Source organism: Heterodontus francisci, chromosome 12, assembly GCF_036365525.1.
Source record: "Heterodontus francisci isolate sHetFra1 chromosome 12, sHetFra1.hap1, whole genome shotgun sequence".
Lineage (NCBI taxonomy): Eukaryota > Metazoa > Chordata > Chondrichthyes > Heterodontiformes > Heterodontidae > Heterodontus > Heterodontus francisci.
In genome coordinates, this window is record NC_090382.1 from 87478389 (window position 1) to 88529026 (window position 1050638).

The 1050638-nt window shown below is 43.7% G+C and overlaps 3 protein-coding genes and 1 pseudogene across 4 annotated transcripts; 3 read left to right on the plus strand and 1 right to left on the minus strand.

Annotated features, from left to right (window-relative positions):
* Window positions 1-112351: 112351 nt before the first annotated feature.
* gabrb2a (gamma-aminobutyric acid type A receptor subunit beta2a) lies at window positions 112352-589424 on the minus strand. Its single transcript, XM_068043026.1, has 9 exons — window positions 589270-589424; window positions 589042-589133; window positions 588321-588388; window positions 270758-270978; window positions 200082-200164; window positions 165190-165327; window positions 139187-139339; window positions 127875-128116; window positions 112352-112896 (listed from the first exon to the last, which is right to left on the minus strand). Exons 1-9 carry the CDS (start codon window positions 589344-589346, stop codon window positions 112549-112551), a joined length of 1422 nt encoding a protein of 473 aa, XP_067899127.1. The 5' UTR covers window positions 589347-589424; the 3' UTR covers window positions 112352-112548.
* LOC137376096 (U2 spliceosomal RNA) lies at window positions 446440-446548 on the plus strand (annotated as a pseudogene).
* Window positions 589425-603749: 14325 nt separating the features above from the next.
* LOC137375644 (gamma-aminobutyric acid receptor subunit alpha-6-like) lies at window positions 603750-636140 on the plus strand. The gene is made up of 10 exons (XM_068043027.1): window positions 603750-603880; window positions 604073-604203; window positions 604533-604600; window positions 605109-605329; window positions 605423-605505; window positions 616044-616187; window positions 619496-619648; window positions 619734-619886; window positions 620476-620726; window positions 635859-636140. The coding sequence occupies exons 1-10, from the start codon at window positions 603750-603752 to the stop codon at window positions 636138-636140; spliced, it is 1617 nt and encodes a 538-aa protein (XP_067899128.1).
* A 189470-nt stretch (window positions 636141-825610) lies between these two features.
* LOC137375979 (gamma-aminobutyric acid receptor subunit alpha-1-like) lies at window positions 825611-884184 on the plus strand. 2 transcript variants are annotated; one of them, XM_068043812.1, is made up of 10 exons: window positions 825611-825864; window positions 827042-827144; window positions 830517-830620; window positions 832391-832458; window positions 833104-833324; window positions 848614-848696; window positions 853572-853715; window positions 861242-861394; window positions 868601-868803; window positions 883705-884184. In XM_068043812.1, the coding sequence occupies exons 2-10, from the start codon at window positions 827065-827067 to the stop codon at window positions 884014-884016; spliced, it is 1368 nt and encodes a 455-aa protein (XP_067899913.1). In that variant the 5' UTR covers window positions 825611-825864; window positions 827042-827064; the 3' UTR covers window positions 884017-884184. The 2 variants fall into 2 exon arrangements, with proteins under 2 accessions (XP_067899913.1, XP_067899914.1); XM_068043813.1 differs by lacking the exon at window positions 827042-827144.
* The last annotated feature ends 166454 nt before the right edge of the window (window positions 884185-1050638 follow it).

The window sequence follows — 1050638 nt, forward strand, 5'->3', positions numbered from 1 at the left end:
CCTACAAATGTCAGACAGGCAATGCCAGAGACAACTAAGGATGTCAAGTGAAATGGTCAGAGATATTTGTAGGATCCTGCGGCGTGAACTGCTTGGCTTTGGTGGGAATCCCATGCCAGTTGCCCTCAAGTGACTGCTGCACTCAATTTTTTTGCTAGCAGGTCCTTCCAGGGATCCACAGGCGACATAGAATCATAGAATCATAGAAGCTTTACAGCACAGAAAGAGGCCAATTGGCCCATCATGTCTGTGCCAACTGAAAATTGATGCACCACACCCAGTCTAATTCTACCTTCCAGCATTTGGTTCATAGTCCTGCAGATTAAGGCACTTGAGGTGCATATCCAGAATCCTTTTGAATGAGTTGAGGGTTTCTGCCTCAACTACCCTTTCAGGCAGTGAGTTACAGACCCCCACCACTCTCTGGGCAAAAAAGCTTTTCCTCATCTCCCCTCCAATCTTTATACCAATCACTTTAAACCTATGCTCCCTAGTCACATACCTCTCTGCTAAGGTAAATAGACCCTTCACCTCCACTCAATCCAGGCCCGTCAAAATTTTGTACATTTCAACCAGATATCCCCTCATCCGTCTTCATTCCAAGGAGAACAACCTCAGCCTATCCAATCTTTCCTCATAACTGCATTTTTCCAGTCCCGGCAACATCCTCGTAAATCTCCTCTGTATCCTCTCTAGTGCATTTGCATCCTTTCTATAATGAGGCGACCAGAACTGCGCACAGTACTCAAGATATGGCCTAACCAATGAGTTATACAGTTCCACCTCTGCTAATAAAGGAAAAGATTCCAATTGCCTTCTTAACCACCTGTCCTGCTACCTTCAGGGATCTGTGGACATTCACTCAAAGGTCCCTTACTTCATCTACACTTCTCAGTATTTTCCAATTAATCTTGTATTAATTTGCCTTGTTTGACCTCTCCAAATGCATTGCCTCACACTTCTCCAGGTTAAATTCCATTTGCCACTTTTCTGCCGATCTGACCAGACCATCAATATCTTCCTGCAGCCTACAGCTATCCTCCTCACTATCTACTACATGACCAATCTTTGTGTTGTCTGCAAACTTCTTGATCATGCCCCCTACATTTACATCCAAATTGTTCATATATACCAGAAAAAGCAGGGGACCCAATACTGAGCCCTGCGGAACACCGCTGGAAATAGCCCTCCCATCAACAATTACCCTTTGTTTCCTGCCACTGTGCCAATTTTAGATTAGATTAGATTAGATTAGAGATACAGCACTGTATCCACCTTGCTGCATTTCCCTGGATCCCATGGGATTTTATTTTTTTTAACCAGTCTGCCATGTGGGACCTTGTCAGAAGCCTTGCTAAAATCCATGTAGACCACCTCAACTGCACTACCCTCATCTATCTTCCTTGTTCTTCAAAACATTTGATCAAGTTGGTCAAACAAAATCTTCCCTTAACAAATCCATGCTGACTGTCCTTGATAACCCATACCTTTCTAAGTGACAGTTTATCCTGTCTCTCAGAATAGATTCCAATAATTTTCCCACTACTGAGATTAGACTGACTGGCCTGTAATTATTTGGTCTATCCCTCACTCCCTTTTTAAACAGAGGTACAACGTTAGCAGTTCTCTATTCCTCTGGCACCTGTATCCAGTGGGGACTGGAAAATGATGGTCAGACCTTCTGCTATCTCCTCTCCTGCTGCGTTTAACAGCCTGGGGTACATTTCATCTGGCCCCGGTGCTTTATCAACTTTCAAGGATGCACATCCCATTAATATTTCCTCTTTCCCTATGTTTATCACATGCAAATGTGACATATGTGGCATCTCGCAGTCTGCGACCCACAGGTGCACCAGAAAGGTGGCCAATGCCCTTTTTCGACATGCCAATTATTTCAACTACTTACCTGTAGCTAAGGACAGCCAGGCAGCAAGGTCTGCACCCTTCGGCACCACCACTACATTCTCTAGAGTGCAAGGGGTGATCGATTGTACTCATGTGGCCATTAAAGCTCTTTGGGTCCAGCCTGCTGTATTTGTCAATCGCAAAGGCTTCCACTCTTTAAAGGTTCAATCAGTTTGCGACCACAGGAGAAGAAATTGTGCATGTTTGCACATGTTTCCTAGGGAGCTGTTATGACTCATACATTTTGAGGAACTCCCAGCTGCCAGCAGTTTTCGAGGAACCAGCCAAGATGGATGGCTGGATCCTGGGTGACAAGCGTTATCCCACTTTGTACATGGCTGACGACAGCAGTGCGTCACCCACAAAGCACTGCTTAAGAGAGGTACAAGGTTGCTCCCATACCCACCAGAGCCATCGTTGAACACACCATTGGCATGTTGAAAATGCGATTCCATTGCCTTGACCGTCTGGAGGGGCTCTTCAGTACACACCACAGAGTGTGTCACAAATAATCGCTGTCTGCCGTGCCTTGCACAACTTTGCAATTAGACATGGCAACATTCTGCAGATGGAGGAATGGGAGGAACACCAGTCCTCCTCAGATGAAGATGACTATGAAGAGGGTGAGCAAAGGGACAATGATGCCGTCATCAATATAAGGGCCATGGAGAGACATGCAAGGGACATCAGCGAGAAAACTTTGATATAAAGTTAGGCAGCATTATAGACAGTCTAGATGATAGCATAAAATTGCAAAGAGATATTGACAGACTAGGTGAGCGGGCAAAACTGTGGCAGATGGATTTCAATGTGGGCAAGTGTGAGATTATCCATTTTAGACCAAAAAAGGATAGAGAGGGTACTTTCTAAATGGGAAGAGGTTAAGTACAGTGGATGTCCAAAGAGACTTGGGGGTTCATGTGCATAGATCTTTAAAATGCCACGAGCAAGTGTAGAAAGTAATCAAAAAGGCTCATGGAATGCTAGCCTTTATATCTAGAGGATTGGAGTATGAAGACACAGAGGTTATGCTGCAGCTGTACAAAACCTTGATTAGACCCCACTTGGAGTACTGTGAGCAGTTCTGGGCACCACACCTTAGGAAGGATATATTGGCCTTGGAGGGAGTGCAACGTAGGTTTACAAGAATGATACCAGGACTCCAGGGGTTAAGTTACGAGGAGAGATTACACAAATTCGGCCTGTTTTTGCTTGAATTTAGAAGTCTGATCAAAGTCTTCAAGATATTAACAGGAAAAGACAGGCTAGATAAAGGTAAACTATTTCCACTGGTTGGAGATTCTAAAACTCAGGGGCATAGTCTAAAAATTAGGACCAGACCGTTCAGGAGAGATGTTAGGAAGCACTTCTTCACGCAAAGGGTGGTAGAGGTTTGGTACTCTCTGCCACAAACAGCAGTTGAAGCTGGAACAGTTGTTAATTTTAAATCTGAGATAGCTAGATTTTTGTTAAGCAAAGATATTAAGGGATATGGAGACAGGTATATGGAGTTAAACCACGGGTCAGCCATGATCTCATTGAATGGCGGGACAGGCTCGAGGAGCTGAATGGCCTACTCCTGTTCCTATCTTCCTATGTTCCAATGAGAACCTAATTTATGCATGTTTCAGCCAACAGTAAGTCACATCATCAAAGAACATTGGGAAGAGAAATATAATTCCCCACAGAAATTCACTTTTGCATGAGGTCTTAGTCATATCTGCAATCTGAATGAAGCATTGCTACACTTTCAAGTGATTGGAATTTGAAATCATCTATGAGCTACAATGAATGCAACTGCACATCACTGCAAGCAGCATTAAGTTATGACCGCAGAAACTCAAAAGTAAGGCATGACGCTAGTGGAAAAATTCATAATCCTCAGTAGGTAAACAACCATCATTGTAGAGTGAAGAAATTTAAATGAGAAATGGACACTAGACATTTTCTGAGATGCTTTGCAAACATTTTCACACCTGCCATAGGTCTCCAAAGGACATCTTTATTTCCATCTGAAACAAGCAAACAATTAACAAGAGTGGATCAAATTTTAAATAAAATAAATATGTATTGAAATATGCACATCACCCATGCCATCTACATGCTCAAAACTGTTTCAAATTTCATTTTGTACCTTTCATTGCTGTTGTGGTTGATTGGTCTGGGTTTGATTGTATTAGTCTGTTCAGTGATCACTGTGCTTCATTGCTTAAGCCTATGGGTAGAGCTGAAGAATTTGAAACTAAAACCAAAAAAGACAGAGACTTTTGAGAAGACATTGTGCTGAGATCTTGTAGTGCAGAGATACTTTAAAGTGCTGTAAATAAAGCAGTTGGTGATTTAATACATGTGTGATATCTGCATTGCTCTGAGATAAATCAGATATATATAAAAATATCTAGCAACCCAGCGTAAATGTAACAGGTGCTACCCTGACATTAGCAGCTGAGGTGGAGGCAGTATGCTCAGTGTGCTGCCCCATTGCTGTGGATGACCTTGGCGGCCATCCTCTGGAGGAACTGGGTCTTGATTGGTCTATCCTACAGGGGGTCTGCAGAAATGATCCTTGAGTATCCCCTGTGTGCTTGCCTGCTGGAGGTAAGGGTGTCAATCTCGGAAGGGAAGGACGAGACACTGCATTCCCAGGGAGAGTAAGGGCCCAGGGCAGCTGCCACATGCTCCTTCTCCATCTGGGTGTATGATGGCACCTGCCTGTCTCCCAGAGGGGAAGGGTCACCCGGAGTTAGGTCCAGGTTCCCTGTCCCCTCTCGCTTAGACTCTGCTGTGTGGAGCCCATGGCAACAGCAATAGAGTACAGGTCAGATTGCATATAGCTCAAGTGCTCAACCAGACTCGCCACTGAGCTTACCAGACTCTCGACTGAGGAAGCCATACGTTAATATGCCTGGGACATGGCAGACCTCATGGCTTGCATAGACTCCTCCATGGCACACGAAAAGCCACGCATGACCTCCAGCATCTCCAACATATTTTCCACATGGCTCTGCTGCACATCCAGCAGACTTCTTGTAGCAACAAAGAGGATCATCATGAGCGTGGGTATGAGCAGGAGCCTGGTCCCCAGCAGTCCTCCAATTGTCAGGGGACCCAGCTGGCTCATGCTCCCTCAGCTGCTGGAACATGTCTGTGGTGTGCACAGCAGCTTATGACCCAGATTCTAATCAAACGTCCTACGTATCGTGTGAATGTATCTGCAGTGATGGAGGTGGAAAAAGAGGCAGGTGATGGTCCACCCTCTGGGGTATTGTCTTCTTCTTCCTCTCCAGAGGAGAATTCTTGGGCCACGTGGTGTTCCACAACTCGAGTTCGGGCACCTGCAGTGGAGACTCAAAGAGAAGCACATTAAGCATCTGATGCACATCAGTTCACACAATTTAGTGCCCACTTATAGGTGCAAGAGTGGAGATGACACCTCATCCTTACGCCTTGTGGATCCTACCTCGTCATCTCCAAACTCCCTGTCTCCCTCCTCTCTCACGATCGCCAATGCCTCCTCCTCAGCCATTGTCAGCACTCTGATGTCAGGAAGCCTCCTTCCATTTTAGCACGCTTTCACTTGTGGTTGTGTTCATCCTGCAGGACACAATGCAGAATTAATGACATGGCAAAAGATGCATCACAACCATTGTATACATGCATCAACATCACTCATTCTGCAGTGGCTTTCACACGACACACCCAAGCACATAAACAATTCCAATCTACATCTTGGAGCACAATCATTTAGTGAATGGCACCAAGGCTGTTACCGCATTCCACTGCATTCCTTGTGTACCCTCTGCCTTAAAGACATGGAACCAGGGAAGAAAACAATGGAGCTGCTTCGCCAAGACCACTTACCATTGACGATCTGAGCAAGTCATTGATGCACTTGCGGCACTGCACGCACGCTCTGCATACCATCCCACGATTCGAGAACTCCTCTGCTACCTTTATCCAGGCCGCCTTGGTCAGGCGAGAGGGGCTTTGGATTCCATCTGCAGGGAAGAAGACCTCCTGCCTTTCCCTGACAGCTTGGAGGAGAACCTGCAGGAAGGTATCACTGAACGGTGGGGCTGGTCTCTGCCTACGGGCTGCCATCTGACCTACTTTTGCTGCAGGGAAAATAAATGATGTGAAGTTGGTGGTGACTTTCACAAAATAAGGGAGGCAAAAATATTTTGATTTAAGTAAAAGCTTCAATTTAAGTTAGTCTGAAGATACTCACATGAAAGGAAGGCTGCTGACCCTTGAGGCTCCAAGCACAGAATGGTTTATATCTGTGGAGATCATGGTGCTTGGAGCAGTGACGGCGGGTTCCACCAATGAAAGGCCGTCCCCACCGCATGATCCCACATGTCTCCCATGCCCATCGCCACATGGCTCATTTACATATAAAATTACATGTGAAACGAGAAATGCAGCAGAAGCAGAAGTTACATCAACTTCTGGTCCCGCCGTGGGGAACATTGTGGCACGCATAAAATCCCGACCTCTATTTCTGTTCCATACAGACCCGCTGAGTATTTCCAGCATTTTCTGTTTTTATTCCAGATTTCCAGCATTTTCAATATTTTGTTATTGAGGGCGGCACAGTGGCGCAGTGGTTAGCACCGCAGCCTCACAGCTCCAGGGACCCGGGTTCGATTCTGGGTACTGCCTGTGTGGAGTTTGCAAGTTCTCCCTGTGTCTGCGTGGGTTTTCTCCGGGTGCTCCGGTTTCCTCCCACAAGCCAAAAGACTTGCAGGTTGATAGGTAAATTGGCCATTATAAATTGTCACTAGTATAGGTAGGTGGTAGGGAAATATAGGGACAGGTGGGGATGTTTGGTAGGAATATGGGATTAGTGTAGGATTAGTATAAATGGGTGGTTGATGTTCGGCACAGACTCGGTGGGCCGAAGGGCCTGTTTCAGTGCTGTATCTCTAATCTAATCTAATATCTGATGTTGGCTCAGCTGCACTTTGGACCAAATAACCATCTCTTGCATTTTGGACCTGATGGTCCTGCTTTAATTCAGCAATGATGTTTAATTTTCAGCCACCCCTCTCCTATCCTCTTCCTTCCTCCTCTCTCCTTCAATCCCCCTTGGCTTCCCCTCCTTTTCCATTAGTCCCTCATTTCCCCTGTCATCCCCTTCCTCCTTTTTTTCTCCCCTGCTTTTTTTCTCTCTTCTCCTCTTTCATCTCTCCTGTTCTTCTTTCTCCTTTCCTTCTTCACAACTTCTGCCTTTTCCCTTCTCCTCTCTACGCATCTCCACCTCTCTTCTTCCCTCCTCCCCTCCTCTCCTCCTTCTTCCTCTACCCCCTCTTCTCCTCAACCCGTCCATGATAAGCCCCTCCTTTCCCCTCTTCTTCCTCTCCCTTCTCATCATCTCCCTCTCCTCTCCTCCTCCCACTCCCTTCCTCCTCCCTGTACCCTCCTCCTCCCTCTTCTCAACTGTTCATCCCTCATGCTGTTCTCTTCCATCCTCTATCCCTCCACCTTCTCTTGCATGCTGCATCCTCCCTTCTCCTCCCTCTCCCTTTAATTTTCTCCCATTTTCCCCCGTTCTCCACCTTCCTCTCTCAATCCTTCCTTCCCCTCCTTCCTCTCTCAATGCTGCTCTCTTCATCTCCCGTCTCAACTAACTCTTCCCCCGCCCCCACCATGGTCCAATTATTCCCTGTCCATTAACCCTGCCTGACCTGATTAGTGCACTTGATCCTGACTGCTGATGTCACAGGAAATTGACTAGTCTAAATTAAAAATAATAATAGTAATTTCAATAAATAAAAGATGACTTTGCTGTGTATTATGTTATCCTTTTAGTTATCATCTTTTTTACTTTATGACAAGAATTAGTGGAACAGTATCTACTTAGTCCCTGGATGGCAGTAGTGTGAAGGAAGCAAACACACTGAGCAGGATGCAGTGCTTGTGCCATTTCCCAGGATACAGATGCCCAAGATTTCTAAAATAGCACAGTTCTTGTTCTTCTCTTTTTAGCCTGTGGCCTTCAGGATAAACATGCTGTACAAAATGAAAAGCTTTGTTTTTTGGTATTAATTTATTGATGTTTTTCTTTTTTAATTCACACAGTCAGAAACAATCCATTTTAACTTTAGCAGTTGATACTTGTGCTTTGTGTTCTGGCATTAAAGCTCCCAGTTTACTATTGTGAAAAATACAAGATCCATAGAAGAGCTTTAAAAGCAGTGAGACAGCTGGTCTCCCAAATATTGGGGCTGCACTCCAAATTCCCCTGCTTGATATCTTGTGTTTAATTGAAAATAATGAACAACAATGGAGTGTTGAGTGGTGATGAAGAGGGCACATCTTTTACATGGAGAGATTTCCAGGCTGAATGGGAGTTAGACACTTTATGATGAGATTTTTAACAATTCTATAATTATAAAACACATTTTTTGAAGGAAGATTTCGAGGTGAATACTTCAAGATCCTGACGTTGTACTGTGGTGTTCTGGAATATTCTACTTATTTCAAATCTCATTTCCAACAGGTTAAAAAGCTAAATGGCTTACATCTGCTCCTATTTCTTATGTTCTTAAGTAACACCTCTGTATCCTGGAAATACCCAACATGTGTAACAAACCAGCTGTTTGAGTTAGTGACTCTTAAAGGGTAACTACAGCAGCTTTGCAGGAGGCAGTGCAGCATATTGGGAAGTCAGGAGGGCATTTTCTGGCCATTAATTTTCGGAGATTGAACCTCCTGTGGACTATTTACAATCCCTGCCTGAGTTCCCAATATGTGCTCCTAGGGCTGAATTTTGTGACCCCATCAAGGGTCCCAGTGGCAGACACAGAAGCAGGTGCCGTCGCCCCATGACACATGTGCGGTCGGCCAACTGCAGTTACGCAGTGAACCACCACTTACCATAATGGAGGCATGGAGCCCCTGCAATTGCATGATGGGGGTGGGCTCAGAGGCGGTGATTTCAGCGTCAGATGACTCCAACTTTTAAAATGCTGCTAGCCCTGCCGTATTGCTGCCTTTCAGTGAAGCAGTGAAACTGAAGTGTTGCTGGACCCCGTTAAAGTGCTATTGCAACACCTGGACCCCCTCACTCACGCCCCCCCCTCCCCCCCACCCCCATCCCCTGCACAAGGACTAACAACCGTTGGGACAGAACAGGAGCGACCTGGCATCATGTCAGAGGCAAGTCACCAGGTAACCTCACAGTTTAGCAATGCCTCCCTGGTGATTCCCCTCCAGGGTGCAAAGGAAATGCGGGAGGTCTTCTTTCCAAAGGAGGCAAGAAGAGATCCTCCCACCTGACCAAGCAAGCCTGGATGGAGATTGCAGACAAGATCAGCAGCTGTGGGGTCACCCAACACAACTGGGTCCATTGTTGAAAGAAAGTCAATGACTTCCTTCACTCCGCCAAGGTGAATCCTCCATACCTCGCTCCTCTTTGAGGCTTGCATGTTGTCTAATGGGAGGGGGTGTGACATGGCGAGGGAGTGACCACAAAGGCGCTGGCAAGGGGTTTAGGCATCACCACATGCTGGTAGATGCATGGCTGCATCTCAGGGACAGGTCAATCATAGCAAAATCTCATTATGACCCCTGAGAGCGGACTTGGACAGGAACCATTTAGGACAAGGGGCTGCTACTAGCATAAGTGTTCTGTTGCTCTTCCTACAAACTCTTATTATGTCCCTTATTCTATTTTCAGGACAAACAGGCCCATAACATGAGGGAGACCTCGAGGACTGGTGGAGGCATCCTACATCTACGGCCTCCATCGTCAGCTGAGGAGGAGATACTGGAGCTAGTGGGGGCCCAGGGTGGCCGTTTAGTAGCGGATGGTGAGGAGATCTGCACAACCTAAGCCACAAATGATTGTGTTTTCTCATGCAGGTCATCATCCTCAGGAGGCTAGTGCTGAAGCTGTGCCAGGCGCAGCTGCCAACCTCTGAGGAGGATGAGCAGTCAGAGGATTCACTGTACCTTTCACTATCACAGTTACTGTCACCTGGGTGGGAATGCATTCGGGCTTAGATTTCGGGTCACAAGCTGGTGACAGCACCACACAGGTACCCTAGCAACTGATAGAGGCTGCGACAGCCGAGGCTTCAAGCAATCAGAGGACCGTGGGTGGCCAGGCCTGTGCTGAGGCCCAGGCTGACGACAAGACTCTGGTGTTGACGATGGAGGAGTTCATTCATGTCATTATTGCTGCCATATTTCATGTGTGTGAGCGTATGGCAACCCTCATGGACATCCAGATCCCACAGATGCATGCAGACCTGTACACCATTGCCTTGGCCATGAGCTCAGCTCAGCAGTGACAAGGCGAGAGAAGGATGAGGCACCTGGAGTATTCTCCATATCCTTATTCTTCACTGGTCAGCAGGGAGGTTCACATGAGCCTTGAAATGGAGGAGGTGAGGCTGACCTCCTAATTTGGGGCCCCCCACAGAAGTGTTCTGAATGTGGGCAGTGGCTCCTCAGCCCCTCCGCCAGTGAGCCCAGCTCCAGTAGCCACAAGAAGCAACCTTCAGCCAGCTGGAGGCTTCCAAGCCTCAGGAACGCAGAGGACACCCGACGAAGTCATCCCAGGCTAAGGGGCAGCCTGCTCAGCAGCCTGCCTCCATCCCAGCTGCTGGCGCAGGGGTCACATCTCATAGAAGCACATGTAAATGTATAAAGAAGATAAAGCAGAGCACCTAGATGCACCTGGGGAACTGACGTTTATATTGTTCTTTACACTTTTGTCATAAATAGAGTTCACATTCATTGTTGTAAAATGCTCATTCTTTCATGCCTAAATTGGGAGATGCTGCCATCAGCCTTGCTGTGGTGTAGTGCAGCTGTGTAGTGTAGTGTAGAGAGTGCGGTGCAGCTGGGCGCTAGGCACAGAATTGAGATAGAAAAGAGGCAACAGGCAGAATACATTGAGGTGAGTCTTTAGACCACTGTGTAAGGTCCCCCCACCAAGCTGAACGGAGGGGCTGGATCCATGGGAAACCCCTCGAACTGTATCGGGAAAATTTTTGTTTTCTGTAAACTGTAAAAATGTATATGGCATGACAAATGAAATGGAAAGGTTGTGAGGCAACTCATGATTGTATTGAAGGAAATTTTTCTCCTTTGCACTGTTTGTATTTTTTGACTTGATGCTGTTTGAAACTGTTTGGCAATGTATTTTTTACAGATTTTTGTGAATGAAGTATATTTTGGAAATAAAAAAAAGGTGTGTCTTTATTGAGTCCACTTTGCGAGGCCATCATGCTGGCTGGAAGTGAGTATGTATGGGATTGTCTCTTCCCTCCCTCGTGAATCTCTCAATGACCCTGGCCTCTGCTGCAAGGGAATCATTATCCAGTGCTGCCTGCTCATTTTCCATCTCCACATCCTCCTCGTCGGAAGATGACTGGCCATCAATCATGTCCTCTCCATGTAAGTCCTCCCCGCTCTGCAGTGCTACTTGTGCAGACGCCAAAGATACACGAGACCCTCACTGGCGCATACTGCAGAGCACCAGAATCTCATCTTCAGCAGCCCAATGGCCTGGTGAATGGTCGTTTAAGTGGAGCCATGGCAAGTGCTGCAGTACAAGGTTTCTTCACCAGCATGAGTAACCATGTCTTCAATGGGTAGCCCTTGCCCCCGAGAATCCATCCCCGAAGGTGAGCCGAGGGCCTTAAAAGTTGTGGCACAGGGATTGCCGAAGTATGCAAGCATCATGGCTGCATCTGGGAAGTGGGCACGCACCTGAAGGAAATGCTTTCGGTAGTCGCAGACCAATTGAACATTGATTGAATGAAAGCCATTTCTGTTAATGAAGGCGACTGACTGCTCTATCAGATCCTTGATGGCCACATGTTTGTAGTTGATGACACCTTGCACCTGGGGAGATCCAGCAATGTCCCCGAACTCAAAGGCCTGCTCTGCCTGACTGTCAGGGTCAGTCTGGTAACACACATAGTCGCTGGTCCTCTTGAACAGGGCCTTGGTCACCTCCTTAATGCAGCAGTGGGCTGCTGCCTGTGAGACCCCAACTATATCCTGGTGGATTCCTGGAAAGAGCCAAAGGTGTAGAAGTTTGAGTGCCACGGTGACCTTCAGGGCCAAGGGCATTGTGTCCACTGAAGCCCATAGGTTGCAGCTTGTCCTGCAGCATGGCGCATAAGTCAGTGACGTCCTCCCTGGAGAGCCACAGTCTTCACTGACACTGCCGCTCAGACATTTGAAGGTAGCTGAGTCGAATCTGGTACGCTCTCTGGTGTGGGTAGGCCCTTCTTGGCATGGCTTGCTGCTGCCGCTCTCCTATTTTTGCTGCATGGGGAGGCACAGCTACATCCCTCCCTCTGAGCCACTGCTACACAACACTGGGGTCCACAAAGATGAGACACATGCCAGCTGACCAGCCTTCAAGAGTGCTGTCCTTGCACAGAGGAACTTGCCTTGGCACCTATCACTTTGCTACTCTGCTCAGAATACACGCCAATGCCCCTCAGCATGCACCATTACAGATAGCCCAGCACCCATAATATAGCCCCACTAGGTAGAGAGCCCAATAATATGCCCACCAGATCCTTGAACCCAAAATAGAGCCCGACCGGGCAGAGAGCCCAGCACTGCAGGCTGATAATGGGCTCTGCTTCCCACTCTTCGCTTGTTAACTGTCTTCCTGAGGCGTCTCTGAGGCCTCACCTCGGTGCCTTCACCTTTAAATGGCTGGGGTCAGAAGGCACATGATCCCTGTTTACCATTGGCAAAATTTTAAACCCCCCATAAAATCACAGACAACGCCATGCAAATGTATTAGAACTAGCTTTTCAGCAATTTAAATGGTAGTCCCACTGCGTTGGGACGGTAACTCCGCCTCTGAACTTTCCTGCTGCTGCCAAAATCCAGAACCAATGTCACAATGTCAGGTTTCCAGGCGAGCACGTCCGTTCCATTTTTTTGCCCCCTCATGCCTCCACTGCCGCTCCTTTTGGCTGCACAAAATTCAGCCTCTAGTGTTCAAAGCTCGTGCTGTAACAATTTAAAATCTATCTTCAAGTGCAATGAGACAAGTGGCTGTATATGTTTCAAAGTGCTAAACTCATCTCAGGATCTAAATGCCAATTCTAAACTAATTGAGCTGTGCCTTCATTAAGACCTCATCTGTATTTCTCAATTACATTACAGCCTGTGCTTTATCGTGCCCAAGTATCCATTATTCCCTGTATATTATTGTTGATCAAGGTGTATAACCAAGTAACAGTCGTAGGAACACCATATGAACATTGTCATAATCTCCTGAGATGGCTGCAAAGTTTCAAACTATTATCACTAACACAATAATAAATAAAGACATCTTTTAAAACCAGCAAAATAATAGCATTTAAAATTGGAAATGCCAACTGGGAAATCTCATTTGGAGTAACATTTTTCAGAACCCGGTGTGAGATTGTATTGATTTTGCTCTCAATCTTGTCTGTGACTTTCAAGTAAACAGGCATTGAACTCAATTTTCACTTTGCTACAACAGAAAGGAGGTTTGTATAGTAAAGCAAAAATGCAATGTGGAATGGCAACATTCACGTGCAAAGCCCTACATAAAGGTCATAGGACCAAAGTAAAGAACAAGTAGAAAATGTTGAAAATAAATTATGTTTTTAAAAAAAAGGTTTCCTCTCCATTAAGAGAAAATCTGTAGTTTTTCTCAAATATATTTGGGATGGCAACTTGTGTTACTTTGCCTCAGTTGGCAGGCGTCGGTCAGAAGGGCATGAATACTGGGATTTTTAACTCATACACCCCAATTTTACCACTGGCCTGAGTGTGGTGTTGGTGGGGGGTTTGGGGGGGGTGGGGGGGTTGGGGTGGGGTGGGGGTGGTTGGAAAGGGCAAGCGACAAGCTCACATGGTCAAGTTGATGTGGATCACTTCAACCTCCAGGCCACCTCTGCATCCTGAAGCAGGGTATCCCATCTGAACCCAACTGGAATCACTACCTAGCCAGCAAGCGAGACAATGATTTTGGGTGTCAGGATGATCCAGCCGGGGACCCAAGGCAGTGGCTCCTGGCGATCAAATAAGTGGATCAGAAGAGTTTGGGAGTCTACGTGATCAGGGCCAAGGTGGGGAGTGGGGAAAAATCATGGCAGGAGAGGCCCACATTTTCCTTGTGGGGCCCGAAGGAGCACTCCTGCTCCTCCTTACTTGCAAGGAAGCCATTAGAAATTTTAAAAATCCGATATGATTGGGCCTCTTCTGGCCTCAAATTGATTTGACAGCTGCTTTCTACAGCCTGATTGTATACTAGTGCATGACATATATCGCTCAGTATTAAATTCACATCGGGAGGCTGAATGGCCTCGTCGGAGCATGAATTTTGAATACTTATGTGGCCTTCACTTGCCTGGTAGCACAGATGAGAAAAGATTTTTTAATTGCTTCAGTCAAAGCTGACATTCCCAACAAAATTCATGGACATTCCAAGACTGTGACCTCAGGCTAATTTGTGCTTGAGCTAGTATCACAGCCACTGGATAGAACTGTATGTGTTTCTCAGGGAAGCTTCTTTGGGCCTAATCATTTTCAGCTGCTTCACCAATGACCTCTCTACCATTAGATCAGGAATGGCGCTGTTCACTAACTATTTCACAGTGTTCAAGTCCTCTGATAATAAAGCCACCCATGCAAGCCAACAACAGGGCTTGTATACGAATAAACGAATTAGAAGCAGGAGTAGGTCACTCGGCTCTCGAGCCTGCTCTGCCATTCAATAAGATCATGGCTGATCTGACTGTAACCTCGATTCCACATTCCCGTCTACCCCGATAACCTTTCATCCCCTTGCTTATCAAGAATCTATCTACCTCTGTCTTAAAAATATTCAAAGACTCTGCTTCCACCGCCTTTTGAAGAAGAGTTCCAAAGACTCACAACCCTCTGAGAGAAAAAGATTTCTCCTCATCTCTGTCTTAAATGGGTGACCCCTTAGTTTTAAGTAGTGACCCCTAGTTCTAGCTGCTCCCACAAGGTGAAACATCCTTTCCACATCCACCCCTCAGGATCTTATATGTTTCAATCAAGTTGCCTCTTACTCTCCAGCGGATACAAGCCTAGCCTGTCCAACCTTTCCTCATAAGACAATCTGCCCATTTCAGGTATTAGTCCAGTAAACCTTCTCTGAACTGCTTCCAATGCATTTACATCCTTCCTTAAATAAGGAGACCAGTACTGTATACAGTACTCCAGATTTGGTCTCACCTATGTCCTGTATAACTGAAGCATAACCTCCCTACTTTTGTATTCAAATCCTCTTGCAACAAACATTATACGATAACATTCATGACCGGGATAATAAGTGTAATAAGTGTAAATAATAGTAAGATGTACACTATGTAAGTGCCAGGTAATGATCCTCACAAATAAGAGAAAGCCCAGACAGCTCCCCTTGACTTTCAATGGTACAACATCATGAAGCTAACTGGACCAGCCATATCAACGCTATGGCTACAAGAGCGGGGCAGGGGCTGAGACCGCTGCACCAAGTTGCTCACATTCCGACCCCTCAGTGTCACTCCATCATCTACATGACTCAAGTCAGGAATGTGATAAAATACTCATCATTCAAGAACCATTCATTTAATTGGTCTCAATACCGCTGGATTCAATATCCATTTCTTACATCACTGGTGCACTGTGGCTGCAGTCTGCAGCAACTCACCAAGGTTATTTTGCCAGCACCTCTCTTCGCTGCAATCTGTACCATTGAGAACAAGAACACCTTCACCTCTAAGTCACGTACCATTCTGACATGGACATACATTGACGTTCCTTCATTGTTACTGGGACAGCATCCTGGAATTCCTTTGCTGACACCATCGTGGAAGCATTATCAATATAAGGATGGCAGCAATTCAAGGAGAAGGCTCACTATCACCTTCCCAGGGCCATTAGAAGTTCAAGAAATCCTACATGATTGGGCCTCTTCTGACTTTAAATTCATTTGACAGCTGCTTTCCACAGCCTGGTTGTACATTTGTGCATGGATATAGATATGCCATAAATTCAGCCAATTTTGCAAGTGGCCAGCTGTCTTCTCTCATGGTGCCTCACTCTCAGAACCTCATGGCTCTGTTACTCCTCTTCCATTATTATACAGAACAGAGGTATTTCCATTGCAAAGTCCATGCCAGTTTCTTAGTTGTTCTGTAGGCATGGGGGGAGCATGGGTCAAAAATATTTCAGTTGCGTTGAGACTGACAGCACTTTGGTTAAGTATAACGGAGGTCTCTGTTGTATGACTGCCTTTAAGAGTGAAGTTCCTTTAAGAATTTAGTATGCGAAGGCACTAAGTACAAGAATGCAGCCATGTGACTAGAAGCAGAGTCACTCTGCAACTGTAACACTTAGAGGAAGGTTCTGTAAATAGTTTGCTCTGTCCTGTATATACTAGTTTATGTGTTAACAAACTTATTTGAGATCTTCAGCAAACTGGACTCCATGCATTTCATTTTTGTTGCATCAGACAGCACAAAGAATACATTACATGACGGCAGCTGTGGTGAGAAGAAAAAGTCTGAGGTTGAAGACCACAGGTAAAACAGCTTTGAAAACAACCTTCCTACAGCCAAAAGAGAGACAGTTCAAGAGAAATACTGGCCAAACAGTAGAAAGAAAAAAAGGAACTTACCTGCAGCTATAGAAGACAGAGCACAGAACGCCAGGCTGCAAATAAATCATGTGAGTCATTGAGCCGACGGTCAAAGGATACTGAGTTTTTTAAAAAACAAGCCTTGAAGTGCTTTAAAAATTGTTTTTTTTTGAAAGACTCTGTTTAAAAAAAATGGGGAAGACCTAACTCCTCCACCAGGCTGATCGAGGTTGGTGCCATTCCAGGAGGCATCCGATTGCTAAAAGTGCGGGAAACCCCAATCACTGCAGAGTTTCTATTCACACAGCCAAATTAAAAAAACATTAAAGCACTCAAACGTGAATAAGAGCTTCCATTCACACAGCCACAGCTATAAAAATGCCATTAAACCATTCGAGCACGTAGAACATAAACAAATTCTAGCAAAAATATCAGTTGAACTGCATATTGAACAACTGTATAAATAGACAAGCTTAAGTGCTACAAGCAAGATAAACACAGAGCAATGTCAAACACCTACTCCTCTCCATCCAAGCAGCTAGTCTAAACAACAGAATTTCTTAAAGAGTAAACAGGGCAGTGTCATAGAACAAGTCTTAAAGCAGGTTTTAAAGCAAAAGAACAGCAGAAAGATGGATACCAAATTTCCCAGCATGAACTTGAAGGCCATGGATATCCTATCCGAGTTCCAACTTTTCAAACAAAGAATGCAGTTATTCTTCACAGACCGAGTGATTGTAGAATCAGAGAAGCAAACTGTGAAAATTCTGATAGCATTTGGAAATGAGGGATTACATAGAATCAATAACTCTGGCCTATCTGAAGAGGATGAGAAAGATCCTGCAAAGATATGGAAAGTGCTAGAAGGTCAACTCCGGTTATGAGTGAATTTTAGAATTTACTGCCTGGAATTGATGTCTTACAGGCAACAGCCACAGGAATCAATAGACGTGTTCATCAGTAGATGCCATAGTAACAAATGCAATTTTTCAGAAACTGAGCAGTCAGAGCAACTAATGGAGCTGGTGATGGTCTCAACACCCATTGAAGAGTTTTAGAACGGCAGATGGTGTAATTTGAATTCAATTAGTAAAATAAAAATCTGGAATTAAAAGCTGGTCTAATGGTGACCATGAAATCATTGTCAATTTTGTAAAAGCCCATCTGGTTCACTAATGTCCTTGAGGGAAGGAAATCTACCATCCTTACCTTGATTGGCCTACATGTGACTCCAGACCCACAGCAATGTGGCTGACTCTTAAATGCCTTCTGAAGCAGCCTAGAAAGCCACTCAGTTGTATTAAAACCGCTACAAAGTGTAAGAAAAGGAATGAAACCAGATGGACCACCCAGCATCGACCTAGGCACTAGAAATTACAACGGTAAACCGAGTCCTGTCGACACTGCAAAGTCCTCCTTACTAACATCTGGGAGCTTGTGCCAAAATTGGGAGAGCTGTCCCACAGACTAGACAAGCAATGGCCTAACATAGTCATACTCACGGAATTATACCTTACAGACAATGTCCTGACACCACCATCAAAGGTGTAGTCTGGAAACCCAGCAATTGTACAACTATGTCATGCCCTCACCTCTGCTATCTAGAGAACCACCAGTACCACAGTGAGCCAGAGCAGACAGTTTCCTCCATGAAGCCAAGTGGTCCTCCCCTAACAAGCCCTCGAACCTGAGCCCCAGGCCTTCAGATGTGGTGGATGAGACGAGTTGAAGGACACAAAATGTCCTGAAGAGGCAGAGGAGGAATGAGTTGAAGTATTGTCTGTTGGCTGTTTGAGATGAAGTACTGGAACTTTCTAAGAATGACAAGGCCTCAAAAGTTGTCATCTTGAGAAAAGCAACAAAGTATATTAGCAGGCAGAAGGCAGAGCACCAGAAACTGAATGCAGAGAGGGTGAAACTTTAGAAAGAACAGCAACAAATGAGACACAAATTCCCCGAGCAAGAGTTGTCAAACCACTGAGCTGATATGTGGACTGTTAAGCATCTATACTTGTAAATTTCACAATCCCTATCCCTATAACCTGTAAACTTTATAATCTATATCCCGTATAATTAATTTTGGTGTTATCTAATTTTATGTGTTTTTACTTTTAGCATATGAGACTTATCTTTGGAAAGAAAGGGGATGTTGTATGATTGCCTTTAAAGTAATGTCCCTTTAAGATCTTAGTATGCTAATGAGCTAAGTACCAGGATGCAGTCTTGTGACTACAAGCTGGAGTCGCTCTGGAACTGTACATGTAGAGGAAGGTTCTGTAAATAGTTTGCTCTGTCCTGTATATAATAGGTTAACTGTAATAAACCTGTTCGAGATCTTCAGCAAACTGGACTCCACACATCTTATTGATGTTGCATGAGACAACATAAAGACTCATTACAGCCTCAGCATGGAAAATCAATAAAGAATCTCAAATAGCTATCAAACTCCAGAAATCTCAGTTGCACTGGTATCATGTGACTTCAGGGGCTGAATTTTACAGACCCCCCCCCCCCAAGTCAGGAATGGCAATGGGGTGTGGGGGAGGTGCCAGAAAATGGCTCCAGGAGAGGGCCGTAACGCACCCCAACGCAGGGAAGGCCCGGCCCGATATTGCCGGAGGCAGCGAAGCCTTGTGGCAGCCTCCCCGTCACTTGGCGACGGAACTGCCATTTAAATAGCTAAATTAATTAAAATTAACGAATTCATGAGACCTACATTCCTGCTGTCTGTCCCAGTGCGATCTTCGTGCCGCTGGCCGGCACTCCACACCTTCGAATCCCCATCTGGGGAGCCAAGGTTGAACACTGGTGAGGAGGGGGAAGGAGGTAAGTTTCTCAATGCGGGAGCAGGGGAATGAGGTCAAAGTAAAATAATTTTGTAGGGGATGGTGGGAAGGGTCATAGTTTGAAGTTTATGTACTTTGGAGGGGGAAGATCAGGTGGACTAGCTAAGGGGGGGAGAGGGCAAGTAATTAATTTAATTGTTATTGGGGGGTGGGAGAGGTGTAGAATAAATGCATTTAATTTTTTTATTAAATGTCTCTTTAAATATTTAAATGGAACAGTAAGGCTCGAAGCCCTTTAAAAATGGTATCAGCACCTGCGCACAAGCAGCTGACGCCATTGCTGGGACGGACAGCCTGCCCCCTCCATGTCATCGGGAGGGGCAGCCCGCCCAGCTATTTAAATGAGCCGCCGCGCTTAATATCACGGTGGCTCCGCGACCTGCAGCCCACACAGGCAGGCCACCATTGTTTTCACAGGCCATTGATTTCTGCAGCGGGAGTATACATTTCAGCCCCAGATCATGCTATGCATAGTTTTGTTGGTTGTAAACCTACGCCAGTGCAGTAAAGGCATAATTGCAGGAAATTCACATGAGCTGGCCTTTTTGTATGGGGGTAGAGCTCTGTAACTGTGGGGCACAGGGCTTCAGTGGACATATCTTTGAAGCAGTGCAAACATTCGAGGAAGTTTGTGCATGCAGATGTTTCAACTTAAAATTGGCATAAATCAGTTCCACACAGATTTTGTTGTAAAAGAACAGCATTGCTGTTATGTCCTAGTTATGTTGAGAAGTTACAGGAAATTCTGGGTCGAATTGTACAATTATTTGGAAGAGTTGTTCACTAATATTTATAAAATTATTTATCTTAGTACGTTCTCAAAAAATATGTTAAATTGTAATGATCCCCTTTTCTCTTGTTTCTCTCTATGCCTGTGTCTGTGTGTATGTTTCTACTTCTGTGTGTGTGTATCTTTTTACATCCATCTGTCTCTCAGTCTATTTATGTGTGTGCACGTGTGTTTGTTTGTCTTTCACCTATCAAGTTGTCTTCCTTTCCCTCTCCTGCGAGGCTCTGGGGCTTGGACAAGATCACTGACACAGATGTTATTTCACTCCGCAGAAACATGTCACTGATCTCCACTATTTCACCTAAATGTTAAATTGTGCTTTTTTATTTTAATGACTTTCAGGCCACTGAGAACTCCTAAGATCAAACTAAACACTTTACCATGTATTACCTTTGCTGAAGTATGTTTATTTATTATGCAGGTTACTTTAAATATTCAGTCACAGCTCAGCAATGAATCTTTTCTGGCCATTCCATAATCTAAGATTGTAAGTGAACTTTGTGGTACCAAATAGAAGCATTCTACAAATTTGTATTTATGAATATAAAGTGCATTGTGTGATTAAAGTACAATTGGGAAATACAGTTTTTAATAATGAACACTGGAGGTGATAAGTCACAAAAATAGGAATCCTCCAGGAATTCAAATTTGATGGAACTATTTATCAAAATGCTAACAGTTATCCAAGAAACCTTGAAGGGTTTATACTGATTTATGGTTAGAGCTTGTACTTAAATATTTATTTTGATGGCTTTTTCATTGAAGTGACTATCCAGAAAATCAAATATTCGATTAAGAATCTGCTAGTGTTTCATTCCAGTACAGCTCTGTAGATGTTCATTATTTCAAATTGAGATCTAAATAAGATAACAGCCAGAATTTACAATTTCTTTACAGATTAAATCACTTGTGTGGACTGTGTAAGGAGCACTCCAATATATAAAGCCTTTGCACATTTGATTGCTCACGGAGGAGGAACCCCTCACAAACGTGCAGGGTGGGCGCTTTGTTTTAGTCGGTGACCTCCCCACATGGCAGAGGCATCCCCTGCCACTGTTTAAATCCCAACAGCAGGGGGCAGAGGCCCTTACATGGTTGTTAATAAGCCACTTAAGAGCCGCAATTGGCCTCTGGGCAGAAAGGCCCTCGTTGGCCTATCCTGCCCTCGACAAAATGGTTTGAAGACAGGCTCTCCGCCCATCACAATTCTATGGGCCTTCCCACCTCTGACCCCCATCTAAGGGGGCCCAGAAAACCAACCCGTGGTGTGGCAGTGGTGGGTGCACAAATCCTGTCATCCTGAAAGAGTACAGCATGTTCGTGCACCACAAAGCCATTGGCACTCCCCCAGGATGGCGCCTCAGCAATCCTAGTAATCTGTTGGAGGACAGAATACTGGACTCCTGTGACAGGCTGCATGGCCGTTTTTTGAGCACTGGCATGATCATGAAAGCAACCATGCGAGCCTGTATGGCACCAAGCTGGGCTTGCATGGCAGCTAACATGACCTCCGTCTGAGCTTCCACTGCAGCACTCAAATGTTGTGTGGATTCTGCTTGTACTGCAATGGAAGCTGAGACATCAGCCACCGGATGTTGCATCATGGGTGGGTCCGTGAATGCTATCATGGAGTTGGCCACCAATTTATAGCTGGAAAGAATGGGCTCTGAGCTCTGCGCAAAACCTTGTGCCAATTGGAGCTGGACTCTTCCATGCTCCTTGACAGTTACAATAGGCTCTGTGATAGGCCTGGAAAATGCACCAAGTACTTTGTGTGCATTCCCATCAGTGTTATACTGTAAGAGCCCCATTGAAGACTCATTTGAGTGCCCTGCAGCAGAACTCATCTGCGACCCCGCCCTCTGGTGAGCTGGTACACAAACTACCCTTTCACCCTCGCCTGACTGCAGCCCACTTATGCTTGATGATTCGCTGATCCCAACTCCATAGTAGCCTCTAAGATGCACGCGTGCAAACATCTGAGCTGGTAGCTGCAAGTGTAAGATCAGGTCATGCTGTTTCTTCATCAGAGGTCCAGTGTAGCTCTTGACCTTCATAATGAGGTTGCACAGCATCTAAAGCATAAATGCAGAAGGGAGGGTTGGGGTGGAAAGCAAGAGGCCCAGGGTCACACCATCTGCAGCTTGCAAAGCATGCCAAATAGCAGGGTGAAAGTGAGGTGGAATTTGAGAAGTGGCATAAGGCAGAGGCATACCATTATCCTGAATTTTCTCAATGCTGCTGGATGCAATGGCCTCAGTCACTGCTGGTCCCATGATGTGGAGTACTGTCTCCTCCAAAGGGCTCAGTTGATGCAGGCATGCCTGTCCCCACTGGTTCTCTATTGCATCCTGCACACATGGACCACTTCGTCTTGCAAGTGAACGGGAAGAATAACACTGAGTGTGTTGCAATGCGTATGGGTGATGTATCTGCCATAGCTGAATAGCTGGAGGTATATGGAATCAGATAGAGGTGGATGTGAGGCCGGCAGCATTGGTAAGTGTGTGAGGGTGAGGTGAAGCCTCTGAATGTTCGTCATGTATCCTGGTTGCTGCTGGGTAACTGTTGGAGCTTTGGTCCATTCAACAGGATGAGGTTGTTTGTGCAATAGATAGAAGTCCTTTGAAGATGCATTCACTGACATTGACCACCTATGTGGGGTTATTGAACTTTTGTGGCAGTATAGCCAAGTCCTCAGGGTCAGACTCCAGAAATTGACCTCCCTGGCCCTCTGCTCCCATTCTTTTCTTAGGGTGTGACTTGAAGGTCTCTTGTTCCCCACTCCCCACCTCAATGGAAATATGGAGTCTCTCCTCCTTTTCACCTCTATCACTAAGGCATCCAGTGCCACATCTGAAAGCCCTCTTTCTGGCCTGGGGTTCTATTTGCTGTTCCTTGCCTTCCAGCTAAGTCTTCCACAAACTATTTCAGCAGCTTCTGTTGCATAAGTGCAGCTCTCCTTTAAGAAGGGCAGGCCGCCTTTAAGAGCTCCAGGCTAGTTGTGCGTCCTCCTAGCCACGTCTGTTGTTGGGTACTCTGTTGAGCATGTAGCCAGTCAGTAGTACATTTTGTGCTGAGCTGCATGCTACAATCATTGAAATGAGCAGACAGCAGAAAGTTTGCTGGCTGCCTCAACGGGACCAGCATGGGGTAATCACACAACTTGATCTCCGCACTTTAAAATGGACCTTAAAGAATTTTCCTCCTGCAATAATACAGTGGAAACTCAATTGTCTGTCTTAGTGGAGGAGATTCTTTCAGTAGATAATGAAAATTTGCAGATAATGGAGGTCATTCGCTTTGGTCTTAAAACATACAATGCAGCAATACTCCAGAAATAAGAGCACTGTTATTAAAAATATATAAAAAGTAAATTTAATCTTTCTAAGGCCATGACATTGATCTTAGGCAGACTGGAAGAAATTGCTGTCAGGAGCTTTATGGGACAAAGCCTTATGTGAGATGTCGCTTTTGTTATGGACAGGTGGGAAATGATAGGGACGGCTTCCACTTTAGCCCTCTCAACTGACCAGAGACAGTGTGTTTTGTGAGAAAAGTGTTTTAACCCTTGAGCATTTTAATGGTCAATAAACAGACGAATGACAGGTTTTCTCGTGGGTTTAAAGAAAGATAAATGTTTATTGAATAATATCCGAAAATGTCCACAACTTCACCCACTCACACACACAAGCACACACACACAAGAAAAGATAGAGAGTAAAAAAATAGCATGCACTTAGGGTGTTAACAAAGGGCCTGTTGTGAAACCTTGTTTATTTCCCCAGGAGGAAGATTTTAAAATGGAGCAGACCTGTTTTTCCTTTTCTCTGCTTCACTTGCGTCAAACTTTGGAGAGTTTCAGGTGGACGGATGCTTTGCTGCAGACTTCTTTGGTTAAATCTCAGTCACAGTTCAGTGACACAAAAGTCCTGTTACAATTGCTCTGGTAGGGAGTTTCAAGGTCACCTTTCATCTCTGCTTCTAGGTAGTATAAAGATGGTATTCTGGGAGGGTCCTTCCTCTCGCTGGGATGGATCTTACTTCCTTCTGGCTTCTGGCTTTCTGCACAGGAACTGTCTCTTATTAAAAACTCTTCATCAGAGACTTGGCGGGGGGTGGGGGAGAGGTGGAGTTTATGTTCTCCCCCGCAGCGGGTTTGGAAGCAGAGAGAGCATATAATCCACCAAAATTAAGTCTGGGGTGGGAAGGCCTGTTAACGGCCTTCCTGCTCGGCTGCTAATTGAGGTTCTTAAGTGAGCAATTAATGCCCCAATTAAGGGTCTGCTGCAATTAGCTGAGCAGCAAATGGGCTTGTCCTCGCATGGGAAGCATGGCAAGAAAAACCTTGCTGTTTGCTTGCTGGCTCTGGGGTGGTGGGGTGGTGTGTCCTTTGTTAAAGAGAGCTTAGTGCCTGAACAAGGAAGCCGGTATTAGCAAGGGGGAGCCTGTTGAAAGCCATCCCTCTGCCCTTGCTGCCAAACTCCCTACGTCTACCTCCCCCGCGACCCCCACCCCACAAGACCCCTCCCACCCTGACCTACCTGTGGCCTGGGTCCAGCAGCACTCCTCGGCCTCGGGCGGGTGCTCCACCGGCAACAGCCTCTTCCATGGTAGCGCTGCTTAGTTGAACAGCTGATTGGCCAGCAGCTCTCAGAGGGCAGGATTTCAGTCGCTGGGGTCTTTGATCTTGTGGAAGGCCCCCCACTGTCCAGTTAAGTGCTTAATTGGCATTTGATTTGGCAGGCCTCCCGCAGAAGGGGCGATGTGGGGTTCTCGGGAGTGCTTTTACCGGAAGTCAAGGCCCCCGTCGCCCGGATAAAATCCCAGCCTCGGTTTCTGTCAGGTGATCCAAGTTTCTCTCCCATTGTGTTTTCATAAATGGTGTTTGAGTGTGTGGCCACAATGGTTTTCGATGTCACTCATCTCTATGCCATCTTGATAAAGTGGTGCTTTTTTCAAACCCTTTATCCTGAGTTTGAGTCTGGAGTCTCCATTCTGCAAAGTCATTATTAGCCTAACTTGTTGAAGAGAGGTAGCCATTAGCATTGAATGGGCCATTTACATTTCTAATACTTTCTTCAACACTTGACCAGATATGACAATTGGTTCAGGGTTCCAACAGTACTGGAAAAGTTACCTGTCCTCTTACTCCATCTTGTTTCGCAGAAAAAAGGAGTCCATTTTCAGTTCAATTAATCAGTTCATTTTATAGTTTATAGCTTCTCCTCGCATGAGCATGACACTTTATCGCAATCTAGGGTTGTCAATTGTCGGTTAACATAGAAATTCTTATAATGATTTATTGCCAGGTAGGTATTCTGCACAAAGATAACACTTGTTCTTGGAGAGTGGAGAAATGGGCACTATTAGCAGAGCATGCAATCACTAGTGGTATGTCCAGCTGCAACTTGGAAGCTGTCGAGAAAAAAAATGCTTTTTGGTCTCCTCAAGCTTACACTATTCAATGAACAGCTGCCATGTCATTAACCTCATGCACCACCCTCCATGCAATCATCCCTTCAAATCCTGATTATGATTACTCAGTAGGCAAATGTGTGACAGTTGAAATACTTTTACTGAAGGAATCAAAGAAATTACTTGTTCCAACCGCATTGTAACTTGAATTATTTTGTTTTACATAGGGAAAGTGTATGAAATCTGGGAATGCAGGACCCTGTGTGTGTGGTTTTTCCGAACCACTTTTTTAAACAGTTCCTGGCAATTTTGCAAAACGCTTTCAAGCTACAAAGAATTTTCATCATGTTTTTAATAAAGACTATTAAGTGGCATGGGAGTTTAATTCCCAGCATCAGTTATTTTTAGTGTAATGCCTAATGTGTATGTGCTAAGCTAGTTAATGGCTGTGTTGAACAGTGTAGGCAGGTATTTAATGCAAACAAATGCACTAGTGTACTGAAAGTAGTACACAGAGGGAAGTAAACATTTTAAAGACATATTAAATGCATTTCCTCTTATATTTTTTATTGAAAATATTTTAACTTTTATTTGTTGATTTTGTTGATTTTCTGGGATTTTGCTTTCAAAACAAATTCTGGAATTATTGTCTTAATTTCCCAGATCATTTTTCAGGTACTCAGACTCACTAATTGTGGAGAGCCAGGAAAATAAGGGCCGGAAAGCATGAAAATGTCTCTGGATGCAAAGGAGAGGAAAATCACCTTTACAAGTTTTTCATTTAACGATTACTTGAAGAATATTGTGTATTCAATCACTGAATTTCTTGTAGGTGTTTTGAAATCGGGGAATTTTGCCTAGATTAATTGTGTTTCAGTAAAATTAAAACCATCATGGGAATTTATTTGAAAGCTTTTTAATAATACAAATGCTTTTGACTTTCTACCCTGAATTCTTTTAGGCTTCTTGGTTGTCATATTAAAAATACTCCAGCGGCTTTTTTGTTTCATTTTCTAAGGTTTTCCTTCTAAAATTATTTTGAGAGGACTTTTACTGGTATATCTTTTGTGGTTTTCTTAAAATTCCATGATAATATTTATTTGCTTTGCATTTTTAGTTAGCCAGTTGATTATAGTTTATTAATTTTCTAATCTTCAAATGTTAAGAGCAGAAAATACTGAAGAATAGGCCATTTTACTCATCTATATTTTACTTCCAGAAGCTGTTCAGTAATAAAACAATTGCTCACCCTCTTCTTCTAAAAACAATGATAGAGAAAATCTATTGTGCACTGTGTCTGAAAGAGGTGAGGAAAAATGGCAGTGTCACAAAACATGGCAGAATGGCAGATGGTAAAGCAAGTGACAGAAGCAAAAACAAATCAACAACAAAACATTCAAAATAAGTGAAGGAATAAATGTGTTATAGAGGTCGGTTGTGAAAATGTAATCCATCTTTTTCCCAATAATTAGCAATCCTGGATTCTTGTTTATATGTGCAGGATTGCTGCTGAGTACAATGAGGCAGTAATGATAGAAACTGGGATGGCCAATATTAGCATGTCATGTCTACTTTATTTGAATGTGTCAGCCCAAAATAGACAGGTATTTTGCCTGAAATATGACCTGAAAAATAGAGGCCTACATTTGGAGGAAGCAGAGAATATTCATCCGATTTCTAGGTCACTAACATATTGCTGTTGCAGACACAGAAGAAGCTATGACAGCACGCAGCAGACCATAGTGATAATGTGATCAAATGTGATAATGGTGATTAATTCCCAACAAAATAATTGTCTTCAATTCAATTCACCCAAATGTCAACTCATGCTTTCTTTCTATATGAAGGTTGCCTAACTCTACTACCATTATGAGATGTTACCCTACTGGCTTCAGCAAAGTTGAGGAAGGCTGTTGTTGCTCATGTTGGCACTCTTGAGATGCATGTGGTCAGTGCCACTTCTGGTGCTTAAGCCTGTGAGACCTCAGCTGCTGCTGGAGCCCTGACAACATGGTGGGTATTGATTGAGGGTGTGGCATCGAAGCAGGCATGTAAACATCCTAAAAGAGGACAATGCATACTGTTCACATACTGACACAGCCACTTTCCCGGGGCTAATGCTCATCATTTCCATTCATTTATGGAAGAGCAGACTGCAGAGGGTGAGCGAATTCTTGAAAGCCTCCATTCACATAATCCACTAATCTCTCCAAGGTGAACACCTGTGCCAAGAACCCAGAGATTACATGGCAGATACTTAACTTCCACCAAGCTGCAGCATCTTCGAGGTGGTCACAATCTGCATAGTGTTGATGCCACTCTGGCTTGAAGCGGAATCCTCCATACTTACAGTCACCAGTCACAGTAGTGAAACCCTTTGACAGGTCTTCTAATACCTCACACAACTACTTTTGAGTGGCAAGCATTTGTTTTCTCATTGCTGAACCCCTGAAGTCCTCAATTCTTTCCTGCACAGCAGAGATAGGCAAAGTCCTCACTTTCTCCTGAGTTGTCCTTGCAATTAGTAGCTGTTACTATTTGCTTGTGCAGGGTGTTTCATCATGTGTAGATCCCTCTAGCTCACTATCTAACACACATGGAATTCTGATATCTGGCTGGTTCTAGCAAGGGATGGAATGCAAGACATCTGTAACAGCTTTGTCTTCCTTTAAGGTGTCTTCTTCATGATGTTCTTGCTGGTGTGCAGAAGCTACAGGAAAGAGAAAAGGGAGAAGAATTAATATGGCACTGAGAGGATGAACATTTTCAGTTAATAGTCTTCAGAATGCAGCTTAAAATTGTGAAGCTTGTTGAATATTTACTGATGTGAGTGAAGAGATAAACGTATTATGCAGACACCTTGCTCAGATAAGCCATCTGCCTCAGTTTGCCCTATGCCAATAGTTTGGCCCAGGCTTCTAATATTCAGGTCCTCTTGCTCTGTTTGGATGAGGGATATGATGTCTGGTACTCATCTCTGAGTCTTTTTTTCTCTCCCTGGCATTATGTATTTTTCTGCAGAAGGAAAGGGCAAGAGTTAGTGAATGGCTGTTGAAAAAGTAAGTATAGATCTGTATGGCTTGTGCATATAGTGACGAGAGCAGAAGAAGAAGCAAGATGGAATGTGAATTGTCAGGAGATGAATGTCAAGCCAAGAGTGCAGAGTGTGAAGTGAGGAAGGAGTCCTGAAAGGAGTTGCTGGTTGGTCGAGTGCTAGAATGTAAAAAAATGCGATGTTATTTTGAGAAGTGAAGACAACAAAGGAAGACCTGAGGTTGTTTGGAATGATAAGAGAAAGGTGTTCCCTTGTGCTTGTGTGCTGAAGATGAGATGCAAGGAAAAGAATTGTGAGAGTGGTGGGGTAAGTGGTTGGCAGGTGTTGGTGAGAGAGGTGGAGAGGCAAAGAGCTTTACTTACCCTTGATGTGCTTGTGAGGTCATGGAACTTCTTCCTACACTGTAGCCATGTTCTGGGATGACACTGCTAGCTCTAACACTCTCATCTACCTCTGTCCAGGCCCGCTGGATTGTCACCCTAGGAATTCTCATTCAGGTGTTAATAAATAGTATCTCCCACCTTGCCTTGACTTCCTGCACCAGGCCTCATACTTGGTAACAGAGTTCTGTCCAGCACTGCTGCAATGAAAGGTCAATGCAGGGAATGCAATATCACTTTAAAAGGCCCATTCCAGTTTTAGATAGGCCTGAAACTGTGTTGTAAAAGTGAGTGGGCTGCCCGTTTCCTGGTGCAATCGAATGGCAACCTGTCAGTTGTATTACAATGAAGCTCCAGTGTTAAAATCACCCATACCTCCCATAGGCAATATCATGACAGCTTTCTGCTCACAAGCTCTCTGGTCACCCGATTCCGGCTCTGTGTTAAAATCAGGGTTACAGTTTCTGCTATGATACAGGTTTTGAATGGCTCCCTTTTATAGTCTTATGAATATTTATTTGAAACCAGGACAGATGCTGATTAATCTACTACTGGAGTTAATGAAGTTGGTACTCATTTATCTTCTTGATTGATTTCCTGTATACCAACCTGTTAACATATATCTAATTACAACTTTTAATTGCAAATGTAATTTCTAATTCTAATTTCTAATAAAATCCTGTCTTGCTAAATCCCCAGATGGATACACATCCTTTTGCTCATGCAACGTGTAATGAGCAACACTGTGATGTTTTGGCTTCTTTATTGTCACTAGCACGTTTTTTTCTTAATGGACCCTTATTGCAAAAGAACTTAACTTAGAATAACAACAGTAAACAAACCCTGATAAATAGAGCTGACTTGAATTTCCAAGTCCCACAATCAACAGACTTAGACGCATTGTGGTGGGACTTCTGTTCAATCAATGGCCCCGACTCACCACATTAGAAGCTCCTCAGCTACTTTTTATATATACACACATAACATATATATGCCAGGAAAGCCAGAGAAAATGTGGGAGTGGGGGTGGAAGAAGCATTGTAAGATAGAAGCTGCAGCATTTAAAGTCAGACTACTCATAAAGCAGAACCAGAGTTGGCAGAAAACTGAAGACTTAGCTCCAAATGAAGGCAATAAGAAGAGAGCCCCAGACTTCTCTGGCAGTGGTGTTAATATTCTTCTAACTGAACCTAGACACAGTAGGAATGGAATAATGGGATTGGAAGGCAAAAGACCTGCCAATATATCAGCCAGAATCATGTGGAGCCCAGACAGTGAGTGGCATCTCCCCCTCCCTACAACTCCCTCTGGTGCAGGATGAAATGTCACAAGGTCAGCAAAGGCAGCTGGGATGGCAGCAAGATGCCATTCATCTATATTTTAAGCTTTACATACTGCAGACCAACATTTAGCCTAAACTTGTGATAACAAACTCAAGGCTTTAACCATGTGAACGAAATGAACTATGCAGGCTCTTCCTCATAGAACATTACGTTACAGAGGAAAATGGTTTAAATGAATAATGTTTTTGCCAAGTAATTTTATTCACTTAATCATTCTATTCTTTTCTCAGTTTTACCTATTGTATCAAATTAGTCAAGAAGCTAACAATGGTATACAAACTGGATTGCAATTACAATAATGTAAAAATGGTCAATATTGTTATGGATAATTGAAAAGGCATCTACGTCATTTGCTTCATTACAAGGTATACATTATAGTGCAGCACAATTCTTTAAACAAAAGGCTGTGATACACTAAACAACAACAGCTTGTATTTAAATAGTGCCTTCAACATGGTAAAACATCCCAAGGTGCTTCACAGGAGCATTATTAGGCAATATTTGACACCGAGCCAGGTAAGGAGATATTTATTGAAGTAGGTTTTAAGGAGCATTTTAAAGGAGGAAATATAAGTGGTGAGGCAGAGAGGTTTGTGGGGCGGATGGGGGGGAGAGGGGGATGGGGTGCAATTCCAGAGCTTGGAGCCTGGACAGCTGAAGGCATAGCCACCATTTGTGAGGTGAACAAAATTGGCGATGCACCAAAGGCCAGAATTAGAGAAGTGCAGAGTTCCTGCAGGGTTGTGCTGCTGGAGGAGATTCCAGAGATAGGGAGGGGTGAGGTCATGCAGGGATTTAAAAACAGGGATGAGAATTTTATATTCAAAGCATTGCTGGACTGGAAGCCAATTTAGATTGGCTAAACTGTTTAACGATTTCACTCTGGGAATTTGGGAAACTTTTGACCCATTTAGTATTGCAATCTCTTTCATCTTATCAACAAGAGAATAGAAGAGAAATAATTTTTAGAGGTAGTGATTTCCATTCTTTGTAGAAGAAGAGGTTCTGCCACAGTTTGTTGCCAAAGGGCTTGTGTGCCACTAAAACATTGGTGACTAATGTCATGCCAGGCCCCCACCTACCAAGAATGAGGCACACTAATTTTGTCGTGAAAACTTATTTTACACTGTTGCTGAAGCAAGAAAATTACTTGTTAAACAGATCAGCCGTGGCTGGAAAAGACATTTGCATATTAACAGACAGTGCCTAGAAGGACAAAGGACCATTCCCTGACACATTCAACCCACCATGGACCTTGATCACCAGGGATTGTGTGTAAGAGGAGCAGTCCAGAGACTGCGAAGGTGATACAAACCAAGACTGGTTAACCCAGCTGGTCACATGACTAACTGGCTGCTCCAGGGTTTTTTGAACTGGCCACAGAGAGTTTGAACTGAGAGAAAGACTGTTTGCTCCTGGACTGAGAAGATCTCTCCTGTCTGCTCCCATCTCTTTCTCACAAGCCTCTGAATCCAGTGAAGATACATGAACCCCCAAGAAAAAAAAAGTCTCCTACAGTGAACCAGGTTTAAGAAGAATATTGGGCCCCAACGAAAAGCAAGATTTCCCTACAATCAAGGACTTTACAGTGAGCTCGAAGAACCGTAACAAAAACTCTTCAGATATTGCCTAAAACTTTTCTACTTTATTTTTCTTCTGCTCTTTTCTTTCTCTATTTGCATGCGGGTATCACATACGCATGCTAGCATGGGTGCGTCGTGTATCCGTAGGCATCAACCGAATTAGAGTTTCAGTTCAACAAATTTCAACCTTCTTTTCTTTAAATCTAAGAAAACCTTTTTGTGCCAATTTCTTTGTCTTATAATTGGAAAGCGGTGACCAAGGGTTCACCAAGGGGGAGCTAAAACACGGTGTGTTTAAAATTAAACCCTGTTACAGTAAGACCAGGTGAAGGCTGAGAGGGGTCCCTAGACACCCTCCTCATCAGGTCGTAACACAAAGTTTAAGTAATTGCACTTGATGAGGTAGTTTTCACACCTAAACAAAAGCACTTGTCATATTGATTGGCAAAACTGCTTGAAACCTAGTACCTGTGAGGTGAAAAAGACTGAAACATTACTAAATTGGTTACAGGTTTTCACATCTGGACAAACACACTTGTGAAAAGAGATTATCACACTGGCTGGCAAAAAAGACTGAACACATTGGCTTCAGTGAAACAGTACAACACATAAATGAATAAATCCAGACTTTTAAATTCATTTAAACATTTTATTCATTTTACAGTGTTACTACCAAGGCAGGAGGAGTGCACTGTTAATTCAGTTCCACTTCTCCACAGGTCATAACATGTATTTAAATTTTCCCACTTATCGACACAGTCAATCATATACTCTATTTTTCCCAGAATAAAACACAAGTGTCTTCAATAAACAACAAAATTATCAGTTTATTGTAAAACAAGTCTTAACCAATAATGAAGTAAAACATACACACACAAATTGAAATTAAAGCTCCTTTTTTCTGAGCCCCTCACACACATACATACACTGGCTAACCCCGGAAAAATAAAATGGATTTTTGGTTATAGTGCTATTACAAAGAAAACAGAAAAAAAAACACTTAGGCTGGATACTTGCTCATACTTGAAGAAAAAAAGGTATGGAAAGATGTCCTTTGCTTTGGTTTGGCATTCCAAATGCATATAGATGGCTGTCATTGGGATTTTTCTAGAACAGTTCTTTCCAGATGTTGAAGATCGTTTGGGTAGGCTTTCCAAGAAATGCAGCTATGGAGGCTTCAAATAGGTCTTATAGCAGAAATGCAGCAACAAGGGTATCAGTTCCCACACATTTGATATACAAGGTTTCTTCAAATACAATTGGAAATAGGAAAGTGACACACTGTATACAAGGTTTCTTTTCCAGAGAGAGAGAGAGATGAGCTGGGTCTTCTTTGGCAGGCAAAAACCAACTGTCTGTTTGTAACAAGTCAAATTGAAACTAAAGCATTCCAGAAGTCAAGTTTCCTGACCTCTTTAAATCTTGACATGTCACTTCTTTGTGAACATCTCCCTGAGTTCCGAAGAAGGTTCACTGACCCGAAACGTTAACTCTGCTTCTCTTTCCACAGATGCTGCCAGACCTGCTGAGTGGTTCCAGCATTTCTTGTTTTTAACCCAGTAGCACCTTGTGTGGTCTAGCCAGGACTGGCAGTGAAAGTCTGCTGTCCACCATATTCATTCAAGTCTGCATCACTTGGACTTAAGGGAGCGGATTTGAGAGCTGTACCAGGGGAACAACCAGGGTGAGAGAGAGAAATGGTTTTATTGGAGACTAGGGCATCAAAGGTGGAGATGTAGGTGTTGTTGAGCAGATCGGTAGCTGCAGAAATGTCATTGTGAATAGAGGGCCAAAAGCTAGACAGTTGAGATTTTGAAAATGCAGTTGTAAAATGATTTAGGAGAGAGTTTTTTTCCAGCGGCAGATACAGAAGGAAGTAGGGTTAAGAGGGGAAAGGGGTATGTGGGTGGAGAATGATACAAGGGCTTTCTACCTCTCTGAGAAGACCCCTACATGAGTGGAATAGTAACAAATTTGTGGCTCAGAAAACTAATTGTTTTTCTTTGTCTTTTTCCCCTTCATAGGAGCTGGAAGTAGAGAATAAGAAGCAGAGAGAGAAAATTATCCAATGATAGGACCCTTGAGAACAGATATTTTCTTGCACCTCATTCACCTTCTCACTCACACTTAAAAGCCCTGTTAGAGGCACTCAGGATATGGAGAGCGCAGATGTGAAATGGGCACTGGGTGCTGCACAACATACAAGGAATCTGAAGAGGAGGTCATGGTTATCTACTGACAATGTGGAAAATTGCCCAAGTATGTCCTGTACACAAAAAGTAGGACAAATCCAACCTGGCCAATTATCGCCCCATCAGTCTAATCTCAATCATCAGCAAAGTAATGGAAGATGTCGTCAACAGTGCTATCAAGAAGCACTTATTAGCAATAACCTGCTCACCGATACTCAGTTTGGGCTCCAACAGGACGACTCAGCTCCTAATTTCATTACAGCCTGGGTCCAAACATGGATAAAAGAGCTGAACTCAAAAGGTGAGGTGAGAATGACTACCCTTGACATCAAGGCAGCATCTGACCTAGTCTGGCATCAAGGAGCCCTAGCAAAACTGGAGTAAGTGGGAATCGGGGGAAAACTCTCCACTGGTTGGAGCCATACCTAGCACAAAGGAAGATTGTTGTGGTTGTTGGAGGTCAATGATCTCAGTCCCAGGAACACCACTGCAGGAGTTCCTCAGGGTAGTGACCCAGGGCCAACCATCTTCAGCTGCTTTATCAAGGACCTTCTCTAAATCATAAGGTCAGAGGTGGGGATGTTCGCTGATGATTGCACAATGCTCAGCACCATTCATGACTCCTCAGATACGGAGGCAGTCCGTGTCCATATGCAACAAGACCTGGACAATATCCAGGCTTAGGCTGATAAGTGGCGAGTAACATTCGCACCACACAAATGCAAGGCAATTACCATCACAAACAAAAGAGAAGCTAACCATCTCCCCTTGACATTCAATGGCATTACTATTGCTGAATCCCCCACTATCAACATCCTGAGGGTTACCATTGACCAGAAATTGAACTGAACCAGCCATATAAATACTGTGGCTACAAGAGCAGGTCAGAGGTTGGGAATTCTGTGGCAAGTAACCCACCTCCTGATTCCCTAAAGCCTGTCCACCATCTACAAGGCACAAACCAGGAGTGTGATGGAATACTCTCCACTTGCCTGGACGAGTGCAGCTCCAACAACACTCAAGAAGCTCGACCCCATCCAGGACAAAGCAGCCTGCTTGATTGGCACCCCATCCACCACCTTCAACACTCACTCCCTCCATGACCGATGCACAGTGGCAGTACTGTGCATCATCTATAAGATGCACTGAAGCAACTCATCAATGCTCCTTCGACAGCAGCTTCTAAACCCACGATCTCTACCACCTAGAAGGACAAGGGCAGCAGATGCATGGGAACACCTGCAAGTTCCCCTCCAAGCCACACACCATCCTGACTTGGAACTATATCGCCATTCCTTCACTGTCACTGGGTCAAAATCCTGGAACACCCTTCCTAACAGCATTGTGGGTGTTCCTACACCACATCGACTGCAGCGGTTCAAGAAGGCGGCTCAAGGGCAATAGGTATGGGCAATAAATGCTGGCCCAGCCAGCGACACCCACATCCCATGAAAGAATTAAAACAAAGTGAATGAGGATGTTCCAGAGCACACTAAGGCTATGTGAACAATAAAATCATTTAGACAATGGTCTCAGTGATCCTGCCAGAGAGAAAAGGATATTAACAAAGCATATAGGTCACATCAAGGCATTGTAAAGCACCTCTGAAAATTTGCAACAAATGGCAAGTCTGGTAGCAGAGTCCAGTGTTTTCAATAATACAGATCAGCCTAGTGTGAGTGGGAACTGCAGGAACCCTTTCCTATGTCCCACAGAACCACCAGAGAGTTCTGAAGTGTTGAACATGTAAATTATGGTTATTGCAGATGTTACATAACTACAATGAGATCACACATTACTGCAGGTCTCTCTGATGAATTTGTCTTGCAGCTCTGTCCCAGGAGCTTTCTAGGATTTTCCTGTGTTTTCCTCATGTTCACCTTCCTCTGACTTAAGAAGTTTAGCTTCTGATTCTGAATCCTCCTGAGGAATCTCAATGTTCAGGCATTTCTGAAGCAAGAAATAGTGGATGACACAGGAGGCCAGCACAATTCATGAGATCACATTGAAAACATACTGAGAGGAGTACCTGAATCTAACTTGACCACTAAATGCTTCCTTCAGCAAGCCAATGACCTGTTTGATTTTAATTCAAGTGAAGATACGAGCTGCGTTGTAGCATTCTTCCATTTCATTGGTGGTCCTTTACAATGGTATTCAAAGATATGGTAGTATTGAATACCCTGACTAGCTGCCACCTACCCCTTCACTCTGAAACAGTTCAGGTACACTGGGCTCCTGAAGAATGAATGAATCATGGCACCTTCAGGCACACTGTGCATTGGCGTGAAGAAATCTGTGCCTGTAGTGACACATTAATTGAAAATTAGGGAATTGAAAACCCATTTTCCTAAAGGTATGGGTGGGGCTTGCATGGCCACAGGTGGAGTCAATAACTCCAAATACTCCTAGAAGCCTTGAGATCAGGTGTGGGCACTCACAGGCCATGAGTTTACTCATCTCCTGCTTGGGAGGACATTGGTGAGCCAGTAAGCCTATTAGGACCTGCTGTAAGATGTACTGAATGGCACAATTGGGGTCAATGGGCCATTTGTTTTGAGCATTCCAGCCTCTCCACCCAGACCTAGTACCCTAGGCTACAAAGTTCATTTTTTTGTGGAAGATAGGTTCCTGAGGTGCATCAAAGTTTCATCTTCTTGTGCACTCTTAAAGTGGCAAAGACTTACTGCATTAAAATTAGGTGATGTCCTTTAGACCCTGATAACTCTGGCAGCCTCAGCAAAGAGATCAGCAGTAGGCCAGCATCAGAAGCCCACAGATTATGGAGTCCCTGGACTCAACTGATAAAATTCACCTCGAGATAGCAGCTGTAATATAAGGGACAGTGTGAGTAACACCTCCTGCTATGATGATGTAGGTGATCACATGAGAGAGAGACTTGAAGGAGAAGAAGCAGCATGGCATCAGTGGAGTTAGACATATTTAAGTATAGCTGCATAAAGATCTTACCAAAGACTTAGTAATCTCTCCTAGCTAGACTAACCAAATATACAACAGCAGCATAGTTCAGAAATCTATTCAATTCCATATAAAATATCTGCTTCTGTTAACATTTTTGTTACTGTATTCATATTTAATTACAGAACAATTTAATTAAATAGGTAACAAAACAAAGAACTGAGTTGGTCATTGTAGTATTGAGGCAAACATAGTATTTTGGTAAATGTATTGTGTCAACTGTAATAAAGCTCGCACTTTCCCTGTGATCAGGGATTGGACACCCTCTGGGATTGGGAATCGGAAGCAACCCCCTCAGGATCAGGGATCAAACCCTCCTCTGGGATTGTGAAATGGATCCACCACCCACCAACAACGTCCCTCCCCCTGCCCCACCCTGGAATGAGACTCCACACTAACAGAATTACATTTTCAGGATCAAAGACACTGTTTGACATCACTTATCACTCCGTTAAAAATTCATTTACTCCTGAATGCATCAGCCTTATCTTTTTCTAGCATCTTTCGTGTGGAATTGGTGGGCAAGTATCCTAAGTTCCCCCGTTGTATTGATTTCAGTGCCGGGTTTATTGATTAGGACTGTTGCAGCACACCCTGTGGAGCAGCAGGATATCTCTGACAGCAACTTGTGAATTTTTGTGTTTAACTGCACATGGCAAGTTAACTGCACATGTGCAGATGGCAGAAGATGCTGTACATTTTACTCCATAGCCTCACTTCATATATGAAGCTAGATTGGAGAAGTTAGGACTGTTTTCCTTAGAGAAGAGAAGGCTGAGAGGTGCTTTGGTAGAGGTATTCAAAATCATGAAGGGTCTGGACAGAGTAGATAGAGAGAAACTGTTCCCACTCGTGAAAGGATTGAGAACGAGAGGGCACAGATTTAAAGAAATTGGCAAAAGAAGCAAAAACGACTTGAGGAAAAACTTATTCGCACAGAGAGTGGTTAAGATCTGGAATGCACTGCCTGAGACTGTGGTGGAGGCAGGTTCATTCGAAGCATTCAAAAGGGAATTAGACGGTTATCTGGAAAGGAAGAATGTGCAGGTTTAGGGGAGAAGGCAGGGGAATGGGACTAGGTGAATTTCTCATTCGGAGAGCCGGTGCAGATACAATGGGCTGAATGGCCTCCTACTGTGCTGTAACAATTTTGTGATTCTGTGATTCACCATTATTGTCAATGCAAAAGCAAGGCCAGTGAGTTATGCGCAAGACATAAAATGCCAACTGAATAAATTGGACAGTTTTTGCCAAGTGCACATTGTGCAAATTCTGACATACGTGTTTTGTAATCTTAATATGGCTGTATCATGATTTCTTTCTGGTTTTAAGGCCAGGAATACTCCACTCCAAAAGCTCAAGTTGCTTCTTTTAGTTTTGAACAACTACTTCTGATGTACCTGTTGTCACTTGACCTTCTGCAATGCATTTAAAAAATCTTTTTAAAGGATTAATTGTCACCAATGTTGGGGATTATTTCAAACGCTCTGTTCTAGAAATAACAAGGGTAAATTTGACTTTGAGCCATTGTGTAAAACGGCTGATATCAGGCAGTTGATCCGATTTCCCCCATTTTGCACTATTGCCCAAAGTCAAAATGATCCCAATTGAGAGACGTTTCTACCATCATGAATTATGTACAGTTTTACATGCTGTGAATTTTAAAGCTTGGCCAGGCCAATGTTAGAAGCCCCAAGTAGCAATTTCCTACATGATTTCTCACAGCGACAGAAACAAAAAGCTTAATTTGCATTGCTGTCTCATACCTCCTAGAAGCTGGTCACATTGACACTGATCATTATAGACAGGAATGGCAAGTTCCCTAACATCACTTCTGGTATTAGAATCACAGAATATTTATTACAGCACAGAAACAGGCCATTCAGCTGATCAAGTAATGTTATTCATATAAACCATCTAAATCTAATCCCACTCTCCTGCTGGCTCCTTATGACATTTACGATTCCTCTTTTGAAGTAACTAATTCCTTTTAGAAGGACATTGATGAATGACCATAAAACAAGATAGCAAACATTTCTCAATCACATAGCAATTTGTTATTTTAAAAACTAAACCTCTTAGGCAAAGCAAATCATTATCAGTGTCATAAGCATAGCCACTTATATGTCCTAATCATTAATTGTGATTTTTATCAATCATTAAAGAAAAGAACCCTTGTTACCTATCTAACTACAAAGTATATTCTAAGAACATATGTTGTAGAATTCCTGTTGTACTGCCTGCCAACTTTTAGTTGTATGCATACTTTAATTATCCTGCTTGAGGCACCTCATGAACAATTATTCCTTTTAATGGAGGTTTGGAAAGAGATGAGACATTTCTTGAGTAAATAGGGGAAGAAAGCCTTTATTGTTAGATATTACTGATCTTGAAAATGATTACTAGATTGAAAAATTGCTGGGGAGCATCATTTTACCAAAAGAGCACATCATAACCTGGAAAAGGCATGGGACCATTTACACCGGTGTCACACCCTGGATGGGGTATGTCTACCCAATAATTCTCTCCAGCATACCCTACCATAATTCATGTGGTCAGCCCATTTGAATATGCCCTGCCATTGACTGCATACAGCTCCCATTTAACATATGGGGAATGGAAGTTATGGGTATAGCCCTTTAAAGAGCATATAATAGCTGAAAATTGCAGCAACAATTTAGGGAAACAGCAGGTTAATGGTAAACATTATTGACCAACTGAGATTATTGCCAGTTATGTGTAGTAAATGACTCATTTGAGCTTTTATGGTACTTTTCAAGCATATGGTTGAGTGCAGGATTGGCAGACTACACAAAAGGGAAGCAGGGCATTGGAATGAGGTAGAAAAGAATATCCCAAACCTTCTTGGATAAAATGTAGCAAAGGGGAGAAAGATTGCAGTTGCCCAAGACAGAAGTTCCCAAAAGGTTCTCTCACCTGCAATGTCAATATAGGTAGAGGGCACTGACAGTCACACATTTAATCCACAGAATTGCAGTCCAGTACTGGGGACTATACAGTAACCTGACCAGAACAGACATGATAACACAACTTGGGCACAATGGACACAAATGCACTGTTCACAGAACAGTTCTGATGAAAGGTCACTGACCTGAAATGTTAACTCTGCTTCTCTCTCCACAGATGCTGCCTGACCTGCTGAATATTTCCAGCATTTTTTGTTTTTATTTCAGATTTCCAGCATCTGCAGTATTTTGCTTTCACCAAAAGGATTTTGTGGTCATTGAGGAGCTCATCATCTGTAGCACGGATAGGATAGCATGGTACTCTGCTATAATCTTGGCAGATGGCAAATATGGTTGGACAGTGCAGGTATTTTAATGGTGCACTCCCAGACAGTAGTCTTGCCATTCCTTTGAAGCAGCACACAGCTAGCTGTTTCTATACCCTTCTCTGTCTCTTTAATCCCAATGTAGTTAATGCTCACCAATTCATACTTGTTTACTGAAAATCCATCACAGCAATGGGTGACAATGGTAGTACCAGTCACCAAATTTTTGCACTCCAATGTTGTTCCTCCTTATTATAACTTATACCAGCAACGTTGGTGAGCACACACATAGAAGGCCCCAGATCACCTGACAAACTATAATGCAGCCAATATAGGATGGGAGCCCGACGGAAAGCTATACACCCTAGAATCCACCTGCAATATTGTTGGAATGCTGTTTTTAAGCCCAAAACTCACCAAAAGCTGCAAGCAACTGTAGGTACTGTATCTTTAATCATTGCAGTTTTAACAGCTTTGGCATCTTAAGTGTTTCAACAGAAACTAGGTCTACTGTGCTTAACACTTTATTTTATTGAAGACAGCAATAGGTACTGTAGAGCATTAATATGTACAGCTGTACAAATCAGCACCAATCTTACACATCTATGTTTCTCCTTGAACAAAAGTAATGTCATTAAATGTCAGGGGGTGGTGATAACAGAAGCAAACAGAAACTGTGGTAATCAAACTCCAGGTCCTACTCAGACTGCAATTTAATTAATCGATGTTAAGAAATAATTGTCAGGCTTTCTGTTAGGTGCTCAACATAATTTAAAGAATAATGACTTCTTTCTTAGAGTTGTTAACTTATGAGATAGATTGTCAGCAGCTTGAGTGAATATTAACTTGGTTTGACATTCATAAAAGAAAGATGAATTCAGAAAACGATTCCTGATTTTTGTCATACAAATGCCAGGTAATGAACACCGCTATCAAGAGAGACACTAACCACCTTCCCTTGACATTCAATGGCATTACCATCACTAAAACCCCCACCATCTACATCTTAGGGGTCACCATTGACTAGAAACTCAATTGGACCAGCCACATAAATGCTGTGGCTGCTAAAACAGGTTAGAGACTGGGTATTCTGCGGCAAGTGGCTCACCTCAAGTGTGATGGAATATGCTCCACTTGCCTGGATAGATATAGTTGCAACAATACTCAATAGGCTTGACACTATCTGAGACAAAACAGCATTGTTACCTTCTCCGTTAGTATAAACATCTGTCCCCTCCCCCATCGGCATATTGCGCCAGTAGTTCATCCTATCTACAGGCTACAGCAAGTCATCAAGGCTTCTTCAGCAGCACCTCCCAGATCCCATGACCTTCACCATCTAAGGACAAGGGCAGCAGGTGCATAGAAACACAATCACCTCCAAATTTTCCATCAAGTCACTCACTTTCCTTACTTAGACATATATCCCTGTTTCTTTATCATCACTGAGTACAAATCCTAGAATTTCCTATCTAAAAACACCGTAGGAGTACATTACTTCATTACAAATGCTTTCCATTTGACCACTGATTTGTATGCTAGTTTTAATGCATCCAAGCTTCCCGAAAGATCAAAGAGTAAAAAGTCATATTGTTGCATTCCCATCTGAAATTAAGATTAAAGTACATTTTTGGAGCAAGATTGGTTGACCGGTACTCTGACCCATTTAAAATAGTGGCAAGAATCTTGCTTGCTTACATTTTCCTTAGTATCAATAATCATAGAATTATACAATGATATAGCATAGAAGGAGGCCATTCAGCATATTGCAAGTGCACCAGCCCTTTGAAAGAACTCTTTCCTTATAGCCTTGAAAATTTTTCCCCTTCAATTATCTATCCAATTTCCCTTTGAAAGTTGCTACTGAATTTGCTTCCACCACAAGCTCTAAGGCCAACATATCCTTTCTGAGATGTGGTGCCCAGAACTGAATGCCATACTCTAAATGGGATCTAATCAGACCCTTATGTAATTGTAACTTAACTTCCACCCGTTTATATTCTCACCCCTTTGAAATAAAGGCCAACATTCCATTAGCCATTTAAATTATTTTGTGCCTGCCCACCAGGTTTAGTGATATATTTACTGGGCCCTTAAATCTTTCTGGTCCTCCACAGTTCCTAGTTTTTTGCCATTTAGAAAATGCTCTAATCTATAATTTTCTTAGATCCAAAGGATCACCCTACACATCCTCACATTGAACTGCACCTGCCACAGTTTTTTCCACTCATTTAATCCATCAATGTCCCTTTGCAACTTTCCGCTCCTATCCACGCTATTTACTGTGCCATCTAATTTGAGTGTTCCTCTGAGCCCCACAAGAAAACCTGGGGCCTCCTGTGCACCGCCCACTATGTTAACCATTACAAAAACATGTTCCACCTGGAGCATTTAACTTGTACAGGGGACTATTCCTTGGGACCCCCTCGGTGGCTTACTGTATCCCAATTTCAACAACTCGGCAACTATTTATCACTGGTCTCCCAGCCCTTATAGTTGGGAAAGTGGCAAGCAGCATGAGAACAAGGCCCAACCAAGACCAGCTGCTGCCATTCCCAGATGACACGCTGCTTGCTTAGTGGTGTTGTTGGCCAGGAGATAAAATCAACAACATTATCTCAACCATAATATTCTTAGGAATCTCTGAGTGGACACTGGATGATTCATAAATCATTTTGATTGAGATGTACAAAATTGTGAGGGGCCTGCATGGAGAGGATGGGAAGGGGCGATTTACCTTAGCAGAGAGGTCAGTGACTAGGGGGCACAGATTTACGGTGATTGGTAGAAGGATTAGAAGGGAGATGAGGAAAAGGTTTTCACCCAGAGGGTGGTAGAGGTTTGGAACTCGCTGCCTGAAAGAGTAGTAGAGGCAGAAAACCTCATCTAATTTAAAAGGTGCCTGGATGTGCACCTGAAGTACCGTAAACTGCAAGGCTATAGGCCAAATGCTGGAAAGTGAGATTAGGCTCGGTGACTCATTTTTTCAGCTGGCATAGACACGATGGGCCAAGTGGCCTTTTTCTGTGCTGTGAACTTTCTAATTTTCGATGATAAAGGGAGGGACAAATAATCAGATAATTAATCAGCTTGAATCTCAAAGCATGGTATGTAATGAAAAGAATCTGAAGAATGGGGAAAATGAGGAGTAAATTTCAAACAAATGAAAACATGTACAAGCGCACAAGGATAAACATTCATACAAGTACACACATGCAGTAAATATAACAACAGTATGTTGCAGTTATATATCACCTTTATTTCACTGGCAGATGATTGAAGGTAGGTTTGAGATGGGCAATGTTACAGAAGTAGGTTGTTAACCAAATTAATAATATTTATCCACTTTTAAAAAGTGACATTAACCAATTTTGGGTCTTATTTACTCTTTGGAATTCTGGCATTATACAGCTTTTCATTGTTATTTCTGAGTATTCAAAAGCTTGCCCTTTGATTAACTAGCATCTTATTTAATCCATTTTAATTGATTATAAAAATTGATTTGGCAGTGGTTGCCAATGACATCAGTGTAGAGTTAGGCTCAGAGGTGTTATGTTATGAAGGAACAAATATTGATTGTGATTCATCTCTATTTATCAATATGATATTTGTGCATGTATAACATGCAGTTTGCATGCCTAGCATTTTCAAGCATGAAGTTTTCAAGTGTGAAGGGCATGCGACATCCAACACTTTCATATGTAAAAATCTGAGTTCCTGATCTTGAGCCTCCCTCTTTAACATCAGAAGGGTATTTTAGATATTTGTGGTCCTAGCCAAGAACTTTGCCAACTGCGGGGAATTTGGGCCCAGTCACTGAATCCTGCAATATTCCATTCAAATGTTTACTTTACAATCTGCTTGTTCGTTTTTAAATGTCTGATTAGTGCTTCTGGCATAAATTAATCAACCTTTGATTGTAACAGCCTCTGAGTTTTTTTAAATATTTTTTTTATTTGGCTGGATAAAAATGAAGCTTGTTGCATCACTGTGTACCTGTGACTGTCAAGGCTTGTTAATATTCATATTCTGTAATGATCGAGTGTTTCTGAAAGTTTCAAGAAGATTTCAGTGTAATCTAAATCGGGGGACATAATCACTGACCAACGCAAACAGATGGACCGCTGGGTTGAGCACTACCTAGAACTGTACTCCAGGGAGAATGCTGTCACTGAGACTGCCCTCAATGCAGCCCAGCCTCTACCAGTCATGGATGAGCTGGACATACAGCCAACCAAATCGGAACTCAGTGATGCCATTGATTCCCTAGCCAGCGGAAAAGCCCCTGGGAAGGACAGCATTACCCCTGAAATAATCAAGAGTGCCAAGCCTGCTATACTCTCAGCACTACATGAACTGCTATGCCTGTGCTGGGACGAGGGAGCAGTACCCCAGGACATGCGCGATGCCAACATCATCACCCTCTATAAAAACAAAGGTGACCGCGGTGACTGCAACAACTACCGTGGAATCTCCCTGCTCAGCATAGTGGGGAAAGTCTTTGCTCGGGTCGCTCTGAACAGGCTCCAGAAGCTGGCCGAGCGCGTCTACCCTGAGGCACAGTGTGGCTTTCGTGCAGAGAGATCGACCGTTGACATGCTGTTCTCCCTTCGTCAGATACAGGAGAAATGCCGTGAACAACAGATGCCCATCTACATTGCTTTCATTGATCTCACCAAAGCCTTTAACCTAGTCAGCAGACGTGGTCTCTTCAGATTACTAGAAAAGATTGGATGTCCACCAAAGCTACTAAGTATCATCACCTCATTCCATGACAATATGAAAGGCACAATTCAACATGGCAGCTCCTCATCAGACCCCTTTCCTATCCTGAGTGGTGTGAAACAGGGCTGTGTTCTCGCACCCACACTTTTTGGGATTTTCTTCTCCCTGCTGCTTTCACATGCGTTCAAGTCTTCTGAAGAAGGAATTTTCCTCCACACAAGATCAGGGAGCAGGTTGTTCAACCTTGCCCATCTAAGAGCGAAGTCCAAAGTACGGAAAGCCCTCATCAGGGAACTCCTCTTTGCTGACGATGCTGCTTTAACATCTCACACTGAAGAGTGCCTGCAGAGTCTCATCGACAGGTTTGCGTCTGCCTGCAATGAATTTGGCCTAACCATCAGCCTCAAGAAAACGAACATCATGTGGCAGGACATCAGAAATGCTCCATCCATCAATATTGGCGACCACGCTCTGGAAGTGGTTCAAGAGTTCACCTACCTAGGCTCAACTAACACCAGTAACCTGTCTCTAGATGCAGAAATCAACAAGCGCATGGGAAAGGCTTCCACTGCTATGTCCAGACTGGCCAAGAGAGTGTGGGAAAATGGCGCACTGACATGGAACACAAAAGTCCGAGTGTATCAAGCCTGTGTCCTCAGTACCTTGCTCTATGGCAGCGAGACCTGGACAACGTATGTCAGCCAAGAGCGACGTCTCAATTCATTCCATCTTCGCTGCCTCCGGAGAATACTTGGCATCAGGTGGCAGGACCGTATCTCCAACACAGAGGTCCTCGAGGCGGCAAACATCCCCAGCTTATACACACTACTGAGTCAGCGGCGCTTGAGATGGCTTGGCCATGTGAGCCGCATGGAAGATGGCAGGATCCCCAAAGACACATTGAACAGCGAGCTCGCCACTGGTATCAGACCCACCGGCCGTCCATGTCTCCGCTTTAAAGACGTCTGCAAACGCGACATGAAGTCCTGTGACATTGATCACAAGTCGTGGGAGTCAGTTGCCAGCGTTCGCCAGAGCTGGCGGGCAGCCATAAAGGCGGGGCTAAAATGTGGCGAGTCGAAGAGACTTAGCAGTTGGCAGGAAAAAAGACAAAAGCGCAAGGGGAGAGCCAACTGTGTAACAGCCCCGACAAACAAATTTTTCTGCAGCACCTGTGGAAGAGCCTGTCACTCTAGAATTGGCCTTTATAGCCACTCCAGGCGCTGCTCCACACACCACTGACCACCTCCAGGCCCTTACCCATTGTCTCTCGAGATAAGGAGGCCAAAGAATGATCGAGTGTTTCTGAAAGTTTCAAGGAGATTTCAGTGTATTCCTAAAAGCTGGCATTCGGATATGACATGAGCAATAAGGAATAATAATAGGCTTTTATACCAATATAAAATGGTTTCAGGATATATATTTATACAAAATAAGTCGTGTAGTTCAGAGCATATACAATAAGACAGATTTTCTTTCCCCTTCTTATCTGAAAAGGGCTACAGCAGCCCTTTAATGGGAAGTGCATATTTGGTTCATAAACATTTTGTAATACCTGATCAGTCCGACACCATGTGGGAATGGAACAATGGCACACCAGAATACCAATGTTTCCTGAAATGGAGGTACTGGTGAATGGGGAGGTTGCCCTATTTGGTACGTCAGGGAACTCAACTTGTTCCCAAATAAAACCTGCCATGATGCTCAGTTAATTTGACAAGAGGATAAGTAGGCAGGGGCTTATGGACAACTGGTCAACCATAAATGGCCAATTATCTTACACCATCCTTTAATTCTATTTCTTCTACTCATTCATTGCTCCCTCCTCAGGCATGTACAAAATAGTGTAGTGCATATAAAATAGGACAAAGAGTAACACCATGGCACACAGTATATTGTCATGTAAATAATATTTAAAGGGGTGTCATGGAGACAACATTCTAGCATATTTAATTTTCTATAATATTAATATTATTCTATTTCGATAGGCATCCCATCAGAACTATCTGCAAGCATCAGGGACTCCCAAGAAGCCAGGGCCTCAAAGCATCAAGGAACAGGAATGTGCCATCTGGTCAACCAGCCTACATCCTTCCTCAGGGGCAAAGATGATCTCAGCAGGATCAGGAAAGCTTGCAAACATTGTGGGCATGCATGGCAATGTATAGTGCACTGACTAATATTATTGCAAAATGAGAAATTAGCCCTAATTATTACTTCTTAATTTGTCTCATCTGCCCCCTTTCTCTTTTCAGAGCTCTTAAGTAGGGAATTCCAGGATTTTGACACAGCGAAGGTGAAGGAACTTAATTATATTTCTAAGTCAGCTTGGCATGTGACTTGGAAGGAATCTTGGAGGTGGTGGTGTCCCCAAGCACCTGATGCCCTTGTCCTTCTTGATGATAGAAGTCAGGGTTTGGGAGGTACTGCTAAAGAAGCCTTGATGAGTTACTGCAGTACAGCTTGAAGGTGGTACACACTGCAGTCATGTTGAACCAGTAGTAGAGGAAATGAATGTTTAAGGTGGTGGATGGGGTGCCAATCAAGCGGGCTGCTTTTTCCTGGATAGCATTGAGATTCTTGAGTGTTGTTGGAGCTGCATTCATCCAGGCAAGTGGCAGTATTCCAGCACACACTTGACTTGTGCCTCATAGGTGGCTTTAGGGAGCCCGGAGGTGAGTCAATCACCACAGAATACCCAGCTACACAGTATTTAGATGCACTAATTGAGCTAAGTTTCTGGTCAATAGTAACCCTCAAGTTGCTGATGGTGGGGGATTCCACAATGGTGGTGGTCATTTGTCGGCACTTGTATAATGCAAATGTTACTTGCCATTTATTAGCCCAAGCCTGGATGTTGTCCATATCTTTCTGCATGCAGGAATAAACTGCATCATTATCTGAGGAACTGTGATTGGAACGGAGCACTGTGCCACCATCAGCAAGCATCCCCACCTCTGTTCTTATGAAGGAGGGAAGGTCAGTGATGAAGCAGCTGAAGATGGTTGGGCCTAGGACACTGTCCTGAGGAATTCCTGTAGCAATGTCCTGGGGCTGAGATGATTGGCCTCCAACAACTACAACCATCCTCTTTTGTTGTAGGTATGACTCCAACCAGTGGAGAGTTTTACCTCTGATTGTCATTGATTTCAATTTTAGTAGGGCTCCTTGGTGCCACAGTCAGTCAACTGCTGCCTTGCGGTCAGGGGCAGTTATTCTCAATTCACCTCTGAAATTCAGCTCTTTTGTTCATGTTTGGACCAAGACTGTAATGAGGTCTGGAGCTGAGTGGAGCCCAAACTGAGTATCAGTGAGCAGGTTATTGGTGAGTAAGTGGCTCTTGAGAGCACTGTCACCGAAACCTTCCATGATTAATGAATAAGAGTAGGCTGATGGGGCAGTTATTGGCCAGAATGAATTTGTTTTGGGTTTTGTGGACAGGACGCATCTGGACAATTTTTCACTTTGTCAAGTAGATGTCAGTGTTGTAGCTGTACTGGAACAGCTTGGATAGAGGCGCGGCTAGCTCTGGAGTAGAGGTCTTCAGCATTACAACCATGATGTTGTCAGGGTCCGTAGTTTGTGATGTTTCCAGTGCATCCAGCCATTTCTTAATATCATGTGGACTGAATTGAATTGACAAAAGAGTGGCATCTGTGATGATGGGGACCTCGGAAGGAGGCCAAGATGGATCATCTATTCAGCACTTCTGTCTTTTGTACGCACATGCTGGGCTCTCCAGCCATTACCTGCTTGATAGTCCTGGAAATTTCACTCCTTTCTGTCCTCACTGGTGTCCTCCATAAACCTCTCCCTTCATATATACTCTCCTACCCATATTCTCGTCACTCTCACAACCATGAAACCTCTTGTGATCTCTCTACTATCATCTCTGATCTCTTCTCTGTACTTCTCATCATCCATATTCACTAACCCTTTCCAACCCACTTCCTTCTGTGCCTGTCCCTGAAAAAGCTGTCTCTCAAGTCACTTACAGTTGCATTTTCAAGCTGCCATTTGCCTGGTCTTTAACCTTTCATTTGCTATGATACTTCTGCTGCTTTTGATCTGCTGAACTATTCTCTCACCTCTACCTTTGATGCCATTGTCCCCAGTAAAACCATCACTCTCTCTCATCCTGGTCATTCCTCCTAGTATGCTCCCCAACTTTGGTTCCTCAAGTCCAAAGGGTGAAGATCTCAGAGTAATCTCGCACACAACTAGTTCAGTCATCCATCATCAGATCTGGTTGGACCACATATAATGCTATTGGACCTCAGTCTTTGGTCAAAACTTCATACTATACCAAAATCACCTTAGAGAACCAAGATAACCCCCAACGTTTCTCTACTACCAATGTCTCATTAAACCTGTCTCTCCAATCTCTCCATTCTCACATGCAACAACTAGTAGGAAGCTCATGAATTTCTTTGTCAAAGATTATGGCCATCAATTCAACTGCCTTTGCTGCTCCTCCTCTATTCTTTGCCCACCAAGTTTAAGCTCTCACCCATTGCTTTGTCATCTCCAGACATGACTACTCCAATGCTTTCCTCCACCCTCTGTAAATTTCAGCTCATCCAAAACCCTTTTTGCCCATATCCTAAGCCACACTAAGTCCTGTTCGTCCATCATCCCAGCTCTTGCTGACCTTCATTTGGTTGCCAATAACCCAAAATCTCAAATTTTAAACTCTCATCCACACAGAATATTGTTACAAAGGTGTACCAAGGGATATGAAGCAAAGGTGAATAAATAGAGTTGAGGTAAAAATCAATCATGATCTAATTGAAAGGTAGAATAGGCTTGAGGGACTGAATGGCCTACTCCTGTTCCAGTCTTTGTGCTTAATTGCCTCCAAAACCTTTCCCATCCCTTTATCTGCAACTTTCACCAGAGCTACAACCCTCTTCCCCCAAACTTTCGGTTCCTCTGTCTCTGGCCTTAGGCATCCGTCCTTGCTTCACCTCACCAATGGTCAGCTATCTAAGCACCATGGTCTAGAATTTCTTCCCTGAACCCCACTGCTTCACCACATACCTCTCCTCCTTTAATATCCTGCTTGAAACCTACCTTTTTGACCAAGCCTTTGATCATTCCTCCAAACATCTTTTTTGGCTCAGCATGGATTACTTCCTTTGTGATGCACCATTGGAAGTTTTTTCTATGTTAAAGACACCATATTTATAAGTTGTTATTATTTCACTTTTCAAATGGATTTCTATACATGGAACAAAAGAACTTCCTGATGGCTCTATTGGTTACAAGTGAATATTTGAGCCATACAGACCACGAAGGTCCAAGTTTGGATCCCTAATCTGTGCTGAGTTAGCTGAGCTTATCTAGGACTGTGTAGATGTGCTACTATTGGCCTCAGTCGTCATGGATTACACAGCAGGAAAATTGACTACTGCTCCCATTCCTGATCACTGTTCAGTGACTCCTGTTAAACCTGCATGCATGGGAATTGGGTGATACAAGATCAACTCAGCTGTGATGTCCAGGGGTTGAATGTTCAGCCTATGTTCTAGGTTCGCAAGGGAAGAATGACTGCTTGCATGAGGTCACAAACCATAGAACTGTATCCCAGCAAGAAGTCTATGCATTAAGTGAGGAACAGGGAAAAATAGTGTGTTACGGTCAAGTGAGGAGGTGTTGAAGGGCTTCCCTCTTTTCCCTCTCCTTCTTTGACCACAACAGGTTTAATTCTTTCTTAAAATGGATGTATTGGCCAATTCAGTCAGTGTTTGACTACTTACTTGCTACGATCATTACCAGAACCAATCGGACAGGTTTTCTTGAGTTAACAAAGAGGTTAACTTTATTGTACCTAAACCAAATTAATAAAGTAATATATACCAAATTTAATTCTCACACACACAATCTGGATGTTTACACACACACAAATAGATTACAGAGTGGGGAAAGGTAGATTGGTTGAGTTAGAGTCCATATAAAAAGGTATGCAGTCGGTGGAGTTTGGTGATTCAGCTGTCTTCTAGCTGAATTCAGTGATCCTGAGGCTTTTGCTTTGAAGAGGTAGATGACTGGTTTGGTGAGTCTCTTGGAATATAGCGATGCAGATGATTTCCTCCAATGGGGTTTCGGATTGTAGCTGGAGTTTGTAAAGGTGGTCAGTCAACAAGCAGGATTTGAAAGCTTTCAAGCTGTAATGGAGAGAGAGAGGGATCCCCACCTAGGTTCTACTCATGTCAGAGTCCAGTTGCTTCTCCTCTGCTGCAGAGAAAGCACCAGCTTGAAACCTCAGATGGGGAGGGGCTTGTCACATGACAGTCACTCAGTCATTCAAACATAGCAGTTAGCAGTATTTTTTTGCTTGCTGAAAAGAACAAGTAGTTCCTTTAAACTTCCTGGGTCTTGGTTCTTGCTGGGAATGCAGACATTTCGACTCCCTCCTCACAAGCATTGCAGTGTAGGATACAGTGTTGCAAACTAGGTGACCATCCTTTTTCTTTTTTAAAATATTGTTTAAAAATTAAATTATTGTAAACTTTCCACCCAACCAGAAAACAGCCAAATCAAACACTCCAGTAATCCTCGGAATAAAACAGACCAAACTAGGTATCTTTAGACAACAACAAATTAATTATTTATTAAAAATTAAAATCTTAAACACTATTAAGATAAATCTATATCTAAAGACCTTATAACATCTTATTTTTAATCTAACTCCCCCATTCACACACATGCACTAAAAAAATAACAGTAGTTAACAGGTTTTAAAAAGGAGTGTTCTTAACAATTAGCTGTCTCTTAAGAATAAATAAAATAAGTAAGTCTTGGTGGGTTTATGTTCCTGATGGATGAGGTATTCTAATGTGGAAATAGTCTAAGGCCACTTGAAGTCTTCACATGGATTTGATGCAATAGTCTGTTCTTAATAGGCATTCAAACTCTTCGGCTGCAGTAAACATCAACAGTTCCTTCAGCAATACAAATGGTTTCTTGAAAAAAGGCTTTTCTTCTTTCGGCAATTATCTTGGCCCATACATCCCCGTAGAATTTTTGCTGAGAGCAAATAGACAACTTTCTTCTCTTCAGTAGCATGCCCCGTTGGAGAGTCTCTCAAAACTAACTGGTTCAGACCATTTCTTTTGCCAGTTTTATACAGTTAAGTGGAAACATTATACCATGTGACCTCTCTCTCCTGCTGTTGCCTAGGGTAACAAGTGCAGCTGCTGGCACACTGCGCCTTAGAAATTCCAGAACATTCTCTCCCTTGAAGGTGCACTGTTTTTAACAGAGTCTTAAAGGCATTGAGCTCTCATGCTCACATCTCTGCCCTGGGATTGCTGCAGTGTTCCAGTGAACATCAACGCAAGCTCGAGGAACATGGTAGACTTATGGAGAAAGTCAGGAGGCATGGGATAGTGGGGAATGTGGCCAGTTGGATTAATAATTGGCTAACTGATAGAAGGCAGAGAGTGGTCTTAGATGGTAAATACTCAGCCTGGAGCCCAGTTACCAGTGGCGTGCCACAGGGATCAGTTCTGGGTCCTCTCCTGTTTGTGATTTTTATTAACGACTTGGATGAGGAAGTCGAAGGGTGGGTCAGTAAATTTGCAGATGATACAAAGGTTGGTGGAGTTGTGGATACCGAGGAGGGCTATTGTCGTCTGCAAAGGGACTTGGATAGGTTGCAGTGCTGGGCTGAAAAGTGGCAGATGGAGTTTAACCCTGAAAAGTGTGAGGTCGTCCATTTTGGAAGGACAAACACGAATGCAAAATACTGGGTTAACGGTAGGGTTCTTGGGCATGTGGAGGAGCAGAGAGACCTTGGGGTCTATGTGCATAGATCGTTGAAAGTTGCAACTCAAGTGGATAGGGCTGTGAAGAAGGCATATGGGGTGTTAGCGTTCATTAGCAGAGGGATTGAATTTAAGAGCCGTGAGGTGATGATGCAGCTGTACAGGACCTTGGTAAGGCCTCATTTGGAGTACTGTGTGCAGTTCTGGTCGCCTCATTTTAGGAAGGATGTGGAAGCCTTGGAGAGGGTGCAGAGGAGATTTACCAGGATGTTGCCTGGAATGGAGAATAAGTCTTACGAGGAAAGGCTGAACATTCTAGGCCTCTTCTCATTAGAACGGAGAAGGATGAGGGGTGACATGATAGAGGTTTATAAGATGATCAGGGGAATAGATAGGGTAGACAGTCAGAAACTTTTTCCCCGGGTGGAGCAAAGCGTTACAAGGGGTCATAAATTTAAGGTGAAGGGTGGGAGATATAAGGGGGATGTCAGGGGAAGGTTCTTTACCCAGAGAGTGGTCGGGGCATGGAATGCCTTGCCTGGGGAAGTTGTTGAGTCAGAAACTTTAGGGACTTTCAAACGGCTTTTAGATAGGTATATGGATAAAGGAGAATGATGGGGTATAGATTAAATTGTCCTTGACAGAGGACAAAGGATCGGCACAACATCGTGGGCCGAAGGGCCTGTTCTGTGCTGTATTTTTCTATGTTCTATGTTCTATGTTCTATGAACAGCATCTCATCTACCGTTAGGCACACTACAGCCTGCCGGACTGAACATTGAGTTCAATAATTTCAGAGCATGACAGCCCCCCATTTTACTTTCATTTTTAGTTATTTTTTCTTCCTTTTTTTACATTCTTTTTTACATTTTTTACAATCTTTTTTTTTTGCATTTATTTCATTTCATCTTAGTTTGTTCAGTTTGCTTACCCATTGTTTTTTTCAGGTTTGCACTTGCTGCTGTTCAATATTCAGTGTATTAACACCCAATCTGTACTAATGCTTTGTCTTTCAACACACCATTAACATATTGTTTGCCTTTGCTCCATGACCTTTTGGTCAGCTATGTGGCCTGGTCCAATCTAGACCTCCTTTGTTATCTCTTGCCCCACCCCCACCTCACTTGCTTATAACCTGTGACTTTTCTAATATGTCAGTTCCGATGAAGGGTCACTGACCCGAAATGTTAACTCTGCTTATCTTTTCACAGATGCTGCCAGACCTGCTGAGTGGTTCCAGCATTTCTTGTTTTTATTTCAGATTTCCAGCATCCGCAGTATTTTGCTTTTATTTTAGTGTTTAATTCACTGTCACTTCTCTTCCAGGAATGCCTACCTTGAAGAAGTTCTGCTCTTCTCTCCGACGGGATTTTCGTTTGTCTCTTTTACCTTGTTCACCTTCATTGCTTTCTATTTCCCTCCTGGTGTTTGATAAGGTATCTACCGAAACTCGTTTTCACAGCCACATCTCCTTCCTCAGTGACTGTCTCCGGCTCCGACTTATTCCACGTGGATTCCAACTGCAGTTTCACCCATCATGCTTTGAATCCACCCAGGATCACAGGTATCTCCGAGAAATACAACGTTCCTCGGACTGCTACTCTCGCCGCATCCCGAGATCCACACCCAGTGCTATGCGCCGCCACATGCACACACTGGACCTCTCTCTCCAGCAGCACCGCCTCACCTTATCTCAAAGCTGTTATACTCCGCAGTTTCATTTCATCTTTCGTCTCATCCGACGCATTAACAAAAAACTTTTTTTCTTCCTTTCAGGTGTTAAGAAACGCAAGCTCCAGCAGCTGATGGGGACTAATGCCCCTCCAGATCCTCCTTCCGCTTCACTTCCCTCTGACCCCACCCCTTCTGATCTGACCCCTTGCCGTGTATTCACTATACCCTCTGACCTCCCCCTCTCTGATGCTTAGTGTTCTGTATTCAGCAAAGGTCTCAGTTTTATCCCCTTATGCCGCCACCTCAATGAATTTCACGCTTGGCATGACGTTGAGCTCTTCTTCCGTCGTCTCCGCCTCCGGGCTCACTTCTTTGACCAGGAGTCCTCCCCCCGACCAGCAGACCCATTTACCCGCCTCCAGCATTCTCCCTCTACCTGGACCCCTCCCCCTGGCCTCTTACCCGCTCTTGATCTCTTTATTGAAAACTGTCGTCGCGACATTGGTCATCTCAATTTCTCTGCCCCCCTCACTCACTCTAACCTGTCCCCCTCTGAACTTGAGGCACTCCGTTCTCTCAGGTCTAACCCCGACATGGTCATCAAACCTGCAGACATGGGTGGTGCTGTTGTCGTATGGCGTACCGACCTCTACCTTGCAGAAGCTCAACGCCAACTCACGGACACTTCTTCCTACCTCCCTCTGGACCATGACCCCACCACCGAACATCAAGCCACCGTCCAAAGGACTGTCACTGACCTCATCTCCTCTGGAGATCTTCCCTCTACAGCTTCCAACCTCATAGTCCCACAACTCCGGACAGCCCGCTTCTACCTCCTTCCTAAAATCCACAAACGGGACTGTCCCGGCAGACCCATTGTGTCAGCCTGCTCCTGCCCCACTGAACTTATTTCTTCCTATCTAGACTCTATCTTTTCTCCGCTGGTCCAGTCTCTTCCCACCTACATCCATGACTGTTCTGACGCCCTACGTCATTTTGACAATTTCCAGTTTCCTGGACCCAACCGCCTCCTCTTCACTATGGACGTCCAATCGCTCTACACCTCCATCCCCCACCAAGATGGTTTGAGGGCTCTCCGCTTCTTCCTGGAACAGAGGCCCAACCAGTCCCCATCCACCACCACCCTCCTCCGCCTGGCTGAACTTGTTCTCACATTGAACAACTTCTCCTTGAACTCCACGCACTTCCTTCAAGTAAAAGGCGTCGCTATGGGTACCCGCATGGGTCCTAGTTATGCCTGTCTTTTTGTGGGATATGTCGAGCATTCTTTGTTCCAGTCCTACTCAGGCCCCCTCCCCCAACTCTTTTTCCGGTACATTGATGACTGTATCGGTGCCGTTTCCTGCTCCCGCCCCGAACTGGAAAACTTTATCAACTTTGCTTCCAATTTCCACCCTTCTCTCACCTTTACATGGTCCATCTCTGACACTTCCCTTCCCTTCCTCGACTTCTCTGTCTCCATCTCTGGGGATAGGTTGTCTACTAATATCCATTATAAGCCCACCAACTCCCACAGCTACCTCGACTACACTTCTTCACACCCTACCTCCTGTAAGGACTCCATTCCATTCTCCCAGTTTCTCCGTCTCAGACGCATCTGCTCTGATGATGCTACCTTCCATGACGGTGCTTCTGATATGACCTCCTTTTTCCTCAACCGAGGTTTTCCCCCCACTGTGGTTGACAGGGCCCTCAACCATGTCCGGCCCATTCCCCGCACCTCTACCCTCACCCCTTCCCCTCCCTCCCAGAACCTTGACAGGGTTCCCCTTGTCCTCACTTTTCACCCCATCAGCCTCCATATCCAAAGGATCATCCTCCACCATTTCCGCCACCTCCAGCGTGATGCCACTACCAGTCGCATCTTCCCCCACCTTCCCCTGTCAGCATTCCGAAGGGATCGTTCCCTCCGCAACACCCTGGTCCACTCCTCCATTACCTCCACCACCTCGTTCCCGTCCCATGGCACCTTCCCCCGCAATCGCAGGAGGTGTAATACCAGCCCATTTACCTCCTCTCTCCTCACTATCCCAGGCCCCAAACACTCCTTTCAGGTGAAGCAGCGATTTGCTTGTACTTCTTTCAATGTAGTATACTGTACTCGCTGCTCACAGTGTGGTCTCCTCTACATTGGGGAGACCAAGCGCAGACTGGGTGACCGCTTTGCGGAACATCTCCACTCAGTCCGCAAGCAGGACCCTGAGCTTCCAGTTGCTTGCCATTTCAACACTCCCCACTGCTCTCATGCTCACATCTCGGTCCTGGGATTGCTGCAGTGTTCCAGTGAACATCAACGCAAGCTGAAGGAACAGCATCTCATCTACCGATTAGGCACACTACAGCCTGCCGGACTGAACATTGAGTTCAATAATGACAGCCCCCCATTTTACTTTCATTTTTAGTTATTTTTTCTTCCTTTCTTTACAATCTTTTTTTTGTATTTATTTCATTTCATCTTAGTTTGTTCAGTTTGCTTACCCACTGTTTTTTTCAGGTTTGCACTTGCTGCTGTTCAATATTCAGTGTATTAACACCCAATCTGTACTAATGCTTTGTCTTTCAACACACCATTAACATATTGTTTGCCTTTGCTCCGTGACCTTTTGGTCAGCTATGTGGCTTGGTCCAATCTGGCCCTCCTTTGTTATCTCTTGCCCCACCCCCACCTCACTTGCTTATAACCTGTGACTTTTCTAATATTTGTCCGTTCCGATGAAGGGTCACTGACCCGAAATGTTAACTCTGCTTCTCTTTTCACAGATGCTGCCAGACCTGCTGAGTGGTTCCAGCATTTCTTATTTTTATTTCTTAAAGGCGCACACTGTTTTAATCTGAGGAGTAATATGGACTATATCTCCAACACAGAAGTCCTTGAAGCGGCCAACACCCCCAGCTTATACACACTACTGAGTCAGCGGCGCTTGAGATGGCTTGGCCATGTGAGCCGCATGGAAGATGGCAGGATCCCCAAAGACACATTGTACAGCGAGCTCGCCACTGGTATCAGACCCACCGGCCTTCCATGTCTCCGTTATAAAGACGTCTGCAAACGTGACATGAAATCGTGTGACATTGATCACAAGTCGTGGGAGTCAGTTGCCAGCATTCGCCAGAGCTGGCGGGCAGCCATAAAGACAGGGCTAAATTGTGGCGAGTCGAAGAGACTTAGTAGTTGGCAGGAAAAAAGACAGAGGCGCAAGGGGAGAGCCAACTGTGCAACAGCCCCAACAAACAAATTTCTCTGCAGCACCTGTGGAAGAGCCTGTCACTCCAGAATTGGCCTTTATAGCCACTCCAGGCGCTGCTTCACAAACCACTGACCACCTCCAGGCGCGTATCCATTGTCTCTCGAGATAAGGAGGCCCAAAAGAAATATGAACACAAGTCCATGACACATGAAATTTAAAATTATTCACAAAGGTATCTGATCAGTCAAATAATGTTATTGTATGACTGATGTCACTATTATTTTGGTTGTATATTCTTATGCTGTCTGTGTGATTAATCTGTCATACAAAAGAAACTGCAATACTCTGAACTCATGGAATCTTAGACAACAGAAGGAGGCCATTCATTCCACTGTGCCTGTGCCTGGTCTTGCACTTCATCCCACTCACCTGCTGTTTCCCCATAGCCCTGAAAAATTTTCTTTTCCACATATATATACAATTCCCTTTGAATCTTACTATTGTCATGCAGGCCACCACCTGCCAAGAATGAGGCACACATTATTTTGCCACGTGAACATTAAAACTTAAAATTGGTGCTGGGAAGACAAGAGGGCCTATCACAAGGAATTGCAAGGTCCCTCGCCAGAAAGACCTTTTTTCCTTGCTAGCAGACAGTGTTGGAACAAAGGACCCAGTCCTTGCTTCTCCAATGCACAGAAGACCTGGTCAGACCAGTTTAGTCACATGACTAACTGGCTGTTTGAATTTGAACTTGTCACAGAGTGTTTGAAACTGAGAAAGCTCTTTTCTCCTAGACTGAGAACACCTCTCTCCTGTTTGCTCTCATCTCTTTCTCACGGAACTGAAGACATATGAGCCCCAAGAGAGAAAAATCTCTTACAGTGAACAAGGTTTAAGAGGAATACTGGGCCCCAACGAAAAGCAAGAAGACTTAAAAAAGGACTACAGTAAGCTAAAAGCACAATAAACAAGAAACTCTTCTGATATTGCCTCAAACCTCTCTACTTTATTTTTCTTCTGCTCTTTCCTGTCCCTATTTGCATGTGCGTATCATGTATGAATGCTAGCATGGGGCACGACATGTATCCGTAGGCATCAACTGAATTAGAGTTTAAATTTAAGGTTTAATAAATTTCACTTTTCTTCTTTAAACCTGAGAAAACCTGGTTGTGCTCATTTCTTTGCCTTATAATTGGAAAGTGGTGAACAAGGATTCGCAAAGGGGGAGCTCAAAACGCAGTGGCCGGACATTTACTGGTAGGAATTGGGTCCTGTTGGGGTCATGCGGAGGGAAAAGTGGCGTGCGATGTCGTCGGGCCGGGTCCCCGGCGTCATTACGCGCTGATGCAATTTAACCAGCGTGGGAAGTCGGGCGCAATTGAGTTTGCGCTCGCCACCTGACTAACATCAATTGAGAAGTACTTAAGGTACTTCAGAATCCAATTGACAGAGATTTTACACTATGTATCTGATTTTACGGTCGTTAATTGGGTCTTGGGGCTTGTCGGGAACCCGGCAGGTTCAAAAGGGCGGCAGACATTGAGTCATGAGGGAGTTGGAGGTAAAAATGAACTTATTGAACTTTATTAATGCTGATGTTATTTGTGTGTCCTAACAAGGGGTGTAACTTGTAGGTTGTGCAGAAGGTTTAATCTGAATGTTATGCACTGCTGATCGGGACCCATCTAATATTAGTCATTGCCTGAAAGGAAGTACCTGAAGTGAACCAGTCACAAAAGCTGGAAGCTATTACCTGTGGTCAAAGCATTTGTTCTGCTGTTCAACAATGGGAATTGTTCACTCTGGAGGTGGATCATCAGATGAGGAGAACAGTGATTCAATGAGTGACAGAAGTACAAATGGTCAGGGGAATGTACAGCAAGCTGCACCAGTGCATCCTCGTGCTGCTGGAGGGAGAGTAGTTCTCAGAGTCGCCCAGGCATACCCAACGCATCTGAACTACCTGCAGCTGTTAGAACGCCAGTGCAGAAGAAGGTTGCGGCTGCCACGGGAGACTGTCACATCTCTTTGTGAGATGCTGGCATTGGATGTTGCATCAAACTATCTCAGTGGCCATCCAATGCCAGTCGCTCTAAAGGTTACAATAGCTCTTAACTTCTATGCGTCTGGCACCTTCCAAGTCTCAGCTTCAGACTTGTGCGGTGTCTCACAATCAGCAGTGCACCATTACATAAAGGTTGTGACTGATGCATTGTTTCAATGCATTGAACATTTCATCACGTTCAAGACGGACAACACCAGTCAGGCTGAGAGAGCCAGAGGCTTCAGCATTATATCCGGCTTCCCAATGGTACAGGGCGTGATAGACTGTACTCATGTGGCCCTTAGAGCACCAGCTGGACAGTCGGGGGCATTCATGAACCGCAAGGGATTCCATTCAATGAACGTTCAGCTCGTCTGTGATCATCGGAAGTGAATCATGCAGGTGTGTGCACGTTACCTTGGTAGTTGTCATGACTCTTTCATTCTCCACAACTCACAGGTGCCTGCAATTTTCAGTCCTCCACATAGAATCGAGGGATGGATACTTGGCAACAGGGGTTATCCTCTGAAGACATGGCTCATGACACCAGTGAGGAACCCAAGGGGTGTGGCAGAGGAACGATACAATGGGAGGCATGTGGCCACCAGAGTGACAATCGAGCAAACTATAGGCCTCCTAAAGATGAGATTTAGGTGCCTTGACCACTCTGGTGGATCACTGCAGTATGTACCGTCGAGGGTTTCAAAAATCATTGTCGTCTGCTGTGCCTCGCATAACCTGGTGATTGAACATGGAGATGCCCTAGAGGATGATTAATGTCAACGCGATGTGTCATCAGATGATGATGACGTTTCTGATGAGGAAGATGGGCATCAGTCTAATGATGATCATGGAGAGGAAGCTGAATGTAACTTGGCTCTAAGTGCTAGAGAAACAAGGGATTCTCTAAGAGGAAATTATATAAATCTTCACAACTTTCAAACTTCTTTATGACATTAATCAATGTGAGGATCTGACAGTGCAAAATCTCTAACCTTTAGGGGTGAGACAATGCAACGAACCAATCCATCACATCATGAGGGATGCGACCCAAGTGTGTGGCCTCACATTTGAGACAACTTCAGTTGACTAACTATGTAGTATTTGACTTCAGGAATGACATGTCCAATAGTAAAATCACCAATTTAATCAAACACTATTATTTAACAAATCAAATAAATATATTTCAAGTCACCCAGTGCACCAGGAGTGAAATTAAAGTGTTTTCTTAATCCGTAACACTCGTAAGAGTGTTCATTCGTGTGCATGATCCCTCGCCACCAGACTTACCAGAGGCAGGTGGCTGATCTTGTTGCCGCCCTGCTTTTGATGACTTTGGCGGATGTCCTCTGCATGCTCGTGGCTGTGAGGGCCTTGGCATCTCAGGGTTCTCATGACAAATATCATTCGCACCCTCTATCACCCTAGGATTTAACGGTTCACATGTCCCTGGCAGAGGGAGCAAGGAGCTGAAGGATGCATCAGAGGCGCCGTGAGAGGAGTTCCCATATGTGATCTGCTGCCCCTGTGCCCTCGTGAGGCTCGGATGGTCTTCAATGGTGGCATCAGAGCGATGAGTGTCCTCAACTTGGTGCAGTCGCATTAGATTATGCTCTCTGATGCTCTGGTCCAGGGAGGCCACACTCGCTCTGATGTCCTGAATTGCATGAAGAACTGCTCCGTCCACTGCAGCCGCCAGTCTATCAACGGAGAAAGCCAGATGTTCAAATGCCTGTGAGGTTGCTGAACTCATACTCTGGATGGATGTCTCCAGAGTATGAGTCATAGCGCTCAACGTCTCGAGCAACTCCGCCAGATTTCCATGGACCGCATTCTGCACCTGCAACATCGCCCGACGAAAGGATGATCTCAGAGGCACGTCATCAGCTTGCGGCTCTGCACTGGCATGGCATCCCACCCTCCTCTGAGTGTGTGATGCAGCAGCTGATTCTGCCTCTGGTGTCTGGCCCTGCAACTGTACTGTGCTCACTCCAGTATGTGACATTGATTCCCCAGACACAGTCATCCCAATCCAAGTATCAGTATCTGCTGTGGTACTTGGTGCGTCACGATGATGTGACGGTGCACCCTCTGAGGTGCCCTCCTCCAACTCAGAGGTGGATGGTCGGGCAACGTTAACGCTTCCTGGCACATGCCGGGTTTCACCTGTTGGGAAAAGCATTGTGATCAGTTTCATCATCAATCCAGAGTTAAGCACAAGTTTGTGCCTCCAGCATGGTTACATCTGGGTGATGTTACAATTGAGGGCAACATTCAGTGCATTTGACATTCACCAAATCATTGGCACAGTAGCGCAGCCTCACAACACCCCACCCACCCCCCATCCTCCATAATGAAGTGTTACACCACATTCTGGATCAGTCACTCTCATGGCCAGGTCCACCGGCCTCGCCATCTACCACGGCGCGTCCTCCTTCCTCCCCTGCTATAATTAAGGCATCCTTCTCCATTCTGGTGAGGAATGCCTGGGTGGCGATGCCACCACCTGTACGTGACCTCTTCCGGGCATTGTGTGCCCTCTTTTCCTAAATAAACAAAAATACTTATTTTATGCATAGTCAATGACATATGACGCTGTCACCCAAAGGGTTGGTGTTGCATTTCACTGCTGTGACTGTGTTGGGCGCAACTTTAACACCACAGCATCAGCGTTCATCTCAGACTTGCCCATCATGCGTCCCATTTCAAGGCAGCAGCCAAGCATTGATCATACAGGGCTTCCACGTTGCATCATGAGTACACAAAAAACCTCCCTTGGCACATAACTGATTAGATGAATGAGGAATGCCCCTTACCCGGGCAGAGCGAAGCAGGTCATTGAGGTGCTTGCAGCACTGTATCCATGTATGCCTCACAACGCCTCGGCTGTTAACCTCCTCTGCAACCTCCAGCCAGGCCCTCTTGGTCACTTCGGAGGGTCTCCTTCTCCCAACTGAACTGAATAGAATGTCTCTCCTCTCCTCAACAGCCTGGAGGAGGACCTGCAGCAAATCGTCAGAGAATCGGGGGCAACACGATTGCTTCTGCCCTCCATCACCTCTACCAGTCATATTGTTGTCTCCCAGTCTTTCTGTGTTTTAAGGCATGGAGCCTTTGAAATCTCCAGAATTTATGATACATGTATCTTCCTTGACATCCAATGTCAAGAACTCACTGCTCTGTTTGACTTCAGTACTCCTTTATATAGGGCTTACGATCAGCCTACTGCGTATGTGGCCCCGCCCCCCAATGATGCTGAAGTTCCCGCCCGCGAGCGCCATTTCTTCTTGGTGTTACGCCGCGGACTCACTGATTAGGTGATCAGCAGGTGATGCCGGTGGCCAGGCGACGCGAAGCGGGATTGGGGGCCTGATCCTCTTCGGGCACATCGGCCCCGGAGCCACTGGTAAGTGAAAAGTTCCAGCCAGTGTGTTTAAAACTTAAACCCTGCTACAATAAGACCAGGTGAAGACAGTATAAGACCCCTAGACACCTTTCTCACTTGGTCGTAACACTATTAAATCTGCATTTATCACCTTTTCAGTCATACTTTTGAACACCTCTATTAAAATCTCCCCGTAACCTTCTCTGCTCTAAGGAGATCAATCTCAACTTCTCTAGTATCTCCACAAAAGCAAAATTCCTTATACCTGGTATCCTTCTGATATAGCATTTCTGCACCCTCTCCAACGCCTTGCTATCTTTTCCATAATTTTCTGTCCAGAATTGGACACAATACTCCAGTTGAGACCTAATGAATGATATTCAAATGTTCAGCATAACCTCTTTGCTTTTGTACTCTATGGGCTGGCTTTTATGGTGGGCAGGCAGATGCTGTCGAAAGCCAAAAAGTCGGTGGCGATCCCGCCTCCGCCAGGCCTGGGGATCCAGATTGGATTTTACATTCCCCGTGCCCTTAATTGGGCAGGACTTCCAACTCACTGAGGCAGGAAGTCCCACCTGATGGAGCTGCCAGCCAATCAGCAGGCCTGCCACTCTTAGTCCCAGGAGCGCCACGGGGAGCAGTGGCCACTGTTGGGACTGCAACCCAGCGTCATGATGAAGATGACGGAGAGCACGGAAAAGAGATGACTTTTTGGGGTCTCACCTGGGGCAATCGGTCGTGTTCCAGCAAAGCAAGGGGGTGGGTCAGTTGTGGGGGGGGGGGGTGCGGGGGTGTGTTGGGCGTTGGAGTCAGTTGTGGCTTCGGGGGCTACCTTGCGTGGGGCTGGGCGCAATCAGGATGGCCCCCACCCCCCAGGCCATCAGAAGGCCACCTAGTTTTATCAGGGGGCTTTTCTGAGGCCTCAGCCACCCGCCAGCCAACTGTAAAATCCCTGTGATGGTGGGTGGAGGCCCTTAAGTGGCTGTTAATTGGCCACTTAAGTGCCTTGATTGGCCTGGGGAGGGTGGCCCCGTGGGTCAGGAAGGGCCCCCCAGCCACCCACTCCATTTTACACTGCCTCCCCCCACCCACCCTGCCACCAAACTGCTCTTTTGGGGGGCATAAAATTCTGGCTTATGCCTCTATTTATAAAGCCATAGATCCTGTACACTTTAACAGCCTTATCAATTTATCTTGATGCCTTCAAAGATTTATGTATGTGAACACCCAGTTCTTTTTTCTTCAACGCTATTCAAAGTCGTGTTTACATTGTCTCTCCTCATTCCTCAAAAATGCAGTCCCAAAATGATCTTTAAGTGACAATTGATAATATTGTTCAAGAATAGTTCCTAAATAATCACCAGTCAACCATCTTTCATTTTGATTATAAATTAGAGTTAATCTACACACTGTGTATTGATGTATTGTTGGAAAAGGAATTAGCTTTGAAAAAATTAGCAACATTCAGTATATATTAGTCACTACAGTCTGACAGTCTGCGCCCTGGGCCATTAGAAGAAATCAAAAAAGGCATCTCAGTGGCTTTGGCAACAAATTTTCAGCCGTTCTTAAATATGCAAATTGTGCCATGGGACTTGAGAGTATTGAATGTAACACTTATTCAGGAAAGAAAGAAGAATGCTGTCTATAGACCAATTAGCTTATGTTGTGGGAAAACACTTGCAATCTATTGTTGGCATAAATTAGTAAACATTTAAAAATATATGGATTAAATAGGACAGCCAGTGTGGATTTATTAAAGGCAAGTTTTGTTTGACAAATTTACTAAAGCTTATTTGAAGAAGTGACTAATTGGACAAAGGCAATACAGTAGATGTAAGGTACATGGATTTTCAGAACACACTCAATAAAACGCTGAAGCTTGTGTAAATTCAAGTGTATGGTATCAGGAAATGTAGCAATGCTAGGGTGGACTGACCATATGGAAATTGGAAGCTTTCCTGAGAGCTCTGTGAATGGTTCCCTGCACTGTGCCCCTCTTTTCTGTGAGAATCCAAAGAATCCCATGCTCTTTTAGGGAAGCCAGTCCATCCTTCTGCAACATGGAAAGAAAGTTGGCTGATGGACAGAAAATAAAAAGTTATGGTGTTGCTCGGAATGGAGAAAGGTTGGAAATGGTGTGGCCAGAAGTTAGTTCTGATTTTTGAACTTGGTATGTATCGATGAATTGGACATGGGCATAGAGAGCACAATTTCAAAATTTGCTTATGGCATAAAAGCAGGACATTTCGCAAATTTGGTGAAATAGGCTATTGCCCATTTTTCCATCCATTATCAGCAGCTTGCACCCTAATTTCATGAGCTTGGAATTTCTGTGGACATTCTCCCAATCTCCCAACTTAGCTTTATCAGGAGGTTGGTGGAAACCCGGAGAAGCTATAGAAATGACTATTCACAGTGCGAGGTCAGCAGAATCCACCACAAAAATTCTACTCCCTGATTTCAATCTACAAATGTTAACAGAGGTAGAGAAACACTAATATCAGAGTGAAACATTAATCTTTGGTGTTCAAGTGATCATCGTAGCTACTTTATGACGTTGGAACACTGAAAATACTACCAAACCAGAATAAATGCTGTCCACTATGTATTAACTTAATTTAGGTTTTAAAATATATGACCCAAATAATTTCTAAAAATACAGTTAGCAATAGCTTTCAATACAATAATGAAACACTCTTCCAAATTCATCTGGCATTTCATTGAAAATTTGACAGATGAAGACTTATACAAGAATATTATTCTTCGAACAGTAAAACTGGACTCTTAAGGTCTGTTATGTGAGAAGATGCCAGTGACAGCATGTAGTATTGCAAACTGCTCTAGGATCATAGCAATTTTACAGGACTGTTGGGAATATTAGCAAATGCAGTCAATATCGCATTAATTTTGAGACAATACTGACAAGAAAACAATTATTCGAAAAACCAATAAATATATTTGAGGTTACATAAAATCTTCATTCCCCATTTACAGCATTGACCTTGTGTTATCAATAATAGCTTACAGCTTTCCTATACTGAACACATCAAACACATGTTTCACTGTTCTATACTTGGCACTGATATCCCCAACTCAGGAAATGAATACTTCAAAGGCACAATAGATGGTTCCTGTTGTTGAAGAAAACTTAAGTACCAATAAATATGGCAAAATTTAAATATTTTCCACAATCTAATATTGTCCCTCATTTGCAAGATTGGCAAAAATAGAATGGAGTTGATGCAAAGCACAGACTTACCTGCACTGGCAGCTCAGAGGGTAGACCTTACTGAATTTTGTGATATATGCCTTGGTTTGTAGGAGGTTTGTCTGTGAGGTCAGCAATCACGATACAGAACCCTTGTGTCTTAAGATCCCTCTGCCAGTGTTCTCTACCAAAATTGTGGAACCAATGACAGCTACATAATGAAGGCATCATGGCTGCTTCCTAGATAATGACCATTGAGTTGCATAACTATATCTCTTTTTTGCACATTCTGCAGTTCCATTCCCTGTTGATAAATGAATGTTAGATCCAAGCACAGAATTTTAGGGAAACAAATACATCCCCATTTACTTCCTTTGTCCAAAATCATGAACAGAAAATGTTTACACTTAATTCATGTTCATATTTCATTTGATCACAGAAACATCTTTATCCATCATATTTTTTAATAGCCGACTATATAAGATCATAGGAACAGGAGTAGCCCATTCATCTCCTCAAGCCTGTTCTGCCATTCAATGAGATCATGGTTGATCTGTATCCTAACTCCACATACCCCACCTTGGCTCCATATCCCTCAATACCATGGCTAGCAAAAATCTATCAATCTCAGATATAAAATCATTCATTGAGCTAGCATCTACTGCTTTGTGTGGGAGAGATTTTCACACATCCACCATCCTTTTGTGAAAAAGTGTTTCCTAACTTCTTTCCTGAATGACCTGCCTCTGATTTTAAGGTTATAGAACCATTGAAAAGTTACGGCACAGACAGAGGCCATTCAGCCCATCGTGTCTGCACTGGCTGAGAAAATTAGCCGCCCATTCTAATCCCACTTTCCAGCGCCTGGTCTGTATCCTTGCAGGTTACAGCACTTCAGGTACAGGTCCAGGTACCTTTTAAACGAGTTGAGGGTTTCTGCCTCCACCACCGATCCAGGCAGTGAATTCCAGACATCCACCATCCTCTGGGTGAAAAACATTTTCTTCATGTCCCTCTAATCCTTCTACCAATCACCTTAAATCCATGCCCCCTGGTAATTGACCTCTCTGCTAGGGGAAACAGGTCCTTCCTGTATACTGTATCTAGCCCCCTCGTAATTTTGTACACCTCAATTAAGTCACCACTCGGCCTCCTCTGTTCTAAGGAAAACAAACCTAGCCTATCCAATCTTTTCTCATAGCTGCAACATTCTTGCAAATCTCCTCCCTACTCTCTCCAGAGCAATTATGTCCTTCCTGTAATGTGGTGACCAGAACTGTACGCAATACTCCAGCTGCGGCCTAACCAGCGTTTTATGCAGTTCCAGCATTACATCCCTGCTTTTGCATTCTATACCTCGGCCAATAAAGGAAAGCATTCCATATGCCTTCTTCACCACTCTATGTACCTGTCTTGCCACCTTCAGGGACCTGTGGACATGCACTCCAAGGTCCCTGACTTGTTCTACCCTCTCTATATCCTCCTGTTTATTGTGTATTCCCTTGATTTGTTTGTCCTCCCCAAATGCATTACTTCACACTTCTCCGGATTGAATTCCATTTGCCACTTTTCCGTCCACTCAACCAAACCATTGATATCAAACTGGAGTCTACAGCTGTCCTCTTCACTATCAACTACACGGCCAATTTTCGTGCCATTTGCAACTTTTCCCACCATGCCTCCCACATTTAAGTCCAAATCATTAATATATAAAAGAAATAGCAAGGGGCTCAACACTGAGCCACTGGAATGCCACTGGAAACCACTTTCCATTCGCAAAAACATGTCAACCATTACACTTTGTTTCCTGTTACTGAGCCTATTTTGGATCCAGCTCACCGCATTCCCTTGAATCCCATGGGCTTTTACTTTTCTGACCAGTGTGCCATGTGGGACCTTGTCGAATGCCTTACTAAAATCCATGTAGATAGCATCCACTGCACTACCCTCATTAATCCTCCTTGTTACATCCTCAAAAAATTCATTTGAGTTAGTAAGACACAACCTTCCCTAAGCAAATCCATGCTTACTATCCCTGATTAATCTGTGCCTTTCTAAGTGACAGTTTATCCTGTTTCTCAGAATTGATTCCAATAATTTGCCCACCACCGAGGTCAGACTGACCGGCCTATAATTATTTGACCTATCCCTCGCACCCTTTTTAAACACTGGGACAATGTTCACAGATCTCTAATCCTCTGGAACCTTGCCTGTATCTAGTGAGGATTTGAAAATGATCCTCAGAGCATCCGTTATTTCCTCCCAGAGATTGTATAGAGATTGTACTTCTCTGACAGGCCCTACCTATTACTTAATTATCCACTTGCTCTTAATGTACTGATAAAACATCTTTGGGTTTTCTTTGATTTTACCTGCCAAAATTTTTCCAAATATTGTCCTCTCTTTGTTTTCCTAATTTCCTTTTTTACTTCACCCCTGCACTTTCTATACTCCTCAAGGCTTATTAAGTTTTTTGTGACAGTCATAAGCTTTCTTTTTCTGCTTTAACTTACCCTGTATGCTTCTGGATAACCAGGGGGCTCTAGATTTGGCAGTACCAGCCTTTTTCTTTGTGGATGTCTACACTGTGCATGTAGAATCTCGCTTTTGAATGCCTCCCACTGGTTTGCCACTGTTTTTCCTTCAAGGTTGTGGTTGTGGTTGTTGGAGGTCAATCATCTGAGCTCCAGGACATCACTGCAGGAGTTCCTCAGGGTAGTGTCCTAGGACCAACCATCTTCAGCTGCTTCATCAATGACCTTCCTTCAATCATAAGGTCAGAAGTGGGGATGTTCGTGGATGATTGCACAATGTTCAGCACCATTCGTGACTCCTCAGACACTGAAGCAGACCGTGTAGAAATGCAGCAAGACCTGGACAATAATCCAGGCTTGGGCTGATAAGTGGCAAGTAGGGCGGCACAGTGGCGCAGTGGTTAGCACCGCAGCCTCACAGCTCCAGGGACCCGGGTTCGATTCCAGGTACTGCCTGTGTGGAGTTTGCAAGTTCTCCCTGTGTCTGCGTGGGTTTTCTCCGGGTGCTCCGGTTTCCTCCCACAAGCCAAAAGACTTGCAGGTTGATAGGTAAATTGGCCATTATAAATTGTCACTAGTGTAGGTAGGTAGGTGGTAGGGAAATATAGGGACAGGTGGGGATGTTTGGTAGGAATATGGGATTAGTGTAGGATTAGTATAAATGGGTGGTTGATGTTCGGCACAGACTCGGTGGGCCGAAGGGCCTGTTTCAGTGCTGTATCTCTAATCTAAAATAATCTAATCTAAACATTCGCGCCACACAAGTGCCAGGCAATGACCATCTCCAACAAGAGAGAATCTAACCATCTCCCCTTGACATTCAACAGCATTACCATCGCTGAATCCCCCACTATCAACATCCTAGGGGTTACCAATGACCAGAAACTGAACTGGAGTAGCCATATAAATACCGTGGCTACAAGAGCAAGTCAGAGGCTAGGAATCCTGAGGCGAGTAACTCACCTCCTGACTCCCCAAAGCCTGTCCACCATCTACAAGGCACAGTCAGGAGTGTGATGGAATACTCTCCACTTGCCTGGATGGGTGCAGCTCCAACAACACTCAAGAAGCTCGACACCATCCAGGACAAAGCAACCCGCTTGATTGACACCCCATCTACAAACATTCACTCCCTCCACCACCGACGCACAGTGGCAGCAGTGTGTACCATCTACAAGATGCACTGCAGCAATGCACCAAGGCTCCTTAAACAGCACCTTCCAAACCCACGACCTCTACCAACTAGAAGGACAAGGGCAGCAAATACATGGGAATACCACCACCTGCAAGTTCCACTCCAAGTCACACACCATCCTGACTTGGAACTATATCGCCGTTCCTTCACTGTCGCTGGGTCAAAATCCTGGAACTCCCTTCCTAACAGCACTGTGGGTGTACCTACCCCAAATAGACTGCAGCGGTTCAAGAAGGCAGCTCACCACCACCTTCTCAAGGGCAATTAGGGATGGGCAATAAATGCTGGCCTGGCCAGCAACGCCCACGTCCCATGAATGAATAAAAAACAAGTCGCTGTATCCAGTCCATTTCACCAGATCCCCTCTCAGCTTCGTAAAATTTTCCTTCCCTCAATTTAGAACTTTTACTCTTTTTTTATCTTTGTCCTTTACCATAATAATGCTAAATCTAACTGTATTATGGTCACTATCTCCAAAATCTCCACTGCTACTTCATCCACTTGCCCAGCTTCATTTCCTGAGACTAAATCTAGATTTGTGTCCCCTCTCATTGGGCTTATTGTGTGCTGGCTAAAAAAGTTCTCTTGAATACAGTTCAAGAATGTTGTGCCCTCTGTGCTCTTCACACTGTTTGTATCCCAGTTGATATTAGGGTAGTTGAAATCTCCAAATATTGTTGCCCTATTGTTGTTGCACTCAGAAATGTGCCTACATATTTGCTCTTCTATCTCCCTTTCACTATTTGGGGGTTTATATTACACTCGTAGCAGTGTGGCTGCCCCTTTTTTTTATTTCTGAGCTCCCATATGAGCTCATTTGATGATTCATTTAGCATATCATCACTCCTCACAGCTGTAATTGATTCTTTAACCAATAATGCTACAGCCCCTCCTTTTTTCCCCCTCTCTATCCTGCCTGAAAACTCTACAGCCAGGGATGTTGAGCTGCCATTTTTGCCTTCTTTAAGGCAAGTTTCCGTTAAGGCAATGATATCATGCTGCCATGTGTCTATCTGTGCCCTTAGCTCATTGGCTTTATTTGCTTTATTTCTTGCATTTAAATAAATATATTTTAACACTGCCAAATTCCTGTGTTGTACACTTTTTAACCTTTGCTTCTTCTGTCTATCAGAGACACTCGCTAATTTTCTGCCTCCCGTTCCCTACTCTGAATTTGTCCTATCTGAAATGGCCCTCAGGTTCCCATCCTCCTGCCAATCAAGTTCAAACCATCCCCAACAGCACGAGCAAACCTTCCCGCAAGGATATTCATCCCAGTCCTGTTCAGGTGTAGACCGTCCGGCTTGGACCGGTCCTACCTTCCCCAGAACCAGTCCCAATGCCCCAGAAATCTGAAGCCCTCCCTCCTGTACCATCTCTCCAGCCATGCATTCATCTGGTGTATTCTCCTATTTTATACTCACTAGCACATGGCCTTGGGAGTAATCTGGAGATTACGACCTTTGAGGTCCTGCTTGCTAATCTATTTCCAAACTCCCTAAACTCAAGCCTGCAGGACCTCATCCCTTTTCCTAATGATATTGTTGGTACAAATGTGGACCACAGCCTCTGGCTGTGCACCCTCCCCCTCCAGAATGCTCTGTAGCCGTTCGGTGATATCCATGACCCTTGCACCATCCTGGAATCACGTTTGTGACCACAGAAAGACCTGTCTGCTCCCCTAACTATAGAATCCCCTACCACTATTGCTCTCCTGTCTTTTCTCCTCCGTCCCTGCACAGCTGAGCCACCCATGGTACTCTGATCATGACTCTCACTACACTCTCCAGAGGAACCCACTCTCCCATCAGTACTCAGAACTGAATGTTAGAAAGTGGGATGCCCTCTGGGGACTCCTGCACTACCTGCCTTGTCCTTCTTGTCTGTCTGGCAGCCACCAGGTCCCTCTCTGCCTCGCTCTCTTAATCCGCGATGTGACCACCTCCTGAAATGTGCTATCCACCTTTTTCTCATCTTCGTGAATGTACCTCGGTGACACTAACTGCTCCTCAAGTTCCAAGATTTGGCGCTCAAATATTTGCATTTGATGGTGTGGGACATGGGTACGGTCCTGGAGTCCCCACATGGCACAGGATGTGCATTTGACGGGTGTGAGCAGTCATACCATGCCTCGAATTATTTATTTACTGCACTAAAATTGGAAGTTAAATAAACACAATAAAATGGTTATAAACAGAACGAACAAACAAGTAACCAGCTACCAACTACAGGTATTTTAGTTTCTACTTTGGAGATAGACTTAAATATTAGAGAAAAAATAAAAATCAGTGGAAAAAAAAGGAAGTGAGAGAATACCCACCAGATGCTCACTGACTAGCTCCCTGTGCCTCGCTGCTCTCTCCCCTCTCGCACTGTTTGTAGCTCCAAACTCACCCAGCCAATCACCTACCTGCTTCCCTGTGATGTCACAACTCGATTTTTCTTTCTGAATGCCGGCAGACTGGTGGTAACGGTAGCGGTAGCCGCAGTTAGCCCCACTCCCCTCTCACTGATTCCCGGTGAAGTCTCACGCTTGCTCTGTCTCTCTCAATTAAATTCAATTGCTTTTCTTAACTAATTTATCAAAGTGACTCCTGACAACGCAGCCCAGCGCCAACATCATCAGAGCGCTCCCAGCTTCGCACCTGCACAGAACAGACTCTTGATGCCAGTATGGTGCTGCGCGTGCGCAGCCTACGTCAGCACCCAGCTTACCAGGACTAATTCGCGCATGCATGCGAAAACATCATTCGTCGCTCCCGGCCTCAGCACTTCTCCCCACTCAGCTGCTTCCCCCCCCCCCCCACCACCTGTAGGCCCACACTTGCGCCCTCTTCGATTCTTCCCCTCTGCTCCCCGCTCCTTCCCGCTTCTGTTGTCCGCTCCCTCCCGCTTTTGCTCCCTACTCCCTCCGGTTTTTGCTCCCCGCTCCCTCCCGCTTCTGCTCCCTGCTCTCTCCTGCTTCTGCTCCCCGCATGGGGGATGGGGGGAAGAGAGAGAGTGATAAGATAGGCAGGGGAGGGGAGGAAGACTGCAAGCGGGAGGGAGCGGGAAGCGAGCAGCCGAGGGAGAAGAAGTGGCGAGGCCACGGATTCTGTTGAATTGCATACACAATCCCGCACATGCAGCTATCCCGGAGCTGCTCACTTGGTCTGGTAGAGATTGGAGAGGCCCCAGCGTGTTTCACAGACTCAGTAATGACCCAAGGATTCCATTTCCAGCCAGATCCATTTAAAATTCTCATATTTAAACAAAATGTCCATTGGATTTAAGTTTATGAAACAACAACTAGACGAAAAACCAAGCTAGTTGTTTTACATCGGCACATGTCTAAATACAAAGCTCACTGAAGTGATGCTGGATCAAGTTGTGGATTTGGCTCTTATTACAACACAGAAGCTCTCTGCCAGTGTTCATGCTGAATACAAGCTCCCAGGATTTAACTGCTCTAAATTCCAAAATATTAGAAATCTCTTTTCAAAATGCTCACTTGTTTAAAATTCAGGTTTGTGTCCTGAAATAATCGACAATAAAATTCACTAAACAACCCGTTGCGGGGAGCAGGCGCATGGACCAGAAGCAGGAGGGAGCGGGGAGCAGAGGCAGAGCAGAGGGGAGGAAGCAGTGAGGCCGCGAGCGAGGGCCCACAGGTTGGGGGGTTGATGCGGGGAGTGAGTGGAGCACATGGCCAAGGCGGGGAGCAAGCGTCGAGCAGATGGGCGCGGGAGGCAGCGGTGAAGAGAAGCGCCTGTCTGGCAGGAGGGAGAGGGGTATTGCTGGGGGTGGGATGGAGGTGGCGATTGCAGCCACTGTGGCCATTTTGGTTTCATTTGCTTTTGTTTTTGTGATAAATTGAGCAGCGCCATCTTTGCTACTGGAAGCTGCCAAAAATGTCTCAGACAGTGACGTTTCAGTGCATGAGGCTGCATTTGCACATGTGCAAGTACTACGTCACATAGTGGTTGTGTTGTGAGCAAACGCAGCCTTAATTTATAGTTCCCCTCCTTACCGAAATCTCTCACTTACCAAGCTGCCTTCTTCACAATCTGTGCACTCAAGCAGCAATCAGTGCAGACAAGTAGCACTCAAAGACCCCTGTATTTATACTCTCTAAAAACAATGATGAATCAGCTTTGCTAGAGCTCAGAAACCATTTTAAGCTAACTATCTAATTAGCTAGCTACAGCTACTCAGAGCTTGTATACCCTTTTTAAAACTGTGAGAAACTTAACCTGCCTCTGAACTTAAACAGTAATTTTAGTTAATTTCTAAATTTAAACAAAAAAACTAGTCTAGAGAGATTAACCCTTAAAATGCCATCACTTACCAAACTCCCTTCTTCACACTCAGTGCAGACAAGCAGCACTCAGAGACTCCCGAATTTATACTCTCTGAAAACTTCTATGTGCCCTTCTCTTAGATTCCCACACCATCTATCTCCCCTATCAATTCCTTTCAAAATCCAAATATCCATAATCAAATCATCGCTTAACTTTCTATATTGCAGGGAATACAAATCTAGTTGATGTAATCTCTCCCTATGATCTAATCCTTAGAGCCTTACTAACATTCTGGTGAATCTGCACTGCATTCCTTCCAAGACCAATATATCCTTTCTAAAATGCAGTGCCGGGCACTGTACATATACCTCAGATGTGGTCTGACCTAGGCTTTGTAAAGCTGTAGCAAATTTTTTCCCCTTTATATTCTAGCCCTCTAGTTATAAAACCTGACATTCCATTAACCTTGTTGATTATTTTTTCATAAATAATACATTTTGGTCATCTGTACATAATTTTAATATATAATCAATATTTGCCAGAGTGTATCTCCAAGGTCGTGTTGATTTGCTGCGTCCTCCACAACCTTACTATTATGAGGGTGCAGCCATTGCCATGAGATATATGGAGGAAGAAGAGTACAAGGTAGGAATGAGGCATCCAGGACCCCTTCGCTCCAGAGAGGCTATCTGTGAGCACCTACTCAGACTCCAGGTCCCTTAGGACGTGATCTCTTCACCACCATTGCTCCACTATTCTCCACCTTCCTATCCATCTGCAATATCCCATTGTAGTGTCCTCTTGGTCAAAATCCTGCAATAAAGGCCACCAACAAAACCCTTCCATTACACCTTTATCCAACAATACATCCAATTTTACAAACAGAAATGAACTATTCACCCTTGTGCATTTCCTTCATGCCTGTTTTGCGGATGTCTTTGCCTGGCCTAGTGCTCCTACTCAGCGCTACCTCAGTGGCTGCAGCATAGCCAGTGGAAGGCTACTGGCTTTCACTGAGGGAGACTGCAGGTAGCCTTGCAGGACACCCTCGAGCAGCTCTGAGCCTCAGCATGGGTGGTAGCAGGCTGGGCTGGCTGGCTGACATGCAACAGCAAGGGCACTGGCAGAGTGGCAGTGGTGGGATCACAAGTGCTGTCATCCTGAGAGAGGACAGCAGGTTTATGTTCCACTGAGCCACTGCCACACCTACAGGGTGACACCTCAGCAATCCTAGTTATCTGTTGGAGGACAAATTGGTGGACAACTGTTGGAACCTGCATGCCCCTTTGAGCACTGAGATCCACAGTCATAATGGCAGTAGTCTGAGCCTGCATGATAGTAAGCACAGATCTCATTACCACAGTCCGAGCTTCCACTGTAGCACTGAGATATTGGGTAGCTTCCGCCTGTACTGCAGTGGAAGCTGAGAGAATGGCCACCTGACATTATGTCTCAGTTGGGTCCAAAAATGGTGTCAGGAATTCAGCAGCCACTCCAAGATATGTGCGATCCCCTGTGCCACATTGGAGCAGGACTCCTCCATGCTCAATGCACCAAGCATCTCAGTGTGAAAGCCCATTAGCCTCCTCCTGTACATCCCATCAACGTCCTCATCTGTAGCAGACCCCATCGACAACCTCGCCATGCAGTGGGCTGGCACATGAACTGTCGTATTCCCTGGGCATGGTTGCAGCCGACTTGTGCCCGATGACTTACCATGTGCAAATTCCAACTCTAACTACCCTGTAAAGTTTGTTCAGTGCCAGTTTCTGAGCTGGTGGTTGCAAGTGTCAGATCAAGCGACAACGACAGTGGTTTAGTGTACCTCTTGCCCTTTCTTCTGTGGTGGCAGTTCTTGGGTGTCTGTAAGCAGAAAATCAGAACAGGGAGGTTGGGTGAGAGAAGATGGGTGAGTTGGAAAACAAGAGTTTCATGGTCACACAATCTGCAGCTTGTATTTCATGCCAGATAGCAGAATGTGGGTGAGGTGGGATTTTAAAAGGTGAGTAAGGAGGGAACATACTGTCATCCTGAATGTTCTCAGCGATGCCAGATGCCTTTGAGACATGGAGGTTAGCTGAAACAATGCAAGTGTGTCGCGCTTGGCTGAATGCTACAATGAGGAGTCATCATTGGGACCAGGCTCAGGCTGCTCACGAATCACTGGAGCTATTGAATTTTTAGCTGTGAAGGTTTTACCAATAAACATTCTAAGGTTGTAAAATATCCTATGTACTCATTGCTGATAGCTACAATCTGTTTTGTGTCAGTTGCATTAAAGTGTTAAGACACCCGATTCTTATAGATATAGGCAATGTTTTAAATTCCAATGCTGAATGATAGTTTAACCATCTTCCAACTAACGTGACTCCTGGTGCTGTACTTTCCATTCTGTACTGCATTTTAATATTCATCAATCTTGGATGCACATTTATCATGAAGAAAGTGGTACATGTTAGTCATGCAATTTGAAAAACTCTATGAAGGTAAAAAGTACATATAACTAGGGTCCAGAAAGGAAAAAAAAGAGAAGCAGCTTGCATTGATGTAGCATTTTGCATCTCTTAAGATGTTGCACAGGGGTTTGCAAACAATGTATTGCTTTGAAATGAGGGGCACTGTCGATAAATGCAGCAATCATTTTGCACACAGCAAAATATCACAAACAACAAGAATATAAATGATCATTTTTTGGTGGTTTTGGTTGATTAAGATTTTGCTAAGGATACCAGAAAATATCCCGCTATTGTTTGATGAGGAACATGAGATATTTAGCATCTACCTGAACTGAGTTAATGTCCCACCCAAAGATGATGCAGAATTCCCTCAGTACCATGTTGAAGTATCAATGTAGTATATCTGCTCAAATCCTGAAGTAAGTCTAGAGATAGTAGTATCAACGAATCATAGATTTATAGAATTTTCAGCCCAGAAGGTGACCATTCGGCCCATCATGCCTGTGCTGGCTCTTTGAAAGAGCTGTTGTGCTCAGTCAAACATCTCTACTTTTTGTCCATAACCCTGTAAGTTCCTCCTCCTCAAGTATGTGTTCCATTCCCTTTTAGAATTATTTATATGGAATCACCTTCCACCACCCTTTTCAGGTAGACAGCACAACATTTATTTCAGTGGTGTCCAGTTTTTTTATTCTTTGAGGGCTGTTTTGCCTCCAAAATGAGATCTGCAGTGCACCTGTACTATTCTGGTGCTAGTTGCGCCAGATATTATTTTGGCAACGGGCATTAGCATGTGCGCAGGGATCATCTACCAGATGTACACAGAGTAGGCGGATGATAACGTAAATCAGCCTGTAACACTGATTTGACGCAAGTTCAATGCTCCAGTTAACACTCTCTCTTTACCTCAAACAGCTGAACATACACTCAGTAACAGGAAGAACCCACTGCCATCTCCCCTGCCTCACAACCTGTGCTTATTAAATGGATGATCAACCACTTTTAGGTTTGTTGCTGATTGTTTTCTACTGGCTCTTGCAGTGACTGTTGAAGTGTTTGGTGGTGTCCAGAGTTGTTTAAAGTTGCTGAAGTCTATGGGGAGCGGTGTGCTGTAGGATTTTATCCTGAGTGCAAGGATTCTGTTCAAACCACTTGCTCCCAGGCATGGGTGCAATAGTATGTATCCCCCTTGGCCTAAAGCATGACAGGGAGAATGAGCAATGGTGACACAGGGCAGGACAAGAGGGAGGAGGAGGAGGACAAGGGCTCTCAGCAGGAGGCCATATCAGCCCAGGGTGTTCAGGGAGCAATTCCCATACTTGAACCTCAGCAAGGAACAGTGTGTCAGATGCCTCCACTTCAGTAAGGATGTCCTCACTGAAATATGCCACCTGCTGAAGCCAAAACTGCATCCTCAGAGCGAGACAAGGACAGCATTGCCAGTAGCTGTGAAGGTGACCGTGGCCTGAGGTTTTATGCTTCGGGCTCCTTGCAGGCTGCAGCAGACAATATCTGCAACATCTCTCAGTTTGCCTTCCACTGTTGCATGAGGGAAGTCTCTGAGGATCTGTCTGTAAAGAGGGCTGAATAAATTTCATTTTATGTTGTCAGAGAGAGGCAGGCAGAGAGAGCATGAGGCCTTGTGAGGATTGCAGGCTTCCCCATGGTGCAGGGTGCCATTAAATGCAAGCATGTTACTTTGCGAGTGCTGCAAGTCAACTCTGAGATTTATCACCACCGAAAAGGATTCCACTCTCTCAACGTCCAGCTGGTATGTGACCTTATGCAATGTACCATGCAGGTCAATGCCCAGTATCCTGACAGCAGTCATGATGCTTTCATTATTTGGCAGACTGCTGTGGCATCTGCATTTGAGCCACCACAACAATCCAGAGGGTAGATACTGGGCAACAAGGGCTATCCTTTGATGGCATGCCTCATGACTCTGATGCATAACACATGGGCAGTAGGCACATAACAAAAGACATGCTGCCACATGAAATGTGATACAACACAACATTGGGATGCTTAAACAATATTCCACTGCCTGAATGGGACTAAAGGAGCCCTGCAGAACTCAGCAGAGCACATGTCAAGATTTGTGGTGGTCTGTTGCATATTGCACAAGTTCGCTATCATGGGGGCATGGCCCTTGCCATCAGCTATATGGCAAGCAGCTGAGGAGAAGGAGGAGGAGGACTAGGAGGAGGAAGAGGTAGGGAGGAGGCAGCAAACACAGCCTTTTTCCAGCAAGTCTGTCCTTGACCCAGTCATCCGACTGTGATACCAGTAAAAGAAATTCCAAATCCCTATTCGACAACAGCCCCCCACTTTACCCTCCGTCCGTTACTGACAGCACAGCATCCACTTGGCCACAGTGCCTAAATAAAAGCCACCACAAAATAGATATTCCAAATCAACTTTATAAGTCACGCCATGCCATATTGCATACAAACATCAATGAATCACCCTTGTGAATTGCCTTAGTGTCTGCCTTGCAGCTAACTTTGCCTGGCCTGGTGCTCCAGTGCAGTGCTACCCCAGTATTTACAACATGATTAGTGAAAGCTTGCTGACTTTCAGTGAAGAAGATTGCAGATGACCTTGCAGGACAACCTTGAGAAGCCCTGGTTCTAGAAGGCCAAGCTTTGGGCTGTTTCATCTTGGCATGGGCGGCAACAGACTTGGCTGGCTGGCTGACAGGCAACAGCAAGGGAACTGAGAATGGCAATGGTGGGAGGACGAATGCTGTCATCCTGCAAGAGGACAACTGATTCAGGCTCCACAGAGCAACTGGCACTCCCCTGGGCTGCAGCAACCCTTGTAATATGTTGGAGGACAGATTGCTGCACTGCTGTGACACCCTGCAAGCCCTTTTGAACAGTGGTATCCGCAACTAAGATGACAGCGGTCTGAGTTTGCATGAAAGCAGCTTGAGCTTGGACGACTTTGGTCTGAGCTTCCAATGCAGCTCTCAAACATTGGGTGGCTTCTGCTTGTGCTGCAGTGGAAGCTGAGACATCAGCCATCTGACAATGCTGTATGGTTGCTAATGAAATTTGCCACTGCTTTCACATTGCAAGTGATGAGCGCCAAGCTCTGTGCAAACCCTATGCCAAGTTGATGCCAGACTCCTCCATGCACACTGACATTTACCACAGGTTTTCTGGCAGGCATGTCAAAGCACCAAGCATTTCATTGTGCATACACATCAGCCTTCCTCTTTAGGCGCACCATCGAATTTCTTACCTAAGTCTTCTGCAGCAGAAGTTGTGTGTAACCTCGCGCTCCAGTGCACTGGCACGTGTGCTACCCTCGTCCCCAACCCTGGCTGCAGCCACCCATGCCCAATGTCTCACCATGTGCTGATCTCACCTCTAAGGTCTCCTTTAAAGTACATTTTAAAGTACAGTATCTGAGCTGTGGATGCGAGTTTGAGAGAGAGTGACAGTGTTTCTTCTCCATTACTCTCTTCACACTCTTCCACCTCTTGTTCCAGCACCATTGCTTGACCAGGTTTCAGCACTTGGGTATCTGAAAGAAGAAAGTCACAAGGGTAGGGTTATGCTGAGCGGAGGGTAGAAAAGCATGAGGTGCATGCTTACACCATCTGCAGCTTGTAACTCAGAAGAGATTCTGGGATGTGGTGCAAATGGAATTTGAGAATGAGGATTAGGTATGAGGATACCGTCATCTTCAATAGTTGCAGGTCCTACACTGGTTGCGTCCTTAGTGATGGCTGCTCCCATAATAGCCAGCAGCATCTCTTACACAGGAGTGAGGACATGCAGCTGTGGTTGTCCCCTGCTGGTTAGCTCCTGCTGCCTCTGGTTGTGCACCACCTTTCCTGCAAGAGAGAGGGAATTGTGTCAGTGAGTGTGTTTTGGTGTCTATCCTGGATGAATAGCTGCAGTGTGTGAAAGCTGCGAGATGTGGGTGTGAGGCTTGCAATAGTGCAAAGTGTATGTAGGTGAGATGAAGTTATGATTGTTAGGTATGAGTCCTGCCAAATGATAGATATTGTTGGTAGGTGAGTGAGGAGGGTTGATGTTTATTGAGCAGTGTGTGAGGCTAGAAGTGCAGTTGGTGGGATATGGCATTTGAAGATACATTCACCAACTTTGACTACTCATGTGAGGTCATTGAACTTCTTGTGTACTGTATCCAGGTCCTCAGAGCTAGGCTGCTGACATTCACCACTGCAACTGGTGAATGTTGATATCTATCCTTCTATCCACATCATGCACCAAGGCCTCCACTGAACAGTTTGGAGCCTGCTCTCTGCCATGTTGTGCCATTCTTTTGTCTTTCTTACTTCAAAATTACTTTAAGAATGACTTCCGGCACCTGCAAAGCCAAAATGTAACTTCTTTTAAGAGTTGCAGACTGGCTTTAGGTAGTGCAGGCTAGCTTTAACTCATGCTAGACTCTCACTATTTTATGTCCCCTGCTCACTGCAGCCACACAGAAAATTTAGTGTTAGTTGCATGTTATAATCATTTAAATTAATTCTCCTCTGGACCTTTTGCCAATAATTTTGAATCTGTGACCTCTAGTTATTGATCTATTCAACAGAGGGAATAGATTTTCTCTATTTACGCTATCAAAACCTCTCATCATCTTGAAAACCTTTATTTGTTCACCACTTAACCATCTCTGTTCCAAGGAAAACAGTCCTAGCTTTTCCAAACTCTTCTCAAAATTGAAGTCCCTCATACTTGGTAACAATCTGGTAAACCTCCTTGTACCCTTTCTAACACCATTGCATTTTATCAGAAGTCTGGTGCCCAGAATTGTCCACTATACTCCAGCTGAGGCCTAACCAGTGACTAATAAAGTTCTAATATCATCTCTTTGTTTTTATGTTCTTTTCCCCTATTTCTGAACTCAAATAACCCATATTTTTTTTTACTACCTTATCAACTTACTCTGCCACCTTAAAGGATTTGTGGATATGGACACTAAGGTCATTTACACGTTTCAAAATTATGTCATTAAAGTGCATCACTTTATACTTCTTCATATTGAATTCCATCTATAATTTAATGCTGAAAAGTGTGAGGTGATACACTTTGGAAGGAGTAATATGACACGGAAGTATTCAATGAATGGCCTGACACTGGGAAGTTCCGAGGAGCCAAAGGGACCTTGGCGTGTTTGTCCATAGATCTCTGAAGGCAGAAGGGCAGGTTAATAGGGTGGTGAAAAAGGCATATGGGACACTTGCCTTTATCAATCGAGGCATAGATTACAAAAACAGGGAGGTCATGTTGGAGTTGTGCACACCTTTGATAAGGCCACAACTGGAGTACTGTGTGCAATTCTGGTCGCCACACTATAGGAAGGATGTGATTGCATTGGAGGGGATTGCCAGGGATGGAGCATTTAAGCTATGCAGAGAGGTTGGATAGGCTTGGGTTGTTTTCGCTGGAGCAGAGAAGACTGAGGGGTGACCTAATCGAGGTGTACAAGATTATGAGGGGCATGGACAGGGGGGATAGGGAGCAGCTGTTCCCCTTAGTTGAAGGGTCAGTTACGAGGGGTCACAAGTTTAAGGTGAGGGGCGGGAGTTTTAAGGGGGACTTGAGGAAGAACTTTTTTACCCAGAGGGTGGTGACGGTCTGGAATGCCCTGCCTGGGAGGGTGGTAGATGCAGGTTGCCTCACATCCTTTAAAAAGTACCTGGATGAGCACTTGGCACGTCATAACATTCAAGGCTATGGGCCAAGTGCTGGCAAATGGGATTAGGTAGACAGGTCAGGTGTTTTAATGCATCAGTGCAGACTCGATGGGCCAAAGGGCCTCTTCTGCACTGTATTATTCTGTGATTCTGATCTGTGATTCTGTGATCTGCCTTGCTCTGCCCATTTAACCATCCTGTCTATGTCATCCTGAAGTTTATATCTATCTTCATTCTAATCCACTATTTGCCAAGTTTTGTATCATCTGCAAACTTTATAATGCTACACCCTCGTCAATGTCATTTATTAAAATTGCAAAGAATAATGGACCCAAAACTGATCCTTTGGGAAATGCACTGCAAAACAGCTCCCAGTCTGAAAAACATCCATCCACCACCACCCTTTGCTTCCTGTTACTAAGCTAATTTTGTATCCATACCACCACGTTTCCTTAATTTCATGGGCTTACATCTTCTAAATAATCCTCTTGTGGGTACTTTCTCGAATGCTTTGAGCTCACAAAATGGCGGCCCACCCATGCGGGTCACATGCGAAAGAGCCACCGCGATCTTAAGCGGGATGTCTCATTTAAATCGCCAGGACAGCGCGCCACCCACCCCAATCGTGGGGAGGGGACAGGCTGCCCGTCCATGGAAATGGCGTCAGCTGCCTGTGCGCATGTGCCGGCGCCATTTTTAAAGGGCAGTTAGCCCTGCCGGCATATTCAAATTTTTAAAGACCCCCCAAAATTAAATAAATCAATTTCTTATGCCCATTTCCCACCCCCCCCCCATAACAATTATAATAACTATTTACCCTTCCCCCCACAAAAAAACCTTACCTTTTATATCTGACCTTCCCCCCACAAACTGCACAAAGTTTAAGGTTCAACCCTTCCCACCATCCCCAACACCCATTACGTGTATTTGACCCCATTCCCCCCCCCAACCCCCCTCCCGGACTGACAAACTTGCCTCCTCCCCACTACACACCAGTGTGGTGCCGTTTCCTCAGACGGGGATCTGAAGGCACGGGAGTGCTGGCCACCACACCGAAGATCACGGCAGGCTTTCAAAATTGGAGGTAAGTGTATTTAAATTTATTAATTTTATTTGCATGTTTAAATTGTGGTCCCGTCGCCCAGGGGCAGGGGGCGGGGGTGGCCGCCACGGAGCCTAGCTGCCGCTGGGAGGATTGGGCTGGGCGCTGTCGGCGTCAACGTCCATAGTGGGCCTATTCCAGAGCCATCTTCAGACCCCACCCCGCCACGGATCATGGCGTTGAGAGCTTGTTAAAATCCAGCCCTCTATATATACAACATTTACTACATTCCCTAGATCAACATTCTCTGTTACCTCATCAAATAATTCAATCAAGTTAGTCAGATACAATTTACCTTTAACAAAATCGATGCTAGCTTTTCTTGATGGCTAAGTGCCCTTTAAAGAGGGACCTGCCACCCACCCCCCACTGGTGTCGGCAAGCTGATGCCAGCGGCAGCTGGATGAGGCCCTTAGTAGGGCACTAATTGTCCATTTAAGGGCTTCAATTGGTGGCAGGGCAGGAAGGCCATTCACAGGCCTTCCCGCCCTGAACTTAATTTGGCTGGAGGTGGGAAAGTAGCGGGAATCCTCCACCCCGCCACTATCCCGCCCGATTAAATCCTCTCCCCACCTCCAAATCTGACACAGGGAAGAGCATAAATTTCCCCTATATCTTTGCAAAACATTTTTGTGTTCACTTTAGTGCTGACTGCTAATCTTTTCTCATGACCTCTCTTTGCCTCCTGTATTAACATTTTCAATTCCTGGTCTTTCCATAATCCATAATCCTCCTAGTTATTAATTGAATCTTGCTCCTGACTTTTGTCATTAGCTTTCCTTTTTTGTTTTATTTTAATTTTTATTTCCTTTGTCATCCAGGACGCATTAGCTTTGTATACTCTACCATTTTCCTTCAAAAGCAATGTGCTTAGTTTCCACCTGAACTATCTCTTTCCCGAGTGTCCTCTAATGCTCTTTTACTGCTTCACTCTGTCATCGGCTGCAAGATACAAATCACAAAATATTAATAGCGGATCGATTCCTGGATGTTAGTTAATCTGATGGTGTATTGTTTGTTCTTGGGAGGTACATTGCTCTGGATGGAAGCAATTAATTCAACTTTCTGTGCAAAGAGAAGGTTGAGTGGTAACTTAATAGAGATCTTTATGATAACGAACGGGTTCGATAGGGTTGACGTAGAGACGATGGTTGTACCCGTGGGCGAGTCCAAAGCCGGAGGTCATAAATATAAGATAATCATTAATAAATCCATAAAGAATTCAGGAGAAACTTTTTCCCCAAAGAGTGGTCAGAATGCACTACCACCAGGAGTTGTTCATGTGAATAGCACAGATGAATTTAAAGGGAAGCCAGATAAAGCATACGAGGGAAAAAGGAATAGAAGGATATGCTCATAGGGTTAGATGAAGAGGGGTGGGAGGAGGCATAGACCAGTTAGACCAGTTAGAACAAAAGTCCTGTTTCTATTCTGTAGATTCAATGTAAAACATCCTTGACAACAATTTGCATTTATAGAGTGCCAATCAACATAGTAACTGTTCCAAAGCACTTTGCAGAAGAGAATCAGAACTGATCAGTAAGTTTTTAGGGAAATAAGAAAAAGCATTTACAAAGAGGTTGTGAGGTGGCTTTTTGAGGAGGGGGTGAGAGTTAGCTGGGAGGAAGCAGCTCCTGAGAGAAGGTCTAAGACAGGTGAAAGTTCTGCCACCAATGCTGAGTAAAGACATGGGGGTAGAGTGTAGGAGGCCAGAGTCAGAGGACCAAAAGACACAGTTGAGACATTGGGTTAGAGGAGGATGCAGAAGGACAATCAGACATGGAAGATTTGCAAACAAGATTGAGGAAGATGGAGAGTCAATGAAGGTCATTGAGGAGAGGTGTATTGGGCTAGCTAGATTTAGTGCAAGAGAGGCTGCAGGTTTCAAGGTTTTTGATTAGTGTTAGTTGATATAGAAACGTTTGAGAGACTAATAAAGTGATAATTTTCAGCATATTGAAAGCATTTTGAATTTAGAATTCTATGACTCAGGTCATGCAAATATTAAAATGGCATAAATTATGACATAAATCACAGATCACACTGTTCCAGGAAATTCTGAGTGTTTCTGAACTATATAATTTAAAGTGGGGTGTCTCAACTTGCTGAACAAAGAAATATTATTATTCTTGTTCCGACACAAAGAATCAAACCAGAATGGAATGTAATTGTTTTTCCTTCACCTTACAGCTGCACAAATGCTACAAAGAACAGCTTGCAGAAAGGATGAGATAAGTAAGTTTGAAAAACAAAGATCTGTAGGAGGTATTTATTCAGTGATAGATGGAAGTGAAGAATGCTTGGAACATCTTGTCCATATTAACTCAAGTTATTATTCAGCTTCAACTTTTATTTAATTCTTTAAGCATCCATTAAACATAATTGGAGAAAACTACATGCCAGAATTTAAAGAGTGAAGGCTAAACAAGCAGCAATATGTTGAAGACATTTCCTCAACATCATAAGACAGTAATGGCTTTACTAAAAATTAACCTTATGCTAAAGGTTGATCAAATTCCCATCATGCTTTGGGAGCTGAGTACAGTTCAGTTTCTGTTAAAACTTGCTGAACTATAGTTTCTTTTCTTTTAGGCCTCCTTATCTCGAGAGACAATGGATACGCGCCTGGAGGTGGTCAGTGGTTTGTGAAGCAGCGTATAGTATTCTGCAGTAATCATGTTTTCCCAGACAGTGATATCAAACTGAACAAAGCCATAGTGTTAAGAGATGAAACACCTGTGTTTGAAATGTGTTAACAGAACTTGAAAATTAATGAGTTTGGACCACTTCCGATAAGACACTAACAACTAACAATGGCTGACGGGCTAAAGACATAAATTAGTTTGGAAGAATGCCCATACAGCCGAGTGCAGCCAAACATCAGAGGGTAAGGAACTGCCTCCAAGCGCCCCAAACTGATAGAAACCGATTGAAGGAAGTTTAAAGAAGATTGGCACTGCCAGGGTGGACTTTTCAAACAAGGGGCTCAGCATCTGATAGGGTATTTTGGCCTAAAATAAGTACTAACTAGACTATAAGCTACTGTCAGTATACTATCTTGTCCCTCCCTATAACTAAAGTTTAAAAGAAACTGTCAAAGAAACTTCAGTGTTGCAATTGTAGGGAAGGAGTGACTTGATCAGTCACTAGAGAACTACAATCAACGTGAAGTTGACCACTCTCGGGCGATTGTAGTTATTTCACTTGCTTCATAGTTCGAACAAGTTATTGTTAGTTATTGGTATTTTTTAACCATGTGCCTGCTTTTCATGTAGTCACGTAGCTGCTCAATATTCCGCTATTAACTGTCTCTCTCGACTAATGCCTTGTCTTTCAGCACAAGCATTAACACAAGCTTTACCTTTGTCCCAGGACTGCTTTGTTATTTAATCTCCCTCTGCCCTATCAAACACCTCCCCCTTTGTTCTCTCCCCCAGCCACCTCCTCTTCACTTGCTTAAAACTTAATTCTTTTCTAACCTTTGCCAGTTCTGAGGAAAGGTCACAGACCTGAAACGTGAACTTTGCTTCTCTCTCCACAGATGGTGCCAGACCTACTGAATTTTTCCAGCAGTTTTTTGTTTTTGTTTCAGACTTCCAGCGTCTGCAGTATTTTGCTTTTATTTCAAGTTATTGTTAGTGCCAAGTGGTCATCCGAAGTAGAGTATAGGTTCATATTGCATGTTTTGATATATTTTGAGTGAACCTAATAAAGTTAGATATTTAATCCTGAAGTTTGGGGGTATTCCATTATTCCTGTAATTCTCATGTCTGAAACAGAAGTAGACTAAAAAGTTCTACACCATGATTGTTAGGACGCAGACTGTGAAAATTTAGTTTTTCAGTTATATGGTTTGCACTTTCTGTTCTTAGTTTATCCAATATTTTGTTCTTCAAATTTCCTCCTGCCCCCATTCTCCTGAAGACTGTAATGGTCCTGGGGAGTTTCCCTGAGTACTAGCAGTCCTGCAGTACCTGATTCCAGTAGTCATCCTTATCAGTAAACCTAAATAGTGAGTGTTGATGAGATAGTCAACCATGTCTTCACCTGACATTCATATACACTCTTTTCCAGCACAAATGAGTGGAAAGCTTCCATAAGTAGGAAACCTTGTTCCCTCCCCCACTCCTCCCCCCCTCAGGGTACTGAGCACAATTATGCCCTCCCACATTGTTAAATAATCTAACTCAGTTCAGGCCATGAATGGAATGTGTCAATTTCTGTTTTTTTTGAGTTTGCACTTTAGCCAGTGGAACCTTTATTCACTAGACTTCTGAGGTAGCTATTTAGTGACCTGTAAGTTTTAAAATTATATAAACGTTTACCCTCTGTCAGCCTAAATATAAGGCAGAATTCAGATAAAAAGGTACACAAAAGGCAATTGAGAATTATACTGCAGATATAGTAAGAGGTCTTGCTTTTATTGATTGTAGTTTTGCGGTACATGGGCTTGAACATTGATTGGAGTACCTTCACCAGACTGATACAGTTCAAGACAAAGGCGAACCACCACCTTATCAGGCCAATTAGGGCAAAGAAGGGTGATGAGGAATTTCTTTTTGTTCCATAACAATTTGTTATGATTGGAAATGCACTCCCTAAAAGGATGGTGGAAGTAGATTCAATAGTTCAAAAGGGAATCACATAGATTCTCAAAAAGGAGAAGTTTGATATTATGAGAAAGAGTAGGGGTTTAATTGTCATAGAGTCATGCAGCACTGAAACTTTGGCCCACCGAGTCTGTGCCAACCCTCCATTTGTACTAATCCTACATTAATCCCATATCCTCACCTTCCCTCAATTCTCCTACCTACACTAGGGGCAATTTACAATGGCCAATTTACCTATCAACCTGCAAGTCCTTGGCTGTGGGAGGAAATCAGAGCACCCAATGGAAACCCATGCAGTCACAGGGAGAACTTGCAAACTTCGCACAGGCAGTACCCAGAACTGAACGCGGGTTGCTGAAGCTGGGAGGCTGTGGTGCTAACCACTGCACCACTGTGCTGCCCGATAGCACTACCTTTTCCTGCTCCTAATTTGTATGTTCGTATTAGGAAGTCAAACGGAATGCTGTCGTTTATTGCAAGGGGAATGGAATATAAAAGTATGGTTTGCTACAGTTGTATAGGTTATTGGTGATACCACACCTGGAGTACTGTGTACTGTTTTGGTCTCCTTATTTGAGAAAGGATATAAATGCATTAGAGGCAGTGCAGAGAAAGCTCACTCGACTGATACCTGGGATGAAGGGGTTATCTTATGAGGAGAGGTTGGAGAGGTTGGGTCTGTATCCCTTGGAGTTTCGAAGAATGAAAGGTGATCTTATTGAAACATGTAAGATCCTGAGGGAACTTGACAGGGTGGATGCTGAAAGGATGTTTCCCCTTGTGGGAGACCCTAGAACTAGAGGGCACAGTTTAAAAATAAAGAGTCGCCCGTTTAAGATGGAGATGAGGAGAAATTATTTCTCTCAGAGGGTTGTGGGTCTTTGGAACTCTCTTCCCCAGAGAACAGTGGAGGCAGGGTCATTGAGGAATAATCAAGGGGTTCAGAGTAAACATGTTCCCACAAAGAAAAAGGGTGAGATGGCCAAATCTAGACCCATAGATGTCAAGGAGCTTACAGGGTAAGATAAGGCAGAAAAGGAAAGCTTATGTCCGACACAGAGAACTCAATACTGTAGAAAGACGAGAGGATTATAGAAAGTTGAGAGGTGAAATCAAAAAGGAAACTAGAAAAGCAAAGAGAGGGCATGAAAGAAAATTGGCAAATGAGATCATGGTGAACCCAAAGATGTTTTATCAATACATTAAGAGTAAGAGGATAACTAAGGAAAGAGTTGGGCTCAAAAAAGACCAAAAAGGTAACCTATGTGTAGGGGCGGAAGATGTTGGTATTGTTCTTAATGAATACTTTGCGTCTGTCTTCACAAAAGAGGGGGACGATGCAGATATTGTAGTTAAGGAGGAGGATTGTGAAGTATTGGATGTGATAAACAGAGGGAGAGAGGAAATATTAATGGGATTAGCATCCTTGGAAGTTGATAAATCACCAGGGATGGATGAAATGTACCCCAGGCTGTTAAAAGAAGCAAGAATGGAAATAGCAGAAGGTCTGAGCGTCATTTTCCAGTCCTCACTGGATACAGGTGTGGTGCCGGAGGATTGGAGAACTATTAATGTTGTACCTCTGTTTAAAAAGGAAGCGAGGGATAGATCAAATAATTACAGGCCAGTCAGTCTAACCTCAGGAGTGGGCAAATTATTGGAATCTATTCTGCGAGACAGGATAAACTGTCACTTAGAAAGGCACAGGTTAATCAAAGATAGTCAGCATGGATTTGTTAAGGGAAGATGTTGTTTGACCAACTTGATCGAATTTTTTGAAGAAGTAACAAGGAAGATAGATGAGGGTAGTGCAGTTGATGTGGTCTAAATGGATTTTAGCAAGGCTTTTGACAAGGTCTCACATGGCAGACCAGTTAAAAAATAAATAAATCCCATGGGATCCAGGGAAATGCAGCAAGGTGGATACAAAATTGGCTCAGTGGCAGGAAACAAAGGGTAATTGTTGATAGGTGTTTTTGCAACTGGAGGGCTCTTTCCAGAGGCGTTCCACAGGGCTCAGTACTGCGTCCCCTGCTTTTTATATATTAATGATTTGGACGTAAATGTAGCGGGCATAATCAAGAAGTTTGCAGATGCCACAAAGATTGGCCGTGTGGTAGATAGTGAGGAGGATAGCTGTAGGCTGCTGGAAGATATTGATGGTCAGGTCAGATGGGCAGAAAAGTGGCAAATGGAATTCAACTCGGAGAAATGTGAGGTAATGCATTTGGGGAGGTCAAACAAGGCAAAGGAATACACAATTAATGGGAGAATACTGAGAAATGTAGAGGAAGTGAGGGACCTTGGAATGAATGTCCACAGATCCCTGAAGGTAGCAGGACAGGTTGATAAGGTGGTTAAAAAAGGCATATGGAATCCTTTCCTTTATGAGCTGAGGTATAGAATATAAGAGCAGGGAGGTTATGCTGGAACTGTATAACTCATTGGTTAGGCCACGACCTGAGCACTGTGTGCAGTTCTGGTCACCTCATTACAGAAAGGATGGAATTGGAGAGAGTACAGAGGAGATTTACGAGGATGTTGCCAGGATTGGAAAATGTAGCTATGAGGAAAGATTGGATAGGCTGGGGTTGTTCTCCTTGGAACGGAGAAGGCTGAGGGGAGATCTGATTGAAATGTACAAAACTTTGAGGGACCTGGATAGCATGGAGGTGAAGGGCCTATTCACCTTAGCAGAGAGGTCAGTGACTAGGGAGCATAGATTTAAAGTGATTGGGATAAAAATTAGAGGGGGGATGAGGAAAAAGTTTTCCACCCAGAGGGTGGTAGGGGTCTGTAACTCACTGCCTGAAAGGGTAGTTGAGGCAGAAACCCTCAACTCATACAAAAGGAGTCTGGATATGCATCTCAAGTGCAGTAATCTGCAGGGCTATGGACCAAATGCTGAAAGGTGGGATTAGAATAGGTGGATAATTTTTTGGCCGGCAAAGACAGGATGGGCCAAGTGGCCTCTTTCTGTGCCGTAAACTTCCTATGATTCAATGATTCTATGAATATTTTTAAGACAGAGGTGGATAATTTCTTGTCTAACAAGGGAGTCAAAAGCTATCAGGGGTAGGCAGGAAAGTGGAGTTGAGGCCACAATCAGATCAGCCATGATCTTATTAAATGGTGGAGCAGGACAAAGGGGCTGAATGGCCTACTCCTGCTCCTAATTCGTGTGTTCATATGATGGGCTGAATGGACTCCTTCTATGCCATATGATTCTATGAAGGGGACCAAAATCTTATAGTGGTGTCACACTCTCGCAGGTAGTCAAGCTGAAAGCAAAAAAAAAGGGCAAAACAGCTTCAGTCCAAGTTTGCAGCCTAGTAAATAGATGCCTCCATTTTAGACTGCAGAAATGCTGGCTATGGCATAGAATTTTGAGAATTTTATATTCATCAAACACTTAGCCACCAAGTGCTGTGATTGCAGACTCATTTTAAAAGAATTCAAATCTTTGATTAAATAGTAAAGGATTAAGGATTTTATGCCAAGAGAGAAGGAGGATAAAACTTCTAGGTGATCGATGTGATGGGGAAAGTTGTTCCTGCTTGCATTTTAACACATATTTAATCGCAATTGTAAATAGAGGCACAGCTGGCAATTTCACAGCATTTCAAAGAATTGCCAATACACAGAAAAAGAACCATAACTGTGGAAAGACTCATTTTTACTGGAACAACATTGCTCCTTTAGATTTTGATTCCATTCTTAATACTTCACCCAGCATAAGTTGAGAGAGGGGACTTTACTTTTGAATATTCCACCTGGACTGTTCTTAGCAAAAATCAACCAAGGTTTTCTTATTTTATTTTGATAAAAAGTTAATGATTTATGTTAACATCTGCTTTTAATTTCTATTCAGTTATCTCTGAAACGATGTCAAACCAGGACAAATTCAGGTTAACAATGGCTTGCTGACACAAACTGGTGAGGTACTGAAGTATGCTTGGGATCTGTGGAAATGCATTCCAGATTTAACAAATGCCTTGAGAGAGGAGGGAAGAAAATTGGGGAAATGAATCTATTTCAAAAAAGCAGTTTATAGAAAATTGCACTAAAATGGCTCAACAGATGTTGGATTTTTATGAAATACTACCAAAAGTAATGGGACAGCACGAAGTGATCCAAAAATTACAGGATATTTTTTAACTTTCTCTTTTCACCAGGAACTGAAGCAAAGTGTGGCAATATTGATTTACTAATAATACCAGTGCAATGCATATAGTACAGATAGGATCAAAAATGCAGATGCAAGCTCACAGATGTACATATTTGCAGAAGGAAAATAATTGTGAGTCAAAGGATGTTATGGGAATCACTACAGGAACAAACTGGGTCAATGTGAACGGAGGTGAAATATATTTGTAGCCATTCTATATTTAGCTGCTTTATACATAGCTATGTTTGGCCACATCTTTTGATATTTTAAAGAGGACAAGTCCCATGAGATGTATTACAGTTTATAATGATGAAGTTTTAATTGGCTGGATCTCATGGCAAAGAAAATCATGTGGTTTCTATAAAATGTGGTCACCAGCTGGGTCTGTAGCGAATCTAGTTCAATTCAGGTAGACATTTGCAATGGAAAAGCTATAGTTGTAGATATTTTTTCTTTTGAATATTTTCCCTTTTCAATTTTCTTATCTGCCCCTCCCTTTCTAAAGGCAGTAGTAGGTTTCAGTATTAGAAGAATCATTTGCTGAATTTAATAGACAATAGCAGAGTGCATCGAATGGCAGAGTGGGACAAGGTACAGCCAATGCACATATGTAAATAGTTAAGGTGCAAAACACTTACTTTATCAAATCTGTGCCTTTGACAGTCTGAAAAGTCAATAGCACACAAATTTAAAGGAGAAGGGTCTGTAAAGAGTTTAACTAATCTCTTCAGATGCTGAAGTAGATAATTTATATCTATACATTGATCAATTGCTTCAAAATAAATTAGAAGTGCAAGTTTGTTCAAAGTCATCATACAGTAGCTTTAGCTACACATGCATTATGCATGACTTGGTCTAACATACCAAGGAATATCAGTTCTTTCATTTTCCGCTGATCTGGATAGTGATTGCAAAATTCTTCATAAATTTAGCTCAGTCAAAAAGTTCACTTTGGCCCTTCTGTCTATACCTCAGATGTTATTACTAATATTGGCATGTGACCTCAATAAACTAAAAAAGTCTTTCAAATCACATCAGTCCCAAAGGTAAGGATAATTACATCATTAGAGTAGGAGACACATTTTTGATGACATGCCCTTTGCATTGAAATATGAAAGCATAATGTCTAATCTCCCCAACAGTTCAGTAGCAACTAACCGGACAGTAGGAGGTTCAATTTGAGAATTGTCTCGGCATCCTTCTGGCTCATCCTCACTGTCCCTACTACCTGACATACCTGCGCTTGCTTATCCTCCTCCCGGCAGTGATATTGTTTCAACATATAGATGTGACACAGCCGATTCTTTTTCCGGCGATCTGGGTGTCAATCAAATAATTTACTTTACCAATCCTTTTGACTACTCTATATAGATCACTGAACTGTGCTTTCAGCACTTCACCCTGTAAAAGCAGTAATACTCATTTATCATCCCCAGGTTGAAATGTTCGGACCTTGGCATGCTTGCCTCCCCATTTCTTTATGGTTGTTTGGGAAGTTTTTAGGTGTTCCTGAGACACTTTGCAGGCTCTCATGAGCCGTTCCCAGAACACGGATATACGATCTAACACAGAACATTCATCCCTCTGTTATAAAAACCTTTCTTTGATTAATTTTAGAGGACCTCTTATTTCATGTCCATAAACTAATTCAAAAGGACTAAAACCGGTAGACTCATTAGGTGAATCCCTAGTGGCAAACAAAAGAAACTCCAGCCCTTTGTCTCAATCATGGGGATATTCATGACAATACGCCCTGATCATCGTTTTGAGGGTCTGATGGTACCGTTCTAAAGCCCCTTGTGTCTGTGGGTGCTATGCTGAGGATGTTAACTGTGTTATACCCAGATTACTCATAACTTACTGGAAAATTTTGGACATAAAATTGGAACCGTGATCTGACTGAATCTCGTTCGGTAATCCATATCTAGTGAAGAACTGGGTTAACTTTTCTACCACTACCTTAGCAGAAATTGTCCTCAAGGGAATGACTTCTGGGAACTGAGTAGCGATATCCATGATCGTGAGTATATATTGGTGTCCCGCTTTTGTTTTTGGTAACAGTCCCACACAGTCTACCAACACCCTACTAAATGGTACCCCAAAAACTGGTATGGGAATTAGAGCTGCGAGTTTTATGGCAGGTTGCAGTTTTCCCACAATCTGGCACGCATGGCACAATTTACAAAACTGCACCACATTCTTGTAAAGACCTGGCCAGTAAAAATGTTGACTTATATGTGATTGGTTCTTCTGGATCCCCACATGTCCCTCAATAGGAATTTCATGGGCTATCCTTAATATTTCCCAGTGATACTTGGGTGGTACCACTGTCTGGTGAACTACCATCCATTCTTCATCTGCAGGTCTGTGAAAAGGCACCACGTCCTCATCAAAATCCCATGTTTAATATAGTAGCCTTCCAGAACTCCCTATGCTTCAGGTTCAGTTAAAGCCAATTGTGCAACATTACTTAACTCTAGATCAGCTTGCTGAGCCTTGATCAGAGAAGACTTATTGAACATTTCCTTCGGATTATCCAAATCCCTAAAGAAAGTTTCAGATATTCGGAACTTGCTTAACCATTGCTCGTGTCACTGCACATAAAGGAATAATTCCTGGAACCTTTTCCTGCAACTGCTCTGTCTCTTTGACGTCACTTGGTCTTTCCATGACAACTGGAGAAGCTACTACCTTCGTTCCAGCCAAATCATTCCCCAGGAGTAGCTCAACTCCGTCTACAGGCAAACTATGGACAACTCCTACGGTTACTGTTCCAGACATTAGGGGCAGAATTTAATTGTGTGCCATGCTCTGCTTTCAACTTGGCGGCCTTCTGACACAGAAGTGCAACCGAGGAGACCCCACGATATTACAGGCAAGAGCACATATAAATAGAGGGGGCAGAGCAGCCGCCCCGATAATGTAGAGGGGTAGCCGCTGTGCCCCTGACAATGGCATCTGGCACCACCGCACAGGCACCGGCGCCATTTTTAAAGGGCTTTAAGCCCTTATAATGACTTCTAATTTTTAAAGGAACATTATTTATAAATTTTTATTAACAATTAATAAAAGATGTGGAGGCCCTTCCCCGACGCCCCCAATGGTCATTTCAATGCCTGAAATGACCAACACTTGCCTTTTTCCCACCTGAACTTGCCCCCCCAACCTTCTAACATTTGGCCTCTAACCCCTTCCTACCATTCACACAACCCATTAAATTTGTTTTCCCCTCTCCCCACCCCTCCCACCCAGAATATTTTATTCCTCCCCCTTTCCCCACCAGGATCTTGCCTTGGAACTCTGTACCGAGTTCCAAAGGTGCGCGAGGTACGATCGGCAGCTTCAAAATTGGTGTGGAACAGCCGCCACCAGCAGGCAAGTGCACTTACATATAATTTAGGTTAATTTAAATATGCAGATGAAGGCCCCGCTGCCAAGCGGCGGGAGAGGGGGGGCCGCACAGAGGTCCCCCTGCCGCTGATAATATGCAATGGGCCCTTCTCGATGTCGAGGCGGGCCTCTCCCCACAGAATTTAAGGCCCCCACCACCGTGACCCACAGCATCAAGGGGCTGGTAAAATTCAGTCCGAATCCTCAAAAAATATTTAAAAATGGAAGAACTTTCATAACACTATGTATATTGTTACAACTGACCGCTCCAGTCAAATCCCCCAATCAAAATATATGATTCTGATTGTGGTGGGAGAAACACACTGTTAATTCAATCCCGTCGCTCCACAGATCGCCTAACATATAATTTAAAACCCTCCAAATTAAAAAAAAGACCCCAGCCAAATTGTACCATCTATTAACCCCCGAATGAGATTAAAGAATTAAATTCTTAAACACTATGAAAATATAAACAATATTTAAAATAGAAAAAATTAGAGTCCTTGAAAATTTACAGTCCAATGTTGCTTGAAGTCCTCACAGAATATCGCTTGAAGTCCTCACAGAATGTTGCTTGAAGTCCTCACAGTTGTCCAATGTGGGGGAAAAAAGGTTCTTCCACAGTAGAACAGTCCGTAGTCTAACTTCAGCAGTAGGTGATGCTTTCCTTCTCCACCGAATTTCAATAATTAACGACTTGCAAACACTTTCAATAGAATCAAGCTGACTTTAGAGTTTTTGAGGGATAAAAGATTGTCACAGTCTAACTCCCCTTTCTTCAATTTAAATTACCAGAGATCTCTATTTTAGCTTCACTTTTTTTTAGAATTTTGAGAGATAATAATTAAACAGACTAAAATCCTATTCCTTCAAATTAAATGGCTGAGAATTCTTTTTTCAGATGCTAAACACCACAGCTGTCTGTGTCCGTGTGTCCTTGGTGTCTGTGTTCTGTTAGAACAAACTGTTTTCAACTAAAAGGCCAGTTCAAAATTGCATTGTTACAAGTGTATCGCTTAATACTCACTCCCCATGGCTGTATCCATAGTAACGAGAATGCACCCTTTGAATTGCAGTCTCCAAATGGTTGTATCCAATGGCAACTGAAAATGCACCCTTCTGTAACTTGCTGAGTCTTGCTGGTTCTTAAAATAATACTGAACCTTTGCAAGCCTTAAAGGCAAACCGCATCTCTCTGGAAAAAAAATACAGGACCTTGACAATATAAAATGAGTCTGTCCAGGACAACAGCATAGTTATTCACTTGAATTAGTACTAATACAGTGCCAGGTGCAAGTCTTTTCAAAAATCCTGAATCCAGAGTGACTCGCTGGGCTGGACTTTATAATAGCCGGGACGGCCCCCTGCCCCTGATCACATAGAGGGGGTGGGCTGTCTGTCCCCAGCATTGGAGTCAGCTGCCTGTGCGCAGGCGCTGGTGCCATTTTTAAAGGGCTGTCAGCCTTACTGGCTAATTTAAATATTTAAAGGTAAATTGGATTAAAATAAATAAATATATCTCTTGCCCCTCTCCCACCCCACCAATAACAAGTAAATTAATTATTTGCCTTTCCCCTCCAAAACACTTACCTTTACCATTTTACCTTAACCCCCCCCAAACTGCACAAACTTTCAACTATAACCCTTCCCCCATCCCTTACACCCATGACATTAATTTGACCCCATTCCCCCGCTCTCACACTGATAAACTTACCTCCCCCCATCCCACCAGTGTTGTGCCTCGTGTCCCCAGACACGAAAGGGATCCGAAAGCACAGGAGTGCCGGCGCTGAGCTGAAGATCGCAGTGGGACAAGAGGCGGCGATGTGAGCTTCATTAATTCAATCACTTTAATGTATTTAAATACTCAAATTGGGGTCCCATCACAAAGCGATGGGGGGAGGTTGCCACAAGGCTTTGCTGCTGCTGCTAATATTGAGCTGGTGACGTGCGTGGCTGCCCTCTCCTGGAGGCATTTTCTGGCCTCTGAGCCGAAGATCGCAGTGGGACAAGAGGCGGCAACGTGAGCTTCATTAATTCAATCATTTTAATGTATTTAAATATTCAAATTGGGGTACCGTCACTAAGTGGTGGGGGGGGTTGCCACAAGGCTTTGCTGCTGCTGGTAATATTGAGCCGGACCCTCCCGGAATCGATCTGCATGGCGGCCCTCTCCTGGAGGTATTTTCGGGCCCCCCGCTCGCCACAAAATCTGATGTCTGGGGAGTCAGTAAAATCTAGCCCTGTATCTAAGCATGTATTGATGAACTCATAGAACATGTATGCGAATACCTCAAATTAATAAAGGTACTTAACAGCTGTGCCTTGATAAAAATGATCCATAATAAATTATTCATTGAGGTGTTTCATGTCAATCTTGAGGTTAGATGAGAAAAATATTATAAACGCAGTCTCTACAAACTGTAGTTTTCCACATTGCGCAGTGAATGAAAGGCCAGCCTCCAAGGGTAGCTATGAACAAGGAATACATAAGAGGAGCAGAAGGTGTGAATGTCCAAAATTGCTGGAATATGGTGGGATGAGGCCATGGAGGTATTTGAAAATGATGTTTACAGCTTGAAATTCATTTATTGAGCAACAGGGATCCAGTGGAGCATGGCGAGGGCGGATGGGTATGTAGGACTTTGAAGCAAGATAGGACATGAGCGGACAAATTCTGGACAGGCCAAAAGCAGGGAGGTTGGTGAACAAAGTGTTGGAAAGCTGTATTAGACGAAAGAAGTCTAGACTATTGCTTAGAATTTCCTTGGTGCTTTTCCTGCTCCACTACTATAACTTCTACAAAAATCCTGTTTATGCATGTAAGCGGGATTTCTGGCAAATGTCTGCCGAAGTTACAGCAGTGAAGTAGAAGAAGCTACAAGGAAATTCAACCCGTAGGTTTTTAGTAGTAGTTAGGGAAAGGTAGGAATATAAGCAGGGTAAGTTCCAGAGATGTACGAATGGATTCTGCTAACGAACCAGTTTGCACACCACCAAATTTGGCCTGAAAATGCAGTTGGGTAGGTTGATGAGATTGGGATTAGTGGATGTAGTGATTACAAGCTGAACCACAAGTTCCTAAGTTCTGTGGAGATGGATGAGAGACAGCGGCGAAGAATGGAGGAATCAACAGTGTTGAATGTAACAGAACGGGATAGCGAACCAATGTTGAAGTCTCTTAAGATATCATTGGTGACTTTGACCAGGCAATAATAGGTTGCTATGGGTGGCACAGAAAAAATATTGAATGCACTGTATTAGAACTCAATATCAGGTATCCTTCAAATGACCTTGAGGTCTGATTTGGAAAATGTTAACTATATGACCAAACTACAAATGGTAACCTCACAATTTCCCATACCTGTTAAGTTTGGAAGGACCATTCAACATAATTTGGGAACATTAAAGAAAGAACTTGGCCTAGAAATTGGGCAGCATTTCACCTGTTTTTCAGGTGTTAAGTAGCCTATGAAGTCTATATATTTCAAATAAATAGTATAGGCAGGAAGTACACACACATCTAGTTGACCAAGTGCCTCCTCCTATATTGGATATGGACAAGCAAGAAGCATCCCTTACCCACGCCTAAAATAGACATTATGTACTAAGTGTATGCAGATCAGGGACCTAATTGGTCCCCATTGAGGTCGCCATTGCAAGATTGGTTTGTTCTGAGGTAGCCAGTGCCATCGCAGGCTGTACTCAGGAAACCAGCCTAGGGGTTGTCTATAACTTGCTCAAATGTAAGCATTCCTGTTCCTGCCAACTCCATATTTAACAACCCCTCACAAACCCCACCACTTCAAACTCCAAATCCTCCCCATCCTGGACTGTAATATTTCATATAGTAATATAATCCCTACTTCAAAAAATGTTCAATGCAAATTGAGCAAATTCTTTTCCTTGGGCTGAGTTTTACCAGCCCCTCGAGGCCGTGAGTCATGGTGGGGGGGCCCGCAAAATTCTGCGGAGAGAGGCCCACCTTGACTCCCGACGTCGAGAAGGGCCAGCCGCATATTACCGGCGGCAGGGTGACCTCGGTGTGGCCCCAGCGGGGCCTTCATCTAAATATTTAAATGAGCAGTAATTAAATGCAGATGAACTTACCTGTCACCGGCGGCCAATTTTACTGCCATCAATTGCAACTCGTGCGCCTCCGGAACTCCATACGGAGTTCCGAGGTGAAACACTGGTGGGGAGCGGGGAAGTGTAAAATTGTCAGGGCGGGAAAGGGGGAAAACGTTTTCCATTGGGTGTGTGGAAAGTGGGAAGGGGTTTAGGGTCAAAGGGAATAAAGTTCAGGCGGGAAAGGTCGTTACTGCTAACTAAATTTTTTGGGGGGGATAGGCCAAGAAAATGACTGTATGTGCATTGGGGGGTGGGGGGGTGGGGCGGGTGGAGAGGGGATTGCAGGTGCAGACAAATCTATTTAAATTATTAAAGAACCAGTCCCTTTAATCATTTAGATGACCTCTTAGGGCTGGAAGCCCTTTAAAAATGGCACCGGCGCCTGCACGGTGGTGCTGGACGCTGTTGCTGGGGATGCGGCTGCCACCCCCCCACCTCATCGGGGGTGGCCTCTCCACCCCCTCTATTTAAATGAGCCCCCACGCGTAATATGGTGGGGGCTCTGTGGCGGCACTTCCGTGTCAGAAGGCAGCCGCTTTCACAGCGCGCCACCACAGAGCGCGCCGCACTGATAAAATTCAGCGACTTATTTTTCTAGATTTTTTTCCTCATTTCAGACAATGGATATCTTCTGTGAGAAGAAAACTTTGAAATGAAACAGAATAAGGGAAAAAGGACAACAATATAAAGCAAACAAAAAAGACCACTGAAGAAAGAGAAAATGTAAGAGAAAAAAGGGAAGAATATTTTACATCAAAATTTCCTAAACTTGCATACTCACATGGCCTGTGATGTAACTTTTCTATGTTTCTATTTTTCATTCATAACTATAAGGAATTATACCACATGTGATGACTTAATCTGTGTGAAATATTATTTACATTTCAAAAGGAGAATGTCACAATAATAATCAATAGTACTGTTTAAGAAAAATCTGTGAAATCCCTGGAAGCACTCTGCAATTGCTACATCATTTTTTTCACATTTTAAATTCAATATGCATCATCTTTTGTAAATGTAATCACTTAACTAAAGTGAGGTTTGAAGAAAATTTGTGATAAGGAGCTGAGATATCATTTATATTCTCTCTGTGACATGAACCAACCACTCAAGGGCTTTCAAATTCAGCCCATTCAAGGAATATAAATCTTATCCCATTGCACCTTATCAATGCACCAACTATCCATTGCTTTGCATTATGCTTTGCATAAATTCTAGTATTTTGAGTCTTCAGAGTTATGGCTTAAGAAGATAAATTAATATTAAAAGTGTTGAAACAGGAAAGGTCTTTGGGGCTACTAAGCTCATTCTTTTCAACAGATCATTATATAATAAGTATTGTTGATGGGCTTTCAGTCAAATTATTCGATCTACCAAAGGAGTTGGTTACTTATTGAAGAGGATTGGTCTCGGTGCAATTTCTCCTTGACTCCCTGTGATAATGTAATGACATCCCAGGTTACCAATCCGACCTTATAATCTATACTATTCATCATGCATTGCATAAACAACAATTACCTGCTCTCCATAGCACTGACTCATCAAAATATATTTTTCTGTTTTTGTGTACCTGCTGGTATTGGGGGTTTGAGTCCCCCTCTCCAGCCTCTTTCTCTGCCACTTGCTAGTATTTGAATCCCCTCTGCAGTTGGTGTACCTGCTGGTATCTGCGGTTTAAATTCACCTTGCAGCCTCGGTCCCTGCTGGTACTCAGGGTTTAAATCTCCCTTGAAACCTCTGCTCCTGTTGCTGTTCAGAGTTTGAATCCCTCCTGCAGCCTCTGTCCTTGCCAGATATTTGGGTTTAAATGTCCCCTGCAGCCTCTATCCCAGCTGGTATCGAGCGAGGGTTTGATTCCCCTAGCCAACCTCTGCCTCTGCCTGTATTCAGGGTTTGATATCCTCTTATCGCTGGTGTTCCTGCTGGTATTCAAGATTTGAATTCCCCCTGCAGTCTTTGCCCCAGCTGGCATTGGAGGTATGATTATCAGCTGCAACCTCTGTCCTTGCCAGTTTTCCGGATTTAAATGTGCCCTGCAGGTATTCAGCAATTGGATAGATGACCAAATGCTTGATCAAAGAGGTAGGTTTCAAGGAGTGTCTTAAAGGAGGAGAGGTAGAGAATTAAAGATGTTTAGGGAGGAAATTCCATAGCATAATGCCAAGGCAGCTGAATGCACAGCCGCCAATGGAGGAGCAATTAAAATTGGGGATGCGCAAGAGGTTAGAATTGGAGGACTGCAGAGGTCTCAAACACTTGTAGGGCTGGAGGTGTTGATACAGATTGGGAGCGGTGAGGCTATGAAGGGATTTGAAAACATGGATGAGAATTTTAAAACTGAGGCACAGCAGACCAAACGCCAATGTAGGTCAGTGAGCACAGGGGTCATGGGTGAATGGGACTTCTTGTGATTTGGGACAGGAGCAGGAGAGTTTTGGATGAGTTCAAGTTTATTTAGGTTGGAAGATGGGAGGGTGGCCAAGAAAGCGTTGGAATAATCAAGTCTAGAGGTAACAAAGGCAGGGATAAGGGTTTCAGCAGCAGATGGGCTGAGGCAGGAAGCGATGTTACAGAGGTTGAAGTTGGCTGTGTTAGTGATGAAGTGTTTTGTGGTTGGAGGCTCATCTACAGAATCAAATGAAACAACCAAGGTCGTGAGTGTTTTTGTTCAGCCTCAGACTGTTACCAGGGAGATGGATGGAGTTGATAGCCAGGGAATGGAGTCTGTGGCAGGTTTTGGTCTTCCCAATATTTAGTTGGAGGAAATTTCTGCTCATCCAGTGCTGGATATCAACCAGTCCATATTGGCCTTTATCCTCCATGGTAGCAGATAATACTAATCACATTTACTTGTCATGTTCCCATATAGCTTTATCCTTCATACATTTATCCAATCTAATTCTGAATGTCGACAGAGGCAGAGAAATTCTATGGAGCCGTTCCTGCTCCAGCCGCATATTTATACCGGAAGTGTGTTAAAAACTCCTTTTACACATATAGACAGGGTTTCCCTTGCATTTCCAACGAAGTAATGATAGCAAAGTAGAAGCAGCTCCAAGGAATTTCTTGGTTAATGTTTCTGCTTCAACCACTAATCCTAGAAGTGAAATGCTATGGAACCCCATTAGCACCAGATAATCTCTGTGTTTTTTAAATTTATTTTTCTCGTTAAAATGAGCAGAAAGAGGGAACTATCTAGAACAGTTTTCATACTGTTTAATCATTATCCTTATTCTTACAATATCCCATCCTATCTTTATTCATCCAGCACTTATTAAAAGGAGTTAATTGCCCTACCAGGCGCAGTTTCTAATGGGAGTTTATTACTTTCACCTGTTACTTTTGGTTTGAAAGAAATCACAAGATAAGTACAGATATTTTGTGCATCCATTCAAAAACATTTCATCTTAGCATCAAAATGTGCCCTTGATAAAATACCAAGTTTTTGCTTCTGTTACCTACCCAGAAGTCCATTCTACATATCCATTCCTTGCATGAATAAATAATTCATATCATTAGTTTTAAATTTACCTTTCGATAGTTTCAACCTATGTCCTACTGTCATGCTTAAACTTGAAATAGTATTGTGCTCTTTTCTTTCATGTTTACTACCTTTTTGCCTCAATAAGGTCTGCAGCGGGCATATTTTTGCAATCTCTATTCTCACTTGACTCTGTACTCATATCTTCTTGTTCTATGATCCTTGTCCAAGTAAATTATATATATATATTATAGCACATTATGCATGTTTATAAGCATTTAAAAATACTGGATCATGTCCCTGTCAATCAATCTTTTCTCCAATTAAAACATGTTCAACTCTGTAATACTCTTTTCATAAGTGTGTTAAAGTTGTGAGTTATCTTTCTAGAACAAAGCCTAACCAAGTAATTGAATAAAGAATTCTTGTAGAGCAAGAAGTACAGAATGCATATTTTTGTCCTTTTAAAATGTTCTTTATTTATATTGCATTAATTCTGGTTTCAAGAATTACACACTAGCCAACAGTAGTTTATATTTACATGCAGAAATTTGCTGCAGAAAATTTTAGTCAAGAAAATATTCCTTATGGTCCAACTCATTTATAATCAATATATCAACATCTCCCTATTAATTTTGTATTCCAACATTAACAATCTTCAAAATAGTGGACATGAAACATTGATGTGATGGTGTCCACTCATCTTTTGCATTTTCTAGCATTTGGAAAATGTGCATATTGTGAAGACAGAAAAAGGCTACTTTTTTCAACTTATAAGGCTGATGAAAACTACTGCAAGAAATAAAGTAATCCACCCTCCCTGCCAAAAAAAGCTTAGTAATAGCTATCCTACTAGTTACTATAACTGAATAAAGCAAAACACAAAACATTTACTTTCTCTATCAAGTGTGCATTGGATACTTCCATTTATATTTACATTATTGTTTAAACACTTTAGCTTGTACCATGAAGCTGCATCAGCATTCGCATTACATTAAAATACAAATTAGAAGTTAAAAATGTTTTTAAGAAATCTGCTTATATTTACAAGAGTTCATCCCCAGGTGATGGGCATCAACAAAAATGAATATTATATACAGTTGGTAAAATGACTTGAAATATGATGAAGGATGTTTCTACACATGAAGGTTGTATTAAAGCGGAATGTTTATGAAGTCCAAAGTCCTATAAATGTAGTATTCTTATCTCGCTTCCTCAAGTGTTCAAGAACATTATTTTTGCTGTAAATTACTGCCAGGAGTTGAAGTCTCTTCTGTAGAGGTCTGCAGCTTGACATTACATTTTATTTAAAAAGCTGTGTATGTTAACATTAGTCCAGAGGAATACTATCAAGTACTGTATAGTTTTTCAAACTGATCAGAAGCCACCTAAAGCAGCTCCCTGCCAAGCTTTGCTTTCAGCAGAGAGCAAGATAAAACATTCTAGTTAGTTTCGTGGGACTTGATGCCAGCTACATAATGTGATTCTTTAGGATGGCCATTGCCTGCTGTTGGCAGAATTCATATACTTCAATGAAATTCAACCTACAATGCTCTTCAAAGGAGCTCTTCAACTGTTGATTATTCTCCAACAGAAAAAGGCTGTTCACAATCAACACCATGAAACACTTTGTGGATGGCAAGCACTTTACAGTTAAAGAACTTCAACCTATATTAACATGCCTCTTTAAATTCATTCCTGACTTCTAATTTGCAACGTTTTTACAGTTTGGTCAGCTTTGAGATATGTTTGCATTGTTTTATATATTTAATGTATCTGATTCAAAAGATACACATCTGAAAAAAAAAAGAATTTCTAACCTAAGAGAACTACTAGAACTCAAGATTTTAGAAGTCATTTCTGTCATACTTTTAGATAAAGCAATGGTAAATGTTCTACTAAAGATCTGAATATTTTCAAATAATTTAACTATTTATGTACTCACTTTTTAAAATTGTAATTAATCTGATCATGTTGATTATATCCATTTCCTGGCACTGCAGGATGTGATATAAAATCAAAATCAGATTTAGTGCAAATTATGATATTTAGTGCAGAAAGGGATAGGCTCAACCCTATAATAAATTATGCTACATGCAAATAATCAACTGGTAATACATATAGCTAAACTCCACTTGATAATGCGGATGACAAACAACTGATATTTGGGCAGAAAATGGCAATATATATGATCTTGTAGCCATTTTTGCATAAATGCCAATGTCAATAGTTGTTTTGATGTCTAATTCCATGCTAAATTAACATGTTTACATATGTTGCTTTGTTTTGTTGTCTTGACTTTATTATTTTTGTCATATAGTTAAATTAATTGACTAAACTTGAACTATTTTATGACATCAGAAAGTGAGGTTTTTATCACCTCATTTGACTTCCCACTGCTGGAATAGGAGAGGAAGAGAATTTAATTCTTTCTTTTAAACCGGACAAGATTTAACTGTACATTGCAAAACCAGTAGTGCCCTTTTCAGCAGATACCTGGTTCTAATTTCTGATTAAATGCTTCAACAGAATGTGCTATCAGTTATTAATTTTTTTTAAATATTGGTGAATAATCAGCCTGAGCTGCCTTATTTGAACTATGCACTGCAACAGGCAAAGAACCAAAATGCCAGCCATTAGACATCAGGTGATCTCTAATGACCGTATGTGAATAGCCCTAATGGGCTGCATTTTATAAGCCGGGCAAATGGGCCACACGCCAAATCGCGGCAGCACATTTAAATAGCCGGGGCAGGCCACCCCCATCGATCACGTAGAGGGGCGGGCTGTCTGTCCCCGGCAATGGTGCCAGCTGCTTGTGCGCAAGTGCTGATGCCATTTTTAAAAGGCTGTCAGCCCCACCGGGAAATTAAAATATTTAAAGGTGAAGTAAGTAAAAATAAATACTTTTGCCCTTCTCCCAACCCCCCCCAGTAAGAATTAAATTCATCATTTTCCCTTCCCCCCCAAACACTTACCTTTACCATCTGACCTTCACCCCCCAAACTTTCAACTTCAACCTTTCCCACCATCCCCTACACCCATGATGCTAATTTGACCTCAATCCCCCCGCCCCCGCACTGATAAACTTGCCTCCCACCACTCCCTACAAGTGTTATGCCTCATTTCCCCGGACGGGGATCCAAAGGTGCAGCAGTAACGGCCACCAGGCTGAAAATCATGGTGGGGCAGCAGGAGGAGATGTGAGATTCATTAATTCAATTATTTTAATTTATTTAAATATTTAAATTGGGATCCCGTTGCCAAGTGGCGGGGGGCCGCCACGAGGCCTCGACGCCGCCGGGAGTATCGGGCCGGGTCCTGCCGGCATCGAGGTCCATGATGGGCCTCATCCAGGGCCATCATCAGGCCACCCCCCACCCCACCACCACCGCACAATGGATCCTGATGTTGAGGGCTCCTTAAAATCCAGCCCAATTTCTGGACAATTGTTGAAGCTGTTGTGTTAAAAAAGACAAAATTCACAATGTGTTGCTTCATAACATTCGAGCAGGAATGAAAAGAAAAAATTGTGTTTAGACATCTGAAAATGCTAATAGGATGTGGGGGGAGTGGGGTGGTAGCTTCTTCAGGGGACATGTGAAGGGAATGCTGAATAATTTTAATATCTGCAAACATTTTCAAGTGTATAAAAAGGATTTTTCAACCCCTGCAAAACAAAATTCACAGAAAACCTGATGGAAGTAATTTTAATCTTCATGACCTGGGTAGTAGTCTGCCTGCCCATTGTAGAACCCATGGGATTGAAATCAGGTGGGTTCTACATTGGAGGGGGTAACAGAGACAATCCACTCCACCAGATTACCACACAGGTGTTGAAGGTAAAAATGGCCCCTTAGATTTTGTTTTTATTTCATTCATTGATATTGAAACATGTTGTGGATTAGGGAGAACAACCGCTCTGATCACTATGCTTAGCCAAATTATAAATGCATCAAAAGATAAATTCCTTTGCAGATCAGTATCCCAAAGTGATCAGAGCAATTCTCAATCTCACATTTGCCAATTAACATAGTAAGGAAATTGAACATTTACTTCATTGGTTAATTAGCAAATTTCCACTCATTCATAATTGAGCATTTCCGATTTTAGTTGCTCCACCATTGGCAGCCATGCCTTCAGCTGTCAAGGCCTTAAACTCTGGAATTCCCTCCTTAAATCTCTCCACTTCTCTACCTCACTTCTCTCCTTTAAGATGCTCCTTAAAACCTACCTCTTTGACCAATGTTTTGGTCACCTGACCTAACATCTCTTTATGTGGCCCGGTGTCAAATTTTGTTTGATAACGCTTGTAAAACGCCTTGGGACACTTAATTATGCTAAAGATGCTTAAAAAAATGCAAGTTGTTGTTGTCTTACTGTGAAAGCATATCCAGGATCATCAAAATCATTAGCTTGTTTAGGGGTAAAGACAGAATGGATCTTTCACTCTATCACTGTAAAATGATGCAAGTGAAATAAATTTAACAGCCTCATACTTAGTACAGATTTCAGCTACCTCAAATAAGGCCCAGGCCTAAGACACACATGTCCCTCTCCCTCCCTGATGACTACCCAACACAATAGTTTCTATAAAACTGTTCCATAATAATCCAGGGACTAGCTCAATGACTAGTCAGAATGTTAGCACTTGTAGTAGTGCATGTTGTCATAAAGATTTAGTAATGATGAAGTGTTATCAAATTAATTATTGTTGCTAATATCTAGGATGTCTAATTTTAACTTTGCTAGCTACTGGACAGAAAGCTGAAATGCCTCATTTTCTACAATTGTTACCTCATACTTAGAAAAAAATAAAATCCTCTCTCAAAATAGTATATAAAGGAATTTTGCTTTTTTAAAAACTTTAAACCATTATGACTCCAGTAGATTTGTCTCACTGATATTATTGTCTTAGTCAGTTACTTAGAGTACATTTGATCCATCCAACAATATTGCAAATTAGCTATGTACAAATGGGTGACCATATCTGCATTAAGCAGTTTCTAACACAAAGAATAACTATCTGTCAAATTGTGAATATTATAGGTAGTAAATGTCACAGATTAAAGAAGTCTAACTCTGCATTCAGACTGACACTCTGGAAATGCAAAACAGTTAGTACTAGCAGGTCACAGACCTGAAATGTTAACTCTGTTCCTCTCTCCACAAATGCTGCCAGACTTGCTGAGTATTTCCAGCACTTTCTGTTTTAATTTCAGATTTCCAGCATCCACGGTATTTTGCTATTATTATAGTATTAGCAACTACCAATTTAAAATTGTCAAACTATATTTCAGTAGCAAATCCTTTTGGCTTTAGTTAACAAAAAACTCATAAAATGGAACACTTTGGTATTTATTATGAAGAATTTTAAACTTAATTGATTAGATTGTGAATTATTCCACTTTGAATGGAGAGTGTGCTTTCAATTCTTTACAAACTAGCATTTGCAATGATTAAAGTTGTGTTGCATTTAAAGTATACTTAACATGAGCATGTAATGCGCTTTTCCATATTGGTGCTCCACAATGCACATTTTTGCCTCATCAATGTTTGGCGTGCAATTTTAGCTGCTGGGTTTACTTTATTTTCTTTTCAACTATACTGAGTTCACTGGGTGCAAAAATCAGAATTAGCTGTGTGCACACCTCCTAGAGAACACAGTTCAAGAAAAAATATTGCCATATACATTAAGTCCATGGCTGTTTCATCTTATTTCTGTTTATGGCTCTCTTTATACACTTGAAAACCTGTTAGTAGTTAGTTACCCTTATCCAATCCATTTTTAGTCCTGATTGTTCCTAAGAAAAATAGAAACAAAGCATTCCTTATGTAAACATTTATAAAGTATTAAAACCAAATCAAAATATTGCATGAATGTGCACTATAACTAAAAATACATACCACTACCTGCCCACAACTATATATATTTACAGATTGTTGAGAAACACATTACAATAGGAGTAATTGCATTAATGTGTTTAGAAGCTTCATCAAGACACATAACGCCTGAATAGCTGGCTCCATGTGGAAACAGGAAACACTGATGAGAATGTAAACTTAATGGGGCCAAGGCTCATGGTTACACAGTAATTTATTTTTTACTTTATTTTATAGACATAAACGTTAGGAACTAACTTAGGCTTCCCAAACTTATTTCACTGGAATATTATTAAAACCTCTGTATCAACCAGGGGAAAAGGCAGGGGAATGGGACTGTTGAGTTGTTCTTGCAGAGCTGGCACAGACACAATGGCCTGAATGGCCTCCTTCTGTGCTGTAACCATTCTATGATTCTATGATATCTGTGAAAGAAAGACTTTCAATCCACCACTGCCTATGCTATGAACAAACTCAGTTGCCAAAAGAGATAGGGTGCATTAGCTACACCATGCTAGGTGCCCTCAAAGTACAGAAATGGTTATCTTTATAATCTCTGTCTCAGGTGAATTCTAACATAGGTCATGAGGGAGAAGAGAGAGCTACTTTGACACACCACTCAGCCCCCACCCCCCCTACAACACAAATGGGTATTTTCATTCTCAGACTCTGAGATATCTTTATTCTATTATTCTGGACTCGATCTAAACCCAGACTTAACTGCATCACATAAATCCTTCGGATCGCACAAAATAATCTTAACTATAAAAACTATTACTTCATTGGATGATGCCCTCTTGAGCACCATTTATCTTTGTAATTTAAAGTTTTGATACGTCTCTTATGTAACAACAAAGCATGCATAGAACCAATCAAATTGTATTTACTGCCTAAGGTATGATATTGTTTATAACCTAGAGCTTTCCAACACACATTTAAAATCAGCACATTCTTTTTTAAAACCCATATTTAAGACACATAGTTAAAAAATTGATACAAATATATGAAATTAAACTGAAATTACTCCCTTTACAACTGTTCCACAATAAAATTATATTACCTTAAAGGGTTTATCCAACTGTAAGCAATTGAAATCATTTAATGTTGGCCTTTGCCCTAAAGATATTTCCCCTATTGTCATAATTTCTTCTGCAATTATGCTTACCATGTTACATAGAACTACTTAGGAGGAAAGGGGAACAGTGGTCATAAGATTAGAATCACTACCCCTACTCAGTAAAAGAAAAACATAAAAAAAATTTAAACAATGAACAATGTAAATGTTTTGGCACATGAGGTTAATGTGATTCTAAAGAAGAATTGGGCGGGACTTAACCATGGGCAATGGCACCCTAACGTCAGAACCAGATGGATGTCCTGAGCCCGCACTAGCTAGCAGTGGGACCGGCTCAGCAATTTTACTGGAGGTGGTCTCAAAATTGGCCACATCTGGGCTTGCCATCCAACTAAGGATGGTGGGTGGGATGTAGATGCTACCGGCCCAATCAGATGACTGGCAGCTCTGAAGCCTCAGCAACCCCATCTTGGGTGCTGCTGAGGCAGGTTGGGGATCAAAAGGGTACCTCAACATGAAGGCACCCTTGGAGAGGTAAGTAAAAATTTAAAATCAGAGGAGTCACTCTGATGGCCCATTGGGGCCACAGATGTGGCTTTCCCTGCCTGCAGCTCCATTTTTGGGGCATGGAGCTGCCATGAAGCTGGTGGCCTTCTCAGGTGGGGGGGGGGGCGCTCCCCTGCTGGCATAATGCTGGAAGCCCGAGAAAATTGCCCTTAATAGGGCCTGTATTTGTTCAAAATTAGCTGCCCGCCTCCATTCGGTGGGCAGCTGATTCACATCTGGTCCTGCTGCTGGGAAACTTCTCTGATAGTGCAAATGCCATTCTGACGTGGCTCCCCGCTGTTTTCCCGGCCCCGCCGCCTCACAGCCTTCCACCCTGGGACCAGGAAACCCCTGCCCAATGCTTCTGGCAGGAATAGGGAATATTGCTAGGCCATTAAAGATCCTTATTGTTAAATGCTGCATAATTGTCAAAAATAAAAATGTGTTTTTTTATTGATCGTCAGGGTGGGTACTTGTAGATCAAAACATTTTCACCAAGTTGCAGAAATAGATGTGTGAAGCTGTGTTTTCCTCTGAGTTCCCTGCCACCTGACTGGCAAAGTCAGTGATAATATTCACATGAAGGATATGAGGACTTTTTATTATTTGGACAAAGACCGGAACAGTTATTAGCTATCACAATGAGGATTCCTATGTTTTGGTCTAGCAAGTACTCAATCAGCTCCAAAAAACTTGCAACATTTAAAATTTACCAGCCAGTCATAATGTTTGTAGCCTTTGAATTTACTACAATGTGTTCCTTAGTATACATGAGGCATTTATAGTGGGATTAGCTTTTCATCCTATTCATTGCCAATGAAGAAAAATAATTCCATATTATTTTAGATGTGTTAATGACACTTTCCACAAATGCAATTCACATGATCTTTAACATCATTGACACTGTCACTTGAAACACTCTGAAATGTATATGCGAATACCAGATCTCTGTAGGATCTGGATTTGATGTAATTTTACAAGATCTGTAAGAGGCAAATGCGGCATTACAATTCTAATTCTAAAATTACTTTGCAAGTCTACCTTAAACTTTGGGTCATGGTGACTTTAGTTGGAATGGTTATATTCTTTTGTTTATGTTGATAACAGCACTTAATCATCTTGCATGCATTGTTGCCTCTCAGCCTTTAGAATGAAGGCTGTTTTGACAAACTAGCACTGTGTTTTGAAGATGCTTAAAATGATAATAAAACATTGTTAAAGTTACTGCTTAATCATTAACTGAAAATCCCGAGAAGGGATTTTTGTTCTTAAATGAAACATTACAACTAAATAATGCCATCATTTGATCCATTCCAATTCAAAACTTTTAAACAAGGAAAGTTTTGATGTGATAGCAATCTAGACTGCTAGCAATCTAGGTCCGCTGCACATATTTTAAAGCAGGAAAAAGAGTGACCTCCAGAATTTAAGTGTGAGAACTGGAACTACAGATACAGCAAAAAGAGTTTCAATTAACATAACTTAACCAATGAAGAGTTCAAATAGAGCCAGCCATTAAGGAGTTAAAGTGCATGCAAAATTTGTCCTGAACAATCTCAGTTTCAAAACGATGGTGGAAAAACACTGTCTGTGCACATTCTTCAGCTTAATTCACATAGTACAGCCAGTAGACCACATTGAAGAATCCAAAAACAAGAGGAAATATCATCCGTGACCATTTGTCAATGGCATTCACATCAGTCAAATCAGGAATGTTAATTTTCAGCTGGGAAGCACGCCTCCGTAGCCTGCTCTTCTTTTGGGCCACGTGTCTTTCCAAGGCACTTCTTCCAAAGTTGTGCCTGGACAATCCTGCCTTTCTGTACTGAATGCCGGAGCTGTCATATGGCATCATGGTGCTTCTGGGATCAGTGATACCCATTGTGATCTCAGCAGCACTCATTTCATTCTTAATCTCAAGTGTGCTCAGGAGAATGTTTTCATGTGGATCCATCTAAAGGTGAAAAAGAATGACAATTCTGTAAGTTAAGGAAACAGTATTTTATACATTTTTCAAAAAACAGCTTTCCCAAAATTTCGCAAGGTTGTTTTAATTGGGTAAAGATTTATCACAACAGATTTAAATAGGTTCCAAACTTAAAATTTTTATGAAACCTCCCACGGTGACACTTTAGGGTGGTCTTGGACCTTTTCCAGCTTATCATATCATTACTGTCTTGCTATGCTCAGTTATAGCTGTAACACTGAAGCAATGTATCATGTGGCTCTCACAAAGTAAGCTTTTTACTTGCTACTAGTAGTATCGCATGGATATATTTTAAATATATATCTGTCTACCTCTTATTTTAGATTATAAAATGTACATTTTTATGCTGCCTTCGTAGACTTGAAGTATTTGCTTAAGCTCCAAGTTCTTTTACTTTTTTTCTTCCCTCCCTAAAACCATATATGTGATATTTGCTTCTCTCTCTCACTTTCCTCAGTGGAATTTGTAGTTCTTGCTTCTTGTTGAAGATGTCATTGGTGGATTACTGCACTGGTGGGGGGGGGGGGGGGGGGATTTTTTGCTCTCCCCCAATTGAAGGAGGGAAGAGCACCAAATCAAGCAGGATGGTGGCGGCGAAGGGGCCCTGCCACCTTCCTGCCTTCACCTCAATTAAGTCCATGGTGGAAAGGCCCGTGGACAGCCTTCCCGCCCTGCTGCCAACTGAGGCTCTTAAGTGGGCGATTAATGCCCAATTAAGGGCCTCATCCTGCCACCTCCGTTGGTGGACGGGCCTGTCGCAATGCAGGGAGCATGATGAGCAAACCCTTGCAGGTTGCTTGCTGGCTCCGGGGGGGGGGAATGATCCCTCATTAAAAAGCACTTAGTATATAATCAAGGGACCAGGCCTCAGGAAGGGAGGATCCGCTGAGGAGCCACCCCCTGCCCTTGCCGCCGAATCCCCTAAAATCCCCTCCTATCATTACTCACCTGTGGCCTGTGCCCCACAACGATCCCAGGCCTCCGGTGGGTGCATTACCAGCAGCAGCCACTGTCTCCATGGTGGCACTGCACAGTAAACGAGCTGCCGGCTTCTGATTGGCCGTCAGATCTCAGCAGGTGGAACTTTCCTCCCCAGGGTCCTTAATCTCGGGGAAGGCCTTCCGCTGTCGACTTAAGTGCTCAATTGGCACGTAGTGCAGCAGGCTTTCCCCAAAGGAGACAACGCAGGGCTCGCGCCGCCTCTTCAACCAATGGCCAAGACACCTGTCACCGACATAAAATTCCCCCCAATGTGTTTCCCCATGACCAACACCTTGAGAAGGCAGTCATTTTCCCTAACTGATAGTCTGATTCTTGTTGCAAAGTCTGAGCTCAGCATCAAAGGAATTCATGGATGCTTCCTGTATCCTTGATAACTATTGGTGAAGGAAGTCTCGTCAACTGAAGCAGCTTGAGCTCCAGGTTTTGGAGCTTGAGTGGCAGCTGCTGACACATGGGTGCATTCACGAGAATGAGAGCTACGTGGATATCATGTTTTTAGATGTGGTCACCCCACAGCTTAAGATTATACAGAGAGAGAGGGAATGGGTAACCGCTAGGCAGTCAAAAAGAAACATGCAGGTAGTGCAGGAGACCCCTGATTGCATCTCATTCTCCAACAGATATTCAGTTCTGAATGCTGATGAGAGTGATAGTTCATCTGGGGAGTGTAGCCAGAGCCAAGTCCATGGTGCCATGGGTGGCTCAGCTGCAAAGGGGGCTACAAGGAAGGCTGGAAGAGTCATAGTGATAGGTGATTCAATACTCAGGGGAACAGACAGGCATTTCTGTGGCCACAGACGTGAAACCAGAATAGTGTGTTGCCTCCCTGGTGCCAGGGCCAAGGATGTCACTGAGCGGCTGCAGACCATTCTGAAGGGGGAGGATGAACAGTCAGCAGTTGTGGTGCACATCAGAACCAACGACATAGAAGAAAGAGGGATGTGGTCCCGCAGTCAGAATTTAGGGAGCTAGGTAAGAAATTAGCAAGCAGGACCTCGAAAATAGTAATCTCTGGATTACTCCCAGTGCCATGCGCAAGTGAGTACAGGAATAAAAGGATAAGACAGATGAATGCATAGCTGGAAAGATGGTGCAGGAGGGAGGGCTTTAGATTCTTGGGATATAGGGACTGGCTCTGGGGAGATGGGACCTGTACAGGCCGGACGCGTTGCACTTGAACAGAGCCGGGACTGAGTTTCTTGCGGGACATTTAACTAGTGTTGTTGGGGAGGAAATATACAAACTGGGTGGTTTTATTTTAATAAAAAAAAGTCAACAGATGAAACTCTCCGCCGAACAAAGGCGGTGGAGGGGTGCCACCACCCGGTAAACGGGACCTGGAACAAGCAGAGATCAGCAGCCGCCAGCCTCTCAATCCGGTGCCGGGGAGGAGGGTGGGTGGGGATGGGGGGGTAAGAGAGGTGGGGGGTGAACTAGTTTGGCAATGGGATGGGGACCTGAGGGTTTACTCAGTTGGGACAAAATCAGAACTGAAAATGGAAGGCATAAAATTAATGGATGAGTCTGGAAGACAGAGGAAACAAAGGATAGAAAATAAAAACAATGTATGGTAGTGCTCAAAGGTATCTATTTCAATGCAAGGAATATAGCAAATAAAGCAGATGAGCTGAGGGCACAGATAGACAAGTGGCAGAATGATATCATTCTTCTTTTGGGCCTCCTTATCTCGAGAGACAATGGATACGCGCCTGGAGGTGGTCAGTGGTTTGTGAAGCAGCGCCTGGAGTGGCTATAAAGGCCAATTCTGGAGTGACAGGCTCTTCCACAGGTGCTGCAGAGAAATTTGTTTGTTGGGGCTGTTGCACAGTTGGCTCTCCCCTTGCGCCTCTGTCTTTTTTCCTGCCAACTACTAAGTCTCTTCGACTCGCCACAATTTAACCCTGTCTTTATGGCTGCCCGCCAGCTCTGGCGAATGCTGGCAACTGACTCCCACGACTTGTGATCAATGTCACACGATTTCATGTCGCGTTTGCAGACGTCTTTATAACGGAGACATGGACGGCCGGTGGGTCTGATACCAGTGGCGAGCTCGCTGTACAATGTGTCTTTGGGGATCCTGCCATCTTCCATGCGGCTCACATGGCCAAGCCATCTCAAGCGCCGCTGACTCAGTAGTGTGTATAAGCTGGGGATGTTGGCCGCTTCAAGGACTTCTGTGTTGGAGATATAGTCCTGCCACCTGATGCCAAGTATTCTCCGAAGGCAGCGAAGATGGAATGAATTGAGACGTCGCTCTTGGCTGGCATACGTTGTCCAGGCCTCGCTGCCGTAGAGCAAGGTACTGAGGACACAGGCCTGATACACTCGGACTTTTGTGTTCCGTGTCAGTGCGCCATTTTCCCACACTCTCTTGGCCAGTCTGAACATAGCAGTGGAAGCCTTACCCATGCGCTTGTTGATTTCTGCATCTAGAGACAGGTTACTGGTGATAGTTGAGCCTAGGTAGGTGAACTCTTGAACCACTTCCAGAGCGTGGTCGCCAATATTGATGGATGGAGCATTTCTGACATCCTGCCCCATGATGTTCGTTTTCTTGAGGCTGATGGTTAGGCCAAATTCATTGCAGGCAGACGCAAACCTGTCGATGAGACTCTGCAGGCATTCTTCAGTGTGAGATGTTAAAGCAGCATCGTCAGCAAAGAGGAGTTCTCTGATGAGGACTTTCCGTACTTTGGACTTCGCTCTTAGACGGGCAAGGTTGAACAACCTGCCCCCTGATCTTGTGTGGAGGAAAATTCCTTCTTCAGAGGATTTGAACGCATGTGAAAGCAGCAGGGAGAAGAAAATCCCAAAAAGTGTGGGTGCGAGAACACAGCCCTGTTTCACACCACTCAGGATAGGAAAGGGCTCTGATGAGGAGCCACCATGTTGAATTGTGCCTTTCATATTGTCATGGAATGAGGTGATGATACTTAGTAGCTTTGGTGGACATCCGATCTTTTCTAGTAGTCTGAAGAGACCACGTCTGCTGACGAGGTCAAAGGCTTTGGTGAGATCAATGAAAGCAATGTAGAGGGGCATCTGTTGTTCACGGCATTTCTCCTGTATCTGACGAAGGGAGAACAGCATGTCAATAGTCGATCTCTCTGCACGAAAGCCACACTGTGCCTCAGGGTAGACGCGCTCGGCCAGATTCTGGAGCCTGTTCAGAGCAACTCGAGCAAAGACTTTCCCCACTATGCTGAGCAGGGAGATTCCACGGTAGTTGTTGCAGTCACCGCGGTCACCTTTGTTTTTATAGAGGGTGATGATGTTGGCATCGCGCATGTCCTGGGGTACTGCTCCCTCGTCCCAGCACAGGCATAGCAGTTCATGTAGTGCTGAGAGTATAGCAGGCTTGGCACTCTTGATTATTTCAGGGGTAATGCTGTCCTTCCCAGGGGCTTTTCCGCTGGCTAAGGAATCAATGGCATCACTGAGTTCCGATTTGGTTGGCTGTATGTCCAGCTCATCCATGACTGGTAGAGGCTGGGCTGCATTGAGGGCAGTCTCAGTGACAGCATTCTCCCTGGAGTACAGTTCTAGGTAGTGCTCAACCCAGCGGTCCATCTGTTTGCGTTGGTCAGTGATTATCATAGCTATTACAGAAACATGGCTTAAGGAGGGACAGGAATGGCAGCTCAATGTTCCTGGTTACAGGGTTTTCAGATGCGATAGGGAGGGGGATAAGAAAGGAGGGGGCGTGGCAATTTTGATCAAAGAAACTATTCCAACTGTGAGAAGGGATGAAATGTTTGAACTTTCATCAAATGAGGCCATATAGATTGAGCTAAGGAACAAAGAAGGGGCAATCACACTGCTAGGAATGTACTATAGACCCCCAGTCAGAGGGAGATAGAAGAGCAGATATGTAGGCAAATCTCTTAGGGGTGCAAGAACAATAGGGCAGTAATAGTAGGGGATTTTAACTACCCCAATATTAACTGGGATAGTTTCAGTGTGAAAGGAATTGAAGGAGCAGAATTCTTGAAGTGCATTCAGGAAAACTTTTTTGGCCAGTATGTAGCAAGTCCAACAAGAGAGGGTGCAGTTTTAGACTTAGTTTTAGGAAATGAAGCTGGGCAGGTGGAAGAGCATTTTGGTGGTAGTGATCATAATTCAGTCAGTTTTAACATAAATTATTGAAAAAGACAAAGATAGAAAAGGAGATAGAGTTCTCAATTGGGACAAGGCCAATTTTACTAAACTGAGGAGTGATTTAGTGAAAGTGGACGGGAAACAGCTACTTGAGGGTAGATCAGTAGAGCAGTGGGAGGCATTCAAAGGGGAGATTCAAGGGGTTCAGAGTAAACATGTTCCTATAAAGAAAAAGGGTGTGGCAGCCAAATTTGGAGCCCCATGGATGTCTAGGAGCTTACAGGGTAAGATAAGGCAGAAAAGGAAAGTTTATGCCCAACACAGAGAACTCAACACGACAGAAAGCTGAGAGAAGTATAGAAAGTGGAGGGGTGAAATTAAAAAGGAAGTTAGGAAAGCAAAGAGAAGGCATGAAAGAATATTAGCAAGCAAAATCACTATGAACCCAAAGATGTTTTATCAATACATTAAGAGTAAGTGGATAACAAAAGAAAGAGTAGGACCCATAAAAGACCAAAAAGGTAAACTATGTGTAGCAGCAGAAGATTTGTATTGTTCCTAAATACTCTGCATCTGTCTTCACAAAAGCGGGGTGGGGGGGGGGGGGTGGGTGGCATCCAGATATTGTAGTTAAGAAAGAGGGGTGTGAAGTATTGGATGTGATCAACTTATGGAGAGAGGACGTATTAATGGGATTAGCATCCTTGAAAGTTGATAAATCACCAGGTGGAATGTACCCCAGGCTGTTAAAAGAAGCAAGAAAGGAAATAGCAGAATGTCTGACCGTCATTTTCCAGTCCTCACTGGATACAGATGTGGTGCTGGAGGATTGGAGGACTGCTAACGTTGTACCTCAGTTTAAAAAGGGAGCGAGGGATAGACCGAATAATTACAGGCCCGTCAATCTAACTGGGTAAATTATTGGAATCTATTCTGCGAGACTGGATAAACTGTCACTTAGAAAGGCGCAGGTTAATCAAGGATAGTCAGCATGGAGTTATTAAGGGAAGCTCTTGTTTGACCAACTTGATCAAATTTTTGAAGAAGTAACAAGGAAGATAGATGAGGGTAGTGCAGTTGATGTGGTCTACATGGACTTTAGCAAGGCTTTTGATAAGGTTCCACATGGCAGATTGGTTAAAAAAATAAAATGCCATGGGATCCAGGAAAATGCAGCAAGGTGGATACAAAATTGGCTCAGTGGCAGGAAACAAAGGGTAATTGTTGACTGGTGTTTTTGCGACTGGAGGGCTGTTTCCAGCGGCATTCCGCAGGGCTCAGTACTGGGTCCCCGGCATTTTGTGGTATATATTAACAATTTGGACGTAAATATGGGGCTGGGGGGTGGGGGGCATGATCAAGAAGTCTGCAGATGACACAAAGATTGGCCGTGTGGAAGATTGCGAGGAAGATAGCTGTCGGCTGCAGGAAGGTCTGATCAGATGGGCACAAAAATGGCAAATGGAATTCAACCTGGAGAAGTGTGAGGCGATGCATTTCAGGAGGTCAAACAAGGCAAAGGAATACATGAGTAATGGGAAAATACTGAGAAGTGTAGAGGAAGTGAGGGACCTTGGAGTAAATGTCCACAGATCCCTGAAGGTAGCAGGACAGGTTGAAAAGGTGGTTAAGAAAGCATATGGAATCCTTTCCTTTATTAGCCAAGGTATAGAATAGAAGACCAGGGAGGTTATGCTCGAACTGTATAAAGAACAAAGAACAAAGAAAATTACAGCACAGGAACAGGCCCTTCGGCCCTCCAAGCCTGCGCCGATCCAGATCCTCTATCTAAACATGTCGCCTATTTTCTAAGGGTCTGTATCTCTTTGCTTCCTGCCCATTCATGTATCTGTCTGGATACATCTTAAAAGACGCTATCATGCTCGCATCTACCACCTCCGCTGGCAACGCGTTCCAGGCACCCACCACCCTCTGCATAAAGAAATTTCCACGCATATCCCCCCTAAACTTTTCCCCTCTCACTTTGAACTCGTGACCCCTAGTATTTGAATCCCCCACTCTGGGAAATCATTGGTTAGGCCACAACTTGAGTACTGTGTGCAGTTCTGGTCACCTCATTACAGAAAGGATGTAATTTCACTAGAGAGGGTACAGAGGAGATTTACAAGGATGTTGCCGGGACTGGAAAAATGCAGCTATGAGGAAAGATTGGATAGGCTGGGGTTGTTCTCCTTGGAACAGAGAAGGCTGAGGGGATATCTGATTGAAATGTACAAAATTTTGAGGGGCCTGGATAGAGTGGAGGTGAAGGGCCTATTTACCATAGCAGAGAGGTCAGTGACTAGGGGGCATTGATTTAAAGTGATTGGTGGAAAGATTAGAGGGGAGATGATGAAAAGCTTTTTCACCCAGAGGGTGGTGAGGGTCTGGAACTCACTGTCTGAAAGGGTAGTTGAGGCAGAAACCCTCAATTCATTCAAATTAAGTCTGGCTATGCACCTCAAGTGCCGTAATCTGCAAGGCTACGGACCAAATGCTGGAAATGGGATTAGAATGGATGGAACGTTTTTCAGCTGGCAAATACACGATGGGCCTAGTGGCCTCTTTCTGTGCCGTAAACGTTCTATGATTCATAAGCATCCCCCTCTAGCCCTGGTGCTCCCTCCAGGAACAGTGACTCTGTTGAGCATTGCAAACTTCATAAAACATTGATAAAAGTAAAATCATTCAATTTTTGATATTTATAAAATTTCTGCCCAGTAATCATATTATGCGAGTTGCAGTCTGAGCAGCATAGTTCCAAATTACAAAGGATCAAAACCACAACTCCCATGATGCATCTCACTCAGATACACAGGACAGAATTTTTAACTCTTAGTCCCTAATGAAACAGTGGGACCTGTCGTGGTTTGGGAACCCAACTGTTGCTGGAGCAGGCTTTGCCATGGCTTTTTAATTTAATTTGATCCTGCTTCTGGGTTTCCTGATCAATCAGAAAGGGAGGGCAGGATGATGTGCTGAATCTGTCAAAGGATTTCTAATTAAAGGGACCCTGGCAAGGGTTAGAAAGGCTCAACTGGACATGAATTCCTGAGGCTGCAGTAACCAGAAGAATGGAGACCTGGGAAGGTTGCCACCAGGGTTTTTCACTCTACCTGAAGGTCCTGCTGTAGGATCTGAGGAACTGCAGTGAGGTGATCTTTCCTAAGGATGGAAGGAATAGGCCAGCCTCTCCAACCAAGCAGACATGGATGGAAGAGGCCAAGGAGATCAGCAGCAGGCGTGCAGTCCCTCCAACCTGAAGACACTGCACGAAGAGAATCAAGGACTTCAGGAGGGTGGGAAAGGTGAAAGACACAACATTTTGAGGTGCCAAACCCCACAATCCTGACTTCCCCAGTATTCTCCTGTACAGCACACCTTGGATCTGCACTCATTCTTCTCTCTCCAGGCACCTCCTCACATACATAAGATCATAACAAATATGAGCAGAAGTTGGCCATTTGGCCCCTTGAGCCTGATCTACCATTCAATAAGATCATGGCTGATCTGATTGTGGCCTTAACTGCACTTGCCTGCTGGCCTCCCATAACCTTTGATTCTCTTGAAGATCAAAAATATGTCGAACTCAGCCTTGAATATATTCAATGATCTGAACAGACATCACTGACACTTGCCCTCATCCTGTTGTCCTCTCACACCCTCCTCTCCACATAAGCCATTTCTAACATTCATAAGCATCTGCTTTCTCTCCTTGCAGAGAGAGCGCACAACTTCAGGGAGAGGCAGAGACCCGGGAGAGTTGGCAATCAGCTGTCAAGCAGTGAAAGCACTCTGTCAGAAGATGTTCTGTGAGTATCTCACCGAGGCATGGCTGGAACTCTTCAGTTTCACTGTTCAAAGCCTTTGCAGCCTATCAGTTTCACTGAAGAAGCATTCCCAGCTGTGCACTTGCCTGTTTGACCCTGGCAAGTTGCTGACAGCTCGGAAAATAGGTATGCTAGCTGTTAAAGCCAGAATGATTGGTTAAAACAGCAGTTAATGACCTATTTGCATATGACAATTACTTGCCTGACAGTCCAAGGGAGTTCCCTGTTCACCTGAAAACCGGCCTGGCAGGAAACCTGGAAGTGGGCGGGATGGGACCCCGACCCAATGGCACTTTTAGGGGATTTAACTCCCTGAACGCACCCGAAACCACCTCCCCCCACCCATTAAAATTCCCCCCCAAAATCTTTCTGCTTGTCATGCAATAGGGGTTAACAAGGTATGCTCTGCGATAGACAGAAAGTAAGAACATAGACAAATTCAGAGAGAAAGAAAGACAGAGAAAGAAAAAGAGCAAAGGAGAAAAATAAATAAGTGACAAGAGATAGGATGATCCTAATCAGATCATATAATTTTTCTTTGTGTTTAGTAATCTGAGAGGCATCAGCAGCAGCAGAATTGTATTCAACCACAATCTGTAACCTCCTGGCATTGCAAACCCCTCACTCTACCATTACCATCAAGCCAGAGGATCAACCCTGGTACAATGAGGAGTGCAGGAAAGCATGCCAGGAGCAGGACCGTGCATACTAAAAATGAGGTGCCAACCCTGTAAAACTACAACACAGGAGAACATGCATGCTAAACAGCGGAAGAAGCATGCAACAGACAGGGCAAAGCAATCTCACAACCATAGGATCAGATCAAAACAATTAAACAAGTAACCTGAGGAGGAAGCTCCACAAACATCCCCATCCTCAATGATGGGGGAGCCTAGCATGTTGGTGCAAAAGACACGGATGAAGCATTTGCAACCACATTCAGCCAGAAGTGCCGAGTGAATAATCTATCTCATCTCCTCCTGAGCTCCCACCATTACAGATGCCAGACGTCAGCCAATTTGATTCACTCCACGTCATATCAAGAAACAGCTGAAGGCACTGGATGCAGCAAAGGCTATGGGCTCTGACAACATCCTGGCTGTACTACTGAAGACGTGTGCTCCAGAACTAGCCTCGCCCATAACTAAGCTGTTCCAGTACAGCTACAACACTGGCACCTATGGTCAATGCTTAAAATTGCCCGGGTATGTCCTATCCACAAAAAGCAGGACAAATCCAATCTGGACAATTAATGCCCCATCAGTCTACTCTCAAGTATCAGCAAAGTGATGGAAGGTGTCATTGACAGTGTTATTAAGTAGCACTTACTAAGCAATAACCTGCATACTGATGCTCACTTTGGGTTCTGCCAGGGCCACTCAGCTCCAGACTTGATTACAGCCTTGGTACAAACATGGGCAAAAGAGCTGAATTCAAGAGGTGAGGTGAGAGTGACTGCCCCTAACATCAAAGCAGCATTTAACTGAGTGTGGCATCAAGGAGTCCTAGCAAAAGGCAGTGGGAATCATGTGAAAAGCTCTCCACTGGTTGGAGTCATACCTCGCACAAAGGAAGATGATTGTGGTTGTTGAGCCCCAGGACATTGCTGCAGGAGTTCCTCAGGGTAGTGTCCTAGGCTCAACCATTTTCAGCTGCTTCATCAATGACCTTTCCTCCAGAATACTGAGGGAGGCAAGGGAAGAAATTGCTGGGGCCTTGACAGAAATCTTTGTATCCTCATTGGCTACAGGTGAGGTCCCAGAGGATTGGAGAATAGCCAATGTTTTTCCTTTGTTTAAGTAGGGTAGCAAGGATAATCCAAGAAATTATAGGCTGGTGAGCCTTACGTCAGTGGTAGGGAAATTATTAGAGAGGATTCTTCGGGACAGGATTTACTCCCATGTGGAAACAAATGAACTTATTAGCGAGAGGCAGCATGGTCTTGTGAAGGGGAGGTCGTGTCTCACTAACTTGATTGAGTTTTTTGAGGAAGTGATGAAGATGATTGGCAGTGAATGTTGTTCATATGGACTTCAGTAAAGCCTTTGACAAGGTCCCTCATGGCAGACTGGTACAAAAGGTGAAGTCACACGGGATCAGAGGTGAGCTGGCAAGATGGATATAGAACTGGTTCGGTCACAGAAGATAGAGGGTAGCAGGGGAAGGGTGCTTTTTCTGAATGGAGGGATGTGACTAGTGGTGTTCCGCAGGGATCAGTGCTGGGACCTTTGCTGTTTGTATTATATATAAATGATTTGGAGGAAAATGTTGCTGGTCTGATTAGTAAGTTTGCGGATGACACAAAGGTTGGTGGAGTTGCGGATAGTGATGAGGATTGTCAGAGGATACAGCAGGATATAGATCGGTTGGAGACTTGGGCGGAGAAATGGCAGATGGAGTTTAATCTGGACAAATGTGAGGTAATGCATTTTGGAACATCTAATACAGGTGGGAAGTATACAGTAAATGGCAGAACCCTTAGGAGTATTGACAGGCAGAGAGATCTGGGCGTACAGGTTCACAGGTCACTGAAAGTGGCAACGCAGGTGGATAAGGTAGTCAAGAAGGCATACGGCATGCTTGCCTTCATTGGTCAGGGCATAGAGTATAAAAATTGGCAAGTCATGCTGCAGCTGTACAGAACCTTAGTTAGGCCACACTTAGAATATTGCGGGCAATTCTGGTCGCCACACTACCAGAAGGACGTGGAGGCTTTGGAGAGAGTACAGAAGAGGTTTACCAGGATGTTGCCTGGTCTGGAGGGCATTAGCTATGAGGAGAAGTTGGATAAACCCGGATTGTTTTCACTGGAACGACGGAGGTGGAGGGGTGACATGATAGAGGTTTACAAAGTTATGAGTGGCATGGACAGAGTGGATAGTTAGAAGATTTTTCCCAGGGTGGAAGAGTCAGTTACTCGGGGACATAGGTTTAAGGTGCGAGGGGCAAAGTTTAGAGGGGATGTGCGAGGCAAGTTCTTTACACAGAGGGTGGTGAGTGCCTGGAACTTGCTGCTGGGGGAGGTGGCAGAAGCAGGTACGATAGTGAAGTTTAAGAGGCATCTTGACAAATACATGAATAGGATGGGAATAGAGGAATACGGTCCCCGGAAGTGCAGAAGGTTTTAGTTTAGACAGGCATCAAGATCGGCGCAGGCTTGGAGGGCCGAATGGCCTGTTCCTATGCTGTACTGTTCTTTGTTTTGTTCTTTTATAAGGTCAGAAGTGGGGATGTTCGCTGATGATTGCACAGTTTTCAGTACCATTCTTAACTCCTCAGATGCTGAAGCAGTCATGCTTGGATGCAGAAAGACCTGGACAACATTCAGGCTGGGCAGATAAGTGGGAAGTCACATTCGCCCCACACAAGTGCCAGACAACGAACATCTCAAACAAGAGAGATTCTAACCATCTTCCCTTGACGTTCAGTAGCATTACCATCACTAAATCTCCCACCATCAACATCCTGGGGATTACCATTGACCAGAAACTTAACTGAATCAGCCATATAAATACTGTAGCTACAAGAGCAGGTCAGGGGCTAGGAATTCTGCAGTAGGTATCTCACCTCTAGACTCCCCAAAGCCTGTCTACCATCTACAAGGTACAAGTCAGGAGTGTGATGGAATACTCTCCACTTGCCTGGATGAGTGCAGCTCCCACAACACTCAAGATATATGACACCATCCAGGCCAAACAGCCCACTTGTTCAGCACCCATCTACCACCTTAAACTTTCACTCACTCCAGCAATGGTGCACAGTGGCAGTACCATCTACAAGATACATTGCAGCATCTTGCCAAGGGTCCTTCAACAGCACCTTCCAAACCGTGACTTCTACTACCTAGAAGGACAAGGGCAGCAGACACACCGGAACACCACCACCTGCAAGCTCCCCTCCAAGCCACACACCATCCTGTCTGGGAACTATATTGCAGTTCCTTCACTGTCGCTCAGTCAAAATCCTGGAACTCCCTACCTAACAGCACTGTGAGTGTACCCACACCACATGGACTGCAGTGGTTCAAGAAGGTGGCTCGCCACCACCTTCTCAAGGGTATCTGCGATGGACAATAAAATAATGGCCTAGCCAGCATTGCTCATAGCCCATGAATGAACAAAAAAGATACATACAGGCTGTCAATATTGGCAAAGGGACTTTGCGCCTATGTGATCCATCACCAACCACATATCTAATGCTGCATGGACGGATAGAGGGTAGTTTGATTCATTTTGCCTCAATAAAATGCCTTCATCCCTGCCTCATAATTGCAACTCTTTTTCCCACACTAGACTGTTAAACTCCAGAAAGCTTGTTATGGAAGGATAATGGTGGAGTATATCTTTACTCGCTTCACATTTACTGTACAGAGTAAAATGATTACAAACATATACTCCTCACTCAAAACCTCCACCAGTCTCAGTAAGTGTCTACTTATAAGTGCTCAAGTGAGACCCCAATTAACACCCTACAGCTGCATATAATCAAACAACTGATACACAATCAACAGATTAACATAGGCATCCTTAATGCCCTCTCGAGTGAGAGTTCTGGTTAGTTAGGATCCATTTGTGATGTGGACTTATACCTCTAGGAGTTGGGCTCAGAGTGCCCAAATTCATTTCATCACCCCCATCAGACAGAATTTTATCCCGTTAGTCTGAGTTTAGTCCTGGGGTGGAACAACATTGCTTTTCCTCATGGTACCTCTTCTAAGCTTTAGTGGGAATTTTTTAAATTCCAGTTTTTTACAGCGGCTAATGTTTAAAGCTGTAAAGTTAACTTTTTCTTTATAAGGTTGGCTAGGCCAGACTGTAGAACTATAGGTGGAAGCAGCAGAATTAAACTTATTAAATGCAATGTTGTTTTTTATTATTATTGAAATCATTGGTTGTGTCTGACAAGTAATAGTTATTTTTCATTAGTCTGCATAACCAATGTATAAGTTAAGCAGCAAGCTCGGTGAGAACCAAGAACATTCTCACATGCCAATTCAAATTGGAATGTTAGAATATAACAATTATTTTGCTTCCAAAGGCCCTCCTATTACATTTGGTCAAGTAAATTTAATGATATCAATGGACCCTTTCTAAATCATATCTGAAAGTTCACAATTAGAAACTTTTATTTACACAAAAGTAAAGTGAAGGCAGGTGCCATTTTTTGTGAACACAAACAGGTAGAGCAGATGCAACAATACACTTTAGCATGTATTGGGCACATGGTTTCCCCTTGAGACTTAATGAATCCAGTTGCACACTTGGTGCAGCCATTGTGTAATCAATAACAGAATGTATGAAAAAAAAGTAGTATCTGAAAAATTGGCATAGAGATTCCTGCTGCCAGTAAGTGCATCATTTGAGCTACACATTAGCTTTATGTGGCAGCAGCAATAGGCAGCAGTAGAATTTCCGAAACATTTCAAATATCCCCACCAGTGCTTGTCTCCATTTTTATTAATAACCAAATGAGATGTTTGGATCAGGGCAGAGCTGTTGTTCTGTTTCCCCCACTGAGTTTGATATAGTCCCAATGGAAAAATCGCTGCAAATACTATTGGTATCTAAATATACCATTCTCTTGTGGATTTGACTTTTTTGGGGGGGTGGAAACATTCTAGTTAGGAAAATAAATACTGATGCATTCTATCATTTCTGTCTTGAGTGATAGAGGATCCAATATGCCTTTGAACAAGAAAATAGAAGGCTTAAGCTTCATTCTCACATACTATTACTTTGGTTTGACACGTAAGGCTTTTGCTTTCAACTGGTAGATTGCAAAGGAGTGCCAGGACATAGAAGTATTTTATTCACCTTCTGCAAAAGTTCAATGCTGAGTCACGACAGAGAGGTGGAATGGAATTAATATTACTATATAATTTGCCTCATCCCTTTTCTTTGCCAAATATTGCTCGGTCGCCTACTGATACACCATAGTAAGCATTCCACCCAATGGCATTAATCATAAAGCCCTCTGAAATGCTTCAACCTAACACCCTCCTTTGAAAAAAACTACCTTGGCTTCTGCTCTTATCTTCTCATTGTTTGCTTTTGCTGCTTTCTCTGCAATCTTCTTTTGACGTTGTGGCCCTCTTCCAAAAAAGATGTAGTTAACCAGGGCATACTCCAATAGGGCCAAAAACACAAACACAAAGCAGCACATCAAGTACATATCAATAGCTTTAACATAGGGGATCTTTGGAAGGGTCTCCCGCAGATGGGTGTTGATCGTGGTCATCGTAAGTACCGTAGTAATACCTGTAAAGTATTATGTAATAATCTTGAATGTGTGGTCGTAAACATTTATACACTAACATTTTCATATTAGACATTACCATTTACAATGCTAGAAAACTAAGAATAAAGTAATTTAAGCTATCTTAGAAAACTATAAACAATATTTATTTGCAAGGACTGAAAATAAATAATTTAAGTAATGTGTCAAAAAGTTAATAATCCAGAGGCCTGGACGAATGCACTGGAGACATGAGCTCAAATCCCACCATGGCACAGGGGGGAATTAATTAATGAAGTGCTAGTCGCATTAACAATGATCATGAAACTATTAGATTGTCATAAAAACCCATCTGGTTCACTGATGTCCTTCAAGGGAGGAAATCTTCCCTCCTTACCCAGTCTGGCCTACAAGTGACTCCAGATCGACAGCAATGTCGTTGATTCTTAACTGCCCTCTGAAATGGCTGAGCAAGCCACTCAGTTGTATCAAATCACTACAGAAAAGTCAAATAAGAAAAAAAAACAGATGGACCACACGGCATTGACCTAGGCACTGGAAATGACAGAGGCACTCCCGACCCCCTGGGCTCTGCAAAATCCTCCTCACCAGCATCTGGGGACATGTGCCAAAATTGGGAGAGCTATCTCACAGACTAGTCAAGCAACAGCCTGACATTGTCATACTGACCTAATCATACCTTACAGCTAATGTTGCAGACTTTTCCAACACCATTCCTGGGTATGTCCCATCCCACCGGCAGGATAGACACACCAGAGGTGGTATATAGTCAGGAGAGAGATTTTTTTATTATTTCATAGGATGTGGGCATCGCTGGCTAGGCCAGCATTTGTTGCACATCCCTAATTGCCCTTGAGAAGGTGGTGGTGAGCTGGCTTCTTGAACTGCTGCAGTCCATCTGGTGCAGGTACATTCACAGTGCTGTTAGGGATGGAGTTCCAGAATTTTGTTCCAGCAACAGTGAAGGAACAGCGATATATTTCCAAGTCAGGATGGTGCATGACTTGGAGGGGAACTTGCACGTGATAGTGTTCCCATGCATCTGCTGTCCTTGCTCTTCTAGGTGGAAGACATTGCAGGTTTGTAAGGTGCTGTCGAAGGAGGTGTGGTGAGTTGCTGCAGTGCATCTTGTTGATGTGACACTGCTGCCACTGTGCATTCGTGGTGGAGGGTGTGAATGTTGAAGGTGGTGGATGGGCTGCTGATCAAGCAGGCTGCTTTGTCCTGGATGGTGTCGAGCTTCTTGAGTGTTGTTGGAGCCGCACTAATCTATGAAATTGGAGAGTATTCCATCACACTCTGACTTGTGGCTTGTAGATGGGGAGTCAGAAGGTGGGTTACTAGCCGCAGAATTCCCAGCCTCTGACCTGCTCTTGTAGCCACTTTATTTATGTGGCTGTTTCAGTTCAGTTTCTGGTCAATGGTAACCCCCAGGATGTTGATAGTTGGGGATTCAGCGAAGGTAATGCACCACTTATCAGCCCAAGCCTGAATGTTGTCTTGCTGCACATGGACATGGACTGCTTCAGTATCTCAGGAGTTGCGAATGGTACTGAACATTGTAGAATCATCAGGGAACATCCCCATTTCTGACCTTATGATGGAGGGAAGGTCATTGATGAAGCAACTGTGTGGGCCTGGGAGCCCTCAACATTGACTCCAGAACCCACGAAGTCTCATGGTATCAGGTCAAACATGAGCAAGGAAACCTCCTGCTGATTACCACTGACCGCTCTCTCTCAGCTGATACCTCAGTTCTCCTCCATGTTGACCACTTGGAAGAAGCACTTACTGTAGCAAGGGCACAGAATGTACTCTGGGTGGGGGACTTCAATGTCCATCACCAACAGTGGCTCGGTAACACCACTACTGACTGAGCTGGCCGAGTCCTGAAGGACATAACTGCCAGATTGGGCCTGTGGTGTGTGGTGAGAGAACCAACAAAGAACAAAGAAAATTACAGCACAGGAACAGGCCCTTCGGCCCTCCAAGCCTGCGCCGATCCAGATCCTCTATCTAAACATGTCGCCTATTTTCTAAGGGTCTGTATCTCTTTGCTTCCTGCCCATTCATGTATCTGTCTAGATACATCTTAAAAGACGCTACTGTGCCCGCATCTACCACCTCCGCTGGCAACGCGTTCCAGGCACCCACCACCCTCTGCGTAAAGAACTTTCCACGCATATCCCCCCTAAACATTTCCCCTCTCACTTTGAACTCGTGACCCCTAGTAATTGAATCCCCCACTCTGGGAAAAAGCTTCTTGCTATCCACCCTGTCTATACCTCTCATGATTTTGTACACCTCAATCAGGTCCCCCCTCAACCTCCGTCTTTCTAATGAAAATAATCCTAATCTACTCAACCTCTCTTCATAGCTAGCGCCCTCCATACCAGGCAACATCCTGGTGAACCTCCTCTGCACCCTCTCCAAAGCATCTACATCCTTTTGGTAATGTGGCGACCAGAACTGCACGCAGTATTCCAAATGTGGCCGAACCAAAGTCTTATACAACTGTAACATGACCTGCCAACCCTTGTACTCAATACCCCGTCCTATGAAGGAAAGCATGCCGTATGCCTTCTTGACCACTCTATTGACCTGCGTTGCCACCTTCAGGGAACAATGGACCTGAACACCCAAATCTCTCTGTACATCAATTTTCCCCAGGACTTTTCCATTTACTGTATAATTCACTCTTGAATTGGATCTTCCAAAATGCATCACCTCGCATTTGCCCTGATTGAACTCCATCTGCCATTTTTCTGCCCAACTCTCCAATCTATTTATATTCTGCTGTATTCTCTGACAGTCCCCTTCACTATCTGCTACTCCACCAATCTTAGTGTCGTCTGCAAACTTGCTAATCAGACCACCTATACTTTCCTCCAAATCATTTATGTATATCACAAACAACAGTGGTCCCAGCACGGATCCCTGTGGAACACCACTGGTCACACGGCTCCATTTTGAGAAACTCCCTTCCACTGCTACTCTCTGTCTCCTGTTGCCCAGCCAGTTCTTTATCCATCTAGCTAGTACACCTTGGACCCCATGCGACTTTACTTTCTCCATCAGCCTACCATGGGGAACCTTATCAAACGCCTTACTGAAGTCCATGTATATGACATCTTCAGCCCTTCCCTCATCAATCAACTTTGTCACTTCCTCAAAGAATTCTATTAAGTTGGTAAGACATGACCTTCCCTGCACAAAACCATGTTGCCTATCACTGATAAGCCCATTTTCTTCCAAATGGGAATAGATCCTATCCCTCAGTATCTTCTCCAGCAGCTTCCCTACCACTGACGTCAGGCTCACCGGTCTATAATTACCTGGATTTTCCCTGCTACCCTTCTTAAACAAGGGGACAACATTAGCAATTCTCCAGTCCTCCGGGACCTCACCCGTGTTTAAGGATGCTGCAAAGATATCTGTTAAGGCCCCAGCTATTTCCCCTCTCGCTTCCCTCAGTAACCTGGGATAGATCCCATCCAGACCTGGGGACTTGTCCACCTTAATGCCTTTTAGAATACACAACACTTCCTCCCTCCTTATGCCGACTTGACCTAGAGTAATCAAACATCTGTCCCTAACCTCAACATCCGTCATTTCCCTCTCCTCGGTGAATACCGATGCAAAGTACTCGTTTAGAATCTCACCCATTTTCCCTGACTCCACGCATAACTTTCCTCCTTTGTCCTTGAGTGGGCCAATCCTTTCTATAGTTACCCTCTTGCTCCTTATATATGAATAAAAGGCTTTGGGATTTTCCTTAACCCTGTTTGCTAAAGATATTTCATGACCCCTTTTAGCTCTCTTAATTCCTCGTTTCAGATTGGTCCTACATTCCCGATATTCTTTCAAAGCTTCGTCTTTCTTCAGCCTCCTAGACCTTATGTATGCTTCCTTTTTCCTCTTAGCTAGTCTCACAATTTCACCTGTCATCCATGGTTCCCTAATCTTGCCATTTCTATCCCTCATTTTCACAGGAACATGTCTCTCCTGCACGCTAATCAACCTCTCTTTAAAAGCCTCCCACATATCAAATGTGGATTTACCTTCAAACAGCTGCTCCCAATCTACATTCCCCAGCTCCTGCCGAATTTTGGTATAGTTGGCCTTCCCCCAATTTAGCACTCTTCCTTTGGGACCACTCTCGTCTTTGTCCATGAGTATTCTAAAACTTACGGAATTGTGATCACTATTCCCAAAGTAGTCCCCTACTGAAACTTCAACCACCTGGCCGGGCTCATTCCCCAACACCAGGTCCAGTATGGCCCCTTCCCGAGTTGGACTATTTACATACTGCTCTAGAAAACCCTCCTGGATGCTCCTTACAAATTCTGCTCCATCTGGACCTCTAACACTAAGTGAATCCCAGTCAACAAGAGGGAATAACCTACTTGACCTCATCCTCGCAAATCTACCTCTTGATGCATCTGTCCATGTATTGGTAGGAGTGACCATCACACATTTCTTTGGAGATAAAGTCCCATCTTCATACTGAGGATAGCCACCATCATGTTGTGTCCCACTAACACTGTGCTAAATGGGATAGACTTAGAATAGATCTAGCATCTCAAAACTGGGCATCCATGAGGCACTGTGGGCTACCAGTAGCAGCAGAATTGTATTCAACCACAATCTGTAACCTCATGACCTACATATTCCCCACTCTACCATTACCATGAAGCCAGGGGACCAACCCTGGGGCAGTGAGGAGTTTATGAGAGTATGCCATGAGCAGCACCAGGCATACCTAAAAATGAGCTGCCAAATTGGTGATGCTACAACATAGGACTATATGCATGCTATAGACAGAGAAAAGCGATCCCACAACCAACAGATCAGATCAAAGCTCTGCAGTCCTGCCACATCCAGTCATGAAAAACATCCCCATCCTCAATGATGGGGGAGCCCAGCATATCAGCGCAAAAGACAAGGCCAAAGCCTTTGCAACCATCTTCAGCCAGAAGTGCCGAGTGGATGATAGATCCTGGCTTCCTCCTAAGGTCCCCAGCATCATAGATGCCAATCTTCAGCTAATTCTATTCACTCCACGTGATATCAAGACACAAGTGAAGGTACTGGATGCAGCAAAGGCATTGGGCTCTGACAACAACCCACCTGTAATACTGAAGACGTGTGCTCCAGAACTAGCCGCACTCTTAGCCAAGCTGTTCCAGTACAGCTACACAAAGGTATCTACCCGACATTGTGGAAAAATGCCCAGGTATGTCCAGTCCACAAAAAGCAGGACAAATCCAATCTAGCCAATTACCGCCCCATCAGTCTACTCGAAGCCATCAGCAGTGACAGGAGGTGTCGTCGACAGTGCTATCAAGTGTCACTTACTTAGCAACAACATGCTCACCGATGCTCAGTTTGGGTTCCACCAGAGCTACTCAGCTCCAGACTTCAATACAGCTTTGGTGCAAACATGGATAAAAGCGCTGAATTCCAAAGGTGGAGTGAGAGTGACTGCCCTTAACATCAGGGCAGCATTTGACTGAGTGGGCATCATGGAGCCCTTGCAAAATTGAAGTCAATGGGAATTAGGGGGAAAACTGTCCATTGGTTGGAGTCATACCTAGCACAAAGGAAGATGGTTGTGGTTGTTGGAGGCCAATAATTTCATCATCAATGACCTTCCTTCCATCATAAGGTTAGAATTGGTGAAGTTTGCTGATGATTGTACAGTGTTCAGTACCATTCTTAACTCCTCAGATACTGAAGCAGTCTGTGCCTACATGCAGCAAGATCTGGACAACATTCAGGCTTGGGTTGATAAGTGGCAAGTCACATTCGTGCCACACAAGTGCCAGGCAATGACCATCTCTAACAAGAGAGATTCTAACCATCACCCCTTGATATTCAACAATATTACTATAGCCGAATCTCCCACCATCAACATCCTGGGGGTTACCATTGATCAGAAACTTAACTGCACCAGCCATAGGAATACTATGGCTACAAGAACAGGTCAGAGGCTGGGAATTCTGCAGTAAGTAACTCACCACATGACTCCCCAAAGCCTGCCCATCATCTACAAGGCATAAGCGAGGAGTGTGATGGAATACTCTCCACTTTCCTGGATGAATGTAGCTCTAACAGCACTCAAGAAGCTTGACACCATCCGAAACAAAGCAGCCCACTTGTTCAGCACCCATCCACCACCTTAAACACTGACTCCTTACACCACCGGTGCACAGTAGCAGCAGTGTGTGCCATTTATAAGATGCACAGCAACAACTCGCCAAGACTCCTTCGGCAGCACCTTCCAAACCTGCAACCTCTACCACCTAGAAGGACAAGGGCAGCAGATGCATGGGAACACTACCACCTGCAAGTTCCCTTCCAAGTCACTCATCACCCGTACTTGGAACTATATTGCCGTTCCTTCACTGTCGCCAGGCCAAATTCCTGGAACTCCCTCCCGAACAGCACTGTGGGTGTTCCTAGACAACAAGGACTGCAGTGGTTCAAGAAGGCGGCTCACCCACCTTCTCAAGGGCATTTAGGGATGGGCAATAAATACTGGCTTTGCCAATGATACTTACATCCCAAGAACAAATAAAATAAATAAGAAAGACAGTTTTCATAGCATTAAGTTCAATATGAACTCTACTGCACATCGTTCTTAACAATGTAACTTTTCCAGTAATGTTATTTTACCAGTCAAAAAATTAATCACTGTATCGGTATGTTTCATATTAGTTTAACATGGGTTTATTGGAACACATTGATAATCTACCCTGTGTGTATGGACAATGGAAATCACTGAATAGGCATTTCCATGGAAATAGAATTGAATTAAAAAAAGTATGAATAATAGTGTAATTCTTCAAGACTGTGAAACAGCACCTGACACAGATTCACCAGGATGAATATTGCAAGATGATACAACTGATATCTGAAGTAATTCTGAGTACCAATATCCACAATTTTATTTGAGTAATGTCCTAACAAAATGACGAACTGTCCAAATAATGTCCATTTAGCACACAAAATGATGAACATATTATAATGTTAAGTATTAGTACCTAAATAAAATGTTACAGAGTGCAACCGCAGTCTGATAAAAACCATTATAACACAGCCAGGATTTTACTGAGCTCCCGACATCGGGTTTCATGGCAGAGGGTGCCGGAACATCATTCCGGCAGCAGCCCGCCATGAAGCCCGACGCCGGAAGGTCCAGGCCCTATCTTTCCGGCAGCAGTGAGGCTCCGACGTGGTGACCACCCCCCACCCACCCCCACCACGCGCCACTGGTCGATGGGGCCCAGATTAACATATTTAAATTAATGAAGTGAATACTTTAAAATAAAATCAACAGCGATCTTTCCTTTGGGCCGCGATCTTCTGAGCGGCGGCGGCCAGCACTCACACGACGTAGAGTCATAGAGTTATATAGCACAGAAACAGGCCCTTCGGCCCATCGTGTCTGTGCCGGCCATCAAGCACCTAACTATTCTAGTCCCATTTTCCAGCACTTGGCCCATAGCCTTGTATGCTATGCCATTTCAAGTGCTCATCTAAATACTTCTTAAATATTGTGAGGGTTCCTGCCTCTACCACCTGTTCAGGCAGTGCGTTCCAGATTCCAACCACCCTCTGGGTGAACATTTTTTTCCTCAAATCCCCTCTAAACCTCCAGCCCCTTACCTTAAATCTATGCCCCCTGGTTATTGACCCCTCCGCTAAGGGAAAAAGTCTCTTCCTTCCTAACCTATCAATGCCCCTCATAATTTTGTATACCTCAATCATGTCCCAACTCATCCTTCTCTGTTCTAAGGAAAACAACCCTAGCCTTTTCAGTCTCTCTTCATAGCTGAAATGCTCCAGCCCAGGCAACATCCTGGTGAATCTCCTCTGCACCCTCTCCAGTGCAATCACATCCTTCCTATAATGTGGTGCCCAGAACTGTACACAGTACTCCAGCTGTGGCCTAACTAGCGTTTTATACAGCTCCATCATAACCTTCCTGCTCTTATATTCTATGCCTCGGCTAATAAAGGCAAGTATTCCATATGCCTTCCTAATCACCTTATCTACCTATGCTGCTGCCTTCGGTGATCTATGGTCAAGTACACCAAGGTCCCTCTGACCTTCTGTACTTCCTAGGGTCCTACCATCCATTATATAGTCCCTTGCCTGTTAGTCCTCCCAAAATGCATCACCTCATACTTCTCAGGATTAAATTCCATTTGCCACAGCTCTGCCCAACTTACTAGCCCATCTATATCGTCCTGTAATCTAAGGCTTTCCTCCTCACTATTTACGACACCACCAATTCTCGTGTCCTCTGTGAACTTACTTAACATACCTCCTATATTCATGTCTAAATCATTAATGTACACTACAAACAGCAAGGGTCCCAGCACCGATCCCTGTGATACACCACTTCACTTTCCTGTCCGTGGAAAGCAGGTGCCACCGTGGTGGGGAAGGGAGGAATGTATGATTTTTAGTGCAGTGGGGGGAGGTGGGGGGAACGGGCTCTAATGCAAATTACTACTGTAGGGGAGGGCGGGAAGGGAGAGCTCTGCACTTTGATCGGTTTGGGGATGAAGGGGAAGGTAGTGTTGAAGGTAAGTGTTCTGGCGGGGGGAAAAGGACAAATGTTGAATTTAATTGTTATGGGGGGAGAAGGGATGATAGATTTATTGCCGGTACATTGGGTGGGGTGGTGGCCCTTTAAAAATTTTAATGCCCTGGCAGTGCTGGCTCCCCTTTAAAAAGGGCGCCAGCACCTGCACCTGCACACAGGCAGCTGACGTCATTGCTGGCGTTGGACAGCCCACCCACTCTATGTGGTTGGGGGGAGTGGGGCAGCCCGACCGGCTCATTATCTTGGGTTGCCGTGAAGAAGGTCTCGGCAGCATGGCGGTGGGCCATTTTGTTCGCCCGCCGCCGCTCCTGGCAGCGGGAAAAGAAAATCCAGCCCTCAGAGCTCCCTGTGTGCCTTAAGTGCTTGGAAATGTTGTCTGAGAAAGAAATTGCATCCTGGGATAGAAGAGCGGTTCCTTCTAAATAACTTGGAAGTATATTAACAAGTGAATGAAATGATCCAAGATCTAACATAGATCTTGTTTGTTGTGCCCTAAATGAAATAAATAATAACAATTTATAGAAATAAAGAACTCTGCATAATCTCCCAGTTCTTGCACTGAGTGGCCAGGATTTTACAAAGCTCCTGACATCGGGCTCCGTGGCGGGACGTGGGGGGGTGGCGGCTGGAAGATTATTTGGCAGCAGCCCACCACAGAGCTCGATGGTGGGAGGGCCGGGCCCGATTTTCCTGGTGGCGCTGAGGCACTGTGGCGGCACCCCGGCCCCTGGGCGACGGGGCCCAGATTAAAATATTTAAATTAGCAGAATGCATATATTTAAATAAAATTGTCTCCAATCTTCCCATCGGGCCGCAATCTTCTGAGCAGCAGCTGGCACTCACGCGCCTTTACTTTCCCGTCTGGGGAAAGTAGGCACAGCAGTGGTGGGAAAGGGGGGAACTTAAGATTTTCAGTGCGGGTGGTGGGACAGGGTCAAATTTACACCATTAGTGTCGGGGATGGTGAGAAGGCGTGACCTGTGCACTTTGGAAGGTAAGTGCTTCGGTGTGGGGAGGGGGCAAATAATTAATTTTATTGTTATTGGGAGTGGGAAAGGGGCAGCAGATTTTTAATCAGTATAGTGGGGGGGTAGTATAACTTTAAAAATTAAAATTAACCGGCAGGACTTTAAAAATAGCGCCAGTGCCTGTGCACAGGCAGTTGACGCCATTGCCGGCATTGGAGAGCCCGCCCCTCCACATGATTTGGGGGTGGGGTGGGGGGGGTGCGGCTCGACTGGTATATTATTGTGGGTCGCCCCGAGGAAGATCGTGGCGGCATGCAGCGTGCGGCCCGTACGTGCAGGCCGCCATTTTTTCCACCCGCTGCCACTCCGGGTGCATAAAATCCAGTCCAGTAAGTTGCACTTAAAATTGCCATGATAGGAACAATATTTAGGGTACATCAATATATCTGGAAGACGCACACCCAGTGGCTTTGAAATTCATGGATGGTGGAGTAGGTTATGGGATGATCTTTTACTTAACCCCAACATCAAGGGGACATATCAGGGGAATTCCCAGGTTTCCCCAGAAAATACTTCACTTAATGCCATTAAAAGGCCTCAGTGGAATTCAAGCCAATTGAGACCCTTCTGAAGGTGCCAAACTAAAGTAAATTAATTGACCTTGGAGGCTTCTCTAATTGGAGTAGCTCCAGTGGGAGCCAAGTAGTTTATTAAAAGTTTTCTTCTACCCATTTAGGCCTTGGGAAGGCTGTGCTTCACTTCAGAAGAGTGGATTAACTCTGGATAGGCCATTATTTTTTGAGTATATTTGAAGTTTCAAAAGTCACTGTCTACATCTCAAACAGTATTACAGGACTTACTATAGCCACTGATGTGTTGAAAGGATTAAGCTGGTATCTTGTGGGAGTATCCTGAGACCTGACTATCAAATATGAAAGTATAGCAGTTTGTCAATAAAAATCTTACATTTTCTGGCAATGCTGCCGAATAACATGTAATGGTTGTGAGTAATATAAGTAGTTGAAAGTCTCAATCAGAAAATTGACAGGCATAGGTTCCAAATTGAAAAGATACTCTGAAATGACTTAACCTGGCAGTAAGTCAATGAAAAATTCTCATTAGATAGTTAAAATATTAAAACATTTAAATGATTAAACATTCTGTCTGAGTGTATACAGAGAATGTAAAATGGATGTACTCCACCAGCAGTTTGTTATTACACGATTTAATTTTACAGCATTTTGGGATCTGGGTTAGGTAGTGATCATACAGAAATAAATGGTCTTTTGGTTCAGAAAGTGATAAACTGTCAATGTTTCAAGATCATGGTTTGCAGGGTTGGTGATCTTAATTATTGCTACTTAAAGTCATTTCCTGAGTGAAACACACCATACTAATACAGTACAGAGGAAGGAATGAAATTGTAGGTTGTACAAGGAATAAATAACAGTAAGTATGCTAACCTGCAAATAATTAAAAAGTCATACCTAAAGCAACTCGAGCAGCAGATGCATCATAATTAATCCAGAAAGACACCCATGAGAGGATGGTGATCAAGATGGAGGGCATGTATGTTTGCAGAATGAAGTAACCAATATTTCTTTTAAGCTTGAAGCTGAGGGAGAGCCTGGGGTAGGCACCTGGAAAGCAATATTGTATAAATATATTAAGTTTTGGCAGTGAACTGAATATTAAGTCTGTGATAATTAGTATTTCATTCCTAACAAGCAAAAAAAAACACCATTCTAACTCCAGATGTTCTTAAGGCTTCGCAGGTTGTAAACCACATTACTTATCAGTTATTTCTGCTGGTGATGAATACTCGACTGCACTCTTTAAAATTTCATTGTCACGCATGGCCATTTTTGTCAATGCTTGGTCTGTTTAATTTTTTTTCATGATATTTATTACAAAACAAGGGCTCACACATATGCAGCTAAGCAGGAACATTGCCTGAGTGACATTTTGAAAGTTAATATTCTAATTGGGGTAAGGTGACAAACAATAAGGCTGAAGTTCAAAAAGTTTATAGCCAACATCTAAGGCTAGAATTCAGTGCAGCTATGGAGTCGCTCTCTACTATCTATAATTTTATGCTATATATGTTTTTGTGTTTTATGACTTTTATTTTTGGTTCAAAAAAGGTGTAAGGATAAGCCCAACAAACACTTTAACCTCAGTGGTGGAAAAGCTTTGAGAAACAATAAGCTGGGACAAAATTAACAGTCATTTGGACACATGTGGATTAATTAAGGAAAGCCAGCATGGTTTTGCTCAAGGCAAATCATGTTTAACTAACTTGATGACACAACAGAGAGGGTTGATGAGGGTAATGCTGTTGATGTGGTGTACATGGACTTCCAAAAGGCATTTGACCCATTAGCAAGCTTGTCAGAAAGGTTAAAGCCCATGGAATAAAACGGACAGTGGCAGCCTGGATACAAGGTTGGCTGAGTTGCAGGAAACAGAAAGCAATGGTAAATGATTGTTTTTCAGATTGGAGGAAGGTATACAGTGAGGTTTCCCAGGGGTCAGTACTAGGACCACAGCTTTTCTTGATCTTTATTAATGACCTAGACTTGGGTGTGCAGGGCACAATTTCAAAATTTGAGGATGGCACAAAACTCGGAAGTATTGTGAATTGTGAGGAGGATAGTGATAGACTTCAAGGGGACAGACAGACTGGTGGAATGGGTGGACACATGACAGATGAAATTTAATGCAGAGAAGTGTGAAGTGATACATTTTGGTAGGAAGAACGAGGAGAGACAATATCAAATAAAAGATACAATTTTAAAAGGGGCACAGGAGCAGAAGGACCTGGGGTTGTATGTTCACAAATTGTTGAAGGTGGCAGGACACTTGAGAAAGTGTTTAGTAAGGCATATGGGATCCTGGGCTTTATAAATAGAGGCAAAGAGTACAAAGGCAAGGAGGTTATGGTGAATCTTTATAACACTGGCTCAGGCTCACAGAAGCATTATCAAATAAAATTTGACACCAAGCCACATAAGGATATAGTAGGACAGATGACTAAATGCTGGATGAATGTGGTAGGTTTTTAAGGTGTGTCTTAAGGGAGTAGCAAGAAGTAGAGAAGCGGAGAGGTTTAGGGAAGAAATTCTAGAGCTTTTGACCTGGGCAGTTGAAGGCATGATTGCTGATGGTGCAGCAATTAAAATCTGGCCTGAGGCCAGAATTGGAGGAGTGCTGAGATCTGGAAGGGTTTTAGAGCTGGTGTAGGTCATGCAGGAATTTGAAGACAAGGATGAGAATTTTAAAATTGAGGTGTTGCTGGAATGGGAGCCATGTAGGTCAGTGAGCACAAGGGTGATGGGTGAACAGGACTTGGTATGAGTTAGGATATAGCAGCAAAGCTTTGGATGAGCTCAAGCTTATGCAGGGTGGAAGATGGGAGAACAGTGGACTGGTCAAGTCTAGAGGGAACAAAGGCATGGATGGCAGTTTCTGCAGCAGATGAGCTGATACTCCAAAGCGTATCTGTGAGCCTTTCCTTAGGAAATTATAGATATTGGGAACAAAATAACATATCAACTTTGATAACTTTTTTATTTTCTAATAATGTAATCATGAATATTAGGATAGTCACAAGCATTAGCTTATTTAAATAGAAGATACAACTGCCAGCCATGTTCATAACCAACTTGTGATATTAATGACACACCAGAGTCATAGTCATTCTGTTTATGAAGCTTCCTCTTTGTAAGAAACATATAATTAGCACAGTCACTAATTCTATACAATTTATTAAAGGGGGAATTTTAACCTCTAGGTGGTTAGCAGCAGCATGTGCAGGCAGACCATCCAGGAGGTGTAATTCAAGATGGATGCTCTGCCCAATCGGCTGAATAAATGGCTTTGGCATCTTATCTACATAAAAGAACCCCAATTAGCACAAATACATGAAGTTCCCGCCTGAGTCAACTGCACACCTCACCTGCCCGGCTTTAAGAAAGACCCAAAGATAATTAAGAGGAATAAGTGGACCACTTTAATTTTAACTCCGATACAACCCACTTTCCATTGGGTGAAGGGAGAGAACATTCCCTCTTATTAGTCTCTTGATAAACTTATAAGAAGATAAAGCTCTATAAATTTCTCCTTTATCTTCAATTGAATAAAAAAAAGTCTAACATTACAACCTAAATTATTTAACCCTAAGCAGCAGCGGGGGCAGTGACATTCATAGCAGACATTTTCATGGACCCAGCAGCATTCTGCACAGCAGAGTTTATCCTACTGTGATGAAAACCCCACATGCCAAATGGAAAATATCAATTTCCTTGTGTGGAACTTTGCCTGAGACTTTTACTGGAAATTGTTACAAATACCTTTTTAAAAAGAATAGCTAGCAGCCAAGATGGCCACAGACATTTGCATGTGAAAAAAAAGGATTAGACCGGGAACAGACATGATTGACTGACTCAGCCCAGCTAGAACAATGGGGTGCTCTCTGATTCAATTATCTGAGATAGCCTTGTCAATATGTGGTTGTCAAAAGCCATCAACACCCTTTGACTTTGAAAGAGCCAACCCCCCCCCCCCCCACCCCACCAAGTATAGCTGGGCAGCCTGAGGAGAGAACCTTGAATTCCAGAGGAAATTCCAGACGAACTGCAATAAAACACAAAGAGGTGGTCATGTCATGTAACCGCTTTTGCAACTCTGGGAGATTGTGAATTGTGACTCAGAAGGTAGACTGTAACTGTAAGTCATCAACAGCTCTACCGCTCTCCCCCCCGCCCCCCCCCCCCCTCTCTCTCTCTCTCCAGTAGAGAACCAGAGAAGCCTCAAGCTGCAGCTGGTGAAATCAAGCCTACAGATCCCAGCACAGCCAACATGTGCTCACTGAGGTGGTAAGTTAAATCACTATGCGAAAAAAGATAAACCCTGTTGTGGTCAAACCAGAGAAGGAGCAAAAGGGGAGCCTGAGACCCCTTCCTCACCTAGTCGAAACACTACACTTACCATTACAATTTACAATTTCATATTTAACCAGATTTTAATTTAGTTCTGCTTACAAGTTGTACATTCAGCTTCCTTTACTTATCATGTCACATGGCTGACTGTAACATATCCTCCATAATGTTTAATAAAACAAATTAATGTGTTAGATTTTCTCTTGTGCATTAATGAGTCAAGATTTTACATTAAAATTTTAAAGATCTATATTTGCCTACTGGGCATTGCCTGGAATAGTAGTCATGTTTGTACTCTATTGCCTGTGTGCAGAGGTTGTAGCAGCGGACTGGAAGCTGCTCCAAGTAAATTCATGATCAATGGGCAATGGGTGGGTTGGGATCTGGTGGGATGTTAAAACTTCAAATATCTCCAAGGCGACCACAATCTGCCCAGTTCTGGGTTTAATGGAGATGGGACAAGGACCAGGCAGCCAACCCACTTCTAGGAGGTGATTTGATCAATTAAATATTTCAATAATACTGGCAGCCTCTGATTTAATCTGCTCTGCAGATTTAACCCTAGTAAGCCGGGTTTCTCAGGCCTTGGGAAATCTAGCAGCTGAAGGAAGGGAAGGATAGCTTCAGGAAGAAGGCTTCCCAAGCTCCCCTCCATCAGGCCTGTCTTCCCCATGCATCACGTCCCTCCAGGTTGGTGATTGCACACCCCACTGCCAACGCTGTCACAAGCATCAGCAGGAGACTTAACTGCAGCTGCAGCCTCCTCTGGTGTGCTCCCCACCCGACTGGAAGCCAAGCCTGTCAATCAAGCTGACTTCTGGGCAGGGAACCTGTCAAAGCAAAACCATGCACGCTGTGGAGTCAAAATTCCACTGCATGTGGAGAAACTTGAAATTCCGGTTTCCCGACAAAAACTCTGCACCCCTGCCTATGCAGCCCACTCCTGTCAAGATGCAGCTAATATTGCAGACAGTGATTTATAGCCAACTGTATGTTGAGGGATAAATTATAAAGTATTGCTACACCTGTTAATCTCCCTCCCTGCTACATATTTCAGGACTTTATCCCACTGAATAGAGTAGGTAAAGGGTATGAAGAGGGGAAAAGAAAAATTGCAAGCTCGGATGATCTCTTCTTGAATGCTTTTTGGAAAGAGCATGATCTACAGACACATCATGATTAGTAGTGAGCCATATTAGAGAACTGCTGAACAGTGCCCTAGAATCGCATTCATGCAAGATTAATTTGGACAGGAAAGTTTTGGAGATAAAATAACTAGGATGTTGCTTGAAATTGTTTTACAATATTGAGACAACCATCCACTAGAAAAAAAAATCTGATTGAGTAGATAACCTTTCCATACTGTTTGCAAGGAAAATAGGACTGGACTGCATTATATTGAGCTGTTTTTCAGGTATTACAAGTTAATTGGAGCTTGAAGGAGGGTTTATCTGTTCATAGAAACAGGACTATTTTTGTGCATAGTCAGAAGAGATCTATAGCAAAACTGGCAGAAGAAATGTGCATCTATCCAAATTTCAGCCAGTATGACACAACACTTCATCATCAAATCCATTAGAAATGTCTTGACCTTAAAGATTTGAAGATTGGGGGAGTTAGAAGTATCAGCATTCAATTTTGTGTAATTGGTATCTGTTTTGCCTCTAGATCAGAACGTTGTAGGTTTGAAGCCAAAGTTCCAGACCATACACTTGAGTATATAATCTAAGCTGACACTGCAGTGCTTGTAGAGAGTGTAGTACTGAGGAAGTGCTGTTTTGTTGAGGTTCAGTAGTTTAGTTAAGGTGTTAAATACAGAGGCTACTTGCTCGATTCAGATTTTTCTAAAGCTCCTATTTAAACTCAGAGCAGGAATCAGGCAGGTGGGGGATAAGCTGATTGCCAACCCACCCCTGACCTTGTCAGTGTGAGATTGAGGAAATTATATTTTACAGGTCTCATCTGCATGTACCTGGTCAGTTGCCTACCCAAAACCAGTGGGAAATAGGAGCATAATTTTGGATGGCATCAAAGGAGTGGTTGCCAGTATTCAGGTAAGTCATGGGGAGGAAGCTTTTGAATGCTCTCACAATTGGGAAGGAGGGTGAGCCTGGGGCAAGAATGTCTGAACTTCCTTTGTGCAGCCCAGAGGAGCTCCTCCTAGCCCCACAAGTAAAGAAAAGGACTTCTTCTGGCCCCAGCTTATCTTCCCACAAGCTTCACCTGGCAAGAAAAACACAACTTTCCCACTGAAGCTGCCAATTAAAATTACAGTAATTTGAACCCAATATATACATTTGAAGAAGATCCCACCTGTTTCAAAAGAAGATTAAAATGAAGACAGTGGGAACAGAGTGGATGTCGTCAGGTATGATTCTCAGCTGATTTTAACTGTCTGACCACCTAGTTTCTATCAAGCAGGTAGGGCTAAAATTGCCCCTTGAATCTTGTGTTTTCTCAATTGTTTCAAGAAGGAAAAAAATATGTGATGGAAGATTGAATAATGTTTACACATTGCAGACATCATTAAAAACCTGTGAAGCTAGATGGAAAGATTAGGTCCCATTTAATTTGCTTAATTTCACAGCACCAACAGCAACATCTAACGTTCTGATCTAGGGGCAAAACAGACACCAATTACACAAAATTGAATGCTGATACTTCTATCTCCCCCAATCGTCAAATCTTTAAGGTCAAGGCATTTAAAAGTTGAAATCAGGACTTGCATTTACTGACTGGAGAATGACTGTATAGGCCAGTGATGGAAAAATTGTAAAGTTGAATTTAATTGTTCTCACCAGGTGGAAATGACTGGCAGTGAGTCAGGTGTGCTTTTTACACTCGCTAAATTTTCCTTTCCATTGAAGTTTAAGAAAATTTACCACCTAGTTCAGGACATTCCCTTTTGTTTATTAGATTTCTTTCATATTATTCTTTATATAAACCACTTGAATACCTAGACTAGATTACAGCCTTGCAATCAATCCTAGCGTTAAGTAAGAAAGTTTAGAGACAGCATTATGAATTTTTACAGTGCGTTAACATTAGCAAAATGTTCTCAATATTGTTAGTTTTAAAAAGTGCTTTTAACTTAATTTGATAACACTCAGGTGGACTGAATGCTAACGATTTACTTAGAGCAGATTATTTTTGAACCAGGCTGTTTTTTGACTTGTCAAATCTGCAAAGAATCAAGCGATGCAAACGCAGTGATGGCAGAATTTCAAAAACTGTTCTTGATTAAAGGTTCCATTGCTTTTATACATATAACAAATCATTTAGCGGAAAGAGGGGGAAAGAGAAATCTGTTAAATTGGGGGAAGAATATTTGGTTAAGAAAATACAAATCATTCCACAACTGCAATTCAGGTGCAAAATGTTGTTACTTATTAATGCTATAGGAAGTACAAATAAAATAAATCAAAGCTTTTGCTTGTATTTTCCACCACACTATGGGGTTAACTTTGACTTCTGGGCACCCAACCTGTGGAGTATACCAGCTGGTCGCCTGTACCCATGGCAAAGTAGTGGCTGCGATTTGCATTGAGCTGGTGTAGTGTGCCAAATAGGCATCCCTAGACGGTCATGTTAAAGCCAGCCATTATTGGGCCCTAGGCTGGCAGAAATATAAGTGTGGCAGTGGGGGGGAAGGGGTGGACACTCAATCTTGGTGGTGGGGGTGGTGACTTTGACAGTTCTGCTCCTGTAAGCCCCACAAAAATAATTTTAAACTCACTTTTGCTGAGCATCTTTGGTTCTATCACCCATTGAACTGACGGCACATCTTTGACAAGTTTCATTAATATCAAATCTTTCTCCCTGCTATTGTAACCATGTAAAATAAATAGGTCAATACTTGCATTAAAATAATGCAGAGAATAATTGGATATGCTGACATTAAGCATTTGGTGATATCAATGTGCACTTATATAGCACCTCTAAAGTATTAAAATGTTCCAAAGCACTTTGCAGAGGTGAAAATAACTGGACATCAAGCAGTAATAGGAATAGAATTAGGAGTTGTAACCTAAAGCATAATCAAACAGGTAGGTTTTGGAAGGAGGGCGAGGCTAAAGGAAAGTGTTCCAGAGTGAGGTGTATGAAGACTCTGGCACCAAAAGTGGATATTAAGAAGGCCAGAGGGAAATTATCAGAGAGAAAATGCAAGAACTAAATGAGGACTAAAGGAGGTTGTAGAAGAAAATAAAGAATTTTCAATGAAACAGCAGGCAGTTTGTGCACAGAAAGATCTCAGAAACAGCACTGAGGTGACTGACCCATTAATCTGTTTTGGTGATTTTGGTTGAGGTATGAATGCTGTCTGTGACACGAGGAGAACTGTGTGCTCTTTAAATTGGGTGATCTTTTTCAAATTGTGCCATGGGATTTTTTTTATGATCACTTGGGCAGGCAAATGTGCCTCAATTTAGCATCTCATCGACAGCAGTCTGACAATGTAATAATCCCTCAATACAACAGTATTGCGGCACAGTGGCGCAGTGGTTAGCACCGCAGCCTCACAGCTCCAGGGACCCTGGTTCGATTCCGGGTACTGCCTGTGTGGAGTTTGCAAGTTCTCCCTGTGTCTGCGTGGGTTTTCTCCGGGTGCTCCGGTTTCCTCCCACAAGCCAAAAGACTTGCAGGTTGTTAGGTAAATTGGCCATTATAAATTGTCACTAGTATAGGTAGGTGGTAGGGAATGTAGGGACAGGTGGGAATGTTTGGTAGGAATATGGGATTAGTGTAGGATTAGTATAAATGGGTGGTTGATGTTCGGCACAGACTCGGTGGGCCGAAGGGCCTGTTTCAGTGCTGTATCTCTAATCTAAAAAAACACTGAAGTATCAGCCTAATTATGTGCTGAAAGTCCTGGACTGGAGTTTGAACTCAGAAGTGTCTGATTCAGAGTGCCGTCAACTGACATAAGCTGACACAGAGTAAGGGAAGTTATGAATTTGGGAGGGTTTTGGAAAGTTGGATAGTTTCCTCCAAGGGAGAAGGTGATTGTAGAGGGGTATAACATTTTGGACTTTGACCTGTAAGAGATTTATAGGATTTTAAATGTATGCTATGATATTGCTATAATGTTAGATTCAGCTCATAAGAGCTTACTCTTAAAATATTGTTCTTGACTTAACGTTAACCAGTTGACATGAAAGTGGCGTTGGTGAAGTTTTAATTGGCTAAACAAAGAGATACAGGCCATCTATAAACCATTTAGCTAAGTGATTTTCTATAGCTTTGCGATGTTGGTGAAAACCATACAGTTAGACAAAATAACCATATAATTGAGAAATATTTTTGGTCAGTGACATAGATAGTTTCCTTTAATTTCGATCAATATTGGTGGAATATCCATTGTAGATTAATTAAATCAGGAAAGGCATTTGTCATTTGTCCACACACAAATTTAAAACACAGCACTAGGAACTCTCTCAGACACCAGATTGGGCAACATGAATGTGTACAGGCTGTAAAAGAGAAAGTCATGGATAGTTAACATAGATTTAGCTTGTTTAAAGTGAGATTTCGCTAAGGGCAGTGGAGGTGTGTTTTTATTATTTTGCATGGAATGTGGAACAATAGGAAATTGATCTCATGGTTTAAAAACATTTTTTTTAATTCTCAGCACGTGGGTATCACTGGCAAGGTGCCATTTATTGTCCATCCCAGATACTCTTGAGAAAGTGGTGGCAGTTTTCTTCTTCAACTGCTGCAGTCCACGTGGTGAAGTAGCTTCCACAATATTGCTAGGTAGGGATTTCAAGATTTTAACCCAGTGATGATGAATGAATGCTAATATATGTCCAATTCTGAACAGTTTCTGACTTGGAGGGGAACTTGGAGGGGATGGTGTTCCCATGCATCTGCTCCCTTTCTCCTTCTAGGTGGTGGAGGTCAGAGGTTTGGGAGGTGTTGCCTTAGAAGCCTTGTGGCATTGTCACAGTGAATCTTGTAGAGAGTACACACTGCAGTCATGGTACACTGGTCACAGAGGACATGGACATTTAGGCTAGCAGCTGGTTAAGTGGACTGTTTCGGGCTGGATGGTGTCGAGCTTCTTGAGTGTTATTGTAGCTGTATCCATCCAGGCCACTGTAAAGTACTACACTTTATAATTGTGCCTTGCAGGTGGTGCAGAACCTTTGGGGAGGTGAATCACAGAATGCCGAAAATGACCTGCTCTAATAGTTATAGCATTTATGTGGCTGGTCTAGTTGAGTTTCTTGTCAATGGTAACCCCGATAATTATGTTGGTAGGGGACTGGTATTGCCTCACACTTATGCTGCACAAATGTTACTAGCCACTTCAAAACCAAAGCTTGGATGCTGTCCAGATCTTGCCGCATGCCGGTATGGACTACTTTATTATCTAAGCATTGTACAGTCATCAATGAACAGCCCCACATCTGACTTTACAATTCAGGGGAGGGCATAGATGAAGCAGCTTAAGATATTTGGGTCTAGAACACCACCCTGAGGAAATTCCGCAGTAATATCCTGGCACTGGGATGACTGACCTCCAACAACGGTAATTATCTTCCTTTGTGGCAGGTATGAAAGAAGAAAAAAGACTTGCATTTATGTAACTCCTTTCATGACCTCATGATGTCCCAAAGCACTTTACAACCAATTACATACATTTGAACTGTAGTCACAGTTGAAATGTAAGAACTGTGGCAGCCAATTTGTGCACAGCAAGATCCCACAATAGCAATTAAATAAATGACCAGAGTTGGTTGAGAGATAAATGTTGGCCAGGAATTGGGAAAACTTCCTCATGCTTCTTTGAATAGTGCTGTGGGATCTTTTATGTTAATTTGACAGGCCATATGGGGGTCTGTGTTTAACCTTTCATGCGAAATATGGCACTTCCAAGAGTGCAGCACTCTCTCACCGCTGCACTGAAGTTTCAGCCTAGATTTTGTGCTCAAGTCTCATGATTATGATTCTAACCACTGGAGAATCTTCCCCCTTATCTCCATTGACTTCAGTTTTACTACAGTTCCTTGGTTCCACACTTGGTTGAATACTGTCTTGATGTCAAAAGCAGCAACACTTATCTTGCCTCTTAAATTCAGTCTTGTCTATATGTTTGGACCAAGGCTGTAATAGGTCTGGAGCTTAGTGACTCTTGTAGAACCCAAACAGAGTATTAGTGAGCAGGTTATTGCTGAGAAAGAGCCACTTGACGACTCCTTTCATCATTTTGCTGATGTTTGGGAGTAAGCTTATAGGGCGGTAACTGTACAAGTTGGATTTTCCCTGTTTTTGTGAACAGTGCATCCATGAGCATTTTTCCATATTGTTGGGTAGATGCCAGAGTTGTAGCTGTACAAGAATAGCTTAGCTGAGAGCACGGTGGGTCTTCAGCGCTACAGACAGGTTTCTGTTGGACTCATAGCCTTCACCTTGTTCAGTACAGTCAGCTGTTTCTTAATGCCATGTGGAGTGAATCGAATTGGCTGAAGATGGTTAGAAATGCTTCAGCTTTTCATTGAGTTGCTGCGATCATTGAGGATGAGGATGCTAATGGAAATTCTTCCTCCCGTTAGTTGCTTAGTTGTCCACCATCATTCACGACTTGATGAGGCAGGGCTTCAGTGTTCCGAAGAAGGGTCACTGACCCGAAACGTTAACTCTGCTTCTCTTTCCACAGATGCTGCCAGACCTGCTGAGTGATTCCAGCATTTCTTGTTTTTGTTTCAGATTTCCAGCATCCGCAGTATTTTGCTTTTACTTCAGTGTCAATTGTGTTTAATTGTATGCAGTTGGATGGCATTAATTGGGGTTTCACTTGAGCACATATCAAGAGATACTTCTCTCTCTTTCTCTCTTAGGCAGTCCTTTGGGAACGAGGATGACTTTCTTCCACTCCAGGGTTGTGGGTCCTTAAGTGACTGAATAGTCCAATTCTAGATCCACACACTCTGCCACAGGTGGGACAGGGGGTGTTTAGTGAGGCAAGTGAATGGGATGTTCGAGTTTCCGAATGCTCCTTCTGCTGTTTGCACTGAGTTGCTGCCTGGGCATGTTGACGGTGTTCAAACTGGCTGGCATCTTTGTGGATGCTTCTTCTCCATTTTGGATGGTTTCAGGCAAGAGATTCCCACAAATCAGTGGAGATGTCACATTTTTTCAGGGAGGCTTTAAGGATATCCTTGTCACATTTCCTCTGACAGAGTTCAGACTAGAAATCTTGTTTTGGGAGTCTTATGTCAGGCATGCGGACGATGTAGCCTGCCCAACGTAACTGACTAACCATGACCAGTGTCTCGATACTGGGGATGTTGGCCTGACAGAGGACACTGATATTGGAACATCTGTCCTGCCACTGAATTTGCAGGATCTTGCGGAGACATCGCTGGTGATATCTCTCCAGGGCTTTGCGATGTCTATTGTACAGCGTCCATGTTTCTGATGCATGCAGGAGGGCAGGTAACACTGTGGCCCTGTAGACCATGAGCTTGGTGCCAGGTTTGAGACCTTTGTCGTCAAGCGCTCTTTTCATCAGACAACCAAAGGTTGTGCTGGCATACTGGAGGCAATGCTGAGTTTCAGTTTTTCATTCAGGTGCTGGGTTCTGCAATCATCGAGGATGAGGATGTTAATGGAAATTCTTCCTCCCATTAGTTGCTTAATTGCTCACCATCATTCACAACTTGATGTGTCATCGCACCAACGCTCTTTTCCACCTTTCTCGCTGCAACACTCCACCTCATCTCCATGAAGCTCCCTGCCAGAGTAGATCTACTCTACAGGATGAGCGGGAAACTATTTAACCTATGTCGCCTCCATTTCAGAACCAAGGGCATCCCAACCTTGGTCATCGAGCTGCAGTATGCTAACGATGTTTGCATATGCACACACTCAGAAGCCGAGCTTCAAGCCCTCATCGATGCATTCACAGGGATGTATGAAAGAATGGGCCTGAAGCTAAACATCTGGAAGACAAATATCCTCTACCAGCCTGCTCTCACAGTGCAACACTGCTCCCCGACTATCAAGATCCACGGTGAACCACTGGACAATGTGGATCACTTCTCATACCTTGGGAGCCTCCTCTCAGCAATGGCAGACATCGATGATGAAACTCAAGAGATACTTACTGAAACTGTAGTGTGGTTGAGTTAGGAGGTATAAGCTAGTAATGTTTTACTCTGTGAATAAATGGAGAACTGAGTAAAGATTGGCTCCAGTACTATCATTCATGAACTGGCTTTCCGGCACAGAACAGAGATTGTTGACCTGATACTTCGTTGGTTGTAGGATTATTTACCTTTTTCTATAAACGGCTGCTTTAGCTGTTTAGCATGCATGTAGTGCTGTGTTGTAGTTCACCAAATTGGCATCTCATTTTCAGGTATACCTGGTGCTGTTGCTAGCATTTTCTTCTACACTCTTCATTGAACCTGGGTTGGTCTTTTAGCTTGATTGTGATAAAGGTGTAGAGGATATGTTGAGCCATGACATTACAGATTTTGGTGGTAAACAATTCTACTGCTGCTGATGGCCCATAGGTTCTCATCCACAATCAGTTTTGAACTACTAAATTTGTCCCACTTAGCACAAAACGGTAATGCAAGATTAAAAGATAAATGACATCTCAAAGAGGAGACAAGACTTTCAGCGCAAAATTGGACTCTGTGGCACCACTGGTGCTGGTGCAGACACTATGGAGGTCCGGAACTCAAAAAATGGCGTACACTGCACTACTGACCATTTCCGGCATAACCCACATGGGTCCCCAGGCTGGGAAGGGAGCCTATGTGGGCATGCCATGCATGCGCCAGAAACTCTCAAAGTCAGTAGATCATGATGTTAAACAGCCATTCCCATTGATTTGATACATGTCTTTGACAACAACTGCAGCATTCCCTTCTTCAACCTTCTCTGTTACTTCATCAAAAAATTAAATTAGATCAAATACCATCTGCCTTTTACAAATTCGTGCCAGCTCTCCTTACTTAACTCAAACCTCTCTAAGTTAATTTTTTTTCCCCCTGATTATTGTTTCTAAAACTTTACCCACCACTGATGTTAGTCTTACTGGCCTGTCCCTTTCTTGAATATGGGTGTCACATTTGCCATTTTCCAATTCTCTGCAACTCCTCCCCCACCATATCTAGAGAAGGTTGGAAGATTATGGCAAGTCCTTCCACTACCTCCACCCCACTTCCTTTAGCAACCTGGGATGTAAGCCATACAGATCAGGCAACCTACCTACACTAAGCATGGCCAGCCTTTCCAGTACATCCTGTCTATCAATTTTCACCTCTAACATTACCTCTTCCAACTCGACTTCTACCAATATTTTGTCAGCATCCTCTTCCTTAGTAAACACTGATGCAAAGTACTCATTAAGTATACTAGCCTTACCTTGTCCTCTAAGCTTATATCCTCTTCTTTGTCCCTAATAGGCCCCACCCCGCCTCTTACTACTCATTTACTATTTAAATGCCAGTAGAAGATTTTTGGGTTTCCTTTAATGTTAACTGCTATTCTATTCTCATATTCTCTCCTTGCCAATCATATTTTCCTCTCCACTTCCTCTTCAACTGGTTCTCGCTTTAAAAAAAATCACCAGGCATGTATCATACATCCTTTTTTTTGTTTCATCATATTCACTATCTCCCTCGTCATCCAAGGAGTCCTGGATTTGGTTCTCCTACTTTTCCCTCTTGTTGGAATATACCTAGCCTGTATCTGAAACATTTCTTCCTTAAAGATCACCCATTGTTCCATTACAGTTTTTCCTGTCAAACTTTGGTTCCATTTTACCCTGGCCAGATCCCCTCTCATTCCATTGAAGTCAGCCCTCTTCCAATTTAGAAGTTCTACTTTAGATTGTTCCTTGCTCTTCTCCAGTACTATTCTAAACCTTATGATACAATGATCACTCTTACCCAGTGTTCTCCCACAGACACCTGGTCCACTTGGCCTTCCTTATTCCTCAGCACCAGATCCAGCAATGCTTCCTTCCTAGTTAGACCAAGAACATACTGGTCATGGAAGTTCTCCTGAACACATCTTTAAGGGTTTCAGTTCCCTTCCTCCTTACAATGATTCTTGGACCCCGGAATTACAAGAACAAAATACACGTGACAAAACAGGTTTTGGCTCAACCTAAATTTGTTAGTTTATTAGACCAACAAAACTACTCTATGATTCGACTGAAACTTACAATCACCCACACGGCTAGTCGTTACCGATGTTGATTGTAGGCCTGGATCTGGAGATGACCGGTCCCTGTCCGCCTTCACCTGACTGCAGTGCCAACGTTCTGATGTTGTCCTTTCTTATAGTGTTCCAGTCATGCTGTCCCACACCTGGGCCTCAGGCATGGTATCAATTATCAGCCTGCTGAGCTGGCTGGTTTTTCCCACCTCTTTATCTTGGTCTTTTCAATCTCCTGGGCTATGCAGAATTGCAAAGTCAGAGACAATTCCTCATCTCCTCCCTTGTTGTCTACACAGCATAAAGATAATGTGATTTCCATCATGGTGATGGGTGCTTGGCACATGGCACAGTTCAGGTGTTAATGTGTCTTCCATTCTGGCCAGGAACTGATTCTGATACATAATTTCAGTTAATTTATTCCATTGTCCAGTTAATATGTCTTCAATTCTTGCCAGGAACTGATAATTTCAGTTAACTTACGGCATCGTCCATTTGTTAATGTCCTTCCAGCTGAGTAAGAGTTTCAGTTAAGTTATTCCTCCTGTGCCTCGAGGTTAACTGTTTCATGTTCTTCAGGGCTGCTGGGACTTCAGGAGTACCCTATCTTTGTTAGATAGTGTGATGAGAGAGACCACACCACGTGAAATTGTCGCATTCCCCATGCTGCACTCTAATCTCTTACCGGGCGCAGGTCAATGGTAAGGTGAATGAAGGAAGTGGCAACAGGGCTACAGGGGTGGCACAGTGGCTAGCACCGCAGCCTCACAGCTCCAGCGACCCGGATTCAATTCCGGGTACTGCCTGTGTGGAGTTTGCAAGTTCTCCCTGTGTCTGCGTGGGTTTCCTCCGGGTGCTCCGGTTTCCTCCCACATGCCAAAGACTTGCAGGTTGATAGGTAAATTGGCCATTATAAATTACCCCTAGGATAGGTAGGTGGTAGGGAAATATAGGGACTGGTGGGGATGTGGTAGGAATATGGAATTAGTATAGGATTAGTATAAATGGGTGGTTGATGGTCGGCACAGACTCAGTGGGCTGAAGGGCCTGTTTCAGTGCTGTATCTCTAAAGAAAAGTGAAACTTTATTGGATTGGATGGATCTGTTATTAAGGGTCATGTGAAAAGTGCCTGTTTTAGCGCATCCCGAGCCTCCTATGCACATATCACATTGCACTTTGCCTTTATTCCCTAGTGTTCTTCATTATGCACCACCTGGCCAGTATCATCCTCCACATCCTCATCGTCAAAGGACATTGCACTCCACAATATCTTCAATGTTCAATGCCTCTCCCCTCTGTATTACCAGATTGTGTAGAGCACAGCAGAACAACACGATACGCGAGACCTTTGCAGGGGCATACTGAAGGGCGGGTTAATCTAGGCACCTGAACTGCATCTTCAGAAGGCCTATGGCCAACTCGATGGTAGCTCAAGTTGTCCCGTGACAGGTGCTGTATCTCTCCTCTGCATCAGTGCCTGGGTTCCTCACAGGTGTCAGGAACCATGCCTTCAGTGGGTAACCATTGTCACCCAGTATCCATCCTTGAAGGCGGGCAGGGGGCCTGAAAAGATCTGACACCTGTGACTGCCTTAGTATGTAGGCATCGGCTGCTTCCCGAGAATCGTGCACACACCTGAAGGATCTGCTTGAGGTGGTTGCAGAACAGTTGGATATTGAGCAAGTCTAAGCACTTCCTGCTGATGAAGGCTGAGGCTTGGTCCATGAGAACCTTGATTGCCTTGATGCATGTAGTCAATCACACCCTGCACCTGCGGAATCCAGCAATGGCTCAAAACCCTAAGGTCCTCTTAGCTTGCCTTTCAATATCGGTTCAAAAGTGCATGCATTGGCTAGCCCTCTTGAAGATGGCACTGGTGAACTACTTGAAGCAGTGATGAGCCACAGACTGGGAGATCCTACACTTATCTCCAGTGGATCCCTGGAATGATCTGGAGGTATAGAAATCCAACACCACAGTCCCCTTCAGTGCCACTGGCATTGAGTGGCCACCACTTCTCATGGGGCTCAGCTTGTCCTCCATCACAACTCTGTGATGGCCTCCCTTGAGAGCCACAGTCTTCAGAGGCACTGCTGCTCCGACAGTTGAAGGTAGCTGAGCCTCGGACAGTAGATCCTCTCTGGAGAGTAAACTCATCTGCACATGGGAGGCTGGCTGTATGCCCCTCTACGCCCTCCTCCTGCATTCCCACCTGAGGTTGGCACTCTTGTTGGTCCTGAGGTTGCTGCTGTCCCACTGCTTGTGGCTGCAGCTAACTCCCTCTCTGATGCTCCTCCTCGGCGGTCCTGAAGCCTGAGTGAATAAGGCCCAAGGCTGGTAGCTGCGCTCAGTTTCCAGGGCCCCTTACCCACCTCCCACCCAGCCCCCTGAACCCCAGCTTTATCCACACAAGCACTAGTTTTAATATGGGCACTCTGCCATTATACCTCTGCAATGCTGGCAACTTTTCCCCCGCTTCTGACTGACACTGTCAATGCCCGCGTTGCTCCACCCTCCTTGCCAAGCCACATTGGCTTTCAAAATAGCTGCCATCTGGAGACAGTGCTGACCTCCCACTAGTGTCACGCCAACTTGCTTTGTTGAATGATGATTTTCTTTAATCCATTGACTGGAGATCTGAATTTATATTTTTCTGAAGAAATTTGAAAAAGAACAGATAAAAAAGATGACTGTGCTAGCAGCTTAAGATGGCCACCTAATTTGCAATGCTGTATCCTACATTGCAAGGCCTGTGAGGAGGGAGACAAAATGTCTGCTCATTTCCCAGCAAGATCCAAGACCCAGGAAGTTTAAGGGAACTACCTGTTCATTTAGCAAGAAGAAACACTGCTAAATGCTATGTTTGAATCAGTGAGTGACTGTCATGTGACAGGCCCCTCCCCATCTGTAGTTTTAAGCTTGTATTTCTCTGCAGCCGAAAGGAGGAGCTTCTGGATTCTGAGATGTGCAGTCCCAAGTGGGGGTCCCTCTCTATCTCCATTTCAGCTTACAAACTTTGAACTCTACCTGTTGACTGACCACCTTTGCATACTCCGGCTACAATCAGAAACCCCGTTGGAGGAAATCATCCGCAACGCTGTCTGCAAGAGACCGAACCAGCCATCTAACTCTTCAAACTAAAAGCCTCAGGACCATCAAATTCAGCGAGAAGGCAGCTGAATTACCAAAGCCCACAGACTGTATACCCCTTTTTCCTATGGACTCTAACTCAACCAATCTACCTTTCCCTACTCAATAACCTATTTTTGTGTGCGCAAACCTCTAGTGTGTGTGAGTGAAAGTTGGTACGTCATTTATTATTTTCATTAGTTCAGTTTAGATACAATAAATTTAACTTCTTTCTTTGTTAATCTCAAGAAAACCTTTCCGATTGGTTCTTGTTATGATCATAGCAAGTAAGTAATCAAACACCTACTGAATTGGCCAATACATCCACTTTAAGAAAGAATTAAAACTGTTGTGGTCAAACAAGGAGGGAAAAGAGGGAAGCCCTTCACTCTGTGCTTCCTGTGAACTCTATGAAAAATCTGAAAATCTTGGTAAAATTGCAGTTAATTGCTTCTTTTACAGGTTTCTCTTCCTGCTGCATTGGAGCACATGCCAACTGCCCTTCGGAATATCCAAATGCAATGTAAGGATGTCAGGCCCCAAAGACTCCTGCACTTCCTGTCTCTCCCTACTCTTCCGGATGGCCACCCATCTACTATCCTGAACTCTCTATGTGTGGGGTCACCTCCTCCTGGAACGTATGATCAAGGAAAATCTCATCCTCCCTGATGCTCTGCAATGACTCCAGCTGGCCCTCAAGCTCGGAAACCCTGAGCTCAAGCTCAAGCAGCTGGAGACACTTCATACACACATGGTCCCCCAAGACATATGGCAGAGGAATTGCAAGCAACAGGTCTCAGCTGCCCATCCATGGTCTAAACAAAATGTTTTATGATGAGTTGCTGGATTTGGCAGGGTGTGTTACTGTATCCATACAAGGAGGGCAGAAGATTTGGTGACCTGTCCACACAAAGGCTGGAACATGATAGGCAAGATCAGCAGAGGTTGCAGTGAAGGGAAGCTTTGCACAGAGGCAAAAGGAGGAGGGCTCTTCATAGAAGGCCCTACACTTTATGGGTTTTCACAGAGAAATTCTCCTTTCTCCACCTCACCCAGGAGCAATGCCTGATGCATTTGAGATTCACTAAGGAAGTGATCACAGAACAGTGCCACCTCCTTCAACAGGACCTGCAGGCTCACACTAGGGTGGAGATGAACTTGCCAGTGGCCATCAAGGTCACTGCGCTCTAAAATTCTACGCGACTGCACCATTCCTTTTTAACATGAGTCTTGTTGGAGAGTTCAACAAAATTCTCAATAGCACCTCAGATTCCAGTTCTCTTTCTGTTTTTTGTTTTATCATCTTGCTCTTTCCCCTTGGCTTGGCTGCAGCCCACTTTTGCCCGGTGACTCATCAGATGCAGATCCTGACTCCATACAACTCCCTAAAGTTTGTGCAGTGCCAGTATCTGAGCTGGTGGCTGTGAATGTCAGATCAAGTGATGGTGCTTCTTAATGGGTGCTGTGGTGTGCTTTTTCTCTTCTTCTTGGTTGTGTGATGGCTGGACAGGAGGGAGTTATCAAGTGCCTGAAAGCAGAAAATCAGAAGGGGACGTTTGGGTGAGGGAATTGGGTGGGGTGGGAAGCAACAGGTGCATGGTCACATAATCAGCAGCTTGCACTTCATGCCAGAAAGCAGAATGATGGTGAAGTGGGAACTGAGAAGGGGCGTAAGGTAGGAACATACCATCATCATCAATGCTCTTGGTGATGAGCTCTATTGCAGATGGCCTTGTGATGAGGAGTAGCATTTCCTCTGTAGGGCTCAGGAAATGCAGGCATGCCTGTCCCTGGCAGTTCTGCTCTGGTCCCTGCGGTTGCGGATGACCTGGTCCTGCAAGAGGGAGGAAAGAATGTCAGTGATTGTATTGCTGTGCTTGTGTGATGCACCTGCCATAACTAACAGCTGCACATATGTGGAGGCTGCAAGAGGTTAGTGTGAGGCTTGCATCATGGGAAGGTGTGTAATGGTAAAGTGCAGCTTCTGAACGTTAGGCCTGAGCCCTGACTGCTAAGAACTGCTGATGGTGCATTGAACCAGGTGAAAGTTTGTTGGTTCAGTGTGTATGAGAGACCCTTTGAAGTTGCATTCACTAACCGTGACCACCCACGTGAGGTCACTGAACTTCTTGTGGCACTGCTGCTGTGTTCACGTCACCAGTCTCCCAGAGTTAACCTCCCTGTGCCTGCACCCGTTTGCTTCGGAAGGTGTTCTTTGAAGGTCTCCTGTTGAACCTTGCCAAAATATGGCTTCTTTCCTCCTGTCAACCTCCATCACTAAGGCCTCCAGTGCTGCACCTGTGAACATTGAAGTCCTCTCTTTTTGTTGGTTTTCCATTTAATCAGCTTCTCCTTGCAGCCAATTGCATAGTTGGCAGTCATTTGTGGAAGATGACTGTAAAGCATGGGTGCGAAATGTCAATAGGATGCAGGGTGTGCGAGTGTTGTCTGCTAAATGGGGATGTGATGTGCCTGCGCAGAGAGTAATGAGTGGAGTTGCAAGGTGTGTTGTCCTGTGGAGTGCTGTGCAGGAGAATGCTGAAAAAGATAGAGTGTGGGGCTTGGCACCTGAAAGTGTATTGCCACTCACTTGTCATGCACTCCTTTTTTATTCTTTCATGGGATGTGGGCATCGCTGGCAAAGCCAGCATTTGTTGCCCATCCCTAATTGCCTTGAGAACTGAGTGGCTTGCTCTACCATTTCAGAGAGCAGTTAAGAGTCAATCACATTACTGTGGGTCTGGAGTCAGATGTCAGCCAGACCAGGTAAGGATGGCATATTTCCTTCCCTAAAGGACTTGAACCCTCTTTTTTTAAAATTATTTCGAAATACGGCACTGAAACAGGTCCTTCGGCCCATCAACAACCACCCATTTATACTAACCCTACAGTAATCCCATATTCCCTATAACCTACCTACACTAGGGGCAAATTACAATGGCCAATTAACCTATCAACCTGCAAGTCTTTGGCTGTGGGAGGAAACCGGAGCACCCGGCAAAAACCCACACAGTCACAGGGAGAACTTGCAAACTCCGCACAGGCAGTACCCAGAATCGAACCTGGGTCCCTGGAGCTGTGAGGCTGCGGTGCTAACCACTGCGCCACCCAGCACTGAAACAGGCCTTTCGGCCCACCGAGTCTGTGCTGACCATCAACCACCCATTTATACTAATCCCATTACCCTCTCACATCCCCACCTTCCCTACCACCTACCTATATTAGGGGCAATTTATAATGGCCAATTTACCTATCAACCTGCAAGTCTTTGGCTGTGGGAGGAAACCAGAGCACCCAGCAAAAACCCACGCGGTCACAGGGAGAACTTGCAAACTCCGCACAGGCAGTACCCAGAATCGAACCCAGGTCGCTGGAGCTGTGAGTCTGCGGTGCTAACCACTGCGCCACTTTGCCGCCCCTAAATGCCGCCTCTCTTGATGCAGTCTCTGGGTTAGAGGGACCACACCTGCTGTTGACTTCCTTAGTCACTTCCATCCACGCCTGCTTGGTTGGAGAAGTTGTCCTCTTCATCCTGTCCTTGAGAGAGCTCACCTCACTGTAGACCCTCAGTTACTGCAGCAAGACCTCCAGATAAGAATGAGAAACCCGAGTCTCCTCTCCTTTACTGTGTTTGCTGCAGCCTCAAAAATGCAACTGCTGGTGAGCCCTCATAGTCTATGCTGTGGTCCCTTTAATTAGAAATCCTTCCTTTGACAGAATGGACGCATCATCCCGCCCACCCTCCTAATTGGTCAGGCAACCTGGAGACAGAAGGCTAATGCTGTGGCTCTAGGAAGGAGCTTCGGCAAAGCCCACTCCTTCACCATTCGGGTTCCTGACCCACAAATGATCCCACCACTCTGGCAGGGACTAAGTTGATAAAATACCACCCCCAACTTTGTTGGGTCTAACCTACCAGTCTGACAGGAAAATATACAGGGATATCAATGGAGAGTTTGGGACTTTGGGTAATAAAATATGATTCTGCGAATACAATTGCGTCAGGATGTTGCTTTTCGAGTCTATGGACTAGCTCTCTCAACTTGGACAACAACCCCCAGATGTTGTTGGACTTTGACTTGCTGTGATTACCTTGGCCTTACGATGCCTGGGTCATTGTCAATGATCTGGATGATTTTTTTCTTCTTGAACTTTATAGCTATTGTTTAAGATTGGATGGCATTAGAATTAGAACATTACAGCGCAGTACAGGCCCTTCGGCCCTCGATGTTGCGCCGACCTGTGAAACCATCTGACCTACACTATTCCATTTTCATCCATATGTCTATCCAATGACCACTTAAATGCCCTTAAAGTTGGCGAGTCTACTACTGTTGCAGGCAGGGCGTTCCACGCCCCTACTACTCTCTGAGTAAAGAAACTACCTCTAACATCTGTCCTATATCTATCACCCCTCAACTTAAAGCTATGTCCCCTCGTGTTTGCCATCACCATCCGAGGAAAAAGACTCACTATCCACCATGCTAGGTTATTTTAGAGAACACGAGTAATTAATCACACATGGAATATGGTACTGAATTCAAATGTAGGCCAAGCCAGTTGAATCAGCAGGCTCTCTGTCCTGATGGATATTGGTGAACTGGTTTAATTTTTACGATAATATGGAAAATTTACTTTCGTTTTTTGGTGCTGACTCATAAATGACCAGATTTATTGAATTCAACTTGATAACGTTCCATGATGAGTTTTGTACTCATGAACTCTGGGTGTCATTTAAGTCACCTTTTAGATCACCTTGCAGAATCTCCAACTGAGAGAATTAATGGGTAGCTCACTTGCAAGAGTTCTAGTTGTCATTCCTTTAGATCTAGAGTTCGGCCGTGCACAATTCGAGCCAAGGTTGACGTGCTCTCTATTGTCGCTTTCTGCCTGTGCGTGAAGTGCTTCATCTCCACGTTTTGCCTTTCCCACAGATGCCTTGGTTAATATGGAGAATCTCAGGGGTGAATCTGAATCCTATCACTTTGGGTACAATGCATTTACAATACGTGTTGCCCAACAAGAAGCTCCAGGTACCAGAAGAGTAATGGAACTGGTCAAGATGATATACAAGCCACATCCAGTTAGAATGGGAATGTAGTAAAAGGATGTAAGTGCATTGGAAGCATTTCATAGAAGGTTTACTAGACTAATAACTGGAATGGGCCAGTTGTCTTCTGAGAAAAGGTTGGACAGGTTGGGCTTGTATTCACTGGAGTTTAGAAGAGTAAGAGGCAACTTGATTGAAACATATTAAGATTCTGAAGGATCTTGACAGAATGGATGTGGAAAGGATGTTACCTCTTTTGGGAGAAACTAGAACTAGGGGTCATTGTTTAAAAATAAGTGGTCGCCCAATTAAGACAGAGATGAGGAGAAATTATTTCTCTCAGAGGATCGTGAGTCTTTGGAACTCTCTTCCTCAAAAGGTGGTGGGAGCAGAGTCTTTGAATAATTTTAAGGCAGAGATAGATAGATTCTTGATAAGCAAGGGGGTGAAAGGTTATCGGGGGTAGGTGGAAATGTGGAGTTGAGGTTACAGTCAGATCAGCCATGATCTTGTTGCATGGCAGAGCAGGCTCGAGGAGCCGAGTGGCCTACTCCTGCTCCTAATTCATATGTTCATATAGCCAAGTGGGACAGCCTCAGTAAAGTAAATATCCAAATAATTTTTGATTTGTTGTGCAAGTTAAAATTTGTACATTTATTGTGCAGAACTTCTTTGATCAATGTGGCCCAGTTAGGAATTTGATGACAATAAATTAGATAAATGTTATTATACTTTTAGTACACCACAGATTACCTGGTAATTATCAAACTCCACCAAAGATATTTTCTAGTCCAGTATTGCCATTATAGGTTATCTTAATTTTCTTGCTTTTTCCAATAACTTTTTTCCCATTTCCTTTCAATTTTATATAATTGATGTAATTTTTATGTGCGTTTACAGCATCAGATTTGAATCAGAATAGTGAAGGATTTAGGAGTTGCATGAATGTACACAATTATATGGGATAATCATGGTTCTCTATCAATTCACTCATAGTGTAATGAAATGTCCCAAAACGTACTCATATATTTAACTATAGTTAATCGCTCAAATAACTCATGGCAATGATGTGCTTTTTAGCTTATTCAAGTATGTATAATAGCTGTTTTCCAAATGTGTGCATCCTGTGAGATACCAATAAGACTAAAATGTCAAACAGTGCTGTCACACTGCAAAGGGATTCAGACACTTCTTTCTAATATACTAAAACAAATGAAAAGCACAGAATATTGCATCTATGTACTGAGACTGATAATTTTTGCAACATCACTTGTTAGGTATTACAAGCAATGAAGATCTCATTACATCAGTCAGCCATTTTAGATTTGTTCATGGTGGACATTTTATATTATCACAGCACTGTGACATTTATTACAGAGACTGACTTCTCACTAATCTAATGTTGGTGCTTTTAAACGTGACAGAAACACAGACATGGAGACGCTGAGACACACAGTACCAGACAGGAGTGAATCATTCCCTTGTACCCGTTATGTACTGTACAGGAGCTGACACCGTGTTAAATTAATTCATTGGATCTGGGCATTGCTGACAAAACCAGCATTTGTTGTCCATGCCTAATTGCTCTTGAGGAGATGGTGGTGAGCCATTAACTAGCCCCATTGGCTCTCCTTGTTACCCCCTCAAAAAATTAAATCAAGTTAGTCTGACATGATCTTCACTTAGCAAATCCATATTGACTATGCTTGATTAATCTGTACCTATCTCAATGACAATTAATACTGTCCATCAGAATTTTTCCCAATAATTTGCCCACCACTGAGGTTAGGCTGAGTGGCCTGTAATTACTCAGTCTATCCCTTTCTCCCTTTTTAAACAACCGTGCAATGTTAGTAGTCCTCCAGCACCACACCTATAAGCCAGAGAGGATTGGAAAATGATGGTCCGAGCCTCCGCTATTTCCTCCCTTGCTTCTCCTAATAGTCTGGGATACATTTCATCCGGGCCTGGTGATCTATCAGTTTTGAAAGATGCTAAACCCCTCAACATTTCCTCTCTCACTATGTTTATCCCATCCAGTATTTTAAACTCCTCCTCCTCCTTAACTACAATATCTGTGTCAGCCCGACCTTTTATGAAGACAGACGGAAAATATTCATTAAGAACCATGCCCAGATCTTCTGCCTCCACGGTAGGAAGAATGAGGAGAGGCAATATAAGCTAAAGGGTATAATTCGAAAGGGAGAGGCCTGGTTCGGGGAGGGGGGTGCGGATGGATATGTGCACACAAATCATTGAAGGTGGCAGGGCAGGGTGAGAAAATGGTTAAAAAGCCATTCAGGATCCTGGGCTTTATAAACAGAGGCGTAGGGTACAAAAGCAAGGAAATTATGATGAACTTTAATAAAACATTGGTTCAGCCTCGACTGGAGTATTGTGTCCAATTCTGGGCACCACACTTTCGGAAAGATATGAAGGCATTAGAAAGAGTGCAAAAAGGATTCATGAGAATGGGCCCAGTGATGAGGGATTTCAGTTACGTGGATAGATTGGAGAAGCTGGGGTTGTCCTCCTTGGAGAAGAGAAGTTTGAAGAAATTTGATAGAGACGTTCAAAATCATGAAGGGTCTAGACAGAGTAGGTAGAGAGAAACTGTTCCCAATGGTGGAAGGGTCAAGGACCAGAGGAGATTTAAGGAGATTGGCAAAAGAGCCAATGACAACATGAGGAAAAACGTTTTTACGCTGTAAGTGGTTACGATCTGGAAAACATTGCCTCCAAGGGTAGTGGAGGCAGATTCAATCATAGTGTTCAAAAGGGAATTGGATAAGCACCTGAAGAGAAGAAATTGCAGGGCTATAGGGAAAGGATGGGGGAATGGGACTAGCTGAGTTGCTCTTGGTGGACAAGATGGGCCAAATGGCCTCCTTCTGTACTGTCGCCATACTGTCTGTCACTTTGGTTGGACTGGTGAAATGCATATCAGATCTGGATGTCTTTATGAAATACTGGATAATATTTTTTCTTACATTTATATACACTCAAACCTCATTATTACAACTCATGATGCAGTTTTTCTTATTAGGGTCTATCTTTACTACGTTTTATATCTTCTACTGACTATAACGAGACTGGAAAAAACATTTGTGGTATCAAAGTGGCTTGTAACATCATGATTTTGAGATAAAGATTCTGTTGTTCATGCATACATCTATATTCATTATTAGATACCTGTAGAGAAAACAACATTCTTGGAAATTAGGTGATAATTGACAATAGAAAACTGTGGCAACTCAATCTTCTCCACTCCTGTCACTGCTCGATTATCTCCACGCCAATAGAACTCAATGTCATCTGTAGTGTATCCATCTGGAAGAAAATGGGAAAGTGAATTGTTCAGGAATAAATGCCATCTATCAGTTCTGACACTTGACAAATGTAAACTCTTTCAGCCATAATCAAAATTCAAACACCTCTGCTATATCTATGAATAGTATAGAACGTTTTTTGTTATGTTTAAAACTTCATGCTCAGTGGGAAAGTACAGTTATTTGAACATCATTCTACTTTTCATAATTTGAGTACATTCTTTTCACAGTTTGGATTACTTTCTTCAGGCCTTTGCTGTTGCCTGATGTGTGGTTTTAAGGCAGTCTGCACTCGTATTTGAATAAATATTAATTATTACATACATATATAATATATATATGAAACTCTTGATTTTAGCTACATGCAACTAATTACCCTGTATAACAATATACTCTGGTATGCTATATGGAGCCAACTATTACAGACTGTGCTACTTTCAAGGAATGTGGTATATTTTAAGAAATGTGGAACACAACTTAGGAATTACTAGTACTGATATTATTGGACAAACATTTGGGGTGTAATTTAACCCCCCATTTATTTATTTAGAGATACAGCACTGAAACAGGCTCTTCGGCCCACGGAGTCTGTGCCGACCAACTACCACCCATTTATACTAACCCTACAGTAATCCCATATTTCCTACCACCTACCTATACTAGGGGCAATTTATAATGGCCAATGTACCTATCACCTGCAAGTCTTTGGCTGTGGGAGGAAACCGGAGCACCCGGCGAAAACCCACACGGTCACAGGGAGAACTTGCAAACTCCGCACAGGCAGTACCCAGAACTGAACCCGGGTCCCTGGAGCTATGAGGCTGCGGTGCTAACCACTGCGCCACTGTGCCACCCCATGATGTGGTTAAATTTGAAAAAATGGGAAATCCAACCCCACCACAAATGCACCTCCTTCTGGTTATATTGGGGCTGTTTTGGGGTCAGTTGAGCAATCCGCTCTGCAGAGGTGGGTTAGCGATTATAATATTTAAAAGAAGCTGTGTGCCTTAGATTTTGCCATCAATTTGAATTTAAAGACTGTGGGCTGGATTTCCAGGGTTCGACAAAACCTGTAGTTAAAGGGAGCTATTGGCTGCAGCAGGTCAGTGCTTTTCCAGCTCTGCTTCTGGTCCAGGAGCACCAGGAGTGTTTTCTTACAGCCCCTCAAGCAAACCTGCTGTGATCTCTCTCTTCCACATGATCACTCTTGTAATCTCAAATCCCCGACCAACCTGCCCTCCCCCATTGCATACCCCCCCACCCCACCCACCGTGATATAAATTCACCCAGCAATTCACCCAATCTTTTTCATTGCTGATAACTGTCCCAAGCAGTTTCTGGACGCTACCTTGCAGTACAGGCTTTCTTGCTCAACAACCAACCAACCTTAAGTTTGGTTGGTAATCAGGCAGCAAATTGAGTAAATTTTGTTTTAATGTGGTCCTGCTGTTAAATTTGGCTGGATCTCCATGTTCCCAGCATTTCCAGATGCTGACAGATGCCCCTGCTGCCTCCTGCCTCCTCGCAAATATCAGGGCCTTAATGTTTTTTAGGCTATTCATTGGTCCACTATCTTAGTGGAGGCTTTAAATCATTGAAAATAATCAGGTAAATGTTGAATCTACTGTCACAGTCAGATCCCCAATGTAGTGGACAGACATCCCATATGTGCACATTGGGGATGAAATTCATGTGGACCTGCTTTCAGGCTGAATTGGCACAACGTCAGAAGTTTTTGCCGAATCACATGTGTACGCAAGTGTAAAATTGGTCAAGGGCACCAGTTATAATTAAATAAGCAGGCTACCATTGTTGGTCCCAATATTGATTGGCAGCTTGCCTCATTGTGGCCTTCAATTACAGCATTTTTAATTTATTTAAATTATTTGATTTAAATGTATTTATTTAAATGCAGCCAGTTACTCTGAAAGAGGAGGTTCATTTTGGCTGTAGGCAATTTGACGGCAGGAGAAGCAGAAACATCAAGGAGCCCCCATATTTCCAAAATTGCAATGGAGATCCTGGTGGTGGAAGTTGGCAGATTTAAGGACATCCTCTTCCGATCATACAGCAGGAAGACATCCTGGCAAAGTGCTGGACAGTAATAGGCACAGTGATGGAGAACATCAGCACCAGCAGCATCATCCCACAGACCTGGCATCAATGTAGAAAGAAATTTAATGACATAACCAGGGTTGCTAAGGTCAGGCTACTATCCGATCTCACACCACTCTTCACATCACCCTGCATTACCTGAAGTCTCAACATTCACCATCCTCCCTCCCTCAAGTACCAGCACTCTCCTCCATTCACTGCAGCACAATTCACACTTTGTGGGCATAATTTTGTGCAGCCGGAAGGGGCAGGTTGGAAAGGCCGAAACCTTAGGGTAGGATGCGCTCACCCAGAAACCCAACGTCAGCACGTTGATTCCAGATTTTGCCAGTGGTGGGAAAGCTCCAAGGTGGTGTTGCCGCTATGACGCAGCAGGAATACAATTAGACTTGATAGTCAGGAACTTAGCATGCATTTGCATTGACCTCACTCCAATTTTATGGGGGTTTCGAATTTAATGAACGGTGCATGGCAATCATGTGTCTTCTGATCCCTGTCTGTTTAAAGGTGGGGGTACTGAGGTGAGGCCTCAGTGCTGCCTCAGGAAGGCAGCCATGGGGAGCTTTGGATGAATGCAGGAAGGGGAAAGGGGGAGTGGCGGCCATTGCCCAACAATGTTGCTGGCCTCTTGGCAAGCGACAGCTCAGAGGGGGTACTGGCCTCATGGCAAGAATGGGCTCTGTCTCAGTTGGTGGACTCTCTGCAAGGGTGGGAACTGAGGGGAATTTGTGCATGTTCAGAGTGGAGTGGCAAGGGGAAGTTTCCAAAGGCAAGGTCCTCTTTCCAGGGACAGCACATGGGAGGGGGAAGAGACCAGCTGGCATGGGTCTCATACACCCAGTCTTAGTAGACCCCCGCACTGCACAGCAGAGGCTCAGAGGGTGGCAGGTTCAGGCACCTCGACTAGGGGAGTTACAGCAGCCGGCCAAGTCAAGAAGGGCCTACCCGTGGCTGAGAGTGTACTGGACGTGCCTCAAATGTCCGAGTGACAGTGTCAGCTAAGACTACGGCCCTCCAGGGAGGCTGTCACCGACTTATGTGCCATGCTTCACGATGAGCTGCAACCCATGGCTTCGGTGGACACCCAATGCCCGTGGCCCTGAAGATCACTGTGGCGCTCAACTTTTATGCATCTGGCTCTTACCAAGGATCCACTGGTGACATGTGTGGGGTCTCCTAGGCAGCAGCCCACTGCTGCATTAAGGAGGTGATCAATGCCTTGCTTAAGGGGGCTGGCAACTATGTGTGCTACCGACCTGACTCTGACAGCCAGGCGGAGAGGGCTATCGGCTTTGGAGGCATTGCTGGATTCCCCCAGGTGCAAGATGCCATTGACAGCACGCATATGGCCATCAAGGCTCCCACAGAGCACCCAGTGGCCTTCATCAACAGGAAGGGCTTCCATTCCATCAACATTCAACTGTTCTGCAACCACTGAAAGCGCTTTCTCCAGGTGTGTGCCCATTTCCTGGGAAGCAGCCATGACGCCTACATACTTCAGCAGTCCCAGGTGCCGCAGCTTTTCTGGCCCCCCGCGTGCCTTCAGGGATAAATTCTCGGGGACGAGGGCTACCAATTGAAGACATTGCCAATCACACCTGTGAGGAACCCTCGCATTGCAACAGAGGAGAGGTACAACATCCGCCACGGGTCCACTCGAGCGATAATCGAGCAGGCCATTGGGCTGAAGATGAAGATGAGAATTAATCCGGTGGAGTCTGTAGTATTCCCCGGGAGGGTCTCGTGTATTGTGGTGGTCTGCTGTGCACCGCACAATTTAGCACTGCAGAGGGGGAGGCCTTGCATGAAGAGGACATGACTGATGGCCACACATCATCCGATGAAGAGGATGTGGAAGAGGCTGCTGAGCAGGCAGGCCTGCAGCAGGGGCATGGAGAGACATGCACAGGAGGCTCAGGACAATCTCATACATACCCTGTTCCTGCCACCATGGTGCCCGTTCCAAGTGAACTCAATAAGACTCACCTAAATGTATTCCACCTGTCGCCTCCTTCCTATCGCACTTCAGCGCCTAGCACCCACATGCACCATGCACCATGACCTCCATTTATTTGAACTTTTGCAACACCCAATAACAGGACCAAGTTCCATGCCCCCGTGAAAATACAAGTGCGTCTAGGTGCTCTTCTTCAGGTGCTTCGGTGTGCTTCTATGAGGTGCTCCTCTTGTGCTGGCAACTGAGGTGGAGACAGGCTGCTGAACGCACTCTCCCTTGGCCTTGGATGATCTTGGTGGCTGTCCTCTGGCAACCTGTGGCCTGCTGAGCCTGGCTGGCTAAGGAGTTCCTGCACTGGCGCAGGAGCCTTCTCAGTTGTCAAAGCTACTGGAGCTGGGGGTCACTGGCAGAGGGGCTGAGGAGCCGCTGTCCACACCTGGAGCGCCCTGAGGTGAGCTGCCAAGTGTGAAGGACAGCCTCCTCCTCCCTTCCAAGGCTCACCTGAACCTCCCAGCTAACCAGAGATGAAAGAGGACCAGATGAAGAGTCCAGGTGCCTCATCCCCCTCTTGCCTTGCCACTGCTGTGTTGAGCTCATGGACAAGGCAAGGATATGCAGACCTGTGCGCACTTACGGGATCTGGCTCTCCAGGAGGGTCATGAACCCCTCGATGCTGGAAGCCATGTGCTCACAATCTTGAGAGATGGCAGTATTCATGTCATGGCTGGACTCCTCCCTTCTGCGCTCATGGCTGCGCATTGTCTCTGACAAGTCTACCAGATGTTCCCTTATGTCTCGCTGCAACTCCAGCATCTTCTGTGCTGCCAACACCAGAGGCTCGCCATCAGCCTGGGGCTCAGCATGGGCCAGGCCTGCCACAGCCTCAGTCAGCTGCTCGGAAGCGTGTATGTGGTGCTGTCACCAGCTTATGACTCTGAATCTAAGTGTGAGTGCATACCCACCAATGTGAGAGTCTCTGCGCTGGTGGAAGGTGCAGGGGAATGATGGGATGGTGCACCCTCTGAGGATTCCTCCTGCTTCTCATAGGACAACAAGATTCCACCGGTGCCAGCAGATGAACGGCCCTTCAAGGTGCCATGACCTGCATGGGAAAACACAAACATTCAGGAGTTATGATGCATAGATCTGCCCATGCCAACTATGTGTGATATGGATCTCTAGAAGGTGGATATATGAATATAATGCCTCCTCACTCTCTTGGGTGGACACTCCAGTCTCTCCCTCTGCTACTGAACAGTCACCCTGGGAGCCCGTTATTTCCAGGGCCTCCTCCTCTGCCTGAGTCAGGTTGCAAATGTTGGGTTCCCACCTCCAGTCTGTGCCCTTTCCCTGGTGTTGTGGGCCCTTTTCTCCTATGAGCAAAAAAGGCATACAGTCAGCACTTGCAGGAAGACCAGCAGGACACTTATGCTGGTAGCAGCCCTTTGGCCCCCGATGGGGGCTCCTGAATGCCTGCTCCTCATGTCCGTTCTCAAGGGATGTATTCGGGGTAAGCTAAGACAGACAGCTGGCAGTCACAGAGATACTGCCATGTATCTGACAGGATCTGCCGCTGCCTCAATCCCTTGCCTTTGCAGCCATTCCCTCCTCATGTCACGCTCGCTCCCATCTTGACAAATGCAAGTCCCAAAGAAGAGAGCAGCATGGAGGACTCACCTTGGCAGAGTGAAGGAGGTCATTCACCTTCCTGCGGCACTGGACCCAGATTTGGTGGGTGACCCCATGGCTGCTGACCTCCTCTGCGACCTCTGTCCAGGCTGACTTGGTCAGGCTTGCTGCTGTCCCTTGGGAAGAGGACCTCCCACCTTTCCTTCGCAGCCTGGAGGAGAATCAACAGAGAAACATAGCTAAAGCTTGGGGTCACCCAGTGTCTTCCCCCGGATATGGTCTCTGTTGTCTCTCAGTCAGTTCCTAGTGTTATGAGGCCTTGGTCTGGCTAGCAGCAGCTCAGTGTCTCCAGAGGGAGTTGAGTCACAGGGGGTCAGCAACATACCAGCACAAGGGTAGAAAGGCAAAACAGCAGCAATTCACTTAGTGAAGCAGCAATACAAGAAGGGCAGGGACCTGCCTTCCTGTCAGCTGACGATGCCATAGGCATCTCTTTTCCTGACCCCGTCCTCCTATAGGATGGTCCCGCACCTCATGAATTCAAATCGGCCGGCTGTCAGGCCAGCTGCTTGCATCATCTGTGGTAGCAACACCCACTTCTGTTGCTGCCACCAGGACCCGTAATGGCATGACAAAATTCAGCACTATGCTCCTAATGCCACATACTGCAACTCCTACTCTCCTCATTAGTATTGTCTTCACTTTCTCACACCACCACCACTATCTAACCTTGTGTACATCCTCAAACCTTCTGACTAGATAAGCACTAACGCTCCCTTATTTCTTACAGGAAAAGCTGGCAAATAATAGTACAGAGGAGGTGACAACAGGAGGAGCAGAGCCATTGATTTAGGTCTTTCTTCACTTGCACTGGAAGCTATAGAGATTGTAGAGATGGATCGCAAGTGGCCAGCCTGGAGGATGCATCTACAGGGATATTTTTCACTCTGTAGTTGCTTCCACCAATCACTCATCTGTCTGATTATCTTTTACACTAAAACCTATTCCTGTCTCCCTTTTTCTTTTCAGATCAACAAAAATGTAGGCTGTCCAGAGGATGAGCTAACAGAAAGCATGACTGAAGATGGCATTGCATCACTTGACCTTAATTCCAGCAAGCACCAGCTCAAAAACTGGCACTACATGCATGTTAAAGGATAGACTAGAGAAGTCTGTACTTGGAGATTCACCGAGCACCAGTGTGCAGCAGTTTGGAAAAGGGGATGGAATGGCCTAGTGAGCAGCTTGCATGAACGACAGCTTGCAATCTAATCCTGCTGCAGAGGGCAGAGATGAAAATCACGAGGGTACAGCCTACATTCTAAGATTATGCCTTTAAGTGCACTGGGAAGCCTGTCAGAGATATTGCACAATGGCACACAGCATTGGGGAGTCCAGCTCTAGCTTGTGTGGGGTCATCCAGGAAGACATTCAGACCATGCAGTCAAACATGGTGCAGGTGGTCAGTTAGTGAACACTGTAGTGGAGTCCACAATCATGGAGCCTCAGGTGACAGCTTTGCTAGGAGGTCAGACTGTTGCCATCATGGCTCCAGAGTTCATATTTCCTCAGTTGTTTAATCCATGAAAAGCACAGATAGAAATGTAGAGACCATGGATTGAAGTTTCCAGAGGCAGAGTGAGACAGAATGAACACTCCTTCACTCCTTGTTCTCATGCAGAGCAGAAACTGTGTAGAGATGGAGTCACTAACAGTTGTCATTGGTTCCATAGAAGAGGCTCATGCTGTCCTTCCTCACAATGACTGGAACCTGCTCCCCTGCCAGCCTCTAACATAGTGTCTTTATTAGTCACACTACTGGCCCAGAACAACCAAGAGACACAGCAGTATAAAACTGGTCTCTCAGGATCAGACCTGTTCAAAGTCTCCCACCACAACCATCTTAAATATCCTCCCTGGATGATCAGTGGTCTATCACTACCCCACCTCCACCAGGCGCCTGTGACAGGGAAAACGTTTCACAGGAGCTTTAGAGTAGGACAAAGAGCACTGAGACCAGGCACAAAGGTGTTGCACTAGGGTCATTTAATAGAGTTGCAAAATGCACAATGTGAATTAAATAATTTTTATTTGCTTGGCTTTGTTGTTGGCCTTCAAATTCATAGTTTAGGAGGAAGATCAATAAGGTAATAGTGCAGTTAGAAGATAGGTGGAAGGAGTGGGTCAAATGGTGGGACTGTTGATGTATTGGGGGGCAAGGTTTGCTTAGGAGAACCTCTCCTGAATAATTGCTTGCCTTACAGCTGATAGCATTGCCACATTGTCTTTCCTCATCATCTTCTTCTTTATCATCCCCTTCTCTATGCTGCTCCTGCTCTTCTTCCTCTTATGGCAGCTGCAAGGGTTGTCTCCCTGAGTGGCATAGTTGTGTAGCATGCAGCAAAACACTACAAATCTAGGATTCACTCAGGATTATATTGCAGAACTCCACTGGATCAGTCAAGATACAAGAACCTTTGATAGAGAGGAGCTATGCCTATGGTTTGCCAAATGAGAGCTCTGGCTCTTGTGTGGCTTTCATGGCCTTAGCACTCTTATCTGTGCCCATGTTCCTGGGAGGAGTCATGAGTCAGGTGTAGAGAGGATAACTACGGTCTTCAAGGAGCCAGCCTGACACCCACCGGTCTGGGTCAATTAAGGACATCCACAGTATGAAGGCCTCATGACTACTGCCAATATACCAGGTGCAGACCTGCATCATTTTCTGCTTTTGCTCACAGTCCAGCTGAACATTCTGGGACTGGTTGATGCACAATGGTGAGAATGCAGGGCAACGTGTAGGCAGTCAATGAGATCTTGCACCTGGGGAATTCTAATGTGCTCTTTTTTCCTAGACAGCAACATCTATGGGGAAGGGGATGTATTGCTGTCTCTTTGCAAAAAGGGCATTTGTCACTTGCTTAACGGCCATTTGAACAGCAAACTGACTGATGTTGCTGATGTTACCTGTTGTCGACAGGTATAGAAATTGAGGGCCAGTTACCTTAATAGTCACAGGTAGTGCTGTGCATGCAATGCTGCTGGGCTCCAGTTGCTGCAGCAACAGATGGCAGAGCCTCCTTGAAGAAGTGCTTCTCAAGTTGAGTTTGGAAATATTAATGAAGGAGACCAGCTTGCTGTAGGGCATCCAGCATTCTGTTTTGGCAGCTGAGGAGTAAGAGTTATAGGAAGAGCAAGGGTCAGCACTTAAGATGGCTGTGATGGACAAGCTTGAAGAACTCTGGCCTTAGTGAGCCCAGATGCAGACGGCAGAATCTTTGCGGTATGGACAGTCTGGCCCAGTTGGATGTCTGGCCTCAACACAGGCACACTTTTTGCGGCTGGCAGGTGAGCAGAAATTCAGCCATCCTGAGATAAAACAACATCTACCCCTCCTATGGTGTCAGTGCCACTGTTATAGTGCTGCACCTTAGCATGAGAAAAGAGTCCTGGAATGAGATGGTACTTTTTATAGTTTCCATCATGTTTTGAAAGCCAGAGGAGGTACAGGAACCTACAGCAAAGATGGCAGAAGTCTGAATTCCTTCAAAACTGTCAGAGCAATCACCAAAGGCTTCAACATTAAGGGCCCTGCTGCACTGTTCGTAAAGCTGACCACAGACTTCATGGTGAACTCGATTGTCTCTATGCGCCACACAAGTTGGAGCTGAACTCATCCATGTTCCCTGATGTAGTACACAGGCTCACTGGCAGTCAGTCGAGTGCACTAGTAGCTTGTCATGCAGAGCTTTTTTTTTAGATTAGAGATACAGCACTGAAACAGGCCCTTCGGCCCACCGAGTCTGTGCCGAACATCAACCACCCATTTTTTATACTAATCCTACACTAATCCCATATTCCCAACAAACATCCCCACCTATCCCTATATTTCCCTACCACCTACCTATACTAGTGACAATTTATAATGGCCAATTTACCTATTAACCTGCAAGTCTTTTTGGTTTGTGGGAGGAAACCGGAGCACCCGGAGAAAACCCACGCAGACACAGGGAGAACTTGCAAACTCCACACAGGCAGTACCCAGAACCGAACCCGGGTCCTTGGAGCTGTGAGGCTGCGGTGCTAACCACTGCGCCACTGTGCCGCCCTGAGCTATTAGACTTCTATAGGCTGGGCCCTGGAAATCATTTGCAAGAAGCTTAGGATGCAAGCTTGCCCTCCAGTGATCTGATTCCTGGGCCATCCTATTCCCCTGACCAGTACAGACCCGTCTACACTCCATCAGCTACCAGTTTCTGAGCTGGTGCATGCAAGAGTAAGGTTGAATGATGGACCATGTTCCAAAAGGGTCAGTTATTGATAAGGATAAGCACAGAGTTGAGTGAGGTCAAAGCTGGACCACTTTGTCATGCAGATTGTGTGTACAGACAGCTTTCAGTGAGAGCAGGAAAAAAAAGTCAAAAAGCTGGACCATACATTCTGTGGAGTGTGTCTTTTAGCCTTACCAGTTGCAACATTCCTGACCTGCCCCCCTGCCCACAATATCTACAGCGCCCTCTGCCAATGGGTAAAGAACATGGATGAATGATCTCCTTCCTCATGTCTGTCATGCTCCTTGTTGTTGTGTTCCAGCTTGTTCTGCAAGAAGAAAGGAAATGTGTGTGGGTAGGTGAAAGGCAGTGAAGATGTGACTGTCAGGATAAAATAATGTTGCTGGTACATGAAAGATAGCACAAGTTTGAGGAAGTGAGAGATGAGTGGAATGATTTTGGGATCAGTATCAGGTGCAAAGCGTGCCAATAGCAGCAGAAAGAGGTTGAGTTAAGTGTGCTGCTCTGATTAGAGGGGGGTTATGAGAAGAGGGGCCAGAAAGACTTGTTATTGCTGGGCTACAGGTAGTGTAGAGCTAAGAGAGAGTAAGAGAGATGTGAGTCAGAGTCTTATCTTAGCAGTTCTAGTGAGATCATTGAATTTCCCCTGGTGTTGGAGTCAGGTCCTGGGTGCAATGCTGCTGGCATTCACTTGCTCTGCCATCTCTCACCACTGTTGCCATATGACTTGCCTAAGCATCTTTCTGCCATCAGGAGGAAATAGCAGCTCCTCACTCTTGGTGTCCCCTGCACCAACATCTCCAGTACAACATCAGGAAATCAGAAGGCCCTTGCTGCAGCACCTTTGTTTGCTTTTTTCACTTCGTTAATGGGATATCTGAACACAGCAGCCAAACTGCACCTTCCCTTTCCCACCTATCCAATCGGTAAGCTGCAAATCAAAATCGCAAGGAATGTGGCAGCTCTTGCTGAGGTCACTGTGTATGCACTTTCAATGTGACACCGATTTTGTGCCATTTCCTGCCGATAAGCCAATTTTTCGACTATAGTTTCTGATGTTGGCCATGCCATTAAACATGAGTTTTTTACAAAGTGGGAACAGGAGAAATCTAGTCCTACTCTTGTCTGCCTCTTCATAGCTAACTGATGACCCTCTTTTAATGGAGCATTTTATCTGCAAGGTGAAAGAGTAAAGGAAAAAGTAGGATAAATTAATATGATTCTTTTTAAGAAAAAGTCTCATAAGGATCTTCATTATCGTGCCTGTGTCTTTTGTGCAGATGCGATAGCTGGCTTCTAATGTTTTTATATTGTATATTCCAAATACACATGAAATTGTTAGTATCATTAAATTTTCTGTCAACTACTTTTTTGTTTTAATGGTTATTTCATTTGACAAGGGGATACAATTGCAAAAGTTAGTTTGTTTATTATTTAGTCATAAAAGTCTGGAATTTGTTGACTAACACTGAAAATCAGTAATCTTAAAGTATTGTCAAAGTATACACAAAGATAAGAAAGTGGCATTCTGTCATTAAGTATTCTGACATTAAGTATTTGAAAATGCTGCAATCTGACTGTTTGAACACTGAACATTCAGTGTTCGTTGAGGATTTCAGGGAATGCTGTGAACTGTTCTAACATTTGATGGTGCTTTAATTGTTTACTAGTTTGCGCCAGAACAGTAATTCTTTTTTTTTAAATGGTAAAGAATCAAGAAAGCTTGGTTGACTGTAGCTGAAACTATGACAGAATAACAATAATAGATTTCACTTGTATTGAGGAACTGACACAATAGTCCTCAATTGAATTTACTTGCTGGTCATAACTTATTTCAGTTAACAGAAAAACACATTATTCAAACTTGTACCTATGCATTACCTCAATTATATCATTAAACAGATAAACAGCACAGGACTCTCCGAAATATGAAAAAAAAAGCTCCCAGGTCTCACCATTATCTGCTGGACATCATCTTGAAAATCCCCCCCTGTAGGGTTAAGAGATTAAACTCATGGTGCCTTCTCATAACAAGATGGAGCAGGTTGCATCAGCAAGTCACAGAATTCAAATGTTATTTCAGCTCCAGTTCCTTTTTAAAATCAGATTGCTGTCATATTGGCTTGAGACAGTAACAGTTTCTGTAAATTCTATGCAATGAAGCCTACAGATAACAGGCTATGGTCCATCCTGACCTGTTCATTGTTTTTAATTGTTTTAAAAATCCATTTTAGGAATAAAAGAAAAATGAAATTTCATAGTGAGCATCCTGCAGTAAAATTCTCAAGTATAAAAAACTTCACTTTTTTTTCAGCAGATTAATATATTTTGTTTCGCTGGGTTTATTAAAACTTTATAATTCATGTAAATTACTGTGTAATGTTTAATGATATTTAGACATTTGATCCAATTAGGTAGAGAATGGTTATATGCATCAAATAACACATTTAGAAAATAATACAATAAATATTGGATAGTAAAAATCACTCAAGATTCTATCTTGACAATGATCATTTTAACACATGCTGTTAATATGAACTCACTTTTAATAAAATAAATAATCGATCCCCTTTGTAATGCAAGTAGGGTTATGAGTAAAACAGTTTGTGTTTAACAACAGTGAATATCACATAATATATGTGATGGCACCACATTGTATTGGCACTAAGAAAGGCAGACAACTACTGAAGTTCACTATGTCTAATAACTTGGCAGTTGGAGTGTCTCTTTCCAGCATAGATGAATCCACAAGACAATCTGGAAACTACCAGATGGTTTGATGCTGCACCAGAATGACCATGTTTTTTTAAAAGATGTCAGATGGGATAAATAATTGGAAGACGTTCAAGTTCACAGAAACACAAATACAGATTCACATCACCATTTTATCATCATTGGTAAGATGAAGGTGAAATTAATAGCCATCAAGGAATCATCAACCAACAACTTTATTGCTGAAGTTGTGAGACATTAAGATGTCTTCCCATTACGCCCTCATACAATATGTACTAGATGACAATATAGGATTAGTAAGCCAGGGATGTGGGCTGAATGGTGTCGAAGGTTAGCAAATTTTTATCTCTGTGACAGATTAGAATCCAGCCAGAGTAATGAAATAAAAATCTCACACTTTAGCTAACTGTAAGGATCGTGTGTAAAATAAATCTGAAGGTGGGAATCTCAATCATGTCTGAGTTGGCATGGACACACAGCATAAAAACTACTCTTGTCTAAGCACTGAATTATCTATTTCACTCAGAACGCACGGAATTGCCTGCTGAGGAAAATGAAAAATTCACGCCAATGCAAAAGGGGTTGCTGATTTGAGTTTCTCTTTAGGAAAGAGTAAAGGGAGCTTTACTCTTTATATGGCGTGCACCATTCCTGACCTGCAAGTATTTGGCACTGATAGGGATGATGAGAGTAGAAAAAATATTCCATTGTGAAGCATTAACATCCTCATTTTGATGTAGACATCATCTATTTTTCTTTGATAAAACAATGTCCAAATGTTAGGTGCCTTTATCATGGAAGGCAGCTGCTCTTGATTTCTTTATTTCCAGTCAGGAAAATGGATTTAAAATAAGGCTGGTTCAGCAGTAAAACATTAGTCACTGGCTCGAGACAGAAGACATATTAGCAACTTGAACACCAAATAAAGAATAGAATATGAAAAGAAAGTGTTTAATCAATAGAAGAGAATAGGAAATTATTTACTGTAGGTAGAGTCTTCCTAATAATATACATTTCTTTATATATTCCTTTGAATAAAGTTTAGCTATCACAAAGAAAACCAGGTTGGAGTTTTTTGCTATTTGTATGTGGTGGTTGATCCAATGAGGAATGAGACCAATGCAACAATGCAACAACCACATGGACTGTTTCCTTCCGAAAGATTCTATCGATCTACACAGGTATCAATTCTGATAAGGACACAGGGCAAAATTATGGAAGAAGTCAAGTGAAAAGAAGATGGGCTGAGTATTCCAAGAGCTTCAAAATGTGGATTCTTTAATGTGCAAAGCAACCTTGTAGAATATTTTGATGTTCACAGAGATAGGCATGGCACAATCCAGATTATAAATAACTGTAAAGGTCTCCATAATGTGCCAAATTAGACACTACAAATGGCCTTCAGTAGCGGAACTGCTTAAAGCTTTCAGTGCACTACTTGCCAACTGATTTCACAGCCTGTATTATGAAGGTATAAAACCAGATTAGAAAAAAGGCTTAAAGACTAAAATGTAGCTGGCCCCCTTTCTGGGAATAGTTATCAATGCTATTTCTTCGTTGCAATATAAATTAGATGATATACTGTCACTTTAGCTGCAAACAAATGGTTGTTATGGATACAAATTGCTTGGAGATTTAGTATTAAACTTAACAAGTTTTTTATAAAGTGGTGAGCATTTATGTTTTACAGAGACATATCATTTATTCACTTCTAACCTGAGTGGTTATCTGAATTGGCTAGATCTCCCAACTTCCGTTGTGTGTATAATTATTTCTTCATACTGTACACCACTTTCTATCCTGAATTAATATCCTATCGTTCAACACAACATTGGAATTAACATATGATCAGTTGTATGAATTATTTAATTATCCAAACAATGATGTTTTCCAAACTGTGTGAATCTCACAATTTCATTATAGGCCTTTTAATTTGCTGTTTTCCTGTAAAAAAAAAGAGGGTGGCTATAATGTGACGTTCTCTGTCATTAACTATTACTGAAGTTCATAAATTCTTAAAAAGAGGAGTTAGATAGATATTTGAAGAGGAGGAATATTAAAGGATATGAGGAAGAAGTAGAAAAATGGGATTAGACTAAGTGACTCATTTGTAGAAAAGCACCAATACAGGTTCGATGTACTGAATGGTTGGTGTTGTGCTGTAACATTCTATGATTCTATTCTATGATACATTTTGGTTTGCTATTTTTTGGCATTGATAAATCATGAAAAATGCACCCAGTAATTTTAAAAGATGTTAAGAGGTGTGGCACATTGAATTGTGCCTGAAATAATGTGTTAAAATGTCATAAAATAGTTCTTAGCATCTATAAAAAAAATTCAATTTTGTTAAAATAGAAATTCATCACAATATGGCCTTTTCCAGCAGTAATCTGCAACCAATTCATTCATACAGTATATCTGATCTCATCAATTTTTGCAGGTATGTTCAGGTTTTATGCATTTACAAGAACCATATTTTTATGTGTGAAATTAATTGAAACATACATAAGACCCTTCATTTTAGGCATAAATGCTATTTTCTTGTTGCTGTTTGTGTGCATTTAATTGATGTACAAATAGATTTAAATTGGGTTATGCCACCACTTCTGGAAGAACATATCAGGTATAGGATGCACTTATACAATAATCTACCAAATAGCTGATACAGTCTCATGGGTAACTAGTGGAAATACATCAAACTCATGAGTTTAGAAACATTCATTTAAAACAATTGAACAATGCTCTATTAAACTTGATAACTTAGCAATCATTTACTTTCTCTACTCACATGAAAAAATTACTGTAGCAAACCACTTGCATATGGAAACAGCCTTATCACTGAACAAACCTTTTCATTTAGCCCTCAAGAGGTCAAGCAAATAATTATTCGTCGAAATGTCGCAAAGCTGCATTTTCTGATAACATTTTTTGCCACTATGTGGTCCCTGGGCATGCTTGTCTCTGACAATGTTAGTTGATTGGAAAGAAGTCGAGATTTGACTGTTCCTGCTCCAAAGTAATATAGTTTCTGAATTCCATTTTGAATATAATTTTGTCTCAGATTTCACTTTTACTTTAGTTGCAAAGTTACACATCCTTCCTGAGAGAAAACAATGAACCACTGATTGAAAACTATGACACAAAACTGGTTCAGGGAAGTATCTTCCTTGGTGAAACAGTTTATTATGTTTCAGAAAGTTTACGTTATGAGCTATATGAAAATATGAATTTGGAGCAGGAGTAGGCCACTCGGTCCCTCGAGCCTGCCCCGCTTCTAAATAAGATTATGGCTGATCTGATTGTAACCTTGAACTCCACATTCCTGCCTACCCCCGATAACCTTTCACCCCCTTGCTTATCAAAAATCTATCTCGGCCTTAACAATATTTAAAGAATCTGCTTCCACTGCCTTTTGAGGAAGAGAGTTCCAAAGACTCACGACCCTCTGAGAGAAAAAAATTCTTCTCATACTAGAGCAGTATGTAAATAGTCCAACTCGGGAAGGGGCCATACTGGACCTGGTGTTGGGGAATGAACCCGGCCAGGTGGTTGAAGTTTCAGTAGGGGACTACTTTGGGAATAGTGATCACAATTCCGTAAGTTTTAGAATACTCATGGACAAAGACGAGAGTGGTCCTAAAGGAAGAGTGCTAAATTGGGGGAAGGCCAACTATACCAAAATTCGGCAGGAGCTGGGGAATGTAGATTGGGAGCAGCTGTTTGAAGGTAAATCCACATTTGATACGTGGGAGGCTTTTAAAGAGAGGTTGATTAGCGTTCAGGAGAGACATGTTCCTGTGAAAATGAGGGATAGAAATGGCAAGATTAGGGAACCATGGATGACAGGTGAAATTGTGAGACTAGCTAAGAGGAAAAAGGAAGCATACATAAGGTCTAGGAGGCTGAAGAAAGACGAAGCTTTGAAAGAATATCGGGAATGTAGGACCAATCTGAAACGAGGAATTAAGAGGGCTAAAAGGGGTCATGAAATATCTTTAGCAAACAGGGTTAAGGAAAATCCCAAAGCCTTTTATTCATATATAAGGAGCAAGAGGGTAACTAGAGAAAGGATTGGCCCACTCAAGGACAAAGGAGGAAAGTTATGCGTGGAGTCAGAGAAAATGGGTGAGATTCTAAATGAGTACTTTGCATCGGTATTCACCGAGGAGAGGGACATGACTGATGTTGAGGTTAGGGACAGATGTTTGATTACTCTAGGTCAAGTCGGCATAAGGAGGGAGGAAGTGTTGGGTATTCTAAAAGGCATTAAGGTGGACAAGTCCCCAGGTCCGGATGGGATCTATCCCAGGTTACTGAGGGAAGCGAGAGAGGAAATAGCTGGGGCCTTAACAGATATCTTTGCAGCATCCTTAAACACGGGTGAGGTCCCGGAGGACTGGAGAATTGCTAATGTTGTCCCCTTGTTTAAGAAGGGTAGCAGGAAAAATCCAGGTAATTATAGACCGGTGAGCCTGACGTCAGTGGTAGGGAAGCTGCTGGAGAAGATACTGAGGGATAGGATCTATTCCCATTTGGAAGAAAATGGGCTTATCAGTGATAGGCAACATGGTTTTGTGCAGGGAAGGTCATGTCTTACCAACTTAATAGAATTCTTTGAGGAAGTGACAAAGTTGATTGATGAGGGAAGGGCTGTAGATGTCATATACATGGACTTCAGTAAGGCGTTTGATAAGGTTCCCCATGGTAGGCTGATGGAGAAAGTGAAGTCGCATGGGGTCCAGGGTGTACTAGCTAGATGGATAAAGAACTGGCTGGGCAACAGGAGACAGAGAGTAGCAGTGGAAGGGAGTTTCTCAAAATAGAGACGTGTGACCAGTGGTGTTCCACAGGGATCCGTGCTGGGACCACTGTTGTTTGTGATATACATAAATGATTTGGAGGAAAGTATAGGTGGTCTGATTAGCAAGTTTGCAGACGACACTAAGATTGGTGGAGTAGCAAATAGTGAAGGGGACTGTCAGAGAATACAGCAGAATATAGATAGATTGGAGAGTTGGGCAGAGAAATGGCAGATGGAGTTCAATCCGGGCAAATGCGAGGTGATGCATTTTGGAAGATCCAATTCAAGAGTGAACTAAACAATAAATGGAAAAGTCCTGGGGAAAATTGATGTACAGAGAGATTTGGGTGTTCAGGTCCATTGTTCCCTGAAGGTGGCAACGCAGGTCAATAGAGTGGTCAAGAAGGCATACGGCATGCTTTCCTTCATCGGACGGGGTATTGAGTACAAGAGTTGGCAGGTCATGTTACAGTTGTATAAGACTTTGGTTCGGCCACATTTGGAATACTGCGTGCAGTTCTGGTCGCCACATTACCAAAAGGATGTAGATGCTTTGGAGAGGGTGCAGAGGAGGTTCACCAGGATGTTGCCTGGTATGGAGGGCGCTAGCTATGAAGAGAGGTTGAGTAGATTAGGATTATTTTCATTAGAAAGACGGAGGTTGAGGGGGGACCTGATTGAGGTGTACAAAATCATGAGAGGTATAGACAGGGTGGATAGCAAGATGCTTTTTCCCAGAGTGGGGGATTCAATTACTAGGGGTCATGAGTTCAAAGTGAGAGGGGAAAAGTTTAGGGGGGATATGCGTGGAAAGTTCTTTACGCAGAGGGTGGTGGGTGCCTGGAACGCGTTGCCAGCGGAGGTGGTAGATGCGGGCACGATAGCGTCTTTTAAGATGTATCTAGACATATACATGAATGGGCAGGAAGCAAAGAGATACAGACCCTTAGAAAATAGGCGACATGTTTAGTTAGAGGATCTGGATCGGCGCAGGCTTGGAGGGCCGAAGGGCCTGTTCCTGTGCTGTAATTTTCTTCGTTCTTTGTTCTTAAATTTAACAGTAAGCCCCTTTAAAATGGAGCCATCTGCATTGCCAATGTTCCTAGAACAGTAAAGCCAGCAAACCCATATTGAGGCTGTTGCTGCACAATTAACACCAGGGGAAGACATGAAAAATTGACCCCTAATTAACTGGGTATTTCACCAGTTTAGACTCTACATGCTGCTTAACATATACTGACAGATGAATTCTGGTCCCTAAGGTTAAAGAACGTGTGTCTCCAATATCTTTTCTAAAGCTGCCATCAGGAAAAATAGCTGTTATTTCATCGTTGGCAAGATTTGTGAGATTGTTTAGATTTTTGGAACGGGAGGAATTTCACTTCATATTCCATCCACTATTTTCTTCCTCCAATCTCTCCTACTCAGCCAACAGAGAGAAAAGATCAGCCCAAGTGTATATCAATGGACATTATCAATGATGCTCTTTGGTTCACTTATTAAATAATATGGTTGAGTAGTCAGGGAAAAGTTCTACCTCAAATCCCAGATTTCTCGAAGACTGTACTGGGATTAGTATTCAAATTAATATTTGTATCTTCTAATGCTGTGAGTTACCAGGCTACTTGAATGAATGCTTTAAGGACAGTTTGGACTCGAAATGCAAAAGAACATTGTCGTGGGATTCAATAAACTCATCAACAAAATCTGACAGTATCTGTCTGAGTTCAGTCTGAAGGAAAATAAAATTACAATGAAATTTATTCTGTGTTTTTTAAACACAACATAATGCTTAATCCAGAGACTGGGAAATATTTTTGAGCACATTTAGACAACATTCTACTTCAGGCAATTTGAAGTGAACAGAAAGGCAGCTAAATTGGATTGCTCCCAACATTGGGTGCAGGGATTGTGATGTGTGATTAACCTGCCCCTGTACAAAGTAATGCAGGCAGCACACAAGTTTTTTGCTGCCTGCTAATTGTAAACATTGTGGCATGCAGCCCAGCACTGAATGTGCTGTTGAGTGGCTGCATGCCTCAGCAGGGGGCTCAAGTTCATGCAAGGCTAGCACTATTTAAAGCAAGCCTGCAATACTTAAAGGCGAGGTGGATTCTGGCTGCAGCAGGGGTGGAAGTGGTGAAGGAGGAGTTAAAGGGCAGGAAGGACCTACAAAAACAGAGCAACAGGCCAGAGAGCATGCTCCAAGTTTCTCCAATGCAACGCTGGAGGCCTTGGTGCAGGAGGTGCACAGGAGGCGAGAGGTCCTCTTCCCACAGGGGGCCTTCCAGGCAGATACTTAGAGGACAGTGGGAGCAGGCAGCCTTTGCAGTCAATGCCATTAACCTAGTCTCGAGCACCTGGAGGTAATGCAGGAGGAAGTTTCATGACCTCATAGGAGCAGTCAAGGTCAGTGAATGCATCTTCACATGCCATCTCCTACTAACTGCACTAATAGCCTCACATATTGCTACATTCACCACACCCCACTTCATTCGTCTATCAACAGTCACTATCTACCACAACTCATACTCACATTCATAACCTCACCTCACCCTCACACACTTAGCAATACTGCAAACCATACACTGAAATCTCACAGTTTGCACACACTGCCAGCTATTCAACTGTGGCAGGCACATCGCAAACAGATTACACCATACTCACTGGCACACTTCCCTCTCTTTTGCAGGACAAGGTGGTACATAATAGGAGGCAGCAGCACCTAACCAGTGCGGGCAGGCATAGTTGTATATGTTCCCCCCATTGGAGGAGTGATAGAAATCATTGGAGGGACCATCACTGAGGCTGTCAACATCTGGGGTTGAAACCATAGAGGATTATTCTATATTCCTGCTTAATCCACTTTCTCACATCCTATCCTGCAATCTGTTAGGATTTACAAGCTACAGATGGAGTAATCATGCACCTCTTGCTTCCTCCCCACAACTCCCCACCCTGACTCTCCCCAGCCCTGCCCTTGTGCCTTTATGCACAATATCCAAAAACTGCCACCTGATCCAGCAGTGGTGCAAGATGCTGAAGGCCTAGAGTTACAAAAGGCTGATGAAGAAGGAACAACATTAGTCTATCTGACACTCGCATTTAGATAGTGACACTGCATTAACTTTACAGGGTAGCTTGGAGGCAGGATATGCATGAGTCACCGGACATGAGTGGCCTCCAACCAGGCAGCGGACAAGGGTAGTACAGGTGCCAGCTCGCCAGAAGGTGAGGTCAGACACAAGTTCTGCTGCAGAGGATTCAGATGAAGACATTGATGGGCAGCATATGGAAAAAGGCTGATGGGCATGGACACAGAAATACTTGGTGCATTGGTTGGCCTGCCTGAAAGCCTGGTGGCACTGTCAAGGAGCTTGGAGGAATCTGGCTCCAATTTAGCTGAGTTTTGTGCAGAGCTTGGAGCCAATCCTTTCAAGCCTAGAAGTGGTGGCAGATCTGACCATGGTACACGTCTAATAGCCGTTGTCTCAGCTTCCATTGCAGCACAAGCATAAGCAACCCAAGGTTTGGGTGCTGCAGTGGAAGCTCAGAGTGAGATCATTAAATCTCAGGTTGTTGCCATGCAGGCACAGATTGCTGCCATCATGGCTGCCAATGCCAGTGCTCAAAGGGACTTTCAGGGTTCACAGCAGTCCAGCAAACTGTGCTCCAGCAGATTACTAGGATTGCTGAGGCGCCAAACTGTGGGAGTGGCAGTGCAGCACAAATCTGCTCTCCTTTCTCAGGATGACAGCATTCATTCTCCCACCACTGCCACTCCGCCACTGCCCTTGCTGTTGCCCAACAGTTAGCCAGCCAAGACTGCTGCCGCCCATGCCGAGGTGCTGCAGTCTCTTGCTGGGTCTTCGAGTTGCAGGACTGTTTGAGGGTGTCCTACCAGGCCATCTGCAGTCTCTCCCACTGAAAGTTATGTTGCAGACACTGGGGTAGCACTGCATAGGAGCACTAGACCAGGTAAAGGCACCTGCAAGAAAGGCACTATGGGAATGTACAAGGGTGATTAGTTAAGTTTTGTGTGGAATATTGGAAATTTTGTTGGATAAAGTTGGTATGGAATGATTATTTTGTGGTGGCTTTTATTGCAGGAATATGGTTGAGAGGACACTTCTTCTTCTTCTTCTTTGGCCTCCTTGTCTCGGGGGACAATGGGTAAGCGCCTGGAGGTGGTCAGTGGTTTGTGGAGCAGCACCTGGAGTGGCTATAAAGGCCAATTCTAGAGTGACAGACTCTTCCACAGGTGCTGCAGAAAAAATTGGTTGTCGGGGCTGTTACACATTTGGCTCTCCCCTTGCGCTTTTGTCTTTTTTCCTGCCAACTGCTAAATCTCTTCGACTCGCCACACTTTAGCCCCGCCTTTATTGCTGCCCGCCAGCTCTGGCGATCGCTGGCAACTGACTCCCACGACTTGTGATCAATGTCACAGGACTTCATGTCACATTTGCAGACGTCTTTAATGTGGAGACATGGACGGCCGGTAGGTCTGTTACCAGTGGCGAGTTCACTGTACAATGTGTCTTTGGGGATCCTGCCATCTTCCATGCGGCTCACATGGCCAAGCCATCTCAAGCGCCGCTGACTCAGTAGTGTGTATAAGCTGGGGATGTTGGCCGCCTCAAGGACTTCTGTGTTGGAGATGCGGTCCTGCCACCTGATGCCAAGGATACTCCGGAGGCAGCGAAGATGGAATGAATTGAGACGTCGCTCTTGGCTGACATACGTTGTCCAGGCCTCGCTGCCGTACAGCAAGGTACTGAGGACACAGGCTTAATATACTCAGACTTTTGTGTTCCGTGTCAGTGCGCCATTTTCCCACACTCTCTTGGCCAGTTTGGACATAGCAGTGGAAGCCTTTCCCATGCGCTTGTTGATTTCTGCATCGAAAGACAGGTTACTGGTGATAGTTGAGCCTAGGTAGGTGAACTCTTGAACCACTTCCAGAGCGTGGTCGCCGATATTGATGGATGGAGCATTTCTGGTCCATAACTGAGGGATGGTAAGGTTGTGCAATATGGATCTGGCATTGCATTCACAGGAACCAGAGTTGAATTAGGTGCCCATCCAGAAGGTGGATGTGCTGCCTGCTTTCTCCCTTCCTCCTCCTCCTGAGGTGGTTTCCAAATCTGTGTTGTCAAGGGCTGTGCCCTCATGCTGGCCAGGACGTGCAGAATTAAGCAGAGCACCACAAATTTGGACACCCGCTCCATTGAGTACTCGAGGGTTCCTCCAGAGCGGTTGAGGCAGCTGAATAATCACTTCAAAAGCAGCTCGACTCTCATTGTATGCATGCAAGTCTTGTCTGGTTGGGTTGCGGAGGGGAGTCATGAGCCAGGAATAGAGTGGATAGTTTTCGTCACCCAGAAGTCACCCTCTGGTTTAAGGTGGTGGTTGAAAGATTGCTGGAATAGCAGACTGGCGCAGAATGAATGCATCATGACTGCTGCCTGGACTGCGGGCATTCACTAGTCTGATGTGCTGTGCATGGTCAGTCACCAACTGTACATTCAGCATTGAGATGTGGCACCTGCAAAGTCACATGTGTGCAGTCAATGGAACCCTGCAGCTTGAGGAAGCCGACTATTCTGGCAAAGCCACATGCATGCTCTGCCTGCTTCTCTCTGTTCAGAAAGAACACAATGAAGTCCCCTCTCAAGGCATAAAGAACGTCTGTCACCTCTCTGATGCAGCAATGGACAGTAAACTAGGAGTTGTTAGATTCATCATCTCTAACAGTCTGGAAGGATGCAAACACAAAGAAATTTGAACAATGGTCACCTTCACAGGCACTGGAAGCGCCATCCTTGCATGACTCTGAGGCTGCAGTCCTGGTTCTACGAGGTGGCAGAGTTCTGTGAGCACCTCTTTCATAAATCACTGCTCCTTGCTGAGGTGGTGCTCTTGGAAGACCCTAGGCGAAAAAGGCCTTCCCCCCCTCAACTCGCTCTGTTTGCGCTTGTCTTCTTACTTGCTGCCTCTGCTTCATTTTCCTCTTATGCTGCAGCCCAAGGTGAACTGTAATTATGGTACCCATGACTGGGAGCAAATGGTGTGCCTACAACCCTTGCAGTCACAACCAATGCCTTTCCCATATGCAGTACCACTCCCTGCAGACTTCATGAACTGTAACCAACCCCTCAAAATGCCCAGCACTTCTCCAAACTGAAGCAGAGTCAGTTGAAAGTAAGCAGCAACTAACCTGAAAGTTATTGATGATCCTTTAAATGGCATTGGTGTGGGTCCTTTGTGCTGCTGAACACATGTTCAGCTGTGCATCGTTTAGAGAGGGTGTTAACTAAAGCAACAAGGTCAAAATGGCAACACTGCCTTCCAATCAGCGTGGGATGGTAATTAATGTCACAATCTGCCTACTCTGCCTACTTCCGGTGCACGGTTGTAACAACCAGGATAATGCCCTCACCAAGACGGCTTTTGGCACATGCCATGCCGGAAGTGAGCAGAAGTGGTGCGCACAACATTTTGATAATAAAATAGGAGCACCCGTAGCGCTAAAACTACCGGTGCAAGGGTGTCAAATTTTGCAGCCAAAATGCTGAATGAAACCTTTCAAAGTTACTTTTGTTAATTACCATACTGAAGCATCTTAAAGTGTCCTTATTATAATTCTTTCCCAATCCACAACCCATATCTTGATATTGTGAAAATATTACCAATTACCTAAACTTAAGCAATATTAAGCTTATTATTAAAAAGCTTGTACTGATTAATTACAATATACAATATTCAATTGATAATTCTGACTATTATTTTTGAACTATCTATACAATATTCCATCACATTCGTACTTAAAAATAATAGGCAAAATAGGGGAAATCTGTCTAGAATGTCATTAAAATGAGTACATTTTTACAAGAAATAGAGCTAAGAACTTTACTGCCAAAGAAATCTGTCTAAAGCTCCAAGCACCTTTGTCATATTCAATAGGCAGCTCTAGCTGGTTAATGAAAAGGTGAATGAGTTTCTACAGACATCACAGTTTCTTAGATAAAAGCTCTGTGCTGGTCAGTGTCCTACATTTCATATTAAACTCTATTATCCTGCTGTGTTCTCAGTTGTTGACGATAGTTTGGTTTTCTTTATGAAAAAGTAAACAATAAATTCCTAGCAGTGACGTGCAATTAAGTTTACTACACAAAGCATAGCTTGTGTATTTCCACTGGTTTAACCTGCTGTCAGAAAGATGCTACTTATTGTTTGAAGCACTGCATTTTACTGTTTGTTTGATTTCTGGTCTATTTTGGATAGTATTTCAACAATGCTAAGAAGGCTAGGGATAATTCATGTAGTTTTTAATTTGTGCTTGTATCTTGGAGAAGCAGTTCACCTAATGTAGTTATAACCCTCATAATTTAGGTAGCATAAAAGGCAAAATATACAGAAGTAATCTGAATTCAGGAAATAATAATATAAGTTATCATAAAAATGTTATGGAGGAGATTTTGATGCATCCTGCCTGTGGAAATGGGAAGGTACTGCCTCAAAAAGCAAGAATTTATCACCATTCCTGCCTACTTTGTGGTCATCACCATTTTGCCAGTGTTCTCAGAACAGACAGCCTGGCAGCTGCCTCGAAGAAGCACATCATAATTTTTGTATTTAAATAGAAGTTCTATGACATCAATAGAACCACAATGCAATTTTGAATTTCCCATACACCATTCACAATCTGTTCAGTATCAGCTGATGGTCCAGTTGAAAAAGTTAAGTGGACAATTTGCTCATCATACTTGTTAACAGTTACAAATCCTGCTAAAAGATGCAGGTGTGGTTAATGAACAGTATACAAGACTAACAGAGGAGATTAGTGAAAATTGTGAAATCTGTAAAAGAAGACATCGTCCAAGTCCTATTCTAAGCCTTCCATTGGCACATGACTTTAACAAGTAGTTGCCTTGGATCTAAAAGTATGGGACAAAGACAGAAATATTTTTATTACACATTTTATAGACGTGGCGACCAGATTTACTCTTTCTACAATATTACATAGGAAGGACAAGAGGGTTATTATAGAAAAAGTCAGGGAGCAATGGATAGGGACCAGACTTGGGAGACCAGCAAAGCTTCGGACTGATAATGCAGGGGAATTTGCCAATGATGAGTTCAGAGATATGTGAAAATATGAACATCATTATCATGAATACTGCAGCTGAAAGTCCTTTCAGCAATGGACTTTGTGCCAGGAATTATGCAGTGATTTATCAATCAGACTGCAAGTTGACAACTAGCCTGGCATGGGTGGTTCATGCAAATAATTCAGTCCAGATGGTGAAGGGTATGGTCCCTTACTCTATCAATTAGTCTATGAACAAAATCCCAAATTGCCTTCTGAGCAGTGTGATAGTCCTCCTGTGCAAGATGGTACTAATATGAGTTCAATTTTTTTCTGCACATTTGAATGCTTTACATGCGGGGAGACAGGACTGCATCAAGGCTAAGGTCTTGCAGAAAATTCGGAGAGCACTGAGGCAGAGTTTAATTTAGGAGATTTGGTATATAATATAAGAGAGAGTCATAGGGAATGGAAAGGTACTGGTAAGGTGATATCTAAGATCGTGATGACAAAACAGTTATTATCAAACATGGCAACCAAATTGTTAAGGTTCATGCCTCACAATTAATCAGAATTAATTACAAAATCTCAGACTCTGAGTAGCTGATAGAAGTAAACAAGGAACCTTGTACCACAAATGCTCATGCGTTTTGTGATGCAGGTCCTGAGGAACATAGGGTTACATTGGCTATACAGCACAGAAACAGGCCATTTGGCCCAACTAGCCCATGCGGCGTTTAGAAGAAAGAACAGTACAGCACAGGAACAGGCCATTCGGCCCTCCAAGCCTGCGCCGATCTTGATGCCTGCCTAAACTAACACCTTCTGCACTTCCGGGGCCCATATCCCTCTACTCCCTTCCTATTCACATATTTGTCAAGATGTCTCTTAAACGTTGCTATCGTATCTGCTTCCACCACCTCCCCTGGCAGCAAGTTCCAGGCACTCACCACCCTCTGTGTAAAAAACTTGCCTCGCACATCCCCTCTAAACGTTGCCCCTCGCACCTTAAACCTATGTCCCCTAGTAACTGACTCTTCCACTCGATCCTCCTCCCATGTTTCCTCATTTAAATCTATCCTCATAACCCTCTATTCCCTTCTCTCTCATATGCTTGTCTAGTTTCCCCTTAAATGCATCTATACTATTCACTTCAACCACTCCCTGTGGTAGCAAGTTCCATGTTCTCACCACTCTTTGGGTAAAGAAGATCCTTCTGAATTCCCTATTGGTCTCGGTTTCTTGGTGACTATCTTTTATTGGTGGCCTCTAGTTATGCTCCTTCCCACAAGTGGAAACATTCTCTCTGTATCCACTCTATCAAAGCCTTTCATAATTTTAAAGACCCTTATTAGGTCACCCCTCAGCCTTCTTTTTCCAAGAGAAAAAAGACCCTCACATTTCTGGTATCATCCTTGTAAATCTCCTCTGCACCCTCTCCTGTGCCTCTATATTCTTTTTATAATTCGGCAATCAGAAATGCACGCAGTAGTTCAAGTGTGGTCTAATCAAGGTTTGATACAGGTTCAGCATAATTTCCCTACTTTTCAATTATATCCCTCTAGAAGTAAAGCCTGGTGTCTGGTTTGCCTTTTTAATGGCTTAGCAAACCTGTGGAACAACCTTTAGTGATTGGTGTATTTGTACTTTGAGCTCCCTTTGTTCCTCTACCCCACATAGACTCACACCTTCCAAGTAATAAGTGATCTCCCTATTCTTCCTATCAAAATGTTCTACCTCACATTTATCCATGTAGGACGTCATTTGCCAGTTATTTGCCCATTCTGCAAGTTTATTAATGCCCTCCTGTAGTTTGTTGCAGTCCTCCTCAATTCTGATTACCTTACGCCCCCCACAATTTGCTGTCATCCACAAATTTAGAAACTGTGTTTTTGATTCCAATGTTCAAATCGTTAATGAAAAGTGCAAACAGTAGTGGTCCTAACACTGATTTTTGTGGAAGACCACTTTCCACCTTCTGCCACTCCGAATAACTAACCTTTTCAGAATGAGGTCGATCAAGGGCTGGATAAGAAATAGGAACAGGACTAGGCCATTTGGCCCCTTGAGCTCCACCATTCAACTAGATCATTGCTGATCTTCTACCTCAACACCATTTTCCTGCACTATCCCCATATCCCTTGATATCTTTAATATCTAGATAGTGGTAATGTTAGTGATGATACACATGACAGAGCTATCACATCCACAGGCCAGTTCTCCAGAGTGGGTACTCAGGTGACATATATTCCAGAGGGTCTAGTGAATGGAGGGTTTGCGAAAAATGTGGGACTTGCAGGAAAAGCTATAGGGAAGTTCAAATATTGCTAGAATGTTCATGATGATGGCCAAGAAATGAAGTCTATTGATTGGCAGAAAGAGGTGAAAGAGTGCAAAGTAAGAAAGCGTAGTGCAGACTTGTGGGGCTTTTAAATATATTGTTTCAGATATTAAGCAAAGTAGGTCTGGAATAACTTTAATTCAGCAATCCTATTTAGAGAATATTACTCCCATCCTGGTTAATTGTACAATGTCATCACAGATTATGTTATATGTAAAGATGAGATAGAGCAATTGCAAAGCTTGATTGGTCAGTTGAACAGGTTGTGCACTCAGACTAGACCAGATGCTAGTATTGATGATTTGGAGCTAAGAAGTACTACAATGAAACACCCTAAACTAGGGCAAATAAAACAATAAGAAAGTTAAATTTGAATAAATGTGTATTTAAGCTCCCATCCTTAGATGACCCAAACAACATGAGGCTAGTCATTTTAGCACTGCTTCCCAAGCTAATAAGGTCTGGAACTCACTGGATGAAAGGATGGTAGAGGCAGAAAACCTCATCTCATTTAAAAGGTGTTTGGCTGTGCACCTGAATCGCCATAACCTGCAGGGCTACGGACCAAATGCTGGAAAGTGGGGTTATGCTGGGTGGCTCTTTTTTTTTCCAGCCGACGCAGACATGATGGGCCAAGTGGCCTCTTTCTGTGCTGTAAACTTTCTATGTTTCTGATCTTCCTGATTGGTATTATAGTGCAGCTGGTTTCATAATATTTCTGAAGAGTGAAAATGGAAAATGTTGGGAAGCTCAGAAAAATAAAGGGCTGTTAAAAGTACTTCAGCTGCCAAAACACTGGCTCTTATGGAGGCAGTGGATGTGGGATTCTATTTGTCAAATATTTTAAGTGAGATTCTATACAATGGGCATACTGAAGACAGTGGGCTGCACTTTACGGTGGTGAACTTCCAAAATGGCGGTCTGCCCAAGCAGAGCCGCCGCGATCTGCTCATTTAAATGGCCGGGGTGGACCACCCCCCCATCTTCTGATGATGGGGAGGGAGCGGGTGCTCCGTCCCTGGCAACGGCATCCAGTGCCACTGCGCCGGTGCTGGCACCATTTTTAAAGGGCTTAAAGCCCTAAATGACAAGTTACATTTTTAAAGTGACAGTTTAACATGATTAAAACTAATTTTAAAAAACTTTCCAGCCCCTCTCCCACCCCCCCCCCCAACCAATAGCTGTATCTGTCATTCCTGCCCTCACCCCCCACAAAGTCCAGAAACTTTTATCTTTACCCCTTCCCATCACCCCCTTGACCAATCGCAATAGTTTAACCCTGCTCCCCAACTCCCACCCTGAAAACTTACCTGCTCCCCCCTCTCCACCAGTGTTCCGACATTCTTGGGTGGTCAGGGATTGGATGGTGCAGGAGTGCCAGCCACCGAGATATGGGACCGGGATGGCTGGCGCGACGATGTAAGTATTTATTCTTTAATTAACATTCATTAACATATTTTAATTATGTTCCTGTCGCCGAGTGGCGGGGGGAAGGCCACCATGAGGCCTCACCAACATTGGTAATATGGGGTGGGGCCTTCCTGGGTTGAGGCCTGTGGCGGACCTCTCCTGGAGGTATTCTCCGGGCCCCCCTGCCACGACCCCTGATATCAGGGGGCCTGGTAAAGTTCGCCCAGGATACCCATTGAATGTTATGTAGATAATCGTTCCTTGTGGGGTAATGTACAATCTATGAAAAGTGTGAATGAGAAAAGGTTATGGATTGACCTTGCTGGTTTAAAAAAATGCCAGAGAGAAAGGACATTTTAAAAATTAAATCTGTGGATGTAGGTCATCAATTGTCGGATTGTTTAGAGAAAGAAATGCATGTACAAAAAAATTGTTAGGGGTCCTAGAGGAGGGGCATCTTGCAATGTAATGCTCTGTACAGAAAATGGAGGTCTCTGATATAATTTGTTTTGAAATTTTGGTTGTTGATAGAAACTCTAATTTTTATTTAAAGAGAGAGAAGATAATCTGTTAATTGTATATTAATTGTATTTAATTGTATGCAGGTGGGGGACATTAACTGTGGATTCACTTGTGTCCCCATAAATAGGAATAGACTGAAACTGTGGTTGTTGGATTAGGAGATGCATGCTTGCAATGTATATCTCTATAAATAAATGCTTATAAAAGTGTGTAAAGATTGGCTTCTGTTCTATTCTTCACCACCTGGCTTTCTGGATTACAACACACTCGTTTTCCACCCAAGGTAGTGGCCCTAAATGGACTGGACCTAACCTCTGCACTATTCAACGAGTGACTACCTGAAATCAGTTATCTGTCACAATATTCCATCCAGTAAAGCTTTAGCATCTTTATTAGATCTCTGCTTAAACACAGTATCACACTTTTATTAATTTACACAAAAGCTAAGACCATCTCCAAAGAGAGAGAATCTTACCATCTCCTCTAAACATTCAATAACATTACCATCACTGAATTCCCCCACTATCAACATCCTGGGGTTACCATTGACCAGAAACTTAACTAGACTAGCCACATAAATACTATGGTTACCCAAGGCTGGTCAGAGGCTGGGAATTTTATGATGAATAACTCATCTCCTGACTCCCAACGCCTGTCCACCATTTACAAGACACAAGTCAAGAGTGTGATGGCATACTCTTCACTTGCCTGGATGAGTCCAGCTCCAAAAACACTCAAGAAGCTCAACACCATCCAAGACAAAGCAGCCTGATTGATCAGCAGCCCATCCACCACCTTAAACATTTATTCCCTCCACCACTGGCGCACAGTGGCAGCAGTGTGTACCGTCCACAAGATGCTCTGCAGTAAATTGCCAAGACTCCTTTGAAAGCGTCTTTCAAACCCGTGACCGCTACCACCTAGAAGAACAAGGGCAGCAGATGCATGGGAACACCACCACCTGCAAGTCACACACCATCCTGACTTGGAACTATATTGCTGTTCTTTCACTGTTGCTGGGTCAACATTTTGGAACTCCCTCCCTAACAGCACTGTGGATGTACATCGACTGCAGTGGTTCAAGATGTCAGTCACCACCACCTTCTTAAGGGCAATTAGGGATGGACAATAAATGCTGGCCTTGTCAGCGATGCTCACATCCCAAGGACAAAGCACCTTCTTGTCCACTCACTTAACAGATTTATATCCCTTTGCAGCCTTTTGCATCCTCCTCACAGCTTACTTACCCACCCAGCTTTGTATCATCATCAAACTTGGACACATTACACTCAGTCCCTTCATCCAAGTCATTGATATAAATCGTAAGCAGCTGAGGCCCAATCACTGATTCTTGTGGCACCCCACTAGTTGCAACCTGCCAACCCAAAAATGGCCCGTTTATTCCTACTCTTTGCTTTCTGTCCATTAATTTCTTTAACTTCTCTATTAGCCATGCTTTTAACAAGGAGTTTCTATTTGTCAAGGGAATGTATGTTTGTTGAGAATTATGAATTATTTCTTTAAATGCTTTCCATTACTTATCTACCGTCATATATTTTAATCTGATTTTCCCAACTACCTGAGCCAACTTGCCCTCACACCTTTGTTTAAATATAAGACCCTAGTTTTGGCCTTCACCACATTGCTCTCAAACACAATCTGAAGTTCTATCATATTACGATCACTCCTCCCCAGAGGATCCATTACTATAAGAATACTGAGTAGTCCTGTTGCATTACACAATACAAGATCTAAAATAGCGTGTTCCCTTGTTAGTCCCTAGTTGGTTCCTTGACATAGTGGGGGGAATTTTATGGAGGCGATGAGGGTCTTAGCTACCGGTTGAAAACCTGGCGAGAAAACATGTTGCTTGCCACCTTTGGGGAAGGCCTGCTGGATGACCCACTAATCAGGCACTTGATAGTCCACTGGCAGGCCTTTCCTGGATTCAGGACCCCAGGGCGGGAAGTCTCACCTGCTGTGAGCTGCTGGCCAATCAGAGGCTGGAAGCTCTTTTGCTCAGCAGCGCCACCGGGGAGGCCATGGCTGCTGTCAGTACACACCCACTGGAGGCCCAGGATCGTGCAGTGACCCAGGCCGGAGGTAAGTGATGGCAGGAGAGGTGTTGTGGGATGGGGGTCACAGGGGGGATGTGTAGGGGAGTTGACAGGAAGAGCAATGGGGTGGCTTTCAATGAGCCCCCACTTCCCGATGCCAGGGCCCTCGATCAGGCACTGAGTGTCTTTCAACGAGGGAACCCCACCCCCAACAGCTGGCAAGCAACCCGCATGGGCTCACATGTCGTGCTCCCTGTGTGGCAACAGGCCCACCCACCATTGGGAAGAGGCCCTTAATTGGGCATTAATTGCCCCTTAAGGCCATCAAGTGGCGATGGGGCAGGAAGGCTGTCCAAGGACCTTCCCACCATGGACTTAATTGGGGTGGAGGTGGGAAGGTGGCGGGTCCCCACCTGCCACCATCCGCCTGATTAAATGCCTTCCCTGCCTCCAAATGTGTCACGGGGGAGAGCATAAAATATCACTCATTGTTCTAGAAAACTACTTTGCCAATTGGTTTACCAAGTTTCTATTGTAACGCCAATGTGTTTTGTTGAATGCTAATTTTCTTTGGTCCACTGGCTGGAGATCTGAATTTGTATTTTTAAAGAAATTTTAAAAAGACATTTAAAACAGGAAGAAAGCTAGTAGCTTAAGATGATCACCTAGTTTGCTATACTGTATCCTACATTGCAAGGGACTGTGAAGAAAGAGATGAAATGTCTGCAACAAGAACCAAGACCCAGGATATTTAAATGAACTACCTGTTCTCTCAGCAAGAAGAAGAAATACTGCTAACTGCTGTGTTTGAATGACTGTCATGTGACAAGCCCCTCCCCATCTGTGGTTTTAAGCTGATATTTTCTCTGCAGCAAAGGAGAAGAAACTGGACGCTGACATGTGAGGCCCTAAGTGGGGGTCCCCCTCTCTCTCCATTCCATTTTGAAAGCTTTCAAATCCTGCCTGTTGACTGACCACCTTTCCATACTCCGGCTACAATCTGAAACACCGTTGGAGGAAATTGTCTGCATCGCTATCTCCAAAAGACTCACCGAACCAGTCATCTACCTCTTCAAACTAAAAGCCTCAGGACCACTGAATTCAACTAGAAGCCAGCCGAATCACCAAACTCCACAGACCGTATACCTTTTTTATGGACTCTACCTTTCCCCACTCTGTAACCTATTTGTGTGTGTGTAAACTTCCAGTGTGTGTGTGTGGGAGTGAAAGTTGGTGTGCTGTTCATTATTTTATTAGTTCAGTTTAAGTACAATAAAGTTAACCTCTTTTTTTGTTAACTCAAGAAAACCTGTCCGATTGGTTCTTGTTATGATTATAGCAAGCAAGTAATCAAACACCTACTGAATCGGCCAGTACATCCACTTTAAGAAAGAATTAAACCTGTTGTGGTCTAACAAGGAGAGGGAAAAGAGCGAAGCCTTTCAACCCCTTCTCAAGACTGTAACACTATGAAGAATAAAGTATCCCACAATTATTGCATTACCCTTGATATTTGCTCCTCCAAGCATATTTGTAGTCTGTCCAACACTGCAACCACTGTAAGGAGGCTTAGAAACACTGACTCCTGCAAGTGTTTTCTGTCCTTTGCATTTTCTCACTACAAAGTAGTGCCATACTTAAGAACATAAGAGTACAAGAAATAGGAGTGGAAGTAGACCATTCAGCCCCTTGAGCCTGCTTCGCTATTCAATAAAATCATGGCTGATCATCTACCTTTAACTATCTCAAATCCACTTTCCTGCCCAATGCCCATATCCTTGATTCCTTAAGAGATCAAAAATCTGTCTATCTCAGTGTTGAACATACTCAATGATGGAGCATCCACAACCCTCTGGGGTAGAAAATTCCAAAGATTCACAACCCTCTGGTGAAGAAAGGTCTCCTCAGCTCAGTCCTAAATGAGCGACCCCTTATCCTGAAACTGTGCCCTGTTGTTCTGGATTCCCCAGCCAAGGGAAACAACCTCTGAGTCTCTATCCTGTCAAGCCCCTTTGGAATCTTGTATGTTTCAGTGAGATCACCTCTCATTTTTCTAAGCTCCAGAGAGTATAGGCCCAATTTATGTAGCCTCTCATCATAGGATAACCCTCTCATTCATGAACCAATCTATCGAACCTTCACTGTACCATCTCTGAGGCATATATCTCCTTCTATAGATATGCAGACCAAAACTGCACACAATACTCCAGGTGTGGTCTCATCAAAGCTCGATACAATTGTCGCAAGACTTCCTTATTCTTGTACTTCAATCCTCTTGCAATAAAGGGCAATATAAAATTTGCTTTCCTAATTTCTTGCTGTATCTTTGTGCTAACTTGCTGTGTTTCTTGTATGAGTACACCCAAGTGTCTCTGAACATCACCATTTCAAACTTTTACACTTTTAAAAATATTCAATTTTTCTATTCTTACTACCAAAGTGAATAACCTCACATTTCAACATGTCATGTTTTAACTCCCATATTGATGAAAGAAATAATTTCAACTGGCTATCATAAGAAGCTCCGAGCTTTCACCATTGCATTTATTCTTCATAAGATTTACATTCTTGACCACTTTTCTACATAAAATGATATAAGTAAATTACTTAGGAACAATAAAAAAACTTTGGTTGCTAATGAGAGTTTTTTTGTATAGGTCTATTTGTTTAATAAACAGTAACTGAGCTGCTAAACTTTATATTTAAAACAAACAGAAATTAATACTTCATGTTCAAATAACTTGATAATAACTTGGGTTGTCAAACTGAGGCTCAGAGGAATGATGAGAATGAGTAGAATACTTACAGCTCTCTATTTCAAGTGTGCAGTTCTGCTCATCAAGTGGATATCTTCGCAGGTCCATCATACAAGCAGCTGTTGTGGTAATTCTGCAAAGAAAATTATGACTCAATAGGCAGCTCTGGCATAATGTTTAATTAGAAATTCTTAAAAATAGAGAAATATTTCAAGATTTTTGGGGTAAGACTTCAAATCCTCAAAGGTATCTCAGCTGTCAGAACATAAACTATTATATCAGGCAACATGAGCAGAAATCACTACAGTAGATTTTTTTTGTGAAATTTTATTCTCAAAACAGTTGAAGAATGTAACACATTTGAAGTTTTGGTATCAACTGGCAAAGCAAGATAAACTAAATTTTCTTGATCTCTCACTCTGCACAAGGTTTCAGCCTGAACTCAGTGGTAACATTCTCATCTCTACGTCAGATGGTCATGGAAGTCCCACTCCATAATTTAAGCACATAAATTTGGCATTTCAGTGGGAATTTTGCACTGTTGAATGTGTTATCTTTCAAATGAGATGTTAAACTGAGACGCTGGTGAATGTAGAAGATCCAACAGCATTACTTGAAGAACAGAGGAGTTCTCCCGATGTCCTGGCCAACATTTGCCCTTCAAACAACATCTAAAACAAATAATTTGATCCTTTAATTCATTGCTGTTTACAGGGCCTTGCTGTGTGCAAAATTAGCTTCTATGATTCCTATTATTACAACAATGACTACACTTCTAAGTACTTCATGGTTGTAAAGCACTTTTGGAGATTGTCAGGTCATGAAAGGTGTTATATAAATGCAAGTCTTTCTTCTTTCATTTCTGGCACAAAGGGGAACAGTTGTGTTGTTAGATGTCAATTGTACCAGCCCTTTTTTTTTTGCACGGATCAAACAACATTGTAATGTTGATTCTCTAATTTATGATTCCACCATGCTTGTTCACTACTGGAAGCTTGGTAACAAAAGTTCACCTTATATTAAAATATTGAATTTTTCCACTTTCCACACATTTCTGTGTCTTCTTATTGAAATTGCCATGCTGTGCCAAATCTGGACCTGTGCCAAGAAGAGTCAGGACTGGGTCTGGCCAAACTCCTTTCACTGGAACTCATCGCTATTATAGAAATATAGAAACATGGAAAATAGGAGCAGGAGTAGGCCATTCGGCCCTTCAGGCCTGCTCCACCATTCAAAAAAAGATTATGGCTGATCGTCTAATTCAGTATCCTGTTCTTGCTTTATCCCATATCTCTTGATCTCTTTGGCATTAAGAAATATATCTATCTCCTTCTTGAACATATTTAATGACTTGGCCTCCACTACCTTCTGTGGTAGGGAATTCCACAGGTTCACCACCCTCTGAGCAAAGAAATTTCTCCTCATCGCGGTTCTAAATAGCATACCCCTTATCCTGAGACTGTGACCCCTGGTTCTGGAGTCGCCAGCCATCGGGAACATCCTCCCTGCATCTAGCCTGTCTAGTCCTGTTAGAATTTTATAGGTTTCTATGAGATCCCCTCTCATTCTTCTAAACTCTAGTGAATATAGGCCTAGTTGACCCAATCTCTCCTCATACATCAATCCTGCCATCCCAGGAATCAGCCTAGTAAATCTTTTTTGCACTCCCTCCAAGGCAAGAACATCCTTCCTAAGATAAGGAGACCAAAACTGCACACAATACTCCAGATGTGTGGTCTCACCAAGGCCCTGTATAACTGCAGTAAGACATCCTTGCTTCTGTATTCAAATCCTCTTGCAATGAAGGCCAACATACCATTCGCCTTCCTAATTGCTTGCTGCACCTGAATGTTTGCTTTCAGCAACTGGTGTACAAGGAGCCCCAGGTCTCATTGCACTTCCCCCTTTCCCAATCTATCACCATTCAGATAATAATCTGCCTTTCTATTTTACAACCAAAGTGGATAACTTCACATTTATCCACATTATACTGCATCTGCCATGCAATTGCCCACTCACCCAACTTGTCCAAATCACATTGGAGCCTCTTTGCATCCTCCTTACAGCTCACTTTCCCCCCCAGCTTTGTGTCATCTGCAAACTTGGAAATGTTACATGTAGTTCCCTCACCCAAGTCATTAATATATATTGTGAATAACTGTGGCCCAAGCACTGATCCCTGTGGTACCCCACTAGTCACTGCCTGTTTATTCTTGCTGTTTCCTGTCTGTCAACCAATTCTTAATCCATGCCAGTATATTACCCCCAAACCCATGTGCTTTAATTTTTCACACTAACCTCTTATGTGGGACCTTATCAAAACCTTCTGAAAATCCAAATAAACCACATCCACTGGTTCTTCCTTATCTATTCTACTAGTTACATCCTCAAAAAACTCCAGTAGATTTGTTAAACATAATTTCCCTTTTGTAAACCCATGCTGACTTTGCCCAATCCCGTTTATGCTTTCCAGGTTTTCTGCTATCACATCCCTTATAATAGACTCTAGCATTTTCCCCACTACTGATGTAAGGCTAACTGGTCTGTTGTTCCGTTTTTTCTCTGCCTCCTTTTATAAATAGTGGGGTTACATTTGCCACTGTCCAATCTGTAGGAACTGCTCCAGAGTCTATTGAATTTTGGAAGATGACCATCAATGCATCCACTATTTCCAGGGCCACTTCCTTTAGTACTCTGGGATGTAGATTATCAGGCCCTGGGGATTTGTCAGCCTTTAACCCCATAAATTTCCCTAGCGCTTTTTTTTACGAACACTGATTTCCTTCAGTTCCTCCCTCTCATTAGACCTTTGGTTCCATAACATTTCTGGGAGGTTATTTGTGCCCTCCTTTGTGAAGTCAGAACCAAAGTATGGGTTTAATAGAAAAGAAACTTTTGCTGCATCAGTCAGAGATGGAATCAAATGCAGGTCCCACATGTAAAAAGATAATGGAAGGAAAATTCAACTTTGGCAGTGGTGTATAACGGGTTGATCTGCTCCTGTCCATTCTATGCCCCTGGTGAAGTTGTATTTTACCCCCAATATTCCAGCTCTAGTAAATAATTTTATTCACTAATGTACTTGACTGCCATTAAGGCTTAGCACTTAGCATTTCCTCAACTGTAGCTGCGAGCAATATTAGTTCTGCAGTATTTTAATAATACCATAAAATCTTTCATCATTTCTTATTTGGTTTATATGTGTACTGCATTTTGCAAATGAAAGACAAATCAATTCCTTGAAACTACTGACTATTGCTTTTCAATACTGTTTACTAGTCATGCTTTTTTATTTGGTTGTTATTTTCTGCACAACAATATGTCATTTATTTACTATTCTTCATGTAGAGAAGATGTCTTGAATGTTAAATGATAAGAAAAATAATACGGTGGACACCAAGGGTAAAAGTGAAGAGAAATTGAGAGGCTTGGATGGGGAAATCAAAATTATGTTCACAAAGGAGAGTCTCAACAAGGTTTCTGAAAGCAGTGAGAGAGGTGGCAAGGCAGGGGAACTATCTGGAGAATACAAGAAGTTAAGAGTGTCATGGCTGAACAAGCAGACATCAAAGGTAGAAGAGAGCGAGACCCTGATCAGGAGGGGTCCCCAACCCCTAGTCCACAGGAAGGTCACCAGGTTCACTGGGCGGTCTACTCACGTGACGGGGGGCGGGGGGCTCACCAGCCGCAGGTAAAATGCCAACGACAGTAGGAAGAGGCCCTTCAGTGTCCCTTAACTGGCCAGTTAAGGCTATTACTTGGCCTCTTGGGGGAAAGCCATCCTCCACCGAGCCTGCTGCTGATAAAATTCCATGGCATCAGGAAGGTGATGGGCACTCCACCATCCACCTCCGCCCATCTTTCCTCACCATTTTATGACACTCCTTCCATCTCCCAGCCCATCCCTAGAGGTAAAGTAAAATTCAGGCCATCATGTGCTCCTGCTGCAAACACTACTCATGTTAGCACCAGCAGCAGCTGATGGGCAGCCTAGCTGCCCACATTAAAGCATTAGCACAAGATGTTCAACTAAAACATTCCAAATTAATTTATCTTTTCTGCATAGTTATGGAGGATTAGAAGTCGGATTTCACGTTGTGCTCCCCAGGCTTGCTTTTTTAGAAAAATACACAATAAGGAACATCAAATATCACCAGAGATACTGTTTCACTGTTCAAATTAAAGAAGAATCATGGATAAAGAAAGAGAATTTGAAGAATGGGCTGCCAGTAGTTGAAAATCAGGGACAGGGTGGTGTGGAGGCACCTCGGCTGCCTCTTTGACTCTCAAGGCCTGCCTGATGTAATAAAAAACAGAAAAAAAATCTGGAATTGAAAGCTACACTCAATAATGGTGCCATGAAACTATCATCGATTGTGTAAAAATCCATCAGGTTCACTAATGTCCTTTAGGGAAAGAAATCTGCCGTCCTTCCTTGGTTTGGCCTACACGTGACTCCAGACCCACAGCGATGTGGTTAACTCTTAAATACCCTCTAAAATGGCCTAGCAAGTCACTCAATTGTTAAGGGCAATTAGGGTTGGACAACAAATGCTGGCCTTGCCAGCAATGCCCACATCATCCCATGAAAGAATAATATAAGAAAAAAATTCAGCCAGCCTGGAAATTGATGAGCAGCCCACCATCTGAAAAAGGCACAAGGCTACTTAAATACACAAATCAGAATCCTACACTGAGTCCAGGGCCCTGATTGAAAAATTCAGGTACAAATGAGTGGAGTGCACACCTAGTACATCCTTAAAGGGATCACTGAATGCTGCTCAAAAAATAGCCGAAACTGTTTTGAGTTTTTATTTTTGTGGGTCACAACTCAAAATTTAAGTGAGGGCCAAAGCCAAATTTGGCTCAGGCATCAGGCTGGAATGGCCAGGTTGCTCCACCAACTTTTTGTCCCAATAACTAAATGATACTAATGTGATAAATAACTATTTCCTCCTACTCAGATGTGTCTTTTACCCAAATGGCACAACATCAAGACTGATCACACAAGGGAAATCACTGACCTACAAAATTCACAGTCTGATTTTATTACCCTGATCTGACCATTTTTGAAATCTTTTTCATATCCAAACTCTGCATCTTTCTACTCTTTCCTGAATTATGAATTGCTTTAACTTTATTATGAATGCATCAACGGAATCAATTTTTACTACGTGGGGTGACAAGTTATTCCATAAATTCACTCTAGGAATTATGAAATTGTTTATTAAGTTAGCTAAGTCTCCAATATGGTAGGCAACGAGCACAAATTCATTATGAGCTCACAGTGGGCTGGACATCATCATGGTGTAGGCCCAAGAAATAGGCATCCAGGGTCCAAAATAGCATTAGACACCTTGCATATTCAAATAAGGAGCCTAACACCTATTTGACACCCTCTCTGCAATATTGAGTTGCCAGCTGCATTGAGGAAAATCAGGAGTATGTGAGGCCTAAGATTGTTCTTAAAGACCACTGCATGGTGCAATCACAAAGTAAATATTTAAAATATACTTAGCTGAATATGGAGGCAGGAGGAGCAAGAGTGCTCCTTCAGGCTCCACATTTAAACTACATAGACTGCCGCCTGCCACCACTCACATTCCCTGGTTGCCATAAAACCTACTATCCTCCCAGCTGCTATCATTCCTCTTGATCATGTTTCAGGTGCTGGTCCTGGATTCCTCTTTGTCTGTCTTTCTCAATATGGCAAGCAGTGTACTCCCAGTGCAGAATTTGTGTGTGCATGCCACTGATCATATTGAACGATATGTAAAACAGGCATGGTAGCAACAAATTACTAGGCCTGTATGTTGACAAGCAATGCTGTGATAACTGGCATGGTAATTTGCACAGATGTAACTGGAGGCCAAGTTTGATGAAATGAAATAAGTATAATTGGAGGATGTCATTGAAGATTACCAGAGACAAGTCAGCCTTGAAAATGTTACTGTCAACTCAGTTTTTGTTTCCAGAACTCACAGCTAAAGAAGTAGTACTAATTCCCAAGTAGAGACATTTTCATGCACCACAATAGATGGGGCTTGCAGCTCACTATTAAATAAGCTTATTTATCTTTACAATCTTTCCACAGGTATGCTGGCGACATTCAGTTCTACTTCACCACCACTTCTCTCAACTCCCCCAGTGTTGCTAAATTATCAGACCGCTTATCTGACATCCAATATTGGATGAACAGAAATTTCTTCCAATTAAATATTGGGAAGACTGAAGCCATTGTTTTCGGTCCCCACTCCAAACTCCATTCCCTAACTACCAACTCCATCCCTCTCCCTGGCAACAGCTTGCGATTAAGCCAGTCTATTCACAACCTTGGTGTCACATTTGACCCCAAGATGAGCTTACAACCTCATATTCATGCCATAACTAAGACCACTTCTTCCCACCTCTGTAACAATGTCTGACTTCACCCTGTCTCACCTCATCTGTTGCTGAAACCCTAATTCATGCCTTCATTACCTCTACACTTGACTATCCCAATGCCTTTCTTGCTGGTCTCCCACATTCCACTCTCCATAAACTTGAGGTCATCCAAAACACTGCTGCCCATGTCTTAATCAGCACCAAGTCCCATTTCCCTATCACTCCTGTGCTCGTTGACCGATGTTGGCTCCCGGTCAAGCAACATTTTGATTTTAAAATTATCATCCTTGTTTTCAAATCCTTCCATGGCCCCGCCCCTCCCAACCTCTGTAATCTCCTCCAGCCCCAAGATATCTGCGCTCCTCTAATTCTGGCCTCTTGTGCATCCCTGATTTTAATCGCTCCATCATTGGTGGCTGCACCTTCAGTTGCCTTGATCCCAAGTTCTGGGGGTAGGCGGTGGCTTAGTGGTATTATCACTGGACTAGTAACCCAGAGACCCAGGGTATTGTTCTGGAGACATGGGTTCGAATCCCACCACAGCAGAAGGTGAAATTTGAATTTAATTAATAAATCTGGAATTAGAAGCTAGTCTAATGATGGCCAGGAAACCATTGTCGATTGTTGTAAAAACCCATCTGGTTGTCTTTTAGGGAAGGAAATATGCTGTCCTTACCTGGTCTGCCCTACATGTGACTCCAGACCCACAGCAATGTGGTTGACTCTTACATGCCCTCTGAAATGGCCCAGCAAGCCACTCAGTTGTACCTAACCACTGCAAAGTCAATAAAAAGGAATGAAACCGGCCGGACCACCAGGCATCGACCTAGGCACTGGAAACGACAATGGCAAACCCAGCCCTGTCGACCCTGCAAAGTTCTCCTTACTCACATCTGGGGGCCTGTGCCCAAGTTGGGAGAGTTGTCCCACAGACTAGTCAAGCAACAGCCTGACATAGTCATACTCACGGAATCATACCTTACAGACAATGTCCCAGACACTGCAATCACTATCCCTGGGCATGTCCTGTCCCACCGGCAGGACAGACCCAGCAGAGGTGGCGGGACAGTGGTCTACAGGAGGGAGGGAGTTGCCCTCGGAGCCCTCAGCATCGACTCCAGACCCCATGAAGTCTTATGGCATCAGGTCAAACATGGGCAAGGTAACCTCCTACTGATTACCACCTACCGCCCTCCCTCAGCTGATGAGTTAGTACTCCTCCACGTTGAACACCACTTGGAGGAGGCACTGAGGGTGGCAAGGGCACAAAATGTACTCTGGGTGGGGGACTTCAATGTCCATCACCAAGAGTGGCCCGGTAGCACCACTACTGACCGAGCTGGCCGAGTACTAAAGGACATAGCTGCTAGACTGGGTCTGCGGCAGGTGGTGGGGGAACCAACACGAGGGAAAAACATACTTGACCTTGTCCTCACCAATCTGCCTGCCGCAGATGCTTCTGTCCATGACTGTATTGGTAGGAGTGACCACTGCACAGTCCTTGTGGAGACAAAGTCCCGCGTTCACATTGAGGATACCGTCCATCGTGTTGTGTGGCATTATCACCGTGCTAAATGGGATAGATTTTGAACAGATCTAGCAATGCAAAACTGGGCATCCATGAGGCACTGTGGGCCATCAGCAGCAGCAGAATTGTACTCAACCACAATCTGTAACCTCATGACCCAGCATATCCTCCACTCTACCATTACCATCAAGCCAGGAGATCAACCCTGGTTCAATGAATAGTGCAGGAGGGCATGCCAGGAGCAGCACCAGGCATACCTAAAAATGAGGTGTCAACCCGGTGAAGCTACAACCCAGGACTACTTGCATGCCAAACTGCATAAGCAGCATGCATTAGACAGAGCTAAGCGATCCCATAACCAACAGATCAGATCTAAGCTCTGCCACATCCAGTCGTGAATGGTGGTGGACAATTAAACAACTAACTGGAGGAGGTGGCTCCACAAATATCCCCGTCCTCAATGATGGGGGAGCCCAGCACATCAGTGCGAAAGATAAGACTGAAGCATTTGCAACAATCTTCAGCCAGAAATGCCGAGTTGATGATCCAACTCAGCCCCTTCCTGAAGTCCCCAGCATTACAGATGCCAGACTTCAGCCAATTCGATTCACTCCGCATGATATCAAGAAACGATTGAAGGCACTGGATACTGCAAAGGCTATGGGTCCTGACAATATTCAGCAATAGTACTGAAGACCTGTGGTCCAGAACTTGCCGCACCACTAGCCAAGCTGTTCCAGTATAGCTACAACACTTGCCAAAGACTTGCAGGTGATAGGTAAATTGGCCATTGTAAATTGCCCCGAGTGTAGGGAATATGGGGTTACTGTAGGGTTAGTATAATTGGGTGGTTCTTGGTCGGCACAGACTCGGTGGGCTGAAGGGCCTGTTTCAGTGCTGTATCTCTAAATAAAACACTGGCATCTACCCGACAATGTGGAAAATTGTCTAGGTATGTCCTGCACACAAAAAGCAGGACAAGTCGAACCAGGCCAATTACCGCCCCATCAGTCTACTCTCAATCATCAGTAAAGTGATGAAAGGTGTTATCAACCGTGCCATCAAGCCGAGCTTGCTTACCAATAACCTGCTCAATGACGCTCAGTTTGGGTTCCACCAGGGCCACTCAGCTCCTGACCTCATTACAGCCTTGGTTCAAACATGGACAAAAGAGCTGAACACAAGAGGTGAGGTGAGAGTGACTGCCCTTGACATCAAGGCAGCATTTGACTGAGTATGGCATCAAGGAACCCTAGCAAAACTGAGATCAATGGGAATCAGGGGGAAAACTCTCCGCTGGTTGGAGTCATACCTAGCGCAAAGGAAGATCGCTGTGGTTGTTGGAGGGCAATCATCAAAGCTCCAGGACATCACTGCAGGAGTTCCTCAGGGTAGTGTCCTCGGCCCAACCATCTTCAGCTGCTTCATCAATGACCATCCTTCAATCATAAGGTCAGAAGTGTGGATGTTCGCTGATGATTGCACAATGTTCAGCACCATTAGCGATTCCTCAGATATTGAAGCAGTCCGTGTAGAAATGCAGCAAGACCTGGACAACCAGGCCTGGGCTAATAAGTGGCAAGTAACATTTGCGCCACACAAGTGCCAGGCAATGACCATCTCCAACAAGAGAGAATCTAACCATCTCCCCTTGACATTCAATGGCATTACCATCGCTGAATCCCCTTCTATCAACATCCTGGGGGCTACCATTGACCAGAAACTGAACTGGAGTAGCCATATAAATACCGTGGTTACAAGAGCAGGTCAGAGGCTAGGAGTCCTGCGACGAGTGACTCACCTCCTGACTCCCCAAAGCCTGTCCACCATCTACAAGGCACAAGTCAGGAGTGTGATGGAATACTCTCCACTTGCCTGGATGGGTGCAGCTCCAACAACACTCAAGAAGCTCGACACCATCCAGGACAAAGCAGCTCGCTTGATTGGCACACGATCCACAAACATTCACTCACTCCACCACCGACGCACAGTGGCAGCAGTGTGTACCATCTACAAGATGCACTGCAGCAACGCACCAAGGCTCCTTCGACAGCACCTTCCAAACCCGCGACCTCTACCACCTCGAAGGACAAGAGCAGCAGATGCATGGGAACACCACCACCTGCAGGTTCCCGTCCAAGTCACACACCATCCTGACTTGGAACTATATTGCCGTTCCTTCACTGTCGCTGGGTCAAAATCCTGGAACTCCCTTCCTAACAGCACTGTGGGTGTACCTACCTCACATGGACTGCAGCGGTTCAAGAAGGCAGCTCACCACCACCTTCTCAAGGGCAATTAGGGATGGGCAATAAGTGCTGGCCTGGCCAGCGACGCCCATATCCCATGAATGAATAAAAAAAAGCATACCTACGCCTCCCCATCTCACTTTCCTCCTTTAAAACAGTCCTTAAAACCAACCTCTTTGACCAAGCATTTGGACATCTGACCTAATATTTCCTTTTGTGGCTCGGTATCATACTTTGTTTTATCATGCTCCTGAGAAGGTGCTTAAAGGTGCTATATAAATGTTAGTTGCTGTTGTTCTTTTTATTTCCCATAAGGTTGTGGCAGTGTGCAATTTGACTTAAAGTCAGTTAACCATATAATAGATGGGAAAGACATGATTGTACAAACTTGAGTTGGATGACCACATATGCAGAAAGCGTTGCCTGCTAGAGCAGCTCGAGCTTCGAGTTTTGGAGTTTGAGTCGCGGCTGGAGTCACTATGGAGCATACGCGAGACTGAGAGATTTGTGGATAGCACGTCTTTGGAGGTGGTAACCTTGCAGCTTATAAATGTGCAGGCACTGAGGGAATGGGTGACCACCAGAAGGGCAAGGAGGACCAGGCAGGCAGGGCAGAGATCCCATGAGTGCATCTCACTCTTTAACCGGTACTAAATACTGGTCAGAGTGATCGTCCCTCTGGGCGGCGCAAGCAGAGCCAAGTCCACGGCACCATGGGTCACTCAGCTTCAAGAGTTGTGGGGGGATGATGAGGAAGAAGATCAATAGTGCTAGGAGTTTCGATAGTGAAGGGAACAGAGGCACTTCTGTGGCTGCAGACATGACTCCAGGATGGTATGTTGCCTCCCTGGTATGAAGGTCAAGGATGTCACTGAGCGGCTACAGGATAGGGACGGTGTTGAGGGGCTCAAAGGAGACGATAAAGAGAAAAAAGGGAAGCTTATGACAGCTACCAAGGACTCAATATTGTAGAAAATCTAGTAGACTATAAATGTAGAGGTGAAATTAAAAAGGAAATTAAGAAAGCAAAGAAAGGCATGCAAACATCCTGGCAAGTAAAATCAAGGAAAACCCAAAGATTTTTTTATGATTATATAAAGAGCAAGAGGATAACTAAAGACAGAGTAGAGCCTATTAGGGACCTTAGGGGTAACCTGTGTGTGGAGACGGAGGACATTGGTATGGTTCTCAATGAATACCTTGCATATGTTTTCACAAAGAGAGGGACAACACGGACATTGCAATCAAGGAGGACAAGTGTGAAATATTAGATGAAATTAAAAAGGTGAGAGAGGTAGTTTTAAGGGGTTTAACATTTTTGTAAGTGGATGAATCCACAGACTTGAATGAAAGGTATCCTGGGCTGTTAAGGGAAGCAAGAGAAAGAATAGTAGAAGCTCTGACCATCATTTTCCAATCCTCTCTGGCTACAGATTTGGTGCCAGAGGACTGGAGGACAGCTAACGTTGTACCGTTGTTTAAAAAGGGAGAACAGGATAGACCATGTAATTATGGCCAATCAGCCTAACCTCAGTGGTGGAAAATTATTGGAAAAAATTCTGAGAAACAAGATAAATCTTCTTTGAGAAAGACATGGATTAATCAGTCAGCCATCACAGATTTGTTCATGGAAGGTTGTGTCTGACTAATGTCCTGCTAGGTCCCCACCTGCCAAGAATGAGGCACATTAATTTTGTCAGGAACATTGATTTTAAACTGAGGGGAGGACTAGTTGAACAGATCAGCCGTGGCTGGAAAAAACATTTGCATATTAACAGATGGTGTTTGGAAGGACAAAGCAGCCATTCCCTGACATTCAACCCACAATGGACTTTTGATATTGAAGGTGGGGGAGCTCACATTCCAGGTTGACTGCTAAGATGGCTGAATACACAAACGGACATGGTCAAACCAGCTAGTCACATGACTAACCTGCTGGGCAACCTGAGTTTTTTTGAATTTGTACAAACAGTTTGGGCAGAAAGCAGAATGCTCTTGAACTGAAGCAACCCTCTTCTCCTGTCTGTCTGCTCCCATCTCTTTCTCACAAAACTCCAAAACCCACTGAAGACACATGAACCCCAAGAGAGAAAAGTCTACAACAGTGAACAAGGTTTAAGAAGAATACTGAGCCCCAAATAAAAGCAATATCTACCTACAATCAAGGACTCTACAGCGAATTCAAAGCACAGTAACAAAAAATGCTCTTCAGAGAGTCCCTCAAACTCTTCCACTTTATTTGGTCTTCTGTTCTTTTCTGTCCCTATCTGCATGTGTGTATCACGTATGCATGCTAGCATGGGTGTGTTGTGTATCCGTAGGTGTTAACCGAAATAGAGTTTAAATTTTAAAATTTCAATGTTTCTTCTTTAAACCTAAGAAAAGCTGTGTGTTTGCTGGTTTCCTTGCCTTATAATTGGAAAGTGGTGAACAAGGATTCACCAAGGGGGAGCGAAAAACACGGTGTGTTTAAAATAAAATCCTGTTACAGTAAGACAAGGTAAAGGCTGAAAGGGAACCGTAGACATCTTTCTCACCTGGCCATAACAAAAATTTGGGTGCTAGCATCTGGGATTGACCCATAGACAAATGAGAGAAATTGGAAGTGGGAAGCCAAATTGTTTCCAATCAAAAAAAAACAAGATTTCAATGCAGGTTTTCTTGTGGCTGTGTGTGCTTGAATACTAACATGTCAGCAGCTGAAGCTGGTAGCTCTCCAAGCCAGGGTGAAATAACTTGGGATAAGTTAAAAGCACGGTCTATGGAGGAATTGAGGAAAATGGTTGAGCAGTGTGGGATCACTGTACGTGGCAAGGCTAGGAAGTCTGACCTCCTAAGGCAAGTGGCCAACCATTTTTCCCTTGAATATGAAGAAGCTGAAACAGGGTTAGAAGCAGACACCGACAGGGTATTGTTAACAAAGATACAATTGGAACAGAGGAAACTTGAATTTGAGGAAAGAGAGAGGGAGAAAGAGAGAGCTTTCCAGAAGGAACACGAAGAAAATGAAAGGCAGGAGAAGGAGAGAGAAAGAATATTCCAGAAGGAATGCGAAGAAAGAGAGTTGAAGCGGCTTGAGTTAACTAGGGGGCGACAGAGTAACCCCAGTGAAAGCATGGCCAATATGGAGGAGCATAATTCAAGGCGGGGTAAAAAATTGTTAAAACTATCTCAATTGCTCCCAAATTTCAATGAGGAAGATGTAGAAACATTTTTTGTGTCCTTTCAAAAACTGGCAAGGCAACTAAAATGGCCAGCTAAGATCTGGCCTCTTTTATTGCAAAGCAAACTAAGCAGAAAAGCCCATGAAGTCTATTCCCTGTTGCCAGATGAGAGTTGATCAAATTATGAACTGACCAAAAATGCTATCCTTCTTTGGCCTCCTTAACTCGAGAGACAATGGGTAAGCGCCTGGAGGTGGTCAGTGGTATGAATTAGTACCCGAAGCCTATCGGCAAAAGTTTAGAACCTTCAAAAAGCAAGCTAATCAAATTTATCTGGAGTTTGAAAGAAGTAACCAGCTGGCTTTTGACCAGTGGCTGAGGGCTCTTAAAGTACAGCTCAGCTATGAGAATCTCCAAGAAGTAATTCTTAGAGGAATTTAAGCATTCTCTCCCACTCTCCATAAAGACCCATGTAGAGGAGCAGTGGGTTTAGAGAGCCCGGCATGCGGCCGTTCTGGCCGATGAGTTTGCTTTAATTTATAAATCGGTCTCCCAGGGGAGAACCTTTCCTAGTCACTTCCACAAATCCGAAAAGGACCCAGGAAGGGAAGATAATTGGAGCCCAGGCAGTCCTGGGAGAGAAAAGAAAGCAGGAGACACCGGGGGCCCTCCTCTAGCCAAAAGGAAAGGTGCTGTGAGCAAGAGTGAGACCCGGAGATCTGTGTGCTTCCATTGTAATAAAGCTGGGCATTTAAAAGCTGACTACTGGAAACTAAAGAGAAAATCGTAGGGTTGATCAGGACACATCCGCTCAGTGAAGAAAAGATCCTGATGGAAGGCACAGCAGAGCAAGCTGTGGCTTTAACTGCAGTAAGAGTGAGACCCAGGAAGTTTACTACTGCAAATGCAGGAAAATTTAATAGGATTCCTGAAGGTTATCAGGGTTTTGAGTTTGAAGGGGAAGTAGCCCCATATCCCTCGAGTGGGGCAAGCAAGCCCATAGTAATTCTCAGGGGCCACTTGATTCCTTTTACTGGGAAAAGGCCTAACCTTTCCCCTGGAGAGTGCAGTGAACACCAGAATGGTGGTGACTGGTACTGGAGGGCAGTGTATGCCTGTACCTGGAGTGTGACCTAGCTTCGGGACCATTGACTGTAGGGATTGTCCCTAATGTGCCTGTGGACAGGGTTGACCGGCTCCTCGGTATTGATCTGGTGAGGGTAAAGGTTGTAGCCCCGCCAGTAGTGAAAGAAAGACTGCAGGAAGTCAGAGAGACAGGACCGTGGCATGAGACGGACCCCTGCAGTTTCCCTGAATGTGTAGTTGATCAGGCCATGATCAAACCAGCTCCCCCAGAGGAGACTGAATTGGCACTGGAGGCAGATGACCATGAGGTCTACCTGTCTGAGACTTTCTTTGGAAAGTCAGGAGACCCAGGGAATGAATTAAATGGATTTTCCCTAGCTGTGGCTCAGCGAGCCAACCCAGTACTGCAAGAGCTAACACAGGCTGCCCAGTCTGAAAGTGAAACAGAGGGAGTCCCTGATTGCTACTATTTAAAGAATGAGGTATTGATGAGGAAATGGAGTTCTCCTGACAGACCTGAGGGCAAGGAGTGGACAGTGGTTCACCAGTTAGTGGTGCTGCAGAGGTACCGGAGAGAAATATTAAGATGGGCCCAGGAGACTACAGTAGCTGTACATGCCGATATATGAAAGACCAAAGCCTGCATAAGACAGCAGTTTGACTGGCCAAAACTTCACCAAGTTGTGGTGGAGTACTGCAGGAGTTGCCACATGTGCCAGGTTGAGGGGAAACCCCAACCTACAGTGAAACCTGCACCCCCTAAGTCCTGTACCAGTGTTAGGAGCACCCTCCAGCAGAGGTCCGGTGAACTGTAAGGGACCCCCACCAAGAACAGGCAGGCACAAGGCTGGCAAAAGGTCAGAAAGAGAAGGGGAAAAAGTGACCAAGAGGGCAGGTTAAAGGAAGTTGGGGCAGAATCCAGGATGAAAACCCCACTGTCTGGTCAGCCAACCCTGAGAAATGTGAAAAATTAGATCCCACATCCTGCTACTTAAATGTAGACACTAGAGGAACCCCACCAGAGTTGCTAACAGCATTTACAGGAACCCACAGAGACAATGAAAGACCTCTACGGGGCAGAGAAACTGTGAGGTGACGCCTCACCGAGTCGAAGTGCCACAGGGGAGTGCAGTAGAGTCTGCACAAATACCTACAGGCAGGAGTGTCCTCTGGGACAAAGCAGAGATCAGCAAAGAATCCTCCCCCACAGTCAGAAAAAAAGCGAACCACCCACCCCCCGAAGTTAAAAGGCTTTGCATGACTCAGCAAAGCACTGAATGAGAGTTCAGGATAGATCCGCCCACTACTGACTCTTAAAAAAAAATACATTAGCAGGAACAAAGACCCTAGCCAGCCATGGAAATGGGCAAACAGAAAAGAAACTTCCCCAAAAATAACACATGTTTATTGGGATGCCAAAAAGAGGGCAATTAAAGCAGCACTGGCACTAAGAGAAGAGAGGCTGTAATAAGTTTTAGGATTCATGAATGAATGGGGATGAATGAGAGAAATGCATTTTTTTTCTGTATCTTACATTTTTCCCAACCCTTTTAATGAAATGTGCCTTTTCTCAAGTTGCATTTTATTCCACTGGGTGTGAAGATATCATGCTATGCCCCCACCTGCCAAGAATGAGGCACATTAATTTTGTCAGGAACATTGATTTTAAACTGTTACTGGAGTGAGGGGAGGACTTGTTCAACAGATCAGCCGTGGCTGGAAAAGATATTTGCATATTAACAGATGGTGTTTGGAAGGACAAAGCAGCCATTCCCTGACATTCAACTCACAATGGACTTTTGATCATCAGACGTTGAAGGTGGGGAGCTCACATTCCAGCTTGACTGCTAAGATGGTTGAATACACAAATGGACATGGCTAAACCAGCTAGTCATATGACTAACCTGCTGAGCAACCTGAGTTTTTTTGAATTTGTACAAACAGTTTGGGCAGAAAGCAGAATGCTCCTGGACTGAAGCAGACCTCCTTTCCTGTCTAACTACTCCCATCTCTTTCTCACGGAACTCCAAAACCCACTGAAGACACATAAACCCCAAGAGAGAAAAGTCTCCTACAGCGAACAAGGTTTAAGAAGAATACTGGGCCCCAATGAAAAGCAAGATCTACCTACAGTCAAGGACTCTACATGGAGCTCGAAGCACAGTAACAAAAAACCCTCTTCAGAGATTGCTTCAAACTTCTCCACTTTATTTGGTCTCCAGCTCTTTTCTGTCCCTATCTGCATGTGTGTATAGCGTATGCATGCCAGCGTGGTCACATTGTGTATCCGTAGGCGTTAACCGAATTAGAGTTTAAGTTTAAGCATAACAAATTTGAATCTTTCTTCTTTAAACCTAAGAAAAGCTGTATGTGTGCTGGTTTCCTTGCCTTATAATTGGAAAGCAGTGAACAAGGCTTCACCAAAGGGGAGTTAAAAACACGGTGTGTTTAAAATTAAACCCTGTTACAGTATGACCAGGTGAAGGCTGAAAGGGAATCCTAGCCCCCTTTCTCACCTGATCATAACACTAACATGATTTAATTTTTTGAGGAGGTAACAAGGAAGGTCGATGAGGGAGGTGCATTTGATGTCTATGTGCATTGATGTCTATATGGATTTTAGCAAGGCTTTTGATAAGGTCCCACATAAGTAAAGGTCACAAAAGTAAAAGCCCATGGGATCCAAGGCAAAATGGCAAGTTGAATCCAAAATTGGTTCAAAGGGTAATGATCAATTGGCACTTTTGTGACTGGAAGGCTGTTAACAGTGGGGTTCCACAGGGCTCAGTATTAGGTCCCTTGCTTTTTGTGATATATATGGACTTGAATGTAGGAGGTAGGATTAAGAAGTTTGCAAACAATATGAAAATTAGCCTTGTGGTTGATAATAAAGAAGAAAGCTGTCGACTGCAGGAAGATATCAATGGCCCAGTGTCACGCAATGCGAACTTTTGAACTATAAATATGAAAACTTATGAAGTATAAACCTGAAACAGACATTTTCCTATAAAACAAAATGGAGTTGAGAGGTCAGGTGACCTTTCTTTCCTGCCAATACAAATGGAACAGCAAGAACTCTGAGCTAATTTTCATGTCTGGACAAGTCTTGGCAAAGTCTTTAAAATGCAAACAACTTTTCTGGACATATCCTTGAGAAGTCATTAAAATGCAAACAACCCTTCCTGTGGCAATGGCTGAATTTCTCCAACAGAAAAAAACTGGGTTCACAATACTGTTGCAAACTCTTCGACTCCAAACTTGAAATCCAGAAAATATGTGTGAAGAGCTCTATTTATCAAGATGATATGAGTGATGCCAATGATTGATATCCAGACTCCATTGTCTGACAATGGCCTAACCATCAGAAACTATTTATGAAGACAACGGAAATAGATGTTCTGGTCACATGTCAAAAACTAGGTTTCTGATAAGGGGTATTAATAAGGCACATTCTGAGCACACAGGGAGGGAAATAAAACTATGCCAATGGAGGGAAAAGACCCTGCCGAAGATTTTAAGTCACATGTAGGCAGAGACTCAAGTTGGCCCTGAACTTTCCACCTAAGGAACCGTAACTTGACTGGAGAATAACAAGAGAAATCTGCTACTGAGAACATAAAACATCAAGCGATTCTGTCCTCCTAAACCTCCAGAGCTTTTCTTCAGTGCACAGAAAAGGCTTACAGGCCTGCATCATTCCAAATCTTCACCCCGGAGACAAGCAAGTGTAACATAGAACTCTTAAATCATAAGACCTAAATGCATGCTACTTTTTTAATCACAACCTTTTCCTGAATGTGTGCGTATCTGTATGAGTGTGAGAGTGGGTGTAGGTGTGTCTATTCAGGTGTTGGACAATAAACATTTATCTTTCCTTTAAAACTTATGAGAAATTCTGTCATTTGTCTGTTCCTGACAATCAAAGCACTCAGGAGCTAAAACACTTTTTTAAAACACGCTGTCTTCAGTCAGTTGTGAGGTGAAAAGGGGAAGCCATACCTATCATCTCTCTCTCATCCGTAACACCAGTCAGTGGGGGGGGGAGGTGGTGAAGCAGTGGAAATGGAGTTCAATCCGGAGAAGTGTGAGGTAATGCATTGGGGAAAGGCGAACAAGATAAGGGAATATACAATAAATGGTAGGATACTGAGAAGTGTAGAGGAACAGAGGAACCTTGGAGTGCATGTCCACAGATCCCTGTAGTTGGCTGGACAGTTAGATAAGGCATTCAAGAAGACATATGGGATACTTGCCTTTATTAGCTGAGGCACAGAATATAAGAGCTGGGAGGTTATGCTGGAACTATATACAATACTAGTTAGGCCACAGCTGTAATACTGCATGGCGTTCTGTACACCGCACTACAGGAAAGATGTGATTGCACTAGACAGGGTACAGAGGAGATTTATGAAGATGTTGCCTGTACTGGAGAATTTTAGTTTTATGAGGAAAGATTGGATAAGCTAGAGAAGCTTTCTTTGGAACAGAGGAGGCTGAGGGGAAACCTAATTGAAGTGTATAAAATTATGAGCTGTCTAGATAGCGTGAATAGAATGGCCCTATTCCCTTTGGTTGAGGAATCCATAACCAGGGGCATAGAATTATGGTAAGAGGTAGGAGGTTTAGAGGGGATTCGAGGGGAATTTTTTTCACCCAGAGGGTGGTGGGGAGTTGGAACTCCCTGCTTGAAAGAATGGTAGAAGCAGAAGCCCTTATAACATTTAAAAGGTACTTGGATATGCCCTTGAAGTGCCATAACCTACAAGGCTATGAATCAAGACCTGGAAAGTGGAATTAGGTTGGATGGCTACTTGTTTTCCGGCGCGGACACAACGGGCCAAATAGCCTCCTTCCATGCTGTAAATTCCTATGATTTCTGTTTCTATGGTAACAAAAACAAACTGATATACCTAATCATTTAATAGAAACTATTTTATCAAAGTAATTAAGAGAACATTATTGCACTTATAATGGGAACAATTTAAAAGAAATGTCTGACCCATTTTGCTTGGATTGTTTCTCCCACAATCACTTTTTACAGTCTTTCAAGGGTAAGAAATGTTACCATTTGAAAAAGACAGTTATGTGATAATGACGACTCCAATAGCTTTGATGGAGCTAAGCATTATGAAAGAAAGTTGTGAGCATCATATTCTCCCAGCTAAATAGCCAAATTCACACAAAGTGCACACTAGGTAAAAGATCATTACAGTCATATCTAGCAGTATTGTGCAATGTGTATGAAATACAGGCCACAAAATTTGATAAGGCCTGAAAATGGCTGCAGGGTTCACCATGCACAACTAACCCATGCCTGTTGCTTCTGATGCAGGTGGAATGCAAAATTCATGCCTGCTTATTTAAGTGATTTCTAGATGCAGCTACCGCTGAGTAGCTGCACACATGAGCAGGGGCCAAAAAAAGTGAAAGACTAGCACCGCTTAAGACTATTTAAAGACAGACCTGCAGCTGCAGGAGGTGCATTCTGACTGGAGCAGGTGCTGGAACTGTTAGTGGAAGAGAGTCTGGGCAGGAAGAAGAGTGAATTATAGCGCAACAGGGGAGACAGGGTGTTTCAAGGTTCTCTGGCGCTGCACTGGATGCCTTGGTGGAGAAGGTGGAGAGGAGGAGAGATGCAATCAAAGAATGGTTACAGCTCAGAAGGACACCATTTGGCCTGTCAAGCCCATGCTGACTCTCTGCAAGAGCATCTCAGCTAGTCCCACTCACTCGCCTTTTCATCATAGCCCTGCAAATCTTTCCTCTTCAGATAATTATACAACTCCTTTTCGAATGCCATGATTGAATCTGCTTCCATCAAACTCTCAGCAGTGCATTCCAGATCCTAACCACTCGCCGCGTAGAAGTTTTTCCTCACATTGCCTTTGGTTCTTTTGCCATTCACCTTAAATTGGTGTCCTTTGGTTCTCCTTCCTTCTGCCATTGGTACAGTCCTATCTACTCTGTCTAGACCTCTCGTGATTTTGAATACCTTTGGTCTTTTGTGCTGGCTCAAATGCTGATGGTACAGCAGACTGCTGCAAAATATCTTCTTCCTTGGCCTCCTTGTCTCGAGAGACAATGGGTTAGTGCATACAGGTGGTCAGTGGTTTGTGGAGCAGTGCCTGGAGTGGCGATAAAGGCCAATTCTAGATTGACAGACTCTTCCACAGGCGCTGCAGATAAAATTGGTTGTCGGGGCTGTTACACAGTTGGCTCTCTCCTTGCACTTCTGACTTTTTTCCTGCCAACTGCTCAGACTCTTCGACTCACCACTCTTTAGCCCCGCCTTTTTGACTGTCCGCCAGCTCTGGCGATCACTGGCAACTGACTCCCACGACTTGTGGTCAATGTCACAGGACTTCATGTTGCGTTTGCAGACGTCTTTAAAGCGAAGACATGGATGGCCAGTGGATCTGATACCAGTGACGCGCTTGCTGTACAATGCGTCCTTGGGGATCCTGCCATCTTCCATGCGGCTCACATGGCCAAATATAGGCATCATAATTGCTGCCAGGATACCGGGTATTTACTTGCATGATGATCTGAGTATGGTCACAACCTCTTCCAGTTGTGGTCCATGTCTGAATATACATGTGGCCCCAACAAAGCGAAGTAGTATGCAGTCAATGGCACTCTGCAGCAGTCCTGGTGAAGCTGCATGTTTACTTTGCATGCTTCTCTCTGGCAAGACAGAATGCCATGTATTACCCCTACTTTGCATACAGAGCCTCAGTGACCTCCCTCACACAATAGTGAATACGAAACGGGAGGTGTCGAAAATATCACCTGCTCCAGCTTGGAGGGAGCCTGATGCAAAAGAAATTCATTGCCATGGCCACCTTCACAGGCAATGCCATCCTCACCTTGCTCTGAGGCTGCAAGACTCTCTGCAACAGGTGGCAGATTTCAGTGAGCACCTCCTTAGTGAAGCGGAGGCATCTCACATACTATGCACTGCTGAAGTTGAGGTAGGATAAGTGCTCCCTGATGACTCTGGATGGATATGGCCTCCTGCTGAGATCCCTTCTCCTCCTCCTCCCTCTTCCAGCAGCTTGTCCTCCTGCTCATTCTTCTTATCAAAGGACATGAAAAGGAGGGATAGAATCGACCGCACTGATGACTGGGACAAGGGGTCTGAGCAGAACCCTTGAAGTCAGAAGCAAGGCCTTCATCATGTGCCACTTCACTTCCTGCATTCCTCAACAACTTCAAGCAACAGTCCAAACCACCAATAACTTCTTCTAACTCAGCAGCAGCCAGAATAAATCGATCAACAACCAATCTGAAAGTAGTTAATGAGCCCTTCAAATAGCGCTGGCCAGCAGTGGGGGGTCCTCTTGTTGCTGAATGCAAGTTCAGCTGTGTAAGGTTCGGAGAGAGCATTAGCTGGAGTATTCAGGTCGAAAATGGCACCATTGGAGCTAAAACAGTGTTGCACGCAGACTGACATCATGATCTGCCCACTCTGCATACTTCGGGCAGAATTTTATGGACCCTGGGAGACGGGATGGGAGGCGGGGGGCCCATAAAATAGCGACCGAAGATGGCGGGGTAGAGTGCCTGTTGCCAGCCCGTCGCCCCGCCATTAACTTGTGGCTGGAAAGGCTGAAGACGGCCTTCCACCCAGAGGCCAATTGAGACCCCTAAGTGGCCAATTAATAGCCACTTAAGGGCCTTCTTCTGCCAAGTGGGGAGGTTGCCCAATAACACAAGGTGATCTCCCTGTGCGCTTGGGGGTGGGGCCTTCTCTGTGGGCAATCTGTGGCCCCTGGAGGACCCCGGCAGCAAAGGCCGCCCTCCGTTAACAACCCCCGCCCTCAACACCTACCCTCCACCCTTGCTGGGGCCTGCCGGACTGACCCCGGTGACTCTGCCTCACTTACTTGGGGTCTGTGGCTCCATGGCTCTTCCTAATCCCAGCCTGGTGTAGTACTGGCAGTAGCCACCGCTTCCAGTGGCGCTGCCGATACTACTGCACTGCCGGCCCTGTGATTGGTCAGCAGCTCTTGCAGATGGGAACCCCATCCTTAAAGGGATGGGGATCCTGGCACCGCACAGTTAATTTCCCAACCGCCATTGAATCATGCTGGGGTGGGTGGGTGGGGCTCCAAAGGGCCAAGGTGGGCTTCCCCTCGCTTTTTCGGCCCAGTGCCAGGATCCCGCCAGCTCGACTAAATTCAGCCCTTTTGGTGCATGCTTCATGCGTCTGCACGAACAACACACTGTTATGAATGTGCTCCATCCTTAAAATAGTTTGAGGACTTGTATTAACGTTTATGAACATTTGTTCATTTGGAAAACGGAAAAGATTCCATGGATGTGTTTTTTTTTAACAAGGGTAAAAAAGACACTTGAGCTTTGTCTTTAAAAACAACCTTTACTGGATGCTACATGCCTTGAACTAAATAAACAACAGGAACCTTGGTGGCCCAAGGGAGTTGTTTACAGAGAAGTGACATGTCAAAATTTATGGTGATCAGGAGGTTTTGACTTGCTGTTGGGGTGTGGACTGTTTTGAAGGCAGTTGGGTTTGTAGCCTGCTGAAAGACACACTCAGCTCATCTTTCTCCACCCCTCTGTAAGATTTAAAGTAATTATGAAAAAGGACAAAGACGGACTGGAAATAAAGGCACTGAAATGGGGGAAGGCCGATTTCGATATGATAAAACAGGATCTGGCCAAAGTGGACCGGGAGCAGCTATTTGTAGGAAAGTCTACAACAGACCAGTGGGAGTCATACAAAAAAATGAAATAGTTAGAGATAAGGGCCAACATGTTCTCGTAAAGGTGAAGGGTAGGACCAATAAGTCCAGGGAACCCTGGATGTCAAGGGATATAGAGGATTGGATAAGGAAAAAAAAGGAGGCTTATGGCAGATTCAGAGGGCTAAAAACAGAGGAGGCCCTAGAGGAGTATAGAGAGTGTAGGGGGGTACTTAAAAAAGTAATTAGGAGAGCGAAGAGGGGGCCTGAAAAAACACTGGCAGGCAAGATAAAGGAAAATTTCAAGGCATTTTATAAGTATAATAAGGGCAAGAGGATAACCAGGGAAAGAGTAGGGCCCGTTAAGGACCTACGTGGCAATCTGTGTGTGGAGCCAGAGGACGTAGGTGAGGTTGTAAATGATTACTTTTCATCTGTGTTCACTATGGAGAAGGACAATGTAGGTATAGAAATCAGGGAGGGGGATTGTGACATACTTGAACAAATTAGCATTGGAAGGGAGGAGGTATTCGTGGTTTTAGCAGGCTCAAAAATGGATAAATCCCCAGGCCCAGAAGAAATGTATTCCAGACTGCAATGTGAGGCAAGGGAGGAGATTGCAGGGGCTCTGACACAAATTTTCAAATCCTCTCTGGCCACAGATGAGTTGCCAGAGGACTGCAGAACAACGAATGTGGTACCATTATTCAAGAAGGGTAGTAGGGATAAACCAGATAATTACAGGCCAGTGAGTCTAACATTTGTGGTAGGGAAACTACTTGAAAACATTCTGAGGGACAGGATTAATCTCCACTTGGAGAGGCAGGGATTATTCAAGGATAATCAACATGTCTTTGTCAGGGGGAGATCATATCTAACCAATTTGATTGAATTTTTAATGGAGGTGACTAGGTGTGTAGATGAGGGTAAAGCAGTTGATGTTGTCTACATGACTTCAGTAAGACTTTTGATGAGGTCCTGCATGGGAGATTGGTTAGGAAGGTAAGAGCCCATGGGATCCAGGGCAATTTGGCAAATTGGATCCAAAATTGGCTTAGTGGCAGGAAGCAGAGGGTAATGGTCGAGGGCTGTTTTTGTGATTGGAAGCCTGTGACCAATGGTGTACCGCAGGGATCGGTGCTGGAACCCTTGCTGTTTGTAGTGGACATTAATGATTTACTCGAGAATATAGAAGGTATGATCAGTAAGTTCGCAAATGACACAAAAATTGGTGGTTTTGTAAATAGTGAGGAGTAAAGCCTTAGATTACAGGACGATACAGATGGGCTGGTAAGATGGGCAGAGCAGTGGCAAATGGAATTTATTCCTGAGAAGTGTGAGGTGATACATTTTGGGAGGACTAACAAGGCAAGGGAATATACAATGGGGCACAGTGGCGGCACAGTGGCGCAGTGGTTAGCACCGCAGCCTCACAGCTCCAGCGACCCGGGTTCAATTCTGGGTACTGCCTGTGTGGAGTTTGCAAGTTCTCCCTGTGTCTGCGTGGGTTTCCTCCGGGTGCTCCGGTTTCCTCCCACAAGCCAAAAGACTTGCAGGTTGGTAGGTAAATTGGCCATTATAAATTGCCCCTAGTATAGGTAGGTGGTAGGGAAATATAGGGACAGGTGGGGATGTGGTAGGAATATGGGATTAGTGTAGGATTAGTATAAATGGGTGGTTGATGGTCGGCACAGACTCGGTGGGCCGAAGGGCCTGTTTCAGTGCTGTATCTCTAAACTAAACTAAAAACAATGGATGGTAGGACCAGAGGAAGTACAGAGGGTCACAGGGACCTTGGTGTACTTGTCTATAGATCACTGAAGGCTGCAGCTCAGGTAGATAAGGTGGTTAGGAAGGCATATGAGATACTTGCCTTTATCAGTCGAGTCACAGAATATAAGAGCAGGGAGGTTATGATGGAGCTGCACAAAACGCTAGTTAGGCCACAGCTGGAGTACTGTGTACATTTCTGGTTGTCACACTATTGGAAGGGTGTGATTGCACTGGAGAGGGTACAGAGGAGATTCACCAGGATGTTGCCTGGGCGGAGCATTTCAGCTATGAAGAGAGACAGAATAGTCTAGGGTTATTTTCCTTAGCGCAGAGAAGGCTGAGGGGGGACCTGATTGAGGTATACAAAATTATGAAGGGCATTGATAGGGTAGATAGGAAGAAACCTTTTCCCTTAGTGGAGGTGTCAAGAACCAAGGGGCATTGATTTAAGGTAAGGGGCAGGAGGTTTAGAGGGGATTTGAGGAAAAATGTTTTCACCCAGAGGGTGGTTGGAATCTGGAACACACTGCTTGAAGGGGTGGTAGAGGCAGGAACCCTCACAACATTTAAGAAGTATTTAGATGAGCACTTGAAACACCATAGTATACAAGGCTACGAGTCAAATGCTGGAAAATGGGATTAGAATAGATAGGCTTGATGGCCGGCATGGCCACGGTGGGCTGAAAGGCCTGTTTCTGTGCTGTTCAATTGTATGACTCTATGACTCTAAAGAACCCTGCGAATCCAGTGTGTAATAGCTGAAACCTCTGATGACGCATTTCTCCTGAGAAGCTCCTGGAAAGCCCAGGGACCTGGAAGGAATCGGATCTGGAGCGGGACCTGAAAGAGAGAGCGCAGGGCTTGAGGCCCTTACTTAACAGCGACTGGAGCGGCGGCAGGCTCTCTCTCTCTCTGTGCCGGCATGCGCTAAGGTTCAAAATAGGAAAAAAAGACGAACAGTGACATTACGGGAAATCTTACGTTGATTGGTTGGGTAAGCAACAGCTGTGAGTGCCTGTAAATAGCTTTAAAAAAAGGGGAAAGTCCTAATAAAGTGTGTTTTTTTTAAATTAGTGTAATTTATTAAAGACTTTAGATTGTAGTGGTAGTGTTTGGAGGAGAACAAGGCCCGTAGCATAATTAGTATTTTTTAATTAAAGGGAGCAAGTCAGTAATCTAAAGGTAAGTCATGGCAGGAGAGCTCGCACCCGTGATATGCTCCTCCTGCGCTATGCGGGAAATCAGGGATGCTTCCAGTGTCTCTGATGACCATGTGTGCAGGAGGTATATCCATCTGCAGCTACAGGCTACCCGCAATACAGAGCTGGAGCTGTGGGTGGATTCACAGTGGAGCATCCGCGATGCTGAGATTGTCGTAGATAGCACGTTTAGTGAGGTGGTCATACTGCAGGGAAATGCTGCAAAGGCAGGAAGGGAATGGGTGACCGCCAGGCAGAGCAGAGGAAGGTAAATAGTGCAGGAGTCCCCTGTAGCCACCCACCCCCAACAGATCTACCGCTTTGGATATTGTTGGGGGAGATGGCTCAGGGGCAAGCAAGAACCAAGTTCATGGCACCATGAGTGGCTCTGCTGCACAGGATGGGAAGAAAAAGAGTGGCAGGGCTATGGTGATAGGGGATTCAATCGTAAGGGGAACAGACAGGCATTTCTGGGGCTGCAAAAGAGACTCCAGGATGGTATGTTGCCTCTGGTATGTAATCTCAGGATTACTACTAGTGCCATGTGCTAGAGAGAGCAGAAATAGCAGGATATATCAGATGACTACGTGGCTGGAGAAATGGTATAGGAGGGAGATTCAGATTCCTGGGACATTGGGACCGCTTCTGGGGAAGGTGGGACCAATACAAGCTAGACAGATTGCATCTGGGCAGGACCGTGACCAATTTCCTTGGGGGAGTGTTTGCTAGTGCTGTCGGGGAGGGTTTAAACTAGAATGACAGGGCGATGGGAATCTGAGCAGGAAGACAGAGGAGAGGGAAACAAGGATAGCAATGAAAGACAGAAAGGTAAGAAGTAAAAGTGGAAGACAGAGAAAACCAGGGCAAGAAACAAATTAGACCGTAGTGCAAAATAAAGCTAAGATAACTAACAATGTTAAAAAGACAAGTCCAAAGGCATTGTGTCTTAATGTGCAGAGCATTCGCAATAAGGTAGATGGATTAACAGCGCAAATAGATATAAATGGTTATGATTGAGTATCGATTACGGACACATGGCTGCAGGGTGACCAAGGATGGGAACTGAACATCCAGGGCTATTCAATATTTAGGAAGGACAGGCAAAAAGGCAAAGGAGGAGGGGTAGCGTTGTTAGTAAAGAAGGAAATCAATGCAATAGTGAGGAAGGATATTGGGCTGAATTTTATTTCGATGGCGGCGCCTTTTGAACTTGGCGGGGCACTTGCAGTAATCACGGGGGCTCATTAGAATCACAGCGCTGAGCCGCCCTCCCCATATTACCTGGGGTGAGGTGGGACATTCAGCGCAGTAAGAGTGTCTTTGACAGTTGTGCAGCAGGTGATGGGGCCCTATTTTATGCACCCCCGGCACCTGCTTCCTGACAGCTGTCAAAGAAATACTTACCTGACTGCTGAAGAGTGGGGCTGCTGTCAATCTGGCAGCAAAGCAGAAAGTGCTGCAGAAATCCAGCAGGTCAGGCAGCATCAGTGGCGAGAGAAGAAGAGTTAACTTGTCCAAGTTCACAGACCTGAAAGTTAACTCTGCTTCTCTCAACACAAATGCTGCCTGACCTGCTGAGTTACCCCAGCACTTTCCACTTTGCTGCCACATACTTACCCTGCTGTATCCCCGTGTCCTGTGAAGTTGCAATCCTCTTCTCCCGCTCAAGTGTAGCATTCCTTCTTGTAGGAGTGCCGCACCAGGGTGAATAATCTTAATTTTGCACATTCCAGGATGTAAGACTTAAATAGATCATAAAAGGTATCACTGAGGTTTACAGAAAACACAGACATAAATGGGAATGCACGGGTGTCACTAAAAGTTCCTCACCAACATATGCGTCCTTTTCTCTGTGGGAATGATGTGTGCCAGCATGTAGTGCCAATGTCACATCCCTTTGCACCGTTGGCCCTTCAGGAGAGCCAACGTATGCAATAACAGCATTGCCATGTCACCACTACTCATGAGCGTCTCCACAGACTCAGTGACATGGACATTGGCTCAGCCAACTGCTACCTCTAATGGTTTACACAGGGATGCTGCAGACGTAGACTGGTGCACAGCAGGTGAGCGAAGGTGATGTGTGGTTTGCAGAGCTCATGTCGATTCCTATGGAGCAGACAGCCTTTGTCTGATAAGTCACTTCTTTACGTCCCTAGCTCACTGCTAGCCCTACGTACTGAGCCTGGGTGCCATCTGCCCTCCCATGCGTCTTTCATGTTGTAGGTTTCAGCGTCCTCATAGGCCGAGGAGGAATCCTGTTGACGTCTCTCCTCATCATGCCAGGCCTGGCCCCTATTGGGTACGTAGCTGTGCACAGCAGCAAAGAAAGGAGCTGGCCTTTTCGGCCGGTAGTACAGGACATCACCTGATCCATCCAGGCACTGGAGGCACTCTTTCAGCATGCTGATCTCCTGCTCAATGGTGGCTCATGTAGCTCAGTGGCTAGCGTTGTATCTCTCCTCTGCAGCAGTGGTGGTGTCTCTCACTGTTGTCGGGAGCCATGTCTGCAAAGGATAGCCCTTATCTCCAAGAAGCCGCCCCTCCATCTGAGCCAGTTCAGTGAACAGCACTGGCAGCTGGGACTGGCAGAAGACCCAGGTGTCATGGTAGCTGCCTGAGAAGTGGTCACACATTTGCTGCAAGCAGCCGCAGTGTTCACGTACCAGCTTCACCTAGATTGAGAGGGCTCCTGTAATGGTGATGTCTGCTGGTGGTAGCCTGGCAGTCGACCTGATGGCCACATGAGTGCAGTCTATGAACATTATAACCTATGGTTTTCCAGCAATGGTGCCAGAACCACTGGCCCTCTAGACCTGGCTGTGAGAGTCCGTCCTGAAGCAGCCATCCTCACTGGCCCTCCAGTGCAGGGCATTGCTGACCTCCCTGATGCAGCAGTACACTGCTGACTGTGTGACCCCACAAAGGTCTTTGGTGGGCCCCTAAAGGGTTGCAGAGCCATTAGGCATGAGAACCGCTGCCAATATGAGGAACAAAGGCATGGGATGTCCACCAGAGCCCATGGGCTGCAGGTCATCCTTGAGCAGGGCACAGAGACGTGTCACTGCCCTCTCAATATGCGCAATCTCCTCTAACACTGGTGCTCCAACATCCGATGGCATGACAGGTGGGGCTTGTAGATGCATGGCTGCCGTAATGGCAGGCTCCCCTTGGGCCTCTATGTGGATTGCACCTGCCTGTTGGTATTGCCTTTGGCGCATACGGATCCTCACGTGCAGAGGATCACACAATGTAGGATGAGTCATACCTATTTCCATGTGATAAATAAAGTTGAACCTTGCATGTATTCGGAGGTTCCTAACAGGACATGGATTGGTGTAGACAGGTACATCAGCTGCTTTCCTGGATCAACTATGTGGCGTGCCATGGCATTGCCCATTTTGGCCAACACTCAGAGTGGCACAGCATGACCACATCAAGATCCTATCAGCTGAATCGATTGCCCCCATCATCCTTAAAACCTTAATGCTCCTGCCCTTTCTGGCACCCTCCCCACATACAGCGTGCCTTGTGTGCCATTGCCCCCTCACAAACACAGAGCATACACTGTTAACAGAGGAATGGTACATAGTACCTCCCTTCATGCCAGCACAGTTTTCCCTCCAATAATCCCAGACCCCCTTCCTTTCAGAACGCAAAGTTAGACCCCTGCATACCCGCCCTTCCTCCTCCCTTTGAGAATGCAGAGTTAGACTCCTGTGTATTTCCGCCCCCCACGCCCACCCCCCCTTCAGTAATGCAGAGTGAAGACCCACCGGCTTTTCAGATCGTGAACGGGACGGCACGTGACGGCTGCTCATTCAAAGAAAAATCCGGCAGTGTCGGTGGAGAGGCGGTGGGTTGCATAATCAGCATAGGTAAGTAAGCATTACCATATGCTAATTGTGGTGCCGCCACCATGCGGCTGGGGTGGGGGGGGGGGGGGGCGCGCACAGGTCCCGCTGCCGCCGGTAAAATGTGGCAGTCCCGTCTTGACGTCACGTGTCGAGGCGGGCCTCTCCCCGCAGCATTTTCATGGGTTACAAAAGAAATTAGAGTATTAGATCCAAAGAGGGGGCATATATAATTGCCAGAAAAAAGCAGTAAGTTTGAGGATTGGGAGCAATTTAGAATTCAGCAAAGGGGACAAAGAGGTTGATTAAGCGGGGGAAAATAGAGTATGAGAGTAAACTTGCGGGGAACACAAAAACTGATTGTAAAAGCTTCTATAAATATGTGAAGAGAAAAAGATTAGTGAAGGCAAATGTAGGTCCCTTACAGTCAGAAACAGGGGAAATTATAATGGGGAACAAAAAAATGGCAGAATAATTAAACACATACTTTGGTTCTGTCTTCACAAAGGAGGACACAAATAATCTCCCAGAAATGTAAGGGAACCAAGGGTCTAATGAGAGGGAGGAGCTGAAGGAAATCAATATTAATAAAAAAAATGGTGCTGGGGAAATTAATGGGGTTAAAGGCTGACAGATCCCAAGGGCCTGATAATCTACATCCCAGAGTACTAAAGGAAGTGGCCCTGGAAATAGTGGATGCATTGGTGGTCATCTTCCAAAATGCTATAGACTCTGGAGCAGTTCCTACAGATTGAACGGTGGCAAATGTAACCCCACTATTTAAAAAAGGAGGGAGAAAAAACAGGGAACTACAGGCCAGTTAGCCTTACATCTTCTCTTCTTCTTCTTTGGCCTCCTTATCTCGAGGGACAATGGATAAGTGCCTGGAGGTGGTCAGTGGTTTGTGAAGCAGCGCCTGGAGTGGCTATAAAGGCCAATTCTAGAGTGACAGGCTCTTCCACAGGTGCTGCAGAGAAATTTGTTTGTCGGGGCTGTTACACAGTTGGCTCTTCCCTTGCGCCTCTGTCTTTTTTCCTGCCAACTACTAAGTCTCTTCGACCTGCCACACTTTAGCCCCGTCTTTATGGCTGCCCGCCAGCTCTGGCGAACGCTGGCAACTGACTCCCACGACTTGTGATCAATGTCACAGGATTTCATGTCGCGTTTGCAGACGTCTTTAAAGCGGAGACATGGAAAATGCTAGAGTCTATTATCCAGAATGTGATAGCAGAACATCTAGAAAGTATAAACGGGATTGGGCAAAGTCAGCATGGGTTTATGAAAGGGAAATCATGCTTAACAAATCTACTGGAGTTTTTTGAGGATGTAACTAGTAGAATAGATAAGGGAGAACCAGTGGATGTGGTGTATTTGGATTTTCAGAAGGCTTTTGATAAGGTCCCACTTAAGAGGTTAGTTTTACAAATTAAAGCACATGGGATTGGGGGCAATATAATGGCATGGATTAAGAATTGGTTGACAGACAGGAAACAGAGAGTCGGAAAAAATGGGTCTTTTTCCGGGTGGCAGGCAGTGACTAGTGGGGTACCGCAGGGATCAGTGCTTGGGCCCCAGCTATTCACAATATCTATTAATGACTTGGGTGAGGGAACTAAATGTAACATTTCCAAGTTTGCAGATGACACAAAGCTGGGGGGCAAAGTGAGCTGTGATGAGGATGCAAAGATTTGGACAAGTTGGGTGAGTGGACAAATGCATGGCAGATGCAGTATAACATGGCTAAATGTGAGGTTATCCACTTTGGTTGTAAAAACAGAAAAGCAGATTATTATCTGAATGGCGATAGTTTGGGAAAGGGGGAGGTGCAACGAGATCTGGGTGTCCTTGTACACCAGTCACTGAAAGCAAGCATTCAGGTGCAGCAAGCAATTAGGAAGGTGAATGGTATGTTGGCCTTCATTGCACAAGGATTTCAGTACAGGTGCAAGGATGTCTTACTACAGTAATACAGGGCCTTGGTGAGACCACAGGCTGGATTTTACCTGAGGTGGACAGGAATTCGCCACCGACACGAAAGTCGGTGCCGAACCAGCTTCTGCCTAGCCCGGGGATCCGTCCTGCATTTTACGGGTCCCCAGGCTTTAACTGTCCTGAGGCAGGACTTCTACCCGCTTGAGGGAGGAGGTCCCGACTCAGTGAACTGCCGGCCAATTGGCGGGCCGGCAGCTCTTAGTCCCAGCAGTGCCACCGGGAGTGGCAGCCACTGCTGGGACTGCAGCCCAGCCTACGCCATGGATCCAGGAGGGAAGGTAATTAGGGGTTGCCTCACCAGGCGGATCGGTCCTTCCTTGGTGAGGCTGGAGTGGTCTTTTGGGGGGAGGGGGGGGAGGCGTCTTGGGTCCCAGGGGTGGGTTGGGAGGCGGGGGCGGCCCTTAATCGGGCACTCTGTGCCTGATTGCCATGCCCCCACCCCCGGGGCACGGAAAGGCCGGCAGCTATTGCTGGACGGCCTTTCACGTCCCCAGCACACCCACTTGCCATGGGTAAAATACCTGTGGAGGCGGGCGAGGGCCCTTAAGTGGCCATTAAGTGGCCACTTAAGGGCCTTGATTGGCCTCAGGCGGGTAGGCCATTTCCCACCCCCCCCGCCGTAAACTGGGCCGGAGGCAGAAGTGGGGCAGGTAGGCCTCCCAGATCCTCCTGCTCAATTTTACGCTGCCCCCACGCCACCATCCAACCCGCTGGGGCGGTGTAAAATTCAGCCCCACATCTGGAGTATTGTGTGCAGTTTTAGTCTCCTTATCTGAGGAAGGATGTTCTTGCCATGGAAGGGGTGCAAAGAAGATTTACTTGGCTGATTGCTGGGATGGCAGGATTGACATATGAGGAGAGATTGGGTCGATTAGGCCTATATTCACTAGAGTTTAGAAGAATGAGAGGGGATCTCATAGAAAACTATAACATTCTAACAGGACTAGACAGGCTAGATGCAGGGAGGATGCTCCTGATGGCTGGGGAGTCCAGAACCAGGGGTCACAGTCTCAGGATAGGAGGTATGCCATTTAGAACCGAGATGAGGAGAAATTTCTTCACTCAGAATCTTTCTGCACATTGTGCTTCTACTGGCTGTCTATGTGCACTTATTTCTACCATTTTACTGCTTCTCTCAGATGCAGTCTGAGGGTTAGTACTGTTTTTGGCTGCACATGAACTACAAAAGACTCAAGGGATTGAGATAGCCCCCCTCCTGCAGCTCCTTGACCCTGGAAAGAACCAATGCAGGCTGCACCTCTAGATTCGTTGACTGCACAGCCTGGAGTTATTACCTATGTCCCATTTACTGATAAAGAGGAAGTACTAGAAAGGCTCGCTGTGCTTAAAATTGATAAGTTACCAGGACCGGATGGGATGTAGCTGAGGATGCTGAGGGGAGTGAGGGTAGAAATAATGGAGGCATTGGCCATCATCTTCTAATCCCCCTTGGATATGGGGTGGTGCAAGAGGACTGGAGAAATGCAAATGCTATACTATTATTCCAAAAAGGCTGTAAGCATAAACCCAGCAACTACAGGTCAACCAATTTTTAACCTTGGTGGTGGGAAAGCTTTTTGAAACAATAATTCAGGGCAATATTAACAGTTAACTTGGACACTGTTAATGAGGATGTAAAATCAGGTGATACCCAGAACACGAGGGAGCTGGAATTGCCAAATGAATGAGAATGTGCTACCTTTGCAGAGAGAAGAAGGTTACATATGGTTTTGGCCCTGTGGAAACCAGAATTCATGGCTACCCAACTGAAAAGAAGAATGTTTGAGAAACATTAAATCCACATATGACTCTGTGATCAAGTGCTGCAACAGACAGGTGTGACTTTTGAGTTTATGGGATGGAAATTTGTTGGACTCATTTTCGGGTCCAAATTCAGCACTGCACACCGAACATGTGTCCCAATAGGGAGATCAAAGCCAGTCCAAAATTTGGCTTTGGGCCTCATTAATATTTTTTGTGCAAGCTGCTGGTGCCTGTTGAGCGTCCAGAGGCAGTTTGTGCGTTGAAGGTGAAGAATGTCAAACGATGACTCTGAAGTTGGAGGAGCACTCCTGTTCCTTCTGGCTGCACAGGAAGATTTCATTTTTTTAAGCTTAAAACGAATATAAGAATTAGAACATAGAACATAGAACATTACAGCGCAGTACAGGCCCTTCGGCCCTCGATGTTGCGCCAACCTGTGAAACCATCTGACCTACACTATTCCATTTTCATCCATATGTCTATCCAATGACCACTTAAATGCCCTTAAAGTTGGCGAGTCTACTACTGTTGCAGGCAGGGCGTTCCACGCCCCTACTACTCTCTGAGTAAAGAAACTACCTCTAACATCTGTCCTATATCTATCACCCCTCAACTTAAAGCTATGTCCCCTCGTGTTTGTCATCACCATCCGAGGAAAAAGACTCTCACTATCCACCCTATCTAACCCTCTGATTATCTTATATGTCTCTATTAAGTCACCTCTCCTCCTCCTTCTCTCCAACGAAAACAACCTCGTCCCTCAGCCTTTCCTCGTAAGACCTTCCCTCCATACCAGGCAACATCCTAGTAAATCTCCTCTGCACCCTTTCCAAAGCTTCCACATCCTTCCTATAATGCGGTGACCAGAACTGCACGCAATACTCCAGGTGCGGTCTCACCAGAGTTTTGTACAGCTGCAGCATGACCTCGTGGCTCCGAAACTCGATCCCCCTACTAATAAAAGCTAACACACCATATGCCTTCTTAACAGCCCTATTAACCTGGGTAGCAACTTTCAGGGATTTATGTACCTGGACACCAAGATCGCTCTGTTCATCTACACTACCAAGAATCTTCCCATTAGCCCAGTACTCTGCATTCCTGTTACTCCTTGCAAAGTGAATCACCTCACACTTTTCCGCATTAAACTCCATTTGCCATCTCTCAGCCCAGCTCTGCAGCCTATCTATGTCCCTCTGTACCCTACAACATCCTTCGGCACTATCCACAACTCCACCGACCTTCGTGTCATCCGCAAATTTACTAACGCACCCTTCTACACCCTCTTCCAGGTCATTTATAAAAATGACAAACAGCAGTGGCCCCAAAACAGATCCTTGCGGTACACCACTAGTAACCAAACTCCAGGATGAACATTTGCCATCAACCACCACCCTCTGTCTTCTTTCAGCTAGCCAATTTTTGATCCAAAGCTCTAAATCACCTTCAACCCCATACTTCCGTATTTTCTGCAATAGCCTACCGTGGGGAACCTTATCAAACGCCTTACTGAAATCCATATACACCACATCCACGGCTTTACCCTCATCCACCTGTTTGGTCACCTTCTCGAAAAACTCAATAAGGTTTGTGAGGCACGACCTACCCTTCACAAAACAGTGCTGACTATCGCTAATGAACTTATTCTTTTCAAGATGATTATAAATCCTGTCTCTTACAACCTTTTCCAACATTTTACCCACAACCGAAGTAAGGCTCACAGGTCTATAATTACCAGGGCTGTCTCTACTCCCCTTCTTGAACAAGGGGACAACATTTGCTATCCTCCAGTCTTCTGGCACTATTCCTGTCGACAATGACGACATAAAGATCAAAGACAAAGGCTCTGCAATCTCCTCCCTGGCTTCCCAGAGAATCCTAGGATAAATCCCATCTGGCCCAGGGGACTTATCTATTTTCACACTTTCCAAAATTGCTAACACCTCCTCCTTGTGAACCTCAATCCCATCAAGCCTAGTAGTCTGAATCTCAGTATTCTCCTCGACAACATTTTCTTTCTCTACTGTAAATACTGACGAAAAATATTCATTTAACGCTTCCCCTATCTCCTCTGATTCCACACACAACTTCCCACTACTATCCTTGATTGGTCCTAAGCTAACTCTAGTCATTCTTTTATTCCTGATATACCTATAGAAAGCCTTAGGGTTTTCCTTGATCCTATCTGCCAATGACTTCTCGTGTCCTCTCCTTGCTCTTCTTAGCTCTCCCTTTAGATCCTTCCTGGCTAGCTTGTAACTCTCAAGCGCCCTAACTGAGCCTTCACGTCTCATCCTAACATAAGCCTTCTTCTTCCTTTTGACAAGTGCTTCAACTTCTTTAGTAAACCACGGCTCCCTCGCTCGACAACTTCCTCCCTGCCCGACAGGTACATACTTATCAAGGACTCGCAGTAGCTGCTCCTTGAATAAGCTCCACATTTCGATTGTTCCCATCCCCTGCAGTTTCCTTCCCCATCCTACGCATCCTAAATCTTGCCTAATCGCATCATAATTTCCTTTCCCCCAGCTATAATTCTTGCCCTGCGGTATATACCTGTCCCTGCCCATCGCTAAGGTAAACCTAACCGAATTGTGATCACTATCACCAAAGTGCTCACCTACATCTAAATCTAACACCTGGCCGGGTTCATTACCCAGTACCAAATCCAATGTGACATCGCCCCTGGTTGGCCTGTCTACATACTGTGTCAGAAAACCCTCCTGCACACACTGGACAAAAACTGACCCATCTAAAGTACTCGAACTATAGTATTTCCAGTCAATATTTGGAAAGTTAAAGTCCCCCATAACAACTACCCTGTTACTCTCGCTCCTGTCGAGAATCATCTTCGCTATCCTTTCCTCTACATCTCTGGAACTATTCGGAGGCCTATAGAAAACTCCCAACAGGGTGACCTCTCCTCTCCTGTTTCTAACTTCGGCCCATACTACCTCAGTAGACGAGTCCTCAAACGTCCTTTCTGCCGCTGTAATACTCTCCTTGATTAACAATGCCACACCCCCCCCTCTTTTACCATCTTCTCTGTTCTTACTGAAACATCTAAATCCCGGAACCTGCAACATCCATTCCTGTCCCTGCTCTACCCATGTCTCCGAAATGGCCACTACATCGAGATCCCAGGTACCAACCCATGCTGCAAACTCACCCACCTTATTCCGGATGCTCCTGGCGTTGAAGTAGACACACTTTAAACCAAGTTCTTGCTTGCCAGTGCCCTCTTGCGCCCTTGTAACCTTATCCCTGACCTCACTACTCTCAACATCCTATACACTGGAACTACAATTTAGGTTCCCATTCCCCTGCTGAATTAGTTTAAACCCCCCCGAAGAGCACTAGCAAATCTCCCCCCCAGGATATTGGTACCCCTCTGGTTCAGGTGAAGACCATCCTGTTTGTAAGAGGTCCCACCTACCCCAGAAAGAGCCCCAATTATCCAGGAAACCAAAACCCTCCCTCCTACACCATCCCTGCAGCCACGTGTTCAACTCCTCTCTCTCCCTATTCCTCGCTTCGCTATCACGTGGCACGGGCAACAACCCAGAGATAACAACTCTGTTTGTTCTCGCTCTAAGCTTCCACCTTAGCTCCCTGAATTTCTGCCTTAAATCCCCATCTCTCTTTCTACCTATGTCGTTGGTGCCTATGTGGACCACGACTTGGGGCTGCTCCCCCTCCCCCTTAAGGATCCCAAAAACACGATCCGAGACATCACGAACCCTGGCACCTGGGAGGCAACACACCAACCGTGAGTCTCTCTCGTTCCCACAGAACCTCCTATTTGTTCCCCTAACTATGGAGTCCCCAATGACTAATGCTCTGCTCCTCTTCCCCCTTCCCTTCTGAGCAACAGGGACAGACTCTGTGCCAGAGACCTGTACCCCATTGCTTACTCCTGGTAAGTCGTCCCCCGCAACAGTATCCAAAACGGTATACCTGTTGTTGAGGGAAACGGCCACAGGGGATCCCTGCACTGCCTGCTGGTTCCCTCTCCTTCCCCTGACGGTAACCCATCTACCTACTTCTTTTACCTGAGGTGTGACTAGGGTATATACTTTTCATTGGCTCGGTAACGGCTGCTGATGTATCATGAGTGGCCCAAGCTAGTACCTACTCCATTCAGTGAAAACAAGTTTCCCAGAAGAGTCCCTAAGTAGATATTAGCCCCATGATTAACATATGCAAGGGATCTAATACGCGGGATGCCTAAAAAATTGTCCCAATGAATTTAGCGCTAGCTGTCCTACTAATAAATTTGTCAATGTTGCACCTGTTTATACTTGAAGAACAAGCACAATACATACCAATTTCTCCCCCTACAACAATCATTTGCAGCAACATCAGGGAAGCTTTTTCTTACATAGTTTTTATAGCACAGGAACAGGCCATTCAGCCCAACAGGTCTATGCCAATGTTTGTGCTCCACTCGAATCTCCTCACACTTTTCCTCATCTAACGCCATTAAAATATACTTCCATTTCTCCCTCATGTGTTTAACTAGCTTCCCCTTAAATGCATCTATGTTAGTTAACTCAACAACTGCTCTCTAATCATTCATTGGGCAAAAAAGTTTCTCCTGAATTCCCTATTGGATTTATTACTGACTGTATTCATGACTCCTCATTCTGGTCTCCACTGCAAGTGGAAATACCTTCAGCACGTCTACCCTCAAAAGCCCTTTCATAATCTTAAAGACCTCTATCAGATCACCCCTCAGTCTTTTTATTTAGAGAGTTGAGTCCCATCCTATTCAATCTTTCCTGATAGGTATAACCTCCCATTTCTGGTATCATTCTGGTAACTTTTTTTCTTGCATCTTCTCCAGTGCCTCTATATTCCTTTTATGATATAAAGATCAGAACTGTTCACAATACACCAAGTGTGGTCTAACAAAGGTTCTATGCAAGTTTCATGTAACTTCTTTTCAATTCTATCTTTCTAGAAATGAACTCCAATGCTTTGTTTGCTTTTTAACCTGCATCACTACTTTTAGTGATTTGTATATCTGTACCCCGAGATTCCTCTGCTCCTCTAACCCATTTAGACATTTATTTTCCAAGGTGTGTGTGGCCTCCTTATTCTTCCTGCCAAAATGCACCACCTCACATTTATCTATATTGAAGTTAATTTGACAATTAAACGCCCATTCTGCATTTTTATTAACATCTTCCTGTATTTTGTCTCAGTCATCCTTTATTAAATACAACCCTCACTTTGGTGTCATCCACAATTTTTGAAATTGTACTTCCAGTTGCTGAGTCCAAATCGTTTATGTAAATAGTGACGAATAATGGTCCCAGCACTGTTCTTGTGGAACACAATTTCCCACCTTTTGCCAATGTACTCTGTTTTCTTTACTCAGGCACCAATGGAACATGGGCAGCTTCAATGGAATCTGGAGCAGTTTGTCATTTTTCAGGGTTTCTTCCACTGAAGGACAAAAATCAGCCCTATGCATTTCTCCAAGTTTAAAAACAATTTGAGATAGGCTGCCTACTTTGTAAAAAAAGCTGTAGCCAAAATGTTTGTTTCCTTTGTCTTTACTGTCAGAGAAATCTCATAGTGAAGATAATTTGTCAATGCATACTTAGAGATTACACATTTGTGACTGAATGCACTGGTTTCTATTTATTTGTGAGGCACATTTTGCTGTTCTTAAACATTAGAAAAGGAAGAATTAGGTAGCAATTGCACTACAACAGAAGCATTATCCCATTTATAGTATAAGTAAATTAGCATGGTGACTTCAAAAGTTTTGATACACTAGAATTAAATATTTAAATGTCCACTTGGATTAAAAAATAAACATGTCACTTATTGGTGGATGAACATGATTTGAATTTACATTTGTCTACATGTACAGTTGTGTGCTATGTATTTGTTCAGTTCTGTACCAGTGAAAAAAAAAGTGGTTTTTGATGAAACATCATTTGGAACCAACTGAACTGCTTCGAGATTAAAATTTATCATGCATTGAAAAATTGATAGCAGATAGACAAATGTTAACAATGCTTTGGCCAAGCAACAAAATTACCTGTCACTATAAATCACCCATGGCACGTCAGGTCACCTAATGTAGGCTATTACTAAATTAATTCACACTCTCAAGAGGGTTTTTAAGAGCCTGTTCATAATTAAAGTGATTACATAAGCTCTCCAGTGATCCATATAGATTTTAATACCATGTCTGCCAGTTTAAAACAAAAGCACTTTATTAACTCCTTAATGCAGTTAAGAGTATATTACGACAAAGAATCTTCCAATTATTGATAAGAGAATTAAGATCAAAAATGGCTTTAGTGATTGAAATGTTAATGGTCTTTAACTATCTTTAACCTGAAAGGTAACTGATATATTTTATAAAATATCCTCAAATGCTCCAATTTGTTAAAGGTAAAATAGCCAGTTAGTGCTTTGAAAGAATTTGGGGCTCAAGAATGTTAAGTTGAAGATCCTGCCAACTAACATTGCCAAAGCAAGAGGAAAATCTAAGTATCAAGTTGTCATGCATCTAGACTTGGAAATACATAGAATATGGCATCTCCATTCAAAAGACAGCCACCTACTGTGGCAGTTTAAAAAAAAAATCACATTGAAATGTTTTCTTTTCAATTACGGTGAGAAGTACAGATTGTGCTTTTCTTATATCAATGATGTACCATTGTGGGATCTCAGTCTTGTTTGCATTAATGTTTTTCTGAAACAGCCCTTTGGAAAGTCATCTGTTTCAGTTGTTACGACCAGATGAGAAAGGGGTCTGGGGGTTCCCTCTCAGCCTTCATCTGGTCTTATCCTAACAGGGTTTTATTTTAAACACACCATTTGTTTTAGCTCCCCCTTAGTGAATCCTTGTTTACTAATTTCCAATTATAAGGCAAAGAAACTAGCCAAACAGGTTTTCTTAGGTTTAAAGACAAAAGGTTGAACTTTATTAAATTTAAACTCTAATTCGGTTCATGTCTACAGATACGCGACGCACCCACACTAGCGTGCATACACGATACACACATGCAGACAGAGACAGAAAAGAGCAGAAGAAATAAAATGGAAATGTTTGAAGCAATATCTGAAGATGGTTTTGGTTACTGTTCTTCAAACTCACTGTAAAGTCCTTGACTGTAGGTAGGTCTTGCTTTTCATTGGGGCCCAGTATTCTTCTTAAACCTTGCTCGATGTAGGAGACTTTTCTCTCTTGAAGTTCATGTGTCCTCAGTGGGTCCAGAGGTTTGTGAGAAAGAGATGGGAGCAGGCAGGAGAGGTCTTCTCATTCCAGGAGCAAGCAGTCTTTCTGAGTTCAAACTCTCTGTACAATTCAGAAAAACCCAGGTTACCAAGCAGGTTAGTCATGTGACAAGCTGGTCTGACCACGTCTGTTTGTGGATTCTCTTATCTTAGCCGACCCTGGAATGTCTCTTCTTACACACAATACCTGGTGCTCCATGTCCATTGTGGGTTAAAGTGGAGCAGGGAATACCCCTTTGTCCCTCCAAGCACTGTCTGTTAGTATGCAAAAATGTTTTTCCAGCCAAGTGTCTGCTAATTTTTTTAACAAGTCCTTTCTTCACTTCAGTAACAGTTTAAAATCAATGTTCATATGACAAAATTAATATGCCTCATTCTTGGCAGGTGGGGGCCTGCATGACACAGTTCATTTTGAATAATCTGCTCAGCTGCCTAAAATTAAAGGTAAGAAAGAGCAGGACCATTCTGACCTCGCCACTGCAATGTATCCTGCAAATGCAATAATAACCAGCAGCACAAATGTTTCTGTTTGTTTCCACATTTCATTCACATTGCCAGCAATTTATGATATTAATCATTCTTCATGAATTGTTGAAACTTTTGTAACAAATTACATAGAATTGCACTGAATATACAGCATATTTTTCTATTTCGAAATCTATTTGCCACTTAACTGCCCAATCTGCAAATTGCAAATTGTAAGCTTTGTGTTCTCTGGTGAGTCCATCTGTCCACTGTGTCCTGCCATAGGGTAGGTCCTAACTGAAGTCTCACATGAGATTCTTGAGCCCTTACTAGAGCAGAGTTGTGGTCCCTGTTGCCTTCCTCAAAATTGTTTTTGTTTTCAGAATACCTTCCCCTAGGTAGGCTGCAAACAAGGATAAAGAACCCCACCTAGCCTTTCACTGTGTAGGGATGCAACCCGCTACCATCAGATGCAAGAATCCCTGCCTACCTCAATCGAATATTCAAAGCCAACAATCTAGTCTCCAATCATCATGGTCCAAACTGAATCCTTATGACTCAGAGGCAGCAATACTATTACTAAGTCAGAGGTCAGAGTACCTAGCTGACTGTAAACACAGTATTTTGTGATCAACTTCATATCAATATTCAGAACAGGAGTAGTCCATTCATCAGCTGCTTGAGCCTGCTCCGCCATTCAATTAGATCATGACTGATCTGCACCTCAACTCCATTTTCCCAACTTTGCTCCATTTTCCTTGCTGCCCTTAGCTAATGAAAATCTATCTGCCTTAAAAGGTAGCCTCCACTTGCTGGAGCTGCTTGTACTAGAGTTTAACCCCCTCAGCTTCTGGATCAAAGGCCGAATACTACCACTCAGTCAACTTGTACTTAACATATGCATTATGTAAGGTTGCTTTGCAAATTAGTTTTAGGGAAAGTTTGTCATTGGTAATTTAGTCTGATATTTAGTAACAGGAACTGATTTTGATGAATGAGAGCACTGCAGAGTTTGGAGATATTTGAACTACTGATACTTTTACCTAGTTACAATTGTTCCTTTTTTTTACTTGAAAATATAACAGCAATGTCAGTTATTCAAAACCCATTTAATGAAAAGTATCCTAAAAAGAATTTGAAACTTTACAATCTATACTCCCAGTTATATGTGTGGCATGACACTACAGAAAATTCTTTTTGCACTCCAGTTGGCAGTTTGTATCCTAGGAAGTTCAACAGAAACACTTTCATCCATTTGGTCTAAAGATCGGCATACTAAATTACCAACAACAACTTATATCTATGCAGTGTTCTGTTCAAGAAAGGGAATAGGAACAACCCTGGGAATTACAGGCCAGTTAGTCTTACTTCGGTGGTAGGCAAGTTGATGGAAAAGGTGCTGAGGGATAGGATTTCTGAGCATCTGGAAAGACACTGCTTGATTCGGGACAGTCAGCACGGTTTTGTGAGGGGTAGGTCTTGCCTCACAAGCCTGATTGAATTCTTTGAGCAGGTGACCAAGCAAGTGGATGAGGGTAAACCAGTGGATGTGGTGTACATGGATTTTAGTAAGGCATTTGATAAGGTCCCCCATGGTAGACTTATGGAGAAAGTCAGGAGGCATGGGATAGTGGGGAATGTGGCCAGTTGGATTAAGAATTGGCTAACTGATAGAAGGCAGAGAGTGGTCTTAGATGGTAAATACTCAGCCTGGAGCCCAGTTACCAGTGGCGTGCCGCAGGGATCAGTTCTGGGTCCTCTCCTGTTTGTGATTTTTATTAACGACTTGGATGAGGAAGTCGAAGGGTGGGTCAGTAAATTTGCAGATGATACAAAGGTTGGTGGAGTTGTGGATACCGAGGAGGGCTATTGTCGTCTGCAAAGGGACTTGGATAGGTTGCAGTGCTGGGCTGAAAAGTGGCAGATGGAGTTTAACCCTGAAAAGTGTGAGGTCGTCCATTTTGGAAGGACAAACATGAATGCAAAATACTGGGTTAACGGTAGGGTTCTTGGGCATGTGGAGGAGCAGAGAGACCTTGGGGTCTATGTGCATAGATCATTGAAAGTTGCAACTCAAGTGGATAGGGCTGTGAAGAAGGCATATGGGGTGTTAGCGTTCATTAGCAGAGGGATTGAATTTAAGAGCCGTGAGGTGATGATGCAGCTGTACAGGACCTTGGTAAGGCCTCATTTGGAGTACTGTGTGCAGTTCTGGTCGCCTCATTTTAGGAAGGATGTGGAAGCCTTGGAGAGGGTGCAGAGGAGATTTACCAGGATGTTGCCTGGAATGGAGAATAAGTCTTACGAGGAAAGGCTGAACATTCTAGGCCTCTTCTCATTAGAAAGGAGAAGGATGAGGGGTGACATGATAGAGGTTTATAAGATGATCAGGGGAATAGATAGGGTAGACAGTCAGAAACTTTTTCCCCGGGTGGAGCAAAGCGTTACAAGGGGTCATAAATTTAAGGTGAAGGGTGGGAGATATAAGGGGGATGTCAGGGGAAGGTTCTTTACCCAGAGAGTGGTCGAGGCATGGAATGCCTTGCCCGGGGAAGTTGTTGAGTCAGAAACTTTAGGGACTTTCAAAAGGCTTTTGGATAGGTATATGGATAAAGGAGAATGATGGGGTATAGATTAAATTGTCCTTGACAGAGGACAAAGGATCGGCACAACATTGTGGGCCGAAGGGCCTGTTCTGTGCTGTATGTTCTATGTTCTATGTTCAGTGTCTTTAACATAATAAAACTTCCCCAGGTGCTTCACAGGAGCATTATATAACAAAATATGACACCGAGCCACTTAAGGAGGTATTGGGTCAGATAACCAAAAGTTTGGTCAAGGAGTGTTTTAAGGAGTGTCTTAAGGGAGGAAAGTGAGATAAAGAGGCGGAGAGGTGTAGGGAAGATAATCCAGAGCTTAGGGCCTAGGCAGCTGAAGACACAGCCTTCAATAAATCGGGGATGCTCAAGAGGCCAGAATTAGAGGGGCGCAGATATCTCAGAGGGTTGTGGGGCTGGAGGAGATTATAGATAGGGAGGGGCGAGGCCATAGAGGAATTTGAAAACAAGGACAAGAAATTTCAAATCAAGATGTTGCTTGATCAGAATCCAATGTAGGTCAGTGAGCACAGGGGTGATAGGGGAATGGGAATTGATGCCAGTTATACGGGCAACAGAGTTTTGGATGACCTCAAGATTATGGAATGTAGAATATGGGAGACCAGCTCAGAGTGTGTTGGAATAGTCAAGTCTAGAGGTAACAAAGGCATGAATGAGGGTTTAAGCAGCAGATGAGCTGAGACAGGGATGAAGTCAGGCGATGTTACGGAGGTGGAAATAGGCAGTCTTACTGATGGCATGAATATGAGGTCGGAAGGTCATCTCGGGGTCAAATGTGACACCAAGGTTGCATGCAGACTGGCTTAATCTCAGACTGTTGCCAGTGAGAGGGATGGAGTCAGTAGCTTGGGAACGGAGTTTGGAGTGTGAACCGAAAACAATGGCTTCAGTCTTCCCAATATTTAATTGGAAGCAATTTATGCTCATCTAGTACCGGGTGTCAGATAAGCAGGCTGATAACTTAGCAACAATGGAAGAGTCAAGATGGGTGGTGGTAAGGTAGAGCTAGGTGTCGTCAGTATATATGTGAAAACTAACGCAGTGCTTTCGGATGATGTCGCTGACGGGCAGCATGTAGTTGAGAAATAGGACAGGCCAAGGTCAGATCCTTGGGGGACACCAGAAGTAACGATGTGGGAGCAGGAAGAGAAGTCATTGCAAGTGATTATCTGGCTACGATTATATAGATAAGAATGGAACCAGGTGAGAACAGTCCCACCCAGCTGGACAATAGTGGAGAGACATTGGCCGGAATTTTTCGCTTACCGGTGGCCCCGGGCCCGATCCACCCGAAGCGGATCGGGCCCCTGATCCTGCTCCACGTCACTTGGCCGCCGGCATCACGCACTGATCAGCGAATCAGCGGGCCCGCGGCGTAACTCCGAAAAGAAATGGTGCGCGCGGGCGGGAACTTCAGCATCATTGGGGGAGGGAAAGCTGATTGTAAGCCCTACGTAAAGGATTACTGATTTGATACAGAGCACTGAGTTCCCCATTTGATGTAAAGGAAGATACAACTGTGTTAAGGTCTGGAGATTTCAAAGGCACCATTCATTGAAACCAAGAAAGACTGGGCGATAAAAATATTGCTGTTAGAGGTGGTGGAGGGCAGAAGCAATCGCGTTGTCCCCAGATTTTCTGACGATTCACTGCAGATCCTCCTCCAGGCTGTTGAGGAGAGGAGAGACATTCTGTTCAGCTCGGATGGGAGAAGGAGACTCTCCGAAGTGACCAAGAGGGCCTGGCTGGAGGTTGCAGGGGAGGTCAGCAGCCGAGGCGTTGTGAGACGTACATGGATGCAGTGCCGCAAGCACCTCAATGACCTGCTTCGCTCTGCCTGGGTAAGGGGCATTCCTCATTCATCTAATCAGTTATGTGCCAAGGGAGGTTTTTTGTGGACCCATGATGCAATGTGGAAGCCCTGTATGATCAATGCTTGGCTGCTGCCTTGAAATAGTACGCATGATGGGCAAGTCTGAGATGAACGCTGATGCTGTGGTGTTAAAGTTGCACCCAACACTGTCACAGCAGTGAAATGCAACACCAACCCTGTGGGTGACAGCGTCATATGCCATTCAAAATGTATAAAATAAGTATCTTTGTTTATTCAGGAAAAGAGGGTACACAATGCCCGGGAGAGGTCACGTACTGGTGGCAGCGTAACCACCCAGGCATTCCTCACCAGGATGGAGGAGGATGCCTTAACTATAGCTGAGGAGGAAGGAGGATGCGCCTTGGCAGATGGCGAGGCCGGTGGACCTGGCCATGAGAGTGAGTGTTCCAGAATGTGGTGTAACACTTCATTATGGGGGGGTGGGTGGTGAGGCTGTGTTACTGTGCCAATGATTTGGTGAATGTCAAATGCACTGAATGTTGCCCTCAGTTGTAACATCACCCAGATGTAACCATGCTGGAGGCACAAACTTGTGCTTAACTCTGGATTGATGATGAAACTGATCACAATGCTTTTCCCAACAGGTGAAACCCAGCATGTGCCAGGAAGCGTTACCGTTGCCCGACCAGCCACGTCTGAGGTGGAGGAGGGCGCCTCAGAGGGTGCACCGTCACATCATTGCGACACACCAAGTACCACAGCAGATACTGACACTTCGGTTGGGATAACTGTGTCCGGGGAATCAATGTCACATACTGGTGTGAGCACAGCACAGTTGCTGGACCAGACACCAGAGGCAGAATCGGCCAATGCATCACACACTCAGAGGAGAGTGGGATGCCATGCCAGTGCAGAGCCGCAAGCTGATGACGTGCCTCTGAGATCATCCTTTCGTCGGGCGATGTTGCAGGTGCAGAATGCGGTCCATGGAAATCTGGCGGAGTTGCCTGAGATGTTGCGCGCTATGACTCATACTCTGGAGACATCCATCCAGAGTATGAGTTCAGCAACCTCACAGGCATTTGAACATCTGGCTTTCTCCGTTGATAGACTGGCGGCTGCAGTGGAGGGAGCAGTTCTTCAAGCAATTCAGGACATCAGAGCGACTGTGGCCTCCCTGGACCAGAGCATCAGAGAGCATAATCTAATGCGACTGCTCCAGGTTGAGGACACTCAGCGCTCTGATGCCACCATTGAGGGCCACCAGAGCCTCACGAGGGCACAGGGGCCGCAGATTGCATATAGGAGCTCCTCTCACGGCGCTTCTGATGCATCCTGCAGCTCCTTGCTCCCACCGCCAGGAACATGTGAACCGTTAAATCCTAGGGTGATAGAGGGTGCTAATGATATTTGTTATGAGAACCCTGAGATCCCAGGGCCCTCACGGCCACGAGCATGCAGAGGACGTCCGTCTAAGTCATCAAAAGCAGGGCGGCAACAAGATCAGCCACCTGCCTCTGGTAAGTCTGGTGGCGAGGGATCATGCACACGAATGAGCACTCGTAAACTGATTAAGAAAACACTTTAATTTCACTCCTGGTGCACTGGGTGACTTGAAGTACATTTATTTGATTTGTAAAACAATAGTGTTTGATTAAATTGGAGATTTTATCATTGGACATGTCATTTAAGTCAGATATTAAATAGTTAGTCAACTCACGTTATCTCAAATGTGAGGCCACACACTTGGTTTGCGTCCCTCATGATGTGATGGATTGGTTATTCGGTTTGTCTCACGCCCTGAAGGTTAGAGATTTTGCACTGTCAGATCCTCACATTGATTAATGTCATAAATCAGATTGAAATGTGTCAAAATTTATATCATTTCAACTGAAATGCGTTCCTATTCGAGATTCCCTTGTTTCTCTAGCACTTAGAGCCAAGTTACATTCAGCTTCCTCTCCATGATCATCATTAGACTGATGCCCATCTTCCTCATCAGAAACGTCGTCATCATCTGATGACACGTCGCGCTGACATTGATCATCCTAGTGGTCAAGACACCTAAACCTCATCTTTAGGAGGCCTATAGTTTGCTCGATTGTCACTCTGGTGACCACATGGGTCCCGTTGTATCGTTCCTCCGCCTCACCCCTTGGGTTCCTCACTGGTGTCATGAGCCGTGTCTTCAGAGGATAACCCCTGTCGCCAAGTATCCATCCCTCCATTCTGTGTGAAGGACTGAAAATTGAAGGCACCCGTGAGTTGTGGAGAATGAAAGTCATGACAACTACCAAGGTAACGTGCACACACCTGCATGATTCACTTCCGAAGATCACAGACGAACTGAACGTTCATTGAATGGAATCCCTTGCGGTTCATGAATGCCCCCGACTGTCCAGCTGGTGCTCTAAGGGCCACATGAGTACAGTCTATCACGCCCTGTACCATTGGAAAGCCAGATATAATGCTGAAGCCTCTGGCTCTCTCAGCCTGACTGATGTTGTCCGTCTTGAACGTGACGAAATGTTCAGCAATTTGAAACAATGCATCAGTCACAAACTTTATGCAATGGTGCACTGCTGATTGTGAGACTGCAGCTGAAGCTTGGAAGGAGCCAGTCGCAGAGAAGTTAAGAGCTACTGTGACCTTTAGAGCGACTGGCATTGGATGGCCACTGAGACAGTTTGATGAAACATCCATTGCTAGCATCTCACAAAGAAATGTGACAGTCTCCTGTGACAGCCGCAATCTTCTTCTGCACTGGCGTTCTGACAGCTGCAGGTAGTTCAGACATGTTCAGTATGCCCTTACTACTGGTTAGGTACGTCTCCTGACATTTGGTCGCTCCCGGGAGACTCTGCAAACTACTCTCCCTCCAGCAGCACGAGGATGCACTGCTGCAGCTTGCTGTGCGTTCCCCTGACCATTTGTACTTCTGTCACTCATTGAATCACTGTCCTCCTCATCTGATGATCCACCTCCAGAGTAAACAATTCCCATTGTTGAACAGCAGAACAAATGCTTTGACCACAGGTAATAGCTTCCAGCTTTTGTGACTGGCTCACTTCAGGTGCTTCCTTCAGGCAATAACTAATATTACATGGGTCCCGATCAGCATTGCATAACATTCAGATTAAACCTTCTGCACAACCTCCAAGTTACAACCCTTGTTAGGACACACAAATAACATCAGCATTAATAAAGTTCAATAAGTTCATTTTTACCTCCAACTCCCTCATGAATCAATGCCTGCCGCCCTTTTGAACCTGCCGGGTTCCCGACACACCCCATGAACCAATTAACAGCCATAAAATCAGATACGTCGCGTAAAATCTCTGTCAATTGGATTCTGAATTACCTGAATTACTTCTCAATTGATGTTAGTCGGGCGGCGAGCGCAAACCCAATCGCGCCCGACTTTCCACTCTGGTTAAATTGCGGCAGTACGTAATGACGTTGGGGACCCGGCCCAACGTCTTCGCGTGCCATTTTTCCCTCCGCACGACCCCGACGGGACCCGATTCTTAACGGTAAAATTCCGGCCATTGGAGGAGGATGGTGTGTGTACTCCTGAATGCATCATCTCTAACTTTTTCTGGTATGTTTAGTGGATAACTGGTGGGTAAGTATCACAATTTTCACTATTACATTGATTTCAGTGCAAGGTCTATCAATGAGGACTGCGGAGAAAGTGCGTACCTCACCATTATCAATGCAAAATCCAGACCAAAGGGTTTGAATATCGTCTTGAAGTAAAAATGTGAAATTCAGTGCTGACCAACATCATCAGTGCTGTAATTAAATTGCTGACGTTTATTCATGAATTTTTTAAAAGGATATGGATTATGGTCTCATTAAATGAAAAGAATGCTAATAACCTTAGCACTGGTACTTAGAACAATTTTAGCCTCTCATGTGCTATTTTGTTGTTCATATTTCAGAGCAACACGATAGGATTATTTTCAGGAAGATACAACAAAGGGAAAATGTTTAAATAAGCATAGTTTAACGCAAAAATCAGAATTGGAATCAGCAAAAACTGAGACTAAAATTCACACTGTTTTCAACAGCCATCTGAAATTTGAAAATAAATAGCAGGTTCTGTGCAATGACTTTGTGTATATACTTTGAATCTTATGGGCTGGTTTCATTCAGTTTTGTGCCGCAGTGGGTATCAGTAATTATGTGAGAATTAAGAATTAAGAGTCTGAATTTGACAAGGTCAGTTTCACAGTTTATTGCAGCAAGGTTTTGGGTAACATTTATTATAGGGGAAATAATACTAAATCAGTTATGTAAGAACTGAGACCAATATATGGTATAATCTTCTTCTTCTTTGGCCTCCTTGTCTCGAGAGACAATGGATAAGCGCCTGGAGGTGGTCAGTGGTTTGTGAAGCAGTGCCTGGAGTGGCTATAAAGGCCAATTCTAGAGTGACAGGCTCTTCCACAGGTGCTGCAGAGAAATTTGTTTGTCGGGGCTGTTACACAGTTGGCTCTCCCCTTGCGCCTCTCTTTTTTCCTGTCAACTACTAAGTCTCTTCGACTCGCCACACTTTAGCCCCGTCTTTATGGCTGCCCGCCAGCTCTGGCAAATGCTGGCAACTGACTCCCACGACTTGTGATCAATGTCACAGGAGTTCATGTCGCGTTTGCAGACATCTTTAAAGCGGAGACATGGACGGCCGGTGGGTCTGATACCAGTGGCGAGCTCGCTGTACAATGTGTCTTTGGGGATCCTGCCATCTTCCATGCGGCTCACATGGCCAAGCCATCTCAAGCGTCACTGACTCAGTAGTGTGTATAAGCTGGGGATGTTGGCCGCCTCGAGGACTTCTGTGTTGGAGATGCGGTCCTGCCACCTGTTGCCAAGTATTCTCCGGAGGCAGCGAAGATGGAATGAATTGAGACGTCGCTCTTGGCTGACATACGTTGTCTAGGCCTCACTGCCATAGAGCAAGGTACTGAGGACACAGGCCTGATACACTCGGACTTTTGTGTTCCGTGTCAGTGCGCCATTTTCCCACACTCTCTTGGCCAGTCTGGACATAGCAGTGGAAGCCTTTCTCATGCACTTGTTGATTTCTGCATCTAGAGACAGGTTTCTGGTGATAGTTGAGCCTAGGTAGGTGAACTCTTGACCCACTTCCAGAGCGTTGTCGCCAATATTGATGGATGGAGCATTTCTGACATCCTGCCCCATGATGTTCGTTTTCTTGAGGCTGATGGTTAGGCCAAATTCATTGCAGGCAGCCGCAAAGCTGTCGATGAGACTCTGCAGGTACTCTTCAGTGTGAGATGTTAAAGCAGCATCGTCAGCAAAGAGGAGTTCCCTGATGAGAACTTTCCGTACTTTGGACTCCGCTCTTAGACGGGCAAGGTTGAACAACCTGCCCCCTGATCTTGTGTGGAAGAAAATTCCTTCTTCAGAGGACTTGAATGCATGTGAAAGCAGCAGGGAGAAGAAAATCCCAAAATTTGTGGGTGCGAGAACACAGCTCTGTTTCCCGCCACTCAGGAAAGGTAAGGGCTCTGATGAGGAGCCACCATGTTGAATTGTGCCTTTCATATTGTCATGGAATGAGGTGATGATACTTAGTAGCTTTGGTGGGCATCCAATCTTTTCTAGTAGGCTGAAGAGACCACGTCTGCTGACGAGGTCAAAGGCTTTGGTGAGATCAATGAAAGCAATGTAGAGGGGCATCTGTTGTTCACGGCATTTCTCCTGTATCTGACGAAGGGAGAACAGCATGTCAACGGTCGATCTCTCTGCACGAAAGCCACACTGTGCCTCAGGGTAGACGCGCTCGGCCAGCTTCTGGAGCCTGTTTAGAGCGACTCGAGCAAAGACTTTCCCCACTTTGCTGAGCAGGGAGATTCCATGGTCGTTGCTGCAGTCACCGCGGTCACCTTTGTTTATATAGAGGGTGATGATATTGGCATCGCGCATGTCCTGGGGTACTGCTCCCTCGTCCCAGCACAGGCATAGCAGTTCATGTAGTGCTGACAGTATCGCAGGCTTAGCATTCTTGATTATTTCAGGGGTAATGCTGTCCTTCCCAGGGGCTTTTCCGCTGGCTAGAGAATCAATGGCATCACTGAGTTCCGATTTGGTTGGCTGTATGTCCAGCTCATCCATGACTGGTAGAGGCTGGGCTGCATTGAGGGCAGTCTCAGTGACAACATTCTCCCTGGAGTACAGTTCTAGGTAGTGCTCCACCCAGCGGTCCATTTGTTTGCGTTGGTCAGTGATTGTGTCCCCTGATTTAGATTTGAGGGGGGCGATCTTCTTGATGGTTGGCCCAAGAGCTCTCTTAATGCCATCATACATTCCTCTGATGTTTCCGGTGTCTATTGTTCAGAATTACAATTGTAATTACAATTCTGTAACTATTTATAGAGAAATGATAGTATGGAGAGAATATTTAATTATTTGCATAAAATAAACAAAAATTTGTAACATTAGTCCTTTCAACAGGAAGACACCAATGTGAGATTAATTTGTAAGTATCTAGTTTTGCTTCACTTTTCTGGACTAACAGAAAGATATATAAAAGTATCCTCACGAATGTGGAACTGTATTAATGGGCTGGATTTTACCCACCCCCCCCCCCACAGACATCGGGTTTCCTGACGGGGGTGGGGGGGGGTGGTGCCGGAAAATGCCTCTGGGAGAGGGCTGCCATGGACCCCAACGCCGGGAGGGCCTGTCTCAAAACTACCAGCAATGGCGAAGCCGCATGGTGCCACCCCCCCCCACACCCCGCCACTCAGCGAAAGGACCCCCAATTTGAATATTTAAATAAATTACAAATATTGAATTAATGAAGCTCACGTCGTCGCCTCATGTCTCGCTGCGATCATTGGTTCAGCGGCCGGCACTCCCTTGCCTTCGGATCCCCGTTCAGGGAAACATGCTGCAACACTGGTGAGATGGGGCGAGGTAAGTTTATCAGTGCAGGAGTGGGGGAACAAGGTCAGAATTAGTGTCATGCTTTTAGGGGATGGTGGGAAGGGTTGTAGTTGAAAGTTTGTGCAGTTTGGGGGGGGGGGGAGGGTCAGATGGTAAAGATAAGTGTTTTGGGGGGAAAGGGAAAATAATTAATTTAATTGTTACTCGGGGGTGGGAGAGGGGCAAAAGAGATGCATTTATTTATTTCACTTCAATTTATCTTTAAATATTTAAATTAGCTAGTCGGGCTGACAGCCCTTTAAAAATGGCATCAGCAGCGAGATTATTTAATCCAAGCCAATGTCTTAGTTTTTACAGTTTTGATTGAAATATTCCTCGGACAATTTTACAGATAAAATAAATTAGCTCAGTCTTTAATATGTGCAATAACAAATGGAAATAGAGTTCAAGTTAAAATCTGGCTCTGCATCTGCTCGTGAGAACTGGACCATATGGTCCTCCTGTGCCAGGTAGCATAGTTTGCATGGATGTACAACTTTCTCTGCCCCCACAAATGTCCCTTCAAGAAAGGCTGCCAAAAGGAGGGATGCCAGGCCACTGCTGTGCTGTCCAGAGTTGCTGTTAGTAATTAAGCTACTGGGAAGCTATATGGTTTAATGGTGACACAGTGCTTTTATGTGGAAATTGGCATGTTGCAACATTGTTGAGATCTTCAGTAGATCAAACCGACTGCTCACTGGAAGGTCAAGTTGTCTTCTAATATTTATGCCAAAAGTTTTATTTCATAGATGTAGGTGTGCTTGAATTATATTTGAGAGATGATAAGACATATATAGATAGCAAACAGAAACTATGAAACACACAACATACAAAGGATAACTAAAAAGGAGGCACACAAAGAGACAGATAATATCATACTGCATACACAAGGCTAGTTTTGCACCATGCTTTTCCTTACTTTTGTTTTTTAAATATATTATGATGCATCCTCTCTCACTCTCATGTTGAGTTTAATAATTTTTGGAAGACCACCTCCAAGAAGTGATGTATTTATTATGGACAGGTGGGAAATGGTGTTAGTGACTTCTACTTTTTACCTCTCAACTGACTGTAGTTTTTAAAATAAAATAGTGTTTTCGTCTCTGAGTGTTTTATGATTCAAATAAAAAGACAAATGACAGGTTTTATCATAGGTTTAAAAAAAGAAAGTTAACTATTCATTAAACAATTCCCTAAAATATTCATAACCTCACCCACTCGTGCATTCACACACACGTACACACACAAGAAAAGATAGGAAGTAGAGGGTATCATGCATTTAGAATGTGATAGTTGTAAAGGGTGAAACCTTCTTGGTTTTCTGGGAGGAATTTTTAACAGTATCGCAGGTCTGAATATTTCTTATCTTGGAAGTGATGAAATGTTAGCGACTCCTTTGGTTAAAACTCAGTCCAAAGTTGGTGGTGGAAGTCCTGGTTCAATTTCTCAGATGGGGAGTTTTCAAGGTCAACTTGAAATCTCTCTGCCTCAGTAGTTTAAAAATGCTGCTGGCAGGGCTCCTTGCTTAGCTGAATCGATCTCATAGCTTCTCTGGCTGGAGTGATTTCTGTCTGGCTGGCTGTCTCTCTCTCTTAGAAAAGTTACTTCCTTTAAGGCAAATATTTATCAGATTTTAGTTCCAGTCAGGTAACTCAAGACACTCTCCCCTGGGGTGGTCATTCAATGTCCCAGGATGTGGGGACCGTTGTTACATCATGGCATCGGAATGCCATTTGACAAATAGGTATTCGTTCACACCTATTATCTTGGCCTTGGCTTAGGAGTCAGTCCATCTGCAAAAGTCTTTGCTAGACAATGATAGAAGTCGTTAGCATGGAATGGGCCATTTTATATGTCAATGTGCCTCCTCAAGGTGATTACAGATGTTAATAATGGTCCCGTCTTCAACAGACAATCATGTTGATTGGCAGTACGGGAGGGGATCACCAGACCAGTTCCTCCATGTTGCCGGGTAGCAAATTGTTCATTTTCCTGCAGCTTAGTTCAACAGTTTACTTTTAATTCATAAGTCCTCCAGTTCATTTCATTGCTGTTCCCTCTGTGAGTGTGACATATTGATTTTCCCCCCTTTGCACCAGCTAGTTCTACTTCAATTGATACAATTCCCAACTTTCATGTAAGTTTTTTTTAAACTTAAGCGTGTAGTTTTTTATTTGAATTAAGAAACCTGACTATCCTTCCAGCTTTTGAAGAAAATATGTCAGAAATGTAGGTGGTCCCATAAATCATATATCCTAGGTACTTTTGAGGCCATAATGGAATAAAAATGGTTATTCAACATCTAAAGCACAATCCTTCCAGAGACTGTATGGTGTGAATTTCATCTTAGAAGCACTGTTAGTGGAGGCCCTACAGAAGCCAAGCCCCCTCCGCGGCAGGTCATCTTGAGAAGAGTGTCCGCACAGGTGTTCTATGCGTGCACTGGAAGAAGCTGAATGGGTGCTATCCTGACTGTTATCACAAAGCCCTACTGGCGGATGTACATCATTGCCCAAATTTGGACCGTGCGATCTATTGTACGAATCCGCATGTCACTCCATCAAGATTTCAGCTGCAAAAACCTGGAACTCCCTTCCTAACAGCACTGCAGCAGTTCAAGAAGGTGGCTCATCACCACCTCCTCAAGGGCAATTAGGGATGGGCAACAAATGTTGGCTTTGCCAGCGACGCTCACATCCCATGAAACAATATTTTTTAAAAAGATGCGCCCAGCGCTTGGGTTACTTAAAGGGTCAAGCACCCAACTTGCAGGTAAGATGATTTTTAAGAGCGTCTGCTATTGCAAAGTGTTTGGATGTTCTATGGAGTGTTGTTAGAGATTTTGTGATGAGTTTGTGCATTTTGCATAGAGTGTTGCTGTATCCTCACAGGGAAGGCAGAAGATTAGGTGATCTGTCCACACAAAGGCTGCAAACGGTATTTGAGAAGCAGCTGCCATGCCTCTGGGTCTGCAACACAATAGAGAGATGGAGCAGAGGCTGCAGAGAGGTCAAGCTCTGTGCGATGCCCTCTGCTAAGTTAGAGCCAGACTCCTCCATGCTCCTTGACAGTGCCAGGAGGCTGTCTGGCAGGGCAGACAATGCACCCAGCATCTCAGTGTGGCTTTCTGTCCTTGACAAAGATGTCATTAGCCAGTGCAAATCAGTATTCTCTACTTCCACTGCTCCATCAATGTTATTGATGATGTACAGGTACTGACAATGTATCAAGGGTTAGAGGTACTGGAACAGAGAGATACACAAACAGATATATACATATTTGTAGAGTTTTCTTGCATTAGTTGATTATATGTAGTGATTATTCTGAGATGATAACTCAATATTCTGGTGCTTCAACATAATACATTACTTCATGATAAATGGAATGTTGCATGACACAAAGAGAACCAAAAATGCAGAGGCAAGGGCTAAAAAGTTGTCAATGGAGCTGAATATCAGGTGTTGTGTATAACGGATGGCCAATCCGATACCGCCCATTTTGCACCATCACATGAGTCAAATTTCCACCCCTTAGAACCCAGGAAGATGTCCTAAATGTAATTGTAAAAAAACTAAGCCCCTTCCCTCTTTCTGTTGCACCCATGGAGATACAGAAGGGAAAATCCTTGTCATCCAGTCAATTTCAAAAATTCCAGTAATTATCTGCCTCAGTTGCAGAACTCATTTCAGTGAAATCTCTATTCTGAGGGAGAATGGTACAACGAGTCACAGAGTACAGCAACATCCTCATGCCAAGTGGAGAAATGGTTCAGTTACAAACACAGCAGTTATGTCTTCTAATCTTTCTATGTAGCAATTCATTTTCGCAATATAGTATAACTTCTTTAGCCTAAATGAAGAAAATCCCATCTTGCTTTAGTCCTTATTGTCTTAGTTCAACAAATTGTAACAAAGGGCTGGAATTTGTGCTGGAGGTGGGGCTCCTGGGGGGAAACCTGCCTCTGCCTTTTCATGCCCTCGGAGCGATCCTCCAGTCTTTTTGAGTCAAAATTTTAGGAGGTGGGATTCCCGCTCCTTTAAAGACATTAAAGGGACGGGGATTCCACTTCCAAGAGCTGCCGGCCAATCAGAGGGCTGGCAGCTCAGCAGTATCGGCAGCGCCAAAGGGAGTGGTGGCTACTATCAGTACTGCAGAAGCTTCGGACCGAGGCCAGCGATGGAACCCCGTAACAGAGGTAGGTGAGGCGGGGCCGCCGGGACCAGTCCAGAAGGCCCTGCTGAGGTGGCATGATGGATGGTCGTTCAGTTCAGAGGGAGGGGGTCCAAGGGGGTAAATTTGTTCCCAGCGGGGTTCCTCCGTGGGCCATAAATTACCCATGGAGGTGGAGCCTTCCCAAGCCCGCAGGGAGGGTGCCTCCTTTTCCAAGGCACAAGGCATCCTCCCCATGCGGCAGAGGCCACGCTCCCCCCACCCCGACGCTGGTAAGATCCCAGCGGTGGCAGGAAGAGGCACTTAATTGGCCTTTAATAGGCTACTTAAGGGCCTCAATTGGCCTCTGGACAAGAAGGCTGTCGTCAGTCTATCCTGCCCACGGGAAGATCGCTGGGCGACGGGGAGGTGATTGACCCTCTGCCCTGCCGCACCCACCGCCACCTGTTGTGATACTCCATGTCTCCCCGCCTCCAATCCTGCCTTGGGGGGGCCCATAAAATCCTGGTCAAAGATTGTTTATGTAGGCACTGTCTGGGGAACCACTGACCTTAGTCACTTAAATAAATTGAACTGAGATTTGAAATATGACCGTCCTTCCATAATTAATAAATACATTGTTATAATTTTAAACTGTTACTGGAGTGAAGAAAGGAATTGTTAAACAGATCATCTGTGGCTGGAAAAGAACTTTGCAAAATAACAGATGGTGATTAGAAGGACAAAGGACCATTCCCTGACACATTCAACCCACAATGGACCTTGATCACCAGGTATTGTGTGTAAGAGGAACATTCCAGAGACTGCTAAGGTGATACAATCCAAGACGTGGTCAGACTAGTTAGTCACATGACTAACCTGCTTGGCAACCTGGGTTTTTCTGAACTTTACAAACAGTTTGAACTCAGAAAGACTGTTTGCTCCTGAATTGGAAAGATCTTTCCTGTATGCTCTCAACACTCTCTCACAAGCCTCTGAATCCACTGAAGACACATGAACCCCAAGACAGAAAAGTCCCCTACAGTGAACAAGGTTTAAGAAGAATACTGGGCCCCACGAAAAGCAAGATCTACCTACGATCAAAAACTCTACACTGAGCTTGAAGAACCATAACAAAAACTCTTCAGATATTGCCTCAAACTTTTCCACTTTATTTCTTCTGCTCTATCTGCATGTGTATATCGGTGTTGTGCGTGCTAGCGTGGGCATGTCGTGTATCCGTAGGCTTTAACCGAATTACAGTTTAAGTTAATAAATTTCAACTTTTCTTCTTTAAACCTAAGAAAGCCTGTTTGTACTGGTTTCTTTGTCTCATAATTGGAAAGCAGTGAACGAGGATTCACGAAGGGGGAGCTAAAAAGTGTGTTTAAAATGAAACCCTGTTACGGTAAGACCAGGTGAAGGCTGAGAGGGAACCCCAGACCTCTTTCTCACCTGGTCATAACAGTTTCTATCTATTATTGGACACAAGGTCGACAATCCTTTTGGTACGTGTCTAAAGTTCATTTGAAATTGGACCTCGGATCTCATCTCCATAACTCCAGGGAACTGCGGATGTAAATCAAGCATCAGAGGTAGCTCGTCCATGTGTTCCTAATTTGGGCTGGCTGAGATGCTATTGGCAGCTGTCATGTAGGTCCTGAATGGGGTCAGGGTCAGGGTGTGGCTGGAAAAGGCGGAGGGTGGTTGGAAGGCAAAGGATAATGTGGTAAACCTGGGCTGCAGCAGCCTGCTGTGGAGTCAGGAGGAGCGGTCTTGTTATTAAAAACTTTGCATTTTGTTAAGGACTGCTCATTAGACTGCAGAAGAAACCTGAGTGGAAAAATAAGCATTTGACCCATTATTAGCATATGGAAGGGAACTCATGCCTGTTTGAGGCAATCACCAATGAGACATAAATATTACCCAACATGGCATTGGGCACACTTGCAACACCATTCAGATGTAAAAAATAGCTCAGAAAAATTGGTGCTTCTTTCCCTTTGGCTTTTCACCTAAAAACATGGCAAAATGGGATCCAATTTCACACCCACTGGGCTGGATTTAATATTCTCACCGTCGGTAGTGGTAGCGGGCAGAAAAATTGGCTGCCCCTCACTGCCATGCTGCTGCGATCTAGTGCTCAAGATAATACGTCAGTCAGGCCACCCCCCCCCCCACCCCGCCCCACCATCACGTGGGAGGGGGGCTCGGCAATGCCATCAGCTGCCTCTGTGCAGGCGCTGCTGCCATTTTTAAAGGGCAGCCAGACCTGCCACTAAATTTAAATGTTTAAACCCATATCCCCAGTACACCGCAAAAATAAAATCGCCCCTTTCCTCCCCACCAATAACACTTACATATAATAGCTGCCCTCTCCCCCCACCAAAGCACATACAGGGATGATTTGACCTTAACTAAAACCAGCAAGTGCTGAAAATACTCGGCAGGTCTGGCAGCATCTGTGGAGAGAGAAGCAGAGTTAACATTTCAGATCTGTGACAGGCGCTGCCGGTACAATCTTCCAGCAACCCCCCGCCACGGATCCCGACATTGGGACCTCAACAAAATTCAGCCCATTACCTTTGAAAGCCTGTCTAATTTATTTAAGAGATTAAGGATAATAGTTACCTATATTGTGAAATGCAAAGTGGGGATATTTCAATTCCTGTTAAAAAAAATTTTGTCATAGAGGAAAAAGTAAATTGTACTTTTACCCAAATTATTCTTCAGTAAAAACAGATTTGTTTTCCAGTTATCAGTTTCTAACAAGATGTGTACTTTTACTTTGATCTATGTCTAACAAAGCCATTTATCAACCCTGTTAATGACTTCCTAACGTTTATACATGGACATATCCTTCATTTAAGCAGACAGTTGTAATCACATTTACCTACAATGCTCCCATAGTATTTCCATCCCTTTTCCTTTATCCACCTATATAATCTAATCTTGAATGTTGGCGTAGTTTTTGCTTCAATCACTAATCCTGAAAGTGAATGCCAGAGCCTCACAATTCTGTGTGAAGAATTTTCTTCCGCCTGAGTTTGAAATCAACATTTAATCTGTGCCTAAAACTACAGCAAAGTAATTTCCACAACCCAATTAAAACATTTTTAAAGTAATTCTGATAGCTTAAACCTCAAGAGTGATAGTTTAAAAAATGTATTTCATGAGAATTGTTCTTTGGTTACAAGCCCGCGGTTTGTGCTGAGTAGATTGCTTGCAATTTGGCCAGCACTGGAATTGATCTCAATGCCCTGGGTTAGGAAAGAGAAAAATTGGGCAAGTTACTATGCAGCAATGCCTACAATATGTGTGTGAGGGAAAGAATTGATCACAGTTGTGATGTCTTCCACAAATAGTCTGCTGCTATTCGCTACAAAGATTTGTAAGGTATCTGCAAGTGACCATCACACATGGAACCATATTTCACTGACAGAAAGAAACACAGAAAGAATTAATTTTCATTTATATAATGCCTTGCATTTTTTCAGGATTTCCCAAATTGTTTTACAGTCCATGAATTACTTTTGAAGTGTAGGCAGGCACTGTTGTTTTGTTGGCAAATATGAAACCCAGTTTTCACATAGCGAAGTGCCATAATAGCAAACAGATCAGTTCATCTGTTTTTGATGGTGCTGGTTGGGGAACAACTACTGTTTGGGACATGAGGAGAGGTCCCCTGTTCTTCAAAAAGTACAGTGGAATATTTTGTATCAAACTTACTTAACACCTGAGCTAAAAGATGGCATCTTCAAAAATGTAGCACTTTCTTAGTATAGCATTGAAGTGTCAGCTTTGCTCAGAGCTGGCAGTGCTACCATTGAACTACAGCTGAGATTAATTAGGAAAGGGAAAGAGATGAAGGGAGGGGAGGAGAGAAAGCAGGACAAATACAATCTGGTCAATTTCTTCCAATCAGTCTACTCTCCATCATCAGCAAAGTGATACAAGATGTCATTGACAGTGCTATCAAGTACTCAGCAATAACCTGCTCACTGATGCTCAGTTTGGGTTCTGCCAGGGCCACTCAGCTCTAGACCTCATTACAGCCTTGGTCCAAAGATGGACAGAAGAGTTGAATTCCACAGGTGAGGTAAGAGTGACTGCCCTTGACATCAAGGCAACATTGGTCCATGTGTGGTATCAAGGAGCCTTAGCAAAATTGAAGTCAATGGGAACTGGGAAAACTCTCCACTGGTTGGAGTCATACCTAGCACAAAGGAAGATGGTTGTGGTTGTTGGAGGCTAATCAAGTTATTCCCAGGACATCGTCGCAGGAGTTCCTCAGGGTAGTATTCTAGGCCTAACCATCTTCAGCTGCTTCATCAAATACCTTCCGTCTATTGTAAGGTTTGAAGTGGGGATGTTCGCTGGTGATTGCACAGTGTTCAGTACCATTCGTGACTCCTCAGATACTGAAGCAGTCCATGGCCGCATGCAGCAAGACTTCAAGAACATTCAGGCTTGGACTGAGAAGTGGCAAGTAACACTTGCGCTACACAAGTAGGCAATGACCAAATACTGTGGCAACAAGAGCAAGTTAGAGGCTAGGAATTCTGCGGAGAGTAACTCACCTCCTGACTCCCTAAAGCCTATCCACCATCTACAAGGCGCAAGCCAGGAGTGTGATGGAATACTGTCCACTTGTCTGGAACAGTGCAGCTCCAACAACACTCAAGAAGCTCCACACCATCCAGGACAAAGCAGCCCACTTGATCGGCACCCCATCCAGCACGTTAAACATTCACTCCCTACACCACCAGTAGCAGCAGTGTGTACAATACACAAGATGCAGTGCAGCAACTCGGAAAGCCTCCTTTGATTGTACCTTCCAAACCTTCAACCTCTACCACTTAAAAGGATAAGGATAGCAGTCGCATTGAAGCACCACCACCTGCAAATTCCCCTTCCACCGACCTGTCACTCGGTCAAAATCCTGTAACTTCCTTCCGAACAGCACTGTGAGTGCACCTGGACTACAGCAGTTCAAGAAGGCGGCTCACCACCACCTTCTCAAGGGCAATTAGGGATGGGTAACACATTCTGGCCTAGTCTGGGAACTAAATATTCAAGGGTATTTGACTTTTCAGAAGGATAGGAAGAAAGGAAAAGAAGGTGGGGTAGCTCTGTAAATAAAGGATGAAATCAGTACAGTACTGAGAAATGATCTTGGATCGGAAGATCAAGATGTAGAATCATTTTGGGTGGAGGTAAGAAATAGCAAAGGAAAGAAGTCACTGGTGGGAGTAGGTTATAGGCCCCCTAACATAGCTACACTGTGGGACAGAATATAAATCAGGAAATAATGGAGGCTTGTAGGACAGCTACTACAACAATTGTGGGTGATTTTAATCTTCATATAGATTGGACTAATCAAATTGGCAAAGGTAGCCTGGGGGATAAGTTCATAGAGTGCATTAGGGACAGTTTCTTAGAACAATACATTCTGGAACCAAGCTGGGAGCTGGCTAGTTTAGACCTGATAATGTGTAATGGGGCAGGTTTAATAAATGATCTCAAAGTAAAGATCCTCTAGGCAAGAGTGATCATAACATGATAGAATTTCACATTCAGTTTGAGGGTGAGAAGTTTGGGTTCGAAACTAGTGTCTTAAACTTAAGGAAAGACAATTACAAGGGTATGAAGACAGAGTTGACTAAAGTGAACTAGGAAAATAAGTTAAATGGTAAGACAGTAGAGAAGCAGTGGTAGACATTTAAGGAGATATTTCATAACTCTCAATAAAGATATATTCCATTGAGAAAGAAAGACTCTATGAGAAGGATGCACCGTTCATGGCTAACGAAGGAAGTTAAGGATGGTATCAAATTGAAAGAAAGGCATACAATGCTGCAAAGATTAGTGGTCAGCCAGAAGATTGGGAAAATTTTAGAAATAAGCAGAGGATAACTAAGAAAGAATAGGAAGGAGGAATTAGAATATGAGAGTAAACTAGCAAGAAGCTTCTACAAATATATAAAAATTAAGAGAATACCTAAAATAAGCATTGGTCCCTTAGAGGATAAGAATGGGGAATTACTAATGGGAAACAAGGAAATGGCAGAGACTTTGAACAAGTATTTTGAATCTTTCTTCTCAGGAGAAGACACAAAAAGCATCCCAAAAAGAGTAGAAAATCCAGAGGTAAAATGGAGGGAGGAACTTAAAACAATCACTACCACTAGAGCAAAAGAACTAGGAAAACTAATAGAACTAAAGGCTGACAAGTCCCCTGGACCTGATGGCCTGCATCCTAGGGTCTTAAAAAAAGTGGCTGCTGTTACGATCCCATGAGGGATCATTAACTTTGAAAAAAAGAAATTCCAATTTCCAGTTTTTACTGAATAAAATAACACACAAGATTTCACGTTTTAAACAAAAAAAATACTGTACAAGAGTTAAACAAAGCAAAACACTACCAACTTAACACTGCAATTTGGAAACACATATTTTAAACATAATATCTTAACAGAACATGAAGACATATACTTCAAACACTAAATCTCAACAGAACACTCCCATTTTACTGTTACTTCCACCCCAAGAATTTCCCTATACCTGACAGGATCTTGGCAGTTTGTCCACTTCTCCTGGGACCAATCCAAAGTGTACCACAGCTCTTAGGAATTCATTTTGATTTCCTTAATTCTTTAACTATCTTCTGAGGTATCAGATCTCTCTCCATTCCTGAACACGGGCCTGCCTTAAAACAGAAACACCCCGGTTCCTGATAGCCTCTTTGCTCCTGAACCCAGTTGCTCCCAAAGACAACAGCTTTTCAAAGCCAATTGCCTGTCTGTGTCAGTAAACAACCCAAAAAAAAAACTGACCTAAAATGCATCTCCATAACAATGTGGTACATATGGAATGACTCAGATAACAATTTAAACGAATTATTTCTGACTCCAAATGTTCTCTTTGTTCCGGGAAATCATATACATAATTTAAACCCCTGACTGAGGCAGCTGCAGACACACCTTCTCCATCAAGAATTTCAGAGAGGTTCCCATTGTGTGGGGTCTTCCCACTTCCCATTATGACCTTACTAAATAAACATGGGCCACCCCTTGATTTGTAACCACTGTAGGTTTGTTTGTCAGATTCTCAAATGAGGTGTTTTCATTTGTCATGCATTAAAACAAATTCAATTCCCAAATTAAAAGTTACCTCTAGAAAATTAATAAAACCAGGTGATCATAATATTGCAGAGATAGTAGATGCATCGGTTGTAATCTTCCAAACTTTGCTAAACGCTGGAAAGTTCCCAGCAGATTTGAAAACTGCAAATGTAACATCTCTATTCAAGAAAGGAGGGAGACAGGAAGCAGGAAACTGTAAGCCAGTTAGCCTAACATCTGTCATTGGGAAAATGCTAGATTCCATTATTCAGGAAGCAGTAGCACGAGATTTAAAAAATCATAATGCAATCAGGCAGAGTCAACATGGCTTTGTGAAAGGAACATCATGTTTGATAAATGTATTAGTCCTTTGAGGATGTAACAAGCAGGGTGGATAAAGAGGTACCAGTAGATGTAGTGCATTTGGATTTCCAAAAGTCATTTGATGAGGTGCCACATAAAAGGTACAAGATAAGAGCTCATGGTGTGGGGGTAATACATTAGCATGGATAGAGGATTGGCTAACCAACAGGAAACAGAAAGTCAGGATAAATGGGGCATTTTCAGGTTGGTAAACTGTAACTAGTGGAGTTCCGCAGAGATCAGTGCTCGGCCTCAACTATACACAAACTATATTAATGACTTGGATGAAGGGACCAAGTGTATAACGGCTAAATTTATGGATGATACAAAGATAGGTAGGAGAGCAGTTGTGAGGAGGACACAAAGTGTCTCCAAACAGATATAGATAGGTTAAGTGAGTGGTAAAAATTTGGCAGATGGAGTATAATGTGGGAAAATGTGTGGTTGTCTACCTTGGGAGGAAGAACAGAAAGGCAGAATATTACTTAAATGGAGAGACTGCTGAATGCTGCAGTACAGAGGGATTTGGATGTCCTTGTATATGCATCACAAAAAGTTAGCATGTAGATACAGCAAGTAACTAGGAAAGCAAATGGAATGTTGATCTTTATTGCAAGGGGGATTGCGTATTAAAGTAGGTATGTCTTGCTACCACTGTACAGGGCATTGGTGAGATTGCACCTAGAATGCCGCTTACAGTTTTGGTCTCCTTGCTTAAGAAGGGATATACTTGCATTGGAAGCAGTTCAGAGATGGTTCACTAGGCTGATTCCTGGGATAAAGGGGCTGTCTTATGAGGCAAGCATGAAAAAGCTTGAGCTGGCTGGGCCTATACTCACTGGAGTTTAGAAGGTGATCTGATTGAAACATATACGATTCTGAGGGGACTTGACAGGCTAGATGCTGAGATGATGTTTCCCCTCATGGGGAAGTCTCAATCTGGGGGCACAGTTTCAAAATGAGGGGTCTCCCTTTTAAGACAGAGACAAGAAGGAACTTGTTCTGTCAGAGGGTCATTAATCTTTGGAATTCTCTTCTCCAGAGAGGAGTGGAGGCTGGGTCATTGAATATACTCAACTCTTAGTTAGATAGATTTTTGATCTATAAGGGAGTCAAGGGTAATGGCAGGAAGGCAGGAAAGTGGAGTTAAGGCCACAATCAGATCAGCCATGATCTTATTGAATGGCAGAGCAGGCTCGAGGGGCTGAATGGCCTACTCCTGCTCCTATGTCTTTTGATCTTAAAAAAAGGGAAGCCTGTTAACATGGAGAAACAGTGTGCTCACTCCACTGGCTTCTCTCTGGCGAGAGAGAATGCAATGTGTTCCCCTCTCTTTGCATCCAGAGCATCAGTGACTTCCCTTCTACAACAGTGCATGGTGAACTGAGAGCTGTTGGAGATGTCACCTGATCAAGCCTGGAAAGAGCCCAGCATGAAGAAGTTGAAGGCCAAGATAACCTTTAAGTCACTGTTAATGCCATCTTTGCCCTGCTCTGAGGCTGCAGGTTGCCTGCAACAGATAAGAGATTTCAGTGAGCACCTCCTGACAGAAATGGAGACATCGCACATACCGGACTGAATTTTACGTAGCTTACGAGAGCAGGATAAGAAGCTGAGTGGACCGGAAAATGGTGAGGGAAGGCAGTGGGTGGAATGCCCGTCGCCTTCCCACCGCCATAGCCCACCCGCCTAGAGGCCAATTGTGCTACTTAAGTGACCAATTCAGGGCCTGTTCCCACTGCTGTGGGCATTTTGCCAGTGGTGGATGGGCCCTCCACTGCATGGCATGACTGCCTGATGAACCCTGGCAGCCTCTTTGTAGGCTTGGGGTGGGAGGGATGGGGGGCGGGGGCCTGATAATCAGGCACTCTGTGGTCCATAGAGGGACCCACTGGTGGCAATGGCAACACCCACCCTCCACAGCCCTTGTCCTCGCTTCACTGGGGCTCTCCTTGACTAGCCCCAGCAATCCCTGACCCCACTTACCTTACCTTGCTGCAAGGGCAGCATCCATTGCTGCATCTCTCAGCTGGGTGCAGTCTCCTGGTGGCACTGCTGAGACTGAAGAGCTGCAGATCCTCTGATTGATCAGCAGCTCTTGGAGGCAGACTCTCGTCCCTTAAAGGGATGGGAGTCCTGAAGCTGGTTCATTAGCTGCATGATGAGCCTAAAATCTGGCCAGGGCTCCCCCAAACAGCCGAGGTGGTGTTGCCCCTGACTTTCCAGCCCATCACTGGGGCCACTGTCACGCCAACAAAACCCAGCCCACTGTTCCTGGCTTAGATTGAGATAGGATAATTGTTTCCTGAAGACCCTGGGTGGATATGGCCTTCTGCTCAGAGCCCTTGTCCCTCTCCTCCTGCTCCCTCTTCAAACAGCTTTCCCTCCTCTGTGTCACCTCTCTCAATCTCCCTGTCATTTTACAGGCCAAATGGGAGAGATTGGGTGCAATTACTGTAAGCAGAACCAAAGGCCATCATTACATTCCACACACTCCCTGTGGATTCCACCAAATTTAAGTAGCAGTACAAATCTCCAAACACTAACTCAGCAATAGCCAGTGGAAATCAATCAGCAACTAACCTGCAAGTGATTGATGATCCCTTTAAAATAGCGGTGTAGTGATGGGGCGGTGGGGGGGGGGGCGGTGGTTCGGGGTCCATCCAAAGCTACAAAGCTGCAGAAGCAAAAGGAGGAGGAAGATGGATGGAAGAAGGGAAGGAGCAGCCCCACGATCTTAGGACAAAGCACTTCAGGTGCTGCTGGAAGCTGTGAGGGCATGGAGGCACATTAACTTCCCAGAGGATCATAGGAGGAGGCCAGCCAGCCTCACAAAACAGGCTTGGTTGGAGGTCACGAAGGAGGTGAGCAGCCGAAGTGTGGTGTAGGGGACATGGATCCACTGCAGGAAACACTCTGAGGACCTCTTGAGGTCCAGCAAGGTGACTGGCATGCAAGTGTCAGATGGGAACCATCATTCTCTCACCTCTATAGCTTTCTCAAACATACATATCCTTTGAAGCTCCTCTTTGCAATCATACCTAACAATTTCTGCCTGGGCAGCACCTTAACTCTACATCTTCACAGACAGCAATGACACTCTGTCTCAGTTAGTTGACCTAGCACTCCCCATCTCACAGTGAGTCCCTTTAAAAGTTGTGTGTAAGTCCTTAGCAAAGACTGATGTAATAATAGCCCTCATTCTTTCTTTTCTCATTGCAGAAGACAACATACAGCTCCTGGGAAAGGTGCACAAGTGGGGTGGAGTGGTATCCTTGGCCATACTGATACCAATGGAGGAGGATGCACTGGAAATTGGCAAGGTGGTATTTGTACATTATGTCGCCGATGGAGAGATGAGGGTGCCGCAGTGAGTGAGTGAGTGAGTGAAAGCATTACAGATGACACTTGCAGCTGGCTCTGACATGTGACTTCACCTGTTAACCTGCAGGAGAAATATAATCATCAACAAAATGCAAGGGCTTCATTTCTCCGTCAGCTAAGTGCTGCACTGACTATTGTCTTTAATCTCCCACAGTGGCATTGCCAAAGGTGCAGCAACTGATGAGGGAGGAGGCAGAGCAGTCCTCAGAGCAGCACCAGCTTAAAGTGTTGCCTGCGCGAATTGCTGGTCTACAGGATAACTGGATCAGTGCTAAAGTATGTGCTTTCTGGTTATAGTGTGTGACTTCAACTTACAGTGTGTGAAGGTATCTAAGACTGTCACTTTAAGTATTAAGTGCACTACCGGACACTAATTTATCATTCTAAGGTTTTTGGCCGAAGCTGTTAATCGTAGTTTCAGGTACAGCTTTCACCACCGGTGCAATATTGTTTGGAGCAACCTTTATTGGCCGGGGAAGAATGAATAGACAGGATTACAGTAGATGCTGTACAAGGATGCAATTTATTTTAGAACGTGTTAAAGTGCATGTCAAGACCACCACAGTGCTGGAAAATCCCAGGGACCGTCTTCAAAAATCATAACTTTTTAATGTTTTTAAAAATGTACTGTCTTGTGTGTGTGTGTACCATTCACCATGCTTCAAAATTATTCAATCAATATTTATTATTCAAGTGAGTTAAAACATTCTAAAGGATCTAAATTCATTGATATAAAAGGTACATGTACTTGTTTTGGTATTATTCCAAAATACATAATCAGTCCATGCAAGATGAAATTAGTTTTTATATTGTGGTTATGTAAGAGATGATAGACTGGATTTTCCTCCAGGAATTCACCCATTTTCTTTCAGGAAAGTGGGGTAGTAAGGGTCCTCTATTTTCATCCAAACCCAGTCTCTCTCCCAATCCTTCAAACTGCCTGTTCTCTTGAAGTATGCTTATTCAGTTTCAGTTAAACCTTTTCAATCTGACACTTTATAGAGTTTATCCCCCCTTTAAAATTTGACACTGCCCATTTCAGGTACTAAAGCAAATGCCCCATTTCAACACCATGGGTAGAGCTTTCAAAGTAAAACGGCGATATTGGATCAACCACCCATTATTCATCACCCAATTTTCCTTTCGTTTGAAAGGAAAATTCAGCTGGACATATAATAGACAGCTGATCCAATATTGCACATTTTACAACCCTGCCAAAGTTCCAGCACACAAATTTGTCCTCCACAATAACGGCAAACTTCCCCTGAAGAGCAGAGTAAACACAGGTAGCTTGTGCCTGTATGCTTATTTTATGCTTATTTAGGAAAGTTGTTCTGCATCACAGCAGGGTCAGACTGGTAATAATAAATCTGGTTTTGACCCAACTCCAGTGGCAATCTTGACCTTAAAGAAAATTACATCCTTTTTTCATTTTGTTCTATAAAGAATCAATGGTTGCTTATAACAAAATAAAATAAACCTGAATGAGACTACTATCAAGACTTACAGTTGAAAGTACAGTCTGAGTGTTGCTTTGTCGATGTAATTCGACATTAGAACAGAATTGTGCCAGATCCTGGACACTCTAGGCCCTAGATTTCTCTAGCAGTTTCTTGATGGTTTATTTGGGGTGGTTCCAAACATGGCCTAAGGTCAGAAGGGTCAAGAATTTCCTTAGTCCCATCCTGGCTTACGTTAACAGGCCAGTATGCTGGACTCAATAAGGCATAATGACCTCCAAAAAAGACGAAGAAAATTTAAATTTTGTTATTTATTATTTGAAATCCCATCATTGGAGTGTTTGTATGGCCTGACAGAATTGAATCACATTGATCAGCAGACTACAAGTGTGTGGTTTTAAAACTATTTTTAAAACTATATTTCTTGAATTTTGGAAAGTGAGAGATATTATGACTGAGAATCGAACACTTTTCATTACAGGCATTCTCTGTCAGTGTCAAGCACTCCTAGGTTAAGTTCATATAGTTATACAGTAAAGCTCCTTGCTACTCTGCTAATAGCATACGTCAGTGCCTATCTACCCCAGGCGATACTTAACTAGCATTTCCACTCCCACTCAAAGAGACAAGGAGAATATTTCATCTGATTGAAGCACCTTGGGATGTTTTATTACGTTAAAGGCACTATACAAATATAAATTGTTGTTGATTAGATCTATTTTGATGCTCCCTCTGCATGACCCTAATAAGATGGTTCGAGCTCAATCTCAGAAGATGACATGGTACTCCACTGCCACGTCTATCATCCTTATGTTGTGAATAAGACTGACAATTTAATGCCAACTTGTGCCAAACTATGAGCAGTTCTGGCCTATTGACTCACCCTTCATTAAAATTTTAATGAAATTAATGATCTCCCTTGAGGCATTTACAGGAGAAGAGACTTTCATCACATCAGTCTAATGTGAATTCCAGCCTCAGATTCCTGGATGAAACATCGGTGTTCTGAATCAGCTAGTCCCCTAAGGATTTGAATTTATCAGAGCTAGAAATTACTTGGATATATTGATGTTATTCCACAAACAACTCCATGAAAAAATATTGAGCAATGTAACGTACTAAAACAGTAATCTCACATCATGTTTTCACTTCTGAAGCCTGAGTGTATGCTGGAATGTGGAAGTGAAGACTAACTCAAAGATATATGATGCAAGTTTTGCACATTAACTGTTAATTGATATAAAGTTTGGTATCTTCACTGTAGTTCTCATTGCATCGAGGTGCCATGGAAGTCCCTTGTTCACAGATGTCAGACATTTATGCCGCAGACTGTTTAGAAACGGAGCTAGATTTGAAGAAGGAAATAAGATTCCAAAGCTACTTAGCATTATAAAATGGAAAAACTGGTACTAACCTGAGACCATATAAAACTGTACCATCTGGGTGCAAACGTATCATTCGATTCTTTACAGTGACACCATGCACAAAAGACTTTTTATCATTAAGGAAGTATGTGTCAGGAACCCAGAGCTGATCAGCCACTCTGTTGTCCAATGTGAGATTCAGGGGGATTTCTGAATAAGATAGCCGTTTGTCTCGCCAAGCCTGTTGGAAGTACATCGTCAAAGTGTAGTCCTAAAAAATGTAAAATGAAAGAAATTACATTTTCATTAAAACTACCAAAATTACTTTTATTGAACTCCAAAATTTATTTTTTAAAAGAATCAAAGAATATCTGTGTTATTTGCATACATCAAAATATCACCACATGCTTTTAATTTATTTTGTTTAAAAATATGAAAGTTGCAGAAAATATTCAATGCTACATGGTAAAAATCGAGTCAGCAACGAAGTAAAACATTTTAGATTCAAACAATAATATGAGAATAATGCTTCATCATTAATGGGTACCTGTGTTCAATGAAATAAATGTTTATGTTTAATTCTTTTAAATAGTATTGTGCACTTTTTGAATAAAAACACAATGTTTGAGTGTGCACTTCAACACCTTGAGGATTATGCTCAATCAGACTGGATTTTCTGCTTCTAGCCGTCTGTTCTATTCGCGTAAACTGAGTGGCTGAGAATAGAAAATAGGTGGGAGTTTTGTTCTTCTGCATCGAAGTTCCTGGTCAGCAGGGACTAACATCACCAGAAATGTCAATCTCAAACAGATGGGAGATTTATTTGAATATTAATTGGTTGGAATTGTTTTGCATGCCATTTCTGATATTTAGATGTACTAGGTGTCATTTCCAAAGAATGCTCAAGTCAACTGGGCACACAGTATCACTAGAACATAAGAATGCAAGAAATCAGAGGAATGTTATATTCCAGAAAGCTTGTTGTTGAAGGATGATGCTGGAGCCAATCTTTACTCAATGTTACATTAATTACAAACATGTAGTTTCTTACTCAAAACCTTCACCAGTCTCAATGTCTCCATATATGTGCTCAAGACCCCAATTAACATCCTCCATCTGCATGTAGTTAAAAAAATGATATACAATTAACAAGGAGGAGCAGTAGGCTATATGGTCACTTGAGTCTGCTCTGCCATTCAATAAGATAATGCTGTTCTTCGACCTCAACTCTAATTTCTCACCCTACCCCCAGAGAGAATCAACTGTGGCAGGAACTGACTTTTAGAATCATAGAACCATAGAATAGTTACAGCATAGAAAGAGGCCATTCGGCCTGTCGTGTCTGTGTCAGCTCTCTGCAAGAGCAACTCACCGAGCCTTACTTGCTTACCTTTTCCCCGTAGCCCTGCAAAGTTTTTCTATTCAGATAGTTATCCAATTCCTGTTTGAAAGTCATGATTGAATCTGTCTCCACCACACTTCAGGCAGTGCATTCCAGCTTCTCACCACTCCTTGCGTAAAAAGGTTTTGTCTCATGTCACCTTCATTTCTTTTGCCATTCACCTTAAATCAGGATCCTCCGGTCTCGACTCTTCCTCCGATGGGAACAGCTTCTCCTGTACTACTCTGTCCAGACCTCTCATGATTTTGAACACCTCTGTCAAATCTCCTCTCAATCTTCTCTTCGCTAAGGAGAACAGCCCCAGCTTCACCAATATACCCACATAACTGAAGTCCATCATCTCTGGAACCATTCGCGCAAATCTTTTCTGCACCCTGTCATGAGGCTGCTTCCATTATTCATATTTTTTTGAAGACTTGGGTTTAAAAGATTGTGAAAATTAGTTCATTTGAAAGACTGAGGAGATTTTTTATAAAGGTTATTGGAAGGCACTTTGGATTAAAAAAAACACTGACTGGAAGAGACAATGAAGTGCTAAATAAACATAAGGTGCCTTGTTGGCTATTGGAGTTGTTTACAGAGAAATCACATGTCTAGGTTTATGGTTGTCAGGAGTTTTGGCTTTTTGATTTGGGTGTGGACTGTTTGAATGCTCAGTTGGTGTATAGCCTGCTAAGAGAGAAGCCACCCAACTCATCCTTTGCTACCTGTTTTGAAAAAATCTTCTCAGAATTCAGTGTGATAGCTGAAACTACTGATGCAGTAATTCTCCCAAAAAGCCTGCAAGACTACTCTTTGACATCTCCTGACCCGAACTCCTCCAGAAATATGCCAGTGACAGCCATCTACATGTACATGAACACCAGACCAAAGGCCATTCTGAACATTCCATCTCTTATCCTTTTTGTTCAAGAATTGACAATAGCTGGGCGTAAATATATATTTTTTTAAATTTGATATCTGCAGAGCCAGTTTTTTCTGAAACTGGTTTCTGTGTGTGTGTTAGGTTATTTTAGAAAGAGTAGATATTTATACTTTCATATTTCAAACTGTGAGTTCATAAACTATGCATCTTTATTGAATAAGTCTTGTTTTACAATAAATCAACATTTTTGTTGTTTATTAAAGAAACCTGATTGGTGGATTGTTATTCTGAAACTAATATAAAGTATATAATTGGTTGTATCGGTAACTGGGTAAAACATTTAAATATATGTTGTGACCAGTGGAGTAGTGGAACTAGAGAAAGACAGTGCATTCCTCCAACCTCAGTCATAACAACCCTCCCTAATGCCTTCTGATCCTTCCTAAAGTGTGATGCCCAGAATTGGACACAATACTCCAGTTGAGGCCAAACCAGTGTTTTATAAAGGGTCACCAAAACTTCCTTGCTTTTGTACTCTATGTCCCTATTTATAAAGCCCAGGATCCTGTATGCCGTATTAACCACTTTCTCAACCTGTCCCTGCCTCCTTCAATGATTTTTGTATATATATCGCCAGGTCCCTCGGCTCCTGCACCCCCTTTAGAATTGTATTCATATTTTATATTGCCTATCTTAATTCCTGCTATCAAAATATATCACCTCACACTTCTCTGCATTAACTGTCATCTCCCATGTACCACCAACTCTACCAGACGGTCTACACCTTCTTATCATCGATCACTATCCTCCTCACAGTTCACAATACTTCCAAGTTTTATGTCATCTGAAAATTTTGAAATTGTGCCCTGCACACACAGTCTATGTCATTAATACAGGTCAAGAAAAGCAATGGTCCTAACACGGACTCATGGGAAACCCCACTATATAACTTTCCACCAGTCTGAAAAACAACCATCAACAATAGAACTGAAGAAATAGGAGCAGCAATTGGCCCTCCAGCCTGCCCTGCCATTCAAGAAGATCATGGCTCATCTGATTGCAGTCTTAACTCCATTATCTTGCCTGCCCCCTATAACCTTTTACTCCCTTATAGATCAAAAATATGTCTAGCTCAGCCTTGAATATATTCAATGACCCAGTCTCCACTGCTCTCTGGGGTAGAGAATTCCAAAGATTAACGACCTTCTAGGAGAAGAAATTCCTTATCTTCATCTTAAATAGGAGACCCCTTATTTTGATACTGTGCACCCTAGTTCTAGATTCCCCCACAAGGAGAAATGTCCTCTCAGCATTTACCCTGTCAAGCCCCCTCGGAATCTTATATATTTCAATAAGATCACCTTTCATTCTTCTAAACTCTAATGGGTATAGGCCCAAACTGCTCAACAATTCCTCATAAAGCAAACCCTTCATCCCAGGAATCAACCCAGTGAACCTTCTCTGAACTGCCTCCAATGCAAGTATAACCCTCTTTAGATAACAAGACCAAAACTGTATGCAGTACTGTAGGTGTGGTCTCACCAATGCCCTATACAGTTGTAGCAAGACTTCCCTACTTTTATACTCTCTCCTCCTTGTAATAAAGACCAACATTCCATTTGCCTTTGTCATACCCAGTAAAGACATATCACATTCCTACTTTTAAGATACGAACTTTATTCAAGGTGGACTCTTTAAAATTAACTACACCTTTTTAAAAAAATGTCGAAAATGCTGTCAAAGTTCAGACGACCTGGCCTGTGTATTCTAACACTGCCTCACTGTATATTAAGGTCAAAAGGATACATTCCTGGCTAAAAAGTGTCAATTACACCCATCTTGAAACCATCAAGAGACATTCCTGAATTGAATGGGTTCATCTGAAACAAAGAAGGTGTGAAGTAGCACATCCTAACAGGATTACACTCATCCAGACATTAATGGATGGCCACACTGGTGCATTGTGTGTTCGCACCAGAAGAGAATAACCATCTGTCAGTGGCAGAAATGCTAATGATGAATTGTGACCTTGAAAGGTAATTCTCTGGAGAGAGAGAAGAGATCACAAGAACATCACAAAAAGGTAGTCCAGCGAGAGGCTGTGGAAAGAGTCCAGCCAAAATAAGGAAGCAGCCCTGCTGCGAATTCTGTACTTCAACTTGGTGCAGCAGAGAACTGAAAGTGACCCACCACCTCCAATCTGAAATCTTAACCACATCTCAACAAGTCAAGATTACAAACTACCTAGGCCTGCATCTTTAAAAATAGACTGTTCTACTTCAAGATTCAATAGGTTTACTGTAAACCACAAACATCTACAACACCTTGAACCACTACCCTTTACCTTCTAGCTATCTTCTCTTGCGAGTGCACGTGAGAGTGAATGCATGCGTGAGCATTGTTGCGAACATTTTGGGAATGAATATTGTTCAGTAAATAGTTAATTTTCTACCCCAGAGAGCAGAATATAGATAGATTGGAGAGTTGGGCAGAGAAATGGCAGATGGAGTTCAATCAGGGCAAATGCGAGGTGATGCATTTTGGAAGATCCAATTCAAGAGTGAACTATACAGTAAATGGAAAAGTCCTGGGGAAAATTGATGTCCAGAGAGATTTGGGTGTTCAGGTCCACTGTTCCCTGAAGGTGGCAACGCAGGTAAATAGAGTGGTCAAGAAGGCATACGGCATGCTTTCCTTCATCGGACGGGGCATTGAGTACAAGAGTTGGCAGGTCATGTTACAGTTGTATAGGACTTTGGTTCGGCCACATTTGGAATACTGCGTACAGTTCTGGTCGCCACATTATCAAAAGGATGTGGATGCTTTGGAAAGGGTGCAGAGGAGGTTCACCAGGATGTTGCCTGGTATGGAGGGCGCTAGCTATGAAGAGAGGTTGAGTAGATTAGGATTATTTTCATTAGAAAGACGGAGGTTGAGGGGGGACCTGATTGAGGTGTACAAAATCATGAGAGGAAGAGACAGGGTGGATAGCAAGAGGCTTTTTCCCAGAGTGGGGGTTTCAATTACCAGAGGACACGAGTTCAAAGTGAAAGGGGAAAAGTTTAGGGGGGATATGCGTGGAAAGTTCTTTACGCAGAGGGTGGTGGGCACCTGGAACGCATTGCCAGCGGAGGTGGTAGATGCGGGCACGATGGAGTCTTTTAAGATGTATCTGGACAGATACATGAATGGGCAGGAAGAAAAGAGATACAGAAGCTTAGAAAATAGGCGACATGTTTAGAGAGAGGATCTGGATCGGCGCAGGCTTGGAGGGCCGAAGGGCCTGTTCCTGTGCTGTAATTATCTTTGTTCTTTGTTCTTTGTAAACCTACAAGAAAACCTGCCACGGTTGTTTATTTGGCAAGTAAATCACTTGGGCTAACTCATCATTTTAAACAAAGCAGGATTGCGGTCGGTTGGGAGGGAACCACCCACACCCCTTACCACCTGGTCGTACCACCTTCCAAATTTCTTGCTGTATCTGCATGCTAACTATTTGTGATTCACATACGATGACACCCAGATCCCTCTGTACCGTAACATTCGGTCGTGTCTCTCCATTTAAATAATATTCCGCTTTTCTCTTCTTCCCACCAAAGAGGTAACCTCACATTTTCCCACATTATACTACAACTGCCAAATTTTTGCCCACTTACTTAACCTATCTATATCCCTTTGCAGACTCTGTGTCCTCCTCACAAATTTCTTTCCTCCCTATCTTTGTATTGGCTACAAATTTGGCTACAATACACTTGGACCACTCATCCAAGTCATTAATATAGATTGTAAACAGATGAGGCTGCAGCACTGATCCCTGTGGCACCTCACTGTTTTCCAACCTGAAAATGCCCCATTTATCCTGACTTTCTGTTTCCTGTTATTTAGCCAATCCTCTATCCATGTTAATATGTTACCCCTAACACGATAAGCTCTTATCTTGTGCAGTAACCTTTTATGTGGCACCTTATTGAATGCCTTTTGGAAATCCAAATACATTACATCTACTGGTTCCCCTTTATCCACCCTGCTTGTTACACCTGCAAAGGACTCTAATAAATTTGTCAAACACGATTTTCCTTTCACAAAACCATGTTGACTCTGCCTGATTACATGATGATTTTCCAAATGTCCTACTACTACTTCCTTACTAATGGATTTCCCAATGACACAGGTTAGGCTAACTGGCCTATAGTTTCCTTCTTTTTGTCTTCCTCCTTTTTTGAATAGAGGTGTTGCATTTGCGGTTTTCCAATCTACTGGGACCTTTATAGAATCTAGGGAATTTTGGAAGATTATAACCAATGCATCCACTCTCTCTGCAGCCACTTCTTTTAAGACCCCAGGATGCAGGGCATCAAGTCCAGGGGACTTGTCAGCCTTTAGTCCCATTAGTTTTCCTGTTACTTTTTCTCTTGTGATAGTGACTGTTTTAAGTTCCTCCCTCCCTTTTGCCCTTGATTTTCTACTATTCTTGAGATATTTTGTGTGTCTTCTTCCATGAAGACAGTTACAAAATATTTGTTCAAAGTCTCTGCCATTTCCTTGCTTTCCATTATTAACTCCCCAGTCTCATCCTCTAAGGGACCAACATTTACTTTAATTATTCTCTTCCTTTTTATAGACGTGTAGAAGCTCTTACTGTCTGTTTTTATATTTCTTGCTAGTTTACTCTCATATTCTAATTTCTCCCTTTGTATTTTTTAAAAAGTTATTCTTAACTGGTTTCTAAAATTTTCCATAATTCTTCTGGCCAAACACTAATCTTCACCAGTGGATGTGGTGTATTTGGATTTTCAGAAGGCTTTTGATAAGGTCCCACACAGAGGTTAGGAAACAAAATTAGAGCACATGGGATTGAGGGTAATATACTGCAATGGACTGAGAATTGATTAACAGATAGAAAGCAGAATGTAGGATTAAATGGGTCATTCTCAGGATGGCAGGCTGTCTCTCGTGGGTTACCACAGCTGTTTACAATCTAAATGATGTGGATATGGGGACCAATTGTAATATTTCCAAATTTGCTGATGACACAAAACTAGGTGGGAATATAAGTTGTGAGGTGCATGCAAGGAGGTTTCAAGGGGATTTGGACAGGCTAAGTGAATGGGCAAGAAAAGAACATGGTAAATATTTAACTTCCTGTATTTGCAAAGTCAGCAGTCCCATAAAAAATTAGCACAAAAATAACTAGTTTTACAGCATTTGCCATCATATGTTTTTAAGTTTTATATATGTAAACCTCTGCTGAGAAATCTTTATGCCATGTGGCAGTAGCTTCCTAAAGCAGATATACTGGAATATAATGTGAATAAGTGTGAAGTGATCCACTTTGGTAGAAAAAAAAACAGAACGGCAGAGTATTTTTTAAATGGTGAGAAGTTGGGTGGTGTTGATGTCCAAAGAGACCTGGGTGTCCTTGTTCATGAGTCACTAAAAGCTAGTGTGCAGGTGCGGCAAACAATTAAGAAGACAAACGGTATGTTGGCCTTCAATGCACGGGGATTTCAGTACAGGAGTAAAGATGCATTGCTGCAATTATATAAAGCCTTGGGTTGAGACCGCACTTGGAGTATTGTGTACAGTTTTGGTCTCCTTATCTAAGGAAGGATATACTTGTCATAGAGGGAATGCAACGGAGGTTCCCCACTGATTGGCCGGCAGCTCTATTAGGCAGGACTTTCTGCCTCAAGGAGGTGGAAGTCCTGCCCAGGACCAATTAACGTCCTGGGGAATGAAAAATCCCAGTGTGCTCTCCAGGCCTGGCAGGGGCAGGCTCGCCACCAACTTTTCGGCCGGTGGACGGGGCCTCCTGCCCAACGTAAAATTCTGGCCCACATCTCTGTAATGGCTTTCATATCATACCCATTTATTTCTATTTGTGCCATCAATTCATCCATTTTGCTACGAATGCAGTGTGCATTCAAAAAAAGAGCCTTTAATTCTGTCTTTTTACCAATTTTCCATAATCTGAACCTATTTGCTGGTGCACTCTTATGTTTGCACGCTCTGTCCTTTCCTGTCACACTCTTGTTTTCATTAACTGTATCGCTACCCTGACTATTGCCTTGTCCTTTCTCATTAACCTTCTAAATTGTTAATGGTAGGTTAATTACGTTGTTAAAGATATACAGGTAAAGTGCATTGTTTAATTAAGGACATAGAGCAGCTATAAAGAGAGCCTGCTGGAACATGCAGGGGCAGGAGACAGAGATACGTAATGCTGCATTCTGTGAATAAACCAAATATCAGGAAAAGGATCTTGTGTCTAGCTTCATTCTTCAACTTTTGGCTTTGACCTGTTGAACATAAATCTCCCCTCACCTGAACCCTCCCACCACTATTTAGTTTAAAGCTCTCTCTACAATCCTAGTTGTACAATTTACCATAATTCTCTGTTTCCTGTCACTCAGCCAACTTTATATTCATTGTGCCACTGTCCCTTTTATTCCATGGACTTTAACTTTACTGACAAGCATGCTAAGTGGCACTTTATCAAATGCCTTTTCCATGTAGACCATATCAACCACATTACCCTCACTAACCCTCTCTGTTACCTCATCAATAAACTCAATCAAGTTACTTAAACATGATTTGAACCACAAATAAATAGGCTGAACCAGGGTTTGTTTACTCTGTTTCTACTTAGATTCTCATAGTCTTTGGGCTAAATGTTCTAATTTATTTTTGCTTCCAGCACGATAATTCAATCAAATGATTCCCCTATCTGGATGTTTGGAAGTAGATGATGATTCACTCTGGCAGATAATTAGGCAGGGCCCATATTTTAAAAGGATGCTGGCATAGCAGACCCAATGACACCATGAAGATATGCAAATGCCTGATTAATTGTAATGTTGGATGCATTTGTAAAAGCATCTCACTCAAAGTGCCTAATGCCTTCAAAGGTATTGTGTGAAAGAAGACATGCCTGAGTAATCAACGGACAGTGTATCTTGATTGGCCATACCACACCAAACTGCTGCAAAATGTACCTGGAGACCCCAGCCTACCTGGTAACCATCATAACCACCAGCCTTCTCAAGGATGAGGTCAGCAAAAGTGCAGATGCGGAGATGAGATATCTGCTATAAGGACACCTGCAACTACCATGCAGCCTGGGCTACAAAAAACAGTGATAACAAGGGTCAGCTGTGACGCAGTGCAAGGCTATAATACTTAATGAGTACTTTGTATCAGTCTTTACTAAGAAAGAGAATGCTGACAAAATATTGGTAGAAGCGGAGATGATAGACATAATGAATCGGGTGAAAGGCTGGCTATGCTTTGATTGGATAAGTTGCCTGGTCCAGAAGGCTTGCATTCCAGGTTCCAAAGGGGAGTGGGGTGGAGATAGCAGAAGGGATTGCTATAATCTTCCAATCTTCCCTAGATACAGGGGGAGGCGCCAGAGGATTGGAAAGTGGCATTTGTGACACTCTTGTTCAAGAAATGGTGTAACGATGTTCCTAGTATCTACAGGCCAGTCAGTTTAACATCTAGGTCATTAATATAGATCAAGAAGAATAGTGGTGTGTAAGCTTTTAGAAACAATAATCAGGGAAAAAATAACAGGCAGTTGGAGAGGTTTGAGTTAATTGAGGAGAACCAGCATGGATTTGTAAAAGGCAGATTATGTTTGACTAATCTAATTGAATTTTTTGATGAATTAACAGAGAAGGTTGATGAAGAAAATGTAGTGTATGTTATCTATCTGGATTTTAAGAAAGTGTTTGATAAAGTACCAGATAAAAGGCTGGTTAACAAAATTGAGGCTCATGGAATAGGAGTGCCAGTGTCAGCTTGGATAAAAAATTGGCCTAAGGACAGACAACAAAGAATCATGGTAAACTTGTTTTTCAGACTGGAGGTTGATAGTGGTGTTCCCCAATAGTCAGTGCTAGGACTACTGCTTTTTTTGATCTATATATAAATGAATTGAATATTGGAATACAGAGTAAAATACAGGTGTGGCAAACAGTGAGGATGATACCAATCGACTGCAAAAGGACATAGGCTAGCAGAATGGGCAGACAGTGGCAGATGGAATTCAATACCGACAAGTGCGAGGGTGATGCATATTGGCAGAAGGGATAGGGAGAGGCAATATATAATTAGTGGTAAAGTTCTAAAGAGTGTGCAGGCACAGAGGGGCCTGGGGTTCATGTGCAGAGATCTTTGAAGGTTGCAGGGCACATTCAGGGAGTAGTTAGCAAAGCATATGTGATCTTGGGCTTAATAAATAGAGGGATTGAGTATATAGTTATGCTGAACCTTTATAAAGCTCTGATTAGGCCACATCTAGAGTATTCTGTCCAGTTCTGGTCACCACACTTTAAGGAAGATGTGAAGGTCCTTGGGAGGGCATGGAGGAGATTTGCCAGAACGGTTCCTGGGATGAGGGAATTTAGCTACAAGGTTAGGTTGGAGAAGCTGGTGCTGTTCCCCTTGGAGCAAAGAACGTTGAGAGGAGATCTGATAGAGGTGTATAAGATTATGTCAGGTTTAGATAAGGTAGATAGAGAAAGGCTGTTCCCATTAGCTGATGGTACAAGGACTATGGGAGACAGGTTTAAAGTTTTGGGCAAGAGATGCAGGGTGGATATGAGGAAGAGCTTTTTACGCAAGCAAGTGGTAATGACCTGGAACTCGCTGCCTACGAGGATGATGAATGCGCAGACAATCAATGACTTCAAAGGGAAATTGGATAGGCACTTGAGGGAAATAAACTTGCAGGTCTACAGGGACACAGCAGGGGAATAGGACTGACAAGATTGCTCTACAGAGAGCCAACATGGACTTGATGGGCAGAATGGCCTCCTTCTGTGCTGTAATGAATTTGTGGAACTTGCTTTCATATCCTGCCATTGGGAATGGTGAGTGGTACAGAGAGCTACCCACCTTAGAACAACCTCTTGTAACACAAGTTCCAATTCAGTAGCCAGGGTGACTGGGTGCTGTATTCCATTTTCACTTGCTTACTTTTATTTCTGCATCTTGGGCTAATTTTTCCTTCATTTTTGCTGTTACTTCTTCATTCACTCCCTCTTCAGCCTTGGTAAAAGCTGGTAAAGAACTGAGATCCCTTCTTAGCTTTTTCAAATGTTTTTTTGAATTTTTGATCTCCTATTCCGACAATCTTTAATTTTCTGTTCTCTCTGCTCATTCCCTACACCCATGAAATTTATATCTGAAACTATATCAATGAAAATTGGCTTCGACAGCATATTTGAGTCTGGCTACAAGTCGCCTCAATAGCAAAAAAATCTAGGTTATTGAATTCCTGACATTTACTATCTTAACAGCATGAGGCACCTAAGTGGAGGCCTGAAACAAAGAAGGAGGAAAACAAAAATCAAACAGCAAGTCGGCCACAGGGTTGGTCTTGTACGTTTTCCAGTGTGAACCGAAAGACTGACAGTGGAAAACTCTTATGGGTCGCCTGTCTATTCTCTTGGTCATAGAGTAGTATATAGCTGAGAAATACTTAATGCAGGAAGTTAGACAGACTTAACAATGTGAGGTTGAAAATGGCACTGCAGGATAACATTCGCAAATACACCAAGAAATCACAGGTTTTCATATGTGGATGAAGCAAATTTTGCTCAGCCAGGCAAGTCAATTAAAAACTGCATTCACTAATTAATAGCTCAAAATGAAATAGTAATGAGAACTTCTGGTCATATGTTGCGTATTATTGCTTATAATAAAGCATTTCCTGAAATCTGAAATAGTTTATATCTGCTAATCTGTTAATTATGTATCAATTGTTTGATTATATACAGGTGTTAATTGGGGTCTTGAGCACTTATAACTAGACACTTACTGGGACTGGTGGCAGGTTTGAGTGAGGAGCTACATGTTTTTAATCCTTTCATTCTGCACAATAAATGTGAAACTGAGGAAAGATAGACTCCAGCATTATCCTTCCATAACAAGCTTTCTGGAGTTTCAGTATCTTAGTTATGCTAATCATTGAATAGGTTGTAGAAACAACATTAAATATATTAGTGATATAAAATACATAGATTGGCATTCCTTTCACTCAGGTTTATTCGCAAATTATGGAATCCATTAGAAAATAATGGCCTAAATTTTGAACCAGCAGCAAACGAATAGTGCTCACAGCTCATTATGCGTACAGTTGTCCACAGACATTTAGTTGGCCTTTGTGTGGCAACTTCTAATTATTGGAGTGTCATTTCAGCATGACATAGGAACAGGAATAGACCATTTAGCCCCTTGAGTCTGTTCTGCCATTCAATGAGATTGTGCCGATTTGTGACCTAACTCCATATACCTGCCTTTGACCCATACCCTTATCAACATCTTGGGGGTTAACATTGACCAGAAACTTAACTGGACTAGCCACATTAATACTATTGTTACAAGAGCAGAGGCATGGGAATGTCACAGTGAGTAAGCCACCTCCTGACTCCCCAAAGCCTGTCCACCATCTATAAGGCACAAGTCAGGAGTGTGATGAAATATTCCCCACTTGCTTGGATAGTGCATTTCCAAAAACACTAAAGAAGCTTGACACCATCCAGAGTAAAGTAGCTTGCTTGATTGGCACCACATCCACCAGCTTAAACGTTCACTCCCACCACTACTGTTGCACAGTAGTAGCAGTGTATACCATCTACAAGATGCACTGCAGCTACTGTGACAGCACCTTCCAAAACCACAATCTCTACCACCTAGAAGAATAAGAGCAGCAGGCGCACTACCATCTGAAATTTCCCCTTCAAGTCACGCACCATCCTGACTTGGAAATATATTAAATTAAAAGCAAAATACTGCGGATGCTGGAAATCTGAAATAAAAACAAGAAATGCTGGAACCACTCAGCAGGTCTGGCAGCATCTGTGGAAAGAGAAGCAGAGTTAACGTTTCAGGTCAGTGACCCTTCATCGGAACTGACAATTAGAAAAATCACAGGTTATAAGCAAGTGAGGTGGGGGTGGGGCAAGAGATAACAAAGGAGGTCTAGATTGGACCAGGCCACATAGCTGACCAAAAGGTCACGGAGCAAAGGCAAACAATATGTTAATGGTGTGTTGAAAGACAAAGCATTAGTACAGATTAGCTGTTAATACACTGAATATTGAACAGCAGCAAGTGCAAACCTGAAAAAAAAACAGTGGGTAAGCAAACTGAACAAACTAAGATGAAATGAACTAAATGCAAAAAAAAAGATTGTAAAAAATGTAAAAAAAGAATGTAAAAAAAAAGGAAGAAAAAAAAACTAAAAATGAAAGTAAAATGGGGGGCTGTCATGCTCTGAAATTATTGAACTCAATGTTCAGTCCGGCAGGCTGTAGTGTGCCTAATCGGTAGATGAGATGCTGTTCCTCGAGCTTGCGTTGATGTTCACTGGAACACTGCAGCAATCCCAGGACAGAGATGTGAGCATGAGAGCAGGGGCGAGCGTTGAAATGGCAAGCAACCGGAAGTTCAGGGTCCTGCTAGCGGACTGAGCGGAGATGTTCCGCAAAGCGGTCACCCAGTCTGCGCTTGGTCTCCCCAATGTAGAGGAGACCACACTGTGAGCAGCGAATACAGTATACTATATTGAAAGAAGTACAAGTAAATCGCTGCTTCACCTGAAAGGAGTGTTTGGGGCCTGGGATAGTGAGGAGAGAGGAGGTAAATGGGCAGGTATTACACCTCCTGCGATTGCAGGGGAAGGTGCCATGGGACGGGGACGAGGTGGTGGGGGTAATGGAGGAGCGGACCAGGGTGTCGCGGAGGGAACGATCCCTTCGGAATGCTGCAGGGGAAGGGAGGGGAAGATGCGACTGGTAGTGGCATCACGCTGGAGGTGGCGGAAATGGCGGAGGATGATCCTTTGGATATGGAGGCTGGTGGGGTGAAAAGTGAGGACAAGGGGAACCCTGTCACGGTTCTGGGAGGGAGGGGAAGGGGTGAGGGTAGAGGTGCGGGGAATGGGCCGGACACGGTAGAGGGCCCTGTCAACCACAGTGGGGGGAAATCCTCGGTTGAGGAAAAAGGAGGTCATATCAGAAGCACCGTCATGGAAGGTAGAAACTGGGAGAATGGAATGGAGTCCTTACAGGAGGTAGGGTGTGAAGAAGTGTAGTCGAGGTAGCTGTGGGAGTTGGTGGGCTTATAATGGATATTAGTAGACAACCTATCCCCAGAGATGGAGACAGAGAAGTCGAGGAAGGGAAGGGAAGTGTCAGAGATGGACCATGTAAAGGTGAGAGAAGGGTGGAAATTGGAAGCAAAGTTGATAAAGTTTTCCAGTTCGGGGCGGGAGCAGGAATCGGCACCGATACAAGGAAATATATTGCTGTTCCTTCACTGTCGCTGGGTCACAATCCTGGAAGACCCTCCCTAACAACACTATGGGTGTATCTACACCACATGGACTGCAGCAGTTCAAGAAGGCGGCTCACCACACCTTCTTAAGGGCAATTAGGGATGGGCAATTAATGCAGGCCTTGCCAGCAATGCCCTCATCCCATGACTGAATAAAAAAAATTTCGGCAAACTAAAATCTATCAATCTCAGTTTTAAGATTAACACTTGATCTAGCATCCATTTCCATTTGCGGAAGAAAGCTCCAAAATTGTATCACCCTTTGTGTAAAGAAGTGTTTCCTAATTTCACTGCTAGAAGTTCTGGCTCTAACTTTTAGTCCATACCCCATGGTCCTAAATACCCCAGTTAGGAGAAATACTTTCTCCCAATAGACTCTACCTGCTCCCCTTAATATCTTGAAAACCTCAATCAAATCACCTCTAACCTTCTAACTTTCAGGGAATAAAACCCTAGTTTCTTTAATCTCTCCTTGTAACTTAACCCATAGAGTCCAGATATCATTCTAGTATGTCTAAGCTGCACTCCCTCCAAGGTCAATATATCCTTCCTAAGGTGTGCTGTCCAGACTGCTCACAGTACTCCGGATGTGGCCTAATCAGGGCATTGTATAGCTAAAACATGGCTTCTATCCCCTTGTATTCTCGTCCTCTTGATATAAAGGCGAGCGTTACAGTAGCCTTTTTGATTATTTTCTGTACCTGTTGCCACGCTCATGAGAAGTGCAGTAATGAAAATACAGAACAAAACTGAAGAATTATAAAAAAAAGACTTTTCCTTTAAAAAGTGGATAATGTGCTGCAAAATGGTCACTGAAGACCAGCTGACTTGGCCTGTATATTCAAACTGTCTCACTGTCTGTTAAAGACAAAAAGATACATTCCAGGCTAGGAGCTGTCAATTACACCCACCCTGAACCCATCAAGAGATATTCCTGAATTTAATGGATTCTTCTCAAACAAAGAAGATGTGAAGTAGCCACATCCTGGTCCATTGTGTAGTCATAGCAGTGAGAGGGCCATGCATTGCCTAACAGAAGCTAATGCGAGAGATTTTTACCTTAAAAGGTATCTCTTTGGATAGAGAAAAAAGGAAATTACAGCAACATCACAGAAGCAGTCCAGCCAGTGCCTGTGGGAAGAAGCCCAGCCAGGCAAGGAAGGAGCCTGTTGCAAATTCTACACTTCAACTTGGTGCAGCAAGAGAACTGAAAGTGACCCATCACCTCCAATCTGAAATCTTAACCACCAGAAATCTACAACACCTCAACAAGTCAAGACTACAAACAACCCAGGCCTGCATTCTATAAAAAAAACTGTCCTACTTGGAAGATTCAACAGGTTTACCGTAAACCATGAACACCTACCAACCTTGAATTCTTCCCATTTACCTTTTATCTATCTTCTCTTGAGAGTGAATGTGTGCATGAATGGTTTTGTGAACATTTCAGGGAATGAATATTGTTCAATAAATAATTACTCTTCTATTCTAAACCTACAAGAAAACCTGTCACTGTCTGTTTATTTGCAAGTAAAACAACCAGGGGCTAACTGATTATTTTAAACAAAACACAATCGCAGTCAGTTGGGAGGTAAACAGTGGGAACAACCCACACTCCTTACCACCTGGCTGTAACACAGTTCATGACATTTTAATGATCTATGTACCTGGACCCCCAAGTCTCTTTGGACCCCCACTGTGTCTAATTTTTCATTGTTTAGAAAGTCCCTTGTTCTATCCTTCTTAGATCCAAAGTGGATGACCTCACATTTGCCTACACTGAAATCCATTTGCCACAGTTTTGCACATTCACTTAATCTATCAATATCTTTGAAATTTTACAATTCCATATACAGTGTGTACAAATACCACCTATCTTTGTGTCATCAGCAAATTTGGATATGTGGCTTTCTATCCCATCATCTAAGTCATTCACAAACACAGTGAATAGTTGACACCCCTACACACATCCTTGTGGGACACCACTAGTCACATCCTGCCAGTTAGAGTACCTGATCATTATCCCAACTCTCTGTCTCCTTCCACTCAGCCAATTTTTTAACCAGGTCAATAATTTGCCTTCAATTCGATGAGTTTCAATTTTAGCTAATAGTCTCTTAGGAAGGACTTAAAAGGGGCATGAAGTACCCTTTACCTATCTCTGAGCTGCTGAAAATGTTCAAGGTGTTCAGCCAGCCTATCCTTAAGAATAGACTCTAGCAAAAGATATTAGGCTAACTGGTTCATATTTCCCTGCTTTCCCTGTCATCTTTCTTAAATAGAGGAGTGATATGCACAATTTTCCGATAAAGCAACAATTCCCGAATTGAGAGAAGTTTGGGAAATTATAGTTAGGGCATCTACAATTTTCTCACCTACTTCCTTCAAAACCATGGGATGAAAACCATCTGGTCCTGGGTACTTGTTGCTCTTCAGTGCCATTACTGTTCTCTTGCTTAAGTTAATTTTGGTGCCTCCCTATCCCTGATTGAATAATAGTTTCCTTGGGATGTCTAGCATGGTGACCGCTTCCTTTGCTGTAAGTGCTGATGCAAACTAGTTATTCAGCATGTCCACTACTTCTTTATCATTGATAACATCACTGTTATCAGTTTTCAAAAGGTCTACATTGCTCCTGACCACCCTCTTTTAATTGTAAAAGTTTTGTCTGTGATTTTGATATCCCTTGCAAATTTCTTTTTGTACTTCCTTTTTATAGCTGTTGCTATCTGCTTTGCCACCCTTTGCTGTTCTTTGTATCTTTCCCATTCACCAGGATCTGTACTTTTTTTGCATTTTTGTTTGCTTTTTCTTTTAATTTTATGTTGTCTCTTATCTCCATGTTGTCTTCTTTGCCAAGTAGAACTCTTGCCCTTTAGAGGTATAAACTTGTACTGTATCATGCTAAACTTAATTTTGAACACCTTCCACTGATTTTCTGTCATTTTACCAATTCATAGTTTTGACCAGTTTACTGTGGATAGTCCCTGTCTCATCCCATTGAAGTCAGTTTTGCCTAAATCTAGAATCTTATTAGTTTCATGTTTATTGCTTTCAAACACTACATTGAAAGCAATCATGTTATGGTCACTACTCAATAAATGTTCATGCACGCTTAGGCTGTTAACTAAATCTGGCTCCTCGCTCATTACTGAATCTAATCTGGCCTGCCCCCTTGTTGGCTCTAGGACATATTGTTTCAGGCAACTATCCTGAACACACTCAAGAAATTCACTACCTTTCTGACATGTGCCAGTTTGTCTATCTCAATATATTTGAAAGTTAAAAGCCCTCATTAAAATCACTCTGCTTTTGCTATATCAGCATTTATATGATAATCTCAGCATTTTTACAAGCCACAACTTCAAAACTACTACCAGGGGGCCTATACACAACTCCTGCTACAGTCTTAAATCCATTTCTATTTCTTAATTCTACCCATAAAGTCTCCACTGCCTGCTCACCTCTCGTTAGATCCTCTCTCATTATGGAAGTGATTTCATCCTTATTCATGAATCTAATCACCCCCCACCCGCCCAACCATTTTTCTATCGTTCGTGTAGACTTTATAACCTGGTATATTTAGTTCCCAGTCCCGACTGTCTTGCAGCCATGTATCCATAATGGCTAGCATGTCATACCCTCCAATTAAAGATATCAAGAGATATGGGGATAGTGAGGGAAATTGACGTTGAGGTAGAAGATCAACCATGATCTGGTTGAATGGTGGAGCAGGCTCGAGGGGTCGAATGGCCTACTCCTGCTCCTATTTCCTATGTTTTTTGCAATTTGTATTTGCACCTGCAATTCATTCAGTTTGTTCCTTATACTCCCTAAGTTTGAATGAAGAACACTTATTTGGGCCGCACACCCGAACCTGTCATGTTGTACATCGTTCCTATTTCTCTCTCCTTGTTTAACTACTTTAAATCTTTTAATTTTCCCTTTACGCAATGACTCAAGAACAATTTCTGACTGTTACTCTCCTCTCTTCCCTTTTGTTGTTTTCAAACTATTATCTATAATATCTTTTCCATCTGACCCCTTGCCCCCACTTACTCGTTTTAAGTCCTCTTGACTGCCCTAATATACTTTCTGCTGGGACCCGGGTCCCAGCCTGGTTCAAGTGGAGCTGCTCTCAATGGTCAGTTCTTCCCTGTTCCTGTACTGGCGCCAGACCGCCATGAACTGGAACCCCTCTTTCCCACACCACTCCTTCAGCCATGTATTCATCTCCCTAATCTGCTTATCTCTATACCAATTTGCACGTGGCTTGGGTAATAATCCAGATATTATAACTCTTGAGTGAGGTCCTGTTCTTCAATTTAACTCCAAGTCCCTGATGCTCTCTAACCAGGACCTGTTGCCTACTTTTTCATATGTTTCAAACCGATTTGAGATATCTCTCACCCTGGCACCAGGCAGGCAATAAAACATCCAAAACTGTTGATCCTGCTTAGGAGGATGCTATCCTCCTAATTATTGAATCCCATACAACTACCACATTAGGCTTTCTCTCATCCTCTTCCTCCCTCTCCCCACTTTGGACAGTCTCCAGCTCCAACATGCCATGGACTGCATTCTGTTCATCCTTCTGAGAATCCTTATCCTCACAGGTAGAGAGCACATTGTACATTGTGGTGCCCTGTACAAGGGAACTGGGACCTGTGTGAGGAGGGAAAGCAATGAGTTGTCTCCTCAACCAATCAGGTTCAAGATTTCTTCCTGAGACATGCAGAAGGTTAAATTGAATAACTCCTGAAAGGGGGCTCTGGAACCATGGTGCGTGATTAACTCATGCCAATTGACTGCGATGCAGGCATTATGTCAAATTTGTGCTGCTCCTCATGCTATTCAATAGCTACACTGATCAGCAGAGGGCCCAATATCACAAATGCCTCATGCTACTTAAAGGCAGCCTATACCTCTTAAAGGAGAGGAGCATTGTGGCTGGATTAGGTGCTGGGAGTTGTTTCAGAAATGAACCTATTTTGTGAAAGAGTGAAGAATAGCTGACAATGATTGAGAGCATGTACCAAGGTTTTCTAATAATGTGCTGCAGGCCTTGATAGAAGATATGGAGAGGAGAAATATCCCGTATCCGCAAGGATCAGAAAGCACCCCAGATACTTGCTCAGTGTTATTCAGACACTGGGTAGAAATAGTAGTAAGGCTGTTGTGTTATTACTTTTGTCATGCAGGCCCCCTGCCAAGAGTGAGGCATATTCATTTTGCCATATGAATATTGATTTTAAAGGATCTGAAAAGGACAAAGGGTGGGAAGGTGATAGGAGCCCAGGCAGTCCTGGGAGAGAAAGAAAAGCAGGAGACAGAAGGGGCCCTCCTCTAGTGAAAAAAGAAGGTGTTGTGAGCAGGAGTGAGACCCGGAGACCTGTGTGCTTCCATTGTAACAAGGCAGGTCAACTGCTGGAAACTAAAGGGAAAATCTGTAGGGTTAATCAGGGCACATCCGCTCAGTGAAGAAGGAATCCTGGAGGAGAGCACAACAGAGCTAGCTGCAGCTTTAACTACAGCAAGAGTGCAACCCAGGAAAATTACAGCTGCAAATCCAGGAAAAGTTAATAGGATTCCTGAAGGTTATCAGGGAAAGTAACCCCATTCCCCTCGAGTGGGGCAAGCAAGACCGTGGTAATTCTCAGGGACACAGGGGCGACTAGATCCCTTTTACTGGGAAAAGGCCTGGCCTTTCCCCCAGAGAGTGCAGTGAACACCAGAATGGTGGTGAATGGTATTTGAGGGCAGTGTATGCCTGTACTTGTACACCGGGTGCACCTGGAGTGCGACCTAGTTTCGGGACCAGTGACTCTAGCTTGCCTGTGAACGGGATTGACCTGCTCCTAGGTAATGATCTGGTGAGGGTCAAGGTGGTAGCCCCTCCAGTAGTGAAAGAAAGACTGCAGGAGGTCAGAGAGTCAGGGCAGAGTTGCTAACAGCATTTACAGGAACCTGCAGAGACAATAAATGATCTCTAGGGCGTAGAGAAACTATGAGGGTGATACCTCATCGAGTCGAAGTGTCACAGGGGTGTGCAGTAGAGTCTGCATGAATACCTGCAGGCAGGAGTGTCCCAGAGGACAAAGGGGCAAAGAATCCTCCCCCACAGTCAGAAAAAAAGAGAACCACCCATCCTCTGAAGTAAAAAGCCTTTGCATGACTCAGCAAAGCACTGAAAGAGAGTTCAGGATAGACCCGCCCACTAGCGAGTCTCCTGAAAAAAAAATCCAACTTCGACTAATTAAATCAAATTTCCCCCCTGTTTGCAGAGCTCAGCAGGAGCAAAAACCCTAGGCAGTCATAGGAATGGGCAAACTGAAGAAAAACCTTCCCAAAGAACCACATGTTTATTGGGATACCAAAATGGGCAGATTAAAGCAACACCGGCACCAAGAAAAGACAGACTATAATAAGTCCTAGGATTTATGAATGAACGAGAGATGCATGTTTTTTTTTCTGTGCCTTATATTAAAGGCCTGCTACCCGACCTGAAACTGACTGGACCCGACGACATGTGTTGTATTCAGGTCAGGTCAGGTCGGGTCGCACTTCCGAGTCTGACATTCGGGCTCGGGTCAGGTCAGGCGGATCGGACATGCTCTATCACCACCTCAGGTAAGTGACACGATTGTTAATTTACTTTTTGGATTTTAAAGGTGGTTTTGTTACACTTATGTTAAGCTTGTGCAGGTAAGGAATAAATTGAAAAATGGAAGGTAGGTTAACTGATGGTCGGGTCGGGTCGGGCCGGGTCAGGCGCTGGAAAAAATGGAAGGGCTCGGGCCGGGTCGGGTTCGGAGTTGGATAGGGTTCTGTCGGGCTCGGGTGGGGTCTCATTTGCAGACCAGAGCAGGTCTTTATCTTATATTCTCTCTCTCTACCCTTTTTTAAATTAAATGTGCTTTTCTCAAATCGCATTTCATTCCTCTGGATGTGGAGGTATCATGCAGGCCCCCACCTGCCAAGAATGAGGCATATTGATTTTGTCATATGAGCATTGATTTTAAACTGTTGCTGGGAAGAAGGGAAGGCCTATTACAAGGGCTGCCAGACACTTAGCTGAAAAATATTTGCATAATAACAGACAGTGCTTGTGGAGACAAAGGTCCATTCTCTGCTCCAACTAATCCAAATGGATTTTGATCACGAGACAGTGAAGGGGTAAGGAAGTGCATTCCAGGGCCTGCTAAGGCGATACAATCCACAAGGGCCAGGACTGGTTAGACCAGCTGGTCACATGACTAACTGGCTAGTCCAAGGTTTTTTTAACTAGCCACAGAGAGTTTGAACTCAGAAAGATTGTTTGCTCCAGGACTGAGAAGACGTCTCCTGTCTGCTCCCATCTCTTTCTCACAGAACTCCAAATCCACTGAAGATGTGAACCTCAAGAGAGAAAAGTCTAAAGAGTCTAAAGGGATCAAAGGGTATGGGGCGAAAGCAGGAGCAGGTTACTGAGTTGGATAATCATCCATGATCTTACTGAATGACGGAGCAGGCTCGAAGGGCCAAATGGCCTACTCCTGCTCCTATTTTCTATGTTTCTCCTAGGTTGAACAAGGTTTAAGAAGAATACTGGGCCCCAACGAAAAGCAAGACCTACCTTCAATCAAGGACTCTACAGTGAGCTCGAAGAACAGTAACCAAAACCATCTTCAGATATTGCCTCAAACCTTTCCGTTTTATTTCTTCTGCTCTTTTCTGTCTCTATCTGCATGTATGTATCGCGTATGTCTGCTAGCATGGGCACATTGCATATCCGTAGGCGTTAACTGAATTAGAGTTTAAGTTTAATAAAGTTCAACCTTTTTTCTTTAAATGTAAGAAAACCTGTTTGGCTGATTTCTTTGCCTTACAATTAGAAAGTAGTGAACAAGGATTCACTAAGGGGGAGCTAAAAAAAAAGTGTGTTTAAAAATAAAACCCTGTTACGGTAAGACCAGGTGAAGGCTGAGAGGGAATCCTAGACCCCTTTCTCACCTGGTCGTAACACTTTCTTCAGCAATAAGGTACAAAACAATCTTGAGTTGAACGGTAAGTAAATAATGGGTTCATTAGGTAAAAAGTTTACAAAAAACTCGATAATACATGTGTGACTAGATGACGAACACAACTCCAGCTGAACTGTTATGTTTTGGTTGACCTCACTTCCTGGGATGATGTCTGAAGTACTCAGTCTGTTAAAGTGATATCACAACAGAGGTCACTACCAGAGGTGTTGCTCCTCAAACATGGATGCAGCACAGGAAGAAATTTAACAATCTGGCATAAGCTGTCAACATGAGTTTATCTTCAAATAACATGTCCTACCAACTGTGTCACTAGCCTCATCCACTGCTGAATTCACTGCACCTCCTTCACTCACCTACTGACAATCTCTATCAATCAGGACTACACCGTACCATATGCTTTACTTCAGGCTCACACACTTAGCACTGTTACAAGCCTCACACCCATAACTGACAGTTCGCACACACTGGTAACTATTCAACCATGACAGCCATAGATAGACGAACAGAATGGGAATCCAAGTGGCAGATGGTATTTAATACAGACAAGTGGGAGGTGATAGATTTTTGCAGAAGAGATAGGGTGAAGTGATATGGATTTAATGGCACAGTTCTAAAGAGTGTAAAGGAACAGAGAGACCAGCGGGTGAATGTGCATCGATCTTTGATGGTGGCAAGATGTATTTTTTTTATTTTTTCATGGGATGTGAGCAACACTAGCAAGGCCAGCATTGTCCCTAACTGCTCTGGAGAAGGTGGTGGTGAGCCGCCTTCTTATCTTTTCAGTTCGTCTGGTGTAACAACACCCACAGTGATGTTAGGAAGGGTGCTACAGGTTTTTGACCCAGTGACAGTGAAGGAAAAATGATATAGATTCAAGTAAGGATGCTGTGTGACACGGAAGGGAACTTGCAGGTGGTGGTGTTCCCATGCTTTTGCTGCTCTTGTCCTTCTAGTTGGTAGAGGTCACGGGTTTGGAAGGTGCTGTCGAAGGAGGCTTGGAGAGTTGCTGCAGTGCATTATGTATACGGTACACATTACTGCCACAGTGTATCGGTGGTGGAAGCAGTGAATATTTAAGGTGGTAGATGGGGTGCTGATCAATCAGGCTGCTTTGTCCTGTATGGTGTTGAGCTTCTTGAGTGCTTTTGGAGCTGTACTCATCCAGCCAAGTGGAGAGTATTCCATTACACTCTTCACTTGTGCCTTATAGATGGTGCACAGGTTTTGGGTAGTCAGACGGTGAGTTACTTGCCACAGAATTCCCAGCCTCTGACCTGCTGTTGTAGCCACAGTATTTATATGGCTGGTCCAGTTCAGTCTCTGGTCAATGGTAACCCCCAGGATGTTGAGAGTGGGGGAGTCAGTGATGGTAATGTCATTGAATGTCAAAGGGAGATAGTTAGATTCTCTTTTGTTGTAGATGGTCATTGCCTGGCACTTGTGTGGCACAAATGTCACTTGCCACTTATTAGTCGAAGCCTCAATGTTGCCCAGGTCTTGCTGCATTCAGGTGCTGACTGTTTCAGTATCTGACGAGTCATGAATTGTACTGAACATAATGCAATCATCAGTGAACATCCCCACTTCTGAGCTTATGTTGGAGGGAAGGTCATTGGTGAAGTAGCTGAAGATTGTTGGGCCTAGGACACTGCCCTGAGAAACTCGTGCAGTAATGTCCTGGGCTTAAATGTTTGGCCTCTAACAACCACAACCATCTTCCTTTGTACTGGGCATAACTTCAACCAGTGAAGAGTTTTCCCCTGATTCCCACTGACTTCAATTTTGCTGGGGCTCTTTGGTGCCACACTCAGTCAAATAATGCCTTGATGTCAAGGGCAGTCACTTTCACCTAACCTCTTTGTCCATGGTTGGACTAAAGCTGTAATGAGGTCTGGAGCCACGTGGCCCTGCTGTACCCAAATTGAGCATCAGCGAGCAGGTTATTGCTGTGTAAGTGGCACTTGATTGCACTGTTAACGACACCATCCATCACTTTGCTGTTGATTCAGAGTAGATTGATAGGGCAGTAATTGGCTGGATTGGATTTGTCCTTCTTTTTGTGGACAGGAATTACCTGGGCAATTTTCCACATTGTCGGGTAGACGTCAGTGCTGTAGCTGTACTGGAACAGCTTGGCTAGGGGCGCGGCTAGCTCTGGAGCACAAATCTTCAGTAAAACAGCCAGGATGCTTTCAGGGCCCATTGCCTTTGCTGGATCCAGTGCCTTCAGCTGTTTCTTGTTATCACATGGAGTGAATTGAATTGGCTGAAGATATATCGAGAGACTGGTTAGCAAAGCTTATAGGATCTTGGGCTTCATAAATAGGGGTATTGGGTACAAAAGCAGGGAAGTTATGGTGAACCTTTATAAAATTCCGGTTAGGTCCCAACTAGAGTATTGCATCCAGTTCTGGTCACCACACTTTAGAAAGTAGTGAGGGTCTTTGTGTGGGTGCAGAGGAGATTTACCAGAATGGTTCCATGGATGGGGGAATTTTATTACAAGGTTAAGTTGGAAAAACTGTTGTTCTCCTTCGAGCAAAGGAGATTGAGGGGGGACTTGATAGAAGGGAACAAGATTACGACAGGCATAGGTAAATTAGACAAGGAAAAACTGTTCCCATTAACTGATGATACAAGGACTAGGGGACACAGATTTTGGACAGAGATGCAGTAGAATGCGAGGAAGCAACTTTTTTACGCAGCGAGTGATAAGGACCTGGAACTCTCTGCCCACGAGGGTGGTGGAAGCAGAAGCAATCAATGATTTCAAAAAGAAATTGTATGGTCACATGAAGGAAGTAAACTTGCAGGGCTATGTGGATCGAGCAGGAGAGTGGCACTGACAGATTGCTTTGTGGAGAGCCAGCATGGACTTGATGGGTTGAATGGCCTCCTTCTGTAAATGACTCTATGACATCATGCAAACATCTTGTAAAACACCCACTGATACACTTCCTTCCTTCTTGCTAGAGAAGATGGTGCATAACAGGAAAAAGCTGGAGGGGTCAAGCGTGCCTGTATGTTTTAACCTCCACGGAGAATGGCATCACTAAAGCCGTGGACACTAGCACAGCTGAAGTGATTGAGGATGAGGATATCTGCATACCTAATCCTCATTCTCTCATCCCACAACTTCTTCTGCAGGGGAAGTAAGCATGCATTTCTTACTTTCTCCCCACTCCACACCACAACCCAGCCCAGCCCAGCCCAGGTCCCTTTTAAATTTTAGATACCAAAGAATTGGAAACTGCTTAGTCAGTGGAGGAAGAGAAAGAAGACAGTGACACACCATCAGTTAATATTGCACTTGCCATATCTAGCTCAAAGACTGACACTGCATGTATTTTAAAGACTAGGTTAGAGAGGAATTTTCAAGTGTGATACACTGGGCATGAGTGCACATGGGCCAGAGCAGGGGAAAAGGTTAGCACAGGTGGCAGGTCTCTGGAGGGTGTGGTCACACAGTAGTTCTGCTGCAAAAGACTCTGAAGAGGATTTTGATGGGCCAGGCTACTGAAGAAGGCTGATGGGTGTGCATTGGTGCACTGGAAAGCCTGTGCTCAATGTCAAAAAGCACTGAGGAGTCCAGCACCAACTTAACAAAGGGCTTTGCACAGAGCTTGGAATTCATTCTTTTCAACGTCACACAATTCTCACCTAATCAGTAAACCTGTGGACAGCATGATGCCGCGTCTGATGGCCAATGACTCAGTTTCCACTGCAGCACAAGTAGCTTCCACTAAAGGTCTGAGTGATGCTATGGAAGCTCAGGCTGCTACCTTGCAAGCTCAGACTGCTGCTATCATGACTCTGAATACCAATGTTCAAAGGCACATCTTGGGAATCACAGCAGTTCAGCAATCTGTTCTCCAACATCCAACACTGCCCAGGAGAGTGGCAGTGGTTCCATGGAATAGGATCCTGCCTGACTCTCAGGATGACAGCATTCGTGCTCTCACCCCTGCGACTCTGCCAGTTGCCTTCTTGCTGTCGTCAGCCAGCCCAAACTGCTGCAGTCCCGGCCAAAGTGATGCAACCTGCAGCTGGGCCTTGTAGACCCAGAGCTGCTCGAGGTCGCAGCCCAAGGACATCTCTAGTTTCCTCAACTGAAAGTCAGAAGCCTTCTCCACCAATTCTGCAGATACTGGGGAAATACCTTGTAGAAGCACCAGGAGAAGTAAAGAAGTAAAAGAGAGGCATTATGGGAATGCACAAGGGTAATTAATTTATTTTTGTGTACATTGTGTCATGATTCCATCGATAAATTTGGATTGAATGTGCATTTCCTGCTGGCTTTTATTTTTGTGCTGTCTAAAAGAGAACAATATGATGATCAGTGATAGAGAAAAGTTAAGGAGTATAGGACTGTTGGTGAATGGTGAGTTGTGGCTGAGACTACTGGTATTGTTCTTTCATTATTTGATCATGTAGAGTATAGGCAGAAAGGGGCTGTTGAGGTTGTATTCTCCCTTCCTCTTCCTGTTCCTCCACTTCCTGTTGCACTACCTCCATCGCTTCCTGGTGCCCCTGCTCCTCAGCTTTTCACCTAATAGGTGGTGGCAAGGGCTGTTCCTTCATGATGGCCAGGTTGTGTAGCATGCAGCATACTACCACAAATCTTGATGCACACTCAACTGTAGGGAACCTCCATTAACAGTCCAGGCAATACAAGTGTTATTTGAGGATGTTAATGGTGTACTCTATAATGTTCTTTGAGGCAACATAGCTCCCGTTGTCAGCCTTCTGTTACTCATGTCAGTGGGTTCCGGATTGGAGTTATACGCCATATCATGGATGGATAACCCTTTTTGTCCAGTAGCCAAGACTTGCCATGGTGGGTCAAATGCAGTTGAAACAGTGCACTGTCTCAGAATAAAAGAATTGCACACTGACTAATGCCATAATCTTCCTGTTTGGCATGCAGCTGGCAGGCAGTAACTGCGTGCACACAAATTCCTTTCCCAAGATGTTGACCAGCAGTGAGGATAATGGGCATTCACCTGCATGATACGCTTTCTATGGTCACACACCAGCTCCACACTGAGGGAGTGGAAACCCTATCAGATCATGAAAATGGCAGAGTTTACATGAGACATGCATAAAGCATTGTGCTTGCTCTGCCTGCTTGTTACCGAAAAGAGGAAATTAGGTGAAGCTGTCTCTTTTTCTCTCTCTCTATCTATCTGCATGCGGAGCCTCAGCCCCTTATACAGCAATGTACAGCAAATTGCAAGATGTTGCTTATATCTCCAACAGCAGTTTGGAAGGAGCCAGACACACAAAAATTAAAGGCCACAGTCATCTTTACGGCCACAAGCAATGCGACCCTCGCTCTGCGCTGAGGTTGTAATTGTGACTGCAGCAGTTGGCAGATCTCAGTCACGACTTCTTTAGTGAAGTGAAGACTTCTCAAGCATTACTTCTCACTGAAGTTGAGGTAAGAAAATTGCTCCCTAAAGATCCTCTGCGGATATGGCTTCTTGTTGAGAGCCCTTCTCGTCTATCTCCTCTTTCTGTTTGGCATGCTGCTGGCAGTCAGTCACTTCGTGCATACAAATTACTCTCCCAAGATGTTGACCAGCACATATCCCATCAAAAGCGTGCATGTGCAACTCAGCCACCATTTTTCAGCATTGGAGGCTGATTAGCGACAAACAAAAATCGGGCACTAGAGCTCAATTTCTCCCCTGAAGAGTCTAAACCAGGAAGTGCAGGTTAGAATTCAATGTAAAATTATGTACAAAAAAACAAAATAAAGAGAGAGAAAGATAGGAATTTTTTTATTTGTTCATGGGATGTGGGCGTCGCTGGCTAGGCTAGTATTTATTGCCCATCCCTAGTTGCCCTTGACAAGGTGGTGGTGAGCTGCCTTCTTGAACCACTGCAGTCCTTGTGGAGTAGGAACACCCACAGTGCTGTAAGGAATGGTGTTCCAGGATTTTGACCCAGCGACAGTGAAGGAACGGCGATATACTTCCAAGTCAGGATGCTGTGTGGCTTGGAGGGGAAGTTGCAGGTGGTGATGTTCCCATGCATCTGCTGCCCTTGTCCTTCTAGGTGGTAGAGGTCGCAGGTTTGGAAGATGCTGTCTAAGGAGCCTTGGTGTGTTGCTGCAGTGCATTTTGTAGATAGTACACACTACTGCCACTGTGTGTCAGTGGTGGAGGGAGTGAATATTTCTGGATGGAGTGCCAATCAAATGGGATGCTTTGTCCTGGATGGTGGCATTTACTCAGCAATAACCTGCTCATCGATGCTCAGTTTTGGCACCAGACCTCATTGAAGCCTTGGTCTATACATGGCCAAAAGAGCTGAATTCCACAGGTGAGGTGGGAGTGACTGCCCTTGACATCAAGACAGCATTTGACCGAATGTGACATCAAGGAGCCCTAGCAAAGTTGAATTCAATGAGAATCGGGAGAAAACTCTTTACTGGTTGGAGTCATAGCTAGCACAAAGGAAGATAGTTGTGGTTGTTGGGGACCAATCATCTCAGCCCCAGGACATCGCTTCAGGAGTTCCTCAGAGTAGTGACATAATCCCAACCATCTTCAGCTGCTTCATCAATGACTTTCCCTCCATCATAAGGTCTGAAGTGGGAATGTTCACTGATGATTGCACAATGTTCAGTACCATTCGCGACTCCTTAGATATCGAAGCAGTCCATGCCCGAATGCAGCAATATCCAGGCTTGAGATAATAAGTGGCAAGTCACTTTGGCGCCATACAAATGCCAGGTAATGACCATCTCCAACAAGAGAGAATCTAACCATCTCCCCTTGATGTTCAATGGCATTACCATAGCTGAATCTCCTAACATTAACATCTTGGAGGTTATCATTGACCAGAACCTTAACTGGACAAGCTATATAAATACAGTGGCAGGTCAAAGGCTGGAAGTTCTGCAGCGAGTAACTCACCTCCTGACTCCCTAAAGCCTGAACACAATCAACAAAGCACAAGTCAGGGGTGTGATGGAATACTCTCCACTTGCCTGGATGAGTGCAGCTCCAATAACCCTCAAGAAGCTCAACACCATATAGCACAAAGCAGCTCATTGATTGTCACCCCAACCACCACCTTAAAATTCCCTCCCTCCACCACCAGCACACAGTGGGACAAATGTGTACCATCTACAAAATGCATGGCAATAAACCGCCTAGCCTCCTTCCAAACCAGCAACTGCTACTACCTAAAAAAACAAGGGCAGCAGACACATGGGAGCATTACCACCTGCAAGTTTCCCCTCGATCCTAACTTGGAACTGTATCACTGTTCTTTCACTGTTGCTGGGTTAAAACCTGAAACTCTCTTCCTAACAGCACTGTGGGTGCACCTACGCCACATAAACTACAGTGGTTCAAGGAGATGGCTCACCACCACCTTCTCAAGGGCAATTAGGGATGGGCAACAAATGCTGGCCTTGCTAACGATGCTCACATCCCATAAATGAATAAAAAGTAAGTGCACTGATAGCCCCTCCATTATTCTTACCACAAAATACAGGCCACGAAGCAACCTGAATGGTTATGGTTGCACTTAGTTCTTGGATTCTGAAAACAGTTATAAATCATTCTAGCTTGTCTGTTACAGTTCATAATGTTGTTAGAACCTCTCAATTAGAGTATTGCCTTGCAATCATTCTGGGATATGCATTGGCCTTTTTAAATAAACATATCATAAATGATAACACAATATCCAATTTGTAAAGTAAGTGAAATACTTAAGCAAATCTCACTAACAGTAAAATTTATGCATGGATCTAATTACAATAGTAAATCAATTGTCAATTACTAATCACAGAGTTTTTACAAATTTTGTCAGAATATATTCGCTTTTAGCTTTTCTACTTGATTTAATAAATGCTTAATGAGTTTATCAATTTACTGATGCAACTTCAGCATTCAACATTGCTGAAGAAATTTCCGTCGCAGGTCAGCCCTACATATGGCAATACAATTTTAGAGACAGTAATTGGTAAATTAAGAGAAATGCACAAACTATATGCATTGTTAATAGCCCCAGATTAAGGCACAATAAAGATAAACAATATAACTGCTGATCTAGTTGTATATTCAAAAATAAGTAGTATGCGCCTGTACATAAATTGCATCAATTAAATAATTCTAAATATAGTACACATCCATGTGAAAGAGGTCAGTTTTGGGAAAAGAAACACTGTTCAATTACTTGCACCCACTGTCAGCAACTACCACTCCAAACCTGATAAATTATCGTTCAGATGTAGAGTAAGACTCCTTCCCACAGCACTATCAATGTGTCACAACTTCAATTACACAACACCTCCAACCGTAAATCCTTGTGGTGTCTTGGAGTATAACCATCAATTAGTGCTGAATTTTACGTAGCTTCCTCTCTGCGTTCATGTTCATTAAAATCGGTTAAGATTGCCCAAACTAGTTTAACTTAAGGTGTTTTGAATCAGTAGAATGCAAATTCTTATCCCTCCAGTCAGGGATGAGTATGATCCCAGTTAAATTCTACTCATCTCAGACAATTCCAATCCTCTACTCATAACCTCAATAAGGAAACTTTCTACATAATGTTAACTCCATTTGCATTCGCTGAGTAGCAGGTTTACAAAAATTGCATTGAGGTAACAGAGAGGGTTGATGAAGGTAATACAGTTGATGTGGTGTATATGAACTTCCAAAAGGCGTTTGATAAAGTGCCACATAATAGGCTTGCCAGCAAAGTTGAAGCACATGGAATAAAAGGGACGGTGGCAGCATGGATACGAAATTGGCTAAGTGACAGGGAAAGGAGAGTAGTGGTGAAGGGTTGCTTTTCGGACATTGCACAACTTCAAAATTTGTAGGGGGAGGCGGTGGCATAGTGGTAATGTCACTGAACTAGTAATCCAGAGGCCCAGGCCAATGGCCTGGGGACACGGGTTCAAATCCCACCATGGAATTTAAAGTCAATTAAATAATAAATTTAATTAATTAACAAAAAAATCTGGAATTGAAAGCTAATCTCAGTAATGGTGCCATGAAACTATCATTGATTCTTGTAAAAACCCATCTGGTTCACTAATGTCCTTTAGGGAAGGAAATTTGCCATCCTTGCATTGTCTGGCCTACATGTGGCTCCAGACCCACATGGTTGACTCTTAACTGCCCTCTGAAATGGCCTAGGGCAATTAGGGATGGATAACAAATGCTGGCCTTGCCTGTGATGCCCACATCTCATGAAAGAATAAAATAAAAGACACCAAATTTGGAAGCATAGCAAGTTGTGAGGAGGATAGTGATAGACTTCAAGAGAACATAGACAGGCTGGTGGAATGGGTGGACACATGACAGATGAAATTTAACACATAGAAGTGAGAAGTGATCCATTTTGGAAGGAAGAATTAGAAGAGGCAATATAAAATACAGAATCCAATTCTAAAAGGGGTGCAGAAATAGATAGAGCGGGGGTTGTACGGGGGTTGAAGGTGGCAGGGCAGGTTGAGAAAGCTGTTGAAAAGGCATACAAGTTCCTAGGATTTATAAATAGAGCCAACGAGTGAAAAGCAAGGAAGTTATGATGAAACTTTACAAAACATTGGTTTGGCCTCAACTGGAGTATTGTCCAGTTCTGGATATGAAGGCTTTAGAGAGGGTGCAAAAAAGATTTTCAAGAATGGTTTGAGGGATGAGGGTCTTCGGTTATGTGGATAGATTTGAAAAGCTAGGGTTGTTCTACTTAGAGAAGAGAAGGTTAAGAGGAGATTTGATAGAAGTGTTCAAAATCATGAGGGGTCTGGACAGAGTGAATAGAGAGAAACTGTTCATATTGACAGATGGTTGAGAAACAGAGAACACATTTTTAAGGTGATTGGCAAAAGAACCAAAGGTGTCATGAAAGGGTGATGTAGACAGATTCAATCTTGGCTTTCAAAAGGGAATTGAATGAAGGAAGAAACTTGCAAGGCTACTGGAAAAGGGCAGGGGAGTGGGACTAGCTAAATTGCTCTTACAGAGAGCCGGCATGGGCTCGATGGGCCAAATAGCTTCCTTTTGTGTTGTAATCATACTATGATTCTACAATGTGTTGCTTATCGATCAGATACCATATTCAAACTATATTTATGAGGCTTTTAGTGCTTATATGAAATTCTTTTGGGCCTCCTTATCTCGAGAGACAATGGATACGCGCCTGGAGGTGGTCAGTGGTTTGTGAAGCAGCGCCTGGAGTGGCTATAAAGGCCAATTCTGGAGTGACAGGCTCTTCCACAGGTGCTACAGAGAAATTTGTTTGTTGGGGCTGTTGCACAGTTGGCTCTCCCCTTGCGCCTCTGTCTTTTTTCCTGCCAACTACTAAGTCTCTTCGACTCGCCACAATTTAACCCTGTCTTTATGGCTGCCCGCCAGCTCTGGCGAATGCTGGCAACTGACTCCCACGACTTGTGATCAATGTCACACGATTTCATGTCGCGTTTGCAGACGTCTTTATAACGGAGACATGGACGGCCGGTGGGTCTGATACCAGTGGCGAGCTCGCTGTACAATGTGTCTTTGGGGATCCTGCCATCTTCCATGCGGCTCACATGGCCAAGCCATCTCAAGCGCCGCTGACTCAGTAGTGTGTATAAGCTGGGGGTGTTGGCCGCTTCAAGGACTTCTGTGTTGGAGATATAGTCCTGCCACCTGATGCCAAGTATTCTCCGAAGGCAGCGAAGATGGAATGAATTGAGACGTCGCTCTTGGCTGGCATACGTTGTCCAGGCCTCGCTGCCGTAGAGCAAGGTACTGAGGACACAGGCCTGATACACTCGGACTTTTGTGTTCCGTGTCAGTGCGCCATTTTCCCACACTCTCTTGGCCAGTCTGAACATAGCAGTGGAAGCCTTACCCATGCGCTTGTTGATTTCTGCATCTAGAGACAGGTTACTGGTGATAGTTGAGCCTAGGTAGGTGAACTCTTGAACCACTTCCAGAGCGTGGTCGCCAATATTGATGGATGGAGCATTTCTGACATCCTGCCCCATGATGTTCGTTTTCTTGAGGCTGATGGTTAGGCCAAATTCACTGCAGGCAGACGCAAACCTGTCGATGAGACTCTGCAGGCATTCTTCAGTGTGAGATGTTAAAGCAGCATCGTCAGCAAAGAGGAGTTCTCTGATGAGGACTTTCCGTACTTTGGACTTCGCTCTTAGACGGGCAAGGTTGAACAACCTGCCCCCTGATCTTGTGTGGAGGAAAATTCCTTCTTCAGAGGATTTGAACGCATGTGAAAGCAGCAGGGAGAAGAAAATCCCAAAAAGTGTGGGTGCGAGAACACAGCCCTGTTTCACACCACTCAGGATAGGAAAGGGCTCTGATGAGGAGCCACCATGTTGAATTGTGCCTTTCATATTGTCATGGAATGAGGTGATGATACTTAGTAGCTTTGGTGGACATCCGATCTTTTCTAGTAGTCTGAAGAGACCACGTCTGCTGACGAGGTCGAAGGCTTTGGTGAGATCAATGAAAGCAATGTAGAGGGGCATCTGTTGTTCACGGCATTTCTCCTGTATCTGACGAAGAGAGAACAGCATGTCAATAGTCGATCTCTCTGCACGAAAGCCACACTGTGCCTCAGGGTAGACGCGCTCGGCCAGCTTCTGGAGCCTGTTCAGAGCGACTCGAGCAAAGACTTTCCCCACTATGCTGAGCAGGGAGATTCCACGGTAGTTGTTGCAGTCACCGCGGTCACCTTTGTTTTTATAGAGGGTGATGATGTTGGCATCGCGCATGTCCTGGGGTACTGCTCCCTCGTCCCAGCACAGGCATAGCAGTTCATGTAGTGCTGAGAGTATAGCAGGCTTGGCACTCTTGATTATTTCAGGGGTAATGCTGTCCTTCCCAGGGGCTTTTCCGCTGGCTAGGGAATCAATGGCATCACTGAGTTCCGATTTGGTTGGCTGTATGTCCAGCTCATCCATGACTGGTAGAGGCTGGGCTGCATTGAGGGCAGTCTCAGTGACAGCATTCTCCCTGGAGTACAGTTCTAGGTAGTGCTCAACCCAGCGGTCCATCTGTTTGCGTTGGTCAGTGATTATGTCCCCCGATTTAGATTTGAGGGGGGTGATCTTCTTGATGGTTGGCCCAAGAGCTCTCTTCATGCCATCATACATTCCTCTGATGTTTCCGGTGTCTGAGGCCAGCTGAATATGAAATACAAACTGTTATTCATAACAATAGACCGAAAAAAATCTTCTGGAATCTCAGGCTGGGATATTCTTTACAATGCCTCCACCCAGATAATAGTACAGTAACTGCAATAACATACAACTGCTATAGCCTGCATCTAAAAAGTGGACATAGAAAATGTTGTGCCACTACTCCAAGATGGGCATGGAATTCTCTAAGTAACATTACTAAAAGAGATTAACTGGTCATTTATCATAGTGCTATTTGTGGGACCTTAGTGTTTGCAGTTGGCTACCTACATTACATCACTCCAAAAGTACTTAATGGGTTGTGATGTGTTTTGGGTGTCCTGAAAATGTGAAAGGTGCAATATAAATGTAAGTTTTCTTTCTTGAAGAAGCATTTTCTAAGTATCATCTTAAAGGCCTTATGTGCAAAATATTCTCAAATATAAAGTCAAACAGAAGATAATTCTTCAGGAACGCTATACTGATGTAATTGCCATATTTCTGATGAAAGGTTATAAACCAAGCCACATGTGTGTCTCAGGTAGATGTAAAAGACCCCATGGTTCAATTCAAAGAATAACAGGGAAGATCTCTTGGTATCCTGGCCAACATTTATCCTTCAACCAATGTCAATAAAACAGGTGATCCGGGCATTTATTTAATTGCTCTTTGTAGCAGTTTGCTATGCACAAATTAACTGGTATCTTTTCCTACATTGCTATACTTCACTATACTTCAAAAGTGCTTCATTAGCTGCAATTACTTAGAGACATCCTGTGGTTGTGAAAGACATCACATAAATGTAGACTCAAAGGGCTGAATGGCCTACTCCTGCTCCTCTTTCTTATGTTCTTATTTTTTATTATATAAAAGCTCTGATTAGACTACACCTGGATTATTGTGAGCAGTCTTGGACACCACATCTCAAGAAATATATACTGGCCTTGGAGGGAGTGCAGCATAGATTTACCAGAATGATACCTGGACTCCAAGGACTAAATTACAAGGAAAGATTACACAAAGTAGGGTTCTATCCCCAGGAATTTAAAAAGTTAAATGGTAATTTGGTCAAAGTTTTCTAGATGTTAAGGGGAACAGATAGGGTAGATAGAGAGAAATTTCTGGAGGTTGGGAGTCTATGACTAGGGCATAGTCTAATAATTGGATCCAAACCTTTCAGAAGTGAAATTAGGAAACACTTCTACACACAAAGTGTGGCAGAACATCCAAGTCTATTATTGCTGCAGACAGAGAATCCAGGGAGAAAGCCATCTATATCACTGTCTCCAGGAAAACCCTGAACCAAGGGGGCCACATGTACCAGCCAGGAACTTCAGGACTACAAATTCAGCCAGAAGACAATTGAATTACCAGTCCTCACAGACTGTATATTATTTTTATTTGTCCTGGACTCTAATCCAACCAAACTATTCTTCATCACTCTGTAACCTATTTCTGTATGATTCTCGTGGATTTGTGTGTGTGAAAGTTGGAGCATAGTTTATTATTTTTACTTAAATAGTGGTTTGATTTTAAGTACAATAAACTAACCTCTTGTTTAAACTCAAGAAAACCTGTCTGATTGATTCTTATATGATCATAGCAAAAATAGGGTTAAACACGCACTGAATTGGTAAGCACATTCACTGTTTAAAAGAAATAAATCCTGTTGTGGTCAGACAAGGAGAGGGACAAGAGGGGAGCCTTTCGACCCCTCCTCACCTGACAGTAACAGAAGGTAATGTTCCCACTGGGAGTACATATCAGAAATTCAGGTGTAGTCTGCATATTATTTTTCAGTCATGTAAATGAGCTTACTGTGCATGCCTGAATAGTTGGCAAAACTCCCCATTGGAAGTGCAAAATCCACAAATTATCATATTGTGATAAAAATTCATCTGTAAAGAGATCATAAATGGGTATTCATAATTGTGAAAATAAGAACTCAGCATTCCCAGTTCTTGATGTCATTTCGAGAACTTTTATCACAAAATGTCTTTCAACAAATCAGATCGGCCAATAAATCCTAGGAATGAGATTTTCAGTTGAAAACCATATAGCTGGGAGGCTTATTTATGCCAAAAAACAAGCTAAAAGCAGAGAATTACATTTGTTACATAGGCTACAGGGGACAGCCAAATGGTTTTAATGCATTCTTCTGTCCTCTCTTATCTGCTCCCTGTCTTGCTTTTCTGCAGTTCTTTCTCTTTTGTAGCATGCTTAGTGGTCAGATTTACAAGTTTTTTTTGTGGAGAGCAACAATAAGTTAAGAAGGTGAGGACAGTTAAGAAGGTGGATTGTTGCCAACATCGGCAATAAAATTGTCTATGGTTTTAATAGATATCTCCATCACCATAGCATTCTCCAGCTTTTTATTACTCTCCAAGAGAAAAAAAAGAGGAAAGCTGGAAATAATGGCACAATCAAAATTGATGTGAGATTTCTTCAGGTGGAAAAATGCTGTAATGCTCTCATGGAGGAGACTTTGGGCGAATACAGGAACATGGAAAGAAAATAACATCAACTGATGCGATTAACAATACAAAAATTTTCTTTCTAAAATGGGACAATCTTTATGAATTAAACAGCTTATTTAATTCAGGGAAAATCAACCCATTTTCCGTTTACTGGAATGGTTTAACCCTGTTTCTCCTTTCTTGCTTGCAATGTACTGCTCATCACTCGCAGCTGACCAATATTCTTCCAAGGTTTTGTACATGTGCTACCTTAACTGGCTGCCAGTGTGCCTCTCGAGATGGCCTGCCAATGACTTTTGCTCTCTCTCTCTGAAGAGAAGTGCCTGGATCAGAATTGGTATTGTGACAGTTAAGATCAAAAGTGCTGCAGAGGATAAAAGACACAAACTTACAAACAAGAATCCATAAATTAAATAAATTTTAAAAATGGAACATTTCAAAACCCTACAAAAATGTTGCTAGACTTTAAAATGAATTAAAAATTAAAAAATTAAAGAAGTTTGTAAACAAAAGAATTCATTTGATGTTTTAGGCCGACTTGATGGAAGTCAGATAAAGCTGCTGATTAAGATCCAAGTCTTGTTAGTCTGAATACCAAAAAGCTTGCATTAGTTGGTGTTCTAATCATGCATCTGCATTACCCTTACCAGAAAAAAAATGCAAGCAGCAAGTTAAGGAAACAAGAAGAAAGTTAGATCAGTAGAACACTGATAGCTTTCGAAATAGCAGAAGGTTGGACTAAGACTTGCTGAAAATGTATTTGTTCACTAGTTTGCACTTCACCCCAACTATCTCCTTGTACCTTCATACATAATCTACCAACACAACATTACCACAATCTAATTGCATCAAGGAAAATTAAGAATGACAAAATTGGATTTGAGCATTGGAATAATTTGGTGTTACATGAGGCATCACTAGGCAACTGTGTTGTTTTTCTTCTATTTAGCACATATCATTTTCTATAGCAGACACCTTGTAAAGCATTTTTTTCTATTTGATGGATTTTGCTTCCTGTAGTGTTTGATCTAACTGCAGTATTATCCATTTAAAGCTTCTTGATTTTCTTGGTCTGTCCTTAATCTTCAGAATTTCATCACAACCTGCTAGACCATTTAAGATGTAATTAACTTGGTTATGTTATATATGCTTCCCTGAAGGGGTCTAATGTTTAGTTGATGCTTGGCATGATTAATTTATGGCATTCCTGCTGCAACAATCTGATGCACTGCTCCACAACATATTATAAAGGCATCACAGATGTGGCCTGTACTGTTTAAATATGATTCAGATTTCTCAATAAATAAGAAGTTGTCAGAAAATTGAAGTATGATAGGGTATTTATCAAAACCTTCTCCTAATCATTTTAAACATATCAGACCTTTATTGTCATGTGAAAATAGACAGAGATTTAAACAGCATTAAAAAAAATACTTAATTTACACAAACCAATAAGTTGACACATTTTGACAAAAATAAGCTCTATGGCCGAGAAATCCAATCCCATCCAGAGACGGGTGCACGGGGCATGCACTACGAGTGCCCGTTACTACCAATGCAGGCTGCACGCAATAACCATATTGCATGCTAATTACAATGATTTGTGCATGCAGCTAATGTAACCCGGCTATTCACTGGCTGTCCACCTATCAGGAAGGAGGAGATATAGGGAGTACAGGACGCTACTTCAAGGCAGCCGACTTAAGGGGGAGGTACATTTTGGCTCCAGAGATACAGAAACAAGTTGCTGAGCAAATGGTTGAAGGAAAGAGCTTTGGTGCAGGCACTGGAGAGAAGGAGGGAGATCCCTTTTGCCCCCAAGGGGCAGGAAGTCCTCCAGGCTTCTACTCAGGAGGATTTAAGAATAAATTGCTGAGTATGAAAATGCCAGAAGCATTGGCCAAAGCATTATTACAATGCAATAAAAATTCAACAATTTCATTAGAACAACAACAACTTGTATTTATATAGCACCTTTAACATAATATAACCAAGGTGCTTCACAGGAGCATTATGATGCAAAATTTGACACCGAGTCACATAAAGAGATATTAGGGTAGATGACCAAAAGCTTAGTCAAAGGGTAGGTTTTAAGCACATTTGTAAAGGAGGAAAGAGAGATAGAGAGGCAGAGACATTTGGAGCAGAGATTCCAGAACATGGGATCTTGGCAGCTGAAGGCATAGTCATCAATTAAAATCTGGGCTGCTCAAGATCCCAAAATTAGAGATGCACAGATATCTTGGAGGTTTGTGGGGCTGAAGGAGAGTATAATGATAGGGAGGGCAAGGCCATGGAGGGATTTGAAACAGAGTAGTTAAGTAAGATTACTAAAGTACTTTCTCATCACAGTTGCACCAGTTAGCCTCATTAATTATAACATTTACAACACTGCCTTCCCCACTACCCTGCAATCACTGCACTACACTTCATTAAACATCCTCCTCCTCCTTATGCTCACACACATCTCATTGCTATAATCCTCACTTACCCACAATTCGCATACACAGTCAGCTATTCCATTAGGATAGCCACATTCTCCAAATACCTCAGAAGACTCTCACTAACACACTTTACTCTTTCTTGCAGGAGAAGTTTGCGAACAATTCAAGGCAATAGGTTGCTACCAAAGCAGGAAAAGATTTTCCCTTTGAAGAGCATGTCCTGGCTATCATGAGAAGGGCCAGAACAGAGGCCTTGGCTACTAGCAACATTGGAGAAGATGTTGTACAAGTTTCTTTATTTCTAATCCTGTGTGTCTCTTTTGAATTTTCACTTACCTCACACACTCTACATGAGAAGCTGTAGATGTTTTTAATGTCCACTTCTTTCTCTCTGTTCTTCTTCAAACCAGAGGCTGTTTCATTTCAGCTGCTGAAAATGTTGATGCCCCTCAACCAGTGGAGGAAGAAGAGCACCTCAGTACAGTTCATGTAGGAGAAGTACTCCCTGAAGACCCTCTGTGGATATTGATTTCTATACTCTTCCCTCTTCTGCTACTCTGTGGTGCCTTCCTTGAAGCCCTCCCTCATCCTCCAACCCCAAAGACAGCTGTATAAGACCAACTATGTCTTCAGACAGATTAGTTGCGAAGCAAAAGCAACAACAGTGCAACAACTGCATAATCTCTCCTGTGCAGAATAATGAATTTTCCAGAGTCAAACTACACAGCAAAAAATGCATAGAAGTCACCAAAAATACTAAACCAGCAACTAACCTGTAAGTACGGCATGATGCCTTTAAATAGCGCTGATGAGGAGATCAACCTGCTGGTTAGCACCACATTGTGCTGTGGCAGATCGGCACATGGTGAGTGAAGGGCTGGGGCAATCCAAAATTGGGAAAATGTGCACTATACGGTCAAGTGCCTAGACAAATGGCTCTGAAAACTTAACTTGTTCATTTGGAAATTTCTCCCTTCACTATTTGAGCAACGTCCCATGGTGCAATTTCAGGGCCAGTATTTTCCTTGCCTCTGTAGAAATTCACAACTAAATTCTTAATTCCACTTAAAAGCAATATTAATCCTATTGTTTCAACACATATTTATTATTGTGAGAATTTATATCAAATTATTACCACAGAGGTTTGTTGTTTCCATATTCCTACTTAGATTTATTGCCTTATGTATGCGAAATAATTAGTTTGAAGACTTCTCTGCAGAGAAGCCCTCCATTTACATGTCAATTTTTTTCAGAGACAATAAAGTGAGATTAGTAGGAATGTGTTGAGATCGCTTGGAGCTATATCTAAATGGATAGTGTTAAATCTGTTGCGATAAATCATAAGTCCATTTTTTATAACATCATGTTATGCTATATAAGCGTGTTCTTGAAAAGTACTCTATTCTTTCTGGGTACTTTGCCTATTCATCCCTCTCTTGATTGGAGTGCATCTCTGGCAGGGTGAGACTTCTATCTATCTCCCAAATACCTTCACATTGATTGTGTTTCCTTCATTTAATATGCGGGAAACAGGCTTCCGTTAGCAAGATACATCCATATAGAGGCAGAAAATACCTGCTGTAGCAGGAAACAGAGGTGCCCACTAATGCACAAGCTGTTGTATTTAATAGAGTCAGCATTCCAAGAGCATTTGTACAACCCCAAGTTCTATTGGGAGACATAAAATCAGTAGGACATGGGTGGGCGTCGTGCCTGTCGCCTTCACCCCTCTGCTGGTATTTTACCAGCGGCAGGGGAGGTGGTGCGCAGCCCTTAGGCTAATAAATGGCTATTTAAGAGCCTCATCGTGTTGCCGAGCAAAACCTGGTGGCCTCCCTGTGGTCTCAGTTGATTGGGGGGTTAGGGGGGATCTCTCCTAGTCTCAGTACAGTTCATGGAGGCCACTCCCCCACAGCACGGTCCGCCCCTGCCCTCATGATCGACCCGCTCTCTCCCTCACCGAGGCCTGGCTGATTGGCCTCAGCGAGCCCCAACCCCACTTACGTTCACTCTGGGGCCTGCTCGACGGTTGCTGCTCCGGACACTGCCGCAGTGCCAGCAGTGGTCACCCCACGCAAAATAGCGCTGTGGTTTCCCAGACTGACGGAGATGGGCTCAACCTTGACTTTCCAGACAGTGAGCAGGGCCACCGCCTCCTCATTAAACTCCAGCCATAGATTCATAGAATCTTAGAGTACAAAAGGAGGCCATTCATCCCATTGTACCTGTGTCGGCTCTTTGAAAAGCTATCCAATTAGTCCCACCCACCTCCACCCAGCTCTTTCCTCAAAGCCCTGCAATATTCTCCCCTTCAAGTATTTATCCAATTCCCTTTTAAAAGTAACTATTATATCTGCTTCTACTACCCTTTCAAACAGAGCATTCCAGAACATTATAACTCTCAGAGTAAAAAACAATTATCTTCATCTCACCACTGACTTAATTGCCAATGTCTTTGAGTCTTATGTCTGTGTCTGCTGGTTACCGATCCTTCAGCCAGTGGAAATAGTTCCTCATCATTTACTTAACAAAATCCTTCATGATTTTGAATGCCTCAATTAAATTTCCACTTGATTCTCTGCTTTCTCTGCAACAACAACAATGTCCCAAGGCAAGTCGCAAGAGCATGATCAAACAAAATATGACATCAAGCAACAAAAGGATAGACGACCAAAAACTTGGTCAAACAGTTGGTTTTAACGAGCATCTTAAAAAGAGGAGAGAATGAGAAAGGCAGAGAGGCTTAGGGAGTCCCAGGGCCCAGGCAGCTGAAGGCACGGCGACCAATGATGGGGCAAATCAAATTGGAGATGCGCTGGAGGCCAGAATTGGAGGAGCACAGAGATCTCGGAGAGATGTAGGGCTGGAGGAGGTTACAGAGATAGGAAGGGCTAGGCTTTGGACAAATTTGAAAACAAGGATGAGAACTTTTAAATCAAAGTGTTGCCGGACTGAGTTAATGTAGGTCAGAAAGCACAGGGGTAATGGATGTTCAGGACGTTGTACAAGTGGGAAGCAGAATTTTGGATGAGTTCAAGTTTATGTACTGTGGGAGATAGGAGACGGCCAGGAGAATATTAGAATAATCATGTCTAGCGATAACAAGGGCATGGTTGAGGGTTTCAACAGCTGATCAGCTGAGGCAGAGAGGAGCGATGTTATGAAGGTAGAAATAGGCAGTCTTGGTAATGGAGCGAAAGTGTGGTTAGAGGTTCATGTCAAATAGGAGACCAAGGTTGCAAAAAATCTGGTGCGACCTCAGATAGTGACCAGGGAGAGGGACAGAGTTGATAGCTAGGGAATGGAGTTAGTGGCAGGGGGAAAGCAATGACTTAGGACACAATATTTAGCTGGAGGAAATTTCTGCTTATTTAGTACAGGATGTTGGAAAATCAGAGTTCGCTTTCAGATCTGACTGGACCACATAAAGCACTTTCAAGTCCTGCCCTCAGCTGCTAAAATTGTTCACTACATTCCAGGATGATCCTGGAATAAAGATAACCCCCAGCTTCTTTTGTCGACTGAAAAACATCTGATTAAGCTCCTCACCACTCTACCCTCACCTCAAAAAATAATGCGAAGAACTCATGGACTTCTTTGTCACTAAGATTGAGATCATTGGATCTGCTGCTTCCCTCCCTTCCACTAGCCCACCAGGCCAAATTTCCTCTAAGAGTCTTCCCTGTGCTAGCCCCGAATTCGCATCTGACTCTAGTTTCTCTCCTATTACCCCTCATACCCTCTCTGAGTTCTTCTTCTTCAAGAGATCCACCTCTTGCTCCCTTGAACCTAATCCCACAAAACTGCTGATCACTCAACTTCCTTTCTTGGTCCCTATGTTACCTGATATTGTTGACAGTTCTCTCTCTTCAGGTGCTGTCCTTTTCCCCATTAAATCTGCTGTCATCACCTCTCTCCTCAAACAATCAATCCCTGACCACAATGTCCTTGCAAAATACTACCACGTTTCCAACCTCCCATTCCTCTCCAAAGTCCTTGAATGTCTTGATGAGAACAGAAAGTACCGGAAATACTCAGCAGGTCTGGCAGCATCTGTGTAGACAGAAACAGAGTTAACGGCGCGAAGCCCCACCCACTGGTCAAAAAGATGGGGTGAGCCTGCCTCTGCCAGGCCTGGGGAACCACGCCAGGATATTATGCTCCCCAGGCCCTTATTTGGACTTGGGCAGGACTTCCACCTCTCTGAGGCAGGAAGTATACTTCCAAGAGGTACTGGCCAATCAGCAGGCCAGCAGCTTTCTGTCCAGCAATGCTACTGTGAGCGGTGGCCACTTCTGGGACTGCACCCAACCAACCACAGGATCATGGATGTTGGCCCCAGAAGAGAGGTAAGTTTTGAGGTTTTGCCAGGGACAATCCACGTTTTGGATCTGGAGCGACGGCTGGGAACACTGTGGAGCATCTGCGAGGCTGAGATCGCTGTGGATAGAACGTACAGGGAGGTGGTCACACCGCAGGAAAAGACTGTTCAGGCAGAAAGGAAATGAGTGACTGCCAGGCAGAGTAGAAGAACTAGGCAGGTAGTGTAGGAGTGCCCTGGGCCCATCTCCCTCTCTAACAGATATTCTGCTTTGAGTACTATTGGGGGAGATAGCTTCTCAGAGGAATGCAGCAAGAGCCAAGTCTGTGGCAACACAGGTGGCTCAGCTGCACAGGAGGGAAGGAAAAAGAGTGGGAGAGCTATAGTGATAGGGGATTCTATCATAAGGTAGGCATTTTTGTGCCTGCAAACGTGACCCCAGGATGGTATGTTGCCTCCCTGGTGCTCGGGTCAAGGATGTCACAGAGTGGCTGCAGGACATTCTGAAGGGGGAGGGTGAACAGTCAGAGGTCGTGGTTCACATTGGTACCAATGACATAGGTAAAAATAGGGATGAGGTCATACAGCAAGAATTTAGAAATCTAGATAGCAGATTAAAAAGCAGAACCTCAAAGGTTGTAATCTCTGTATTACTCCTGGTGCTACGTGCCAGTGAGTACAGGAATAGGAGGATAGAGCAGATGAATGTGTGGCTGAAGAGATGGTCCAGGAGGGAAGGCTTTAGTTTCCTGAATCACTGGGTCCGTTTCTGGCGAAGGTGGTACCTGTACAAGTTGGACGGGTTGCACCTGAACCGGACCAACATCCTTGCTGGGAGGTTTGGTAGTGCATTTGGCGGGGGGGGAGGGGGGGGGAGGTTTAAACTAATTTGGCAGGGGGATGGGATACAGAGTGGAGTTACAGTAGGGGAGTGATGCACAGCCAAATATAGAAGAGAAATTAAGTCAGTCTGGAAGGCAAAGCAAACCTGTTAAGGCACAAGTGAACAATGCAAGGTTGGATTGCATCTATTTTAATGCAAGGAGTCTTACAAGTAAGGCAGATAAATTGAGGACGTTGATTAACACATGGGATTATGATATTATTGCTATCTCAGAGACATAATTGAGGGAAGGGCAGGAGTGGCAGCTCAATATTCCAGGATTTAGAATCTTCAGGTGTGACGGGGTGGGGGGCGGGGGGGGGGGGGTGTTGTAAAACAGGAGGTGGCATTGCACTATTGATCAAGAAGTCAATTACTGCAGTAAGGAGGGATGATATCTTAGAGATTCCTTAAATGAAGCCATACGGGTAGAACTTAAAAACAAAAAGGGGCAATCACTTGGCTAGGAGTTTACTACAGGCCTCCAAATAGTCAGGGAGAGTAGGCAAATCTCAGAGAGGTGTAAAAATAATAAGTAGGGAATTTCAACTTCCCCAATATGAACCGGGATAGTCTTTGTGCAAAAGGCTTAAAAGGGGCGGAATTCTTAAAGTGCATACAGGTGAGCTTTTTGCACCAGCATGTAGAAAGTCTTAAAAGAGAAGGGTCGGTACTGGGCCTAATCCTAGGTAATGAAGCACGACAAGTGGTAGAAGTGTCAGTGGGGGAACATTTCGTGGATAGTGAACATAACTCTGCAAGATTTAAGGTAGTTATGGAAAAGGACAAAGATGGACCGGAAATAAAGGTACTGAATTGGGGCAAGGCTGATTTCAATATGATAAAACAGGATCTGGCCAAAGTGGACTGGGGGCAGCTACTTGTAGGAAAGTCTACATCAGACCAGTGGGAGTCATTCAAAAAGGAAATAGTGAGAGTTCAGGGCCAACATGTTCCCGTAAAGGTGAAGGGTAGGACCAACAAGTCCAGGGAACCCTGGATGTCAAGGGATATAGAGGATTGGATAAGGAAAAAAAAGGAGGCAGACTCGGGGGCTGCAAATAGCAGTGGCCCTAGAGGAGTATAGAAAATGTAGAGGGGGTACTTAAAAAAGTAATTGGGAGAGCCAAGAGGGGCATGAAAAAACACTGGCAAGCAAGATAATGGAAAATCCCAAGGCATTTTCTAAATATATTAAGGGCAAGAGGATAACTAGGGAACGAGTAGGACCCATTAGGGACTAAAGGCGCAATCTGTGTGTGGAGCCAGAGGACGTAGGTGAGGTTTTCAATGATTACTTTTCATCTGTGTTCACTATGGAGAAGGACAATGTAGGTGTAGAGATCAGGGAGGGGATTGTGATACACTCGAACAAATTAGCATTGAATAGGAGGAGGTATTAGCGGTTTTAGCGGGCCCAGGCCCAGATGAGATGTAACCCAGGCTATTAAATGAGGCAAGGGAGGAGATAGCAGAAGCTCTGACGCAAATTTTCAAACCCTCTCTGGCCACAGGAGAGGTGCCAGAGGACAGGAGGACAGCGAATGTGGTACCATTATTCAAGAAGGGTAGCAGGGCTAAACCAGGAAATGACAGGCCAGTGAGTCTAACATCAGTGGTAGGGAAACTACTGGAAAAAATTCTGAGGGACAGGATTAATCTCCACTTGGAGAGGCAGGGATTAATCAAGGATAGTCAGCATGGCTTTGTCAGGGGGAGATCATATCTAACAAACTTGATTGAATTTTGCGAGGACGTGACTAGATGTGTAGATGAGGGTAAAGCAGTTGATGTAGTCTACATGGACTTCAGGAAGACTTTTGATAAGGCCTCACATGGGAGATTGGTTAAGAAGGTAAGAGCCCATGGGAGCCAGGGCAATTTGGCAAAGTGGATCCAAAATAGGCTTAGTGGCAGGAGGCAGAGGGTGATGGTTGAGGGTTGGTTTTGCGATTGGAAGCCTGTGACCAGTGGTGTACCACAGGGATCGGTGCTGGGACTCTAGCTGTTTGTAGTGTACATTAATGATTTAGACATAAATATAGGAGGTATGATCAGTAAGTTCGCAGATGACATGAAAATTGGCGGTGTCGTAAGTAATGAGGCGGAAAGCCTTAGATTACAGGACAATAGAGATGGGCTGGTAAGATGGGCAGAGCAGTGACAAATGGAATTTAATCCTGAGAAGTGTGAGGTGATGCATTTTGGGAGGACTAACAAGGCAAGGGAATATACTATGGGTGGTAGGACCCTAGGAAGTACAGAGGGTCAGAGGAACCTTGCTGTACTTGTCCATAGATCACTGAAGGCAGCAGCACAGGTAGATAAGGAGGTTAGGAAGGCATATGGGATACTTGCCTTTATTAGCCGAGGCAAAGAATAAAAGAGCAGGGAGGTTATGATGGAGCCGAATAAAATGCTAGTTAGGCCACATCGGGGGTACAGTTCTGGTCACCACAGTATAGGAAGGGTGTGATTGCACTGGAGAGGATGCAGAGGAGATTCACCAGGAAGTTGCCTGGGCTGGAGCATTTCACCTATGAAGAGAGACTGGATAGACTCGGGTAGTTTTCCTCAGAGCAGAGAAGGCATAGGGGAGACCTTTTAGAGGCATACAAAATTATGAGCGGCACAGATACGGTAGATCGGAAGAAACTTTTTCCTTTAGCGGAGGTGTCAATAAGCAGGGGCATAGATTTAAGGTAAGGGGCAGGAGGTTTAGAGGGGATTTGAGGAAAAAAAATTTCACCCAGAAGGTGGTTGGAATCTGGAACAGACTGCCTGAAGGGGTGGTAGAGGCAGGAGCCCTCACAACATTTAAGAAGTATTTAGATGAGCACTTGAAATGCCATAACATACAAGGCTATGGGCCAAGTGCTGGAAAATGGGATTAGAATAGATAGGTGCTTGATGGCTGGCACGCAGGGCCTTTTTCTGTGCTGTATAACTCTATGATTCTGTGACAATTGGCGAGGAAGGGGGTCGGCTGGGCAGGGGGGATCTTTATTTCAGTGGGGGCGGTTGGGTCTTGGGTGGTGGGGCCCCTCCATGGGACACAGGATGCCCGATCAGCATGGCCCCCCACAGCCCCCAAGGAGGCCGCCCAGGGCCTAAGGCGCCCACCGGCTGCTGGTAGAATCCCAGCGGCGGTGGGAGTTGCCCTTGCGTGGCTGTTCATTGGCTACTTAAGTGCCTTGATTGGCCTGGGGCAGGCCGTTTCTCGCTGCCACTGGCCCTGATAAAGTTGGAAGGGGGGGGGTGCGGAAAGGTGTCGGGAATGGCACGCCCCGCCTCTCACTCTATTTTACTACCTCCACCCCCCATCGCAACCCCCCCCCCCCCCACCCCACCAGCCTGTTCTTGTTGAGGGGGTGTAACATTCTGCCCAATGTTTCAGGTATGGACCTTTCATCAGAACTGGCAAAGGTTAGAAATGTAACAGTTTTTAAGTAAGTCAAAGGGGAGTGGGGGGAAGAAGTACAAAAAGGAAGATCTGTGGTAGGACGAAGGCCAGGAGAGATTAAATAACAGACATTTTATGGAACAGAATGTAAATGGAGTGCTAAATAGTTCTCAAGTTGCTAAATAAAGCTCGAGGAACAGCACCTCATCTTCCGTTAGGCACTCCAGAGCCTTCTGGACTCAATATTAAGCTCAATAATTTCAGACCATGAGCTCCAAAAGTCGGTGGCGAACCTGATTCCGCCTTGCCTGGGGATCCATTCCGTATTTTACGGGTCCCCAGGCATTAATTGTGCCAAGGCGGGACTTCCACCCACTTGAGGTAGGAAGTCCCACCTCAGTGAGCTGCCAGCCAATCAACGGGCTGGCAGCTCTTTGTCCCAGCAGTGCCACCGGGAGAGGTGGCCACTGCTGGGTCTGCAGCCCAGCCGAAGATAGAAGATGATGTGGAGCGGGAGGAAAGGTAAGTTTTGGTTGCCTCGCCAGGGGTAATCGGGTTAGGCCCTGGCGAGGTAAGGGTGGTCGGTTGGGGGAAGGGGGGACTTGTTGGGTGCTGGGAGTGAGCAGGGCCCTCCCTCCCCACCCCTGGGACAATCGGCAGCTGCCTGGTTTTCCCAGGCGGCTTTTCCCGGCTCCAGGACACCCGCTTGCCAAGCGTAAAATCTGCATGGAGGAAGGCGAAGTCCCTTAAGTGGCCATTAAGTGGCCACTTAAGGGCCTTGATTGGCCTGGGGCGGACGGGCGGGCCGTTTCCCCCCCCACCCCCCTAGGTAAAGGGTGACGGAGGCGGGAGCGGGTTGGGAGAGCCTCCCGGAGCCTCCCACTCCATTTTACGCCACACCCACCCTGCTCCCTCGCCACCCTCCCACTCGTTGGTGTGGCATAAAATTCAAGCCAATATTTTTTATTTATTTAATTTTTATATATTTTTTATCATTTTTTTTAACCATGCGCTGGTCTTAAACTTGTTTTATGTGTTTTTGCTTTCGGACACAGCTGTTCATTATTCTGCCATTAGCAGTCTCTCTCGACACATGCTTTGTCTTTTCAACAACTAATTAGCATTCCATTTGCATTCTGTTCCATAACCTCTCTGCCATTTAATCTCTCCTGCCCTCCATCCTAGCACAGACCTTCCTTTTTGTTCTTCTTCCCCCCTCCCCTTTCACTTGCTCAAAGATTGTTAAATATCTAACCTTTGCCAGTTCTGATGAAAGGTCATAGACCTGAAATGTTAACTCTGTATCTCTCTACTGTTATAATCGAGGTGGGAGGAGTGCACTGTTTATTCTAGTTCCACTTCTCTATTGGTCACAACATACATTAAAATTTTTTGCCCCACTTACCGATATGTTCAATCATAGACTTTATTTTTATCTCACAATAAAACACAGCAACCAGGTTTCTTTAATAAATTACAAAATTAGACAACTGTCACATAAGGCGAAAGTAGGGCAGATAACCAAAAGCTTAGTCAAAGAGGTGTTATAGAATCATAGATGGTTACAGCACAGAAAGAGGCCATTCAACCCATCGTGTCTGTGTCTGCTCTCTACAAGAGCAACTCACCTAGTCCTGCTCCCCCGCCTTTTCCCAATAGTCCTGCAAATTTTTTTCTCTTCTTTTGAAGGCCTCGATTGAATCTGCTTCCATCAGACTCCCAGGGAGTGCATTTCAGATCCTAACCACTCGCTGCATAAAAAGGTTTTCTTCATGTCTCCATTCCTTCTTTTACCGATCACCTGAAATTGGTGCCTTCTGGTTTTGGATCCTTCCGCCAATGGGAACAGTTTCCCCCTCTCTACTCTGTCCAGATCACCCTCATGATTTTGAACACTCCTGTCAAATCTCCCCTTAATTTTCTCTTCTCCAAGGAGAACAGGCTTCTCCAACCTATCCATATAACTGAAGTTCCTCATCCCTGGAATCATTCTCATGAATCTTTTCTGCACCCTCGCTAATGCCTTAATTTTTTTTTTTATTCATTCATGGGATGTGGGCGTCGCAGGCCAGACCAGCATTTATTGCCCATCCCTAATTGCCCTTGAACTGAGTGGCTTGCTAGGCCATTTCGAGGGCATGTAAGAGTCAACCATATTGCTGTGGATCTGGAGTCACATGTAGGCCAGACCAGGTAAGGACAACAGATTTCCTTCCCTAAAGGACATTAGTGAACCAGATGGGTTTTTACAACAATCGACAATGGTTTCATGACCATCATTCGACTAGCTTTAAATTCCAGATTTATTAATTTAATTCAAATTCCACCTTCTGCTGTGGTGGGATTCGAACCCATGTCCCCAGAGCAATACCTGGGTTTCTGGGTTACTAATCCAGTGACAATACCAATACGCCACCCCCTCCCCAAAGTGTGGTGCCCAGAACTGGATACAATACTCCAGTTGAGGCTGAACCAATGTTTTATACATATCATAACTTCCTTGTTCTTGTACTCTATGCCTCTGTTTATAAAGTCCATATGCTTTATTAACCACTTTCTCAACCTGGCCTGCAACTTTCAATGATTTGTACATATATACCCCCAGGTCCCTCTGCTCCTGCACCCTCTTTAGAAATTGTACCTTTTAATTTATATTGCCTCTTCTCATTCTTTCTACCAAAATGAATCACTTCGTACTTTTCTGCATTAAATTTTATCTGCCACTTGTTCACCCATTCCACCAGCCTGTCTATGTCCTCTTGAAGTTTATCACTAATCCTCTTCACAGTTTTGTGTCATCTGCAAATTTTTAAATTGTGCCCTGTATACCCAAGTCTATCATTAATATGTATCTCAACAAAAGCAGGGGTTTTAACACAGAGACCCTGGAGAACCCCACTATATTCCTTCCTCTGGTCCAAAAAACAACTGTTCACAACTACTCTCAGTTTCCTGTCACTCAACCATATTAGTATCCATGCTGCTACTGTCCCTTTTATTACATGGGCTCTAATTTTGCGGACAAGGCAGCTCTGTGGCACTTTATCAAATGCATTTTAGAAGTCCATGTACACCACATCAACTGAATTTTCTTCATCAATCCTCTCTGTTACTTCATCAAAAAACTCAAGTTCAATTTTCCTCCAACAAATCCTTGATGGTTTTCCTTAACTAATCCACATTTGTCCAAGTGACCAATAATTTTGTCCTGAATAATTGTTTCTGAAAGCTTTCCAACCACCAAGGTTAAACTGACTGGCCTGTAGTTGCTGGACTTGTCCTTATATGCTTTTTTGAACAAAGGTGTAACATTTGCAATTCTCCAGTTCTCTGGGAACACACCTGTATTTAAGAAGGAGTGGAAGATTATGGCCAGTGTCTCTGCAATTTCCACCCTTACTTCTGTTCCTGGTGACTTATCAACTTTAAGTGCAGCCAGCCTAACACCTCCCCTTTATCAATTTTAGCCTATCCAGTATCTCAACTACCTCCTCTTTCACCATGACCTGGGGAGCAGAAGACTTTGAGATTCCCTTTTACATCAGCCATTAGTCTCTTTGCTTCTCTTATTTGTTTGTTCACTTCCCCTCTGAACCTTCTATATTCAGCCTGGTTCTCAATTGTATTATCCACCTGACATCTGTCATATGCACCCTTTTCTGCTTCAGCTTACTCTCTATCTCTTTCGTCATCCAAGGAGCTCTAGATCTGTTTTCCCTACCTCTCCCCCTCGTGGGAATGAACCTTGACTGTACCCGAACTATCTCCTCTTTAAAGGAAGTCCATTGTTCAGTTACAGTTTTGCCTGCCAATCTTTGATTCTAATGTACCTGAGCTAGATCCGTTCTCACTCCATTGAAGTTAGTACTTCCCCAATTAATTATCTTTATTCTGCATTGCTCCTTGTCCTTTATAATAGCTAACCTCAAACTTTTGATGCTTTGGTCACTGTCCCCTAAATGTTCTCCTACAGACACTTGATTCACTTGACCCACCTCATTCCCCAGAACCAGTTCCAGCAATGCCTCCTTCCTCATTGGACTGGAAACATAGTGATATAGGAAATTCTCCTGAATACACTCTAAAAACTTTGCCTCTCTCTCCCTTTTACAGTATTACTATCCAGGCTATATTAGGATAATTAAAGTCTTCTATTATAATTGCTCTATAATTTTTGCACCTCTCTTTAATTTCCTTGCAAATTTGTTCCTCTATATCCTTCCCACTAGTTGGTGGCCCATAGAATACCCCCAGCAAGGAGATTTTAAGATGCATCTTAAAGGAAGAAAGGGAGGCAGAGAGGTTTAGAGAGGGAATTCGAGAACTTAGGGCCGAGGCAGCTGAAGGCACGGCCACCAATGGTGGAGAAATTAAAATCGTGGATGCTCGAGGCCAGAATTTGATGACTGCAGATATTTCAGAGGGTTGCAGGGCTGAAGGAGTTTACAGAGTTAGGGAGGGACTAAGCCATGGAAGAATTTGAAAACAGGATGAAAATTTTAAAATCGAGGTATTGCTTGATGACTGACCAATGTAGGTCAGCGAGCACAGGGGTGATAGATGAATGGGACTTGGTGCTAGTTAGGACACAGACAGCAAAAGTTTGGATGACCTCGAGTTTAAGGAGGGTAGGTTGTTGGAGGCCGGCCAGGAATGCATTGGAATAGTTAAGTTGGGAGTTAACAGCAGCAAGGATGGGGATTTCAGCAGCAAAACAGCTGAGGTGGGGCGGAGACAGGTGATGTTACAGAGGTGGAAATAGGTGGTCTTAGCGACGGCCCAGATATTTGGTTGAAAGCTTATCTCGGGGTCAAATATGACACTGAGGTTGTGAACGGTTGCTTTATGATGCTCCTGTGAAGCGACTTGGTTTTACTGATGAAGATGCAATATTAATGAGTTGTCATTGTGACAAACTAGAGATAGTGGAGGAGTTGTGAGAGGTCATGGTGAGGTAGAGCTGGGTGTCATCTGCATACATGCAGAATCTGATGTGTTTCTGGATGATGTCACCAAGGGGCAGCATGCAGATGAGAAAAAGGAAGCGCGAAGGATAGATTTTGGGGGGGGGGGGGGACTCCAGAGGCAACAGTGCAGGAGCAGGAAGAGAAGCCATTGCAGGTGAATCTCTTGCTAAAAACTGCAGAGATAAGAATAGAACCAGACAAGGGCAGTGCCACACTGCAGGATGATGGAGGGAGGCTTTGGAGGAGGATTGTGTGGTCAACTGTATCAAAGCTGAAGGGTGCTGTATTTTTGGAGATGCAGTCTTTCGAATGAAATATCAAACCAAGGTCCTCTCTGCCTATCCATGTTGGTATGAGAGATCTCCAGGCACTTTTCTTTTAAAGCAGCACAAGGAATTCTCTACAAACACTGCCAAAACAAATTAACTGGTAATTAATATTTATGCAATATTGATGTATGCAAGTTGGCTATGCATTTACTTACAGAACAACAATGACTACAAATGTAGTTGAGACATCTTGAGGATGTGAATGAACAGAAGTGTCTCTATCAGTAATATGTCTGGCTGTTCAATGCTTAGTTGATATTTTAATTGAACACAATAGAGAGGATCCATGTTATCCAAATTGGACAGCCTGCAAACATAACGAAAATAAAATTTGCTGCAATATTGATTTCTTGTCACTTGCATATTTACAGAGTATATTGAAGACTCTGAGATGCAGACTATCATCACCGAGCAAGATTTTGTTTACTTTGATTTCTCTAAATTGAATACCAAATTAGAATCAAAGAACAAAGAACAAAGAAAATTACAGCACAGGAACAGGCCCTTCGGCCCTCCAAGCCTGCGCCGATCCAGATCCTCTATCTAAACATGTCGCCTATTTTCTAAGGGTTTGTATCTCTTTGCTTCCTGCCCATTCATGTATCTGTCTAGATACATCTTAAAAGACGCCATCGTGCCCGCGTCTACCACCTCCGCTGGCAACGCGTTCCAGGCACCCACCACTCTCTGCGTAAAGAACTTTCCACGCATATCCCCCCTAAACTTTTCCCCTCTCACTCTGAACTCGTGACCCCTAGTAATTGAATCCCCCACTCTGGGAAAAAGCTTCTTGCTATCCACCCTGTCTATACCTCTCATGATTTTGTACACCTCAATCAGGTCCCCCCTCAACCTCCGTATTTCTAATGAAAATAATCCTAATCGACTCAACCTCTCTTCATAGCTAGCGCCCTCCATACCAGGCAACATCCTGGTGAACCTCCTCTGCACCCTCTCCAAAGCATCTACATCCTTTTGGTAATGTGGCGACCAGAACTGCACGCAGTATTCCAAATGTGGCCGAACCAAAGTCTTATACAACTGTAACATGACCTGCCAACTCTTGTACTCAATATCCCGTCCGATGAAGGAAAGCATGTCGTATGCCTTCTTGACCACTCTATTGACCTGCGTTGCCACCTTCAGGGAACAATGGACCTGAACACCCAAATCTCTCTGTACATCAATTTTCCCCAGGACTTTTCCATTTATTGTACAGTTCACTCTTGAATTGGATCTTCCAAAATGCATCACCTCGCATTTGCCCGGATTGAACTCCATCTGCCATTTCTCTGCCCAACTCTCCAATCTATCTATATTCTGTTGTATTCTCTGACAGTCCCCTTCACTATTTGCTACTCCACCAATCTTAGTGTCGTCTGCAAACTTGCTAATCAGACCACCTATACTTTCCTCCAAATCATTTATGTATATCACAAACAACAGTGGTCCCTGCACGGATCCCTGTGGAACACCACTGGTCACATGTCTCCATTTTGAGAAACTCCCTTCCACTGCTACTCTCTGTCTCCTGTTGCCCAGCCAGTTCTTTATCCATCTAGCTAGTACACCCTGGACCCCATGCGACTTCACTTTCTCCATCAACCTACCATGGGGAACCTTATCAAACGCCTTACTGAAGTCCATGTATATGACATCTACAGCCCTTCCCTCATCAATCAACTTTGTCACTTCCTCAAAGAATTCTATTAAGTTGGTAAGACATGATCTTCCCTGCACAAAACCATGTTGCCTATCACTGATAAGCCCATTTTCTTCCAAATGGGAATAGATCCTATCCCTCAGTATCTTCTCCAGCAGCTTCCCTACCACTGACGTCAGGCTCACCGGTCTATAATTACCTGGATTATCCCTGCTACCTTTCTTAAACAAGGGGACAACATTAGCAATTCTCCAGTCCTCCGGGACCTCACCCGTGTTTAAGGATGCTGCAAAGATATCTGTTAAGGCCCCAGCTATTTCCTCTCTCGCTTCCCTCAGTAACCTGGGATAGATCCCATCCGGACCTGGGGACTTGTCCACCTTAATGCCTTTTAGAATACCCAACACTTCCTCCCCCCTTATGCCGACTTGACCTAGAGTAATCAAACATCTATCCCTAACCTCAACATCCGTCATGTCCCTCTCCTCGGTGAATACCGATGCAAAGTACTTGTTTAGAATCTCACCCATTTTCTCTGACCACACATAATTTTCCACGACCTCTGGCTGCTCACCCTGCCCTTTCAGAATGTCCTGCAGCCGCTTCGAGACATCCTTGACCCTAGCACCAGGGAGGCAGCATACCATCCTGGAGTCTCGTTTGCGGCCACAGAAATGCCTATCTGCACCCCTTACGATAGAATCCCCTATCACTATTGCTCTTCCAACCCTTTTCCTTCCCTGCTGTGTAGCAGAGCCCTCCGTGGTGCCACGAACTTGGCTGTTGCTGCTTTCCCCTGGGAGGTCATCCCCCCCAACAGTATCCAAAGCGGTATATCTGTTTGAGAGGGGGATGGCCACAGGGGACTCCTGCACTACCTGCCTGCGCCTACTACTCCGTCTGGTGGTCACCCATCTCTTTTCTGCCTGTGCAGCCATTACCTGCGGTGTGATCACCTCACTAAACGTGCTATCCACGACGTCCTCAGCATCGCGGATGCCCCACAGTGAATCCACCCGCAGCTCCAGCTCAGTAATGCGGGTAACCAGTAGCTGCAGATGGATACATTTCCTGCACACATGGTCGTCAGGGACACTGGAAGCGTCCCTGATTTCCCACATAACGCAAGGTGTTTGGGAATCAGCCAGTGTATTTTACAGTGCCACACTATCATGTGCGAGATACAAATGTATTTTCTGCCTGAGTCTGCCTCTTAACTCACCAGTCATGATGTTAAGAGGAGGTCAAGTAGATTAGGCCATATCTTTCATATCCCACAGATGAACACACATTATATTCATATTGTGTTGGAAAATATTGTCATGTTAGTCCAATTATTTGACCTTTTGTAAAATATCCTATGCATATGCTCACTTTTTAACACCTCCAGCTGATGGAGGCAGATATTAATTTCAGTGCATGTTATTCATCAGGACATAAGACAAGTATGTATTCAAAGATTGCCTTTTGAAGTTCATCAAATTTATGAAATAGTAATTCTGATTCTCTTGCTGCAACATTTGTTTTAATCACTGCTGTGTCCTCAACTACTTCCTTTAATTATTCTAACTTTACGGAGCTTCAAAAACATTTTTCATAATTTACCTTCCAAAATCAGGGAAATATCCATTTCAAATGTGAATATTCAAGTAATTGAATACATTTATGTTATTTCATCTGGCTGATTAATTTGAAAAACAAAATACTTAGATCATTGGCTTACTGACAGAAAATTGATTTCTCTACCTTTGAGTTAAATGCCAAAACATATCAATGGCAGACTCTGAATGTTTAAAGTACAATGGACTTATTCATTAATCTGGCTTTAGGAATCATACAAGAATACCAAGATGAAATAAATTTAAACCATGTTTCGAAAAACTAAAAGCAGAATGTAGAACAGTTACACATCACTAGGAAAGATGTACACAAAGGTCACATGTGTAAAAGCCACAGGTAACATGGTGGAGCAAGAAAAATATTAATTCAAGTTAAAGGAGTTTAAGAAACTGGTTAGGAGAGATAAATAGAAATGAGAAACAAAAACAAGAAATGCTGGATTTACTCAGCAGGTCTGGCAGCATCTGTGGAAAGAGAAGCAGAGTTAACGTTTCGGGTCAGTGACCCTTCTTCGGAACTTTGGCTTATCAGGGAATTTTAAAAGAAATGTCAAACATTTCAGTAAACTTAGCAAGCATGTAAAAAAAGAAACGGTGAGACCATTTAAAAATCCCAAATGTGAATGATATCAAGTAGCCAAGCGATAACAAATATACAAAATGAACTCTTCTCTGTTCAAGAAGAAAATTATCGACAATCTCAGTCGCACTTAAGTTAATATCCAAAGGATGGGTGCTAAAAGAAACAAAAATTTCAGATAAGGTGATCAATGATAGGGTCTGAAAGATAAAGGGAGATAAGACACCAGACCTGCATAGACTTTATACAAGGGTACTTAAACTAGTGACTACTAGGTTCAGTTATGTTCTTATCAATATCTTGTCCCTAAAGTGCCTGAACTGAGAACAATTAGTGCTCAAGCTCATTTGAAATGTAAATTTATCTTCTTCTTTTCTTCCAGTTGGTCTCCAAGCAGATGTAGTAACAAGATGGGCTGGATTTTACAAAAGCAGCAGGTGTCCTGCCACTGGGGCCAAAAGCAGGATGGGGGGCACGGCTCCACTTCAGCAGGCAGCAGGACCCAGGGCCACATTTTGCTGGCGGCAGCCAATTAGGTAGCTGCCATCCCTATTAAGGATAGCGCCCACCCCCGAGTGCTGCTGGCCCAATCAGAGGTCTGGCAACTCAGCAGCACCACTGCTAGCAGTGGCCATTGCCGGGGCTGTACTTGCAGGATAAGGGTGCATCGATAGCCGTGTGTACATTAAGTCAGGTAAGTGGGGTCTGGGGGTGCCAGGGCCAGTCAGGCAGGCCTCGGTGACTGGAGTGGGAGGGCTGATGGGAGGAGGGCAGTTGCGGAGGGCAGGTGGTGCGGTTGCCGCGAGAACAGCCATTGCCGTCATGGGGCCCCTCCGTGAGACAGAGTTCCCATAAAGGAGGGCCCCCGGAACCTGCTGTGAGGTTGCGAGGGATAACCTAGCTGTCTCCCAAAGTGGCGGTGGGCTTCCCAGCAGTTGACAAAATGCCAGCAGAGGCGTGAAGAGGCCTTTAATTGACCACGTAAGTGGCTCAACTGGGCTCCGGGTGGGCAGACCGTCTGATACCATTCCCGCCACTGGCATAATGGCATGACAGCAGGAAGATGATGGACATGCCACCTAATACATTCCCCTGCCATATTGCCAGCCTTCCCAGCTCCGACTTTGTCCCCAAATGCCTGGTAAAATTCAGCCTGTTATGTCTGTTGGTTAGAAAGAAATCAAACTTTTGTGCAATTATGCTTGAGCACCATTTGGCCTTTTGGCTGCATGTGTCAAAAGAGGCTCAGAAAAATTGGTATTTGATGATCTGGTCTGACAGTGGGAAAAACATAGAATATGGGATGTGGTAGACAAATACTTACTTAAAACCAAGTTACTTAATATCCTCTGTTTTAAGCTAATCATTGCTGGCAAATTGCACAGAACCCCTGGAAGCAGAATGTGCTAATTGATCCCCGGGTGGGGGGGGAGGTGGGGGAGGTTGTCTTATGCACAATACTTTTTTTAATATATATATATTCTTTCATGGGATGTGGACGAGAGCAGGGACTTCAGGGAGGATGAGCAAACTGACCACAGCACCGTGGTGCAGGGAGCCATTCAAGTAGGAGGACTAAAAATGAATGTAGTAGTAGTAGGGACAGTATAGTTAGGGGGATAGATATTGTCCTCTGCAGCCGAGAGCAGGAGTCCCGAAGGCTGTGTTGCCTGCCCTATGCCAGAGTTAGGGACGTCTCCTTGAGGCTGGAGAGGAACCTGGAGTGGGAGGGGAAGGATCCAGTTGTTGTGGTTCATGTGGGTACCAACAACATAGGTAGGACTAAGAAAGAGGTTCTGCTGAGAGAGTATGAGCAGCTAGGAGTTAAATTAAAAAGTAGAACCGCAAAGGTAATAATCTCTAGATTATTACCTGAGCCACAAGCAAATTGGCATAAGGTAAATAAGAACAGAGAGTTGAAAGCGTGGCTCAAAGATTGGCATGGGAGAAATGGGTTTCGAGTCAGAGGGCATTGGCACCAGTACTGGGGAAAGAGGGAGCTATGCCATTGGGACGGCCTTCACCTGAGCAATGCTGGGACCAGTGTCCTGGCAAATCGTTTAACTTGGACTGTAGGGTGTGCTTTAAACTAAATAGTGAGGGTGGGGGGGGGGTGGGGGTAGGGTTCAAGTGAGGGGAAATTTAGAAAATTAACAACAAAGGACAAGGCAATAATGCAGGGCAGCGATACGGGTAATGATAACCAGAGTGTGACAGGAAGGGACGGAGCGTACAAATATAAGAGTGCACCAGCAAATAAGGTCAGAGTAGTGAAAAATGGTAAAAAGACAGAATTAAAGGATTTTTATCTGAATGAATGTAGCATTCATAACAAGATGGAGGAATTGATGGCACAAATAGAAATACACGAGAATGATAGGATAGCCATTACAGAGATGTGGTTGCAAGGTGACCAAGGCTGGGAATTAAATATTCAAGGGTATTTGACATTTCCGAAGGAGAGGAAGAAAGGAAAAGTAGGTGGGGTAGCTTTGTAATAAAGGATCTGATCAGTGCAGTAGTGAGAAATGATCTTAGCTCGGAAGATCAAGATGTAGAATCAGTTTGGATGGAGATAAGGAATAGCAAAGGAAAGAAGTCACTGATGGGAGTTGTTTATAGGCCCCCTAACAGTAGCTACACTGTGGGACAGAATATAAATCAAGGAATAATGGGGGCTTTCAGGAAAGGTACTCCAATAATTGTGGGTGATTTTAATCTTCATATAGATTGGACTAATCAAATTGGTAAAGGTAGCCTGGGGGGATAAGTTCATAGAGTGTATTAGGGACAGTTTCTTTGAACAATACATTCTGGAACCAACCCAAGAGCAGGCTATTTTAGGCCTGGTAATGTGCAATGAGATAGGATTAATAAATGACCTCATAATAAAGGATCCTCTGGTCAAGAGTGATCATAACTTGATAGAATTTCATATTCAGTTGGAGGGTGATATGCTTGGGTCTGAAACTAATATCTTAAACTTCACTAAAGGCAATTACAAGGGTATGGAATTAGTTGGCTAAAGTGGACTGGGAAAATATGTTAAATTGTAAGACAGTAGAGAAGCAGTGGCAGACATTTAAGGAGATATTTCATAACTCTCAACAAAGATATATTCCATTGAAAAGGAAAGACTCTATGAGAAGGATGCACCACCGTTGGTCAACTAAGGAAGTTAAAGATGTTAACAAATTGAAAGAAAAGGCATACAATGCTGCAAAGATTAGTGGTAGCCAAAAGGTTGGGAAAATTTTAGAGAGCAGCAGAGGATGACAAACAAATAATAAACAGGGAGAAGTAATCTTCAAGGCTCTGGACAAAGAAGTGGAAATTGGGATTGGCTGGATCGCTCTTTTTCGGCTGGCACAGACACAATGGGCCGAATGACCTCCTTCTATGCCGTAAATTTCTATAATACACAATCTGAGCCTCGTGCTGCACGATATGCTGATACCCCAACAACCCACGATCCCAAGCTCCCTGATCTACCACCCGTACAAACCTGCAATCCCAGATCTTCTGCCCCCTAATCGCTTCATCGCTCTCAATTCCTGGTCCGACTCCCCCATTCTGTCCCATGATCTTTCCCCTATGGTCTCTGAATGCAGCCTTCTGCCGCTGACTCTCCCGCCCGGCAGCCAGCCCCCTTATCAATCTGACCATCTGCCAAGAAACAAAATTAAAAATTGATAGAACGCCTACCGTTAATTTTCAAGTCCCCAGAATTCCTCCTCCCCACCGTTGCAGGAACCCTATTTCCACCTCCACCTCCCTGTAAATATCGTGGCCTATATAAATGCTGACTTGTTCCTTTATGGAGGTTTTGAATTCCTTTAAATGCTTGCATTTCTATAATCACATTACACGGTCACTGAGAGGCATTGCAAATCCATTTCACGTATAATGAATTAATTTACCAAATATGGCAGACTTTACACAGCAGAATTCCCAAACAATAATTGAATGAATCACTGGTTAGCCTGTTTTGCTACAGAGAAGACTATTGGCCAGAAACCAGAAAAAAAATCACTTCTCTTCTTCAAATAGAGTCATGAATCTTTAATATCCACCTAAGGGCGGACAAGTGGCAGATGAAGTTCAATGTGTAGAAGTTTGAAGTGATTCATGTTGGGAGGAAGAACATGGAAAAAGACTATAAAATAAAGGGTACAACTCTAAACGAGGTTCAGGAGCAGAGGGACCTGAGTATATATGCATAAGTCATTGAAGGTGGCAGGACAGGTTGAGAGCGCGGTGAATAAAGCATACAGTATCCTAGGCTTAATTAATAGGGGTCAGAGTACAAGAGCAAGGAGGCTATGTTAAGCTTGTATAAAACATTGGTGCAGCCTCAAGTGGAGTATTGCATCCAGTTTTGGGCATCACATTTAAGGAAATATGTGAAGGCAATGGAGAGATAAATCTTGACCTGGAACTTCTTTGTAAACATCTTTCCCTGGGTCAAAATGTCCCCACTGTGTACTTATCTGAAAACAGGTGCCTTCCAGTCACTGTTGTTTATGTTTAGAGATACAGCACTGAAACAGGCCCTTCGGCCCACCGAGTCTGTGCCGACCATCAACCACCCATTTATACTAATCCTACACTAATCCCATATTCCTACCACATCCCCACCTGTCCCTATATTTCCCTACCACCTACCTATACTAGGGGCAATTTATAATGGCCAATTTACCTACCAACCTGTTGTTTACAAACCAAGTCCAAAGACCTTCCGATGACCTCTTTGTTAAAAAAACACAAAGTCCAGCATCTGTGGAATCCTTTTTAGTTTTCCCAAATAAAACACAAGTCCCCAAAATTTAACAAAAAATGGAAGCACTTTTGTAACACTATAAATTCTGCAATGGTGACTGCAGATTGGAAGATTGCAAATATAACCCCACTGTTTAAGAAAGGAGGGAGAAAGAAAACAAGGAACTACAGACCTGTTAGCTTGATGTCAATAGTAGGGAAAGTACTAGAATCTATTATAAATGATGTGATTCTAGACACTTGGAAAATAATGGTTTGATTGGGCAGAGTGGATATGGATTTATGAAGGGAAAATCATGTTTGATAAACTTGTTAGAATTTTTTGAGGATGTTACGAGCAGAGTGGATAAGGGGGGGGGGGGCGGGGGGGAGGAACAGTGGATGTGGTGTATTTGCACTTTCAGAAGGCTTTTGATAAAGTCCCACATAGGAGGTTAGTAAGCAAAATTAAATCACATGGGATTGGGGTTAATATACTAGCATGGATTGACGATTAGGTAACAAGCAGAAAACAGAGAGGAGGAATAAATGGGTCATTCTCAGGTTAGCAGGATGTGACCAGTAGGGTACTGCAAGGATTGGTGCTTGGGCCCCAGCTGTTCATAATCCATATAAATGATTTGGATATGGGAACCAATTATAATATGCGGATGACACAAAACTTGGTGGGAATGTGAGTTGTGAGGAGGATGCAAAGAGGCTTCACGAAATTTGAACAGGCTGAGCGAGTGGGCAAGAACATGGCAGATGGAATATAATGTTGATAAGTTTGAGGTTATCCACTTTGGTAGGAGGAACGGAGGTGCAAAGTATTTCTTAAATAGTGAGAATTTGGAAAGTGTTGATGTCCAAAGGGACCTAGGTGTCCTTGTTCATAAGCCACTGAAAGCTAGCATGCAAGTGCAGCAAGCAATTAGGAAGGCGAACGGTATGTTAGCCTTTATCACAAGAGGATTTGAGTACAGGAGCAAAGAAGTCTTGCTTCAATTGTATACAGCATTGGTGAAGCCGTACCTGGAATACTGGCGGGGATTTCATGTTGGGCAGACTGGAGCCGGCCACCGGCAGTTTATGGGTCCCCAGGCTTTAACTGTCCCGAGGCAGGACTTCCACCCGCTTGAGCTGCCGGCCAATCATCGGGCTGGCAACCCATTGGCTCAGTGGCGCCACTGGGAGCAGTGACCATTGCTGGGACTGCAGCCGAACCGACGACATGGAGCCAGGAGTCCAGGTAAGTATTGGTTGTCTCGCGGTAGGTAATCAGTCAGGCCCCGGTGAGGCAAAGATGGCCGGATGGGGGAAGGGGGGCATGTTGGGTGTTGGGGGTGGTTGGAGTAGCGGGTACGGCCCTCCGTCGGGCACCCTGTGCCCGATTATCAGGGCCCACTTCCGGGTGATCGGCAGCCGCCTGGCATTTCCAGGTGGCTTTTCAGGGTCCTCGGTCGCCCGCTTACCATGCATAAAGGGCTGTGATTGGCCTTGGGCGGGTGGCCCGTTTTTCGCCCCCACCGCCCTACGTAAAGTGGTGGCGGAGGCAGGATTGGGTCAGGAAGGCCTCCCAATCCATTTAACACCAACCCCCGCCACCGTCCGGTTTGCTGAGGTGGCATTAAATTCTGGCCATTGTGTGCAGTTCTGGTCCCCTTGCCTGAGAAAGGATAGACTTGCCATAGAGGGAATGCAGCAGGAGTTCACAAGACTGATTCCTGGGATGGCGGGATTGTCCTATCAGGAGAGAATGAGGAGACTAGGCCTTTATTCTCTGGAGTTTAGAAGAACGAGAGGCAATCTCATAGAAACTTACAAAATTCTTAAAGGGATAGACAGGGTAGATGCAGAAAGGATGTTTCCCCTGGATGTGGGGTCCAGAACCAGGCAACACAATCTCAGAAATAAGGGCAAGCCATTTTAGGACTGAGATAAGGAGGAACTTCTTCAATAAGAGGGTGGTGAATCTTTGGAATTCTCTGCCTCAGAGGATGGTGCAAGCTCAGTCACTGAGTAAGTTCAAGACAGAGATTGATAGATTTCTAGTTAATAATGACATCAAGGAATAATTCTTTTTTATTAATTCATGGGATTTGGGCGTCGATGGCCAGGCCAACATTTATTGCCCATCCCTAATTGCCTTTGAGAAGGTGGTGGTGAGCTGCTTTCTTGAACCGCTGCAGTCCATGTGGGGTAGGTACACCAACAGTGCTGTTAGGAACGGAGTTCCAGGATTTTGACCCAGCGACATTGAAGGAACGGTGATATAGTTCCAAGTCAGGATGGTGTGTGACTTGGAGGGGAGCTTGCATATGGTAGTGTTCCCATTCATTTGCTGCCCTTGTCCTTGTCGTTGGTAGAGGTCACGGGTTTGGAAGGTGCTGTCTAAGGAACCTTGGTGCATTGCTGCAGTGCATCTTGTAGATGGTACACACTGCTGCCACTGTGAGTCGGTAGTGGAGGGAGTGAATGTATGTGGATGTGGTGCCAATCAAGCGGGCTGCTTTGTCCTGGATGGTGTCGAACTTCTTGAGTGTTGTTGGAGCTGCACCCATCCAGGCAAGTGGAGATTATTCCATCACACTCCTGACTTGTGCCTTGTAGATGGTGGACAGGCTTTGGGGAGTCAGGAAGTGAGTTACTCGCCGCAGGATTTCTAGACTCTGACCTGTTCTTGTAGCCATGGTATTTATGTGGCTCCTCCAGTTCAGTTCAGCCCCTATGATGTTGATAGTGGGGGATACAGCGATGGTAATACCATTGAATGTCAAGGGGAGATGGTTAGATTCTCTCTTGTTGGAGATGGTCAAGCCTGGCACTTGTGTGGCATGAATGTTACTTGCCACTTATCAGCCCAAGCCTGGATATTGACCATTCTTGCTGCATTTCTACACAGATTGCTTCAGTATCTGAGGAGTTGCGAATGCTGCTGAACATTGTGCAATCATCAGCGAATATCCCCACTTCTGACCTTATGATTGAAGGAAGGTCATTGAGGAAGCAGCTGAAGATGGTTGGGCCTAGGACACTACCCTGAGGAACTCCTGCAGTGATGTCCTAGAGCTCAGATGATTGATCTCCAACAACCACAACCATCTTTCTTGCGCTAGGTATGACTCCAACCAGCGGAGAGTTTTCCCCCTGATTCCCATTGACTTCAGTTTTGCTAGGGCTCCTTGATGCTATACTCAGTCAAATGATGTCAAGGGCAGTCACTCTCACCTCACCTTTTGAGTTCAGCTCTTTTGTCCATGTTTGTACCAAGGCTGTAATGAGGTCAGGAGCCGAGTGGCCCTGGCGGAACCCAAACTGAGCGTCACTCAGCAGGTTATTGCTTAGCAAATGCTAATTGATGGCACTGTTGATGACACCTTCCATCACTTTACTGATGATTGAGAGTAAGCTGATGGGGCGGTAATTGGCCGGGTTGGACTTGTCCTGCTTTTTGTGTACGGGACATACCTGGGCAATTTTCCACATTGCCGGGTAGATGCCAGTGTTGCAGCTGTACTGGAACAGCTTGGCTAGGGGCGTGGCAAGTTCTGGAGCACAGGTCATCAGTACTATTGCCGGAATATTGTCAGGGCCCACAGCCTTTGCAGTATCCAGTGCCTTTAGTCGTTTCTTGATATCACGCGGAGTGAATCGAATTGGCTGAAGTCTGGCATCTGTGATGCTGGGGACTTCAGGAGGAGGCCGAGATGGATCTCAACTCGGCACTTCTGGCTGAAGATTGTTGCAAATGCTTCAGCCTTATCTTTCGCACTAATGTGCTGGTTACCCCCATCATTGAGGATGGGGATATTTGTGGAGCCACCTCCTCCAGTTAGTTGTTTAATTGTCCACCACCATTCACGGCTGATGTGGCAAGACTGCAGAGCTTAGATCTGATCTGTTGGTTATGGGATCGCTTAGCTCTGTCTATCGCATGCTGCTTACGCAGTTTGGCACGCAGATAGCCCTGTATTGTAGCTTCACCAGATTGACACCTCATTTTGAGGTATGCCTGGTGCTGCTGCTGGCATGCCCTCCTGCACTCATCATTGCATCAGGGTTGGTCTCCAGGCTTGATGGTAATGGTAGAGTGGGGGATATGCTGGGCCATGAAGTTACAGATTGTGGTTGAGTACAATTCTGCTGCTGCTGATGGCCCACAGCACCTCATGGATGCCCAGTTTTGCATTGCTAGATCTGTTCAAAATCTATCCCATTTAGCACAAAGGTAATGTCACACAACACGATGGAGGGTATCCTCAATATGAAGGCGGGACTTCGTCTCTGCAAGGACTGTGCGGTGCTCATTCCTACCAATACTTTCATGGCAGGCAGATTGGTGAGGACGAGGTCAAGTATGTTTTTCCCTCTTGTTTGTTCCCTCACCACCTGCCCCATACCCAGTCTCGCAGCTATGTCCTTTAGGACTCGGCCAGCTCGGTCAGTAGTGGTGCTAAAGAGCCACCCTTGGTGATGGATATTGAAGTCCCCTACCTGGAGTACATTCTGTGCCCTTGCCACCCTCAGTGCTTCCTCCAAGTGCTGTTCAACATGGTGGCGTACTGACTCATCAGGTGAGGGAGGGCGGTAGGTGGTAATCAGCAGGAGGTTTCCTTGTCCATGTTTGACCTGATGCCATGAGACTTCATGGGGTCTGGAGTCGATGTTGAGGGCAACTCCCTCCCGACTATATACCACTGTGCCGCCATCTCTGCTGGGTCTGTCCTGTCACTGGGACAGGACATACCCGGGGATGGTGAGGGCAGTGTCTGGGACATTGTCTGTCAGATATGATTCCGTGAGTATGACTATGTCGGGCTGTTGCTTGACTAGTCTGTGTGACAGCTCTCCCAACTTTGGCACAAGCCCCCAGATGCTAGTAAGGAGGACTTTGTAGGCTCGACAGGGCTGGGTTTGCCGTTGTCGTTTCCGGTGCCTAGGTCGATGCCGGGTGGTCCGTCCGGTTTCATTCTTTTTTATTGACTTCGTAGCTGTTAGGTACAACTGAGTGGCTTTTTTGTTTGGCCATTTCAGACGGCATGTAAGAGTCAACCACATAGATGGGGATAGTGCAAGAATATGGTATTGAGGTAAATGATCAGTCATGATTTAGAATGGCAGAGCAGGCTCCAAGGGCTGAATGGCCTACCTGTGCTCTTATGTTCTTATGTGGCATCTTCTAATTTCCACAAATATGCCTGAACCACAGCAGTAGTAGGTTGACTCCTTGGTATCATCTTGTCTCGTAGCATTCTATTGATGTTTATAATGGATTGTTAAACAAATGCTAAAATGGGTGCAGCCCAGGATGCCATGTAATATCATCTTAACCATTGCTCCCCCTTCGGCTGCATGTGATCTTGATGTTAAATTTAATGCACTCATAAGTAAGTCAAGGCAAGGCATGTGACTCTAGTTATGCAGCAATAAAGTGCAAACTGGAATCCATAATAGCTAGTAAAGATAAGTTTCTATTTAATAAATGTCCTTGCCTTTTTTAATGTCTTTAACCTTTCCCTGAATGTTTGTAAGCGTGCGTGGTGAAGTTAAACCCCTTCCAGAGTTTAAAAGTGTGTTAATAAACCCTAATTCTTCGTTTTGACATTAAAAACCATGTTGTTGATGCGGTCATTTATTATTAGGGCTTAAGGGAGGAAAAGAAATTCAATCACTAATATAGTTACGGACAGGTGGTTGAAAAAACAGGGAAATTTGATCAGAAGGAAAAAAATTAAATTAACTGCCGGTTCATAACAAAATCAAGTTCACTGCTGCATAAAAAGTCCTTTGCAAACAAAATAACCATTGTGGCTAGGACTAACTGATGTTATATTGGATGCTTTTCAGCAGCAATTTGAAGAGTTTGTGGAGAAATTAGCAATTAGTCTATTAACATTAAAATTATTACACTTTAATGCACAATTGATGCATACACAGCGCTACTTAATACATTTAAAAACTTAATCTGCATTACTTGACATTTTGTTATCACACTTGTTAACTTTTTCCCATTATAATTTCTTTTATTCAAATTTAATATGGAAATTTATCCATTCCTCCTGTTCTCTTCATCTCCTTGCTTTCTGCTCCCCTCCACCTTTCCTCTGCCTTTCTCCCCCTTCTCTTTACCCCTCCTCCCCATTGTTCCGTCTCCCTCCTTTCTTCCCAGTTCTCCTTCCTTCCCTCGTGCCCTTCTTTCCTCCATGCCTTCATCCTTGCTTTCATTCCTCTTACCTCCTCCTTTATCCAACTTCCTTCCCTATCATAACCCTTTTCCTCTTCCTTCCACTTTCTATTCTCCCCACCACCCCTCCTCCTCCCTGCTCCTGTATGTGCCCTTTCCTCGTTACTGCCTTCTTCTTTGCCTTCTTCTTAACCTCTTTCTCCCTAATCCTCATTCCTTTTTTCCATCCTCCTTCCCAATCCACTGCTTTGACCTTACCTCCTTTCTGTGGTCCTGCTTCTTCTCCTCACCCCTGCTTTTCTCTCTGCTTTCTCCCCTTTCTTTTTCTCACTTTCTCCTCCAATTCACTTCCTTCTTCCCTACTGCCCCATGTTCCCTTTCCACTCTTACAGTTTTCCCCTCTAAGCCTGCTTGGCGTAAAAACTGAACTTACTATCAATTGTCCAGTTGTAATTACACAGGAGATTGATGTAATATCTTCTTAAAAATCTTACATATATGTATGTACTTCCATCTGCACAGCTTAACATACTGATGCTGCTTTTGTGTCTATTTTCTCCATTCTAAATTTATGTGCCATATTTATAATGGGTTTTGCCTTTGTAAACTCAATACTCTGCACAGTTGTTAAATCTTCAGAATGAAGTTGATGATGCAGCATTAGGACATAACTTACTGGCAATCAGGACTGATAGCTACGATCAGTGCTAAGAGATCCAAGCAGAATAAATCCATTTTGCAAAAGAGAAATATAAATTTTTTTTTTTTTAAAGTTACAATTTTAAGACACTATGTAATGTCCAGATTTAGATAACAGAAACTGTTAAGCTTTGCCTTTATGACTAACAATGTCAGCTAAACTGAGTCAATTAAATTAGTGCCTTGTAATCAATCCCACATGTCCATTGATACAATGGTACACAGCAATTAACTTTGCAAGCAGAAGTGAATCTATTACATGGGCAAAGTAGCAGTGACATGGGGCCAATATCTAATTTAGCTTTTTTTTAATTACCAACGGATTTAAGATTTTTAAAATTCCACCCAAACGTTGACACTCAGGGCTGGACCTTGTGCTCGTCCTGAAGGCAGGTTTTGTGGCAGGGGTAGGGGCAGAGAATCAGATTGGGACGGCTAGCCACGGAACCCGCACCAGGATTCCTGGTTCCGATCTTCCCGGGGCGGGATAGGCCAATGACGACCTTCCTACCCAGAGGCTAATTGAGGCTCTTAAGAGCCTTTTTATGATCAATTAAGGGCTGCTTACCAGCGGCGGAGGGAAAGGGGTGGGGGTGGAGGGGAGGCAGCTTCCGCTGTGCAAAAAAGACGCCTTGTAAAATGAGGTGCCCTCCCTGTGGACTTGGGGAGAGGGGTCCCTCCTTTGTGGGCAATTCGTGGCCCATGGAGGACTCCCCAGGAACAATTGTACCCCCCTCGCCGGGGCCTTCTGGACTGGCCCTGGTGACACAACCTCACCTACCTGTGTTCCGGGATTCCACTACTGGCCCTATAAAGTCTTTAAAGGCACGGGGATCCTGCCTCCTAAAACGTTGACCCCAAAAGAGTGGAGGATCGCTTCGGGGGGCAGAAAAAATGCAGAGGTGGGGATCCCCCTGCCCTTTTGGCCCAGCGCGGGAGCCCCGTCTCCTACACAAAATCCAGTCCTCAGTGTACCGAGTGTTTCACAGTAACTTATAATGCTCAACATAAAAGCAAAATACTGCGGATGCTGGAAATCTGAAACAAAAACAAGAAATGCTGGATTCACCCAGCAGGTCTGGCAGCATCTGTGGAAAGAGAAGCAGAGTCAACGTTTCGGGTCAGTGACCCTTCCTCGGAACCCGTTTCGGGTCAGTGACCCTTCTTCGGAACTGACAAATATTAGAAAAGTCACAGATTATAAACAAGTGAGGTGGGGGTTGGGCAAGAGATAACAAAGGAGAAGGTGCAGATTGGACCAGGCCACATAGCTGACCAAAAGGTCACGGAGCAAAGGCAAACAATATGTTAATGCTGTGTTGAAAGAACAAAGCATTAGTACAGATTAGGTGTGAATATAGTGAATATTGAACATCAGCAAGTGCAAACCTGAAGAAAAACAACCTGAAAAAAACAGTGGGTAAGCAAACTGAACAAACTAAGATGAAATGAAATAAATGCAAAAAAAGATTGTAAAAAATGTAAAAAGGAATGCAAAAAAAAGGAAGAAAAAATAACTAAAAATGACTAAAAATGAAAGTAAAGTGGGGGGCTGTCATGCTCTGAAATTATTGAACTCAATGTTCAGTCCGGCAGGCTGTAGTGTGCCTAATCGGTAGATGAGATGCTGTTCCTCGAGCTTGCGTTGATGTTCACTGGAACACTGCAGCAATCCCAGGACAGAGATGTGAGCATGAGAGCAGGGGGGAGTGTTGAAATGGCAAGCAACCGGAAACTCAGGGTCCTGCTTGCGGACTGAGCGGAGATATTCCGCAAAGCGGTCACCCAGTCTGCGCTTGGTCTCCCCAATGTAGAGGAGACCACACTGTGAGCAGCGAATACAGTATACTACATTGAAAGAAGTACAAGTAAATCGCTGCTTCACCTGAAAGGAGTGTTTGGGGCCTGGGATAGTGAGGAGAGAGGAGGTAAATGGGCAGGTATTACACCTCCTGCGATTGCAAGGGAAGGTGCCCTGGGACGGGGACGAGGTGGTGGGGGTAATGGAGGAGTGGACCAGGGTGTCGCGGAGGGAACGAGCCCTTCGGAATGCTGACAGGGGAAGGGAGGGGAAGATGCGACTGGTAGTGGCATCACGCTGGAGGTGGCGAAAATGGCGGAGGATGATCCTTTGGATATGGAGGCTGGTGGGATGAAAAGTGAGGACAAGGGGAACCCTGTCACGGTTCTGGGAGGGAGGGGAAGGGGTGAGGGTAGAGGTGCGGGGAATGGGTCGGACACGGTTGAGGGCCCTGTCAACCACAGTGGGGGGAAATCCTCGGTTGAGGAAAAAGGAGGTCATATCAGAAGCACCGTCATGGAAGGTAGCATCATCAGAGCAGATGCGTCGGAGACGGAGAAACTGGGAGAATAGAATGGAGTCCTTACAGGAGGTAGGGTGTGAAGAAGTGTAGTCGAGGTAGCTGTGGGAGTCAGTGGGCTTATAATGGATATTGGTAGACAACCTATCCCCAGAGATGGAGACAGAGAAGTCGAGGAAGGGAAGGGAAGTGTCAGAGATGGACCATGTAAAGGTGAGAGAAGGGTGGAAATTGGAAGCAAAGTTGATAAAGTTTTCTAGTTTGGGGCGGGAGCAGGAAACGGCACCGATACAGTCATCAATGTACCGGAAAAAGAGTTGGGGGAGGGGGCCTGAGTAGGACTGGAACAAAGAATGCTCGACATATCCCACAAAAAGACAGGCATAACTAGGACCCATGCGGGTACCCATAGCTCAACATGTGGCTTGCTATCAATTTATATTGTTTAAACTTTGCCTTAGTGGTTTGACTATTGTAAGGTAAAATTAATAACTTTGAGGGAAGAGGATTGTTATTAATGTCAGGGAACTTATGATGCATTATATTATGATCAGATGCCTGGGAAAATGAGTATTGTAGTGTTGTAGTGGGTTAATATAAAAGGTCAAATTTTCCAAGTCCTCACACACTTGGTACTGGAAAATTGTGGAACCATGAGCGAGGCATTATGATGCATTGAGGTATCTTGCCATATGCGAGGAGTCAAGAAATTTATCTTCTAGTCCCAGCCATCTCTGGGACCAGATTTTGAGGCTGGTTCAGATGAGAATGAATGTCTTCTCCCTCTGACAGTTGTAAAAGTCTCAGATTAAATGTATTTCAGTCACCTCAACTGAACTTCTAGTGCAGCCAAGTTCATAATATAAAGCTGCCCAAATTCAATACAAATTGGCATCAAATTTGTAGTCTCACTCAGAGAGACCACTGGCTGGTAAGGGAAATTGAAATTTCACATTCGTAAAATATTTAGTTCTGTTTCTGTCTGCTTCTTTCTATTACCCAGTAAGGATTAAGAATAGTTCGGGAATGTCACTTTAACGATACCTGCTTAAAAATTACAAATATTAGCAGATGAGTATCTCCAAAGGAATATTTTGATTAGCAAACATCTGTACGTAGTAAAAGCTAGAACATGTTCTGCAGTTTGAGAGTTACTATGCAATAACATCTCATTGTCTAATGGTTAAAATGAACATTCCGAGATGTTTTATTACAGAATAGGCAATAAAACATGTATGTCTTCTCTTCACGCATTAATTCAGTCTCCATCTCTTATTCCAAAGTAAAAAAAAAACTTGCAGGAATGTACGGTGTAAATTCATTATCTTTTCATAAAATGTTGCTTCTGTGCAAAGTAAACTTTGTAATTTATTTTCAAATCATAGTTTGTCATGCTGGTGGTTGTGAGACATTCCCATGTGCAAATTGGCACCATATTTGCTTACATTATAAGAATAACTACATTTCAGGAAAGTCATTATTGGCTGTAAAACCTGAGGACATAAAAGGCATGATGTAAATGAATATTATGCTACCTTTATGAAAATCAATCAAAATACAATAAATATCAAGCAATAACAAATGGCAAAAACATTAATTGCCTGACTTTGTAAACAGAAGACTAAATTTTGAATGCTGATGGTTTATCAAAAACAGCAGCTATATGACCTTCAGATTTATTGACAACTTAGAGCACATGGATAAATACAGGCAAGACTTCTGAGGACTATGCAAGTTAGAGGGTCATCCTTTCTATCTTGGATTTTCAGCTGTAGTAGTTTAATATGGACACATGATGGTGAAAAATGGCCAGGAGTTCCATCCTGCTAGAACTTTGCCCATATTGCCCCCTGGAAATAGGAGACCAACAGTGACAGAAGCACTCAGCTCGAACAGGTGGACACTCATTTCAATATTCACCCAGTGGAGAGAGCACGAGGACATTGTGCATGGAATTTTGTGACAATTGAGTCTACACGATTTATGTGACAGATGCTGGGAAGACTTGAAAAGGAAAAATAAACACCTGTGACAGCACCTTTTCATTCATCTTCATTATGTATAACACTGCTAAGTACTGAAAATAGAATTTTTATGTATTAAATCCTATTAGTTAAACCTGTGGTTGTTCAACCTTAACAGTGGTATGGTGGAATGAGAATCATTGTGTTGTCTGCAGTGTCTTTGTGAATGTATTAAGCAAGATCCAACGCTCAGCATTTTTTGTTTTCGCTGTAGGTGGCAGTTGTCTTCAAGAATTACAACAACAAGAAATGCTGGATTCACTCAGCAGGTCTGGCAGCATCTGTGGAAAGAGAAGCAGAGTTAACGTTTCGGGTCAGTGACCCTTCTTCGGAAGGGTCACTGACCCGAAACGTTAACTCTGCTTCTCTTTCCACAGATGCTGCCAGACCTGCTGAGTGAATCCAGCATTTCTTGTTTTTGTTTCAGATTTCCAGCATCCGCAGTATTTTGCTTTTATTTTATTGTCTTCAAGAATTACACTGGCTTCATCCCTGAAGTTTGTCCTTGCTCCCCAATTTAGCAAATACAAAACTATGACAAATCAGGAAAAAAATCCAAATTTACTTATGAAAATTGATGTGATCTAATTTTGTATAAAATTGCATTTATTCAGTATTATTTGAATTTAATTTGAACTTGCGCTCAGATTTCCAATGATACGTCCTTGCTGGTAGGTGCAGTATTTTGGAATAAAAAGTATTGACTATGGCAAACAGAACTTAAAGCATGTAATTAAAAGTAAAGGTGTCCTTACACTATAGGTTCTGTTTTGAGAATAGCACCAGAGGTGGCTTGACTTAATTCTCCAGCCATGCAAAGTTGACTTCCAGCATGGATGCTTGCTCGCTGACATCTGAATTTTTGTTACTTTTTAATGCTAATGTACAATGGAGAGAACAGTTTGCTCCTAGCTATGATTAAACGATTAGAAATCAAACGTTAAAAGTTCTCATGCAATGCAGTAGATTGTAGGTCACATTTCTGATAAGAAAAAGGGCTTGGGGGGAGGGGGTGTGAGTAAATTTCATCTTAGGGTCACAAATTGTATATAGTTAATCATCCACACATTATACACCTCACCCGATTTTCCTTTGCATTAGGAGGAATTTTAATTCATTTTATCTGGCCAAAACTGGGTGGAACAGGAATTAAAATGCAACCAGTACACTTAGCACTTAGAAAGGAATGGGGAGGAAGCTCTGCTGAGGGAGTATCAAGAGCTAAGAGCTAAATTAAAAAGCAGGCCTTGAGGAGTAGCAACAAAGCTGATAAAATATACCATTACAGCAATTGAAAGAAGGGATATCAGTAAGGATAAGCAAGCAGCGGAACAATTTGGGTTGAATTAAGAAACAGCAAAGGATGCAAAACTCTGGTGGAAGTTGTCTGTAGAACACCTGACAGTAGTGATTTGGTCGCGAGATGGGTTAAATATGGAGATCAGTGCAGCATCTAGCAAAAGCAAAGTAATTATAATAGGAGATTCTAATTTTCAGAACGGCTGAAATTGCAGCTCAAGTCATACAGGCAAGGAACTTTTAGCGTGTATTGCGGACAATTTTTTGGAACAAAATGTTGTGGAACTGACAAGGAAACAGGTCAGATTAGATTTAGTGATCAAGAACAAGCCAGAATTAGCCAAGAATCTGGCCGCAAGAGAACATCTTACAAATAGTGACCAGAGCACGATAAAATTTGATATTAAGTCCTAGACGGAGAAAGGAGAGTCAACCCAATTTAATTAAGGCAGATTTTGAAGGGATGACATGTAAACCAGACTGTCTGTTTATAGGTAAACCTACAAACCGTGGCAGATATCAAGAGACGTATACCCTGTAAGACCAGAACATACACCTAAAAGGCAAAGGCTCTACTTCTGTAGTTAAGCAACCATGGCAACAAACACAGTACAGTATAAAGAGAAAAGAATAACCAGCACAAATGCAAAGAGAAGTAGTAATCCACCAAACTGGGAAAGCTATAAAAAGCAACAGAGATAACAAAGTTTAAACAGCTCAAAAATGGAAAACAAAAAACAACTTTCAAGGGCTATCAAGAATAACAGTAGAGTTTTTTTTAAGTATGTTAAGGAAGAGAGTGGCTAAGGCAAATGTGGGATCATTAACGAAAGACTAAGGTGACAGTGTCATCAAGAATAAGGAAAAAGACTTGTTAAGTTACTACTTTGCATCTACCTTAATAGTAAAGGAAGAGAACTAAATTCCACCAGTACTTGTAAAACTAAAAATTAATCAAGAAGAGGAAATTTATTGGATTTAATATAAGTAAAATGGTAATGGTGAAAGTAATGGGACTTAAAATAGACATATCTTCAGACCTAAAATAAAAACAGAAAATGCTGGAAATATGCATAATGTCTGGCAGCAGCTGTGGAGAGAGGAACAGAGCTAATCAGCTGAATTTTCCCACCCCCATAGTGGTGGTGGGGGGGATCAGAAAAATGGGAGGGGGACTGTTATTTAAGAAGGGTGGGAAGAGAGAAATCAGGTAACTATAGATCTGGGAGTCCCTGTCACTTGTGGGGAAGTTACTAGGATCCATCATTCAGGACTGAGCACTTCAACTAATGAGCTGATTAGAAAAAGCGTGGATTTGAGAACAGCAAATTATATCTGACTAATCTAGTAATATTTCTGAGGATATCACTAATATGGTGGATAAGGAGAGTATCTATGGATGATGTCTATATGTTCTTCCAGAAGATATTTTATAAGATTCCACAAAAATAAATAATCAAAAATTGAAGTGCATGGAATTGAAGGAAACCTTGCAACATAGGTTAAAAATTGGTAGCGAGGCAAGAGACAGAAAAGGGATAATGGGTGCATACTCTGATTAGTGGAAACTGATGAGTGTTCACTGGGGATCTGTACTAGGGTTTTGGCTTTTCAAATATATACAATTTGGATGAAGGAATAGAGAGTTATATATCCAAGTTTGCAGATAACTCTTGTGGATGACACATTACGTAGTGCAGATGGGTGCAAGAAGCTAGAAAGGGACATGGGCAGACTAAGTGAGCAGGCAAAACCATGGCAAGTGGAAGTCAATGTGGCGATTCAAGAAATTTGGTTTGAAAAATGAAAAATCTGAGTATTTTCTAAGCAGTGGGAAAGTAGGAACTGTGGATGAGCAAAGAGATTTTTGAGTCCATCTGCACAAATCACTGAAAGCTAGTGGAGAGGGACAAGAAGAAATCAAAAAGGCTATAGGCAAATTGACCTTTATCTTTATGTGTGCTCCTCTGCACCTGGCAAAGAAACCTAGGGTCTCCCCTGCCTCCCTGACAGTGATCACCTCTGGACACTCTCCACGCACTTAACTGACTACCAGGGGCCATTCCTTTGGGTCTCTAGCAATGGGCCCTTGCTGCTCGAATTACAGTACTTGCCCACTGACCAAGTCATGATTCCCACTGGGATTGGAAAAGAGATTTAAATCGGCAATGGAAATGAGGCCCTAGATCTAAATGGCCCGGGCCTCATTTCATTATCGATAAGCAAGCCTGACACTCACCGTGCCGTCCCTACATCAAACTTGCACACCGGGGCTATGGGTTAGCTATATATACCCTGATCATATCTGTTATAATGGCATTTATCATACTTACTGCATGTGCTGTTCTTTCATCAATCTTATGACATTTTTTTTGTGTGCTATACTTTTTTTTTGTATTGGCTTGCAACATATAGTAGGTATTTTAGCAGGTTCTTTGGATGTTACATTGTTAATCTCAGTTATGCTCTCCAGAAGAGGGCTGGAATTTTACATCAGGGTGAAGGCCCCGCCCACCCTCCAAAAAGCCTGCCATCACCGGGCCTGGAAGCCATGGCATAATTTTACGTGGCTCAGGCCCTCACTTGGCCCCAGGCAGGACTACCGCCCCTCTGAGGCAGGATGTCCCACTTCCAAGACCTGACGGCCAATCAGCAGGACGGCAGCTCCTCAGTCCCAGCAGCACCAAGAGAGTGGTGGCCACTACTGGGACTGCACCCAGCGAGAAGTGCAACAGGGATGCTGGCCCCAAAAAGGTGAGTGGCGTTTCAGGTCTCGCCGGGGACAATCGGCTGGGCCCTGGTGAGCGTGTGGGGGTCGTTCAGGAGGGCAGGGGGAGGTGCTCCAGCTGGAATGACTTGTGCTTCTGGGGGGGCCCACAGTGGGGGCACAGGGTGCCTGATCAGGAGGGCCCCCCACCAGGCCCACAAGGAGGCCACCCAGTTCTGGGCAACCTCCACAGATGGTGAAGTTCCTGGCTGCCGCTGGTAATATACCAACAGCGGTTCGAGGAGGCCCTTAAGTGGCAATTAATTGGCCACTAAAGGGCCTCAATTGGCCTGAGCCAGGCAGGCTATTAGTCTCCTCCAACACTACTCATAAAATTGCAGCAGGGGCGGGAAGGTTACGGGAAGTCCTGCCTACTGAGAGCTGTCAGCCAATCAGAGGCCGGCAGCTCTTTAACTGAGCAGCATCACTGTGGAGGCAGTGGCTGCTGCAGGCACTGGACTCACCAGAGGTGCTGGACCCAGGCCACAGGTAAGACGCATGGTGATGGTCAGGGGGAGGGTGTTGTGGTGGGGGGGAGGTCAGCAGCAAGGGCAGTGGGATGGCTCTCAGCAGGGCCCCCTCCTATGTTCCCGATGCTGGGTCAATGAATCTGGCACTGTTCCTTTTAATGAGGGACCCTGCCCTCGCAACCCCACAGAGCCAGCAAGTAATCGGCACGGGTTTGCTTGGCATGCTCCCCATGCGGCGACAGGCTCGCCCGCCGCTGGGCTAATACCAGTAGCGGCAGGATGAGGCCCTTTATTGGGAACTAATGGCTGTTCGCAGGCCTTTCACCCTGCAGTTAATTTGGGTGGAGGCGGGAAGGTGGCGGGGTTCCCCCCACCACCGTCCCACCCAAACAAATGCTCTACCTATCTCCAAACACGACACAGGGGAGAGCATAAAATTCCCTCCAGTATGTTCCAACTTCTTTGACACTATACTGGATGACTTGAAGAAGGAGGTGGAGAGGAGAGATGTGATCTATCCACAGGAGTCCCTCCAGACAAACGCTACGAAGTGGGACCAGATAGCCATGTGGTCAATGCCAGGAATCAAGCCCCAAGGACCTGGATGCAGTGCCACAAGAAGTTCAATGGCCTCACACGAGTGTTTACGTTCTTCAAAGTCATATCCCACTAACTGCAACACTAGCCCACATACTATTCAATGCGCCACACCCCCATCACTCACCTGCCAACAATCTCTATCAGTTATAGCTAACATTCATAGCTTTACTTACCCTCACACACTTTATCACTGCTGAAAACCCCACATCCATATCTCACAGCTTGCACACACTGCCAGCTATTCAATCCTGATGGCTACATCATCCAAACACAATGCACCACACTCAGTGAAACACATCCCTTTCTATTGCAGGATAAGTTGGCATATAACTGGAGGTAGAATGCGAGGTAGTGGTGGAAAAGAAAGAGGTGGAAGAGAAGGCAGACATTAATGAAGATACACCATCACTCGCTCTCAAACTTGCAAACACCAGTTCAGATACTTGCACTGTGCATAATTTAGAGGCTGGCTTAAAGGCGGGATCTGCACGTGATGAACCACTGGGCATAAGTGGCCTGCAGCAGGGCTAAAAGACAAGGGGAGCACAGGTGTCAGCTTGCTAAGGAGAGGTCTCACATGAGTTCTGCTGCAGAGAACTAGGATGAACACCTTGATGGGGTGTATGACAAAAGCTAATGGCTGTGCACAATGAGATGCTTTGCATATTGGCAGGCCTGCCAGAAAGCCTGTGGTCAATGTCAAGGAGCATGGAGAGGACCATGCATGAATTCGGCACCAATTTGACACAGGGCTTTTCGCAGAGCTTGGTGCCCATCCTTTCCAGAGCGGAGGTAGTGCCCAACTCCATGAGCATACTTGTGGACCCAAACATGATGCAGCATCCGACAGTCAATCTCCCAGCTTCCTTTGCAGCACAAACATAATCCACCCAATGTCTGCAGTGAAAGCGCAGACTGAAGTCAAGCAAAATCAGCTTGCTGCCATTGAAGCTCAGACTGTACTCATGCAAACTCAGACTACTGCCATCATGACTGCAGATACCAGTGTTCAAAGGGTATTTCAGCATGTCATAGCAGTCCAGCAATCTGTCCTCCAACAGGTTATGAGGATTGCTGAGATGCTGTCTCATGGGAGCGGCAGTGAGTCCATGGTGCACGAAGTTGCTGTCCACTCAAGATGATAGCACTCATCCTCCCACCATTGCCACTCCGGCAATACCCTTGCTGTTGCCCATGAGCCAGCCAGCCCAGACCGCTGCTGCCCGTGCCAAGATAGTGCAGTCCAAACCCGGGCTTTCTAGAGCCAGCGTTGCTCAAGGTCATCTTGCAAGGCCATCTGCAGTCTCTCACACTGAAAGTCAACAACCTTCCACCAGTCATGCAGCAAACATTGGGGTGGCAGTGCTGAGGAGCACTAGGAAAGGCAAAGGCACATGGAAGACAGGGACTAAGGAAATGCACAAGGGTGATTAGTTGGTGTTTGTATACAAATAAATCTGGCATTAGTTGATTTATAAATTTGGCTTAGAATGTTTATTTTGTGTTGGTTTTTATATATGCATTGTAGCCAAGATGACCCTAAGATGGTCAATAACAAAGGGAATGCAAAGTGTGGGACTGTTTGGTGAATGGGGAATTTGGGTTCTATTTACTGGTATCACAGTTGCTCTATGTTTCTATATGTTTCCCCACCACTGATGTTAGACTCACTTGCCTGTAATTAGCTGGTTTATCCCTACTACCATTCTTGAATAATGGTACCAGATTCGCTGTCCTCCAGTCCTCTAGCATCTCTCCTGTGGCCAGAGAGGATTTGAAATTTTGTGCATCTGGGCCTGGGCATTTATCCACTTTTAAGCCCGCTAAAACCACTAATACCTCCTCCCTTTTAATGCTAATTTGTTCAAGTATATCACAATCCCCTCCCTGTTCTCTACACCCACATCGTCCTTCTCCATAGTGAACACAGATGAAAAGTAATCATTTAAAACCTCACCTTCGTCCTCTGGCTCCACATACAGATTGCCACTTTGGTCCCTAATGGGCCCTATTCTTTCTCTGGTTATCCTCTTGCCGTTAATATACTTATAAAACGCCTTGGGATTTTCCTTCATCTTACCCGGCAGTGTTTTTTCATGCCCCGTCTTCACTCTCCTAATTACTTTTTTAAGTACCCCCTACACTTTCTATACTCCTCTAGGGTCTCCGCTGTTTTCAGCGCTCTGAATCTGCCGTAAGCCTCCTTTTTTTTTCCTTATCCAATCCTCCATATCCCTTGACATCCAAGGTTCCCTGGACTTATTGGTCCTACCCTTCACCTTTACGGGGACATGTTGGCCCTGAACTCTCACTATTTCCTTTTTGAATCACTCCCACTGGTCTGATATAGACTTTCCTACACGTAACTGCTCTCAGTCCACTTTGGCCAGATCCTGTTTTATCATACTGAAATCGGCCTTCCCCAGTTTATAGAGTCATAGAGTTACACAGCACAGAAAAAGGGCCTTCGGCCCATTGTGACCATGCCGGCCATCAAGCACCTAACTATTCTAATCCCATTTTCCAGCACTTGGCCCGTAGCCTTGTATGCTATGTCGTTTCATGTGCTCATCTAAATACTTCTTAAATGTTGTGAGGGTTCTGCCTCTACCACCTCTTCAGGCAGTGCGTTCCATATTCCAACCACCCTCTGGGTGAAATTTTTTTCCCTCAAATCCCTTCTAAACCTCCCGCCCTTACCTTAAATCTATGCCCCCTGCTTCTTGACCCCTCTGCTGAGGGAAAAAGTTTCTTCCTATCTAACCTACCAGTGCCCCTCATAATTTTGTATACTTCAATCATTTCCCCCCTTAGCCTTCTCTGCTCTAAGGAAAGCAACCCTAGCCTCTTCAGTCTCTCTTCGTAGCTGAAATGCTCCAGCCCAGCAACATCCTGGTGTATCTCCTCTGCACCCTCTCCAGGGCAATCACATCCTTCCTATAGTGTGGTGACCAGAACTGTACACAGTACTCCAAATGCGGCCTAACCAATGTTATGCACAACTGTAACATGACGTCCCAACTCTTGTACTCAATGCCTCGGCCGATGAAGTCAAGCATGCCATACGCTTTCTTCACCACCCTGTCTACCTGTGTTGCCACTTTCAGGGAACTATGTACTTGCACCCCAAGGTCTCTCTGCTCAACAACACTCCCCAGGGCCCTGCCATTCACTGTATATGTCCTACCCTGGTTTAACTTCCCAAAATGCATCACTTCACACTTGTCTGCATTAAATTCCATTTGCCGCTCCCTTGCCCACTTTCCCAGTTGATCTATATCCTGTTGTAACCTTAGACAACCTTCTTCACTGTCCACTATACGATCAATGTTGGTGTCATCTGCAAACTTACTAATCATGCCTCTTACATTCAGATCCAAGTCATTAATATATATGACAAACAACAGAGGGCCCAGCACCGATCCCTGCGGCACACCATTGGTCACCGGCCTCCAATCTGAAAAACAACCCTCCACTACCACCCACTGCCTCCTATCACCAAGCCAATTTTGTATCCAAAAGGTCCTGCTTTTTAATCTGCTACCTAGCTCCCTAAATTCTTGTTGCAGGGCCTCATCCTTCTTTCTACCTATGTCATTGGTACAAATGTGAACCACATCCTCTGACTGTTCACCCTCCCCCTTCAGAATGTCCTGCAGCCACTCCGTGACATCCTTGACCCTAGCACCAGGGAGGCAACATACCATCCTGGATTCACGTTTGTGGCCGCAGAAAGGCCTATCTGTACCTCTTACGATAGAATTCCCTATCACTTTAGCTCTCCCACTCTTTTTTCTCCCCTCCTGTGCAGCTGAGCCACCCGTGCTGCATTCCCCTGAGAAACTATCTCCCTCAATAGTATCCAAAGCGTAAAATCTGTTAGAGAGGGAGATGGACCCAGGGCACTCCTGCACTACCTGCCTAGTTCTTATACTCTGCCTGGCAGTCACCCATTCCCTTTCTGCCCGAGTAGTCTTTTCCTGTGGTGTGACCACCTCCCTGTACGTGCTATCCACGATGATCTCAGCACTCGCAGATGCTCCAGTGTTCCCAGCCGCTGCTCTAGATCAGAATTACGGATTTTGAGTAGCTGCAGCTGGAGACACATCCTGTACACGTGTTCGCCCAGGACACTGGAAGTGTCCCTGACTTGCCATATTGTCCAGGAGGAGCACTGCATGCTGCCGAGCAGCCCTGCCATGTCTTAACCTTAATTTACTCCCTTAAATTCCTCAAAGATTAGAGATTATTTACACAAGGGACCTTGATTCCCTAAAAAATACTATTTACTACATAAAAAAACAGTAGACTTTACCTTTCTCTTTACTTTAGTGACTAACCCAGCTATTTACTGATACTCCCTAACAGCAGTTACTCACCAACCAATCACCTTGCAGTTTTCCTGTGATGTCGCTGTTCACTTTGTTTTCAAATGCCGGTGTGCCTGAACTCCTCTTCGCTCCTCTCCCTGATGGTAAGTGCTCTAGGCCACGATCTTCGGGCTCTATTTATCCCCTCCTCACTCCGTGTTCTTCCTGCAGGTCTGCTCCTCTCCCAAACGGTAAGTGTTTATGATGCACTCTAACCTCCTTCCACATTTCCTCATCTAGATCTATCATCAAATCTCTTGATTCCCTTCTCCATCATTTCTGTTAGGACCTGGTGTAAAATGTGCCTGGGGGTTTGTTACTATCTTCACCTGATCTTATTGTAACAGGGTTTAATTTTAACCACACTGTATTGTGAGCTCCCCTTTTGTGAATCCTTGTTAACAACTTTCCAATTATAAGGTAAAGAAATTAGCACAAACAGGCGTTCATTGGTTTAAAGCAGAAAGATGAAATTCATCAAACCTTCAACTTAACCTCTGATATGATTCATGCCTACGGCTATGCGATGCGCCCAGGCTAGCATGCACATGCGATATAAACATGCAAATAGGAACAAAAAAGAGGAGGAAAATATAGTAGTGAAGGGTTTGAGGCAATATCTTGTTACGGTGCTTCGAGCTCAGTGTCGTCCTTTGCCAAGTAGTCTTGCTTTTCGTTGGGGCGCAGTAGTCTTCTTAAAATCTTGTCCACATAGGAAACTGTTCTCTCTTTGAGCTTCATGTGTTTTCACAAGATTCAGTCCCGTGGGAAGAAGATGGAAGCAAGCAGGAGAGAGGTCTTCTTGCTTCAGTTCCAGGAGAGATCTTTACTCCATGAGCACATGGATTTGTCTCAGTTCAAATCCTGTTTTCTCCAATTTAAAACTCTCAGTTCAAAACTCTGCAACAGACAGTTAGTCATGTGACTAAAACAGGTCTGACCACTTGTGTGTATTGGGGAAGCAACTACTGGGTCCTGTTATGATACCGTAGTCTTTTTGTGGGGGAAGAATGCAGTGTGCCTTTAAGGCTAGAAAAAGAGCCATACTGCTTTAACGCAGCAAGCACTGAAGACTGAGTCAAAGAATGCATTCTCATTGCCTTGGGTACAGCCATTCGGAGACTGCGATTCAAACGGTGCATTCTCATTACCTTGGATACAGCCACTCGGACTGAGCATCAAGAGATACATTTGTTACAATTTAATTTTGAACTGGCTTATAGTGCAAACAGCCTGTTCTAAGAGAGGACACAGACAGACAGCTGTGTGTTAGCATCTGAAAGAAGTGCTCTCAGCCCATTTAAACTGAAGAAAGAGAATTTAATCTGTTTATTTATTATTCTCTCTCAAAATTCTAAAAAAATTCAAGCCAAAACAGAGATCTCTGATAATTTAAACTGAAGGAAGGGAAGTTAGACTGCGACAATCTTTTATCCCTGATTCTATTGACCATGGTTGTGAGTTGTTGATCTACTGTGGTCATCGCTTGAAGAAAGAGGAGTTTGAAACTTTGGGTGTTGGACTGATTTCTTTCCTTATCGGACCCTGGAAGATTGTGTGTGGACTTTAATCAGAGGATTGTTCATCGGGAAGTGTAAATTTGCAAGGACTCTAATTTTTTCTATTTTAAATATTGTTTATATCTTCATATTGTTTAAGAATTTAGTTTTTCTAATTAACAGTTAATTTGTTGATTTAAAGACACCTAGTTTGGTTAGCCTCATTCAGGGGTCACTACATGGGTCTTTCTTTAATTTGGAAAGTTTAAGATGATATGTTAGGCAATCTGTGGAGGGACGGGATTGAATTAACAGTGCGTTTCTCCCACCACAATCAGAATTGTATATTTTGATTGGGGGCTTTGACTGGAGCAGTCGGTCATTACACATTAATAGAAGGCTTGCTCGAGATTTGAATCACATATTAATTGGGTTTCTCGTCTGGGATTTGAATCATATCTTCATTGGGGGCTCGCTTGAGGTCGAATCATATTTAATTCGGTGGCTCCTATCTGGGATCAGAATCAGACTAATCTGGAGGGCTTGCATTTGGAATCATATTAATTACTCCTTTTTGAGATATCATATTTAAATTGGCAGCGAAATTGGGGTAGGAATAGAAATCAGGTGCCAAAAAATCAGAGATAATTGACATAGTAGCTGAACACCTGGAATTAGTAGAAGATGATGATGATGATACAGATGAAGGAGAATATGAGGAACAAGAAAGGGAATACGAGAGACATGAAGGGAGTAGGTCCGAGAGTGATGCAGTGGAATTGGCTAGGATTCAGTTAGAAATGAAAAAACTGGAGCTTCAACAGGTAAAAGAAAAAGCAATAGCAATAAGAAAACATGAACTTCAAAGAGAAAGTGAAAGAGAAGAGGGGAATTTAGGCTAAAAGAGATGGGACGAAGCCAAAAGGGTCAGGAAGAATCTGAATTTAGATCAGGACCCAGCGAGAAGTTGTTTAAATTTATACAGGCTCTTCCTAAGTTCGAGGAAATTTTTCATAGAGGCATTTTTCATATCTTTTGAAAAAATAGCCAAACAGATGAAATGACCGAAAGAAAGCCGGTCATTGCTCATGCAGGACAGGCTGGTAGGCAGAGCTCATGAAGCTTATGCCATGCTTTCTGAAGAGGCTTCTGCAGGTTATGAGATGGTAAAAAAGGCTATTCTTGCTGCGTATGAGTTAGTCCCTGAAGTTTACCGTCAGAAGTTTAGGAACTTACAGAGATTGGCTGGGCAGACATATGTAAAATTTGAGAGGGTGAAGCAAATTAATTTTGACCGTTGGATATGGGTATTAAAGATAGAAACCACATATGAGAACCTTTGAGAATTGGTTCTCTTAGAAGAGTTTAAAAACTCCATTCCTGCAGTAGTGAGAACCCATATAGATAACCTGAAAGTTTTGAAAGCTAGGCAAGCAGCAGAAATTGCTGATGATTTTGAGCTTGTGAATAAGCCAACCTATTTTGTCCATCACCCCATAAACCCAAGAAGGATAGAAATTGGGAGAGTGAAAGGAAGGCAAGTAGCCGAGGACAAGAAGGAACAGCTGGGAATGCCAGGATCACCTCCTCAGGTCAGAAAGGAAGGTGCTGAGGATAGAAGTGAGGTTGACAAGCCAAAGTGTTGTCATTGCAACAAAACGGGTCATCTGCATTCAGAGTGCTGGAAATTGCGAGGTAAACCCATAGGACTTGTTGGCGATGCAAAGTTAGTGCAGAGGAAAAGACTCAGACTGAGGGTACAGCAGACAAGGCTATAGCTTTAATGACAGCTGTGAATGTGAAACCAGATACTAATACTAAAAGGAGTGTAGAGGTTAAGAATAAAATACCTGAGAGTTATAATGAATTTCTGCCAAAAAGGAGAGTGACTCCGTATCCTGTAAGTGAGGCAGGAAAACCTATCATTATACCCTGGGACACAGGAGCAACCCAAACTCTCTTGCTGGGGAAAGATATGAGGTTTCCACCAGAGAGTGCCTTGAACGCTAAAGTTTTAGTTAATGCAATTGGCGTGGTGTGTATACCTATACATTTGTATAGAGTACGCCTAGAGAGTGACTTAATATCTGGGATAGTAACTGATGTTATCCACAGGGAATTGATCTACTCCTAGGAAATGATTTGGCTGGATCAAAAGTATCAGTTTCTCCTGTCGTTACAGAGGAACCAAGTGAAATTAAGGAAATGGAGCAATTACAGGAACAAGTTCCAGGAATATTTCCTGTGTGTGTAGTTGCCCGGGCAATGGCTAAACAGGATCCATTAAAAGGAGGTAAAAGGGGCACCACAAATAGATAGTCAGGCAACTGAAACCTTCTTCAGGGATTTAGATAATCCAAATGAGATGTTTAGCAGATTGTCTATCATTGCAGGACAGCAAGCTGATCCAGAGATATACTGAATAGCACAGATGGCTCTGTCAGAAGCTGAGGCGAAAGGAGTTCCGGAAGGCTATTGTATGGCAAATGGGGTTTTGAGGAGGAAATACAGACCGCCTCATCGACCTGCCTACGAAGATTGGACAGTTGTTGAACAGATAGTGGTACCACCTAAATATCGACAAGGATTATTAAGGTTAGCATACGACATTCCTTTTGCAGGACATAGGGGATTTCAGAAGACCAAATATCGCATAAGCAAACATTATTACTGGCCAGGTCTTACAAAGGATGTGAGACAGTTTTGTAGAACATGCCACACCTGTCAAATGGTGGGAAAACCACAACCTACCATAAAACCAGAGGACGAGATATTAGTGTTGTTACCGCCACATGGAGAACCATTGAAAGCACGGTTCAGTGGCCCATATAGAGTGATTAAAAGAGTGGGTAAGGTAGATTACTTGATTGACACCCCTGATCGCCGAAGAAGAACCGGCTGTGTCACATCAATATGCTCAAACAACATTCCCGCAGGGAGGAGGATACGCCAGTTCAAGTATGTCAGGTAATCGGGACTGTTGAGAAGGAAAAGGATAATTAGGATAAGGCAGAATCAGGCTTAGGAAATTCTCAGATTGAATCTCCAATTATCCAATTAGTGAATGTAGAATGGCTAGGAAAATTAAACGATAGGCTTTTACACTTAGAGGCAAAACAGTGTGAAGTACTAACCAGGGTTTTCACAACATTTCAAAAAGTTTGTAGGGATAAGCCAGGATGTACAACCTTAGCCACACATGATGTGGGTATAGGGTGAACCATTCCTTTAAAACAAAGCCCTTGCCGCTTAGGTCCAGACAGGTCCAAGTGGAAGCAGAGTTGCAATGCATGCTGAAGGGCATCTTAGTTGAACCTAGTCAGGACAGCTGGAATTCACAGATGGTCTTGATGTCTAAACCTGGTGGATCGGCTCAAACTTGCAATTAACTCTAGAAAAGTCACTGTGGTAAAGAAGGCAGTCTCCTACCCAAATTCTTATTTAAAAGACTGTATGGACAGAGTGGGCAACACAATGTGTCTTAAAGAGACAGCAGTGTTGGAGGGATACTGTCAAATTCCTTTGACACCCCCAGGTAAGGAGAAATTAGCTTCTGTTACACCGGACGGGATTTTCCAGCATCAAGTGATGCCAAATAGGTTAAGTGGTACTCGAGAAACTTCTCAGAGAATAGTAAACCCAGTAGTGGTCAGTGTTCCTAACTGTGCAGTTCACCTGGCTGAGGTGATGGATAATAGGGACGCTTGGAAGGAGAACACAAAACAATTGGAAGACTATGCTTAGAAATTTAAAATGGGTTAATTGGAGCAACCTTTTGAAAATTTAAAGCCGAAATGTTCTGGTGAAACTTGTTGCTGTAGTCTTAACATTTTAGAAAGGTGTATGCCTGTAAATGCGGTAAAAATTTTTTTTAGCAATTTTCAAATGTATTTTTTTTACCCATTGTAATGAAATGCATTCCAGGAATGGCATTTCATTCTGCCAGGGGTGGAGGTGTTATGATCCTGTAGTTTTTGTTTTCCAGGAAGAATGCGGCGTGCCTTTAAGGCTAGAAAAAGAGCCGTACTGCTTTAAAGGCAGCAAGCTGTAAAGACTGAGTCAAAGAATGCAATCTCATTGACTTGATATAGCCTTTCGGAGACTGCGATTCAAAGGGTGCATTCTCATTACCTTGGATACAGCCACTCGGACTGAGGATCGAGAGATACATTTGTTACAATTTAATTTTGAATTGGCTTATTGTGCAACAGCCTGTTCTAAGAGAGGACACAGACATTCAGCTGTGTGTTAGCACCTGAAAGAAGTGCTCTCAGCCCATTTAAACTGAAGGAAGAGAATTCAGTCTGTTTATTTATTAGTCTCTCTCAAAATTTTAAAAAAAGTCAAGCCAAAACAGAGATCTCCGATAATTTAAACTGAAGGAAGGGAAGTTAGACTGTGACAATCTTTTATCTCTCAAAAATTCTAAAGCAGATTGATTCTATTGAAAGTGGTTGTGAGTTGTTGATCTACTGTGGTCATCGCTGGAAGAGGAGTTTGAAACTTCGGGTGTTGGACTGTTTTCCTTTCCTCATTGGACCCTGGAAGACTGTGTGTGGACTTTAATCAGCGGATTGTTCATCAGGAAGTGTAAATTTGCAAGGACTCTATTTTTTTCTATTTTAAATGTTGTTTATATCTTTGTATTAAGAATTTAGTTTTTCTAATTAAATAGTTAATTTGTTGATTTAAAGACACCTGGTTTGGTTAGCCTCATTCAGGGGTCACTACATGGTACAATTTGGCTGGGTCTTTCTTTAATTTGGAAAGTTTAAGATGATATGTTAGGCAATCTGTGGAGGGACGGGATTGAATTAACAATGCGTTTCTCCCACCACAATCAGAATCGTATATTTTGTTTGGGGTCTTTGACTGGAGCAGTTGGTCGTTACAATCCCCATTGTTTCAACATTGTCTGGTACTATGCAAATGTCCTTCCCGTCAGGGCTTGCAATTTTAAGTTTTGTTCATGTGGTGAAATAATTTGTACCTCAGTCTTGGCAGGTGGAGGGTTTGCCTGACAATATGCTTGTCGAGCTTTCCCTCAAATGCATCTATACAATTCACTTCAACCATTCCCAGCAGTAGCGAGTTACATATTCTCACCACTCTTTGGGTCAAGAGGTTTTCTTCTGAATACCCTATTGGACTTCTTGGTGACTATCTTCTCTTGATGGTCTCTCATTATGCTCTTCCTCACAAAAGGAAATATTCTCTCAGGATCCACTCTTTCAAAACCTTTCATAATTTTAAAGACATCTATTAGACCACCCAGCCTTTTTTCAAGGGAAAAAAGACCCAACCTTTCAAATACTTTCCTGGTATGTATACCCGCGCCTTTCTGGTATCACTTTTGTAAATCTTCTCTGCAACCTTTTTAGTGCCTCTATATCCTTTCTATAATATGATGACCAGAACTGCATGCAGTACTTACTCTAAGTGTGGTCTAACCAAGGTTCAACACAGGTTTTGCATTCCTCCCCACTTTTCAATTCTATCCCTCTAGAAATAAAGCCGAGTGCTTGGTTTGGTTTTCTTAATGGCCTTGCTAATCTGTGGCGGAACTTTTAGTGATTGGCATATTTGTACTCGGAGATCCCTTTGTTTCTCTACCCGACCTAGCTTTGCACCTCCCAAGTAATACGTGACCTCTCTATTCTTCCGACCAAAATGTACTACCTCACATGTATCCATGTTTAACTTCATTTGCCAATTATTTGCCAATTCTGCAAGTTTATTAATGCCCTTCTGTAATTTGTTGCAGTCCTCCTCGATATTGGCCATCCCCCCAATTTGGTGTCATCTACAAATAAAGGAATTGTGTTTTTGATTCCAAAGTCTAAATCAATAATGTAAATTGTGAACAGCACTGGTCCCAGCACTGATCCTCTGGGAACACCACTTCCCACTTTCCGCCACTCTGAATAACTACCCTTTACTTCCATTCTTTGCTTTCTCTCTTGAAGCCAGCTAGCAATCCATTCTGCCACATCCCCTGGCTCCACATTATCTTACCTTATTCATTAGTCTATTATGGGGCACCTTATCGACGGCCTTTTGAAAATCCAGACAAATGACATCTACTGCATTACCAGTGTCTACTCTATCTGTTACCTCCTCAAAAAATTCAATATGTTTAGTCAAGCAAGATTTTCCCTTTTAAAATCCATACTGACTATTCATTATCATATTTTTCATTTCTAGATGTTCTTCTATTCTCTCCTTTAGTAGGGATTCCATTATTTTTCCTAACACCGATGTTAAGCTGACAGGTCTATAATTCCCTGGGCATGTTCTGTCCCCCTTCATAAACATAGGAATTACATTAGCTATCTGTCAGTCTATTAGCACTATACCTTTTTCTAACAAATTATTAATGCCTCTGCTATTCTTTAGATTCTTCTAAAATATGTAGATGTAATCCATCCCCTATTAGAGTTTGATTGGTTTATTCAATACATCCCTCTTTTTATTTTAAATGCACTTATCTCATTGTTCATCTCATCATGCAATGTCATCTCCCTGGTAAACACTGAAGCAAAGTAATTATTTAACATTTCTGCCACCTCCCTATTGTTATCTGTGGTATTATCCTGTCTGTCCATTAATGGTCCTATTCCCCTCACAGCCTTCCTTTTTTTTATTGATGTGCCTCTAAAATATTTTACTATTTTGCTTTATGTTCATTGATAATTTAATTTCATAGTTTCTTTGCCTTCCTAATTTTTTTTGACTTCTCTCCAAATCTCTTCGTATTCTCTCTAATAAGGCACTCCTCAGCTGTCTATGTACCTAATGTATGCCTCTTTCCTAACCGCAACTGTTTCCTTCAATCTTTATTCATCCATGGAGTCTCACTAGTGTTTAATTTGTTCTTTTTTTCTCGTGGAATATATTCTTCATGCACTCTGTGGAAGACCATTTTAAATGTTTCCCATTGTTGTTCTACATCATCCTTTGCCAATATTGTTGCCTATTTTATTTTATGTTATCTCACACACTGTTCTTTACTGAGGTTCAGGTAGGGGAATTGCTCCCAGAACATCCTAGGCAAATAGGCTGAGAGCTCTTTCTCCCTCTCCTCCTCTGCCCTCTTCCATCAGCTTGCCCTGCTCTTTGTTGCCTATGCACATTCTCCTTGTCATGCTGTAGTCCAAAGGGAATGCATACTATTGCACTCATGTCTGGGAGCAAGCGGTTTGTGCAGAATCTTTGCAGTCAGGAAAAAGTCCTTTAGCATGTGTCACATCACTTCCTACAGACTGTAGCAACTTTAGATGCCAGAAAACAGTTCTATAATAACAACAACGGGAAAGTAGTACTCAATGAGGAATGCAGCAGAGCATGCCAGGAGCAGCAACAGGCATACCTAAAAATGAAGTGCCAACCTGGTGAACCAACAACACTGGACTACATGCATGCTAAACAGTGGAACCAAAATGCAATAGAGTAAAGTGATCCCACAACCAAAGTTCAAGGCTCTGCAGTCCTGCCATATCCAGTCATGAATGGTGGTGGACAATTAAACAACTAATGTGTTTGTGGAAGAAGCTCCACAAACATACCCATCCTCAATGATGAGGGAGCCCAGCACTTGCCACCATCTTCAGCCAGGATTGCCGAATGGATGATCCGGATCAGCCTCCTCCTGAGGTCCCACCATTATAGATGCCAGTCTTCAGCCAATTCGATTGACTCCATATGATGTCAAGAAATAGCTGAAGTCACTGGATAGAGAAAAGACTATGAGCCCAGACAAGACCCCAGCTGTAGTACTGAAGACTTGCGCTCCAGAACAAGCCGCGCCCCTAGCTAAACTGTTCCAATACAACTACAATACAGGCATCTATCCGACAATGTGGAATATTACCCAGGTATGTCCTGTCCAAAAAAAGTAGGACAAATCCAATCTGGCCAATTATCACATCAGTCTACTCCCAAATATCAGCAAAGTGATGGAAGGTGTTGACAACAGTGCTATCAAGGTGGCACTTATTCATCAATAACCTGCTCACCAATACTCAGTTTGGGTTCTGCCAGTGCCACACAGCTCCAGACCTCATGACAGCCTTGGTCCAAACATGGACAAAAGAGCTGAATTCTAGAGATGAAGTGAGAGTGACTACCCTTGACATCAAGGCATCACTTGACCGAGTGTGGCATCAAGGAGCCCTAGCAAAAGTGAAGTCAACAAAAATCAGGGGGAAAACTCTGCATTGGTTGGAGTCACGCTTAGCACAAAGAAAGTTGGTTGTTGTCGTTAGAAGCCTATCCTCTCAGCCCCAGGAATTCACTGCAGGAGATCCTCAGTGTAGTGTCCTTGGACCAATTATGTTCAGCTGCTTCATCAATGACCTTCCCTCCATCATAAGGTCAGAAGTGAGGATGCTCACTGATGATTGCACAGTGTTCAATACGATCCAAAGCTCCTCAGATACTGAAATAGTCTGTGCCTGAATGCAGCAAGACCTGAATAACATTCAGGTTTGGGCTGATAAGTGGCAAGTCACATTTGCGCCAAACAAGAGCCAGGCAATTACCATCTCCAACAAGACAGAATCTAACCACCTCCCCCTGACATTCAATGGCATTTACATCACTGACACCTCTACTATAAACATCCGGGAGTTACCATTGACCAGAAACCTAACTAGACCAGCTACATAGGGCGGCACAGTGGCGCAGTGGTTAGCACCGCAGCCTCACAGCTCCAGGGACCCGGGTTTGATTCCGGGTACTGCCTGTGCGGAGTTTGCAAGTTCTCCCTGTGTCTGCGTGGGTTTTTGCCGGGTGCTCCGGTTTCCTCCCACATCCAAAGACTTGCAGGTGATAGGTAAATTGGCTGTTGTAAATTGCCCCTAGTGTAGGGAGGTGATAGGGAATATGGGATTACTGTAGGGTTAGTATAAATGGGTGGTTGTTGGTCGGCACAGACTTGGTGGGCCGAAGGGCCTGTTTCAGTGCTGTATCTCTAAATAAAAATAAATTTTAAAAAAATAAATAATAAATACCATAACTAGAAGAGCAGGTTAGATGCCAGGAATTCTGCGGCAAGTACCCCACCTCCTGACTCCCCAAAGCCTGTCCACCATCTACAAGGCAAAAGTCAGGTGTGTGATAGAATACACCCTTAGTCTGAATAGGGTCCAAATGATATGTAGTATGCAACCATCTCTGACTTCAGCAATTGGGGAAACACATAAAAAGAATAGTAAATCTTGCTTGGATGAGTGCAGCTCCAACACTCAAGAAGCTCAACAACATTCACAACAAAGCAACCCACTTGATCAGCACAACAGTCACCACCTTAAACATTCACTCCCTCCAACACCGGCGCACATTGGCAGCAGTATGTACCATCTACAAGAACATAAAAACATAACAACTAGGAGCAGAAATAGGCCATTTGGCCCCTCATGCCTGCTCCGCCACTTAATAAGATCAAGGCTGATCTGATTGTGGCCTTAATTCCACTTTTCTGCCTGTCACCAAATCCCTTGACTGCCTTGTGATCAAAAATTTGTCTAATTCAGCCTTAAAAATATTCAAAGACCCAGCCTCCACTGCTCTCTGGGGAAGAGAATTCCAAAGATTCACAACCCTCTGAAAGAAGAAATTCCTTCTCATCACTATCTCAAAAAGGAGACCCCTTATTTTGAAAATATGCCTCCTAGTTCTAGATTCCCCCATGAGGGGAAGTATCTTCTCAGCATCTAACCTGTCAAGCGCACTCAGAATCTTATACATTGCAATAAGATCACCTCTCATTCTTCTAAACTCCAATAAGTATAGGCCCAACCTGCTCAACCTTTCCTCATAAAACAACCTGTTCCTTCTAGGACTCAGCCTAATTAACCTTCTCTGAACTGCTTCCAATGCGAGTATGTCCATCCTTAAGCAAGGAGATCAAAACTGTTTGCAGTACTCGGCGTGCGGTCTCACCAATGCATTGTATAGTTGCAGCAAGACTTGCCTACTTTTATACGCCATCATCCTTGCAATTAATGCCAACATTCCATTTGCTTTCCTAATCAATTGCTGTACCTGCATGCTAACTTTTTGTGATTCATGTACAAGAATATCCAGATCCTTTAATACTCAGTACTCAGCATTCTGCAGTCTCTCTCAATGTAAATAATATTCTGCTTTTCTATTCTTCCTGCCAAAGTGGACAGCCTCACATTTTCCCACATTATACTCCATCTACCAAATTTTTACCCTCTCACCTAACCTATCTATATTTCTTTCCAGACACTTCAGGCTGGATTTTACAGCACCCCCCGACATCAGGGGTCGTGGCGAAGGGGAGCCAGAAAATGCTTACGGGAGAGGCCTGCTATGGGCCTCAACGCCAGGCAGGCCCGGCCTGATATTGCCAGCGGCAGCGAGGCCTTGTGGCAGCGCCCCCCACTGCCCCCCCGCACCCTCGCTGCTTGCTGACGGGAGTCAAATATAAATATGTTAATTTATTAAAATAAATGAATTAAGTACCACCGTCCGTTCTGCAGTGACATTGCTGCTGGTGGCCGGCCCTCCTGTGCCTTTGGAGATCTGTCAGAGATCCGATGCTGGACACTGGTGGGGAGGGGGGAGCAGGTTAGTATTTCAGTGCAGGGAGCAGGGTCAAACTAATTTGATTGGTGTAGGGGATGTTGGGAAGGGGTGAAGTTAACAGTTTATGAACTTTAGAAGGGAGAAGGTCAGGTCCACAAGTTAAGTATTTTGCAGGGGGTGTGGAAGAGGGCAAGGAATGTATTGTATAGTTATTGGGGGGAACGGGAGAGGGGCTAGAAACATTTATTTAATTTTTTTAATGCATTTTAATTCACTATCTCTTTAAAAATTTAAATTGCAATGTGAGGCTCAAAGCCCTTTAAAAATGGCGTCAGGCGCTTGACGTCATGGGGGGGGGGGGGGGGGGGGGCGGTGGTCTGCCCCGGCCATTTAAATCAGCCGCTGTGTTTAATACCGCGAAGTGCGGCCCGCACGTGCGGGCCATTGTTGTCTACGGCCGCCGCCATCATCGGCGGTGGCAACGTAAGTTTCAGCCCTTCGAGTCTGCCTCACAACATGCTTTCCTACCTATCTTCGCAACATCTGCTATTCCAAGTCATTAATATAGATCGTAAATTCTTGAGGACCCAGCACTGATCCCTGTGGCACTCCACTAGTTACAGTTTGCCAACCTGAAAATACCCCATTTATTCCAACTCTCTGCTTCCTGTTAGTTAGCCAATCCTCTATCAATGCTAATATATTACCCCCAACACCTTTCCCTTTCAATCTATCCATGTGAAATGCAAAATACCCTTGAATATTTAGTTCCAAGCCTTGGTCACCTTCCAACCACATCTCTGTAATGGTTATCATATCATACCCATTTATTTCTATTTGTGCCATTAATTCATCCATCTTGTTATGAATGCTGCCTGCTTTCAGATAAAGAGCCTTTAATTCTGTCTTTTTACCACTTTTCTCTACTCTGACCTTATTTGTCGGTGCCCTCTTATGTTTGTGCACTCTTCCTGTTCCTGTCACATTCTGGTTATCATTACCCATATCACTACCCTGCACTTTTGCCTTATCCTTTCTTGTTAACTTTCCAAATTTCCCCTCACCTGAATCCTCGCTCCCCCCACCACTACCCCCCCCCCCAACCACACTATTTAGTTTAAAGCCCTCTCGACAGCCTCAGTAATTCGATTTGCCAGGACACTGGTCCCAGCTGTTCAGGTGAAGGCCGTCCCAACGGTACAGCTCCCTCTTTCCCCTGTACTGGTGCCAGTGCCCCATGAAACAAAATCCATTTCTCCCAGGTCAATCTTTGAGCCACGCATTCAACTCTCTGATCTTATTTACCCTATGCCAATTTGCTTGTGGCTCAGGTAGTAATCCAGAGATTATTAGCTTTGCAGTTCTGCTTTAATTTAGCCCCTAGCTGCTAGTACTCCTTCAGTAGAACGTCTTTCTTAGTCCTACCTATGTCGTTGGCATCCACATGGACCACAACAACTGGATCCTTCCTCTCCTACTCCAAGTTCCTTTCCAGCCCCAAGGAGGTGTCCTTAACCCTGGTACTGGGCCGGCAACACAGCCTTCAGGACTTACACTCTCAGCTGAAGAAAACAGTATCAATCCTCTTCACTATATTGTCCCCTGCTACTACTACATTCTTTTTTACTCCTCCACTTGAATGACCCCCTGCACCATGATGTTGTGGTCAGTTTGCTCAACCTCCCTGCAGTCCCCACTTTCATCCACAGAAGCTGCAAGAACCTCGAATCAGTTGGACAAATGCAAGGGCTGAGACTCCTCCATTGCTACCTTCTGGATCCCCATACCTGCCTCACTCGGAGTCACACCCTCATGTTCCTGACAGCGGATCAAGTCTGAAGTAACTAGCCAAGATACACTGCAGAAACTCCTTGACATGGACTCCGGCAGTTCAAGAAGGCAGCTCACCACTACCTTTTTAAAGGCAATTAGGGGCAGGTAACAAGTGCTGGCCTTGCCAGTGGAGCCCACATCCCATGAAAGAATTAAAAGTAAACACTTTAAATAGCACTCATGGGTGGTAATTCCTGCAGCTGAACATGTGCTCTGCTGTGCTTGTTTAAGAGGCGACATTAGCTGAAGCGTTGAGCTCCAAAATGGTTGGTGTCAAATCAGAGTGTATAACGTCACGATCTACTTATCCTATATACTTCCAGTGTATGCTCCATGCTCCCTCCTCATGTGCTCACACCCTCACCAAAGCTCACAGCAGAAGTATGCGCCTGGATGCCACAGATGTCATATTGGAGTAAAAATGGTATGCGTAGTACCAAAAAACTGCGTGCTCAGGAGATGAATTTTGCAACGATTTTGTGGCTTGTTTGAAGTGAATTTCAAGAAAGGAAAACAAAACTAAATCATAGGGGTACTGGGGAATGCAGTTGAGAAACCTGCCACAGCCACATGGTGAGGTATGGGTGGTTCCCACTGTTCAACTCCCACCTGACCATTGCAAATGTGTTTTGTTATTAGGGTTTAACCCCTTTGTGTTTTACTTGTCAAATAAACAGACAGCAACAGGTTTTCTTGTAGGTTTAAAATGGAAAATCAGTTATTTATTAATCAATGCGCCTTGTCCGAAAATTGTCCCAACCGCATCACTCACACACACACACACACACACACACACGAAGACACAGATAAAGAGGCAAAAAGGGTAACCGATTCTATGTGGGGGGTAGGTTTCGGGGGGTGGTCATGTAACCTGCTGAATTATCTTAGAAGTCATGTTCTCATAGGTTGTGGGCATGAGGTGATTGTAGATTTCTCTCTTGGTTGAAAGTTCAGTTGATGTCAGTGGATCACTTATAATTCACTGCTGTGTAGGTGTAGAAGTCTAGAGCGGGGCATGTGCCTTCTGGCTTGCTGGAACCAAGCTTCTCGGATGCTGTTTTCTGGGATGTCTCTCTCCAGGCTCTCTCTCTAGGCTTCTTTTTTTTAAAGGTAAAGCTGTGTAACATCTCGCCTCTGGTGATTGCACAGTGGCCCAAGATGTGGCTACTTAACACTGTCTTTGTTTCAGTAGAACCCACTCAGTTCTGGAATATTTTAGGATTGGCGTAGGATGGATGCAATTGACAACTCTTAGCTTTGAAGATTTCCCTTTGTCCCTGTCAAACAGATTGAATATAAAAAGGCCAGGCCCTTTTCCTTTGGCGGTTAATTTGGAGCATTGTTCACTTTTTAAAAGAAAGGTCCATTTTTAAAAGACAAAGTCAGTTTTTCTAACTCTTCAGATTTTGTGCATAATTTTTTACTGTCGCATTTCTTAAATGCGTGACAAACCTAAGTCGTGGGAAAAAATGGTGAGGTAGAAGTAAAGGTCAGAAAAGTGACAGAAAACAAGTACGTTGGCAATGTTACAGGACAGCTTTTGATTTTTTTTATTTACCTTATTGTGGAGCCAGGGAGGAGCAGAGGTGCCTCTCCCAGCTCCACATTAAATTCACAGGCCACTGCTGGCTGCAACTCAACCGTCTCAATTGTTTCCCCCTACCCCTGAACACTGCTTACCACCTGGACTTGCATTCAAAGCAACAGATTTTTTTTTGCTTCCGTGATCATAACTGCCACCTGCAACCTTTCAGTAGTAAACAAATGAGACTAGCGGGCTGATTTTGCATCATCTTGTCACTCGGCTCATTAAGCACACATGTTGCATTGGGATGGCCCCCAGATTCAGGTGTGATCCAATTTCACGGCGAATATTTTGCCACTCCTTGCAGAATCGATAATTTGTTGAGTTTCCTTTTCATGATTTTAATTAAACCAAAGTTTACTGGACTCTAAGTTCAAAGCTCTTAAAAGGTACATAAAGGGAAGTATATTACTTTACTGCTCCAAAACGTTATGAAGTGTGAAATCAGCAAAACAAATATTATATTTATATAGCACATTCATTCCCAGGATTCTCAATGTCCCAAAGGGCTTCACAGCAATGTAATTCACTTGAAGAGTAGCTATTGTTGCTATGTTGACAAATGTGGCAGACAATGATGTGCACAGCATAGCTCCACAAACAGAAAATGAGATAAGCAGCTAATCTATTTTAGTGGTATGATGGAAGTTGGCCAGGACACCAGAAGAATTCTCTCTTTATCTTAGGGTAGGGCATGGGTTCTTCCACAATCATCTGAACCAGTCTTGGTTTAACATCTCATCCAAAAGACAACACCAACTATACAGCATCCCTCAGCACTGGTTGAGTGAAGGCTTCACAGATCTCATAACTGCAATCATGCAGATAGATCAGGGCATGGAGATCCAAGGTCATCTGGAACTGCACAGATGAGGTTGCTGTCTCTCTGAACCCTCCAGTCATCCCCCATTGTCAATTGTACATGTGTCAGAAATCACAGACAGCTCCTACTGTTTCAGATGTGGTACAGCCAGTAGCGGTGTTATCTAAAGACCTAACTCAAGGAGGTAGTGGACTCCCTCAGTCTGAATAGGGTCCAAATGATATGTAGTATGCAACCATCTCTCACTTCAGCAATTGGGGAAACACATAAAAAGAATAGTAAATCAAATTCACTTCCACAGAATTCATAAGGGTGATTTTGCAAACCTGCACATCCAGCTGGTACCAATGCTTGTTAGGAGTGTGGGATCACATAATAAACCTACATAGGTCTAGAATAGGGAGATATAATGATTCACAACCATAGGACAACACACACAGCACTTAAGAGGATTTTTTTTTGCAAGCAGTTTTGTGTTTCAGCAGTTATGTGTTTAGAGAGTGTTCTTGCTACAGTTTGGGGTATTGGTAGATCAGAAAGAAAAGAGATAAGGGGGACATCACATGCAGCACTTGACAATATTGAATAGCAGCCAGCCATTTTATGGTACAGGTGAATGTTTAGGCATTGGAAGCCATGGAATGCTTAATAGATTTGATCAATTGGAGCCAACCTAATGTCTCATGCAAACTATGTAGGTTCTTCTATGTGATTTTGTCTGTGTCATAGGGTTTTCTCCTGGTCATACAATGGTTTGTTCTTCTCATAATGGCTTACTGCAGTGTAACATTGGGATACATGCTTCACACCGCATTGACGCACAGGCTTTTGCAGAACTATAGTGCAGCACATCTAATTGGTGAAGTTACCTGAAAGGTTGCTTGAGGATCACTATGATAGGCTTCATTATATTTTGGTGGCAACATGTGCCTAGCTATAGCAATGCTCAGTTTAGGTCCGTGGGTGTCAGGTGTCATTATTAGCTATGGTACCTCGCAACCAACTCTGCAATCTTCTTTCTGTATCAAATAATTCAAGCATGCTCGATTGTGTACTCTGATTTCTTAGTTGGTATTGATATGCAAGATTCTGTGCTCATAGTCATGCACTACAAGAACTGTATTTTTATAGTGCCTTTCATGCAGCACAATATCCCAAGGCACTTCACAGGAGTGTGATCAAACATAGTTCAACGTCGAGCCACATAAGGAGATATCAGGGCAGATGACTAAAAGCTTGGTCAAAGAGATAGGTTGTAAGACGTGCCTTAAAAGAGGAGAGAGGTATAGAGGCAGAGAGGTTTAAGGAGAGATTTCCAGAATTTAGGGTATAGACAGCTGAAGACATGGTGACCAATGTTGGAGTGATTAAGATGCTCAAGAAGGCAGAATTAGAGAAGCACATAGATCTCAGAGGGTTGTAGAGCTGGAGGAGGTTACAGAGACAGGAAGGGGTGAGGCCATGGAGGGATTTAAAAACAAGTAGGAGAATGATCAGAATCCAATGTAGTTCCGCGAGCACAGGAGTGCTGAGTGAATGGGAATGGTGCAAGTTAGGATACAGGCAGCAGAGGTTTAGAAGAGATCAAGTTTATGGAGGTTGGATGATGGAAGGCCAGCCTGCGGTGTGTTTGAACAGTCAAGTCTAGAGGTAACAAAAGCATGAATGAGGGTTTCAGCAGCAGATGAGCTGAAGCAGCAGCGGAGTTGGGTGATATTAGAGGTGGAAGTAGGCAATCTTGGTGATGGTGCAGATATGTAGTCAGAAGCTCATCACAGTGTCAAAAAGAACATCAAGGTTGAGAACAGTGTGGTTCAGCCTCAGACAGGTGCAAGGGAGAGAAATGAAGAGAGTGGCTGGGGAACAGAGTTTGTGGTGGGGCCAAAGACAATGGCTTTGTTCTTCCCAATATTTGGTTGGGGGAAATTTCTGCACATCCATTTCTGGATGTTGGAAAGTCTGACAATTTAGATAGAAGAGGAGTTGAGAGAGGTCGTGTTAAGATAAAGCTGGGCTCCGTCAACATACATGTGGATCCTGATATTATGGGTAGGATTTTATCCTGCCCTTGGAGACAGGAACGGAGGTGGGGGGAGGGGGGACACAAAATGGCAAGGGGGACACACCAAATGGCAAGGGTGGCATGGCGTCAGTTGGTGTGCCCGACGTTATCCTGACCCCCTGCCATTTGTTTGGGGGGGTGGGAAGGTCAAGGACAGCCTTCCAGGCCGAAGCCAACTGGGGCCCTTAGGTGGCCCATTAATGGCCATTTAAAGGCAGCCTCCTGCCTCCATTCTAATTTTATTGAAATCAGAGGGGCCTGTCACCACGTGGTGGAACTGCCAGGTAAGACCTGGCGGCCTCTTAGTAGGGTAGGGGTGTCAAACGCCAGAAAGCTTGATATGGAAGGATAATGCTGGAGCCTATCTTTACTCAGTTTCACATTTATTGTATAGAGTAAAGGGATCACAGACATGTAGCTCCTCACTCAAACCCGCTGCCAGTCTCAGTAAGTGTCTGCTTATAAGTGGCCAAGTAAGACCCCAATTAACACCCTCCACCTGCATATAATCAAACAATTGATACACAATTCACAGATTAACAGATTCTCCTTTTTTATAATACAAGGTGGATTAGCATGCTCAAACAATATTTCAAAATAAATTCCAGATTATGTACAGATTATTAACATGCTCAAAGAACATTTCAAATTAAATCAAAATAAATTCTATATTGGGTACCAAGTATTACATTGTGAAACACCCTTCCTCTAGCACCTCTAACAATTTCTTTGTACTCGCATTTCTTTTTGCGAAACAATCGGATAACTGATGACTTGCATCTACCCATTTACGTTTGGAGATTTCCTTTCTCTCCAGCATTTGTTTCAATCCAGCAAGATCAATATGCAGTCCTTTCTCACTCACTTTTTTTTTCTTTGTCCCACAAAGAACGATTATCCACATAATGTTCAATTGGTATCCTATCTTCAGTATGTCTCTAGTTCAGAATTTCAGCCAAATTATTTGGCAAATAGAACTCTATATCCACTGTCTCCACAAGACCCGGTGTTTCCAAAGCTAAAGTGCTGTTAACGACCTATTTTATTTTCTTAGCCTCCCAAGCTAAAGGACATTTCCCATTTTCAACTATCAGAAATATTATGAAACCAGCTGCACTAAAATACCCATCAGCAAGATTAGCATGTGAAGCATCACTAAAAATTACTAGCCTTCATGTTCTTTGGGTCACCTAAGGATGGGAACGTCAGTACAAATTTCTCCAGTTTTGATTTTTTAAAAATGTTTTACTTGCCCTTAAAACATTCTCAAATTTCGGATGTTTCATCATCGTGCTTAACTCCAGCACATCAAAACTAGCATCAGGCCTAGTCTGAGTGCACAACCAGTTTAATTGACCAATCAAGCTTTGCAATTGCTCAGTCTCTGTTTTAGATATATCATCATCTTTCTGTGATGACCTAATATGATTAACTGGGATGGGAGTAGCACTTTCTAAATACGATTGTTGATTTAAAGTTATTCCAGACTTAGTCTGCTTAACATCGAAACCAATATATTCAAAGGCCCCACAAGCCTGACTCCCAATCTTAAATTCTGCCCTAATCTTATTAATAACATATTTCTCAAAATCCGCAGTACCATCCCATAAGAAATCATCAGTGTGCATCATGAAGATACCATGAAAGTTTCCCTTTATGATACCAATAAAACATTGTAGGATCTGCTTTTAGTTGAACACAACCAATTTCCAACAAAACAGATCTCACTGAGAAATAACACACCATGGAAGCCTCATTAAGGCAATAAATGCATTTGTTCAGTTTCCATGGTTTTCCTTCTGCATCTGCTGCCACTTTGAGTGGTTTCAGAAACACTTCTCTCTGAAAAGTATCACCCTGCAGAAAGGCAGCTTTCATGTCAATGGACCTACACACCCATGAATATGTGGCCAAAAGAGCTAAAATAAATTTGACATTACTTTTCCAGCTGTAGGAGAGTCCACTCTAACATTGGTATCAACCTGTCGCTCATCAAAACCCCTCGCAACTAGCCTCGCTTTAACCTTATAAATTCCATCAGGAAGGACTTTTTCAGTACAAATCCATCTATGTGACAAGGCTGGCTGTCCCCTATCTGATACCTCAGAATAAACTCCAAATTCTCCAACTCTCTCATTCCTTATGTTTTGCTTTGCTTATCAGTTTATCCTCAAGTTTATTGGCAGCCACTAAAACGGCATCGTCATGAGGACTTCTGCTTCTAGTTCTATCCCGAGACTGCTCTCTAGTCTTCATTTCATTGTGGAATCTGCTCAAACTACAGCGTCTATTAGCACTTTGATGTCTTTCAGGACCACTGCTAGAAGATCTCCCTCGCACATTATCGGAGGCTCTTTCTCCAGTAAGTGATCGCTTCCTTATGCAAGAGTCATTTCCAGACCCGCTATTAGAACTTGCACTGCGCTATCTTACCCTCCACTCTTTCATCCCATTCTGCCAGCCCATGGACCTTGCTTCTTGGCCATCATGTTGAACATTAAACCAATACTTAAACTTGCTTGTAGATTTTCCTGCACGCCTCACAATTATTGCATCTATTAGACCCCTCTGGAATATATGTTACTCGAGTACCTACTTGGGCAATTGTCCTTTGGATACGATAGCTCTTTCTTGAGCTCCATGATCCCTCACATTACTATTCAACCCTTGATCTACCTCATTCTGTTCCTCAGGACATTCATCACAAAACACATGAGTATTTGAGGTACAAGGTGTATCATTTCCCTCTATGAACTACTCAGATTCTGAGATTTTGTAATCAACCCCGATCAACCATGAGGAATGGAGCTTAACAGTTTGATTTCCATGCTTGATAACTACTGTCTTACCATTACCGATTACCTTACCAGGGCCCTTCCATTCCCTATGACCCTTTCTTTTATACTACACCAAATCTCCTGAATTAAATTCTGCCTCAGATAGCCTTATATGATGCCTCAGAGCTCTCTGAATTTTCTCAGAGACCTCAGCCTTGACGAAAGCCCACCTCCCTGCATGTAAAGCATTCAAAAATGCAGAAAACATTTAACTAAATATAGTACCTTCTAGAGCAGGAGAACAGTCGCACAGTACAGAAGGCAATTTGGGATTCCACCCATAGACCAGTTGATAGGGACTATATCCTCCAACTTTCTGAAGCGAATTCTTCGCATGAACTACCCATGCCAGGGCAGTTATCAACTAGCAGTTTGGCTCGTCAGCTAAGATTTTATGCTGCATTTCATCAACCACTGCATGATTCCTTTCACGGAGCCCATTGCTGAAAGGACTTTCAGCTGCAGTATTCATAACCATAATGTCCATGTTATCACATACGTCTCTGAACTCGTCATTGGCAAATTCCCCTCCATTATCAGACAGAAACTTAGCCGGTGCCCCAAGTCCAGTCCCTCTCCATTTCTCCATAGTTTTGTCTATAATCATCTTTTCTGTACTTGTTATTTATTATTGCAGAAAGACTAAATCTAGTTGCTAGGTCTATAAAATGTAGAATGAAAATATTATTGTCTCTGTCCCACACCGTTAAATCCATGGCAACTACCTTGTTAAAGTCACATGCCGATGGAAGGCTGACAATAGGATGTGATGGTGTCCTCCGATACTTTTTACAGATTTCACACTTTTCACTAATCTCTTCCATTACCCTCGTATACTCTTTATCAATCACACCTGCAACCTTTAGCAGGGTTTTTAATTTCTAGCAAGGGTGAGCAAATTGTCTGTGTAATTTTAACACAATTTGCTTTTTATCTCTCTGATTCTTAACACCTGGTGCCATTAATACTTCTCTAACACTCTGACTTGAAACATCAGGTTTTGTCAAGGGGACACAATAATGTCCCAACTGGGTAAACTGCAAATTCACTGACTTTCCAAAAACAACCGTCTGATCATGCTCCATATCAAGTTTCATGTGTGCCTTTTTCATTGAAGGCTTACTCAACAATCAATTGGAGACTACATCAGTACTGATAAAGTGGCTTACTCCACCTACTTTACATGGAATTACTACTCTCTTCAGTTACTTCAATGTGTTGTCATCATCAAACCTAAAGCTGGTAGTACTTTTATACTCCTTAACCTTGCATCAATCCTCCCTACTAAGTGAATCCAGATAACATTGTAACTAATCAGTTCCGCATACTGTCGACATGCAAGCGCTATCCAAAACAGCATAGTTGAACAAATCCACAAATAACACATTCATCACAGAACAAAAACTCCTTGTGAATGGTATAATTTGTTCAGATCCATCAGTATCTTCCTCTTCTGCCTCAGAATTTTCTGCGTTGTGTGTTATTTCGAGGACTCTGCCCCTCCACTTTGGGCAGTTCATTGCATAATGATACTTTGAGTCATATCTGAAGCACATATTAACTGTTCCTTGGGCATTCCTGGGATTCATTCGCCTATGACTGCCATCCCAATTCTGTTTTCCACTCTAATAGTCAGAACTGCTAAAGGTGCTTTCATCCTCATTCCTCCTGTCTTTAACTCTTCCATTGTACTTATGCCTGCTTCCAGTACCTGGACCATTTCAAAATCTAGTAAATCTGGAGTCCTCCATTCTTTGGGTCACTCCAGAATGCCCTGTTTGTTCTACCAGGGCTGCAGGAAATGACTGTTTCCCAGGAATTTCTTTAAGGCAGCAGACATTTGATTCAACAGGGAGCCTTTGTCCAAGAACCAACCCCCATTTAGAACCAGAAGCCTGTTCATATGTGACACCCTAGCACAATCTAGCAATTTAAATGGTAGCACTGAACTTGGGATCTCTAAATTGAATTTCCTCAATCTTCTATCCAGTCTGCCGAAGTCCATGAAATATTCCTCCAATGAGTAACCATTTGTTTTGTGAAATCTATTAAAGTCTGGCCATGCCTCATATGCATTCAATAGGTCATCTTGCTTGCAAATTTCATCCACAAATTCTAACAGAAGATCCAACCCTTCATCAGTATCCAACTGACGAGCATCCAGTTCACTAAACACTTTACTTCTGATTTTACTTTTGTTAGGAAGTGACAAAGCCAAGGCCATATCTTGTTTCCTCTTTGGTAGAGATGTTCACATATTCACTTCATTCCTCCCATTTGCTTTCTGCCATATTTTCCACTATATCCTGTGAGATTTTAGTTTTCTATATAAAAATTCCAAGCTTCCAACTTTCAGCTTTAGGCAACCATCCTCTGCTACCATGTTAAACTCCAGAAAAATTGTTATTGAAGGATAATGCTTGAATCTATCTTTACTCAGTTTCACATTTATTGTAAAGAGTAAAAGGATTACAGACATGTAGTTCCTCACTCAAAACCCTTCACCAGTTTCAGTAAGTGTCTATTTATAAGTGCTCAAGTAAGACCCCTATTAACAGCCTCCACCTGCATATAATCAAACAACTGATACACAATTAACAGATTAACAGGGGGTGGTGGGGGTCCCTCCTCTGGAGGTAACCCATGGCACCTGGAGGCGATGGCCACAGCCACGCAAGAACCACCGCCCACCCCACCCCCACACTCACCAAACATGCTGCCCCACCCCCTTGCCGAGGCTGACCCCGACCCCACCTATCTATATCCTGGGGTCTCCGATATCTTGTTCACCGAAGGCTTCCTGTAATACTGACAGTGGCCACCACTCCCAATGGTGCTGCAAGTACTGCGGTGCTGCGTCCTCCATATGGCTGGCAGCTCTGGAGGTGGGAGCTCGTCCCTTAAAGGGAGGGTGTCCCTAACAACGGGCAGTTAATTTGCTGCCCGCTGTGAAATTTCACGGGAGTCCAACAGAGAGCTGAGCTGGGGTCTCCCCCTGCTTTCCAGCCTGCTGCTGGGACTCCCATCACCAGGATAATATCCAAGCCTATGTTTTCTGATCTGAAACCAGGAAAATGACTTCTATCCTCACAAACAAACAGCAGCAAGATGAATTTACAGTGAATTTCTTGTACATGGCTTAGCTGCATATTGAAAGCGTTATAGCCTTTACGCTTCTTGTTGCTTATAGATGTATTCCATCTATGACTGCCTCCAGCTGTTCACTCCACACCTCTCGCCACCACCCCCCAACCACCCATTCTTTGATTTGAAGTGATCCTGCCGTATGCACAAAATTCACAGTGTACAATAGTCATCCTGTTGCTGTTTGTGAAGACAGTGATCAGTTGTCACCTTCAAATCAGAATTTTACTCATTCTTGACAAGACTCTGAACACTGAATTCACCTCTAACCCCCAAAGTGAGTGTGAAATCAGTATCACCCATCTCCATTCATAATTCCAGCTCCACTGCTAACTTTATGTGCCAATACTGGTGAAATGCAGTAGATTATTTACCCCAATCTATTTGTATATAATAGGGAAAGCCTGACTTTCTGATTGGTTATAGTCAATAAAGTAGATGAACATAGATACTTTCCTTAAGGACACCACCATCATCCTTTCCTACACCTACCATGCCCACTACTGCTGGACACCAGATCAGCAAAGTCAATGACTTGCAAAAAAATGAGCTTAATGACAATATCCATCATGTTTGCTTGAAATCACCAGGATAATAGAAGGTTGACCACCCAGTGCCCTTTGTTTGGGCACTAACTGACCTCCTAAGCCTCTAATATGGCAGGCAGGAAATAACATGCTTATTAAGATTTGGAATTGCTCCACCTGCTCTATGAGTACACACCAAAAGATCAGCGTATTCAAATAGGGGGCTTAACACCTGTGTGAAGACCCTTCTGAAATACTGGGTTGTCCTGAACACAGTCAAAGGCAGGACAGCATTGTTCTGGAAAACAAGGTCTATATACAGTCTAACAGGCAGTAATTAAAGGGACAACTGTAGCTCACAACAAAAAAAGATTAAGGGCTGAATTTAGTGGAGGTGGCAGAGATTCTGATGCTGGGCTGAAAATGTGAGGGAAACCGCACCTCGGCCCTTCGGAGCACCCCCTGGTGCAATTCAATGGCCCCCGTGCACTTAACTGCCCAGCACCATGGCGTCTGTCCCTTTAAGGACAGGGATCCCATCTCCAAGAGCTGTCAGACAATCAGAGGGCTAGCAGCTTAGTATCGGCAGAACCACCAGGAGCGGTGGCCATTGCCAGTACTTCACCAGGCCTGGGACCAGAACCATCGCTGAAGCCCGTTCCCCAATTATTGCCCACCCCTACTTGCCCATGAGAAGGTAGTGGTGAGCTGTCTTCTTGAACCGCTGCAGTTCATGTGAGGTCGGTACACCCACAGTGCTGTTAGGAAGGCAGTTCCAGGATTTTGACCCAGCGACAGTGAAGGAATGGCGATATAGTTCCAAGTCAGGATGTTGTGTGGTTTGGAGGGGAACTTGCAGGTGGTGGTGTTCCCATGCATCTGTTGCCTTTGTCTTTCTAGGTGGTAGAGGTCGTGGGTTTGGAAGGTGTAGTCTAAAGAGCCTTGGTGCGATACTGCAGTGCGTCTTGTAGATGGTACAGACTGCTGCCACTGTGCGTCGGTGGTGGAGGGAGTGAATGTTTGTGGATGGGGTGTCAATCAAGCGGGTTGTGTGAAACTTCTTGAATGTTGTTGGAGCTGCACCCATCCAAGCAAGTGGAGAGTATTCCATCACACACCTGCCTGGTGGTCAGGCTTTGGGGAGTCAGGAGGTGACTTATTCGCCACAGGATTCCTAGCCTCTGACCTGCTCTTGTAGCCACGGCATTTACATGGCTACTCCAGTTCAGTTTCTGGTCAATGGTAACCCCCAGGATGTTGATAGTGGGGGATTCAGCAATCATCATGCCACTGAATGTCAAGGGGAGATGGTTAGATTCTTTCTTGTTGGAGATTGCCTGGCATTTGTGTGGCGTGAATGTTACTTGTCATTTATCAGCAGAAGCCTGGACATTGTCCCTTTTGCCTCTTTGCTAACGAGTGGCTGAAGAATGCCTTTTATGTATCCGCAGCTTGCCGGCTCGATGATAATGAGGGCAAAGGTCATATATTGGATGCACCCTGGCCTATCACGTCAGGCACTTTTATTGATCCTGCACCCCAAAATGGATGTGCTTGAATTTCTAGGCCATAAATTTGGAAGGTCTCTGCAATCTGTCAGGTCTCTCTAGCAGCAATCTTGAATATCCATGAAAGATGCAGAAACTATCCCTAAGGCCTATGTTTTGGGAGCCTTTGCCACAGATGCCCCTGGGGACCTTCCACACTTTCTATGCAAAATTACAAAACAACAACCTATGCAAACTGCAAGTGAACCAAGCTGCCAACTGCAGCCCACTGTCTGATGCAGCTTCAAATACGTGCACCAATTCCTGCTGCTCTGCAAGCGAGATAATTTTAAATCAGAAGCCATGAAACCTGGATCCCCAGGCTCTTCTTAGGAGACACTTCCTAACCCTTCAACAACCAGTATCTTCCTCTTCTTGTATCACCAACATTTATTGCCCTTGATCACTCAAGCTTTGCCTGGCACATTGTGTATTCCCTGAGGCTCACTCCAAAACTCCTAGGGTGAATATTTCTGAGCTTTAACTTGAAACCGAAATGAAAGAAGCAAAGAAAAAAAGAACTTATATTTCAATAGTCTTCTACAACCTCAGGATTTCCCAAAGTGTTTGCAGCCAATGAGGTACATAACAAATGTAGTCATCATTGAAATGTAGGAAACGTTTGACTTTCAATTTGTCAAAAGTCAATTTGACTTTCTCCAGCAGTATAACCACAGCTACATCCAAGAAGCTGGGAACTCTGCGCTCATACTTACCTGACAAACATTTTCTGAAAATCAAGTTTCTTCCAAGGCTCAAAAGTGATTGTAATGATGCATGCCACTTTAAGCTGATGGAGGCCTTTAAGTTCAACAGCAGTATGTTATTTTCTGCCCCAATGGGTGAGCTTCAAATCAGAGACATTCTTGATGTCTACAATGCGCACAAAATGATGCTGATCCAGGAAATTATGGTTGGGTCAATGCTCATCATGTGCATTCGATCAGGATTGCACCCAATCGGAAAATCTGAGCTTGGATAATTATAGTAGAATGGTGTTCATTTCCCAGTGCTATCATTTTTCACCTCGTTGAAAGTTAATCACAAAATTTAAAAGATTTAAATATCAAATTCAGATCTTTTATCTTAATTCTCTCCTTTCCTGTTCCATTGTTTCCTTAGAATTAATAAATCTTGTTTGTGCTAATAATATCTTAAAAATACTGGAATAATGCAACTTAATGCTTAAACAGAAACAAAATCTTTCAAGCACTTGTAAATATTAAGTGTAGATTTTTTATTCATAATATCTAGTAAATTATACATTTCCTTATTCCTCATGACTTCATCAGCATCCAACTGCTAAATTTTAATGAGATCCAGCTCACATGTAGAGTTTATTTTACTTTTATTGAATCTTTAATCAAAAACCACAGCTGACACATGGACATGATCAAAGATCTTTTAGTACAGTGATTGGAAGGAAAAAATGTAGCTTTGCAACGTATCTGGGATTCAGTTACATCTCAGAACCTCAGCTTACAGCGTGTGACAGCCCATTTCCCTTTCATGCAGCAATATCACATTAGCATGAAGAAGGACACCAGTGAACAGAGCTTTGGCTAACAGCTAGCAACCCATGATTTGTTTATCAGTATTGCAAATTAAGTAGCTTAGCTGCTGAAATAGATGGAAAAAATAACTCAATGCTATCTGGGGGCTCAATTAATCTTTCTATCTGGAATAAATTCCTGCAAATGGCTTATCATATTCAACAGTAAGAAAATGATAACCGCAGCAGCATTAACAAAAAGGCTGGCAATATTAATAACACACGATGGTGATTACAAGGTACAAATATACACATTGATGACATATACTGGCAAGGAACAATGCAGATTGATCATATTTAAAAGCTTTCAACTTGAAGTATTCCTTATACTTTAAAAAGGACCCTAGTACTACAGATAAAAATAATCTCTGAAATATGAAAAATTCAATAGACAAAATAATATATTTTCTTTTTATTTTTCATCAAACTCATTTTATTACATGGACAATTGTATTTAAATAATCATAAATATTTTATGCTACTGTATGCTGCAGACAAGCTGTCTTCATGTTGATTGCAGAAAATTGAGCTTAGGATTGTATTTATTGAAAATAAAAGTTTTATGTGCTCACTAATTTCCCTATAGGTAAACATTACTAACTCACTGAAGGTGAAAAATATTATTTCACAAAACCTTCTATCTGTGAAGTGTTGTATTTTCTTTCTCCTCTTTTCCTGAAGGAGCTGACTGTTGTTGGGATATAGTTCTAACAATTCCAGTTATTCTCTAAAGGATTGTTCTTCTTGTATAGGCCTAATTATTGAGTGTTGAAAGATTTTTGAGGTACTATAGCAGAGCCTCACCTTGTCTATACCTGACATACAGAGGAGAACCAAAAACAAGAAATGCTGGATTCACTCAGCAGGTCTGGCAGCATCTGTGGAAAGAGAAGCAGAGTTAACGTTTCGGGTCAGTGACCCTTCTTCGGAATCTTCTTCAGTTCCGAAGAAGGGTCACTGACCCGAAACGTTAACTCTGCTTCTCTTTCCACAGATGCTGCCAGACCTGCTGAGTGAATCCAGCATTTCTTGTTTTTGTTTCAGATTTCCAGCATCCGCAGTATTTTGCTTTTATTATACAGAGGAGAACCATGTTTTAGCAAGGTGGGACAAAACAGTGATCAGAAGTTCTGATTGTTTTGCATCATTTCAAGCCCATGATATTGTCTCAGGTGTAATGCTTCTACTCTGTAACAACAAAGTTCAGATAATTCACAACAAACTAGAGCAAACCAGAACCTTCTACAGTAACATATCAGGTTGTGTATTTAGCACTGGAGCCATAAAGGCAATTCTTTCAATTTTCAACCTAGTAAGTTTTTCTTATATATCAAATTCTCCTGAAAACAATGGAGTTGATTTTAACCCTACCCACGCAGCAGGTGGATAGTTAAAAACAAGCAGTTTTTTTTAACCCCCCCCCCCCCCATACCCCAACTTGTGGAGGCTATAACAACACTCTATCAACGTCTCAGTCACAAATGGAGCCCCAAACCAGGACATGGGTCCGCTACCTGTGGCTCTCAAGGTTATTGTGGGCCTTAACTTTTAAACCACTAGACTGCAGCAAGTCACATCAGTGACATCTTATTGATCGCTGTACAATACTGCAAATAGGTGACCAAGACTCAAGGATGACCAACTACAGCGCCTTCCTGATGGGACAATCAATGCAAGCCAAGAGGGCAATAGACTTTGCATTCATTGCAGGTTTCTCCACTCAATCTGGTATGCTGCTCAAACCAAAACATTCATGATACAGAAGTAAGCCTGCTGACAACACAGCCAAGCTCACATTTTCTACAACTTTTCATCATGATCTCGCATCACTAGCAAATGACTTGAAATGCTTGTGTCAAGTAAATTGAGCATTAGACATAACTTTATTAAAAACTAATCCTTTCATTACTGAATGTTTTTATAGTTTTCCAAATATGCACTGCATTAAAACCATGTTTTATATACATATATATATTTGCCCAATTTTACATTCAGGCTTATAAAGAATCAATAAATGCTGTAAAAAAAACAGAACAGGCATACCACTTACACATTACTGTTTATTACCACACCTTTGTCAATTGGCTCAATATAGGTTTATAGTAATTAAAACATTTCATACGTCTGACTGTTTAATTTCCAGAACACAATAAGTAGCAAAACTTGCCAGTGTTTCAATTTATATTTGTGAAAAATTTGAAAAACAAATTACTTCTGAATATTTATGCTATGTAATTCTATTTGAAGTCCTGTGACATTGACCACAAGTCGTGGGAGTCAGTTGCCAGTGATCGCCAGAGCTGGCGGACAGCCATAAAGGCGGGGCTAAACAGTGGCGAGTTGAAGAGACTTAGCAGTTGGCAGGAAAAAAGACAGAAGTGCAAGGAGAGAGCCAACTGTGTAACAGCTCCGACAACCAATTTTATCTGTAGCGCCTGTGGAAGAGTCTGTCACTCTAGAATTGGCCTTTATAGCCACTCTAGGCGCTGCTCCACAAACCACTGACCACCTCTAGGCACTTACCCATTGTCTCTCGAGATAAGGAGGCCAAAGCAGAAGAAGAAGAAGTAATTCTATTTATGCTGCAGTACTACATTCTATGCATTGCTGTCCAATTAAAATTTCAAGCCTAATAGCTTATAACTACACTAAAACTACGTGTATGCATATTAAAGAAGGTAAATACAGCAAAGAAATTGAACAAGCTCATCTAGTAACAAGAATAGGTGTTACATAGGTTTTCCTCGTGAGTTCTGAAAGGATGACATTTTGTGTGTGGAGCCTAGTGACAAAGGCAGGCCTTTTCCTAGCCTAATCTATGCTCTCATAACCCTGGTTCAGAATTTGAAAGTTATTTCACGAAAGATACAATTCCAGACATTAAGTGGATCAGTATTTCAAAGGCAAGAGAATTATGAAGTATGAATACAGTACTTGGTACAGACTTTTGGGTAAATATAAACTGTGCAGTTTTAATATTGGCCGTCTTTGGTTTTGTTATGACCGAGGTGGAAGGAGTGCACTGTCTTTTCTAGTCCCACTTCCCCGCAGGTCACAACATATATTTTAAAAATGTTTACCCAGTTACCGATTCAGTCAATCAAATACTCTACTTTTTATCCCAGAATAAAACATACCAATTAGGTTTCTTTAATAAACAACAAAATTATCAGTTTATTATAAAACAAGACTTATCCAGTAACGAAGCAAAGCCTTAACACAGAGTGAGATATGAAAGTTCCCTTTTTAAACCCCACACACTAACTCACACACACACTGAAAAAAAATACAGAAATTATCTCTGCAAATGCTTGCCAATTCTTGAAGAAAAAAGAGAAGATATGGAAGGAAGTTAGTTGTCCCTTTTGGTCTAGCGTCCGGGTAAAGAGAGACGGGGGTCACTGGGATCTTTTCTAAAGCAGTTCTTTTCAGGAGATGTTGAGAATTAATCTGGCACATTTTTCCAGCTTCTCAGGAGAGATGTAGCACCAGGGATTTTATCTCTCCCACATTGGACCTTTGCAGGGTTTCTTCAAAGAGGTAGAGAAAGAGGTGAGCTGGGTGGTTTCTTTTTCCTTGGCAGACAAAACACCAACTGTTTTCAAAACAGTTCACACTCCAACTGAACTGAAAACAATATCAAAACCCCAACAGAAAGTCAACCTCCTGATCTCCAAAAACCTTGACATGTGGCTTCTCTGTCAACATCTTCCCCAGGTCACCAAGGTTCTATTGTTTATTGAGCTTAAAGCACTTGATTTCCTGTACAGGTTGTTTTCAAACAACATCTCAAGTGTCCTTTCAGCGAACTTGGTAAAAAAAACACATCCGTGGAATCTTTTCAGTTTTAACACAAGTCCTTAAAAAATATATTTCAAAAATGGAAGCACTTTCGTAACAGTTTTAATTTCATAAACTCAAATGTAATCTATCCACGGGTCACCAACAAAGTAAGTTTGATTTAAAAAAGCACATTCATTAACATACAGTACTTTCTGACGACATTTTAAATGAATAATGTTTTAATTTATGAAGTGAGGCTGGAGTTTTCAAATTAAGTAACTAAATTATAGATTTTAAAAAACTGAAAAGCCCCTGTGGTCAATGTTCCGGGTAAGCTGCCCAGCCGCAATCCAAAAGTCCTGGTGCAGGCAGGGCACAAGTCAGCCCTTTAAGTTATCGCGCATGCATGGGCGTGCAAAAAATTTAAAGGGTCCACGCACTTAAACAAATCAGCCGCGCACACCAAAAAATTGGAGGGAACTTCACTTGTGATGACAACTATTATTCATAGACTAATCATCATTTTTAAAAGTCAGTGAGAGAATTTTTACACCACTTATAGGGGTCCCATTCCATTGCTCACAGTGAGTTAAAGAATAAACAGTTCTATAACGACAGGAGCAGTACCCACTATGTCATACCCAGTAAAGGCATGTCCTTTTCATAACTTTAAACATGGACCATGTCCAGCACAGAATCTTCAGAAACAGAATCTTACATTTTTTTTAAATGAATCACAATGGACATTAGAAGATCACATAAGATGGCTGCTGAGGGTCAGGTGACTATTGCAATTTCAGGCCAGACGCAGAAGTATCTCAAGCATCCGGAACGATCCTAATTGAATGACCATAAGTGGAGTGCGTCCCTTGGATGGACATACCAACACAAAACCATTTGTGGAATTCACACCTCCTATTGTATCTGGTCTGAATATCCATGGATTCCTAGACTCAGTGGGCAGATTTTACAGACTCCCCTGACGTCAGTGGGTCATTGTTGGGGTGGGGGGGGTGCCAGAAAATGCTTCCGGGAGAGGCCCACCACGGGCCTCGACGCCAGGAAGGCTCGGCCCCATTTTGCTGCCGGCGGCGAGGCCTCGTGGCAGACCCCCACTGCTCAGCGGCGGGCTCAAAATTTAAATATGTTAATTTATTTAAAGTATTGAATTAAATACTTATCTGCTCCCGCCGTCGATCCCGGTGCGATATTCGTGCCTGTGACCGGCACTCCCATGCCTTCGAATCTCCATCCAGTGATCCGATGCAGGACACGGGTGGGGAGGGGGGAGCAGATAAGTATTTCAGTGTGGGAGTCGGGTGGGGGGAGTGGGGTGAAAGCAATCCGATTGGTCTAGGGGATGGTGGGAAGGGGTTGAAGTGAAGAGTTCATAAACTTTGAGGGGGAAGGTCAGGTACGGAAGGTATTTTGGGAGGAGAGAGGAATGAACTGTGTGGTCATTGCGGGGGTGGGAGAGGGATGAGAAATATTACACTAATTTTTTCAATAAAATTTAAAAGGCCTATAACTTTAAATACATACATGAAATTGAAGGGCTTGAAGCCCTTTAAAAATGGTGTCGGCGCCTGTGCAATGGCGCCTGACGCCGTTGCCAGGGACAAACCACCAGCCCACTCCATGTCATCGGGGGAAGCGGACCGGTCCGCCCCAGCCATGTAAATGCGCTGGCGTGTTCAATATCGTGGCGGCTGCGCGGAGTAAAGTCCTCATGTGCAGGCCGCAATTTTTTTACGATTACCACCGATTACAGTGGCACCAACATAAAATGCAGCCCACTGTCTCCAAGCTCGAAACTTAACAATGAGAGATCTAAGAAAACAGTTAAATCATAAGTAGGTGCAAATGGTCACCATCCATTCCAACTGTGTAGCAACAGCTTTGACCTTCAAATCATTCTGGATGGACAAGAGAACTAATATCAAATGGCCACCTGACTGAAACTAATCAGAAATAACAAATCTTAGTACTCCAAGCACCAGAGAGAAACTAGTCAGTCTGCAAACAACAGCTGGAGAGACAGTAACAAAAGCCAAACACCTATGCTGAAAACTGGAGACTACAACATCCTAAGGTCTCCAAGCCTGTTTCTTTTCAGTCCACCAGTATAGAAAACTGACCTCCTAGTAATAAAGCTAAAAACAACTAACATCGTGACCTGCTGAAAATTGACCTTTTTGAGAGAATCCTGCAACGACTTTGATACACGACTCTAGTTATCAAATCCACCTAACTACACTTCAGGAGTGAAAAAGTCTTCTTCACCGGGCCAGCAAATCATGCCTTTTCCCCAGGACAAACCAAAATCACGTGACTTACAAACTAATCCTTTGTTTGTAATTGCTAAAAGTGCACTATCTTCTTTAATGGCTTTCTTTCTTCAGAGTGTGTGTGTGTATGTGTGTGCGTGTGACTGGTGAGTGAGTGATGTCGCATTAGACTTTCGGGATGAACAAGTTAATAAAAATAATCCTCTTTATTTCAACCCACGAAAAGCTGATGGTTATTCAAATTGGCCACATAATCAGGGGTTAAGAAATATACACATCTTGCTTGTCAAAAACACACTGATTACAGACAGTAAAGGGAAGGGAACTGGGGTTTCGGTTCTCTCTCAATTCTGTCCATAACACTTAACAAATATGGTATCATTAAACATAGCTGATCTCCAGTGGTGAAGAAAATATAAAACAGAGCATTATAGCTCTTTTGATTGAAATAACTTCAGCTTATTTCAATGTCATTTACAGAAGAAGCTGCAATTTTCACATAATTGAACAAGTTATTAATGATGTGATAATTTTACTTAGCTAGCTCTTTAAAATTCTTTTTCAAGTCATTATGTGGCGAACAGAACAACAAGAAAAGTTTTTGTCAGTGCTGCTACATGGCAAATGACAAGTTTAGAGAGGAATTAGCATCATGTGAACGCAGGAGGAAGTCATACCTGAGCTCTCAGGTCAGATATGCATTCCAGCATGCAAAGCATCACGATCCAAGCCCCAGCTTAACGGATTAAACCTCAGTCAGTAAAGCAGAAGGCAAGCTCAAGGTCGGCACTTGTAAAAAAAACTTTTTAAAAAGTATTTCAATCCCCACAAATTACATTTAACTACATTGTTGAGCAAAGAAAATACCAAAAATCCTTTTAACAGTTGTTGAGTCAGACATTGTGAGGAAGCTACATTGCAAGTGTGTGGAGTTAAGATACTCCGACTTTTACCAGCAAAATAGTAGGCCAGAAATAGAGATAAAATTTACAATAAAAATTTATATGAGAACTGTTTTCTTACAAACTCTCAAAGTCTGAATACAGGGTAGGATACAGCAGTACATTAGTTATGTTACTAGATTATGTAACCCCACTATTTAAAAAGGGAGGTAGAGAGAAAACAGGAATTATAGACCAGTCAGCCTGATGTCGGTAGTGGGGAAAATTCTAGAGTCCATTATGAAAGATTTTATAGCACAGAGTTTGGAGAACTGTGCTAGAATCGGGCAGCGTCAGCATGGATTTACGAAAGGGAAATCATGCTTGACAAATCTATTAGAATTCTTCGAGAATGTAACCAGTAGAGTTGATGAGGGGGAGCCAGTGGATGTGGTTTATTTGGACTTTCAGAAGGCTTAAAATTAAAGTGCATGGGATTGGGGGTGGTGTATTGCGATGGATAGAAAATTGGTTGGCAGACATGAAACAAAGACTAGCAACAAACTGGTCTTTATCCGAATGGCAGGCAGTGACTAGTGGGGTACCGCAGGGATCAGTGCTAGGACCCCAGCTATTCACAATATATATTAATGATTTAGATGAGGGAACTAAATGTAATATCTCCAAATTTGCAGATGACACAAAACTGGGTGGGAGGGTGAGTTGTGAGGAGGATGCAGAGAGGCTTCAAGGTGATTTGCACAAGTTAAGTGATTTGGCTAATGCATGGCAGAAGCAGTATAATGTGGATAAATGTGAGGTTATCCACTTTGGTAACAAAAACAGGAAGGCAGATTATTATCTGAACGGCTATAAAGTGAGAGAGGGGAATATGCAACGAGACCTGGGTGTTCTCGTATACCGGTCGCTGAAAGTAAGCATGCAGGTGTAACAGGCAGCAAAAAAGCAAATGGTATGTTGGCCTTCATAGCGAGGGGATTTGAGTACAGGTGCAGGGATGTCTTGCTGCAATTATACAGGGTCTTGGTGAGGCCACACCTGGAATATTGTGTGCAGTTTTGGTCACCTTATCTGAGGATCTTCTTGCTATAGAGGGAGTGCAACGAAGGGTTGCCAGACTGCTTCCTGGGATGGCGGGACTGACGTATGAGGAGAGATTGAGTCGGTTAGGATTATATTCACTGGAGTTCAGAAGAGTGAGGAGGAATGTCATAGAAACCTATAAAATTCTAACAGGACTTGACAGGGTAGATGCAGGAAGGATGTTCCCAAAGGTGGGGGAGTCCAGAACCAGGGGTCGTAGTCTAAGGATACAGGGTAAACCTTTCAGGACTGAGGTGAAGAGAAATTACTTCACCCAGAGAGCGGTGAGCCTGTGGAATTCGCCACCACAGAAAGCAGTTGAGGCCAAAACATTGTATGTTTTCAAGAAGGAGTTAAATATAGCCCTTGGGGCGAAAGGGATCAAAGGATATGGGGAAAGAGGGAACAGGTTACTGAGTTGGATGATCAGCCATGACCATAATGGAGCAGGATCAAAGAGCCGAATGGCCTACTCCTGCTCCTATTTTCTATGTTTCTATGAGAAATCCAGAGCCTTAATAATTCAGAGAATGTGGGCTGAATTTTATGAGCCCTCTGGCATTGGGGGTTGTGGCGGGGTGACCCAGAAAATTCTTCTGGGAGAGGCCTGCCACAACCTCCGATGCCGAGAAGGCCCCGTCCCATTATACTGACGGCGGCGAGGCCTAGGTGCGGCCCCCTGCCGCCAAGCGGCGGGGCCTTCATTTGCATTGCTAAATGTATGAAAATAAATGTAAATAAACATACCTAGACCAGGCGGCTGTCCTATGTCGATATTCCGGCCGGTGGCCAGAAGTTCCGCGCCTTTCCAATCCCCATTTGGGTAGACACTGGTGGAGAGGGGGGAGGATTTTAATTTTCTTGGGGAACGGAGAAAACCTACTCCATTGGCTGGGGGGATGGTGGAAACGGGTTGATGGGCAAAGATCATAAAGTTTGGGGGTGAAAGGTCGGGCCCAGCAAAAATGGGGGGAAAGGGAAATAAATGTATTGGTTTATGATTGGGAGAATGAAAGAGGGGCTTTGATCTGTATGTAAATGTTTTTATATAAATTAAAGGTAATGGTCACTTTAAAAATTAAAATTGCCGGTAAGGGCTTAAAGCGCCGGATGCTGTTGCCAGGGACGGAGAGCCACCCCCAATGACGTCACCCGGGGCAGCTGCTCCACCCCCCCCCTTCATTTAAATGAGCCCCCGCGCGAAATATCGCAGGGGCTCAGCGATGGCGCATTCGTGCCAGAAGACTGCCAAGATCAGAGCACACTGCCTCGATTTGCAGCGTGCTCATAAAATTCAGCCCTGTGAGTTCCCACCACAGCAGTTTGAGAATTTTAATTTAAAGAACATTTTAAAAAAGGATGTAAATAAAAATCTGGTGTTTGTAAAAAGTGACCAGAAAGCTGTCAGATTGTTGGAAAAACCCCCAGTTGGTTCATTCGTAACCTTTAGGAAAGGAAATATATTGGGCTGGATTTTCATTATGAAGCTGGGAAACAGGAACTGGTTCTGGTTTTGGGTCAGAAACCTGCCTCCTGTGAGAAGCTGATTTAGATTGCAATTTTCAAATGGTTAAGCCATTAATTGGTGAGATGGGTTTCCTGTCCTCTTAGAGCCAGTGGGATTCAAAATGGCAGTGGGTCATATCAAGTGTGGGGCGGCACAGTGGCGCAATGGTTAGCACCGCAGCCTCACAGCTCCAGTGACCCGGATTCAATTCTGGGTACTGCCTGTATGGAGTTTGCAAGTTCTCCCTGTGACCGCGTGGGTTTTCGCCAGGTGCTCCGGTTTCCTCACACAGCCAAAGACTTTTTTTTTAGATTAGAGATACAGCACTGAAACAGGCCCTTCGGCCCACCGAGTCTGTGCCGACCATCAACCACCCATTCATACTAATCCTACACTAATCCCATATTCCTACCAAACATCCCCACCAGTCCCTATATTTCCCTACCACCTCCCTGTACTAGTGACAATTTATAATGGCCAATTTACCTACCAACCTGCAAGTCTTTTGGCTTGTGGGAGGAAACCGGAGCACCCGGAGAAAACCCACGCAGACACAGGGAGAACTTGCAAACTCCACACAGGCAGTACCCAGAATCGAACCCGGGTCCCTTGAGCTGTGAGGCTGCAGTGCTAACCACTGCGCCACTGTGCAGGTTGATAGGTAAATTGGCCATTATGAATTGCCCCTAGTATAGGTAGGTGGTAGGGGAATATAGGGAAGGTGGGAATGTGGTAGGAATATGGGATTAGTGTAGGATTAGTATAAATGGGTGGTTGATGGTCGGCACAGACTCGGTGGGCCGAAGGGCCTGTTTCAGTGCTGTATCTCTAAATAAATAAATAAAAAATAAAGTGTGAGGTTCATGTAGACTCCTATGGCCCTAAAGCTGCTAAGTGTCCTGCGGGAGAGTTCTGCATTCCACATACACCAAAGGGAAGCAAGATGTCACAGAGGAGCTGGAGGGCTGGCACTAGGGGCAGAGCAGACCCTCGCTTCATCAATGCCCACTTGGCTGTGAGGGAGAGGACAGAGGTTCTCTTTCCAGAGGTTGGCAGGAGGAGGCCACCTCGTCATACAGCAGGGGCACCTCTGTGTTTAGTGTTATCCCCCTCCACCCCCACTCTTCCTCGTCCTCTCTTACTTCCAGTTCCTCTCCCGATGAGCTATCTACTTCCAGGGCCTCACTGTCCTCAAGGTCCACATATCTCTGTTCTGGAGTGCAGCAAACCACCACAAAGACAGAGACACCTGCAGGAGGGTTTTGGCGGCGCCACCCGACTGATCCGGGCACCGAAATCACATCTTCAGAAACCCGATGGCTTGCTCAATGGTTGGCCTGCTGAGCAGATGGCATTGGTTGTTTTGCTCCTTTGCTTCTATCTAGGGGCTCCCATAGAGGGGTCAGTAGCCATTTCTTCAAGAGATTTCCCTTGTCCTCTTGAAGCCATCCATGCATGTTGGAGAATGGAGTGAAGTACCGAAGTAGCCGGAGGAAGAATGAGTCATAGCAGCTACCAAGATAGTGATTGCACACAAAGAGGAAGCTCTTGTTGTGGTCACGGACCAGCTAGACGTTGAGGGAGTGGAAGCCCTTCCCGTTAATGGATCTCACTGGCCGGTCACTGAGTTCCTTGATGGCCACATGAGCGCAAACAATGACGACCTGCACCTGGGAGAATCCAGCAATGGAGGCTGAACCCAGTGCCCTTTGTGCCTGTGCAGGCCCATCTGTGTCAAATTGGATATGGTCCCTGCCCTTCTGAAAATTGCATCCATGACGTGCCCGATGGCCTGATGAGCTTCCAACTGCAAGATACCACCTAGGTCCACAGTTGATCCCTGGGACAACCAGGTTGCACAGAAATTCAGGGTGACGGAGAGCTTGATGGATGCAGGTAGGGGACTACCATGGGGCCATGAGGCCTCAGGTCACTGTGGATCAGAGCACACAGGATCAATACTATCTACCTGGATAGGCACATGCACTCTGTCATTTGCAGGTAGCTGACTCTAGGGCTGTGCACCTGATGTCTTGAGAAGCACCTTCCTCCCCTTTCAGCACACCACTGTGTTCCTCTGGCCTCCTGCTGTCCAGGAGGTTCCATCTGCCACAGCGCATCCTGGCTGCTCTGTCCAATGTTAGAGTAGCCTGTTCCCTTCTGAACTCCATCAGCTGGACTTTGTGGGTTCACCAGACTTTCCCTTGCCCACCCCAGCTGCCCAAGTGATGCCAACGGCTTCACATCCCTCTCCAGTTTCCAGCCACTCACCACTGAGAAAAGCAACTCTTACATCTGCAGCAAAGGCCACTCTGTGGCACTTTTGAAGCAACAGAGCTTTACATTGTCCCACTGCAGTCTTTTAATGCCTTCCTGTAGCCCTCATGGCCCCCCAGATGCATTCATGTCTGTTGTGTTCCTCCCATGGCGTCCTCCATGTTCCCAGCCTTTGAAAATCAAAAACTGCTGCTGACAAGGCTGGTAACGAGCTCTTCAACAAACACTTAAATGGAGGCGTGCGCCTGGCCGTTCCCTCGCTGCCAGTGGCCCTTTAAAAACGGCATCACGTTCTGGAGGTGGCGGGTCCCAGTGCCCACCTCCGGGAACGCAATATTCAAATCGCGCTTGCCTCTGTACTCAGGAGGCTTTAGAAATCTGGCCTATCGTTTCTACTCAGTCCAACCTATATGTGACTCTAGTCCCATACCAGCATGATTGACTCTTAAGTCCAGTGGTATCGTAAGCTATTCAGTTTTTCAGGGTAAGGAGAAATTGAAATAAATGCTAACCTTACCACTGACATCCACATTCAGAGAATGAATTTTTTTTAAATTCCAAAATTGCTCAATCTTCGGTCTACTTTCCAGATTTATGGAATTATCAGAATGACAGATTTCTATTACAGCCTTGAAATATAGTCCTAGCCATCTACAGTATCTATCTTTGTATAAAACATAAAAATGTTGACTACTCTACTACCATTCTTTGCCTCGATGCTCAGTCATTATAAATGGCTTCCTTTGCGCAGGAACCCATTCTGTTCCCCTTCAAAACTGCCATCATTGACCTCTTTTCAAAACATCTACTCTTACTCCCCCACCTCATATCCTTGCTAACTATTCCCCATTTCCAATTTCCTTTTTGTCTCAAATGTTCTGGAATGCATCATCACCACCCAGCACTGTGCTCAACTCTCCCACAATTCACTAGTTCAACTCCTTCAGTCCAATTTCTACTCTGCTCATATCAGGCCCACTCTGGTCCAAGTCACCAAGGGCACCCTATATGACAGCAACCATGCTTAATCCTTACTCCAATTACCTTGATCTGGTAGGGAATATGGGATTAATGTAGGATTAGTATCAATGGGTGGTTGATGGTCGGCACAGACTCGGTGGGCCGAAGGGCCTGTTTCGGTGCTGTATCTCTCTTTGACTCTATGACTCTAATTGTATAGGGCTTTGGTAAAACCAAACGTGGAATACTATGTACAGTTTTGGTCTCCATATTTAAGGAAGGATATACCTACCTTGGAGGCAGTACAGTGAAGATTCAATAGATTGGTCGCTGGGATGAGAGGATTGTCCTTTGATGAGAGGCTGAGTAAATTGGGTCTATATTCTCTGGTATTTAGAAGAATGAGAGGGGATCGCATTGAAACATATTAGATTTTGAAGGGTATTGACAGGTGTTACGAGATTGCTTCTGTTTCTTTTGTAAAATATGTTTTAAAGAACTTATAGTTCAATCATGGACATTGAGTCATCTGGATACTGAACTTTGTCTTCTTTTTTAAAAAAAGGAAGGTCAACAGAAAGTTTGGGACTGTGTGAAAAGTAAACAGATTGGAAAGCACCTGTGTCTAAATAACCCAGCAGGGATTGTGCTTTTGACTTGGGAAAAATGTTGCAAAGGAGTGACAGGCCAAGATTTATGGTTGGCATGCGACTTGCTTCTGAACAGTTTTTGGTTTCATTTGAACTGTTACAAAAAGTCAATTGCTGTGTGCCTACCAGGAGAAGACAGCTGATATCTTTCGCTCTTGAAAATAATTCCCGTATCAAGTGTGTTTACTATTTCCTCCTGGATTTGAATAAATCTTTACTGCTACATTGCTACTATAAGACCGAAGAAAATCCCTGTTGTTGCTTCCTGATGTAAGACCAAAGAAAATCCTTGTTGCTGCTTCCTGCTATAAAGCCTGACTGGAGCTTTCTGTGCTGTATCTCTTGGAAAGCCTACCTAGACTGGAAGGAACTGTTCTGGGAAGATCCTAATGACAGCCACCTATTTTCATTTGGGACGCCTAACCAATGAAAAGGACATCTTTTCAGACCTCCTTTTCGGCATAAGTGGTTTTATCTTTAATTCCTTCTATTCCTTTGTAAACAAAAATCCCTTTTATTTTTTCCCAGTTTACGAGTTGTGTATGTGTGTGTGTGAGGGCTAGGATAAATAAAGGGCTTTAATATTTCAATTTGTGCGTATGTTTTACTTAATTATTGTTTAAGACTTGCTTTATAATAAACAGATAATTTAGTTGTTTATTAAAGAAACCTGGTTGGTGTGCTTTATTCTGGGGTAAAAGAGAGTATCGGATTGTTTTAGTAAGGAAGAACATTTTAATATATTTTGTGAGTTGTGGAGAAGTGGGACTGAATTAACTGTGCACTCCTCTCACCTCAGTCGTAACACAGGTAAGACACTGAGAGCTTGTTTCCCCTGGCTGTGGAGTCTCGAACACAGGGGCAAAGCCTCAGGATAAGGGGACGATCAATTAGGACTGAGATGAGGAGAAGTTTCTTCACTCGAAGGGTTGTGAATCTTTGGGATTCTCTAACACAGAGGGTTGTAGATGCTCCATCATTGAATATATTTAAGACAGAGATAGACAGATTTTTGATCTCAGTGAATTAACAGATGTGGGGAATGGGCAGGAAAGTAGAGTTGAAGCTGAAGATCAGCCATGATCATATTGAATGGTGGAGCAGTCTTGACTGGCCTTATTGTCTACTCCTGCTTCTATTTCTTATGTTCTTATTTTCTTAGTCCAGTACCTGCTAGCTTTGCATGTTGCCACAAAATGCACTATTAAAGCTAACCTCTTCTTCTTCTTTGGCCTCCTTGTGTCGAGAGGCAATGGGTAAGCGCCTGGAGGTGGTCAGTGGTTTGTGAAGCAGCGCCTGGAGTGGCTATAAAGGCCAATTCTAGAGTGGCAGACTCTTCCACAGGTGCTGCAGATAAAATTGGTTGACAGGGCTGTTACGCAGTTGGCTCTCTCCTTGCACTTCTGACTTTTTTCCTGCCAACTGCTAAGTCTCTTCGACACGCCACGCTTTAGCCCCGCCTTTATGGTTGCCTGTCAGCTCTGGCAATCGCTGGCAGCTGACTCCCACGACTTGTGATCAATGTCACAGGACTTCATGTCGCATTTGTAGACGTCTTTAAAGCGGAGACAAGGACGGCCGGTGGGTCTGATACCAGTGACGAGCTCGCTGTACAATGTGTCCTTGGGGATCCTGCCATCTTCCATGCGGCTCAAATGGCCAAGCCATCTCAGGCGCTGCTGGCTTAGTAGGGTGTATATGCTGGGGATGTTGGCCACCTCGAGGACTTCAGTGTTGGAGATACGGTCCTGCCACCTGAGGCCAAGGATTCTCCGGAGGCAGCGAAGATGGAATGAATTGAGACGTCGCTCTTGGCTGACGTATGTTGTCCAGGCCTCGCTGCCATAGAGCAAGGTACTGAGGACACAGGCTTGATACACTTGGACTTTTGTGTTCTGTGTCAGTGCGCCATTTTCCCACACTCTCTTGGCCAGTCTGGACATAGCAGTGGAAGCCTTTCCCATGCTCTTGTTGATTTCTGCATCGAGAGACAGGTTACTGGTGATAGTTGAGCCGAGGGAGGTGAACTCTTGAACCACTTCCAGAGTGTGGTCGCCGATATTTATGGATGGGGCATTTGTGACGTCCTGCCCCATGATGTTCGTTTTCTTGAGGCTGATGGTTAGGCCAAATTCGGTGCAGGCAGCTGCAAACCTGTCTAAGAGTCTGCAGACACTCTTCAGTGTGAGATGTTAATGCAGCATCGTCAGCAAAGAGGAGTTCCCTGGTGAGGACTTTCCGTACTTTGGTCTTCATTCTTAGACGGGCAAGGTTGAACAACCAGCCACCTGATCTTGTGTGGAGGAAAATTCCTTCTTCTGAAGACTTGAACGCATGAGAGAGCAGCAGGAAGAAGATCCCAAACAGTGTAGGTGCGAGAACACAGCCCTGTTTCACGCCACTCAGGATAGGAAAGGGGTCTGATGAGGCGCCGCTATGCTGAATTGTGCCTTTCATATTGTCATGGAATGAGGTGATGATACTTAGTAGCTTTGGTGGGCATCCAATCTTTTCTAGTAGTCTGAACAGATCACGTCTGCTGATAAGGTCAAAGGCTTTGGTGAGATCAATGAAAGCAACGTCGAGGGGCATCTGTTGTTCGCGGCATTTCTCCTGTAGCTGTCGAAGGGAGAACAGCATGTCAATGGTGGATCTCTCTGCTCGAAAGCCACACTGTGCCTCAGGGTAGACAAGCTCAGCCAGCTTCTGGTGCCTGTTTAGAGCAACTCGAGCGAAGACTTTCCCCACTATGCTGAGCAGGGAGATTCCACGGTAGTTGTTGCATCACCGCGGTCACCCTTGTTCTTTTTGAGGGTGATGATATTGGCATCGCGCATGTCCTGTGGTACTGCTCCCTCGGCCCAGCACAGGCAAAGCAGTTTGTACAGTGCTGAAAGTATAGCAGGCTTGGTAATACCATAAACTTAATTAAAACAGAATCGCTTAAGGGTTATATAGGTCCAAAATATTACAAATCAGTAGCTCCACCTTGTGTCCATTTTTTCTATTCAGTCATGTTCCTATGATGCCAATATCAATATTTTCAATGTACATATATCTAATTTGTAAAGGTTTAACCTTTACAATCTAACAATTCTATTAGTATGAAAATACATGGGCTATTTTTAATATCTTACTTCCTGTATTTGATCCTTTTGTTATATTCATGTTTCCTTTTTGACCTCAACAATACCATTTCACAACTCCTGATCAGCCTCAGTCTCCAGCTCATCCATTGCTATGAAAGGATTATTGCTCCCTCTCCATTTCTGTTTTAGAAGAATTATGACCAATCTATAACCATGTATATGGGTTAAAGTTTATTATGCACACGTGTTACATCACTTACATTTTAATTACTCAGTTGATTAAAACTAATTACAACAGCAATAACTGGCAATCAGGCCGATAGGATAAATTGTAAGATTCAACTATCTGAATATGCACATAAATAAATGCAGAGGGCCTATCTTGCAAAGATTTTGTATTACTAGTAGGCATGAACTTTACAGCATAACCTAAAATTGGTAAACTAATAGTTAACAAGACTGCAAAAAATGTAGCGAGTGCTATGGCTGGAGAGGACAGAAACAAGTAGCAAAGTGGGCCACAAGAACAATGAATGTAGTTCAGTCCCTTCTCTTTAGAGTAAACTTAATAATCATTTAAGTCAGCAGTGAGGCCTTGTGGCTGCAACCTTCCCCCACCCCCTCCCCGCCGCCGCACAGATCTCCATTCGGAGATCTGAGGCAAACACTGGTAGGGAGGGGGAGGAGTGAAGTTCTCAGGGTGGGAGGGGTGGAGCGGGAAGAACTCTTCCTTGTAGGGATGGTAGGAAGGGGTTGGGTATCAAGGTTTGTATAGTTTAGGGGGGAAAGTTTGAGGGCAATTTGCATTTAAAAGTTTACTTTTTTCCCTGACAGCGGGACCTTTAAAAATGTAATTTTCACTGAGGGGTTTGAAGCCTTCGCAATCCAACCAGCCCGTGCTTGCAAAACTCAAAATCCTGGGGGGAGAGACCCACCTCGATCAGCGACGTCAAAAAGGGCCCGCCGCAAATTACTAGCGGCAGGGGGACCTCAGTGCGGTCCTGCCGCACGGTGGTGGCACCCCAATTACAATATGTTAAACGGTGCTTACCTCTGCAGATTATGCAGCCCGCAGCCTTTCCATTGACACTTGCTGATTTTTCGCTGAAAGGTCGGCCGTCACGTGCCATCCCCTTCATGATTTGAAAAGCTGGCGGGTCCCCTGAGACAGAAGGTGTTGCAGCAGAAGGTAAGTTCCTTTTTAGGGGTCTCACTCTGCATTCCTAAAGGGAGGAGGGAGGGGGGGATAGACAGGGGTCTCACTCTGCATTCATAAAGCGAGGAAGGAGGGTGGAATTACAGGGCTCTCAGTCTGCATTTTTAAAGGCAGAGGGTCTGGGATTACTGGAGGGAAAGCTCTACTGGCATGAAGGGAGGTAATATGTACCCTCCCTCCATTAACAGTGAACGCTCTGTGTTTGTTTGTGTTGTGAAGGAGCAATGGCACACGAGACACCCTACGTGTGGGGAGGGTGCCAGAAAGGGCAGGAGAATAAAGGTTATATGGATGGTGGGGGCAATCGATTTAGTTGGTAGGATCTTGATGTGGTCATGTTGTGCCACTCTGAGTGTCGCACGCCACATAGTTGATCCAGGAAAGCAACTGATGTACCCGTCAACACTAATCCCTGCCCTGTTGGGAACCATCACATACATGTTCCGAAGGGTCACTGACCCGAAACGTTAACTCTGCTTCTCTTTCCACAGATGCTGCCAGACCTGCTGAGTGAATCCAGCATTTCTTGTTTTTGTTTCAGATTTCCAGCATCCGCAGTATTTTGCTTTTATTTACATACATGAAGGGTTCAACTTTATTTAACACATAAAAATAGGCATGGCTTATCCTACATGGGTTTCCTCCCACATGCCAAAGACTTGCAGGTTGATAGGTAAATTGGCCATTAGCAATTGCCCCTAGTGTAGGTAGGTGGTAGGGAAATATAGGGACAGGAGGGGATGTGGTAGGAATATGGGATTAGTGTAGCATTAGTATAAGTGGGTGGTTGATGGTCGGCACAGACTCGGTGGGCCGAAGGGCCTGTTTCAGTGCTGTATCTCTAAACTAAACTAAACTAAACTACATTGTGTGATCTTCTGCTCATGAGGATCCGTATGCGCCAGAGGCAATATCAACAGGCAGGTGCAATCCACGTAGAGGCCCCCGGTCGTGAGCAGCAGCCCCCAAGGGGAGCTCGCCATTATAACTGCCGTGCATCTACAGGTCCCACGTGACATGCCATCGGATGTCAGAGCACCAGTGTCAGAGGCGATTGCGCATGTAGAGAGAGTGGTGGCATGTCTCTGTGCCCTGTTCAAGGATGACCTGCAGCCCATGGGCTCCAGTGGACATCCCAAGCCTTTGTTCCTCATAGTGGCAGCAGTTCTCATGCCTGACGCCTCTGCAGCTTTTTAGAGGCCTACCGGATCCCTTTGTGGGGTCACACAGTCAGCAGTGCACCGCTGTATAGGGGAGGTCACCAATGCCCTGCACTGGAGGGCCAGTGAGTATGTCCGCTTCAGGACGGACTCTCACAGTCAGGTCCAGAGGGCCATTGGTTCTGGCACCATTGCCAGAGAACCATAGATTGTAATGCTCGTAGACTACACTCATGTGGCCATCAGGCCTCCCGCCAGGCTACCACCTGCAGACGTCACAATTAAAGGAGCCCTCTCAATCTAGGTGAAGCTGGTACATGATCACCGCAGATGCTTGCTGCGAATGTGTGACCGCTTCTCAGGAAGCTGCCATGACACCTGGGTCTTGTGCCAGTCCCAGCTGCCACCGCTGTTCACTGAACTGGCTCAGATGGAGGGGTGGCTTCTTGGAGATAAGGGCTATCCTTTGCAGACATGGCTCCCGACACCAGTGAGAGACCCCACCACTGCTGAAGAGGAGAGATACAATACTAGCCACTGAGCTACATCAGCCACCATTGATCAGGAGATCGGCATGCTGAAAGAGCGCTGCCAATGCCTGTATGGACAGGGTGATGCCCTGTGCTACGGGCCAAAAAGGCCAGCTCCTTTCTTTGCTGCTCTGCACAACTATGCACCCAATCAGGGCCAGACCTGGCATGATGAGAAGAGACATCAACGGGATTCCTCCTCGGACTATGAGGACCTACAACATGAAAGATGCATGGGAGGGCAGATGGCACCCAGGCTCTGCATGCAGGGCTAGCAGTGAGCTAGGGATGTGTGGCAATGGCTTATCAGACAAAGAATGCCTGCTCCATAGAAACCAACGTGAGCTCTGCAAGCCACACATCACCATCGCTCACCTGCTGTGCACCAGCCCACATCTGAAGCATCCTTGTGTAAACCATTAGAGGCAGCAGCTGACTGAGCCAATGTCCATGTCACTGCATCCGTGGAGATGCTCATGAGTAATAGTGGCGTGGAAATGCTTTTATTGCATATGTTGGCTCCCCTGAGGGCCAATGTTGCAAAGGGATGTGACATTGGCACTACATGCTGGCACATATCATTCACACAGAAAAAAGGACACACATGTTGGTGAGGAACATTTAGTGAAAGACGTATTTACATTGCTGTGACACCTCTGCATTCCCATTTGTGTCAGTGTGTTCTCTGTAAATGTCGGTAATACCTTTTATGGTATATTTCCGTCCCACGTCCTGGAATGTGCAAAATTAAGATTATTCACCCAGGTGCGGCATGCCTACAAGAAGGAATGTTACACTTGAGTGGAAGAGGATCACAACTTCACAGGACACTGGGACACAGCAGGGTAAGTATGTGGCAGCAAAGCGGAAAGTTCTGGGGTAACTCAGCAGGTCAGGCAGCATTTGTGGAGAGAGAAGCAGACTTAACTTTCAGGTCTTTGAACTTGGACAAGTTAACTCTGCTTCTCTCTCAACAGATGATGCCTGACCTGCTGAGTTTCTGCAGCACTTTCTGTTTTGCTGCCAAATTGGCAGCAGCCCCACTCTTCAGCAGTCAGGTAAATATTCTTTGACAGCTGTCAGGAAGCAGGTGTTGGGGCACTTTAAATAGGGTCCCAGCACTTGCTGCAAAGCTATCAAAGGGTTCCTCACTGCGCCGAATGCCCCGCCTCTCCTCATATAATATGGGGGGGGGGGGGGGGGGGGGAAGGCTCGGCGCAGTAATGCTAATGAGCCCCCCGCGTGAAATATCACGGGGGCTCTGCGGCTGCCGCTAAATTCGGGCACACCACTGAGCGTAAAGGGCGCCACCGCAGAGCGTGGCACCTGGATAAAATTCAGCCCAGTGTCCAACATTAGATGTGATTCCGTGATTGGACAACATTTGCTAAATAATACTCAGTGTGCTAAGAATTACGCTGACAACCAATTTAAAATCATCAGTCGGGCTCGCAGTGTGGCACATTTGCGCAGGGCCCTATTCTATGCAGACAGAAAGAACATGTACACACATTGTGCCTGTTTCAGGTAAACAAGGTGACAGCCATTCGCTGGTTCATTCCAGAGGGCAATGCCTTGACCAATCAGAGTCAAGCTGCCTGATTTAAATTACAAACAAAATGTGGCAGTTAACTGTCAGTCACCATAAACTGGTGTATTCTCTATGGCAACACCTCTACCAATCAGAGTCCACTTGCCAACCAATCAGCACTATCTTCTCATACAGTATAAATTTGTTGTGTCCCTTACATTGGTATTCTTGCAAATTCTCCTGATGAATACAAGACGAAAAGCTTCGACCAAACGTCTCTGTTTTCAGCAATACTCATGTTCTGTACTACCAAACGACTATTTGTAAGGGAAATGTTAATTTGAACCTAGCACTATTTCCCTGAGGAGACTCAAATATTTGTGCCTGGGAGAGCCACAATACTTGCCCACCTGATGTCTGCAAGGAGCTGACTTAGAGCGCAGCTGATTAGAAGTACAGGTATCAGGACTTTTTTTCTTTCTGAATGGATATCCATGGCAGAAATCGATTCCCTAACCAAATAAGAGCCTAGAATGAACTATGCTCGGTTTATAATATTTTTAAATAACTTTACTCATGTAACAATTAATTATAATGTTTTTTCCCATGAGGCAAATCCGATTATGTGAATCGGAATTTTATTTTTGTAATTGACCCTGATCTCAAGAGAATCCACTGGGATTAATGAAGGTAATTTAGTTTATCAGAGGACTAGGATCTCCTTTCTTCAGTCCTTTACCTTCTTCCTGTGATGGTCAGGATAATAGTATTGAGAACAGCATCACTCTCTCATGGCATTTTCAACAGTAACATTTGATTTATATGGAATTGAATATTCACTATTAGAGAATATGGAACACAGTCATAAAGCCAAGTAGAAATCAAATCACAAGAACGAAATAAAAACAGAAAATCCTGGAAATATTCAGCAGGTCAGGAAGCATCTGTGGAGAGTGAAACGGAGTTAATGGGGGGAATTGTGTGCTCTTCCCCGCATTGGATTTGGAGGTGGGGAGAGCATATAATCGGGCAGGATGATTGTGGGTGGGGGGGGGACTCCGCCACTTCCCACCTCAGCTCAAATTGTCCACCAATGGAGGCACTTAAATAGACAATTAATGCCCAATAAAGGGCCTCATCCCACCGCCAGCGAATCTGCATGCTGTGCAAACCTTTGCAGGTGGCTTGCCACCTCCAAGGGGGGGTTCCTTGTTAAAAGGCACTTAGTGCCTGAACAAGGGACCTGTATCGGGATGGAGGGGGGGTCCACTGATGCCACCCCCCCCCACCCTTGCTGCCGACCCCCCCATACCCCTCCCCCGCGACCCCCACCCTCCAAAACCCCTCCCATTGTGAATTAACTGTGACCTGGTTCCAGGGCCTCAGGTGAGTGTTCTATCTGCAGCAGCTACCACCTCCGTGGTGGCGCTGCTCAGTTAAAGAACTGCCGGCCTCTAATTGGCCAACAGCTCTCAGCAGGTGGGACTTCCATCTCCGGGGTCTTTGAACCCAGAGAAGGCCTGCCGCTGTGCACTTAAGTGCCTAATTGGCACTTGATTTGGCATGCCTTACCCAGAAGAGGTGACTTGGGGCTCCTGCTGGCATTTTTGACTTTTGTCGGTGGTTGAGACCCCCATCGCCAAGACAAAATCCTGACCAATATTTCGGGTCGATTACCTTTTGTTAAGACTTTTTCATCACAACCTTAAATGTTAGCTGTATATCACTCTCCACCGATGCTGCCTGACATGCTATTTCCAGCATTTTCTGTTTCTTTTTCAGATTTCCAGCAATCGCAATATTTTGGCAAGAGAATAGGACGTTTTTTGGTTGTTAGTTTATTTTTGATTTTATTGCATATAATACAAAAAAGCATCAGAATATGAATACATGATTAAATATACTCAGAGGATGGTGGTATCAGCAGGTAATCAAAGCTTAAAAGGCACAGCAGAAAAAATGAGTGAAATAAAAATATCTCCCAAGATTAAAAATAAAAATTGATAAGCACATCAACATGTACAAAAAAGGTCAGTCATTACAGCAAAGGGATGGGGTTGCTCCCATATAGATGAAAGCAAGATCTAACCAGTCTCCAGCCCCAGTCAATCATACAATAGAAATGTATGAAATGAATTCACAATATTACCGAACATCTCACCCTCCTTTAACTTCCTCTGAAAATTTGCAACAGACTCATGAGTTGTACTTGTTGCGAGACTTTTAGGCACTTTACCTCAGAAAGTCCACAGTGGGATAACAGTGTACCAACACAACATGTGTTTGATTGAAATTTATTTATTTAAAAAAAATGCCACTATTGAAGTAGTGGAGAAAGGAATCTAATACAACCATATTACATGTTGTCAGGGAGTGTTTTTTTTTTCCTCTGTTTAAAAACTATGGGGGGCTGTGTACCTTTAAGAGAGAGAGAGGCTTTTAGATTCTCTGGGCACAGTGTGCCAGCAGCAAGCCTGTTCCTAGGCAACAGCAGGAGAGAGAGGGCCACCTGCTGTATAGTACCAGGTGACTGTGGGTAAAGACTGGCTAGAACCAGTTTGATCTGGAGACCAGTGAAGCATGCTCCTCTGAAGAAGGCGTTGTCTCTCTCTCAGTAGAAATTTTACTTTGGTCTACAGGGTGTGTTTTGCCTGTAGAGGGAAAAACAAAAAACAAAAAGGAAATCTTTGTATTGTTGGAGGTAGCAAATTAGTTTTTTTACTTCCAATCTCTAAGAAGTCTTTGTCTCATGAGTGACTTTCTGTTGCCTTTTCGTGTTTCTGGGAGTTCTGGAATTCTCAGTAAAGTTTCTACTGATTGCCAATTTAAAATCCAAACAGACCTGTTGTTATCCTCCTTGTTGAAAGAACTGGGTGACGCCTGTTACAACCAAAGTGCTTTGAATGCCTATCCATTAAAGACTGTTCGTCAAGTTCACCTGGAGACTTCGAGCAGTATCTGACTATTGACTCTGGGACACCTCACCGAACCGGGAACGTAACCCACAAAGACTTACAACCCAGTTATTTTATTATTCTTAAGAAACAGCTCTAATTTGGAACATGAGTTTTAAAACCGGTTAATCATTGGTTTTTGAATGTGTGTGTGCACGAAGGTTAGGAGGAATAAGAAGTTAAATTCTTTTCGACATAGATTTATCTCAATAGCATTTAAGATTTAGTTTATTAATAAATAGTTAATTTGTAGTTGTTTAAAGATATCTGTTTTGGTGTATTTTATTCTGGGGGGTTAATAAAGTGTTTAATGTGGCTACTTTCCAGTAAGTGGGAAACGTTAATAATATGTTGTGATCTGTGGAGTAATGGGACTGAATTGACAGCGCATTACTCACGCCTCGGTCATAACAATGTTCCTACACTACTATCCCACAGTGTAATTTTAATGGTTTTGAGTTCAAAAACATTAGCAGCAATGGTAAGGAAAACTGTAAAATCAACTGCATAAATTGTTCCTAAACACCTAGTTGCACATTAAAAAAAAAATCATGTAGTGTTTCCAGTTAATGACTATTTCTGAAATATTCTTGAGTATTGTTCATAATTTTATTCTAAATATTAAGGAACTTACAGTGGGATGATTCTGTGATCTCATACTCCCAGGGGGAAGCATGCTATCAGAGAACTTTGGTTGAAGAATCAAAGCTATAACAATGAGGCCCTGCAAAAATGGATTCCCCCACAGGTAGTATGGGATGGTGAAATCTCCCTTTAAGATTTTCAGCCATATTTTATTTAAAATGAATTCTAGTTCTTCTAGTAGCTCATTCAATAAATACATTGGGTGGTGAACATAGCTGAGCAAAACAGACCAGGAAGATCCCAGACTCATTTCCTGGACCATAATTTGACTAATCTTAGTAGTGTTAAATTGACCTCAGCAATTTTGGGCTAGAGAAGGGGAAAAAAAGTTAGCATGGCCTCTGCAGCTGATTGCCATTCAATAACCCTGTTACAGCCAAAGACTTGCAGGTTGATCGGTAAATTGGCCATTGTAAATTGCCCCTAGTGCAGGGAGGTGGTAGGCGAATGGTGGGGATGTGGTAGAGAATATGGGGTTAATGTAGGATTAGTATAAATGGGTGGTTGTTGGTCAGCACAGACTCAGTGGGCCGAAGGGCCTGTTTCAGTGCTGCATCTCTAAAAAAAAAGTGCATGTGAGTGTGAACATACATGAAGACAAAAATGAACTTGGCTGTAATGGATTCCATCACTAACTGACCTTCTATTCATTCCTTACTATCTAGATTCATACATACAGAATGTCCTTTTAGTAATGTAGTGGAGAGACATTAGTGTCAATTAGAACAAATCTTGCATCTGTCCCTGCCTACAGAAGGGAAAATAAAGCAAGGAAACTAGAAAATAATTAAAAAGTAGCTTCCCTCATATTAATTTCTTGGTTCAATAATTAATTCCTATGTACCAGCAAAGAACCACAGATTGGTACAAAGGAACATCACTTGCTCTGAAATTTATAGTATTCCATCGGAGGAAAACTCTCCTAAAATGAGAAACAGGGTCCTTTGTAGATCATAGGACCCCAATTTGCAACTTAAATGGGCCCAGATCCTGACTCATGGAGGTTATGGATCTCTGCTGCCCTGTTTCCACTGGGTGAAAGGCCTTAAAATGTACCCCTCTGACACTAGTCAGACAGTAGTCATTCAATAGTTGGAAACTCATTATTCCCTTGTTAGAATTATTTATCAAATATATCATCAGTATTTTTCTGGGGGCTCAGTTTGAGGCTGAGTGCCTGGTTTCAGTATGCTAATACTGGAACTGAATGCTTTACATTTTGAGAAATATGAAATTTGCATATTTGCTGCTTGATATTAGTTTGACAATAAGTAGACTTTGATAAGTGACTTGTGTAAATAGGAACAGATTTTACACTATCATTTTCAAAATGCCATCTATCAAATTTAATCAGTATTAGTTTTACTATTATTCACCACCTTCCATAATTTGTTACCATAATTTGGGCTAGTATGATATATTGTTACCTGTTTCCAATTTCTCAGATCACAATTCATTAGATATGTCTCAATGTCAAATTAAAGAGGAACTGCAGCCTTTATATTTACATTAATATCAGCAAAAGCAAGGAGCTTGAGTATAAATAAAGTGGAACCGCCTCCTGAAATTTGGTAATATATTAGTTCAGAAAATGTATTTAATAAAATGAGTTTAAAAAATTTACACAATTGCCAATTTTGATTGCTATCCAGTGATCTCTGCTAAAGTGTATATGTATGGACAGCAAACAAGGATTGAATTGGTCTGAGCCATGATAAGTGAAAGATAAATCAGGCAGACTGTGTTATGGATCTATGATTTTTTTCCCCAAGCGTTACTAAAGCAAGTCAAAAACCTATTCCACATTTTCATGGTCTATATATGTATTTTTTTAATTTGAAGAATATACAAATAAACCAGTCTACAATATTTATGCAAGTACAAAAATTGACCCTGTCGGGCTAGACAGTGTAAAATTGGTGACAGCGAGTCGTGAGCTCATTTTATATCTCTCTCAGTTTATATTTCCAGTAAAATCAATCAATCTGGTGACAGAATTATATATCTCACAGCCACATGGCACACAATACTCAATCATGTTGAATTTATGTCACCAGTAACTGAATCATCATCATCTGCACAATGATGACTTTGAGCCCTTTCGCCTAATCAGTGCTTTCATGTCTTTCATCTCTTACAGGTCCCTTAAGCATGATGCAAGAGCTGGTGCAGTGGGAGTCTGAAGAACCCTCAGAGGAGGTTGCACATTCTGACGAAGCACAATCACAAAACTCATGCACACCCTCCACTTGCTCAGATACACACACCTCAGTGGGACTTCCAGGGCAGGTAGTTATGTTATCATGTGGTGAGTCACACAGCACAAGTGAGCAGGAGTAGGTGTTGGAGACAGGGACAGCAGTGGAGAGTCCCTATCAGAGGATGCAAGCCATTCCAAGCTCTGCTTGGCTGGACGCAGATGCTGAGCCTTGGGGATCATCCACAAAGAGGACTATTCTGCAGCAGCAGCAGGAATTGACAGTTTCTATCAGTATTTCGAGAGGCACTGTGCACAACTGGAGATATATTAGAAGAATCACTCTCTAGCATAATGCCATTATGTCTCAAGTCTTTGGACTGTTGTCCACCTCCATGGAAAGAATGTGCAACCAAGTGCATGCTGGCCCTCACCAGTGGCCTGCACAGTCAGTCTTCCACTTTAAACAGGATGGAAGAAGGCCTTCCCTTGGAATACTCAGCATCTCAGAAGTACAGCAAAGTGATATCCATCTCTTAGTTAGCAGGGAAGCGTGGCTGAGCCATAAGAGGGAAGATCGAGGTATTCTCATTCTACCTCCCTTGCACCCGCACCCCCACCACCCGACCCCATCAGTTAGAGCTCCATATGCTGCCTTGAGTCTTGATGGCCGAGTCTGCCCCATACAGGCCCTCATGGGCCCCAAAACCCAGAGGATGTCCACCATAAGCATCTCAGCTATTAGCACAGGGAAATGAGCAGCCTGCCTCTAGTTCTGCTGAAGCCACAGGGGTAGCATCACATAGAAATAATAGGAAAAGGAAGAGAAATATTTTGTAGTTTCACAAGGGGAATAACTTGAGTATTTACAGTATGTAATTGAACCATAAACTTCACTTCAAGTCTCCATTGTCCAGTCATTTCAATTGTTGCCTCTCGCCTGCAAATGCCCATCAGCCTTGAGGAATGTTGTATGACCAAAGCAGAACTTGAGCAATGGGTGTCAAAGATTATTGACTGTGTGAATGCTTTGTGTTGGTGGGTTGCAGTGGGTTCAGTACTGGTGTGCCATATGATTTCACAGACTCAGGTTAGCTGAATCATGCATGTTTGAGTCTATCGCAGGCATTTCTGGCAAATGAACGGCTGCAGGGTCCCTGGCCACATCAGGCTCCTCCTCCTCCTCCAAGGATGCAGCGTGGTCATCATCTTTCCTACTCCTGCTTGTGCTCATGTGGCTCCAGTTGTATCTTCCCTGTTCATCAGTTGTAGGGTTTCTCACAAGTTGTCATCAGCCACTTCCTTAAAGAGTAGCTCTCGTCTCCAAGAAACCATCTGCTGACTCTGAAGGGGGGAAGTTTTGTGGGAGTCAAAACTAGAGAAGAATGAAGGCATCGTAGCAGCTTACAGGACATCTTGCACAGACATGCATGAATCCCTTCCGGTGGATGCATACTAGCTGAACACTGATGGAGTGGAATCCTTTTCAATTGATGAATACACCTGGATCTGAGAGCACCTTGATGCCACATGGGAGCAATCTATGACTCCCTGGACCTGTGGGAATCCAGCCATTGCAGCAAATTCATAGATCCTCTAGTTCCGTCTGGTTTCATCAGCAGAACATTGAACATAAATGGCAAACATGCCATCGGTCACCTGGGAAATGTACTAGCGTGCAGCTGTTTGTGAAATCCTACAGAGGTCCTGAGGGGTCTTGACAGGGTGGATATGGAAAGGATGTTTCCCCTTGTGGGAGAATCTAGAACTAGGGGTCACTGTTTAAAAATAAGGGGTCACCCATTTAAGACAGAGATGAGGAGAAATTTTTTCTCTCAGAGGGTTGAGAGTCTTTGGAATTCTCTTCCTCAAAAGGCGGTGGAAGCAGAGTCTTTGAATATTTTTAAGGCAGAGGTAGATAGATTCTTCATAAGCAAATGTGTGGAAGGTTATCGGGGTAGGTGGAAATGCGGAGTAATCAGTTCAGCCATGAACTTATTGAATGGCGGAGCAGGCTCAAAGGGCCGAGTGGCCTACTCCTGCTCCTAATTCGTATGTTCGCATGTAGGTCACCAGCAGATCCCTGGAAGAAGCCAGAGGTGAAGAATTTCAGGCTGTGGTGAGCTTGCCGGCTACAGGCAATGCATGCCCACTTGGAAGGAGGTCTTGCTCCTGGAGGCTGCAGATGTGAGCAGCAACCTGCCAAGAAAGTCTGAGGTACTGTTGCTCAACATGTCCAGAAAGCTCATCTGTGTCTATATGTCCTGTGTTCGGGGTATTGCCTCTTGTAAACTGGAGCTGTTGCTCATGTCCTCTGTCCTGTGGATTGGCTGGTGGCTGAGAAGGCAGCTGCTGCTGGTGTAGTTCCTGCTGGCTCTGGCTCTGCTGTTTCTCTTCATCAGAAAAAATGTTGCCCTCCTGCTGCTTTGAAGGCTAACAGTCGGACGGTGCAGATAAAAGTCAGGCAAGTCCAAGATAGCAGAAATGACTTCCAAAATGTTTGAAATCACTTCTGAAGCAGTGAAAGGCCACACTTGAAACAAGTCCTGTGCTTGGGCTTTCCAGCCTGTCAATATCACAGCCCTGGAGAAACCCATTTGTTGGCAGTTGAAGCCAGAATGCAGGGTTAAATCTTCATTCAATGGCCACTTTACATATTATAATCACTGACCCACAGGCCCATGGGGGTTTTTCGTATGTCTCCAGCCATGCACCAGTTAAATGCAGAAGTCAGCAGGATCATGAAAACTGTCGCCATGAATCAAGGTGTTGCATCTCCACCCCTGATCACACTAAACACCACCTCATTGGAAGCTGTTAGCAAGTTCTGCTACCTTGGGTCCACAGTGACAGACAATCTGTCATTTAATGCCAAACTGGATGCACGCATAGGGAAAGCAACGACCACCTTTGACTGACTTGCAAAATGCACTTGGGATAACACCAAGCTGACCCTTAGGACCAAGCTGATGGTTTATATGGACTGTGTTCTCAGCACCTTGCTGTATGGCTCTGAAACATGGGCGACTTACAGCTACCAGGAAAAGAAGCTCAATAATTTCCATCTTCGCTGTCTGTGGCGCATTATGGGTATATCCTGGCAGGACAAAATCACAAATGTAACAGTCCTCTCAAAGGCAGAACTCCCATGTGTGTTGGCATTAATCAAACAGAGGGAACTTCAATGGATCGGACACGTCCACAGGACGGAAGATGGTCGCATACCCAAGGACCTTCAGTATGGTGGTGACTGGTCAGTAAAATGAAAGCCCATGGAATACAGGGGAACTTGGCAGGCTGGATCCAGAATTGGCTCAAGGACAGGAAACAAAGGGTAGTAGTCGATGGATGTTTTTGTGAATGGAAAGCTGTTTCCAGTGGTGTTCCACAGGGCTCAGTGTTGGGTCCCTTGTTGTTAGTGGTATATATTAATGATTTGGACTTAAATGTGGGAGGCATGATTGGGAAATTTGCTGATGACACAAAAATTGGCCATGTAGTAGATAGTGAAGAGGATAGCCGTAGACTCCAAAATGATATCAATGAGTGGGCGGAAAAGTAGTAAATGGAATTCAATCCAGAGAAGTGTGAGGTAATGCATTTGGGGAGGGCAAATAAAGCGAGGGAATACACAATAAACGGGAGGATATTAAGAGGGGTAGAAGAAGTGAGACCTTGGAGTGCATGTCCACAGGTCCCTGAAGGTGGCAGGACAGGTAGATAGAGTGGTGGAGAAGGCATATGGAATGCTTTCCTTTATTGGCAAGGTACAGAATACAAAAGCAGGGATATAATGCTGGAACTGTATAAAATGCTGGTTAGGCCACAGTTGGGAGTATTGCGTACAGTTCTGGTCACTACATTACAGGAAGGACATAATTGCTCTGGAGAGAGTACAGAGGAGATTTACAAGAATGCTGCCAGGGCTTGAAAGTTGCAACTATGAGGAAAGATTGGATAGGCTAGGGTTGTTTTCCTTAGAACAGAGGAGGCTGAGGGGTGACTTAATTGAGGTGTACAAAATTATGAGGGGCCTAGATAGAAAATACAGGAAGGACCTGTTTCCTCTAATGAAGAGGTCAATTACTGGGGGCACAGATTTAAGGTGATTGGTAGAAGGGTTAGAGGGGACATGAGGAAAAGCTTTTTCGCCCAGAGGGTGGTGGGTGTCTGGAATTCACTGCCACGAATGGTGGTGGAGGCAGAAACCCTCAATTCTTTTAAAAGGTACCTGGACATGCACCTGAAGTGCTGTAACCTGCAAGGCTGTGAACAAGGTACTGGAAGGTGGGATTAGATTGGTGGCTAGTTTTTTCAGCTGGCACAAACACGATGAGCTGAATGGCCTCCTCTGTGCTGTAATTCTTCTATGGTTCTATGGTGAGTTAGCTGGGGCCAGATGACCAGTGGGGCACCTAAACCTCCGCTTCAAGGATGCTTGAAAGCGTGACATGAAGATCCTAAACATTGACTATTGCACCTGGGAGTCACTAGCTGGCGAAAGAGGGAAATGGCAACACATCCTGTGGACTGGTGTGCACTATCACGATGTCCAGTTGCTACAGCAGCTTGGCAACAGACGCCAATGTCAAAAAGAACAACTCACAGCGCACTTGGCAGCTTCACGTGCAGCACTTGAGGCAGAACCTGCCTCTCAAGCATTGGCCTTCACAGTCATCAGCAAAGGTGCACCAAGAGAAGACACCCCACCTAAATGGATTTTTTGCTGCTTGTCCATCATCTTTCGCAGATGGAAGGATGCCAACCTCAGAAGGATCATGTCAGGTTTCTGACACGCTGGCATTTTTTGGTGTTTCAATCCCTAGCATGTATTGACACCCGGATCCCCCTCTTGCAGGGTTAAACTCTATCTCCACCCCCACTCAGTTCTTTTGAAAGCTGGAACCAACAAACAAACAAAAAACTTTTAAAATACAGTATTAACATTCGATTGGAATGACCAAACATCTCATTAGCAAGGTTTTATAATAATATCATACACAGCATATTTCATCCAAGTGAGGTAATTTAAATCTATAGAAAATTATTTTCAAACACGTAAGCCTAATACCGGTTTTTAGAAGTCTCTTTTTATGCTGTTACCAATATGGTGGGCACATGTCATCTGTAAAATGGGCACAACGTCAACATAGTTCTTTGTTTTATTCTTTCATGGGATGTAGGTGTCACTGGCAAGGCCAGCATTTGTTGCCAACCTCTAATTTCCCTGACGACTTAAGTGGCCATTTCAGAGGGCAGCTAAGAGTCAGCCATATTGCTGAGAGTCTGGAGTGACATGTAGGCCACATTGGGTAAGGACAGCAGATTTCCTTTCCTAAAGCACATTAGTGAACCAGATGAGTTTTTATGACAATCGATGATAGTTTCATGGCACCATTACTGTGACTAGCTTTCAATTCCAGATTTTTAATAATTTCTTGAATTGATTAATTAATTGAATTTAAATTCCACCAGCTGCTGTGGTGGGATTTGAACCCATGTTCCCAGGGCATTAGCCTGGGCAGCTTGATTTTTTTTATGATAAAATTGAATTGTCTGATTACAACAGTGGCTAGAAGTTTGTTTTATGATTTTTTAATTAATTATTTGTGCTTAAAGGTACAAAATCTATTTCACTTGACACCTTAGAACTACAATTGAGAGTCCTCACTCCTGGCATAGGGGCACACAAGTGAACATAGGTTGGTGAATCTGGGTTGCAGCTTTACATCCCCATTAACCAACTGACACTCATGTTTAGCAATGATGTGCTCTAGGAACAGAATTTAACAAATCAGCCCTTCCAGGCTAGAAAGCCCAACTATGAATTTTTCTTTTAAATGGCGAGAGATGGGAAATGTTGGCATTCAGAGCGACCTTGATATCCTTGTACATGAATCACAGGAAGTTGACATGCAGGTACGACAAGAAATTAGGAAAGTAAATGCTATGCTAGCCTTTATTGCAAAGGGATTGGAGTACGAAAGTGAAGAAATCTTACTTATTCACTTACTTGCAATTGGAAAGGGCCTTGGTGAGACCACCTCTGGAATGCTGTGTACCCTTTTGGTCTCCTTACATAAGTAAGAGCAACAAAGGCTCACGAGACTGATTGTTGGGATGAGGAGATTGTCCTATGAGGAGAGATTGAGTAGACTGGGCCTATATTCCTTGGCATTTAGAAGAATGAGAGGTGATTGAAAGAAAGATGATCTCATTGAAACAAGCAACATTCTAAAGGGGCTTGACAGGGTAGATGTTGGGAGGATGTTTCCCTTGGCTGGGGAAAATCTCAGTCTCATAATAAAAGATCCTCTGGGGAAAAAAAAGTGATCATAGTACAACTGAATTCCATGTTAAGTTTGAAAGCGACATACTCCAGCCCAAAACCAATGTCATGCCCAGTAAAGGCATGTCCCATTCATAACTTTAAATATGGACAGTATCCAGCATCTAATCTTCATGAACTGAATTTTCCTTTTGTTTTAAATGAACCACATGGACTTTAAAAGTGGACAAGGGCTGCAAATATGGCCGCCGAAGGTTAGCTGACCTGACCTGTGTATTCAAAAACTGACTCACTATCTCAAAAGGACAAAAGGATACCTTCCAGACTAAGCGGTGTCATCAATGCCCACCCTGAAACCATCAGGAAACATTTCTGAATTGAATGGGTTTCCCTTGAAACAAAGAAGATGATTGTCTTTACCCTCATCAGGATGAATGTCTTACAACAATAAACCAGTATGGGGCGAATCAATCAAGACCCCCACCATATTTGAAAAAGGAACTGAGAAATCACATGATGGGGCAGCCATGCTAATCTCCTTTTAAAAATCTTTTAAAATACAGACTGCAGGAAAAAGCAGCAAGCAGACAAGGCAGTACTATTGTAGCTTAAAAGAACTGGAGGCTGTAACATCTTAAGGTCTCCAAGCCTGTTCCTATTCAAGCCGACCAGTACAGAATACCAACCTTCTATTAATGAAACTACAAGCAACTAACTTCATGACCTGCTGAAAATCCACCTCTTCAAGAGAATTCTACAAAGACTTTGATATACGACTCTGGCTATTGAATCCACCTAACTACACCAGGAGTGAAAACACCTTCTCCATCGAGCCCACAACGCATGCCTTCTTCCCACGAACTATTCCTTTGTTTGTAATTAGTAAAAGCGCACTATCCCTTTTAATGGTTTTCTTTCTCAAGTGTGTGCGTGTGTGAGTGATGTGTGAGTGACGTAGCATCAGACTTTTGGGTTGAACGTGTGAATAAAAATAATCCTCTTCATTTCAATCCACGCAAAGAGTTCCGCTGGTTATTCACACATCTTCCTTGTCAAAAACACACTGATTACAGGCAGTAAAGGGAAAGGAAACTTAAATGCCAATTACATAGGTATGAGGGACAGTTGGCTATGATTGGGTAAATAGACTGAAAGATATGGCAGTAAATAAACAGTGATAGAGTCACAGAGTTATACAGCACAGAAAATGGCCCTTCGGGCCATCGTGTCCGTGCCAGCCACCAAGCATCTATCTATTCTAATCCCATTTTCCAGCACTCGGCCCGTAGCTTTGTACACTATGGCGTTTCAAGTGCTCATCTAAATATTTCTTAAATGTTGTGAGGGTTCCTGCCTCTACCACCCCTTCAGGCAGTGCGTTCCAGATTCCAACCACCCTCTGGATGAAAAAAGTTTTCCTCAAATCCCCTCTAAACCTCGTGCCCCTTACCTTAAATCTATACCCCTGGTTATTGACACCTCCGTTAAGGGAAAAAGTTTCTACACATCTACCCTATCTATGCCCCTCATAATTTTGTATACCTCAATCAGGTCCCCCCTCAGCCATCTCTGCTCTAAGGAAAACAACCCTAGCCTATCCAGTCCCTCTTCATAGCTGAAATGCTCCAGCCCAGGCAACATCCTGGTGAATCTCCTCTGCACCCTCTCCAGTGCAATCACATCCTTCCTATAGTGTTGGGACCAGAACTGTACACAGTACTCCAGCTGTGGCCAAACTAGCGTTTTATACAGCTCGATCATAACCTCCCTGCTCTTATATTCTACGCCTTGGCATATATGCCCCATATGCCTTCCATATATGCTCCATATGCCTTCCTAACCACCTTATCTACCTGTGCTGCTGCCTTCCATAATCTGTGGACAAGTACACCAAGGTCCCTCTGACCCTCTGTACTTCATAGGGTCCTACCATCCATTGTATATTCCCATGCCTTGTTAATCCTCCCAAAAATGCATCACCTCACACTTCTCAGGATTAAATTCCATTTGCCACTGCTCCGCTCATCTTATCAGCACATCTATATCATCCTGTAATCTCAGGCTTTCTTCCTCACTATTTACGACACCACCAATTTTCGTGTCATCTGCAAACTTACCGATCATACTCCCTAGTGGGAAACATTTAAAGAAATGATTCAAAATGCTCAACAAAAATACACTCGATTAAGAAACAAAAACACAGTGAGAAAGATGCAACCGTGGCTTACTATAGAAGTTAAGAATAGTATTAGGTTGAAAGAAGAGGCTTATAATGTTGCGAAGAATAGAAATAAGCCTGAGGATTGGGAGAGTTTTAAAAACAGCAAATGGTGATAAAAAGTTGATAAAGAGGAGAACAAAATAGAATGAGAGTAAACTAGCAAGGAATATAAAAACATAGGGCTGGAATTTACAGCAACAACCCCCCCCACCCGACGTCGGGGGTCGTGGCGGGGGGTGGGCGGGGGGGCATAAATTGGCTCTGGAAGAGGCCCACCACGGGCCTTGATACCGGGAAGGCCTGGCTTGATATCGTTCATGGCGGCAAGGCCTCATGACGGCACCCCCCCCACCCCGCCACTCAGTGATAGGACCAGAATTTACGCAAGAAAATGTATTCAAATACCTACATTAATGAGTGTCTCACTCCCGACCTCTGTGCTGCACTGATATTAGTACCGGCGGCCGGCACTCCTGAGCCTTCAGATCTCCGTTCAGAGATCCAAGGCGTAACACTGGTGCAGAGGGGGGAGTAGGTAAGTTTCTTTGAGCGGGGGGGCCAGCAGAATCAACCTATTCTGATTCGTCTAGAGGATGGTGGCAAGGGGTTGAAGGTCAAGGATTGTAAACTTTGAGGGGGAGGCAACATCTGGTACACGAGCTAAGTATTTTGGGGGAGAAGAGGGCAAGGAATGAACTGTATGGTTTTTGGAAGGTGGGAGATGGGCTAGAAACATTAATTAAATTTTTCAAAATAAATGTAACATTGCGATATTTTTAAATATTTAAACTAAGTTGAAGGGCTTGGAGCCCTTTAAAAATGGTGTTGGCTCCTGCGCAGTGGCGCCAGATGCCATTGCCAGGGACGGATTGCCTGCTCCCTCCACGTCATCGGAGGGGGTCGTGGTCCACCCCAGCCATTTAAATGAGCCACCGCATTTAATATCGCGACGGCTCCACGACGTGCAGTCCACAGTTTACGGCCACCACTGTCCAGGCCATATTGTAAGAGCTATTATAAGTATATAAAAAGGAGAGCAGCTAAAATAAACATTGGTCCCTTAGAGGCAGAGACAGGAGAAATTATCATGGAGAATAAGGAAATGGCAGAGATGTTGAACAAATATTTTGTGTCAGTCTTCACAATGTTACAGACAGGTGGGAAATGAGGAGGATGCTTTCCCTTTTTCACCTCTTAACTGACCGAAGACAGCATTTTTATTAGAAAAATAAAAGCAAAATACTGCGGATGCTGGAAATCTGGAATAAAAACAAGAAATGCCGGAAATACTCAGCAGGTCTGGCAGCATTTGTGGGAGAGAAGCAGAGTTAACGTTTCAGGTCAGTGACCCTTCTTCAGAACTGGCAAATATTAGAAATGTGAAAGGTTTTAAGCAAGTAAAGCGGGGGTGGGGCAAGAGATAACAAAGGAGAAGGTGTAGATAGGACAAGGTCACACAGAATAACCGACCAGAAGGTCATAGAGCAAAGGCAAACAATATGTTAATGGTGTGTTGAAAGACAAAGCATTAGAACAGATAGGGTGTTAACGGACTGAAAACTGAACAGCCGCAAGTACAAACATGATGCGTCTCTGACGCATCTGCTCTGATGATGCTACCTTCCATGACAGTGCTTCTGATATGTCTTCCTTTTTCATCAACCGAGGATTCCCCCCTACTGTGGTTGACAGGGCCCTCAACCGTGTCCGGACCATTTCCCGCACCTCTACCCTCACCCCTTCCCCTCCCTCCTTCCCCTCCCTCCCAGAAACGCGACAGGGTTCCCCTTGTCCTCACTTTCCACCCCATCAGCCTCCATATCCAAAGGATCATCCTCCGCTATTTCCGCCACCTCCAGCGTGATGCCACTACCAAACGCCACTTCCCCTCCCTTCCCCTGTCAGCATTCCGAAGGGATTGTTCCCTTCGCGACACCCTGGTCCACTCCTCCATTACCCCCCCCACCTCGTCCCTGTCCCATGGCACCTTCCCCTGCAATCGGATGAGGTGTAATACCTTCCCATTTACCTCCTCTCTCCTCACTATCCCAGGCCCCAAACACTCCTTTCAGGTGAAGCAGTGATTTACTTGTACTTCTTTCAATTTAGTATGCTGTATTCGCTGCTCACAATGTGGTCTCCTCTACATTGGGGAGACCAAACGCAGACTGGGTGACCGCTTTGAGGAACACCTCCACTCAGTCTGAAAGCATAACCCCGAGCTTCCAGTTGCTTGCCATCTCAACACCCCCCCTGCTCCCATGCTCACATCTCTGTCCTGGGTTTGCTGCAGTGTTCCAGTGAACATCAATGCAAGCTCAAGGAACAGCATCTCATTTACCGATTAGGCACACTACAGCCTGCCAGACTGAACATTGAGTTCAATAATTTCAGAGCATGACGAGCCCCCCATTTTACTTTTACTTTTAGTTATTTTTTTTATTTTTTATATTTTTTTGTGTTTATTTTATTTTATCTTAGTTTGTTCAGTTTGCTTACCCACTGTTTTTTTTACACGTTTATACTTGCGGCTGTTCAGTTTTCAGTCCGTTAACACCCTATCTGTTCTAATGCTTTGTCTTTCAACACACCATTAACATATTGTTTGCCTTTGCTCTATGACCTTCTGGTCAGTTATTCTCTGTTACCTTGTCCTGTCTACACCTTTTCCTTTGTTATCTCTTGCCCCAACCCTGCTTTACTTGCTTAAAACCTTTCACATTTGTAATATTTGCCAGCTCTGAAGAAGGGTCACTGACCTGAAACATTAACTCTGCTTCTCTCGCCACAGATGCTGCCAGACCTGCTAAGTATTTCCAGCATTTCTTGTTTTTATTTTTATTAGAAATGTGTTTTAACCCCTGAGCATTTTAATAGTCAACAGACAAATGACAGGTTTTCTCATAGGTTTAAAGAAAGATAAATGTTTATTAAAGAGCTGAAAATATTCACAACTTCATCCACGCTCCCCACCCCCACATAAACACACAATAAAAGATAGAGATTGAAAGATAACGTGTTTAGATCCGATGGGTTTTAAAAGAGTTCACTGTAAACCTGGTGTTCTTCCTTGGACGAGTGAAGATTTAAAAAATGTTGCAGGCCTGTTTTCCCTTTTCCTGGTTCACTGATAGCAAAACTTGGAAAGATTCAGTAGGGTGATGCATTGTTGCAGACATCATTTTGTTGTATCTCAGTCACAGTTCAATGTTGAAAACCCTAGTATAATTTCTCAGGTAGGGAGTCAGAGAGTCTCAAAGCCACTTGCCGTCTCAGCGTACAGATAGTTTAAAGATGGTGTTCTAGGCAGGGTCTTTCTTCTTCCGCTGGAGCAGATGGAATCTCTCTCTCCAGCTGGCTGTCTTTGTCTGCCCTGCATAAATGTTTATTAAGCTTCTTATCAGATCCCTGGTTTCTATCATGGGACCATGGCTCATCTTTACCATTGTCCATATGACTGATGGTGGGGCTATTGTTAGACAATAGGGTCTGGATGTCACACATCTTCATTCCATTTTGATAAAGTGGAGTTTTTTTTCCACACCCATTCATTTGAGTTTGAGTTTGGAGACACTGGGTGGAATCTTGAGTGCTGCAGCGTTCAGAAAATTGGTGCAACTTCCACTTTCGCCGCAAATCCCATTTCCCATGAGATTCTATATTTAAATTAGCCATGTAGTGACGGCCACAGGGAACATGTAGGATCATGTGGTGGGGGCACCTTTCATTGGTTTAACCCTACGTCATTGCCCCAAGCACCATGATCGCCACAGATATAAAACATTCTGTGCTTGCAGCCTCAAGGATCAGCAGCCTTCCTTTCATGTAAGTATCTTCAGATTAACTTAAATTGAAGCTTTTACTTAATTCAAAATGTTTTGCCTCCCTTATTTTGTGGAAGTCACCACCAACTTCATATCATTTATTTTCCCTACAGCCAAAGTGAATCACATGGCAGCCAGCTGGCAGCATCCTGCCCCACGGTTCAGAGATGCCTCCCTGCAGGTTCTCCTCCAAGCCATCATGGAAAAGCGGGAGTCCTTTTCCCTGCAGATGGAGTCAGAAGGTGGCTTGCATGGAGGTAGCAGAGGAGGTCTCGAACCGTGGGGTCACGAGTAGAACATGGGTCCACTGACACAAGCTCATCAATGACTTGCTCAGATTGGCAAGTGTAAGTGGTTCTGGCAAAGCTGCTCCATTGTTTTCTTCCATGGCTCTGTGTCTTTAAGGCAGAGGGTACGTAAGGAGTGCAGTGCAATGCCTTGGTACCATTCACTAAATGATGCTGCTACTAGACGAAGATTGGCATTGTTTATGTGATTTGATGTGGCGTGCAAAAGCCAATGCAGAATAAGTGATGTTGATGCATGTATGAAATGGTTGTGATGCATCTTTTGCCATGTCATTCAATCTGCGCAGTCTGCTCCAGGACAAACGTGGCCACAACCAGCGAGCTCGTGCTAAAATGGGAGGAGGGGTCCCTGACATAAGGCTGCTGACCATGGTTGAGGAGGAGGCATCTGAAATCGTGAGACAGGGCGAGCAGAGATGGCAGGGCAGGAGCTACAAGGCGTAAGGTTGAAGTGTCACCTCTGCTCTTGCAGCCATATATGGAAACTGAAGGAAATTGTGTGAACTCATGTGAAGCACATTCTCACAGTGCCTCTGTTTGTGTTTCCACTGCAGGTGCCCGCACTGGTGTCACAGAACCCCGCATGGCCCAAGAATCTCCCTCTGGGCAAGAAGAAGAAGCCAATGCCCCAGAGGGTGCACCGTCACCTGCCTCTTCTTCCACCTCTGCCAGCACAGATATATCCACATGGTCCGGGCGGGGGATTTAAGATTAGAATCTGGGTCACAAGCTGATGGTCACGACACAGTCACGTCCCAGCAGATGTGGGAGCATGTTCCAACTGGGTCCCGTGACAATTGGAGGACTGCGGGGAACCAGGCCTCTGCTCAGCCCCATGCTCATGATGATCTTCTGTTTGTTGCTGCAAGAAGTCTGATGAATATGCAGCAAAGCCGTGTGGAAAATACGTTGGAGATTCCTGAGATCATGCGTGACTTTGCACGTGTTTTTTTATTTATTCGTTCACGGGATATGGGCATCGCTGGCTAGGCCAGCATTTATTGCCCATCCCTAATTGCCCTTGAGAAGGTGATGGTGGGCTGCCTTCTTGAACCACTTGGGGTGTCGGTACACCAACTGTGCTGTTAGGAAGCGTGTTCCAGGATTTTGACCCAGCAACAGTGAGGGAATGGTGATACAGTTCCAAGTCAGGATGGTGTGTGGTTTGGAGGGGAACTTGCAGGTGGTGGTGTTCCCATGCATCTGCTGCCCTTGTCCTTCTAGTTGGTAGAGGTCGCAGGTTTGGAAGGTGCTGTCGAAGGAGCCTTGGTGCGTTGCTGCAGTGCATCTTGCAGATGGTACACACTGTTGCCACTGTGCGTCGGTGGTGGAGGGAGTGAATATTTGTGGATGGGATGCCAATCAAGTGGGCTGCTTTGTCCTGGATGGTGTCGAGCTTTTTGAGTGTTGTTGGAGCTGCACCCATCCAGGCAAGTGGAAAATATTCCATCACGCTCCTGACTTATGCCTTGTAGATGGTGGACAGGCTTTGGGGAGTCAGCAGGTGAGTTACACGCCGCAAGATTCCTAGCCTCTGACCTGCTCTTGTAGCCATGGTATTTATATGGCTACTCCAGTTCAGTTTCTGGTCAATGGTAATCCCCAGGATGCTGATTAGTGGGGGATTCAGCGATCGAAATGCCATTGAATGTCAAGGGGAGATGGTTAGATTCTCTCTTGTTTGAGATAGTCATTGCCTGGCACATGTGTGCCATGAATGTTACTTGCCACTAATCAGCCCAAGCCTGGATATTGTCCAAGTCTTGCTGCACTTCTACACGGAGTCCATGCAAGCCCTGACATCTGCCATGTTCCAGACATTTGAGCGTATGGTTCCTCAGTCGAGAGTCTGGCGAGCTCTGTGGCAAGTTTGCTTGAGCACTCGAGTCATATGCGATCTGACCTGCACTCCATCACTGTTGCCATGGGCTCCACGCAGCAGAGTCTAAGCAAGAGGGGGACAAGGAACCTGGACATCCCTCCACATACTCCTTCCCCTCAGGGTGACAGGCAGGTGCCATTGTGCCCACAGATGGAGGAGGAGCGCATCCGAGCTGCCCCAGGGCCTTCCTCGCAGGTACTCCTAGGTAAGGGGTGTCTCGTCCCCCCACCCCGACATTGACCCCCTTATCTCCAGCAGGTGAGCACACGGGGGATACTCAAGCACCATTGGTGCAGACCCCCAGTAGGATAGAGCCATCTAGGCCTCATTACTCCAGTGGACGCCCGCCACAGTCATTCACAGCAACAGGGCAGTGCACTGAGCAGACTGCCTCCACCTCAGCTGCTAATGTCGGGGTAGCACCTAGGCGTCGTGGGAGAAAAAGAGTTTTGATCATGAAGATGGCACAGATACTGTACAAATTATCACAACTGAAAAGATTTATTTGTACATTTTTATTTCATGAAAAATTTGATCCTCTCTCCGTAATGTTTTGCTTGGTTTCAGATGAATACAAAGAAGCTGTTTGTCTATGGCAGGAACACAATGATGCTTGTAAAGGATCTCAGGAAATGTCCTGTGTCTATATCTCATAGGAATTTGAGCCTTCACTCTTCAATGATGGCTGTTTTCCAATTGATGATTAATAACTTTTTCCAATACTGTTATGCCTTACTTTTGTTTACTACGGTCATAACACTGCTTGCCATGGTGTGTAGTCGCATTCATCGTAGCCCATAGATAATTTCAAATGCGAATCATATGAAAGTGCAACAATGCTTCGTTAAGATTGCAGAGATGAATAAGACCTCATGCAAAAGGGAATTTCTGTTGGGAATTATTATGATCCACCTCCCAAGGTTCTTTGATGATGTGGCTTATTGTTGGCTGAAACATGATGAATGAGGTTCACCCTGATGTCCCTTGCATGTCTCTCCATGGCCCTCATATCAATGACAGCATCGTTGTCCTCCTCTTCATCCTCATCCTCATCTGAGGAAAACTGGTATTCTTCCTGTTCCTCCGCTTGCTGAATGTTGCCGTGTCTAATTGCAAGGTTGTGCAAGGCACAGCAGATGACAATTATTCGTGACACCCTCTGTGGCGCATACTGAAGAGCCCCTCCAGACCGATCAAGGCAACTGAATTGCATTTTCAGCATGCCAATGGTGTGTTCAATGATGGCTCTGGGGGATGCGTGAGCGGCATTGTATCTCTCTTCAGCAGCGCTTTGGGGATGACGTACTGGCATCGTTATCCATGTACAAAGTGGGTAACCATGGTCACCCAGAATCCATCCGTCCACTAAAGCTGGTTCCTCAAAAACTGCTGGCAGCTGCAAGCTCCTCAAAATGTAGGAGTCATAACATCTCCCTGGGAAACGTGCACAAGCATGCATGATTCTTCTTCTGTGGTCGCAAATCAGCTGTATACTTAAAGAGTGGAAGCCTTTGCAATTGACAAGGACAGCAGGCTGGTCCCAGGGTGCTCTAATGGCCACATGAGCACAGTCGATCACCTCTTGCACTCTGGAGAAGGCAGAAATAACGGCAAAGGCCACAGACCTTGCTGCCTGGCAGTCCTCGTCTACAGGTATGTAGATGAAATCATTGGCATGTCGGAAAAGGGCATTGGTCACCTCTTTTATGCATGTGTGGATCACAGACTGCGAGATGTCACATATGTCACCCGTGGATCCCTGCAAGGACCCAGTGAAGAAAAAAAATTGAGTGCAGCAGTCACCTTGAGGGTAACTGGCATGGGATTCCCACCAAAGCTGTGCAGCTGCAGGTCATGCTGCAGGATCCTACAAATTTCTGTGACCATTTCACATGACATCCTTAGGCATCTCTGGCGTTGCCTCTCTGACATTTGAAGGTAATTTGTCCTTGTCCTGAGGATGCAATGATGTGTCAGTGCCTGTCTTCGATAAGGCTGTTCCTCGATGTTATCATTCAGAGCATCCTCACCATGCTTGTTCTGCCTGTTGCTGGCACTCGAGCATCATGAGTTGAGGGAAAAGAGCCCTCCTTAGTCTCTCTCTTTGTTCTTCTTCCCATGGTACTAGACAAATTGGGTATATGAGACCCATGTCGCTGTGGCTTTTCTGAACAATAAATAAGCAGAGTGTGGCGATTCAGCCCTTTGTTGCCAGAGAGCTGAAACATAGAGGCAATGATCAGCTTCCTTATATCTGCCTTCAAATTGCAGTCAGGTAGAAGACACACCCACTATCGTTTGCTTCCTCCCACAGTCCTTGCAATCCTTGACTGTCCACATGGTTTCCATTATCGTTGGATAAAATAGTGCGCGTGGAATTCAGGGCAAATTTCCCCATCTTCCTGCCTTCTCATGCAACCTTCCAGCTTGAACCCATCACCCTTGACCCACCCAATGTTATCGTTACCCTTCCCTCCATTACCATGGAGCCGCCTCCCATAACCATGCACAATATAATCATCAATTTATTCATGCCATCCCTCCCCACTGTTCCTACTCCCGTTACTATTGACATGCCGACTCTTACTGTTGAACCTCCTCACATCAAACTGACTATTGTTGCTGAGGCTCGTTCGACTTCATATGAAGCTATCGCCCCTACAGAATCCATTGACACCCATTAACTGTCACCGTTCCCTCTGCTAGCCAGTACCCTCAATTTGCCCCACAGCTCGCCGATGTTGATAGCACTCATCCCTCCCTTTAGGCACTTGCCAAATATCTTCATACAGTACTGATCTAATTCATCCAACAACCCAAAACAGACAACAAAATGCATCTTCACTATCGTCTGCATCTTCACCATCAATGTCAACCATGTAATAACCTGGACGTTCCACTGAGCACTGCTTTGAAAAGTATCAAATTTATAAGGCTTTAGAAGCTATCAATTTTTGCATTCATTAAATGCCATTTATTAAATGTGGTACTAGTAAACATATTTACATTTAAACTTTAATCACTTCATACAAAGTATCATGTAACAAGACGCAGCTCTGATGTGCTAATATCTCTCGGGTATTAAGTACCTGTAATAACTTCTTCATTCTCTGTAATCGTTGCTCTTGGCGCCGAGATTTCTGCTGTAAGAATTTCAGTTTCTTCTTCAGCTTCTCATTCTGTTCTTCCAACTGCTGACAACAAGTGGCCCTGCTCCCCTGGCAAAAATTTTAAAACTTCAATACAGGTTTTCTTGTGGCTTTTGCAGCTAGAGTACTAACATGTCCACATTCAAGGCCAGTACCTTCTTAAGCTTGAATGAAGTAACGAGGGACAGGTTAAATGCCCCATCTATTGAAGAGTTGTGGAATGTAGTTGGGCAGTCAGGGATTACTCTCCATCCAAAAGCTAGCAAACCCGAAATCCTAAAATTTGTGGTCAACCATTTTTCACTTGAACCTGAAGACTCAGAAACAGGTTTTGAGTTGGAAACAGACAGGGTAACATTAGCTAAGATATAGCTAGAACAGAGGAGACTAGAATTAGAATTCCAGAAGGAGGAAAGAGGAGAGAGAGTATCAGGAAAGGGAAAGAGAAAGCTTTTCTGAAGGAGATAGAGGAAAGGATGTTAAGGCAGCTCGAACTAACCAGAGCAAGACTCAATGTAACCAGTGAAGGCACTGCTAGTGAGGGAACTACCCCTAGCTCAGAACCGAGTGCTGAGCTCTTAAAGTTCGCCCAGTTGATTCCAAAGTTCTCCCAGTGGATTCCAAAGTTCAATGAGGGGGATGTGCAAGCAATTTTCATCTCTTTTGAAAAGCTTACAAAACAGCTGAAGTGGCCAGCAGACAGCTGGACCCTGTTATTGCAAAGCAAACTAACAGGAAAAACCCATGAGGTATACTCACTGTTGCCTGATGAGAGCTCATCGACTAAAAATGCTACCCTGGGTGCATATGAGCTAATACTGGAGGTGTACCACCAAGGATTCCGAACCCTCTGAAAGCAACCTGAACAAACTTACCTCAAGTTTGAAAGAACGTAAGAACATAAGAAATAGGAGCAGGAGTAGGCCATTTGGCCCCTTCAAGTCTGCCCCACCATTCAACAAGATCATGGCTGATCTGCCACAGATCTCAACTCCTCTTTCGGGCCAGCTCCTCATAGCCCTCAACTCTCCGATATTTCAAAAATCTATCTACCTCCTCTTTAACTACTTTCAGTGATCTAGCCTCCACAACTCCCTGGGTACAGAATTCGAGTCATTCACTACCATCCGAGAGATGAAATTCTTCGCATCACAGTTTTAAGTGAGTCTGTAACTGTGTCTCCTAGTTCAAGATTGCCCCACTAATGGAAACATCTTCTCAACATCTACCCTGTAAAGCGCCCTCAGAATCTTGTATGTTTCAATAAGATCACTCTCCATTGTTCTAAACTGTTTAGCTGTTGTTGATAAGTCAACCCCTTCATCCCAGGAATCAGCCTAGTGAATCTCTTTTGAACTGCCTCCAATGCCAGTATATCCTTCCTTAAATACGGGGACCAGAACTGTACACAATACTCCAGGTGCAGCCTCACCAACAGCCTGTAGAGTTGTAACAAGATGCTCCTATTTTTAAACACAACCCCCGAGCAATAAAGGCCAAAATTCCATTTGCCTTCTTAATTACTTGCTGCACCTGCATGCTTACTTTTTTGTGTTTCATGCAGAAGAACACCCAGGTCCCTAGTACTGCACTTTTTTGAAGTCTCTCTCCATTTAAATAACAGTCTGCCTTTTGATTCTCCCTACCAAAGTGCATGACCTCATACTTTCCTACATTAAACTCCGTCTGCCAAGTTTTTGCCCACTCACTCAACCTATCTATATCCCATTGCAGATTCCTTATGTCCTCATCACAACATGCCCTCCCACCTATTTTTATATCGTCGGCAAATTTGAAGTTAAGCAACTCGCTTTTGACAAATACGGGCAGTCAAGATACAGCCCACATATGAAAACCTCAGATCGGTGATCCTTCTCGAGGAGTTCAAAAACTCACTCCCCCTTTCCATTAAAATCCACATAAAGGAACAAAAAGTTTCAAAAGCCAGACAGGCCACAATCCATGCTGATGAATTTATGCTTGTCCACAAGCCGTTACCTCAAAGGAAACCCTTCCCTAGTCATCCCCAAAAAGGATAAAAGGTGGGAGGGTGATAGGAGCCTGAACAGCCATGGGCGAGAAGGGAAAGTCCCTCCTCAGGCCAAAAAGGACAGGGCTGAGAGCAGGAGCGATGCCCGAAAAACTGCATGTTTCCACTGTAACAAGGCAGGTCACCTTCAAACTGACTGCTGGAAGTTACGGGGAAAACCTGTAGGATTAATCAAGGCACACCAGACCAGTGTAGGAAAAGAGGATCTGATGGAAAGCACAGCAGAGCAGGCTGTGGCTTTAACTGTGGCAATAAGACCCAGTAAAACTATCGCTGTGAGTGCGGAAAAACTTAAAATCCTTGAGAGATACCTGGATTTTGTGTCTAGAGGAAAAGTGATCCCATACCCTCGAATGAGGCAAGAAAGCCCATAGTCATACTTAGGGATACAGGGACCACCCAATCCATTCTGCTGGGAAAAGGCATGACCTTTCCCCCAGAAAGTGTATTGAATGCTAGAGTGCTAGTAAATGGTATTGGAGGAAAGTATATGCCCATACCTTTATACCAGATGCACTGGAGTGCAACCTAGTTTCAGGACCAGTAACCATGGGGATTGTCCCTAGTTTACCTGTGGACGGGGTCGACCTGCTCCTGGGTAATGATCTGGCGGGGATGAAGGTGATAGCTTCCCCAGGGGTTTTACAGAGACCCAAAGAGGTCAGGGAGACAGAGCAGTTACAGGAAAAGGTCCCTGGCATTTTTCCTGACTATGTGGTGACCTGGTCCATGGCCAAACAAGCTCTGTCAGAGGAGGCTGAACTGGCACTGCAGACAGATGACACTACTGTCTGGTTACTTGAAACCTTCTTTGGGAAGTTAGAGGACCCAGAGGATGGGTTAAACAGGTCTCTCCTTGGTCAAGGCTCAGCAAGCCGATCCAGGGTTAAAAGAGTTAGCACAGACTGTCCAAACCGAAGCTGAAGCAAAGGGAGTTCCAGAGTGCTACTATTTACAGAATGAGGTGCTGATGAGGAAGTGGAGACCTCCTCACAGACCTGTCGATGAAGAGTGGACAGTGGTTCACCAGCTAGTGGTGCCACCAAGGTACCATAAGGAAATACTGAGAATAGCCCACGAGATTCCAATGGCTGGACATGTCAGTATCACGAAAACCCAAGCTCGCATAAGACAGCATTCCTCCGGCCACAACTCCACAAGGATGTGGTAGAGTTCTGTAAGACTTGCCACACGTGCCAGGTTGTGAGAAGCCTCAACCTGCAATAAATCCTGCACCCCTAATTCCCATGTCAGTTTTTTGGGAACCATTCAGCAGAGTGATGGGAAAATGTGTGGGGCCGTTGCCGAAAGCGAAAGGGGGCTACCAGCATCTTCTCACCATTAAGGATGTGGCTACTCGATTTCCAGAGGCTATCCCTCTAAGAACTATCTCTGCCAAGGTAGTGGTGGAGGGGTTAACCCAATTCTTCACCTGATATGGGCTGCCTGCTGAGATCCGGTTGGATCCGGGCACACATTTTATGTCCAGTATTTTTCAGAAGTAATGAGTAATCTGGGCATAACCCAGCTAAAGATCTCAGCCTACCAACCACAGTCATAAGGAGCTTTGGAGTGGTACCACCAGACCCGAAAGACAATGATCAAGACCTTTTGCTTTGAGTACTCCTCATGACTGGGACAAAAGGCTGGGATTTCTTCTGTTTACTATCAGAGATTCACCCAATGAGTCCACTGGTTTTAGACCCTTTGAATTAGTTTATGGACACAAGTTGAGAGGTCCTCCAAAACTAGTCAAGGAGCGGTTTTGGGACCCAGGGACGAATCTTTCCTGTTCGACTACATCTCCATGTTCCGAGAACAGCTCACGAGAGCCTGTTTGGTGGCTCAGGAACACCTGAAAACCTCCCAGACAACTATGAAAAGGCAGGCGGATAAACATACCAAGGCCAGAACATTTCAGCCTGGAGGCCCTGTATTAGTGCTATTACCAGTACAGGGAGAACCATTGAAAGCCTGGTTCACTGGCCTGTACAGAGTAATAAAGAGTATTAGCCAGCTGAATTATATAACTGACACTCCAGATCATAGGAAAAGCAACATGTTAAAATGTTATCACAGCCGAGAAGGGGACAAACAAGCACAGGTCTGTCAGGCAGTCAGGAAAGAGGAAGGTGAAAGGGACAATGAGGACGAGTTAGAGGACAGCCAAGAGGATTCTCGCCAAATCGAAGCCCCTACTGTCTGGTTATCTAACACTCAAATGTTAGGGAAATTAGACACCGTACTTTCCTATTTAAATGCAGAATACAGAGGAGACCTACCAAGGTCTGCTCACTGCATTTCACAAAGTAGCTGTTCTGCTTTTTGAGGAAAAGAATATTTGAGTGCTTTGAAATTTTAAACTTATCGATATGTTACTGTAAAGCAAGTTTTCTCATTTTTGGTGGTATGATGGTGTTCTGAGAGGTTGTTTCCCTGCTGGAGAATCTAGAACACAGGGTTGATCATTTACTACTGAGATGAGAAGAAATGTCCTCACTCAGAGGGTTGTCAATCTTTGAAATTCTCTACCCCAGAGAGCTGTGGGTGTTTAGTCATAAATATATTGAAGACAGAGATCAATAGATCTTTGGATACTATGGGAACTACAGAATAAGGAGCTTGTGTGAGAAGGTGGAATTGAGGTAGATCAGCCATCATCATGCTACTTAGGTAGCACCGAGTCCAGTTACACAGAGTAATTCTTCTACATAGTAAACTTGGGGAATTTGGTGATTGAGGGAATTTTTAAGAGTTTTAAGGATTAATCTCCTCTAAAATTTTAGTTCGGCTTTTAACTTAACTTTAACTTGTTTCTTTCTCAATGTTAGTCTGTGCTAAACAAGCTGCCTGCTAGAGGCAGCTGCACAGTTAGTTAATGAGGTTGGTTAGTTAGAACTAGTAATTACTGTCAGCAGCGGCTGGCTCAGGCCTTTGGAATTTTTGCTTGTATAAATACAGGAGACTTTTCCTAGCGTACTTCTAAAGAGTACTAAACTCTGGGAATTTGATGAGTGAGGAAATTCTGTGCAGTAAGCGAAGAGGTGCTGTTCTGGTATTTTAAAAATAGAGCAGTCCGAGAGAGGGAACGTAACCTGAGATCCGAGTCCACAGCCATTAATTAAAATTAGGCTGCGTTTGCTGACAATGCAACCACTAGGTGGCATAGTACTTGCACATGCGCAAATGCAGCCTCCTGAACTGAAACGTCAGTGCCTGCAACGTTTTTGGCAGCTGCCAGTAGTAAAGGTACAAGTTATCACAAAAAGAAAAACAATTGAAACTCAAATGCCCACAGTGGCTGCGATCGCCGCCTCCATCCCACCCCCAACAGTACCCATCTCCCTCCTGCCATCGCGTTTCCCTTTACCACTGTCTCCTGCACCCGTCTGCTCGCTGCTTGCTCCACGCCTCGCCACCTCTCCCTCCTCGGCCACTCGCTCCCTGCTTCACCCCACCACCACCCTCACCTGTGGGCCACTTGCTCCCGGCCTCACCGCTTCATCCCCTCTGCATGCCTCCCACTCCGTCCCACTCGCAGTTTTCCTCCCCTCCCTATATTGTCACTCTCTTCTTCTCCCCCGCTTCCCCAGTGCAGGGAAGAAAGGCGACGCTCGTGGGAGAGAGTAGGGACCAGAAGCAGGAGGGAGCGGGGAGCAGAAGTGGGAGGGAGCGGGGAAGCAGTGGCAGAGCAGAGGGGAAGTTGAGAGGCCGGGAGCGAATGGCCCACTTTCAGGTGGAGGGGGGGGGTGGGGGGGTGTGAAGCGGGAAGTGAGTGGCCGAGGGGGTAAAGTGGCGAGGCAGGGAGCAAGTGGCCCATAGAATGGACGGGAGGTGGTGGTCAAGCTGGGAGCGAGTGGCTGAGGGAGGAGAAGTGGCAAGGCGAGGAGCGAGTGGCCCACAGGTGGGAGGGGGGTGGTGAAACGGGAAGCGAGTGGCCGAGGGAGGAGAAATGGCGTGGCGAGGCGAGGGGTGAGAGGCAAGCAGATGTTGCAGTACGCAATGACGTTTTCGCGCGCAGGCACCGGTGTTGGGCTGCGTTGTCAGGAGAGATTTTGTTAAAATTAATGGTTTAAACAAGGTACTAACTAGATTCTAAAAGAGGGAACAGATTTTTTTTTTAGATCACGGAGATCAGCTGAGACCTGTTACTTGCAATTCCCACACCATGTGGGAATGTCAACACACTTCATATGTCTTGGGGGACGCGTGCGTAACAAGTGTCTCTAGATGCTTCAGCTCAAGCTCTGGGTTTACTTAAGAAGATAAGATATGGGAGCAGGAGTCAGCCATTCAGCCCATCAAGTTTGCTCTGACATCCAATACGATCATGGCCTCAACTTCACTTTCCTGCCCTCTCCACCCCCCCCACCACCCCCACCAAAATGCTCAACTCCTTGTAGATCAAAAATCTGTCTAGCTCAGCCTTTAATATTTATACGACCGAGGTTCCACAGCTTTCTAGGGTAGGGAATTCCCTCAGAGAAAAAATTCCTCATGAACACCTCAATTGAATCCGCCTTCACCACACTCCCATCAGCGCATTCCAGATCCCAACCATGCGATGTGTGAAAGAGTTTTTCCTCATGTTGCCATTGCTTCTTTTGCCAATTACCTTAAATCTGTTCTCTCTTGTTCTCGATCCTTCAACCAATGGGAACAATTTTTCCCCATCTACTATGTCCAGACCCCTCATGATTTTGAATACCTCTATCAAACCTCCTCTCAAACTTCTCTTCTCCAAAGAAAAAAGTCCCAACTTCTCCAATCTATCTATGTAACTGAAGTTCCTCATCCCTGCAACCATTCTCGTGAATCTTTTCTGCACTCTCTCGAATGCCTTCACATCTTTCCTAAAGTGTGGTCCCAGAACTGAACACAATACTCCAGTTGAGACCAAACCTATATTCTATACAACTTTAATATAACTTTCTTACTTTTGTACTTTATGCCCATGTTAATAAAGCTGAGGATGCTGTATGCTTTATTAACCACTTTTTCAATCTGTCCTGCCACCTTCAATGAGTTATGGGCCTCTTTTTGTGCTGTAACAATTCTGTAATTCATCTCTAAGTTAAATGGGGGACGCCTTATTTTGAAACTGTACCCCCTAGTTCTAGATTTCCCCATGAGGGGAAACACACTCTCAGCATTTACCCTGTCAAGTTCCTTCAGAATCTTATATGTTTCAATATGATCACCTCTCATTCTTCTAAACTCCAATGAGTATAGGCCAAACCTGCTCAACCTTTCCTCATAAGGCAAGCCCTTTATCCCAGGGATCAACCTCGTTAAACTTCTTGAACTGCTTCCAATCCAAGTATATCCCTCCTTAAATAAGGAAACCAAAACTGTAAGCAGTACTCTAGGTGTGGTCTCACTAATGCCCTATACAGTTGTAGCAAGACTTCCCTACTTTTATACTCCAACCCCCTTATTCCATTATGAGGATACCCAGATCCCCCTGTACTGCAGCATTCTGCAGTCTCTCTCCATGTAAATAATATTCTGCTTTTCTATACTTCCTGCCAAAGTGGACAACGTCACATTTTCCCACATTATACTCCATCTGCCAAATATTTGCCAACGCACTTAACCTATCGATATCCCTTTGTTAACTCTCAGCGTCCTTCTCACAACTTGCTTTCCCACCTATCTTTGTATCACCAGAAAATTTGGTACAATACTCCCTGACCCTTCATCCAAGTCATTAGAATAAAATGTAAATAGTTGAGGCCCCAGCACTGATCCCTGTTGAACTCCACTAGGTACACTTTGCCAACCTGAAAATGCCCCATTTATCCCGACTCTGTTTCCTGTTAGCCAATCCTTTATCCAGGTTTATGTATTACCCCCATTACCCCAATACCATCAGCGCGTTTTAGTAAATGGTGCCATGGGAAGGGGGCGAGGTGATGGGGGTAATGGAGGAATAGACCAGGGTGTCACGGAGGGAATGATCCCTTCAGAATGCTGACAGGGGAGGGGAGGAGAAGACGTGTTTGGTAGTGGCATCACTCTGGAGGTAGCGAAAATGGCAGAGGATGATCCTTTGGATGTGGAGGCTAGTGGGGTGCAAAGTGAGGACAAGGGGAACCCTATCGCGGTTCTGGAGGGAGGGGCGGGGTAAAGGTAGAGGTGCGGGAAATGGGCCAGACACAGTTGAGGGCCCTGTGAAATACCATTGAATATTCAGTTCCCAGTCTTGGTCACCTTGCAACCATATCTCTGTAATGCCTATCAGATGATACCCATTTATTTCTCGTTTGTGCCATCAATTCATCTAACTTGTTATGAATGCTGCATGCATTTAGAGAAAGATCCTTTAATTCTGTCGTTTTACCATTTTTCCCTACTTTGAACCGATTTGTTGGTGCACTCTTATGTTTGTATGCTCTGTCCCTTCCTGTCACACTCTGGTTATCATTACCCATATCACTACCACTTGCCACCTTTCTGCCCATTCTGCTAGCCTATCCATGTCCTGTTGCAGGCAGTTCATATCATCCTCAGTGTTTGCCGCATTTCCAAGTTTAGTGTCGTTAGCAAATTTTGAGATTCTACTCTGTATTCCAAGATCCAAGCCAATTATATATAGCAAAAAAAAGCAGAAGCCCCAACACTGACCCTTGGGGAGCACCACGCTACCATCCTCCAATCTGAAAAGCAACCATTTACTTAAACATGCTGTTTTGTGTCCTTAAGCCAATTTTTATCCAATTAGACACTGACCCTCCTATTTCATGAGCCTCAATTTTGTTAACCAGCCTTTCATGTGATACCTTATCAAATGCTTTCTTAAAATCCATTTAATTAACATCCACTGCATTGCCTTCATCAACATTCTCTGTTACTTCATCAGAAAAATTCAATTAGTCAAGCATGATCTACCTTTTACAAATCCATGCTGGCTATCTTTAATGAACTTGAACATCTAAGTGTCCGCTGATATTTTCCCTGTTTATTGTTTTTAAAACCTTACCCACCACTGATGTTAAACTAACTGGCCTATAATTGCTAGGAATGTCCTAACACCCTTTCAAAAATAAGCGTGTCACATTTGCCACTCTACAATCCTCTGGCATCTCCCCCATATCCATGGAAGATTGGAAGATTATAGCAAGCCCTTCCACTATCTCCATCCCCACTTCCTTTAGCAACCTGGGATGCAAGCCATTTGGACCAGGGGACTTATCTACCGTAAGCATAGCCAGCCTTTTTAGTACCTCCCCCTTCTCAATTTTTATCCTGTCCATTGCCTCTATTCTCTGCTTCTACTGAAATTTTGTCAGCCTCCATTTCCTGAGTGAACACTGATACCAATTACTCATTAAGCATATTAGCCTTGCCCTGCGCCTCTAAGCATAAATTACCCTCTCTGTCACCCAAAGGCCCCACTCCTCCTCATACTACTCGCTTACTATTTACATGCCAGTAGATGATCTTTGGGTTCTCTTTAGGTTGACTGCCATTCTATTCTCATATTCGCTCTTTGCCAGTCTTATTTGCCTCTTCACATCCCCTCTCAATTTATTGTATATGGCCTGGTTCTCACTTCATGAGTTCACCTGACATGCATTATACACCTTTTTTTTGTTTCATCATCATCTCTATCTCCCTCATCAACCAAGGAGCCCTGTTTTTGGAACCCCTACCTTTCACCTTTGTTGGAATGTTCCTAGCCTGTACCTGAAGCATCTCTTCCTTAAAGATAACCCATTGTTCCAATACAGCTCTTCCTGTCAGCCTTTGGTTCCATTCTACCCTGGCTAGATCCCTTTTCATTGCTTTGAAATTAGTCCTCATCCAATCTAGACATTCTACCTTCTTTTGTTCCTTGGCTTTCAGAATTACTAGTCTAAACTTTGATATGATGATCACTCTTGCCCAAGTGCTTCCCCATAGACACTTGGTCCACTTGGCCTACCTCATTTCCCAGTAACAGATCCAGCATTGCCTCTTTTCTAGTTGGGCTGAGAAGATACTGATCAAAGAAGTTCTCCTGAACACATTTCAGAAATTCCTGCCCCTCCTAACCCTATACGCTAAAATTATCCCAATCGATATTTGGGTAATTAAAGTCCCCCAATATCACCAGACTATAGTTCTTGCACTTCTCTGTGATTTCCCTGCAGATTTGCTCCTCTATCTCTTTCTCACTATTTGGAGATCATAACCTTTTTGTTCCTCAACTCTAACCGAATGGATTCTGCCCTTGCCCCTTCAAGGATATTCTCCCTTTCCAGCACTGAAATGTTTTCCCCAATCAGGACTACCACCCCACCTCCCTTTTTTCCTTCTCTATATTTTCTGAACACTGTATATCCTTGTATATTAAGTGCCCAGTCTTTACAATTTTTAAGCCACTTTTCCATTATTGCCGATACATCATATTCCCATATGCTATATGTGCTTGCAGCTCACCAACCTTATTCACCACGCTTTGTGCGTTTACACACCTGCATTGTAATCCTGTCTTTGCATTCCTCGTAATCCTTCTCAGTCCACTCCCATCTAATTTCCTCTCTTAGCTCCGTAAAGATCCTCAGATCCATCTTATCTGGAATGAGATCTATTTACCCTAAGTTTGCTACTGTGGTGAACCAGGAAGTCATATCAGTGCAATGGAGTATAGGACCATTGCCTCAGCCCATTGTGTGAATTCATTTCATACTTAAAAAAATATATATACATTTAGAAAAGGAACAAACTAATAAGTAATAAATTTTTCTGGCAACGTCAAGATGCTTTTTAAAAATAAATGCCTTTTATTTTGTCTACCAAGCATGAACAGTTTCAGGCATGACATGGTAGAAATGCAATTCAAGACTTTAAAATGTACTAATCTAACCAGTTACATAGCTTCACACTGACATTATTTTCTCCAATTAGAAAACAGGAAAAATACAAATCAAAATGTCAAGTGTGGATTAGGTTGTGCACTATGGGAAAAAAGTATTACATTGCATTTCACATGTTCTCCTGAGATGACCAATAAAATGTTTGATTCTACCACACATGATCTGTTAATATCCATAAACCCAGTCCTGTCTGACATTACACCACTTTACATCATAAAATCAAAAATTACACTGTATTCAGTCCCTTATACATATTAGAGGATCTCCCATGGAGTACACATGGTAAATTGAATGATGTGCATTTTCTAATGACAAGAACATACCTCTTAACATCAATGGGATCACTTTTAAGTTTCAGGTGAATGGTGGGCAATGTGATTACACTGCCCACCTGAAGTCCCTGTCAAGAGGTCCAAGCCATTGTGAAGGCCAGGCCTCATTTAGCTGGATAACTAAAGAAAGAGTGGGGTCTATTAGGGACCATAGGGTAACCTTGCGTGTGGAGGCAGAAGACGTGGGTATGATTCTTAATGAATACTTTGCACCTGTTTTCACAAGAATGAGGGACAATACAGACATTGCAATCAGGGAGGAGTGTGCAATATTAGATGAAATTAACATAGTGAGAGAGGAAGTATTAAGGCGTTTTGAAAGTGGATACATCCCCAAGGCCAAATTAAATGTATCCTAGGCTATTAAGGGAAGCAAGAGAAGAAATAACGGAGACTCTGACCATCATTTTCCAATCCTCCCTGGCTACAAGTGTGATGCCAGAGGACTGGAGGACAGCTAAAGTTGTACCATTGTTTAAAAAGGGAGAAAACGATAGACTGAGTAACTACAGGCCAGTTAGCCTAACCTCTGTGGTGGAAAATTATTGAAAAAAAGTTCAGAAGGACAGGATAAATCCTCATATAGAAAGACATGAATGAATCAAAGACTGTCAGCATTGATTTGTTAAGGGAAGGTCATGTCTAACTGAATATTTTGAGGATGTAACAAGGAGGATCAATGAGGGTAGTGCATTTGACATAGTCCATATGGATTTTAGCAAGGCTTTTAATAAGATCCCACGTGGCAGACTGGTCACAAAAGTAAAAGCCCATGGGATCCAAGGCAAAGTTGGACCCAAAATTGGCTCAGAGGCAGAAAGCAAAGGGCAAAGGTTAATGGTCAATTGAGAGTTTTTGTGACTAAAATGTTGTATCCAGTGGGGTTCCGCAGGGTTCAGTACTAGGCCCCTTGATTTTTGTGGTATATATCAATGACTTGAATGTAGGGAGTAGGATTAAAAAGTTTGCAGATAATATAAAAATTGACCATGTGAAGCAGAAAGCTGTAGACTGTGGGAAGGTATCAATGAACTAGGCAGGTGGGTGGATGTAGCAAATGGAGTGCAATCAGGAGAAGTATGCTGTAATGCATTTAGAGAAGGCTAACTAGGCAAGGGAATGCACAATAAATGGTAGGATATTGAGAAGTTTAGAGGAACAGAGGGAGCTTGGGTTGCATGTCCACAGACTCTTGAAGGTGGCTGGACAGGTAGATAAGGTGGTCAAGAAGGCAGACAGGATGCTTGCCTTTATTAGCAGGAGCATAGACTATAAGAGCTGGGAGGCAATGCTGGAACTGTATAAAACACTAGTTAGGTCACAGCTGGAGTGCTGTGTGCAGTTCTGGTCACTGCACTACAGGAAAGATGTGATTGCACTAGAGAGGGTACAGAGGAGATTTACAAGGATGTTGCCTGGACTGGAGAATTTTAGTTTTGAAGAAAGATTGGATTGGCTAGGATTGTTTTTTTTTGGAATGAGGGCGAGGGGAGACCTAATTGAAGTGTATAATATTATGAGGGGTCAAGATAGAGTGGATAGGAAGGCCCTATTCCCTGTGGTTGAGGGGTCCATAACTAGGGGCATAGATTTAGAGTAAGGAGCAGGAGGTTTACAGGAGATTCAAGGGGAAATTATTTTCACTTAGAGGGTGGTGGGGACCAGGAACTCACTGCCTGAAAGGTTGGTAGAGGCAGAAACCCTCATAATTTAAAAAGTGCTTGGATGTGCACTTGAAGTGCTGTAACCGACAAGGACCAAGAAGCGGAAAGTGGGATTAGGCTGGATGGCAGTTTGTCAACCGACACTGACATGACACGCCAAATGGCCTCCTTCTGTGCTGTAAATTTCCATGCTTCTATGATTTACATTCAACTGGCAAGCTACAAGTGTTATTCCAGCTTGCGGTTTGAGGCGGTGGGGGGAGCGGTTGCAGTAGGTGGTCCCAATGTATAATTCTGCTCTAAGATGAAGCTGTGTCCCTTAAAAACATAAGTATTATTGCTGTTAAATAAATTCATATTGTAATCCATCAGAATTTAAGTCCTCTTTGGTAAGAGTAATTTGAAGTTTGGAAGATTCTTGTACATTTCAAACTAAACCTTGGATGAAATATTAGACTTCCTCTTTCTTTCAAAAAAATAAGACGGTCTTGCACAACATTCCCTCTAAGTTGCACGGGTCTGCAGCCACGCAGCAATCTGGAATTTTCCCAATCAGGACAAATACAGACCATGCACAAGCAGCAGTCCCGTTAAGATGTGCATGTGTGTGGCTGCACGACAGTCTTAAACAGATCGCACATTCCAAGAAACGAACCACACACAGCGAAGGGAAATTAAAGGGAACATTGGTCTTGCATATGTGACAAGTTTTTCAGTTTATGATGTAAAGTGATGTAATGCTAAAAACGACTGAGTTTATGGGTATCAACAGGCACTGGGTGGTAGAATCAAGACACTTTATTGATAGTCTCAGGAGAACAAGTGAAATCCAATATAATATTTTTTCACACAGCGTACAACCTAATCCATACCTGGCATTTTGATTTATGCTTATCCTGTTTTATAATCTGAAAAAATAAAAATGTCAAAGTGAAGAGATGTAACTGGTTAGATTAGTACCTTTTTAACTCACTTCCAACCGCGCCCCCCACCCCCAGCCCTGGCACAAGGTTTTTCCACTATCTACAAGGCATAAGTCAGGAATGTGACAGAATACTCTTCACTTGCCTGGATGAATGCAGCTCCGATGACATTCAAGAAGCTTGACACCATCCAAGGCAAAGCAGCCCATCCACTACGTTAAAGACTCACGTCCTCCACCAGCAGCATACTGTGGCTACAATGTATAACATCCACAAGATGCACTCAACAACTTGCAAAGGTCTCTTCGACAGCACCTTCCAAACCCACAGGACAAAGGCAGCATGTACATGGGAACACCACAATCTTCAAGTTCCCCTCCAACTCATGCACTGCCCTAACTTGGAAATATATTGCCATTCATTCTTGTCACTGGTTCAAAATCCTGGAATACTCTACCTAACACCACTGTGAGTGTGCCTGCACCACAAAGACTGCAGTGGTTCAAGGTGACAGCTCACCCTCATTCTTCTCAAACAAAAATAGGAATGCGCAATAAATGCTGGCTTTGCCAGCAACATCTACATCCCATGAAAGAATAAAAAAAGAAAAAACTTCTGTCATTTTTATCAGTTCGGGTCAGTTGGTAGCATACTTACCTCAGAGTCAGAGGTGTGTGTTTAAGCCCCTCTACAACCTTAATCATATAAAGGACAGGACTTCTACTGTGGATATATTAAAGTGCATATCCAGCAACAGAAAAACCTAGATTTTTTTTTTTAATTTTTCAACTTTCCTCATGCAATCCATCACTTCTGTAGTGAAGTGCATCAGAGTGGCCAGCAGAGTGGTTGAAAAAGGAGTGCACCGAGAGTCAAGGGCAAAAGTTGGGAATTTGGTGAGAGTGGAAATTCAGCACAGAGGAGGAAGGATGTGCTCCTTTTTGCCTCCAATATTTAGCGATTTGTGTAATCTTGAGGCAAGAAGTATTTAAAATTTGTGTTAATGCTTTAGCGCTTTGTGGAAGTTAGTGTACAGTGTTATGACTGACTGCTCCAGTCAAAGCTCCCTATCAAAATATACGATTCTGATTGTGGTGGGAGAAACGCACTGATAATTTAATCCCGTCGCTCCACAGATCGCCTAACATATCATTTAAAACTTTCCAAATTAAAGAAAAGACCCAGCCAAATTGTACCATCATTAACCCCCCGAATGAGGCTAACCAAACCAGGTGTCTTTAAATCAACAAATTAACTCTTTAATTAGAAGAACTAAATTCTTAAACACTATGAAGATATAAATAACATTTAAAATAGAAAAAAATCAGAGTCCTTGCAAATTTACAGTCCAATGTTGCTTGAAGTCCTCACAGAATGTTGCTTTCCTTCTCCAGCGAATTTCAACAATTAACGACTTGCAAACACTTTCAACAGAATCAATCTGACATTAGAGTTTTTGAGGGGTAAAAGATTGTCAAAGTCTAACTTCCCTTCCTTCAGTATAAATTACCAGAGATCTCTGTTTTGGCTTGATGTTTTAGAATTTTGAGAGATAATAATTAAACAGACTAAAATTCTATTCCTTCAGTTTAAATGGTTGAGAGCTCTTTTTCCAGGTGCTGTCATCACAGCTGTGTCTGTGTGAGTTCTGTCTGTCTGTGTGTTCTGTTAAAACAAACTGTCTTCAACTCAAAGACAGTTCAAAATTGAACTGCAACAAATGTATCACATGAGACTCACTCCCAGTGGCTGTATCTATGGTAGCAAGAATGCACCCTTTGAATCGCAGTTTCCAAATGGCTATTTCTAAGGCAACAAAAATGCACCTCCCTATAACTCCTGAGGCTGGCTGGTTCTTAAAGCAATCCTGATCCCTTGCAAGCCTTAAAGGCACCCGCATATACTGAAAAAAAAACTACAAGGCCATGACAACAGAAAAAGAAAAGCCTTACATAATAAAAGTAGATACAAATAATATAAATAATTTAGACAAGATATGACAGAGCAAGTTATTTATCTGGACAGCAGTATTTGGGACTTTGTGGACAGAGTCACTGTTCAGAGCAAACACATCTGCAGTCAATGTCTCCGTCTTGAATCTCTCTGGTTCAGAATTATTGAGCTGCAGCATGAATTGGAGATGCGCTGACACACAGGGAGGGGGCAAAGTAACAGGACTATTGGCTCCAGACATCAGTCATACTTAGTACGGAGGTGCAGGTTCAGAACAGGTTTGGTGTGATTGATAGTGTACAGAGTAAATAAGTAGAATCCAGGTGAGATAGAGAATGAGAATCTGTAGAAACGGATCCAATCCAACAAGTACAATATACTTGCTACCTGTGAGGATCAGGATAAAGACTGTCAGAACAGCCAGAATGCTGACCATGGGAGCAAAAACCCATCCAAGTTTGGGGGTCGGGGCACAGGCAAGGGGGGAGGAGGAGAGGAACGTAATGTGGTAATTGTAGGATATTCAATAATTAGGGGGACAGACAGCAGCTTTTGTCAGCAGGATTGAGAGTCCCATGTGATATATTGCCTAGCTGGTGCCGGGTTGACATCTTGAACTGGATTAAAGGGATATTGGAAAGGGAAGGGGAGAATCAGTCATTGTGATCCATGCTGGGACCAATAACATAGAGAAGATTCAGCATGAGAACCTGTTTGGAGAGTACACAGAACTATGAGCTAAATTAAAGCGCAGAATGTCAAGGGTTATAATCTCTGGGTTATTACCTCAGCCATGTGTAGATTGACGAGGAATAAGCAGATTAGAGAGGTGAATACCCTGCATGAAGGAGCAATGTGGGAAAGAGGGGTTCATTGAGATGGGCACCACCTGAACCGGCTGGGACCAGGGTTCGAGTGGAGAGGAACCAACTAGAGAACAGGCCATCCTAGACTGGGTATTGTGTGATGAGAAAGGATTAGTTAACAATCTTATTGTGTGGGGTCCCTTGGGGAAGAGCGACCATAACATGATAGAATTCTTCATTAAGATGGAGAGTGAGAGAGTTCATTCCGAGACTAGGGTCCTAAATCTAAATAAAGGAAAATATGAAGTTATGAGGCATGAGTTGGCTATGCTAGAATGGGGAATGTTACTTAAAGGGTTGACAGTGGATAGGCAATGGCCAGCATTTAAAGAGTGCATGGATGAATTACAACAATTGTTCATTCCTGTCTGGTGCAAAAATAAAACAGGAAAGGTGGCTTACAAAAGAAATTAGGGATAGTATTAGATCCAAGGAGGAGAAATATAAAATGACCAGAACAAGCAACAAACCTGATTGGGAGCAGTTTAGAATTCAGCAAAGGAGGACAAAGGGATTAATTAAGAAGGGAAAAATAGAGTATGAGAGTAAGCTTGCAGAGAACATAAAAACTGACTGTAAAAGCTTCTTTAGATATTTGAGGAGAAACAGATTAGTGAAAACAAATATGGGTCGCTTACAGTCAGAAATGGGGGAATTTATAATGGGGAACAAAGAAACGACTGACCAATTAAATACATACTTTGGTTCTGTCTTCACAAAGGAGGACATAAATTACATCCCAGAAATGTTGGGGAACATCGGGTCTAGTGAGAAGGAGGAACTATATGAAATCAGTATTAGTAGGGAAATGGTGTTAGGGAAATTGATGGGATTGAAGGCCGATAAATCCCCAGGGCCTGATAATCTACATCCCAGAGTACTTAAGGAAGTGGCCCTAGAAATAGAAGATGCATTGCCGGTCAATTTTCAACATTCTATAGACTCTGGAACAGCTCCAACAGATTGGAGGGTAGCTAATGTAACCCCACTATTGTAAAAAGGTGGTAGAGAGAACACGGGGAATTATAGACCGGTTAGCCTGACATCATTAGTGGGGAAAATGCGAGAATCCATTACAAAAGATGTAATAGCAGAGCACTTGGAAAACAATGACAGGATTGGACAAAGTCAACATGGATTTACGAAAGGGAAATCATGCTTGATAAACCTACTGGAATTTTTTGAGGATGTAACTAGTCGAATAGATAAGGGAGAACCAGTGGATGTGGTGTATTTGGACTTTCAGAAGACTTTCGATAAGGTCCCTCATAAGAGATTAGCGTGCAAAATTAAAGCGCATGGGATTGGGGGTAAGGTACTGACATGGATAGAGAACTGGTTGGCAGACAGGAAACAAAGAGTAGGAATAAACGTGTCTTTTTCCGAGTGGCAGGCAGTGACTAGTTGGGTACGGCAGGGATCAGTGCCAGGATCCCAGCTATTCACAATATATATTACTGATATAGATGAGGGAATTAAATGTAATATATCCAAATTTGCAGACGACACAAAGCTGGGTGGGAGTGTGAGCAGGATGCAGAGAAGCTCCAGTATGATTTGGACAGGTTGAGTGAGAGGGCAAATACATGGCAGATGCAGTATAATGTGGATAAATGTGAGGTTATCCACTTTGGTGGCAAAAACAGAAAGGCAGATAATTATCTGAATGTTGATAGATTGGGAAAGGGGGAGGTGCAGCGAGACCTGGGTCTCCTCGTGCACCAGTCGCTGAAAGTAAGCATGCAGGTGCAGCAGGCAGTTAAGAAGGCTATGGAGGGAGTGCAGTGAAGGTTCACCAGACTGATTCCTGGGATGGCAGGACTGACGTATGAAGAGAGATTGGGTCAATTAGGCTTGTATTCGCAAGAGTTTAGAAGAATGAGAGGGGATCTCATAGAAACCTACAAAATTCCAACAGGACTGGTCAGACTCGATGCAGGAAGGATGCTCCCGATGGCGGGGGAGTCCAGGACCAAGGGTCACAGTCTGAGGATAAGGGGTAAGCCGTTTAGGACTGAGATGAGGAGAGATTTCTTCACCCACAGAGTGGAGAACCTGTGGTATTCTCTACCATGGAAAACAGTTGAGGTCAAATCATTAAATATATTCAAGAGGTAGATATAGTTCTTAGGGCTAATGGGATCAAGGGATACGGGGAGAAAGCGGGAACAGATTATTGAGTTTGGATGATCAGCCATGATCGTATTGAATGGCAGAGCAGGCACGAAGGGCCGAATGGCATACTCCTGCTCCTATTTTTCTTTCTATGTTTCTATAAATATGGCAGCCACAAGGACTTTAAAGAATTAAATGGTTGGTGGGGGGGGGGGGGGCTGAAGGGCTCAGCAGGAAAAGATAACATAAATAAATAATAGTTCCAAAACTAACAAAAAAGGAAAGAGAGTAGAGGAATAGTCAGAAATTGTGCTTTAGGCACTATAGGTAAAGGGAAAACTAAAAGATGTAAAGTAATTAAACCAGGAGAGAGAAATAAAAAAAACATGCAAGTAAAATCTTCGAGCAGAAGGATAGTTTAGGGTGCATGCTTCAAATAAGCATTATATAAATGCACAGAGCATAGGAATTTCTTGAATGACTTGCAAGCGCAAGTTCAACTTGGAGGGTATGATGATAGCCATTACAGAGACACGACTACAAGACTGTCAAGACTGAAAACTAAATATGCCAGGTTATAAGGTCCACAGGAAACTTAGGGAAAGTGGTATAGGGGCAGGAGTCATCTTACTGATTAAGGATGAAATCACTTCAATGATAAGGGAGAATCTAACAAGAGGTAAGCAGGCAATGGAGACTCTATGGGTAAAATTAAGAAACAGGAAAGGATTTAAGATTATAGTGGGAGTTGGGTGTTGGCTCCCTGGTAGCAGCTATGAAGTGGGAGACTGCATAAATACAGAAATCAGATAAGTATGTAGCAAAAGCAGGATCATTTTAATGAGGGATTTTTAACTTGCATATAAATTGGGATAAACAGACTAGCACATGTCAGAAAGGTAGCGAATTTCTTGAGTGTGTCCAATATAGTTTTCTGGAACAATATGTCCTAAAACCAACAACAGGGTGTGGCATATTTTCTTAATGAGCATTGAGCCAGATTTAGTTAATACCCTAATGGTATGTGAACATTTATCTAATAGCAATCAAATTATGATCGAGTTCAATGTAGTGTTTTGAAAGGGAGAAACACAAAGCAGCTAAGGCTCTAGATTCAGGTAAGGCTGACTTCAATGCAACAGGACAGAGACAGTACACCATAACTGGACAAATTTGTCAATAAATAAAATGACAGAATATCAGTGTTTGAAAAAGAATTTAATATGCTACAGAACCAGTTTATATCCCTAAGGGCCAAGAGGTCTGCTTGTTAAAGAAAAAACAGCCATGGATGACTAGAGAGGTATAGGACAACATGGAACTAAAAGAAAATGCATGTAAAATGCAAAACAAAAACACAGATCCGGGGGAATGGGAAAGAAACAAAGAACAGTAAAGGGTAAAGATAGTAAGGGCTACAAAAAGGGTGTATGAAAAAAAACTTGCAAGGGATATAAAAATCAACAAACCTTTTTTTACAATTATATTAGTTAAAAGAGGATGGTCAGGAACAACCTGGGCCCCTTGAAAACTAATAATGGTGATATTGTCAATGAAAATAAGGGAATGGTGACAACCTGAATAATTACTTTGTCGCTTCTCGGCCTTTTGGCTAAGATCGAGTGTAGTATCTGTTCTTATCCGTGCTTATCTGATTGAGAAGAGACCATGATCATTGCCTTTTGATCCTGGGGAAGCTTTGAGTAAAATGGCTATAACCACTTTTCGAGCTTCGGGCCAGGGAGTGCGCAACACCGTTCGGGTGGTCGTGAAGGACAAGGAAGGAGATGCACCGGTCGATCGCACCTTCTTCATCAAGAAAATTCTTTTCGATTGCTGCGGATTTCAAGCGACGGACGTCTTCTGCCTGCAGGATTTCCCCAGCAGTGGATACTTCGACGTGACGTTCCGGAACGTGGCGGGATGCATCAAGTTCCTGAAGGCGTTCAAGGAGAAAGGGGACCGGGCGCCGCTGTCGATCCTCACAGCGGAGCCGCTCTTCACGCTTCCGTCACAACGGGACCGGCTGGTGACGATTCACCTCTACAACCCCCATGTTCCGGTGGTGGATGTACTCACCTTTCTCGCCAGGTACGTCGAGGTGGCCGGCAGCAGCACTGATGTCAAGGACCCCTTTGGGATCTGGACCAGCAAGCGGCAGGTCAAGGTGACCTTGAAGGTAGATCCCAGTGGAGCCATCATCCACCCTCCCTCCAGCTTCGCTATCGGGGGAAGTCGAGGCTTCTTGGTCTACGCTGGGCAGCCCAGAGTTTGCCGCACCTGTGGCAAATCTGGTCACATGGCAGCCAACTGCAGCACGGTTGTTTGCAAGAACTGCAAGGAGGAAGGCCATCAGACCAAGGACTGTAAGCAGACTAAGTGTTGCAACTTGTGCGGTGCGGCAGGCCATCTCTACAAGACCTGCCCCAAACGTTGTCTCAGCTATGCTCAGGCGGCAAGGTCCAAGGAATGGCCGGGCGAAGGTTCGACGAAGGCGTCCGCTGTTCGAAAGGAGACCAGCAACCTTCTCCGCAGTGAGGAACTTCAACCTGAGAAGGAAGGGGAGGCGGCTGAAACCAACGACCCAGCACCTACCCAGCGCCCGGAAACCCCTCCTCCACAGACAGAATCAATGGAGGAGGAGGCAGCAGATGGACAAACAGGTCAGTGGCAAGTGGTCCAGAGGAAAACCACAAAGAAAAAACATCCCAAAGCCACCACCCAAACCAGTGGCAAGAGGAGGCTCTCTTCTGAATCAGACTGCAACAACTCCTCTTCACTGGACGGGGAAATGCTGGAACGACAGCCCCTTCAAAAGAGGCGGCAGAACTCCGAGATGGATGATAAAGCATCCCAGCCCCCGGGCACTGGAAGCTGTGATGGGCCCGGCGTGCCCCAACCCCAATTCCCCACACGTAACGACGTGGCCAACGCATCTCAGCTCTGCGACACCGGGAGCAAAGACATGTCTGGCGCACCTGAGCTCCGGGAGACCGGGAGCTGTGATGTTTTCGAGGAGGAACAGATGGAAGCAGCTGAGGACAACCCAATGCTCTCTGCCTACAAGACCCCCCCGATGTCACCCGAGCAGCACAAACCCTGCATGAAAAATCAGGAGGGGTTTCTGAGCCCAACCAACGTGAAACTGCTTGCGCATACGATGGGTATGCAGGAACATCCCGAAGGGGAAGGACTGGGACTAGCGAGGACAAATGGTATGGGAAGCAACAACTAATTTTTAGTAAAAAATGGGTATAAGAATTGCTTCCATTAATGTGCGTAGCATTAAATCGACTACGCGATGTGTTTCAACCTTGGATTACCTTGCCAAGGTCAAAGCTGACCTACTGTTTCTGCAGGAGTTGGAATACCACACCTCAGCACCTACAGGCAGTGGTCGCGATGGTGGGCCCACGGGCCATCGATCTGGTCGGGGGGTAATGACTGCCGTTCCTCCGGCCTGGGTATTCTGCTGCGGGGAGGTAACTTCACCATCTCCGAAGTTAAGGAGGTGGTGGGCGGCCGCCTCCTCGTAGCAGACGTGATGTACAACAACGCTCCGCTCCGGTTGATCAACGTGTATGCCCCGGTACAACGCAGCGAGCGGCTGACCGTCTTCCAGCAGCTCCCACTGCTGCTGGCGACGTCCAGGCCGGTCATCCTAGGCGGTGACTTCAACTGCATCATCGATGCGGCTGGACGATCCGGCAGTGACGACAGCAAAATGGACGCTACATCCAGATTCCTAATAGAAACAGTTAAGGATGCCAAACTGCACGACGTCTTCAGCAAACCTGCAGACGGAGCGCAGCGCAGATACACATGGTCAAGATCGTACGGGTCTGCCCGTTCCAGGATTGACTTCCTGTTTGTGTCCCGTGCTGTCACGGTCGGATCCACCGACGTCAAGCCGGTGTTCTTCTCCGACCACTGCCTCTTACTGGCCGACTGTCACTTACAGGATGACCAGCGGGTTGGCAGAGGGACGTGGAAGCTCAATGCGACACTGCTGACCCCAGAGAACGTTGAGGAACTCAAAAGGGATTACAATGGTTGGAGGACCGTGAAACCCCTCTTTGAGTCTCCAGTTCACTGGTGGGAAGCGATTAAGGAGAACATCAAGAGGTTCTTCATCCACAAAGGTGTTCAGAAGGCGAGAGAGAGACAGAGGGAACTGTCCCGACTCCAGAAAATTATGCAAAATCTACTCCGGTTGCAGTCAATGGGGGTCGAGGTCAAGGAGGACCTCCAAGAGGTGAAGAGCCAGCAGGCCTCGCTCTTTGCCAAGGAGGCCTCCAAGATCATCTTCCGGTCCAGAGTCCGCTCCATCGAGCAGGATGAGACGTGCTCGCGTTACTTCTTCCAAAAGGTACACAGAGAGAGCTCTGTTATCAGCAGCCTGAAGGAAGAAGATGGCTCGGTAACGTCTTCGCAGCCCGACATACTCAGGATCAGCAAATCCTTTTATGCTGGGCTGTATGACGCGAAGCCCACAGACAGCAGAGCCTCCCAGTCCTTCCTGTCATCTATCACAGAGGTCTTAGATGACAGCAGGAGGGAGGGACTGGACAAGCCGCTAACTCTGGACGAGCTGACAAAGGCCGTCGAGTCTTTCGAGACGAGTAAAACTCCCGGGAGCGACGGCTTACCGGTCGAGTTGTACTCGGCCCTGTGGGACTGGGTCGGCCCAGACCTGCTGGAAGTATACGAGAGTATGCTCCTGGCCGGCAGCATGTCAGAATCCATGAGAAAAGGCATCATCACCCTCATTTACAAGCAGAAGGGGGAGAGGGCAGAAATCAGAAATTGGCGGCCCATCTCACTGCTTAATGTTGATTACAAGATTCTGTCCAAAGTCATAGCCAGTCGAGTCAAGTCTGCTCTGGAGTTGGTGATTCACCCCGATCAGACCTGTACTGTACCCGGCAGGAAGATCTCTGATAGTCTCGCGCTACTCAGGGATACGATCGCCTACGTACGGGACAGGAGGGTGGACACCTGCCTCATCAGCCTGGACCAGGAGAAGGCTTTTGACAGGATATCGCACACCTACATGATGGACGTGCTTTCCAAAATGGGGTTTGGGGAGGGAATCTGCAATTGGATACAACTGCTCTACACAAACATCAGTAGCGCAGTGTCAATCAACGGGTGGGAATCGGAAAGTTTCCCGATCAAATCTGGAGTCAGACAGGGCTGTCCTCTGTCCCCGGTCTTGTTTGTTTGCTGTATTGAACCCTTTGCTGAGTCTATTAGGAAGGATGCGAGCATAAGAGGGGTGACAATCCCAGGCAGCGGAGGCACTCAGGTCAAAACCTCCCTGTACATGGATGACGTCGCCGTCTTCTGCTCGGATCCGCTGTCCGTGCGCAGACTGATGAGCATCTGCGACCAGTTCGAACTGGCCTCGGGAGCCAAAGTTAACCACGGCAAGAGCGAGGCCATGTTCTTTGGGAACTGGGCTGACCGATCCTTTGTCCCCTTCACCGTCAGGTCAGATTACCTGAAGGTGCTGGGGATATGGTTCGGAAGGGCCGGGGCGTGCACCAAAACATGGGAGGAGCGAGTAGCCAAGGTACGACAAAAGTTGGGCATGTGGGGGCAGCGATCTCTCTCCATTGTGGGTAAGAACCTGGTCATCAGGTGCGAGGCGCTCACGTTGTTGCTCTACGTGGCGCAGGTCTGGCCCATACCCCACTCCTGCGCCGTGGCAGTCACCCGAGCCATTTTCCGCTTCGTCTGGGGATCTAAAATGGACCAGGTCCGGAGGGACACGATGTTCAAATCTCTGGACATGGGTGGGAAAAATGTACCCAACGTGGCCCTCATCCTGATGACCACCTTCGTGTGCGGCTGCATCAAGCTATGTGTAGATCCCCAGTATGCAAACTCCAAGTGTCACTACGTGCTGAGGTTCTATCTGTCCCCGGTGTTGCGAAGGATGGGCCTGGTCACATTGCCGCGGAACGCTCCGTGCAGTTGGGCGGCGCCGTACCACCTATCCTTCGTGGAGCAGTTTCTGCGGAAAAACACCTTTGACCACCGGTCCATCAGGCAGTGGTCTGCACGGAATGTCCTCAAGGCCCTACGGGAAAAGGAAACGGTGGATCCTGTCGGATGGTTCCCCGAGCAGACCGTCAAAGTCATTTGGCGGAATGCCTCATCACCAGAACTTTCAAACAAGCACTAAGACGTAGCTTGGCTGGTGGTGAGAAGGGCCCTCCCCGTCAGATCCTTCATGCACACCCGAAGTCTCGCCCCCTCCGCACAGTGCCCCCGCGTTGGCTGTGGTGGGGAAGAGACGGTCGCCCACCTCCTCCTGGAATGTGCCTTTGCAAAGCAGGTGTGGAAAGAGATGCAGTGGTTTTTGTCAAGGTTCATCCCAAGCAGCTCTGTAACACAGGAGTCTGTGCTCTACGGGCTGTTCCCAGGGACGCACACCGAGACAAACATCAACTGCTGCTAGAGGACTATCAATTCGGTGAAAGACGCCCTTTGGTCTGCCCGAAACTTGCTGGTCTTCCAGCGCAAAGAGTTGTCCACCACCGAATGTTGCAGACTGGCACATTCCAAGGTCCAGGACTACGTGCTGAGGGACGCACTAAAGCTTGGGGCAGCCGCAGCAAAGGCTCAATGGGGAAAGACCACAGTGTAAGGTTCCCCCACCAAGCTGGACTGAGGGGCTGGAACCATGGGAAGCCCCTCGAACTGTATCGTTAATATTCTCAATTGCTGTAAATGTAAAACTGTAATTGACATGACAATTGTGAAACGGAAGGGTTGGGAAGAAACTCATGACATTATTGAAAGAAACTGATCTCTTTTGCAATGTTTGTATTTTTTCGTGCTGTTTGGAAACTGTTTGGCAATGTAATTTTTACAGATTTTTATGAATAAAGTATATTTTGGAAAAAAAATAAAAAATAAATAATTACTTTGTGTCAGTATTTACAGTAGAGGAAGAGGTCATGCCGGAGATCCCAAGGAAACTAATACTGAGTCAGGGGCAGGGATTCACCAAAACTAATCTAAGCAAAATAACAGTAATGAAGAAAATAATGGCATTAAAAAGCAACAGCTCCCCAGGAGCAGATGGTTTCAGCCCAAGGTTTTAAAGGAAATAGGTGAGAATATTGGAGATGCCTAACTACAATCTTCCAAAGATCTCTCAGTTCAGGAACTGTTCCTTTAGATTCAAAAAATGCACGTCACTTCATTATTTAAGAAAGGTGAAAGAGGAAAAACCAGGGAATTATAGATCAGTTAGCCTAACATCCATTGTCAGGGAATTACTAAAGTTTGTAACCAAGGATAGAGTAACTGAACACTTTGAAATTTTTCAGTTTATCAAGGAGAGCCTGCATGGATTTGCAAAAGGTAGGTCACGCCAGATGAACTTGATTGAATTTTTTGAACACATGACTAAAGTAATAGACAGGGTAATGTCTATAAATGTTATTTAACAGGACTTCCAGAAGGAATTTGATAAAGCACCTCAAAAAAGACTGTTAGATAAAGTTGAAGCTCATGGCAAACTGTTGAGCTGGTTCGGAAAATTGGATGTGCACAAGAGACAGAGTAAGGATAATGGGCTGGTACCTTAACTGGCAGGACGTGACCAGCAGTGTACCACAAGGATCTATGTTGGGGCCTCAACTATTCACTGTCTTTATCATAACTTGGATGATGGAATAGAAAGCCACATATCTAAATTTACCCATGACACAAAGATAGGCAGCATTGTAAGTAGTGTAGATGGAAGCATAAAATTACGAAGAGATATTGATAGATTAAATAAATGGACAAAACTATGCCAAATGGATTTCAATGCAGGTACATGTGAGTCATCCACTTTGGACTTGAAAAGGATAGAACGAACTACTAATACATGTTGAAAAGCTAAAAGGAGTGGAGGTTCAAAAAGACTTGGGGGTACATATACATAGATCATTAAAATGACATGAACAGGCACAGGTAATAATCAAAAAGGCTATTGGAATGCTGGCCTTTATATCTAGAGGCTTTGGACACGGAAGGATAGAAGCCATTTTTCTGCTATGTAAAGCCCTGGTTAGACCACACCTGGAGTACTGTGAGCAGTTCTGGGCACCACACCTTAGGAAGGATATATTGGCCTTGGAGGAAGTACAGCATAGATCTGCCATTAGAAAACCTGCAAGCCAGGGGTTAAATTACAAGGAGAAATTTCAAAAACTAGGGTTGTATTCACTGGAATTTAGAAGGTTAAGGGGTGATCTGACCAAAGTTTTCATACTAATAAGGAGAAACAGAAAGCGTAGCTGAAGAGAAACTGTATCCACTGTTTGGGGAGACCAAGATGAGGGAACACAGTCTATAAATTAGAACCAGACCTTTCAGGAGTAAAATTAGGAAACACCTCTTTACACAAAAGGCGGTAGAAATTTGGAACACTCTTCCACAAACGATAATTGATTATCAATTGTTAATTATAATTCTCAGATTGATAAATTTTTATTAACCAAAGACATTAAGAATATGCGGCAAAGGCAGGTGTATAGAGTTAGGTCACAGATCAGCCATGATCTCACTGAATATGTTCCTATGACTGCACAGGCTGTGGCAGCAACAGAAATTCCGAACATAATGGTACAAAGTTAGTGGTATTTATGGATTCTGCATGCTCTAGCTTTAGCCAGTTGGGTTGTAAAACCACCAATAAGGATGATTACTTGCTCGCTGGATGACCAGCATGATGCACCAACATTACAATCCTGAATGTCTGCAACCCATCCCTTGCATCAAGCACTGTAAAGGTCGAGATCACAGGAAATACCTCAAAGAATATATTTGCCGAATTTGTTACAATAGAGCCATGAAAATATTGGATGGGCTACTTGGTGTAGAAAATTGGATGTGGGAAGATCCATAGCTATGCAAAAATGCAGTGGAGCACAGGTCAAAGCAATTTTTGATACATGTTCACCTCAGATCCTCTGAAGAAATTGTCAAAGGGCAGACACAAAAATCCAGGCCTTAATCGAGGCTGAGGAATTGCTGCACTACTGGAGGTGCTGTCATTTAGATGAAACATTAAAGTGAGACCCAGTCTACCTGTTCCAAGTAGATTCAAAAGTTCCCATTGCACTGTTTAAAGAAGAATTGTTGGCTGCTATATGTGCCTATAGTGTATCAGACTTAGTGCAGTGTTAACACTTAGAACTCTTCGTAAGAATATTGTGGGTTCAAGCTAATACAGAGACATAAGCACATAATCTAGGCTAATACTTGTATGCAGTACTAAGTGAGTGTTACTCTGTTGGAGGTGCTGTCTTTCAGATAAGATGTTTTTCTCAGGGTCCTGTCAGTCATCTCAGGTGGATCTATGCCATGGCACTATATGAAGAATATAGATGTACAAGGGAACTTATGCGTGGATGCGGAAGAAGTGGGCAGGGTTCTTAATGAGATTCTTGTCTCTGTCTTCACAAAGGAGAGGGTTGATATAGACATTGAAGTTAAAGAGGAGGAGTATGAAATATTAAGCACAATGAGGGAGGAAGTGCTAGAGGGTCTGACAACCTTGAAAGTGGATAAATCGCCAGGGCCGGACGGATTGCATCCCAGGTTGTTAAAGGAAGCCAGGGAAGAAATAGCAGATGCGCTGAGGATCATATTCAAATCCTCACTAGATACAGGAGAGGGACCAGATGATTTGAGGTCTGCAAATGTTGTACCATTGTTTAAAAATGGTGTGAGGGATAGCTCAAATAATTATAGGCCAGTCAGTCTGACCTCAGTGGTGGGTAAATTGTTAGAATCTATTCTAGGGACAGGATAAACTGCCACTTAGAAAGGCACGGATTAATCAGGGACAGTAAGCATGGATTTGATAAGGGAAGATCATGTCTTACTAACTTAATTGAGTTTTTTGAGGAAGTAACAAGAAGGATTGATGAGGAAAGTGCAGTGGATGTGGTCTACATGGATTTTAGTAAAGCATTTGACAAGTCCCACATGGCAGACTGGTCAGTAAAATGAAAGGCTATAGGATACAGGGGAATGTGGCAGGTTGGGTCCAGATTTGGCTCCAGGCCAGAAAACAAAGGATAGTAGTTGACAGATGTTTTTGTGAATGGAAAGCTGTTTCCAACGGCGTTCCACAGGGCTCAGTGTTGGGGTCCCTTGCTGTTTAGAGTTATAGAGTCGTACAGCATAGAAACAGGCCCTTTGGCCCACCGCGTCCATGCTGACCATAATGCCTATCTATACTAATCCCACCAGCCTGCATTAATTCCTTATCCCTCTATGCCTTGCTCATTCAAGTACCTGTACAGATGCCTCTTAAATGTTGCTACTGTTCCTGCCTCCACCACCTCCTCTGGCAGCTCATTCCAGATACCCACTATTCTTTGTGTAAAAAATGTACCCCTTTTTATCCCCTTTAAACCTCCTCTCTCTCGCCTTAAATCTATGCCCTCTAGTTTTAGTCACCCCTACCATGGGAAACAGACTCTGGCTATCTACCCTATCGATGCCTCTCATAATTTTATATACCTCTACCATGTCCCCTCTCAGCCTCCTTCGCTCCAGGGAAAACAGTATATGGTATATAGTAATGATTTGGACTTAAATGGGGGAGTCATGATTGGGAAATTTGCTGATGACATAAAAATTGGCCGTGTAGTTGATAGTGAAGAGAATAGCCGTAGACTCCAGAAAGATAGCAATGGTTTGGTTGAGTGGACGGAAAAGTGGCGAATGGAATTCAATCTGGAGAAGTGTGAGGTAATGCATTTGGGGAGGGCAAATAAAGAGAGGGAATACACAATAAATGGGAGGATATTGAGAGGGGTAGAAGAAGTGAGAGACCTTGGAGTGCATGTCCACATGTCCCTGAAGGTGGCAGGACAGGCAGATAGAGTGGTGAAGAAGGCATATGGAATGCTTTCCTTTATTGGCCGAGGTATGGAATTCAAAAGCAGCGATGTAATGCTGGAACTGTATAAAACGCTGGTTAGGCCACAGTTGGGAGTACTGCGTACAGTTCTGGTCACTACATTACAGGAAGGACATAATTGCTCTGGAGAGAGTACAGATGAGATTTAAAAGAATGTGTTGCCAGGGCTCGGAAGTTGCAGCTATGAGGAAAGATTGGATAGGCTTGGGTTGTTTTCCTTAGAACAGAGGAGACTGAGGGGTGACTTAATAGAGGTGTAGAAAATTATGAGGAGCCTAGATAGAGTAGACAGGAAGGACCGGTTTCTCCTCGTGGAGAGGTCAATTACCAGGGGGCACAGATTTAAGGTGACTGGTAGAAGGATTAGAGGGGACATGAGAAACAACTTTTTCACCCAGAAGGTGGTGGGTGTTTGGAATTCACTGCCAGGAATGGTGGTGGAGGCAGAAACCCTCAGTTCTTTTAAAAGGTACCTGGACATGCACCTGAAGTGCTGTAACCGGCAAGGCTATGGACCAGGTGCTGGAAAGTGGGATTATATTGGGCGGCTAGTTTTTCCGTCCGGCACGGACATGACGGGCTGAATGGCCTCCTTCTGTGCCGTAATTTTTCTATGTTCTATGTCCTAGTCAATATTTATTCCTCATCAACCATCAACAAAACCAGAGTAACTGGTTATTTATATCACTGCTGCTAGAGGGACCTTGCTGTATGCAAATTCACTACCTATATTACAATAGTAACTACACTTCAAAAATACTTATTGTGAAGTGTTTTTGGATATCCAATGTCATGAATTGCACTACATGACTAAATGTTCTTTCCCTGCAAGACAATAGTGAACACACATCAAAAGTAATAGACTGATTCATTCTCTTTTGATGTCCAATATGCGATGGGCATATGGAAGATATAAATTTACTGAAAGAATTTGGAAAAAAGTTTGCAAAAGATTTCTGTGGAGACAAAAACATTTGGGAGAAGGCTTGTATAATAGCTGCAGGAGAGCAAAAAACCTCCTGGTTCACTAAAACAATTGTGGAAGTGCTGTTGTACAAAGTTAGACAAAATGTTGTTTCAAAAAGAGCAATGGAGAAGGAGGAGTTACTCGGAGACAGTGGAAGGGTGTGGTCAAAATAGTCAGTGCCAAAGCCGACATATACATGGCAAATCAATGTTGGAAAAAAAAAAATGATATTAATAGCTCAGGTAAAGCAACAGGAGTTAGCCGCACCATTAAATCATTTCTGCTACTTACAATGATATTCCTCACACTGCCCCAGAAAGAACACTTCACATGTCCAGACTTCACCCACAGATGTTTTAATTCACTCATAGACTTACATGAGACACAAGAAATAAGGATAGAAATAAACTTTAAACAGTACTTGTAAAGATTCAGTCTAAGCCCTTGAAGGACACAACTGTTTACCATTCTCCAGTCTGAAAAATAACCATTTACCACAACTCGCTGTTTTCTGTCCTTAAGCCAATTTTTTTTTAATCGAAGTGACACTGACCTGCCTATTCCATGAGTCTTCATTTCATTAAACAGTTTTTTATGTGGTACTTTGTCAAACGCATTCTTAAAATCCATGTAGACAACATCCACTGCATTCCCTTCATCAACCTTCTCTGTTACTACACAAAACAAAACTTTTATTTATCTTTTGGGCCTCCTTATCTCGAGAGACAATGGATACGCGCCTGGAGGTGGTCAGTGGTTTGTGAAGCAGCGCCTGGAGTGGCTATAAAGGCCAATTCTGGAGTGACAGGCTCTTCCACAGGTGCTGCAGAGAAATTTGTTTGTTGGGGCTGTTGCACAGTTGGCTCTCCCCTTGCGCCTCTGTCTTTTTTCCTGCCAACTACTAAGTCTCTTCGACTCGCCACAATTTAGCCCTGTCTTTATGGCTGCCCGCCAGCTCTGGCGAATGCTGGCAACTGACTCCCACGACTTGTGATCAATGTCACACGATTTCATGTCACGTTTGCAGACGTCTTTATAACGGAGACATGGACGGCCGGTGGGTCTGATACCAGTGGCGAGCTCGCTGTACAATGTGTCTTTGGGGATCCTGCCATCTTCCATGCGGCTCACATGGCCAAGCCATCTCAAGCGCCGCTGACTCAGTAGTGTGTATAAGCTGGGGGTGTTGGCCGCTTCAAGGACTTCTGTGTTGGAGATATAGTCCTGCCACCTGATGCCAAGTATTCTCCGAAGGCAGCGAAGATGGAATGAATTGAGACGTCGCTCTTGGCTGGCATACGTTGTCCAGGCCTCGCTGCCGTAGAGCAAGGTACTGAGGACACAGGCCTGATACACTCGGACTTTTGTGTTCCGTGTCAGTGCGCCATTTTCCCACACTCTCTTGGCCAGTCTGGACATAGCAGTGGAAGCCTTACCCATGCGCTTGTTGATTTCTGCATCTAGAGACAGGTTACTGGTGATAGTTGAGCCTAGGTAGGTGAACTCTTGAACCACTTCCAGAGCGTGGTCGCCAATATTGATGGATGGAGCATTTCTGACATCCTGCCCCATGATGTTCGTTTTCTTGAGGCTGATGGTTAGGCCAAATTCATTGCAGGCAGACGCAAACCTGTCGATGAGACTCTGCAGGCATTCTTCAGTGTGAGATGTTAAAGCAGCATCGTCAGCAAAGAGGAGTTCTCTGATGAGGACTTTCCGTACTTTGGACTTCGCTCTTAGACGGGCAAGGTTGAACAACCTGCCCCCTGATCTTGTGTGGAGGAAAATTCCTTCTTCAGAGGATTTGAACGCATGTGAAAGCAGCAGGGAGAAGAAAATCCCAAAAAGTGTGGGTGCGAGAACACAGCCCTGTTTCACACCACTCAGGATAGGAAAGGGCTCTGATGAGGAGCCACCATGTTGAATTGTGCCTTTCATATTGTCATGGAATGAGGTGATGATACTTAGTAGCTTTGGTGGACATCCGATCTTTTCTAGTAGTCTGAAGAGACCACGTCTGCTGACGAGGTCAAAGGCTTTGGTGAGATCAATGAAAGCAATGTAGAGGGGCATCTGTTGTTCACGGCATTTCTCCTGTATCTGACGAAGGGAGAACAGCATGTCAATAGTCGATCTCTCTGCACGAAAGCCACACTGTGCCTCAGGGTAGACGCGCTCGGCCAGCTTCTGGAGCCTGTTCAGAGCGACTCGAGCAAAGACTTTCCCCACTATGCTGAGCAGGGAGATTCCACGGTAGTTGTTGCAGTCACCGCGGTCACCTTTGTTTTTATAGAGGGTGATGATGTTGGCATCGCGCATGTCCTGGGGTACTGCTCCCTCGTCCCAGCACAGGCATAGCAGTTCATGTAGTGCTGAGAGTATAGCAGGCTTGGCACTCTTGATTATTTCAGGGGTAATGCTGTCCTTCCCAGGGGCTTTTCCGCTGGCTAGGGAATCAATGGCATCACTGAGTTCCGATTTGGTTGGCTGTATGTCCAGCTCATCCATGACTGGTAGAGGCTGGGCTGCATTGAGGGCAGTCTCAGTGACAGCATTCTCCCTGGAGTACAGTTCTAGGTAGTGCTCAACCCAGCGGTCCATCTGTTTGCGTTGGTCAGTGATTATGTCGCCCGATTTAGATTTGAGGGGGGTGATCTTCTTGATGGTTGGCCCAAGAGCTCTCTTCATGCCATCATACATTCCTCTGATGTTTCCAGTGTCTGAGGCCAGCTGAATATGACTGCATAGGTGTTGCCAGTAGTCGTTTGCGCAACGCCTAGCTGTTCTTTGTGCAGTACTTCTGGCTGCTTTAAGTGCTGCGGATGTTAAATCGCTGGGGGCTTTCTTGTAGTTCAAAAGTGCAATGCGCTTAGCGGCTATGACAGGTTCCAGCTCTTCATTATGAGATTGAAACCAGTCTGCATTTCTCTTCGCACTTTTGCCGTAGGTGGTCAAAGCTGACTCATAGATGGCGTCTCTGATGTGGGCCCACTTGGTCTCAGCATCCCCTGTGGGAGTGTTTTGAAGGGCTGTTACAAGTGAATTTAGAAATTTTTGTAACAGCTGTGGGTGAGAAATTCTGCTCGTGTTGATGCGCGGGTGGCCCTTCTGCTTGGCATGATGCAACTTCTTTGGTCTGAGTCTAACCTTGCTGCACACCAGGGAGTGGTCGGTGTCGCAGTCCGCACTGTGGAAGCTGCGTGTGATTTGAACACTGTTTAAGGCGGCTCGCCTTGTGACAATGAGGTCTAGCTGGTGCCAACGACGTGATCTTGGGTGCCTCCATGAAACCTGGTGACAGGGTTTAGTGTGAAAGAACGAGTTGGTGATGCAGAGGTTATGATAGGTACACAACTCAAGCAGTCTCTGCCCGTTCTCATTCATCCTTCCAACGCCATAGCGCCCAAGGCAGGAGGGCCATGAGTCATGGTCGGCCCCAACCCTGGCATTAAAGTCCCCCAGCAGGAATAGGTGTTCGGTGTTGGGGATGCTGCTAATGATGTTATGGAGTTGTTCATAGAACTGGTCTTTAGCTTCAGGTGCGGAGCAGAGTGTTGGAGCATAGATGCTGAGTAGGTGTACTGGACCAGAGGTGGTGAGCAGTCGGATGGACAGTATGCGTTCCGAGCCATTTGAGGGAGGCTCTATCATGCTGAGCAAGGAGTTTCTGATGGCGAAGCCCACTCCATGCTGTCTTGGTTCTTCAGGATCCCTGCCCTGCCAAATTTTATTTATATAGCGCCTTTATCATTATAACAGGAGCATTATAAAACAAAGTACAACACCGAGCCACAAAAGGCGATAATAGGTCAGATGACCAAAAGCTTGGTCAAAGAGGTAGGCTTTAAAGAGTGTCTTAAGGGAGGAAAGCAAGGTGGACAGGCAGAGAGGTCACCAAAAAATTCTATTAGATTAATCAAACACAATCTGCCTTTTATAAATCCATGCTGACTCTCCTTAATTAATTCAAACATCTCCAAGTGTCTGTTAATTTTTTCCGATTATTGTTTCTAAAACCTTACCCACCACTGATGTTAAATTGACCAACCTGTAGTTACTAAGAATGTCCTTACACTCGTTCTTGAACAAGGGTGTCACTTTTGCCACTTTCCAATCATCTGGCAACGCACCTGTATCTAGGGAAGATTGGAAGATTATGGAAAGCCCTTCCACTATCTCCAGATCCACTTTCCTTAGCAAACTGGGATGCAAGCCATCCGGACCAGGTGCCTTATCCACTCTAAACATAGCCAGCCTTTCCAGTACATCCTGCCCATCAATTTCACCCTGTCTATTACTCTACCATCTTCGCTTTGACCAATATTTTGTCAGCATTCTCTTCCTTAGTAAACACCAATATAAAGTATTCATTAAGCATCCTAGCCTTGCCTGTACCTGTAAACACATATCACCTTATTTGTCCCTAATAGGCTTTACCCCACCTCTTACTTTCCACTCACTATTTGTGTGCTGGTAGTTGGTTACCTTTTATGTTAACTGCCATTCTATTCTCATATTTTCTCTTTGCCGGTCTTATTTTCCTTTCACTTCCCCTCTCAGCTCAATGCTTTTGGTCTTGCTCTTGCTTGAAGAATTCACCTGACATACATCATACACCCTCTTTCCTTTGTTTCATCATATTCTCTATCTCCCTGTCATCCAAGGAGCCCTGGCTTTGGTTCCCCTACCTTTCCCTCTTATTAGAATGTGCCTAGCCTGTACGGGAAAGCTCTCCTCCTTAAAGACCACCCATTGTTCTGCTAGTTTTTTCTGTCAAACTCTGGTTCCATTTTACCCTGGCTAGATCCCCTCTCATCCCATTGAAGTTAGCCCTCTTCCAATTTACAAGTTCTGCTTTAGATTGTTCATGCTCTTCTCCATTACTAATCCAAACCTTATGATAAGATGATTGTGATAGAACACTTGGGTAAGAACAACCGCTTGGCCCACCTCATTTCCCAGCACCAGATCCAGAAATGCCTCCTTCCTAACTTGACCTACTAGTCAAGGAAGTTGCCTGAACACGTTTCAGAAATTCCTCCACCTCCTTTCCCTTTTCTGTAACATTATCTCAACCAATATTTGGATAATTGAAGTCCCCCAATATCACCATGCTATAGTTCTTGCACATCTCTGTGATTTCACTGTAGATTTGTTCTTCTCTCTCTCTCTCTCTCTCTCATATTATTTGGAGTTGTGTAGAATACCAGCATCCTACCCTTTTTGCTTCTCAACTCTAACCAAATGATTCTGCCCTTGCGCCCTCAAGGACATCCTTTCTTCCCAACACTACAATGTCTTCCCTAATCAGTACTGCCTTTTCTCCTTCCCTTCTTTTCTGAACACTTGGTACCCTTAAATATTAAGCGTCCAGTCCTCAGTATTTTTAAGCCACATTTCTGTTATTGTCACTATATCATATTGCCATATGGCTATTTGCACTTGCAGCGTTCCAATCTTATTCACCACACTTTCTGAATTTACATACATGCATTCTAAACCTGTCTGTATTCCTCTAGTCCTTAATAGTCTGCTATTTAATATGGTACTACTTCCTTCTCTAGTACTCACCAACATTCTCACTTCTTTATGCACCTTATTCCTCTTTACTTCTACATACTGGTGCCCATCCCACTGCCAATTTAGTTTAAACCCTCCCCAATCACAATAATGAACCTCCCATGAGGACATTGGTCCCAGTCATATTGAGATGCAACCCGTCCCATTTTGAACAAGTGCTTCCTGCCCCAGAACTGGCTCCAATGCCCCAAGAATCTGAAGCCCTCCCTCCTGCACCATGCTCAAGCTACGTATTGATCCTCCCTATCTTCCTACTTCTACTTGTGCTGGTGCGTGGCACTGGGAGTAACCCGAGATTACTACCTTTCAGGTGCTACTTTTTAACCTTCCCTCGGTCCTGAAAAAAAGAAATTCCTCCTCATCTCTGTCTTAAATAGGAGACTCTTATTTTCAAACTGTGCCCCCTAGTTCTAGATTCTCCAAGGGAAAACATCCTCTTAGCATCTACCCTGTCGAGCCCCCTTAGGATCTTATCTTATAAGATCACCTCTCATTCTTTTAAACGCCAATGAGTATAGGCCCAACCTGCTCAACCTTTCCTCATAAGGCAACCCCTTCATCCCAGGAATCAACCTAGTGAACCTTTTCTAAACTGCTTCCAATACAAGAATATCCATCCAAAGTAAGGAGGCCAAAACTGTACAAAGTACTCTAGGTGCAGTCACACCAATGCCATGTACAGTTGGAGCAAGACTTCCCTACTTTTATACTCCATCCCCCTTACAATAAAGGCCAGCATTCCATTTGCCTTCCTAAATACTTGCTGTACCTATATGCTAACAATTGGTGATTCATGTACAAGGACACCCAGAATTCTGCAGTCTCTCTCCATTTAAATAATATTCTGCTTTTCTATTGCTCCCACCAAAGAGACAACCTCACATTTTCCCACATTAAACTCCATCTGCCAAATTTTTCCCCACTCATTTAACCTAAATAAATCTCTTTTCAGATTCTGTGTGCCCCCTTACAACTTGCTTTCCTACCTACCTTTGAATCGTCAGCAAATCTGGCCACAATACATTTGGTCCCTTCATCTAAATCATTAACATAGATTGTAAATACTTGAGGCCCCAGCACTGATCCCTCCACTAGGTTTGCCAACCTGAAAATGTCCCATTTTCCCAAACACTCTATTTCCTGTTACTTAGCCAATCCTCGATCCAGGCTAATATATTACCCCAACATTACAATCTCTTATTTTGTGTAGTAACCCTTTACATGGCACTTTACCAAATGCCTTTTGGAAATCCAAATACACTACATCTACTGGCTTCCCTTTATCCACCCTGCTTGTTACATCCTCAAAGAACTCTAGTAAATTTGTCAAACACGATTTCCCTTTCATAAAACCATGTCCTTTACCCTGGCACCAGGGAGGCAACACATTTCAACAAACATGGAATTAGGAGACCATATTCAGTACTACCTCCGTACGACGTCATTGCAACATTTTTACCATAAGCTTTCGTGGGATATGCAAATGAACTCTGAAGACAAATACACATGTTGCAAGACATGATGTATATACACAGCTGAGGATAATTTCTCCATAAGGAGAACTGAAATAAAAATGAGCTTAAGTCACTTTTATGCAAGTCTGAGGTCTAATAAGAGGCATGTGGAGGAAGAAATCCAATTCTTTTCCAAATTAAATGCCTCTGGATCTGCAGCAACACAGGTGACACATTCTCCCTCCTTGCCACACACACATAACTGTGCACAAAGGCGAACAGATAAGCAAAGGTATCTGCATTGCACTTGATATTTTGCCAGCCTTTTTTTAGTTGCCCATGTTGGAGCCTCTGAGATGGAAAATCTTTAATAAAATACCACAGCCATGTCACATTGCACTGTTTTACATTTTCAATTAATGTATAGAAAATACATCAAAAATAAAGGGCTTTTTGAAAATATTTAAAAATTAAAGGGAAAAGATACTTTGAAGATGTGGATCTTAAATACGCTGTAAGCCTATAAATACTCAATTATTAGTTAAACAGATAAGATCCTCATTTGACATATAAATAAAGCTTTAACATCACTGAAAATTAAAAAAGTAGATATACACCATGCAGGAAAAAAGCTGCTGCACCTAATTGCAGAAACACATATCTGACACAGATCAGGCTAAAATCTCATTCTAAAATTAATTACTCAATATTAAAATGGCATTTTGGTGGCATTATACCCAATTTATCTTTATGATGATACAATAGTATAGTGGTTACATTCCTGGACTAATAATCCAGCAAACTTGAGTTCAAATCCTACCATAGCAATTTGAGAACTTGAATTCAATTTCATGAAATAAAAAGCTGTCAGATTCTTCAACATTGGCCTTTAGGGAAGAAAACCTGCTGTCCTTACCCAGTTTGGCTGATGTGCCTTACTAATTCCTTGGATACATGGTTGAACAGTTACCTTTTATTTTCATCAAAACAGAGGTTCTTTTCAATGTTAAGGTATTTTTGCTGTAGTTGTTTTGCATTCAGTCTACCAAGGAGACCTAAGGGCTTGTTTAGTAATTAGGTACTCCTTCAGTTTACTGCGGGCAATGGTCAGGAAATCTTTGACCTGAAGTGCCTGATCTTACATCCATTACTTTACTTGGATCAAAAATCAGACAGTGGAGGACCACAATTTTCTAATCTGTGCTTCCTGTGCAGGCTGCTCCTTGCTGGAATGTCCAATCAAGTAATCAGCACTATACATCTCCGATCACACCTATTCTTTCAGTGCTATTTTAAAAGAGATTTCACACACAGGATAAACACATGGCTTGGAATATCATTACCATATCAAGATCAAAGTTTGCACCATTGCATACATCACCTAGGATTCCAGCATCCACAAATGAGCATCTCATTTTAAAGTTTCAGATGTTCCTAATTATTCCAAAATGTACTTCATCTGCCCAGAACAGAAATGAAGAGAATATCTGAGTCTCAAACTTGAAGCATTTATCCACATCATCTCCACATCTTGGCTGGGATTTTATGAGTTCCCCGGCGTTCCCGACGCAGGACCGGAAATTGACATAACTTCTGCTTCTGCCATTTTGTGCGTATCCCACACAATTCAATATTTAAATGAACAGTGCAGCGACAGGCACGGGAGACATGTGGGATTATGTGGTGGAGGGCAGCCTTTCATTAGTGGAACCAGCCATCACTGGGCCAAACACCATGTTTACCATGGATATAAAGCATTCTGTGCTTGAAGCCTCCAGGATCAGCAGTCTTCCTGTCATGTAAGTCTCTTCAGAGTTACCTAAATTAAGGCTTTTACTTAATTCAAAATACTTTTGCCTCCCTTAATTTGTGAAACCCATCACCAACTTCACATTATTTATTTACCCTGCAGCAAAATCAAGCAGATGTCAGCAAGCAGGCAGCGTCCCGCCCCACGGTTCAGTGATGCCCGCCTGAAGGTTCTCCTCCAGGCTGTCAGGGGAAGGCGGGAGATCCTCTTCCCTGCAGATGGGGTCCAAACCAAACCAAACCTAAACCCCGCCTGACCAAAGCGGCCTGGATGGAGGTAGCAGAGGAGGTCTCAAACCATGGGGTGGCACGCAGGACCTGGGTTCAGTGTCACAAACAAATCGATGACTTGCTCAGATTGGTGAGGGTAAGTGGTCTTGGCGAAGCTGCTCCAGGGTTTTCCCTCTGGCTCTGTGTCTTTAAGACAGAAGGTAGACAAGGCATGTAGTGGAATGCGTGATCAGCCTTGGTGCCATACCCTAAATGATTGTGTGCCAAGATAACGATTGGCATTGTTTATGTGCTTGTATGTGTCGCGCAAAATATACTGTGGAATAAGTGATGTTGATGCATGTATGGAATTGTTATGATGCATCTTTTGACATATCATTAAATCTGCACTGTCTCCTGCAGGATAAACCCATCTATAACCAGCGCGAGCCTGCTTAAACAGGAGGTGTCCCTGACATCAGGGTACTGAAACCGGTTGAGGTGGTGGTTTCGGAAACTGCGAGAGGGGAGGGAGACAGGGCGATCACAGATGGCAAGGCAGGTTCCACAAGGCATAAGGATGAAGTGTCATCTCCACTCTTGCAGCCATACATGGACAGCAAAGGAAAGTGTGTGAACTCATGTGCATCAGATGCCTAAAATTCCTCTGTGTCTCCACTGCTAGTGCCGGCACTCAAGTCACAAGGCCCAAGAATCCTCTGCTGGGGAGGAAGAAGAAGCCAATGCCCCAGAGGGTGCACCGTCACTTGCCTCTTCTTCCACCTCCGCCAGCGCAGATATATCCAGGCGGTCTGTGGGGGGTTTGGGTCTGGGTCACAAGCTGGTGGTCATGACACAGACACATCACAGCAGCTGAGGGAGCATGAACCAGCTGGATCCCCTGACAATCGGTGCACTGCTGGGGACCAGGACCCTGCTCAGCCACATGCCGATGACGATCCCCTGTTTGCTGCTACGAGAAGTCTGCTGGAAATACAGCAAAGCCATGCGGAAAATATGTCCGAGATGCCTGAGGTCATGCGTGCCTTTGCGCGTACCATGGAGGAGTTCATGCAAGACATGACCTCTGCCATGTCTAAGGCATACGAGCATATGGCTTCCTCAGTTGAGAGTTTGACAAGCTCCATGGGGGTCTGATTGAGCACTCGAGCCATATGCAATCTGACCTGCACTCCGTCGCTGTTCCCAATCCCTCCATGCAGCAGAGTCGAAGCGAGAGGGAGACGAGAATCCTGGACCTCCCTACGGATGTTCCTTCCCCTCAGGGAGACAGGCAGGTGCCATCATGCATACAGATGGAGGAGGAGCATGTCCCAGCTGCCCCAGGGCCTTTCTCTCAGGACACCCCCAGGGTAAGCGGTGTCTCATCCTCCCCAACCCCGACAATGACCCCCTCACCTCCAGCAGGTGAGCACTCAATCACCATTGCTGCAGACCACCAGTAGGATGGGGCCACCAAGGCCGCATGCCTCCAGAGGACGTCCGCCACGGTCATCCACAGCAATGGAGCAGCACATTGAGCAGACTGTCTCCACCTCAGCTGCTAATGTCAAGGTTATACTTGTAGTGTAGGAAATGTAAGCTGAAAACATTCTGAGCATGAAGGTGGCACGGATGTTGTAAAAATTGAGCACATTTTTCTCCATTTTCAATATATGTTTAGTTTAATATTTAGTGCACTCTTGTAAGTCATTTGCTTGGTTTCATTTGAAAAGGAAAATGCTTATTGGAGTCGTCTGGCAGGATTGCATTGTTGCTTGCAATGTCTTTCAGAAAGCGTTCTGTGTCCATTTTTCAGTTTGATGCTAGCCTTCAGTCCTCAATGAGGCCTGTATCATATTTGCATATTTTTCAATGTTCAAATGACAAACATGCCTTCCATTCAGAGATCTGTAGTCACAATCGTACTTTCCTAGCATGGTTGTGTTCCCCGTTGCATCGTAGCCTAGAGAACATTAGATTTGCTGGTCACATCAAAGTGGTGCAACATTGTAGCTTCCGCTCCGTATGATACTGTAGAGTACCCAACCCTAAATCTAAACCTTCCCCCCCACACAATCCATTTGCCCCAATTGAATGTGACCATTCCCTCTGCCAGCCTGTACCCTGAACTCACTCCACAGGTCCCTGAGGTTGACAGCACTCACCCTATTATGTCCCTCATTACCACTGTTGACTGATTACTCAAATCAACCACCACCCCCGCAGCCGCCCACTTCCATTTTCAGCAGCAGTAACAGCCATGACACACCCTGAACGCTCCCATTCTCCCTCCCCTGCTCCTCCATGCACCGATCACCCAACCCTTTGAGCTCACCTCTTCCTCCATGCATCTGATCACCCCACCCTTTGTGCTCACCTCTTCCTCCATGCACCCGATCACTCAACCCTTTGTTCTCCCCTCCTCCCTCCCCTACTCCTCCATGCACCGATCACTCCACCCTTTGTGCTCACCTCTTCCTCCATGCACCCAATCATCCTACCCTTTGTTCTCCCCTCCTCCCTCCCCTACTCCTCCATGCACCCGATTACCCCAACCTTTGTTCTCCCCTGCTCCTCCACATAGACCCCGTAACACCACCCTTTATTTTCTGAGTAACCTCCCCTGTTCTTGCATGTAGATCCACTAACCCCACCCTTTTTTCTCCCCACTCAGTCGCCTGTTCCACCATGTAGATATGCTAACCCCACTCTTTTTTTCTCTCCTGCTCACTCCCCTGCTCCTCCATGTAGAACCAGTAACCCCACCCAGTCCTCCCCAAGTAACCTCCCCTGCTCTTATACGTAGACCCACACGTGCCTTCACCAACAACCCCCTGCCACCAACTCCCCCCACCCCACCCTGCTGAGAAGAATCGCCATTGCTGGTGCCGAACCTGGAGGCAAACATCCGTTCCAATGTCGGCGTTCCTTTTGCCAATGAGTTCAAGAAAGAAAAACACTGACCTCAGACTCAACATAAAGCTGACTGTTGCAGACATGAACCAGGTGGCACAGGATACCATTCATCATTCACTTAATCTGGCAGGCAGGACTTAATTGGAACTAAGTGTAGGGTAAGGAGTATTCATGGCATGTAAATGAATGCAAAGCTGCATTCTGCCACCATGCGGAGGGAACTCCAGAGCGCCGCAAACACGCCGCCAACTTAATTTCTGTAAAAAAAAATCCCACCATTGGAATTCAAAAAGAACAACTCACACCTAATTAAACCACCCTGCACACCACCAAATTCACTCTTGCAGGGCCCATAAAATTCCACCCCTTGTAAACAAAGTGCAGTCACCCAACAGTAATTCAAACTGAAGCATTTGCTTTAAAGTTGTTTTTGATGGTGTGCAACAGGAGAGGAGGCTGCTCATGCAGAATGCCTCAGTGAAGATCATTTAGCATGTCTTTCCTCCAATATCGTGTCATACTGTTCTTGACCAATTTCTTATTTGATTGCAACTTACAATTGCATCAAATACTTCATGTCAAATACCAGAAGGCCACTATCATTTTCAGTAAATGAGTTGTCATGTTCCTTGATGATAACCATAAGGGAAGATACTATTTGACAAAGGAAGAGCACGAACAATGTTTTATTACTTCATTCTTGCGATGTGGGCATCAATGACAAGGCCAGCATTTATTGTCCATTGAAGGAACCTTCAGAAGGAACTTGTGGGCCTTCTTGAACCACTGCATGTACCTATTCATGATGCAGTGAATCACAGAATCATGAAGCACAGAAGAGGACATTGGACCTGTTGTGTCTCTGTCGACTCTTTGAAAGAGCTATCCAATTTAGTTCCATACCCCTGCTTTTTCCCCATAATCCTGCAAATTGGTTCTCTTAAAATACATGTCGAATCGCCTCTGCAAATTTCCTATGGAATCTTTCAGGTAGTAAGTTCCAAATCTTAACAACCATCAGTTTCTCTTCTCATTTCCCCCTACTTCTTTTGATAATTATATTAAATCTATTACCTTTGGTTACTGACCCACTTGCCAGAGGAAACATTTTCTCCCCACTTACTCTACCAAAACCTTTCATAATTTTGAATACCTCTATTAGGGATCCCATTAACTTTCAAGTTTCTGAAGGAGAATATATGCAGCTCCTCCAATCTCTCCAAAATAACTGAAGTCCCTCATTCCTGGTATCATCCTAGGAAATCTCTGCACGTTATCCAAGGCCTTTACTAACTTCCTAAAGTGTGGTGCCCAGAATTGTACACAATATTCCAGCTGTTCTTTGTGCAGTGCTTCTGGCTGCTTTAAGTGCTGCGGATGTCAACTCGCTGGGGGCTTTCTTGTAGTTCAACAGTGCAATGCGCTTAGCGGCTATGACAGGTTCCAGCTCTTCATTATGAGATTGAAACCAGTCTGCATTTCTCTTCGCACTTTTGCCGTAGGTGGTCAAAGCTGACTCATAGATGGCATCTCTGATGTGGGCCCACTTGGTCTCAGCATCCCCTGTGGGAGTGTTTTGAAGGGCTGTTACAAGTGAATTTAGAAATTTTTGTAACAGCTGTGGGTGAGAAATTCTGCTCGTGTTGATGCACGGGTGGCCCTTCTGCTTGGAATGATGCAACTTCTTTGGTCTGAGTCTAACCTTGCTGCACACCAGGGAGTGGTCGGTGTCGCAGTCCGCACTGTGGAAGCTGCGTGTGATTTGAACACTGTTTAAGGCCGCTCGCCTTGTGACAATGAGGTCTAGCTGGTGCCAACGACGCGATCTTGGGCGCCTCCGTGAAACCTGGTGACAGGGTTTAGTGTGAAAGAACGAGTTGGTGATGCAGAGGTTATGATAGGTACACAACTCAAACAGTCTCTGCCCGTTCTCATTCATCCTTCCAACGCCATAGCGCCCAAGGCAGGAGGGCCATGAGTCATGGTGGGCCCCAACCCTGGCATTAAAGTCCCCCAGCAGGAATAGGTGTTCGGTGTTGGGGATGCTGCTAATGATGTTATGGAGTTCCTCGTAGAACTGATCTTTAGCTTCAGGTGGGGAGCAGAGTGCTGGAGCATAGATGCTGAGTAGGTGTACTGGACCAGAGGTGGTGGGCAGTCAGATGGACAGTATGCGTTCCGAGCCATTTGAGGGAGGCTCTATCATGCTGAGCAAGGAGTTTCTGATGGCGAAGCCCACTCCATGCTGTCTTGGTTCTTCAGGATCCCTGCTCTGCCAGAAGAAGGTGTAGTCTTGCTCTGCTAGAGATCCACTCGCGGGGAGGCGAGTCTCCTGAAGTGCTGCAATGTCTACATTGAGTCAACTGAGCTCGTTGTTAATGATGGCGGTCTTCCGAGAATCGTTGATTTGTGTAAGGTCTTCCGACAGGCCAGGACACATAGTTCTGACATTCCAGCTTGCAAAGCCAAGGACTGGTCCCTTCTTTCCTTTTTTCATGTTGTTTGGTGCAGTGTATCAGTCCATCTTTCGGGCAATGACCCTGAGCTCCAAGCACCCATTGAAGCAGGTAGACCGTGGCGGGACAGAACCTTATTGACCGGGGGGTGCCCGGTTTGAGGCAGGCGGTAGCTGTCCAGTGAGGTGCAATGACCTCTCCCACCGACAAAGGCAACCCGTGGCGCCCAGTTTCTAAGCCAATTTATCTGGACTTATAACCCGTAACTGCTGCCTTCCGTGTTGTTTCAGTCGCTGTGAGGCAACTATGGAGTGACCTCTCCATGGCGTGTGCCTGGGCAAATTTATGGAGGTTGAGATTTGCCCAGTCGTCAAAACACCCTCTCGGCCTTTCTGGTGGGGTCCAAAGGAGTGCAGGGCACGACGTTTGGCACCAGTATGGCTGCAGGAACTGCCGGAAACATGCCAAAGGTGACACATGACCGCCTACAGGGTTCCGCTCCGGATTATCTGTTAGGGTTTACTCCCTTGGCCTTGGTCTCTCCCGAGACGCCCACAAGGCAGTGGGGTTATTAGAGCCCCTACACAGGTGTAGGATGGTGCCGGTGGGAGGAGGGGATGCGAGGGGGAGGGGTGGAGGGAGGGGGGTGCGAGGGGGAGCTGGGATGGGGGCTGTAAGGGGGTGGGAGGGTGCAGGGGAAGGGGGTGCGGGGGGAAGATGGTGCGAGGGGTGGGGGCTGGGACGGGGTTGTGAGGGGGGAGCTGAGAGGGTGGAGCAGGGAAGGGGATGGTGGGGGGGGGGGGGGGGTGTGGAAGGCGGGGGGGGGAAAGTGGGGGGGGAAAGCTGGTGCAGGTAATAAGCCATTTCCTTAGTGCCCACCATCGACGTCCGGAAAGCTCATCCACGTCCTTTGGGAGGTGAAGCATCTTTTGGCAGACTTACAGAGGTGATTACATTCGCTAAGGGTTTTTTTTGCAGTGGTTTGTATAAAGGCATGCAGCAATGCTGACAGTGCACTGCAGATGCTCTCCGAGCCATCTCCCGCGTGCGCTTTGAAGTTGCGGCCGGGGGGCCGTTCGTGGATATTTTAGGTGTTCGGGGCACCTTTTCTCAAGACTTCCCTAGGGTCCCGCTGCTCCTTCTTCACCTCAATGGACTTACCGCACGCCGTGGCTGCAGACACTCTGGGCGGTGAAGACAGCAGGATCGGAGATTAAAGTATCGACAGCTGTGCTCTTCAGTTTTGTCCGGATCAATTTCGTTGAGAAAACAAAGAGCAGGTGTGGCTGGGGGAGGGCAGTGGATCCAGGTAAAATACACTAAACTAACTGTTAGCTTTTAGTGAGGGCTAAAATGAACTGATTTAAAGAGCCAGGGGAGCTTAAACAGTTTAAGAGGGTAGATTGGGGGAGAAAACACTAGGAATGGGAGAAGATGGCCATGGACATCGTTGAACAGCAAGGGAGCTTCCTAGCAGCACTGAAAGCAGCCAGAAGCACTGCACAAAGAACAGCCAGGCACTGCGCAAACGACTACTGGCAACACCTATGCAGTCATATTCAGCTGGCCTCAGACACCGGAAACATCACAGGAATGTATGATGGCATGAAGAGAGCTCTTGGGCCAACCATCAAGAAGATCGCCCCCTCAGATCTAAATCAGGGGACATAATCACTGACCAACACAAACAAATGGACCGCTGGGTTGAGCACTACTTAGAACTGTACTCCAGGGAAAATGTTGTCACCGAGACTGCCCTCAATGCAGTCCAGCCTCTACCAGTCATGGATGAGCTGGACATACAGCCAACAAAATCGGAACTCAGTGATGCCATTGATTCTCTAGCCAGCGGAAAAGCCCCTGGGAAGGACAGCATTACCCCTGAAATAATCAAGAGTGTCAAGCCTGCTATACTCTCAGCACTACATGAACTGCTATGCCTGTGCTGGGACGAGGGAGCAGTACCACAGGACATGCGCGATGCCAACATCATCACCCTCTATAAAAACAAAGGTGACCGCGGTGACTGCAACAACTACCGTGGAATCTCCCTGCTCAGCATAGTGGGGAAAGTCTTTGCTCGAGTCGCTCTGAACAGGCTCCAGAAGCTGGCCGAGCGCGTCTACCCTGAGGCACAGTGTGGCTTTCGTGCAGAGAGATCGACTGTTGACATGCTGTTCTCCCTTCGTCAGATACAGGAGAAATGCCGTGAACAACAGATGCCCCTCTACATTGCTTTCATTGATCTCACCAAAGCCTTTGACCTCGTCAGCAGACGTGGTCTCTTCAGACTACTAGAAAAGATTGGATGCCCACCAAAGCTACTAAGTATCATCACCTCATTCCATGACAATATGAAAGGCACAATTCAACATGGTGGCTCCTCATCAGAGCCCTTTCCTATCCTGAGTGGCGTGAAACAGGGCTGTGTTCTCGCACCCACTCATTTTGGGATTTTCTTCTCCCTGCTGCTTTCACATGCGCTCAAGTCCTCTGAAGAAGGAATTTTCCTCCACACAAGATCAGGGGGCAGGTTGTTCAACCTTGCCCGTCTAAGAGCGAAGTCCAAAGTACGGAAAGTCCTCATCAGGGAACTCCTCTTTGCTGACGATGCTGCTTTAACATCTCACACTGAAGAGTGCCTGCAGAGTCTCATCGACAGGTTTGCAGCTGCCTGCAATGAATTTGGCTTAACCATCAGCCTCAAGAAAATGAACATCATGGGGCAGGACGTCAGAAATGCTCCATCCATCAATACTAGCGACCACGCTCTGGAAGTGGTTCAAGAGTTCACCTACCTAGGCTCAACTATCACCAGTAACCTGTCTCTCGATGCAAAATCAACAAGCGCATGGGAAAGGCTTCCACTGCTATGTCCAGACTGGCCAAGAGAGTGTGGGAAAATGGCGCACTGACACGGAACACAGAAGTCCGAGTGTATCAGGCCTGTGTCCTCAGTACCTTGCTCTATGGCAGCGAGGCCTGGACAACGTACGTCAGCCAAGAGCGACGTCTCAATTCATTCCATCTTCGCTGCCTCCGGAGAATACTTGGCATCAGGTGGCAGGACCGTATCTCCAACACAGAAGTCCTCGAGGCGGCCAACATCCCCAGCTTGTACACACTACTGAGTCAGCGGCGCTTGAGATGGCTTGGCCATGTGAGCCGCATGGAAGATGGCAGGATCCCCAAAGACACATTGTACAGCGAGCTCGCCACTGGTATCAGACCCACCGGCCGTCCATGTCTCCGCTTTAAAGACGTCTGCAAACGCGACATGAAATCCTGTGACATTGATCACAAGTCATGGGAGTCAGTTGCCAGCATTCGCCAGAGCTGGCGGGCAGCCATAAAGACAGGGCTAAAATGTGGCGAGTCGAAGAGACTTAGTAGTTGACAGGAAAAAAGACAGAGGTGCAAGGGGAGAGCCAACTGTACAACAGCCCCGACAAACAAATGTCTCTGCAGCACCTGTGGAAGAGCCTGTCACTCTCGAATTGGCCTTTATAGCCATTCCAGGTGCTGCTTCACAAACCACTGACAACCTCCAGGCGCGTATCCATTGTCTCTCGAGATAAGGAGGCCAAAGAAGATTCGAGCTGAGGCCTAATCAGTGATTTGTGAAGGTTCAGCACATCGTCCTCTGGCACCACTCCTATATCCAAGGAGAATTGAAAGATTGTGGTCAGAGATGCTACCATATCCATCCCATCCCATCTGAACCAGATTACCTGCTAACTTTGAATGATACTAACCTATTTAGCACCTCCTTTTTATCTATGTTTATTTTATCCAATATCTCTACTTCTCCTACTCTACTGCAACATCAATTTAATCCTCTTCTTTTTTGAGGACAGATAACAAAGTGCTCAGTCATGCCCACTGCTTCCACACAAAGTTTCCTTATTTATCTCTAATCAATCCCAGCATTCCTCTAACTACCTTTTACTTCTTATGTTTGTCTATAAAAGATTTTTGGGTTCCCTTTTATCTTACCCAGTAATATTTTTTCCTATTCTGTCTTTCTTATATCCTATTCCAATTTCTCCCTGTACTCCTCACATGCATTCTAACAGCATGCTAGTCTGTTTTGCTTTCTTTACTCCATCTAATTCCTACTCTTTCTAGACTATTTATTATTCTGTTGCTGTTTGTCCCTCCTAGTTGTCTAACCTTTCTGATGCCACACCTTGGTTCCCTTCTGCCTGCCAAATTAGTTTAAACCCTCCCCCAGAGCAGACTTTAATCTCCCCGCAAGGACATTGGTCCCAATCCTGTTCAAATGTTTCCTGTCCCAGAACTGGTCCCAGTGCCTAAGGAATCTGCACCTTTCCCTCCTGCATCACGTCTCCAGCCATGTATTCACCTGCACTATATTTCTGTTTTTGTACTCATTAATACCTGGCACTGGTAGTAATTCAGAGATTATCACCTTTGAGATCCTCCTCTTCAATCTTTTTTCCCAGCTCTTCAAACTCCACTTGTACGAATTCAACCTTTTTCCTACCAATGTCAAAGACATACCTGTATAAGATAGCTCTGGGAGTGACCAAACAGTCCTTGTGAAGACACAATCGTGTCTTCATACAAAGAAACCTTCCATTGTGTGGTGTAACACTGGACAGACAAAGGACAGAAGGGGAGACAGTGGCGTGGTGGAAATATCACTGGACTAGTAATCCAGAGGCCTGGGATAATGCCCTGGGGACACAGATTCAACTCCCACCATGGCAGCATAAAAATCTGGAAGTAAAAGCTAGTCTCAGTAATGGTGTCATCAAACGATCATCGATTGTCGTAAAAACCCATCTGGTTTACTAATATCCTTTAGAGCAGGAAATCTGCTGTCCTTACCTGATCTGGCCTACATGTGACTCCAGACCCACAGCAATGTTGTTGATTCCGAACTGCCCTCTGAAATGGCCTAACAGGCCACTCATGTGTCAAGGGCAAATGTTGGCCTTACCAACGATGCCGACATTCCATGAAAGAACAAAAAAATCTAGCACCCCAAAACTGAGCATTTATGATGTGCTGTGGGCTATCAGAAAGAAATATATACCTCTACGATCAAATCTCATTGCCTGACATAGCCCTCACTTGCCCATCACCATCAAGCTGAGAGATCAATTGAGTGCATTCAAGTGTAGAAGGGTTCTACGAACCGCACTGGTACAACTTGAAATGGGACCAAACTAATGAAGCTAATAACTAATAAGGCAACCTGCATGTTAAACACCAAAAGCAACAGCTAAGTAGTCCCGAAATCAATGGGTAGCTATATCATATGCAGTTGAAAAAGGTGGTGCACAATCAGACAGCTAACAGGAGACTCCATGAATATCTTCTGCACTTAGGACTAAAGTCCCAAGTGGACAATCCTCCTCAAACTCTTTCCAAGGTCCCATCATCATTGGTACCATATATGCAGCCAATTTGTTTCACTCCATGTTGCATTCAGAACCAGTTAAGTTTATTGACTGATAATTTCACAACTAAAAAGCTGCACACTGGAACTTGCCCACCACCTAGCCAAGTTATTCTAGTGTAGCTATGATGCTGGCAACTACCAAAAATGTGAAAAATTGTCCAAAAAGCAAGAGAAAGCTAGCTTGGCCAGTTACTGGCCATTTGGACTCCACCCAAATATCAGAAAAGCAATGCAAGAAGTCATCAATAGTGCCATCATTAATCATGCTCATGATATTGAGACTGGGCACCCCCAGAACAACTCATCTCCTGCTTTGGCACAACCCTAGTGCTGATCTTAACTCAAGGTGGTACGCAGGGTAAAGCTAGTGCCGAACTATACTGTCTCCGAGAGAGGGAGGCCTGGGAGATTTTATTTCTGCTGCCTCATTAACATGACTCGACTTTGACCCATGCATGAAGCTAGGAGGGAATGTTGTCAACACCAGCAGACAAGAGTCAAAATTGGTGAGGTGTCAAGCTGCTGCCAGAGAGCCATGGAACCGATCCCTGGAAAGTAACTACACATTAGGGAAAGTCAGCAGGTCTGTGATCGGGGATGGGGCAGGTGGGGCTCAAGCTGTCCTTGTGGGGCCTGGACGAGCACTTCTACATCTCCTGACTAACAGGGAACCTTTAAAATTATTTTTAAAACACTCATCTGAGTGTGTAATCTTATTGCCATCAGCTTTTGCTGGCAAGCAGACCATGCAGGCCATAGCTGAGCCTGTGGTTACTATTGCATGCGTGTTCTGATGATGTCATTGGGACCCAACATGATCATTTAAATTAGGCACAAGTACTCTGAGACACGTCATCTTTTCTGAATTGAGACAAATACAAATGGTACAGGGTGAGAAAGGGGAAGGAGCAACCACTTCCCCCTCATGCCCTCGCTCCCCCCATCTTGCACCCCAGCAGGACAGAGGTAGGCATGGGGTAAAAATCAGCACTCTCAACTCACAAATGGACATGACAAGCTTAGGTAGGCAGTTTCCTTATAAATGTGGACACAGCAATTTAAAATAAATACATTAAAGAACAAAATATGACTTTAAAATGGCAACATAATTACATCTTGCTCAAATTATCCCCAGTCTCCATCCTGCATCACAAGAAGACTATACTTGGTCTTAACTTTGTGCAATGCTATAGGTGATCATTGTAGTATAAGGGTCTGAAAGGGTTAATCTTGAGACTGTGTAAAGAATATCACCTACCATGATGATGTAAGAGATCATATGTGAGAGACACTTGAGAACAGATGCAGCATGGCTTTTGGAGGAGTCACAGAGGCTAGTGTGGAGTGTAAATAGTTATAATGCAATAAAGGTTAATGTTTAACTACTACAGACAAAGAATCACTCTGGCTAGATTAAATAAGGTGGCTGCGCACCAGACCAACATATGACATGGTGATCAGTGGTGGGATCGTAAACAACAGACATCCTACACCCAGAAGAGAAATTTGAAGTGTTATGATCCTACTGTTTTTTGGGGAGGAAATATGGAGTCCATCTTTAAGTCAGCAAAGGATCAGTACTGCTTTAAGAACAAGCCAGCCTCAGAAGTTTGCAGGAGTTATCGAAAGGTGCATTCTGGTTGCCGTTGGATACAACCATACAGAGTGGGAACCAACCAGCTTAAAATGTGCATTTGCTGAGTCATGCAAAGGCTTTTGACTTCAGGGGATGGGTGGTTCTCTTTTTTTCTGACTGTGGGGAGGATTCTTTGCTAATCTGCACTTCGTCCTCTAGGACACTCCTGCATGCAGGTATTAAAGATTCTACTGAACGCCCCTGTGGCACTTTGATGAGGTGAGGCATCATCCTCATGGTTTCTCTGCCCCCTAGAAGTTTTTCTTTGTCTCTGCAAGTTCCTGTAAATGCTGCTAACAACTCTGGTGGGTGTTTCTAGCGTCAGCATTTACAAAGGACGATGTGGGGTCTAACTTTACAAACTTTTCGGGGTTGGCTGACCAGACAGTAAGGAGTTTTCATCCGGGATTCCTCCCGGACTTCCTTTAACCTGCCTTCTTGGTCACTTTTTCCCCTTCCCTTTCTAACCTGTTTTCAGCTTTGTGCCTGCCTGTCCCCTTTTGTTCTCAGCGGGGGTCCCTTACAGTTCACCAGCCCTCAGCTGGAGGCTACTCCTAACACCAATACAGGACTTAGAGGTGCAGGTTTCACTACAAGATGGAGTTTTCCCTCAACCTGGCACATGTGGAAGCTCCTGCAATACTCTACCATATCTTTGTGGAGTTTTGGCCAGTCAAACTGCCGGCTTATGCGGGCTTTGGTCTTTCGTATACCGGCATGTACAGCCACTGTAGTCTCGTGGGCCTTTCTTAATATTTCGCCCCGGTACCTCTGCGGCACCACTAACTGGTGAGCACCTCCTTGCTCTCAGGTCTCTGAGGAGAACTCTATTTCCTCATCAGTACTTCATTCTTTAAGTAGTAGCAATAAGAGACTCCCTCTGCTTCAATTTCAGACTGGGCAGCCTGTGCTAACTCCATCAATACTGGGTCAGCTCGCTGAACCTCAGCTAGGAAAAATTAATTGAATTCATTCCCTGGGCCTTCTAACTTCCCAAAGAAATTCTTGGACAGACAGACCTCATGGTCATCTGCCTGCAGTGCCAATGTGGTCTCCTCTGGGGGAGCTAGTTTGATCATGGCCTCACTCATTACACATTCAGGTAAACTGCAGGGGGCCGTCTCCTGCCACTGCGCTGTTTCTCTGACTTCCTGTGGTCTCTCTTTTTCTTTGGAGGGGGAGGGGGTGGCTACCGCCTTTGTCCCCACCAGATCAGTACCTAGGAGCAGGACAGCCCCGTCCACAGGTAACCTAGGGACAATCCCTACAGTCACTGGTCCCGAAACTAGGTCGCACTCCAAGTGCACCCAGTGAACAGGTAACAGGCATACATTGCCCTCCAGTACCAGTCACCACCATTCTGCACTCTCCAGGGGATAGGTTAGGCCTTTTCCCAGTAAAAGGGATCTAGTGGCCCCTGTGTTCCTGAGAATTACTATGGGTTTGCTTGCCCCACTCAAGGGGTATAGGGTTACTTTCCCTTCAAACACTGATAACTTTCAGGAATCCTATTAAATTTTCCTGTACTTACAGCATTAAGCTGTAAGGGTCTCATTTTCACTGCAGTTAAAGCCATCGCTTGTTCTGCTGTGCTCTCCATCAGGTTCTCTTCTTCACTGAGTGTGTGTGCCCTGATTAACCCTATTGGTTTTCCCTTTTGTTTCCAGCCGTCAGCTCTTAAATACCCTGCTTTATTACTATGGAAGCACACAGGTCTCCGGGTCTCACTCCTGCTCACAGCACCTTCCTTTTGGCTAGAGGAGGACCCCCTGTGTCGCCTGCTTTTCTTTCTCTCCCAGGACTGCTTGGACTTCTATCACCTTCCCACCCATTGTCCTTTTCAGATTTGTGGGGGTGACTAGGAAAGGTTCTCCCCTGGGAAACCGACTTATAAATTAAAGCAAACTCATCAGCCAGACTGGCCGCTTGCTGGGCCCTCTGAACCTGCTGATCCTCTACATGGGTTTTTATGGAGAGTGGGAGAGAGTGTTTAAATTCCTCTAACAGAATTACTTCTCTGAGATTCTCATAGCTGAGCTGTACTTTATAAGCCCTCATCCACTGGTGCTTACTTCTTTCAAACTCCAGATGAGTGTGTTAGCTTGCTTCTTGAGGGTTCTAAACCTTTAGAGATCGGGTTCAGGTACTAATTCATATGCCCCGAGGATAGCATTTTTTATCAGTTCATTATTTGATCAACTCTCATCTGGCAATAGGGAATAAACTTCATGGGCTTTTCCGATTAGCTTGCTTTGTAATAAAAGAAGTCAGGTCTCAGCTGGCCATTTTAGCTGACTTGTCAGTTTCTCAAAGGACACAAAAACACTTCCACATCTTCCTCGTTGAATTTTGGGATTAGTTGAGATAGTTTTAACAATTCTGTACCCAGCCCTGAATATTGCCCATGCTTTCACTGGGGTTACTCTGTCGCCCCCTAGTTAACTCAAGCCACTTCAGTTCTCTCTCTTCGCATTCTTTCTGGAAGGTTCTTTCTCTTTCTCTCTCCTGTCTCTCTCTTCCTTTCTCCTCTCTTGCTCTCTCTCTTTTTCTTCATGCTCCTTCTGGAAGGTTCTTTTTTTCTCTCTCTCCTCAAATTCAAGTTTCCTTTGTTCCAATTGTATCTTTGCTAGCAATACCCTGTCTGGGTCTACTTCTAACCCCATTTCTGCTTCTTCAGATTCAAGCGAAAAACGGTTGGCCACTAGCCTAAGGAGTTCAGACTTCTTACCTTGCCATGTACAGCGATCCCACACTGCTCAGCCATTTTCCTCAACTCCTCCATAGATAGTGCTTTTAACTAATCCCAAGTTACTTCACCCTGGCTTAGGGAGCTACTAGCTTCAGTTGCAGTCATGTTAGTATTCTAGTACACACAACCAGAAGAAAACCTATATTGAAATCTTGCTCTTTTTGATTGGGAACAATTTGGCTTCCCAATTCCAATTTCTCTCGTTTATCTGTGGGTAAAATCTCAGATGGTAGCCCCCAAATTTCTGTTACGACCAGGTGAGAAAGGGATCTAGAGTTCCCTCTCAGCTTTCACCTCGTCTTACTTTAACAGGTCTTTATTTTAAATGCACCATTTTTTTATCTCCCCCTTAGAGAATCTTTGTTCACTAACTTCCAATTATAAGGCAAACAAACTCGCCAGACAGGTTTTCTTAGGTTTAAAGAAAAAAGGTTGAACTTGATTAAACTTAAACTCTAATTCGGTTAACACAGATACGCAAAGCACCCACACTAGCATGCATACGCGACACACACATGCAGGTAGATACAGAAAAGAACAGAAGAACTGAAGTGGAAAAGTTTGAGACAATATCTGAAGATGGTTTTGGTTACTGTTCTGCGAACCCGCTGTAAAGTCCTTGATTGTCGATAGGTCTTGCTTTTCGCTGGGGCCTAGTATTCTTCTTAAACCTTGTTCGATGTAGGAGACTTTTCTCTCTTGAAGTTCATGAGTCCGCAGTGGGTCCAGAGGCTTGTGAGAAAGAAATGGGAGCAGACAGGAGAGGTCTTCTCAGTCCAGAAAAAAACAGTCTTTCTGAGTTCAAACACACTGTGGCTAGTTCAGAAAACCCTGGACCAGCCAGTTAGTCATGTGACCAGCTGGTCTAACCAGTCCTGGCTCATTGTGGATTTTATCGCCTTAGCAGGCTCTGGAATGTGCTTCCTTACCCCTTCACTGTCTGGTGATCAAAATCCATTTTGGGTTGAATGTGTCAAGGATTGGTCCTTCGTCTCCACAAGCACTGTCTGTTAGTATGCAAATGTTTTTTTCCAGCCACGACTGATCTGTTTAACAAGTCATTTCCTCGCTCCAGCAACAGTTTAAAATCAATGTTCATATGACAAAATTAAAATGCCTCATTCTTGGTAGGTAGGGGTCTGCATGATCGTGTATATGTTCTTTCTGTCTGCAAAGAACAGGGGCCTGTGTATTAATATATGTAGCTTCCTGTACGTGCAAATGCGCCACACTGTGAGCACTACTGACAATCTTAAATTGGTTGTCAGCGTATTTCTTAGCACACTGCGGATTATTTAGTAAATGTTGTCCAATCGCGGAATCACATCTAATGTTGGACACTGTTTTGAGTTTTGCAAGCATGGGCTGGTTGGGTACAGCCTGTACCTTGCCCGTTGCGAGCAGCAGAAATTTAACTAAACCACTGTATTTTTGTTTAGAATCATCATAACCAAAAAAAAGACACATGCAATCAGTCTGTGCTGCATTATTATATAAAATTACTTATAATCTACAGCAGTGAAGCAGGCCATTCAGTCCATTGGGTCTGTGCCGGCATTTATACCTGGTCCATAAGTCCACTCTATTGCCTTTTCCCTCATTTTATGCATTGAACCCCTTTCAATGCATTAGTTATCTGCTTCAACCACTCCAAGGGGGGGCCAAGTTTCGTATTGGTATGATCAGGTGAGGAGGGTTTGAGAGGCTCTCCTCTTGCCCTTCTCCTTGTTTGACCGCAACAGGGTTTATACCAATACTGTGAGTATTTAACCCTTTATGTACTATGGTCATAAAAGAACCAATCGGACAGGTTTTCTTGGGTGTAAGCAAGAAAGAAGTTCGTTTTGGTTGTACTTAAAAACAAAACCTGATGCAAGTAAAATAATAAACTACACTCCAACTTTCATACAGACACACACACACACACAAATAGGTTACAGAGTGGCAAAGAACAGATTGGTTGGATTAGAGTCCGGAACAATAAAAAAAGAGTATACAATCTGTAGAGTCTGGTAATTCAGTGGTCTTCTGGATGAACTCAGTGGTCCTGAGGTTTTTCCCTGGTAGATGTGGCCAACTGGTTCAGAGTTTTCTTGGAGACAGTGATGTAGCTGGTTTTCTTCCAGTGGTCTCTGTCTGCAACAATGATAGGCTTGCATGGTTGGAGCTAGCAGGCAGGGTTCAAATTTGCAAGGACGCCTGGAGAGAGGGGTGGGGGGGGGGGGGGGGGGGATGAGAGAGAGAGAGAGATCCCACTAGGATCCTTCGCACTGCTTAGTCTCTGGTGCTTGTCTGTGTAGAGAGAAGGGCAGCTAGTTTCACACAGATGGTGAGTCTGTCACATGATAGCCCAGTATATCCTTTCTTTTGCAACTTAATTAGATCAGGTCTAAGAATTCCAGTCTCCCATTGTTTCAGTTATTATTCTTTGAGTGGTCCATATTGACCAATGTAATGTTCCAAGATTGCCTTTAATGTCTTGTTAAGAAAGTCAGGGTAGGTAGCCCATTCAAAATTCTCAGACCATTATTCTAGTTGGAGATTTACCAAAAGCCCATCTCCACCTCGAAACATTGGAATGTAGGGTATTTATTTGCAATCTGCGGTGGCCATTTCAGGTGTTAGCAGTAATCTTTTATCAGTTCTTTGTCTCCTGTTCTTTTTAAAGTTTAATTTAGGTTTCTAACTGATGAATTTAAAAAAATCATTTGGCATAGCACCTGCTCATAGCATTCACACACTCTCTGTATAAAGACATTCTTCCAAAATGTTTTATTTGAACTGTTAGCAGCTATCTTATATTTATGCACCCCTGTCCTGGATACACCCAAAGTGGAAACAGTTTTTCCCCATCCACCCTGCCCTGTTGAACCGCTTCATAATTTTAAAGACATCTATCTTAGTCTTCTCTTTTCCAGAGAAAAAATCATCGCCTTGCTCAATCTTTCCTGTTTTGGTTGCATCCTCTCAATTCTGGTAATATCGTTGTAAAACTTTTCTGCACTTTCTCCAGAGCTTCAATATCCTTTTGACCAAACCAGCAAACACTGGGCTGAATTTAATGCGGGGGGTGGTGGCCCTGACAGTAGGTCAGAAAATCAGGGTCAGTCCCATCTTGGCCATTTCTGGGAACCCCAACCCAATTCTGTGCCCATCAGGCAATTAACTGCCAGACATCAGGGCTCCCGTTCCATTAAGGGTGGAGAGCCCACTTCTGAGAATTGCCAGCCAATCGGAGGGCCGGCAGCTCTTCACCACTCCCAGTGACGCTGCTGGGATTGCACCTGATCCGGAGCAGCAGTGTGTATGCTGCCCTGGAATCCAGGTCAGTGGGATCAGGGCAGATGGGGCTAGTTGTTGGGCGGAATCATTAGTGAGGGCAGGGAGGAAATCATTGGTAAGGGCAGGAAGGGGTTCTTGCTGCAGGGGGAGGGGGGGGGGGGGGGAGGAGCCCTACGTGGGTAACAGCGTGCCTGATCAGGAGGGTGCACCCACCCCGGGTTCACAGGCAGGCCAGTGGCGGCGAGAAGAGACCCTTAAGCAGCCCTGATTTGGCCACTTAAGCACCTTAATTGGCCTCTAGATGGGAAGGCCATCCTCAGCCTTCCCTGCTGCTGACAGATTTGCACGCCATCAGGAAGGCAATGGGCACACCACCCGCATCTTCCCTCCTGATTCTACGGCATTACCCCTGCCACCACCCCCGCAACCTGCTCCCATGGGACACATTAAATTTCACCCAGTAGTGTGGTCTAACCAAGGTTCTACATAAATTTAACATTATCCCGCTGCTTTTGTATTATATTCCTATAGAAATTAACCTCAGTATTTTGTTTGCATTCTTATCAACTTGCCTTATCAACTACTTTTATGATCTATATAGCTTCCTTACCTCATTTAGTTTCTCATCTTTCAAGGAATAAGCTTCCTATTCCTAGTACCAAAATGAACCACCTCATTTTAAATTTCATTTGTCATTTATCCACTTACAGTATTTTTCAGAAGTGACGGTATAGTATTCTAATTTACTAGACGAGTTTGCCTTTTGATATTTCTTGAAATATGAACTATTTGCTTATAAGAAAAGTGCCAGTTACTGCTATAAAAAACATCTCACAGTTTTACAATATTCATTTACCTTTCTAATCCTACTGAACAGTTTCTACGTATACCTTTGTTATAAAATATCCCTGTCTGTAGGGGCTGTTGTCTATGTCATAACATTGAATCTTGAGAAATTTTCTTCAGTATTTTGTATGTTCACTAATCAATCATATTGCATAAAATCTTTCTCCCAATTTCAATTTTCTCCCTATTACATTCAATAAAAAAAATCTCATTGCAGCAAAAAATATTTCTTCCATGATATAGCAATTAAAGACAGTTCTTCACCCACCCAGGGGCCGGTCTGACTCAGTCGTAAAGCCCATGCCTCTCAGTCATGAAGGTCTTGAATTCACATCTACTTCAGGACTTAAAACAAAGGGCTCAATTTTATGAGCGCACTGCACATCGTGGCAGCGTGTTCTGATCTAGCCAGCCTGTAAGCCTGGAGCAGCCGTCCGTGAGCCCCCGCGATATTTCGTGCGGGGGCTCATTTAAATGGAGTGGGTGGAGCGGCCACCTCCGGTGACGTAGAGTGGCCACCATGCAGGTGCCAGGACCATTTTTAAAGGGCTTCAAGCCCTTAGAGGAAATTTTAATTTTTAAAGGGATATTAATGTAAATGTGATTTTAAAATTTTAATAAAAGCTGGAAGCCCTTTCAACTACCCCTCCCTCTCCACCCACCCCCTCCCCCCTGCCCAAATGTTTGTTTTAGGACCACCGACCCTAAATAAACTTTATGGCCAACTTGAACTTCCTCCTAACCTCATTACCTTTGCCCTTCAACCCCTTCGCACCATCCCGTCAGGCAATAAAAAGTGTTTTCCCCATATCCCGACCCCAACGCCCTGACAATTTCACTCCTCCCCCGTCCCCACCAGTGTCATGCCTCGGATCTCCAAACAGAGTTCCAAAGGCACGGGAACTCCAGCCAGCAGCCGGAATATCGGCGTGGGTTGGCCACCATAGCGAGGGGAGTTCATTTGCATTCATTAACCTTGATTAACTTATTAAAATGAAGGTCCTGCCAGGGGCCGCACCAAGGCATCGCTGCCACCAGTAAAATACGGCGGGGCCTTCTTGGCGTCGGGGGGCGTGGCGGGCCTCTTCCAGAAGAATTTTCCAGGCCCACCCCCGCAATGCCAGAGGACTCATAAAATTCAGCTCATAATGTAGGCTAACACTTCCGTACAATATATAGGGAGTGCTACTTTGTCAAATGTGCTGTCTTTTGGATTTAAAGTTGAACCAAGGTTTTGTCTGCTTGTCCAGGAGGATGTACAGTTTTCTTGGTGTCCTGGTCAACAAAATCACTAACTGGTTATAGGCTTCATTGGTGTTTGTGAGACATCAGTGGAAGAAATTAGTAGCTGCACCTGCCTAAATAAAAACTGTAATTACACATCATAAATAATTATTTGGCTCAGTGAAACATTTTCAGATGTCCTGTGAATGTAGAAGGCACTATTTAAGTGCAAGTATATTCTCTTTTATCCCACTATATAATTTTAAAATAAATTTTATCACAACTATCAGGACAAAAAGACAATTATTAAAAATAAAACTTACTCAAAAAATAACCCATTCCATTATCCAGTCACAAGTGTCCCCCAATACAAAGTCATCACCTTAAAGTTGGGGACACCCTTGTCCATTAGCACTATTACAACTGAGGTGGGAGGAGTGCACTGTCATTTCTAGTTCCACTTCACCATAGGTCACAACATCTATTTAAATGTTTACCCGGTTACCAATACAGCCAATCATAGACTCTGGGCTGAATTTTACGCTGCCCCAGCAGGACAGATGGTGGTGTGGGGGCGGCATAAAATTGAGCGGGAGGCACCAGGAGGCCTTCCCGCCCCGCTCCCACCTCCGGCCAAATTTACAGCGGTCGGGTGGTGGGGCTGGGGGGGAAACGGCCCGCCCACCCAAGGCCAAACAAGGTGCTTAAGTGGCCACTTAAGGGCCACTTAAAGGCCCTCGCCAGCCTCCACAGGTATTTTACCCGTGGTAAGCGGGTGTGCTGGGGATGTGAAAGGCCGCCCAGCGATAGCTGCTAGCCTTTCCGTGCGCTGGTGGGGGGGGGTCCCATGGCAGTTGGGCCCGATTGAGGGCCGCCCCCACCTCCCAACCCACCCCTGGGACACAAGAAGCACCCCCCTCCCCGCAAACAACTACCCTTGCCTCACCGCCACGACCGACCACCAGCACCCCCACCCCCACCCCCACCCCACGGCAAACCCAACTTACCTGAAGTCCTGGCTCCATGGCATCATCTGAGCTGCAGTCCCAGCAGTGGCCACCACTCCCGGTGGCGCTGCTGGGACTAAGAGCTGCCAGCCCGCTGATTGGCCGGCAGCTCACTGAGGCGGGACGTCCTCCTTCAAGTGGGTAGAAGTCCCACCTCGGGACAATTAAAGCCCAGGGAGAAGTAAAATGCGGGTCGGATACCCGGGCTAGGCGGAAGCGGGTCTGCCACTGAGTTTTATGTCGTTGGCGAAGTCTTGTCCGCCTATGGTAAAATCCAGCGCTCTATTTTTTAATCACAGAATTAAATACACCAACCAGGTTTCTTTAATAAACAATTCAATTATCAGTTTATTATAAAACAATATGTAACTAGTAACAAAGCAAAGCATTAACACAGATTGAAATATAAAAGTTCCCTTTTTAAAAAATTGTTTTTATTCATTCGTGGGATGTGGGCGTCGCTGATGAGGACAGCATTTATTGCTCATCCCTAATTGCCCTTGAGAAGGTGGTGGTGAGCTACCTTCTTGAACCGCTGCAGTCCATGTGAGGTAGGGACACCCACTGTGACATTCGGAAGAAAGTTCCAGGATTTTGATCCAGCGACAGTAAAGGAATGGCAATATAGCTCCAAGTCAGGATGGTGCATGGTATGGAGGGGAACTTGCAGGTGGTGGTGTTCCCAAGCATTTTCTGCCCTTGTCATTTTAGGTGGTAGAGGTTGCAGGTTTGGAAGGTGCTGTCTAAAGGAGCCTTGGTGTGCTGCTGCAGTGCATCTTGTAGATGGTACACACTGCTGCCACTGTGCGTCGGTGGTGGAGGGAGTGAATGTTTGTGGAAGGGGTCCCAATTAAGCGGGCTGCTTTGTCCTGGATGGTGTCGAGCTTCTTGAGTGTTGTTGGAGCTGCACCCATCCAGGCAAGTTAACAATATTCCATTACACTCCTGACTGTGCCTTGTAGATTGTCGACAGGATTTGGGGAGTCAGAAGGCGAGTTACTCTCCGCAGGATTCCTAGCCTCTGACCTGCTCTTGAAGCCACGGTATTTATATGGCTACTCCAGTCAGTTTCTGGTCAATGATAACCCCCAGGATGTTGATAGTGGGGTATTCTGCGATCGTAATGCTAATGAATGTCAAGGGGAGATGGTTAGATTCTCTCTGGTTAGAGATGGTTATTGCCTGGCACTTGTGTGGTGCAAATGTTACTTGCCACTTATCAGCCCAAGCCTGGATATTGTCCATGTCTTGCTGCATTTCTACACGGACTGCTTCAGTATCTGAGGAGTCGCGAATGGTGCTGAACATTGTGCCATTATCAGCGAACATCCCCACTTCTGACCTTATGTTTGAAGGAAAGTCGTTGATGAAGCAGCTGAAGATGGTTGGCCCGAGGACATTACCCTGAAGAACTCCTGCAGTGATGTTCTGGAGCTGAGATGATTGACCTCCAACAACTACAGCCATCTGACTTTGTGCTAGGTATGACTCCAACCAGCAGAGAGTTTTCCCCCTGATTCCCACTGACCTCAATTCACTGACCTCCTTGATGCCATATGCGCTCAAATGCTGCCTTGATGTGAAGGGCAGTCACTCTCACCTCACTTCTTAAGTTCAGATCTTTTGTCCATGTTTGAACCAAGGCTGTAATGAGGTCAGGAGCTGAGTTGCCCTGGCAGAACCCAGACTGAGTGTCACTCAGCAGGTTATTGTTAAGCAAGTTACACTTGATAGCATTGTCGATGATACCTTCCATCACTTTACTGATGATTGACAGTAGACTGATGGGGTAGTAATTGGCCGGGTTGGACTTGTCTTGCTTTTTGTGTACAGGACATACCTGGGTAATTTTCCACATTGCCGGATAGATGCCAGTGTTGTAGCTGTACGAAAACAGCTTGGCTAGGGGCGCGGCAAGTTCTGGATCACAGGTCTTCAGTACTATTGCCGGAATATTGTCAGGGCCCGTAGCCTTTGCAGTATCCAGTGCCTTCAGTCGTTTCTTGATAAAATTCCCAAATTAAACTCACACATGTGCAAAAAATACAGGAGTTTTCTCTGCAGAGATCTGTTGCAAAAAAAGACAAAAAAGGACTACTTTGGTCAAAAACATGTTAATTCTTCACAGAGAAAAGATGATATGGAAGGATGTCAGTTGCCCCTATTCTTGGTCTGACATCTGAGTATCCGGAGACAGGTCACTGAGATCATTTCAGAAGCAGTCCGTTCTGGAGATGTCGAGAATTATTATAGTAGGCTTTCTAGGAGAAATGTGGCATCAGGGTTTTCCGCCAGCAGACACATGAATAACAGGATTTTTTCAATTTCTCAGGAGCTTTCCAGCACCAGGGATTTTAGCTCCCCAGATTGGATCTTTGCAGGATTTCTTCAAAGAGGTAGAGAAGGAAGTGAGATGGGTGTTTTCTTCTTTCCCCCGGCAGGAAAACACTGACTGTCTTCAAGCAGTTTACATGCCAAATCAACAAAAAACAATGTCCAAACCCAGAGAGCTGACCACCTGACCTCCATAAACCTTGACATGTGGCTTCTCTGTAAACATCTTACGAGGAAAGGCTGAGGGACTTGGGGTTGTTTTCGTTAGAGAGAAGGAGGAGGAGAGGTGACTTAATAGAGACATACAAGATAATCAGAGGGTTAGATAGGGTGGATAGTGAGAGTCTTTTTCCTCGGATGATGATGGCAAACACGAGGGGACATAGCTTTAAGTTGAGGGGTGAAAGATATAGGACAGATGTCAGAGGTAGTTTCTTTACGCAGAGAGTAGTAGGGGCGTGGAACGCCCTGCCTGCAACAGTAGTGGGCTCGCCAACTTTAAGGGCATTTAAGTGGTCATTGGATAGACATATGGATGAAAATGGAATAGTGTAGGTCAGATGGTTTCACAGGTCGGCGCAACATCGAGGGCCGAAGGGCCTGTACTGCGCTGTAATGTTCTAAAAAAAAAAATCTTTCCCCAGGTCACCAAGCGTTCTGTTGTTTACTGGGCCCAAAGCACCTGATTTCCAGCACAGGTGTTTTTCAAACAACGGGTTGCATTTTACCGGCAACCCGACATTGGGGGTCGTGGCAGGGAGGGGCCCAGAAAATATCTCCGGGAGAAGCCTGCCAACTGCCTTAACGCCGGGAAGGCCCCACCCCATATTACTGGCGGTGGCTTGGCCTCGTGGCAGCCTCTCCCACTGGGAACATAATTAAAATATGTTAATCCATTTGAATGAATGAATAAATATTTTCCTAGCACGATGGCCTTCCTGCTGCGATATTCCAACTGGTTGCCGGAATTCCTGCATTTTTGGATCTCCATTCGGAGATCTGAGGCGGAACACTGGTTGGGAGGGGGAGCAGGTAAGTTTTCAGGGTAGGGAGGGGGGGGCTGGTGGGGAAGTGGAGAAAACTCTTGTGATTGGTGGAAGGGATACTGGGAAGGGGTTGAAGATAAAAGGTTATAAACTTTGTCGGGGTTGTGAGGGGGGAGGAAGGTCGGGATCGCAAAGTTACTTTTTGGGGAGAAAAGGGCAATTAAGAAACTGTCTTATCACTGGGGGGATGGGAGAGGAGGTTAAAACTTTTATTAAATTTCTCCCTTTCATTTTTAAACTGCTGTAACTTTAAAAATTTTAATTACACTGAAGGGCTGGACACCATTGCCAGGGATAGAGCACCCACCCCTTCCACATCATCGGGGAAGGGCAACCGCCCCAGCCATGTAAATGAGCAACCACACTAAATATTCTGGTGGCTCCACTGAGCACTTTTCATGCATACACCACACTGTTTTTGAAGCTAGCTGCTGAGGCCGGAAAAATTCAGTCCAACATCTTGAACTTGGTGAAAAAAAACACATCCATGGAATCTTTTCAGTTTTAACACAAGTCCTCAAAAAATAAAATCTCAGAAAAGGAAGCACTTTCATAACACCTCCATCCTTGGAGGAATGTAACACCATTTTTAAATGTGTTTCATTACAAAGAGTGGAAAAAACAGAACATGAAAAATATTAAAGCACATTTACACACTCATTCACCTCTTTACCTATAGCTAATACAGTTCGGCTTTGTACCATCTTTGCACTCAGATAACTTAAAGCAAAGTTAGATTCTAGACAAAGCATCTGCAATTACATTTTTTTCTCACAATGTAGATAATTTTTAAGTAATAGTGCTGTAATAGTAAACCCCATCAGAATAGTCCGGCATTCTGTTTTTTGAATTTTTGGCAAAGTTTATTACCAAATCAACCAACTCTAATTTTCTGAACAGAGCTTCTAATTGTTCCAAGTGGTCCTTTCAAGTGTCACTGTACACCAGCACATATTCAAGGTAAACCACACAGTAAACAACACTGGCTACCACATGGTTCATTAGTCTCTGAAAAGTGGCTCGGACATTCTTTAGCCCAAATAGCATCACTTGGCATTGGAAAAGACCATCTGGTGTGACAAAGGCTGATATTTCTTTAGCTTGGGGTGTTAAAGTATCCCTTTAACAAATCTATTTTTATAAGAAACATGGCACGGCCCACTCTGTCAATACAGTCTTCCAAATGAGGAATTGGGAAAGAGTCTGCCTTTGTTACTGCGTTAACCTTTCTGTAGTCTATGCAGAATCTAGTTGAACCGTGAGGTTTACGCAATAACATGACTGGGAAACTTCTTTAATTAGCTTTAGAGGACCTCTTGTCTCATGTCCAGAAAGTAATTCAAAAGGACTAAAACCGGTAGACTCATTAGGTGAATCCCTCGTGGCAAACAAAAGAAATTCTAGCCCTATATCCCAATCATGCAGATATTCATGACAGTATGCCCTGATCATCGTTTTAAGGGTCTGATGTGGTACTGTTCCAAAGCTCCTTGTGTCTGTGGGTAGTAGGCAGAAGACTTCAGCTGTGTTATACCCAAATTATTCATAACTTCCTGAAAGATTTTGGACATAAAATTGGAACCCTGATCCAACTGAATCTCAATCGGTAATCCATATCTAGTGAAGAACTGGGTTAACTTCTCTACCAATACCTTAGCAGAAATTGTCCTCAAAGGAATGGCCACTGGGAACTGAGTAGCCATATCCATAATAGTGAGTATATATTGGTGTCCCGCTTTTGTTTTTGGTAAAGGTCCGACGCAATCTACCAACACCCAACTAAATGGTTCCCCAAAAACTGGTATGGGAATTACAGATGCCGGTTTCATGGCAGGTTGCGGTTTTCCCACAATCTGGCACGTATGGCTTGCTTTACAAAACTGCACCAAGTCCTTGGAAAAACCAGGCCAGTAAAAATGTCCACCTATACGTAATTGGGTCTTCCGGATCCCCACATGTGCCACTATAGGAATTTCATGGGCTATCCTTAATATTTCCTGGCGATACTTGGGCAGTGCTACTATCTGATGAGCAACTGTCCATTCTTCATCCAAAGGTCTTCCTCAACAGAATCCCATTTTTAATATAGTAGCCTCCCAGAACTCCCTTTTGCTTCAGCTTCAGTTAGAGCTGATTATGCTACTTTATTTAACTCTGGACCGGCTTGGTGAGTCTTGATCAGAGAATATTTATTGAACATTTCCTTCGGATTATCCAAATCCCCGAGGATAGGTTCAGATATTTGGCTGTCTCTGGTGCCGATTTTACCTCTGACAATGGAACTTTGCTCGGGTCACTACACATGAAGTAAAAATTCCTGGAACCTTTCCTGCAACTGTTCGGTCTCTTGAATTTCACTTGGTTGTTCCATGACTACTGAAGAAGCTACTACCTTCACTCCAGCCAAATCATTCCCCTGTAGGTCAACTCTATCCATAGGAAAATTATGGACAACTCCTACAGTTACCGTTCCAGACATTAGGTCACTCTCCAGGTGCACCCGATACAAAGGTATGGGTATATGCTCCGTGCCGATACCATTCATTAAAACCATTCAATGCACTCTCTAGTGGAAAAGTTATGCCTTTCCCCAGCAAAAAAGTTTGGGTGGCTCCTGTATTCCTAAGTATAACTACAATTTTACTTGCCTCACTTGAGGGATAAAGAGTTACTTTTCCTTTTGACAAGAATTCCCTATAACTGTCACGTGACTTGTTCGCGTCCTCCATACGCTCAGTGGTTTTTGTACTTGGACTTACAGCTGCAGTCAGAGCTACAGCCTGATCTGTCATACTCCCGGTCAGGGCCCCTTTCTCTGCATTGACCATGTGCACCCCAATATGTCCCATGAGTTTACCCCGCAACTTCCAGCATTCTGCACAAAGGTGTCCCACCTTGTGACAATGGTAACACTTAGATTTTTGGGCCTCACTTCCACCCTCAGCATCTTCCTTTCTGGCCTGAGGTGGTGATCCTGGGGCATTCCCAGCTGTCCTTTCTTGTCCCCAGCTACTTACCTTCCTTTCACCCTCCCACCTTCTATCCTTCTCAGGTTTGTGGGGTTGGCGGACAAAGGGTTTAGGGTTGTAAACAAGCTCATAATCATCAGCAATCTCAGCTGCCTGTCTGGCTGTTAAAACCTTCTGGTTCTCTACATGGGTTCTTACTAACGGAGGGAATGAATTTTTAAATCCTGGAAAATTATTTCCCTAAGGTTCTCATATTTGGCCTCTACCTTTAGTGTTCACATACAATGATCAAAATTAATTTGCTTTCCTCTCTTAAATGCCATATAAGTCTGCCCAGGCTGTTTCCGGAGGTTCCAAAATCTCTGCCTGCATACTTCAGGGGCTAACTCATAAGCAGCAAGAATAGCCTTTTTTGCCATCTCATAATCTGCAGAAGCCTCCTCAAAAAGCATAGTATAAACTTCATGAGCTCTGCCCATCAACCTGCTTTGCATAAGCAGTGTCCCGCTTTCCTTCAGCTGCTTCATCTGTCTGGCTATCTTTTCCAAAGAAATGAAAAATGCCTTTACGTCCCTTTCCTCAAACTTCAGGAGGGCTTGCACAAACTTCAACAGCTCTCCACTGGGTCCTGGGCTGGAGTCAGATCTTTCCTCACTAGTATTTTCCCTGGGGTCAGGACCACCCCTTAGTCTTAGATCCATCTTCTTTAATTCGAATTCCCTTCCTTCTCTTTCACTTTCTCTTTGAAATTCTAGTTCAAGTTTTTCATTGTCAATTCTCTTTCCTGTTCAAGCTTAAGTTTTTCCAATTGCACCTGAATCCTAGCTAATTCAACTGCACCCATCTGGTTCACCCTTTTCTCCTTCCAATTTCAAATGGTGTGCTATTACCTCAATGATATCTGCTTTCTTAACTTCTTGGTTTTAACTCTAACACCAACATTTCTGCCAATTCCTTTAGTTTAACCTTGCTTAAGTTTCTCAAATCACTCAGGGATAGGCCCTTTTTCCCCAGAAGGGTCGTAACAACAGGCAAAGACATTCCAGTAGAGTACTTGACGCTATTGCACAAGAAACCTGTTTTTTTTTCTTTTCCCCTTTACAATTAGTATTACCCCACTTACAATTGCACATCGTCAGCTTTGGGTATCCCGGACAATGAGCCCCAATTATATGTTACTGAGGTAAGTGGAGTGCAGTGTCTTTTCTAGTTCCACTTCTCCACAGGTCATAATATATATTTAAATGTATACCCAGTTACTGATACAGCCAATCATATACTCTATTTTTAACTCAGAATAAAATACACCAACCAGGTTTCTTTAATCAACAACAAATTATGAATTTATTACACTCACACACTGGGAAAAAATACAGTAGTACTCTTTTCTATGGTTCTATGCTACTCTCTGCAGATGACTGCTACAAAAAAATACCAAAAAATGTACTTTGGCCAAATACTTACTAATTCTTGATGGAAAAAAAGAGAAGATATGGAAGGATGTCAGTTGCCCCTTTTTTTGGTCTGGCATCTTGGTATACAGAGACGGGTCATAGAACCATAGAAAAATTACGGCATAGAAGGAGGCCATTCAGCCCATTCCGGCCAAAAAAAACTAGCTGCCTAATCTAATCCCACTTTCCAGCACCTGGTCCATAGCCTTGCCGGTTACAGCACTTCAGGTGCGTGTCCAGGTACCTTTTAAAAGAATTGAGGGTTTCTGCCTCCACCACTGTTCCTGGCAGTGAATTCCAGACACCCAACACCCTCTGGGTGAAAAGGTTGTTCCTCATGTCCCCTCTAATCCTTCTACCAATCACCTTCAATTTGTGTCCCCTGGTAATTGTCCTCTCTGCTCAGGGAAACAGGTCCTTCCGGTCTACTCTGTCTAGGCCCCTCATAATTTTGCACACCTCAATTAAGTCACCCCTCAGCCTCCTCTGTTCGAAGGAAAACAACCCCAGCCTATCCAATCATTCCTCATAGCTGCAACTTTCAAGCCCTGGCAACATTCTTGTAAATCTCCTTTGTACTCTCTCCAGAGCAATTATGTGCTTCCTGTAATGTGGTGACCAGAACTGTACGCAATACTTCAGCTGTAGCCTAACCAACGTTTTATACAGTTCCAGCATTACATCCCTGCTTTTGTATTCTATACCTCAGCCAATAAAGGAAAGCATTCCATATGCCTTCTTCATTCCATCTACCTGTCCTGCCACCTTCAGGGACCTGTGGACATGCACTCCAAGATCTCTCACTTCTTAAACCCCTCTCAATATCCTTCCATTTATTATGTATTCCCTCGCTTTATTTGCCCTCCCCAAATGCATTACATCACACTTCTCCAGATTGAACTTCATCTGCCACTTTTCCGCCCACTCAACCAAACCATTAATTCTGTAGTCTGCAGCTAGCCTCTTCACTACCTACTACATGGCCAATTTTTGTGTCATCAGCAAATTTTCCCAATCATGCCTCCCACATATAATCCAAATTATTACTATATATCACAAACAGCAAGGGACCCAACACTGAGCCCTGTGGAACGCCACTGGAAATAGCTTTCCATTTGCAAAAACATCCATCAATTACTATCCTTTGTTTCCTCTCCCGGAGCCAATTCTGGATCCAACCTGCCACATTCCCCTGCAGCCCATGGCTTCCTTTACTGATCAGTCTGCCAAATGCCTTACTAAAATCCATGTAGACCACATCCACTGCACTAATCTCATCAATCCTCCTTGTTACTTACTCAAAAAACTCAATTAAGTTAGGAAGACATGACCTTCCCCTAACAAATCCATGTTGACTATTCCTGATTAATCCGTACCTTTCTAAGTGGCAGTTTATCCTGTCCCTCAGAATTGATTCTAACAATTTACCCACCACCGAGGTCAGACTGACCAGCCTATAATTATTTGACCTATCCCTCGCACCCTTTTTAAACAATGGTACAACATTCACAATCATCTCCTGATACTTATCCTGTATCTAGTGAGGATTTGAAGATGATCCTCAGCCCATCCGCTATTTCTTCCCTGGCTTCCTTTAACAACATGAGATGCAATCCATCTGGCCCTGGCGATTTATCCATTTTCAAGGATGCCAGACCCTCTAGCACCTCCTCTCTCATTGTGCTTATCGTACGTAATATTTTACACTCCTCTTTAACTGCAATGTCTGCATCAACCCTCTCCCTGCCCACATCTTATTCATCCATGCATCTACACATTTCAGAAGCAGTCCATTCTGAAGATGTCAAGAATTATTCTGGTATGCTTTCTCGGAGAAATGTGGCATCAGGGTTTTCCTTGGAATCACACACTTGAATCACAGGATTTTTACAACTTCTCAGCAGCTATGCAGCACCAGGGATTTTAGCTCTCCCACACTGGATCTTTGCAGGATTTCTTCAAAGAGGTAGAGGAGGTGGTGAGCTGGGTGTTTTTTTTCCCCCCGGCAGGAAAACACCAACTGTCTTCAAGCAGTTCATACCCCAACTCAACTGCAAATAGTGTCCAAACCCCAAACAGAGAGACGACCACCTAATCTCCATAAACCTTGACATGTGACTTCTCTGTAAGCATTTTTCCCCAGGTCACAAAAGGTTATGTTTTTACTGAGCCCAAGCACCTGAATTCCAAAACAGGTGTTTATCAAATGGCATCTCAAGTGTCCTTGCGTTGAACTTGGTACAGAAAAAACACATCCATAGACTCCTTTCAGTTTGCACACAAGTCCGCCAAAAAGTAAAATATTTTTAAAAATGGAAACACTTTCGTAACAGCACAGAGCACCATACCTGTCCATATTCCAGACACCAGGGCTCGGCCCACTTCAGGTTACACAATCTAAAGTCTGACATGAAGATAATGTTCCATGAAACAAAAGCATGCACAGCTTGACTACTCCACCCATCCCTTCTCACCCTCCAAAGCCAGCTCTGGCTTCTTCACACTCTCCCACTTGCTCCCTCCCATAACCTTGATTCTGGTTCTGGACCCAGGTTTCCCTGCTCAAGAATAGCTAAGTTGTGCATGAACATATTAGTTTCAGATTGCTAAAAGAAAAAGGACGCAATGGGAAAAGAATCTCTGACGTAATTAAGGAAGCAGCAGGAGCAGAGAGAGAGGGATATGAACAGAGATAAAGGAAGACAGTACCAAAGACAAAAAAAAGAGTAAGACATAAATGGGAGTTGAAATCCAAGACCTTCTGGCACTCTCCCCTACCCCACATGGACTGCAGCAGTTCAAGAGGCAACTCACCACACCTTCTCAAGGGCAATTAGGGATGGGCAATAAATGTTGGCCTAGCCAGCGATGCCCACATCCCATGAACGAATAAAAAAAAACTGTAGCTCAGGTGGGAGGACAACAAAAGGGTCAAAATCCAGATATACTGGGTCATTTCTAACTACAGGCATATTTTGAGTGGATGGCAGGAGCAGGAGCACTTCCGCCATCCATCCTAAGTCCCTGTGAAGAGGCCTCAACTGTTTTGAAGGCCGGGCCTCATTTCCATAAGTGCCATTCAGGTACTCAAAGGTAACTCATTAGTCGAAGAGACGGGGAAAGTATTCCGGTGGCTCCACTACTGAGCCAAGCTGGAAAACTTTCTTTGGGGGTGGGGTGATGGGGAATGAGGGCACGAAGGAGACAATTGCTGAGAACAGCCTGGACGGGGTATGCAAAAGACTGAAGATTTTTTTGGGGCCGGGAGATGCATTTCATGCTCCTCATAGACCCACAAAAATCTTTTTTTTAAAGGAGAAACAAAAACCTTGGTTAGTCCACACTAACACTACTGCGTGCAGTTCTGGTCGCCATATTATAGAAAGGATATAGAGACACTAGAGAGGGCGCAGAGAAGATTTACAGGGATGATACCAGAAATGCGTGGGTAAACATATCAGGAAAGGATTGACAGACTGGGTTGCCTTTCTCTTGAAAAAAGGCTGAGGGGTGACCAAATAGAAGTCTTTAAAATTCTGAAAGGTTTTGATAGAGTGGATACAGAGAGAATGTTTCCTCTTGTGGGAAAGAGCATAACTACTGGCTATCAATATAAGATAGTCACCAAGAAATCTAATAGGGAATTCAGAGAAACTTCTTTAGCCAAAGAGTGGTGAGAATGTGGAACTCACTACCACAGGGAATGGTTGAAGTGAATAGTATAGATGCATTTAAGGGGAAGCTAGGCAAACATATAAGGGAGAATGGATAGAGGGTTACGATGAAAGATTTAGATGAGAAAAGATGGGAGGAGGCTCGAGTGGCATGGACTGGTTGAGCTGAATGGCCTGTTTCTGTGCTGCATATCCTATGTAATCTTATGTACCTTTCCCTGATTGGTCTACAGTGGTCCAATTAAGGACTGCTGGTTAGGCCACTCAACGCCTAGTACCATAAGATAGAGCACACGCAGCACATGCTCTGCCATTGGTACCTAAAAGTTTTATTAGTGTCTTATGCATGTCATACAACTCTAATTAGAATCTTGAGCCAGGCTTCCATCTGAATAAGGCAACCTGGGTTGTCCCTGTGGAGACCCACAGAAAAATGACAGCTGATGAAGCAGGAACAGGGCAGTAAGTACAGCTCTATAGTTTTTGTGCTACTACTGCCTTCTTCCGACCAGCGGAGCAATTTAAACTTAATGTTATTTCATTTAATGTTATAAGGAACTAACATAACTGTACACATTATAAACTCATATTTCCCCGTAAAATGCTGTTAAATAAAACTCCATATCAAAACGACACAAACAATGTAACACAAAAGCATTTCAAAATTAATGATTATGTTATAAGAGCCATGGGATAGACTTTTGTCTTCACAGCCTGGGCAGTAATCTGACAGAATGGATTGCTTCCCGATGACAGAATCTGCACACTCAAGACATTGCATAACATACACTGGTTACCTCAGATACATGAATATACAAGTAATAACAACCCAGCCAGGACTACTTTCACGTGAGCTACTGACAACTTAAAAGAAAATTGAGCAGCTCAATGCTTACTTAGAACTGGTAGTAGCCATAACAACTCCCTCATAGTGAGCATCTGTAAGTACTTTGAAGTATCAGCATTAATCAAAATTACACAACTGACAAAACTTACACAAGGATTACCTAAAAACCAGAGAACCAATTAAAAACTCCAGACTGCTGAGTTTTCTTTCCTAAAGCTAGATTCCCCATGGCAATCGTTTGACCAAGGTTGGAATTATTCATTGGGCAAGAGGCCCGTCCACCGGCCGAAAAGTTGGTGGCGAGCTCGCCTCCACTGAGCCTGGGGAGCCAGACTGGGATTTTTTGCGACTGGGCCTTCAATTGGTCTTGGGTGGGACATCCACCTCCTTGAGGCAGGAAGTCCAGCCTAATGGAGCTGCCACTTAGTCCCAGCAGCGCCACCAGAAGCGGTGGCCACTGCTGGGACTACACCCAGCCATCGGAAGAAGATGAAGGACGGCCCCGGAACCCAGAAAACAGGTACGTTTTTAGGGCCTCGGCAGGGAAAATCAGTCGGGCACCAGCGAGGCAAGGGGGGGTGGTTAGTAAGAGGGCAGGTGGAGTGTTGTGTATTGAGGGCGGTTGGGACTTCAGGGGCAGCCCTCCGTAGGCACAGGGTGCCTGATCAGCAGGGCCCCCCACCAGCCCGCAAGAAGGCCGCCTGGTTTCACCCTCCAGCCAAGGGTAACTTATCAGCGGCAGTGGGTGGAGGCCCTTAAGTGCCAGTCAATTGGCCACTTAAGGACCTTGATTGACCTGGGGCAGGTTGCCGTTTCTCACCACCGCTCCACATAACTTTGCAACAGGACCCACCCCCCCCCCCCCCCCCCACCCCCCACACCCCACTGAATTTTATGCCACCCCGCCTCCCCACCATCAGCCTGCTGTTTGGGGGTGTAAAATTCCATCTGAAAAAAAAAGTTTGATAAAATATTCAGGTATTCAACTGTTTGCTTTTCTCGAGGTTACTGGTTGCTTATTGCTCCATGATTACTTTTCAATGACTGAAATCTTTGTATAAAAGAAGATTGACTTCAATTACAGGCAAAATGCTAGAATGGATCATAAGACACATTCTCTATAATCACCTGGATAGAGAAGGAGTTATCAAACACTCAACATTGCACCTTACTAATTTGATTAAATTGTTTTTGAAGATACTACGAGAATAGCCACGGTCTACACAGATTTTGAGAAAGCCATTCATACATTACCTCACAACAAATGACTCTCCAAGTTACAATCTTGTGGATTTGGGAAGCTACTACAGCAGATTAAGAAATGGCTACATTCCTGCTTGGAGAACTATTACCAGTTGTATCCTGTTGGGATCAGTAGGACTGTTGTTATTTACTATTTTCATTAATAACTTGGATATAGGTGTGGGGGAAAATAGTACACAAATGTTAATTTGTGCAATAATTAGGACTGTGGATGACAATTAACTACTGCAGAGAGACCTTGATGCAATGAGGGAATAGGCCCATGTTTGCAAATAGTATAACTTTTCTTTCCACCAAGGATACAAAATTAGCTAAGTGACAGTAAACAGAGTAGTGGTGAACGGTACTTTTTCTGACTAGAGGAGTGTATGCTGTGGGGTTCCCCAGGAATCGGTACTAGGACGACTGCTTTTCTTGATTATATATTAATGACTTAGACATAGGTGTATAAGGCACAATTTCAAAATGTGCAGATGACATAAAACTTGGAATTTTTTAAACTGAGGAGGAGTGACAGACCTCAAGAGGAGCTCGACAGGCTGGTGGAATTGACAGACAGGTGGCAGATGAAATTTAATGCAGAGAAATGTGAAGTGATACATTTTGGTAGGAAGAATGAGGAAAGGTAATATAAAAGGGTACAATTCTAAAGGGGGTTCAGGAACAGAAAGATCTGGGGGTATATGTGCACAAATTATTGAAGGTGGCAGGGAAGGTTGAAAAAATGGTTAAAAAGGCATTGGGATCCTGGGCTTTATGAATAAAGGCATTGAGTATTTTTTTTCCAAAAGTGTACTTTATTCATCAAATCTGCAAAAAAATACATTGCAAAACCATTCAAATTGGACATTTCAGCAAGTGCAATGAAGATCAGTTTCTTTCGATACTGAACTTGGGGTGCCTCACAACTCTTGCCATTCCAGTTTATATACAATGTATATTTGCATTACAGACCAAAAACATTCTCTGGTGCATATAGCCCGAGGGGTTTTACACAGTTTCCAGCCCCTCAGTATAATGTGGTGGGAGGACCTTTCACAGTGGTCTTTCCCCATTGAGCCTTTGCGGCAGCTGCCCCAAGCTTTAGTGCATCCCTTAGCACTTAGTCCTGGATCTTGAAATGTGCCAGTCTGCAACACTCAATCATGAACAACTCTGTGCACTGGAAGACCAGCATGTTTCGGGCAGACCAAAGAGCTTCTTTCACCAAGTTGATGGTCCTCCAGCAGCAGTTGACGTTTATCTCGCCGTGCATCCCTGGGAACAGCCCGTAGAGCACAGAGCCCTGCGTTATGGAGCTGCTCGGAATGAACCTCAACAAAAACCATTGCATCTCTTTCCAGACCTGCTTTGCAAAGGCACATTACAGGAGGAGGTGAAAGACTGTATTTTCCCCACTGCAGCCGTCTCCAGGGCGGCATGCGGAGGCGGTAAGACATGCAGGAAGGATCTGACAAGGAGGGCCCTTCTCACCAACCAATCTACATCTTGGTGCTTGTTTGAAAGTTCTGGCGATGCGGCATTCTGCCAAATGAGTTTGACAGTCTGCTCGGGGAACCATCCAACAGGATCCACAATCTCCTTTTCCTGCAGGGCCTCAAGGATGTTACGTGTGGACCACTGTCTGATGGACATGTGGTCAAAGATGCACAAACTTTTCCATGAGGGACAGGTGGTGTGGGATGTAAATGCGTTGGAAGCAGTTCAAAGAAGGTTTACTAGACTGATACCTGGAATGGGCAGGCTATCTTATGAGGAAAGATTGGACAAGCTAGGCTTGTATCTGCTGGAACTTAGAACAGTAAGAGGCAAATTGATTGAAACATGAGATCCTGAGGGGTCTTGACAGGGTGGCTGTGGAAAGGATGTTTCCTCTTGTGGGAGAATCTAGAACCAAGGGTCACTGTTTAAAAATAAGGGGTCGCCCATTTAAGACAGAGATGAGGATTTTTTTTTCTCTCAGAGGGTTGAGTGTCTTTGGAACTCTCTTCCTCAAAAGGCAGTGGAAGCAGAGTCTTTGAATATGTTTAAGGCAGAGGTACATATATTCTTGATAAGCAAGGGGTGAAAGGTTATCAGGGGTAGGTGGTAATGTGGAGAAATCAGTTCAGCCATGAACTTATTGAATGGCAGAGCAGGCTCAAGGGGCCAAGTGGTCTACTCCTGCTCCTAATTCGTATGTTCGTATGTTGGGATGGTCCAACTAAATGGAGTGTTCCACAGCAATGTGGCCAGACTCATCCTTCGCAACACAGGGGACAGATAGAACCTCAGCACGTAGTGACACTTGGTGCTTGCGTACCAGGGGTTCATACACAGCTTGATGCAGCCACAGGCAAAGGTGGCCATCAGGATGAGGGCGTTGAGTACATTTTTTCCCCCTTTATCTAGAAGTTTAAACATCGTGTCCCTGCGGACAGGGTCCATTTTCAATCTCCAGATAAAGCAGAAGGCGGCTCGGGTGACTGTCACAGCACAGGAGAGGGGTATGGGCCAGACCTGCGCCAGATACAGCAACACCGAGAGTGCCTCGCACCTGGTGACTAGGGTCTTACCCGTAATGGACAGGGAGCATCACTCTCACATGACCAGTTTCCATTTCACCATGGCTGCTCGCTTCTTCCAGTTTTTGGCACACGTCCCAGCCCCTCCAAACCATATCCCCAGCACCTTCTGGTAATCTGACCTGATGGTAAAGGGGACAAAGGATTGGTTGGCTCAGTTCCCAAAGAACATGGTCTCACTTTCGTCTTGATTTACTTTGGCTCCCAAGGCAGTTCGAACTGGTCGCAAATGCTCATCAACCTACCATATGACAGCGGATCACAGCAGAAGACAGCGACATCATCCATTTACCAGGAGGCTTTGACCTGAGTGCTTCCGCTGCCTGGGATTGTCACTCCTCTTATGCCCACATCCTTCCTGATGGACTCAGCTAAAGATTCAATACAACCAACAAACAAGACAGTGGAGAGAGGACAGCCCTACCTGATTCCAGATTTGATTGGAAAACTTTCCGATTCCCACCCATTGATAGAGACTGCACTACTGATGTTTGTGTTGAGCAGTTGGATCCAATTGCAGATTCCCTCCCAAACCCCATTTTGGAGAGCACGTCCATCATGTAGGTATGCGATATCCTGTCAAAGGCCTTCTCCTGGTCCAAGCTGATGAGGCAGCTGCCCACCGCTCTGTGCATACGTAAGCAATCATATCCCTGAGCAGCGCGAGGCTATCAGAGACCTTCCTGCCAGGCACAGCACAGGTCTGATCAGGGTGAACCACCAATTCAAAGCAGACTTGATTTGATAGGTGATGACCTTGGACAGAGTTTTGTAGTCCACATTAAGTAGTGAAATGGGCCGCCAAATTCTGATTTCTGCCCTCTCTCCCTTCTGCGTATAGATGAAGGTGATGATGCCTTTCCTCATGGATTCTGACATGCTGGCGGCCAGAAGCATAGCTTCATACACTTCCAGCAGGTCTGGGCCAATCCAGTCCCACCGAGTCAAATGCAACCCAACTTGTAAGCCATTGCTTCTGGGAGTTTTACTTGTCTCGAAGGACCCAACGGCCTTTGTCAACTCGTCCAGAGTTAGCGGTTTGTCCAGACTCTCCCGCATACTGTCATCTAAGATCTCCATGATAGGACAGGAAGGACTGGGAGGCCTGCTGTCTGTGGGCTTCACATCATACAGCCCGGCATCAAAGGATTTCCTGATCCTTAGTATGGCAGACTGCGATGACTTTACCAAGCCGTCCTCTTCCTTCAGACTGCTGATCACACAGCTCTTTCTGTGTACCTTTTGTAAGAAGAAGCGCGAGCAAGTCTTATCCTCCTCCACGGAGCAGACTCTAGACCGGAACATGATCTTGGAGGCCTCTGCGGCAAAGAGCGAGACCTGCTGACTTTTTTTTTAATTAGTTTGTGGGATGTGGGTGTCGCTGGCTAGGCCAGCATTTATTGCCCATCCCTAATTGCCCTTGAACTGAATGGCTTGCTAGGCCATTTCAGAGGGCATTTAAAAGTCAACCACATTGCTGTGGCTCTGGAGTCAAGTGTAGGCCAGACCAGGTAAGGACAGCAGATTTCATTCCCTAAAGGACATTAGTGAACCAAATGTGTTTTTACAACAATCGACAATGGTTTCATGGTCACCATTAGACTAGTTTTTTTAATTCCAGATTTTTTTTATTAATTGAATTCAAATTTCACCATCTGCCATGGTGGGATTTGAAACTGTGTCCCCAGAACATTAGCCTGGGCTCTGGATTACTGGTCCAGTGACTATTCACCTTTTGGAGATCCGCCTTGACCTCGACCCTCATCGACTGCAGCAGCAGCAGATTTTGCATGCTTTTCTGGAGTCGGGATATTTCCCTCTGTGTGTCTCTCTCTCTCTCTCTCACCCTCTGAACCCCTTTGAGGATGAAGAACCTCTTGAGGTTCACCTTGATCACTTCCCACCAACGTGACGGGGACTCAAAGAGGGGTTTCACAGTTCTCCAAACTTTGTAATCCCTTTTGAGTTCCTCAATGTTCTCTGGGGTCAACAGTTTCACGTTCAGCTTCCAGGTCCCCTGCCAACCAAATGGTCGTCCACCAGTATGAGGCAGTGGTCAGAGAAGAACACCGGTTTGACGTCGGCGGATCTGACTGTGAATGCACAGGACACAAACAGGAAGTCAATCCTGGAATGGACAGACCCGTCTGGTCTCGACTAGGTTTATCAACGCTGCGCTCCAGGTATGGGGTTGCTGAAAATGTCATGCAGCTTGGCATCTTTCACTGCTTCCATTAGGAGTCTGGACGTGGTGTGCATTTGACTATCAGCCCTGTTAGATCATCCAGCCGCATTGATAATGCAGTTGAAGTCACCACCTAGAATGGCCAGTCTGGGCATCGCCAGCAGCAGTGGGAGCTACTGGAGGATGGTCAGCTGCCCTTTGTATTGAATCAGCGCGTACACGTAGATTAACCAGAGCGCAGCAATTTTGTACATTACGTCTACTATGAGGAGATGACCACCCACCACCTCCTTAACTTTGGAGATGAAGTTGCCGCCACGCAGCAGAATACCCAGGCCAGAGGAACAGGAATCATTCCCCCAACTACATCGATGGCCCGTGGGACCACCATCGTGACCATTACCTGTAAGTGCTGAGATGCGGTATTCCACATTCCTGCAGAAACAGCTTTGACCTTGGTAAGCTATCCCAAGGTCGAAACACATCGCGTAGTAGACTTAATACGGCACACATTAATGGAAGCAATCTTTAAACCCACACTAGGTGTCATTAATAGTCCCAGTCCTTGGCTATGTTTCTGCATACCCATAGTGTTCAAAAACTGTTGCACAGTTTTTGGTTGTTGGGCTCAGAAAACTGCCCTGGTCAATCACGGAGGGGTTGTTCTGCCGAGGTGACATCGGCGGGGGAGGGTCTTGTAGGCAGCAAGCTTTGGATTGTCCTCTGCTAGTAGTGTCTTTCCCCTCTATTCCTCCTCGAGGATGTTGCTGCTCCGGGTTCCGGGAGCCAGGGTGCTCTGGGCGCTTCATTACTCCCGTTTTCCTGAAGCTGGGGTGCGCTGGGCGTCTCGCTGTGCTCAGTGCTTTGGGGTTAGGTTGTGCTGGGCCCCTCATTGCATCCAGTGTTTCAGAGCTGGGGGCCTTCTCTTCCAGCTCTTTTGCAATCTGCCATTTCTTTTACTGGCGTTGTCTTTACTGCCCTTCCTGATCCGATGAGGAGCAGCCACTGTCGTCCATCTCAGACATTATCCTCCTCTTGCCACTGGTTTGGGTGGTGGCCTCTGCTGGCTCCTCCTCCATTGATTCCGTCTGCTGAGGAGGCAACTCTGGGCACAGGGTTGGCGTTTGGCAGCTTGCTGTAATGCCCTCTTGTTTCTTCTCTTGTCTTCCTTAGACAAATCTTCCTCACTGGGGGGCTTGGTGAGGGGAGGGATGCTGGTTTCCTTCGTAGCACCAGCCACATTCACCATTCCTTCCCTTGGTTATCACCGTCTGTGCGTAACTGAGGCAGTGTTTCGTGCAGGTCTTGCAGAGGTGGCCTGCCCCACCACACAGTTTGCAGCACCTACTCTGCTTGAAATCTTTTGTAGCTCTTGCAAAGCACTGTGCTGCAGTTGGCCACCACATGACCAGATTTGCCACAGGTACGGCAAACTCTGGGATGCCCAGTGTAGATCAAGTAACCCCAATTTCGCCCAAGAGCGAAGCTGGAGGGAGAATGGAGGATGACTCTGCTGGCGTCCACCTTCAACGTCACCTTGACCTGCCGTTTGCTGGTCCAAATCCCACACAGGTCCTTAACCTTGGTGCTGCTCCCGGCCACCTCGACGTAGCTGGTGAGGTAATTGAGCACGTTCATGACAGGAATATGAGGGTTATAGAGGTGGATGGACACTACCCAATTCCATTGTGACGGCAGCGTAAACAACAGCTCCGCTATGAGGATCGACAGTGGCGCCTGGTTTCCTCTCTCATTGAAGACCTTCAGGAACTTCATGCGTAGAGTACAAAAGCAAGGAAGTTATGATGCACCTCTACATAACACTGGTTTGGTCTCAACTGGAGCATTGTGTCCAGTTCTGGGCACCACAGCTTAGTATGAATGTTAACACTTACAAGAACAGTTTCAGGGATGAGGGACTTAATTAAATGGATAGATTCAAGAAGCTGGGGCTTTTCTCCTTAGCGCTGGGAAGGTTGAGAGGAGATTTGATAGAGATGTTCAAAACCATGAGGGGTCTAGTCAGGAGATAGGGACAAACTTCCATTGGCAGAAGAACCAGAGAACACAGATTTAACGTGATTCTAAAAGAACCAAAGGTGACATGAGGAAAATCTTTTTTTTTCTGCAGGGGTGTTAGGATCTGGAATGCATTGCCTGAAAGCGTGGTGAAGACAGATTCAATCATGGCTGTCAAAAGGGAATTGGATAAGCATCTGAAGGAAAAACATTTGCAGGGCTACAGGAAGTGGAGTGGGATTAGCTAAATTACTCTTGCAGAGAGCCGACATGTACTCAACAGGCCAAATGACCTCCTTTTGTACTGAATCATTCTATGATGCTGTTCTTCCTTCAGCTATGCAGGTCCTTCTCAAGTGAATTGTCTCAGGTGAAACAGCCTCAGGTTTACCAGCATATCGGGAACTTTCTCCCAGATGCCCTAAAGTATCCAGAAGATGGAAGGGAAGTTGGCAGAAGGCTCACCCGCTGCACCCACACCTGTGGAATTTGGATCTCTGTTTGAATAGGACAAAAATTTGTGCTGCAACAGATTACTGGGATTGCTGACGCACCACCCCGGGGAATTGTAGTAGCTCAGTGGAACATGAACCTGCTGTTCTCTCTCAGGATGACAGATTTTGTGCTCCCACCACTGCCACTCCATCAGTACTCCTGCTGTTGCCCATCAGCCAGGTAACAGACAGCACACACACTGCTCCTAGCTTAGGTTGAGGTAAGAGAAATGTTCCTGGAAGACCCTCGATGGATAAGGCCTCACATGAAGAAACATTATTTCAAGAGCTCAATTATTCAGAAATAAAACTGCCACCCTTACTGATCTAGCCTATACATGGCTCCAGTCCCACAGTAATGTAGTTGACTGATAATCACGTTCATCTATCTTTTTGCCCCCTTCTAATCCCATCTCAGCAGCCGTATCTGAAAACAAAACACCAGATTCAACTGGCACCACGATAACACGCAGTTCTACCTAACCACACGTCTCTCAATTTCTCCACAACCTACCTCTGCTGCTTTGTCCAACATCCAGTCCTGGAGGAGCAGAAATGTCCTCCAATTAAACAATAGGAAGACTGAAGGCATTATCTTCAGCCCCCACAAAAACTCCATTCCCTCGCCAACGATTCCATAACATGCCACCTCTCCCCATTCCCCCCGGCCACGATCACAGGCTCAACTAGATTGTTCACAGCCTTGCTCACAGCCATTTGTCCGTGAAGTGAGTTTCTGACCCCAAATCCTCTCTCATATCACTAATTAAGCCTACTTTAACCTCTAATATTGCTAGTCCTTGCCCTTGCCTCAATCCATCCGCTATTGAAACCTTAATTTATGCCTGTTATGTCCAGACCTAGCTATTCCAGTACTCCCCTGCTGGCCTCTCATCTACCACACTCCATAAACTGGAGCTCATATCCTAATATGCACCAAATCCCATTCACCAATCACCCCTGCACTCACTGACCTATATTGATTCCCGGTTCAGCAACTCCTCAATTTTAAAACTCTCATTCGTGAATTCAAATCCCTCCAAGGCTTCGCCCTTCCCCATCTCTAACCTCATCCAGTCCTACAATCCTCCAAGAACTCTGCATTCCTCCAGTTATGGCCTCTTGTATATCCCCGACTTCCTTTCCCCTACCATTAGCAGCCATGCCTTTAGCTGCCTAGGCACCAAGCTCTGGAATTTCCTCCTTAAATCTGTCTCTCCTCCTTTAAGGTGCCCCTTAAAATCTAGGTCTTTGATCAAGCTTATGATCCTGTCCTAATGTCTCCTTCTTCAACTCAATATTAAAATTCACGACTTGGAACGTTTTATATGCTAAATATGCTGTATAAATGCAAGATGTTGCTGTTAACTGCCCTCTGAAGTGGCCTAGCAAACCTCTCAGTTGTATCAATTCAAGAAGGCCCACCACCATCTTCTCAAGGTAACTAAAGATGGACAACAAAATGCCAGCCTTGCTCGTGATACCCACATCCTGACAATGAATTTTTTAAAATTGTAAGCCTTGCCCCAGTTTTGTGACCTTTAGCTAATCTCCAGGATTTAGAGAGGATGTCAAGACCTTGGAAAAGACAGAGGAGATTTACTAGAATGGTACCAGGGTTAAGGGATGTTAGTTATGTGGAGACATACGAGAAATTGGGATTGCTCTCCTTACAGCAGAGAAGGTTAAGGGGTTGGTAAACAGAAGACACAGATTTATGAGAATTGCAAAAAAGGCAGGGGAAGATGAGGAGAATTTATTTTATGCAGCAAGTTATGATGATCTTGAATACGCTGCCTGAAAGGGTGGTGGAAACAGATTCACTGATTACTTTCAAAAAGGAATTGGATGTATACTTGAACGTTGTAGGCTCAAGTCCCATGCCAGAGAATGGAACACAAAAGTCTAGGCTGACGCTCCAATCCAGTACTGGAGGATTGCTGCGCTGTCACAGGTTCTGTGGCCAGTAACTCACCTCCCTACTCCCCAAAGCCTCTCTACCAGCTAAAAGGCACAAGTCAGGAGTGTGATAGAATACTCTCCATTTTCTTGAATGAGTGCAGCTCCAACAACACTCAAGAAGCGCAACACCATCGAAAAGAAAGCAGCCGCTTGATTGGCATCCCATCTACCAACTTAAAATTCACTCCCACCAAAAGCAGCGCACAGTTGCAGCAGTGTGTACCATTTACAAGGTGCACTGCAGCAACTCGCCAAGGCTCCTTTGACAGCGCCTTCGAAACCAGCGACCTCTACCACCTAAAAGAGCAAGACCAGCAGATGCATGGGAACACAACCACCTGCAAGTTCCCCTCCAAGTCACACATCATCCTGACTTGGAATCAAAATCACTGTTCCTTCACTGTTGCTGGGTCAAAATCCTGGAACTCCTTTTCTAACAGCACTGGTGTACCTACACCACATGGACTGGAGCAGTTCAAGTAGGTAGTTCACCACCACATCCTTAAGAGCAATTAGGGATGGGCAACAAATGAACAAATGCTGGCTTTGGCATCGAAGCTCACATCCCAAGAACAAATTCAAAAAAAGGTGCCGCAATTTAGATGAGATGTTAAACTGAAGTGCTCTCTGCTTTCTCTCAAGGGGACATAAAAGATCCCATGAAAATACTTCAAACAGCAAGGAAAGATATTTATGTCTCAATCAACATCACTAAAGACAAATTATCTGGTCATTATCACATTGCTGCTTGTGGAAGCTTACTGTGCACTAATTGCCTGCTGTGCTTCCTACTTTACCACAGTGATTGCACTTCAAAAGTACTTAATCAGCTGTAAAGTGCCTTGGAATACTCAGACTGTGAACAGTGCTATATAAATGCATGACTTTCTTTTTGAAAAGAAAAAAATTTGCAGGGCTATAGGGGTGTGGCACTAATTGGATAGCTCTTTCAAACAGCCAGCACATACACAATGAATCAAATGGCCTCCTCCTATGCTATATGATTCGAGCCTCCATCATTTATCACTATCCATTACAACTACCAACGACGTGATCTTGGGTGCCTCCATGAAACCTGGTGAAAGGGTTTAGTATGAAAGAACGAGTTGGTGATGCAGAGGTTGTGATAGGTACACAACTCCAGCAGTCTCTGTGCATTCTCATTCATCCTTCCAATGCCATAGCGCCCAAGGCAGGAGAGCCATCAGTCATGGTCTCGCACCTGCACTATTTGGGATCTTCTTCTCCCTGCTTCTCTCACATGCATTCAAGTCTTCAGTAAAAGGAATTTTCCTCCACACAAGATCAGATGGCAGGTTGTTCAACCTTGCCCGTCTTAGAGCGAAGACCAAAGTATGGAAGGTCCTCATCAGGGAATTCCTCTTTGCTGACGATGCTGCAGTAACATCCCACACAGAAGAGTGTCTGCAGACTCATCGACAGGATTGCGGCTGCCTGCAATGAATTTGGCCTAACCATCAGCCTCAAGAAAACGAACATCACGGGACAGGACGGCAGAAATGCTCCATCCATCAATATTGGCGACCATGCTCTGGAAGTGGTTCAAGAGTTCACCTCCCTCGGCTCAACTATCACCAGTAACCTGTCTCTCGATGCAGAAATCAACAAGCACATGGGAAAGGCATCCACTACTATGTCCAGACTTGCCAAGAGAGTGTGGGAAAATGGCGCACTGACACGGAACACAAAAGTCCAGGTTTTTCAAGCCTGTGTCCTCAGTACCTTGCTCTGCGGCAGCAAGGCCTGGACAACGTATGTCAGCCAAAAACGAGGTCTCAACTCATTCTATCTTCGCTGCCTCCGGAGAATTCTTGGCATCAGGTGGCAGGACCGTAACTCCAACGCAGAAGTCCTCAAGGCTGCCACATCCCCAGCATATACACCCTACTGAGCCAGCGGCCCTTGAGATGGCTTGGCCATATGAGCCGCATAAGATGGCAGGATCCCCAAGGACGCATAGTACAGCGAGCTCGTCACTGATATCAGACCCACCGGCCATACATGTCTCCGCTTTAAAGACGTCTGCAAATGTGACATGAAGTCCTGTGACATTGACCACAAGTCGTGGGAGTCAGTTGCCAGTGATCGCCGGAGCTGGGGGACAGCCATAAAGGCGGGGCTAAACAGTGGCGAGTCGAAGAGACTTAGCAGTTGGCAGGAAAAAAGACAGAAGTGCAAGGAGAGAACCAACTGTGTAACAGCCCCGACAACCAATTTTATCTGCAGCGCCTGTGAAAGTCTGTCACTCTAGAATTGGCCTTTATAGCCACTTCAGGCGTTGCTTCACAAACCACTGACCACCTCTAGGCGCTTACCCATTGTCTTTCGAGACAAGGAGGCCAAAGAAGAAGATTACAACTACCTTTCAACTTTTTGATTTTTTTTTAAATCATTAATGCTCCCCTGAACATTTCTCTCTTGTTCCTTCTATGTTTCAAGTTCACAGTCCTACACATAACATCTTCCATTTATATAGTGCCTTGAACATAAAGCATCCCAAGGTGCTTAAATGCAAGTCTTTTTTTTGAAAAGGAAAATTTTGCAGGGCAATGGGGAAAAGCAGGGATGGAGAAATAATTGGATAGCTCTTTCAAACAGCTGGCACAGGCACAATGGACTGAATGGCCTCCTTCTATGCTGAAGATTCCAGTCGCCATCCTTTATCATTATCCATCCACATTCTCTTTGCTGGATTTTCATTGTGTTGAAATCAAGACTCGTTGTAGTGTTGTCTACTCTCTTTCTTTTCCAAGATCTTAAACTCCTTGGGCTGAATTTTACGAGCCCCCCAATGCCGTGGGTTGCGGCAGAGGGGGCCATAAAATTCTGCGGGGAGAGGCCTGCCTCGACCCCCAACGTCGAGAAGGGCCCGCCGCATTTTACCGGCAGCAGGGGGGACCTCGGTGTGGCCCCCTAGCTGCTTGGCGGCAGGGCCTTCATCTACATATTCAAATTAGCCTAAATTGTTTATGTTTATTTTTGTTTAGAGATACAGCACTGAAACAGGCCCTTCGGCCCACCAAGTCTGTGCCGACCATCAACCACCCATTTATACTAATCCTACACTAATCCCATATTCCTACCACATCCCCACCTGTCCCTATATATTTCCCTACCACCTACCTATACTAGGGGAAATTTATAATGGCCAATTAACCTATCAACCTGCAAGTCTTTGGCATGTGGGAGGAAACCGGAGCACCCGGATAAAACCCACGCAGACACACGGAGAACTTGCAAACTCCGCACAGGCAGTACCCAGAATCGAACCCGGGTCCCTGGAGCTGTGAGGCTGCGGTGCTAACCACTGCGCCGCCCCAATTATATGTAAATTATATGTAAATGCACTTAGCTGCTGGCGGCAGCCATCCCATGCCGATTTTACAGCCGCCGTTCATACCTCACTCACTTTTGGAACTCCCGAGGCGAGAACCTGGTGGGGAGGGGGGAGGGATAAAATTTTCAGGGTGGGAGGGGTGGAGGTGCAGGTAAACCAATTTTTATTGATTGCAGGGACGGTAGGAAGGGGTTGAAGGACAAATGTTAGATGGTTGGGAGGAAAGTTCGGGTAGGGAATAATGCAATTTTTGCAAATATCGGGCGGTGAGATGACCATTGGGGGGGTTGGGGAAAGGCCTCTATCTCCTGATTATTTATTAAAAACATAGTACATTTAATACATCTTTAAAAATTTAATTCTGTGCTAAGGGCTTGGAGCCCTTTAAAAATTGTGCCAGCATAATGCCTGCGCAGTGGCACCAGACGCCATTGCCGGGGACACAGCAGCCGTCCCCTCTACCTCATTGGGGCGGTCGCCCCGCTCCCTCTATTCAGATCAGCCCCCGCGTGTAATATCGTGGGAGCTGTGAGGTGGCACTTCCATATCGGAAGTCCACCACTCTCACACATGGCGCACTAATAAAATTCAGCCCTATATCTTCCTCAACTAGTTTTTTCCTCTGGTCATCAACAGGCTTTTAAAATCCAAACTTTATCTAACCACTACTTCTTGATTCTCTCCTGTTGTCAACTTGGGTGGTGCACAGCATGAGTTTAGACCCTTCATCTAACTATCTAAATGAGTGAAAACTTTATCCATTGCCAAAATTAAAACATAGCATTAAACTTTGTTATTTCAGCTTTTAATCCATAAATTGCTATCCAGGGTATCAGGTCACTTCAGTTAATGAAAAGTATATAAAAACTGCCTTCTAGGAAAGGAGCACATAATTATTTTTTTAAAAGTTTTTTTAGGTAATTTCTCAGTATAATGCTGAAGTCAGGAAGCATGGATTCAATGTCCAATATTCCTGTTTTATTTTCGAGTGCTGCAGCACTACAAAAACTAGCAGAAAAACAACTGAACTCCCCATTGAAAGAAATACACTGTTTTAAAGCATACAATTTTTAACCCTGAGGTCACCAACCTTTTCTTCAATGGGAGCTATTTCTGATAAAAGAAAAATATCATGAGCCACCCTCACCCGCCCCACCCCTTTCACTCATCTTGCTGTGACGTTAGTGTATGTGATGATGGCAGTGCGCACATGCATGGATTATTGCTGGCAGGATGACATGGGTGATCGGATTGCGTTGTCAGAAGCTTTATGCGAGATACTCAAAGGCCGACGTGAGCTAACAGTAGCTTGTGATCAGTGTGTTGTGGACCTCCACTTTAAAATTAAAACACATCCAGATAAACTTCAACTTATTTTTTGTAAATGTAACGAACTGGCAAATGGAGGGGGGCGGGAAGCGGTTTCAGAAGCCTATTGTCAGAGGGTAACGAGTGCCTGGACTTCCCTCCCTTCCCTCGCTGTTGCTCAACGTGGGTCCTGAAGCCTCAGTAAATGAGGCCCATGTCAGGTCACCTCTCTCAGTGGTAAGGCCTTTTATGCAAACACTCCCCAACCCTGAACGCCACCCCCCACCACAGTTTTCCCCAACCTATTTCTTTTGCTCAAGTTCCACTGACCCAACGGCACTTGAAGCATGCCCCTCAGTGCCAGCACCTTGTTTCCCCTCCTCCATCTCTCCGCCCTCAGCTTTGTTTCTGCCACCCTCGCTGCTCCTCCTTCCTTCGGTACTTTCAGGGTAGGTGTAGCACAGTTTAGATACAGAGTAAAGCTCCCTCAACACTGTCTTGCAATCTAGGACTATCCAGCTGGATAATTCTATCACTGTTCTATAGCATTTAAGAATAATGCGAGCTGTCCAACTAAAAATAGCTTCGCACTACCAAAATATTTAGACATAAATTATAAAACAGCACAGGATTTGGAAATTCACTGATGATTCCCCATCACTGGGAGAGATTCCCCGTCACTTACCTTAAATTTGTGCCCTCTGGTTACCGACCTTCCAGTCACTGGAAACAGTTTCTCCTTATTTACTCTATCAAAACCATACCTGATTTTGAACACCTCTATTAAATCACCTTTTCACCTTCTAGCGCAAAGGAGAACAACTTCAGCTTCTCCAGTCTCTCCACATGACTTAAAGTACTGCACTCCTGGTACCATTCCAGCAAATCGCCTTCACATCCTCTCCAAGCCTTTGACATCCTTCCAAAAGTGTGGTGCCCAGAATTGGACAACATAATTGGGGACAGAACTGCATCCATTTTTTTAATTCTCTATGTAAATCAAATCAAGAGAACATGAGTAACAAAATCTTAAAGCTGTGTATGAATTAATAATCAAGCGGCACAGATAAGTGCTCCTGAATTGCAGTGTATTTGTTACATAATAAATGGGACCTTGTCCCAATGTTACAACTGACAGTTCTATGAAATGATGCCGTACAAACGGTGAGGAATCTTGAGGGCCAATCACAGAATCACAGAATAATACAGCGCAGAAGAGGTCCTTCTGCCCATTGAATCTGCACCGATGCATTAAAGACACCTGACCTGTCTACCTAATCCCATTTGCCAGCACTTGGCCCATAGCCTTGAATGTTATGACGTGCCAACTGCTCATCCAGGTACTTTTTAAAGGATGTGAGGCAACCCACCTCTACCACCCTCCCAGGCAGTGCATTCCAGACTGTCACTACCCTCTGGGTAAAAAAGTTCTTCCTCAAATCCCCCTTAAACCTCCTGCCCCTCACCTTAAACTTGTGTCCCCTAGTAACTGACCCTTCAACTAAGGGGAACAGCTGCTCCCTATCCACCCTGTCCATGCCCCTCATAATCTTGTACACCTCGATCAGGTCACTCCTCAATCTTCTCTGCTCCAGTGAAAACAACCCAAGCCTATCCAACCTCTCTTCATAGCTTAAATGTTCCATCCCAGGCACCGTCCTGGTGAATCGCCTCTGCACCCCCTCCGGTGCAATCACATCCGTCCTATAATGTGGCGACCAGAATTGCACACAGTACTCTAGCTGTGGCCTTACCAAAGTTCTATACAACTCCAACATGATCTCCCTGCTTTTGTAATCTATGCCTCAAGTGATAAAGGCAAGTGTCCCATATGCCTTTTTCACCACCCTATTAACCTGACCTTCTGCCTTAAGGATCTATGGACAAACACGCCAAGGTCCCTTGTGGGAAAATGGGAATGAAGTGAGAAAAGGCGAGTGTGTCTTTCTCCACCACATAAGATCCTGAGGAGTCTTAACAAGGTGGATGTGGAAAGGATGTTTCCCCTTGTGGGAGAATCTAGAACTAGGGGTCACTGCTTAAAAATAAGGGGTTGCCCATTAAGACAGAGATGAAGAGAAATTATTTTTCTCAGAGGGTCGTGAGTCTTTGGAATTCTCTTCCTCAAAAGTCTTTGAATATTTTTAAGGCAGAGGTAGATAGATTCTTGATAAGCAAGGGGGTGGAAGGTTATCGGAGGTAGGTGGAAATGTGGAGTAATCAGTTCAGTCATGAACTTATTGAATGGCAGAGCAGGCTCGAAGGGCCGAGTGGCCTACTCCTGCTCCTAATTCGTATGTTCCTATGTCTTCACTCGAGATCTCTCTTATTCTCAATCCTCAATCATGAAAAATCTCCCTACAGGAAGAATGAAGGGAGACACGACATCATGATAGGCATGGTCATGGCCAGAATGATGGAGGCAAAGATGTCAGATAGTTGTCATTCAGCTTCTGCAAAGCTGTCAGCAGGTTTAGTCTGGCTATTTTTAGATAGGTTAGAATGAAAGCAGGTCACTGCAGTCCACCCAGCCACATGCCAATGGGGAGGTGTTTGTGGGAGGATGGCATGCTCACCTGTGTCAAAGGCTACAAACAGGTCACAAAGGAAAAGGAGGGTAGTTTACCTTTGTCACAGTCAGAGTCTGGCCCTTCAGAAGTCCAGGTGAGGGTGGAGGAGATAGGGGGGAGGGTTTTAAGAAGAAGGTTTGCTGTGGAGAAAGGAAGCTGGGGAATATCTGTGCATTCCAAGAGGATCCTGTAACAGTCAGCATTTTTAACAGACGAGCACAGGATCTGATAGTGCATTGCGTGGTCCAGCCAGATCTGGAACTGTTGGCTGAACTAGTTATCCACCATATCTACTCAACTTTGCATTCCTTGGATTTAAGGGAGCAGTGGTGAGGGCTGTAACAGGGGGAATGTCCAGGGCAAGCATGTGTAATGGTTTTATTGGAGACCAGGACACAAATGTTGTGGTGAGCAGAAAGATAAAAGCTAGACATTTGGAATGTTGAAAAGTTGTAGGTGACTTGGTATAGTATTGCTTTCCCCCAGGGATGAATACAGGAGGCAGTAGGGTAGCAGCATTGCAGGGGGATATGGGTGGAGAGTGGTGGGTGGAGAGTGATAACTGGAAATGAACACAGATGGCCTTATCTGGAATGGATATGATAGGAGTACAATGAGAGGACAGCACACCGAAGTGATGCTCCTTGTGCTCCATTCCTGTCCCCCAGTCACAGTGTGGTGTAAAGGAATGTGATAGGGCTGTGTTCCATCGGAGAAACATGGATATTGTTGGTAGAATGACAGCAACTGACACACCTTAGTATCAAAATAAACTTATTTTTAATATCTTACACAATACTACTGCTTTTCAAAGCACAATTCCTTTCCAACAACAAAAACAAGGCAACTTGTATTTACATAGTGTCTTTGATATAAAAATTAACAGTTTTACATCTGAGCTCCAGCTTGGTCAGAAAGGCAGATTTTCCCCAACATCTTAAAGGAGGAAAGAAACAGAGAGGTGGAGAGATTTCCAGAGGGAATTCCAGAGCTTCAAGTTTAGGCAACAGCCACCAATGGTGGGACAATTAAAAGTGGGCATGTTCAAACGTTCAGAGTTGGCAGATTTCAGAGGAGCAGGGGCTGGAGATTATAGGGATGGAGAGAACGAGGATCAGAATTATTCAATGGAGGCTTTGCTGAACCGGGAGCCAAAATAGGCCATGGGGCACAGTAGCGATAGATGCATGGGGTCATGAATTGAAAAGTCTCAGCGGCATTATCCTTAGTGGCAACAGTCATTGATCAAGGCACAATCATGACATTAGCCATTATGGGTGACACTTGCACTAGAATTTTAAGGGTGCACTCCCACTCCAGCAAAGGTGAAACCAGTGAGAGCATCCACATTCACATTCACCCAGACAATCATGAGTTCTGTACTCCGATGGTTGAATGGCTCACTCATGTGGCACAAGCTGCACGCAGTCTTTTTTTATTTGCACGCTGTTTCTTCATACTGAATGTTCACCAGGCGTTTGATCCCTTCTGCCACCCTTGTTTGACAGATTCCAGCAGACAACCACAGAAGGCTCTGTATGGTTGTTCTAGGGCGGGACTCCATGAAGAAGCAGATGTTTGTGTGTAAGTGTCATTGTTTTCCTGAATTGTTGTGGTCTGTGAGGTGTTCAGCTTTCTCAGTGTGACAGGATACTGAGAAAAGGGCTTTTCAGTTGATAGAAGTGAAGCAGTCTGCAGGCAGATGTATGCATGGTCCAACAGCTCATTAGATCAGAGGGTAGGATCTTTGTCATTCAGGGATGACGGCCTGAGACTGATGTCTTCATGATCCTCAATGCAGTATTTCTCGTCATTTGCTTCTCTGAGGGTGCAAGAGCCATGTCCTTGAAGACCATAAACTATTATTGTTTCTGATCACTTTTCAGCGTGCAGCTGCAGACCTTCCTCCTCATGAATTGGCAGAGGAGACTGTGACAGCAGGGAAATGCCTCTTAAGTGTATTTATCTCATTGATATAGGTACCACAATTGCCATTTTCACCAGACAGGTGCAGGATTCCATGAATTCAACAAACACAAACACAATCTCATCCAGCATCTCAGCTATCTCATTCCACACCATGACGTAAAGCACAGCCTTAGCCCTGCCAACACTGTCTTGCACCATCACCTGCACAGAGGGTAGCCATACTTGTTAATTTTGTATGTCCCATCCATGAGTAGCAGTTCAGGAAAGGCCTCCAGGGTGGGCCTTCATTGTTGGTGTCATGAAAGCAACGTACTAGATGTGGTTTGTTTGCAGACTAACACGCATCATGGCCCCTTTCTGCTGGAGGCTACAGCTGCCCGGTGGCTCCAGAAATCACGCTGCTGGGTGAGTGGGTGATGGCATCAGCACACAAGCATTGAAACGTGATGTCACCACGTGGTCACCTGTACGTGATGACATCACCACATGCACAAATGGGTTTTGAAGCTGATATTGACAAATTGGCTTTCGAATGCACTTTGATGATGTTGCCGCCTTCTCCGCGCATATACAGACTTTGCACATACAAGCTCAAATCAGACATTAAAGCAGCTGCAGTAGTTGAAATGTTAAAAAAATTTTCCATGAAGTATCACTCCACTTCATAGGTCTGGCAAGAGGCACTACAGATGAAGAGTCATAGGTAAGCAGTGCACTAAGCAGAGCATTCTGCCACCAGGTGAGTGGCTCTCCTATGCAAATAAGCCCTGTGTGGTTTGGGTGAGCTGGTAGTCAAGGCTGCCAAAAAGATTAAGGAAACACAGACCTGGTGCATTAAAACCGTATAAGCAATGTAATACACTAAATGCAAGATTCCTTCATTGCTTATGGTGTAATAATGATGCAATAACAACACAAGTGATGAAGATAGTGAGGAAATCCAGGGGCATGATTTAAAAATGATAAAGCCCATACTTGGTAACAAAGATATTCAGAATTCATTTTAACCTGTCAAAATCTATTATTAGCATCAACACAGGTAAATTGATGGATATACGTAGGCAGTCCAAACTTTTTTCATTATTGTATATGTTATGGCCACGTGGTGTGATGTGGGTGATTCTCACTGTTCCACGCCCCACCTGACCGTAGCAAGTGTATTTATATTAAGAACTTAGTCCCTTGGGGTTTTATTTTTCATATAAACAGACAGCAACAGGTTTTCCTGTAGGTTTTAAAAAGCAGAAAGTCAATTGTTTATTGATCAATACACCTTATCCCAAAATTGTCACAACCTCGGGAAAGGAGTAGGTTTTTGCGTGAGAGAAGGGTTATGATAAACCTGTTGAATTCTCTTGAGACTCAAGTTCCAGATAGTTGCAGTCCTGATATGATTGTAGATTTCTCTCTTGATTGAAGGTTCTGTGGAAGATGGTGGGTCACTTCCAGCTCATTTTCTGCTGTATTATGTAGATGTCGGATTTTTTTCAGCAGGGCAGGTGCTTTCTGGCTTGCTGGAAAGCCAGCTGGTACAAGTAAGTTCCCCTTTTGGGTCAGTCTCTCTCTCTCTCTGGCTGTCTTTGTTTTAAGGTAAAACTGTGTCACCTTTCACCTCCTGTTAGGAGACTGTCTGGTTTCTACCCATGGTGATCACACAATGGCCCAGGATGTGGCTACTTCACACCTTTGTTTTAGAAGACGACATTCAATTCTGGAACGTTTTCAGGATAGGTGTGAGATGGGTTTCATTAATACCTTTTAGCTTTGAAGATTTGTCCTTTGTCTTTGTGAGACAGTTTGAATACACAAACAGCTAATCCCATTTTTTTTTTAAATCGGCAGCCATTTTGGACCATTGTTCACTTTTTAAAATAAAGGTTCATTTTTTTCAAAGACAAAGGTTCGTTGTTTCATAGCTCTTCAGAGTTAGTCTGTGAATGTTGTATCATCACACTTCTGATGTGCGTGACAGATACAAGAAAAGGATCTTCTTCAAATTGACAATAGTCTGCATAAAAATACTTTCAAACAATTGATGCATGTAGGGCTACAAAAAAATCAATAACCACATTCTTTTAACATATGTTCAAGGTATTAGTGAACAAATTTCATCTTCTGAGATAAAGAGAAATATAAAAGCTTCAAACATTGTGACAGTACAACACTAAAATTATTACTGTCCATACCTCTGCTTAAAATGATGAAACTGTCAATTGCTTAGTGATTATATAGCCACTTGTTAAAGCTGAATTAGGTAGCTTCCCTGTTAGTTATTACTAAACCGATCCAGAGATCTGCTGAAGATTAGGAAATGAACAGTAATTAAAAAGCACTGGGTTTGATTTTCAACTTGAACCTAAAATTTGTGTTGTGGATCAGCCACCGATTATAAAATGCAAATCAGAAAGTGAATCTGCAATGCCAGTTTTATGCCGAGATGGCAGGTTAAGAATCTACCCCATTGAATATGTACAAGTGGAAAGTGCTTAATGGATCCTTTTCTGGTCATTGCTGGCTAGATATCAATTTTTGATGATTAATACTAACTGGTATGAATGCATTTGGCATAACTTCTGAAACCAAAATAATCTGAAGAGTTGGAATTAGAAATTTCAAGATATGACTTTATTCTGTCTTAAACAATAAATAATGGAGCAACATTACAAACCTTGGATAGGCTCAAAATGCATTTCAATCTTTTGGCAAAGTCTGAAATAGAAAGATCAATGAAAGATATTCAAGATAAAAAATGATAACAAACCTGACATGGAGGTAGTCGTTCGCAAAATGGAGATGCTGCTGAATGAGGTTGGCTTGCAGTTTTGGTACATGTCTAAACGTGTGATCCTTCAACTTACTGTAAATCAAAATTACACTTTTTTTTACAACAATAGCTTATTTTATTGACACAATTCCAACTTGGAGAAATAGCTTCCTGGTGAAGCACAGGTAGAGAAGGCTTCTGACATACCAAAGTACCTCAAATGCAGGCAGACCCCCCCTCGATCAAAGAACAAAGAACAGTACAGCACAAGAACAGGCCATTCGGCCCTCCAAGCCTGCCGAAACTAACACCTTCTGCACTTCCGGGGCCCATATCCCTCTATTCCCTTCCTATTCATATATTTGTCAAGATGTCTCTTAAACGTCGCTATCATATCTGCTTCCACCACCTCCCCTGGCAGCAGGTTCCAGGCACTCACCACCCTCTGTGTAAAAAACTTGCCTCGCACATCCCCTCTAAACTTTGCCCCTCGCACCTTAAACCTATGTCCCCTAGTAACTGACTCTTCCACCCTGGGAAAAAGCTTCTGACTATCCACTCTGTCCATGCCGTTCATAACTTTGTAAACCTCTATCATGTCGTCCCTCCACCTCCGTCGTTCCAGTGAAAACAATCTGAGTTTTTCCAACCTCTCCTCATAGCTAATGCCCTCCAGACCAGGCAACATCCTGGTAAACCTCCTCTGTACCCTCTCCAAAGCCTGTATGTCCTTCTGGTAGTGTGGCGACCAGAATTGCACACAATATTCTAAGTGTGGCCTAACTAAGGTTCTGTACGGCTGCAACATGACTTGCCAATTTTTATACTCTATGCCCCAACCGATGAAGGCAAGCATGCCGTATGCCTTCTTGACTACCTTATCCACCTGCATTGCCACTTTCAGTGACCTGTGGACCTGTACGCCCAGATCTCTCTGCCTGTCAATACTCCTAAGGGTTCTGCCATTTACTGTATACCTCCCACCTGCATTAGACCTTCCAAAATGCATTACCTCACATTTGTCCGGATTAAACTCCATCTGCCATTTCTCCGCCCAAGTCTCCAACCGATCGAGATCCTGCTGTATCCTCTGACAATCCTCATCATTATCCGCAACTCCACCAACCTTTGTGTCGTCCGCAAACATACTAATCAGACCAGCTACATTTTCCTCCAAATCATTTATATATACTACAAACAGCAAAGGTCCCAGCACTGATCCCTGCGGAACACCACTAGTCACATCCCACCATTCAGAAAAACACCCATCCACTGTTACCCTCTGTCTTCTGTGACTGAGCCAGTTCTGTATCCATCTTGCCAGCTCACCTCTGATCCCGTGTGACTTCACCTTTTGCACCAGTCTGCCATGCGGGACCTTGTCAAAGACTTTACTAAAGTCCATATAGACAACATCCACCGCCCTTCCCTCATCAATCATCTTCGTCACTTCCTCAAAAAACTCAATCAAATTAGTAAGACACGACCTCCCCTTCACAAAACTATGCTGTCTCTCGCTAATAAGTTTGTTTGTTTCCAAATGGAAGTAAATCCTGTCCCGAAGAATCCTCTCTAATAGTTTCCCTACCACTGACGTAAGGCTCACCGGCCTATAATTTCCTGGATTATCCTTACCACCCTTCTTAAACAAAGGAACAACATTGGCTATTCTCCAGTCCTCTGGGACCTACCTGTAGCCAATGAGGATGCAAAGATTTCTGTCAAGGCCCCAGCAATTTCTTCCCTTGCCTCCCTCAGTATTCTAGGGTAGATCCCATCAGGCCCTGGGGACTTATCTACCTTAATGCTTTGCAAGACACCCAACACCTCCTCCTTTTTGATAATGGGATGACTGAGACTATCTGCACTCCCTTCCCTAGGCTCATCATCCACCAAGTCCTTCTTCTTGGTGAATACTGATGCAAAGTACTCATTTAGCACCTCGCCCATTTCCTCTGGCTCCACGCATAGATTCCCATCTCTGTCCTTGAGAGGACCAACCCTTTCCCTGGTTACCCTCTTGCTCTTTAGTTTAGAGATACAGCACTGAAACAGGCCCTTCGGTCCACCAAGTCTGTGCCGACCATCAACCACCCATTTTATACTAATCCTACACTAATCCCATATTCCTACCACATCCCCAACTGTCCCTATATTCCCCTACCACCTACCAATACTAGGGGCAATTTATAATGGCCAATTTACCTACCAACCTGCAAGTCTTTGGGCTGTGGGAGGAAACCGGAGCACCTGGAGAAAACCCACGCAGACACAGGGAGAACTTGCAAACTCCACTTATATATGTATAAAAAGCCTTGGGATTTTCCTTAATCCTGTTTGCCAATGACTTTTCATGACCCCTTTTAGCCCTCCTAACTCCTTGCTTAAGTTCCTTCATACTGTCTTTATATTCCTCAAGTGCTTCATCTGTTCCTAGCCTTCCAGCCCTTACAAATGCTTCCTTTTTCTTTTTGACTAGGCTCACAATATCCCGTGTTATCCAAGCTTCCCGAAACTTGCCAAACTTGTCTTTCTTCCTCACAGGAACATGCTGGTCCTGGATTCTAACCAGCTGACGTTTGAAAGACTCCCACATGTCAGATGTTGATTTACCCTCAAACAGCTGCCCCCAATCTAAATTCTTCAGTTCCTGCCTAATATTGGTATAATTAGCCTTCCCCCAATTTAGCACCTTCACCAGAGGACTACTCTTATCCTTATCCACAAGTACCTTAAAACTTATGAATTATGGTCACTGCTCCCGAAATGCTCCCCCACTGAAACTTCGACCACCTGATCATTCCTCTACAACTTCACTTCAGCTTCAAGATTCCGGAGGACAAGAGGAATTCCCAGAACAATCCCTGAGGTAGCACTTTGGGATGCTTAAAATAAGTTCAAGTTTGAGTTCTTTTTTTGCATTTGATCAGATGCACTTGTTAGACTTAGATTTACTTTTTTGGAGGTTGTTTATTTTTTCACATTGCAGCATTTCGGGAGTTTAAACACATGTTAAGTGGCCTAAGGGGATAGCATAATGTAGACACTAGTGGGATAGAGATTCCACTTTGGGCGCAATCCGGAATCTGCATGCAAATTGCACACAAAAATGCATTGGTTTTCCAAAGTGAAATTATGGCTCAAGTTTCCACTCTATTTGCATAATCAGAAACATAAAATTTTCCATCAATCTGCACAATTGGACAGAGTTTTAGAGAAAATTATTTATTTTTCCGCCTTGCATTAAAATATATTCATTGATGCAGTTTTATTAATACAGCTGAAATTGGGTTGATCACTAAAGGAACATTTTTAATACGACTGCCTTCTCCAACATCAGTATCTTGATTTTAAGTAATGACTAAAAAACTACACAGAACCATTCACTAGTTTCATTGGTGTACACTGGTCAGTTTCTTAGTAAATTAAACACAAGAAAAATGTTTAATTTTGATAGAAACCCATTTTCAACAGTAGATAGGATAGTAAATACACCTAGGATTTTTTTTTACTGCAAAGGAAATTACAGTCAAAAACGCTGCCCAATTTTGTGTGTACTAGTCAGGTTCTTAGTAAATTAGAATTTTTTTAATATTTAAGAATTTCTAAAAGGTGCCCAATAGTACCAATGCGCTTAAAATAAAGTTTAATTTTAACAGCTTACTCAACGGCCTCAAACGGAGCCAATTGGTGGGAACTTACCATGCTTATTAATTCACCATTGACATGGCCAGTTTTATATCTGGAACTGGCTTCCAATACATTGATTTTTAAAATCAGCATAAAAGATCTTGGAAACTCAATATGCAATGGATGAAACTTGTGTTTGTGCTTGAAGTTTCTCGATCTCATGCAATTTTGGGTGATTTCAAGTGAATTACGCTGGTAAAACCAGCATAGCTTAGCGGAAACACTATACCAAGAAGGTGGTCTGCGAGATCTTGGCAGTGAATATTGGCAAGTCCTACTCCAGGTCTTTTTTCAATTGTTATGACCGAGGTGGGAGGAGTGCACTGTTCATTCGAGTTTCTCTTCTCCACAGGTCACAATATATACTTAAATCTTTTCTCACTTCCCAATATGTTCAATCATCAACTCTATTTTTATCCCAGAATAAAACACACCAACCAGGTTTTTTAATAAACAACAAAATTATCAGTTTATTATAAAACAAGTCTTAACCAGTAATGAAGCAAAGCATAAACACGCAGGTCGAAATATAAAAGTTCCCTTTTTACCTTAGCCCCTCACACAGACACACACACACACACACCGCTGAACTGGAAAAACAAAGGATTTTTTTTTTTAGCACTGTTACAGACAAGAAAAACACTTGGGCTGAATACTTGTTCATTCTTGAAGAAGAAACAGCAGATGAGATATGTTGTGTTCCAAAACTGGCACACAGTCTGGCCTCCAAGTACATATAGACAGGTCAACGGGATCTTTTAGAACAGTTCTTTTCAGGCGGTGTTGAGAATTAAATTAGCAGGCTTTTCTTCAAAGACAGGAGAAGAGGTGAGTTGACACAGTGGACTTCTCAGGGTCTTTTAAAGAGGTGATGGAAAGCTGAGCTGGGTTATGGTCTTCTCTTCTCTCCTTGGAAGTTATTTCCTCTCCTTCTTCTGCAGGCTTTTTAAAGAGATGGAACAGGCTGGGCTGAGCTGGGGTTCTGTCCTTCAGTTTTATCTTTTAAAACTCCAACCCCTTTTAAACAGTTAATTCCCAACACCAAACAATTCAAAAGTGCAACTGGAAACAGAAGGTCCCCCTGCTGACCTGTCACTTCTCTGCACACATCTTCCCCAGTTAACTTGAGTCATGTGACAACCAGTAAATGTTGTTTTCAAACAAGTCCTTTCAATGTCCTCTTGGAAAAAACTGGTCCAACATTTCTTCAGTTTAACTATGAATTCCTCAAAAAATAATATTTAACAAAAACAGAAGCAAACCACATGCAGTAGCAACACGTGTTGTGTTCATCACTAACACGATGCTGCCATCAAGCCAAAAGAACGTCCTGCCTATCACACAAATGAGTAATGTGATATATGAATTTCAATGCCAGTGTGATGCTAGGTATATATGCCATATGTCCCAAAGACTGGCGGATCGTATCAAACAACATGTGAACAGCAGAAGGGACAACAGGCCATGCCCAACCAGCTCATGATTGCAGAACTCAAAACACAGTGTCCAACATTAGATGTGATTCCACGATTGGACAACATTTGCTAAATAATCCTCAGTGTGCTAAGAATTATGCTGACAATCAATTTAAGATTATCAGTAGAGCTCACAGTGTGGTGCATTTGCGTGTACTAGAAGCTACATATATTAATACACAGGACCCTGTTCTTTGCAGACAAAAAGAACATGTACAAACGTTGCACCCTGTTTCAGCTAAACAGAATAAGTGACAGCCACTCACTGGTTCATTCCTCAGGGCAATGCCTTGACCAATCAGTGTCAAGATGTCTGGTTTAAATTCCAAACAAAGCTTGGCAGTTAACAGTCAGTCACTGTAAACTGCTGCATTCTCCATGGCAATGCCTCCACCACTCAGCGTTCACTTGCCAAGAATCAGCACCCTCTTCTCAGACAGTATAAAGTTGTTGTTTTCCCTTACATTGATATTCTTGTGGATTGTCCTGATGAGTGCAAGACGAAAAGCTCTGACAGCATGTCTCTATTTTCAGCAATGATGATAGTGATCTAAAGTCTTGGAGACTTAGCAGTTGGCAGGAAAAAAGACAGAGGCGAAAGGGGGGAGCCAACTGTGTAACGGCCCCGACAAACAAATTCTTCTGCAGCACCTGTGGAAGAGCCTGTCACTCTAGAATTGGCCTTTATAGCCACTCCAGGCGCTGCTCCACACACCACTGACCACCTCCAGGTGCTTACCCATTGTCTCTCCAGATAAGGAGGCCAAAGAAGAAGAAGAAGAAGAAAGTCTAGAATACCCTTTTTAAGATACAGACATTATGATAACAATGTTACATTCTGCTTTTGTTTTATCTACTTGGATGGTACTACAGATAATTAGGCATTGTGTGTAAGGGACCAAGCCTTCTGTTTACAAAGTACTCAAACTACAGAAGACTTTGATGTTAAGGATCCACTGTTCTCCACCAGTGTAACTCAGGAGCATTTTATAGAAGTGCAAACACTACCTCATCCAATGCAACTAATTCTGACCTTTTGTACCTCTGCGGATTTTGTAAACTCACCCTTAATAAAAATGTACCTCATGAACTACCCATTCCATTATCATAATTAGTTGCTGTCAGTATGAGCACCACCATCACAGGTGATGGACAGAGGCATAATCGAGCTTCTAAAGTGCAACTGGAAAACTAATTTAAATTTAACTGCTGCCGGTCAGGTTTACCAGGGCTTGCGAAACTGGCAGCAAAATGGAGGCAGGGGTTGCTGACTCTAAAGATAAGTACTTTTTATAGTACTTCTTGAGGGTGAAGAGCAGCAGGTGTGCTCCACCCACCACTCACCCAACACCGCCCCCCCACCCCGGGATCACCACCATCTCCCACCCCCGATCCCTCAAGGAAGCCTTTGGCCACCCTTTGCCAATTGCAGCCTCTTTCCCTCCAACACAGTTGGTGACTTCACCCCATTCTTGCATGGGATGTGAAAGAGCTGATCATGGTCTACATTATCTAGTGCCTTTAGAGTCCTCAAAACAGAAATTATACCACTTCTCAACCTCCTCCTTCCTGGCAAGAACATGCCCCGTTTATGCAATTACTCATCACAATCGAATCCTTCCATCACCTCACTCCTTCTGGTGACCCTCTTCTGTATCTTTTCAATGAGTGCAATATCTTTTTTGGATTGTGGTGACCAAAACTGTAAACAGTAGGCTAGCTGCAGTGGTACCAATCACTCAAATAGGGCAGGATTACTTCACCATTTCAGCTCAAAATTGACCTTGTAATACATTCCAACATGATTTTGTCATGCAGGCCCCCACCTGCCAAGAATGAGGCACATTGGTTTTGTCACATGAACATTGATTTTGAACTGTTACTGGAGTGTGAAAATGACTTGTTGAACAGATCAGCCAAGGCTGGAAAAAACATTTGCATACTAACAGATGGTGCTTGTGTAGACAAAGGACCATTCACTGACACTTTCAGCCCACAATGAATATTGATCACCGGACAGTGAGGAGGTGGGAAAGTGCATTCCAGGGCCTGCCGGGGTGATGCAACCCACAGGGGCCAGAACTGGTTGGAACAGCTGGTCACATGACTGACTGGCTGTTCCAGGCTTTTCTGAACTAGTCACAGAGAGTTTGGGCAGAAAGACTGTTTGCTCCTGGACTAAGAAGATCTCTCCTGTCACCTTCCATCTATTTCTCACAAGCCTCTGAATCCACTGAAGACACATGAACCCCAAGACAGAAAAGTCTCCTACAGTAGACAAGGTTTAAGAAGAATACTGGGCCCCAATGAAAAGCAAGATCTACGTACAATCAAGGACTCTACAGTGAGCTCGAAGAACCGTAACAAAAACTCTTCAGATATTGCCTCAAATTTTTCCACTTTATTTTTCTTCAGCTCTTTTTGATACTCAGCCAGGCTCCACAAATGAAAATGACTTAGATATATTTTTGTCAACATCAAGGAAATCACAAGTGGTGTGTGGTGGAGGGGCTGCAAAGAAAGAAAATGTCTGCCAGGTATGTTATATGAAGTTGCTGGTAGTACTGTGCACTGTGTCAGCCATGGCTTAGTTGGTGGCTCTCTTGTGGATGATTCAGAAGGTTGTGGGTTTCAGTCCCACTTCAGAGACTTGAGCACAAGAATCAAGGCTGACACTCCAATGCAGTTCTGAGGGAGAGCTGCACTGTCACAGGTGCCGTCTTTTGGATGAGACATTAAACTGAGACTCCCATCTGCTCTCTCAAATGGGCATTAATAGATCTCGAGGCACCATTTCAAAGAACAAGGGAGTTATCCACAGTGTCTTGTCAATATTTAACCCTCAATCATGAAAATAGATTATCTGGTCCTTACTACATTGCTGGTGTGGGAGCTCGCTGTGTGCAAATTGGCTGCCATTTCTCCTATATTACATTATACAAAGATGTGGAGGAGTTCTGTAAAATTGGTCACACGTACCAGGTTGTGGGGAAGCCCCAAACTGCAATAAAACCTGCACCCCTAATTCCCATAGCAGCTTTTGGAGAACCCTTCAGCAGAACGCTGGTGGATTGTGTGGGACCCCTGCTGAAAACAAAAGGGGACTACCAGTATCTTCTCACCATTATGCATGTTGTGAACCAATTCCCAGAGGCAATTTCCCCGAAGAACAATCTCTGCCAAGGTAGTGGTGGAGGGGCGACCCAAGTCTTTACCCAATATGGGCTGCCTGCTGAAATCCAGATGGACCAGGGCACAAATTTTATGTCCAGTATTTCTCAAAAGGTCATGGGTAATCTGGGCATAACCCAAAAGAACAAAGAACAAAGAACAAAGAAAATTACAGCACAGGAACAGGCCCTTCGGCCCTCCAAGCCTGCGCCGATCCAGATCCTCTATCTAAACATGTCGCCTATTTTCTAAGGGTCTGTATCTCTTTTCTTCCTGCCCATTCATGTATCTGTCTAGATACATCTTAAAAGACGCCATCGTGCCCGCATCTACCACCTCCGCTGGCAACGCGTTCCAGGCACCCACCACCCTCTGCGTAAAGAACTTTCCACGCATATCCCCCCTAAACTTTTCCCCTTTCACTTTGAACTCGTGTTCTCCAGTAATTGAAACCCCACTCTGGGAAAAAGCCTCTTGCTATCCACCCTGTCTATACCTCTCATGATTTTGTACACCTCAATCAGGTCCCCCCTCAACCTCCGTCTTTCTAATGAAAATAATCCTAATCTACTCAACCTCTCTTCATAGCTAGCGCCCTCCATACCAGGCAACATCCTGGTGAACCTCCTCTGCACCCTCTCCAAAGCATCCACATCCTTTTGGTAATGTGGCGACCAGAATTGCACGCAGTATTCCAAATGTGGCCGAACCAAAGTCCTATACAACTGTAACATGACCTGCCAACTCTTGTACTCAATACCCCGTCCGATGAAGGAAAGCATGCCGTATGCCTTCTTGACCACTCTATTTACCTGCGTTGCCACCTTCAGAGAACAGTGGACCTGAACACCCAAATCTCTCTGGACATCAATTTTCCCCAGGACTTTTCCATTTACTGTATAGTTCACTCTTGAATTGGATCTTCCAAAATGCATCACCTCGCATTTGCCCGGATTGAACTCCATCTGCCATTTCTCTGCCCAACTCTCCAATCTATCTATATTCTGCTGTATTCTCTGACAGTCCCCTTCACTATCTGCTACTCCACCAATCTTAGTGTCGTCTGCAAACTTGCTAATCAGTCCACCTATACTTTCCTCCAAATCATTAATGTATATCACAAACAACAGTGGTCCCAGCACGGATCCCTGTGGAACACCACTGGTCACACGTCTCCATTTTGAGAAACTCCCTTCTACTGCTACTCTCTGTCTCCTGTTGCCCAGCCAGTTCTTCATCCATCTAGCGAGTACACCTTGGACCCCATGCGCCTTCACTTTCTCCATCAGCCTGCCATGGGGAACCTTATCAAACGCCTTACTGAAGTCCATGTATATGACATCTACAGCCCTTCCCTCATCAATCAACTTTGTCACTTCCTCAAAGAATTCTATTAAGTTGGTAAGACATGACCTTCCCTGCACAAAACCATGTTGCCTATCACTGATAAGCCCATTTTCTTCCAAATGGGAATAGATCCTATCCCTCAGTATCTTCTCCAGCAGCTTCCCTACCACTGACGTCAGGCTCACCGGTCTATAATTACCTGGATTATCCCTGCTACCCTTCTTAAACAAGGGGACAACATTAGCAATTCTCCAGTCCTCCGGGACCTCACCCGTGTTTAAGGATGCTGCAAAGATATCTGTTAAGGCCCCAGCTATTTCCTCTCTCACTTCCCTCAGTAACTTGGGATAGATCCCATCCGGACCTGGGGACTTGTCCACCTTAATGCCCTTTAGAATACCCAACACTTCCTCCCTCCTTATGCCGACTTGACCTAGAGTAATCAAACATCTGTTCCTAACCTCAACATCCGTCATGTCCCTCTCCTCGGTGAATACCGATGCAAAGTACTCGTTTAGAATCTCACCCATTTTCTCTGAGTCCAAGCATAACATTCCTCCTTTGTCCTTTAGTGGGCCAATCCTTTCTCTAGTTACCCTCTTTCTCCTTATATTTGAATAAAAGGCTTTGGGATTTTCTTTAACCCTGTTTGCTAAAGATATTTCATGACCCCTTTTAGCCCTCTTAATTCCTCGTTTCAGATTGTGCCTACAATCCCGATATTCTTTCAAAGCTTCGTCTTTCATCAGCCGCCTAGACCTTATGTATGCTTCCTTTTTCCTCTTAGCTAGTCTCACAATTTCACCTGTCATCCATGGTTCCCTAATCTTGCCATTTCTATCCCTCATTTTCACAGGAACATGTCTCTCCTGCACGCTAATCAACCTCTCTTTAAAAGCCGACCACATATCACATGTGGATTTACCTTCAAACAGCTGCTCCCAATCTACATTCCCCAGCTCCTGCCGAATTTTGGTATAGTTGGCCTTCCCCCAATTTAGCACTCTTCCTTTAGGACCACTCTCGTCTTTGTCCATGAGTATTTTAAAGCTTACGGAATTGTGATCACTATTCCCAAAGTAGTCCCCTACTGAAACTTCAAACACCTGGCCGGGCTCATTCCCCAACACCAGGTCCAGTATGGCCCCTTCCCGAGTTGGACTATTTACATACTGCTCTAGAAAACCCTCCTGGATGCTCCTTACAAATTCTGCTCCATCTAGACCTCTAACACTAAGTGAATCCCAGTCAATGTTGGGAAAATTAAAATCTCCTATCACCACCACCCTGTTGCTCCTGCATCTTTCCATAATCTGTTTACATATTTGTACCTCTATCTCACGCTCGCTGTTGGGAGGCCTGTAGTACAGCCCCAACATTGTTACCGCACCCTTCCTATTTCTGAGTTCTGTCCATATTGCCTCACTGCTCGAGTCCTCCATAGTGCCCTCCTTCAGCACAGCTGTGATATCCTCTTTGACCAGTAATGCAACTCCTCCACCCCTTTTACCTCCCTCTCTATCCCGCCTGAAGCATCGATATCCTGGGATATTTAGTTGCCAATCATGCCCTTCCCTTAACCAAGTCTTAGTAATAGCAATAACATCATACTCCCAGGTACTAATCCAAGCCCTAAGTTCATCTGCCTTACCTACTACACTTCTTGCATTAAAACAAATGCACCTCAGACCACCAGTCCCTTTACATTCATCATCTGCACCCTGCCTGCTTTTCCCCTTAGTCACACTGACTTCATTATCTAGTTCCTTACAGGCTTTTGTTACTACCTCCTTACTGTCAACTGACCTCCTCAATTGGTTCCCATCCCCCTGCCACATTAGTTTAAACCCTCCCCAACAGCGTTAGCAAAAGCACCCCCAAGGACATTGGTTCCAGTCCGGCCCAGGTGTAGACCGTCCAATTTGTAATAGTCCCACCTCCCCCAGAACCGGTCCCAATGTCCCAAAAATCTGAACCCCTCCTTCCTGCACCATCTCTCAACCCAGCTGAAGTACAGGAGCAAGGATGTCTTGCTGCAATTATACAAGGCCTTGGTGAGACCACATCTAGAATATTCTGTGCAGTTTTGGTCTCCATTATCTGAGGAAGGGTGTTCATGCTATGGAGGGAGTGCAGTGAAGGTTCACCAGACTTATTCCTGGGATGGCAGGACTGACGTATGATCGACTGGGTCGATTAGGCTTGTGTTTTCTAAAGTTTAGAAGAATGAGAGGGGATCTAATAGAAACCTACAAAATTCTAACAGGACAGGACAGACTAGATTCAGAAAGGATGTTCCCGATGGCGGGGGAGTCCAGGACCAGGGGTCATAGTCTAAGGATAAGAGGTAAGCCATTTAGGACTGACATGAGGAGGGATTTCTTCACCCAGAGAGTGGTGAACCTGTAGAATTCTCCACCACAGAAAGCAGTTGAGGCCAAATCATTAAATATATTCAAGAAAGAGTTAGATATAGTTCTTAGAGCTAAAGGGATCAAGGGATACAGGGAGGAAGTGGGAACAGGGTACTGAGTTTGGATGATCAGCAGTATTGAACGGCGGTGCAGGCTCGAAGGGCCGAATGGCCTACTCCTGCTCCTATTTTTCTATGTTTCTATGTTTCCTGTCTCTATCTGCTTGTGGGTATCGCGTATGCATGTTAGTGGGGCACGTTGTATATCCGTAGGCTTTAACCAAATGAGATTTTAAGTTTAAGTTTCATAAATTTCAACTTTTATTCTTTCAACCTAAGAAACCCTGTTTGTGCTGACTTATAATTGGAAAGCAGTGAACAAGGATTCACCAAGCGGGAGCTAAAAACATAGTGTGTTTAAAATTAAACCCTGTTACAGTAAGACCAGGTGAAGACTGAAAGGGAACCAGAGACCTCTTTCTCATCTGGTCATAACAGAAATTTAGGGGCTACCGTCCAAGATTTTACCCGCAGACAAACGAGAGAAATTGGAAGTGGGAAGCCAAATTGTTCCCAATCAAAAAAGAGCAAGATTTCAATACAGGTTTTCTTGCGGTTGTGTGTGCTGGAATACTAACATGTCTGCAACTGAAGCTAGTAGCTCTCCAAGTCAGGGTGAAGTAACTTGGGATAAGTTAAAAGCACTGTCTATGGAGGAGTTGAGGAAAATGGCTGAGCAATGTGGGCTCACTGTACGTGGCAAGGCTAAGAAGTCTGAACTCCTTAGGCGAGTGGCCAACCATTTTACCCTTGAATCTGAAGAGGCAGAAACAGGGTTAGAAGCAGATCCCGACAGGGTATTGCTAGCAAAGCTACATTGGAACAGAGGAAACTGAATTGGAGGAGAGGGAGAAAGAAAGAGCCTTCCAGATGGAATGTGAACAAAGAGAGAGAGAGAGAGAGAGAAAGACAGGAGAAGGAACGACAGAGAGAGGAGAGAGAGAAAGAATATTCCAGAAGGAATGCGAAGAAAGAGAGCTGAAGCAGCTTGAGTTAATTAGGGGGCGACAGAGTAACCCCAGTGAAAGCATGGCCAATATAGAGGAGCATAATTCAGGACTGGGTACAGAATTGTTAAAACCAATTAGCTCAACTAATTCCAAAATTCAATGAGGAAGCTGTAGAAACATTTTTTGTGTCCTTTGAGAAACTGGCAAGGCAGCTAAAATGGCCAGCTGAGACCTGGCCTCTGTTACTACAAAGCAAGCTAACCAGAAAAGCCCATGAGGTTTATTCCCTGTTGCCAGATGAGAGATCATCAAATTATGAACTGACCAAAAATGCCATCCTCAGGGCATATGAATTAGTACCGTACCAAAGTTTAGAACCCTCAAGAAGCAAGCTAATCAAACTTATCTGGAGTTTGAAAGAAGCAAGCAGCTGACTTTTGACCAGTGGCTGAAGGCTCTTAAAGTACAGCTCAGCTATGAGAATCTCCAAGAAGTAATTCTTAGAGGAATTTAAGCATTCTCTCCCACTCTCCATAAAGACCCATGTAGCGGCCGTTCCGACCAATGAGTTTGCTTTAAATTATGTCAGTTTCCCAGGGAAGAACCCTTTCCTTGTCACCACCTCCCGCCCCACCACAAATCCAAAAAGAACAAAGGATGGGAAGGTGATAGGAGCCCAAGCAGTCCAGGGAGAGAAAGGAAAGCTGGAGACGTAGGGGGCCCTCCTCTAGCCAAAAAAAAAGATGCAGTGAGCAAGAGTGAGACCCAGAGACCTGTGTGCTTCCATTGCAATAAAGCAGGGCAATTAAGAGCTGACTGCTGGAAACTAAAGGGAAAACCGGTAGGATTGATCAGGGCACACTCACTAAGTAAAGAGACAATGATGGAAAGCACAGCAGAATAAGCTGTGGTTTTAACTGCAGTAAGAATAAGAGTCAGGAAGCTTATGGCTGCAAGTGCTCAAAAATTTAATAGAATTCCTGAAGGTTATCAGGGTTTTGTGTCTGAAGGGAAAGTAACCCAAGTGGGGCCAGCAACCCCATAGCAATTCTCAGGGACACAAGGGCCACTAGATCCCTTTTACTGGGAAAAGGCCTGACCTTTCCCCCAGAAACTGCAGTGAACACCAGAATGGTGGTGAATGGAATTAGAGGGCTAGTTTTGGGACTGGTGATCATAGGGATTGCCCTTAGTTTGCCTGTGGACGGGGTTGACCTGCTCCTAGGTAATGATCTGGTGGGAGTGAAGGTGGTAGCCCCCCACCCCCCCCGCCGCCACAGTAGTGAAAGAAAGACCGCAGGAGGTCAGAGAGACAGGGCCGTGGCATGAGACGGACACCTGCAGTTTCCCTGAATGTGTAGTGGATCAGGCCACGATCAAACCAGCTCCCCCAGAGGAGACTGAATTGGCACTGCAGGCGGATGACCAGGTCTGTCTATCTGAGACTTTCTTTGGAAAGTTAGAAGACCCAGGGAATGAATTAAATGGATTTTCCCTCACTGAGGCTCAGCGAGCCAACCCAGTATTGCGAGAGTTAGCACAGGCTGCCCAGTCAGAAAGTGAAGCAGAGGGAGTCTCTGATTGCTACTATTTAAAGAATGGGGTACTGATGAGGAAATTGAGTTCTCCTCACAGACCTGAGAGCAAGGAGTGGACAGTAGTTCACCAGTTAGTAGTGCCGCAGAGGTATCGGAGAGAAATATTAAGAAGGGCCCACAAAACTACAGTGGCTGTACATGCCGGTATACGAAAGACCAAAGCCCGCATAAGACAGCGGTTTGACTGGCCAAAACTCCACAAAGATGTGGTGGAATACTGCAGGAGTTGTTACCTGTGCCAGGTTGAGGGGAATCCTCAACCTACAGTGAAACCTGCACGCCTAAGTCCTGTACTGGTGTTACAAGGACCCACCAGCAGAGGGCTGGTGAACTGTAAGGGACCACCGCCGTGATCAAAAAGGGACAGGCGGGCACAAGGTTAGAAAGGAAGAAAAAGTGACCAAGAGGGCAGCTTAAAAGAAGTCCGGGAGGAATCCCGGCTAAAAACCCCTACTGTCTGGGCAGTCAAACTCGAGAAATGTGAAAAGTTAGACCCCCACATCCTCCTATGTAAATGCAGACACTAGAAGCACCCCACCAGAGTTGCTAACAGCATTTATAAGAACCTGCAGAAACAAAGAAAGACCTCTACGGGACAGAGAAACCATGAGGGTGATGCCTCACCTAGACGAAGTACCATAGGAGAGTGCAGTAGAATCTGCTCAAATACCTGCAGGCAGGAGTGTCCCAGAGGACAAAGTCAGAAAAAAAGCAAACCACCCATCCCCTGAAGTCAAAGTCTTTGCATGACTCAGCAAAGCACTGAAAGAGAATTCAGGATCAACACGGGCCACCACTGACTCTCCTGAAAAAAAAAATTCCAACTCAGGGCTATTTAAACCTAAGCATTTCAAAGACTCGAGGCAGCCATGGAAATGGGCAAACTGAAGAAAAACTTCCCCAAAGAACCACATGTTTACTAGGATGCCAAAAACGGGGCAATTATACCAGCACAGAAACCAAGTAAAGACAGGCTGTAATAAGTTTTAGGATTTATGAATGAATGGGAATGAATTAGAGAAATGCATGTTTAATCATATTTCATTCCGCTGGGTATGGAGGTGTCATGCAGGCCCCCACCTGCCAAGAATGAGGCACATTGGTTTTGTCATATGAACATTGATTTTGAACTGTTGCTAGAGCGTGAAAATGACTTGTTGAACAGATCAGCCATGGCTGGAAAAAATATTTGCATACTAACAGATGGTGCTTATATAGACAAAGGTCCATTCATTGACACATTCAACCCACAATGGATGTTGATCACTGGACAGTGAGGAGGTGGGGAAGCGCAATCCAGGGACCTGCCGGGGTGATGCAACCCACAGGGGCCAGAACTGGTTGGAACAGCTGGTCACATGACTGACTGGCTATTCCAGGCTTTTTTGAACTAGTCACAGAGAGTTTGGGCAGAAAGACTGTTTGCTCCTGGACTAAGAAGGCCTCTCCTGTCACCTCCCATCTCTTTCTCACAAGCCTCTGAATCCACTGAAGACACATGAACCCCAAGACAGAAAAGTCTCCGACAGTGAATAAAGTTTAAGAAGAATACTGGGCCCCAGCAAAAAGCAAGATCTACCTACAATCAAGGACTCAACAGTGAGCTCGAAGAACTGTAACAAAAACTCTTCAGATATTGCCTCAAAAGTTTCCACTTTATTTTTCTTCTGCTCTTTTCTGCCTCTATCTGCATGCAGGTATACGTATGCATGCTAGCATGGGCGCATCGTGTATCCGGAGGCGTTAACCGAATTAGAGTTTAAGTTTAATAAATTTCACTTTTTCTTCTTTAAACGTAAGAAAACCTGTTTGTGCTGGTTTCTTTGCCTTATAATTGGAAAGCAGTAAACAAGGATTCACCAAGGGGGAGCTAAAAATACAGTGTGTTTAAAATTAAACCCTGTTACAGTAAGACCAGGTGAAGGTTGAAAGGGAATCCGAGACCTCTTTCTCACCTGTTAACAACAATTTGCTTTGCTCAATGCCATTGAGCATTGTTAGACTCAGAGTTATACAGCACTGAAACAGGGCCTTTGGCCCATCGTGTCTGTGCTGGCCATCAAGCACCTATCCATTCTAATCCTGTTTTCTAGCACTTAGCCCTGTATGTTATGGTGTTTTAAGTGCTCGTCTAAATACTTCTTAAATGTTGTGAGGGTTCCTGCCTCTACCACCCCTTCAGGCAGTCTGTTCTAGATTCCAACCACCCTCTGGGTGAAAATTGTTTTCCTCAAATCCCCTCTAAATCTCCTGTCCCTTACCTTAAGTCTATACCCCCTGGTTACTGACACCTCCGCTAATGGAAAACATTTCTTCCTATCCACCCTATCTATGCCCCTCATAATTTTGCATACCTCAATCAGGTCCACCCTCCGCCTTCTATGCTCTAAGGAAAACAACCCTGGACTATCCAGTCTCTCGTCATAGCTGAAATGCTCCAGCCCAGGCAACATCCTGGTGAATCTCCTCTGCACTCTCTCCAGCACAATTAGATCCTTCCTATAGTGTGGCGACCAGAACTGTACACAGTACTCCAGCTGTGGCCTAACTGGCATTTTATACAGCTCCATCATAACCTCCCTGCTCTTATATTCTATGCCTTGCCGAAGAAAGGCAAGTATCCCAATTGCCTTCCTAACCACCTTATCTACCTGTGCTGCTGCCTTCAATGATCTATAGACAAGTACACCAAGCTCCCTCTGACCCTCTGTACTTCCTATGGTCTTACCATCTATTGTATATTCCCTTGCCTTGTTAGTCCTCCCAAAATGCATCACCTCACACTTCTCAGGATTCAATTCCATTTGTCACTGCTCTGCCCATCTTACCAGCCCATCTATATCATCCTGTAATCTAAGGCTTTCCTCCTCACTATTTATGACATCACCAATTTTCATGTCATCTGCAAACTGACTGATCATACCTCCTATATTCACATCTAAATCATTAATGTACACTACAAACAGCTATGGTCCCAGCACTGCTCAGTGTGGTACACCACTGGTCACAGGCTTCCAATCGCAAAAACAACCCTCAACCATCACCCTCTGCCTCTTGCCACTAAGCTCATTTTGGATCCAATTTGCCAAATTGCCCTGGATCCCATGGGCTCTTACATTCTTAACCAATCTCCCATGCGGGACCTTATCAAAAGCCTTTCTGAAGTCCATGTAGACTGCATCAACTGCTTTACCCTCATCTACACATCTAGTCACCTCCTCGAAAAATTCAATCAAGTTTGTTCGACATGAATTCCCTCTGACAAAGCCATGCTGACTATCCTTGATTAATCCCTGCCTTTCCAAGTGGAGATTAATCCTGTCCCTCAGTTTCCCTACCACTGATGTTAGACTCACTAGCCTGTAATTACCTGATTTATCCCTACTACCCTTCTTGAATAATGGTACCACTTTTGCTGTCCTCCAGTCCTCTGTCACCTCTCCTGTGGCCAGAGAGGATTTGAAAATTTGTGTCAGAGCCTCTGCTATCTCCTCCCTTGCTATCACATAACAGCCTGGGATACATCTCATCTGGGCCTGGGGATTTATCCACTTTAAAGCTCGCTAAAACCGCTAATACCTCCTCCCTTTCAATGCTAATTTGTTCGAGTATATCACAATCCCCCTCCCTGATCTCTACACCGACATCGTCCTTCGCCATGGTGAACACAGATGAAAAGTAATCATTTAAAACCTCACCTACATCATCCGGCTCCACACACAGATTGCCACTTGGTCCCTAATGGGCTCTACTCTTTCCCTGGTTATCCTCTTGCCCTTAATATACTTATAAAACGCCTTGGGATTTCCCTTTATCTTGCCCGCCAGTGTTTTTTGCATGCCCCTTCTTCGCACTCCTAATTACTTTTTTAAGTTCACCTCCCCCCCCCCCCCCCACCCTACACTTTCTATACTCCTCTAGGGCCTCTGCTGTTTTCAGCCTGCTAAATCTGCCATAAACCTCCTTTTTTTTTTCCTTATCCAATCCTCCATATCCCTTGACATCCAAGGTTCCCTGGACTTGTAGGTCCTACCCTTCACCATTGCAAGAACATATTAGCCCTGAACTCTCACGATTTCCTTTTTGAATGACTCCCACTGGTCTGATATAGACTTTCTTAAAATTCACTGCTCTCAGTCCACTTTGGCCAGATCCTGTTTTATCATATTGAAATTGGCCTTCCCCCAACTCAGTACCTTTATTTCTGATCCATCTTTGTCCATTTCCATAACTACCTTAAATCTTACAGTTATGGTCACTATCCCCCACTGACACTTCTACCACTTCATTCCCTAGGAATAGGTCCAGTGCCACCCCTTCTCTTGTAGGATAAAAAGCTCTCCTGTATGCACTTTAAGAATTCCGCCCCCTTAGTGCCTTTTGCACTCAGACTATCCCAGTTAATATTGGGGAAGTTGAAATCCCCAACTGTTATTACCATATTAATTTTACACCTCTCTGAGATTTGCCTACATATCTGCTCCTCTATCTCTCCCTGACTATTTGGAGGCCTGTAGTACACTCCCAGCGAAGTGATTGCCCCTTTTTGTTTTTAAGTTCTACCCATATGGCCTCATTTGAGGAACCTTCTAAAATATCATCCCTCCTTACTGCAGTAATTGACTCCTTGATCAATAGTGCAATGCCACCTCCGCTTTTACACCCCCCATCACACCTGAAGATTCTATATCCTGGAACATTGAGCTGCCAGTCCTGCCCTTCCCTTAACCAGGTCTCTGTGATAGCAATATCATATTAGCATTTGTTAATCAACACCCTCAATTCATCTGCCTTACTTGTAAGACTCTTTGCATTGAAATAGATGCAATCCAGCCTTGCATTATTCGCTTGTGCCTCAACAGGTCTATATTTGCTCTGCCTTCCAGACTGATTTAACTTCTCTTCTATATTTGGCTGTGCATCACCCTCTACTGTACTTCCACTCTGTATCCCATCCCCCTGCTAAATTGGTTTAAACCCCCCCAACAGCACTCACAAACCTCCCAGCAAGGATGTTGGATGTTGCAATAGCTTTGACTTGTCAATCAGCGCCCCCAGATCTCTGTCATTTTCCATGTAATTGTTTTCATATTTAAGTAATAGTCCCCTCCTGGATATTTTGGCCCCATGTGAAACACTTGCATTTCTCTACACTAATTATCTCACTGTCCAATTATTAAATACTGTCAAAATCCTCCTGCAGCTTACCCTCTTCCGCTTTGTAGTCCATCACCTTTGTCAGCTTTGTATAATCTGTAAATTTTCCCACTGTGCTTGTAACGCCTGGCTCCAGATCATTTACCAAGAGATTAATTAAAGAAATCCCAAAATAGACCCCTGTGGGTCCCCACTGGTAATGTTCTAGGCTGAATTCAATCACAGTGCTACCACCCTCTGGTTTCTCATCAAAGCAGTTGTGACTTCTGCTATTAAGAGATCTTGTCCATGCGCAATGCATATTGGAAAATTATATTTGCTCATCCTCTGCTTTTTCAAATATTGATGGAAAGAAAACCATGGAAAGTGTGCCTGTAACTGTTCACTAAGTGCTGGCAGCAGCCAAGGTTTCCCACCATCAGGGGTACATTTGACAAATCTAGACCTTCCTCCCACTACTGATGTTGTCTTCTTTTGGCAAGAAATAACTTTTGTAAATTTTAACATCTGCCAATCAAACTGGTAATTGGTCACAATTTTCCTGCAGTCAGTTTTGTACCCAATCAGGATGCATCACTAACAATACTATTTGCCCACAATTCTCAAATCCTAAACTGTCAGTTACCCCCAATAATTTAATTGATCTGTGGAGTGCGTAGAAGAAACCAAAATTTTGCAATTGCAAATTTTTTTCCAAGCGACGTGTATCACTTTAACCCAATATTGTATGATTTGTTACACACATTACATTAACATGCCCCAATACATCGAATATGCACAAGTGCTGAGCTGTTTGTGTAAAAATAATACAATGCCAAATGGATAAGTATGCTTCTGGACTGTCACAAGAGTTTTGTTTCTTTTATTGAAAACTGAGAATTCCGTGTATGTTTAAAAACTGACAAAAAGGATTTTTCTGTCAACATTGAATGCTGAAACTTGGTGTTTGAACTGAGTGGGACAGACTGCAAGACACCTGTTCCAAACAACAGAAAGGGAAATGACAGGTCACATGACTTATGGTTTGAGTTGAGCATCACTTTTGCTTTGTCAAAGACCAATGCTGGACAAACAGGAAGTCGAAAAAACTAGCTGGGACCCGTTTTTTTTGCAGACCAGAGAAAAAGACTTCTCCCTGAAAAAGACTTGCCTCTCTTGTAAAAAGAAATTATACATTTTGAGATGGTAGCTGTGTGCTGCCTGGAGGAAGGAAAAGATCCCTCGAGAGAGAAAAGACCCAGGAAAAGAGGAGTTGCTGCTCTCTGTGGAGAAAAACTACATTACAGAGAAGAAGCCCTGCATTTCAAAGGCAGCAATTTCCTGTTAAATAACATAAGAAATAGGAGCAGGAGTAGGCCATTCAGCCCCTCAAGCCTGCCCCGCCATTCAATGGCTGATCTGTCTCAGGCCTCAACTCCTCTTTTGGGCCTGCGCCGCCTAACCCTCGATTCCCAGAGATTTCAAAAATCTATCCACTTCCTCCTTAAATACATTTAGTGACCTAGCCTCCACAACTCTCTGAGGTAGAGAATTCCAGTGATTCACCACCCACTGAGAGAAGAAATGCCTTCGCATCTCCGTTTTAAATGTGTGACCCCTTATTCTGTAACTATGTCCCCTAATTCGAGATTCCCCCACCAGTGGAAGCATATTCTCAACATATACCCTGTCAAGCCCCCTTAGAATCTTATATGTTTCAATAAGATCACCTCTCATTCTTCTAAACTCCAATGAACCTGTTTAGCCGTTCTTAATAAGACAACCCCTTCATCCCAGGAATCAGTCTCGTGAACCTTTTCTGAACTGCCTCCAATGCTAGTAAATCCTTCCTTAAATACAGGGACCAAAACTGTACGCAGTACTCCAGGTGTGGCCTCACCAACACCCTGTCCAGTTGTAACAAGACTTCCCTATTTTTAAACTCTAATCCCCTTGCAATAAAGGCCAAAATTCCATTTGCCTTCCTAATTACTTGCTGCACCTGCATGCTAACTTTTTGCATTTCATGTACAAGAACACCCAGATCCCTCTGTACTGCAGTATTTTGTCATCTTTCTCCATCTAAATAATAATCTGCCTCTTTATTCTTCCTACCAAAGTGGATTACCTCACACTTTCCCACAATTGAACTCCATCTGCCAAGTTTTTGCCCACTCACTTAACCTATCTATACCCCTTTGAAGATTCTTTGTGTCCTCATCGCAACATGCCTTCCCACCTGTTTTTGTATCATCAGCAAATTTGGATACAGTACACTCTGTCCCTTCCTCCAAATCATTAATATAGATAGTAAATAGTTGAGGCCCTAGGACCGATCCTTGTGGCACCCCACTAGTTACAGCTTTCCAACCTGAAAAAGACCCATTAATCCCGACTCTCTGCCTTCTGTATGTTAGCCAATCCTCAATCCATGCCAACACATTACCCCGAGCTCTTATTTGTGCAATAACCTTTTATGTGGCACCTCTTCAAACGCCTTCTGAAAATCCAAATACACTATATCTACCGGCTCCCCTTTATCCACTGTGCTTGTAATTCCCTTTCATAAAACCATGTTTAGTCTGTTTGATTGCATTCTGTTTTTCTAAATATTCTGCTATTTCTTTCTTAATAATGGACTCTAGCATTTTCCCAATGACAGATGTTAAGCTAACTGGTCTATAGTTTTCTGCTTTCTGTCTCCCTCCTTTCTTGAATAGGGGCGTCACATTAGCGGTTTTCAAATCCGCTGGTACCCTAAGTTTTGGTATATTATGACCAACGCCTCCACTATCTCTGCAGCCATTTCTTTTAAAACCCTTGGATGCAGGCAATCAGGTGCTGCGACCTTTCTGCCTTTAGTCCCATCAGTTTGTCAAGCACCTTTTCCCTCGTGACAGAGATTGTTACAAGTTCCTCCCTCCCATTTACACCTTGCTCATCTATTATTGTTGGGATATTTATAGTGTCCTCCACCGTGAAGACCAGTGCAAAATATTGGTTTAAATTATCTGCCATTTCCCTGTTCCCTGTTAGTAATTCCCGAGTCTCATGCTCTAAGGGTCCCATACCTACTTTAGCTACTCTTTTCCTTTTTATATACCCGTAGAAGTTCTTACTGTTTGTTTTTATATTTCTTGCCAATTTACTCTCATAATCAATTTTCTCCCTCTTTATTAGTTTTTTTAGTCATCCGCTGCTGGTTTCTAAAAAATTCCCAATCCTCTGGCCTACCACTAGCTTTCACCGCTTTGTACGCCTTTGTTTTTGATTTGATACTCTCCTTAACTTCCTTTGTTATCCACGGGTGGCTCATCGTTCTCATCAAGTCCTTCCTTCTGACCAGAGTAAATGTTTGCTGAGTGTTATGAAATAGCTGCTTAAAGGTCTGCCACTGCTCATTTACTGACTTTCCCTTTAGTTTATTTTCCCAGCATGCTTTAGACAACTCTTTCTTCATACCTCTGTAATTGCCCTTGTTTAAGTTGAAAACACTGGTTTGCAACCAGAGTTGCTCACCCTCAAATTGAATTTGAAATTCTACCATGTTATGATCGCTTCCCCCTAGAGGATCCTTAACTACAAGATCTCGTATTAATCCTACCTCATTACACATTACCAAATCTAAAAAAGCCTGTTCCCAGGTAGGTTCTGCAACGTATTGTTCTAAGAAACAATCCCTGATGCACTCTACAAATTCGTCTTCCATGCTAACCCTTGCCAATTTGATTTGTCCAGTCTTTCTGCAGATTAAAATCACCCATGATAATTGCAGTGCCCTTCTTACATGCCTCCAGTATTTCCTGATTAATACAGTTGCCTCCAGTCTTTCAAGAATCCCTGCCTCAAGAGTGATTCCCGTTACCTCTTATGTTTTGAGAGATCCTGAAAGTTCTAGAAAGCTTCTATTGCTAAACTGCTATTTCAAAACCTTGCTGAAAGATCTGTGAGATGCCTGCTGCAGACAAAGTGCCGTGAATACCTACACATCACAGACTGTTCATCAACCTCGCCTGGAAAGATGAGTGGCATCAGACTTTTCGACTCTGGGACACCTCACTGACCTGGAAATATCCTACCAGAATGTGACAACCTAATTATTTTATTATTCCTAAGAAATAGTTGTAATCCAAAAACATCCTTTGAAAACTGGTTGACCTTTTTATTAATGTATGTGTGTGTGCATGAGGGTTAGGAAGAATAGGAAGTTTTAAAAGAATCTTTTCATATATAGAGTTATCTCATTATTGTTTCAGACTTAGTTTATTAACAGTTAATTTTGTTGTTGTTTAAAGAATCCTGGTTTGGTGCGTTTTATTCTGGGGGACAAATAGAGTGTTTAATTTGGCTATTTTCTGGTAGGTGGGAAATTTTACTAATATGCTATGACCTGTGGAGTAGTGGGACTGAATTAACAGTGCATTACTCCCACCTTGGTCATGACAGTATTCAGAAAAGTATCCATTCTGCTCTTTTCAGAACAAGGAGAATCAAGAAGCTTGTAGTGGGCAACAGGCCACAGAATAGTGCAAACAGCAAGAACCAGCGCTGTTTGCACTTGCATTAAACAGCATTGCAAATACAGATTGCTGTGTATTCTAAGTAAATTTTAAGTAAATACTAAGTAAATATTCAGAGTAAATCTAAAATGAGTCTTACTGTATGCAGCCATTGTGGAACTTTTTATTTACACCTCTCCAACAGAGGGCAGCAGAGAGGCAGTATTAGTAATATACAAATGCTTAGCGATCACAATACACTACACTCCTTCCCCACTTTAAAAAAATCTTATACATAATTTCCCAGAATACAATAATACCCTTAAATGTAACAGATTGGGTTGCATGTTTGTTGTTACTGTAATCAAACCTAAAACATATATAACCAATATTTCCAGAGTAATTTGTGAGGTAAAAAATTGTTTTGCCTAAACACAGCGCGTCTTTAACAAAAATATCATCTGACAAAAAGTAATGAAAAAAAAATCATTTCTTCTTCCATCCTACATACTTTCAATTAACCAATTTGGCTTCTTTCTCTTTCTGTCTGGGTATGTTCTTCCATTTCCATTAGCTTGACGCTGCTCTCCCAACATCTCAGACTGTGTCGACCCTGAACTTTGACTTTGACTAACAACTCCACAATTGACTGGACCTTGAAGTGCATGTCCACAGATCCTTGAAGGTGGCTGGACAGGTAGATAAAGTGGTCAAGAAGGCATACAGGATACTTGCCTTTATTAGCCGAGGCACAGAACATAAGAGCTAGGAGGTTATGCTGGAATGTATATAACAATAGTTAGGCCACAGCTAGAGTACTGCATGCAGTTCTGGTCACTGCACTAGAGGAAAGATGTGATTGCACTGGAGACAGTACAGAGGAGATTTGTGAGGATGTTGCCTGGACTGGAGATTTTAGTTATGAGGAAGTATTGGATAAGCTAAGGTTGTTTTCTTTGGAACAGAGGAGACGGAGGGGAGATCTAATTGAACTGTATAAAATTATGAAGGGCCTAGATAGAGAGGATTGAAAGGCCCTGTTGGCTGAGGGGTCCATTATCAGGGGGCATAGATTTAGGGGATTTAGAGGGATTCAAGGATTTTTTTTACCCACAGAGTGGTAGGGATCTGGAACTCATTGCCTGAAAGGGTGGTAGAGGCAGAAACGCTCATAACATTTAAAATGCACTTGGATATGCTATAACCTACCAGGAGCTGGATGGTTACTTGTTGGCCAGCGCGGACACAATGATTAAGTTGATAAAGATGTTGAGAGGAAAAAAAACAGGATCCTCTATAAGTAGAAGCATAGAGTACGAAAGCAAGGAGGTTATGCTCAACATTTATAAATCACTGGTTAGCCCTCAGCTGGATTATGTTGGTCACCACACTTAATGAAGGATGTTGAGCCTTGGAGAGGGTGCAGAGCAGATTTACCACAATAATATCAGGGATGAGGGACCTCAGTAATGAGGAGAGACTAAAGAACATAGGATTGTTCTCCTTACAGCAGAGGAAGTTAAGGGAAGATTTAATAGCGATATTCAACATTTTGAAGTATTTTGCTAAATTAATTAAGTGGAAAAGGTTTTCATTGCCGGGAAGGTTAATAACCAGAGGACACATATTTAAGCTTATTGGCAAAATGGGAGACCAAAGTGGGGGCCAAGGAGAGTTTTCTTTTAATGCGGTGAGTTGCTTTGAACTGGAATGTGCAGCTTGTAATGATCATGGAAGCATATTTAATAGTAAACTTTCAAGAAGAAATTGTATATATACTTGAAAAGGATAATTTTTCAGGGCTTTGAGAAAAGAGAAAGGGAATGGGAGAATTTTGCTAGTTTTTTTTTCAAATAGACTGCACAGGCATGTTGGGCCAAATTGTCTCTTTCTGTGCTGCATGATTCTATGAAGCCACCTGCGTATGTTTTTAAAATTCATTCATGGGATGTGGGCGTCGCTAGCTAGGCCAGCATTTATTGCCCATCCCTAATTGCCCTAGAGAAGGTGGTGGCGAGCCACCTTCTTGAACCGCTGCAGTTTGTAGTTTCTTCATGCAGAATTGGAAATTCCTCTCAAGGGACTCCAAGTTAAAATTTAAATCACTATATTAACAAGGGCAGCAGATGCATGGGAACACCACCACCTGCAGGTTCCCATCCAAGCCACACAACATCCTGACTTGGAATTGTATCTCCGTTCCTTCACTGTCGCTGGGTCAAAATCCTGGAACTACCTTCTGAACAGCACTGCAGGTGTACCTACCCCACATGGACTGCAGCAGTTCAAGAAGGTTCAACTTCTCAAGGGCAATCAGGGATGGGAAAAAATGCTGGCTTAGCCAGCAATGCCCACATCCTAGGAACGAATAAAAAAAATTAACATATCCTCATAACATATACAAATTTCAATATGTATGCTCCGTTTTGTTTTATACAGTACACAGAACATTTGTTTTACTGTGATAATGCAAAGATTTTCCTTTTATCCCATGGTCCCTATTACATGCATTCCAAAATTTATTTTGTCAATAAGACACAAACCATGATCAGCCATGATCTTATTGAATGGCAGAGCAGGCTAGGGGGCCGAATGGCCTACTTCTGCTCCTAATTTGTATGTTCACAAGTTGAATTTTATCCCGAAAAGTACTGCATAGTTGCTTCATTTTCAAATGATTGTGCCCAGTTCTATAAATCCTCAAATAAAAACAGAAAGTGCTGGAAATACTCAGCAGGTCGGCACAGTGGTTAGCACCGCAACCTCACAGCTCCAGTGACCCGGGTTCGATTCTGGGTACTGCCTGTGCAGCGTTTGCAAGTTCTCCCTTTGACCGCATGGGTTTCCGCCGGGTGCTCTGGTTTCCTCCCACAGCCAAAGGCTTGCAGGTTGATAGGTAAATTGACCATTGTAAATTGCCCCTAGTATAGATTGGTGGTAGGGGAATTGAAGGAAGGTGGGGATGTGGTAGGAATATGGGACTAATGTAGGATTACATTATAAATGGGTGGTTGATGGTCAACACAGACTTGGTGGGCCGAAGGGCCTGTTTCAGTACTGTGTCTCTAAATTAAAAAATAGGTCAGAACCCATGAGAACATGAAGGGTCATAGACCTGAAACATTAACTCTGCTTCTCTCTCCACAGATGCTTCCTGACCTGCTGAGTATTTCCAGCGCTTTCTATTTTAATTTCAGATTTCCAGCATCTGCAGTATTTTGCTTCTACAAATCCTCATTTTGCTCTCAAAGCAATCGTAAAGACGACCAACTCTACATACCTACTGCTTACCTGCTCGCACTGGAGTCTCCAGTGTGCTAACACATCTACCTCTCCAGCATCAGTGATAAGATTTTCAGAATTTTTATGTGGTTAATTGTAAATCTGATTTCATTCTTTGACGTTATTGGGAGCAGAGCAGCAAATTTTAAACAGCGCTCCACAATCAGTAGCAGCAGAAACTTGGGAGCAGAGAGGCTGACAAAGAAACAAAGCGAAAACTTTTTTTTAAAAGAACGTAATAGTCGGCACAGAGTGTGAAGTGGCACAGGTACATTACAGATAAGTGTTAAGTTTTTGCTTAGTGTTTTTAGTGTTTCTGTTTTGGTGTTAGCTAAACAATAACCCTAAAGCTAAAAAGAATCTACAAATAAGCAAAGACTAAATGGTAAGGGAGCTTGAGCATCTGGGAGGTAGATAAAAGAGGGAACCAATCAGCACAAGGAAGGGAGCTGATTGGTGAGTTTTTTTTCATGAATAGAGGCATGGCACAGCACCTCAGTCCTGTCAAATGCATATCCTGTGCCATTTTGGAAACCCAGAACACTTCTCATGTCCTGGACAATCACTTGTGCAGGAAATGACACCAGCTGAAGGGGCTTGAGCTGCTGGTATTGGAGTCTGAGCAGCAGCTAAAATCATTGCAATGCATCTGCTAGGCTGACAGCTACATGGATACGCATTTCAGGAGGTAGCTCCACATTGATCTCAATTTTAGCTTTCTGGCGAGTTTCACAAGTGCTGTTTGCTTTAGGGCATTCTCCCTTCCCTTTTCCCTTTACTGTGTGAAGGGTCTTTTTCTGATCTACCCAATGTCCTCTGAGACATTAGTGCTCACAGATGTCAGTCCAGCTTTCAATACAATCCTCTGCGACACTTCAATGAGGTGAGGCATCTCCCTCACTGCTGGTTTGCCTTTTTGGGAACTTTCTTTGTCCCTGCAAATTTCTGTAAAGGTTGCTAGCAGCCTTGCTAGGGCTTCTCTTTGTCCTGCGTTTATAAAAGGGGAGTGTGGGGTTGAATTTTCCTAACAATTCAGGGTTGGCTAACCGGACAATAGGGGGTTCAATTTGGGAATCCCCCCAGCCCTCCTCTAACACGTCCTCACTGTCCTTTCTGTCCCCTTCCTTTCTGACTGTCTGACAGACCTGTGCTTGTCTGTCCCCATTCCCGGGTGAGATACTGGCCGGAATTTTACGCCGTCCCAGCAGGTCGGATGGTGGCATGGAGGCGGCGTAAAATTGAGTGGCAGGCTCCGGGAGGCCTACCTGCCCCAATTCCACCTCCGAACAAGTTTACGGAGGTCTGGCAGGAAACAGCCCGCCTGCCCCGAGGCCAATCAAGGCCCTTAAGTGACCACTTAAGAGCCCTCGCCCGCCTCCATGGGTATTTTACCCGTGGCAAGCGGGTGTGCCGGGGACGTGAAAGGCCGCCCAGCGATAGCTGCTGATTGAGGGCCGCCCCCGCCTCCCAACCCACCCCTGGGATCCAAGACGACCCCCTCCCCCCAAATGACCACTCTAGCCTCACCACGCCTCGACCAATCCCCCTGGTGAGGCAACCCAAACTTTCTCACTCTCTCGGCTCCATCAGGTCAGCTGGGCTGCAGTCCCCCAAATAGTCAAAGGGGAAATAGAAGAGAAAATGTGTCAAAATATTTCTGAGAAGTGCAGTAATAATGGAGATTTCAACTATCCTAATACTAATTGTTATAAAATGATTGTAAAAAGGCATAGAGGGTACAGAATTCTTAAAATGCATTCAGGAGAACTCTTTTAGCCAGTATGTAGCAAGTCCAACATGAAAGGGGGCAGTTCTGGATAAAGTTTTAGGGAATAAAGCTGGGCAGGTGGAAGGGGCATCAATGGGAGAGCATTTTGTTACGACCAGGTGAGGAAGGGATCTCAGGCTCCCTTTTCGCCCCTTCTCTGGGTATACCTCAACAGGGTTTATCCTTTTTCTCAGTGGTTGAACTTACCACCTCACTGAGCGCTTGCTCCTGTTCCTCTAATATAAAATTGCCAAAGAACCAATCAGACAGGTTTTCTTGAGTTTAAGCAAGAAAGATACAAGTTTATTATCCTTAACACTCTAAACCGGTTAAAATTACTAAAATACACTACGCATTGATGCCCACATTCACACGAGAGACACACACACAAATAGCTTATAGAGGAAAAAGAGAGTTGGGTGATTAGAGTGGAGTCTGAAATAAATGGAATTTAAATACTGAATCTCAGTCCCAGAGTCCTTAGTTGAAATTGCAGTCCTGAAGTCCTCACTGGGCCACGTGCACAGTTCGGGCTTGCTTCTCAGAGCTCTGGAAGGCAGAAGAGGGGGTTTGATCCTTGCCCCCTAGGTGTTCTGTATGTTTGAGGCTTTAGCAGTTGCAGCCGAGGCTTCTCAGGATTTTTACTGGAGAGAGGGAGGGAGGGAGAGGGAGAGGTGCTCCCTTGATGGCTTACAATTACTGTTCTGCTTTCTGACTGACGAAGCTTAGTTCCCCAGAGTTGCACAACAATCACATGACATTCCCAAATCCTCTTTGTTGGGTTAATGAAGCCCTTCTAGAATCTTTTCTGAGATTCAAGGCGCCACACCTTAAGCTGTTCAATTACACTTGAGGGACTTGGCTCTTTCAAAGTCGATGGATGTCGATGGTTCGTGATGACCATGTTAACAAAGCCATTTCAGGTAATTTAATCAGAGGGCACTCCCATTGCTCTGCCTAGGTTGCCTCAGTCATAAAGAACAAAGAACAGTACAGCACAGGAACAGGCCATTCGGCCCTCCAAGCCTGCGCCAATCTTGATGCCTGCCTAAACTAAAACCTTCTGCACTTCCGGGGACCGTATCCCTCTATTCCCATCCTATTCATGTATTTGTCAAGATGCCTCTTAAATGTCATTATCGTACCTGCTTCCACCACCTCCCCCAGCAGCAAGCTCCAGGCACTCACCACCCTCTGTGTAAAGAACTTGCCTCGCACATCCCCTCTAAACTTTGCCCCTCTCACCTTAAACCTATGTCCCTTAGTATGTCCTCATGTTGTTTCCGGTCTATGCAAATTTCCGTGGCCATCTTGGCTGCTAGCCTTTCTTTTTTAAAAGTTAGTTGTAACAATTTCCAGTAAGAGTCTTAGGCAAGGTTCCAACTGATTAAATTAATACTTCTCATTTGGCATGTAGGGTGTTCAATGAAATGCGACAATTGGAGCATTTCATTAGAGGAGTTAAAATGAAAACAAAGGAGAACACACATTCATTTTTCATTCACTCAGGAATCTTAAAATGGTTGCAGCTTGTCTTTTTCTCTGCAGCAGCAAAGCCAATTTATCTGCCCTTTTCCCTGGAGGTTGGTCTGGGATGGTTCGGTGTTTTTCTATGGGTTTAAAGTTTCTTTAATGTCAGTTTGTAATAGGCTGGGGATGGGCATCTCAATAACCATGTGATTGTTGGCAAGATTGGAGATTGTCTAGGGCAAGTTCTGCATGCACAAGCTTTAACCCCTCAGCTGTTGTTTCTGCATTACATGGTTCTAAATCCTTCAGGTTCCAGTATCTTGCTAATTTCTCCCCCTATAGTGGTATTGGGTAATAAATTGGTTTTAAGCCCCCGTGAGGTATCTGAGATTTCCTCTGGGCCCTTGTCTGGCTGGAGTCTGAAGTGAGATTGTCGGGCTTGATTAACGTTGAGCTTGAGCCATGATCATGGGATTCTGCAGTGCATAGATCCACCCTGACCTCACTTTTAGTGTTCAGGTGAGTCATACAAATGTTGCTCGCTTTAGGGCATTTTTGTTTCCTTTTTTTATTTACTGTGAGAGGGTCTCTTTGCTAATCTCCCCCATTTCCTCTGGGGCATTCAAGCTCACGTGTATCTGTCCAGATTCCATTGCACTCCCCTGTGGCACTTTGACTAGGTTAGGCATCGCCCTCACTGTTGGTTTGCCTTTTTGGGAACTTTCCTTGTCCCTGTAGGTTTCTGTAAGTGCCATTAGCAGTCTTGGTAAGGTGCTTCTTTGGCCTGCATTTATGTAGGAGGGCGTGGGGTCTAATTTTTCCAACATTTCGACTGACCAGACAGTAAGGGATTCCATTTGAGAATTCTCCTTTAACTTGTCCTCTTCATCTCCTTCCTCCCTAACTGTCTGCCAGACCTGTGCTTGTCTGTCCCTTTAGGGGTCCCTCACATTTCACCAGCCCTCTGCTAGGCATGACCTTCCCCAAAGCCGGTACAGGAATTAGGGGTGTCGGTTTTACTGCAGGTTGTGACTTCCCCTCAACCTGGCACATCTGGCAAGTTCTAGAGAACTCCACCACATCTTTGTGGAGTTTTGGCCAGTCAAACTGCTGTCTTATGCGGGTTTTGGCTTTTTGTACACCGACATGTACAGCCATTGTAAGCTCGTGGGCCATTCTTAATATTTCTCGGCGGTACCACGAAGTGGTGAACCACTGTCCACTCTTTGCCCTCAGGTCTGTGAGGAGAACTCCACTCCCTCATCAGCACCTCATTCATTACATAGTAGCAATCACAGACTCCCTCTGCTTCAGTTTCAGCTTGGGCAGCCTGTACTAACTTCCCTAATACTGGGTTGGCTTGTTGAGCCTCAACTAGGGGAGATTGGCTTAACCTATTCCTGGGTCCTCTAACTCCCCAAAGAAGGTTCAGACAACCAAACAGGATGGTCATCTGTCTACAGTGCCAGTTCAGTCTCCCCTGAGGGAGCTGGTTTGGCCATGGCCTGAGTCACTACACAATCAGGGGAAATGCAGGGGACCGTCTCCTGCCACTGCCCCCTCTCTCTGATCTTCTTCGGTCACTCTACCACTACTCGGGAAGCTACCACCTTCGCATCCGCCACATCATTACTGACGAGCAGGTCGACCCTGTCCACAGGCAAACTAGGGACAATCCCCATGGTCACCAGTCTCGAAACTAGGGTGCATTCTAAGTGCACCCAATATAAAGGTATGAAAGTCCACTGCCTTTCGATACCATTCACTACCATCCTCACATTCCCTGCACTCTCTGGGGTGGGGCGGGGGGGAAAAGAGGGGAAGGTCATGCCTTTTCCCAGCAAAAGGGATCTGGTGACCCCTGTATCCCTGAGTATGACGATGGGCTTGCTTGCCCTACTTGAGGGTTACTCTTCCTTTGGACACAAAATCCGGATAACCTTGTTAAATTTTCCTGCACCCACAGCAGTGTGGCTTCCTGAGTCTTACTGCTGTTGCAGTTAAAGCCACAGCCTGCTGTGCTTTCCATAAGGGTCGCTTCTCCTGCACTGGTCAGGTTTGCCCTGATTAATCCTACAGGCTTTCCTCATAATCTCCAGCAGGCAGCTCAGAGGTGACATGCCTTGTTACAATGGAAACACGTAAGTCTCCGGGTCTCACCTCGGCTCTCAGCACTGTATTTTTTGGCTTCAAGAGCGTCCCTTGTGTATCCAGCTTTCCTCTCTCTCCCAGGACTGTTTGGGCTCCTGTCACCTTTTATCCTTTTCAGAGTTTGTGGGGGGGGGGGGGGGGGGGGGAAGAGGGAAGTGACTAGGGAAGGGTCTTCCTTGGGGTACAGACTTAGATATGAGAGCAAACTCATCAGCCAGAACTGCAGCTTGCCTGGCCCTTTGATCTTCTTGTTCCTCCACATGGGTTTTTATAGAAAGGAGAAGAGAGTTTTTAAATTCCTCAAGAAGAATCACCTCTCTGAGGTTTTCATATGTGGGCTGTACTTTAAGGGCCCTTAACCACTGGTCAAAAGCCAACTGCTTACTTCTTTCAACCTTGAGGCAAGTTTGATAGCCTTTTTCCACAGGGTTCAGAATTTCTGGTGGTGCACTTCCAGTACTAACTCATATGCCCCGAGGATAGCATTTTTAGTCAATTCATAGTCTGATGACCTTTCACCTGGCAACAGTGAATAAACCTCATGGACTTTTCCTGTTAGCTTGCTTTGTAGCAGTAGGGCCCAGCTCTCAGCCGGCCATCTCAAATGTCTTGCAAGCTTTTCAAAAGTGACAGAAAGTTCTTCCACATCACCCTCATTGAACTTTGGGATCAATTGAGAGAACTTTAAGAGCTCAGCACACGGTCCTGAATTAATTATAGCTTCCATACAGGCCATGCTTTCACTGGGGTTACTAGGTCACCCCCTAGCTAATTCAAGCCGCCTTAACTCCCTTTCCTCCTGTTCCTTCTGGAAAATTCTCTTTCTTTCCCTCGCAATTCTCTCTTTTTCCTTCTCTCTCTTTTTCCCTGTCTTCCAATTCAAGTTTCCTCTGTTGTAATTGTATTTTTGCTAATATTACCTTGTCTGAGTCTGACTCCAACCCTGTTTCTGGATCTTCAGGTTCGAGTGGAAAATGATTGGCCACAAGTCTTAGGATTTCAGATTTCTTAGCTTTTGTATGGAAAGTAATCCCAAACTGCCCAGCTAAATTTCTCAACTCTTCCATAGATAGGGCCTTTAACTTTTCCCAAGTTACTTCACCCTGGCTTGGGAAGGCACTGGTCTCGGTTGCAGACATTTTAGTACTCGAGCAGCAAAGCCACAAGAGAACCTGTAGTGAAGTGTTGTTTTTGATAGGAATACATTTGGTTTCCAATTTCTCATATGTCTGTGGGTTACAATCATGGACTAGAGTCCCCAAATTTCTGTTAGGAGCAAGTGAGGAAGGGGTCTCAGGTTCCCCTTTCGCCCCTCTCTATGTTGACCACAACAGGGTTTATCTTTTTTTCAGTGATTGAACTTATCACCTCAGTGAGTGCTCGCTCCTGTTCCTCTAATATATAATTGCCAAAGAACCAATCAGACAGGTTTTCTTGAGTTTAAACAAGAAAGATAAAAATGTATTATCCTTAACACTCTAAATCGATTAAAATTACGAAAATACACTATGCATTCACGCCCACATTCACACAAGAGACACACACACACACAAATATATTACAGAGGGAAAACAGAGTTAGGTGGTTGGCGTAGAGTCTGAAATAAGTGGAATTTAAATACTGAATCTCAGTCCCAGAGTCCTTAGCTAAAATTGTAGTCCTGAAGTCTTCTCCAGGCCACGTGCACAGTTCGGGCTTGCTTCTCAGGACTCCAGAAGGCAGAAGAAGAGCTTTGATCCTTGTCCCCTAGGTGTTGGTTTTGGTAGTCTGCATGTTCGAGGCTTTAGCAGTTGCAGCTAAGGCTTCTCTGGATTTTTACTGGAGAGAGAGGGTGCTGCTCCCTTGATGGCTGACAGTTACTGTTCTGCTTTCTGACTGACAAAGCTTAGTCCCCCCAGAGCTGCACAACAGGCACAAGACCTGGACAATATCCAGGCTTGGGCTGATGAGCGGCAAATAACATTCGCGCAACACAAGTGCCAGGCAATGACCATCTCCAACAAGAGAGAATCTAATCATCTCCCCTTGACATTCAACAGCATTACCATCACTGAATGCCGCACTAACAACATCCTAGGGGCTACCATTGACCAGAAACTGAACTGGAGTAGCCATATAAATACCGTGGCTACAAGAGCAGGTCAGAGGCTAGGAATCCTGAGGCGAGTAACTCACCTCCTGACTCCCCAAAGCCTGTCCACCATCTACAAGGCACAAGTCAGGAGTATGATGGAATACTCTCCACTTGCCTGGATGGGTGCAGCTCCAACAACACCCAAGAAGCTCGACACCATCCAGAACAAAGTAGCCTGCTTGATTGTCACCCATCTACAAACATTCACTCCCTCCACCACCGATGCACAGTGGCAGCGGTGTGTACCATCTACAAGATGCACTGCAGCAATGCACCAAGGCTCCTTAGACAGCACCTTCCAAACCCGCGACCTCTACCAACTAGAATGACAAGGGCAGCAAATACTTGGGAACACCACCACCTGCAAGTTCCCCTCCAAGTCACATACCATCCTGACTTGGAACTATATCGCCGTTTCTTCACTGTCGCTGGGTCAAAATCCTGGAACTCCCTTCCTAACAGCACTGTGAGTATACGTACCCCAAATGGACTGCAGCAGTTCAAGAAGGCAGCTCACCACCACCTTCTCAAGGGCAATTAGGGATGGGCAATAAATGCTGGCCGAGCCAGCGACGCCCACATCCCATGAATGAATAAAAAAACAAAATGACATTCCCTCTTTTTTGGGTTAATGAGGCCCTTCTAGAATCTTCTCTGAGATTCAAGGCGCCACACCTTAAGCTGTTTAGTCACACTTGGAGGGTGCTGACTCTTTCAAAATCAATGGCTCTTGACAACCGTGTTGACAAAGCCATTTCAGGTAATTTAATCAGAGAGCACCCCAATTGTTCTGGCTAGGTTGCCTCAGTCATGTTGTCTCCTGTCTACTCTGTTGCTGTTTCATATGCAAATTGCCGTGGCCATCTTGGCTGCCAGCCTTTCTTTTTTAAACAAAAGTTATTTATAACAATTTCAATTAAGAGTCTTAGGCAAAGTCCCAACCGATGAAATTGATATTTCCCATTTGACATGTAGGGTGTTTATGACAATTTTGATGATGATCATAATTCAGTTGGATAAAGATAGATCAGGAGTAAAAGTTCTCAACTGGGGAATGGTCAATTATACCAAGCAGAGATATGATTTAGTAAAAGTGAACTGAAAGCAGAGAAATCAGTGTCAGAGCAGTGGAGGCATTCAAGGAGGAGATAGTGAAAGTTCAGAACAAATACGTTCCCGGAAAGAAAACAGGTGGGATTCCCAAATCTAGAACCCCTTTGGATGTCAAAAAACATACAGGGTAAGATAAGGCAAAAAAAAAAAGGGAAGCTTTGGAACATAGGTAAGTAAGTAGGCCATTCAGCCCATCGAGCCTGCACCACCATTCAATTAGATCATGGATGATCACCTGCTTCAATGCCACTTTCCCGCACTATCTCCATATCCCTTGATGTCACTAGTCTCCAGATATCTATCGATTTCTGTTTTGAACATGCTCAATGATTGGAATTCTCTAACCCAGAGGACTGTGGAAGCTCAAAGATTTACCACCCTGAGTGAAGAAATTCCTCCTTATCTCAGTCTTAAATGGCCTAGCCCTTATGCTGAGTTCTAGACTCACCAGGCAGGGGAACATCTTATCTACCTCCACCCTGTCAGAATTTTGTGAGTTTCATTGAGATCACCGCTCATTCTTGTTTGTACAATCTCTCCTCATAAGACAATCCCACCATCCCAGAGATTAGTGTGGTGAACTTCCATTGCACTCCGTCTATGGCAAGTACATCCATTCTTAGACAAGGATACCAAAACTGTACACAATAAGGTCATAAAACTAGGAGCAGGAGTAGGCAATTCAGCCCCTCGAGTTTGCTCCGCCATTCAATACGATCATGGTTGATCACATCTCAGCCTCAACTCCACTTTCCTGCCCGTTCTCCATAACCCTTCAATCCTTTACTAATTAAAAATCTGCTTATCGCCTCCTTAAATTTACTCGATGTCCCGGCATCCACCACACTCTGGGGTAGTGAATTCCACAGACTCACGACCCTTTGAGAGAAGTAATTTCTCCTCATCTCTGTTTTAAATCTGCTACCCCTTATCCTAAAACTATGACCTCTCGTTCTAGATTGCCCCATAAGAGGAGCACTTGCTGCAACTGCTGGATAGGTTTGTCCCAATGAGGCAAGGAAGGGATGGTAGGGTGAAGGAACCTTGGATGACAAGAGATGTGGAACACCGAGTCAAGAGGAAGAAGGAAGCTTACTTAAGGTTGAGGAAGCAAGGATCAGAAAGGGCTCTAGAGGGTTACAAGATAGCCAGGAAGGAACTGAAGAATGGACTTAGGAGAGCTAGAAGGGGACATGAAAAAGTGTTGGCGGGTAGGATTAAGGAAAATCCCAAGGCGTTCTACACTTATGTGAGGAACAAGAGGATGGCCAGAGTGAGGGTAGGGCCAATCAGGGATAGTGGAGGGAACTTGTGCCTGGAGTCGGAGGAGGTAGGGGAGGTCCTAAATGAATACTTTGCTTCAGTATTCACTAGTGAGAGGGACCTTGTCGTTTGTGAGCACAGTGTGAAACAGGCTGATATGCTCAAACAGGTTGATGTTAAGAAGGAAGATGTGCTGGAAATTTTGAAAGACATGAGGATAGATAAGTCCCCGGGGCCAGACAGGATATACCCAAGGATATTACGGGAAGCGAGGGAAGAGATTGCCGCGCCTTTGGCGATGATCTTTGCGTCCTCACTGTCCACTGGAGTAGTACCAGATGATTGGAGGGTGGCAAATGTTATTCCCTTGTTCAAGAAAGGGAATAGGGATAACCCTGGGAATTACAGACCAGTCAGTCTTACGTCGGTGGTGGGCAAATTATTGGAGAGGATTCTGAGAGACAGGATTTATGATTATTTGGAAAAGCATAGTTTGATTAGAGATACTCAGCATGGCTTTGTGAGGGGCAGGTCATGCCTCACAAGCCTTATTGAATTCTTTGAGGATGTGACAAAACACATTGATGAAGGAAGAGCAGTGGATGTGGTGTATATGGATTTTAGCAAGATAAGGTTCCCCATGATAGGCTCATTCAGAAAGTAAGGAGGCATGGGATACAGGGAAATTTGGCTGTCTGGATACAGAATTGGCTGGCCCATAGAAGACAGAGGGTGGTAGTAGATGCAAAGTATTCAGCCTGGAGTTCGGTGACCAGTGGTGTTCCACAGGGATCTGTTCTGGGACCTCTGCTCTTTGTGATTTTTATAAATGACTTGGATGAGGAAGTGGAAGGCTGGGTTAGTAAGTTTGCCGATGACACCAAGATTGCTGGAGTTGTGGATAGTGTGGAGGGCTGTTGTAGGTTGCAACGGGACATTGACAGGATGCAGAGCTGGGCTGAGAAGTGGCAGATGGAGTTCAACCTGGAAAAGTGTGAAGTGATTCATTTTGGAAGGTCGAATTTGAATGCAGAATACAGGCTTAAAGACAGGATTCTTGGCAGTGTGGAGGAACAGAGGGATCTTGGGGTCGACGTCCATAGATCCCTCAAAGTTGCCACCCAAGTTGATAGGGTTGTTAAGAAGGCGTATGGGGTGTTGGCTTTCATTAACAGGGGGATTGAGTTTAAGAGCCGCGAGGTTATGCTGCAGCTCTATAAAGCCCTGGTTAGACCACACTTGGAATATTGTGTTCAGTTCTGGTCGCCTCATTATAGGAAGGATGTGGAAGCTTTAGAGAGGGTGCAGAGGAGATTTACCAGGATGCTGCCTGGACTGGAGGGCATGTCTTATGAAGAAAGGTTGAGGGAGCTAGGGCTTTTCTCATTGGAGCGAAGAAGGATGAGAGGTGACTTGATAGAGGGGTACAAGATGATGAGAGGCATAGATAGAGTGGATAGCCAGAGACTTTTTCCCAGGGCGGAAAGGGCTATCACCAGGGGGCATAATTTTAAGGTGATTGGAGGAAGGTTTAGGGGAGATGTCAGAGGTAGGTTCTTTACACAGAGAGTGGTGGGTGCGTGGAATGCACTGCCAGCGGTGGTAGTAGAAGCAGATACATTAGGGACATTTAAGCGACTCTTGGATAGGTACATGGATGATAGTAGAATGAAGGGTATGTAGGTAGTTTGATCTTAGAGTAGGTTAAAGGGTCGGCACAACATCGTGGGCTGAAGGGCCTGTACTGTGCTGTACTTTTCTATGTTCTAAGAGGAAACATCCTCTCTACGGCTGCTTTGTCAATCCCCTTAATCATCTTATATACCTCAATTAGATCTCCTCTCATTCTTCTAAACTCGAGAGAGTAAAGACCTAAACTGCTCAATCTCTCATCATAAGACAAACCCCTCATCCCTGGAATCAATCTAGTGAACCTCCTCTGAACTGCCTCCAATGCAACTACATCCCTCCTCAAGTAAGGGGACCAAAACTGTACGCAATACTCCAGGTGCAGTCTCACTAATGCCTTGTACAGTTGCAGCAACACTTCCCTACTTTGATACTCTATTCCTTTAGCAATAAATGCCAAAATTCCATTTGCTTTCCTTATTACCTGCTGTACCTGCTTTCTGTGATTCATGCACAAGGACACCCAAATCCCTCTGCACCGAAGCATTCTGAAGTTTCTCTCCATTTAGATAATAATTTGCCTTTCTATTCTTCCAACCAAAGTGGATAACCTCACACTTATCCACCTTAAACTCCATCTGCCAAATTTTCGCCCATTCACCTAACCTATCCATATACATTTGTAAATGTCTTATTTCTTTATTGCAACTTATTGTCCCAACTATTTTAGTGTCATCTGCAAATTTGGCTATAGCACCTTCTATCCCTGCATCCAAGTCATTAATTTATATTGTAAATAGTTGGGGCCCAAGGACCAAACCCTGTGGCACTCCACTAGTTACATCTTGCCAACCAGAAAAAGACCCATTTATCCCGACTCTCTGTTTTCTGTTGGTTAGCCAATCTTCTATCCAAGCTAATAAATAGCCCCTAACCTCATGTGATCTTACCTTGTGTATTAAATATTCCAGGTGCAGTCTCACCAAGGCTCTATACAATTGTGTAGGATTGAGTTTATTTTATTGTAGGACTGTTAGCACTTAGTGGTCATATCCTTAAGTATAACAGTTAAAACTGTATTCCTTATGTAACATAACATGTTAGCTGAAGTTCTGGATAAGTCATGACATGTTGACCCTTTATTTAGAAGTTGGTAGACTGTGGATTAACCCAGGGAAATGATTAGCTTTTAAACTGATAGAAAACTGCAAACATTCCCTGTCTGGTCACGAAGCTGTGAAATGAGATAAACACATAGCAATCCCACTAAGTGGTCACTGTGGATGAAGAGCAACAGCAGGGTGGCACCGGATCAAGATATGACCTTCTGTGAAGGAATTCATAGAGTCAAGGAAGTTCAAATCTGAAGCCCCCCTCCCCCGCAACTGAATGACAATGACTTAAACCAGGCTCCAAGTACCATCATGGAAGGGCAGTTAGAGAATGACTGCCCAATCAGATGAACAGAAACAGGGTTTTACCTAATATGGCACAGAAAGAAGCTGGGAAAGGTGTATGAAGTAAGAACTTGTAAGCTGCCCAAAAGCACGCATCATGCAGAACAAGACAGAAAATAGATTTCAATTGAGAAACAAGACACCACAGTTAACCGGAGGTTGAGGACCAATGTTCCATCGTGCAACTGCTGACCACTGCCCTTTGCTAGGTATCATGATTTTGTGCTTATTGTGGAAAACTTAATAAAGTCTATGAAGCTTGTGCCCAAGTGGTTTTTGTAGCTAGTGTTATAAAAGTGCTTCTATATTTTTTGTTAAGTACATGTTTTTAAGGACTTATATTTAAATTGTGGGGATGCATTTGTGGAGAAGGTTAAAGATTTCAGAGAAGCTGGACTTTGCTTTGTTGTTGACAGTTCATTGAAAGGACACTGAGATGTTGTTCAAAACGGCCTTGCTGGAAGTCATGTGCTTTAAGCAATAATCAACAGAAACATTGGTTACCTGAGGAAGATGTTTACAGAGAAGTGACAGGTAAAGATTTATAGGGGTCAGGAGGCTTAACTTGAGATATTCTTTTTGGTTTCATTTTAGACAGTGTGGTTGGGTGTGAACTGTTTTGAAGACAGTTGGAGAAAACAAGCCAAGGGAGCAGCCACCATCAGCTCACGCTCTTCCATCTCTATGAGAACTTCCTGAGAATCAGGTGTAACAAAAGGAGAAACTGATGCTGCATTTCTCCTGAAAAGCCTGCCAGAAACTCTCGATTCCACATTTCTCCTGAAAAGCCTGCAAAACTGATCCTCAATGTCACCTGAAAAGAACTCTTCTAGAAAGATCCCACTGACAGCCGTCAACACGTATTTGGGATGTCAGACCAAAAAGGGACAACTGACGTCGTTCTATATCAGTTTTCTTTTCAAGAATTAGCAAGTATTTAGCAAAAGTATTCTTTTTTTGTCTTGTTTTAATAACAGATCTCTGCCGAGAGAATCTCTGTATTTTTTTCAGTGTGTGTGAGAGTGTTTGTATGTGAGGAATTTAAAAACGGGAACTTTCATATTTCAATCTGTGTTAATGCTTTGCATCATTACTGGTTAAGTCTTGCTTTATAATAAACTAATAATTTTTTTGTTTATTAAAGAAACCTCGTTGGTGTATTTTATTCTGGGATAAAGAGTAAAGTATAGGATTGACTGCATCGGTAACTGAGTAAACATTTAAAAAAATATGTTATGAACTGTGGAGAAGTGGAACTGGAAAAGACTGTGCCCTCCTCCCGCCTCGGTCATAACATTAGTCTGAGCTGTAAGTCCCTTTAGATCTGCTCTCCCAACTTAGACTGTAACTATAATTGACGTCAGTCTTACAATTAAATTAAAGCAAACTCCAGATCTTATCTGCCAAAACCCAGGACTTTGACTAGTACGTAAAATGAGGGTGTTGAAGCAAGTTTCACATACATTCATTTGTCTAGTGATAATTCTTGCAGGGATAACCTCTTTTGAGGGGCGGCAGATTATACTGACCAAGTGGTGTCTCTTTAAAGTGCACATCATGTCACAAAAAGACAACAGGAAGAAGGGTCTCTGGGAAACATATGACGAAAAGTTAAGCACTAAATGTAATAAGGACAGTATCTAGTCCCTGTTAGAATGCACACGGAAGCATTAATGCATTCCTTTTAAAAAGATAGTGACGTTTATACAGGCGCAGGTCTTGGGTAAATGTCAGAAGCATGACAAGGCTTTAAATCTGACTGCATGTGCGGCATCACACCGTGCGATGAAGAAGTTATATAGTCACAGGTGACAGAAATGGTGTTTCAAAGTGAACAGAACCCACAGTAGCAGCAGACACAACTACACAAGTTACACAATAAGCCAGTGTCCTTTATTGTCACATATAGCAACAGGCACTTACTGTAGTACAGGCTGGCGCAGCTCAGCAGCAGTTAGAGTTAGCAGAGAAGCATACTGTCGCTCTCACACAGGAAAATGTCCAGTTGACCCAGAAGTTACAGGATTCTAGGGGTGCCCTTAGAAGTAACAGGAGCAACCCCACCGGAAGGCAGACCATGCACAGTGCAGATCTATCATTAAGTGGCTGTAAACCCAGAGGGGAAAGCAGCACCCAGGCGGCTGTAGCAGCCATCACAAAAAGCAGAGTATTACACAGGTGATACTGAAATGGGGTAGGAGGCCTCGGAGGAGGATGACGATGGCGAGGCCATCACAAAAAGCAGAGTATTACACAGGTGATACTGAAATGGGGTAGGAGGCCTCGGAGGAGGATGACGATGGCGAGGGAGAACCCTTGCCAGTCTGTCCTGTTAAGGTAATGACAACACAGAGAAGAACAATCTGTTGTTCTCAATCCCACCAAGCCACAAGTGAGGTTGATATATAAAAAGAAGAGAAATGTTTAGGACCCACAATGAAGCTACAATGCTGTGTGAGAAAAAAAAGAGGAAACATTTGTGTGTAAGTTTCTGTTGTGCATTTTAAGTTTCCTGTTTGATTTCTTTGTGTATCTGCAAGCCAGTGTCTAGTAAGGGTCAATTAACCCTCTATAGTCTGGTCCTGCATGTTGTCTTAAAGTAATTGGCTGTTTAACATGTGTATAGTTGGATTTTAAATTGGTGAGAGTGAGGAGAAAATAAGTTATGGTAACATGGATGTTGGAGTGTTAAAACGTAATTGCTTTGTGTTGAGAGAGAAGTCCCTCCAGGGGGGGATAATGAGTAATGACATTCAGGGGCAGAGGAAATGTGAGCTCTGTCATTTTGATTGCTCCTGTAGGTGAAAACCTTGAAAACTTCCTTTCCTCCTCACCCCACCATAGCTGTGGATGATTCTGAAGTGTACTGCAGGTTTAAACATTTTGTTCGGAGTTAGAATGTTTTCTTGTGAGAATGCATCTGTCTTTTTAGTTTTAATTCCAGTTGTTTGAAAGACATTTGAAGAAAGAACGAATCAAAACCACTGACGTAATTTATTTCCTTTCTTTCTTTTAAAAGCACATGCTAGTCTATCCTTTTAACTTAAGTTTTTAATTGTTAGGATAAGTGTTGTGAATGGAGAATTCAATGTACAGTATGGGAAACTTCCAGCAGATATATGTAATAAAGAATGTGTGGATAATGTAAGTGTGTAAGTTCAATGTGTTTTCTTCCCTAAAATTGTGAGTTTGTTTTTCTTAGCACTTTGAGATAAAAAAAACTCAATGACGATTGTGAGCTGGAGTAAAAGGGGAGTGCAATTTAAATAAACTAAATGTTTTGAATTATTTAATCTCAAGTCATGGTTACTGGCCAGGGTCACAATTCTAAGGTATTACGATAGACATTTGGGGCTGAATTTTATGAGGCCTCCGGCATCGGGGGCAGTGGTTGGGGGGGGCCCAGAAAATTCTTCCGGGAGAGGCCCGCCATGACCCCCGGCGCCAAGAGAACCCCGCCACATATTACCGTCAGCGACGAGGCCTCGGTGCGGGGCATTCATTTGCCTACTAAAACTTATGCACAAAAAATTAATGAACTCACCTGGACCGGGCGGCCATGCCACGCCGATATTCTGGCCGGTGGCAGGCAGTCTCGTGCCTTCCGATCCCCGTTTGAGGAATTCAAGGAGAGACACTGGTTGGGGTGGAGGAGGGGGAAAGAGTGAAATTATCAGGGTGGTGGGGGCGGGGTTATGGGGGGGCCGGCAAAACACTTTATAATGGCTGTGGAGATGGTGGAAAGGGGCTGAAGGGCAAATGTGACGAGGTTGCGAATAAAGAAAATTTTGGAGATATAGGCCAATAGAAAAACATTGGAGGGATTTTTATTATTTTTATGAGGAGAATACACATAAATGTAACTTTAAAAATTCATTTTTTCCTAAGGGCTTGAAGCCCTTTAAAAATGGCACCGGTGCCTGCACGTTAGCACCAGACGCCGTTGCTGGGGATGGAATGGCCGACCCCTCTACATCATCGGGGATGGCCGCTCCACCTCTTCCATTTAAATGAGGTCCCGCTCGAAATATCGCGGTGTCTCAGCGAGGGTGCATCCGCACCTGAAGGCCGCCGACTTCAAAGTGCACCGCCGCGATTTGCGGCACGCAAATACAATGCAGCCCTTGGGAACTTTACCCTGAAAAAAATTCTCACAAAGAGAAAGGAAATTTTTGAGATTGGATACTACTAATTGGAACTTGAAAACAAATAGTTTGGGTCTAAAACAGCCCAGGTGTTTTCAGCTCAAACTGTCAAAAAGAATTGGAAAACAAAGGGTAGTAGCATCATTACTACTCTTTTTTATTTCCAAAATATACTTTATTCATAAAAATCTGTAAAAAAAAATACATGACAAAACAGTTCTAAACAGCACCAAGTCAAAAATTACAAACAGTGCAAAGGAGGTCGGTTTCCTTCAATGCAGGAGTAAGTTGCCTCACAACCCTTCCATTTCATTTTTCATGCCATATACATTTTACAGCAAACGAAAATTTTCCCAATACAGTTCGAGGGGTTTCCCATGGATCCAGCCCCTCAGTTCAGTTTGGTGGGGGGACCTTACACAGTGGTCTTTGTAGCATCATTACTACTCCATCGAGAACCTTTGCTCCGCCATCTTTCAAACAAGCAGAGTGTTACCCCTTTCTGCTAGCAGCTTAAGGTTGTGGAATGGAAATTTTTGTACATTCGGCATCATAAGATTTTAAGTTTCTGAACAGTCAGATATGTCCAGATGAATTAACGCATTCGGCCGCGAAAAGAAGAGATCTTTTGTGTTTTTTTTTAAACAGGTAACAGCAAATGTGACAAGATCTCCAGCAGCTTCAAGAATTTAAAAAAACATTTATCACAGCATGGTGAGAATTTGGATTGAAAGCTTTGTTTTTTTTTAAAAGGGAGTTGGCCTCAACGGTTTGTTATCATTGGTTATTTTTCAAGACAAGGTGCTTGCAATTAGTTTACAGCCCAACATCCATAACATCTGTAAACAGCTGTCTCTGATAAATCGATCTCAAAACCACAAAGCCTGGACATAATTGTTCCTGATATTGAAATTGATAAAATGAATTGATGAGTTGCTATTCCAGGCACTCAAAGGGAAGTTTAAGCGGATATGCAAACTTTAATTTTCGGGGAAAAAAATTAATGGAAAGACAGTCTTTGTGGTTTCTGAGTATCGAGGAAGAATCTTTTTATTTGAAGATAAATAAACTGAACATATTGTCAGTCAACTAGATCATTTGGGATAATATATACATATAAAAACAATATCTGTATAATTTGGTGAGTTACCTATAAATAGTAAAATGTCATCTAAGGTGAAGAATAAGCAAACATGCATGATCTGTTGTTTTAATTGTATGTACTAACGTGCTAACATCTCAAGAATTAACAGTACTTTGTAAAAGAATAAGGAATGCTACTGAGTGAGTTGATCTGCAGGTGGGGAGATAGTGTTAAATCTGGTGAATATCAATGAAATTGTAACAGGTAATAGAATTTTTCACCATCTGGAGTTAGAGAATGGAAACCGAGATTTAAGGGTGGTGAACAATGATCAGGTAATGGAGGATTAAGATTTTGTCTGGGAAACTGGAGGTTCTAAGAGTTTTTTTTAATGACTTAAGTTCCTCATAAGAATTAAGCACCCTGCTACAATATGAATGTGCAAAGGTGGGCTAAAGATCAGTTGAGCCACAAACATTAGGATAGTAATTAATAGGATGTGTAAATTGTATGAGAAAAATGATTGAGGATAGGAGATGTGTTAAGGAAAAACACTCAATAACAAATTGGGATAAAACATCATATCCGTGTACATTTTAGTGAAAATCAGGAAAGTGTAGATTAGATTAGTAATTTGACAATTTTCTCTTGGCAAGTTTGTGTCCTTGTCTATATCTTTTATTTAAAAAAAGAGAACTGGCCATAGTCTGGCCATCACCCAAGGCATTGGGACCATGCAGAGGAAGGTAAGCAAAGACTCTGCAACAGATAACCTCTCCCCACATGCCTTGATCTTTCAATAAAATCACCTGAAGTCCAGAAAGGGCAACATGATATTGGGATTCCAATGCGAGTGTGCAGTTGTGGTTGGACGAGTGATCTTCTGTCACATGTGAAGTGACTAACATGCAAAAATCCATGATAGAATGCACTGAAGAATAGGTCCCACACATGTTCAGGTACTGGACAATAGCATAATGTGGTTAAGGTGGCCTTAAGAATAATAAGAATTCTTTAGAGCATCAAAGCATTGACACATACTGCCTAGAAAAACTAATTTAACAATAATTGGGATAAAATTTAACAATAAATAATTAGAGGGAAATAAACAAAATGAAAGAAATTGGTATTGAACAATTAAAGGGTTAGAAAAATAATACCTAATAGGAATATCCACAAGATGGATACAAGTAAGGGAGGAACTGGAGAATTGAAAATAGAAACTGAGTTTTAGAACAGACTAGAGATAGATTGTAAAGAATTGTAGAATGGAGTTTTCCTTGTTACCTTTAAGGGCAACAGACAAATACTGAAGGGCTGAACACTTGATAGAGATCAAGAACTAATCACTTGTCCGAGCAATGCTATGCTTTGAGACAGCATAATCAGGAAATGGCGAAGGAATTAGCAGCAATAGGCAATGATAGGAGCTGGTGGGACATAGATTCAAATATTGAGGTACCCTCTTGGCTAAGGATAACATCACATAAGCTAGTGTGTATTCAGCTAGTTATTTTGGTGGTATTAATGATCAACCTCAGGTATATGAGAGGTATAATTAAGAACCTAAGGAAAACGTTGGTCACTGAAACTGTACAACAAAATGAAAAATTACAGCGAACAAGGGCATGAAAAGCACTGGGATCGAATGTAAATGACAGCAGAAGGATATAGAATATTGTTACGGAAAACTTCAGAATATTTTCAAACTTTGATTATAAGAGATCAGTTTCCTTCACCGTCAAGGTAGAGATAATGTAGGATTGAGTTTATTTTATTACAGGACTGTTAGAACTTAGTTGTCATATCCTTAAGTATAACAGTGAACATTGCATTCTGTCTGTAACATAACCACAAAGCATGATGTTAGCTCAAGTCCTGGACAAGTCATGACATGTCGAGAACCTTTATTTAAAAGTCATGAGATCATGGATTACCCCAGGGAGATGGTTAGCTTTTTAACTGGTAAAACATTGTAAACATTCCCGGTCTGGTCACGAAGCTGTGAAATGAGATAAGCACATAGCAATCCCACTAAGTGGTCACTGTGGATGAATAGCCAGAGCAGGGTGGCACCAGATCAAGATATGACCTTATGTGAAGGAATTCATAGTGTCAAGGAAGTTCAAATCTGGAGGCTCACCACCACTGCCCACCACCCCCCCACAACTGAATGACAATGACTTAAACCAGGCTCAAAGTACCATCATGGAAGGGCAGTTAGGTAATGACTGACCAATCAGATGAACAGAAATGGGGTTTTACCTAATTTGGCACAGAACCAAGCTGGGAAAGGCGTATAATGTAAGAACTTGTAAGATCCCAAAAGCGTGCATCATCATCCAGAAGACAACAGAAGACTTCAATCAAGCGACAAGGCGCCACAGTTAACTGAAGGTTGAGGACCGGTGTTCCATCGTGCAACTGCCCTTTGCTAAGCATCACGATTTTGTGCTTATTGTGGAAAACTTAATAAAGTCTGTGAAGCTTGTGAAGGCAACCTCGTACCCAAGTGGTTTTGTAGCTAGTCTGAGCTGTAAGTCCCTTTTAGATCTGCTCTCCCAACTTAGACTGTAATTGACCCAAGTCTTACAATTAAATTAAAGCAAACCCCAGATCTTTGAAACTCTACAGAATACAGGCCCAGTTTCTGCAATCTCTCCTCATAAGACAATCGCGCCATCCCAGGGATTAGTCTGGTGAAACTCTGTTGCACTCCCTCTATGGCAATTACATCCTTCCTTGAATAAGGATACCAAAACTGTACACAATACTCCAGGTGCAGTCTCACCAAGGCTCTATGCAATTGCAGCAAGACACCTTTACTTCTGTACTCAAATCCCCATGCACTGAAGACCAACATACCATGTAGGCCTTCTTTATTGATTGTTGCACCTGCATGCTAGCTTTTAGTGACTAATGAACAAGGAAACCCAGTTACCTTTGGACACCAACTTTTCCCAACCTCTTACCATTTAAGAAATATTCTGTCTTTCTGTTTTATCTGCCAAAGTGGATAACTTCACACTTATTCACATCTGCCATGTTCTTGCCCATTCACTTAGCCTGTCCAAGTCCATTTGAAGCCCCCTTGCATCTTCCCCACAACTTATATTCCCACCTGGTTTTGGGTCATCAGCAAATTTGGAAATATTACAATTGGTCCCCTCATCCAAATCATTTATAGAGATTGTGAACAGCTGTGGCCCTAGCACATGTCAGATACTGACAGTGTAATACTGCTGAAAGCCTAGAGGAATGTAGAAAGTGCAGGGTGAAATTAAACAGGAAATTAGGAAAGCAAAGAGAGCATGAAAAAATATTGGCAAGTCGAATCAAGGCGAAACCAAAGATGTTTGACAAATACAAATAAAGAGGATAACTAAGGAAACAATAGGGCCTATTAGAGACCAAAAAGGTACCTTGCATGTGGAGACGGAACACGTGGGCATGGATCTTAATAAATAATTTTCGCCTGTCTTCACTAAAGAGGGGGATGATGCAGATATTGTAGTTAAGGACGAGGAGTGTGAAATATTGGATGGGATAAACATAGTGAGAGAGGAAATTTTAAGGGGGTTAGCATCTATGAAAGTAGATAATTAGCCAGGTCCAGAGGAAATGTATCCCAGGCTGTTAAATGAAGCAATAGCAGAGAAAATAACAGTGGCTCAGACGATCAGTTTCCAATCCTCACTGGCTGCAGGTGTGGTGCCAGAGGACTGGAGAACTGCTAATACTGTATAAAAAGTGAGGAAGGGATAGACTAAGTAATTGCAGGGCAGTCAGTCTAACCTCTGTGGTGAGCAGATATTGGAAAATAGTCATTGGATAGTTTTAATCTGTGCCTTTCTAAATGATGATTAATCAAGGACAGTCGATGTAGATTTGTTAAGGGAAGGTCGTGTCTGACTAACTTGATTGAAATTTTAGTGGAGGTACAAGAACAGTCAGTGAGAGTAACAGGTTTGATATACTCAGCAGGACTCTGGCAAGATTTTTGACAAGGTCCCACAAGGTAGACTGGTCAGAAAAGTAAAATCCCATGGGATCCAAGGGAAAGTGGTAAGTTGGATCCAAAAGTGGCTCAGCAGTAGGAAGCAAAGGGTAATGGTCAGTAGGTGTTTTTGTGACTAGAGGCTATTTCCAGTGGGGTTCCACAGGGCTCAGTACTAGTTCCCTTGTTTTTTTGTGGTATATATGTATGATTTAGACTTAAATGTATGGAGCATAATTAAAAAGGTCGCAGATGGTGCAAAAATTGGCTGCATGGTTGATGATGAAAAAAGCTGTAGACTGCAGGAAGATACTAATGTGGCAAATTCAATTCATTTCACAGAAGTGTGAGGTAATGCATTTGGGGAGGGCAAACAAGACAAAGGAATGCACAATAAATGATAGTATACTGAGATGCATTGAGGAAGAGAGACATTGGAGTGCATGTCCACAGATCCCCGAAGGTAGCAGGACAGCTAAGGTGGTTAACAAGGCATGTGGGATACTTTCCTTTATTAGCCAAGGCAGAGGATCTAAGAGCAGGGAGGTTGTGTTAGAACTGTATAAAATACTAATTAAGCCACAGCTAGAGTACTGCGTACAGTTCTGATCACAATATTACAGGAAGGCTGTGATCGCACCAGGGAGGGTGCAAAAGAGATGTATGAAGATGTTTCCTGCACTGGAAAACTTCAGCTATGAGGAAAGATTGGATAGGCTGGGGGTGTTTTCTTTGGAACAGTGGAGGCTGAGGGGAGATTTAATCAAGATGCACAAATTATGAGGGGCCTAGATAGATCCATCCAATCCATTCTATTACCCTTAACAGAGGACAGTAACCAGCGGACAGAGATTTAAAGTAATTATAGCAGGATTACAGGGGAGTTGTAAAACTCTCTTCATGCAGAAGATGGTGGGGTCTGGAACTCACTGCCTGACAGGGCAGTAGAGGAAGAAAACCTAAGTGCATTTAAAAAGCACTTGGCTATGCACTTGAAGCGCTATATCCTACAAGGCTACAGACCAACAAATGGGAAGTGGGATTAGAACCATAGAAAAATTACGGCACAGAAGAAGGCCATTCAGCCTATCGTGTCTGCGCCAGCCGGAAAAACTAGCCGCCCAGTCTAATCCCACCTTCCAGCATCTGGTCCTTGGCCTTGCAGGCTACAGCACTTCAGGTGCATGTCCAGATCCCTTTTAAAAGAGTTGAGGGTTTCTGCCTCTACCACCATTCCTGGCAGTGAATTCCAGACACCCAACATCCTCTGAATGGAAATGTTTCTCCTTATGTCCCCTCTAATCCTTCTACCAATCACCTTAAATCCATTCCCCCAAGTAATTGACCTCTCCACTATGGGAAACAGGTTCTTCCTGTCTACTCTATCTAGGCCCCTCATAATTTTGTAAACCTCAAATAAGTCAGCCCTCAGCCTCCTCTGTTCTAAGGAAAACAGCTCTAGCCGATCCAATCTTTCCTCATAGCTGCAACTTTCAAGCCCTGGCAACATTCTTGTAAATCTCCTCTGTACTCTCTCCAGAGCAATTATGTCCTTCCTATAATGTGGTGACCAGAAATGTACACAATACTCCAGCTGTGGCCTAGCCAGCGTTTTATACAGTTCCAGCATTACATCCCTGCTTTTGCATTCTATACCATGGCCAATAAAGGAAAATATTCCATATGCCTTCTTCACCACTCTATCTACCTGTCCTGCCACCTTTAAGGACCTGTGGACATGCACTCCAAGGTCTCTCACTACCCCTCTCAATATTCTCCCTTTTATTGTGTATTCCCTTGCTTTGCTTGTCCTCCCCAAATGCATTACCTCACACTTCTCTGGATTGAATTCCATTTGCCACTTTTCCACCCACTCAACCAAACCATTGATATAATTCTGGAGTCTACTGCTATCCTCTGCATTATCAACTACATGGCCAATTTTTGTGTCATCAGAACATTTTCCAATCATGCCTCCCACATTTAAGTCCAAATCATTAATATATAGCACAAACAGCAAGGGACCCAACACTGAGCCCTGTGGAACACCATTGGAAACTACTTTCCATTAACAAAATATCCATCGACTACTACCCTTCGTTTCCTGTCACTGAGCCAATTTTGGATCCAACTTGCCACATTCCCCTTATGCTATGGGCTTTCATTTTTCTAACCAGTCTGCCATGCGGGACCTTGTCAAATTCTTTACTAAAAATATATAGACCACATCCACCGCACTACCCTCATCAATCCTCCTTGTTACTTACTCAAAAAACTCAATTAAGTTAGTGAGACATGACCTTCCCTTAACAAATCCATGCTTACTATCCCTGATTAATCCATGTTTTTCTAAGTGGCAGTTTATCCAGTCTCTCAGAATTGATTCTAATAATTAACCCACCATCGAGGTCAGACTGACCAGCCTATAATTATTTGGCCTATCCTTTGCACCCTTTTTAAACAATGCTACAATGTTCGCAGACCTCCAATCCTCTGACAGCTCACTCATATCCAGTGAGGATTTGAAGATGATACTCAGTGCATCTGCTATTTCCTCCCTGGCTTCCTTTAACAACCTGGATGCAATCCATCCGGCCCTGGCAATTTATCCACTTTCAAGGATGTCAGACCCTCTAGTACTTCCCATCTCATTATGCTTATCCAATATTTTACACTGCTCCCATTTTACTACAATGTCAGCATCATCTCTCTCCTTTGTGAAGACAGAAACATAAAAACTCATTAAGAATCCTGCCCACATCTTCTGCATCCACGCATAAGTTCCCTTCTACATCTGATAGGCCCTATCCTTTCTTTAGTCATTCTCTTGCTCTTAACGTATTGATAAAACATCTTTGGGTTTTCCTTGATTTTACCTGCCAATAATTTTTCTTGTCCTCTCTTTGCTTTTCAAATTTCCTTTTTTACTTCACCCCTGCATTTTCTATACTCCTCCAGGCTTTCTAAAGTATTAAGTTTTTTGGCTGGCTCGCTCTTTTTCGGATCTCACGGACACACAATAGGTCAAATGGCCTCCTTCCCTGCCATAAGTTTCTGTGAAACCTTTCAACTCACACTGCAATATAAATTCCTTCCTACAAGAATCTCTCCAAGTGTCATTCAGTTTACTGATTCGAAGATCAAGATCTCCACTTGCACTATATGGGGAGATGGTGGCGTAGTGGTATTGTCACAGGATTAGTAATCCAGAAACCCAGGGTATGGCTCTGGGGACATTGGTTTGAATCCCACAATGGCAGAAAGTGGAATTTAAATTCAATTAATTCAATTCAATTAAATTCAATTAATAAATCTGGAATGAAAAGCTACTCTAATGATGGCCATGAAACCATTGTTGATTGTTGTAAAAACCCATCTAGTTCATTAATGTCTTTTAAGGAAGTTCCAGACCCCCACCACCCTCTGGGTGAAAAACTTTTAATCTATGCCCCCTAGTCACTGAGCTCTCTATCCAGGCCCCTCCAAATTTTGTACATTTCAATCAGATCTCTCCTCAGCCTTCTCTGTTCCAAGAAGAACAGCCCTAGACTATCCAATCTTTCCTCATAACTGCATTTTTCCAGTCCTGGCAGCATCCTACAAGTGACCCCAGATCCACAGCAATGTGGTTGAATCTGAACTGCCCTCTGAAATGGCCGAGCAAGCCACTCAGTTGTATCAAACCGCTACAAAGTCAATAAAGAATGAAACCAGACAGACCACCTGGCATCGACATAGGCACCGGAAATGACAATGGCAAACCCAGCCCTGTCAACCCTGCAAAGTCTTCCTTACTAACATCTGGGAGCTTGTGCCAAGGTTGGGAGTGCTGTCCCACAGATGAGTCAAGCAACAGCCTGACATAGTCATACTCACTGAATCATACCTTACAGACAATGTTCCAGACACCGCCAACACCATCCCTGGGTATGTCCTATCCCACTGGCAGGACAGACCCAGCAGAGGTGGTGGCACAGCGGTATACAGTCAGGAGGGAGTTGCCCTGGGAATCCTCAACATTGACTCCAGACCCCATGAAGTTTCATGGCAACAGGTCAAACATGGGCAAGGAAACCTCCTGCTGATTACCACCTATCGCCCCCCTCAGCTGATGAATCAGTACTCCTCCATGTTGAACACCACTTGGAGGAAGCACTGGGGGTGGCAGGGGTGCAGAATGTACTCTGGGTGGGGGACTTCAACGTCCACCACCAAGAGTGGCTCGGTAGCACGACTACTGAATGAGCTGGCAGAGTCCTACATGTCATAGCTGCTAGACTGGGTCTGTGACAGGTGGTATCATAGAATGATAGAAAGTTTAAGGCACAGAAAAGAGGCCACTTGGTCCATTGTGTCTGTGCCAGCCAAAAAACAATCCACCTATTCTAATTTCACCTTCCAGCATTTGGTCCATAGCCCAGCAGATTACAGCACTTGAGGTGCATATCCAGACTCCTTTTGAATGAGTTGAGGGTCTCTGCCTCAACTATCCTTTCAGGAAGTGAGCTCCAGACCCCACCACCCTCTGGGTGAAAAGATTTTTCCTCAATTCTCCTCTATTTATTCCACCAACCACTTGAAATCGATGCCCCCCTAGTCACTGACCTCTCTGCTAAGATAAATAGGCCCTCTATCCAGGCCCCTCAAAATTTTGCACATTTCAATCAGATCTCCCCTCAGCCTTCTCTGTTCCAAGGAGAACAACCCCAGCCTATCCAATCTTTCCTCATAGCTGCATTTTTCCAGTCCTGGCAACATCCTCATAAATCTTCTCTGTTCCCTCTCTAGTGCAATTACATCCTTTCTGTAATGATGGTGACCAGAACTGCACACAGTACTCAAGTTGTGGCCTAACCAATGATTTATACAGTTCCAGCATAACCTCCCTGCTCTTACATTCTATACCTCGACTAATAAAAGAAAGGATTCCATATGCCTTCTTAACTATCTTATCGACCTGCCGTGCTACCTTCAGGGATCTGTGGACATTCACTCCAAGGTCCCTCACTTCCTCTACACTTCTCAGTATTTTCCCATTAATTGTGTATTCCTTTTTCTTATATGACCTCCCCAAATGCATCACCTGACACTTCTCCGGGCTGAATTCCATTTGCCACTTTTCTACCCATCTGACCTGACCATCAATATCTTCCTGCAGCCGACAACTATCCTCCTCACTACCTACTACAATAGAAATTCTTTGAGGAAGTGACAAAGTTGATTGATGAGGGAAGGGCTGTAGATGTCGTATACATGGACTTCAGTAAGGCGTTTGATAAGGTTCCCCATGGTAGGCTGATGGAGAAAGTGAAGGCGCATGGGGTCCAAGGTGTACTAGCTAGATGGATAAAGAACTGGCTGGGCAACAGGAGACAGAGAGTAGCAGTGGAAGGGAGTTTCTCAAAATGGAGACGTGTGACCAGTGGTGTTCCACAGGGATCCGTGCTGGGACCACTGTTGTTTGTGATATATATAAATGATTTGGAGGAAAGTATAGGTGGTCTGATTAGCAAGTTTGCAGACGACACTAAGATTGGTGGAGTAGCAGATAGTGAAGGGGACTGTCAGAGAATACAGCAGAATATAGATAGACTGGAGAGTTGGGCAGAGAAATGGCAGATGGAGTTCAATCAGGGCAAATGCGAGGTGATGCATTTTGGAAGATCCAATTCAAGAGTGAACTATACAGTAAATGGAAAAGTCCTGGGGAAAATTGATGTACAGAGAGATTTGGGTGTTCAGGTCCATTGTTCCCTGAAGGTGGCAATGCAGGTCAATAGAGTGGTCAAGAAGGCATACGGCATGCTTTCCTTCATCGGACGGGGTATTGAGTACAAGAGTTGGCAGGTCATGTTACAGTTGTATAAGACTTTGGTTCGGCCACATTTGGAATACTGCGTGCAGTTCTGGTCGCCACATTACCAAAAGGATTTGGATGCTTTGTAGAGGGTGCAGAGGACGTTCACCAGGATGTTGCCTGGTATGGAGGGCGCTAGCTATGAAGAGAGGTTGAGTAGATTAGGATTATTTTCATTAGAAAGACGGAGGTTGAGGGGGGACCTGATAGAGGTGTACAAAATCATGAGAGGTATAGACAGGGTGAATAGCAAGAAGCTTTTTCCCAGAGTGGGGGATTCAATTACAAGGGGACACAAGTTCAAAGTGAAAGGGGAAAAGTTTAGGGGGGATATGCGTGGAAAGTTCTTTACGCAGAGGGTGGTGGGTGCCTGGAAAGCGTTGCCAGCGGAGGTGGTAGACGCGGGCACGATAGCGTCCTTTAAGATGTATCTAGACAGTTACATGAATGGGCAGGAAGTAAAGAGATACAGACCCTTAGAAAATAGGCGACATGTTTAGATAGAGGATTTGGATCGGCGTAGGCTTGGAGGGCCGAAGGGCCTGTTCCTGTGCTGTAATTTTCTTTGTTCTTTGTTCTTTATGGCCAATATTTATGTCGTCTGCAAACTTCTTGATCATGCCCCCTATATTTACATCCAAATTGTTAATATCTACCACAAAAAGCAGGGGACCCAGTACTGAGTCCTGCGGACTGCCACTGGAAACAGCTCTCCAGTCGCATAAACAATTAACAATTACCCTTTGTTTCCTATCACTGAACCAATTTTGTATCCACCTTGCTGCACTTCCCTGGATCCCATGGGATTTTTTTCTTTTAATCAGTCTGCTATGTGGGACCTTGTCAAAAGCCTTGCTAAAATCCATGTAGACCACATCAACTGCACTACCCTCATCTATCTTCCTTGTTACTTCTTCAAAAAATTTGATCAAGTTGGTCAGACAAGAGCTTCCCTTAACAAATCCATGCTGACTATCCTTGATTAACCTGCGCCTTTCTAAGTGACAGTTTATCCTGTCTCTCAGATTAGATTCCAATAATTTGCCCACTCCTGAGGTTAGACTGACTGGCCTGTAATCATTTGATCTATCCCTCGCTCCCATTTTAAACAGTGGTACAACGTTAGCAGTTCTCCAATCCTCCGGCACCACACCTGTATCCAGTGAGGGCTGGAAAATGATGGTCAGACCTTCCGCTATTTCCTCTCTTGCTTCTTTTAACAGCCTGGGGTGCATTTCATCCGACCCTGGTGATTTATCAACTTTCAAGGATGCTAATCCCATTAATACTTCCTCTCCCCCTATGTTTTTCACATCCTTCACACCCCTCTTCCTTAACTACAATATCTGCAGTACCCCCTCTTTTATGAAGACAGATGCAAAGTATTCATTAAGAACAAAACCAACATCTTCTGCCCCTACATATAGATTGTCTTTTTGGTCTTTTATGGGCCCTACTCTTTCCTTAGTTATCCTCTTACACTTAATGTATAGATAAAACACCTTTGATTTTGCTTGCCAATATTCTTTCATGCCCTCTCTTTGCTTTTCTAGTTTCCTTTTTGATTTCACCAGCCCACTTTCTATACTCCTCTCGGCTTTCTGTAGCATTGAGTTCTCTGTGTCAGACATAAGCTTTCCTTTTCTGCCTTATCTTACCCTGTAAGCTCCTAGACATCCATGGGGCTCTGGAATTGGCCATCTTACCCTTTTTCTTTGTGGGAACATGTTTACTCTAAACCCCTTGAATCTCCCCTTTGAATGCCTCCCACTGCTCTGACACTGATTTAACTTCAAGTAGCTGTTTCTAGTCCATTTTCGCTGAATCACTCCTCAGTTTAGGAAAATTGGCCTTGCCTCAACTGTGAGGTCTAACTCCTGTTCTATCTCTGTCCTTTTCCATAAAGAATTATCACTGCCGCCTCAATGCTTTCCCACTGCCACTCCTTCGACCTGCCCATCTTTATTTTCTAAAACTAAGACTAAGACGAAAACTACGCCCTCTCTTGTTGGACTTGCTACATACTGGTCAAAAAAGTACTCCTGAATGCACCAACGAGGGAACCAACAAGATGGTAAATTATACTTGACCTCGTCCTCACCAATCTGCTTGCCGCAGATGCATCTGTCCATGACAGTATAGGTAGAAGTGACCACCGCACAGTCCTTGTGGAGACAAAATCCCATCTACACATTGAGGACACCTTCCATCGTGTTGTGTGGCACTACCACCGTGCCAAATAAGATAGATTTCAAACAGATCTAGCAATGCAAAACTGGGCATCCATGAGGTGTTGTGAGCCATCAGCAGCAGCAGAATTGTACTCAACCACAATTTGTAACCTCATGGCACAGCATATCCCCACTCTACCATTACCATCAAGCCGGGAGAACAACCCTGGTTCAATGAAGAATGCAGGAGGGCATGCCAGGAGCAGCACCAGCCATACCTCAAAATGAGGTGTCAACGTGGTGAAGCTACAACCCAGGACTACTTGCATGCCAAACTATGTAAGCAGCAGGCAATAGACAGAGCTAAGCAATCCCATAAGCAACAGATCAGATCTCAGCTCTGCAGTCCTGCCACATCCAGCCATGAATGGTGGTGGACAATTAAACAACTAACTGGAGGAGGTGGCTCCACAAATATCTCAATGATGGGAGATCAGTGCAAAAGATAAGGCTCAAATATTTGCAACTATCTTCAGCCAGAAATGTCGTGTTGATGATCCATCTCGGCCTCCTCCTGAAGTCCCCAGCATCACAGATGCCAGACTTCAGACAATTCAATTCACTCCACATGATATCAAGAAAGGACTGAAGGCACTGGATACTGCAAAGGCTAAGGTCCCTGACAATATCCCGGCAATAGTACTTAAGACCTGTGCTCCAGAACTTGTCGCACCCCTAGCCAAGATTTTCCAGTACAGCTACAACACTGGCATCTACCCGGCAATGTGGAAAATTGCCCAGATATGTCCTGTACACAAGAAACAGGACAAATCCAACCCAGCCAATTACTACCCCATCAGTCTACTCTCGATCATCAGTCAAGTGATGGAAGGCGTCGTCAAAAATGCGATCAAGCAGCACTTGCTTAGCAATAACCTGCTCAGTAACGCTCAGTTTGGGTTCCTCAAGGGCCACTCAGCTCCCTACCTCATTACAGCCTTGGTTCAAAATGGACAAAAGAGCTGAACTCCAGAGGTGAGATGAGATGAGAGTGACTGCCCTTGACATCAAGGCAGCATTTGACCGAGTATGGCATCAAGGAGCCCTAGAAAAACTGGAGTCAATGGGAATCAGGGGGAAAACTCGCCACTGGTTGGAGTCATACCTAGCACAAAGGCAGATGGCTGTGGTTGCTGGAGGTCAATCATCTCAACTCCAGGACATCACTGCAGGAGTTCCTCAGGGTAGTGTCCTAAGCCCAACCATCTTCAGTTGCTTCATCAATGACCTTCCTTCAATCATAAGGTCAGAAGCGGGGATGTTCGCTGACGTTTGCACAATGTTCAGCACCATTCGCAACTGAAGCAGTCTGTGTAGAAATGCAGCAAGACCTGGATAATATACAAGCTTGGGCTGATAAGTGGCAAGTAATACTCGCACCACACAAGGGACAGGCAATGACCATCTCCAACAAGAGAGAACCTAGCCATCCCCCCTTGACACTCAACAGCATTACGTTCGCTGAATCCCCCATTATCAACATCCTGGGGGTTACCATTGACCAGAAACTGAACTGGAGTAGCCATATAAATACCGTGGCTACAAGTGCATGTCAGAGTCTAGGAATCCTGTGGCATGTAACTCCCCTCCTGACTCCCTGTCCACAATCTACAAGGCACAAGTCAGGAGTGTGGTGGAATACTCTCCACTTGCCTGGATGAGTGCAGCTCCAACAACACTCAAGAAGCTCGACACCATCCAGGACAAAGCAGCCCGCTTCATTGGCACCCCATCCACCACCTTCAACATTCACTCCCTCCATCACCAACGCACAGTAGTAGCAGTGTGTACCATCCACACGATGCACTGCAGCAATGTACCAAGGCTCCTTCGACAGCACCTTCCAATCCTGCGATCTCTACCACCTAGAAGGATAAAGGCAGCAATATGCATGGGAACGCCAGCACCTGCAAGTTCTCCAAGCCTCACACCATCCTGACTTGGAACTATATCGCCGCTCCTTCACTGTCGCTGGGTCAAAATCCTGGAATTCCCTTCCTAACAGCACTCTAGGTGTACCTACCCCACATGGATTGCATTGGTTCAAGAAGGCAGCTCATCACCACCTTCTCAAGGGTAATTAGGGATAGACAATAAATGCTGGCCTAGCCAGCGACACCCACATTGCGTGAACGAATAAAGAAAAGCTATATTTAGTTCCAGAGTATGGAATCAACAGCGAACAAACTTATAAAGTGCACACCTCACATTCATCTAAAAATACAACTTTCCAAGAATGAAACTCAGAATAGCATACTCTCCCACCCTTACCCAGAGTGACAATAGATCTACACTTCTGATGCAGGCAATAAAAGAGGGTGTGTAACAAGAATAATATGGTAACATACTATCCTGAATATTATGCACCAGAGTTATAAAGTCCAAGGTTTGTGACACTTTAGTACAGTATGCACCTCAGATCTCATGCCAGCATGGTATAATGTGTCATACAACAGTGAGAGCACACAGAGAACAGAACAGAATGATAGTGTTTCTGCAGAATTTACCAAATAATTGAAAATATCAAACAAACTTATTGTTTGAAAAATCAGAGTACACTGTTACCAAACTTTTGTGATACTGCTGCAATCTACTGATGACATTCCTTGTCGCAAGCCAACAGTGTCACTCATTGTGGAGCGTCCCTGCAAAAACTTTAAACTAACTGCATAAATCAAGACATTTACGAAAATGCTTTATTTGAAAAATATTTTATTCTTTTGAGGATTTGTGTTAAAACTGAAAAGATTCCATGGGTGTGTGTTTTTTTTTAAAACCATGTCCTGTCGGTGAACAAGATGTGGTTTGAGGACCACCTGCGCTGGAAACCACCTGTGGGTTGGGCTCAGTTGGCAGCAGAGTCCTTGGTGACCTGGGGAAAAATGGTTACACAGAGAAGCCACATGTCAAGGTTTGTGGAGGTCAGGAGGTCGACTCTCTTTGGGGTTTGAACATTGTTTTCAGTTTGTTGCAGTATGAACTGTTTGAAGACAGTTAGTGTTTTCCTGCCAAGGAGAAAAGAAACCACCCAGCTCACCTCCTTCTCTACCTTTTTGAAGAAATCCTGCCAAGATCCAGTGTGGGGGCGGGGGGGGGGGGGGGTCCCTGATGCCGTAAAGCTCCTAAGGAGCTGGAAAAAATCCTGCAATTCAAGTGTGTGCTGGCAGAAAAACCTTGATGCCACATTTCTCCTAGAAAGCCTAATAGAATAATTCTCAACATCTCCAGAATGGACTGCTTCTGAAACTATTCTAGTGACCCGTCTCCATATACCCAGATGCCAGACCAAAAAAGGGACAACTGACTTCCTTCCATATCTTCCTTCTTTTTTCATCAAGAATTAGCAAATATTTGGCCAAAGTAGTTTTTTTGTAACACACCTCTGCAGTGTGAATTTCTACATTTTTTCCAGTGTGTGCGAGTATAGTTGGGGAATTTTTAAAAAGGGGAACGTTCATATTTCAACTTGTGTGTCAATGCTTTGCTTCATTACTGGTTAAGTCTTGTTTTATAATAAACTCAATTTTGTTTTTTTATTAAAGAAACCTGGTTGGTGTATTTTGTTCTGGGATTTTAAAAAACAGAGTATATGATTGGCTGTATTGGTAACCAGGTAAACATTTAAATAGATGTTGTGACCTTTGGAGAAGTGGAACTAGACATGACTGTGCACTCCTACTGCCTCGGTCGTAACACTAACTGTATAAATTAAGACATTTACTTTCATTTTAGAGATTCCTACAACTTAGTCTCTAATGTAACTACAGGTTCTTAATTCAGAATGGTGATACTGAGCAGTATTGAGTAATACTAAGGGACCTATACCACCCTTATCTCAGCGGATATAAACCTATTTGTAATATAGACAAGGCTCTTGATCTATAGTAATCATTACACTCTCATGCATCATTAAATAGAATTACTCTGTGATGACATCATAGTAATTTCACTCAGTTTTCAAAGCAATTTTTAATTTACTTATTAGAACAAAAAACATTTTAAAAAGTTAAAGACTACTTTTGTTTGGATTCAAATGACACACAAAACCAACTCAAACTTCACAACTGTGGCTGGCATCATATGAATTCCTTCAATCAACCTGCAGTATTAATTTTCAACTATTTATACAAGTAAAAGACAAATTTATCATTGCTGATATTAGTTGACAAACACATAATGCAGCAGCATGACATTTCCATGCCCAATATTTTTGTGGGTATTTTAATCCTTTTAGATCAAATGAATTAGCACGCCCATTAAAATAGAACAGGGCTGAGCATGTTCAGAATTTGTGCACTTAACAGTATTTTCTAGGTTAAATTCACCCTGGGCAGTATTTTAAATCCTCAGTTAAGTATAAAGATCTGTAATTCTTTAATTATTGTTTAGCATACTTTAGAAATCTTACATAGGGGGCTCCCAGCTCTTAATATTTGAAACAAGACAGAAACTATATAAAAACAAAAACATATAGGTCCACTAACATCTCAAATCATTTCAAATAGAGATGCTTTGTTAGAATAAAGTTCTGTTCTGTTTTGAGAAAGGGGAGGTAAAAATTCAGCTTGGCTGAATGCAAAATGGGCGAATCGGCATTTCATTTTACATTCTGCTTGATTTTATTTCAAAAGAAAATTTGATCGCCAATTCACTATCAGCCAATTCGGGGCTACTGGTGTTGACCAGTTTCACTTCCCTGAAAGTTATTAGATTCATGCTTTGGGAACATATAATTTATTTTTAATCTCCCAAAATGATCATGGAAATAAGTTGTGCAATGCAAGAAAAGAAAAATTGATGAGAAAATGTTCTCATTTCTTGAGACATATGCTGTATCACCAGTCAAAATAAATTTGGTGGTCAGGAATCTAGTTCTAACTCTTAAGCCACAAACTTGATGAACCTTGGATTTAAACTGTGAACATGATGGTACTAAGAAAGGACTTTAAGATCAGAACAGAAATATTGCAACATATTCTAGTCCAAAAAGGAAAATAAAATAGTGCAAATATTCTAGAAATATCATAATAAACATTGCCCAACAACAAAGCATGTAATTTAGAATATACATGTACTTTTGTTTGTGTGTACTTGAGACAACCATCCATTTTCAAAATTTCAACCATATACGGAAGTATAGAATACTAAATCAGTTCCATTTCATATTAAAGCATAATTAGAGCAAAGGAAAATCATGTATGGCATGACAGTATCCAGAATATCTTAATAATGACTCGATGGCGATTCAAGAGGTGCAACTACAAACTGCCTGAATCAAGCAAAGGCAAAGTCTCACAGCAACAAGTGAAGAATAAAAGAAAATGGATAGAAAAGCAACTAACGTCGTCAAAAGACAGGTCTCACAACTTGGGTTTAATTCCCTGCAAGCTGTTTATATAAGGGTGTTGGATACATCCTTCAGGCACTCAGAAGCCATCCTTTTTTAAAAACTTTTTAAAATCAATATCAGTTGATATTTAAGTGAGACTTCGTGAATGACTTTACACACCTGAAGCAGGATTTTAAGAGTCTGCCACCGATCTCAGCAGCGAGCTCGAAAAATGGGGGCCCACGCCCCCCCCAACCACATGGAGGGGGCGGCTATCTAGCCCCGTCAATGGCATCAGCTGCCTGTGCACAGGCGCTGGTGCCATTTTTAAAGGGCAGCCAGCCCTGCCAACTCACTTAGATTTTTAAAGAAGTATCCCCCAAAAAATATACAATAAATTTCTAAAGCCCCTTTCCCACCCCAATAACATTTATATTAATTATGTGCCCACCCCCCCCCCAAAAAACACTTACCTTTTAAATGTGCCCTTACCCCTCCAGACTGCACAAAGCTTAGAGTTCACCACTTCCCACCATCCCCTACACCCATTACCTTTGTTTGACCCTATCTCCCCCCACCCACAGAAAATAGTAACTCCCCCCCACCAGTGTCACTCCGCCTTTCTCCAGATGGGCAATTGAAGATGTGGGAGTGCCAGCCACCGCGCAAAAGATCGCAGCGGGCCCGGAGGATTGAAGGCAAGTCCATTTAAATGTATTCATTTTATTAATTTAACTATTTAAATTCAAGTCCCCTCACCCAGCGGCAGGGGGGCCACCACAGAGCCTTGCCGCCACTGGGAGGATCGGGCCAGGCCCTCCCAGCATCGCGGTCCGTGGTGGGCCTCTTCCGGACCCCGCTTCAGGCACCCCCACCCCCACCACAGATCACGACATAGAGGGGCTTGGTAAATCCAGCCCCCGTTTACTAAACAAAGTAGAATGTTTCTAACTCAGCACATCTCATCCTATAAGTAATAAAATCAGTACTTACACTTTTTCTCTAATGGGCCAACAAACCAAACTTTCCCATTTTTCAAGAAGCAAAACTTTTTTGTATAATAAATACCTTACAAGTACCCAATAAGTCAACAAATTGGTGCCCAAGTTGCCAATTTTATAACATTGCATGAAGAAATTCACCTGTATATCCTGCCTGGCTACAAAAACAACCATGTTTAAAACACTGAAGCAAAACATCAGTAATAAAATCACAGTTGAGACGCACAAGATGTTATGCAGGTTCATAATTTTGTATTCACAACGTGTCACAAATCACCACCTACCCACTAGCAGCATCTGTTGACTCTTTTTTAAATGTATTGATCAGTGATTCTACATAGGATATCAGAAGGTGCATGGAAAAATGGAATTAATCATATTGCACCTAATCAGTTCGCTTAGTGGGGTGGGGAGAAAACACATGAGGAAATAAACTACAAGCCAATGTTCAATAATAGAATGAAGAGGTGTAATGGAAGATCATACAGTTGCATTCAACAGTGATCACTTTTTTATTTGTAACCAACATACTTAAAACTAAAATGCTAACAAAAAAGACAATATCGCAACCTATTTAATGGCCAAATCTGCAAAACAATCCTCTAGCTTAATTGCTCTTCCTGTTGACTGCCCTTGTTTTCAACAGCTGCTACTAACCTTGTGTCATACATAATACTGCAACACTAGATGGCAGTGCCAGAGGTCATTCTAATGTGGCCTACATAACTGTCCTATAAAACTTTGTTCTTCTGAAGAGATAACAACTTCAGGAATTGCTATAACAAGGACTCCTGTTTAGAATCCTTACTTACCTTCTATTTCTTGTTATTTTAAATTATGCCTAAATACAGTATTGGAATCCTTACCCTGTCCACATTTAAAATTATAGTTTGGCGGAAAGTAGGTTATGATTTACACTGTGTGCCAAAATCCCACCACCTGCTCACAGGATAGAGAGAGCACCTTAAAATAGTTTTCAGGCGGATTCAGAAAAATTATGAGTTTCACTGTATCCAGATAGCACAGGCCACTTATAAAATATCAGATCCTTCAACCCTACAGTAATTCTAAAAAGATCAAAGATACCGGGAGTAATTTATAAAGGAACTGACACAATTAGAGAGTGCTTGCCGTCCTTGGAAGATATGACACACTGAAGCATCGGTGCTCCCGAGTTCTACCTACACATCTGGTGACCTTGAGATTGCCATATGAGGATGGGGAATTCCTCTGTACGATAACAAAGTAATATTTATAAACGCAAGCATTGAATGAAGGGCTTTTGAAGTGATTTCAGGTCTGACAACAATCCCTCTCACCCTTTTATATACTTCAATAAGACTGATACGTCTAATGAATCAGATTGAAATTTACAAGATTTAGAAGACCGGAAAAAAGACGCGTAGTCCTTTCAAAGGATACTTCTTGCACAACTTAACTCCATCCCTCAAGCGAAAACTAGTAGTTTCAATACACGTCACATATCTGTGTGTTTATTTCTCACTTCGGATAAAGACGTTAACCGAGATCAATACTAATAGAGCTCTCAAATAGTCTTCAAGTAGCTCGAGTGCAAGTTGGAGCCTGGATTCGTTGTGTTATGTGTATCAGCAGGGGACGCTATTGCACGAAGCAACAAAGTCCCTCCAGTCCAGTACCTTGACTAAAGGTTGCTCAGAATTCCTTTCTGTTCAGCTCTTCAACCCAATGCCTAGTGCATTCCAATATACCCTTCTTTCTTTTCTCTTGCTAGTGCTTTGTGTTTTGCTAATAAAGTTCACATCACTCGTAAAACGTACGTGGCAGATAATCCGATCCAGCAGATGCTGTTCCAAGGAAATTGGTTTGATGTCAATTAGTATTTCAAACGTGTGGGAACCGAAACCATCACTTACTGAGCGCAAACTTATCACACTATTTCTGCAAATCAAAGGCTCCGTGAAGATAGTTGCTGGAGGATACTGATGTACTCACCATATTGACTTCAGAAACCATATCTATACTGGCAATGTCTATGTTCATGCCAACACGCACAGGATCACCTGCAAACAAGATCGCCCGCAATGTGATGTCTTAAATTTAACTATTTGAAATTTTACAACACAATAAGCAGACCTCTCTTTCATCCCCCCCCCCCCCCATAAACGTGCTTTAAATCACATTTCTTTAAACACATACACAAAACGCACTAACAATCGTTTCCATGCAACATTACAGTATGTGATCGGCATTTGATGTCCTGTTTTACTATGCTGATATTTTTACAGAACCAGATAACAATACAGTCTAGAAGAGACAGTTAAATGAAAAGCAGTGCTAAAATGTTATATTTTATTTATTATGTGTTAAACTAAAATTTAACTGAATGTGCTTTAGGGCGGAATACATCGTAGTACAATGCCTCGCCTATTAAATAATTATTGTGGAGCCTTCTTTAAAAATCCAACCTCTAATTACTGACATTGAGCTTTAACAACTAATAACACAACTTACTGGACTGACTGACGGCTGGCCATCAAAAACAAAAAAGATGATACTGGAGGAACGGTGTTACTCTAAAGTACGGAATTCAGTCAACTTGGGGGGTCCAAATGATTTTAACTTTGAAATCTTTTCCAAATCCGTTACATACAGTAGCCAAAGGGGGTCAAAGACCAAGATTGTAAGGAATCACATTAACATTAAATCAAATTACCTCCAAAATCTGGCCTCAAACGGATGTCATAGCCCTTCAACAGTCTATCAACGGTCTCCTTCACCAATGACATATTACTAGGGTCATTGACACTAGAGAGAGAAAAACAAGGGACAGAGAATAGTTGAGAATGGTAGACTTGTTTCTCTAAGGTTGAAGTAAATGTGGCATTTACAAATGAGGAGGTGCAGAGAGAGACACCTCCAGCTGCCCGGCGCTATGGCTTACCTCTGTGCACAGACCATCGCCACTAGCAAGGGGAACGACAAAGCCCTAAAGTAGCCCCTTTTCCGAACTCTCAGCATCCCTAAGTTTTCAGATGATTTCGGATTTTTTTTTTCAAGCGAAGGCAGCAGAGACAGAGGCAGAGAGACAGGATCCAACTTATTCTGACCAGTGCAGTAATTCCAAGGTGGGGGGCGCCTGCGCACACTCACTCACAACATCAAAAGCCAGTGGAAGCAGCTTCACTTTGCAAAAAAAATATATGCAGGAAGAGAAAAAGGGGTAAAAGGGAGGAGAAAATGGAGAGGGGGGGGGGGGAGGAAGGACGGGAAGAGAGAGAGAGAGGGGGTAGGGGAAAAACAAGATGTCTGTAGCTGTTCTTTTTAGCAACGTCTGTTTTCTCCTCTCTCTCCAATTTGTTTTTGCTTCCTTCCCTCTTTTAGATGCTGACTGTTAGAGCATCTGAAAATGCCGGGGAGGAAGGACAACCGTATGCTTGTCTCTTCCAAAAATCTTGGCGCATGGTGCGGTTTAAAAATCGCTATCCTCCCAGCCGAATCGTCATTCCCACCGAGGTGGAGTGTGTGTGTGTGTATGGGGGGGGGGGGGGGGGGAAGAGAGATAAAAAAGAAAAGGAAATTTGGTTAATTCTGGGAGATGCTCAGTCAGTAAAACACACTACGCACGGCTTCCTTTGGGGGGAAAAAAAACCCGCGGAGATGGGGGCCTGCCAGCTTCCGCCTGACTCTACATTAACATTCGTGAGCACGCAGCGACACGTCCATCGCCTCTCCCTTTTTGGTGGGGTGGGAGTGAGGTTTTTTTTTTAATTTATTTTTTTGTGTGTTGAGAGAAAGCCGAGCTCAGTGCGAGAATTGCATATGTGCGTTGTATTGTGGATGTAAACGTGTTGTTTTGTTCCTCCACAGAGCGAAGCGCTGCCCGCAGCGAGCGCGCGGACCCAAATCGAGCCGAACGGTTCTTTTTTAAAATTTAACGGTCGCTGGGTCACGTGAGAGCGGGCGCGAGGCGGGAAAGGGGATTCCTCGGCTTTCCACAGTGGGAGGGACAGAGAGCGAGATGTCGGTATACTGGCTCGATATGGCCCCTCAAAACTGTCCTTTCCAGAATCACGCACACCCATTTCTACGGGAATGCAGCCTCTTGTAATACATATATATATTAAAAACTGGAGGTTTTTGTATCCTCTTTATGATGTCACTATTTATAAGCCTGAACACAGCCGGCCTTCCTTAAGATTTGCAAGGACACGATCAGATAGTCTGGGGTTCTCAGCTGGGTTTTCTTTTAAAGGAGGCAAAACGTTTCTTCTTGGTGTGACATTGTGAGTGGTCACCTGCATCGAACACCTCGAGCAATTTTGAGGAAGGGTCACTGACCTGAAACGTTAACTGCTCTCCACACAGTTGCTGCCTGACCTGCTGAGTATTTCCTGCATTTATTTTTTTCATATCTAGGAATTTTGAGACTGGGTTTCATTGTTCAATTAGAAATAGTCCGCAAGAATTTGAACTCGAATTCGGGTGAAGAATTCGAGTTTATTCGCCCAAACTCCAGTTTTCAACTGCAACTGTCTTTAGCTAATCGGACTGAACTGAAATGGAAACGAATTTGCAAAAGAAAAATACTGCAGCTGCTGGAAATAGAACAAAGAACAAAGATAATTACAGCACAGGAACAGGCCCTTCGGCCCTCCAAGCCTGCGCCGATCCAGATCCTCTCTCTAAACATGTCGCCTATTTTCTAAGGTTCTGTATCTCTTTTCTTCCTGCCCATTCATGTATCTGTCTAGATACATCTTAAAAGACTCCAGCGTGCCCGCATCTACCACCTCCACTGGCAATGCGTTCCAGGTGCCCACCACCCTCTGCGTAAAGAACTTTCCACGCATATCCCCCCTAAACTTTTCCCCTTTCACTTTGAACTCGTGTCCTCTGGTAATTGAAACCCCCACTCTGGGAAAAAGCCTCTTGCTATCCACCCTGTCTATACCTCTCATGATTTTGTACACCTCAATCAGGTCCCCCCTCAACCTCCGTCTTTCTAATGAAAATAATCCTAATCTGCTCAACCTCTCTTCATAGCTAGCGCCCTCCATACCAGGCAACATCCTGGTGAACCTCCTCTGCACCCTCTCCAAAGCATCCACATCCTTTTGATAATGTGGCGACCAGAACTGTACGCAGTATTCCAAATGTGGCCGAACCAAAGTCCTATACAACTGTAACATGACCTGCCAACTCTTGTACTCAATGCCCCGTCCGATGAAGGAAAGCATGCCGTATGCCTTCTTGACCACTCTATTTACCTGCGTTGCCACCTTCAGGGAACAGTGGACCTGAACACCCAAATCTCTCTGGACATCAATTTTCCCCAGGACTTTTCCATTTACTGTATAGTTCACTCTTGAATTGGATCTTCCAAAATGCATCACCTCGCATTTGCCCTGATTGAACTCCATCTGCCATTTCTCTGCCCAACTCTCCAATCTATCTATATTCTGCTGTATTCTCTGACAGTCCCCTTCACTATCTGCTACTCCACCAATCTTAGTGTCGTCTGCAAACTTGCTAATCAGTCCACCTATACTTTCCTCCAAATCATTAATGTATATCACAAACAACAGTGGTCCCAGCACGGATCCCTGTGGAACACCACTGGTCACACGTCTCCATTTTGAGAAACTCCCTTCTACTGCTACTCTCTGTCTCCTGTTGCCCAGCCAGTTCTTTATCCATCTAGCTAGTACACCTTGGACCCCAAGCGCCTTCACTTTCTCCATCAGCCTGCCATGGGGAACCTTATCTGAAATCTGAAATAAAAACAAAATGCTGGAAATACTCAGCAGGTCTGGCAGCATCTGTGGAGAGAGAAACAGTTGACGTTTTAGATCGATAACTTAAACTTTAAAATGCAATAGGTTTTAAATAGGTCAAATGGGGGAGAGTGGAAAAAGGACCAAAGGGAAGGTATGTGATGGAGCGGAAGGTGGGAGGCATTAAATGACAAAAGAATTGGTGGGGCGGAGCCAAAGGGAGTAACAATGGGACAAGTAAAGAGAAAAATGTGTCCAGAGAAAGTAAGAATGGTAGAATAATGAACAGCTGAGGTCGGAAAGTGGAACAAGATTAAGACTAATGTGTTGATGTAACTTTGAAAGTGGAGAACTTTATTACTGTCCCATTCATTTCTTGAAGTAAAAGTTGCAATTTACAATTCAATAAATAGATACGAGGTACACTTAATGAGGGAGGGTTATGATAATGCAAACTGTTCAGTGCTTATGGCAGTGTTACAATATTGCACCTACTTTCAGTGAGCAGCGGTTACAATGGCTGTTGCTGAATGAACGAGATAATTCTGACTTTATTCAGAGGTGAGGAATGGAATTGGAATCTTTTTAATTCGCAGCAGATGTTTTTGTGGTTTCTAAGGTGAGCTATCCCATCCAAATCCTACAACTTGTTATGTAAGCTGAACTGTAACATCTTACTGTGCTTGAAACCATGGTTACGAAAGAACTCAATTATTAGTGGAAGTTTTGTTTTAAAGCTCTAACTGCTTAACAATTGCTAGACCGGGAAAAAAACAGTGCATCTGGTTTGCCTTCTGTCATCCTGGTAGTCGCATAATAATAGTTTGTCGATTAATCATAACAATCAATCTCTATCATTTAGTCTACAGAGGTGAGGAAAACCCCAGTAGTGGAAAGCTAAATAAGTACTCTATATTGGATAAGGAAGGGAAAACCTTGTCTAAAGATGAAGAACCAAGATGATATAATTGTTTTGCATGGGTAGAGCAAATAAATACTCACCTATGAATGGCACATAGCCTCATAAATTCATAACCATTCTATTTGATACTACTTTTAAATGTTGTTTCAGGACCCAGCCTGACTCTTTTTCTTATCTGTATGCCATCGTTTTCAATCATTCACACTTTAAGACTCCTCATAACTGTAAAGTAGATGAGACTTGTTATGTAGCTGTAGTATACTCTATTCCTCACATGGTGAGTTTGCCATTTTATTCCAGCCACTAAGGGAAACACAACTGGTGAGATTACGTGCAAGATGGATCACTAATGAGCAAGTTATCCGCTCTTGCACAATTCCTACATCTCAATTGCAGACAAGCAGAGCTTATGAATTCTAATCATCTTCTGGTCTAAGAAATGGGTGTATTTTATAAAAATGTTTAAATACTGAACTAAATTATCCATGATTTACTTATTTCCAAAGATCTAGAATTTAAGTTGTGAGGAGCTATAGTGCCAAACAAAATTAACTCACTCACAACTTTGTTACCAATAAATATTATGACCACATGCAAAAATTTACTAAGGACTTTCACAAAACCTTACATCTTCTATTCAAGATGATTATGAAGTGCCTGAGGACATTTTCGATGTCAAGGCATAAGAGATTATCAGCAAAAATGAAAGCACAGGAAATGATGTGTTTTTGATAACTGGTTGGGAGGTAGGAGACAGAGATAAAAAGAATGCTCTCCAATTAGTAGGATGTGACAAGTGGCATTCCACAGGGAACTGTACTGTGGCCTTAGCTTTTCTCCATATATATTTATGACTTGGATGCAGGAATAGAGAGTTGTATATCCAAGTTTGCAGATCACACTAAATTGAGAGGCAAAGTAATTTGTGGAGATGGAAACAAGAAGTTACAAAGATTCATAGACTAAGTGAGTGGGCAAAACTATAGCAGATTAAGTCAATGTGAGGAAATATAAGAAAGGCAAATCATAATATTTTCTGAATGGCAAGAGACTAGGACCTGTGGAGGTGCAAAAGTTTATGTTATCCATCTACAGATCAATAAAAGCTAGTGCATGAGTACAAAAAAAGTCAAAAAAGCTACTGGAATGTGACCTTTATCTCAAGGGGATTGGTATACAAAAATTAGAAAATGACACTTCAGTTATACAGAGGTTTGGTCAGACCCCATCTGGAGTAGTGTTCAGTTTTGGGCACCGGACCTGAGGAAAGTTTTTGACCTTGATGATGCTATGGTGCAAAGTCACCACACTGATACTGCGTTTTAAAGGTTTAAATTACAAGGATGAGTTGCATCATCGGAGCAGATGTAGATCATTTAGCCCCCCAGACCTGTTCCACCATTCAGTGAGATAATGGCTGATCTGTGACCTAACTCCATATACCTGCCTTTGCCTGATATTCCTTAATTCCTCTGGTTAAGAAAAATCTATCAATCTCTGGTTTAAAACTAACAACTGATCTAGCATCAACTGCATTTAGGACAGAGAGTTGGAAACTTCTACCACACTTTGCATGTACAAAGTGCTTCCTAACTTTGAGTAGTGATCTAATCAAGGTGTTTAAATTGATAAAAGGAATTTGATTGGTAGAAACAAAGAAAACATTTCTCTGGTGGGGAAATGCAGAATAAGAGGGTGTTACGACCAGGTGATAAAGGTGTCTAGCTTTCCCTCTCTGCCTTCACCTGGTCTTGCCGTAACAGGGTTAATTTGAAACACATCATATTTTTTGCTCCCCCTTGGTGAATCCTTGTTCACCACTTTCCAGTAATGAGGCATATAAACCATCACAAATAGGCTTTCTTAGGTTTAAAGAAGAAAAGTTTAAATTTATTAAATTCTAATTCAGTTAATGTCTATGGATACATGATGCACCCACACTAGCATGCATACATGATACACACATGCAAATAGAGACAGAAAAGAGCAGAAGAAAAATAAAGTGGAAACATTTGAGGCAATATCTGAAAAGCTTTTGTTATGGTTCTTCGAGCTCACTATAGAGTCCTTGATTGTAGGTAGATCTTGCTTTTTGTTGGGGCCTAGTATGCCAGGGTTGGGGTTGACCATGACTCATGGCCCTCCTGCCTTGGGCGCTATGGCGTTGGAAGGATGAATGAGAACGAGCAGAGACTGCTTGAGTTGTGTACCTATCATAACCTCTGCATTACCAACTCGTTCTTTCACACTGAACCCTGTCACCAGGTTTCATGAAGGCACCCAAGATCGCGTCGTTGGCACCAGGTACACCTCACCGTCACAAGGCGAGCCTCCTTAAATAGTGTTCAAATCACACGTAGCTTCCACAGTGTGGACTGCGACACCGACCACTCCCTGGTGTGCAGCAAGGTTAGACTCAGACCAAAGAAGTTGCATTATTCCAAGCAGAAGGGCCACCCGCGCATTAACACGAGCAGAATTTCTCATCCACAGCTGTTACAAAAATTTCTAAATTCACTTGTAACAGCCCTCAAAAACACTCCCACAGGGGATGCTGAGACCAAGTGGGCCCACATCAGAGACGCCATCTATGAGTCAGCTTTGACCACCTACGGCAAACGTGCGAAGAGAAATGCAGACTGGTTTCAATCTCATAATGAAGAGCTGGAACCTGTCATAGCCGCTAAGCGCACTGCACTGTTGAACTACAAGAAAGTCCCCAGCGAGTTGACATCCGTGGCACTTAAAGCAGTCAGAAGCACTGCACAAAGAACAGCCAGGCGCTGCGCAAATGACTACTGGCAACACCTATGCAGTCATATTCAGCTGGCCTCAGACACCGGAAACATCAGAGGAATGTATGATGGCATCAAGAGAGCTTTTGGGCCAACTATCAAGAAGATTGCCCCCCTCAAATTTAAATCAGGGGACGTAATCACTGACCAATGCAAACAAATGGACTGCTGGGTGGAGCACTACCCAGAACTGTACTCCAGGGGGAATGTTGTCACTGAGACTGCCCTCAATGCAGCCCAGCCTCCTCCAGTCATGGATGAGTTGGACATACAGCCAACAAAATCGGAACTCAGTGATGCCATTGATTCTCTAGCCAGCGGAAAAGCCCCTGGGAAGGAGAGCATTACCCCTGAAATAATCAAGAGTGTCAAGCCTGCTATACTCTCAGCACTACATGAACTGCTATGCCTGTGCTGGGACGAGGGAGCAGTACCTCAGGACATGCGCGATGCCAATATCATCACTCTATAAAAACAAAGGTGACCTCGGTGACTGCAACAACTACCGTGGAATCTCCCTGCTCAGCATAGTGGGGAAAGTATTTGCTCGAGTCACTAAACAGGCTCCAGAAGCTGGCCGAGCGCGTCTACCCTGAGGCACAGTGTGGCTTTCGTGCAGAGAGATCGACCGTTGACATGCTGTTCTCCCTTCGTCAGATACAGGAGAAATGCCGCGAACAACAGATGCCCCTCTACATTGCTTTCATTGATCTCACCAAAGCCTTTGACCTTGTCAGCAGACGTGGTCTCTTCAGATTACTAGAAAAGATTGGATTTCCACCAAAGCTACTAAGTTTCATCACCTCATTCCATGACAATATGAAAGGCACAATTCAACATGGCGGCACATCATCAGACCCCTTTCCTATCCCGAGTGGCGTGAAACAGGGCTGTGTTCTCGCACCCACACTCTTTGGGATTTTCTTCTCCCTGCTGCTTTCACATGCTTTCAAGTCTTCTGAAGAAGGAATTTATTTCCACACAAGATCAGGGGGCAGGTTGTTCAACCTTGCCTGTCTAAGAGCAAAGTCCAAAGTACGGAAAGTCCTCATCAGGGAACTCCTCTTTGCTGACGATGCTGCTTTAACATCTCACACTGAAGAGTGCCTGCAGAGTCTCATCGACAGGTTTGTGGCTGCCTGCAATGAATTTGGCCTAACCATCAGCCTCAAGAAAACGAACATCATGGGACAGGACGTCAGAAATGCTCCATCCATCAATATTGGCGACCACGCTCTGGAAGTGGTTCAAGAGTTCACCTACCTAGGCTCAACTATCACCAGTAACCTGTCTCTAGATGCAGAAATCAACAGGCGCATGGGAAACGCTTCCACTGCTATGTCCAGACTGGCCAAGAGAGTGTGGGAAAATGGCGCACTGACACGGAACACAAAAGTCCGAGTCTATCAAGCCTGTGTCCTCAGTACCTTACTCTATGGCAGCGAGGCCTGGACAACGTATGTCAGCCAAGAGCAACGTCTCAATTCATTCCATCTTCGCTGCCTCCGGAGAATACTTGGCATCAGGTGGCAGGACCGTATCTCCAACACAGAAGTCCTCGAGGCGGCCAACATCCCCAGCTTATACACACTACTGAGTCAGCGGCGCTTGAGATGGCTTGGCCATGTGAGCCGCATGGAAGATGGCAGGATCCCCAAAGACACATTGTACAGCAAGCTCGCCACTGGTATCAGACCCACCGGCCGTCCATGTCTCCGCTTCAAAGACGTCTGCAAACACAACATGAATTCCTGTGACCTTGATCACAAGTCGTGGGAGTCATTTGCCAGCGTTCGCCAGAGCTTGCGGGCAGTCATAAAGGCGTCGCTAAAGTGTGGCGAGTCGAAGAGACTTAGCAGTTGGCAGGAAACAAGACAAAAGCGCAAGGGGAGAGCCAACTGTGTAACAGCCCCGACAAACAAATTTTTCTGCAGCACCTGTGGAAGAGCCTGTCACTCTAGAATTGGCCTTCATAGCCAGTCCAGGCGCTGCTCCACACACCACTGACCACCTCCAGGCGCTTACCCATTGTCTCTCGAGATAAGGAAGCCAAAGAAAAAAGTATTCTTCTTCAACCTTGTTCGCTGTAGGAGACTTTTCTCTCTTGGGGTTCATGTGTCTTCAGTGGATTCAGAGGCTTGTGAGAAAGAGTTGGGAGCAGACAGGGCTTTCTGCCCAAACCAGTTGTACAAATTCAAAAAAACTTAGGTTGTCCAGCTGGTTAGTTATGTGACGAACTGGTTTGAGCATGTCCGTTTGTGTATTCGGCCATATTAGCAGTAAATCTGGAATGTGAGCTCCCTCACCTTCAACGTCTGCTGATCAAAAGTCCATTGTGGGTTGAATGGGTCAGGGAATGGCAGCTTTGTCCTTCCAAACACGATCTGTTAACATGCAAATATCTTTTCCAGCCACAGCTGTTCTGTTTAACAAGTCCTTTCTTCACTTCAGTAACAGTTTAAAATCAATGTTCATGACAAAATCCATGCGCCTCATTCTTGGCAGGTGGGGGCCTCACATGACAAGGGCATAATCTTGAAATTAGAGCTAGCTCATCAAGCTAGAAATCAGGCAGCATCCTTTTCATACAGTGTAGTGGAAATCTAAAACTCTCCCCCAAAATGCTGTGAACGCTGAGTCAATTGAAAATTTCAGTACTTGAAATCCATAAATTTTGGTTTAAGGGTATCAAGGGACTATTGAACAAAGACGGGTAGGGTTAAGATACCGAGTAATTGAATGGCGGAATAGGCTCCGGGGTTTAAAGGCCTTCTGCTGTTTCTATTCTTCTTCTTTGGCCTCCTTGTCTCGAGAGACAATGGGTAAGCGCCTGGAGACGGTCAGTGGTTTGTGGAGCAGCACCTGGAGTGGCTATAAAGGCTAATTCTAGAGTGACAGACTCTTCAACAGGTGCTGCAGAAAAAATTGGTTGTCGGGGCTGTTACACAGTTGGCTCTCCCCTTGTGCTTCTGTCTTTTTTCTTGCCAACTGCTAAGTCTCTTCGACTCGTCACATTTTAGCCCCGCCTTTATGGCTGCCTGCCAGCTCTGGCAATCACTGGCAACTCACTCCCACGAATTGTGATCAATGTCACAGGACTTAATGTCGCGTTTGCAGACGTCTTTAAAGCGGAGACATGGACGGCCGGTGGGTCTGATACCAGTGACGAGCTCGCTGTACAATGTGTCTTTGGGGATCCTGCCATCTTCCATGCGGCTGACATGCCCAAGCCATCTCAAGGGCCACTGACTCCGTAGGGTGTATATGCTGGGGATGTTGGCCGCCTCGAGTACTTCTGTGTTGGAGATATGGTCCTGCCACCTGATGCCAAGGATTCTCCGGAGGCAGCGAAGATGGAATGAAATGAGACGTCGCTCTTGGCTGACATACATTGTCCAGGCCTCGCTGCCGTAGAGCAAGGTACTGAGGACACAGGCTTGATACACTCAGACTTTTGTGTTCCGTGTCAGTGCGCCATTTTCCCACACTCTCTTGGCCAGTCTGGACATAGCAGTGGAAGCCTTTCCCATGCGCTTGTTGATTTCTGCATCGAGAGATAGGTTACTGGTGATAGTTAAGCCTAGGTAGGTGAACTCTTGAACCACTTCCAGAGCGTGTTCGCCGACATTGATGGATGGAACATTTCTGACGTCCTGTCCCATGATGTTCATTTTCTTGAGGCTGATGGTTAGGCCAAATTCATTGCAGGCAGCCGCAATCCTGTTGATGAGTCTCTGCAGACACTCTTCAGTGTGAGATGTTAATGCAGCATTGTCAGCAAAGAGGAGTTCCCTGATGAGGACTTTCCATACTTTGGTCTTCGCTCTTAGACGGGCAAGGTTGAACAACCTGCCACCTGATCTTGTTTGGAGGAAAATTCCTTCTTCTGAAGACTTGAACGCATGTGAGAGCAGCAGGGAGAAGAAGATCCCAAACATTGTAGGTGCGAGAACACAGCCCTGTTTCACGCCACTCAGGATAGGAAAGGGGTCTGATGAGGCACTGGTATGCTGAATTGTGCCTTTCATATTGTCATGGAATGAGGTGATGATACTTAGTAGCTTTGGTGGACATCTGATCTTTGCTAGTAGTCTGAACAGACCACGTCTGCTGACAAGATCAAAGGCTTTGGTGAGGTCAATGAAAGCAACGTAGAGGGGCATCTGTTGTTCGCGGCATTTCTCCTGTAGCTGACGAAGGGAGAATAGCATGTCAATGGTCGTTCTCTGTGCTCGAAAGCCACACTGTGCCTCAGGGTAGACAGGCTCAGCCAGCTTCTGGAGCCTGTTTAAAGCGACTTGAGAAAAGACTTTCCCCACTATGCTGAGCAGGGAGATTCCACGGTAGTTGTTGCAGTCACCGCGGTCACCCTTGTTCTGATAGAGGGTGATAATATTGGCATCGCGCATGTCCTTTGGTACAGCTGCCTCATCTCAGCACAGGCAAAGCAGTTCATAGAGTGCTGAAAGTATAGCAGGCTTGGCACTCTTGATTATTTCAGGGGTAATGCTCTCCTTCCCAGGGGCTTTACCGCTGGCTCGAGAATAAATGGCATCACTGAGTTCCAATTTTGTTGGCTGTACGTCCAGCTCATCCGTGACTGGGCTGCATTAAGGGCGGTCTCAGTGACAACATTTTACCTGGAGTACAGTTCTAGGTAGTGCTCCACCCAGCGGTCCATTTGCTTGCGTTGGTCAATGATTGTGTCCCTTGATTTAGATTTGAGAGGGGCAATCTTCTTGATGGTTGGCCCAAAAGCTCTCAATGCCATCATACATTCCTCTGATGTTTCCAGTGTCAGAGGCCAGCTGAATATGACTGCATAGGTGTTGCCAGTAGTCATTTGCGCAGCACCTAGCTGTTCTTGGTGCAGCACTTCTGGCTGCTTTAAGTGCTATAGATGTTAACTCGCTGAGGGCTTTCTTGTAGTTCAAAAGTGCAGTGCGCTTAGTGGCTATGACAGGTTCCAGCTCTTCAAAGTGAGATTGAAACCAGTCTGCACTCCGCTTCACGCGTTTGCCATAGTTGGTCATAGCTGACTCATAGATAACGTCTCTGATGTGGGCCCTTTTGGTCTCTGCATCCCCTGTGGGAGTGTTTTGAAGGGCTTTTTCAAATGAATTTAGAAACTTATGTAACAGCTGTGGATAAGAAATTTTGCTAGTGTTGATGTGCGGGCATTCCTTCTGCTTGGAGTGATGCAGCTTCTTTGGTTTGAGTCTAACCTTGCTGCACACCAGGGAGTAGTCGGTGTCGCAGTCCACACTGTGGAAGCTACGTGTGATTTAAACGCTTTTTAAAGAGGCTCGCCTTGTGACGATGATGTCCAGCTGGTGCCAACGACCTGATCTTGGGTGCCTCCAAGAAACCTGGTGACTAAGTTCCTATGTAAACGCATGTTATGGCGGTGGTGGGAAGCACACTTTTGCAACGAGCATGGAGACAGAGTGTTCATTGTTCCCAGAGTTGAATAGAATGTGAATGGTCTCTTCGGTACTTCAATTAAACGAATGGTGAGCTCCATCTTAAGGCTTTTTAATGTACCTTCTTTGCAATATAAAACATTGAAGAAACTATGTTGACAATATAATATGATCCACAAGTTACTGTGTAATGACTTATCGTACGAGGCTTTGCTGATTTTATACATGAGCTAATTATCAATTAAATTTTATTTTCTCCAGGCGCTGCTCCACAAACCACTGACCACCTCCAGGCGCTTACCCATTGTCTCCAGAGCCAAGGAGGCCAAAGAATTATCAATTAAATTTTATTTTTCCCGATTTACAGCCTGGAGTAGGATTCTTTGAAGTGTAACAAATTGTTGTCGTAATTCGCAGTTCGCCAGCTCCAGAAGAGCTTTTCTCATCTGGATGGGAAATCCACGCAATTGTACGCGAAGCGCTACAGGGAACTTGTCTTGTGAACCGGCACAGTGTTAGTTTTATTTCTCCTAAATATTGTAGCAGGCAACACAAATATTGAAAATATTTTATTAAATATTAGCACTTGATTTTCTCTTGGAAATACAAGTCCAATGTCGGCGTCAATTCTTAATGCAATTTAATAACTTAAGACTTTTTTGTCCCAGGTTCAGTTTTGTGCAGGAATTCCTGGCGGTTGGAGTGGAAATTTGAAACGTTATTTGTTCGCTGCGCAGGAATTGTAGCCCACTGTTTGATTCGAAGTGTGCTTCCCTTGTATTGTTGCTGGTTTCATTATAGTACTAGAATGTTGTTCTGGTGTATCTACCTAACCAGTATGTAAAGTTACAACTTAAACTAGTGCGAAAGTTGATCTTTTACTCAAAAAAGACTAGTTTTTGTTTCACGGGTGGAGGGAGGGATCAGAGATGTAAATATTTGCAGATGTAAAGTCAAACGATAACTATTTCCGTTGCTTCGGAAAAAACGATAGCAACCATGAATTCAAAACACGGAATGTCATCACGTGAGACCACAACAGAATACATTGTTGGTGTCCTGTTCTGCAAGGTTACTATGATAGGATATATATCATTTTATGTTAGTCTGTAAAAATGGACGGTTCGTGGATTAACAACGTCTCTTCCAAAAAAAGAGGGTTGGGGGTGTTCTCCTCTCGCCTTGTCTCTAAAGACTACATTGTTCTCTCCAATATTCAGTGTAAATGTACGCTTGTGGAACTTGGGGAGGCGTTTCAAGTGTTTATATAACATTCGGAGGTTTAATGTAAATTGATCTGTAGTGGCTCAGTTAACACCAGCGAACTACGCAACTATGGAAAGAGATATGATAGAGTGATTAGGATTGTTTTAGCATAATATCTAGGTGGTATTGGTGTTGAGGACGGGGAGGGGAAGATGGAAATATAAATCATTTCCCTGAAAATTACTGCCTAGTGAATGTGCGAACTCTTGGTCCATACCTCATCGTAAAATACATTACTAAATATACAAAACAATATAGATTAATTCAGATTTTTAAAAATATTTTATTGAAACGCGCGCGAAGAATTCCCAAGTCAGGCATTGCATTTGTATTAGCGAAGAGTTAAATGAAGATTTAAAGAACTACATTGAATTTACAGCACAGAAACAGGCCATTTGGTCCGAGTGGTCTGTGATGCTGTTTGTGCTCCACCTTACTCCATCTAACCCTATCCGCATATTGGTTAATTCCCGTGTAACTTAGTCGCAGTTGAGCTGTTAAATAGGTACGCATATGAATAATAGAAAAAATACTTGTTTAATAGAATTTTAATGATAAAGAAACCCGTTTAAGAGTTAAATTATGAAGTTAAATGCCGGCAACATTTTGAGCTGCTTACCAACAGGTTTGGAAGTCACTGAATAACGCAAGGATTGAGCCGTTTAGCAGTCAACAGAATCGCTCATGTTCCTCCCCCCACTAATTATTATTATCTAGGTTATATATGATAAAGGGCTAAAGTCTTTCACTTAAATCCACTCAAACCATCGCAAATGTGTTGGGGGAGGGGGAGGAGAAGATAGAGAAACCGTGTGATAATCGCAAATGGATTCATGGAGACTGGCAATGTAAAATTACGACAAGGACATCAGCTATTTCTTAGATATTTTAAATAAATATAGTATCAGAAGAAACGCAGTAATTTGCAATCTAATCTCTCTCGTCTGGGTATCCATGCCTTGCCAGGATTCCTGACGGCTCCTCGCTAATTCCTGCCAAAAGTATCAGTGGATTTCTTGCTTTTAATCTCCCATGATGCCTTATTCGATTATTGTCAATGCTCGCCATCCCGTACCGGCTGTTAAACTCTTTAGTTTTAAACTGAGACACTCAGTTGAGCCTCGACAGCAGCAGAGAAATAAAAGGAGAGTGGAAATTGCCTCCTTCAAGCGCAAAAGGCTCAGCTTTGAGGTACTAAAGTGTTATTTTATCATTTCTGTTACTCCTCGTGAAATGGCACAATGACGGCAAAAGTGAGGAGGCTTGGAATATGGGACATGCAAATGGTTACTGCTGACATGAGATCTGTGGTTGCAATGCCTACCAGCCGCGTGGGTTTACTGATTTTTGTCTGTTGCACAGCACTGTGGTGGTGAGTCTATCTTATTTACATTTCTACCAAGTTGAATCCCTTTTTTATTCTCCCCACGCATTTTATTATGATGTAGTTTTTTAATGTAGTATTTGAATAAATTGATAGTCAAGCAAACAAAAAAGACGAGCACTTTTATTTTCTTTGATTACCAAAGGCGCCCTTGACCTCAATGTTAATTTGTATTTACAGTATAGGGGAGTCGCTCGGAAAGAGCTCTTCCAATCAAGACAATGAAGTAAGAGTTCATTCGGAAAACATCACACGTATTCTCGATAGACTTCTTGATGGATATGACAACAGGCTACGACCCGGGTTTGGAGGTAAATAATTATGTTTTTTTTTCACGTACTCTTTCGCCTTGCAACAGAGTCAAACCTATTCGCACTCCTTTTATGACGTACTTCTTAATCGATACGATTTCAAGGCTGAACTCATCGTAAATGTTTACACTCTATTGCAGACGGGTCCATAGTAACACTTTTGCAAGGAGCGAGATGATGTTGGAACTCAATGCCTCCTATAAACATTGTCGCGCAAACTTTGTTTATTTTTTAAAAATGTAATCTATATTCTTCACTTGAAGATATTGTGCGCTCACAGAAACGCGCAACCCAAGATGAGCTTTTAAACCTTGTTTGGTCTTTTCTAGGTCCTGTTACTGAAGTGAAAACCGACATATATGTGACAAGTTTCGGTCCTGTATCTGACGTCGAAATGGTATGACACTGAAAATTAAAAAGATTCACTCGTGTTACTAATCTTCGTTTTTTGTTCAAGGAAAAACACATAATAGACTTGCTTCCCATTTCACCGCCTGCAGTCACGTTCGTACTGGTTTTATTATTTTGGCATCTGAGTCATTAAAGGAGATTATTCGCCTTAATCTGTTTGACAATCCCTGTCGCCAACGGTCTCAGTGATCGGTTCATTTTTTTGCAGCAATCAACGCTATACTAAAATACCGTAATCGCTTGGAGAAAGAAATCTTTCTCTTTTTAAGGAGGCTAAGCAAATCTCTAAACATGTCAAATCACTAGAAAGTCAGAGTTTATTATTTATAGTATGGATACTAACACTAAGCAATCCAATGAGCTCTTGTCGCTTTGTGTATGGTAAGACATTAGTGACTCTGGATTATGTATCTACAAAGTGACCATGTTGTATTCATGCAGTAAAAAGTGACGCAATGTAATATTTTAGAAAGATTTTTATTATACCCCAACAGGAATATACGATGGATGTCTTTTTCCGTCAAACTTGGATTGATAAGAGGTTGAAATTTGATGGGCCCATTGAAATCCTTAGACTGAATAACTTAATGGTCAGCAAAATTTGGACTCCGGACACTTTTTTCAGAAATGGGAAAACGTCCATCGCTCACAACATGACGACTCCCAACAAGCTTTTCAGGATCATGCAAAACGGCACCATACTTTACACCATGAGGTTGGGCATAGTACTTTGGTGGGACATTGCATTGTTCCATTTGATAACTACATAATATTTAACATAAAATATGTTTTTCTCCTCCGATTTCAGGCTCACCATAAATGCGGCGTGTCCAATGAGACTAGTGAACTTCCCAATGGACGGGCATGCGTGTCCTTTGAAGTTCGGCAGCTGTAAGTGCGTTTTAGGCGTTTCTTCATCAAAACTGAGAACTATCAACATACTAGGTCACTAGCGGGCTGATGAATTACAGGGCTAGGGTTCGGAAGTCTTCTGAAATCTTACAAGAACCTCTGCAGTATACATTCTAGAAGAGCAAAAGGCCACTAAACTTAATACTGCAAATTGCAGATAACCATTTATAAATCAGTTTAGCATACATAGCGTGAGGCTTGTTTATTGGTAACACTTTTGCCTGTGAGAAGGTTGTGGGTTCAAATTTAGGGACTAGAGCACATAATCTGGGCTGACTGTTGTGCAGCAGTGCATGTTAACTAGGCCCTGTTTGCCCTCTCATGTGGGTGTAAAATATCCCTTGGCACTATTCAAAGTCGAGCAGGGGTATTATCCCCTTCTTGGCCAATATCTGTTCCTAAAATAGATTGCCCCTGGTCATTATGACATTGCTGTTTGTGAGAGTTTGCTGTGCGCAAATTGCTTGCTGCTTTCTTACATTTCAACAGTGACTACACTTTGGAGAAGCACTTAATTGGCTGTAGAGCACTTTGGGACATCCTGAGGTTGTAAACTACATTATATAAATGCAATTTCTTTCTTTAAATATATCTGTAGTGACCTAATAAGTAACTGGCAATGATGTACACCACACTATATATTCTTGCATATAACGGGTCTTGTTAAGGTCATAGCTGTGAGAATGAAATTTGAGCAGAATATGAAGGTTAGCGATGTCACATACGATTGAATTACATCCTCAAATTCACTGCCAGTTGTTTTATACTGTAACATCTTGTATATTTTTTCTTTGTGTATTTTTTATGTTATCTAGGGCAGTGGTTGAAGAGCCTCTTTTCAAATGGATTAGTAATCATGGACCCTCCCCCCCCCCCAACTTCCCCTATCTAAATTAAAATACTGTATAATAGTCATAATATGAAAGTGATGTACATAAAGGGTGTTTTAATAATTCTTTAAACAAAACAAGTATTTACTTACAGGTAACAGTAAGATGTGTGTGCCTGCTTCTCACTGCAGAGTCTGTCTTTCCTTGGCAGGAGCACAGACAAAGCAGGAGCAAGGAGGAAGCAGAACATGGAGTGAGCAGGGGAATGGGGAAAGCACAGCATGGAGAAAGTACTAGGGGAGTACAGGGAGAGCAGGGGCATGGGCAGAACAGAGCGCAGAGAAAGCACTTGGGGAGCATGGGGTGAGCAGGAGCATGGGGCGAGCAGGGCACACCTCTGGCTGCCACTTGCTTGCTTATTCGTGATCATTGCACTTTCATATTATTTCGTGAACCCCTGGAAAATCGCTAGGGATGCCCAGGGGTCTGTGGAGCTTAGTTTGAGAAACATTGGGGGCGCATTAATACCTAAAAGTCTTGAGTTGGTACAAAGCAATTGTGACTTTGTAGAAACACTAAAGTACCACTGTAAATCTGGAGTCAAGGCTAGACTGGACTCCAAAGTGAAATGGAGTGAGACTCCCTGGAGGGGATAATCTCACATTCCTTTAGTTTGGCACAAAATTGAGTGTAAACCCAGTGTGGTACCAATCTGTTTAATAAATTGTTCATGAGATTCCCTTAGCACTTTATAAACCCATCTAACTTCAACTTAAATATTGGGAGAATAGGAATTTTCTTTTTCCTAATTTCTAAGAGATAATTCTACCCACAGCTGTATTCAGCACGCCCACAGCTCTCTTCCAGTCAAGATTTCTAAAGTTTCAGTTTGGCAAGAGAACTGAGATGCAAATGCGGTTCTGTCTAGTTGGAAACTTAGATTGGTGGCTGCAGTGTAAATACATCTTAATCTCAGTTGTAATCCATATCTAGTTGCAACTTAAATGGATTTTTTCCAACCAAAATTACAACTATAAAAGAGTTATGGAACATACATACCAATGTGACTCACACATTGGGGGTGAAATTGGTCTAGGGTAATAGTGAATTTAGATATGTTTTGCACCCCGTTTGATTTGTTTCTTCATTTAAGGTCAAGGGAAAAGAAAATTGAATAGAGTGTAAAAGAGGCTGCCAAATTACTATGGCCATTTTTTGGTACTGCACAAGGCCAATTTCACCCCCGTTGACTTTTTAATATGTGTTTTTAAAATGGTCTCCCATCTCTTCTGCGGGCTGTAACTCAAGCCACAGTATGATCATATAGGTTCCCTTCTGTACTGACTCAAGCAGCCATTCATCTTGTGTCAGCATTGATGGTGAGTGTCAGTTGCTGGGAGACATCATCAAGGGATTGGAATTTTCTGTGGAGGTGTAATCGGGACATTACACCCAAACGTGTGCCCGTTCCTGCATCCATTTTGTCAATGTGTATTGAGACCTAAATTTCCTGTGAAATGGATGTAAATTTTTTTTTATTCATTCATGGGATGTGGGCATTGCTGGCTAGGCCAGCATTTATTGTCTATCCCGAATTGCCCTTGAGAAGGTGGTGGTGAGCTGCCTTCTTAAACCGCTGCAGTCCATGTGGGGTAGGTAGACCCACAGTGCTGTTAGGAAGGGAGTTCCAGGATTTTGACCCAGCGACAGTGATAATGGCAATATAGTTCCAAGTCAGGGTGGTGTGGCTTGGAGGGGAACTTGCAGTGGTGTATTCCCATGCATTTGCTGCCCTTGTCCTTCTAGGTGGTAGAGGTCGCAGGTTTGGAAAGTGCTGTATAAGGAGCCTTAGAGCATTGCTGCAGTGCATCATCTAGATGGTACACACTGCTTCCACTGTGCATCGGTGGTGGAGGGAGTGAATGTTTGTGCATGGGGTGCCAATCAAGTGGGCTGCTTTGTCCTGGATGGTGTCGAGCTTCTTGAGTGTTGTTGGAGCTTCACCCATCCAGGCAAGTGGAGAGTATTCCATCACATTCCTGACTTGTGCCTTGTAGATGGTGGACAGGCTTTGGGGAGTCAGGAGGTGAGTTACTTGCCTCAGGATTTCTAGCCTCTGACCTGCTCTTGTAGCCACAGTATTTATATAGCTACTCCAGTTCAGTTTCTGGTTAATGGTCACCCCCAGAATGTTAATAGTGGGGGATTCAGCGATGGTAATGTCATTGATTGTCAAGGGGAGATGATTCGATTCTTGTTGGAGATGGTCATAGCCTGGCACGTGTGTGGTGTGAATATTATTTTCCACTTGTCAGCCCAAGCCTGGATATTGTCCAGGTCTTACTGCATTTCTACACAGACTGCTTCAGTATCTGAGGAGTCGCGAATGGTGCTGAACGATGTGCAATCATCAGCAAACGTCCCGACTTCTGACCTTATGATTGAAGGAAGGTCATTGAGGAAGCAGCTGAAGATGGTTGGGCCTAGGGCACTACCCTGAGGAACTCCTGCAGTGATGTCCTGGAGCTCAGATGATTGACCTCCAACAACCACAACCATCTGACTTTGTGCTAGGTATGACTCCAACCAGTGGAGAGTTTTCCCCCTGATTCCCATTGACTCCAGTTTTGCTAGGGCTCCTTGATGCCATATTTGGTCAAATGCTACCTTGATGTCAAGGGCAGTCACTGTCACCTCGCCTCTTGAGTTCGGCAGTTTTGTCCATATTTGAACCAAAGCTGTAATGAGGTAGGGAGCTGAGTGACCCTGGCGGAACCCAAACTGAGTATCACTGAGTGGGTTATTGCTAAGCAAGTGCCGCTTGACAGCACTGTTGATGACACCTTCCATCACTTTACTGATGATTGAGAGTAGACTGATGGGGTGGTAATTGGGTGGGTTGGACTTGTCCTGCTTTTCGTGTATTGGACATATCTGGGCAATTTTCTACATTGCTGGGTAGGTGCCAGTGTTACAGCTGTACTGGTACAACTTGGCTAGAAGCACGGCAAGTTCTGGAGCACAGGTCTACAGTACTATTGCTGGAATATTGTCAAGGCTCATAGACTTTGCAGTATCCAGTGCCTTCTGTCGTTTCTTGATATCATGCAGAGTGAACCGAATTGGTTGAAGTCTGTCATCTGTGATGCTGGGGACTTCAGGAGGAGGCCGAGATGGATCATGAACTCGGCACTTCTGGCTGAAGATTGTTGCAAATGCTTAAGCCTTATTTTTTACACTGTTGTGCTGGGCTCCCCCATCATTGAGGATGGGGATGTTTGTGGAGCCATCTCCTCCAGTTAGTTGTTTAATCATCCACCACCATTCACAGCTGGACGTGACAGGACTGCAGAGCTTAGATTTGATCCATTGCTTAAGGGATCGCTTAGCTCTATCTATCGCATGCTGCTTACGCAGTTTGGGACACGTAGTCCTGGGTTATGGCTTCACTAGGTTGACACCTCATTTTGAAGTATGCCTGGTGCTGCTCCTGGCATGCCCTTCTGCACTCCTCACTGAACCAGAGTTGGTCTCCCAGCTTGATAGTTGTGGTAGAGTGAGGGATATGCCGTGCTATGAGGTTACAGATTGTGGTTGAGTACAATTCTGCTGCTGCTGATGGCCTACAGCGCCTCATGGATGCCCAGTTTTGCATTGCTAGATCTGTTCGAAATCTATCCATTTAGAAAGATGGTAGTGCCACACAACACAATGGAGGGTATCCTTAATGTGAAGGCTGGACTTTATCTCCACAAGGACTGTGCGGTGGTCACTCCTACCAATACTGTCATGGACAGATGCATCTGCAGCAGGCAGATTGGTGAGGACGAGTTCAAGTATGTTTTTCCCCTTTGTTGGTTTCGTGACCATCTGCTGCATACCCTGTCTAGCAGCTATGTCCTATAGGACTCTGCCAGCTCAGTCAGTAGTGGTGCCACCGAGCCACTGTTGGTGATGGACATTGAAGTCCCCTTGCCACCCTCAGTGCTTCCTCTAAGGGCTGTTCAACACAGAGGTGCTGATACATCAACTGAGGGAGGGCGGTAGGTGGTAATCAGCAGGAGGTTTCCTTGCCCATGTTTGACCAGATTCCATGAAACATCATGGGGTCTGGAGTCGATGATCAGGATTCCCAGGGCAACTTCCTCCCGACTGTGTACCACTGTTGGGTCTGTCCTGCTGGTGGCACAGGACGTACCCGGGGATGGTGATCGCGGTGTCTGGGACATTGTCTGTAAGGTATGATTCCGTGAGTATGGTTATGTCGGGCTGTTGCTTGACTAGTCTGTGGGGCAGCTCGTCCAACTTTTGCACAAGCACCCAGATGTTAGTAAGGAGGACTTTGCAGGGTCGACAGGGCTGGGTTTGTTGTTGTCATTTCCGGTGCCTAGGTCGATGTCAGGTGGTCTGTCCAGTTTCATTCTTTATTGGTTAGATACCACTGAGTTCCTTGCTAGGTCATTTAAAAGTCAACCACAATGCTGTGGGTCTGGAGTCACATGTAGGCCAGACCAGGTAAGGACAGCAGATTTCTTTACCTAAAGGACATTAGTGAACCAGATAGGTTTTTAACAACAATTAACAGTGGCTTCATGGCCATCATTAGACTAGATTTTAATTCCAGATTTATTAATTGAATTCAAATTCCACCTTCTGCTGTGGTGGAATTCCCCAGAGCAATATCCTGGGTCTCTGGGTTACTAGTCCAGTGACAATACCATTCTGCCAACGTCTCCCCTCGAGATTGCCCTTGAGAAGGTGGTGGTGGAGCTTCCTTCTTGAACCGCTGCAGTCTTTGGGGTGTAGGTACACCAACAGTGCTGTTGGGAAGGGAGTTCCAGGATTTTGACCTAGCTACAGTGAAGGAAACATGATCATAAACAAATGGAAATCAGTGCGAACAAATGCTGCTCAAAGAAATTACTGAAGTCATGCAATATATTCCTTCTTTAAATATGGAATTTCACGTTTAAAGCCATCTAAATATTGTTCAGGGCACAGTATGTTTAAGAACAAACAATTGTGGAAGTTCTTTCATTTTTAATGTAACTTAAAATTATGACATGCATTCAAAGAATCAGAAAGTACAACAGAGGTCTCAAAATCACAATAAGACATCAGAAAAATTGATATTGTTGCACCTACAATTCTGAGCATAATTTTACACCTGTTTTGAACCAACATAGCTGCAGGAAATCCATGTGTATGGATGATTAGTTTGAGGGTGGAGTCATAATGAGTCGAGATCTATTTGGTTGCAGGAATCATTGACATAAAAGAACAAAGAAATTTAGATGCAGTGTAATTACGTGCATAACATGCTTGCTGTCAGGTGTCAGCCCTGGGTCATTGATAGCAGTCTCACTTCTCAGTCAGAACGTTCTGGGTTCAAGTCTTACTACAGAGATTTGCATACATGACCTAAGCTGACACTGCAGTCCTGAGTGACTGCTGCATTGCCGGAGGTGCCATCTTTCAAATCAGACACTAAACTGAGGTTCCATTTACCCTCCCTGGTGACTGTAAAAGATTCCATGGCACTATTGAAAGAAGAGTAGGCAAGTTCTGACCAATATTTATTACTCAACCTATACCACTCAAGTTCAGTTGGTCATTTGTTTCATTGCTGTGGGACCTTGCTGTGTGCAAATTGGCTATTGTGTTCCCTACATTACTACAATGACTTCACAACAAAAAGTACTTCATTGACTCTGAAGTGCTTTTGAATGTCCTAAGGTCATGATAGGCACTACATAAATGCAATTTCTTTCTTTTCACCCACATTTCCTTGATCTTTTATGCCAGATATTTACTTTATCGTCTGATCGCATGTAAATGCACAGGAAATTCCACCCCCAGATGTCTAAACATGCACATTTTGTGCTGCTGGTCGTTAAATAACAATCAGAAGCAAAAGTCCTGTCTGTATTTTACTTTCCAACCCGGAGACACTAAGGTCAATTATAGTGTCACAACTGCTGACCTAGCTGAGATCAACTAATTCAGCAAAGACTGAGAATTGTACCTGGGACATTCCTAGTTTATGTGGCTTAGACTATCATGTGAATTACCTACCCTGGACTTAATGGTAATATACACTCAAACATGGTTTCTATTTTTCCCCACTATGCCATCTTAATATTCTTGTACAGCAGAGACAGCATGACACAGCTGAAATTTAACCTAAACAGGTATTAAATTTGGTGGAAAGTGATCCAAGTCTTTTTTGTGTGAGGATAAAGAGTGGTTTATTAATACTAGTACCACTCAGTATATATTGCAGAACTTCATACAACAATTGTGGAAATCTCAGCATGATTTACTGCCAACGGGTTATGAGTTTCAAATTCAGAAACATATTCACATATGTCTCATTCCTTTTCATTCCTCTATTCTTCCCTATAACAGTCATGCCAAAACACATTTACTAGCTACCTATGCCTCTAACTTACTCCTGATCTGTTTCTTGAATTTTCCTTCTTTCTTTTCTACATCTTATTATTTTCCATTTCTCTCCAAATCTTCCCACTCCTTTGTATCAGATTGATGTTTTTCCTTGATTTTTTTTTCCTTGTTGTATTTACTGCCTTTGGCTTGCTTCTTATGTTTCTGTTGTTGTCACTTAGCTTGATATTCTCTTTCATGCTGCTCTCCCAGATTTTCACTCTTAGGGGACTTTATGGTACTTGCCTTTTTTGTTATTTAATATAATTGGTAGCTCATGCAAATACAGGCTAAGGGCCCAATTTTCCACTGCATTTTGAAGATAAGAAATATCCCTTTTTCTCAAAAATCACATAATAAATTCAGAACCTTAAAAAGTGAAAACCACAAGGCTTGCTTTGGAAATATATCATTTATCAATATGTGTTGAAAATGGAACATATGTTGATTCATTGTAAATATTACACAATAGCCAACTATAATATGTAAGCTGTAACATTTGTTTATAGTTTATTTTCCCAAATTCATGACTTTCTAGCACCTCTTCAATATACTTGTTCCTCTGTGGTTCTGATAAATGTAAGGAATAGGCCAGTAACAGTCCAGTAACATACTAATATTAACTCATATCAATAGGCATATATAAATGAGCTTCATGGCTTTAAAGGTCAATACAGCCTGGTACTCAGAAAACCACATCATCAGTGAGAATGGTGATTAAAAACCTCTACCTACCCATAGTGCAAATTAAAAAGTGCAAAGAACATCTTAAAACTATGTACAGCAGCTCGAATGTCGTTATTTCAGTCCAGTTTCTAATCCATAAATCCACACCATTGGTTGCAAACATCTTGATTTACAACAATGACCCATGCTCCATAATAGCAGCCCCAGACACACAAATGTTAAAGTATAGTGTTTAGAAACATTTAAGAGCAGTTTCTGCTAAGAGCCAGTTTGCTCCCTTCAGAGACCCCCTTGTATTTCAGGAGCACGAAAGGCAAAATTTTTCATTGATGGCTAGTTTTCACAGAAATAAAGTGGAGAAAAAGTGCAGAATGCTACTTTTTATTCAGCCCTACTTTTGAACAAAGATTAGCAACAGAGGAACGTACTCTATGCATTCCTATTAAGAGACACTGGGTCCTAAATTTATTAGCACTCGAAACTGGGCATGATTCGGCAGGCATGCAGCACCGCTGCGCCACAACAGAGGGGCTTGAAGACAGTCCTGAATTGATCCATGGACCTTATCATCACACTTCTGGTGAGCTGCAGGCACCAGTCAGGCACCTCGATGCAACTCGCCTGTCATATCTAACCAATTATGGCTAGTACCAATGCCCGCAGGTAAGCCCAGAGGGGGCAGGTGAAGCCCTCAGTTGCTTTGTGGAGTCAGGAGGAGTAGTCCTGACAGTTATGGAAGTTTTATGGCCTCTTTCTGAGCGCTCTTTTAAGGACCATTCGTTTGATTGCACAAGACCTGGAAATACTAGTCACAACTTGCACATCCCCAGGGTCACCTGAAAAAAAGACCCTGACCAATTTGGCAGTGGCACAAATGCCCATGCAAATCAGGTGCAGCCTCTGCCCTGCTAAATTGGTTATTGTTGTGGCGATTTTATGGTTGTACCTCGAAATTGCAACAGTGTTGAATTTGTGCCTCAGTCATTCCTCAAAGTTTTCAATCAGTTCTAATTCACTTAAATTGATAGCAAGAAATCTCTAAGTTGTACGGATCCTATTAGAAAGTTATTGTGATGTATGTTACAGATTTCTCCAATTAAGAAACACATGTGGTTTAGAAGCAATTTATCCCAATATGTCATCAGAGGCATGTTAGTATCAAGATAACAAGGAGTTTTTGAGGGATATTCTTGATACAACAGAAGCAAGCCACTTTTCTTGACAAAATGAACTAATTCTTAACAGGCCATAAAAAGTAACCAATTTAATGTGTAATTTATCTAACGATCTCTCAGGAAAGAGCAAAGCCTTATAATTAGTGATGCTTAAAGTGGCATTATCATTTTGGAAAACATATCACAAATTATTGTCTTTGTGGTCAACATATCACAGTGTCGATTTTAACTACTCATGGTGACCAAGCAGGCGTGGATGCCAAATGGGCATCCCACTGCAGCTTGCCGATTTTGGGTGGGCAGTCAGCTAGCACCCACACACAGAGCCAGCCAACACACAGAGCCAGCCAATATTCAGATCCAGAAATGGGGAAGGATGCAATTCCAGGGGAGGCCTCAAGCAGGCAGGAAGTAACCTGGATTTGTTTTTTTGTGTGCTCAGGAGGAGCTCCTCTTAACCCCAAAAAAGAGTTAGATATTTTCTGGGTTGTTTTGTAAGCGGCCTCTAGTGGTCTCTTTCAGGACCACTGATTATGCCACTCACTGTACAGTGAGAGGTCCATCCATTTGTACCTTGAAATTGCAATGTATGTAGGACCCCATTTTGTGTCCGATAACGATGCTTTCTCTTGCTTCAGGTAGGCAATTAGACCACACTTGTAAGGCTCCAGGCAAAATAGTGCTGGGCAGATTAAGTGGAAATGCATTTAGTGCAGCATTCTAATTTTAGGGTCGCTACCACCCTGTTCTCAGTGAGCTGAGGTAACATTGGCCCTCACAGATCGACCTAATGCTATTTTGATTATAATTTTAACAAAAACTAAGGTATCCTATATTAACTGCTCGAGAGTAAACATTCCTAGGTGACATTTTTGAAGCAAGTTGTATTAAAAAGTAAGCATTGTAGATAATTCCCTAATAAAGAAAAGCAGAAAACAAGCAAACCAGTTCATATTTCAATTGAATTCCATGGCACATCTAACAAAATAAATCATGGTTGTCTCCCTTTTCAGTGTTCTAAAGTTATATTTTCTGTTCACCAGACTGAAAAATGTTCAGTGTTAAATTGAAAAATACTATAAGGTTGTGGATTCAGGCAACTGAAGTAAACAAAAATGTTCATAGGAATCCAGTCATCAGGTTGGCAGAAGTGAACTGTCAACAGCCCATACAATTTCTGAATTAGTTCTAGTATTTGTCCACTTTTTTTTAGCTATTTGGTTTTCCAGGAGGCCTTCTGTTGCTGTGCTTGCAAATCATTATTGACATAAATGAGCGTGGTAGTACTATTAACTGGTGAAAACTGTTTATTGGGTAATTAAAAAAGAAACCAGCAGTATATGATGGGAGCATCAGCTGAAACATGACATTCAATTTGCAGATGCCTATCCTAGAAGCGAAATCATTTACACATGGAAGAAGGGCCCCTTGTACTCAGTAGAAGTACCAGATGAATCTTCAAGTCTGCTTCAGTATGACCTTATAGGCCAAACAGTGTCCAGTGAAACTATGAAATCCAACACAGGCAAGTGGAATTATTTTGCAGTAATGTATTTTAATATTCAACTATAGAATGTTTATAACTTCACAAATAATAGAAGTCAAGTTTTACTTTTTAATACAAAGTTCTCAATTATGTCAGCTGAAATCGGAAGAGGTAATATGTTGGTAGAACAAGATGATTTACCCTGTACCCATCAATACATGGATGGAATTGGCTAGCTGAATTTGAAAATTTTGTGATTTTGATATTAGAAATAGCAATGCTTGAGAAGATGTGTTTTGATATTTGATGTGATTAATGCACAACAATGCATGAATTGGTTTGTGTTGCAAGACTACAACACATTGAGAGGTTAAATTATGTCCTGTTAATGCAGCACAAGTGGTTTTTACAGTCACCAAGATGTGTTATTTTTTGACACTACATTCCTACTTATATAACTCTACATAATAACAAGTACTTGCCATTTGATGAAAATTAGATTTGAATGGTAAGCTTCCAGATGGCAGGCACCTGCAATTCTACAACATGACTCAAACTGCATGATACAATCATGGAATTCTGCCATCTGTTTGAAATAGTACTACTTGCGCTGTACTGAGCAATCATGTCACTCCCTTCCATTTTACAGCTAAAAAATTAATAACAATCAAATCTTGAAAATTTATTCTGAGAATGATGATTACGTTTAACCTACCAAACTATCTACAGTGCAGCACAAGGCATATAAACTGTTTAGAATACAATTTGTAATTACAAATATTCACTAAAATTTTTTTTAACTGTATTCCACATCTTTTATATTTGACTTGGAATTTCATTATTTTTGGACTTGTAAATGAAAAAAAATCAAAAATATAAGTATCTGAAAATCTAAATGGATTTAGTTTGCTGAACAATACAGTGCAATTTAACTTAACCTTTGATTTATTTTAAATTTAAATTAAAATTTATTAAAATTAAATCTGCATATATTTTGAAGAATAATACAAGAGGATGGTGATTTCTAGATAGTAACAGATTTTGGAGTTGAGAAGATATTGATAAAGTACCTGAGCTTTTTTCTTACATTATTCAATGTGTTGCTGTCTTGGAATATGCTCTTACCTATGTGTACTTCATTTAGATGTGTGTCACAGGTGACTAGCACCAGGCATTGTGATGATGTTATAAAGTATGAAAGTAAGGTAAACAGTTTTTCTGTCGTATCTCAAGCTGGATGTTTGTTACTGGCTTGGGGTAGACTTCAAGTGATATTATAATTCATAATATGCAGCTGGTAGTTTGTAAGTGACATTTTTATTTAATTTTTTCAAGTGATATTTTGCTGACCCTGGTATCTTAGCAGATGTAATAAACAGAAGACTCTCATATTGTAAAATAGTATTGTATAATCTAATTTGAACAGAAGTGCTACTTTACACTTGATTTGAACTGAAGTGACGTGTGGTTTTATTTCACTGAATATCATAAGATAATATAAATTACACGTGTGATATAAAAAGTCACATATAATCTAAAACAAAATCGCATATTTATGTATGATAACATTGCATTTGAAATTACTTTTCAATATTTAACCTGCCTTACAGATGATATGAATAATATTTTCCATCACCACTAAGAAGATCCCCAGTAGCCGGGATGAAAATATAATTAATTTAACCATCCTGATCCATAGTGGATGGCACCGGAAGTATCATGAAGTTAGACTAAAATTTCCATCTATGAGTCAAGTAAAAGGATACAATAGTAATATAAGTAGTTGCTTGGTACTACAGAACTTGAGTATTGCTGAAAAAAGAGATATGCTGTCAAGGCTTTTCGTCTTGCACTCATCAGGACAGATGCAAGAATACTAAATTTCAAAGGGAGCATCGGTTTATACTGCATGAGAAACTGCTGATTGATTGGCAAGTTGACTCTGGTCGAGGCATTGCCATGGAGAATGCACCAGGGAACTATTGTCCCCCATGCTTTTGTTTAATTGTAATATACTTTTAAAAATGACAGCTGAAGCAGTATATGTAATTTAGCAGCAATTCTAAGTTTTAATTCATTTATTTTTTGTCTTTATTTCAAGTCTCAGAGGTAAACCTCAATGTTATTGTTCAGAGCTGCAACATCTTATAGTTTGCAATTAAACAATTGTATGGATTTGATTTCCTTAACACTGTTAAAGGTATAATTCAATACAGAAAACACTCAACTCAGGAGAGATACGACAGGTATAGGTGAGACATATCAAAAGGCACTAAAGTTGCCTATGACACTCATCATTAATGGTAATTCTAAAAACATTGGTCTGAATTTTACCAGCTCTTGATGCCGTGGGTTGTGACGGGGAGGCCCATAAAATGCGAGTGAGAGTGGCCCACCACGTCACACGACACTGAGAAGGCCCCGCCAGATATTAGTGACGGCAGCAGGGCCTTCACTAAAATATTGAAATTAGATACATTAACATGCAAATGAACTTAACTGCTGCAGCCGGCCGTCCCAAGCCGATGACACGGCCAACCGGCTGCAACTCGCACGCCTTCGGAGCTCCATTGGAATTCTGAGGCGAGATCCTGGTGGGGAGGGGAGAGGAATAAAATTATCAGAGAGGGATGGGGGGAGTGGGGAAAACTATTCTCATTGGTTGTGGGGATGGTGGGGAGGGGTTGAAGGTCAAAGATACTGAAGTTCAGGGGGGAAAGTTCAGAATTGCAAAAAGTGTATTTTTGGGGGGGATAGGTCAATTTATGTGTTGAAGACTCAGTGGGGTGGGGCGGTGGGAGACGGAAGTCAGTGTTAAATTAAACGTTTTTTTAATCACGCCGGCACCTTTAAATATGTTAATATATCTTGAAGGGCTTGAAGCCCTTTAAAATTGGTGCTGGTGCCTACGTCGTGGTGCCGGACGCTGTTGCCAGGGATACGGTGGCCACCCCCTCTATGTCATCGGGGGCAGCCACTCCGCCCTGCCATTTAAATGAGCCCCCGTGTGTAATATCGCGGGGGCTTTGTGGCAGCACTTCCACGTTGGATAAAATTCAGCCCATTGATACAAATTAAAGACATTTGTATTCTAACAACAGAATTCAGTCTGGAAGCGTGTGATAGGTACATACATTTTTCCTGTAAGGGTGAGGTGCAATAATAATTTAGACCTTCACCACTTGCAAGTTATTTGATATTCTTTATTTTTCATGCTGCGCTCTCTATTTTCATGCTGCACTGTCTATACATTACTCAACCTACAGCATGCCATCCCATACGAAGAAAACAAAAATGTGCAATGTTGTGTTATGATTCCAAAAATGTTCACATTTGTCTTCGAACAGGTGAATACATAGTGATGACAGTCTATTTTCACTTAAAAAGGAAGATGGGATACTTCATGATTCAGACTTACATTCCTTGCATTATGACAGTAATTCTCTCTCAAGTGTCTTTCTGGATTAATAAGGAGTCTGTCCCAGCTAGAACAGTTTTCGGTATGCCTTGATTTACAACGCCTTCTTACTGCTGTATTCAATGAACAGTCTTTGTTTATTTACCATCACCATTTATCCATTTCAGGTGAATACTCCATACAAATAGTCTATTTTTACTTACAAAGAAAACTAGGCTATTATCTCACTCAGACATACATCCCATGCATCATGACTGTAGTTATGTCTCAGGTTGTGTTCTGGATAAACAAGGAGTCTGTCCCTGCTCGTACTGTGGCGGGTATGGACACCTTTACCATGTCTGTTTGTAAATCATTGTGTGTGGAGACTTAGAAGCTGAAGCATTGGATCTGTTTTCTTATGTATTGTGTTTTTGTCATTTATGTGAGTTTTTATCAATGTGTAGTTTTTTTAAATTAGCAAAGTCAAAGAACAAGTGATAACGTTTTACAGTTTTTTAATTAAATTAGTGCTTTCCATGAACTATTTGCCCCCTTTGACATTGTCTAGAAATGCTGTAAAACTCTAAAATGTAAGTATGTGGGAAGGGGTAATAGACTGAATTAAGAATTCTGTCCAATTCGAGAACTTAGGTTTGAATTCAGTCCAAAATGTTGTCGTAACAAGATGTACCATAATTTGGCAATCTAACTCATAGAGACTACAAGTAAACAAACTTGATGAACATTAAGGAATAGCTTACTTCCACATCATCTCAGTCAGAAATAATGCTTGCCATAAGTGACTATGTCATAAAGGATAAAAGAAAATCAAGTACAAAACAGCCTTCTAATCTGTGGCTTTGTTGTTAATGCCAAATACTAACAATGCTATGTATGTTAACTCTTTTTCTTTTTAAATTGCTGAAGGTATCACTACAGTTTTAACCATGACTACACTAAGCATCAGCGCACGCCACTCGCTACCAAAAGTGTCCTATGCTACTGCTATGGATTGGTTCATAGCTGTATGTTTCGCTTTTGTCTTTTCTGCACTCATCGAATTTGCAGCTGTAAACTACTTCACTAATCTTCAAGCTCAAAAAGTCCTAAGGAAAGCAGCCCGAACAGCAGCATTGTCAGCAGTGACGGGAGTGCTTGAATCGGAGGAGATAGTCTCGGTAAGTGAGCCCACATCTGCTGATATGAAAAGACAAAGCCGTGATAACACATCATTTGTAAATTGCCCACTTAATCTTCATCTTACCTGGCACAATAAAAATGTCATTGACTTTGTTTCCAGAAGACAACTTTATTCAGTACAAAGTTATACGATTTCAAGCACAATGTAAAATTAGTCATAACGTAAATTTTACGCCTCTGTGTCCATAAACAATATTAAAACCTCAGTCATATATAATTACAATAGAACCTCTGAGCTATCAAATGTAGATTGTTTCTTTATGCACTTATAGTAAGTATATCATTGCTATTATTCTTGCAATGTGACCATCACCTATAAATCATATGGTGTTGGTCACCAACCAGCTTCAGCACTGAAGCTGTCATTTCTCCACAAATGTAGACCTAAAACAAATAAAATATATTAATTAAGTTTTCACAGTACATTTGGAGATTTAGAACTATTTTGTTTGTAATATTGCACAGCTGAGGTATTTTACATTCTGAAACAGCTCCAGCATTAAAGAGATTAAGATGTATGGACAAAGTATAATATAAATTATGCCAAAATACTAGCAGACATTTTCTGGATTTAATTTGGTGTTTCAGCAACTAAAAAAAAACTTGGCCTTGAAACTCGATAAGACCCAAAAATGGGCGTGGGTATCACAATGCACAAGTAACCTGCGTCCGTTGCTTCCGACGCAGGCAGCATGTAAACTTTATGTTGCCTGCTCATTTAAATGATTGCCGTGTTCAATGAGCACTAAGTGCCTGAGCAGGGGGCGCAATATTGTGAGAGGCAAGCACAAGATCAAACTAGCCTGCACCACTTAAAGCTAGGAGCTGTATTTTGGCTGGTGCGGATGCTCAAAAAATCATACCAAAAGTGATTTTGAGGTGGAAGAGGCAAAAGAATAGCACAAGATGACACAGAGTGGGCTCCAAGACTTTCTGACACAGCATTGGAGGCCTTGATCAAGAAGGTGCAGAGGAGGAGAGATGTTATTTATCTTCAGGGGGCCAGGAGGCCCTCTAGACAAACGTTAAGAAGGCAGAGACTGCTGCGGTGATTCTTGCTAGGAGTTGAGTCCAGAGAACTTGAATGCAAAAAGAAGTTCAGTAACCTCGCATGAGTGGTCAAGGTCAGTGCATGGAGCTTCAAATGCCTATCCAACAACTGCATCACCAGCCTTGCACACTGCTTAATTCATCACACCCTCATCACTCACCTACCAACAATCTCTATCAATCACGACTCAGACCTAACATTCATACTTCACTTCACCCTCACAGACCTAGCATAATTGCAAGGCTCACACCCACATGCCGCAGTTTGCACACACTGCCAGCTATTCAACTATGACAGCCACATCACCCAAACACATTGCAACAAACTCACTGAAACTTATCTTTCTCTTGCAGAACAAGGTGACGCACAACTGAAGGAAGAAACACCTGACTAGCAGGGGACAGGCAAGGCAGCATGTCCTTACACCTGTGGAGGAGACAGTGCTCACCATCATTGGAGTGGTCATGGCTGAGGCTGTGACCAACAGCGGAGCTGAAACAATCGCAGGTGACGCTATCCTCATACCTAATCCTCCTCCTCGCTTACCCAACTTCCCTTTCATCCCACAATATCATCTGATTTACAAGTTGCAGATGATGTATGCATGAACCCCTTGCTTCGGCCCTCGCCCTTCACCACAACCCTAGCCTTGTGCCTTTCTCCTTTCTGATACCCAAGAATTGCAATCTAGCCAGGCAGTGGTGGAACAGCAAGAATACAGTGATGATGAAACACAATCACTCGCTCTCACACTCGCAACCATCAGTTCAGATACAGACACTGCACTGACTTTACAGGACGGCATAGGTCCGAATGTGGACGTGGTGAGCAGGGGTCGGCAACGTATCCGTACACAGACACCAATGGCCGTGGTAAACAATTTAGATTGTCGTGACTAATAATTTCAGGGTTGAGAAACTGCCTATTGGCTTTTATAGACCGGCTTTCAAAAAAAAATCACAAGTGTCAGTTTCATATCTGACAGGTGCTGAAGCAGAGACAGCACTTTCTGAACTTTGGACAGATTCGGGGTTTACCGGCGAGTTCTGATTTAAAAAAAAAGTCCATTAGAAAATCACGAAGCTGTCCAGTGTTTGGAAGTGCTGTTACCACTTTCAGCAATGGTGAGAGGGGGAGAGAGAGAGGGGGGACAGAAAGAGAGCGAGTGGGGGGAGTACGGGGAGAGAGAAAGTGTGGGAGTAGAGAGTGTGGGGGAGAGCGAGAGCAAGAGAGGGGTGACAGAGGGAGAGAAAGTGTAAGGGAGAGAGTGGGGGGATAGAAAGAGGGAGAGCGGGGGGGGCACAGAGAGAGGGAGAAGGAGAGATGGGGGGATACAGAGAGAGAGAGGTGAGGGGACAGAGGGAGTGAGAGAGAGGATTGAGAACACAGGGATGACACAGAGAGGGGGAACAATGTGGTGGGGGAAACATAGGGTGGGGGAAGCAACACGGGAGGGAGCAACACCTGGAGCGGGACAACACAGAGGGGCGGGACAACACTGTGGGGAGCAACACAGAGGGAGGGGATGAGAGAGAGAGAGAAACAGGCAGAGAGAGAGAGGAGGGAGAGAAAGCAATCAAGATCATTCCTGACAGATGGACATCTATCCGGAATAGTTCGCATCACTACACAAGTGTGCGGGTAGACATTGATTACTGTGCAAGCAAAAAAAGCCAGGTATCACACTAAATCAGTGTCCAACATAGTGATGAGAAAGTAAGTCAATAAATTAGTCTTCTCATTTAAAGCTTCTTCACAAAAATGCACATTAATTGTTGTTTGATTAATGGTAAGATACATTTTTAATGCCTTTATCTTTCCAAAATGGTCTCACCGGCTGCCTACGTAGGACAATAATTGTATTGTGGCCCCCCACGCAAAAAAGTTGGACCACCCCAGCTCCGAATCTTTAACCTTGTGTTTTAAAATAACTTAGCAGCTAGATTATTTTAAAACACAAGTTTAAAGGCTTGTTTTATGTAAACTCATTTTAAAATGGCAAATGTCACTTAGGGAATGTCTTGATGGGCTGAAATTTACAGCCCCCCCACCCCCGACGTCAGTGTTCGTGGCAGGGCCAGCTGGAAAATACCTCCGACAGAGTCCTGCCATAGGCCTCAACGCTGGGAAGGCCCGGCCTGATATTGCTGGCAGTGGCGAGGCCTCGTGGCAGCCGTTCACCCTGCCACTCGGCAATGGGAGCCAAATTTACATATTTAGATAAAATTAAATTAACAAATTAATTACCTGCTCGCCTCCGCCTTCCGTCCCACTCCGATATTGGTGCTGGTGGCCGGCATTCCTGCGCCTTCGGATACCCGTCTGGGAATCCGAGGTGGGACACTGGTGGGCAGCAGGTAAGTTTTCCAGTGCAGTGGGAGTGGGGGGAGTGGCGTCAGAGTGATTTGATTTGTGCAGGGGATGGTGGGAAGGGGTAAAGATTAAAGTTTGTGAACTTTGCGGGGGGAAAGTCAGGTGCACAAAGTAAATTTTTTTTGCGGGGGAGAGGGCAGGGAATTAAATCTGTAGTTGTTGGGGGCGGTGGGAGAGGGCTAAATCAATGAATTAAAGTTTTTAAAACCCATTTCTCTTTAAAGATTTGAATGTAATGATAGGGCTCGAAACCCTTTAAAAATGGCGTCAGCATCTCCGCAAAGGCTGCTGATGCCATTGCCGGGGACGGACTATCCACCCCCTCCACATCATCAGGGTGGGCGGTCTGCCCCAGCTATTTAAATGAGCAGTCACGCTGAATAATGCGGCGGCTCTGTGACGTGTGGTCCACACAGGTGGACCGCAATTTTTGAAGCTCGCCGCCGAGATTATAAAATCCAGCCTGATGTTTACCATCTGGAATGCATTACTTTCACTTGGGACACAAGCTCAGTGACGTGTTGAAAGTTACTGGACATTTATTTCTATATTAATGCCACAATTTCACTGCTATCCATTTGGAGTCACATTGTTCCAGAACGTGTATAAAGTGGAAAACAGGCAAGAAAATCCAAGGAATCTCCAGAAGTCAGCACTGTATGTTCTTCATGAATACAAGAGTACAGTGTGTTGAGGCTGAATGATATTGGTGAAAACAGGATGCTGCTGACCCATTTATAATAGTTAGTAAATACAATATAATGGATACTTCAATAAACCTTAATCTATGATGAACTATCTGAATTCTTAACAAAATCCATGCTGCATTTGCACTTTTAAAACTGTCGGGGAAGACATTGTGAAAATGTATTATGTTTCAATGTCTATGTTAGAAACAGTTATTAACTGATTTTTGTTGCTGCAAATTGGATTAAAGGACAAGTTTTGCAAGTATGTCAAAGATCAGTAACTACAATGTGCATCATTTACTATTCCGTTTGAGGGCAGATATCATGAGTGGCCAATGCCATTTGAAAGTTGTCTTTATCATATAATTACATTATATTATAAGTGCACCTTTGCAAGTAGGTAAGAGATTTGGCTTGAACATAAATTGGTTAGTCTGGAGTACAATCTTATAAATAGTGATTAAACATATTGTAATTGAATAGTGCACGCAGTAGCAACTGCTCATCTTTTTGCAGAAAAGCTTTTTGTTAATAATTATGTGGTCAGAGCTGACTCGGAATCAAATGTGATAGACTGAGATAAAGAATTAAGTGAATTTAAGAGAATCGCTTTATTGGAGCAACTGATGGGCACTCTTTTATTTGTAATTGTGTTTATCTAATTTTGCCTCTAGTTTTAGTGAGCAACTGACATTTTGTCCCTGAGAGATTCTGTTGTTTCTGTATTTGAGAATCCAGAATCTAGTTTAACAGCCTGTCAAGATGAATAGTCTTGGCTACCTACCGTGAATCTCCCTGTCCCACTCTGTTTTTCTGTTTCACATGACTCTTCTGAAGTACTATCTGCTCCATCCTATAAAACTCTCCTGATTTGGAGATCATTACCCTTTTGTTGGCTGCCCTGTCTTTAGACACATATTACAAGCAGGTGGAAAAGTTGCACAAACATTGACCACAGGTTAAATTGTCTCGTGACAACAGCAGTGTGAGAAATGGTCCATTTTCCAATTGCTGATTTTTCTACTGCCTCACCTCAATAACCACAATAACAATCCTCTCCTTGAGTTTTATGGTTTATTGGATGAATTTGCACTCCTGACACAATGTCAATCCACAAAGGTCATCCAACAAAGTTCATCTACCACCCCGTGACATGAAGTAGCTCAGACTATTTGGTCAACAAAAGTAATTCACATTGGCATTGCATACTATTTTGCTTGCTAGCTAGCGAATACAGTTGTGCTGCTCTCCATCGATGTTTGTATGCTTTACTAATAGGGAGAAATGTGTTTTAAATTGGACTGTTTTGATGGCATTAGATTGGCTATACACTTTATATTCCAATTAATTGCGCCCATGTCCGTGGCTGATTCAATAATTTTGTCAAATGTCCTTGGTGCAACATGTCGGTGCCTATCCCTGGTGGTGAGGCACTGGGCATGAGAGCCAAGGCTGGGGCAAGTAGCACAGGTGCCAATTTGCCACAGGGAAAGGTTGCATTTGAGTTCTGCTGTAAAGGACTCGGATGAGGACCTTGATGGGGGCAGCAAACAGAAGAAGGCTGATGGAAATACACACTGAAATGCTTGGTGCATTGGCAGACATGCCAGAAAGTCTGCTGTCAATGTCAAGAACTGTGGAGGTGTCCGACACCAATTTGGTACAGGGCTTTGCGCAGAGCTTGGAACTCCTACTCTCCAGCTTGGAAATGGTGGCAAACTCCATGAGAACAATTGTGGACCCATCTCCCCATGCTGCATCTGATAGCCAATGTCTCAGCTTCCATTAGAGCACAAGCAGAAGCCACTCAATGTCTGAGTGCTGTAGTGGAAGTTCAGACTGAAGTCATGCAAGCTCAGCTTATTGCCACAAAGCTTCAGACTGCTGCCATCATAGTTCCGAATACCAGTGTTGAAAGGTTCTTGTAGAGACCTCCAACAGATTTTAAGGATAGCTGGGTGCTGGCCCAGGGGAGTGGCAGTGGCAGCATGGAGCACGAATCTGCTATCCTGTCTCAGGATGACAGCATTCATGCTCCTACCACTGCCAGTATGCCAGTGCCCTTGCTGTTGCCTGTCAGCCAGGCAGCCCAGATTGCTGCCACCCATGTCGAAGTGGTGTAGAATGAAGCCAGGCCCTTCTAGGCCAAGAGCTGCTTGTGGTCGTTCTGCAAGGCCATCTGCAGCCTCCCCCACTGTAAGTCAAAAGCCTTCCACCAATGATGCTGCTGGCACTCGGGGAATGTTAGGACAGACAAAGGTGCATGGAATGCACAAGGGTGATTTGTTGATGTTTGTATGCAATATGGCATGTTTTAGTGCACCAGTGTTTGAATTGATCAGGGTCGGATGTCCTTTCCTGGCTACTATTTGATATCTTTTCAGTGTGAGAAAACATTAGTAAGATTATTACCATGTTCTTTTGTAGATTTTGGTAGCACATTGATTGCTTTTACTGCTTGGGGTAATTCTTACATTATGAAATGAGTGAAAATGCCATTTGCTCTGTAGAGTTGTATGATCTGTAGCGTTTTCAATATCAGGAGTACTGGAAAAAGAATAATGCCGTAAACCTTCTAGAAATATGAAACAACAAAAAGATGGTTTTCCTTCAATAGACAGCATTTTCTAAGTGTAGAATTGAAGGTTGTATGCATGCAAGGATGATTTTATTTATCTGCTAATGGTAGTGTTCTGTGGAGTTGCTGTGTGAAGCTGTCCTCAATCATACTGCAGGATCCTCAATCAATCTTGAATAGACAGTCAGCAACCAATTAGATTACAAGTATATTGAAAGTTAACATAAAATTGAAATAACCACCTTCTATTATTCTGTAAGTCCTTGGTTAATAACCAAACATTGTTGCTTTAGAATAGTTATGAAAATCTGTAATGATATTTTTCCTGTGGTAGTTTAAGTGTCAGGCATAGTGCTCAAAATATAAAGAATAAGGGAGTACCTCATGCTTAATTACCAAACGTTTAATTACATAAGACTGTAAAATACTGTTTTGTCTCTGATTCTTAGGTAAATCCAACCAGTTTGACTGAATATAGTTATTTGCCTATCATGTTAAATTGTATGGAATTTTGTTCCTGAGATAAATTCCCATTTGCTTATTTGCAAAAATGTGCTGATAGTATCATGCTAATCATGACTCAAATGCTATCAATCAACTTCTTTCACTTAGCTAAGAATTTTGCTACCCAAAGCCTTCCTGGGATGGAAGGGTTGTCTTATGAGGAAAGGTTGATCAGGTTAGGCCTAAACTCATTGGAGTTTAGAAGAATGAAAGGTGATTTTATTGAAACATATGAGATTCTGAGGAGTTTGACAGGATAGATGCTAATTCTATCCCTATTTTTTTATGATCTTATTCAACCCCTCTGAAAGATTTATATCAAAGAGGTTTATAATTTCTAGGGTATGTGCTTGGGATGTTAAACAGACAGCTGTCCAGTCACCAAAATGATGAAGCCAATGACAGTCTCTGATCCATAACTGCTTTACTGGCAATTCATAGTTCAGTCCAAACATCAGTTCCCACTCTTTTCTTCTAGACTAACTCTCTGGCAAAAAGCCAGCCCTTAAATACAGAACTATAATGAGCATCACCTGCTCCCTATTAACACTGAAATGAGTCCTGTTTAATTAAAGGGACCAGTATTTTCAATATTGGCAGGGAGGTTATTTTGGCAGGGTCTCATGGGCAGCAGAATACCAGATTTTCCTTGAGCAGACCTTCTGACTCCTCCTCGACCCAACAAAGGAAAGTTGAACTTTACCCTTTGTCATGTCTTCAGGCTTCAGAGAAGTTTTTATTGAGAGGGGTGGCCGCAGCTCCTCCCATTCCATATAAATGTAAGTTTATAAACAAGAAAACTTTCCTTATTGTTGGCCTCCAGTAGTCGCTTGAAGGACCACTGATTCGGTGTTTTATTTTTCTCAACAACTGTTTACCTAGTTCTCCTCCTAAAGACTTTCTTGTGTGGAAGAAGCACTGAGGGTGGCAAGGGCACAGAATGAACTCTGGGTGGGGTCTTCAATGTCCATCATCAACAGTGGCTCAGTAGCACCACTACTGAGCAAGCTGGCCAAGTCCGAAAGGACGTAATTGCTGGACTGGGTCTAGGGCAGGTGGTGAAGGAACCAACAAGAGGGAAAAACATACTTGACCTCATCCTCACCAATCTACCTATCGCAAATGCATCTGTCCATGACAGTATTGGTAGGAGTGACCACCGCACAGTCCTTGTGGAGATGAAGTCTCATCTTCACACTGAGGATATGCTCCATCGTGTTGTGTGGCACTGCCACTGTGCTAAATGGGATAGATTTTGAACAGATCTAGCAATTCAAAACTGGACATCCATGAGGCACAATGAGCCAACAACAGCAGCAGAATAGTATTCAACCGCAATCTGTAACCTCATGGCCTGGCAAATCCCCCACTATACCATTACCATTAAGTGGGGGGATCAGTCCTGGTTCAATGAAGAGCACAGGAGGACATGCCAGGAGCAGCATCAGGCATACCTAAAAGTGAGGTATCAACCTGGTGAAGCTACACCCTTGTCTTTGGAACTCTCTTCCTCAAAAGCCTTTGAATATATCTACCTCTGCCTTAAAAATATTCAATTATAAGATCAGAAGTGAGGATGTTTGCTGATGATTGCTCAATGTTCTGCACCATTCTTGACTCCTCAGGTACTGAAGCAGTCCGTGTCCATATGCAGCAAGAGCTAGACAACATTCAGGCTTGGGGCTGATAAGTGGCAAGTAACATTCGCGCCACACAAGTGCTAGGCAATGACCATCTCCAACAAGAGAGAATCCAACCATTTCCCCTTGACATTCAATGGCATAATCATCACTGAATCCCCCACTATCAACTTCCTGGGGGTTACCATTGACCAGAAACTGAATTGGACCCACCCCATAAATGCTGTGGCAGGTTGGGAATTCTGCAGTGAGTAACTCACCTCCTGACTCCCCAAAATCTGTCCACCATCTACAAGGCACAAGTCAGGAGTGTGATAGAATATTCTCCACTTGCCTGGATGAGTGCAGCTGCAACAACACTCAGAAGCTCGACACCATCCAGGATAAAGCAGCCCGCATGATTGGCACCCGACGCACAATCTTCAATATTGACTCCCTCCACCACCCACAGACAGTGGCAGCAGTGTGTACCATATCCATGATGCACTGCAGCAACTCACCAAGGCTCATTCGACAGCACCATGCAAACCCGCGCAGCAGATGCATGGGAACACCACCACCTGCATGTTCCCCTCCAAGCCGCACACCATCCTGACTTGGAACTATATAACTGTTCCTTCACTGTCGCTGGGTCAAAATCCTGGAACTTTGTTCCTAACAGCATTTTGGGTGCTGTTACACCACATGGACTGCAGCAGTTCAAGAAGACAGCTCACCACCACCTTCTCGAGGGCAATTAGGATGGGCAATAAATTCTGGCCTAGACCACATCCTGTGAAAGAATAACAATAAAAATAGAATTCCATAGGCAGCAATTGTTCTCTAGTAACTTAAGCAGTTATGATTCATGTGTAAGTGATAAAAGCGTGTATTGGCAAGCTATTCAATTGTGAGGCTCAGTAAAACTAAGCCTGATCCAAGAATCTGATGTGGCTGTGCATGCCCAGGCTGAATCAAAGTCTGATGTAGTTCCATGAGCCAAAAATATAAGCCAAGCCAAATTGCAATTTAGCTGACCGATTTTGATATAAACTATAATTTAAAATGCGAAAATTTGTTAATGCCTGTGCAAAGGTCCAGTTTGGGGCCTCTAAATTTTACTAGATATTGATGCTAAGTACTATGCATTTAATCTGGTGACAAATTGACACTGGTTTTACTTGGAACAATTGCAGCGATTCCCATCATAATTTTTAAAACCTTAAATTCGATTTCATCAAAGTCCATTTTACCCCAAAAAAGTACTCAACCTTTTTAACCTTCCTCACAATTTACATTTCTGATAACTAATTATTTTTTGGACTTTTTACTCTATCACTCATTTTAATCAGATTCGAAGGGACCAATATCTAGGAGACCTAGGGCTAAAAATTTAATATGGCCAGTTTGCGGGCACAGGGAATCACAATGTGCAATGACCCCACGTCCAATTGAGGTGATGCAGGCAGCACGCAAAGTTTGTGTTACCTGCCCATCTTCATAATTGTGGCATGCAGCACTGTACTAATTGCGCTGCTGACTGGCTGAACACTCAGTAGTGGGTCCAGGTTTGTGCGAGGCTAGCATGAGTTAAAGCTATCCTACACTGCTCAAAGTCAAATGGGAGGTGCATTCTGGTTACAGCAGGTGTGGAACTGTCTCTGTAAATGTTTCTCACAAGGAAGAAAGAGGAGCAATGCAGCAGCAGGCGAGAGAGAGAGGGCTCCTAGGTTCTCTGATGCAGCGCTAGAGGCTTTAGTCCAGGAGGTGAAAAGAGGAGAGCTGTATTGTTTCTGCAGGGAAGTAGGGAATCCTCCAAGCATACCCTGTGAAAGGAATGGGAACAGGTAGTCATAGAGATCAATGCAAGTTGTCTGGTGCCGAGGACCAGACTGCAGTGCTGGAAGAAGTTCAATGACCTAACATGAATAGTCCTTCCCATCGCACTGCCAACCTCACACACCCTTATTACTCACCAGTCAGCAGTGTCCAGCAATCTAGACCCATGCCTGATCTTCATCTGCTCCACCTCACCCTTACACATGTATCACTGCTGCAAGCCTCAGATCCATTTCTCACAGGTTCCACATTCTTCCAGCTATTCAGCTATGACAGGCACATTGCTTGCACACATTGCAACACATTCACTGACACTCTCATCTCTCTTGTGAGGCAAGGTGGCATATAACAGGAGGCAGAAACGGAGAACTGGTGGAGACAGACATGCCTGCATCTCCTGAGCCCCTCAGAAGAGATGGTGCTCTGAAATATTGGTGAGGCAGTCACTGCAGCTGTTATAACAGTTTTGCTGAAACAATGCAGGATGGCGCTATGTTTCTTCCCTAAGTACCTTCTGAAATCCCAATTCACCCTCATCCCACAATCTGTTATGAAATACAAGCCGCAAATGGTGTGGCCACACCATTTCGTTCCACCCACACGCCCCTTCCCTCCCACCAACCATCCACTCATGCATTTATGCTTTGTGACACACAAGAACTGCTGTCTGGCCAGCAAGTGCAATCTGACAATGAAGGGCGAGATGAAAAGCAGACATCTGTTGGAGAAGCATCATCACTTAATCTAACGCTCTCAGCCACCCACTCAGATACTAGCACTGCACATACTTTAGAGGGTAATATAGAGGTGGGATCTGTACGTGGTGAGTCATTGAGCGCAAGTGGCCTGCAGCCAGGGGAAAGAAAAGCACGTGCTCTAGCTCTCCGGAGGGCGAGGACGCAGATGAGTTCTACTGCCAAGGACTCAGTTGAGGACTTTGATGGGCAGCGTAAAGGAAAAAGCTGGTGATTATGCAAACTTGGTGTATTGGCAGGTCTGCCAGAGAACCTGTTGTCACTATCAAGGAGCATGGAGGAGTCCAACTCCAATTCGGCACAGGGCTTCGCGCAGAGCTTGGAACCAGTCTTTCCAGTGTGGAAACGGTGGCCAACTCCTTGACAGCACTTGTGGACCCAACTGGGATGCAGCATCTGATGGCCGATGTCTGTCTCAGCTTCCATTGCTGCACAGGTAGAAGCCACCCAACGTCTGAGTGCTGCAGTGGAAGCTGAGGCTGAAATCATGAAATATATGCTTGTTGCCATGCAAGCCCAGATTGCTTCCATGCAGGGTCAGACTGCTGCCATCATAGCAGCGGATACCAGTGCTCAAAAGGGCTTGCAGCTCCCACAGCAGTCCAGCAATCTATGCTCCAACAGATTACTCAGATTGCTGAGGCACGTCCTGAGGAAGTGGCAGTGACTGTATGGAGCACAAACATGATGTCCTTTCTCAGAATACCACTGCCACTCTGCCAGTGCCCTGCTGATGCCTCTCAGCTTGCCAGCCCAGACTGCTGCTGCCCATGTTAAGGTGGTGCTGTCCAAAGCCATGCCCTCAAGGTCTAGGGTTGCTCAAGGTCATCCTGCAAGGCCATCTGTAGTCTCCCCCACTGAAAGACAGCAGCCTTCCACCAGCCATGCTGCAGCCCCTGGGGTAGCACTGCATAGGAGCACCAGGCTAAGCAAAGGCACCTGCAAGACAGGCGCAAAGGTGAATATTTCAGTTTTGTGTGTTTGTTGGAAGCGTTGTTGGATAACGTTATGATAGAATTTTTTTTTCTGGCATCTTTTATTTCAGACTTTTGGACAAGAGGACACTGTTATAGTCCCTTGAAGAGGGATGGAAAGATCAGGAATTGTAGAGCAACAGTTTTGTGGTCATGTTTTCAGGGGAGCCAGAGTCTGATTAGCTGTTCATGAACAGCCCATCTGGTGTGAAGGGATCCCTCCTCCCATCCTCCTCCTCATCCCCCCTTTACCTCTATCTTCTTCCTCCTCTTACTCTTAATCTTCCTCATTCTGAGGTGCTTGCCCAAGGCCTGGTGGCAGAAGCTCTGTCCTCATGATTGCCAGTTTGTGTAGAACGCAGTAGACCACCACAAATTTGAAGCGTGCTCTGGCATGGATTGTAGGGCTTCCACCGAGCAGTCCAGGCAGTGGAACCGTTGTTTGAGAACGCTGATGGTTTGCTCCATGACGTTCCTGGTTGCAGCATACCTCTCATTGCACCAGCACTGTCCATGTGCGATCAGATGGCAGCGAAGGAGACATGAGCCATGTGAACAGTGGGTAGCCCATGTTGCCAAGCAGCCATTCTCTGATTCAACATGGCAACTTGAAGATGGTAGGAATGGCTGTCTGGCACAGGATAAAAGTATCGTGGCTGCTGCTGCATAGTGGGAATTCGCCAAGATGGTCACACACCAACTGCATATTACAGGAGGAAAAACATTTGTTGTTCCAGTACATCTCCCCATTGAGGTGTGGCACCCACAGAGCCATGTGCATGCAGTCAATGACTCCCTAAACCATTGGGAACCCTGCTACCCTGGCATAGCCATGTGCACACACGATGGTGACCGTAATAGCACTGGCAGCGCCGTCCTCGCCCTGTTCCACAGCTGCAGGTTGGAGGAGCTGGCACAGTTCATTGACCACCTCTTTGGTGAATTGTAGCCATCTCAGCACTGCTCTTGGTTGAGCTGGAGGTAGGAGAAGTGCTCTCTGAAAACCCTAGATGGGTATGGCTTTCAGTTGAGAGCTTCCTCCTCCCCCTTCTGTGCTCAGCTTATCTCTGTTGCTTGTGCTCCATGTCCCTGTTGTTCTCCAGCACAAGATGGACTGCAATTATACTTCCCATGAGCAAGAACAAGCTTTGTCACCAAAAATCATTCAATTCCTTGCAAAGATTCAACTTCCTTCTGATTCAAAGAACATGTGTGAGCTCCTCCACCAACACAGTACTTCCACTAACTCTACAGCAACAAAAGAAAGTCAAAAGCATGTCACCTGAAAGTGCCATGCTGATCGCTTTAAATAGCACTGATGGGGGGTCCCTTGTGCATGCATAGTTAAGAAAGGGTGTTAACAGAACTTGCAAGGTCCAAAATGGTATAATGGGTGCCAAATTAACATCAGACACTGATTGATGTCATGGTCTGTCCACTCTGCATGCTTCCATTGTATGCATGGGGCACCTATGCTATTGTCCTCCTTCGGATGGCAGTCAGTGAGGACTGCATTGGAAGTCAAAGGGGGAAGACTCTGCACCATTTATTTGATCTCTGATCTCCCAAAGCACCGAAACCAGTGACGCTATGAAGCCAAATTTTGTGGCCCAGAAGTTGGCTCTTGTGTTTACGTGCCTAAATATAGCTCATTCCCATGTTCGAATCCGGGTCCTATAAGGTAAATGCCAGGAGCTGGCTCTTTTATGCCAGTATCCTATAATCTGAACTAAATGAATAGCTGTAAAAAAAAAACACTCCAGTTGCACATCTTTGTACACTCTCAAAGACAATAATATCCTTTCAGTAATTAGGTGACCAGAGCTACATAGTAGTACAGATAAATCAAACTAACTGCTTATACTTTGGAAAAGGGAGGCGATTTTAATGAGACACGTTGAAAAGCTGTGCACCTTTTGTTTTTGTCAAAAACAGAAGCATTGGCTAATAAATACATACACTTTATTAAAGACTCATTGTATTTTATTAGATTAATTGCTTCTCTTTATTATTTAATATAGATCGGAAGCATTAAACAAATCACAATTGCTTTCCTAAAGATTTAAACTATTTCTTCTGAAGTAAATGGAAATGGTGAAACAATAAAGTCATGTGGTGCATGCACCTCCACATATCTGCAATGTGTTTTTATTATCATGCATGTTTTTGTGTGGTTCTTTACAATTATAGGAATGTGCATGCAGTAAATAGTATTTGTCAGACGTGTGTGTATGCCTCTGTGCTTCTACATCCGTGCATCATTGTATGGCTATGTCAGTTGTTTTATGTGTTTATATGTGTCTGAGTTGTGAGTGCGAGTGTTTTGCATTCTTAACAGCACATAGAAATTGAAAAGTCTGGACGCCAATAAATGTACTGGATATACCTAAGTAATAGGTCCTTGTTGAGAGCCCACCTGAGCTATGAAACTAGGCAGACTGTGGATAAGTGAGTACAATGACCTGGCTCTGTAATAATGTGCTCACCCAGCTTTGTGGATTTGATTTTATACTCCCATCCAAGTGTCTTACAAACTTGTTTATATATTTATTTAGTGCATCTTATAAATAGATGTTTTGCGTAAAATTGATTAAAGATGCTTGATTGACCATGTTTAATTTCAATCCCGAGAAAGGATACAAATCGTGAAACCAGGCCATGGTTATTTTACCAGAAAAGAAGATAATTTCATGATATTTTCTAAGAATCTTTTCTTCTTATTTTGTAGCATTCTGATTCCAATTCCAACTTAAAGAAAAGATTTAACTCCTTGGCAACTCAGAAAGAGTCAGCAGCCAACGTAGAACCAAATACTAACAGTAACATGCCACCAATTTTGTGTTTCCCTCCTGGTCTCTCCCCATCTGCTCAACCACAACCTGATACTGGCACCAGCAAGATAGACCAATATGCCAGGATCCTTTTCCCGTTATCATTTGGAGCATTTAATCTGGTGTACTGGATAGTGTACCTTTCAAAAGACACTATGGAAATGGGAACTAATATATAACTTTCTATGCCATATGTTACATGTATATGCAGCCGAACAGTATTGTATTAGAATATACACAAAAATAATTGATATTACAGAATTTGTTACAAGACAGCCGTACTTTGAAGGGTTCAAATGACAATATACTTTCTTGGGGGCAAAATATGTTACTATATTGGAATACTCTTTCAGATATCTTTTATTCTTTATAATGCATAAAAATTGAAAATGCTTACTGAAGAAAGAAAGGAATGGATCAGAGTGGCAGCAATTCAATTTGACAGTGTAAACTGTACAATTTCTTACTTAAAGACGGAACTCAACAGACTAAAGTCTGCTTTACACCTACTACTCTTGTCCTTATGGAACATTCTCTGAGTATACCATAGGACTCAATCCATAATCATAGCAAGTTTTGGTTTGATTCTTGTATACAGGAAAATACTGTGGGTTGTACGTATTGGAACCTTGTAACATATTGTTAGTTTTTTTTAAGCTTCAGTACTGAGATTTTGGAAAACATTTATTTTGCGTGCTCGCTGTGGTTTGTGTAAGATACTGCAGTATATTATAACATTTTATTTTTATTCTATATTGATGGCTTTATTTGTTCATACTTTTAATTTGGTGAAAAAAATTGTGTAAAAAAAAAGTATATTTTTTTAGCAAACAGAAATCCAAATTATACATTGCAGTAATGACACTTAAATCTTGAGGAAGGAATATCAACTTAATTAAAGAGAAATCTTGGGACTTCTTTATGAAAATCATAGGCATAGATGAAATGCAAACAACTTTTAGATATATATCTGATGTTTTAAAAAGCATAACTGCTTAAATAATGAATGGTGATAACAGTATTGGGATGACTTGAAGGATTCAATGAACTCTACAGTGGTGCAGACTTTCTTTTCCAGCAACCCAGTGGACATATTACCAGATTTATTTTCTTCACTTTGTTCTACTCTGGTATTAGCACTTCCATTGAATGGCATCATTTTTCCTTGCCTCATAGCTGCAGTCCAACGTGTGGACTGAGATAATCAGACACTGCAACAGAATTGAATTCAACCAGTAAGAGTTGAGTAATGTAGACTGTTATATTAGGATAATGCCTTGGATTTTTATTGACTACCTTTACAATTTTATTTTTTGACAAGTTTACCTGTAATTACTCATAACTCCCAGGAAGTTAAACAAGATGGAGATAACCCATGAAGTGACACTTTACACAGATTGTTATTTCCTAGCCTAGAGATGAGGTCAGCTAGAATTAACTTTCCTTCCACATTATTTGCATTTTTAAAAAGACGGGAAAAAAATTTCTTAAGTTTTAGCACAAAATGGGCAATGGAGAATCGGCAACATATTTTACACTCCACCTGATTTTCTTTTCAAATGACTTTGATGGAAAATAAGGCAGAGTAAAGCAGGCTGTCAATTCACTATTGGCCATTTTGCACTATGGCTGCAGACCAATTTCACTCCCTTCTACATAAAAAACAGTTTAAATGCCATCCTCAATGGTGCTGGACTCTAGTTTTGATATTCAATGGAAGGAGGGATGATCCCCAATTAACATACTTTACTAATTGCAACGTATTCTGTCTGCTCTAGATCATTACAGAAAAACAAGTGTCCATCAAGCAGACAGTGAAATATTTTATGGCAGTTACTGTCAGTATTGTAAAATTGCATAAAATATACAGGCATGTCTCAGTGCAATGAAAAAATCCAACTCCGTGAGAAGGAGCTGAATTAACATTCACAGCCTAAATTATAAAAAATGCAGTGTCATCCCAGGAATCTGTTATCAATTCACCAACTGTTGGAAGCAATATTTTACTATTCACTCTTTGAAAACTTTTCATAATCTTGAAAAACATCTTGGAGTTCCCCTTAGCCTTTTCCATTTCAGTGGAAGAAGTCTCAATTTTTTGAGCTTTCTTTATAACTATAACCTTTCATTCCTTTATTGTTCTAGTGAATCTTCACTGTACTCTTTCCATAGCTTCAGTACACATACTACCCAAAACTGTGTGCACTATTCCAACTGTGGGCTGACCAATGTCTTGTACAAATTTAATGTCACATATGTGCTCTTATATGTAATGCCCATATATACAATAAAAAGTTACAGTTACTCTTTTCTGTAAAAATTCTAAATGAACAGGAAGTGCAGACAACATCTTCTGATGATGTGTTGTCAGTGAGACAGAACTGAACTAACACACTAACAATTGAAATTGCTAGATTCCTGAAGAATCTTATGTTAAAGATTATGCTGATAATTTACTTCTTTGAGAATGTTGGCCTCAGTAACACCTTTCGACCAACTTTCCTATTAATCCCTTTCTGAGAGGATGGCCATTTATGTGTGTACTGCTTAGTTTACGTGAAACTGCTCTGTAACTCTATTGGGTAAAGTTTCATACTGATTAATTATCTCATACGTAAGGACATATTTTAACTGAAAAAAATCAAAATCAACTTTCAATTCTTTTATTAATGTTTTAAAATGATGACTTCAAAATAAATGAGATTTTCTCTACAATATGTTGCAGTGGTAAAATGCCTTTTCTTTGGTAGTCGCTCTAACAAAATCAGTGAATTTCATGGATTAATATAAAATAAAAGTCACATAGAAAATCAGGTAAGTACCCAAAAGCAACAAAAACAACTACTCTAGTCTCTTTCCAATATGTAACACCTGTTTCTGACAGAAATTATGGACTCTACATGGAATATTATTCTGCTGTTAAATCGAGAATATTGCAACACTATTTTATATAAAGTTGCTTTATTGATTTCCTGTCATGGTAAATATTTCGAATATTTATGTGTTTGATTCAATTAACTGAATACTTAAAGTAATATAAAACAAAGGTTTGAGATTGTATATAATACAAATCAGCACTGGAAAATGTTTCAAACAATCACTGCTTTGATAGTATGACTTTTTTAAGGTATATTTTAAATTCTTACTTTATTACCATTTCACTTGCCCAAGGACCTAAGCTTTGAACTTGAATTTTAATTCTGAAGAGAAATAAATCCTTAAGAAAATGATATTGACAGAAATGTGGTTAGAAGGGCTTAGTAGAGAGGTAGGTCAGGTCATAAAGGAGAAAATGTAGTAGGGAAATAGAAAAAAATGAAGAATTGGAGATTGAGGAAGAAAATATATTGACATTGTTTGCCAATTAGAGAGTTGCTATATTTCAATTTGGTCATATTGGGAATATAACTGTTCTCAGGCTATTTGACAGTGGGAATTTTCCAGCCTTAATAGAATTAACTGAGAATGAATGAATTGACAAGTTGATATGAACTTTCCCTCTTCCACTACCAAATAAGACAATCTTTTTACCTTTTATATTATGGTATTTGAATGTACCCCATTTTTCTAAACATGTAACACTGAAAATTACATCCGGTACTGTTGGTGTGTTCGGCATGCATATTGTCCATTTTTTTCCAGACTATCTTTTATATTCAGAAGTTTGTTTATAACCACAAGAACACAAGAAATACGAGCAGAATTAGATCATATGGCCCATCAAGCCTGCTCCGCCATTCAATATGATCATGGCTGATCTTGGGCTTCAATTCCACTTTCTTGCCTGCTCCCCATATCTCTTGATTCCCTGCAAGACCAAAAATCTATCTATCCCAGCCTTAAATGTGTTCAATGATGGAGCATCCACAACCCTCTGGGGTAGAGAATTCCAAAGACTCACACCCTTTGAGTATAGAAATTTCTCCTCATCTCAGTCCTGAATGATCAGCCCCTTATCCTGAGACTGTGGTCCTGTGTTCTAGATCCCCTAACCAGCAGAAATAGTCTCTCAGCTTCTACCCTATCAAGCCCTTTCAGAATCTTATATGTCTCAATTAGATCGCCTCTCATTCTTCTAAACTCCAGAGACTATAGGCCCAATTTACTCAGCCTCTCATCATAAGACAACCCCCTCAACCCAGGGACCAATTTAGTAAATCTTCGCTGCACCACCTACAGTGCAAGTATATCCTTTCTTAAATGTGGAGACCATGGGCTGAATTTTACTAGATCGCTGCCGATCTTGACGGCGAGCTTCTAAGATGGCGGCCTGCATGCATGGCTTTTACTCCGCGGAGCCGCTCCAATATTACATGTGGCAGCTCATTTACGTGGACGGGGCGGAACCCCCCCCCCCCCCCAACAATGATGCGGAGGGTGCGGGCGCTCTGTCCCCGCCAGTGGTGTCCGCTATGCAGGTACCGGTGCAATTTTTAAAGGGCTTCAAGCCCTTCCATTGCATTTGAATTTTTAAAGTTTTATACATGATAAAATTAAAGCAAAACATTTAATAAAAGATTCAAGCCCCACTCCCCCCCTCCCATAACTAAGGAATTAATTAATTGCCCTCCCCCTCCCAAAAAAAAACATATCTTGCAATCCCGACCTTCCCCTCCGAAAGTTTATTAACTTTCACCTTCAACCCCTTCGCACCATCCCCTCCACCAATCGCAATAGTTTTTCCCGCTCCCCCCAGCACCACCCACCTCCCCAACCAGTGTGCCGCCTCGGGTTTCTGAACGGAGATCTGAAGCCGCAGGAGTCCCAGCAACCTATCTGAATATCGCAGCGGGACGCCTGACGGGAGCAGGTAGGTCATTAATTAATTAATTTCCATTAATTTAAATATTTAGATTCTGCTCCCGCCACCGAGCGGCGGGGTGTGGGGGGGGGGGGGGGGGGAACCGCCACAGGGCCTTGCCGCTGCTGGTAATATAGGGCAGGGCCTTACCAGCATCAAGGCCCGTGGCGGACCTCTCCTGGAGGCATTTTCCAGGCCCCCCTGCCATGATCCCTGAAGCCAGGGGGCTGGTAAAATTCAGCCCCAAAACTGCACACAGTATTCCAGCTGAGGTCTCACCAAAGGCCTGTACAATTTTAGTAAGACTTCTTTATTTTTGTACTCCAATCTCCTTGCAATACATGCCATTTGCCTTCCTAATAGCCTGCTGCAACTGCACGTTAATGTTATACATTCCTTGGACGAGTACTCCCAAGTCTCCCTGAACATCAACACTCATCAGTTTCACACCTTTTAAAAAAAAAAATTCTGCTTTCTATTTTTACAACCAAAGTGAACAACTTCACACTTCCCTACATTATACTTCATTTGCCATCTTGTTGCCCACTCACTTAACCTTTCCATATCTCTTTTCAGCCTCTCTACATCCTCCCCACAGCTTACCTTTCCACCGAACTTTGTATCATCAGCAAATTTAGATACATTACTCTCTGTCTCTTCATCCAAGTCATTAATATAAAGTGTAAATAGCTGAGGTCCCAGCACTGATCCTTGCGGCATTTCAGTATTCACTGCCTGTCAACTTGAAAATGCTCCATTTATGGCTACTCTCTGCTTCCTATCTGTTAACCAATCCTCTATCCAAGCTAATATGTTACTCCCAATACTATAAGCCCTTATCTTAACTATTAATCCTTTATGTGGCACCTTATCGAATGCCTTTTGGAAATCTAGGTATACTACATTTACTTCTTTCTTTTTCTTTCTTTTGGGCCTCCTTATCTCGAGAGACAATGGATACGCGCCTGGAGGAGGTCAGTGGTTTGTGAAGCAGCGCCTGGAGTGGCTATAAAGGCCAATTCTGGAGTGACAGGCTCTTCCACAGGTGCTGCAGAGAAATTTGTTTGTTGGGGCTGTTGCACAGTTGGCTCTCCCCTTGCGCCTCTGTCTTTTTTCCTGCCAACTACTAAGTCTCTTCGACTCGCCACAATTTAGCCCTGTCTTTATGGCTGCCCGCCAGCTCTGGCGAATGCTGGCAACTGACTCCCACGACTTGTGATCAATGTCACACGATTTCATGTCGCGTTTGCAGACGTCTTTATAACGGAGACATGGACGGCCGGTGGGTCTGATACCAGTGGCGAGCTCGCTGTACAATGTGTCTTTGGGGATCCTGCCATCTTCCATGCGGCTCACATGGCCAAGCCATCTCAAGCGCCGCTGACTCAGTAGTGTGTATAAGCTGGGGGTGTTGGCCGCTTCAAGGACTTCTGTGTTGGAGATATAGTCCTGCCACCTGATGCCAAGTATTCTCCGAAGGCAGCGAAGATGGAATGAATTGAGACGTCGCTCTTGGCTGGCATACGTTGTCCAGGCCTCGCTGCCGTAGAGCAAGGTACTGAGGACACAGGCCTGATACACTCGGACTTTTGTGTTCCGTGTCAGTGCGCCATTTTCCCACACTCTCTTGGCCAGTCTGGACATAGCAGTGGAAGCCTTACCCATGCGCTTGTTGATTTCTGCATCTAGAGACAGGTTACTGGTGATAGTTGAGCCTAGGTAGGTGAACTCTTGAACCACTTCCAGAGCGTGGTCGCCAATATTGATGGATGGAGCATTTCTGACATCCTGCCCCATGATGTTCGTTTTCTTGAGGCTGATGGTTAGGCCAAATTCATTGCAGGCAGACGCAAACCTGTCGATGAGACTCTGCAGGCATTCTTCAGTGTGAGATGTTAAAGCAGCATCGTCAGCAAAGAGGAGTTCTCTGATGAGGACTTTCCGTACTTTGGACTTCGCTCTTAGACGGGCAAGGTTGAACAACCTGCCCCCTGATCTTGTGTGGAGGAAAATTCCTTCTTCAGAGGATTTGAACGCATGTGAAAGCAGCAGGGAGAAGAAAATCCCAAAAAGTGTGGGTGCGAGAACACAGCCCTGTTTCACACCACTCAGGATAGGAAAGGGCTCTGATGAGGAGCCACCATGTTGAATTGTGCCTTTCATATTGTCATGGAATGAGGTGATGATACTTAGTAGCTTTGGTGGACATCCGATCTTTTCTAGTAGTCTGAAGAGACCACGTCTGCTGACGAGGTCAAAGGCTTTGGTGAGATCAATGAAAGCAATGTAGAGGGGCATCTGTTGTTCACGGCATTTCTCCTGTATCTGACGAAGGGAGAACAGCATGTCAATAGTCGATCTCTCTGCACGAAAGCCACACTGTGCCTCAGGGTAGACGCGCTCGGCCAGCTTCTGGAGCCTGTTCAGAGCGACTCGAGCAAAGACTTTCCCCACTATGCTGAGCAGGGAGATTCCACGGTAGTTGTTGCAGTCACCGCGGTCACCTTTGTTTTTATAGAGGGTGATGATGTTGGCATCGCGCATGTCCTGGGGTACTGCTCCCTCGTCCCAGCACAGGCATAGCAGTTCATGTAGTGCTGAGAGTATAGCAGGCTTGGCACTCTTGATTATTTCAGGGGTAATGCTGTCCTTCCCAGGGGCTTTTCCGCTGGCTAGGGAATCAATGGCATCACTGAGTTCCGATTTGGTTGGCTGTATGTCCAGCTCATCCATGACTGGTAGAGGCTGGGCTGCATTGAGGGCAGTCTCAGTGACAGCATTCTCCCTGGAGTACAGTTCTAGGTAGTGCTCAACCCAGCGGTCCATCTGTTTGCGTTGGTCAGTGATTATGTCCCCCGATTTAGATTTGAGGGGGGTGATCTTCTTGATGGTTGGCCCAAGAGCTCTCTTCATGCCATCATACATTCCTCTGATGTTTCCGGTGTCTGAGGCCAGCTGAATATGACTGCATAGGTGTTGCCAGTAGTCGTTTGCGCAACGCCTAGCTGTTGTTTGTGCAGTACTTCTGGCTGCTTTAAGTGCTGCGGATGTTAAATCGCTGGGGGCTTTCTTGTAGTTCAAAAGTGCAATGCGCTTAGCGGCTATGACAGGTTCCAGCTCTTCATTATGAGATTGAAACCAGTCTGCATTTCTCTTCGCACTTTTGCCGTAGGTGGTCAAAGCTGACTCATAGATGGCGTCTCTGATGTGGGCCCACTTGGTCTCAGCATCCCCTGTGGGAGTGTTTTGAAGGGCTGTTACAAGTGAATTTAGAAATTTTTGTTTTACTGGTTCCCCTTTACCCTACTAGCTACATTCTCAGAAAACTCTAATAAATTTGTCAAACAGGATCTCCCTTTCGTAAAACCATGCTGAGTTGTTCTAATCATATTATGCTTTTCCAAGTGCAATGTTAAGACTTCTTTAATAACTGTTTTCAGCATCTTCCCAACGACTGATGTTCGGCTAACACTCCTGTAGTTCCCTGTTTTCTCTTTACCTCCTTCCTTGAAAAGTGGTGTAACATTTGCCTACTTCCAATCTGACGGGACCATTCCTGACTCTAAGGAATTCTGGAAAATTACAGCTAGCGCATCCACTATCTCTGCGGCTACATCTTTTAGAACCCTAGGGTGTGGGCCATCTGGTCCCGGGGACTTGTCAGATTTTAGTCCCTCAAGTTTCTTCAATACATTTTCTCAGCTGATAGTAATATCCTTAATTCCCTCACTCTTTTTAGCCCCTAGGTTACTGCCTATTTCTGGTATGGAACTTGTGCCTTCTACTGTGAAGACAGACACAAAATATTTGTTCAATGCCTCTACCATTTCCTCATTCCCCATGATGGTTTCTCCTGTCGCTGCCTCTAAGGGACCACCATCTACTTTAGCTACTCTGTTCCTTTTATAAAAGCTCTTACAATCTGTTTTTATATTGCTGTCTAGTTTACTCCCATATTCAATTTTTTCCCCTTTTTATCAACTTTTTGGTGGCCCTTTGCTGGTTTCTAAAACATTCCCAATCCTCAGACTTGCTACTATTTTTTACAACATTATAGCCCTCTTCTTTTAGTCTAACACTCTCCTTAACTTCCTGAGTGAGCCACCGATGGGTCTTTCTTGATGAGTTTTTATTTTTGAACGGAATGTACTTTTGTTGAACCCTTTGAATTGTTTCTTTAATTGTTTCCCATTGTTCATTTCCTGCCATACCTTCCAGTCTATTTATCCAATTAACCTTAGCAGTTCTCCCCTCATACCTTTGTAATTGTCTTTATTTAAGTTTAAAATTCTTGTTTGTGATTGAGATGTGTCACTTTCAAACTTAACATGAAATTCAATGGTATTATGATCACTATTTTCCAGTGGATCTTTTACTATGATATTGCTTATTAACCCTGCTTCATTACACAATATGAGATCAGGGATAGCTTTATCCCGAGTTGGTTCTACAACGTATTGCTCCAAGAAACTGTAATGAAAACATTCTACAAACTCCTGGACCACTGTTGCCAATTTGATTGTTCCAATCTATATGCGGATTAAAGTTCCTCTCAATTACTACATCACCTTTATTACATGCTCCAATAATTTCCTGTTTAATGTTCTGTCCAATAATATAACCACTATTAGGGGGCCTGTAAACTACTACCACCAGCATTTTCTAACTCCTGATATTCCTAATTTCCACCCAAACTGATTCGGCTTCATGATCTTCTGAGGCCAGATCGCTTCTTATTAATGTCCTTATGTCATCCTTTTCTATCAGGGCTACCCCTCCTCCTTTGCCATTCTGTCTGTCTGTCCGAAATATTGTGAACCCTGAAATATTTATTTCCCAACCTTGATCTCCTTGTAACCATGTCTTGGTAATGGCAATCAGATCTAGATCATTTATCTCTATTCATGCCACTGGTTCATCTATCTTATTACAGATGCTTCGTGCATTCAGATAAAGGAACTTTAATTTCATTTTGTTACCTCTATTCTCTGCAATGACCTTATTTGCCAATGTACAATTTTTGTTAAACTCTCTTCCTGTCCCATTCTGTTGGCATTTACCCACATCACTATCCTGCTCCGATGCCCTGACCCCTCTCTTTTGGATTTCTAAATTTCCCTTTACCCTCCCCTGACCCCCCTCTTAGTTTAAAGCTCTGTCCACAGCCCTAGTTTTGCGATTGACCAGGATACTGGTCCCAGCCTGGTTCAAGTGAAGCCCATCCAAATGAAATAACTCCCTCTTCCCTGAGTACTGATGCCAGTGCCCCAAGAAGCTAAACCCTTCTTTCCACACCACTCTTTGAGCCACGTGTTTCGTTCTCTAATCTGCTTGACCCTGTGCCAATTTGTGCCTGGCTCAGGTAACAATCTGGAGATGATTACCTATGATGTTCTGTGTTTTAGTTTGGACCCAAAGTAGAACATCATTTCTGGTTCAACCCACGTCATTGGTTCCCACATGGACCACAACAACTGGATCCTCCCACTCCAGGTTCCTCTTCCTTGCAAAGATAAAATGCTATATATTTTGCTTAAAATATTTTCCAGATTAAACTTATATAAAAGTGCTTTTCCCTTTGACATATGTGTATAGTGGGACCTGCAACGGTCTCTTCGTAAAAGTGTTTAATTTTGTGTCTTCCTAACCTTGGAAATGCATTTGTAAACTATATTCATCAGCAAAGAATCTTAACATTACAACACACAGTACACATTGGATGAAAGCTAATGATTTGCTCACGTGTGGTCGTGTATGGTTCTCAATGTTCATCTTCTGCTGTGTACATTACAAGTCAGGCAAAAGCTGATCATTCATTCATGTTTTGTTACTATATGTCTTAAGTAAAATTATCATACTTGATAAAAGCTGGTATATATTATATGAATTCCTGTGCATGTGCTCTGCAACTTGGAGACATTATACAGTCAGCAAAGTAAGGGATTCAGTACTTAAGAGCAGGAGAAGATAGGTGATGGAGGAACTCATTTGTTTAATATCTTAGATTTTTACAGTAGCCATATAAATCACGCCCTTCTCCCACACACACTGAATACAGCAGCAAGTATTGTAACTATTTTACCAAGCAAAATTCTTCATTGCATGGCTTGAATTTCTGTAGTAAATTAGTAATATAATGGCTCAAAAATTGCTGTTAAAATAACATTGAGGCTAATAGTGCTTACCATTATTTAAGTGCAAATGCTGCAGCAACTTCAGGCGAGGACCAGATGCGTGATTAAATGCAGAAATTGGGAAGTGGCTATTGGAGATGTGCCGCTCCACAGTTAGCTTTGTGTAAATGGCATCTTGCTATCTGTGTCTCCATTGAGCAGCATGAAGTTCCTGTACTTGCACTGTAGATTAGCTCACCACACAAAGTTGTCGCGTCATTTGAAGTCTAATTACCCTTTTAACGATGTGTTAATTATTAATTACTGCCAGTCAACTGCTCTGAGATTGAAAATAAACTATTAGCAGTGTGGAGTCTTACTCTTTCAGGTTTTAATTGTTGTTGAATTTTTTTTTATTCGTTTTTAACTTTTTTTTCTCCACCTTATTAAACTGGCCATTCAGCCCAAGAGGTCTCTGCTGGTGTTTATACTCCACAGGAGTCTCTTCATATCCCATCTACCTCATCTCAACCTTTCAGTTTATCTTTCTATTCCCTTTTCTCTCATGTACTAATCTAGTTTCTTTTTGAAAACATTTAAGCTATTCACCTCAACCACTTCCTCTGGTAGTGAGTACCACATTCTAACCACGCTCTGAGTAAAGAAATTTCCCCTAATTTTCCAATTGGATTTATTCGTAACTATCATTTCTCTTTCTGTTCCTGATTTGACATTGAATTCACCATTCTAACTAAAACTTCCTTGCACTGTTCATTCCACAATCCTTCAAGTCAATTGGTTAACAAGATATGCAGTTCTCACACAGATCCCAGATGCCCTGTAGAGGGCATTATACCATTTCCATCTTGTACTTCCAGCAACATGCAGCACAAAATATCACGGAGATAAATGGGAAAAGCCAAGTCTAACTAATGGCGGGTGCCCGTTCATTTACCGGTTGCAGGAATGTTTGGACCATTGAATTTGCAGTTTAATTTGGGTCCTTTTAACTGTGATTGGAGTGAGATTCAAATCAGCCCTCCCCCACCCCCTGAAAAAAAAGACTATTAATTTGAAGCACAAGCCCAGACTAATGGGATTTAATACCTCATGCTGCCTGTCCAAAATGGATGTAAAGAAATAGATGGCTGACTGCTGGCAGGTGAGATTAAATGACCAACAGGCCTCCTGTTGATAGTCAGTATGTCTAGAGGGCTGGGGATCAGAAGAAAATGTCATAAACTTTGAGTAAGTTTTAGTTTTGCTATCTCTGGTACATCTTGAGGAGTTTCAGTTTGTCAAAAATGGATTCCCACCATCAGAACAAATTTGAAAAGTAAACCTGTTAAAAATAATTGAGTGACATTTTAAAAATAAAACAGAAATGGCAAAAAAAACAATGAGAGCTAATGTCATCACCAAGGGAACAACATGGAGGAATTACTAATTCTGCTGATATATGGGAACTGAATTAGCATGCACATATCTGAAGGACTCTGGGTTAAGGATGCCATCAACTGATGTTAATTCTGCTCTGTTAAAAATAGTAATTCCCTCAATATCTCAGTGGTATCATTTGAACTTATGAATTGAACAAAAATTAAAATAAATAGAATGAGAAACCAAAGCAGTGTTCCACTTATTCACTGGATAATAGATTTTTTGTGGAGCTCATTTCTTTCCACACAATCCCTGAAGCTCCGTAATGTTAGGAGGCTGCATTATTTGCGTAGAAATCTCCTAAAATCTATGTAAAACACATAATTGCAAATCATCAAGCCTCCCTATTATTGTGAGCTTCAGGGACTTTGGTGGTAATTGCATTCTCTGATGATCATACACTCATAATCATAATTCTCTCTCACTGTTTGACTTTTTTTGAAGGAACAACCTGATAGTGAGACTTCTTTATCAATGACCTATATCAATAGTTAGTTAATATACAAAAAAAGTTCTTAATTTGTATAATTGCACAATTATTGAATAATGGGAAACAGTTCAAAGTGTTTAGATGCTCATTTTCCAGTGTGTTTTTGATATAAAGCTCTACACTTTATTTTCATCGATGGTAGAAATGTGCAATAACTTTTGATTTGGAATTTCTTGCATTTGATTTTGTTTACCTCTAAGATATTTAGTTTTTAAAAATTGCAGGAAAATGTTGTGATAAATGTTAAGTTGTTAAGAATATTGTGTCTTTGTATGTTTGGAATGTTCCTTTTGATTTAAAATAAAATTTATAATTCCATATATTTTTTATTGAGGATGTCTTTATGTTCAAGGATTTGTTGCTTCCACTTTACTTAGTTATTTTCTTGCCTGTTTAGTGGGAATAAAAATAGCATTAGCACAACAAACATATTGAGGAAGATATTCTGTAAAACGTCTATTCGATAGTTAACAGTAGGATGGCGAGCGAGTAGGTGCACTGACAGCTCGAGAAAGGTCAACATATTGTGGTGAGCGAATATGTACACAGGACCTCATAAAATCATAGAATGGTAAAAGTACGGAGGGAGGCCATTCAACCCATCTTGTTCATACCGACTCTTATCAGAGCTACTCAGCTAGTTCCACTCCCCTGCCTATTCCCTGTAGCACTGCGCATTTTGTCTCTTTAGATAATTATCCAATTCCCTCTTGAAAGCCACATTCAAATCTGCCTCCACCACACTCCCAGGCAGTTCATTACAGATCCTAATCACTTCTTGGATGACTTATCAACTTTAAGTACAGCCAGCCTTTCTAATACCTCCTTTTTATGAATTATTAGCCCATCCAGTGTCTCAGCCACCTCGTCTTTCACTATGACTTTGGCAACATTTTCTTCCTTGGTAAAGACAGATGCAAAGTACTCATTTAGTACCTCAGCCATGCATGCCTCTGCCTCCATACGTAAATCCTCTTTTGGTCCTTATTCATCCCTACTGCGGGTTCCAATTTTGGAGTCCTGGCATCATATCAGCAGGTTGGCTGTGTGATGTCAGGATAGCGCTGATTAGAAGCCTTGTGGTGCACACAGGGGACACACCAGCATGTGCCCTTTTCCTGCTGCAATGCTGGTGGGCCGTGCAAAAAGCAGCTGATGGCACTTTGCACTCTGGGAAGCAACAGTAAGTCTCTCTAGAGCCACTTGAGTCTGCACTCTGAGACTGAATTTCTGGCGCAAAATTATTCTTTTTAGGGCCAGTGAGGCTGTTTAGCAGTAATTATGAACTTACTATGGTGTTAAAAACCCAGTAACGCCTCATTCACTTTTACGGTTTTTACAGAGAGACAAAGAGCAGAAGAGTGCAAGTTCTTGTCAGTTCATTGATTTGTAATTGAGTGCATTCAAGGGGGACCTTGACAACACACCTTCTGGAGAAATGTAGAGTCACTGACAACAACTTCAAAATTTCTGTGTTTTATCGCACGTGAGGACTCCAGAAGCTGCTGTCAGTTTCAGAGGAGTAATGACAGGGAACTCTGCCATAAGATTACATAGGATATACGGCACAGAGACAGGCCATTTGGCCCAACCAGTCAATGGCAGTGTTTATACTAAACTCGAGCCTCCTCTCATCTTTCCTCTTCTAAATCTAGAAGCATAACCCTATACGATTCTCCCTCATATGCTTGTCTAGCCTCCCCTTAAATGTATCTATACTATTCACTTCAACCACTTCCTGCAGTAGTGAATTACACTTTCTCACCACTTTGGATAAAGTAGTTTCTTCTGAATTCCCTATTGGATTTCTTGGTGACTATCTTATCTTGATGGTCTCTCGTAATGCTCTTCCCTGCAAGAGGAAACATTATCCATTCTATCAAAACCTTTCATAATTTTAAAGACATTTATTAGGTCACCCCTCAGCTGCCTTTTTTCAAGAGAAAAGAGGACCAGCCTGTTCATCCTTACCTGATGTGTATACCCTCACATTTCTGGTATCATCCTTGTAAAGCTTCTCTGCACCCTCTCCAGTGCCTCTGTATCCTTTTTATAATATTACGACCAGAACTGCGCGTAGTACTGTAAGGGCGGTCTAACCAAGGTTCGCTACAGGTTTACCACAACATCCCTACTTTTCAATTCTATCCCTCTAGAAATAAAGTCTAGTGCTTGGTTTACATTTTTATGGCCTTGCTAATCTGTGGCACAACTTTTAGTATTTGTCCTCCAAGATGCCTTTGTTTCTCAGCCCCACCGGGACTTGCACCTTCCAAGCAATAAATGACCTTCCAATTCTTCCTACCAAAATGTACTTACTGCCTAATTTTTAAAAATTCTTTCACGGGGTATGAGCATCACTGCCCATCCCTAATTGCCCTTGAGAAGGTGGCAGTGAGAAACCTTTTTGAACCGCTGAAGTCCATCTGGTGTAGGTACTGTGCTGTTTGGGAGGGAGTTCCAGGTTTTTGACCAAGCAACAGTGAAGGAATGGTGATACAGTTCCAAGTCAGGATGGGTGTGGCTTGGAGGGGAACTTGTAGGTGGTGGTGTTCCCATCCATCTGCTCCCCTTGTTCTTCTAGGAGGTAGAGGCCGCAGGTTTGGAAGGTGCATTTGAAGGAGCCTGGGTGAGTGGCTGTAGTGCATCTTGTGTATAGTACACACTGCTGCCACTGGGCACCAGTGGTGGAGGGACTGAATATATAAGGGGTGGATGAGGTGTCAATCAAGCAGGCTGCTTTGTCCTAGATAGTATCGAGCTTCTTGAGTGTTGGAGCTACACTCAGCCAGGCAAGTGGAGAGTATTTCATCACACTCCTCACTTGTGCCTTGTAATTGGTGGACAGGCTTTGGGGAGTCAGGAGGTGAATTATTCGCCACAGAATTCCCAGCTTCTGAACTGATCTTGCAGCCACATATTTATATGGCTGGTCAAATTATGTTTCTGGTTCGATGAAGAGTGCAGGAGGCCATGCCAGGAGCAGCACCAGGCTTCACCAGGCATGAGGTGTCAGCCTGGTGAAGCTACAACACAGCACTACTTGCATGACAAACAGCGGAAGCTGCATGCAATGGACGTGCTTAAGCAATCCCACAAACAACGGATCAGATCTAAGCTCTGCAGTCCTGCCACATCCAGTCTTGGATGGTGGTGGAGAATTAAAGACCTGACAGTAGGGGGTGGTTCCACAAGCATCCCCATTCTCAACAATGGGGGATCCAAGCACATCAGTGCAAAAGACAAGGCTGAAGCCTTTGCATCCATCTTCAGTCAGAAGTTCTCAGTGGATGATCCATCTCGGCCTCCTCCAGAGGTCCCCCAGCATCACAGATGCCAATCTTCAGCCAATCCGATTAATTCCACGTGATATCAAGATGTAGCTGAAAGCACTCATTACTGCAAAGGCTGTGGGCCCTGACAACATTCCGGCAATAGTACTGAAGACTTGTGCTCCAGAACTAGCCATGCTTCTAGCCAAGCTGTTCCAGTACAGCTACAACACTGGCATCTACCTGGCAATGTGGTAAGTTTCCCAGGTATGTTCTCTGCAAAAAAGCATAGCAAATCCAACCCGGCCAATTGTTGCCCCATCAGTCTAGTCCCAATCATCAGCAAACTGATGCCTGGGCCACTCAGCTCCTGACCTCATTACAGCCTTGGTCCAAACATGGACAAAAGACCTGAACTCCAAAGGTGAGGTGAGAGTGACTGCCCTTGATATCAAGGCAGCATTTGACTAAGTATGGCATCAAGGAGCCTGAGCAACACTGGAGTCAATGGGAATCAGGGGGAAAACTCTGCTGGTTGGAGTCATACCTGCACAAAGGAAGATGGTTGTGGTTATTGGAGGTCAATCATCTCAGTCCCAGGACATTATTGCAGAAGTTCCTCCTGGACAACATCCAGGCTTGGGCTGATAAGTGGCAAGTAACATTCGTGCCACACAAGTGCCAGGCAATGACCATCTCAAAGAAGAGCAAATCTAACCATCTCCCCTTGAAGTTCAATGGCATTACCATCGCTGAATCCCCGACTATCAACATCCTGGGGGTCACCATTGACCAGAAACTGAACTGGACCAGCCACATAAATGCTGTGGCTACAAGAGCAGGCCAGAGGCTGGGAATTCTGGGCTGAATTTTAATCGCGCACCCGCTCCGCAGTGACACGCCTTCAATGCAGCAGCCTCCTGACATGGAAGTGCGGATGAGGAGCCCCCGCGATATTACGCACGGGTGCCCATTTAATTGGAGGGAGCAGAGCGGCCGCACTCAATGACGTAGAGTGGGCGGCTGCCGCGTTGCTGGCAATGGCGTCGGGCGTCACCACGCAGGTGCCGGCACCATTTTTAAAGTGGTTTAAGCCCTTAGCAAAAATGTCAATTTTTAAAGGTATAGCATTATTAGTTTTTATTAAATACATTCTGTTGTGATGGAGGCCCTTCAGCAACCCCCCCCCAATGGTCATGTCATTGCCCGGGATAACCAGAAAATGCCTTTTTCATTAATTGAACTTTACCCCCCAACCTTCCAACGTTTGCCCTTCAGCCCCTTCCCAACATTCACACAACCAATAAAAATTGTTTTCCCCGCTCCCCCACCCCTCCCGCCCTGAAAACCGTATTCCTCCCCCCTCTCGACCAGGTTCCGAAGGCGCGCTAAGCACAAATGGCAGCTGTAAAATCGACGTGGGATGGCTGCTGCCTGCAGTTAAGTTTATTTGCATGCCTTTAGTGTTAATTTGCATGTGATGATGAAGGGCCCATGCCAGGCGGAGGGGGGGAGGGGGGCGGGGGTGCCAAACCGAGGTCCCCCCACTGCCGGTAATATGCGGCGGGCCCTTCACAACATTGCAGGTTGAGGCGGGCCTCTCCCCACAGAATTTTAAATTCATCCCCATGTTTCCCCAGTGCCACCTGCAAGGCACAAGTCAGGAGTGTGATGGAATACTGTCCACTTGCCTGGATGAGTGCAGCTTCAACAACACTCAAGAAGCTCAACACCATTCAAGACATAGCAGCCCGCTTGATTGGCACCCCATCCACCACCTTCAACATTCACTCCCTCCACCACCAATGGACAGTGGCAACAGTGTATACCATCTACAAGATGCACTGCAGCAACTCACCAAGGCTCCTTCGACAGCACCTTCCAAAACCACAGCCTCTACCACCTAGAAGGACAAGGGCAGCAGATGCCCTTGGTATACACCAACTGCATGTTCCCCTCCAAGCCACACAGCATCTTGACTTGGAACTATATCACCGTTCCTTTACTGTCGCTGGGTCAAAATCCTGGAACTCCCTAACAGCATTGTTCGTGTACCTACATCCCAAGGACTGCAGTGATTCAAGAAGGCAGCTCACCACCACCTTCTCAAGGGCAATCGGGAATGGGCAATTTATGCTGGCCGAGCCAGCGATGCCCACACCCCCCTCAGACGAATAAAAAAAGGGTAACTTCCAGTATGGTGATGGAGTGGGATTCAGTGATGGTGATGCCATTGAATGTCAAGGGGAGATGGTTCGATTCTCTCTTCATAGAGATGATCATTGCCTGGCACTTGTGTGGCATGAATATTACTTGCCAGTTATCAGCCCAAACCTGAATGTTGTCCAGATCTTGCTGCATGCAGACAATGATTCCCGTGGAAACAACAAACCAAAAGAACCGAATTTACTGAATGACCCCAATAAAAAAAGCAAATAGACAAGATTTCACTTTTGTAACTTTTATTTTAACTATCAAACCAAAATTAACATAAAGTAGCATGTATTAACAGACAAATAATGGTCTCTATAGATATATATAAGAAATTAACTATCAGATACAACAAAGATAGATCCCACTGATTTACTGGGCATTCCACTCAGCATATATGGCACCAATTACAGCTACAAGGTTCTTCAAAGCACTGAATTTCCTCAGATAGATCTCTAGCTCTTTTCATGCAAGATGCAACCACTGATTCTCATCCGACAGGAGCATCCCTTCGGCTGGAACTCCATGGGTACAGTCTTCACCAAAATGGTGCACTTCTCCAGAACTTCCTCAGCTCTGCTCACCACAGTCTTGATGGCATAACCCTAACCCATATTACCTTTATCCAAGTCCTTCGGTAACAACTCTGTGCATTGTATGGCCAGGTCTGGTTAATCAATAACCTTAAGTAACAGAAACAGCTCCTGGATCCAGCCTCCACCTTCTTCAGTCTGCCTGCACTCTACCCATGTGTGATCTGAGCTTGAATGGCTCGTGTGTTTTAATCTGGTTTCAAGCAGTTTCTGTTTCCCCAGAAAACTGAAGTTTTAGTTTCTGTTCCCGCAGAAACCTGAAGTTTTAGGGCTGAATTCTACAGGCCCCCCCGACCTTGGGGGTCGTGGCTGGGAGGTCTGGAAAATGCCTCTGGGAGAGGCCTGCCACAGGCCTCGACACTGGGAAGGCCCTGCCCCATATTATCGGCGGCGGTGAGGCCTTGTGGCAGCCCCCCACCCCACCCCTGCCACATGGCGATGGGAATATCATGAAAATATGTTAATATATTTGATGAATAAACACTTACCTCGTCGCGCTGGCCCCGCTGCAATATTCCAGCCGGTAGCCTGAACTCCTGCACCTTCGGATCTCTGTTTGGAGATCCGAGGCAGAACACTGGTTAGGAGGGGGGAGCAGGTAAGTTTTTGGGGTGGGGGGAGCGAGGAAAACCATTGTGATTGGTGGAGGTGTGACGACCAACCGCTCCTGTCAAAGCCCCCAATCAAAATATACGATTCTGATTGTGGTGGGACCAATGCACTGTTAATTCAATCCCATCGTTCCACAGATCAGCTAACACCTCATTGAAAAACTTTCCAAATTAAAGAAAGACCCACCAAATTGTACCATCTATTAACCCCCGAATGAGGCTAACCAAACCAGGTGTCTTTAACTCAACAAATTAACTCTTTAATTAAAAGAACTAAATTCTTAAACACGATGAACATTTAAAAATAGAAAAATTAGAGTCCTTGCAAATTTACAGTCCAATGTTGTTCGAAGTCCAGCGAATTTCAACAATTAATGACTTGCAAACACTTTCAGCAGAATCAATCTGACTTTAGAATTTTTGAGGGATAAAAGATTGTCACAGTCTAACTTCCCTTTCTTCAATTTAAATTACCAGAGATCTCTGTCTTGGCTTGACTTTTTAGAATTTCGAGCGATAATAATTAAACAGACAAAAATCCTATTTCCTTCAGTTTAAATAGTTGAGAGCTCATTTTCAGTGCTGACATCACAGCTGTCTGTGTCTTCTGTCTGTGTGTTCAAACTGTCTTATGAACTGCCAGTTCAAACTGAATTGTAACAAATGTATCGCATCAGGCTCACTCCCAGTGGCTGTTTCCATGGTATGGAGAATGCACCCTTTGAATCGCAGTCTCCAAATGGCTGTTTCTAAGGCAACGAAAATGCACCTTCCTATAACACCTAAGGCTTGCTGGCTCTGAAAGCAATACTGATCCCTTGCAAACCTTAAAGGCAAACCACATATTCCGAATAAAAAACACAGGACCTTGACAGAGGGGGTGGTGGGAAGGGGTTGTAGGTAAAAGGTTATAAACTTTGAGGGGGAAAGGTCGGGCTTGCTAGGTAATTTTTTCAGGGGAGAGGGCAATTAATAAATTGTTTAGTCATGGGGGGGTTGTGGTGGGAGAGGGAATTGAAACTTTTATTCAATTTTGCACTTTAATTTCATCTCTCCTTTAACTTTAAAAATTTAAATTAAACTGAAGGGCTGGTAGCCCTTTAAAAATAGTGCCGGTGCCTGCGCGGTTGTTGGGGACGGAGCGCCAGCCCCCTCCATATCATCGGAATATCTCACGCGTGCGCCCTGCCATTTTTGAAACTTAGTTTCCCTTTCAGTTAGGAAATAGGAAATAGAAGCTGGAGCAGGCCATTCGGCCCCTCAAGCCTGCTCCACCATTCAACTAAATCATGGCTGATCTTCTAGCTCAACATGATTTTCATGCACTATACCCATATCCCTTGATATCTTTAATATCTAGAAATCTATCCATCTCTGTCTCCAACATATTCAATAACTGAGCCTCCACAGACCTCTGGGGTAAGGTATTCCAAAGATTTATCATACTCTGAGTGAGGAAGCTCCTCCTCATCTCAGTCCTAAATGGCCTATCTCTTATTCTGAGACAGTGTCCCCTGGTCCTAGACCCCGCAACCAGTGGAGACATCCTTCCTGCATCAACGCTGTTGAGCCCTGTAAGAATTTTGTATACTTCAATGAGATCACCTCTCATTCTTCTAAACTCTGGAGAATACAGCCCAGTCTGCTCAATCTCTCCTCAAAGGACAATCCCGCCATCCCAGAATCAGCCTGGTGAATGTTGTTGCACTCCCTCTATGGCAAGTATATCCTTCCTTAGGTAAGGAGACCAAAACTGTACACAACTGTACAGGCGTGGTCTCACCAAGGGGCTACACAATTGCAGTAAGACTTCTTTATTCCTATCCACAAATCCACTTGCAATGAAGGACAACATACCATATGCCTTCTTAATTGCTAGCTGTACCTGCATGTCTGTCTCAGAAAAACAAGCTTTGAAACCAGAGACAGTGCAACTTAAAAAAAAAATTCGACAAGTCATCTGTTCAGACAACAGCTTGCACAAGGCCCCCACTGGTCCCGCAAACTGCGGACTCCATTACAACAGAGCGCTTCAGTATCTGAGGATTTGCGAATGGTACTGAACAGTGTGCAATCATCAGCAAACATCCCCATTGATGATCCATCTCGGCCTCCTCCTGAAGTCCCCAGCATCACAGATGCCAGACTTCAGCCAATTCGATTCACTCCGCGTGATATCAAGAAACGACTGAAGGCACTGGATACTGCAAAGGCTATGGGCCCTGACAATATTCTGGCAATAGTACTGAAGACCTGTGCTCCAGAACTTGCCGCACCCTTAGCCAAGCTGTTCCTGTACAGCTACAACACTGGCATCTACCCGGCAATATGGAAAATTGCCCAGGTATGTCCTGTACACAAAAGCAGGACAAGTCCAACCCAGCCAATTACCGCCCCATCAGTCTACTCTCAATCTTCAGTAAAGTGATGGAAGGTGTCATTGACAGTGCTATCATGCGGCACTTACTCAGCAATAACCTGCTCAATGACGCTCAGTTTGAGTTCCTCCAGGGCCACTCAGCTCCTGACCTCATTACAGCTTTGGCTCAAAATGGACAAAAGAGTTGAACCCAAGAGGTGAGGTGAGAGTGACTGCCCTTGACATCAAGGCAGCATTTGACCGAGCATGGCATCAAGGAGCCCTAGCTAAACTGGAGTCAATGGGAATCAGGGGGAAAACTCTCTGCTGGTTGGAGTCATACTTAGCACAAAGGAAGATATGATTGTTGGAGGTCAATCATCTCAGCTCCAGGACATCACTGCAGGAGTTCAACTGGATAGTGTGCTAGGCCAGACCATCTTCAGCTGCTTCATCAATGATCTTCTTTCAATCATAAGGTTAGAAGTGGGGATGTTCACTGATGATTGCACAATGTTCAGCACCATTCGTGACTCCTCAGATACTGAAGCAGTCCGTGTAGAAATGCGACAAGACCTGGACAATATCCATGCTTGGGCTGATAAGTGGCAAGTAGTATTCGCGCCACACAAGTGCCAGGCAATGATTATCTCCAACAAGAGAAAACTTAACCATCTCACTTTGACATTCAATGGCATTACCGTCGCTGAATCCCCCACTATCAACTTTCTGGGGGTTACCATTGAGTAGCCATATAAATACCGGGGCTACAAGAGCAGGTCAGAGCAGAGGAATCCTGCAGCGAGTAACTCCCCTCCTGACTCCCCAAAGCCTGTCCACCATCTACAAGGCACAAGTCAGAAGTGTGATGGAATACTCTCCACTTGCCTGGATGGGTGCAGCTCCAACAATACTCAAGAAGCTCGACACCATCCAGGACAAAGCAGCCCGCTTGATTGACACCCCATCCACTACCTTCAACATTCACTCCCTTCACCACCAACGCACAGTGGCAACAGTGCGTACCATCTAAAAGATGCACTGCAGCAACTCACCAAGGCTCCTTCGACAGTACCTTCCAAACCCCTGACCTCTACCACCTAGAAGGGCAAAGGCAGCAAATGCATGGGAACACCACCAGCTGCAAGTTCCCCTCCAAGCCACACACCATCCTGACATGGAGCTATATCGCCGTTCCTTCACTGTCGCTGGGTCAAAATCCTGGAACTTCCTAACAGCACTGTGAGTCTACCCACCCCACATGGACTGCAGCAGTTCAAGAAGGCGGCTCACCACCCACTTTTCAAGGGCAATTAGGGATGGGCAATAAATGCTGGCCTAGCCAGAAATGCCCACATCCCATGAATGAATAAAAAAAAGCACTGATCTTCAATGTTTGGGTCAAATGGCCTGTTTCCCTGTTGTAACATGTTTATATATTGATTTTTGTATGTCTGATTCATTTATTATACAGGTGTGGAAGGCAAATGTATTGTTGTGGCCAGTCTAACATTATCAACAGTCATTTGTAAATACATCATATACGTGCCATTAATAATATTGGAACACAGAATTTACTTTATAAGTAATGAAGTATTAGCAATTCACCACATGCCAGTCCTAATTCATAAATCTTTCAGTGAATGAAATTAATTTTGTATTCTATAGTTCCCTGTGCAGTTTTCTAATTTTACAATATGTATTATAGAATGCAACATAAAATAGTTTACTAAATTGTGCAAATAAATAAAAATTAACAGCAGCAGGACTGGTTTGCTCTATTATTTACCTAAATTGTAGTTATTGATCATTTGATTGTGAGTATAAAGCATTTTTTTTAACTATCTACCCTTTATTCTAATTAGGTCTTCCCACACATTTCACCATTTAAAGCCAAAGCAGAGCTCAGGAGTCATGGATTAGACCCTCAGCAATGGCACTCTGAAGCTAGGGAAAAGGGAAAATAATGAACTATCCAATTAATCTTCCATTTCTCTGTCAGGAGAGGCCCGGAAACCAACATTCCTATTATTGCCATCACTTTATCGTGTTCAAATGCACTGTAGTGTATCATTTTGTGTTTTTTAGGCACCAACTACTGTTAAACTGTATCCAAATGAAACTAATCTAGGAAAGAATGAAACATATCTTTTGTGCAGATGATGAGCTGGTCAGCAGAGTGGGGAACAGTTGCAACATCTCACAGAGATGAAGCAGGAAGGCACACAAAGAAAGATTGAAAGTTAAAGGAAACATTGATTACTCAGTAGCTGATAAACTGCTTTAATTTTAAGCTACCCAAAGCTGGATAGGTACATTGCCTTTGCTCAACTGTGAGTGGAATATTCCAGCTTTGGATAGAAAACGTAACAGTCTTTTTTGGTTTGTTAACACAGAAATGCAAGTTAATGTAAATTTATCACAGTCTGCATACCCACAAGCTCTGTATTAATAGAGTTGTACAACTGAATACACAGGGATCAAATTATCAGTACTAAATTAAAGTTAATTTACTGCAATTTTTAATGAGTGCCACAGCTCAGGATATGCACTTTAACTTATTATGTAGATGAGGAATAAGGTGTGGTAATTGCAGCACTACCTATTTGATATCTCTTTGCTGTTTCTATGGATACACTGAGGCTATACATCAGTTGTGCTGCATGAAGATGAAAGATGTGAACTGACTGCATAAAAAGAAAATTCAAAGCTTTGGATTTAAGATCTAGCCAGTTTCACTTACATTATTACCCAATGTGTGTCTTATGTTAAATATAAATTGAAAAGTCAAAATCATTTTCCACTTACAGCCACTCAATCTATATTTCTGTTAGTTGAATGCATTTAGCAGTAAGTTTCCATTAACACAATACATTTTTTCTCAGCATATTGCATCTCACGTTCTGTCCTTATTCTCCCTTATCCATACCAATGGAAAAGAAGATAACATCATAAAATTATATTTGCCACTTTTGGATGGTAGGCCAGTTTTATTGTGCAAGTTCCTGGTGCATAATATGCTTGTGACTGAAATGTATTGTTAAAATTTGACTGGATTGTACAAAAATATTATGCACTTACTATTTCACGTATACATGGGTCAGAGATCATCATCATCACTTTCTCCACAGAAAATGCTACTAATTTTTGAGATTTTTCTTAAAGGTTGATTACCCATTTTAGGTAGGTGTAGCCTACTGAAGCAGCTGAAGAAAGGGGCATCATAAGATGGGATATGAGATGTCATTTAGGTCATACAATTTAGGATGGCAATCACTGATGAAGTGATGTGATATGGAACAAGACATTATAGTCTGGTCTTACTAAAGCCTTGCTATTTAATGACAAACTTCTGTTAACTTTCAGGCAAAAACACAAATGATTCTGCAGTTGTGGAATAAATCATGTCGGAATATCAGTGCAGTCTGAATCAGGCTACAGTGAGTTATTAACATTAGGGATGATACACAATTCAATATGTAACATCACTGCCATGAGAGGGATGTATACTGAGTAAGAAGCAGGGTTAACTTACAGATGAAGAGCCAGGAGTTGTACAGTTAACTGGATGAATACAGTTATTGAACAAAAGGTGTTTCTATCTGCCAGTTTTTAATAGTATTACATTTTACACTATGAGCACTATATAATATACAAGATATGGAGCACACAGGCCTGGACAGACCCTCACAAGATGATTTTTCACAACAGAACTCTGTGTCCTCAATTCAGCATTGAAATTTAATGCTATTTCTTTTCAATACTGTCGAGAATTCTTTTTTCTTTCTGTTTTTTGGTGCTTCAAGTGCCCTTAGAGCTGCAAAATGGTGTCAAAGACATGCACACACAATAGTGAGGCAAATCACACTGAAAGCCATATTGGCAAGGGGGCTAGTGCACATGCAGTGACTGTCCATCAGAAGTATGCAGAGCAGGAAGATCATGGCGTCAATAACCGTGCAATGCTGATTTGACATCAGTGGTGCCATTTTGGAATTCAACGCTTCAGCTAATGTCCCCTCTTAACCTTACACAGCTAAACAGTGCTATTTAAAGGGATCATCAATTATTTACAGGTTAGTAGCTGGTTGATTTCTTCTGGCTGTTACTTCAATTCCAAAAGTGTTTGGTGCATTGTATGGTTACTTAAAGTTGCAAAAGTCTCCAGGGAGTGGTGTGGCAGGCACTGAAATAGTTTTTGCTAACTTCAAGGATTCTGCGCAAACCAATTACTCCCAGATATGGGTGCAATAGTAGGGATTCTCATTGGAATACAGCATGACTTGGAGAATGAAAAGAGGCCATGTAGAGCAGGATAAGTGACTAGAAGAGGGAGGAGGAGGAAGTGAAAAAGGGCTCTCACAGGACACCATATCTGTCCAGGGTGTTCAGGGAACAAATCCCATACCTGAACCTCAGCAAGGACCAATGTGTGAGACATTTGCGCTTCAGTGAGGACATTCTCACTGAAATCTCCCATCTCCCACCTGCTGCAATCACAACAGCAACCTCAGATCAAGGCAAGGATCACATTGCCAGTGGCTGGGAAGGTGAATGTGGCAATGAACTTTTATGTGTCTGACTACTTCCAGGCTGGACCAGCAACATTTGCAACATCTCACAGTTTGCTGGCTACTATTATGTAAGGGAGGCACTGAAGCTGTCTACTCAATGTGAGCTAACACAGTTTCGCTAGGTATTGCAGGCTTCCTCATGGTGCAGGGTACTGTTGACTGCATACACATCATTTATGGGTGCCACATGTCAACTCTGTCCTATACCAGAACAACCAGTGATTCCAGTCCCTCAAACTTTGAGCTGGTGTGTGACCATTTGCAGCATACTATGCAGATCTATTCCTGGAATGTTGGCAGCAGTCATGATTCCTTCATTTTGCAGCAATCTGCTCACACCAATTACATTTCAGCTGCCAAAGCAAACCAAAACATGGCTATTGAGAGACATGGGCTATCTGCTGGTGACATGGCCGAATACTCCAGTGTGCAACCTATGCACACATGTGAAGCTGAATTTTATAGAGCCGGCAGGGGTCCCAACACTGGGCCTAAAAGGCAAGAATCCTGCTCCTGCCCCTTGGAGACACCCCCGAATCCATTTAATGGTACTCGGGCAATTAACTGTCCGGTGCCATAGTCCCCATCCTTAAGCCTCTCAGAGTTACCAGCAAATCAGAGGGCAGCAGCTCAGTAGTATGGGCAGTGCCACCAGAAGCAGTAGCCACAGCCAATACTACAAGAAGCTTGTGACCAGGCCTTTTGCTGGAGCCCCAGACTGCAGGTAAGTGTGGCGGGGTCACCAGGACCACTCTGGCAGGCTCCAGGAAGGGGGTGTAGGGTGGGCATAGAGGGTGGGGGGATGTGATTTTTTCAGACAAGTAGTCTTTACCACTGGGGGTCCTCTGTGAGCCACAGATTGCCCATGGAGGAGGCCCCCCCACCATTCCAGAGGAAGGCAGCCTTGTTTTACTGGGTGATTTCCTCACATAGCAGAGCCTCCTTGCACCACCACCCCCCACCTCCCACTGCTGTTAAAATAACAGCGGCAGAGGGAAGAGGTCCTTAAGTGGCTATTAATTGGGATGCTGCCCCCCCCAACCCCCCGGCCTTCCATGGCTATTTTTAGGGCACCCCCATGTCTCCCATCCCATTTCCTGGGGGCCCATAATATTCCAGCCCATTTGTGCAGCATATATAGAATGAAAGCCATACTGTCACACAAAATGTCATGGAGCAGAGAGCCATAAAGTCATTACAGCACAGAATGAGGCCATTCACCCCATTGGGTCCATGCTGGCTCTCTCTGTAGAGCAATCCAGTCAGTCTTATTCCTCCGCTCAGGCCTTGTAGTTGTGTAGGTTTATTTCCCTCAAGTACCTATCCATTTTCCTTTTGAAATCATTGATTGTCTGTGCTTTCACTCCCCAAGTAGGAAGCGAGTTCCAGCTCATTACCACTCACTGTGTAAAGACGTTCTTCCTCACATCCACCCTGCATCTCTTGCCCAAAACATTAAATATGAGTCCCTTAGTCCTAATACCGTCAACTAATGGGAACAGCTTTTCTTTGTCTACCTTTCTATCAGATTTCAACCTCTTTTGCTCCAAGGAGAACAACCCCAGCTTCTCCAATCTAACCTTGTAGCTAAAATCCTTCAGCCCGGCAACCATTCTCATAAATCTCCTCTGCACCCTCTCAAGGACCTTCCTAAAGTGTGGTGACCAGAACTGGATGCAATACTCCAGTTGTGGCCTAACTAGAGCTTCAGAAATGTTCAGCATAACTTCCCTGCTTCTGTACTCAATACCTCTATTTATGAACCCCAAGATCCCATAATCTTTTGCTAACCGCTCTCTTAATACGTCCTGCCAAGTTCAAAGATCTATGCAACACCTTCCCTTTTGATATCTCTTGCCCCACCCCTGCTTTATTTGCTTAAAAGCAATTACATTTCTAACCTTTGCCAGCTGAAAGGTCACTGACCTGAAACCTTAACTCTGCTTCTCTCTCCACAGATGCTGCCAGACCTGCTGAGCATTTCCAGCATTTTTGTTTTTATTTCAGATTTCCAGCATCTGCAGTATTTTGCTTTTATTTTAATGTCCTATTGTAATTGTTTGGTATCATCCTCACTGTTTGCCACATCTCCAAGTTTGTTATCATGGCAAATTTGGAGTTTTACTCTATATTCCAATATCCAAGTCATTTATATATCTCAAAAGATGCAGTGGTCCTAGCACTGACCTTTAGGGAACACAACTATCTATGATCCTGCAGTCTGAAAAACAACCATTTACCATGATCCACTGTTTTCTGTCCTTTAGCCAATGTTTTATGCAAGTTGACACTGACCCTCCTAATCCATGAGCCTCAACTTTGTTAACCAGCCTTTTATGTGGTACTTTGTCAAACACTTTCTTAAAATCCATGTTGATGGCATCTATTGCATTCTCTTCATCAAAAAATTCAATTAGATTAGCCAAACATGATCTGCCTTTTACAAATCCATGTCTCTCCATAATTAACTCAAACCCATCCAAGTGCCTGTTAATATTTTTCCCTGATGATTGTTTCTAAAACCTTACCCCCCCCCATTAATCTTAAACTGACTGGCCTGAAGTTACTAGGAATGTTCTTAAATACTTTCTTGAACAAGGGTATCTCATTTGCCACTGTCCAATCCTTTGGTATCTCCAACCTGTCTTCCCTTCACAATATGGGATGCAAGCCATCCGGAGCAGGTGACTTATCCACTCTAAGCATAGCCAGCCTTTCGAGTACACCCAGCCCATCAATTTTCATCACATCCATTACATCTACCAACTCTGCTTCTGCCAATATTTTGTCAGCCTCCTCTTCCTTAGTTAACACCAATACAAAGTACCCATTAAGTATTCTAGCCTTGACTTATGCCTCTAAGCAGATAACACTTTCGCTTTCCCTAATAGGCCTCACCTCTTAGTATCCACTTACTATTTGCATGCCAGTAGAAGATTTTTGGGTTACCTTTTATGCTAACTGCTATTTCATTTTCATATTCTCTATTTATCAGTCTTATTTTCCTCTTTATTTCCCCTCCCAGCTTATTGTATTTGGTCTGGTTCTCGCTTAAAGAGTTCACCTGGCATGCATCATACACCCTTTTTTTTGTTTCATCACATTCTCTATCTCCCTCGTCATCCAAGGAGCCCTGGCTTTGGTTCCTCTGCCTTTCTCTCTTGTTGGAATGTACCTAGCCTGTACTTGAAACATCTCCTCCTTAAAGATCACCCACTTTTCCATTACAACATTTCCTGTCAAACTTTGGTTCCATTTTACCTGGATCCCTTCTCATCTTATTGAAATTAGCCCTCTTCCAATTTAGAAGTTCTACTTTAGATTGCTCCTTAAGATGACCATACTTACCCAAGTGTTCTCCTACAGACCCTTGGTCCACTTGGCCCACCTCATTTCCCAGCACCAGATCCAGCAATGTCTCCTTCCTAGTTGGACCGAGAACGTACTAGTCAAGGAAGTTCTCCTGCAAACATTTCAGAAATTCCTCCCTTCCTTTCCCTTTACTCTAACACTATTCAAGCTGTTATTTGGGTAATAAAAGTCCCCCAATGTAACCACTCTATAGTTCTTGCAATCTCTATGATTTCCCTGCAGATTTGCTCCTCTATCTTTCTCTCACTACTCAGAGGCTTACAGTATACCCCTAGTAATGTGATCACACCCTTTACTTCTGAACTCTTAGCAAATGGATTCTGTCCTTGCCTCCTCAAAGGCATCGTCTCTTTACAACACATCAATGCCCTCTCTAATCAGTACTGTCACACCACCTCCCTTTTGTCTTTCTAACTTTTCTAAACATTTTGTATCCATGAATATCAAGTGCCTATCCTCACCATTTTTAAGCTACGTTTCCATTATTGCTACTATCTATATTCCCACAAGGCTATTTGCACCTAGAGCTCTCCAACCTTATTCACCACACTTTGTGCATTTACATACATGCATTCTAAATCTGTCTTTTTATTCCTTGTAGTCCTTCTTAGACTGCTGCTACCAAATATGGTACCACTTCCTTCTCTAGTACTTTCCAACACACTCACTCTCTTATGCACCTTATTCTTCTTTTCTACTTTCATATATTGATGCCCAACCCCCTGCCAATTTAGTTTAAACCCTCCCCAACTGCACTAGTGAACCTCCCTGTGAGGACATTGGTTCCAGTCCTGTTCGGGTGCAACCTGCCCAGACCATTGGCATGATGAAACAACGCATCTGTTGCCTGGACTGCACTGGAGGAACCCTACAGTATTCAGCAGAACATGTGTCAAGATTTGTGTTGGTCTGCTGCATCTTGCATAGCCTCGCTATAGTGAGGGGACAGATCTTGCTACCACCTATACAGAAAGCAGCTGACGAGAAGAAGCATGAGGAAGAGGAGGAGGGGGAAGAGGAGGAACATGATTGGAGGAGGCTATCTTGACAGTCCATTTCTGACAAGGCTGTATGTGAAGAACTCATTTGAGTTCACTACCAGTCACCACAACACACATTCCCTATTCAGCAACTTTACTTCTCTCTGTCACTGACCATCACAACGTCTGCTTGGTCAGAATGCAAAAATAAAAGTCACCACAAAATAAACATTCTAACCAAATTTATAAATCAAATCATGCCATATTGTATACAAAAGTCAACTAATTATCCTTGTGTTCTACCTTAATTCATGTCTTCAGTGTGCCTTCGCTTGTCCTGGTACTCCTATGCATTGCTATGTCAGTGGCTTCAGCATGGCTGGTGGAAGATTCCTGATATTCAGTGGCGGAGATTGTAGATGACCTTCAAGGACAACCTGGAGGAGATCTAGGCCTAGAAGGCCCGGCTTCACACTGTACGCTATTGATATGGGTAGCAGCAGTCTGGTCTGCCTGGCTGACAGGTAACAACAAGCCCACAAATGGGGGGTGGGAGGACAAATTCTTTAGAGACTAAAGCAGGTTTGCGCTCAATGGAGCGCTGTCACTCCCCAGGGACAATGCCTCAGCAATCCTAGTAATCTACAAGCAAAATACTGTGGGTGCTGGAAATCTGAAGCAAAAACAGAAAATACTGGAAATAATCAGCAGGTCAGGCAGCATCTGTGGAGAGAAAAAACAAAGTTAACAATTCAGGTCGATGGCCTTGCATCAGAACTGACAAAGGTTAGAAATGTAATAGGTTTTGAGCAAATGAAAGGGGGGAGGGGGGAAGAAGAATAAAAGGGAATTAGAGTGGAGGGCAGGAGAGATGCTGCCAATCCTAATAATCTGTTGGATGATAGATTGCTGGAACTGCTGATAGACAGTGGTGTTCCCCAAGGGTCAGTGCTGGGACCACTGCTTTTTTTTGCTATATATAAATGACTTGGATCTTGGAATACAGAGTAGAATCTCAAAATTTGCTGATGCCACCAAACTTGGATGTGCAGAAAACAGTGAGGATGATATGAACCACCTACAACAGGACATAGATAGGCTAGCAGAATGGGCAGAGAGGTGGCAGATGCAATTTAGTACTCACAAGTGTGAGGTGATGCATTTTGGCAGAAGGAATAGGGAGAGGCAATATGTACTTAATGGCACAGTTCTAAAGAGTGTGCAGGAACAGAGGGGCGTGGGGGTGCATGTGCATCAATCTTTGAAGGTGGCAGGATATATTGAGAGAGTGGTTCATAATCCATATGGGATTTTGGGCTTCATAAATAGAGGTATTGAGTACAAAAGCAGAGAGGTTATGCTGAACCTTTATGAAGCTTTGGTTAGGCCCCAACTGGTGTATTGGGTCCAATTCTGGTCACTACGTTTCAGGAATATGTAAGGGTCCTTGAGAGGGTGCAGAGGAGATTTACCAGAATAGTTCCAAGGATGGAGGATTTTAGTTACAAGGTTAGGTTGGAAAAGCTGTGTTTTTTTTCCTCAGAAGAAAGGAGGTTAAGGGGAGATTTAACAGAAATGTATAACATTATGACAGGCTTAGATAAGTTAGACAAAGAAAAACTGTTCCAATTAACAAATAGTACTCGGACTATGGGACACAGATTGAAAGTTTTGGGAAAGGGGGTAATTGAGGAAGTGCTTTTTCACACAGCTGGTGCTAATGATCTGGAACTGGCTGCCCACAAGGGTGTTGGAGATGATCAATGACTTCAAGAGGAAGTTAGATGGACACCTGAGAGAAAGAGACTTGCAGGACGACAGGGATTGAGCTTGGGAGTGGACAGCATGCATGGACTCGATGGGCTGAATAGCCTCCTTCTGTGCTGTAAATGACTCTAAGCTCTATGACATCCTGCAAGATCATTTGCACACTGTAATTCATAGCAGTCTTATCTTGCATGGCAGCAAACTGACTTTTAGTAGCAGCTGTCTGAGCTTCCACCATTCAGATGTTAGGTGGCTGTTGCTTATACTGCTATGGGAGCCCGTGATTTTAGATTTTTTTTTTAGATTTTAGAGATACAGCACTGAAACAGGCCCTTCGGCCCACCGAGTCTGTGCCGACCATCAACCACCCATTTATACTAATCCTACACTAATCCCATATTCCTACCAAACATCCCCACCTGTCCCTATATTTCCCTACCACCTACCTATACTAGTGACAATTTATAATGGCCAATTTACCTATCAACCTGCAAGTCTTTTGGCTTGTGGGAGGAAACCGGAGCACCCGGAGAAAACCCACGCAGACACAGGGAGAACTTGCAAACTCCACACAGGCAGTACCCGGAATCGAACCCGGGTCCCTGGAGCTGTGAGGCTGCGGTGCTAACCACTGCGCCACTGTGCCGCCCCATCAGATGCCACATCATGATAGGGTACGCAAATGTGAGAATGGTGTTGGCACCACTTTCTGCACAGAGTCCTGTGCCATGTTGGTACTGGATTCCTCCATGCTTCTTGACATTGACTGCAGCTTTCTGGCATGCTTGTCTATAATAGGTAATGGTAGCATAGTGGTAATGTTACCCACTAGTAATCCAGAGGCCCAGTCTAATGTTCCAGAGATATGATGTCAATCCCACTACGGCACCTTAGGGAATTTAAATTCAATTAATTAAATAAAACTGGAATAAAAAGCTAGTCTCAGCAACAAAGACCATGAAACTACTGGATTGTCGTAAATGCCCATCTGGCTCATGAATATCCTTTAAGGAAAAAAATCTGCCATCCTTACCCGGTCTGGCCTAGATGAGACTACAGACCCACAGTAATGTGATTGACTCTTAACTGCCCTCTTAGAGTCATAGAGTTATACAGTACAGAAACAGACCCTTCTGCCCACCGTGTCTGTGCCGGCCATCAAGCCTATCTATTCTAATCCCATTTTCCAGCATTTGGCCCATAGCCTTGTATACTGTGGCATTTCAAGTGCTCATCTAAATACTTCTTAAATGTTGTGAGGGTTCCTGCCTCTACCACCCACCGCCTCCCCCAGACAGTGTGTTCCATATTCCAACCAGCCTCTGCATGAAACAATTTTTCCTCAAATCCCCTCTAAACCTCTTGCCTCTTACCTTAAATTTATGCGCCCTGGTTATTGACACCTCCACTAAGGGAAAAGATTTCTTCCTATCTACCCTATCTATGCCCTTCATAAGTTTGTATACCTCAATAAGGTCCCCCCTCAGCCTTCTCTGCTCTAAGGAAAATAATCCTAGACTATCCAGTCTCTCTTCATAGCTGAAATGCTCCAGCCCAGGCAACATCCTGGTGAATCTCCTCTGCACCCTCTCCAGTGCAATCAAATCCTTCCTATAGTGTGGCGACCAGAACTGTACACAGCTGTGGCCTAACTAGCATTTTGTACAGCTCCATCATAACCTCCCTGCTCTTATATTCTATGCCTCGGCTAATAAAGGCAAGTATCCCATATGCCTTCAGTGATCAATGGACAAGTACACCAAGGTCCCTCTGACCCTCTGTACTTCCTATGGTCCTACCATCCATTGTATATACCCTTGACTTGTTAGTCCTCCCAAAATGCATCAACTCACTTTTCTCAGGATTAAATTCCATTTGCCACTGCTCTGCCCATCTTACCAGCCCATTTATATCGTCTTGTAATCTAAGGCTTCCTTCCTCACTATTTATGACACCATCAATTTTCTTATCATCTGCGAACTTACTGATCATACCTCCTATATTCTCATCCAAATTATTAATGTACACTACAAACAGAAAAAGTCCCAAAATCCGATCCCTGCGGGATACCACTGGTCACAGGCTTCCAAATGCAAAAACAACCCTCGATCATCACCCTCTGCCTCCTGCCACTAAGCCAGTTTTGGATCCAATTTGCCAAATTGCCCTGGATCCCATGGGTTATTACCTTCTTGACCAATCAATGCAGGACCTTATCAAAAACCTTACTGAAGTCCATGTAGATCGCATCAACTGCTTTACCCTCATCTATGCATCTAGTCACCTCCTCGAAAAATTCAATCAAGTTACTTAGACATGATCTCCCCCTGACAAAGCCATGCTGACTATCCTTGATTAATCCCTGTCTCTCCAAGTGGAGATTAATCCTGTCCCTCAGAATTTTTTCCAATAGTTCCCTACCACTGGTGTTAGACTCACTGGCTTGTTATTACCTGGTTTATCACTACTACCCTTCTTGAATAATGATACCACATTCGCTGTCCTCCAGTCTTCTGGCACTTCTTCTGTGGCCAAAGAGGATTTGAAAATTTGTTTCAGAGTCCCTGCAATTTCCTCCCTTGCCTCACATAGCAGCCTGGGATACATCTCATCTGGGCCTGGGGATTTATCTACTTTTAAGCCCGCTAATTTGTTCAAGTATGTCACAATCTCCCTCCCTGATCTCTACACCTACATCGTCCTTCTCCATAGTGAATACAGATGAAAAGTAATCATTTAAAGCCTCACCTACGTCCTCCGGCTCCACACACACAATTGCCACTTTGGTCCTTAATGGGCCCTACTCTTTCCCTGGTTATCTTCTTGCCCTTAATATACTTATAAAGCTCTGAGATTTGCCTCACAAGCTACTCAGTTGTATCAAACTGCTACGGAAAAGATGAATAAGAATAAAACTGGACAGACTACCAGTATCAACCTTGGTACTGGATACAGCAAAAGCTTACCCAGCCCAGCTGACCTTGCAAAGTCCTCCTCCCGAACATATGGGGACTTGTGCCAAAATTGGGAGAGGTATCGCACAGGTGAGTCAAGCAACAGCCTGATATAGTCAATCAAAAAGAGCCATACACTACAGCCAATGTCCCAGATTCCTTTATCACCATCCCTGGGTGTGCCTGTCTCACCAGTAGGACAGACCCACCAGAGGTCACGATCCTGTTTTCTATTCTCGGGAAATATTGTGGTACGTCTTTAAGGCTATCAAAGATCAGTACTTCTTAAAGGCAGCAAGCTCCAAAGCCAGTGAGCAAAACTGGATTCTGGTTGCCAGGCAACAACCATACAGAGAGAGTGAACAGAAATTCAGTGTATCTATTTTTGACTTTGAAACTGGCTGGCAAAAAACTGGTTTGTTCAGTTGACAGACTGTTCCAACACATGAAGGAAATAGGAGAGCTCTCTAAATTGATTTAGATAAATTATTGATCTTCTGTGTTCATTGCTGGGAAAAGAAGAGTTCAATACTACAGCTGAACTGAACTTCTTAATTCCTATCTTTGAAAGGATCTTTGGATTCATCAGGACTTGGAAGACTTCAAATGAACTTTGACTATGTTGTATTAGAAGACCGTTTGTCAAAAGCATAATCTACAAAGACTTTATTGTTTTCCTATTTTTTTCGGGCAACTAATTAAAAACCAAACTGTTAGTTTGAGTATATGTATGTGAATGCAGGAGTTAGATTTTTAAGTAAGAATTTATAAGGTCTTTAGATATTGGTTTATCTTAGTAGTGTTTAAGATTTTAGTTTTTTTGTAATAAATAGTTAATTTGTCAATATCTAAAGATACCTGGTTTGGTTCGCTTCCTTTGGGGCTTACTAGATTGTTTAAATTTGGCTGCTGCTTTCTTCGATTTGGAAAGCTTAAAGAAATGTGATGCGACCTGTGGAATGATGGGACTGAATTGACAGTGCATTGCTCCCACCACAATCAGAATCATATATTTTGATTGGAGGTTTTGTCCTGAGCAGTCATAACATATATATTCATTGGGGGCTCATCCGGGATCGAATCATATTTTAATTAGGCAGCTCACGTCTGGGATCAGAAGCAGACTAATTTGGAGAGCTCGCATTTGGAATCATATTAATTGCTCATTTCTGGGATAATATATAAATTGGGGTCTTGTATCTGGCATCATATTAATTGCTCTCGTGTCTGGGATCATATCCATTGGAAACTCGATTGTTGGGATCAAAATCTAATGCCAATTATGAAGAAATAAAAGGAACCAGGTCTCTTGTATAATAAGGTAATAGTACTATACCATAGTAAAGGCATTAGCGGTTGCAGCAGAGTTTTTGGGAAAGCAGAATGTTTCCCTCAATGACTTGATATCTTTAACTAAGAATAAATTAAAAGAATTGGTAGCAAAATTGGGGTTAGAATTGAAATTAGGTGCCAGAAAAGCAGAGATAATTGACAGAATAGCCCAACATCTGGAATTAGAAGAAGAAGAAGGGCATACGAGGAACAAGAAAGTAGCAGGTCAAAGAGTGATGCAGTGGTATTGGCTAGGATGTGATTAGAAACAAAAAAACTTCAGGCTGAAAAAGAAATGAAAAAACTTGAATTGGAAAAAGCGAAAAGGGAAAAAGAAAAAGCAATAGCAATAAGAAAACTTAAACTTCAAAGAGAAAGTGAAAGAGAAGAGAAGGAATTTAGGCTAAAAGAGATGGAACTAAGACAAAGTGGTAGTCATGAATCCAGGAAAACTCATGTCAGGAAGAATCTGAATTTAGCTCAGGACCCAGCGAAAAGCTGTTTAAATTTATTCAAGCTGTTCCTAAGCTCGGGGAAAGCGACCTAGAAGCATTTTTCATATCTTTTGCAAAAATAGCAAAACAGATGAAATGGCCGAAGGAAAGTTGGACACTGCTTATACAAAGCAGGTTGGGAGGCAGAGCTCATGAAGTTTGTGCCATGCTTCCTGAAGAGGCTTATGCAGATTATGAGATGGCAAAAAAAGGCTATTATGGCTGCATATGAGTTAGTCCCTGAAGCTTACCGTCGGAAGTTTCAGAACTTATGAAGATTTGCTGGACAGACATACGTAGAACTTGAGAGGGCGAAGCAAATTAATTTTGACCATTGGATACGGGCATTAAAGATGGAAACCACATATGAGAACCTTCAAGAATTGATTCTTTTAGAAGAGTTTAAAAATTCCATTCCTTCAATAGTGAGAACTCATGTAAATAACTGAATGTTTTGAAAGCTAGGCAAGCAGCGGAAATTGCTGATGATTTTGAGCTTGTGAATAAGCCAAAACCTTTTGTCTGTCACCCCCATAATCCTGAGAAGGAGAGAAAGTGGGAGAGTGAAAGGAAGGCAAGTAGCCGGGGACAGGAAGGAACAGCTGGGAATGCCCCAGGATCACCTGCTCAGGTCAGAAAGGAAGGAGCTGAGGGTAGAAATGAGGTTCACAAGCCAAAGTGTTATCATTGCCACAAAACGGGTCATCTTCATTCAGAGTGCTGGAAATTGCGAGGTAAACCTATAGGACTTGTTGGGGTATGCAAATCTAGTGCAGAAGAAAAGACTCTGACCGAGAGTATAGCAGACCAGGCTATAGCTTTAATGACAGCTGTGAAACCAGATACTAAAAGTAAAAGGCGTGTAGAGGTTAAGGATAAAATACCTGAAGGTTATAATGAATTTTAGTCAAAGGGGAGAGCAACTCCATATCCTGCAAGTGAGGCAGGAAAACCTATCATTATACTCAGCGATACAGGAGCAACCCAAACACTCTTGCTGGGGAAAGATATAAGGTTTCCACCAGAGAGTGCCTCGAATGCTAAAGTTTTAGTTAATGGAATTGGCGGGGAGTATATACCTGTACCTTTATATAAAGTACGCCTAGAGAGTGACTGAAAATCTGCGATGGTAACTGTGGGAGTTGTCCACAGTTTTCCAATACGGGGAATTGATCTACTCCTAGCAAATGATTTGGCTGCATCAAAAGTATCAGTTTCTCCGATAGTTACAGAGAAAACAAGTGAAATTAAGGAAACAGGGCAATTACAGGAACAAGTTCCAGGAATATTTCCTGCATGTGTAGTCATCCGAGCAATGGCTAAACAGGATCCATTGTCGGAGGTAAAAGGGGCACCACAAATGGACAGCCAAGTATCTGAAACGTTATTTGGGCATTTAGATAATCCAAATGAGATATTTAACAGATTGTCGATCATTGCAGCACAGCAAGCTGATCCAGAGATATATCGAATGGCACAGATGGCTGTGACAGAAGCTGAGGCGAAAGGAGTTCTGGAAGGCTATTATATGGCAATGGTTAGAACATATTGTCACAAATATCCACATGACTGGGATAAAGGACTAGACTTTCTTTTATTTGCCACCAGAGACTCACCGAATGAGTTTACAGGCTTCAGTCCTTTCAAATTGATTTACAGATATGAAGTAAGAGGTCCTCTAAAACTTATAAAAGACAGATTCTTGGATCAAAAGAATCAATTTTCAATACTAGACTATGTATCTGTGTTCCAGGAAAGGCTCACGAAAACTTGAAGTGTAGCTCAAGAACACCTTAAAGCATCCCAAGCCGATATGAAAAAATAGGCAGACAGGAATGTAAAAACTTGCGATTTTCAACCAGGGGATGAAGGATTAGTGTTGTTACCATTACAGAGAGAACCATTAAAAGCATGGTTCAGTGGTCCATATAGAGTGATCAAAAGAGTGGGTAAGGTAGATTACTTGATTGACACCCCTGATCGCCAGAAGAAGAATCGGTTGTGTAACATCAATATGCTGATGCAATATTACCACAGGGAAGAGGATGAGCTAGTGCAGGTATGTCAGGTAATCGGAACTGTTCAGAAGCAAAAGGATAGTAAGGATGAGGTAGAAGCAGGCCTTGGAATTTCTCAGAATGAACCGCCAACGAATACAGAATGGCAGGAAAATTAGACCACATGCTTTTGTATTTAAAGGCAGAACAACGTGAAGACCTAAACAGGCTTTTCACAACATTTAAAAGACTTTGTACGGATAAGCCAGGATGTACAACCTTAGCCACACATGATGTGAAGATGGGGGGAACAGTTCCTTTAAAACAACATCCTTGCCGTTTGAGTCCAGACAGACAGGTCCAAGTCGAAGTAGAGGTACAATGCATGCTGAAGGGCAGCTTAGTTGAACCTAATCAGTACAGCTGGAATTAGCATATGGTCTTGATGCATAAACCTGGTGGGACAGCTCAAACTTGCGTAGACTATAGAAAAGTAACTGCGGTAAAGAAGGCAGACTCCTACCCAAATTCTCATTTAAAGGACTGTATGGACAGAGTGGGCAACACCATGTGTCTTAAAGAGACAAATGTGTTGGAGGGATACTGTCAAATTCCATTGACACCCGAGGATAAGGAAAAGTCAGCCTCTGTTACACCAGAAATGGTTTTCCAGTATCAAGTGATGCTTCACAGGTTAAGGGATACTCGAGAAACTTCTCAGAGAATAATGAACCCAGTAGTGGTCAGTGCTCCTAGCTATGCAGTTCACCTGGCTGAGGTGATGGACAATAGGGACACTTGGAAGGAAAACATGAAACAACTGGGCGACAATGGTTGAAGGTTGAAATAGACTAATTGGGACAACCTTTGTAAAATTAAAGCTAACATTTTTTGATGGAACATGTTGCTGTCGTCTTATTTTAGAAAAGATGTGTATATATAAATATCAGAAAAAAAGTTACTGATTTTTCAATCCCTATTTTTTAAATTGTAATGAAATGCATTTTGAGAATGGCGTTTCATTTTGCCGGGGCAGAGGTGTCACAATCTTGTTTTTTTCTCTCCTCGGGAAATTTAGCGGTATGCCTTTAAGGCTGTAAAAGATCAGTACTTCTTTAAGGCAGCAAGCTCCAGAGTCAGTGAACAAAAGTGCCGGGCAACAACTATACAGAGAGAGTGAACAGAAAGTCAATGGCCGGAATTTTACAGTGGGCGGACGGCAGCCGGACTCAGACATAAATGTCGGTGACGACCCCGTTTCTGCCCAGCCTGGGGATCCGTCCCATATTTTACGTATCCCAGGCTTTAATTGGCCCGAGGCGGGACTTCCACCCATTTGACAGAGGAGGTCCTGCCTCAGTGAGCTGCCGGCCAATCAGCGGGCTGGCAACCCTTAGTCTCAGCAGCGCCACCGTGAGCGGTGGCCATTGCTGGGACTGCAGCCCAGCCGACCTGATGGAGCCGAGAGACTGGGTAAGTTTGGGTTGCCTCACCAGGGGAATCGGTCGTGCCCTGGTGAGGTTAGCATGGTCGTTTGGGGGGAGGGGGGGCATCTTGGATCCCGGGGATGGGTTGGGAGGTGGGGGCGGCCCTCAATCAGGCACTCTGTGCCCAACTGCCATGTCCCCCCTCCCCGGGGCGCGGAAAGCCCGGTAGCTGTCGCTGGGTGGCCTTTCAGGTCCACGGCACATCTGCTTGCCATGGGTAAAATACCTGTGGAGGCGGGCAAGGGCCCTTAAGTGGGCGTTAAGCGGCCATTGAAGGGTCTTGATTGGCCCCGGGTGGGCGGGCTGTTTCCCACCCCCCACACCCCCACCCCGCACCCCCCCGCTGGACCTCCGTAAACTTGTTCGGGGGCGGAATCGGGGCAGGTAGCCCTCCCGGAGCCAGATGCTCAATTTTAAGCTACCCCCACGCCACCATCCGACCTGCTGGGCCGGCGTAAAATTCCAGCCTATGTATCCATTTTTGACTTTGAAACTGGCTGGCAAAAAACTGGTTTGTTAAGTTGACAGACTATACCAGCACATGAAGGAAATAGGAGAGCACTCTAAATTGATTTAGGCAAATTATTAATTTGCTGTGTTCATCGCTAGAAAAAAGAAGAGTTTAATACTACAACTGAACTGAACTTCTGAATTTCTATCTTTGGAACGATCCTTGGGTTCATCAGGCCTTGGAAGACTTCAAGTGAACTTTGACTGTGTTGTATTTGAAGACCCTTCGTCAGAAGCGTAATCTGCAAAGACTTTATTGTTTTTCTATTTTTTTCAGACAACTAATTAAAAACCAAACTACTGTTAGTTTGAGTATATGTATGTGAATGCAGGAGTTAGATTTTTAAGTAAGAAGTTATAAGGTCTTTAGATATTGGTTTATCTTAGTAGTGTTTAAGATTTTAGTTTTTTTGAAATAAATAGTTAATTTGTCAATATCTAAAGATATCTGGTTTGGTTCGCTTCATTCGATGGTTACTAGATTGTTTCAATTCAGCTGCTGCTTTCTTCGATTTGGAAAGCTTAAAGAAATATGATGCGACCTGTGGAGCGACGGGACTGAATTGACAGTGCGTTGCTCCCACCACAATCAGAATCATATATTTTGATTGGGAGCTTTGTCCTGAGCAGTCATAACAGTGGTGACACGAGGTATACAGCTGTGAGAGGGTGGCCCAAGGAATCCTCAACATTGAATCTGAACCCTATGAAGTCTCATGGCATCAGTTCAAAAATGGTCAAGGAAACCTCCTGTTGATTATCACCTACCACCCTTTCTCAACTGAAAAATCAGTAATGCTTCATGGTGAACACCACTTGGAAGAAGTACTGTGGGTAACAAGCTCACAGAATACTTTGATTGGGGGACTTCAATGTCTATCAGCAAGAGTGACTTGGTGGCACTACTATTGACTGAGCTGGCCAAGACCTGAAGGACATATCTGCCAGAATGGGCTTGCAGCAGATGGTGAGAGAACAGACATGAGGGAAAACCTACCTGACCTCATCCTCACCAATCTACCTATTGCAGATGCATATGTCCATGACAGTAATATGAGGAGTGACCATCACACAGTCCATGTGGAAACAAAGTCCTTCACATTGAGGTTGAGTGACACTACCATTGTTCTAAATGGGGTAGGTACAGCTCAAAACTGGGAATCCATGAGACGCTGTGGGCCATCTGCAGCAGAAGAATTATATTCAACCACAACTTGTAACCTCATGGCCCACCATATCCCTCATTCAACCATTACCATCACCAGGGGATCAACCCTGGTTCAATGAAAAGTGTAGGAGAGCATGCCAGGAGCAGCACCAAGCATACTTAAAAATGAGTGCCAACACAGAACTACATGCATGCTAAACAGTGGAAACAGCATGCTATGGACAGAGTTAAGTAATCCCAGAACCAACAGATGAAGTCAAAGCTCTGCAGTCCTGCCACATCCAGTCATGAATGGTGGTGGACAATTAAATAACTAACAGGAGGAGTACGCTTCACAAACATCCCCCATCCTCACTGATGGTGGTAGCCAGCCTGTAAAAGCAAAAGAAAAGGCTGAAGCATTTGCAACCATCTCCACCCTGAAGTGCTGATTCAATGATTCATCTCTGCCTCCTCCTGAGGTCCCCAGCATCACGGATGCCAGTCTTCAGCTGATTCGATTCACTCCACGTGATATCAAAAAATGGCTGAGCGCACTGGATACAGAAAAGACTATGGGCCCTGACAACATCCCGGCTGCAGAACTGAAGACTTGTGATCCAGAACCAGCCGTACCCAAGCTAAGCTGTTCCAGTACAGCTACTGCACAGGCATCTACCTGACAATGTGGAAAATTCCCCAGTCATGTCTTGTCCACACAAAGCAGGACAAATCCAATCCAGCCAATTACCATAATAAAAGCGAAATACTGCGGATGCTGGAAATCTGAAATAAAAACAAGAAATGCTGGAAATACTCAGCAGAATTAACTCTGCTTCTCTCTCCACAGATGCTGCCAGACCTGCTGAGTATTTCCAGCATTTCTTGTTTTTATTCCAGCCAATTACCACTCCATCAGTCTACTCTCAATCACCAGCAAAGTGATGGACGATGTCGTTGACAATGCCATCAAGCAAAACTAACTGAATAATGATCTGCTCACTGATGCTCAGTTTAGTGACCGCTAGGGCCTCTCTCCTGTCTGGTTCTCTCTCTCTCTCTCTCAATAATCTCTGGAGCCACTAAAGTCATTTAAACCTCAAGAGAGAAAAGACTCCGACATCGAAACAAGTTTTAAAGTGTGCGCTGGGCCCCAACGAATCGGCAAAATTTACCAGCAATCAAAGACTCTACATCGAACTTAAAGGACCATAAATAGAAACACAGCTATTGCGTCAAACTTTTCCCCTTTATTCTTTCTACTTTTTCTGTCTCTATCTGCATGTGTATTTATCGCGTATGCATGCTAGCGTGGTTGCGTCGCGTATTCGTAGTCATTAACCGAATTAGAGTTTAAGATGAATAAAATTCCACCTTTCTTGTTTAAATCTAAGAAAACCTGTCTGATTTGATTTCTTTGCCTTGCAATTGGAAAGCAGTGAACAAGGCTTCACTGAGGGGGAGCTAAAAACACGGTGTTTTAAAATTAAACCGTGTTATGTTTAAACCAGGGAAAGGTTGAGAGGGAACCGCTAAACCCCTTTCTCATCTGGTCATAACAGAAAGCAGAAAAGGAAAGCTTATCTGACACCAAGAACTCCATACTACAGAAAGCCAAGAGGACTATAGAAAGTGGAGGGGGAAATCAAAAAGGAAATTAAGAAAGCAAAGAGAGGGCATGAAAGAATATTGGCAAGCAAAATCAAGGTGAACCCAAAGATGTTTTTATCAATACGGTAAGAGTAAGAGGATAACTAAGGAGAGAGTAGGGCCCATAAAAGACCAAAAAGGTAAACTATGTGGAGGGGCGGAAGATGTTGGTATTGTTCTTAATGAATACTTTGTGTCTGTCTTCACAAAAGAGGGTGGACGATGCAGATATTGTTGTTAAGGAAGAGGGGTGTGAAGTATTGGATGTGATAAACATAGGGAGAGAGGAAGTATTAATGGGATTAGCATCCTTGAAAGTTGATAAATCACCAGGGACGGATGAAATGTACCCCAGGCTGTTCAAAGAAGCAAGAATGGAAATAGCAGAAGGTCTGAGCGTCATTTTCCAGTCCTCACTGGATTCAGGTGTGGTGCTGGAGGATTGGAGAACTATTAATGTTGTACCTCTGTTTAAAAAGGAAGCGAGGGATAGATCAAATAATTACAGGCCAGTCAGTCTAACCGCAGTAGTGGGCAAATTATTAGAATCTATTCTGAGAGATAGGATAAACTGTCACTTAGAAAGGCACAGGCTAATCAAGGGTAGTCAGCATAGATTTGTTAAGGGAAGATCTTGTTTGAGCAACTTTGTGGAATTTTTTGAAAAAGTAACAAGGAAGATAGATGAAGGTAGTGCAGTTGATGTAGTCGACATGGATTTTAGCAAGGCTTTTGACAAGATCCCACATGGCAGACTGATTAAAAAAATAAAATCCCATGGGATCCCAGGGAAATGCAGCAAGGTGGATACAAAATTGGCTCAGTGGAAGGAAACAAAGAGTAATTGTTGACAGGTGTTTATGCGACAGGAGGGCTATTTCCAGTGGCATTCCACAGAGCTCAGTACTGAGTCCCCTGCTTTTTGTGGTATATATTAACAATTTGGACATAAATGTAGGGGGCATAATCAAGAAGTTTGCAGATGACACAAAGATTGGCCATGTGGTAGAAAGCGAGGAGGATAGCTGTAGGCTGCAGGAAGATGTTGATGGTCTGGTCAGATGGGCAGAGAAGTGGCAAATGAAATTCAACCTGGAGAAGTGTGAGGTGATGCATTTGGGGAGGTCAAACAAGGCAGCAGAATACACGATTAATGGGAAAATACTGAGAAGTGTAGAGGAAGTGTGGGACCTTGGAGTGAATGTCCACAGATCCCTGAAGGTAGAAGGACAGGTCGATCAGGTGGTTCAGAAGGCATATGGAATCCTTTCCTTTATTAGCCGAGGTATAGAATATAAGAGCAGGAAGGTTATGCTGGAAATGTATAATTCATTGGTTAGGCCACAACTTGAGTTCTGTGTGCAGTTCCGGTCACCTCATTACTGAAAAGATTCAATTGCACTAGAGAGGGTGTTGCCAGGACTGGAAAAATGCAGCTATGAGGAAAGATTAAGTAGGCTGAGGTTGTTCTCCTTGGAACAGAGAAGGCTGAGGGGAGATCTGATTGAAATGTACAAAATTTTGAGTGGCCTGGATAGAGTGGAGGTGAAGGGTCTATTTACCTTAGCAGAGAGCTCAGTGACTAGGTGGCGTCAATTTAAATTGATTGGTAGCAAAATTAGAGTGGAGATGAGGAAAAGCTTTTTCACCCAGAGGGTGGTGGGAGTCTGGAACTCAGTATCTGAAAGGGTAGTTGAGGCAGAAACCCTCAACTCATTCAAAAGGAGTCGGGAAATGCACCTCAAGTGCCGTAATCTGCAGAGCTACGGACCAAATGCTGGAAGGTGGGATTAGAATGGATGGCTCGTTTTTCGGCTGGCACAGACACAATGGGCCAAGTGAGCACTTTATGTGCCTTAAGGTTTCTATGATTCTATAGATCTATAAAGAAGAGAAAGTGTGTTTATGACAGATGCCAGGTAGAAAATACTATTGAGAACCATGCTGAATATAGAAAGTCCAGAGGGTAAGTGAAAAAGCAAATAAGAGAAGCAACGACGAGATCATGAAAAGAGACAGGCAGCCAGCATTAAAGAGAATCGCAAAGTTTTCTATAGACATATAAATAGTAAAAGGGTAGTAAAAGGAGGAGTATGGCTGATGAGGGACCATAAAGGGGATTTATAAATGGAGGCAGAGGGCATAGCTGAGTTATTAAATGAATGCTTTGCATCTGTCTTTACCAAGGAAGAAGATGCAACCCAGGCAATGGCGAAAATGGAGGTAATTCAGACACTAGAAGGTTTAACAAAAACAAGAAATGCTGGAATCACTCAGCAGGTCTAGCAGCATCTGTGGAAAGAGAAGCAGAGTTAACGTTTCGGGTCAGTGACCCTTCTTCGGAACTAGAAGGCTTAAAATTGATAAAGAGGACATATTAAATAGGCTGTCTGTACTTAAAGTGGATAAAGCACCAGGACCAGATGAGATGCATCCAAGGATACTGAAGGAAGTGAGGGTAGACATCCCAGAGGCACTGGCTATAAATTTTCAGTCTTCCTTAGATGCAGGGGTGGTGATAGAGGACTGGAGAAATGTAAACATTTCACCCTTGTTCAAAAAAGGGTGTAAAGATAAACCCAGCAACGACAGGCCAGTCAGTTTAACTTTGGTGGTGGGGAAACTTCTAGAAAAAATAACTTGGGACAAAATTAATAGCCACATGGAGAAATGCAGGTTAATTAAGGAAAGCTAGCATGGATTTCTTAAGGGAAAATCATGTTTAACTAACTTGATAGAGTTTTTTGAGGAGGTAATGGAGAGGGTTGATGAGGGCAATGCTGTTGATGTGCTGTACATGGACTTTCAAAAGGTATTTGATACAGTGACGCACAACAGACCTGTGAGCAAAGTTATGGCTCATGGAATAAAAGGGACGGGAGCGACATGGATAAGAAATTGACTGAGTGACAGGACAGGAAACAAAAAAACTGGTTAATGGATGTTTTTCTGGCTAGAGGAAGGTTTGGAGTGGAATTCCCCAGGGGTCAGTGTAGGGACCCTTGCTTTTCCTGATATATATAAATGACCTAGACGTTGGTGTACAGGGCACAATTTCAAAGTTTGCAGAAGATGCAACATTTGGAAGTATTGTGAACTATGAAGAGGATAGTGTAAAACTCCAAAAGTACATAGACAAGTTGGTGGAATGGGCAGACAGGTGGCAGATGAAGTTCAATACAGAGAAATGTGAAGTCATTCATTTTGGTAGGAAGAACATGGAGAGATAATATAAAATAAAAGGTACAATTCTAAAGAGGGTGCAGGAGCAGAGGGACCTTGGTGTATATGTGCATAAGTCATTGAAGGTGGCAGGACAGGTTGAGAGAGCGGTTAATAAAGCATACAGTATCCTGGACATATTAATAGGGGCATGGAGTACAAGAGCAAGAAAGTTATTTTGAACTTGTATAAAACACTAGTTTGGCCTCAGCTGGAGCACTGTGTCCAGTTCTGGGTGCCGTACTTTAGGAAAGATGTGAGGGCATTGGAGAGAGCACAGAAAAGATTCATGAGAATGGCTCCAGAGCTGAGGAACTTCATTTATGAAGATAGATTGGAGAAGTTAGGACTGTTTTCCTTGGAGAAAGGAAGGCTGAGAGGTAATTAGTTAGAGGTATTCAAAATCATGTGGGATCTGGACAGAGTAGATAGAGAGAAACTGTTCCCACTCGTGAAAGGATCAAGGATGAGAGGGCACAGATTTAAAGTATTTGGTAAGAGAAGCAAAAGTGACATGAAGAAAAACTTTTTCATGCAGTGAGTGGTTAAGTTCTGGAATGTACTGCCTGAGAGTGTGGTGGAGGCAGGTTCAATTGAAGCATTCAAAAGGGAATTAGACTGTTATATGAAAATGAAGAATGTGCAGGGTTATGGGGAGAAGGTGGGGAATGGAACTGAGTGAATTGCTCTTTCAGAGAGCTGGTGTGGACACGATGGGCCAAATGGTCTCCTTCTGCACTGTAACAATTCTGTGATTCTGTGAAGTTCCCCTTCATGTCACACACCATATGTCTTGGAAATATATCACCATTCCTTCATTGTCACTGGATCAAAATCTTGGAGCTCCCTCCATAACAGCACTGTGGGTGTACCTACACCACATGGATGGCAGCAGTTCAAGAACGTGCTCAGCACCACCTTCTCAAAGGCAACTTGGGATGCGCATAAATGCTGGTCTTGCCAGTGATGTTCATATCCCATGAACAAATAAAAAGAAATGCACCAATCATTTTAGTGTGTATACCCATCAGCGTTCATCTGTAGGCTGGCCCATCGAAGTTCTTATTTGAGTCCTCTGCTGCAGAATTGGTGTGCAACCTTAACCTGCTGCGAGCTAGCAACACCTGTAAATGCTTGCCTCTAAATTACACACATGGCTGAATTTTACTGGCCCTTCGATGCTGCGGATCACGGCGCGTGGGCTGGTAAAATTCTGTGGACAAAGGCCCGTCTCAACCCGTGATGTCAAGAAGGGCCCGCTGCAAATTACTGGCGGCGGGGGCACCTTGGTGCGGCATCCCCCCGCCCGCTGCATGGCAGCGGCACCACAGTTAGAATATGCTAAACGGTACTCACCTCTGCAGATTATGCAGCCCGCTGTCTCTCCGAGGACACTTCTGGATTTTTCGCTGAACGGGCGGCTGTCACGTGCCATCCCGTTCACAATTGGAAAAGCCGGCGGGTCCTCAGAGGCAGAAGTTGTCGCCAGCGAAGGTTAGTTCTGTTATTCAGGGGTCTCACTCTGAATACTGGAAGGGAGGAGGGGGGAGATATTCAGGGGTCTCACTTTACATACTGGAAGGGAGGAGGGAGGGTGTCTGGGATTACTGGAGGGAAAGCTCTGCAGGCATGAAGGGAGGTACTATGTACCCTCTCTCTGTAAACAGTGTATGCTCTGCTTTTATTTGTGCTTGTAAAGGAACACTGACACTCTAATCACCCTGTGAGTGGGGAGGGTGCCAGAAATGGTAGGAGCAATAAGGTTATATGGATGGTGGGTGCAATTGATTCAGCTGGTAGGATTTTAATGTGGTCATGCTGTGCCACTCAATGTTGGCCAAGATGGGCAATGCCATGGCACGCCACATAGTTGATCCATGAAAGCAGCTGATGTACCCATCAACACCAATCCCTGCAGCTGATGTACCCGTCAACACCAATCCCTGCCCTGTTAGGAACCTTCAAATACATGAAGGGTTCAACTTTATTTATCACATGGAAATAGGTATGGCTCATCCTACGTTGTGTGATCCTCTGCTCCTGAGGATTCGTATGCGCCAGAGGCAATATCAACAGTCAGGTGTGTTCCACGTAGAGGCCTGAGGTCCTGAGCAGCAGCCCCCAAGGGGAGCCCGCCATTACGATTGCCATGCATCTACAGGCCCCACATGGCATGCCATCGGATGTCAGAGCACCAGTGTCAGAGGAGATTGCGCATGTAGAGAGGGTGGTGACACGTCTCTGTGCCCTGCTCAAGGATGACCTGCAGCCCATGGACTTCGGTGGACATCCTATGCCTTTGTTCCTCATAGAGGCAGTGGTTCCCAAGCTAGATGCCTCTGCAGCTTTTCAGGAGCCCACCAGAGATCTTTGTGCGGTAACACAATCAGCAGTCCACTGCTGCATCAGGGCGGTCACCAATGCCCTGCACCGGAGAGCCAGTGAGCATGTCCGCTTCAGGACGGACTCTCACAGCCAGGCCCAGAGGGCCATTGGTTTCAGCACCATTGCCAGAGAACCATAGGTTGTAAAGTTCATAGACTGCATTCATGTGGCCATCAGGCCTCCTGCCAGGCTACCCCCTGCAGACGTCACCATTAAAGGAATCCTCTTAATTTAGGTGAAGCTGATATATGATCACCACAGATGCCTTTTACAAATCTGTGACCACTTCTCAGGCAGCTGTCATGACACCTGGGACCTGCGCCAGTCTCAGTTGCCACCGCTGTTCACTGAACTGGCTCAGATGGAGGGGTGGCTTCTTAGAGATAAGGGCTATCCTTTGCAGATATGGCTCCCGCGACTAGTGAGAGAACTCACCACTGCTGAAGAGGAGAGATACAATGCCAGCCACTGAGCTACAAGAGCCACCATTGAGCAGACGATAAGCATGCTGAAAGAGTGCTTCCAATGCCTGGACGGATAGGGCGATGCCCTGTACTACAGGCCGAAAAAGCCAGCTCCTTTCTTTGCTGCTTGCGCAACTATCTCCTCAATAGGGACCAGGCCTGGTATGATGAGGAGCGATGTCAACAGGATTCCTCCTCGGACTATGAGGACACTGAGGACCTACTACATGAAAGATGCATGGGAGGGCAGGTGGCACCCAGGCTCTGCACGCAGGGTTAGCAGTGAACTAAGGATGTAGTGGCGGTGGCTTATCAGATGAAGTCTGCTCCCTTGGAACCGACATGAATTGTGCAAGCCACACATCACCCTCGCTCACCTGCTGTGCACCAGTCCACATCTGCAGCATCACTGTGTAAACCATTAGAGGCAGCAGCTGACTGAGCCAGTGTCCATGTAACTGCATCCATGGAGATGCTCATGAGTAATGGTGGCGTGGCAATGATATTATTGCATATGTTGGCTCTCCTGAAGGGCCAACAGTGCAAAGGGATGTGACATTAGCGCTACATGCTGGCACACATCATTCACAGAGAGAAAAGGACACACATGTTGGTGAGGAACATTTAGTGAAAGACGTATTTACATTGCTGTGACACCCATTCCCATTTGTGTCAGTGTGTTCACTGTAACCTCTGTAATACCTTTTATGGTCTGTTATATCACGCCCTGGAATGTGCAAAATTAAGATTATTCACCCAGGTGCGGCACGCTTACAAGAAGGGATGTTACACTTGAGTGGAAGAAGAGGATCGCAACTTCACAGGACACTGGGACACAGCAGGGGAAGTATGTGGCAGCAAAGCAGAAAGTGCTGGAGTATTCAGCAGGTCAGGCAGCATCTGTGGAGAGAGAAGCAGAGTGAACTTTCAGGTCTGTGAACTTGAACAAGTTAACTCTGCTTCTCTCTCCACAGATGCTGCCTGAACTGCTGGGTTTCTGCAGCACTTTCTGCTTTGCTGCAAGATTGACAGCAGCCCCACTCTTCAGCAGTCAGGTAAGTATTCTTTGACAACTGTCAGGAAGCAGGTGCTGGGACGCTTAAGCACCTGCTGTGCAGCTATCAAAAGGTCTCTCACTGCGCCGAAGGTCCCGCCTCTCTCCACGTAATATGGGGAGGGCGGCTTGGCGCTAAATGCCAGCACCCCGCTGAGTTTGAAGGGCGCTGCCGCGCAGCGAGGCACCTGAATAAAATTCAGCCCACAGTGTCATATCTGAGCTGGTGGATGCAAATGCAAAATTGCATGATAGTTCTGTATCTTCCTCATTACTGTCTTCTTGATGTTCCTCCACAGCCTGGCAAGGCTACACTTCTGGATATTAGAAAGGAGAAAAGCACAAGGATAAAGTTGTGCTGCAGGGAGTGGGGTGAAAGTAAAAGGTGCATGATTACACCATAAATAGCATATAAATTAGAAGAGAGTGTTGGTTGATAGTGAGCTGGTATATGAAAAGGAGGATTACGTAGGAGGATACTGTCACTTTTGATGTTTTCAGGCCTGCCACAGACCATGGCCTCAACAATGAGTGTTCCAATAGTGGTCAGCACTGTCTCCTTCATTGGGGTCAGGACATGCAGGTATGCCTGTCTCCTTCACATTAGCTCTTGCTGCCTCAGGTTGTACACTACTTTTTTGTTCAATAGAGAGGGAAGTTTGTCGGTGAGTGGGGTGCAATATGTTTGGGTGATTTGGGTTCATAATTGAATAGTTGGCAGTGTGTGCAAGCTGCAAGATTTGGGTGTGAAGCTTGCAGCAGTGTTAAGTGTGTAAGAGTTTGGTGGAGCATTCGAATGTCTGGTCTGAGTTGTGATTCATAGAGATTATTGGTAGGTGGGTGAAAGGGGTATGGTGAATTGAGCAGTGTGTGAAGCTAGTGGTGCAGTCGGTAGGATATAGCTTTTGAAGTTACATTCACTCAACCACTCGTATGAGGTCATTGATCTTCTTGCAGCACTAAATCAAAGTCATCGGGACTTGACTCCTGACATTGACCTCCATGGCTATCGTCTTCTACTGCTTTCTGAGCATGTGTCTGGAGGGCCTCCTGGCCCTGTGGGTATATAGAACATCTTTCCTCATTCGCATCTCCTTCCCCAAGGCCTCCAGTGCAGTATCTGAAAACTTTGGAGCCCACTCTCTCCCATGTTGTGGCATTCTTCGAAGTTTCTCAGGTCAGATTCGCTTCCTGTACGACTGCCACCACTCCAGCTATAATGTGTCTCCCCTTTAAGACGGGTAGGCCAGCTTTAAGAAGTGCAGGTTAACTGTAAATTATGCTAGCCATTGGCAATTTTGGCTGCCTGTTGATGCATCCATCCAATCAGCAGTTCAGCTGGCACTGGCTGGCTGCTGAAATCATTGGCATGATCAGGCAGGATGATGTTGTTGAAGTTGCCATGATGCCTGCATTGCAATCAATAGGCACAGGTTAATCGTGCATAGTGATCCCTGTGCCCATTTTTGGGGCACAAATTTAGACCCTGTGGCTTTAAACACTGCCAGGCTCATCAAACAGAGAAGATTAGTTTAACATAGACTCTGCCAAATCTGAACCTGCAAATCACTATTATCACTATTAGCATTGAATCCTGGAACGGTGGAACTTCTCTGTTCTGCGAATGTGCAGCGCTCTGGGAGCAAGGCGGTAAGCCACTTCCAAACTAATTAGCTGTATAAGCTGTAACAGAAAATACATTGTTGAAAAGAAAAGGCTTCTTCAGGTTTTTCTATTGGCATCGCATGAGCTTACAGTGTAAGAAAGTAAAAATTATTGTACTTTGCAGCTGGTAGAAGTGGCACAAATGCCAGATCTCAATATCACCTGATAATATGCTCACATGGAATATCATTCTTTCTCCTTCCTTCTCCATTTTAAAGATTAAATTTGAAAAGATCCATATTTTCATTCTTAGCCTATGAGAAGTTGATTGAGTCTGCCTGAAAATCTTTCCATTCTGACCCTCAAAGGACAGTAAATTTCAATGTAAGTGCTCATGACAGTCTGTGTCCAGGTAATCAGACATGCATAACTGCCAAGGATGTTCCAAAAGCTTTTTTACTCTGGGTTTGTCATATTTTTATCTCATCCAGGGCAAAGTCCACACAGTAGGTCAAAAAGTATGATTGAAAGACCAGCAGGAAATAACAGAGAGTCTGACCATCATTGTCCAATCCTCTCTGGCTTCAGGCATGGTGCTGAAGGTTTGCAGGACTGCTAAAATTGTACTGTTTTTTAAGAAGGAAGAAAGGGATAGATCGAGTAATTACAGGCCAGTTGGTGGTGGACGAACTATTGGAAAACAGTCTGAGGGACAATATTAAGCGTCATTTAGAAAGGCATGATTAATCAAGGGCAGTCAGCATGGATTTGTTAAGGGAATGTTGTTTCTGACTAACTTGATTGAATTTTTTGAGGAGGTGAAAGAAGAGTCAATGAGGGTAGCACATTTGATGTAGTTACATAGATTTTAGTAAGGATTTTGACAAGGTCCCACATGGCAGACTGGTTAGAAAACTAAAAGCATGTGGGATCCAAGGGAAAGTGGCAAGTTGCGTCCAAAATTGGCTCAGTGAAAGGCTGCTTCCAGTTGAGTTTGAAGGGCTCTGTACGAGGTCCCTTTCTTTCTGTAGTATATATCAAAGATTTAGACAAATATAGTGGGCCTGATTGAGAAGTTTGCAAGTGATACAAAAATTGGCTGTGTGGTTGATAGTGAGGAAGGAAGCTGTAGTGTAGACTGCAGGAAGATGTCAATGGACTGGTTAGATGGGCGGAAAAGTGGCAAATGTAAATCAATCCGGAGAAGTGAGAGATAATTTATTTGGTCAGGGCAAATAAAGCAAGGAAATACACAATAAATGGGAAGATATTGAGGAACCTTGAAGTACATGTCAATAAATCCTGGAAGGTAGCAGGCCAGGTAGATAAGGTGGTTAGGAAAGCATATGGGATACTTGCTTTTATTAGCCGAGATCATGCTAGAACTGCATAAAATGCTAGTTGGGCCACAGCTAGAGTACTGTGTATAGTTCTGGTCACCACATTACAGAAGGAATGTGATTGTATTAGAGAGGGTACAGAGGAGTTTTACGAGGATGTTGCCGGGGTGGAAAATTTTAGCTATGAAGAAAGCTTGGATAGGACGGGGTTGTTTTCTTTGGAACAGAAGAAGCTAACTGGAGATTAAATTGAGGTGCATAAAATTATGAGGGGCCTAGATGGACTGGATAGGAAGGACTGATTTCCCAAGGCTATGGACAAAGAACTGGAAAGTGGGATTAAGCTGAATAGCTCTTTTTCAACCGGCACAGATACAATGGACTGAATGGCCTCTTTTGTGTCATGCATGTCTATGATTCTATGATTCTATTATGATTCTCGTACATATGGGCAGGCTGAAAACAGTTAACCTGAATACGACTTCCTTACATGAATGTATGTTGCAGAAGAAATAAAATAAGTGAGTAGAAGCACAAATTCAGCTTAGCAACTAAAATGTAATACCCAGTCGAGTCCAATTTGCAGGATGAGCATGATTAGGAACTAAATATTGCAGACTGTAGGATCTTTAGAGAAGATTGAGAAATTGGGAAAGCTTTGGGGGTGGGGGGGGTGACGGTAGTGTGATGGAAGTAGCAATACTGATAAAAGGAAAGAAGGGATTTATGTGAGGATGATCAGGCATTTGAAACATTATAGCCTAAAAATTTGGACACACCTGAATGGTGAGCCATGAGGTGCCCACAATATTGGGTCTCATGCCTCATTTGCATTGAGGTGTTGAGCTGCCAAGAACAACAGGCATTCAGAGGAGGCACGATTGACTATAAATAGCAAAGGGAGGATGAATGGGAGGGAGGATGAATGGGAAGGAGGAACAATCAGGTCAGGAGGTAATGGTGGCAATCTGTTAGAGAGGTGTAGCATTGACCTGTCAGCTGGAAGGTTTGCAGCGAAGATTGGCTGGGTAGCGTAGCAGTGGCCTTTGTTATTTGAATATGGGGTTGGGAGCAGCATTCCTGCTCCTCCTAACTCCAGGTCCAAATTAGTTTATTTTAAAAACTTAGCTTGCTGGCTACAGTCTTTACTTTATTTTCACTTTCACAATAGAGAAAGTGGATAAAAAACCTGCTGGGCGAGGAAACCTAATATTAAGTCAAGGGGAGGACATAGTGGATATAACAGCAGTAAAAGAATGACAACTGAGAAAGTAATAGGACCTAAGACAAACATATCCCAGGATATTAAAAGAAATGGATGAGGGAATTAAAGTGCAGAAGTCAGAATTTTCCAAAGTTCTCTAGAGTCAGGAATTGTGCCTTAGGATTCGAAAATTGCAAATATCAGCCCATTATTTAAGAAGGGAGGAAGAGAGACCAGACAATTAAAGACCCATCCGTTTAATGTCAGTTCCATGGTATTACTGGAATCTATCATCAGAGACAGAGTGGTTGAGCACTTGGACAAGTATGAGCTGATCAGAGAGTCAGCACGGGTTTGTGAAGGACATGTTACATTTGACTAATACAGTTGCATTTTTGAGAAAGTCATTAGGTTGGTGGATAGGGGAGTGTTTATGGATGTTGTCTATTTGAACTTCCAGAAAGCATTTGATAAAGCTCAGCAGAAGAGATTATTGACAAAAATGAAAGCACACGGAATCTGTGGTAATCTTGTGATATGGGTTGGTAATTGGTTGGATGTAGGAGGTAGAGAGTAGGGTAATGAGAATGGTCTCTGGTTGGTGGGATGTGACAAGGATCTGTATTGGGGCCTCAACAGATTATCTGATCATTATCATATGCTTTTTGTGGGAGCTTGCTGTGCTCAAATTAACTGCCGCCTTTCCTGCATTACAACAGTGACTACACTTCAAAAGTACTTGATTGGCTGTAAAACACTTTGAGATGTCATGTGATTGTGAAAGGTGCTATATAAATGCAATCATTCTTTTCTTTTAAGTTTCTGGTCAATAGTGTCCTGCAGGATATTGATGGTGCGATATTCATCGATATTAATGCCATTGAATGTCAAGGAGTAGTGGTTAGATTCTGGCTTGTTGGAGATGGATATTTGGCAATCATGTGACACGAATGTTACTCGCCACTTATCAAACCCACAGAAAATAGCCTTTGAATCACAAAAACACCTGTTGAACATTATCTTTTGCTTCCTGCCACTGTGCCAATTTTGTATCCAACTTGCCACTTTTTCTTGGATCCTGTGAGCTTTTACTTTTCTGACCAGTCTGCCTTGTCTGCATGGAGGCAGAGGGCATGGCACCGATATTAAATGAGTACTTTACATCTTTCTTTACCAAGAAAAAAGATGCTGCTAATCATAATGAAAGGTATCTGAGACAGTGGATGGACTAAAAATTGACAAACAGGAGATTTTAAACAGGCTGGCTGTACTTAAAGTTAATAACTCATCAGGACCTGGCGGAATGCATCCGAGGATACTGAGGGAAGGAAGTGTCAAAATTGTGGAGGCACTGGCCATAATCCTCCAGTCCTCCTTAGATACAAGGGTGGTGCCAGAGAATTGGATAATTGCAAATGTTACACCTTTGTTCAAAAAAGTTTGTAAGGATAAACCTAGCAATTACAGGCCAGTCGGTTTAATCTCAGTGGTGGGAAAGCTTTGAGAAATTATAATCTGGGAGAAAATTAACAATCACTTAGACTAATTAGTGCAGATTAATTAAGGAAAAACAGCATGGATTTGTTAAAGGCAAATCATGTTTAACTAGCTTGATTGAGTTTTTTGATGTGGCAACATAGAGGGTTGGTGAGAGTAATACAGTTGATGTGGTGTACATGAACTTCCAAAAAGTGTTTGATAAAGTGCCACATAATAGTGCCAGCAAAGGTGAAGCCCAAGGAATAAAAGGAACAGTGGCAGCATGGATACAACGTTGGCTGAGTGACAGGAAACAGAGTATTGGTGAGCTGTTGTTTTTCAGACTGGAGGAGGATATGCAGTGGGGTTCCCCAGGGATCAGTACTAGGACCACTGCTTTTCTTGATATGTATTAATGGCCTAGACGAAGATGGACAGGGCACAATTTCAAAATTTGCAGATGACACAAAAGTTGGAAGTATTGTGAACTGTGAGGAGGATAGTGATAGACTTCAAGAGGACATCGACAGGCTGGTGGAATGGGTGAATACGTGACAGATGAAATTTAGTGCATTCAAGTGTGAAGTAATTCATTTTGGCAGGAAGAATGAGGAAAGGCAATATAAAATAAAGAATACAATTCTAAAGGGAGTGCAGAAACAGAGAGACCTGGGAGTATATGTGCACAAATCATTGAAGGCAGCAGGGCACGTTGAGAAAGTGGTGAGAAAAGCATATGGGATCCTGGGCATTCTATAGAGGGATAGAGTACAAAAACAAGGAAGTTATGATGAACTTTTATAAAACACTGGTTTAGCCTCAAATGGAGTATTGTGTACAATTCTAGACACCACATTTTAGGAAGGATGCGAAGGCATTAGAGACGGAGAAAAAAAGACTTGCGAGCATGGTTCCAGGGATGAGGGACTTTAGTTATGTGCATAGGTTGGAGAAGCTGGGGTTGTTCTCCTTCAAGAAGAGGAGGTTGAGAGGAAATTTGATAGAGGTGTACAGAATCATGAGGGGTCTAGACAGAGTGGATAGAAAAGTATTGTTCCCATTGGCGGCAGGACAAAAAACTCAAGCACGCTGATATAAGATGAATGGCAAAAGTACCAATGGTGACATGAGAAGAAGCATTTTTATGCAGTGAGTGGTTAGGATCAGGAATACCTGAGAGTAGGGTAGAGGCAGATTCAATCAAGGCCTTTAAAAAGGAATTGGATAAGAACCTGAACAGAAAAAGGTTTGCAGGGATACGAAGAAAAAGCTGGGGAGTGAGACTAGCAGAGTTTCTCTTGCAGAGAGCTAGCATGAACACAACGGACCAATTGGCCTCCTTCTGTGCTGTAACAATTCTATGATTTTGTGATTCTATGTCGGATCTTGTCAAAAGCCTTGTTAAAATCCATGTACACTATATCAAATGTACTCCATATTGACCCTCCTTGTTATCGCTTCAGAAAATTCAATCCAGTTTGTTGTGATATCTCTTGAACAGTTTGAGTACTTCACACATCATCACAGGAAGTGATGTCAACCAACATATAAACTGGAAAAATCAGATGGGCCGAGGTAGCCTGGATGAGGAGTACATAGAATGTTTTGGGGATAATATCTTGGAACAATACGTTCTGGAGCCAACCAGAGAGCAGGCTATACTAGACCTGTTATTGTGTAATGAGACAGGATTAATTAATGACCTCATAGTTAAGGCACCTCTAGGTAGCAGCGATCATAATATGAATGAATTTTACATTCAGTTTGAGGGAGAGCAGAGTGCATCCAAGACTGGTATTTTAAACTTAAATAAGGGCAATTATGAGGGCATGAAATCAGAGTTAGCTAAAGTGAATTGGCAAATTAGGTTAAGAGATAGATCAACAGAGATGCAGTGGCAGACATTTAAGGGGATATTTCAGAATACACAGAATAGATACATTTCAACGAGAAATAAAAATTCCAAGGGTGGGACCTGCCATCCATGATTAATTAAAACAGTTAAAGATTGTATCAAACTTAAAGAAAAAGCCTATAATTGCGCAAAGGTGGGAGGCAGGTCAGAAGATTGGACAGAATATAAAAAACAGCAAAGAATGACTAAAAGATTGATAAGGAAGGTAAAATTAGAGTATGAGAGAAAGCTAGCTAAAAATATAAAGACAGATAGTAAGAGTTTCTATAGATATTTAAAAAAGAAAAGAGTTAACAAAGTAAGCGTTGGTCCTATAGAAAGTGAGTCTGGGGAATTAATAATGGATAATAAGGAGATGGCAGATGAATTGAACAGATATTTGCATCGGTCTTCACTATTGAGGATACAAGTAACATCCCAGTATTAGCTGTAAATCAGGAAATGGATGGGAGGAACTCAAGAAAATTACAATCACTAGGGAAGTAGTACTGAACAAATTGTTGGAGCTGCGGGATGACAAGTCCCTGTTCCTGATGGACTTTATCCTAGGGTCTTAAAAGAAGTGGCTAGTGAGATAACTGATGTGTTAGGTTAAAATTTCCAAAATTTCCTAGATTCGGGGGAAGGTTCCATTAGATTTGAAAATAACAAATGTAACTCCTTTATTTAAAAAGGAGGGAGACAGAAAGCAGGAAACTATAGGCCAATTAGCTTAACATCTGTCTTCGGAAAAATGTTAGAAGCTATTATTAGAGACGTTATAGCAGGGCATTTAGAAAAATTCAAGGTAATCAGGCAGAGTCAACAAGGTTTTGTGAAAGGAAAATCATGTTTAACCAATTTATTGGAGTCCTTTTAGGGACTAACATGTGCTGTGGATAAAGGGGACCGGTGGATGTATTGTACTTATATTTCCAGAAGGCATTTGATAAGGTGCCACATCAAAGGTTATTGCAGAAAATAAAAGCTCATGGTGTAGGAGGTAATATATTGGTATGGATAGCAGATTGGCTAGCTAACAGGAAACAGAGAGTAGGCATAAATGGGTCATTTTCTGGTTGGCAAACTGTAATAAGTGGTGTGCCACAGTGATCTGTGCTGGGGCCACAACTTTGTACAATTTATATAAATGACTTAGATGAAGGGACCGAAGGTATAGTTGCTAAATTTACTGATGACACAAAGATAGGTAAGAAAGTAGCTTATGAAGAGGACATAAGAAAGCTACAAAGGGGTATAGATAGATTAAGTGAGTGGGCAAAGACCTGGCAAATGGAGCATAATATGGGAAAATGTGAAATTGTCCACTTTGGCAGGAAGAATAAAAAAGAAGCATATTATCTAAATGGCGAGAGATTGCAGAGCTTTGAGATGCAAAGGGATCTGGGTGTCCTAGTGCATGAATCGCAAAAGATTAGTATGCAGGTGCAGCATGTAATTAGGAAAGCTAATAGAATGTTATCGTTTATCGCGAGGGGAATTGAATACAAAAGTAGGGAGATTACGCTTCAGCTATACAGGGCATTGGTGAGACCACATCTGGAGTACTGTGTACAGTACTATTCTCCTTATTTAAAGAAGTGTAAGAGGTTCCATTCCCATACCCCCTTACTACAGTTCTTGGACTTTAGGAATTACAAGAACAAAATTGCACACCACCCAGGGTCTCGCTTAACTATGAATTGTTATTTTATTGAATCCAATAATATCCTTAACACAAACATCTCTATGGTTAGTTGAAACAGAAATAAAACAAAACTGTCCTCAGTACAAAGCCTCCTGCAGTAACTTAAAATTGACACCCCAATTCCAAGCTGAACCCTTCAGCGATTTAACCACTGTTCCCAGTTACCAACACAAAGTCACTACGACTTGGCTCTTCACTTCCCAGTTACCCAAAACAAAGTCACTACGACTTGGCTCAAAGTTACAAATTTCAGGCAAAAACACTATGCTTTTGTCCCCAAACCCTCAAACCAAGATCACTACGATTTGGATGAACCATAAATACGGGCAAAACACTACGCTTTGTCCCAAACCCTCAGACCAATACCACTACGAATTGGCTGAACACTAAAACGGGCAAAAACACTATGCTTTTGTCCCAATCCCTCAGACCAAGATCACTATGATTTGGCTGAAAACACTTACAATGGCAGATGGCCAGTCAGTCTCGGTGTTGATTGTTGGTCCTGAGTCAAGATGACCAATCTTGACCCTTCTTCCGACTGCAGCCCCCACAGTACGAGATTTGACTGAAAAACCTACAATCACCCACACGGCTGGTCATTAGCAACGTTGATTGTTGGCTTGGACCCGAGATGACCAGTCCCCGTCCTTCTTCACATATCTGCAGTGCCAAACCCTTTGACCTTGTCCTTTTTGTGATGATCCTTATCGAAATATCATAGCCACATCTCCTGAACCCATCCTGCTGGATGGTCAGCGCTTAGCACCTTTTAATCTTTTTCTTTTGTTATTTGCCTGGTCCAGCCAGATCCATTTAGTGTTGATGTGATTTCCCTGACCGAGAACAATGAACTCCACCAAGGTGAGGTAACTCAGGCTCCAAAGCTGATATCCATGAAAGAGATTTCTTTCCTGTTTTGACAGGAGTGAATGCTGTGTTCTGGGTCCAGTTAGTTGCAACAATGGCCTCCCCAATTACTTAACATTATGGCAGTTATCCTGTGTCACTGTTATGATAATGTCCCAAATTCCAGTCCTTTAACAGTATCAGTTCTGTTGTGACGTTGGAATGTTTGAAAATTGCCCCATTCGGAATGCAGCCTGCCTCTGTGTGCTTTGTCTTGAGGTTTGGCTCTTATTCACAGTACTAGTGTCTGTGGGGGTTGGGGTTCCTTCCCCATACTCCACAAAGTCCCGTTTTACAGTCCAGATGGGGGGGAGGAATTCCGATCCCACAGAAGGATGTAAATGCATTGGAAGCAGTACAGAGAAGGTTTACTAGACTAATACTTGGAATGGGCGGGCTGTCTTACAAGGAAAGATTGGACAGGCTAGACTTGCATCTGCTGGAATTTAGAAGAGCAAGAGGCGACTTCATTGAAGCATATAAGATCCTGAGGGGTCTTGACAGGGTGGATGTGGAAAGGATGTTTCCCCTTGTCGGAGAATCTAGAACTAGGGGGTCACTGTATAAAAGTAAGCAGTCGCCCATTTAAGATGGAGATGAGGAGAAATTTTTTCTCTCAGGAGGTCGTGAGTGTTTGGAATTCTCTTCCTCAAAAAAGGCAGTGAAGAAGAGTCTTTGAATGTTTTTAAGGCAAGGGGGTGGAAGGTTATCGGGGCTAGTTGGAAATCTGGAATAATCAGTTCAGCCATGAACTTATTGAATGGCGGAGCAGGCTCAAAGGGCCGAGTGGCCTACTCCTGCTCCTAATTCGTATGTATGTTCGTACATATGTATGTTCGTATGTAACATGTGATGGGGCAGTTGGAGTTGTGTTAGTGACCTAGTCACACATACATTATAGAGCTGTCTTGTAAGCTTGTTACTTCACAATAAAGAATCCACTATTTAAGTACCATTCAGCGCAAGATTGTTTGGCACCTTATTGCTGAAGAAAGCCATAACATAATATGGTGGTGGCAGTGGCAGTGATGTGTATTTGAAGACCACAGCATGGAAGCAGCAGAACTCAGCGAAGTATCAGTACTGCAGGAGAGGCTTGATGACCATCCACTGAATACGGGTTGTTTATTTTGGGTGGACGTGGGCTCGGGAAAAGTGAGCAGAGTTGGTTCACGTTGGAGCTGTGGAACGGCACCGCCATTGTACACTATGTTTTCCTGGCATAATTGCTTCATGTGTAGAGTCTCCCTAATCACAGGCTGAAAGTCCATGCTGTAGGCACTGAGCTGAGGGCACAGCTGCAGTCTGACACTATAAACAGCTCACCTGTATTTTTTTTTCCCTTAAGGAAAAGCCTAAAAAAAGAGAATGAGGGAGTATTTAAAGGGGAAAGCTCCAGCTAAGGTTCTTGCAGACAAAAAATTTGGCATCATGACTACCAAATACCCATCAATAAATTGGAAAGCTCAAGATCTCCTCCATGAATTCCAGATTAATTTTAAAATCCATTTTCAGGAATTGATCGCATACAGACAGCAGTCCAAGAAGACCATTGATCAATTTGTCAGCAGATGCCGTGAGAAAGGAAAAGTATGTGATTTCTCAGAAGTGGAGTTATCCGAACAGATAATGGAATTGGTCATTGCTTCTACCCCAATAGAAGCTTTTCGAAAGAGCCTATTAGGCAAGGGAAAATAATATTACATTGACAGTCTCCTGAAAGAAAGCAGGAAGTTCAAGGCCATAGCTGCAAGCATGCAGTGCATACAGTGTTACGACCAAGGTGGGAGGAGTGCACTGTTAATTCAATCACGCTTCTCCATAAGTCACAACATACATTAAAATTTTCCCACTTACCAAAACAGTCAATCAGATACTTTATGTTACCCCAGTATGAAACACATCAACCAGGTTTCTTTAATAAACAACAAAGTTATCAGTTTATTTTAAACCAAGTTTTAACCAATAATGAAGTAAAACATACACACAAATGGAAATATTATAGTCCCTTATTTTCCAAGCCCTTACACACGCAAACACACACACACACACACACACATACAAGCAGTTAACTGGGGTAAAATGATTTTATTTACAGCTGTTACAAAGAAATAGAAGGAATAAAAAAAAACACGTAGGTTGAAAAGAAGGTATGGAAAGATATCCTTTGTTTCAGTGAGGTGTCCCTAAGGCGTTGACGGCTGTCAATGGGATCTTCCCAGAACAGTTCTTTCCTGGCGATATTAATGATCAGTTTGGGTAGGCTTTCCAAGAGGTACAGCTACTGAAGGTTCCACATAGGTCTATCAGCAAGAAAAAGATGAGCTGTTTCTCTTCTGTCCAGTCAGAAATACCAACTGGCCTTTTTTAACAGTTCAAATTGAAACCAAAACCTTTCAGACATCCAGTGTTATGACATCTATAAATCTTGGCTTGCCACTCCTTTGTAAGCATCTCTCCAAGTCAAAACAACCCCTGCTGAGTTTTTATTTTAAAACAGATCAGGAACTGTCTACTCTCAGTCCAAATCTTCTAGTAACTTTTTAAAAAAATACATTCAAAGTTCCAGCATCTATCAAACCCTTTTCAGTTTTAAACACAAATTTTATAGAGAGATACAGCACTGAAACAAGCCCTTTGGCCCACATTAATCCTACATTAATCCCATATTCCCTACCACATCCTCACCATTCTCCTACCACCTACCTACACTAGGGGCAATTTACAATGACCAATTTACCTATCAACCTGCAAGTCTTTGGCTGTGGGAGAAAACCAGAGCATCTGGTGGAAACCCATGCGGTCACAGGGAGAACTTGCAAACTCCTCACAGGCAGTACCCAGAACCGAACCTGGGTTTCTGGAGCTGTGAGGCTGCAGTGCTAACCACTGTGCCACTGTGCTGCCCCCGTCTTAAAATCTAATAAAAATATGAAAACACCCATAAAACCTCTGCCCTTGGGGAAATGAGATGTCATTTTTAAATGCATTTCATTACAATGTATAAAAAAACAGAAGTTGAAAACATTTTAAAACACATTCATCCCCCATTCGTTCTTTACCTGTAGTTACTTTGAGTCATGTCTGCATGCATATAATTCAAACAAAGTCAAATTCGTGATAAAGCATCTGCATTAACATTATTTTTGCTTGCAATGTGGACAATCTTTAAGTGATATGGCTCGTATAGTAAACTCCATTGGAATTGTCTGGCATTCTGGTTTTTACATTTTTCCACAAATGCTATCACCAAAACAGCCAATTGCAACCTTCCAAACAGAGGCCCACACTTATTCCAAGTGTTCCTTCCAAGTGCCACAATGGACTCTAAACTACACTGTTAGGAACACTGCCTACCACTGGGGTTAACTAGTTTTTGAAAAGTTTCTGGGGCACTCCCTAGCATGTCTGGTATAACACGGCACTGGAAACCATCTGGTGTGACAAAAAATGATACTGTGCTTGCGGTGTTGAAGGAACTCTCCAGTATCCCTTTAACAAATCCATTTTTGTAAGAAACATAGCACTGCTCACTCTGTCCATACAGTCTGCCAAGTGAGGGATCAGGTAGGAGTCTGCCTTTATTACTGCATTAACTTTTCTGTTGTCGATGCAAAGTCGAGTTGAACCATCAAGTTTAGTCACTAATGCTATTGGTGAACTCCAGCTGCTTTGACTGGGTTCAATTAGGTGGTTTTTCAGCATGTTTTTCTGCTTTTACTTGGGCCTATTTCTCTGGACTTAAATGGTAAGGATGCTGTTTTATAGGAAAGGATTCCCCTACATCCACATCATGTGTGGATAAGGTTGTACATCCTGGCTTATCCCTACAGACTCTTTTAAATGCTGTGAGTAGCCTTGTTAGGTCTTCCCATTGTTTGGCATCTAAATGTGAAAGCATAGTGTCCAATCTTCCTAGCAATTCTGTATTAGCTAACTGGTTAGTAGGAGGTTCAATTTGAGAATTGTCTAGGCCTCCTTCTGCCTCATCCTCATTATCCCTTTCAATTTTCACTGTCGCTACAACCTGACATACCTGTGCCTGCTTATCCTCTTCCTGGCGATAATATTCTTTTAACATATTGATATGACACAGTCGATTCTATTTCCGGTGATCTGGGGTGTCAATCAAATAATTTACCTTACCAACTCTCTTGACCACTTTATCCGGTCCACTTAACCATGCTTTTAACAGTTCACCCTCTGAAGGTAGTAATAATAACACCTCATCCCCTGGTTGAAATGTTTGGGTCTTAGCATGCTTCTCTGCCCATTTTTTCATAGTTGTTTGAGAAGCTGTAAGGTGTTCTTCAGCCACATTGCAAGCTCTTGTGAGCCATTCCTGGAACACAAATACATAATCTAGAACAGAAGATTCATCCCTTTGTTCTAAAAATCTTTCTTTAATTAGATTTAGAGGACCTCTTATCTCATGCCCGTAAACTAATTCAAAAGGACTAAAACCTGTAGACTCATTAGGTGAATTACTGGTGGCAAACAAAAGAAATTCTAGCCCTTTATCCCAATCATGGGATATTCATGACAGTATGCCCTAGTCATTGTTTTGAGGGTCTGATGGTACCTTTCTAAAGCTCCCTGTGGGTGATGTGCTGAAGAATTTAACTGTGTTATACCCAAATTACCCATAACTTCCTGGAATATTTTAGACATAAAATTGGAACCTTAATCCAACTGAATTTTACAAAACTGCACCACGTTCTTCAAAGGACCTGGCCAGTAAAAATGTTGATTTATATGTGATTTGGTCTTCTGGATCCCCGCAAGTCCCGCTATAGGAATTTCATGCACTAACTTTAATAGTTCCCGGCAATACTTAGGTGGTACCACTATCAGTTGAACATCCATCCATTCTTCATCTGCAGGTCTGTGAGGAGGTCTCCACTTCCTCTTCAGAACCCCATCTTTAATATAATAGCATTCTGGAACTCCTTTTGTCTCAGTTTCTGTTAAAGCTGATTGTGCCACTTTATTTAACATTGGATCAGCTTGCTGAGCTGTGATCAGAGAAGACTTATTAAAAATTTCCTTTGGATTATCCAAAACCCTCAAGTAAGTGTCAGATATTCGGCCATTTTGTCTGTGGTGCCAATTTTACCTCCGACAATGAAACTTGTTTAGACATTGCTCAGGTTATTACACATGTAGGAAAAATTCCTGGAACCTTTTCCTTTAACTATTCTGTCTCTTTAACTTCACTTGTTTTTTCAGTGACTATGGGAGAAGCTACCACATTTGCTCTGGCCATATCATTCCTCAGTAGTAGGTCAAGTCAGTCTGCCAGAAAACTATGGAGAACTCCTGCAATTACCGTTCCAGACATTGGGTCACACTCTAGGTGCAGCTGATACAAAGGAATGGGTATATACTCCCCCCCAATACCATTAACTAAAACATTAGCATTCAGTGCGCTCTCTGGTGGAAATGTTATGCCTTTCCCCAGCAAAAGGGTTTGGGTGGCTCCTGTATCCCTAAGTATGACTATAGGTTTACCTGCCTCACTTGAGGGATAAGGAATTTCTTTTCCTTTCAATAGGAATTCCCTATAACTCTCAGGTATCTTATTCACAACGTCTACACTCACATTAGTTTTGGTATTTGGCTTTATAGCTGCAGTCAGAGCTACAGCCTGATCTACTGTACTCTCAGTCAGGGCCTCTTTTTCTGCATTGGCTTTGTGTACCCCAGCAAGTCCCATGGGTTTACCTTGCAACTTCCAATAAAGATGTCCCACCTTCTGACCCTGATAACACTTAGGCTTGAGGACCTCACTTCTACCCTCAGCATCTTCCTTTTTGGCCTCAGGAAGGGATCCTGGAATATTCCCAGCTGTTCCTTCTTGTCCTGGGCTACTTGCCTTCCTTTCATCCTCCTGCCTTCTATCCTTCTCGGGTTTGTGGGGGTGACGGGGATTGGGCTTATACACAAACTCATAATCATCAGTGATTTCTGGTGCCTGCCTGACCATTGAAACATTCTTACTAACAGAGGAAGTGAACTTTTAAATTCTTCCAAGAGAATTAGTTCGCTAAAGTTCTCATACGTGGCTTCCATCTTTAGTTCCCATACCAACAATCAAAATTAATTTGCTTTACCCTCTCAAATTCTATATAAGTCTGCCCAGACAATCTCCGGAGGTGCTGAAATTTCTGTTGGTAAGCTTCAGGGACTAACTCATATGCAGCGAGAATAGCCTTTTTTGCCATCTCATAATCTGCAGAAGCCTCCTCAGAAAGCATGGCATAAACTTCATGAGCTCTGCCCATCAACAGTGTCCAGCTTTCCTTTAGCCATTTCATTTGTTTGGCTATCTTTTCAAAAGAAATGAAAAATTCCTCTACGCCCCTTTCTTCAAACTTAGGGAGAGCTTATATGAATTTAAACAGCTCGCCACTAGATCTTGGGCTGAAGTCAAATCTTTCCACACCAAAATTCTCACTGGAGTCAAGACCACCCCCTCGACTTAGTTCCATCTTTTTTTTTAAATTCAAATTCCCTTCCTTCTCTTTCACTTTCTCTTTGAAATTCAGGCTTAAGACTTTCCAATTCTATTGCCCTTTGTTTTCCTTTTTCCTGTTGAAGCTTAAGTGTTTCCATTTTCTGTTCCTGCTCAAGTTTTTTCATTTGTATCTTAAATTTAGCTAATTCAACTGCACAACACTCTGGTTTGCTTTCTTCTTTCTCCAATTCCAAATTTTGGCATAATACTTCATTTGTATCTGCTTTTTTAATTCCTGGTTTTAATTCGAACCCCAATTGTGCTGCCAAATCTAATAGCTTAACCTTAGATATTTTCCATAAGTCACTCAGGGGCACATCCTCCTTCCCCAGAAAAGTCTCAGCAACTGTTCCAGTGGTGTAGACTTTGCTCTATTACACAAGACACCTGATTCTTTAATTTTCCTTTTTAAATTATTATTACCCCACTTACAATTGAATGTCATTGGCGTTGGGTTAATCCCGACGAGAGCCCTCAATTATATGTTATGACCGAGTGCACTGTTAATTCAGTCCCACTTCTCCACAAGTCATAACATATATTTAAATTTTCCCACTTACCAAAACATTCAATCAGATACTCTAGTTTACCCCAGAATAAAACACACCAACCAGGTTTCTTGAAGAAACAAAAAAGTTATCAGTTTTTTATAAACCAAGTTTTAACCAATAATGAAGTAAAACATACAGACAAATGGAAATATTAAAGCTCCTTATTTATCCTAGCCCTCACACACACACATACACCCGGTTAACTGGGAAAAAAAGGGATTTTTGTTTACAGCTGTTACAAAGAAATAGAAGGAATTAAAAAAAACACTTCAGCTGAAAAGAAGGTATGGAAAGATGTCCTTTGTTTCGGTGACGTATCCCAAAGGTGTTGACAGCTATCGATGGGATTGCCTAGAACAGTTCTTTCCAGGTGATGTTAATGATCAGTTTGGGTCAGCTTTCTGAGAGATGCAGCTACTGAAGACTCCACATACGTCTTACAGCAGGCATGCAGCAGCAGAGGTTTCAGTTCCACACCTTTGACATGCAAGTTCTTTAAATCTGCAGGTTTTCTTCAAATGCAGGAGGAAATAGAAATCTTTTGATGCAGGATTTCTTTTTGAGAGAAAGATGAAGCTGTTTTTCTTCTGCCCAATCAGAAACACCAACTGTCCTTTTTTAAAATTCAAATTGAAACAAAACCTTTCAGACATCCAGTTTATGACATCTATAAATCTTGGCCTGTCACTCCTTTGTAAACATCTCTCCAAGTCGAAACAACCCCTGCTGGGTTTTTATTTGAAAACAGGTGCCTTCCAGTAACTGTTTACTCTCAATCCAAACCTTCTGATAACTTAAAAAAAAATACTCTCAAAGTTCCCGCATCTATGAAATCCTTTTCAGTTTTAAACACAAATTCTCAAAATTTAACAAAATGTGGAAACACTCATAACAACGGGCACTTGTCAAAATAGCCATAGACAAGGTAACCAGGTAATCTCAGCAAGGCAAGATATGTGGTAAGTGCGGTCTGATGCACCAACCAAGAAATTGTCCGGCTTACATGGATTACTGCAAGGTGTGTGGTAAGAAAGGGCACTGCGCAAGACTGTGCAGGATGTCTGGTAATGAAAAATTGGCCAGAAGTCACAGCAGGCCATGGCCTGACAAGAAGCAAATATCACTTTATGAGAAACACAGGAATGCATTTTTAAGAGGCCAATCTAAACACAGACATGTCCACAAGATAGACAAGGACGTAAGTAATAAAGAGGGCACTGAAGGTGACTAAGCTTTTCACACAGCAACAGTTGCACATCAGATGGATGCAGTTACACAGCAGGAAGCATTCACCACCATTGACGTCATATGCCCAGAGAAGAGTAAAAAGCCCAGCACAAGTTGTGACTCAAGTTCGATACAAGGGCATTTACAAATATTTTGCTACTGAGAATACTAAAGAATATGTATCTGGCAAGATAGGAAGCCGTGATACAACCTACAAAGACAAGACTTAATGTGTACAATGGTTCTCCAATCAATTCTATGGGAGCACTAATGTTGGAGTGCAGGTATGGAATCCCTGAGTGGTCACAGCAAGTATTCTACATTGTTGACACCAATGGTCCAGCAGTTGCAGGGCTATCAGCATGTAGCGATCTTCGAATTGTGACAATCCATGAGATCATCAGTGTGCCAAGGTATATCATGGTATTTCTGGACCCTAGAAAGCTGAAACAATGTCCTCAATAAAATCCCCTCTTTAGAAGAGTTAAATCTAAAGTTTGCAAGAGTCAGATTCTTTTTGATGTTAGATGCAAAGCATTGATACTGGTCAGTCCATCTCTCTGAAAGTTCACAGGAGTTAATAATTTTCAGAACTCCGTTTTGAAGATATTGTTTTTGTGCTTTTTGATTGGTCTATCAGTAAGCCAGGATTTATTTCAACTATGTATGGATAATTTTACTGAAAGTGTTCCAGTATATGTCTACTTTGCAGACGATATAGCAGTTTTGGGCAGCACAAAAGAAGAGCCCAACAGGAATCTGCACATCCTAATGCAAACAGCCAGAAAGGAAGGCCTTGTATTCATCAACAAGAAGTGTGCTATTAACATGAGCACATCAATTTGTTTTGGCACAGTCTACCCTGATACAGGCATAAGATTGGATCCCAGCAAGGTAGAGGATATTCAGTCTATGCCTAGCCTATAAGACAAGGAAGACTTATGGAGGTGTCTTGATCTATTTAATTTCCTATCTCCCTACATCTCAAATTTTTCTGAGAAGTCTTTATCTCTACAGATACTCCTCAAAAAGGACATTCCATACCTGTGGCAGTCTACTAGCTGGGAATTAACAGTGATATTGAGCGAGCAGTACAGTTATATGATGCATGCCAAGAGCATCAACCAAGCCATTCCATCCTCACAAAGATCCGTCACATCCTTCCTTGGTCAAAGATAGCCACTGACCTCTATTTTTTCTGTTGATTACTGACTACTTCTCCAAGTTCCCCATAATCTGTCAATTGAGGGACATATTAAGTGCATCAATTGCTAACACTATCAGCACAATCTATTTGGACCCCGGAGGAGATAGTGTCAAACAATGGCCTGCAATACACTGCCAAACCATTCGAAGACATGTATAAGAAATGGGCTGTGAACTATGTCATATTGTCACCCCATTACCTGAGGTTGAATGGCCGAGCAGAAAGAATGGTATGTACAGTCAAGTTACTGATTGTGAAGTGTCGAGAAACTAAACAAGATCGGCACGTAGCCATGTTGCTCTTAGGGGCAACACTAATCAACAAAGGATTGCCATCACCTGCGGAAATTATATTTGGAAGGCAAGTCAAGACAACTCTTCCAAGTCATCATTTCATGAAATCTTCACCAATACAGGACAAATTATTGGCAAAATAAGAAACCTTGAAAACTGTACATTGTTGTGTGTGTACACCTTTAAGAGGTGTGTCTACAAGATCATGTTAATCATGTAAGAGATATGATGTAACACACCACATGATTCTGAGCATTTAGCAATCTTGAAGAAACATCTGTACAATGAACATCTCAATGTACTAGCTGCTCTGCCGTACTCAATAAAGAACCTCAATAAACTCAATAAAGGGCGGCACAGTGGCGCAGTGGTTAGCACTGCAGCCTCACAGCTCCAGGAACCCGGGTTCAATTCTGGGTGCTGCCTGTGTGGAGTTTGCAAGTTCTCCCTGTGTCTGCGTGGGTTTTCTCCGGGTGCTCCGGTTTCCTCCCACAAGCCAAAAGACTTGCAGGTTGGTAGATAAATTGGCCATTATAAATTGCCACTAGTATAGGTAGGTGGTAGGGAAATATAGGGACAGGTGGGGATATTTGGTAGGAATATGGGATTAGTGTAGGATTAGTATAAATGGGTGGTTGATGGTCAGCACAGACTCGGTGGGCCGAAGGGCCTGTTTCAGTGCTGTATCTCTAAACTAAACCTACAATATTGCGTTACTGATCCCATCTAGAGTGGTCAGCCCTGTGGACAGTCTCTACGAACACAGAGGTTCAAGGAACATGCAACACATACGATAAGCATGCAGGCGTGGAACTACTTTACAGATTGTACAGAAGGTCAGAGTGATCCATCCGCAAGAGAAGACATGGTTCCCTACAGAAGTGTCCAAAATCTGCAACGAGCCAAGGCCGTATGAAGTAACCACCCCTAATGGAGCAGTACTAAAATGAAACAGATGTCAGTTAAGGGAGCTAGCTAACAGCATTTTGCCTGACAACCCTATTGCTTTGAGAACACGTTCACATTCGAAACCACAGAACGGAAGAAAAGACAAGTGTAATGCTCAAGCACAGAATGACTGTCAGAATACACATACAGGTCAAGAGAAAAACCTTGTCAAATCTAATCCTCAACCAAGCTACACATTGACAAGATCAGGTCCAGTCAGTAGACCACCTGTACTTTTCAGAGACACTTAATTAAAGGACATAAGAGTCAATGCATATGTAAATATCGTTCAAAACTTCTGTTTCATTACATACATAGTTTTTCTTTTGCGTATTTCCATTTAAGGAAAGGGGAATGTTGTGATATCACTTTAACAATTTGAGTACTTCACACATCATCACAAGAAGTGATGCCAACCAACATGTGATAGGGCAGATTGAGTCATGTTAGTCACCCAGTCACGCGTGTATTATAGAGCTCTCTTGTAAACTTGTTACTTCTCAATAAAGAACCCATTATTAAAGTACGATAGAACTCAAGATTTCTTGGTACCTTATTGCTGAAGAAAGCAATAACACAATAAAGTTAGTCTGACATGACCTTCTCTCAGTAAAACTCTGCTGACTGCCCTTAATTAATCTGTGCCCTCTAAATGGTGATTTATACTGTTTCTCAGATTTTTTTCCCAATAATTTGCCCACCACCGAGGTTAAGTTGACTGGCTTGTAATCACTTGCTCTATCCCTTCCTCCCTTTTTAAACAATGGTACAATGTTAGCAGTCCTTCAGTCCTCCAGCACCATGCCTGCAACCAGAGGGGTTTGAAAAATGACTTTCAGAGTTTCGTTTATTTCCTCCCTTGCTTCTCTTCTGAGCCTGGGATACATTTAATCTGAGCCTGGCAATTTATCTACTTTCAAATAGCTTACTTCTATACTGTAAATGACTCTATAATCCCCTTATTATTTCATCTCTCACTATGTTTGTCCCATGCAATATTTCACACTCCTCCTTCTTAACCTAATGTCTGCTAATATACAAGCTAAGAATGGTTGATCGTTACTCGCCTCAGGATTAATGAAACAGAAAAAGGAATGGAAGCTGTGTGGAACTCACAGGGATGCCACAGTGACAGTGTAGGCATCTGGGCACTAACTTGACAGCATACTGTACTGAGATTATGTTGGTTCCACAGGGCAACTGTATTATTGCTCTGCTACAGGCATGGGTACCCACCCCTATTATTTAATTACACCATCCCTAAGAATTGGGACAAAGTCATAGCAGGTTGATAATGGCAGACAGAGGTTTTGGACTTCCTTCTGGCTTCTCTGAACTAGAATGCCAATTTGGAGAACATTAATGCTGAATTGATAAACTTTTAATTTGAACAGACTTGGTTGATAAAGTTAGCGAGATATTATTTTGGATTCTGAGTCTGATCTACATATTTTTAAAATTCCAATTTAGTATGGAAAGAGATGGAAAGGAAAGGTCAAAATTGCTGTCTAAAAACAAATGTAAGCATGTTGGGTTTAAATTGGATAAAGCCCAAAAGTGAGTGACAGGATTGCAGTACACGTTTAACCTATCCTCAGGCAGGACATCAAACTCATGCTACCTGTGATTTCCATGATTGCTGTGTACAGCCAGCACTACCTATGCTGCCCATTGGCTGTACGCATCAGCAAGGGTCTTGATATTGTGAATGACTAGCGCTACTTAAAGACAACCTACACCTCTTAAATGGGAGGTGCATTGTGGCTGCTGGAAGTGGTGACCCCGAGATGAGCTTCCAGCCTCATATTCGTGCCATCACTAAGACAGCCTATTTCCACCTCCGTAACATCGCCCAACTTTGCCCCTGTCTCAGCTCATCTGCTGCTGAAACCGTCATTCATTACTTCATTACCTCTAGACTATTCCAACACACTCCTGGCTGGTTTCCCCCATTCTACTCTTCGTAAACTTAAGTCCTCCAAAACTCTGCTGCCTGCGTCTTAACCTGCATCAAGTCCTGTTCCCCTATCACCCCTTGTGCTCAATGACCTACATTGACTTCTGGTCAAGCAACATTTTGATTTTAAAACTCATATCCTTGTTTTCAAATCCCGCCATGGCCTCGTCCCTCCCTATCTCTGTAATCTCCTCCAGCCCCACAACACCCCAAGATATCTGCCTTCCTCTAATTCTGGCCTTTTGTGCATCCCTGATTTTAATTGCTCCCCATTGCTGGCTGCACCTTTAGTTACCTAGGCCCTAATCTCTGGAATTCCTTTGCTATACCTCTCTGCCTCTCCTCCTTGCTTTCCTCCTTTAAGAGACTCTTAAAATATACCTCTTTGACCGAGCTTTTGTCATCTGACCTAATTTCTCCTTTTGTGGCTTGGTGTCATACTTTGTTTTATTATGCTCCTGTAAAGCGTCTTGAGATGTTTCATCATGTTAAAGCTGCTATATAAATATATGTTGTTGTGCTGTCAGGAAATTAATTGATTTTGAACACTATTGTCAAGATGGCTCAACCTGCAACACAGCATGCACCAAAGTTGTCTGATGCACTGGCGGCCTCCGTGCAAGATGTGGAGAGAAGGAGACTTACTGCATCCCAGTGGAACAAGGGGCCCTCCAGATATACGCTAAGGAGGCAGTGGGAAGAAATGGCAGCAGAGATCAATGCCAGGAGTATAGCTCCAAGAACATAGATGCAATGTAGGAAGACGTTTAATGACTTAACACAAGTTGTCAAGATGAGTGAGTTTGATCTTCAAATGGCATAATCCCATAAACTGAGCCTCTAGCCTCTTCCAGTGCTCAATTCACCAGAACCCCCCATCACTCACCAACTATCATTCAGTACTCAATCCTTCAATTCATATAGTTTACTCTCCCTCACACACTTAAATCTGCAAGACTTACTCCCACAACTCACAGCTCGTACACACTGGCAGCTATTCAACCATGACAGCCACATCACCCAAACATATTGCAGGACACTCACTAATGCACTTCCCTCTTTCTTGCAGGAGAAGGTGGTGCATAACATGAGGCAGCAGGAAAGAACTGGTGGAAGACAAGCACACCTGCACATTTTAACCTCCATGTATGAGACAGTGCTGGCCATCATGGAAAGGGGCTTTGCTGAGGCCATGGCCACTGGTGGTGCTGTAGTGATCAAAGATCAGGGTCTCTGCATACCTAATCCTCCCTTTTCTCATCCCATTTCCCTTTCATCCCACAATCCCTTCTGACTTAAAAGCTGCAGATAGCTCAAGCACACATTTTTTACTCTCTTCTCTCCCCTCACCCCTCAGCACAATCCAGTCCTTGTCCATTTTTCATTTAAGATACGGAAGAATTGGAACTTTCCCATTCAGTGGAAGAAGAGGAAGAGGAAAGTGAAGATGAAGAGACACCACCATTCAATCTTACATTCGCAGCCAGCAGCTCATATACTGATGCTACGTGCACTATAAAAGTCAGGATAGAGGAGGAAGCTACATGTGGAGAGACACCAGGCAAAATTGCGTAGGGGTCAGGGTGGGGACAGGTATCAATTCATTGGAGAGCAAGGTTGCACACCAGGGGCTGAATTTTTATCTGGTGTCCAGGGACAGGCAGGGAGGCAAGCGGGCCCATAAAATGGCGAGGGAAGTCAGGGGTGGGTGGGGTTCCCGCTGCTTTCCCGACATCATTGAATTTTGTCAGGGGCGGCAGTGCTCGAGGAAAGCCTTCCTGCCCAGCGACTAATTGAGGCTCTTACATGGATAATTAATGGCAATCTGTAGCCCACTGAGGGCCTCTGGGGGGCAAAGACTACCCCCTTGCCCTGAACAACCACCTGCACTCCCTCCTCACTTTGCCTGGGCCTGTCTGACTGGCCCCAGCCAACCCATCCCTACCTACCTGCTTCCAAGGCTGGCATCCAGATTCCCTCTTCTAGGCCAGTGACGCTGCTGAGACTGCTGAGCTGCCGGCCCTCTGATAGGCCAGCAGCTCTTGGAGGTGGATCTCCTCCTTAAAGGTATGGGAAACCAGGCGCCAGGCAGTTAACTACCTGTTCACCATAATTGCAGCCAGGGGACCCCTGCCGCCTTCATAAAATTCAGCTCTTGTTGTGCTGGAGAGGAGTCAGATGAGGAATTCGATGGCTCAGTCTACAGAATAAGGCTAATGGGTGTACACAACAAAATGCTTGCTGAACTGGAAACTGCTATATGCTGGTTCAGTACACTGCCAGCTTAGTTAGTCTAGCCAGAGAGATTTAGTCTGTCGTAGTTAAACATTAATCTTTATTACATTGTAACTATTTACGCTCCACACTAGCCCGTGACTCCTCCAAAAGCCACATTGCGTCTATCTCGACTCTCTCTCACATGAGCGCTCTTACATTATCATGGTAGGATGTATTCTTTACACTTAACCCTTTCAGACCCTTATACTACAGAAACCCTACCAGAAAGCCCCTGAACAATGTTAAGGTTACTTGAAGGAGTCCAGCTGCACTTGGCACAGGGCTTTGTGCAGAGCCTGGAGCCCATCCTTTCAAACAGGGAATGGGTGGTTAACTCCATCAGCACAGCCGTGGAACCCACCATGTTGCAGCATCTGATGCCCAATGCCACAGTTTCCATCAAATGTCGTACTTCTACCTTGCAAGTTTATACTGCTGTCATCGTGGCTCTGCGTATCGCAGTTCAAAGGGACTTCAAAGGACATCACAGCAGTCCATCAATCTGTTCTCCAACAGATTACCAGCATTGCTGAGGTGCCACCCCAAAAGATTGATAGTGGCTCTATCGAATAGGACACTGCTGCTCTTTGTCAGGGTGACAGCATTGCTGTTCCTACCACTGCCACTATGCTTGTACCCTTGCTGTTGTCTTTCAGCAAGCTAGCCCAGACTGTTGGTGTCCTGGCCAAGATGTTGCAATCCAAATCTGAGATTTCTCGGGCAAGAGCTGCTCAAGGCCATCTGCAGTCTCCTCAATTGAAGACCAGCAGCCTTCCACATATCATGCTACAGCCACTGGGGAAACACTTCATAGATGTATCATGATCCTGTTTTTTCCTTCTCAGGAAATATTGTGGTGTGTCTTTAAGACAGCAAAAGATCAGTACTGCTTTAAGGTGGCCAGTTTCGGAAGTTATTTGATGAGTGAATTGATAAAATTGGATTTGAATTTGATTTCCTGGCACATTTTATTTTTGTGTTGTCAGTAAGAGGATGATGTGATGGTCAGTGATAAAGGAAAGGTAAGAGTGCGTGACTGTTGGTGAATGACAAGGTATAGTTGAGGTTACTTGCTTTACTCACGAAAAATGTGATCATGCAGAGCCCAGGTGGAAAGGGCTGTCAATGTTGTATTCTTTCCTCCTCTTCTTCTTCCTCCACTTCCTCTTCCACTTCCTCCTCCATCCTTCTTCACTTCATTCCCCTTCTAGCAGCTTGTCCTGCTCTGCATGGCCTCTCTTCATTCTGCCAGTCATGTTCAGTTCCCAGAGGAAGCCCTACCGGACCACTCGTGCCTGGAACCAACTTCTATCAACACAATATTCTAAAGGACAAAAGAAAGTACCACAAGACCAGCCAGACCAGTCATTGTGGAGTATTCAGACTTAAGCTAAGTATAGGAAGCCTCCAAAAACAGACACTATTGCACAGCAGCCAGAAGAAATAATCCAACAACTAACCTGTAAGTACTTCATGATCTCTTTTAAATTGCAGATATGAGGGGTATCCTTCTTTCCGTTTAACGTCGTGATCAAATATACGAGGTTAAACCTGGCTGCTGGCTTGTGTGTGGAATTGAAAAATGGCAGCAGTGGCTTCAAATGAGCATTGCATACTGATTTGTGTCATCATCTTGCTACTCTGCATGCTGTCGTTGGTCATTGGACATGCTTCACAAGCCTCTTTACCAAGATAGCGCCTTGCGCACTTCCCGTTGAAAGTTTGTGTGTGCATCTGCAACCCTATTTTTGAGTCTTATATAGCTGCTTAGTGCTCAATTTAGCTCCCACAGAATTTTGGTGAATATTCTTTTGGGTTTTTTTTGCCCAGATACTGTTATTTACGTGGAGAATATTGATGACATGAGGAGAATTGACATTCAGGAGTTACTCAGCCTTGATGGTGCAAGGGAGCTGAACTAACATACAACTATTATCCTGGGGTGTTTCAGTGATCATGCCATTTCAACTGTGAATATGCCAGCTCAACTCCCGGGCACTATTAAACACACATCCAAGTCAACTTCTCCAATTATATAATTGACAGAGATTGTTTTTTTTAAAAATTGTAAAAAAGAGACAAGTACCCAGGTTTCTCATTGTTGTTTGTAAATGTATTAATGGTGATGCTATATTATTCACCATTTGGTTCTATTTTTATCACAATAATCTAGTCAATCAACCCATTCAAGTTTTGAAATCAAGTAATGAAAAGCAAAGGCGGTATATGACCCTGAGCTACTGCACTGCTCACTTACTTTTTCCCCCTTCTAAGATTTCCATGGAAAGTAATGGGTGAGTGGGAATGATTACAAGGAGTACTCTCATTGAGTGATTCAGGTAAAAGCCTAACAAGAACAGTGAAGCTTAAGTGACTTATTGTCAGATGGCCCTCAAAATGAAATTGTTTTCATTTTAATTACTGCATGCAACCATTGTCTCTAATATATTTTTGGAATTGCATATAGTAGTACAATTTTAATGATATAAATATTAAGTTTGCTGATGTTAGTTTTTATAAATGTGTTTCACAGCTGATATTAACAACTAAGATCTCTATTCAGTTGATGTGTAATGATACTTACACTGAAAAATTACATTTGCGACATAATCACTGCAAGATTACTAGAATTTAATCTGCAGGCGATTTCAGGACAATAACTCTGCTCTGTACATTATTTCATTTTAATTTATTCTGAAGGAGCAGTATACCTTGGGCAATATTTGTTGGAAGCAATATCAGTAATAACGTAACCCTGCTGCTAACCACCTGCCAAATTAAAGGGCTACCAGCTTCACAATATAGTGCCTGACAAACCGTTTTTTAATATTTGTTTACAGACACAAAATACAATGATGTAAATTGCATTGTTGCACATCATTTATAATTGATTATCAAAAAATTCTATAGTCATTACATATATTATATCATCACACAGAAATATAACCTTAAAATAAATTTTCAACCAACATAGAAGCTAACATATAAAGTATACTATATGTATAAAAATGTAAAATATATAACAGATTACATATCCTACATCAATAAAAAGAAAGACATTTTTGTACCCTTGGTTCTCTCAAGGGTATTATTAATTGTATGCATTATTATTTGGTGTCACCAGAATGCCACTTATTGCTGGGAACACGAGTAGGGTACTCATTACTTGTACAAAGTGTGATATTGTGTTAATGTTGTTTGTTTAAAATGTGTTTTCAGTACAATATTTGGCATAAATCTTATTTTACTATGCAAATGATAAATATAATGTTGTAAATCTTTTATGACAGGGACCAATAAATTAATGCATTTATGTTAAAGCATCTGTAAAATTTGATGGTTACATAACAAAAAGGCATTAATGCCCTCCAGAGATAAGGAGAATGAAAATGGTAACAGCAGCTACTGTGACAACATTGCTTTTGCTGAAAAATTGCTTTTTGAACTCAGTTTTCAAGAAGTAATGAAACTATAATTAACATAGAATTAATCTAATCATCAATAGCTGGTTATACCTTTTACCTGTCTATTCGCATTTTATGTCCTTTTGATGGTATTTGATAAAGATGGTACAAGCTAAAATGAGTGCTGCAATTGATTATTCACTTCTTTTAAGTAAACTGAGGACTGAATTCTGCAGTCATTTGTGAAATAAGAACAATGGTGAAATTAATCTCTTGTATTCTTCACATTAACAACAAAGAAAACTAGTAGTTAATTAATTTGTCGAAATATAACAGATCTGGCTGAGAAATGCAATACGAGGAGTTGCTTGGCTTTTATATCAATGGAAAGTGAGTTGCGTACGCTGATGGTTTGGGGAAGTATTTACACCCATATTTCATGGTCACGTCATTTGCATATCCATTGGAATTGGAATTGGCATAATAATCCATGTAAAATGGAATTATGAAGGTATGGAAATTAGAGTGAGCCTTTAAAAAGCCACTGCTAGCCGATGATTGCAACAACAGACTGAAGGAGCTGCAAGTAAGTATGGAACAGTGAATTAACTGTCAGCTAGTTTGACTGGATGTCTCATGACTGTTTTGAGCCACATTACAAAAAGCTTTAATATAGGCAAACCACATACTGCGGATGCTGGAAATCTGAAATAAAAACAAAAAATGCAGGAAATACTCAGCAGGTCTGACAGTATCTCTCTACAAATGTTGCCAGATGTGCTGAGTATTTTCAGCATTTTCTCTTTTATTTAATATAGGAAAAAACTGGCAGAGTCAGCTAAAGAAGGCAGCAGGGCTTGACAGAGACAGAGAGGAATTTCACTGAGTCTAACTAACAAATATTGCAGGATGAAATAGAACATAGAAATGATAGAATGCTGGGTGTCTGTGGCAGGAAATCTATCAAAGAGGTCACTCATGCCATGTGGAGGGAGATGGTACTGATACTGAGTGCCATCTCTCTCTCTCGAACCCTACGACTGCAGACCAATGCCACAAAAAGTTCAATCACCTTGCCATGCAGGCAAGGCAACACATCACTCCCTTTTTTCTTCCTTGGGCACCCTGATACCAGCACATTCTTCACCCACAAAAAGTAATATGTGCAACTCTCCACTCTGCAGTCTGGTTAAGTACTAATTTGGAATCTTACAGTATGGTTACCTATCGCCCTTCATATATATTACTTAAGTGCACAATTCTAAAACTCCTTCCTTCACTTTTTTCACTTAAGCTCCTGCAAACCATATGGTCAACACTCCTCAACTGCTAGCATTCAGCGAAGTTTTACTCAATCTTGTTGCAGAAAAAATGACCCAGAATTCCCATGTGAAGCAGGTCACTGGGGGCATCCTCAGTCTGGAACATCTTAAACCCTAAAAGAAGCAGGCCAGTGAACCCATGTGATGACAATCTACTATTGCTGTGGGAGATAATGAGATCAGGGTCATATTGGCATTGTCAGGTTAATGACAGAATGCCTACATTGCCAATGTAACATCCTTGTGAGCAGCACACAGCCATGAGCTTTCACCCATGTCCTTGTTTCTTTAAATCCAAGGGGGTAATGCTCTTACCTTTTAACCTTTCCTGCAGATCTTCCCCAGAAATGTGGGCGGGCATAGAAGGAGGAAAATGATACTGCAGATGATAATGATGATAATGATGAGTAGGAACGGAAAAGCAAATACTTTCTTTTGAACTATGATGATGATAATGATGATTAAAGAGGATGATAATGAAGATGGAAATAAAGGAGATAAACTTGGAATCTTGGAATCCAGCCCAACATAACTTTCTGCAGAGATCTCTTGCCCATGTTCCTCTTTCCCAACCCCCTCAAACACACTGATTGCATCCCTTGTTTTTCACTTTCACACACCAGCTCATATACTTTAACCGAGGGAAATTAGATAGTCTTAGTGGTGAAGTGGCACTAGGTGATTCACAGAACATAAGGGAGCCAGAGGATTGGGGAGTGGGCGAGGATGTACACTTTTCTAGGAATTGCTGAGGATAAGGCTTTCCATGACTTCAGAGTCATGGGATTCAAAGCTCATGGGGACTCATCTGAAAAGAAGCATGTTCAAGGAATATCATACCTATGTGCAGGTTCCGAGGTCAGTCTCTGAGGATGTATGGCAACGAACTGGTGTAACCCTAGAGCCTACGGCTCCCATTTGGATCAACATTAGGACAGCATTTTCTTCATTACATACATCCATGGATCATGTGGCAGTTTCATAAGAATCTGGAGAAGGCCCCAACTGAGTAGCAGCCGGGGACCAGCCGCTGCCCCCAATTCCATGGAAGCACAGACTGCAGCTCGAGTGGCAATAGGGGAGAAAATAGGCAGCACCCTGCTACCAGGTTGCAAACCATAGTGGCAGTAGTGCATGAAGCTGACACTCAGAGCTTTCAAGATTTCATAGTTACCATTAGACTAGGCAACATGCTGATCAGTGGTACATGGAAACCAGCATGAGTGGTTTCTGCCAAAAAGCTACTTGCTCTGATTATATACTGAAATTGTACTGCAAATAAAATGGAATTTCCAGATTATTTTAAAATTATGCTCTCTGACTAGCAGTGTCTGACTCTTCTTGAAGATACAGATAGGCAAACAATGCTCCTTATCAGCCCTTTCCTCAATGGTTCCTTGTCCACCTTTCCTTTACTTTTCTTCCATTTCCTACAAAAAAAAGTGAAGCAAATTTAGGACTGTTCTATCTTTCACCAGCCATTTGAGCACTTTCCTATTCTTTCAACCCCATCTCACATTCCTCCTGGGACTGTAGTCTCTGTTCATAGAGACAGTGCACTCCATGCAAACTCTTACCCTTTCCCCCTTCTCCAACCCTTCCAATTCATACAGGAGCTATTTTCTCTCTGCCACTCAATTTTTTTTAAATTCATTCATCGATGTGGGCATCGCAGGAAAGGCCAGCATTTATTAGCCATCCCTAATTGCCCTGGAGAAGGTGGTGGTGAGCTGCCTTCTTGCACCGCTGCAGTTCATGGGAGGTAGGTACACCTACAGTGCTGTTAGGAAGGGAGTTCCAGGATTTTGACCCAGCGACAGTGAAGGAACGGCGATATAGTTCCAAGTCAGGATGGTGTGTGACTTGGAGGGGAACTTGCAGGTGGTGGTGTTCCCATGCATTTGATGCCCTTGTCCTTCTAGTTGGCAGAGGTTGTGGGTTTGGAAGGTGCTGTCTAAGGAGCCTTGGTGCATTGCTGCAGTGCATCTTGTAGATGGTACAGGTTATAAGCAAGTGAGGTGGGGGTGGGGCAAGCGGGTGATCTCTTGCCCCACCCCCACCTCACTTGCTTATAACCTGTGACTTTTCTAATATTTGTCAGTTCCGATGAAGGGTCACTGACCCGAAACGTTGACTCTGCTTCTCTTTCCACAGATGCTGCCAGACCTGCTGAGTGGTTCCAGCATTTCTTGTTTTTTTCAGATTTCCAGCATCCGCAGTATTTTGCTTTCATATTATTGTAGATGGTACACACTGCTGCTACTGTGTGTTGGTGGTGGAGGGCGTGAATGTTTGTGAATGGGGTGCCAATCAAGCGGGTGCTTTGTCCTGGATGGTGTCGAGCTTCTTGAGTGTTGTCAGAGCTGCACCCATCCAGGCAAGTGGGGAGCATTCCATCACACTCCTGACTTATGCCTTGTAGATGGTGGACAGGCTTTGCGGAGTCAGGAGGTGAGTTACTCACCGCGGGATTCCTAGCCTCTGACCTGCTCTTGTGCCATGGTATTTATATGGCTACTCCAGTTCAGTTTCTGGTCACTGGTAGCCCCTAGGATGTTGATAGTGGGGGATTCAGCGATGGTAATGCTGTTGAATGTCAAGGGTAGATGGTTAGATTCTCTCTTGTTGGATTGGAGATAGTCATTGCCGAGCACTTGTGTGGCACAAATGTTATTTTCCACTTATCAGCCCAAATTTGGATATTGTCCAGGTCTTGCTGCATTTCTGCACGGACTGCTTCAGTATCTGAGTAGTCGCGAATGGTGCTGACCATTGTGCAATCATCAGTAAACATCCCCACTTCTGACCTTATGATTGAAGGAAGGTCAATGATGAAGCAGCTGAAGATGGTTCAGCCGAAGGCACGACCCTGAGGAACTCCTGCAGTGATGTCCTGGAGCTCAGATGATTGTCCTCCAACAACCACAGCCATCTTCCTTTGCACTAGGCATGACTCTAACCAGTGGAGAGCTTTCCCTCTGATTCCCATTGACTTCAGTTTTGCTAGGGCTCCTTGATGCCATACTCGGTCAAATGCTACAGTAATGTCAAGGGCAGTCACTCTCACCTCACCTCTCGAGTTCAGCTCTTTTGTCCATGTTTGGACCAAGGCTGTAATGAGGTCAGGAGCTGAGTGGCCCTAGCGGAAGCCAAACTGAGCGTCATTGAGCAGGTTATTGCGAAGCAAGTGCTGCTTGATGGCACTGCTGATGACACCTTCCATCATTTTACTGATGATTGAGAATAGGCTGATGGGGCGGTAATTGGCCGAGTTGGACTTGTCCTGCTTTTTGTGTACAGGACATACGTGGGCAATTTTCCACTTTGCCGGATAGATGCCAGAGGAGAAACCATGATCAGTGGCCTTTGATCCTGTCCTGGGTATTTTTTGAGCAAAATGGCTATAACCAATTCTAGAGCTTCAGGCCAGGGAGTGTGCAACACCGTTCGGGTGGTTGTGAGGCCTTCAAGATCATCTTCCGGTCCAGAGTCCACTCCATTGAGCAGGATGAGACGTGCTTGCGTTACTTCTTCCAAAAGGTACACAAGAGAGAGCTCTGTGATCAGCAGCCTGAAGGAAGAGGATGGCACGGTAACGTCTTCGCAGTCCAATATACTAAGGATCAGCAAATCCTTTTATGCTGGACTGTACGACGCGAAGCCCACAAACAGCAGAGCCTCCCAATCCTTCCTGTCGTCTATCACAGAGGTCTTAGATGACTACATGAGGGAGAGACTGGATATGCCGCTAACCCTGATCAAGCTGACAAAGGCCGTCAAGTCCTTCGAGACGAGTAAAACTCCTGGAAGCGATGGCTTACCGGTTGAGTTGTATTCGGCCCTGTGGGACTGGGTCAGCCCAGACCTGCTGGAAGTATACGAGAGTATGCTCCTGGCCGGCAGCATGTCAGAATCCATGAGGAAAGGCATCATCACACACATCTACAAGCAGAAGCGGGAGAGGGCAGAAATCAGAAATTGGCGGCCCATCACACTGCGGCACAGTGGCGCAGTGGTTAGCACTGCAGCCTCACAGCTCCAGGGACCTGGGTTCGATTCTGGGTACTGCCTGTGTGGAGTTTGCAAGTTCTCCCTGTGACCGCGTGGGTTTTCGTCGGGTGCTCCGGTTTCCTCCCACTGCCAAAGACTTGCACGTGATAGGTAAATTGGCTGTTGTAAATTGCCCCTAGTGTAGTTAGGTGGTAGGGAATATTGGATTACTGTAGGGTTAGTATAAATGGGTGGTTGTTGGTCGGCACAGTCTCGGTACGCTGAAGGGCCTGTTTCAGTGCTGTATCTCTAAATAAAATTAAAATAAAAATAAAATTAATGTTGACTACAAGATTCTGACCAAAGTCATAGCCAGTCGAGTCAAGTCTGCTCTGGAGTTGGTGATTCACCCTGACCAGACCTGTACTGTACCCGGCCGGAAGATCTCTAATAATCTCGCGCTACTCAGGGATATGATCGCCTATGTACGGGACAGGAGGGTGGACACCTGCCTCATCAGCCTGGACCAGGAAAAGGATTTTGACAGGATATCGCACACCTACATGATGGACGTGCTTTCCAAAATGGGGTTTGGGGAGGGAATCTGCAATTGGATCAAACTGCTCTGCACAAACATCAGTCGCACAGTCTCAATCAATGGGTGGGAATCAGAAAGTTCCCCGATCCAATCTGGAGTCAGACAGGGCTGTCCTCTCTCCCCGTCTTGCTTGTTTGCTGAATTGAACCCTTTGTTGAGTCTATTAGGAAGGATGCGAGCATAAGGGGGGTGACAATCCCAGGCAGTGGAGACACTCAGGTTAAAACCTCCCTGTACATGGATGACGTCGCCGTTTTCTGCTCGGATATGATGTCCGTTCGCAGCCTGATAAGCATCTGCGACCAGTTCGAATTGGTGTCGAGAACCAAAGTTAAACACGGCAAGAGCGAGGCCATATTATTTGGGAACTGGGCTGACCGATCCTTTGTCCCCTTCACCATCAGGTTAGACAACCTGAAGGTGTTGGGGATATGGTTTGGAAGGGTCGGGGCGTGCACCAAAACCTGGAAGGAGCGAGTAGCCAGGATACACCATAAGCTGAGCATGTGGGAGCAGCGATCTCTCTCCAATGTGGGTAAGAACCTAGTCATCAGATGCGAGGTGCTCACGTTGTTGCTGTACGTGGCCCATACCCCACTCCTGCGCCGTGGCGGTCACCCGAGCCATTGTCCGCTTCATATGGGGATCCAAAATAGACCGGGTCCGGAGGGACACGATGTTCAAACCTCTTGATAAGTGCGGGAAAAATGTATCCAATGCCGTCCTCATCCTGATGACCACCTTCGTGTGCGGCTGCATCAAACTATGCGTAGAGCCCCAGTATGCAAACTCCAAGTGTCACTACGTGCTGAGATTCTATCTGTCCCCGGTGTTGCGAAGAATGGGTCTCGTCACATTGCCGCGGAACGCTCCATCCAGTTGGACTGTGCCATACCACCTATCCTTCGTGGAAAAGTTTCTGCGGAAAAACACCTTTGACCACCAATCCATCAGGCAGTGGTCTGCAGGGAATGTCCTCAAGGCCCTACGGGAAAAGGAGATGGTAGATCCGGTCGGATGGTTCCCCGAGCAGACTGTCAAAGTCAATTGGCGGAATGCCTCATCACCAGAACTTTCAAACAAGCACCAAGATGTAGCTTGGCTGGTGGTTAGAAGAGCCGTCCCCGTCAGATCCTTCCTGCACGCCCGGAGTCTCACCCCCTCCACACAATGCCCTCGAGGTGGGGAAGAGACGGTTGCCCACCTCCTTCTGGAATGTGTCTTTGCAAAGCAGGTGTGGGAGGAGATGCAGTGGTTTTTGTCGCGGTTCATCCCAAGCAGCTCTGTAACACAGGAGTCTGTGCTCTATGGGCTGTTCCCAGGGATTCACACTGAGATAAACATCAACTGCTGCTGGAGGACTATCAATTCGGTGAAAGACGCACTTTGGTCTGCCCGTAACTTGCTGGTGTTCCAGCACAAAGAGTTGTCCACAACCGAATGTTGCAGACTGGCACATTCCAAGGTCCAGAACTACGTGCTGAGGAACGCATTAAAGCTTGGGGCAGCTGCGGCAAAGGCTCAATGGGGAAAGACCACAGTGAAAGGTACGCCCACCAATGTGAACTGAGGGGCTGGATCAATGGAAAACCCCTCGGGCTGTATCCAGAAAATATTTGTTTGCTGCAAAAAGTACATGGCAGGTAAAATGAAATGGAACGGTTGTGAGGCAACTCACTCCTGTATTGAAGGAAACTGATCTCCTTTGCACTCTTTGTATTGTTGACTTGGTGCTGTTTTGAACTGTTTTGTAATGTATTTTTGCAGTTTTTTACAAATAAAGTATATTTTGGAAATTAAAAAAAATTCCACATTGCCGGGTAGATGCCAGTGTTGTAGCTGTACTGGAACAGCTTGGCTAGGGGCGCGGCAATTTCTGGAGCACAGGTCTTCAGTACTATCGCCGGAATGTTGTCAGGGCCCATAGCCTTTGCAGTATCCACTGCCTTCAGACAAGCCTTAAGCCTTAAGGCTTTGTGCCTTAATGCGCGGAGCATTCGCAATAAAGTGGATGAATTAATCGCGCAAATAGATGTAAATGGGTATGATATAGTCGGGATAGCGGAGATAGGGCTGCAAGGTGGCCAGGGATGGGAAATGAACATCCAGGGATATTCGGTATTTAGGAAGGACAGACAAAAAGCAAAAGGCGGTGGAGTTGTATTGCTGGTTAAAGAGAAAATTAACACAAGAGTGAGGAAAGATATTAGCTCTGACTATGTGGTATCTGTATGGGTAGAGCTGAGAAACACTGAGGGGCAAAAAACGTTAGTGGGGGTTGTATATGGACCCCCAAACTGCAGTGATGATGTTGGGAATGGCATTAAACAGGAAATTAGAGATGCATGCAATAAAGGAACATCTGTAATTATGGGTGACTTTATTCTGCATATAGATTGGGCAAATCAAATTAGTCACAATACCGCAGCAGAGGAAATCTTTGAGTGTATACGGGATGGTTTTCTGGACCAATACGTTGAGGAACCAACTCGAGAACAGGCCATCCTAGACTGGGTATGGTGTAATGAGAGAGGAATAATTGACAATCTAGTGGTGCGAGACCCCTTGGGGACGAGCGACCATAATATGATAGAATTCTTCATCAAGATGGAGAGTGACGTAGTTGATTCTGAGACTAGGGTCCTGAATCTTAGTAAAGGAAACTGTGAAGGTATGAGGTGTGAGTTGGCCATGATGGATTGGGAAACGTTACTTAAAGGGATGACGGTGGATAAGCAATGGCAAACATTTAAAGAGCGCATGGATGAACTGCAACAATTGTTTGTCCCTGTTTGGCTCAAAAGTGTAACGGGAAAGGTAGCCAAAATATGGCTTACAAGGGAAATTAGAGATAGCATTAGATCCAAGGAAGAGGCATATAAATTTGCAAGGAAAAACAACAGACCTGAGGATTGGTAGCAGTTTAGAATTCAGCAAAGGAGGACCAAGGGATTGATTAAGAAGGGGAAAATAGAGTACGAGAGCAAGCTTGCTATGACGCGATTAGGCAAGATTTAGGATGTGTAGGATGGGGAAGGAAACTGCAGGGGATGGGCACAAACGAAATGTGGAGCTTATTCAAGGAGCAGCTAATGCGTGTCCTTGATAAGTATGTACCTGTCAGGCAGGGAGGAAGTTGTCGAGCGAGGGAGCCGTGGTTTACTCAAGAAGTTGAAGCGCTTGTCAAGAGGAAGAGGGCGGCTTATGTTAGGATGAGACGTGAAGGCTCAGTTAGGGCGCTTGAGAGTTACAAGCTAGCCAGGAAGGATCTAAAGGGAGGGCTAAGAAGAGCAAGGAGAGGACACGAGAAGTCATTGGCGGATAGGATCAAAGAAAACCCTAAGGCTTTCTATAGGTATATCAGGAATAAACGAATGATAAGAGTTAGAACAGGGCCAATCAAGGATAGTAGTGGGAAGTTGTGTGCGGAATCAGAGGAGATAGGGGAAGCGTTAAATGAATATTTTTCGTCAGTATTTACAGTAGAGAAAGAAAATGTTGCCGAGGAGATTACTGAGATACAGCCTACTAGGCTAGATGGGATTGAGATTCACAAGGAGGAGGTGTTAGCAATTTTGGAAAGAGTGAAAATAGATAAGTCCCCTGGGCCAGATGGGATTTATCCTAGGATTCTCTGGGAAGCCAGGGAGGAGATTGCAGAGCCGTTGTTGTTGATCTTTAAGTCGTCATTGTCGACAGGAGTAGTGCCGGAGGACTGGAGGATAGCAAATGTTGTCCCCTTGTTCAAGAAGGGGAGTAGAGACAGCCCTGGTAATTATAGACCTGTGAGCCTTACTTCGGTTGTGGGTAAAATGTTGGAAAAGGTTATAAGAGACAGGATTTATAATCATCTTGAAAAGAATAAGTTCATTTGCGATAGTCAGCACGGTTTTGTGAAAGGTAGGTCGTGCCTCACAAACCTTATTGAGTTTTTCGAGAAGGTGACCAAACAGGTGGATGAGGGTAAAGCCGTGGATGTGGTGTATATGGATTTCAGTAAGGCGTTTGATAAGGTTCCCCACGGTAGGCTATTGCAGAAAATACGGAAGTATGGGGTTGAAGGTGATTTAGAGCTTTGGATCAGAAATTGGCTAGCTGAAAGAAGACAGAGGGTGGTGGTTGATGGCAAATGTTCATCCTGGAGTTTAGTTACTAGTGGTGTACCGCAAGGTTCTGTTTTGGGGCCACTGCTGTTTGTCATTTTTATAAACGACCTGGATGAGGGTGTAGAAGGGTGGGTTAGTAAATTTGCGGATGACACGAAGGTCGGTGGAGTTGTGGATAGTGTCGAAGGGTGTTGTAGGGTACAGAGGGACATAGATAGGCTGCAGAGCTGGGCTGAGAGATGGCAAATGGAGTTTAATGCGGAGAAGTGTGAGGTGATTCACTTTGGAAGGAGTAACAGCAATGCAGAGTACTGGGCTAATGGGAAGATTCTTGGTAGTGTAGATGAGCAGAGAGATCTTGGTATCCAGGTACATAAATCCCTGAAAGTTGCTACCCAGGTTAATAGGGCTGTTAAGAAGGCATATGGTGTGTTAGCCTTTATTAGTAGGGGGATCGAGTTTCAGAGCCACGGGGTCATGATGCAGCTGTACAAAACTCTGGTGAGGCCGCACCTGGAGTATTGCGTGCAGTTCTGGTCACCGCATTATAGGAAGGATGTCGAAGCTTTGGAAAGGGTGCAGAGGAGATTTACTAGGATGTTGCCTGGTATGGAAGGAAGGTCTTACGAGGAAAGGCTGAGGGACTTGGGGTTGTTTTCGTTAGAGAGAAGGAGGAGGAGAGGTGACTTAATAGAGACATACAAGATAATCAGAGGGTTAGATAGGGTGGATAGTGAGAGTCTTTTTCCTCGGATGAGGATGGCAAACACGAGGGGACATAGCTTTAAGTTGAGGGGTGAAAGATATAGGACAGATGTCAGAGGTAGTTTCTTTACGCAGAGAGTAGTAGGGGCGTGGAACGCCCTGCCTGCAACAGTAGTAGACTCGCCAACTTTAAGGGCATTTAAGTGGTCATTGGATAGGCATATGGATGTAAATGGAATAGTGTAGGTCAGATGATCGGCGCAACATCGAGGGCCGAAGGGCCTGTACTGCGCTGTAATATTCTAATTCTAATTCTAATTCTTGCGGGGAACATAAAAACTGACTGTAAATGTTTCTATAGGTATGTGAAGAGAAAAAGATTGGTGAAGGTCCCTTACAGTCAGAAACAGTGGAATTTATAATGGGGAATAAAGAAATGGCTGACCAACTAAATGCATACTTTGGTTCTGTCTTCACAAAGGAGGACACAAATATCATACCAGAAATGTTGGGGAACACAGGGTTTAGTGAGAGAGAGGAACTGAAGGAAATCAGTATTAGTAGAGAAATGGTGTTGGGGAAATTGATGGGATTGAAGGCCAATAAATCCCCAGGGCCTGATGATATGCATCCTAGAGTACTTAAGGAAGTGGCCCTAGAAATAGTGGATGCATTGGTGGTCATCTTTCAAGATTCTATAGACTCTGGAACAGTTCCTATGGATTGGAGGGTAGCTAATGTAACCCCACTATTTAAAAAGGGAGGTAGAGAGAAAGCAGGGAATTATAGACCAGTCAGTCTGATGTTGATATTGGGGAAAATTCTAAAGTCCATTATCAAAGATTTTATAGCCGAGCACTGAGGGAACAGTGGTAGAATCGGGCAGAATCAGCATGGATTTACGAAAGGGAAATCATGCTTGACAAATCTACTAGAATTCTTTGAGGATATAACTAATAGAGTTGATGAAGGGGAGCCAGTGGATGTGGTTTATTTGGACTTTCAGAAGGCTTTCGACAAAGTCCCACATAAGAGATTAGCATGTAAAATTAAAGTGCATGGGATTGAGGGTAATGTATTGCGATGGATAGAAATTTAGTTGGCGGATAGGAAACAAAGAGTAGGCATAAATGGGTCTTTTTCTGAATGACAGTCAGTGACTAGTGGGGTACCGCAGCTATTCACAATATACATTAATGATTTAGATGAGGGAACTAAATGTAATATCTCCAAATTTGCAGATGACACAAAACTGGGTGGGAGGGTGAGTTGTGAGGAGGATGCAGAGAGGCTTCAGGGTGATTTGGACAAGTTGAGTGAGTGGGCTAATGCATGGCAGATGCAGTATAATGTGGATAAATGTGAGGTGATCCACTTTGGTAGCAAAAACAGGAAGGCAGATTATTATCTGAATGGCTATAAACTGAGAGAGGGGAATATGCAACGAGACCCGGGTGTTTTCGTACAGCAGTCGCTGAAGGTAAGCATGCAGGTGCAACAGGTGGTAAAAAAGGCAAATGGTATTTTGGCCTTCATAGCGAGAGGATTCGAGTACAGGAGCAGGGTGCCTTGCTGCAATTATACAGGGCCTTGGTGAGGCCACACCTGGAATATTGTGTGCACTTTTGGTCTCCTTATCTGAGGAAGGATGTTCTTGCTATAGAGGGAGTGCAGCGAAGGTTTACCAGACTGATTCCTGGGAGGGTGGGACTGATGTATGAGGAGAGATTGAGTCGGTTAGGATTATATTCGCTGGAGTTCAGAAAAGTGAGGGGGGATCTCATAGAAACCTATAAAGTTCTAACAGGACTTGACAGGGTAGATGCAGGAAGGATGTTCCCGATGGTGGGGGAGTCCAGAACCAGGGGTCCTAGTCTAAGGATACGGGGTAAACCTTTCAGGACTGAGATGAGGAGAAATTTCTTCACCCAGAGAGTGGTGAACCTGTGGAATTCGCTACCACAGAAAGCAGTTGAGGCCAAAACATTGTATGTTTTCAAAAAGGAGTTAGATATTGCTCTTGGGTCTGAAGGGATCAAAGGGTATGGGGCGAAAGCTGGAGCAGGCTACTGAGTTGGATGATCAGCCATGATAATAATGAATGGTGGAGCAGGCTCGAAGGGCCGAATGGTCTACTCCTGCTCCTATTTTCTATGTTTCTTGATATCACACGGAGTGAATCGAATTGGCTGAAGTCTGGCATCTGTGATGCTGGGGACTTCAGGAGGAGGCCGAGATGGATCATCAACTTTGCACTTCTGGCTGAAGATTGTTGCAAATGCTTCAGCCTTATCTTTCGCACTGATGTACTGGGCTTCCTCATCATTTAGAAGGGATATATTTGTGGAACCACCTCTTCCAGTTAGTTGTTTAATTATCCACCACCATTCACGGCTGGATATGGGAGGACTGCAGAGCTTAGATCTGATCCATTGGTTATGGGGTTGCTAAGTTCTATCGCATGCTGCTTATGCAGTTTGGCACTCAGGTTGTCCGCTGTTGTAGCTTCACCAGGTTGACACCTAATTTTGAGGTATTCCTGGTGCTGCTCCTGGCATGACCTCCTGCACTCTTCATTGAACCAGGGTTGGTCTCCTGTCTTGATGGTAATGGTAGAGTGGGGGATATGCCGGGCCATGAGGTTACAGATTGTGGTTGTGTACTATTCTGCTGCTGCTGATGGCCCACAGCGTCTCATGGATGCCCAGTTTTGCCTTGCTACATCTGTTTGAAATCTATCTGATTTTGCACGGCGGTAGTGCCACACAACACAATGGAGGGTATCCTCAATGTGAATGTGGGACTTCATCTCCAATCTAGCTAAACTGGTCCTCTCCTCTCCCTCAGTTCAATCTCGCTTTTTCTCGTCTTTCCCAGTTCATGCTGCAACTCTCTAAGCCCACTCTTTGCCACTTAATACCAGCACTTTCCTTCCTTCCATACCCAAAGCATAACAGTCAGCTTCTTCCCACTTTCTACTCAGGCATCACTCCCAGATCTGCCCTATTCCTTCTCCCCATCATTGTAACCATTTATAGCAACCGACTTTCCTGCCCTTATTTCCTCCTTTTAGTCATCTATTTCACCCAAAGTGCTGTCATCGTGAAACACTGAAAATTGACCTCTCTGGTGAAAATTTCTTGAACAGGTTGCTGAAAAATGTATGAAATGAATCACAGGATGAATTGCATACTTAGGCCTATCACAAGGAAAAACTCATCTCCTATCACCCTTTGGAATGACACATTAGGGCACCTTTGGACTGTCATCAGAGGGCATCTGCTTTATCGCTCACTCACCATGTCCAGCAAGAAACTTGTCCCTGGGGAGCTGTTGAATGAAATTTACATTCTAACTTGGTTTCTCTCTACTTGTAGGAAGTGACTCTTCTGCTGCTGCAAGAAAATTTAACAACCTGTCAGCGTTCCCCGTGAGCTGCAGAATGATTCACTTTACCACTCTATAGCAATGCTTAACAATCCTTGCTCAATAAAAGCCAGGATAAGCCTACAATTGTCCAGCAAGCATCCTCTGACCTTTTTACTGGGGTCATGCTTGATACTGTTCAGGGTAGAGCCTCAAAATTAGCTATGTTTTTTTTTCTTCCAATAAGTAGAGGAAATATAACAGTTAAGTATGACTTGCTTTCAAAGCATGACAACAACTTGCATTTATATAGTGCCTTTAACATGATAAAATGTCACAAGGCTCTCCACAGCAGCACAACCAGAAAAGATTGACATAGAATGAAAGAAGGAAATATTAAAATGGGAGACTAAAAGCTTGGTCAAAGGGGTAGGTTTTAATGAGCATCTTAAAAGAGCAGAGAGGGAGTAGAAAGGTTTAAGGAGGGAATTCTGGAGCTTGGCACCTAGATGTCTGAAGGCACGTCTGCCAATTGTGGGATGCATACAAGTCATAGATGGAGGAACGATCAAAGGATTACAGGGTTGGAAGAGGTGACAGAAATAATTGGGGTGGGGGTGGGGGTGGGGTGAGGCCTGAAGGTATTTGAACATAAGGATGAGAATTTTAATGAAGAACTGAGTACTTTGGGAGGACTAACAAGGCAAGGGAATATACAATATATGGTAGGACCCTAGGAACTACAGAGGGTCAGAGGGACCTTGGTGTATTTGTCCATAGATCACTGAAGGCAGCAGCACAGGTAGATAAGGTGGTTTGGAAGGCATATGTGACACTCAGGGCGGCACAGTGGCGCTGTGGTTAGCACCGCAGCCTCACAGCTCCAGCGACCCGGGTTCAATTCTGGGTGCTGCCTGTGTGGAGTTTGCAAGTTCTCCCTGTGCCTGCATGGGTTTTCTTTGGGTGCTCCGGTTTCCTCCCACAAGCCAAAAGACTTGCAGGTTAGTAGGTAAATTGGCCATTATAAATTGCCCCTAGTATAGGTAGGTGGTAGGGAAATATAGGGACAGGTGGGGATGTGGTAGGAATATGGGATTAGTGTAGGATTAGTATAAATGGGTGGTTGATGGTCAGCACAGACTCGGTGGGCCGAAGGGCCTGTTTCAGTGCTGTATCTCTAAACTAAACTAAACTTGCCTTTGTTAGCCGAGGCACAGAATACAGCAGCAGGGAGGTTATGATGGAGCTGTATAAAACACTAGTTAGGCCACAGCTGGAGTACTGTGTACAGTTCTGGGCACCACACTCTAGGAAGGATGGTGCCTGCCCTGGAGAGGATGCAGAGGAGGTTCACCAGGATGTTGCCTGGGCTGGAGCATTTCAGCTATGAAGAGAGACTGAAAAGGCTCGAGTTGTTTTCCTTAGAGCAGAGAAGGCTGAAGGGGGACATGATTGAGGTATACAAAATTATGAGGGGCATTGATAGGTTAGATAGGAAGAAACTTTTTCCCTTAGCGGAGGGTTCAGTAACCAGGGGACATAGCTTTAAGGCAAGGGGCAGGAGGTTTAGAGGGGATTTGAGGAAACAAATTTCACTCAAAGGGTGGTTGGAATCTGGAATGCACTGCCTGAAGAGGTGGTAGAGGCAGGAACCCTCACAACATTTAAGAAGTATTTAGATGAGCACTTGAAATGCCATAGCATACAAGGCTACGGGCCAAGTGCTGGAAAATGGGATTAGAATAGTTAGCTGCTTGATGGCCAGCACTGACACGAAGGGCCGAAGGTCCTGTTTCTGTGTTGTAACTCTATGACTCTTTGACTCTAAATAGAAAGAACATTGGGAGCGGCATTTAATATAATGTTGATCCAATGAACAAACTATATTTGTAACTTTGTCATTTTTGTATTAGATCTACTGGTAGTCAATACTTTCAAATTTGACACCAACAATTATCCTCTGTTTCTAAGACAAGCCAGGATGAGTCAGCCCCTGATTGATTTTATTTTCTATTGCTTTTGAGATGAACATTGGAGTGAATTAATCAAAATGCCCAAATTGGCCAGCTAGTTAATTTTATATAAGTGTCAAATGATGAATATGACATATAATACAGATTGTCCAGAAGAATAACTGAGATCTAACAGTAAAGTAAGCTCAATCTGTATGTTTTTAGGCAATCTGTGAGATTCAACCAATCATTGCTTGTTGGATGTATGACTTGGAGATGGTTCATAAACAAACTTACCGTAAAGGGTGAGAAGGGACCACCATTTTTCCACAAAATACTGATATTAATTAAAATCTGAGAAATGAGACAAAAACAGCGAGGAGGACTGTAAAAGAACAGGAAGACATAGACAGGTGAGTAGAAGTGGTGGAAAGGTGGCAGATGCAATTTGTAGTGGATATATTTTAGGGAGAAAAACAAGGAATGGGTTTATGAACTCAATGGAAAGATGCTGGAGGGGGTAGTTAAACATAGAGATGTCGAGGCTCAAATAGATATTATCCTGGAAGTGTGAATAACCCAATAAAAAAGCAGTATTTTGGCTTTTATAAATAAGGATAAAGAGTACAGGAGTAAAAAAGTAATGTTAAATTTGTCTAAACATTAGTTACAGGAATGTGTGCAGTTTTGGTGCTCCATTGTAGAAGTGGGATTAATGCCAAAGACAGAGTACAAAGTACAGTGTAGATTTATCAGAATAAAGCCAGGGATGGGAAATTATAGTTGCAAGGAAAGAGTTGAAACACTAAGATTAGAATTAGAATTAGAATTAGAATATTACAGCGCAGTACAGGCCCTTCGGCCCTCGATGTTGCGCCGATCATCTGACCTACACTATTCCATTTACATCCATATGTCTATCCAATGACCACTTAAATGCCCTTAAAGTTGGCGAGTCTACTACTGTTGCAGGCAGGGCGTTCCACGCCCCTACTACTCTCTGCGTAAAGAAACTACCTCTGACATCTGTCCTATATCTTTCACCCCTCAACTTAAAGCTATGTCCCCTCGTGTTTGCCATCCTCATCCGAGGAAAAAGACTCTCACTATCCACCCTATCTAACCCTCTGATTATCTTGTATGTCTCTATTAAGTCACCTCTCCTCCTCCTTCTCTCTAACGAAAACAACCCCAAGTCCCTCAGCCTTTCCTCGTAAGACCTTCCTTCCATACCAGGCAACATCCTAGTAAATCTCCTCTGCACCCTTTCCAAAGCTTCGACATCCTTCCTATAATGCGGTGACCAGAACTGCACGCAATACTCCAGGTGCGGCCTCACCAGAGTTTTGTACAGCTGCATCATGACCCCGTGGCTCTGAAACTCGATCCCCCTACTAATAAAGGCTAACACACCATATGCCTTCTTAACAGCCCTATTAACCTGGGTAGCAACTTTCAGGGATTTATGTACCTGGATACCAAGATCTCTCTGCTCATCTACACTACCAAGATTGTTTTCACTGGGGCAGAGAACATCAAAAGGAGATTTAATAAAGATTTGTTTTATTTATGAAGGACCTGCCACAGTACCAAAACAGCTCTTATCATTGTCACAAACGACATCCCACGTGACTGTGACAAAGATAAACTTTCCCTCCTCGTCCTTATCGACATGCCTGCAGCCTTTGACATGGTTGGCCACACCATCCTCCTCCAATGTCTCTCCACTGTCTTCCAGCTGGATGGGACTGCATTCACCTGGTTGCATTCTTATTGATCTAATCAGAGCCAGAGAATTTCTTGCAATGGCTTCCCTTCTCCCCCTCCTATATTTCACCAACATGCTGCCATCCGAAAGCACAGCGTTAGTTTTCACATGTACGCTGATGACACCCAGCTCTACCTCACCACAGCCTCTCTCGACTCCTCTGCTGTTGCTAAATTATCAGACTGCTTATCTGATACTGAATGAGCAGAAATTTCCTCCAATTAAATATTGGGAAGACTGAAGCCATTGTTTTTGGTCCCTGCTCCAAACTCTGTTCCCTAGCTACTGACTCCATCCCTCTCCCTGGCAAAAGCCTGAGATTAAACGAGTCTGTTCACAACCATGGTGTCACATTTGACCCAGAGATGAGCTTCCGACCTCATATTCATGTCATCACTAAGACCGCCTATTTCCACCTTTGTAACATCGCCCGATTTTGTTCCTGTCTCAGCTTGTCTGCTGCTGAAACCCTCATTCAGACCTTTGTTACCTCTGGACTTGACTATTCCAATGCACTCCTTGCTTGTCTACCACATTCCACCCTCCGGAGTGCTCCTTGGTCCCAAAAGGAATATCGCTGCTCCCTGCCCAGAACTCCCCACTCTTCCCTTCTCCAAAACCTCTTCATCCATTTGTCACACCAACTTGCTTTGTTGAATGATAATTTTCTTTAATCCACTGACTGGAGAACTGAATTTATATATTTTTTAAAAGACATTTAAAAAAGAACCGATAGAAGATGACTTTGCTTGCAGCTTAAGATGGCCACCTAATTTGTATCCTACATTGCAAGGCCTATGAGGTGGAGACAAATTGGCTGCTCATCCCAGCAAGAAGCAAGACCCAAGAAGTTTAAGGGAACTACCTGTACTTTCTTTGCAAGAACAGAACACTGCTACCACATTTGAATCACTGGGTGACTGTCATCTGACAAGCCCCTCCCCATCTGTGATTTTAAGCTTGTGTTTCTCTGCAGCAGAAAAGGAGAAGCTTCTGGATTCTAACACATGCCGACCCAAGTGGGAGTCCCTCTTTCTCTGTCTCTCCATTTCAGCTTACAAGCTTTGAATTCTGCCTGTTGACTGACCACCTTTGCATACTCTGGCTACAATCAGAAACCCTGTTGGAGTAAATCATCCGCATCGCTGTGTCCAAGAGACCCACCGAACCAATCATCTATCTCTTCAAACTAAAATCCTCAGGACCACCGAATTCAGCTAGAAGCCAGCTGAAACACCAAACCCCACAGACTGTATACCCTTTTTTATGGACTCTAAACTCAATCAATTTACCTTTCAACACTCTGTAACCTATTTGTGTGTGTGTGTGTGTGTGTGTGTGTGTGTGAGAGAGATTGATGGTTCAGGTACAATAAAGTTAACCGCTTTCTTTGTTAACTCAAGAAAACCTGTCTGATTGATTCTTGTTATGATTATAACAAGTAAGTAATCAAACACCTATGGAATTGGCCAGTACATCCACTTTAAGAAAGAATTAAACCTGTTGTGGTCTTCACTTGACCATAACACCTTGATTACAGCTGCTTAGTGCCCTCTTTCCACTTGTTCCAGGCAGAAAATGGACTGGCAGCATTTAATTTGAAACTTTCGCCAGCGACTGGATTTTGCACTCACTCTGTCCCCCTGCTTTCCTGAAGCCCACTCAGGGTTAAAATCAAATTAACACAATTCTGTTACATTAGTTACATCATGCTTTTTCCATCATGCTATTTTTGTCATACCTGTCATTAACAATTTTTGGTCAAGATTAAACTTACCAATTAATTTCCCTTACCTCTGATTAAGTCCTCCTACCTCTACCTCCAGGATAGTTGATGCAATTGCTCAACTTTCTTACAGTTTCCAAGATCAAACTTGAAGCCGAATACTGTCTGCTCCCTCTCTGCTAACACCTCTTGGCACAACTTTCCCCAGCAGTAATACTGTCTTGAACTAACCTTGAAGACCATATTCTTGGTCTTTTGTGGGAACTAGCTTACTCTTAGCTCTGGGCAGTCACTATGATCCTGAAACACTGTGCCAAATTGGGAAGATGTTTTAAGACTGAAATAATCAACCACATTAAGGTGACCCATCAGGAACTTATACATGACCTGAAGTTTTTCCTCACAGTGTGTTACACATATACGAACATACGAATTAGGAGCAGGAGTAGGCCACTCGACCCTTCGAGCCTGCTCCACCATTCAATAAGTTCACGGCTGAACTGATTACTCCACATTTCCATCTACCCCCGAAAACCTTCCATCCCCTTCCTTATCAAGAACCTATCTACCTCTGCCTTAAAAATATTCAAAGACTCTGCTTCCACCACCTTTTGAGAAAGAGAATTCCAAAGACTCACGACCCTCTGAGAGAAATAATTTCTCCTCATCTCTATCTTAAATGCGTGACCCCTTATTTTTGAGAAGAGACCCCTAGTTCTAGATTCTCCCACAAGTGACATCCACCCTGTCAAGACCCCTCAGGATCTAATATGTTTCAATCAAGTCACCTCTCACTCTTCTAAATTCCCGTGGATACACCAAGCCTAGCCTGTCCAATCTTTCCCTGTAAGATAGCCAGCCCATTCCAGGTATTAGTCTAGTAAACCTTCTCTGTACTGCCTCCAATGCATTTACATCCTTCCTTAAATAGGGAGACCAGTACTGTACACAGTACTCCAGATGTGGTCTCACCAATGTCCTGTATAGCTGAAGCATAACCTCCCTACTTTCGTATTCAATTCCCTTCGCGATAAATGATAACATTCTATTAGCTTTCCTAATTATGTGTTGTACCTGCATACTAACCTTTTGCAATTCATGCACCTAGGACACCCAGATCCCTCTGCATCTCAGAGCTCTGACCATTTAAATAATATGCTTTTTTTTTTCCACTTTCCCACATTATACTCCATTTGCCAGGTCTTTGCCTACTCACTCAACCTATCTATATCTCTTTGTAGCCCCCTTATGTCCTCTTCACAAGTTACTTGCCTACCTACCTTTGTGTCATCAGCAAATTACCTTCGGTCCCTTCACATTAACTATTGCTGCAGGTAGCTGCACCTGGATCTATAAACATGGCACAATGGATAATGGCAGGTGGAGCAGTAGCTTGCTGGCATTCTTTTATTAATGCTTTCCTTCAGCGCACTTTTACAATTTTGCTTGCAACATGCAAATTTATTAAAATAAATTTAGATTAGGAAGCTACTTCCCAAAAGGCCACAGTATGACTGACCATTTTTGATGGATGGTGGAAATGTTGAGTACAAGGGATGCACAAAGTTCATGAAACTGTTAGTGAGTTCCATTAACATCAAAGTGACAAATTAATTTCACACATTTTTGAGAGCAATTTATGTTGGTGAAATAGATACACACACACACATGCGCACCAACCATGCGAATGGATATAAACCTCTCAGTTGAAAAATATACCATATGAAAACAATATATTAAGCATCAGTCATTACAAAACTGACCCAAGAAAGAAAGAAAGATAAAAGCAAAAGCAAAATAAAGCAAGATGCTGAAAATGTGGAAAAAACCCCCCCAGAAAATGTTGATAATGCTCAGCTGGCAGCATCTATGGAGAGAGAAACAGAGTTAACATTTCAGATTGATTACCTTTCATCAAAACTTCTGATGAAAGAAAGAAATTGAACAAGTTAAATTGTCATAAACATCATGATAAATAATTTTAACTTCTTTCTTGGATTTGCCATTAAACTGTGGATTTATTACTGGAAATAAAAAAATTAAAAATTACAAGGAATTCCTTCAATGAAAAAGGAAATTGGGCATCGAGTAATATTTGCTGTTGATTTGTTATGAGTTCATTTCGCACCACTGCCAAAGACCAAATTTCACCCCCACTGTGTCTTCCATTATACCAAACATCTCTAACTCTTAGTTTTGCCTCAATTTTCTTCAATAGAGAAAACGATGTCTTGTGATAGAAGTATAAATAAAATAGAAAATTTATGGCACTGAAGGAGGAAATCTTGTCTGTGCTAGCAGATAAAGACTTTATCCATCATAAGCCCCCTATCCAGCTGTTGTCCCGTAGCTTGCAGGTTATGGCACCTCAAGTGCATATCCAAGAATTTTTTAAATGTCATGAGGGTTTCTGACTCTACATCCTTTCAGACAGATCCACTTAAGGGCCTCAATTGGCCTCAGGCAGGCCATCCTCAGCCTTCCTCACCCTCGACAAAATGGCAGGAGGGCAGGATATTGTTTGGCACGCTGCCTGATGCCACCCCATGCCATTTTGTGTGCCCATCCTACTTCCGTTCCCATCTCCAAAGGCAGGATAAAATCCAGGCCATTGTGTTCATGTGTCCTCCACCACACTTCTGGAGATCCACATCATGCATTGTTGGCATGAGGAGATCTGAACAACTTAACGCACATATGTTTGTGCTCTCATGCAGGTCATGGCACTTTGGAGGCAAGCTCACCCGTCGAGACAGGGGGCCTGCCATTGCCCTCTGAGGAGGAGGAGGAACAGTCAGGGGATGTACCATCACATTATTCCCCTGCACTGGTGCAGATACGTTGGTGGGCATGCCACAGGCTTACATTCAGGGTCATCAGCTGGTGAGAGCACTACACATGTGTCTGAGCAGCTGACGGAGGCTGTGACAGCCAAGGCCACTGACAGTCGGAGGACTGTGGGAAGCCTGACCTATGCTGAGTCCCAAGCTGATGACAAGCCTCTGGTGCCAGCAGGACAGAACACGATGGAGTTGCAGAAAGAGGTAAGAGAACATAGGGGAGGCGGTGGCGTAGTGGTATTGTCATTGGACTAGTAACCCAGAGACCCAGGGTATTGGTCTGGGGTCATGAGTTCAAATCCCATCACAGCAGAAGGTGGAATTTGAATTCAATTAATAAATCTGGAATTAAAAAGCTAGTCTAATGATGGCCGTGAAACCATTGTCGATTGTTGTAAAAACCCATCTGGTTCACTAATGTCCTTGAGGGAAGGAAATCTGCTGTCCTTACCAGGTTTGGCCTACATGTGACTCCAGACCCACAGCAATGTGGTTGACTCTTACATGCCCTCTGAAATGGCTTAGCAAGCCACTCAGTTGTCAAGGGCAATTAGGGATGGGCAATAAATGCTGGCCTGGCCAGCGATGTCCATATCCCATGAATGAATAAAAAAATACATCTGGCAGAGTTGCCAGAGGTAATGCACCACCGTGAATGGACGATGGAGGAGTCCATACATGCCATAAGTACTGCTATGTCTCAGGCATGGGAGCACATAGTTCCTCCATCGAGAGGTTTGAGACCCTCCTGGAAAGCAGATGCATGTGGACCTGCACACCATCAGCTTGGCCATTAGCTGAATGCAGCAGTGGCAAGGCGAGAGAGGGACAAGGGGCCTGAGTCTCCCGCAGGTCATTGTCCATCTCAGGTTTTTTTTATTCTTTCATGGGATGAAGGGTGTCACTGCTAGGCCAGCACTTATTTCCCATCCCTAATTGCCCTTGAGAGGTGGTAGTGAGCAACCTTCTTGAACTACTGCAGTCCTTGGGGTGTGGGTACACCAACAGTACCGTTAGGAGCGGAGTTCCAGAATTTTGACCCGGTGACAGTGAAGCAATGGCGTTATATTTCCAAGTCAGGATGATGTATGGCTTGGAGGGGAACTTGCAGGTGGTGGTGTTCCCATGTGTCTGCTGCCCTTTTTCTTCTAAATGGTAGAGGACGCAGGTTTGGAAGGTGCTGTGAAAGGAGAATTGGTGAATTGCCGAATTGCATCTTGTCGATTGTACACACTTCTGCTGTTTATGGTGAAGGGAGTGAATGTTAAGGACGGTGAATAGGGTGCCATTCAAACATCCTGCTTTTTCCTGGATGGTGTCGAACTTCTTGAGTGTTGATGGAGTTGCACCCATCCAGGCAAGTGGCGAATATTCCATCACACTCCTGACTTGTGCCTTGTAGATAGATGGTGTATAGGCACTGGGGAGACAGGAGGTCAGTTGCTCACTGTAGAATTCCTAGCCTCTGAACTGCTCTTGCAGCCACAGTATTGTGGAGCGGAGCGGAGTGGACCTGTGTGGAGAACGCCGAGAGCAGAGCCTATAAATCGAACCCGAGGATCGAGGCCCAGTCTTACCTTCCGGGAGCGGAGCGGAGAGCAGTCGAACCTCTTTCAGCGCACAGGAGTTTTGAAAAAAAAAGCTCTCAGTGACATCACAGGAGAGCTGCAAGGTGATTGATTGGTGAGTCACTGCTGTTAGGGAATAGCTATAAATAGCTGGGTAAGTATCTCAGGTAAGAAAAGTTTTAAAGTTTAAAGTTTATTTCAAATATAGTAAGTAGCATTTTTGTTTTTAGGGAGTTCTGTAGTAATGAGGACTAGGGAAGAAGGGCCCTACAGTAACTGATATTATTGGACATCTTCCAGAAGGTTTAATTTAATTTAAAGGGTTAAGTCATGGCAGGAGAGCTCAAAGCCATGGTGTGCTCCTTATGCTCCAAGTCGGAAGTTGGGAACATTTCCAGTGCCCGGGACCAGCATGTGTGCAGGAAGTGTGTCCAGCTGCAGCTCCTGGAAACCGGGTTTCAGAGCTGGAATGGCAGCTGGGGACACTCTGGAGCATCCATGAGGTGGAGAGTATCGTGGATAGCATGTATAGAGAGGTGGTCACACCGCAGGCTCAGACCCCACAGGCAGGAGGGGAATGGGTGACCACCAGGCAGAGCAGTTCAGGAATCTCCTGTGGCTATTCCCCTGCAAAACAGGTGTACTGCTTTGGATACTGTTGGGGGGAATGGCCTCTCAGGGGAAAGCAGCAACAGTCCAATTTGTTGCACCACGGTTGGCTCTGCTGCACAGGGGAGGAGTAAAAAGTTTGGGAATGCAATAGTTACAGGGGATTCAATTGTAAGGGGAATAGATAGGTGTTTCTGTGGCTGCAAAAGAGACTCCAGGATGGTATTTTGCCTCCCAGGTGCTAGGGTCAAGGATGTCTTAGAGCGGTTACAGGACATTCTGAAGGGGGAGGGTGAACAGCCAGTGATCGTGGTACACCTTGGTACAAACGACATTGGTTAAAAAAAAGGATGAGGTCCTAAAAGCAGAATATAGGGAGCTAGGAAGTAAGTTGAAAAGTAGGACCTCAAAGGTAGTGATCTCAGGATTACTACCAGTGCCACGTGCTAGTCAGAGTAGAAATAGCAGGATATATCGGATGAATGTGTGGCTGAAGAGATGGTGTGAGCGGGAGGGTTTTAGATTCCTGGGGCATTGGGACTGGTTCTGGGCGAAGTGGAACCAGTGCAAACTCGGTGGGTTACACCTGGGCAGGACCGGGACTGATGTCCTAGGGGGAGTATTTGCTAGAGTGGTTGGGGAGGGTTTAAACTAAAATGGCAGGGGGATAGGAACCTTTGCAAGGAGTCAGAGGAGGGGGGGATCAAAGACAAGAACAGAAGACAGTAAGTGGAATAAGAAAAGTGATAGGCAGAGAAATCAAAGGCCAGAATCAAACAGGGCCACAGTAAAAAATAGTGGGAAGACGACAAGTAATGTTAAAAAGACAAGCCTTAAACGTTTGTGCCTTTACGCGTGGAGCATTCGTAATAAGGTGGGTGAATTAATCGCGCAAATAGATGTAAACGGGTATGATAGTCGGAATTACAGAGACATGGCTGCAAGGTGACCAAGGATGGGAAATGAACATCCAGGGACATTCAGTATTTAGGAAGGACAGACAAAAAGGAAAAGGCAGTGGAGTTGCATTGCTGGTTAAAGAGGAAATTAATGCAATAGTGAGGAAAGATATTAGCTCTGACAATGTGGAATCTTTATGGGTAGAGCTGAGAAACACGAAGGGGAAAAAAATGTTAGTGGGGGTTGTATATAGACCCCCAAACTGTAGTGGTGATGTTGGGAATGGCATTAAACAGGAAATTAGAGATGCATGCAATAAAGGAACATCTGTAATTATGGGTGAATTTAATCTGCATGTAGATTGGGCAAATCAAATTAGTCACAATACCGCAGAAGAGGAATTCTTGGAGTAAATACGGGATGGTTTTTTGGACCAATACCTTGAGGAACCAACTAGAGAACAGGCCATCCTAGACTGGATATTGTGTAATGAGAGAGGAATAATTGACAATCTAGTTGTGCGAGACCCCTTGGGGACGAGCGACCATAATATGATAGAATTCTTCATCAAGATGGAGAGTGACGTAGTTGATTCTGAGACGAGGGTCCTGAATCTTAGTAAAGGAAACTATGAAGGTATGAGACGTGAGTTGGCCATGATGGATTGGGAAAAGTTACTTAAAGGGATGATGGTGGATAGGCAATGGCAAACATTTAAAGAGCGCATGGATGAACTGCAACAATTGTTTGTCCCTGTTTGGCTCAAAAGTAAAATGAGAAAGGTCACCAAACTATGGCTTACAAGGGAAATTAGAGATAGCATTAGATCCAAGGAAGAGGCATATAAATTTGCCAGGATAAACAACAGACCTGAGGATTGGGAGCAGTCTAGAATTCAGCAAATGAGGACCAAGGAATTGATTAAGAAGGGGAAAATAGAGTACGAGAGCAAGCTTGCGGGGAACATAAAAACTGACTGTAAAAGTTTCTATAGGTATGTGAAGAGAAAAAGATTGGTGAAGGTCCCTTACAGTCAGAAACAGTGGAATTTATAATGGGGAATAAAGAAATGGCTGACCAACTAAATGCATACTTTGGTTCTGTCTTCACAAAGGAGGACACAAATATCATACCAGACATGTTGGGGAACACAGGGTTTAGTGAGAGAGAAGAACTGAAAGAAATCAGAATTAGTAGAGAAATGGTGTTGGGGAAATTGATGGGATTGAAGGCCAATAAATCCCCAGGTCCTGATGATATGCATCCTAGAGTACTTAAGGAAGTGGCCCTAGAAATAGTGGATGCATTGGTGGTTATCTTTCAAGATTCTATAGACTCTGGAACAGTTCCTATGGCTTGGAGGGTAGCTAATGTAACTCCACTAATTAAAAAGGGAGGTAGAGAGAAAGCAGGGAATTATAGACCAGTCAGCCTGACGTTGGTATTGGGGAAAATTCTAGAGTCCATTATCAAAGATTTTATAGCAGAGCACTTAGGGAACAGTGGTAGAAACGGGCAGAGTCAGCATGGATTTACGAAAGGGAAATCATGCTTGACAAATCTACTAGAATTCTTCGAGGATGTAACTAATAGAGTTGATGAGGGGGAGCCAGTGGATGTGGTTTATTTGGTCTTCCAGAAGGCTTTCGACAAAATCTCACATAAGAGATTAGCATATAAACTTAAAGCGCATGGAATTGGGGCTGGTGTATTGCGATGGATAGAAAATTGGTTGGCGGATAGGAAACAAAGAGTAGGCATAAATGGGTCTTTTTGAATGGCAGGCAGTGACTAGTGGGGTACCGCAGGGATCTGTGCTAGGACCCCAGCTAATCACAACATACATTTATGATTTAGATGAGGGAACTAGATGTAATATGTCCAAATTTGCAGGTTACACAAAGCTGGGTGGGAGGGTGAGTTGTGAGGAGGATGCAGAGAGGCTTCAGGGTGATTTGGACAAGTTGAGTGAGTGGGCTAATGCATGGCAGATGCAGTATAATGTGGATAAATGTGAGGTGATCCACTTTGGTAGCAAAAACAGGAAGGCAGGTTATTATCTGAATGGCTATAAACTGAGAGAGGGGAATATGCAACGAGACCTGGGTGTTCTCATACACCAGTCGCTGAAGGCAAACATGCAGGTGCAACAGGCGGTAAAAAAGGCAAATGGTATTTTGGCCTTCATAGCGAGAGGATTCGAGTACAGGAGCAGGGATGTCTTGCTGCAATTATACAGGGCCATGGTGAGGCCACACCTCGAATATTGTGTGTGCTTTTGGTCTCCTTATCTGAGGAAGGTTCTTGCTATAGAGGGAGTGCAGCGAAGGTTTACCAGACTGATTCCTGGGATGGTGTGACTTACATATGAGGAGAGATTGAGTCGGTTAGGATTATATTCACTGGAGTTCAGGAGAGTGAGGGGGGATCTCATAAAAACCTATAAAATTCTAACAGGACTTGACAGGGTAGATGCAGGAAGGATGTTCCCGATGGTGGGGGAGTCCAGAACCAGGGGTCCTAGTCTAAGGATATGGGGTAAACCTTTCAGGACTGAGATGAGGAGAAATTTCTTCACCCAGAGAGTGGTGAGCCTATGGAATTCGCTCCCACAGAAAGCAGTTGAGGCCAAAATATTGTATGTTTTCAAAAAGGAGTTAGATTTAGATCTTGGGTCTAAAGGGATCAAAGGGTATGGGGCGAAAGCCGGAACAGGCTACTGAGTTGGATGATCAGCCATGATCATAATGAATGGCGGAGCAGGCTCGAAGGGCCAAATGGCCTACTCCTGCTCCTATTTTCTATGTTTCTATGTTTCTACGTGGCTGGTCCAGTTCAGTTTCTGGTCAATGGTAAACACAGGATGTTGATAATGGGGGATTCAGCGATTGTAATGCCATTGAATGTCAAGGGGAGATGGTTAGATTCTCCCTTGTTTGAGATGGTCATTGCCTGGCACTTGTGTAGCGTAAATATTACTTGCCACTTATCAACCCAAGCCTGGATGCTATCGCGGGCCCAATGCATCTGGACATGGGCTGCTTCGGTATCTGAGGAGTAGCGAATGGTGCTGAATATTGTACTATCAGCGAACATCCACACCTGACATTATGCAGGAGGGAAGATCATTGATGAAGCATCTGAAGATGGTCGGGCCTAGGACACTACCTTGAGGAACTCCTGCAGTGATGTCCTGGGACTGATGTGATTGACCTCCAACAACCACAACCATCTTCATTGTGCTAGGTATGACTCCAACCAGCAGAGATTTTTCCCCTGATTCCCATTGACTCTAGCTTTGCTAGGGTTCCTTGATGTAATACTCTGTCAAATGCTGTGTTGATGTCAAGGGCAGTACCTCTCACCTCACCTCAGGATGTCTGCTCTTTTGTCCATGTTTGAACCAAGGCTGTAATGAGGCCAGGAACTGAGTGGCCCGGGCGGAACCCAGACTGATCGTCACTGAGCAGGTTATGCTGAGCAAGTGCTGCTTGACGGCACTTTCGACGACCCCTTCCATCACATTTCTGATGATCGAGAGTAGACCGGGTTGGAGTTGCCCTGCTTTTTGTGGACAGGACATACTTGGGCAATTTTCCACATTGCCAGGTAGGTGTCAGTGTTGTAGCTGTACTGGAGCAGCTTGCCTAGGGTTGTGGTTAGTTCTGGAGCACAGGTTTTCAGTACTGTTGCCGATACATTGTCAGGGCCCATAGCCTTTGCAGTATCCAGTGCCTTCAGCCAGTTCTTGATATCACTAGGAATGAATCGGATTGGCTGAATATTGGCATCTGTGATGCTGGGGACTTCAGGAGGAGGCCGAGATGAATCATCCACTCGGCACTTCTGGCTGAAGATGGTTACAAATGCTTCAGCCTTTTTTGCACTGACCTGCTGGGCTCCACCATCTTTGAGGATGGGGATATTTGTGGAGCCACCTCCTCCTGTTAGTTCTTTAACTGTCCACCACCATTCATCACTGGATATAGTAGGACTGCAGAGCTTGTTTGTGGGATCACTTAGCCCTGTCTATTGCATGCTGCTACTGCTGTTTGGCATGCCAGCAGTCGTGTGTTGTAGGTTCACCAGGCTGACATCTCATTTTAAGTATCCCTAGTGCTGCTCCTGGCATGCTCTCCTGCACTCTTCATTGAACCAGGTCTCTGTTGTTGGATGCTCAGCAGCCTGCCTTCAGCTCAGCTGCCAGTGCCGGGTTCACACTGACTGCATAGAAGTACACGAAAGTGTGTAAAGAAGAGCACCTATACGCAAGTGGGGTGTCACAGGTGTATTAATTGTGGCCTTGTCTTTGGTTGCTCCAATTGTATGAATAAATGGAGTTCGAATGCATAGCTGTAAATGGCTCATGCTTTCATTGCTGCTTTGTCAGATGCAACCTTCACCCTTGCTCACTCAATGGGCTTCCAGTGTAGGCACAGTCGTGTTTGGCTAGTGACTCAAATGTGTCAGAGCACATGTTGAACCAGGGCGCTCGGCACTGGTGTGCAATAGGAAAGAGGTGTCAGGTGGAATACAGTGAGGTGAATCTTTATTATGTTCCCTTTGAGAGACCATCATGGTGGCAAGAACCAGGTATGTATGAGATTGTCTCTTGGCTCCCTTGTATGTCTCACAAAAGCCCTGGCCTCCGGTGCAAGGGAATCAAGATCCGTGCTGTCTCCTCAGTAGCCTCCTCCATATCCTCCTCATTGGATGACCTGGCAATCAATCATGTCCTCTTCATGTAAGGCCTACCCCCTCTATTGTGCAAGATTGTGCAGAGCACAACAGACAACCACGATATGCAAGACCCTCACTGGGGCATAATGCAGGACTCCACCATATCGATCCAGGAACTGGAATCTTATCTTCAGCAACCCAATTGCCTGCTCAATGGGCATTAGGGTGGGCCCATGGCAGGCATTGTATCTCTCCTCTGCTGCAGTGTGAGGGTTCCTCACAGGCGTGGGTAATCATGTCTTCAATGGGTAGCCCTTGTCTATGAGAATCCTTTCCTGAAGGTGAGCAGATGGCCTGAAAGGCTGTGGCACCTGGGATTCCCAAAGTATATAGACATCGTGGCTGCTTCACAGGAAGTTGGCACACATCTGCAGGATGCAGTTCCAGTGGTCTTAGGCTAGTTGGACATTGATAGAAAGGAAGGTCTTCCTGTTGATGAAGGCTGTTGGCCTTGATGGCCACATGAGTGCAATTGATGACACCCTGCACCTGGAGGAATCTAGCGATGGCCCCAAAGCTAATGGCCCACTCTGCCTGACTGCCAGGGTCAGTTCGGTATCGTACATAGTTGTCAGCCCTCTTGAACATGGCTTTGGTAACCTCCTTGATGCAGTGATGGCCTGCTGCCTGCAAGACGCCACATATGTCCCCAGTGGATCCTTGGAAAGAGCCAGATGCATAGAAATTTAATGCCATGGTGATCTTCAAGGCCATGGGCATCGGGTGTCCACCAAAGCCCATGGGTTGTAGCTCGCACTGCCGCCTGATGCATAAGTTAGTGACACCTTCCCTGGAGAGCCATTGTCTTCGCTGAGCTTGCTGCTCAGACATTTGCAGGTTGTTGAGGTGAGTCTGGCACACTCTATGGCATGAATAAGGCGTTTTTGGCGTGGACGGCTGCTGCTACTCTCCTATTCGAAATTCATGGATGTGCCCAGCTGGATTCTGGCCCTCCCTCCCTCTAAGCCACTGCTGTGTGGCACGGGGGTCCACAGAGGTGGGTACGTGAGACCCATGCTAGCTGATCTCTGCAGCTTCCATGCATTGTCCTTGGAGAGGCGATCTTGCTTGGAAGCTTCCTGTCACTATTCCCCTCTGAAGATGCAGTAATGCCCCTCAGCGCCCACCCTTGCACCCGAGATTGCGCCCACCCCTGCACTCGAAATTATGCCCACAGGTGCACTCAAGAATGTGCCCACCCTTGCACCCAAGACTGCGCCCATCCTTGCACTCAAGATTACATCCACCCAAAGATTCACAACCCTCTAATAAAGAAATTTATCCTCATCTCAAGACTAAGTGGCTTCCCCCTTATTTTGAAATTCTGTCCTCTGAGTCTAGACTCCCCAACCAGGGGAAACATCTTACCTGCATCTACCCTATATATCCCTTTAACTAATTTGTGGGTTTATGTGATATCACCTCTCATTCTTCAAAATTCTGGAGAATAGAGGCCCAGTTTCCCCAATCTCTCTTCATAGGATAGTCCTGCCATCCTGGTAACAAGTCTGGTAAACCTTGTCGTATTCACTTTATGGCAATAATATCCTTCCTAAGGTAAGGGGACCAAAACTGCACATAGTACTCCAGGTGCGGTCCAACCAATGCTCTATACAATTCAAGCAAGACTTCACTACTCCTGTACTCAAATCCTCGAGATAAAGGCTAACATACCATTACCCTTCTTAACTGCTTGCTGCACCTGCATGTTAGCTTTCAGTGGCTTATTGACGAGGACATCCAGGTCCCTTTGTACATCTACACTTTCTAATCTCTTACCATTTAAGAAATACTCTACACATCTATTCCTCCCACCAAGTGGGAAAAAGGCATTGAAGGGGATGATCAGTCATGATCGTATTGAATGGCGGAGTAGACTTGATGGACTGAATGGCCTACTCCTGCTCCTATGTTCCTATGTTCCTTGCACCCAAGGCTGCGCCAACCCTTGCACTCGAGATTGCGTCCACCCTTGCACCCGAGATTGCGTCCACCCTTGCACCCGAGACTGTGCCCATCCTTGCACCTGAGGCTGCACCCACCCTTGCACCTGAGAATGCGGTCATCCTTGCAGAGAGTCCAGCACCACAGGCTGACAATAGCTTCCACTCCCCCTTCTTCCCCTATCCACTGTTTGCCATGGCTGCCTTCCCACAGTGGCACTGTCAGTGCCACCAGCTTTAAACAGTTGGGGATCTGAAGGCATGTGAACCCCGTGCGCCGGGGACTAAATCGGAACCTCCCCCCACCCGGCAATAAAACTGGCTTTCATACAATGCAAATACATTCTCACTAGATGTTCACCAATTCAAATTACAATCTTGCTGATTCATGGTGGCAATGCTGCCTTGGAGCTTTCACGCTGCTGACCAAATCTGGAACCGAGGTCACAACGGTAGGTCTCTGGGCAAGCGCGTCCACCACAATTTTTCAGCCCCTCCATGCCTTCATTCTTTCTCCTGCTGGCCGGATAAAATTGTTCCCACTAATTCTCTGCCTTCCATTTCAGTTTTGCTTCTCTCCCTTCTGAAACAATGCTCAAGTTCCCATCGCCCTGCCAAGCTAGTTTAAACCCTCCCCAACACCTCTAGCAAACCTCCCTATGCAGTTATTGGTTCTCGCCCTGTTAAGTTCCAAGTCCCCCCGGAATCTAAAGCTCTCCCACCTACACTATCTCTCCACTCATGCCTTCATCTGTGCTATCTTCCTATTTCTATGCTCACTAGTGCTTATTAATGTGTGATGACACTGAACGACTGGAGTAACAGGCTTGTTAATATCTAATTTGACTGGCATGTCCTATAGCATCAAATACTGGAGACAATTTCCTGCAAATAGCATCATCCAGTGTTGGTATATTGATGCTACGTGCTACTAATGCATTGTAGTGCTTCAGCTGTATAGAGGCCAAGTAGACAACCAGGCATACCCTTCACAACAAGCATAACAGCTGAGACTGCTTGCCTGCCAGAATCAATGTGAGCAAAGAATTTTAAAAGCCTGGAATAACGTTCTTTGTACCAAAAAGAAATAAATGGATATCTGTGTGGTGGGGAGTCACATGAGATCAGAAGCAGCAACAATAGATTAGTACCTGGAATCATGTCTCTGAACCAAGCTGACATTTGAAAATATATTTGTTCCTGCATGCTTATGTTTGTGTTCATGAAAATTATTATAGTTTTCTCTCTTGCGATCAGTTATAGCATTAAACTCTACAGATTAGGTGCAATATGCCAAGGACATTGCATTGACATTGTAACAGCACTGATTCAAAAGAAATCCCTCTTGCACTAGTAAGATCTTTTTTTATTTTTCAAATTGCTTGCACATATAGATTTCTGAATGAGATTAGAAAATTAGTGCCCTTTGTATTGAATTTAGTTGAAGTATTATCGTGTGGATATGTTTTGGGAATTTGGAATGAGACTGTTTAAACTGAGTTTATTACAGGCCATTTAAGAAAAGGTGGGGGTGAAACTGGTCTGTGCTAGTAGTGCAACATGGGCTCATAGTCAATACTGAAGTAAATAGAAAAGAGAACTGTCTCCCATTTTACTGCGTACAAGTTTCACTTGGACCGATTTCACTCCCAGCATATCTTGATTATTCTTTCAATGAGGCAGCGAGTCTGCTTTTCAGCATACTGCTGGGCATAAAACAGGTATTGCAGCTCAGCATCCCAGTTACAGAAACCTCATAATTTGCAGTGCTATTGAAATGAATGAAAATGAAAATAAACGGTTTCTGTAATGAGATTTATGCACAGAAACGCAAGTTGAAAATCTACTTCAGTTTGTTTGAACTAAGTTCCTTGTGGTAAAATGCATTAGAGGATTAACATTTTTGGTGTTAGTCATGGAGGTTTAATAGGCAGATATTTACTGAGAGATATCTGGTGAGTAATATCTGGCATAACTTATCTATTCTACTTTATTCTCAAATAAGAAAAAGGCATTGTTCCCATCAAAACTCATTCCTCCACTACTTTCTCTCTCCAACACAGCAACTAAAGAGTAACATGAGCAGTATCACTGTTCTTGTGCCCAAAATGCTGCCTGACCAACTTGAGTAAATGAGTTCTCCCTGAAACCTGTTTTAAATTTATTTTTCACTAATTTACATTTTGTCCACTGATCTTTTACTTCTGGCAGACTTTGTAATGGTATCTGAGTTTACCTATGTTGTTACGCCAATATGCTTTGTTGAATGATAATTTTCTTTAATCCGCTGAATCTGAATTTATATTTTTTAAAAGACATTTAAAAAGAAAATCTACAAGGATGAATTTTTTGCCATTTAGGATGGCCACCTAATTTGCATCACTGTATCCTACACTGCAATGCTGTGAGGAAGGAGACAAAATGTCTGCTCATATCCCAGCAAGAACTACTTGGTCTTCTTTTTAGCAAGACAGAAATACTTGCTATGCTTGAATGACTGAGTGCCTGTCATGTGACAAGCCCCTCCCATCTCTGGTTTTAAGCTTGTGTCTTTCTGCAGCAGAGAGAGAAGCAGCAGTACTCTGACCAGCAGACCCGAGTGAGGGTCTCTCTCTGTCTCTCTCCATTCCATCTTGAAAACTTTCAAATCCTGCCTGTTGACTGACCACCTTTGCATACTCCGGCTACAATCAGAAACCCCGTTGGAGGAAATCATTCACATTGCTGTCTCCAAGAGACCCACTAAACCAGTCAGCTACTTCATTAAACTAAAAGCCTCAGGATCTGTGAATTCAGCTGAACTCCAGACACTGAATGTGGAACAAGCCAGCATTCCATTCGCCCCTCCCCCCCACTGTGGGTGTCTGCTAAGATGAAAGGAATCTATGTTCACAGGTCAGTTTGAAAACAGAGACTGCTTTGAAGACAGAGAAGGAAAGTCTCTCTCCCTGGCTCTCTCTCCTTCACTCTCTCTAGTGAATTTCCAAATCCACTGAAGCCACTTAAACCTCAAGGGAGAAGACTCCTACATCAAAACAAGTTCGAAAGCGTGCACTGGGCCCAAACAAAACAGCAAGATTTAACTGCAATCAAAGACTCTACACTGAACTCAAAGGACAGTAAATGACCTCCAGCTATTGCTTCAAACTTTTCCCCTTTATTCTTGCTCCTTTTCTGCCTTTATCTGCATGTGTGTTTATCGTGTTTGCATGCTAGCATGGTCGTGTCGCGTATTTGTAGTAGTTTTAACCGAATTAGAGTTTTAAGGTTGATAAACTTACACCTTTCTTGTTTAAATATAAGAAAACCTGTCTGGTTAATTTCTTTGCCTTAAAATTGGAGAGCAGTGAACAAGGATTCACTGAGGAGAGCTAAAACATGGTGTTTTAAAAATTAAACCCTGTTACGGTCTAACCAGGCAAAGGCTGAGAGGGAGCCCCTCGACCCCTTTCTCACCTGGTTGTAACATTCACTGTTGCCTGATGAGAGTTCATCAGATTATGAGATGACTAAAAATGCTATCCTGAGTGCATATGAGCTAGTAATTCCCAACTCTCCGAACTCTGGAACAAACTTACATCGATTATGAAAGGGTTAAGCAACTCACTTTTGACTGATGGATAAGGGTATTTAAGATAGAGTCCACCGATGAAATCTTCAGAGAGGTGATCCTCCTGGAGAAAGTTAAAAAACTCACTTCCCCTTTCCAGAAGAAACCACGTGGAGGAACAAAAGGTTCCAAGAGCCAGGCAGGCAGCAATCCTGCCTGAGGATTATGCACTTAATCACAAGCCCTTGACCCAAGGGAAACCCTTCTCTAGTTACCTCCAAAAATCCAAAAAGGGTGGAAGATGGGAGGGTGATAGGAGGATCAACAACCATGAGCGAGAAGGAAGAGCTGGAAACTCAGGGGCCCTCCTCAGGCCAAAAAGGAAGGTGCTGAGAACAGGAGTGATGCCCGGAAGCCTATACGTTTCCAATGTAACAAGGCAGGTCACTTTCGAGCTGACTGCTGGAAGTTATGGGAAAACCCATAGGTTTAGTTAAGGTACACCAAACCAGTGCAGGAAAAGGGGCCCTGATGCTAATTACAGTGGATCAGGCTGTGGCTTTGACTGCGACAGTAAAACCCAGTAAACCTACTGCTGAAATTGCGGGAAAACTTAACAAAATCCCTGAGAGTTACCAGAGAGTTGTGGCCAGAGGAAAAGTGACCCCATACCCCTCGAGTGAGGTGAGTAAGCCCATGGTCATACTGAGGGATATAGGGGCCTTCTGCTGGGAAAAGGCATGACCTATCCCCCAGAGAGTGCATTGAATGCTAGAGTGCCAGTAGTTGACTCTAATTTACCTGTGGACGGGGTCGACCTGTTCCTGGGTAATGATCTGGGGTGGGGGGGTCGAAGGTGGTAGCTTCCCCAATGGTTTTAGAGAGACCGAAAGAGGTCAGGGAGATAGAGCAGTTACAGAAAAAGGTCCCTGGCATTTTTCCTGACTGTGTGATGACCCACACATGGCCAAACACGCTCCGTCAGAGGAGGCTGAACTGGAACTGCAGACAGATGACCCTGAAACCTTCTCTGGGAAGTTTGAGGACCCAGAGGATGGGTTAAACAGGTCTTCCTTGGTCAAGGCTCAGCAAGCTGACCCAGGGATAAAAAAGTTAGCACAGACTTCCCAAACTGAAGCTGAAGCAGAGGGAGTTCCAGAGTGCGACTATTTAAAGGATGATATGCTGATGAGGAAATGGAGACCCCCTCACAGATCTGCAGATAAAGCGTGGACATTGGATCACCAGGTAGTGGTGCCGTTGAGATACCGTAGGGAAATATTGAGAATAGCCCACGAGATTCCAATGGCTGGCTATGCTGGTATCAGAAAAACCCAACTTTGCATCAGACAGTATTTTCACTGGCCACAACTGCACAAGGATGTGGTGGAATTCCATAAGACTTGCCACATGTTCCAGGTTATGGGAAAGGCTCAACCTGCAATGAAACCTGCACCCCTGATTCCCATACTGGTTTTTGTGGAACAATTCAACAGACTGCTGGTAGATTGTGAGGGACATCTGCTGAAAACAAAAGGTATCTACTAGTATCTTCTCACCAGTTTGGATGTGGCTACCTGATTTCCAGAAGCCATCCCTCTAAGAACTATCTCTGCCAAGGTGCCAAGGTAGTGGTGGGGGGCTAACCCAATTCTTCACCTGATATGGGCTGCCGTTGAGATCCAGTTGGATCAGGGCACACATTTTATGTCCAGTATTTTTCAAAAGGCCATGGGTAATCTGGGAAAAACCCAGCTAAAATCCTCAGCTTAACACTCACAGTCACAAGGGGCTTTGGAGCCGTACCACCAGACCCTAACAACAATGATCAGGGTATACTGTTATGAGTACCCTATGACTGGGACAAAGAGCTGGGATTTCTTCTGTTGCTAGCAGGGACTCACCCAATGAGTCCACTGGCTTTAGTCTCTGAATTAGTTTATGGAGACGAGGTGAGAGTTCCTCTAAAACTAATCAAGGAGAGGTTTTTGGGACACAGGGAAGAATCTTACCTATTAGACTACATCTCCATGTTCCAAGAAGGGCTCATGAGAGCCTGCACGGTGGCCCAGGAACACCTAAAAACCATCCAGACAACTATGACAAGGCAGGAGGATTAACATGCCAAGGCCAGAACATTTCAGCCCGGAGGCCATGTGTTAGTGCTATTACCAATTTAGGGAGAACCATTGAAAGCCTGGTTCAGTGGCCCGTACAGAGCAGTAAAGTGAATTAAGTAGCTAAATTATACAATGACACCCCAGATCATAGGAAAAAGCAAAGGCTGTGCCACATCAATATGTTAAAATCTTATCGCAGCCGAGAAGGGGACAAACAAGCACAGGTCTGTCAGGCAGTCAGGAAAGAGAAGGGCAAAAGGAAAGGGAAAAGAGGGAAGCCCTTCGACCCATTCTCACTTGACCTTTTAACATTTTATATATCTATCTGATAAGTCTTAAGAAGCATATGAAACATTTACTAATTTTGAAAGGAAAATATTTCCATAAATTAATATTTTTCTCTTAAAAGTTGAATGTCTTACACGTTTGAAGGCTTTTTCAGGGGTTACTCATTTCTGGGGTGATTAGACCTCATCTCCTCTGGAGATCTTCCCTCTACAGCTTCCAACCTCATAGTCCCACAACCCCGGACAGCCCGCTTCTACCTCCTTCCCAAAATCCACAAACGGGACTGTCCCGGCAGACCCATTGTGTCAGCCTGCTCCTGCCCCACTGAACTTATTTCTTCCTATCTAGACTCTATCTTTTCTCCGCTGGTCCAGTCTCTTCCCACCTACATCCGTGACTCTTCTGACGCCCTACGTCATTTTGACAATTTCCAGTTTCCTGGTCCCAACCGCCTCCTCTTCACTATGGACGTCCAATCGCTCTACACCTCCATCCCCCACCAGGATGGCTTGAGGGCTCTCCGCTTCTTCCTGGAACAGAGGCCCAACCAGTCCCCATCCACCACCACCCTCCTCCGCCTGGCTGAACTTGTTCTCACATTGAACAACTTCTCCTTCAACTCCACGCACTTCCTTCAAGTAGAAGGTGTCGCTATGGGTACCCGCATGGGTCCTAGTTATGCCTGTCTTTTTGTGGGATATGTCGAGCATTCTTTGTTCCAGTCCTACTCAGGCCCCCTACCCCAACTCTTTTTCCGGTACATTGATGACTGTATCGATGCCATTTCCTGCTCCCGCCCCGAACTGGAAAACTTTATCAACTTTGCTTCCAATTTCCACCCTTCTCTCACCTTTACATGGTCCATCTCTGACACTTCCCTTCCCTTCCTCGACTTCTCTGTCTCCATCTCTGGGGATAGGTTGTCTACTAATATCCATTATAAGCCCACCGACTCCCACAGCTATCTCGACTACACTTCTTCACACCCTACCTCCTGTAAGGACTCCATTCCATTCTCCCAGTTTCTCCGTCTCCGACGCATCTGCTCTGATGATGCTACCTTCCATGACGGTGCTTCTGATATGACCTCCTTTTTCTCAACCGAGGATTTCCCCCCACTGTGGTTGACAGGGCCCTCAACCGTGTCCGACCCATTCCCCACACCTCTACCCTCACCCCTTCCCCTCCCTCCCAGAACCGTGACAGGGTTCCCCTTGTCCTCACTTTTCACCCCACCAGCCTCCATATCCAAAGGATCATCCTCCGCCATTTCCGCCACCTCCAGCGTGATGCCACTACCAGTCGCATCTTCCCCTCCCTTCCCCTGTCAGCATTCCGAAGGGATCGTTCCCTCCGCAACACCCTGGTCCACTCCTCCAATACCCCCACCACCTCGTCCCCGTCCCAGGGCACCTTCCCCTGCAATCGCAGGAGGTGTAATACCTGCCCATTTACCTCCTCTCTCCTCACTATCCCAGGCCCCAAACACTCCTTTCAGGTGAAGCAGCGATTTACTTGTACTTCTTTCAATGTAGTATACTGTATTCGCTGCTCACAGTGTGGTCTCCTCTACATTGGGGAGACCAAGCGCAGACTGGGTGACCGCTTTGCGGAACATCTCCGCTCAGTCCGCAAGCAGGACCCTGAGCTTCCGATTGCTTGCCATTTCAACACTCCCCCCTGCTCTCATGCTCACATCTCTGTCCTGGGATTGCTGCAGTGTTCCAGTGAACATCAACGCAAGCTCAAGGAACAGCATCTCATCTATCGATTAGGCACACTACAGCCTGCCGGACTGAACATTGAGTTCAATAATTTCAGAGCATGACAGCCCCCCATTTTACTTTCATTTTTAGTTATTTTTTCTTCCTTTTTTAAAAACATTTTTTTAACATTCTTTTTTACATTTTTTACAATCTTTTTTTTGCATTTATTTCATTTCATCTTTGTTTGTTCAGTTTGCTTACCCACTGTTTTTTTACAGGTTTGCACTTGCTGCTGTTCAATATTCAGTGTATTTATACCTAATCTGTACTAATGCTTTGTCTTTCAACACACCATTAACATATTGTTTGCCTTTGCTCCGTGACCTTTTGGTCAGCTATGTGGCCTGGTCCAATCTAGATCTCCTTTGTTATCTCTTGCCCCACCCCCACCTCACTTGCTTATAACCTGTGACTTTTCTAATATTTGTCAGTTCCGATGAAGGGTCACTGACCCGAAACGTTAATTCTGCTTCTCTTTCCACAGATGCTGCCAGACCTGCTGAGTGATTCCAGCATTTCTTGTTTTTATTTCAGATTTCCAGCATCCGCAGTATTTTGCTTTTATTATCGAAATAGAGTCATGTTGACTTGTGTGAAGTTTTTACTTTGTAAAACTCCAGCTGTATACACATTTGGGAGTAGATTCCCAATATACACTTAAGCTTTGTGAACTTGAATAACTGGCATGTGCCCCTATGGGAAGAATGCGCACTTTGTTTCGGGCAATGAGAAATTCTGCATTTTTTTTATTCATTCGTGGGATGTGGACATTGCTGGCTAGGCCAGCATTTATTGCCCATCCGTAATTGCCCTTGAGAAGGTGGTGGTGAGATGCCTTCTTGAACTGCTGCAGTCCTTGGTGTGTAGGTACACCATCAATGCTGCTAGGAAGGGAATTTCAGGATTTTGACCCAGCAACAGTGAAGGAATGGCGATATAGTTCCAAGTCAGGATGGTGTGTGGCTTGGAGGGGAACTTGCAGGTGGTGCTTTTCCGATACATCTGCTGCCCTTGTTCTTCTAGGTGGTAGAGGTCAGGGGTTTGGAAGCTGCTGTCGAAGGAGCCTTGGTGAGTTGCTGCAGTGCATCTTGCATATGGTACACATTGCTGCCAATGTGCGTCGGTGATGGAGGGAGTGAGTGTAGAAGGTGGTGGGTGGGGTGCCAGTCAAGACGGCTGCTTAGTGCTGGATGGTGTCGAGCTTCTTGAGTATTGTTGGAGCTGCACCCATCCAGGCAAGTGGAGAGTATTCCATCACACTCCTGACTTGTGCCTTGTAGATAGTGGACAGGCTTTGGGGAGTCAGGAGGTGAGTTACTCACTGCAGAAATCCTCGCCTCTGATTTACTCTTGTAGCCATTACATTTATGTGTCCAGTCCCATTCAGTTTCTGGTCAATGGTAACCTCCAGGATGTTGATAGTGGGGGATTCAGCAATCATAATGCCATTGAACTCAAGGGGAGATGGTTAGATTCTCTCTTGTTTGAGATGGTCATTGCCTGCCACTTGTGTGGTGCAAATGTTAGTTGCCACTTATCAGCCCAAGCCCAGATGTTGTCCAGGTCTTGCTGCTTACGGACATGGGCTGCTTCCATATCTGAGGAGTCATGAATGGTGCTCTACATTTTACAATCATCAGCGAATATCCCCACTTCTGACATTATAATGGAGGGATGGTCATTGATGAAGCAGCTGAAGATGGTTGGGCCTAGGACACTGCCATGAGGAACTCCTGCAGTGATGTCCTGAGACAGTGATGAATGACCTCCAACAACCACAACCACCTTCCTTTGTGCTAGGTATGATGCCAACCAATGGAGAGTTTTCCCTCTGATTCTCATTGATTCCAGTTTTGTGAGGGCTCCTTGATGCCGTACTCAGTCAAATGCTGTCTTGAAGTCAAGGGCAGTCACTTTCACCTCACACCTGGACTTCAGCTGTTTTGCCTATGTTTGGACAAGGCTGTAATGAGGTCAGGAGCTGAGTAGCCCTGGTGGAACCCAAACTGTTCAGTGAGCAGGTTATTGCTGAGCAAGTGCCTCTTGATAGCACTGCCAACGACCCCTTGCATCACTTTACTGATGATGGAGAGTCGGCTGATAGGGCGGTAATTGGCTGGGTTGGATTGTTCTCCTTTTTGTGGACAGAGCAATTTTCCACATTGCTGGGTAGATGCCAATATTTTAGCTGTACTGGAACAGCTTGGCCAGGGGCGTGGCAAGTTCTGGAGCACCAGTCGTCAGTACAATTGCCAGAATATTATCTGGGCCCATAGCCTTTGCAGTATCCAGTGCCTTCAGCCATTTCTTAACATCACATGGAGTGAAGCGGATTGGCTGAAGACTGGCATCTGTGATGCTGGGGACCTCAGGAGGTTGTCAAGATGGATCATCCACTCGGCACTTTTGGCTGAAGATGGATGCAAATTTTTCAGCAACTTGGTTCAGAAATGGTGCAAGATGGCAATAGATTTCTGCACTATCAGATAACCAGCTGACTCATAAATCCACCTGCCCTGGCTCATTCATTCCGACAGATCATTTTGCTTAGTGGTGCCATCAGCACCTACTATTTGGCCAAAAATAATTTTTTTGGAAGAATGAGTGAAATGAACAGCAAAGAGCGAAAATTATTCAGTAATCATCATAATCTTTTTCTTTTTTAATAGAAATTCTGATGGACGCCCATATTTCTCTTTCAGATTGAACCTTTTCTCTAGAAAATAAAGTTGGGCTTAAAGAGGGAGCTGTCTCTGAATTCATCTTTTTAAACATAAATGGTTCAAAACAATCAGAACCTATTTTATTTTCTTTTCTGTTCCTGTCCTACAGTTCAGGGACTGGCTTGGAGGAATTACTGAATCCATCAGCACAACAGAGCCAAGTTAACATCAGCAGAGGAAGGTATTCATCTTTGAAGCTTCAGTAATTATACTTTCTTTCAAATGAACATAATCGGCCATCATTTACTGTAGCAGGTCATCTAACAGCATCTATCATTAGTTAGACTTGCCTTTACACGTCAGGTTTTTAAATTTTTTGTTCAGCAAGTTGCTGAAAGTGTGAGTTGATAATATCACAACGAGGGAAACAGGGCATCTGGGACCTGAATGAATAGCGCAAGCAGCTGGGTCTCTCTTTAACCAATTAGATTGAAGGACTGTGAAATGAACAATGTAAGAACTGAGAGGGAAGTGTCAATTATAGTAGGTGAATTAAACCTCAAATCAGAATCAGAAAGAAAAATAAATAGAGAAAATAAAGATTGATTGAGAGAGGAAAAAAAAGACAGAAAGATTTGTAAAATTTCCAACAACAATTAAAACCATAAGGAATGAGACTCCACACTTGTAATAGTTGATGCTCAGTACTAGAGAAGTTGACTGGCAATAATTAACACTTAGCTCATTATGTAATGGACAAAACTTATCTTACTGTGCTGAGTTTAGTTCATATCTATTGTGCAAATACAGCAGCTTCACTCCATTCAATGTATTTCAATAGTGAGCCAGGCAATTAGATGTTTGCACAAAGTTAACAGCGGAGTAGCACAACTCAAACAGCAACTTTTGGATATCTGTGTCCAGCCATGCATCTGCCCCTTGGCCATTCGTGCATAAATCACAGCAAGTGCCATTAGCCTCACCATTATTTTGGCAGAAAATTCTGCCCCAATCAGTTTTCTCACAGTAACTCCTCCCATCTTTTTCTGTTTCAAGATACTTTGCGATTCCACAGCTTAAAGATAGATAAACTATTGAATAAAAACTCAGAGGTTCCAATGGTTTAAGATGCTATCTCAATACCTTGGTGCTTTTGCGACTTGACAGCAATTTTAACTGGATGGCTTGTACACTCAGGAGCAGGAGTGATCCTCCTTCTGGTTCCACCAAGAATGCTTAGGCTTCCCTGAGAATATACTCATTGTGTTGTGTGGCACTACCGCCATACTAAATGGAATAGATTCAGAAGATCTCGTAGCTCAAAACTGGCCATCCATGAGGCGCTGTGAGCCATCAGCAGCAGCAGAATTGTATTCAACCACAATCTGTAAACTCATGGCCTGGCATATCCCTCACTTTACCATCAAGTCGGGGACCAACCCTGGTTCAATGAGGAGTGTAGGAATGCATGACAGGAGCGCCAGCAGGCATAACTAAAAGGGAGGTGCCAACCTGGTGAAGCTACAACACAGGACTAGATGCATGCTAAAAAGTGGAAGCAGCATGCTATAGATAGAGCTAAGCGATCCCACAACCAACGGATCAGATCAAAACTCTGCAGTCCTGGCACATCCAGTTGTGAATGGTGTTGGACTATAAAACAACTAACAGGAGGAGGAAGCTCCACAAACATCCTCATCCTCAACGATGCAAAAGACAAGGCTGAAGCATTTGCAACCATCTTCAGCCAGAAGTGTCGAGTGGATGATCCATCTTGGCCTCCTCCTGAGGTCCCCAGCATCACAGATGTCAGTCTTCAGCTAATTAGATTCACTCCATATGATATCAAGAAACAGTTGAAAGCATTGGATACAGCAAAGAATATTGGCCGTGCCAACATCCTAGCAATAGTACTGAAGACTTGTGTTCCAGAGCTAGCCATGCCCCAGACAAGCTGTTCCAGTATAGCTACAACTCTGGCATTTACCCGACAATTGCCCAGTTATGTCCTGTCCATAAAAAGCAGGACAAATCCAATCTGGCTAAACTGCCCCATCAATCTACTCTCGATTATCAGCAAAGTGAGGAAAGGTATTGTTGACAGTGGTATCAAATGGTACTTACCGATAACCTGCTCAGTTTGGGTTCTGCCAGGGCCACTCAGTTCCAGACCTGGTCCAAACATGGACAAAAGAGTTGAATACAAGAGGTGAGGTGAGAGTGACTACCATTAACATTAAGGCAGTGTTTGACTGAATGTAGCATCAAGGAATCCTCAAAAAACTGAAGTTAATGGGAATCAGAGGGATACCTCTCCACTGGTTGAAGTCACACCTAGCATGAAGGAAGATGGTTGTGACTGTTGGAGGCCAATCATCTCAGCCCCAGAGCATCACTGCAGAATTCCTCTGGGTAGTGTACCAGGCCCAATCATCTTCAGCGACTTCATCAATGACCTTCCATTTGTCATTAGGTCAGAAGTGGGGATGTTCGCTGATGATTGTGTAATGTTAATTACCATTCACAACTTCTCAGATAATGAAGCAGTCTGTACTCACATGTAGCAAGACCTGGACAACATTTAGGCTTGGGCTGATAAGTGGCCGGAAATTAACATTTGCGCCACACAAGTACAAGTCAATGACCATCTTCGTGACCATGAGAATCTGACCATCTCTCCTTAATGTTCAATGGCATTACCATCACTGAATCTCCATCATCAACATCTTGGGGGATCACCATTGACCAGAAACTTAACTGGGCTAGCCTATAAAAATAATGTTACTACAAGAGCAGGTCAGAGGCTGGGAATTCTGTGGTGAGTAACGCACCTCCTGACTCCCCAAAGCCTGTGTACCATCTACAAGGCACAAATCAGGAGTGTGATGGAATACTCTCCACTTCCCTGGATCAGTGCAGCTCCAACAGTACTCAAGAAGCTCCACACCATCCAAGACAAAGCAGCCTGCTTGATTGTCACCCTATCTATACCTTAAACACTCACTCCCTCCATCATTGGTGCGCAGTAGAGCAGTGTGTACCATCTACAAGATGCACTGCAGCAACTCAACAAGGCTCTTTCAACAGCATCTTCCAAACCCACAACCTCTACCACCTAGAAGGACAAGGGCAGCAGATGCATGGAATCACCACCACCTGTAAGTTCTCCTCCAAGTCACACACCATCCTGACTTGGAACTCTATCACCATTCCTTCACTTTGCTCGATTGATATCCTGGAACTCCCTCCTTATAGCACTGTGGGTAAACCAACATCACATGAACTGCAGCGATTCAATAAGGCACTCACCACCATCTTCCCAAGTCCAATTAGGGATTGGCAACAAATGTTCACCTTGCCAGTGATGCTAATGTCCCATGACAAATAATAAAAAAAATTTGGACCCCACTATTACTGCTCTATTATTTTTCCATTTCTTTGAAATTTGCCTACAGATTTACTCTTCTATCTCCTTCTCACTATTTGGGGATCTAAACACCCTGCAATATTAAGCACTCCTTTTCTGTTACTTAACTAGCCAAATAAATTGAGCCCTCTAGTATATTGTTGCTCTACAGAACTGTAAAATTATTCTTGCTCAAAACTTCCACCTGTCCTCCATTCATTTGCCCCTCACTATCCCTCCTGAATACATTCTAGCCAGGAATGTTTAGGTTCCATTCCTGCCTATGTTTAAGTCAGGTCTCCATTATAGCCACTCTATCATAACTCTAGGTGGCAACTTGTGCCTTCTTCTGGAAGCATTTTCTCTTGTGAATGCTTACAAGAAAATGATCCTAACAGCTACAGGGAAAACAATAAAAGGAAGAAAAAAAGCCTGATTATTATCTGAGAGCACTTAGTTACTCAGGCAGTCTTATGTATTGAATGTTTCATGATGGTTTATAACCTTGATACCTTTATGCTCCTAACCCGTGCAACCTAATCAATTTGTAACAAGAATGAGATTATTAAAAAGACTATTGCACAATAGATCAGCAGCTGTTTACTGAACTGTTTCACAGTTAAAGATTTTTTTAAAGAATTTAAAAAGCTTGAGATCTAATTAGTTCCAACTCAGATATTTAATCAATATTAACACATTACAGTGAGGTATTCCTCAAAGCAGAAAAAAATTACAGGTCACTGTAAGTTTCAATAGAAATAAGATCATAGGAAATAGGAGCAGGCATAGGCTATACAGCCCCTCAAGCCTGCTTTACAATTCAACAAGTTCATGGCTGAACTTCTAAATCAACTCCATATTCCTGCCTAATCCCCAAATCTCTTGAATCCCTATTGCCCAAAACTCGATCGATCGCAGTCTTGAATATACTCAGTGACTGAGCAACCATGTTGTGTTAAAATGAAGGTGTTGCCTTATTTAGGATTATTTGGGTAAGTTTAGTATCTGGTCATTGCATTGCATCACTCATTAAATTATTACAATTCCCTTTTTCACCTTGTAAATAATTAAGATATGTTTTTTTCATTATCATGTTCTTTGAAGGAAATTCATAGAGTGTATTAAACCTCTGAACATAGCATACCCTGCACTTACCTCTATACAATGCAACAGTTGATAGAAAAGCCTTTCATACATTTTTTGTAAACATAATTTTAAAGGTCTGTTTTATTGCAACGGCACAGTTTCATTGGCCTAAAATAACTGCAGTAAATTTCGTTGAAAAGCCTGTAGGCTATAAAAGAGTCAGTTCATACATTCAATACTGGTCCTGGGTTCAAAAGAAATTGTGACTACTAAAATGAAAGTCTCTTCTGTCTGATGGCTATCATTTCCTCTGTGATGGTCTAGGCCAATGTTAACCCAGTTCTGAATGAGTTTGAGACCCTAGCACAGAACTGCCCATAATTTTATTAATAATGACAATACAATTGGCAATCTCACCCAGCAAAGTCAAATATGAGAATTAATGTTTAAACATACATACTTATTCACAAAAGTACTCTTGCATTTTCAAAAAAGGAAAAAAAAAGACTTGCATTTGTAGATTTCCTTTCACGATCGCATGATGTCCCAACAAGTTTTACAGCCAATGAAGTATGTTTGAAGTGTAGTTGCTGTTGTAATTCAGGAAGTGCAGCAACCAATTTGTGTACTGCAAGCTCCCACAAACAACAATGTGATAACAACCAGATGATCTGTTTATTTTAGTGACGTTGATTGAGGGATAAATATTGACTAGGACACCAGGGATAATTCCCCTGCTTTTATTTGAATAGTGCCATGGAATCTTTTATGCCCATCTGATAGGGCAGATGGGACCTTTGTTCATCACCTTATCTGAAAGACGACACCTCCGACAGCACAACACTCCATCAGTACTGCATTGGAATGTCAGCCTAGATATTTGTGCACAAGTCCCTGGAATGGGACTGCATGATTTTGTAGCTGAATATGAACTGTTGCTAAATGTAAGCATTATAAGAAAACAAATTGACTATGGTGAAAAATCTAGGGCTGAAATTTAAATATTCCTAAAATGATTAACTCTACAGACACAAATCTAAATTCTGTATTGGCTCAGTATCTTAGCTAACGGCTGCACGTGTGAGAGCGAGTGATAGTGTTTCATCTTCATCACTGTTTTCCTGATCTTCCACCTTTTGCTCTTCCACCAGACAAATTTGATTGGAGATTAGGAGACTGCAACATCTAAAATATTCATTTTCACTTTTTTTTAAGTCTCTGGTCGCGAAATTGGACAGGGTCCTAAATGGGCATGGGGATTGCATTGTGGGATTACCCCGCACCTGTTGCTTCCAATGCAAGCAGCAAGCAAACTTAGTGACGCCTACAAGTTTAAATCATTGTAACTTGCTGCTAGCGCTTAGTCCACTGTTGCTTGGCTGCATGCCTGAGCAGGGGGCGCAAAATCATGAGAGGCTACACGAGTTAAAGCGAACTTACCCTACTTAAAATGAGCCAGCACCTCTTGAAGGGGAAGTGTACTGTGGCTGCAGCAGATGTTGGAACTCATTCTACAACCAATTCTGACCTGGGAAAGAGAGAAGAATGGCACAAAATGGCAGAGAGTGTGTTCCAAGATTTCCCAACCCTGCACTGGAGGCCTTAATGCAAGACGTGATCAGGAGGTGAGATGTCATCTACTTACAGGGGGCCAGGAGGCCCTCCAGACAACATTGTGAAGACAGTGGAATCAGATAGCCATGGTGATCAATGCCAGGAGTCTAGCCCCAAGGACCTGGATGCAGTACCATGAAAAGTTCAATTACGTCAAATTAGGTTGGTGAATCTTTCTTCAAATGTCAGATACCACCAACTGAACCACTGGCCTCCCACACTGCTTAATGCACCATACCCCTATCACTGACTTGCCAACAATCTCTATCAATCACGACTCATACCTGACATTCATAACTTCACCTCACTCTCACACACTTAGTACTGCTGCAAGCCTCAGACCCACACCTCACAGCTTGTACACCCACTACAGCTATTCAATCATGATGGTCACATTAAGCAAACACATTACACCACACTCATTGACAAACTTTGTTCTCCGACAAGGTGGCACAGAGTCGGAGGTAGTCGCACTTAAACGGCAGATGACAGGGATAGCCATTTGTCCTTACCCGATGGAGGAGATGGTGTGCATCATTACTGAAGCAGCCATGGGCAGCAGCAGAGCTGAAATCATTGAAGGTGATGGTATCTTCATACCAAATCCTCCTTTTCCCATCTCATTTCCTGCTCATCCCATAATCTATTCTGATTTACAAGTTGCAAAGGGTGTCAGCATGCACCTCTTGCTTTCTATCACACCCACGCACCCCTCCCAGCCCCCCAGCAACCCCAGCCACTCCCCTCACTACAAACCTACTCTTGCCTTTCCGCTTTCAGATACCCAAGAATAGCAATCTGGCTAGGCAGTGGTGGAATTGCAAGAGGTGGAAGATCAGGAAAACAGCGATGAAGATGAAACACTCGCTCTCACACTTGCAACTGTTAGCTCAGATGCTGATACAATGCAGAATTTAGAGGATAGATTAGAGTCAGTATCTGCAGGTGGTATGACACTGGGTTCGAGTGGCCTGCAGCCAGGGCAGGGGATAAGGATTGCACAGGTGCCAGCTCACCAGAGGGTGAGGTTGCACATGAGTTCTGCTGTAGAGGACTCAGAAGAGGACTACAAAGGCGTGGCCTACAGAAAAAGGCTGATGGGCATGCACAATCAAATGCTTGATGCTTTGACAGGTCTGCCAGAAAGCCTACGTGCAATGTTAAGGAGCATTGCAGAGTCAAGCACCAATTTGGCAGAGGGTTTGCACAGAGCTTGGAGCCCATCTTTTACAGTATGGAAGTGGTGGCCAACTCCATTCGCACACTTGTGAACCCAAATGTACAGTCTGATAGCCGATGTCTCAGCTTCCATTGCAGCACAAGCAGAAGCCACCCAATATCTGGGCACTGCAGTGGAAGCTCAGATTGAAGTCATGCAAAGTCAGCTTGTTGCCATGCAAGCTCAGACTGCTGCATCGTAGCTGTGGATATCAATGCTCAAAGGAGCTTTCAAAGTGTCACAGCAGTCTAATACTAATACCTAGAATGGGCGGGCTGTCTTATGAGGAAAGATTGCGCAGATTAGGCTTGTATCCGCTGGAATTTAGAAGTGTAAGAGTCGACTTGATTGAAACATATAAGATCCTGAGGGGTCTTGACAGGATGGATGTGGAAAGGATGTTTCGCCTTGTGGGAGAATCTAGAACTAGTGCCACAGTTTAAAAATAATGGGTCACCCATTTAAGACAGAGATGAGGATAAATGTTTTCTCTTAGAGGGTTGTGAGTCTTTGAAGCTCTCTTCCTTAAAAGGTGGTGAATGCAGAGACTTTGAATATTTTTAAGGCAGAGGTAGATAGATTCTTGATAAGCAAGGGGGTGAAAGGTTATCTGGGGTAGGTGGGGGTAATCCGTTCAGTAATCAGTTCAACCATGAACTTATTGAATGGTGGAGCAGGCTCGAGGGGCTAAGTGGCCTACTCCTGCTCCTAATTCGTATGTTCGTATGTATGTCTAGCATATAGCTGGACTGCTGAGGCGCTACCATGGGGTAGTGGCAGTGGCACCGTGAAGCATGAACCTGCTGCCCTCTCTCAGGCTGACAGATTTTCTCCTCCCTCCACTGCCACTTCACCTGTGCCCTTGCTGTTGCCTCTCAGCCAGCCTGCCTGCCCAGACTGCTGCTGACCAGACCAAGATGATGCTGTCCAAAGCCAGGCCTTCCAGGGCTAGAGCTACTCAAAGGTGTCCTGCAAGGCCATTTGCAGTCTCTCGCATTAAAAGTCAACATCCTTGCACCAACTATGCAGTAGCCACTGGGGTAGCAACTGCGCAGGGACACTAGGACAGGCAAGGCACATGGAAGACAGACAGTAAGAGAGTGAACAAGGGGTGATTAGTTGATGTTTGCATGCAATATGGCATGGTTTGATTTATAAATTTAATTTGGAATGTTTATTTTGTGGTGGCTTTTATTTTCGCATTGTGGCCAAAAGGAGGATGTGATGGCCAGTGACAGAGGGAAGGTACGGTATGGGACTGTTATTGAATGGGGAGTTGGGGTTGTGCTCACTGGTATTGCAGTTAGCTGAGCCTATCATGGACAGCGCAGTCAGAAAAGGGCAGTGTTGGCTCTCTCCTCCATTCATGTTCTTCCTCCTCTTCCTCCTCCTCCTCCTCCTCCTCCTCAGCTGGTTGCTAATGGTAATGGCTGTGCCCTCATGACGGTGACATTATGCAGCATGCAATGGACCAGTACAAATTGTGACACATGCTCTGCTGAGTGCTGCACAGCTCCTCCAGGGCAGTCCAGGCCATGGAAGCATTGTTTAAGCACCCCAATTGTCTCCTCTATCACTTTTTGTGTGGCAGCATATATATATATATGCTGCCCATGTGTGTCAAAAAATAGCCCTTCTCACCCACCTTTTGGTTTGTTGTGGTAGCTCAAATGCAGATGGCACAGCAGACAGCCACAGAATAAAGGCATCATTACTGCTGCCAGGATATTGTGCATTGACCTGCATGATATGCTGCGTTCCGTCATAGACCAGCTGGCTGATGAGGGAGTGGAAACTCTTTCAGTTGTGGTACATCTCAAAGTTGATATGCGCTACCCACAAAGCTGAGGTTCAGGCAGGAGAATCGCTCTCTGAACACTCTGGATGGAGCCCAGCTCCCTCTTCTAGCAGCTTGTCCTGTTCTGTGTCACCTCTGCTCATTCTCCCTGTCATTCTGTAATCCAAGGGGAATGCATACTACTGCACCCGTGTATGAGAGCAAATTATTTGTGAATAGTACTTGAAGTCAGAACAAGGTCCTATAGTACATGTCACACCACTCCTCTAGGCTTCAGCAACTTTAAGCATCTCTGGAAACCACCAAACACTTCGACAATCTCAGCAACAGCCAGTAAAAATCAATTAGAAACTAATAGTTGATGATCCTTTTAAATAGCGCTAATGTGGCGCCCTTCCTATGAAGTGATTTATGACTTTGACCCCTTATAGGGACTAAACTAAATCAGAAGTACATCCCTATGAATCTCCTTTAATTAAGTTCAAACTAAGCAAACTCTTATAGAATAAAAGCAAAATACTGCAGATGCGGGAAATCTGAAATAAAACCAAACAGTGCTAGAAATACTCAGCAGGTCTGGCAGCATCTGTGGAGAGAGAAACAAAGTTAACATTTCAGGTCAGTGACCCTTCATCAGAATCAGACTCATAGACACTTATTTGGGTCCAAAGAATTGAACTAGTTTTCCCTCAAAGAAAGAAAACTAACAGAGAATATTACTGTCTTTCGGATAGCCTATTTTAAAAAATAATTATGGCTAAGTCATAAATATCCCAGATATTATAAGGGTCTGGGAAACTCTCTTCAATATGTATCTCTCCACTTAAAGAGACACAGAGAGAGGATTCTTGTAGTTGTATCCAGAATGCTACATTAGACGATTTATTAACTTTTATGTATTTATTAAAGGATTTAACATGCAATGCACTTTTAAGTAGATAAGTATACTACAATATCAAATATTACGAAGAGATGTAAAACATAATCTTATTTCTAAAATAGAGTCCAAAATTTCAACCTTGACAATGTTACCGCAAAATATCTTAGAATATGCATCAAAATTCAAAGTAAACTTTTACCTTAAATTCCCTGAGTAAGCCTCCTGCCTAACAAGACAAAACACTCTCGGTTAAGAGCAGAATTCTCTTGTCATGCAGTCAGCTGTTCTTACCATACGTTGAGAAGCATTGATGAGGAATTTCAATACCGCTGATTTTTTGATTCAAAACTCTCACGTTTATACTGTTTCTAATCTATTAAATCATCTTTTGGAATGTAGGTGTTAACCTTTCTTTGTGTGTTTTTTTCGCTTTTGTTGTCCATATATGGTAATATCATTAGCAACTTATTCCCAATTATGGTAATATCATCAGCTACTTATTTGCAATTAATTATCTGCTGAGAATTCCCTTCTCACGAAGTTCTGAGCTTTCATCTGGTCAAAATGTTTGTAGTGTTTTATATTAACACTGACTTAACTTTATAAATATGTTTTATACTTAAAAGATTTTTAATTAAATTTATGCAGTAACTCTTTTTTGCCTTTTTGGGTTAAATTGGGTTTACATGGCATCTGTTTTTTGTAGGTAACATTCCATTTTAAGTTTGATCATCTATGTTGGTTCTTTGATGGTACCTTGTACCATCTCCTTAAGTCAGTCTATATCATTAACATTATCAACTAATAAGGATTTATAGTTATCAGTATAGAACACATATAGCCTGTCTCAGTATTTTTCCAATGTAGCAGAAACCTTGGAATAGATTTTTTAACTCTGCCCTTAAAGGGAATTTCAGTGAGTCTTGAAAACTGACCATTTATTCAATCTTTAATTCTAAAAGGTATAATGCATTAATTATATCTAAAGTCTACCTAATTATATCTAAAGCCTGTTATACCTATATTTCATCACACCTACTGCTGAAAGCATGTTCAGCCATGCAAGGTTAATAGAGGGTGTTAGTTGGAGCTTTGAACCCGAGTTCCAAAATGGCAGTGTGGTATCAAATTAGTGTCAGGAAAGGGGTACTAAGAAGCCCAATTTCAAGGCCTCCCCCCCCAGGTGTTTGTTTCGACAATAGAGGAAAAACGGAGGTATCTATCTGCAAGAAGTCTAGATTGGCCAGCCATGGATATTATTTCTGTGTCGACCTGTGGGCTTATTTATTCCGCTTAATTACCTCATTAGATAGATATTACAGAGCTATGACTGTCAGTGGAATGTGTCACTTTAATTAGAAGGAGCTGCTGTTGGCAGGGCTATGGATTCTATACCTGTGTTGAAGACACTCATTAACTTGAATAGATAATTGTAAAACCTACAAATAAATGTCATGTGCAGTAGATTTTACCTTATTAGTGTTGCACAAAATTGATATCTGTGGTTTTTAGATTATCTGGAATCATAATCTGTATGCAGCGGTTTATTTTTATTTTCGCTCAGCTGAAATTGATGGCTTTTTGCATGAGTATGTTTCCATCACTGATATCAGTGGCGCAGTGGTTAGCACTGCAGCCTCACAGCTCCAGCAACCCGGGTTCAATTCTGGGTACTGTCTGTGTGGGGTTTGCAAGTTCTCCCTGTGTCTGCGTGGGTTTCCTCCGGGTGCTCCGGTTTCCTCCCACAAGCCAAAAGACTTGCAGGTTGGTAGGTAAATTGGCCATTATAAATTGCCCCTAGTATAGGTAGGTAGTAGGGAAATATAGGGACAGGTGGGGATGTGGTAGGAATATGGGATTAGTGTAGGATTAGTATAAATGGGTGGTTGATGGTCGGCACAGACTCGGTGGGCCGAAGGGCCTGTTTCAGTGCTGTATCTCTAAACATAAACTATACCAGTTCCTTGTTAAACGCACTATTACTTATACATAAGCTGAAGATATGAGGCCCTGCAACTGCAAAAAGGTTGATCCAGGGCTTATATACATCAAGGGAGGAGTTGATGGTATAGTGGTAATACCACTTGACTAATAATCTGTGGATACAGGTTCAAATCCCACCATAGCAACTGCTGGAATTTAAATTCAACTAATTAATAGAAATCTGGATTTGAACATTAGTCTCAGTTATGGTGCCATGTAACTATTATTGATTTTCATTTAAAAAAACCCCATCTGGTTTACTAATGCCCTTTAGGGAAGGGAAATCTGCCATTCTTGTCTGGCCTACATGTGACTTCAGACCCACAGCAATGTGGTTGCCTCTGAAATGACCTAGCAAGCCATTTAGTTCAAGGGCAATTAGGCCTTGCCAGTGATGCCCACATCCCATGAAAGAATTACAAAATGCCCTTCAATACTGACTTCCACTAGAGGTTTTGGGGTCAGTGGGAGGTGACCTTATTTTCAAATGCCACTTGGGGTGTTTTTTTAGTGGAAGTTCAATCAACCACCCACTCATATGGAGGGTGGGGAAGCGGTGCTGAAAGGCTATTCAGCCTCTCCCCCTATACGTCAATCTTGCGGCAGTTGCTATTCACCCCTAACCAGGTTAAAGAAAAATCTTCTTTGGTGTTCATGTTGATTCCAAGGGAAGTTATCTACCATCGTGCACTGCCACTGAGACACTGGGTCCCAACTGAGACTCAATAGCGGGAATTCATTTCTGAGGGAGTTCTCACCACTGGAGTGTCCCACTGCAACACTGCACTGGCTATGAACACTAAAACTTAGCATAGAACAGGAATATAAACAAGGGCCTTCCTTGATCTAAAACAAATGCAAAATACTGTGGGTACTGGAAATGTAAAATAAAAACAGAAAATACTGGAAATACCCAAGCAGGTCAGGCAACATCTGTGGAGAGAGAAGCAAAGTTAACATTCAGGTAAATAACCGTTTGGCATAACCGGAATAAAAATAGAGATGTAACAGCTTTTAAGCAAGTCCAGAGGCAGGGAAAGGGGGAGAGGAGGAAAGAGTGAAAGAGAAGGCCTGTGATAGGGTGGAAGGCAGGAGAGATTAAATGACAAAAGGAATAATTGGACAAGGCAAAAGGAGATGGTAATGGGACAAGTAAAGAAATTAAAAAATGGGTCTGGAAGAGATGTAAATGACAATAATTGAATCATTACTAGCAGCTACTGTCTGAAAAAATAGGAGTGTAGTTATGATCTGAAACCGTTGAACTCTATGTTGAGTTTGAAAGGCTGTAAAAAAAAATTTGAAAGATAATTTACTGTTCCATGAGCTTCCCTTGACCTCCCTTAGAGCAGTGTAGGAGGCCAAGAACAAAGAGGTCAGAGTAGGAGTGCTGACGGAGAATGACAATTGCAGGTGATGTATCTTCCTGATCCGCATCGTTCACTTAGACATTGGGCTGAATTTTTTTCTCCCGCCGCCAGGAGTGGCGGTGAGTGAAATAAATGGTGGCCCTCATATGGAGGCTGTGCGCCACCATGCCACTGTGATCTACCAAGTGGCAGCTCAACATAATATGCTGGGCGGGCAAGACTTGACCTTCCCCCCCCCCACCAAACTGACCTTCCCCCCTCCCTACACTATTAATGATGATTGCAACCCATCCCCCCACCCACTATACTAGATATTCTAAGTACCCTCCCCCCTCCCCACCTCAGTGACACCAGCTTTCCCTGGATGGGAAAGTGAAGGTGCGTGAGTGCCAGCCGCCGCTTGGAACATCCCAGGCAACTGGTAAGATTGCTGACAGTTTTATTTAAATATATGCATTTTCTTAATTTAAATATTCAAAGTTGGGTCCCATTGCCCAGGGGCCAGCCACTGAGCCTCGCCGACACCGGGAAGATTGGGCCTGCCACTCCTGTCGTTGGGCTGCATGGCAGGCCACTGCCGATGCAATCTTCCAGCACCGTCCCCCCACCACCACCATGCCCACAGATTTGGACGTGGGACCTCAAGAAAATCAAGCCCATTGAGTAATTGGAAGCACATCAGAAGCATTTTGTTTTAGTTTGTGAAATTATTCCAGTTTAACATCTGACCGAAATTGTTTTGGGGTTTGTAATTATTTATTTATTTTATTTAGAAATGCAGCACTGAAACAGGCCCTTCAGCCCACCAAGTCTGTGCCAACCAACAACCACCCATTTATACTAATCCTACATTAACCCTATATTCCTTACCACATCCCCACCATTCTCCTACCACCGACCTACACTAGGGGCAATTTACAATGGCCAATTTTCCTATCAACCTGCAAGTCTTTGGCTGTGGGAGGAAACCGGAGCACCTGGCAGAAACCCACACAGTCACAGGGAAAACTTGCAAACTCCACACAGACAGCATCCAGAACTGAACCTGGGTCACTGGAGCTGTGAGGCTGAGGTGCTAACCATAGCACCACTGTGCCACCCTGTAATTAGATTTGCAGTTGTGAGCCTTCTCGAAAAGTTAACGTTTTATGCGGCAAAGTTACGCTGGGGGTAATTTTAACTTAGAGTGCTAGTGAAAAATTGGTGATTGCAAATCGGCCACCCATTTTATTTCCATTGAAGCGAAGGCACCTCATACATTGCTTCTCTGAATTCATGTAGGAGAAGTGCCTACTGTAGATATGGCCTCCTGCCCAGTACCTTTCTCCTCATCTATCTTATCGCAGCTGCTCCTGCTCTCTGCTGTCTTCCTTGTTGCTCCCTTCCTCCTCCAGCCCCAAATCTAGCCCTACCTGACCACCCATGACTGTGGTAAAACTATTTATAAAGTAACCAACAACAGTGCAACACCAGCAAAATCTTCTGAGGAGGCAAACTGAACTTCCCAGAGTCAGATGTCTGTTCAATAAAGTCTCAGAAGTTAACCATTAGCCTGAAATGATAACTCAGCGACTAACCTTTCTTTTTATTGTTATGCTGGAGTGGCAACATATATTATGTGCTCTCTTCATGGCATAAGGCTCCAAACCACAATATTTTGATCCAAATGCAATGCAAACAGCAATGATCCAACTGAGTAAGGCAGGGAGAGTCAGCAAAGTTTCACTAGAAGGCATAATAGGAAATATTTAATCAAAAACAATGCTGGAAACCCTCACAGGTCAGGCAGCATTTGTGATGAGCAAGAACAAGTCAATGCCTCAGGTGTGTGAGCCCTTTGACAGAGCGTTGACAAAAAGCCCACACACTCAATACATTTTTGTTTCAGATTTCCAGGCTCTGCAGTAGTTCATTTTCAGGAAACATGTTCGAAACATAGCAATAAAATATGCCATTCAGCTCTCCAACCTGTTCTGCCATTCAGTTAGATCACGATTGATCTGTGCCTCAACTCCATTTACCTACCTTTGCTCCACATCCCTTAATACCCATACCATATAAACATATAGTATACAACGATTTCTTTAGCTCAGTAAAAAATCCTCTGGAGTGTATGTCTGCAAGCTAACGTGTGCTTCAAGTGATAATGATATTGAGTGTTGTGATGAAGCATCTTGCTGAGATGGTCCAGCTTTCTGCTCTGGGGCTTGTGGCATATCTGTAACAAGAAGAAAAGGGCATATGATAAGTCAGTCTGCATAATTAAGCATGTTGTTGCTGCTGCAGGCAGTACATTGTACTTTCAGCAGATTACTGGATTCATTTAGGTTAAGTATATAAAGGTGATCAAATAAACTAATTTGACACCTATAATTTACTTTGACAATAATGACAAACATAGTCCAGCTCTATACATAACAAGTTGTGTTTCTTTATACTCATGCTCATTTCTAACATTGCCACTTTTCTTCTGGTCTAACACCTTATTCCAGTCTTTCCTTGGACACGACCCTATGTTGACCTCCTGTGTGATGACCTCCGTTGCCTGCATCACCCTTGGGTATTAGTGGCTTGCATTTCCACTCAGTAAAGAACAGAATACCATGCCCACATGTCATTTACTATAATCTGCAGATTTTGGATCTGCGTATTTTAGCCTAATGCCTCTGAGCGCTTCTTCCATTTCTCACATACATTGTGCAGCTGAAACAGCCCACAATGTATGATTTTTATGATTTTGTTTGCTGTTTGGCTAGACCACAACATTTTTTGCAGGTGTTTTATGAATAGCCACTCAGGTGTCCTCTTTTCACACAATCTATCATGCACAGATTTCTTGAAAGTGCAGAAGAAAATTGAAGGTTCCTTTGAGTGCTTGAAAAAAGACCAAAAAATTAAATATTTAAATATTGCCTGCAGCTGATAGTAATTTCACCCACTTGATATCTGAAGCAATCCAGATTTTTTAGAAGTAGACATGCCATCAAACTGTTTGAAAATCAAACAACTATTAATAATGACTTTATGTAAACATCCTAATTTTTCTTCCTGTATATTCCATGATGTTTTGCTGTTGGATACTTTGATTGAAATGAGCTTTGACATTATTAAGGGAACTCATGGAAATAATTTACTGAGCTTGACTGTGTGATGAAAGGTAAGTATTAAATACAGTTGAAATATTGTGATTACTTAAGCACCCTGTGGGGTTTAGTCCACTCGGTCAGTTTCCCCAAATGATGTCATCATAGCTCTTTAACTGATATTCAAGAAAAGCAAAAAAGTAATCAGCATTCTTTGTATATGTTTTATTGTAGTCCTTTAAAGGAGTTCTATCAGTAAAAATATATGTTTTAATTTTTTTTTCTCACTACAGTTCTGTCTCACCTGGAATAAAACTTCCACTTAACTTGCTCATGACTTTGTCATTATTTCTCATCTCTCTCTCCTTTAGTTGTCATGGGGAGGTGGTGGCGTAGTGGTATTGTCACTGGGCTAGTAAAACAGAGACCCAATGTATTACTCTAGGGACATGGGTTTGAATCCCACCACAGCAGAAGGTGGAATTTGAATTCAATTAATAAAAAAAAAACTGGAATTAAAAAGTTAGTCTAGTGATGGCGCTGAAACCATTGTTGATAGTTGTAAAAACCCATCTGGTTCACTAAAGTCCTTTAAGGCAGGAAATCTGCTGTCCTTACCTGGTCTGGCCTACAGTGACTCCAGACCCACAGCAATGTGCTTGATTCTTACATGGCCTCTGAAATGGCCTAGCAAGCCACTCAGTTGTATCTAACCGCTCCGAAGTCAATTAAAAGGAATGAAACTGTATGGACCACCTGGCATCAACCTAGGCACCGGAAACGACTACGGCAAACCCAGCCCTGTCGACCCTGCAAAGTCCTCCTTACTAACATCTGGGGGCTTGTGCCAAAGTTGGGAGAGCTGTCCCACAGACTAGTAAAGCAACATTTCTGATATAGTCATACTCACAGAATCATAGCTTACAGACAATGTCCCATACAGTGCCATCACCATCCCCGGGTATGTCCTGTCCCACCAGCAGGACACGCCCAGCAGAGGTGGCGGCACACTGGTATACAGTAGGGAGGGAGTTGCCCTGGGAGTGCTCAACATCGACTCTGGACCCCATGAGGTCTCATAGCATTAGGTCAAACATGGACAAGGAAACCTCCTGCTGATTACCACCGACTGCCCTCCCTCAGCTGTTGAGTCAGTACTCCTCCATGTTGAACACCACTTGGAGGAAGCACTGAGGGTGGCAAGGACGCAGAATGTACTCTGGGTGGGGGACTTTAATGTCCATCACCAAGAGTGGCTCGATAGCACCACTGCTGGCCGAGTCCTAAAGGACATAGCTGCTAGGCTGGTCTGTGACAGGTGGTGAGGGAAAAACATACTTTACCTCGTCCTCACCAATTTGTCTCCCGCAGTATTGGTAGGAGTGATCACCATACAGTCCTTGTGGAGACGAAGTCCCACTTTCACATTGAGGATACCATCCATCGTGTTGTGTGGCGCTATCACTGTGCTAAATGGGATAGATTTCAAACAGATCTAGCAATGCAAAACTGGGCGCTGTGGGCCATCAGCAGCAGCAGAACTATACTCAACGAGAATCTGTGACCTCATGGCCCGGCATGTCCCCCACTCTACCATTACCATCAAGCAAGGAGACCAACCCTGGTTCAATGAAAAGTGCAGGAGGGCATGCCAGGAGCAGCACCAGGCATACCTCAAAATGAGGTGTCAACCTGGTGAAGCTACAACACAGGACTACTTGCATGCTGAACTGCATAAGCTGCATGTGATAGACAGAGCTAAGCGATCCCATAACCAACGGATCAGATCTAAGCTCTGTAGTCCTGCCACATCCAGCCATGAATGGTGGTGAACAATTAAACAACTAACTGGAGGAGGTGGCTCCACAAATATCCCCATCCTCAATGATGGGGGAGCTCAGCACATCAGTGTGAAAGATAAAGCTGAAGCAATTGCAACAATCTTCAGCCAGAAGTGCCGTGTTGATGATCCATCTCGGCCTCCTTCTGAAGTCCCCAGCATCACAGATGTCAGATTTCAGACAATTTGATTCACTCCGCGTGATATCAAGAAATGACTGAAGGGACTGAATACTGCAAAGGCTCTGGGCCCTGACAATATTATGGCCATGGTACTGAAGACCTGTGGTCCAGAACATGCCACGCCCCTAGCCAGGCTGTTCCAGTACAGCTACAACACTGGCATCTACCCGGCAATGTGGAAAATTGCCCAGGTATGTCCTGTACACAAAAAACAGGACAAGTCCAACCTGGCCAATTACCACCCCATCAGTCTACTCTCAATCATCAGTAAAGTGATGGAAGGTGTCATCAACAAAGCCATCAAGCAGCACTTGCTTAGCAATAACCTGCTCAGTGACACTCAGTTTGGGTTCCACCAGGGCCACTCAGCTCCTGACCTCATTACAACCTTGGTTCAAACATGGACAAAAGATCAGAACTCAAGAGGTGAAGTGAAATGACTGCCCTTGACATCAAGGCAGCATTTGACCTAGTATGGCATCAAGGAGCCCTAGCAAAACTGGTCAATGGGAATCAGGGGGAAAACACTCCGCTGGTTGGACTCATACCTAGCACAAAGGAATATGGTTGTGGTTGTTGAAGGTCAATCTTCTAAGCTCCAGGACATCATTAGCAGGAGTTCCTCAGGGTAGTGTCCTAGGCCCAACCATCTTCAGCTGCTTCATCAATGACCTTCCTTCAATCATTAGGTCTGAAGTGGGGATGTTAGATGATGATTGCACAATGTTCAGCACCATTCGCGACTCCTCAGATATTGAAGCAGTCTGTGTAGAAATGCAGCAAGACCTGGACAATATCCAGGCTTGGGCTGATAAGTGGCAAGTAACATTCGTGCCTCACAAGTGCCAGGCAATGACCATCTCCAAAACGAGTGAATCGAACCATCTCCCCTTGACATTCAATGGCATTAGCATCACTGAATCCCCCACTATCAACATCCTAGGGGCTACCATTGACCAGAAACTGAACTGAAGTAGCCATATAAATACTGTGGCTACAAGAGCAGGTCAGAGGCTAGGAATCCTGTGGCAAGTAACTCATCTGCTGACTCCCCAAAGCCTGTCCACCATCTACAAGGCACAAGTCAGGCGTGTGATGGAATACTCTCCACTTGCCTGGATTGGTGCAGCTGCAACAACACTCAAGAAGCTTGACACCATCCAGGACAAAGCTGCCCGCTTGATCGTCACCCCATCCAAAAACATTCACTCCCTCCACCACCGACGCACAGTGGCAGCAGTGTATACCATCTACAGGATGCACTGCAGCAACGCACCACGGCTCCTGAGACAGCACCTTCCAAACCCGCGACCTCTACCAGCTAGAAGGACAAGGGCAGCAAATGCATGTGAACACCACCACCTGCAAGTTCCCCTCCAAGTCACACACCATCCTGACTTGGTATTATATTGTCATTCATTCAGTGTCGCTGGATTAAAATCCTGGAACTCCCTTCCTAACAGCTCCTACCTCACATGGCCTGCAGCAGTTCAAGAAGGCAGCTCACCACCACCTCAAGAGCAATTAAGAATGGGCAATAAATAGAGTCATAGAGAGATACAACACTGAAACAGGCCCTTCGGCCCACCGAGTCTGTGTAAACGAACAACCACCCATTTATACTAATCCTCCATTAATCCCTTATTCCCTTCCACATCCCCACCTTCCCTCAATTCTCCTACCACCTACCTACACTACGGGCAATTTACAATGGCCAATTTACCTATCAACCTGCAAGTCTTTGACAGGAAACCAGAGCACCCAGCAGAAACTCACGGGTTACAGGAAGAACTTGCAAACTCCACACAGGCAGTACTGAGAACCAAATCCGGGTCACTGGAGCTGTGAGGCTGCGGTGCTAACCACTGCGCTACTGTGGCCTCGCCACCAATTAACAAAAAACGCATCTATTACCGTCAACCTACAAATTTGTTCCCTTACCTTGATGCCAACAAACAAAACTGTCTCCTATTCCTATAATTTTATGCCCCATCTTCACTCCCTTAAATCAGAAGGGCACAGACTTGAGTGCACTTGAATCATTGCCTGTCTCATCAAATCCTGCATGTTATTCTACCTTACTCTCCTTTGCCACAATTTCCCATAAAATCAAAATTATCCTGGAAGTTTAAGACAAACATAAATCCCTCTTCTCTACAACAAACTGCCTTCTCTTTCCTTCTCAACCCTTGCCTCGACCAAAGAAGTTCCATAAGGAACTTATGGAAGTTTTTCTCCCTCAGATCAAGACCATACTCGCAGGTCCTTCTTCTGTTTCCTCCCCTTACCTTCTTCTTTCATTTCAGACATTCCCCAATCATTCCAACCCAAAGCCTCTGATTGAAGCCAATGATTGAGGTGTACAAAATCATGAGAGGTATAGACAGGGTGGATAGCAAGAGGCTTTTTCCCAGAGTGGGGGATTCAATTACTAGAGGACACGAGTTCAAAGTGAAAGGGGAAAAGTTTAGGGGGGATATGCGTGGAAAGTTCTTTACGCAGAGGGTGGTGGGTGCCTGGAACGCGTTGCCAGCGGAGGTGGTAGATGCGGGCACGATGGCGTCTTTTAAGATGTATCTAGACAGATACATGAATGGGCAGGAAGAAAAGAGATACAGACCCTTAGAAAATAGGCGACATGTTTAGATAGAGGATCTGGATCGGCGCAGGCTTGGAGGGCCGAAGGGCCTGTTCCTGTGCTGTAATTTTCTTTGTTCTTTGTACACAACAAAAATAACTTTTATTTATATCGCACTTTCAACGCAGTAAAACATCCCAAGGTTCTTTACAAGAGCGTTATCAGACAAAATTTGACATCAACCCACATAATGAGATAATATGGCAGATGACCAAAAGCTTGTCAAAAAGGTAGCTTTTAATGATCATCTGTTCTGCTGGGAAGGTACTGGCCTGAAACATTCTGCTTCTCTCTCCACAGATGCTGACGGATCTGCTGAGTATATCCAGTATTTTCTGTCAATTATTCCAATGTTCTCTTTGCTAGCCAGCCTTCATCTGCAACATACAAGCTCCAACCTCTCCGTAATGCAGCTGTTCCTATTTGGTCACATACTAAGTCCTGCTTGTTCATTACTCCCATGGCATCAGCTTGACATTGGATCCCTGAAACCCAATGCATCAAGTTTAAAATCATCATTGTTATTTACAAATTCATTTTCCAGTCCACTTCTCCAACCTTCAGCAGATTTATTTTCCCTCCTTCGCTCTTTGTTCTTTTGACTCTGGCCTCTATGCATCCCAGCTTCACTATTATAATAGAACTTTCTACCATTGGAGCCCTGTTTTGTGGCTTCTCCTCCTTTAAGAGCCTCTGAAAATGCAGTTTTTCTCCCAAGCCTTTTTAACCACACCTCCTGAGCTTGCTCTTCTGGTTGGGTGTTTTAATTCTTCTTACTATTATGTGCCTTGGGACATTTTGTACATTAAAAGTGTTGTATAACTGTAATTTTGTTATTGTACATTACATTCATTCCATTGGAATTAAAGGGAACGTAGAGGGACAGTTTTATTGAAACGAACCAGTTTTTCTGCAGTGTGGGGTGGCTTAACTCTTTTGTTATTAGAGTCATGGAGTTATACAGCACAGAAACAGGCCCATTGGCCTTACAGTTTTAAATGATATCTATGGTGTTCACTTGATTCTAACCTCTGAAAGTGAATATATTAAGTATCACACAAAATAATTTTGTAAAACTCATTTTTAAATTAGTATTTTTAACATTTTTAAAGATTTCTGCAAATTAATTTAAATTTAATGAATGCAGGGGAAATATGAGGAAGCACTTGTTTACGGAGCGAGTAGTAATGACCTGGAACTCGCTGCCCACAAGGGTGGTGGAAGCAAAAATGAATAATGACTTCAAGAGGAGGTTGGATAGCCACTTGAGGGGCTATGGGGATCAAGTGGGGGAGTGAGACTGACTGGATAGCACTGTGGAGAACCAACATGGGCCGAATGGCCTCCTTCTGTGCCGTAAATAACTCTATGGCTCTACGACTCAACATTACATCAAGCATACTGATGTTATACATAGACTGTGGGCTGGATTTTACCTTAGGCGGATGTGAATTCGCCACTGACGTAAAAGTCGGTGGCGAACCCTCTTCCGCCTAGCCCGGGGAGTCTTCCCATATTTTACGGATCCCCGGGCTTTAATTGTCCCGAGGCGGGACTTCCACCCACTTGAGGGCGGAGGTCCCGCCTCAATGAGCTGCCGGCCAATCAGCGGGCCGCAGCTCTTAGTTCCAGCAGCGCCATCGGGAGCGGTGGCCACTGCTGGGTCTGCAGCCCAGCCGAGGCAATGCAACATGGAGATGAGGTAAGTTGGACTTGCCTCACCAGGGGGATCGGTCCTTCCCTGGTGAGGCTGGAGTGGTCATTTGGGGAAAGAGGGGCGTCTTGGATCCCAGGGGTGGGTTGGGAGGCCGGGGCAGCCCACAATAGGGCACCCGGTGCCCGACTGCCATGGCAGCTATCGCTGGGTGGCCTTTCATGTCTCCAGCACGTCCGCTTGCCATGGATCAAATACCAATGGAGGTGGGCGAGGGCCCTTACGTGGCTGTTAAGTGGCTACTTAAGGGCCTTGATTGGCCTCGGGCAGCAGGGCCGTTTCCCCACCCCGCTCCCCCGCCGCGCCCGACCACCATAAAGTTCACCTAAGGTGGGAGTGGGACGGGTAGGTCACCCAGAGCCTCCTGCTCAATTTTACACCACCCCCCATGCCACCATCAGACCCACTGGGGCAGCGTTAAATTTAGCCCAGTGTCACGGAGCGCCATTGTATGAAATATTCGTACAGCAAATGATGCTTACTGAATAGCACACACCTGAAGTTCATATGACATAGGTGCAAATAGTTTGGATGGAGCAGTTTTTGTCAGGTGTGTCCAGGAAGGTTTCCTGACTCAATATGTAGATAGGCCGACTAGAGGGGAGACTATGTTGGACTTGGTGCTTGGCAACGAACCAGGCCAGGTGGCAGATCTCTCGGTGGGAGAGCATTTCGGTGATAGTGATCACAACTCCCTGACCTTTACTATAGTCATGGAGAGGGACAGGAGCAGACGGGATGGGAAAATATTTAATTGGGGGAGGGGGAATTACAATGCTATTAGGCAGGAACTGGGGAGCATAAATTGGGAACAGATGTTCTTTGGGAAATGCACGACAGAAATGTGGAGGCTGTTTAGGGAGCACTTGCTGCGACTGCTGGATAGGTTTGTCCCGATGGGGCAGGGAAGGGATGGTAGGGTGAAGGAACCTTGGATGACATGAGATGTGGAACAGCTAGTCAAGAGGAAGAAGGAAGCTTCCTTAAGGTTGAGGAAGCAAGGATCAGACAGGGCTCTAGAGGGTTACAAGGTAGCCATGAAGGAACTGAAGAATGGACTTAGGAGAGCTAGAAGGGGACACGAAAAAGTCTTGGCGGGTAGGATTAAGGAAAATCCCAAGGCGTTCTACACTTATGTGAGGAACATGAGGATGGCCAGAGTGAGGGTAGGGCCAATCAGGGATAGTGGAGGGAACTTGTGCCTGGAGTCGGAGGAGGTAGGGGATGATTCCTAAATGAATACTTTGCTTCACTATTCACTAGTAAGAGGGACCTGGTCGTTTGTGAGGACAGCGTGAAACAGGCTGATATGCTCAAACAGGTTGATGTTAAGAGGGAGGATGTGCTGGAAATTTTGAAAGACATGAGGACAGATAAGTCACCGGGGTCAGACGGGATATACCCAAGGATATTACGGAAGTGAGGGAAGAGATTACCGCGCCTTTGGCGATGATCTTTGCGTCCTCAGTATCCACTGGAGTAGTACCAGATGATTGGAGGGTGGCAAATGTTGTTCCCTTGTTCAAGAAAGGGAATAGGGATAACCCTGGGAATTATAGACCAGTCAGTCTTACGTCGGTAGTGGGCAAATTATTGGAGAGGATTCTGAGAGACAGGATTTATGATTATTTGGAAAAGCATGGTTTGATTAGAGACAGTCAGCATGGCTTTGTGAGGGGCAGGTCATGGAGCGAAGAAGGATGAGAGGTGACTTGATAGAGGGGTACAAGATGATGAGAGGCATAGATAGAGTGGATAGCCAGAGACTTTTTCCCATGGTGGAAAGGGCTATCACCAGGGGGAATAATTTTAAGGTGATTGGAGGAAGGTTTCGGGGAGATGTCAGAGGTAGGTTCTTTACACAGAGAGTGGTGGGTGCGTGGAATGCTCTGCCAGTGGTGGTAGTAGAAGCAGATACATTAGGGGCTATTAAGCGACTCTTGGATAGGTACATGGATGATAGTAGAATGAAGGGTAGGTAGTTAGTTTGATCTTAGAGTAGGTTAAATGTTCGGCACAACATCGTGGGCCGAAGGGCCTGTACTGTGCTGTACTGTTCTATGTTCTATGTTCTATAGGTGCCAACAGCAGTACCATTGAATCCAGGAATGTTCTTCTGTCTGGCACAGAATTAAAGGAGTTGGGATATGGTTTAAAGTTAAGGATGCCAGAAGAATGTAGGAAATTTAGATATGTTGTTTAGTAAGAGAGTAATAGAATTGAGGAACTGATTAACAGTGAGGATGATGGAACTGAAAACTATGGCACATTTTAAAAAGAGCTGGTTGAATTATTATGAGGAAAGGGAATTTTTTTTTATTCGTTCAAGGGATGTGGCGTCACTAGCTCGGCCACCATTTATTGCCCATAATTGCCCTTGAAACATGGTGGTCAGCAGCCTTCTTGAACCGCTGCAGTCCATCTGGGGTAGGTACACCAACAGTGCTATTTGGAATGGAGTTCCAGGATTTTGACTCAGCAACAGTGAAGGAATGGCAATATAGTTCCAAGTCAGGATGGGGTGAGCCTTGGAGGGGAACTTGCAGGTGATGCTGTTCCCATGTCCTTGTCCTTCCAGGTGGTAGCGGTCATGGATTTGGAAGGTGCTGTCTAAGGAGCCTTGGTGCATTGCTGCAATGCATCTTGTAGATGGTACACACTACTGTCACTGTGCATTGCTGGTTGTGGGAATGAATGTTTGTAGATGGGGTGCCAATTAAGTGGGCTGCTTTGTCCTGGATGGTGTCAAGTTTCTTGAGTGTTGTTGGAGCTGCACCCATCCAGGCAAGTGGAGAGTATTCCATCACACTCCTGACTTGTGCTTTGTAGATGGTGGACAGGCTTTGGGAAGACAGGAGGTGAGTTACTCACCACAGGATTCCCAGCCACTGACCTGCTCTTGCAGCCATGGTATTTTTATGGCTACTCCAGTCAGTTTCTGGTCAATGGTAACCCCCAGAATGTTGTTAGTAGGGGATTCAGCGATCGTAATGCCATTGAATGTCAAGGGGAGATGGTTAGATTCTCTTTTGTTGGGGATGGTCATTGCCTAGCACTTGTGTGGTGCGAATGTTACTTGCCACTTATCAGCCCAAGCATGGATATTGTCCAGGTCTTGTTGCATTTCTACATGGACTGCTTCAGTATCTGAGGTGTTGTGAATGGTGAACATTGTGCAATCATCATCTAACATCCCCATTTCTGATTGAAGGAAGGTCATTGATGAAACAGCTGAAGATGGTTGGACCTAGGACACTACCCTGAGGAACTCCTACAGTGCTGAGATGATTGACCTCCAACAACCACAACCAGCTTCCTTTGCGCTTGGTACAACTCCAACCAGCAGAGAATTATCCCCCTGATTCCCATTGACTCGAGTTTTGCTAGGGCTCGTTGATGCCTTACTCGGTCAAATGCTGTCTTGATGTCAAGGGCAGTCACTCTCACCTCGCCTCTTGAGTTCAGCTCTTTTGTCCATGTTTGAACCAATGATGTAATGAGGTCAGGAGCTGAATGACCCTGGTGGAACCCAAACTGAGCGTCAGTGAGTAGGTTATTGCTAAGCAAGTGTTGCTTGATAGCACTGTCGATGACACCTTCCATCACTTTACTGATGATTGAGAGTAGATTGATGGGTCAGTAATTGGCCGGGTTGGACTTGTCCTGCTTTTATTTTTGTGTACAGGACAAACCTGGGCAATTTTCCACATTGCAGGGTAGATGCCAGTGTTGTAGCTGTACTGGAACAGCTTGGCTACGGGTGCGGCAGGAATATTGCCGGAATGTTGTCAGAGCCCATAGCATTTGCAGTATCTAGTGCCTTCAGTCGTTTCTTGATATCATGCAGAGTAAATCGAATTGCCTGAAGATTGGCATCTGTGATGCTGGGGACTTCAGGACGAGGCCCGAGATGGATCATCAACCTGGCACTTCTGGCTGAAGATTGTTGCAAATGCTTCAGCCTTATCTTTTGCACTGATGTACTGGGCTCCCCATCATTGAGGATGGGGATATTTGTGGAGCCACCTCCTCCAATTTAATTGTCCACCACCATTCACGACTGGATGTGGCAGGAATTCAGAGCTTACACCTGATCTGTTGGTTATGGGATCGCTTAGCTCTGTCTATCACTTGCTGCTTATGCAGTTTGGCATGCAAGTAGTCCTGTGTTGTAGCTTTACCAGGTTGACACCTCATTTTGAGATATACCTGGTGCTGCTCCTAGCATGCCCTCCTGCACTCTTCATTGAACCAGTGTTGGTCCCCTGGCTTAATGGTAATGGTAGAGTGGGGGATATGCCAGGCCATAAGGTGACAGATTGTGATTCGGAACATAGGAACATAGGAGCAGCAGTAGGCTATTAAGCCCCTCGAGCCTGCCCCGCCATTCAATACAATCATGGCTTATCATCCACTTCAATGCCTTTTTCCCACACTATCCTCGTCTCCCATTAAGCCATTGGTATTTAGAAATATGTCAATCTCTGCTTTAAACATACTCAATTACTGAGATTCCACAGCCTTCTGGGGTAGAGAATTCCAAGGATTCACAAACCTCTGAGTAAAGAAATTTCTCCTCATTTCTGTCCTAAGTGGCCTCCCCTTTATTTTGAAATTGTGTCCACTGGGTCCAGACTCCCCAACCAGGGGAATGTCTTAGCTGCATCTACCCTGTCTATCCCTTTAAGTATTTTGTTGGTTTCAATTAGACCACCTCTCATTTGTAGAAACTCTAGAGAATACAGGCCCAGTTTCCCCAATCTCTCTTCATAGGACAGTCCCGCCATCCTGGGAGCAAGTCTGGTGAACCTTGCTTGCACTCCCTCTATGGCAATAACCTTCCTAAGATAAGGGGACCGACACTGCACACAGTACTCCAAGTGTGGTCTAACCCAGGTTCTAAACAATTGAAGCAAGACTTCACTACTCCTGTACTCAAATCCTCTTGAGACAAAGGCTAACATACCATTAGCCTTCTTAACTGCTTGCTGCACCTGCATGTTAGCTTTCAGTGACTTATTGACAAGGGCACCCAGATCCCTTTGTACATCGACACTTTCTGATCTCTTACCATATAAAGAAATACATCTATTCCTCCTACCAAAGTGGATAACCTCACATTTTTCCACATTATATTCCATCTGTCACATTCTTGGCCTTTCACTAAGTCTGTCCAAATCCCATTGAAGCCGCTTTGCATCTTCCTCACAAACACATTCCCACCTAGTTTTGGGTCATCCGCGAACTTGGAAATACTACATTTGGTCCCCACATCCAAATCATTGATATATATTGTGAACAGCTGGGGCCCCATGTACAGATCCCTGTGGTACCCCAATAGGCACAGCGTGCCAATGTGAGAATGACCCCTTTATTCTTACTCTCTGTTTTCTGCCTGTTAACCAATCCTTAATCCATGCCAGTATATTACCCATATCCCATGTGCTTTAATTTTGCTAAAACTTTCTGTGGGGGACTTTATCAAAAGCCTCCTGAAAATTCAAGTGTACCACATCCACCGACTCCCCTATATCAATTCTGTTAGGAACATCATCAAAAAACTCCAACAGGTTCATCAAACATGATTTCCCATTCATAAATTCAGGTTGACTATGCCTAATCAGATCATTATTATCCAAGTGTCCATTTATCACAACCTTTAGAATAGATTCTAGCATTTTCCCTACAACTGATGTAAGGCTAACAGGTCTGTGGTTGCCTGTTTTCTCTTTCCCTCCCTTCTTAAATAGTTGGATGACATTTGCTACCTTCCAATCGGCAGGAACCATTCCAGAATCTACAGAATATTGGAAGATGATCACCAATGCATTCAGTATCTCCATAGGCACCTCTTTCAACACTCCGCTATATAGAATATCAGGTCTCGGGGACTTATCAACCTTCAGCCCCATTAATTTCTCCAATACAACCTTCTTACTAATACTAATTTCCTTCAATTCCTCATTCTCCCTAATCCCTTGGATCTCTAATTCTGTCAGATTTCTTGTATCTTCCTCAGTGAAGACACACACAAAGTAATCATTTAGCTTCTCTGCCATTTCTCTATTCCCCATTATAAATTCTCCTGACTCTGCCTGTATTGGACTCACATTAGTCTTAGCCAAACATTTCCTTTTTACTATAGAAAGTTTTACAGTCCATTTTTATATTTTTTGCCAGCTTACATTCGTATTCTATTCTCCCTTTCTTTATCAATTTCTTTGGCCTCCTTTGCTGTATTCTAAAATCCTCCCCATTCTCAGATTTACTATTATTTCTGACAACTTTATAGGCCTTTTCTTTTAATCTAATACAAACCTTAACTTCCTTTGTTACCCACTGTTGACTGCCTTTACTTTTGGGATTATTAATTAGCCCTTTCTCATTACATAATACTAGGTCTAAAATAGCCTGTTCTCTCGTCGGTTCCTCAACATACTGCTCTAGAAAACCATCCCTAACACACTCCAGAGATTTGTCCTCCACAGCATTAGTGCACATTCGGTTTACCTAGTTTATATGCAGATTGAAGTCACCCATGATTACTGTATTATCCATGCTACATGCTTCTCTAATCTCCTGATTAATTCCATGCCTCACACTACCACTACTGTTTAGTGGCCTATAAACAGCTCCTACCAATGTTTGCTGCCCCTTGCTGTTTCTTAGTTCCACCCAAACAGATTCCACATTTTGTTCTTCCGATCTGAGATCCTCCCTTATTAATGTACTGATCCATCCCTTACTATCAGCGCAACAGCACCTCTTTTTCCTTTTCGTCTTTCCTTCCTAAATGTCGAATATCCTTGAATATTCAGTTCCCAGTCTTGGTCATCCTATAGCCACATTTCCGTTATGGCAATTAGATCATACCCATTTACTGCTATTTATTTGTTTTACTTTTATTTATTTTATTTATTTAGAGTTACAGCACTGAAACAGGAAAATCATCTACCTTGCTGCGAATGCTGCGTGCGTTCAGGTAGATTGCCCTCAACCTTGTCTTCTTGACGTTCTGCATTCTAAGCCTAGTTGATTTTTTTTTTATTCATTCATGGGATGTGGGCGTCACTGGCTATGTCAGCATTTATTGCCCGTCCCTAATTGCCCTTGAGAAGGTGGTGGTGAACTGCCTTCTTGAACCGCTGCAGTCCATGTGAGGTAGGATCACTCACAGTGCTGTTAGGCAGGGAGTTCCAGGATTTTGACCCAGCAACAGTGAAGGAACCGCGATATAATTCCAAGTCAGGCTGGTGTGTGATCTGGATGCTTGCCTTTGTTTCGTCTGCCTTCTACTGTCACTTGCTACTTTTCTACTTCCTATTACCAGCTTTACTTCCTTCCAATTTGAGCTACCCCTCAGGTTCCCACCCCCCTGACAAGCTAGTTTAAACCCTCCCCAACAGCATTAGCAAATCTCCCTGTTGGTTCCAGTCCTGTTAAGGTGTAGCCCATCCATCTTGTACAGGTCCCACCTGCCCCAGAACTGGTCCCAATACCTCAGAAATCTGATGCCCTCCCTCCCACACCAATTCTCCAGCCATGTGTTCAATCGATCAATCCTCCTATTCCTATGCTAACTAGCATGTGGCACAGGGAGTATTCCTGAGATTACTGCTTTGGAGATCCTGCTTTTTAATTTCCTTCCTAACTCCCTAAAATCTGCTTTCAGGACCTCATCCCTCTTCCTACTTATGTCATTGGTACCAATGTGGATCACGACCTCTGGCTGTTCACTCTCACCCAGAAGAATATCCTGCAGCCGCTCCATGATATGCTTGATCCTGGCACCAAGGAGGCAACACACCATCCTGGAGTCACATTTACTGACACAGAAACGCCTGTCTGATACCCTGACTATCAAATTCCCTCACTATTGCTCTTCCACTCTTCTTCCTTCTCTCCTGTGCTCCTGTGCAGCTGAGCCATCCATGGTGCCACAGACTTTGCTCTGGCTGTACCATCACTCTCACCAGTATCCAAAATGGAAAACTGATTAGCAAGCAAGATAGACTCAGGGGACTCCTGCACTGCCTGCCTGGTTCTCTTAGTCACCCCTTCCCTCTCTGCCTGCATGCTCCTAACCTGAGGTGTGACCATCTGCCTAAACGTCCTATCCACGTAGTCCTCTGCCTTGCCGATGCACAACAGTGACTCCAGCCGCCATTCGAGTTCCAAAACCTGGAGCTCAAGCTTCTGCATCCAGAGACACTTCCTGCAGATGTGTTTGTCTAGGACACTTGGTGTGTCCATGACTTCCCACATACCGCAGGACGTACATTCCACTTGGCCAAGCTGACCTGCCATAATGTAACTTTATAAACTTTTTATTACAATAAGAAGTAAAATAACTTACCAGTTACTCACCAATCAAATTCTTTCCCTGTACCGAAGAGAGGCAGCTACTGGAGGCTGTAAAAAGGTAGAAGAAAGAAAGGACCCCCTCCCTCAAGCACCAAACTCCCACTTTACACTCTGTCCACTCAATGTTTTTTTCTTAATTTATAGTTCCCCTCCTTCCCAAACTCCCTCACTAACCAAACTCCTTTCTTCACACTGTGCCCTCCAGCAGCACTCATTGCAGACAAACAGCACTGAGTCCCCTGAATTTATACCCTGAAAACAATACCATGTCATCTCTGCTGGAGCTCTGCAAGAGTACAGAAACCAGTTTAAGCTATCTACCTAATTAACTAGCTACAGCTACTCTCAGAGTGTTTGTATACCCCTGTTTAAAACTGCAAGAAACAGGAATTTCAATTAATTGCTAGATGTAAACAATACAAAAACTAGACTTGAGAGATCAACCCTTAAAATCCACTCACTTACCAAACTCCCTTTTCACACTTTGTGCCCTCCAGCAGCATGCAGGTTGAGTACAATTCTGCTGCTGCTGATGGCCCACAGTGCCTCATGGATGCCCAGTTTTGCATTGCTAGATCTGTTCGAAATCTATCCCATTTTGCAAGATGGTAGTGCCACACAACACAATGGAGGGTATCCTCAATTTGAAGATGGGACTTCATCTCCACAAGGATTGTGCGCTGGTCACTCCTACCAATGTTGTCATTGGACAGATGCATCTCCGGCAGGCAGATTGGTGAGGATGAGGTCAAGTATGTTTTTCCTCTTGTTGGTTCCCTCACCACCTGCCGCATACCCAGTCTAGCAACTATGTCCTTTAGGACTCAGCCAGCTCGGTCAGTACTGGTGCCACCGAGCCACTCTTGGTGATGGGCATTGAAGTCCCTTACCCAGAGTACATTCTGCACCCTTGCCACCCTCAGTGCTTCCTCCAAGGGCTGTTCAACATGGAGGAGTGCTGATTCATCAGCTGAGGGAGGCCGATAGGTGGTAATCAGCACAAGGTTTCCGTTCCCATGTTTGCCCTGATGCCATGAGACTTCATGGGGTCTGTAATCGATGTTGAGGACTCCCAGGGCAACTCCTTCCCAACTGTATACCACTGTGCCACCTCTGCTGGTCTGTCTTGCTGGTGGGACAGGACATATCCGTGGATAGTGATGGCGGTGTCTGAGACATAGTCTGCAAGATATGATTGAGTATGACGATGCCAGGCTGTTGCTTGATTAGTCTGTGGGACAGCTCTCCCAACTTTGGCACAAGCCCCCAGATGTTAGTAAGTAGGACTTTGCAGCGTCGGCAGGGCTGGGTTTGCCATTGTCATTTCCGGTGCCTAGGTTGATGTCGGGTGGTCCGTCCAGTTTTATTCCTTATTGACGTCGTAGTGGTTAGATACAACTGAGTGGCTTGCTAGGCCATTTCAGAGGGCATTTGAGAGTCAACCACATTGCTGTGTGTCTGGAGTCACATGTAGGCCAGACCAGGTAAGGACACCAGTTTTCCTTCCCTGAAGGACATTAGCGAACCAGGTGGGTTTTTACAACAATCGACAATGGTTTCATGACCATCATTAGACTCTCTTTTAATTCCAGATTTATTAATTGAATTCAAATGCCACCTTCTGCTGTGGTGGGATTCGAACCCATGTCCCTAGAGAAATACCCTGGGTCTCTGGGTTACTATTCCAGTGACAATACCACCACGTCACGTTGTACAAGACTGTTAGTTCAAGAATGACATGAAGGAAGCGGTAGGCAAAATGAACCAGTTGCGTTCTCCTTCCCAAAATATTACTATACTGTATAATTATATATAATTTTATTACTTTTAGTAATATATGTAAATGACTCTATGACTCTGTTAATGACTTCAAGGGGAAACTGGATGAACACCTGAAGGAAATAGGCTTGCAGGGCTACGGGGATCGAGCTGGGGACTGGGACTGACTGAATAGCTCCATACACAGCGGCATCGACTCGATGGGCCAAATGGCCTCCTTCTGTGCCATCAATGACTCTATGACTCTAATTATTCTCTTTCTTTCTTGATGTAATTTCAGTTGAAATTAATGGCCTAGAAATTCAATCGGATTTCACCCATTTCTCAGATGTAAAACAGGCACCTAAGAGCTGAATATGGTAGGTGGCATGCCGATGCCTATCCTGTATCAGAAATACGCCACTCACCAGTTTGAACCAAGCTCCTTCCTAGACATCCACACCATGCCCAAGACCAATTCAGGCAGCTCATGATAATACTGAAATATTTAAATATAGGTCCTATGCTGGTTGTAGGACTATTTTGTGAAATTGGCCTGTGTAGCACCTTATTTGCCATATGATAATGACCAGGCAGGACGAGTATTATCTGCTGCCTCGGACATAACCAACAGGTGCATGTTGTGTGCACTCTACCCCCTGGCCACCCGATTTTGAACATTATTGAATTTATAGGCCTCTGTATCTTATCCCACCTTAATTGCTCTTGAATCAAAAACTATCCACCTATCACTTAGATTTTTTAAAGCCAACATTGTTTTTTCTTCTTCTTAAGGAACCTGGAATTTGAGTGCCTTTCAAGAAAAAGGAATATTTTTTGTTTTGTTCAGTTTTATATATTCCTATCAACTACTTAGAGTCATAGAGTTATACAGCGCAGACATATTTTCTACAGCTGAGATCTCCCCACTATGTACTTCTCCTTGGGTTTGTCATGGTTAGGGGTATTGCATTGTATCAATCTTTAATTCATTGTACAGTAATAGCAAATATTACTATTATATATGATATTTAACAAGAATTGATTCTCAGAGCACTGAATGTCTTTTGCAGTCACGATTGTACTTGATGTAGCACAGTGAAAGGATCTGTAATGCTACTAATTCTCTTACTTAAAATCCAAAAGAAGGTGGCACTGAATAAGTGTTTCTGTTACTACAAAAGAAAAGCTGGAAAATCTTTTGGAATGTTGCATTATACCCTTGGGGTGAAATTGGATAGTGTCAACCTGTTGGCATGAACAATTCCTGTGCTGGAATGGCCAGGCCCAAGGCACACTTGATATTAGGACTTTATTATACCGCCAGATGCTTGCTGTTTGCCTGAGGCAGCTTGTTGGAGAAGTGGATTTACATTTCAGGCTGGTAGCAGCCCGCAAATAGATCCTTGGAGGGTCTGAGGCAATCAGGAGTGGGAATGGCATTTGTGAGGAAGGGATGCGATTGGGAGGAGGGAGAAGTAACTGGGAGCATCTCTGTTGCCCTTGGTTCCACATTAAGGTAAGTATTTATTTTTAATGGCAGACTTGAGCAGTTCGGCTGCATATAAACTTATTTATTCTGAACACAGTGGCTCGCAACCAACAACATGTGCCACAGCCCAATTTTATGCAGGGTTCCTGAAACCGGCATTAGGCCCACCTATTTGCAAAGGCTAAAAACCTAATGCCTGTTTCTTCAGTCTTGATTAATATGACAGAGGATTCAATTCCAACATGGAATGTTATATTGGGCACTTAATTACCTGCCCTGTAATACTTCTTTAAAAATTCATTCATTCATGGGATGTGGGCATCGCTAGCTAGGCCAGCATTTATTGCCCATCCCTAATTGCCCTTGAGAAGGTGGTGCTGAGCTGCCTTCTTGAACTGCTGCAGTCCATGTGAGGTAGGTACACCTACTGCACTGTTAGGAAAGGAGTTCCAGGATTTTGACCCAACGACAATGAAGGAATGGCAATATAGTTCCAAGTCAGGATGGTGTGTGACTTGGAGGGGAACTTGCAGGTGGTGGTGTTCCCATGCATTTGCTGCCCTTGTCCTTCTAGGTGCTGGAGGTTGCAGGTATGGAAGGTGCTGTCTAAGTGCGTTGCTGCAGTGCATCTTTTAGATGGTGCACACTGCTGCTACTGTGCATCGGTGGTGGAGGGAGTGAATGTTTGTAGATGGGGTGCGAATCAAGCAAGCTACTTTGTCCTGGATGGTGTCGAGCTTCTTGAGTGTCCCTGGAGTTGCACCCAATCAGGCAAGTGGAGAGTATTCCATCACACTCCTGATTTGTGCCTTGTAGATGGTGAGCAGGCTTTGGGAGTCAGGAGGTGAGTTACTCGCCACAGGATTCCTCTCCTCTGACCTGCTCTTGCAGCATTGGTATTTACATAGCCACTCCAGTTCAGTTTCTGGTCAATGGTAACCCCTAGGATGTTAATAGTAGGGGATTCAGCGATCGTAATGCCATTGAATGTCAAGGGGAGATGGTTAGATTCTGTCTTGTTGGAGATGGTCATTGCCTGACACTTGTGTGACGCGAATGTTACTTGCCACTTATCAGCCCAAGCCTAGATATTGTCCAGGTCTTGCTGCATTTCTACACAGACTGCTTCAGTATCTGAGGAGTCGCGAATGGTGCTGAACATTGTACAATCATACTGCCATAAACCTTCTATGATTATATAATTATATGATCAGTTAGAACATTGTCATGTAGCAGTCCATGTAGAAATGCATATCACCATTCCTTCACTGTCGCTGGGTCAAAATCCTGGAACTCCCTTCCTAACAGCACTGTGGGTATACCTACCCCAAATGGACTGCAGTGGTTCAAGAAGGCAGCTCACCACCACCTTCTCAAGGGCAATTAGGGATGGGCAATAAATGCTGGCCAGACCAGCGACGCCCACATCCCATGAATGAATAAAAAAAAAATGTCATTTCATCTCAGCCCAGCCTGTGAAGATCAATGTCATCTCTCTATGACAATTTCAAAATATCCTAGGTGAAATGAGTTTGTGGAGTCTCAATCAATTTCTTATTGGGCATGACGTCACAGCACAAAATTGCACAACATTCAACACCAACTTGCAATCTGTTAGAGAAACCAGAAAGATGACAATATGAAAAATGGCACACGGGTGCGATGTGAATTTCCTAAGATCAAAGTTCGGGCATGTTGCTGGAGCAATGTTGATGGAGTCTTACTCTGCAATAAACTTGTGTTATACTTGCCACAGTATTTGAGGTTTCAGCCATGACTCTGTCATAGCACCCTCACTTCTGAGACAAAAGGTTGAGTGCAGAGATTTGAGCACAAAATCTAGGCTGACACTCCTGTCTAATACCAAGGGACTGCTGCACTAGCAGATGTGCCGTCTTTTGGATGAGACACTAAGTGGAGCCATTGGGCTCGATTTTGTTCCCAGCCTGACATGGGTTCAGTGGTAGGGGATGCTGGGATATCGGAGCGGCAGCGGCCCACCACAGAGCCTGACGGCGATGCCAGGATTGCTGGGCCCAATCTTCCTGGCGGTAGGGAAACTCCATGGCAGCAACTTCGCCACTCCGTGGTGGGACCATGCTTGAAATATTGAAATTACCTGTTTCGTACATTTTAATGAAACTCACCGCAATCCTACCAGCCGTTTCCAATCTTTAGCTCGGCGTGCGGCACTCATGTGCCTTCACGTTCCTGTCCTTGAAAAGCTGCCGAGGTGTTGCCTTGGTGCCTGCAAAGGTTGGTAGGTATTACCCTGTTCTCATTCATTTTTGCAGCGAACTTGGATATTTGCATTAAGTTTAAGTAGCCAGAAATGGGTGGGGGAGGCAGGGGGTGGAGTGTTGGTGGGGCAGGTTTGGAACTCTGCATTCATTAATCATATATCGGCAGGTGGGGTGGAAGGGGTAAATGCTGCATTGCTCTGTCAGCAAGGGGTGGTCAAAAGGGTGAACTCTACATACTTTGCATAGGGGAGGGGGTTAGGGACCAACTCTACATGTTTTGCATGGGGGGATGGGTAAGGGCAAACTTTGCATCTTTGGAACTCTCTGCAGGACTGGTAGCCTTTTAAAAATGGTGCCAGCTCCTGCTCCTGGCTCAGGTGATGCTATCCACGGCATTGCCGAGGCCACCCTGCCACATGATTGGGGGTGGGGGCTGCCATACATATGTTAATGAGCTGCCAGATGCAAGATCATGGCAGCGTGGCAATGCGCAGCCTGTGCGTGCCAACCGCCATTAGCCTTGCAGGTAGATTTAAAATATTCCGTGGCATTATTTCAAAAAAGACTAGTGAGGTGGGGGGAGGTCTTCCCAGTGTCCTGGCCAATATTTATCCCTCAATCAACATTGCTAAGATTGATATCCCTTTAAGATCTTAGTATGCTAATCAGCCAAGTACCAGGACACAGTCATGTGACCTGGAGCCAGAGTCCCTCTGCAAGTGTAACACCCAGACTAAGGTTCTATAAATAGTTAGCTCTGTATTGTATATAATAATAAAGCATAACCTGTTTGAGATCTTCAATCATCTGGACTCTATGCATCTCATTTATGTTGCATCAGACAACATAAAAGAACTCATTATATGGTGGCAGCTGTGGTGAGAAGACAAAGTCTGAGGTTGAAGGCCACAATTAAAACAGCTCCAAAAACTACCTTTCCCACAGCCAGTAGAGAGAAAGTTCCAGAAAATACTGTTGCAAACAGCAAAAAAAGAACTTATCTCCAGCTGTAGAAGACAGCATGGAACTGCAAGTAAATCAGGTGAGTCATTGTGCCAATGGGCGATGGATACTGCTTATAAAAAAGCCTTGTGTCCTTCAAAAGATAGGTTTACTTCAAAAGCTCCATGCAGAAAATAAATGAGGAAGACTCGACTCCTTTCCAGAGCTGATCGAGGTTGGCATTGATACAAGAGGTGTCCATAAGAAAAAATGCGGGAAGACCCAAATCACTGCAGAGCCTTCATCCACGCAGTCAAAGTTTTAAAAAAAACATTAAACTACTCCAGTGTGAATAAGAGCTTCCATTTACAAAGCCACAGTAAACAAAAAAGGAAACCACTCAACTGTGAGGAACATAAAACAACTCTAAAGAAACCCCATTGAACTGTCTATTGAACAGCTGTGTTAACAGAACAGGCTTAAGTGCTGGAAGCAAGATAAACACACAGCATCAGCAAACACTTACTCCTGTCAATCAAAGTGGCTAGTCTAAATAACAGACAGTTTCTTAAATGGGAAACAGTGAAGAGTCATAGAACAAGTCTTAAAAAAGGTTTTCAAGCAAAAGAGCAGCAGGAAGATGGATACCAAATTTTCCAGCATGAGCTGGAAAGCTAAGCATATCCTATCCAAGTTCCAACTTTTCAAACAAAGAATGCTGTTATACTTCACAGACCAAGTAATTGTTGAACCAGAAAAACAGGCTGTGAAAATATTAATCGCATTTGGAAATGAAGGGTTACATGGAATCAATACATCTGGCTTATCTGATGAGGACCAGAAAGATCCCTCAAAGTTACAGAAAGTGCTAGAATATCAGCTCCGATGATGAGTGAATTTTAGAATTCACTGCCTAGAATTGATGTTGTCCTACAGGCAACAGCCACAGGAATCAATTGATCAGTTCATCAGTAGATGCCGTAGTAAGGGCAATAAATGTGATTTCTCAGAAACCGTGGTGTCAGACTGAGTAATGGAGCTAGTGATTGTATCGACACACAAAGAACAGTACAGCACAGGAACAGGCCAATCGTCCCTCCAAGCCTGCGCATGTCAGAAAGCATTTCAGAAAAACCTCTTGGGGAGAAAGAAAGGTCGCAACATTGATGTGCTGCTCAAAGATGGCAGGAAATACGGAGCCGTTGTAGCTGGACAACAGCACCTGCAAGCACTAGGTACAGCCAACAGTATCAACATGATAACCAGGTTGAAAAGAGCAAGCAAGCTGTGTGGTAAGTGCGGTCTGTCCCACTTACAGTGAAATTTCCTTGCATTTCGTGACCTGTGCAAGGTGTGCGGTGCAAAAGGACACTGGGCTCGCCTATGCATGAAATCTGGCTCCAAAGATGCAGCAGGACACAGACAAACAGGAGACAGGTGCAGCAACAGGGCAACAGCAGCAAGGAGAGCGCCAGAGACCTGTGCAAATGCCAGGCAATATATGAAGTCCACAGCAAAACAGACCAGAGACAAAACTCAACGAGGAGTAACTCTCAGCCAGAAGCTGAACAGGCTTTCCACATTGACACATTGTGTTAATGAAATCAAACAACTGGAAGTTTCCGTCACGATTAATGTCATGTGCCCAAAGAAAGCTGGCAAACATACACTCAGGGTCAAAATTGATTCCAGCGCTAGTGCAAATATCCTACCAGTCAAAATACTCAAAGATATGTACCAGAGTCGTTGGAAATCAATGATACAGCTGGCAACTGCCAAGTTGTCTGCATACAATGGGTTACCTATTCCTTGCAGCGGCACACCAACAATGCAGTGCAGCTATGGGCAAGTTGGCATGGAAACCACAAACATTCTACCTTGTAGACACATGCGGATTACTAGCATGTAAGGACCTCAACATTGTGACCATCCACAAGGTCACCAAGGTACCCATTACAGCAGAAGAGACCAAGGGTACACACATTGAGTCAGTCCATGACCTGCAACAAATGTATCCAGACAGGTTGGAAACCAGAGGAGATTTCAAAGGCGATGCCGTACTGCACCTCAGAGAAGATGCAATTCCGTCAATTGACACCCCCCCCCCACAGAAAGTGCAGTGTGCACTTTGGCAGTAACACAATGGTATTATCCGTCATGTGCGTCATCACACAGACTGGCACAGCTCAATCATATGTGTACTGAAGAAGGATGGAGCAATCAGGGTATGTCTAGATAAAGGGTGTCTAAACCTCTCCCTAAAGAGATGGCCCTGCAAGATTCTGACATTAGAGGAATTGAATCCCAAGTTCACAGGGGCCAAATTCTTCTCCAAGTCAGATACTAAACATGGATATTGGTCGGTACACCTAGCTAAGGAATCTCAAGAAGTCACCACCATCAGGACATCATTTGGAAAATACTGCTTCCAGAGACTACCCTTCAGCTTGTCTGTCAGTTAAGATCTGTTTCAGCAGCATATGGACAGAATTATAGAAAATGTGCCTGGATGTATATGCATTGCCGATGACATTGCGGTAATAGGCAAAACCAAAGAAGAACATGATCAACATCTCCATTCACTGATGGAAGTAGCACATTGCAAAGGGCTCTTTTTTTAACAAGAAGTGCCAGGCGAATGTGAGTCAGATCAATTTCTTTGGCTCCATCTATTCAGGTCGCGGAATCCGTCCTGGCCTAGGCAAAGGCGAAGATGTTAGGCATATGCCTACTCCACAAGACAAGGAAGACCTCCAGAGATGCCTTGGATTTTTCAACTTTTTGGTACCATACATTCCAAATTTTTCTGACAAAGCATCATCACTAAGAGAGCTCCTAAAGAAATATGTAAAATTTGTATGGCAGGAGGACCATCAGCATGTGTTTGAGTCTCTCAAACAAGCACTGTCAGCAGAAACTTTTACCCTGCAGTACTACGACCGAAGGAAGAAGATAATGCTGGAAGTCGACACCTCACAGAAAGGGCTAGGAGCGTGCATCCTACAGGATGGCAAACCAATTGCATTCGGGTTCAAATGTTTATCCTCAGCACAGTCCAATTACTTAAACATACAGTGTGAAACACCTGCTCTGGTGTTTGGGATCACAAGACTCCACAGCTATCTGTTTGGCAAGCAGTTCACAGTGGAAACTGACCCCAAACCACTGGAGATGATCTGGCGCAAACTATTGACAAGCGCACCACCTTGACTACAACGACTCTATGTGTAAGTACAGGGGTACGACTTCGATGTCTGCTACAAACCGGGTACCAAAATGGTCACCTCAGATACGCTGAGCAGACTGCCAAACCCGAGGAGGAATGAAGAAGTTCAACTGGACGTGGAAGATGTGCTCAAAATCAATTTATTGCATTTTGGTCAGCACAAATATGACCAACTACAAGCGGAAACAACAAATGACCCACAACTGAAGGCACTGTGGAGAGTCATAATAGAAGGCTGGCCTATTTTTTTATTTGTTCCTGGGATGTGGGTGTCGCTGGCTAGGCCAGCATTTATTGCGCATCCCTAATTGCCCTTGAGAAGGTGGTAGTGAGCTGCCTTCTTGAACGGTTGCAGAAGCCCTTAGATACCTTTGGTCTTACAGAGATGAACTCAGTATCTTGAGAGGCATCACCTTCAAGGGAAAACAAGTGATTGTGCCCAAATCTCTCCAATAGGACATATTGTCACAACTTCACCAAGGCCATATGGGCATAGAGCGAACAAGACAACTGGCACGAGACACTGTTTATTGGCCAGGGATCAACAGTGATATCGAAAGGTTAGTGAGGATGTGCGAGGCATGCCATAGTCACCAGCCACAACAACACAAGAACCTCTACACCCTCATGAGATTCCATCAGTCCCTTGGTCCAAAATCGCCACTGACTTGTTTTCTGTTAATGGAGATGACTTTATCTTAGTCACTGATTATTTCTCCAAATTTCCGATTGTCAGACAGGTAAAAGACACTTCAAGCGCAGTTGTCACAGAGACATTGAGTGCCATATTCAGTCTATCCGGTGCACCTGAAGAAATCATTTTGGACAATGGACCACAGTATACAGGCAAACCTTTCAGGGATAAGTGAGACAAATGGGGCATAAATCATGTGACATCCTCACCACATTTCCTTAGATCTAATAGTCTTGCTGAGCAAATGGTTCGCACAGTCAAGTCACTTATCCTGAAGTGTAGGACGACGAAACGAGATTTTCATGTTGCCAGGTTCCACCTCAGAGCTACACCTATGGATATGGGCTTACCGTCACCAGCAGAGATCATGTTTGGCAGACAAGTGCCAACCCATCATCTGTCCAAATTCTCCAAGTTGCGAGAGATACTGCTTGGAAAAAAAGGGGAGAATGAAGTTGGTGCATGACCAACACACAGGGGCAGAACTACCTCTGCTACGCATAGGCCAAAAGGTCAGAGTCATATACCCCACAATGAGAACATAGCTACCCGCAGACGTATCCAAAATTTGCAGTGAGCCTAGGTCCTACGAGATTACAACACCTAACGGAGCAGTGTTGAGAAGGAACCATAGCCAACTAAGAGAAGTGTGCAATACCCGAATTACGCACAGCAGATTCGAAAGAACACACTCCAACGATGAGGGCGTGATGGAGCAAAGGGACAACAACCAACAAGGTGACAATATGCCTGCAAACCCAAAACAACCAAGGGTGACATCCCTAGAAGGTTATACCATAACCAGATCTGGAAGAGTTGTCAAACCACTGAAACGATATGTGGACTATTAAGCTTCTGCATGTGTAATGTTCATAATCTCTATACCTGTGTAAATAATTTTGATGTCATCTTAATTTATGTGTTTTTACTTTTAGCATATGAGACTTATCTTTGGAAAGAAGGGGAATGCTTTATGATTGCCTTTAAGAGTGATGTCCTTTAAAATCTTAGTATGCTAATGAGCCAAGTACCAGGATGCAGTCATGTGACTCAGAGCTAGCATCACTCTGCAACTGTAACACCCAGAGTAAGGTTCTGTAAATAATTAGCTCTGTACTGTATATAATATTCTAGTTGTAAATAAACCTGTTTGAGATCTTCAACCAACTGTCTCATTTATGTTGTATCAGACAACATAAAATAACTCATTACATATGGGAGGGAGTAGGAGCCAACTCTGCATGTTTTGCATAGGGGAGGGGAGGGGAGAGGAAGGGGCAAACTCTGCATCTTTGGTACTGTCTGACGGACTGGCAGCCTTTTAAAAATAGCACCAGCTCCTGCTCCCGTCTCAGGTAACACCATTCACGGCATTGCTGAGGCCGCCCCGCCACGTGATTGGAGGGGGGGGGGGGGGGCGTGCTCGGCCGCCGTGCATATGTTAATGAGCTTCCAGATGCAAGATCGTGGTGGCGTGGCGACGTGTGGCCTGTGTGAACCAGCTGCAATTTTTTTCACCTGCCAGTGGAACAAGAGGATTCAGCCCATTATCTGGCCTTGCAGGTGGATTTAACACAGCCCATGGCATTATTTCGAAGACGACCAGTGGGGCGGTGGGGGGTCTACCCCGTATCCTGGCCATTATTTGTCCTTCAATCAACATCGCTAAAACAGATTATTTGGTCATTACCATATTGCTGATTGTGGGATCTTACTGTGTGAAAACTGGCTGCTGTATTTCCTACATGACAATAGTGACTACACTTTAAAAGCACTTCATTGACTGTAGAGTACTTTGGTATCTCCTGAGGAAAAATAAGGCCCTATATAAATGCAAGTCCTTTCCTTTCTAATACTGATGTTAGATTAAATACAGTTTTTATTCCCCACTATTGAGATGTCTCACCTTGAGACCAATATTCAAAAAGGCATAGCCACAGTTAACCTTTCTTGTCACATGTGAACATTTAGATTAAATTGTGTTGGTTGCTATGTGTCAGTATATGTCTATAATGGTGTTTTACTGTGGTGTGATGATCTGTTAATTTTACCAAAATATTTTTAAAATGTTTAAGTGTTTTGGTACCTTGCTTCTTTATGTTTTTGCTGGCAATGTTTCAGTGATACAGATGCTACTCTGCTACTGTTGCATGGCATTGATTTCACAGTTTTCATCTTGTTGACTTGAAGCTGAGAGCATATGCACTGATTACGAAATGGCTCTATCCCAGAAACTCCTTAAATAGCTCCAGGAGAGTTAGATTGCCCACTGTTGGATGTTGGCCTGGGACATTCAGCTCACTAACAAGAGTTGTGACTCTTTCCAAGTTCTTGGATACTCAACTCTGCTAATCTTGACTGAAGAGCATGCTATAACTATGAATATATGAGTATAAGAAAGTATGAATAGGACTAAGTGGATTTTAGTCTACTTATTCCAAATGGCTATGTACAGTGTATGCTATTATGTTTTCTTCCTAATTTATTAACTCTTATGAGGCATCCACCAGCAAAACATCACCACCACTGCAGATAACAAAATGAAAACACCAAGATATCCTAATACTACAATGGATATACTGTATTAGCTGATCACCCTGATTGATAGCAATTCAGTCTTCATATCAATGATTTAGGAATAATCAATGTTTGTTGGGATTTATTTTCTTATTTTCTCTCCAGTAGGCTTTGACCTGTAGCTACATATGTTTTATAATGCCTCTATGGATTTTAGGACATTTTATTATGTTAACAGCACCATATAAATACAAGTTGTTGTTATTTGAGGAAGTGTATACCCTGTACCAAGCAAACAAATTCTAGATAGATTTTACAGCAGCTTGGTTCAGAGAATAGTAAGCATGGTGATGGGCTTATGACATATCAGACAGCAGCTGCCCAAAAAACTAATAGAGTGATGTCTAATAGCTGAGTAAATTTATACAATAATTACATTGGAGGCAGCAGCTCCTGCCGTTGTGCTGTCATAATGATAACAATGGCATACATGAATCTCCGAACTGGAGAGGACCATGGCCAGGTAGTTTTTTTTTCCCCTATTCGTTTCATTGGATGTGGGTGTCGCTGGCTAGGCCAGCATTTGTTGCCCATCCCTCATTGCCCCTGAGAAGATGGTGATGAGCTGCCTTCTTGAACCGCTGCAATCCATCTGGTGCGGGTACATCCACAGTGCTGTTAAGGAGGGAGTTCCAGGATTTTGACCCAGCGACAGTGAAGCAATGGCGATATAGTTCCAAGTCAGGATGGTGTGTGACTTGGAGGTGAACTTGCAGATAGTGGTATTCCCATGCATCTGCTGCTCTTGTCCTTCTGAGGTTGTGATTTTGGAAAGTGCTGTCGAAGGAGCCTTGGCGAGTTGCTGCAGTACGTCTTGTAGATGGTGCATAATGCTGCCACTGTGTGTCAGTGGTGGAGGGAGTAAATATTTAAGGTGGTACATGGAGTGCCAATCAAGTGGGCTTTTCCAGGACAGTGTTGAGCTTCCTGAGTGTTGTCCTGCTTCATCCAGGCAAGTGGAGCGTATTCCATCACACCCCTAACTAACAGCACTGTGGGTGTACCTACCTCACATTGACTGCAGCGATTCAAGAAGGCAGCTCACCACCACCTTCTCAAGGGCAATTAGGGATGGGCAATAAATGCTGGCCTAGCCAGCGATGCCCACATCCCATGAATGAATGAAACAAACCCTGACTTGTGCCTTGTAGACAGTCGACAGACTTTGGGGAGTCAGGAGGCGGGTTACTCGCCGCAGAATTCCCAGCCTCTAACCAGTTCTTATAGCCACGGTATTTATGTGGCTGCTCCAGTTCAGTTTCTGATCAACGGTAACCCTCAATATGTTGATAGTGGAAGATTCAGGGATGGTAATGCTATTGAATGTCAAGAGGAGATGGTAAGATTCTCTTTTTTTGGAGATCATCATTGCCTGGCATTTATGTTGTGCAAATGTAGCTTGCCACTCCTCAGTTCAAGCCCAAATGTCGTCCAGGTCTCGCTGCATATGGATACAGACTTTTTCAGTATATGAGGAGTTGCGAATGGTACTGAACATCATACTATCAGTGAACATCCCCACTTCTGACCTTATGATGGAGGGAAGGTCATTGATGAAGCAGCTGAAGATGGTTGGGCTGAGGATACTACCCTGCAGAACTCCAGCAGTAATTTCCTTGGGCTGAGAAGATTGACCTCCAACAACCACAACCATCTTCCTTTGTGCTAGGTATGACTCCAACCAGTGGAGAGTTTCCCTCTGATTCCCATTGACTTCAATTTGGCTAGGGCTCCTTGATGCCATACTTGTTCAAATGCTGCCTTGATATCAAGGGCAATCACGTTCACCTCACCTCTTGAGTTCGGCTCTTTTGTCATGCTTGAACCAAGACTGTAATGAGGTCAGGAGCTGAGTGGCCCTGGAAGAACCCAAACTGAGCATCAGTCAGCAGGTTTTTGTTGTTTAAGTGGTACTTGATAGCACTGTCGACAACATCTTCCATCACTTTGCTGGTGATCGAGAGTAGACTGATGGGGTGGCAATTGGCCGGGTCGGTTTTGTCTTGCTTTTTGTGGACAGGACACACCTGGGCAATTTTCCACATTGTTGGGTAGATGCCAGTGTTGTAGCTGCACTGGAACAGCTTAGCTAGGGGTGCGGCTATTTCTGCAGCACGGGACTATGAGAAAGATGTGACCTGAAAACTACGAGGGCAGAAAAATAGAAATAAAAACAAACACAGAGAAACTGTAACAAAGAGTACTGAGAAGTAGAAGAGAAAGTCAGAGAAACTGAGACAGGGAAGTAAATGCTAAAGTAAAATAAAAGGATTTTCCACTTGAATTTCAGTTGTCTTCAATGGCACAACAAAAACCCTTTTAGCTTCTAACATTTCTCAACAGGCTTGGATTCCACAACAATCACTTCCATCTCTCTCAAGATGCTCTTCAGTTCCTCCATATGAGTATGATGCTCATCCAGGATTCTTCCTTTTAGTGGCGGACTCCAGAGAATTGAGCCTTCAGGTTCTGGACTCAGGGATTGACATCTGATAAGATTCCACTTTTAAATCTGACTCCTCCAGCAGATTTGTGTACTGTGTCTGATCCAATCAACAACCCTCATTGGATCTATCAGCATTCCCCAACATATATTTCTTTTGGCTACTGTGTGAGAAAGGGTGAATAACAACATAGGTGTGGATGTAGGTGTTACGAAGAAGGGGAAGTCTACCTATGTCTTTCTTTTTCTTTCTTCTCAATGGCATCTTGCTTTAGCTTATTGGGAGAAAAGGAAAATGACGAGATGCTGTAATGTGATACAGCTACCATGGCAATTGCTCTGTAGCTGTTGAAGGTGCTGCTAAACGTTTACACAGACAAGCTTCAGATGGCCCAGACAAGCCTGCAGATGCCACTGGCTTTTCCACATCACTACCCACAATGGGTTCAGCTGCATGGTTTCCCAGCTTCTCCAAGGCTTCTTCTTACTTAACAGGGACCACCACCCTTCGCCTGAGATTCCAGGTGGCTGTGTGCCATTTGTTCCTGTGAGAGAAGAAAAAAAAGATACAAATAAAGGCTGAGCAGAGTATTGATGTAACAGCTTTTCATATTAGGTTATTTGAGATGGAAAAGAAGCCAGTTATGGTAAGTAATCGAGACTTACCTATGCATGGCATAGTGTGTGGGAAGATGCATTTGTAGGTGAGACAGGATAGGAGAAGGGGTCAGAGTTCAGAACATTGTGTGGGTAGTGAATGAAGGAGTCCAACACATATAAAGTGCAAGAAAGGGTCAAGGCTACAGGTAGCTTACTTTCATTTCTCTGGTAAGATGTCTATTTTTATTTCCTGCAGTGCAGAGGAATCTTAGGGGACAAGGAGTTGGCAAGCAAGGTCACAGCTGCTGTCCTGCTGGCCATGACCCCAAACTGCTTGTTCTTCTTGTTTTGTATCTTTGTAAGGAGGATATCTAGATCTAACTTCCTGAAGTTTGTTTCTTCAATTCAGCTGCTATATTTCTCATCTAGATTTTCTGTTCCCTCCAGTGCTGCCTTTGTTCTTTTAAGCAGCAGTAGGTTTGATATCCTGTTGCACCAGCTCCACTTCCAGCATCGCCCCCCCGCAACCAACGTCCCCCCCACCACCACCTCAATTTATTATCTACTCAGTGTATTTTTGGGGCCCACCTGAACTGGGGTTTTCTATGGCTTCCCAGTGTATCTTAGTTGCTGCTAGCTGCATTTCCACAGCCTTCACACCCTTAACTGGAACATCACAACATCATCCTATACTAATACAAATGCAAAATACTGTAGATGCTGAAAATCTGAAATAAAACCAGGAAATGCTGGAACTACTCTGGGGGCCATGCAGCATCTGAGGGGAAAGGAACAGAGTAAACATTTCAGGCTGATGACCTTTCCTCAGAAAAGGAATAAGTTAGAGAGATTTCAGGTTTTAAGCAAGTACAGAGACAGGGAAGGGGGGAGGGGAACAAAAGGGAAGATCTGTGACAGGGTGGAAGGCAAGACAGATTAGTGACAAAGGAGATGATGGTTCAAGGAAAAATGAAACGGTAATAGACCTCCTCCTACTTCCCCATGGATCATGAGCCCACTACCAAACACCAAACCATCATTTCCAAGACTGTCACAGATCTCATCTCCTTTGGAGATCTTCCCTCGACGGCCTCCAACATCATAGTAGCCCAACGCCACACAGCCTGCTTCTACCTCCGTCCCTAAATCTACAAATAGGACTGCCCTGTTGGCCCATCATTTCAGCTTGTTCTTGCACCACAGTGCGGCACAGTGGTGCAGTGGTTAGCATCGCAGTCTCACAGCTCCAGGGACCCAGGTTCAATTCTGGGTACTGCCTGTGCAGAGTTTGCAAGTTCTCCCTATGACTGCGTGGGTTTTCGCCGGGTGCTCCAGTTTCCTCCCACAGCCAAAGACTTGCAGGTGATAGGTAAATTGGCCATTGAAAATTGTCCCTAGTGTAGGTAGGTGGTAGGGAATATGGGATTACTGTAGGGTTAGTATAAATGGGTGGTTCTTGGTTGGCATAGACTCAGTGGGCCGAAGGGTCTGTTTCAGTGCTGTATCTCTAAATAAAAATAAATAAATAAAAAGAACTGATTTCTTCCTATCTCAACTATTTTTTCCTCCCGTCATGAATGTGTTATGCCAAATGATTCTTTTTTAATCCATCAGTTGGAAACCTGAATTAAACTTTAAAAAACAGGAGAAAAAGAACTGACAAGATGACCGCTAGCAGCTAAAATGGCCACTGCAATTTGCATTAAAATACCCTACATACCAATGTATCGAGGTGGAAACGCAATGTCTGAATAGCCTTCATCCAGAACAATGGCTTGAGAATTTTGAATGGGCTACTGGCCTTATCTTCATTAACAAGGCATTAAAGGCAATCTTGGAACATTAACACTGGTGGAGATGAGCCACTCAAAGGGTAATCCTGAAACAATGGGACCTGAGAGAAGTTGGAATTCTTCGACCTGACCTAATTAAGTTGCAAAAGAGAGAATAACTGGACCATCATGTGACAGACTCACCATCTATGTGAAGACTTGCTGTTCCTTCTCTCTACAGCCAGAAGGACCCAAGTGAGGACTCTCTCTCTCTCTTGCTCTCTCTCTCTCCAGGCCATCCTATATGTTTGAACCCTGCCTGCTGGCTGCAACCATCCAAGCCTATCATTGCTGCAGGCAGAGACCCCGGGAAGGAAACAATACACAACATTGTCTCCAAGAAAATCCTGAACCAGTCAACCATATCTACCGGGCAGAAACCTAAGGACCACCGAGTTCAACCGAAGACAACTGAATTACCAGACTCCACAAACTGTATATTCATTTTTATTGCTCCAGACCAAATCCAACTGATCTATTCTTCTCCACTCTGTAACCTATTTGTGTGTGTGTGAATCTTGTGCGTGTGTGTGTGTGTGTGTGTGTGTGTGTGAAAGTTGGAGCGTTGTTTATTATTTTACTTAGAACAGTTTTAAGTACAATAAACTAACCCCTTTTTTGTGAAAACTCAAGAAAACCTGTTAGATTGATTCTTTTAAGATCACAGCAAAAGGTAAATGGTTAAACACTCACTGAATTGTAAGCATATCCACTGCTTAAAAAAATAAACCCTGTTGAAGTCAAACAAGGAGGGGAACAAGAAGGGAGCCTTTTGACCACACTTCACCCGATCATAACACTCCCCTTTTCTAAATTCATCCCACCTGCATCCATGAGTCTTCTGTCACCCTTCGCCACTTTAACAGTTTCCAGGTTCCTGGTTCTAATCATCTCCTTTTCTTTATGGGCGCCCAATCTCTCCACAGTTCCATCACCCACCAGTCCCTATCCACCACCACCCTCTTCCACCTGGCTGAACTTGTCCTCATAATGAACAACTTCGCCTTTGACTCCACTCACTTCTTCTAAATAAAGGTGTTGATATTTCAACCTGTATTAATTCCAGGTATACCTGTCTTTTTGTGGATTATGTCAAACATTCCTTGTTCCAGTCCTACACAGGCCGCCTCCCTCACCTCTTTTTCCGGATGGCTGCATTGGCGCTGCTTCCTGCGTTCATTTCGAACTGGAAAATGTCATCAACTTTGCTTCCAATTTCCATTCTTCCCTTAACTTCCCATGATTCAACTCGAACTCCTCCCTTCCTTGACTTCTCCATCTCAATTTCTGGGATAAGCTATCGAGCAATATCCATTATAAGCCCAGTGATTTTCACAACTGTCTTGTCTACACTTCCTCCCACCCCACTTTCTTCAAGGGTTCTATTCCATTCTCTTTCTTTCTGCATCCACATTGTATCTGTTCTGGCGATGTTACCTTCCATACCAGTGATTCCAATATGTCGTCCTTTTTCTGCAACAAAGGATTCCCCTCCACTATGGTTCACAGGATCCTTAATTGTGTCCATTCCATTTCCTGCATTTCTGCTCACACCGTTTCCCCTCCCTCCCAGAACTATAATTGGGTTCCCCCTTGTCCTCACCTTCCACCCTACCAACTGCAACATTTAACGATCATTCACCATCATCTCCAGTGTAATGCCACCACCAAACACATCTTCCACTCCCTCCCTTTTCAATATTCTAAAGGGACTGTTCCCTCTGTGACACTTTGCTCCACTCCTCAATTACCCCTAACATCCCTTCCCCTTTCCACAGCACCTTCCCTTGCAAGTGCAGGAGATGCAACACCCACCCTTTTACCCCCTCACTTCCCACTCTACAGGGCCCCAAATACGCCTTCCAGGTGAAACAGTGAGTTACCTGTACATCTTTCAATTTAGTATACACTATTAACTGCTCATAATACAGTCTCCTGTACACTGGGGAAACTAAACATAGGTTGAGTGAACGCTTTGCGACACACCTCTATTCAGTCCACAAGCATGACCCCGAGCTTCTGGTCATCTGTCATTTTAAATCTCCACCTTGCTCCCACCCTGACCTCTCTGTCCTTGCCTCCGACACTGTTCCAATGAAGTTCAGTGTAAGCTTGAGGAACAGCACCTCAACTTTTGCTTAGGAACTTTACAGCCTTCTGGACTCAAATGAGTTCAAGAATTTGGATCATAACCACGGCCTCCAATATTTCATAGAATCATAAAAAGTTTAAAGCACAGAAAGAGGCCACTTGGCCCATCATGTGTCTGCTGGCCGAAAAATGATCCACCCATTCTAATCCCACCTTCCAGCATTTGGTCCATAGCCCTGCAGATTACAGAACTTGAGGTGCATATCCAGACCCCTTTTGAATGAGTTGAGAGTTTCTGCCTCAACTACCCTTTCAGACACTGAGTTCCAGACCCCCACCACCCTCTGGGTGAAAACATTTTTCCTCATCTCCCCTGTAATCTTTCTACCAATCAGTTTAAAACAATGTCCCCTGACCTCTCTGCTAACGTGAATAGGCCCTGGACCTCCACTCTATCCAGGCCCCTCAAAATATTGTACATTTCAATCAGATCTCCCCTCAGCCTTCTCTGTTCCAAGAAGAACAACCCCAGCCTATCTAATCTTTCCTCATAGCTGCATTTTTCCAGTCCTGGCAACATCCTCGTAAATCTCCTCTCTACCTTCTCTAGTGCAATTACATCCTTGCTGTAATGAGGTGACCAGAACTGCACACAGTACTCAAGTTGTGGACTAACCAATAAGTTATACAGTTCCAGCATAACCTCCCTGCTCTTCTATTCTATACCTTGGCTAATAAAGGAAAGGATTCCTAATGCCTTCTTAACCACTTTATCGACCTGTCCTCCTACCTTCAGGAATCTGTGGACATTCAATCCAAGGTCCCTCACTTCCTCTACACTTCTCACTATTTTCCTATTAATCGTGTATTCCTTTGCCTTGTTTGACCTCCCCAAATGCATCACTTCACACTTCGCCAGGTTGATTTCCATTTGCCACTTTTCTGCCCATCTGACCAGACCATCAACCTCTTCCTGCAGCCTACAGCTATCCTCCTCGCTATCTACCACACGGCAAATCTTTGAGTCGTTTGCAAACTTCTTGATCATACCCACTAGATTTATGTCCAAATTGTTAATATATACTACAACCCAGTACTGAGCCCTGCAGAATGCCTCTGGAAACAACCCTCCAGTTGCAAAAACACCCATAAACAATTACCCTTTGTTTCCTGCCTCTGAGCCAATTTTGTATCCACCTTGCTGGATTTCCCTGAAACCCATGGGATTTTATTTTTTTTAAACCAGTCTGACACATGGAACCTTGTCAAAAGCCTTCCTAACATTCATGTAGACCGCATCAACTACACAATCCTCATCTATCTTCCTTGTTACTTCTTCAAACAATTCGATCAAGTTGGTCAAACAAGATCTTCCCTTAACAAATCCATGCTGACTACCCTTGATTAGCCTGTGCTTTTCTAAGTGACAGTTTATCCTATCTCTCAGAATAGATTCCAATAATTTACTCACTACTGAGGTTAGACTGACCGGCCTGTAATTATTTGGTCTATCCTTCGCTCCCTTTCTAAACAGAGGTACAACGTCAGCAATTCTCCAATTCTCCGGCACCACACCTGTATCCAGTGAGGACTGGAAAATGATGACCAGACCTTCCGCAATTTCCTCTCTTGCTTCTTTTAACAGCCTGGGGTACATTTCTTCCAGCCCTGGTGATTTATCAACTTTCAAGGATGCTAATCTCATTAATACTTCCTCTTTCCCTATGTCTATCACATCCAATACTTCACACCCCTCCTCCTTAATTACAATATCTGCATCATTTCCCCTCTTTTGTGAAGACAGGCGCAAAGTATTCATTAAGAACAATACCAACATCTTCCACCCCTACACATAGGTTACCTTTTTGGTCTTTTTTGGGCCCCACTCTCTCAGTTATCCTCTTACTCTTAATGTATAGATAAAACATCTTTGGGTTCACCTTGATTTTGTTTGCCAATATTCTTTCATGCCCTCTCTTTGCTTTCCTAATTTCCTTTTAGATTTCACTTCTCCACTTTTTATACTCCTCTTGGCTTTCTGTAGTATTGAGTTCTCGGTGTCAGACATAAGCTTTCCTTTTCTGCCTTATCTTACCCTGTAAGCTCCTTGACATCCATGGGATGTCTCACCCTTTTTCTTTGTGGGAATATGTTTACTCTGAACCCCTTGATTCTCCCCTTTGAATGCCTCCCACTGCTCTGACACTGATATACCCTCAAGTAGCTGTTTCCAGTCCACTTTTGCTAAATCACTCCTCAGTTTAGTAAAATTGGCCTTGCCCCAATTGAGACCTCTAACTCCTTTTCTTTCTTTGTCCTTTTCAATAATTATGTTAAAACTGACTGAATTATGATCACTACCACCAAAATGCTCTCCCACTGCTATTCCTTCCACCTGCCCAGCTTCATTTCCTGAATCTAAGTCTAAAACTGTGCCCTCTCTTTTTGAACTTGCTATATACTGGCCAAAAAAGTTCTCCTGAATGCACCTCAAAAATTTTGCTCCCTCAGTTCCTTTCACCCTCAAACTATCCCAGTTAATATTGGGGTGTTAAAATTCCCTGTGATTACTGCCCTATTGTTCTTGCACTTCTCAGAGATTTGCCTACATGTCTGCTCTTCTATCTCCCTCTGACTGTTTGGGGGTCTATAGTACACTCCCAGCAGTGTGATTGCACCTTTTTTTGTTCCTTAGCTAAATCCATCTGGCCTCATTTGATGAATCTTCCAACATATCATCCCTCCTCACAGCTGTAATAGTTTATTTGACCAAAATTGCCACTCCTTCTCCTTTCTTATCCCCCTCTCTATTGCGTCTGAAAACTCTGTAACTAGGAGCATTGAGCTGCCATTCCTGTCCCTCCTTAAGCCACATTTCTGTAATAGCCATGATATGATACTGCCACACTGTGCCCTCGGCTCATTTACTTTATTTGCTATTGGATGCCATTTTCAGACAGCAACTGTTGGTATCGATTCTGCTATTTCTATTTTGACCTCTTCTAGATCCATTTTTGTTTCTTTGCTTCGCTCATTACCATCTTCTTTTGCCTTGCAACAGCATCCATTTTGTCATTGAATCACTCCTGCCTCCAACCCTATCAGAGACCTAGCCTTTTCCTGTCTCTATACTTACTTAAAAGCTGTTACATCTCTAACTTCTTCCAGTTCTGATGAAAAGTCATTGATCTGAAATGTTGAATCAGTTTCTCTCTCCACAGATGCTCTCTGACCTGCTGAGAATTTCAAGCATTTTCTGTTTTTATAAAAGTTCTGTGCTACCTCACTTCTGTCATGCATTGGACATTTGGCAGTAAAAGTTTTTATTTTCTGGCTGTTATATTGATATCCCTATTTTCTAGTCGGGAGATTTAGTTGGTTTATGATAAGAGCTGGAAAAGTCCATTTGAAATGTCCATTTGAAATGTTCTCAACATCAAATGGTAGGAACATTGTTCAACACAGACAGGATTTAGAGAGAAGTTAAAAACTGTGTTTCAGGTCATTCTGGTGTAGTGTTACAGAACTGTAACAGTAGGCATAAATTAGTTGGGCCAGGCATGTACTGAGAATTTTGGTTGACAAATTTGCCTATACTGCGATCAGAGCTGGAAGAGTGAAATGCTTCTGGCCAATGATGGCAGTTCAAAGACACGCTCAAGCAGAATTCCAGCAAAATTAGTATAGATTTTCTCCTGGGAAATTACAATTAGGAACAATGTGAGGTGAAGCTATACAATTGCTGATGGAATTTGGCCATTCAAAGCAACAAGAATTTTTAGTATAAAAACCAGGCATAATCTCCAATAAAACAACTTCAACCAAAGTATCTACAAAAACAACTTGCAGTTAATAGAATAGTTAACACTTTAAACATCACAACATGCCACATCCAGCTGTGAATGGTGGTGGACAATTAAATAACTAACTGGAGGAGGTGGCTCCACAAATATCCCCATCCTCAATGATGGGGGAACACAACACATCAGTGCAAAAGATAAGGCAGAAGCATTTGCAACAATCTTCAGCCAGAAGTGCCGAGTTGATGATCCATCACGGCCTCCTCCTGAAGTCCCCAGCATTACAGATGCCAGACTTCAGCCAATTTGATTCACTCTGCGTGATATCAAGAAACAACTGAAGTCACTGGATACTGCAAAAGCTATGGGCTCTGACAATATTCTGGCAATAGTACTGAAGACCTGTGCTCCAGAACTTGCCGCGCCCTGAGCCAGGCTGTTCCAGTACAGCCACAACACTGGCATCTACCCGGAAATGTGGAAAATTGCCCAGGTATGTCCTGTACACAAAAAGCAGGACAAGTCCAACCCGACCAATTACTGCCCCATCAGTCAACTCTCAATCATCAGTAAAATGATGGAAGGTGTCATCAGCAGTGCCATCAAGCAGCACTTGCTTAGCAATAACCTGCTGAATGACACTCAGTTTGGGTTCCGCCAGGCCACTCAGGGCCTGACCTCATTACAGCCTTGGTTCAAACATGGACAAAAGAGCTGAATTCAAGAGGTGAGGTGAGAGTGACTGCCATCGACATCAAGGCAGCATCTGACCGAGTATGGCAACAAGGAGTCCTAGCAAAACTGAAGTCAATGGGAATCAGGGGGAAAACGCTCCGCTGGTTGGACTCATACCTAGCACAAAGGAAGATGATTGTGGTTGTTGGAGGTCAATCATCTGAGCTCCAGGACATCATTGCAGGAGTTCCTCAGGGTAGTGTCCTAGGCCCAACCATCTTCAGCTGCTTCATCAATGACCTTCCTTCAATCATTAGGTCAGAAGTGGGGATGTCAGATGATGATTGCACAATATTCAGCACCATTCGTGACTCCTCAGATATTGAAGTAGTCGTGTAGAAATGCAGCAAGACCTGCACAATATCCAGACTTGGGCCGAGAAGTAGCAAGTAACATCCGTGCCACACAAGTGCCAGGCAATGACCATCTCCAACAAAAGAGAATCTAACCATCTCCCCTTGACATTCAATGGTATTACCATCGCTGAATCCCCCACTATCAACATCCTAGGGGCCACCATTGACCAGAAACTGAACTGGAGTAGCCATGTAAATACTGTGGCTACAAGAGCAGATTAGAGGAGAGGAATCCTGCGGCGAGTAACTCACCACCTGACTCCCCAAAGCCTGTCCACCATCTACAAGGCACAAGTCAGGAGTGTGATGGAATACTCTCCAATTGCCTGGATGGGTGCAGCTCCAACAACACTCCAGCAGCTCGACACCAACCAGGACAAAGCAGCCCGCTTGATTCGCACCCCATCCACAAACATTCACTCCCTCCAGCACCACGCACAATGGCAGCAGTGTGTACCATCTATAAGATGCACTGCAGCAACACACCAAGGCTCCTGAGACAGCACCTTCCATATCCGCGACCTCTACCAGCTAGAAGGACAAGGGCAGTGAATGCATGGGAACACCACCACCTGAAAGGTCCCCTCCAAGTCATACACCATCCTGATTTACAACTATATCGCCGTTCCTTCACTGTTGCTGGGTGAAAATCCTGGAACTCCCTTCTTTACAGCACTGTGGGTGTACCTACCTCACATGGACTACAGCGGTTCAAGAAGGCAGCTCACCACCACCTTCTCATAGGCAAATAGGGATGGGCAATAAATGGTGGCCTAGCCACCGAAGCCCACATCCCATGAATGAATAAAAAAAAAATGCTTCCAAATGGAGAAAAATGGACATTGTGCAATAATGAGGAAAGTTAGGATAAATTACCAAACATGAACAAAAAGATGTTTTTGATGAAAATTTCTAAAGGTGAGAAGGAAGTAACAGGAAAAGGAGAGTTTGTGGAGGAATTTTGAGAGAGTACGGCTTTATATGGTGGAGTAGAGAGCTGGATGTACAGAGAACCAAGTTTGGTGGACTAAAAGGCACCAGCTGCAATATAGCTTTGGAGGGGATTACGGAGGTTGGATAAAGAGATATCATGCTGGGATTTGTAAGTAACAATGAGGATTTTATAATTATTGTTTTGGGTCAAAGCTGTGAAAATTGGCAGATATTTGATTGCTGAGTGAGCAGGACTTAGTACAAGATACATATCGTGGAGTTCAAAACAAGTTGGATTTTTTGTAACCAGAAGTTTTGGCAAGCCAAACTGGCTCACAATCCTGGAACTGCCTAGCTAACTGTACCTTCACTATACAGGTTCCACCAATTCAAGAAGGCTCACCACCACCTTCAAGGGCAACTGGAGATGGGCAATAAATGCTTGTCTTGCTAGTGATGCACTTATTCTGAAAATGAATTTTTAAAATTGCAAAAGTTGAGTCTGGAGTTGACAACTTGGATATACACTAGAAGTGGAGTAACCTACAGAGTTACAGACCAAGAGCTGGAAAGCAGGTTCAGGCAAGATAACTCTCTTTCAATCAGCACAGACACAATGGGCAGAATGATCTACTACTGTGCCATAAATTTTCTATGTTTCTATGAACATCTGGGTAAGGATTTCAGCAATGATGAAGACATAGTAAGAGTAGAGGGGACAGTTGCACAGGTGGAAGTAAGTGGCTCTCATAAAATACAGGACATGGGTTTGAAGCTTGGCTTAGGACTGAACAAGTCTCTGGCATCATGTTCAACCTGAAGGGGCATGAATAAAATTAGGAACAAGGCAACAGTTTATTTTGTCAGGAGGTGAATAAGTGTCTGCCAACTTCACAGTGTTCATAGTGTTACGACTGACTGCTCCTGTCAAAGCCCCCAATTAAAATGTACGATTCTGATTGTGGTGGGACCAACGCACTGTTAATTCAATCCCGCCACTCCACAGAGCAGCTAACATATCATTTAAAACTTTCCAAATTAAAGAAAGACACAGCCAAATTATACCATTTATTAAACCACCCCCCCCCCCCCACCCCCCAAATGAGGCTAACCAAACCAGGTGTCTTTAAATCAACAAATTAACTCTTTAATTAGAAGAATTAAATTCTTAAACACTACGAAGATATAAATAGTTAAAATAGAAAAAATTAGAGTCCTTGCAAATTTACAGTCCAATGTTGCTTGAAGTCTTCACAGTCGTCCGATGTGGGAAAAAAGGTTCTTCCACAGTAGAACAGTCCGTAGTTGGTGATGCTTTCCTTCTCCAGTGAATTTCAACAATTAACGACTTGCAAACGATTTCAATGGAATCAAGCTGTCTTTAAGAGTTTTTGAGGGATAAAAGATTGTCGCACTCTAACTTCCCTTTCTTCAATATAAATTACCAGAGGTCTCTATTTTGGCTTGACTTTTTTTTAGAATTTTGAGAGATAATAATAAACAGACTAAAATCCTATTCCTTCAGTTTAATGGTTGAGAGCTCTTTTTCAGGTGTGCTCATCACAGCTGTGTCTTCTGTGTCTGTGTCCTGTTAGAACAAACTGTCTTCCACTAACAGCCAGTTCAAAACTGAATTGTAACAAATGTATCGCATGAAACTCACTCCCAGTGGCTATATCTATGGTAACGAGAATGCACCCTTTGAATTGCAGTCTCCAAATGGCTGTTTCTAGGGCAACGAAAATGCACCTTTCTATAACTCCTGAGGCTTGCTGGTTCTTAAAGCAATACTGATCCTTTGCAAGCCTTAAAGGCAAACTGCGTATTCCCGAAAAAATAACTACATGACCATGACAATAGAGTCCTAGATCCATAGAGTAATTTACGGCATAGAAGGAGGCCCTTCAAGTGTGTATCCAATTTCCTCTTGAAATCACTGACTGTCTCCGCTTCTACCAACCTCATGGGAAGTGAGTTTCAGGGTCATTACCACTCACTGTCATAGAGTCATAGAGAGATACAGCACTGAAACAAGCCCTTTAGCCCACTGAGTCTGTGCCGACCATCATACCACCCATTTATACTAATCCTAGATTAATCCCATATTCCCTACCACATCCCCTCCTACATTAATCCCATATACCCTATCACCTACCTACACTAGGGGCAATTTACAATGGCCAATTTACCTATCAACCTGTAAGTCTTTGTCGGTGGGAGGAAACCGGAGCACCTGCCGGAAACCCACGCGGTCACAGGGAGAACTTGCAAACTCCACACAGGTAGTACCCAGAACTGAACCCGGGTTGCTGGAGCTGTGAGGCTGCGGTGCTAACCACTGTGCCACTGTGCCACCCCAGTGTAACAAAGTTCTTCCTCACATTCCCCCACATCTCTTACCCAAAACCTTCAATATGTGTCTTCTAGTCCTTGTACCATCAGTTAATGGGAACAGCTTTTCCTTACCTACCTTATCCAAGCCATAAACTTTTACACCTCTATCAAATCTCCCCTCAATCTCCTTTGCCCCAGGAAGAACAATCCCAGCTTTTTCAACCTAACCTTGTAACTAAATTCCCCATCCCTGGAACAATTCTGGTAAATCTCCTCTGTACCCTCTCAAGGACCTTCACATCCTTTCTAAAGTGTGCTGACCAGAACTGGATGCTATACTCTCATTGGAACCTAAGCAGAGCTTTATAAAAGGTTCAGCATAACTTCCCTGCTTTTGTACTCAATGCCTCTATTTATGAAGCCCAAGATCCCATATGCTTTTTTAACTACTCTCTCACTATGTCCTGCCACCTTCAAAGATCGACACACATGCACCCTCCTTAGAACTGTACCATTAAGTCTATATTACCTCACCCTATCCCTTCTGCCAAAATGCATCACCTCACACTTGTCTGTTTTTTGGAGAAAGTTCTGGCTCATCCATGAATTGATAATCAGTCTGACAACAAAGCAATGGTTGTGGAAGTGAGGGCAGTGGTGGATGTAGGCTAGATATAATCAACATACATGGATATTCTCTGAGGTAAATGAGATACTCGGGCCAAAAATGGAACCTTACCATACTCTAGAAATGGCACCTTGGAGGTGGGAAGAGACACAAATGCTGGAGGTTTGTTATACATTGGAACAAATAAAGGTTTACAGCAGGCTAATGAGGTGGCAACAAGGAGGTTAAGCACAGAGCAGATGAAGATGGAGGGAAATGGAGTGTTCAGCTACATCAAACGTAGCAGAAAGGTTCAGGGGGACAAAGGAGGATGGTTGCAGTTACAGAGAATGCCATTGGCCTGCGGCAGGCAGGCTGTTTCTCGCTGCCACCGCCCCACGTAAGATTGCAACGGGGACGGGAAGGTGTCGGGAAAGCACCCCCCCCCCCCCCACCTCCCACTCAATTATATGCCCCCCTGCCCACCCGCTCATTGGAAAGCTGTAAAATTCCAGCCCATTTATACTACCAGGCTCCAACTGCATTTTCAATACACAGGAGAGTGCTTTACATACCTTGTGTTTAAAGTCATATGCAAAACTTCCCTCTCAGTGGTTAAAATCTATTATCTACCCGGCAAATCACTGCCCTATCAGTCTAGTTCCAATCATCAGTAAAGTGATGGAAGGGGTCATTGACAGTGCTATTAAGCAACACTTGCTCAGCAATAACCTGCTCATTGACGCTCAGTTTGGGTTTTGCCAAGTCCACACAGTTCCTGACCTCATTACAGCCTTGGTCTAAACATGGTTAAAAGAGCTGAACTCCGGAGGTGAGGTGAGAGTGGCTGCCCTTGACATCAAGGCAGCATTTGACAGAATGTGGCATCCAGGAGCCCTAGCAAAAGTGAAGTCAATGGGAATCAGGGGAAAGTTCTCCTCTGGTTGGAATCATACCTAGCACAAAGGAAGATGGTTGTGGTTGTTGGAGGTCAATCATCTAAGTTCCAGGACATCACTGCAGGAGTTCCTCAGGGTACTGTCCTAGGCCCGACCAACTGCTTCATCAATGACCTTCCTTCTATCATAAGGTCAGCAGTGGGGATGTTCGCTGATGTTCAGCACCATTTGCGACTTCTCAGATACTGAAGCAGCCCATGTCCATATGCAGCTGATGATTTCACAATGTTCAGCACCATTCGTGACTCCTCAGATATTGAAGCAGTCGTGTAGAAATGCAGCAAGACCTGGACAATATCAAGGCTTGGGCTGATAAGTGGCAAGTAACATTCACGCCACACAAGTGTCGGGCAATGACCATCTCAAACAAAAGAGAATCTAACTATCTCCCCTTGACATTCAGTGGCATTACCATTGCTGAATCCCCCACTATCAAGATCCTGGGGGGTCACCATTGACCAGAAACTGAACTGGACCAGCCACATAAATACTGTGCCCTCAAGTGCAGGTCAGAAGCTGAGAATTCTGCAGTGAATAACTCACCTCCTGACTCCCCAGTGCCTGTCCACCATCTACAAGGCACAAGTCAAGAATGTGATGGAATACTCGCCACTTGCCTGGATGGTTGCAGCTCCAACAATACTCAAGAAGCTCAACACCATCCAGGACAAAGCAGCCCGCTTGATTGGCACCCTGTCCACCACCTTCAACATTCACTCCCTCCACCACCGACACATAGTGGCAGCAGTGTGTACAATCTACAAGATGCACTGCAGCAACTTACAAAGGCTCCTTTGACAGACCTTCCAAACCCCTGACTTCTACCACCGAGAAGCAGGGTAGCAGATGCATGGGAACACCACCCTCCAGGCCACACACCATCCTGACTTGGAACTATATCGCCGTTCTTTCACTGTTGCTGGGTCAAAATCCTGGAGTTCCCTTCCGAACAGCACTGTGGGCATACCAAAAAAAAAAGGACTGCAGCAGTTCAAGAAGGCAGCTCACCACCACCTTCTCAAGGGCAATTAGGGATGGGCAATAAATGCTGTCCCAGCCAGCGACGCCCACATCCCCTGAAGGAATAAAAAAAGGAAGTGCATTCCCTAAATTGATTTAAATCACTTTAAAAAGTGTTTAGTGTCATTATGACACCAAAAGCACTTTCAAAGTTAGTTCTTCAACGCATTGGGGCTATACTCCATGTGGTGTCAATGCCAACTTCCGCAAGCCAAACTCTCACACTGCAAAGTCAGGTTGGAAGAAAAAGTCTTTTAATATTTTTCAACAAAACTGGTCCCTCTCAACCAGCAAAATGCAGAATTTCCACATTCAACAATCCCTGCAATGGGCAAAATGCAGGAATTAGATGTTAATAAATTCGAGCTTTGCTCTCTTTGTTTCTCCCCCTTCGTTTACTTTATTTTATTCTGTTCTCTACCTGCCTTTAATGAAATTCTATTTCTTTTTAACTAGCCTTAGGATCTCAACAATCAACTGTAGGTAAATCGAAAAATGTTTCCATTCGTGGGGAAAGGTATGGGGATTTTTTATTTTAAAAAAAACAGGACTAATGAACGAAGTGTGAGTAAAATTCTAGGACCAAAAGATGTAAAGTAATAACGTTAAAAGGGTCCTAACAGGTAGAAATCTTATCCACTGTAAATAAAATTACAATGACATAAATAAAATTGTAAATCGGGTTTTAAAGCCTATCTAATCTTCCAAAAAATGGAGTATTGTCGAACTTTTATATAATTACATTTCTCGTTCTGGGTAACAATTCATTCTCTGTTTTTGTCGGAATATTTATCCTGCACGTGTATCATGGGAACGGTCACGCCATAATGATCCGAATGCTATGCAGTTTCTAAGCACTAACTTATATTTGCATCGATAAAAAAAATACAAGCGCTGAGTTACATATTCGGACGGGTTTTTGAAATAATGAAGCAGATGGACGCAAGGTTTTAATTCCGCTGCATTTCCGTGAATTGGCTGCATGAGTAGCTGGCTGTATCCCTCTAAACGCGTCGAGGCAAGGTCAGACTGCTTTCTTATTCGATTTGTGCCTTCTAGACTGTGATTCTGCAATATTTTAGTCCATTTTCATTCCCTGGTGATTAAAATACTATCGGAAATTCTTCATATCTGCCAGTTTTTTTTTTATCTTTTCAATTAGCTTGATTCGAAATAAAATCATATGCGAAAAGACTTCAAAAGTCTCCTTGGACCAACACTGGTAAAAATGATTGACAGCCTCTCTCCTGCCTCGAATAGGATGGATATTGAACTCGTGTCTCTGGTAGAGGCTGGTACGCAGTTGATCTGACAGAACGTACATGGGCTCGGTCGTTACATTGCTGTCTCACACCAACTATAAGAGGTCATGTAGACAGCACCAGTGAGAGAAACAATCTGGAGAACGGCGTCGTTCCAGTACAGCAACACCAATTATTTCTACTTGGCCTTAATGCTTGTTTGAGCATAATTTGAAAACTTGACAACATTCTTCGAAACCGTTTTGAGTCTAATTCTATGACGCTTGAGCCGAATAATTAAATATTAAGATAACATCTGAGCACTTGTTGATGTATTTCTTGGTTTATTTGGTACAATGCATAATTTGCACCATGTAAACACAAAACGTCGTATTTGGAAAAATGTCAAAATGTATAATCTCATTTCACAAAGCAGAAACAGTAATTACTTTTATTTTAATGAAGCAATACTGTGTTAGGAAAGTACAATGCAGACTGAGGTGAATGCATTTACACCCCTGAGAGGTAAAGTTGTCGAGCTTCATAACCACTGATTGCGGTTTGTAAAATAGAATCAACTGGGCTTCAGGGAACAATTGGTGGCATTTTGCACAACAACAACATTCTTCAAGTAGGTTCAGTAGGTCACTTCAGTGTCACACAAGAGCTGTGATGATGTTAATTTCACTACCTCTCTTCCGGTGACCTTGAAAGAAGTCAGTGTTATTTACTCTAAACAATGCTGTTTCTGTCTTTGCCTCCAGATCGATCATTGTAAATCACGCTAGTCTCCCACGCCAGAAGAGTTGTGAATGCAGTCCCAGTGACACGAGGCACAACAATTACAGATCGTTCTTGTGGGGATAATTTAAGGTTATGATTACAGAAGGAGATCGCATGATGACGTTAAAAACTTTCAAAACAGCGTTCGACCAGAAACGTTAAAATTTCTTTGGCTTAATCATTTATGGAAGTTCTTAAAAGCAATAAAAACGCATATTTCGACAGCGTTGGTTAAAACACAGCCACAGACTAACCACCTTGCGCTGTTCGTTATCCTTCCTCTTTCCTCATATCTTTACACACAATAGCAACGTTAGTCTCTGTGCCTGTGAGTGGTAGATGGAGAGCCTCAACTCTTCTATGGTGGTTGAGAAGGCTTCATCTCCATCTCGTCACCCGGTTCAGGTTAGTTCAGAAACTTAACTTTAATTAGAGGTGGATGCAAAAACATTCATACCGCTGAAAAAATGCGATCAAACAATGACGTAAATTCAACTAGACAAGTTGGCATTAACATGTTTGAAGTTATTTATTGAGATATAGATCATCAAAATTGATTGAATAGTGCAACTTTTCAGATAGCTGGCATGAGTAGTTAGTTATATACCTAGTGTTTTACATACCTAGCCTTCCTTGCAAGTGTGCATGTAGGAATGACACAGAGCGAATCTCTTTGCTAGGCTGACTGATTTGGTCAGCATTGAGAGGAAATTGATCTCATTAAAGCCATTATTCAGAGAGACCAGGAAAATGTTGTACTGCCCGTAACCAAAAATAGAATTAACCCATGCTCGTCGACTAAAATACTAAAAACTGTAGCTTTATACATCTGAAAGTCAGTTTAGGAAAAATAATTCTTGTTAAACTTTATTATGCATTTAAACGTTTAAACTTATTGTTAGGTCAATTCGAATTTTATCTGGTGAACATAGAACATAGAACAGTACAGCACAGTACAGGCCCTTCGACCCACGATGTTGTGCCGACCCTTTAACCTACTCTAAGATCAAACTAACTACCTACCCTTCATTCTACTATCATCCATGTACCTATCCAAGAGTCGCTTAAATGCCCCTAATGCATCTGCTTCTACTACCACCGCTGGCAGCGCATTCCACGCACCCACCACTCTCTGTGTAAAGAACCTACCTCTGACATCTCCCCGAAACCTTCCTCCAATCACCTTAAAATTATGCCCCCTGGTGATAGCCCTTCCGCCCTGGGAAAAAGTCTCTGGCTATCCACTCTATCTATGCCTCTCATCATCTTCTTTTTTCTTCTTTCTTTCTTTCTTTTGGGCCTCCTTATCTCGAGAGACAATGGATACGCGCCTGGAGGTGGTCAGTGGTTTGTGAAGCAGCGCCTGGAGTGGCTATAAAGGCCAATTCTGGAGTGACAGGCTCTTCCACAGGTGCTGCAGAGAAATTTGTTTGTTGGGGCTGTTGCACAGTTGGCTCTCCCCTTGCGCCTCTGTCTTTTTTCCTGCCAACTACTAAGTCTCTTCGACTCGCCACAATTTAGCCCTGTCTTTATGGCTGCCCGCCAGCTCTGGCGAATGCTGGCAACTGACTCCCACGACTTGTGATCAATGTCACACGATTTCATGTCGCGTTTGCAGACGTCTTTATAACGGAGACATGGACGGCCGGTGGGTCTGATACCAGTGGCGAGCTCGCTGTACAATGTGTCTTTGGGGATCCTGCCATCTTCCATGCGGCTCACATGGCCAAGCCATCTCAAGCGCCGCTGACTCAGTAGTGTGTATAAGCTGGGGATGTTGGCCGCTTCAAGGACTTCTGTGTTGGAGATATAGTCCTGCCACCTGATGTACCCCTCTATCAAGTCACCTCTCATCCTTCTTCGCTCCAATGAGAAAAGCCCCAGCTCCCTCAATCTTTCTTCGTAGGACATGCCCTCCAGTCCAGGCAGCATCCTGGTAAATCTCCTCTGCACCCTCTCTAAAGCTTCCACATCCTTCCTATAATGAGGCGACTAGAACTGAACACAATATTCCAAGTGTGGTCGAACCAGGGCCTTATAGAGCTGAAAGCTGAAAGAATGACTAAGTCCTATTTGGATTAGACTAGAACTGAGTTTAATGTGGTAGCATTTACACATTTACCAGTTGGAAAATAGTTCAAGAAATGAATGTGTCAATGCCTTTTTTTGTTTTAAGTGTCTTTAAGCTTCCGTACATTGTCACTACCTGCTTGGCAAATACCTTACCTAGACCTTCCAACTCACCAATTCCAGGGTAACGTTCCCTTTTCTGAACAATTGCTTGAATTTTTTATACAGGCGTTTATCTCATCATGTGCAACAGATTAAATGCACAGGGAGTGACACAAGAAAGAATGAGTTTCAAGAAAGAACCAGACAGGCTTTTTTAAAAATCAACAAATGGGATTCAAGATGATTAAAAATGCACCAAGGCAATCCCGTGAATATTTGATCTGGAAAGACAGACGGTCTTCTCCTGCCTGAAACTATTTGCAACTTTGTTCATGTTTTTGTTAACCTAAATAAATGAAGGGATTGTGACAGCTCTTGGGGGCTATAGAATCCTCTGAATACCCCACAAATCCGGTTACACGTCGCGCTTCCGCTATTTGGCTGAGTCTTTATCTTCCCCCTTACCACCACCGTGAAATTCACTCAGGTTTGAAGTAACCTGTGTATTCAGAAATTCCTTCGGGCTTTAGGACCCTGGTAGCATGGTTGAAACAGAGCGCATGCGTATCAGACGATGAACTGGACTTGGCTGATTTCCCTTCACTCTGTGGAACGGTCAGTAGATTTCAACTGGACAGTTTTCATCACAATGCTGACAGGATTATTATCTGGGACAAGGCCGACCTCTGAGCAGACCCAAATTACCATTTTTAAAACATTACAATAAAGCAGCAAACCATTAGTTTTTGTGATGTGCAGTTGTATTTATCTCAAGTGACATGTTGTGATTTCAAATCAGCTGTACCAAACGTATTTCAAGCAATAACTAGGATTCAGTGGGAGAGTGTTCTTTTCCTCACGAAGAACTTATGATAATCGCTTTAAATATGCCCAATATTACTTACTGTTCGAATCCAACACGGATATGAATGTGTAGATTTACATATGTATGTGTGACTGAAATTACAATTTTCAACACACACAGATCAATCTATTAAAGCTTAAGGTTACTATAAATTAAGTGGGTCTGATATTCACCAAACAGCAATAGATTAACAGCGAAGACTACAAGTTAAATTGTGCGGTGTAAATGGAAAATCTACGTTTGGCGGCGGATTGGTTCTCAACGTGTTTACGTTCAGTAAGGTTACCACCTCCCTCCCTCACTCAAAAACAGAGAAAAAAAAATCTGCCTGATTTGAAGTCACGGCTTATTTCACATCCGGTTTACAGACGAGCACATTAGTATTGACTCGGTAGAGTAAAGCTTCCTGGAACCTGCAGTTCTTCCATCCTGTAGATTCAGTGTAAATGAAATAATCCGCCGCTTCTCCTATACATACAAGAAGGCAGCGAGACTGTGACGGCTCCCGCAGGGGAATGCTGATCACAGCCTGGAGAGATCGGATCGTGTATCTGCTGCTTCTGATTCAGACGTTGGTCCCCCCTTAAAAAAATAGAGAGCAGAGAAAGAAAAGCCATCAAGCAGCGAGACCTGTGCATCTTGCATTTGAACTCAGCAGATTAGGAACTGGGTAGAGAAGTTTACCCGCTCCCCAGTGTTCTAAGGTGAGAAGCGCCGATTCCAATGCTGGAAAGAAGCCACATTGATTTGACGTTTAAAATGATGCTTAAGCTCTGTTGTTTTGTCGCTGCATTCGATGATTTTTGTGTTTTGCAGTCAAATTCGTAATTTACACTTTAAACTTTCCGAGTCGATAACCATTGTTATTTTAAGAAAGCGTATATTCCAATCGACCTCTGTAGCTATTTAACCCATTCAGCACCGCCGGGTGTAACGCACGTTAGCCTGAATGCCCTACAAGACCGCTCTTTGGGTTGTGTTTGAATATTTAGGCGCTGCATTGTACATACCGTGTATTCTGTTCCATTCTCTATCTAACCCTCTCTGCAAGATACAGTAGTGCTTTGAATAGCGTTGATTTTGCAGAGCCAGATGCCGCATCTACTTTACGGTTAGAAATTTCGTTGCATATTCAGCTGGTATCGGATCGGATCCATTTAGATACACTGACTGTTAAAATGATTTTAATGTATATCTATCTATATATCTATATATATATGCTGTTTCAAAGTGATATTTATGTGCTGCTTGACCATATACCTAATAGACATTAATCTGTTTGCATTGAGATCTATAATGTGCATTAAGGATTTGGTAGCGATGTAAAAGGTTTATAATTTGCGGTGGAGAATGCGCCCTTTCAATTGTTTCTTTTAATATTTTAATGATGTGGCGCAACCAGAAACAACTCACCTCAGTCAGGTGTTTTGTGTGTTAATAGGCACATGTCTTAATCAGAGTAAGACGATTGTGTTATTGTGGCTGCATCAAACGGCCGTATAAAGTAAGGCTGCCGAATGCAACAAGGTTAACTCGGCGTTTTTTATTCGACCATCTGGGTTGCCCTTGTCCTCCTCCCACTAACCTGACGCCTGTATTATATATAGGTACATATGCATATTTTTAAAAAATAATTCTATGGGCGAACCTACACAGGTTTGCGCCATTCTCCCCGCCTATAGTACTCTCGGCAGTCTTGTGAATACCTCGATACATATTTTAAAACGTGGCTTCTGAATATTCATTTCAAACAGCAAGTGAATGTTCCAAAGCGATATATCCTTTTCATTTGGCGGTTACCTGTAGACGCAGAACAGTAACTTTATATGTTTGTGTGTATTCGTTGTTTATATATTTATTTATATATAATTTATTTATTAGAGTGCTTGCTTTGTGGACCTGCCATGGAGCGAGTTACTGCTCTCAATAGCTGCGTATCAGCGACATTCTGCTTTCTCTTCCTAAACGCGGCGTTTCGCCCAAGGTGAGCAGCCTCTTTAGTTGCTCTCTCCGTCCTGTGAACTTACCGATCGTAAATGAGTTCGAATGAATGCTGCTCTTTCTATCTTTAGCGATAATGATAACCATTTGTCATTTCAGGATAGTGGCGCCACCCTAAATAATGTGTTAGATCCGAGTTACAGAGGTTTTGTTCGGGTGGGAAGGAGAGGAAAAAAGAGATGCAATTATTTCCATAAACTCCCTGTATAAAAAGGTGGACTCCTGAAAACGACAGTGTAATATTTCACATCCAAGTGATGCAACAGTCGAAGTACATCATTAACATGTTAACAAGAGATAGATGTATCGCATTGGTGTTATTAAATAGCGTGGTGTATAACTGTTCCGCACATTAAGGTAGGAGGTAGAAAATCAGAGTTGTAACTAGCTAGTATTTCCTTCTCTTAAAACCAGTCAACCATTTTAGCACCTGAAGAAGGGATTTACAATATCTGGAAACTTCGAATAAGAATCATGAAATGTTGATCAAATACACCCTGCCATTGGTAATTGTCTAATTGAACGTGGCTGAGAAAATGTTTGTGGCCCTTCATGCACGAATAAATGGAAGTTCCCGTAACAAACTTTCTAAAGGAGTTAAGCAACTCACACTTGTTATGTTGACTGCCAGTTGTTTTGGCTCTCTCTATATCCACTTTCCCTCCCAACCCCACCCAACCCAACCCACACACACTCCCAGCTGTCGCTCTGATGTCGGTGTGCTGAACTTTAATATCAGTCTGAAGTAAATGAACGATTCGCTTTTTTTGTAACTGAATGGGACTTTAAGCAATAATTTATATTGAGGCTTTACTGCGATGCCAGTATTCCCATGGCCTGTAGATGGAGTTGGTGTACAGTATTCCACAAAAGAAGGCCTTTCTAGAGTGTAAAAAATTCATTGCAACCCATAATCCAGATCAGATTAGATCTCCTTCCGCACTTCAATAAAAGTGAAGTATCAGCTCAAGGCACAAAATAGAGCCTACAGACTCGCCAGTGACAGTTCTGAGACTGCGGAACGTCAGCATCCGCACTAAACGATTCGATTCATTGGGTCGTTGCTTCAGTATCTCAGTTTTTGTTTAGTTTGTCCGTGTACAATTCATAAAACAATCGTGCATTCTAAAACAGGGCATGTGACTTGCAAAATGAGACGCGTGAATCTTTCCCCTTGTGAAAGGTCATTTGATTGGTCACAGCTGCTCTTCCATCACTGTTTCTGAACACTGACAGGTCAATGCATAATATGCATAAATAACACTAACCTACACCAGTTATTGGATTCTATTCACTTTTTAATGTGACAATATGGCGATTACACCCCGCTTAACCTTTCAAATTATGATAGACATAAAACGAGACTTATCTAAACCCACTTGCAAGCTGGAAAATTATTTGCAAACATACATTTCAATAAATACATAGTGTACAATATACACTACTATCAAGGCGTAATACGTGCTATGAATTTGTAGCTTCTCTCCATTTTTAACATGTCTATCTGTATTGTCTTGAAAATGCTAATTTTTCATATCCTACAATTAGTTGGAATAGGTTCTTATTACTCTCCATTTTATATCAATCATTTCCAAATGCAAACAGATTTGATCCATTAACTGGTGATTTAACATTTCCGGCGATTACTACAAAATAAACCTCACTGCAGCTAGCAAACTATTGTTGACCCTCCCAAAAGTTTGTGAATAAATTTTCTTCTTAAATTTAAGAGAAGTCACGGGTAAGATTTATACAGAAGCAAAGTACTGCGGATGCTGGAACTCTGAAACAAGAGGAGAAAATGCTGGAAATACTGAAACGTTAACTCTGTTTCTGTCTTCAAAGATGCTGCCTGACTTGCTGAGTATTTCCAGCATTTTCTGTTTTTGTTTAAGATTATACAGACTTGATCACAGAAAATAGACTGGTAGTGTAGAATGGGTGCTGCATCGTCAGAGCATCTCTCTTTATGATGAGATATTAAACCATTGTGTGCTCTTAAGTGGATCCCACTATTTGAAGAGGGGCAGGGGAATTATTCCTATGTCCTGATCAAGATTTATCCCTAAACCAACACCTAACACAGATGGTTTGGTTATTTGCTGCATCTCTATTTGTGGGACCTTGCTGTGCCAAAATTGGTTCAATAGGTTTCATACACCAGAACAGCCACTAAACTTAAAGTACTTAATTAGCTGTAAAGTACGTTGGGAGGTTTGAGATCATGCAAGACAAAGAGAAAAGCAAATTCTTTCTACAGTAGGTATGAGAAGCAATCACTGATTTAAAGAGAAGATACATTTTTATTAGGAATCCAACTACAGCTCCTGCCAAAGGCTGGGACACTGAAGCAAGTTTCTTGTTTCTTTCAGTGTTTAGTTTTTGTTTTGCTGGGAAATTGTGTCAGTTGCGATTTTAAAAAGTCTAGCGCTCAAAAATTGGGAAATATGCATGTTCATGTGTTGGAGCAAAACTATTTACATGGCATTTTCGAATATAACAATACTAAGGATGATGAAAATATGATCTAAATTAGAGAAAGGGCCCTTTATTATGAAACTACAATTGAAGTGGGTGTGAGATTTCTAAAAAATATATAAAAACACATTGTTAGCTTTAAACAGTCTTTTCATTACTTTTTCCAATTACATTCAGTATCTTCATAGGTGATGCTTTTTTTAAAACCAAGAAGCAAACCAGAATTAATTCCAAAAAATATTTCCGCTCCCTATATGTCTCAGTTCCATCTTTATTTGCATATCTAGTGCCTTTCACGACCCCAAGACATCCTAAAGCGCGTTACAGCCAATGAAGTACTTTCGAAGTGTAGTCAGAGTTGCAATGTAGTAAATAGCAGTGTTTGATGCATCTTTCGGGGATCCTGCCTTTGAAAATGTTAATGTTCGAAAGTGATTTTTATTAAAATCATTATCTTAATGGGTGAAGATATACAATAAATACAAATATCACCATTAGTCCCCCCCACCCCCCAAAAAAACCTATTTTTCACGATCAATCGCATCTAAAATGTGTTATCTTCACATTTCTTCGTCTCTAAAATGCAAAGGTGTGGCATTGTCTTTTGTTAAGATTTTGATGATTTTAACTCCTTGGCAAAGCAACGTAACAACTACATGAGCAGGGCTCCAAAATTTGATTTTAGTATATGATAGATTTTTCTCGATATGCAACCATGTGGTAACTAGTGACTAATAGTGACGTGCATAGTCTTCTGGGGTTTCTATTTGCATGGTATCTTCCAATATGGCAGATTTTAGGAAAGAAGGTAAGGTCATGGAGGATCCAAGAGTGTTTAATTCCATGTATCTGGTTCTTGTCTTTTTCCCTTTCTTAGCTTGGGAATGTCTGATGAAGCCAAGAACAACATCACAATCTTCACAAGAATCCTTGATAGTCTTCTGGATGGATATGACAACCGTTTGAGACCAGGCTTGGGAGGTCTGTAAAGGGGTGCAGTAACTGAGACAGATACGCACAGGAATTCTGTTATGTGCAGTATATGGAGGCAGCACAATTTGGTAGTAAGATGCAGCATATCAATGCTAGCTACTTTGCAAATAACAAGCTCAATCGCACAAGAGCTAGTTACTGAGTGTTGAAGACATCAGGAATAATAACTCAAGTACTTTCTACTGCCAGGAATTGCTATACCATTGTTGGGTATTATCTCTTTCAGGAGTGTGATAAAAGTTATAATTGTGGAGAACTACGGCAGATGAAGTTCGACGTAGTAAGTGTAAGGTATGACGTATGTAGGAAGAAAATGGGTGGCGCAGAACTGGATAATGGATGAAATAAGAGATTTAACAGTGGTGGCAAACTTCATCCTTAACATGTCCCGAGATCTCGGAGTAACAATGAACAAGTAAATAAAACCATGCATTATATTACTTAATCAAAAGCGTACAAGTCAGAGGATGCTATGCCAAAACCATACAGTGCTTCGGTCTGTCCTCACCTTCAGTACTATGTTCCTTTTTGGTTAATCACATACATGGGATATGCTGGAAGAACATTCACAAGGCTAATCCCTAGTACCAGAGGATTAAGTTACAAGGAAAGACTGGAGAAAGCTGGATACTTCACTTTTGAAAGATGGTGACAGAGAAGCGACATTACATATGTATGTCATATTACATGGTCTAAACTAGTAAACCAGAGCACAGCTTGAAATGGTTAATTAAAAACAGGACGGGGACGCACTGGGCTAATACAGCGAGAAACACATTTGAGAGTGAATTTCACACATCTGTTATCACTTTAGTGTCGTACTTTTTGTTCAATCATTAGGTTTCTAACCAGAGGAATTTGCGTTGCTCAAAATAGCTGAAAATAGCTTAAATTATCCTCAATCTTTTCAAAACAGTCAGGAAAATAAATGAGAATTGATTGTTTAAAGTATCAATTCGTTTTTGGTATAATTGGGTGTAGGTACAGGTGTGTCTATTTTATTGAATATTTAATTTTAAATGCAAATCTCATGTTCAATACATGTATTTAATTGCATAAATAGTGCCACTGACCTGTGTAATTCCAAAGTCTGTGATCTAGAACTACATAAAATTTACAGCACAGAAATGGGCCATTCTGCCTTATAGGTCTATGCAGGTTTTTATGCTCCATACCAGCCTCCTCCCACTCTGCTTCACCTAACCCTATGAGCGTATCCTTTTATTCCTTTCTCCCTCCAGTATTTATTTGGCTTCCCCTTAAATGCATCTATGGTATCCGCCTCAACCATTCCATGCGGTAGCAAGTTCCACAGTCTGGGTAAAGAAGCTTCTTCTGAGTTCCAAGTGGAAACACCTCTATTCTCTAAAGTCCTCTATTAGGTCATCCCTTAGCCTTTTTTCTGGAGAAGAGTCCCCCTTAATATTTTAAATACTTTAAATAGTTGGACACATTTTCACTTTGCAAAACTGTGGGTATACAAGGATTGCTGTTCAATCGCCACTCCTAACTTCAATTTTGAAAACAATTATTAACATGCTTAATAATTTCGAGAGAGGATGTGAAATGATTGATGATCATCATTGTTTAAAGTATTTTTAAAAGCACAGAAATAAGGAACGTTTGAAAATTTCGTGATTAATCCGAAATAGCCTTTGAAAAGTAATAAAATTTCCTGTCTGGGATAGACTTGCTGGCAGCTTGAAGTAGACAGAAATTTTGATGGACAATAACTACCCTTTTTTGGTCCTTCATCAGAGCGTATAACACAAGTCAAGACTGATATCTACGTAACGAGTTTTGGGCCCGTCTCAGATACAGATATGGTAAGTGTCAATTTTTCTTGATTTGTAATATAAAAAAACACTGCTGTCAATCAACAAAGCACGAATTGATTATGACGTTTTATTTCTCACTTATTAAACGGTTCAGAGTGGAACCTTTGAAAAAAATTGTTTCCAGTGCCGACCTTCGTAATATCCAATACCAGACGCAGCATTTATCAAATTCTCCTGATAGACATTATGAACAAGTGTAAACTGATGCAACGTGTCAGCTTTTAGGGAGAAATATGAGTTTATTTCCTATCTTTTCATAGATATATAATATGTCCTGCTGTTTCCAACAAGGACATAGGCAGTAGTCAATTGAATCCATGAAGCTAATGTTTTCAGTATTAATACATAAAACATTTAATGATTCAAATGCTGTCAAAAGATTCAGCGAGAAGCAATGAAATAGAGGATAAATAGGTGTCCTCAAAATTCAGAAACAATATCTTATTACGCAGTCTGCTCATGGTTATTATGGAAATTCATATGACTGACAGTGAATCATTTGTAAGTAACAGTTATGTTTCAATTATCAGGGTCTAACTTACGGTTATTATTTTTTCTCCTGTACTATTCAAATGCACCTCCGTGATAGCGATTGCATGAATGTAAAGATTTGGAATCTGTCCACTTCTGCAGGAATACACAATAGACGTGTTTTTTCGCCAGAGCTGGGAGGACGAAAGGTTGAAATTCAAAGGGCCCATGACTATTCTTCGTTTAAATAATTTGATGGCTAGCAGAATTTGGACCCCAGACACCTTTTTCCACAATGGGAAAAAATCAGTGGCGCATAACATGACCATGCCGAATAAATTGCTGAGGATAACTGAAGACGGAACGCTCTTATACACAATGAGGTGAGAGAAGGAACCTTTCTAACGTAACATTAACCTCTCGAAAACATTGTTGGCTGTTCTTTGGGACATACTTGATTAAATAAATAGATGCAGTTTCGTATGAAATTGAGAACATCCCGTTTGGTAGTTTTTTTTTCTATGTCCTTCTTTGGTATAGGTCCGGTAAATGCAAAGACTTCGGAGTGCCGTGGGAAGATCATAAAAACTAACATACAGATACTAATTATGTTTAATTGAAGCTATTTATGGATAATTAAAACCATTCCTTTTCATTACCTACGTTAAAACTAGACTCTAGTCATCTCTCTATTTGGTACCTGTTGCGACCCAGGTGGGAGGAGCGCACTGTTTTCCCGAGTTCCACTTCTACACAGGTCGCAACATATATTTAATTATTTACCCAGGTACCAATACTGTCAATCATAGATTCTCTTTTTATTCCAGAATAAAATACATCAACCAGGCTTCTGTATTAAACAACACAATTATCAGTTTATTGTAAAATAAGACTTAACCATTAATGAAGCAAAACATTAACACACAGATTGAAATATGAAAGTTCTCTTTTTACCTGAGCCCCTCACACACACACATACCCATTAGCCAAAATATAGAGAGTTTTTTCTTTAGAGCTTTGTTTAAAAAAAAGACAAAAAGGAATAATTTGGCCAAATACTGTCTCATTCCTGAAGAAAAAAGAAGATATGGAAAGATGTCAGTTGTCCCTTTTTTAGTTTGGCATCCCAAATAGGTGGCGATGGCTATCACTGTGATCTTTCTCTGGAGCAATTCATTCAGGCGGCATCGAGGATTTATCTGGCATGTTTTACCAGCGTCTCAAGAGAAATGCAGCAACGGGTTTCAAGCAGGCCTGTCAGGGCACATGGAGCATCAATTTCTCTACTTCTTGCACTCCCTTCAGAGTTTCTCAAAGAGATGGAACAACTGACATGATTTTCAAAGCGATGGAACAGGTCGAGCTGGGGTTTTGTTTTTAAACTCCAAATGACTTTCCAAAGTGAAACCAAAACAATATCTCAAGATTCAAACCTTCTGACCCCTATAAATCTTGATCTGTCACTTCTCTGTAAACATCTCCCCAAGGCAAAAAGCCCCTGCTGTGTATCTGAAGACAGGCGACATCCAATAAGGATTGCTTACAAACCAAGTCCTAATTACCTTCTGATTACCTTTGTTTAAAAAAAAACACGAAGTCCTGCATCTATGGAATCCTTTTCAGTTTTAAAACTCAAATCCTTAAAAAAAAGTAACAAAAAATTGAAGCACTTTTGTAAAATACCTGATTCTAGAGAACAATGCTCATCCCTCTAGTCTTGCAGCAGTAAATGTTTCTCTCCCACTATTTTCTTTCCCTACCATTGTTGAAGAATGATGTCTACCTGTAAAGAATCCTCTGTAAATCAACCACATTTCTTCTGGTTTGCCAGTGTTGAATGAATTCAAAATAACTAATTTAATAAGTAGAAAAATACTTCAATCTAAAGGGAAATTAATTCTATTAAATTGTCATCGGTTTCTTGATACACTTGCTGGCCACTTCCAGTTGCCCATTGTGAACTGCACTGAACTGTTGCTTGGTCAGTTTAGGAAAAGACATTTTAAAAGAGCATAGTGTTCTCTCAGCCTTCACCAACATTCTTCTAGCTATCAACATCCTCAAAACCAGATTAACAAGTAATTGCCATCTGTAAGGCATTGCTGTGCACAAAATGACTGCCACATTTACCCACACAATAACCGTGCAATTCATTCTATGTAAAGCTCTTTCGGATGTTTCTGAAAAATGTAGAGGATGTTATATAAGTGACATTTCTTTCTCTCCACCTCAGTGAAATTGTGGATATTAAATGCTATCCTCAGCTGCTCATGTCACTGGTGTGGAATGTTATGGTGCTTCATGGAAGTGCAGTTTCATACAATTGTCTACTCTTAAGCTGATCCATTTAAATTATGCTGTTATAAAGAATGAGAAGAGCTGTATTTTTTGAGACTCAGCAATATAGGATGTGAAGGGGTTTAGATATTAGAATTGTGTACAGAAAAAATACTCAAGGAGGGGTCTTTTCATTTGATATTACTTAATGGGTATACATTGGATGCAAACTGGAATTCACGGTGATAATATTTAGGAATGAATTTTGTAAATGTGAATTTCATATAATAGGCATTGAGGGATTGCTTCAAAGACTGATAGGCTGCAGTCTTAATTCCCTGATCCACTGAGCTCCTAATTTTAGGTGTGCTGCAAAGTCTTTGACACCTCCCTGCAGAGGACAGGAAAATTGATGCAAAGTCTTCACAATTTTCCTCTCTTATGCTTCCTAATGTCGTGTTAAGAGGGATATTGTAGGCAAATTGTGAATAGACTACCCTTATAAATTTGTATGTGGTGTTTGGAAGACTTGCATGGTTTTAAGCTAGCAATGTCAATACAAAGATGAGAACACAGTTTCAGAATTATTATCATATATCTGCTGTACTTATGTTATAAATTGTGTGGTGTTCCAAGTTTGTGGTTATGGAGGTCTATGTCTTGGTAGATATTGATGGTCTGTGTATCCTGGGTAGTTGATGTATGTTGTTGGTCATACTGAAGGGTTAGTAATTGTGATGAAGTCAATGCAAATTTCTCCATGATAATCCACAGCTAATTATCAGTATATATTTTGTAAGGTTTTTGAATATTTGGTGTTAGTTCCCTATGGGTAGGCAAAACATCCACTTGCTTTTATAACTCAGTGCAATCATAATAATGTGAGCTAGACTATGTAGGCAGACAAAGTGGTCATTGTTAAGATAAATGTTTATATACCCTCCAATCTGAATATTTTCTGTAAAGTAGCTTCTGATGGAATGTGTATTGCCAGGATTCTTCTCTATCATTATTACACCCTTAACAGAAACTAGGGGCAGATAACATATGGGCTTATGGGATAATATGAGTCAAAAACTTTAATTTAAGCATATCATATTGTAACATGATTTACTTTATTACTAATGCAGTATGTAAATATTGCTTCATGTGAGTTTCACTACATGCTTGTTTTAATGGATTGGGGAGGGGGTTTTGCAGGGGGTTGGGGGGAGGTGGGTTGGTGTGAAGGACTCCAAATGTTTTCTTGCTGAGTGTCCAAAGGATTCTTAATCCAGATCTACCAGAATGTTTTTAGATAATTTACAAAGTTAACCTTAATAATTTGCAACAAACACATTCTACTTCAAGATACATTCTGAAAGAAGCTTAAGAAATGCTGCAGTAGGAAGAATGGAAATAACAACAAGCAATATCTGATTCCTGGGGTGAAAACAAGGAGGCAGAATATTCACAGTGGCACATTCTTTCCCTAATACTGGTGTGAGTGCTGCAGAGGGGCTGCAAATTAGGTTGTGACCTGAATACATCTAGATCCCCAGAGTTTCCATTTGGCCTTCAAGGGGGGGAGCCTCCACCTACTCTAAACAAGGCTATTGACATAGGATCGAGGAGCTTAGGAATGGAACTCTCTAATTTGGGAGTTCCCAGATTCCCAACCTCTGGCATGCCTGGTGAAAGTAAGAGTACCAGAATGTTGACTGGCAGATGCAGGCCTAGCCGGGGCCATAGCCTGGATGTTTGAAGAGGAGACGCTATTTTTTCTGATGGTTAATTATTAGACAGAATTCTTCCAGAGAGAGCCATAGGGCTAGCTCCAATCTTTATTTCTGGGACTGGAAATCCAGCTTGCCATTCCAGTGGTTATGACAGAACATCCTCTGATCCTGAAATAGCCTCTCACAATTCCATGAGATAATAAGGTAACGATGGACCATCTTTTGTCCCAGAAAAGTCTGCTAAGGTCAACACAGAGGTTCCTGCCAGGTACGCTTCTAGGCTGGAATTTTGTTGAGCTCCCAACGTTGGGCTCTGTGGCGGGGGGGCCCGGAAGATCAGAATGGCAGTGGCCCGCCACTGAGCCCAATGCTGGCATTGCCGGGCCTGATCCTAGTCCTCCCGGCAGCGGCGAGGCTCCGTGGTGGCTCCTCCGCTGCTCGGCAACGGGATGCAACGTTAAATATTTAAATAAAGGAAATGAATACATTTAAATACCATTCATTGCGATCTTACCGGCTGTCCGGGATCTTCTGTGCAACAGATGGCACTCATGTGCCTTCACTTTCCCATCCAGGGAAAGCTGGCACCACTGAAGTGGGGAAGAAGGGAACTTAGGATTTTTAATGAAGTTGGTGGGGGGGAATGGGGTCAACTCTGCATTTCCAGTGCAGTTGGGTGGGAAGGGGTGACCTCTGCACTTTGTGCATTGGGCAGGGGGAGAGGTCAAATCTTCAATGTAAGTGTTTTGACGGGGGGAAATGAGGCTCCATTTATTTTCGTTATATTGTGGGGGGACAGGTCAAAAGTTTATTCACAGTGTCCTGGGGGGATGGGTATGGGATTCAACTCTGTAGTTCTGTGCAGTTCTGGCTGCCCTTTAAAAATGGCACCGGCGTCTGCGCAGAGGCAGCTGATGGCATTCACAGTGTCACTAAGGTTGCCCCCGCCACATGATTGGTGGGGGTGGCCCGCCTGCAAGATCATGCGACAGGAGAATAAAATTCAGCCCCTTGTGTAAGTTTCTGGAACACTGCCACAAACCTGTAAAAGGTTGATTCGATGAATTATTGTTGTCTGGAAATAGAAATTCTGTCCCCTTTTATGACTAATTTGCCTGTATCTAAGATGACTGTACTGGTGATATTTCTAGAAGAGAACAGGTTTTAGGAGAAGGTTAATCGACTTGTTTATTTTTATAATTGTTGCCAGGAACTTAATGTCGCAAGCATTTCTTGTGTTGGTGATAGGCAAAATAATAGATGGAGAAAATGGTTGTCAAAAGATGTTTCCTGTACAAGTTCGATAAGTTCTGAAAATGAAACTAAGATACCCTAATATTAGAAAAATTGAAATGGAAAAAATGATTATTGATGTGAAGTGCTTGGTTTCAGTATGATTCCACAGCTAGACACAACAGAAATCTAAATAAAACTAGATTTTATTTAAAGTGGGCCCAACACAAAAACTATACTTGACGTCTACTTCGAAATCAAAAATACAGTATACGTGTCATTAAAGCTGAAACTGGCAAATGTGTCGCATAGGAGCAACTCCTCCAATTTTTCACTATTTGCATCTTATCCTCTACTAAGGCTATCTTATTTGCATTGACTTGCCCAATATATTGATTTCAAAATCTGCATCCTCTTTAAGCGAATCCCACGCTTCCTCTGCAACCCCTTTCGAGTCCTGAAACCCATCTTTTTTATTTGTTTATGGAGATGTAGGCATCACTGGCCAAGCCAGCATTTATTGCCCATCCCTCATTGCCCATGAGAAGGCGGTGGTGAGATGCCTTCTTGAAACGCTGCAGTCCATGAGGGGTAGGTACACCCACAGTGCTGTTAGGAAGGGAGTTCCAGGATTTCGACCCAGCAACAGTGAAGAAACGACGATATAGTTCCAAGTCAGGATGGTGTGTGACTTGGAGGGGAACTTGCAGGTGGTGGTGCTCCCATGCCCTTGTCATTCTAGAGGGTAAAGGGATTGGAAGATGCTGTCTAAGGAGCCTTGGTGAGTTACTGCAGTGCATCTTGTGGATGGTACACACTGCTGCCACTATGCATCGGTGGTGGAGGGAGTGAATGTTTGTGGATGGGGTGCCAATCAAGTGGGCTGCTTTGTCCTGGATGGTGTCGAGCGTCTTGAGTGATGTTGGAGCTACGCCCATCCAGGGAAGTGGAGAATATTCCATCACACTCATTTGTGCCTTGTAGATGGTGGACAGGCTTTGGGGAGACAGGAGGTGAGTTACTTGCACCCTCTTGCACTCTCTTCTATTGTAAAACTCTCCGACTTGTGCATTCTCCAGTGCTGCTCACCATTGGAGGCAGAGTCTTCAATGATTATGCCCCTGAGCAATGGAATTCTCTCCTAAAATCCTCCACCTTGCTACATTTTGCCTCACTTTAAAAAGCCTCCTTTAAAAGCTACCTTTCCAACTATGGGCTGAATTTTTAAAGCCCGATGTCGATGGCGGCCCGCCTGTGCAGGCCACACACCAAAGAGCTGCTGCAATCTCAAATGCGGCGGCTCATTTAAACTTTCTGCACACCTTTATCTGGTGGAAGGGGCCAGAATGTCTGTCACCAGCAATAGCGCCAATAGTGCCTGTGTGCGGGCGTTGGCTCCATTTTTAAAGCCCAGCTGGCATATTTAATGTTTTAAAGAAATATTCCCCCAAAATTAAATGAATATATTTCTTATGCTCCTTTCTCACTCCGCAGTAACAATCACAATAAGTATTTGCCCTTCCACTCTCCTCCCCGCCCCCCCCAACAAAACACTGATCCCTTATATCTGACCTTTCCCCCAAACTGCGCAAAGTTTAAGGTTCAAACCTTTCCACCATTCCCTACACCCATTGGGCTGAATTTTACCAGCCCCTCGATGCTGCGGATCACGGCGCTGGGGCGGGTAAAATGCTGTGGGAAGAGGCCCGCCTCGATCTGTGACATCAAGAAGGACCCGCCGCATATTACCAGCAGCGGCGGGACCTCGGTGCGGCCCCCCCACCGCAGGGCGGCGGCACCAGAATTAGTATGTGGTAAAGAGTACTTACCTTTGGTGATTATGCAGCCTGCTGACTCTCCAGCGAAAAATCCAGAAATGTCAGTGAACGGGCGGCCATCACATGCCGTTACATTCACAAATTGAAAAGCCGGTGGATCCTCAGAGGCAGAAGTTGTCGCCAGTGAAGGTAAGTTCCGTTATCCAGGGGTCTTACTCTGCATTCTGGAAGGGAGGAGGTGGGGTTATCTGCAGGGGTATAACTCGGCATTCTTAAAGGGGGGGGGGGATACATGGGTCTCACTCTGCATTCTGAAAGGGAGGGGGTCTGGGATTACTGGGGGGGGGAAAGCTGTGCTGGCATGAAGGGAGGTACCGTGTACCAACCCTCCGTTAACAGTGTACGCTCTCTGTTTGTGAGGGACAATGGCACACTAGGCACCCTGTGTATGGGGACGGTGCCAGAAAGGGCAGGAGCCTTAAGGTCATCTGGATGGTGGGGACAATCAATTCAGTTCGTAGGATCTTGATGAGGTCATGCTGTGCCACTCTGAATGTTGGCCAAGATGAGCAATGCCATAGCTCGCCACATAGTTGATCCAGGAAAGCAGCTGATGTACCCGTCAACACCAATCCATGCCCTGTTAGGAACCTTCGAATACATGCAGGGTTCAACTTTATGTATCACATGGAAATAAATATGGGTCATCCTACATTGTGTGATCCTCTGCACGTGAGGATCCATATGCGCCAGAGGCAGTATCAACAGGCAGGTGCGATCCATGTAGAGGCCCCCGGTCGTAAGCAGCAGTCCCCAAGGGGAGCTCGCCATTATGATTGTCGTGCATCTACAGGCCCCACATGACATGCCATAGGATGTCAGAGGAGATTGCATCTCGAGAGAGGGTGGTGACACATCTCTGTGCCCTGCTGAAGGATGACCTGCAGCCCATGGGCTCCGGTCGACATTCCATGCCTTTGTTCCTTGTACTGGCAGCAGTTCTCAAGCTTGATGCCTCTGCAGCATTTTAAGGGCCCACCAGAGACCTTTGTGGACATCAGGTAGGTCACCAATGTCCTGCACCAGAGGGTCAGTGAGGATGTCTGCTTCAGCACGGACTCTCTCAGCCAGGCCCAGCGGGCCAGTGGTTCTGGCACCATTGCCGGAGAACCATAGGTTGTAATGTTCATAGACTGCACTCGTGGTCATCAGGCCGACTGCCAGGCTACCACCTGCAGACATCACCATTAAAGGAGCCCTCTCAATCTAGGTGAAGCTGGTATGTGAACACTGCGGCTGCTTGCAGCAAATGTGTGACCACTTCTCAGGCAGCTGCCATGACACCTGGGTCTTGCGGTCCTGGCCGCTACCGCTGTTCACTGAACTGGCTGAGATGGAGGGGTGGCTTCTTGGAGATGAGGGCTATTCTTTGCAGACCTGGCTCCCGACACTATTGAGAGACTCCACCACTGCTGCAGAGGAGAGATACAATGCCAGTTACCGAGCTACATAAGCCACCATCGAGCAGGAGATCAGCATGCTGAAAGAGCACCTCCAATGCCTGGATGGAAAGGGTGATGCCCTGTACTACAGGCTGAAAAGGTCAGCTCCTTTCTTTGCTGCTCTGTACAAGTACGCACCCAATAGGGGTCAGACCTGGCATGATGAGGAGAGATGTCAACAGGATTCCATCTCGGATGATGAAGACACTGAGGACCTACAACATGAAAGACACATGGGAGGGCAGATGGCACCCAGGCTCTGCATGCAGGGCTAGCGGTGAGGGAGGGACGTATGGAAGTGGCTTATCAGACAAAGGCTGTCTGCTCCATAAGAACAGACGAGTTCTGCAAGCCACACTTCACCCTCGCTCACCTGCTGTGTACCTGTCCACATCTGCAGCATCCTCATGTAAACCATTAGAGGCAATAGCTGACTGAGTCAATGTCCATATCACTGAGTCTGTGGAGATGCTCGTGAGTAATGGTGGCATGGCAATGATATTGCATACAGAGCTCTCCTGCAGAGCCAACATTGCCAAGGGATGTGACATTGGCGCTACCTGCTTGCACACATCATTCACAGAGAGAAAAGGACACACATGTTGGAGAGGAACATTTACTGAATGACGTATATACATTGCTGTGACACCCATGCATTCCCATTTGTGTCAGTGTGTTCTCTTTAGATGCTTGCAGGTGCCCCTTCTCGGTGCAATCTCTGCGCTAGCAGCCTGACTGGAGGCTGCAGTTCAGATTGCCCTTTGGCTGTGGATGACTTCAGCGGTCGTCCTCTGCGCACACGAGACCTGGAGGGCCCCGGCTGGCTGGGAGGATCCTGCGTCATCACAAGCTTCTCCTCAGGTATTACGGCTGCTGTGGCTTCACTCACAGGTGGAGGGGCCAGCATCCACATTGGGATCGCCTGGAGGGGGGACCCCAGATAAGGTCCACTGACTCGCCTCCTCCATCTCAGAGTTCATTGGAACACCTCTGCACTCCTGGGAGGGACCAGGAGCAGCAGCATTCTTTGTGCCTCTGGTCTTTCTTGTGCCTAGCCACTGCCCAATGGATGTGACGGTAGTGGCGAGGGATAGCAGGTGTGAGCCTATCATTTGATTCTGGGTCATCATGAGGGCCACCGCCGCCTCAATGGATGACGCCAGGCGCTCACATGCCTGTGACATGGCAGCAGTCATGGTGTGCATAGACTCACCTATCATCTGCTCAAGGCTGCGCATGGCCTATGGCATCTCCACCTGCAGTTGCCATAACTTTTCCAACAGCTCCAGCCTGCCCTGGTCTGTTGTCAGCAGAGGCTCACCAATAGCCTGGGGCTCAGCATGGGCCTGGCCACTCACGGGCCTCTGACTGTCAGGGGCCATCGCTGTCTCAGCCTCAGTCAGCTGCTCAGGTGCGTGTGCAGTGCTCTCTCCAGATTGTGACCCACACTCTAAGGCCGGACGGATACCCACTGAGGTGACAGTATCTGCGCTGGTGGAAGGTGCATTAGTGTCATGGACGGTGCTTCCTCGGAGTCTGGCTGTTCCTCTGAGGTGGCAGATGGCATGGGCCCAGTTGCGTTTGACCCTGTTCTTTCAGCTGGAATACACAATGGGAAAAGGACATTGTCAGTTCTGCTGTAACACATTTTACAATGTCAGCAACATCGCATTACCGAACCAACAGTACACAGTGCCCATCTTTAATATCAATTGAACGTCTGCTCACTTTGGAGCCCAATGTCAATCTGCCTGCTACCTTGACGCCAGCTGCAGGGCCTCCTCCTTGGCATTGGTCAGCCGGTTGGCAGGACCTCCCTGATGCAGGTGGACTTCCTAGAATTGTGGCCCGTCTTCGCCTGGAGGGGCAAGGGGGCTGATAGTAACAATGGCATGACAAAAGGGCGACACATGTCAAAAGACAGTTGCAGGCCACAAAGGTGGGGGGTTCTTGGTGTGCACCTCTGAGTGAGCCACTCATGTAGATGCCATTCCCTGAGCATCGGACAAGAGTAAGTTGTGCCATACATTGCACCATTCATGGCGCTTCTTCCCTCCCCGCCCAACCTACCTTTCTTTGGCACAGCAGTGGCACACATATGTCACTCTGTGTGGGTGCATCCAGTTTCAAAGGAGCCCTGATAGACATTGGTACTTACTCTTGCACTGCTTAGCAGGTCATTCATTCTTTTTCGGCACTGCAGTCGCCCCGGATGGCACCACGGCTGCTCACCTCATGAGCCACCTCCAGCTAGGCTGTCTTGATCAGGCGAGAGGGCCTCTTCATGCTATTGCTGAGGAAGAGGACCTCCTGCCTTGTGCGCACAGCCTGGGGAAGGGCGGTCAGGAAGGCATCACTGAACTGTGGTGCCTCCCTGTGACGCTGCTGTGTCTCCATCACTTTGTATCCCTTTACTCTGTAACACAGTGTCCACTAGTCTTCCTTGGTGCAAGCACAGCTGCAGTACTGGCAGCCCTTTAAATATGGCCCCAGCACATGACTCGCAGCTGTGCCGGCGTGCAGCACAGAGCTGGCAGTCCCGTTCCTCCCGTGTAACATGGGCGGGGGGGTGGGGGGCGGCGGCGTGTGGCCTCTATTGAAATGAGCCCCCGCGAATAACATCGCAGGGGCTTGGCGGCGGCCGGCGGATTCGGATGCGTCGCTGAATTCAAAGGGCGACGCCGCAGAGTGCGGCGTCCCATTAAAGTTTCGCCCATTAAGTGTATTTGACCCCATCCTGCCCCCCAATGCACTGATAAACGTACCTCGTCCCATCTCCCCACCAGTGTTACGCCTCGTTTCTCCAGACAGGGATATGAAGGCACGGGAACACCGGCTGCCCGTGGCGAAGATTGCGGCAGGCCCTCAAGATCTCAGGTAAGTTTATTTGAATGTATTAATTTTATTCATTTAACTATGTTAACTGTGGTCCTGTTGCCCAGCGGCGGGGGATGGAGGGGGTCCACCATGGAGCCTTGGCAGTGCCGGGAGGATCTGGCCGGGTCCTCCCGGCGTCAAGGTCCAGGGTGGGCCTCATCCAGAGCCATCTTCAGGCTCGCCCTCCACAGATCACGACGTCGAGGGCTTTCTAAAATCCAGCCCTCTATCTTAGGCCACCCTCCCTACCTTCTGTTCAGTGTTGTTTTCTCAACCTCTTGTGAAGTGCCTTGTTTTTTTTGCAATATTACATTATTTTTTCCTGTAATCGTCTGACAGAATTTCATATACTCTTAGAATGAATGCCCACTTAAAATGCAGCATATTGCTGGAAAGACCTTCTGAGAAACCTGGACAAAAGTAACTGGAAAAATCCATTAGAGACAAATTTCAATGTCTAGTGATTAACTCACCTCCTGACTCTGCAAAGCCTGTCCACCATCTGCAAGATACAAGGCACTCACCAGCCTGACTTAGAATTTTATCACCATTCCTCCATTGTCACTGGGTCAAAATCCTGGAACTCCTTCCCTAACAGCACTGTGGGTGTAGCTATATCACATGAGCTACAGTGATTCAAGAAGTCAGATCACCACGACCTTCTCAAGGGCAATAAGGGATGGGCAATAAATGCTGGCCTTGCCAGTGACACCCACATCCCAAGAACAAATAGAAAAAAAGTCAGGAATGTGATGAAATACTCTCGACTTGCCTGGATGAGTGCAGCTTCAAAAACACTCAAGAAGCTCGACACGATCTGGGACAAAGCAGCCCGCTTAATCGTTACCCATCTACTACCTTAAATGTTCAATCCCTCCACCATCAGCACACGGTGGCAGCAGTGTGTCCAATCTGTAAGATGCACTGCAGCAACTCGCCAAGTCTTTTTTGAAGGAACCTTCTGAACCCACAACCTTTACCACCTAGAGGAGCAAGGGCAGCAGGCGTGTAAAAGTACCACCACCTGCAATTTTTCCTCCAAGTCACACAACATCCTGATTTGGAACAATATTGCTATTCCTTTACAGCTGCTCAGAAACCTGGAACTCTGCTCCTAACATCACTGTGGATGTACCTACACCACATGGACTGCAACGGTTCAAGAAGGCCACCCTCTCTTGGGCAATTGGGGATGGGCAACAAATGCTGACCTCCAATGAAAGAATAAAAATCTGTGACTGATTAAGGAAAATACAATTTTAGTTACTTCATAAGTTTTAACTTTACACCTAACATTTGAAATAAAATATACAACTACATTTTAGCCCTACATACTTGGTATTACTTGGCACAAGATACACCTGCATGTGTTTTGGACCACCCAAGATCTGTAAATTCTGTGATGGAGTGCTAAACAGGTATAAAGGGGACTCTGGCTGTCCATATTGAACAAGACCATGCTGCATACTCTTAGTGTTTGCATTTTGACCCTGCATCTTGTGGAGTTGTGCTGAGACTGATAGAGATGTTATATCTTCAGCTGGAAAATGCATCTTTCTGATTTGAAAATGATCCAATTCCCCCTCAAATCAGCAGTGGTTACAAAGCAAGTGAAAGACAGCTCCAATAGATGTTGTGCTATAAGACATTATGCCATGCATTTTAAAAGGAGACCAAACTCATTCTTACCAAATCTCAGCCAATTTTTACCAATCAGTCAGTACATGCCTGTGAATAAAACTCATTGTGTGATAGTCAAATCTTTTCATTTGTGCATTCAGCGAGGCACAGCTGGTTCAACTGCATTCCCTGATATAAGCTCTCTGTTGTTCATTTATAACAATGTTTTTATTAACAGGTGCATGTTTACTATTTGATCTTTATGGTCTGTCTTAATGATGATTCATAATACTGTAATGTAGCCTAAGCCCACTAATCAGGAATAATTCACATTCAAAGCCCAGCGTAAAGTTATTTTATATTTGTTTCTGTATTCAAAAATGATCACCAATAGGAAGAATTAGATATATGCCAGATGATATATACAAAGCAATACGTGAAAGATACAATATCTTATCTGTTTTTAATACATGTAATATAAATTAGCTATGTGTTTATAGTAGAAGTGCATAAGATTATTTTTTCATTTCTATTGCACACAGCAATTTATATTCATGCAATCCTAAATTATATAATTCATATTGAGATGTATCCGTAAATATAATAGGCCACAATTTGTTGTCAAAATAATGGTGAGGTCAATAACACTCACTATTATTTATGCGCAAATGGTAAAAAAAGTTTAGGTGAGGGGCAGATGCGTGCTATCTAAAAATTGCTATCTGAGTGCGCTGCATCACAAAAAAAGCATCCTGTTCTCGGGCTCACCATTGAAATGGTGTGATGTTGCTGTATTTGTGCAGTGGATACGAACTAAACTTGCCACAGAAAGTTAAGTCTTGTCCATTTCAGACTAAATATCCTTTGAAGGACACATAAAGTATTAATTACTGCCAGTTAACCTCTCTGGCACTGCAAAGACTCTCATTCCTTCCAATGTTAATTGTTATTGGAAATTTTAAAAATGTAAAAGCTTTTAAATTTTCTTAACTGTTCCTTCCTGTCTTTTTTTGCTCTCGCTCACTCTCTCGCTCTCTCAATTCAATCTTCCATTCCCTCCCTTTATTTCTGTTTCTGCACCTGATTAGATATTGAATTCACCCATTCTAATTTATTCTGTCTTTTCAAACGTTGCACTGCTAACTTCACAATCCTTCAATCTAATTGGTTGAGGAGATACCCTGATGGTTGTCCTGTTCACTTAGGTCCCTCAGTACACCGTTGTCAGCTTGAACATTCAGCAATTTTGCACGCAAAAAAAATGCCTAACTGTGCAACGGCAAGTCTAACCAGTATCAGAACAGTTTGATGCCCTACCACAGCAAATTATGGCCAATTATATTTCCATTGTTATGACAGCACAGTACTAAAACAATGTGACCAAACAGCTTCAACTCATATTTTGGGGAAACAGCATCACAAAAATACTTAATTAAACTCAGTTTTGATTGAATATGAGGAAATATGAATGCAAATGCTTTAATTCATTAAGTACTTATAACTCAAATTAATATAGCCACTCCACATGACCTTGTTTCTATTTGTAACATAAAGAGGGGAGAGAAATTCATTTACATGGGGCTGGATTTTAATAGCGCACTGCAAATCACAGCAACGCGCTTTGAAGTTGGCGGGCTTCCAGCATGGAGCAGCAGCCGCTGAGGCCCCACGATATTACGCGTGGAGCCTTATTTAAATGGAGGGGGAAGAGCGACTGCCCCCAATGACGTAGAGGGGTGGCTGCTCCGTCCCAGGCAACACCGTCTGGCACCACTGCGCAGGTGCCAGCACCATTTTTAAAGGGCTTCAGACCCTTCACTTTCATTTAAATGTTTAAAAGCGTTGTTTTCACAGTGCAGAAAATTTTAATTTCTCTGATTCCCCCACCCCCCCCACTGAGTTCTCATTTAATAAATTGACATTTCCCCCCCAAAAAACACTGCCAAACTTTCACCTCCCTCCCCCACTATCTTCAGAACATTTGACCCCCAACCCCTTCCCACAATCCCCACAACCAATCAGAGCAGTTTTCCCCATTCCCACACCCCTCCCAACCTGAACATTTCACTCCTCCCCCCCCCCCCCCCCACGAATGTCACACCTTGGAACTCCAAATGGAGTTCCAAAGGCGTGGGAATTCCAGCTAGCGGCCGGAATATAGGCATGGGACAGCCAACAGGACAAGGTCGATTAATTTGAATGATTTTAACTTAATTTTAATCTTGAAATGAAGGCCCCGCCAGCCACACTGAGGCCTCGCCGCTGCCGGCGGTAAAATGCGGTGGGTTCAGGGGTCGTGATGGGCCTCACCTGGAAGGATTTTCCAGGCCCCCGCCACGACCCCCAATGCCAGAGGGCTCAAATAATTCAGCCCTGAGTGTTACTTTGAACAGTGCTACACGGACATATGTGAATCCCCGGGGGCAGGGAGCACCGTGAGGTGAGCAGGGAATGGTCAGTGGCACTCGAAGTGTCGCTACACGAACAAATATCTTCCCTAAAAAATTTTATGCCCCCTGTATAGAATATTATTATGCTGCCTGCATTTTCTTTTCAGAATATATTTTATCATTTCACTGATCCTTATATTTGTTGAGTGCACATTAAAATCTTTTGTATCATTTTAAAGTTCTGACTTAGTATTTATATCATATTTGTTTTTTGTAGATTGACTGTTCGTGCTGAGTGTCCCATGCATTTGGAAGATTTCCCAATGGATGCTCATGCCTGTCCTCTAAAATTTGGCAGTTGTAAGTCGAGAAACATTTAACAATTTCTGTTGCCTGCTGTGGGTGTTATTGTGGGTGTAAGGCAGATTCTTAGCAGAATGGATGTTGGAGTAGAGGGTATGGTCCATTCAAAGCATAAGACCAGTACTGGCTGCTTTAAAGAAAAAATATAACCCTCATTGCCTTTTAAATTGTAGGTTATCGCTATTAGGACCAATGCTCAAGAAAGTCCTCCCATCAGGGTCTTTTTTAAAGGAGATTGGGTCACCATCAAAACTTTGTTTTTGATAGCAACAATCTCATTGTGATAACTTCTTTTGAAGAAAAGTACTAAAGAAATATAATTTCCATTAAAATTCCAATCTTTGAAGCTTGATTCAATTGTTTTTAATGGGACCAATATTTGGAACGTTGCACTTAAAAATACTTAAGGCAGTTTTCCAGCAGTGAATGCATGCATTTGTTATAGAGCTGTATTCACGAATTTATTGCATATTATCAAGTAGTAAGTCAGAACAACAGATCATGATTATTTAATTTTTTCACTCTTATCAGGTAAATGTCAGCCATTGACTGTGCAATTTAATTAAACTGATTGTGCTGTTGGTAACAAACAGCAGAACATGATAATTGAAGAGAATTCATACAGGAATCATGCATTAGAACAGTTTTTGTTGGAAAAAATAATGCATCAAATTCAAACTTGTTGGTTATGTCACTAAAATCTGCAGTGTCCACAACAGAGGGCCATTGAAAGTTCTGAGTCTTTATTGGTGAGAATATTAACTGAGTCTGTAAAGTGTTGAGTAATGGAGGGACAACAGGCAACATATTAATGACTTAAAGCATGTGTAAAAATGTAAAAATAGCACAGAACAAAATATGTTCTGCAGGGGCAGATGCAGCCACATACTTCTAAAAATGGCAGCTATATGCTTCAATCTACTAACTAAAGAATCCAACACAACTTTGGAATCTTCAAATTCTGGTAAGTATTATATATTTTTTTAAATTACTTAGTAATAAATAATGGTATCAAAACAATTTTCCTAAAATCTTCAGTAATCGCCTCAGCAATAATATTCAAGTCTTGTTTAATTCCTATGTCCACAAATGCTTACTGTCCTTGAAATTAATAAAATCATTATTTTGGTTCACTGGCTTATTGAGCCCTCAACATGCGGTTCATATATAGTTTAAAATTAATGGATCAAAAGATTCCTTCATTCTTCACAGTTCATTCTTTCTCATCCAGTCCTTTAGAATCATATCAAAAAGTTAATTCCATTGCAGGTGAAGAGAACGGGTTGAATTTTTTCTCCCACTGTCGGGAGTGGCAGCAGGCAAAGAAAATGGTGGCCTGCACGTACGGACTGTGCACCACCATGCTGTCGCGATCGTGCGTGTGGCGGCTCATCTGCATACGTTGGGTGGTCCGCCCCCCTCCCCAATCACATGGCAGAGGTGTCCTTGGTGATGTTGGCAACGGCGACAGCTGTCTTTGCGCAGGTGCTGGTGCCATTTTTATAGGGCCACCAGACCTGCACATTTGAAGCCCATACCTCACCCCACCAAAAACACTGTGAAATGATTTTTGGCCGGTACCCACCAACCGCCCCCCCATCCCCCAAAAACAAAGAAAATAAATGGCTGCCCCGTTCTCCTCCCCCCCCCCACCCACCCAAAAAAAAGCATTTAATATGTGACCTACCCCCCCCCGGCCCCCTTCCCCCACAACTGCACAAAGTGCAGAGGTCACCCCTTTACCCCCCCCCCCCCCCCCGCCCACTCCCCTACACTACACATGGAGATTTGACTCCGTTCCCCACCCACCCCCTCCCCACCCCGACTACATTAAAATTCATGCATTCCCCCCTTCCCCATCTCGGCACCAGCTTTCCCTGGACAGGAAATTTAAAGCGCATGAGTGCCAGCCGCCACACGCAAGATTGCGGACAGTGAGAAAGATTACAGTGAAAGGTCTGTGAATTTATTCATGTCCTTTATTGAAATACTTAAAGTTGGGTCTCATCGTCAAGCGGTGAGGGGGCCGCCATGGAGCCTTGCCGCCGCTGGGAAGATCGGGCCTGGCAATCCCACCATCAGGCTCCGTGAAGGGTTGCTGCTGGTGTGACCTTTTGGTGACCCCCCCCCCCCACCATCCCCTCCCATGGAGTCCGATGTTGGGGAGCTGAACAAAAATCAGCCCTACAAAGGTGATGAGGAGGACAATGAAATGTCTGGTGAAAGGAGGCTTATCAGAGTCTGAAAAGACAAGGAATCTGGGGTTCACCTCTTACACTCTGATATCAATTGATGGGAGGATTATTAGCAACAATTGGGAAAATATGAGCTACAGTTATGTGCTGGTTCTTCAATACACATGAATGAAGAATACACTGGAGAACGGCATTTATTCATGCCATTAGAATATTTGAAATGTCTAGTTCACAGTTCTATGCACCAATATCAGGATTTCACAATTTCATGTTATTGCCTTATATTGCATCATTTGTTTAGGCACAGTTCATGCAACAAGTTGGCTCTATGTTTGAACCACACACTATATTGGTCAGAAACCAACAATTATCCTTCTTGAATTTTTAGATTTTGTTATTTAGTGCCCCCTCGGGTTTTCTAAAACCCAAACTATGAAGTTTGTGGTTCCAGCATAAATGAGTACCAATTGAGATTGTTACCATGTGGACCTTCTTCCAGACATAGGTCTTCCCTTTCGTGCCTTCATAAATTCTGTAATTAAAAAAGAGGTACCTGGTTTTAGAGCAAAATAATGTTCAACTTCACTGCAATTTTTAATTCATTTATTTAATAATTTTGTAGAAATTTTGAAGAAACTACCTATTGAGTTCAGTGTAAATATATAATTTGTAATATCTTACAATTTTTGACTATGATATTAAGATTAATTTTGTATATTGGGTGGACATTAGCAAATTAACAGCCAGTTTTACACTCTGCCCGATTTTATTTTTTTCCCAAGATTGTGTTTTGAAATATCAGAAATATTTTTGCATAGTTTTATATGATTCCTTGATTAAACTGATTTTTTAAAATTACTTTTCTGTCATGTCTTCTTCTCCATGCCAGTTCTTTATTTACATTTCATATACAAAAAAGAGCCCAGAACATGCTACTTATTTAGCTTTTTCTTTCTCCAGGTTGTTTTCCCCTTCCCACATTCCTGAAAGCAAGACACTTTTGTGGGTTACAATCCCATGAATGTGCCAGTTACTTTCCATATGACTTCCACATAGTCATTAAGCATGTAGAACCTAGGTGGAGAGTGTTAAAAAAAAAAATTATTGATCCTGGGGCAATCACAGTCGAGCTTAGTTCTTTCCCCATTTGACGTCTGTGTAGATATTTGTGTATCAATTGACCCACCAGGAGTGGAGGCACTGGTCTTGCTTCTCCCAACACAGCACACTGAGGATGATTGTGGAACCCTATTGCAAGCCCATTGAGATCAATAAACTTAACATAGACTGGGAATCACACCTACATTCTTGTTTTCTTTATTGCATTGATGGTAATTTATTGCTGTTTAAATTCATATTGGAATGTGTGGAATCATTCAAAGCACTACAATATTTCAGCTGACAGTAACACTCAAACTTCTTAAAGATTGAGGGTTGAATACATTATCAGAGGTCTGACTTGGAGGGGTTATTGTGCTAAAACAACATGCAGGATCTTAACTACGTTTAAAATCAGTAAGTACGCTGCATTATCACAATTAATAGGTTGATTTATCAATCTACCATTTCTAAACTGCTGCTGCATTGTTCGTACAATGAGAGCATGGCACTGTTTCGTGAAGATAGAAATGCATGGTTTCAGAAATGAATCATTTTTACTTCAAAAAGCCACTTTATTGATGAAAAATGATGTTTGACAATATTCTTTTGTATTTTTGTAAACACATGAGATACTAATACAAATTATTGTTCAAATAATGTAAGTCACATATGTATGATGTCAGTCTGATGGGAAAAATCAGCTTTTTTCCTTCCCAGATTAAAAAGGAATTTTCAAACATCTTATCATGAAGATGTCACCCCCCCACCCCACCCCCGCACTTTACTACAAGTGTAATTAAGAAGTTTTAGTATTTCAGTGATATTCTTTAAAGATGGGGAAGGTTTAATACTTGTAGGATTTGGTTCTATTTGCGTTCTAAAAGTTCTTTGAGAAATATTATTTGATATTTCATCCAATAATGTTTCTCCTCCTTTCTTCCTATTTTACAAAGTATTTTTCTCTAAGTGTTTTATCCACATGTCAATAATCATCTTTCAACTTAAAGCATGGGGGAAAAAAACTAGTGTTATGGTTTTGATTGTGCTGCTGTGTAACTAGCTTCTATAAGGCATTGAAGGATGCACTTGCCTTATTTTAGGGTGCATTTACACTACAGCAGTAGTGTCAGTGTGAAGCAGTTTTGCTTCATGCCAACATGGTTTCTAAACCCAGATTCAGTACCTGAGCTAACTGAATGAAGTAGGGTTAGGTTCCCTTTCCGAAGGAGCTTTCCTGTGCTTTGTTCCAGTGTCAGTTTGGGCCCTGATTTCAGAATTATACGCAACTTTAACATCAGTGCAAATTGAAACCATATGCATTACTACTACTGTTCTATCAGTATATTCTTTTCTTTCATCCATTTGGGAAGCCCCTCACTAGGGTTTAGCAGCTACTTCAACTGTCTGGTAAAGTGATATGGGGAAATAACAACCTATTGAATTGTGACAGATCATGTGAGTGGACCAGTGAACTGTATTACTACAATTGTCTATTGGGCAAATTTTGTTAGCTGTGTGTTCACATTGCTGTGAGAGATTCCACAATTCACTCATTTCACCCTCTGTTTCCAATCAGACGCATACACAACATCAGAGGTCGTGTACACGTGGACGCACGGAGCATCCCAATCAGTTGTTGTGGCTGAAGATTGTTCTCGATTAAATCAATATGACTTAATGGGACAAAGTGTGGGCAAAGTCATTATTAAATCCAGTACAGGTTTGTATATATACTCTTTATGCAGATGGTCTCTGTTTGATTTAGTGTTAGTTCCCTGTAGGCTCTATGTAGTATTGGCAGAGAAGAACATGAATAGAATCTTCATGAAATGCCCTCTTTGAAATACCGTAGCCATTCAGAGAACAGACATTTATGGCTCCTTTAATAGTACAGGAATGAACCTGCGGTATGTGGGATGTCATGGATGCACCACGTGTCCAAGACGAACACATCTGCAGGAAGTGTCACCGGCTGCAGAAGCTTGAGCTCCGGGTTTCGGAACTCGAGCGGCGACTGGAGTCACTGTCGTGCATCCTCAAAGCACAGGACTATGTGGATAGAAAGTTTAGGGGGTTGGTCACACCGCAGGTTAGGAACATGCAGGCAGAGAGGGAATGGGTGACCGCCGGGCAGTCTAAGAGAACCAGGCAAGCAGTGTAGGAGTCCCCTGAGACTATCTTGCTTGCTAATCGGTTTTCCATTTTGGATACTGGCGAGGGTGACGGTTCCTCAGGGGAGTGCAGCCAGATCAAATTCTGTGGTACCACAGGAGGGGAGGAATAAGAGTGGAAGAGCAATAGTGTTAGGGGATTCGATAGGGGATCAGACAGGTGTTTCTGTGGCAGTAAACGTGATTCCAGGATGATGTGTTGCCTCTCCGGTGCCAGGGTCCTGGATGTCACAGAGTGGCTGCAGGACATCCTTCAGGGGGAGGGTGAACAGCCCGAGGTAGTGGTCCACATTGGTACCACTGACATAGGTCGGAAGAGGGATAAGGCTCTGAAAACAGATTTTAGGAGTTAGAAAGGAAATTAAAAAGCAGGACCTTAAGAGAAGTAATCTGAGGAATACTCCCAGTGCCACGTGCTAGTGAGCATAGGAATAGAAGAATTGATCAACTGAACACGCGGCTGGAGAATTGGTGTAGGAGGGAGGGCATCAGATTTCTGAGACATTGGGACCAGTTCTGGGGCAGATGAGACCTGCACAAGATGGACGGGCTGCACCTTAACAGACCGGAACAAATATCCTCTCAGAGAGATTTGCTAGTGCTGTTGGGAAGGGTTTAAACTAGCTTGTCAGGGGGATGGGAACCTGAGGGGTAGCTCAAATTGGAAGGAAATAAAGCTGCTAACAGGAGATAGAAAAGTAGCAAGCGACTATTTTTTATTTATTTAGAGATACAGCACTGAAACAGGCCCTTCGGCCCACCGAGTCTGTGCTGACCAACAACCACCCATTTATACTAACCCTACAGTAATCCCATATTCCCTATCACCTACCTACAGTAGGGGCAATTTACAATAGCCAATTTACCTATCAACCTGCAAGTCTTTGGCTGTGGGAGGAAACCGGAGAACCCGACGAAAACCCACGCAGTCACGGGGAGAACTTGCAAACTCCGCACAGGCAGTACCCAGAATCGAACCCGGGTCCCTGGAGCTGTGAGGCCTGGCTTCACTGTGCTGCCCTGGCTTCAGATTGAACTACCTCACTTGCAAACATAATGTAAAATTCTATCAAATTATGGTCACACATCAGGCAGGCGAAGCAAAGGTGAGCACCGACTCGGCTTAGAATGCAGAATAATGTCAAGAAGACAAGTTTAAGGGCACTCGACCTGAATGCATGCAGCATTTGCAACAAGATAGATGATTTAAAAGGCACAAATAGATAAATGAGTATGATCTAATTGCCATTACGGAAATGTGGCTACAGTGTGACCAAGACTAGGAACTGAATATTCAAGGAGATTCAACATTCAGAAAGGACAGGCAAAAAGGAAAAGTGTTGAACTGATGATAAGGGATAGCATCAGTACATTAGTATGGAAGGATCTCAGATCGGAAGAACAAAATGTGCAATCTGTTTGGGTAGAGCTAAGAAAAAGCAAGGGGCAGCAAACATTGGTAGGAGTTGTTTATAGGCCACTAAACAGTAGTGGTCGTGTAGGGCATAGTATTAATCAGGAGATTGGAGAAGCATGTAGACTGGGTAATACAGTAATTATGGGTGACTTCAATCTGCATATTTTATTTTATTTAGAGATACAGCACTGAAACAGGCCCTTTCGGCCCACCGAGTCTGTGCTGACCAACAACCACCCATTTATACTAACCCTACAATAATCCCATATTCCCTACCACCTACCTACACGAGGGGCAATTTACAACAGCCAATTTACCTATCACCTGCAAGTCTTTGGCTGTGGGAGGAAACCGGAGGACCCGGCGAAAACCCACGCAGTCACAGGGAGAACTCATAAACTCCGCACAGGCAGTACCCAGAATTGAACCCGGGTCCCTGGAGCTGTGAGGCTGTGGTGCTGAGCTGTGAGGCTGTGGTGCTAACCACTGCGCCACTGTGCACGACCCCCACCCCCATATAGACTAGGTAAACCTAATGAGCACGAATGCTGTGGAGGACGAGTTTCTGGAGTGTGTTAGGGATGGTGATCTAGAGCAGTATGTTGGGGAACCGACTAGAGAACAGGCTATTTTAGATCTAGTATTATGTAATGAGAAAGGTCTAATTAATAATCTCATTGTAAAAGAACCTTTAGTGATGTGTGACCATAATATGATAGAATTTTACATTATGTTTGCAAGTGAGGTAGTCCAATCTGAAGCTAGGGTGTTAAATTTGAACAAAGGAAATTATGAAAGTATGAGGGGCAAGTTGGCTGAGGTGGATTGGGAAAATGCATTTAAAAGGTATAACAGTAAACAGTAAATAGTCTTTAAAGAATTATTACATAGTTTACAGCAACTATACATTCCTTCAAGGCACAAAAACCCCAAAAGTAAAGGCAGTCAACCGTGGCTAACAAAGGCAGTTAAGGAATGTATAAGATTAAAAGAAAAGGCCTATAAAGTTGCTTGAAATAGTAGTAAACCTGAGGATTGGGAGGATTTTAGAATACAGCAAAGGAGGACCAAGAAACTGATAAAGAAAGGGAGTTTAGAATATGAATGTAAACTACAAGAAACATAAAATGGTCTGCAAAAGCTTCTATAGCTATGCAAAAAGGAAACGTTTGGCTAAGACAAAAGTGAGTCCCGTACAGGCAGTCAGGGGAATTTATAATGGGGAATAGAGAAATGGCAGTGAAGCTAAATGATTACTTTGTGGCTGTCTTCACTGAAGAAGATACAAGAAATCTGCCAGAATTAGAGATCCAAGGGATTAGGGAGAATGAGGAATTGAAGGAAATTAGTATTAGTAAGAAGGTTGTATTGGAGAAATTAATGGAGCTGAAGGTTGATAAGTCCCCGAGACCTGATATTCTATATAGCGGAGTGTTGAAAGAGGTGCCTATGGAGATACTGAATGCATTGGTGATCATCTTCCAATATTCTGTAGATTCTGGAATGGTTCCTGCCGATTGAAAGGTAGCAAATGTCATCCAACTATTTAAGAAGGGAGGGAAAGAGAAAACAGGCAACCACAGACCTGTTAGCCTTACATCAGTTGTAGGGAAAATGCTAGAATCTATTCTAAAGGTTGTGATAAATGGACACTTGGATAATAATGATCTGATTAGGCATAGTCAACCTGAATTTATGAATGGGAAATCATGTTTGATGAACCTGTTGGAGTTTTTTGATGATGTTCCTAACAGAATTGATATAGGGGAGTCGGTGGATGTGGTACACTTGAATTTTCAGGAGGCTTTTGATAAAGTCCCCCACAGAAAGTTTTAGCAAAATTAAAGCACATGGGATATGGGGTAATATACTGGCATGGATTAAGGATTGGTTAACAGGCAGAAAACAGAGAGTAAGAATAAAGGGGTCATTTTCACATTGGCACACTGTGACTAGTGGGGTACCACAGGGATCTGTACTTGGGGCCCCAGCTGTTCACAATATATATCAATGATTTGGATGTGGGGACCAAATGTAGTATTTCCAAGTTCGCGGATGACCCAAAACTAGGTGGGAATGTGTTTGTGAGGAAGATGCAAAGCGGCTTCAATGGGATTTGGACAGACTTAGTGAAAGGGCAAGAATGTGACAGATGGAATATAATGTGGAAAAATGTGAGGTTATCCACTTTGGGAGAAGGAATAGATGTGCAGAGTATTTCTTAAATGGGAAGAGATCAGAAAGTGTAGATGTACAAAGGGATTTGGGTGCCCTTGTCAATAAGTCACTGAAAGCTAACATGCAGGTGCAGCAAGCAATTAGGAAGGCTAATGGTATGTTAGCCTTTATCGGAAGAGCTTTTGAGTACAGGAGTAGTGAAGTCTTGCTTCAATTGTATAGAACCTTGGTTAGACCACACCTGGAGTACTGTGTGCAGTTCTGGTTCCCTTACCTTAGAAAGGATGTTATTGCCATAGAGGGAGTGCAACGAAGGTTCACCAGACTTGTTCCCAGGATGGCGGGACTGTCCTATGAAGAGAGATTGGAGAAGCTGGGCCTGTATTCTCTCGAGTTTCGAAAAATGAGAGGTGATCTCATTGAAACCTACAAATTACTTAAAAGGATAGAGGAGGTAGATGCAGATAAGATGTTTCCCCTGGTTGGGGAGTCTAGAACCAGGGACACAATTTCAAAATAAGGGGGAAGCCACTTAGGACAGAGATGAGGAGAAATTTCTTTACTCGGAAGGTTGTGAATCTTTGAAATTTTCTACCCCAGAAGGCTGTGAAAGCTCAGTCATTGAGTATGTTTAAGGCAGAGATTGACAGATTTCTAAATACAAATGACATAAGGGGATATGGGGATAGTGTGGGAAAAGGGCATTGAAGTGGATGATCAGCCATGATTGTATTGAATGCCAGAGAAGGCTCTATGGGCTGAATGGCCTATTCCTGCTCCTATGTTCCTATAATCATTCAGTAAGAATGTACGCTCATTCAGTAACAAACCGTGACTGTTAATATAACATACATTGCTTATGACTCTACTTGAATGAATAAAACAATAGTCCAAAATTTTGCATTCTGTAGTGGTCACATTGGCTAAAAATCCAAGCACTCCAGGATATTCTGAGCTGAGTGACTGATGGAGGTGAAGAGAATGCGAAGTGACAGATTTGTTAAATGTGAACTCTGTGCATGCAATAGGTAATATTTAAAAACATTGTTATTTAACAGCTTGAAATCAAACATCTCTGATTTATGTGACATTTTTAGCCATATAGGACTGGATTTTATGCCAGGTGGATGGGTGCTGGCCACCGATGCAAAGGTTGGTGGTGAACCCGCATCTGCCCAGCCTGGGGATCCGACCTGCATTTTATGGGTCCCTGGACTTTAACTGTTCAGAGGCGGGACTTCCACATGCTTGAGGGAGGACGTCACGCCTCATTGAGCTGCCGACCAATCATCGGGCCGGCAGCTCTTCATCCCAGCAGCACCACTGGGAGCAGTGGCCACTGCTGGGACTGCAGCCCAGCCGAGGACATGGAGCCAGCACTGAAGGTAAGTTGGGTTTGCCTCGCCAGGGGAATTGGTCGTGAGCTGGCGAGAGAAGGGTGGTCGTTTGGGGGGGAAGGGGGCATCTCAGGTCCTGGGGGTGGTTGGGGAAGCGGGGGCAGCCCTCAATCAGGTACCCTGATATTTTTACCCTGTGCCTGATTGTCAGGTATCCTCCAGGTATCATTGGGCGGCCTTTCACGTCTACTGGACGGACGCTTACCACGGATAAAATAGCCATGGAGGCAGGCGAAGGCCCTTAAGTCGCCATTAAGTGGCCACTAAAGGGTCTTGATAGGCCTGGGCAGGCGGCCCATTTCTCGCTCCCCCCCCCCCCCCACCCCCGTGGCCCACGTAATGTGGGGCGGAGACGGGAGCGGGCCGGGAAGGCCTCCCAGAGCCTCCTGCTCAATTTTATGCCACCCTCCCCTCTCCACCCCCCACCCCCTACCCCACCACCATCCGGCTCGCTGGGGTGGCATAAAATTCCGGCCTAAAGTACGTAAGTGGATCTTAATGTCAGGTCCCACTTACACACTCTTTTCTCTGGTTGACAATATACGAACATATGAATTAAGGGCAGGAGTAGACCATTCAGCCCCTTCGTGCCTGTTCCGCCATTTAATAAGATCATGGTTGATCTGATTGTGGCCCCAACTCCACTTTCCTGCCTATCCCGATACCCTTTGACTCCATTCTTAGTCAGGAATTTACCTGCTTTTGCCTTAAGAATATTCAATGACCCTGCCTCTACTGCTCTCTGGGGAAGAGAGTTCCAAAGACTCACAACCCTCTGAGAGAAAAAAATTCTCCTCATCTCTTTCTTAATTGGGCGACCACTTATTTTAATAATATCTTAATAATTAGACTAGCAAAGGGTGCCAGAGCAGTGGAATGCTGAAGCAATTTCAATTTCAAAAGTCAGACTTTGTGACAAAAATTGGTGATCCCATCTTGTTGGTGCATTAACCCCTAATGCCATTTTAATTTATCAAGGTGCAATAAATTTCAGCAAAACATTGTACGGGATTTTTAGAAGAGATATAAAAGAAAAGAAAATCTTTTTTATATATAGCGGCTGTCATGACTTCAGGAATCCCAAAGTGCTTTACAACCAATTAACTACTTTTGAAGTGTAGTGACTATTGTAAAGTAGAAATCACTGCAGCTGATTTGCTCTTAGCAAGGTCCCTCAGACAGTATTGTGATAATGACCAGATAATCTATTCTATTGATGTTGGTTGAGCGATACATATTAGCTAGAATATGGGAAGAACCCCACTGCTCTCCTTAAAAATAGTGCCAAGGGATTTTTAGCATCCACCTGAGAGGGCAGATCGGGCTTTGCTTTTTTGTCTCATCTGAAAGACAGCACAGCCAATGGTGCAGCGCTCCCTCGGTACTACACTGAAGTATCAGCCAAGATTTTGTACTCAAATATCTGGAGTAGGAGGTCAACTCACAACCTCTGACTCAGAAGTGAGAGTGCTACCACTGAGCCACAGCTGACACCTGAGATTGTAGTTTGAGATACATTGTGCCAAATTTAACTTATGGTGCAGCATTTCTGAAATCATAATGCTTCTTGCACTGATTTTGTTGGAAAATAATTCATTGTGTAGATTTTTTAATATATATATATATATTTATTCGTGGGAGAAATATTTATGCAGTTTTCAGGAAGAAGCGATCCGTGCTGTGGAATGGAACTTTGAATTTTTTGTTCATCAGGTAGTAGCATTATGCATTCTGAAGTTTGGTATGTAATGGTCTAAGTTCAGAGTAAACACCTCAACATTGTTTGTTCAGTCAACAAAACAGCTTCTACAGCACCAGTGTAACATTTATATTTCCTACTCTTGCAATCTCCCTGATTGGCATTACAATTATAGTAATGAGACTGAAAGTTTACATAAAGCAATTCATTGCTAGCAGCCTCAATTATGTTACTCTTTTTAATATATTTTGTTGAAATGAGACTTTTTCTACTGTATTGATAGTGTATGTGAATGAATAGCCTACACTTGCTACTTTTGAGTTGCATATGTGGGGTGACAGTTTGTATGCTTTGCTGTTCTAATTCTGTGTTTTATATTTCCAGGTGAATATGTGGTTATGACAGCTCACTTTCACTTGAAGAGAAAAATTGGTTACTTTGTAATTCAAACTTACTTACCATGCATTATGACAGTTATTCTCTCACAAGTGTCATTCTGGTTAAACAGGGAGTCTGTCCCTGCAAGAACTGTTTTTGGTGAGTTGTTTGGAAAAGGATGCCTGCAAAACACTTTGAATATTGTCCAGATTTCTCTTAAGTTATACCAGTATCAGTCAACTCAAACGTTTTGTTTTTTTGGTTAAATTTTCCATTTTTTTAAATGTTCTGCTTATCATAGTGAAAATTGCCATTTTGCATGTATTTTTGTGCTATGGACTAAGCTAATCAAGAACTAGGTTGCGATATCCTCAAACTCAGCTCTTGTCCAAGACTTCAGCAAAAATATATTGTATTAGCTTCTCTCTACTTGCTGTAAGTGAATTGAGTTTTGGTGATGTCAAATCAATGGTTGTGTAAGTTTGGTGTTGGCACATTTGGATGTTAACTGTCAAATCAAAGGAAAATCAATAATTGTTGCAAGAGAACTGAAAATGTTATATTGGTACAATCTGGATGCTTTTCTCAGGTTGGTGTTCAGGCAAATTATTAGACAAAGTTGTGGAATATTTATTTTGCATTTAACTCTTGATGGGCTTGTCATTGGTTTGCCCTTTGCTAACGCTGGAGGGTCAATTTCCTGAGTTCACACTGTTATCAGGGCCACGGGCCCAGTGGTTTTGCAGATTGGAAGATTGTGGCTGCACTGCCTTTGATTTACAGCCTATTAAAATGAGTGGACAGAGAATTAAAGACTGTGCACCCACAGTTTCTCAATATGAGCAGCAGTGAACAAGGCTGCCCACCATTAGTGAAACCCAGAAAAAGAATAGTTATGAATAAAGACTTGAAAAAATTTCCCTAATTTAGAATCTTAATTCTTGCCTTTAATAAGCATCAACAGCATTGTCTAATATGCATCCTTTATACATAGATAAAATTTTTAAATGCGAAAAAGGTTGCCTTTATTTGAGGTCAATGGACTGGATTTTGTGCTGGAGGCAGGGCTTCTGGTGTTGGGCTGGCAAGGTGGGGGAATGCCCACCTCTGCCTTTTTGTGCCCCTTTCCCCGCCCACCCCCCCCCCCCAACCCTGGAGCAATCCTCCGGTCTTTTAAAATCAAAGTTTCAGGAGCGCGGACCCCCGTCCCTTTAAAGACAGGGATCCCACCTCCAAGAACTGCCAGCCAATCAGAGGGCCGGCAGCCGAGTCGACAATGCCACCGGGAGCAGTGGTCACTGCTGGTACTGCAGAGGCCTCTGATCCAGGCTCAGCGTTGGAACCTGGGACCCAACGTGAATGAAGTGGGGTCGTTGGGGCCAGTCCAGATGGCCCCAGCAAGGGAGGATGGGGGGTGGGGTGGGGGCAGTGATCATGCAGTCCAAGGGAGGGGGCCCTGGGGAGGCGGGGGGGGGGCGCGGTGGTAAACAGGTTCCTGGCCACAGGTTGCCCATGGAGGACGAATCCCCCCCCAACCCTACAGGGCGGGCTCCGCGTGTTACGAGATGACTTCCCTGCATGGCGGAGGCGCCCCTCCCCCTGCCATCACTGGCAAGATCCCAGGGGCAGTAGGAAGATTCCGTTAATTGGCCGTTAACAAGCCACTTAAGGACCTCAATTGGCTTCTGGGCAGGAAGGCCAGGTCGGCCTATCCCACACCCGGGAAGATTGCTTGGTAATTGGGAGGCGAATGGCACCCCCCTGTCCCCCCTCCCCCCTCCCGCCTCATGAGGGCACAGAAAATGCTGGCTGTATATCTCAATTTTTATAGATTGATGAGTTATGTTTCTGTGACAAGAAAGGCATTGACTTAAAAATACTGCAAGAGTTTCTACGTCTTATAGCACTTCATGTCCAAGTCAGCTAAATGTTGACCTAGAGATGCTGAGAAATGTATTGTTAAGTCAAACCATTTAAAAGTATCACATTTAGACAAGTGGATTATTCAAATCCTTTCAAATGTAGAACAGCATCTTGATTAGAGAGTGGAATTTGAAATGTGACAATATTATTGGAAACTAGTACACGTATAGCATTCTGTATCAGTAATATAGAGTGTGGTTTTTTATGCACAACCAATTATGTAGGAATGTAGATACATAAGCACATAGGGACATAGGAGCAGTCGTACGCCAATTAGCATCTCGAGCCTGTTCAGCCATTCAGTGAGATCATGGTTGATTTGCAAGCTAACTCCATATATTCTCCTTTGCCTCATGTCCCTTAATACGTTTGGTTAACAAAAATGTATCAATCTCAGATCTAAGATTAACAATTGATTGAGCATCAATTGCCATTTGCAGAAGAGAGTTCCAAATTTCTACCATCCTTTGTGTGCAGAAATGTTTCATAATTTCACTCCTGAAATGTCTGCCTCTACGCCCCTCATCCTAGATTTCCCAACAGGTGGAAATGGGTTCTCCCGAACTACAGTATTTGTTCCCCTTAATATCTTGAAAACTTCAATTAAATCACCCCTTATCCTTCTGAACTCCAATAAATACTATCCTATTCTGTGTAATATCTCTTGGTAATTTAAGCCTTGGAGTCCATGTATCTTTCTGAAAAATCTACTCTGCACTCCCTCCAAGGCCAGTATATCCTGCCTAAGGTGTGGTGCCTAGAACTGCTCACAGTACCCGAGGTGTGGTCTGACCAGGACTTTGTATAGCTGAAGCATAATTTCTGCCCTTTGTATTCTCGTCCTCTAGATATAACGACCAGCATTCCATTAGCCTTTTTGATTATTTTCTGTACCTGTTCAAGTCATTTTAATAATCCATATACCTGGACTCTCAAGTCTTTTTGGAGATCTCTATTTCTAACTTTACCACTTTTAGAAAGTACCCTGTTCTATCATTTTTAGGGCCAAAGTGGATGACCTCACATTTGCTTACATTGAAATCTATTTGCTACAGTTTTGCCCATTCGCTTAATCTATTAATATCTTTTTGTAACTTTATGCTTCCTTTTACACTGCTTACGGTGTTGCCTATCTTTGTGTCATCAGCAAATTTGGGTATGTGACTTTCTATTCCATCACCTAAGTTGCTAATAAATACAGTAAATAGTTAAGGCCCCAATACGTATCATTTTGGGACACCTCTAGTTGCATCCTTCCTATTAGAGTAGCTGCTCATTGCCCCCACTCTGTCTCTTGTCACTCAGCCAGTTTTCTAACCAGATCAATAATTTGCCTTCAACTCCAAGAACTTCAACTTTAGAAGGACTTTATCATATAAATAACCTCAATAGACATTCCTCTGTCCAGTACTTTAATAACTTGTTCAAAAAAGTTCCATCATGTTCATCAGGCAAGACCTACCATTTACAAATCCATGCTAGTTCTCTCTGATCAGCTGAAAATTTTTAAGATGTTCAGTCACCCTGTCTTTAATTATACATTCCAACAATTGCCCGACAAAAGCTGTTAGGCCAACTGTTTTATAATTCCCTGGTTTTCCTCTGTCTCCTTTCTTCCAATCTAACGAACAGTTCCTGAGAGAACTTTGTAAGATTATAGTTATGACATCTATATGATTCTAAACTAAAGAATTATGAACTTAGTTAAGGAATTTCTTCATTACAATTTAGTGGAGTAAATATGGAGTCAGCTGAAGCATTCAGTTGGGAATTTGATCAATTCCTGTTTTGGAGGAGAGTAGAATTATACAGACGTAGAATGAGAATAATATGCGAAAGGGTCAGGTTAGGCACTTGAATTGAGAATTGAATGCTGGAACAAGCTGAATGGTTCAGTGGCTTTTTTTTGTTCTCGTGTCAGTTGAAATAATGAAACTTCTTACTTTAGCCTTACATAGAAACATAGAAAATAGGAGCAGGAGTAGGCCATTCGGCCCTTCGAGCCTGCTCCGCCATTCATTATGATCATGGCTGATCATCCAACTCAGCCTGTTCCGCTTTCACCCCATACTCTTTGATCCCTTTAGACCCAAGAGCTTTATCTAACTCCTTCTTGAAAACATACAATGTTTTGGCCTCAACTGCTTTCTGTGGTAGCAAATTCTACAGGCTCACCACTCTCTGGGTGAAGAAATTTCTCCTCATCTCAGTCCTGAAAGGTTTACCCTGTATCCTTTAGACTATGACTCCTGGTTCTGGACTCCCCCACCATCGGGAGCATCCTTCCTGCATCTACCCTGTCAAGTCCTGTTAGAATTTTATAGGATTCTATGAGATCCCCCCTCACTCTTCTGAACTCCAGCGAATATAATCCTAACCGACTCAATCTCTGCTCATACGTCAGTCCCACCATCCCATGAATCAGTCTGGTAAACCTTCGCTGCACTCCTTCTATAGCAAGAACATCCTTCCTCGGATAAGGAGAGCAAAACTGCACACAATATTCCAGGTGTGGCCTCACCAAGGCCCTGTATAATTGCATCAAGCCATCCCTGCTCCTGTACTCGAATCCTCACGCTATGAAGGCCAACATACCATTTGCCTTTTTACCACCTGTTGCACCTGCATGCTTACCTTCAGCGACTGGTGTACGAGAACACCCAGGTCTCATTGCATATTTCCCTCTCTGTTTATAGCCATTCAAATAATCTGCCTTCCTGTTTTTGCTACCAAAGTGGATACCCTCACATTTATCCACATTATATTGCATCTGCCATGCATTAGCCCACTCACTCAACTTGTCCAAATCACCCTGAAGCCTCTCTGCATCCTCCTCAGAACTCACCGTCCCACCCAGTTTTGTGTAATCTGCAAATTTGGAGATATTACATTTAGTTCCCTCATCTAAATCATTATTGTATATTGTGAATGGCTGGGTACCTAGCACCGATCCCTGTGGTACCCCACTAGTCACTGCCTGCCATTCGGAAAAAGACCCATTTGTCCCTACTCTTTGTTTCCTGTCCACCAACCAAATTTCTATCCATCGCAATACACTACCCCCAGTCCCATGCGCTTTAATTTTACATGCCAATCTCTTATGTGGGACTTTGTCGCAAGCCTTCTGAAAGTCCAAATAAACCACATCCACTGGCTCCCCCTCATCAACTCTACGAGTTACATCCTCGAAGAATTCTAGTAGATTTGTCAAGCATGATTTCCCTTTCGTAAATCCATGCTGAATGTGCCTGCTTCTACCACTGTTCTCCAAGTGCTCTGCTATAAAATCTTTGATAATGGACTCCAGAATTTTCCCCACTACCAACGTCAGGCTGACTGGTCTATAATTCCCTGCTTTCTCTCTACCTCCCTTTGTAAATAGTGGGGTTACATTAGCTACCCTCCAATCTGTAGGAACTGTTCCAGAGTCTATAGAATCTTGGAAGATGACCACCAATGCATCCAATATTTCTAGGGCCACTTCCTTAAGTACTCTGGAATGTATACCATCAAGCCCTGGGGATTTATCGGCCTTCAATCCCATTGGGATTAAAAGGGATTTTGTGTTCTTTGTTTAAAACTAGAATGAACATAATTGGGGGACAATAGTGAAAATGATGCACTGAGTCGTAGAGTGGTTAAAAAAAAAGACATATTGGAATTACCACATGTGACAATTTATTGATCTCAGCTAGATCACCTGAGGAAGGCTCAAACAAAAGTGAAGGGGAGAGGGAAAAGTCAAGACTGAATCAATTTGGTCTGTTTTTGTCTGATTCCTAGCAGTTGGTTACAGAGCAGCACGGCATGGGCTTCAGAGAATGTTATGTTTGCCCTTTCCATTGTGATTTGGAGAGGAAAAAAATAGATGAGAAGCTTACTTGCTAAAAATAAAAATACTGATATACTGTACATTGGGGTTGGGGGGAGCACAAGAGATAAATATAGTTCAACACAAATTTAGCTGGATCACCTATATCATTGCAGTGACCATTTTCCAATACATACATAAATTTAATATCAAGAGGCATCTAAAATAATTAGGACTCTATTGTGGTACATGTAGGATAATAAAATAGTAGAATTTCTCATGTTGATAAAATGTATGGGGAGAAACATGGCAATTTTGTGCTGAAATTATCACTGAGAAGAATTTAACTCCCATGGTACAATATGAATTAGCATATAATAAAGTCATTCAACTTATCTATATATCACTGGACTTATGGCTGCCTGGAAGTATATTTATATGCATGTTATGAAAATAATGATCAGGGATCAGTGCTGGGACCCTTGCTGTTTGTAATGTACATTAATGATTTCGATGTGAATATAGGAGGTGTGATCAGTAAGTTCGCAGATGACACTAAAATTGGTGTTGTAAACAGTGAGGAGGAAAACCTTAAATTACAGGACAATATAGATGGGCTGGTAAGATGGGGCGCTGCAGTGGCAAATGGAATTTGATCCTGAGAAGTGTGAGGTGATGCATTTTGGGAGGACTAACAAAGCAAGGGAATGTACAATGGATGGTAGGACCCTCGGAAATAGAGGGTCAGAGGGACGTTGGTGCACATGTCCATAGATCACTGAAGGCAGCAGCACAGGTCGATAAAGTGGTTAGGAAGGCATATGGGATACTTGCCTTTATTAGCCGAGGCATAGAATACAAGAGCAGGGAGGTTATGATGGAGCTGTATAAAATGCTAGTTAGGCTAGAGCTGGAGTACTTTGTACAGTTCTGGACGCCACACTGTAGGAGGGATATGATTGCACTGGAGAGGGTGCAGAGGAGATTCACCAGGATGTTGCCTGGGCTGGAACATTTCAGCTATGAAGAGAGACTGAAAATGCTTAGAGCAGAGAAGGCTGAGGGGGGACATGATTGAGGTATACAAAATTATGAGGGGCATTGATAGGTTAGATAGGAAGAAACTTTTTCCCTTAGCAAAGGGGCCAATAACCAGGGGGCATAGATTTAAGGTAAGGGATTTAGAGGGGATTTGAGGAATCTTTTTCACCCAGAGGGTGGTTGGAATCTGGAATGCACTGCCTGAAGAGGTGGTAGAGGCAGGAACCCTCACAACATTTAAGAAGTATTTAGATGAGAACTTGAAACACCATAGCATACGAGGCTACGGGCCAAGTGCTGAAAAATGGGATTAGAATAGTTAGGTGCTTGATGGCCGGCATAGACGCGAAGGGCCGAAGGACCTGTTTCTGCGCTGTATAACTCTATGACTCTGACATTTGTATGAAAATTAGCTGCAAAGTTGAATGCTAAATTCCCAATACTATGTGCCTGTAGCTGTATTACAAAATTCAATCTGCAGTGCTATTGCAATATATTCATAAATCATTTTTTCACCGAGTAATGAAGCAAACTTATACATATTACATTAAATTATTCCAGTTACATGTTTCTTATTGTGTTTTATTCAGGGGTTACAACTGTATTGACAATGACAACTCTAAGTATCAGTGCCAGGAACTCACTCCCCAAAGTTGCATATGCAACCGCTATGGATTGGTTCATTGCCGTTTGTTACGCTTTCGTGTTTTCTGCACTTATTGAATTTGCCACCGTGAACTACTTCACAAAGAGGAGTTGGGCTTGGGATGGAAAAAGCTTAGTTCCTGTAAAGGTAAAATGTATATATGTATTTTTGTTTAATTAGTATAAAAGAGACTGTCCAGATGCTCCTTTATAAATGTGTCCTAGCAAAACACCGGGGTGGAGAAATTCGTTTGCGTAGTGCCGCAGCCACATGCCGATTCTCCAGGGGCAGGCACCACCACTAGTGGCGCTATGCAAACAAATTTCCTCTCTGGAAAATAATTATAAATTTTGTTTATGCACTTTTTAATTTTGTATATTACCTGTACTCTACCATTTGACCATACACAAAGAGGAAATGGAAGCGGATAATTGATGTTTTTAAATAGGTAGGTACTGTGCACTTGTCGGGCAGCTTTTATTAACGTGGTTCTCTGAAAGCAGCCAATTGGCCTATTATAACATTGTACTGAATTCATTCGAAAGTAAACGAATGTGTGATAAATTTCTCAACTGTTTTGATGCTACTGCTTCGCATTTATATTATCTTTTGAATGTCTTCGTAATGAGAGATTCACTAAAACTGAGATTCTCACAATAAAAAAAAATTATTTATATTGTTAAAGATAGCATATGTGACACCCTGGTCAATCCGTGGGGTAAATTTTCTTAGATAAAAGCAAAATACTGCGGATGCTGGAAATCTGAAATAAAAACAAGAAATGCTGGAACCACTCAGCAGGTCTGGCAGCATCTGTGAAAAGAGAAGCAGAGTTAACGTTTCGGGTCAGTGACCCTTCATCGGAACTGACAAATATTAGAAAAGTCACAGGTTATAAGCAAGTGAGGTGGGGGTGGGGCAAGAGATAACAAAGGAGGTCTAGATTGGACCAGGCCACATAGCTGAACAAAAGGTCACGGAGCAAAGGCAAACAATATGTTAATGGTGTGTTGAAAGACAAAGCATTAGTACAGATTAGGTGTTAATACACTGAATATTGCAAACACCAGGAGGGAAATAGAAAGCAATGAAGGTGAACAAGGTAAAAGAGACAAATGAAAATCCTGTCGGAGAAAAGAGCAGAACTTCTTCAAGGTAGGCATTCCTGGAAGAGAAGTGGCAGTGAATTAAACACTAAAATAAAAGCAAAATACTGCGGATGCTGGAAATCGGAAATAAAAATAAGAAATGCTGGAACCACTCAGCAGGTCTGGCAGCATCATCTCTTTGCTACGGACCAGCTGCCCTTTATACAGCCCGCCTGATTTTATGTTCTATTTTTAATTTTTTTTTTACTTATTCATTCATGAGATGTGGGCATCACTGGCATGGCCAGCATTTATTGCAAATTCCTAATTGCCCTTGAGAAGGTGATGCTGAGCCGACTTCTTGAACCATTGTGGTCCATGTTGCGAAGTTGCTCCACAGTGTTGTTGGGGGGGGGGAGTTTCAAGATTTTAAACAAGCAGATATGAAGGAACGTTGATATATTTTCAAGTCTGAATAGTGTGTGACTTGCAGGGGAACATGGAGGTGCCTGCTGTCCTTGTCCTTCTAGGTGGTAGAGGTTGTATAGAAGTCTTTCCAAGTTTCTGCACTGTATCTTGTAAATGATACACGCAGCAATCGTGTTGCTCCATGGTATTTCACCATGTTCTTGATGTGCCTTGGAGATGGTGAAAAGGCTTTGGGGAGTCAGGAGGTGAGTCACTCACTGCGGGATACTCAGTCTTTTACTTCCTCTTGTAACCACAGCATTTATTTGACTGACCCAACTAAGTTTCTGGTCAATGGTGACCTCCCAGGATGTTGATGGTGGGGAAATTGGCAATGCCAATGCCATTGAATGTCAGGGCAGGTGGTTAGGCTGTCACTTGTTACAGGTGGTCATTGCCTGGAACTTGTGTGGCACATATGTTACTTGCTAGATGTTGTCCAGGTCATGCTGCTTGTGGACATGGACTGTTATTATCATCTGAGGAATTGTGAATGGAACTGAATACTTGTGCAATCTTCAGTGAACATCCTCACTTCTGACCTCATGATGGAGGGAAAGTCAGTGGTGAAGAAGCTGAAGATGGTTGAGCCTTGGACACTGCCCTGAGGAACTCCTGCAGCGATATCTTGAGGCTGAGACCATTGGCCTCCAACAACCAGAACTATCGTTCTTTGTGCTAGGTATGAGTCCAGTCAGTGGAAAGTTTTCCCTCAATCCCCATTGACGTCAATTTGACTAGGGCTCCTTGATGCCACACTCAGTCAAATGCTGCCTTGTTGACAAGGGCACTCACACTCCACTCACCTCTTTTGTCCATGTTTGGACCAAGGCTGTAATGGGGTCTGGAGCCAAGTGGTCCTAGTGGGACCTAAACTAAGCATCGGTGAACAGGTTATTTATGCGTAAGTGCCGTTTGATAGTGCTGTCAATGATATCTTCCATTACTTTGCTGATAATTGAGTATGGACTGATGGGGTGGTAAATTGGATTTGTCCTGCTTTTTGTGAACAGGATATATCCGGGCAATTTTACACTGTCAAGTAGATGCAAGTACTGTAGCTGTACTGGAACAGCTTGGCTAGGGACTACCTTCAGTAGAAATTTGGGTGGGTGCATAATGAGCAGTCAATTCACTACTGCCAGCTTTGCGCCCCCAAAATTGGTAATTACCCCCCGTGAGATGGCCCAGCCCTATAGACCAGCAAAGATTCAGATTCACTCCCTGATCAGTGCTGTGTTAATGAATCATTTGCCTGTGAGTTAGGATGGGATAAATCACCCAGGGCACATACTCGACTGACAGTTAACCGGAACCTCTGCTGGAACCGGATGAAAAGACGAATAAGCGGAATTGAATCCTATTCTCACTGACATCAGCAGAAATGCTCTCCAGTAAGGGTTTCTGGATCACATCATATTCTAGTATCTAAGTGCTTTTCAGCTGGACAGTTTGGGAGCTCATTTAAAAAAAAAATTAAAATTCTCTCCAAAATAATTGCATTTTCTCATATAGGCCCACAACAAGTGAAGAAATGTCCTTGCAATTGTTCTGATATTTAGAGGAAGCCAAGAATTCCAATGTGTTTAAATATCCTTGAACATATATGTTACAGCACTTGAGTTTTCAGCAGGATCAGGTGAAAACTCAACATTGAAAGCCACTTTGCTGATCAACATTGGAATTATAATGTCAAAATGTTCTGAATTTTTGCAATATTTACTAAGCAGTTTAAATTTAGAGAAATGGGGTTATGATGCACCATTTTCAGAATTTTTAGACTAAATTAATTGTAGAATATATTGAAAGAATTTTCCCACGTGCCAAAGAAATTAATTAATTGTTTAGATTAGGCGCAAACATGGTTTTTTTGGGGGGGGAAGAGGGTATTGATCACCATGAACAGAGTCTTAGTCATAATGGTAGTTTCATTAACACTGAGTTGAATACCTGCTGCCTACATCCTAAACTCTGAAATGCTCCCCAACCTCTCCACTATTCTACGCCTAGCTTTTCCTTTAAGATGCCTCTTAAAAGCTACCACTTATCTGTCCCAGTCCTCGGGAGGCAGGTTTGATGGCGGGGCCGAGAGCAAAGTTGGAGATTCGGGCAATTCTTGCCTCCGGGTGATCTTGCTGGATGTGGATGAATATTGGCAGTGGCCATCCACCTGGCAGCGGCAGGTAACCAATAATTAATTAAGGACCAATTAAGGGGTACGAGAAGGACACTGCCAGGATTTTCCTTGTGTCGGAGTGGATTCCCACTGAGTGCTGAGCCAGGCAGTGCCATGGAGGTGGCCTCTCAGTGGCAGGCCAGGTGGCCATTAGAGCCGCAAGCTCCATGCTCCAGTGACAGGGCCACAGGTATGAAAGGCTGCATCTGTGGCCCAAACGACTCCTCTGGAGGTGTTTCTCCTCACTCCGATGGGCTTATCAGCTTCGTCCCTCGTCAATTTTGAAAGTTGATGCACGCTTCCGAGGGTACCTGCTCTCCTCTTCTGGTGAGGCTACTGGCCTTCCAAAGCTGCGGACCCTTTGATTGGGCCTGCAGCCTCAGGAGCCCACTCACCATCCTTAATTAGATGGCAGAAGTGCAGGCGGCCAATTAGGAGGCCTGCTCATGGAAGATCGCACTGGAGTGCGCATTGCAGACCCGTGTCTAGTATTTTAGGATTGCATTGTACTTATTGTTCACTTGAGGCTACCATGTGTACATGAACCAACAGAGGGAGCTAAAGGAGAAAGTGAATGTAAAACAGAATAAAGGAGACTCCAATGTGTTCAACAGCATGCTGCATCTGTCTCAGTCTTTACCTTATATTTTTTACTAAACTCGGCTAAGCCTTACGCCAGTCCCGAGAACATCACAATGGCGATGAGGTAAAGAAAACGGATGGCGAAAAACCAGAAACATGTTGGAGACTGTGTTCAAGTGACACACAAGAATGTTGTACAGTGTATACATACACATTGATCTCTCCAGAATAACCATCCAATCAAAAAATATATAATTTCGGTCCCACAACCCGAATCACGCACTATCACTGTCTTGCTGATCAATATGGCGTTGTCTATGCCGAACCTAAAACCTTTTGATGTACATTCAGAGGCATCATCTGTAACCCCACGTTGGCAAAAGTGGTTGAGATGTTTCAAAGACGTGATGGCAGGTTTTGCAATCACAGATGACGCAAGGATAAAGGCCTTTCTTCTACACTGTGGAGGTGAAGAATTAGAAGATATCTTTGAGACACTTACACCTGAGCAAAATGACTACGACTCAGTAAAACAGGTGCTGACAACCTACTTTACACCCAAGAAAAATACCATATACAAAACCATTGTATTCCGATGCATTAAGCAAGAAGCAAAAGAGACAGTTGACTGATATTGCATGCGATTGAGGTAACTAGCAACCAAATGTGACTTTGGTGATGTTGAACATGTCTAACGGGAAATCAAGACACAAATAATCGAAGGCTATCTCACCAGTCAACTATTTTGAAAAGTACTTGATAAAAACAGCTTTCAGAGCTGCTGGAGTGAGCAAGATCACTATCATTCTCAGATTCCAGAGCAACTGAAGTAGAGGCTGCTAACGGTAAATACCATACTCCAAGTTCTACTCCCGTGAACAGTATTCATGGCTCATGTGCCAGGAAACCAGCAAAACAGCAACAGCTGTCTCAAAAACAGAGTTGCGAATTATCTAAAGAATGTTTCCACTGTGACGGGGCTTACCCACACCAGACAGAGTGTCCTACTACTGGTAAACAGTGTAAAACTTGTGGAAAACCCAACTACTTTGCTCATGTTTGTCATTCATCAACAAAATCGACTACTAAGACTAATACCACCAAAAGGGTGGCATGTATGCATATCACAGCAGAAAGACAAGAGAATGTAGCTAATGTAGAGGCACATGACCCTGTATATACTTTTGTCTTCTCTCTCAAACACAGCAAACAACCACGTGTGACCTTAGCCATTGGCTGCTCGGATGAAGATGCTCTGAGTGTCTTGTCAGTGTCATGGGATACAAAACATTCAACCAACTTCAGGATTGCCCCATCCTCTGCAAACCAGGGAATACAAAAATTTTCCCTTGTGACAGTGACAAACCGTTGAAAATCATCGGAACCTTTGAAACGCCGTCTCATTCAAAGACACGAGAACAAATGTTCCATTCTATGTCATATCTGCAGAATGTGATACGCGTATCAGTTTCCACACAGCAACAAACCTGCACATAACTGCAGTCACAGATGTGATTTCTACGCATAACAAAAACATTCTCAAACTGTATGCTGATCTGGTATCGGAAAATTGAAAGGTGTTATCTGCAAGCTGCATGTCGAACCTAATGTGCCCTCCGTTGCGCATCAACAGTGATGAATATCATTTCATGTCAGGAAACAGACAGAAAGGAACTATGACACCTATTTGACCTTGACATCATTGAGGAAGTTGGGGTGACCCTACCCCTTGGGTCTCACCCATACAACTGAAGAGCAAGAACCAGACTAGAATCTGTGTTGATATGCTATCCCCAAACTGAGCCATACAATGAGAAAGACACTTGACACTGACAATCGATATCGTAGAGAAAGTGAATGGTGCTAAACACTTTGCTAAACTTGACCTCAATGCAGGATACCGTCAAATCGAGCTTGCAGAAGAATCAAGATACCTTGTTGTATTCTCCATTCACATCAGACTTTTCTGATACAAGAGGCTCAACTTTGGAGTCAGCTCAGCAGATGAGGTATTTCAGCACTTGATTCAATCTGCACTTCAAGGACTTGAAGGCACAGTGAACATCAGTGATGACACTCTCATCAATGGCTGCACTGAAAGGGAACTTGAGACATGCCTACATGCATGCCTACAACATCTCACAGAATGTCACCTCATCTTGAATAAGTGCTTGTTTAATGAAAGCAGAATTGAATTCTTCGGTCATGTGTTCAATGGTGAAGGAGTATCACCCAATCCTTGGGAGGTTGAAGCCTTTGCAAATGCTGCAGATCCTACAGACGTGCTAGAAGTCAGAAGTTTGCGCGGACTTGTCACATACTGTAGTCGCTTCATTCCTGACCTTGCTATGCTATCAGCCCCCGTATGTGATCTGACAGAAGAGGCCACCAGTTGGGAATGGACTAAATCTCGCCAACATGCAGTACATCAGAGCAAACAATATTTGTCAGCAAGTTGCACAAATGCCTATTTCGACCCTGAGAAAACCACCTAGCTAGTCATAGATGCAAGTTCAGTTGGCTTAGGTGCAGTTCTCGTACAGAAAGAAAGGACAGATAACTAATCAATCATTGCCATGGCACGCAGATCATTAATGCCTGTAGACCAACGTTATTTACAAACAGAGAGAAGCGCTCTCAATTACATGGGGTATCTTACACTTTTTACTTATATGGAAGCAAATTTAAAGTAATAACCGATCATAAACCACTAATGAGCTTGTTCAGCAATCCAATAGCAAACCGACTCAAATAGAATGTTGGATACTCAAACCACAAGAGTACGAGTTCCACGTTGAATATCAGCCAGGCAAGCTCAACCCAGTTTTTCACGGCATCCATTGCCGACAGTCAGTCCTGCTAGTCACGAGGAAAAGGTTACCAAACAACATCTTAACTACATAAGCATAAATGTGGTGCCAAGGTCTCTAAAACTAGCTGACATCAAAGCAGCAACAAAACAAGATGAAGCTTGGCAATTTTGTATGAAGGCTATAGAATCACAAAACTGGAATGACGCAGTTGTGAAACATCTACAAACGAAATCGCTCACACACTACAAGGTCTTCACAATGTTCGGAATGAGCCTGCCATAACAACCATGTCCAATATTGTAGTACGAACATCCAAATTAGGAGCAGGAGTAGACCACTTGGCCCTTCAGGCCTGCTCCGCCATTCAATAAGTTCATGGCTGAACTGATTACTCCACATTTCCACCCCTTTGCTTATCAAGAATCTATCTACCTCTGCCTTAAAAATATTCAAAGACTCTGATTTCACCACCTCTTGAGGAAGAGAGTTCCAAAGACTCATGACCCTCTGAGAGAAAAAAATTCTCCTCGTCTCTGTCTTAAATGGGCGACCCCTTATTTTTAAACAGTGACCCCTAGTTCTAGATTCTCCCACAAGGGTAAACATCCTTTCCACATCCACCCTGTCAAGACCCCTCAGGATCTTATGTTTCAATCAAGTCACCTCAAGCCTAGCCTGTCCAATCTTTCCTCGTAAGACAGCCCTCCCATTACAGGTATTAGTCTAGTAAACCTTCTCTGTACTGCCTCCAACACATTTACATCCTTGCTTAAATAAACAGACCAGTCCTGTACATAGTACTCCAGCATAACCTCCCTACTTTTGTATTCAATTCCCCTCACGATAAACAATAGCATTCTATTAGCTATCCTAATTACGTGATGTACCTGCATACTAACCTTTTGCGATTCATGCACTAGGACACCCTGATCCCTCTGCATCTCAGAGCTCTGCAATCTCCTACCATTTAGATAATATGCTTTTTTATTCTTCCTGCCAAAGTGGACAATATCACACTTTCCCACATTATGCTCCATTTGCCAGGTCTTTGCCCATTCACTTAGCCTATCTATGTCCCTTTGTAGCCCCCTTATGTCCTCTTCGCAAGTTACTTTCCTACCTATCTTTGTGTCATCAGAAAATTTATCAACCATACCTTTGATCCCTTCATCTAAGTCATTTACATAAGTTGTAAAAAGTTGAGGCCCCAGCATAGATCCCTGTGGCACACCACTCGTTACATCTTGCCAACCAGAAAATGACCCATTTATGCCTACTCTCTGTTTCCCATCAGCTAGTCAATCTGCTATCCATGCCAATATGTTGCCCCCTACACCATGAGCTTTTATTTTCTGCAATAACCTTTGTGGCACCTTATCAAATGCCTTCTGGAAATCGAAGTACAATACATCCACCATTTCCCCTTTATCCACAGCACATTTCACTAAACCATCTTGGCTCTGCCTGATTATCTTGAATTTTTCTAAATGGCCTGCTATAATGTCTTTAATAAGAGCTTCCAAAATTTCCCTAAGGCAGATGTTAAGCCAACTGGCCTGTAGTTTCCTGCTTTCTGCCTCCCTCCCTTTTTGAATAAAGGAGTTACATTTGCTATTTTCCAATCTAACGGGACCGTCCCCGAATCTAGGGCATTTTGGAAAATTAAACCTAACTCATCAACTATCTCACTAGCCACTTCTTTTAGGACCCTAGGAGGAAGTCCATCAGGAGCCTGGGACTTGTCAGTTTAATACTGGGATGCTACTTGTATCCTCAATAGTGAAGACCGATGCAAAATATCTGTTCAATTCATCTGCCATCTCCTTATTATCCATTATTAATTCCCCAGACTCACTTTCTACAGGATCAATGTGCACTGTTAACTTTTTAAAAAATATCTATAGAAACTCTTACTATCTATCTTTATTTTTCTAGCTAGCTTTCTCTCATACTCTAATTTTACCTTCCTTATCAATCTTTTAGTCATTCTTTGCTGTTTTTTATATTCTGTCCAATTTTCTGATCTGCCTCCCATATTTGCGCAATTCTAGGCTTATTCTTTAAGTTTGATATTATCTTTAACTGTTTTACTTAACCACAGATGGGGGGGGGTGGAATCCCCCCCCTTGGATTTTTTTCCTTCTCGTTGAAATGTATCTATTCTGTGTATTCTGAAATATCCCTTAAATGTCTACCACTGCATCTCTATTGACCTAACCCTTAACCTAATTTACCAGTTTACTTTAGCTAACTCTGCTTTCATGCCCTCATAATTGCCCTTATTTAGGTTTAAAATACTAGTCTTGGACCCACCCTTCTCTCCCTCAAACTGAATGTAAATTTCAATCATATTATGATCGCTGCTACCTAGGGGCGCCTTAACTATGAAGTCATTAATTCATCCTATCTCGTTGCACAATACCAGGTCCAGTATAGCCTGCTCTCTGGTTGGCTCCAGAATGTATTATTCCAAGAAATTATCCCGAAAACATTCTATGTACTCCTCATCTCGGCTACCTCTGCCCATCTGATTTTTCCACTCTATATGTAGGTTAAAATCCCCCATAATTATCGCTGTACCTTTCTGACAAGCTGCCATTATTTCTTCCTTTATACCCCATCCTACAGTGCATCCTACACAACAACTGTATTGTCATTCCACACTTATTGAGGGAACGTGTTGTCGATAAAGCACATGAAGGACACCAAGGAAGTGTCAAAACCAAACAACTCTTTGGGAAAAGGTATGGTTCCCAGGAATTGACTGCATGTTAAAGCACAAAATCAATTTTGCCATGACAAGCAACCATAATGTCAAATCTTCATGATTTCTGAACTACCTCCAGGACCATGGATTGAAGTTAGTGTTGATTTCACAGATTTGCCCACAGGTGAACACCTGCTTGTTGTCATTGATGACTACATCAGATTCCCAATCATGGAATTAGTTCTGTCAATTTCAACGAAAGCAGTTATCCCAAAGCTTGACCAGATCTTCACCTTGTTTGGAATCCCTCAAACGGTAAGACATGGCAATGGACCCCTTTCAACAGCGATGAGTTCAACAAATTCGAGGGTTCACTCATCGGAAAATCACACCCCATTGGCCAAGAGCTAATGGTGAAGTCAAAAGATTTATGTGAACCTTGAAAAAAGTGATACCAACGGCTACAGCTGAGAACAAATCATGGAATCAAGAGCTACATCACTGGAAAACCTCCAGCTACACTCATCTTTGCACATCCAATGCACACATGTCTTCCTGAGCTACCCTGGAGAGCTAATGATTAACGTACACGAACCCAATCAAGAACAGAAGGATCGAATGAAGGTAAATGCAGAGTGAAACATGAATTGTAGAGCTATACCATGAAAGCCAGGAGATAAAGTATTTGTGAAACATGATGGTCATGTTGGAAAACAAATAACCCCTTTGACATCCAACCATTTGTTGTGACAAACACAAAAGGATCAATGATCACTGCTAAGCGTGGTTCACAAATCATCACAAGAAACCCGTCATTCTTCAAAGCACTGAAAACACACTTGCACACATTGTATCTGATCCTGACTTTGACATCTTGGTTGAAGAACATGAGTCAAATGAGACGACATCTGATGTCAGCCGATATCCTGCTCGTGGGAGAAAGCGCCCATCATACCTTGGTGACTATGTTACGAAGTGAACTATTTATGCTTAAGTTTATTGTTTACACTTTTGGAAACAAACCAGTGAAACATGCTATGTCTGTCATTTACTAAGAAGGGGAGGGATGTCATGTTTTGAGAATTGCATTGTGCACATTGTTCACTTGAGGCTACCATGCACACACGAGCCAGCAGAGGGAGCTGGAAGAGAAAAGGAAAGTAAAACAGGATAAAGAAAACTCCATTATGTTCAAAAGCATGTTGCTTCTGTCTCAGTCTTTGACTCATATTTCTTACTAAACTCGGCTAAACCTCACTCCAGTCCCGAGAACATCACACCGTGGTGGTTCAGGATCCAGAAATAGTCCTGGCTCCTGCAAAACATGTATTATCATAAGATTTTGCCCACTATCATCTTATGTGGTTCAGTTTGAAATCTTGTTTAATAACGTTCCTGTGAAATGCCTTGTGACATTTTATAACAAAGGCATCAAAGGCTCTCTATAAATGCAAGCTATTGTTGATGATACACTCCTGTAAAAACTGTAAGATGCCTATCTGGCACACACATGCTGAGATTATATGTGGCCCCATTAAATGGGGTTGGAGGCAGGGGGCATGGAGTATTGTGATGGGTGGTGGGGAGGTGGGGCGGTCAGAGCTGGAGGGCCCATTGCCGCCCTGTCACCAAGCGATCTTCCTGGTGGTAGGATAGGTTGATGATGGCTTTCCTGCCCAGAGGCCAATTGAGGCCCTTAGATGTCCTATTAACGGCCTATTAAGGGTCTCTTCCCATCGCTGCTGGAATCTTACCTGCAGTGGGGGGCTCCGCCATGCCTGTGGGCTTGTGGGGGGTGGGGGGGGTTGCCTCCTCTGTGGGCAATTTGTGGCTAGGAACCAGTTTACCCCCCCCAGGACTCCCCTCTTTCTGAGCTACACGATCACCCCCTCACCCCCCACCTCGCCGGGGCCTTCCAGACTGTCCCAAGTGACCCTGCCTCACTCACCTTGGGTCTGGGGTTCCACTGCTGGGCCTGCAGTATCGGCAGTGGCCACAGGCTCCCGATGACACTGCTGATACTGCTAAGCTGCCGGCAGCTCTTGGAGGCGGGATCCCCGTCTTTAAATGGATGGGTATCCCGGCTCCTGAAAGTTTGATTTAAAAAGACCAGAGGATCGCTCTGTGAGTGATCGGGGGGGGGGGGGGGGGGGGTGGCGGGTGGGGCTGTGGGGGCCACAAAGAGCAGAGGCGGGTTTTCCTCCAGCTTTGCTGCCCGGTTGCAGGAACCCTGCCTCCAGCACAAAATCCAGCCCACAGTCTTGATGGCTTAAAGGAGATGATTAATATATTCTTTCTCCTACTGGACTCTCTTTGGCAAAAAAATCCTATGAATGATCATTTTAAATTTCTCTCTGATGGGTTGCACTGTTACATATAGTGCGTCTTCAAACATTTTACATCCAAGTTCACTTCAGAATGATCCATGGTAATTGTTCCATAACCTTACTAACTCCCACCTTAATGTACTAATTTTTTCATTTTGTACTCTGTTCCTGACAGGTTTTCTTGTTTTCAAATCCCTCCATGGTCTCCCACCTCCCAACCCTGTAATCTCCTCCAGCCCCAAAAACCTCCGAGATTAGCGCGCTCATCTAATTCTGGTCTCTGCAGCATCCCCGATTTTAATCGCTAATCCATTGGTGGCCATGCTTTCAGTGCCTAGGCCCTAAGTTCTGGAATTCTCTCTGTTATGAACAGGTGAGAAAGAGGTCTAGGGTTCCCTTTCAGCCTTCACTTGGTCTTCCTGTAACAGGGTTTTTATTTTTATACACAGTGTTTAAATCTCCCCCTTGGTGAATCCTTGTTCACCGCTTTCCAATTATAATAAAAAGAAACGAGCACAAACAGGCTTTTTCAGGTTTAAAGAAGAAAGGTGAAATTTAATTAAACTTAAACTCTAATTTGGTTGACACCTATGGAAAAACGATGCTCCCACACATGCATGAATATGTGATACACACTGCTTTCCAATTATAAGGCAAAGAAACCAGCACAAACAGGTTTTCTTAGGTTTAAAGAAGAAAGGGTGAAATTTATTCAACTTAAACTTAAACTCTAATTTGGTTGACGCCTACGGATACACAGCGCGTCCACACTAGTATGCAATCGCGATACACACGTGCACATAGAGACAGAAAAGAGCAGAAGAAAAATAAAGTGGACAAGTTTGAGGCAATATCTGAAGAGTTTTTGTTACGGGTCTTTGAGCTCACTGTAGAGTCCTTGTTTGTCGGTAGATCTTGATTTTCATTGGGGCGCAGTCTTCTTAAACCTTGTTCACTGTAAGAGACTTCTCTCTTGGGGTTCATGTGTCTTCAATCAGTTTTTGGAGTTCCGTGAGAAAGAGATGGGAGCAGACAAGAGGAGAGGAGGTCTGCTTCAGTCCCGGAGCATTCAGCTTTCTGCCAGTTCAAACACTGTCTTCCCAATTTAAAACTCAGTTCAAACTCTGAAAGATGTGATTAACTGGTCTGACATGTCTGTTTGTGGATTGAATTGGAGCAGGGAGTAGCTCCTTTGCCTACAAGCACTGTCTGTTAATATGCAAAAAATGTCTTTCCGGCTGGGGGCCTGGCAACCCCTTGTAACAGGCCTTCTCTCCTTCCTGGCAACAATTTGAAATTTAATATCCATGTGGTGAAATTAATGTGCCTCATTCTTGGCAGGTGGGGGCCTGCATGACATCTCCCTGGCCCTGTCCACCTCGCTACCTCTCTTTCTTCCTTCAAGATGCTCCTTCAAACCTACCTCTTCGACCAAGTTTTGGCCATCTGCCCTAATTTCGCCTTATGTGGCTCAGTGTGAGATTTTGCTTTCTAATGCTCCTGTGAAGCACCTTGGAATGTTTTGTTACTTTAAAGGCACATTATAAATCTAAGTTGTTGTTGTATCTCCATGGTCAGGATGTATAGTTTGTATCATGCAACTACCAGGAAGACAGAAGGCAAGCTAGATGGACCTTAGTCTTCTTTCATCAAGTAAATCTATGTTTTGATGGAGGGGTCTCAACTTGAACTGTTAACCTGTCATTTTTCAGATGCTGATGGTGTATTTCTAGAATGTGCTGTTTTAATTCAAATATTCAGCATTCATTCATTTTTTATTTTATTTCCACTTGTTACTTTTTGGTGGTGACAGTTTTAAAAAAAATTTGAAGGCTATAGTGGGCTTGCAATGAATGCCATCTTGTTGCGCTTGCCTTCATTAATTCCGCGTTCCAGTTCTTCCTGTTCCCTCTGATCCTTCATTGCCTGTTTCTGCCTGTTAACTTGTTCATCAATAAACTGATATCGGTAAGCCAGTATCCCTATCAAATATCACAAGGCATAAAAATATAATTGATTTTAATATTCTTTCATTTGATTTGGTTTAATTTTTTTTGTAAAAATATATTTGTGCTGTTGGCAAGCTGGGTAAATAGCTAGGTGCTTGAAACAGCTGGGGTACAGTAGGGATAAAACAATTTATTATCAGGTACATAAGCAATTTTTGCCAGTGTGAATGTGAATTTAGCTCTGTCTTACTGTTGGACTCAGTAACCTTTCTCAGCCAGTTCCATTTGGGATACAAACAGCTCTTAAAGTTTTACTAAATTATAAAGATTTGTAGCAAAACCAGAAAGAAAGAGAAGCCTCTTTCAAACAGTAATCATTCCCATATTTTATATCTAACTGGAAAAGGGATTCAGATCTCAAGTTAGAAGGTAGGATGTAGATTGATTGAAAAGACATATGCTTGTCTCGGATGAATGGACTTTTCCTATTCCTAAAAAAAAAAATAGTTCTTGTGAATCTGTAAATCAGGTATTTCAAGGTGATGTTTTCCTGCTGATATTGAAATGGTTTTGACTCATATTTCCTGTATTTAAAATAGCTCTGCTTTCTGTACACTTCACTCAAATGCCCTAATGCCTCATTTAAGTATTTGAGACACACTTAACAGAATGATGTTCTTTTCTGTTTCCCAAAATATCACAATAGTGATTTAATTCTGTCCACAGTAACCAAGGACAATTAGGAAAAATATTGGAGAAACTGTGCAATATATAGGAAAAGCTGAGTCATGATCTATGCACAGTGAATTATATTAGAGCTTAGCTGAAACAGAAATTAAACCAATGTCCTTTTTAAGTGCAGTTCTTTTGTTAATGATGACAATCTGCTTTTTCTTCAAAATTTTTTTTGCAAAAATCATTTTAATTTTGATTCACAGAGAAAGGAAAAGGAACGAGAGGCTCTGCTAAAGAAAAACAACACCTACACAGCAACATCAGCGAACTTTGCACCAAACATAGCAAAGGATGCAGGTCTGGCAACTATCGCAAAGAGTGCCGGAGCAGAATCCAAAGAACCCAAACCAGAACAAAAGCCCCCGGAACCCAAGAAGACCTTCAACAGTGTCAGTAAAATTGACAGACTGGCCAGAATAGCATTTCCATTAATGTTTGGGATTTTCAACTTGGTTTATTGGGCTACTTATTTGAATAGAGAGACAGTTATCAAAGGTGATGACGAACATAACTAGAAAACATTAAAAAAGAGTTCCTCAGATTTCAAAAAAGTTTTATTTATTGGGAAATTTCACGAAACTTCTAGCAGATTATAGCTGTCCATTCAATTAGATGCATACGCTGTTGTTCTTTTGGCCCTTTCTTAAACAAGATCCTAATTTTTTTTTTCTCTCTATAAATATATAAAGCATTATTACCTTGTCAGTAAGACCAGTCTAGTTCAATGTCCCAGCAGACCTTACGGAATTAACACTGATTTGCTTTTCTCATTGTGTAAGGACTTTCTTTTAATAGCATGTCCGCGAACAGAAGAAATTTGGTTTTAAACTATTCTCACAGCAGGGTCTACATGAAATGTGAAATAGTCTTAAAAATTTCTGGCTGTTGACCAGTAATAGTGAGATGTTTTTGTTTCCAGAGCTCGGTAAGGTCCATGATTGGCATTTCCGGATGCTGCAGAGTTTGTGGATTATTTTGTTTACTTTCAGGCTCTTTTGAAAGTATATTTAGAAGAAAGAAGAAAGAGATTTCAAATGTTGAACTTTATAATGCAAAGTTTGTATATGTTTTTGCCATATTTTCTTTCAAGTTATATGGAAAATCTATCTATAATATATGAGCAAAACATGGTTTTAAATATAATTAGTTGTTAACTACCAAACATTGACATGTTTACTGTAGGATGGCAGTAGATACTAAAATAGCCAGTGGGGCTTGTGACCTAAATTGTTAGTTACTAAATGATAAGACTTAATGGTCCCCTTAATGAGTGTGATGTCAACTAGTACATAATTATTTCTTGCCTCGATAAGTGAAGTGCACTTTTCAGATTAATTTATGAAGCACCTTGCTGCTTCCAAAGACTGTAAAATCAGTTATGTATTTTCTAGGTTTAAATGACAAGAACATTTAAATTTGTATTATTTAAAAGCAGGCCGAGAAAATCCTAAATATCTTATATTGTTAAGTGATATCCAGATGTAATACTGAATAGTTCTACATAAAACTGTAACTTCAAATTTCAGAGATACTAATAAAGTTAGCTCATTCCACTTTTTTGAGCTGAGGAAAGTTGCCAGTGAAAACCACTGAATTCTGATTCTATCAAACGGCCTGCACTGGAAAGGGTTAAAGAGCCATGCAAGCATTCTTTTGAAAAACTGAGTTCACAAAATAAACTTATTTTGTCAACTACAGCTTATTAAATGTGATGTTATTTTGATGTCTTGATTTTTCTCCCCTTATTTACTTATAACTACAAGACAGGTTAACAGTAACAGCACAGCACTCAAGTGTTCTTCCTGCTCAGGCTAAACAATGCTTGCTTGCACAAATGACTCCTTGTTGACCTTTAAATGGACTGATTTCCATGATTTTGGGGTGACAAAATGCTTGTAGTTATTGTTCCTTTATAGGAAAAGGATCATGCAGTTTTGTCCATTGGGATTATTTCTGTTGCTAAGCAAACTGAATGACATCATATACATAAATGTGTGCAATTCTCCATGCAATGACATTGATCAAAGTGACTGCTTGACAATGCTTAGCAACAGAGATCCTCATCAGGGCACCTCAGAAAGGCTACTGGATGCCAACTCAAAAATACAAAGTGAAAGACTGGAACTTTTCTAAATATAAAAGAAAAGACTTTTCAAAACCCTTTTCACTGCCATTGGCAACACTGTGCTATGATTCTCTCATTTTTCTCTCAGTTTTAATACAATAGTGTAAATCCTCCCCACTCCCTAGCCATGCCAGTGATTTAAACTACTTGGTGAAACTTTTTCAGAAGCAATTAAAGATTTAAAAAAAGAAATTCCTTTCCAACAGAAAGTACAGGGATATAGGCCAGGCCAGGAGGGAAATGAAAATATTCTGAGCAGGTTGTAAGAATGATCTAAATGAGCTATATGCTCATTTCTCATTCATACCTTTTTATGTTTTTGGTTTGCATCCTGTCCATATTTCACTCACACCAACACCCTCCCCTCCCCCACTCCCATCAATATCATTGACATGATACCACATCATGTGTATATTCCCTGCCAATGACAATGATGAGACATTTTGTGAATGCTATGTGTTGCTGTGAATCTTCTGGCACTCATACCAGTAGTTACCACTTGGAGCCATGTGGCTTAAATTATCATGCAGCAACATGCATAGGGCTCCCACTAGAGCTATGTGTATACTGCTGGAGGAGGGCCACACGATGGTAAAAAGGTGCATCTTTCATTCAATTATAAAGGAATGCAAACCAAATTGTGGTCAATGTTCTAAAGACCATCAAATTCAAGAAACACCAGATTATAATATTTTCTAATTTATACAGGCCATCCAAATTTGATCCATATGGAGAAGTAAAGTTACAACTTGAGATATATTCATAATATAATATAAAAATCTATATCATTTGAGAATTGCTGATTGAATAACAAAAATACCAGCCCTGAAAACCTTATGAAGTGATATTATTCTTTATCAAAGTGTTAACTTCTGTTTTCTACAAATTGTAACCTTCCTCTCTTGTGCATATGCCAAGAGGAAACTGCAATGCACATGAAATAATACGAATGTATTCAAGGTACTGTTTAATCAGTGGAGAGGGAAGCTCATTTCTCAATGAAGTCACTGTAGAACACTGTCATAGATCAGTTAATAAGTTAACTTTCTAATATTAATTACATAAGCTGCACAACATCACAATTTTCTTTACTAAACGGCTGTTAAGAATTGAGGAAAAATATCAATTGACATAAGTATTAAATTTTTTTAAAAAGACATGCAGAAAGATTTCTTTTGCTTTGTTTTTCTGAAATTGCTCTCTCTCTCTCCAATCCATGTCCACTATCATCACCATTTTGTTCAACCCCTGGATCTCACAGTCGAAATCCTGCTTTAATCTTGAATGTGTTTGTTACAAGTGGCTTGAAAAACATTGTCACTGGATTCCCATGCACCAACCTATCCTGAAAGCATCTTTGGGGTCAGCACAGAAAAAAAGTGTTTGAATTTCACTCCACAAATTTAAGCTTTTTTCGCATCCAAATAGTAGAATGTAAATAATTCCCAATTAATGTTACTGCAGTGATTCATTTTGGAGAGTACATTCAACCAAAAATAAAAGTGGTGTTGTGCAGTTTCAGAATTTCTTTTTTTGACAGAAACACCAAACAATGAAAACTATTGAAAAATAAATGGCACAAATAATAATTAGTATGTACTGTACACATTTACATATGTTATAGTCTTTTTTCATCAAACTGTGAAATAATTCTAATCTCTTCCATTCAATTTAAGGAAGATAAAGAAAAAAATGTTCTATTGAATCATCCCAACATTTCTAAATAATCCAAAGAAACTTTTTATACTTATTGGTATTCCTGAGTTTTAGCACTGAGCTTAGAGACAGCCTGGGAAGCAAAATTTTATGCAGAACTCTCCTTAATGTGACTTCAGTGCCACTTTCAGTAGGAAGGATAAGGCCACAGCAAACAATTCCAATTGATAATAATGGAGTAAAGTTTGTCGTCACATTATGAAGAGATTTTCCAAAAATGCCAGTTTGCAGGCAGTCTCTGAACAGTTAATACTAAAACTTAAAACATAGTAGCACTGTCTGACTGAAAGGCACCAATAGGTGTAAAGGCATTTCTTTTTATGACAATTAAGAATTTTGGTTCAATTTGGTAATATATACATCCCCTTTAATTAAATCCAGTTTGTAAGTATGTTATCCAAATATTTATTTACAGTGTACCTATGTAGTTGAAAAAAGCAGTGTTGAAGGAGGACTTAGAAATATAACAGTGTTATCTTAACAAAATCAAGCTGACAAAATCCCTCATCTTCATAACTGCCTTGTATTTTAGCAATATTGCTGTAAAACAAATATACTTCAAATGTAAGGGCTTCTAGTATCTGTGGAAATATAACTTTAAATAACCTGTGTAGATAAAACCTGTATAGAATTTTATTTTATTTTTGGGGGCTCCTTCACCTTCCTTGTAAATGCTTTGGATGTTTTTTGCTTTCTATTTCACAAGTTTAAATTTTTTTGTAGAGAGTCTTATCTTAAAAGAATGCTATGGTTTTGACCCACTGCTTATCTAAATGTTACTCCCCTATGTCTTCATGCATTTTTTGCACATTGTTGTGAATAAACTAATGAAATTAGTCAGCTTTTTTTGCTATGCAATAACCGCTTTGTATCATTTCTTGGTTCTCAATTTGTAGATGTAAATGTGAATTGATAAATAATGTATAGAGTAAAATACACTTTACCAAATTGAAGTATCCTAACTGAGCTTTTATAAAGAGCTTTGCTGAGTCAGTTACCAGGGGGTTTTGTCAAATTATAAAAAAATTCCAAACTTTTAAATTCAATTTGAAATAGGCTGGTGGGAGAGGGGTTGGGGAGTTAAAGATTTAGGAATTGACCATCATTATTTCTATTTAATGTAGTAAGCACTGGCTGTTTTGAAAGCTTTAAGTAGAAATTTGTGTAACTCATTGTTGAGCACTTTTCAGATAAAAAAAAAAAATTGGATGATAGGTGAGGGGCAGAGAAAATCTTGTGAATTCAAATTTATTCTGAAAGCTTGGATTTTTTTTCACAAAACAATTGGACAGAACCACCCATTTTCTGAAATCATTTTGTCTTCCTTGTTGATTACAATTATTATTATTGGAAGGCTGCTAATTACTGTTGGACTGATAGCAAGTACTAGGCTAAGGCATCAAATGACATTCGCATATTTGATGATGAGAGATATAATGTACCCAGATGCAATAAATCCAATTAAAGCTGTGGTATTCCTCTTTGACCTGCTCAGACTACACTTTAGCATTACTATGACCTGTTTCTGTTTTTAAATAAATCATTTTCTCTAATTATACAAGTTCACTTGAAATTTTCTGTATCTGAACATATTGCTCTTACAACTATTTGTCTATAATTTATACCAAAAGTAACATTTTGTCAGAATTTCTAGGTTTTAAAAGAAGATATATAAACACACACAAAAGGATAGGAAAAGACCAACTGGTCCATCAAACCTGCCACATGCACACTGCAAGGTTATACCAGTGATTGCATGGTGATTTATTACCTTTTTATAATTGCCTGGTTTGGTCTGAAGGAGAATACTGCAACTTTAAAATTCTGCAAAGATTGTATTAGGGTCTGATAAGAAAGATAAGATATTTTATTGGATTATAGAGTTTATCACAAGTTCTTGAATATATTTCAGTCTCTTATAGTTGCTACTGAACTAGTTGATAATAAACTTAAATTATTGGTCAACTTGTGTGTCATTGTATCTGCAACTGCTCTTTTGAGTTACCTTTGGTGGAATTAGCTACAATATATACATTGGCCATTGAAATTCATAAGAATTAAGTAGATAATTACTTCTGAAATAAACTTGCAATAACAGAATCAAAATTGTTTTTCCTGTAGTACAAATACCATTGCCCATAAGCTATATGAAGCACACTAGCTGTTATTGTTTACAGATATCCACTGCTAGCATAAAAACAGACCAAAAGTCTTAATAAACCCCACGCAAATAATACTGGACCTCAGTTTGTGCTGGATGGCATTTAAAGACTAATGAACAGTGTTAGAACTAGCCATATGTTCAAGTGTTCAATGGATGGTGGACATAACAATTCGACGTCAATAAAAACATAAGGGGTATCCCAATTGTATATCATGTCAATTTAATAAAAGCAAATGTTTATGTAGTGTTGACTTCTAGATATTATGAGGACGTTTTGTAAAAACTCTAAGCTATCATCTTTTTAACCTCCTATAGATAAATAATAAGGACACACTGGGAACTTGGAATCTAAATTTAGATGTCTTACCCTAAAAAGGGCTCAGAGCAGCAAAGATAATTCCAAGTCTTTGGGCTCCAAGTTAAAAGGAAAAACTTGCGAAGCTGAATCTGGCTTCACTGAACAAAAGGTTATGGGAAACAGTGACATAGGCGTGACTGGGGTTGGATGATGATGTCTGTTAGCAATGGTAAAATAATGAAAGTATGAGAATTATTAAATATACTATTTTGCTCAATTACCCAGGAAGTATCTATGGAGAATATTTGATCATAGTATCCAATTGAGTAGACTGTATGAAGTCTGTGGAAGGTGTGGTCTTAACGGACAACAGACCTTTCCTCCCTCCCTCTGTTTGTAAAACTTACTTAAAACATCTAGCACAGAACATCATGAAGGAGATGATAGAGATTTACAAGGATAATGAGGGAAGTTAATAGGGGAGATTTACCAGGGTTCGCCTGCAGGCACACTGGATCATCTGAGTGCAGCTGATATCAGGAGTTGTGCACATTCCTTTACAGGCATGCACTTTGGGCAGTCCAGTTTTGTGAAATTTGTTGTGTCTTGGCTATCCAGCGGACCTGGACATAGTCAAGAAAACCATCCCTTGTATATTCTTGATGGTTAGTCTTTACAAAATTAACCTCATCAACCTGAATAAATAGATTACCAGTTAATCTTGCCATTATTTCTATTGGGAGGCAAATCCCTTGAATGAAAGGAAGAGTGAGTTTAAGATTACTAAAGCAAAACTGGAAATGTTTTCATGACTTTTGCCCATGGAGATTGATATGAAAGGGCAGAAAATCAAGATAACAGCACGAGCTGTGTCAGCTGGTGGTTGTAGTTCTATAATGAGTTTTTCACCCTGTGAAAAGGAACTTAATAGCACTATCATTCTTTTGTTATTTTAACAGTGACTGCTTAATAATGTCAATTAAAGCTTGCTAATGGCTGTTAACATTAGTGCAATAAGTTGCCCATTTTTCCTGGCCTGAGTTGGTCTTTTACAGGAGATGGAGGACAAACAAATGCAATAGCTTCATAAGCGTACTCATTGCCACCCACCACAGTATCCCCCAGGCCTGTAGGCCAAAGAGAGGTTATGTATAAAGGAGCAGCAGTGCATGCAAAAGCTGTGGCTGTCCATGGAAATGGTTGCTGACTGGTGCCACCTTCTGAAGCATGAGCTGCAGGGACAGTCTTCACTTAGTAACACCCTCTTCATGGAAGTCAAATAATGATAGCTTTCAATTTTCATATCACTGGTAGCTTCCAAGACCCATTAGGGGATAGTACAAGTGAGCTGCCTAGTCCACTGAGCCATTAACCAGGTAACTGATGTACTAATCAACCATCCCTAACAATACATCAACTTTGGCACAGAGCAGCTCCATCACTTTCAAAGGCAGCAAGATTTTCACTGATGTGCATGATTCCCTAGGATTCATGGAATAATCATGAGTTCCCTTGTTGCTATTGGAGTATTGTTCAGCAATTCCAAAGCAAAAGGCTTTCACTCCTTTAATGTGCAGATGGGATGTGATTCCCAATTCAGGATTATTCACATTAACATCTGTTTTCTGTACTGTACCCATGATTCATGCAATCTGTATCATCTCAAGGATATGGAGGTTTTCCAAAAGAGTGAAGTGTTCAATCTGTTGTGAGATGTCAGTTATTTGTTGCTGCTGTGACTTACAACAACTGTGCAAATCTTTGCATCAAGCTGTAACATAATAGGTGCTATGCCTAGACCAGAATGCTGATCAAGCAGGCCTTTAGCATGTTCAAATATTGCTTCAGGTGCCTGGACCACTCTAATGCCTACCCAACCAAAAGGTGGCCAAAATATGCTGCATCTTGCACAATATTACCATTGATGATGAGGAAGCAGTAGCACAACAGAAGCAAAAAAACTCTGCTCCCTGAGGAGGACGGACTTTTGGAATCAAGAGAACAGCAACAAAATCCGATGGATGACACTTTCCGTTTAACTGTTGCACCAGGACATTAGTGTTGGCTTCCATGATGTTTGTATTGTGTACTTGGCCACTGCAGTCAACATCTTATCAGCAGCACTTCAACACAATGTGAAGTCATCCTTTGATGTTAATGGAAACTTCACAAACAGCATTAAGTTTGAATTAGTGGCAACATTTATTACATTGTAAGCTGCAATACTGTCCAGATCTATGTGAGTCTCCTAAAGCTCAGATTTACTGATCAGGTGTGGACTTGACCAGAAGTAGGATGATGGATGAATGGTGCCTGCCAAATTCATAAACACTGGTATTTTAGTATTGTTTTCATATACCAGGTATAAGGAATACCTCTGATTGTAAGTTCACCTGTTGTAGGGGAAGTAAGAAATAGTGGCCGTGATTTTACAGAGCCAGCAGGGGTCCTGCCACTGGGGCTGAAAGCTATTGGGGGGGGGCGGGGTGGGGGGGACCCTGCTTCGGTTGGTGGCAGGACCCAGCGTCACATTTTACGGGCGGCAGCCAATTAACTGATTGCCTCCGGGTCTGCCATCTTATTAAGGATGGCAGCCCATCCCCAACTTCTGTTGGTTCAATTAGAGGCCGTTTCTGCGGGGGTTACCATTGCTGCCAGGGGCTGCTTCATGCACCAAAGCATGCCCAAAAAGGAGGGATCCCGGAGCCCCCTGGGAGGCCACAAGGGTTTACTTGGCGGTCTTGACACATGGCTGAGGACCCCACCATCCTGCCCCTGGTAAAATGCCAGTGGAGGTGGGAAGAGACCCTTAATTGGTCACTTAAGGGACTCAATTGGGCTCCCGGCGGGCAGGCTGTCTGCCACTTTTCCCACTACTGGCAAAATGGCATGGCAACGGGAAGGCGTCAGGGTCACCACCCGACGCCTTCCCACGCCATTTTGTCAGCCTTCCCAACTTCGAGCTCATCCCCAAAGGCCTTGTAAAATTCCAACCAGTGTTTTTTTTTGCCTCACAGTGGGTGGTGGTGGTGGGGAGTGTAGAAAATGTATAGTCATGTGGCTTCAGGCATCATGAATACAGGACAGGAATGTAGAGAAATGTGAGGTAATTTACTTAGGACCTAAAGCAGATAGAACAGGGTACTTTCTAAATGGTGAAAAGCTAGAAACAGCAGTGGTCCATAGAGATGTGGGGGTCCAGGCACATGGATCATTAAGATGTTATTAACAGGTACAGAAAATAATTGAAAAGGCTAATGGAATGCTGGTCTATTTATCCAGCGAGCTAGAATACAAGGGTGTAGAAGTCATGCGTCAGCTAAGCGAAACCTTGAAGAACTGTGAGCAGTTTTGAACACCACACCTTGGGAAAGATATATTGGCCTTGGATGGAGTGTAGCATAGATTTACCAGAATGATACCTGGACTCCACGGGTTAAATTACAAGAAGAGATTACACAAACTAGGATTGTATTCCCTGGATTTAGAAAGTTATGGAGTGATTTGATCAAAGTTTTGAAGTTAATAAGGGGAACAGGTAGAGTAGATACAGAGAAACTATTTCCATTGGTTGGGGAGTCTAGGACTAGGAGACACAGTCTAAAAAATAAAACCAGACCTTTCAGAAATTAAATTATGACATTTTGTTTGGGCAAAGGGCAGGATTTTATTGGGCTCCTCTGAGACGGGATTGGAGGCGGAGGTGGAAGGCCAATAGAATGCAGTGGGAGATGGGAGCGGAGTGCCCATCGCTGCCCCATCGCCAAATGGTTTTGCCAGAGAAAGGATAGGCCAACGACGGCCTTCCCACCCACAGACCCGGCCATTTAAAATGTCATTAACAGGTACAGAAAGTAATCAAAAAAGCGAATGGAATGCTGGTCTATTTATCAGCCATGATCTCAATGAATGGTGAAACAGGGTCCAGGGGCTAAATGGCCAACTCCTGTTCCTATGCTCCTGGTATTGATGGACCAACTGGTCTTTTCTTGTCTGTCATTTTTGTAAATAAATTGGACCACTGTCATTTCATAAAAAGATTTAAAGATAGAATGAAGTGAGGCAAAGTCAAAGAAACGTTAATTGTTCTGGTGTACCAGGTAAGTTTAATGTGGAGTTGTGGATATCAATTCACTCCAGGAGACGCAATTGTATACAATGTATGAAGTTGTTTTACAAGATCACAAGACACTGATGCATGAGTAAGACCATTAAGCCCATCTCAGTTCATCCACCCAGAAAGATCCTAAATTCCACTCCTCACCCTCATTTCAACATCTAATTCTTTCTTAAAAGATTTCAAGGTTTTCACCTCCACTACCCTTCTTGATCACTCATCATCAGTCCTAAATTTATCTATTACAGGTCTATGTCTATGTCCTACTCTTGCTATTTAACGTAAGTAATGTTCTGGGTTTATCTTTTTCATTCCCTTAACTATATTTTAAACCTATATCAGATTGCCTATTAGACAGCTCTCTTCTAAGATGGAAAGCTCAAGTTTTGAGTTGAAATCACTGATTCCTTCAGGTGTTTTCCAATATTGATCTCAACAGTAACTTGGTTATGTTTCTGAAGGAGGGAAAGCAAAGCAAATCCTGTGAACTAACTCAGTTAGTTCTGTAAGGGATGAATACATGGGAGGGCCTGTCCCCACAGATGGCGGTGCTTACGATGTGCTAATGATTAGAAATAGTTCCTTGTGTTTGAGGACTCCCTAATATGGACAAACAGGAAAGAAAAAATGAGCTGTACAAAGATCATTACATTTTCGTTCTTTTCTCCACAGAAGTTGGAAGAAAGATGTTGCAGGGAGAGAGAGGGAGCCAATGCCAGAACTTTCAATATCTGGTATTGCCTGCAAAAAAAGTGGCCCACTCTGTCAAGAACCCAGTCATTTTTGCTCATCTCCCAAATAGACGAACTTGAGATTGTATAGATAACCTAGATATGAAATTGATATAGAATGATTTACAACTCATATAGAAGCCAGAGGATGAAATACTGGAGGTGAAGCATGATGTGACTGAATAGACGATAAGGAGATATCAGACAGAGCCTCACTGTTGAGAATGCAGACAATAATCTCAAAGTCCCCGCCATGGTAAAGGAGTTAGAATACTCAGGCCTGAAATCTGGGCCTGCAAATGCATTTTGGACTTGCCTGGCTCTCACGTTACTGCTTGCCTGATAATCGTTGGGAATTACAATTGAACCCATAATGTTATTTCTTTTACACAAACTGGTGGGGTTTCTTATTATGCATTCAGCAGCCTGCAAATCCCCCCCCTCCCCCCACCCCCCCCCCCCCCCCCCACACCACTCATTTTAATGCTGTATAAAGAACTAGAAAACCCATGAAGTCTTCGCTTTGTGACAATTTTGTATACCAATAAGATATTTTAACAGCAAGTTAACTGGATAATATGATGGTATTGTCTGGGTTGATCTATTTGCTACTTATTGTATGGTGCAGACTGGTCTTCTTGCTTTTCATCATTAAGATAGAGGAACAAAATGACATTAACCCAAGTTCTAAAAGCAATTAATAAAATTGGCAACTTGTGCTTAGATGGTGTTGAAAAATCATGGAAATTTGTTGCTAAAACTAATTTGCAGATTTTGCTTGTGGCAGACATCATCAGTTGGGTTTTGTGGCTTCATGTATGCACCAGATGTTGAGAAATTTCAGAATTTGCATATTTTTGATAAACAAACACTGTGATGTGACACATGAAAGCTAGAACACTGTATCATCGAGTGGTAGGAAACAAAATCCTGACGTTAATTTGGCAGGGGGTGGTGGAAATCAGGTGGGTAGGTGGGTGTGTTGGGTGAGTGGGAAGCCCCCATGATGTCACCATCAAGAAGACTGGAAATTTTAACTCCTAGGCCTCATTTTAATACGATTAATGGACTACTCACCCGATTACGTCAAGAAACGAGTGGCAGGCTCCGGCAGGCACCCTGAGGCCCATGTGAAGCAGAAATGAATCCCTTAAAACAAGGTTGCGTTAGCTACTTTCACATTTCAATGTTACACTGCTGCAAGGAGGGGAATCTCTGAAATAAATTGCAGGGTTGCCCCCAGGTTTGCAGATGTCTTCCTGGAGATGTCCATTTTTAAGAACGTGAAACCATACCAGGTACAATCGTGATGTAGAGATTCAGAGACTTCATAGTTATGCAAATCACTCTTACTCTTCACAGCTCCATATTAAAACAAAAAATGCACTTATCTTTTCTTGCTTACTGGGCCGCATAGATGCCCAGAAAACCTGAGCGAAACAGGCCAGCACTACTGCTACAACTATGAATTGCATTTTTATAGTGCCTTTAATATAGCAAAGTGCCCTACTTAACAAGAATGATATAAATTAAAATTTTGCTACTGAGCCACAGAATATTATACCAAAACAGATGATCAAAACCTTCATCAAAGAGGTAGGTTTTAAGGACCATTTTAAAGGAGGAGGCAGAGGTAGAAAGGCAGAGAGGTTTAGGGTGGGAATTCCAGAGCTTAAGTCCAAAGCAGCTGAAAGCATGGCAACCAATAGTGAAGCAATTAAAATCAGGAATGTACAAGATGCCAGCTATAGAGGAGCACAGAGATCTCAAAGGCTTGTTGGGCTGGAAGAGGTTACAGAGATAGGAAGGGGCGAGGCCATAAAGGAGGTGAAAACAAGGATGAGGATTTTAAAATTGATGTAATGGCAGATTGGGAACAAATATAGGTCAGCAAGCACTGGGATGATGAACAAATAGGCCTTGGTGCGAGTTAAGATATGGGCAACGGGAGTTAGGGTCCAAATTACCATATGCAAGGGATCTAATGCCTGTTTGGGAGGCTGCCCAGAAAGCCTAAAATGAATTCCCTGATGAATTTAGCAGGCTATCCCACTGCTAAATTGGTCACAATTGTGCCCCTTTTTTTACCCTGAAAAATTCAATACCAAAAAAGAATAAAAGGTCCAGCAACTGTATCAAATTAAGCTTGGCTGTGACTTCTATGGGTAAAATTGGTTCTTAATTAAAGAAGCGAATATCATGCTACTTTTTACACAAATATGCTCCTTTTGTGTTACAACTATTCTGTGCAATCATGTGCATTAGGCCTGTTTACTCCCAGGAATAATTTTAGATCCAAGGGCAAAAGTTAGCGACTCTTCCATTAACACTAATGTACAACATTATTGCATATTAACATACTATTAACGTGTGTGTGCTGATTCTTGTCCACAGAGCACTTAACCCCTTGCCGCTTCTTCACAGTGGCAATGCTGACATTTGCAAGGTCACCACATTTGAGTTCAAACTTGCATTTTGTCACTTCATGTTGCTCCCATTAATTCCCTAGCATAGCGCAGTTCCTTAGTAATGAAATATTGAACAGAAATGCAAAATATGTGTGGCAAAAATCTTCCAGAGTGCCAATTTAATCACATTGATTCTGGAGTAGTATTTGGAACATGTTGTGCAAAGAAGTGCCCCCAAATCCCCAGTACAGAGTGCACAATCTCTAATAACACTGAATTATTTTATTTTATAAAGTGCAGAGTAAAACATACTCAGAGCAGGAATACAGTCTTCACAACAGGAAAAGGTTCTTAATCAGCTTATACTAGAAAGGATCATTTTAAGTATCATTGGACAAGTAGATTGCTGAAATCCATTGTCAAGCATGCAGCAAATGGGCTGCAGGTTGTGACAGTTTAGTTCAATGGCCTCACACGAGTGGTCAAGGTCTTTGAATGCATCTTAACCTGAAACCTACCTATGGCTCCACCAACCTCTCGCACTGCTCAATGAATCACACCACGATCACACACCCATCAGCAATCTCTAACAATCAGGACTCATGCCTAACAGTCAAATACTCCGCCTCACATCTACACACACACAATGCTGCCGGCCTCACACCCACCTCTGGCTGCTTACAGATACCTCCAGCCATTCAGCTATGGCAGGCACATCATGCAAACAGATTGCAACACATTCCCTGACATTCTTCCCTCTCTCCTGCAGGACAAGGTGGCACACAATAGAAGGGAGCAGAAAAGAATCAGAGGCGGACAAGGCCGCCTGCAGCAGCTGAGTCCTACAGAGGAGATGGTGCTCCATATTATGAGGCCGGCTGTGACTTAGGCCATTGCAGCCAGCGTTACCAAGAACATTCAGGATGGTGTATGTTCCCACCTTATTCCCCCTCTCAAATACCACCTCACCCTCATCCTGCTCGCTGGCATGAAGTGCAAGCTGCAGATGATGTGACCATGGATCTCTTACTTTCCACCCCATCCTGCTTCCCTCACCCCAACCCTCTCCTTCTGCATTTATGTTTTCAGATACTCAAGAACTGCCACCTGGCCAGACACTGTAGCCCCATGGTGAAGGGCAACAGCTACAGCAGACATCTGATGAAGAAGCATCATCACTTGATCTGGCAATCGCAGCCACCAGATTAAATACTGGTACTGCACACACCTTAGAGGCAGAATCAGCATATGGTGAGTCACCACTCACAAGTGGGTTGCTGCCAAGAGAGGGGGAAAGCAGAGGTCATGTGCTAGCTCCCTGGAGGATGAGGTCACAGATAGGTTCTGCTACAGAGGACTCAGATGAGGACTTCGATGGGGCAGCATACAGGAGTATTCTGATGGGAATGCATATAGAGATGCTTGGTGCATTGGCTGGCCTGGCCTCCATAGGAGCCTGCTTCACTGTTAAGGAGCATGGAGGAGTCAGGCTCCAACTTGGCACAGGGATTCACACAGAGCTTGGATCCCATCCTATCCATCATGGAAGTGGTAGGCAACTCCATGACGGCTCTTGTGGACCCAGCTGTGATGCATCCTCTGGTGGTTTATGTTTCAGCTTCCATTGCAGCACAGACAGAAGCCATTCAATGTATCAGTGCTGCAATGAAAGCTCAGACAGAAGCCATGAGATCCATGTTTGGTGCCAATGCAGGCTGAGACTGCTGCCGTCATGACTGCGGATTTCAGTGCCCAAAGAGACATGCAGGCTCTGACAACAGCGCAGCAATCCTTACGCCAACAGATGGCTAGGGTGCTGCCCTGGGGGAGTGCCAGTGGCAGCGTGGAGTATGAACCTGCTGTCCTCCCTCAGGTTGATAACATTCATATACCCACCACCGCCACTCTGCCAGTACCTTTGCTGTTGATGCTCAGCCGTCCAACTCAGACTGCTGCTGGCCGTGCCGAGATGGTACAATCCAAAGTTGGGCCCTCAAAGCCCATAGTTCCTCAAGGGTGTCCTGCAAGGCCATCTGCAGCCTCCTCCATTGAAAGGCAGCAGCCTTCCACCAGCCATGCTGCTGCCACAGCAGTAGCACAGTGTAGGAGCACTAGGACAGGCAAAGGCACCCAGAAGATAGCCACTAAGGGAGAATAGTTTAGTTTTGTATATATTATTGGAAGTGCTGTTGGATAAAGTTGCTACAGAATACTTTTTGTGGTGGTTTTTATTACAAGATTTTGGACGCTGTGATGGTCCATAGTAGATGAATTAAAAGGTGGGGAATTGTGGAACAACTGTGACGTTGGGATGACATCTTAGGGGAACCGTAGTCTGAGTATCTGCTCACAGGCAAGCTTCCCGGAGAAAATGGGTCCAGAATCTGTTTCAAGGCTGTTCCATATCTCGCAGGTCAGAGTAATGAATATCTGAGCTCTCCTTTTTCAGTTTATGCAGCCATCTGAAACCCTCTTTGAGATTTGTTCTTCATACGGAACTATAGACTTTATTAGCTTGTATTAAACATATTAAAACCTGCGTGCTATAATCTTTGTAACGTACACCATCCTGTTCAACAAAAATAATACTAGCCAACATAAAATTAGTTCCAAAATGACATCTTCAGATAAACAGAGCCATTATTTTCAACCAATTTCTAAGCAAGGGCAGTTTATATCACCCACGTTATATTTCTTTCAAGATTCTAGAAAAAAAACTTCCTGTCAAATAGGTCACATGTTCAAAAGCAAAATACTGCAGATGCTGGAATCTGAAATAAAAGCATAAGATGCTGGAAATACTCAGCAGGTTTGACAACATCTGTGGAGAGAGAAACAGAAGTTCAGGGTGATGAGCTGAGCAACAAAATTATTCATCTATTGTCACATCAAAAATATCCACTCATAGCAATCAGTAGTTGACAAAAATAACTGGAGCGCATGAGGGAAAAAAAGAATAGAATATTTTTGCTGATAGGGTTAGATGAAGAAGCATTGGAAGAGGCTCGTGTGGAGCATATAGAATGACATAGACCAGATGAGCCAAATGTCCTGTTTCTGCACTGTAAATTCTATTCAATACTAAGAAACTGAGCATCTCTACATATATAGAGTTTCTGTAACCTCGTAAACACTGAATTGAAATGTATAACAAATTATTTGCATGTTGCATTCTCTTTAAATTACAGTGATCTGTTCTTCCCCAAACACTGCTTTGAAAATCATTTTGAATTTTACTAGAGTAGCAAATCTGGTGACAGACTCCAGATTTTAAATTATTTCAAGTATACAGATCAATGCTTGGTTGATTACATTTCATAAAACTGTCTGTGAACTAGCATGTTTATAATTAAGGGGAAAAATAACTGGATTCAGCTGCATCAACAATTTGCAGGTTAGGACTTCAGCTGAAAGGCTTACTCCCCAAAACTAAAGGAAGAACAGAATAGCTCTTATAGATTTAATGCAAATATTTTTTGAGTCTGCAAGAAGAGCAACAAGTCTAATACAGAAATCTCACAGACATTTTCAAGGAGAAGTCCAACCATCAGGCCCCATTGATGCCAACTTTAAGACCCCTTTGAGTGTTTTCATTTCATTTCTGCTTAGTGGTGAGTGCTGATGAAAGCACTGAAGGGGGATGATTTGGAGAAGTTACTAGGCTCAAGAGTGTGGAGGAATTGAATTAGCATAAAGCTGAAACTGAACTATTCTAAATTAATGTCCATGATGCTACTATGAAAGCTAAATGTGAAGACCTCAGTGAAATCAAAGTGTTGCAATGGCTAAGAAACATTAAAAGATACCGTTTAATATTTTAAACAAGTGTATTTCTAAAATGGTGCCATGCTAAAATAGAACCACATAATTTTACAGGACATAAAAGGCTATTTAGCCCATTGTGTCCATGTTAGTTTTTCCAATACCATTGTTACAATGCAGAAAGCCAGCTGGTGAAGGATTTTACTGGAGAAAATCTTTACTCAGTCTAACATTTATTTACAAAAACATTACAAGTATACGCCTCCTAAGTCAACCACACCATGGTTTCAGTAAGTCATGGTTTCTCTTCATATGTGCTCAAGTGAAACCCCAATTAATGCCCTCCACCTGCATATAATTAAGCACAATTGATAAACAATTAACAAGTCTATGCCTGAATTTTTATAACAAGCCACCTAAGAAACAATTCATAAATGCCTTCTAAAAATCCATATACACTGCACCAGCTGCATTCCCGTTAACTTTACAATTGACCATTCCTTCAAAGGACTCTATTAAATTTTTCAAACAAGAGTTGCATTTAATAAATCTTCACTAGTTGCCCATGATTGTCCTTTGACTTTTTAAATGCTTGCTAATTTGGTGTTGAATTTTTTGTTCTAAGAGATTGCCCACAATTGACATCAGACTATCTTCCCTATATCCCTTATTTTATCTTTCTCTCCCTTCTTGAACAGAAGTGTTATATTGGCTCCAATCCCCTATTCGTATATCTAAGAAAGATTGAAAAATTGCAGTCAGAGTCTCTGTTATCTTCTCACTAACTTCTTTTACATTCTATAAACATAGCGATTTATCCCCATGTGTTTGGCTTTTTTGTTTCATAAATTATTCATTTTCTACAGATATCTCCAGCAACTGTTCCAGATTTGTCTCATAGTACACTTCCACCCTTAATTGTAAAAATTACGACAAAGGCCATGATTTCTTGCTGGGAGGGATTCTTCCGTGTGAGGGACTTTGAGGGGCCTGAGCGAGCAACAAGGTCACATGTTGAAATCCATAGAGATTTTAACTCCAGGGCATCATTTCCGTATCAGGCTCCCAACTCTCACCCAAAATCGGCAGAAAGTACTGGCTGGCTGGTAGGCACGTGGATAAATTAGGGCGGCAGCCAGAGGTTGATGCCAGGGACCCAGGCGAATGGCCCTGGCAGTTAGCTAAGTGGTGCAAGGAGTGAGGAGGGGTTAGCCCAGGACAATGGAAGCCTGAAGTGTCCTTGTGGGAGCCAGAAGTTAACACAGGAAGATAATATGCATTGGTGAATCAGGAAAAAAATAAACTAAAAAAATTAAAGAAAAACTATGAAAGGCAAACCATAAGTCAAAACATTTTTTTTAAACTAATTGGTACAGAAGTGCGGCACAGTGGCACAGTGGTTAGCACTGCAGCCTCACAGCTCCAGCGACCCGGCTTCATTTCTGCATACTGCCTGTGCGGAGTTTGCAAGTTCTCCCTGTGACCGTGTGGGTTTCTGCCGGGTGTTCTGGTTTCCTCCCACAGCCAAAGACTTGCAGGTTGATAGGCAAATTGGCCATTGTAAATTTCCCCTAGTGTAGGTAGGTGGTAGGAGAATGGTGGGGATGTGGTAGGGAACATGGGATTAATGTAGGATTAGTATAAATGAGTGGTTGTTGGTCGGCACAGACTCGGTGGGCCGAAGGGCCTGTTTCAGTGCTGTATCTCTAAATCAAATGAATAAAAAAAATAAGTATAAGGTGTTTTCTGTGTGATGAATAAATAACCTAATAGGGCTTTTTAAAGGTGGAGATATGCTTTATAAAGCGCATAAGGTGGGGGGAATTTTATGCTCTCCTCCGCGCCGAGTTTGGTGACAGGGAGAGCATATAATCAGGCAGGATAGCGGCGGGGGTGGGGGGGGGGTCCCCGCCTCCACCTAATTTAAGTCCGGGGCGGGAAGGCCTCTTAAAGGCCTCTTAAAGGCCTTCCCGTTACGCCAATAATTGAGGGCCTTAAGTGGGCAAATAATACCCAATTTAGGATCTCAACCTGCTGCCGCCGGAATTAACCCAGCAGCGGGCAGGTCTGTTGCAGCATGAGGCGCACGCCAAGGTTGCTTGCCGGCTCTGGGTGGGGGGTGGGTCCCTCGTAAAAGGCACATAGTGCCTGAGTGAGGCACCTGGCATCGGGAAGTGGGGGACCGCTGATAGCAGTCCCCCGCCCTGTTTCTGACCCCCCATATCCCTTTCATCCACCTTCCTCTGCGACTCCCATCCCACGAAACCCCTCCCGCTACGACTTACCTGTGGCCTGGTTCCAGGGCCACGGGGCGAGTCCAGTACTGGCAGCAGCCACTGCCATGGTGGCGCTGCTCAGTCAATGAGCTGCCTGCCTCTGATTGGCTGACAGCTCTCAGCAGGCAGGACTTCTGTTGCCGGGGTCTTTGATCCTGGGGAATGCCTGCCACTGTCCATTTAAGTGGCACTTGATTTGGCGGGCCTTCCCTGGAGGAGGAGGCGCGGGACTCTTGCCAACGCTTTTGCAGGTGGTCAAGACCCCTGTCACCAGAACAAAATCCCAGCTGGTGTTTCTTTGATAGAGCAGAAAATAATGATTAGAGTTTGAATATAGCATATAAAGGTAAAGAACTTTGTGAAAGATTTTTTTCAGCCACGACTAAGGTTATACCATTGTTATCCCAGTGAAATAGCACACGGTGGTGGGGGGGTGGGGTGCATGTGCACAGTAACATTTGCTGATATTATCAAGTTGGCATGACTGTCAACATGAAGGAGTATTTGGAAAACCTGCTTTTCAATTGGCGAGAGAGAAGAGCTGCAAGTCATTTTTTGACATGATGAGGTCACGCATGAGTAATAAAACAATGCAACTCAGTATGATTTACTGCATTGTGTCCTGTCTTTGTGAACAAATGAAAAAGATTTTACACTTCTTCATAACGACAGTGCCCTTTCAAGAAGGAGGACCCCATTAATGAAGCTGTTAAAAAAAGGAACAAATTGGATGTTTTTGTTTGTTCAGAGGCTGTTGAGGGCATGAGCGGAGGAATGGGTTTGTAGAGGTTACAGATTCTGATAATTGAATAGCTGTGAACAGCCTCAGCAGTTACTATAGTAACAGAGTGTCCATGATGCTACTATGAATGCTAAATGTGGAGACCTCAGTGAAATCAAAGGTGGTGTTGAAAAATGTATGCTATATATGTACTTTATCCGTGTAGGCAATGATTATGGAAATTTTCAAAAGTAAGTTTGTGTCAAAGCTTTAACATAAACTTCATTATTGTAAAATGTTCCCTTTCCTTACAGAAAATAGTGGCTGTATATTTTCTGTTGGCATCACTGCTAACACGTAACTGACTGCTCTCAGAGCACTAGCTGCAGTAATGACTTGACATTATTCACATTGCCAATTGTTTCATTCAAGAAAGCCTACTTGTCAGAAAGTCCCACATTCCTATTAGATCTACCCATTGCAAATTCTATCGGCTCCCTGTTCCCCAGTAAATGATTTCAAGATCCTTATCCTTGTCTTTAAATTGCTCCATGGCCTCACCCTACCTTAGTGTTCTCCTCCAGCCATACAGCCTTGCATACACCCACTGATAGCAGCTGTTTACGTCTCCATTTCAGTTACAATGCCCCTGTTCCCTGCAGTTCCCTTTACAAGTATCTCCACCTCACCAATTCCCTATTTTTGAAAGCAACCTGAAAACCTTCATTTTGACTATTCACCACTCTTTCCTGTTCAGTGTCCAGGTCTGTGTCCTGCTCTGTAAATCAATTTGAAATGTCTTTAATGTGAACAGCATTATAAAAAAGCTAAATTGTTCTTGTTATCACTTCCTGCAAGTCAATTTTTTTCTTTTGCAAAAATGTAATACCCCTGTGAACTCCAATTTTATGTTATAAAACAAATATAAGTGTGTTCTGTGATTATAACACACTGTGAGGTTAATATGACATGACAAAAATAGAATAAAATTGCTCAACACAAAGTTCAACCTCATATTTAACAAGGTATTTTAATAGAAATATAACATATGACCTTATTGGAACTTATCAACCACAGTCATAGTATAGAAACCTACAGCCATTCAGCCCATCGTGCCTGTGCTGGCTGTTTGAATGAGCAGTTATCCCACACCCCTGCTTTTTGCCCATAACCCTGTAAGTTTCTCATCCTCAAGTACCTGTTCAGCTCCCTTTCAAAATTATTTATGGAAGCAGCTTCCACAAGCAGTGGGACATGGCAGATCCTGGTGGCATAGTGGTAATATCACTGACCTAGTAATCCATAGGTCCAGGCTAATGTCCTGGGGATATGGGTTTAAATCCTACCATGACAGCTGGTGGGATTTGATTTAAATTCAGTTAATTAATGAAAAAATCTGGAATTGAAATCTAGCCTCAGTAATGGTGTCATGAAGCTATCATTGATTGTCTTAAAAACCCATCTGGTTCACTAGCTTCTTTTAGGGACGAAAATCTGCTGTCCTTACCTGGTCTGGCTGACGTGACTCCAGACCCACAGCAATGTGGTTGACTCTTAATTGCCTAGCAAGCCACTCAGTTGTCAAGGGCAATTAGGGATGGGCAACAAATGCTGACCTTGCCAGAGATACCCACATCCCAGGAGACAAAAAAAAACTTCCCTCTAGATGTTTTGCCAACGATTGTAAATCTATAAACTCTGGTTACTGGCCCATTCAACAGAGGGAATAGTGTTTTACCTACTCTATCAAAACCTCTCATCATCTTTACCTGGAGTGTGGTTAGAATGTGGAACTTGCTATCACATGGAGTAGTTTGAGGCGAACAGCAAAAATGCATTAAGGGGAAGCTAGATAAGGGGAAAAGGAATAGACGAATGTGCTGATAGGGAGAGATGAAGTAAGGCAGAATTTGATAAAACAAGAAGAAAATAAACTGGATCAAACACAGTGATATTACTGAAGTGGAGGAGTTTCCGGAGGATGTGCACCTGCAGGTTGGTCTTATGTCAGATGACAGCCTGTACTTCATTGACATAGAAGACAAAAAGAAAGATCTACATCATAATAAGGAAAATTGGAACATCTGTGGATCAACCTAATTCTACACTCAAAATTATGATGTTAATTCTACACCATGGACAGATATATTCATTTTGTTCTTTCGTGATTCCAATCACACGACAGGTTAAACATGCTCCAGAATTTCCAGTTTGAGAGCTCTCATCATTTCCACCTTTTCCCAAGTTATCGTCCTTTTCATGAACCACAAGTGTATGTCCAATAATGGCCCTTTCTCCTAAACAAGTTACAAAAGCAGTGAACTGCAATTAAAAAAAAAACCAAAGCAACTGTTTTGTCACTGGCACATATCACTGAAATGAAACAGCCAGATTGACCCTTTTGAGTACTGAATGTCTTTTGGAACCTTTACATTTGTTAACTGCCAAAAATGATAATTACAAAATTAATATTTAAACTTGGCAATTAAAAATAAATTTAAACTTTAATCTCTCCTGATCTAGCAGAAGATAAATATTACTGTGTTAAATAGAGATTGGAGGTTACAAATGAGAAAGGGACCACCAATCAGTTGACACTTGGTATTCAGCATTTTGAAATTTAGTAGGAAGGGTTAAGATAACATTGAAGTTCTTGATATTCAGCATCAGTCAGCTGCTGAAAGTTGACAAGGGTCTTCCTAGTGAGTGGTGTGTGAGCATGTCCTTGCAGACAGGAATGTACAGGATAGGCCTGGATGGAGAGAGCTTCATGTGCAACATCATCTGGGGCATAAACACTGGTACAGACCAATTGGGCTGATGGCCCTTTTCTGTGCTGTAATTTCCATGAACTATGTGTCCTGGCCTGTCGGAAGACCTTACACAAATCAATGATTCTCGGAAGACCGCCATCATTAACAACGAGCTCAGTAGACTCAATGTAGACATTGCAGTACTTCAGGAGACACGCCTCCCCGTGAGTGGATCTCTAGTAGAGCAAGACTACACCTTCTTCTGGCAGGGCAGGGATCCTGAAGAACCAAGACACCATGGAGTGGGCTTTGCCATCAGAAACTTCTCGCTCAGCATGATAGAGCCTCCCTCAAATGGCTCGGAACGCATACTGTCCATCTGACTGCCCACCGCCTCTGGTCCAGTACACCTACTCAGCATCTATGCTCCAACACTCTGCTCCACACCTGAAGCTAAAGACCAGTTCTATGAGGAACTCCATAACATCATTAGCAGCATCCACAACACCGAACACCTGTTCCTGCTGGGGGACTTTAATGCCAGGGTTGGGGCCGACCATGACTCATGGCCCTCCTGCCTTGGGCGCTATGGCGTTGGAAGGATGAATGAGAATGGCCAGAGACTGCTTGAGTTGTGTACCTATCATAACCTTTGCATCACCAACTCGTTCTTTCACACTAAATCCTGTCACCAGGTTTCATGGAGGCACCCAAGATTGCGTCGTTGGCACCAGCTGGACCTCATCGTCACAAGGTGAGCCTCCTTAAACGGTGTTCAAATCACACGCAGCTTCCACAGTGCGGACTGCGACACCGACCACTCCCTGGTGTGCAGCAAGGTTAGACTCAGACCAAAGAAGTTGCATCATTCCAAGCAGAAGGGCCACCCGCGCATCAACACGAGCAGAATTTCTCATCCACAGCTGTTACAAAAATTTCTAAATTCGCTTGTAACAGCCCTTCAAAACACTCCCACAGGGGATGCTGAGACCAAGTGGGCCCGCATCAGAGATGCCATCTATGAGTCAGCTTTGACCACCTACGGCAAACGTGCGAAGAGAAATGCAGGCTGGTTTCAATCTCATAATGAAGAGCTGGAACCTGTCATAGCCGCTAAGCGCATTGCACTGTTGAACTACAAGAAAGCCCCCAGGGAGTTAACATCCGTAGCACTTAAAGCAGCCAGCCGCTGTGCAAATGACTACTGGCAACACCAATGCAGTCATATTCAGCTGGCCTCAGACACCAGAAACATCAGAGGAATGTATGATGGCATTAAGAGAGCTTTTGGGCCAACCATCAAGAGGATCGCCCCCCTCAAATCTAAATCAGGGGACATAATCATTGACCAATGCAAACAAATGGACCGCTGGATTGAGCACTACCTAGAATTGTACTCCAAGGAGAATGTTGTCAGTGAGACTGCCCTCAATGCAGCCCAGCCTCTACCAGTCATGGATGAGCTGGACATACAGCCAACAAAATCGGAACTCAGTGATGCCATTGATTCTCGAGCCAGCGGAAAAGCCCCTGGGAAGGACAGCATTACCCCTGAAATAATCAAGAGTGCCAAGCCTGCTATACTCTCAGCACTACATGAACTGCTATGCCTGTGCTGGGACGAGGGAGCAGTACCTCAGGACATGCGCGTTGCCAATATCATCACCCTCTATAAAAACAAAGGTGACCGCGGTGACTGCAACAACTACCGTGGAATCTCCCTGCTCAGCATAGTGGGGCAAGTCTTTGCTCGAGTCGCTCTAAACAGGCTCCAGAAGCTGGCCGAGCGCGTCCACCCTGAGGCACAGTGTGGCATTCGTGCAGAGAGATCGACCGTTGACATGCTGTTCTCCCTTTGTCAGATACAGGAGAAATGCTGCGAACAACAGATGCCCCTCTACATTGCTTTCATTGATCTCACCAAAGCCTTTGACCTTGTCAGCAGACGTGGTCTCTTCAGATTACTAGAAAAGATTGGATGTCCACCAAAGCTACTAAGTATCATCACCTCATTCCATGACAATATGAAAGGCACAATTCAACATGGCGGCACCTCATCAGACCCCTTTCCTATCCTGAGTGGCGTGAAACAGGGCTGTGTTCTCGCACCCACACTCTTTGGGATTTTCTTCTCCCTGCTGCTTTCACATGCGTTCAAGTCTTCTGAAGAAGGAATTTTCCTCCACACAAGATCAGGGGGCAGGTTGTTCAACCTTGCCCATCTAAGAGCGAAGTCTAAAGTACGGAAAGTCCTCATCAGGGAACTCCTCTTTGCTGACGATGCTGCTTTAACATCTCATACTGAAGAGTGCCTGCAGAGTCTCATCGACAGGTTTGCGGCTGCTTGCAATGAATTTGGCCTAACCATCAGCCTCAAGAAAATGAACATCATGGGGCAGGACATCAGAAATGCTCCATCCATCAATATTGGCGACCACGCTCTGGAAGTGGTTCAAGAGTTCACCTACCTAGGCTCAACTATCACCAGTAACCTGTCTCTAGATGCAGAAATCAACAAGTACATGGGAAAGGCTTCCACTGCTATGTCCAGACTGGCCAAGAGAGTGTGGGAAAATGGCGCACTGACACGGAACACAAAAGTCCGAGTGTATCAAGCCTGTGTCCTCAGTACCTTGCTCTATGGCAGCGAGGCCTGGACAACGTATGTCAGCCAAGAGCGACGTCTCAATTCATTCCATCTTTGCTGCCTCCGGAGAATACTTGGCATCAGGTGGCAGGACCGTATCTCCAACACAGAAGTCCTCGAGGCGGCCAACATCCCCAGCTTATACACACTACTGAGTCAGCGGCGCTTAAGATGGCTTGGCCATGTGAGCTGCATGGAAGATGGCAGGATCCCCAAAGACACATTGTACAGCGCGTTTGCCACTGGTATCAGACCCACCGGCCGTCCATGTCTCCGCTTTAAAGACGTCTGCAAACGCAACATGAAGTCCTGTGACATTGATCACAAGTCGTGGGAGTCAGTTGCCAGCGTTCGCCAGAGCTGGCGGGCAGTCATAAAGACGGGGCTAAAGTATGGCGAGTCGAAGAGACTTAGCAGTTGGCAGGAAAAAAGACAAAAGGGCAAGGGGAGAGCCAACTGTGTAACAGCCCCGACAAACAAATATTTCTGCAACACCTGTGGAAGAGCCTGTCACTCTAGAATTGGCCTTTATAGCCACTCCAGGCGCTGCTCCACACACCACTGACCACCTCCAGGCGCTTACCCATTGTCTCTCGAGATAAGGAGGCCAAAGAAAGAATTTCCATGTAATTCTATGTAACCTATGTTTAACTGTCACTTTTCTATTTCGCACACTAACAACAGTGGTGCTCTTTCTGAATAAAACTGGCAATTAAATACTAATCCATGCATGTTCAAGTGGCTCAGTTGGTAGTACCTGCACTTATACATCAGAAGTTTTTGTATTCAAGTCCCACTCTAGAACTTCATTAATAAAATTAAGGTTGGCACTTCAGTGCAATACTGTTGGAAGTGCTGTCTTTTGGATACAACATTAAACTGAGATACCATACGAATTACGAGTAGGAGTAGGCCATTTGGCCCCTCGAGCCTGCTCCGCCATTCAATAAGTTGATGGCAGAGTTGATTGTGACCTCGACTCCATATTCCCGCCTACCCCCGATAACCTTCCACCCCCTTGCTTATCAAGAATCTATCTATTTCTGCCTTAAAAATATTTAAAGACTTTGCTTCCACTGCCTTTTGAGGAAGAGAGTTCTAAAGACTCACAACCTTCTGAGAGAAAACATTTCTCCTAATCTCTATCTTAAATGGGCGACAGCTTATTTTTAAATAGTGACCCTTAGTTCTAGATTCTTCCACAAGGGAAAACATCCTTTCCACATCCAGGCTGTCAAGACCCCTCAGGATCTTATATGTTTCAATCAATTCACCTCTTACTTTTCGAAACCCTAGCAGATACAAGCCTAGCCTGTCCAACCTTCCCTCATAAGACAAATCGCCCATTCCGGGTATTAGTCTAGTAAACCTTCTCTGAACTGCTTCCAATGCAGTTACCTCCTTCCTTAAATAAGAAGACCAATACTGTACACATTACTCCAGATACATCTCACCAATGCACTGTATAACTGAAGCATACCTCCCACTTCTGTATTCTGTTACCCTCACAATAAACGATAACATTCTATTAGCTTTCCTAAATACGTGCTGTACCTGCATACTAACCTTTTGCAATTCATGCAGTAGGACACCCAGAGCCCTCTGCATCTCAGAGCTCTGCAATCTCTCACCATTTAGATAATATGCTTCTTTTTTTATTCTTACTTAAATGGACAATTTCACATTTTCCTACATTATACTCCATTTTTCAGATCTTTGCCCACTCACTTAACTTATCTATATCCCTTTGTAGCCTCCTTATGCCCTCTTCACAACCTACTTTCCTACCTATCTTTGTGTCATCAGCAAATTGAACAACCATTCCTTTTATCCATGCTAATATGTTACCCCCTACACCATAAGATTTTATTTTCCACAATAACCTTTAATGTGGCACTTCATCAAATGCCTTCTGAAAATTTAAGTACAGTACATCGAATGGTTCCCCTTTATCCACAGCACATGTGAATTCTTCAAAGAACACCAATAAATTGGTTAAACATGATTTCCCTTTCACAAAACCTGTTGACTCTGTCTGATTACCTTGAATTTGTCTAAGTGTTCTGCTATCACACCTTTAATAATAGCTTCTAACATTTTCCCTAAGACAGATGTTAAGCTAACTGGCCTGTAGTTTCCTGTTTTCTGTCTTCCTCCCTTTTTGAACAAGGGAGTTACATTCACTATTTTCCAATCTAATTGAACCTTCCCTGAATTTAGGGAATTTTGGAAATTAAAATCAAGGCATCAACTATCTCTCTAACCATTTCTTTTAGGACCCTAGGATGAAGTCCATCAGGACCTGGGGACTTGTCAGCCCACAGTTCCAACAATTTGCTCAGTACCACTTCCCTGGTGATTGTAATTTTCTTGAGTTCCTCGCTCCCTTCCATTTCCTGATTTACAGCTATTTCTGGGATGTTACTTGTATCCTCTATATTGAAGACCGGTGCAAAATACCTGTTCAATTCATCTGCCACCTCCTTATTTTCCCTTATTAATTCCCTAGACTCACTTTCTGTAGGACCAACAGTCACTTTGTTAACTCTTTTTTAAAAAAAATCTACAGAAACTCTTACTGTTTTTATATGGATGGCACAGTGGCGCAGTGGTTAGCACCGCAGCCTCACAGCTCCAGTGACCCGGGTTCAATTCTGGGTACTGCCTGAGTGGAGTTTGCAAGTTCTCCCTGTGTTTGCGTGGGTTTCCTCCGGGTGCTCCGGTTTCCTCCCACATGCCAAAGACTTGCAGGTTGATAGGTAAATTGGCCATTAGCAATTGCCCCTAGTATAGGTACATGGTAGGGAAATATAGGGACAGGTGGGGATGTGGTAGGAATATGGAATTAGTGTAGGATTAGTATAAATGGGTGGTTGATGGTCGGCACAGACTCGGTGGGCCGAAGGGCCTGTTTCAGTGCTGTATCTCTAAACTAAACTAAATATTTCTAGCCACCTTATACTCGTATGCTAATTTTTCTCTCCTTATCAATCTTTATTCATTATTTGCTTTTTTTTATATTCTGTCCAATCTTCTGACCTGCCACCCATCTTTGCACAATTATGTGCTTTTTCTTTAAGTTTGATACTAGCTTTAACTTTTTTAGTTAACCACAGATAATATGTCCTCCCCTTGGAATTTTTCTTTCTCGTTAGAATGTATCTATTCTGTGTATTCTGAACTATCCCCTTAAATATCTGCCACTGCATCTCTATTGACCTATTCCTTAACCTAACTGGCCAGTTCACTTTAGCTTTTCACTTTAGCGCTCTGCTTTCATGCTCTCATAATTGCCCTTATTTAAGTTTAAAATACTAGTCTTGGACCCACTCTTCTCTCCCTCAAACTGAATGTAACATGCAATCATATTATGATTGCTGCTAGCTAGGACTGTCTTCACTATGAGGTCATCAATTAATCCTATCTTGTTGTACAATACCAGGTCTAGTATAGCCTGCTCTCTGGTTGACTCCAGAATGTGCTGTTCTCAGGAACTATCACAAAAACATTTTATGAACTCCTCATCTAGGCTACCTTTACCCAGCTGCCCTATCTGCTCTCTCAGGTGGATGTAAAGGATCATGTGGCAGTAAAGCAGAGCTGGGGAGCTATCCTTTGTGACCTGGTCAATATGTATCCCTCAATTAACATAACAAAGGTCATTATCACTTTACTATTTCTGGGAGCTTGCTGTGCGCAAATTGGCTGCTGCATTGCCTACATTACAGCAAAGACTACACTTCAGAAGTATTTCATTGGCTGCAAAACGCTCCATATGGTCATGAAAGGTGCTATATAAATGCAAGTCATCGTTTCTTAACTGGATTGTGACTGCTGCAGATTAATTGTTCATGCTCCTGTCAAAAAAAAGTTCAACCTATTCAGGCATTGTCCCAGGATATTTGAACCATGACCAACTCCATTTTTCCATATTTAGCTGAATGCTTCTCTGATATTCGATCTGAAAAGAAAAAAAATACATTAAAATTTTGCTGCCTGAACTATCGCCAAGTACTCATCTTATTTTTGACCATTCTATTTTCTGAAATTGATCACAGTTGTTTTTAAACCAAAGATCATGTGTAATGACACCGAGGCTGGTGTATTGTTCAAGGTCACCTCATCAGCTTCTCAAATGTTATCGGCAGATAAAACCACGCTGTTGAGTTCCCTTTTCAGAAAATAAGCAGGGCAAGTCATCACCTTTTTCACGCTTACTCAATGCATGACTTGTAATAAAACGAAGAATATTCTGTTAAGTCGCGGTTAGACTGCATTCTGTCATCCTTACCAGGCGGGCACGTGCCTAAAGTGCTTACAGGAGAAAATGAAATTGAAATCCCGAAGACTTTATCACCAGGTAAAAATCGAATTTAGTCTGTCCGTTCAGTGTATAAATGGATTCTGAATGCCAAGTGAATACAAATGCAGCGTTTGCACAGGATGCCCCGAAATTGATTTATGCTCTTATAGTCATTCCATAAAAGCTTTCTGATCTTTTCCAAAAGGCATTGAAGTACTATTCTTGCTGCTTGTATATCTTTTCAAAGCCACTCAGTCATACACTGGGAAATTTTCAATTGTAATGTTAAGGCAGCGATCAGTTGCTGTAATGTGATTATACAATGCGATCAACGCAATGAAGCATTACACATATCATTTTTAAACCCCTTACCCATGGTGTGCAAAATAGGTTTATAATTCACCCCTCCCCTCGCCTTCCAATATTGGAGCCGGAATCTTCTCGGTCCCATTAGGAGGCGCTATTACAAAGCGACATGGTCCTTGTATATTACCTGCTTAAAAAAAGAAAAACTGAAATTGATTTTAGCTACGTGGATTTTGTTGCGGTCGGTGGAAGTGGCCCAGTTCAATGATCAAGTGACGAGCTAATACGTCCATCTTTTACAGGGCAAAACCCATGCTGCAAGACTAACTGTAGATATTCGCTATATCTGAGCATTTAATCTGCAATATATTACATACTTGCACATATAAGTACTTCTAATATACAAACAGGTGATATTTCTAAGTAATTAAATATAGAGCAGCATCTAGAGAAGGTACTTAGCAGAAAATTTTACTTTGCACCGTTGTTTCGCAGGATTTTTGCCCCGCAATTGTTGGGGGTTGAGACAAAAACTGTCAGCATTCGAGATTAGACTGGATATGTGGATGAAGAAAAAGTGGATAAAAGAATTTGGGAAAATAATAAGACTGTGATTAGCGCTGCTTCCCCGTCTGGAAGGGAAACGTTAACATGATCTGCTTGGGTTGAAGGCTTGTTTCAGTGTTGTAAATTTCATGTATTACTGTAATCATAGTGACTTAAAACAGACATGAGGGGCTGAATTTTATCTGGGTGGACAGGAATTCACCACCGACGTGAAAATCGGTGGCGAACCCGCTTCCGCCTAGCCCGGGAATCAGTCCCGTAATTTACAGTCCCCAGGCTTTAATTGTCCAGAGGCGGGACTTCCACCCACTTGAGGGAGGAGGTCCCGCCTCCGTGAGCTGCCGGTCAATCAGCGGGCCGGCAGCTCTTAGTCCCAGCAGCGCCACCAGGTGTGGTGGTCACTGCTGGGACTGCAGCCAAGCCAACACCAAGGAGTCTGGAGGGAAGGTAAGTTAAGCTTATCTCACCAGGAGGATCGGTGAGGCTAGACTGGTCATTTTGTGGGGAGGGGGGGGCGGGGGCGGCGTCTTGGGTCCCGGGTGTGGGTTGGGAGGCGGGGTCGGCCCTCAAACGGGCACCCTGTGCCTGATTGCCGTGGTACCCCCCAGGACGCGGAAGGCCGGCAACTATTGCTGGGCAGCCTTTCACGCCCCCAGCACACCCGCTTGCCCTGGGTAAAATACCCGTGGAGGCAGGCGAGGGCCCTTAGGTGGCCATTAAGTGGCCACTTAAGGGCCTTGATTGTCCTCGGGTGGGCAGGCCGTTTCCCACACCCCGCCTGATGCCGTAAACATGTCCAGAAGTGGAAGCGGGCCGGTTAGGCCTCCTGGAGCCTGCTGCTCAATTTTACGCCACCCCCACGCCACCATCTGACCCACAGGGGCGGCGTAAAATTCAGCCTGAGCTTTCTCGTATAACAGTATAACAGTAGTGAATTAAAACCTTCAATACATGTTGCTAGTACTGAGACTGACTGATGGTGGTGGCTGGGTAACATTATATTGACTCCAAATTTTTTTTTTTCGTTTTTTTTGGACCAATACGTTGAGGAATCAACTAGAGAACAGGCCATCTTAGACTGGGTATTGTGTGATGAGAAAGGATAAGTTAACAATCTTGTTGTGCGGGGTCCCTTGGGGAAGAGCGACTATAACATGATAGAATTCTTCATTAAGATGGAGAGTGAGAAATTTGATTCCGAGACTGAGGCCCTGAATCTAAATAAAGGAAACTATGAAGGTATGAGGCACGAGTTGGCTATGATAGATTGGGGAACGTTACTTAAAGGGTTGACAGTGGATAGGCAATGGCTAGTATTTAAAGAGTGCATGGATGAATTACAACAATTGTTCATTCCTGTTTGACGCAAAAATTAAACAGGAAGGGTGGCTCAACCGTGGCTTACAAAAGAAATTAGGGATAGTATTAGATCCAAAGAGGGGAAATATAAAATGGCCAGAACATGCAGCAAACCTGAGGATTGGAAGCAGTTTAGAAAACAGCAAAGGTGGTTAAAGGGATTGATTAAGAAGGGGAAAATAGAGTATGAGAGTAAGCTTGCAAAGAACATAAAAACTGACTGTAAAAGCTTCTATAGATATGCGAAGAGAAAAAGATTAGTGAAGACAAATATGGGTCCTTTACAGTTAGAAATGGGGTAATTTATAATAGGAACAAAGAAATTGCAGACCAATTAAATACATACTTTGGTTCTGTCTTCACAAAGGAGGACACAAATTACCTCCCAGAAATGTTGGGGAACATAGGGTCTAGTGAGAAGGAGGAACTGTATGAAATCAGTAATTGTAGGGAAATGGTGTGAGGGAAATTGATGGGATTGAAGGCCGATAAATCTCCAGGGCCTGATAATCTACATCCCAGAGTACTTAAGGAAGTGGCCCTAGAAATAGTAGATGCATTGCTGGTCATTTTTCAAAATTCTATTGACTCTGTAACAGTTCCAACGGATTGGAGGGTGGCTAATGTAACCCCACTATTTAAAAAGGAGGTAGAGAGAAAACAGAATTATAGACCAGTTAGCCTGACATCAGTCGTAATTATAAAAGATGTAATAGCAGAGCACTTGGAAAACAATGACAGGATCGGACAAAGTCAACATGGATTTACGAAACGGAAATTATGCTTAACAAATCTACTGGAATTTTTTGAGGATGTAACTAGTAGAATAGATAAGGGAGAACCAGGAGATGTGGTGTATTTGGACTTTCAGAAGGCTTTTGATAAGGTCCCACATAAGAGATGAGCGTGCAAAATTAAAGCATGTGGGATTGGGGGTAAGGTACTGACATGGACAGAGAACTGATTGGCAGACAGGAAACAACGAGTAGGAATAAATGGGTCTTTTTCCGAGTGGCAGGCAGTGACTAGTGCGGTACCACAGGGATCAGTGCTAGGATCCCAGCTATTCACAATATATATTAATGATATAGATGAAGGAATTAAATGTAATATATCCAAGTTTGCAGACGACACAAAGCTGGGTGGGAGTGTGAGAAGTGAGGAGGATGCAGAGAAGCTTCAGTGTGATTTGGACAGGTTGAGTGAGTGGGCAAATACATGGCAGATGCAGTATAATGTGGATAAATGTGAGGTTATACACTTTGGTAGCAAAAACAGAAAGGCAGATTATTATCTGAACGATGTAGTCTGGGAAAGGGGGAGGTGCAGCGAGACCTGGGTGTCCTTGTGCACCAGTCGCTGAAAATAAGCATGCAGGTGCAGCAGGCAGTTTTTATTTATTTTATGTAGAGATACAGCACTGAAACAGGCCCTTCGGCCCACCGAGTCTGTGCCGACCAAGAACCACCCATTTATACTAACCCTACAGTAATCCCATATTCCCCACCACCTACCTACACTAGGGGCAATTTAAGAAGACAAATGGTATGTTGGCCTTCATAGCGAGAGGATTTGAGTACAGGAGCAAGGATGTCTTGCTGCAGTTATACAAGGCGTTGGTGAGACCACATCTGCAGTATTGTGTGCAGTTTTGGTCTCCTTATCTGAGGATGGATGTTCTTGCTATGGAGGGAGTGCAGCGAAGGTTCACCAGACTGATTCCTGGGATGGCAGGACTGACGTATGAAGAGAGATTGGGTCGATTAGGCTTGTATTCGCTCGGGTTTAGAAGAATGAGAGGGGATCTCATAGAAATCTACAAAATTCTAACAGGACTGGACAGACTAGATGCAGGAAGGATGTTCCCGATGGTGGGGGAGTCCAGGACCAGGGGTCAAAGTCGAAGGATAAGGGGTAAGCTATTTAGGACTGAGATGAGGAGGGATTTCTTCGCCCAGAGAGTGGTGAACCTGTGGAGTTCTCTACCACAGAAAGAAGTTGAGGCCTAATCATTAAATATATTTAAGAAAGAGTTAGATATAGTTCTTAGGGCTAAAGGGATCAAAGGATATGGGGAAAAAGCGGGAACAGGGTACTGAGTTTGCATGATCAGCCATGATCGTATTGAATGGTGGTGCAGGCTTGAAGGGCCGAATGGCCTACTCCTGCTCCTATTTTTCTATGTTTGTATGTTTCTATGGTGGTGACTGGGTAACATTAAATTGACTCCACTTTAATACAAGCAGAAGGCATACTGCTCCGTCAGCCACTGTAAACTTAAAGTATCGATGGACCTGCTGCTTCAAGCTATCAACAGCATGAACTTTCAGGTTAACAAGCAATACACTGCTAAGTAGGTATAATATGTGTCTGCTGTCTGAAGAGTTTTTCAGGATTGGTTCATTTCAGTAATTTACAAGTAAAGTTCAATCTGCAGTCTTGTGTATTAACTCTTGTAAGAGTTAGTTACTGATGTATTTCCATTGTTTTGACACTGATGAGAACCTTTGATCATTGCCCTGGCAACCTGTTCTGATAATGGGAATGGTTGTGCAGTGGTTATGTTACTAGATGAGTAATCCAGTAGCCTGGATGAACATTCTGGAGAAATGAGTTCAGATCCCACAATGGCAGCTGGGGGAATTTAAATTCAATATAATTAAATAAATCTGGAATTAAAAGCTAGTCTCAATAATGATGACCATGAAACTACCAGATTGTCATTGAAAACTCATCTGGTTCCCCAATGCCCTTACCTAGACTAGCTTACATGTGACTCCAGACTCACTATAAGGTGCTTGACTCTTAAATGCTGTTTGAAATAGTGCAGCAAGCTACTCAGTTGTGTCAAACTGCCATGCAAATGTTGAAGAAGAATAAAACTGGATGGATCACCCAGCCTCGTGCTAAATACCAGAAATGACAAAGGCACACCCCGCCCTGTTGACTCTGCAAAGTCCTCCTCACTAAAAGCTGGGGACTTGTGCCAACATTGGAAGAGATGTCCCACAGACTAGTCAAGCAACAGCCTGACAGAGTCATACTCACAGAATCATACTTTACAGCCAATGTCCCAGAATTCTCCATCACCATCCCTGGATATGTCCTGTCCCATCAACAGGACAGACCTAGCAGAGGTGTTACTGTGGTATCCAGTTACGAGGGATTGGCCCTGACAGTCCTCAACATTCACTGTGGACTCCATGAAGTCTCATGGTATCAGGTCTAAAATGGGCAAGGAAACGTCCTTCTGATTACCACTTATCACTCTACCTCAGCTGATGAATCTATACTCCTACATGTTGAACACACTTGGACGAAGCACTGAGGATAGCAAGGGAAGAGAATGTACTCTGGTCGGTGGACTTCAATGTCCATCAACAGAAGTAGCTTGGTAGCAACACGAGTCCTGAAGGATATATCTGCCAAACTGGGTCTGCAGCAGGTGGTGAGAACAACCTGCTTGACCTCGTCCTTGCGATGTTCTCGGGACCGGAGTGAGGTTTAGCAGAGTTTAGTAAGAAACACGAGTCAAAGACTGAGATGTTGAATATAATGGAGTCTTATTTATTCTGTTTCACTTTCTCTTTCAGCTCCCTCTGCTGGCTCATGTGTGCATGGTAGCCTCAAGTGAACAATATATACAATGCAATTCTCAAAAAATACTACATCCCTCCTCTTCTTAGTAAATGAGAGACATAGCATGTTTCAATGGTTTGTTTCCAAAAGAGTAAACAATAAACATAAACATAAATAGTTCACTTCGTAACATAGTAACTTAAGTATGGTGGACGTTTTCTCTCATGAGTAGGGTTTTGTCTGGCATCAGATGTAGTCTTATTTGACTCACATCCTTCATCGGAGATGTCGTTGTTGGAATCGGATTCAATGCATGTGAGTGGTGTTTTCAGTGCTCTGAAAAAAATAATGTGTTTCTTCTGATAATATGTGAACCGCGCTTAGCAGTGATCATTGATCCTTTTGTGTTGGTCACAACAAATGGTTGAATGTAATTAGGGATTGTTTTCCAACATGACCATCATGTTTCACAAGTACTTTATATCCTGGCTTTAGTGGTGTAGCTGTAAATTTCATGTTTCGCTCTGCATTTACCTTCATTCAATCCTTCTGTTCTCAATCAGGCTCGTGTACATGTTGATCATTAGCTCCGCATGGTAGCTCAGGAAGACATGTGTGTATAGGATGTGCAAAGATGAGTGTAACTGGAGGTTTTTCAGTAGTTGAGTGAGGAGTTGCTCTGTAATTATGAAGAAATTGCTTCCATGACTTGCTCTCAGCTGTAGCTTTACAGTGCTGTAGCTTTTCAGTGCTGTATCTCTAAATAAAAAAAAAAATAAAATAAATAATAATATCACATTTTTCAATGTTCACATAAATCTCCATTAGCTCTTGGCCAACAGGGTGTGATTTTCTGATGAGTGAACCCTAGGTAGTTTGTGAATTTGCTGAACTCATCGCTGTTGAATGGGGTCCATTGTCACTTTGAGGGATTCTAAACAAGGCGGAGATCTGGTCAAGCTTTGGGGTGACTGTTTTAGTTGAAATTGACATAACTACTTTCACAATTGGGAATCTGCTGTAGTTGTCAGTAACAACAAGCAGATGTTCACCTGTGGCCAAATTTGTGAAATCAACACTAACTTCAATCCTTGGTCCTGGAGATAATTTGGACATCTTGAGAGGATTGTAAAGATTTGACATTGTGGTTGCTTGACATGGAAACACTGATTGATTTTGAGCTCTACGATACGGTCAATTCCTGGGAACCATACATTTTCACTGAGGAGTTGTTTGGTCTTGACAATTCCTTTGTGTCCTTCATGTGCTGTATCGATAAAACATTCCCTCAATGCGTGTGAAATGTCAATACAGTTGTTGCGTAATATGAGCTCTGATGTGGTTGTTATGGCGTGCTCATTTTGAACAATGTGAAGACCTTGTAGTGTATGAGCAATTTTGTTTGCAAATGCTTTGTTGATCACGTCTTTACAGTATTGTGATTTCAAAGCCTTCATACATAATTGCAAAGCCTCACCTTGTTTCGTTGCTTGTTTGATGGTCAGTTCATTTTAAGGACTTTGGCATCGCATTTATGCTTACATAGTTAAGATGTTCAGCAAAAATTTCCTCCCAACTAATAGGACTGACTGGTGTACTGCCTGTTGATGTGATTTAGTCCATTCCCTATTGTTAATCTCTTTTGTCAGATCGTGTAGCGGGTGGATAGCACAGCGAGGTCAGGAATAAAGCGACTACAGGACATGATGAGTCCCAGCAGACTCTGGACTTCTTGTATATTTGTAGGATATGCAGTGTTTGCAATGGCTTCAACTTTCTGTGGATCATGTGATATTCCTTCACCACTAAACACATGACCAAAGAATTCAATTTTGCTTTCATTGAATAAGCACTTGTTCAAGGTGAGGTTACATTCTCTGAGACGTTGTAAGCATTCATGTAGGCGTGTTTCGAGTTCCTTTTCCATGTGGCCATAGATGAGAATGTAGTCACTGATGTTCAGCATGCCTTCAAGTCCTTGAAGTGCAGACTGAATCAAGTGCTGAAATACCTCAGCTGCTGAGCTGACTCCAAAGTTCAGCCTCTTGTATTGGAAAAGTCTGATGTGAGTAGAGAATACAGTAAGATATCTTGATTTTTCTACAAGCTCGATTTGATGGTATCCTGCTTTTCTGGTATTCTGGTCGCCACACTACCAGAAGGACGTGGAGGCTTTGGAGAGGGTACAGAAGAGGTTTACCAGGATGTTGCCTGGTCTGGAGGGCATTAGCTATGAGGAAAGGTTGGATAAACTCGGATTGTTTTCACTGGAACCACAGAGGTGGAGGGGCGACATGATAGAGGGCCGGACTGGAACCAATGTCCTTGGGGGTGCTTTTGCTAACGCTGTTGGGGAGGGTTTAAACTAATGTGGCAGGGGGATGGGAACCAAATGAGGAGGTCAGTGGACAGTAAGGAGGTAGTAACTAAAGCCTGGAAGGAACTAGATAATGAAGTCAGCGTGACTAAGGGAAAGAGTAGACAGGGAGCAGATGATGAACGCAAAGGGACTGGTGATCTGAGGTGCATTTGTTTTAATGCAAGAAGTGTGGTAGGTAAGGCAGATGAACTTAGGGCTTGGATTAGTAGCTGGGAGTATGATGTTATTGCTATTACTGAGACTTGGTTGAGGGAAGGGCACGATTGGCAACTAAATATCCCAGGATATCGATGCTTCAGGCGGGATAGAGAGGGAGGTAACAGGGGTGGAGGAGTTGCATTACTGGTCAAAGAGGATATCACAGCTGTGCTGAAGGAGGGCACTATGGAGGACTCGAGCAGTGAGGCAATATGGGCAGAACTCAGAAATAGGAAGGGTGCGGTAACAATGTTGGGGCTGTACTACAGGCCTCCCAACAGCGAGCGTGAGATAGAGGTACAAATATGTAAACAGATTATGGAAAGATGTAGGAGCAACAGGGTGGTGGTGATAGGAGATTTTAATTTTCCCAACATTGACTGGGATTCAGTGTTAGAGGTCTCGATGGAGCAGAATTTGTAAGGAGCATCCAGGAGGGTTTTCTAGAGCAGTATGTAAATAGTCCAGCTCGGGAAGGGGCCATACTGGACCTGGTGTTGGGGAATGAGCCCAGCCAGGTGGTTGAAGTTTCAGTAGAGGACTACTTTGGGAATAGTGATCACAATTCCGTAAGTTTTAGAATATTCATGGACAAAGACGAGAGTGGTCCTAAAGGAAGAGTGCTAAATTGGGGGAAGGCCAACTATACCAAAATTCGGCAGGAGCTGGGGAATGTAGATTGGGAGCAGCTGTTTGAAGGTAAATCCACATTTGATATGTGGGAGGCTTTTAAAGAGAGGTTGATTAGCGTGCAGGAGAGACATGTTCCTGTGAAAATGAGGGATAGAAATGGCAAGATTAGGGAACCATGGATGACAGGTGAAATTGTGAGACTAGCTAAGAGGAAAAAGGAAGCATACATAAGGTCTAGGAGGCTGAAGAAAGACGAAACTTTGAAAGAATATCGGGAATGTAGGACCAATCTGAAACGAGGAATTAAGAGGGCTAAAAGGGGTCATGAAATATCTTTAGCAAACAGGGTTAAGGAAAATCCCAAAGCCTTTTATTCATATATAAGGAGCAAGAGGGTAACTAGAGAAAGGACTGGCGCACTCAAGGACAAAGGAGGAAAGTTATGCGTGGAGTCAGAGAAAATGGGTGAGATTCTAAACGAGTACTTTGCATCGGTATTCACCGAGGAGAGGGACATGACGGATGTTGAGGTTAGGGACAGATGTTTGATTACTCTCAGTCAAGTCGGCATAAGGAGGGAGGAAGTGTTGGGTATTCTAAAAGGCATTAAGGTGGACAAGTCCCCAGGTCCGGATGGGATCTATCCCAAGTTACTGAGGGAAGCGAGAGAGGAAATAGCTGGGGCCTTAACAGATATCTTTGCAGCATCCTTAAACACGGGTGAGGTCCCGGAGGACTGGAGAATTGCTAATGTTGTCCCCTTGTTTAAGAAGGGTAGCAGGGAAAATCCAGGTAATTATAGACCGGTGAGCCTGACGTCAATGGTAGGGAAGCTGCTGGAGAAGATACTGAGGGATAGGATCTATTCCCATTTGGAAGAAAATGGGCTTATCAGTGATAGGCAACATGGTTTTGTGCAGGGAAGGTCATGTCTTACCAACTTAATAGAATTCTTTGAGGAAGTGACAAAGTTGATTGATGAGGGAAGGTCTGTAGATGTCATATACATGGACTTCAGTAAGGCGTTTGATAAGGTTCCCCATGGTAGGCTGATGGAGAAAGTGAAGTCGCATGGGGTCCAGGGTGTACTAGCTAGATGGATAAAGAACTGGCTGGGCTACAGGAGACAGAGGGTAGCAGTGGAAGGGAGTTTCTCAAAATGGAGACGTGTGACCAGTGGTGTTCCACAGGGATCCGTGCTGGGACCACTGTTGTTTGTGATATACATAAATGATTTGGAGGAAAGTATAGGTGGTCTGATTAGCAAGTTTGCAGACGACACTAAGATTGGTGGAGTAGCAGATAGTGAAGGGGACTGTCAGAGAATACAGCAGAATATAGATAGATTGGAGAGTTGGGCAGAGAAATGGCAGATGGAGTTCAATCAGGGCAAATGCGAGGTGATGCATTTTGGAAGATCCAATTCAAGAGTGAACTAAACAGTAAATGGAAAAGTCCTGGGGAAAATTGATGTACAGAGAGATTTGGGTGTTCAGGTCCATTGTTCCCTGAAGGTGGCAACGCAGGTCAATAGAGTGGTCAAGAAGGCATACGGCATGCTTTCCTTCATCGGACGGGGTATTGAGTACAAGGGTTGGCAGGTCATGTTACAGTTGTATAAGACTTTGGTTCGGCCACATTTGGAATACTGCGTGCAGTTCTAGTCGCCACATTACCAAAAGGATTTGGATGCTTTGTAGAGGGTGCAGAGGACGTTCACCAGGATGTTGCCTGGTATGGAGGGCGCTAGCTATGAAGAGAGGTTGAGTAGATTAGGATTATTTTCATTAGAAAGACGGAGGTTGAGGGGGGACCTGATTGAGGTGTGCAAAATCATGAGAGGTATAGACAGGGTGGATAGCAAGAAGCTTTTTCCCAGAGTGGGGGATTCAATTACTGGGGGTCACGAGTTCAAAGTGAGAGGGGAGAAGTTTAGGGGGGATATGCGTGGAAAGTTCTTTACGCAGAGGGTGGTGGGTGCCTGGAACGCGTTGCCAGCGGAGGTGGTAGACGCGGGCACGATAGCGTCTTTTAAGATGTATCTTGACAGATACATGAATGGGCAGGAAGCAAAGAGATACAGACCCTTAGAAAATAGGCGACATGTTTAGATAGAGGATCTGGATCGGCGCAGGCTTCAAGGGCCGAAGGGCCTGTTCCTGTGCTGTAATTTTCTTTGTTCTTTGTGCAAAGTTATAAGCGGCATGGACAGAGTGGATAGTCAGAAGCTTTTTCCCAGGGTGGAAGAGTCAGTTACTAGGGGACATAGGTTTAAGATGAGAGGGGCAAAGTTTAGAGGGGATGTGCGAGGCAAGTTCTTTACACAGAGGGTGGTGAGTGCCTGGAACTTGTTGCCGGGGGAGGTGGTGGAAGCAGGTACCATAGAGACGTTTAAGAGACATCTTGACAAATACATGAATAGGATGGGAATAGAGGGATACGGACCCCGGAAGTGCAGAAGGTTTTAGTTTAGGCAGGAATCAAGATCGGCGCAGGCTTGGAGGGCCGAATGGCCTGTTCCTGTGCTGTACTGTTCTTTGTTCTTTGCTTTGAGGGCAGGTTTAGCAAAGTGTGTAGCACCATTCACTTTCTCTAAGATATCATTGATTGTCAGTGTCAAGTCTCTTTCTTGTTGTATGGCTTGGTTTGGTGATCGCATATCAATGCAGATTCTAATCTGGTTCTCACTCTTGGGTTTCTGGATGACTTGTATGGGTGAGACCCAAGGGGTAGGCTCATCCCAACTTTCTCAATAATGTCAAGGTCAAGTAGGCATTGAAATTCCTTCTCTGTCAGTTTCCTGACATGAAAGGGTATTCTTTGCCATTGATGCGCAACTGGGGACACATTGGGATCTAAATGCAGCTTTCATTTTCCGACACCAGTGAAGCGATCAGCATACAGTTCGAGGAAGTTTTTGTTTTGTGTAGGAATAGCATATGTGACTGCAATCAAGTGAAGATCTGTTGCTGTGTGGAAACTGATAAGTGTGTCACATTCTCCAGATATCTAGTGTCTTTGAATAAGACTGGCATTTCAAAAGTCCTGAGGATTTTCAGCAGTTTGTCACTGTTGTATGGGAAAATTTTCGTACTCCCTGGTTTACAGAGAATGGGACAACCCTGAAGTTGGTTGATTGTTTTTTCTCCCATGATATTGACAGATGTGGCTTTGTCTATGAGAGCATCTGTGTCCAAGCAGCTAATAGTCACTGTCATATGTGGCTGTTTGCTGTGTCTGAGAGAGAGAGGACAAAAGTATGTTCAGGGTCCAGTTTCTCCAGATTAATTACATTCTCTCACCCTTTTGCTGTGGTCCCCATACGTGAAAACATTTTGTTGGTATTGGTCTTAGTAGCTGATTTTGCTGATGACCAACAAACATGAGCAAAGTGGTTAGGTTTTCCACAAGCTTTATACTGTTTACCATTAGCAGGTTACCCTGTCCAGTGTGGGTAAGCACTGCCACAATGAAAACGTTATTTGGATAAATCACAACTCTGTTTGTGAGATGGCTGCTCTTGCTTTGCAGGTGGTTTCCTGGCACGTGAGCAATGCATAGTGTTCACAGGAGTGGAACTTGGAGTGTGTTTATTTCCTTTAGCAGCCTCAACTTCAGTAACTTTGGACTCTGAGAGTGATAGTGACCTTGCTATCACCAGCAGCTCTGACAGCTTTCTGTCTTTCTCAAATGCTTTTTGGTGTAGTTGACTGAAGAGACAGCTTTTGATTATTTGTGTAAATAAAAGCAAAATACTGCAGATGCTGGAAATCTGAAATAAAAACAAGAAATTCTGGAAATATTCAGCAGGTCTGGCAGCATCTGTGGAGAGAGAAGCAGAGTTAATGTTTCAGGTCAGTGACCCTTCTTCAGAATTTTGATTATTTGTGTTTTGATTTCCCATTCGACATATTCAACATCATCCAGCTAGTTGCCTCAATTGCATGCAATATTGGACAATTGTCTCGTTTGCCTTTTGCTTAGTGCATCGGAAGACAATAGCTTCATATATGGTATTTTTCATGGGTGTAAAATAGGTCATTAGTGCATTTTTTGCAGCGTCGTAGTCATTTTGCTGAGGTGTAAGTGGCTCAAAGTGTATCTGGAGCCAACCAGAGAGCAGACAATACGCGACCTGGTATTGTGCAATGAGATAGGATTAATTGATGACCTCATAGTGAAGGTACCCTTAGGCAGTAGCGATCATAATATGCTTGAATTTTACTTTCAGTTTGAGGGAGAGAAGAATGGGTCCAAGACTAGTATTTTAAACTTAAATATGGGCAATTATGAGGGCATGAAAGTAGAACTCGCTAAGGTGAACTGGCAAATTAGGTTAAGGGATAGGTCAATAGAGATGCAGTGGCAGACATTTAAGGGGATATTTCAGAATACACAGAATAGATACATTCCAATGAGAAGGAAAAATTCCAAGGGGAGGACCCAACATCTGTGGTTAACTAAAAAACTTAAAGATAGTATCAAACATAAAGAAAGGCATTTAATTGTGCAAGATGGGTGGCAGGTCAGAAGATTGGACAGAATATATAAAAAAGCAAAGAACGTCTAAAAATTGATAAGAAGGAAAAAATTAGCATACGAGAGAAAATTAGCTCGAAATATAAAAACAGATAGTAAGAGTTTCTGTAGATATTTTTTTAAAAAGAGTTAACAAAGTGAGTGTTGGTCCTATAGAAAGTGAGTCTAGGGAATTAATAAGGGAAAATAAGGAGATGGCAGATGAATTGAACAAGTTTTTTTAGAATTAGAATTAGAACATTACAGCGCAGTACAGGCCCTTCGGCCCTCGATGTTGCGCCGACCTGTGAAACCATCTGACCTACACTATTCCATTTTCATCCATGTGTCTATCCAATGTCCACTTAAATGCCCTTAAAGTTGGCGAATCTACTACTGCTGCAGGCAGGGCGTTCCACGCCCTTACTACTCTCTGAGTAAAGAAACTACCTCTCACATCTGTCCTATATCTATCACCCCTCAACTTGAAGCTATGTCCCCTCGTGTTTGCCATCACCATCCGAGGAAAAAGACGCTCACTATCCACCCTATCTAACCCTCTGATTATCTTATATGTCTCTATTAAGTCACCTCTCCTCCTCCTTCTCTCCAACGAAAACAACCTCAAGTCCCTCAGCCTTTCCTCATAAGACCTTCCCTCCATACCAGGCAACACCCTAGTAAATCTCCTCTGCACCCTTTCCATAGCTTCCACATCCTTCCTATAATGCGGTGACCAGAACTGCACGCAATACTCCAGGTGCGGTCTCACCAGAGTTTTGTACAGCTGCAGCATGACCTCGTGGCTCCGAAACTCGACCCCCCTACTAATAAAAGCTAACACACCATATGCCTTCTTAACAGCCCTATTAACCTGGTTAGCAACCTTCAGGGATTTATGCACCTGGACACCAAGATCTCTCTGTTCATCTACACTACCAAGAATCTTCCCATTAGCCCAGTACTCTGCATTCCTGTTACTCCTTCCAAAGTGAATCACCTCACACTTTTCCGCATTAAACTCCATTTGCCATCTCTCAGCCCAGCTCTGCAGCCTATCTATGTCTCTCTGTACCCTACAACATCCTTCGGCACTATCCACAACTCCACCGACCTTAGTGTCATCTGCAAATTTACTAACCCACCCTTCTACACCCTCTTCCAGGTCATTTATAAAAATGACAAACAGCAGTGGCCCCAAAACAGATCCTTGCGGTACACCACTAGTAACTAAACTCCAGGATGAACATTTGCCATCAACCACCACCCTCTGTCTTCTTTCAGCTAGCCAATTTCTGATCCAAAGCTCTAAATCACCTTCAACCCCATACTTCCGTATTTTCTGCAATAGCCTACCGTGGGGAACCTTATCAAACGCCTTACTGAAATCCATATACACCACATCCACTTCTTTACCCTCATCCACCTGTTTGGTCACCTTCTCGAAAAACTCAATAAGGTTTGTGAGGCACGACCTACCCGTCACAAAACCGTGCTGACTATCTCTAATGTACTTATTCTTTTCAAGATGATTATAAATCCTGTCTCTTATAACCTTTTCCAACATTTTACCCACAACCGAAGTAAGGCTCACAGGTCTATAATTACCAGGGCTGTCTCTACTCCCCTTCTTGAACAAGGGGACAACATTTGCAATCCTCCAGTCTTCCGGCACTATTCCTGTCGACAATGACGACATAAAGATCAAGGACAAAGGCTCTGCAATCTCCTCCCTAGCTTCCCAGAGAATCCTAGGATAAATCCCATCTGGCCCAGGGGACTTATCTATTTTCACACTTTCCAAAATTGCTAACACCTCCTCCTTGTGAACCTCAATCCCATCTAGCCTCGTAGCCTGAATCTCAGTATTCTCAACAACATTTTCTTTCTCTACTGTAAATACTGACGCAAAATATTCATTTAACACTTCCCCTATCTCCTCTGATTCCACACACAACTTCCCACTACTATCCTTGATTGGCCCTAATCTAACTCTAGTCATTCTTTTATTCCTGATATACCTATAGAAAGCCTTAGGGTTTTCCCTGATCCGATCCACCAATGACTTCTCGTGTCCTCTCCTTGCTCTTCTTAGCTCTCCCTTTAGATCCTTCCTGGCTAGCTTGTAGCTCTCAAGCGCCCTAACTGAGCCTTCACGTCTCATCCTAACATAAGCCTTCTTCTTCCTCTTGACAAGCGCTTCAACTTCTTTAGTAAATCACGGCTCCCTCGCTCGACAACTTCCTCCCTGCCTCACAGGTACATACTTATCAAGGACACGCAGTAGCTGCTCCTTGAATAAGCTCCACATTTCGATTGTTCCCATGCCCTGCAGTTTCCTTCCCCATCCTACGCATCCTAAATCTTGCCTAATCGCATCATAATTTCCTTTCCCCCAGTTATAATTCTTGCCCTGCGGTATATACCTGTCCCTGCCCATCGCTAAGGTAAACCTAACCGAATTGTGATCACTATCACCAAAGTGCTCACCTACATCTAAATCTAACACCTGGCCGGGTTCATTTCCCAGTACCAAATCCAATGTGGCATCGCCCCTGGTTGGCCTGTCTACATACTGTGTCAGAAAACCCTCCTGCACACACTGGACAAAAACTGACCCATCTAAAGTACTCGAACTATAGTATTTCCAGTCGATATTTGGAAAGTTAAAGTCCCCCATAACAACTACCCTGTTACTCTCACCCCTGTCGAGAATCATCTTCGCTATCCTTTCCTCTACATCTCTGGAACTATTCGGAGGTCTATAAAAGACTCCCAACAGGGTAACCTCACCTCTCCTGTTTCTAACCTCAGCCCATACTACCTCAGTAGACGAGTCCTCAAACGTCCTTTCTGTCGCTGTAATACTCTCCTTGATTAACAATGCCACACCCCCCCCTCTTTTACCATCTTCTCTGTTCTTACTGAAACATCTAAATCCCGGAATCTGCAACATCCATTCCTGCCCCTGCTCTACCCATGTCTCCGAAATGGCCACTACATCGAGATCCCAGGTACCAACCCATGCTGCAAGCTCACCCACCTTATTCCGGATGCTCCTGGCGTTGAAATAGACACACTTTAAACCAGGTTCTTGCTTGCCAGTGCCCTCTTGCGTCCTTGTAACCATATCCCTGACCTCACTACTCTCAACATCCTGTACACTGGAACTACAATTTAGGTTCCCATTCCCCTGCTGAATTAGTTTAAACCCCCCCGAAGAGCACTAGCAAACCTCCCCCCCAGGATATTGGTACCCCTCTGGTTCAGGTGAAGACCATCCTGTTTGTAGAGGTCCCACCTACCCCAGAAAGAGCCCCAATTATCCAGGAAACCAAAACCCTCCCTCCTGCACCATCCCTGCAGCCACGTGTTCAACTCCTCTCTCTCCCTATTCCTCGCTTCGCTATCACGTGTCACGGGCAACAACCCAGAGATAACAACTCTGTTTGTTCTCGCTCTAAGCTTCCACCCTAGCTCCCTAAATTTCTGTCTTAAATCCCCATCTCTCTTCCTACCTATGTCGTTGGTGCCTATGTGGACCACGACTTGGGGCTGCTCCCCCTCCCCCTTAAGGATCCCAAAAACACGATCCGAGACATCACGAACCCTGGCACCTGGGAGGCAACATACCAACCGTGAGTCTCTCTCGTTCCCACAGAACCTCCTATCTGTTCCCCTAACTATGGAGTCCCCAATGACTAATGTTCTGCTCCTCTTCCCCCTTCCCTTCTGAGCAACAGGGACAGACTCTGTGCCAGATATCTGTACCCCATTGCTTACCCCTGGTAAGTTGTCCCCCGCAACAGTATCCAAAACGGTATACCTGTTGTTGAGGGAAACGGCCACAGGGGATCCCTGCACTGCCTGCTGGTTCCCTCTCCTTCCCCTGACGGTAACCCATCTACCTACTTCTTTTACCTGAGGTGTGACTACCTCCCCATAACTCCTCTCAATAACCTCCTCCGCCTCCTGAATGATACGAAGTTCATCCAGCTCCAGCTCCCTAACGCGGTTCTCGAGAGCTGGAGTTGGGTGCACTTCCCACAGATGCAGTCAGCAGGGACACTCTTGGCGACCCTTACCTCCCACATTCTGCAGGAGGAACATACAACTGCCTTTACCTCCATTCCCACTATTCCAAATTCCCAACAAATCTACTGAAAAACAAAAAAAAAAAACAAAAAGTCAAAACTTGTTAGGTTAGCAATCCAACGGACAGAACTTCCTAAATAAAAAGCTTACCTTATCAACACACCAGAGTCCTTTTTTTTTGGTTAGAGGAGGAGGGTGGGTGGGAGACACTACACGTGTAGTGTCTCGGGTACAGCCACCACACAAATATATACCTTTTTCCTTACCCAGCAGTCCCCTGGTCCTCCGAAAACAAAAGGGAATTCACTTTTAAACTTACGCTGAAATTGACTTCACAGCTGTAAGCCCGTTCACGCACCTCCGTTGCTATCAAAGCTGCAGTCACCGAAAGTATTTTGCATCAGTCTTCAATATAGATGATACAAGTAATATCCCAGAAAATAGCTGTAAATCAGGAAATGGAAGGGAGGGAGGAACTCAAGAAAATTACGATCACCAGGGAAGTGGTACTGTGCAGAATTTTGGAGCGGGGGGGGGCTAACAAGTCCCCAGGTCCTGATGGACTTCATCCTAATGTCCTAAAAGAAGTGGCTGATTGATGCCTTGGTTTTAATTTTCCAAAATTCCCTAGTTTCGGGAAGGTTCCATTAGTCTGTAAAATAGCGAATGCAACTCCTTTATTCAAAAAGGGAGGGAGACAGAAAGCATGAAACTACAAGCCCGTTAGCTTAACATCTGTCTGAGGGAAAATGTTAGAAACTATTATTAAAGACGTTATAGCAAAGCACTTAGACAAATTCAAGATAATCAGGCAGTGTCAACATGGTTTTGTGAAAAGGGAAATGATGTTTAACCAATTTATTGGAGTTCTTTGAAGAATTAACATGTGCTGTGGATAAAGGGGAACTGGTGAATGTACTGTACTTAGATTTCCAGAAGGCATTTGATAAGGTGCCACATCATAGGTTATTGTGGAAAATAAAAGCTCATGGTGTTAGGGATAACATGTTGGCATGGATAAAAGATTGGTTAGCTAACAGGAAACAGAGAATAGGCATAAATGGGTCATTTTCTGGTTGGCAAGATGTAATGAGTGGTGTGCCACAGGGATCAGTGCTGGGGTGTCAACTTTTTACAGTTTACATAAATGGCTTGGATGAAGGGACCAAAGGTATGATTGCTAAATTTGCTGATGACACAAAGATAGGTAGGAAAGTAAGTTGTGAAGAGGACATAAGGAGGCTACAAAGGGATATAGATAGATTAACTGAATGGGAAAAGGTCTGGCAAATGGAGTATAATGTGGGAAAATGTGAAATTGTCCATTTTGGCAAGAAGAATAAAATGAAGCATATTATTTAAATGGTAAGAGATTGCAGAGCTCTGAGATGCAGAGGGATCAGGGTGTTCTCGTGCATGAATCGCAAAAGGTTAGTATGCAGGTACAGCAAGTAATTAGAAAAGCTTATAGAATGTTATTGTTTATTGTAAGGGGAATTGAATACAAAAGTAGGGAGGTTATGCTTCAGTTAGACAGCATCTTGGTGAGACCACATCTGGAGTATTGTGTACAGTAGTGGTCTCCTTATTTAAGGAAGGAGGCAAATGGATTGGAAGTAGTTCAGAGATTGTTTACTCGACTAATACCTGGAAAATCCGGGTTGTCTTATGAGGAAAGGTTGGACAGGCTAGGCTTGTATCTGCTGGAATTTAGAAGAGTAAAAGGTGAATTGATTGAACCATATAAGATCCTGAGGGGTCTTGACAGGGTGGATTTGGGGAGGATGTTACCCCTTGCGGGAGAATCTAGAACTAGGGGTCACTATTTAAAAATAAGGGGTCGCCCACTTAAGATAGAGATGAGGAGAAACTTTTTCTCTCAGAGGGTTGTGCGTCTTTGGAACTCTCTTCCTAAAAAGGCAGTGGAAGCAGAGTCTTTAAATATTTTTAAGGCAGGGATAGCTAGATTCGTGATAAGCTAGGGGGTGATAGGTTAATGGGGTAGGTGGGAATGTGGAGTCGAGGTTACAATCAGATCAGCCATGATCATATTGAGTGTCGGAGCAGGCTCGAGGAGCCGAGTAGCCTATTCCTGCTCTTAAATTGTATGTTTATATGTATGTTTGTATGTTCAAAGGTACCTTCTAATTCTTCACCTCCAGAGTGTAGAAGTAAGGCCTTTTGCCTTGTGTTACCTGTTATTGCAACTTTGAACCATCGCAGCCACTTTTGCCAGCGTGGGGATACAGATGATGGCACTGAATGCACAACAAAAGGTCGTAAATTGGGCACGGACATTTCCATCTTGATCAGCAACGCAGTGATATTGCATGATCAGAGATCTGGGATCACTTCTTTTCAGAGAAAGCTTCTCCACATGAGCTAAGATTTGTTTTTGGATAGGATGGTTATTTTGGAGAGATCAGTGTGTGAGCATACACTGTCCAAACTTCCTGTGTGTCATTCTAACACAGTCTCCAAATTAAAATGCTGTCTTCTGTAAAGCAGACAAAAACCTTCCACAAATTTCATACCTGAAAGCAATGTTTCCTGTTTTGCACCATCTATTTCCTTTTTACCTCGTCATCATTGTGATGTTCTCAGGACTGGAGTGAAGTTTAGCCGAGGTTAGTAAGAAATATACGGCAGAGACTGAAACAGAGGCAGCATGCTGTTGAACATAATGGAGTCTTTATTCTGTTTTACTTTCACTTCCTCTTTCAGATCCCTCTGCTGGATCATATTTGCCTGGTAGCCTTAAGTGAACAATATGTACAATGCAATTCTTAAAACAATGGAGCCCTCATCAATCTACCTGTTGTAGATGCATCTATCCATGACAGTGTTGATAGGAGTGACACCACACAGTCCTTGTGGAGACGAAGTCTTGTCTTCACATTAAGAATACCTTCCATCATGTTGTGTGGCACTACCACTGTGCTAAATGGTGTAGATTTAGAAAAGATTTAGCAGTTCAAAACTGGGCATACAAGAGGCCCTGTGGATCATCATCAGCAGCAGAATTGTATTCCTCCACATTCTGTAACCTCATGGCCTGGCATATCTTTCCCTCTACTGTTACCTTCAAGTCAGGGGATCAACCCAGGTTCAAGGAGGAATGTAGGAGAGCATGCCAGGAGCAGTACCAGGCATACCTACAAAAATGAGGTGCCAACACAGGACTACATGCATGCTGAATAGCAGAAGCAGACGGAGCTAAGTGATACCATACCAACAGATCAGATCAAAACTGTCATCCTGCCACATCCAGTTGTGGATAATTAAACTAATGGGAGGAGGAGACTCCACAAACATGCCATCCTTAATGATGGTGGAGCCCAGAACATCAGTGCAAAAGACAAGGCTGAAGCATTTGCAGCCATCTTCAGCCAGAAATTCCAAGTAGATGATCCATCTCAGTCTCTTCCTGAGGTCCCTAGCATCACAGATGCCAGTCTTCAGCCAAGTCAATTCACTCTTCATGATATCAAGAAACAACTAACTACATTGGTTACAACAAAGGCCGTGGCCCCAACAACAGCCCAGCTGTAGTGCTGCAGACTTGTGCTCCAAAACTAGCTGTGCCCCAAGCCAAGTTGTTCCAGTACAGCTACAACACTGGGCGGCACAGTGGCACAGTGGTTAGCACCGCAGCCTCACAGCTCCAACGACCCGGGTTCAGTTCTGGGTACTGCCTGTGCGGAGTTTGCAAGTTCTCCCTTTGACCGCATGAGTTTCCGTCGGGTGCTCCGGTTTCCTCCCACAGCCAAAGACTTGCAGGTTGATAGGTAAATTGGCCATTGTAAATTGCCCCTAGTGTAGGTAGGTGGTAGGAGAATGGTGGGGATGTGGTAGGGAATATGGGATTAATGTAGGATTAGTGTAAATGGGTGGTTGTTGGTTGGCACAGACTCAGTGGGTCGAAGGGCCTGTTTCAGTGCTGGATCTCTAAAAAGAAAACACTGGCATCTACATGACAATGTGGAAAATTATCATATTCACAAAAAGCAGGAGAAATCCAATCCAGCCAGTTACCACCCCATCTGTCTACTCTCAGTTATCAGCAAAGTGATGCAAGGTATCATTGACACTGCTATCAAACAGCACTTATTCAGCAATGACCTGCTCACCAATGCTCAATTTGGGTTCTTCCAGAACCACTTGGCTCCAGACCTCATTACAGCCTTGGTCCAAACCTGGACAAAAGAGCTGAATTCCTGAAGTGAGATGAGAATGACAGCTCTGATATCAAGGCAGCATTTGACTGATTGTGGCATCAAGGAGCCCTCGTAAAATTAAAGTCAATGGAAATCAGGGGGAAAATTCTCCATGCTGGAGTTAGTCCTAGCACAAAGGAAGATGGTTGTGGTTGTTGGAGGTCAATCATCTCAGCTGCAGGACATTGCTGCAGGAGTTCCTCAAGGCAGTGTCTAGGTCCAAACATCTTCACTTGCTTCATCAGTGATCTTCTATCCATCATAAGGTCAGAAGTGGAGATGTTTACTGATGGTTGCACAGTTGTTAGTTCCATTCGGAACTCCTTAGATAATGGTTACATGAAGCAAGATCTGGACAACATTCAGGCTTGGGCTAAAAGCTGGCAAGTAGCATTCATGCCACACAAGTGCCAGGCAATGACCATCTCCAACAAGAGTGAATCTAACCTTCTCCTCTTGATATTCAATGGCATCACCATCGTTGAATCTCCCACTATCAACATCCTGGGGGTCACTATTGACCAGAAACTTAACTGGGCTAGTCATATAAACACTGTGGTTACAAGAGCAGGTCAAATGCTTGGTATTTGGCAGAGCAACTCACCTCCTGGCTCTTCAAAGCTTGTCCATCTACAAAGCCCAAGTCAGCTGTGTGATGGAATACTTCTCTGGATGAGTGCAGCTCCAACAATACTTAAAAAGTTCGACATCATCCGTGACAAAGCAGTCTGCTTGATTGGCATCTCATCCACCATCTTAAACATTCACTCCCTCCATCACCGGCGCACAGTGGCAGCAGTGTGTACCATCTACAAGCTGCAATTCAGCAACTCGCCAAGGCTTCTTCGAAAGCACCTTCCAAAGCTGCGACGTCTACCACCTAGAAGAACAAGGGCAGCCAGCGCATGGGAACACCACTATCTAGGTGAAGAAGTTTGTGTGTGCACCTAATGACTGCTGGCAGCAGGCAGAGCAGGCAGATTATGCAACACTGATTTGACACCAGCACTGCCCTTTTCAGACTCCATGTTCCAGCCTACACCTGTCTTAACCTCACACAGTTGAGCACACATTAAACAGCATGAAGGACACCCCACCGGCATGATTTAAAGAGATCATGTACTACATACACATTAGTTGTTGGATTGTTTCTTCTGGCTGCTGGTTCAATTCGTGTACTTGGCTAAAGCTTGAATAATCTATAGGGATTGGTCTAGCTGGTACTGAAGTTTTTTTTGTTGATTTAAAAGTTTGTGCTGAAGCCAACTGCTTGCAAACGAGGGTGGCCTGGTAAGACTTCCTCTAAAAATTGAGCGTGACCAGTGGATGGTAAACACTGCCGCCACTGTGCACTGGTGGTGAAGTGAGTGAATGTTGAAGGTGGTGAATGCGGTGCCAATCAAGCAGGCCGCTTTGTCCTGGATGGTATCGAACTTCTTGACCATTGTTGGAGCTGCACCCATCCAGGGGAGTATTCCATCACACTCCTGGCTTGTGCCTTGTAGATGGTGGACAGGCTTTGGAGAGTCAGAAGGTGAGTTACTCTCTGCAGAATACTGAGTCTTTGACCTACTCTTGTAGCCACAGTGTTTATATGACTAGTTTCTGGTCAATGGTGACCCCCAGGATGTTGATGTTGGGTGATTCAGCAATGGTGATGCCACTGAATGTCAAGTGGAGATAGTTAGATTCTCTCTTGTTGGAGATGGCTATTGACTGGCACGTGTGGCATGAATGTTACTTGCCACTTATCAGCCCAAGCCTGAATGTTGTCCAGATCTTGCTACGCAGAGCAGGACAAGCTGCTAGAGGGAGAAGTAGAGCAAGGAGGGATCGCAGCAGGTGTTCATATCTCCACAGGGTCTTTAGGGAACAATTCTCTTACCACAACTTCAACGAGGACCAATGGCTGAGATGTCTTTGCTTCACAAAAGGGGTTGATTGAAATCTCCCAACTGCTCCAGTCACAACTGCAACCTCAAAATATGTCAAGGAAGCACTGCTAGTGGCTGTCAATGTGACAACTTTTATGGCTTTAGGCTGTTGCTAGAGATATAAGCAACATCTTGCTGTTTGCAGTATATTGCTGAATAAAGGAGGTCACTGAGCCCTTCTATGCACAGAAACACAGCTTAATTTCATTCACTCTTCCCAGAGCCAAGCAAGCAGAGTGAGCATAAGGGTTTGCACGCATGGCAGGCTCCCATGGTGCAGAGTGCCATTGACTGTGGCGCCTCATGTGAACTCGGCCATTTTCATGAACTGAAAGCGATTTTCCTCCCTCAATGTGCAGCAGGTGTGTGACCACAGGCAGTGCGTGATGCAGCTGAATGCCCATTATTCTGGTACTTGTCACAATTCCTTCAGTCTCCGGCAGTCCTCTGTGTCATCTGTATTTGAAAAAACACAGCAAGTCAAAAGCTGGCTATTGGGTGACAAAATTTATCCACTCATGACATGACTCATGACTCCAGTCAGGAACCCCCACATATGTGTAGAGCAGGCCTACAATGAGAACCATGCTGCCACATGGAATATAATGGAGCACACCATCGGTGTCCTCAAGCAATGCTTCCGCTGCCTGGACCGCCCTGGAGGAGCCTTGCAGTACTCAGCTGAGCAGGTATCAAGATTTGTGACAGCATCTTGCATGCTGCACAACCTCACAATTTTGAGGAATCAGACCTTGCCACCACCTATCAGGTGACAAGCTGAGAGGAGGAGCATGAAGAGAAGGAAATGGAGAGGAAGAATGCATTAGGAAGTGAAAGAACACAAAAAAGAAAAGAGGATACACCGCCGACAGACCCTTTCTGCCCATGATCAAATATATATCGACAATATAGACCAGTAACCTCAACCACAACTCCCCATTCACCAACAGTCCACGCTCCTTATCACTGACCGTCATATTGTCCTCATTCCAACACAAAAGTAAAGCCACCAGAAAATGCACATTCTTAATCCAATTTTATAACTTCAATCATGACATAATGCATACAAAAATAAACTAAATACCTTAATGAATTCCCTTAGTGCCTCTTCAGTGTGCCTTTGCTTCTCCTGGTGCTCTTATGTGGTGCTTCCCCACTGGCTGCAGCATGGGTGGCAGAAGGCTCATGACCTCCAATTGTGGAGACTGCAGATGTCCTTGGAGCAACTCTGGTCTGGTTTCAGACTGCCCCACCTTGTCCGATCTGCAGCAGTCTGGAATAGCTGGCCAACAGGCAACACCAAGGTCACTGTCAGAGTGGCAGTAGTGGAAGCAGGAATGTTGTCACTTCGAGAGGACTGCAGGTCCATGCTCAATGGAGCCACTGTTACTCTCCCAGGTGGAGCCTCAGCAATCTTACTGATCTGTTGGAGAATGGATTAATGAACTGATGTGATGCCCTAAAAAACCCGTTGTACATTTATATCCAGAACCATGATGGCACTAGTTTGAGCTTCCACTGCAGCACTCAAACCTGTGATGGAAGCTGCTTGTGCTGCAGTGGAACATCAGCCATCAGGCACTGCACTATGGTGGATTCCACAATTGTGTTGATGAAGAAGACCACCTGTCTGCTCAAAGCCCTGTGACAAGTTGGTGCCAAACTCGTCCATGTTCCTTGACATTGCACGCAGCCTTTCTGGCAGACTTTTCAGTGCACCAGGCATTTGGTTATGTATACCCACCAGCCTTTGTCTGTAGTTTGCCCCCTTGAAGTCCTCATCTTAGATCTCTGCAACAGAACTAGTGTGTGACCACTGGCGAGCTGCTATCTGTTCCACTTTCTTCCCCCTGTGTACTTGGGTTTGGTGTCTCATCATAAGCAGATCACTTCTCTACCTAGCCTCTAAAATAGTTGCAGTGTTAATCTCTGATCTGCTGGCTGCGAGAGTAAGGTTGAGTGATGATTTCTCTTCATCTTCACTGTTTTCCTACTCTTCTTGCACTGACTGGGAAAGGTACATTTCTTGGGTATCTGAAATGAAAAAGGGACAAGGATTGGATTGTGGTGAGGGGAAAGGAGAAAGTTAGAAGTGTGTGCTTATGCCATCTGCAACTCACGAATCAGAAGAGATTGTGGGATGAGGGAGAAGTGAAATGAGGGAAGGAAGATTAGGTATGTAGACACCCTCATCATCGATTCTTACAGCACTGCCAGTGGCCACAAATTCAGTGATGCCTCTTCCCATGATGGACAGCACTGTCACCTCCAGAAGGTTAAAAAATGCAGATGCACTTGTCCTTCTCCAGTTCTTTGCTCCTGCCTCTTGTTATGCGCCACCTTCTCCTGCAAGAAAAAGGGAAGTGTGTCTATGAGTGTCCTGTAATGTGTTTGGGTGATTTGGTTGCCATGGTTGAATAGTTGCCAGTGTGTACGAATTGTGAATTATGGGTGTCAGCCTTGCAACAGTGCTAAGTGTGTGAAAGTGAGGGAAAGCATGTCAGTTTTAGGGTTGAGTACTGATTGACAGAGATTTTTGGTAGGTCGGTGATATGGGTAATGAATTGAACAGTGGACGAGGCTACTTCTGCAATTAGTAGGATGTGCCATTTGAAGATCAACTCATTCGCTTTTGACAACTAGTGTCAGATCATTAAACTTCTTCCTGCACTGCATGCATGTTCACAGAGCAACATTCCTGGTATGATCGCCACCGCTACTTGTTTGCAGTGCCTCCTGCCCCTTTGCAGGCCCAGGATGTCTATCCTTTTCACCTCTTCCACCAAGACTTACAGTGCATTGTCTGGAAGCCTTTTTCAGGCCCCATTGCAAAATTGGACTGCAAATGACCACAGCATGTGCTGTGCATATCAGGCCAGTTTCTTCAGTAGCTCAGCATCCAAACCAACAGGGACCACTGTAGGCTGCCATGCAAACGTTAAGTTAAAAGATTATTACTTACTTATTGTAGATCCAGGAGGGGCAGGAGTGCTGCTCCCAGCTCCACATTAAAACCCTAATTCATTGCTGGCCACTGCTCATCCCTGCCTCTCAACTGCTTCCCCCTCAGATTCTTCTGAGGTCCTTGGTAGTGTCCAAGCTGGCCAATCATCCTGTTCCCCTATGTCCTACAAACTGCCTCTGCAAATGGGGACTGCAGCTCACTGGTATTATTCTAATGAGGCTAGTAGACTAATTTGCTGTAGACCTGTCACTAACTTAATTAGATGTGTGCAACATGCACTGACCATGATTGTGTCCTGATGCAGGGAAGGTGGTGGTGTAGTGGTAATGTTACTGAAATAATAATCCAGCAGCCCAGGCTAATGCCCTGGGGACATGGGCTCAAATTCTACCACAGCTCCTGGTGGAATTTAAATTCAATTAATTAATAAAAATCTGGAATTGAAAGCTAGTCTCAGTAATGGTGCCATGTAACTATCATCAGTTGTCGTAAAAACCCATCTGGTTCGCTCATGTCCTTTAGGGAAGGAAATCTGTTCTTACCTGGTCTGGCCTACGTGTGACTCCAGACCCACAGCAATGTGGTTGATTCTCAACTGCCCTCTGAAATGGCCTAGTAAGCCACTCATTTGTCAAGGGCAATTAGGGATGGGCAACAAATGCTGGCCTTGCCAGCGATGCCCACATCCCATGAAAGAATAAAAAAAGGCTCTACTTCTAGCCTTTGTTCTAATTAGTTGTGATCTTATTAATTATCCTAAGTGCAAAGATAACAAGCTATCTGAATAAAGTTTATTTAAAGTAAATGATTAGCAATGAACATCCTGTATTAGTTTAAGAACCATGGTGTGAATTAGAGCAGTCAGCTCAATTCGAATTGTTAATAAACCTTCCATCTCCAGCCTTCTAGCATCCATTGATTCTCTATTAAGATATAACATTTTTGTTTTATACCAGCCAGAAACTTACTCAGTTTTTTCACAAAAATTCAGATAAAAGCTTATTGGAAAATAAAATATATAATCTTGTTGACTTATTAAATGTAGTTTGATTTCTCAGTGAACAAATCGAATACAAATTTCTACTTCCAAGAACAAAAGGATCGATACTCTGACAAGAATATTCATTATGGGCACCAGATGAATTTTTAATTCCTTTGCATTAACTGCTATTCAAGAAACTGTCTGTGGTTCACCACCCAGTTTATACCGAGGATTGAATACTACCTAAATTTGGATTGCTGAACTGTCTTACAACAACCAGTTTTGATTATATTAGCATTTACACAACCACCCTCCTATTTGAATATGGACGAGCTACTGAGTAAATGAATTAACCCATTATTTTAACCAATTATCAAATAAGTCAGAAAACAAATTCACAAACTAACAGTTGTTTGCTAACCTTAAAATTAACAACATTTAAGCATTGATCATGCAAGAAATTAAGATCGTTAGATAATAATTAGGCTTAATTGATAAAATAAATAACAAAGCTTACAAAGGCAGTTCAGTTATGCCACAGTAATTCAGCTGTAGCTGATTGCTAATTATAATTTAAGTTGAGATCAGTGTCTGAGAATGATAAAATTGGTAAGATTATTTTAGGATTAGAATTGTTAGATAGTTGGCCAATTATCAGCATTTGATAGCCAGTATATTGAAGAGATTAATGCCTATGTGCTTGTAGTTAGTAATGATTCCAGGAAGCATACAACCTCATCCTTATACGAACTGGGTGGCTCACATTTCTCTGTGAGGATGTTGTCAGTCTTCTAAACTATCAGAGTGATGAACCTCCTGCAGAGGTGCGATACATTACTCCTTCCATACTGGTATCAGTATCTGGACCAGATGGTTTAAATCTTACCTCCCATGATCTCAAAGAAACTTGTACATCTAAGTGACATACTTATACTTGTCTGTATCTGGCTGGTGCAGCCAAACAATCTTAACTTAGGTAATCTTTCACTCACTCTGTTTCTGTTGGAATTTGCACTTTTTATTTTACAGTGACTTTTTTTTCATAAACTAAAGAAAGAATACCTACACCTTCCACTAAAAAGAGTACTACAAGAACTAAATTAAGAATTGAGGACTGTGGACTTACATGCCAAAAACACCATCCTATATCTCTTTAATTTCCAAAGAAACCTCCTCAATTCCATTCATTGATCTGAGTGACACATGTTATAACTATTCAACTCTTTTGGTATCCTTTGGCACCCTCAAGTCTCTCTCTTGCTGCCTCTTTAAAATGGTACGATTTAGCTTGTATTGTCTCTCCTCATTCTTCCTACCAAAATGCATCACCTTACACTCTGCTTTGAATTTCATCAGCCATTTTACCAGCCTTCTATCCCCTTGAAGCTTCTTGCTATCTTTCTCACCATTTACTACCCTTCCAAGTTTCATGTTGTCTGAAAATTTCACAGTTGTGCCCTGTATCCCCACCTCCCCCCAACCCCCAAGTCCAAGTCATTAATGTATAATAAACATATATCTTAGTACCCACTCCTGGGGAGCCCCATTGTATACCTGCTTCCCGTCTGAAAATGGCCATTCATCCAACTGTTTTCTATCCCTTAGCCAATTTTTTATCTGTTCTGTTACACCTTTTAACCCATGGGTTTCAATTTTGCTAACAAGACAAATATGTGGTATCTTTTCAAATGCCTTTTGAACGTCCATGTATACATCAACTGTACTGCCCTCATCCATCCTCTGTTAACTCATCAAAAACTCAATCAAGTTAGTCAAACAGTTTATCCTTTACCTCTGTGCTGGCTCCCCTTTATTAGTCTATTCGTGTCCACGTGGCTGTTAATTTGATTGAATTATTGTTTCTAACAGCTTCCCCACCACTGACATTAAACTGAAAGGCCTGTATTGCCAGGTTTATTCTTCTCTCCTTTGAACAAAGGTATAATGTTTGCAGTGCACTAGCCCAATATCTAAGAATTGGAAGATTGTGGCCAGAAGCTCTGCAATTTCTACCCTTCTGCCTGTCAGTATCCAAACCAGATAGGATGACATATTGACTTTCAGTACTATCAGCCATCCAAGTACCTCCTCTTTATCTATTTTCTCATCCAGTATCCGAACAACTTCCTTGTTTATTGTAGCTTTGGCAAGGTCCTTTGCCTTGGTAAACACCGATGCAAAATGTTCATTTAGTACCTCAGCCATGCCTTTTGCTCCAGTGGATCTCCATTTTTGGTCCCTAATCAGCCCGTCTGCTCCTGACAACCCTTGTACTGTTAATATATCTATGGAAGACCTTTGGATTCTTTTATGTTGGCCGCCAATCTATTCTCATCATTTCTTTGCCCCTCTTATTTTCTTTTTTCTTCTCTCTACTTTTTATTTTCACCCTTATTCTCCCTTGTATTATCAAGCTGTCATCTGTCAAATCTAATTTTTCCACTTCATCCGATTCTAATTCCATTGTCATTCAGGGAGCTGTGGCTTTGGTTGCCCTCCCTTTCTCCCTTGTGGGATTGTACCTCATTAAATGCCGTCATTGCTCCATTAAATTTCTACATGCCAGGCTGACTCCAATTTACCTGGGTCAGATCCCCCCTCAGCTTTCTGAAATTAGCCCTCCTGTGAAGGATTTTTATTCTAGACTAATCCTGTCCTTCTCCATAACTAATTTAAACCTTGCAATACTGTGATCACTTTGTGAGATGTTTCCTCCTGGCATTCTCCACTTGACCCACTTCATTCCCCAGGATTTGCTGCAATAATGCCTCCTTCCTTGTAGGGCTACTGCAATAATTGTTTGCGATTTTGATCTTATCATTTCGACAAATCAAATTGGCAAATATTGCCTGGAGGATGAGTTCATAGAGTGTATTTGGGTCAGTTTCTTAGAACAATATGTTCTGCAATAGGAACCAACCAGGGAGCAGGCTATTTTAGACCTGGTAATGGGTAATGAGACAGGATTAATTAATGACCTCAGGGTCCTCTAGGCAAGAATGATCATAGCATGATGAATTTCACATTCAGTTCGAGGGTGAGAAATTTTGGTCTGAAATTAGTGTCTTAAGTTTAAATAAAGGCAATGACAAGGGTATGAAGACAGTGTCGGCTAAAGTGGTCTGGGAAAATAGATTAAAAGACAAGATGGTAGAGAAGCAGTCGCAGACATTTAAGGAGATATATCAGAACTCTCGACAAAGATTTATTCCATTGAGAAAGAAAGACTCTATGAGAAAGATGCACCATCTGTAGCTAACTAAAGAAGTTAAGGATGGTATCAAATTGAAAGAAAAGGTGTACAATGCTGCAAAGATTAGTGGCAGGCCAGATGATTGGGAAAAGTTTAGAAATCAGCAAAGGATGGTTAAAAAAAATAAATAGGGGGAAATTAGAGTAGGAGAGTAAACTAGTACGAAATATAAGAAGACAGTAAAAGCTTCTACAAATGTATAAAAATGAAAAGGGTAGCTAAGGTAAGTGTTGGTCCCAGATGAAGTATAATGTGGGAAAATGTGAGATTTCCACTTTGGCAGGAAGAATAGGAAAACAGAATATTATTTTACTGGAGACTGCAGAATGCTCTGGTACAGAGGGATCTAGGTGTGCTTGTACTTGAATCACAACAAGTTAGCATGCAGGTACAGCAAGTAATTAGAAAGGTAAATGGAATGTTGGCCTTTCTTACACGGGGGATAGAGTATAAAAGTAAGGAAGTCATGCGACAACTGTACCAGGTTTTTGTGAGACTGCACCTAGAGTACGACGTACTGTTTTGGTCTCCTTACTTAAGGAGGTGTTGGAGCCGATCAGTTACAAAGAGAGACAAAGTCTGACCGTAATTTTTAGAAACTTTATTGCAGTACGTGATTGTTACATTCCTTCTTTCTTTGGCCTCCTTATCTCGAGAGACAATGGGTAAGCGCCTGGAGGTGGTCAGTGGTGTGTGGAGCAGCGCCTGGAGTGGTTATAAACGCCAATTCTAGAGTGACAGGCTCTTCCACAGGTGCTGCAGAAAAATTTGTTTATCGGGGCTGTTACACAGTTGGCTCTCCCCTTGCCCTTTTGTCTTTTTTCCTGCCAACTGCTAAGTCTCTTCGACTCGCCACACTTTAGCCCCGCCTTTATGACTGCCCGCCAGCTCTGGCGAACGCTGGCAACTGACTCCCACGACTTGTGATCAATGTCACAGGACTTCATGTCGCGTTTGCAGACGTCTTTGAAGCGGAGACATGGACGGCCGGTGGGTCTGATACCAGTGGCGAGCTCGCTGTACAATATGTCTTTGGGGATCCTGCCATCTTCCATGCGGCCCACATGGCCAAGCCATCTCAGGCGCCGCTGACTCAGTAGTGTGTATAAGCTGGGGATGTTGGCCGCCTCGAGGACTTCTGTGTTGGAGATACGGTCCTGCCACCTGATGCCAAGTATTCTCCGGAGGCAGCGAAGATGGAATGAATTGAGACGTTGCTCTTGGCTGACATACGTTGTCCAGGCCTCGCTGCCATAGAGCAAGGTACTGAGGACACAGGCTTGATACACTCGGACTTTTGTGTTCCGTGTCAGTGCGCCATTTTCCCACACTCTCTTGGCCAGTCTAGACATAGCAGTGGAAGCCTTTCCCATGCACTTGTTGATTTCTGCATCTAGAGACAGGTTACTGGTGATAGTTGAGCCTAGGTAGGTGAACTCTTGAACCACTTCCAGAGCGTGGTCGCCAATATTGATGGATGGAGCATTTCTGACGTCCTGCCCCATGATGTTCGTTTTCTTGAGGCTGATGGTTAGGCCAAATTCATTGCAGGCAGCCGCAAACCTGTCGATGAGACTCTGCAGACACTCTTCAGTGTGAGATGTTAAAGCAGCATCGTCAGCAAAGAGGAGTTCCCTGATGAGGACTTTCCGTACTTTGGACTTCGCTCTTAGATGGGCAAGGTTGAACAACCTGCCCCCTGATCTTGTGTGGAGGAAAATTCCTTCTTCAGAAGACTTGAACGCATGTGAAAGCAGCAGGGAGAAGAAAATCCCAAAAAGTGTGGGTGCGAGAACACAGCCCTGTTTCACGCCACTCAGGATAGGAAAGGGGTCTGATGAGGTGCCGCCATGTTGAATTGTGCCTTTCATATTGTCATGGAATGAGGTGATGATACTTAGTAGCTTTGGTGGACATCCAATCTTTTCTAGTAGTCTGAGGAGACGAGGTCAAAGGCTTTGGTGAGATCAATGAAAGAAATGTAGAGGGGCATCTGTTGTTCGCAGCATTTCTCCTGTATCTGACGAAGGGAGAACAGCATGTCAACGGTTGATCTCTCTGCACAAAAGCCACACTGTGCCTCGGGGTAGACGCGCTCGGCCAGCTTCTGGAGCCTGTTTAGGGCGACTCGAGCAAAGACTTTCCCCTCTATGCTGAGCAGGGAGATTCCACGGTAGTTGTTGCAGTCACCGCGGGCACCTTTGCTTTTATAGAGGGTGATGATATTGGCATCGCGCATGTCCTGAGGTACTGCTCCCTCGTCCCAGCACAGGCATAGCAGTTCATGTAGTGCTGAGAGTATAGCAGGCTTGGCACTCTTGATTATTTCAAGGGTAATGCTGCCCTTCCCAGGGGCTTTTCCGCTGGCTGGAGAATCAATGGCATCACTGAGTTCCGATTTTGTTGGCTGTATGTCCAGCTCATCCATGACTGGTAGAGGCTGGGCTGCATTGAGGGCAGTCTCAGTGACGACATTCTCCCTGGAGTACAGTTCTAGGTAGTGCTCAACCCAGCGGTCCATTTGTTTGCGATGGTCAGTGATTATGTCTCCTGATTTAGATTTGAGGGGGGCGATCCCCTTGATGGTTGGCCCAAAAGCTCTCTTCATGCCATCATACATTCCTCTGATGTTTCTGGTGTCTGAGGCCAGCTGAATATGACTGTATAGGTGTTGCCAGTAGTCATTTGCACAGCGCCTGGCTGTTCTTTGTGCAGTGCTTCTGGCTGCTTTAAGTGCCACGGATGTTAACTCGCTGGGGGCGTTCTTGTAGTTCAACAGTGCAGTGCACTTAGCGGCTATGACAGGTTCCAGCTCTTCATTATGAGATTGAAACCAGTCTGCAAATCTCTTCGCACGTATTGGCGGGCAGCCCCCGGTCAATAAGGTTCTGTCCCACCACAGTCCACCTGCTTCAATGGGTGCTTGGAGCTCAGGGTCATTGCCCGAAAGGTGGACTGCAACACCGCACCAAACAACATGAAAAAAGGAAAGAAGGTACCAGCCCTTCGCTTTGCAAGCTGGAACATCAGAACTATGTGTCCTGGCCTGTCGGAAGACCTTACACAAATCAACGATTCTCGGAAGACCGCCATCATTAACAACGAGCTCAGTAGACTCAATGTAGACATTGCAGCACTTCAGGAGACACGCCTCCCCGCGAGTGGATCTCTAGCAGAGCAAGACTACACCTTCTTCGGGCAGGGCAGGGATCCTGAAGAACCAAGACAGCATGGAGTGGGCTTTGCCATCAGAAACTCCTTGCTCAGCATGATAGAGCCTCCCTCAAATGGCTCGGAACGCATACTGTCCATTCGACTGCTCACCACCTCTGGTCCAGTACACCTACTCAGCATCTATGCTCCAACACTCTGCTGCCCACCTGAAGCTAAAGACCAGTTCTACGAGGAACTCCATAACATCATTAGCAGCATCCCCAACACCGAACACCTGTTTCTGCTGGGGTACTTTAATGCCAGGGTTGGGGCCGACCATGACTCATGGCCCTCCTGCCTTGGGCGCTATGGCGTTGGAAGGATGAATGAGAACGGGCAGAGACTGCTTGAGTTGTGTACCTATCATAACCTCTGCATTACCAACTCGTTCTTTCACACTAAACCCTATCACCAGGTTTCATGGAGGCACCCAAGATCGCGTCGTTGGCACCAGCTAGATCTCATCGTCACAAGGCGAGCCTCCTTAAACAGTGTTCAAATCACACGCAGCTTCCACAGTGCGGACTGCGACACCGACCACTCCCTGGTGTGCAACAAGGTTAGACTCAGACCAAAGAAGTTGCATCATTCCAAGCAGAAGGGCCACCCGCGCATCAACACGAGCAGAATTTCTCATCCACAGCTGTTACAAAAATGTTTAAATTCACTTGTTTCAGCCCTTCAAAACACTCCCACAGGGGATGCTGAGACCAAGTGGGCCCACATCGGAGACGCCATCTATGAGTCAGCTTTGACCACCTACGGCAAACGTGCGAAGAGAAATGCAGACTGGTTTCTATCTCATAATGAACAAAGAACAAAGAAAAGAACAAAGAAAATTACAGCACAGGAACAGGCCCTTCGGCCCTCCAAGCCTGCCCCGATCCAGATCCTCTATCTAAACATGTCGCCTATTTTCTAAGGGTCTGTATCTCTTTGCTTCCTGCCCATTCATGTATCTGTCTAGATACATCTTAAAAGACGCTATCACGCCCGTGTCTACCACCTCCGCTGGCAACGGGTTCCAGGCACCCACCACCCTCTGCGTAAAGAACTTTCCACGCATATCCCCCCTAAACTTTTCCCCTCTCACTTTGAACTCGTGACCCCTAGTAATTGAATCCCCCACTCTGGGAAAAAGCTTCTTGCTATCCACCCTGTCTATACCTCTCATGATTTTGTACACCTCAATCAGGTCCCCCCTCAACCTCCGTCTTTCTAATGAAAATAATCCTAATCTGCTCAACCTCTCTTCATAGCTAGCGCCCTCCATACCAGGCAACATCCTGGTGAACCTCCTCTGCACCCTCTCCAAAGCATCTACATCCTTTTGGTAATGTGGCGACCAGAACTGCACGCAGTATTCCAAATGTGGCCGAACCAAAGCCTTATACAACTGTAACATGACCTGCCAACCCTTGTACTCAATATCCCGTCCGATGAAGGAAAGCATGCCGTATGCCTTCTTGACCACTCTATTGACCTGCGTTGCCACCTTCAGGGAACAATGGACCTGAACACCCAAATCTCTCTGTACATCAATTTTCCCCAGGACTTTTCCATTTACTGTATAATTCACTCTTGAATTGGATCTTCCAAAATGCATCACTTCGCATTTGCCCTGATTGAACTCCATCTGCCATTTTTCTGCCCAACTCTCCAATCTATTTATATTCTGCTGTATTCTCTGACAGTCCCCTTCACTATCTGCTACTCCACTAATCTTAGTGTCGTCTGCAAACTTGCTAATCAGACCACCTATACTTTCCTCCAAATCTTTGATGTATATCACAAACAACAGTGGTCCCAGCACGGATCCCTGTGGAACACCACTGGTCACACGTCTCCATTTTGAGAAACTCCCTTCCACTGCTACTCTCTGTCTCCTGTTGCCCAGCCAGTTCTTTATCCATCTAGCTAGTACACCTTGGACCCCATGCGCCTTCACTTTCTCCATCAGCCTGCCATGGGGAACCTTATCAAACGCCTTACTGAAGTCCATGTATATGACATCGACAGCCCTTCCCTCATCAATCAACTTTGTCACTTCCTCAAAGAATTCTATTAAGTTGGGAAGGCATGACCTTCCCTGCACAAAACCATGTTGCCTATCACTGATAAGCCCATTTTCTTCCAAATGGTAATAGATCCTATCCCTCAGTATCTTCTCCAGCAGCTTCCCTAACACTGACGTCAGGCTCACCGGTCTATAATTACCTGGATTTTCCCTGCTACCCTTCTTAAACAAGGGGACAACATTAGCAATTCTCCAGTCCTCCGGGACCTCACCCGTGTTTAAGGATGCTGCAAAGATATCTGTTAAGGCCCCAGCTATTTCCTCTCTCGCTTCCCTCAGAAACCTGGGATAGATCCCATCCGGACCTGGGGATTTGTCCACCTTAATGTCTTTTGGAATACCCAACACTTGCTCCCTCCTTATGCCGACTTGACCTAGAGTAATCAAACATCTGTCCCTAACCTCAACATCCGTCATGTCCCTCTCCTCGGTGAATACCGATGCAAAGTACTCATTTAGAATCTCACCCATTTTCTCTGACTCCACGCATAACTTTCCTCCTTTGTCCTTGAGTGGGCCAATCCTTTCTCTAGTTACCCTCTTGCTCCTTATATATGATAAAAGGCTTTGGGATTTTCTTTAGCCCTGTTTGCTAAAGATATTTCATGACCCCTTTTAGCCCTCTTAATTCCTCGTTTCAGATTGGTCCTACATTCACGATATTCTTTCAAAGCTTCGTCTTTCTTCAGCTGCCTCGTCCTTATGTATGCTTCCTTTTTCCTCTTAGCTAGTCTCACAATTTCACCTGTCATCCATGGTTCCCTAATCTTGCCATTTCTCTCCCTCATTTTCACAGGAACATGTCTCTCCTGCACGCTAATCAACCTCTCTTTAAAAGCCTCCCACATATCAAATGTGGATTTACCTTCAAACAGCTGCTCCCAATCTACATTCCCCAGCTCCTGCCGAATTTTGCTGTAGTTGGCCTTCCCCCAATTTAGAACTCTTCCTTTGGGACCACTCTCGTCTTTGTCCATGAGTATTCTAAAACTTACGGAATTGTGATCACTATTTCCAAAGTAGTCCCCTACTGAAACTTCAACCACCTGGCTGGGCTCATTCCCCAACACCAGGTCCAGTATGGCCCCTTCCCGAGTTGGACTATTTACATACTGCTCTAGAAAACCCTCCTGGATGCACCTTACAAATTCTGCTCCATCTAGACCTCTAACACTAAGTGAATCCCAGTCAATGTTGGGAAAATTAAAATCTCCTATCACCACCACCCTGTTGCTCCTGCATCTTTCCATAATCTGTTTACATATTTGTACCTCTATCTCACGCTCGCTGTTGGGAGGCCTGTAGTACAGCCCCAACATTGTTACCGCACCCTTCCTATTTCTGAGTTCTGTCCATATTGCCTCACTGCTCGAGTCCTCCATAGTGCCCTCCTTCAGCACAGCTGTGATATCCTCTTTGACCAGTACTGCAACTCCTCCACCCCTTTTACCTCCCTCTCTATCCCACCGGAAGCATCGATATCCTGGGATATTTAGTTGCCAATCATGCCCTTCCCTCAACCAAGTCTCAGTAATAGCAATAACATCATACTCCCAGGTACCAATCCAGGCCCTAAGTTCATCCGCCTTACCTACTACGCTTTAGATTTTTTTTTTAGATTTAGGGATACAGCACTGAAACAGGCCCTTCGGCCCACCGAGTCTGTGCCGACCATCAACCACCCATTTATACTAATCCTACACTAATCCCATATTCCTACCAACCATCCCCACCTGTCCCTATATTTCCCTACCACCGACCTATACTAGTGACAATTTATAATGGTCAATTTACCTACCAACTTCTTGCATTGAAACAAATGCACCTCAGACTACCAGTCCCTTTGCGTTCAAAGGGACTGGAACTGGACTGGAAGAGCTGGAATCTGTCATAGCCGCTAAGCGCACTGCACTGTTGTTACATTCCAAGGATACAAAATGAACAAAAAGCAAAACAAAAGAACAACCAACAAAAAAAAATGTGCTCACTCCAGCAAGCCTTTCTTATAGTTATTCAAAAAAAACTAGTAACGCCCCCCCCCTTTGTTTCTGATTGGTTTGCAGACTTCTGTTGTCAGTGCACGATTGGTTCATTCATACCAGCATTTTATTTCTGCATTCTATTTCAGTAGTTTCACATCCCCTCGCCTTGAACCGTTCGGCTGATTATTAAACAATAGGCTACTATTAAGCTATCTTCAGCTGTCCTGTTAGCTTCTGCTTGTTTGTTTTTTAAAAATTGTCTCCACAGCTGCACAGTTAGCTTGTTAGTTGGTTAGCTTACTTTTGATCTGTCCCCACAGTCCCCCCTTTGATTCTTCAAACTTCTTTAAAAATCATTCCATCAATCCCACCTAGTTGCCTTTAATGGTCTCTGCTTGTTTAGAAACAGCCTTCAGCACCCGGAGGGGTTGCGCTTAATACGTTGCCCGCTTGTGCCACAAGAGGGGACTGTGGGAGCTCTGTAAGGGCATAAGCTTGGCAGGGGCTTCAGTTACTCGTTAACAACAGCACTTAATAAGCAAAAAAGTAAAATACAAAATTATAATTATAACAAAAAAGAAGATCAAACCCTGTACCATTGAGGTCCCTATTGAGCCCAACCACCCGGTCACCCAACCCCATATGGTGGGAGTTGGGGGTTGTTTGAGTTTCTCCACCTCCTTTTGCATGTGCTCCGCCAGATTAGAGATCTCTTCGGAGCTATCTGGAATGTAGGTGCAGCATTCGGGCCCTATCAAGGCACATGTACCCCCCCCCTTTTCTGCAAGGATAAAATCTAGGGCCATTCAGTTCTCAAGGACCACTGTTCGAGTGGCTACCATTTCGGCATTTATCTTAACCAGGCCTTCGGAGGTTTCCATGGCCACCTTCTCTCGGACAGAGGCCATGTTAATAGACTCCCTGGCCAGCTTAGCTGTCCCATACTGGGGAAACAAGATCGCAAAGAATCTCTCCGTCTCCGTGATAGCTCGCCTCATCCTTTGCCAGTGAGGTGGCACAGGCAGGGAGGTCAAATGACGGATATAAGGTGTAACATAACCCAAATAACATGATCCGTCCAAAGTTTCGGTAACCAGGGATAGGCCTTGTGGCCGCAAACAAAGTAAGTGCCATTATAGGAGGTGAATTTGGACGCATTTAGTGCCTTGGGCAGAAATGTGAGATTCCAATGGCTTTAACCTGTGTGATTAAAAAGGGAAATGGAGACATTGTCGCCTGGGGGGGGTCTGTGAACACTGTATAGTTGCAAATGCTATTACCGACGGGGTAGCCATCGGTCAAATTACGGGACATGCACACTATCCCCATTGGCCGTCCCACTCCTGAGGTATTGGTCAATGCAAGATAAGGAGCTGTACCCGAGCCATTAAAGGAAGGTGTATACGAGCCCCACATGCTATCGTTATACCTGGATGATATCAGGTTTTGGCGAATCCCGAACCTATACGAAGTGGGGGGGTGGTGGGGGTCGCAAACCCCCTGTCCCAACATATAGGTTGTCAGCCACCATCCCATTTGGGATGCATTAAGAGGTCTGGGCCGTAACGGAACGCCGAAAGAGGGATACATGACTGCCATATTGACACAGGAGCATGGGGACCAACAGAGACCTAGTGGATACTATTCGAGAAAACTGGAACCCATGGCCTTAGGATGGGGCAGTTGCCTAAGGGCCATGGAAGCCACATGCTAAGCTGTGATGGCTACTTCAGGTCTGGTATTGGATCAAAAGCTAACAGTCAAGTGTCCGCACACCGTTCACACATTGCTGTCCATGAATAGAGTATCCCAAGTGACAGCAGCCGGATGGACCCGATGGACAACGGTCCTAAAGGCCCCCAACCTCCATATAGTCCGAGCCAGTCCGTTAAACCCAGCAACTATGCTCCCGTTGCCTGGGGAGCAAGAGGGGGAAGAGCATGACTTCGTGGAGGCTTTGAGAGAGACAGAGGAAGTAACCTTAGCGGCGCAGGAGGCATTGCACAATCTAGATTTAATCCTTTTTACAGATGGCTCCTCCTTTGTTGACAACAGTACCCGGAAAGCAGGATGGGCGGTGACAACCCTACACGAAGTTGTTGCGACGGGATGTCTGCTCTCGGGGACGTCAGCCCAACAGGCCGAATTACAGGCCCTGTCGGAGGCGTGTCGGATAGCAGAGGGAAAGACAGCTAATATTTATACGGACTCATGATACGCCTTTGGAGTTGCTCACAACTTTGGTCAGCTGTGGCGCAAAAGAGGATTTCTCACCGCCGCTGGTACACCTATCCGAAACAGGAAAGGGGTCCGAGACATGCTAGAGGTCATGCAATTGCCACAAGAGGTATCCATTCTGAAATGTAAAGCCCATATGAAGGATAATACCATAGAGGCGCAGGGGAACGCCCTAACCGACCAGGCAGCCAAGGGAGCCGCCTTGCAGGATGACTCCCCGGACGCACGGATGCAAATATGTAAACTGAATGTACCCAGTGGATGGGCACGTGTGCACAAACCCAACAGCTAGAGATGTTAGCTGCCTTGGCATAGGTATAAAACATGTAAAGGAAAATGTTAACGTGCATTTCCCTGGACACTCGATTAGTTCCCCAAAGTGGAAAGGTTTGGTTAGCCAAAAGTAAGCAGATACTTAAAATGCATGCAAAGAGGATAATAAAAATTCTGAACATATTGGCAAATTGTAATTGTCCTGATTGCAGGTCGGTGTTTAATCATGGGTCGCTCATTTGATGTGAGAGGCGTGTATCCAGGCTTTCTTCCCTTCCACCTTAACTGCTGCCTGGGTGATCAGTAGCACCTGGAAAGGTCCCTCCCACTTGGCGCCCAATGGTTCTTTATGTATTTTCTTCATGTAGACCCAGACTCCCGGGACGATGTCGTGCCCTCCTACTGGTGGGTCACCCTAAGCTGACGATACCTGCGAGGAGTCAGAACTGATAGCATTTGTTAGGTTCTGACAATATTCTAGTCGAGCGTCACTCATCAGGTGACAATCAGCTTTTTGCAAATCAATTGTTCCCGGCAGAGACATGGGTCTCCCTGTTATTATTTCAAATGGACTCAGGCCCGTAGTTCTATTTGGAGTTGCCCTAATGCTGCACAGAACTATCGGCAGTGCCTGAGGCCAGGGGGTTCCTTCCTGGTGGTACTTAGCTAATCGTTGTTTTAGAGTCTGATTCATTCGCTCCACTTGGCCTGAGGACTGTGGGTGGTGAGGACAGTGTAAATTCCATGTGATGTTCAGCAGCCGGCAAACTTCCTGACAGACCGCGCCTGTAAAATGAGTCCCTTGGTCAGAATCAATGCTGACCGGTACTCCCCATCTGGGGATGTAGTCCTTACACAAGACCTTAGCGGTGTGATTGGCTGTGGCTCTTCTAGCTGGGACTGCCTCTACCCATCTCGAGAATCTGTCGACAGTGACGAGAATGCCGGTGTATCCCTGGCAAGGTGGGAGAGCGATATAGTCGACTTGCAAGCACTGGAATGGGCCGGCTGGGGCAGGGGATCTCAGTTGAGGCATTATCGTGGTGCGTCCTGGATTGTTTTTCTGGCAGACTACACATTGGTCAGCCACCAGCTGAGCATGTTTTTTAAAACCCCGACCCCACCAGCTTCTCTGGAACTGAGCCGTCATCTGTTGCGGGGCCAGGTGCCCCCAGGAGTGAATCTGTTGGGCTTAAAAGGACATCAGCGTCTGTGGTGCGACTGGTCTCTCGGTGTCCCCTTGCCTCCAGATGCCGTCTTCACATAACTTGATCCCTGCTTCTATCCAGGCCCATTTTTCGTCTTTGGGGCACTCGCTCTGCATCACTTGTAGGTCTTGTGCCAAACTGGGCACATTCAGTTTACATATTTGCATCCGTGCGTCCGGGGAGTCATCCTGCAAGGCGGCTCCCTTGGCTGCCTGGTCGGCTAGGGCATTCCCCTGCGCCTCTATGGTATTATCCTTCGTATGAGCTTTACATTTCAGAATGGATACCTCTTGTGGCAATTGCATGGCCTCTAGCAAGTCTCGGACCTCTTTCCCGTTTCGGATAGGTGTACCAGCGGCGGTGAGAAATCCTCTTTTGCGCCACAGCTGACCAAAGACGTGGGCAACTCCAAAGGCGTATCGTGAGTCCATATAAATATTAGCCGTCTTTCCCTCTGCTATCCGACATGCCTCCGACAGGGCCTGTAATTCGGCCTGTTGGGCAGACGTCCCTTCGCCACAACTTCGTGTAGGGTTGTCACCGCCCATCCTGCTTTCCGGTTACTGTTGTTAACAAAGGAGGAGCCATCTGTAAAAAGGATTAAATCTGGATTGTGCAATGCCTCCTGCGCCGCTAAGGTTACCGCCTCTGTCTCTCTCAAAGCCTCCACGAAGTCATGCTCTTCCCCCTCTTGCTCCCCAGGCAACAGGAGCATATTTGCTGGGTTTACAGGGCTGGCTCGGACTATATGGAGGTTGGGGGCCTCTAGGACTGTTGTCCATCGGGTCCATCAGGCTGCTGTCACTTGGGATACTCTATTCATGGACAGCAATGTGTGGAAGGTGCGCGGACACTTGACTGTTAGCTTTTGATCCAATACCGCACCTGCGGTAGCCATCACAGCTTAGCATGTGGCTTCCATGGCCCTTAGGCAACTGCCCCATCCTAGGGCCATGGGTTCCAGTTTTCTCGAATAGTATCCACTAGGTCTCTGTTGGTCCCCATGCTCCTGTGTCAATATGGCGGTCATGTAGCCCTCTTTTTCATGTACAAACAGGGTAAACGATTTCCCATTGTCGGGGATTCCCAGAGCCGGCGCCGAACACAAGGCCTTCGTTAAATTCTCAAAGGCCTCTTGTTGGTCGCTCGTAAGGGTGACTGCCTCCTTCAAGGCCCGCTTCCCTTTCAAGAGATCATTTAACGGTTGAGCCAGTTGTGTGTAGGAGTCGATCCCATTTCTGTTGAAGTTACACAAACCCAAAAAGGACCGAAGCTCCTGGATAGTGGTGGGCTTTTTGGCAGCCCGGATGGTTGTGGTCCTGTCCTGGGTAAGTTCCCTCTTTCCTTTCGAAATCTTTTGTCCCAGATATACGACTTCTTCTTGGGCTATTTGGGCTTTGTTGATACTGGCCTTGTGTCCTCTCCAATGAAGGTGGTCCAGTATAGTACGCAGATCTTGTCCGTGTTGTCCTTCCGTTTCAGAGGCCAACAGGATGTCGTCCACGTACTGGATGACCGTGGAGTGCATGGGAGGTAACTCCCTCAGATGGTTTTGGGGGTCATACGAAATACCGTAGGGCTGTTGTGGAAACCCTGTGGCAGCTGGGTCCAGGTGTACTGTTGTTGTTGAATGGTAAAGGCGAACCACGGTTGGACCTCGGGTGCCAGTGGCACCGACCAAAATCCATTGGCCATGTCGATAACAGAGAACCAGTCATGTTCCGGCCTCAGGGCATTGAATATCGTGGAGGGGTCAGCTACCAGAGGGGCCTTTTAACCAATACACTGGTTAGCCTTTCTATAGTCAACAGTAAGCCGCCAGGTCCCGTTTGGTTTCCGTACTGGCCACACAGGGCTGTTGGAGGTACTGTGTGTTTTAACCAGCACGCCTCTCTCCTCTAATTGTCTAATTACGGGTAAGATTCCTGCAATAGATGTTGGACTAATTGGGTATTGTTTAGTACAGGGTGGAGCGGATCCCGTAAATGTTGCCGGTTCCACAATCGTTCTATCCCGAGCCCATATTGGGTGCTCCCTCAGCTCCTCCTTCTTCAGACTTCTGATAGACCATGTTGCCTGGCTGCCTTCAAAATGCAACGAGGAGTTCAGCTGGGTAAGAATGTCCATACCCAAAAGGGCCTGGTCCACCGGAACTATCCAGACTGGTGTTATCAATTCATGTGGACCAAGACCAATGCGTATGGGCTGAGTTTTCCTGATCACCAACCCATGGCCACCAGCCCCGTGGGCGGTTTTAACTTTACCGTCCATTGGCATAGAGTTCCCGTATTGTTGAGATAAACACATCAATTCGGCCCCGGTATCCAATAGGCAGTCTATATCTTGATCGCCCACCCTCGCAGTTATATACAATCCATCTCTTCTTTGTTCTACTAATGCCAGAAGGGGCACCAGAAGGGCGAGGGAGGGCTCTGCTAGTTTTTTGCTGCACCAAGTAATGCCAGTATCTCCTTCCGTTGCTGGGGTGACAGCTGTTTGAATTTTTCTAGGTCATCGTCCTCAGGGGAGGGACCTGGTCTTGGTGCCAGATTGTATCCTTGCCGTCCTCTTCCCCATCCCTTGGCTCTACACATCTTAGCCCAATGGCCTTCCTTCCCGTAGTAGTGGCATGCCTCGGGTCGCCCACCTTGTGCCCTATCAGGGCCTTTGGGTGCCCAACCCGCCTGCAGAGCTCGGAGCTTTGCTTCCATGTCCCGGTCCAGCTGACTGCATCAATCAATCAACTGCGTGTAGCTTACTCCTGAGCCTTCCCAATCTGGTAAGGTTACCTTCAGCATCTTGGATAATTCTGGTTTTAGTCCTGCAATAAAGGCAGACTTCAAAGGCACAAAACGGGTATCGTCCAGATCCTCTGGGGCAATGTCCGTTATCCCCGAGTGTTCCAGCCAAGCAGATCTAAACCTCTCTTCGTACTCCCGCACCTCTTCGGTACCTTTTTGCTGACAGGCTGTAATTTTATTCCAATCCGTCTTTGCGGGATAGAACGCTCGCAGCCACTAACTAATCGCAGCCCTTCCGGCGTCTAGTTGTTGCTCGTCCTTGCTCAAAGCAGTTTGGACCTCTCTGTTCAGTCTTTGCCCCGCTCGCCCGGGCACCATCACAGTCAAAATCTGTACCCCGTCCCATGAGTGGAGGTGGTAAATTCCCTTCAGACATTCCAACTGTTCCCACATCTTCTGACCCCCCTTTTTCGGGTCAGGCAATTCTTTGGGCCATTTATCAATTTTCTCAGGATCCGCCGGGACATGCATCCAATAAGTGTTGTGCTCAGATGTGATCACCTCATTACCATCTGTAGTCTTCTTTTCCTGCTTGACCTTAACGCGTTTCTGTTTAAGGGGGGCTGAACCGCGCAAAAGGAAACACATCATCAGTATCACTTTCTTCGCTGGAGGACTCAGCTTCCTCTATAGCGGCTTCACGCTGTTACATTTTTCGTAGTTGTTTTAGTAACGACTCCAGATCCGGGTACAGGCGAGACGGTTGTGGTCGGCAGGGTCTGCAGGGCGGTCCCGGTCCCTTCGGTTGGGTCGCCTTTCCGTCTCGTAATTGTTTTTTAAGTTCTCTAATTTCAGTCTCCAGCCTTTCCTTTTCAGATTGTTTTTCAATCTCTAATTTTTCTAATTTAAGCTTTTCCTTTCTCAGTTGTTCGCAGACCGCCTTCAATTGGTCCTTCGCATTAGTCAGGTCGCGGTCGCGTTGAGACATTTGAGCTTGTTGGATAATTTCATTACGCTGTCGGATCTGGCCCATTACGGCTCAAGGACCATTGGGTCCGTTCTTTATCCTTTAAACGGGTCGTTTTTTCCCCAAGCTCTCTTTATATCTTCCAGGGACCACTGTCCCTTGGAGGCACCGTATTTCTGTTCAATTTCAGTACAGGTTTTAGCCAAATTAAACTGTTGCTGTATATATCCTTTTGACTGCCGAAGAATTTAATCTTCGGAAACGTTTGGTGGGGCCCGCCTGCCTTTGACGGTGGTTGGTAACTGTCGGTTGCCTTCATCAGTCATTGTATCAACTCGAGTTGGGAGGGGGCTCTCGAGCCGTGAGGCTATTCAGCCGGGCCAGTGTATTACAGTCGAACACCGCCGAGTCAGATGTCTATAAAGTGGCGCAGTGGTTAGCACCGCAGCCTCACAGCTCCAGGGACCCGGGTTCGATTCTGGGTACTGCCTGTGTGGAGTTTGCAAGTTCTCCCTGTGTCTGTGTGGGTTTTCCCCGGGTGCTCCGGTTTCCTCCCACAGCCAAAGACTTGCAGGTGATAGGTAAATTGGCTGTTGTAAATTGCCCCTAGTGTAGGTAGGTGATAGGGAATATGGGATTACTGTAGGGTTAGTATAATTGGGTGGTTGTTGGTCGGCACAGGCTCGGTGGGCCGAAGGGCCTGTTTCAGTGCTGTATCTCTAAAAAAAAATAAAGGGGGTCTCGAGCCTCCGAAAAGTTCGGGATTGCATGGTGGAGTACCGAAACTAGACAACAGCTGAGAACTTTTTAAAGTCAAGAGGAGCCCTTACCTCCGGGGGCCGATATAGGTCCGATGTTCAGGGCTTCGGTCTTTATCCTTCAGCGATCCTGCCGACTACGCCAAGTTGTTGGATCCCATCAGTTACAAAGAGAGACGAAGTCCGACCATAACATTTAGAAACTTTATTGCAGTACGTGATTGTTACATGCCAAGGATACAAAAAGAACAAAAAGCGAAACAAAAGAACAAACAAAAAAAAATGTGCTCACTCCAGCAAGCCTTTCTTATAGTTATTCAAAAAAAACTGGTAATGCCCCCCCCCCCCTTTGTTTCTGATTGGTTTGCAGACTTCTGTTGTCAGTGCATGATTAGTTCATTCATACCAGCATTTTATTTCTGCATTTTATTTCAGTAGTTTCACATCCCCCCTGCTTGAACCGTTAGGCTGATTATTAAACAATAGGCTACTATTAAGCTATCTTCAGCTGTCCTGTTAGCTTCTGCTTGTTAGTATTTTTAAAATTATCTCCACAGTTAGCTTGTCAGTTGGTTAGCTTACTTTTGATCTGTCTCCACAGGAGGGATATACTTGCATTGGAAGCAGTACAGAGAATGTTCACTAGGCTGATTCCTGGGATGAAGGGGTTGTCTTATGAGGAAAGGTTGAACAGGTTAGGCCTATACTCATTGGGGTTTAGAAGAATGAGAGGTAATCTTATTGAAACATAAGATTCTGAAGGGGCTTGATAGGGTAGATGCCGGGAGGATGTTGCCCCTCGTGGGGATTCTAGAACTGGGGGCACAGTTTAAAAATAAGGGGTCTCCTATTTGACAGAGATGAGGAGGAATTTCTTCTGAGGGTAATTAATCTTTGTAATTCTCTTCACCAGATAGCAGTGGAGGCTGGGTCGTTGAATATATTCAAGGCTGAGTTAGACAGAGTTTTGATCTATAAGCAAATCAAGGTATATGGGGGCCAGCAGGAAAGTGGAATTAAGGCCACAATCAGATCAGCCATGATCTTATTGAATGGCGGAACAGGCTCGAGGGGCCAAATGGCCTCCTTCTGCTCCTATTTCTAATGATCTTAACCTCACTCAGCCATGTTGGTACTTCTGATGACCTGAAAATTACATTTATGTAGGCACTGAGGGCAGCCAATTTGCACACAACAAGGTCCTACTTGTCGATAATCTCTTTTGTTGATACTTGCTGATGAATAAATGTTGGCCAGGGCATTGCTGCTCTTCAAAGAGTGCCATGGAACCTCTTATGTCTACTTGAACAGGCAGACAGGGCTTGGTTGAACCACTCACCTGTAAGATGGATTGAAGATAACTTTTATCAGGAATGTTAACCCAGTTTGTCTCGAATTTCCTCTCTGATCCAGGAGGTATTGTGTACTGATACTCTTCAGGACCTTGCCAATTTCCCATTCTGCAAATATGAGATCCCAACCTCAGGCAATTTGGCTCCTGATTTCTTTTTCCATGTGTGCTTATATTTCCTGGTCATGTTCTAAATTTTTGAGCCGTCAGGGTTTTTAAACACTCTTGCTTCACTGATGGATAAATCCTAAACCACGACACTGTTAATATCGGCAATTTGAAATATATGCAAATTAATGAAAACAGGCATTTAAAATTTATATGTGCCTCCCTCCCAAGGCTCTGCAACACATACTGAGAGGCCTATAAAGGCAAAAACAACTTGGAAAAGCCAAGTCTAAATCAACTGTGGGAGGTATCAAAGCTGATCTCAATCCTGTCTTCATTTGATGTTCACAAGCATGCATATTGCAGCAGGATAGACAGTCCATTGGTGGGAGCCCTGATTGATGTTCCTTTCCTCGTCTGACAACATTTAGGCCAATTGTAACACTCCCAATTCTGAGGTCAGCACAGGACATCCAAGGCAAACACAGGGTGGTCCCACAGTTCATTGATGCCTGTCTGCAGATTCTCCTCCAGGCTGCAAGGGAGGTTGTCAAGAAGAGGTCCTCCCACATGACCAAGAAAGCTTGGGCGGAGATCGCAGAGGAGCCATGGGGTCACCCACCGGAACAGGGTCCCATGTCGAAAGAGGATCAATGACATTCAGTGTTCAGTCAAGGTGAGGGCTCCATAGCTGTCTTTTTTGGGGAGTGCATGTGACTAAGAGGGAGGGTGCACAATATGGGGAGTATAGCAGTAAAATGGTGATGGCAGAGGGGCTAGGGTTTCATCTCATCCTTACAGATGCATGGCTGCATCTCGGCCACAGGCAACCTTCCTTCCTAGCTCACCTGCCTTAACTCCCCGACAGCGTGAGATACATCAGATCCCCGAGTAGGGGATGAGGGGATGACATTAGCAGAACTGTCATGTTGATCTCTCTGCCATGCTGTACTATCTCCACTCTTCCTTTTGCAGGGCAAGAGGACCCACAATAGGAGGGAGACACATTGGACTGGCAGAGGAGTTCCAGATCTGCATCCTCTCACCTCCACCAAGGAAGCGGCATTGGAGCTGGCAGGCACCCAGGACGGCCGTGCTATTTCCGATGGGGAGATTGGAGTCCCTGCACAAGAAAGTGAGGACTGGCTCCCATCGGCATCCTCATTAATGTTGGAGTCACACATCATACATCTGCACAGTCTAAACCACACATGTTTGTGCTCTCTCGTGCAGGTTGGTGCGCGCAGAGGACAGCAGCCACAGGGGGAACAGTTGTCCACCTCTGAGGAGAAGGACCACTCAGAGGATGCACTGCACAGTGGCGCAGTGGTTAGCACCGCAGCCTCACAGCTCCAGTGATCCGGGTTCAATTCTGGGTACTGCCTGTGTGGAGTTTGCAAGTTCTCCCTGTGTCTGCGTGGGTTTCCTCCGGGTGCTCCGGTTTCCTCCCACATGCCAAAGACTTGCAGGTTGATAGGTAAATTGGCCATTAGCAATTGCCCCTAGTTTGATAGGTGGTAGGGAAATATAGGGACAGGTGGGGATGTGGTAGGAATATGGAATTAGTGTAGCATTAGTATAAATGGGTGGTTGATGGTCGGCACAGACTCGGTGGGCCGAAGGGCCTGTTTCAGTGCTGTATCTCTAAACTAAACTAAACTAAACTCTCCTGCACCTTCCACCAGCCTTGGTCGGTTTTCACTCAGCTTTAAAATCAGAGTCACAAGCTGGTGAGAGAACCAGACAGGCATCTGAGCAGCTCTTTAAGGCTGAGACAGCCAAGACCTCCAATAGTTGGAGGACTGTGAGTGGCCAGGCGCATGCTGAACCCCAGGATGATGACGTGCCTCTGGTTACCAGAGGACGGATGCCGAAGTCATCACAGGCCAAGGGGAAGTCTGATCAGTAGCCTGCCTCCAGGCTAGCTGTTGTTGCAGGGATCACATTAGAGCACAAGAAATAGGAGCAGGAGAAGGCCATTCGGCCTATCAAAACTGCTCCGCCATTCACTGAGATCATGGCTGATCTGATTGTGGCCTCAACTCCCCTTTCTTGTCTGCCCATAACCTTTGACTCTCTTGTCGATCCAAAACCTATCTGAGCCTTGAATATTTTCAATGACCCAGCCTCCACTACTCTTGGCAAAGAGAATTCCACAGACTAAAGACCCTCTGAGAGAAAAAATTTCTCCTCATCTCCATCTTAAATGGAAAATCGCCCAAATTTTAAACTGTGTCCCCTAGTTCTAGACTTCCCCACAGGGAGAAACATCCTCTCAGTATCCACCCTTTCAAGTCCTCTCAGGATCTTATATGTTTCAATAAGATCACCTCTCATTCTTCTAAACTCCAATGGGTACAGGTCCAACCTATTCAACCTTTCCACTAAGATAACTATTTTATCCCAGGAATCTGTCGAGTGAACCTTCTCTGAACTGTTTCTAATGTAATTATATCTTAAAGTAAGAGGAACAAAACTGTACACAGTACTCCAGATGTGATTTAACTAAGGCTGTAGCAAGACTTCCCTTCTATTATACTCTATTGCCCTTGCATTTAATGCCAACATTTCATTTGCCTTTCTAATCACGAGCTGTACCTGGATACTAAGTTTTTGTGATTCATGTACCAGGACACCCAGATCCCCCTGTACCGTGGTGTTCTGCAGTCTTTCCATTCAAATAATATATGGCTTTTCTATTCTTCCTGCCACAGTAGACAAGTTCACAGTTTCCCACATTACACTCCATCTGCCAAATTTTTGCCCACTCACTATACCTATCTAAATCCCTTTGTAGACTCCTTGGACTGGATTTTGTGTAGCCCACTGAAGCGGGGTTGGAGGCAGAGTGGGGGGCACATAGTATCATGACGGGTGGAAGGGGAGTGGCGGGCGGAGGGCCTGTTGCTGCTCTGACGCCAAACGATCTTCCGGGGATGGGATAGGCCAACGATGGCCTTCCTGCTGAGAGGCCAATTGAGGCCCTTAAGTGGCCTCTTAATGGCAAATTAAGGGCCTCTTCCCGCTGCCATTGGGATCTTACCTGCAGACTTGGTGGGGGGGGGAGGGGGGATCCTCATCCGTAGGTAACTTGTGGCCCACAAAGACCCCCACCGGGAACAACTTCAGCCCCCAGAACTGCCCTCCACCTGAACTGCACGACCACCCCCCACCAGCCACCACCCCCACCATCGCCGGGGCCAGTCTGGAAGGCCCCGGCGGCCCCACCTCACCTACCTCTTATTTGGGGTTTCAGCACTGGGCCTGACTCCGAGGCCTCTGCAGTATCGGCGGTGGCCACCGCTCCCAGTGGTGCTGCTGATACTGCTGAGCTGCTGGCCCTCTGATTGGATGGCAGCCCATGGAGGCAGGATCCCCGTCTTTAAAGGGATGGGGATCTCAGCTCGTGATTCTTTGATTTAAAAAGACCGGAGGATCACTCCGGGGGGGTGGGGAGGGTGGGGTGGGTGGGGGCCCAAAAAGGCAGAGGTGGGGTTCCCCCCGCCTTTTTGGCCCAGCACCAGGTGCCCCGCCACCTACACCAAATACAGTCCTCTATCTCTTGACAGCTTACTTTCCTACCTATCTTTGTGTCATCAGCAAATTTAGCTACCCTGCATTTGGTCCCTTCATCCAAGTCATTGATATAGATTGTAAATAGTTGAGGCCCCAGCACTGATTCCTGAGGCGCTCCACTAGTAATGGCTTGCCAACCCAAAAGTGACCAAATTTTTCTTACTGTCTGCTTCCTGTTAGCTAACCAATCCTCTATCCATGTTAATATGTTACCCCTCTACACCATGAGCTCTTACACCACATTTACAGGTTCCCCTTTATCCACCTTGCTTGTTACTTCCCCAAAGAACTCTAATAAATTAGTCAAATGTGATTTCCCTTTCACAAACCATATTGGCTCTGCCTGATTGTATTATGATTTTCTAAATGTCCTCCTTAATAATGGATTCTAGCATTTTCCCTATGACAGAAGTTAGGTTAACTGGCTGATAGATTCCTGCTTTCTGTCTCCCTCCTTTCTTGAACAGAGGTGTTACATTTGTGACTTTCCAATCTGCTGGGACCTTTGCAGAATCCAGGGAATTTTGGAAGATCACAACCAGTGCATCTACTATCTGTGCAGCCACTTCTTTTAATACCCTAGAATGCAAGCCTTCAGGTTCAGGGGACTTGTCAGCCTTTCGTTCTAATAGTTTTCCCAGTACCGTTTCCCTAGTGATTGTGATTGTTTTAAGTTCTTCCCTACCTTTTACCTATTTATTTTCAAGTATTCTTGGGATTTTTTTTGTGTCTTCGACAGTGAGGACAGACCCAAATACCTGTTGAATGCTCCCGCCATTTCTTTGTTTCCCATTATTAATTGCCCCAGTCACACCCTCTAATGGACCAACGCTCACTTCAGTCACTCTTTTCCTTTTTAAATACTTGTAGAAATTCTTGCTATCTGTTTTTATATTTCTAGCTAGCTTTCTCTCATACTCTAAAATATCAATGACTTTGGCAGGAAGAATAAAAAAGCGGAGTATTTCTTAAGTGGGGAACGACTGCAGAATTCTGAGGTGCAGAGGAATCTCGGTGTTCTAGTGCATGAGTCATAAAAGGTTAGTATGTAGGTACAGCAAGTAATAAAGGCAAGTGGAATGCTATCCTTTATTATGAGAGGAATTGAAAATAAAAGTAAGGATGTTATGCTTCAGTTATACATAGCATTGGTGAGGCCACACCTCGAATACTGTGTGCAGTTTTGGTCTCCTTATTTAAGGAAGGATGTGAATGCGTTGGATGCGGTTCAGAGGAGGTTTACTAGATTGATACCTGGAATGAGTGGGTTGTCTTATGAGGAAAGGTTGGACAGACTGGGCTTGTTTTCACTGGAGTTTAGAAGAGTGAGGGGAGATTTGCTTGAAAGGGAGGCAGTGGCGTAACGGTATTGTCACTGGACTAGTAATTCAGAGACCCAGGGTCTTTCCCTCGGGACATGGGTTCAAATCCCAGCACAGCAGAAGGTGGAATTTGAATTCAATTAATAAATCTGGAATTAAAAAAAAACTAGTCTAAAGATGGCTATTAAACCATATTCGATTATTGTAAAAACCTATCCTTTAGGGAAGGAAATCTGCTGTCCTTATCAGGTCTGGCCTACATGTGACTCCAGAACCACAGCAATGTGGTTGAACCTGAAATGGCCTAGCAAGCCACTCAGTTGTATCTAACTGCTGCAAAGTCAATGAAACCGGATGGACCACCCGGCATTGACCTCAGCACTGGAAACGACAATGGCAAACCCTGCAAAGTCCTGCTTACTAACATCTGGGGGCTTGTGCCAAAGTTGGGAGAGCTGTCTCACAGACTAGTCAAGCAACAGCCTGACATAGTCATACTCACGGAATCATACCTTACAGACAATGTCCCAGAAACCGCCATCACCATCCCCAGGTATGTCCTGTCCCACCGGCAGGACAGACCCAGCAGAGGTGGCGGCAGAGTGGTATACAGTAGGGAGGGAGTTGCCCTGGCAGTCCTCAACATTGACACTGAACCCAATGAAGTCTCATGGCATCAGGTCAAACATGGGCAAGGAAACCTCCTGCTGATTGCCACCTCCCTCAGCTGATGAATCAGTACTCCTCCATGTTGATCACCACTTGGAAGAAGCAATGAGGGTGGAAAGGGTGCAGAATGTACTTTGGGTGGGGGACTTCAATGTCCATCATGAAGAATGTCTTGGTAGCACCACTACTGACCAAGCTGGCCGAGTCCTAAAGGACATATCTGCGTATGCGGCAGGTGGTGAGGGAACTAACAAGAGGAAAAAACATACTTGAACTCGTCCTCACCAATCTGCCTGCTGCAGATGCATCTGTCCATGACAGTATTGGTAGGAGTGACCATGGCACAATCCTTGTGGAGACGAAGTCCCACCTTCACATTGAGGATACACTCCATTGTGTTGTGTGGCACCACCACTGTGCTAAATGGGATAGATTTTGAACAGATCTAGTAACTCAAAACTGGGCATCCATGAGGCGCTGTGGGCCATCAGCAGCAGCAGAATTGTACTCAACCACAATCTGTAACCTCATGGCCCGGCATATTTCCCACTCTACCATTACCATCAATACAGGAGACCAACCCTGGTTTAATGAAGAGTGCAGGAGGGCATTCCTGGAGCAGCACCAGGCATACCTCAAAATGAGGTGTCAACCTGGTGAAGCTCCAACAGAGGACTACTTGTGCGCCCAACTGCATAAGCAGCATGTTATAGATAGAGCTAAGCGATCCCATAACCAATGGATCAGATCTCAGCTCTGCAGTCCTGCCACATCCAGTCGTGAATGGTGGTGGACAATTAAACAACTAACTGGAGGAGGTGGCTCCACAAATATCTCCATCCTCAATGATGGGAGAGCCCAGCACATCAGTGCGAAAGATAAGGCAGAAGCATTTGCAACAACCTTCAGCCAGAAGTGCCGAGTGGATGATCCATCTCGGCCTCCTCCTGAAGTCCCCAGCATCACAGATGCCAGACTTCAGCCAATTCGATTCACTCCACATGATATCAAGAAACAAGTGGGTGGCACAGTGGCGCAGTGGTTAGCACCGCAGCCTCACAGCTCCAGCGACCCAGGTTCAATTCTGGGTACTGCCTGTGTGGAGTTTGCAAGTTCTCCCTGTGTCTGCGTGGGTTTCCTCCGGGTGCTCTGGTCTCCTCCCACAGCCAAAGACTTGCAGGTTGATAGGTAAATTGGTCATTATAAATTGCCCGTAGTAAAGGTAGGTGGTAGGGGAATATAGGGACAGATGAGGATGTGGTAGGAATATGGGATTAGTGTAGGATTAGTATAAATGGGTGGTTAATGGTCGGCACAGACTCAGTGGGCCGAAGGGCCTGCTTCAGTGCTGAATCTCTAAATCTAAATCAAATCAAAGTGAAGGTACTGGATACATGCAAAGGCTATGGTCCCTGACAAAATGCTGGGAATAGTACTGAAGACCTGTGCTCCAGAACTTGCCGCGCCTCTAGCCAAGCTGTTCCAGTACAGCTACAACACTGGCATCTACCTGGCAATGTGGAAGATTGCCCAGGTATGTCCTGTACACAAAAGGCAGGACAAGTCCAACCCTGTCAATTACCACCCCATCAGTCTACTCTCAATCATCAGTAAAGTGATGGAAGGTGTCATCAACAGTGCTATCAAGCGGCACTTGCTTAGCAATAACCTGCTCAGCAATGCTCAGTTTGGGTTCTGCCAGGGCCACTCAGCTCCTGACCTCATTACAGCCTTGGTTCAAACATGGACAAAAGGGCTGAACTCAAGAGGTGAGGTGAGAGTGACTGCCCTTGACATCAAGGCAGCATTTGACCGAGTATGGCATCAAGGAGCCATAGCAAAACTGAAGTCAATGGGAATCAGGGGGAAAACTCTCTGCTGGTTGGAGTTATACCTAACGCAAAGGAAGATGGTTGTGGTTGTTGGAGGTCAATCATCTCAACTCCAGGACGTCACTGCAGAAGTTCCTCAGGGTAGTGTCCGAGGCCCAACCATCTTCAGCTGCTTCATCAATGACCTTCCTTCAATCATAAGGTCAGAATTGGGAATGTGTGCTGATGATTGTACAATGTTCAGCACCATTTGTGACTCCTCAGATACTGAGGCAGTCCGTGTAGAAATGCAGCAAGACCTGGACAATATCCAGGCTTGGGCTGATAAGTGGCAAGTAACATTTGCAGCACACGAGTGCCAGGCAATGACCATCTCCAACAAGAGAGAATCTAACCATCTCCCTTTGATATTCAACGGCATTATGATTGCTGAATCCCCCACTTTCAGCATCGTGGTGGTTACCATTGACCAGAAACTGAACGGGAGTAGCCATATAAATACCGTGGCTTCAAGAGCAGGTCAGAGGCTAGGAATCCTGTGGTGAGTAACTCACCTCCTGACTCCCCAAAGCCTGTCAACCATCTACAAGGCACAAGTCAGGAGTGTGATCAAATACTCTCCACTTGCCTGGATGGGTGAAGCTCCAACAGCACTGAAGAAGCTCGGTACCATCCAGGACAAAGCAGCCCGCTTGATTGGACCCCATCCACAGACGTTCATTCTCTCCACCACCGACGCACAGTGGCAGCAGTGTGTACCATCTACAAGATGTACTGCAGCAACACACCAAGGCTCCTTAGACAGGACCTTCCAAACCCGTGACCTCTACCAACTAGAAGGACAAGGGCAGCAAATACATGGGAACACCACCAGCTGCAAGTTCCCCTCCTAGTCACATACCATCCTGACCTGGAACTATATCACCATTCCTTCGCTGTCACTGGGTCAAATTCCTGGAACTCCCTTCCTAACTGCACTATGGGTATACCTACCTCACATGGACTGCAGCAGTTCAAAAAGGCAGCTCATCATCACCTTCTCAAGGGCAATTAGTGATGGGCAATAATTGCTGGCCTAGCCAGCAAAGCCCACCTCCCATGAATGAATTAAAATAATATATAAAATCCTGAACGGTCTTGTCAGAGTGAATGTGGAGGGGATGTTTTCTCTTGTGAGTGAGTCCAGAACTAGGGCTGCTGTTTGAAAATTAGGGGTCGACTTTTTAGGACAGAGACGAGGAGAAATCCTTTCTCTGAGGGTTGTGCGACTTTGGACTTCTCTGCCTCAGAAGGTGGTGGAGACGGGGTCATTGACTATTTTTAAGACGGAGGCAGATAGATTCTTGTTAGGCAAGGGAATCAAAGATTATCGGGGGTAGATGGGAATGTGGAATTTGAGACAGAAATAGATCACCAAATACATCAAAAAGACAGCCATGATCTTATTAAGTGGCAGAGCAGGCTCGATGGGCTGAATGGCCTACTTCTGCTCCTAATTCGTAATTCTTTTTCTTATTCATTCTTTGCTGGTTTCTAAAATCTGTCCAGTCTTCTGACCACCACTAATTTTCACAGTATTGTCCAATTTTTCTTTCTGCAATTTTACTATCCTTAACTTCCTTAGTTAGTCACGGATGATGCATTCTTTTCATAGAGTCTTTCTTTCTCAATGGAGCATATATTTGCTGAGAGTTATGAAATATCTGCTTACATGTCTCCCACTGCTTCACAACTGTCCTACCTTTTAATCTATTTTCCCAGTTCATTTTAACCAACTCTGTCTTCATACCATTGTAATTGCCTTTATTTAAGTTTAAGACACTTGTCTTAGACCTACACTTCTCACCCTCAAACTGAATGTGAAATTCTATCATGTTATGTTCACTGTTGCCTGGAGGCTCCTTTACTCTGAGGTCATTAATTAATCCTGTCTCATGGCACATTACCAGTTCTAAAATAGCTTTTTCCCTGGTTGGCACTAGAATGTACTACTCTAAAAAATTGTCCTGCATACAGTCTATGAACTCATCTTCCAGGCTTCCATTGCCAATCTGATTCGTCCAATCTATAAGAAGATTAAAATGATCCATGATTATTGGAGTACCTTTCTTAAAGTCCCCATTATTTTTTTCTTATACTCTGTCCTATAGTGTAGCTATTGTTACGGGCCTATAAACTACACCAACAAGTGACTTTTTACATTTGCTATTTCTTATCTCGCCCCAAACTGATTCTACATCTTGATTTTCTGAACTAAGGTTATCTCTCACTATTGTATTAATCTTATTCTTAATTAACAGAGCTACCTACTACCCTTTCCGAGCTTTCTGTCCTTCCAAAATGTCAAATACCCTTGAATATTTAGGTCCCAGCCTTGGACACCTTGCAACCACGTGTCTGAAATGGCTCTCAGGTCATGCATATGTATTTCTATTTGTGCTATCCATTCATCTGTTTTGTTACGAATGCTGCAGACATTCAGATACAGAGCCTTTAATTCTGTCTTTTTACCATTCTGGCAAACTCTGGCCTTACCTGCTGGTGCACTCTTCAGTTTATACACTCTGTCCCTTCCTGTCACACTCTGTTTATCATTACCCATATCGCTACACTGCTCTATTGCCTTGTCCTTTCTCTTTAATTTACAACATCTCCCCTCAGATGATCCCGCCATCCCACAATTTAGTTTAAAGCCCTCTCTACTGCCCTAGTTATACCATTCGCCAGAAGACTGGTGCTAGCATGGTTCAGGTGAAGACCGTCCCAACGGTACAGCTCCCACTTTCCCCAGTACTGGTGCCAGTGCCCCATGAAACAAAACCCATTTCACCCACACCAATCATTAAGCCATGCATTCAACTCTCTGATCTTATTTACCCTGTGCCAATTCGCTCGTGGCTCAGGTAGTAATCCAGAGATTATTACCTTTGCAGTTCTGCTTTTTAAGTTATCCCCTAGCTGCTCATAATCTCAAAGCAGAACCTCTTTCCTAGTGCTATCTATGTTAATGGTACCCACATGAACTGCGACAACTGGATCGTCCCCCTCCCACTGCAAGTTCCTCTCCAGTCCCGAGCAGATGTCCCAAACCCTGGCACTGGGCAGGCAACACAGCCTTCTGGACTCAAGCTCTCAGCTGCAGAGAACTGTGTCTATCCCCCTGACTATACTGTCCCCTACTACCACTACATTTCTATTTACTCCCCTCCATTTGAATGGATCCCTGCATCACAGTGCCATGATCAGTTCACTCATCCACCCTGCAGCCCCCACCCTCATCCATACAAGCTGCAAGAACCTGGAATCTGTTGGACAATTGCTGAGGCTCCTCCATTTCTACCTTCTTGATCCCCATACATGCCTCACTTGCAGTCCCACCCCCGGTCCCTGGCCACAGACCAAATCAGAAGACCCTAGCCTAAGGAGTGTGACTTCTTTCTGGAACAGAATGTCCAGGGAACGTTTCCCTTCCCTGATGCATCACAGTGTCCAAAGCTCGACCTCCAGCTCATTAACTCTGAGTTCCTTGAGCCGCAGACACTTACTGCAGACGTGGTGCTGTGGATCACATTGGCGTCCATCAGCTCCCAGATACTACAGCTACAACACATCACCTGCCCTGCCATCCTTATTGTGTTTTAATTAACTAATTAATTATTTTCTTAATTAAATTTTAATTAATGTCCCTAGTCCTGCTTCTGCTTATATTCTTCTTTTACAATTAATTTTATACTTACCCCAATTAAAATTCCCTAATTTAGATAAGAGAAAAAGAGAAAATACTCGCCAACCACTCACTTCCCTTCTTTCATCTTAAGTCACACTTCGGTTTTCTTTAGAATGCACAGAAGCCACAGGCTCACCCCCTCTCACTCTTCAAACTCTTGCCACTGTTTCTAGGTTATCCTTTATGTCTGGTATACTCTCACCTGCCTGCCCACCTAATTAATGCTTCTGTCAGAGCAGCATCTCCTTCATCACTGCATTGAATTCTCACACTTACCAAATTCCCAAGCTCACACTGACTCGAGCTGCTCTCATTCATGAGCTGCTACCTTCATGCTTGCTTACCACATGGGAGCACCTGCAACCGTATTAAGAAGACCATCTAGCCACACTTTGGGTCTCGTGGGTGTAGGTAATATGTTTTGCAGTTATTAATTAAAATTTCCTTTGTTGAAATCATTAGCCATTATTGAAAGCCATGTGCCATTATGCCTTATTTGTGAGCTGCTCACTTCCCCCTTCCTCCTCAGAGCAATGCCAACATGACCACAGCCCGCATTAACATGTCAATGTGAGGAGAACCCTCACTAACATATTGCCTCCCATCGTCACTAGCACGCATTGCAGTGGCTCGCAAGACAAAGAAAACACATTGAAAGGATGCAACAGAGTTCATGCATTAAGGTGAGCCTTTATTTCACTTATTGTGAATGGATATCAGGACGGCTGGAACCAAATCATTATGAGGTTGCCTTTTGCCTCCATTGCATGTCACTCAACTCATCTGGCCTCCTGCAGGGTCTTCATCATCCATTGTTGCTTAACCCTCTCCCTTCTCCTTGATACTGGATGAGTGTCACTCAGGCATCTCTCGTCATGTAAGGCCTCCTCCCTTTGAGGTGCTAAATCGTGTAGAACACAGCAGACCACCACAATATGCAATACCCTTGCTGGGGCATATTACAGGGTTCCACCAGATCAATCAAGGCAGTGGAATCTCATTTTCAGCAGGCCAATAGCCTGCTTGATGGTGCACGGGTTGGAAATTGTTGTACCTCTCCTCCGCTGTAGTGCGAGGGTTCCTCACAGGCGTCAGAAGCTATTTCTTCAATGGATAGCCCATGTCCCTGAGAATCTGTTCCTGAAGGTGAGTGGGGGCCTGAAAAGCTGTGCCACCTGGCACTGTTAAAGTATGTAGACATCGTGGCTGCATCCCGGGAAGTGGGCACACACCTGCTAGAAATGCTTTCGGTGGTTGCAAACCATTTGAACATTGATTGAATGGAAACTCGTGTTGATGAAAGTGGCTGGCTGGTCCATAACAGCATTGATGCCCACATGCGTGCAATCTATCACACCTTGCACCCAGGGAAACCCAGCGATCGCCCCAAATCCGATGGCCCTCTTTGCCTAACTGTCTGTGCTGTAGTGAACAAAGTTGCCGGCCCTCTTGAACAGGGCATTCGTCACCTCCTTGATGTAGCAGTGCACAGCTGCCTGGGAGATTCCATACATATCTTAGTGGATCCCTGGAAAGATCCAGATGTACAACGGTGATCTTCAGGGTTACTGGCACTGGGTGACCCCCAAATCTCATAGGTTGTAACTCATCCTGCAGCAGGGTGCATAAGTTGGTGACGGCCTTTCTGGAGAGCTGGAGTCTTCACTGACAGTGGCACTTGGACATTCAGGAGTGGCTGATCCGAGTCCAGTACACTTAGTGGCACTGGTGGGCCCTTCTTAGCAAGGCCGTCTGCTGTTGCTGTTATCATAGAGCTTGATGGACAGGTGCAGTTGGCTCTTGGCTGTCCCTCCATCGGAGGCACTGCATCACGCCACGGGGATCCAGAAATACAGGCTGTATGAGACCCATGTCAGGTGACCTGTGGGCCTGCAGAGTGCTGTCGATGCAGAGACGACCCAGCCTTGGCACCTTAGGTTCTGACAATTTTCTCAGCAGTGTCACTGATGGACCTCAGAGCCCAGCCTTGCCGATGGCTCACCCTCTGTTCCAGCAGTGTGAGTTACCAAACACATCAAACAGCAGTTTGTCAACCCTGAACTGCCCCCATGCCCAAATGCATACTTAACCGCCTTGCAGAATCCTCCAGACTCTGGACCCCCTTGTAGAGCACGCAGCCACACAATCCCACAAGGGCCTCCAAAACCCCCCTATGCAGCAATGTTCAAGACTGCCTCCCCATCACGGCAATGTGGCTCTTGCCATGGTACCAAATTTTAACAGTCATAAATGCGAAGACACGTGAATGCCGCCTGCCATTCACAGAATCAAGGCCCAATCATTAAATTGGAATTAATTACATTTAAATGCATTTAAAGTAGCATTTCAGCAATTTAAAGTAGTTTCCTATCATGTTGCTCCATCATGCCACCATGGTGCTTTCCCACCACTGACAAAATCAGGAGCTGACATCATGATGCCAGATTTCCAGGCAGACAGACCTGATGCAATTCTTTGTCCCCCTACGCCACCAAACCCGCCTTCAATGGCTTGTCTAAATTCAGCTCTTAAAGTGCAGCAAGAACCCAATCATTGCAACCTAACAAGCATTCTGCTCACCATCAAAATGTTAAATTAACCAGGCAAACTTAATTTACACATGGAGTCCAAATATATTTTGGTCACAAATCTGACTGTTTCCAATTAGCATCTCATTGATTTTCCAGTCAAGATATTCTAACTGGATTTAAGTCAGAAAGTTTAGGTACTTTTTAGATTACTTTCACTTCATGTAACATGAGCAAAAAAAGATACTGAAGCAATCACACTCAATTCAAGTTGACATTAGCGGAAGAACATTGTTTTTGTTTGGACTATTGACCATTGTCCTCAGATACCTTGAAGGCATAAAGTTGAATTCAAAGTCTAGAGAGGTTAGGCTCACTCTGTACATGTCCTGAAGTGCTGCTAATGCTCATCCTAAGAAAATACAGACAGAGTCTAAATCCAATCTCTCAATTGGCATTCTTGAGGCCATGGCCAACACAGTGACAAACTCATTTAGAATCCAACAGAAAGAAATATCGCCAAGAACACAAGAGGTTGGCACAAGAAGTTCTCAAAAAAATGGATTCACTTTCTCTTCGTGTAAATTTATACAGAACCATACCTTTGCTACCTTGAGCTCCGAATCACATACTTAAATCTTACTGTTTAAATTAGGAATGAGGATCAGACTGATACTTTATTTCAAAGGGACATAACTGACTAAATAGACTTTTTTAAAGATTGATTGGCCTGGATTTTGCGGTCATCAGCGATGGAAGAGTGCTCGCTATTCACTATGCTAAGAGCTGCCAATAGAGCTTTTGTGGGTTTTTGAGTGGAGACTTGCTCTCATTAGGTGTCTGATCCAGCACAGTGCCCTCTATGGTGGACCTGTGGTGTCTGTGAGCAGCGAAAGAAACAGCGAGGCTCTTCAAACAATCAGTTTGAAGAATCCTGACTGAGACAGGCAAAGTCTAAATCAGGAAATCTACACCAAGAAGTATAAATTGGATTTAAATCATGTACAGAAACAGAAATAAGGATTGAGAAATATAGATTGTGTTAACAGAGAGAGATAAAAGAGGCAGACAATAAAAGTAAAAGATATTTTTTAATCAACAGCACTAACTTCTGAAGGAATGAGGTTCCTCACTTATAAAATTAAATTTTCAGGACCAGTGAGATAGATTGGCAATAATTATCATGCTGTTAAAAATTCACATTCCTGAATGTGCCATCCCTAACTTTTACGAGCACTTTTAGTGGAGAACTATTGGGTAAGTACAAAAGTTTCACACCATTATATTTGATTTCAGTGCAGATTCTCTTGGTGAGGACTGTTACAGCACAGCCAGTGGAAAAGCAAGGTTTCTCTGAAAGCAACTTCTGGATTTCTGCATTTAAATGCACATGTGGAGACACCGGAAGTTGATGTCTGATGTACTCATTAATAAGAGTCAGCACTGTTAGCTTCACCGTTATTATCATCACAAACTCTGTCCATTATATTTGCATTATATTAAATTATTGTTATAGCATTGCTAGTATTTACAATCTCTTCTAAGTAGCCAGTGAAGAGGATTGGAGATTGTCAAATGTGACACCGTTATTCAAGAAAGGGTGTAAGGACAGTCCTACAACTACAGGACAGTTAGTTAACATCAGTAATGGGAAGGGTTTTGGAAACAATAATCAGGGAAAAAAAATCAACAGGCACTTGGAGAGGATTGAGTTAATTCAGGATAGCCAGCATGGATTTGTAAAGTCAATGCTTGACTAATCTAACAAAATTTTTTGATGAGTAACAGAGAAGATTCATGAAGGGAATGTGGTAGATCATGTTTATATGGAATTTAAGAAAGCATTTGATAAAGTACCACATAAAAGGCCAGTTAACAAAATTGAGGCTCATGGACTAGGAGGGCCAGTGTCCAACTCAATAAAAAAATTGGCTTAAGGACAGAAAACAGTGTGTTGTAGTAAATGGTTGCTTTTTAGATTGGAGGATGGTAGACAGTGGGGTCCCCCAAGGGTCAATGTTCAGATCACTTGTTTTTCTGCTATATATAAATGGCTCAATCTTGGAGTACAGAGAAGAATTTCAATATTTGCCAATGACACCAAACTTGGAGGAGTAGGAAACTGTGAGGATGATATGAAGCGCCCGCAACAGGACATAGTTAGGCTAGCAGAATGGGCAGCCAAGTGGAAGATGGAATTTAATACAGATAAGTGTGAGGTGATGCATTTTGACAGAAAGGATAGGGTGAGGCAATATAGACTTAATGGCGCAGTTCTAAAGAGTATGCAGGAACAGAGGGACCTGGGGGTGCATATGCATAGATCTTTGAAGGTGGCTGGAATATTGAGACAGTGGTTAGCAAAGCAGATGGGATCTTAGGCTTCATAAATAGAGGCATAGGCTGGAATTTTACAGTGGGCGGACGGGAGCCAGACTCCGCGTAAATGTCGGTGATGACCCCGCATCCGCCCAGCCTGGGGATCCGTCCCGTATTTTACCAGGGGAATCGGTTATGCCCTGGTGAGGCTAGGGTGGTCGTTTAGGGAGAGGGGGTGTCTTGGATCCCGGGGGTGGGTTGGGAGGCGGGGACGGCCCTCAATCGGGCACCTTGTGCCCGACTGCCATGCCCTCCCCCCGGGGCGCAGAAAGGCCGGCAGCTATCGCTGGGCGGCCTTTCACGTCCCCGGCACACCCACTTGCCATGGGTAAAATACCCGTGGAGGTGGGCCGTTAAGTGGCCACTTAAGGGTCTTGATTGGCGCCGGGCGGGCGGTTTCCCATCCCCCGTCCCCCGCTGGACCTCCGTAAACTTGTTCGGAGGTGAATCGGGGCGGGTAGGCCTCCCGGAGGCCTTCTGCTCAATTTTAGGCCCCCCCCCCCCCCACGCCACCATCCGACTTGCTGGGGCGGCGTAAAATTCCGGCCATAGAGTACAAAAGCACGGAAGTTATGGGAACCTTTATAGAACTCTTGTTAGGTCCTAACTAGAGAATTGCGTCCAGTTCTGGTCACCACACTTCAGGAAGGATGTGAGGATCTTTGAGAGGCTGCAGAGGAAATTTACCAGAATTGTTCCAGGGATGGGGATTTTAGTTACAAGGTTAATTGGAAAAGCTAGCGTTTTTCCCTCTGAAGCAAAGGAGATTGAGGAGAGATTTGATAGAGATGTACAAGATTATGACAGGCTTAGATAGGTTAGACAAGGAAAATCTGTTCCCATTAACTGCTCGTGGAAGGACGAGGGGACACAGATTGAAGGTTTTGGGCAAGAGATGCAGGGGGAATGTGAGGAAGAACATTTTTTACACAGTGAGTAGATATGACCTGGAACTTGCTGTCCACGAGAGTGGTGGAAGCGGAAACAATCAATGATTTCAAAAACAAATTGGATGGGCATTGAAAGAAATAAACTTGCAGGGCTACAGGATCAAGCGGGGGTGTGGGACTGACTGGATTGCTCCACGGAAAGCCTGCATGTACTCGATAGGCCAAGTGCCCTCTTTTTATGCTGTAAATGACTCTCTGACTCTATGATTTTATGAAGAGTTTTCACTGTTAATGGCACAATTTCAGCATGTGGTATCTAGCATAAGATTCAGAGGCTCAATCTAATGCTATGTGGCACAAAGAACAAAGAACAGTACAGCACAGGAACAGGCCATTCGGCCCTCCAAGCCTGCGCCGATCTTGATGCCTGCCGAAACTAACACCTTCTGCACTTCCGGGGCCCATATCCCTCTATTCCCTTCCTATTCATATATTTGTCAAGATGTCTCTTAAATGTCGCTATCGTATCTGCTTCCACCACCTCCCCTGGCAGCATGTTCCAGGCACTCACCACCCTCTGTGTAAAAAACTTGCCTCTCACATCCCCTCTAAACTTTGCCCCTCGCACCTTAAACCTATATCCCTTAGTAACTGACTCTTCCACCCTGGGAAAAAGCTTCTGACTATCCACTCTGTCCATGCCGCTCATAACTTTGTAAACCTCTATCATGTCGCCCCTCCACCTCCATCGTTCCAGTGAAAATAATCCGAGTTTTTCCAAACTCTCCTCATAGTTAATGCCCTCCAGACCAGCACTTTGTGAAAGTGCTCATATTTTGCTTTAAGATATATTCAAGGTCCCAATTGAGAAAAAAAAACATTGAGCTGTTTATTTCTTTAAAAAATTAGAACCACATGTTCTTACTTTTGAAATTTAGGGAAATTCCACCAGTCAATCATCTTCCATGCTGCTGGCAGCATGAGGTATCTAGCAGAGGATTCAGGGAGAGGACCATAAGATACCATTTCCCTTATTGAAGCCGGATAAACTATTCTCATTGCTGTTATACACAAAATAGAGAAAGGTGAATGACCTGAAAAATTAACTCTATTTCTCATTCCACAAATGCTGCCCGACCTGCTGAATGTTTCCAGCACTTTTTGTTTTTATTCCAGATATCCAGCATCTGCAATATTTTAAGGACATTTTTTTATTGTGTGTCCCTTCCCAAAGCCATAAAAACCATTGAACTATAGAAAAGTAATGGCACAGAAGGAGGCCATTCTGCCCATTATGTCTGCCTTGGCTGAAAAAACTAGCCGCCTAATCTAATCCCACCTTCCAGCACCTGGTCCATAGCCTTGCAGTTTACAACACTTCAGGTGCAAGTGCAGGGCCTTATAAATGAGTTGAGGGTTTCTGCCTCCACCACTGATCTGGGCTGTGAATTCCAGACACCCACCACCCTCTGGGTGAAAAAGTCTTTCCTCATGTCCCCTCTAATCCTTCCACCAATCACCTGAAATCTGTGCCCCTTGGTAATTAATGTCTCTGCTAGGGGAAACAGGTCCTTCCTGTCTACTCTATCTGGGCCCCTCATAATTTTGTACACCTCGATTAAGTCACCCCTCAGCCTTTTCTCTTCGAAGAAAAACAACGTTAGCCTATCCAATCTTTCCTCATAGCTGCAATTTTCAAGCCCTGGCAACATTCTTGTAAATCCCCTCTGTACTCTCTCCAGATCAATTATATCCTTCCTGTAATGTGGTGACCAGAACTGTACGCAATACTCCAGCTGTGGCCTAACCAGTGTTTTATTCAGCCCAAGCATCACATCCCTGCTTTTGTATTCTAAACCTCAGCCAATAAAGGAAAGCATTCCATATGCCTTCTTCACTGCTTTATCTACTTGTCCTCCACCTTCAGGGACCTGTGGACATGCACTCCAAGGTCTCTCACTTCTTCTATCCCTCTCAATATCCTCCCGCTTGTTGTGTATTCCCTTGCTTTGTTTGCCCACACTTCACCACACCTCACACTTCTCCAGATTGAAATCCATTTGCCACTTTTCCGCCCACTCAACCAAACCATTGATATCATTCTGAAGTCTACAACTATCCTCTTCACTATCAACTACACGGCCAATTTTTGTCTTATCTGCAAATTTCCCAATCATGCCTCCCATACTTCAGTCCAAATAATTAATACATGCCACAAAAATAAAAACATAAAAAGTGCAAAAAAATCACTTTCAAAACACCTTAGTAATTAACTGAAGACCCAAATGGCCAGGATGAGATTAGAATTACAACACTAGCAGATTGAGTACACCTTCGTTCAAAGAGCAATTTGAATAATGTACTTTTCTTCGTAATTCATTATCCTCTATATACTGACAGTGCTTTATTAGAAGGAGGTAGGGCATTTGGATCTAAGTCCAAAGTAACTACATAAACAGCTCTGCCACGTTGGGCTGCAGTTGTAAAAAAAATGTGGACCGCCTGCACGGGCACCACGTCATGGAGCCACCGTGATTTGAAACGCGGCAGCTTATTTGCATGGCTGCGGTGCCCGTACCCCGCAATGACATGGAGGAAGCGGGCGAGCCGTTGCTGGCAACAGCATCCAGCACCAATGCATAGGCGCTGACACCATTTTAAAGGGCTTACAGCCCTCAATTGACATTTAAAATTTAAAGGGCCAGGTAAGTGAACATTTCTCAAAAAACAATTACATTTCCTTTCCAAGCATTTTCCTACCCCCCCACCCCCCCCCCCCACCCCATGACATTTCAAAACGTTCCTGCCCTTCCCCGCACCCCCCACCCCCGGAATTTGTTTATTGAGAATTTGACCTTCCCCCCACCCCCAAAGTTTGGCACCTTTGCCCTTTACCCTTTCCCATCAACCCTCCCCCCGACCAATCTGCAGCACTGCTACCCCACTGCCCCTCTCCCGCACAGGGAAAAAAATCATCCTCCCTCCTCCCCACAGGTGTCGCGCAACGTTTCCCTGAACAGGGACTCGAAGGCGCGGCATTGTCGGCTGCCCGAATGAAGATCGGTGCGGCGATTAAGGAGGCGACGGGACCCTCACTAAATTAAGTATGTAAATTAGTTTACATATTGAAATGGGAGTCCCATCGCCGAATGGCATGGCGGTTACCACAAGGCCTTGCCGCTGAGATCAGCATTGGGACTGCCGCCATTGGGGTCGGTGGCGGGCCTCAGCCGCACCAATCTTCGTTGCCCCCCGCCCCCCGCCAACGTTCCTGACGGCGGTGAGGCTTTAAAATCCAGCCCATTATGTCTTTCTTAGCAAAATGATTTAGGCAATAATAGTTGATAAAAGCATAAGGGTTACTCTGAGTGATTGCTAAGAATATGTACTGCAGAGCCATATCCTGAAAACTGGCCCATGCGGTAGCAATCCTATAGTTAATTACAGGGGAAAGAGCTAGCAGTATTGGAGAATGCAGGCAACTAATTAGGGCACAAATCACTATTTTGAAGTGCAAGTCAGATTTACTCTCATTGGGCATTAACCACTGAAAGGAATTATTAAAATTATTTGATCAATGGAGCAAGCAAGAAACCTCTTTATATTCACATAGCAAAACAAGCCTTTCTTTTCTGAAGAGGAGCAGAAAAAAATCATAAGTTTGCAACAAAATATTACTTGAGGATGAATTAAGCTTGAGGCTTTGTCCCATCATTGCATTAACACGAAACAAAATACTTATAAAAATTCACTTATTTGAGGAAATTCACAGGTTTTTTAAGATGAAGTCCAAGGTAGTAGCAGAGCTGCCTTCCATTGGAAGGAACATAGGAACAGAAGTCGACCATTCAGCCCTTCAAGTCTGCTCTGCCATTCAATAAGATCATGGCTGACCCAATTATAGTCTCAGCTCCACTTTCCTGCTTGCCCGCCATAACCCTTGACTCCCTTGTCTATCAAAAATCTATCTAAGTCAGCCTTGAACAAATTCAATGACCCAGCCTCCACTGTTTTATGGGGAAGAGAATACCAGACTAACGACCCTTTGAGAGAAAAAAAATTCTCCTCACCTCCGTCTTAAAAGGTTGCTGTCTGACCCTGAATTATATTCGATCTGCCTTCAATTAAAACTTATTGATATGTCAAGTGGACTGAATTGTTGCTCAACTGGAAGAGGAAGATATTCTGGTGAGGTTTAGAGATGGAAATTGATTAATAGTATCGAAGTGCAACATCATTATAGACTCTTCTTCAATGTACATGTACTGCTTGTAGTAAGGTGAAAAGCCTGAGAGATTGTGTATCAAGTAGGGATAGAGTAACAGCTGGCAAATGGCTAATGCCAGTGATCGGACAAAGTTAACTGAAACTTGTGGTGCTGGTAAAGGAGAAATATTAGAGTAGGGATAATTATTTAGGGTCCACTAAAACCTAATTGTTGAAAGTATGGGGTCAAATTGGTATTGACCCAAGAAACATATGTTTTTAAGATCATAAGCTGCATTTCGTACACATTTTCTGCTAAAATTCTATTTAGGGATCTCCAGTGGAATTGTTCAAAATAATGTGATGTTCAGTGTACCTTATTCTGAGCAGAGAGTATAGCACAGCTGGAGGTGGGGAGCTGCATACAAAATTTTACAATTCAAATCTCAGGAGGAATAATGACCTATGTTTTTTTCTTTTCGTAACTAGTAACTTTAAAAAACGCTGATAACTTACTACAGCATTAATAAATGTACTGGAGTTTATTCAAAATAGTTAGTAAGCCTTTTCTCTCTCGCTCCAGTTTTTCTTTTCTTTTCCTTTCTCTGTTTTACCCTCCTTTCTGTAACTTTTAGCTTCTTCTATTTTTCTCTTTCCATCCATTTACTCTCATATTTCGGTTCTTTCTCCTTTGTCCCCACTCTCCCTTTTCCTCTCTCTTGTCATCTCAGATTCAATCTCAGACTTTTCTTCTCTCAGTGTTGTCAGGCTGTTTGTCCGACATTCAGTGATGGAAGAGCTGCTATTTCCTTCAACTAAACCCATTGTCTTTGGCCTTACCATTGACTCTATTCCCTTACTTGGCTACTGTCTCAGTTTATACCAGACTGCTCACAACTTACCTTATTCAACTCTGAACTAAGCTTTTGACCTCATATCCTCTCCATCAGAAAGATTGCCTACTTCCACTCCTGTAACATCGCCTGCCTCTGTACCTATTTCATCCATCCGCCACTGAAACCCTCATCTACACCTTTGTTACCTCCAGACTCAACTATTCTAATTCTCTCCTTCCATTCTGCACCCTCTGTAAATTTCAGTTCATCCAAACTCTGCCCCATATCCTGTCTCGCTCAACCATGATCCCCACTGATCAGTCCCCTGGCTTCCAGTCCCCCAATATCTCAAATTTAAAATTCTTATCCAGATGTTTACATGTTTCCATGACCTTGCCTGCTCCCTATCTTTGTAAACTTCTCCATATACTTCCCAAACTTTCTGTTCCTCTGACACTGGCCTCTTGTACAGCCCAACCGCTTCATCCCACCACTGGTGGCCTCACCTTCAGTTGCTTGGGTCTCATTCTCTGGAATTTGCTCCCTAAACCACTCCATTTTCTCCTAATGCTTCCATGATCCAATTTGGGGCATTAATTCATGTTAAAAGAACTATATAAGTGCAAGTTGTTTTTATTGTCATTGCATTTGTTCAAAGCTTCATCTGGAATTATAATTTATGAAAACAGAAGATTTTGTGCAATCATTAAACTCCACCGCAGGTAAGATTTGCATTTGTTTGTAACAATTTGTGACTATGCTGCACACGTAATTAAAAATTGAGGCTTTTAGGTAAATCACTGGTTTAGTGTAAGAACATGCAAACTTCCATGTTGAGAGTTGATCTAAGGCACAAGCTGAACACTGCAACACCTCCTGTTCAGGTTGGAATCTATCCATCATTATACCCTCATCACTGAGTTTAGAGTTCAATGGTGAATGCTTGCATCAATAATGTATGTGCCAGCACTTGGATATTTGAATCAATTTTCAACAACTAATTGGACTACTCTATTTTAATTAATTCTACAAATCAACTTTACAACTGTTGTAAGATGGTCAACCAAGAAGATAATTTTACCACAAATGAAAGAGAAAGATGAATATTTTAGAAATGTTATTAGAAGATCAGGTCCCTTAAGTGCTGAGAGTCAAGATCAAAAGACAGGAAGAAATTGTAAAATATCAATTTTAGGGTCGAGTCAGAAATTACCAAAAGAATAACACAAAAACATTTTTCAGATTTATAATAGTAAAAGAGTAGTTAAAAGGCAGTGGATTTCTAACAGAAAAACAGTTGGTGAAATTGAAAATGAGAGTGAATTTTAATTCTAGTGATCGGATAAATGGGTGATATTAGATCAGCCACATATTATACACTTACCGTGATTTCCATTTCCATTGACCTCAGGGCTTGCTCAGCCTATCGGTTGAAAACCAGTTGCTTAACCCTCTCGAACTTGATGTAAGTTTGTTCCTGCTGCTTTCAGAGAGTTCGGAAGGTTTGGCGGTACCCTCTGGTACAAGCTCATATGCATTGAGGATAGCATTTTTAGTCGTCTCATAATGGGCTTTTCCTGTTGGTTTGCTTTGCAATAACAGTGTCCAGCTGTCTACTGGTCACTTCATCTGTTTTGCAGACTTTTCAGAACAGATGAAAAATGCTTCTGCATCCCACTCATTGAAATTTGGTATCAACTGGGAGAATTTTAAGAGCTCAGCCCTCGTTCCTGAGCTAGGGTTAGTTCCCTCAATAGCAGTGCCTTCACTTGGTACATTGGGTCTTCCCGTATTCAGTTCGAGTTGCCTTAACGCCCTTTGGAAAGCTCTTTCTTTTTCACTTTCCTGGAATTCTCTCTCCTCCCTCCATCACTCGCAGGAATTCTAATTCTAATCTTCTCTGTTCTAGCTATATCTTAGCTTGTGTACTCAGTCTGTTTCAGATTCTATGCCTATCTCTGGTTCTTCAGTGTCAATTTTAAAATGGTTAGCCACAAGCTTTAGGATTTCAGTCTTACTAGCTTTTGGATGGATAGTAATCTCTAACTGCCACGCTACATTCCTCAACTCTTCAACCGATAGGGCTTTTAACCTGGCCCAAGTTACTTCACTCTTTTCTAGGAAAGTACTGACCCTGAATGTGGGTATTTTAGTACTCTGGCACTGAAAACCACAAGAAAACCTGTATTGAAGTTTTTAAAGTCATTTCTAGGGATCAATTTAGTTTTCTGCTTCCAATTTCTCATTTGTCTTTGCATTTGATCCCAGACGTAAGCCCCTAAAATTCTGTTACAGTCAAGTGAGGAGGGGTCAAAGGGCTTCCCTCTTTTCTTTCTCCTTGTTAGACCACAACAGGTTTAATTCTTTCTTAAAGTGGATGTACAAGCCAATTCAGTAAGTTTTTGATTACGTACTTGCTCTGGATCATAACAGGAACCAATTGGACAAGTTTTCTTGACTTAATAAAGAAAGAGGTTAACTTTACTGTACCTAAACTGAACTAATAAAATAATAAAAAATGCGGCAACTTTCACTCTCTCACACACACTATAGGTTTATGCACAGATAAATAGGATACAGAGTGGCGAAAGGTTGATGGATTGAGTTAGAATCCGTAAAAAGGTATACAGTCTGTGGAGTTTGGTGATTCGGCTGCCTTCAAGCTGAATTCAGTGGCCCTGAGGCTTTTTTGAAAAGGTAGATGTCTGGTTCAGTGAGTCTCTTGGATATAGTGATAAGGATGATTTCCTCCAATGGGGTTTCAGATTGTAGTCAGAGTATGCAAAGGTGGTCAGTCAATAAGCAGGATTTGAAAGCTTACAAGCTGGAATGGAGAGAGAAAGAGACCCCCACTTAGGGTCTGCACATGTCAGAGTCCAGTTGTTTCTCCTTTCTTGCAGAAAAAACACCAGCTTAAAACCCCAGATGGGGAGGGGCTTGTCACATGACAGTCACCCGGTCATCCAAACATAGCATAGAAACATAGAAAATAGGAGCAGGAGTAGGCCATTCGGCCCTTCGAATCTGCTCCACCATTCATTATGATCATGGCTGATCATCCAACTCAGTAACCTGTTCCTGCTTTCCCCCCATATCCTTTGATCCCTTTCGCCCCAAGAGCTATATTTAACTCCTTCTTGAAAACATACAATGTTTTGGCCTCGACTGCTTTCTGTGGTAGTGAATTCCATAGGCTCACCACTCTCTGGGTGAAGAAATTTCTCCTCAGCTCAGTCCTGAAACGTTTACCCTGTATCCTCAGACTATGACCCCTGGTTCTGGACTCCCCCACCATCAGGAACATCCTTCCTGCATTTACCCTGTCAAGTCCTGTTAGAATTTTATAGGTTTCTATGAGATTCCCCCCTCACTCTTCTGCACTCCAGCGAATATAATCCTAACCGACTCAATGTCTCCTCATACGCCAGTCCCGTCATCCCAGGAATCAGTCTGGTAAACCTTCGTTGCACTCCCTCTATAGCAAGAACATCCTTCCTCAGATAAGGAGACCAAAAGTGCACACAATATTCTATGTGTGGCCTCACCAAGGCCACACATATAACTGCAGCAGGACATCCAATAGCAGAACCATTACCAACAACTGCATCTGAAAAATTGGAAGCAGTTGTTATGATCTGAAACTGTTGAACTCAGTGTTGAGTCTGGAAGACTGTAAATATGAAATACTGTTCCTCGAGCTTTTGTTGAACTTCATTATAACAGTTTAAGAGGCCAGGGATAAAGAGGCCAGAGTGGGAATGGGATGGAGAATTAAAATGCAAGTGACCGGAAGCTCAGTGTTGTGCTTGTGGTCTGAATGGTGGTGTTCAGTAAAGCAGTCACCAAATCTGAATTTGGTCTCCCCAACATTTTGATTATTATGTTTCCAATCTACATAATTAACTTGTGTGTCAAAATCACTTGTAAGTTTGGCAAATGTGAGGGTGATCCAACATTAGGGAATGCAGAGAGAAGGCACAGTTAAAGCTTTGCAGACTGATTTAGATCAGTTATGTAATTTAATACTGACAAATTAAGATATTTCACAAGGAGTGAAAAACTTCAAAATAAGCTTGCAGTGAAGGGAACAGAATTGGTCCAGAAGACTTAGAAAAGGAACTGGGCGTATTTGTGGATTCATTGCTTTTAATGTCTTTCAGTCTGACAAACAAATTCAAAGAATTAATGCATAACCAGAAAAGTAAAGTACAAGTTTGTGGAAGTTGTGCTAATGCAGTCTAAGGTACGGCCAGACCATGCCTCGGATAGTATGTTCAATTTTGGTTAGCATGATGGAGAAGAGACACTAGTTAGATCCCAATTGTAAAGGTGAGGACCTATGATGAAAGAGCAGAGAAATTCAAACTCTGAGTAGAAGAGAAGATTTTAAGTGAGCAACCTCCTTGAGGTATATAAAATGTTACGGACAGGTGGTCAGGCGTGTGGTTGTTTGACACTGTTCACCTCCCAACTGACTGCAATCGTGCTTTGTTAAAATGATGCTTTAGCCCCTGAGTGTCTTTAGGGTCAAATAAACAGAAAAATGACCGGTCTCCTTGTAGGTTAAAACAAAGATAACTATTTTGAAACAAATCCTGAAATGATCGCAACCTCACTCACACACACATTCACCCACACCTATGTACACAAGAATAGATAGACAGAAAGAAAAGGGGAGGAGGGAAAGTCCCAAGTGAGGTATGTGTTTGTAGTTTACAGAAGATTGTTGAGTCTTCCCAGGAGGAAAAGTCTTTTTTCTTTTAAAGTTGCAGTCTTGATTATTCACAGTCTTGAACTTGCAAAGGGATTGTAGAGTTCTGGTGGTTATAGTACAGCCCAAAGCTGGTCATGTGTAGTCTGTTACCTTCACAGATGGTTAGTCTCAAAGTCACTTTCTGATGTCTCTGCTGTGGTAGCTGTTCGAGGTCAGCAGGGTTCTTCTCTTGCCTGCTGGATCTTTCTCAAAGGCTTTCTGTAATTTTGGCTTCATTTCGCCCCTCTCTCGTCAGCTACCTTTTTCAGGTCAAAATCTATCAAATTGGAGTTTCTGTTCAGAGATGCATGGCCCTCTCCCCTGTTGTGACCACACAATAGGCCAAGATGATAACCATGGCCATCATTTGATGTTTGAATGGGAATCATTCTTGTGGTATTGCTGCTTCACAACTTATTCATCTTGGTTTGGCTGTGAGCCAGACTGTCTCCAGCATCCTCTGTTAGTTCATTCATGTCGATTAGAGTCATTAATATGCAATAGCTCCTTTCAATTTCCAAGGGGTTCTCCCTAGAGCTATTTTAGATGAGGTTAATGAGCCTCATCTTTACAGATGAGTTTGTGGATTTCCACAGGGGGAGTCATATGGCTGCTATTCTGTTTTGACAGTGGTTCAAGTGTCCAAGTTCTTGTCATTTAGTTTTAACTGTTGACTTTTTAATTTCATAATTCCTCCATTTCATTGTTTATTTCATCATGCCTCCTTCTTTGCATCACAAAAAATATTAAATGTTATCAAAGTAGGCCAGACTAGGAAAACCTCATGAAATTTATTTTTAAAAACTGATTTTGCAAAGAATCTTTACATTCAAAAATGTTCAATGCTTGAAATGATTTGGCAGAGAGGTAAAAAACATTAGGGGTGCTCAATGTGGCAGAGCTGGGGTACTACATGAATGGGTTTGATGGGTCAATTAGCCTTTTCTGGTGCTTTTCTTGACTTTAGTATTCTGTCAGTATAGCCACCATACTTAAAACAATTAAGTACAAAAAACCTCAAGGTCAGGAATTTCCGTGGGGGTTCTTGTGATTGGCCATCGCATCTTTGGCAGAAATGCCGTTCACGAGGTTTATCCGTGGTTACTTTTGAACTTCCCCTGAAGTTACAGTGGCCAACCTGGAGAACCCATGATGAGGTTCCAATTAAGAGTGGCATCACTGATGTGTTGCGATTTTTGGAAACCCCTGTGAAAATCATTTTGTCTTCCCTTCTGCCTTCCCATGAAGTCACTATCCTTCCATGTGTTAGTGTTACAAAAGTGCCTCTGCATTTTGTTAAATTTATTTTTTGAGGATTCATTTTTGAAAGATTGAAGAAATGCTAAACAGTGGGGTTTTCAAAGCATATAAAGACCACTTGACTTTGAAAAAACAGTTCCTGGAAATGTTTTTAAAAGGGGCACTGTGAGGTGTTGTGAGGATAACAAGCCTTTCCAGGAAAGCACTTGACTTCTAGCAACAACAACAAGCCTTTCTGGGAAACCACCTGACTTCCAGCTCAATAAACAACAGAGAACTTTGGACACCTGGAGAAGTTGTTTACAAAGAAGTGACAGGTCAAGATTGATGGAGGTAAAAAGGTTGACCTCCTGTTGTTGGTTTTGCTTTTGAATTGTTTTGAGTTAGGGTTGAACTGTTTAAAAGGGAGAGAAGTTCCAAGGAGAGAAGAGAGTTCCCAAGGAAGGAGAGAAGACTCAGTTCAGCTTTCCAGCACCTCTCTAAAAGACCCTGTCATTGAAGAAAAGCCTGCTAAATTATTCTCAATGCTGCCTGATAAGAACTGTTCTAAAAAATCGCAGTGATCCATTTACGTCTACTCGGAGGCCAGACTGCATGCCAGTTTTGGAACACAACTTATCTCATCTGCTGTTTCTTCAAGAATGAGCAAGTATTCAGCCCAAGTGTTTTTTTGTGTCTGTAATAGAGCTCTAAAACAAAAATCCCATTAATTTTCCAGTTAACCAGCGTATGTGTGTATGAGTGTGAGGGGCTAAGGTAAAAATGGAACTTTAATATTTCAATCTGTGTGTTTATGCTTTACTTCATAACTGGTTAAGACTTGTTTTATGATAAACTGATAATTTTATTGAAATTCTTCTTATTATTAAAATTAATAATTCTTTATTAAAGAAACCTGGTTGGTGTGTTTTATGATGGGATAAAAATAGCGTCTATAATAGACTGTATCAGTAAGTGGGAAAAAAATTAAACATATGTTGTGACTCATGGAGAAGTGAAACTAAAATAAACAGTGCACTTCTCCCACCTCAATCGTAACATTAGAAGTAATGATTTAACTTCTAAACACTTAGATTTGTCATCTTCTGGAATATATTGGAAGGATAGCAACTTCATGGGAAGGCAGAAGGGAAGACAAAATTATTTTCACAGGGGTTTCCAAAAATCTAAATAGTGCAGCAAACTAGGTGGGTTAAATGACTTTTACTGTTTCCTACCTGTAATATATGTTTGTATCAGGGATTGGTTATCCTCAACTGATGGCTTAGTGAGCCTGTTTTGTGAATAGTCATATTAACTAATGATCTGAGCTCAGCAGGAATAGCAATTCAACTCAGGTTAAGACGGCGAAAATCATCAAGATTTTCTACTCCTCATTGCTGTTCAAAGACACCTGTTAGAAATCCATTTGTAGACATTGGATGAAGACAGGATTGGGTTTGGCTGCGATTCATTCTCATCTTTATTTCCATCTTTCCCCAACCCCGCTGCATTTGAATAAGTTTTCAGAATGTGAAACCCATAGGTAAATTATGGCTTCCAGAGGATGAGTGGAGTTGAATCCTAAGATCAGCCATGATCTTTTTGAATGGAAGAGCAGGCTCGATGGGCCATATGGTCTACTCCTGCTCCTATTTCTTGTGTTAAGATGTGCCACAAATAGGAAAAAATCGGATGGGGAAAAAATCAGTTAAAGGGGAAGACAGACAAAATTGAGCATAACCCACTTGCGTTAAAATGGTTTGAATATAGCATGCATAAAATTCAGAAAAAGCTTTCTCTTACTGGAACTGTATTGTTTTTAGCTTTAATCAATAGTTCACACAAATTGTGCTTCCATTGTAAACTCCTGTACATGTAATATACACATTCAGTTAAAGCTTACAATTCAACCACATCTGTATTATATTGATTCTGTAAATTTGTGTTGACTCCTGTACGCAAGCTAATTTACTAAGCTTATATCAACACCACCTCCCAGTCCCAGGACAAGAGCAGGCAATGACATGGGAACATCATCAGCACACGGACTACAGCTGTTCAAGAATTTGACCCATCACCAACGTCTCAGGGCAACTAGGGATGGACAATAGATGTAGCTTTGGCAATGCCACCTTTATTCTGATAACTAAAGATTTAAAATATGTACTTTAGATTAGAGTCTTTTTTTGAAGTTTCCACTTTAATTAAAATGCTGTACAAATGGGTAAATGAGTGTGAATACAGGGACTGTCCAGATGGAACCCAGATGATCATTCTTGATGTTATACATTACTATGTACAAAGATTTGTACTTAATATAGAGAACCTGATTTAAGCAGAACTTTGATAAAAGTGTAATCTATCTTATCAAACATTATGGAGTTGAAGTGGGGCCAAAGGGTCAACATTAGTAGATTTAGTATTAGAATGAATTGATAATCTTTGAAGAAACACTAAAGTTGTGAGGGACTCTTTGGCCTGATGAGATACTTGACCACTATTCTGTGATTGTACAACTCAGTACTTAATTGAGTTAAACAGCCTGTGTAAACATGCTGTCCTTGCTTCACTAAGAAATGAGATGAGGGGAAATTAGAGATTAGACAGGCAACAATAAACCATAGGAACTAGCAGCGTCTAGATTGGGGGCTGAGATAACAGGAAACATTTGTTGGGCCATACAATCCAGTTCATTGATCAAGTCATAAACCTGGTACGCATCAAGCATAGTGTGATCAATGAGTAATGACTATTGTATCCTATAAATGTGCGCTGTAAACTCTGTATCATTGAGAAGGCTCTCAGGGGGTAAGTAAGGTCTTCTTCCATGCCTATGCTTGAAATAAAGTCTTAATTTGCTTTAATGCCATGAGCTCAAGAGTTGTTAGATTGTTCCACAACAGAGTTATATGCTGAGCGATTTTTGTGAGAGCAAATTGGGATTCTAGCAGTAACTTTTGTTTTTTCCTCTCTCTCTCAGGGGTGGGGACAAAATAAATGTAGTAGTAAACCGCAAGCGAAGTCAGGATCTCTGTAAGTTGTGAAGCCACTTGAATGTGCTTGATAATTGTACTTATTGTCACAAGCTGACGCTATAAGAGTATTTTATCTGAACAATTGTAAAATATCTTCAGTCAAGAGAGTAGTCATCACGTGGTATTCAACTGCTCTACAGATAGGATTCAAGTGCAGTGTAAGAAAAATAAAAGAGTAACTTTTGATTGATTTGGTAGATATCTATGAATTTTGCTGGAATCAAATATAATCCTGTATCCAATGCCACGGAGTACTTACAGTTTTTGCTTCCTGATTTTGAACTGCGATACCTCAACTAAGTAGTTCTACAGTGGAGCGACTATGCTTTGCTTACCAGTGTTACAGTGCCTTGTCAATAAATTAGCAAGTAAAAAGTACTCCTCCCCTCCCAAATCAATACGTAAGTTAAAAAAAAACTACTGTCTCTGATTGATATAAATGGAGCTCTTTTCTCTCATTGTCACTCAGAAGCTAATCTCAGTGATTTCAGACAAGTTTGGGACTGATTGATCAGGATGCACCATAACAACTACAATAAGAACAGATTGAGCTCCCTGAAGATCACTTCATGACTCAATTTCTGGAACCAGCTTTGTTGCTCCTTTTTAAAGTCTATCATGAACTTCTATCTTTCTTTTAAATGCAATTACTGAAATCTTTACTCCACCTGATCTTACAAATGTATAATACAATATATAGATATAAAATGGATTATATAAATCAATTTTATGGACTCTAACATTCTGTCTGCCTTGGAAATCACCAAGTTCAGAAGGTCAGAAAAAGTATCCTGTAAATAATTATGTGAGCTTGACATGTATTGTGGAAAAATATTGGATTCTATTTAAAAGGAAACCATTCAAGAACAACGAGCAATAAATAAAACAAACAGAAATTTTTAAAAGACAGGTCAGATTTTTGAAACTTTTTGAGATGGTAGATGGTGCCAGGATAATAGTTTTCTTTAAGAAGCATTTGAAAAAATCCTCAAGAAATTAAAAAAACATAAATGTTTAAGGTCAAAAGCATAAGAAATGTATGCAAATAAAATTGTAATAGATTTGAGAACCAGTTAGGGCTAAATCTGATCCTGGTATTTACAAGGGGTTTTGATGAAGTAAACAGGGGAGAAATTGATTTCAACTGATTCGTGAGTCAGCAACTGCAGGGCAGAAATTTGAGATCATCACCAAGCGAACAGAGCAAATTTTGGATTTTTTTTTAGGACAAGGAACATCCTATCAGAAATAATAATGGAAGTAGAATCCTTAAAAGAAGTTAATAAATATTTGAAGAGAAAATTTTAAAACTATAAGAAAGGGAGAGAAAAGGGGATAAGTGGAGAGATTGGTTGAGAAAGAGAGATGAGGTCCTGCAGGCAGATTTTAGGGAGCCAGGAAGGAAACTAGCAGGCAGGACCTCAAAGGTAGTAATCTACGGATTGCTCCCGTGCCATGCACTAGTGAGTATTAAAATAGGAGGATAGAGCAGATAAATGCGTGGCTGGAGAGGTGGTGCAGGAGAGAGGGCTTTATATTTCTGAGGCATTGGGGCGGAGATGGAACTTATACAGGGTGGACGAGTTGCACCTGAACCAGGACCAAGGTCCTTGCGGGCTGTTTACTAGAGTTGTTGGGGAGGGTTTAAGCTAACTTGACAAGGGGATGGGAACCAGCATATGAAAGGAGAACCAAGGTGCACAAAGGATTGGGAGAGACAGACAGCACTAGAGTAGGAAATAGTAAGTTATTAAGTGAGGTCAAAGGAAGGGGGAATGCAATAAGGTCTAAATTAGGTTTACAGTGCATGTACGTAAATGCACAAAGCATGGTAAATGAGGTTGGTGATCTGCAGGCACAGATAGCCACATGGGAATATAATGTTGTGACAATAACGGAGACCTGGCTCAAAAAAAGGCAAAACTGAGTACTAAATATTCCTGGATACAAGTTGTTCAGGAAAGATAGGGAAGGAAAGAAAGGAGGAGGGGTAGCAATATTGATTAAGGGGAATATTATAGTGCTGGAGAGAGAGGATGTCAGAGAAGGGTCAATGACAGAATCTATTTGCTTAAAGTGAAGAAACAATAGACCTGCCATTACACTACTGGGTGTATTTTATAGGCCACCAACTAGTGGGAAACATATTGTTACAGCCACGTGGTGAGGGGTTCGGGGGGGGGGGAGTTCCCACTGTTCAACTCCCACCTGACCATCACAATTTTTTTTTGTTATTACCGTTTAACCCCTTTGTGTTTTATTTGTCAAATAAACAGACAGTGACGGATTTTCTTGTAGGTTTAAAACAGAAAATCAATTATTTATTGGTTGATATGCCTTATCCCGAAATCGTCACAACAACATCCACTCACGCATTCACCCACACACACATGCACAAGAAGAGACAGATATGAGAGGAAAAGAGGTAAGTGATCGTACGTGGGGTAGTTTTCGGAGAGTCATGGTAAACTGTTGAATTCTCTTGGATGTTAAGTTCTCATTGGTTGCAGGCCTGAGGTGTTTGTACAGTTCTCTCTCGATTGAAAGCTCAGATGAAGACAGTGGATCACTTCTAATTCACTGCTGCATAGGTAAAGATGTAGAATTCTATAGCAGGGCACTTCTTTTCCGGCTTGCTGGATTTTTTCCATCCCCTTACCTGGAAACAAGCTTCTTGGATGCTTCTTTCTGGGTGTCTGCCTCTCTCTTTGAGGGCTGCCCTTTTAGGGTAAAAAGTTGCCTGTGCTGGGAGACATGGATCTCCCTCCCTGTGGTGACCAAAAATGGCAGCCTAGTATGTGGCTACTTCACACCTTATTTTTTCAGAAGAATCCATTCAATTCAGGAATGTTTCAGGATGGGTTTAAGATGGGTGCAATTGACACCTCTAAACCTAGTTAGGCATCCTTTGTTGTAAACAGACAGAATGGCCATATTTGAATACACATGTGGCCATCTTTTGCAGCATTGTTCATTTTTTAAAAGGTAAAGTCAACTTTTTATAACTCTTCAGGTGAATTTTTTTTTTCATCGACACACTTCTTGTAAGTGTGGCAATATAGAGGAACAAATTTACAGAAAAATTACAGAGGTGCAAAATATAGAGTAGTTATAAAGAAAGGCTTTAATTACTCTATTCTAGACTGGGATAGTAATAGTGTAAAGGAAAGACTTGCTGAAATGAGTTCAGGAGAATTTTCTTCATCCATATGTTTAGATTAGATTAGATTAGATTAGAGATACAGCACTGAAACAGGCCCTTCGGCCCACCGAGTCTGTGCCGACCATCAACCACCCATTTATACTAATCCTACACTAATCCCATATTCCTACCAAACATCCCCATCTGTCCCTATATTTCCCTACCACCTACCTATACTAGTGACAATTTATAACGGCCAATTTACCTACCAACCAGCAAGTCTTTTGGCTTGTGGGAGGAAACCGGAGCACCCGGAGAAAACCCACGCAGACACAGGGAGAACTTGCAAACTCCACACAGGCAGTACCCAGAATCGAACCCGGGTCCCTGGAGCTGTGAGGCTGCGGTGCTAACCACTGCGCCACTGTGCCGCCCTATTTTTTCCAAAATATACTTTATTCATAAAAATCTGTAAAAAATACATTACAAAACAGTTCAAAATAGCACCAGGTTGACAATACTAAGAGTGCAAAGAAGAGAAGTTTCCTTCAATACAGGAGTGAGTTGCCTCACAACCCTTCCATTTCATTTTACGTGCCATGTACATTTTGCAACAAACCTATAATTTCTGGATACAGCCCAAGGGGTTTTCCATGGATCCAGCCCCTCAGTTCATCTTGGTGGGGGGGCCTTACACAGTGGTCTTTCCCCATTGAGCCTTTGCGGCAACTGCCCCAAGCTTTAGTGCGTCCCTCAACACGTAGTCCTGGACTTTGGAATGTGCCAGTCTGCAAAACTCAGTCATGGACAACTCTTTATGCTGGAAGACCAGCAAGTTTCGGACAGACCAAAGAGTGTCTTTCACCGAATTGATGGTCCTCCAGGAGCAGTTGATGTTTATCTCGGTGTGCGTCCCTGGGAACAGCACGTAGAGCAAAGACTGCAGTATTACAGAGCTGCTTGGGATGAACCTCGACAAAAACCACTGCATCTTTTTCCACACCTGCCTTGCAAAGACACATTCTAGAAGGAGGTGGGCAACAGTCTCTTCCCACCACAGCCACCTCGAGGGCATTGTGTGGATGGGGTGAGACTCCGGGAGTGCAGGAAGGATCTGACGGGGAGGGCTCTTCTCACCATCAGCTAACCTACATCTTGGTGCTTGTTTGAAAGTTCTGGTGATGAGGCATTCTGCCAAATGACTTTGGCAGTCTGCTTGGGAAACCATCCAAGAGGATCCACCATCTCCTTTTCCCATAGGGCCTTGAGGACATTCTGCGCAGACCACTGCCTGATGGATTGGTGGTCAAAGGTGTTTTTTCGCAGAAACTTTTACAAAAAGGATAGGTGATATGGCATGGTCCAACTGTATGAAGCATTCCGCGGCAATGTGACCAGGCCCATCCTTTGCAACACCAGGGACAGATAGAACCTCAGCATGTAGTGACACTTCGTGTTTGCGTACTGGGGCTCTACGCACAGCTTGATGCAGCAGCACACGAAGGTGGTCATCAGGATGAGGGTGACGTTGGGTACATTTTTCCTGCCCTTGTCCAGAGGTTTGAACATCGTGTCCCTCCGGACCCGGTCCATTTTGGATCCCCAGATGAATCGGAAAATGGCTTGGCTGACTGCCACAGCACAGGAGTGAGGTATGGGCCAGACCTGCGCCATGTGCAGCAACAACGTGAGTGCCTCGCACCTGATGACCAGGTTCTTACCCACAATGCAGAGAGATTGCTGCTCCCACATGTTCAGCTGATGGTGTACCCTGGCGACTCGCTCCCTCCAGGTTTTGGTGCATGCGCCGGCCCTTCTGAACCATATCCTCAGCACCTTCAGGTAGTCTGACCTGACGGTGAATGGGACAAAGGATCAGTCAGTCCAGTTCCCAAAGAGCATGGCCTCGCTCTTGCCGTGGTTAACTTTGGCTCCCGAGGCCAGTTCGAACTGGATACAGATGCTCATCAGACTGCGAACGAGCAGAAGACAGTGACGTCGTCCATGTACAGGAAGGTTTTAACCTGAGTGCCTCCGCTGCCTGGGACTGTCACCCCTCTTATGCCCGCATCCTTCCTAATGAACTCAGCAAAGGGTTCAATACAGCAAACAAACAAGACGGGGAGAGAGGACAGCCCTGTCTGACTCCAGATTGGATCGAGAAATACTCTGATTCCCACCCATTGATTGAAACTGTGCTACTGATGTTTGTGTAAAGCAGTTTGATCCAATTGCAGATTCATAAGATCATAAGATCATAAGAACTAGGAGCAGGAGTAGGCCATCCGGCCCCTCGAGCCTGCTCCGCCATTCAATAAGATCATGGCTGATCTTTTCGTGGACTCAGATCCACTTACCCACGCTCCCACCGTATCCCTTAATTCCTTTATTGTTCAAAAAGATATCTACCTTAGCTTTAAAGACATTTACTGAAGAAGCGTCAACTACTTCACTGGGCAAGGAATTCCATAGATTAACAACCCTCTGGGTGAAGAAGTTCCTTCTTAATTCTGTCCTAAATCTGCTCCCTCTAATCTTGAGTCGATGCCCTCTTGTCCTAGCTTCACCTGCCAGTGGAAACATCCTCTCTACTTGTGTCTTATCTATTCCCTTCATAATTTTATGTGTTTCTATAAGATCCCCCCTCATTCTTCTGAACTCCAATGAATATAATCCCAATCTACTCAGTCTCTCCTCATAAGCCAACCCCCTTAACTCCGGAATCAACCTAGTGAACCTCCTCTGCACCCTCTCCAGTGCCAGTATATCCTTTCTCAAGTAAGGAGACCAAAACTGCACACAGTACTCCAGGTGCGGCCTCACCAGTACCTTACACAGCTGCAACATAACCTCTCTGCTTTTAAACTCAATCCCTTTAGCAATGAAGGACAACATTCAATTTGCCTTCCTAATTACTTGCTGTACCTGCAGACCAACCTTCTGCGATTCATGCACAAGGACACCTAGGTCCCTCTACATAGCAGCATGCTGCAACTTTTTACCATTCAAGTAATAATCCTTTTTACTGTTCCCTCCCCAAACCCCATTTTGGAAAGCACATCCATCATGTAGGTGTGTGATATCCTATCAAAAGCCTTCTCCTGGTCCAGGCTGATGAGGCAGGTGTCCACCCTCCTGTCCCATACATGGTTTCCCTGAGTAGCGCAAGACTATCAGAGATCTTCCTACCGGGTACAGTGCAGGTCTGGTCAGGATGAATCACCAACTCCAGAGCAGACTTGACTCGACTGGCGATGACTTTGGACAGAATCTTGTAGTCAACATTAAGCAGTGAGATGGGCTGCCAATTTCTGATTTCTGCCCTCTCCCCTTTCACTTTTAGATGAGGGTGATGATGCCTTTCCTCATGGATTCTGACATGCTGCCAGCCAGGAGCATACTCTTGTATACTTCCAGTAGGTCTGGGCCGACCCAGTCCCACAGGGCAGAATACAACTCAACTGGTAAGCCATCGCTTCCGGGAGTTTTACTCATCTCGAAGGACCTGACAGCCTTTGTCAGCTCGTCCAGAGTTAGCGGCTTGTCCAGCCTCTCCCTCATGCTGTCATCTAAGACCTCTGTGATAGATGACAGGAAAGACTGGGAGGAGGCTCTGCTGTCTCTGGGCTTCACGTCATAAAGTCCAGCATAAAAGGATTTGCTGATCCTTAGTATGTCGGACTGTGAAGACGTTACCGAGCCATCCTCTTCCTTCAGGCTTCTGATCACAGAGTTCTCTGTATGTACCTTTTGGAAGAATTAACGCGAGCACATCTCATCCTGCTCAATGGAGTGGACTCTGGACCGGAAGATGATCTTGGAGGCCTCCATGGCAAAGAGCCAGGCCTGCTGGCTCTTCACCTCATGAAGGTCTTCCTTGAACTCGACCCCCATCGACTGCAGCCGGACCAGATTTTGCATTCTTTTCTGGAGTCGGGACATTTCCCTATGTCTCTCTCTCGCCCTCTGAACACCTTTGAAGATAAAGAACCTCTTGATGTTCTCCTTGATCGCCTCCCACCAGTGAACTGGAGACTCAAAGAGGGGTTTCATGGTTCTCCAACCTTTTGAGTTCCTCAACGTTCTCTGGGGTTAGCAGTGTAGCATTGAGCTTCAATGTCCCCCTGCCAACCCGCTGGTCATCCTGTAAGTGACAGTCGGCCAGTAAGAGGCAGTGGTCGAGAAGATCACTGGTTTGATGTCAGTGGATCTGACTATGACAGCACGGGACACAAACAGGAAGTCAATCCTGGAACGGACAGGCCCGTCCAATCTGACCAGGTGTATCTACGCTGCGCTCCGTCTGCTGGTTTGCTGAAGACGTAATGCAGCTTGGCATCTTTTACTGTTTCCATTAGGAATCTGGACGTAGTGTCCAGTTTGCTGTCGTCACTGCTGGATCGTCCAGCTGCATCAATGATGCAGTTGAACTCACCACCTAGAATGACCGGCCTGGACGTCGCCAGCAGCAGTGGGAGCTGCTGGAAAATGGTCAGCTGCTCACTACATTGAACCGGGGCGTACATGTTGATCAACCGGAGCAGAGCATTGTTGTACATTACATCTGCTACGAGGAGGCGATCGCACACCACCTCCTTAACCTCGGAGATGGTGAAATTACCTCCCCGCAGCAGAATACCCAGGCCAGAGGAACGGGAATCATTACCCCCTGACCAGATCGATGGCCCATGGGACCACCATCGCAACCATTGCCTGTAGGTGCTGAGGTGTGGTATTCCACACTCCTGCAGAAACAGTAAGTTGGCTTTGACCTTGGCGAGGTAGTCCAAGGTTGAAACACATCGCGTAGTGGATTTAATGCTACGCGCATTAATTGAAGCAATCCTTATACCCATTTTTAAGTTAGTTGTTGTTTCTCACACCATTTGTCTTTGCTAGTCCCAGTCCTTCAGTATGTTCTTGCATACCCATAGTGTACACAAGCTGTTTCACGTTCATTGGGCTCAGAAACCCCTCCTGGTTTCTCATGCAGGGTTTGTTCCGCTGGGGTGACATCGGGGGTTGGGGGGGGGGGTCTTGTAGGCAGCAAGGATTGGGAAGTCCTCTGCTGTTGGTATCTTTCCCCTCTGTTCCTCCTTGAAAACATCACTGCTCCCGGCTTCCCGGAGCTGGAGTGTGCCTGATGCTTCTTTGTTCTCAGTGTCCCAGAGCTGGGATGCGCTGGGCATGTCGCTAGGTTCGGCGCTTTGAGTTTGGGGCGCACTGGGCCCATCACAGCTTCCATTGCCTGGGAGCTGGGGGGATGCGGGCTTTATCTTCCAGCTCCTTTGAGTTCTGCCGCTTCTTTTGCAGGTGCCTTCGTTCCGGCCCTTCCTCGCCCAGTGAGGAGGAGCTGCCGTAGTCTGTCACAGACGGTGGCCTCCTTTTGCCATTGGTTTGGGTGGTGGCCTGTTCCATTTTTGGAGGGTTTTTCTTTGTGATTTTCCTTTGTACCACTTGCCACTGGCCTGTTTGTCCATCTGCTGCCTCCTCCTCCATTGATTCTGTCTGTAGAGGAGGGGTTTCCAGGCACAGGGTGGGTGTTGGGTCGTTGATTTCAGCTGCCTCCCCTTTCTTCTACTTCTCAGGTCGACTTTCCTCATGTGGAGAAGGTTGCTTGTCTCCTTCCCAGCACCAGACACATTTGTTGTTCCTTCTCCCGGCCTTTCCTTGGACCTTGCCACCTGAGCATAACTGAGGCAGCGTTTGGGGCAGGTTTTGTGGAGGTGGCCTGCCTCACCTCAGAGGTTGCAACACTTACTCTGCTTACAGTCCTTGGTCTGATGGCCTTCCTTCTTGCAGTTCTTGCAGATGACTGTGCTGCAGTTAGTTGCCACGTGACCAGATTTGCCACAGGTGCGACAAACTCTGGGCTGCCCCGCATTGATTAAGAAGCCTCGACTTCCCCCGATAGCGAAGCTCGAGGGAAGATGGATGATGGCTCCATTGGCATCGACCTTCAAGGTCACCTTGACCTGCCGCTTGCTGTTCCAAATCCCAAATGGGTCCTTGACATCGGTGCTGCTGCCGGCTACCTTGATGTACCTGGCGAGGAAGGTGAGTACGTCCAAGAAAGGAACATGGGGGTTGTAGAGGTGAATTGTCACTACCTGGTCAAATTGTGATGGCAGCGTGAAGAGTGGCTCCACTGTGAGGATGGACAGCGGTGCCTGGTTTCCCTTCTCCTTGAACATTTTTAGGAACTTGATGCATCCCGCCACATTCTTGAATGTCACGTTGAAATATCCACTGCTGGGGAAGTCCTGCAGGCAAAAGATGTCCGTAGCATGGAATCCACAGCAATCAATGAGGATTTTCTTGATGAAGAAGGTACGGTCAACTGGTGCATCTCCTTCCTTTCCTTCACCACCACCCGAAAGGTGTTACACACTACCTGGCCTGAAGCTCTAGAATTGGTTACAGCCATTTTACTCAAAGCTTACCTGGGACAGGATCAAAGGCCACTGATCATAGTTTCTCCCCTGCCAGGTCAGTATGTTTCCAGTCCAATGAGGACGGAGGCATTGCTGGTTCTGGGGAATGAAGTGGGCCAAGTGAATGAAGTGTCAGTAGGGGAACATTTAGGAAACAGTGATCATAGTACACTGGGAGCCTGCTATAACGCAGAACTCAGTATAATGTGGGTCTGTCTTGGATCCCAAAATTTTTCGACAAATTTATCATTTCAGAATGTATTTCATAATATTATTGAAGTACAATGTGGTCTCATTATAATGCGGTATTGAGAAGTGGACCCTATGGACTGCGTTATAGTGGGGTCCCAGTCTATCAAAAGGTTTAGTTTAGCTATGGAAAAGGACAAGGTGCAATCCAAAGTAGCAATACTTAATTGGAGGAGGGCCAATTTCAGCGGGGTGAGGATAGATCTGGTCAAAGTAAATTGGAATCAAAGATTGACAGGCAAATCTGTAACGGAACGATGGGCTGCCTTCAAAGCTGAGATGGTTTGATACAGATGGAGTACATTCCCACAAGGGGGAAGGCAGGACAGCCAGAGCCAGATCTCCCTGGATAATGACAGAGATAGAGAGTAAGATGAAGCAAAAAAAGTGTGTGCTTGACAGATGCCAGGTTGATAATATAAGTGAGAACCAGGCTGAATATAGAAAGTTCAGAGGGGAAGTGGAAAAGGAAATAAAGAGGCAAAGAGAGAGTGTATAAGAGACTGGCAGCTAACATTAAAGCGAATCCAAAAGTTTTCTATAGAAACATAAATAGTTAAAGGGTAGTAAGAGGAGTGAGGCACATATAAATAGATAAAGGGTAGTAAGAGGAGGAGTGAGGCCAACTTGGGACCAAAAAGGGCATCTACACATGAAGAAAGGGAGCATAGCAATAAATATTATATGAGTATTTTGCATCGGTCTTCAGCAAGGAAGAAGATGTTGCCAGAGTCATAGTGAAAAAGGAGGTAGTTGAGACACTGGACGGGCTAAAAATTGATAAAGAGTTACTAGAAAGGCTGGTTGTACTTAAAATTGATAAGTCACCAGGACCAGATGGGATGCATCTGAAGATACTGAGGGAAGTAAGGGTGGAAATTGTGGAGGGACTGGCAATAACCTTCCAATCCTCTTTAAGATACAGGGGTTGTACCAGAGGACTGGAGAATTGCAAATATTGCACCCTTGTTCAAAAAGTGTTGTAAAATTAAGCCCAGTAACTACAGGCCAATCAGTTTAACCTCGATGATGGGTAACCTTTTAGAAACAATAATCTGGGTCAAAATTGACAGTCACTTGGATAAATGTGGATTAATTAAGGAAAGCCAGCTTGGATTTATTAAAGGCAAGTTGTGTTTAACTAACTTGATTAAGTTTTTTGATGAAGCATTAGAGACTATTGATGAGGGCAAACATGGACTTCCAAAAGATGCTTGACAAAGTGCCATATAATAGGCACAGTGGCAGCATGGATATGAAATCGGCTGAGTGACAGGAAACAGACAATAGTGATGAAAGGTTGTTTTTTGGATTGGGGGAAGGTATATAGTGGGGTTCCCCAGGAGTCCTTACAAGGACCACTACTTTTCTTGATATATATTAATGACCTACACCTGGGTGTACTGGGCACAATTTCAAAATTTGTAGATTAAATAAAACTTCAAGTACTGTGAACTGTGAGGAGAATAGTGATAGACTTCAACAGGACATAGATAGGCTGATGGTACAGGCAGACACATGGCAGATGAAATTTAATGTAGAGAAGTGTGAAATGATACAATTTGCTTGGGAAGATGAGGAGAGGCAATATCACATAAAGGGTACAATTCTAAAGATGGTTAAGGAACACAGTGACCTGGGGTATATATGCACAAATCATAGATGATGGCAGGGTAGGTTAAGAAAGCAGTTAATATAGCATATGGGATCCTGAGCTGTATAAATAGAGGCATAGAGTACAAAAGTGAGTAAGTTATGATGAACCTTCATAAAACATTAGTTTGGCCACAACTGGAGTGTTGTGTGCAATTCTGGGCACCACAATTTAGGAATAATGTGAAGCCTTTAAAGAGGGTACAGAAAAGATTCCCAAGAATGGTTTGAAGGATGAGGGACTTCAGTTACATGGATAGATTGGGAAAGCTGTAGTTGTTGTCCTTAGAGATGAGAAGGTTGAGAGGAGATTTGATAGAAGTGTTCAAAATCATGTGGAGTCCAGACAGAGTCGATAGACAGAGTAGATAGGGAGAAACCGTTCCCATTGGTGGAAGGATGACAATCAGCACACCAATTTAAGGTGATTGGCAAAAGAACCAAAGGTAACATGAGGAAACACTTTTTATGCACTGAGTGTTTAGGATCTGGAATGCACTGCCTGAGAATGTGATGGAGCCAGATTCAATTGTGGCTTTTAAACGGGAATTGGGAAAGGGCAGGGGAGTAGGACTTCCAGAATATTTCTTGCAGAGAACTGGCATAGATATGACGGGTGAATGCTTTCCTTCTGTCCTGTAACCATTCTATGATGCTGTGATTCTATAAAGAACTAGTATAGACATGATGAACTAAATGGCTTTTTTCCAGCCTGTATAATTCTGTGATATTGCAATAAAATTGTGAAAGAACAAACAAAGCTTTTTCTTGTTCATATTAATAAGGTGGATAAGCAATCATGACCAAATTTCTAAATTAACTTTTCATAAGTTTACATTACAGAAAATATTGGCACTCACCCTGGGCTCATAATTCATCAGGAGAATCCATCTTTTCACACTTTGGAATGCTTTCTTATGGAATAAACGTAAAGTCAGTTAAAGTATTTAAAGAAAAAAGACAAAATCAATCTTAGACTTGGAACCAAGGCAGCAGGACATTGAAATTAAAATAATTGCCTCCTGCATTGGGCCTTAAGGATGATTGAGCTAGTGAAGTGAATGACTTCCCCCCACCACCCCTTAACCCCCTAACCCTTTCTTGTGTAGGAGGGAATTAGAAACAAATAACACCCAATATAGTTAGATAATGAATCATTACAAATAAATATAAAATAATAAAAATATAATTGTACTGTGGTTAGTATAAGAAAATGTGAATTAAGATGCAGTGATAAAATTCTATTGTAAATCTTCCTTATCAGTTTAATCTGAACTAGTTTAAAGTAAAGTCCAAACGCAGTTTTAAAGCTTTGGCCAAAATGTGTCAATAACTTCTTCACATTCACACCCCAGCATGATTCAATGTTTACAGGCGAAGAAGGGTTAAAAATACACTGCAATCTTCTCTATCTGTATTGCAGATAATAGTTTAATCCATTGACTGGTTTTTCATATTTGCATCCAGTTCAAGAAAATATTCCCAAACTACCATATAATGGCATAAAGATATTTTTCGCATTGTGCAGACTTTGACAAGCTTTCATCAGTAGGCGATATTTCACTAACATGGAATCATTAGTATTTGCAGCAGAAACCAGTTCTATAGATTGTCCATTTCAATTCTGTGAAAGAACTCACTGTAATTCTTTCAAGCAGTGTTTGTAACTTCCTGAAAGATACACTTGCTTCAATGTTCTCATAAGGTTACTTTATTATTTATAATAATTTGAATAAAGCAGTTTGAAAGTCTATGGGGAGCTAAAATGTTACACACTGATACAGCTGTTACAGCTTTCATGTATCGACACTGTGACTGTGTACATCTTTGCCATGTGGTGCAATGTGACATATTCCAGTAAGCTAAAGTCCAGTGGGAAGAATTCTCTGTTCTCTGTTCAGCTCTGGGCCTTGCTACATGTGCTTTGATATTGGACAGGTAAAGGCATAGTTTGGTTCATGGGGAAACAAATTCCATTTAGGAAAGTAGCTAGAGACACTGAACCGAAGGAGAAATGGCCACTTTTGTGTGCGGCTGCATCAAGCTGTGCGTAGAAGCCCAGTACGCAAACACCAAATGTCACTACGTGTTGAGGTTCTATCTGTCCTTGGTGTTACAAAGGGTGGGTCTGGTCACATTGCCGCAGAATGCTGCATTCAGTTGGATCATGCCGTACCATCTATCTTTTGTGGAAAGGTTTCTGCTGAAAAACACCTTTGACATCAGGCAGTGGTCTGCACAGAATGTCCTCAAGGCCCTGTGGGAAAAGGAGATGGTAGATCCTGTTGGATGGTACCCCGAGCAGACTGCCAAAGTCATTTGGCAGAATTATTCATCACCAGAACTTTCAAACAAGTACCAAGACATGGCTTGGCTGGTGGTGAGAAGGGCCCTCCCCGTTAAAACATTCCTGCATGCCCACAATCTCACCACCTCCGCACGCTGCCTATGAGCTGGCTGTGGTGTGGAAGAGACTGTTGCCCACCTCCTTCTGGAATGTGCCTTTGCAAAGCAGGTGTGGAAAGAGATGCAGTGGTTTTTGTCGAGTTCATCCCGAGCAGCTCCGTAACGCAGGACTCTGTGCTTTACGGTCTGTTTCCAGGGACGCACACCGAGATAAACATCAACTGTTGCTGGAGGACCATCAACTCAGTGAAGGATGCATTTGGTCTGCCTGAAACTTGCTGCTCTTTCAGTGCAAAGAGTTGTCCACAACTGAGTGTTTAAGACTGGCACATTCCAAGGTCCAGGACTATGTGCTGAGGGACACATTAAAGCTTGGGGCAGCCGCCTCAAAGGCGATGGGGAAAAACGATGGTGTACGATCGTCCCGCCATAGTATACTGAGGGGCTGGAACCCGTGTAAAACCCCTCAGGCTGTATGCACCAAAATATGGTTTTGCTGTGTAATGCAAATGTACATTGCATATAAAATGGAATGGAAAGAGTTGTGAGGCAACTCACATTCTGTATCGAAGGAAACTGATTTCTTTTGCACTTTCTGGAATGTCAACTTGGAACTGTTTTGCCATGTATTCTTTTTACAAATTTTTATAAATAAAGTATATTTTTGGAAAAAAAAATGTTTAGCATAAAAATCCAAAAGTGTGGTGGTGGCAGAATTCTGATCACTCAAACTTAAAAGACTCATCAAATGTTTTAAATTTAAACAAGTTGAACAGGAGAAAACAGTCATATTCTACAAACTACTTCAAGGGCTTAGAAAGACTTAGGTAGTGAGTCAGAGGAAATCTACTTGGCCCTAGAGGAAGAAGCCAAAGAGCGAATGTGCCAGTTGGAAGTAAAAATGGAAAATGCTGGATATGCTTAGCAGGTCAAGCAACATTTGTGGAGAGGAAAACAAAGTCGACGATTCAGGACGATGTACCAGTTAGAAGTGATGGGATGGTATTTGAGGCCAAAAAGGAATGCTGGAAACCCAAGCAAAGGAACACAGAAAACTAAAGGCTGGTGAGGATCATGTATTCATGGCAGGAGAAAAGGAGAAATTAGGATGTCACGGTGTGAGAAGAGAGAAGGCATACTGATGTGCAATTGAACTGGGAGAGAAAGGAGTATTATAACCAAGTTTTTAAAATTAGGGTACAGTTGATTTAGACATAGTGATACATGTAGGGGTTTCAGCATCGAAACTATTCAAGGCTTTAATGTGGAATGATTTGGATGGCGAAGGAGTTAAGGTCAGCCTGCTTAGTAGAGGAGGATAGATCTGGATAAGGGTGTGCAGGCTTTGTTAGTCCAGTGCAGTCAGCTACAATGATTGCTGATGGGGTGGTGCAGACGAATAGGCTTCAGCTACCCAAACAAAGTCAGGGGTCACCATGGATTCAGATGGAGCACAGTAAAGGTAATCAGAGTAGGGGCATGTTTGGTGGCAAATGACATTTGGGATCTAACTGCCAGGGCCGCTTAGGTAATACAAATCAAAAGAGAGTGAAGGACCTACAGCCAGCTCACATCACCTGGGAGATTGGGGAAAGTAAAAAAGAACATTCAAACCTCTCAGCGCAGTCTAGTTTTAAATATCCATCTTATCTTTGGAACATGTTCTCAGTCACAGAGACACCCAACATGGCCCAGGAATATTTTGGCATCACACCTTGTGCAGGACACCTCTTATGTATCTTGCTTGCTTGAGGAAAGGACAGGATGTCATATGATCCACATCCTAGCAAGGGGCAGTGTGAAATTCTTGCTGAGTGTGGCTGTATCTGCAAAGTGAAGGATAAAGCTGAAGGGACATCTGGTGCAATGGCCAGCAAATGTGGGACAGAGCTGACAGTATAAAGCTGTTTGGTCAAGGGGTTTAGGTGGACGATACAATGCCAGGTTGCAACAGTGCATAAGGTTATGCAAAAGCAAGGTCCTAGAGTTGTTATATGTAAGAATGACATGTCTGTCAGACAGCTTTCCATGAAGCCTATGAACTCCTGAGACCCAAAGGTGGAGCAGCACCATAGTAACAGAGTCTTCATGAGCAGCATAAGTAAGGTAAGTAGACTTGCATACAGGGGATGCTTTGAAATGATTAAGTCTATATTCTTCTGCTTATTGAAGATGAGAAAATTATGTGACTGCAGGTGTATTCCAGTCAGCTGGAATATAGTGGTGACATCTCTTTGATCCCTGGAATTTTACTGTATTCACGTCAATACTGAGAAGGTACACTTTAGTTCACAGCGGACATGATTTTGAGTACACTTTTGAGTGTAGGCTGTGAACCTGAACCCAAGGAGAATGTTAGGGAACAAAGGTGAGAACTGGTGAGAACTGGTAACATTTTTTTTTCATGGGATGTGGGCATCGCTGGCTAGGACAACATTTATGGCCCATCCCAAATTGCCCTTGTGAAGGTGGTGAGCTGCCATCTTGAACTGCTGCAGTCCATGTGGGGTTGGTACACTCACAGTGCTGTCGGGAAGGGAGTTCCAGGATTTTGACCCAGCGACAGTGAAGGAACGGCGATATAGTTCCAAGTCAGGATGGTGTGTGACTTGGAGGGGATCTTGCAGGTGGTGATGTTCATGTGCATTTGCTGCCCTTGTCCTTCTAGTTGGTAGAGTTCATGGATTTGGAAGGTGCTGTCGAAGGAGACTTGGTGCATTGCTGCAGTGCATCTTGTAGATGGTACACACTGCTGCCACTTTGCGCCAGTGGAAGAGGGAGTGAATGTTTATAGATGGGGTGCCAATCAAGCGGGCTGCTTTGTCCTGGATGGTGTTGAGCTTCTTGAGTTTTGTTGGAGCTGCACCCATCCAGGCAAGTGGAGAGTATTCCATCACACTCCTGACGTGCCTTGTAGATGGTGGACTGGTTTTGGGGAGTCAGGAAGTGAGTTACTCGCCATGGGATTCCTAGCCTCTGACCTCCTCTTGTAGCCACGGTATTTATATAGCTACTCCAGTTCAGTTTCTGACCAGGATGTTGATAGTAGGAGATTCAGCGATCGTAATGCAATTGAAATGAAAGGGAGATGGTTAGATTGTCGCTTGCTTGTGATAGACATTGCCTGGCACTTGTGTAGTGCAAATGTTACTTGCCACTTATCAGCCCAAGCCTGGATATTGTTAAGGTTTTGCTGCATTTCTACACGGACTGCTTCAGTATCTGAGGAGTCACGAATGGTGCTGAATATTATGCAATCATCAGCGAACATCCCCACTTCTGACCTTATGATTGAAGGAAGGTCATTGATGAAGCAGATGAAGATGGTTGGGCCTAGGACACTACCCTGAGGAACTCCTGCAGTGATGTCCTGGAGCTGAGATGATTGACCTTCCAACAACCACAACCATATTCCTTTGCGCTAGGTATGACTCCAACCAGCGAGAGTTTTCCCCTCGATTACCATTGACTCCAGTTTTGCTAGGGCTCCTTGATGCCATACCCATGCTGCCTTCCTGTCAAGGGCAATCACTCTCACCTCACCTCTGGAGTTAAGCTGGTTTGTCCATGTTTAAACCAAGGCTGTAATGAGGTCAGGAGCTGAGTGGCCCTGGCAGAACCCAAACTGAGCAGGTTATTGCTAAGCAAGTGCCGCTTGATAGCACTGTCAATGGCACCTTCCATTGCTTTACTGATGATCGAGAGTAGACTGATGGGGCGGTAACTGGCCAGGTTGGATGTGTCTGCTTTAAGTGTACAAGACATACCTGGGCAATTTTCCACATTGCCGGGTAGATGCCAGTGTTGTAGCTATACTGGAATAGCTTGGTTAGGGGCATGGCAAGTTCTGGAGCACAAGTCATCAGTACTATTGCCGGAATGCCAGATTTCGAAATACCAATGACACAAGAGGATGTGAGGATAGTGTGGGAAAAAGGCATTGAAGTGGATGATTGTATTGAATGGCGGGGCAGGTTCAATGGGCTGAATAGCCTACTTCTGTTCCTATGCTGTCAGGGCCCATAGCCTTTGCAGTATCCAGTGCCTTCAGTGGTTTCGTGATATCACGTGTAGTGAATCGAATTGGCTGCACACTGGCATCTGTGATGCTGGCTACTTCAGGAGGAGGCCGAGATGGATCATCCACTCAGCACTTCTGGCTGAAGATTATTGCAAAGGCTTCAGCCTTATCTTTTGCACTGATATGCTGGACTCTCCCATTATTGTGGATGGGAATGTTTGTGGAGTCACCTCCTCCAGTTAGTTGCTTTATTGCCCACCAACATTCACAACTGGCTGTGGCAGGACTCCCGAGCTTAGATCTGATCCATTGGTTGTGGGATCGCTTAGCTCTGTCCATCACATGCTGCTTATGCTGTTTGGCATGCAAGTCGTCCTGGGTTGTAGCTTCACCAGGTTGACACCTCATTTTGATGTGTGTCTGGTGCTGCTCCTGGCTTGCCCTCTCCCACGTTTCACTGAAGCAGGGTCGATCCCCCCAGCTTGATAGCAATGATAGAGTGGGGGATATGCTAGGCTATGAGGTTGCAGATTGTGGTTGAGTACAATTACGCTGCTGCTGATGGCCCACAGTGCCTCATGGATTCCCAGCTTTGCGTTGCTAGATCTGTTCGAAATCTATCCCATGTGGCATGGTGGTAGTACCACACAACGTGATGGAGGGTAACCTCAATGTGAAGACGGGGCTTCGTCTCCACAAGGACATTGGTAGGTCAGTCCTACCACTACTGTCATGGACAGATGCATCGGTGACAGGCAAATTGGTGAGGACGAGGTCAAGTATGTTTTTCCCTGACCACCTGCTGCAGACCCAGTCTGCCAGCTATGCTGCTACCGAGCCACTCTTGGTGATGGACATAGGAGTCCCCCACTCAGAGGATATCCTGTACCCTTGCCACCCTCAGTGCTTCTTCCAAGTGATGTTCAACATGGAGGTGTACTGATTCATCAGCTGAGAGGGGGTGCGCTAGGTAGTAATTAGCAGGAGGTTTCCTTGCCCATGTTTGACCTGATGCCATGAGACTTCATGGAGTCCACAGTCGATGTTGAGGACTCACAGGGCAACTCCCTTCCCACTGTACTGCCACCTCTGGTGTGTTCATACCTGGGGATGGTGATGGCGGTGTCTGGGACATTGTAAGGTATGATTCCGTGAGTATGACTATGTCAGGCTGCTGCTTGATTACTCTGTGGGACAACTCTCTCCCAACTTTGGCACAAGCCCCCAGATGTTAGTATTGAGGACTTTGCAGGGTCAACAGGGCTGGGTTTGTCATTTCCAGTGCCTCGGTCAATCCGTCCAGTTTCATTCCTTATTGACTTTCTAGCGGTTTAATGCAACTGAATGGCTTGCTAGGCCATTTTAGAGTCATAGTCATAGAGAGATACAGCACTGAAACAGGCCCTTTAGCCCACCAAGTATGTGCCGACCAACAACCATGCATTTATATTAATCCTACATGAATCCCATATTCCCTACCACATCCCCACCATTCTCCTACCACCTACCTACACTAGGGGCAATTTACAATGGCCAATTTACCTATCAACCTGCAAGTCTTTGGGAGGAAACTGGAGCACCTGGCGGAAACCCACGCAGTCACAGGGAGAACTTGCAAACTCCACACAGGCAGTACCCAGAACCGAACCCGGGTCGCTGGAGCTGCGAGGCTGCGGTGCTAACCACTGCGCCACTGTGCCACCCACTTAACCATATTGCTGTGGGTCTGGAGTCACCTGTAGGCCAGACCAGGCAGGGACCACAGATTTCCTTCCCTCCAAGACATTAGTGAACCAGATGGGTTTTTAATAACAATCAACAATGGAGCAGAAGGGCAAAAGCTCGCTTGATCTTGATTTTCAGTATGCATACAGACCGTGAAAGCAGGGCCTCATGATCCTTCTGACCTTTTCGTTTATAAGCAGGAGGTGGCTATCGATTGACTAGCGTTTAATTCCAGATTTATTAATTGAATTCAAATTCCACCTTCTGCCGCGTTGGAATTTGAACCCATGTCCCCAGCGCAATACCGTGGGTTTCTGGTGTTACGACCAGGTGAAAAAGGTGTCTAGGGGTCCCTCTCAGCCTTCACTTGGTCTTACCGTAACAGGAAATAATTTTTAAAAACACTGTTTTTAACTCCTCCTTGGTGAATCCTTGTTCACTGCTTTCCAATTATAAGGCAAAGAAACCAGCACAAACAGGTTTTCTTAGGTTTAAAGAAGAAAGGATGAAATTTATTAAACTTAAACTCTAGTTTGGTTGACACCTACATATACACAGCACGCCCACACTAGCATGTACACGTGATACACACATGCACATAGAGACAGAAAAGAGCAGAAGAAAAATAAAGTGGACAAGTTTGAGGCAATATCTGAAGAGTTTTTGTTTTGGTTCTTTGAGTTCACTGTAGAGTCCTTGATTGTAGGTAGTTCTTGCTTTTCGTTGGGGGCCAGTATTCTTCTTAAACCTTGTTCACTGTAGGAGACTTTTCTCTCTTGGGGTTCATGTGTCTTCAGTGGATTCAGAGGCTTGTGAGAAAGAGTTGGGAGCAGAAAGGAGAGAGATATTCTCAGTCCAGGAGCAAACAAACTTTCTGCTCAAACTCTCTGTGGCTAGTTAAAAAAATCCTGGAACAGCCAGTTAGTCATGTGACCAGTTGGTCCAACTAATCCTGGCCCCTGTGGATTGCATCACCCCAGCAGGCCCTGGAATGCACTTCCCCACCCCTCAATGCCGTGTTGGAATTCGAACCCATGTCGCCAGAGCAATACCGTGGGTTTCTGGTGTTATGGCCATTGTGGGTTGAATGTGTCAGGGAATGGTCCATCGTCTACACAAGCACCGCCTATTAGTTTGCAAATGTTTTATCCAGCCACGGCTGATCTGTTCAGCACCAGTGAAAAATCAATGTTCATATGACAAAACCAATGTGCCTTATTCTTGGCAGGTGGGGGCCTGCATGACACTAGGTTAGCAGTCCAGTGACAAAGCCACTACGCCATCACCTCACTGGAACACCAAATTCAGCACACAGTGAAAAACAGTGTGTCACAAGCAGATAGATTCTCTACCAAAGCACTAAAGAGAGAGAGCAAAATCCCACTTGAAATAAATACTTCTTTATCAAAGCATGAACCATGAGAGAGAGAGAGACTGATTGGCTCCGGTCTAAAGAGGCCTGGTGACCTTGAGAAGGAAAAATAGGAAGAATGTGCTTAATTTAGCCAACCTAAGGGGGTTAGAAACAGGATGATTGAAGGGTTGAGTCATCTTTTTTGTATTCATTCATGGGATCTGTGTGTTGCTGGTGAGGCCAGCAATTATTGCCCATCCCTAATTGTAGCCTATCCCTACTACTGGTCCGGAGGTTTGCTTTGGGTATCAACGACTGAAGACTACCAAATTATTGTTCACACATAGCATGTTTATTCAGCGATTCAAAATCTTATCTCTAATAGAGATTATACTCACGCGTCCACGTAAACTAGGTTACTTAGGTTCATCTGAGAGTCGGAACAGAGCAGGTGATCAGTCCTCCCCTTCCGATTCTCGAAGTAGTTGATCAGACTACTTAGTCCTGAGCTAGTGAGCCAGCACTTTCTTATACCCTGTTCCGTGCATGCTGCCTGTGTGATCAGCTCGGGATGGGCCGACCCTGACTACCCGATGTACAGTGATTGGTTGGTCAGCTGTTGCTAACACTGTGGGTGCGCTACGCCAACCGCAATCGGTCAACCTTTCACCGGTTTTGACATCTACTTATTTTTGGTAACCTCATCCCTCAAATTTCGACCACATTGCATAGCTGGTTCTCCATTTTCCAGCCCTTGCCTGATAACAAGGCATTACTTCACTCTGTCGACCCCCGGTCTCCAAGCAACCAGCCCAGATGGCCCGTTTGTTACAAACTTAGCAGTACGTTTAGACATGTCTTAATGACCACCTTGCAGGTTTCATCACAGTCACTTCCCCTTTTACAGTTCAGTTACTGTCATTGCTGTCTCAGCACATGTTCCTCCGCCCTTGCTGTGGACTTGTTTACCACTTTAGCCGCGCACATTATTTTCCCCCACATACCAGGTTGCATACAGTTCATGGGTTGGGTGGTGGTCACTTACACTATAGCAGGTGGTTATGAGCTGCCTTATTGAACTCCAGCAGTCCATGTGGTGTAGGTACACCCACAGTGCTGTTAGGGAGGCAGTTCCAGGATTTTGACCCAGTGACAGTGAAGGAATGACAATATACTTCCAAGTCAGGTTCGTATGTGTCTTGAAGGGGAACTTGCAGATGGTGCTGTTCCCATGCATCTGCTGCTCTTGTCTTCTAGGTGGCAAAAGTCACGGGTTTGGAAGGTGCTGTTGCAGGAGCCTTGGTGAGTTGCTGCAGTGCACCTAGTAGATGGTAAACATTGCTGCCACTTTGCACCAGTGGTGGAGGGAGTGAATTTTTCAGTTGGTAGATCGGTAAAAGAACCAGGGAATGGGACTAACTGGATTGTTCTTTGAAAGAACCAATGCAGGCTTGGTGAGCAAATGGCTTCCGTCGCTGTGGTACTTTTCTATTATTCTATGATTCTATTATTATATTATTCTAAGAACATCACATTATGAATAAAACCCATCCACTAACAAGAATATCTAGCACTAACACCCATAATCTTAACACTCTGTTCTAGCTAATGCCAACTGAAAATTGAGCAGTTTCGGTAATGAACAGATGATCTGCTGGGATGGTAAATTGAAAATATACCCCACGGTGCTATTACACAGGTATACTAGCAATAGAAGGGAGTTCAAGGAAAGGCAACAAAGATTTTAAATAGGTTTTGGATCATTGAACTTTGAAGACAGAACAAGGAAGTTAAGATTATTCTCACGAGAACAAAGAACAAGATTGGTTTTATTTAATGAAGAATATCATTGGGTGTAGATAAAACAAAATCAAAATTCCGCAGGTGCTGGAAATCTGAAATGAAGACAGAAAATGTTGGAAATACATAGCAGGTCAGGCAGCATCTGTGGAGAGAGAAGCAGTTAAAATTTCAGATCGCTGACCTTTCATCAGAACTCATATTAGATGTAGAGAGTTACTTTATGCAGAATTGGGATAAAGGAACCAAGGGATGTAATTATAAGCAATGGACGCGACAATATACATGTAAGAGCCTACATCTTAACACTTATCAATTATGGAATATACTGTCACTTAATTGTAGTGAGTGATGGCCTAGCTGTAATATTCAAAATGGAAATGGATGCTGTATTGATTTAACAGGATTTGAGGGATTAATTGAAGATAGGATAACAGCAAGGAAGTAAGATAGTATGATGTTTTCTTATGCACAGTGAAATATTCAGCACTATTTGCTACATTATTTCTAAAATTTGCATTTTATCCATATTTTTTCAAAAGCTATCATTGTCTTTTTTATTCCACACACCAATCCACAGCTTCAGTGACCTTCATCCAAGCACTCCTTTAAAGCAAATCATAACTCCTTAGCATGTTCTAAGGGCAGTTGATGAGGTTCACGTTTTTACACCCCTTTAAATATAGTTGTGGGAGGATAACATTTGCAGGAAATTACTTGCAATTTCAGGTTGATGGGAACCTCACTGTGCCACCTATGTTGATTACATTGTCCTTTAAATATGTTGTTATGTAGAATCAAGCATCTTAAAAAGTGCAGATTATAATAAATATGCAATAAAAACAATCCCAGATCAAGTTGTAAGATTGGCAGACTTCCACGACTGATTTTAATAAAGCTAAAACTAATGGCAAGTCAGCAGGCAGAACTTTAAATTTATGATTTATTTTTATGAGGATTTTGTGCTCATTAAGGCAAACAATAATTTGCATGACTAGATACAGAATAAATCTTCAAAAGAACTGGATGAGCAAAAATTTCCTCCAACTAAATAACAGGAAGACTGAAGCCATTGTCTTTGGCCCCCTCCACAAACTCCACTACCAAGCCACTAACTCCATTCCTCTTGCTGGCAACAATTTGAGGCTGAACCAAACTGTTCGCAACCTGGGGGTGAATTTTCAATCACCCAAGGTGGGGCGGGTGGGGTTGGTTTGGGGGGGCTGCAAGGTCGGGAGCAGGCGTGCTTTGAAAATAGCACTTCCGGATGGCGATGGCGTGTCAGTTTTCCGACGCCTCTGGAATGTGCTGCAATTTTCAAAGTGAGGGTGGTGAAGGGGGGAGAGGGGGGAAGACTGCACCCAGCATGTTTCCAATTAATTACCTGTTAAGCGCCTTGAAGTGCTTGTTAATAGGCTGGGAAGAGACAGAAATAAATTTTTAATGCTGAGAACAGGAAGCACAAACAGAGGACATTTGCATACTAAGAGACAGTGCTTGGAGAGACAAAAGAATTGCTCACTGATTCAGAGATTGGGCTGGGCAATGGTGATCCACAACTTGTCTGAGTAAGAGACAGCACTACACCCCCCACCACCGAGAGCTTTGGAATCCACAAAAGATGCAGGAGTGTCTGTTGAAAAAATTTAGTCACATGACTAACCTGCTGGCCTACCTGGAGGTTTGAATTGTGCTCACAGGACAGTTTGAAGTCAGACTGCAGAGTGCACCTGAACTTGGAACAAAAGAGCTCTCTCTCCTGGCTGGCTCTCTCTTTTACTTTCTCACAGGCGTCCGGACCCACAGAAGACACGTAAACCTCACGAGAGAAAAGACTCCTGCATCGAAACAAGTTGAAGTGTGCACTCGGCGCCAACGAACAGCAAGATTTACCGGCTACCAAAGACTCCACATTGAACTTAAAGGACAGTAACTAACTACCGGATATTGCCTCAAACTTTTCCCCTTTATTCTTTTCTACTTTTACTGTCTGTATCTGCGTGTGTGTTTATCGCGTATGCGTGCTAGAGTGGTGGCGTCGTGTATTCGTGGCCATTACCCGAATTATAGTTTAAGATTAATAAAATTCCACCTTTCTTGTTTAACTCTAAGAAAACCTGTCTAATTGAATTCTTTGACTTACAATGGGAAAGAGGTGAACAAGGATTCACGAGGGGAAGCTAAAATGTGGTGTTTTTAAAAATTAAACCCTATTACGGTTAAACCAAACAAAGGCTGCGAGGGAACCCCTGGAAAATTTTCTCACCTGGTCGGAACAACATACTGAAATAGTGCCACATCAGTGATGTGGCGTGGGGTTGGGACCCATAAATATTCCGGGCTTTGGTTTCTGGTCCCAGATTGGAAACCCAGCCCTTGGTGTCTGTCCTATTTTCCCCTGAGATGAGCTTCTGACCACATAGTCATGCAAGCACGTAGACTGCCTATATTCACCTCCATGATATTGTTCAACTACACCCCTGTCTCAGCTCATCTGCTGCTGAAACCATTATTCTTGCCTTTATTACCTCTAGACTTAGCTATTCCAGCGTCCTCCTGCCTGGCCTCCTGCATTCTACCCTCCAGAAACTTGAGGTAATCCAAAACTCTGCTGCCCATGTCCTTATTTGCAACAAGTTTCATGCACCCATCACCCTTGTTCTCCTTGACCTACATTGACTCCCGGTTAAACAATGTCTCTATTTTAAAAATTACCATTCTTGTTTTCAAATCATTCCATGGCCTCACCCCTCCCTATGTCTGCAACCTCCTCCAGACCCACAACTCTCCGAGATATCTGTACTTCTCAAATTCTGGTCTCTTGAGCATCCTCGATTTTAATTGCTCCACCATTGGTGGCTGTACCTTCAGCTGGGTTTTAAGCTCTGGAATTTCCTTCATAAACTTCTCTACTTATCTACCGATTTCTTGCTGTAAGATAATCCTTAAAATTTGCCTGTTTGATCAAGCTTTTGGTCTTATGCCCTCATATCTCCTTATTTGGCTCAGTGCTATATTTTGTATTGTAATGCTCCTGTGAAGCGCATTGTGACATTTTATTATGTTATGCAAATAGAAGTTGTTGATCTACCTGATCCCAAGAATGTGCCTGAACTTTAAGTTGAGAGGGGCACCACTTACTGCATCAGTATGATTATCTTTTTATTTCTTATATGAGCTATACACCAGTTGAGTTAGATTGCCAAATTAGGGCAGTTTTGTGCTGTGGTTCCATGTCCTCGAGCCTGGACTGAGACTGTCCAAATGCGTTTCACATAGAATTAGCTTGCTCTGGATTTGAACCCACATTCCAGAGGTGAAAGAACTATGTTTACCTTTCTGAGCTACCACTCCCTCATGCATAACTTTAAGTTGAAAGTTTATAATATAGATCAATATATAACTAAAGGGACAGTGACGTTCAAGAATGTGTTCCTTGACCATTGGCAACATCCTTTCAAATGTCGTTATCTGTTGTGTATATTGATGCTCTGATGGACATAATAGGATTGATGGCTCTTTCATTTTGGAATTGGAGTATAATTATTTGTGGTTGTTTTATGGGTGACCCAGATATTGTAAAAGTTGGGACTTCCGATGGGGTTTGCATTGCTGAAATATACGCAGTTCCTTAGATCTGTGATGACAGTAACATCTGGATATTGGACTAGGAGGTATAGATTGGAACAAATGGAATGGCTTGCTATAGAGATTTCCAGCAAAACACTCTAAACATAGAATTAGAAGTGTATAGAACATATGTAGGAATTGATCTTTTGTGCAATTAATATAGAAGTCAATGGCACTGCATGAAAGCAGGTATGTCAGGGTGATTAAGAGCCAGTGCAGTTTTATTGGTCACATCTACCAGATGCCTCTAAACATTTCTGAAGGCCCTGGTGGACCTATTTGGCAATGACCAGGGTGAACTGTGTTCTGTAGGCCTTGGTCAGCAGTAAGATAGTTGCACCATCTGCTACAGGATTATCTACAGTTATCAGGCAGCAAAGCACGGGCTCATGTGGCAGTAAATTTCAGCTATGGCCTGAAGCAACTCTTACAGGCATGCATGTTGAAATGCTCCCCTGCTCTTAGGTTACTGCTGCCACTTTCCTTTCTCCTTTCTCCTTGAAAGTACTGGTTCCAACTTCTCTATCCCCAAAATAATATTCCTAGTTTTTCTCCCATCCTCCCAAAGCCCCATCCCTAGCTGCGAACAGTCTTGCTTTCCAAAAATCACCTCTTCTAGATTTTTGCCGTTTTCCTCCATTCCCATGTGCCTTCTCTCTTCCCCTCCCTCTCCCAGAGCATAACTTTCAGTTTTTCCCCTCTCCTTCCCAAAGTAATGCTTCTATGCTCCTTTGTCTCTTTCCTACCGCACTTCCTCTCCACTGCCACTGCCACCCCCCACTCCTCTGCCTCCCCCCCAGTTAAATTCCCATCCAAGTCCTAAAGTTGCCCAAGTGATTCTGACTGCTGCATAGTGTAGGTGAAATCTTTTGGAAATTTTTAGAAGTGCAGCAAATGAAGATTACAGTAAACGGCAAGAGATTTAACTAACCTGCCGTAATCCCTACCTTGAATAAAACTATAAACATTTGCTGCAAAGAATTAGTATTGTATCCAATATCAGATGTAGTGTCTTTCCTTCCCCCACTACTCAGATAGGATGCAATGGACCACTACCCCATCAATGGGGTATAAATATGTTCTTGTTTGTGTTGATGGCTGCACATCTTTTTTCTGGCTGATCCCCACAAAACTGTTTCAGAAGCCACACTTGTCAATACTTTTGCTGACATTATTACTGTAGCTGGTGCACCCAAAATCCTACATGCTGATCAAGGCGGAGCCTTTGTTTCCAAGGTTTTCAAAGACTATTGTGTGCAAAGGTGGATTGGGTTAGAGCACAGCACACCACATCATCTGCAGTTAGCGGGACTGGTGGGAAGTAAAAATCAAGAAGCAAAAAAGCTATTGACCAAACTGTTGAGAATCAGAAGGAATAAGTGGGCCGCCATCACTAAATAATGTGCCCATGTCTGCAACAGGGACAGTGTTCCCTAGAACACTGTATTATTTAATGTATGGTGTTGAAATGCATGCACCACTTACTCATGGCTCTTTTATTGTCTCTACGCTTTCTGACTCCTTGACCCAACAGCAACAATTAGATTTGAAACAAGAATTAACAAATCAAATTCATGAAATTGATCAGAGGATCAGAGTGAAAAATAGACAAAAACAGGTAACTAACAAAGCTTGGCAACCTATAACTGGGGGGTGGGTTCAGGAGAGAAAGTTTGAACAGAAATCTGGTTTGAGGCCTAAATGCAAGAAACCTTTTCAAATACATTCTGTTATTAATGAAAGAACTCTCAAAATATTTGCTAACCAGCTGAATGGCAAGCACTCTTTTAAAATTGTTTCTGTAGACAACCTGAAGAGGTATTCTGAGGGGTACAGGAATGGAGGAAGAGTGCAAGGCGCAGTCGTACACTGTCTTTCAGGACCCAGCCTGGCGGATGGCATCAGAAACGATGCAAATCGAACTGAAACCAACTGCATCAATAAATGTTCCTCACCCACGCAGGACCTCGCAGAACCTCAAAGGTTGGTTTCAGAGGGGACCACACTCAGCACAATGAGCGATAGTCAAGTCACAACAACAGAAGAAGGAAACACTGTGGGAAAGGAACGAAGCACCGAAGACTCTCAGTGATTGGACTTGCTCTCGCGTAAAGCAAGGATGAAGGTACTGGTAAATTCTTTGTTAAAGGTCTTCTGGATGCAAGCAGTGCATGTGTCATGCCAGAGATGTCTTACTGCTTGAACACCTCACACAATATGATTTCTTGCAGAGAAACAGAAATAAAGCATTTTACTGCATTTGCTCTGAGTGACTTTGGAGGGGAGGTAATGCAAGTGATGTTCTTATTCACTATAACATTGGAAGAGTGTGATGATACTAAGGAAAACATGGTTGCAAGGTTCTTCTTTGTATCGCCACGTTAGCTTCTGATGGACTGTACACCTGTTATAAAGATAATTAAGTTCTGTATACCACTTCTATCCAGGACACATCAGAATTCCCTGCTGTTAAGGTCTATTCATTTTATTCCTGGTGTGAGGACATTGGCTGGAATGTGAACAGGATTTTATCGATTCAAGATCAAGCAGCAGCTATGGAACCTTACTTCCGTACCTCATCACATGGTTTCATCGATTGATCATTGATGTTCGACATGCCGAGATACAATCATCTCATTTGATATTTTGCGACTCCAGATCACTGACACTTCGCGTAGTTTTATTCTGAACTTAATGATACAATTGAAAGATTCATTTTGGAAAATTTAGATGATCCATGTAAAAATACAGGCTATGATTGTTTTCAATGTAGTTTTTTGTATTATTGCACTGTTTTACATAATAGGTGATGTCACTTTATTAAATGTTTACATTTTAGACATTACTTAGTTAAAACAACATATTTTTGTTGTTCCCCTTTATACTGGTCAAGGGGGAGGGGGTGTGATGGAATATAGGTATAATAGGCTTAATTAGATAGAATTTAGATATAGTTAATTTATTATACCCTTTAGAATTAGAGATTGAATAAATGGTCAGTTTTCAAGACTCACTGAAATTCCCCTTTAAGAAGGTAGAGTTAGAAATTTCAAGGTCTTTCAAGGCCCCTGTTACAATAGAATGTGAACCAGAAACAATTTTTAAGTTGGGAAATCCATTTCAGTGTTTCTGTTGCCAGGGACCTGGAGAATAAACTGTGTGACATCAGTAAGAGGTTGAAATAAACTTAATTGATAGTGTTGGTTGGTGATGTAGACAGATCGACTCAAAAGGTTGCTATAAGGTGCCATAAAAACACAATGATAGATAATAAGACAATAAATGGAATCGTACTTACAGGAAACACAATTATAAATATTTTGACCAGATAAATGCTCACAACTTCAAGAGCAGGGGAATTCCAGCAAAACATTAGGTGGAGATGTTAGTTAATGATACTACCAAATATGGATTTCAAGAGCAGGAAAAACACATACAGAACGGTAACACCTATATGCTAAAAGGTCAGATGATACCTTAGAAACAGTATAAACATGAGCATTTCTGAAGCAAAAATTAGAAGTGTTGAATTCCTCAACAATTCTTCTCACCCTATGGCTTACTTGGGGAATTCAAGTTAAAAGTTTGCTTTAAATTTTGATGGATATTCTAAGATATTTTTCTGCAACATTAACAAGGTTAAACTTTTGGATTCTATGTTAGAAATAAGATTATGTGTTACAACTCTTAGTAATATTTGATATTGTGATATACTTATCCACTTAAAAGTGTATTGCATGTTCAATTCTTCAATAAATATATAAAAGTTAATAAATCGTCTCATGTAGCATTCTGTATACAACTACAAGAACCCCCTCTCTGTGTCTCTTTAAGTGGAGAGATACATATTGAAGAGAGTTTCCCAGACCCTTATAATATCTGGGATATTTATGACTTAGCCATAATTATTTTTAAAATAGGCTATCCGAAAGATGGTAATATTCTCTGTTAGTTTTCTTTCTTTGAGGGAAAACTAGTTCAATTCTTTGGACCCAAATAAGTGTCTATAGGAATTTGTCTAGTTCGAACTTGATTAAAAGAGATTCATAGGGATGTACTCCTGATTTGGTTTAGTCCCTATAAGGGGTTAAAGTCATAAATCACTTCAGAGGGCCAATTTCAATGGGGTGAGAACAGATCTGGCCAGGTGAAGTGGAATCAAAGATTGGCAGCCAAAAGTGTAACAGATAAATGAGCTGCCTATAAAGAGGAGATGGTTCAGGTACATCAAGATACATTCCCACAAGGGGGAATGGTAGGACAAACAAAGCCAGAACTCCCTTGATGACGAAAAAGATAGGGAGTAAGATGAAGCAGAAAAGAGTGCATATGTTAGATGTCAGGTTGTTAATACAAGTGAGAACCAGGCCGCATATAAAAAAAGTCAGAGGAGAAATGAAAAAGGAAATAAAAGAAGCAAAGAGAGATTTTGAGAAGAGACTGGCAGCTATCATAAAAGGGAATCCAAAAGTCTTCTGTCAGCATATAATTAGTAAAAGGGAGATAAAGGAAGGCATGAGGCCGATGAGGAACCAAACAGGAGATTTATGCATGGAGGTAGAGGGCATGGTTGAGGTATGGAATGAATATTTTGTTTTTGTCTTTACCAAGGAAGAAGATGCTGCCAAGGCCATAGTGAAAGAGGTGGTAGTTGAGATATTGGATAGGCTAAAAATTGATAAAGAGGCAGTATTAGAAAGGCTGTCTGTACTTAAAGTTGATAAGTCACCAGTACTGGATGGGGTGCATCCGAGGAAAGTAAGGGTGAAAATTGTAAAGGTACAGGTCATAATCTTCCAATCCAATTACATACAGGGTTGGTGACAAAGAACTGGAGAATTGCAAATATTACAACCTTGTTGAAAAAAGGATGTAAGGGTAAGCCTAACAACTACAGGCCATTCAATTTAACCTCAGTGTTGGGAAAACCTCTGGAAACAATAATCCAGAACAAAATTAACAGCCAGTTGGACAAATGTGGATTAATTAAGGAAAGCCACCACAGATTTGTTAAAGGCAAATTATGTTTAATTAATTTCATTGAGTTTTTTGATGAGGTGACGGAGTTGATGAGGGTAATGCATGTGGTGTACATGGACTTCCAAAAGGCATTTGATAAAGTGCCACATAACAGGCTTGTCAGTAAAGTTAAAACCCATGGAATAAAAGGGACAGTGGCAGCATGGATACAAAATTGGCTGAGTGACTGGAAACAGACTACTGATAAACAGCTGTTTTTCAGACTGGAGGAAGATATAAAGTGGGGTTCCTAGGGATTGGTATTAGGATCACTGCTTTTCTTCATCTATATTAATGACCTAGTGTGGCAAGGCACAATTTCAAAAGAGAGTGTAAAGAATATCTCCTACCATGATGATGCAAGAGATCACATATGAGAGCGACTTGAACATAGATATAATGTGGCTTTAGAGGAGTCACACAGACTGGTGTGAAGTGTAGATAGTGTAATAAAGGTTAATGTTCTAACTACTCCAGACTGAAGAATCTCTCTAGCTAGACTAACTAAGGTGGCAGCGTACAGAACAAACACATATTAAAATATTTATACAGTTCCATGGCAGGAGTTGTGCTTTGAAAGCAAGGATATGAAGATAACTAATAGCACACATTGATGGTGTCATGCACTAGAATCTATTGAATGACTGCAATAACACTTACATTAGACAAACTGAGATAGCTGGAGATACAAGAAAGAAATATATTAGGTGCCTCTTGAGTATAAAAATCTGTACTGCTTCACCATTTCAGGTTCTAGACATTCCATTCCAATCAATAATGGATGAATTTACTGACTTAAGCAAACATTTCATTACATAATTTTATTCAAGCCCTCAACAAGAAGGATAGATCCATTATCAACCAGCTTGCCATTCATGGGATTAGATTTTCCTTTTAATAGGAACAAATTTATTTTATAAATAAAGGCTTTGGCTGTTTAATAGTTAAAACATGGAAACTAAGTATAAAATAGTATATCATGCAACATCCAAAAAACAAAACAATTCAAAAGGAAATGATAAATTAATCTAAATTGCCACATGGTCTTAAATATTGTTAAGGGAGCTATCTATACATTTACTGATGTTCATCTATTCCTTGTGCGTGTGCTTTTCATTTTAATTTTTTTCATTAAAGATAGAGGAGAGAACTTACAATTTCAGTAAAGGTATCAGACCAGTCAACGAAGTCAATAGAAAGAACAATTGACTGGGGATAGCGGATTGGATATGGTCAATTTTACACCTCTGCAAAGATGGAAAATTTCACCCAAAATCGTCTTGTCTATGAGGACTCTTTGACCAACTCTCCTCACTGTAAAATAATGCTATGATGTTTTCCCATTCAAAACAGCAGCTTTTAGGCTCGGCTCAGTTGGTAACACTCTTACCAGTAAGTCAAGAGGTTATGGGTTCAAGTCATGCTCCAAAATTTGAGAACAGAAATTTCGGCTGATGTTCCAGTGCAGTACATTGTTAAAGGTGCTATCTTCTGGATGAGGTGTTAAAGGAGATGCTCTCTTGGTGGACTAAAAGAATACATGGCACTATTTTGAAGAACAGCAGGGCAGTTATCCCAGATGTCCTGGCCAATATTCATCGCACAGTCAACAAAAACAAAACAGATTATCTGGTAATTATCACATTGCAGTTTTTGGGACCTGGCTGTGCACAAATTGGCTGCCACATTTCCTACATGACCACTGTGACTACACTTCAAAGGTACTTCATTGGCTGTAAAGCACTTTGGAAAGTCCTGAGGTCATGAAGGGTGCTATATAAATGCAAGTCTCTTTTTATTTTTGATGAGAAGTTTTAATGGATTGACCAAAATAATAACTGAGAGGCATTCTTAGATGCACAGATAACTTCCTTTTATAATCAGGATTGTGTGGTGAAGCCGCTTACTTCAGTGCCCCTGCAGAGTAATAACATTGGTGCAGTAAATTTGTATGCAAGACCTAGTGCAATAAGATAAAAAATAAGCTTAACTTTATCTAAGAATTGCACAATGGTGGGAATAAGAAAACTTAAATATGAGTCAACATTGTTAAGTCTTGTGATGCATTACAGTTTTAATGTCAATTTAAAGCAGTGTCTACTTCGAAACCAAGCTGAAGTTCTATTGTACATTTGGAGATGGGACATATTTGATTTGAAAGCAAAGTTGAAACTCTCCTGGAGGGAGATTTTCTCACACTACTTTGGTTTGTAATCACATGATTTATTACTCCATTATAAAATTCAACTGGATTTGAGAAGCGCCTGGGATCTAAAGGACCTTGGATACTTTATAAAGAAAGCATTTGTATTTATATAATAATTTTCATGACCACAGTATATTGCAAAGTGTTTCACAGACAATGAAATACTTTTATAGTACAGTCACTGTTCTTATGTAGGGAAATATTGACACACAGTGAGGTGCACAAACAGCAATAATTAAATGACCAGATAATCTGTTTTAGTGATGTTGGTTGAGGGATAAATGTTGAAGAGGGCACCGGAACAGCTCCCGTAAGTTATCTTCAAATAGTGACATGGTGGGGGGCCGAATTTTATTTTGAAGCCAAATGTCCCGATGTTGGGACTGGAAACGGGTGCGGCTTCTGGCTGGGCAATGAGCTGCCAGCCGCATGCTGTCAAGTGGCAGCCGGCCAATTAAGGTGACTGAGGTGTGGGGGGTGTCCAATGAACTGGATGGTGGCGAGGGCAGACACGCTGGCATCAGCTGATGCTGTGGCAGGTGCTGGCACCATATTTAAAAGATTTCCAGTCCTGCATTCAAAGTATGATCTGCAATTGCAAGGAATTCTTCAGCGGAGAAAGGATGCACTACGGTGGCAGAAGAAAGATCCCGGGTGGTCGCACACTTTAGTGATGCACCCCTCCAGGTTCTTCCCACAGGCTGCCAGGTAAAGACAGGAGGTCCTCTTCTCCAGGGATGGACAGAGGAGAGCTGGGCACCTGATCAAGCATGCCTGGCTGCAGATAATGTAGGAGGCCAGCAGCCTGGGGTCACTCCAAGGACCTGGGACCAATCTGGAAGCGGCTCAATGATCTCATCTGAGCAGCGAAAGTGAGTACCTCATAAACTCTTTACCTCTTGGGCCTTGCATTTGTCAGAGGAGGAGCTTTTGTTGGATGGAGTGGGAATGCTCACCCAGACGTAGGCAAAGGGTCAGGGCATAAAGACAAACTGCTTGAGGCATGTTGAAATGGTGCTGAAAGGCGACCAGTTGTCATTGGAGACCCTCACAAGGTCCCTGGAAAGGGACAGCATAGAGAAGGCATCCTTGTGGCCCCCATCAGTAACTGCTGGATTACCACCAGCATATTTCTTGAGCTTCTCCCCGCTGGGAGACCAACAACATTCATCTTTGTGTCTGCAGGAGAAGATAGCCCACTATCACAGAGAGCGGGCCAAGACCAGTGGTGTGCTGAGCCCAATGGAGAAAGAGGCCATGGAGCTGGCATGGCTGCAGGATGGATGTTGCATCGCAGATAGAGAGACGGGCACCTTCCTAAGACAGTAAGGTCACCAAGGGTACAAGGGTGCCTCAGCCGCGATGGAGTCATGCCGCTCGTGAGGCATCTGGTGCCTACAGTGATCTCCAATGTAGGGGTGATTGCAATGTCGGAAGGGGAGGTCCTTGACCCGTCGATGTCTCTGTTCTCTCATGCAGGTCACGCAGAACATCAAAAAAGAGCCGCCGAGACAGTGGGAGAGACTGCCAACTCTGAGGGTAAGGACCGAACCTTGGAGGGTGCATCATCACCTTATCCCCCGCACCCTCCACCAGAGCAGATACTCTCACATTGGTGAGCATGCACTCCTGGTTAGATACAGGCACACAACCTGGTGTTCACAGCATGGAGGCGCATGAGAAGCTAATGGAGGCTGTGGCAGCCCAAGCCTCTGACAGTTGGAGGACCGTGGGAGGCCAGGCCCATGCTGAATCCCAAGCTCATGATGTGGCTCTAGTGTCACTGGCATCATGGGAAATGCAGCAGCTGCAGTGAGAGGTCAGGCAACATCTGGAAAAAATGCCGGAGGCTATGTATGCCCAAGTGCGAGTCCATCCAGGCCTTGAGTGCTGCACTGTCTCTGACTGGTGAATGAATGGCATCCTCCTTTGAGAGATTGGCAGCTCTGATGGAGAGCCACATCCAGCAGAGCACTCAGTGTATGCAGGACATTTGTGCAGACCTATATACCCTCAGCTTGACCATAACCTCAAGGTGTAATGGCAAGGCCAAGGCGAGAGGGAGACAGGGAACCTGGAGTCACCACCAGGTTCCTGCCCTCTCAGGTCAGCAGGGAGGCACAAGTTTGCCTTACAAAGGAGAATGGGCTGCTGCCTTCCGCAGCTGAGGGCTCCCCTCAGGGTGTTCCTGATGAGGGCAGCAGTTCCTCTGCACCTCTGTCAGTGATGCCAGATCCTCCTTCATCCCTGATGACAGAGTAGTACTGCTTCTGTGCAAGAGGTCCTCAGCATACCGGGGCTCTCCATGCCTAAGGCATCCAGAACAAGACTGCCAAGTTCATCCCTAGCCAAGGGGCATCAAGATCAGCAGCCTGCATCCACTTCAGCTGACAGTGTAGGGGGGAGCACCATGTAGGAGTACATGCAAAAGAATAAAAAAGAGCACCTAGAAGCACTCGGGATTTATGGGTCAATGTCTAAAGTAAATAGAAAGGCAACTGTTTGTTGCCAGAGGTAATAAAGATAAGCTTCTAGCTCACATGAGCTCCTTCCATTTATTTATGGCCTTTGGGGCTTCATGTGAAACCTGCCTCATCAAGGGTCTCAAGGCCAGGGATCCAGCTGCGAGGGGTCATGTTGAGCCTTGCGAGCTGAGCACTACACACCTGGGCACTGGGCGAAAGGTATGAAGGTGACAACGGGGCTGCTTAAAGGTAAGTCCTTATTGATCAACCTACAACTGGCATCAAGGATCAAAGGAAACATGAATGTACAAGGGCATTGTGAGCCTCCCTTGCACGTATCTCATGGCGTCTATCCTGTTGGCCCTGGGGTCTTTCATCTGGCGATGCTTGGCCAGCTTCCTCCTCCACATCCTCATCATCTGAGGAGGCAGCACACTCCCTGATACCCTCATCGTTCAATGCCATCCTACTTCGTAATGTCATGTTGTGCAGTGCACAGCAGACCACCATGATAGGTGAGACCCTCGTCAGGGCATACTGAAGGGTTCCACTAGACCAATCAAGGCAACTAAATCTCATCTGGTGCAGACCAATGGCCTGCTCTATGATTGCTTGTTTATCCCGTGCCAGGTGTTGTACCATTCCACTGCATCTGTGCATGGGTTTCTCACAGGTGTCAGAAGAAGCCATGTCATCAGTGGATAGCCCGTGTCTCCAAGGATTCATACACGATGGGACGCAGGAAGCCGGAAAAGCTCTAGCACCTGGGACTGCCTTAAAATGTAGGCAATGTGGCAAATTTCCGGGAAGTGAGAACAATATCTTGTTCTGTTTATGGTGACCGCAGACATGTTTTACATTGAGGGAGTTGAAGCCCTTCCTGTTGGTGAAGGCTGCTGGCTGGTGTTCAGGAGCCTTGATGGCCACATGCTTGCAATAAATGACACCCTGCACTTGGGGAAATCCAGCGATGGCCCTGAACCTGATGGTCCTCTCAGCTTGAGAGTGAGATCAGTGTGGAAGTGCACATAGTCACCGGCCCCCTTGAGAAAGGCATTGGTGACCCCCTTGATGCATGGATGGGTAGCTGACTGTGAGATGCTACACATGTCCCCAGTGGATCCCTGGAATGATCCAGAGACATAGACGTTCAGTGCCACTGGCATTGGATTTCCACCAGGTGCCCTGGGGCTCAGCTCATTGTGCATCATCGTGCATAGGTCAGTGACGGCTACCCTAGAGAGGTGGAGTCTTCATTGGCACTGCATCTCTGACATCCTGTAGGCAGTTGAGCCTCTGGAGGGTAGCTTCTGCTGCACAGAGGAGGCTGCTGGCCTTCCGCACCCTTTTCCACCATCTGGAGGCTGATGCTGGCCCTCCTGTGGGCTCACATATCATTGTGGTGCTGCTGCCAGTGTCTGGACCTCCCTCCAGCTCTGCTGTACCTCCTCTTCAATGACTTCCCAAGGCCTGGATGGATGAGGCCCATGATAAGTGGCCTCCCCCTAAGTTCAAGACCTTCACTCCCAATGGTCGTCTCTCTCTTTCCCCCCACTTGCCATTTCTGATGATGTGGAACTTGCTCGTTACCCCCCAGTATGGCACCCCTACAATGCTGGCATTTTGCCCCACTCCTCAGATCATTCCTGATGCATTTCCTTCTCCACCATGCCTGGCAGTTGATGCTACCTCTCCTGATGGCCTCTCTTTGCAGCCTGCAATGAGCTTCTACCTCTATGTCCCCTCCCTCAACCAGGCGAGGCTCTGTGAAGCCCCGTGAATTGCGAACGCCATGAATAAAATGTAAAACTGAGAATAAAATCCCTGTCAATAGGCCTCTTAACTACTTATTGCCTGCCTGTTGGTTTGATGCCTTCTCTCTTCTCTCCATGTTTGCCATCATCGACAAAATCGAGATGGAACGTCACGACGTCAGACGTCTGGTCCGACATCTCCTGTCCCGATTTTATGCTTCACTCCCTGCCTCTGTAACCGTCCCCAAAGTCAGCATAAACTTCAGCCTGGGATCTTTTATATCTACCTGTGAGAGCAGGCAGGGTTTCTGTTTAATAGCTAACCCAAAACATGGCATCCCTGACAGAACATAACTTCTTTAGTCCTGCACTGAAGTTCAGTGTATAATATGAAATTCAAGTCTCTGGAGTGGGGCTAGAACACACAATCTTCTGGCTGAGCCAAGGCTGACACCAGTTAACTTAATTTAAATACTTTACAGGTCTTCCACTACACTGTCTTAAGTATTTTAAAATTTGAATTGCTGGGTTTTGTGCAACCGTGTTTGTATGTAACTGCCATTCTGAATCTTTAAGAAATGGCTGTCTAATGGCCTTATTAAATCTTAAGAAATTAATTTAATACATATAGAAATAGCTCTCTCGCTTTTGTTCCTAAGAAGACTTTTCTCTGCTGAAGTAAATAGGATCTTTTTCACCAGGCTGTTATCCAGCCAAGGAGATAACTCTAGGCCTTTGTGTACTCATTCCTGGACCTGATAGGAAGGAATCATTGCCATGTATCTAAAACAAACTGCCTGGAGGGAGGTAACAAGATGTTCATACTAGAGATAGGCAAAGGGATGACCTCATTGCCTGGGGGTTGGAATAGAATGGGCCCACATTATGTACCAGTACCTGGTAATTGGACAATTGAATGGGAAGATGTAATTGTATGAGTGATTGGCATAAGGTATTCACCAGCCCCCAGAAATAAAGTATACAAATGGGCAGCTTAGGAGGACAGTGGATAAAGTTCCCCCAACAGCTTAACACCTCCAGTCAGCTCAAGAGGGAACCACAGGAGAGGAGATCATTACCTCCAGCTACAGATATCAAACCATCTTGCCTCGCCCATTCATCTGATCCAGGACCAGTAAACTAAATTCACCTATTACGGGTCATATGTCTACTTATTCTGATTATGTGTTGTATTTGAATTATTGTTTTATTGTTTCTCAATAAACCGCTTGCAACTCCTCGATTCTTTTGTGTAATCTGTGACCCCCAAACCAAATCTTACAGTTGTGTCAGGAGTGGGGGAGTGGGATATATGGAAGTGGGAGTCATACAAGCCTTGGTTTGTGAGAACCAACAAACTCGGTCAACCAGTTAGGAAAACTTGAGAAAGAGAGTGTTTAGATAAGTGAAACCGGAGATACAATGGCATTGGCTTTTCACAGGGGAAGAGTTGATAGATAGCAGGTAATACTAGGGTGAAAGATATCCTAAGAATTTTAATAGATTGCGATTTCACTCTTGGTATGCTTTCTGAGGTTGTCCAAAAGTGCAAGCTTAATCTAAAAAAGGGCTGAGATAAGTTGGCCTATCGGGCACATGTGTGCTTCTTACAGTTAAATAGAAGAAAACAAAGAATTAAAGGAACAAATAGACAAGTTATTAAAAGAAAGCGAAGGAGTTTATTGCTGTGCATAATCAGTTATGCTGAAAACAGGAAGCACATAACTGGGCATGTTATATTTGGAAGAAGTTAGAGAAAATACTGGAACGAAACGTTGAGCTCCAGGCAGAAAACACAGATTAGGTGAAGAGTTGGAAGATGCTGGGTACCTTTGAGGGAGCCAACCGTCGCCTTCCCTGAAGCAGACCACACCCTGTATTTAGCAAATATCCGACAGCTTCAGGCACAAATTGGCCAACATCGGCCAGTGATAGCTGCTGTCTCCAAAACCAGAGTGGGAGACCCGGCCCTTGTTGGGAAAATATAGGCAAGGACCATACCCCTTCTGCTCTGCCTCTTTCATATAAGAATGGCAAAATAGGTGGGAAAATACCAGTGTGTGTGTGCACCAGGCCAAAGCTGGGAGTTGGCCAAAGCCCAAGACTGGAGAGAGTAATGTGTGGGGGGGAGCAACCATCTACATCCACTGAGGATGGGTGGGAGGCCACCACTACAACCACACATAGGTCCCTTATCCCTGCTGAGCTCAAGACTGTAAATGAGGAACTACGAACAGTGGACATGTACACCAACTCCCTCGATCTCAAACCAAGGTGGAAAATTTGTAAAGTCACTCATCCAGAATTAGAAGAGATCGATCTTAAATAGGTCCTCCTGGCTTCATGTTCCTTGAGGATAAAATGGGAGGTGAATCAGCACATCCTGGTCGATGGCTTGATAGGGGAGATGGAGACTGACCTGAGTAGGATGCTGGGGGTGGGAGGCATTGACATCCACCAAGTCCTGGCCAGTACCAAGCAGGACCTTGCTGAAAGCCAGACTGTCTTCTCAGATAGGCTTCATGACATCATCTGATGCTCTAGGAATGGAAGAGGGGACAACTTTGATGCCCCTGGCTTCAACACACCCTTTTTGAATGGCCTCCAAACATTAGTCCATAACGCTCTGGGTGGCTACGTCTCAAGAAACACAGAGTGGGACTAACTGTGCACCGTTCCAGATCTGGTTGGAAGCAGATCCATGCCAATATTCCCTGAGCACACACTAAAGCTCAGGTGGTTGCCATCAAGGGTCTCCTAGTTAGGCAGAGATCAGGTACATTGGAAAGACCAAGGCAGGAGAAGTGCACTGTCTTCCTCCAGTTCCACTTCTCCAGGGGTCACAACATATATTTAAATGTTTTCCCAGTTACTGATACAGCCAATTATATACTCTATTTTTATTTCAGAATATAATCCACCAACCATGTTTCTTTAATAAACAACAAAATTATTAATTTATTATAAAACACGACTTATTCAGTGAAGATGCAAAGCATTAACACACAGATTGAAATATGAATGTTCCCTTTTAAATTAGCCTAACACATATGTGCACACACACACAGCGGTTAAAGAAAAAGAAAGAAGTTTTCTCTACAGAGATCGCTTTACAAAAAAAGACCAAAAAAAGCTTTGGCCAAATACTTGTTAATTCTTGAAGGAAAAGAATAAGATATGGAATGATATCCGTTGCCCCTTTTCTGGCATCCCAAATATGTGTGGATGGCTGTCACTGGGGTCTTTTGGACAGTTCTCTTCGGGCGACATTGAGGATTAGTCTGATCGGCTTTCCAGGAGAAATGCAGCATCAGGGGTTTCAGCTATCACACACTGGATTCTCAGGGTTTCTCAGAGAGGTGGAGAAAAGATGAACTAGTGTCTTCTCTTTTCACAGGCTGACCCTCAACTGACTCAAAACAATCCAAAACGAAACAACTCTTGACCACCGTAAATCTTGACATGTCACTTTTCGTAAACAACTCCCCCTAGTCACCAAGGCTCCTGTTGTTTATTTAGCTTAAGACATGTGACATCCAGTAAGGGTTGTTTTCAAACAAAGTTTCCCAAGTGTTTCCAGTGACCTTTTTAAAAGAAAAACAAAGCCCAGCATCTATATAATCTCTTCAGACCTCCAAAGGAATCCATTTCCACAATTTTAAAACATGAGTCCTCAGAAAATATTAAAAAATGGAAGTACTTTCATAACACCATCCAGAACAACTGTGAAAAGAAAGTGTGCTCCAGTGCGTTATTTGAATTGCAACTGCCCAGGCCACAATGCCCATGACTGCCACAATAGGTGAGCTGTTGATGTTGAGAGTAACAGTGAGCCTGCTTTCCTTCTCCTCCTGTGAAAATGGGTCCCAAACCTGTTGAGCAGCAGCTAGAGGGGATGGAGGCAGCAATAGAACTCATTTGGATTAGTAACAGGAATGGGCCAATTACCACGGTACATCAGGTACCCGGGCAACTGGCTCAGGATCCCCAGCAACTTCAGCAGGCCTCTCAGGAAAAGGCGGTTTCCCCTTTCCGATAGGATTGCAATGGGAGACCAGTACTCCACACTGTTGATACTGGAGGCTGTCAACAATTAATGTCAATTCTGGCGCCCTCTGCCATCATCATTCACGATTGCCATCCCGACCCCATGAAGGGCATGCCCCAAGTTTTATCAGGCTTTGACAACTCAACGCAGACAACTATACAAGGATCCCTTCCTCTACAGCTAGACATGAACGCAGTTCAAGTCACAGTCCTGTCTCCTATCTATATGACCCTGCATAATGAAAAGGGACTGAAATAAAAACAAGAAATGCTGGAACCACTCAGCAGGTCTGGCAGCATCTGTGAAAAGAGAAGCAGAGTTAACGTTTCGGGTCAGTGACCCTTCTTTGGAACTGACAAATATTAGAAAAGTCACAGGTTATAAGCAAGTGAGGTGGGGGTGTGGCAAGAGATAACAAAGGAGGTCGAGATTGGACCAGGCCACATAGCTGACCAAAAGGTCACGGAGCAAAGGCAAACAATATGTTAATGGTGTGTTGAAAGACAAAGCATTAGTACAGATTAGGTGTTAATACACTGAATATTGAACAGCAGCAAGTGCAAACCTGAAAAAAACAGTGGGTAAGCAAACTGAACAAACTAAGATGAAATGAAATAAATGCAAAAAAAAAGATTGTAAAAAATGTAAAAAAGAATGTAAAAAAAAAGGAAGAAAAAATGACTAAAAATGAAAGTAAAATGGGGGGCTGTCATGCTCTGAAATTATTGAACTCAATGTTCAGTCCGGCAGGCTGTAGTGTGCCTAATCGGTAGATGAGATGCTGTTCCTCGAGCTTGCGTTGATGTTCACTGGAACACTGCAGCAATCCCAGGACAGAGATGTGAGCATGAGAGCAGGGGGGAGTGTTGAAATGGCAAGCAACCGGAAGCTCAGGGTCCTGCTTGCGGACTGAGCGGAGATGTTCCGCAAAGCGGTCACCCAGTCTGGGACTACTGGGTAGTGATGTGCTCAAACGTTATCGGGCAGTAATTGATTTTGCCAACTATTGTATTTGGTGGAACCTTAAAAATGGACTCGCTATGCTGGTGGGCACTCAGCATTGATTTCAAAAATCAGAAGAGTATGAACTGACTACCTCTGATGACCCTGAGGTGCAGGTGATTCTCGAACTGGTGCCAATAGACATGATTGCAGAAACAATACCAGACCCGAGGAAATTAATGGACCAGTACATGCTCCCACAAAGAAGTATGCTTATTCAGCTGAGAGTATACTGGACATTCAAACCACTATCGAGTCATTGTTAAAGCAGGATGTTGTTCGCAAACATTAGAAATTGAAAAATTGGTTTGAGATAGATGCTAAAACGTTTGAAAACAATTGGAGTTTAATCTAAAATGCTGTCTTCCCTGATCAGAATGTTTTCCTTTGAAGCTGTTAATGTTACCAATGATTTATGTTGTTTTTAATTCTTAAGGATAAAATTGTACAAGTTTAAAATGGAGTTTGATTCTTTTTCAACTGGGAAAGTTTTTAAAACAAATTTACATGAAGTTATACAATTGTGTGCATCTAGAAATATTTTGCTCCACCCTCTTGCAAACAAGCGGAGTAGTTAACCCTGTCCACTGACTGCTGTTGTTTTATAGTTCACCACACAACATTTTTGTTGCTGAATACAAAGTTATGTATTCGGCATTATGAAATTTTCAGTTTCTAAATTGACAGATATGATTAACCCTTTAGGCTTTTAACTGGAGCCACAATAGATTCTTCATTTTTTTTTCTTTGAAAAACTGACCACAGTTTTCAGGTCTGCATAAATAATGATAGCGCAGGAAGATATCCAGCAGCTTTAAGAATTTAAGAACTTATCTGCAGACATCAAATGTCACAGCATGGTGACTGTTACGCCAATATGTTTTGTTGAATGATAATTATCTTTGGTCCACTGGCTGGAGATCAGAATTTATATATATTTTAAAGACATTTTTTAAAAGACAAGCTTCCAGCAAAGTCATCCTTTCAGCTTAAGATGATCAGTTAATTTGCAACACTGTATCCTACACTGCAATGCTTGTGAGGAGAGAGATGAAATGTCCACTAATATCCCAGCAAGAACCAGAGACCAGGAAGTTCAAAGGAACTACCTGTTCTCTCAGAAAGCAGAGAAGTGCTGCAAATTGCTATGTTTGAATGACTGAGTGACTGCCATGTGACAAGCCCCATTTTTCTCTGCAGAAAAGGAGAAGCTGTTGAACTCTGACATGAGCAGACCCTAAGTAGAGATCCCTCTCTCTCTTTCTCTCTCTCCAGTCCAGCTTGAAAGCATTCAAATCTTGCTTGTTGACTGACCACCTTTGCATACCCTGGCTACAGTCAGAAACCCCATTGGAGGAAATCATCTGCATCACTATCTCCAAGAGACTCACCAAATCTATCTCTTCAAACTAAAAGCCTCAGGACCACTGAAGTGAGCTAGAAGCCAGTTGAATCACCAATCTCCACAGACTGTATACCTTTTTAGGTACTCTAACTCAACCAGTCTACCTTTCCCCACTCTGTAATCTATTTGTATGGGCTAGCTTTTAAGAGCCCGCCATCACTCCTGGCGGCGAGCTCAAAAAATGGTGGCCCGCATTTGCAGGCCACATGCTGAACAGCTGCCGCGATCTCCTGTGCAGTTTCTCATTTAAATAGTGTGGGCGGCCCCCCCCCCCCGCCAGTCATGCGAAGGGGGCGGGCTGTCCGTTGCCAGAAATGGTGTCAGCTTCCTTTTTGCAAGCAGTGGCACTGGTGTCATTTTTAAAGGTCAGCCAGCCCTGCTGGAAAATTTGAATTTTTAAAGTGATAACCCCACCCCAAAATTTACAAAATAAAATTGCAATGCCCCTTTCCAACCCCCTCTATAAAAATTACAGTAAATATTTGCCCTTTCCCCCCAAAACTCTTACCTTTTAAATATGACCTCCCCCCACCCCGACAGACTGCATAAAATGTAAAGTTCACCCCTTCCCACCATTCCCTACACTCAATGCATTTATTTGACCCTATTCCCCCCCCCCCCCCCCACTGCACTGGAAATCTTAACTTGTCCCTGTGTATGTGAGAGAGTGAAAGTTGCCACATTGTTCTTTTAGCTTAATTAATTCAGTTTTGGTCCAATAAAGTTAACCTCTTTCTTTGTTAACACAAGAAACCTGTCCAATTGACACAGTGTTTGAGCTTCCCCCCTTTGTGAATCCTTGTTCACCACTTTCCAATTATAAGGCAAAGGAATGAGCATAAACAGGCTTTCTTCAGTTTCAAGAAGAAAAGTGAAATTTTATTAAAACTTAAACTCTAATTTGGTTAATGCCTATGGATACATGCTGTGCCCCATGTTAGCATGCATACGTGATACACACATGGAAATAGAGACAGAAAAGAGAAGAAAAATAAAATGAGAGGTTTGAGACAATAGCAGAAGAGTTTCTTGTTTACTGTGCTTCAAGCTCACTGTAGTCCTTTTTGTAAGTAGTCTTTCTTTTTGTTGGGGGCCAGTATTCTTCTTAAACTTTGTTCACTGTAGGACACTTTCCTCCCTTGGGGTTCATATGTCTTTAATGGTTTCCGAAGCTGGTGAGAGCAAGATGAGAGCAGACAGGAGAGAGGTCTTTTCAGTCCCGGAGCTAACAGCCTTATGAGTTTTAACCCTGTGGCCAGTTCAAATTCAAAAAACTCCAACAGTCAGCCAGTCATGTGAGTAAACTGGTCTGACCACGTCGGTTTGTGTATTCGGCCATCTTAGTAGTTAACCTGGAATGTTTCAATGTCTGGTAATCAAAAGTCCATTGTGGATTAAATTGGAGCAGGGAATAGCCCCTTTGTCCTTTAAAGTACATTTTGTTGGTATGCTAATGTCTCTCTCCCCCCAAAGTCTCCAATTGTTTTTTAATGCAAGTTCTTTCTTCACCAACAACAGTTTAAAATCAATGTTCATGAGGCGAAATTAATTTTCCTCATTCTTGGCAGGTGGGGGGCTTGCCTGACAATCCCCTTCTTATCACTACCACTACCTATTCGAGGTACCCACTGAACCCCTGTCTCCAATTTCTCTTTTGTTTTCCTGTTACTCACCTCACACTCCCACTCACTGCTCCCACGGGGCTGGTGACAAGGGACAAGACATCACTGCACTCTCAACTTGTTCCCTTACTCCCTATCTTCTCCTTTTTCTTCTATCTTTGCTTCAAAGAGGCTATTCAAAATTCAACTTGTTTGTTTTAAAAATAAATCAAATCTGTCTGCTTTTATCTTCTCTCTGTTCCTTTGTGTCTCATCGGAGTTAGAATTCAAGACGTCACTCTCATAGGTTAAAGAATTAACAAATACCTTTCCTACCTGTCAGTAAAAGTGGTATATAGTTGGTTGGTTTTGTTACGAGGATTTTTTCTTTGTATTAAAACTTAGGATTTTGTATTTTTAAAAAACTGAAAAAAGATTTCAGTGGATTTTGAGAAGCAGTTGAACTTTATGGATGTTTTGAAAGGAAGTTTTAAAAAAAAAAAAGCTGAACGAGTAAACAAGGACTGGAATGCAGGTAATTTCAAGAAAACCATTAGGGGGTTGACCTCAAAGGTACCCTTTGTTTTATGACCAGAAAGAATTTATGACTGGGCATGTGACTTGTTTATGAAAGGTTTTGGTTTCAGTTTTGAACTTTAAAAAGCCAGTGGGTTTGGACAAAAAGCAGGCATTTGAAATTTGATTTTTAACCTGCCTGGAGATCAGAAGAAGAGCCAGAAATAGGAGTACCTCTCTGTAAAGGAATCCTGCATCTCTTGAGGAAAAAACCCTGTATTTCAAATGTGGCAGATTCCTATTGCCTCCTGTCACGAAGAATCCCTGTATCAAGCTGTACCGTTGCCTCCTGGGTTTAGGAAATCCATAATATTGGAAGAAACCTTTTACTGCTATACTGCTGCAGTAAGACCGAAGAAGATTCTTCCACCTGATGGAAGACCTTATGTGAAGCCTTCTACTGTTGAAATTCTTTGAACGCCTACCCATCACAGACTGTTCATCAACCTTGCTTGGAAAGACTTCAAGTGGCATCCAACTATTCAACTTTGGGACATCTCACCAAACCAAAGAACTTCCTCCCAGATCATGAAAGGCTAAATGGGCTGAATTTTATCAGCGTGCCGAGTTCCGCGGCGGCACTCTGTGACATCGAGGGCCTTCGGAAGCCCCGTCGCAGAGCCCCCGCAATATTTCACGCGGGGGGCTCATTTAAGTGGAGGGGCAAAGTGGCTGCCCCTGATGACATAGATAGGGTGGCCGCTGCATCCCTGACAACAGCGTCCGACACCACCGCGCAGGCACCGGTGCCATTTTTAAAGGGCTTCAAGCCCTTAGATGAAATTATAATATTTAAAGGGGAATTTGTGCACATTTGTTAATAATATTTTATTGAAACCGAGAGGCTTTTTCAACCCCCACCCCCCCCCGACCCCCACCAAATGTCTATTTTAAGGCCACCGACCCTGAATAAAGTCGCTATTGCCATCGTGAACTTCGCCACCCCTCCCCTTGCAACCTCGTGACATTTGCCCTTCAACCCCTTCACAGCCAATAAAAAGTGTTTTTTCCTGCTCCCCCACCGTTCCTGCCCTGAAATCTGCACTCCTTTCCCCCCCACAGTGCCTCCCCACGGAACTCCATTCTGAGTTCTGAAGGCACGCAAGCTGTGGCCGGCGCCCATAATATCACCGTGGCACGGCCGCCTGTTCCAGGTAAGTTCATTGACATTCATTTTAATATTGAAATGAAGGCCCTGCCAAGCGGCTGGTGGGGGGTGGGCAGGGGGGTGGGTGGTGCCACACCGAGGCCTCACTGCTGCCGGACATATGCGGCGGGACCTTATCGCATTGTGGCAGGCCTCTCCCGCAAGTATTTTACAGGCCTGCTGCCACCATCCACGGGGTCGAGGGGTTGGTAAAATCCAGTCTACTCAGTCTGTACAATGCAACTTGGAGCTGGGCAAAAATATTAAGTCCAAGCTCCGAATGTATTCAGAGAGAATAAGACCTTTAAGTAAATGTCTATGAAGGCATTGAAAGAGACTGAAGAGAGTTCAGCATGTTATTTTTAACATGTTATTGTGAAATACATATTTTTTTGAAATTTTGTAAAACCTTTGTTTTGGGCATTGGCCATTTCAGTAATAGAGGAAATAAATAGAAAAAATAAAGCATTTTGAGTGATTTCTGGGAGCAGGGTAGTTTGATTAAGTTGGTATTGTTGCTAAATTAATAGTCCTGGGGCCATGGGTTCAAATACCACCACAACAGCTGGTGGAATTTAAATACAATTAATAAACATGGGGAATTGAAAGCTAATCTCAGTAATAGTGCCATGAAGCCCTTGTGAATTATTGTAAAAACTCATCTGGTTCGTTCATGTCCTTTAGGAAAGAAAATCTGCTGTCCATACCTGGTCTATCCTACATATGACTCCAGAACCACAGCAATGTGTTTGACTCTTAATTGCCCTCTGAAATGAATAAGCAAGCCATTCACTTGTCCAGGGCAATTATGGATGGGCAACAAATGCTGGCCTTGCCAGTGATACCCATATCCCCTGAAAGAATACAAAATAAGTTGCGGAGTTGATAGACTCTCACTACAAAATAACGGCTATTGTGTGGTACCTTTTAACACAGGAGCACCAGATATATAATGAGTTTTTAATGAAATATATGTTCCATGTACCATATTGAACATGATGGATTGTAGTTATAAAACTTATTGACATCTAATGGCAGGACATCAATATTGCAACAAACTTTAACTGTTTTGTTGGATTCTCAGCACTAACAGCTGGGGAATGAAATTATGTGAGAAAGGGGTGGAAGAGATTAATATCTTAAACTTGTGCGTACAAAATGAAAAATTATCTAAACTTTAAAAGTGTCAACATGCCTTAGTGCCAAAAGGGATGGAGATAACATCATTGTGTTGGGTATGTGATTCAATTTCAGCAGAAGCATCGTACTTGAATCTTATTCTATAAATTGAAAACAAACAGTGCAGCTTTGTAACATTCCAAATATCTATCCTATGTGGCATTCAAAATATTCTTCATAGTACAAGTGATATTTTATCTGCAAAATATAAAAATGAGACATAGAAAGAAAGTCTTGCATTTATATAGTCTTTCATGACCTTAAGCCCACCCAAAGTTCCTTGTGGCCAATGAAATATTTTTGAAGTGTAATCACTGTTATGATATAGGAAACATGATAAGGAGAACTATAATATGAAGGTGAAATCAATAAATCTTTCTGAAGGGTACTGATTATATCGTACAAAATTAGGCACACTGCACATGCTTATATTTAAGTTAACAGGAGGAAAATGGCCTTTTTTAAAAAATGCACTTACAGGAAAAAACAACTTTCATCCCCACACTTTCTGAAGGCACAGCTGTATTAAGGTCTGCTAAAAGTAACTTGCAACTAATTGGCCAATTTGAACATATCTGCAATTAGCTAACTGGTCATGTGATCAGTATGAATAATGAATTGTGGCCCAGTTCAACTGTGATGTGAGCAGTTCCTGCTACAAATGGAGGGACCCTACAGACAGCACTAACTCTGATTCACAAGTCAAGATGCTGTTATGGCAAGGAAACTGCAGCTTAAATATCCAACAAGTATGAGAGGCTTCAGCCTGGTCAAGCATCTGGCAAAACCTTGGGAATAATTTCAAGAAGATACTTGACTTGAAGTAAAAACCAATGTGAAAAATAAGAATGATAGTAGAAAAAAGTAGATTGTCATATGTATAGAAATTGGTGTGAATAACGGTGAGTTACTGGAATTGCATATATCTTAGGTAATTGAGTGTTTGCATCTGTTAACCAAATTTATGGTGTTTGCAACTGAAACCTTTTATTGTGTTCAGCCAAATCTTTGACGCGTGCATTGTCACTAAGCAGCAGACATACAGAAAAATAAACAATCATCCATTTTTTTCCCCCTTTTGTGCATGGATGTAACCTTCATCATGTCTCCTTCGCCGAGAGGAGGCTCCCAAGGTATAGAAAATGGTCCACTTTTTTCAGGATCTCGCCATTGATTTTGCTTGACGGGGGAGGTGTTCTGCTGTGGGACCTGGTTGGAAGAGCACCTCCGTTTTTTGAGCGTTTAGTGAAAGACCCATTTTTGCATATGTTTCAGAGAAGGAGTCAACAATGATCTGGAGTTCAGTTTCAGAGCAAGCACACAAGCAAGCGACATTTACATACTGAAGCTTGATGACCGAGGTTGGAGTGATTTTGGTTTTCGATTGAAGGCGGTGTAGGTTGAACAGTTTCCCGTCTGTTCTGTAGATTATCTCCACACCTGCGGGTGGTTTGCTGGAGGTGAGATGTGCATTGCAGTGAGGAAAAATGGATGAGAGATTTGGTGCAATGACACAGCCCTGCTTGAACCCAGTCTTGACAGAATCACAAGCTACACTGAAAATATTCACAAAAAACATCCACATCACCAAGCATTGTACGAAAGAAAAATATAACTATATCTTCCCTTCTGCAGATAACTTTTTATAGGTAACTCAAGAAACAAATATGAGAAAAAAAAATTCCGAAAGGACAAAAAAGATAGACAGCCTACTCCATTTCCAAGACAGACCCAGTATTTCTGTCCCAGATTCCACATATTCCCAAACCCCAGCAGAAAAATTTGGTCCTAAATGCCTGTAGAAAAAGTTTTTCCTCTAAAATATAGTCCAGAATTTCCTGGAAGTTAGTGCCTTTGTAATAGCACATTTATGCTGCTGGGTTCATTTTCCATCACAAAACACCCAGGAAATTTATGGCATAAGTAAATTATACCATTATTTGTGCCACACCATAAATTTTCTGGGGCTTTTGCCTCACCGTTCCTGAAACATTGAGCCTGATTTTCTTTCCGGAGTCAGGAACCCAACATCGGGACCATTTTAAGGGTCACAAGTCCATTCTGGGGGACAAATAGTTACAGCCCGTGATTTTTTTTTGGGGAGGCGGGCTGCTAATTGGCTGGAGAACAGATTTGGCAACCAATGAGCGGCTGTGGGTAGGGAATTGAGGCATGACTGCAAGTGTGGGCCTGATTTAAACACCACAACAGCCATTACTGTGGCTGGTGTTTGACTGAGGCAATTAAAGCAGCCCTGATGGAAGATGGAAGGCAGAGCGCTGGCACCTGGGGCAGGGCTGCCCCTCACTTCGCAGACACTGACCTGGAGGTCCTCCTTGAGGCAAGTGAATGAGAGGAGGGAGGTCCTTTTTCGAGAGGGTGGCAGAAGAGGGCCGCCCTCCTGAACTAAGCAGGCATGGAATGCTAGGAGGCAAAAAGTAGTCAGGAGAAACTGGGTCCAGTGCCAGAAAAGGTTCAATTATCTTATTCACCCGGGCAAGGTGAGTGTGACGTCAGATCCTCAGGACAGGCCTCTAGGTATTCAACCTCCAGCAAACATTCCAACTAAGGAGCCTGAGGATGCATGCTGCTCCTGAATTTGTAAGTAATGTGTGCTCAGAGTACCTACTGACCCCTCAGCAAGGTTCAGAGCCCTGGCGCAGCTAGGGACCTGCCAGCACTGATACATGCAGCTTCCTATCTCAATGAGTTGATGGCATTGGCCATAGAGCCCAACAGTGCCTTATCTAGCACTCTGTCTTGTCCTTGCAGGAGAAAAGGGCTCATAATGGGCATGAAAGGGTGCTGACAGAAGGAAGAGTATATCGTAATCACCATAGAGGAGGGAGCCATGGAGATTGCCAGGGTGGCCACCTAGCAGCAAGTCAGGGAAGAGAAGATGGGCATTCCTCGTGGAGAGGCTTATGCTCTCCAAGTCTAGTTCTCATAATTTCCTCTTGAGTCTCCACAGGTTCTGAATTGGAGGGGAAGGACATAGTCCTGTAGTGGCACTGGAGCAAGCGCTGTAAGCAAAGACATCAAAGCAGGGACCATCACATCTTACAAGTGCAGCCTCAGCCACCATAAATACACTCACCAGCATAGATACACTCACATCAGTGGGTCCTCACATGTGATTAGACTGGGAGAACAGCACGTCACAAGTGAGCAGGAGGAGGTGAGAGAGGCAGATGCAGCTGTAGGCAGTGCCCTCGGAGGATGGTGAATATACACAGGCTTACGGAGTTACAAGAAAGGAGGCTCGGTATGACTCTATGACTTAGACAACATGTGATCCCACATTTCAGTGCTCCCAGAGGCAGTGTGGGGGGTCATGGTCTGAGAATGGAGGAGCCCAATCAGTTCATGCAGCTGACCCTGACTCAGGGCTTTGAACCATGAGCTCCTCCATTGAGGGAGAGGCCAACCTCATGGACAGCCATGTGCAGCAGCACACTGAGTGCATGCAAGTATAGTGCACTGACATGCACAGAATGCATACCACACTCTGTAGCATCGACCAGTCAGTGGCGCTGATTGTGTAGAGCTGCATGGGGAGGATGCCAGTTGTGCCTCAGCAGGTTCTCCCCTCCAGCCATTCGGAGCACCATCGAAGGGCTGAGGCAGTCACTAAAGAGGATGAGGGTGCCACTGTTCATCTGGCACCATCATCATCATCGACCTCCTTGGCCCCTCTAATTGAGGAACCATCTTTGCAGCAGGTCCCAGTAACAAAGACTGCCCCTTCATTGATGCCAGTGCAGCAGCCACTGGGGGCGCCCCATTGTTACCTCCACGACGAGAACGGTTGCCATAGGCATCTCAACTGCAAGCAGAGACAAGCGAGCAGGCTGCATCCACCTCATCTGAGCTCACAAAGGCAGCATTGCATAGAGGTGACGGAGAGTGGAGGGCACCATGTCTGGCAAAGCACTGAGTTAGTCACTGGCGTTTATTTTACCTGTAAATGTGCACTTTTTCTCCTATTCGACATAATGCAAATATTGACACATGATGCAACAGTGTGTATCCATTCTTTAATGGTGACACTGAAAAAGAGAGAAGAGGTAGTCAAGGGAAGCAGAGGTCCTTGAAAGGGGATATTGAAGCCTATGGACAGATGTGGATCATTCATTGGCAGTAAAAGTTGATGTATTCCAGGTTACATCTTCAATGGAAGTGCTCTCACAGGCAGCTCAAAGTGAGTTCCAGATCATGCCATCCTCCTGTGTTAGAAGGGCTCAGCTGAAACGTACCTGGATCAGATGATCCTTGACGTTGACAGCATCCTGACAAGACTCTCGAATCCTGTGCATGTCCTGGCCACCACCCTCTGCACCTGGGGTTCCTCTGTGTTTTACATCCTCCTCCTCCTCCTGCTCCATGTCCTGCACCTTCACCTTCCACCAATGCACTGTGTCATTCCAGGACCTCAAACTCTTCAAGATCCACACCTCTCTGGAGTGCTATGTTATGGAGAGCGCAGCAGACCACCCCAATGTGCAAGTCCCTTTCAGGAGTGAACTGCAGGGTGCCATCTGATCGGTGTAGAAACCATAAACACATCTTCAGAAGCCCAATGGCCTGGTCCTTGTTTTGGTTGCATCACCTCTGTGGCTTTGTCTCATGGTCTTGTAAAGGGATGAGTAGCCATCTCCAAAGGATATCTTTTGTTCCTTAGAATCCATCCACAGGAAGCCCTTCCAGTTGATGAATCTAACTGGGTGGCCACTTGGTGCCTTACTGGCCACATGGGTACAATTGATGCCCTGCACCTGGGGGAATCCAGCAATGGTGATGAAACCCACTGCCCTTTATGCCTGTGAGACCCCATCTGTTTGCAATTGAATGTACTGCCCAGCTCTCGCAAATAGCGCATCAATGACCTGCGCAATGCAATGGCGTGCAGCCGTTTGCGAGATGTCACCAAGAACCAATGTTGAACTTTGGAAGGAGCCAGAGGCAAAGACATTCAAGGCCACAGTGACTTTGACTGCCACTGGCCGAGCATGGTGAGCAGTGCTGCGAGATATGAGGTCTTCCGTCATGAGGGCACAAATCTCAGTGACCATCTGCCTGGATAGGTTCAATCTCCTGCGGCCCTGGTTTTCTAACACATCCAGGTAGCTCTGTCATTGGCAATAGATCCCCTGCTGAGGGTATGGCCTCTGTTGCTTCCCTGCCATCTTCCCAGCCAATAAAAACAGAAGATGGAAATACTGGAAATACTCAGCAGGTCAGGTCAGGCAGCATCTGTGGACAGAGAAACAGCGTTAATGTTTCAGGTCGAGGACCTTTCATCAGAATTACGTTGGCTGTGCAGCTAAGGCAGTTTTGCCTCCTGAGAGGTTTACTAAGCTGCCAGCTAATGTGCCAATTATGCTTTTTTTTTCAGCAGGCAAGACATATAAGGCTAACTCATCATGGAAGAAATTGGTTTTTGAATCAGTATCATGCTTTATTGAATGTCATTGATTAAACAATAATGTATACTGTGATACAAATGACCCAGTGAGTTCTATGGCACTGTCAGGTCAATGCACTGTGGTTGCTTCCACATAGTCCCCTGTGTAAGTCCAATGTGCTGAACTCCTGCAATCTTGTTCTAGTCAATCTTTGGACAGGGATTACTTTGATTGCCCCATAAAACCAAGACCAACACACAAAACCATAAAAGGCAATCCTATCATCAATATACAGATGGCTTCACAGCAGATGCAACAAATCTATATAAGAGTACTCTATATCACACAAGCCTTCTGATGGGCAGTCATTCACTTAGTGTACACTCATGTCTCACTGCAGCATTTAATGTCCCAGATGTTGCCCCAAACTCTTTCAGACCAGCAGTTTGCTTTGTGTCCCATCTTAGAGTCATAGAGTCATTTATGGCACAGAAGGAGGCCATTTGGCCCATCGAGTTCATGCCGGCTCTCCACGGAAATATTCACTCAGACCCACTCCCCTGCTCAATCTCCGTAGCCCTGAAAATCTATTTCCTTCAAGTGCCTATCCAATTTCCCTTTGAAGTCATTGATTGTCTCCGCTTTCACCACCCTTATGGGTAGTGAGTTCTAGGTCATTACCACCTGCTGTGTAGAAAAAGTTCCTCCTCATATTCCCCCTGCACCTCTTGCCCAAAACTTCAATCTGTGTCCCCTACTCCTTGTACCATCAATTAATGCGAACAGTTTTTCCTTGTCTAAATTACCTAAGCCTGTCATAATCTTGTACATTTCTATTTAATCTCCCTTCAATCTCCTTTGTTCTCAGGAGAACAACCCCATTTTTTGCAACCTAACCTTGTAACTAAAATCTCCCATCCCTGTAATCATTCTAGTAAATCTCCTCTGTACCCTCTCAAGGGCCCTCACATCCTTCTTAAAGTGTGGTGTCCAGAACTGGATGCAATACTCCAGTTGGGGCCCAACCAGAGCTTTATAAAGGCTCAGCATAACTTCTCTGCTTTTGTACTCAAGATTTCTGTTTAGGAAGCCCAAGATCCCATATGCTTTACTAACCACCCTCTTAATATGTCCTGCCATCTTCAAAGATCTATGCACATGTACCCCAGGTCCCTCTGTTCCTGCACAATCTTTAGAACTGTACTATTATTTCTTCTGCCAAAATGCATCACCTCAGACTTGTCTGTATTAAATTCCATCTGCCACCTCTCTGCCCATTCTGTTAGCCTATCTATGTCCTGTTGCAGGCAGTTCGTATCATCCTCACTGTTTGCCACACCTCCAAGTTTGATGTCATCGGCAAATTTTGCAATTCTACTCTGTATTCCAAGATCCAAGTCATTTATATATAGCAAAAAAAGCAGTGGTCCCAGCACTGACCCTTGGGGCACATCACTGACTACCATCCTCCAGTCTGAAAAGCAACCATTTACTATGACTCACTGTTGTCTATCCTTTTCTGAAAGCTTACCCACCACTGCTGTTAAACTAACTGGCCTTTAGTTGCTAGGACCTTCATTACGCTCTTCCATGAATAAAGGTTTCACATCTGCCTCTCTCCAGTAAGCTGGCACCTCTCCCATATCCAGGGAAGATTTTGGATGATTATGGTAAGCCCTTGCATTATCTCCATCCCGATTTCCTTTAGCAACCTAGGATGTAAACCATCTGGACCAGGTGACTTACCTACCTTAAGCATAGCCAGCCTTTTTACTTTATCCATTGCCTCTAGTCCCTCCATTTCCACCGATATTTTGTCAGATTCCACTTCCGTTGTGAACACTGATACAAAGTACTCATTAAGTGTATTAGCTATGCCCTTTGCTTCGAAGCATATATTATGCTCTTTTTCCCTAATAGGCCCTACTCCAGCTCCTACTACTTGCTTACTATTAACGTATCAGTAGAAGATTTTTGGGTTCCCTTTTATGTCGACTGCCATTCTATTTTCATATTCTCTCTTTGCCAGTCTAATTTTTCTCTTCACCTCCCCTCTCAACTTATCATGTATGGCCTGGTTCTCACCCTCGCAGCAATGGCGCCATCAGTGCTCAATGGCTCTCCCTCCCTGATCACCAGGGACTGCCTGTCTGGCCCCAGCTGTCGCAACCACACTTACCCCTCTTCGAGGGCAACCCACCGCTAAAGCACCTGCTCCCTGGTGTTGCAGCCTCAGCAGTGGCCATCACTAGTGGTGGCACTGCTGAGCTGTTGGCCCTCTGATTGATTGGCCTGGCAGCTCTTAGGGGCAACCCACTGTCCCTTAATTGGATGGCAGGCCCGGCGGCGGCCTCTTAATTGGCTGTTGGCGGCAATATGCGGCTGCAGGTCCCACCACCAGCCAAAGTGGGGTTGGCTCCCACTTTCAGACCCGGTGACGGGACTTCACCATCAGCTACAAAATTCAGGCAGCATTTCAGGTCAAATCATTCTGTGTTATAAAGTAAATGGTTGCTTTTCACAGGACCTTGGGCTTCATAAATAGAGGCATTGAATGCAAAAGCAGGGAAGTTATGCTGAGCCTTTATAAAGCTTTTGTTAAGCCCCAACTGGAGTATTGCATCCAGTTCTCATCGCTACTATTTGGGAAGGATGTGAGGGTCCTTGAAAGGGTACAGGAGGAGATTTACCAAAATGATTCCAGGCATGGGAGATTTTAGTTATGAGATAGGTTGAAAAAACTGGGGTTGTTCTCCTTAGAAGAAAGGAGGTTGAGGGGAGATTTAATAGAAATCTACAAGATTATGACAGGCTTAGCTAAATCAGACATCGAAAAACTATTCCCATTAACGAATGGTACAAGGACTCGGGGACACAGATTGAAGGTTTTGTCAAGAGATGCAGGGAGAATATGAGGAAGATCTTTTTTATGCAGCGGGTGGTAATGACCTGGAACTTGCTGCCGACAAGGGTGGTGGAAGCGGAGACATTCAATGACTTCAAAATGAAATTGGATGGCTGCTTGAAGGAAATAGACGTGCAGGGCTATGGGGATTGAGCAGAGGAGTGGGATTGACTGAATAGCTCCATGCAGAGCCAGCATGGATTCAATGGGCCGAATGATCATCTTCTGTGCCATAAATGACTCTATGTCTCTATGACTATTCATAGCATTGGCAAAATTTTGATTTAGTGATATCTGATGTGATCTACACATCCTACTTCATTTACAGGTTCGCTCTTCAATCTTACTAGAAGGCGTCTGTAGCTAGTAATTCACTGCCAAGTATTCAGTATCAGCACCATGTGCATTTCTATTCATGGCAGCTGCATGTACATGCAGCAACCACTGCAGTGCATACAATCAATCTGCTGCTTTTTTGAAGCTATTTCTAGAATTTTGAAAGAGAAAATTGCATAAACAAGAGATAATACATATAAGTAGTCAACGGTTAGCAGATATTGCTCATGACTTCATTAATAATATCCTAAAATGTGTCAGTAACATGTTTACTGATTGACTTATCAAACCTTTCAGTAGCAACCATGAAAATCATGATTACTTAATCAAAAAGGATTATCACATTGAATTAACTAAATCCATCCCAGGTGATAATTGAAAGCTTGTGTTCTGGGACAGCCGATGACAACTATTATATTAGTGATTTTTTTTATAGAGCCATGTAACGTATTTTTCAATTGACTGCAAACCTGCTTAAATTAAAAAGATCATCTCAGGCAAAACTGAAAGGTTTATTGGAAAACAGTCAATCTTTGGGGAAAAAATCAGTTCCAGAGACCTTTTTTTATCATTAAATAAACCAGCTCATTCTGTCCCTGTCTGTCAGAGGGGATTACACTGCACGCAGCCTTGTCATAGAGGTGATGGCACTTGACTTGAAATAGTTCAATACCAAGAAGCAGATGTCAGTCAATATTAAATGGTTTAGAGCACTGAAGTACGAATTCGTTTACCACAAGTGCAAAGAGAATAGCAC

What these genes read in the sequence shown, in the direction of transcription:
- gabrb2a (XM_068043026.1), bottom strand. Translation starts at nt 589,346, where the DNA reads ATGCTGAGAGTTCGGAAAAGGGGCTACTTTAGGGCTTTGTCGTTCCCC. An exon ending in CACACTTGAAATAGAGAGCT is followed by an intron (nt 165,328 to 200,081) that starts GTAAGTATTCTA and finishes ATTTTCTTCCAG; the next exon opens with ATGGATACACTACAGATGAC. An exon ending in AGATAAGAGCAGAAGCCAAG is followed by an intron (nt 112,897 to 127,874) that starts GTAGTTTTTTTC and finishes TTTCACCTTTAG; the next exon opens with ATGGATCCACATGAAAACAT.
- LOC137375979 (XM_068043812.1), top strand. Translation starts at nt 827,065, where the DNA reads ATGGAGCGAGTTACTGCTCTCAATAGCTGCGTATCAGCGACATTCTGC. An exon ending in AACGCGGCGTTTCGCCCAAG is followed by an intron (nt 827,145 to 830,516) that starts GTGAGCAGCCTC and finishes TCCCTTTCTTAG; the next exon opens with CTTGGGAATGTCTGATGAAG. An exon ending in TTTGAGACCAGGCTTGGGAG is followed by an intron (nt 830,621 to 832,390) that starts GTCTGTAAAGGG and finishes GTCCTTCATCAG; the next exon opens with AGCGTATAACACAAGTCAAG.
- LOC137375644 (XM_068043027.1), top strand. Translation starts at nt 603,750, where the DNA reads ATGACGGCAAAAGTGAGGAGGCTTGGAATATGGGACATGCAAATGGTT. An exon ending in TGTTGCACAGCACTGTGGTG is followed by an intron (nt 603,881 to 604,072) that starts GTGAGTCTATCT and finishes TTGTATTTACAG; the next exon opens with TATAGGGGAGTCGCTCGGAA. An exon ending in CCCAGCTAGAACAGTTTTCG is followed by an intron (nt 619,649 to 619,733) that starts GTATGCCTTGAT and finishes TATCCATTTCAG; the next exon opens with GTGAATACTCCATACAAATA.